This window comes from Pseudophryne corroboree, chromosome 4 (assembly GCF_028390025.1).
Source record: "Pseudophryne corroboree isolate aPseCor3 chromosome 4, aPseCor3.hap2, whole genome shotgun sequence".
NCBI classification, from domain to species: domain Eukaryota; kingdom Metazoa; phylum Chordata; class Amphibia; order Anura; family Myobatrachidae; genus Pseudophryne; species Pseudophryne corroboree.
The window spans coordinates 437,667,128-438,820,560 of record NC_086447.1 but is presented as its reverse complement, the minus strand read 5'-3'; the positions used below and the strand labels follow the sequence as shown (position 1 = coordinate 438,820,560).

At 46.3% G+C, this 1,153,433-nt stretch overlaps 2 protein-coding genes and 3 long non-coding RNA genes across 8 annotated transcripts; 3 read left to right on the top strand and 2 right to left on the bottom strand.

Moving 5' to 3' along the window:
• Positions 1–100,148: 100,148 nt before the first annotated feature.
• LOC134911482 (uncharacterized) lies at positions 100,149–243,367 on the top strand. The gene is made up of 3 exons (XR_010176611.1): positions 100,149–100,333; positions 129,607–129,702; positions 243,033–243,367. It is a non-coding gene; the product is annotated as an uncharacterized LOC134911482 (long non-coding RNA).
• Positions 243,368–278,072: 34,705 nt separating this feature from the next.
• LOC134909718 (cytochrome b5 reductase 4) lies at positions 278,073–808,515 on the bottom strand. Its single transcript, XM_063916915.1, has 17 exons — positions 808,185–808,515; positions 727,243–727,312; positions 715,417–715,500; positions 587,822–587,922; positions 550,299–550,383; positions 541,839–541,880; positions 534,072–534,126; positions 494,815–494,872; positions 489,748–489,841; positions 480,042–480,071; positions 439,195–439,317; positions 389,436–389,576; positions 379,092–379,244; positions 336,933–337,083; positions 324,044–324,130; positions 306,824–306,988; positions 278,073–281,083 (listed from the first exon to the last, which is right to left on the bottom strand). Exons 1-17 carry the CDS (start codon positions 808,257–808,259, stop codon positions 281,029–281,031), a joined length of 1,569 nt encoding a protein of 522 aa, XP_063772985.1. The 5' UTR covers positions 808,260–808,515; the 3' UTR covers positions 278,073–281,028.
• On the top strand, positions 393,912–394,627 carry LOC134909719 (uncharacterized). Its single transcript, XR_010176007.1, has 4 exons — positions 393,912–393,982; positions 394,064–394,127; positions 394,201–394,319; positions 394,548–394,627. It is a non-coding gene; the product is annotated as an uncharacterized LOC134909719 (long non-coding RNA).
• A 30,572-nt stretch (positions 808,516–839,087) lies between the features above and the next one.
• LOC134909716 (cytochrome P450 3A9-like) lies at positions 839,088–1,112,130 on the bottom strand. 4 transcript variants are annotated; one of them, XM_063916913.1, is made up of 14 exons: positions 1,112,042–1,112,130; positions 1,091,620–1,091,690; positions 981,182–981,234; positions 980,927–981,026; positions 934,238–934,351; positions 933,865–933,953; positions 925,019–925,167; positions 906,685–906,812; positions 855,290–855,365; positions 853,711–853,871; positions 851,047–851,273; positions 845,156–845,318; positions 842,505–842,704; positions 839,088–840,235 (listed from the first exon to the last, which is right to left on the bottom strand). In XM_063916913.1, exons 3-14 carry the CDS (start codon positions 981,214–981,216, stop codon positions 840,178–840,180), a joined length of 1,500 nt encoding a protein of 499 aa, XP_063772983.1. In that variant the 5' UTR covers positions 981,217–981,234; positions 1,091,620–1,091,690; positions 1,112,042–1,112,130; the 3' UTR covers positions 839,088–840,177. The 4 variants fall into 4 exon arrangements, with proteins under 4 accessions (XP_063772983.1, XP_063772980.1, XP_063772982.1 ...); XM_063916910.1 differs by lacking the exons at positions 1,091,620–1,091,690; positions 1,112,042–1,112,130 and adding exons at positions 1,007,769–1,007,862; positions 1,038,702–1,039,199; XM_063916911.1 differs by lacking the exons at positions 1,091,620–1,091,690; positions 1,112,042–1,112,130 and adding exons at positions 1,007,769–1,007,862; positions 1,038,702–1,039,025 and having other exon boundaries at positions 840,156–840,235; positions 842,474–842,704.
• Positions 1,112,131–1,112,139: 9 nt separating this feature from the next.
• Positions 1,112,140–1,152,248, top strand: LOC134909717 (uncharacterized). Its single transcript, XR_010176006.1, has 3 exons — positions 1,112,140–1,112,631; positions 1,114,368–1,114,507; positions 1,150,689–1,152,248. It is a non-coding gene; the product is annotated as an uncharacterized LOC134909717 (long non-coding RNA).
• The last annotated feature ends 1,185 nt before the right edge of the window (positions 1,152,249–1,153,433 follow it).

Sequence of the window (1,153,433 nt, the reverse complement as noted above, 5' to 3'; positions counted from 1 at the left end):
CCTTGTGGATTTGGGATTTCGAAGAACGCACAGTTCTTTGCTGTGCTTTTGCCAGCTTAAGTCTTTTCATTTTTCTAGCGAGAGGCTGAGTGCTTCCATCCTCATGTGAAGCTGAACCACTAGCCATGAACATAGGCCAGGGCCTCAGCCGTTCCTTGCCACTCCGTGTGGTAAATGGCATATTGGCAAGTTTACGCTTCTCCTCCGACGATTTTATTTTAGATTTTTTAGTCCTTTTTTTTACTGATATTTGGTGTTTTGGATTTTACATGCTCTGTACTATAACATTGGGCATCGGCCTTGGCAGACGACGTTGATGGCATTTCATCGTCTCGGCCATGACTAGTGGCAGCAGCTTCAGCACGAGGTGGAAGTGGATCTTGATCTTTCCCTATTTTTGGAACCTCAACATTTTTTTTCTCCGTATTTTAATAGGCACAACTAAAAGGCACCTCAGGTAAACAATGGAGATGGATGGATACAAGTATACTTATGGATGACGAGCGATTGCCGACACAGAGGTAGCTACAGCCGTGGACTACCGTACTGCGTCTGCTGCTAGTATAGACTGGATGATAATGATATAAAAAATATATATATATCACAACTGCAGGACAGGTATATATTATATAATGATGGACCTGCTGGACACTGTCAGCACTGCAGACTCCTAAAGTAAGCTACTAGTATCAAGAAGATAGGAAAAAAAAACACCACAGGTAGGTATACAATTATGGATGGATGAGCGACTGCCGACACAGAAGTAGCTACAGCCGTGGACTACCGTACTGCGTCTGCTGCTAGTATAGACTGGATGATAATGATATAAAAAAATATATATATATCACTACTGCAGGACAGGTATATATTATATAATGACGGACCTGCTGGACACTGTCAGCACTGCAGACTCCTAAAGTAAGCTACTAGTATCAAGAAGATAGAAAGAAAAAAAAACACCACAGGTAGGTATACAATTATGGATGGACGAGCGACTGCCGACACAGAGGTGGCTACAGCCATGGACTACCGTACTGCGTCTGCTGCTAATATAGACTGGATGATAATGATATAAAAAATATATATATATCACTACTGCAGGACAGGTATATATTATATAATGACGGACCTGCTGGACACTGTCAGCACTGCAGACTCCTAAAGTAAGCTACTAGTATCAAGAAGATAGAAAAAAAAACACCACAGGTAGGTATACAATTATGGATGGACAAGCGACTGCCGACACAGAGGTAGCTACAGCCGTGGACTACCGTACTGCGTCTGCTGCTAATATAGACTGGATGATAATGATATTAAAAATATATATATATCACTAATGCAGGACAGGTATATATTATATAATGACGGACCTGCTGGACACTGTCAGCACTGCAGACTCCTAAAGTAAGCTACTAGTATCAAGAAGATAGAAAAAAAAAACACCACAGGTAGGTATACAATTATGGATGGACGAGCGACTGCCCACACAGAGGTAGCTACAGCCGTGGACTACCGTACTGCTTCTGCTGCTAATATAGACTGGATGATAATGATATAAAAAATATATATATATATCACTACTGCAGGACAGGTATATATTATTTAATGACGGACCTGCTATACACTGTCAGCACTGCAGACTCCTAAAGTAAGCTACTAGTATCAAGAAGATAGAAAAAAAAAACACCACAGGTAGGTATACAATTATGGATGGATGAGCGACTGCCGACACAGAGGTAGCTACAGCCGTGGACTACCGTACTGCGTCTGCTGCTAGTATAGACTGGATTATAATGATATAAAATATATATATATATATATCACTACTGCAGGACAGGTATATATTATATAATGACAGACCTGCTGGACACTGTCAGCACTGCAGACTCCTAAAGTAAGCTACTAGTATCAAGAAGATAGAAAAAAAAAACACCACAGGTAGGTATACAATTATGGATGGACAAACGACTGCCGACACAGAGGTAGCTACAGCCGTGGACTACCGTACTGCGTCTGCTGCTAGTATAGACTGGATGATAATGATAGAAAATATATATATATATCACTACTGCAGGACAGGTATAAATTATATAATGACGGACCTGCTGGACACTGTCAGCACTGCAGACTCCTAAAGTAAGCTACTAGTATCAAGAAGATAGAAAAAAAAACACCACAGGTAGGTATACAATTATGGATGGACGAGCGACTGCCGACACAGAGGTAGCTACAGCTATGGACTACCGTACTGCGTCTGCTGCTAATATAGACTGGATGATAATGATATAAAAAATATATATATATCACTACTGCAGGACAGGTATATATTATATAATGACGGACCTGCTGGACACTGTCAGCACTGCAGACTCCTAAAGTAAGCTACTAGTATCAAGAAGATAGAAAAAAGAAAACACCACAGGTAGGTATACAATTATGGATGGACGAGCAACTGCCGACACAGAGGTAGCTACAGCCGTGGACTACCATACTGCGTCTGCTGCTAATATAGACTGGATGATAATGATATAAAAAATATATATATATCACTACTGCAGGACAGGTATATATTATATAATGACGGACCTGCTGGACACTGTCAGCACTGTAGACTCCTAAAGTAAGCTACTGGTATCAAGAAGATAGAAAAAAAAAACACCACAGGTAGGTATACAATTATGGATGGACGAGCGACTGCCGACACAGAGGTAGCTACAGCCGTGGACTACCGTACTGCGTCTGCTGCTAATATAGACTGGATGATAATGATATAAAAAATATATATATATCACTACTGCAGGACAGGTATATATTATATAATGACGGACCTGCTAGACACTGTCAGCACTGCAGACTCCTAAAGTAAGCTACTAGTATCAAGAAGATAGAAAAAAAAAACACCACAGGTAGGTATACAGTTATGGATGGACGAGCGACTGCCGACACAGAGGTAGCTACAGCCGTGGACTACCGTACTGCGTCTGCTGCTAATATAGACTGGATGATAATGATATAAAAAATATATATATATATATCACTACTGCAGGACATGTATATATTATATAATGACGGACCTGCCGGACACTGTCAGCAGAATGCGTTTATAGAATAAAAACACCACACGACGAGTGTTTAACTTTTTCAGGCAGACAATAACAATATACTGGTGGTCAGTGGTCACTGGTCAGTCACACTGGCAGTGGCACTCTGGCAGCAAAAGTGTGCACTGTTAAATATGTACTCCTTCTATAACTGCTCCCCAGTCTCCCCCACAATTAAGCTGTGTGAGCAGTGAGCACTCAGCACAGTCAGATATACATAGATGATGCAGCACACTGAGGCTGAGCACAGATATGGTATGTGACTGTGTATCGTTTTTTTTCAGGCAGAGAACGGATTATATTAAATAATAAATAAAACTGCACTGGTGGTCAGTCACTAGCATAACTATCAGCAAAACTCTGCACTCTCTGAGTACTCCTAATGCTCCAGTAAATCAAGTGTCTCACTCTCACTCTGACTCTCTATCTATTCTAAATGGAGAGGATGCCAGCCACGTCCTCTGCCTATCAATCTCAATGCACGTGTGAAAATGGCGGCGACGCGCGGCTCCTTATATAGAATCCGAGTCTCGCGATAGAATCCGAGCCTCGCGAGAATCCGACAGCGGGATGATGACGTTCGGGCGCGCTCGGGTTAACCGAGCAAGGCGGGAAGATCCGAGTCGCTCGGACCCGTGTAAAAAAAGCTGAAGTTCGGGCGGGTTCGGATTCCGAGGAACCGAACCCGCTCATCACTAGTGCAATGCTGCTAAAAACAGCTTGCGAGCGAACAACTCGGAATGAGGGCCTTGGTACTTCTTGCCAGAACACTAAATTGTCGCACTGTCCCTTTTAGAGATATGTTGTCTTCAGAGTGGAGGAAAAGCATGCAGCCCAGTGTCCGCAAGAAACGAGGACTATTTGTTCCTTTGCCACCACATTCGACAAGGAGGAGCAAGATACATCTGGGAAGGTGGTCAGAAAGCATCAGTCTTGTGACTGAACCATATATAAGGACGCCTTTCTACTTTCGGGTCTTGATATGACCATTCAGCCAGCGGCCAGCCTGTGAGTGTAACAGGAAACAGCTGCCGGGAGCCACACAGCTGATGAGTTGTCATGAGGCAGGGTGGATTTCTAGGTACTCGGAACCTTTTTTTGTTTTGTGAATACCAGGATCGACAGTCATTAGGTCGACCACTATAGGTCGACATGCATTAGGTCGACAGGGTTATTAGGTCGACATGTACTAGGTTGACAGGTCAAACGGTCGACATGAGTTTTTCACTTTTTAAAAAATGTTTGGGCTTTTCCATACTTTACGATCCATGTGGACTACAATTGGGAACGGTAATCTGTGCCAAGCGCAGTGTTACTGGAGCGAGGCCCCTTGCCCGAAGCATGGCGATCAAAGCGAGCCATGCGAGGGGACATGGTGCACTAATTGGGGTTCCCCGTCATTTTACAAAGAAAACCTCATGTCGACCTTTTGAACTGTCGACCTAGTACATGTCGACCTAGGGACGCTGTCGACCTAATGCATGTCGACCTAATGATTGTGTCGACCCAGCGACCAATACCCTAACCCAGCATGGGAACATTACCAAACCAATTCCATTATTAGGTATATATTTAAGGCCCAGTGGCGCACCCAGGGGGGGGGGGGGTTTCCGAGTACCCAGAAACCCCCCACCACTAGCTGCATGAGTATTATTAATGACTGTCTAGCATCCTCTGCAGCCTGCTGTCTTCCTGGTGGCACTTGCAAGTGCTATAAAAGTTTACTTTATTTTAATTAAAGTACATATATATCCATGTGCATACATATATACACATACATACATGCATACATACATACATACATACATACATATAAACACACACACACATATGATATACATATAGACATATATATACATGTGTATATATATGTGTACTGTATGTGTGTGTACATATATATATATATGCATGTTTAAAATGCTATGTATATGTGTATATGGGTTCACTACAATCTCCCGGCGACCAGCATACCTGCGCCGGGAGGCCGGTCACCGGCTTACCGACAGTGTGGCGAGCGCAAACGAGCCCCTTGTGGGCTCGCTGCGCTCGCCACGCTACGGGCACGGTGGCGCGCTACGCACGCCACACTATTCTATTCTCCCTCCAGGGGGGTCGTGGACCCCCACGAGGGAGAATAAGTGTCGGTATGCCAGCGGTCGGGCTCCCGGCGCCGGTATGCTGGTCGCTGGGAGCCCGACCGCCGGCATACTGAAGACCACCCGTGTATATGTATGTGTGTGTGTATGTATGTATATATATATATATATATGAACAGATAGTATGAGCGCAAATAACAAGGTAAAAGCTTTTTTTGATATAAATATATATGAAAAGTCCCGTGGAACTACAAGTCCAAAGATAAACTAGGAGCAATGTTCCTCAAATTCACTGACTGCCAATATTATTTGGTGGAAGAAGTTTGTCAGTACGCACTTCTGGGATTTCCAGCTGTCGCCTCCCCAATGGTACCCGATCCCGGACGGGTGGTAGTCCTGCCAAAAAATTGAAGAAGCAGGGAGCGCCAATAGTGCATTAAAAGAGTACAGGAATTTTATTTAAAAAGTCCAAATTGGTGACAAGTAAAACCCGTACCATAAAAGGCGGTCAAACCACCGCTCGTATAACCGGCATATAATTTACCCCACCGTGCGAACGGAATATTCTTAATTCCAAATCCAAACGTCAGACCACGCCCATACGCGTTTCGTCATTCGACTTCGTCAGTAGGCCTGGTCTGAAGTCACAAAAGCATTGTTTAAATACACGTCATTATTCTAATTAACCCATACAGGTTGCATTCAAATAAATTTCAACATAGCACGGAATACAATATCGACATTTCTCTAGTACATATAGTTCAAAAATGAGTTCTATAATTCCACACAAAAATAGTTGTGATAGGAAAAGTTCATCAAGGCATCAGATATCTAAATTAATAACAGTAACGAAAACATTTAAAAATATATAAAAAATAATGAATAATAAATACAAGATGATTCAATTATATTCAATCATATGCATGAGCACATCGGTATCAATGATGTTGCCAAACAGAGCCACTCAGCTAACCATTAGCCGCCCATATATATGCTTATAAATGATTACATACAGCTCACATGCATGAATGACATTGTACATAGCGATGTACATCCACCCGTCGTCCGTTCCACGGACTCCCTTATACTACACTCGCTGTTACCTTTTTTGTTCACAGCAGTTGAACCAATCCTCACAGTTGGGTGTCTGCATTTGCATCGCCTGTAGCATTTATCCCGTCACGGTACTCCCGTTACTTATACCACCAAAACCCGTCGCAGTAACCCCGTCATTAAACGATCGGGCGGCGCCCGGTATTGACGTGAGCGGGTTGAATGAACAGGTGTATGGACATTTCATACTATTAAAGGACCAGCGCTTACTTGCGCGATCAGTTTATCACAGATAGGGGAAAAAACAACAATAGGAAAAAAGACCAAAACTATTTCCGTGCGGATAAACATACACTATAATATAAAAGATGAAGGGAACATATACTGCAATTAATAGGCATGAATCCTCCCTACCAACAATTAATCTTATAGAAATTGTGGACTTATAAATTGATAGACAGAGAATTAGATAACAGATCCAGTCTTAGATATCTATTTGAGAAACGGGGTCAATTCATATCCCTCATTTAACCCGTTTGGGTATAGAGTATCTAATGTGACTATCCAAAATGTTTCCCTTTTATTAAGGGTATTTTCTCTATCTCCCCCACGCTTGTCGTAGGCTACATGTTCCAAACCTATAAATTTTAATGAAGCAGGGTCACTGCAATGATGCTGTTTGAAATGGCGGGGAACACTATGGTTTTCTACATTATTCTTAATATTTCTCAAGTGTTCTAAAATTCGGAGTTTTAACACCCTCTTAGTCTTGCCGACGTATCTCATCCCGCACCCACATTCAAGTAAATAGACGATATAAGTGGAATTGCAATTAATAAAGGTATTAATTTTAAACTTTTTGTCCGAATTTTTACTACTAAAAGTTTTGGTGCCCTTTAACCCATACTGGCACACTTTGCACTTTCCACAGACATAAAATCCCTCTACTTTATTCAATGATAGACAATTCGGAGTGCTACTCTCTTTTCTCTCCAAAGCAGGCAATAAACTTGGAGCTAGATAAGTTTTGAGGGTTTTGGCTCGTCTAAATACCATATCAGGTCTAACTGGTAAATGTTTGGATAATACAGAATCCATTTGCAAAATATGCCAGTTACGTTTGAGACTGGTCTGTATTTCGTGATTCGATGAGTTAAATTGGGTCACAAAGGGACAGAACATAATATCCGTCTCAACTCGATTCTGAACTTCAGGTTTCTTATATTTGATTAGTTCTTTTCTATCCAGCGTGCTGGCTTTTTTAATGGCACCTTCAATCAGAGTTAAGGGATAACCTTTCTCTAAGAAACGCCTTTTATATTCTGATGCTTGTTCCTGAAATTTGGTTACTGAGGTGCAATTTCTCCTTAATCGTATCAGTTGTGAAAAGGGCAAATTACTCTTCCATTTTTTCAAATGACAGCTGTTATATTCTAAATAGTTGTTACTATCTACCTCTTTGAAAAATGTATAGGTCTCTATTGATTTATTGGATGCATAGTCACTGGTGTTAAGGACTAAATCCAGGAACTCTATTTGTTCTTTCTGAAAATTCGATGTGAAATGTAAATTGAATTCATTTATATTAAGGTGTTGTACAAACCCATTGAATTCATCTTCTGTTCCACGCCAAATGACTAGCACGTCATCAATATAGCGTTTAAACAGCATAACCTTATCAGAATAAGGATTATTGGTTAGTACATTTCCTTTTTCCCACTCACCCATATATAGATTGGCGACACTAGGGGCACAAATCGTCCCCATGGCTACCCCGCACACTTGTACAAAATATTCATCCAAAAAAGTGAAATAATTGTGTTTGAAAATAAAACTGACACAATCTAAGAGAAACCGAACCCTCTGCATGGTCATCTCATTATCTCTTTTCAATACCGTCTCCAAGTGCAACAGGCCTTTCTCATGTGGAATCGAGGTATATAACGAGGTGACATCAATGGTACCCCACTTATAATCATCACACCAAACAAAATTTTCTAGCAACTGAAGTATATGTGTAGAATCTTTCACATAAGTTTCTAACTTAGGAACATAACCTTTGAGGAAAATATCTACATATTCAGAGACACGAGAGGTAAGGGAGTCGATCCCCGAAATTATGGGGCGACCTGGGGGCCTTAATTGGTTTTTGTGGATCTTTGGTAAATAATATATTGTAGCAATCCTAGGATGTTCATTCCACAAATAACCAAATTCCTCATCACTGAGGACCCCCGTTTTATAACCTACATTCAGTAGATCTAATAATGAAGTTTGATAATCTTTCGTAGGGTCCTTTTTTAACTTGGAATAGGAAGAAGGATCTGAGAGTAATCTATACATTTCGGTCTCATAATCAGTTCGATTTAAAAGGACCAAGTCGGCAAGACTAAGAGGGTGTTAAAACTCCGAATTTTAGAACACTTGAGAAATATTAAGAATAATGTAGAAAACCATAGTGTTCCCCGCCATTTCAAACAGCATCATTGCAGTGACCCTGCTTCATTAAAATTTATAGGTTTGGAACATGTAGCCTACGACAAGCGTGGGGGAGATAGAGAAAATACCCTTAATAAAAGGGAAACATTTTGGATAGTCACATTAGATACTCTATACCCAAACGGGTTAAATGAGGGATATGAATTGACCCCGTTTCTCAAATAGATATCTAAGACTGGATCTGTTATCTAATTCTCTGTCTATCAATTTATAAGTCCACAATTTCTATAAGATTAATTGTTGGTAGGGAGGATTCATGCCTATTAATTGCAGTATATGTTCCCTTCATCTTTTATATTATAGTGTATGTTTATCCGCACGGAAATAGTTTTGGTCTTTTTTCCTATTGTTGTTTTTTCCCCTATCTGTGATAAACTGATCGCGCAAGTAAGCGCTGGTCCTTTAATAGTATGAAATGTCCATACACCTGTTCATTCAACCCGCTCACGTCAATACCGGGCGCCGCCCGATCGTTTAATGACGGGGTTACTGCGACGGGTTTTGGTGGTATAAGTAACGGGAGTACCGTGACGGGATAAATGCTACAGGCGATGCAAATGCAGACACCCAACTGTGAGGATTGGTTCAACTGCTGTGAACAAAAAAGGTAACAGCGAGTGTAGTATAAGGGAGTCCGTGGAACGGACGACGGGTGGATGTACATCGCTATGTACAATGTCATTCATGCATGTGAGCTGTATGTAATCATTTATAAGCATATATATGGGCGGCTAATGGTTAGCTGAGTGGCTCTGTTTGGCAACATCATTGATACCGATGTGCTCATGCATATGATTGAATATAATTGAATCATCTTGTATTTATTATTCATTATTTTTTATATATTTTTAAATGTTTTCGTTACTGTTATTAATTTAGATATCTGATGCCTTGATGAACTTTTCCTATCACAACTATTTTTGTGTGGAATTATAGAACTCATTTTTGAACTATATGTACTAGAGAAATGTCGATATTGTATTCCGTGCTATGTTGAAATTTATTTGAATGCAACCTGTATGGGTTAATTAGAATAATGACGTGTATTTAAACAATGCTTTTGTGACTTCAGACCAGGCCTACTGACGAAGTCGAATGACGAAACGCGTATGGGCGTGGTCTGACGTTTGGATTTGGAATTAAGAATATTCCGTTCGCACGGTGGGGTAAATTATATGCCGGTTATACGAGCGGTGGTTTGACCGCCTTTTATGGTACGGGTTTTACTTGTCACCAATTTGGACTTTTTAAATAAAATTCCTGTACTCTTTTAATGCACTATTGGCGCTCCCTGCTTCTTCAATTTTTTGGCATATATATATATATGTAGATATATGTATGTATGTATGTATGTATATATATATATATATATATATACACATACACATACACATACACACACACACACAGACACACTAGTTTTACGGACCCAGCATATACTGGGTCACCTCAGTCCCCACCCCCGTGATTGGCTCCGCCCAGTTCTGGAAACCCCCCCTTGCAAATCCTGCGTTTGCCACTGAGGACCATATAGACGGGCCGATGCAGGAGAGATGTGTGCTGAGCGAACCACTCAGCACACATCTCTCCCGCCGCTCAGCACAGTGCGATGTGTGCTGAGCGTGCGGGGGGAGACAGGGGGGCCGCTCACTTCACCCAGCAGGTGAAGTGAGCGATCCGCTAGATTGGCCTGCATGCAGGCCAATCTAGCAGCAGCGATAGCCGCGCATCGCTATCGCTGAGGGGGCTACACACAGAGCGATAATGCTGAAATTATAAGCAATCTAGTCAGATTGCTTAGAATATCGCTCCGTGAGTACCCCCCTTTACAATTCTGTGTTTATATCTTAAACAGTGAAGTTGATCTTTTTAATACATTAAGGGTAATTCCAAGTAGATCACAGCAGGATTTTTTTTTAGCAATTGGGCAAAACCATGTCTTGCACTGCAGGGAGGCAGATATAACATGTGCAGAGAGAGTTAGATTTGGGTGGGTTATTTTATTTCTGTGCAGGGTAAATACTGGCTGCTTTATTTTTACACTGCAAATTAGATTGCAGATTGAACACACCCCACCCAAATCTCTCTCTCTGCACATGTTATATCTGTCCCACCTGCAGTGCACATGGTTTTGCCCAACTGCTAAAAAATATCCTGCTGCGATCAACTTGGAATTACCCCCATTGTGACAAATGAAGGCCCTCATTCCGAGTTGTTCGTTCGGAGATTTTCATCGCATCGCAGTGAGAATTCTCTAAGTGCGCATGCGCAATGTTCGCACTGCGACTGCGCCAAGTAACTTTACTATGAAGAAAGTAAGTTTACTCACGGCTTTTTCATCGCTCCGACGTTCGCATTGTGATTGACAGGAAATGGGTGTTACTGGGCGGAAACACGGCGTTTTATGGGCGTGTGGCTGAAAACGCTACCGTTTCCGGAAAAAACGCAGGAGTGGCCGGGGAAACGGTGGGAGTGCCTGGGCGAACGCTGGGTGTGTTTATGACGTCAACCAGGAACGAAAAGCACTGAACTGATCGCACAGGCAGAGTAAGTCTGAAGCTACTCAAAAACTGCTAACTCGTTTGTGATCGCAATATTGCGCATACATCGTTCGCACATTTAAGAAGCTAAGATACACTCCCAGTAGGCGTAGGCTTAGCGTGTGTAACTCTGCTACATTCGCCTTGCGAGCGATCAACTCGGAATGAGGGCCGAAGTTAGATAACAGCAACTTTAATCTTAATCACACATATAGAAATAACCAAAAATACAGATTCCTGACCAATATATAAATTTATGATGTCATATTTTGACTATACACATAACATAAATTGAAGGTATTTTTCACCAATTCTAGCCTACTATATAGAAACATTAATAGCAGCATGTATTGAGATAGTGTATTTCTTTTTATATTACATTTAATTTTTTCACACTTTTTTCATTTTTTGGTTTTAATATTTTACTGTAATATGTCTTTTAAGCATATATATTAAATGTTAGATTTTAAGTGTTTATTTGATACTTTCTGTGTGTGTGCCAATATTCCATCTCTTTCAATTTGCTTTCAATTGTATATGGGCAAAAATTGTCTTTGGCACTACCCTTGAATGTTATATTCAGTACTATTTTTCTGGAAAAATAGGTTCAGGAACAACGGGTCTGGGGGTGGATCTATTAAAAACAGTTTTAGATAAATAGATAGAGATGATATAATCAGGAACATCTATTTACAGTATCTGTCATATTTAATGAGAGATTCAGGAACTACTGGTCCCTACTGAAATATAGCACTGGTTATATTATTTCAATTTGATTATGAAACAGGGTTATTATGAGTCCTATTAATTACTAGTGCAGTAGTTCCCCTTTTACTTTCCTTGTTTTGTACAGATGTAGCCACACTTATTCAACCTAGTCGTGCCAAGCTGCGTATTTAGCCGCTCCCATTCTTGCAAATGGGGCACAAGCCTAACACGTGTACGCGGTCGCACATAACAAGGTACGATCGCGCTGACATCGTGGCTACATCTGTATCTTTCCTAGTGCCCTATGAGATCTTAGTCTGGTCCATATACTGTACATAATAATTTAGGCCTAAACTCACCGCATGTAGGGACTCCAGTTTTGTAATCACTGTCCTACATGTTAAAAAAGGCAGCAAATATCTGCTGTTTCATGTCAGTAAAATATTTAGGGGTCTATTTATTAACACTATTTTTACTAAAATAATTTGAAAAAGGGTGCTTTAACACACATTTCACATTATTTTAGTATCACCTGAAAAACTGTTCCAAACCCTTTAATTCACTTTTTTTTTCGTAACCCACATCGCATTCCCCATACGTAGAATGGGAACTGTGATGTGGGCAAATTTACACACAAAAAAAAAGTGAAAAAAACACTGCAGTGTGCCCTGTGATAATTTTGCAAGCTCAGGCTGGCGAGTTCACAGGGTAGCACTGTAATGTGCATCCTTTTGCCCAGCTTTCTCTGCCCCTGGCAGAGAAAGCTGAGCGAGGACCCAGCAGAGTGATCAGCTATGTGTGTCCGATGGACACACAAGTTGATCACAATGTAAAAATAAATTTAAAAAAACTTAAGAAAAATAAAAACCATACTCACCTGTCCAAGGAGCCGGTGTCCACTGCTCCAATGAGCACAGCCGGGCGCCGGGTTCCCCATATGCTGCGCTGTGACCCCGGTGCAGTAAAGTGATGCTGCAAAATGGCAGTGATGCTGCAAAAAACCGTGGGTCACAGCGCAGGAGAAGGACTCGGAGCCCGGCAGCCTCCTGAAGCAGCACGGACCGGCTCCCTGGACAGGTGAGTATGTTGATCTTCTGGGGGTTGTCCGCGGCGTGCGGGGGTAGTCGCGACAGGGTGGTCGACCGGGCTGCGGTGGTAGCGGCGATGTCGGTAGGGGTGGCGCATGCGCAGCAGGACATCGGGGTATTTTTTATGAAAAATACCCCGATGATGCTGCGAAGAGGCATCGCAGGGACAGAGCTTGACCGCAAGCTCTGTTCCTGCATGCGATAATTGATACATCCCTGTGATGCAATCAATCATCGCAGTGCGAGTTGGAACGATTTTATCACCTGTCATCCGCATCCCGGATGCAGATGGTGATAAATAGGCCCCTTAGGCTCTATCTTTTTATAACAGAAGGATTAGTGCAGGAGATATCGCAAGAATCTCCTGTGAAAAAAGAGAAATGTACATTCATTAATTCACTTCACCAGAAAACATAGAAGCAAAGAAAGTTTGGAGTGTCAGACAGTGCGCAATTAGGGCTGCTAATCATGCAGTGTACCACCAGAGGCTTTTCCCACCTCTAATACAAAATGCAAGTAAAAAAAGATACGTGGAATACCGCTCGACCAGCGCCTCACTCTACGTCAGTAGAGTTTTAATCACGCCCGGCTCTCAGATCCATAACATCCTTCAGACGTAGTATACAGGAACATACTCTCAGTATTGGTCATAGGAGGTTTTACCGGAAAGAGAGATAATGGGCAACCATAGTGTGATACTGTTTAAAAATTTAATACATCACACAAACAATTAAAACAAATCATAAAATACACAAACCACACAATAGTGGTACAGACATTCACTATTAGGGCTGACACCCTGGGCAACAGTAATAGAAATGGCTGATTACCGTCTGGAAGTGAGAACTGGCTCACGTCAGTTCTAAGAGCATGAATGACACGGAGTAAATCACCAGGCTGCAGCAAGGGATTCCCCAGTCCCAGGACTCCTTCACACACCGGCTCAGGTCACAATCGTCGCTCCCATTCAGGTAGTCAGTCCAAAAGAGCACCTACGCGTTACGACCCTCCTCGGGTCTTTCTCAAGGTCCGCTCAGATGTGGATGTCTTAAAAGTGCTGTCCTTCTCCTTAAATCCCTGCTACCTCATCCCTATTGGTCCCAGCGTAGCTGATCCTTATACATAATTTCTCTATCAGTCCATGGACATATACGCTAGGGCCACCCCTAACTACCGCCGGAGTTTCCTAGTAACTCCAATCACACTACCCATCTTGAGTGTAACACTCTCCTGCTTCCGCTGTGTTTGCGGTCACGTGATATTACGTGACGTTGCTCGATCCTTCCCCCCAGACGCTCCGATCACGTGATCGCTCAAGCTGTCAGCGGCCATATCGTGACGCATCAGATGACGTCCCGCACTCCTCCTCTCGGGGTCTCCGCTCACGTGATTCTCCCAGAGGTGCAGCCGTAGTTATAGTCAGCATTTGCATACATAAAGCGGGTTTCCCATGTTAGTAATCATGCACAATCCGTCATCCTCATGGCCTTGTTGTTATACTTCTCGTCTTGCTGATTTGTACATTAGTATTTCTATAAAAGGATAACATTTAAGCAGGAGGTTGTATCATAGATGGATATTTTATAGTCCTTTCCGATTGGATAGATCCTATTTCTCCCAAAATTCCTAATAAACCGAGGATAGACAAATATTCATTAGGGTAAATAAATAAATCACATCTACATTAAAAAAGAAACACCAAAAAGCGGATCATCTACAAGAACCATTTCACCTCAAAATCCAAATTGAGGCCCTTTGGTTGAAGGGTCCCCAATTCATAAATGGCTTTCATCTCTGCCTTAGCTAATTGGTTCATCAGATCCCGCCTCCTCCAATGACCTCTTACCCATCGGATGCCCACAAACCGTCTAATGGCGGCTGTGGAGCACCCATGATGTTTTTTAAAGTGGTCTGAGAGAGCATGTGTCTCAAGATCTTTTTTTATATTCCTTAAATGCTCTCCCAGACGCACCTTAAGGGCTCTCGAGGTTCTTCCAACGTAAAACAGGCCACAGTCGCACTCTATCACATAAACAACATTTTTTGTGTTGCATGTTATAAAGTCTTTGACAACATACTTTTTCCCATTTATTGTGATCTCCTCTGTTTTACTCTGGTTCTCCATTTTTATTCCCCTACATGCTATACAATTCATACATCGGTAAAACCCTTTTGATTTTATCCCCACTGGTATAGTTGGGGGAAAGGCACTCTGTACTAAGTTATTTTTTAAATTAGGGGCCTTCCTATATATGCATTTCGGTCTAGCTGGGAGGCATTGTCCAAGAATGGGGTCTTTTTGTAGGACTCCCCAATGCTTGGTAATGATCTTTTCAATGGATTTATATTGGCCACAAAAGGTGGTCACAAAAGCCCAATCAAAAATCTCCTGTTTACCACCCTGGTCCACCCCTCTTTTTCTCTCAAGAAGTTGCTCCCTATCAATCCCATCTACATCTACCACTGCTCTTTTTACTGCAGTTTCTTTATAGCCACATGCAATGAACTGGTTCTGCATTCTTATTGCCTGATCTTGATAAACATCTTTCTTTGTACAATTCCTTTTCACCCTCTTTAATTGCCCCGCTGGAATAGTCTGGAGCCAATTGGGGTGATGGCAACTTGTGGCTTCGATGTAACTCAAGGAGTCAGTCGGCTTAGTATATACTTTGGTTTGTATGGCGCCCTCTTCTATATATATGGTGATATCCAGGAAGTTGATAAGTTCTCTACTTCTTGTAAAGCTAAATTCAATATTAAGAGCATTATCATTTAAATACATGAAAAATTATTGTAGAGAAGCGTCATCTCCCCTCCACAAAAAGAGGACGTCATCTATATATCGGGACCACGATACCAGGTCCGCCCCCCGAACTGATGGTCATTCCAAATATGTTCTGACTCCCACCTACCCATGAACATATTGGCGTAGCTCGGGGCGAACCTGGTACCCATCGCGGTCCCGATCTTCTGTAGATAGAAATCATCCCCAAATGCAAAATAATTATTTTGCAGGATGAATGCTACTCCCGCCAGAATAAATTCTTGGAGACCCTTATCCAGATCGCTTTTTTGTAAAAAACTTTTTACAGCTTTTATTCCCTCTTGATGGTCTATAATGGTGTATAAAGACTGCACGTCGGCCGTCACCATAATGAAATCTTCTTGCCATGTGATGCTTTCCAGCACCTTCAAGGCGTCAGTGGTATCTCTTAAGTGGGATTTATTATACGATACCAGGGGCTGGAGGTAATAATCAATGAACTCTGATAACCCCGCCGTTATCGAGTCTATCCCGGATACTATAGGTCTCCCCGGTGGATTGTTAAGATCTTTATGGACCTTGGGGAGCACATAAAGCACCGGGATAACTGGATCGGGGTTAATGAGGAACTTCTGTTCTTTCTCACTTAAAACCTCTCGAGATGAAAATTTCTCCACTAGCCCTCTTAATTTTTCCATAATGTTTGTCGTGGGATCTGACCTAAGTTTGTGGTAGGTGGTCCTATCATCGAGCTGACGCAAAACTTCAGCCTCATATTTCACCTTATCCATAATGACTACCCTCCCCGCCCTTATAGGCGGGTTTGATAGTCAAATCTGGAAGCTCTTTCAAATTTTTTAGTGCCTGTCTCTCTTTATAAGTGAGATTAGACTTCCCTCTACTGGTATCAATTTCTTTCAAATCATCATGTACCAGTGTAAAAAAGGTTTCCAGAAAATTTCCCTTAATATGCGAGGGGTAGAATACAGATTTGGGTCTAAAGGGGGTCAGTGGCCTTTGTTCCTCCACTAAATTCATATCTGTCTCTTTGCTTAAAAATAACTTTTTAATGGTTAGTTTCCTGATATACTTCTGTAAATCGACAAAAGTGGAGAATTTATTAATAGTGTTTGAGGGGTAGTACTTAAGTCCTTTCTCTAGGACTGAAATTTCCTCTTTTGTGAGCAAGTGGGAACTCAAGTTAAAAAATTTTACTTTCCCCTTTTCTGGTTCAGCATTAATGTCCCCCTTAATTTTATTTTCCTTTTTTTGTTTTCTTTTTTGTTTTCTATGCTTTTTACTACGGGAGTTTTGTCTCAATTTCTTCTTAATGCCACCTCCCCTTTTGCCCCTTTGTCTAAATGTACTTATCTGAATCGATTCCTGTCTCTGTTCCACTCTAAAAAAGGAGTCTGTGGGATGTCATCTTCACCTCTCAGTTTGTGAAACCTATTAGACTGCCATATTTCTTGTCTGGGGGTCCCCCCTCCAAACCTAGAGTTATCTTCCCAATATTTCCCTTTCCAATCGGGACGAGGGTCTTTCCCCCTAAAATTGTCGTTATATTCCCTTCTAGGTCTAAATTCACATCTTTTCTTATAATGTGGGATGTTTTTATCATCGGGGTCCCTATACTGGGGTGATCTTTCTCTATTTAGCCTAAAAGGAGGTCTGTACTTTTTAGTGGTAATGGTCCTCCATTTTTGCTGCTGAGGGGTCCAATTTTTTATCTGTATTTGTCTCCTCATGTCCCTATTTACAGGTTCCGGATCGTATTTAGAATTAATATACTCTCCTTTTTGGACCTCCTCCTCCAAGACTTCTTTACTTAGCATTTCATCCCTCTTGAACTTTTTAACCTTTCGGTCTACTATGATCTTTTCATTCTTGCTAATGCTGCTTTCTATCTTTTTCTCCAAGTTCTTATATTCTTGTGTGTCCAAGAAGGGTATAGTTAAGTCCCTAAGCGCTCTAATTTCCCCTTCTAGTTTGTTTAATTCCTCTTTCCTATCCCCTATTATAAGGGCCATAAGAGAATATGAACATTCTTTTAAGATGGATTCCCATCCCTTTTTAAAACTTTCACTCGCCGTGATGAAAGATGCAGTTTTGGTAATAATGAGGCCCTTAGGAATCATCTGGTGAGAGACATACCTTTCCAGAGTCACTGTCTCCCACCAGATCCTATTTTCCTTCAGTAAAACATTTTCAGTCTCCTTATAACATTTTCTAGATCCTCGTCTGTCGTGGGGATGCATTCCCCATGATCATTAAAAGCTCTTTCTAGAGTAGCCTTTCTAATATCTCGGTAGTTAAACATGTTTGCTGCACCACAGACACTTCAACGGGAAAATAAATAAACCAATGCAGCAAAGAAAGTTTGGAGTGTCAGACAGTGCGCAATTAGGGCTGCTAATCATGTAGTGTACCACCAGAGGCTTTTCCCACCTCTAATACAAAATGCAAGTAAAAAAAGATATGTGGAATACCGCTCGACCAGCGCCTCATTCTACGTCAGTAGCGTTTTAATCACGCCCGGCTCTCAGATCCATAACATCCTTCAGACGTAGTATACAGGAACATACTCTCAGTATTGGTCATAGGAGGTTTTACCGGAAAGAGAGATGATGGGCAACAATAGTGTGATACTGTTTAATAATTTAAAACATCACACAAACAATTAAAACAGCCTGGTGATTTACTCCGTGTCATTTATGCTCTTAGAACTGACGTGAGCCAGTTCTCACTTCCAGACGGTAATCAGCCATTTCTATTACTGTTGCCCAGGGTGTCAGCCCTAATAGTGAATGTCTGTACCACTATTGTGTGGTTTGTGTATTTTATGATTTGTTTTAATTGTTTGTGTGATGTATTACATTTTTAAACAGTATCACACTATTGTTGCCCATCATCTCTCTTTCCGGTAAAACCTCCTATGTCCAGAAAACATAGAAGCCTTTTGTAAATATTATACTATTGTAATGTGTCGTCTCATGCATTTTTTTTTTTAATCTAAAATTCTTATCGGTATCATAGATGCCATCTGCAGAAGGCATATAGACATCATTTTATGCAAGACAAAGCTTCAGAGGTAGAAAAAATGTTTGATAATTCCTACCCTGTGTGTTCATCCCTCCCACCTACAGTAATTGTGCACAGTTTGTCCTCTCCGTGACCTGATGTTTCCTCCAGTCTGCAGAAGGGTTCACTACGGCTGGCCGGTGGTCGGGCTCCTGGTGACCAGCATACCGGCGCCGGGAGCCCGACCGCCGGCTTACCAACAGTGTGGCGAGCGCAAATGAGCCCCTTGCGGGCTCGCTGCACTTGCCACGCTACGGGCACGGTGGCGCGCTACGCGCGCCACACTATTTTATTCTCCCTCTAGGGGGGTCGTGGACCCCCACGAGGGAAAATAAGTGTCAGTATGCCGGCTGTCGGGCTCCCGGCGCCGGTATACTGAGCGCCGGGAGCCGACCGCCGGCATACAGAAGACCATCCCTGCAGAGAGAGGGAGATAGAGAGAGATTACTTTTATTTTATTTATTTATTTATACATATTTTTTACACTGAGCAAGACAAAAAACACACACTAAGGTGCTCAGTCAAAGACATTGCCTAGTGTGTCCCCTCCCGGCCCAGGCCACCCGATGGCAGGTATACACACTGTGCAATATTGCACAGTGATGTCATGCCGCAGTAAGGTTGTACACGCAGCTTTGGTCCAAATTGAGCTGCACGTACGGCCAACACTGCGGGTCGGGGCCACGCAGCGGGAGCCATCAGCTGCATACAAACTGGGCAATATAGTAAACAATATCGCTCAGGAGGGGGAAAATTAGCAATATCATTTACTATATCGCTAAGTGCGTATGTTCCTTTATAAATATAAACCACATATTAAGAGAGCTCTGTCTATTGATAAGTGATCTATGTATTATAACAATGAATGATCATTTTTTTCTATTAATGATTGTAAGATAAGACAAGAACTGTATAAGCTTAAGGTTATAAAAGAGTCCTTAGTTTTTGTAATTGGTTTAGAATTTGTCAACTGTTGCTAGGTAGCTTAGGCTTGGGGATTGGCCTATGAGGAAACTTGTAGGAGTGGCTATGTGTGTGCTTTATAAGGCTAGTGGTGACTCTGGCATCTAACTTGCTGGATAGTGTTTGTACCTCCCTCCATCCCAATTTTACTCTTCTTAATTTCTGTTGTTATTAACTCTATGTGTAATACGGTGCTTTTGGGCGGGAAGGTGCTACAAACCTGCGGCCACATAAGGTATAAGAAGCCGTTGTGGTGCACATACCTATTGAAGTGTGGCTAGAATTGCCTACCCCAGCGGGAGGATTTTGGATGCCTGCCTCTACAGATACGCTTGTACTATCCATTAACAAGAGGTTGTGAGCAGCTCATCTTATGTTTATAGTGTGTGGGGGGGGGGGGGTGGTTATCAGTCACCTTCTAATCTAGTTTCGAATCATACTGGCTGGAACTGAGTGTTTGTAGTAGAAATGTGCGACGGGCACTTTTCATGTTTTGTGTTTTGGTTCTGGTTCCATGCTCGTGTTTTGGATCTGGATTGGTTTTGCCAAAACCACCTTTTCGTGTTTTGGTTTTAGTTTTGGATCTGGATGATTTTTTGGGGGGGAAGCATAAAAATAGCTAAAATCACAAAATTTGGGGGTAATGTTGATCCTATGGTAATATTAACCTCAATAACATTAATTTCCCACTCATTTCCAGTCTATTTTGAACACCTCACACCTCACAATATTGTTTTTAGACCAAAAGGTTGCACTGAGGTGGTTGTATGACTAAGGTAAGCGACACAAACACTTGGCCCATCTAGGAGTGGCACTGCAGTGTCAGACAGGATGGCAGATTTAAAAAATAGGCCCCAAACAGCACATCATGCAAAGAAGTAAAAGAGGTCCAATGAGGTAGCTGTATGACTAAGTTAGGTGACACAAGTGTGTGGCACAAACACCTTGCCCATCTAGGAGTGGCACTGCAGTTGCAGACCGGATGGCACTTAAAAAAACTAGGCCCCAAACAGCACATCATGCAAAGAAAAAAAAGAGGTGCAATGAGGTAGCTGTATGAATAAGCTAAGCAACACAAATGTGCGGCACAAACGACATGGGACATGCTGGAATTTGCCCAGATGTAATACAGTCACAATATTGGTGGCACAAGAGGGCGCACCCCTAAACCACATACACACACGGCAAAACCTGTAAAATGAATTTGGATAATAATAACTCTTTTATTCTGAGCTGTTATAATAATATGCAGCACAGGCAAGCGTACCCCTACACCACACAGGGCAAACCCTGTAAAAATGATTTGGATAATAATATAAGTAATGTATATAACCCTTTTATTTGGAGTAAATAATATACAGCACCGGACACCACCACTGGACTTATGGCAGCACAAGACAGCACCACTGGACTGGACTTATACGACAGTACACCTGGAGTTGTACGGCAGTGTCAGGATGGCACTTTAAAAAACAGCACATGATACAACGAAGGAAAAGAGGTGCAAGATGGAATTGTCCTTGGACACTCCCACTCACCCTTACGTTGTATAAACAGGACACGCATACTTCAACAAACCAATCATTTCAGCGACAGGGTCTGCCACACGACTGTGGCTGAAATGACTGGTTTGTTTGGGCCCCCATCAAAAAAGAAGCAATCAATCTCTCATTGCACAAACTGGCTCTACAGAGGCAAGATGTCAACCTCATCCTCATCCTCCGATTCCTCACCCTTTTAGTGTGTACATCCTCCTGCTTACAGAGTATCTGTCCCCACTGGAATCCACCATCACAGGTCCCTGTGTACTTTCTGGAGGCAATTGCTGGTAAAGGTCTACCCTGAGGAATTTATAATTCATTTTGATGAACATCATCTTCTCCACATTTTCTGGAAGTAACCTCCTACGCTGATCGCTGACAAAGTGACCGGCTGCACTAAACACTCTTTCGGAGTACACACTGGAGGGGGGGGCAACTTAGGTAAAATAAAGCCAGTTTGTGCAAGGGCATCCAAATTGCCTCTTTTTCCTGCCAGTATACATAAGGGACTGTCTGACATGCCTTCTTGGATGCTGTCACTCATATAATCCTCCACCATTCTTTCAATGGTGACAGAATCATATGCAGTGACAGTAGACATGTCAGTAATCATTGGCAGGTCCTTAAGCCAGGACCAGATGTCAGCTTTCGATGGAATTGTCCTTGGACCCTCCCACCCACCCTTATGTTGTATAAACAGGATATGCACACTTTAACAAACCAATCATTTCAGCGACAGGGTCTACCACATGATTGTGGCTGAAATGACTGGTTTGTTTGGGCCCCCAACAAAAAAGAAGCAATCAATTTCTCCTTGCACAAACTGACTCTACAGAGGCAAGACTTTGACTTCATCCTCATCCTCTGATTCCTCACCCCTTTCACTGTGTACATCCTCCTCCTCACAGAGTATTAATTTGTCCCGACTGGAATCCACCATCACAGGTCCCTGTGTACTTTCTGGAGGCAATTGTTGGTCATGGTCTTTCTGGTGGAATTTATAATAATAATAATAATCTTCTTAACATTTTGTGGAAGTAACCTACTTCGCCGATCGCTGACAAGGTTACCGGCTGCACTAAACACTCTTTCGTAGTAGAAACTGGAGGGGGAGCAACCTAGGTAAAATAAAGCCAGTTTGTGCAAGGGCATCCAAATTGACTCTTTTTCCTGCCAGTATTCATATGGACTGTCAGACATGCCTACTTGGATGCTGTCACTCATATAATCCTCCACCATTCTTTCAATGGTGACAGAATCATATGCAGTGACAGTAGACATGTCAGTAATCGTTGGCAGGTCCTTCAGACCGGACCAGATGTCAGCACTCACTCCTGACTGCCCTGCATCACTGCCAGCGGTTGGGCTAGGAAATATTATCCTTTTCCTCGCAGCCCTAGTTGCGGGATAAAATGAAGGAGGAGCTATTGACAGGTCACATTCCGCTTGAGTTGACAATTTACTCACCAGCAGGTCTTTGAACCTCTGCAGACTTGTGTCTGCAGGAAAGAGATACAACGTAGGCTTTAAACCTAGGCTCAAGCACGGTGGCCAAAATGTAGTGCTCTGATTTCAACAGATTGACCAACCTTGAATCCTGGCAAAGCAAATGAAGGGCTCCATCCACAAATCCCACATACTTTGCGGAATCGCTCCGTCTTAGCTCCTTCTTCAATTTCTCCAGCCTGATGAGGGGAATGACCTGAATCGAGCAGGCAGTGTTTGAACTGACTTCACGTGTGGCAAGTTCGAAGGGTTGGAGAACCTTGCACAAGACGGAAATCATTCTCCACTGCACTTGAGTCAGGTGCATTCCACCTTCTTTGCCTATATTGTAGGTGGATGTATGGGTTTGAATGGCCTTTTGCTGCTCCTCCATCCTCTGAAGCATATAGGAGTATATGCAATTGCCGGCGAATCGTGGCAATTTTTTGCCTGTTTTTTAATTCGACACAATTCGACCGTCGAATTCCGGCAGGTGGGTGCCGGAATTCAACATATTCAATAAAAAACGGATTCGACAGTCCCGCTGTCGAAAAACGGCCGATTTGACGGATTTTGATTAGATTTTTAAAAATGTTAAAAAAACGGGAAAAACCCAGAAAAAATAATTGCGTGGGGTCCCCCCTCCTAAGCATAACCAGCTTCGGGCTCTTCGAGCCGGTCCTGGTTCTAAAAATCCGGGGGAAAAACTGACAGGGGATCCCCCGTATTTTTAAACCCAGCACCAGGCTCTGCGCCTGGTGCTGGTGCAAAAAATACGGGGGACAAAAAGAGTAGGGGTCCCCCATATTTTTTACACCAGCATCGGGCTCCACTAGCTGGGTAGATAATTCCACAGCCGGTGGTCACTTTTATACAGGGCCCTGCGACCGTGGCATTAAATACGCAACTAGTCACCCCTGGCCGGGGTACCCTGGAGGAGTGGGGACCCCTTCAATCAAGGGGTCCCCCCCTCCAGCCACCCAAGGGCCAGGGCTGAAGCCCGGGGCTGTCCCCCCATCCAAGGGCTGCGGATGGGGGGCAGATAGCCTTTTGAAAAATGAAAGAATATTGTTTTTTCCAGTAGTACCACAAGTCCCAGCAAGCCCCCCCCCCCCGCAAACTGGTACTTGGAGAACAACAAGTACCAGCATGTGGGAGAAAAACGGGCCCGCTGGTACCTGTAGTTCTACTGGGGGAAAAATACCCAAATAAAAACAGGACACAGACACCGTGAAAGTAAAAGTTTATTTCATACATTCCGACACATACATACTTACCTATGTTGACACGCCGACTCTGGGCTCGTCTCCAATGTCGCCGACGATCCGGGGTACCTGTGAATAAAATGATACTCACCTGATCCAGTGTCCTGGTCTTTTATTATAATCCACGTATTTTTTTTTTCCAGATTTTTACCATTCCATTAAAAAAAATAATAATAATAATAATAATATTTTTAAAAATATATAAATAATACTTGTGCCTCCAAAATAGACAAACCAAGTACCTAATCCCTTCTAATATAAATAGATATGCTATTACCAATAAAAAAAACACAAAAAAAAATGTTTTTACATTTTTTTATTAGATTCCGCCAGCAAAGTGTGGCGGATTGAAAATGACAAATTTACTGTCTAAAAGCACTGTTGTCGAATTTACAATCTTCAATTGAATATACTTTTGTCGAATTGCCGCATTTGTACCATTTGCAGAAATGTCGAATTTGACAAATGTCGAATTTCAAAAAGTCGAATTTGGAAAGTCCGTTTCTTTGGCAAAAAGTACTAAATTGCATTGTCGAAATTTTTTTGGGTGAAAATGTCCAGTTTTTCGACATTTTCGGGAATTCGACCGCAATTTCATATACCCCATAGAGTGTTAAATTCCACCTCGTTACCACCTCTCTCAGGTGATGGCAGGGCAGGTTCAGGAGTATTTGCTGGCACTCCAGTCTTTGGCACACGGTGTCTGAATATCGAAAGTGGGCCGCAATTTTTTGGGCCACCGACAGCATCTCCTGCACGCCCCTGTCATTTATGAAAAAAAAAAAATTCTGCACCACCAAATCAATTGTATGTGCAAAACATGGGACATGCTGGAATTTTCCCAGATGTAATCCATGCACAATATTGGTGGTGTTGTCCGATATCGCAAATCCCCAGGAGATTCTAAGTGTAGAGGTTGTCAGCGGTGTGCCTCTTAGGGAAAGCGGTGATACATAGCGTAGCCTGTCTAGGAATGAGATGGCGTTTGCGAGATGCTGCTACTGGTGCCGCTGCTGTTGTTGCTGCGGGAGGCAATACATCTACCCAGTGGGCTGTCACAGTCATATAGTCCTTAGTCTGCCCTGTTCCACTTGTCCACATGTCCATGGTTAAGTGGACAGTGGGTACAACTGCATTTTTTAGGACACTGAGGACACTTTTTCTGACGTCTCTGTACATTCTCGGTATCGCCTGCCTAGTAAAGTGGAATCTAGATGGGATTTGGTACCTGGGACACACTACCTCCATCAATTCTTTAAGTCAACACAACACACGGCTTGACACCTGTTGTCCGGATTTGTGGATAAATAATTCTACACCGGAGAGGTGGCTTTTTTTGTATTTTGTCCAGGCATCGCAATGGGCTTATTCATTCCACGGACAACAACTGTCCAACCATCAGAATCCTCATTGTCAACTTCCTCCTCAGCACCAGAAACACCCATATCCTCATCATGGTGTACTTCAACAGTGACATCTTCAATTTTAATATCAGAAACTGGACTGTGGGTGCTACTTCCAATACTTGCAGAGGGCATGCAAATGGTGGAAGGAGCCACCTCTTCCCATCCAGTGGCATCGGCACGACCGACACACTTGGACTTTCCTTGGGGATTTGTGATACTATTTTAGAACATACAGTTCTTTGCTGGGCTTTTGCCAGTTGAACTCTTATAATTTTTCTAGCGGGAGGATGAGGGCTTCCATCGTCATGTGAAGCTAAACCACTAGTAATGAACATAGGACAGGGCCTTAGCTGTTCTTTGCCACTCCGTGTCATAAATGGCATATTGGCAAGTTTATGTTTCTCCTCAGACCATTTAAATTGATATTTTTGGGGTCTTTTTACTAAATTTTGGCTTTTTGTATTTTAGATGCCCCCTACTATCACATTGAGCATCGGCCTTGGCAGACGATGTTGATGCCATTTCATCGTCTATGTCATGACTAGCGGCAGCAGCTTTAGCACTAGATGGAAGTGGTTCTTGATCTTTCCCTATTTTTTCTCCAATTTTTTGTTCTCCATTATCTAGTTATATAACACAATATGCGGCACAGGACAACGTATCTCTACACCACAAATGGCAAACCCTATAAAAATAATTTGGATTAAATATTAATAACCCCTTTAAATGGAGTAAATAATATACAGCACAGGGCAGTACCACTGGAATTATACGGCAGTATCACTGGACTTATACACGAGTACCACTGGAATTATACGGCAGTACCACTGGACTTATATGGTACTATATACGGTAGTACCACTGGAATGGATTTATACGGCAGTATCACTGGATTTATATGCCAGTAACACTGGAATTATACGGCAGTATCCTTGGAAATATACAGCAGTGCCACTGGACTTATACGGCAGTACCAATGGACTGGATTTATACAGCAGTATCAGTGGTGGAACTACCGCCAGTACAAGCGGTGCCCAAAGGCAGCGCGGCATGTAATGAGTCAAACTGACTCATTACATGTCGTTGTGTGCTGCGGGCAGAGCCAGATTAAGGAGGGGTCACTGGGAGGTAAGTACCCCCCCCCCCCCTCTGACTCTGACTCTCTAAAGGACTAAGGGGCATCCGCCACAGATCGGATCTTATTTACCAATCTGCTGTGCTGCAAAGCCATCACTGACAGCACCACAGGCAGTGCTGAGCCTGCACGCTCTGGCGGCTGTCCCGACTCCCACGTAAGTCTCTGCACCTGCGCAGGCTTAAATGACTAGTCGCGTGGGCTTCAGGGAGGAGCTGCACATCGGGAAGCTGCAAAGTAAGGTAGCCGCGTAAGCAGGGATTGCACCTCAAGGAATGGCTACCCTAGCAATCACCGCCTAAACCTACTAAGGGATATAGTAATCCAGAAAAGGTGCCACAGAAACTTCAAACTGTAAGTCCCGGGAACTTGCCCCTGTGAGCTCTTACAGTAAACTGCATATACACTACAGCATACACAGGAGAGATCTCAAATGACACCTCTCCTTACCTCCCCTTTACAGTCACCTATGTCTGTTTTTGTACTAGTTATCCCATATTGTCCTTGTTATATATTGTCTACCTCAGTCTTATTTGATATGGAACCCATTTTATAGATCCTGCCATATACTACACAATGCTTGGGGATTACCACAGAATGGCGTAACTACTACTTTTTGAGGTGGCGTACATTAGACAGCGGCAACTGTGAAACTTCTAAGACGACTCCTTTATATCAGGGATGACTGGAAAGTTGGTTGGGTGGTAGTGGTGGTGGTGGGCAGTAGGCAGCTTTGCCTAGGGTGACAAGAAACCTTGCACCGGCCCTGAAGGCAGCTCAACACAAAAACGTAAGCTAGACGAGGGTTTTTTTTGTTATCAATTCAAATGAAATGGGCACAGTATATACACATATATACACACACACGCCTATTCAATTGGATATATTGCTCATACGGCTCTGGAGGGCACCGGGCATGTTGTGTTTGTAATTTATGCGGAGTGCCGAGTATCCATATTGTGTACATATCAAGCTGCTTCACTGGGAAGTAGATATTGCACTAAGGCACCCGTTATTTGGAATTGTTTACCACAATATCAACTTGAGAACGACAAGATTTGGTGATTTCCTCTTTTGTTTGTCTGCTTTATTCTGGATGATGGAGACAGTATGAGAGGTGGTGGCTGGCTACCGACAAAATCATGTTACCGCAAGGTGAATTGTTGTCATTGTCCAATGTGGATGTGGAAAGAATCCTTTTTAAGGACAAGATCCTTCTACCCACACAAAAGAATCACTTGAACAACAGTATACAGCCCTTTTGAGTCTTAAAAATCGTGAGACAGATTTTTACCTTCACGGAGTATCTCTCCCCGATTATTACCGGGACAAAATGCTTCCCCAGGGATTTTGCATACGGAACACTCCTACCATAGGACACCACAACCCGGAGTTCTGCAGAAAATGGGCTGCAGTGTTGAATAAGGCATCTTTTGACCTTATTCTAATAGTAGTGGAGGAAGCTGCACGCAAATTGGAAGTGGTTCAAACCAAGATTAAAGTATTGGAAACGGCCTGTTTGAGTGAACTGAGTGCAGACCCGAACTGTGATTGGATGGTCAAACTCACCTTACAAATTGAAAAATATAAGACTGACCTTATCAGATTTAAAAACAAAAATGATGTCACTGTGGCTAAAGATTATGAGGAAAATAGGGTATACTTCTGGGCAAATAATTCTACTCATAAACAGAAAGCCCATAGCCCTATGGTCTATAATAGGAACAGACGTTTTCCCTTGGAAACTGATTCCTCCAGCGGGGCTTCAAATAGTGAAACAGATCAACTGTCTACATCTAAGAAATCTAATGCTTCCCAGCTCCCTTTAGGCGTGAAAACGAGAGCTCAGAAAGAAGGTCCCGATGTAAAAGAACCCGACGTGGCAAGCAGTGCCAAAGGGAAAGGAGGAAAGAGTTCAAAACCAAAGAAGTAGTGTATAATCTATCTGAGCTTGAGATTAGTGTTTTATCTAGAGGTCTCAATTTTGTGCCCACAAATAAGCACAATGTCTTTAATAGTAAGGTGGACTTAAGTCGATTTAACAGCAGCTCCGTCTAAAGGAGTACTTCACCAACAAGGAGGAGAACTATGTTCCTGGTGCAGACTGTCCTGTGAGGACCAAATCTACTTTTGACCCCCACTCTAGCAATCCAGCGATTAGATCATACACAAGGACTTTGTCTAAATGTATTGATGAGTTCTACTGATAACATTAAATGTAATTTGTCTAAGCAAGAATTTAAAGCCCTTAATGATTTATCAGGGTATACCGACATAACAATACGCTCTGCTGACAAGGGGGGTGGTATTGTAATACAGGATCTGTCAGAATACAAGTTAGAGGCTTACAGGCAATTGAATGATACCAACATATACGCTAGATTATCAATTGACCCTACACCTAAGTACACCAAGGAATTGTCAGATCTACTTGGAGATGCGGTTCAGGGAGGAATAATGTCTAAGACTACCATGGCAGCATTATTGATTGACTGCCCTCAGGTGCAGATACTCTATACTATCCCGAAGTTACATAAAAATCCCCTACATCCGCTGGGCAGACCTATAATATCAGCCCGTGACTCCCTTTACTCTCAGGTCTCCAAGTATAATGACTATTTCCTGCAACCGGTGAAACAAATGCAGAGCACATATCTTAAAGATACCACTACCTTTTTGGAAAAGTTAAGGGCAATTGGGGAGGTTCCGGAGCAGTGCTGGTTGCGCACGGCTGATGTCACCAGCCTGTACACCAGTATTCCACATGCTCGTGGAATACAAGCCGTTAGGACTCTTATAGAGGATAATAAATACTATTCAGGTCCAGAAATAGAATTTTTTCTCTCCCATATTTCACTTACTTTTCACAGAAATTATTTTCTTTTAAATGATGAATTCTTCCTCCAAGCTCAGGGCTGTGCCATGGGTTCTTGCGCCGCACCGGCATACGTGAATTCGTTTATGTTTGGTGTGGAGGAGAACCCATTTTTTTCAAATGAGATTAACAGGTCGCATATAGCGTTATACACAAGCTATATAGACGACGTGTTTATACTTTGGACAGTCACACGGGAGAGCTTTATCCATATGATGGATCAAGCAAACTCTATGGATAGGGATATTAAATTCACTTTTGACATTCAACCCGAGACCATACATTTTCTGGATGTAAAGACTACACATGCTTCAGGTAAATTATCTACCTCGATATATAATAAACCTACTGATGTTAACAGTTCATTACATGCATCCAGCTATCATCCCACTCCTTTAAAATATGGATTGTCCTATTCACAACTTTTGCGGGTACACCACATTTGTAGTAATCCTGAGGATGAGCTAGTACAAATGGAAAAAATTATACGAAGATTTCTGGAGAGGGGTTACCCTAATAAGTTGTTGCAAGAAGCTAAACAGCGTGCCTTAATGCAGCCAAAATTTGGAGTGTCTATGAATAAGAGGAACGATAGAAGTGGGGATGCTATGTTTTATGTTTCAGAATATACCTCAGCCAGCAGTAAAATCATGTCGACAGCTAAGAGAGTTTGGCCTGTGATAAAAGCAGATTCTGGTTTACCTTCATTATCCACCCAATCCCTCCTGCCATGTTATAAGAGAGGAAGAAATATTAGAGATAGGGTGGTACATACCGACATATCCCAAAAGCAATCTGAAAAAGGCAGTTCTGCCTCATTGTGTGTACGGGGTGTGCTACATGTCTGTATTTGAAAACCGGTGACCATTTTATGCACCCTAACTCCGGCCAGAAAATCATGATCAAACAAGTGTTGACCTGCAGTAGCCGCTTTGTGGTTTGTTACATACGTTGTCCTTGTGCTCTATACTATATAGGCAAGACAACTTGCCAATTCAAAGAACGTATGACACAGCATAGGAGTGCAATCAAACAATCCCTGGAGGGGAAGATGATAGATCAGCCCGTTGCAAAACATTTTAAGCAGTGCGGGCATAATCTAGCCTCTTTGCGATATAAAATTTTGGAACAGGCTCCCTTTTCTAAACGGGGAGGAGATAGAGCAAAGCTGCTTTTACAAAAGGAGGCTCATTGGATACACCGACTTAGGACGGTGTCCCCATATTGGGCTTAACGAAACATTATCTCTCTCCTGCTTTATATAATTGCAATAGCAGTAAATGTTCATGAGCTTGAGAATAATAAGTGCTGCATTGTTCTAAGTGTATATAGATTAATTTTTATGTATTTTTCCATTAGCTTTTTAACATTGTGATTAAATAAGCTGCCTCTTTTGTATATGTCAAAGTTTCCATGATGACTGGAGCATGCAAGCCGGTATGCACCAGTGACGGGGCTTCATGGTCCACAGTCGATAACGTATCCGGAAATAGACCCACGGGGCTCCGAGAGCATCTGCACATGTGGTGATTTTGTATCATTATATAAAGGTAAGATATAATGTTTTCTTCATTGTTGCTTCTGAAGACGGTTAATAAAAACTGAAGCGTTAAGCTTGAAAGAGCGGGGGTATCTTGTTTCTTTACTTGTGACAAGCCCCAGGAGTGCCGCCTATTCAATTGGATATATTGCACATATATATATATATATATATATATATATATATACACACACACACACTACACACAGCCGTAATGTGTAAAAAAGGGGACGCTGTCTGCCGTAATGAGTAAAAAGGGGGACTGTCTGCTGTAATGTGTAAAAAGGGGACGCTGTCTGCCGTAATGTGTAAAAAGGGGGACTGTCTGCTGTAATGTCTAAAAAGGGGACGCTGTCTCCCGTAATGTGTAAAAAGGGGACGCTGTCTCCCGTAATGTGTAAAAAGGGGACGCTGTCTGCCGTAATGTGTAAAAAGGGGAATCTGTCCGCGGTAATGTGTAAAAGGGGCTCTACCTGGTGTAGTGGTGCTACTGTGCGGCATAATTTGAATAATGGAGACTACTGTGTACCGTTATATGAATTGGTATTATTTTGTGGCCACACCCCTTCCCCATGGAGCTATATTTTTATGCGCGCCTACGGCACGCACTGCCCCTTTTTTGCATAGGGGGAGCTCCGATACCGTTTCTTGCACACAGCGCTAAATCTCTAATTACTGCACTGTTGCTAGGTATCCATTTCCCTAGCCCTGAGCAGGTCCCCCTCACTAGATCCTCTCCAGCAGTGAGGGGGTGGACTTGTACGGGATGAGGGGGGGGCAAAGCATTTTGTCGCACCTGGGCCCACCGCTTGCTAGTTTCACCACTGAGCAGTATCACTGGAATTGGACGGCAGTATCACTGGACAATATGGCAGTACCACTGGACTGGATTTGTACGGCAGTATCACTGGAATTATATGGCAGTACCACTGGACATATACGCAGTATCACTAGACTGGATTTATATACCAGTGTCACTGGATTTATACGGCAATACCACTGGACTTATACGGCAGTGCCACTGGACTGGATTTATAAGGCAGTATCCCTGGATTTATACGCCACTACCACTGGAATTATATGGCAGTACCACTGGATTTACACGACAATACCACTGGACTGGATTTATATGCCAGTACCACTGGATTTATACGGCAGTATCACTGGACTTATACAGCAGTATCACTGTACTTATATGGCAGTACCAATGGACATATACGGCAGTATCACTGGACTGGATTTATACGCCAGTACCACTGGACATATATGGCAGTACCACTGGACATATAAGTCAGTATCACTGGACTGGATTTATATGGCAGTACCACTGGATATATACGGCAGTATCACTGGACATATACGGCAGTATTACTGGACTGGATTTATACGGCAGTACCACTGGACATATATGGCAGTACCGCTGGGCATATACGGCAGTATCACTTGACATATACAGCAGCACTGGCAGCAGAGGACACCACCACTGTGACTGGACTGATGTAACACAAGACACCACCACTGGACTGATGCAGCACAACACAGCACCCCTGGACTGGATTTATACAGCTACACTGGACATATGGCAGCAGAGGACACAACCACTGTGACTGGACTGATGCAGCACAGGGACACCACCACTGGACCGATGCAGGACAACACAGCACCACTGCACTGAACTTATACAGCTACACTAGACATATAGCAGCAGAGGACACCACCACTGTGACTGGACTGATGCAGCATAAGACACTACACTGGACTGAGTAACACAAGACAGCACTGTATTCGATACCCCACTTTCCCTCCCGCACAGACAATGAGGACGGAGACACGTCCTCTCGCTACACTCTCTGGGACTGGAGTGAAAATGGCGGTGACGCACAGCTCCTTATATGGAATCCAAAACCTGCGGGAATCCGACAGTTTGATGATGATGTTTTGCCTTGTTCTGGTTTCCGAGTCAGGCAGGAAAACCTGAGCCGGGCTCGGGCAGGGAACCGAACCCGCTCATCTCTAGTTTGTAGTGTCCTTCCTTGACACATTTCTTCCCCTAAAAAAATCAAGTAAAAGCTCAGGGTCATCCCTTTATTAAATATTAGTTTGGACCTTTAAACCTAAGCAGTTTGTGTCCATGTGGTTATTTTTAATGATAAGATAGTTAAATAAGTTGTAGATATTGTTTCATTGTGATAAAATTATGGTCTCCTTATTTCAATTGTCAGCAATAGTAATGTATAATACGTGTCACGATCCGGGTATCTGGACGCCATTACTTACCCTTCAGATGCCTCCTAAGGCTGGCTCAGCGTTCCAGGACCGGATCCCGCTGTTCCTGAGTTTCCACATGCAGAATGTCAGAGTGGTGATTTCATCAGCCGCGGCCTCCGCTGTGCCCGCGTGGTTAAATGTGCGCTTGTCAGTCTGGCGTCTCCTGTCTCCTGTGGCCGGCGTCGCCATTACTGTTTCAATTCTCACATGGATTACAAACCAAACTTCCCTCCAAGTGTCTGCATGGACGCAGCCATCTTGGATTTTGTCATCTGGTCATTTCCACCAATCTGCTGTCTGCATTGTTGATTTGCATAATTGCCTAGCCAACCCCTTCCTTGCTGCAGGTATAAATATGCTGTGCCTGAGCAAGGAAGGCGTCAGTGCTTTGGTTGTCTAACCTAGTTCCAGTTTGTCTCTCTCCTGTGGTTGTCTTCCAGGTTCCAGCTCCTGTCTCCAGACTTCTGCTATAGAGACCCGCACCAGCATTCCATCTGCGGTGTAGCCTGACTCTCCGATCCATTCTGGACTCACCTGTTTCCAGCTACAACAATCACCTGCTTCCAGCCCAGCTTCCAGCAGTGTACAGCTTCGCTTAAAGGGCCGGTGTCCTTTCTGCAGTTTACCACTCTCCACCGGTATTATTATTTCACCGCTCTCAAACTCCAAACTTCATTATTATTTCATCGCTCTCAAGTTCGTTTATTATTTAACTGGTTCCAGCCAGTATCCACTCCGTACCAACAACAGTCTGGTTCCAGCCAGTATCCACAGCAGCCGTTTTATCTTCAGCAGCCCAGCCTTTCCTGGAACACCGGCTGGTACGATCCTGGGTTCTCTCCATTGCTACAGTCAGGCCTGGTAAGGACTTTCCAACTAGAAGATTATAAGAACTGTCTCACACTACCAGTGCCTGTGGCCCTTGCCACCCTGTAGTACCCAGGAATTGTATTTATCCTCTGTTGACTTTTATGTTTCCTTTTACTGCTGCTGTGTTACGGAGTTTGTCATAATAAACATAATTGACTTTTATCCTGGTTGTCGTGGTCACGCCTTCGGGCAGTTATTCTACATGTTACTTACATGTCTAGGGGTCTGATACAACCTCCCAGGTTCCGTTACATCTCAGCCCCTACAACTGAGGCTGCCTCCCGTCAGCTCAGGCCCTCAGTTGTGACAGTAAGCACTGACCTAATGAATCCAGCCGGAGACCAGGATCAAGCGGCCAGGCCAATGCAAGAACTGGCAGCCCGACTTGAACATCAGGAGGCTGCACAGGGCCACATCATCCGCTGTCTCCAGGATCTCTCTACTCGGCTGGATGGGATTCAAACGACCCCCCGTGGACCTGGCACGTCTGGTGCGTCCACTGCAGTGACACCAGCTGTAACCCCACCCACCTTACCGATTTCCAGTTCACATCTTCATCTTCCAACGCCAGCAAAATTTGACGGATCTCCAAGGTTCTGCAGGGGATTTCTCAATCAATGTGAAATCCACTTTGAGCTTCTACCTGGCAATTTCTTCAGTGACCGTACCAAAATTGCCTATATCATCTCCCTTCTCAGTGGCTCAGCCCTTGACTGGGCATCACCTTTATGGGAGAGGTCTGATCCCCTGCTATCCTCCTATACTGACTTTGTAGCTACATTCAGGCGCATCTTCGACGAGCCAGGCCGGATAACATCTGCTTCATCTGAGATTCTTCGTTTACGCCAGGGAACTCGTACTGTGGGACAGTATCTTATACAGTTTAAAATCCTGGCATCCGAACTGGCATGGAACGACGAGGCCCTGTATGCTGCATTCTGGCATGGCTTATCAGAACGCATTAAGGATGAGTTAGCTACCAGAGACTTGCCCTCTAAGTTGGATGAGCTAATTTCTCTTTGCACGAAGGTTGATCTACGTTTCAGAGAGAGAGCAACCGAGCGAGGAAGATCATCTACTCCTAAATCTTCTGCTCCTCCTCCTCGTCAACCATCTCCATCCAAGGATGAGCCTATGCAAATTAGTCGTTCCCGTCTATCTCCCGCTGAGCGCCGAAGACGTCTCTCTGAGTCTCTCTGTCTCTACTGTGCAGCTCCGTCGCACACTATCAATGCCTGTCCCAAACGTCCGGGAAACTCCAGATCCTAGCTCGCCAAGGAGAGGGCCGGCTAGGAGTAATGATCTCCTCTCCATCTCCTCATGACTGTAACCTCCCAGTGTCGCTCCAAATTGCTCAACGTTACAGGAACGTCATTGCCCTCCTTGATTCCGGAACAGCTGGGAATTTCATAACCAAAGCTTATGTTAAACGGTGGTCCCTACCCACCGAGAGACTGTCCTCGTCCATCTCTTTGACTGCCGTGGATGGCAGCAAGATTTTTGACGCAGTCATTTCCTTAAGGACTCTTCCAGTTCGTCTGAGAGTGGGAGTTCTTCATTCTGAGTATATTTCTTTTTTAGTGATTCCAAGAGCCACACATCCAGTGGTTTTAGGCCTTCCATGGCTCCGTCTCCACAACCCATCAATTGACTGGACGACTACGCAAATACTGGCATGGGGTCCCTCCTGTGCTGAGACTTGTTTAGCCAAAGTTCTTCCTGTTTGTTCTTCCTTCCCCAGGTCAACTGATGTTCCTCCTCCTCCATATCAAGACTTCACGGATGTGTTCAGTAAAGCCTCTGCTGATATCCTTCCTCCTCATAGAGAATGGGACTGCCCAATCGACCTCATTCCAGGGAAGGTTCCACCGCGAGGCCGAACTTATCCGTTGTCTCTGCCCGAGACACACTCCATACATCAAAGAGAACCTGGCGAAGGGTTTCATCCGACCATCTTCTTCTCCAGCCGGCGCAGGCTTCTTCTTTGTTAAGAAGAAAGACGGTGGTCTGTGTCCGTGCATCGACTACAGAGGTCTGAACGACATTGCCGTCAAGAACCGATACCCTTTACCCCTGATTACCGAGCTCTTTGATAGAGTTAGTGGTGCAACCATTTTCACAAAGCTGGACTTGAGGGGTGCCTACAATCTCATCCGAATCCGTGAGGGTGACGAGTAGAAGACCGCCTTTAACACCCGTGACGGACATTATGAGTACCTCGTCATGCCCTTCGGATTGAGCAACGCTCCAGCAGTCTTCCAGCACTTCGTGAATGAGATCTTCAGGGACATCTTGTACCGCCATGTCGTGGTTTATCTAGACGACATCCTCATCTTTGCTAATAATCTCGAAGATCCTCGTTTCTGGGTAAAAGAGGTTCTTTCCCGTCTCCGTGTCAATCACCTCTATTGTAAATTGGAGAAGTGTGTGTTTGAAGTTAAAACCATTCCGTTTCTAGGTTACATTGTTTCCGGTTCCGGACTAGAGATGGATCCTGAGAAACTCCAAGCAATCCAGAATTGGCCTATACCCTTAAGCCTCAAAGGGGTCCAGAGGTTCTTAGGGTTCGCCAATTATTATAGAAAATTTATACGAGACTTTTCCACCATTGTGGCGCCTATCACTGCATTAACCAAGAAAGGTGCTAATCCATCCAAGTGGTCCGAGGAAGCTACACAGGCCTTTCACCTTCTGAAGCAACGGTTCAACTCTGCACCAGTTCTGAAACAGCCTGACACCGACTCTCCTTTTATCTTAGAGGTAGACGCCTCCTCCGTTGGAGTAGGAGCAGTGTTATCCCAGAGGGCCAAAGATGGACATCTACATCCTTGCAGTTTCTTCTCCCGGAAGTTCTCCCCAGCTGAGCGCAACTATGCCATTGGCGATCAGGAGTTGCTAGCCATCAAGCTCGCTCTGGAGGAGTGGAGATACCTGTTGGAGGGAGCTTCTCACTCAATCACCATACTCACCGACCACAAAAATCTTTTATATCTCAAAGGCGCACAATGTCTGAATCCTCGTCAGGCCAGATGGGCACTTTTCTTCTCTAGGTTTGACTTTAAACTCCAGTTCTGTCCGGGTTCTCAGAATCGTAAGGCCCATGCCCTTTCCCGCTCATGGGAGCAAGAAAATGAGTCCGAGTCTGCAGACAAACATCCTATTTTTAATCCGTTGGCATTCTCCACGGTAGGGATGGACTCTACGCCTCCACCAGGGAAAAGTTTTGTTAAGCCAGTTCTAAGGAAGAAGCTCATGTATTGGGCCCATGCTTCCCGTTTTGCTGGACATACAGGCATTCAGAAAACCCTTGAATTTATTTCTAGGTCCTACTGGTGGCCAACTCTGAAGAAGGACGTTATGGAATTTATTGACTCCTGCCCAAAGTGTGCCCAACACAAAGTCTCCCGCCAGTCGCCTGCGGGGCAACTGGTTCCATTATCTGTTCCCCGTCGACCATGGACCCATTTGTCGATGGACTTTGTTTCCGATCTACCTATCTGCAACAAGTTTAATACCATCTGGGTGGTAGTTGACCGGTTTACCAAGATGGCACATTTCATCCCTCTCACCGGTCTTCCGTCAGCTTCCAAGTTGGCTCAAGTGTTTATACAAGAGATCTTCCGACTTCACGGTCTTCCTGAAGAGATCATCTCGGATCGTGGAGTACAATTTGTAGCCAAATTTTGGCGAAGTTTGTGTCAAGCCCTCCAAGTCAAGTTAAAGTTTTCCTCGGCTTACCATCCTCAGACCAATGGTCAAACCGAGAGGGTGAATCAGGACTTGGAGGCCTTCCTCCGTATATATGTGTCTTCCTCTCAAGATGACTGGGTTCAACTCCTTCCTTGGGCCGAGTTCAGCCACAACAATCAATACCATTCCTCATCTTCTTCTACACCATTCTTCATTAATTATGGATTCCACCCTAAAGTCCCAGAATTCCAACCGCTTCCCGCAACTTCTGTTCCAGCAGTAGATGTCACCTTGCGTCAGTTTTCAAATAACTGGAGGAACGTCCGCGCAGCCCTGCTTAAAGCCTCATTCAGGTATAAGAAGTTTGCCGATAGGAAGCGTAGAGCGGTTCCTGCTCTCAAGGTGGGTGATCGGGTGTGGCTGTCCACGAAGAATTTGAGGTTGAGAGTCCCCAGCATGAAATTTGCACCTCGCTACATCGGACCCTTCAAGATTGAACAAGTCATCAATCCTGTTGCCTACAGGTTACAGTTACCATCCTTCTTGAAAATACCCAGGACATTTCATGTTTCTTTGTTGAAACCGCTGATCCTGAATTGGTTTCATTCCGCACTTCCTCCAGCTCCCAAATTTCAGACTCAACGGGGAGTCGAGTACGAGGTGGCCAAGATTTTGGACTCACGTTTCCGTTACGGTCAGTTACAATACCTCATTGACTGGAAGGGCTATGGTCCTGAAGAACGCTCTTGGACCAATGCCTCAGACGTCCATGCTCCTGCCTTGGTCTGAAATTTCCACGCAAAGTTTCCTTTAAAGCCTAAGAAGTGTCCTGGGGCCACTCCTAAAGGGGGGGGGGTGCTGACACGATCCGGGTATCTGGACGCCATTACTTACCCTTCAGATGCCTCCTAAGGCTGGCTCAGCGTTCCAGGACCGGATCCCGCTGTTCCTGAGTTTCCACATGCAGAATGTCAGAGTGGTGATTTCATCAGCCGCGGCCTCCGCTGTGCCCGCGTGGTTAAATGTGCGCTTGTCAGTCTGGCGTCTCCTGTCTCCTGTGGCCGGCGTCGCCATTACTGTTTCAATTCTCACATGGATTACAAACCAAACTTCCCTCCAAGTGTCTGCATGGACGCAGCCATCTTGGATTTTGTCATCTGGTCATTTCCACCAATCTGCTGTCTGCATTGTTGATTTGCATAATTGCCTAGCCAACCCCTTCCTTGCTGCAGGTATAAATATGCTGTGCCTGAGCAAGGAAGGCGTCAGTGCTTTGGTTGTCTAACCTAGTTCCAGTTTGTCTCTCTCCTGTGGTTGTCTTCCAGGTTCCAGCTCCTGTCTCCAGACTTCTGCTATAGAGACCCGCACCAGCATTCCATCTGCGGTGTAGCCTGACTCTCCGATCCATTCTGGACTCACCTGTTTCCAGCTACAACAATCACCTGCTTCCAGCCCAGCTTCCAGCAGTGTACAGCTTCTCTTAAAGGGCCGGTGTCCTTTCTGCAGTTTACCACTCTCCACCGGTATTATTATTTCACCGCTCTCAAACTCCAAACTTCATTATTATTTCATCGCTCTCAAGTTCGTTTATTATTTAACTGGTTCCAGCCAGTATCCACTCCGTACCAACAACAGTCTGGTTCCAGCCAGTATCCACAGCAGCCGTTTTATCTTCAGCAGCCCAGCCTTTCCTGGAACACCGGCTGGTACGATCCTGGGTTCTCTCCATTGCTACAGTCAGGCCTGGTAAGGACTTTCCAACTAGAAGATTATAAGAACTGTCTCACACTACCAGTGCCTGTGGCCCTTGCCACCCTGTAGTACCCAGGAATTGTATTTATCCTCTGTTGACTTTTATGTTTCCTTTTACTGCTGCTGTGTTACGGAGTTTGTCATAATAAACATCATTGACTTTTATCCTGGTTGTCGTGGTCACGCCTTCGGGCAGTTATTTTACATGTTACTTACATGTCTAGGGGTCTGATACAACCTCCCAGGTTCCGTTACATCTCAGCCCCTACAACTGAGGCTGCCTCCCGTCAGCTCAGGCCCTCAGTTGTGACAATACGTTTTTTCTGAACACCAGTTTTCATAATTTTTGAAAGTAGCCTCCTGCAACGATCACTTCCCGGCTGTGCTGATCACTATTTTGGAGTACAGTACATACTGTACCTAGACATAGCATACAGTAACTACATTTGTTTGTACAAGTTGCTCCAAATGACCTTTCTGTTCCTACCAGAATTCAAAGGGGCTCTCTAAAATGCTAATTTATACAATTAAAGTATTAATGTAATCCTCTACCAGTCTATTAATCCAAAGTGTATCAGATTGATAGAGATGTCAAAATGCTGTAGTTGGACATATCTTTAAGACTGACCTAATGTCATAATCATTCATACTGGTGCATAGCAAGGCCAGCCCTGAGCAACCTGGTGCCGCTTTAAAGCAGCGTCATACATACAACTTCTTACTTTCTACACAATCATTGTTGCCGCAGCAGCACAGGCATAATTCCACACCTAAATGTGTTCATGGGCCTAGTGCCCAATCTAATCACCCACATGTTGCTGCCTATCACCTAACTGCATACCACAGACCAAATGCCCGACACACTGGTGGTCTAGGGTGGCAATGAGGAAAAGTAAAGGATGTGCCACTGGGACTTTATCCAGTCTTTGAATCTTGGGTGGCACAGAGGGGTATCCTCCACACTCCGCATAAATATATCTATCTATATATACATTATAATTGTGTAAGGCTGTCCCATTTCTTCAAGGCGTGAACCCCAGTGGCTCCACTGTGAGGAAATGGGACAGGCCCAGGAGATTAAGACCGGCTTGCAGAATACAGTAAGTATAGGAGCAGTAATGAGGTCGGGATGGAGCCGTGACTGTGGGGTGTTGATCAGAATGGATCTGCATGGCAGAGGAGAAGGACATCAGAGAGGGATTGAGGCCAGCCAGGAAAGGGGAGAAGCTGAGCGGGGGATTGGGGGGAGACTGAGGTGCCAGGTTCATTAAGCTAGCATTTCTAGAAAATAAATAGCAAATATTATTGCATTAGGATATTAGTATGTTTATCAGTTCCCATGTTTCTTTATAAGATATTTTGAGGTTTATTCTAATATTTACTATTGCCATCATACAATGTATTCTCTTTTGATTATGCTTCCTATTTGTTTTTTCTTGTCTTTCCATATGTTTGGATGTATCCCTCTCCATATTCTGCATTGTGCCACCTACAGTACATGTTCTGCATTGTGCTCTTTATATGTTCTGTGCAACCTACTTCTGACTAGTCAAATCCAAGCAGTCATCACGGAGCAACCCCCAAGAAGCTGATCAAGGGGCTCTATCTGCTTATGTTAGGATATGTGTAATTTGGAAAAATGACACTGCATATTCAAGCATTATTGTCAAAATGTAGCTTTTCCATTTCAAGATGCTGCATAAAAATCGCAAAACTACAACTCCTTCCATTAGCATGTGAGGGGGGGGCGACCAGCATAGGGCAAGGCCCGGTCCTTCCCCCAGCTAAAATGCAAGCTCTTCGAAGGCAGTTGCCTGGCCACCATGTTTTGGGTCACAGTTGTCCTAACCGCGCCCCCTAATGCCAAGTAAGTCACCAACTCCACAATGGTGCAATGCCACCCCGTCGTCGCATACTCCCCCATAGCTGGCTCATAAACTGCGACCGCATGCAATTGCAGTTTAAGTCCTCGCACATGCACGCAGTGGCGTGTGTGCAGGCGCAGAAGTGAGGAAATTGACGAATAGTGATTTCCACACTTCTGCTAATGATATTGAATCAGGCCCTTGATGTACAAAGCCAACATATTAAGTCGAATCACTAACTTTAATGTTCTCTTTTATCTGCTCTTCCAGTAGTTTGAATAGGAGCATAAAGTCACACAAGCTGGCAGTATTTGCTCTCGTTTCAATGTTTAAACTTTCAATTGGTTTCAGCATCTTGCATAAAACTGAAATGATTCTCCAGTGCGGTAATACTACATCATGGCTTGATGTGTAGGTCTTGATAGCTCATTAATGTTCCTCCAGACACACACAATGCAGCTGAATTTGTGATTTTTTTCGCACTGTGCATGTGTCCTAGTCAAAAATTATTGGATTTTTTTTTTCTAAATCTGTTTATTAATTTTTCAGCAAGAAACACTTTATTTCAAAATTTTAACGAGGAACTTAATGGGAAAGGGAATCTCTATTATTATTATTTAAGGTACCTCTATCAATATTCATTGCCACCTTCCCATCCTTACTTCAGTCCCAGGGGTTTTTGATATTGGCACCATGATTGAAAGCTACACCTCTGATTGACATATACTCTTTGGCTTGGAAGCAGACTTTCTTACCAAATTACATGTTTTGATTAGTAGAGGTCAAAAATACTGCCAGTATTAGTATTTGGAGGCTCCTGTTATACAGCTTTGAGAAGTTTTAGCTACCTGTAGATGCCAGGTGAGGACCAAGTGACCTCACAATGGGACAGGGAAAGTAAGTAATGTGTTATGCACACCAGTGCCTGCAGGAATGTACTGGTGTCAGAACTGTTATGCACTCCAGTGCCTGCAGGAATGTACTGGTGTTTGAACTGTTATGCACACCAGTGCCTGCAGGAATGTACTGGTGTCTGAACGGATAGGAATGCAAAACAAATGAACTCACAGACAGACTGGGGAATATGACATTACGTACACAGAAGGTGATAGGGTAACAAAATACACACAAAGTGAACAGAGAAGCCCAGAGGCTAAGGAACTGGGTGTCTCCCTAGTATTAGTAATGCTCAGATGGGAAAAGCAAGATGTTGTGTTTTAATACGTAGAGAACTCGAAATGCTGTTGCTAAGGGCAACAGCAAAACCCTAAAGGGTTACCAACGGGTGTGGCAGTAAACTCCTTGGTCAGAGATGGAATGATAGACACAATCCTAATTCTCACTTGCAGTGCACAGGTTCAGTTTACTGCCACTAAACTGACACCTGACACCTTGCACAGTGAGACAGGATTTAGGCAGGCAAGTCTTAGAATACAGCCGCAAACTTGCTAAGTTCACAGAGTAGTAAAAGAACCCCAGCAAGCTAAACGACTGACTCCAGTCTTACTGCTAGGTCTGGATTGGCAGAGTGTAGTACCAAATCCCCAGGCCTATTTGCAGTAAGCAACAACAAATACAAAGCTACACAGTACTGGCTAACTTTCAGGAACTGACTAACCAACAAAGATTCAGCAGCATCTGCTTAACCTGAGAAGAGGCCTTATAAAGCAGGTGCTGTCCACGCCCCACTCAGACCTCGCAGACTGTGAGCACAAAAACCAGCACCGGATCCCCTGCCGTGCACAGAGCCTGTAACCACTGCACAGCAAAAGACCCGAACTGGAGTATCAGCTGCGCTCAGGTTACTCCGTTAGCACTCGTCTCCCGGTTGCCATGACGACGTGGCAGCACAGGGCAGGAGACCCTAACATAATGTTACCTTGCAACTTAGAGCAGACATTGACCCTAATATCGTTTACATACAATTGCTGAAATTCAAGACATGTTAACATCACGTTCTGCAGTGTGAAAAGGGGTAATACAAATGTTTTCTATATAGCAGTTCAAAGTTATGTGCCTGGTCATAGCACCCACCTTTGTCAGGAATTACCATAGATCATCACATACAAAGGAGTCAACTATCCATTGTCTGTCTGGGAATTCATGGATATCACTTGGCCTGAATGCACAATGCATATGCGCCTGCTCCACTTTTGTCCTCAGACTTCTAGTGATTTTGTGCCTGGCTTTACTCTTAACTGAATTGCAAACTGAAATATTGACTTGCGATGACACCAGTGGTGCAAGTAGAAAAAATTACTTACAGGTACCGTGTGTGCGCACCAAAAAAATGGGTGTGGCCAAATGCCACATGGAGCTTGGCCAATGAAAATGCGGGCGTGATACACATATGGGGGAGGGGCAGATACACATATGGCCCCAATAGTGCCAGATACACGTTGCCCCACAATGCCAGATATACATTGCCCCACAGTGCCAGATATACATTCCCCCACAGTGCCAGATACAGAAATGCCCCCAGAGTGCCAGATATACAAATGCCCCCAGAGTGCCAGATATACATTGCCTCAAAGTGTCAGATACACATTTGCCCTCACTGTGTCAGATATACATTGCCCTCCCAGTGCCAGATACAGAAATGCTCCCACAGTGCCAGATATGCCCCCAGTGCCAGATAAACCCCCAGTGCCAGATACAGAAATGCCCCCAGTGCCAGATACACATGTCCTCCCAGTGCCAGATATACCTTCGGTGCCAGATACACATGTCCCCGCAGTGCCAGATATAGCCACAGTGCCAGATACACGTCTACCCAGTGCCAGATATGCCCCCAGTGCCAGATACACATGTTCCCCCAGTGCCAGATATACCCCCAGTGCCAGATATGCCCCCAGTGCCAGATACACATGCCCCCCCCAGTGCCAGATACACGTCCCCCCAGTGCCAGATACACACGTTCCCCCAGTGCCAGATATGCCCCCAGATCCAGATACACATGTCCCCCCCAGTGCCAGATATGCCCCCAGTGCAAGATACACATGTCCCCTTAGTGCCAGATATGCCCCCAGTGCCAGATACACATGTCCCCTCTGTGCCAGATATGCCCCCAGTGCCAGACACACATGTTCGCACTGTGCCAGATATCCAGATATGGTCCCCCTCCTTCCCCTGCTGCTCACCGCTGCTGCTGTCGTGTGTGTGTGTGTGGAGGAAAGTGCAGCCTGTGCCTCTCTTTCCCCTCAGTTTCCGGCGGGTGCGGGTGTCTTCATTCAATTCAGCGCCGATCCATGAGCCAATCAAAGCTCGCGGTCTGGCAGTCTTGGCTGCCGTTCCACGAGCTCTGATTGGCTCACAGGCGGCGCTCTCCTCCCCTCGCATCACCGGCGGTCAGCAGCAGAGGGAGGGACGGAGCGGCGAGGAGCGTCAGCTAAATTCTTAAGGGTATGCCGTACCCACCCGTAATCGCACACTTGCACCGCTGGAGGACACACAACATGGAGGCCTTTCTTATTCCCCTTCCAGCATGCCAACCAATACCTATGTCCCAAACTACACCCATGGGGGGGGGGGGGACTTGATGATTACCTTCCCCATCTGTTGTTAGGCCTGCTTTCCAAACCGTACATCTTGAACATCCTGTGAAAAAAGCACAGGATACAGAAAGAGGATCTGAATGTCCCAATTGACATTTTCTCATATTTACTAGATGATATGGAGAGAAAAGAAGGTCAGGTGTGGAACTAGGGCTTCCACCTATTTGGCTTTTATCTAGAGCGCTAAGCTCTGGAGATCAGGAAGTGGCCATACCAGAACTAATAGGCATTCTCTTAACAGGAACAAGCTCCATATGTCCAATTCATAGAAATGGCACCCAGTTTGCAGTCCCCTCTTGATTCTGATGCTAGTTTGGTCACCAGGTTTGATTCATCGGCCAGTTGCCGTCTACAACTTCAAATTGTTGGCAGAGTGTACTGGGCTATCTGGTGCAGTGACGTCAGCCCACACTCTTGAAGACTTAAACAGTAATGTAGGTTTATTTAGTGTATACAGTTGACTCTGATGTAACAACGATAGTGGTAATCAGCAGCCCATATATCACACAAGGTAACAGCATTAGGCAGTGCTACTTAGCAGGAGATGTCTGTGGTGGTAAAGCAAGGACGACTGCACAGCCCTGCGGTCTGACTCCCACTGTAGAGAAGATGATGCAGCATGCACTGAAAACACTGTGGGGGTCATTCTGACCCGTTCGCTTGGTGAGTTTTTTTTTTTTTTAATCAATAGTTTTTTATTGAGAAAACAGAATCACTTTTATGGGGTACAGAACAAAAAAAGGGGGATGATACAACACTACATTGCAAGGGTAGGTATGGAAGGGATACAGAGGTATGGGGGGGGGGGGGGGGGAATGGGCATCCAGACTGAAATTGGGGGGGTAGTACATCAGTACCGAACAAACATTATGCATCAGTTAGGTTAAGACACACAGGAAATCATTACATTGCTGTAAGGGGATAATAATCTAGTTCTAGAGGTTAAAGCTTACAGGTGTAGATTGGGAGAAGACATTGAGGGGAATCAAAGCTGGGGTCGTCTCTCAACAGGCAAGGGGGGTATAGAACCACCCTGTTATAGGAGAGTACGGTAGTAGACGGCATCACATAGATTCAGGCCCTGTCGGGTTGGACAGTTGAACTAGAAGGGGTTGGGGTGGGGTTATGAGAGTAATGAGACCCTTCAGTCGAGGTGATATAGCGGTGCCACGGGGACCAGCGTGTTTTGAGGGAAGTAGAGTTGAGAGAGGAGGAGGTACATTCTGTTTCCATGAGGAAGTGGTGGTTCATCTTATGGATCACTCTTAACAGGGTGGGGGATGTGGGTTGTTTCCACATTTGAGCCAGGTTGGCACGGGCGGCTATCAAGATGTGGCCCAGGACATATCTAGCCGGGGGTGGGACTGAGGGGGGGACAACTTGAAGTAATGCTAGGGTCGGGTCAGGCGTAATTTGAATTGACAAAACGTTGTTTATTAGATCAAATACCTCTAACCAGTAATTAATGATCTTTGGGCACGTCCAGAATATATGGAAGATATGGCCTATCGAGCCGCACAATCTCCAGCACTTATTGCTATGGGAGGGCCAAAATTTATGAATTCGGTCTGGGGTCTGGTACAATCTGTTTACTAGTTTTATATGCATTTCAGTGTGGTTTAAACACTGGGACATAGAGTACGAGGTTAAGAAGACTTGGCGCCAGTCGTTTGGGGATAAGGTTCTTCCCAAGTCCTGTTCCCATTTTAATTGGGCGCTAGACTTGGAAGGGGAAGTAGGGGTTATCCGTAGGTTGTACCAGTATGTTATGTCGCCTTTGGATTCGGGTAAGGAGAGGCGGGCAAAAAGGGTGTAGGAAGTTGTGTGTAGCGTTGAGTAGGTAGGAGGGATCGTCCTCCACCAGTGTGCCACTTGCATATAGTGGAAGAGTTCTGTGGGTGGGAGAGAGTACTGCAACTGGAGAGAGGAGAAGGGTTTTAGAGAAAGTCCATCAAGTAGGTCGCCTAAGTATAGTATCCCAGCTCGTCTCCATTTAGTTAGATTGAGATGGGGTATCATCAGTGCTAAGGTGGTGATGGATATCTGGGGGATATGGGAAATAGGGGGTATTAAGGAGGCCGATAATTTGTCCCAGGTTTGTAGTGAAGCCTGCGTGGAGGGGAGGAGGTTTAAGTGAGTAGGTCGGAGCGATTTTGGGATGCGGAAAAGATCAGCTAAAGGGATTGGGTTTGCTCGAATTTGTTCCAGCTCCATCCAACCGATGTGTGGGTGGGCTGTGAAGTAATGTTTAATGGGGGCCAGGAGAGAAGCTTCTTGGTATAGGGGAATATTAGGTATATTAAGGCCTCCAGATGCTCTCGGCAGGACCATTCTTGAGAGAGCCATCGAGGGTGGTTTAGAAGACCAGATATATTTCGACATGATAGAAGAGCAAGATTGGATGTACTTCTTCGGAAAGGGGTATGGAATCGTGCGAAAGAGGTACATTAGCTTGGGTAGTAGGGACATTTTAAATGCCGCCATACGTCCCAGCCATGAAACCTCATAGGATGACCAGGATTTCGTAAGTGCTTCCAAAGACTCTATCAGCGGGGCGAGGTTGACAGAGAAGACGTCTGTAATGGAGACAGGGATGTTGATACCCAGGTATTTTATTGTGTGTTTCCGGCAGTTATACGGGAAGGAGGTTTGGAGTGTAGAGATGGAGTGAGATAGGTTAAAGGGAAGGGCGTCTGTTTTGGTAGTGTTAAGTTTATAGTAAGATGCGAGGCTATAGGCATCCAGGACTGAGTGTAAGACAGGAAGAGTTGTGGTGGGGTTAGAGATGAAGAGGAGGACATCGTCTGCGAAGAGGCTTAGTTTATGGGAAGACGTACCGAATTGGAGTGCCGGGATGTGGGGATTCTCTCGTATTTTAGTTGCTAGGGGTTCAATTGACAGGACGAAAATTAGAGGTGATAGGGGGCAGCCTTGTCTGGTGCCATTTGTGATGGGGAAAGGGTCGGACAAGAAGCCTCCGCTGAACACTCGGGCCGTAGGAGAGCTGTATAGTGCTAGAATAGAGGTTAGGATGCGATCTCTAAATCCGAATCTGAGGAGAGTTTCACGCATGTATGACCAATTTAATCTGTCAAAGGCCTTCTCTGCATCTAGAGATAGTAAGAGAAGGCCCTGGTCCCCAGATATGGAGTCTATTAGGTTGAAGACCCGGCGCGTGTTATCGGACGCTTGCCTCCCAGGGACGAAGCCAGTCTGGTCCGGGTGTATCAGCGATGGGAGGAATCTGTTAATGCGCGTTGCAATCATTTTGGCATAGAATTTGATGTCGCAATTGAGTAGTGCTATTGGACGGTAGTTATGTACATAGGCGGGGTCTTTTCCTGGTTTAGGGATAGTGACAATTCGCGCTTCTAGGAGTTCCGGGGGGAGGGAACCGTGATCTGAAAATGTATTGTAGAGCGCAGTCAGGTGGGGAGAGAGGACGTCATGAAAAGTGGCATAGAAGTCAGAAACAAAGCCGTCTGGGCCAGGGGCTTTATTCCTAGGGGTGGCTTTAATAGCGGCGGAGATTTCAGCCGTCGACCAAGGGGCATTAAGTGAAGACAGCTGATCTTGTGTGAGAGTAGGAAGAGAAAGGTTTTCTAAGAAGGAAGAAATAGACGGGGGGGTGGGTTGGGGAGTGGAAGGGTCAGTTGCTAAGTTATATAATTTGGCGTAATATTCTGCAAATTGATTCGTTATATCTTTGGGGTTCAAGATTTTTTGTTTGGTGGCAGAATAAATGCATTTAATCCTGTTCCTGGCTTGTTGAACACGTAATTTCCGTGCCAACATTTTGCCAGCTTTATTGCCTAGAAGGTAGAATTTGTGGCGCATTCTGTTAAGAGCCGCTTGGGTGCGGGCGAGGAGCAACTTTTGGAGCTGACCACGAACATTAGAGATCTCGTTTTTAAGGATTTTGGAGGGGTGGGCTATATTCTTAGCTTCAAGGTCTATCAGGTCAGCTTCTAGTGTCTTCTGCATTTGGTGGGCCTGTTTTTTGAGGGTAGCGCCAGCCTGGATTGCGGCTCCACGGGTAACGGCTTTAAAAGCACACCAGTGGTTAATAAGGGTAGTATCTTGGGGGGAATTAGTAGCTAAATAAGAGTCAATGGAGTCGGAGATTATTTTTTTAGACACATGGTTATGTAGTAGGTAAGGGTATAAGCGCCATTGGCGGGGAGGGTTATAAGTACCCTGGAGATTCCATTTCCAGAGAACTGGGGCGTGATCAGACCATGTAATTGGTAGAATATCAACGTCTTTAGTTCTCTGGAGAGACCATTTATCACACAAGATCAAGTCTATTCTAGAGTAAGAGTTGTGGACCAGTGAGTGGAATGTGTATTCCCGACCCGAGGTGTTATGTGTTCTCCAGACATCATAAAGGTCAAATTCCGCAAGCAGATTGCGAAAGGCCAGGGAGGGGCCAGAGAGGGTAGTGGGTACAGTTTGGGAGAATTGGCGGGACTTGTCCATTTTAGGGTCAAGAACAAGGTTATAGTCACCCAAGACTACCAGAGAACCCTTTAGTGTATTGCGTATAATGAGGAATAATTTCCGTAGGAAGGGGACCTGGTTAGAGTTAGGTGCATACAGGGATACCAGGGTAACCGGCTTGTCATCCAGGAGGCCAGTGAGAATAAGATAACGGCCATTTTTGTCTGAAAGTTGAGACTGTAGGGAAAAGGAGACATTTTTGCTAAAAAGAATAGCTACCCCATTCCTCTTGGATGGGCCATTGGCATAGTATCCCACAGGGAAGTGACTATTCTTAAAAAGGGGAGGGTTAGCAGAAGAAAAGTGTGTTTCTTGTAGTGCTACAACATCAGCTTTTTGCTGGTGGAAGGAGGAGAGGGCCAGCCTACGCTTATTGGGCGAGTTCAGTCCTTTGACATTTAAAGATATAAGGTTCAGCATTGTAAACATATGTTAGACATGAGAAAGAAGAATCTATCTTGATCTACTGTAGCGTACCTGTACCGAGTACTGATGGACAGTTGTGACCGGGGAAATGAATCAAGTCTGGAGCTCAGGGGAGGAGGGAGCATGCGGGAATGGCATGGGTTGGGTTGAAAACAGGGGAGTAGGAGGTAAACATCAAAAAGAAAAGGTCCGGTATATTGGACCTGCATGACTACTGCAGGGAAGGGGAAAAAGATTCGGGGGTTTGCAGTAGTACAGAAAAAGGTGGAGGCGGGCTGGGTGAACATGCACCGCCACTCCAATATAGTTACTGATATGACAAGAATAAAGCACGTACATCTAGTGTATATTTCACTAATTAACCGGGAGGTGCGCTATGGGGCACCAACAGGGATTTAGTGGGTAGTAATCAGCGGGCAAAGTATCGCCCCTTAATAGGAAACAACATTTAAACAACATGTGAAAGAGTAAGCCTGTAACTTGTAGACCTAGGAGGAAAACATGTAATAAGTCGTATTATGTCCTTTGGAGGAAGAAAAACAGAAAAAGTACTTATATCTTCCCAAGACGGGGTAGGAGGTCTACAATCTCCGTGAACCGGAGGTGTCAGTGAGTAAATTTTGAGAGGACCCGATGTGGCGGTCCGGTGGCTCAAGAGGACGCCCAGTCTTGTCGGACAGTGGTAGCTCTTATCGAGGTAGGCGGCTTCGGGATAGAGATGTCCCAGTCCATCAAAAGCTTCACCCCCGCATCTAGGGAGGAAATTATATAGGTCGAATCTTCGTACGAGACTATCAATTTAACTGGGAATCCCCAGCGGTAGTGAATGTCGTGGGACCTCAAAGCAAGGGTGATGGGGGTAAAAGCACGTCTCTTTGCAATAGTAGCAGCTGAGAAATCTTGAAATATCTGAAGTCCCCCCAAAGTATCGGAGTTCTTGGATTCTCTAGCGGCCCTCATAATACGCTCCTTAACTGGGAAGAAATGAACACGAAGGAGGGTGTCTTTAGGGAGGTCAGATGAAACGGTACGGGGTCTAGGGAGTCGGTGGATGCGGTCGATCAGGAGCTCCGAGGTGTCCGCCGTTGGGAGAAGCTTCCTAAATAAGGCAGTGGCGTAGGATTCCAGTTCTGAGTTGGTAACTGAGTCTGGGATGCCTCTAATTTTGATATTATTCCGCCTTGACCTGTCCTCCATATCTGCCAGTTTGGATTTGAATTGGTCCAGGTCTTGTTGTTGACGATCATGGGATGAAAGCAGGTCATTGTGGGAGGCGACCAGTTCTTCCATCTTACGTTCTAGATGGTCTGTTCTGTCTCCCAATGCTACCAGTTCAGTCTTGACCTCGCGGACGGCAGAGGTCAGATCCTTAGAAAGTTCAGACTTGAAGGCGGAGAGAATCTGACATAGGGATCTCACAGTTAGGGGGGCATCCGATTCGCAGTCCACACCTGACATTGAGAGAGCAGAAGTTAGGACACTAGATCCCGTGGGGTCCGGCATGGCGGAGGGGGAGGAGACATTTTGTAGAGGGGAAATTTGGAGGGACTTTTGAGTGGAGTAGGAGACCTTGGGGGGTATTATCTCCTTGCTTTTTTTAGGAGCCATTTCTCGTCGGTAATAGCGCGTGTAGGAGGCACAAAGAGACGTACTTCAGGGGTGGGTCCAATCAGCTGATAGTGGTGAAACAGGAGAACTCAGTCACATTGGTGGTGTGTACGTGTTATTCAGATGAACATGAGTGGCAGTGCACAATTTGGAGAGCACTCACATTGCAGAGGTCTTGCAGATATAAGGCATCGGGATCGTAGAGTGGGAGGATTAAGAGTATAGGGGTGGAACAAAGTAGGTCAGAGTTATGCCCAAATCCGTTATTCCGGGAGAGCAGGGAGTCTCGTCCCGTGGGCGGTACGGCAGGGGCTGTCGATGTTCTGCGATCCCCAACCACACAGGGCTTGAGGTGGTCTAGGGACCGGCTGTAGGGTTTGGCAATCCCAGCACGTATTCACTGGAGCATCGACCCCGACTCCCCACTGAAAGGGGTGCTTATTATGTATGTAGCTAAGTTGAACTCCTTCAGTGTTGGAGTGTGGGGAAAAAGCTGGGGTGCAAAGATATCCCGCTGGTGTACTTCCCAATCAAGGGGGGCCTTAGTAGGAGAAGTTCTCAGACCCTGTGATGGGATGAGGGGAGAGGATCGTGGGCAGCGTGTCTAGTTTGTGTGAAAACTGTTTCACTTACTTTCTGGCTGTGGAATCCAAGATGGCCGCCGTCATACAGCAAGGCAGGGGATCTAACACAGCAGTCCCGTTTCCAGGGGACAGGCAGCGATTCCACACTGTCCCAAAGGTGCCCGAGGGTCCAAGGCAGGCTGGAGGAGGTATGGGGGAGCTCCTGGTCTCAGAGAGGAGTAGCAGCGGGTCCCGTTTCGGCCGCGTTCCGGCCCCGGAGCTCGGCGCCGGGGAAGCTCCGAAATCTAGGCCCCGGCTTCAGGATGGATGGTAGGCCTCAGCCGTTAAACAGGTCGGAGGGGCCACCTGATGATGCCCCTGTGCAAGGGTCCCTGGTCACAGTCGCGGATAGAGCTGTGTGGGGTTGTTTAGGTGCAGGGGCCAGCAATTATAGGTAGTTTTAACCTTTTTTTAGCTGGAGCTCCTTTACAGCACAGCTCTCCAGGTTAACGCTCAGGCCACGCCCCCTCGCTTGGTGAGTTTTAACGGCCGAAGGTCGTAGCAGGGATGCGATCGCCTCTGCCTGATTGGCAGGCAGAGGTGATTGCTGGATGGGAGGAGGCGGAACGGCGGCGTTTGGCCACCATTTCGTGGGTTTGGTCCGGCCAACTCAGGCATGGCCGGACCGAACGGGGACACTGCGAGCCGGAGAGCGATGAGATGCTCCCGGCCAGCACGCCAAAGCTGCGCTGGCCAGGAGCTACTCTTCAAGTGCAAAGGCATCGCCGCTGTGCGATGCCTTTGCACATCTGCAAGGGGGGGCTGGATTGACATGCGGGGCGGGCTAGACCTGTGCTGGGCGTCCCCCCCCCCCCCCCCGTGTGTCAGGTAAGAAGATCGTAGCTGTGCTAAATTTAGCACAGCTACGATCAACTTGGAATGACCCCCATTGAGTCCCTGTAGCTGAGATCTGCTCCCAGTCTCAGCTCTGCACACTTGTACACCAGGGGGTATATTTACTAAGATTCGTAATTGTAGGGATTTGGTGGGAGATTAAACACGATTGACATCGTTTTTTTAACGTGTCATTTACTATGCTGTCGTATTCTGCATTTTTATTTTTTCAGATGTCGATGTCATTCGTAATGTCAGGCAGTGTTTTACCGAAGTGATTAGTAAAACACTGCCAGACTTAACACAATGAATCCCAGCCGGATCAGTGTGATCCGTGCAGGGCTTCATTGTGTACCTTGTCTTGTGTTTTTTGGGGGGTATTTTTTTTGTAGTAGAACTACATGTACCAGCGAGCCCGTTATTCTCCCGCATGCTGGTACTTGTGGTTCTCCAAGTACCAGCTTGCGGGTGAGGCTTGCTGGGACTTGTAGTTGTTCTACAAAAACAATATTCTTTCTTTTTACACTACGGGGGGACAGCCTCGGGCTTCACCCCTGGCCCTTGGGTAGCTGGAGGGGAGGACCCCTTGATTTAAGTGGTCCCCACTCCTCCAGGGTACCCCGGCCAGGGATGACTAGTTGGGGGGGTAATGCCACGGCTGCAGGGACCAGTATAAAAGTGCCCCCGGCTGTGGCATTATCTCTCTGGCTAGTGGAGCCTGGTGCTGATGTTAAAAATACGGGGGACCCCTGCATTTTTTGTCCCCTGTATTTTTTGCACCAGGACCAGGCACAGAGGCCGGTGCTGGTTGTTTAAATATGCGATGACCCTATTAATTTTTTCCCCTGTATTTTTTCAACCAGGACCGGCTCAAAGAGCCAGAGGCTGGTTATGCTTAGGAGGGGGGACCCCACGCAATTTTGTTTCTGAGATTTTTAACCCTTTCACACCCCTTCCCACAGATAAACATACACAGATCTCACTGATCCGTGCATGCCTATCAGAATATTGGGAAGGGGGAAGCAGGTCTATTTGAAAACTGCTTTTTTTTACGATTTGTATTTTTTCCCGGCAGTGTTTGGCTTTTGACGGCAGTGATTGAGAATACGAATTGTTAGTAAATTACCGAGTTGTATAAAATAACAGGTATGTTTGACCGATGGTGTATTCATTTGTATCTTTTTTTCTCTGCCCTCAAAAAAAAATACGAATGCTCTCATCACTGCCGAGATTTGCATTTAGTAAATTGGCGAGATGACACTTTGAAAAAAAACCCACTAACTCGTACAAAATCGGGAGCTTAATAAATATAGCCCCAGAACTCTGTCTCTCAGTCTCTGTGTGTGTGTGTCACACTCCTCACTCTCTCTGAGATGGAGGAACAGGAACTACATCATATAACTCCGCCTCTGAGTGACTCCTGGCACTAGTGGTCTAACACTAGGGGATGCACCCATAGACTAATACACAGAAGAAGACAGGTACAGAGCGCACCATATCCTTACACAACCCCTCGCTCAAGATTGTCTACGTTCACAAGTTTAAAGAACATGACATTTTATCAAACAAATCAATAAAGTCAGTCCTTTAACGAAAAACATAATGTGAAGCAAAAACAGTAAGAATAAATCAACATTAACCATATTCTAGTCCACATTTAATCAGGAATGCAAGTAGTAAGTGTGATGACAGTCCTTTTGTCAACATGTCGGCAATATTTTCTTCACTTGCAACATATTCCACATTGATGGACTTGTTTTTCACCAACTCACGAATGAAATGATGTCTTAGATCAAGGTGCTTAGACCCACTAGTGCATGCAGGGGGTGTTTCTGAGTACCTAGAAAACCCACCTGCAGCCAATCTATCGCCATATGTGACTGATTTTTTTGGGGTGGGGCAGAAACGGAGGAGCTAGGTCAGTGCCAGTAGCAGAGCTAGCAGTGGGACCGCCCACTGCTATTAACAGCCCATATCTGGCAGCTTTATGATGAGTCAAAGTGACTCATTGGTACGCCGCCGCCACTCTGCTCTGTGGACTCCGAGGATATGTTTCCGGCTGGAGGAGGAGAGGGAGAAGGAGGAGGGACCTCATCTCTCCCTGACTCTGCTTTCTGTGTGATGGCGGCGGGCTGGGCCACAAGTTGTCGTGCAGACCAGCACTCAGCCTCTCCAGCCCCATCGACAGCATTAGTACAGCCCCTGGTGACACAGGCAGCAGCGCTTTGTAGGTAACCACAGCATGGAGGGGGTGAGGGATTTGGTGCATAATGGCAGATGGTTTGTACATTGGGGGATGGGATGCATAGTGTTGGATGATGATGTGTGTACAGTGGGGGGGATGGGATGCACAGTGTGGGATGGGGATGTGTGTACAGTGTGGTATGGGATGCACAGTGTGGGATCGGGGATGGTGTGTACAGTGGGCGGATGGGATACTCAGTGTGGGATCGGGGACAGTGTGTAAAGTGTAGGATGAGGAGCACAGTGAGAGATGATGTGCGTGTGTGCGTGTGTGTGTGTGTGTGTGTGTGTGTGTGTGTGTGTATGTATATATATATATATATGTATATATATATATATATGTACAGTATATTAGTTTTCCATTGCATTTTTTATTCCAGAGAAAACCAAGCCCACTTGCTTGTGTTTTATTTCAGTTGCCAGCCAGATCCTGGGGACTGTCTGGGTGCTGTGGGGGAGGCAGTGGTACTGGGTTCCTGTCTGTAGTGCTATGCCAGCCCATCTCACCTACTATATCATTGTCATCCTTTCACTGTCATCCACTGCCTTCTGCTATTACACACTGCCTCCCCCTGTCTCTCTGCCTTCCTCTGTCACACAGTGCCTCTCAATATCACTCTCTGCTTTTCATTGTCACCTTCCGCCCTCCTCTGTCACCCACTGCCTTTCTGCTGTTACCCTCTGCCTCTCCTTGTCACCCTCTGCCTTTTCTTATCATCCACTGACTCCCCAGTCACCCACAGCCTCTCCATGTCTGCCTCTCCCCTGTTATGCACTGGCTCTCCCTGTCACCTTCCCTGTGTCTACCTCTCCCTGTCACCCTCTACCTTTCTGTCACCCACTGACTCCCCAGTCACCACCTGCCTCTCCATCACTGACCACCTCTTTCGCTGTCACCCACTGCTATTCCCCAGTTTCCCACTGCCTCTCCCCATAGCGCAGAGGAGGGGGGCCCATAGAATTTTTTTTCTACCTGGGCCCACCACTTACAATTTCCGCCACTGAGTAATACTGCAGCTGCCTCCTTCTCATATTCTCAGAGATGGCTGAGCTGGCAGCTGGCTGAATCACCCAGAAATGAAGACTCACAGATGCCGGCAGGCTACTCCAACATTTTCCTTTATAATAACATTCGTCAGGGATACCCTGATAAAGGTTATTATAAAGTGAAACATTGGAGTAGTCTGCGGGTGCCAGTGCAAACAGGTATCCAGTATAAGAACGTCTATCATCCTCATCTGATCACCAGTCGGCATCACAGAATACTTTTAAGCTGGAATCTGATGATCTTGTAAACTTCAGCTTTAGTGAACTTGTACCTTTGAGGAACCTTAGTACTCTCTTTACTGCAATCCAGTGTTGTCTCCCAGCATTATTTGAAAACTGGCTTGCCCGACTCACTGCATGTGTGATGTCTGGACATGTCCCAATGCTTGCTTCCATCAAACTACCAATGGCATTTTGACAAGGAATTTCTTGCATTTCCTATATCTCCCTTTTGCTGCTTGGTGACATGGCCTTGACCATCTTTGTGTTTTTAACTTTTTATCAATGAGAGTACTTACTGGTTTTGCATCTGTCATTCCGTACTTGGCAATAATTGCCTCAATGTATGTTTGTTGGTCAATTGTGACAGTTCCCTCTTGCAGGTTTCATACAATTTTCATACCTAACAGATAATTTGCAGGACCTAGATCTGTTTAAGCTGGTGCTTGACATCAGTGATGTGATCTTCTTGGCCTGCCAAAAGTAAATCTTCCACATAAACAGCTATGATGAACAACTTTTCTTTGTTGGTTTTGTGGTATAGGCAGTGATCAGTCTCTGACCTAAAAAAAAGTTAATTTCTAGTAACGCTGCATCCAACTTTATATACCAGCAATGACCACTTTGCTTGAGGCCGTATAGCGAATTCTTTAAGAGACAAACTTACCCAGTTTGGAATATGTCCATATCATAATGTTCAGGTGGTTCCATATAAATTTCCTCAATCAATTCTCCATTAAGGAATGCAGACTCAAAGTCTAGTTGATATAAGTAGATTATGTAGTGTTGCCAGTTCTGTATGAATTGCTGACTTTCACTCCGTCCAATCACTGCTTGACTTTGCTTCCTGTATGTTTTGAGGTTCACAGTAAACTATGTTTGCATACGCCTCACTGTATTTCTTGGCTAGAACACCTTTATTATTCCTTATGGAACTTCTGTTCTCTGACTTGTTGTCTTGACACTCTCAGAATCAGACACGCTTTCTGCTGCCTGTACATCCAATGATACACTTTGTTGTTGCTCCACTGTTCCAGTTTGTGGTGCTGTCTCATAGACTATCACATCTCTGGATTTAAGAAGACGTTTATTTGTTACATCCCAAAGTCTGTATCCTTTGCTTTCGTTGCAGTATCTGAGCATTATATTGTACATACCAGGCGCGCACGCAGGGGGGGTTTCTGAGTACCTAGAAACCCCCCCTGGCCGCCATTCCATCTGCGCTGCTGTCCGAGTTATTTCGTTTATAGAAGGAGAAGCTTATTCAGGGCTTCAGGCTGCAGCAGCTCCGTCCTTCTTACACTGTCCATGTCCGAGTGACAGTGAGAAGCTGCCTGCTGGTGCCTGTAGGGGGAGCTGCAGCGGCATCACGCAGCTCCTCACAGGCTGTACATCGGCTTTGAGACAGAGCCAGATGAAGTAGTGGCTGCTGTCTTCAGCTCTCACACAGTGATTATTCAGCATCCTGGCGAAGGAGGTGTAGTTTATAATAAATTGTGCTGGCCGTGTGAGGTACATTAAATGCTATACCAATTGCTGCAACTGTTTGTGAGTAGCATGTGTAGAGGTGGGGAGTGGGGGGCTGGGGGGGGGGGGGGTTGTGCTTCCTGTTAATGGGTGTGTGCATGTACTGTATACTATGTATGTATTTATGTATGTTGTGTACATGTATACTGTGTGTATGCATGTTGTGTGCATGCATACTAGGTATGTATACTGTGTGTATGCATGTTGTGTGCCTGTATACTATGTATGTATAGTGTGTGTGTGTGTGTGTGTGTGTGTGTGTGTGTGTGTGTGTATACTATGTATGTATACTGTGTGTGTGTGTGTGTGTGTGTGTATACTATGTATGTATACTGTGTGTGTATGCATGATGTGTGTGTGTGTGTGTGTATGTATGTATACTGTGTGTATGTATGTATACTGTGTGTGTATGTGTACTGTGTGTATGTATACTGTGTGTGTGTATGTTGTGTGCATGTATACTGTGTATATATGTATGTATAGTGTGTGTGTGTGTGTGTGTGTGTGTGTGTGTGTGTGTGTGTATACTATGTATGTATGTATAGTGTGTGTGTGTGTGTGTGTGTGTGTGTGTGTGTGTGTATACTGTGTGTGTGGGTGAGTGTGTGTGTGTATGTATACTGTGTGTGTATGTATACTGTGTGTGTTTGCATGATGTGTGCATGTATACTGCGTGTGTATGTATGTATACTGTGTGTGAATGTATACTGTGCGTGTATGTATGCTGTGTGTGAATGTATACTGTGTGTGTATGTATGCTGTGTGTATGTATGTATGTATGCTGTGTTTGTATTGTGTATGTATGGATGGCGTGTGTATGGATGCTGTGTACATGTATACTGTGTGCATGTATACATTGCTAGCATGTATTTATATGTACTGTTTGCTGTGTTTGTAAGTATACTACAGTACAGTATGTATATGTACAGATTTGCTGTGTGTATATATATATATATATATATATATATATACACACACACACACACACACATATATAGCTGACTAAAATGACTATGCTGTGTGTGTGTGTGTGTGTGTGTGTGTGTGTGTGTGTATGTATGTGTGTGTGTGTGTGTGTGTGTGTGTGTGTGTGTGTGTGTGTGTGTGTGTGTGTGTGTGTGTGTATATTGTGACAAGAACACTGGGATAGTGTTTGAGGGCAGGTATATTTGTCCCAGGTTCTTGTCTTACATGTTTTAGAAAATGTTAACTTCTAGGAAAAATGCTTTTTGTTTTGTCTGAACCTTTTCAGTTTGCTGTAAAAGCTGGGTAAAGGCTCTGAGAGAGAGATAAGGCGAGTTCTAGACATTGGGCCCAGTTCGGGTCTTTGGCCTCACAGAGGGCTAATCAGGGTTTCAGCTGTGTAAGAGTGTTATAGTGCTTCTAACCTGATTAGTATGGGCAGACTGCCTGGGAAGGCTGCAGGATCTGTGTGTGAGAGACACGTTTTCTGATGCAAGTAAGCTATACAGTATGTACTGAAGAACTCTGTGTTTTGTTTAGTGACAGTTAGGAATATCTTATGTTTAGTTAGTGCCGGACAGGCAAGGTATTTTTATTTTGGGGTTTGTTTTATTTTCTGTTTCAATAAAACTGGCCGGGGTCAGTTGTACCAGAAACTGGACTTGTGTTGTTCCTCAGCTGCTGCGTGCGGCCATATTCCCCAGGAAAAGGCGCCTTGCACCCCTACAGTGTTACAACTTGGTGGAGAATGCGAGCACACCGTTCTGCGCATAAGTGAAAGCAGCAGCTTTGTGAGGCCTGCAGAAAACGGTGGTTTATGCAGATACAGCCCAGTGTGAAGTTACTGAGACTCACCCCTGAGGGTTTGATATATGTCCTGGGTGAAAGCAGCTACAAAGCCGCCTGAAAAATCTGTCGACATGGAGGATCTGCTTAAAGCCTTGCTGCAAGCTACAGCGGCTCAGCAGGAGGCCAACCGACAGCAGCAGGTGGCAATGGAGGAAAATAGGAGACAACAGCAGGTGGCAATGGAGGAAAATAGGAGACAACAGCAGGTGGCAATGGAGGAAAATTGGAGACTACAGCAGGAGGCCAACAGACAGCAGCAGGTGGCAATGGAGGAAAATAAGAGACAACAGCAGGCAGTTGTTGATGAACTTTACAGGCAACAGCGTCAGGATAGAGAGGCCTTAGCAGAAGTGGTGCAGAGACTTGCAGCTCGGGTTGGAGATGTGGCCGTCAGTGCTCCAACCAGCTCTAGTTCTATACGGGCCAGTCACTTCCTGCAGAAAATGACAGAGGCTGATGATGTGGAGGCCTATCTGACCACGTTTGAAAGGACTGCCGAGCGTGAGAACTGGCCGAAAGCACAGTGGGCCAGTCTGCTGGCACCTTTCCTGTCAGGTGAGCCCCAAAAAGCTTACTTTGATTTAAGCCCTGCTGAGGCTCGGGACTATGATAAACTAAAGACTGAGATCCTGACCCGCCTGGGAGTCACGCTGTCAGTACGAGCACAACGGGTGCACCGTTGGCTGTACGCCATGGAGAAGCCTCCGCGCTCCCAGATGCACGACCTTATTCAGCTAACAAAAAAATGGCTACAGCCAGAGACATTAACTGGTCCCCAGATGGTGGAAAGAGTCGTCATGGACCGCTACTTGAGATCTTTGCCCATGGTCCTGCGCAAGTGGGTGAGCCATGGAAACCCGGGTACTGCTGACCAATTAGTGGACATGGTAGAGAGGTATTTGGCAGCAGAGGAACTACTGATGACCACCCAGCAACCCATAGATCCTCGACAGCGCCCTTCAGTAAAGACTGGTAAGACTGTTCCGTGGGAAAACGTTGCTGAACGGTTAAGAGAACGCAAGGCTGGAGAGACTGTAAACACTGGCCCTGGAAACAGGCCAATGGGGCTAGAACGGTCTATGCTGCCCAAACGGGTTGATAATCGTGTGATTAAATGTTTTAGGTGTGGTATGCCAGGTCATGTTATTGCCAATTGCCCAGTCACGCAAGAACCCATGCAATGTGATGCTGCCTTTGAATGTCGCAGAATGTCTTTCTTTGCTAGGTTAGCCTGTACTGTGGTACCTTCACCTGAGCTGGAAAAACAAATGTGTGATGTGTTCTTAGAGGGTAACCGGGTAGAGGCCTTGCTAGATTCAGGAAGTTTAGTTACCCTCGTGAAAGCTGGGTTAGTGAACCCCTTAAAGGTCCAGCAAATACCTATTGGGGTAACTTGCATACATGGGGATACCCAACATTATGCCACTGCTGAGGTGAATATAGAAACTTGTTGTGGGTCAGCAATAGTTAAAGTGGGACTGGTCCCTACCTTGGTGCATGAGGCCATAATAGGGAGGGATTTTCCTCATTTTTGGAAACTGTGGGAATCACGGTTATCTACAGATGTGAGAAGTAAAAAGCCAGTTGATAATACCGGTGATTTTATGGATGTACGTGGGTCTTCGGAACTTTCTGGCCCTTTGCCTTTTGCTAGTTTGGCTGGGGAAGTGACAGATGGGGAGTCCAGTGAGGACCCTCTTGCTGGGAACAGAGACATAGTAGTTAGAACTGAAAGCGTGCCTGACCTGGAGGTAAAGAAGGATCTGTTTGCGTCTGAACAGTTAAAGGATCCTACCTTAATAAAGGCTAGAGAGAATGTTAAGATTGTTAATGGGGAACCTGTGGTACCAGGTGACAGGGTTACGTATCCCCACATGGCCATCTGTAATGAGCTCTTGTACCACATTGTCAAAAGGGGTGAGGATGTGGTGGAACAGTTGGTAGTTCCCCAGCCTTATCGGAGAACGGTACTAGATTTAGCTCATAGTCACGTTACCGCAGGACATTTAGGGGCAGAAAAAACCACTGAAAGAGTTTTACAAAGGTTCTTTTGGCCAGGGGTTTATAAAGAAGTGTCTGAATATTGTTCTTCCTGTCCTGAATGCCAGTATCATGCCCCTAGACCCCATTTCAGGAGCCCACTAGTTCCCATGCCTATTATAGAGGTCCCGTTTGACAGAATAGCCATGGATCTCGTGGGGCCCTTGTTAAAGTCTGCTCGGGGCCATCAGTATATCCTGGTAATTATGGACTATGCCACTCGATATCCTGAGGCTGTCCCTTTACGCACTATCACAACCAAGGCGATAGCTAGGGAGCTGGTGCAGGTATTTAGTAGAGTGGGAATACCAAAAGAAATTTTGACTGACCAAGGTACTCCATTTATGTCAAGGATCATGAAAGAATTGTGCAAGTTATTTAAGGTCACTCACCTCAGGACGTCCATCTACCATCCCCAAACTGACGGGTTGGTGGAAAGGTTTAATAAAACATTAAAAAGTATGTTAAAAAAGGTTGTTGAGAGAGATGGGAAAAACTGGGATTGTTTGTTGCCCTACTTGTTAATGGCCATCAGAGAAGTTCCTCAGTCCTCTACGGGGTTTTCTCCATTTGATTTGTTGTATGGTAGACACCCCAGAGGGCTGTTGGATATTGCCAAAGAGACGTGGGAAGGACAGCCCACTCCTTATAGAAGCGTTATTGAGCATGTAACACAAATGCAGGATAGGATTGCAGCCGTGGTACCTGTTGTCAGAGAGCACATGGAACAGGCCCAAAGTGCTCAACAGAGGGTCTATAACCGGAGTGCCAAGATACGGGAATTTGCTCCTGGAGATAGAGTTCTTGTTTTGGTACCCACTGTGGAAAGCAAATTCCTAGCTAAATGGCAGGGTCCATTTGAGATTAGGGAAAAAGTGAATGAGGTTAATTACAAAGTATACCAGCCGGGAAAGAGAAAACCCGAACAGATCTACCATGTTAACTTAATCAAACCCTGGAAAGATAGGTTGTCTCTGTCAGCGGAGCCTTGCCCTTCGGTGTCTTCACCCCGGTTGCTTCCCGCAGTGAAGGTGTCAGAGACATTATCAGCTGATCAGAACAATCAGGTTAAAGAATTTCTCATCCAAAATAGGGAGGTATTTTCAGAGCTGCCTGGCCGAACGACCATAATAAAACATGACATTGTCACAGAACCAGGGGTCAGGGTTCATTTAAAGCCATATAGGATTCCTGAAGCTCAGCGAGAAGCTATTTCTAAAGAAGTTAAAACCATGTTAGAACTTGGAGTCATAGAGGAGTCTAACAGTGAGTGGTCCAGTCCCATAGTGCTCATCCCGAAGCCCGACGGTAGCATACGCTTCTGTAATGACTTTCGTAAGTTAAATGAGGTGTCCAAGTTTGACGCATACCCCATGCCCCGTGTGGATGAGCTTGTAGAAAGGCTGGGAACAGCCAGGTTTCTCACCACATTGGACCTGACCAAAGGTTACTGGCAAATACCTTTATCTGATAGCGCCAAAGAAAAAACAGCCTTTTCGGTTCCGGAGGGGCTGTACCAGTATAAGATGTTACCCTTTGGGTTGCATGGGGCTCCAGCAACCTTTCAACGGGCGATGGATACAATTTTGAGGCCCCATAGAAAATACGCAGCTGCCTATTTGGATGATGTGGTAATTCACAGTAAAGACTGGGGGTCCCATTTGGTTAAAGTACAAGCAGTACTGGACTCAATCAGAGAGGCAGGGTTAACTGCTAACCCAAAGAAGTGCTGCCTCGCAATGGAGGAGGTCAAATACTTGGGCTTCACCATAGGCAGAGGTCTGATTAGGCCCCAATTGAATAAAGTTGATGCTATACAAAACTGGCCTCGTCCAGTGAATAAAAAACAGGTAAGGGTTTTTTTTGGGAATTACTGGGTACTATAGACGGTTTATTCCCAATTTTGCGACCACAGCGGTGCCGTTGTCAGACCTTACCAAAGGGAAGCAGTCAAATGTGGTGAAATGGAACCCTGATGCAGAAAAGGCGTTCCAAGCGTTAAAAGTGGCTTTGTGTTCACAACCGGTGTTGATAACACCAGATTTTTCAAAAGAATTTGTGGTACAGACAGATGCCTCAGAGGTAGGGATAGGTGCTGTGCTGTCCCAAACCAGAGATGGGGACGAACACCCTATCATTTATTTGAGTAGGAAACTCAATGAGCATGAAAAAAGGTATGCCATTGTGGAAAAGGAGGCTTTGGCCATTAAGTGGGCACTAGATACCTTGAGATATTACCTCTTGGGTAGACAATTCAGACTAGTGACGGATCATGCCCCTTTAAAATGGATGTATGTAAATAGAGGCAAGAATGCTCGGGTAACTAGATGGTTTCTAGCGTTGCAGGATTTTAAGTTTACTGTTGAACATAGACCGGGAACACAATTGGCCAACGCAGATGCATTGTCTCGCATCTTCTGTTTGGGGGCTACAAGTGTTCCGGCCCCTAGGTCGAAACAGGGGAGGGGGATATGTGACAAGAACACTGGGATAGTGTTTGAGGGCAGGTATATTTGTCCCAGGTTCTTGTCTTACATGTTTTAGAAAATGTTAACTTCTAGGAAAAATGCTTTTTGTTTTGTCTGAACCTTTTCAGTTTGCTGTAAAAGCTGGGTAAAGGCTCTGAGAGAGAGATAAGGCGAGTTCTAGACATTGGGCCCAGTTCGGGTCTTTGGCCTCACAGAGGGCTAATCAGGGTTTCAGCTGTGTAAGAGTGTTATAGTGCTTCTAACCTGATTAGTATGGGCAGACTGCCTGGGAAGGCTGCAGGATCTGTGTGTGAGAGACACGTTTTCTGATGCAAGTAAGCTATACAGTATGTACTGAAGAACTCTGTGTTTTGTTTAGTGACAGTTAGGAATATCTTATGTTTAGTTAGTGCCGGACAGGCAAGGTATTTTTATTTTGGGGTTTGTTTTATTTTCTGTTTCAATAAAACTGGCCGGGGTCAGTTGTACCAGAAACTGGACTTGTGTTGTTCCTCAGCTGCTGCGTGCGGCCATATTCCCCAGGAAAAGGCGCCTTGCACCCCTACAGTGTTACAATATATATATATATATATATATACATACACACATTCACATGGATGCATACATATACAGAAACCCCCCCATGAAAATCCTGCGTTTGCCACTGCATACTATGGATTTTGGATCTAGCTTTCTCCCTTTTCTACTTTGCTATATGTGCAGAAGCTTTGCTCCCAAAGACACGAACATGACTGATACTTGGCTTTTTCCTGGACCACGCCTCAAGTGGCGTTTTACCTTTGACGGCCACTGTAGGTGCTCGACTCTTTAGTTATACTGCAGTAGATACTGCTTCTGCCCAAAACTTATTTTCTCAACAATTGTGTGGTTTGCCCGCTCACTCATGCCATTCTGTTCCAAATTGGCAAATGGTAGCTGATACTTTATGCCATATTTTCTAAGGAATACGGCTAAGACTTTGTTATCATACTCTCCACCGTTGTCTGATCTCAGGATCTTTAGTTTCAGACCTGTCTGATTCTGATGTAATTATTCATGTCCTTGCAGGCACTCAGTTTCATTCCATATAGCATGCGTCTTAAACTTATCCTTCTCATTAGATCTTTATCTTCATATGCATTTTGCAGGATGTCCTTAGCTGACACTTTCCCACTGACTATTGAATAGACATGCTGCTCCACAGCTATACATATCGTCCCAATGGCTCTGTCTATGTTATTTAGGTTTGGACCTGCTCCCGGGTATATAGTAACCTTCCACAACTTCTCCTGCTTAAGCTGCATCTGCATGGAAAACTTCCATGTAGCATAGTTCTTTGAACCTTTCAGCTTAGCAAAGTTCATGCTGTGTCCTGTATTATACATCCTTTCTACACTTGTATAAAATGTCACTTTAAACTGTGTCACTGTAATTATTCAACAGCACTCAGGGGGTTAATCTTCAAGTGCACGTGGGTCTGGGTGTGGGACTGGGCCCATGACCTGTTGGCAGAGTGTACTGGGCTATCTGGTGCAGTGACATCAGTCCACACACTTGAAGACTTAAACAGTAATACAGGTTTATTTAGTGTATACAGGTGACTCAGGTGTAACACTGATAGCGGTAATCAGGAGCCCATGTATTACACAAGGTAACAGCATTAGGTAGTGGTACTTATCAGGAGATGTCTGTGGTGGTAAAGCATGGAGGACTGCACAGACGTGCAGTCTGACTCCCACTGTAGAGAAGATGATGCAGCATGGACTGGAAATACTGTGAGTCTCTGTAGCTGAGATCTGCTTCCAGTTTCAGCTCTGCACACTTGTACACCAGGACTCTGTCTCTCAGTGTGTGTGTGTGTGTGTGTGTGTGTGTGTGTGTGTGTGTGTGTGTGTGTGTGTGTGTGTGTGTGTGTGTCACACTCTCCTCATTCTCTCTGAGATGGAGGAATAGGAACTACATATAACTCCGCCTCCGAGTGATTCCTGGCACTACAGGTCTAACACTAGGCGATGCACCCATAGACTAATACACAGAAGGAGACAGGTACAGAGCGCACCATGGGGGTCATTCTGAGTTGATCGCTAGCTGAATTTGTTCACAGCGCAGCGATCAGGCTAAAAAATGGCAGTTCTGCGCATGCGTATGCGGCGCAATGCGCATGTGTGACATACGGGCACAACGAATTATGTAGTTTTGCACAGGGTCTAGCGAATCATTTCAGTCGCACTGCTTACCACAGAGGGATTGACATGAAGTGGGCGTTTCTGGGTGGCAACTGACCGTTTTCACGGAGTGTGCGGAAGAACGCAGACGTGCCAGGAAAAACGCAGGCGTGGCTGGGCGAACGCTGGGCGGGTTTGTGACGTCAAATCCAGAACTGAATAGTCTGAAGTGATCACAAGCACTGAGTAGGTTTTGAGCTACTCTGAAACTACACAAAAAAATTGTAGCCGCTATGCGATACAACTGTTCGCGCTTCTGCTAAGCTAAAATACACTCCCAGTGGGTGGCGGCATAGCGTTTGCACAGCTGCTAAAACTAGCTAGCGAGCGATCAACTCGGAATGACCCCCCCCCCCATATCCTAACACAAACATTGTGGTAATTTTCAAAGTGCTGTTTGGTAATGTTAAGAAATGTAACACTAATTCTTCAATGAATGCAGCCTTGGATCCAACATTTGGCATCAATGTATCAAAAAAGTACCATTATGGAATGATCTGTTTGATGAGCAGGTTACAAATTCCTGGATTATACTGTATATACAGTACATGTAAGAAATTGAATGTAACAGCAACTTTAAGCCTGCACAAACACCAAGACAGTGTCTTCCAATTGTTTCACCAGATGCAAATTGTATGGTCCAAAAACCTGTTACAACTTCAGGACAAGTATGAGTCTGTATGACTCCACAGAATAACAATAACCATAATAACCAGCATGATTCCTCAACAACAATGAGCCCCATATAGTCAATTCATAGTATTGTTACATTTCTGCAATGTTTGACAGTAAAAATCTTTCTGTAACCCCAGAACTTTTACAGGAGTTTTCATAGTAATGTTCATGATAGGTTTTTAAAAGATTGTAGGATTTTATTACTTGTTTTGTTTACAAAATGCAATACAAATGCAATACATTTTTTGGCCAAAGTTGATAAAAAAACAAAACAACTAAAATTAGATCTGATACAAAACATTATAATAATTTCATGCAATTAAGGACAGCATCATGAATCTATTAGACCCTGACTCTGTTGATTTGGGCTTCCAGTCTGCAGTGAGGCACGTTAACATCTGTCCCACTCCTAGTCACAGTGGCGTGTAATCTGAGTTAGCATACTCAAAATCTTTTAAAGAGCACCCATTGGTGGTCCAGGCTGTCACCAGAAGCAGACTTTATTTTTTTATTCTTCTGTATTCCATTCCATTCCCTTCTCCTGCTCCCCAGGTCTTCATCATGGGCATCATCATTGGCAAGGATTATCAATGGTAAGGTTTGTTGCTGAAGACTTGTGGGAAGTGCCCCGTCACCTTGAAGCCACCTCCACCTCTTTTCTTATAAATAGAGACTGCATGCTGCTTTTTGCAATGTCCTGCAGAGCCCTGAATGTCACTACCTAGAGCTCCCCCTCCCATTGCAGCCCTCAAGGGATGGGGGCATTAGTGCTGGCAGTCATGGCTCTGAAGAGCATTACATGAGCATCTTTTTTTAATAGAAATATCATTAATTTTAAGACCATTATCTCATCACTTTGACTCAAGAAAAGAAAACTCTCAGTACAAATCTTCAGTGCTTACCTTATGCTAAAAATATATATAATTCCTAGGTATTTATTTTAGGTCATAACATTTTCTATAATTTAATTAATTAATTCAGTTTGAGTATTGTTTCTAAGGGTGGCTAAAGTGAATTTGTAATGCACGGCTAATTCATCAAGACAATTACCACACAGCAGCATAATAATTCCAAGAATACAGGGTATTTATACTTTACTCATAATCTGCACAAAGGAAGCTGGGGGTGGCTTCCCAAGGCAATCACAATAACAGACACGAAATGTTCTGCAATCTGCTAAGCAATTTCGTCTATTACATGCAGAACTTAAACAGCTTATGGGCAATGGCAGCATTATACTTATTTTACGCTTCTACTTGTCAGTAGAAGTATTGTGGTGGTAACCATAATTGTGTGCAGTACCACAGTAGCCCTAATCCCCTTTATAATGGCAATACAAAAATTACGAGCAAATCATGTAGGCCTGCCAATAGCTTGACTGCAGGTTAAACTATGTGCAGTTAATTATAATTTAAATGTCAATATTTTGATTGTTGATGAATTGACATGGTCAAAATGTCGACAGTCAAAAATAGACCTGCCTATATATTCAATGCCAACATTTTCATTATTTTGTCATTTTGACATGGATAAAAGGTCAAGTTAATATATGGGCAGATCTACATTTTTTGTGATTTTTGTCATATTTAGAATGTATACTTTTTGACCATGTCTTTATTGTGATATTGTCACAACATTGTCATGCATATACTTTGAGTGCAGGTTAAACTACCGTTTTGACCATGTCAACATTGTTATATGTTCAGAATTTTAAAGTCATACTGTCAAAATACAGAAAATAATAATGGTGACCAATACTAATATACAAGATACTATTCCACTGATAGCTGTGCACTGCACCTCGCTAACAGTGGTCCTGTCATGTCAACCACATTGGCCAATGTGTTTTCCATATCAAGATATATTTAGACCAGGAGTAGGCAACCTATGATATGTCAGCATGCCCTGCCACAGTTTTAGCATGCCCTAACAGCAAATCTGTGGCAAGGCATGCTGACATTTGTAGTTTCAAAGGGGATGACCTGCCACAGTTTGCTTAATGAGGGAAGAGCACTTTGCATACACAAACACCGATCCTATTGTGTCACTTATACATTCAAATATCATTAAATGTCATATATAAGAAAAACTGTCAGGATCCATACTATCGGAACCCATCGGAATCTGCATTTGATTGTGGATGCAGGAACACTGAAGCTGTTATGAGAATTGCTAAGTATACAAATGATGTGGGAGAAGACTCTGAGGCAAGGGCAAAGCTGAATATGTTAGGGAGAGGAAGGCTAGATATGGAAGCTAGAAACAGAGGCTGGATCTGGTGATGATGCTGATGGCTGGACTTAAACTGTTGGATGTTGGGGACCAATGGATGCTGGAGAGCAGACTGTGACCAGCTATGCTGAATGCCAGACTGGGACCGGTTATGCTGAATGTCTGGCTGGGACCAGTAAAGCTGGGTCCTGGGCTGGGAAAGGCTAAGTTGGGTGCGGGGCTAGAACTGGGGTCCCTGATAACTGGAGTGGTACCAGTTTGGGAGACAGTTGAGGTATAAAGAGGATTTCTGGAATCGATAGTACTGCAGAGCAGGCCAGAGCTGAAAACTGTATTAACCAGACTGGAACTGGTATTGCTGGTATCAATAGTGCTGCTGAGCAGGTCAGCTGTATTAACCAGAATATAACTGGTATTGCTGTTAACCATAGTGGAGTCCAAGGAATGTGGAGTCACAGGGAATTACTGTAGTTTGGAGAGTTGAAGGTCCCAGCAGTGCTGATACAGCAAAGATTAACTGAAGACCAAAAACAGGAAATCAGCTATGTGACTTGTTGATCTGGCAGTGAGCTGGAGAACAGAAAGGGTTTGCAAAGTAGCTGCAGGACACAGACTGGCTGCCAGAGTCAGCTGAGGTAAGGAAGCCTCTGAATGGAAGAGATTCGATGAGCTGACTCAATACAAAATGGTGACATCCTTGCATCAGCTCCACAATACAAGCACAACTAGAAAACCTGACATGTGGTGACAATGATTTTATAAAAAAATAGTACTTTCAATCTTGCTTCAAGCACTTAGCATCTCATGACTTACCTGTAAGTGATGAGATGCTTAGTGCATGAAACAAGATTGAAATTCCAATTTATGATAAAACCATTGTTACCAGCAGCAGCTCCTTCCTGTAACTCCTGGGGAGTCATCTGCTCCCTGACAGTGTGAAATGTGCAGCCGGCTTATGCACATGCGTGAGATCACACAAACTGACAAGCAGCTCAGGCTTCTAGGGACTGCATCGGCTGCCGTTTTATAGTAGGAGAGTGACTTTCCATTGCTAATTGCAGTCTGGACTGCCAGTCCTAGAGGGAAAAAAACACCTCCCCCTAGGACTGCTTGTCCGGCTGTGATTAGCAGGAAGCACTTCCAATGGGAATTCACTGACACTGCTCAGCAGTCTATGCGAATGATGACTTTTATTGCAACACTTAGGTAAAATTGTATATATTAATATCAAGTTAGAAGGTCTGTACACGTACTGTACCTAGATGTTAACATGCAGTCAAAATATAGGCATGTCTATATTTTTAATGTTGACATTTTTGCCAATGTCTACATTCTAATTGCTGAAGTTTGTCTATGTCAACATTTAAAGCGGTCTATACATTGCCTACATTTTCCATGTCTATATTATACATTATGTCTAAATTATATCCCTGTTGACATTTTGACTGTGTACATATTGATTGTTAATATAAAGTAAAGCCCATGTAAACATTTTGGTTGTCTACCTAATATCAGGGGCTGATTTAAGGAATTTTCCATTAGGCATGTAAGGCACATGCCTGGTGGTGGCACTTGGATGCCTGTGTTGGTAATATCAGCACATAAAGTACCAGTAACTGTAGAATATTTCCATTGTACCGTACCATATGCCATCTATGTGAATGGGTATGATAGGGGCAGTATGCGCATGCAAATATGTACAAAAAAACATCAGTTACTGTTTTTTTATTATTCTGTTAATTTGGCTATCATCAAAAGAGGGTTTATAACCAGTCAATAAAAATATTAAGATTAGGCAGGGAGGTGGCTGCCGGTACTGTTGTGCCTAGGGGCACCCTCACCCTTAAATCTGCCCCTAGACCACAGGTAATGGCGGGTTCGGTTCTCAGAGAACCGAAACCACCCGAACGTCACGTCACGAGCCCGGATCAGGCTCAGGTTTTCACGCCTGACTCGGAAACCAGAACGAGGCAAATACGTCATCATCCCGCTGTCGGATTCTCGTGGGATTTTGATTCGATATAAGGAGCCGCGCATCCCCGCCATTTTCACTCCGGCATTGGAGAGTGTAGAGAGAGGACATGTCTCTGTTCTCTCAGTATCCGTGTCTTGTGCTGTATTTGTCCAGTCACAGTGGTTGTGTCCTCTTGCTGCCATATGTCTGCTGTATAAGTCCAGTCTAGTGGAGCTGTGTTGTGCTACATCAGTTCAGTGGTGGTGTATTGTGCTGCATCAGTCCAGTGGTAGTGTCCTGTGTATCAGCCATCAGTCATTCCAGTCACAAGGCAATCACAGTGGTATACTCTGCTGCCATACGTCCAGTGCTGCTGTATAATAATAACATGTCCCTTACAGTGTTGCTGTGTTGTCCTGCATCAGACCAGTGGTAGTGTCCTGTGCATCAGCCATCAGTCATTCCTGTGCTGCATATTGTGTTATGTAACTCCAGAAAAATAATGGAGAACAAAAATTTGGAGGATAAAATTGGGAAAGATCAAGAACCACTTCCTCCTAGTGCTGAAGCTGCTGCCGCTAGCCATGACATAGACGATGAAATGCCATCGTTGTCTGCCAAGGCCAATGCCCAATGTGATAGTAGAGGGCATGTAAAATCCAAAAAGACTCAAAAAAATAAATTTAATTGGTCTGAGGAGAAACATAAACTTGCGAATGTTATGATTCCCGTACTCCAGACCAGAGGAGATCTTATGGCAGAGGTCTGAGTACTGGGAAGATATGCTGGTAGTGGGAGCAGGAGAGCCTAGTAACCCCTGGCGCCCTAACTCCGTTGTCTCGCCCGTGTTATCAGAAATCCCTTGCGAGACTATGGTTGCTTGAGCCCATGGCAGCCGCGTTCGAAGGGCGGATTATGTCTGCCCAACCCCGATGCCCCCGCAGGTCTTAATGGGAGACAAAGGGAAATCCGAGACAGGGTGATAACAAGGGGCCCTCTGACTAAGCAACCAGGCCAGGGGTTACAAGCTAACTAACTTAAACCAAAGGTATGTGCGGACTAGCCGCCAGGGAAAAGGACAACCAAAGATCCACTGATCCGTTACTCCTATCCAGCACCGCTGGATACCAGAGTGGATCTGTGGGAGCGGAATCCTCCGCAAAAGCTCCAGAACACAAATAAACTAAACAATAAACAGTAAGCGGACAAGCCGCAACACACGGCTGCGCCGCGACTCACGAACACCACAGGATGTTAAAGGTGCTCGGTCAGACTCCAGGAATAGATGACAAACTTCCGAGTACAGGATCACTGAGGACAGAAACAACCGGATTGAGCAGGACTGGAAACTCTCTGTAGCAGACACAGGCAAACAGGAAACTATCACCGGCGTCTGTAAGCAGTCCTGAGAGTGCCTTTATTCAGGAACCCTCCAATCAGGATCCAGACAAGGTAATCTCAGGTAATGCCGTGCAGCTTGCATGCTGCACGGCCAGCACACCATAATATAATTAGAACAGACCCAGCAACGGGGAACGCGGCCGAACGTGGCGTCCCCGTTGCTAAGGTCAGAGCGGCTCCGTGCGCCCGGCGTCTAGCGTTGCCAGGGAGCCGGCGGCTGTACGCGCACGGCGTCCCTGGTTGCTAGGCGCCGGGCCGCACCGACGAGCGGACCCCGGCGCCTAACAGTACCCCCCCCTTGAGGAGGGGTCAAGGAACCCCTAAAGCCAGGTTTCTGAGGAAATTCTCGAAAAAATGCCCTTTTGAGCCTCGGGGCATGAAGATCCTCATCCCGGACCCAAGACCTTTCCTCTGGCCCATAACCTCTCCAATGTACCAAAAAATAAAGCCGACCCCGGGACAACTTGGAATCGAGAACCTTCTCCACCAAGAACTCCTGCTGACCCTGTACATTTATTGGTGATCTCCCCTGAGATATTTTACGAGGAAATCTACTAGACGAAACATATGGTTTCAGCAATGAGCAATGGAAGGTATTTCCGATCCGTAAAGTTTTTGGTAAACGTAACCGGAAAGCAACTGGATTGACTTTTTTGATAATGTGAAATGGTCCAATAAATCTAGGACCCAATCTGGCTGAGGTTTGTCGAAGTTTAATGTTGCGAGTCGACAACCACACCCTGTCTCCTACTTTAAAAGTGCACGGCCGCCGGAGCCTGTCAGAAATTTTTTTTTCCCGGAATGCTGCTTTTCTGAGAGCCAGGTGCACTTTTCTCCAAATAAGTTTAAGATGAGAGGTCAGGGCCAGAGAGGAGACAGAGGAATGTTGAAAAAATGAATTAGCTCTGGGGTGAAAACCAAAAACTGCAAAAAATGGAGACACATTGGTGGAGGAATGACAGGCATTATTATAAGCAAACTCTGCCAATGGAAGAAACTCAGACCAGTCATTTTGGAGTTTGGCCGAGTACAAACGCAAATATTGTTTTAGAGATTGGTTAACTCGCTCAGTCTGCCCATTGGATTGGGGATGATAGCCGGACGTTAAAGATAATTTCATCTTTAACGAAGCACAAAAAGACTTCCAAAATTGTGCAATGAATTGTGGACCCCGATCAGAAACAATATCAGTGGGTAAGCCATGGAGTCTGAAAACATGGCGGAGGAACAAGACTGCCAATCCCTGGGCAGATGGCAATCGGGGAAGAGCAATGAAATGGGCCATTTTGCTAAAACGGTCCACTACCACCCATATGACTCGGCATCCGGCTGACAGAGGGAGGTCCACCACAAAATCCATGGAGATATGCGACCATGGCCTAAGAGGAACATTCAAGGGCATAAGTTGACCTATAGGCAAAGAACGGGGAACTTTATGCTGTGCACAGACCTGACACGAAAAAACAAACTCTTTAATGTCTTTGGAAAGACCAGGCCACCATACTGAGCGGGAGACTAATTCCAAAGTCTTAGCGATTCCCGGATGCCCGGCAACTTTGCTATCATGAAACTCCGTCAAAACAGTTGCTCTCAAAAACTCAGGGACAAAAAGACGACCAGCAGGAGTATTTCCAGGAGCTTGATGTTGAAGCAGCTTTAACTGGGTAAATACATCCTGTGTGAGGCCTGCCCGAATGACTGAAGACGGAAGTATGGGAGTAACAGGACTGTTGTCTTGAACTGGAAGAAAACTGCGTGACAGGGCATCTGCCTTAGTATTCTTAGAACCTGGCCTGAAGGTGATAATGAATTTGAAACGAGTAAAAAATAAAGCCCAATGAGCCTGCCGGGCATTCAGTCGTTTAGCTGATTCAATGTATTGAAGATTTTTGTGATCAGTCAAAACTGAAATAGTATGAGTCGCTCCTTCAAGCCAATGCCTCCACTCCTCGAAAGCCCATTTAATAGCCAGCAATTCCCGGTTACCAACATCGTAGTTGGATTCTGCAGATGAGAATTTCCTGGACATAAAGGCACAAGGATGTAATTCAAGGGAATCCGGATCCTTCTGAGAAAGGATAGCCCCTACTCCAACCTCCGAGGCATCAACCTCAACAATGAAAGGCAATTCTGGGTTGGGATGTCTAAGGACAGGGGCTGAGACAAAGGCTTGTTTCAAGGCCTGAAAAGATAACTCAGCTTCACGTGACCAATTGGTAGGATCTGCTCCCTTCTTAGTCAGTGCCACAATGGGAGCAACTAGGTCAGAGAAAGAGTGAATAAATCTTCTATAGTAGTTCGCAAACCCTAAAAAGCGCTGAATTGCTTTTAAGTTGGTGGGTTGCGCCCAACTAAGGATGGCTTGGAGCTTCTTTGGTTCCATACGGAATCCCCGAGGGGAAATAATGTACCCTAAAAAGGATACCTCCGTGACATGAAATTCACACTTCTCCAGCTTGGCATATAGGTGATTTTCACGTAATTTCTTTAGAACCTGACGCACCTGGGTAACATGTTGTTCTACAGATTCAGAATATATCAAAATATCGTCTAAGTAGACTACAACGAATCTTCCAAGAAATTCACGGAGCACATCGTTAATGAGATCCTGGAAAACTGCCGGAGCGTTAGACAGGCCGAATGGCATAACCAGATACTCATAGTGGCCTGACTGAGTACTGAATGCCGTTTTCCACTCATCCCCTGACTTGATTCTGATGAGGTTATATGCTCCTCTAAGGTCAATCTTAGAAAAAATCACAGCTGAACGTAGCTGATCAAAGAGGACAGAGATCAGCGGCAGAGGATAAGTATTCTTTACTGAGATTTTATTCAAAGCTCTAAAGTCAATGCAGGGTCTGAGTGAACCATCCTTCTTCTCTACGAAGAAGAAACCTGCACTTAAAGGGGATTTAGATGGCCTGATAAATCCTTTCCCAAGGCTTTCTTTCACATACTCATTCATGGCCACAGTTTCAGGACCAGACAATGCATATAACCTTCCTTTAGGCAACGTGGCACCAGGAATTAGCTCAATGGCACAATCATAAGGCCTATGGGGAGGCAGAATATCCGCATTGCCCTTGGAAAATACATCAACAAGATCCTGGTATTCCCCAGAAATGGGTGCGGGAACGGCGGCAGCTACTCGGATAGGAAGCGTAATACATTCTTTATTACAGATGGTACCCCATTGTAAGATCTCCCCCGACTGCCAATCAATGATGGGATTATGAAAGGCCAGCCAAGGGTGACCCAGAACCACAGGAACTGCTGGACAATGGGTAAGGAAAAACTCAATCTTTTCAGAATGCAGAGCTCCTACCGAGAGTAAAACAGGAGGTGTACATAGAGAAATAACCCCATTGGACAAGGGACTCCCATCTAAACCATGCATGGTGACACACCTACCCAAGGTTAACTGAGGAATACCTAAGGCCTTTGCCCATGTTAAATCCATAAAGTTCCCTGCAGCTCCACTGTCCACAAAAGCAGAGACCGAGGAACAGAGGCTGCCAAAGGAAACTTTAGCAGGAACTAACAGTGAATTAATTGAGGAGATAAGCTGCAGACCAAAGTGAACCCCCTCACAACTCACTTGGTCAGGAAGTTTCTCGACTTGTTCGGACAACTACGGGCAAAATGTCCCTTACCTCCACAGTATAAACAAAGACCAGAATTTTGCCTCCTGGTTCTTTCTTCAGGAGACAATTTGGAGAGACCTATCTGCATAGGCTCCTCCATGTCTACAGGAATGGAAAGAACACAAGGAGTAGACCCGACAAATGCCCCTTTTTCAGCCCTCCGCTCTCTGAGCCGACGATCTATCTTAATAGAGAGCTCCATGAGTTTATCGAGAGTCTCAGGAGCGGGATACTGAAGGAGACTGTCCTTTATAGATTCTGATAAGCCGAGGCGAAACTGACTGCGTAGGGCTGGGTCATTCCATCCACAGTCGTTCGACCAACGGCGAAACTCCGTACAATAATTCTCTGCGGGATTCCTACCCTGTCTAAGAGCACGCAACTGACTCTCAGCGGACGCCTCTCTATCAGGGTTGTCATACAATAGCCCTAAAGATTTTAAAAAGGCGTCTACAGACGATAAGGCCGGATCGTCTGTCTTTAAACCAAAAGCCCAGGTCTGAGGATCCCCCTGAAGCAGAGAAATAATAATTCCAACCCGCTGAGCCTCCGTACCTGAGGAGACTGGTCTTAAACGAAAATAAAGTTTACAAGACTCTTTAAAATTAAAAAACTGTTTTCTATCCCCAGAAAAACGGTCAGGCAGATGCATTTTTGGTTCAGGGATGACCCTCTGGGAAGTCCGTAACAGATCTTCCTGTGACCTCACCCGGAGGGACAGATCCTGAACCATCTGAGTAAGTTCTTGAATCTGACTAACTAGAAGCTGGCCAGGATTTGGCCCAACACCGGCGGGATTCATGAGGCCGACAAAATCTCCCAACTGAATAAGTAAAAAAAAATTAACTCCTGTTAATTTACATTTTTTCTTTTGTCTGGCCGGTGATAATGTTATGATTCCCGTACTCCAGACCAGAGGAGATCTTATGGCAGAGGTCTGAGTACTGGGAAGATATGCTGGTAGTGGGAGCAGGAGAGCCTAGTAACCCCTGGCGCCCTAACTCCGTTGTCTCGCCCGTGTTATCAGAAATCCCTTGCGAGACTATGGTTGCTTGAGCCCATGGCAGCCGCGTTCGAAGGGCGGATTATGTCTACCCAACCCCGATGCCCCCGCAGGTCTTAATGGGAGACAAAGGGAAATCCGAGACAGGGTGATAACAAGGGGCCCTCTGACTAAGCAACCAGGCCAGGGGTTACAAGCTAACTAACTTAAACCAAAGGTATGTGCGGACTAGCCGCCAGGGAAAAGGACAACCAAAGATCCACTGATCCGTTACTCCTATCCAGCACCGCTGGATACCAGAGTGGATCTGTGGGAGCGGAATCCTCCGCAAAAGCTCCAGAACACAAATAAACTAAACAATAAACAGTAAGCGGACAAGCCGCAACACACGGCTGCGCCGCGACTCACGAACACCACAGGATGTTAAAGGTGCTCGGTCAGACTCCAGGAATAGATGACAAACTTCCGAGTACAGGATCACTGAGGACAGAAACAACCGGATTGAGCAGGACTGGAAACTCTCTGTAGCAGACACAGGCAAACAGGAAGCTATCACCGGCGTCTGTAAGCAGTCCTGAGAGTGCCTTTATTCAGGAACCCTCCAATCAGGATCCAGACAAGGTAATCTCAGGTAATGCCGTGCAGCTTGCATGCTGCACGGCCAGCACACCATAATATAATTAGAACAGACCCAGCAACGGGGAACGCGGCCGAACGTGGCGTCCCCGTTGCTAAGGTCAGAGCGGCTCCGTGCGCCCGGCGTCTAGCGTTGCCAGGGAGCCGGCGGCTGTACGCGCACGGCGTCCCTGGTTGCTAGGCGCCGGGCCGCACCGACGAGCGGACCCCGGCGCCTAACAGCGAATATGCCATTTACGACACGGAGTGGCAAGGAACAGCTGAGGCCCTGACCTATGTTCATGAATAGTGGTTCAGCTTCACATGACGATGGAAGCCCTCATCCTCCCACTAGAAAAATTAAAAGCATAGAGCTTGAAAAAGCACAGAAAAGAACTGTGCGTTCTAAGATGGTATCACAAATCCCCAAGGAGAGTCCAAGTGTGTCGGCGGTGCCGATGCCTGACCTTCCCAACTCTGGACGGGAAGAGGTGGCTCCTTCCACCATTTGCACGGCCCCTGCAAGTGCTGGAAGGAGCACCCACAGTCCAGTTCCTGATATTGAAATTGAAGATGTCACTGTTGAAGAACACTAGGATAGGGTATGGGTGTTGCTGGCACTGAGGAGGACGTTGACAATGAGGATTCTGATGTGGTTTGTATAAATCAGGCACCGGGGGAGACACCTGTTGTCCGTGGGATGAAGAAGCCCTTTGTGATGCCTGGGAAAACTACCAAAAAAGCCACCTCTTCGGTGTGGAATTATTTCTCCACAAATCCGGACAGCAGATGTTAAGCCACCTGTTGCCTCTGTCAATCTGTAATAAGTAGGGGTAAGGATGTTAACCACCTAGGAACATCCTCCCTTATACGTCACCTGCAGTGCTTTCATCATAAGTCAGTGTCAAATTGTGAAACTTTGGGTAAGAGCGTAAGCAGTCTACTGACACCTAAATCCCTTCTTCCTCTTGTATTCAAGCTCCTGCAAGCCATACCACCAACTCCCTCAACGTCAATTTCATCCTCAGTCAGGAACGTCAGTAGTCCTGCATGCCATGTCACTGTCAAGACTGCGGTATCCTCTCCTAAGCGGGATTCCTCGAGAGGATCCTTCAGTGGTGCATCTGCTGTTGCTGCCTCTGAGAGTTGATCGTCATCCCAGAGGGGAAGTCGGAAGACCACTTGTACTACTTCCAGTAAGCAATTGACTGTCCAACAGTCCTTTGTGAGGAAGATGAAATATGACAGCAGTCATCCTTTTTCAAAGTGGATAACTGAGGCCTTGACAGCTATGTTGATATTAGACATACGTCCAGTATCCGCCACTAGTTCAGTGGGACTTATAGAATTGTTTGAGGTACTGTGTCCCCGATATCCAATCCCATATAGGTTCCATTTCTCTCTGTAGGCGATACCGAGAATGTACAGAGACGTCAGAAAAAGTGTCCTTAGTATCCTACAAAATGTAGTTGTAGCCACTGTCCACTTAACCACGGACATGTGAACAAGTGGAACAGGGCAGACTATGGACTATATGAATGTGACAGCCCACTGGGTAGATGTATGGTCTCCCACAGCAACAACAGCAGCGGCACCAGTAGCAGCATCTCGCAAATGCCAACTCGTTCCTAGGCAGGCAACGCTATGTATCACTGCTTTCCGTAAGAGAGACACAGCTGACAACCTCTTACGGAAACTGAGGGATATCATTGCACAATGCCCCACTTAGACTCTCCTGGGGATTTGTGATATGTGACCAATATTGTGCGTGCATTACATCTGGGCAAATTCCAGCACATCCCATGTTTTGCACATACAATTAATTTGGTGGTGCAGAACTTTTTAAAAAATGACAGGGGCGTGCAGGAGATGCTGTCAGTGGCCCGAGAAAATTGCGGGTCACTTTCAGCATTCAGCGACCGCGTGCCGAAGTCTGGAGCACCATCAAACTCACCATCACCTGCCCTGCCATCACCTGAAGCAAGAGGTGGTAACAAGGTGGAATTCAACACTCTATATGCTTCAGAGGATGGAGGAGCAGCAAAAGGGCATTCAAGCCTATTCATCCACCTATGATGTAGGCAAAGGAGGGGGAATGCCCCTGACTCAAGCGCAGTGGGGAATGACTTCCGTCTTGTGCAAGGTTCTCCAACCCTTCAAACTTGCCACACGTGAAGTCAGTTCAGACATTGCCATCTTGAGTCAGGTCATTCCCCTCATCAGGCTTTTGCAGAAGCAGCTGGAGAAATTGAAAGAGGAGCTAAGATGGAGCGATTCCGCAAAGTAACTGGGGCTTGTGGATGGAGCCCTTCATTTGCTTTTCCAGGATTCAAGGGTGGTCAATCTGTTGAAATCAGAGCACTACATTTTGGCCACCGTACTCGATCCTAGGTTTAAAGACTACGTTGTATCTCTCCTTCCGGCAGACACAAGTGTGCAGAGGTTCAAAGACCTGCTGGTGAGTAAATTGTCAACTCAAGCGTAATGCGACCCCGTCGACAGCTTCTCCTTCAATTTATCCCGCCACTGGGGATGCAAGGAAAAGGATGAGATATCCTAGCCCACCTGCTGGCAGTGATGCAGGGCAGTCAGGACCGAAAGCTGACATCTGGTCCTGACTTAAGGACCTGCCAATGATTACTGACATGTCTACTGTCACTGCATATGATTCTGTCACCATTGAAAGAATGGTGGAGGATTATATGAGTGACAGCATCCAAGAAGGCATGTCAGACAGTCCCATATGTATACTGGCAGGAAAAAGAGGCAATTTGGATGCCCTTGCACAAACTAGCTTTATTTTACCTAAGTTGCCCCCCTCCCCTCTCCAGTGTGTACTCCGAAAGAGTGTTTAGTGCAGCCGGTCACCTTGTCAGCGATCAGCGTAGGAGGTTACTTCCACAAAATGCGGAGAAGATGATGTTCATCAAAATGAATTATAAATTCCTCCGGGAAGACCTTTACCAGCAGTTGCCTCCAGAAAGTACACAGGGACCTGTGATGGTGGATTCCAGTGGGAACGAATTAATACTCGGTGAGGAGGAGGATGTACACAGTGAAAGGGGTGAGGAATCAGAGGATGAGGATGAGGTCAACATCTTGCCTCTGTAGAGTCAGTTTGTGCAAGGAGAAATTGATTGCTTCTTTTTTGTTGGGGGCCCAAACAAACCAGTAATTTCAGCCACAATCATGTGGTAGACCCTGTCGCTGAAATGATTGGTTTGTTAAAGTGTGCATGTCCTGTTTATACAACATAAGGGTGGTTGGGAGGGCCCAAGGACAATTCCATCTTGCACCTCTTTTTCTTCTTATAATTATGTGCTGTTTGGGGACTATTTTTTTAAAGGGCCATCCTGTCTGACACTTCCGTATATGTCCAGTGGTACTGCCATGTAATTCCAATGATTTTGCCGTATAATGCCAGTGATTTGGACGTATAATTCCAGTGATTTTGCTATTTAATTCCAGTGATATTGCCATTTAATTCCAGTGATTTGGGCGTATAATTCCAGTGATTTGGTCGTATAATTCCAGTGATTTTGCCGTTTAATTCCAGTGATTTGGACGTATAATTCCAGTGATTTGGACGTATAATTCCAGTGATTTGGACGTATAATTCCAGTGATTTGGACATATAGGCCCTCATTCCGAGTTGATCGCTCGCAAGGCGAATGTAGCAGAGTTACACACGCTAAGCCGCCGCCTACTGGGAGTGAATCTTAGCTTCTTAAATGTGCGACCGATGTATGCGCAATATTGCGATCACAAACGAGTTAGCAGTTTCTGAGTAGCTTCAGACTTACTCTGCCTGTGCGATCAGTTCAGTGCTTTTCGGTCCTGGTTGACGTCATAAACACACCCAGCGTTCGCCCAGGCACTCCCACCGTTTCCCCGGCCACTCCTGCGTTTTTTCCGGAAACGGTAGCGTTTTCAGCCACACGCCCCTAAAACGCCGTGTTTCCGCCCAGTAACACCCATTTCCTGTCAATCACAATGCGAACGTCGGAGCGATGAAAAAGCCGTGAGTAAACTTACTTTCTTCATAGTAAAGTTACTTGGCGCAGTCGCAGTGCGAACATTGCGCATGCGCACTAAGAGAATTCTCACTGCGATGCGATGAAAAACTCCGAGCGAACAACTCGGAATGAGGGCCATTATTCCAGGGATTTTGCCGTTTAATTACAGTGATTTGGACGTATAATTCCAGTGATTTGGATGTATAATTCCAGTGATTTGGACGTATAATTCCAGTGATTTTGCAGTATAATTCCAGTGATTTGGACGTACAATTCCAGTGATTTTGCAATTTAGGGGCCAAGTCAGTAAGGTTAGCAAATTCTGCTAATCAGCAGAATGTGCTAGCTATTAGCATGCATGCTGGGGGCCGCCCAGCGCTGGGCAAGGCCGCCCAGCATGCTGACCGGCGCCTCCCCCCCCTGCTTCAAGCAGAAATTGCGAACAGCACGCAATTTCTGCTTGTTAGCAAAAAAATAAGAATTTACTTACCGATAATTCTATTTCTCGTAGTCCGTAGTGGATGCTGGGAACTCCGTAAGGACCATGGGGGGATAGCGGCTCCGCAGGAGACTGGGCACAAAAGTAAAAGCTTTAGGATTAGCTGGTGTGCACTGGCTCCTCCCCCTATGACCCTCCTCCAAGCCTCAGTTAGGATACTGTGCCCGGACGAGCGTACACAATAGGATTTTGAATCCCGGGTAAGACTCATACCAGCCACACCAATCACACCGTACAACCTGTGATCTGAACCCAGTTAACAGCATGATAACAGAGGAGCCTCTGAAAAGATGGCTCACAACAATAATAACCCGATTTTTGTAACAATAACTATGTACAAGTATTGCAGACAATTCGCACTTGGGATGGGCGCGCAGCATCCACTACGGACTACGAGAAATAGAATTATCGGTAAGTAAATTCTTATTTTCTCTGACGTCCTAGTGGATGCTGGAAACTCCGTAAGGACCATGGGGATTATACCAAAGCTCCCAAACGGGCGGGAGAGTGCGGATGACCCTGCAGCACCGAATGAGAGAACTCCAGGTCCTCATCAGCCAGGGTATCAAATTTGTAGAATTTAGCAAACGTGTTTGCCCCTGACCAAGTAGCTGTTCGGCAAAGTTGTAAAGCCGAGACCCCTCGGGCAGCCGCCCAAGATGAGCCCACCTTCCTTGTGGAATGGGCTTTTACAGATTTTGGCTGTGGCAGGCCTGCCACAGAATGTGCAAGCTGAATTGTACTACAAATCCAACAAGCAATAGTCTGCTTAGAAGCAGGAGCACCCAGCTTGTTGGGTGCATACAGGATAAACAGCGAGTCAGATTTTCTGACTCCAGCCGTCCTGGAAACATATATTTTCAGGACCCTGACTACGTCCAGCAACTTGGAGTCCTCCAAGTCCCTAGTAGCCGCAGGTACCACAATAGGCTGGTTCAAGTGAAACGCTGAGACCACCTTAGGGAGAAATTGAGGACGAGTCCTCAATTCTGCCCTGTCCGTATGAAAAATGAGGTAAGGGCTTTTATAGGATAAAGCCGCCAATTCTGAGACATGCCTGGCTGAAGCCAGGGCTAACAGCATTACCACTTTCCATGTGAGATATTTTAAGTCCACAGTGGTGAGTGGTTCAAACCAATGTGATTTTAGGAACCCCAAAACTACATTGAAATCCCAAGGTGCCACTGGAGGCACAAAAGGAGGCTGTATATGCAGTACCCCCTTGACAAACGTCTGAACTTCAGGAACTGAAGCCAGTTCTTTCTGTAAGAAAATTGACAGGGCCGAAATTTGAACCTTAATGGACCCTAATTTTAGGCCCATAGACAGTCCTGTTTGCAGGAAATGCAGGAAACGACCCAGTTGAAATTCCTCTGTAGGGGCCCTCCTGGCCTCACACCACGCAACATATTTACGCCAAATACGGTGATAATGTTGCACGGTTACATCCTTCCTGGCTTTGATCAGGGTAGGGATGACTTCATCCAGAATGCCTTTTTCCTTCAGGATCCGGCGTTCAACCGCCATGCCGTCAAACGCAGCCGCGGTAAGTCTTGGAACAGACAGGGTCCCTGCTGGAGCAGGTCCTTTCTTAGAGGTAGAGGCCACGGGTCCTCCGTGAGCATCTCTTGAAGTTCCGGGTACCAAGTCCTTCTTGGCCAATCCGGAGCCACGAGTATAGTTCTTACTCCTCTCCTTCTTATGATTCTCAGTACCTTGGGTATGAGAGGCAGAGGAGGGAACACATACACTGACTGGTACACCCACGGTGTTACCAGAGCGTCCACCGCTATTGCCTGAGGGTCCCTTGACCTGGCGCAATATCTGTCTAGTTTTTTGTTGAGGCGGGACGCCATCATGTCCACCTTTGGTTTTTCCCAACGGTTCACAATCATGTGGAAGACTTCTAGGTGAAGTCCCCACTCCCCCGGGTGGAGGTCGTGTCTGCTGAGGAAGTCTGCTTCCCAGTTGTCCACTCCCGGAATGAACACTGCTGACAGTGCTATCACATGATTTTCCGCCCAGCGAAGAATCCTTGCAGCTTCTGCCATTGCCCTCCTGCTTCTTGTGCCGCCCTGTCTGTTTACGTGGGCGACTGCCGTGATGTTGTCCGATTGGATCAACACCGGCTGACCCTGAAGCAGAGGCCTTGCTTGACTTAGGGCATTGTAAATGGCCCTTAGTTCCAGGATATTTATGTGAAATGACGTTTCCATGCTTGACCACAAGCCCTGGAAATTTCTTCCCTGTGTGACTGCTCCCCAGCCTCTCAGGCTGGCATCCGTGGTCACCAGGACCCAGTCCTGAATGCCGAATCTGCGGCCCTCTAGAAGATGAGCACTCTGCAACCACCACAGGAGAGACACCCTTGTCCTTGGAGACAGGGTTATCCGCTGATGCATCTGAAGATGCGATCCGGACCATTTGTCCAGCAGATCCCATTGAAAAGTTCTTGCGTGGAATCTGCCGAATGGAATCGCTTCGTAAGAAGCCACCATTTTTCCCAGGACCCTTGTGCATTGATGCACTGACACTTGGCCTGGTTTTAGGAGGTTCCTGACTAGATCGGATAACTCCCTGGCTTTCTCCTCCGGGAGAAACACCTTTTTCTGGACTGTGTCCAGAATCATCCCTAGAAACAACAGACGTGTTGTCGGAATCAGCTGCGATTTTGGAATATTTAGAATCCACCCGTGCTGTCGTAGTACTACTTGAGATAGTGCTACTCCGACCTCTAACTGTTCCCTGGACCTTGCCCTTATCAGGAGATCGTCCAAGTAAGGGATAATTAAGACGCCTTTTCTTCGAAGAAGAATCATCATTTCGGCCATTACCTTGGTAAAGACCCGGGGCGCCGTGGACAATCCAAACGGCAGCGTCTGAAACTGATAGTGACAGTTCTGTACCACAAACCTGAGGTACCCTTGGTGAGAAGGGCAAATTGGGACATGGAGGTAAGCATCCTTGATGTCCAGAGACACCATATAGTCCCCTTCTTCCAGGTTCGCTATCACTGCTCTGAGTGACTCCATCTTGAATTTGAACCTTTGTATGTAAGTGTTCAAGGATTTCAGATTTAAAATAGGTCTCACCGAGCCGTCCGGCTTCGGTACCACAAACAGCGTGGAATAATACCCCTTTCCCTGTTGTAGGAGGGGTACCTTGATTATCACCTGCTGGGAATACAGCTTGTGAATGGCTTCCAATACCGCCTCCCTGTCGGAGGGAGACGTTGGTAAAGCAGACTTCAGGAACCGGCGAGGGGGAGACGTCTCGAATTCCAATTTGTACCCCTGAGATACTACCTGCAGGATCCAGGGGTCCACTTGCGAGTGAGCCCACTGCGCACTGAATTTCTTGAGTCGACCCCCCACCGTACCTGAGTCCGCTTGTAAGGCCCCAGCGTCATGCTGAGGACTTGGCAGAAGCGGGGGAGGGCTTTTGTTCCTGGGAAGAGGCTGCCTGCTGCAGTCTTTTCCCCCTTCCTCTGCCCCGGGGCAGATATGAGTGGCCTTTTGCCCGCTTGCCCTTATGGGGACGAAAGGACTGAGCCTGAAAAGACGGTGTCTTTTTCTGCTGAGAGGTGACCTGGGGTAAAAAGGTGGATTTCCCAGCCGTTGCCGTGGCCACCAGGTCCGATAGACCGACCCCAAATAACTCCTCCCCTTTATACGGCAATACTTCCATATGCCGTTTGGAATCCGCATCACCTGACCACTGTCGCGTCCATAACCCTCTTCTGGCAGAAATGGACAGCGCACTTACTCTTGATGTCAGGGTGCAAATATCCCTCTGTGCATCTCGCATATATAGAAATGCATCCTATAAATGCTCTATAGTCAATAATATACTGTCCCTGTCCAGGGTATCAATATTTTCAGTCAGGGAATCCGACCAAGCCACCCCGGCACTGCACATCCAGGCTGAGGCGATTGCTGGTCACAGTATAATACCAGTATGTGTGTATATACTTTTTAGGATTTTTTCCAGCTTCCTATCAGCTGGCTACTTGAGGGCGGCCGTATCAGGAGACGGTAACGCCACTTGTTTTGATAAGCGTGTGAGCGCCTTATCTACCCTAGGGGGTGTTTCCCAACGCGCCCTAACCTCTGGCGGGAAAGGGTATAATGCCAATAATTTTTTAGAAATTAGCAGTTTTTTATCGGGGGAAACCCACGCTTCATCACACACCTCAATTAATTCATCTGATTCAGGAAAAACTACGGGTAGTTTTTTCACACCCCACATAATACCCTTTTTTGTGGTACTTGTAGTATCAGAAATGTTCAAAACCTCCTTCATTGCCGTGATCATGTAACGTGTGGCCCTACTGGAAAACACGTTTGTTTCCTCACCGTCGACACTGGAGTCAGTGTCCGTGTCTGGGTCTGTGTCGACCATCTGAGGTAACGGGCGCTTTAGAGCCCCTGACGGTGTTTGAGACGCCTGGACAGGTACTAACTGACTTGCCGGCTGTCTCATGTCGTCAACAGTCTTTTGTAAAGTGCTGACGCTATCACGTAATTCCTTCCATAGGACCATCCAGTCAGGTGTCGACTCCCTAGGGGGTGACATCACTATTACAGGCAATTGCTCCGCCTCCATACCATTTTCCTCCTCATACATGTCGACACAAACGTACCGACACACAGCACACACACAGGGAATGCTCTGATAGAGGACAGGACCCCACTAGCCCTTTGGGGAGACAGAGGGAGAGTTTGCCAGCACACACCAGAGCGCTATATATATATATAGGGATAACCTTATATAAGTGTTTTTCCCTTATATAGCTGCTGTATTTGATTATCTGCCAATTAGTGCCCCCCCTCTCTTGTTTTACCCTGTTTCTGTAGTGCAGGACTGCAGGGGAGAGTCAGGGAGACGTCCTTCCAGCGGAGCTGTGAGGGAAAATGGCGCTTGTGTGCTGAGGAGATAGGCTCCGCCCCCTTCTCGGCGGCCTTTCTCCCGCTTTTTTATGGAAAAACAGGCAGGAGTTAAATGCATCCATATAGCCCAGGAGCTATATGTGATGCATTTTTTGCCCTCTAAGGTGTTTTTATTGCGTCTCAGGGCGCCCCCACCAAGCGCCCTGCACCGTCAGTGACCGGAGTGTGAAGTGTGCTGAGAGCAATGGCGCACAGCTGCGGTGCTGTGCACTACCTTATTGAAGACAGGACGTCTTCTGCCGCCGATTTTCCGGACCTCTTCTGCTCTTCTGGCTCTGTAAGGGGGACGGCGGCGCGGCTCTGGGACCCATCCATGGCTGGGCCTGTGATCGTCCCTCTGGAGCTAATGTCCAGTAGCCTAAGAAGCCCAATCCACTCTGCACGCAGGTGAGTTCGCTTCTTCTCCCCTTAGTCCCTCGATGCAGTGAGCCTGTTGCCAGCAGGACTCACTGAAAATAAAAAAAACCTAATTTAAACTTTTACTCTAAGCAGCTCAGGAGAGCCACCTAGATTGCACCCTTCTCGTTCGGGCACAAAAATCTAACTGAGGCTTGGAGGAGGGTCATAGGGGGAGGAGCCAGTGCACACCAGCTAGTCCTAAAGCTTTTACTTTTGTGCGCAGTCTCCTGCGGAGCCGCTATCCCCCCATGGTCCTTACGGAGTTCCCAGCATCCACTAGGACGTCAGAGAAATAAGGATAACTCCTTCCGGCGCAGCTTAGCTGCGGCCGCCGGAGTCCCAGCGCCATTTTTGTTGTCGCAGCGGCTGCGTATGACGTCAGGCAGCTGCACCCCCGAAATGCCTCCATTCGCGCGTACCAGCCCACCATTTGGGCTGGCACACCCTCACAATGCTCCATTTCCACCCAGAAAACAGAGCTTTGCCACCCCCCGAAACGCCCCGCGACCGCCTCTGTCTGATTGACAGGCAGAGGAGATCATAATTTCTGTTGCCCCCGCAGAAATTGCAGGCACATGCGCAGTATGGCATGCTGCACATGTGCCCACGGCCCCTCAGCATAAATTCTGTACGAATCGCTACTTGCGATTCATACTGAATTTGCCCCCTAATTCCAGTGATTTGGACGCATATTTCCAGTGATTTTGCCATTTAATTCCAGTGATTTGGACGTATAATTCCAGTGATTTGGGTATATAATTCCAGTGATTTTGCCTTTTTAATTCCAGTTATTTGGACGTATAATTCCAGTGATTTGGCCGTATAATTCCAGTGATTTGGATGTATAATTCCAGTGGGAATTGTTTGTGTCGTTTGGCTTAGTCATACAGCTACCTCATTGCACCTCTTTGACATCTTTGCATGAGGTGCTGTTTGGGGCCTAGTTTTTGAAAAGTGCCATCCTGCCTGACACTGCCGTATGAGTCCAGGGGTACTGCTGTATTAGTCCTGGGGTACTGCCGTATATGTCCAGTGCATGACACTACTACATGGGCCAGGTGGTTGTGTCGCTTAGCTTAATCATACAGCAACCTCGGTGTACCTCTTTTTCTTCTTTGCATCATGTGCTGTTTGGTGCCTTTTCTAGGGATATCTGCCCTCCTGTCTGCCACTGCAGTGCCACTCCTAGATGGGCCAATTGTTTGTGTCGCTTGGCTTAGTCAAACAGCTACCTCATTGCAACTCTTCTACATCTTTGCAGGAAGTGCTGTTTGGGGCCTTTTTTTTATATCTGCCCTCCTGTCTGCCACTGCAGTGCCACTCCTAAATGGGCAAGGTGTTGTGTTGTTCACTTGTGTCACTTAGCTTAGTCATCCAGCAACCTCGGTGCAACCTTTTGGTCTAAAAACAATATTGTGAGGTGTGAGGTGTTCAGAATAGACTGGAAATGAGTGGAACTGAATGTTATTGAGGTTAATAATACTGTAGGATCAAAATTACCCTCAAATTCTGTGATTTTAGACATTTTTATGTTTTTTTCAAAAATCATCCAGATCCAAAACCAAAACCAAAACACGAAAGGGTGGTTTTGCCAAAACCAAAACACGAAAGTGGAATTAGAACCAAAACACAAAACATGAAAAGTGCCAGCCGCACATCTTAACTTAAGTGTCCTGTAAATGCACAGCGCTGATGATGCAGGCGGCTTTACAGAGGAGACATTGCCCACGCAGTCCCAGAATCAGCTCAGCATGTAGTGATGGCGCCAAACGCTGACAGGGAGTGAGGGAGAGAGAGAAATATGCAGCTCCAGGGTGGGAACATTTCAGAAAATGGCGCCTGGGGCTGGGGAAGGGACTACAGGCCAGAGCCTTATCCCCTCCTGGACTTCACCACCGGGTGCTGCGGGCCTTGTAAAATGAATTAATAATGTAATCTGACCCGTGCTCTTGCCCTGGTGGTCTAGTGGGGTCCCTGTACTACCACAGTGTCCACGACAGCGCACACGGACCCAGTGGCGGAACAAGCAAGCGGTGGGCCCAGGTGCGACAAAATGCTTTGGGCCCCCCCCGCCATCCAAGTCCACCGCAGGGGCAGTGCGCGCGCAAAAATACATAGTGGCGTGGCTTCGTGGGGAAGAGGTGTGGCCACAAAATAATACCAACACAGTAGTTTCCATTATTCAAATTACGCCGCACAGTAGCACCACTACACCAGGTAGAGACCCTTTTACACCTTACAGCGAACAGATTCCTCTTTTTACACATTACAGCAGACAGCGTGCCCTTTTTACACATAACAGCAGACAGCGTGCCCTTTTTACACATAACGGCAGACCGCGTGCCCTTGTTACACATTACGGCAGACAGCGTGCCCTTTTTACACATTACGGCAGACAGCGTGCCCTTGTTACACATTACGGCAGACAGCGTCCCCATTTTTACACATTACGGCAGGCAGATTCCTCCTTTTTACACATAGCAGCAGGCAGATTCCCCATTTTTACACATAGCGAAATGCAGTCCCCCTTTTTTACACATTACGGCAGGCAGATTCCCCATTTTTACACATAGCGTCGGGCAGATTACCCCTTTTTACACATAACGGCAGACTGCGTGCCCTTGTTAAACATTACGGCAGACCGCGTGCCCTTGTTACACATTACGGCAGACAGCATGCCCTTTTTACACATTACGGCAGACAGCGTGCCCTTGTTACACATTACGGCAGGCAGCGTCCCCATTTTTACACATTACGGCAGGCAGATTCCTCCTTTTTACACATAGCAGCAGGCAGATTCCCCATTTTTACACATAGCGAAAGGCAGTCCCCCTTTTTTACACATTACGGCAGGCAGATTCCCCATTTTTACACATAGCGTCGGGCAGATTACCCCTTTTTACACATAACGGCAGACCGCGTGCCCTTGTTACACATTACGGCAGACCGCGTGCCCTTGTTACACATTACGGCAGACAGCGTGCCCTTTTTACACATTACGGCAGACCGCGTGCCCTTGTTACACATTACGGCAGACCGCGTGCCCTTGTTACACATTACGGCAGACAGTGTGCCCCTTTTTACACATTACGGCAGACAGCGTGCCCTTGTTACACATTACGGCAGACAGCGTCCCCATTTTTACACATTACGTCAGGCAGATTCCTCCTTTTTACACATAGCAGCAGGCAGATTCCCCATTTTTACACATAGCGTCAGGCAGTACCCCTTTTTTACACATTACGGCAGGCAGATTGCCCCTTTTTACACATAGCGGCAGGCCGTCCCCCATTTTTACACATTGCGGCAGGCTGATTCCCCCTTTTTACACATTACGGCAGGCAGTCCCCCCTTTTTACACATTACGGCAGGCAGTCCCCCCTTTTTACACATTACGGCAGGCTGATTCCCCCTTTTTACACATAGTGGCAGGAGGTCCCCCCTTTTTACACATTGCGGCAGGCAGTCCCCCCTTTTTACACATTGCGGCAGGCAGTCCCCCCTTTTTACACATTGCGGCAGGCAGGCACAAGAAAGAAAGAAGGAAAGAAAAAGAGAAAAAGAAAGAAAGAAAGAAAGAAAGAAAGAAAGAAAGAAAGAAAGAAAGAAAGAAAGAAAGAAAGAAAGAAAGAAAAAGAAGAGTTATACTTACCCTCTCCGCCGGCTCAGGCTCCTCGGTGCAGCGTCAGAGACGATTCCCGGGCAGTAGAGGAGGTGGTGGACGGAGGTGAAGGAGGGAGCCGCAGCAGCGCTTTGTTACTGGTGGAGGCGCTGCTGCTGCTGCCCCTCTGCTTCCCTATAGGCTGTTCTCGGAAGACAGCCTATAGGGAATCAGAGGGGCAGCAGCAGCAGCAGTGCCTCCACCAGTAACAAAGCGCTGCTGCGGCTCCCTTCTCCGCCTCCCTCCTCCTCCTTCCCCCGTCTGTACCGCTGCTCAGCTCCTCTCATCGCCGGGCGGCTGTGCGCTGCGGGCAGCGGTTGCCCGCAGCGCACAGCGGCATGTAATGAGTCAGTTTGACTCATTACATGCTTGGGCCCCTGGACAGAGGCGGGCCCCAGTGCAGTGCACTGCTTGCACTGCCGGTAGTTCCGCCTCTGCACGGACCATATCCCAAAGGCCACGCCGGATCGCGGTTTGAAGCGGGTCCCGTCTAGGGGACCCTCTTACCTGCTCCCTTGGTGCGGCCACGAGATCCCAGAGAGCAGAGGCAGGTGTGTGTGCGCTAGGCAGCACCGGAGCCCTCCGCTGTAAGTACCCGGCAACCAGGGCGTGGGAGTATACAGAGCCGTCGGGGGAGGTCATGGAGCTGCAGCATGAGATGTCAGAATGACATCTAGCACTGTGAGTGCCTATGCTGCAGCCCTTGAAGTCTTCTATTTCTTCTTATAAAAGCTCTTTTCAGGGCTGCTGGAGCAGCCCCCCTGTTAATGATCTGCCTGCAGGGCATCAACTTACAAACTAAGCGCCTGTGCACGGAGGCGGGGTTATAGAGGAGGCTGCGCTGTGCATCCTGGGAACAGTCAAAGCTTTTAGCCTGTTGGTGTTTCGGATCAAGATCCTACTCTACACCCCCAATGTTATCCCTGTGGAACCCTAGCATACCCCGCTGCAGAAATATATATACAGTATACTGTGTGTGTGTGTATATATATATATATATATATATATAATAAGAATTTACTTACCGATAATTCTATTTCTCGTAGTCCGTAGTGGATGCTGGGAACTCCGTAAGGACCATGGGGAATAGCGGCTCCGCAGGAGACTGGGCACAAAAGTAAAGCTTTAGGACTACCTGGTGTGCACTGGCTCCTCCCCCTATGACCTTCCTCCAAGCCTCAGTTAGGATACTGTGCCCGGACGAGCGTACACAATAAGGAAGGATTTATGAATCCCGGGTAAGACTCATACCAGCCACACCAATCACACCGTACAACCTGTGATCTGAAACCAGTTAACAGCATGATAACAGAGGAGCCTCTGGAAAGATGGCTCACAACAACAATAACCCGATTTAGTTAACAATAACTATGTACAAGTATTGCAGACAATCCGCACTTGGGATGGGCGCCCAGCATCCACTACGGACTACGAGAAATAGAATTATCGGTAAGTAAATTCTTATTTTCTCTGACGTCCTAGTAGATGCTGGGAACTCCGTAAGGACCATGGGGATTATACCAAAGCTCCCAAACGGGCGGGAGAGTGCGGATGACTCTGCAGCACCGAATGAGAGAACTCCAGGTCCTCATCAGCCAGGGTATCAAATTTGTAGAATTTTCCAAACGTGTTTGCCCCTGACCAAGTAGCTGCTCGGCAAAGTTGTAAAGCCGAGACCCCTCGGGCAGCCGCCCAAGATGAGCCCACCTTCCTTGTGGAGTGGGCTTTTACAGATTTTGGCTGTGGCAGGCCTGCCACAGAATGTGCAAGCTGAATTGTACTACAAATCCAACGAGCAATAGTCTGCTTAGAAACAGGAGCACCCAGCTTGTTGGGTGCATACAGGATAAACAGCGAGTCAGATTTTCTGACTCCAGCCGTCCTGGAAACATATATTTTCAGGGCCCTGACAACGTCCAGCAACTTGGAGTCCTCCAAGTCCCTAGTAGCCGCAGGTACCACAATAGGCTGGTTCAGGTGAAACGCTGAAACCACCTTAGGGAGTAATTGAGGACGAGTCCTCAATTCTGCCCTGTCCGTATGAAAAATCAGGTAAGGGCTTTTATAAGATAAAACCGCCAATTCTGACACGCGCCTGGCCGAAGCCAAGGCCAACAGCATGACCACTTTCCATGTGAGATATTTCAAATCCACAGATTTAAGCGGTTCAAACCAATGTGATTTTAGGAACCCCAAAACTACATTGAGATCCCAAGGTGCCACTGGAGGCACAAAAGGAGGCTGTATATGCAGCACCCCCTTGGCAAACGTCTGAACTTCAGGAACTGAAGCCAGTTCTTTCTGGAAGAAAATCGACAGGGCCGAAATCTGAACCTTAATGGATCCTAATTTTAGGCCCATAGACACTCCTGTTTGCAGGAAATGCAGGAATCGACCCAGTTGAAATTCCTCTGTAGGGGCATTCCTGGCCTCGCACCACGCAACATATTTACGCCAAATGCGGTGATAATGTTTTCCGGTTACATCCTTCCTGGCTTTGATCAGGGTAGGGATGACTTCATCCGGAATGCCTTTTTCCTTTAGGATCCGGCGTTCAACCGCCATGCCGTCAAACGCAGCCGTGGTAAGTCTTGGAACAGACAGGGTCCTTGCTGGAGCAGGTCCCTTCTTAGAGGTAGAGGCCACGGGTCCTCTGTGAGCATCTCTTGAAGTTCCGGGTACCAAGTTCTTCTTGGCCAATCCGGAGCCACGAGTATAGTTCTTACTCCTCTCCGTCTTATAATTTTCAGTACCTTGGGTATGAGAGGCAGAGGAGGGAACACATACACTGACTGGTACACCCACGGTGTTACCAGAGCGTCCACAGCTATTGCCTGAGGGTCCCTTGACCTGGCGCAATACCTGTCCAGTTTTTTGTTGAGGCGGGACGCCATCATGTCCACCTTTGGTTTTTCCCAACGGTTCACAATCATGTGGAAGACTTCTGGGTGAAGTCCCCACTCTCCCGGGTGGAGGTCGTTCCTGCTGAGGAAGTCTGCTTCCCAGTTGTCCACTCCCGGAATGAACACTGCTGACAGTGCTATTACATGATTTTCCGCCCAGCGAAGAATCCTTGCCGCTTCTGCCATTGCCCTCCTGCTTCTTGTGCCGCCCTGTCTGTTTACATGGGCGACTGCCGTGATGTTGTCTGACTGGATCAGCACCGGCTGACCTTGAAGCAGAGGTCTTGCTAGGCTTAGAGCAGGCTTTCCCAACCACGGTCCTCAAGGCACACCAACAGTGCATGTTTTAGTGATATCCAGGCATCAGCACAGGTGACTTAATTAGTAGCTCACTTATTTTGATTTAACAGTCTGTGCTGCAGCCTGGATATCACTAAAACCTGCACTGTTGGTGTGCCTTGAGGACCGTGGTTGGGAAAGCCTGGCTTAGAGCATTGTAAATGGCTCTTAGCTCCAGGATATTTATGTGAAGTGATGTCTCCAGGCTTGACCACAAGCCCTGGAATTCCTTCCCTGTGTGACTGCTCCCCAGCCTCGCAGGCTGGCATCCGTGGTCACCAGGACCCAGTCCTGAATGCCGAATCTGCGGCCCTCTAGAAGATGAGCATTCTACAACCACCACAGGAGAGACACCCTTGTCTTTGGTGACAGGGTTATCCGCTGATGCATCTGAAGATGCGATCCGGACCATTTGTCTAGCAAGTCCCACTGGAAAGTTCTTGCGTGGAATCTGCCGAATGGAATTGCTTCGTAAGAAGCCACCATTTTTCCCAGGACCCTTGTGCATAGATGCACTGACACTTGGCCTGGTTTTAGGGGGTTTCTGACTAGTTCGGATAACTCCCTGGCTTTCTCCTCCGGGAGAAACACCTTTTTATGGACTGTGGCCCTCATTCCGAGTCGTTCGCTCGTTCTTTTTCATCGCATCGCAGTGAAAATCCGCTTAGTACGCATGCGCAATGTTCGCACTGCGACTGCGCCAAGTAATTTTGCTAAGAAGATAGGATTTTTACTCACGGCTTTTTCTTCGCTCCGGCGATCGTAGTGTGATTGACAGGAAATGGGTGTTACTGGGCGGAAACACAGCGTTTTAGGGGCGTGTGGATGGAAATGCTACCGTTTCCGGAAAAAACGCAGGAGTGGCCGGAGAAACGGGGGAGTGTCTGAGCAAACGCTGGGTGTGTTTATGACGTCAAACCAGGAACGACAAGCACTGAACTGATCGCACAGGCAGAGTAAGTGTGGAGCTACTCTAAAACTGCTAAGTAGTTTGTGATCGCAATATTGCGAATACTTCGGTCGCAATTTTAAGATGCTAAGATACACTCCCAGTAGGCGGTGGCTTAGCGTGTGTAACTCTGCTAAATTCGCCTTGCGACCGATCAACTCGGAATGAGGACCTGTGTCCAGGATCATTCCTAGGTATAGAAGACGTGTCGTCGGGATCAGCTGCGACTTTGGAATATTGAGAATCCAACCGTGCTGCCGCAACACTACTTCAGATAGTGCTACCCCGACTACCAACTGTTCCCTGGATCTTGCCCTTATCAGGAGATCGTCCAAGTAAGGGATAAATAAAACTCCCTTCCTTCGAAGGAGTATCATCATTTCGGCCATTACTTTGGTAAAGATCCGGGGTGCCGTGGACAAACCAAACGGCAGCGTCTGAAACTGATAGTGACAGTTCTGTACCACAAACCTGAGGTACCCTTGGTGAGAAGGGTAAATTGGGACATGGAGGTAAGCATCCTTGATGTCCAAAGACACCATATAATCCCCTTCTTCCAGGTTCGCAATCACCGCTCTGAGTGACTCCATCTTGAATTTGAACCTTTGTATGTAAGTGTTCAAGGATTACAGATTTAAAATAGGTCTCACCGAGCCGTCCGGCTTCGGTACCACAAACAGCGTGGAATAATACCCCTTTCCTTGTTGCAGGAGGGGTACCTTGATTATCACCTGCTGGGAATACAGCTTGTGAATGGCTTCCAATACCGCCTCCCTGTCGGAGGGAGACGTCGGTAAAGCAGACTTTAGGAAACGCCGAGGGGGAGACGTCTCGAATTCCAATTTGTACCCCTGAGATACCACCTGCAGGATCCAGGGGTCCACCTGTGAGTGAGCCCACTGCACGCTGAAATTCTTGAGACGGGCCCCCACCGTGCCTGAGTCCGCTAGTGAAGCCCCAGCGTCATGCTGAGGACTTGGCAGAAACGGATTGCCCGCTTGCCCTTATGGGGCCGAAAGGACTGCGCCTGATAATACGGCGTCTTCTTATGTTGAGAGGCTACCTGAGGTAAAAATGTGGATTTCCCAGCAGTTGCCGTGGCCACCAGGTCTGATAGACCTACCCCAAATAACTCCTCCCCTTTATAAGGCAATACTTCCATATGCCTTTTGGAGTCAGCATCACCTGACCACTGCCTCGTCCATAACCCTCTTCTGGCAGAAATGGACAGCGCACTTACTCTTGATGCCAGTCGGCAAATATCCCTCTGTGCATCACGCATATATAGAAATGCATCTTTTAAATGCTCTATAGTCAGTAATATACTGTCCCTATCTAGGGTATCAATATTTTCAGTCAGGGAATCCGACCACGCCACCCCAGCACTGCACATCCAGGCTGAGGCGATTGCTGGTCGCAGTATAACACCCGTGTGAGTGTATATACTTTTAGGATATTCTCCTGCTTTCTGTCAGCAGGTTCCTTAAGGGCGGCCGTATCAGGAGACGGTAGTGCCACCTGTTTAGATAAACGTGTGAGCGCTTTATCCACCCTAGGGGGTGTTTCCCAACGTGCCCTATCCACTGGCGGGAAGGGGTATGATGCTAATAACCTTTTAGGAATTATCAGTTTTTTTATCGGGGGAAACCCACGCTTCATCACACACTTCATTTAATTCCTCAGATGCAGGAAAAACTACAGGCAGTTTTTTTCACCAAACATAATAACCTTTTTAGTGGTACTCGTATTATCAGAAATATGTAAAACATTTTTCATAGCCTCAATCATGTAACGTGTGGCCCTACTGGAAGTCACATTCGTCTCTTCATCGTCGACACTGGAGTCAGTATCCGTGTCGGCGTCTGTCTTCCTTCCATAAGCTCAGCCACTCAGGTGTCGACTTCCTAGGGGGTGACAACTCCATTACAGGCAATTGCTCCGCCTCCACACCAGTTTCCTCCTCATACATGTCGACACAATCGTACCGACACACAGCACACACACAGGGAATGCTCTGATAGAAGACATGACCCCACTAGCCCTTTGGGGAGACAGAGGGAGAGTATGCCAGCACACACCAGAGCGCTATATATGTACAGGGATAACCTTATAGAAGTGTTTTTCCCCTTATAGCTGCTGTTTTATTAATACTGCGCCTAATTAGTGCCCCCTCTCTTTTTCTAACCCTTTCTGTAGTGTAGTAACTGCAGGGGAGAGCCAGGGAGCTTCCCTCCAACGGAGCTGTGAGGAAAAATGGCGCCAGTGTGCTGAGGAGATAGGCTCCGCCCCTTTTTCGCGGACTTTTCTCCCGCATTTTTATGGATTCTGGTAGGGGTTAAAATACATCCATATAGCCCTGGGGGTTATATGTGATGTATTTTCGCCAGCCAGGGTGTTTTTATTGCTGCTCAGGGCGCCCCCCCCAGCGCCCTGCACCCTCAGTGACCGGAGTGTGAAGTGTGCCTGAGGAGCAATGGCGCTCAGCTGCAGTGCTGTGCGCTACCTTGGTGAAGACTGATGTCTTCTGCCGCCGATTTTCCGGACCTCTTCTTGCTTCTGGCTCTGTAAGGGGGCCGGCGGCGCGGCTCTGGGACCGGACTCCGAGGCTGGGCCTGTGTTCGGTCCCTCTGGAGCTAATGGTGTCCAGTAGCCAAGAAGCCCAAGCTGGCTGCAAGCAGGCAGGTTCGCTTCTTCTCCCCTTAGTCCCTCGATGCAGTGAGCCTGTTGTCAGCAGGTCTCACTGAAAATAAAAAACCTAAAACTAAACTTTTTCTAAGAAACTCAGGAGAGCCTCCTAGAATGCACCCTTCTCGGCCGGGCACAAAAATCTAACTGAGGCTTGGAGGAGGGTTATAGGGGGAGGAGCCAGTGCACACCAGGTAGTCCTAAAGCTTTACTTTTGTGCCCAGTCTCCTGGGGAGCCGCTATTCCCCATGGTCCTTACGGAGTTCCCAGCATCCACTAGGACGTCAGAGAAATATATGTTTGTATATGAGTACACTTTAGCTGTCTGTCTGTCTCTTTTTTTAAAGCCACCCTCTACTTTAAAAGGGGGTGGTCAAGGGTGGTTTGGGGGGCTGCAAAACCAACGGTACAGTAACTGCGGTATATACTTGCACTTGCGGGGCAAGAACATCTCTCCTAATTGAATTCAGCCCTATGAATAGAGTTTGTGTGATTCCTGTGCAGCAGTCACAGAAAGGGTTAATCTCTGCTGCTTGTCACTCAATTACATTATTGCTCTTTTATTTTTGCATAGCTGGAAGCTGTAAAGCTGGGTACACACTAGTAGATATATCTGCAGATCAATTGATCTGCAGATATATCTATGGACGGATCGGGCAGTGTGTTCAGCATACACACTGCCCGATCCGTTGGGGACTGACTTCATGAACTGGGCGGGCGTGTACACACGCCCGCCCAATTCACCTGTCAATCACCGCCGGCCGCCGCAGCATGTGTACGGGTGGTCGGCCGACCGCCCCGTACACACACAGCAACGCGCCAATATACCGGTAGATATATTGGCCGTCGGTTGTGCTGCGCGGCCGACGCGATACATCTGTGAACAACGGAGTTCACAGACGTATCGGCCGTACACACTGGCCGACGGTTCCGCGATATTTCGGTCGTTCAAGAGAACGGCAGATATATCGACCAGTGTGTACGGGCCTTAACACACAGCTGCAATAATTACCCTTATACATAATACAGCCAACACTTCTATATTCCTGTATAGTGGGCGTACTATAATTTATCAGTATATGTCACTGACAGCTGTACCACACCAATTATGTATTACAGTATACTGGATTTAAGTCTCAGTATATGTCACTGACAGCTGCACAGTACCAATTGTGTAATCCTTTGTAAAGTATGTAATGTTCAGTATATGTCACTAACAGCTGCACCACGCAGTTCTATAATACTGTATACCGGATGTAATTCTCTGAACACAGTATTACAGAAGTATTGGGAGGAGAGGTATCCCTATCCTGAGCTTGCCCAAATTTGAGGGTGCATCAGCTGTCACCTGCCCCTGTGAGCTAGAGCTGGACCAACTGCCACACCCCATCTTCCCTTTGCCTGCTGAAGGTGGTATTCAGACTGGCACTGCAGAGGGCAGCCTACTGTGGGTCCTTTACAAGTGACAGTTACAATGAGTGGTTACTATGGCAACACGGAGTTAGCCTGGCAGTTGGTCCAGCTCTGGCTCACAGGGGTAGATGACAGCTGCTGCACCCTCAAAAGCCTCCCAGCTCCTCGTACCAATGACAGATTCTGCACAGAACCCCCCTACACAGACACTGGCACCTGGCTGGCAGATTTACCCTCAAAGGCCGCAGTAATGAGAGACCATAAGTACTGTAGTAAGAGCCCCTGTAAGTAAAACAATTATTTTATTTGATTGTCCAAAATTTATGTTTTTTTTTATTATTTACTGGCATTTATTTATAGGATTTTGAATCATATTTAAAACCCTAGAGAGTTTATCATAGTGGAAAGGGCCATCTTTCTAACAAAACTGTACATTTTTTGGTTTGTAGCATTTTTTGGGGAAATTTTATCGAAGCATAGATAGAGATAATGTGGTGAGAGATAAAGCACCAACCAATCAGCTCCAAACGCAGCCTGTAAAATGGCAGTTAGGAGCTGATTGGCTGGTACTTTATGTCTCTCCACTTTACCTCTCTTCAAGCATTGATAAATCACCTTAAATTTGTATTTAACCAAATACTAAGTAGTGTACTGTATATATGGAGCCATGAATTGATGGCTTGCACCAAGGATCACTTCAAAAGAGAGAAATCATTACCAGCCAAGCTAAGGGGCGGAGCTAGGTACCACTAAGGGGCTGGTTCAATCAACTTTAGTAATCCGCATCTATCTGAGCTTTTCAATTGTTGCTCCGAGCAGACGCCCATTCCCAGTTAAGGCGCCTGTCAGCTTCAGGTTTAGCTGCGCAATGGCCAGCAGGTGGCGCAAGCCATAATTGAATCAGCCCCTAAGGATCAACTTTAATTTTCTTGTCCAGGAAAGCAGCAGAAATCATTATCTGGTTTAAAACAGGTCCTCACCTTAACTGCAAAGTACTACAGTATATTTTCTGTTTTGCTTTTTTAAAGGTTTTATTTTTATAGGTATTTTTAACATACATTTTCAAATCTCTGCCAAGAGAGGGGTTTAAGATTGACTTATAGTCAGATTAGGATGTCTGAGGAAACCGACAGCCAGCTACGTCGGAGAAACGCGTAAAGGTGATAGCCACTTCACCCATCTTGTTACCAGCTTTCAATACTGGCATTGCCACTGTGGTGATCACCTGTGCCGCGGATAGCTGCTTCATCCCAGCTTGGGACCCACCTCCTTGCAGATCACCTCTCTTGTTGCCGGCCGCTTTGTCCCAGTCAGGGACGAATCATCTGCAGACCGCCCGTGCTGCTTGCGGCTGCGCTGCCCCAGTCCGGGATTCACCGTCTTCTACATCGCTGCCCCAGCCCTTGTGCTATAGGGTCTGGCAGCGTTTCCCCGCATTCCACGGCTACAAGTGCACCGTTTGGAGTTCAAAGGATGGGAGGTACAAAAATGCTAGCGGCGAGATATTTTATGCACCAATCACGGGGGCTGTGACTGCACTACATGTATGAGGAGGATCATTAAATCATATCCAGCAAAGTGTCAAGCTCTACTTCGGCACATATCTTCACTATATCAAAAAGGCCAGTACCCTTAATAAGGTATACATCCACATTTATTCTTCAATACAGGGAGCCATTTTTTGGTCCGGGACATTTATTTACATCTTTGTCCATGTAAGAATCTTTGGACATCTATAAATACGCTTAAATTGGGACTGGTCATGTACATAAATCTACTGGTTTATAATGGTTCAAGTGATGTGATGTGGTTTTATTATTATAACAAATTTTACCAATTGGATTTTTTAACCATAATAAATTGTTTTTATATTATATTATTTTCGCGCTCTCTTATATAGTCAAGTCTATATGTTCATTATATTTATCTTTTCAGTTGTTTCAGATCACTGTGTGAGAGCTGCAAAAATAAGTTACATTTATTAGTGTGGTTATTTTATATCTATTGCGCCTGTACTGAATTTTCCTAATTGGCCTATTCGGTATATGTTTATCAGATTAGGAGGTCACCTGAATAATTTTTTTGCCTAGAAAAGCCCTGTTTAACTCAAAACAGGGCTTTTCTCTGCTACATGAATAGACCCCAATAGTGTGAAGAAATAGAGCAAACATTAGTGTGACACAGTAATGGGGAATAGAGGGAACTGCAGTGTGACAGAGTAGCATGGAATAGAAGTCAAAGCAGTATTACATAATAGCAGGGAACATAGGGAACAGCAGTGCGACATCATAAAGAGGAATAGAGGGAACTGCAGTGTGACAGAGTAGCATGGAACAAAAGTCAAAGCAGTATTACAGAATAGCAGGGAACATAGGGTACAGCAGTGCGACATCAAATGTAGCACATCTACGATCAGTTACAGTACTCTGACATGCAGGGGGACGCCCAGCACAGGGCTAGTACGCCCCGCATGTTAGGCCCAAACCCCCCTACCCCCCCATGGGTACAAAAGCATTGCACGGCGGCTATGCTTTTGTTCCTGATGAGTAGCTCCCTGCCAGCGCAGAGGCTATGCACTGGCAGGGAGCTACTGGCTGTGTACCGGATGGCAGTGAGTGTGACGTCACGCAGTCGCCGCGGCCGCCCCCCCCCCCCCCCAGGGGTCCACCTCCGTTGTCCGGACCGCACCCCACCAATGTCGTTCTAATGCCGTTGGCGAGACCCTTCCCGCCCCGCGACCACCTCTGCCTGTCAATCAGACAGAGGCGATCACAGCCCAGAGATGCTGATAGTATCTCACTGGGATCCCAGGGTGCACACACGCAGTGCGCATCTGCAGTGCGGCCGCTACGTGTGCACACTCCACACAGTAATTCAGACTGCGATCGCTGCAGTCCGAATTACCCCCATAGTGTGGAACAGGTAACAGCAGTGAGATAGTAGCAGGGAATAGAGGGGACAGTAGTGTGACACGGTAGTGGGGAATAGCATATGTAGTGACTGCACCAGACCATAGCAGGAGTTATGATTATTTTTTTCTCTGACGTCCTAGTGGATGCTGGGGACTCCGTAAGGACCATGGGGAATAGCGGCTCCGCAGGAGACTGGGCACAAAAGTAAAGCTTTAGGACTACCTGGTGTGCACTGGCTCCTCTCCCTATGACCCTCCTCCAAGCCTCAGATAGATTTTTGTGCCCGAACGAGAAGGGTGCACACTAGGTGGCTCTCCTGAGCTTCTTAGTGAAAAGTTTAGTTTTAGGTTTTTTATGTTCAGTGAGACCTGCTGGCAACAGGCTCACTGCATCGAGGGACTAAGGGGAGAAGAAGCGAACTCACCTGCGTGCAGAGTGGATTGGGCTTCTTAGGCTACTGGACATTAGCTCCAGAGGGACCGATCACAGGCCCAGCCATGGATAGGTCCCAGAGCCGCGCCGCCGGCCCCCTTACAGAGCCAGAAGACAGAAGAGGTCCGGAAAATCGGCGGCAGAAGACGTCCTGTCTTCAACAAGGTAGCGCACAGCACTGCAGCTGTGCGCTATTGCTCTCAGCACACTTCACACTCCGGTCACTGAGGGTGCAGGGCGCTGGGGGGGGGCGCCCTGAGATGCAATAAAAACACCTTGGATGGCAAAAAATGCATCACATATAGCTCCTGGGCTATATGGATGAATTTAACCCCTGCCAGAATACACAGAAAAACGGGAGATAAGGCCGCCGAGAAGGGGGCGGAGCCTATCTCCTCAGCACACTGGCGCCATTTTCCCTCACAGCTCCGTTGGAGGGAAGCTCCCTGGCTCTCCCCTGCAGTCACTACACTACAGAAAGGGTTAAAAAAGAGAGGGGGGCACTAATTACGCGCAGTATTAAAAATACAGCAGCTATAAGGGGAAAAACACTTATATAAGGTTATCCCTGTATATATATAGCGCTCTGGTGTGTGCTGGCAAACTCTCCCTCTGTCTCCCCAAAGGGCTAGTGGGGTCCTGTCCTCTATCAGAGCATTCCCTGTGTGTGTGCTGTGTGTCGGTACGTTTGTGTTGACATGTATGAGGAGGAAAATGATGTGGAGACGGAGCAGATTGCCTGTAATAGTGATGTCACCCCCTAGGGGGTCGACACCTGAGTGGATGAACTGTTGGAAGGAATTACGTGACAGTGTCAGCTCTGTATAAAAGACAGTGGTTGACATGAGACAGCCGGCTACTCAGCTTGTGCCTGTCCAGACGTCTCATAGGCCGCCAGGGGCTCTAAAGCGCCCGTTACCTCAGATGGCAGATATAGACGCCGACACGGATACTGACTCCAGTGTCGACGGTGAAGAGACTAATGTGACTTCCAGTAGGGCCACACGTTACATGATTGAGGCAATGAAAAATGTTTTACACATTTCTGATAATACGAGTACCACCAAAAAGGGGTATTATGTTCGGTGAGGAAAAACTACCTGTAGTTTTCCTGAATCTGAGAAATTAAATGAGGTGTGTGATGATGCGTGGGTTTCCCCCGATAACAACTGATAATTTCTAAAATGTTATTGGCATTATATCCTTTCCCGCCAGAGGTTAGGGTGCGTTGGGAAACACCCCCTAGGGTGGATAAAGCGCTCACACGCTTGTAAGAACAAGGGCTCTACCCTCTCCTGAGATGGCCGCCCTTAAGGATCCTGCTGATAGAGAGCAGGAGGGTATCTTAAAATGTATTTACACACATACTGGTGTTATACTACGACCAGCAATCGCATCAGCCTGGATGTGCAGTGCTGGGTTGGCGTGGTCGGATTCCCTGACTGAAAATATTGATACCCTAGATAGGGACAGTATATTATTGCCTATAGAGCATTTAAAAGATGCATTTCTATATATGCGTAATGCACAGCGGAATATTTGCCGACTGGCATCAAGTCTAAGTGCGTTGTCCATTTCTGCCAGTAGAGGGTTATGGACACGACAGTGGTCAGGTGATGCGGATTCCAAACGGCATTTGGAAGTATTGCCTTATTAAGGGGAGGAGTCATTTGGGGTCGGTCTTTCAGACCTGGTGGCCACGGCAACAGCTGGGAAATCCACGTTTGTACCCCAGGTCGCCTCTCAACATAAGAAGACGCCGTATTATCAGGCGCAGTCCTTTCGTGGGCAAGCGGGCAAAAGGTTCCTCATTTCTGCCCCGTGACAGAGGGAGAGGAAAAAGGCTGCAGAAATCAGCCAGTTCCCAGGAACAGAAGCCCTCTCCCGCCTCTGCCAAGCCCTCAGTATGACGCTGGGGCTTTACAAGCAGAATCAGGCACGGTGGGGGCCCGTCTCAATGAATTTCAGCGCGCAGTGGGCTCACTCGCAAGTAGACCCCTGGATCCTGCAGGTGATATCTCAGGGGTACAAATTGGAATTCGAGACGTCTCCCCCTCGCCGTTTCCTAAAGTCGGCTTTACCGATGTCTCCCTCTGACAGGGAGGCAGTTTTGGAAGCCATTCACAAGCTGTATTCCCAGCAGGTGATAATCAAGGTACCCCTCCTGCAACAGGGAACGGGGTATTATTCCACACTGTTGTGGTACCGAAGCCGGACGGCTCGGTGAGACCGATTCTAAATCTAAAATCTTGAACACTTACATACGGAGGTTCAAATTCAAGATTGAGTCACTCAGAGCAGTGATTGCGAACCTGGAAGAAGGGGACTACATGATGTCTCGGGACATCAAGGATGCTTACCTTCATGTCCCAATTTGCCCTTCTCACTATCAGTTTCAGACGCTGCCGTATGGATGGTCCACGGCACCCCGGGTCTTTACCAAGGTAATGGCCGAAATGATGATACTCCTTCGAAGGAAGGGAATGTTAGTTATCCCTTACTTGGTCGATTCCCTGATAAGGGTAAGATCCAGGGAACAGTTGGAGGTCGGTGTAGCACTATCTCAGGTAGTGTTGCGGCAGCACGATTGGATTCTCAATATTCCAAAATCGCAGCTGATTCCGACGACTCGTCTTCTGTTCCTAGGGATGATCCTGGACACAGTCCAGAAAAAGGTGTTTCTCCCGGAGGAGAAAGTCAGGGAGTTATCCGAGCTAGTCGGGAACCTCCTATAACCGAGCCAAGTTCTCAGTACATCAATGAAAGGGTTCTGGGAAAAATGGTGGCTTCCTACGAAGCAATCCCATTCGGCAGATTCCACGCAAGAACTTTCCAGTGGGACCTGCTGGACAAATGGTCCGGGTCGCATCTTCAGATGCATCAGCGGATAACCCTGTCACCAAGCACAAGGGTGTCTCTCCTGTGGTGGCTGCAGAGTGCTCATCTTCTAGAGGGCCGCAGATTCGACATTCAGGACTGGGTCCTGGTGACCACGGATGCCAGCCTGCGAGGCTGGGGAGCAGTCACACAGGGAAGGAATTTCCAGAGCTTATGGTCAAGCCTGGAGACATCACTTCACATAAATATCCTGAAGCTAAGGGCCGTTTACAATGCTCTAAGCTCAGCAAGACCTCTGCTTCAAGGTCACCCGGAGTTGATCCATTCGGACAACATCACGGCAGTCACCCACGTAAACAGACAGGGTGACACAAGAAGCAGGAGGGCAATGGCAGAAGCTGCAAGGATTCTTCGCTGGGCGGAAAATCATGTGATAGCACTGTCAGCAGTATTCATTCCGGGAGTGGACAACTGGGAAGCAGACTTCCTCAGCAGACACGACCTCCACCCGGGAGAGTGGGGACTTCATCCAGAAGTCTTCCACATGTTTATAAAACTCGACAAGTATTGCGCCAGGTCAAGGGACCCTCAGGCAATAGCTGTAGACGCTCTGGTAACACAGTGGGGGTACCAGTCAGTGTATGTGTTCCCTCCTCTGCCTCTCATACCCAAGGTACTGAGATTTATAAGATGGAGAGGAGTAAGCACTATATTCGTGGCTCCGGATTGGCCAAGAAGGACTTGGTAACCGGAACTTCAAGAGATGCTCACAGAGGATCCGTGGCCTCTACCTCTAATAAGGGACCTGCTCCAGCAAGGACCCTGTCTGTTCCAAGACTTACCGCGGCTGCGTTTGACGGCATGGCGGTTGAACGCCGGATCCTGAAGGAGAAAGGCATTCCGGATGAAGTCATTCCTATCCTGATCAAAGCCAGGAAAGATATAACCGCAAAACATTATCACCGCATTTGGCGAAAATATGTTGCGTGGTGCGAGGCCAGTAAGGCCCCGACGGAGGAATTTTCAACTAGGTCGATTCCTACATTTCCTGCAAACAGGAGTGTCTATGGGCCTGAAATGGGGGTCCATTAAGGTTCAAATTTCGGCCCTGTCAATTTTCTTCCAAAAAGAACTAGCTTCAGTCCCTGAAGTTCAGACGTTTGTGAAAGGGGTACTGTATATACAGCCTCCTTTTGTGCCTCCAGTGGCACCTTGGGATCTAAATGTAGTTTTTGGGTTCCAAAAGTCACATTGGTTTGAACCACTTAAATATGTGGAGTTAAAATATCTCACATGGAAAGTGGTCATGCTGTTGGCCCTGGCCTGGGCCAGGTGCGTGTCAGAATTGGCGGCTTTATCCTGTAAAAGCCCTCATCTGATTTTCCATTCGGACAGGGCGGAATTGAGGACTTGTCCTCAGTTTCTCCCTAAGGTGGTTTTCAGCGTTTCACCTGAATCAACCTATTGTGGTGCCTGCGGCTACTAGGGACTTGGAGGACTCCAAGTTGCAAGACGTTGTCAGGGCCCTGGAAATATAGGTTTCCAGGACGGCTGGAGTCCGAAAATCTGACTCGTTGTTTATTCTGTATGCACCCAACAAGCTGGGTGCTCCTGCTTCTAAGCAGACTATTGCTCGTTGGATTTGTAGTACAATTCAGCTTGCACATTCTGTGGCAGGCCTGCCACAGCCAAAATCTGTAAAAGCCCATTCCACAAGGAAGGTGGGCTCATATTGGGCGGCTGCCCGAGGGGTCTCGGCTTTACAACTTTGCCGAGCAGCTACTTGGTCAGGAGCAAATACGTTTGTAAAATTCTACAAATTTGATACCCTGGCTGAGGAGGACCTGAAGTTCTCTCATTTGGTGCTGCAGAGTCATCCGCACTCTCCCGCCCGTTTGGGAGCTTTGGTATAATCCCCATGGTCCTTACGGAGTCCCCAGCATCCACTAGGACGTCAGAGAAAATAAGAATTTACTTACCGATAATTCTATTTCTCGTAGTCCGTAGTGGATGCTGGGCGCCCATCCCAAGTGCGGATTGTCTGCAATACTGGTACGTAGTTATTGTTACCAAAAAATCGTGTTATTGCTGTAGTGAGCCATCTTTTCTAGAGGCTCCTCTGTTATCATGCTGTTAACTGGGTTCAGAATAGAGATGAGCGCCTGAAATTTTTCGGGTTTTGTGTTTTGGTTTTGGGTTCGGTTCCGCGGCCGTGTTTTGGGTTCGACCGCGTTTTGGCAAAACCTCACCGAATTTTTTTTGTCGGATTCGGGTGTGTTTTGGATTCGGGTGTTTTTTTCAAAAAACCCTAAAAAACAGCTTAAATCATAGAATTTGGGGGTCATTTTGATCCCAAAGTATTATTAACCTCAAAAAACATAATTTCCACTCATTTTCAGTCTATTCTGAATACCTCACAATATTATTTTTAGTCCTAAAATTTGCACCGAGGTCGCTGTGTGAGTAAGATAAGCGACCCTAGTGGCCGACACAAACACCGGGCCCATCTAGGAGTGGCACTGCAGTGTCACGCAGGATGTCCCTTCCAAAAAACCCTCCCCAAACAGCACATGACGCAAAGAAAAAAAGAGGCGCAATGAGGTAGCTGTGTGAGTAAGATTAGCGACCCTAGTGGCCGACACAAACACAGGGCCCATCTAGGAGTGGCACTGCAGTGTCACGCAGGATGTCCCTTCCAAAAAACCCTCCCCAAACAGCACATGACGCAAAGAAAAAAAGAGGCGCAATGAGGTAGCTGACTGTGTGAGTAAGATAAGCGACCCTAGTGGCCGACACAAACACCGGGCCCATCTAGGAGTGGCACTGCAGTGTCACGTAGGATGGCCCTTCCAAAAAACCCTCCCCAAACAGCACATGACGCAAAGAAAAAGAAAAGAAAAAAGAGGTGCAAGATGGAATTGTCCTTGGGCCCTCCCACCCACCCTTATGTTGTATAAACAAAACAGGACATGCACACTTTAACCAACCCATCATTTCAGTGACAGGGTCTGCCACACGACTGTGACTGATATGACGGGTTGGTTTGGACCCCCCCCCCAAAAAAGAAGCAATTAATCTCTCCTTGCACAAACTGGCTCTACAGAGGCAAGATGTCCACCTCATCATCATCCTCCGATATATCACCGTGTACATCCCCCTCCTCACAGATTATCAATTCGTCCCCACTGGAATCCACCATCTCAGCTCCCTGTGTACTTTGTGGAGGCAATTGCTGCTGGTCAATGTCTCCGCGGAGGAATTGATTATAATTCATTTTAATGAACATCATCTTCTCCACATTTTCTGGATGTAACCTCGTACGCCGATTGCTGACAAGGTGAGCGGCGGCACTAAACACTCTTTCGGAGTACACACTTGTGGGAGGGCAACTTAGGTAGAATAAAGCCAGTTTGTGCAAGGGCCTCCAAATTGCCTCTTTTTCCTGCCAGTATAAGTATGGACTGTGTGACGTGCCTACTTGGATGCGGTCACTCATATAATCCTCCACCATTCTTTCAATGGTGAGAGAATCATATGCAGTGACAGTAGACGACATGTCCGTAATCGTTGTCAGGTCCTTCAGTCCGGACCAGATGTCAGCATCAGCAGTCGCTCCAGACTGCCCTGCATCACCGCCAGCGGGTGGGCTCGGAATTCTGAGCCTTTTCCTCGCACCCCCAGTTGCGGGAGAATGTGAAGGAGGAGATGTTGACAGGTCGCGTTCCGCTTGACTTGACAATTTTCTCACCAGCAGGTCTTTCAACCCCAGCAGACTTGTGTCTGCCGGAAAGAGAGATCCAAGGTAGGCTTTAAATCTAGGATCGAGCATGGTGGCCAAAATGTAGTGCTCTGATTTCAACAGATTGACCACCCGTGAATCCTTGTTAAGCGAATTAAGGGCTCCATCCACAAGTCCCACATGCCTAGCGGAATCGCTCCGTGTTAGCTCCTCCTTCAATGTCTCCAGCTTCTTCTGCAAAAGCCTGATGAGGGGAATGACCTGACTCAGGCTGGCAGTGTCTGAACTGACTTCACGTGTGGCAAGTTCAAAGGGCATCAGAACCTTGCACAACGTTGAAATCATTCTCCACTGCGCTTGAGACAGGTGCATTCCACCTCCTATATCGTGCTCAATTGTATAGGCTTGAATGGCCTTTTGCTGCTCCTCCAACCTCTGAAGCATATAGAGGGTTGAATTCCACCTCGTTACCACTTCTTGCTTCAGATGATGGCAGGGCAGGTTCAGTAGTTTTTGGTGGTGCTCCAGTCTTCTGTACGTGGTGCCTGTACGCCGAAAGTGTCCCGCAATTCTTCTGGCCACCGACAGCATCTCTTGCACGCCCCTGTCGTTTTTTAAATAATTCTGCACCACCAAATTCAAGGTATGTGCAAAACATGGGACGTGCTGGAATTTGCCCATATTTAATGCACACACAATATTGCTGGCGTTGTCCGATGCCACAAATCCACAGGAGAGTCCAATTGGGGTAAGCCATTCCGCGATGATCTTCCTCAGTTGCCGTAAGAGGTTTTCAGCTGTGTGCGTATTCTGGAAAGCGGTGATACAAAGCGTAGCCTGCCTAGGAAAGAGTTGGCGTTTGCGAGATGCTGCTACTGGTGCCGCCGCTGCTGTTCTTGCGGCGGGAGTCCATACATCTACCCAGTGGGCTGTCACAGTCATATAGTCCTGACCCTGCCCTGCTCCACTTGTCCACATGTCCGTGGTTAAGTGGACATTGGGTACAGCTGCATTTTTTAGGACACTGGTGACTCTTTTTCTGAGGTCTGTGTACATTTTCGGTATCGCCTGCCTAGAGAAATGGAACCTAGATGGTATTTGGTACCGGGGACACAGTACCTCCAACAAGTCTCTAGTTGGCTCTGCAGTAATGATGGATACCGGAACCACGTTTCTCACCACCCAGGATGCCAAGGCCTCAGTTATCCGCTTTGCAGTAGGATGACTGCTGTGATATTTCATCTTCCTCGCAAAGGACTGTTGGACAGTCAATTGCTTGGTGGAAGTAGTAAAAGTGGTCTTACGACTTCCCCTCTGGGATGACCATCGACTCCCAGCAGCAACAACAGCAGCGCCAGCAGCAGTAGGCGTTACACGCAAGGATGCATCGGAGGAATCCCAGGCAGGAGAGGAATCGTCAGAATTGCCAGTGACATGGCCTGCAGGACTATTGGCATTCCTGGGGAAGGAGGAAATTGACACTGAGGAAGTTGGTGGGGTGGTTTGCGTGAGCTTGGTTACAAGAGGAAGGGATTTACTGGTCAGTGGACTGCTTCCGCTGTCACCCAAAGTTTTTGAACTTGTCACTGACTTATTATGAATGCGCTGCAGGTGACGTATAAGGGAGGATGTTCCGAGGTGGTTAACGTCCTTACCCCTACTTATTACAGCTTGACAAAGGGAACACATGGCTTGACACCTGTTGTCCGCATTTCTGTTGAAATACCTCCACACCGAAGAGCTGATTTTTTTGGTATTTTCACCAGGCATGTCAACGGCCATATTCCTCCCATGGACAACAAGTGTCTCCCCGGGTGCCTGACTTAAACAAACCACCTCACCAACAGAATCCTCCTGGTCAATTTCCTCCCCAGCGCCAGCAACACCCATATCCTCCTCATCCTGGTGTACTTCAACACTGACATCTTCAATCTGACTATCAGGAACTGGACTGCGGGTGCTCCTTCCAGCACTTGCAGGGGGCGTGCAAATGGTGGAAGGCGCATGCTCTTCACGTCCAGTGTTGGGAAGGTCAGGCATCGCAACCGACACAATTGGACTCTCCTTGTGGATTTGGGATTTCGAAGAACGCACAGTTCTTTGCGGTGCTACTGCTTTTGCCAGCTTGAGTCTTTTCATTTTTCTAGCGAGAGGCTGAGTGCCTCCATCCTCATGTGAAGCTGAACCACTAGCCATGAACATAGGCCAGGGCCTCAGCCGTTCCTTGCCACTCCGTGTGGTAAATGGCATATTGGCAAGTTTACGCTTCTCCTCCGACAATTTTATTTTAGGTTTTGGAGTCCTTTTTTTACTGATATTTGGTGTTTTGGATTTGACATGCTCTGTACTATGACATTGGGCATCGGCCTTGGCAGACGACTTTGCTGGCATTTCATCGTCTCGGCCATGACTAGTGGCAGCAGCTTCAGCACGAGGTGGAAGTGGATCTTGATCTTTCCCTAATTTTGGAACCTCAACATTTTTGTTCTCCATATTTTAATAGGCACAACTAAAAGGCACCTCAGGTAAACAATGGAGATGGATGGATACTAGTATACAATTATGGACGGACTGCCGAGTGCCGACACAGAGGTAGCTACAGCCGTGGACTACCGTACTGTACTGTGTCTGCTGCTAATATAGACTGGTTGATAAAGAGATGTAGTAGTATGTATGTATAAAGAAGAAAGAAAAAAAAACCACGGGTAGGTGGTATACAATTATGGACGGACTGCCGAGTGCCGACACAGAGGTAGCTACAGCCGTGGACTACCGTACTGTACTGTGTCTGCTGCTAATATAGACTGGTTGATAAAGAGATGTAGTAGTATGTATGTATAAAGAAGAAAGAAAAAAAAACCACGGGTAGGTGGTATACAATTATGGACGGACTGCCGAGTGCCGACACAGAGGTAGCTACAGCCGTGGACTACCGTACTGTACTGTGTCTGCTGCTAATATAGACTGGTTGATAAAGAGATGTAGTAGTATGTATGTATAAAGAAGAAAGAAAAAAAACCTCGGGTAGGTGGTATACAATTATGGACGGACTGCCGAGTGCCGACACAGAGGTAGCTACAGCCGTGAACTACCGTACTGTACTGTGTCTGCTGCTAATATAGACTGGTTGATAAAGAGATGTAGTAGTATGTATGTATAAAGAAGAAAGAAAAAAAAACATCGGGTAGGTGGTATACAATTATGGACGGACTGCCGAGTGCCGACACAGAGGTAGCTACAGCCGTGGACTACCGTACTGTACTGTGTCTGCTGCTAATATAGACTGGTTGATAAAGAGATGTAGTAGTATGTATGTATAAAGAAGAAAGAAAAAAAAACCTCGGGTAGGTGGTATACAATTATGGACGGACTGCCGAGTGCCGACACAGAGGTAGCTACAGCCGTGAACTACCGTACTGTACTGTGTCTGCTGCTAATATAGACTGGTTGATAAAGAGATGTAGTAGTATGTATGTATAAAGAAGAAAGAAAAAAAAACCACGGGTAGGTGGTATACAATTATGGACGGACTGCCGAGTGCCGACACAGAGGTAGCTACAGCCGTGGACTACCGTACTGTACTGTGTCTGCTGCTAATATAGACTGGTTGATAAAGAGATGTAGTAGTATGTATGTATAAAGAAGAAAGAAAAAAAAACCACGAGTAGGTGGTATACAATTATGGATGGACTGCCGAGTGCCGACACAGAGGTAGCTACAGCCGTGAACTACCGTACTGTGTCTGCTGCGACTGGATGATAAATAATGATATAAAAAATATATATATATATCACTACTGCAGCCGGACAGGTATATATTATATAATGACGGACCTGCTGGACACTGTCTGTCAGCAGAATGAGTTTTTTATAGAATTTAAAAAAAAACACCACACAAGTGAAGTCACACGACGAGTGTTTAACTTTTTCAGGCAATCACAATATAGTATACTACTAACTATACTGGTGGTCAGTGTGGTCAGGTCACTGGTCAGTCACACTGGCAGTGGCACTCCTGCAGCAAAAGTGTGCACTGTTTAATTTTAATATAATATGTACTCCTGGCTCCTGCTATAACCTATAACTGGCACTGCAGTGCTCCCCAGTCTCCCCCACAATTATAAGCTGTGTGAGCTGAGCACAGTCAGATATATATACATAGATGATGCAGCACACTGGGCTGAGCAGTGCACACAGATATGGTATGTGACTGAGTCACTGTGTGTATCGTTTTTTTCAGGCAGAGAACGGATATATTAAATAAAACTGCACTGTCTGGTGGTCACTGTGGTCAGTCACTAGTAAACTCTGCACTCTCTACACTTCTACAGTACTCCTAAGCTCCAGTAAATCAGGTCAATCTCTCTCTCTCTCTCTTCTAATCTAAATGGAGAGGACGCCAGCCACGTCCTCTCCCTATCAATCTCAATGCACGTGTGAAAATGGCGGCGACGTGCGGCTCCTTATATAGAATCCGAGTCTCGCGAGAATCCGACAGCGTCATGATGACGTTCGGGCGCGCTCGGGTTAACCGAGCAAGGCGGGAGGATCCGAGTCTGCTCTGACCCGTGAAAAAAACCATGAAGTTCGGGCGGGTTCGGATTCAGAGAAACCGAACCCGCTCATCTCTAGTTCAGATCACAGGTTGTACGGTGTGATTGGTGTGGCTGGTATGAGTCTTACCCGGGATTCCAAATCCTTCCTTATTGTGTACGCTCGTCCGGGCACAGTATCCTAACTGAGGCTTGGAGGAGGGTCATAGGGGGAGGAGCCAGTGCACACCAGGTAGTTCTAAAGCTTTACTTTTGTGCCCAGTCTCCTGCGGAGCCGCTATTCCCCATGGTCCTTACGGAGTCCCCAGCATCCACTACGGACTACGAGAAATAGAATTATTGGTAAGTAAATTCTTATTTTTACATTTAATCCTGTGAATGGATGGGTAGGGGTCCCAGTGCATTGCTTTGCCCAGTGCCTACAAAGCTGTTAAGACGCCCCTGTGTGGCACGCAGGCCAGTCTAGTGTTCAGCACCTGGCCGCACAGAACCATCAGAGAGGAGGGGGCGGAGCAGGAGTCCAGCAGCATGAGCTGCGGAGGACCTCCTGACAGGGAGACAGCAGCTACCGTCTGGCCTGGAGGTGGTGGCCCCCCGCTGCTTAAGGTAGGGCTAGGTGTACATGGTGGCTCCATCTGTAATAATCTCTGTTAGCTATATGTATGGTTATTTATCTGGTCCATTTCTATCTTTTAACAGGAGATTTTCAAAAAGTTTGTAAATATGTGTGAACTTTCATTATAAATATATAATATCAAATGAATTGCCCTTGTGGTGACACATAAATAATAACATGCTGGCATATTTATAAGATTAGGTGGAGTATAAATAATTTGGTTGTGCTTTGAGTTCTGTGGCTCCTCTAGTGTTGATGTGAAATATATAAATGATATTAAAACTTAGATTTCATTCAGTGAAAGACTTCTATTATTCCCATTATGAATAAAGAAATAGCATATTTGGATAATCCCTATTTCTTTCGTCAATTCATATTAACTATATAGTAAACCATTTATAATTGGGATGGGACCTAAAATTGATTCCTTGTCTCAATTTGAGATATTGAGGTTCATATCGTAGTGTGCCCGTGAGGCCTTTTCTATGTGTGGATGATGTCTTCCACCTTTAAAGAGCGAATGGCGCTGCACCGTTCGGCAATCAAAGCCACATTGTAGGGCAAACCCATGGAACAGCCAGTGTCTGTACACTTCAAAAGACTGGGGCATCAATTCGATATAAAATCATTGAACATTTATCGTAACCGAGACGTGGGGGCGATAGAATGGCAGTGCTGTCCAGTTTGAAAAGCCTCGTGGATATGCAAATAAGATACAGTGGGGCGAGACTTCCGGTTCCGGCATGGGAGAGTGAGCATCTTCTCCCTGTAGCTCCTCTCCCCACGTTGCTTCACTCAGCTTTAACCCTGTCAGCCTCTGTGAGACACCGCTCCCGGTCCCCCTGCAGATCGGGTAAAGACATGGACAAGTTCCTGGGCCCCCCCGCCTCCCGTAAAACAGCCTCCGGCACCGCAGCAGCAACGCCAGGAGAAGCGAGCACAACATGGCGCCCGGCGCGGACGCTGGTCCGGGGACGCCAGCGGCAAAAAAACCTATCTCTGCTTCGGAGGGGATCACAGGTATTTCAGACGGTAAACAGACGGCTTCCCTTACGTATGAGAAACATACTAAGGCTATGCAAGCCACTATGGCGTCATTATTACAGAAAGCGGTCGCAGACATTACCACACAGATCTCTCGCCTATCTGACTGCATAACAGGGGCTGAAGCGCACATTAGCCAGAACATGGATGATATCCATACATTACAAAAGTCAGTTAAAGACTTAATATTAGACAACAAACGCGTGTCTGACAAGTTGGACAATATTGAAAATAGGACACTACGTAATAACCTATGCATCACCGGACTCCCTGAGTCCATTAATGGGACGCAGTTGGAATTTTTTGTCCGTCACACACTTCCTAAACTACTACATGTTGAATCAGAGTGCTCTGATATAGTGATTGAAAGGGTACACAGGATGGGAGAGATGAAACCTGCCTCAGCACACAAACCGAGGGTTGTTATCTTTAAAACTCTGAATTTCCTGCATAAGCAGGTGCTTTGGTCTGCCTCTAGAAAACACAATCCTCTCATCTGGGAATCCCACACCCTACGGCTGTTTCAGGACTTTTCTGTGGAACTTTCCAAAGCGCGGCGTTACTTTTCAACAGTGTGCACTAATCTGATACAAACAAACCGCAAGTTTCATATGCTGTTCCTGGCCAAACTCAGAATCTTTACAGCGTCTGGCTTTGCTGACTTTTCCAATGCAGCGGATGCTGCAGCTTATCTCAAGGAAGAGTCTGAGGAGATAGGGACAGGTCCTAGTGCAGAAGCTGATGATATGGCTATGTGAGACTCCTGCTGTCCTACTATGTGGAAATTGACTTTAAAATCTTTTCTCTATCGTCCTAGTGGATGCTGGGGTTCCTGAAAGGACCATGGGGAATAGCGGCTCCGCAGGAGACAGGGCACAAAAAGTAAAGCTTTAGGATCAGGTGGTGTGCACTGGCTCCTCCCCCTATGACCCTCCTCCAAGCCAGTTAGATTTTTGTGCCCGGCCGAGAAGGGTGCAATCTAGGTGGCTCTCCTAAAGAGCTGCTTAGAAAAGTTTAGCTTAGGTTTTTTATTTTACAGTGAGTCCTGCTGGCAACAGGATCACTGCAACGAGGGACTTAGGGGAGAAGAAGTGAACTCACCTGCGTGCAGGATGGATTGGCTTCTTGGCTACTGGACATCAGCTCCAGAGGGACGATCACAGGTACAGCCTGGATGGTCACCGGAGCCTTGCCGCCGGCCCCCTTGCAGATGCTGAAGTAAGAAGGTCCAGAATCGGCGGCAGAAGACTCCTCAGTCTTCTAAAGGTAGCGCACAGCACTGCAGCTGTGCGCCATTTTCCTCTCAGCACACTTCACACGGCAGTCACTGAGGGTGCAGGGCGCTGGGAGGGGGGCGCCCTGGGAGGCAAATGAAAACCTATTTTGGCTAAAAATACCTCACATATAGCCTCCGGAGGCTATATGGAGATATTTAACCCCTGCCAGAATCCGTTAAAAGCGGGAGACGAGGCCGCCGAAAAAGGGGCGGGGCCTATCTCCTCAGCACACAGCGCCATTTTCCCTCACAGAAAGGCTGGAGGGAAGGCTCCCAGGCTCTCCCCTGCACTGCACTACAGAAACAGGGTTAAAACAGAGAGGGGGGGGCACTAATTTGGCGTTAGAAATATATAAAACAGATGCTATAAGGGAAAACACTTATATAAGGTTGTCCCTATATAATTATAGCGTTTTTGGTGTGTGCTGGCAAACTCTCCCTCTGTCTCTCCAAAGGGCTAGTGGGTCCTGTCCTCTATCAGAGCATTCCCTGTGTGTGTGCTGTGTGTCGGTACGTGTGTGTCGACATGTATGAGGACGATGTTGGTGAGGAGGCGGAGCAATTGCCTGTAATGGTGATGTCACTCTCTAGGGAGTCGACACCGGAATGGATGGCTTATTTAGGGAATTACGTGATAATGTCAACACGCTGCAAGGTCGGTTGACGACATGAGACGGCCGACAAACAATTAGTACCGGTCCAGACGTCTCAAAAACACCGTCAGGGGTTTTAAAACGCCCGTTTACTTTAGTCGGTCGACACAGACACAGACAGGGACACTGAATCCAGTGTCGACGGTGAATAAACAAACGTATTCCTTATTAGGGCCACACGTTAAAGGCAATGAAGGAGGTGTTACATATTTCTGATACTACAAGTACCACAAAAGAGGGTATTATGTGGGATGTGAAAAAACTACAGTAGTTTTTCCTGAATCAGATAAATTAAATAAAGTGTGTGATGATGCGTGGGTTCCCCCCGATAGAAAATTATGGGTGGTATACCCTTTCCCGCCAGAAGTTAGGGCGCGTTGGGAAACACCCCTTAGGGTGGATAAGGCGCTCACACGCTTATCAAAACAAGTGGCGGTACCGTCTATAGATAGGGCCGTCCTCAAGGACCAGCTGACAGGAGGCTGGAAAATATCATAAAAGTATATACACACATACTGGTGTTATACTGCGACCAGCGATCGCCTCAGCCTGGATGTGCAGAGCTGGGGTGGCTTGGTCGGATTCCCTGACTAAAAATATTGATACCCTTGACAGGGACAGTATTTTATTGACTATAGAGCATTTAAAGGATGCATTTCTATATATGCGAGATGCACAGAGGGATATTTGCACTCTGGCATCAAGAGTAAATGCGATGTCCATATCTGCCAGAAGATGTTATGGACACGACAATGGTCAGGTGATGCAGATTCCAAACGGCAAAAAGGTGTATTGCCGTATAAAGGAAGAGGAGTTTTTTGGGGTCGGTCCATCGGACCTGGTGGCCACGGCAACTGCTGGAAAATCCACCGTTTTTACCCTAAGTCACATCTCTGCAGAAAAAGACACCGTCTTTTCAACCTCAGTCTTTTCGTCCCTATAAGATCATATCTGCCCAGGGATAGAGGAAAGGGAAGAAGACTGCAGCAGGCAGCCTATTCCCAGGAACAGAAGCGCTCCACCGCTTCTGACAAGTTCTCAGCATGGCGCTGAGACCGTACAGGACCCCTGGATCCTACAAGTAGTATCCCAGGGGTACAGATTGGAATGTAGAGACGTTTCCTCTTCGCAGGCTCCTGAAGTCTGCTTTACCAAGGTCTCCCTCCGACAAGGAGGCAGTATGGGAAAAAATTCACAAGCTGTATTCCCAGCAGGTGATAATTAAATTACCCCTCCTACTACAAGGAAAAGGGGTATTATTCCACACTATATTGTGGTACTGAAGCCAGAAGGCTAGGTGAGACTTATTCTAAAAAATTTTTTGAACACTTACAAAGGTTCAAATCAAGATGGAGTCACTCAGAGCAGTGATAACGAACCAGGAAGAAGGGGACTATATAGTGTCCGGGGACATCAGGGATGCTTACCTCTATGTCCCAAATTTGCCCTTCTCACTAAGGGTACCTCAGGTTCGTGGTGCAGAACTGTCACTATCAGTTTTAGACGCTGCCGTTTGGATTGTCCACGGCACCCCGGGTCTTTACCAAGGTAATGGCCGAAATGATGATTCTTCTTCGAAGAAAAGGCGTCTTAATTATCCCTTACTTGGACGATCTCCTGATAAGGGCATAGTCCAGGGAACAGTTGGAGGTCGGAGTAGCACTATCTCGGATACTGCTACAACAGCACGGGTGGATTCTAAATATTCCAAAATCGCAGCTGATCCCGACGACACGTCTGCTGTGCCTAGGGATGATTCTGGACACAGTCCAGAAAAAGGTGTTTCTCCCGGAAGAGAAAGCCAGGGAGTTATCCGAGCTACTCAGGAACCTCCTAAAAACAGTGCATCATTGCACAAGGGTCCTGGTAAAAATGGTGGCTTCCTACGAAGCAATTCCATTCGGCAGATTTCACGCAAGAACTTTTCAGTGGGATCTGCTGGAAAAATGGTCCGGATCGCATCTTCAGATGCATCAGCGGATAACCCTATATCCAAGGACAAGGGTGTCTCTCCTGTGGTGGTTATAGAGTGCCCATCTTCTAGAGGGCCGCAGATTTGGCATTCAGGATTGGATGCTGGTGACCACGGAGCCCAGCCCGAGAGGCTGGGGAGCAGTCACACAAGGAAAAAATTTCCAGGGAGTGTGATCAAGTCTGGAGACTTTTCTCCACATAAATATACTGGAGCTAAGGGTAAATTTATAATACTCTAAGCTTAGCAAGACCTCTGCTTCAAGGTCAGCCGGTATTGATCCAGTGGGAAAAACATCACGGCAGTCGCCCACGTAAACAGACAGGGCGACACAAGAAGCAGGAGGGCAATGGCAAAAACTGCAAAGACTTTTCGCTGGGCGGAAAATCATGTGATAGCACTGTCAGCAGTGTTTCATCCCGGGAATGGAAACTGGGAAGCAGACTTCCTCAGCAGGCACGACCTCCACCCGGGAGAGTGGAAACTTCATCGGGAAGTTTTTTCCACATGATTGTAAACCGTTGGGAAATACCAAAGGTGGACATGATGGCGTCCCGTCTGAACAAAAAACGGGACAGGTATTGCGCCAGGTCAAGAGACCCTCAGGCAATAGCTGTGGACGTTCTGGTAACACCGTGGGTGTACCAGTCGGTGTATGTGTTCCCTCCTCTGCTTCTCATACCTAAGGTGCTGAGAATTATAAGACGTAGAGGAGTAAGAACTATACTCATGGCTCCGGATTGGCCAAGAAGGACTTGGTACCCGGAACTTCAAGAGATGCTTACAGAGGTTTTATGGCCTCTGCCGCTAAGAAGGGACTTGCTTCAGCAAGTACCATGTCTGTTCCAAGACTTACCGCAGCTGCGTTTGTCGGCATGGCGGTGGAACGCCGGATCCTAAGGGAAAAAGGCATTCCAGAAGAGGTCATTCCTACCCTGGTCAAAGCCAGAAAGGAGGTGACCGCACAACATTATCACCACATATAGCGAAAATATGTTGCGTGGTGTGAGGCCAGGAAGGCCCCACAAAGAAATTTCAACTCGGTCGTTTCCTGCATTTCCTGAAAACAGGAGTGTCTATGGGCTTCAAATTGGGGTCCATTAAGGTTCAAATTTCGGCCCTGTCGATTTTCTTCCAGAAAGAATTGGCTTCAGTTCCTGAAGTCCAGAATTTTGTCAAGGGAGTATTGCATATACAACCCCCTTTTGTGCCTCCAGTGGCACTGTGGGATCTCAACGTAGTTCTGGGATTCCTCAAATCACATTGGTTTAAAACCAGTCAAATCTGTGGATTTGAAGCATCTCACATGAAAAGTGACCATGATCTTGGCCCTGGCCTGGACCAGGCGAGTGTCAAATTGGTGGTTTTTTCTCAAAAAAGCCCATATCTGTTTGTCCATTCGGACAGGGCAGAGCTGCGGACTCGTCCCCAGTTCTCTCCCTAAGGTGGTGTCAGTGTTTCACCTGAACCAGCTTATTGTGGTGCCTTGCACCTACTAGGGACTTGGAGGACTCCAAGTTGCTAGATGTTGTCAGGGCCCTGAAAATATGTTCCAGGACGGCTGGAGTCAGGAAAACTGACTTGCTGTTATCCTGTATGCACCCAACAAACTGGGTGCTTTTGCTTCTAAGCAGACTATTGCTAGTTGGATGTGTAATACAATTCAGCTTGCACATTCTGTGGCAGGCCTGCCACAGCCAAAATATGTAAATGCCCATTCCACAAGGAAGGTGGGCTCATCTTGGGCGGCTGCCCGAGGGGTCTCGGCTTTTACAACTTTGCCGAGCGGTTATTTAGTCAGGGGCAAACACGTTTGTAAAATCCTACAAATTTGATACCCTGGCTAAGGAGGACCTGGAGTTCTCTCATTCGGTGCTGCAGAGTCATCCGCACTCTCCCGCCCGTTTGGGAGCTTTGGTATTATCCCCATGGTCCTTTCAGGAACCCCAGCATCCACTAGGACGATAGAGAAAATAAGAATTTACTTACCGATAATTCTATTTCTCGGAGTCCGTAGTGGATGCTGGGCGCCCATCCCAAGTGCGGATTATCTGCAATACTTGTACATAGTTACAAAAATCGGGTTATTATTGTTGTGAGCCATCTTTTCAGAGGCTCCGCTGTTATCATACTGTTAACTGGGTTCAGATCACAGGTTGTACAGTGTGATTGGTGTGGCTGGTATGAGTCTTACCCGGGATTCAAAATCCTTCCTTATTATGTACGCTCGTCCGGGCACAGTATCTAACTGGCTTGGAGGAGGGTCATAGGGGGAGGAGCCAGTGCACACCACCTGATCCTAAAGCTTTACTTTTTGTGCCCTGTCTCCTGCGGAGCCGCTATTCCCCATGGTCCTTTCAGGAACCCCAGCATCCACTACGGACTCCGAGAAATAGAATTATCGGTAAGTAAATTCTTATTATTGGTAACCCTGCAGTGAGGCATATGCCGTGCGTTTAGTCTTACACCTGACAAATGTTTCACCCTGTCTGACACCGCACCTGAACTTCAGTTTCAGTTTGGGTTCAATGTCATGCAATTCTTTATACACTTATATCCTGCAATAATGTTATATTGGAATGCAGTCCATGTTGCATGGCTGTCTTTGTTTATGTTTCGATATTACATGTTTAAAGAAGTAACTGGGAGGGCGGAGCTCTGCCGTGCATAGTTTATTTTGAAGTTTTGTTATTAAGAGACACTCCCTGCTACCTGTAATCACAGCGATACAGGTATCAGGAATTTTTCTGGAGGTCCGTTATTTCACTTTTAGGGATGGTTTGGTTCCCCCTGTCCTTTGTCTCCCCTTACCCTCATGTTTTTCCCTTTTGTTTTCTTCACTTTTCTCCATCTGGCATTAGCTTACAGCTAACACTTGAAGTCCACTTTAATGTCTCTTAACATAGGCTCTCTTAATATTAGAGGTATTCATACACCGGCTAAGCGCCGCAAACTCTTTACCTATCTCAACAAACACAATGTTGACCTTATTTGTTTGCAGGAAACCCATTTGATGCCAGACGAAGTGAAAAAGCTTCAAATTATGAACTGCTCCCTGTTAGGTTCAGCTTCCTTCAACACTAAATCATTTGGTGTGGCAATACTAGCAAAAAAGGCCTTGAATATACAGGTGACCTCCGTCTTTGCTGACCCACTTGGTAGATACTTGACCTTGTCCTTTCCCTAGCTGACACCACCTTCACTATCTGTAATGTTTATGCCCCTACTCAATATAAAAAATCCTTTTTTGTTGAACTGCTCACACATTTACATGCCTGCGACTTGTCCTCCTTGATAGTCTGTGGAGACCTTAATTTAATATCTTCTCAGTATCTAGATAGATCCCCCACTCCCAAACAAAATATTCCTCTCCCTAGATTGGGAGTTTCTTATCTCAGCAAGGATCTTAATTTAGTAGATTCTTGGAGAGCTCTTAATCCTACGTAGAGAGATTTTACTTGCTTATCATTAACCCACAATACTTGGTCCAGGATAGACTATATACTACTTGCTGAACCCCTTTTTCCCTCCCCAACCTCAGTAGGGATCGAACCCCCCTTTTATCAGACCATGCGTTGATTATTGTGAAGTTAGCTCTTGGAAAATCTAAATCTACTTCTCTGATGTGGAGATTCCCTTCTCACATGTTTCAGTCCCAAGGTCTAAAGCAGAAACTTTTAACTGAATGGAACAAGTACGCAGAAACAAATGTGTCTCATTCCTCTTCTATGAAGAAAAACTGTGGCAGAGATCAGTTTACCTAGGTGCACTCCCCCCTTTATTTTTAAACAATTGTATTTTATGATATTCTTTTTTTATAATTGAATGACGTTGAATTTCATTTATGTTTATATTTCATTACAAACATGAAGTACCAATACCCACATGGAATGTCATCCTTTATTCATAATATCCCATATGGTATTATAATGGCCTAAACATTAGGCCACACAAAGCGAAATATTAAAATTTATGTAGAAATAGAAAAACGTGAAAAGAAGAATTGTTTATTAGACAGATTTCTGTCTTGTGAGAAAATGAAAATAAAATAAATTCTTTAAAACCAAATCGTGTGCCGCTTATTATATTTAATATCTTTAATATCACTCTTATGTCATTCCTCTTCTAACCCGCCTCTCTTTTGGCAAATGGCCAAATCGGTCCTTCGAGGTGAACTGATAGGCTTTGTTTCAAATACCAAACGACAGCATAAACAAGAATATTTACAGTTGCAAGAGAAACTCTCTACTGCCTTCCAAATGTTTAAGACACAGCCTTCACCTGCACACAAAACTGCTTACCTAGAAACTAAATTAATTTATAACGAGTTTCTCCAACATTCAGGAGATAAATACCTTTTTAATGTGCACTCCAAATTTTATAAGTTTGGGAATAAAGTTGGGAGGCTCCTAACGAATCTGCTACAAGGGTCTAGACCACGCACGGTTGTCCACCCCTTTGCTACGTCCTGATGGCTCCAAGACTGACTCTTATTCACAGATAGTCGAGACTATGAAATGTTTCTATAGAATTTGTCGGCAGATAAGAACCACTTGGCCCATCTAGTCTGCCCCTTATTTTTATTTTTTATTTTTTTATCACTAACCTTATTTGATCCTTATTTCTTTGTAAGGATATCCTTATGTCCATCCGATGCATGTTTAAATTGCTCTACTGTCTTAGCCTCTACCGCCTCTGATGGGAGGCTATTCCACTTGTCCACTACCCTTTCTGTGAAATAATTTTTCCGCAAATTTCCCCTGAACCTCCCCCCCTCCAGTCTCAGTGCATGTCCTGGTGTCCTATTGCTTCTCTTCATTTGGAGAATGTTTCCCTCCTGGACTTTGTTAAAACCCTTCATATATTTGAAAGTTTCTATCATGTCCCCCCTTTCCCTTCTCTGCTCCAAACTATACATATTGAGATTTCTTAGTCTTTCTGGGTATGTTTTGTGATGTCGGCCATACACCATTTTAGTTGCCCACCTTTGTACAGTTTCTAATGTATTAATATCCTTTTGAAGATATGGCCTCCAGAACTGAATACAGTATTCTAGATGAGACCGTACCAATACAGTGGCATTGTAACTTCTTTCTTTCTGCTGCTGATTCCTCTCCCAATGCAGCCAAGCATCTGACTAGCCTTCCTCATTGCCTTGTTACATTGCTTACCTGCTTTTAAGTCATCTGAAATAGTGACTCCTAGATCCCTTTCCTCCTCAGTAGTTTCCAGTATAGTGCCATTAATACTGTATTTAGCTTTAGGATTTTTGAGACCCAAGTGCATGATTTTGCATTTTTTGGCATTAAACTGTAATTGCCAGACTCTTGACCATTCCTCTAGTCTACCTAGATCCTCAATCATTTGTTTTACCCCACCTGGTGTGTCTACCCTGTTGCATACCTTTGTGTCATCTGCAAAAAGGCATACTTTCCCTTTAATGCCATTTGCAATGTCACCAATAAAGATATTAAAAAGCACTGGTCCAAGTACAGATCCCTGGGGTACTCCACTGGTAACATTTCCCTCCTGTGAATGCACTCCATTTACCACAACTCTCTGTTTTCTATCCTTCAACCAAGATCTTATCCATTCAATAATCCTAATATCCAATCCCAAACTTTCAAGTTTATTTAGCAGTCTGCGATGTGGAACTGTGTCAAAAGCCTTACTAAAGTCTAGATAAGCTATATCCATGGCTCCACCTTTATCCATCACTTTAGTCACACAATCAAAAAAGTCAATAAGATCTGTTTGACATGATCTCCCCCCAGTGAATCCATGCTGTTTGGGATCCAGTAAATTGCCGGATTTGAGATAAGCTACAACTCTTTCTTTTAAGAGTGTTTCCATCAATCTCTGTACCCCGGGATTGGTTCCAGAGGAGTCATTAGGGAACTCTACCTCCTTATCCCCCTCTCCTCCTTCTCCCTCTTCTTCACCCCCTACCTCTTCTCTTTCTTCTTCCTATTGGGATTCCCTGACCTTACCGCAAGTACCAGAAACGTTAATGGTAAACCTGTTAAACCCCATTACCTCTGAGGAGATCTCTTGGGCTATCGGAAAGTTGAAACTAGCCTCAGCGCCCGGCCCTGATGGATTCTCAAATTAATTTTATAAAATATTGTCTCCACAGATAGCACGGCCGCTGGCGGACACTTTCAACTTTATAATTGACCACCAATCTCTCCCACTGTACTTTTCTGACGCTATTATAAAAGTCATCCCCAAATCTGGGCGTGACCTCGGCCTCCCTGGTTCATATAGGCCAATCTCTCTGCTAAATGTTGATTACAAAATATTGACAAAGATATTGGCAGTGAGATTGAAGCCTATATTACCTCTATTGATCAAATCAGACCAGACAGGATTTATCACCGGCAGACATTCTGTAGTGAATGTGCAGAGAGTGTTAGCGGCCATTCAGCAAACTTCTTCGTTGTCTGGCACTTCCTCTCCTAACATGGTGATTACGTTAGACGCAGAAAAAGCTTTTGATTTAGTTTTATGGCCCCATCTTTTTCAAACTCTACACAATTTTGGTTTCGCCCCTCATTTTATACAGATAATTCGTACATTATATGCCTCCCCCAAATCGCTAGTATCATGCATCGGCCTTTTATCTTCCCCCTTTCTACTTCACAGAGGTACACGCCAAGGATGTCCTCTATCCCCTCTCCTCTTCGCTCTACCTGTTGAACCTCTTGCTGTTGCTATACGTAGCTCCCCTCTTATACATGGAATTCGCATACATTCACTCGAATTGAAGATAGCTCTATTTGCTGACGATACACTTATCTTCCTCTCCAAAACCTTGCACTCTCTACCGGCCCTGCTTCACCTTCTTGACTCCTTTGGAACGCTCTCGGGGTTCAAAGTCAACTTGACAAAATCTGAAATAATGTTGCTTGGGGGAGCCAGGCCAGACTCCATTGGAAACCATGATATCCCTTTTAAATTGGCTTCCTCCCATTTCCCCTATCTGGGTGTCCAAATTTCTTCGGACCTAACTAAACTATACGCCCTAAATTTTTCCCCCATTATATCCAAAATAGCAACTAAACTGGAATCATGGAAAGACTTGCCGGTCTCTTTGCTAGGCAGACTTCCCATAATCCAGTCGATCATCTTCCCGAAGCTTTACTACTGTATGCAGATAATTCCATTGGCATCACACAAGTCAGATATTGCTAGGGTAGAAAGTTTATTTTCAAAATTTATATGGCAAAGGAAAAGGCCCAGGATTGCTAAGATTAAACTCATCACTCCTCGGACGAATGGGGGAATGGGATACCCAGATTTACATAATTATTCTCTAGCTACCTTTTTTAGATTTATTAGTGACTGGATTCTGAACAACTCCACCTATACAGATTCTACCATGGACCAAGCTATTTTTTACCCATATTCCCCTGGAGCCCTGATTCAGACCAAATTGTCTAATATCCCTACCCACATAAAATCCCATATTTTATTTAGAGACACATACGCTGCCTGGGTCACCTTGAACAAAATTTGTCGTAGAAATCCCTACATTTCTAATTTCCACCCCTTATGGGGTAATCCTTCCTTTTCCCCGTCCTTGACTAACTCTCTATTCCACTACTGGAAATCTAGAGGGCTGGATATTTCCTACAAGGTTTTTGATCCCAGAGGATCTATTTTCCCATTCTTAGATCTTTCTGAACGCTTTGAACTGCCTTGCACTCACAGATTTATGTATTTTCAAGTCAGACACTATTTAAATAGTGTTATGATAGACTGGGCTACTAGGCATCCCATGCCAATTTTCCCCTCACAACTTATAAGCATTGATATTCTACTAGAATTTCTGCTAAATAAAACCTACAAGGTAAAATACATGTATACAATACTTTTGAAAGCCTGTTACAGCACTCACACTCAATGGCTGACTTTGGTACACAAATGGGCATCAGATATCCCATCTGTTACTCAGATTGGTGATGTTTTATCCCTGCATACTCTTTCACTAAAAATGTTACAGTCCAGTTATCTCCAAGAGGTGTATATCCAAACTCTTCATAGGGCTTATATTACACCAAGTCAAAGGCGCCACATGGTTATCGAGGAAAAAGGCTATTGTCTGAAATGCGGGACTATGATAGCAGATTATTCCCACTGCATGTGGAATTGTTATAAATTGAAACACTTTTGGTCCAAGTTAATTGTTTATGTCAACTCACTTTTTCACACCAAGTTAACTTTTGATCCGCTTGCATGCATGGGGCTCAACTTTTCTGTTTGGATGGCACAGAAATTGGAGAGATCTGCCTTTCCCCTACTTATTACGATTATAACAGTGGCCAGGAAATGTATTTTGGCCCACTGGACCAAAAAATCGGCTCCCCAATTGGGTGCAGTGAAACAGAAACTTCTCCAAATATTGCACTTTGAGCGTAAATATGCTAGATTGGAAGCACAATCCGGTGTTCATACATTTTATAAAAAATGGTTGCCTTTTATTACTACCCTAGACGTGCACATGAAAAACCATATTATGATGTGTTTTGAACATGCACACCGTACAATTACTGCTTAATGATGCCTTTTTGAACAATAGATTCAACGTCCTATTGTGGTCTTAATACTATTTGCTCTTTACTGAAATCCAGGTTTGCCAGATTACTTTCTCTCCTTTCTTCCTTCTCTCTTCTTTATATCCTTTCTACTCTTTCCCTACATTCCCTTATTGTCTGTCGTGTGTCTAGGTATAGTTCCTTTGTGTGTATTTTATTTTGTAGGTGGCTTTATTGATATGTGTATAACTATTGTACTCTCTAATCTTGATTCCGATACACTAAAATATTGCTGGGACATACTTAGTCAGACCTAGCTCATTTTCTCCTTTCGGATTATATTGAAAATATGAAGATTATTGTTTGACTAATATGTTTTCTATCCGATGATGCACACCGCACAGACTGATAAGTTTATGTCGCCTTTATATTGATTTTTGCTTTTTGTCTTTGTCATTATATTTCTTGAAAATCTTTAATAAAAATTATATTAAAAAAAAAAGATACAGTGGGGCAGATGTATCAACCTGGAGAAGGCATAAGGAAATGATAAACCAGTGATATGTGCAAGGTGATAGAGGCACCAAACAATCAGCTCCATTGTGTAAATTAACAGTTAAGAGCTGATTGGCTGGTGTGTTTATCACCTTGCACATATCACTGCTTTATCAGTTTCTTATGCCTTCTCCAGTTTAATACATCTGTCCAAGTATCTCCTTATGGATAGAATTAACAAATTACTAGAAATACTCCGATCTAAACTTTCAGCGATTTGAATAATTTTTTTCTCCACCTTGTGATGCTTCAGTTTTGTGAGTCTGAGATGTCTAAGTCTCAGTCTGACATCCCCATCACCCCCCCCCCCCCCCTCTTCCCTTCCCATCCCCCTCCACGGCTCGGGGAATCGTACCACTTTTTTCGGCGGGTTTTAAACACTACCTTGTTTGCTAAAGTGACTTTCTTTCTAACCTATTTGTCTTCCCCAGAGAGTCCTCCGAATCACGTTCCTGGGACCGTTCACCAAAGCTCAATGGCCTGCGGAATAAAGAAATGCGGAGACGTTAAATGGGCGCTCCAGTAAGGTAATTCAAAGGTCATTTTTACTCATCCACTGTAACGGTCACTAGCACGGGACAACTATTTCGCAATGATGTAACGTCATCAGTGTCTTATGGCTTAAAGTTCTGCGCAGCCCAACAGTTTCGACAGATAAAACATCTGTCGACTGTTGGGCTGTGCGGTGCGAAATATTTATCTATCGATCAATCTATCTATCTTTTTAGATATATATTTATATGTGTACATCTATTTCTATGTACATTTCTCTCTCTCTGTCTATCCATAATGCGCACGTTACCGCCAAACAAGATGTACGGAGGGAATTGGGAGGGCAGAACCTGTTCTTGGGGGTAGCGTTGGCATTCTTACAGCCATGGGTGGTGCGCACACCATTTTTCTAGTACCTGGCTTGGATCAGCGTCGAAATTGTAGCAGGCGGCAACTGCCGATGGAAAGGGGATCTGAGAAGGCCTCCACAGGACGAGGATTGCGGCAGAACAAAGGCGCTGCTGCGGGTGAAGGCGTACCTGCAAAAAGAGAGACAGGAATTTACCCGCGGTTAACCGCCCCCCTTGACGTCCAGACGAGAGCCCCCAGTGAGAGGCAAGTTGATGCAGTCTAGCCACGGTGATGCCTGTGGGAAAGGGCCAGCGCAGGTGAGGTTCCAGAGGTGCACTCTCTTACATTCATGTAATGTCAGCAGTGTCTTATGGCTTAATGTTCTGCACAGCCCAACAGTTTCGACAGATAAAACATCTGTCGACTGTTGCGCTGCACGGTGCAAAATATTTATCTGTCAATCGATCTATCTTTTTAGATATATATAAATATTTATATGTGTACATATATTTGAATGTACATATCTCTCTTTTTATCTATTTGTAATGCGCACGCTACCACCAAACAAGAGGTACGCGCGCCATTTTTCTACTACCTGGCTTGGATCGGCGTCAAAATCATAGTGGGCGGCGACTGCCAACGGAGGGTGAACCGAGAAGACCTCCCCAGGACAAGGATCACGGTGGAACGAAGGCACTACGATGGGTGAAGGCATACCTGCAAAAGTAGAGACAGCAGTTTACCCGCGACTAACCGGCCCACATGACGTCCAGACGAGAGCCCCCAGCGAGAGGCAAGCTGACGCGGTCCAGCCACGGTGACGCCTGCGGGAAAGAGCCGGTGCAGGTATATTTATTTGTGTACATCTATTTCTATGTACATCTTTCTCTTTCTTTCTGTAATGCCCACGACACCGCCAAACAAGAGGTACAGAGGGCATTGGGTGGGTGGAACCTATATTTGGGGGTAGCATTGGCATTCTTACATCCATGGGTGGTGCGCTTGCCATTATTCTATTACCTGGCTTGGATCAGCATCGAAATCATAGTGGGCGGTGACTGCCGACAGAGGGGGGAAACGAGCAGACCTCCCAAGGAAGAGGATAGCGGCGGAACAAAGGCACTGCCATGGGTGAAAGCATACCTGCAAAAGGAGAGACAGGAGTTTACCCACAGTTAACCGGCCCCCTTGACGTCCAGACGAGAGCCCCCAGCGAGAGGCAAGTTGACGCGGTCCAGCCACGGTGAAGCCTGCAGGAAAGGGCGGGCGCAGGTCCTCTGCCACCAGATCAGGTGAGTTTCCAGGGGTGCCCTGTCTTACATCCTTAGCGGCCTGCGGAATAAAGAAATGCTGAGACGTTAGATGGGCGCTCCAGTAAGGTCATTCAAAGGTCATTTTTACTCATCCAGTGTAATGGTCACTAGCACGGGACTAGTATTTTGCAATCATGTAACATCAGCAGTGTCTTATGGCTTAAAGTTCTGCGCAGCCCAACAGTTTTGACAGATAAAATATCTGTTGACTGTTAAAAATATTTATCTATCGATCAATTGTTTTTTTAGATATATATATATATTTATATGTGTACATCTATTTCTATGTACATATTTCACTCTCTCTCTCTCTCTATCTATCTGTAATGCCCACTCTACCACCAAACAAGAGGTACAGAGAGCATTGGGTGTACGGAACCTGTTCTTGGGGATAGCATTGGCATTCTTACAGCCATGGGTGGTGCACGCGCCATTCTTCTACTACCTGGCTTGGATCAGCATCAAAATCGTTATGGGCGGCGACTGCCGAGGGAGGGGGGAACCAAGAAGAGCTCCCCAGGACAAGGATTACAGCAGAACGAAGGCGCTGCCACGGGTGAAGGCGTACCTACAAAAGGAGAGACAGGAGTTTACCCACGGTTAACCGGTCTCCATGACGTCCAGACAAGATCCCCCAGTGAGAGGCAAGTTGACGCGGTCCAGCCACGGTGACACCTGCGGGAAAGGGCCATCACAGGTACTCCGCCACCGGATCAGGTGAGGTTCCAGGGGTGCCCTTTCTTACATCCCCAGCACCACTTCTCTTTCCCTCCCCATCCACCGCCCACCGAGACCTGATACCCCTATTTTTACATGCTTTTTAAGTCCTACATTCTGTGCCAAAGTGCCTTTCTTTATAACCTATTTCTTTTCCCTAGGAAGTCCTCCCAATTGCGTTCCTGGGACTGTTCGCCAAAGCTCAGCGGCCTGAAGAAAAAAGAAATGCCAAGACGTTAGATGGGCGCTCCAGTAAGGTCATTCAAAGGTCATTTTTACTCATCCACTGTAGCGGTCAATCACACAGGACAAGTATTTCGCAATCATGTAACATCAGCAGTGTCTTAAGGCTTAACGTTCTGAGCAGCTCAACAGTTTCGACAAATAAAACATCTGTCGACTGTTGGGCTGCGCGGTGCGAAATATTTATCGATCTATCTATCTTTTTATATATATATATATATATATATATATATATATATATATATATAGAACAAAGTTATCCGGCACTCACGAAAAAACAATGAACAAAATGCCAGGGTGCCCTCCTAGTGATAATGCAGACACAGTATCCTTCCCCACCTGTGGCTCAGGTGTTAGCAGCAAAGGAAATGAGGCGGCACTCCATGGACTTATGCAAAAATCGTAATTTGTATTCAAAACATGGTGATATCAAAGTAACATCGTGTCAATCAAATCAAAAACATGAGGGGGGGGGGGGGGCAAGTATCTTACGACGTTTCAAGGCATCGCAGCCTTTTCATCAGGTAAGGTGACCCCTGTGCTGTGAGATAGAAAAGAACCAAACCAACAGAAGAAACACTCACCTGTTAAATAGCGTGGTGTGCAAAAGAGAGGTGATCCCGGCGTCTGTGTCCGGGACTTCCGGGAGAGTCACGTGAGCGGCTCCCCTGTGACGTGCTATGTTGCTAGGCAACACACATAAACTGTGGCAGGCGCCGGGAGAACCTGTCAGTGATAGAAATAACGATCGTGAGTAGAGGCATGCAGTTTGCATGCCATGCCCAGCAGGAATAGTGCTGTGGAGTTGCTAGTGACATGTGTGCAGGAGATTTGCAGAGATTAAAAGGATTTAAAACGTTACTAGCAGCAGCTGCATTCAAAAACTCGTATAATTTATACAGCTTGTTTAAATATAGAATAATTATTACAACATTTAATGCCTACGAGTATGTAATCAATGCAATAATTATTAAGTCACAAATTGCTCGGCGTAGACGTCATGGATCACAGGGCTGGAAAAAAAGTGGGGGAGTGAGGAACAGGGAAAGGGGGGTGAGGGGTGGGAAAGGCAGAAGGAGAGGGGGAGGTGCAGGAATAGGAAAGGGAGAGAATCAGGACCCACTGTTATGTAGATGATACCATATTGACTGTTGCATTGTCTCTATTATAAAAAGACATTCCAGGTGAATTTTTCATTTAGTCCTTTGGGAGACAATGCGTCTAATAGGTAAATCCATTTGGCTTCACACTTGGATAAGGCCCGTTGTCTATCGCCACCTCTGAGGGGAGCTGGAATGTGGTCAATAATTTTATATCTTAAACTGGACAGTGGGTGGCCAAATGCTTTGAAATGGCGTGCCACTGGTTGGTCGACTGCTTTGCCATCCAGGGATGCTTTTATCGCAGATCGGTGAAGCGCCATTCTGTCCCGTAGGTTTCTGATGGTTTGTCCTACGTACAGCATGCCACATGGACAAATAATAATGTAAACAATGTAAGAGGTCGTGCAGGTGAGTACATGGCGGATTTTGTATTGGTGACCTGTATGTGGGTTCTGAAAATCTTGACCAGTTTCTAAATATTTACATGTAGTGCAAGATGCACACTTATAGCATCCCGGTTTTTTCAACTGGGTGTGCGGCATATGAGTCGGGTTCTTTGGAACCATGTTGGTTTTAACGAGAATGTCTCTGATGTTGGGTCCTCTTTTGTAGCTGGGCATCACGGTGGTATTTTTAAAACAAGGGAGGTCCTTGTCACCTGAGACAATAGGCCACAATCCTTTTGTGGCTCGTGAGATGACCCTACTAGCTGTGGTGTATTGAGTAACAAAAGGTATTCGTGATTCTAGTCGTTTCTGTGGCACACTGTACAATAGTTGGTCTCTGGGGGTTCGTAATACTTCATCCCTGGTTTTCATTAATTCACGAAGTTTGTAGCCCCTGTTGGCAAACTTATGGATCATCTGGTCAAGTGCAGTAGCCAAGGTAGTTTTATCACTGGAAATGCGAGCTGCCCTGAGCATTTGGGACCTTGGCAAACCTCGTATCAATGCAGGGGGATGGCAGCTGCTATGATGAAGCAAGGTGTTGCGATCCGTAGGTTTTGAAAACAGTCTGGTGTGGACCTGGTTGTTGATGATCTCTATTGTTACATCTAAATAATTGATGATGTTGTGACTAATTTGATGAGTGAATTTGATAGGGGAATCCTGCAGATTAATCTGATTAATGAGTGTAACGAGTTCCTCTTCTGGCCCAGACCATATGATCAACAGATCATCAATGTAGCGTGTATAGAGCAGCATTTTCCCCTTGGTAACAGGTGATGGAAAGAAAAAAAGTTCTTCTTGTTGAAACATGAATACATTAGCGAACGATGGAGCTACTGAGGATCCCATCGCACACCCAGTTGTTTGGATGAAATACTGGCCATGGTGTATAAAATAATTTTGAGTAAGGGTTTTAGACAGCAATTCCAGGAACAGTGGGATGGGGATCGCATCAAAATGATGTTTGAACAGAAATAATTCCATCGCCGCCACACCACTAGAGTGTGGGATGACTGTATACAGGTTTTTAACATCAAGCGTACAGAGCAGGGTGTTAGTGGGTACTGTGCCCAATTGGTCCAATTTAATCAGAAGTTGAGTGGTATCTTTGAGGAACGTTGGTTGATCCTCAATGTATGGTTGAATCAGACCGTCCAAAAGCTGAGAGATGGGCTGTAGAAGCGACCCACGAGCTGAGATAATGGGTCGGGGAGGTGGATCTGTAGGGTTTTTATGCAGCTTAGGAATTGTATATAATACGGGCGTGATCGGGTATTCAGTAATTAATGACGTGTACGTCTTTTTGTCAAAGTGTCCCAAATTATATGCTTCCAATAATAACTGATCGAGATCCCGTTTAAATAAATCCGTTGGATTGCCTGGCAGCTGGCGATAAGTAGACTGATCTTGAAGTAATATATCAATATCTTGGATGTATTTATCAGTGTTTTGGATTACAATGCCACCTCCCTTGTCCGCTGGTCGGAAGGTGACATCGGAACTTTGTGACAAATCTTGTAGAGCCTTTTGTTCAGCTCTAGTAAGGTTTGGCGATACTCTTGGTTGTGCTGATTGATATTTCGTTATTGCCGTGTCAAGCAATCGGTTGAATGATTTTAAAGACGCATTAGTAGACACCGGGTCAAATGTGGTTCTTTTAGGGACCGCTTTAGGTTTGTGCCTGATTTGTGAAGTATCTTGTTTATGTTGGAAAAATTCTTTCGTTTTGAGTGTTCTGTGGAACCCATAGAGGTCCACCTTCCAATCTAAATCCCGATGATTGTGGGTAGGCACAAACGACAGTCCTTTGTTGAGAACTTTAAGTTCTGTGTCCGTAAACTGGCGAGATGATAAGTTGAAGATTATTTCTTCCCTTTGTTGGTGGGAGGCTTGGAAGATCCTTTGATTTTGGCCCCCACGTCGCGTTCTTCCCTGTTTGACATGTCTACTTTGGAACGTGTGGCCCTGGCTAAAGGGACTGTACGAGATGATTGCGGATCCTCAGAATCGGTGACTAAGAAGTCACTGTCGCTATTAGATTGTGACCGGTTTCTTCTATTGGTTGTTGTTCTGTCTCTCCAAGAGACACGGGATCTCGACCGGAAAGATGAATCAGTTCCCTGCAGCCACCGGTATACCCGTTGGTCTTCATAATCAGACTGTACAGTAATCAGTTTTTTATGTTTGAATTTGATGAGATCTTGTCGGTATGTGTTACATTGCTGTTCCAGTTTATCCCAATGGGTCTGTTGTTTCTTATCGTCAAGCTGTGGTTTATATTTGGCCATTGCCGCAGACAGCTTGGACCTGGTGTCCAGCAGAGTTGTTCTAGATTCGTCAATAACAAGCAGCATCAGGTCAAAGCTGCACTTGTTAAGTATGGATATCCACTTGCGGCAGAATTCTGCGCTGTTGCGGCCGATGGTTGGCGTGTTTTTTATCCGAAAACCTCGTGGAATCATTTTAGCGCGGAAGTAATCTGACAGAGAGGTCCCATGTAGGAGATAGTCAGTTTCCTTATTCCGCAATTTCAGGAGACATTGAAAAATTTCCTCTGTAGTCGACGACTCAGGTTTAATGCTGAGATCTTCACCAAAAAGAATCTGGTGTGCTTGTTCTGCATTGTAGCTGAGAGTCTCATCCAGGTGTTGTTTCAAATCAATAAATGATAGCGGTCCTGAAGGAGAAGAGGTGGACATGGTGCCCTGTAAAAATGGCCGGGAGCCGGGTATGAGTGGCTCTATGTAGCGGCTGTAGTAACTGGAGAGTGGACTGTGGTTCTGTTCATCGAACGAAAAACTGTTTGAAAAAAAAGTGTGATGACAGAAAATATAAGCTGTTTCCTAACGTGGTCCCGCAAGGAACAGAACAGCTAAAGCCAATGATAAATTGTGAACAATGCGTTCAGGTGCCTTGATACGTAGGGATGGTAGCCACATCCCAATTGCATATAGAACAAAGTTATCCGGCACTCACGAAAAAACAATGAACAAAATGCCAGGGTGCCCTCCTAGTGATAATGCAGACACAGTATCCTTCCCCACCTGTGGCTCAGGTGTTAGCAGCAAAGGAAATGAGGCGGCACTCCATGGACTTATGCAAAAATCGTAATTTGTATTCAAAACATGGTGATATCAAAGTAACATCGTGTCAATCAAATCAAAAACATGAGGGGGGGGGGGCAAGTATCTTACGACGTTTCAAGGCATCGCAGCCTTTTCATCAGGTAAGGTGACCCCTGTGCTGTGAGATAGAAAAGAACCTCTCTTTTGCACACCACGCTATTTAACAGGTGAGTGTTTCTTCTGTTGGTTTGGTTCTTTTCTATCTCACAGCACAGGGGTCACCTTACCTGATGAAAAGGCTGCGATGCCTTGAAACGTCGTAAGATACTTGCCCCCCCCCCCCCCCTCATGTTTTTGATTTGATTGACACGATGTTACTTTGATATCACCATGTTTTGAATACAAATTACGATTTTTGCATAAGTCCATGGAGTGCCGCCTCATTTCCTTTGCTGCTAACACCTGAGCCACAGGTGGGGAAGGATACTGTGTCTGCATTATCACTAGGAGGGCACCCTGGCATTTTGTTCATTGTTTTTTCGTGAGTGCCGGATAACTTTGTTCTATATGCAATTGGGATGTGGCTACCATCCCTACGTATCAAGGCACCTGAACGCATTGTTCACAATTTATCATTGGCTTTAGCTGTTCTGTTCCTTGCGGGACCACGTTAGGAAACAGCTTATATTTTCTGTCATCACACTTTTTTTTCAAACAGTTTTTCGTTCGATGAACAGAACCACAGTCCACTCTCCAGTTACTACAGCCGCTACATAGAGCCACTCATACCCGGCTCCCGGCCATTTTTACAGGGCACCATGTCCACCTCTTCTCCTTCAGGACCGCTATCATTTATTGATTTGAAACAACACCTGGATGAGACTCTCAGCTACAATGCAGAACAAGCACACCAGATTCTTTTTGGTGAAGATCTCAGCATTAAACCTGAGTCGTCGACTACAGAGGAAATTTTTCTATGTCTCCTGAAATTGCGGAATAAGGAAACTGACTATCTCCTACATGGGACCTCTCTGTCAGATTACTTCCGCGCTAAAATGATTCCACGAGGTTTTCGGATAAAAAACACGCCAACCATCGGCCGCAACAGCGCAGAATTCTGCCGCAAGTGGATATCCATACTTAACAAGTGCAGCTTTGACCTGATGCTGCTTGTTATTGACGAATCTAGAACAACTCTGCTGGACACCAGGTCCAAGCTGTCTGCGGCAATGGCCAAATATAAACCACAGCTTGACGATAAGAAACAACAGACCCATTGGGATAAACTGGAACAGCAATGTAACACATACCGACAAGATCTCATCAAATTCAAACATAAAAAACTGATTACTGTACAGTCTGATTATGAAGACCAACGGGTATACCGGTGGCTGCAGGGAACTGATTCATCTTTCCGGTCGAGATCCCGTGTCTCTTGGAGAGACAGAACAACAACCAATAGAAGAAACCGGTCACAATCTAATAGCGACAGTGACTTCTTAGTCACCGATTCTGAGGATCCGCAATCATCTCGTACAGTCCCTTTAGCCAGGGCCACACGTTCCAAAGTAGACATGTCAAACAGGGAAGAACGCGACGTGGGGGCCAAAATCAAAGGATCTTCCAAGCCTCCCACCAACAAAGGGAAGAAATAATCTTCAACTTATCATCTCGCCAGTTTACGGACACAGAACTTAAAGTTCTCAACAAAGGACTGTCGTTTGTGCCTACCCACAATCATCGGGATTTAGATTGGAAGGTGGACCTCTATGGGTTCCACAGAACACTCAAAACGAAATAATTTTTCCAACATAAACAAGATACTTCACAAATCAGGCACAAACCTAAAGCGGTCCCTAAAAGAACCACATTTGACCCGGTGTCTACTAATGCGTCTTTAAAATCATTCAACCGATTGCTTGACACGGCAATAACGAAATATCAATCAGCACAACCAAGAGTATCGCCAAACCTTACTAGAGCTGAACAAAAGGCTCTACAAGATTTGTCACAAAGTTCCGATGTCACCTTCCGACCAGCGGACAAGGGAGGTGGCATTGTAATCCAAAACACTGATAAATACATCCAAGATATTGATATATTACTTCAAGATCAGTCTACTTATCGCCAGCTGCCAGGCAATCCAACGGATTTATTTAAACGGGATCTCGATCAGTTATTATTGGAAGCATATAATTTGGGACACTTTGACAAAAAGACGTACACGTCATTAATTACTGAATACCCGATCACGCCCGTATTATATACAATTCCTAAGCTGCATAAAAACCCTACAGATCCACCTCCCCGACCCATTTTCTCAGCTCGTGGGTCGCTTCTACAGCCCATCTCTCAGCTTTTGGACGGTCTGATTCAACCATACATTAAGGATCAACCAACGTTCCTCAAAGATACCACTCAACTTCTGATTAAATTGGACCAATTGGGCACAGTACCCACTAACACCCTGCTCTGTACGCTTGATGTTAAAAACCTGTATACAGTCATCCCACACTCTAGTGGTGTGGCGGCGATGGAATTATTTCTGTTCAAACATCATTTTGATGCGATCCCCATCCCACTGTTCCTGGAATTGCTGTCTAAAACCCTTACTCAAAATTATTTTATACACCATGGCCAGTATTTCATCCAAACAACTGGGTGTGCGATGGGATCCTCAGTAGCTCCATCGTTCGCTAATGTATTCATGTTTCAACAAGAAGAACTTTTTTTCTTTCCATCACCTGTTACCAAGGGGAAAATGCTGCTCTATACACGCTACATTGATGATCTGTTGATCATATGGTCTGGGCCAGAAGAGGAACTCGTTACACTCATTAATCAGATTAATCTGCAGGATTCCCCTATCAAATTCACTCATCAAATTAGTCACAACATCATCAATTATTTAGATGTAACAATAGAGATCATCAACAACCAGGTCCACACCAGACTGTTTTCAAAACCTACGGATCGCAACACCTTGCTTCATCATAGCAGCTGCCATCCCCCTGCATTGATACGAGGTTTGCCAAGGTCCCAAATGCTCAGGGCAGCTCGCATTTCCAGTGATAAAACTACCTTGGCTACTGCACTTGACCAGATGATCCATAAGTTTGCCAACAGGGGCTACAAACTTCGTGAATTAATGAAAACCAGGGATGAAGTATTACGAACCCCCAGAGACCAACTATTGTACAGTGTGCCACAGAAACGACTAGAATCACGAATACCTTTTGTTACTCAATACACCACAGCTAGTAGGGTCATCTCACGAGCCACAAAAGGATTGTGGCCTATTGTCTCAGGTGACAAGGACCTCCCTTGTTTTAAAAATACCACCGTGATGCCCAGCTACAAAAGAGGACCCAACATCAGAGACATTCTCGTTAAAACCAACATGGTTCCAAAGAACCCGACTCATATGCCGCACACCCAGTTGAAAAAACCGGGATGCTATAAGTGTGCATCTTGCACTACATGTAAATATTTAGAAACTGGTCAAGATTTTCAGAACCCACATACAGGTCACCAATACAAAATCCGCCATGTACTCACCTGCACGACCTCTTACATTGTTTACATTATTATTTGTCCATGTGGCATGCTGTACGTAGGACAAACCATCAGAAACCTACGGGACAGAATGGCGCTTCACCGATCTGCGATAAAAGCATCCCTGGATGGCAAAGCAGTCGACCAACCAGTGGCACGCCATTTCAAAGCATTTGGCCACCCACTGTCCAGTTTAAGATATAAAATTATTGACCACATTCCAGCTCCCCTCAGAGGTGGCGATAGACAACGGGCCTTATCCAAGTGTGAAGCCAAATGGATTTACCTATTAGACGCATTGTCTCCCAAAGGACTAAATGAAAAATTCACCTGGAATGTCTTTTTATAATAGAGACAATGCAACAGTCAATATGGTATCATCTACATAACAGTGGGTCCTGATTCTCTCCCTTTCCTATTCCTGCACCTCCCCCTCTCCTTCTGCCTTTCCCACCCCTCACCCCCCTTTCCCTGTTCCTCACTCCCCCACTTTTTTTCCAGCCCTGTGATCCATGACGTCTACGCCGAGCAATTTGTGACTTAATAATTATTGCATTGATTACATACTCGTAGGCATTAAATGTTGTAATAATTATTCTATATTTAAACAAGCTGTATAAATTATACGAGTTTTTGAATGCAGCTGCTGCTAGTAACGTTTTAAATCCTTTTAATCTCTGCAAATCTCCTGCACACATGTCACTAGCAACTCCACAGCACTATTCCTGCTGGGCATGGCATGCAAACTGCATGCCTCTACTCACGATCGTTATTTCTATCACTGACAGGTTCTCCCGGCGCCTGCCACAGTTTATGTGTGTTGCCTAGCAACATAGCACGTCACAGGGGAGCCGCTCACGTGACTCTCCCGGAAGTCCCGGACACAGACGCCGGGATCACCTCTCTTTTGCACACCACGCTATTTAACAGGTGAGTGTTTCTTCTGTTGGTTTGGTTCTTTTCTATCTCACAGCACAGGGGTCACCTTACCTGATGAAAAGGCTGCGATGCCTTGAAACGTCGTAAGATACTTGCCCCCCCCCCCTCATGTTTTTGATTTGATTGACACGATGTTACTTTGATATCACCATGTTTTGAATACAAATTACGATTTTTGCATAAGTCCATGGAGTGCCGCCTCATTTCCTTTGCTGCTAACACCTGAGCCACAGGTGGGGAAGGATACTGTGTCTATATATATATATATATATATATATATAAAATGACATGCTTTTTATCTGTTTTTAATCAATATTTAAAGAAAGCCAGATATAAAACCAAAACACTTGAGTGTGGCATGCCTCCCAACTGTCCCGATTTTCGCGGGACAGTCCCATTTTTTTTTAGAACTGTCCCACTTGCAGGCCACAGTGTCCCGCGGTGGGGGGGGGGGGGCAGTTGTGAGGCCCTTGTCAGTCACTGCTCTGCTGGCAGAGCAGCAGTGAATAGATGCTGTGCGTATGAGGGACTGGGGGCATGGCAAGCAGCTTGCAAAGTGCTGGCCATGCCCCCATTGTGACAAAAATGTTAGACTTGGCAGCAGGGGCATATCTACCCATTGGCGAGGATGGCACTCGCCAGGGGAGCCAACTGAAGAGGGGGTGCCGCCCGGCAGTGCCACCCCCTGACAGGTGCTATATAGGGTGGTGTGTTGTGCTGCATCAGTTCAGTGGTGGTGTATTGTGCTGCATCAGACCAGTAATAGTGTCCTGTGAATCAGCCATCAGTCATTCCAGTGACCAGTCACAGTGGTATCCTCTGCTGCCAAATGTCCAGTGCTGCTGTATAATAACAACAACAAGTCCCTTACAGTGTTGCTGTGTTGTCCTGCATCAGACCAGTGGTAGTGTCTTGTGCATCAGCCATTCCAGTGACCAGTCACAAGGATATCCTCTGCTGCCATATGTCCAGTGCTGCTGTATAATAATAACAAGCCCCTTACAGTGTTGCTGTGTTGTCCTGCATCAGACCAGTGGTAGTGTCCTGTGCATCAGCCATCAGTCATTCCAGTGACCAGTCACAGTGGTATCCTCTGCTGCCATATGTCCAGTGCTGCTGTATAATAATAGCAAGACCCTTACAGTGTTGATGTGTTGTCCTGCATCAGACCAGTGGTAGTGTCCTGTGCATCAGCCATTCCAGTGACCAGTCACAAGGATATCCTCTGCTGCCATATGTCCAGTGCTGCTGTATAATAATAACAAGTCCCTTACAATGTTGCTGTGTTGTCCTGCATCAGACCAGTGGTAGTGTCCTGTGCATCAGCCATCAGTCATTCCAGTGACCAGTCACAGTGGCATCCTCTGCTGCCATATGTCCAGTGCTGCTGTATAATAGTAACAAGTCCCTTACAGTGTTGCTGTGTTGTCCTTGTCCTACAACAGACCAGTGGTAGAGTCCTGTGTATCAGCCACCAGTCAGTCCACTGACCAGTCACAGTAGTAACCTCTGCTGCCATATGTCCAGTGCTCTTGTGCAGCATATTGTATTATATAACTTCAGAAAAATAATGGAGAACAAAAATTTGGAGGGAAAAATAGAGAAAGATCAAGAACCACTTCCTCCTAGTGCTGAAGCTGCTGCCATTAGTCATGACACAGATGATCAAATGCCATCAACATCGTCTGCCAAGGCCGATGCCCAATGTGATAGCAGAGGGCATGTCAAATCCAAAAAGCCAAAGTTAAGTAAAAAGACCCAAAAAAAGAAATTCAAATGATCTGAGTAGAAACATAAACTTGCCAATATGCCATTTATGACACGGAGTGGCAAGGAACGGCTAAGGCCCTGGCCTATGTTCATGATTAGTGGTTCAGCTTCACATGATGCTGGAAGCCCTCATCCTCCCGCTAGAAAAATGAGTTAAGCTGGAAAAACCACAGAAAAGAACTGTGCGTTCTAAGATGGTATCACAAATCCCCAAGGAGAGTCCAAGTGTGTCGGCGGTTGCAATGCCTGACCTTCCCAACACTGGGCGGGAAGAGGTGGCTCCTTTCACCATTTGTATGCCCCCTGCAAGTGCTGGCAGGAGCACCCATTGTCCAGTTTCTGATATTCAAATTGAAGATGTCACTGTTGAAGTACATCAGGATGAGGATATGGGTGTTGCTGGCGCTGATGAGGAAGTTGACGATGAGGATTCTGATGGTGATGTGGTTTGTTTAAATGAGGCACTGGGGGAGACACCTGTTGTCCGTGGGATGAAGAAACCCTTTGTGATGCCTGGGCAAAATACAAAAAAAGCCACCTCTTCGATGTGGATTTTTTTTCTACACAAATCCGAACAACAGGTGTCAAGCCTTGTGTTGCCCCTGTCAATCTGTAATAAGTAGGGGTAAGGACGTTAACCACCATGGAATATCCTCCCTTATAGGTCACCTGCAGCGCATTCATCAGAAGTCAGTGTCAAGTTGTGAATTTTTGGGTAAGAGCGTAAGCAGTCCACTCGCACCTAAATCCCTTCTTCCTTTTGTACCCAAGCTTCTGCAAGCCACACCACCAACTACCTCAAAGTCAACTTCCTCCTCAGTCAGGAACGTCAGTAGTCCTGCAGGCCATGCCCCTGGCAAGACTGACGAGTCCTCTCCTAACCGGTATTCCTCGAGAGGATCCTTGAGTGGTACGCCTACTGCTGCCGCTGTTGCTGCTGGGAGTCGATCGTCATCCCAGAGAGGAAGTCAGAAGATCACTTGTACTACTTCAACTAAGCAATTGACTGTCCAACAGTCCTTTGTGAGGAAGATGAAATATGACAGCAGTCATCCTGTTGCAAAGCAGACAACTGAGACCTAAACACTCATGTTGGTGTTAGACGTGCATCCGGTATCCCCCATTAGTGCAGTGGGATTTAGACAATTGATGGAGGTAGTGTGTCCCCGGTACCAAATCCCATCTAGGTTCCACTTCACTAGGCAGGCGATACCGAGAATGTACAGAGACATCAGGAAAAGTGTCGCCAGTGTCCTAAAAAATGCAGTTGTATCCAGTGTCCACTTAACCACGGACATGTGGACAAGTGGAACAGGGCAGACTAAGGACTATATGACTGTGACAGCCCACTGGGTAGATGTATTGCTTCCCGCAGCAACAAGAGCAACAGCACCAGTAGCAGCATCTCACAAATCCAAACAAATTTCTAGGCAGGCTACGCAGTGTATCACCGCTTTCCATAAGAGGCACACCGCTGACAACCTCTTACGGAAACTGAGGGACATCATTGCGCATTGGCTTACCCCACTTAGATTCTCCTGGGGATTTGTGATATTGGACAATGCCACCAATATTGTGTGTGCATTACAACTGGGCAAATTCCAGCACGTCCCATGTTTTGCACATACAATTAATTTGGTGATGCAGAATTTTTTTTTAAATTACAGGGGCGTGCAGGAGATGCTGTCGTTGGCCTGAAAAATTGCTGGCCACTTTCGACATTCTGCCACTGCGTGCCAAAGACTGGAGTACCAGCAAACACAAAGCAAGAGGTGGTAATGAGGTGGAATTCAACACTCTATATGCTTCAGAGGATGGAGGAGCAGCAAAAGGCCAGTAAAGCCTACACATCCACCTACGATATAGGCAAAGTAGGGGGAATGCACCTGACTCAAGTGCAGTGGAGAATGATTACAGTCTTGTGCAAGGTTCTCCAACCCTTTGAACTTGCCACACGTGAAGTCAGTTCAGACACTGCCAACTTGAGTCAGGTCATTCCCCTCATCAGGCTTTTGCAGAAGCAAATGGATAAATTAAAGGAGGAGCTAAGATGGAGCAATTCCGCTAAGTATGTGGGACTTGTGGATGGAGCCCTTCATTCGCTTTGCCAGGATTCAAGGGTGGTCAATCTGTTGAAATCAGAGCACTACATTTTGGCCACTGTGCTCGATCCTAGGTTTAAAGCCTATGTTGTATCTCTCTTTCCGACAGACACAAGTGTGCAGAGATGCAGAGACCTGCTGGTGAGTAAATTGTAAACTCAAGCTGAACGTGACCCGTCTATAGCTCCTCTTTCAATTTCTCCCACCACTGGGGCTGCAAGGAAAAGGATAAGATTTCCTAGCACACCCACTGGCGGTGATGCAGGGCAATCACAAGCGAAAGCTGACATCTGGTCCGGACTGAAGGACCTGCCAACGATTACTGACATGTCTACTGTCACTGCAAATGATTCTGTCATCATTGAAAGAATGATGGAGGATTATATGAGTGACAGCATCCAAGTAGGCATGTCAGACAGTCCGTATGTATACTGGCAGGAAAAAGAGGCAATTTGGATGCCCTTGCACAAACTGGCTTTATTTTACCTAAGTTGCCCCCCTCCAGTGTGTACTCCGAAAGAGTATTTAGTGCAGCCGGTAAAATTGTCAGCGATTGGCATAGTAGGTTGCTTCCACAAAATGTGGAGAAGATGATATTCATCAAAATGAATTATAAATTCCTCCAGGAAGACCTTGACTAGCAATTGTCTCCGGAAAGTACACAGGGACCTGTGATGGTGGATTCCAGTGGGGACGAATAAATACTCTGTGAGTAGAGGGATGTACACAGTGAAAGGGGTGATGAATCAGAGGATGAGGTCTACATCTTGCCTCTGCAGAGCCAGTTTGTGCAAGGAGAGATTGATTGCTTCTTTTTTGGTGGGAGCCCAAACAAACCAGTCATTTCAGCCACAGTTGTGTGGCAGACCCTGTCGCTGAAATGATTGGTTTGTTAAAATGTGCATGTCCTGTTTACACAACATAAGGGTGGGTGGAAGGGCCCAAGGACAATTCCATCTTGCACCTCTTTTTCTTCTTTGCATCATGTGCTATTTGGGGACTATTTTTTTTTTTAAAGTGCCATCCTTTCTCACACTTCCGTATATGTCCAGTGGTACTGAAATAGCCAAAAGGTGATAAGTGAATAGACACACTTAGACCCACACTGACGACCAAGGAGTTCAATAAGGAAAAAACACCAAATTCCCTAAGACAGGATACAAACAAAGAAAAAATGCACTCCAATAGGCGCTATGTGGGATTACATGTAACAAGACTAGGTGTGACCCATAGTTGTAAAATTAAACTCTTCTCAGATAATATAACTGTCTTTAGTTGCCAGTGAAAAAGACCTTTCCACTCCTCCTCTAGTGGTGGTAGTTTTCTTTGTAGTCCTCCACATGAAGCTCAAAAAAAGGAAGAGAACAACATATGGTGCAGTACTGCTTTCAAGATATGATTAGGATTATGAGGGGGTTCGCACTCACATAGTACATATGATAAATAGACGTATCTCTCACCCATAGGTATGTAATCACTGGAGATTCAGCTTCCACAACAAGGTTCAAGTTTTTTTGATCGGAGGTAAGTATTATAATGTGGACATAACCACATACCCTCAAATAGGAAGAAAACATACAATAGTGCAGATTCTTTTTTAAAAGGGGTAACAATTTTTAATAAAATGCACTCACAAAATAAAAACATTCAAATGACATATCTACCAACAGCTGGTATCCATAGAACCAAACAGAATAACAATCAGTCCTGATAGATGGAAAGTAGCAGAGGACAAAATCCAGATAGGTCCACGTGCTGAACAGGAAGGATGTCTCCAGCTGGTTCAGGTACCGTACTGTCGTTTTTTTTCAAAGCAGCTTAACGCATTTCAACCCCTAAATGGGTCCTTCCTCTTCCTTTTTTTGAGTTTCATGTGGAGGACTACAAAGAAATCTACCACCACTAGAGGGGGAGTGGGAAGGTCTTTTTCGCTGGCAACTAAAGACAATTAGACAATTACATTATCTGAGGGAAGTTTAATTTTACAACTATGGGTCACACCTAGTCTTGTTACATGTAATCCCACATAGCACCTATTGGAGTGCATTTTTTCTTTGTATATGTCCAGTGGTACTGCCATATAATTCCAGTGATACTGCTGTATATGTCCAGTGGTACTGCCATATAATTCCAGTGATATTGCCGTATAATTCCAGTGATATTGCTGTATAATAATTGCAGTGGGAATTGTTTGTGTCGCTTGGCTTAGTCATACAGCCACCTCAGTGCAACTTTTAGGCCTAAAAACAATATTGTGAGGTGTGAGGTCTTCAGAATAGACTGGTAATTAGTGGAAATGAAAGTTATTGAGGTTAATAATACCGTAAGATCAAAATTCTACCCCCCAAATTATGTGATTTTAGCTGTTTTTATGTTTTTTTCAAAAACCATCCAGATCCAAAACCAAAACACGAAAGGGTGGTTTCGGCAAAACCAAGCCAAAACCAAAAGACGAAAGTGGAATTAGAACCAAAACACAAAAAGTGCCAGCCGCACATCTGTAAAATGATATATATATATTAGTGATGAGCGGGTTCGGTTTTACTCGGTTCTACTCGGTTCTCAAAACGGCATCTTAGTGGTTCACGGATGTCACATGTTTTGGATAGCCAATAAGATGCCGTGTTTAGAACTGAGTAAAACCGAGTAAAACCGAACCCGCTCATCACTAATATATATATATATATATATACATACATACACTCACTTTTGCAAAAGAAAAGAAAAAAAGACCAGCACTCACGTTTTGATGATGAAAAGAAAAAAGGGGTTTATTCCTTACAGAAGAAACATCTGGACATGATCTTAGTACTACAGCCCGACGGTCGTTTCAACTCTCCGTGGTTTTCGTCAGGGGCCCATATACATATATATATATATACATAAAAGGCAAAAAGTGGGAAACCCAGTGTTTATTATAGGGTATAAAATAGGGTGTGGATCATCGGGTCGACAGTGACTAGGTCGACCACTATTGGTCAACAGTGACTAGGGCGACACCTGCAATAGGTTGACACAGTCATTAGGTTGATATGAACAAGGTCGACATGGAAAAAGGTCAACATGAGTTGTTTTTTTTTAAATTGTGTTGTTTTATTCGTAAAGTGACAGGGAACCCCAATTAGTGCACCGTGTCCTCACGCATGGCTCACTTTGCTCGCAAATGCTTCGGGAAAGGTGCCTCGCTCTGCTACCTCTGCACTCTGCACAGGTTACTATTCCCAATCGTAGTCCATGTGGATCGTAAAGTACAAAAAAGTTTAAAAATAAAAAAAAATAATGAAAAACTCATGTCGACCTTTTTCCATGTCGACCTACAGTCAATGTCGACCAATAATTGTCGACCTAAGTGCTCTCGAACTAAAGACCAGATACCAAAACATATTAGGCAGGAAGATGATAAATAAGGTAAAGTAAATGCAATGTGTTGACAAAGTAAAACGTTTTAAGCAAGTTGCAAACACAGTATATGGTGTAATTCACTTGGTTATTTATTTTAATATATGGCCTAAATTGTTTCCACAAAAAAATAATTACTCACAGAACCACTGTAAAAAAACAATTGCCAGCAGGAAATGTAAAAAAACAAACGGTGCTGTGTTTTTCCAGCAGCCGCAGGGTTTTGGTATTCAATTGTGAGACAGTAAATGGGACACGGAAATTTCATTGCATCTTTTTTTACGTGTCTCCAGAGCAAGTGTGATTTTTCGTAAAATCGTTAATGTTAGGAAAGTCACCGGGACTTGCTCTGGGACCCTGGCAGAACTGAGGTCTAATCAAGCCATTGGAAGTTTCCAATTAGCTTAATTACTCAGTTATTGCTCACCTTCCAAAGCAGAGTTTTCTATATCCAGTGTCCGAAGCCGTGTCCTCTGTGTGAGCATTGGGCCTAATTCAGAGTTGATTGCAGCAGCAAATTTGTTAGCTTATGGGCAAAACCATGTGCAGTGCAGGGGAGGCAGATATAACATGTGCAGAGAGAGATAGATTTGGGCAGGGTGTGTTCAATCTGCAATCTAAATTGCAGTGTAAAAATAAAGCAGCCAGTATTTACTCTGCACAGAAACAAAATAACCCACCCAAATCTAACTCTCTCTGCACATGTTATATCTGCCTTTCCTGCAGTGCACATAGGGGGGTCATTCAGACCCGATTGCTGCTGTGCGTTTTCGCTCAGCAGTGATCAGGTATGAACTGCGAATGCGTATGCGATCGCAAGAACATTGACAGGAAGAGGCCATTTGTGGGTGTCAACTGACTGTTTCCTAGGAGTGTCCGGAGAAACGCAGGCGTGTACAGCAGTTTGAACGGAGGGCTCCTGACACCAGCTCTGGGCCAGATCATCGCACTGTAAGAGTAAGTCCTGAGCTGTGCAGAGACTGCACAAACTTTTGTTTGTGCAGCTCTCTGTGTATGCATTTGCACCCCTGCAGAGTGATTACCCCTGTAGACTGTGACTACCTGGTCGCAACAGTGCAAAAATCGACTGCTTGTGACCAGGTTTGAATGACCCCCATGGTTTTACCCAACTGCTAACAAATTTGCTGCTGCAATCAACTCTGAATTACCCCCATTGTTCTGTCTATTAATGGGTATGACATTTTGCAGAACTCCTTCACACTATAAATACACTATATGAGGACTATCCTTTGAGTGTGAGTATACTCTTCTCATTTGGGTGGTGTGGCACTGAGTTACTACATATATCCACACTGGAGTAATCCTTATTGATGCATGCTGCATGAAGCACCTTTTGATGACCATTTGTTCTTATTTTCATTTTTGACATTTCTACAAGGACCTTCTGTCAAGAGAGTGCCATTATGGGTCTTATCTGTACATTCATGTTTCATGTTATTTTAGTGTGTATGGCGATACATTATTGATAATTCATGATATGGCTGCGCCTGAGTGCGCAGTGGTTTCTAGATCAGTTTTGTATATAGGGGTTAATTCCAAGTTGATTGCAGCAGGATTTTTGTTAGCAGTTGGGCAAAACCATGTGCACTGCAGGGGAGGCAGATATAACATGTGCAGAAAGAGTAGATTTGGGTGGGTTATTTTGTTTCTGTGCAGGGTAAATACTGGCTGCTTTATTTTTACACTGCAAATTAGATTGCAGATTGAACACAGCCCACCCAAATCTAACACTCTCTGCACATGTTATATCTGCCTCCCCTGCAGTGCACATGGTTTTGCCCAATTGCTAACAAAAATCCTGCTGCGATCAACTTGGAATTACCCCCATAGTTTCACATAGGAGTCAGTAAACGGAGTGAGCTTCACTAATAATCTTGTGCTTTATTAAAATGTGACTATATAAGTGGAATCTATTTTGGTATTATATAATCTGAAAGTACACCTCATGAACCACAGTGGATGGGCCAGATGTATCTAGCATAAGATAAAGGTAGCGATCATACTTTCAAGCTTGGTTCTGTCATTGTCCTACTTGCACAGTATCTGTCTTGTCAGGTGCTCCTTAACCCTTAGGGGTGAATTCAATTAGCCGTATACAGGTTTATTAATTGAAATAAAAGATGGAACATACAAGCAACGTAGAGCAAAAGGCAACTGGCCTTTTTAATATTTTAAGTACAACCATGCCTTATGTTGTTAGGACCCTTCATCTCTGAGTACAGGCAGGATCGGCTGCCGCACAGCTCCTTGTGCGTTGCAGCCTAGAGTCTCCTGCAGAAGACTGCAACTCAAGCAAGAAAAATAAGGAATTACATATTTTACTTGCATAGTGTTTTCTTTAAAATGTATGTTGTTCACATTTGCTATACATTCCAGTATAACACTAAATTATGAATTTGTTTCACTTTTTTATGTTTGTATTCTGTACATAAGTTTTACCTTTACCTTACCTGGATTCTGATTTGGAAGTAAAATAACAAAACAAGTAACTATGCACCTGAGTAAATCCATGTTGTGCTGTAAGGGGGTAGATGTAAAATGTGCAGAAATATTTAGATTTGGGAAAGATGTGTCAAAGAAATCTAAATTGCAGTATCTATCATTTGTGGACTACATGCAAAACCAGCCAATATTTATCCTGCACTGCAAACGTAGAAGGCCGAGATATGATTGAGGTCGAAGAACAGTCTACAAGCTGTGGAATCCCAAAAAATGTTACTGATGATGCATGCTGGAAAGATCCAGCACTGTGGCCAGATACACTGAAAGGTAAAGACAGAGAAACCATCGTACTCAAAGGCTTAAGCAATTAAATTGCATTAAAGGAAATGATTGGATATTTGCCCAAAGATTGTGATGGATGCTCATTTTCTAATTTCCTCATATATTCAAAATCACACAATGGATATGAGATGCTTATAAGGATTAATATGGATATGGATAATATGGATTAATGTGAAACAATCATTATATTGCATCACTTGCTTGTCAAGTCTTTCAGTCATCTCTGCAAGAAGGAAAGATTTGGCCCATTAAAGATCATCAGCTATACAGATGACTGGCAGAACATGAAAAGAGCATGCAGCAGAAGCAACATTATGTCAGCTTAGGACACTGCAGATGTCTCTTACAGGACCTGGGGTGGACTGTAACCTTCAAAGAAATCTGGAAATGGAAACTGAAAAGTTTGCTGCTCTACTGGATGTGACTTTGTATTTAGAGGCAGTTTTCAAAGGACTGGTGACAAAAACAATGGAAATTTTCTTGATATACTGGAAGTGGTATTCCATTATACAAAATTAATTTCTATAATTAATCTATTTGTATAATTTGTATACTCTATGTAGAAAACATGTTCTAGATACCATATTAAAAGAAAGAAAAAGCAATCTATTTTTCAGGGATATGCGATGCTACACCAGATATATCACATACTGATCAGAATGTTATTGTTATGTTGTTAAAGATTCAGGAGATTCGGCCATTCAAGAGAGGTACATTAAAAAATTTTACTTTTTCAACAAAACAAAAGAGGAGATCGCTGAAATGTTACTATCAAAACTGAATGCATATGGCATCAATGTTAAAGACTGCAGAGGTCATGGGTATGAGAATGAAGCAAATATGTCTGGAAAAATCAAAGTAGTGTGTGCCGTATAGAGGAGAAGTATCCTGAAGCTGTATTTTGCCCTTGTGCTGCCCATTCTCTAAATATTGTGGGTGCATATACAGCATTGCGCTGTCCAGATGTGTTTACATTTTTCTGGTGTGTAAATCGTCTGTATGTCCTATTTAGCTCAAGCCCTGCAAGATGGCATATTATGAAAAAACAAATTGGAGGCTCCTTGCATGGGTTAAGTGACACCCAATGGAGCTCTAGAATTGAAGCAGTTCGCCCAATAACTTAGAAATATCCAGGTATTACTGAAGCATTAAAGTATATTATTTCATCTAGAAAGTTATCCAGTATAGCTCATTCTCAGGCATAACATCTATGGATCAAAGTCTCAATGAATATACAGTTTGAATAGCAAATATTAAGTCTCTTTTGGCAGAAATGCAGTCACTTAGGGATACTGTAAATATTGTTGCTGACAGCATGGAAATTACTAAGGAGCTGAACCCACGTGATTGCAAGATTCAGAAAAGAGAAGATGCAGAAACATCTTTCAAGGTGAATGTGTTTCTTGTATCACTTGTTTCCTTAATTTGTGAGTAACATTTTGAATCAATACAAAAGATTTGTAGTTTGTTTTCTCCTATTTTAAAATTGACAATTATGCAAGTTGAAGAATTGGTAACATCAGTGCTTAAAGTGGTCTTAGAGAGGTGGTGGAACTCACCCCCCTCCCCACGGCGCCCATGTAATAAAGGTATTGCACGCGCCGTAGTCGCGTGCAGCAAAAAGGGGTGTGGTCTCAAAAAGAAAGGGGCGTGGTCACACAATAGTAATAATGCCCACAGTAGTAGCACCCAAGTGTGCATTTTGAAGTGGGGGTATGGAAAAGTGAAGGTTGTAATTATGTGCGCGCCGATGGCGTGCGCGCTCCTGAAAAGGGGGCATGGCCACGCAAAAGTGGGTGTGCCCTTCAGTGTAGTTTACCACACCATATACCCCTTATACACCACAATAATAGGACCCCTTTCACATTATAGCACACAGTATGAGCCGAAATTCACATTATACCACACAGTATGAGCCGAGATTCACATTGCACCACACAGTACGAGCCAAATTCACATTACACCACACAGTATAAGCCAAAATTCACATTATAGCACACGGTATGAGCCGAAATTCACATTACAGCACACGGTATGAGCCGAAATTCACATTATAGCACACAGTATGAGCTCCTGCCTCCAGCTGCCGCTGTGCGGGGAGAGCCGGGTGCCGCTGATAACAGTGGCCGCCCAGCATCTCCCTGCAGCGCTGGGACATCGGGTTAGGTGAGCCGGGGGAGGCCAAGTGGAACTGACGGAACGCAGTTCCGCCCCGTTCCGGCTCACTTTAACCCCTGGGTAACATTCACTGAAGCTCTGGTCTCCAAATATCCAAGAGATCTTACACCAAATTTAGTAGGTAAAATTCAGCATCTTCAAAAAGTTTATGATGCTACATTTAAGAGTCACTCAACTCCACAGGAGTTGCTAAATGCCATATGCTAAATGCCATATGCCAACTACAGCTTCAAGCTTTGCTTGTAGGCCCTCTTTCCGAGTTGTTTGCTCGGTAATTTTCTTTGCATCGCAGCGATTTTCCGCTAATTGCGCATGCACAATGTTCGCACTGCGACTGCGCAAAGTAAATTTGCTAAGCAGCTTGGTATTTTACTCACGGCATTACGAGGTTTTATCTTCGTTCTGGTGATCGTAGTGTGATTGACAGGAAGTGGGTGTTTCTGGGCGGAAACTGGACGATTTATGGGAGTGTGTGAAAAAATGCTACCGTTTCTGGGAAAAATGCGGGAGTGGCTGGAGAAACGGAGGAGTGTCTGGGCGAACGCTGGGTGTGTTTGTGACGTCAAACCAGGAACGACAAGCCCTGAACTGATCGCACTGGAAGAGTAAGTCTCGAGCTACTCAGAAACTGCACAGATAAATCTTTTCGCAATATTGCGAATCTTTCGTTCGCAATTTTGCTAAGCTAAGATTCACTCCCAGTAGGCGGCGGCTTAGCGTGTGCAATGCTGCAAAAAGCTGTTTGCGAGCGAACAACTCGGAATGAGGGCCGTAATGCGGTCAGAATGTTTACTACAGTAGTTTTCCACTATCTGTGGTAGAAGGTTAGAGAGCATTTAGCAAACTGGCCTTGATTAAGAATTACGTCCGCTCAACAATGAGTGAACAACGTTTAAACAGCCTTGCACTACTTTCTATTGAACACAAACTTGTGTAACAGCTGGATTTCAAAAACCTAATAGAAGAGTTTGCATCCAGTAAAGTAAGATGGTCAACTTATTGTTCTTAGAAGATTTGAAGGTATAATCACTAAGCACTTTATCAATGATGTTTGTGTATTGGTGAGGGCTTTGCCAAGGTACACATTTACTTCTTTTCTAACTAAGGCATTACATTGAGCAGAATATTAAAAGTGAAATTAACGTTCAACTTTGTATATTCTTTTTTTTTATATATTTTGATTGTATTTTTTTTAAAGTTATGTTAAATTGTTACTTAGTTTTGATGCTTTTGGCCAAAATCAAAGGACTCTTGATTACTTTAAAATATTAGCATTCTACTCTAAGGATATGATACTTAATTGCCCATTTTGTTTTCAGGGTTAGTTACCATGAAAACTATTTTTCTCTGACGTCCTAGTGGATGCTGGGACTCCGTAAGGACCATGGGGAATAGCGGCTCCGCAGGAGACAGGGCACAATAATAAAAGCTTTAGGATCAGGTGGTGTGCACTGGCTCCTCCCCCTATGACCCTCCTCCAAGCCTCAGTTAGATTTTTGTGCCCGGCCGAGAAGGGTGCAAGCTAGGTGGCTCTCCTGAGCTGCTTAGAATAAAAGTTTAATTTAGGTTTTTTATTTTCAGTGAGTCCTGCTGGCAACAGGCTCACTGCTACGAGAGACTTAGGGGAGAGAAGTGAACTCACCTGCGTGCAGGATGGATTGGCTTCTTAGGCTACTGGACACCATTAGCTCCAGAGGGATCGAACACAGGCCCAGCCATGGAGTCCGGTCCCGGAGCCGCGCCGCCGGCCCCCTTGCAGATGCCGAAGAAAGAAGGTCCAGAGGTCCAGAAATCGGCGGCAGAAGACTTTTCAGTCTTCATGAGGTAGCGCACAGCACTGCAGCTGTGCGCCATTGTTGTCAGCACACTTCACACCAGCGGTCACTGAGGGTGCAGGGCGCTGGGGGGGGCGCCCTGGGCAGCAATGAAAATACCTATACTGGCTAAAATACATCACATATAGCCTCTGGGGCTATATGGATGTATTTAACCCCTGCCAGGATGTCAGAAAAACGGGAGAAGAAGCCAGCCGAAAGGGTGCGGGGCCTATTCTCCTCAGCACACAGCGCCATTTTCCCTCACAGAAATGCTGGTGGGAAGGCTCCCAGGCTCTCCCCTGCACTGCACTACAGAAACAGGATTAAAACAGAGAGGGGGGGCACTTATTTGGCGATATAATTACATATGTGAAAATGCTATAAGGGGAAACACTTGTATAAGGGGTTGTCCCTGTATAATTATAGCGTTTTTGGTGTGTGCTGGCAAACTCTCCCTCTGTCTCCCCAAAGGGCTAGTGGGGTCCTGTCCTCTATCAGAGCATTCCCTGTGTGTGTGCTGTGTGTCGGTACGTGTGTCGACATGTAGGAGGACGATGTTGGTGAGGAGGCGGAGCAATTGCCTGTATTGGTGATGTCACTCTCTAGGGAGTCGACACCGGAATGGATGGCTTATTTAGGAATTACGTGATAATGTCAACACGCTGCAAGGTCGGTTGACGACATGAGACGGCCGGCAAACAAATTAGTACCTGTCCAGGCGTCTCAGACACCGTCAGGGGCTTGTAAAAACGCCCATTTACCTCAGTCGGTCGACACAGACACGGACACTGACTCCAGTGTCGACGGTGAAGAAACAAACGTATTTTCCTTTAGGGCCACACGTTACATGTTAAGGGCAATGAAGGAGGTGTTACATATTTCTGATACTACAAGTACCACAAATAAGGGTATTATGTAGGGTGTGAAGAAACTACCTGTAGTTTTTCCTGAATCAGATAAAATAAATGAAGTGTGTGATGATACGTGGGTTTCCTCCGATAGAAAATTATTGGCGGTATACCTTTTCCCGCCAGAAGTTAGGGCGAGTTGGGAAACACACCTTAGGGTGGATAAGGCGCTCACACGCTTATCAAAACAAGTGGCGTTACCGTCTCCAGATACGGCCGCCCTCAAGGAGCCAGCTGATAGGAGGCTGAAAAATATCCTTAAACGTATATATACACATACTGGTGTTATACTGCGACCAGCAATCGCCTCAGCCTGGATGTGCAGCGCTGGGGGGGCTTGGTCGGATTCCCTGACTGAAAATATTGATACCCTTGACAAGGACAGTATTTTATTGACTATAGAGCATTTAAAGGATGCATTTCTATATATGCGAGATACGCAGAGGGATATTTGCATTTTGGCATCAAGAGTAAGTGTGATGTCCATATCTGCCAGACGAGACACGACAGTGGTCAGGTGATGCAGATTCCAGACGGCACATGGAAGTATTGCCGTATAAAGGGGCGGTCCATCGGACCTGGTGGCCATGGCAACAGCTGAAAAATCCACCTTTGTTACCCCAAATCACATCTGAAAAGGACACAGTCTTTTCAGTCTCAGTCCTTTCGTCTCCATAAGGGCAGGCGAGCAAAAGCCCAGTCATATCTGCCCAGGGGTAGAGGAAAGGGAAGAAGACTGCAGCAGGCAGCCCATTCCCAGGAACAGAAGCCCTCCACAGCTTCTGCAAAGTCCGCAGCATGACGCTGGGGCCGTACAAGCGGACTCAGGTGCGGTGGGGGGTCATCTCAAGAGTTTCAGCACGCAGTGGGCTCACTCGCAAGTGGACTCCTGGATCCTACACGTAGTATCCCAGGTGTACATTGGAAATTCGAGACGTCTCCCCCTCACAAGTTCCTGAAGTCTGCTTTACCAACGTCTCCCTCCGACAGGGAGGCAGTATTGGAAACAATTCACAGGCTGTATTCCCAGCAGGTGATAATCAAAGTACCCCTCCTACAACAAGGGAAGGGGTATTATTTCCACACTATATTGTAGAACTGAAGCCAGATGGCTCGGTGAGATCTGAAATATTTGAACACTTACATACAGGGGTTCAAATCAAGATGGAGTCACTCAGAGTAGTGATAGCAAACCAGGAAGAGGGGGACGATATGGTGTCACTGGATATCAGGGAGGCTTACCTACATGTCCAAATTTGCCCTTCTCACCAAGGGTACCTCAGGTTCGTAGTACAGAACTGTCAATATCAGTTCAGACGCTGCCGTTTGGATTGTCCACGGCACCCCGGGTCTTTACCAAGGTAATGGCCGAAATGATGATTCTTTTTAAAAGAAATATGGACGATTTCCTGATAAGGGCAAGGTCCAGAGAACAGTTGGAGGTCGGAGTAGCACTATCTCAAGTAGTTCTACGACAGCACGAGTGGATTCTAAATATTCCAAAATCGCAGCTTTTTCCGACGACACGTCTACTGTTCCTAGGGATGATTCTGGACACAGTCCAGAAAAGGATGTTTCTCCCGGAGAAGAAAGCCAGGGAGTTATCCGAGCTAGTCAGGAACCTCCTAAAACAAAAAATGGTGGTTTCTTACAAAGCGATCCCATTCGGTAGATTTCACGCAAGAACCTTTCGGTGGGATCTGCTGCAAAAATGGTCCGGATCGCATCTTCAGATGCATCAGCGGATAACCCTGTCTCCAAGGACAAGGGTGTTTCTTCTGCGGTGGCTGCAGAGTGCTCATCTATGAAAGGGCCGCAGATTCGGCATTCAGGACTGGGTCCTGGTGACCACGGATGCCAGCCTGAGAGGCTGGGGAGCAGTCACACAAGGAAAAAATTTCCAGGGAGTGTGATCAAGTCTGGAGACTTCTCTCCACATAAATATACTGGAGCTAAGGGCAATTTACAATGCTCTAAGCTTAGCAAGACCTCTGCTTCAAGGTCAGCCGGTATTGATCCATTGGGACAACATCACGACAGTCGCCCACGTAAACAGACAGGGCGGCACGAGAAGCAGGAGGGCAGAAACTGCAAGGATTCTTCGCTGGGCGGAAAATCATGTGATAACACTCTCAGCAGTGTTCATTCCGGGAGTGGAAAACTGGGAAGCAGACTTCCTCAGCAGACACGACCTTCACCCGGGAGAGTGGGGACTTCACCCAGAAGTCTTCCACCTGATTGTAAACCGTTGGGAAAAACCAAAGGTGGACATGATGGCGTCCCGCCTGAATAAAAAATTAGACAGATATTGCGCCAGGTCAAGGGACCCTCAGGCAATAGCGGTGGACGCTCTGGTAACACCGTGGGTGTACCAGTCAGTGTATGTGTTCCCTCCTATGCCTCTCATACCAAAAGTACTGAGAATCATAAGAAGGAGAGGAGTAAGAACGATACTCGTGGCTCTGGATTTGCCAAGAGGGACTTGGTACCCGGAACTTCAAGAGATGCTCACGGAGGACCCGTGGCCTCTACCTCTAGGAAAAGACCTGCTCCAGCAGGGGCCTTGTCTGTTCCAAGACTTACCGCGGCTGCGTTTGACGGCATGGCGGTTGAACGCCGGATCCTGAAGGAAAAGGGCATTCCAGATGAAGTCATCCCTACCCTGGTCGAAGCCAGGAAGGATGTAACCGAAAAACATTTTCACCGCATTTGGCGAAACTATGTTGCGTGGTGTGAGGCCAAGAAGGCCCCTACAGAGGAACTCCAACTGGGTCGTTTCCTGCATTTCCTGCAAACAGGACTGTCTATGGGCCTAAAATTAGGAACCATTAAGGTTCAAATTTCGGCTCTGTCGAATTTCTTCCAGAAAAGAACTGGCTTTAGTGCCTGAAGTTCAGACGTTTGTAAAAAGGGGTACTGCATAGCCTCCTTTTGTGCCCCAGTGGCACCTTGGGATCTCAATGTTGTTTTGAGTTTCCTAAAGTCACATTGGTTTGAACCACTCACCACTGTGGACTTAAAATATCTCACATGGAAGGTGACGATTCTATTAGCCCTGGCTTCAGCCAGGCGTGTGTCAGAATTGGCGGTTTTATCATATAAAAGCCCTTACTTAAATTTTCATTCTGACAGGGCAGAATTGAGGACTCGTCCTCAATTTCTCCTTAAGGTGTTTCTGTTTTTCACATGAACCAACCTATTGTGGTACCTGCAGCTACTAGGGACTTGGAGGACTCCAAGTTACTTGACGTTGTCAGGGCTCTAAAAATATATGTTTCCAGGACGGCTGGAGTCAGAAACTCTGACTCGCTGTTTAGCCTGTATGCACCCAACAAGATGGGTGTTCCTGCTTCTAAGCAGACGATTGCTCGCTGGATTTGTAATACAATTCAGCTTACACATTCTGTGGCAGGCCTGCCACAGCCAAAATCTGTAAAAGCCCATTCCACAAGGAAGTGGGCTCATCTTGGGCGGCTGCCCGAGGGGTCTCGGCTTTACAACTTTGCCGAGCAGTTACTTGGTCAGGGGCAAACATGTTTGCTAAAATTCTACAAATTTGATACCCTGGCTGAGGAGGACATGGAGTTCTCTCATGCGGTGCTGCAGAGTCATCCGCACTCTCCCGCCCGTTTGGGAGCTTTGGTATAATCCCCATGGTCCTTACGGAGTCCCAGCATCCACTAGGACGTCAGAGAAAATAAGATTTTACTTACCGATAAATCTATTTCTCGTAGTCCGTAGTGGATGCTGGGCGCCCATCCCAAGTGCGGATTGTCTGCAATACTTGTATATAGTTATTGTTACAAAAATCGGGTTATTCTTGTTGTGAGCCATCTTTTCAGAGGCTCCTTCGTTGTTATCATACTGTTAACTGGGTTCAGATCACAGGTTGTACGGTGTGATTGGTGTGGCTGGTGTTATGATTCCCGTACTCCAGACCAGAGGAGATCTTATGACAGAGGTCTGGGTACTGGGAAGATATGCTGGTTGTGGGAGCAGGAGAGCCTAGTAACCCCTGGCGCCCTAACTCCGTTGTCTCGCCCGTGTTATCAGAAATCCCTTGCGAGACTATGGTTGCTTGAGCCCATGGCAGCCGCGTTCGAAGGGCGGATTATGTCTGCCCAACCCCGATGCCCCCGCAGGTCTTAATGGGAGACAAAGGGAAATCCGAGACAGGGTGATAACAAGGGGCCCTCTGACTAAGCAACCAGGCCAGGGGTTACAAGCTAACTAACTTAAACCAAAGGTATGTGCGGACTAGCCGCCAGGGAAAAGGACAACCAAAGATCCACTGATCCGTTACTCCTATCCAGCACCGCTGGATACCAGAGTGGATCTGTGGGAGCGGAATCCTCCGCAAAAGCTCCAGAACACATATAAACTAAATAATAAGCAGAAAGCGGACAAGCCGCAACACACGGCTGAGCCGCGACTCACGAACACCACAGGATGTTAAAGGTGCTCGGTCAGACTCCAGGAATAGATGGCAAACTTCCGAGTACAGGATCTCTGAGGACAGGAACAACCGGATTGAGCAGGACTGGAAACTCTCTGTAGCAGACACAGGCAAACAGGAAGCTATCACCGGCGTCTGTGAGAAGTCCTGAGGGTTCCTTTATTCAGGAACCCTCCAATCAAGATCCAGACAGGGTAATCTAGGAAATGCCGTGCAGCTTGCATGCTGCACGGCCAGCACACCATAACATGATTAGGACAGACCCAGCAACGGGGATCGCGGCTGAACGTGGCGTCCCCGTTGCTAAGGTCAGAGCGGCTCCGTGCGCCCGGCGTCTAGCGTTGCCAGGGAGCCGGCGGCTGTACGCGCACGGCGTCCCTGGTTGCTAGGCGCCGGGCCGCACCGACGAGCGGACCCCGGCGCCTAACAGTACCCCCCCCCCTTGAGGAGGGGTCAAGGAACCCCTAAAGCCGGGTTTCTGAGGAAATTCTCGAAAAAATGCCCTTTTGAGCCTCGGGGCATGAAGATCCTCATCCAGGACCCAAGACCTTTCCTCTGGCCCATAACCTCTCCAATGTACCAAAAAATAAAGCCGACCCCGAGACAACTTGGAATCGAGAACCTTCTCCACCAAAAACTCCTGCTGACCCTGTACATTTATTGGTGATCTCCCCTGAGATATTTTATGAGGAAATCTACTGGACGAAACATATGGTTTCAGTAATGAGCAATGGAAGGTATTTCCGATCCGTAAAGTTTTTGGTAAACGTAACCGGAAAACAACTGGATTGACTTTTTTGATAATGAGAAATGGTCCAATAAATCTAGGACCCAATCTGGCTGAGGTTTGTCGAAGTTTAATGTTGCGAGTCGACAACCACACCCTGTCTCCTACTTTAAAAGTGCACGGCCGCCGGAGCCTGTCAGAAAATCTTTTTTCCCAGAATGCTGCTTTTCTGAGAGCCAGGTGCACTTTTTTCCAAATAAGTTTAAGATGAGAGGTCAGGGCCAGAGAGGAGACAGAGGAATGTTGAAAAAATGAATTAGCTCTGGGGTGAAAACCAAAAACTGCAAAAAATGGAGACACATTGGTGGAGGAATGACAGGCATTATTATAAGCAAACTCCGCCAATGGAAGAAACTCAGACCAGTCATTTTGGAGTTTAGCCGAGTACAAACGCAAATATTGTTTTAGAGATTGGTTAACTCGCTCAGTCTGCCCATTGGATTGGGGATGATAGCCGGACGTTAAAGATAACTTCATCTTTAACGAAGCACAAAAAGACTTCCAAAATCGTGCAATGAATTGTGGACCCCTATCAGAAACAATATCAGTGGGTAAGCCATGGAGTCTGAAAACATGGCGGAGGAACAAGACTGCCAATCCCTGGGCAGATGGCAATCGGGGAAGAGCAATGAAATGGGCCATTTTGCTAAAACGGTCCACTACCACCCATATGACTCGGCATCCGGCTGACAGAGGGAGGTCCACCACAAAATCCATGGAGATATGCGACCATGGCCTAAGGGGAACATTCAAGGGCAAAAGTTGACCTATAGGCAAAGAACGGGGAACTTTATGCTGTGCACAGACCTGACACGAAAAAACAAACTCTTTAATGTCTTTGGAAAGACCAGGCCACCATACTGAGCGGGAGACCAATTCCAAAGTCTTAGCGATTCCCGGATGCCCGGCAACCTTGCTATCATGAAACTCCGCCAAAACAGTAGCTCTCAAAAACTCAGGGACAAAAAGACGACCAGCAGGAGTATTTCCAGGAGCTTGATGTTGAAGCAGCTTTAACTGGGTAAATACATCCTGTGTGAGGCCTGCCCGAATGACTGAAGACGGAAGTATGGGAGTAACAGGACTGTTGTCTTGAACTGGAAGAAAACTGCGTGACAGGGCATCTGCCTTAGTATTCTTGGAACCTGGCCTGAAGGTGATAATGAATTTGAAACGGGTAAAAAATAAAGCCCAACGAGCCTGCCGGGCATTCAGTCGTTTAGCTGATTCAATGTATTGAAGATTTTTATAATCAGTCAAAACTGAAATGGTATGGGTCGCTCCTTCAAGCCAATGCCTCCACTCCTCGAAAGCCCATTTAATAGCCAGCAATTCCCGGTTACCAACATCGTAGTTGGATTCTGCAGATGAGAATTTCCTGGACATAAAGGCACAAGGATGTAATTCAAGGGAATCTGGATCCTTCTGAGAAAGGATAGCCCCTACTCCAACCTCCGAGGCATCAACCTCAACAATGAAAGGCAACTCTGGGTTGGGATGTCTAAGGACAGGGGCTGATACAAAGGCTTGTTTCAAGGCCTGAAAAGATAACTCAGCTTCACATGACCAATTGGTAGGATCTGCTCCCTTCTTAGTAAGTGCCACAATGGGAGCAACTAGGTCAGAGAAAGAGTGAATAAATCTTCTATAGTAGTTCGCAAACCCTAAAAAGCGCTGAATTGCTTTTAAGTTGGTGGGTTGCGCCCAACTAAGGATGGCTTGGAGCTTCTTTGGTTCCATACGGAATCCCCGAGGGGAAATAATGTACCCTAAAAAGGATACCTCCGTGACATGAAATCACACTTCTCCAGCTTGGCATATAGGTGATTTTCACGTAATTTCTTTAGCACCTGACGCACCTGGGTAACATGTTGTTCTACAGAGTCAGAATATATCAAAATATCGTCTAAGTAGACTACAACGAATCTTCCAAGAAATTCACGGAGCACATCATTAATGAGATCCTGGAAAACTGCCGGAGCGTTTGACAGGCCGAATGGCATAACCAGATACTCATAGTGGCCTGATTGAGTACTGAATGCCGTTTTCCACTCATCCCCTGACTTGATTCTGATGAGGTTATATGCTCCTCTTAGGTCAATCTTAGAAAAAATCACAGCCGAACGTAGCTGATCAAAGAGGACAGAGATCAGCGGCAGAGGGTAAGTATTCTTTACTGAGATTTTATTCAAAGCTCTAAAGTCAATGCAGGGTCTGAGTGAACCATCCTTCTTCTCTACGAAGAAGAAACCTGCACTTAAAGGGGATTTAGATGGCCTGATAAAACCTTTCCCAAGGCTTTCTTTCACATACTCATTCATGGCCACAGTTTCAGGACCAGACAATGCATATAATCTTCCTTTAGGCAACGTGGCACCAGGAATTAGCTCAATGGCACAATCGTAAGGCCTATGGGGAGGCAGAATATCCACATTGCCCTTGGAAAACACGTCAACAAAATCCTGATATTCCTCAGGAATGGGTGCAGGAACGGCGGCAGCTACTCGGATAGGAAGCGTAATACATTCTTTATTACAGATGGTACCCCATTGTAAGATCTCCCCCGACTGCCAATCAATGATGGGATTATGAAAGGCCAGCCAAGGGTGACCCAGAACCACAGGAACTGCTGGACAATGAGTAAGAAAAAAATCAATCTTTTCTGAATGCAGGGCTCCCACCGAGAGTAAAACAGGAGGTGTACATAGAGAAATAACCCCATTGGACAAGGGACTCCCATCTAAACCATGCATGGTGATACACCTACCCAAGGCTAACTGAGGAATACCTAAGGTCTTGGCCCATGTTAAATCCATAAAGTTCCCTGCAGCTCCACTGTCCACAAAAACAGAGACCGAAGAACAGAGGCTGCCAAAGGAAACTTTAGCTGGGACTAACAGTGAATTATTTGAGGAGATAAGCTGCAGACCAAAGTGAACCCCCTCACAATTCACTTGGTCGAGGCGTTTCCCGATTTGTTCGGACAACTACGGGCAAAATGTCCCTTACCTCCACAGTATAAACAAAGACCAGAATTTTGCCTCCTGGTTCTTTCTTCAGGAGACAATTTGGAGAGACCTATCTGCATAGGCTCCTCCATGTCTACAGGAATGGAAAGCACACAAGGAGTAGACCCGACAGATGCCCCTTTTTCAGCCCTCCGCTCTCTGAGCCGACGATCTATCTTAATAGAGAGCTCCATGAGTTTATCGAGAGTCTCAGGAGCGGGATACTGAAGGAGACTGTCTTTTATAGATTCAGATAAGCCGAGGCGAAACTGACTGCGCAGGGCTGGGTCATTCCATCCACAGTCGTTCGACCAACGGCGAAACTCCGTACAATAATTCTCTGCGGGATTCCTACCCTGTCTAAGAGCACGCAACTGACTCTCAGCAGACGCCTCTCTATCAGGGTCGTCATACAATAGCCCTAAAGATCTTAAAAAGGCGTCTACAGATGATAAGGCCGGATCGTCTGTCTTTAAACCAAAAGCCCAGGTCTGAGGATCCCCCTGAAGCAGAGAAATAATAATTCCAACCCGCTGAGCCTCCGTACCTGAGGAGACTGGTCTTAAACGAAAATAAAGTTTACAAGACTCTTTAAAATTAAAAAACTGTTTTCTATCCCCAGAAAAACGGTCAGGCAGATGCATTTTTGGTTCAGGGATGACTCTCGGGGAAGTCCGTAACAGATCTTCCTGTGAGCTCACCCGGAGGGACAGATCCTGAACCATCTGAGTAAGTTCTTGAATCTGACTAACTAGAAACTGGCCAGGATTTGGCCCAACACCGGCGGGATTCATGAGGCCGACAAAATCTCCCAACTGAATAAGTGAAAAAATTAACTCCTGTTAATTTAAATTTTTTCTTTTGTTTGGGCCGGTGATAATGTTATGATTCCCGTACTCCAGACCAGAGGAGATCTTATGACAGAGGTCTGGGTACTGGGAAGATATGCTGGTTGTGGGAGCAGGAGAGCCTAGTAACCCCTGGCGCCCTAACTCCGTTGTCTCGCCCGTGTTATCAGAAATCCCTTGCGAGACTATGGTTGCTTGAGCCCATGGCAGCCGCGTTCGAAGGGCGGATTATGTCTGCCCAACCCCGATGCCCCCGCAGGTCTTAATGGGAGACAAAGGGAAATCCGAGACAGGGTGATAACAAGGGGCCCTCTGACTAAGCAACCAGGCCAGGGGTTACAAGCTAACTAACTTAAACCAAAGGTATGTGCGGACTAGCCGCCAGGGAAAAGGACAACCAAAGATCCACTGATCCGTTACTCCTATCCAGCACCGCTGGATACCAGAGTGGATCTGTGGGAGCGGAATCCTCCGCAAAAGCTCCAGAACACATATAAACTAAATAATAAGCAGAAAGCGGACAAGCCGCAACACACGGCTGAGCCGCGACTCACGAACACCACAGGATGTTAAAGGTGCTCGGTCAGACTCCAGGAATAGATGGCAAACTTCCGAGTACAGGATCTCTGAGGACAGGAACAACCGGATTGAGCAGGACTGGAAACTCTCTGTAGCAGACACAGGCAAACAGGAAGCTATCACCGGCGTCTGTGAGAAGTCCTGAGGGTTCCTTTATTCAGGAACCCTCCAATCAAGATCCAGACAGGGTAATCAAGGAAATGCCGTGCAGCTTGCATGCTGCACGGCCAGCACACCATAACATGATTAGGACAGACCCAGCAACGGGGAACGCGGCTGAACGTGGCGTCCCCGTTGCTAAGGTCAGAGCGGCTCCATGCGCCCGGCGTCTAGCGTTGCCAGGGAGCCGGCGGCTGTACGCGCACGGCGTCCCTGGTTGCTAGGCGCCGGGCCGCACCGACGAGCGGACCCCGGCGCCTAACAGCTGGTATGAGTCTTACCCGGGATTCAATATCCTTCCTTATTATGCACGCTCGTCCGGGCACAGTATCCTAACTGAGGCTTGGAGGAGGGTCATAGGGGGAGGAGCCAGTGCACACCACCTGATCCTAAAGCTTTTATTATTGTGCCCTGTCTCCTGCGGAGCCGCTATTCCCCATGGTCCTTACGGAGTCCCAGCATCCACTACGGACTACGAGAAATAGATTTATCGGTAAGTAAAATCTTATTATTTAAAGGGTTTAATGAGGGTGGTTAGGGACCTGCCTAAAGAGTCTACCTTGACGTGGTGGCTGGCTTGATAATTTTTGCCCAAAATATCTGACACAAATTTTTTTTGTAAAGGAGATGGGGAAGGGGGGGGGTATCCCTTTCTATTTTGTCAGTCCCAGGCCCCACAATTTCTGATGGCAGTATGTGCATATCTGACAGTGCCGTAACTAGGCATTTTAGCACTGTGTGCAAGAAACGACATTGGCGCCCCACCCATGCAAGACAGGGGCAGTGCGCGCCGTAGGCGCGTGAAAAACATATAGGGGCGTGGCTTCATGGGGAAGGGGCGTGGCCACAAAATAATAGCAATTTATACTACGGTGCACAGTAGTCTCCATTATTCAAATTACGCTGCACAGTAGCGCCCCTACACCAGGTAGAGCCCCTTTTATACATTACAGCAGACAGCGTCCCCCTTTTTACACATTACAGCAGACAGTCCCCCTTTTTTACACATTGCGGCAGCCAGTCCCCCTTTTTACACATTGCGGCAGCCAGGACCCCTTTTTACGCATTTCGGCAGCCAGTCCCCCTTTTTACACATTGCAGCAGCCAGGACCCCTTTTTACACATTGCGGCAGCCAGTCCCCTTTTTTACACAATGCGGCAGCCAGGACCCCTTTTTACACATTGCGGCAGCTAGGACCCCTTTTTACACATTGCGGCAGCCAGGCCCCCTCTTTACACATTGCGGCAGCCAGTCCCCCTTTTTACACATTGCGGCAGCCAGGCCCCCTTTTTACACATTGCGGCAGCCAGTCCCCCTTTTTACACATTGCGGCAGCCAGGCCCCCTTTTTACACATTGCGGCAGCCAGTCCCCTCTTTACACATTGCGGCAGCCAGGATCCCTTTTTACACATTGCGGCAGCCAGGACCCCTTTTTACACATTGCGGCAGCCAGGACCCCTTTTTACACATTGCGGCAGCCAGGACCCCTTTTTACACATTGCGGCAGCCAGTCCCCCTTTTTACACATTGCGGCAGCCAGGCCCCCTTTTTACACATTGCGGCAGCCAGTCCCCTTTTTACACATTGCGGCAGCCAGGATCCCTTTTTACACATTGCGGTAGCCAGGACCCCATTTTTCCCCATTGAGGCAGCCAGTCCCCCTTTTTACACATTGCGGCAGACGGTGTCCCCCAGAGAGACAGAGAGAGAAAGAGAAATAGAGAGAGGGATATACTTACCTTCTCCCCGCTGACAGGCTCCTCGTGCTGGCAGGCATCTCCTTCTCGGTGCAGGCTGCAGGCAGTTGAGAAGGAGGAGGAGGGAGGGGGAGCAGGGAGACGCAGTAGCGCTATTTCATTGGTTGTAAGCGCCGCTGCAGCATCCCCCTCTCCTTCTGTATTGGCTGCCCGGCGCTGCTGTGGATGCTGGGATGGAGGAACCGCATCCCAGCATCCATAGCAGCGCCGGGCAGCCAATACAGAAGGAGGGGGGAATGCTGCAGCGGCGCTTACAACCAATGAAATAGCGCTGCTGCGGCTCCCTGCTCCCCCTCCCTCCTCCTCCTTTTCACTTGCCCGGCGCTGCTCTCTCCTCCAGCGCGGCTGCGGCGCACGGCGCAGGGACTTAGAGGCGGCATGTAATGAGTCAATTTGACTCATTACATGCCGCTGGCCGTGTGCCCTCAGGGCAACTGCGCTGTGTGCCAAGCCCCCTTGGCACACACGTAGTTACGGCCCTGATATCTGATCCATTTATACCCCTTTTACACTCGCAGAAAAATCCCGGGATATTGCACGTGAACGCGCATCATCCCGGGATTCTTCTCAGTGTAAATGGGTACAGGGACAATTTCCCGGGACGAGCATCCCGGGATTTCATCCCAGGTCAAAAGCAGGGTTGAACCCGGGACCGTCCCGGGAAGCTGGATAGTGTGAAAGGGCCCGTCCCGGATGATATGAGGGCTCTCCTCCTGCGCAAATATTGTCGGCGACTAGCAGCCCTATCCAGCATAAATTGCGCCCTCCTCCTCCTCATAAAATATATGTGCAGTATACTGCACAGTGTGACAAGCTGCATCATGCTGTCAGTGGCTGTATGAAACATCTGCAAAGCAGAAAGAATCATGAGCTCAGGCATACACACTGGTACTCCGTCGGCCATGACTGCAGCAATGGTGTGAGCAGGCACCACCCCTCCCTTTGTTGACTAGTGTGACCTCATCAATGTGAGCCAGAAAAGGCCATTTCTAATGACATACATGTGCATTTGCAGGGATATCCCGGGATCAGTGTAAATGGGGCTGTCCCGGGTCGATCCCAGGTCTTAGTGCAGTGTGAAAGGGGTCAGTCCCGGGAAGGCATCCAGGGACGCATCCCGGGAGTGACCCGGGAGTGCGAGTGTAAAAGAGGTATTACACTCCATTCAAGATGGTATAGTACAGTGGAAATATTTAGCAGTTACTGGTACATTTCAGGCTGGCAATACCAACACAAGTATCCAAGTGCCGCCTGTATGTACATGCCTCACGTGCCTAATGAGAAATTCACCACTGCTAAATATACTGTATCTGTCAACATTATGGTGTCTAGGAGTCTGATCAAGAGATGCTAGTAAGCGTCTCAATTCATGTACAGGCGGCTACAGCTTTTGTATATTTTCGCACATCCACTGCATCAGGGATGGAATGCATTAGCATACATCTTTGAATCAGGCACTATATTATGATTGTTTTTGAATTTCTAAAAAAAATATACCATACCCATGGATTTGCTATTTTCTTTAACTGCAGTACTCATCGATAAATCCATGTGAAGATCATATAAAAGCCCTTCCATTTGTTATTATATCAATAACTTATCATATTAGAAAAGCTTTTAAAAAAAATAGGTTTGTATATGTTCCCAGATCACAGAAATGTATGTCAGCATCTGTTGTGCTTTAATGAGAAATAAGTACATTTCTCTTATAAAAACGTTTTAATCTGACGTTATTTTAAGGTCAATGAGACTGATTTACTGTTACACTGTTTGTCACGTCATAGACTGCTTAATGATCTGTTTATTCCTATTTATGTTGCTGCATTGCTTTGTGTTTGTTTTGCAGCTGTTTCTATAGCTACATTAACATATCTACCCACATATTATACTGTATATATGAGTGGTGTAGGGCATGATTTAAAAAGAAGAAAATAATTGATCTACTGTAATAAACTAAGATTAAATATAACTTTTATTCAAACATATTAAAATGCTATGTGTGTAACATATTGGCAGTAACCCATGCCGCTTAGCTATAATAATAAAGATAAATAAATATTCAGCTGGTATATAAACATTTTTTGTCCCACATCTCTTTTGGAGGAATCAAATAACACACTTAAGTGCAATGGTATCATCCCAATAAAAGTACATATAATGCATATAATTGATAAAGCTAAATATTTATCTTACTTAAAACCCTTAAAGAGGTCAAAGAACACTGTACGCTATTGACGTATGGAATACCGTAAGGGTACGCACGTTGCGTAGCAATCGCTTAGCCGTGGTCGAGACGCTCAAGCGTCACGTTCGCTCACGGCTAAGAGATCGCAGGCAGGCACGCTATTGGCTGCCGACTAACGTAATGGTTCGTTATAGCGTAGCGGACGCTCGGGACCACGAGGAGATCACCAGCGGCGCAGACGCTCACAATGTTAAACCTTTATAACCATACCATAAAACAGTGTATTATGCAGTAAACCTTGGTGTAGAGATAGAGTGTAAATGTAACACAGTGTAACCTTATTAACTTAAAATCTGTTCGAGCGTCTCCGACGCTCTGAGTACACTTAGAAATATAAGAAATACACAGATACCGAGCTTAGGGTCTAACGCCTTATTTGAATGTTATACTTGCAAAAGAATAATACAATACAAGTCATACACTACCAATATAACATAGACTACCTAACCAGATAACTACACATGAAATACAATACAATTACGTTTAAGAAGGAAAGAGAGGGAAAGGGGAGAAGAGAGAGAGAGAGAGATATGGCTCACAATAATAATAAAGACAATATGATTGCGGAGAAAACTTACGCACAAAGGGAACGATCGCATGCGCCTTTCTGAATATCCAGCTCCCGATTATCAGTGATGAGAATCGTTGAAGAGAGTGAGCTAGATCAGGTCGGCTTGTCTATTTATGCCCCACACACAATACAATACAATGGTCCCTACAATCTCATTGTTCATTGGACACAGGAATTCGTCTTCGCATTATAACAAAAGGTCATAGGTTGATTCATACAGGTGGGCTGTGTCTACTTCCAACTGCTCAGGTGGGTGGGAAACTAGGTTTCCCGCCGCATGGATAAGTAAGTGCAAATGATAGTAAATGGACATAAACTTCTTATGTCCATAACTATTCGCACGAGCGATTAATCCGCTTCAAACCAACACCGGAATATTGCTAATTAAATACTCTTCCGATGGATACTAAACACCACTGTATGACCCATGTCGGACCCTTCGTATCAAACAAAGAGGGATCTCTTTGTCCAGGAACATGCTACATTAACTAAACTTTCAGATTCTATCAAAGGGACCATAATCTACAAAATACATTATATAGTAAAAATATGTAATGATTGAGTCGCACGCTACGCACACATAAACTCTACCGTAAATGCGCACACCGTGCGCCTGCGGGTGCACGTAACAGCGGGTATGCGCATGCACGGGAGAGCGTACGCATGCGCAGAGCGGACATGTATGAGGTGCAAATATGGCAGTGTGCATAGTGATATTTTTCTGACTTTGACAGTCCACCCTTTGGCAGTCAACAATAACTGCCACTTTCTAAAACATTTCAAAAAGAGAAAAATATATGTCAAGTGTAAATACATTTCCATGGTTGGGTAAGGGAGGAGAGAGGAAGGTGTGAAAAGGGTATGACCTATTGAGATAGTAGAAGCATGTGTGTATGAATCCATGTTTGGGGGGGTCATGTATCATCGTGCCGTACGTGTTGTAAATCAAGCTTCGAGGTATTGCGAAGTATACATTTAAATTCCTTCTTATCCCGTATTAAGGGTCTGTGGATGGGCTGTCAAACTCTACCGAGCTCTTTTCGGCTGTGGTTGTAACAAAATGGGGGAGCACATTTTAGTTGATGATACATGAATGGGGGAGGTATGTGATTGCTGATATCTGTGCCTGTATTCCCTATCGACTATGTGTGTTATTACCTGAGGGTTGTAGAAATGAAGATAAAGAACAATTATGGTAAATGCAGTGGTATTCTATGTCAGGTTAATGAACATTTGTCGGTTGGAGTCTTGTTCGGTGTCTGTTGAATGCAGTCTTCTTTGTGCTTTTGCCCAAAAGGTGCGAGCAAAAGCTTTGTCAATGTCCATAGACTTACAAAAGTGTTGGGATAGCGTAAATTTAAAATTTCTAGGGAAACTGGGGGTCTATGGCATAGTTCATCAAATATCTGTGTATAAGGTTGTCAAAACTTCTTCTTTAATCCATCAGTTGTCTGTATACAGGATCATCAAATTCCTCGTCCAAGTGGGTCTTTTTACCTTAGAGAAAACGGAAAAACAGGTGAAAGAAACGGACCGTATAATCGCATTTTCATCACATCATTGTCTCTACCGTTGGGTCATAAATCAAATCCATTGGAATTACAATTTCCTCACTCCTTAGACTCATTACCCTGGTACTACGTTTGCACTTCATTAAAGCCTGACCGCATCTAAATATCAAACCAATCGATATGACAACACCTAAGATACATAGGAGAAACTTCCCTACATCCATTATGACTCCTTGAGCCCATTCTCCTAAACCAGAGAACCAATTTCGCGGGTTCAACCATGACACCCAACCAGTCAGCTCATTACCCACAGCAGCAAGAGTGAGATTGTGTCTCCTGCGAAATTCCCACTTTAATTGGAGAATATCGTCCATCTTTTGGTCTATGACCTCGACCGGATCCTCTGTACTATTCGTAATATATGTGCAGCATTTCACGCCGTACTGCGTTGCCAGTGTGACACAATATCCACCTGTCACTGCTGTGAGATAATTAAGAACCATTCTATGCTGAACCAGTTCTGTTTTATAGGCTTGAAGTTCTCTTCCAGTATACCTAAAAGTGTCATCATACATTTCTGTGATATTGTCTAACAAATTTGCAAGCGCAGATTTGTATCTATAGTTCATCACTCCTCTAGCGGTGCGAGTGAAATCTAGCGCAAGTAGAACCTGAATCCCGGTGGATTCATGGATCATGTCAGAGGCCAAATGCTCTGTCCTTTCTGTCAGTTGCCTTTTAACTACGTGCTCGTAATGAGTGTGAGTATAAGGAGCTTGGGCACCACGGTGTATATCTTTCATTTTGGCATGTGATACAGTCATTACTTCAGGCAGTACTTTTCCAATATAACACAATCCTTCAGAGTTTGGGGCAAGCCACTTATACGCCTTCCTCCCGCATATGAAATATGCATCATCGGGGAGAACATATGGGACGGAGTAGGACATAACCATATTACACATCTTCCATGTGAAATCTCCTAACCCTAATTCTCCCATCTGTTTAGTACACGTATCAGTTTGTACGATATGTGCACAGTATCCTGGTGATACCTCTCCAACTCTCGTAATCCTACTTCCTAGGGTATACCTATATCGGAAAGATTTTCCTCTACTGGCTATGTGGCGTATAAGTTCTGTATCTGTAGGCATTCTATCTGCTCTATATGAAAAGGTCATGGTTTGGTTACTCCATGACACTTCCCAATTTCCCGGCTTTCGGGGGTTAGAAATGTTAAAACATATTAGGGACTTATCCACATGATATTGGTGGAGCTTCAAACTAGGAGGGCTGGAGATATTAAACCTCCTGTCCACTGGTCTCCCACCCTTTAGCTCAAGTACCTCCCCTACCGTTAAAGGAAATGGTACTAGCCCTGATTTGCTATGACCTTGAGGTACTTGAGAGCATACCCAACAATCTGTCTTATTTAACACACTACCCACTAAGGAGTGATAGTCACTCAATGGATGCCGGTCCATGTGGATATTAAAACTGGATTGGCATTTTTTAATGCACCCATCCTCAACTACATTGTCACAGAGCCTACAGATACAGTTTTCTTCAGCTAACAATCCTTCACAATTCCTTCTATTGTCAATGCTATCGGATCGTTTTCTGATACTCGCCTTTACTTGTTGGTTAAGTTGTTCTTGGAAAACTACGCCTCCATCTTTGTCATCAGAACCCATTCCAGAACCTCTCTCGACCTCCATGGTACTCTCGCCGGAACAGACTGCTCTGGTCAACATCATGGTCAACAGGAAAATCCGGATCAAAGTCTCTTGGGGCAAGTCCATCTTATAGGAGGAAACGGAGAAGAATGAGAAGGGGGAAAGAAATAATTGAGGGAGATGGGATGGGAAGTTGGAGAAAAACAATAAAAGGGAACAGGGAATCGACAACTGCTTTCGATCTTGTGATTTTCAATGCTCCGGTGCCGCCTCAGTCCTCCTGGAACAGACACTCCAGTGATACAACTTCCTCTACCTTCTGTTCCTTATCACGGGACCTCTCTGGATCAGCAACCTTCTTACAGTGGGACGAATGAACCCAAGTCTCTCTCTCGGCAACCTTCAATGCTGTAGTGCTAGTCAATAAGACTTGGTATGGTCCTTCCCATCTGTCAATAAGGCAACCTGAGCATAGAAAATTCTGTATCATTACATAATCCCCAGGTTCAATGTCATGACAATTACTATCTGGTAAATCAGGAATCACTAACTTCAAATTATCATTTTGATTCCTTAGCTGTTTACTCATGTTAATCAAGTATTTTACAGTCACTTCATTGTTACACTTCAAATCATCCTGAGGGTTAATCATAACATGCGGTTGTCGACCAAACAAGATTTCAAAGGGAGACAGATTAAGAGGGGACCTGGGAGTGGTTCTGATGCTGTATAGTACAATGGGTAAAGCTACTGGCCATGTCAATCCTGTTTCTACCATAACTTTGCTCAGTTTATTTTTAATAGTGCTGTTCACTCTTTCCACCTTCGCACTCGCCTGGGGGCGGTATGGAGTGTGCAGCTTACTATCAATCCCCATCAACTTACACATTCCTTGAAAGACATCACCTGTAAAATGGGTACCCCTATCACTTTCAATTATTCTAGGGATACCATATCTACATACAAATTCCTGCACAATTTTCTTAGCAGTAAACATAGCGGTGTTTGTGGCCGCAGGAAATGCTTCGACCCAATTTGAGAATACATCTATACAAACAAGTACATATTTCAAATTTCGACAAGGGGGTAATTGAATAAAGTCAATCTGTATTACCTGAAAAGGACCGCCTGTAGGTGGGATATGAGATGGTTCTGTTGGTATTGCCTTTCCGATATTCTTTCTCAAGCAGGTAAGGCATGACATTGCTCTCTTACTTGCATGAGATGAAAATCCTGGGGCGCACCAATATGCTCTTACCAACTTGCACATTCCCTCCTTGCCCAGATGAGTCAGCCCATGTGCTGCCTCAGCTAAACATGGAATATATGCTCTGGGGGCCACTGGTTTACCTTGTCCATCCGTCCAGAGTCCTGAGGACTCCTGGCCATATCCCTTTGCCTTCCAGACTGCCTTTTCCAGTGTGCAACACAAATTTTGCATTTCACACAGCTTCTGTGTGTTGATGGTATTAAATACCATCAGTTGTGTGGTGTCTGTCTGTCTGGGGGTACCAGCTGCTAACTTAGCAGCTTCGTCTGCTCGGCTGTTACCAAGTGATACTGGGTCCTGGCTATATGTGTGTGCTTTACACTTGATAACAGCCACTCTGTCGGGTTCCTGTATCGCTGTTAGAAGCCTTTTGATGTGAGCTGCATGCGCTACCGGTGTACCAGCTGCCGTCATGAAATTTCTGAGGCGCCATAGGGCTCCGAAATCAGGGACTACCCCGAATGCGTATCTAGAGACGGTGTAGATATTGGCTGACTTGCCCTTAGCCAATTCACATGCTCTGGTTAGGGCGACCAGTTCAGCAACCTGGGCTGAGTGAGGTGGGCCTAGCGGTTCTGCTTCTATGGTGCCTTGGTCATCTACGACTGCGTATCCAGTACACAAGTCTCCCGAGTCTGACTGTCTGTGACAACTACCGTCCGTGTAGAAAGTAAGATCTACATCTTCCAGTGGGTTGTCACTGATGTCAGGCCTTGCGGTGAAATTTTGGGTCAAATATTCCATACAATCATGTGTGTCCTCCTTTGTATTAAATCCTCCTTCCCCACCACTCTCATCCTCCACCCTTTGTGCCTGTCCAGGCACACCTGGGAGATATGTTGCAGGATTTAATGCACTGCATCTCCTTATGGTGATGTTTACGGGGGCCATTAGTGCCAATTCCCATCTTGTAAACCGCGCTGATGAGACGTGCCTGGTTTGGGCAGAATTTAGCAAGGCTGACACTGCATGTGGTGTATGAATTGTGAGGTTGTGACCTAGCACTACATCTTCGCTTTTCGTTACTAGCAATGCTATCGCAGCAACGCTTCGCAAGCATGTGGGGAGGGATCGCGCTACCGTATCTAGCTGAGCGCTGTAGTATGCTACCGGCCTGCTGGCATCACCGTGTTTCTGGGTTAGGACGCCTGCCGCGCAACCAGCACTTTCTGTTCCGTACAGCTCAAAGGGTTTCCCATAGTCTGGCATACCTAATGCTGGTGCCTGCGTTAGGCACTGTTTAAGTCTCTCAAATGCCATCTCGGACTCGTCTGTATGCGAAATCCGATCCGGTTTGTTTGAGGAGACCATCTCCTGCAAAGGTAACGCTAGAATGGAAAATCCTGGGATCTAGTTACGGCAATACCCACACATTCCTAAAAACGTTCTGATCTGTTGCTGAGTTTGTGGCAGAGTCATGTCTCTAATTGCTTGAATTCTATCAGCGGTCAGGTGTCTCAGTCCTTGTGTTAGACAGTGTCCCAAATATTTTACTTTAGTTTGGCATAATTGTAACTTGTCTTTGGAAACCTTGTACCCTGTGTCTGAAAGATGAAACAGGAGCTGTTTCGTATCCTTCAGGGATGCTTCCAATGAATCTGAACACAGTAGTAAATCATCCACATACTGTATCAATATTAATCCACTCTCTGGTTGGAAAGACTGTAAACAATCATGCAAAGCCTGGGAAAATATACTTGGACTGTCTATGAAACCTTGTGCTAATCGAGTCCATGTGTATTGGACTCCTCTATATGTAAATGCAAACAAATATTGGCTGTCAGGGTGCAGAGGTACCGAAAAGAAAGCGGAGCAGAGGTCAATAACAGTGAAAAATTTCGCAGTGGGAGGGATTTGCACAAGGATGACAGCTGGATTTGGCACTACGGGGAACTGACTCTCAACTATTTTGTTAATCCCCCTTAGATCCTGCACTAGCCGGTAACCCCTCCCCCCACTCTTTTTAACAGGGAAGATGGGACTATTGGCAGTGCTGGACGTTCTTACCAGAATGCCCTGTTGTAGCAAGCGCTCTATTACGGGATACACTCCTAACTCCACCTCTGGCTTCAGAGGGTACTGTGGGATTTTTGGAGCTATCCTACCATTTTTTACTTGTACAACTACCGGAGCTACGTTTGCCATTAATCCAGTGTCCTGTCCATCTTTAGTCCAAAGTGACTCTGGTATTGGGATGTCATTTCTTCTACCTGGGATGGAGTCCTATTTGTCATAATGGTATGTGTCATTAATTTTGATGGGGAGTCTAACATGTCTCGCACTTCCTGAGCGTGATTCTCAGGTATGTCCAAGAATACATCTTCAGGAGTACAATACAATAAGTCTCTTCCCAGGAGATTAGTCGGTGCAGATGCAGCCAGCAAAAAGGAATGCTTGGTATGTAAAGGCCCAATTGTAATCTCGGCTGGTTTGCTAACAGGGTAATGCTGGACTACTCCCGTTACTCCCATGGCTGGAATTGTCTTACCAGTGGTTCTCATGCCCACTGTCGAATTTATCACTGATTTGGCCGCCCCCGTATCTACAAGAAAGTTTAATGATTTACCAGCTACATTTATTGCAATTTCGGGTTCACTTCCAAGACTTGCAATCAATTTTACTGGCTGCAGATTACAGGTATGGCCACACCCCTATTGGGTATGGTGACCTCCCTGAACCCCGCTGGCAGCAACTATTTGTGAAGGGGTTAACGGGGAACTGTCAGAAGCTTGCCAGCCTCCTTTTGGGGGATATCTTTTTGTTTCCCCTGTATGTGGCTCATAACTCCGTCTCTGTGGACCCTGATCCCAATGTCGTGTGTCATGTCGTGGTCTAGGGGGTTGGTATGAGTTTTGTGAATTTTTCACTCTACAGTCTCGTGCCATGTGTCCCTGTCTATGACAAGAATAACAAGTTACCACATTTGACTTACCCACAGAGTTTGGTGATTTATACAAAGGCTGCCTTGTGGTCAGGGCCTGTATACTTACGGCCATTAATTTATCACCTTGTAGTTCCCTGTGTCTGGTGATATTCCGATCGTGATCAATAGCTGCCTCTCTCAAAGTAGCCACCGACAGACCTCGCCAACATGGTTGCGTGGTCTGTACCCTTGTCTTTAATGCTTCTTTTAAACCATCCATTAGTACAGATACTGCTACTTCTCGATGGTTTATGTTTGTTTTAATGTCCTCTATGCCTGTATATTTTGCCATCTCTAATAATGCCCTGTGAAAATACTCTGCAGCTGTTTCTGACTCGTTTTGTTTAATGGAGAATATCTTGATCCATTTAACTACCGCTGGAAAATACTCCTTTAACTGTAAACTTATTCTTTTTACATTATCTTTGTTGTACACATCTGTAAGAGGTACATCCTGATCCAATCCACAGTCAGCTAAAAATTGAGCTGCGTCGACATTGGAGGGTAAACAAGCCCTCAGCAATACCTGCCAGTCTTTGTTATAGGGCTCTAAAGTGTTCCCTAGGTCTCTGATGTATTTTTGGCTAGCAACTAAGTCTTTCCTAGGATCAGGGAATTCAGACACTATGGTTCTTAATTCCATTCGGGAAAACGGGCTGTACATGGCAATGTTCCTAACAGGAGTGACTCCTGAAATGTCCGTTTTCCCATTTGGCACTGCTATTACCCTAACAGGATTAAGTCTAGCAACATCATTCTGTGTAGATTCTACAGCCTGTGGTGAAATAGTTTCAGCATAGTGTATGGTGCCGTACTTACCCGTTGATACGACCTCACCTGTCCCTCCGCTAGGGGCCTTTGCTACTAATCTTAAGGGTTGGGCCGTGCCTACTGTTGTTTCTGATATGGTGGCTGCTAGAGAGAGCGCCGATATTGTTGCCGATTCGTCCTCTTGATCACACTCCTGGGGAAAGTTCAAAACAGGGTACAACTTGCTCGGGTTAATACTTGCATTGGTTAACTTATTAACATTTACACAGTTGCTAAGTGTTTGTTTGTTACACCCTAGTGCGTCATTCTCCGCAACCAATTTCTCTCCTGATATGTATGGTGGCGGCGGTGCGGGGGTATCAGTTTCCAGATAGGGTTAGATCCCGCCGCCTGAGCCAATCCTCTCTGTATTTCACCCTCCTGTTGCCATAACTGCAAATAATCATAATGTTTGATTTGTCTCTTTGCTGATTTAATGAGACATATCCTCCTCCTTAGATTTTGTTACACTTCTGGGCTAAAGCTGCCTACTCTTGGGAATTTCTCCCCGTCATGTACAGTCATTCTCTCCCATTCATCACATAAAACTTCTGTGTGTGACCCGTATTTTTCACACATTACGTACCTTGCCGACCCGATTGGTCGGTTTACTGAATCAACCCGAACCGAGGTTGATCGCCCCCTACCTGAACAATTGGCCCCCATAGTTTGAAGGTGTTGCTTTCTTCAGCCAACCCTTACAAAAACCAAAATGTTCAAGATAGGCTGACGGTGGCGGTTTACCAAGTACCCCACTCACTCGCCCACGCCGACCAATACGACCTACACACTGCCCTAGTGCTGGCGTACTCGACCCAGGGCCCCTGCAACCTGAACCTCTATTTACTGGAACCTGTGAGGGTGATCCGCAGAGCACTTGCTCTTTCCAGTAACTATTGGTTGTTGGATAGTTCCTTAGTGACCAGCGAACTTCCCTTAAAATAAAAATTTTTTACACAAATCACGTTAGAATGTACAAATAGTGTTTATGACCCGTCTGTACACAAATGGCACTAGGTCAGATTACTAACTAATGCACACAATTACGTGCGGTACAATCGTTCAGTACATAAGCAACTAATCTTATGTACGGAGCGACCAACGGAATCGAAAATTTCGGCTGCGAATTCCTTCAGCCAGAGCTTTATGGCCTATATGGGTTCCGCACCAACCCTTCCTGGTGTTGTGCTACTTGTCTCTATAGCGGACTTCTTAGTCTGCTGTAACTGGACCTCCTGGTCTTGTTATAAGACCTCCTGGTCTGCTGCTACAGTATGACCTCCTGGTCTGCTACACTCTAATGCTCAAATTTTATGTTTAACAAGGGATGCCTCCCTAGCCACCATGTACGTCACTTACATGCATGTACCTCACGAGAACTCGACTTCTTTGTGGTTCAACCTCAAATTGTATAAACTTATATATATGCAAAACACTCACTCACCACTGTACACTTTTGTTTCTATTTCTATTTCTGCGCAGAAATTTCTTTCCTTTAGACCAGATGTGTTGTAAATTTGGAGAAGGATCTGTTAATTTAAATTTCGGACACTAAAATAGACATGCGCTATTTATCGCGTTGCCACCTTTTCGCCTGTAAAGTAACACTATCGTGTGATTTGAGTTACGTGGGCGTACCCGGACGCTCCGTTGCGTAATATACGCTGCGTGCGTCGGCCTTTGAGTTGCGTACGCGAGTCTCAGCCCTTTGTTAGAGACACGTGTACACAGAGCAAATATCCACCGTAACACAATTTACACGTTTATCAATGTAGACGATCCTCGATCATCTACCGAGCACCACACCAATCTCTCCTTGTATCTTTAGGTAGAGCTGCGTGCGTGCTTTGCAATTTACCCCTTAATGTATTACTTTTACACTTTAACTATTAAATAGCGACAAATCTCTCTTAGCACGTTTATAAAAAAAAAAATGGCAAACAGGAGAGTGATATATGAAAATACACGAATAAAAAGAAATGCAGATATGCGTGTGTGCGTACGCAAGACAGAAATAAACAGTTTTAAAAGACACTAGCGTGTTGTTCTTACCTCCGGTTCCGGATTCCCTCAGCACCCTTTACTAAGCGAAGCAGACGCTTATCCAGACAGCACTACGAGGAATATGATCTCCCGCCCTTTGCTGATGGATAATGTCTGCTGAAATTACCTAGCAGAGATATGTAAAGGACTGGACGAGCGGCCAATTGATAAAGCTAAATATTTATCTTACTTAAAACCCTTAAAGAGGTCAAAGAACACTGTACGCTATTGATGTATGGAATACCGTAAGGGTACGCACGTTGCGTAGCAATCGCTTAGCCGTGGTCGAGACGCTCAAGTGTCACGTTCGCTCACGGCTAAGAGATCGCAGGCAGGCACGCTATTGGCTGCCGACTAACGTAATGGTTCGTTATAGCGTAGCGGATGCTCGGGACCACGAGGAGATCACCAGCGGCGCAGACGCTCACAATGTTAAACCTTTATAACTATACCATAAAACAGTGTATTATGCAGTAAACCTTGGTGTAGAGATAGAGTGTAAATGTAACACAGTGTAACCTTATTAACTTAAAAGCTGTTCGAGCGTCTCCGACGCTCTGAGTACACTTAGAAATATAAGAAATACACAGATACCGAGCTTAGGGTCTAACACCTTATTTGAATGTTATACTTGCAAAAGAATAATACAATACAAGTCATACACTACCAATATAACATAGACTACCTAACCAGATAACTACACATGAAATACAATACAATTACGTTTAAGAAGGAAAGAGAGGGAAAGGGGAGAAGAGAGAGAGAGAAAGAGAGAGAGAGATATGGCTCACAATAATAATAAAGACAATATGATTGCGGAGAAAACTTACGCACAAAGGGAACGATCGCATTGCGCCTTTCTGAATATCCAGCTCCCGATTATCAGTGATGAGAATCGTTGAAGAGAGTGAGCTGGATCAGGTCGGCTTGTCTATTTATGCCCCACACACAATACAATACAATGGTCCCTACAATCTCATTGTTCATTGGACACAGGAATTCGTCTTCGCATTATAACAAAAGGTCATAGGTTGATTCATACAGGTGGGCTGTGTCTACTTCCAACTGCTCAGGTGGGTGGGAAACTAGGTTTCACGCCGCATGGATAAGTAGGTGCAAATGATAGTAAATGGACATAAACTTCTTATGTCCATAACTATTCGCACGAGCGATTAATCCGCTTCAAACCAACACCGGAATATTGCTAATTAAATACTCTTCCGATGGATACTAAACACCACTGTATGACCCATGTCGGACCCTTCTTATCAAACAAAGAGGGATCTCTTTGTCCAGGAACATGCTACATTAACTAAACTTTCAGATTCTATCAAAGGGACCATAATCTACAAAATACATTATATAGTAAAAATATGTAATGATTGAGTCGCACGCTACGCACACATAAACTCTACCGTAAATGCGCAGAGCGGACATGTATGAGGTGCAAATATGGCAGTGTGCATAGTGATATTTTTCTGACTTTGACATAATGCATACAATGCAGTAGATTCAGGCAACATATTTTCTTCAAAAGGATATGTAGACCTATGGACAGTGCATGAATGTAGTCTTATATGGCATATGCCCTAAGAAAGAAATTATTATAGATTAAAAGCAGAATCCTAACTTTCACAGGCTGGGAGATTAATACCCATGACCAGCTTTGACCACCATCCAATGGAATCCAGTTGGGATCCTGGCAGTTGAAATACCGATGTCGGAATCCCGACACTACTCGGAAAGACAGAATCCTGACATTCATCACTATCCCGGGATCCCAAATGATGCTTTACAGGAATCAGAGAGGTAATAAGGTAAGCTATGGGGTTTAGGGAGGTTACATTTAGGCTGTAGGGGGAGGGTTAAAGTTAAGCACCCCCAGGGAGGATTAGGGATTGGATATTGGGGAGGGAGGGTTGGGTTTAGGCTGCGGGGAGGAAGGTTTGGGTTCGGCACCACTGGGGAGGATTAGGTTGCTGGGGGGAGGGTTAGCTTTAGGCTGCGGGAAAGGTGGGTTAGGGGAGTTAGGTATTGTGGTTAGCTGTTTAAATTACCCTTTGATGGTATTTTAATCAGCTGGAGGCCGCTGTCTGTATTTTGACAGCCGGCATTCTAACCATCCTATACCTTTGATTAGACTCCACCTTAAACTCACCACTTATCTCCTTTTATTTGTTCTGCCTCTAAAGGATTCAGCACGTGTCTGCACATCTGCACATGCTGAGACTGTACATCTGATGCATGCACACATAGACAGCTGGACATGTGAATTGCACTGACTGTTCCAAAAAGTGAAAGACATGGGAGGAAATTTACAAAGAATTGTGTTGGGCTGTGATCCATTGTTTCACCTTATCACGGGAATGTTTTATGCCACAAATTGCAAATTTAATAATTTATGTATTGTCATTCAATGGTGTTACTAGTCGTGTTCTGGTGTATGCAAGTTCAGTCATTTTATTGGCTTTTGCAACTAAATTTGCAAATCATGGATTTGACAAACCTCGTCTGGCAAATCTCTAAACCCAAACATGACTGATCACGTACCCGAGTTTGCAATGTAAATCGGATTAAATCAGTGAAAATCGCAAATATATTCCGATTGGTCTGAATCTGCACATGCTACAGTACGATCACTATGTTATTATAAAAAATACCTCCAAACTGCAATAAACAAAGAAACAGAGTTTTCTTGATGATTTGCCATTTTTTGCTTGGTTCTGTAAGTTGCTTTGTCTATTTCTGTTGTCTTGTTAGGTTTTAAAGTGTTTTGTACTGTGTAATTTTAATTTTAACATTGTGTGTGTGTGTGTGTGTGTGTGTGTGTGTGTGTGTGTGTGTGTGCGTGCGTGCGTGCGTGTGCGTGTGTGTGTGTGTCGGAAGGGTTTGTTTTTTATTTTATTTATCAGTTTTTAGTTTTGTGCTGTGATTGTTAGGCGCCGAGGGTCCGCTCGTCAGTGCGGCCCGGCGCCTAGCAACTAGGGACGCCGCATGCGGACAGCCGCCGGCTCCCTAGCAACGCTAGACGCCGGGCGCACGGAGCCGCACAGACCCTAGCAACGGGGACGCCACTGTCGGACTGCGTTCCCCGTTGCTGGGTCTAAGTTAATCACCTCACTGGTTCCTGGCCGTGCAGCATGCAGCTGCACGGCATGTTGTAATTAGCCCTGTCTGGCTCCTGATTGGAGGGCTCCCATTTAAAGGCACTCTCAGGACTTCTCACAGACGCCGGTAATAGCTTCCTGTTTGCTGTGTCAGTTGCAGAGAGTTTTCCAGTCCTGTTCTATCCGGTCGTTCCTGTCCTCAGTGGTCCAGTACTCGGAAGTTGTCATCTTTTCCTGGAGTCCAGACCGAGCACCTTTAACATCCTGTGGTGTTCGTGAGGGGCATTACCTGAGATTACCTTGTCTGGATCCTGATTGGAGGGTTCCTGAATAAAGGCACTCTCAGGACTGCTTACAGACGCCGGTAATAGCTTCCTGTTTGCTGTGTCAGTTGCAGAGAGTTTTCCAGTCCTGTTCTATCCGGTCGTTCCTGTCCTCAGTGGTCCAGTACTCGGAAGTTGTCATCTTTTCCTGGAGTCCAGACCGAGCACCTTTAACATCCTGTGGTGTTCGTGAGTCGCGGCGTAGCCGTGTGTTGCGGCTTGACCGCTTACTATTTATTATTTGGTTATATTGTGTTTCGGAGCTTTTGCGGAGGATTCCGCTCCCACAAATCCACTCTGGTATCCAGCGGTGCTGGATAGGAGTAACGGATTAGTGGATTTTTGGTTGTCCTTTTCCCTGGCGGTTTGTCCGCACATACTTCTGGTTTAAGTTAGTTAGCTTGTAGCCCCTGGCCTGGTTGCTTAGTCAGAGGGCCCCTTGTTATCACCCTGTCTCGGATTTCCCTTTGTCTCCCATTAAGACCTGAGGGGGCATCGGAGTTGGGCAGACATAATCCGCCCTTCAAACGCGGCTGCCATGGGCTCAAGCAACCATAGTCTCGCAGGGGATTTCTGATTACACGGGCGAGACAACGGAGTTAGGGCGCCAGGGGTTACTAGGCTTTCCCGCTCCCTTAACCAGCATTTCCTTCCAGTACTCTGGCCTCTGTCATAAGATCTCCTCTGGTCAGAAGTACTGGAATCATAACAGTGATGGGGGAGAGTGTTAGCAGGAGGGCTGGGGTGGTGAAGTCTGATGTGGAGGAGATTTCTGTACAGCAGTCAGAGGGCCTAATTCAGACCTGCTTAATGCAAGTATAATGCTGCTATTGATTTTAAGCTATACAAGAAAGGGTTTTTACAGAGACGTAAAAGGAAAGAGACTAGGGGCCCAATTCTGAGATGATCGCAGCAGCAAATTTGCTAGCTAATGGGCAAAACCATGTGCACTGCAGGCGGGCAGATATAACATGTGCATAGAGAGCTAGATTTGGGTAAGGTGTGTTCAAACTGAAACAATATAACCCACCCAAATCTAACTCTCTCTGCAAATGTTATATATCCCCCCCCCCCCCCCCCCACATGGTTTTGCCCTTTAGCTAAGAAATTTGCTGCTGCGATCTGGTCTGAATTAGGCCCAGAGTTGGAGCGTGGTGATGGCTCTGTGGTCAGCAGCTAGACCAAGTGTTATTGCAATGTGCAGATTGCCTTTGAGGAGAATGTGGCCCTCATGAAAGGTGTGATGAGGTATTATGACCAGTTGTTTGGTAGCTAAGCCTCAAGAACAAGTTTTTACAAGAAAGGTTTCATGGTGCAGAACATTTTGGAGGAGGTGAACTGCTGTGGGACTCTGAAGCGCACTGTGGATGTCTATAAAAAGTGCTTCAGTTTCATCAAGCATTGTGTCAAGCACAAAATGGCCACCGAGGCACAACACCAGAGGCAGACTGGTGCTGGCTCCCCATTCCAGCAGGAGTGGCTGAAGAATCACTATGCTCCATCATCCCTCCAAGGGTAGTTCAGGTTCTGCACATCCACGATTCTCATACCCTGCCCAAACAGAGTGAGAAATATCATAATGTTAACCTTTGTTTTCTTAGTTTAATGTGTTCAGTGTGACATATTATTTTTTTTAAACTGTACTTGTAAACAAATCTGCATATTAGTTTACAAACAATGGAGGTAATTCAGAGTTGATCGCAGCAGCAAATTTGTAGCAGTTGGGCAAAACCATGTATACTGCGGGGGGTGGGGGGGTGGGCGGATATAACATTTGCAGAGAGAATTAGATTTGGGTGGGTTATTTTGTTTCTGTGCAGGGTAAATACTGGCTGCTTTTTACACTGCCATTTAGATTTCAGATTGAACACACCACAACTGAATCTAACTCTCTCTGCACATGTTATATCTGCCCCACCTGCAGTGCACATGGTTTTGGCCAACTGCTAACAAATTTGCTGCTGCGATCAAATCTGAATTAGGCCCAATGTCATGTGTTTCTCTTACGTCCTAGAGGATGCTGGGGTCCACATTCGTACCATGGAGTATAAATGGGTCCACTAGGAGCCATTGGCACTTTAAGAGTTTGAGAGTGTGGGCTGGCTCCTCCCTCTATGCTCCTCCTACCAGACTCAGTTTAGAAAATGTGCTCGGAGGAGCCGCTCAGAGCTAGGGGAGCTCTACAGAGCTTCTTTAGTAAAAGTTTATTTTTAGAGTTTATTATTTTACAGGGAGGCTGCTGGCAACAGCCTCTCTGCTTCGAGGGACTAAGCGGGGGTAGTAGAGTCCGCTCTGCGGGATCTGAGCCACTATCTCTGCTGACAGGACATTGAGCTACTGAGGGGATTGAACGTTCCCCACCACAGGGGATCGCTCACTCCGGCAGCATGCCGCCACCCCCTTACAGAGCCAGAAGATCAGTGGCGAGTCAGTCACTGGCCCCCCTAGCAAGCGGGGAGCCGGTGTGAAGAAGGCGGCAACAGGGTAGTAACTGCGCTCCGGGGCTCAGTGGTACATAGTGCGGCGCAGTGAGGGGCGCCCAGAGCCAGCGCCTACACTGACCTCTCAGCCTGTCAGGGCCCAGGATCGCTGCCAGCACAATTCCTCAGGCCAGTATAATCTCCAGAAGAGGGGAAAACAGCGCCATTAAGAGGGCAGAGCATCTCCTCAAAGCTGACCCAGCAGCGTTCAGCGCCATTTTCCTGCCTGCAGAAATGCTGTCAGTGAAGAGCAGTTCCTCCAGAGCAACTCCAGCTATCTCTTACGGTACCAGGGGGTTGTAGAAAGGAGGAAGTAGGCTGTGTAAAGACTGTGTAACCTATTAAGGTGCACAGTCAGCGCTGGTTGTGGTCTCCCTTTACCATTGAAAGCGATGTGTGTGGGTTGTCTCCAATCTCTATGTCTCTCTTGCCATTCTTGGGGTTGAAACTCTGTCTAGGTGTGTGTGTGTGTGTGTGTGTGTGTGTGTGTGTGTGTGTGTGTGTGTGTGTGTGTGTGTGTGTGTGTGTGTGTGTGTGTGGTGTTTGAGGTCTCCATTTAGCTATGTGCAGGGACTCTGTGTCATATGCTGCAGATGATATGTCCTCTCAGGATGATCTCATTCCATGTAATCAGGATTGTACTGTTTTAGGGCAGATACCAGCAAGGGAGCGTGAATGGTTATCCGCTATCAAATCTATGATAACTCTGACTTCTACTAGGGTTGCACAGAATTAATCTGCAACTCAGGTTTTACAGAACGCTATGACGGTTTGGTCCGGTTCTGTTACCTCAGGGTCCTCCTCTGTTGGTTCCCATAAACGTGCTCTTGCCCAGATTATGCAATATGACACGGATACCAATTCTGACACGGCAGACGGTGATGGGGATGTGCTGCGGGGGGGCTGCATCTCTTGCTAAAGGAGTGCAGTTGATGATATCAGGGATGTGTTGAATATTGCCGACTTCCTCAGCAGACACGACCTCCATCCAGGTGAGTGGGGCCTCCATCCGAAGGTGTTCACAGAGGTGACAAATCTTTGGGGTGTACTTCAAATAGACATGATGGCCTCTCGTCTCAACAAGAAGCTTTGGCGGTATTGTACCAGGTCGAGGGAACTGCAAGCCGTGGCGGTGGATGTCCTAGTGACTCCGTGGATGTTCCAGTCGGTGTACGTGTTTCCTCCACTTCCACTCATTCCATGGGTTCTAAAACTCAGGCGATCCTCATTGCGCCGGACTGGCCAAGAAGGGCTTGGTACGCGGATCTTCTGGATCTACTGCTAGAAGAGTCGAGGCCTCTTCCTCTTTGGGAGGACCTGCTACAGCAGGGGCTGTTAGCTTATCAAGACTTACCGCGGCTACGTTTGACGGCATGGAGGTTGAACACCAGATATTAGCTCTGAAGGGCATTTCGAACAAGGTTATTCCTACCCTGATACAGGCTAGAAAAGGAGTAATGTCAAAGCATTACCATCGCATTTGAAAAATGTATGTGTCTTGGTGTGAATCCAAGAATTTTCCTCCGGTGGAGTTCAAACTGGGACGATTTCTCCTCTTCCTCCAAGCAGGTGTGGATATGGGCCTGAGATTAGGTTCCGTAAAAGTCCAGATTTCGGCCCTATCCATTTAATTCCGGAAACAGTTGGCTGCACTCCCTGAGGTTCAGACCTTTTTGAAGGGAGTTCTGCACTTCCAGCCTCCCTTTGTGCTGCCTACGGCGCCCTGGGATCTTAATGTGGTTTTGCAGTTCCTCCAGTCGGACTGGTTTTAGCCTCTACAGGAGGTTGAGGTCAAGTTTCTCACGTGGAAGGCTGTCACTTTGTTGGCCTTGGCTTCTGCTAGATGTGTGTTGGAGTTGGGGGCTTTGTCATGTAAAAGCCCATACTTGATCTTCCATAAAGATAGAGCTGAGCTCCGGACACGTCCGCAGTTCCCTCCGAAGGTTGTGTCGGCATTTCATATCAACCAACCTATCGTGGTGCCAGTTGCTAATGACTCCTCAATTTTATCAAAGTCCTTGGATGTTGTAAGGGCTCTGAAAATCTATGTGAAGAGGACTGCTCGTCACAGAAAATCAGACTCTCTGTCCTGTTTGATCCCAAAAAACTTTAGGTTTACTATCCAGCTTGCGTATTCTATGGCAGGATTGTCGTATCATACGTCTGTTAAGGCCCACTCTGCTCGCAAGGTGGGTTCTTCCTTGGCGGCTGCCCGAGGTGTCTCGGCTTTACAGCTTTGCAGAGCGTCTACTTGCTCTGGGTCGAAAACGTTTGCAAAGTTCTACAAGGTCGATACTTTGGCCTCTGAGGACCTGAAGTTTGGTCAATCAGTTCTGCAGGAGCCTCCGCGCTCTCCCTCCCATTCTTGGAGCTTTGGTACATCCCCATGGTACTAATGTGGACCCCAGCATCCTCTAGAATGTAAGAGAAAATAAGATTTTACTCACTGGTAAATCTATTTCTCGTAGTCCGTAGTGAATGCTGGGCGCCCGCCCAGTGCTTTGTGATCCTGCAGTGGTTACTTAGTTCAGTACTGCTTAGATCTTGGTTAAGTACTGTTTTGTTACTTGGTAAGTAGTATTGTTCAACCGTTGCTGATGTTTCAAGCTAGTTAGCTTGGTTTGCCTTGTGTGTGAGCTGGTGTGAATCTCGCCACTATCTGTGTAAAATCCTTCTCTCGAAGATGTCCGTCTCTTAGGGCACAGTTTCTAGACTGAGTCTGGTAGGAGGGGCATAGAGGGAGCAGCCAGCCCACACTCTCAAACTCTTAAAGTGCCAATAGCTCCTATTGGACCCATCTATACCCCATGGTAGTAATGTGGACCCCAGCATCCTTTAAGGACTACGAGAAAAGGATTTACCGGTAGGTAATTCAAATCCTATTTTTGTGCAAGCCTGGAAATGTTCTTTAGGAATGTTAGCAATTATATATGTCCACCCAACCATTATCTTTTTGTTGCCCATGTTGTATCTGATGAGGAAAAAACACAAAAGATGAACCTTATTAGTGACAAAGAAAAAGGCATGTTTGTTTGTGCCATCAGTAAATGCATTACAGCTGTGTTTCCACATGTAAAAGGCTAAACATTAGGCCTATATTATGTACAATTGTTTCTCTGCTCTGTTAATGGTTAGATCATTGAACATTAAATCCCTTTAATTGATTTGTAGAAATGTCCATGTATGTGTTGCCAGCGTTTTGTGATGTTGTTTTTTTTGTTTTGTTTTTTGCTGTTGTAAAAAATAAATTTTTTGCTTAAAACATTTTTTAACCATAATATGACATCACAGGCAAAAGTGCCAGTGGGAAAAGAAAACCATCACAGACATCCTTAAGGCAGGAAGAGAGGCAGGCAAGTAAATACATTTGCAGGATTGTGCTTTGGGCGTAATCCAGACCTGATAGCTAGGCTGCGTTTTCATACAGCGGGAGATCAGATCTAAACTGCGCATGCACCGCAAAGTGCAGGCGCGACGCACGGGTACAAAGCAGTTCGCCGCTCAGCGATGGGTTTGTGCGAAGGATCCATTCGCACGGGCGTTCGCAAGGAGATTGACAGGAAGAAGACGTTTGTGGGTGGCAACTGACCATTTTTTGCGAGTGTTTGGAAAAACGCAGGCATGTCCAAGCGTTAGCAGGGAGGGTTCCTGACGTCAATTCCGGACCTGAACAGGCTGATGTGTTTGCAGTGGCTGAGTAAGTCCTGGGCTCCTCAGAGACTGCACAAGATCTGTTTGTACAGTTCTGCTACACATGCGTTTGCACACTTACACAGCTTAAATACACTCCATTGTGGACAGCAACAATTTTCAAATGCTTTATTTCTTTAAGGACCATTTTCAGCATGCCAATCTGTAAGATAGCCACCACAGCTTTCTTTTGGGAGTTGGAGCAAAGCACAAACCCAATTGCTGCAGGCATCTCCATGTGCACAGACATTTGATAAGTATCTGCAAATAAGAATGAAAAATGTCAGAATGTTTTCTTTCAGTCAAATGGCTTTTTAACACTGTGGCAACTTCTACCTTAGTGTATTACTGATGTCTTAGGTTTAATAAAAAGTGTTGAAGTTTCACAGTGAAGTTAATCATAGCCAAGAATCTGCATCTAATGGCACAGATTATGCAACACACAGCAGCAGAGCACACACCAGAGATTTTTATCAACGGAATACAACAAAGTCCCACTAGATTGACCAAGAGAGCAGAACCTAGGTTTGAATAGGCCAAATGTACATTCTATTACAGATCTATAGGACATACTGTACAGGTATGTGCATCATTATAGTTGTGCTCAGCAGGACTATCAGGAGGCAACAATGGAGTCAGAAGCCAGTAGAATTAGCCATAACCTGAATCCCCTGTAAGGCCATTAAATGAGTGCATTTAAAGGTTAACATGACCACATTTCTAGGTGGGATCGGTATGAAATACCTCCAATCAAAATCCCGCCGGTTGAAATCCCAATAGCAATTGGCCGATGGTCAAAATCCCGACAAGGTCAAAATACTGACATGGACAAAATACCGACATTTAAAATACAGACAAAGTCAAAATACCGACATGTAAAATGCTGACAGGCCAAAAATACAGACATGCCTTTTTCATTGTTGGTTTTTTTTTTGTCGACATAGATCGACATGGACACCATATAAGTGTGCTGTGCTCACCATGCTTCGGGCATGGTGCCTCGCTGCGCTCAACACACTATTATATTCCCCCTCCAGGTCCATTTGGATTTTGACCTTGTCGGAATTTTGACCGTCGGCCAATTGCTGTCGGGATTTCAACCGTCGGGATTTTGATTGGAGGTACTGCATCCCTTCTAGGTGTGTAGTGAGGAAGTAAACAGAGGAATGTATACTTACCAATCAGCCAACCCAGCATTTGTCCCATGTTGAACTTAGCACACAGGCATGATTAACTGGGGATAAAGGAATCATGACATGAGCCAGGATAGCCAAGAACAACACTCATGATTCTTAGGTTTGCATCACAAAGCACCTGCATGCTGCTGGAATAGGTGTGCTGCCTGTTGAGGTAAACATGAGCCCATGCCATAGGTGGTTTTGCTCAATGTGTGTGTGTAGTCTATAGCACCCAGGACATTGGGCATGCCTACGATCTTATAATTTGGTCTGCAAAGTTGTGTTTGACATCTGATAACCATGTGAATTGGCCATTCGTAAATTTCTGATTGCAAAATCATGTCTTTATCACTGAAAAACACCAAATCAACCAAACACAATTCTTAGTAAATTTCCCTTTAGGAATCAAGGAGTGGAGTAATGAAAAAGCACTGTTGTCTTACAAGCTTCAAAAAGAATAAGTAAAAAAAAATAAAAACATGCTGGAGGGGGTGGTGGAAAGGAGTGGGGGGCTGGGATGAACAAGGTAGAGGTGGTGCTTAATAAAAAAATAATAAAAACCTTTATAATAATGACTGTCTGAACACAAAATGAAAACCGTAAAAACAAAGACAGAGAAAATAAAAAATAAAACAATATTCATAAAGGAAAATTGCTTTTTTATATTTTTTATAGTTTCAAAGATGTGCATTAGCAATAACAAAGAAAGAAAAACAAACAGTACATAGGGGGTCATTCCGAGTTGTTCGCTCACTAGCTGTTTTTAGCAGCCATGCAAACGCTAAGCCGCCGCCCTCTGGGAGTGTATTTTAGCTTAGCAGAAGTGCGAACGAAAGGATCGCAGAGCGACTACAAAAAAAATTGTGCAGTTTCAGCGCTTGCGATCACTTCAGACTGTTCAGTTCCGGATTTGACGTCACAAACACGCCCTGCGTTCTCCCAACCACGCCTGCGTTTTTTCTGGCACATCTGCGTTTTTTCGAACACTCTGCGAAAACGGTCAGTTGACACCCAGAAACGCCCACTTCATGTCAATCACACTGTGGCCAGCAGTGCAACTGAAAAGCTTCGCTAGACCTTATATAAAACTGCATCGGCCGTTGTGAAAGTATATCGCGCATGCGCTTTGCGCCGCATACGCATTCGTAAAAGTGCCATTTTTTTTTTTTGCTTCATCGCTGCGCAGCAAACATTTTCAGCTAGCGATCAACTCGGAATGACCTCCCTAGCAAGGGAGCAAGGCTCCAAAGTGGTAAAAACAGTAAATACAACAGTTGCAATCGAATGCCAGACTAGAACTACTTTGGACAAAGGTTGGGTATCTGCACACTCACTATATATTTTTCTAATAGTGTGAGTGCATGTGAGTCATCACCATACAATCACTTTATGGAACCCCTTTTAGCTTATCTATGAATAATGCTCAGTAAGAGAAGGGGGTGCTGTCAATTACAGTAAATATGCGATAGGATTGAGAAGGAAAGTAAGAAGAAACTGTATTTTTGACGCACTAAAAAGGATTAATTAATCATAAAATGTAACCTTTATTAAGTATACATTAAAATATATAATTTCATTGACCCAGACTACAGTGAAACATAAGAGTTAAAATTAAACAAACTGACATGTATGTGAAGCCTATAAAATAGGAAATAGTGAATAAAGAAATTTAAAAAGCGTGTCCTGCGTGTGTTTTATATATATCACTGATAAGATTTTTATATCTATTCAGAAATCACCAATATTTAATCCATTATAGGTATGATTCTGTTTAGATAATGGCTGTTACAGCAGTTATTGATAGTTAGCACTCTCCCGGCTAATAGTCCCAGAGAGTCAATATTGTCTCATATATATCTTTATTCACTCCACAGAAATATCCCCTGAGAGATCCTCCCAGATATGGGGACTGTGAGTGTCAATAGATATAAGTATGTAGATTAAATATGCTAGAGTTAATTTTGATAGTATATAGCACCAATTGTCGCCAATATGGTTATATATAATATACTACTAAATCAAGGTCCGCTGAAAAGTGGGTATCAAGGTCTCTGAGATAATCTTGGCACGAGAATATATTATCCCACACTCATTATTGCACATATAATTATCGGGGCATGTATATGGGGAAAACAGAGAGGGAGTTTTCTTTACTCAAGGGATATGGCAGTCCCCATTTCATATGGATTTTTTAAGGGATATGGCAGTCCCAGTTTTAAGCTCCAATGATCCACGTATATTTCTAACCTAAATAGGTTCTGGATATTACAATTCAAATTTGCTTAAGGGATATAGCACATAACCCACATATGACTCTGTGAACTGCAATATGTCACAATAACTTGAGGTCATTCTCTGTTTGTTTTATTTGAAGATGTAAGGCTATTATTCAAGGAGATAGCACTCCTGATCATAATATGCATCAACCCCATATATTGTGTCTCTTGAAGTTGTATCAATTTCACTGTGATTAAACATGCAGTGTGGGATAGTGCCTATATAGAGTGGTATTTTCTATCCACTTAAATATTATATATCATAATTTAGGGATGTATTGAATACCCCCTGGAGACTAATAGAGTATATAATTCCCACAATTCATATATTATATGTTACAACATTGTTTATTACAATATGATATATTGAGTATTATTACTGGCACTGTCCGATTGTTGCCTTATAACAGCTTTAATATAGAGATATCATAGTTCAATTATTCCAGCTGGTGTCACTCTAAAGCAGTTGTAATAAATAACTCCAAAGTGATATAATTATAATCTCCAGCATATACTAGTACTGGTAATCTATTCTCATAAAGATCTTTATGAGAATAGATTACCAGTACTAGTATCATATTGTATTAAACAATGTTGTAACATATAATATATGAATTGTGGGAATTATATACTCTATTAGTCTCCATATTCAATGCATCCCTAAATTATGATATATAATATTTGTGTACGCTCTTGGCTCCAAAATTACACAGACTTTTAAATAGCTTTTTTCCTGTTTACCTCCGGGCTCTGGTGGTCATTCCGAGTTGTTCGCTCGCAAGCTGCTTTTAGCAGCTTTGCACACGCTAAGCCGCCGCCTACTGGGAGTGAATCTTAGCTTATCAAAATTGCGAACGAAAGATTAGCAAAATTGCGAATAGACACTTCTTAGCAAACTTCCAAACTTACTCGGCATCTGCGATCAGTTCAGTCAGTTTCGTTCCTGGTTTGACGTCACAAACACACCCAGCATTCGCCCAGACACTCCCCCGTTTCTCCAGCCACTCCCACGTTTTTCCCGGAAACGGTAGCGTTTTTTCGCACACTCCCATAAAACGGCCTGTTTCCGCCCAGAAACACCCACTTCCTGTCAATCACATTACGATCACCAGAACGAAGAAAAAACCTCGTAATGCCGTGAGTAAATTACCTAACTGCATAGAAAATTTACTTTGCGCAGTCGCACTGCGGACATTGCGCATGCGCATTAGCGACTAATCGCTCCGTTGCGAGAAAAAAATAACGAGCGAACTCGGAATGACCCCCTCTATCAGCACCTCTATAGACCAGATAGAGCAGACGTAATCTAATCAGCATACAAATAGGGTTTTTAGAACATCTAACAACCAGGAGAAGGTTTAACGTAGATATCTTTCCACCCTTTGCTGATAGATAAAAGTCTGCTATGACCTGCTAGCCTTTGAGTGTGTGAAAAAACCGGATCGAGCTCCCAATTGTAAATGTTGATTTACTTACAGGACTAAAAGCAACACTTTAAAAAGACATTCAATACACTGGATTTCACTTATATAACACTAGCACGTAAAGAGAAACACAACACCAATTTGTATTTCAAAGACTATGTTGGGATCTGACCCACCAACGGTTCTTTACTAGCAGGGGGTTACAATAACAACAATACAATACAAAAAGAAAATGGCTACAGTCAATGGTACATACGTTTTGGTTTCACCTGCGCTTCCCGGTCCGGTCCTCAATCACCAAGGTTGATGATCTTCAGAGATTGAGAGAGTGACCTGGCCTGCAGCTGGCTATTTATACATTTGTCCAAAACCTAACAGAAGGGGAACTGTAATCTCTTTATCCATTGGACACAGGGATGGTAATTTACAGTACAGGAGAGGTCACAGGTCAGTTTGAATAGGTAGGCGATGTCTGTTCCAGGTGCACTTGCAGATGGTCTCCTCTGGGTTCCCGCCGCATATCAAGTGTACAGTAAATATTTATATTCTGCTCCTGTGCATAACTATTTGCAGGAACGTGCGATCTTCTACAGACTAACACCGGAATATTGCTCTTAAAAATACGTTACAGCTGGATACCAAACACCTCCTTATAACCTAGTTCTGTCCCCTCCTGTCCTGTAAAGGTGAATCCCTTTGTTCTTATACCATTAAAACATGTGTAACTCACTGGTGTGGTGCAGGGAGACTATGTGTATATTGTGCACTATTTGGATTAAATATGTAATGTGTTTTTATGGCTTTTCCATGCGATTACAAACACTACCGTAATTACTCAACCATACTCAAATTGCAAATATGCGCACGCACGGCAGAGCAAGTACGTGCACGGAGGCCATCTGTGTGTAGTTTGTACGTGATGTGTATACTGCAATATTTTTCGCCTTCGACAGTATTTTAAGGATCTATCGTAGAAAAAGGATTCAAAGGTTCAGTGTGCAGGGACCGAAGGGAAGAGGAAACAAAATGGTGCAACTGGAGAAAATGAAATACATTAACCTTAGGAAAGGAAAACTTTTGCCAGCAGATCACCCAGAACAATGCAGCCGGCAACCTCCAGAAAACTTTTCATTACGCAGACAAAATCACACCTTAAAACAGGGAGAGAGAATGGACTCAGTAGATAGTGAATGGGTTTACTGGTGGATGTTGTGGCATAAAATAAAATGTTGTTATACCAGCAAAATAAATATAGAAAGACCCCTCCGAAATAAAAAAACAAAAATACTTACCGACAGAAAATAAAATATGATCTATAATGTTTTAAATATCTGCCTGACGTGAAGCCAGAGACAGATAACAGTGTACCTACTCGCCCATGCTCATAGTAAAGCAGCTCCCTCCTGAGAAACCCCCCTGTTAGGAGACAGATGTGTCTCCGTCTCAGTATAAACCTCCTATTCAGCTGCCGCTAAGAGAGTTATAATCAGCAGAGATCTCTGTATGCAGAATGTCCATCCTCACAGTGACCACCAGTCTCCTCTCAGATCTGGGTATGTGTACGATATGTGCATTGCATAGGTAGACACAAACTGGTTGTAAACTGTAATCTCTGACTAAAATTCTTGTGAAATGTCAAAGCACAGAAACGTATACAGTATACAGTATAAGCAGCACCACATACCGAAGTAGTCAGCATGTTCACTTCCTTCACAAACTTAAAATGGAACTCAACAAAGGCCACTGGAGAGCCATGATCTTCTACGACTAGAAGAGTGGTCTACAACAGCAGGAGAGTTTTGACAGACTGCGAGCTGCTTTTGGGGGGGAAGCACCTTCCTGATCCATTGTGGTTGAGTAATTTGCAGAAATTCGATGCAGAAGATAATCCCTGGAAGATGAGGAGCACTGCGGCTGTCATGTGTCCGCCATCACCGAGGAAAACGTTGCTGTCATGTAGGCCATAGTTGAGGGTGTCACAACTGAGGGTTTTAGCTGACAGGAGGAAGCCTCAGTTGTAGGGGCTGAAAGGAACTTAAACCGGGAAGGTTTAATCAGACCCCTGGACATGTAAGTGTTAAAGGAAACCCGAAGGTGTGACCATGACAACCAGGTAAAAGTAAAATAAAAGTTTATTGACAAACTCCGTGTAATAACAGACAGCAAATAATGGCAATGGCAAAATAACATAGTTCCTGGAACACTTTGACCATAGAAGGTATCACAGAGCACTGGTAGGTTTAGAGAACAGCTGTTAAAGTCCTTAGATGAAATAACCTTACCAGGCCTGGCTGTAGTGGAGATAGCCGAGGAACATGCCAGTAGATGAAACAGGTGAAGCTGGTAACTTGAATAAGCTGTTGTATCTGCTGGACGGAACCAGCCAGGTGGTAAGACACGGAGTGGATGCTGAATGGGATCAGCCAGATAATAAAGTCACAGAGTGAATACTGGATGAAACTAGCCAGGTGATGAAACACGGAGTGGATACTGTAAGATGCTAGGGAGCGTGGAAACAGAGGAGTTGAAGGATGATTACCGGTGGTAGTGGATACTGCTGGTAAATAAGGATCCGCTGGATCGACACCGGTACTTTGAAGAGGCTGGAATCTGCTGAGAGCTAGCTGCTGGAAGCAGATGGCAAATGGCTGGAAGCTGGGACAGCCACGGAGGACTGCAGAGTCAGGCTGCACCGCAGGATGGAAAGCTGGTGCGGGTCTCTTTGAGGATGCTGGAGACAGGAGCTGGAACCTGGAGAAACAAGCCACAGGAGAGAGAGACTGGAACAAGGTATGACAAACAAAGCACTGACATCTTTCTGGCACAGACACAGGATACTTATACCTGCAGCTATGCAGGCATTGGCTGGGCAATTATGCAGATTTCCAGAGGCAGTGGATTGGTGGACAGGAACGTGTGATTGGATCCAACATAGCTGCGCCCATGTTAGAACTTGGAGGGAAAACAGGTTTGGAAAACAATGTGGAAACATAGTAGTAATGGCGGCGCCGGCCACAGAGGATAGGAGACGCCAGATAACAAATGTATGCTGAGACACGTGGATGACAGCGGAGGCTGCGGCAGGCATGAAGCACCACTCTGACAACCTGCGACTATAACACAGGAGCGGCGGCGGAGGACGGGAGACGCCATGCTGGATTCAAACATGGCACCACTGGGACAGCGTCTCAGAGTGACAGGAAAGATATGCAGAGTGTAGACACAGATGAGATCCGGACTTGGAATGCTGAGCCAGTCTCAGAAGACATCTAAACGGCAGGTAATGGCGTCCAGATACCCGGATCGTGACAGCACCCCCCCCCTTAGGAGTGGCCACAGGACACTTCTTAGGCTTTAGAGGAAACTTCGAGTGGAAATTCCAGACCAAGGCAGGAGCATGGATATCTGAGGCATTGGTCCAAGAACGTTCTTCAGGACCATAGCCCTTACAGTCAATGAGATACTGTAACTGACCGTAACAAAAACGTGAGTCCAAAATCTTGGCCACCTCATATTCGACTCCCCGTTGAGTCTGAACTTTAGGAGCTGGAGGAAGTGCAGAATGAAACCGAATCAGGATCAGCGGTTTCAACAGGGAAACATGGAATGTCCTGGGTATTTTCAAGAAGGGAGGTAACTGGAGTCTGTAAACAACAGGATTGATGACTTGTTCAATCTTAAAACGACCAATGTAACGAGGTGCAAATTTCATGCTGGGAACTCTCAACCTCAAATTCTTCTTGGATAACCACACACGATCACCCACCTTGAGAGCAGGAACCACTCTACGCTTCCTATCGGCAAACTTCTTGTACCTGAATGAGGCTTTAAGCAGTGCCGCGCGGACATTCTTCCAGTTATTTGAAAACTGACGCAAGGTGACATCCACTGCTGGAACAGAAGTTGCTGGAAGCGGTTGGAATTCTGGAACTTTAGGGTGGAATCCATAGTTGATGAAGAATGGTGTTGAAGAAGATGAGGAATGGTATTGATTGTTGTGGCTGAACTCGGCCCAGTCATCTTGGGAGGAAGACACATAAATGCGGAGGAAGGCCTCCAAGTCCTGATTCACCCCCTCGGTTTGACCATTGGTCTGAGGGTGGTAAGCTGTAGAAAACTTTAACTTGACTTGGAGGGCTTGACACAAACTTCGCCAAAATTTGGCTACAAATTGTACTCCACGATCCGAGATGATCTCTTCAGGAAGACTGTGAAGTCGGAAGATCTCTTGGATAAACACTTGAGCCAACTTGGAAGCTGATGGAAGACCGGTGAGAGGTAGGAAATGTGCCATCTTGGTGAACCGGTCAACTACCACCCAGATGGTATTAAACTTGTTGCACATAGGTAGGTCGGTAACAAAGTCCATCGACAAATGAGTCCACGGTCGACGGGGAACATATAATGGAACCAGTTGCTCCGCAGGCGACTGGCAGGAGACTTTATGTTGGGCACACTTTGGGCAAGAGGCAATAAACTCCATGATGTCCTTCTTCAGAGCTGACAACCAGTAGGACCTAGAGATAAACTCAAGGGTTTTCTGAATGCCTGTATGTCCGGCAAAACGGGAAGCATGAGCCCAATGTATGAGCTTCTTCCTTAAAACCGGCTTCACAAAACTTTTACCTGGTGGGGGCGTAGAGTCCATCCCTACCGTGGAGAATGCCAACGGATTAATAATAGGATGCTTGTCCGCAGACTCCGACTCATTTTCTTGCTCCCATGAGCGGGAAAGGGCATCGGCCTTGCGATTCTGAGAACCCGGACAGAACTGGAGTTTAAAGTCGAACCTAGAGAAGAAAAGTGCCCATCTGGCCTGACGAGGGTTAAGACATTGTGCACTTTTCAGATATAGAAAATTCTTGTGGTCGGTAAGTATAGTGATTGAATGAGAAGCTCCCTCCAACAGGTATCTCCACACCACTAGAGCGAGCTTGATGGCTAGCAACTCCTGGTCGTCAATGGCATAGTTGCGCTCAGCTGGGGAGAACTTCTGGGAGAAGAAACTGCAAGGATGTAGATGGCCATCTTTAGCCCTCTGGGATAACACCGCTCCTACTCCAACGGAGGAGGCATCCACCTCTAAGATGAAAGGAGGGTCGATGTCAGGCTGTTTCAGAACTGGTGCAGAGATGAAATGTTGCTTCAGAAGATGAAAGGCCTGCGTAGCTTCTTCAGACCACTTGGACGGATTAGCACCCTTCTTGGTTAATGCAGTGATAGGCGCCACAATGGTGGAAAAGTCTCGTATAAACTTTCTGTAATAATTGGCAAACCCTAAGAACCTCTGGACCCCTTTGAGGGTTAAGGGTATTGGACAATTCTGGATTGCTTGGAGTTTCTCAGTATCCATCTGTAGTCCGGAACCGGACACAATGTAACCTAGAAACGGAATGGATTTAACTTCAAAAACACATTTCTCCAATTTGCAATAGAGGTGATTGACACAGAGATGGGACAGAACCTCCTTTACCCAGAAACGATGTTCCTCTAGATTATTGGCAAAGATGAGGATGTCATCTAGATAAACCACGACATGGCAGTATAAGATGTCCCTGAAGATCTCATTCACAAAGTGCTGGAAGACAGCTGGAGCGTTGCTCAATCCGAAGGGCATGACGAGGTACTCATAATGTCCATCACGGGTGTTAAAGGTGGTCTTCCACTCGTCACCCTCACGGATCCGGATGAGATTGTAGGCACCCCTCAAATCCAACTTTGTGAAGATGGTTGCTCTGCTAACTATCGAAAAGCTCTGTAATCAAGGGTAAAGGATATCGGTTCTTGACGGTAATGTCGTTCAGACCTCTGTAGTCGATGCACGGCCGCAGACCACCGTCTTTCTTCTTAACGAAGAAAAAGCCTGCGCCAGCTGGAGAAGAAGGTCAGATAAAACCCTTCGCCAGGTTCTCTTTGATGTACTCCTCCATGGAGTGTGTCTCAGGCAGAGACAACGGATAAGTTCGGCCTCGAGGTGGAACCTTCCCTGGAATGAGTTCAATTGGGCAGTCCCATTCTCTATGAGGAGGAAGAATATCAGCAGATGCTTTACTGAACACGTCCGTGAAGTCTTAATATGGAGGAGGTGGAACATCAGACGACCTGGAGGAGGAAGAACAAACAGGAAGTACTTTGGATAAACAGGTCTCAGCACAGGAGGGACCCAATGCCTGTATCTGCGTAGTCGTCCAGTCAATCGATGGATTGTGGAGACGGAGCCATGGAAGGCCTAAAACCACTGGATGTGTGGCTCTTGGAATTACTAGAAAGAAAATGAGCTCTGAGTGAAGAACTCCCACTCTCAGACAAACTGGTAGAGTCCTTAGAGAAATAACTGTGTCAAAAATCTTGCTGCCATCCACGGCAGTTAAGGAGATGGACGAGGACAGTCTCTCGGTGGGTAGGGACCACCGTTTAACATAAGCTTCGGTTATGAAATTCCCAGCTGCTCCGGAATCAAGGAGGGCAATGACGTTCCTGTAATGTTGAGCAATTTGGAGCGAGACTGGGAGATTACAATCATGAGGAGATGGAGAGGAGATCATTACTCCTAGCCGGCCCTCTCCTTGGCGAGCTAGGATCTGGAGTTTCCCGGACGTTTGGGACAGGCATTGATAGCATGAGACGGAGCTGCACAGTAGAGACAGAGAGACTCGGAGAGATGTCTTCGGCACTCAGCGGGAGATAGACGGGAACGACCAATTTGCATGGGCTCATCCTTGGATGGAGATGGTTGACAAGGAGGAGGAGCAGAAGATTTAGGAACAGATGATCTTCCTCACTCAGTTGCTCTCTCTCTAAACCGTAGATCAACCTTCGTGCATAGTGAAATTAGCTCATCCAACTTAGAGGGCAAGTCTCTGGTAGCTAACTCATCCTTGATGCGTTCAGATAAGCCATGCCAGAATGCAGCATACAGGGCCTCGTCGTTCCATGCCAGTTCGGATGCTAGGATTTTGAACTGTATAAGATACTGTCCAACAGTACGTGTTCCCTGGCGTAAACGGAGAATCTCAGATGAAGCAGAGGTTACCCGGCCTGGCTCATCAAAGATGCGCCTGAATGTTGCCACAAAGTCAGTATAGGAGGACAGCAGGGGATCAGACTTTTCCCATAAAGGTGATGCCCAGTCAAGGGCTGAGCCACTGAGAAGGGAAATGATATAGGCAACTTTAGTACGGTCACTGGGAAAATTGCCAGGTTGAAGCTCAAAATGGATTTCGCATTGGTTGAGAAATCCCCTGCAGAACCTTGGAAATCCGTCAAATTTTGCTGGCGTTGGAAGATGAAGACGTGAAATGGAAATGGGTAAGGTGGGTGGGGTTACAACTGGTGTCACTGTGGTGGACGCACCAGACGTGCCAGGTCCACAGAGGGTCGTCTGAATCCCATCCAGCCGAGTAGTGAGATCCTGGAGACAGCGGATGATGTGGCCTTGTGCAGCCTCCTCATGTTCGAGTCTGGCTGCCAGTTCTTGCATCGGCCTGGCCGCTTGATCCTGGTCTCCGGCTGGATTCATATGAGGTCAGTGCTTACTGTCACAACTGAGGGTTTTGGTGACAGGAGGAAGCCTCAGTTGTAGGGGCTGAAAGGAACTTAAACCGGGAAGGTTTAATCAGACCCCTGGACATGTAAGTGTTAAAGGAAACCCGAAGGTGTGACCATGACAACCAGGTAAAAGTAAAATAAAAGTTTATTGACAAACTCAGTGTAATGACAGACAGCAAATAATGGCAATGGCAAAATAATATAGTTCCTGGAACACTTTGACCATAGAAGGTATCACAGAGCACTGGTAGGTTTAGAGAACAGCTGTTAAAGTCCTTAGATGAAATAACCTTACCAGGCCTGGCTGTAGTAGTGGAGATAGCCGAGGAACATGCCAGTAGATGAAACAGGTGAAGCTGGTAATTTGAATAAGCTGTTGTATCTGCTGGACGGAACCAGCCAGGTGGTAAGACACGGAGTGGATGCTGAATGGGATCAGCCAGATAATAAAGTCACGGAGTGAATGCTGGATGAAACTAGCCAGGTGATGAAACATGGAGTGGATACTGTAAGATGCTAGGGAGCGTGGAAACACAGGAGTTGAAGGATGATTACTGGTGGTAGTGGATACTGCTGGTAAATAAGGATCCGCTGGATCAACCCCGGAACTTTGAAGAGGCTGGAATCTGCTGAGAGCTGGCTGCTGGAAGCAGATGGTAAATGGCTGGAAACTGGAAGCTGGGACAGCCACGGAGGACTGCAGAGTCAGGCTGCACCGCAGGATGGAAAGCTGGTGCGGGTCTCTTTGTGGATGCTGGAGACAGGAGCTGGAACCTGGAAAAACAAGCCACAGGAGAGAGAGACTGGAACAAGGTATGACAAACAAAGCACTGACATCTTTCTGGCACAGACACAGGATTCTATGCAGGCATTGGCTGGGCAATTATGCAGATTTCCAGAGGCAGTGGATTGGTGGAATTGAAACATGTGATTGGATCCAACATGGCTGCGCCCATGTTAGAACTTGGAGGGAAAACTGGTTTGGAAAACAATGTGGAAACATAGTAGTAATGGCGGTGCCGGCCACAGAGGACAGGAGACGCCAGATAACAAATGTATGCTGAGACACGTGGATGACAGCGGAGGCCGCGGCAGGCATGAAGCACCACTCTGACAACCTGCGACTATAACACAGGAGCGGCGGCGGAGGCCGCGGAGGATGGGAGACGCCATGCTGGATTCAAACATGGCGCCGCTGGGACAGCGTCTCAGAGTGACAGGAAAGATATGCAGAGTGTAGACACAGATGAGATCCGGACTTGGAACGCTGAGCCAGTCTCAGAAGACATCTAAATGGCAGGTAATGGCGTCCAGATACCCGGATCGTGACAGAGGGTACCCAACCAGCGTGACCACGACCCAGTTAGAGAAGGAGATTGACATCTCATTGGAATTTATCCACTTGACACTTCACAAAAAGCTTGGCCTAAGAAAGGTTTCTGAATGCTGGGTGCAACATCAGCTTACTTGAGAGCAGAAGTAGGCTTGGGTAACAAACTCTAGGAGATCATCAGTGGTGATGAATCCTGGATATACAGTTTCTACCCCAAAGACCAAACAACAATCATCTCAGTGGACCCCAGTTGCAGGTGTGCAGCTACCTAAGTTTGGATGTGAGCGCAGCGTTTCCAACACATTTTGTGGCTAAGACTGGTCATTGTAGCTACCATACCACTTGTGCAGCAGCGCATCATCACTGGGGATTGGTACGCCAACCAATGACTGCCACAAGTGCTGGAAGCCATTTCCAGGTGCCATCCAAAAACTTGCGCTCGTGGGGCCTTCTCCATCACAACAATGCACGTGCCACAAGTCCAGGTAAGTGATGGATTTTCTGGCCCATGAACACATCCAGAAGCTTAGTCATCCACGTATGGTCCAGACCTGGTCCCCTGCGACTTCTTTATGTTCCCACAAATCAAGTGCAAGATGTGTGAAATGAGTTTTGAGTTACTAGAAGCTGCAGTGGAGACCTGCTTCCAGCATGTAGAAGACATGCCTGCTTTTAACTGGTACTGCTGCTCAGGGGCAGATTGGGAAAGAATACCAGAATGGGAAAATTCTGAAAGCAGACCTAATGGAGGCAGGGTCTGTTTAGCGGGGTGGAGTCTGTTAAAGGGGGCCTCATAGAGCCTGACACGGCCTTCCTTGCGTCTTTTGCTGCAGCTTGGTCTGCCACTACATGTTACTGCTGCTACACTGCCTGTCTCTGGAGTACATCCATGCAACTGAATGTGCAAGGACAGAGATACCTACTGTCAGTATCTACAGATGCTGCAATCATGCTTTGTGCATCTTTAGATGCCACCATTGGTCGCACCTTCTGCTAGGTGCAAATCATCCATCTGGGTATGGCCTCCAATGTGAGCAATTCAGTGTCTATACACGCAACAACTTTTAGCAATTTGCCCACAAAACTCCCATACTACGTATTCTACATCCGAGTCTGATTATCTAATCCCCTGTAACTGCACAGGAGACCCAACACATTCCTAATACACATCTTGGTGCGTGCGTCTGAATCAGTACTGCGTCTCTGTGTGAACATCACCAAGATTCATCCGCAGTGCAACTCATATTAAGTCACTGTGGTATATTTACTAAGCTTCCGATTTTGACCGAGATGGTGTTTTTTCTTCAAAGTGTCATCTCGGGAATTTACTAAACTCAAATCACGGCAGTGATGAGGGCATTCGTATTTTTATTACGGCTGTGTAGTAAAAATACGAATGAATACACCATCAGTCAAACGCGGCTGTTTAGCTATAGAACTCGTCATTTACTAAGCATTCGTATTTGAAATCTCTACCGGGAAAATGGAATTGCGGCCGCCAAAAATTACTAATCGTACAAAAAGCCTAAAAAAAAGTAGACCTGCTTTTGAGAAGCGTGTTTACATGTGTTGCCAATTCTACATTAGTCACACCTGATTTTTTGGACCTTTAAAAGGGGCCCCAACACATTTTTCCCCACTCTCAATCTGAAATGCCTGCTACTGTGTGTAGAACTGCTGTCTTGTTTGCTGGGGGATACCTGACACTGCTCCATGAGGCTACAATAAACCCAGGCCAGGAAAATCAACAGGGTAAGCAGGTTGTACATGTTCCACGTAGGCTGTCCATGGCTTGTTTTTTTAGTGGGTGTTTAAACGATAACAAAATTGCTGATGACCATGTTATACAGATGCTCAGACTAAATGTAAATAATACTTTCCGTCTGTATGACCTTGTCAAACTGAACCTAGACCTGAGACAGCACGCTCTCGCTCTATCTCAGGCCTGCTCAAACTCCTGGCTGTGTTGCACTTTATGGCTAATGGCAGCTTCCAGCCTGTGACTGGCGATGTAATTAGTATCTCACAGGCCACCTTTTAAAAATATTTAATTCAGGTGAGTTAAAACATACATACACGTCTATGTCTAAGTGGTGCTTCTGTAATGTAATAGAAAACAGAATTGTATTGATTACAGGTCATGACACTCACCTTTAATTTTTGAATGGCCACTCAGGTTTTGGATGTCTTGGATGGCTACATAGATGCCTCTCTCTGCTTCCCTACCCAGGAGTCGCAGTGGCATGCAGTCAGGGTAGCTTTATCTGATCTTGCGGCCATGGACAATGTGCTGGGTGACATAGATTACACACATGTTGAGCTGAGGACACCTAGGGGCAGGCAGGCAATATATTTCTAACAATCCACATCTGGCCCAAGACACTAATGTGAATGTGGTTTGTGGAGCTAATTAAACAATACACATATTGCGTGTTAACAATTTATTCATTTTAACACACAAATTTTTGAGACAAATCAAAAAGAAAAAACATATTCTGACCAACCATTATTATTTGTGTTTTTTTTTGTGTGCTGGGTGCCGATGATTGTGCTGGCTCGTTGGTGCGGGATCGACTTGAGCTGCAGGTGGAGTGTGAAGGTCTCCTGGTCACGTTCCTGCTGGTCATCCTCGGTGATGATGGCTGGGTCTGTATTGGGTTGAAGACAGACACTATTTAGTAAATAGGTAGCATTGGTCTTACTATAGCTTTACGTCAACATGCATTACTTCTTAATATTAATGTTGTAATTGCTAAATAGATTGTGGCATAAACGTAACTATGTTGCTCACCTTTTTTTTATAAATATGTGGCTTCTAACGTTCACTACTCAGTTGTTTACATTTTTTGGGAATAGTTGGACTCAGCCATAATTACTGTTTAAACTAGAGATGAGCGCCGGAAATTTTTCGGGTTTTGTGTTTTGGTTTTGGGTTCGGTTCCGCGGCCGTGTTTTGGGTTCGACCGCGTTTTGGCAAAACCTCACCGAATTTTTTTTGTCGGATTCGGGTGTGTTTTGGATTCGGGTGTTTTTTTAAAAAAACCCTAAAAAACAGCTTAAATCATAGAATTTGGGGGTAATTTTGATCCCAAAGTATTATTAACCTCAAAAAACATAATTTACACTCATTTTCAGCCTATTCTGAACACATCACACCTCACAATATTATTTTTAGTCCTAAAATTTGCACCGAGGTCGCTGTGTGAGTAAGATAAGCGACCCTAGTGGCCGACACAAACACCGGGCCCATCTAGGAGTGGCACTGCAGTGTCACGCAGGATGGCCCTTCCAAAAAACCCTCCCCAAACAGCACATGACGCAAAGAAAAAAAGAGGCGCAATGAGGTAGCTGACTGTGTGAGTAAGATTAGCGACCCTAGTGGCCGACACAAACACCGGGCACATCTAGGAGTGGCACTGCAGTGTCACGCAGGATGTCCCTTCCAAAAAACCCTCCCCAAACAGCACATGACGCAAAGAAAAAAAGAGGCGCAATGAGGTAGCTGTGTGAGTAAGATTAGCGACCCTAGTGGCCGACACAAACACCGGGCCCATCTAGGAGTGGCACTGCAGTGTCACGCAGGATGTCCCTTCCAAAAAACCCTCCCCAATCAGCACATGATGCAAAGAAAAAGAAAAGAAAAAAGAGGTGCAAGATGGAATTATCCTTGGGCCCTCCCACCCACCCTTATGTTGTATAAACAAAACAGGACATGCACACTTTAACCAACCCATCATTTCAGTGACAGGGTCTGCCACACGACTGTGACTGATATGACGGGTTGGTTTGGACCCCCCCCAAAAAAGAAGCAATTAATCTCTCCTTGCACAAACTGGCTCTACAGAGGCAAGATGTCCACCTCATCTTCACCCTCCGATATATCACCGTGTACATCCCCCTCCTCACAGATTATCAATTCGTCCCCACTGGAATCCACCATCTCAGCTCCCTGTGTACTTTGTGGAGGCAATTGCTGCTGGTCAATGTCTCCGCGGAGGAATTGATTATAATTCATTTTAATGAACATCATCTTCTCCACATTTTCTGGATGTAACCTCGTACGCCGATTGCTGACAAGGTGAGCGGCGGCACTAAACACTCTTTCGGAGTACACACTTGTGGGAGGGCAACTTAGGTAGAATAAAGCCAGTTTGTGCAAGGGCCTCCAAATTGCCTCTTTTTCCTGCCAGTATAAGTACGGACTGTGTGACGTGCCTACTTGGATGCGGTCACTCATATAATCCTCCACCATTCTATCAATGTTGAGAGAATCATATGCAGTGACAGTAGACGACATGTCCGTAATCGTTGTCAGGTCCTTCAGTCCGGACCAGATGTCAGCATCAGCAGTCGCTCCAGACTGCCCTGCATCACCGCCAGCGGGTGGGCTCGGAATTCTGAGCCTTTTCCTCGCACCCCCAGTTGCGGGAGAATGTGAAGGAGGAGATGTTGACAGGTCGCGTTCCGCTTGACTTGACAATTTTGTCACCAGCAGGTCTTTCAACCCCAGCAGACCTGTGTCTGCCGGAAAGAGAGATCCAAGGTAGGCTTTAAATCTAGGATCGAGCACGGTGGCCAAAATGTAGTGCTCTGATTTCAACAGATTGACCACCCGTGAATCCTTGTTAAGCGAATTAAGGGCTGCATCCACAAGTCCCACATGCCTAGCGGAATCGCTCCGTGTTAGCTCCTTCTTCAATGCCTCCAGCTTCTTCTGCAAAAGCCTGATGAGGGGAATGACCTGACTCAGGCTGGCAGTGTCTGAACTGACTTCACGTGTGGCAAGTTCAAAGGGCATCAGAACCTTGCACAACGTTGAAATCATTCTCCACTGCACTTGAGACAGGTGCATTCCATCTCCTATATCGTGCTCAATTGTATAGGCTTGAATGGCCTTTTGCTGCTCCTCCAACCTCTGAAGCATATAGAGGGTTGAATTCCACCTCGTTACCACTTCTTGCTTCAGATGATGGCAGGGCAGGTTCAGTAGTTTTTGGTGGTGCTCCAGTCTTCTGTACGTGGTGCCTGTACGCCGAAAGTGTCCCGCAATTTTTCTGGCCACCGACAGCATCTCTTGCACGCCCCTGTCGTTTTTTAAAAAATTCTGCACCACCAAATTCAAGGTATGTGCAAAACATGGGACGTGCTGGAATTTGCCCATATTTAATGCACACACAATATTGCTGGCGTTGTCCGATGCCACAAATCCACAGGAGAGTCCAATTGGGGTAAGCCATTCCGCGATGATCTTCCTCAGTTGCCGTAAGAGGTTTTCAGCTGTGTGCGTATTCTGGAAAGCGGTGATACAAAGCGTAGCCTGCCTAGGAAAGAGTTGGCGTTTGCGAGATGCTGCTACTGGTGCCGTCGCTGCTGTTCTTGCGGCGGGAGTCCATACATCTACCCAGTGGGCTGTCACAGTCATATAGTCCTGACCCTGCCCTGCTCCACTTGTCCACATGTCCGTGGTTAAGTGGACATTGGGTACAACTGCATTTTTTAGGAGACTGGTGAGTCTTTTTCTGACGTCCGTGTACATTCTCGGTATCGCCTGCCTAGAGAAGTGGAACCTAGATGGTATTTGGTAACGGGGGCACACTGCCTCAATAAATTGTCTAGTTCCCTGTGAACTAACGGCGGATACCGGACGCACGTCTAACACCAACATAGTTGTCAAGGACTCAGTTATCCGCTTTGCAGTAGGATGACTGCTGTGATATTTCATCTTCCTCGCAAAGGACTGTTGAACAGTCAATTGCTTACTGGAAGTAGTACAAGTGGGCTTACGACTTCCCCTCTGGGATGACCATCGACTCCCAGCGGCAACAACAGCAGCGCCAGCAGCAGTAGGCGTTACACGCAAGGATGCATCGGAGGAATCCCAGGCAGGAGAGGACTCGTCAGACTTGCCAGTGACATGGCCTGCAGGACTATTGGCATTCCTGGGGAAGGAGGAAATTGACACTGAGGGAGTTGGTGGGGTGGTTTGCGTGAGCTTGGTTACAAGAGGAAGGGATTTACTGGTCAGTGGACTGCTTCCGCTGTCACCCAAAGTTTTTGAACTTGTCACTGACTTATTATGAATGCGCTGCAGGTGACGTATAAGGGAGGATGTTCCGAGGTGGTTAACGTCCTTACCCCTACTTATTACAGCTTGACAAAGGGAACACACGGCTTGACACCTGTTGTCCGCATTTCTGGTGAAATACCTCCACACCGAAGAGCTGATTTTTTTGGTATTTTCACCTGGCATGTCAACGGCCATATTCCTCCCACGGACAACAGGTGTCTCCCCGGGTGCCTGACTTAAACAAACCACCTCACCATCAGAATCCTCCTGGTCAATTTCCTCCCCAGCGCCAGCAACACCCATATCCTCCTCATCCTGGTGTACTTCAACACTGACATCTTCAATCTGACTATCAGGAACTGGACTGCGGGTGCTCCTTCCAGCACTTGCAGGGGGCATGCAAATAGTGGAAGGCGCATGCTCTTCACGTCCAGTGTTGGGAAGGTCAGGCATCGCAAACGACACAATTGGACTCTCCTTGTGGATTTGGGATTTCAAAGAACGCACAGTTCTTTGCGGTGCTTTTGCCAGCTTGAGTCTTTTCAGTTTTCTAGCGAGAGGCTGAGTGCTTCCATCCTCATGTGAAGCTGAACCACTAGCCATGAACATAGGCCAGGGCCTCAGCCGTTCCTTGCCACTCCGTGTGGTAAATGGCATATTGGCAAGTTTACGCTTCTCCTCCGACAATTTTATTTTAGGTTTTGGAGTCCTTTTTTTTCTGATATTTGGTGTTTTGGATTTGACATGCTCTGTACTATGACATTGGGCATCGGCCTTGGCAGACGACGTTGCTGGCATTTCATCGTCTCGGCCATGACTAGTGGCAGCAGCTTCAGCACGAGGTGGAAGTGGATCTTGATCTTTCCCTAATTTTGGAACCTCAACTTTTTTGTTCTCCATATTTTATAGGCAGAACTAAAAGGCACCTCAGGTAAACAATGGAGATGGATGGATTGGATACTAGTATACAATTATGGACGGACTGCCACGGTTAGGTGGTATAAAAAAACCACGGTTAGGTGGTATATATTATAATAATAATACAATTATGGATGGACGGACTGCCTGCCGACTGCCGACACAGAGGTAGCCACAGCCGTGAACTACCGCACTGTACACTGGTTGATAAAGAGATAGTAGTATACTCGTAACAACTAGTATGACACTATGACGACGGTATAAAGAATGAAAAAAAAACCACGGTTAGGTGGTATATATTATAATAATAATACAATTATGGATGGACGGACTGCCTGCCGACTGCCGACACAGAGGTAGCCACAGCCGTGAACTACCGCACTGTACACTGGTTGATAAAGAGATAGTAGTATACTCGTAACAACTAGTATGACACTATGACGACGGTATAAAGAATGAAAAAAAAACCACGGTTAGGTGGTATATATTATAATAATAATACAATTATGGATGGACGGACTGCCTGCCGACTGCCGACACAGAGGTAGCCACAGCCGTGAACTACCGCACTGTACACTGGTTGATAAAGAGATAGTAGTATACTCGTAACAACTAGTATGACACTATGACGACGGTATAAAGAATGCAAAAAAAACCACAGTTAGGTGGTATATATTATAATAATAATACAATTATGGATGGACGGACTGCCTGCCGACTGCCGACACAGAGGTAGCCACAGCCGTGAACTACCGCACTGTACACTGGTTGATAAAGAGATAGTAGTATACTCGTAACAACTAGTATGACACTATGACGGTATAAAGAATGGAAAAAAAACCACGGTTAGGTGGTATATATTATAATAATAATACAATTATGGATGGACGGACTGCCTGCCGACTGCCGACACAGAGGTAGCCACAGCCGTGAACTACCGCACTGTACACTGGTTGATAAAGAGATAGTAGTATACTCGTAACAATTAGGATGACACTATGACGGTATAAAGAATGAAAAAAAAACCACGGTTAGGTGGTAGGTATATAATAATAAATAATACAATTCTGGTCGGACGGACTGCCTGCCGTGTGCCGACACAGAGGTAGCCACAGCCGTGAACTACCGCACTGTACACTGGTTGATAAAGAGATAGTAGTATACTCGTAACAATTAGGATGACACTATGACGGTATAAAGAATGAAAAAAAAACCACGGTTAGGTGGTAGGTATATAATAATAAATAATACAATTCTGGTCGGACGGACTGCCTGCCGTGTGCCGACACAGAGGTAGCCACAGCCGTGAACTACCGCACTGTACACTGGTTGATAAAGAGATAGTAGTATACTCGTAACAATTAGGATGACACTATGACGGTATAAAGAATGAAAAAAAAACCACGGTTAGGTGGTAGGTATATAATAATAAATAATACAATTCTGGTCGGACGGACTGCCTGCCGTGTGCCGACACAGAGGTAGCCACAGCCGTGAACTACCGCACTGTACACTGGTTGATAAAGAGATAGTAGTATACTCGTAACAATTAGGATGACACTATGACGGTATAAAGAATGAAAAAAAAACCACGGTTAGGTGGTAGGTATATAATAATAAATAATACAATTCTGGTCGGACGGACTGCCTGCCGTGTGCCGACACAGAGGTAGCCACAGCCGTGAACTACCGCACTGTACACTGGTTGATAAAGAGATAGTAGTATACTCGTAACAATTAGGATGACACTATGACGGTATAAAGAATGAAAAAAAAACCACGGTTAGGTGGTAGGTATATAATAATAAATAATACAATTCTGGTCGGACGGACTGCCTGCCGTGTGCCGACACAGAGGTAGCCACAGCCGTGAACTACCGCACTGTACTGTGTCTGCTGCTAATATAGACTGGTTGATATTTAAAGAGATATTAGTAGTATACAACAATACTATACTGGTGGTCAGGCACTGGTCACCACTCCTGCAGCAAAAGTGTGCACTGTTAATTAATATAATTGTACTCCTGGCTCCTGCTAACAACCTGCAGTGCTCCCCAGTCTCCCCCACAATTAATTATAAGCTTTTAATTTATACATTGATGACTGTGCAGCACACTGGGCTGAGCTGAGTGCACACAGACTGAGTCACACTGTGTGACTGACTGTGCTGTGTATCGTTTTTTTTTTCAGGCAGAGAACGGATATAGCAGAGAGAAGTGAACGGATATATTATATTAAATAAAAGTTAACTAGCAACTGCACTGGTCACTGACTGTGGTAAACTAACTCTGTCTGCGACTCTGCACAATCTCTCTCTATCTAATCTATCTATCTCTATTCTAATGGAGAGGACGCCAGACACGTCCTCTCCCTATCAATCTCAATGCACGAGTGAAAATGGCGGCGACGCGCGGCTCCTTATATAGAATCCGAGTCTCGCGATAGAATCCGAGCCTCGCGAGAATCCGACAGCGTCATGATGACGTTCGGGCGCGCTCGGGTTAACCGAGCAAGGCGGGAAGATCCGAGTCGCTCGGACCCGTGGAAAAAAAAGTGAAGTTCGTGCGGGTTCGGATTCAAAGAAACCGAACCCGCTCATCTCTAGTTTAAACACGAAGAACTCTAACAAATACAAAGTACTACATTTACATATTGGGTATGACGCTTCCTTTGGAACAACACACACAATACAATAAATGTGTTGACCAATACACTCATACATTGTTCAAGGCAGTCAGTGGTCTGGCAAAAACGTTAACAAATATAGTGGCCTAAAATGTACACATTAACAATGGATGAAAAAGTATTAAGGTGCCCTATGTTTAGAAGTGGTGTTGTTGGCCATGCAACACAATTGGATGAGACTTAACATTTATGTTGATTTTTTACTCCAAAAATGATGTGACAAAAATGTGTTGATATGGCCAACATCACATCTGATAATTATCCATCTAAAAATACCTTAACACCATCTGCTTGTTGTTGTTGATTATTGCAAGGATGACTGGTCATTAGTGTAATTTTATTTTCTATGTACTAACAGTGGGGCAGATGTATAAACCCGGAGAAGGCATAAGGAAGTGAAAAACCAGTGATATGTGCAAGGTGATAAAGGCACAAGGCAAACAGATCCAATATGTACATTAACAGTTGTGTTTATTTTGTACTGCTGCCTTTATCACCTTGCACATATCAGTGTTTTTTCACTTCCTTATGCCTTCTCCAGGTTAATAAATCTACACCACTGTTTGTTTACTTATTTACACGTAATTGTTATGTTTACTCACCAGACAACTGAGGGGATTATGGTTCCTCACTTTGGGGGCTGGCCAAAAGAGCTAGTGGTGGCACGGCTGACACTGCGGAGATGCGGCATTGGGGTGGTAATGCTGGTGCTGGAGCTGGAGCCGGAGCCTCAAGACGGCGTCTCTTGGGTGGCCTCATTGGCACAGTAACCGAGCCCTGTGATGGGCGCCTTAGTGTAGGTGGATTTGCCGAAGAAGAACCTATGTGATAAGATAATCATTAACCTTTTGTGTTGCTATGTGTTTGCAGAATATGTGTTTACAGTTAATCTTTCCGGTATTGCCACCATCTGCATCTCTTGGCAGTGTTGGCTGTGGCCTGGCTGTGCTGTTCTCTGGCGTACTGTAGAAATATGAAGAATGTCCTTATGAACATACTATTTTGGTGATATGTTTATGCAAGTTCCTTATTGTGATGTAAACATATGTGGTACCTGATGAGAATTAAACTAAACGATGCTTATGCTTTTCTTCCTGACTTCATTGGGTGTTTATTATTTAAATTAGCAAAAATTATGCAAAAAAACCATACACAAAGGCGCATAATGCAAACAATTATACTACTTAAAACCAAAACGTCGTAGCTTGACACAACCACAATATTGCACGCTAAGGTCCCAATTTTTTAAACTACTACTAAAACACTAGACAAAAATATCTGCAAAAAATTGGAAACATCACAACCAAATATGCATTAAAAAACACATCAAGCACACAAAGGACAACCCAGAACAACACACAATAAACATAAATGCTATGAAATGTATTTACAAAAAAACTTTGAAAAAACAAAACAAAAAGAAACTTCATTAAAATACACCTGCAAACATTTATTTTTGACATAAAACACCATAAAAACTCCAAGGCAACCAAAAAAAAAAAATATTAACAAAAAAACATAATTGAGAATAACAGTTCATCAGGCCTGGCCAACCTGTGGCTCTCCAGATGTAGTGAAACTACACATCCAAGCATGCCCTGCCACAGTTTTAGCATTACCTAATAGCAAAACTGTGGCAAGGCATGATGTGACTTGTAGTTTTACAACAGCTGGAGAGCCACAGGTTGGCCAGGCCTGCACTACATCACCAACACATTGGAAGAATGAACAAACTGACAACCACAATTAGCTAGAATACATTTCAGACAACTAAGGACAAAGCACACATGTTTAAATTGTTAAAAAAAATAACACAAAAAACTCACCATCCTGCCTTGGCCGATCCGAATCCCGGACATGAGTGGCAGCAACCACTTCTGGCGGAATGAGTACACGCACAGGCTCCTCCCAATCACGGTAAGATGCACGGAAGGGGTGTCCACCCTGGTTTGGCGGGCCGATTTAGCCTCCTTGGCCATCTTCGCCTTGACACGGTGCTTTATGTCGTAGAAACGCTTACGACACGTGTCCTCGGTCCGCCTCACCACACCCTCACTATTCACAGCCGCAATGACCTTCCCCCACAGAACACTCTTCCTGCGTGACGACACCTTTGCAGCATCATGACCAAACAACTGCCGATGATGCCTCATCAGCTCCCGCACCAAAGCCATATTTTCGGCGTAGCTAAATTTGACATTGCGGCCATCACTATTACTGGAGGCCGCAGCAACAACCTGCCCCTCATCCTCACTAACCTCCTCCACCTCACTAACCTCCTCCCTCTCACTCACCTCCTCCACCTCACTCACCTCCTCCACCTCACTCACCTCCTCCCTCTCACTCACCTCCTCCCTCTCACTCACCTCCTCCCTCTCACTCACATCCTCCACCTCACTCACCTCCTCCCTCTCACTCACCTCCTCCCTCTCACTCCCATCCTCCCTCTCACTCACCTCCTCCCTCTCACTCCCATCCTCCCTCTCACTCCCATCCTCCCTCTCACTCACATCCTCCACCTCACTCACATCCTCCACCTTACTCACCTCTGACTGGGACATAATCAGGACAAACAACAAATAACACTGAGAAAAAAAAACAGTAAACACACTCCTCCACTACCACTACACACCACACACCAAACACACACTCACTCACTCACAAACAATGACAATAGACGTGAACTAAAAAACAATGACAAAAAACTAGACAGACTTTTAAATAACTACACAACAAGTAAGACAAGACTACTTACACACACAGTACAGCACTCAACAATTGCAAAGAACCTCCTCAAAACCACCAAAAACTCCAAACTACTCACCAACTCCTAACACACCTTCCTCTCACCTCTCCACTAGCTAAACCCACGAGGTTCGGACAGTTTGGGGCATTTTTATAGTAATGTGCACAGACACTCCTCCATCACGAATCAAACCAATCACGGACGAGTGACAAAAACGAAACTTAGGAAAAAAACGCGTCCGTGAACGGACAAACACTGCCGTAACCGAAATGTGACGCAGTCGTAAGAAAACCTCATAACACGGCCGCAAAACCACTAAATCGGCCGCATTCTACCTTACAAAACCCACGAATGACATCGACATCGGAAAACACGAAGAAAAAAAAACGACAGCTTAGTAAATGAGGCGTAACCAATTCAAAAAGTTGAATATTTACACATTCGATGTTAATCGTGATGAATCTCACTCCAAATCGGTATAAATACGAATTTTAGTAAATATACCCCACTGTGTCCAACATCACCTCTGGTCAGACTCACAATCAGTCCCATAATGCTGGATACTATGCCATAGTGGTGCTTACTATATAATATCACTCCAGTGCATCCAACATCACCACTGCATCTGACTCAGAATCAGTCCTATAATGCTGTATACTATGCCATAGTGGTGCTTACTATATAATATCACTCCAGTGCATCCAACATCACCACTGCATCTGACTCAGAATCAGTCCCATAATGCTGTATACTATGCCATAGTGGTGCTTACTATATAATATCACTCCACTACATCTAACATTACCAATGCATCTGACTCAGAATCAGTCCCATAATGCTGGATACTATGCCATAGTGGTGCTTACTATATAATATCACTCCACTACATCTAACATCACCACTGCATCTGACTCAGAATCAGTCCCATAATGCTGTATACTATGCCATAGTGGTGCTTACTATATAATTTCACTCCACTACATCTAACATCACCACTGCATCTGACTCAGAATCAGTCCCATAATGCTGTATACTATGCCATAGTGGTGCTTACTATATAATATCACTCCACTACATCTAACATCACCACTGCATCTGACTCAGAATCAGTCCCATAATGCTGTATACTATGCCATAGTGGTGCTTACTATATAATATCACTCCACTACATCTAACATCACCACTGCATCTGACTCAGAATCAGTCCCATAATGCTGGATACTATACCATAGTGGTGCTTACTATATAAATATACTAAAAAAAAAGACACACATATTTATATAGTGTCACTTCCCTTCTATCTGCTGATCCCACCCATTATAAAAATGTTTACAGGTGCAATACATAGAACATAGCAATTATCAAAATAAAACTTAAACATCCTGTCTGGCAATGATAGGTTAGAAGCTACTGTACTGTAGCAGCTGGCATAACTTTATGGTGATAATCACACCAAACTACATGCTGCAGCATACATTATCATTTACTGTGCGTTAGTTCTAATATATACAATAAATATATATTATATTTATATATATATATATATATATATATATATATATATATATATATACACACACACATACACATATGAGTAGCAGGCACTCTCACTCCTTTAGTATATGGCCGCGGTGCACATTGCAGACAGTTCATGTATCCAATCCAATGTACAGCACTCAGTGGACTTCTTTATGCAAGAATTCAAAACAACAGCTTTTCTTTGCAACGTTTTGGGTTTATTACCCTTTTTCAAGCAGCATAGTCAGCCAAATGATTGTGACATCCAAAACAATTTAAATACCCTTACCTCTGGTAGAAGCGCTGGGAGCTCCCTCCCGCCTCCGGCAGCACGAGTCCAACTTCGAGGTAGGTCAGTAACATCCGGTGTCTTCTGCCTGACAGGTGCCACCATAGCAACCGATGGTCAGAGCGCATCCATGCACCGATTCTCCACACCAGAGATGGCCCTAGGCCTAGGCAAACTAAGCAAATGCCTAGGGCACAAGCAGCTTCTGCTGATTAAAATGATATGTGGCATGCCTATATTCTGTGTGCAACTGCGGCTGTATCTGCATAAGAAATGCTATGCTGCAGTGTATTTCTGGATAGCACTGTAACGTAGGATTTCATATGCAGATACAGCCACAGTCACCAACGCCGCATATCATCTTAATCAGCAGAATCTGCCTATGCATCCTAGTCACACAGCAATGCAAATAATAAGATTTTACTTACCGATAAATCTATTTCTCGTAGTCCGTAGTGGATGCTGGGGACTCCGTCAGGACCATGGAGAATAGCGGCTCCGCAGGAGACAGGGCACAAAAAAGTAAGCTTTTAGGATCACATGGTGTGTACTGGCTCCTCCCCCTATGACCCTCCTCCAAGCCTCAGTTAGGTACTGTGCCCGGACGAGCGTACACAATAAGGAAGGATCTTGAATCCCGGGTAAGACTCATACCAGCCACACCAATCACACCGTACAACCTGTGATTTGAACCCAGTTAACAGTATGATAACAATGAAGTAGCCTCTAAAAAGATGGCTCACAACAATAACAACCCGATTTTTTTGTAACAATAACTATGTACAAGAATTGCAGACAATCCGCACTTGGGATGGGCGCCCAGCATCCACTACGGACTACGAGAAATAGATTTATCGGTAAGTAAAATCTTATTTTCTCTGACGTCCTAGTGGATGCTGGGGACTCCGTCAGGACCATGGGGATTATACCAAAGCTCCCAAACGGGCGGGAGAGTGCGGATGACTCTGCAGCACCGAATGAGAGAACTCCAGGTCCTCTTTAGCCAGAGTATCAAATTTGTAAAATTTTACAAACGTGTTCTCCCCTGACCACGTAGCTGCTCGGCAAAGTTGTAATGCCGAGACCCCTCGGGCAGCCGCCCAAGATGAGCCCACCTTCCTTGTGGAGTGGGCATTTACAGATTTAGGCTGTGGCAGGCCTGCCACAGAATGTGCAAGTTGGATTGTGCTACAGATCCAACGAGCAATCGTCTGCTTAGACGCAGGAGCACCCATCTTATTGGGTGCATACAGGATAAACAACGAGTCAGATTATTCTGACTCCAGCCGTCCTGGAAACATATATTTTCAGGGCCCTGACAACATCCAGCAACTTGGAATCCTCCAAGTCGCTAGTAGCCGCAGGCACCACAATAGGTTGGTTCAAGTGAAAAGCCGAAACCACCTTAGGGAGAAAATGAGGACGTGTCCGCAGTTCTGCCCTGTCCGAATGGAAAATCAGATATGGGCTTTTGTAAGATAAAGCCGCCAATTCTGATACTCTCCTGGCTGAAGCCAGGGCCAGTAGCATGGTTACTTTCCATGTAAGATACTTCAAATCTACCGATTTGAGAGGCTCAAACCAATGGGATTCGAGAAAATCCAAAACTACGTTTAGATCCCACGGTGCCACTGGAGGCACAATCGGGGGCTGTATATGTAGTACACCCTTGACAAAAGTTTGTACTTCAGGCACTGAAGCCAATTCTTTCTGGAAGAAAATTGATAAGGCCGAAATTTGAACCTTAATAGACCCCAATTTGAGGCCCATAGACAATCCTGCCTGCAGGAAATGTAGGAATCGACCCAATTGAAATTCTTCCGTTGGGGCCTTCTTGACCTCACACCACGCAACATATTTTCTCCAAATGCGGTGATAATGTTGTGCGGTCACTTCCTTCCTGGCTTTAATCAAGGTAGGAATAACTTCCTCTGGAATGCCCTTTTCTTTTAGAATCCGGCGTTCAACCGCCATGCCGTCAAACGCAGTCGCGGTAAGTCTTGGAACATACAAGGTCCCTGCTGAAGCAGATCCCTTCTTAAAGGTAGAGGCCACGGCTCTTCCGTGAGCATCTCTTGAAGTTCCGGGTACCAAGTCCTCCTTGGCCAATCCGGAGCCACGAGGGTCTCTTGACCTGGCGCAATATCTGTCCAGTTTCTTGTTGAGGCGAGATGCCATCATGTCCACCTTTGGTTTTTCCCAACGGTTCACAATCATGTGGAAGACTTCTGGATGAAGTCCCCACTCTCCCGGGTGAAGATCGTGTCTGCTGAGGAAGTCTGCTTCCCAGTTGTCCACTCCCGGAATGAACACTGCTGACAGTGCTATGACATGATTTTCCGCCCAGCGAAGAATCCTTGCAGCTTCTGTCATTGCTCTTCTGCTTCTCGTGCCGCCTTGTCTGTTTACGTGGGCGACTGCCGTGATGTTGTCCGACTGGATCAACACCGGCTGACCCTGAAGCAGCGGTTTTGCCAGGCTTAGAGCATTGTAGATCGCTCTTAGCTCCAGTATATTTATGTGAAGAGACGTCTCCAGGTTTGACCACACGCCCTGGAAGTTTCTTCCCTGTGTGACTGCTCCCCAGCCTCGTAGGCTGGCATCCGTAGTCACCAGGACCCAGTCCTGTATGCCGAATCTGCGGCCCTCTAACAGATGGGCACTCTGCAACCACCACAGAAGAGACACCCTTGTTCTTGGTGACAGTGTTATCCGCTGATGCATGTGCAGATGCGATCCGGACCATTTGTCCAGTAGATCCCACTGAAATATTCGTGCGTGGAATCTGCCGAATGGAATTGCTTCGTAAGAAGCCACCATCTTTCCCAGGACTCTTGTGCATTGATGTACTGACACATTTCCTGGTTTTAGGAGGTTCCTGACAAGTTCGGATAACTCCCTTGCTTTCTCCTCCGGGAGAAACACCTTTTTCTGAACAGTGTCCAGAATCATTCCCAGGAACAGCAGACGTGTCGTCGGGGTCATTTGAGATTTTGGAAGATTCAGAATCCACCCGTGTTGTTGAAACACTACTTGTGTTAGTGCTACTCCGACTTCCAGCTGTTCTCTGGACCTTGCCCTTATCAGGAGATCGTCCAAGTAAGGGATAATTAATACGCCTTTTCTTCGTAGAAGAACCATCATTTCGGCCATTACCTTGGTAAAGACCCGAGGTGCCGTGGACAAACCAAACGGCAGCGTTTGAAACTGATAATGACAGTCTTGTATCACGAACCTGAGATACCCTTGGTGTGAAGGGTAAATTAGGACATGCAGATAAGCATCTTTTATGTCCAGGGATACCATGAAGTCCCCTTCTTCCAGATTCGCTATCACTGCTCTGAGTGACTCCATCTTGAACTTGAATTTCTGTATGTACAGGTTCAAGGATTTCAGATTTAGAATAGGTCTTACCGAACCGTCCGGCTTCGGTACCACAAATAGTGTGGAATAATACCCCTCTCCCTGTTGTAGGAGGGGTACCTTGACTATCACCTGCTGAGAATACAGCTTGTGAATGGCTTCCAATACCGTCGCCATTTCTGAGGGAGACGTTGGTAAAGCAGACTTTAGGAACCGGCGAGGGGGAGACTTTTCGAATTCCAACTTGTAACCCTGAGATACTACTTGCAGGATCCAAGGGTCCACCTGTGAGCGAGCCCACTGTGTGCTGAAAGTCTTTAGTCGACCCCCCACCGCCCCTGAGTCCGCTTGTACAGCCCCAGCGTCATGCTGAGGGCTTTGCAGAAACCGGGGAGGGCTTCTGTTCCTGGGAAGGAGCTGCTTGCTGCCCTCTCTTACCCTTTCCTCTGCCTCGGGGCAGATATGACTGTCCTTTTGCCCGCTTGTTCTTATAGGACCGAAAGGACTGCGGCTGAAAAGACGGTGTCTTTTTCTGTTGGGAGGGGGTCTGAGGTAAAAAGGTGGATTTCCCGGCAGTTGCCGTGGCCACCAGATCTGATAGACCGACGCCAAACAATTCCTCCCCTTTATACGGCAATACTTCCATATGCCGTTTGGAATCCGCATCACCTGACCACTGTCGCGTCCTTAAACTTCTTCTGGCAGATATGGACATCGCACTTACTCTCGATGCCAGAGTGCAAATATCCCTCTGAGCATCTCGCATATAAAGAAAAGCATCCTTTAATTGCTCTAAAGTCAATAAAATACTGTCACTATCCAGGGTATCAATATTTTCAGTCAGGGAATCCGACCAGACCACCCCAGCACTGCACATCCAGGCTGAGGCTATTGCTGGTCGCAGTATAACACCAGTATGTGTGTATATACTCTTCAGGGTAGTTTCCAGCCTCCTATCTGCTGGATCCTTGAGGGCGGCCGTATCAGGAGACGGCAACGCCACTTGTTTTGATAAGCGTGTGAGCGCCTTATCCACCCTAGGGGGTGTTTCCCAGCGCGCCCTAACCTCTGGTGGGAAGGGGTATAGTGCCAATAACTTCTTAGAAATTAGCAGTTTTCTATCTGGGTTAACCCACGCTTCATCACACACGTCATTCAATTCCTCTGATTCTGGAAATACTACAGGTAGTTTTTTCACACCCCACATAATACCCCTTTTTGAGGTACCTGCAGTATCAGAGATATGCAAAGCCTCTTTCATTGCCGTGATCCTGTAACGTGTGGCCCTATTGGAAAATACGTTTGTTTCTTCACCGTCGACACTAGATTCATCTGTGTCGGTACCTGTGTCGACTGACTGAGGTAAGGGACGTTTTACAGCCCCTGACGGTGCCTGAGACGCCTGGGCAGGTACTAACTGGTTTTCCGGCCGTCTCATGTCGTCAACTGACTTTTGCAAGGTGCTAACATTATCACGTAATTCCATAATTAAAGCCATCCATTCCGGTGTCGACTCCCTAGGGGGTGACATCACCATTACCGGCAATTGCTCCGCCTCCACACCAACATCGTCCTCATACATGTCGACACACACGTACCGACACACAGCAGACACACAGGGAATGCTCTTATCGAAGACAGGACCCCACTAGCCCCTTGGGGAGACAGAGGGAGAGTTTGCCAGCACACACCCAAGCGCTATAATATATATGGTAACAACCTTATATAAGTGTTGTTCCTTATAGCAGCTTAAATATATCAAAATATCGCCAAAAGGTGCCCCCCCCTCTCTGTTTTACCCTGTTTCTGTAGTGCAGTGCAGGGGAGAGTCCTGGGAGCCTTCCTCACAGCGGAGCTGAGCAGGAAAATGGCGCTGTGTGCTGAGGAGAATAAGCCCCGCCCCCTTTTCGGCGGGCTTTTCTCCCGGAGTTTTAGCTATATGGCATGGGTTAAATACATACATATAGCCTCAATGGCTATATGTGATGTATTCTTTTGCCCTAAAGGTATTAAATATTGCTGCCCAGGGCGCCCCCAGCAGCGCCCTGCACCCTCCGTGACCGTTTGGTGTGAAGTGTGTGACAACAATGGCGCACAGCTGCAGTGCTGTGCGCTACCTTCATGAAGACTGAAGAGCCTTCTGCCGCCTGATTCCGGACCTTCAATCTTCAGCATCTGTAAGGGGGGTCGGCGGCGCGGCTCCGGGACGAACCCCAGGGTGAGACCTGTGTTCCGACTCCCTCTGGAGCTATGTGTCCAGTAGCCTAAGACTCCAATCCATCCTGCACGCAGGTGAGTTGAAATTCTCTCCCCTAAGTCCCTCGATGCAGTGAGCCTGTTGCCAACAGGACTCACTGAAAATAAAAAACCTAAAAACTTTTTCTAAGCAGCTCTTTAGGAGAGCCACCTAGATTGCACCCTGCTTGGACGGGCACAAAAACCTAACTGAGGCTTGGAGGAGGGTCATAGGGGGAGGAGCCAGTACACACCATGTGATCCTAAAAGCTTACTTTTTTGTGCCCTGTCTCCTGCGGAGCCGCTATTCTCCATGGTCCTGACGGAGTCCCCAGCATCCACTAGGACGTCAGAGAAAAGACGAATTTAAAGCAAAGAAAGGTGACATTCGCAGAGCTGGCCAGGAGCTGCCAACTGACTCATGCCAGGCATCTCCTGTTGCATGGCGTATTGAGGCAAGATGTATGAGGACACATCTGTATCCAGACAGAGACAGAGGTCACAGTGTTAGTGGCCATGTGAGTGCTGTGCGTGGGTGGGTTGATTGTGTAATAGTGTTCGGCATACAGATGGGTCCACTGTTGTCTTGACTAGTTTTCTGCGCCTAGTCACAGCATTACTTATTATCATAAACCCTTCATCTATTGTTCTCAGATGCAATACAATACAGAGAACAATACAGCAGGGGATTAAGTCATTACAGCAGGGGATTAAGTCCGACTGGCCAGTCTCAGTTAATCCTATTAAAGGTCAAGATAAATGTGGACCCATCTGTATGTGTAAGGGCCATTATGTGTATAAGAGCATAAATAAAAGTTGGTAAATGTGTAAGGTGCATTATGGTTATAAGGACATTAATAATGTGTGTCATGTGTAAGGCGCATTACTGTGTGCTATTAGGTGTATGTAGGCATTACTAATACATGGCAATATGAGTATAAGGTGCTCTACTGTGTGATGTAACATACAGAAAGGGCATTATTGTGTGGCGTAACGTACAGAAAGGGCACTACTGTGTGGTCAAATGTGAACAAAGAGCAATATGGTGTGGTGTAATGTGAATAAGGAAAAGCAATATGGTGTGATGTAATGTGAATAAGGAGCAATTCAGTGTGAATAAGGGGCAGTACTGTGAGGATTAACGTACATAAGGGAAAGTGGTACTACTATATGATGTAATGTGAATAAGGGACACTATCGTATGATATAATGTGAACAAAGTCGCACTACTGTGTGGCGTAATTTGATTTGGGGGTACTGGGATATGATCAATTATTATATGTCTCAAATTTGCCGTGTTATGTCTGGCATCTTTGAAATGCTTCGCTATCTGCTGATCCGAACCGTTTCCATTGATGGCTGCTCTTATGGCAGATCTGTGTAGTGCCATACGTTCTCTACAAGAAAAATAAAAATATTGTGATGAAATTTATCCCCCCGGGACGCAGCCTAAACCTAATCCCCCCCCCACCCCTGTATTTTGCCCTTGGTGTGAGCACTCATAACCAGGAGAGTATTTTGCTCAAGCTTCTGCTTAATTCTCTTGATAAACAACTGTGTGCACATGTCTATGCACTTCTCTGTGTGTAGTTTGTATTTCTCTGTTTTGTAGGGAAATTATACACTCTTTCTTATTTTACATTATTTATTAAAAGCTAAGTTCTATACTTAATAGTGGGTTTTTGCCTCCGGTAAGAGAGTACTTTTCTTTCCTCCATTACTACCAAGGCTTCTAGGATGAAAACTTTGGGCCTTAAGAAATAGAAATTGTATAAACACTAGTTGTAATACGCTTACTCTCAATCAAAAGATTAAAATCAAGAAAATTCATCTTGCTAGCACTATAGTGATAAGTAAATTATATCTGTGCCACATCATATTCACTCTGTTCTATCAAAAATAATTTTATGGACATGAGACCCATGGGTATGCGGGATTATAGTGTATAAATTAGTAATGTCAATACTGAACATCCAACTTTTATCTGGAAGCTTCTGTAATACATCTAGTTTGTTCAACAAACTCATTGGGGGAGATTCAAATGTTTGAAAAGTCAGTTGGGAGTCTGTTTTTTCCTATCTAATAGACAGGAAAAAACAGACACCCAACTGACTTTTCAAACATTTGAATTTCCCCCATTGTATCCAAAAGAAATGTCAGCTTTTTCTTTATCAGGGGTTGTAACAATGAATCCAGAAGTGTAGCTGTAGGTTACCCTTACCAATCTTAGGAAAAGTGTACAGGGCTAGAACTTGAGGTAATTCTGGTAACAATATATCCTTGATTTTTTCTGTAATAAGGCCACAATTAACCGCCATTAATAAAATCTCAATTAGCTTTGTCCTACATACACTAGTAGGGTCTTTGTTGAGATTTTTTTTTTAGAATGCTGTGGTTCAGAAAGCTGGCGTACAATTTCCTTATCATAGTCTGCTAGGTTTGTAGTACAAATGTGCCCCCTTTATCAGCAGGACGTATTATAAGGTTTTGATTTTGTGCAAGACCCTTTAAGACCTGATGCTCTAGTGGAGATAAATGTGGATGTGAAGATGGCATTGTTCTCATTTTCTCTTCTACTGTATGTCTTGTTACAGTAATCTAGAAAAAAAGTTTTTATGCTTAGATTATAAGACTGAGGTCCAAAAGATAATTTACCTTTAAATTTCATTAATTGCGGTGGAATCGATGCTGCAATAGATATACTATCTTCCTTAAAAATTATTTAAGTTTCAATTTGTGGATTAACTCACACTTCTCAATATTACAGGTAAACACATCAAATGTGGTTGTGGGCACAAATGATAATCCTTTTGATAATAAGCTAAACTCACTATCAGATAAATCATATGATGAAAGATGAAATATTAAGTCTTTCAGGATAGCAGTGTACGTCCCACACAACCTCTGCCTCTTGTACTGTTGCCCTCTTCTCGTGATTTTCTTTTTGGATCTACTTTTCCAGTTCTTGTACGCACACCTAAAGGGCCTCATGCTTGATTTTGTTTCTCACTCTCCTTATTAGTACTCATAAATTCCTGATTTGGGGTCAAACCTTGATTTTCCACGTGATTGTACACGTCTATTCCTTCTAAAAAATGGATATCTATCCTCACCTGAGTGTGTGCAGGATAACCAGCGGTAAACTGTATGTTTTTCATAGTCTAGCTCTCCTTTTATAAGCTTCTCCTTCTTATATCTTATTAGATCTATTTTATAAGAATTTAGCCGATTCTTCAGTTTGTCCATCCAATCAGTCTCAGCATCCGCTGTTAAAGTTGACATATTTATTCTTTCAAATGCTTGTATTTTATCCTTAATTACTTGAAGCTCTTTAGTAGATTGCTCAATGACTAACACAGTTAAATCAAATGAGCACTTATTCAAAATGCCTATCCAACGTGTACAGAATGGATCAAAATGGGCGATCGTCGGACAATTGCGAACCCGAAAGCGTAAGGTATTTTTTTTAGCTTTGTAATAACTTAAAGATAAACCATGGAGCTATAAAACTATCCTTTTTCTTAAGTTTCAATAAATCCCTAAACACAGTCTCAGGTGATACAGATTCAGCTTCATAAATCATACCGCTTTGGTATAGGATGGCTTCAACCTCTGATTCAGAAAAAGTATGATTGTCTCCAATCGGATAATGAAAGGGACTAAGTGCATTATCAATTTCATCCATAGTGTCAGTAATTTTTAAAAGACAAGAGGTAATATTAGTTAATCTAGAATATGTGCTCCACAACACCTGCATGAAATCTCAGTCCAATACATTTCCAGAGAGTGCTTTCAACATATACTGCTGTACGTATGAATCCAAAAAGTGCTTAAATATCAATTGCAGACCAAATGCTATCCAATAGGTCTCTATAAGGTGCTACTTCAAGATAGTGCAAAATATATGCTTCAGAAGGTGCCTGATAGTAAATGCAAAGCAATGCTATCCAGTAAATCTTCATAAAGCGCTACATCAAAAAAGTTACACATAAAGTACTCATTCATATTCTTCAAAAAGCGCTCAATATTTGCTACAGTTCAATAGTATCCGGTAGATCTCCATAAAGTGCTACTTCAAAACAGTATATCACAACGGATGCTGTGAATTTGTTTTCAAAAGTGCTTAATATCACTTGCAATTTAATGCAATTATCTCCCTACTGTATCTATCATTTGCAAAGTCTTTAAAGTTTTTAGAGTGACCATATTATCCCTTTTACCTGGGACACTCATGGGTTACACAGGTTCTGTGGCTGAATAAAGCCATCTGAAATGTAGGCTTGAAGTCAGCCAGCCACAGAACCTGTGTAATCCATGAGCTTCCCAGGTAAATAAAGTGCATACCTCACTGTTAAAATCAATTGGCTATCCATTCTGGTTAGCATGATTATTCCAAGATGACAGATGGTATAATGTAACACAGTGATGGATGCCCAGACTTGAGAACTCACTCCGTGGTGTCTACTCACACATATCCAATCCAGGGTCTGGCACTCCAAACAAAATAATTGATACTGCTGCCGGCCCCCTCACATGAAGATAAATACAGCAATGTTGGCGTGGCACTCCAAGCATGAATAAATACGCACACATAAGTGGAAATACTTTCAACGTCTCAATATTTTAGTCATATTGTCAAGATAAAAAAAAACATCACAACATACCTCTTAATATATGTCCCGTCCACCACGTGTAATGCTGGGTTAGGGACCAGGGCCGGATCCAGGGGGGCGAACAGGGCGAACGCTCCCCCTAACAGTCATAGCCACGTCCACTTACATGATGGTTTTGGCGGCCACATTGCCAGCCACAGCCACCAGGTCCAGCAGCGGCATGAGGAAGATCCCAAGATAGCGGGGCAAGCTGTCTTCGGCGCACAATGGGGAGAACAAGCTGGATGAGCAGTTCCTGACGCTGCTGGTCAGACAGGGGCTGTGTGCTGGCGGCTTCTCCATTATGGGCACGGTCACCGCGGGAGATGGGGGTAAGCTGCCACGGGTGCCAGCGATCCAGTGCAGCAGCGATCTCCCTCTGCTGGCATCGCTCATCTTCCTCCCCTGACTTCCCCGCCGTCAGCGCCTGCAGCAGCCAGCATCTCTCACCTGAAGGTGGATCCTTCATAGCGGCAACATCCCCCTCCCCAGCATCCGGCTACCCATACAAATACATGGCACGCTGCAGCAACGCCAGCCCCACAGGCATGGACAGGGTTGTGCTGGCTCCCTGCACTGCTGGGAGGTGGGGGTTGCTGCCAGGTGATGGTCTGTGGCTGCACAGACATCCCTCCTTCTCTTCCACGTGTCCCCTAGCCCCATCTGCCATCATCACATGATGTCACCCCCACCATGGGCAGTGTGTGCCGCCCATCGGTGTGTTAGTAGTTACATGTGCCCGGTGTGTGTGTGCTATATAAGAAGTACATGTGCAGCCTGTCATTGCTTTATATAATCTTTAGAGCATTAATGGACAGTTGGGATGGGAAATGGGAGGAGTAATGAGTGTAAGGGAGGAGTCAGAAATAAATAAACCGCCCCCCCTAAAAGAAAAGTCTAGATCCATCCCTGTTCGGGACCGGGATCGCATTACCGCCCTTCCATTGCGCACATTGTAGACACCATCAGAAATAGACGTTAAAATGAAAAGTGTATTCCCATCACCATGGAGACAGGGTTACATTGCGAGTATAATAAGATCTCAAATAATCATGAGATGTATTCTATAGTAAAATATACAGTGTAACAACTAATATAGCAATAAATAGCAAATAGTGTATCCATTAGCGTAACAAAGCAAGTATCATAAAAGGTTATAATACATATAATTGCATGGAAAAGAAACAATTACAGCTTTTATGTTATTATACTTGAAACCTCATTTAGATACTAATTGATTCATAGTATGAACTCACAAGAACTAAGCATTATCACTCTAATCCTTTCACTTGAAACAGGAATAAGAAAATAAGAATTTACTTACCGATAATTCTATTTCTCGGAGTCCGTAGTGGATGCTGGGGTTCCTGAAAGGACCATGGGGAATAGCGGCTCCGCAGGAGACAGGGCACAAAAAAGTAAAGCTTTTACCAGATCAGGTGGTGTGCACTGGCTCCTCCCCCTATGACCCTCCTCCAGACTCCAGTTAGGTACTGTGCCCGGACGAGCGTACACAATAAGGGAGGCAATTTGAATCCCGGGTAAGACTCATACCAGCCACACCAATCACACCGTACAACTTGTGATCTAAACCCAGTTAACAGTATGATAATAGAAAGAGCCTCTTAAAGATGGCTCCTTAACAATATAACCCGAATTTGTTAACAATAACTATGTACAGTATTGCAGATAATCCGCACTTGGGATGGGCGCCCAGCATCCACTACGGACTCCGAGAAATAGAATTATCGGTAAGTAAATTCTTATTTTCTCTATCGTCCTAAGTGGATGCTGGGGTTCCTGAAAGGACCATGGGGATTATACCAAAGCTCCCAAACGGGCGGGAGAGTGCGGATGACTCTGCAGCACCGAATGAGAGAATTCCAAGTCCTCTTTTGCCAGGGTATCAAATTTGTAGAATTTTACAAACGTGTTTTCCCCCGACCACGTAGCTGCTCGGCAGAATTGTAATGCCGAGACCCCTCGGGCAGCCGCCCAAGATGAGCCCACCTTCCTTGTGGAATGGGCCTTAACAGATTTAGGCTGTGGCAGGCCTGCCACAGAATGAGCAAGTTGAATTGTGTTACAAATCCAACGAGCAATCGTCTGCTTAGAAGCAGGGGCACCCAACTTGTTGGGTGCATATAGTATCAACAGCGAGTCAGATTTTCTGACTTCAGCCGTCCTTGAAATGTATATTTTTAAGGCTCTGACAACGTCCAACAACTTGGAGTCCTCCAAGTCGCCAGTGGCCGCAGGCACCACAATAGGTTGGTTCAGGTGAAACGCTGATACCACCTTAGGGAGAAAATGCGGACGAGTCCTCAGTTCTGCCCTATCCGAATGGAAGATTAGATAAGGGCTTTTATAAGATAAAGCCGCCAATTCAGATACTCTCCTGGCGGAAGCCAGGGCCAGTAACATAGTCACTTTCCATGTGAGATATTTAAAATCCACCTTTTTCAATGGTTCAAACCAATGGGATTTGAGGAAATCTAAAACTACATTTAGATCCCACGGTGCCACCGGAGGCACCACAGGAGGCTGTATATGCAGTACTCCTTTAACAAAAGTCTGTACCTCAGGAACTGAGGCCAATTCTTTTTGGAAGAATATTGACAGGGCCGAAATTTGAACCTTAATAGATCTCAATTTGAGACCCATAGACAATCCTGATTGTAGGAAATGTAGGAAACGACCCAGTTGAAATTCCTCCGTCGGAACACTCCGATCCTCGCACCACGCGACATATTTTCGCCAAATGCGGTGATAATGTTTCGCGGTGACTTCCTTCCTTGCCTTAATCAAGGTAGGAAAGACTTCTTCTGGAATGCCTTTCCCTTTTAGGATCTGGCGTTCAACCGCCATGCCGTCAAACGCAGCCGCGGTAAGTCTTGAAAGAGACAGGGACCCTGTTGTAGCAGGTCCCTTCTCAGAAGTAGAGGGCACGGGTCGTCCGTGACCAACTCTTGAAGTTCCGGGTACCAAGTCCTTCTTGGCCAATCCGGAGCCACTAGTATTGTTCTTACTCCTCTTCACCGTATAATCTTCAATACCTTTGGTATGAGAGGCAGAGGAGGAAACACATATACTGATTTGTACACCCAAGGTGTTACCAGTGCGTCCACAGCTATTGCCTGTGGATCTCTTGACCTGGCGCAATACTTGTCCAGTTTCTTGTTGAGGCGAGACGCCATCATGTCTACCATTGGTCTTTCCCAACAGTTTATTAGCATGTGGAAGACTTCTGGATGAAGACCCCACTCTCCCGGGTGAATATCGTGTCTGCTGAGGAAGTCTGCTTCCCAGTTGTCCACGCCCGGGAAGAACACTGCTGACAGTGCTATTACGTGATTCTCCGCCCAGCGAAGAATCTTGGCAGCTTCTGCCATTGCACTCCTGCTTCTTGTGCCGCCCTGTCTGTTTACATGGGCGACCGCCGTGATGTTGTCCGACTGAATCAACACCGGTTTTCCTTGCAGGAGTGGTTCCGCCTGGCTTAGAGCATTTTAGATTGCTCTTAGTACCAGAATGTTTTTGTGAAGAGACTTTTCCAGGTTCGTCCATACCCCCTGGAAGTTTCTTCCTTGTGTGACTGCTCCCCAACCTCTCAGGCTGGCGTCCGTGGTCACCAGGATCAAATCCTGTATGCCGAATCTGCGGCCCTCCAATAGATGAGCCTTTTGCAACCACCACAGAAGATATACCCTTGTCCTTGGCGACAGGGTTATTCGCAGGTGCATCTGAGGATGCGACCCTGACCATTTGTCCAACAGATCCCTTTGGAAAATTCTTGCCTGGAATCTGCCGAATGGAATTGCTTCGTAAAAAGCCACCATTTTTCCCAGGACTCTTGTGCATTGATGTACAGACACCTTTCCTGGTTTTAGGAGGTTCCTGACAGGTCGGATAACTCCTTGGCTTTTTCCTCGGGAAGAAAAACCTTTTTCTGAACCGTGTCCAGAATCATCCATAGGAACAGCAGACGTATCGTCGGAAAACAGCTGCGATTCTTGGAATATTTAGAATCCAGTCGTGCCGTCGAAGAACTACTTTAGATAGTGCTCTTCCGACCTCCAACTGTTCTCTGGAACTTGCCCTTTTCAGGTCGTGCAAGTAAGGGATAATTTAGATGCCTTTTTTCTTTGAAGAAACATCTTTTCGGCCATTACCTTGGTAAAAAGGCCCGGGGTGCCGTGGATAATTCAAACGGCATCGTCTGAAACTGATATTGACAGTTCTGTACCACGAACCAGAGGTACCCTTGATGAGAAGGACAAAATTTGGACATGGAGGTAATCCTTGATGTCCAGGGACACCATATAGTCCCCTTTTTTCCGGTTCGCTATCAATGCTCTGAGTGACTTTATCTCGATTTGAACCTTTTATGTAAGTGTTCAAAGCATTTTAGATTTAGACTATGTGTCACCAAGCCGTCTGGCTTCAGTACCACAATATAGTGTGGAAAAATAATACCCTTTTCCTTGTCGTAGGAGGGGTACTTTGATTATCACCTGCTGGATATACAGCTTGTGAATTGTTTCCAATGCTGCCTCCCTGTCGGAGGGAGCCGTTGGTAAAGCAGACTTCAGGAACCTGCGAGGAGAAGATGTCTCGACTCTCCAATCTTTACCCCTGGGATAATACTCGTACGATCTAGGGGTCAACTTGCGAGTGATCCCACTGCGCCCTGAGACTCTTGAGACTACCCCCCCACCTTGAGTCCGCTTGCACGGCCCCAGCGTCATGCTGAGGACTTGGCAGACGCGGTGGAGGGCTTCTTTTCCTGGGAAAGGGCTGCCTGCTGCAGTCTACTTCCCTTACCTCTATGTCTGGGCAGATATGACTGGCCTTTTGCCTGCATGCCCTCATGGGAAAGGAAAGATTGAGGCTGAAAAGACGGTGTCTTTTTTAGCTGAGATGTAACTTGGGGTAAAAAGGTTGGATTTCCCAGCTGTTGCTGTGGTCCCCAGGTCCGATGGACCGACCCCCAAATAACTCCTTCCCTTTATACAGCAATACTTCCATCTGCCGTATGGGATCTGTATCACCTGACCACTGTCGTGTCCCTGACATCTTCTGGGAGATATGGACAACGCACTTATCTTGATGCCAGAGAGCAAATATCCCTCTGTGCATCTCACATACATATATATAGAATGCATCCTATTAAATGCTCTACATGAATAAAATATTTTCAGTCAGGGAATCCGACCAAGCCAACCCAGCACTGCATCTCCAGGCTGATGGCGATCGCTGGTCGCAGTATAACCACCGTATGTGTGTATATACTTTTTAGGATATTTTTCCAGCTTCCTATCAGCTGGCTCCTTGAGGGCGGCCGTATCTGGAGACGGTAACGCCACTTGATAAGCGTGTGAGCGCCTTATCACCCTAAGGGGTGTTTCCCAACGTACCCTAATTTCTGGCGGGAAAGGGTATAACGCCAATATTTGCTATCGGGGTAACCCTACGCATCATCACACACTTCATTTTATTTTATCTGATTCAGGAAAAACTACAGGTAGTTTTTTCACTCCCACATAATACCCTTTCTTGTGGTACTTGTAGTATCAGAAACACGTAACACCTCCTTCATTGCCCTTAACGTGTGGCCCTAATGAGAAATACGTTTGTTTATTCACCGTCGACACTGTATTCAGTGTCCGTGTCTGTGTCTGTGTCGACCGACTGAGGTAAATGGGCGTTTTTAAAAACCCCTGACGGTGTTTCTGAGACGCCTGGACCGGTCCTAATAGATTGTCGGCCGTCTCATGTCGTCAACCGACCTTGCAGCGTGTTGACATTCTCACGTAATTCTCTAAATAAGCCATCCATTCCGGTGTCGACTCCCTAGAGAGTGACATCACCATTACAGGCAATTTCTCCGCCTCCTCACCAACATCGTCCTCATACATGTCGACACACACGTACCGACACACAGCACACACACCGGGAATGCTCTGACAGAGGACAGGACCCACCAGCCCTTTGGGGAGACAGAGGGAGAGTCTGCCAGCACACACCAAAAACGCTATAATTATATAGGGACAACCTTATATAAGTGTTTCTCCCTTATAGCATCTTTTATATATATACAATATCGCCAAAATCAGTGCCCCCCCTCTCTGTTTTAACCCTGTTTCTGTAGTGCAGTGCAGGGGAGAGCCTGGGAGCCTTCTCTCCAGCTTTTCTGTGAGAGAAAATGGCGCTGTGTGCTGAGGAGATAGGCCCCGCCCCTTTTTCGGCGGGCTCGTCTCCCGCTATTTTTGAAGTTAGGCAGGGGTTAAATATCTCCATATAGCCTCTGTGGGCTATATGTGAGGTATTTTTTGCCTCTAATAAGGTTTTTATTTGCCTCTCAGAGCGCCCCCCCCAGCGCTCTGCACCCTCAGTGACTGTTGTGTGAAGTGTGCTGAGAGGAAAATGGCGCACAGCTGCAGTGCTGTGCGCTACCTTAAGAAGACTGAGGAGTCTTCAGCCGCCGATTTTGGACCTCTTCTCTCTTCAGCGTCTGCAAGGGGGCCGGCGGCGCGGCTCCGGTGACCATCCAGGCTGTACCTGTGATCGTCCCTCTGGAGCTAGTGTCCAGTAGCCAAGCAGCAAATCCACTCTGCACGCAGGTGAGTTCACTACTTCTCCCCTAAGTCCCTCGTTGCAGTGATCCTGTTGCCAGCAGGACTCACTGTAAAGTAAAAAACCTAAGCTAAACTTTCTCTAAGCAGCTCTTTAGGAGAGCCACCTAGATTGCACCCTTCTCGTTCGGGCACAAAATCTAACTGGAGTCTGGAGGAGGGTCATAGGGGGAGGAGCCAGTGCACACCACCTGATCTGGTAAAAGCTTTACTTTTTTGTGCCCTGTCTCCTGCGGAGCCGCTATTCCCCATGGTCCTTTCAGGAACCCCAGCATCCACTTAGGACGATAGAGAAATACTGTCATTTAACCCCCTTGGGTGAACTACTCACAGCCGATGTATCCATCTAGCTTTTATTTGTAATAATTTGAGAGGCCAATTGCCAACTTTTAAAGATACAGGAACACAATCAATCATTCTATATCTAAGGCTACTTAGAGAATGCCTATGTTCATGGGACAATACAGAGCATCTATACGTGCGGCGCTCTCCACTTGGGGAAGCAAGCGACCTGTGGCTTGTCATTTTTTTTGAACATAGGGGGTCATTCAGAGTTGATCGCACGCTGGAACTTTTTGCATCCCGTGCAATCAACTAGATGCCGCCTATGGGGGAGTGTATTTTTGCATAGCAAGGCTGCGATCGCTTGTGCAGCCCTGCTATGCAAAAAAGTTTTGTGTAGAACAAGACCAGGGTAAGAGTTACTTACCCTGTGTGATGAATCCAGCATTGCAGGTCCCGGAATTGACCTCAGACATCCGCCCTCCAAACGCCTGGACACGCCTGCGTTCCCCGCACCACTCCCAGAAAACGGTCAGTTGACACTCACTAATGCCCTCTTCCTGTCAATCTCCTTGCGATCGGCTGTGTGAATGGATTCTCCGTTAAATCCATCGCTCAGCAACGATCCGCTTTGTAGCCGTACGATGCGCCTGCGCATTGCGGTGCATATGCATGCGCAGTAGTAACCTGTTCGCTGCGCTGTGAAAAATGGCAGCGAGCGATCAACTCGGAATGACCCCCATAGTCTCAAGGACTGCACACTAAAAACTGCCAGCAGAGATTGTATACTCAGATTGCACTAGTAAGTATCAGAAAAACCTATGATAACTATACAGTCAACGAAAGACAAACCACATCTAATCTGTGCAAAATACAGCAACTACCATATATGGGCTTCCGCCCACCAGCGGAAGTCACAAGATGTTATATAGCATTCCATGTTATTTAGCATTCCATGAATAAAAGGAGCGCACACAGCCACATAACCGTATCACCAGAAGTGATGCAGCAGCCTGGTAATAAATTATGGAGGGCGGAAGTAGCATCACCGTCAACCAGATCCAGCAGGCAACTTGGTATCAGGCAACCAGCCATCTGAAAATTCACATACGTATCACCAGAAGGGACTGTCGCGTTACATGGATGGGAGAAGTAACAATATCGCCAACGATGACCACCGGGCAGGCAGAAACATAAAGGCCACCAATTGCGGGGCACATGTGGTCCAGGCAACCTAGTCAATGTGGCATGTAAAAAAAACTAAATTTGATCCGACTGATCATTTTAAAAGGGAACTTCATGGCATCAGTGATATGGGTTTATCTAATGGATGGCTCGCTGAACAAACGGTTACATTTCTTATGCTGGAATTTCTAAAGATTCCGCTCCTCTACATAGCCTAAGGTGTATAAGACCTTGGGCTCCCCTTCAGGGAGACCAATTATTTCGTCCAGAGGTTCCCTTGGACAACCTCTGTCCTAGTACGTTGATTACTATACCATCTCTAACTTGTTAATTGGGACCCTCTTGTCAACAATTATCTTTATTCTGCTACAAATGCAGTCACCACCTCAAGGAAAGAATTTCCTTCTCCAATATATGATCTGTTGTTAAAACAGGTTCCAGATGGCTTACACCAGTGGTTCCCAACCTCTGTCCTCAAGTACCTCCTACAGTTATGTTTCCCAGGTCTCCTCCCAGGATTTCAAGTGAAATAATTTGCTCCACCTGTGGGTCTTTTAAAATGTGTCAGTGAGTAATGAATACACCTGTTCAACTGCTCGGTGACCTGGAAAACATGAACTGTTGGGGGTACTTGAGGACCGAGGTTGGGAACCACTGGCTTACACCACAGAAGGGAGCATACAAATACTCGGGTTGTGTTAATTGTACACACACGTTGACGATCACCCTATATCTGTTTCTAGTTACCTGATTCATGATTGTTTCAATTTTGATTTGTTGTCTACCTAATCATATGCCCATGTAACAAAATATATGTGGCAAAATGATCAGGATGCTCTAGAAAAGAATAGGCATGCACTGGTCATCTATTAAAAAAAAATCACAATTGGGCACTGGTGCCAGCACACCACTGGTAGGAAGACACTTTCATGCTAAGGGTCATACTATCTGGGACTTTTGCTTTATGCCTGTTGACTACATTACATCTTTGCGGAGAGGTGGAGACATAAACAAGCTATTGTTACAGCTCGAGTGCCAGTGGATTTATAAATTGAACTCTCTAGTGCCCAGGGGCCTGAATTAAGAATTTTCTCTATTCCCATTTCTGTACAGTAGTTAGGACTCCCCCCTCCCTTTTTCTTTTTTTACTTTAGGGGGTTGCTGTGCAGGAGTTATTACCCTTTTTTTCATCTCTATTTGCTTCATCATATGCCCTATATTTACTTTGTAATATTGGGTGACCACTGAAGCAGTCTTTGGCCATACTTTATGTTAACTTTAATCTGTTGTTGTTCAGAGTCTGCTTTTTCTACTTTAGCGCTGACCCTAGTCACCTTTCAGATTCTAATTTCACATATAATTGTGGGCTTATATACATTATTGTCCATGTTTTGATGACATCGGTGAGTGTTGATCTTTATTTTTATATTTTGTTTTTCTGTTATTTTATGGTGCCTGCCGCCTTGACAGTGTGGGCTGCACCATATGTGTCAAGTGATTGGTGGCCTTTTGGTTCCTGCTTGTCTGGTGGTTATGTTTGGTGATATTGTTACTGCTGCCATCCATGTAGTGCCGCTATGTCACTTCCGGGGATGCATAGCCTTCTGGATGTGGTTGGCGGTGATGCTACTTTCACCCTCCATAAGTTGTTACCAGACTGCCCTATCACTTCTACTGACATGGTTATGGGGCTAGGTGCACTCTATTTATTCATGGAACGCTATATGACATCTTGTGACTGGCGCTGGTGTGCAAAAGTCCATATATAGTAGTTCCTGTATTATGCACCAGAGATTTTCTTTAATGTACTCAGGCATAGCTTGTGTCTCAAGAATCAACTAAGAATAAGTTCGACCCTTTGGAGGAGCCCTGCCAGGTATGAGGTCTATGGGACCTTATCAGCAGCTTGCTCACTGAAGACATCCGCAAAATCTTTGTAGGGTACAGGTATTTCTGGTGAGATATCAGCAGAACGTGGAGGTAACGCAAAGCAGAGACTAGACTGGAAACAGTAAGGACTACAGGCAGTAAACTGCACGGTGGACCAGTTGATCTGTGGATTGTTTAACTGTAGACAAGGAAATCCTAACACTATATCATGATCCAGGGATCACGAGGAATTCGATCTGTTCTGTGTGTAAAATTCCAATGTGCAGAATAACGGGAATTGTCTGCTGAGTCATAGTCCCCTTATGCGATTTCCATCCACCGCGGTCAAAGAATTTGTATAAGGAACATCTCTAACTGGTAGTCCAAGACTCCGAAAAATAGAGAGATAAAGGAAAGTGAGCGGCGCACCAGAATCCAAAACAGCTAAGAGAAACGTGGGTCCTTCAACAGATTCAATAGTGGCTGGAAGACTACAGCCTGGATTGGGAGAAGGTTACCATAACACCCCTAACCTGACTTCTCCATTACAAGTTAGGTTCTGGAGTTTCATGGACAAACAGGACAGGAGCCAATGAAATGATAAGCAGCAGCACAGGAAAAACATAGTTTCTCTCGTTGCCTCATAGAGCATTCTTCTGGCATGTGATGAGATCTATTTAATTGCATAGGTTCATCAGAAGAAGTAGGCAGAGAGGAGGCTCGAGATCGATTTGGATGCACAAGGACATCAGGTCATACAATTTATTAGGGAGATCACGGATTGCCCGCTCGCCCTTAATTTTGACTGAAAAACCATTCCAGAAGGCCGCCACCAGTGTGTCATTGTTTCAATTTACCTTAGATGTAAATGTCTGGAACTGGACCACAAACTGTCTTGCCAAATCCGAAGAATGTCTGCTGAAGCCAATGATGGCCTACCTAGCTTGTCAAAGATTTTTCTCAAAGTGGCTATAAAGTTCTTATAATTGGATTAAGGAGGATCAGCAAGTTCCCACAATGGTGATACCCAACTCAAGCCAGAGAAAGAAAGAAAAGTGACACAGTGACACAACTACTTTGGTGAGGGCCATGGGGAAATTATGAGGAAGCAGTTCAAAGTGAACGTCACACTGGTTCAAAAAACCTTACACAACTTTAGGTTCCCATAGAATTTATTCGGAGTAGGCAGTTGGAAGCGAGATACAGAAGTGCTGGCTGGAAGAGCTGGTGAAGCTGGAACAGAAGCAGTGGTGGTGACAACCAAAGATTACTGAATACTGTCCAAACACGTGGAAAGCTCTTGCAAGAATTTAACTATCTGCCGCTGAGAAGATTTCTGACCTTCAAGCCTTCTCAAGATACTGTGAAGAGCCCCTGAGCAAATGACCTGGTCTTCACCCAAATCCATGGGCCCAGAACAAACTGTCAGCTCTATAGATTCTGGTGGACTCAAACTGGACACTGGCACTGGTACTTGGCACTTTATGCAGGAAGCTAGCAGGGTGTAGTTCTTGTGCATGAAAGTAACTGGTTATGAGGTGATTAGTGATTAACTCAGGTGCTGTGTATAAATGAGGATACTATTGTGATTTTCAGTGTAAGTGACTGAAATGCTCACTATGAGCAAACTGGAACCAAGAGCCACGGGAATACAGGGAGTGTACTGTATGTAACTTTTCACTTGACCAGGCTGTATTCAGCAACTGCAGAAGCAGGCGTATGATTGAACTGACTAAATAGGAGCTTAAACTTAGTCGGACTGGACCCCAGGAGCCACAGGAGTGTAGTGCAGAGATTATTTGTAAACATAACTTGCACTAGGCCGGACTGGTACAGTAAAACTCAGGAACACAAGCGCACAGACTGTATATTATCTTGCACTTGGCCGTACTGGAAACAATAAACTCTGGAGCAGAAGTGTAAGTGCACAGGCTGTGCACAGGAAAACAGTAGTAATTGCAACTTGCAGGATATAATACTTTGCAGGTGGATATACTGGTCTCTAGCAAATAGCAGGAACAGGTTAGTACCTGAGGTGCTCAGGAGGAGAATTAGATCCGCCTGGAACAGAGAACTGCTATAAAGCAATGTTGTTCTGGGCGATTTGCAAGTGTCAGTGGAAGTACTTTATACTGCTGTACAACCATTGTATGACAGAATTAGGTGACCAGATTAGCAGCTGCAATTGGATGAACAGTAGTCAGTTGACCGTCAGTAACATGGCGGAGACCAGTGCCGGCAGGAAAGTGCGCAGGGTGACCGCATGGCAACTTGGGGTGCTGCGGCCACCAAGGGAACCGCCAAGGGAGGCGATCAGGATGCTGCTCACTGGAGACTACCATCCAGACTGAGCAGCGCAGCGGTAAGTGACAGGGAGTAATTCTCTGATGCCTTACACTCCTCTGTATACAAAATAGATGCAATGATGATTTAAAAAGTACAGACAACTTTTATTCACACCATACATATTACAAAAATAAAAAATATATACACCAGTGCTGAAAAAAATGGGTGTACATTGTATGACACATGCAATTCACTCTGTAAACAGATACTTGTTTGCCAGCTCAGCCGACAGCCGAAAACGGCACAGCCAGTTTGATGTTACTCACAAACACAGCCTCAAGAGGAGCACCTGTGTGCGGGTGTTTGTTGACAGGAAGAGTGCGGGTGCTTGTTGACAGGAAGAGTGCGGGTGTTTGTTGACAGGAAGAGTGCGGGTGCTTGTTGACACAGGTGTTCCTCTTAAGGCTTTATTTGTAACATCACACCGGCTGCGCCGTTTTCGGCTGAGCTGACAAACAAGTATTTGTTTACAGAGTGGATTGCATGTGTCATACAATGTACACCCATTTTATTCAGCACTGGTGTATATATTTTTTATTTTTGTAATGTGTATGGTGTGAATAAAAGTTATCAGTACTGTTTAAATCATCATCGCATCTATTTTGTATACAGAGGAGTGTAGGCTTGAAAAACACTCCATAAAGAAACCGAGATAGGTGGATTACCATTTGATTGAGAATGAGTATGGTACGCATCTTCATCTGAGAAAAAATTACACCAGTTGTTAAAGATACTTTTATATGTGGAATCACACGTGATAGATTGTGAGTCCGGTATGCATTGCTGTAAAGATCCTGGATGGAAATAATTTTACCCTATGATATGGGAACGTATTACACTATGGCCCTCATTCCGAGTTGTTCGCTCGCAAGGCGAATGTAGCAGAGTTACACACGCTAAGCCGCCGCCTACTGGGAGTGAATCTTAGCTTCTTAAATGTGCGACCGATGTATGCGCAATATTGCGATCACAAACGAGTTAGCAGTTTCTGAGTAGCTTCAGACTTACTCTGCCTGTGCGATCAGTTCAGTGCTTTTCGGTCCTGGTTGACGTCATAAACACACCCAGCGTTCGCCCAGGCACTCCCACCGTTTCCCCGGCCACTCCTGCGTTTTTTCCGGAAACGGTAGCGTTTTCAGCCACACGCCCCTAAAACGCCGTGTTTCCGCCCAGTAACACCCATTTCCTGTCAATCACAATGCGAACGTCGGAGCGATGAAAAAGCCGTGAGTAAACTTACTTTCTTCATAGCAAAGTTACTTGGCGCAGTCGCAGTGCGAACATTGCGCATGCGCACTAAGAGAATTCTCACTGCGATGCGATGAAAATCTCCGAGCGAACAACTCGGAATGAGGGCCCATGTTTTTGCATTATTTCTCTTTTTTATATATATGGTGACCTATCTGAGACAAGAAACACGTCACATCTGAGTTAGACAGAAGAGTGCGTCATCTAAAGAGATTATATGGACATTAGTATCAAAAATAATCCTTTCTGTATGAAACAACACTAAGCGCTTTAGACTTGGGAATTTACATTTTTGAATTTGCAGCAAGCCACTGAGCCCACAGCATGGCGAGCGCAGCTTTGTTGCGTTCAGCCCCCTGCCGGCATTCTGGCGGTCGGGAACCCGGCGTTGGTAATATTGTCATATTGGCAATCTTGTTATAATAGCGTTGTGGCATCATTAAATTTAAGTTGTATCAAATGGGATTATAAAATGCATTGTTAATAATGATGAGATATAAGGAATTGGCAGACATTTCTGTGGAGAATCATTATCTGCAGAAGGTGCATCAATCAATCAATTATAAATGTGCATTATTTATGCCAAAACATTATTTGTATTGTTGCTAGGCACGAGAAAACATCTTTGAAAAAAGTGCTGCTTCAGAAGACAAAAGCAGAGAGGAGGCAGCTAAAAAGAAAAAAAAAAACTATAGAAGTGACTTTGTAAAGAGACTGCAGGATACACAAAAAGATTCTGAGAGAAGCAGAAAATGTACCATGTCAACAAAAGCTACGAAGACCAAAGGCAGTTGAAAATATCTCTGACAGGTCAATACAGAATTATGCTGCAGGGCCAGTACCCATTGCTGGGAAGGAACCCCTATTGTATTACAGTAGGGACGGGGAACCTTCGGCCCTCCAGCTGTTGTTGAACCACACATCCCAGCATGCACTGCTACAGTTTTAGCATGGCCAAATAGCAAAACCGTAGCAAGGCATGCTGGTATGTTTAGTTCAACAACAGCTGGAGGGCCAAATGTTCCCCATCCCTGGATTACAGGAATCGGAATCTCAGAAAAAAGATTTGAGGGACAGAAGTCACTGAGTCACACGGTGAAGACACAAAACAAAAAAGGAGATTCCAGGTGATGGGCAAAAGGGATTACCTGTACCTTAAATATTTGTAAGGTATTTTTTTTTCTTCTTTTTTAATAAACTTTATTGACTTTCAGTGACCAACACTTGGACTATCCCTTTTTTATTTTGGGTCTTACCCAAGATTTTTTTTACTTGTGAGTGTAATTAATACATTCCTGGGGCACGTTCAGGACAATAATCCAAATCCATGTGTATTTGTATTACTCTTTCTGAAGTTAAGATAAGTTAAATTATAATATTTTTCATGTGGTTCTAAACAATTCCTTTTGTTCTTTGCCAAAGACTCAGACAGTTCTGCAGAAAGTGATATATAGTACCATTTTAAAGTATTTTGTCATTTCCAGCTCACAAATTCTACTTTCAACCTGTACCTGATGGAAGAGACGTTCAGAGGAAATTACTAATTGTGTTGAAATTAAAAAATATTTAGTTCAACATGTATGGCAATTTCACGAATACATACTCAATAGTGAGGTCAGCCATGGTAACTTTCTCAAGTTAATTCTGCTTCTAAGTAAAACCATGTAGATGAAACAAAAAGGGTGTAGATTCTGACCACAGGCTGAATGTTTAATCTTTTTATAAACTGTATATACATATACAGTACCACCTCAATACATGTTGTCTGTAACCTAAACAAGGCAAGGTTAAAGAATCCTTAATTCAGTGCTCGGTGGAGGTATATCCCAAGTTTAAAGTGTGAGACGTGCATGGACCAGACCCCACTAGCACCACAGCTAACAACCTCCCTACTCCCTACAGTCAGGTACATCTGACCTGAAGTGGCGTAAGTTCGTCCCAGTTGCCCAGAGGCAAGATAAATATTGGTGCCCCCCTATTTCCTATATTAAGATAAATAAGTGTGTGTGTGAGTGTGTGTGTTCTGAAAAAAATGTATATACTGTATTTATACATTTAATATGTCTTTTATTTTAAATCACACATTTCTTAGCAGTCATACCCAGGATTAGAACCCATGACCTGTTACACTAACAGCAGACACTTTACTGATGGAGTTATTTGCTCCTGTAGAGGAAGCATGAGAATTCTAACTAAATGAAGTTACGTGTACTTGTCAGAGAAGTATCTTCATATAGTTAAAATTCTCATATTTTCTATACAGGGGCAACAGCTTCATTAGTAAGGTGTCTGCTTCTAGTGTAATAGGATGTGGTTTCTAATCCTGGGTGTGACACTTGTAAAATGTGTATATTCAGTATAATAAAGAGGGTGTGATTTGCAGCTATCAATTAACTTAATTGAATTCAATGGTGTCACAGAATGGGAGGAGAGGTGCCCCCCTTCAGAACAGGAGCCCGGCGGCAGATGACTCCGTTGCCTCCCAGAGTTCTGCCTCTGCTGACCTGAGTACTCTCATTAGCCCTGTTCTATTTCTGATTCCTGCACTGCTCTACAGCAAAATATTTCTCTGGGGTAAGCAGGCTAAAGCTGATACTCACTGTGCTATCTTTCTACTTGCAAACTGGTATCTGTGATTCGCTCAGTGTGTTCACTGCAACAGCACACACCCTGCAACAGCAATCACATTACCAGTGAACAAGTCTCTATTGTTCAGTCTTTCTATGGAGGAAGTTCAATTGGGCGCAAGGTTTAGCGAGGTTAAAAAAAAACCTTGTGTACCTTGCACCCAATTTTGGATTACTGTGGATATGCGCACTCCTGATACCCACAGTATCCAGTTTAAAAAAAAACATAGTTGGAGGGTTTTCAGCACTGAGAACCCTGTGGTGCACTCACCTGTCCTGTGCTCTCCAGTGGTCTGCCCTCCATCTTCTGAATGGGAGGGGGCTGCTAGGAGTTCTGGGGGCTGCTGGGAAACTCCAGGGATGCTGGGAGATGTAGCTCTTCAAGGGGCCAGCTCACTGCTGCTGCAGAAGACTCGGCTCCCTATGCTGTATAAAGAAGACACCGCTTTGGAACGTGGGTAATTACAGACTAATTAAGCTATTTGGAAACTTTCTGTAATTTAGTAATAGGGATCAATCCAAGATATTTACTGCAATTACTGTGCTGCCTTATTTTTGAGTGTACTTCTCATCTATTGTCTTTATTTTCTGTTATAGATTACCTTTTTCTTTTCACTTAGTTGCACCCTATTAGGGATGGTGTAACCAATAACTAATTGGTTATAACCAATTATAACCAAATTTCCTATTTTTTCCTATCTAGGATAATCTTATCCTTTAGGTCTATATCCTGGGTTTTTTTTATTGTGTGTGTCAGTATATGTTAAAATATGCATGTTTTTCTTGTGAGGGAATATTTTAATGCATAATATTAATAGCTTATTTTTAAATAACTGACATATAGTTGAGTGCTCTATCACAGAGTACTTTGCCATTCTTTGGCCAATGTTTTGAAAGTCAAATATATGTAGAACAAGCTGTAGGAAAAAGTGAGGCCTGGAAAAGATGCCACCAAGAGATTCAAGGAGGGTGGACAGGTAACATTTTTAAACACAAGTGGATAATAATAATGGGAACATGGCAAACAGAAAATAAGGCAGAATGTAATAGACACTATGAAATTTAAAGTGGAAATGGACAGTACAAATATATATTATTGTTATGGAATCATGAAGCATTATTTTAAGGTATACCAAAGTTGGTTTGGTTTGTGAAAGAACCTTTGGTCTTGTTGTTATCAAAAGCACAACTGGGAAAGCTTTATTTTCAGCTCTCAAAGAGACTCGAAAAGTTTCCTCTCACCACAAGTGACATAATTGGTTGCTCTTTTCAGCAAATATGAGTGGGTGTTAAAACGGATGACAGGCATACATAAAGAATGAGTCATGTAATTCTGTGTACCCTTGTTCATATTCTCAATTTGGTCACTGTAGATATTAATCAATGTGTTATTCCAGTACAGAGGTTCTTTGGGCTTTTAGACAAAACATCACGTTATCCTTCTGTAGTCTTACAAATGATTATCGGTGCTGACAGAACATGTCTCCAAACAGAATCAAGGGCAGCATAAACTTTTAAGGCTAAACATATTTGGTGACACGTGCTGATGAAGCAAGGCTAGGACATAAAGAACAATTGTGTCATTTTCTGACTGGATCTGGTTTAGTGAACAATTCAGCTCCTTGCTATATTGCTTGGAGTAGTTAATTGTCTCTCCATTTAATTAGCTGCAGATTGTGTAACGCAGACTCTTCTTAAAGGTAAAGTGCCCATGTCAGGTTTGTAACTGTGTCTGTTCCCGGAGGGGGCACTAGTGGATCAGTGGTGCAGCGGTGGAGGAAACGAGGAGGCTGTAGAAGATTACTGCGCATGTGCGCAATGATATTTATTTAGCACACAGAGGTATGACAGTCACTGAAGCACAATAACAATACCGATGGTTTGCGCAGGGAAGCTGATAGAGGTATAATAACAGTCACAGGTGATAATCTGTAAACCAGTTAAATGAACAACAGTGATGACCGGCCTGGAAGCCGATGATAAACATCGATGGTCGACATGGAAATCGATGGTAACAGGATCAAATATGCAGATGATGATAATGCAACTAATGACAGTGAACACAGGCAATAGTAACTCCGGTGATTGTTCTGGAAACCAACAGCAATAGATTCACACAGTCTGTATATTTGCACAAGTCCACAAAGCCAAGCAAGGCAAAAGCAGGAGACAGTTTTTAAATTGCAAGCTGGTTGTTTTAAGTGTCGGATGCGATAGCATAGTGCTGAATGCAGATAAACAACACACAGGTGAGAATGGTAAGTAGCACCTGGAGAGAGTCTCTTACTGTGGAAGGAGTTGCAGCAGAGCTGGATGGCTGGAGCCTGTAGTTCCACGGAGACAGTGGAGCAAGGAAAATCACTGGAGACAGAAGACTGGAGCCAGGAGACGCTGTAAACTGGATGTGACGCGTTGTTCAAGGCGATGAGACTCAGCTGATGTTCTGGATTTATACCCGTTGGTCAGCAGGCATTGGATGCTGGAATCATGTGTGCAGATACAGCGCCGGATTGGGTGTTTGCAGGTCAGCTGACAGCAAGTGTCAAGGCAGCGCCCATGCTGCACAGATGGAGGGTACACACTAGATGGACTTAAGGTGTACACAAGGACAATGGGCACCGTGCTCGCGGACAGTGCATATATGCAGCCGCAAACTGGGGCCATGACCTCCGGAGGCCTACACACCAGTGTGCTGGTAAGCGAGATTCCACTGAACGCTGATTCCCGACAGCCTGGAGCTATTCAGACACCCGCAAATAGGATTTTGGTTACCTACCAGTAAATCCTTTTCTCATAGTCCGTAGAGGATGCTGGGGTACATATTAGCACCATGGGGTATAGACAGGTCCACCATGAGCCATTGGCACTTTAAGAGTTTGAGAGTGTGGGCTGAATCCTCCCTCTATGCTCCTCCTACCAGACTCAGTCTAGCAACTGTGCCCAAGGAGACGGATATCTTCGAGAGGATTTTACACAGATAGTGGAGAAATTCATTCCAGCTCACACATACAAGGCACATCAAGCTATTTTAGCTTGAAAAACTCAGCAACCGCTGAGAACATTACTTACCAAGTAAACAATGCTTAACCAAGTAAACAATACTTAACTAAAACAAAGGTGTACTGAACTAGATAACCATTGCAGGAAAACGAAGCGCTGGGCGGGCGCCTAGCATCCTCTACGGACTACGAGAAAAGGATTTACCGGTAGGTAACCAAAATCCTATTTTCTCTTACGTCCTAGAGGATGCTGGGGTCCATATTAGTACCATGGGGATATACCAAAGCTCCCAGAAAGAGAGGGGAGAGTGTGGAGGCTCCTGCAGAACTGATTGACTGAACTTCAGATAATCAGAGGCCAAAGTATCGAACTTGTAGAACTTTGCAAACGTGTTCAACCCAGACCAAGTTGCTGCTCTGCAAAGTTGCAACGCAGAGACACCCCGGGTAGCTGCCCAGGAAGACCCCACCTTACGAGTAGAGTGAGCCTTGACAGACATAGGACATGACAAGACTTCCATAGAATACACATGCTGGATAGTGAACCTGATCCAGCAAGAGATCGCCTGCTTAGAAGCAGGACACCCAAGTTTCTTGGGATCATACAGGACAAATAGAGAGTCTGATTTCCTGTGACAATCAGTCCTCTTCACATAGATTTTCAGAGGACTTCGAAGAAATTGAGGAGTCAGTAGCCACTGGCACCACAATAGGTTGGTTGATATGAAATGGTGACACAACCTTCGGAAGAAACTGCTGACGTGTCCGGAGCTCAGCTCTAACTTCATAGAAGATCAAGTATGGGCTTTTACATGATAAAGCCCCCAACTCCGACACATGTCTAGCAGAAGCTAAAGCCAACAAAGTGACAGCTTTCCACGTAAGAAATTTGAATTCAACCTCCTGTAGAGGCTTGAACCAGTCCGATTGGAGGAAATGCAACACCACGGTAAGGTCCCAAGGCACCATAGGCAGGAGGTTGGATGTGCAGAATTCCCTTCAAAAAGGTCTGAACCTCAGGGAGGGTAGCCAATTGTTTTTGGAAGAAAACGGATGGAGCCGAAATCTGGACCTTCACAGATTCCAACTTTAAGCCCATATCCACACCAGCTTGTAAGAAGAGGAGAAACTGTCCCAGTTGAAACTCCACTGCAGGAAATTTCTTGGACTCACACCAAGATACATATTTTTTCCAAATTCGATGGTAATGTTTAGACGTTACTCCTTTCCTAGCCTGTATCAGGGTAGGAATACCCTTGTTCGGAATGCCCTTCCGAGCTAGTATTGGCGTTCAACTTCCATAGCCGCGGTAAGTCTTGATAGGCGAACGGCCCCTGCTGCAGCAGATCCTCCTGAAGAGAAAGAGGCCTCTGCTCTTCTTGCAGTAGATCCAGAAGATCCGTGTACCAAGCCCTTCTTGGCCAGTCGGGAGCAATGAGGATTGCTTGAACCTTTGTTCTCCTTATGAGCTTTAGAACTCTTGGGATGAGTGGAAGTGGAGGAAAGACGTACACCAACCGGAACACCCACGGAGTCACTAGGGCGTCCACCGCCACTGCTTGCGGGTCCCTCGACCTGGAACAAAACCGTTGAAGCTTCTTGTTAAGACGAGAGGCCATCATGTTGATCTGGGGTACGCCCCAAAGATCTGTTACCTCCTTGAACACCTCCGGATGGAGACCCCATTCCCCTAGATGGAGATCGTGTCTGCTGAGGACGTCTGCTTCCCAGTGATCTACTCCCGGAATGAAGATTGCTGACAGCGCCAACGCGTGTTTTTCTGCCCAGAGGATGATTCTCGTTACCTCTGCCATTGCAGCTCTGCTCTTCATTCCTCCCTGTCTGTTTATGTAAGCCACTGTTGTCACAATGTCCGACTGCACTTGAATGGCCCGATTTCTCAGAAGATGGGCCGCTTGGAGGAGACCGTTGTAGACGGCTCTTAGTTCCAGAATGTTTATCGGCAGGCCAGCTTCCAGACTTGACCACCTTCCTTGGAAAGTTTCCCTTTGAGTGACTGTGCCCAAGCCCCGGGACTTGCATCCGTGGTTAGAAGGATCCAATCCTGAATCCCGAACCTGCGGCCCTCTAGAAGATGAGATAATTGCAGCCACCAGAGGAGTGAAATCCTGGCCTTTGGCGACAGACGAATTCTCTGGTGCATGTGTAGATAGGATACCGACCACATGTCTAGGAGAACCAGTTGGAAGGACCGAGCGTGAAACCTCCCGTACTGCAGAGCCTCGTAAGAGGCCACCATCTTCCCCAGAAGGCGAATGCACTGGTGAATTGATCCCCGGGCTGTCTTCAAGACATCCCGGACCATCATTTGAATCACCAACGCCTTTTCCACTGGGAGAAGAAACACCCTTTGCTCCTCCATGTCGAGGATCATTCCCAGAAAGGACAACCTTCTGGTTGCTTTCAAATGTGACTTTGTAAGATTCAGGATGCAACCATGTTTTCTGAGAAGCTGAGTTGTGAGCACTATGGACCGTAACAGCTTCTCCTTGGACGATGTCTTTATCAGCATATCGTCCAGATATGGAATTATGTTCACCCCCTGTCTGTCACGATCCGGGTATCTGGACACCATTTCTTACCCATCAGATGCCTCCTAAGGCTGGCTCAGCGCTCCAGTACCGGATCCCATCTGTTATCCTGACGTCCACATTCCTGCCTCCTCTCCTGTTTCTCTGAGACACTGTTACAGTAGCGCCATATTGCATCTGGCATGGCATCTCCCGCGGCCTCCGCCGCCGTCCCTGAGCTTCTGCATGCAGAGTGTCTGAGTGGTGATTACATCAGCCGCGGCCTCCGCTGTGTCCGCGTGGTTGGATGTGCTCTTATCAGCCTGGCGTCTCCTGTCTCCGGTGGCCGGCGCCGCCATTACTGTTTTCATTACCACATGGATTACAAACCAAACTTCCCTCCAAGTGTCTGCATGGGCGCAGCCATCTTGGATGTTGTCAGCTGATCATTTCCTCCAATCTGTTGTCAGTATTGTTAATCTGCATAATTGCCTAGCCAATCCCTTCCTTGCTGCAGGTATAAATACACTGTGCCTGAGCAAGGAAGGCGTCAGTGCTTTGGTCGTCAAACCTAGTTCCTGTTTGTCTCTCTCCTGTGATTGTCTTCCAGGTTCCAGCTCCTGTCTCAAGACTTCCACCATAGAGACCTGCACCAGCATTCCACCTGCGGTGTAGCCTGACTCTCCGATCCATTTTGGATTCATCTGTTTCCAGCTACAACATTACCTGCTTCCAGCCCAGCTTCCAGCAGAGTACAGCTTCTCTTAAAGGGCCGGTGTCCTTTCTACAGTTTACCACTCTCCACCGGTATTATTATTTCTCCGCTCTCAAGCTCTACATTTCATTCATATTGCATCGCTCTCAAGCTTCATTTATCATTTAACTGGTTCCAGCCAGTATTCACTCCGTGCCAACATCTGTCTGGTTCCAACCAGAACCCACAGCAGCTATTTTATTTACAGCAGTCCAGCTTTCCCTGGAACACCAGCTGGTACGATCCTGAGCTTTCTTCATTGCTACAGTCGGGCCTGGTAAGGACTTTCCAACTCGCAGATAATAAGAACTGTCTCATACTACCAGAGCTCTGTGGCCCCTGCCACCCTGTAGTACCCAGGAACTGTATTATTTCTCTGCTGATTTTATGTTTCTTTTACTGCTACTGTGATGCATGGAGTTTGTCATAAATAAACATCATTGACTTTTATTCAAGTTGTCGTGGTCACGCCTTCGGGCGGTTATTATTCATGTTACTTACATGTCCAGGGGTCTGATACAACCTCCCAGGTTCCGGTACATCTCAGCCCCTACAACTGAGGCTGCCTCCCGTCAACTCAGGCCCTCAGTTGTGACAGTAAGCACTGACCTAATGAATCCAGCTGGAGACCAGGATCAAGCGGCCAGGCCGATGCAAGAACTGGCAGCCCGACTAGAACATCAGGAGGCTGCACAGGGCCACATCATCCGCTGTCTCCAGGATCTCTCTACTCGGCTGGATGGGATTCAGACAACTCTCCGTGGATCAGGCGCGTCTGGTGCGTCAACCACAGTGACTCCAGCTATAACCCCACCCACCTTACCCATTTCTGCTCCACGTCTTCATCTTCCAACGCCAGCAAAATTTGACGGATCTCCAAGATTCTGCAGGGGATTTCTCAACCAGTGTGAGATTCAGTTTGAGCTACAACCTGGCAATTTTCCCAGTGACCGTACAAAAATTGCCTACATTATTTCTCTTCTCAGTGGCTCAGCCCTTGATTGGGCATCACCGTTATGGGAGAGGTCCGACACCCTGCTATCTTCTTACACTGCATTCGTGTCAACATTCAGGCGCATCTTCGACGAGCCAGGCCGGGTAACCTCAGCTTCATCCGAGATTCTCCGTTTACGCCAGGGGTCACGTACTGTAGGACAATATCTGATACAGTTTCAGATCCTGGCATCCGAACTGGCATGGAACGACGAGGCCCTGTATGCTGCATTCTGGCATGGCTTATCTGAACGTATTAAAGATGAGTTAGCTACCAGAGACTTACCCTCTAAGTTAGATGAGCTAATCTCACTCTGCACGAAAGTTGATTTACGTTTCATAGAGAGAGCAACTGAGCGTGGAAGATCATCTGCTCCAAAATCGTCTGCTCCTCCTCCTCGCCAACTGTCGCCAACTAAAGATGAGCCCATGCAAATTGGCCGTTCCCGTTTAACTCCTGCTGAGCGCCGAAGACGTCTCTCCGAGTCTCTCTGTCTATATTGTGCAGCTCCGTCTCACACCATTAATGCCTGTCCCAAACGTCCGGGAAACTCCAAATCCTAGCTCGCCAAGGAGAGGGCCGGCTAGGAGTAATGATCTCCTCTCCATCTCCTCAAGATTGTAATCTCCCAGTCTCGCTTAAAGTTGCTCAACGTTATCGGAACGTCATTGCCCTCCTTGATTCCGGAGCAACTGGGAAATTTATTACCGAAGCCTATGTTAAACGATGGTCCCTACCCACCGAGAGACTTCATTCGTCCATTTCTTTAACTGCCGTGGGTGGCAGCAAAATTTTTGATGCAGTTATTTCTTTAAGGACTCTACCAGTTCGTCTGAGAGTGGGAGTTCTTCATTCCGAACTTATTTCTTTTTTAGTGATTCCAAGAGCCACACATCCTGTGGTCCTGGGCCTTCCATGGCTCCGTCTTCACAATCGTACAATTGATTGGACGACTACGCAAATCCTGGTATGGGGTTCCTCCTGTGCTGAGACATGTTTGTTTAAAGTATTGCCTGTCTGTTCTTCCTCCCCCAGGTCGTCTGATGTTCCACCTCCTCCATATCAAGATTTCACGGATGTGTTCAGTAAAGCTTCTGCTGATATCCTTCCTCCTCATAGAGAATGGGACTGCCCGATTGATCTCGTTCCAGGGAAGGTTCCACCTCGAGGCCGAACATATCCGTTGTCTCTGCCTGAGACGCATTCTATGGAGGAATACATTAAAGAGAACCTAGCAAAGGGGTTCATTCGACCTTCTTCTTCTCCAGCCGGCGCAGGCTTCTTTTTTGTAAAGAAGAAAGATGGTGGTCTGCGGCCGTGCATCGACTACAGAGGTTTGAACGATATTACCATCAAGAACCGTTATCCTTTACCCCTGATTACTGAGCTCTTTGACAGAGTTAGCGGAGCTACCATCTTTACAAAGCTGGACTTGAGAGGTGCATACAATCTCATCCGGATCCGTGAGGGTGACGAGTGGAAGACCGCCTTTAACACCCGTGACGGACATTATGAGTACCTCGTCATGCCCTTCGGATTGAGCAATGCTCCAGCTGTCTTCCAGCATTTTGTCAATGAGATCTTCAGAGACATTCTATACCGTCATGTCGTGGTCTATCTAGACGATATCCTCATTTTTGCCAACGATTTAGAGGAACATCGTTTTTGGGTTAAAGAGGTTCTGTCCCGTCTCCATGTCAATCATCTCTATTGCAAATTAGAGAAATGCGTCTTTGAAGTCAAGTCCATTCCGTTTCTAGGGTACATTGTGTCCGGTTCCGGACTAGAGATGGATCCTGAGAAACTACAAGCAATCCAAAATTGGCCGGTACCCTTAACCCTCAAAGGGGTCCAGAGGTTCTTAGGGTTCGCCAACTATTACCGAAAGTTTATACGAGACTTTTCCACCATTGTGGCACCTATTACTGCTTTCACTAAGAAGGGTGCTAACCCGTCCAAGTGGTCTGAAGAAGCCATGCAAGCATTTCATCTTTTAAAACAAAGGTTCATCTCTGCGCCTGTTCTGAAACAGCCTGACATCGACTCTCCTTTCATCTTAGAGGTGGATGCCTCCTCCGTTGGAGTAGGAGCGGTGTTATCTCAGAGGGCTAAAGATGGCCATTTACACCCTTGCAGTTTCTTCTCCCGGAAGTTCTCCCCAGCTGAGCGCAACTATGCCATTGGCGACCAGGAGTTGCTAGCCATCAAGCTCGCTCTAGAAGAGTGGAGGTATCTGTTGGAGGGAGCGTCTCATTCAATCACCATACTTACAGACCACAAGAACCTTTTATATCTGAAAGGCGCACAATGTCTCAACCCTCGTCAGGCCAGATGGGCACTTTTCTTTTCCAGGTTCGACTTTAAACTCCAGTTCAGTCCGGGCTCTCAGAATCGCAAGGCCGATGCCCTTTCCCGCTCATGGGAGCAAGAAAATTAGTCAGAGTCTTCAGACAAGCATCCTATTATAAATCCGTTGGCATTCTCCACGGTAGGGATGGACTCTACGCCCCCATTAGGGAAAAGTTTTGTGAAACCGATGCTAAGGAAGAAGCTCATGCATTGGGCCCATGCTTCCCGTTTTGCCGGACATACAGGTATCCAAAAAACCCTGGAGTTTATCTCTAGGTCCTATTGGTGGCCAACTCTGAAAAAGGATGTCTTGGAGTTTATTGCATCTTGCCCAAAGTGTGCTCAACATAAGGTATCCCGCCAGTTGCCTGCGGGGCAACTGGTTCCACTTTCTGTTCCCCGTCGACCTTGGACCCATTTGTCGATGGATTTTGTTACAGATTTACCCATGTGCAACAAGTTCAATACCATCTGGGTGGTAGTTGACCGGTTCACCAAGATGGCACACTTCATTCCTCTCACCGGTCTTCCGTCAGCTTCCAAGTTGGCTCAAGTATTCATACAAGAGATCTTCCGACTCCACGGTCTTCCTGAAGAAATTATCTCAGATCGAGGAGTTCAATTCACAGCCAAATTCTGGCGAAGTTTATGTCAAGTCCTCCAAGTCAAGCTAAAGTTTTCCACGGCTTACCATCCTCAGACCAATGGTCAAACCGAGAGGGTGAATCAGGACTTGGAGGCCTTCCTCCGCATCTATGTGTCCTCCTCTCAAGATGACTGGGTTCAATTACTTCCCTGGGCCGAGTTCTGTCATAACAACCAGTATCATTCTTCATCTGCTTCAACACCATTCTTCACTAACTTTGGATTCCACCCTAAAGTCCCTGAGTTCCAACCGCTTCCAGCAACTTCTGTTCCCGCAGTGGATATCACCTTGCATCAGTTTGCCAATATCTGGAAGAGCGTACGATCAGCTCTGCTCAAGGCATCGTTCAGGTACAAGAAGTTTGCGGATAAGAAGCGTCGAGCAGTTCCTGCTCTCAAGGTGGGTGATCGGGTATGGTTATCCACGAAGAATTTGAGGTTAAGAGTTCCCAGTATGAAGTTTGCACCTCGCTACATTGGTCCTTTTAAAATTGAACAAGTCATCAATCCTGTTGCTTACAGACTCCAGTTGCCTCCCTTCTTAAAGATACCCAGGACATTCCATGTTTCCCTGTTAAAACCGCTGATCTTGAATCGGTTTCATTCCTCACTTCCTCCAACTCCGAAAGTCCAAACTCAACGAGGCGTTGAGTATGAAGTGGCCAAGATCCTGGACTCACGTCACCGTTACGGTCAACTACAGTATCTTATTGACTGGAAGGATTACGGCCCTGAGGAACGTTCATGGACCAATGCTTCTGATGTCCATGCTCCTGCCTTGGTCCGGAGATTCCATTCCAAGTTTCCTCAAAAGCCAAAGAAGTGTCCTGGGGCCACTCCTAAAGGGGGGGGTGCTGTCACGATCCGGGTATCTGGACACCATTTCTTACCCATCAGATGCCTCCTAAGGCTGGCTCAGCGCTCCAGGACCGGATCCCATCTGTTATCCTGACGACCACATTCCTGCCTCCTCTCCTGTTTCTCTGAGACACTGTTACAGTAGCGCCATATTGCATCTGGCATGGCGTCTCCCGCGGCCTCCGCCGCCGTCCCTGAGCTTCTGCATGCAGAGTGTCTGAGTGGCGATTACATCAGCCGCGGCCTCCGCTGTGTCCGCGTGGTTGGATGTGCTCTTATCAGCCTGGCGTCTCCTGTCTCCGGTGGCCGGCGCCGCCATTACTGTTTTCATTACCACATGGATTACAAACCAAACTTCCCTCCAAGTGTCTGCATGGGCGCAGCCATCTTGGATGTTGTCAGCTGATCATTTCCTCCAATTTGTTGTCAGTATTGTTAATCTGCATAATTGCCTAGCCAATCCCTTCCTTGCTGCAGGTATAAATACACTGTGCCTGAGCAAGGAAGGCGTCAGTGCTTTGGTTGTCAAACCTAGTTCCTGTTTGTCTCTCTCCTGTGATTGTCTTCCAGGTTCCAGCTCCTGTCTCAAGACTTCCACCATAGAGACCCGCACCAGCATTCCACCTGCGGTGTAGCCTGACTCTCCGATCCATTTTGGATTCATCTGTTTCCAGCTACAACATTACCTGCTTCCAGCCCAGCTTCCAGCAGAGTACAGCTTCTCTTAAAGGGCCGGTGTCCTTTCTACAGTTTACCACTCTCCACCGGTATTATTATTTCTCCGCTCTCAAGCTCTACATTTCATTCATATTGCATCGCTCTCAAGCTTAATTTATCATTTAACTGGTTCCAGCCAGTATCCACTCCGTGCCAACATCTGTCTGGTTCCAACCAGAACCCACAGCAGCTATTTTATTTACAGCAGTCCAGCTTTCCCTGGAACACCAGCTGGTACGATCCTGAGCTTTCTTCATTGCTACAGTCGGGCCTGGTAAGGACTTTCCAACTCGCAGATAATAAGAACTGTCTCATACTACCAGAGCTCTGTGGCCCCTGCCACCCTGTAGTACCCAGGAACTGTATTATTTCTCTGCTGATTTTATGTTTCTTTTACTGCTACTGTGATGCATGGAGTTTGTCATAACTAAACATCATTGACTTTTATTCAAGTTGTCGTGGTCACGCCTTCGGGCGGTTATTCTTCATGTTACTTACATGTTCAGGGGTCTGATACAACCTCCCAGGTTCCGGTACATCTCAGCCCCTACAACTGAGGCTGCCTCCCGTCAACTCAGGCCCTCAGTTGTGACACTGTCTACGGAGGAGAATCATAATTTCCGCCATCACCCTGGTGAATACCCTCCGTGCTGTGGAGAGACCGAATGGGAGGGCCAGGAACTGAAAGTGACAGTCCAACAGTGCAAATCGCTAATAAGCTTGATGCGGCAGCCAAATCGGAATGTGGAGGTATGCATCCTTGATATCCAGGGATACTAGGCATTCCCTCTCCTCCAGACCTGATATCACTGCCCTTAGGGACTCCATTTTGAACTTGAACTCCCTCAGAAAGGGGTTTAGTGATTTTAATTTCAGAATGGGCCTGACCGAACCATCCGGTTTTGGTGCCATGAAAAGGTTTGAATAGTAACCTTTGTTCTGCATGTGCGGTGGTACTTGCACAATGACCTGTGCCTCCAGCAACTTCTGGACTGCTTCTTGCAGGACAGTCCTGTCTGCCAGAAGAGCTAGCAAGCCTGATCTGAAAAATTGGTGAGGAGGGAGATTTTGAAATTCCAGCCTGTACTCTTGGGACACAATATCTTGCACCCAGGGGTCCAGGCCGGAGGACACCCAGACATGACTGAAATGTCTGAGTCTCGCTCCCACCGGCCCCACCTCCGAGGCGTGCAGTTCACCGTCATGCGGAGGACTTTGGTGCACCTGAAGCAGATTTCTGTTCCTGGGAACCTGCAGCCGCAGGTTTCTTGAACTCGGGCCGACCTCCCCGAAAGAAGGTGTTGGACGGCTTTGCCTTTCTGGGCTTGTTAGACCGAAAGGACTGTGACGTAACTGATGAAATGGGTTTATTCGGAGCAGGTGTAGCTGAGGAAAGGAAAGGTGACTTACCAGCCGTAGCCAAGGATATCCATGCATCTAACGCTTCCCCAAAGAGGGCCTGACCTGTGTAGGGTAGGGTCTCCACACTTCTCCTGGATTCCGCATCGGCAGACCACTGGCACAACCACAGCCCTCGATGAGCTGATACTGACATGGAGGAAATCCCCGCAGCCATGGAACCCAGGCCCTTCATGGATTCTACCAGAAATCCTGCCGAATCCTGAATGTTACGTAAAAACAATTCAACGTCACATTTTTCGATAGTATCCAAATCCTCAAGTAACGTGCCTGACCACTTTACTATAGCTTTGGCAATCCAAGCACTGGCAATAGTGGGTAGGCGGGTTTTCCCATTTTTTTCTATCCTCTACCAGGAAAGAAAAACGCTACCAAACCCCTTTTAGGTATCTGGAATTTTTTATCCTGGTTTTCCCAAGCCTTTTCAAATATAGCATTTAGGGAAGGTTAGCGAGGCTTTCTTATTTTCAGTGAAGTAAGCCTCCTCATCCTGCTTGGGTGTTGTATCAGCAATATTCAACACATCTCTAATAGCCTCCATCATCAACTGCACCCCTTTTGCAAGTGATGCAGCCCCCTGCAACACATCCCCATCACCGTCTGTAGTATCAGAGTCGGTATCTGTATCATCCTGCATGATTTGAGCAAGAGCACATTTATGTGAATATACAGCAGGAAGCCATGATGTACCAAAACTGGGCCATACTGCCATAGAGTTCTGTAAAGCCTGAGTTGCAGATTCATTTTGTGCAACCCTATTAGAAATCTGAGAAATCATAGATTTGAAAGAGGATAACCACTCAGGCTCCCTTGCTGGAATCTGTGCTAAACCAGTGCAATCCTGAATACATGGAACGGGATCATCCTGAGAGGACATATCCGCTGCAGCATATGACACAGAGTCCCTGGACATTGCTTAATGGAGATCACAAACGCTACACACACACACACACACACACACACACACACACACACACACACACAAGGGCAGAGAGTTTCACCCCCAAGAATGGCAAGAGAGACACAGAGATTGGAGCCAACCCACACATTGCACTTTTTTTAATATAAAGGGAGACCCCTAATCAGCGCTGGCTGTGTACCTTAATAGGTTACACAGTCGTTTTGCAGCTTCCCCCTCCTTCTACAACCCCCTGGTACCGGGATAGATAGCTGGAGTTGCTGTGGAGGGACTTGCTCTTCACTGACAGTGCTGTGCAGGCATTTGCTTAACACTGATCTTTCACTCCTATCCTCTTTCTGTGTGATGCCCTGGGGTGGTTTGGCTGGGGTGGTCTGGTGGTGCTCTGCGTCCCGGAGGTGAACCCCTATAGTGTTAGGGACCTGTCCGATGAGGTCACCGTGAAGTAGGTGGGCAGGCTCATATACTGGCCAATATATGCCAAGAACCTCAAATATTATATTATGGTTATAATAATTTAATGGTGTATGGTGCACCTGCACCCTTTGTTCCTATGTTGTAGTATTACAGTACTTAGTCCCAGCAAGGTAGCACATCCCATTATAATAAGCTAGGGTGTGCAGTCCAGGCCCCGTATCTATATATTCTCACATATTGTTGCCATATGTTATAATAGTCATTATAGATCTGTGAAATCGGATACATTTATTTGCTATATATATATATATTTAAAATTAGTGTGTTAAGGGAGTAATTATAAAAACACGAAACGCAGTTCCAGCGGGACAGAAGACATTCATACAGTAGCAAATAACTATCCGATTTTAAAAAGCAGATTATTATAATACATTGTTTAAACTGTACTACCTCTGGGATAGGCTACCAATCAAAGAGAGTGATATTTTTCTGTACAGAAAAACAGTGTGTATTTGTGCGGGCTTAAAGTAGGAGTGGACGTATTGAACCTCGAAAAACTGGATCCCGTGGACAAAACGCTTGAGCTAGAAGGGGCTCAGCTGCGAGAAAGGGTCTCAACCTAGCACATTTAACGAAGTTTGGCACGTACTAAAACGTGTTGGAGGAGCGTAGTGCTATACTCCGGCTGAGGAATGCAGTTTAAAATTGACTCCCGTGTTCGTTGGGCATATAGATAATTAGTATCTATAGGCCATGCGATTGCATCGCACGTCCGTGTGTTATGCGCAGCGGAACGGGACACCATTTGTGTTATTTTACGCAGGTGAGTCATAGGCGCTTTGTAAAGCATACGCAGACGTGATTGTGTAAACAAGGGGTTTTTCACAGATGTTCTTCAGGAAATCTCCCTGGTAGACATTCACTGGAAAGGGTGATCGATAGAATGTTTCTTACCCTATAAAACTTCCAGTGGAAAGATACCGAAAAATTATTTTTCGCTGGCCCTCTCAGGAAAATATTCCGACAGAACCTCCACCGAAAGAAATTACGGTGCTGAAGGGTCTGATAGCAGTCCGAAGGTTGGGTACATCGCGATCCCACTATCTACAGTGGGTCGTATTACATGCCAGCAGGGACTGGGGTGAGTGAAAGCACTCAATAAGAACTTTCACCTTCTGCTTGCATTGTTCATTTGGTGTTTGTGAAAAAAGGCCCACAATGGGAGCCAAGTGGACAAGTGAGAGACATTCAGCAGCCAGGGTTCAGGCTGAAGAAGAGATAGGGCCTAAAGGGTCCGCAAGGTTAGTAATGTGTGGTAAGTATGGTCCGCACGTAGAGGCTTTTTGTGATGAATGGAGATGTATGACTGCAGGGGATAAGGCATCATTTGCTAGGATGAGTAGTTTTAAACCAGAGGTACTGCAGAATGTAAGGAATAGAATATGTCTGATCAAGTCTAAGGAACAAAGGATCAGACATAACGACTGTTTAAATATATGGCAACAAGACTTCCGGTGGGCGGGCCGAACGATCCGGCCGCTTCTTTCCCGAGCTCTCCCTCCAGGCTCTCTATACAGCCTATTCCAGCGGCTTGGCCTGGACAGAGGACCCTCAAATCACACCTGCGGGTCCCGGAGATAAGAGGGAGCAAAGTGACGTGAGTCCCGGCTCGCTCCCCCCCCCCGTTTCGCCCGCCGGAGTCCGCACACGCTGTGTGCAGTAAATGACGGCGGCCATCTTAGACCTCGTGAAGGGCCGAGATCGAGCTGCCTGAGGGACCCAGGACCGTCTACAGCACTCCGCTGTGCCTCCCGACGACCCACCAGACCCCATACTGCTGACAGACAACTCCGCTATACCAGGTGCGTGAGGACGTAAATCGCCCTGCCGCTGCAGCGGCCATATCCCCCCCTGACCCTTCGGATACAATCTGGTGCGCCCTGCGCCCCCCCTACCCTCACAGAGGGAGAAGCGAACAATCACCACACTGCAGGCCCGGCTCACATTAACGGCTGGCTGGCTCTGGTATTCATCCTGCTGGCACCTGTTAATACCTTTTGGAGAGGAGACCACACGACACACCCGGAGCCCCTCAGGTACTGCGCTGGTCGCTGCCTGAGTCTGTTCTTACTGTTGTTGCCGTGGGCAACCAGGCCTTCCTGCCTCGCCTCCCCCCTACCACACAGTGTGCCTGAACGACGCATATCGTGCTGCAAATCTCCTGAATACAACTATCTAAATCACATCGTCCATTATGGAAAAATACGTGGCCAAAATACCCCGAACGTGTAAGAATTCTCAAAATAAAAACAAACCTACTAAAGATAAAGAACAAAGCCCTATTCAGCAGGGATACCCGCCTTATCCGGGCAGAAAAGACCAAGCTGACCTGTGGCCTACCGATATCCAAGCTAGCCCATCTGCAATACAAAAAGCTAAGGAAATTTCAGAAATCATCTCCCCGCTTCTAGACGCCAAGCTGGCGCCATTGATGGAGGCCATCACGTCAGCGGCTGCTCAACTGACTCAACACACACAACGCCTAGCAGAGGCCGAGGACCGAATCTCCACACTGGAGGATGACCATCAGGCGATACGATCCCAACAGCAAACACACGATAACGCTTTAGCGGCCATGAGTGATAAGCTCGAGGAATTGGAAAATCGCAACAGACGAAACAACTTGCGCTTGATTGGCCTCCCAGAATCCGTTAAACAAAAAGATCTTCTGGACTTGGTAACTAACTGGCTCCCCACAACACTGGGTCTGCCCCCCTCCCCCACTTTCTATCTGGTGGAACGAGCACACCGTATCGGCCCTGATAGACAACCCTCACAATCTTCCCAGCCACGACCTAGACCGGTGATCTTTAAACTACTAAATTACCTTGACAAGATGAAGATCCTAGAGGCCTATCGCAGATGTTCTAACCTCCATTATGAAGGATCCAAACTCCTGCTTTTTCAGGACTTTTCTTTCCAAGTCTCAACACAACGAAGAGAATTCTCCCCTGTCTGCAAAGAGCTATTTTCCAAAAGCATCAGATTCGCTCTCCTATACCCTGCAAAATTAAGACTTTTTCATGCTGGTAAACCACACTTTTTTCACACCCCAGAAGCTGCTCGCAACTTTCTCAAGTCGATACCAGCTTCACAACCTGATCCTAGAATGGACGATGCTGATTGACTTCTCTAACACCAAGTATATTTGCTCCTTTTTCTTCTTTTATCTCTCCTATCTACTCCAATGGATAATACACTGTTGATTAAGTACATTTGGCTCTTACAGCCATTATTGTGTGGATGCCTTTACTACTCGTTGGGGTTACGAGAGGGGCGGAGGGCCCCCTTTCCATATGCTCTGTCAACCTTTTTTTTGTCTTCCTTTTCTTCTTCCTTTTTTTTCTTCTTCTCCTCTGTTCATACTAAGGTTTCAGTTACATATGGATGGTTATTATTGCTGTCATATTGGGTTCAAAAATTTAAAAATGTTCTTGATGGGTGGCCAAAGTTATTTCAGTTGACACTTTGTGCATGTCTCACAATATTTCACTACATGTTTAAGGTGACTCCACATACCCTCCCTACGTGCTCCCTCAACCACTCCCCTGCTCGCTGGGATGGGGGTTTGGGTTCTCGATTGTGGCTTCGCCTTCCGCGTTCCGTGAGACTAGGCATTGGATAATGTCGGACCCTAAGGAGGCCGTACCTCCCCTTGATAGCTCAAGGAAGTCTCTTAAGTTTGTCTCGTGGAACGTGGAGGGTTTGAACACACCGGTCAAGAGGAAAAAGATATTGAACCACCTTAAAAAATTCCATCCTGATGTGGTGTTTCTACAAGAGACGCACTGGTGTATCACTGACCCTAACACACTTAGGGATACCTGGGTTGGAGACTTTAGAAGTGCATCATATACTACCAAAACAAGGGGAGTGTTGCTCCTTTTTCGCAAATCATTGCATTACGAAATCAAGGAGGAACGGGTTGACCCAGAGGGCCGATTTTTGTTTTTAAAGGTCGATATTGAAGGTGAAAGATTTACTCTGGCTTGTATCTACGCCCCTACAGGACCAAATGCTTCTTTTTTTCAGACATCTTTGTTCATTTACAAGACTGGGTGGAGGGTTCCTTGATATTAGGGGGAGATCTTAATGTCGTACTAGATCCAATGCTAGATGTGTCAGGTGGTCCCAGACAATCAGGCTTGAATAGATCTACCCCCCCACCATTGTCCCTAATGCTAGATTCTCTACAACTATTCGACCCTTGGCGATTTCTCAATCCTGACTCTAGGGAATACTCCTTCTTTTCACACCCACACAAAATATTTTCTAGACTAGATTACTGGCTAACATCCTCCTCATTGATACATAGAATAGAAGATACCACCATAGCTAATATTCTTCTATCAGATCATGCCCCAATCACACTATCAATTGCCTTTAAAACACCCCGCTTATATTCTTATATCTGGCGGTTCCCAGAACATCTAGCCCACTCAGAAGACTTCAAACTCTATTTGACCCAATCGTACCTTAATTATACAGGCGATAATGCAACACATGTTGATAACATAAACCTCTTCTGGCAGGCTTCCAAGCCGGTCATTAGAGGTCAAATAATCTCATATGTAGCTACCAGGAAAAAACAATTTAGAGAGAGAATGGCTGAGGCTTCTCGCCAGGTTACATCTGTCTACTCCCAATTACTGACTGACCCGTCTGAAGCTAACAGACAACGATATAAAGATGCTAAATTAGTTTATGACACACTCTGTACAGAACAAGCCAAACTGTTCCTTTCCTACCAGTCTAACAAGTATTTTCGTTGGGGCAACCGCCCTGGAAAACTCTTGGCAAACATAGTGAAGGCTCATACAACCCCTAAACACATCGCCACTGTTCGAGACACTCACACTTCACCTGCACTGACACAGGAAGCAATTAGCGACACCTTTCTATCTTCCTTTGAGACCTTATATACTGCCCCCCCTGACCAACCAGAACTAGGCACGGATTTCTTAACAAAAGCTGGCCTTCCCACCCTATCAGAAGAAGACAAAGAGTTCCTCACCACTCACATCACTACAGCAGAATTGGAAGAGGCCATCAAATCCCTACCCAATGGGAAATCCCCAGGTCCTGACGGATTGTCCGCAGCTTATTACAAATTGCTTCTCCCACACATAAGCCACCATCTATTAACTTTGTATAACTCAATATTGACAGGACACCCAGCTCCTAATGATTTTAACACGGCACGGGTTATAGTTCTCCCTAAACCTAATAAAGACCACACCCTAGTCTCGTCTTACCGACCAATCTCATTATTAAATCAAGATTTTAAAATATTCACGAAGATACTTGCTTCCCGTCTCCAGTTGGTCCTGCCTAAGCTGCTCCACCCTGCTCAAACAGGCTTTCTACGCAATAGGCACTCTGTACATAACGTTCGCTCATTACTAGCGGCCATGATTAAAACCCATGACTCATTGGAGACGGGAAACATTGTTCTAAGTTGCGATGCGGACAAGGCCTTTGACAGAGTCTCTTGGGCCCATATTGATAGAATACTTAGATTCCAGAATTTTGGCCCTGATTTTCTCCAGGTATTCCATACCCTATACCAAACTCCCCAAGCCTTTCTAACAATCAACGGCCACAACTCTAGACTCTTCTCCCTACACCGAGGCACCAGACAGGGATGCCCCCTATCCCCCCTGCTGTTTAACTTAGCCCTAGACCCACTCCTTCGTCACTTTATAAAAGAAACTAGATGGCAGGGTATAAAACTAGCGGACCGAGAACTTAAATTCTCGGCATTCGCAGATGATATTTTACTCTACTTTAGCAACCCCCGAGTGGCCATACCGCATCTACTAGATATACTAGACTCCTTTGAACGAGTTTCTGGGTTCAAAATCAACTCCGCTAAAACGGAGGCTTTAGCCTTCTTCCCCTCTGCCAAACTGGGCTGGGACGCCACCTTCCCATTTCACTGGGCTTCAAATAACCGTATTACCTATCTAGGTATTATATTCTCTAGTCATCCTTCCGAGTTATACTCTCTTAACTTTTCACCATTACTCACTAGAACATATGGCGACTTCGCTAGGTGGGCTCACCTTCCTCTCACATACACGGGCAGGAGCCACTTGTATAAAATGATTAGTTTCCCACGTTTCCTATATGTACTTCAGATGCTTCCGCTGATTCCATCCAGGGACACATTCACTCAATTGGATAAAGCACTATCCTCATTTATTTGGGCGGGGAAACGCCCCAGATTCTCATTGTTTAAATTACGTCAACCAAGATCACTTGGCGGATTGAATTTGCCGTGCCTATATACTTACGCTCTAGCAGCTAACTATAGGATTGCTTTGGATTGGATCGGCGGACAGAGCATATATGCAAACACATATCTAGAACAATCCTTTACACCTTCTCGGAATCTGGTAGCCTTACTACATGCAACCCCCAATTCCATGCCGAATGGGGTAAAAGACAATTTACTCCTGTCCTCTACTTGTGCAGCATGGCGGTTAGTCCGTTCCCGGCTTGGACTCTCACGACACAAATCACTGTTCTTACCTCTATGGGGTAACCCAGATTTTCAACCGCACACTACCTCCCGCATATTTTACACTTGGCATGATGGAGGCCTAAAATATATCCATCAATTTTTGACTATCGAAACCTTGACCCTACTAACACACTCACAGGTCATAACACACTTCCCACATTTACAGATACCATTATTTCCCTTCCTTCAGGCCTGCAGCTATGTGCAGAAAATCCTGTCCTTAATAACACAACAGGACAAATCTCACAATTTAGATAAAACACTGCGCCTAACCGCGCATAGCAACTTCTCCACAGCCCTCATACACTCACACTCTCGCACCTTATTAAACATAGAGTCGGGCTCGGTGGGACTTATGAAGTGGAAAATAGAGTTCCCGGATCTTACTTTAAAATTAATCCTAGAAGCCAACGCTTATTTAGATAAAACATTGGGCTCCATTTCATATTCAGAAATGCACCAAAAAATTGTACATAGAGCATACGTCACTCCAAAGTTGCGATACCTTATTGGAACTGCCTCCTCATCTCATTGTTTCAAATGCGCTGCCCCAGATGCAGATCTGGTTCATTGTCTATGGTCCTGCCCTAAGGTGCAGTCACTGTGGACGGCGCTCCAGTCATATATTACAACAGACTTACAGATACATTTCGACATTACTAAAACGTGGGCATTTTGGGGAATATATCCGAAATCCTCTCCTACCAGGCTAACTAAAGTACAACGTATCTTATTGATTAAATTAGCAGCAGCCACCAAGAAGACGATCCTCTCCCAATGGGTCTCTGCTGACCCCATACCCATCTCACTAGTACACCCTAGAATCTCTCACCTTTTCCATCTTGACTGGACAAACACTACCCTACAGAAGGAAAAACTGACTGCACAGCACTTCCGAATCTGGTTACCTTATGTTCTGACTCTACCCCCACTCATAAAAGAGGCACTAAGAAAATGTTTTAAAGATACTAAATGGTATCTTTTAGAGTCGCTTGACTCCACACCTCCCTTCTGATTACACCGATCCTAATTGTTCACCTAACCTAATTAATATCACCCCATATTGCTGACTAGATATTTGTTTGCCTCTTTGAGTACATAGTTTTGATATCATCAGGGAGCCACGTGGGATAATGTTACAATAACAACATTTGTCACTAGTACGAGACTTTATATCTCTAAATGTTTTCATGTACAACGTGTTATTATTCTATTATGTTGTATGCTATTGATGTTCACCTATCAATAAAAAACTTTTGGAAAAAAAAAAAATATATGGCAACAAGAGGGAGATGTGCAAAGGGAGCTGGCTCGCACAGCAAGTTCCAAACCTGACAGGAATGTGATTGCGAGCACACCATCACCGACACATGTCGATGGGGAGAAAACAGCTACAACCAATAGTATATCGGCAAATGATAGGAACATTCATATAAATTGTATTAACCCTAATCCATGCATATTGTACCCTGTCCTAAGTTCTCTCAAAGGTCATAGGTCGGAGGAAGATGATGGATCCAACCTAATCTCATCCCTCATCCAGGCAGCCACTTTGCAGGAAACTCAGGTGGGCACGGCCCAACCAGTAAGAACAGTGATGGTGTCTCCCACTGAAGGGACGGGTGAGATCATAGCCACCGGTAAGTGTGAGACTGTTCATTACGCAGAGACAGTAACACCTTACAGCGAGCCAATTAGGAATGGAATGGTTGGGTTACATCCTATCTTAGTAATAGCAACTCCCAAGGTCACCGTTTAACATATTACCCTCCAAAGTTCTTTTTGGACCACAACTCCATGTAATGATAGACCCCAGGAAGATTTGAAGTGCAATAATGAAATAACTGTACAATATCTGGCTAGGATGAGCCAGCAACCGAGAAACCAGCAAAGGAATCTAAAGCTGGTGATTCCTGGCCTACCAAACAGTAATTGTCATGACATTGAACCTGGGGATTATGTGACGATTTAAAATTTTCTACGCTCAGGTTGCCTCATTGACAAGTGAGAAGGACCGTATCAAGTTTTTGTTGACCAGCACGACAGCACCAAAGGTTGCCGAGAGACAGACTTGGGTCCACTTGTCCCACTGCAAGAAGGTCGCTGACCCAGAGAAAACTTGTGACAAAGAGAAAGGTGAAGAGAACCTCGTATCACTAGAGAATCTATTCCGGGAAAGCTGAGAGGCAGGACAGTTGGACGGCACCTGAGCGTGGAGAGCAGCAAAATAAAGGATGGTTGTCGTAACATTTTTCTTTTTTTTCACCCCCCCACTGCATTTTTCTTTTTTCCTCTATTCTATTTTTGCTCCTTAACGAAATGGATCCACACCAAGAGACTGTGTTCCGGCTTTTTCTTGTGACTCTGTTTTTGATCAGGACAATTTGTTTTTGTGAGGGCCCCATAGACGTTGAGCAAGGATCTGGAATGGGTTCTGATGGAGAGTACGGATTCACTGGACCGCAGGATCAGCGCATCACTTTGATCAGAGCTGGTATCAGTAAGAGATCAGGTAGTCACGGAGCTCGGAGGCAATGTGAAGGGTTATTGTCTGATGAATACTGCTTATGTGCACACTGCGATAACATAGTCGAAGATGGATGCATCCAGATGTCAGTCACACAATAATATATACATTGACGGACATCCTTTGAGTGATTACGACTCATTAGAGGGTACGGTCATAAACCAAACAGAATGCTGGGTGTGCTTACAAGTACCTCAAGGACAGAGTAAGTCGGGATTAGTGCCATACCCTTTAACAGTAAATGAGGTACTCAAATTATGGGGGGGGGGGTAGACCGGTGGACAAGAAATTAAAAATATCTAGTCCCCCTAGCTTGAAGCTCCACCAGTACCACGTAGATAGGTCACTGTTGTGCTTTAACGTGTCCAATTCCCGGAAACCAGGAGATTGAGAAGTGACATGGAATAACCAATGACCTTCTCACATAGAGCTGATAAAGTACCCATCAAGTCCGAACTTGTACTTAAGATAGCCACAAGTGGGAGGTACTTTCGATATAGGTATACACGTGGGATCAAAACCATGTGGGCTGGAAAAGTGTCGCAGGGGTATTGTGCCCACATCATCCAGCCTGATACTTGTACTGAACAGATGGGAGAACTGGGAACCGGTTTCTTTATAAGAAAAATCTGTGATATGGTTTTGTTGCATTTTGTCACTTATATTCTTCCAGATGATGCCTACTTCATATGTGGAAGGAAAGCGTACAAGTGGCTTACTCCGAGCTCTGAAGGGTTGTGTTACATTGGCAGAGTACTACCAGAGGTCATGACCATAGCACACGACATAATGAAAGATATTCATTGCAACGTTCAGACTCCTTATACTCATACACATTATGAACACATTGTTCACCATCACCAACACATGTCAGGTGGGTACTGTGTTACTCCGGCAACTCAATATGGTGTGAAGTGCTGTACGTATATTACAAATAGTACTGAAGACCCAACGGAGATCATCGATCAAAAGATGGATGAGATCTTGCAGTTGAAGTGGGAGTTCAGAAGGAAGCACAACCTTACCTTGACGGCTGTGGGTTATGAATTGACCGGCTGGGCCTCATGGTTGAACCCACTCAAATGGTTCTCTGGGTTAGGAGAGTGAGCCCAAAATGTAATCGTGAGTGTGGAAAAGTATCCTGGGTGTCGTCATAATTATTGGGCTGATATTCAGATGTGTTCGAATTTTGACGGGCCGCACACATAGGACAAATTTGATGAGTCTAAGGAGCGAGGGCATTGTAACAGCGGCAGATTTGATTTATGACCCATCCGTAGAAATAGTGCTGTGATAAGGATTGTAAATGAATTTCATGGCTTGTTTCTTTCACCATTTTTTCTTCTGTTTTCCCCTCTACCCAGAGACATCCAACCGGAAGAGACTTCAGTATACCAAAATCTATGCAAATGTATTTCTCTGACGTCCTAGTGGATGCTGGGGACTCCGTCAGGACCATGGGGAATAGCGGCTCCGCAGGAGACAGGGCACAAAAAAGTAAGCTTTTAGGATCACATGGTGTGTACTGGCTCCTCCCCCTATGACCCTCCTCCAAGCCTCAGTTAGGTTTTTGTGCCCGTCCGAGCAGGGTGCAATCTAGGTGGCTCTCCTAAAGAGCTGCTTAGAAAAAGTTTTTAGGTTTTTTATTTTCAGTGAGTCCTGTTGGCAACAGGCTCACTGCATCGAGGGACTTAGGGGAGAGAATTTCAACTCACCTGCGTGCAGGATGGATTGGAGTCTTAGGCTACTGGACACATAGCTCCAGAGGGAGTCGGAACACAGGTCTCACCCTGGGGTTCGTCCCGGAGCCGCGCCGCCGACCCCCCTTACAGATGCTGAAGATTGAAGGTCCGGAATCAGGCGGCAGAAGGCTCTTCAGTCTTCATGAAGGTAGCGCACAGCACTGCAGCTGTGCGCCATTGTTGTCACACACTTCACACCAAACGGTCACGGAGGGTGCAGGGCGCTGCTGGGGGCGCCCTGGGCAGCAATATTTAATACCTTTAGGGCAAAAGAATACATCACATATAGCCATTGAGGCTATATGTATGTATTTAACCCATGCCATATAGCTAAAACTCCGGGAGAAAAGCCAGCCGAAAAGGGGGCGGGGCTTATTCTCCTCAGCACACGGCGCCATTTTCCTGCTCAGCTCCGCTGTGAGGAAGGCTCCCAGGACTCTCCCCTGCACTGCACTACAGAAACAGGGTAAAACAGAGAGGGGGGGCACCTTTTGGCGATATTTTGATATATTTAAGCTGCTATAAGGAACAACACTTATATAAGGTTGTTACCATATATATTATAGCGCTTGGGTGTGTGCTGGCAAACTCTCCCTCTGTCTCCCCAAAGGGCTAGTGGGGTCCTGTCTTCGATAAGAGCATTCCCTGTGTGTCTGCTGTGTGTCGGTACGTGTGTGTCGACATGTATGAGGACGATGTTGGTGTGGAGGCGGAGCAATTGCCGGTAATGGTGATGTCACCCCCTAGGGAGTCGACACCGGAATGGATGGCTTTAATTATGGAATTACGTGATAATGTTAGCACGCTGCAAAAGTCAGTTGACGACATGAGACGGCCGGAAAACCAGTTAGTACCTGCCCAGGCGTCTCAGGCACCGTCAGGGGCTGTAAAACGTCCCTTACCTCAGTCAGACGACACAGGTACCGACACAGATGAATCTAGTGTCGACGGTGAAGAAACAAACGTATTTTCCAATAGGGCCACACGTTATATGATCACGGCAATGAAAGAGGCTTTGCATATCTCTGATACTGCAGGTACCTCAAAAAGGGGTATTATGTGGGGTGTGAAAAAACTACCTGTAGTATTTCCAGAATCAGAGGAATTGAATGACGTGTGTGATGAAGCGTGGGTTAACCCAGATAGAAAACTGCTAATTTCTAAGAAGTTATTGGCACTATACCCCTTCCCACCAGAGGTTAGGGCGCGCTGGGAAACACCCCCTAGGGTGGATAAGGCGCTCACACGCTTATCAAAACAAGTGGCGTTGCCGTCTCCTGATACGGCCGCCCTCAAGGATCCAGCAGATAGGAGGCTGGAAACTACCCTGAAGAGTATATACACACATACTGGTGTTATACTGCGACCAGCAATAGCCTCAGCCTGGATGTGCAGTGCTGGGGTGGTGTGGTCGGATTCCCTGACTGAAAATATTGATACCCTGGATAGGGACAGTATTTTATTGACTTTAGAGCAATTAAAGGATGCTTTTCTTTATATGCGAGATGCTCAGAGGGATATTTGCACTCTGGCATCGAGAGTAAGTGCGATGTCCATATCTGCCAGAAGAAGTTTATGGACGCGACAGTGGTCAGGTGATGCGGATTCCAAACGGCATATGGAAGTATTGCCGTATAAAGGGGAGGAATTGTTTGGCGTCGGTCTATCAGATCTGGTGGCCACGGCAACTGCCGGGAAATCCACCTTTTTACCTCAGACCCCCTCCCAACAGAAAAAGACACCGTCTTTTCAGCCGCAGTCCTTTCGGTCCTATAAGAACAAGCGGGCAAAAGGACAGTCATATCTGCCCCGAGGCAGAGGAAAGGGTAAGAGAGGGCAGCAAGCAGCTCCTTCCCAGGAACAGAAGCCCTCCCCGGTTTCTGCAAAGCCCTCAGCATGACGCTGGGGCTGTACAAGCGGACTCAGGGGCGGTGGGGGGTCGACTAAAGACTTTCAGCACACAGTGGGCTCGCTCACAGGTGGACCTTTGGATCCTGCAAGTAGTATCTCAGGGTTACAAGTTGGAATTCGAAAAGTCTCCCCCTCGCCGGTTCCTAAAGTCTGCTTTACCAACGTCTCCCTCAGAAAGGGCGACGGTATTGGAAGCCATTCACAAGCTGTATTCTCAGCAGGTGATAGTCAAGGTACCCCTCCTACAACAGGGAGAGGGGTATTATTCCACACTATTTGTGGTACCGAAGCCGGACGGTTCGGTAAGACCTATTCTAAATCTGAAATCCTTGAACCTGTACATACAGAAATTCAAGTTCAAGATGGAGTCACTCAGAGCAGTGATAGCGAATCTGGAAGAAGGGGACTTCATGGTGTCCCTGGACATAAAAGATGCTTATCTGCATGTCCCAATGTACCCTTCACACCAAGGGTATCTCAGGTTCGTGATACAAAACTGTCATTATCAGTTTCAAACGCTGCCGTTTGGTTTGTCCACGGCACCTCGGGTCTTTACCAAGGTAATGGCCGAAATGATGGTTCTTCTACGAAGAAAAGGCGTATTAATTATCCCTTACTTGGACGATCTCCTGATAAGGGCAAGGTCCAGAGAACAGCTGGAAGTCGGAGTAGCACTAACACAAGTAGTGCTTCAACAACACGGGTGGATTCTGAATCTTCCAAAATCTCAATTGACCCCGACGACACGTCTGCTGTTCCTGGGAATGATTCTGGACACTGTTCAGAAAAAGGTGTTTCTCCCGGAGGAGAAAGCAAGGGAGTTATCCGAACTTGTCAGGAACCTCCTAAAACCAGGAAATGTGTCAGTACATCAATGCACAAGAGTCCTGGGAAAGATGGTGGCTTCTTACGAAGAAATTCCATTCGGCAGATTCCACACACGAATATTTCAGTGGGATCTACTGGACAAATGGTCAGGATCGCATCTGCACATGCATCAGCGGATAACACTGTCACCAAGAACAAGGGTGTCTCTTCTGTGGTGGTTGCAGAGTGCCCATCTGTTAGAGGGCCGCAGATTCGGCATACAGGACTGGGTCCTGGTGACTACGGATGCCAGCCTACGAGGCTGGGGAGCAGTCACACAGGGAAGAAACTTCCACAAACCTGGAGACGTCTCTTCACATAAATATACTGGAGCTAAGAGCGATCTACAATGCTCTAAGCCTGGCAAAACCGCTGCTTCAGGGTCAGCCGGTGTTGATCCAGTCGGACAACATCACGGCAGTCGCCCACGTAAACAGACAAGGCGGCACGAGAAGCAGAAGAGCAATGACAGAAGCTGCAAGGATTCTTCGCTGGGCGGAAAATCATGTCATAGCACTGTCAGCAGTGTTCATTCCGGGAGTGGACAACTGGGAAGCAGACTTCCTCAGCAGACACGATCTTCACCCGGGAGAGTGGGGACTTCATCCAGAAGTCTTCCACATGATTGTGAACCGTTGGGAAAAACCAAAGGTGGACATGATGGCATCTCGCCTCAACAAGAAACTGGACAGATATTGCGCCAGGTCAAGAGACCCTCAGGCAATAGCTGTGGACGCTCTGGTAACACCGTGGGTGTACCAGTCCGTGTATGTGTTTCCTCCTCTGCCGCTCATACCAAAGGTACTGAGAATTATACGGCTACGGGGAGTAAGAACAATACTCGTGGCTCCGGATTGGCCAAGGAGGACTTGGTACCCGGAACTTCAAGAGATGCTCACGGAAGAGCCGTGGCCTCTACCTTTAAGAAGGGATCTGCTTCAGCAGGGACCTTGTATGTTCCAAGACTTACCGCGACTGCGTTTGACGGCATGGCGGTTGAACGCCGGATTCTAAAAGAAAAGGGCATTCCAGAGGAAGTTATTCCTACCTTGATTAAAGCCAGGAAGGAAGTGACCGCACAACATTATCACCGCATTTGGAGAAAATATGTTGCGTGGTGTGAGGTCAAGAAGGCCCCAACGGAAGAATTTCAATTGGGTCGATTCCTACATTTCCTGCAGGCAGGATTGTCTATGGGCCTCAAATTGGGGTCTATTAAGGTTCAAATTTCGGCCTTATCAATTTTCTTCCAGAAAGAATTGGCTTCAGTGCCTGAAGTACAAACTTTTGTCAAGGGTGTACTACATATACAGCCCCCGATTGTGCCTCCAGTGGCACCGTGGGATCTAAACGTAGTTTTGGATTTTCTCAAATCCCATTGGTTTGAGCCTCTCAAATCGGTAGATTTGAAGTATCTTACATGGAAAGTAACCATGCTACTGGCCCTGGCTTCAGCCAGGAGAGTATCAGAATTGGCGGCTTTATCTTACAAAAGCCAATATCTGATTTTCCATTCGGACAGGGCAGAACTGCGGACACGTCCTCATTTTCTCCCTAAGGTGGTTTCGGCTTTTCACTTGAACCAACCTATTGTGGTGCCTGCGGCTACTAGCGACTTGGAGGATTCCAAGTTGCTGGATGTTGTCAGGGCCCTGAAAATATGTTTCCAGGACGGCTGGAGTCAGAAAATCTGACTCGTTGTTTATCCTGTATGCACCCAATAAGATGGGTGCTCCTGCGTCTAAGCAGACGATTGCTCGTTGGATCTGTAGCACAATCCAACTTGCACATTCTGTGGCAGGCCTGCCACAGCCTAAATCTGTAAATGCACACTCCACAAGGAAGGTGGGCTCATCTTGGGCGGCTGCCCGAGGGGTCTCGGCATTACAACTTTGCCGAGCAGCTACGTGGTCAGGGGAGAACACGTTTGTAAAATTTTACAAATTTGATACTCTGGCTAAAGAGGACCTGGAGTTCTCTCATTCGGTGCTGCAGAGTCATCCGCACTCTCCCGCCCGTTTGGGAGCTTTGGTATAATCCCCATGGTCCTGACGGAGTCCCCAGCATCCACTAGGACGTCAGAGAAAATAAGATTTTACTTACCGATAAATCTATTTCTCGTAGTCCGTAGTGGATGCTGGGCGCCCATCCCAAGTGCGGATTGTCTGCAATTCTTGTACATAGTTATTGTTACAAAAAAATCGGGTTGTTATTGTTGTGAGCCATCTTTTTAGAGGCTACTTCGTTGTTATCATACTGTTAACTGGGTTCAAATCACAGGTTGTACGGTGTGATTGGTGTGGCTGGTATGAGTCTTACCCGGGATTCAAGATCCTTCCTTATTATGTACGCTCGTCCGGGCACAGTACCTAACTGAGGCTTGGAGGAGGGTCATAGGGGGAGGAGCCAGTACACACCATGTGATCCTAAAAGCTTACTTTTTTGTGCCCTGTCTCCTGCGGAGCCGCTATTCCCCATGGTCCTGACGGAGTCCCCAGCATCCACTACGGACTACGAGAAATAGATTTATCGGTAAGTAAAATCTTATTTTTTATGTGTCTTACCCTCATCTCTGCAATCTTCAGTTAATGACACACATAGTCGATAAATGTTATTCACACCTAATAGCATACACATACGTCTCCCCCACATGTATCATCAGATAAATGTGCTCCCCATTTGTTGGTATAAGAAGCCGGAAAGGTGAGGGCCAATGGCCCTTGTCTAAAAAGAGCTCGGTAGTGTTTGTTTGCCCATGTACAGACCCTTAATACGGGATAAGAAGGATTAAATGTATACTTTGCAGTACCTAGAAGCTTACTTAGAAAATATACGGCATGATGATACATGACCCTGACATTTACTCATACATACACGCTTTTTCCTATCCCACTAGGCTATATCTTTCCCACCTACAACTCTTCCCAAGTAACCCGAAATTTTGTACATATTGTAAATGTAATATTTTCAGTATTATTAGTTATGTGTGGCAGTTATTGTTTACTGCCAAAGGGTGGACTGTCGAAGTCGAAAATATTATACCCACATGCATCACGTGCAAACACCACACAGAGTGGCCTCTGTGCGTGTGCATGCCCGCAGGTTGCGTACTGGCTCTTGAGGCCCTGCGTATTAACACTTGGTATGAGTAAATACGGTAGCATACGCATTCGCATGGAAAAGCCACAAAGACATATCTGATATTTAATCCACATAGTGCATAATTTACACATAGCCTAAACGCACCACACCAGCAAGTTACATTTACTTTGGAAGTATAACAACAGAGGGATTCAACTTTACAGGATATGAGGGGACAGAATTAGGTTAAGATGAGGTGTTTGGTATCCAGCTGTACCGTATTTCAAGGGCAATATTCCGATGGCAGTTTGCAGAAAGTAGCACGCTCCTGCGCATAGATATGCGCAGGAATATATTATTATCACACTGTATTTACTGTATTCTTGATATTCGGCGGGAACCCAGTGGAGGACACCTGGAAGTGCACCTGGACCAAGCATCGCCCACCTATTCAAACCGACCTATGACCCCTTATGTACTGTAAATGACCAGCCCGTTGACCTATGAAAGAAGAGATTACAGTTTCCTTTGTTTCATGCTTTGGACTATTGTACAAAGACCAAGCCTCCTGGCCGGCCTCAGGCTATTCTCTGAAGGTCATCTTTCCACATTGACTGAGGACCGGAACCGGGTGGCGCAGGTGAACAAACGTATGTATCCATTGGTTGTAGCTTTTTCTCTTATATTGTTGTATTTCTCTGTGAACCCCCTTTTAAGTAAATATTTGTTGCTGCGTTGGACCACAACATAACATATACAATTGGTGTCACATTCCTTTCCTGTTAAGGATTAAAGTGTATTTGGCCGCACGTGTAGCTACTTTGTGCTTACAGCGTGACGGTGTGCTTACGCAATGTGTACGCATTTCATAGAGGTTTAACACAAACATGCTTAGAGGTTGTAGCAGCCTGAACATTTCTGTATTAAGGTAGTGCTTTTTCTTCCTGTAAGTTAAACTAATTTAACAGGGGGGTACTCACGGAGCTATAATCTAAGCAATGTGACTAGATTACTTAGATCTTAAGCATGATCTGTCCATATGTACCTCCCACAGCGATAGCGAAGCGCGGCTCCGCGCGTCGCTATCGCTGGTGCTAGATTGGCCTGCATGCAGGCTCAATCTAGCAGGTCGCTCATTTCACCCGCTGAGTAAAATGAGCGCCCCCCCTGCATACTCAGCACACATCGCTCTGTGCTGAGCGGGGGGAGAGATGTGTGCTGAACAGTTCGCTCAGCACACATCTCTCCCTACATCTCCCCGTATATATGGCCCTTTATTCTGCTAGAACCCTATGTGGTAAAGGATCGATCTTTTACACACATGCTAAATGAATCTGCCCCTATGTACCTATCTTGTTTCTGTTCATGCAGAATACTGAAATTGTGACTCCAATTTTGTCAATATAAGTGCATTTGTGTATTCTTCCTTGCTTTTATTATATTAAATGATCTTGTTCTCGTCAGGATCCTCACTTACAAAAATGTTGCAAATAACATTGAAACGTTGGTAGATTGGACTGCTGTCTTCTTTCTTTCACTGGAGTGCTACCGGACATGTACTGTATTTTTACTGTTACCCCAACTGGAGACCAGTATGGAAGGCACCTGCTACGCTATATATATATATATATATATATATATATATATATATATAGCGTTTACTTATAACACAAAAAATAACAGCTGATCAATGGCAATTACACCACTTAAACATTTCTTTAATCTTTAATTACATTTATTGTTTTGAGCCACATTAAACAGTCACAATCTGATATTAAAGTGATTATTATACTAGTTCCTGAGTTTCAGTCATCGGTATAAAAAAATCAATACATTTGTGAATAGTTTTCAACTTACAGTACATTCAAAGCAAATAAAAATATTATTGCCCAACAAATACAGTATACATCTAATCCTGGTCAACCACATCCAAAAAAAACAAACCCGTTGATCACCATTTGCAGGATCAGGGAATGAACTGCACCTTAATAGTGAAATATTTAGTATAAAGCCTCTTAAGACTGATAAAACCCACTTAATACCTTCCTTGAAACATAGGTTAAGCAGAGGAAAACAACATGTGTTCTGCATATTGCTTGTGGGATCCTTGCTTTCCATAGTAGGCTCTATTTACCCAATGTATGTCCAAGCAGTTTTGTGGATCAATATAAATAAACAATAATAACAGCAATGTAAACATATATACTATTTTATTATCCTCACTGGAGTTTTTAGACTCACTACCTACTCATAGGGGGGTATTCAATTATGTGTGGTAATTTACCCTGGCTAACTGATTTGCCAGTGGCTATTCAATTCCCTTATCAGGGATTATGTTTCAGGTGCTTCAGACATGCGAGGCATAATCCCCGATAAACAGCCCTCGGAGCCAGCGATAACACATGGGTTACACTGTGAACACACATACTTAACCTGGATCCCATGTGTTATCGCATGAAAACTGGACGTTTTTCTCCTGAAAAAAACAGGCATTAATTGAATAGGCTGATAATGACCATCAGCCCATTTTATATCAGGAGAAAAATTATCGGGGCTGAGTAGCGACCCTAGTCTCAAATTTATAGCCATCATTGCTTCCTTTAAATGGTACTATATGCCTTTGACATACAGTATAAGAAGTGTTCTAAATGTTGCACCAGGAGTCTAGCACATAAAACATTTCTCACTGTATTGAAAAGTAATTAAAAAGAATATTGTCAAACCAGCAAAATAAAAAAATTGGTTATTGTAATTAAAATGCTAAAATAGGAAAGTGAACATTGCATTTTTAACAAAGTAATAATTCCTCATGAAAAAGTATACAAGGTGGATAAATCTTTTGTTCAATCCTAATTTATTAATGTCTTTTAGGGAGGTTTCAAATGTAATTATTTAACCTAATCCTATAATGCAATATAATGTTTTCCTCTACCATGGTACTGCACAAATAATTCAGTTTGCCTTACTTTTAAATAATGCTCATAGAATTAGCAACTATTCTATTCAGTTCAATGTATATCTTGATACAAAATAAATAATTTGTTCAAGGGTATAGGACAACACTATATTGAATAGTAGGAAACTCATGTTAAATTAATAGCTCAACCTGAACCATTCCTAAGAGACACAAATAAATTAGGACTGGGGAAGCCAATCCTAGGCCATTTTTTCAATCCCGGGTATCGGAATTGAAAAATGCCCAACCCCAGGATTCCCGGGATTGGCTTTTAATTATGCGCCCACCTTGTCGCCCCGCACATATAACTAACCATATACCGCGGGCGGGCGGGGAACTCCACATTCTTTCTCCCCCAGCGGTGACTGACGGCGCAGCGTGACCTGACGGCTCTGCGCTGGGGGAGCCAGAACAAGGAAGCAGGGCAGCGTCTGAGTGTCCTGTGGACGCTCAACGCAGATCCCTCAATCCCTGGGATTGAAGCTTCCAATCCCAGGATTGAATCCCGGACGTTTTTGGCCCAAAATCCCGGGATCCCGCCGATCCCAGGATTGGCCTCCCTAATTAGGACTGAACAAAATGTTTATATGATCCAATAGAATTTTTCTCAGAATATGTTAATCATTGAAAATAATCATAAATATTTGTGTTTTCTGAAATCCAAAGAGTACATTGTGGCCTTAACGCCATATTATTATTAAAACCCCAATTGGCACGTTGTTCTTTTAGCATTCTAGTGACAATACTAACAATTCACTTGTCATTTTATAGTTTACAGCTGGCACATTTAGGCAATATATACATTGGTGGGAATTCAACTGAAGGTGACGAGTTTGAAATGCCGTTGCTGCTGCGTTTAAATGTTGGCAATGGCAATCTGATCGGTTGCTATGGCAACATCTCCACTTCTGTAAACCCACACTTTTAGTTAAATATACACCTCTCTGCATGTGAAATCTGCCCCCCCCCCTGCAGAGAAACTGGGTTTTACTCCAAACTCTGCCCCTTTTTAAGTAGTAGACTCATTAGTGCCTCATGTAGAACACTTGCTCGCTTCTTTGTTTGTATACTATTTCATTAAGCCAGTGGTTCCAAAACTGTTTTGAATCCTAACACCCTGGAGTATCAGAATTTATTTAATAGCACTCCTAGGCCAAAAGATTTATATTGAATAATTCAGAAAAACATTTAAAATTAAGTAAATTGTGTTCATATATCATCCTTAGGTTCAGTTATGTGGTGAGGGACAGAATTTACTTCTGTTTGTCTATCCAGTTTCTGACTGAAAGCCACATGCACTGATTTTGCCTCTTACACTGATGTGGACAACCAACCCAAGAAACCCCTGAAAGTACCCCGAGGCACCCAGTTTCGGAACCACTGGATTAAGCAGCAAGTCTAGTCAGATACATTGTAGCAAATGAAGACAGTGAGAGATATTTGAAAGTATGCTGCAGCGCATGTTAGGAAAGGAATTACTTAAAGGGCAGAGCAAATGCTGTATACAACTAAGCAACTATAGATTTAGTTAACGAGACAGAACAGATTGCTTGTTTAATACAACATTGCTCTGATGTCACTGTGTGCAGAACCCAATGGGGACAGGTAGATATGTGCCGGGTGTGCATAGTCAGTAGCACCATTGATGCATAGACTAGACCAACTGCAGATGAAGAGCTGGCCACCTGCTGGTATCCACAGAATACTTATTCTCTGAAAACAAATATTTCTTCTTCAGAAAAACCAAGATCTTCTAGGAACCTGAAATAAGTTAATAAAACAAGTGAGATGTTGGTTATCTGTTACAATATCGCAAAAAAAACCTCTTGTTTAAAGTACAGTATGTCTAAATGAAACAAACAAGCAAAAAATATATTGCATAAGGCTTTATATACACAAATATTTTTTGTTTAAATCCATTGCTTTGAAAAAAAAAAAGTTAACAACTTTTTGATGTGTGTGTTTTATGCAGATAAGAATAAACAAAAAATGCATAGGGGTCTATTCAACTACACTCATCCCGCCAGTCCGTGTGGCCATATGCCGCAATTGTTGAAGCTCCGCACTCGATTTTTGTTTTCAGTCCCATAGGGCAGCATACAAAAATCTGCGAGTCCGGGGCGAGATCAGGACATAAATTGGGCGAGATGAAGTGGCGATGCCGGCATACCCACACCGTTACAATGGCAACTCGTCCCCCTCATGGCTAACTGAAGTGACCCCATAGAATGTATCTACTTAAAACTGTATGAGAATTCACAGTATGAGGTGACACCCTTTCTTGGTTTCTAATAACTTCTTAATACTGTACTCAATCGATCAGATGATTAATTTTATGGAATATTTTTAGCAGAATACTGATAAATATTAAGGACCGTGAAAGATGCAGTGGATTGCTGCCAATTAACCTATTAAGTATTAGATGGAGCACACCTCGTCATTTGCCAGCTGGGTTTTCCACTGGCAAATTGAGTATTTTGTTATATTTGTAGTGCCTCTAGCTTCACAACAGTAAAGAATTTGAGCCAATTACGATATTCCACAGCATTTGCAATAATGCCAAAGTACAAAAATCATTGCTTCATCAAATGCATTATTTCCTTTTTGAATACTGAAAATCATGAATTTATGCACTCTTATAGGCAACATCCCACTGAAATCCAAGATATAATTTCCCTGTTCTGCAGTATTTCTTTACACAGTAAACCTTACTGAGGAGCAGTAGAAAAAGGTACACTGAACCAGTTGCCTCCACTCTTTCTGGAGCCTGATGAATAAGAGCAGCTAAATATAAGAAAATGTGGAACACTATATTCAGTAGGATGAAGTCAGCATTAAGACACTTCAGCCCCCATGGAATACATACAACAGTGCCCACTATTAATGCATATTGTGGGATAGTTACAATTGTCAGCCACATGGGATGTTTATGATGAGGCGCCACCTTTTTCATACACCTGTACAATATTGCTCATTTTGCTGGACAGAATCTAGAAGTGGTTTACAGCTCCTAATCCATCAATGTGTGCACCGTTCCACCTCCGGTACATGTACCAATGTTCAAAGACTAACATTGAAAATATTACCAATCAGCCTACATCTAGCATATCAATATCGGTTTCTTCCTTTGGAGAGATATAGATCTAGGAATCAATTTTGGAACTTTAAAACTGTCAATTGTAATACCAACGGTGGCCCTCGTGCAGTATTAAGTTACCCTCAACTGCAGGACCATACACTTTAGTATGAATACTGTAGTCCATGCTATTTACAATTTAGATATGATAGCCATCTTTTGTTGTATTATTGTTATGTACTGCTATTTTAGTTAGCAATCAAGTTATTAAAGTTATTGTGTATTTATCAGATGTGTTTTGTAGTTTAATAAATATGTATTCTTAATGTTGACGCTATCCTGCTGAATATAGTGCTTCACATTTTCATTCAGTGTCTCACACTATGTTTTATTTGGCAATTCACAAATCTGCAGGGCTCTATTTTATCTTTTAACTGTTGCGTCAAACCAATGTGGTAACATATTGTCATGCCGAGAGTGACAGCAACATGAGGAAGCTAATGGCAGCCTTCTGAGCCAACAATTTAGAAGCTACACTAAAGTGCTGATGGCAACACTTTGCACAGCAGTTGCTGTAAATGCATTAATCTTACCGCACAAATCTTCACAAAGATATCTATTTTAGAAGCAGAGAAAAACGGAAAAACGGAGTGTGACTGTGTGACAATTCAGTCTGACAGCTAAAGTACCTACACTATGACAAGAACCATTGCATTAATTGGACAAGTTAGATATATCTAAATAAACTGCAGTTCCCAGGAATATTTCTTACACAGTAGTTCCAGACAAAAGTTTAAAGGTAAATGTTGTCATTTGTTATGACATGACTGTTGAGAAAAAAAAGATTTACTCAAGGAGAACAAAGATATATTACCTGGCAATCTATATACAAGGGAATGATTCTGTACAAGACTGAAAAATTGATTTGGAAAAAAAGGGGTACGGTATGCAATACCAGTTGTCGGGGATGCCAGAAGTCACATGACTGGCATCCCGATACTGAAGATATTGACGATGGATGGGGTATTTTTACCCACCCTCTCCACTAACCCTCTGGGAGTGGCAGCTAGTGCTAACCCCCCCCCCCCCCCCCGTCCGTGGTGGCGGCTAGTGCTAGCCCTTAGGAATGGCAGCTAGGGATAACCCCCCAGGATGGTGGGGTGGTGGCTAGGGCTAACTTCCCACTAGTGCTTAACCGTACCCCCCCACCACCACCACCCTCCCCCTTGGGCCCTAAACCTAACAGTGACTTCAATACTTACCTTCCGGATGTCGGCTTTCGTTTTCTGGCTCCTGAGTGGTGTTGGGATTCTGGCGTCGGTCAGATGACCACCGGCATCCCATCCACTGGAATACTAGACACATCCCGGAAAAAGGAAGGTAAACTTTAGCATTACAGAAAGGATAATTGCAGAAATGCATATGATTTCGATATTGGTGGCGCTCCCCAGAGTTTGGTAAACTGGAATTCCCAAAAATTGCGGTGAGGCAAAAAAGAAAAATGCTTTGGCGGGCACACTTTTTAGTTTGAAAATGTGTCAATTAAAATATAACTATGTACAACATGTACAATATCTTCAGAAATAAAGGGAAATGTGTGAATTTATTAGAATATTTTAATAGGATGTCCAAAGTTATGAACCCTCCAAAAAACGTATTTTCAATTTATATGTACCGCATTAAAGACACCCATCCTCAACCCCTTCGCTGCGGAGGACGAGTAGAGCTTGTCCTCCAGATATACAGACTGTGGAAGATGAGCTCCACTTATCGTCCGCGGAGAAGGGCTGTATTACAAATTAAAAAAAAAAAAAAACTCCTTAGGACCGGTATGGACAGATTATGAAGTGCCACATTGGCATGTGTATGCACACCAATGAAAGAAAAGAAAAAAAAAAAAGATGTGAAAGATAGGAGCACCCTGCCCTCATTTCAAAAGCGGGATCCCCTCTTTCAAACTACATGCCTCCATAGAGATTATTGCCTGGTAATTAGTGTGATCATCAGGCAAAACCAACTGCACTACAGAAAAATCATGGAGCCCAGTGATAGTGGAATATCTCCCCCCAAGCTAACATCCATAAAATCAAGGGCACCTATTTTAGAATAAAAGAGCATCCTCTCTTTCAAATAATGGGTTCCTTTACACATGGTGAGATTTATCTGTCCAATCTGTCTGGTGAGAACAAAAATCTGGTAATGGATGAGAGCAAATGACAATAGACCATTTGCTCCCAACCACTGGAAAATAGACAATGGTTGTTCAAACAAATAGGTTAAATCAGTTTGTTTGGAAAAATGTGTTAAATCAATAGTTTTAATCCATTTTCCAGTGTTTGGGAGAAATGGTTGATTGTCATTTGCTCTCATCCATTGCCAGATTTTTGTTCTCACCAGACAGATTGGACAGATAAATCTCACCATGTGTACATGCCTTTAGTACTTATTGTTTGTTGATCACCAGACAATGTTACCCTGTGCTACGGAAACATATATGTTGTGTATATAGGGATGGGGCACTATGTTATCTTACAGGTGAAAGATGAAGATCCCCTCTTTCTGATGATGTGGGCCTCTTGGCAGCAATTGTTTTGTTATCACCTATGATCATCAGACAATACTGCACAGCACTATTGTGTCAAATAAAAAAAGTGATCCATCACTTATTGCAGTAGGTTGTCTGGTTCAGTGGTTCCCAAACTGTGTGACGTGGCTCCCTGGGGTGCCTCGGGACACTTGCAGGGGTGCCTTGGATTGGTAGTTCAGGACCAATTCAAATTATTTATGCTCAATATAATAGGAAAAACTAGTGCTAGTAGCTGTCAGTCATAAAATATGGTGACAAACAGAAGCAAATCTTGTCCCTCACCACACAATTGAGCCTAAGGATGACATATAAACACAATCTACTTAATTTAATATTTCTTTCTAAATTTCTCAATAAGAAATTTTTGGCCTAGGGGTGCCGTGAAAAAAATACAGATATTCTAGGGCGCCGTGATTCAAAAAAGTTTAGAAACCACTGGTCTAGTTTAAAAAATTGTAAGCCGTGGAGGACTACCATATTCTTTCAATGCTTAATAAGCATTTAAATTGACACAGCAAAATTGGGGGGGGAAATTCCAAGTGCAGATGTTTTTTCGCAAAACCTATTTGGAAAGGTGGATTATTGGTGAAACAAGTATGACAAATATTTCCTTGTAGTGTTTGTTTTTTGTTCCCATTCTTGAAATTTCAACAATAAAACAGTTTTGGCCAGAAGATGAAAATAATTGATGTGTTAAAATGGCGTGTTTTGAAAATGTAGAGTCTTGTGAACCCCCACCTCCCCCCCCCCGACAAAACAAAACCCACACAAGGGGGTATATTTACTAAGGTCACGATTTTGACCGAGATGCCGTTTTTCTTCAAAGTGTCATCTCGGGAATTTACTAAACTCAAATCACGGCAGTGATGAGGGCATTCGTATTTTTTTGGAAGTCAAAGTAAAAAAATACGAATGAATACACCATCGGTCAAAACGCGGCTGTTTAAGTATGAATCTTGGTCATTTACTAAGAAGTGCAAAGCAAAAAAAAAAAAAAAACCACTGCCGTGAAAAATTACAACTCGTAAAAAAGTACTAAAAAAAAACAGACCTGCTTTTTTGATCCGTGATTGGATAGGCATGCACGGATCCATGAGATCCGTGCATGTATATCAGTGGGAAGGGGTGGGAAAGTGGTAATTTTCCCCAAAAAAATTGCGTGGGGTCCCCCCTCCTAAGCATAACCAGCCTCGGGCTCTTTGAGCCGATCCTGGTTGCAGAAATATGGGGAAAAAAGTGACAGGGGTTCCCCCATATTTAAGCAACCAGCATCGGGCTCTGCGCCTGGTCCTGGTTCCAAAAATACGGGGGACAAAAAGCGTAGGGGTCCCCCGTATTTTTAAAACCAGCACCGGGCTCCACTAGCTGGACAGATAATGCCACAGCCGGGGGTCACTTTTATACAGTGCCCTGCGGCCGTGGCATCAAATATCCAACTAGTCACCCCTGGCCGGGGTACCCTGGGGGAGTGGGGACCCCTTCAATCAAGGGGTCCCCCCCCCAGCCACCCAAGGGCCAGGGGTGAAGCCCGAGGCTGTCCCCCCCATCCAATGGGCTGCGGATGGGGGGCTGATAGCCTTTTTTGAAAAGTGTAAGATATTGTTTTTAGTAGCAGTACTACAAGGCCCAGCAAGCCTCCCCGCATGCTGGTACTTGGAGAACCACAAGTACCAGCATGCGGTGGAAAAACGGGCCCGCTGGTACCTGTAGTACTACTACAAAAAAAACAACCAAAAAAAGACATTACACACACACCTTGATAGTAAAACTTTAATGCATCCATCCACACCAACATACATACATACTTACCTATGTCCCCACGCAGGTCGGTCCTCTTGTCCAGTAGAATCCATGGGGTACCTGTTGAATAAATTATACTCACCAGATCCAGGGTACCAGGCTCCTCGGATAATCCATTTGTAATCCACGTACTTGATAAAAATAAAAAAACAGACACCCGATCCTCGCACTGAAAGGGGACCCATGTTTTCCCATGGGTCCCCTCTCCCCGACTGCCAGAAACCTCCTCTGACTTATGTCTAAGTGGGTTTCTTCAGCCAATCAGGGAGCGCCACGTAGTGGCACCCTCTTGATCGGCTGTGTGCTCCTGTACTGACTGACAGGCGGCACACGCCAGTGTTACAATGTAGCGCCTATGCGCTCCATTGTAACCAATGGTGGGAACTTTCTGCTCAGCGGTTGACCGAAAGTGACCACATCGCTGAGCAGAAAGTTCCCACCATTGGTTACAATGGAGCGCATAGGCGCTACATTGTAACACTGCCGTGTGCCGCCTGTCAGTCAGTACAGGAGCACACAGCCGATCAGGAGGGTGCCACAACGTGGCGCTCCCTGATTGGCTGAAGAAACCCAGTTAGACATAAGTCAGAGTGGGTTTCTGGCAGTCGGGAAAGGGGTCCCATGTGAAAACATGGGGCCCCTTTCAGTTCGTGGTCGGGACTCCGTTTTTTTTTTCCCTCAAGTACCTGGATTACAAATGGCTTTGAAGAGGACCGATCTACACTGGATTTTGTGAGTATAATTTTTTCAACAGGTACCCCATGGATTCTACTGGAGAAGAGGACCGACCAGCGTGGGAACATAAGGTAAGTATGTGTATATGTTTGTGTGGATGCATGTATTAAAACTTTACTTTCAAGGTGTGTGTGTCTTGTCATTTTTGGGGTATTTTTTTAGTAGTAGCGGCCCAGTTTTTCCGCCGCATGCTGGTACTTGTGGTTCTCCAAGTACCAGCTTGCGGGGGAGGCTTGCTGGGACTTGTAGTACTGCTACTAAAAACAATATTCAAAACTATCAACAAAGGCTATCAGCCCCCCATCCGCAGCCCATTGGATGGGGGGACAGCCTCGGGCTTCACCCCTGGCCCTTGGGTGGCTGGGGGGGGACCCCTTGATTGAAGGGGTCCCCACTCCCCCAGGGTACCCAGGCCAGGGGTGACTAGTTGGATATTTGATGCCACGGCCGCAGGGCACTGTATAAAAGTGACCCCCGGCTGTGGCATTATCTGTCCAGCTAGTGGAGCCCGGTGCTGGTTTCAAAAATACGGGGGACCCCTACGCTTTTTGTCCCCCGTATTTTTGGAACCAGGACCAGGCGCAGAGCCCGATGCTGGTTGCTTAAATATGGGGGAACCCCTGTCCATTTTTTCCCCATATTTCTGCAACCAGGATCGGCTCAAAGAGCCCGAGGCTGGTTTGCCTTAGGAGGGGGGACCCCACGCAATTTTTTTTTTGGTTTTACACTATTTTTTTGTTAAAAAAAAATGCACAATGAACCCCAGCACGGATCTCACAGATCCGGCCGTGATTCATTGTGTTAAAGTCGGCAGTGTTTTGCTAATCACTGCCGTAAAACACAGGAAAAAAAAACGAATGACATCGACATCGGAACAAACGAAAATGCAGAATACGACAGCTTAGTAAATTAGTCGTAATAAATTCAAAAAGTTGCAGTTTTACACTTTCGATGTCATTCGTGATTGAACTTTGACCTTTTTCCGAAAATTACGAATGTTAGTAAATATACCCCAAGGTATGATTTGTGTGGGTGCTGCATAGAAAAATGACGTTGGATGACGAACATTGTCGGAAATTGGCCCCAGTACAAAGGTGAGAAAACTCAGAGCAGTGAAGGGGTTAATATTTGGTTGTATACCCTTTGGCAACAATGACTGCCTCCAAGGGTTTTATTTACAAAGCATCAGGTTGTAAAACCCGGCCCTTCTCATCATGTCATTGCCCAATATTTAAAAGGCTAATGCTTTTACTTGCAAGATTCGGCTAGCAAAAGCATTGCTCTATTAAATTTCGGGCATGAATACAATTAGAAACGCTGGACTTCATAACCTGAAGCTTCAAAATAAACTTTTTTTACATTTCTTGTAGCCATCTATAAGCTTCCTGCATCTTTTCAGTTTGATGAACCTCTCGAATGTCTGCAGAATTCCTTTTACCAATGGCAGCTTTCTGCCCTCTGCATTCTCCAAAGAATTTCCAAACTCCAAAGAAGGTACATTTTGACTGATTTTGTGTATATACACCGATTTTTGGCTAATTTTGCAAATTGGAGACACCGAAGATCTACTGTACTGTTTTGCTCAATTCGTTGCGTCAGAATACACTAATTTCTACTCATTGCCGCTGTGTAGTTGCATTTAGCGTAAAGAATCGCTCCTGCAGATGTACTCTGATTTCTATGTAACTTGTGTGCACCTTTCCATTGACTGTCTTACAATGAAAATAAAATAATACAGTATATTATTACAATAAAAAAAACCCAAAAAAGGCACATCAGGTCTCGAACCCTGGACCCCCAGCGTGGGAGGTGGGAGCCTTCATCGCTAGCCCACGACGCCTCATGAGAGATTCCCAATTTCATGTGTAAAAGTACATCAAACAGCGCCCGTCCCCCTCCCCATTGGTGTTGGTTTATGCCTTAGGGGACTCAGACGCTCGCATTTGTAAAGCACAGTATTTTCCACCGCCTCCTGCTAGCCCATCGCCCTTCCCCCCTGGGAGCCTGCACAGATCATGCAGTGGACAGGGAGGGAATTCAGGTCCTGTGCAATACACAAACGCCGAAGATCTACAGTACTGTTTTGCTCACTCAGAATACACTAATTTCTACTCATTACCGCTGTGTAGATGCATTCAGCGTAAAGAATCGCTCCTGCAGATCTACTCTGATCTATGTGAAACTTGTGTGCATCCTTCCATTGGATGTATTAGAGAGAAAAAAAAGTATTAAAGTGAATGTCACGGGAACATATATAAAAAAAAAAAGGTTGGCACTTCCTTCCCATTACTGTTGGTTTATACCGTAGGGGACTCGGACGCTCATATAATTGCATTTCAAAGACACAGTATTTTCCATCGTCTCCCCCTACCCCCATCACCCTTCCCCCCTGGGTACCTGCACAGATCATGCAGTAGACAGGGAGGGAATTCAGGTCCTGTGCAATACACAAACGCCGAAGATCTACTGTACTTGCTCAATCCGTTGCGTCAGTATACTCATTTCGACTCATTGCCGCTGTGTAGTTGCATTTAGCGTAAAGAATCGCTCCTGCAGATGTACTCTGATTTATATGTAACTTGTGTTCACCTTTCCATTGACTGTCTTACAATGAAAATAAAATAATACAGTATATTATTACAATAAAAAAAAAAAAAAAAAGGCACATCAGGTCTCGAACCCTGGACCCCCAGCGTGGGAGGTGGGAGCCTTCATCGCTAGCCCACGACGCCTCATGAGAGATTCCCAATTTCATGTGTAAAAGTACAGCCCCCTCCCCATTGGTGTTGGTTTATGCCTTAGAGGACTCAGACGCTCGCATTTGTAAAGCACGGTATTTTCCATCGCCTCCCGCTAGCCCACCATTCCCATTATGCCTTAGGGAACTCAGACGCTCATGTACTGTACATGTATTTTAAAAGCACAGTGTAGGTCACCATCTTTTTCCACCGCCTCCCGTTACGCCTACAGTATTAACATTACAGTCGTCACTGACCAATTGCCAGAGCTGTAGATCAATCCGCCACTATACTGTACGATCGAAAGTACTGGATTAGTGGAGCATTAGCCACCCAGTGGTGGAGATGTGTAATGCATGCTGAGTATCTAAAATCGCCTCAATGCGCCTGCCTGTGATTAAACTCAGCTATCGCCTTAGCGTGACTAAACGTCCGTCTAGGCGGAGAATCGGTCAAGACAAAGGTGGCTACATCTGTACTAAAGGTATAAATCCGCCAAAAAAACAACTCACTGTCAAAACAGATGATTGGAAAAAAACATTCATACTTTCTCACAGAAATCATACATTTACTAACAGTTGATTTGTAAACTCAAACCCAAAATCACCATGATGGGACGCTATGGTGATGATTTTGGTAAACTGAGCATGCATATGCTACACATGCACCAAAGTCTAATAGTGATGCGACTCGCAGAGCTTACCTTCACGCAGAGTGACTGACAGTAAGGCACCGACTTGAAGGCATTGACAGGGCTGTGTTTGGGGCGTGTCCCTGCCTGCAAATCTCTTCTCAAACAGCGTGACTCGGACGGCTCTGTTCATGTTGCCATGCTGCGTGGCCATTGGTTTACTCATACAGATGTTTTCTGAAGGATATCCATGTTCACTGGTTTTAGTGAAATCCATGTTTGAGTACAGGTGACTTAATTAGTACCTCAGTTATTTTGATTTAGCCATGTGTGCTGAAGCCTGTATATCACTAAAACCTGCACTGTTTGTGTACCTTGAGTGCCGAGGATGGGAATGCTTGGTGTACACAGTTGCAGTGCAACAATGGCTTTGATGGCTGTCTCTGTACTTTTCAGGACTGCTGTATTTTTTGCATAATTTCACACAACCTCAGCATGCACAATCGCTGGTGCGATGGCCATAGCATCAGTCAATGAACCAGGCCAGTCGTTAATACCTTGAAAGCTCTATGGTGCAGGTCCAAATTACATGATGTTTGCGGTTTTATCAATTTTTTAAAGAAATCAAGAAACACTTGATGATCTGTGCATATATCTAATAAAAAGGGACCCAACCATCTGGTTCACTATGGCTGTAGGAATAATGGGCCTCATTCAAAGATGGACGCAGTGCACATCGCTGCTGCATCTTTGGATTCCCCGCACCCAAGCGGTGACAGGCTGTGGCTTAGGAGGCACTGCGTGGAATAACGCAGGACCCGTTCTTCACATGTGCAGAATGGATCCTGCACAAGTGCAGGTGCCCCTCCATTGGAGATGTATGCAAACCATTGCTGGTGCGCCACCATTGAAGATGTATGCAAGCCATCGCAGGTGTCCCACCATGAGAGATGTATGAATACAATCACAGGTGCCTCGCCATTGGACATGAACGCAAACCGGAACTAGAGGAACCACAGCAGCTTCTTGCATGTGGTATGCTTTGTCCAGTAGAAAATCATCAGGAAGTGGTAGTTGATTTTTGACCAAGTTTTATTTCTATTTGTTGTCGATTTTGAATGGAACTTACCAACTAATCAAAATATTTATCTGGTGCAATACAATTTTACAATATACAGCCTCTGGGCATGATGCAGATGTGGGTGCATTGCCGATGTTTGCGCAGTTGAGTGATAATTTGCTAATGTGCATTTGCAATAAGTGCCTAAAACAGCGTATGCATTTTCCTTACTGTACAGCTCTGTACAATGTTGCATACGGATTCGCTGGCATCAGGAATGGCACTGCAAAAAGGAGAGTTATGGTAGACTTAGCGTTGTTAACTCTCTTTTTGCAAGGCACTCTGGGTTCCACAGGAAAACATTGGGGTGTAGAGCGGAGGCACCATCAGGCAAAGCTTTGACTGCCCCAGGATGCATTGGTGCCTACTCTATAACCCTGCTTCCAGTTTCATTAACCAGTCCAACGCAGGAGCAGGTAAAAGAGAAGGCAGATGTTAGTCACATAGAACCACAATCTCATGACAGGAGAGGGTACCAGCGGCTAATGTCATACAACCCAAAGAAGCTAGGTGTGTCAGGGTGGGCGCCCTGTGGAACGCAGTGTACCTCGCAGAAAGAGAGTTAACAATGGTAAGTCTACCATAACTCTCCTTTTCTGCAGTGGGTACACTGTGTTCCACAGGAAAACATCGGGGATGTCCTAAAGCAGTTCCTCAAGAGAGAGGACGCGTCCTAGTGGGTAAGAGAAACTGGCGTCCACAGGAAGCATCCTGGGAGGCGGAAATATCAAAGGCATAGAACCTAATGAACGTGTTCACTGAGGACCAGGTAGTCACCTTGCACAATTGTTCTGGGGACGCGCCACGGTGGGCCTCCCAAGAAAGTCCAACAGTCTGAGAAGAATGGGCTGTAACTACAGCAGGAGCTGGGAGTCCAGCCGGCGCGTAGGTTTGTGCAATCACCATTCTAATACATCTGGCCAATGTTTGTTTATTCGCAGGAGATAAACGTTTGTTAAAACCAAACAGTACAAAAAGGGAATGTGACCTCCTGATGGTGTCAGTCCTCTCCACATAGATACGAAGAGCCCTAACCACATCCAAAGAACGTTCTTTGGGAGATAAATCCGAAGAGACAAAGGCCAGAACCACAATCTCTTGGTTAAGGTGAAAAGATGACACCACCTTAGGCAAATAACCAGGACGAGTTCGTAGAACCACCCGGTCCCGGTGGAATATGAGAAAGGGTGAATGACAGGACAAGGCACCTAAGTCCGACACACGTCTTGCAGAGGCAATGGCCAGCAGGAACAGGACCTTGGCTGCGAGACATTTAAGGTCCAATGATTCAAGAGGTTCAAATGGAGATTCTCGCAGGGCATTCAGCACAACAGACAAATACCCAGGAGCCACAGGAGGGACATAGGGAGGTTGAATCCGAATAACGCCCTGAATGAATGTATGAACATCAGGTATAGAGGCAATTTTTCTCTAAAACCAAACCAACAAGGCAGATACTGTATATGAACCTTGAGGGAGGCCAGACGAAGACCTAAGTCCAGTACTCTTTGCAGAATAGCCAGTATTCTGGAAGTCCTGAATCTATGGACATCATAATTCTTCTCAGCACACCAGGTGAAGTAAGAATTCCAAATCCTGTAATAAATCAAGGCAGAGGCCGGTTTGCAGGCTTTCAACATAGTTTGAATAACCACCTCTGAAAATCCTTTGGCCCTCAGGAGTGATGCTTCAAGAGCCATGCCGTCAAAGCCAGTCTGGCCAGGTCTGGGAAGACACAAGGGCCCTGTATGAGGAGGTCTGGTCGTTGAGGAAGTAGAAGAGGATGCCCTGTCGACAGACCATGCAGGTCTGAAAACCAATGCCTTCTGAGCCACACTGAAGCGACCAGAAGCAGCATTCGTTCTTCCTGTTTGAACTTCCGTAGAACCCTGGGCAGCAGCGATACTGGAGGGAACACGTAAGGCAGCCGAAAATTCCATGACACTGCCAGTGCATCCAGGAATGCTGCTTGAGGATCTGTGGTCCGAGATCCGAAGACTGGATCCTTGTGAATATGAGACGCCATGAGATCCTCGTCCAGTAGACCCCACCTGTCCACTAGGCGTTACATAGTTACTGTACATCGTTAGTGAGGTTGCAAAGAGGCAAAATGCCCATCGGGTTCAACCTGTATTCTGTGTTAAGCTGTTCATATTATAATGCACCTGCTGAAGTAATGGTTTAGTACCAATTGACAACTATGGTTCTTACCACTCCCAGATATTAATGTCACTATGTTAAATGCTATAACCCTGGATACTTTTTCCAGTTAGAAATTTGTCCAATCCATTTTTTAACTGCATTTACAGAGTCTGCCATTATTACCTTCTCCGGCAGGGAGTTCCAAATCTTTATTACCCTTACCGTTGTGTACAGAATTTTCTCTCCTCTAGCCTCAGCGAGTACCCACGTGTCCTATACAGAGTTCTTTTAATAAACAAATCCCCTGCTAACTCCTCGTAATGACCCTTTACATATTTGAAGATATTATAATGTCTCCTCTTAGATGCCTCTTTTCTAGTGTATACATATTTAACCTAGTAAGCCTTTCCTCGTACTCCAGTGTCTCTGACCCTTTAATCAATTTAGTTGCTTGCCTTTGAATTCTTTCTAGTTCACCAATATCATTTTTATAATATAGTGCCCAAAATTGAACAGTAGCGAGCCAAGTACTGACCCTTGCGGTATTCCGCTGACTACTGGTGCCCAGCTGGGGAACATCCCATTGACCACTACCCATTGTATTCTGTTATCCAGCCAATTACCTATCCATGTACAAATAGTATATCCTAGGCCAAGTTCCTTTAATTTGATGATTAGTCTCCCGTAAGGCACTGTATCAAAGACTTTTGCAAAATCTAAATATACCACATCCTCTGCTTTTCCCTGGTCAAGATTCTTGGTTCATCTCCTCGTAGAAGCTAATTAAGTTAGTTTGACATGATCTGTCTCTTAAAACCCATGCTGACTTTTGCTAATAATCTTATTAACCTGCAGATAATCCTCTATGCGATCCCTCAAAATACCTTCCAATATTTACCCACTATAGAGGTTAAACTAACTGGTCTATAGTTGCCAAGATTATTTTTAGTTCCCTTTTTAAATAAAGTCACTACCTCAGCTATGTGCCAATCCTTTGGAACCATGCATGAGCTAACTGAACTATAGAAAATCAAGTATAGGGGTTAGGCTAGCTGTGACAGACTTCTGGATGAAGACTCCACTCTCCGGCGTGTACGTCCTGGCGACTGAGGTAGTCTGCTTCCCAGTTCAGGACACAGAATGAACACTGCTGATATGCTTGGCAGATGGCGTTGTGCCCAACAAAGGATTTTTGATGCTTCCTTCATGGCCATGCGGCTTCGAGTGCCGCCTTGATGGTTTATGTATGCCACTGTTGTGGCATTGTCTGACCGTACCTGAATCAGTCTGTTCCGTACCAGAGGCAGGGCAAGTGATAATGCATTGAACACCGCCCTCAGCTCTAGGATGTTTAATGGGAGGAGTGATTCTTCCTTGGTCCACCAACCCTGAAAAGAGTGTTGCTCCAACACCGCTCCCCATCCCCTCAGACTGGCGTCCGTCGTCAGGAGAACCCAGTTGGGGATCCAGAAGGGACAGCCCCTGCTTAATTGCTGTTCCTGGAGCCACCAGGTCAGTGATAAACGAACCTCCGGAGTCAACAAGATCATTTGGGATCTGATCCGATGATACATGCCATCCCAATTGGCAAGAATTAATTGTTGCAGAGGGTGGGAATTAAATTGAGTGTACTCCACCATGTAGAACGTCGACACCATCAGGCCAAGTACTTGCATCGCCGAGTGTATCGACACTCTGGGGTGACGGATGAATTGTCTTATCCAATCCTGGATCTTTAGGAACTTGTCTGGAGACAGGAATAGTCTCTGACTGTGTGTCCAGAAGCACCCCTAGGTGCACCATGCTCTGAGCTGGGACCAGCGAGGACTTCTTCCAACTGACCAGCCATCCCTGGGCTTATAAGCAACTCAGCGTCAATTGTAGAAGACTGAGGAGGACATCGTGGGAACTCGCCAGAATCAGCAGGTCGTCCAAGTATGGCAGGATTCTGACTCCCTGGTGACGGAGGTGCGCCGTCATCACGGCCATAACCTTGGTGAAGATCTGAGGAGCCGTGGCCAGTCCAAACGGCAGAGCCTGGAATTGGTAGTGGCTGTCACCAATAGCAAACCGCAGGAACTGCAGATGCGATACGGCAATAGGAATATGAAGATAAGCATCCTGTATATCCAGGGATAACTTGTAATCTCCAGTTTCCGTTGCCAGCACAACGTTTCCATACCTAACTTGGCTACCCTCACAAATTTGTTCAGTGACTTGAGGTTGAGTATAGGCCGAAAAGACCCATTGGGTTTCTGCACTAGAAACCGGTTGAGTGGGAAATCTGCGAGGAGCAGGGGAGGGGCTACAGGTCAAGCGCCGGCTCCCCTATGCTGGACCTCACCGCCGGTACTGCCAAGCCTTATCAATAGGGGCGCAAGTACACCTGACCTGTACTCCTATGCCCTGGCGGATAGAGTGAGGTCCCTGCTCAATGACAGTGTCCACGCCAGCGTCATAGTCCGTCTCCCTAGACTGCGAACAGGAACGCGATTTAGTGGTGGGTCTCGCCTTGGGGACCCTCTTACCTCGTCCCTTCGTAGCAGCCACGCGAACCAGGAGACCATCTGCGACCGTGTGCCTAAACCGGAGTATCTCTGCCACAAGTACCCGGGAACTGAGCTGCGGGAGTATGCGACGCCTCTTGGGAGGTGATGGAGACGCAGCACTGAAAGTCACCCTGACATAACAGTGCTGCGGCCCTCAAAGTCTTCTTAGCTTTTTCAGGGCTGCTCAGTGCAGCCCGCCTGTTAGGTGACCTGCTGCCTGCAAGCACCACTTGAAACTGAGCACTCAGTGACTGGAGGAGGGGTTATAGAGGAGGCCCCAATGCATCCTGGGACAGTTAAAGCTTTGCCTGATGGTACCTCTGGATCAAGATCCTGCTCTATACCCCAGTGTTTTCCTGTGGAACACAGTGTACCCCACTGCAGAAACAATGAGTATTCCTGTTTGGTGAACTGAACACAACAAAAGGCTGTCCCATTGGCATTTTCCAGTGGGGGTCAATGCAACCGGAAGCATTCTCAAATGGAGTACTGCAGCCACAGAGGCCATTTTTAGCCCGAGTTCAGAAGACGTCAATGCTCCTGCCATAGGCTGGTGCGAGTATCAAAAGTGAGAGTGATGATGCACCGATGGTGGCTAGTTTTCAACCACTGGTGGATTTACACCATCAATGGCCATTGAAAGTGGTCATCTCACGGCTAGCACATTCCATTGCATACAAGTACACAAGGATAATGCTGAAACTAGCATTTGCATATTGGGGGTCATTCCGAAATGATCGCTCGCTAGCAGTTTTTAGCAGCCGTGCAAACGCTATGCTGCCACCCGCTGGGAGTGTATTTTAGCTTAGCAGAAGTGCGAATGGTTGTTTCGCAGAGCTCCTGCAAAAAAAATTTGTGTCGTTTCAGAGTAACTCAAAACCAAATCAGCGCTGGCGATCACTTTAGACTATTAATTTCCGGATTTGACGTCACAAACCTGCCCAGCGTTCGCCCAGCCACGCCTGCGTTTTCCGTGGCATGCCTGTGTTTTTCCGAACACTCTCTGAAATCGGTCAGTTGTCACCCAGAAACGCCCACTTCATGTCAATCACTCTGTGGCAACCAGTGCGACTGAAATGCATCGCTAGACCCTGTGCAAAACTGCATCGTTCGTTGTGCCGTACTTTGCGCATGCGCATTATGCCACATATGCATGCGCAGAACTGCCCTTTTTTAGCCTGATCGCTGCGCTGCATACAAATGCAGCTGGCGATCAACTCGGAATGACCCCCATTGACACAGCGCAAATCTGGAGAAAATCTAAATACTGTAGCGCATGCAACTGCGTCTACCTCTGAATCTGGTCCTTTGTCTTATATAGACAACCACAGACAGGGAGTCCCAGCTGTTAAGCTAATACAATTAGAAGTCTGTGAAAGCTACATCCACTGTTTCCTTATTTGACTAGGTGTACATGCAAATATCATGTCTTAAAATATTCATCAAGTAGCCCATTGCATCTATATATTGACATACATGTACAAAACGAATCACAATGATCTATAAGTATAGACAAAACACTCAATCATCCTTTCCCTCAAATATCATGACCATACAGTACTTATCCTATTATGTCTTCAACTATGAATCACTGCTTTATTTATGTACTCTGTAATTGTGCGCTGTGGATTCCTTGTAGCACCATATAATAAAGGATAATAATAATAAATAAGATTTTACTCACCGGTAAATCTATTTTTCGTAGTCCGTAGTGGATGCTGGGACTCCGTAAGGACCATGGGGAATAGCGGCTCCGCAGGAGACTGGGAACAACTAAAGAAAGCTTTAGGACTACCTGGTGTGCACTGGCTCCTCCCACTATGACCCTCCTCCAGACCTCAGTTAGGATACTGTGCCCGGAAGAGCTGACACAATAAGGAAAGGATTTTGAATCCCGGGTAAGACTCATACCAGCCACACCAATCACACCGTACAACTCGTGATATTAAACCCAGTTAACAGTATAAATACAATTTTGAGCCTCTCAACAGATGGCTCTCAAAAATAACCCTTTTAGTTAAACAATAACTATATACAAGTATTGCAGACAATCCGCACTTGGGATGGGCGCCCAGCATCCACTACGGACTACGAGAAATAGATTTACTGGTGAGTAAAATCTTATTTTCTCTAACGTCCTAAGTGGATGCTGGGACTCCGTAAGGACCATGGGATTATATCAAAGCTCCCAAACGGGCGGGAGAGTGCGGATGACTCTGCAGCACCGAATGAGCGAACTCTAGGTCCTCCTCAGCCAGGGTGTCAAACTTGTAGAACCTTGCAAAGGTGTTTGACCCCGACCAAGTAGCTGCTCGGCAAAGTTGCAAGGCCGAGACCCCTCGGGCAGCCGCCCAAGAAGAGCCCACCTTCCTCGTGGAATGGGATTTTACAGATTTAGGATGCGGCCGTCCAGCCGCAGAATGTGCAAGCTGAATCGTGCTACAGATACAGCGAGCAACAGTCTGCTTAGAAGCAGGAGCACCCAGCTTGTTGGGTGCATACAGGATAAATAGCGAGTCAGTTTTCCTGAATCTAGCCGTCCTGGAAACATAAATCCTCAGGGCCCTGACTACGTCCAGCAACTTAGAATCCTCCAAGTCCCTAGTAGCCGCAGGCACCACAATAGGTTGGTTCACATGAAAAGCTGATACCACCTTAGGCAGGAATTGGGAACGAGTCCTCAATTCCGCCCTATCCGTATGGAAAATCAGATAAGGGCTTTTACAGGACAAAGCCGCCAATTCTGACACACGCCTGGCCGAAGCCAAGGCCAACAGCATGACCACCTTCCACGTGAGATATTTTATCTCCACGGTTTTTAGTGGCTCAAACCAATGCGACTTTAGGAAATCCAACACCACGTTGAGATCCCAAGGTGCCACTGGAGGCACAAAAGGGGGCTGAATATGCAGCACTCCTTTAACAAACGTACTGGCAGGTTTAGAAGCAGGGTCTTGCCTGACTTAGGGCATTGTAAATGGCCCTTAGTTCCAGAATATTTATGTGTAGAGACATCTCCTGTCTTGACCAAAGTCCTTGGAAATGTCTTCCCTGTGTGACTGCCCCCCAGCCTCGAAGGCTGGCATCCGTGGTCACCAGGACCCAGTCCTGTATGCCGAATCTGCGGCCCTCCAGAAGATGAGCACTCTGCAGCCACCACAGTTGAGACACCCTGGTCCTTGCAGACAGGGTTATCATCCGATGCATCTGAAGATGCGATCCGGACCACTTGTCCAACAGATCCCACTGAAAGATCCCTGCATGGAACCTTCCGAAGGGAATTGCTTCGTAAGAAGCTACCATTTTCCCCAGGACTCGCGTGCAGTGGTGCACCAACACCTGTTTTGGTTTTAGGAGGTTTCTGACTAGAGATGACAACTCCTCTGCTTTTTCCACTGGAAGAAACACTTTTTTCTGGTCTGTGTCCAGAATCATTCCGAGGAACAGAAGACGTGTCGTCGGGACCAGCTGTGACTTTGGAATATTGAGAATCCAGCCGTGCTGTTGCAGCACTTCCCGAGAAAGTGCTACCCCCACTACCAACTGTTCCTTGGACCTCGCCTTTATCAGGAGATCGTCCAAGTGCGGGATAATTAAAACTCCCTTCTTGCGAAGGAGTATCATCATTTCGGCCATTACCTTGGTAAATACCCTCGGTGCCGTGGACAGACCAAACGGCAACATCTGGAATTGGTAATGGCATTCCTGTACCACAAATCTGAGGTACTCCTGGTGAGGAGGGTATATGGGGACATGCAGGTAAGCATCCTTGATGTCCAGTGATACCATGTAATCCCCTTCCTCCAGGCTTGAGATAACCGCCCTGAGCGATTCAATCTTGAACTTGTATTTTTTTATATATGTGTTCAAGGTTTTCAAATTTAAAATGGGTCTGACCGAACCGTCCGGTTTCGGTACCACAAACATTTTGGAATAGTAACCCCTTCCTTGTTGAAGGAGGGGCACCTTGACTTTCACCTGCTGCGAATACAGCTTGTGAATTGCCTCTAGCACCGCCTCCCTGTCCAAGGGATTCGTTGGCAAGGCAGATTTTAGGAAACGGCGAGGGGGAGACGTCTCGAATTCCAGCTTGTAACCCTGAGACACCACTTGTAGAATCCAGGGATCCACCTGTGAGCAAGCCCACTGATTGCTGAAGTATTTGAGATGGGCCCCCACCGCACCTGGCTCCGCCAGTGGAGCCCCAGCGTCATGCTGTGGACTTTGAGGAAGCGGGGGAGGACTTTTGTTCCTGAGAACTGTCTGTATTTTGCAGCTCTTTTCCTCTACCTCTGCCTCTGGGCAGAAAGGACGCGCCTCTAACCCGCTTGCCCTTCTGGGGCCGAAAGGACTGTACCTGATAATACGGTGCTTTCTTTGGCTGCGAGGGAACATGGGGTAAAAATGCTGAATTCCCAGCCGTCGCTGTGGAAACTAGGTCAGAGAGACCATCCCCGAACAACTCCTCACCCTTGTAAGGCAAAACTTCCATGTGCCTTTTAGAATCTGCATCCCCTGTCCACTGCCGAGTCCATAAACTCCTCCTGGCAGAAATGGACAGTGCACTTACTCTAGATGCCAGCCGGCAAATATCCCTCTGTGCATTTCTCATGTATAAGACAGCGTCTTTTATATGCTCTACGGTTAGCAATATAGAGTACCTGTCTAAGGTATCAATATTTTCTGACAGAGAATCTGACCATGCAGCTGCAGCACTGCACATCCATGCTGAAGCAATAGCTGGTCTCAGTATAATACCTGAGTGTGTATATACAGACTTCAGGATAGCCTCCTGCTTTCTATCAGCAGGTTCCTTGAGGGCGGCCGTGTTCGGAGACGGCAGTGCCACCTTCTATGATAGACGTGTGAGCGCTTTATCAACCTTAGGGGGCGTCTCCCAGCGTAACCTGTCCTCTGGCGGGAAAGGGTACGCCATTAGTAACTTTTTAGAAATTACCAGTTTCTTATCAGGGGAAGCCCAGGCTCCTTCACACACTTCATTTAATTCATCAGATGGGGGAAAAACCACTGGTAGTTTTTTCTCCCCAAACGTTATACCCTGTTTTGTGGTACCTGGGGTAACCTCAGAAATGTGCAAGACATCTTTCATTGCCGCAATCATATAACGGGTGGCTCTATTGGAATGTACAGTAGTCTCATCGTCGTCGACACTGGAGTCGGTATCCGTGTCGACGTCTGTGTCTGCCATCTGAGGTAGCGGGCGTTTTAGGGCCCCTGATGGCTTTTGAGACGCCTGGGCAGGCACGAGCTGAGAAGCCGGCTGTCCCACATCTGCTATGTCGTCAAACCTTTTATGTAGGGAGTCGACACTATCACGTAATTCCTTCCACATTACCATCCACTCAGGTGTCGGCCCCGCCGGGGGTGACATCACATTTATTGGCATCTGCTCCGCCTCCACATAAGTCTCCTCATCAAACATGTCGACACAGCCGTACCGATACACCACACACACACAGGGAATGCTCTGACTGAGGACAGGACCCCACAAAAGAGAGAGTATGCCAGCACACACCAGAGCGCTATATAACACAGGGATCAACACTATAACTGAGTGATTTTTCCCAATAGCTGCTTATATATGTAATACTCCGCCTAAATTTAGTGCCCCCCCTCTCTTTTTTACCCTATGTAGTCTGGAAAACTGCAGTGGAGAGCCTGGGGAGCGTCCTTCCAGCGGAGCTGTGTGGGAAAATGGCGCCAGTGTGCTGAGGGAGATAGCTCCGCCCCTTTTCGGATGACTTTTCCCGCACTTTTTAAATGTATATGGCAGGGGTATTTTACACATATATAGCCTTTAGGACTATATATTGTGTATTTTTTGCCAGCAAGGTACTCATATTGCAGCCCAGGGCGCCCCCCCCCCACAGCGCCCTGCACCCATCAGTGACCGGAGTGTGAGGTGTGCATGGGAAGCAATGGCACTGCAGCTGTGCGCTACCTTGATGAAGACCGAAGTCTTCTGCCGCCAATTTCCAGGACCTTCTTCGTGCTTCTGGCTCTGTAAGGGGGACGGCGGCGCGGCTCCGGGACCGGACGACCGAGGCTGGGCCTGTGTTCGATCCCTCTGAAGCGAATGGTGTCCAGTAGCCTAAGAAGCCAAAGCTAGCTGCAAGCAGGTAGGTTCGCTTCTTCTCCCCTTAGTCCTTTGTAGCAGTGAGTCTGTTGCCAGCAGATCTCACTGAAAATAAAAAACCTAAGCTATACTTTCTTTTCTAGGAGCTCAGGAGAGCCCCTAGTGTGCATCCAGCTCAGCCGGGCACAAGATTCTAACTGAGGTCTGGAGGAGGGTCATAGTGGGAGGAGCCAGTGCACACCAGGTAGTCCTAAAGCTTTCTTTAGTTGTGTCCAGTCTCCTGCGGAGCCGCTATTCCCCATGGTCCTTACGGAGTCCCAGCATCCACTTAGGACGTTAGAGAAATAATAATAATACAAACAAACATACCATATATAGGGAGAATTAAATTAGCCACGGTTACTTTACAGTACACTAATTGAATCAGTGGGGCTATTCAATTAGAGCTGAAGGCAGCCCGCAGGCTGCAGTAAACAAGCATTTATTTTTGATCCTGAATAGGCTTGAATAGGAATCCCTGATAAATAGTATACAAGGGAAAAGAGGTGCAGGTGAACTATCTCACACTAGCTCAACCTGTAATAACCAGAGGCATTTAGCATAATTCTGTCCAGAGCTATGAGTTTACCCACCGCGCCAAGGTATCCTCTCATTGGGTACTAGGGCACGGGGCTCCCCGTACCTGCCGTGGCTGGGCTCCCCGGGGCATCGTAACCTAACATTATTTAAATACACTATGGCACTTATACTTTGTTTTATATATATATGTAATACTTTCACATCATTTTCTTTCACTCCTCACATCACTCACACATGCTGCATTAGCTGCTCCTCCTCCTTTAATCCTTTGTTTGTATCACTCTTGCGGTGCCCTGGGGTTGTCTGACTGGGTGGCTCTGGGGTGTCTTGCCCCCCGGACCTGAACCCTTATAGTTAGTGTTACCCAATGAGAGGATACCTTGGCGCGGTGGGTAAACTCATAGTCCTTGCCAGGAGTATGCTAAATGTCTCTGGTTATTACAGGTCGAGCTAGTGTGAGATAGTGCACCTGCACCTCTTTTCCCTTGTATACTGTATTAAGTCTCAAGCAGAGTAGCACCTCATTACTCAATTATGGTGTGCAAACTAGAGCCCCCTTCCCTTCATCCCTGATAAGTAGCCTGTTTTTGAGTGCTGCGACCATGTTAACACATAGGTCCGGATTTTATAGGTTAACGCGCATTAACAGGGTAATTCACTGGCCAAGAAAAAGATGCTGTAATAGAATAGCTCCGGCCTTTAAAGACTGAGGCTATCACTCTTTATCACGCGCAGTAAATTACCACTGCCAATAGAATAGAAACAATTTTACTTCACAAAGGTCATTTAGAGATTATACTGTATAATGGTACATACAGTACATAAACTGCAGTACAGTTCAACAGGAAAAATATCATACAATACCACAAAGCCACTCTCAGAACGTAGTTTCCAGTTTATGGGGCTAATTCAGATTGGATTGCATATTGAGATCCAACCGTAATTTTTGCGTTCACCCTGTCCTGCACTTGTGCCCGCTTTAAAGCGGGTGACACGCAGTAATTACGAATGTCTCTGCCTGATTGACAAGCAGAGGCGTTTGCAGGGTGGCAACGCTCCATTTCGTGGCGTGGCCATTATCGGGGCATCTACATCACGTACACGAAGCCGCTCTGATCAAAAAGATGGTGGCAGCCCTCATGCGGCGACAGCAGGAGACTTCCCTAATTTCCCCAAGCAAGCAAGTCAAAGGATTGCCCTTACTGAATGAAGTCCTATATCCAGTAATGAATTACCTCCTTCTTTTGCTAAGATAACATTTGTGTTTCAGTAATCCTTTTATGTATAAATTACATCAAGGTTGCTGTGGTGAGTATTTATATAGATGTGAGTGAGTGCATAAGCAGTCAAAAACAATATGAACAATAATATTGTTTTTTCCTATGTGAATGTGTTAAGTGCTAATGAGTGAATGACAGTGTAAAAGGAGAGTGCGTGTGTACTGAGAGAAAGCAGCAGAGCTGGGAGAGATCATGCGTATAAAGAGAAAGAGCACACAGCGAGAAAGAACAAGGTTGACAGACTGCAGCAAAATGTGAACAAGAGCGCAAATGTGTGATGGGAGAGCTACATGTGCATCAGGATAAACAGCAAGAGTGTGTATGTTACAAGAGAAAGCGAGCAAGCATGTGTATGTGAAAACAGAGAGAAAATGAATATATATTATTGCAAGGTTAATTGTGGGAGTAATGATGCAGGGCCGTAACTAGGTGTGTGCGGAAGGGGCACTGCACATAGCGCTGCAGGATAGGGGGCGCTGTTGGCAGCACTTCTCAATGATCTGGTTTGATTACTTTCACTTGCAGCTTCCTCCGTTTTTGAAGCCCAGCCTCTCCTGACCGCCCCTGTCTCCTATCCCCACTGTTTCTGTCGCTAATACTTACACAATATTCATGAACTCCACTAAAGATTTCTTCTGAGTAGGGTGTTTGATTAAAATTCAACAGGTTATAGGTCTGAATCCTGGGTGGGGCAGTATATTGAAATATGTCATGTAATAAAGGGTATTGTAACTGAATAACAAAAAGCTCTCAAGTAAAGTGCATGAATGTGGTATAAAGAAGATTTGTGTCTATAAATGTGTGTGTATTATATTATACAAATATAAAAATGTGGGAAGGAGTATCATAGCATGGGCTTTCTCTGGGATCAATCTTGTCATGCTCCTTTACCCATGAGGCATGCTCCTTATGTCTCTATTGGAAAAATGGGGAGAGGGGGCACCAATTCTCTCTCTGGCAAAGAGCACCAAAAAGTCTAGTTACGGCTCTGCAATGATGTATAGTATTGCATGCTTGCAGGGATCCTATACCAAGTTCAAGTTAGGGTTACTGAAGCAGAGTGCAAGCATGACAATAATGAAGTAACCAATGTCAGAGTTAACAGTATTGCAGTGCTGATGAACAATATTGTGGGATTACTAGAGATAAACAATAACAGTGTTCTAGTGTTGCCGGAGTTAGGGTTAAATACAGTATTACTACAGAGATTGTAAAGTTATTACGGTCATTATGGCATGGCATAGGTAATTAGTTATTGTTGGGTTATACTGCAGTATGTATAATAATTTATGTTCAAGTACTGTACAGTATTATTGAACTGAATGCTTAGTGTGTTAAGAAAATACCTTTAGAAGCAATGCAGACTGCCCAGTAAAGCATGATGTAAATGTAATTGTAGCAGGTAAGTATGCTTAAGTCATGGAGAACATTGTGTTGGTTCTGGGCTTATAAAGCCATAAAACCACTACTCCCATGGTTCCATGGCACTACGTGTAGGCAGTTACATTATTGCCCGTATGTATACAAATATCTGCATGTTGCCAGATGATAAATCATCACATCTAGCTGTTTGTGGCCTTCCAGTGTGGAAGCATCCAAAGTCAACCCATGCAATGCCACTGTGCAATCTGCATAAGCAGCACTGTGCACATGCTGATCCAATGCCTACACAAGAGAGTCTCTGCAAGTACTAAGCTGCTGGCAATTAAGATTCACACAGGAAGTCTACTACATTCACAAATGTCCATAAGATAAACTCTTACATAGTTACTCCTTGGTACACATCCAACTATTTATTATACCAAGCTTTGGTTTAAATGATAATATTTAACAGTGTACACCATTAGGGTGCTCCTATTAATATTACTCATTATTATAATACATTGTAATGCTTTTGTGACTTTGGGTTACGCTGGTATTAAGAGCCTTGTTTTGTTATAATATTTGACTATACCACTCTCAAATACCAAAGTCCACACTGACAGTTCAAGGCTTTTATTGCCAAATAACTGAAAGTGGTTACCATGTGAACAATGCAAACAATTTGCTAGTTTGCCATGTGTCATGTTGTTACTGTTACGTGTTTACCCAGTAAGATCCTAGTTATTCATTTTCCCAGCTCTGAAGCACTGCAAAACATGATTCTGCAACAGTTGGCGGTAATTACCTTATTCCTTGGTCAATAAAACCATTTGGACCACAGATGCAAGTTAGAACTTTTGAATCTTTTTTACTTCTTGTAATAGCCTCTGAAAGGAGGGGGGCTGATATTTGCCCTTTATAGCCATTCCATGAATCATTTGGCTCTGAAAGGATAAACTGTGCTTCAAACCTAAATAAACCAACAGTTTGATTAGACAGTATTGTTATAAATATACAATATGGAAAACATGGTATTGTAAACTGTCTGACAAGTTGGAGGGAATAGGTTGATTAATACGAATAATAGATATACAGTGGGTGCTGGAACATGGAGGAGGATAGTTATCTAAACAAATTATCAGAGCCCCAAGCACTTGTGTGCCCACCGATCCTCTGTTATACAAGAGCTGTGAAAATGAGCCATGTAGATCCAGGACAGAGAATTGTTTCTCTAATACCCCTTTTCAGATCAAGCCTCTGAACCAGGATATTGCCAGGACTACCGGGATCCTGGCTTGCTGTGAAAGTATCAACCCGAGTTGTGAGTTCTGGGATCATGACACTGATCGGGACCATAGCTGACCCAGGTCATGCCTAAGATGACCTGATTGGCGGCTCAGGAGCATCTGTCTAGTGTGAGACTACCCAGGTCCATCCTGTGGTGTGAGAGGTAAGTACATCTGAACATGACTTGAAACACAGCTTCAAACTGTGTTTCCCGGGTCGTACACAGTAACTTGCTCTGAAAGCAGGTGAAAGTTGCATTAGCTGGAGATTTAGACATTTGACACCATATAATTATCTACAGTAAATAAAATAATGGTAAAATACATAATTTATGTTTTGTATGTATGCAAATGGATCTGTCGAGGAGGGGTAGATTATTCCTCAACGCGTTTCGTCCACAGCTAGTTTTCAGAACTTCATCAGGAGGCTGAAATCCTGAACATTTGCTGTGGACAAATCGTATTGAGGAATAATCTGCCCCTCCTAGACGGATCCATCTGCGTTTCCTACCCCACATTCTGATGTTCAATTATGCTATCATTTTTAAACATAGATGTATGTATTTAATATGTTCTATGTATTAAATGTTTATAAAATTTACTAAAACATAATTAATCTTTATTAAATCCTGAACTTCATGAGTGGGAAAGGTGTCTTTGAAGATTGCCCCTGGTCGTTACAAAAGATACCACATAATGCATACATAAAGCTCATATAAGGTAAACGGTGTTAGGCGCCGGGGTCCGCTCGTCGGTGCGGCCCGGCGCCTAGCAACCAGGGACGCCGTGCGCGTACAGCCGCCGGCTCCCTGGCAACGCTAGACGCCGGGCGCACGGAGCCGCTCTGACCTTAGCAACGGGGACGCCACGTTCGGCCGCGTTCCCCGTTGCTGGGTCTGTTCTAATTATATTATGGTGTGCTGGCCGTGCAGCATGCAAGCTGCACGGCATTACCTGAGATTACCTTGTCTGGATCCTGATTGGAGGGTTCCTGAATAAAGGCACTCTCAGGACTTCTTACAGACGCCGGTGATAGCTTCCTGTTTGCCTGTGTCTGCTACAGAGAGTTTCCAGTCCTGCTCAATCCGGTTGTTTCTGTCCTCAGTGATCCTGTACTCGGAAGTTTGTCATCTATTCCTGGAGTCTGACCGAGCACCTTTAACATCCTGTGGTGTTCGTGAGTCGCAGCGCAGCCGTGTGTTGCGGCTTGTCCACTTACTGTTTATTGTTTAGTTTATTTGTGTTCTGGAGCTTTTGCGGAGGATTCCGCTCCCACAGATCCACTCTGGTATCCAGCGGTGCTGGATAGGAGTAACGGATCAGTGGATCTTTGGTTGTCCTTTTCCCTGGCGGCTAGTCCGCACATACCTTTGGTTTAAGTTAGTTAGCTTGTAACCCCTGGCCTGGTTGCTTAGTCAGAGGGCCCCTTGTTATCACCCTGTCTCGGATTTCCCTTTGTCTCCCATTAAGACCTGCGGGGGCATCGGGGTTGGGCAGACATAATCCGCCCTTCGAACGCGGCTGCCATGGGCTCAAGCAACCATAGTCTCGCAAGAGATTTCTGATAACACGGGCGAGACAACGGAGTTAGGGCGCCAGGGGTTACTAGGCTCTCCTGCTCCCACTACCAGCATATCTTCCCAGTACTCAGACCTCTGCCATAAGATCTCCTCTGGTCTGGAGTACGGGAATCATAACATTATCACCGGCCAGACAAAAGAAAAAATTTAAATTAACAGGAGTTAATCTTTTTTCACTTATTCAGTTGGGAGATTTTGTCGGCCTCATGAATCCCGCCGGTGTTGGGCCAAATCCTGGCCAGCTTCTAGTTAGTCAGATTCAAGAACTTACTCAGATGGTTCAGGATCTGTCCCTCCGGGTGAGGTCACAGGAAGATCTGTTACGGACTTCCCCGAGGGTCATCCCTGAACCAAAAATGCATCTGCCTGACCGTTTTTCTGGGGATAGAAAACAGTTTTTTAATTTTAAAGAGTCTTGTAAACTTTATTTTCGTTTGAGACCAGTCTCCTCGGGTGCGGAGGCTCAGCGGGTTGGAATTGTTATTTCTCTGCTTCAGGGGGATCCTCAGACCTGGGCTTTTGGTTTAAAGACAGACGATCCGGCCTTATCGTCTGTAGACGCCTTTTTAAAATCTTTAGGGCTATTGTATGACAAACCTGATAGAGAGGCGTCCGCTGAGAGTCAGTTGCGTGCTCTTAGACAGGGTAGGAATCCCGCAGAGAATTATTGTACAGAGTTTCGCCGTTGGTCGAACGACTGTGGATGGAATGACCCAGCCCTACGCAGTCAGTTTCGCCTCGGCTTATCAGAATCTATAAAGGACAGTCTCCTTCAGTATCCCGCTCCTGAGACTCTCGATAAACTCATGGAGCTCTCTATTAAGATAGATCGTCGGCTCAGAGAGCGGAGGGCTGAAAAAGGGGCATTTGTCGGGTCTACTCCTTGTGTTCTTTCCATTCCTGTAGACATGGAGGAGCCTATACAGATAGGTCTCTCCAAATTGTCTCCTGAAGAAAGAACCAGGAGGCAAAATTCTGGTCTTTGTTTATACTGTGGAGGTAAGGGACATTTTGCCCGTAGTTGTCTGAACAAGTCGGGAAACTTCCTGACCAAGTGAGTTGTGAGGGGGTTCACTTTGGTCTGCAGCTTATCTCCTCAATTAATTCACTGTTAGTTCCTGCTAAAGTTTCCTTTGGCAGCCTCTGTTCCTCGGTCTCTGCTTTTGTGGACAGTGGAGCTGCAGGGAACTTTATGGATTTAACATGGGCCAAGGCCTTAGGTATTCCTCAGTTAACCTTGGGTAGGTGTGTCACCATGCATGGTTTAGATGGGAGTCCCTTGTCCAATGGGGTTATTTCTCTATGTACACCTCCTGTTTTACTCTCGGTAGGAGCTCTGCATTCTGAAAAGATTGAGTTTTTCCTTACCCATTGTCCAGCAGTTCCTGGGGTTCTGGGTCACCCTTGGCTGGCCTTTCATAATCCCATCATTGATTGGCAGTCGGGGGAGATCTTACAATGGGGTACCATCTGTAATAAAGAATGTATTACGCTTCCTATCCGAGTAGCTGCCGCCGTTCCCGCACCCATTCCTGGGGAATACCAGGATCTTGTTGATGTATTTTCCAAGGGCAATGCGGATATTCTGCCTCCCCATAGGCCTTATGATTGTGCCATTGAGCTAATTCCTGGTGCCACGTTGCCTAAAGGAAGGTTATATGCATTGTCTGGTCCTGAAACTGTGGCCATGAATGAGTATGTGAAAGAAAGCCTTGGGAAAGGATTTATCAGGCCATCTAAATCCCCTTTAAGTGCAGGTTTCTTCTTCGTAGAGAAGAAGGATGGTTCACTCAGACCCTGCATTGACTTTAGAGCTTTGAATAAAATCTCAGTAAAGAATACTTATCCTCTGCCGCTGATCTCTGTCCTCTTTGATCAGCTACGTTCAGCTGTGATTTTTTCTAAGATTGACCTTAGAGGAGCATATAACCTCATCAGAATCAAGTCAGGGGATGAGTGGAAAACGGCATTCAGTACTCAGTCAGGCCACTATGAGTATCTGGTTATGCTATTCGGCCTGTCTAACGCTCCGGCAGTTTTCCAGGATCTCATTAACGATGTGCTCCGTGAATTTCTTGGAAGATTCGTTGTAGTCTACTTAGACGATATTTTGATATATTCTGAATCTGTAGAACAACATGTTACCCAGGTGCGTCAGGTTCTAAAGAAATTACGTGAAAATCACCTATATGCCAAGCTGGAGAAGTGTGAATTTCATGTCACGGAGGTATCCTTTTTAGGGTACATTATTTCCCCTCGGGGATTCCGTATGGAACCAAAGAAGCTCCAAGCCATCCTTAGTTGGGCGCAACCCACCAACTTAAAAGCAATTCAGCGCTTTTTAGGGTTTGCGAACTACTATAGAAGATTTATTCACTCTTTCTCTGACCTAGTTGCTCCCATTGTGGCACTGACTAAGAAGGGAGCAGATCCTACCAATTGGTCACGTGAAGCTGAGTTATCTTTTCAGGCCTTGAAACAAGCCTTTGTCTCAGCCCCTGTCCTTAGACATCCCAACCCAGAATTGCCTTTCATTGTTGAGGTTGATGCCTCGGAGGTTGGAGTAGGGGCTATCCTTTCTCAGAAGGATCCGGATTCCCTTGAATTACATCCTTGTGCCTTTATGTCCAGGAAATTCTCATCTGCAGAATCCAACTACGATGTTGGTAACCGGGAATTGCTGGCTATTAAATGGGCTTTCGAGGAGTGGAGGCATTGGCTTGAAGGAGCGACTCATACCATTTCAGTTTTGACTGATCACAAAAATCTTCAATACATTGAATCAGCTAAACGACTGAATGCCCGGCAGGCTCGTTGGGCTTTATTTTTTACTCGTTTCAAATTCATTATCACCTTCAGGCCAGGTTCTAAGAATACTAAGGCAGATGCCCTGTCACGCAGTTTTCTTCCAGTTCAAGACAACAGTCCTGTTACTCCCATACTTCCGTCTTCAGTCATTCGGGCAGGCCTCACACAGGATGTATTTACCCAGTTAAAGCTGCTTCAACATCAAGCTCCTGGAAATACTCCTGCTGGTCGTCTTTTTGTCCCTGAGTTTTTGAGAGCAACTGTTTTGACGGAGTTTCATGATAGCAAAGTTGCCGGGCATCCGGGAATCGCTAAGACTTTGGAATTAGTCTCCCGCTCAGTATGGTGGCCTGGTCTTTCCAAAGACATTAAAGAGTTTGTTTTTTCGTGTCAGGTCTGTGCACAGCATAAAGTTCCCCGTTCTTTGCCTATAGGTCAACTTATGCCCTTGAATGTTCCTCTTAGGCCATGGTCGCATATCTCCATGGATTTTGTGGTGGACCTCCCTCTGTCAGCCGGATGCCGAGTCATATGGGTGGTAGTGGACCGTTTTAGCAAAATGGCCCATTTCATTGCTCTTCCCCGATTGCCATCTGCCCAGGGATTGGCAGTCTTGTTCCTCCGCCATGTTTTCAGACTCCATGGCTTACCCACTGATATTGTTTCCGATCGGGGTCCACAATTCATTGCACAATTTTGGAAGTCTTTTTGTGCTTCGTTAAAGATGAAATTATCTTTAACGTCCGGCTATCATCCCCAATCCAATGGGCAGACTGAGCGAGTTAACCAATCTCTAAAACAATATTTGCGTTTGTACTCGGCCAAACTCCAAAATGACTGGTCTGAGTTTCTTCCATTGGCAGAGTTTGCTTATAATAATGCCTGTCATTCCTCCACCAATGTGTCTCCATTTTTTGCAGTTTTTGGTTTTCACCCCAGAGCTAATTCATTTTTTCAACATTCCTCTGTCTCCTCTCTGGCCCTGACCTCTCATCTTAAACTTATTTGGAGAAAAGTGCACCTGGCTCTCAGAAAAGCAGCATTCCGGGAAAAAAAAATTTCTGACAGGCTCCGGCGGCCGTGCACTTTTAAAGTAGGAGACAGGGTGTGGTTGTCGACTCGCAACATTAAACTTCGACAAACCTCAGCCAGATTGGGTCCTAGATTTATTGGACCATTTCACATTATCAAAAAAGTCAATCCAGTTGCTTTCCGGTTACGTTTACCAAAAACTTTACGGATCGGAAATACCTTCCATTGCTCATTGCTGAAACCATATGTTTCGTCTAGTAGATTTCCTCGTAAAATATCTCAGGGGAGATCACCAATAAATGTACAGGGTCAGCAGGAGTTCTTGGTGGAGAAGGTTCTCGATTCCAAGTTGTCCCGGGGTCGGCTTTATTTTTTGGTACATTGGAGAGGTTATGGGCCAGAGGAAAGGTCTTGGGTCCGGGATGAGGATCTTCATGCCCCGAGGCTCAAAAGGGAATTTTTTCGAGAATTTCCTCAGAAACCTGGCTTTAGGGGTTCCTTGACCCCTCCTCAAGGGGGGGGTACTGTTAGGCGCCGGGGTCCGCTCGTCGGTGCGGCCCGGCGCCTAGCAACCAGGGACGCCGTGCGCGTACAGCCGCCGGCTCCCTGGCAACGCTAGACGCCGGGCGCACGGAGCCGCTCTGACCTTAGCAACGGGGACGCCACGTTCGGCCGCGTTCCCCGTTGCTGGGTCTGTTCTAATTATATTATGGTGTGCTGGCCGTGCAGCATGCAAGCTGCACGGCATTACCTGAGATTACCTTGTCTGGATCCTGATTGGAGGGTTCCTGAATAAAGGCACTCTCAGGACTTCTTACAGACGCCGGTGATAGCTTCCTGTTTGCCTGTGTCTGCTACAGAGAGTTTCCAGTCCTGCTCAATCCGGTTGTTTCTGTCCTCAGTGATCCTGTACTCGGAAGTTTGTCATCTATTCCTGGAGTCTGACCGAGCACCTTTAACATCCTGTGGTGTTCGTGAGTCGCGGCGCAGCCGTGTGTTGCGGCTTGTCCGCTTACTGTTTATTGTTTAGTTTATTTGTGTTCTGGAGCTTTTGCGGAGGATTCCGCTCCCACAGATCCACTCTGGTATCCAGCGGTGCTGGATAGGAGTAACGGATCAGTGGATCTTTGGTTGTCCTTTTCCCTGGCGGCTAGTCCGCACATACCTTTGGTTTAAGTTAGTTAGCTTGTAACCCCTGGCCTGGTTGCTTAGTCAGAGGGCCCCTTGTTATCACCCTGTCTCGGATTTCCCTTTGTCTCCCATTAAGACCTGCGGGGGCATCGGGGTTGGGCAGACATAATCCGCCCTTCGAACGCGGCTGCCATGGGCTCAAGCAACCATAGTCTCGCAAGGGATTTCTGATAACACGGGCGAGACAACAGAGTTAGGGCGCCAGGGGTTACTAGGCTCTCCTGCTCCCACTACCAGCATATCTTCCCAGTACTCAGACCTCTGCCATAAGATCTCCTCTGGTCTGGAGTACGGGAATCATAACAAACGGTTGCCTTAATTATGAAGTACGTGTGCATCTTGGATTCCGTGTGAATAGTTTCCTCTTTTTAATTTGTGGTATTGTACTAGGAACCACTTGTGATGTATATTTTTCAGAGACTACGCCTGTTGAACTGTAGGATACTGTGTTATAAGCAGCCACCAGAACATTGGAAAGTGTAAAATCCTCAGGTGATGGGCTTGAGGATAAGAGACCATTCTGTGGCGCCACTGCTATTTCTCTCTCTCTCTCTCTCTCTATATATATATATATATATATATATATAAAGAAATCAACCTTCCACCAGACAAGACGCTCTGACACCGTTGTATGGGAAAAGCAGTCTGTTTACTTCCACAGCACAGTAAACAGGTCTTTAACATGGCAAGTTTACAAGGTACCTTAACCAGGCACCGCTTCACAAACAGCATGTATACAAATCTCAGGCTCCCTGTCTCTAACCCACAGGCCCGCCCTCTATCGCCAGGTAACTTGTTGGCATCAGGAGCCATGAGCCCTTGCTCTAACGATCTTTATAAAAGTGTGGCACAGGTGTGCCTGATTCCTGGGAGTGCTTGCTCCAAAACCTGGACCGGGCCTTCATGGATGGGAGCCCGTCCACTCTCTCTCTCCCATCCAAACCCGCTAAGGCCGAATGACAACTTGCTGTGTCCCAACACCTCCCTAGGCTTACTCTTGGTCCAGTCCTAAACCCAGGATGCTTTGGCCCGGGGCACCCGAACTGTCCTGCAAACAGCCGGCGTGGCATCCAGACTGGACAGCCACAATAGAAATATATATATATAAATATATATCTCCCAAATTGCAGTCTGGCACTCTCCTTCCCACCAGGGTATTGGCTCCGGTGCACTCCTTAGGGGAACTGCCGCCCCAATATAGCAAGAAAAAAAGGCGGCACTCTGAGACTTCCACAATACTGTAAATCAAACCAACATGTATTTAATGGGCTTCAACGTTTCAGGGGTCGCACCCCCTTCTTCAGGAAAACAAAACACAAGTAATAACTGAGACAACTGGCGACAGACGGATCCTCTGGTGCATGTGAAGATGTGATCCGGCCCATTTGTCCAACAGATCGAGCTGGAGGGGTCTTGGATGAAACCTCCCGTACTGAAGGGCCTCGTAAGAGGCCAGCCTTTTTCCCAGAAGGCGAATGCATAGGTGCACCGATATCCGGGTTGGCTTCAGGACATTCCGAACCATCGACTGGTTTACCAATGCCTTTTCCAACGGTAGAAAAACTTTCTGCGACTGTGTGTCCAGTATCATTCCCAGAAATGGGAGCCTCCGAGTTGGCTCTGAGATTTCAGAAGATTCAGAATCCTGCCGTGATCCAGGAGTAGTTGGGTTGTGAGGCCAATGCTGTTCAACAACCTCTCCTTGGACGGAGCCTTTATCAGAAGTTCGTCCAGGTACAGAATTATGTTCACTCCCTGCTTCCAAAGGAGAAACATCATCTCTGCCATCATCTTGGTGAACACCCTCGGTGCTGTGGAGAGACCAAAAGGTAGGGCCTGTAACTGGTAGGACAGTCCTGCAGTGCAAACCGTAGATAAGCTTGGTGAGGCGGCCAGATTGTAATGTGAAGGTACGCATCCTTGATATCCAGAGACACTAGGAATTCCCCCTCCTCCAGACCTGAGATCACCGCTCTCATAGACTCCATCTTGAACTTGAACACTCGTAAGTACGGGTTCAATGATTTTAGATTCAGAATCAGCCTTACCGAACCGTCCGGTTTCGGTACTATAAACAAGTCTGAATAATAACCCTTGTTTTGGAGATGAGGTGGAACTGGAACAATGGGGGTAATTCCAAGTTGATCGCAGCAGGAATTTTGGGCAAAACCATGTGCACTGCAGGGGAGGCAGATATAACATGTGCAGAAAGAGTTAGATTTGGGTGGGTTAATTTGTTCTGTGAGGGGTAAATACTGGCTGCTTTATTTTTACACTGCAAATTAGATTGCCGATTGAACACACCCCACCCAAATCTAACTCTCTCTGCACATGTTATATCTGCCTCCCCTGCAGCGCATATGGTTTTGCCCAAATGCTAACAAAATTCCTGCTGCGATCAACTTGGAATTACCACCAATGACCTGCGTTTGAACCAGTTTTTTAATGGCATCCTGTAATGTTATACTTGCCTCCTATGAAACTGGTAAACCTGAATTAAATAATCTGTGAGGTAGGAGTTCCTGAAACTCCAGTCTGTAACCATGGGAAATAAGATCTATGACCCAGGGATCCTGGCATGATGTTGTCCAGATGTGACTGAAATTTTTTAGTCGGACTCCCACCTGCCGGTCTTCCAGGCATCGCGGTCTACCGTCATGCTGAAGGCTTTGCAGAAGCAGAGCTGGAGCTCTGTTCCTGAGAACCGGCAGTTTCTGGTTTGCGTGGTTTACCTCCAGCGCCTCTGTTGGCTGTAGAAGATACTCTGGCTTTGCCCTTAAACTTGGTAGTCCGAAAGGACTGTAGAGTAGGTACTGAGTAGGACTTCCTAGTTGGAGGAGCTGCAGAAGGAAGATAATAAGATTTTACTTACCGATAAATCTATTTCTCGTAGTCCGTAGTGGATGCTGGGACTCCGTAAGGACCATGGGGAATAGCGGCTCCGCAGGAGACAGGGCACAAAATAAAAGCTTGAGATATCAGGTGGTGTGCACTGGCTCCTCCCCCTATGACCCTCCTCCAAGCCAGTTAGGATACTGTGCCCGGACGAGCGTACATAATAAGGAAGGATATTGAATCCCGGGTAAGACTCATACCAGCCACACCAATCACACCGTACAACTCGTGATCTGAACCCAGTTAACAGTATGATAAATTTAAAGGAGCCTCTGAAAAGATGGCTCAACAATAATAACCCAAATTTTTTGTAACAATAACTATATACAAGTATTGCAGACAATCCGCACTAGGGATGGGCGCCCAGCATCCACTACGGACTAGAACTCCAGGTCCTCCTCAGCCAGGGTATCAAATTTGTAGAATTTAGCAAACGTGTTTGCCCCTGACCAAGTAGCTGCTCGGCAAAGTTGTAAAGCCGAGACCCCTCGGGCAGCCGCCCAAGATGAGCCCACTTTTCCTTGTGGAATGGGCTTTTACTGATTTTGGCTGTGGCAATCCTGCCACGGAATGTGCAAGCTGAATTGTACTACAAATCCAACGAGCAATCGTCTGCTTTGAAGCAGGAGCACCCAGCTTGTTGGGTGCATACAGGATAAACAGCGAGTCAGTTTTCCTGACTCCAGCCGTCCTGGAAACATATATTTTCAAGGCCCTGACAACGTCCAGCAACTTAGAGTCCTCTAAGTCCCTAGTAGCCGCAGGTACCACAATAGGTTGGTTCATGTGAAATGCAGAAACCACCTTAGGTAGAAATTGAGGACGAGTCGTCAATTCCGCCCTGTCAGAATGAAAATTTAGGTAAGGGCTTTTACATGATAAAGCCGCCAATTCTGACACACGCCTAGCTGAAGCCAAGGCCAACAGCATCGACACCTTCCACGTGAGATATTTTAAATCTACCGTAGACAATGGTTCAAACCAGTGTGATTTTAGAAATCTCAACACAACATTGAGATCCCAAGGTGCCACTGGAGGCACAAAAGGAGGCTGTATGTGCAGCACCCCTTTCACAAATGTCTGAACTTCAGGTACTGAAGCCAGTTCTTTCTGGAAGAATATCGACAGGGCCGAAATTTGAACCTTAATGGACCCTAATTTTAGGCCCATAGACAGTCCTGTTTGCAGGAAATGCAAGAAACGACCCAGTTGAAATTCCTGTGTAGGGGCCTTCTTGGCCTCACACCACGCAACATATTTACGCCAAATGCGGTGATAATGTTTTGCGGTTACTTCCTTTCTGGCTTTTACCAGAGTAGGGATGACTTCTTCTGGAATGCCCTTGTCCTTCAGGATCCGGCGTTCAACCGCCATGCCGTCAAACGCAGCCGCGGTAAGTCTTGGAACAGACAAGGCCCCTGCAGTAGCAGGTCCTGTCTTAGAGGTAGAGGCCACGGTTCGTCCGTGAGCATCTCTTGAAGTTCCGGGTACCAAGACCTTCTTGGCCAATCCGGAACCACGAGTATAGTTCTTACTCCTCTCCTTCTTATGATTCTCAATACTTTCGGTATGAGGGGCAGAGGAGGGAATACATACACTGACTGGTACACCCACGGCGTTACCAGAACGTCCACTGCTATTGCCTGAGGGTCCCTTGACCTGGCGCAATATCTGTCCAGTTTTTTGTTTAGACGTGACGCCATCATGTCCACCTTTGGTCTTTCCCAACGGTTTACAATTTGGTGGAAGACTTCTGGGTGAAGTCCCCACTCTCCCGGGTGAAGGTCGTGTCTGCTGAGGAAGTCTGCTTCCCAGTTGTCCACTCCCGGAATGAACACTGCTGACAGTGCTATCACATGATTTTCCGCCCAGCGAAGAATCCTTGCAGTTTCTGCCATTGCCCTCCTGCTTCTCGTGCCGCCCTGTCTGTTTATGTGGGCGACTGACGTGATGTTGTCCGACTGGATCAACACCGCCTGACCCTGAAGCAGAGGTTTTGCTTGAATTAAGGCATTGTAAATGGCCCTTAGTTCTAGAATGTTTATATGAAGAGATGTTTCCATGCTTGACCACAAGCCCTGGAAATTCCTTCCCTGTGTGACTGCTCCCCAGCCTCTTAGGCTGGCATCCGTGGTTACCAGGATCCAATCCTGAATGCCAAATCTGCGGCCCTCTAGCAGATGAGCCCTCTGAAGCCACCACAGGAGAGACACCCTTGTCCTTGGCGACAGGGTTATCCGTTGATGCATCTGAAGATGCGATCCGGACCATTTTCCCAGTAGATCCCACTGAAAAGTTCTTGCATGGAATCTTCCGAATGGAATCGCTTCGTAAGAAGCCACCATTTTTCCCAGGACCCTTGTGCACTGATGCACTGAGACCTGTCCTGGTTTTAGGAGGTTCCTGACTAGCTCGGATAACTCCCTGGCCTTCTCCTCCGGGAGAAACACCTTCTTCTGGACTGTGTCCAGAATCATTCCTAAGAACAGTAGACGTGTCGTTGGAATCAGCTGCGATTTTGGAATATTTAGAATCCATCCGTGCTGACTTAACACTACCTGAGATAGTGCCACTCCGACTTCTAACTGTTCCTTGGTTCTTGCCCTTATCAGGAGATCGTCCAAGTAAGGGATAATTAAGATGCCTTTTCTTCGTAGAAGAATCATCATTTCGGCCATTACCTTGGTAAAGACCCGAGGCGCCGTGGACAATCCAAACGGCAGCGTCTGAAACTGATAATGACAGTTTTGTACTACAAACCTGAGGTACCCTTGGTGAGAAGGATATATTGGGACGTGGAGATAAGCATCCTTGATGTCCAGCGACACCATATAGTCCCCCTCTTCCAGGTTCGCTATCACCGCTCTGAGTGACTCCATCTTGAATTTGAACCTCTTTATGTAAGTGTTCAAAGATTTTAGATTTAATATTGGTCTCACCGAGCCGTCCGGCTTCGGTACCACAAATAGTGTGGAATAATACCCCTTCCCCTGTTGTAAGAGGGGTACCTTGATTATCACCTGCTGGGAGTACAGCTTGTGAATGGCTTCCAGAACTGCCTCCCTGTCGGAGGGAGACTTTGGTAAAGCAGACTTCAGGAACCGATGAGGAGGAAACGCCTCGAATTCCAGTTTGTACCCCTGTGATACTACCTGTAGAATCCAGGGATCCACTTGCGAGTGAGCCCACTGCGCGTTGAAATTCTTGAGACGGGCCCCCACCGTGTCTGAGTCTGCTTGTAAAGCCCCAGCGTCATGCTGAAGACTTGGCAGAAGCAGGGGAGGGCTTCTGCTCCTGGGAAGCGGCTGCATGGTGCTGCCTTTTTCCTCTTCCTCTGCCCTTGGGCAGAAAAGAGTGGCCTTTTGCTCGCTTGTACTTATGGGAACGAAAGGACTGAGTTTGAAAAGACTGTGTCTTTTTCTGTTGATGTGAAGTAACCTGGGGTAAAAAGGTGGATTTTCCAGCCGTTGCCGTGGCCACCAGGTCTGTTAGACCAGCCCCAAATAACTCCTCCCCCTTATACGGCAATACTTCCATGTGCCGTTTGGAATCTGCGTCCCCTGACCACTGTCTGGTCCATAATGCTCTTCTGGCAGAGATGGACATAGCACTTACTCTTGATGCCAGGGTACAAATATCCCTCTGCGCATCACGCATATATAGCAATGCATCCTTTAAATGTTCTATAGTTAACAGAATATTGTCCCTATCCAGGGTATCAATATTCTCAGTCAGGGAATCCGCCCATGCGACTCCAGCACTGCACATCCAGGCTGATGCGATTGCTGGTCGCAGTATAACACCAGTATGTGTGTATATACTTTTCAGGATATTTTCCAGCCTCCTATCAGCTGGTTCTTTGAGGGTGGCCGTATCAGGGGACGGTAACGCTACTTGTTTAGATAAACGTGTGAGCGCCTTATCTACCCTAGGGGGTGTTTCCCACCGTGCCCTAACCTCTGGCGGGAAAGGGTATAGTGCTAATAACTTATTAGAAATTAGCTGTTTTTTATCGGGGGAAACCCACGCTTTATCACACACCTCATTTATTTCCTCAGACTCAGGAAAAACTATTGGCAGTTTTTTCACACCCCACATAATACCCGCCTTTGAGGTATTTGTAGTGTCAGAAAGGTTCAATGCCTCTTTCATTGCCGTGATCATGTAACGTGTGGCCCTACTGGACATTACGTTTGTCTCGTCACCGTCGACACTAGATTCAGTATCTGTATCTGGATCCGTGTCGACCCACTGAGGTAGCGGCCGTTTTAGGGCCCCTGAGGGTGTCTAAGACGCCTGAACAGGCACTAATTGATTTGCCGGCTTTCTCATGTCGTCAACAGTTTTTTGTAAATTGCTGACATTATCACTTAATTGCTTAAACACAATCATCCAGTCAGGTGTCGACTCCCTAGGGGGTGACATCACTAACACAGGCAACTGCTCCGCCTCCACCTCATTTTCCTCCTCATACATGTCGACACACGCGTACCGACACACAGCACACACACCGGGAATGCTCTGATAGAGGACAGGACCCCACTTAGCCCTTTGGAGAGACAGAGGGAGAGTCTGCCAGCACACACCCAGCGCTATATATATACAGGGATAACCTTATATAAGTGTTAATCCCTTATAGCTGCTGTTAATCTAGTTATTTGCTGCCAAAATGCCCCCCCTTCTCTTTTTTACCCTGAATCAGATGTAGTACTGCAGGGGAGAATCAGGGAGCCGTCCTTCCAGCGGAGCTGTGAGGGAATAATGGCGCCAGTGTGCTGAGGAGATAGGCCCCGCCCCTTCACGACGTCCTTAACTCCCGCTTTTTTGTGTAAAATGGCAGGGGAAAAAATACATCCATATAGCCCTGGAGCTATATGTGATGTATTCCTTTTGCCAGCTAAGGTATATGTGTGTTATATTGCGTCTCAGGGCGCTCCCCCCCAGCGCCCTGCACCCTCAGTGACCGGAGTGTGAAGTGTGCTGAGAGCAATGGAGCACAGCTGCGGTGCTGTGCGCTACCTTAGTCTTGAAGACAGGATGTCTTCTGCCGCCGCTTTCACCGGACCTTCGTCTCTTCTGGCTCTGTAAGGGGGACGGCGGCGCGGCTCCGGTGACCCATCCAGGCTGAACCTGTGATCGTCCCTCTGGAGCTAACGTCCAGTAGCCTAAGAAGCCCAATCCACTCTGCACTCAGGTGAGTTCGCTTCTTCTCCCCTTAGTCCCACGATGCAGTGAGCCTGTTGCCAGCAGGACTCACTGAAAATAAAAAAAACCTAACTAAACTTTTATTCCAAGCAGCTCTGGAGAGCTACCTAGTTTGCACCCTTCTCGGCCGGGCACAAAAATCTAACTGGCTTGGAGGAGGGTCATAGGGGGAGGAGCCAGTGCACACCACCTGATATCTCAAGCTTTTATTTTGTGCCCTGTCTCCTGCGGAGCCGCTATTCCCCATGGTCCTTACGGAGTCCCAGCATCCACTTAGGACGTTAGAGAAATGTAGACTTACCCACAGTAGCTTTGGAGATCCATTTGTCTAGTTTGTCTCCAAAAAAAGGCTTCTCCTGTGAAGGGTAGGCCTTCCATGCCTTTCCTGGAGTCCACGTCCGCAGTCCACTGGCGTAACCATAAGCCCCTGCATGCTCACACTGCCATAGCCGTTGGTGTGTGCATTAAGCAAGCCCACTTCTTTTATGGCTTCCACCATAAAGTTTGCAGAGTCCTGCATATATTGCAGGAGTAAAACAATCTCCCCCCTAGATAAGGAATCTAACCCCTCAATTAGGTTACTAACCATCTAGCAATGTCTTTAGTAATCCACGCACATGCGTGGATTACTAAAGTAATCTACGCACATGCGTGGGCCACCCCAGCAGCCGTGTTCAAGGATTTGAGTGTAGTCTCAATCTTGCGATCAGCCGTCTCTTTCAGGGAGGCTGCACCAGGGACAGACAACATTATTTTCCGTGACAGCCTGAATACTGATGCATCCACTATCAGTGGATTTTACCATTTTTTCCTATCCTCCGGAGGAAAAGATGAGATTAACCTTTTAGGGATCAGACATTTCTTATCAGGATTAACCCACAGTTCTTCAAACAGGGTATTCAATTCCTTTGACACAGGAAAAGAGACTGAGGATTTATTTTTTACATTAAAATAAGATTCCTCACACTCCTCTGCCACTTTATCAGGAATTTGCAGAACGTCTCTGATAGCTTCTATAAGAGCCTCTATTCCCTGTGACAGAGCAGCATCCCCCCCTTCTGAATCCACCTACCCCTCCTCCATGTCTGACCCCTCAGCGTCAGAGTCAGACTGCAGGATATGGGTCACAGTTCGCTTTTGTGGACAAATGCAGGTAACTGAGACGCACACGGCGCCCAATAGTCACTCTACCCCTGCTATGACCCCCTGGTACCGCTGAGGTAATCTGGAGTCACACCGGAGGAGCTGCGCATCCCTGTCAGCGTCTGTGTCCACTGCAGAGGGAAAATGGCGCTGGTGAGCTGCTAGATCCTCTCATAGTGATGCCCCGTCCCTTTAATGGCGCGCAGTCTTCCAGCTTTTTTTTTATACTGGCTGAGGTGATTTTGTGCTTAAAATGGAGCCAGATCTGTTTTAAGGCTTTGTTTGCCAGTGTGGGTACTATGTACAGTGTACTGAGACGCAGTTGTCTACTAAGTCTGGAGATGCAATCCGCCCCGGTGAGAAGCCGTGCGTCTCCGTACCCTCATACCGCCATAATGGGCGGCAACCCGCTAACCGGGACACCGGCTTAGTACTCACCACTCTTCTTTCTTCTGGCACTGTTAGGGGTGGCGATGTGCTGCGGGAATGCATGCTCGCCGTGGTGGGGCTTGCGAATAATTCCCTCAGGAGCTAGTGTCCTGTCAGCGTGGAACGGGACCATTAACCCATCAAGAGATTGGGTCGTTCTCCCCCCTAATTCCCTCGAAACAGGCAGGCTGGTGCCATCCAGACCTACCTGAAAATAATAAACAGAAAAATAAATGCAGAAAACTCTTCAGGAGCTTCCATAAGTGTTACCGGCTCCTCCGGGCCCATTTTCTAAATTGAGTTTCGTAGGAGGGGCATAGAGGGAGGAGCCAGCCCACGCTATCAATTTCTTAAAGTGCCCATGGCTCCTAGTGGACCCATCTATACCCCATGGTACTAAATGGAACCCCAGTATCCTCTAGGACATAAGAGAAAGAGAAATAGGAAATAACTTACCTTTTGTCTGTTAAACACAAGTTTTCCAATTGTTCTCTCCACAAAATATCATCTTCTGTTTTGTTGAAGAAAATCAATTTTGCTTTTCTGTAACAATGAAATATGCATGTTATAACACATTACTACTGAATATATAAAACTATGATTTTTTTTCATGTTTACTATTTGCTTATAGGCAAAGGCTAACCTCATTTTGATTTAACGTAGAATTCAAAATGACAGGTTCTCACGTGTGACAAAATGAACTTTGAAAATGTTTCTCCAGTTTTGAAAAATAGTGATGTAAGCAATAAAATCAGGCAGATTCAAACTTTAAAAAAAACAATAAGTACTGCCTATCGCCTATGTATCTGTTGAGACAAATGGGTGATTTGTGTATTTCTAATATTACAAAACAAAATTGAAAAAATCTTTACCACCTTAACTCTTGCAATATTTGTATAAAGTAACGCTATACTCAAAAGTACTAGTTGTTTAAACTGGGAGGGACAATATCAGGCATTACTGTGATTATTGAAAGTAACCAGCACAGACATCAGGGAGGACTGTGGGGACTGGTGTCCTGGGCCCTTACAGAGAGAGGGGGCCCACCTCTGGCTCCTACCGCCAATACTTGGAGAGCTGCAGCAGACTGTCAAACAACAGTGGCCTGATGCACAGGGAGGACTTCTTAAAACAAGCCTTCCATATGCATCAGCTCTCTGTGAACCGTTCCTGTAGGACCGCATGCTCCACCTATATGTAATGTCACACTGTATGACATCACATAGGGGTGGAGATGTGCTGCAAAAAAAACATTTTTTTTTCAGGGGGGTGGGGCCCTTTCTATTTTGTCAGTCCCGGGCCCCACAATTTCTGATGGCAGCCCTGAAAGTAACTATGGGTGCTTATTTAGGGAAGTACGGATGGTGTAATTGTTAGCATTACTGCCTCACAGCACTGAGGTCATGGGTTCGATTCCCACCATGGCTCTAACTGTGCAGAGTTTGTATATTCTCCCCGTACTTGCGTGGGTTTCCTCCGGGTACCCCGGTTTCCTCCCACAATCCAAAACTATACTGGTAGGTTAATTGGCTTCCAACAAAAATTAACCCTAGTGTGAATATGTGTGCGTGTACATGTGGTAGGGAATATAGACTGTAAGCTCCACTGGGGCAGGGACTGATGTGAATAGCCAAATATTCACTGTAAAGCGCTGCAGAATATGTGTGCGCTATATAAATAACTGGTAATAAATAAATAAAATAATAAATTATTTATTTCACTTTACCACTCAACAGCACAGTAATGGTAGTAAACTAAAAATATATGATAATGTGCTACCAAAAGAAAAATATAAAATCCACTTGTTTAGCGAGTAAATTGCTAATTTTGGTATGTGGATTAATGCCGACCTAAGAGCTACAAAGTATTTATTTGCAGTGTTTATTAAAAAAAACAAAAAAAATAAAAACACATTATTTTATTGTAAGTTCAGATTCTTGTACTTTCAATAAAACACACATTTTTGGCCTTTTTGGGTAGTTTTAATTGGCTGTATTAGTAGGTATAAACAAATCAAGGGTATTTTCTAAGAAAAAAATAAACTTTTTTTGGTTTTGCATAAAAAGATGACTGTATTGCTGTTCGAATGTGAGAAGCACAAAAATTTACAAAACTCACTTTCGGCTAGTGGCAAAAAGAACTCAAACAATTACACACAACACAATAGGCAGTGCAGCTGACAACCAGACCCTTGTACTGTAGCTCTGAAATAAAGTCAGTTCTACAGACTGAGATGCTTGTTTGTATACAACTATGATGTACAGTATGTGACTTGAGGTCTACTGTCATATTTAATACTGTGCTTGATGATGAAGTCACTGTACAGATCACGTAATTTTCTCACACTCTGGTCTATCAGGTGAAGTTTGATTCATATTAAAAAACAAATAATGTGTTTGTATGCAGATGCAGACATGTAGTTACTTTTGATGTAAAATAAAGTTAAATGTGGAATAAAAAAAATAGGATTTTAATACCTACCGGTAACTCCTTTTCTCTTAGTCTGTAGAGGATGCTGAGGATGTTTCAAGAACCATGGGGTATAGACGGGATCCGCAGGAGACATGGGCACACTATAAGACTTTGAATGGGTGTGAACTGGCTCCTCCCTCTATGCCCCTCCTCCAGACTCCAGTTATAGGAACTGTGCCCAGGGAGACGGACATTTCGAGGAAAAGGATATATTTAATTATTTTAACTAAGGTGAGATACATACCAGCTCCCACCTCTAACACGCCGTACAACATGGCATTCAACAAACAACGCATGCAACGGCATTACCAACAACAGTCACAGACTGACTGAACTCAACGCAACATGAGCGTAACTATGACGAAACTGTAGATACAACCCGCACTGGGACGGGCGCCCAGCATCCTCTACGGACTAAGATAAAAGGATTTACCGGTATGTATTAAAATCCTATTTTCTCATACGTCCTAGAGGATGCGGGGGATGCTTCAATAACCATGGGGTTTATAGAACGGGCGGGAGAGTGCGGATGACTCTGCAGCACCGATTGACCAAACAAGAGTTCCCCCTCAGCCAGGGTATCAAACTTGTAAAACTTTGCAAAGGTGTTTGAACCCGACCAAGTAGCAGCTCGGCAAAGTTGTAACGCCGAGACTCCCCGGGCAGCCGCCCAGGATGAGCCCACCTTTCTGGTAGAATGGGCTTTCATCGACTTCGGTAACTGCAATCCTGCAGTAGAATGAGCCTGCTGAATCGTATTACAAATCCAACGCGCAATAGTCTGCTAAGAAGCAGGAGCCCCAATCTTGTTGGGAGCCCACAGGACAAACAGAGCCTCCGTTTTCCTAATCTGCGCCGTTCTGGCGACATAGATCTTCAAAGCTCTGACCACATCGAGAGACTTTGACTCCACCAAGGCGTCAGTAGCCACTGGCACCACAACTGGCTGGTTAACATGAAATGATGAAACCATTTTTGGCAGAAATTGTTGACGAGTTCTCAACTCCGCTCTATCAGCATGGAAAATCAAATAGGGGCTTTTGTGAGACAAAGCAGCCAACTCAGACACTCGCCTTGCAGACGCTATGGCCAACAACATCCTTCCAAGTAAGGAATTTTAACTCAACCTTGCGCAAAGGTTCAAACCAATGCGATTGCAAGAACTGCAACACCACATTAAGGTCCCATGGTGCCACTGGGGGCACAAAGGGAGGTTGGATGTGCAGCACGCCTTTTACGAAGGTCTGAACTTCTGGAAGGGAGGCCAATTCTTTTTGAAAAAAGATCGACAAGGCCGAAATCTGTACTTTAATAGAGCCTAACTTTAGGCCCGCATCCACACCTGCTTGTTGGAAATGGAGCAAACGCCCTAGGTTAAATTCTTCCGTAGTAGCCTTCTTGGCTTCACACCAAGACACATATTTTTTCCAAATACGGTGGTAATGCTTAGCCGTTACTTCTTTTCTAGCCTGAAGAAGTATGGGGTTGAATTCACTGGGAATACCCTTTCGGGCTAGGATTTTGCGTTCAACCGCCACGCCGTCAAACGCAGCCGCAGTAAGTCCTGATACATGCACGGCCCCTGTTGTAACAGGTCCTCCCGAAGAGGAAGAGGCTAGGGATCTTCTATGAGCAACTCCTGAAAATCTGGATACCAGGCCCTTTTTGACCAATCCGGAACAATGAGTATCGCCTGAACCCTTGTTCTTCTTATAATTTTTATCACCTTCGGAATGAATGGAAGTGGAGGGAACACATAGACCGACTGAAACACCCACGGTGTCACTAGGGCGTCCACCACTATCGCTTGAGGGTCCCTTGACCTGGAACAATATCTCTGAAGTTTCTTGTTGAGGCGGGACGCCATCATGTCCACCTGAGGAACTCCCCAACGACTTGTCACTTCTGCAAAGACCTCTTGATAAAGACCCCACTCTCCCGGATGGAGATCGTGTCTTCTGAAGAAGTCCGCTTCCCAGTTGTCCACTCCTGGGATGAAGACCGCTGACAGAGCGATGGCATGTCTTTCCGCCCAGCGAAGAAACTTTGTGGCCTCGGCCATCGCTGCTCTGCTCTTTGTTCCGCATTGGCGGTTTATGTATGCCACTGCTGTCACATTGTCTGACTGAATCAAGACCAGCAGACCTCGAAGAAGATGTTCCGCTTGCAGTATGCCGTTGTGGATGGCTCTTAATTCCAGAATGTTTATGTGTAGACAAGCTTCCGGACTTGACCACTTTCCCTGAAAGTTTCTTCCCTGCGTGACTGCTCCCCAGCCTCGGAGGCTTGCATCCATGGTCACCAGGATCCAATCCTGAATCCCAAACCTACATCCCTGCAGAAGGTGAGAATTGTGCAGCCACCACAGCAGGGAAATTCTTGTCCTGGGAGATAGAATTATTTTCCGGTGCATGTCCAGGTGAGACCCGAACCACTGGTCCAGCAGGTTCCACTGAAACACCCTGGCATGGAACCTGCCATACGGAATGGTCTCGTAGGCCGCCACCATCTTCCCCAGCAACTGAGTGCAGCGAAGAACCGACACCTTTGCCGGTTTCAGAATCTGTTTTACCATGTTCTGTATTTCCAGAGCTTTTTCCACTGGAACAACCACTCTTTGCAATTCTGTATCCAGAATCATTCCCAGGAATGACAGCCGTGTCGTTGGATCCAACTGTGATTTTAGCAAATTTAGGAGCCAACCGTGTTGTTGCAGAACCGTCAGTGAAATGGCAACATTCTTCAACAATTGCTCCTTGGACCTTGCCTTTATGAGGAGATCGTCCAAGTACGGGATAATTGTGATTCCCTGCTTGCGCAGGAGAACCATCATTTCCACCATTACTTTGGTGAAAATCCTCGGAGCCGTGGACAGACCAAACGGCAACGTCTGAAATTGGTAATGACAATCCTGCACAGCAAATCTCAGGCAAGCCTGATGCAGAGGATATATGGGGACATGTAAGTAGGCATCTTTTAATGTTGACCGACACCATAAAATCCCCCTCCTCCAGACTGGAGTTCACTGCTCGTAGGGACTCCATCTTGAACTTGAATTTTTTCAGAAAGAAATTGAGGGATTTTAGGTTTAGAATCGGTCTGACTGAGCCATCCGGCTTCGGGACCAAGAACAGGCTCAAATAAAACCCTTCCCCCTGTTGAGACAGGGGTACCGTGACATTTACTTGATTTTGACACAACTTTAGTATTGCAGCGCTTACTATCTCCCTTTCCGGAAGAAAAGCTGGTAAGGCCGATTTGAAAAATTGGTGATGGGGCACGTCTTGAAACTCTAACCTGTACCCCTGGGTTACTATGTCTACTATCCAAGGATCCAGGTTCGAGTGCACCCAGACCTGACTGAAGAGTTTGAGATGTGCCCCCACTGGTGCGGACTCCCGCAACGGAGCCCCAGCATCATGCGGTGGATTTGGTAGAAACCGGAGAGGACTTCTGCTCCTGGGAACTTGCCACAGCCTGTGACCTTTTTCCCCTTCCTCTCCCCCTTCCATGTCCTTTTTTGAATTTGTTGGGCTGAAAGGACTCCATCTGATAGTGAGGCGATTTCTTCTGCTGTGCAGGAACATAAGGTAAAAAAGACGACTTACCCGCTGTAGCCGTAGAGACCAGGTCAGTGAGGCCGTCACCAAACAAGACCTTACCGTTAAACGGTAAAGACTCCATCGCCTTCTTAGAATCAGCATCAGCATTCCATTGATGAATCCACAATGCTCTCCTAGCAGAGACTGCCATGGCATTGGCTCTTCACCCCAAAAGGCCATCCCTTACTGCTTCTTTTAAATACGCTGCAGCGTCCCTGATATGACCCAAGGTCAAAAGCACACTATCCCCGTCTAGGGAATCTACCTCCGATGACAAATTATCCGCCCACTTCTCAATAGCACTACTCACCCATGCTGCAGCAACAGCGGGTCTGACATAAATGGACTTCAGGGTATTTTCCCGCTTACGATCCGCAGGTTCCTTCAGGGCTGCCGGGTCAGGGGACGGAAGCGCTACCTTTTTGGATAAATGCGACAAAGCTATGTCTACCGTGGGGATTGACTCCCAGCTGTCCCTGTCCCCAGAGGGAAACGGATATGCCATTGGAATTCTTTTGGGAACATGTACCTTTTTGTCGGGATTTTCCCAAGCTTTTTCAAAAAGTGCATTCAGTTGATGAGAGGGAGGAAACGTTACCGTAGGTTTCTTGCCTTTAAATATACGTATCAGGAACAGCAGGGTCCTCAGTGATATGTAAAACGTCTTTTATCGCCACAATCATGTACTGAATACTCTTAGCCAGCTTTGGATGTAATCTGGTATCACTATAGTCAACACTGGAATCAGAGTCCGTGTCGGTATCTGTATCTGCTATTTGGGCAAATGCACGTTTCTGTGACCCCAAAGGGGTCTGGACCTGTGACAAAGCATCCTCCATGGATTTCCTCCATGACTGGTTCTTAGACTCAGATTTATCAAACCTCTTAGCCAACTTAGTCACATTCGTATTTAAAACACTCAGCATATTGAACCAATCATCCGTCGGCAGTGCCGACACTGTCACTCTCACAGAACTGTCAGTCCCCACGCCAGCCTCCTCCTAGGAAGAGCATTCAGCCTCAGACATGTCGACACACACACGTACCGACAGCCACAAACACACTGGGCTATAGGGGACAGACCCACAGCAGAGCCTGTTAGAAAGACACAGGGGTAAATTTACTAACATTCGTAATTTTCCGAAAAAGGTCAAAGTTCAATCACGAATGACATCGAAAGTGTAAAACTGCAACTTTTTGAATTTATTACGACTAATTTACTAAGCTGTCGTATTCGGGTTTTTCTTTTGTTCCGATGTCGATGTCATTTGTTTTTTTTTTTTTACGGCAGTGATTAGCAAAACACTGCCGACTTTTTTACAATTAATCTCGGCCGGATCTGTGTGATCCGTGTTGGGGTTCATTTTTTCTTTTTTTTAAATTAAACACTGTAAAATAAAAAAAATAAAAATGCGTGGGGTCCCCCCTCCTAAGCATAACCAGCCTCGGGCTCTTTGAGCCGATCCTGGTTGCAAAAATATGGGGGAAAAAATGACAGGGGTTCCCCCATATTTAAGCAACCAGCATCGGGCTCTGCGCCTGGTCCTGGTCCCAAAAATACGGGGGACAAAAAGAGTAGGGGTCCCCCGTATTTTTAAAACCAGCACCGGGCTCCACTAGCTGGACAGATAATGCCACAGCCGGGGGTCACTTTTATATAGTGCCCTGCGGCCGTGGCATCAAAAATCCAACTAGTCACCCCTGGCCGGGGTACCCTGGGGGAGTGGGGACCCCTTCAATCAAGGGGTCCCCCCCCCCAGCCACCCAAGGGCCAGGGGTGAAGCCCGAGGCTGTCCCCCCCCATCCAATGGGCTGCGGATGGGGGGGCTGATAGCCTTTGTTGTAAAAGAAAAGATATTGTTTTTAGTAGCAGTACTACAAGTCCCAGCAAGCCTCCCCCGCATGCTGGTACTTGGAGAACCACAAGTACCAGCATGCGGCGGAAAAACTGGCCCGCTGGTACCTGTAGTACTATTACTAAAAAAATACCCAAAAAAAGACAAGACACACACACCTTGAAAGTATAATTTTATTACATACATACACACAAACATACATACATACTTACCTTAAGTTCCCACGCAGGTCGGTCCTCTTCTCCAGTAGAATCCAAGGGGTACCTGTTGAAGAAATTATACTCGCGAGATCCAGGGGTCCAGGCTCCTCGGGGAATCCAGGTGTAATCCACGTACTTGAAAAAAATAACAAAACGCTGACCCGAGCCACGAACTAAAAGGGGACCCATGTTTGCACATGGGTCACCTTTCCCCGAATGCCAGAAACCCACTTTGACTTCTGTCTAAGTGGGTTTCTTCAGCCAATCAGGGAGCGCCACGTTGTAGCACTCTCCTGATCAGCTGTGTGCTCCTGTCCTCACTGACAGGCAGCACACGGCAGTGTTACAATGTAGCGCCTATGCGCTACATTGTAACCAATGCTGGGAACTTTCTGCTCAGCGGTGACGTCACTTTAGGTCAACCGCAGGGCGCCCCCCCTGCGCCCTGCACCCTGTAGTGCCGTGATCTGTGTGGGAGCATGGCGCGCTGCGCGGTACCTCAAGCCGTCTTCTGCCGTCACTGAAGACTTCGGATCTTCTCATACTCCCCCGGGCTTCTACCTTCAGGCTTTGTGAGGAGGGTGACGGCGCGGCTCCGGGAACAAGCAGCTAGGCGTACCATAGTGATCGAACCCTCTGTAGCTAATGGTGTCCGGTAGCCTAAGAAGCAGAGCCCTTGAACTCTAAAGAAGCAGGTCTGCTTCTCTCCCCTCACTCCCACGCTGCAGGGAGCCTGTAGCCAGCAGGTCTCCCTGAAAATAAAATACCTAAATAAAGTATTTTTCTGAGAAACTCAGGAGAGCTCCTCAGTGTGCCTCCAGTCTCGCTGGGCACAGAATCTAACTGGAGTCTGGAGGAGGGGCATAGAGGGAGGACCCAGTCCACACCCATTCAAAGTCTTATAGTGTGCCCATGTCTCCTGCGGATCCCATCTATACCCCATGGTTCTTGAAGCATCCCCAGCATCCTCTAGGACGTATTAGCAATTGTGATATTAACTGTGTGATTGTAGTTAGAGAATGTTTGAAGCTATAACATGCATGCAGGGAGTTTATTATAAGGGGCATATGGGGATTCCGCGTGCATATAGCAGATCTGCTAGCCAAATGAACCATAAGACATACCATATGATCTGTGGGAATGTTTGGGCTCTGACGGGCATTTAAGGGGCATGTAAGAATGTTTGACGGTATTTAGGCTGATCCAGTAGTCATTTAAGGGGTGTGTAGGGGGAAAGGGTTTAACAAGCATTTAGGTGGCATGTTGGGAGATCTAAGGGACAATTAAGGACACGTGAGGAGGTGTAAGGGGCATTTAAGGGGTATGTGGGAAGGTCTGATTGAAATATATACTGTATAAATGTATAGATTTAAAAAAACAAAAACATTATGTTGGGAACCAGAAATATTGAAATAGGACCCGACATTTTTGAAGTGGTGGATCCCTGGGACCCACATAATTTTCATTATGGTGTGATTAGTTGAATCACACTTGCTGCACAGTTCTATATAATTTGCCCTTAAAGAAAACTATTTTTCTGCAGGGAACTCAGTGGGCCGGAATTGGATTCAAATCATATCACACCCGCTATCTCCCGTCTAAAGTGACGAGAAATAGAGGGACGCTATTCAAATGTGCCCGTTATCACGCTGATCGCGCTCTTTACAGTCTGGTATAGGCACGTCAAGCACCCGAACCCGAATAAAATAAAGGACGGGATCGTGAAGAGACTCGTTTGAACACCCAAACGGGCCTCTTTACATGTATTTTAACTTGCTACCTCCGGGGGTAGCGAGCTGAAATGAAGCTGTCGCACCCGTCGGCAGTAACATTAGAATACCGCCGGCGGGCGCGACAGGGCAGAGGAGAGGGTATGGAACATTTGAATCCTGCCCATTGTCTGCAATCTTTTCCATCTTATAAACTGTAATAACGTGACACTCCTGGTAAGTAGCAACTTATGTGCCGTAATCAATAAAATGGTCACACATATCATAAGTAGAAATATTCTTTATTCAACACGTTAAGAGATTTCAAACTTGTCGATTAATAAGCGGATGAACCCTTTAGAATTTTTAATCATCACTAACTTCTGGTAATAAAGCCTGTATCATACTCACAATGCTGTACAATAGTTATGCAAAGCAAAGATCGCTTTAAAATTATACAGGCAATAAGCCTGATTCTGAGTCGTACGCAAAACCAAATGAAGAGATCCCATTGGACATCTATAATCAGATTGCATATGCGCGATACCATGCATATGCAAGCGGGTGGGGACAGAATTTCAGGAATAATTGCTCCAGCCATCGACATACAGTAGCACTCTTTTATGAAATGGGTGTTTCTGGGTGGTGACCATGCAATCATATGGAACTGAGCCGTCTGGTGGGCGTGTCCGGGGCACGTAGGCCAACTGCCAGGCTCATTTGTAGAGTTGGTTTATCTGTTCCAGATAGACCTTTTGCACCTAGCATGTAGCGGTTGGAGGTGGCAACACTACGAGATGACGAGCTTCACCGGAAAACCCCATCTATACGTGATGTCTTGGTCGCGAAGTGCCAAAGTGACGGGGAGGAATGCTCGTCGTTTGGCCAAGGTGAGAGCGGAGAAGTCCGGGAATAGTTGTAAACCTCCAAGAACATCTGAGTCGGAGTCGCCTGCTTCTCTGGCCGCTTTCAGGATGCGTTCTTTGATTGTGAAGAAATGCACCCTCAGAAGTGTGTCTCTCGGGAGCGAGGGGGCAACTGAGCGTGGTTTAGGCAGTCTGTGAATTCTGTCGATAAGTAACTCTCTAGCATCGGTTTGAGGCAGAAGCTTCTGGAACAAGGCAGTAGCATAATTTTCCAACTCGGAGTTCTGCACGGAGTCGGGGATGCCACGGATCTTAATATTATTCCGCCGAGATCTATCCTCTATATCTGCAATTTTGAGTTTAAACGCCTCCAGGTCACTTTGCTGCTGGTCGTGGGCCGTTATGAGGTCATTATGAGACGAGACCAATTCCTCTACTTTCTTCTCCAGATGGTCCGTACGGTCGCCTATAGCGTGCAGCTCCGTCTTAACCTCCCGGAGGGCCGCTGTGAGGTCCTGAGTCAGCTCAGATTTGAATGCTGAGAGGGCTTGGTACAGAGTTTTGACCGTGAGAGGTGCGTCAGAATCAGGGTCAAACCCCGGCAGGGAGGCAGGGCTGCTAGGGGTACTTTGCGGAGAAGCGGCGGCCGGGGACTTCCGCAAAGAAGAGGTGGCCTGTGACTTTTTCTGAGGCGGAAAAGATACTCTAGGGGGCAGCACCGCTTTGACTTTTTTAGAAGGCATTTCAATGGAGTGAGGTTCTGCAGGCAGAATGAGGATAATAATAAAGAAGCTCAGGATCTCGCAGAGTAGATGACGGAGATTTAGGTAAGCATAAAAAGACACGGGTGGTGGCGGGCAGGTGATCTGCGCTACATCAGAAGATCGATATCACATCTGTCCTGACAGAGGGTCATCTCCATTCTGCGGGGTCCAGATGAGAGGCTCCCAGCTGGGAGAGAGGGGTAAGCGGACAGGTACACACCTCGGGTCCAGCGGCGCTGTGCTTTAAATGCTGTGAAACAGCGCTGTAGTATGCTTCCCACCAGGTACCTCTCAATAGTGGAATCCAGCAGGCAGGAGAGGGGTGAAAACACAGTAGCTGCTATCCAGGGGAGCAGGACCTCTGAGCAGGGTAATTGCATTGAATCCTGCAGCTTAAGCAAAAATCAAGATGGCCGCCGCACCTTCCTGGGAGTCTGTGTCCAGGGCCTCTCCACTTGTCAGGGGTCTCCCACGGCTAATAGCCCCACAAGGTAAGCTCCCTGAGGGTCAGAGGAGCTAACTGGGTGGCTGCAGAGGCTCCGGCGGGGTCCGCGTCTCTTTCCGGCTCCGCCGTGGAGCTCAAAACGCGGGTGCCGGGAGTACGCGAGTCCCCGGCTTCCGGATGTGCCTAGGCCGCAACCTGCGGGAGCCGTGAAAACAGCTCCCCGGCTCCGCGGCGGGTACTGCTGGGCACAGGGGGGTTGTAGATGGAGAGGAGAGCCCTCAGATAAGGGTTGGAGCGGACCAGAGGGGAGAATAAAGATATATATTACGGCTGGATAGAGGAGTGCAGCAGAAACAGGTCTGCTCTCTTCTCCAGCTAGGCCACGCCCCCCGGAGGTGGCAACACTAATGATGATGATGGCCGCGGTTAGAAGAGCCGTTGGGCAGGACGGTCATATAAATGAAGACGCATGGATAGTCGGTATAGATGGGAAGATACTCACATTAAATAAGTTGGCAAGCAGGCTGCCATGGTTGAATGGAAAGGCAAAAACATGTCTGACTCAGACCCAATATTATTAATGCAGAAAGTATGGAGAATAGAGTCTCCCTATGTAAATCTGTTGCTGTATCTAATAACCACAACGTTACCTTTCTTCCGTACGACAAAAGAATTGCCTTAATACCTACACATATTTGTGGATTATTTGCCTTAACCAACATTTATATAAAGATTGGGAAAATGTGTATAGTTGATGGAAATAGTAATCATTCCTTATTTATAACTATAAACCAGTGATTGAATGTGTGTCATTTAAATAGTCTATCACAGCTGATGCAGAATCATATTTCTAGCCTGTGACACTGATCATTAGTTCCATTTACAAATTAAGATACTGTATATAGAATGCTGCAAATGTGCTGAAATGCAGGCATTACATAGTTCACAATTTACACTTAAATTTATTCCAAAGACTATATACCTGGTAAAAAAACAAAACAAAAAAATAACAACAACAAACAAAAACATTTCTTAAGGTGGGTACACACTAGGCGATGTGCTCAATGAGTGACATGGACTAGTGTTTCCCCTCCCGGGCCGCTCGGTGGGCATACACACTGTGCATCTATCACTAATGATATCGCACAGTGACATCATGCTGCGGGCGGCCAGAGCATGCAGTTTTGGACGATGAGTCCAAATTGAGCTGCATGCCAGGCCGTCACTGAGGGTCATTAACGACCCGCGTGGCCACATATCGTTCGTCAGCGGCGGCATATACACTGGGAGATATAGTAAACGATGTCGCTCAGGAGGGGTCAAAATGAGCAACGACATTTACTTTATCACTAAGTGTGTACCCACCATTAGACATAAACAAATGGGATGTGTTCTTTTAGTTTTAAGGCTAATACTGTGTCCAAAACCAACCTGAGGTTAGAAGCACAGCTTAAAACATGCCTCAGCAGTTTAACCATTGGCGTAAAACCGGTGCCAGCTGCCACAAGAAAAATATCTTCCACTTCTTCCACCTGGGCAGTCCTAAAGCATCCTCGCGGGCTGCTTATAAAGATATAGTCACCTGTAGAAAAGCAAAGAACAATAAACTAAAACAGGTAAGGGATTATTATTAGGTACTGAGCTTTATTAACCAAGTCGTCTGCTATAGAAAGAACACCACTTCTCTTCAAGGTCTGACCCATCTCATGTAAGCAAATAGAAGAGGTACTCCTGGCATACCCACTGTTATCTAGAGCAGGGGTTCTCAAACTCGGTCCTCAGCACCCCACACAGTGCATGTTTTGCAGGTAACCCAGCAGGTGCACAGGTGTATTAATTAGTCACTGACACATTTTAAAAGGTCCACAGGTGGAGCTAATTATTTCACTTGCAATTCTGTGAGGAGACCTGCAAAAGATGCATTGTGTGGGGTCCTGAGGACCGAGTTTGAGAACCTGTGATCTAGAGCAGAAATGCAGTTTGACAAAATGCAGCTTACATAGCAAGAGGACTGCTGATCCACTTCCAGAGAAGAGGATAGACGCTTCGCATCTAATCTATTTAATGAAACAGGACCAACTTATCCCTCTTAGGCTGGGGTCACACATAGCGGTACAGCGGGTCCCGTTCAGTGGGACCCGCCTGGCTGGAAGGAGTCTGAACAAGAGCTCCCATGCGGCCGTCTACACATACGCGGCGGTGCCGCCGGATCCAACCACAGCATGATGCAGTTGAGCTGGATGACGGGATTTCAAGTTGAACACTATATGAAATCCCATCGTGGCACAGGCTGGATCCTGTTCTGAGGTATCCAGCAGAACAGGATCTGTGTGAATACAAAACCCTACTTCCGGTCAAGCGGGTCCCGCTGTACCGCTATGTTTGGCCCCAGCTGTAAACTGCAGTGGCTTAAGTCACAAAATCTATGTGGTCAAACACCAATTTATTTAAATGGAATGGGACATAAAAAAGGTGTGTGTGTGTGTGTGTGTGTGTGTGTGTGTGTGTGTGTGTGTGTGTGTGTGTTTTCCATTTGAACAAAATAAATATTGCTTAACATTAAAACAGTGGCAAGAATGAAAAAGTGGCCTATAGAGAATAAACATATACTTTAAGAGAAACAAGCAGCCAAAAAAAACTAAATACACACATATATATATATATATATATATATATATATATATATATATATGCAATTTCAATCTTTTTTGAAAATACAGCGGAAGAACAATGTTGTGAATATTAACACAAAGAATACAGAAGAATGAAGAGAAAAAAAATGTGTTGTTTTTTTTCTTTTTGATAATGCCCTCATGCCCAGAAATATACAGTATACTCATGATTTACTGAAATTACTACTGTGTATATATAGATATAAAATAATTAGTGCAGGTCTTTTGGTCAGTGCCTTGTGCTTTGATGTACAGAGTGCGCCGTCAATCATAGACCATTCAAATATTATTGAGCATAATAATCAGCTGGTCTCTAATAGTGTGTACATATATATATATATATATATATATATATGTATAACAATCTTTGTATTTCTATAGATTCCTCCTTAACCAGTTACTGCACTCAGTCTCTCTCTCTGACCAGAAAATGGATGCCTCACCTGGCCAGGCGTTGCAGCTTGTCTTGCCTGCCTCTTGTCACACCTCAACCCTCACTTGGCTGGTACTATATCTGGATAATAGGTAGACAGTTAACAGGCTGACAAGCAATAGGTCAACACGAAATAGTAAACATGCATACGGTCGACATGGTCAAAAGATGACAAGTTCAAATGGCCGGCGTGACAATGGTCGACACAGCATATCATTGACATGAGTATTTTGGGAATTTTTTTTTGTTTTAGAAATTCTTAAATTTACCATCCAAGTGGATTGCAATTGGGAATAGCAACCTGTGCCAAGCAAAGCAAAGTGAGGCACCTTGCCCAAAGCGTGAACCATGCTAGGGGATGCGGTGCACTAATTGGGGATCCTCGTCCTGCAAGGGAAATTTTAATACCAAAAAAAAAAAAAAACTCATGTCAAACTTTTAATGTGTTGACCATTTCTGTGTCCACCCTGTCACTCTTTTGAAAATGTCGACCTTGTCATGTCAACCATTTCATGTCGACCTAGAAATTGTCCACCTTCTGACTGTCGACCCTTTAATCCATAACCCACTTGGCTGTCTTGCATACCTCCCAAGATTAGCATTTGCATAACAGTGGGTCACTCTTCAGCTGCCCTTCTTTCCTCTGAAAAATGTAATGTTGCATGTATAGATGTGTCCTCATACACCAAGTCTCAATACTCCATGCGTCGCAAGATGCCAAGCACAAGTGAGCCACAAACAGCGATGTAGTATAGCCATTTTTTCTTTACAGTTGTGTCTTATTTGCACGACAGATGCAGCATGGCATATCTGGCACACCATCTGTACCAAAGATGCTATGCTGTGATTTTAACTACATAGGAATTAGTTTTATTATGGTATAAAATCTCAGATGAGGCACTACTGAACTTAAACTTTTTTTTTACAGCCATTGCAGCATAGCACTTCGTATACAGATTCAGACTTATATGCACATATCTGTGTAAGTGTTGCACATCAAATTAATCAGTGCTAGCCTGTTAATCTGTTTTGACCAAAACGCACATTTGAGCAAAGAAAACGACTTGCACAAGCTAAGTCACATAGCCAAATGTGGCTGTTTGGTGCAACAGTGGTAATAATGTATGAGGATACAACTGTACTGGAGGTGCCTGCCTCTGCTACCTACTGTATGGGCGGAGAAATACTTTGTAACTTGCCTCAAAACAAAATGGTATGGCAGAAAAATCCCAATTTGGTATGAAATATCTCAACAAAATTAGGACGGTTCAGATATAAAACCTTACGAGCTCTCTTACTCGAGCTATCTCCTCAGACCGCCTTCTTCTAGCAGGGCAGTCATTGGACTCTGGGCCATTTAACAAGCTCCCTGTTGCTCCCTGGGTGTGATATGGGATCCCAACGTCCAGGATGCTGCCGTTCAGAATACAAACACCAGCAGCCAGATAGTGAGAATCCCAACAGTTCTTTGGAATGAATGTAAGCCTAATCCTTACCTTCCCCCTAACTTTCTCTCCCCCACAGCCTAACCCTAATCTCCCCTCCCGCAGCCTAACCCTAATCTCCCCTCCCGCAGCCTAACCCTAATGTCCCCAATACTTCTGTTGGGATTCTGAGTGGTGTCAGGATTCCGATGCTGGAATCCTGAGAAATTCTATCTGGCAAATTGCCAGTCCTCTATCGCAGATCTGTTGTCCATGTCTCACATCTCAGCTTTCCTGCCTCATTCAAGACACATACTGTAGCTCCCTACTGCTCTATATACTGGACTGCAGACAGGTGTGGTAAACACACCCTTTAAATCCTATACATAAGAATTCCAAACTCCAGAGACTAAACAGGTGGCAAATTAGAATCATCTAACCTGTAACAAACCCAATACATGTTTAATGAAAATGGCTTTAAAAAATATCTTTTTTTTTTTTATTGAAATGGAAGAACACCACCCCAAAGCACAGAAAGTTCAAATAGATATTCTACAGAATCAGGGTATGGGAAAAAATATAATAGGCTGCAAGATTCAGGCATAGGCGTGATTCCAGCGAGTCTGCCTTATGGTTTTGCCTTTTAAATGACTGTGGCTTTATAACACCAGGCAGACTCACTGTAATTGTGCCGATGCCTGTATCTCACAGGCTGTTACATCTCCCATCGGGATGCGGTTATGTGGGTATCCGATCTCTAGGGCGACCATACTTAGGTCGAAACATACAAACAAATATACAGCGCTGCTGTGCCAAAGTGAGTGACATGTAATACCACCACAATAAGAAATATATTAAAAACAAATATTTATTGTACAATTCTAATACACTCGGCAGGTGTTTAGCAAATATTACATCACATTTAAAACAATTATATTTATACTCCTAAGCAGTTGAATTTTGAGCTAACTATTTCTCTTCAGCAGGATAGCGGTCCATTGCACACTATATATGGCAACATAAGTTTCCAAACTCTAGACTTCACTGACAGTGTCCAGTTGTTTGTTACAAATGGTCACAATACTATCAAAAACTTCAAAGTTCCATTTGAATTGAAACATTACACTCAAAGGGTAATAACCAATTATCCCCGTTATAACTAATGATGAGCAGGTTCGGTTTCAGAGAAACCGAACCCCCCGAACTTCACCTTGTTTTCACGGGTCCGAGGCAGGTTCGAACCTTCCCGCCTTGCTCGGCTAACCCGAGCGCGCCCGAACTTCATCATCCCGCTGTCGGATTCTCGCGAGATTCGGATTCTATATAAGCAGCCGTGCGTCGCGGCCATTTTCACTCGTGCATTGGAGATGATAGGGAGAGGACGTGGCTGGCGTCCTCTCCGTTTATATAGTAGAAGACAGTTGATTTGATTGGTTGTTTATTGCTAATTGTTGGGAGGATTGGGGAGCAGCTGTTAGGAGTACAGTGCAGAGTTTTGCTGATAATTAATAAGTGACTACCAGTTTATCCGTTCTCTGCCTGAAAAAAACGCTCCATACCATATCTGTGCTCAGTGTGCTGCATGATATATCTGTGCTGAGTGCTCACACTGCTTAATTGTGGGGACTGGGGAGCAGCTATAGCAGGAGTACAGTGCAGAGTTTTGCTGACAGTGACCACCAGTATACGTTGTCTGCCTGAAAAACACTCCATATCTATGCCCACAGTGTGCTGCTTTATTGTGGGGACTGGGGACCACCAGTATAATTAATATTATATAAGAGGAGTACAGTGCAGAGTGCACTGCTGTACCTACCTCTGTGTCGTCACTCGTCATCCATTAAGTATACTATCCATCTACATTGTATACCTGTGGTGCATTTTAGACTAGTTTAACAGTTTGCTGACAGTGTCCACCAGTATACTATATATAGCAGTACGGTAGGCCACTGCTGTACCTACCTCTGTGTCGTCACTCGTCATCCATTAAGTATACTATCCATCTACATTGTATACCTGTGGTGTATTTTAGACTAGTTTAGCAGTTTGCTGACAGTGTCCACCAGTATACTATATATAGCAGTACGGTAGGCCACTGCTGTACCTACCTCTGTGTCGTCACTCGTCATCCATTAAGTATACTATCCATCTACATTGTATACATGTGGTGCATTTTAGACTAGTTTAGCAGTTTGCTGACAGTGTCCACCAGTATACTATATATAGCAGTACGGTAGGCCACTGCTGTACCTACCTCTGTGTCGTCACTCGTCATCCATTAAGTATACTATCCATCTACATTGTATATCTGTGGTGCATTTTAGACTAGTTTAGCAGTTTGCTGACAGTGTCCACCAGTATACTATATATAGCAGTACGGCAGGTCACTGCTGTACCCACCTCTGTGTCGTCACTCGTCATCCATTAAGTATACTATCCATCTACATTGTATACCTGTGGTGCATTTTAGACTAGTTTAGCAGTTTGCTGACAGTGTCCACCGGTATACTATATATAGCAGTACGGTAGGCCACTGCTTTACCTACCTCTGTGTCATCACTCGTCATCCATTAAGTATACTATCCATCTACATTGTATACCTGTGGTGCATTTTAGTTGTGCGCAGTATATATAGTAGTAGGCCATTGCTATTGATACTGGCATATAATTCCACACATTAAAATATGGAGAACAAAAATGTGGAGGTTAAAAAAATAGGGAAAGATTAAGATCCACTTCCACCTCGTGCTGAAGCTGCTGCCACTAGTCATGGCCGAGACGAAGAAATGCCATCAACGTCGTCTGCCAAGGCCGATGCCCAATGTCATAGTAGAGATCATGTAAAATCCAAAACACAAAAGTTCAGTAAAATTACCCAAAAATCAAAATTAAAAGCATCTGAGGAGAAGCGTAAACTTGCCAATATGCCATTTACGACACGGAGTGGCAAGGAATGGCTGAGGCCCTGGCCTATGTTCATGGCTAGTGGTTCAGCTTCAAATGAGGATGGAAGCACTTATCCTCTCACTAGAAAAAAGAAAAGACTTAAGATGGCAAAAGCACAGCAAAGAACTGTGCGTTCTTCGAAATCACAAATCCCCAAGGAGAGTCCAATTGTGTCGGTTGCGATGCCTGACCTTCCCAACACTGGACGGGAAGAGCTTGCGCCTTCCACCATTTGCACGCCCCCTGCAAGTGCTGGAAGGAGCACCCGCAGTCCAGTTCCTGATAGTCAAATTGAAGTTGTCAGTGTTGAAGTACACCAGGATGAGGATATGGGTGTTGCTGGCGCTGGGGAGGAAATTAACAAGGAGGATTCTGATGGTGAGGTGGTTTGTTTAAGTCAGGCACCTGGGGAGACACCTGTTGTCCATGGGACGAATATGGCCATTGACATGCCTGGTCAAAATACAAAAAAAATCAGCTCTTCGGTGTGGAATTATTTCAAAACAAATGCGGACAACAGGTGTCAAGCCGTGTGTTGCCTTTGTCGAGCTGTAATAAGTAGGGGTAAGAACGTTAACCACCTCGGAACATCCTCCCTTATACGTCACCTGCAGCGCATTCATCATAAGTCAGTGACAAGTTCAAAAACTTTGGGTGACAGCGGAAGCAGTCCACTGACAACTAAATCCCTTCCTCTTGTAACCAAGCTCCTGCAAACCACACCACCAACTCCCTCAGTGTCAATTTCCTCCTTACCCAGGAAAGCCAATAATCCTGCAGGCCATGTCACTAGCAAGTCTGACGATTCCTCTCCTGCCTGGGATTCCTCCGATGCATCCTTGAGTGTAACGCCTTCTGCTGCTGGCGCTGCTGTTGTTGCTGCTGGGAGTCGATCGTCATCCCAGAGGGGAAGTCGGAAGACCACTTGTACTACTTCCAGTAAGCAATTGAATGTCCAACAGTCCTTTGCGAGGAAGATGAAATATCACAGCAGTCATCCTGCTGCAAAGCGGATAACTGAGGCCTTGTCAGCCTGGGCGGTGAGAAACGTGGTTCCGGTATCCATCGTTAATTCAGAGCCAACTATAGACTTGATTGAGGTACTGTGTTCCCGGTACCAAATACCTTCTAGGTTCCATTTCTCTAGGCAGGCGATACCAAAAATGTACACAGACCTCAGAAAAAGACTCACCAGTATCCTAACAAATGCAGTCGTACCCAATGTCCACTTAACCACGGACATGTGGACAAGTGGAGCAGGGCAGACTAAGGACTATATGACTGTGACAGCCCACTGGGTAGATGTATTGACTCCCACTGCAAGAACAGCAGCGGCGGCACCAGTAGCAGCATCTCGCAAACGCCAACTCGTTCCTAGGCAGGCTACGCTTTGTATCACCGCTTTCCAGAATAGGCACACAGCTGAAAACCTCTTACGGCAACTGAGGAAGATCATCACAGAATGGCTTAACCCAATTGGACTCTCCTGGGGATTTGTGACATCGGACAACGCCAGCAATATTGTGCGTGCACTACATCTGGGCAAATTCCAGCACGTCCCATGTTTTGCACAAACCTTGAATTTGGTGGTGCATAATTATTTTAAAAACGACAGGGGCGTGCAAGAGATGCTGTCGGTTGCCTGAAGAATTGCGGCCCACTTTCGGCATTCAGGCACTGCGTACAGAAGACTAGAGCACCACCAAATATACCTGAACCTGCCCTGCCATCATCTGAAGCAAGAGGTGGTAACGAGGTGGAATTCAACCCTCTATATGCTTAAGAGGATGGAGGAGCAGCAAAAGGCCATTCAAGCCTATACATCTGGCCACGATATAGGCAAAGGAGATGGAATGCACCTGACTAAAGTGCAGTGGAGAATGATTTCAACGTTGTGCAAGGTTCTGCAACCCTTTGAACTTTCCACACGTGAAGTCAGTTCAGACACTGCCAGCGTGAGTCAGGTCATTCCCCTCATCAGGCTTTTGCAGAAGAAGCTGGAGACATTGAAGGAGGAGCTAAAACAGAGCGATTCCGCTAGGCATGTGGGACTTGTGGATGGAGCCCGTAATTTGCTTAACCAGGATTCACGGGTGGTCAATCTGTTGAAATCAGAGTACTACATTTTGGCCACTGTGCTCGATCATAGATTTAAAACCTACGTTGTAACTCTCTTTCCGGCAGACACAAGTCTTCAGAGGTTCAAAGACCTGCTGGTGAGAAAATTGTCAAGTCAAGCGGAACGTGACCCATCACCATCTCCTCCTTCACATTCTCCCGCAACTGGGGGTGCAAGGAAAAGGCTAAGAATTCCGAGCCCACACGCTGGCGGTGATGCAGGGCAGTCTGGAGCGAGTGCTGACATCTGGTCCGGACTGAAGGACCTGCCAACTATTACTGACATGTCGTCTACTGTCACTGCATATGATTCTCCCACCATTGAAAGAATGGTGGAGGATTATATGAGTGACCGCATCCAAGTAGGCACGTCAGACAGTCCGTACGTATACTGGCAGGAAAAAGAGGCAATTTGGAAGCCCTTGCACAAACTGGCTTTATTCTACCTAAGTTGCCCTCCTTCCAGTTTGTACTCCGAAAGAGTGTTTAGTGCAGCCGCTCACCTTGTCAGCAATCGGCGTACGAGGTTACTTCCAGAATATGTGGAGAAGATGATGTTCATTAAAATTAATTATAATCAATTCCTCCGTGGAGACATTCACCAGCAGCAATTGCCTCCAGAAAGTACACGGGGACCTGAGATGGTGGATTCCAGTGGAGACGAATTATTAATCTGTGAGGAGGGGGATGTACACAGTGAAAGGGGTGAGGAATCGGACGATGATGATGAGGTGGACATCTTGCCTCTGTAGAGCCAGTTTGTGCAAGGAGAGATTGATTGCTTCTTTTTTGGTGGGGGCCCAAACCAACCAGTCATTTCAGTCACAGTCGTGTGGCAGACCCTGTCACTGAAATGATGGGTTCGTTAAAGTGTGCATGTCCTGTTTATACAACATAAGGGTGGGTGGGAGGGCCCAAGGACAATTCCATCTTGCACCTCTTTTTTCTTTCATTTTTCTTTGCATCATGTGCTGTTTGGGGAGTATTTTTTTGAAGGGCCATCCTACCTGACACTGCAGTGCCACTCCTAGATGGGCCAGGTGATTGTGTCGGCCACTTGGGTCGCTTAGCTTAGTCACACAGCTACCTCATTGCGCCTCTTTTTTCTTTGTATCATGTGCTGTTTGGGGAGTATTTTTTTGAAGGGCCATCCTGTCTGACACTGCAGTGCCACTCCTAGATGGGCCAGGTGTTTGTGTCGGCCACTTGGGTCGCTTAGCTTAGTCACACAGCTACCTCATTGCGTCTCTTTTTTTCTTTGCATCATGTGCTGTTTGGGGACAATTTTTTTGAAGTGCCATCCTGCCTGACACTGCAGTGCCACTCCTAGATGGGCCAGGTGTTTGTGTCGGCCACTTGGGTTGCTTAGCTTAGTCACACAGCTACCTCATTGCGCCTCTTTTTTTCGTTGCATCATGTGTTGTTTGGGGACTATTTTTTTGAAGGGCCATCCTGTCTGACACTGCAGTGCCACTCCTAGATGGGCCAGGTGTTTGTGTCGGCCACTTGGGTCGCTTAGCTTAGTCACACAGCTACCTCATTGCATCTCTTTTTTCTTTGCATCATGTGCTGTTTGGGGAGTATTTTTTTGAAGGGCCATCCTGTCTGACACTGCAGTGCCACTCCTAGATGGGCCAGGTGTTTGTGTCGGCCACTTGGGTCGCTTAGCTTAGTCACACAGCTACCTCATTGCGTCTCTTTTTTCTTTGCATCATGTGCTGTTTGGGGAGTATTTTTTTGAAGGGCCATCCTGTCTGACACTGCAGTGCCACTCCTAGATGGGCCAGGTGTTTGTGTCGGCCACTTGGGTCGCTTAGCTTAGTCACACAGCTACCTCATTGCGTCTCTTTTTTTCTTTGCATCATGTGCTGTTTGGGGACAATTTTTTTGAAGTGCCATCCTGCCTGACACTGCAGTGCCACTCCTAGATGGGCCAGGTGTTTGTGTCGGCCACTTGGGTCGCTTAGCTTAGTCACACAGCTACCTCATTGCGCCTCTTTTTTTCTTTGCATCATGTGCTGTTTGGGGACAATTTTTTTGAAGTGCCATCCTGAATGACACTGCAGTGCCACTCCTAGATGGGCCAGGTGTTTGTGTCGGCCACTTGGGTCGCTTAGCTTAGCCATCCAGCGACTTTGGTGCACCTCTTTTTTTCTTTGCATCATGTGCTGTTTGGGGACTATTTTTTAAATCGGCCATCCTGTCTGACACTGCAGTGCCACTCCTAGATGGGCCAGGTGTTTGTGTCGGCCACTTGTGTCGCTTAGCTTAGCCATCCAGCGACCTCGGTGCAAATTTTAGGACTAAAAATAATATTGTGAGGTGTGAGGTGTTCAGAATAGAATGAAAATGAGTGGAAATTATGGTTATTGAGGTTAATAATACTATGGGATCAAAATGACCCCAAAATTCTATGATTTAAGCTGTTTTTTAGGGTTTTTTGAAAAAAAACACCCGAATCCAAAACACACCCGAATCTGACAAAAAAATTTCGGTGAGGTTTTGCCAAAACGCGTCCGAATCCAAAACACGGCCGCGGAACCAAACCCAAAACCCGAAAATTTTCCGGTGCACAACACTAGTTAAAACATAGGGTCCGAAAAACGTCCGTTTTCGGACGTTTATCTGACTTTTATCCGATGTTTCACCAATTTTTTTTTACAGGCTATCCAGATGGATCGCCTGTAAAAAAAAACAACCTTTCTCCCGAAAACACACAGGTTCAGTGAAACCTGGGTGTTTTTGTGTGAAACAGACCTGTTTTCGGACAGTAACTAGGTCGACAGGGTTTCTAGGTCAACAGGGACTCTAGGTCGAGAGGTCAAAAGGTCGACATGAGTTTTTCGCAAATTTTTTTCTTTTTTTGACCTTTTTCATACTTAACAATCCATGTGGACTAAGATTGGGAATAGTAACCTGTGCTGAGCACAGCGGCAGTGGAAAGAAGCACCTTGCCCGAAGCTCGTTCGCCAAGCAAGGTGACACGGTGCACTAATTGGGGTTCCTGCTCACTGTATGGAGAAAACGACACCAATTATTATTTTTAAATCATATCGACCTTTTGACCTGTCGACCTGTAAACCCTGTCGACCTAGAATCCCTGTTGACCAATACTGATCGACCTAGACACTGTCGACCTAAGTGTGGTTGACCTCCCATACCACCTGCCATACCACACCCGGTTATGTGACCAGCGGTCACAACACCTCCCCCTACATCCTGTCCACTGATAAGCCCTGCAGAGGTATGCTAAGACCGCCGGTCACGCATACCCAAACCCTCCCATCATATATGGAGAAAATCTCTGTGTCTGGTGTACTTCCTTCGATAATGGTTCACAAGCATAAAATATTTTACAGCACTTCAAAGAGCACTTCTGTCTGTTAACACCAAATATAAAAGGTAAAACCAGTCACCAGTTGCCCTGCATCCCCATTACTTTGCATTTTAAGGATAATGGTGAGGATTATGATTATTATCATCATTATTTATAGGGCATCATAAGTGTTATGTAGCCCTATATAAGGGAAAATATGGATAACATCTAGCAATCAGGGATCTGGTGATGGATTCAACATGCTTATATAAATTACTCAAACTATGCCCATTGTAAAATAGAACATACTGTCAGAGCCGGCCCTAACCAATATGATGCCCTAGGCAAGATTTTGGCTGGTGCCCCCTAGCAACACCACTGGTTCCACAGGAGATGCCTGGCATGAGTCAGCTGGCAGCTCTGCTAACGTTGGGCGCCTTTTGTTTATGAAAATGCATAATATTATTTGCATTACTATGTGGCTAGGATGCACAAGCAGCTTCTGTTGATTAAAATGATATGCAGCATGCCTATATTCTGTGTGCAACTGCGGCTGTATCTGCATATGAAATGCTATAGTACAGTGATTTTCAGGAATACACTGTAACATAGCATTTCATATGCAGATACAGCCGAAGTTACACACAGAATATAGGCATGCCGCATATCATTTTAATCAGCAGAAGCTGCTGATGCCCCTAAGCATACCAAATGCCCTAGGCAATTGCCTAGTTTGCCTATGCCTAAGGCCGGCTCTGCATACTGTAACAAGCAAATTTCCATCAGACAAAACACTGACACAGTTGTAGGGAAAAGCAGTCCGTTTACTTTCACAGCACAGTAAACAGATATTTATTACAGCAAGTTTACCGGATACCTTAACCAGGCACCGGTCCACAAACAGCATATACACAAATATCAGGCTCCCTGTCTCTAACCCACAGGTCCGCCCTCTATCGCCTGGCCACTTGTTGGTATCAGGAGCCATGAGCCCTTGCCCTAACAAGCTTTATAAAACTGTGGCACAAGTGTGCCTGATTGCTGGGAGTGCTTGCTCCAACACCTGGACTGGACTACATGGATGGGATCTCATGTATGAAATTACAGGGTACTTCTGTGTGTCAACAGCAATCAATAATATAATTTCCAACTGGCATATAATCTTTGACACAATAATAAAGAGACAACCTCATTGTACCAAATGACGACCCCCCCACCCCCCTCAGGGGATACCTCTTGGTCCAGTCCTAAACCCAGGTCGCTTTGGCCCAGGGCTTCCCTATCCTTCAAACACCTGGGGTGGCATCCGGACTGGACTGCCAGAATACAATAAAATATATTTCATATACAGGTTGAATATTCCATATCCAAATATTCCAAAATACAAAATTTTTGGAGTGAGAGTGAGATAGTGAAACCTTTGTTTTCCGATGGCTCAATGTACACAAACTTTGTTTAATACACAAAGTTATTAAATATACTGTATTAAATGACCTTCAGGCTGTGTGTATTAGTTGCATATGAAACATAAAAAAATTGTGTGAACGTAGACACACTTTGTTTAATGCACAAATAAAAATATTGGCTAAAATGACCTTCAGTCTGTGTGTATAAGGTGTATATGAAACATAAATGCATTCTGTGCTTAGATTTAGGTCCCATCACTTTGATATCTCATTATGGTATGCAATTACTCCAAAATACGGAAAAATCCGATATCCAAAATACCTCTGGTCCCAAGCATTTTTGATAAGGGATTCTCAACCTGTACAGATATTTTTGTAACAACACAGTAAAATTTGAATTATTATTGAAAACTTTGTGTTAAACAATCTACATTATAGGTCTACTCTGTGTTTCACTTGTTCTATAAAAAAAAGAAAAACTTTCCCCTAATCATTGTTAACCTCTGCACTCTGACTTCACCAATATGCAATAGGTAGCACTTATCCCAGGGGTGAATTAAGAGAGGAGGGGGCCCATGTGCTGTCTCCAACACGGCCACCTCCACTCTACTACTGGCAGCTGGTCAGCCATAGTCAGTGTCACTCTGAGTGACGGCGCAGGGTGCTATTAAACTCTTTAGCAGTGTTAGCAAGGACATAACCACCATAGGTGCTAGTCTACTGCATATGAGCAAAACTCCGGGAACATGGCTGCCGCGCAATTTTCCTGGAGATTTTGCAGGACTGCCGTAGTAGACGCTGAACTACGGAGAGATGAGTACTGAAGAAATGGGTGCACGTGCGGTAGGGGCAAGTGTGCACCGCACAACACACTGCACCCATTATAAAGACACCACTGGCTTATCCTTTGGTATCAATCGATATTTCCCTATATATTGTAAGCTTGCGAGCAGGGCCCTCGTATATCTTTGTCTGATATTACTCAGTCTTGTTTTATTGCTGTTTAGTTCCCAATTGTACAGTGCAAGAGAATATGCTGGTGATGTATAAGTAATTCTAAATAAATAAATAAACAAACAAACCCTTAGTGTACTGGACTCTTCTATTATGCTCCTTAAAAGAGTGCCTATAGCTCTTGTTCTGAGTGTCAGGATCCGTCCTATTTGGATCCGTGGAACTTGTATTTGTTTGTGGACACAGGAACTAGAACCACTGGGCTAGAGATTAATCTGAAGAGAGAATGGCTGAATGCACTAATAATGCACTATAGGACTGTGGCAGGGCATAAGACATTGGTGACCGGACTGGAACCGGTAATACTTTGGGACTTGTGAAGGTTCAGGACCGGGCTGGAACCGGTGATGTTTCAGGACCAGGCTGGAACCGGTGATGTTTCAGGACCGTGCTAGAACCGGTGATACTTCAGGACCAGACCAGAACCAGCGATGCTTCAGTGCAGGACTGGAACCAGTGAAAATGGAGTAAATAAAAGAGTCTGCTAGTGTCAGTGAAAAAAACTGTGAACTCAGGTGTAGTAAATAAAACAATAGGTAGCAACGTAGCTTAAAAAACCTTCAGGCTGATGACTCTTAGAAGCCGGACATGTGAAAAAAGAGATAAAAGCAACATTGGCACTCATTTCGAGTTGATCGCTCGCTAGCTGCTTTTAGCAGCATTGCACATGCTAGGCCGCCGTCTTCTGGGAGTGTATCTTAGCTTAGCAGACTTGCGAACAAAAGATTAGCAGTTCTGCTATTAAATATTTCCCTGCAGTTCAATGCTGAACTGGAACCGGTGATGATTCAGGACCAGACCGCAACCAGCGATGCTTCAGTGCTGGACTTGAACTGGTGATGCGTCAGGACCAGACTGGAACCAGTGCTGGGCTGGGATCGGCTAATGTTCAGGGTGTCGGGCTTGTACCGGCTAAGGATCCAGGTACCTGGCTGGAACTGGCTAAGCTCCAGGACAGGCAGGTAGATAGATGACAGGACTTGGTATAGGACTGTCTCCTGTCTGGGTCCTGTAGTTCACCGGATAGCACTGAATGAGTAACAGGAACCACATAATAGCACTGGCAGTTAGCTGGAATCAGTAGAACACCAAGAGGGTAGCGCTGTTTACTGGATACACAATGTACGGTCAATGTACAGCTGGTTGCTGGCTGGAATCAGTAGTGCTAAGGAACCGAGAAAGAACTAGAAAATTTAAAGATCTCAGGATACTTGAAACAAGTCTGTGTTACAGGTGCTTGAGCATTGTCAGGAGACTGAGGATATGTACACAGAGAGTTATATGCTTGCTTGCAAGGGATACAGTGATCAATGGCATGTCAGGATTCAGGATCTCTACAGCACAATGAAAAGTGCACTGCAACTGGATAATAGGTCTGTGATTAACACAGTGCAACTTGGAAATAGCAAGCTGTAAAGTAAGATGAAACTAACAGGTGGATGGTTAGCTTAGAAGGAATCACAGCTAACTAAGAAGCAGACACTTGCAAAAGGCTGTAGATTACTGCAGACTTGGAACTAGAATGCACAGAGGAGAGTTGAGGATTAGTGAACCTCAGCAAAAGTCTGTCCTAAGCTGTGAGTCTGGAACCAGGTATTTTGAACATGCTAAAAGAAGCTAGCTGAATGGAACTCTGTGGTTGGAAAGCTTTACAGACAGGGAACCCAACAATGCAGGAAACTGAGCCAGGATTAGCAGTGAGGCTTGCTACAAACAGGAGTTTAGTATTCAAGATTTGACTTATTCCTCTTGCCATCACATGACCTTCAGGGAAGGCTTACATAGCAGTTGCAGGACACTGATTGGCTGCTAGAATCAACGGAGGCAAGAAGCATACTGACTAGGGAGAATGTGGTCAGCTGACATGAACTAATATGGTTACATCCACACATCAGCTTACAGATCAATGGCAAGCAGAAAACCCAACCTGCAGGGCAGGTAGCAAAGGTAAGTCACATGATATATATTTTTTTACATGAGTGTTGAGAGTCAGGCTCCTGACACTGAATTTAAATCTATAATGCTTGAAAATTGTTATCCTTAATATTTTAAGGATATTTCATACCACATACTGTATACACTACATCAGTTGAATTTCCTTAAAAAAGTTTCTATTACCTTTTAATTGAAATTTCATAACTGCTTCCATACAGTATGTACACATACTACATATGCCAAATAGCACCCATTTTCTAGCGATTTCCAACAATCATTTTCACAGAAGATGCTACTAGATTATTTATATTTACAGTTTTGCTGTAAATAAAATCTATCCAGCAGTTCTATCACTGAATCTACAATCAATACCCACTAGTGTTTCCCAACATTCATTTCCGTTTACTTATTTTTCTTTTTTGCTGTAATAAAACTAAAATCAATTATTTTTTTTTTTTTTTTACAAAGAACTGTTCAACAGATTTTTTGCTAACTACTATTTTCTGTGCCTTTAATATATTCGAACAGTTTTTTCTAAACTGTTCAAGCAAATCAGTTTGTTCCTTATTTTTTGTACTATTTTAGAATTAGTTTTTTTTGTATTTAGGATTACTTGTGTTTGTTTTTAATTTTGGTCTACAATTTCTATATCTAAAAAGGGATTTTCAGCACATCCAGCTACTAGATAAAATAAAGGTGAGTTATATCACATTATTTTTAAATGATTTACATTTCTTTCCCTGTAATTCTTTAGTGCAAGATCTGAATTCTGAATGTTAATGCATGCCATATTTTTTTTACAAATATAAATTACTAGGGCTATATTTACTAAAGTGCGGGTTTATATAAGTGGAGATGTTGGCCATAGCAAGAAATCAGATACCAACTATTATTTTCTAGAAGGTGTTAGATAAATATGTACAATCCGATTGGTTGCTATGGGCAACATCTCCACATCTATAAACCCGCACTTTAGTAAATAAACACCCTAGACTTTATGCAAAATATAATTATAATAATCTATATATATATATATATATATATATATATATTAGAGATGAGCGGGTTCGGTTCCTCGGAATCCGTACCCGCCCAAACTTCACCTTTTTTTGCACGGGTCCGAGCAACTTGGATCCTCCGCCTTGCTCGGTTAACCCGAGCGCGGCCGAACATCATTATCCCGCGGTCGGATTCTCGCAAGATTCGTATTCTATATAAGGAGCCGCGTGTCGCCGCCATTTTTCACTCGTGCATTGGAGATGATCGTGAGAGGACGTGGCTGGCGTCCTCTCAGTTTCTATGTTCAGTGGGCTGCAAATATCTGTGCTCAGTGTGCTGCAAATATCTGTGCTCAGTGTGCTGCAAATATCTGTGCTCAGTGTGCTGCACGTGCAAATATCTACGTTCTCTGCCTGAAAAACGCTCCATATCTGTGCTCAGTGTGCTGCAAATATCTGTGCTCAGTGTGCTAATTGCTTTATTGTGGGGACTGGGGACCAGCAGTATTATATAGTTGGAGGACAGTGCATAGTTTTGCTGACCAGTGACCACCAGTATTATACGTTCTCTGCCTGAAAAACGCTCCATATCTGTGCTGTATTGTAGTATATAGTAGGAGGTCAGTGCAGAATTTTGCTGACCATCAGTATAACTATATATATAGCAGTACGGTACAGTAGTCCACTGCTCTACCTCTGTGTCGTCAAGTATACTGGCCCTCATTCCGAGTTGTTCGCTCGCAAGCTGCTTTTAGCAGCTTTGCACATGCTAAGCCGCCGCCTACTGGGAGTGAATCTTAGCTTATCAAAATAGCGAACGAAAGATTACCAAAATTGCGAATAGACACTTCTTAGCAGTTTCTGAGTAGCTCCACACTTACTCGGCATCTGCGATCAGTTCAGTGCTTGACGTTCCTGGTTTGACGTCACAAACACACCCAGCGTTCACCCAGACACTCCTCCGTTTCTCCGGCCACTCCGTTTTTTCACACACTCCCATAAAACGGCCAGTTTCCGCCCCAGAAACACCCACTTCCTGTCAATCACATTACGATCATAAGAACGAAGAAAAACCCTTGTAATGCCGTGAGTAAAATACCTAACTGCATAGCAAATGTACTTGGCGCAGTCGCATTGCGGACATTGTGCATGCGCATTAGCGACTAATCGTTGCGTTGTGAGAAAACAATAACGAGCGAACAACTCGGAATGACCCCCACTATCCCATCCATACCTGTGGTGCATTTCAGTTTTGCACAGTTTGCTGACCACCAGTATATAATATATAGCAGTACGGTACAGTAGGCCACTGCTCTACCTACCTCTGTGTCGTCAAGTATACTATCCATCCATACCTGTGGTGCATTTCAGTTGTTCGCAGTATATATAGTAGTAGGCCAATGCTATTGATTTATTACTGGCATATAATTCCACACATTAAAAAATGGAGAACAAAAATGTGGAGGGTAAAATAGGGAAAGATCAAGATCAACTTCCACCTCGTGCTGAAGCTGCTGCCACTAGTCATGGCCGAGACGATGAAATGCCATCAACGTCGTCTGCCAAGGCCGATGCACAATGTCATAGTAGAGAGCATGCAAAATCCAAAAAAATAAAGCTCAGTAAAATGACCCAAAAATCTAAATCAAAATCGTCTGAGGAGAAGCGTAAACTTGCCAATGTGCCATTTACGACACGGAGTGGCAAGGAACAGCTGAGGGCCTGGCCTATGTTCATGGCTAGTGGTTCAGATTCACATGAGGATGGAAGCACTCATTCTCTCGCTAGAAAACTTAAAAGAGTTAAGATGGCAAAAGCACAGCAAAGAACTGTGCATTCTTCTAAATCACAAATCCCCAAGGACAGTCCAATTGTGTCGGTTGCGATGCCTGACCTTCCCAACACTGGACGGGAAGAGCTTGCGCCTTCCACCATTTGTACGCCCCCTGCAAGTGCTGGAAGGAGCACCCGCAGTCCAGTTCCTGATAGTCAAATTGAAGATGTCACTGTTGAAGTACACCAGGATGAGGATATGGGTGTTGCTGGCGCTGGGGAGGAAATTGACAAGGAGGATTCTGATGGTGAGGTGGTTTGTTTAAGTCAGGCACCCGGGGAGACACCTGTTGTCCGTGGGACGAATATGGCCATTGACATGCCTGGTCAAATTACAAAAAAAATCACTTTGTCGGTGTGAAATTATTTTAACAGAAATGCGGACAACATTTGTCAAGCTGTGTATTACCTTTGTCAAGCTGTAATAAGTAGGGGTAAGGACGTTAACCACCTAGGAACATCCTCCCTTATACGTCATCTGGAGCGCATTCATCAGAAGTCATTGACAAGTTCAAAAACTTTGGGTGACAGCGGAAGCAGTCCACTGACAACTAAATCCCTTCCTCTTGTAACCAAGCTCCTGCAAACCACACAACCAACTCCCTCAGTGTCAATTTCCTCCTTAGACAGGAACGCCAATAGTCCTGCAGGCCATTTCACTGTCAAGTCTGACGAGTCCTCTCCTGCCTGGGATTCCTCCGATGCATCCTTGAGTGTAACGCCTACTGCTGCTGGCGCTGCTGTTGTTGCTGCTGGGAGTCGATCGTCATCCCAGAGGGGAAGTCGGAAGACCACTTGTACTACTTCCAGTAAGAAATTGACTGTCCAACAGTCCTTTGTGAGGAAGATGAAATATCACAGCAGTCACCCTGCTGCAAAGCGGATAACTCAGGCCTTGTCAGCCTGGGCGGTGTTAAACGTGGTTCCGGTATCCACCGTTAATTCACAGGAAACTTGAGATTTGCTTGAGGTACTGTGTCCCCGGTACCAAATACCATCTAGGTTCCATTTCTCTAGGCAGGCGATACCGAGAATGTACACAGACCTCAGAAAAAGAGTCACCAGTGTCCTAAAAAATGCAGTTGTACCCAATGTCCACTTAACCACGTACATGTGGACAAGTGGAGCAGGGCAGACTAAGGACTATATGACTGACAGCCCACTGGGTTGATGTATTGCCTCCCGCAGCAAGAACAGCAGCGGCGGCACCAGTAGCAGCATCTTGCAAACGCCAACTCATTCCTAGGCAGGCTACGCTTTGTATCGCCGCTTTCCAGAAGAGGCACACAGCTGACAACCTCTTACGGAAACCGAGGAACATCATCGCAGAATGGCTTACCCCAATTGGACTCTCCTGGGGAATTGTGACATCGGACAACGCCACCAATATTGTGCGTGCATTACATGTGGGCAAATTCCAGTACGTACCATGTTTTGCACATACATTGAATTTGGTGGTGCAGAATTATTTAAAAGACGACAGGGACGTGCAAGAGATGCTGTCGGTGGCCCGAAGAATTGCGGGCCACTTTCGGCATTCAGCCACCGCGTGCCGAAGACTGGAGCACCAGCAAACACTCCTGAACCTGCCCCGCCATCATCTGAAGCAAGAGGTGGTAACGAGGTGGAATTCAACCCTCTATATGCTTCAGAGGATGGAGGAGCAGCAAAAGGCCATTCAAGCCTATACAGCTACCTACGATATAGGCAAAGGAGGGGGAATGCACCAGACTCAAGCGCAGTGGAGAATAATTTCAACTCTGTGCAAGGTTCTGCAACCCTTTGATCTTGCCACACGTGAAGTCAGTTCAGACACTGCCAGCCGGAGTCAGGTCATTCCCCTCATCAGGCTTTTGCAGAAGAAGCTGGAGAGATTGAATAAGGAGCTAAAACAGAGCGATTCCGCTAGGCATGTGGGACTTGTGGATGGAGCCCGTAATTCGCTTAACCAGGATTCACGGGTGGTCAATCTGTTGAAATCAGAGCACTACATTTTGGCCACCGTGCTCGATCCTAGATTTAAAACCTACGCTACGTTGGATCTCTCTTTCCAGCAGACACAAGTCTGTAGAGGTTCGAAGACCTGCTGGTGAGAAAATTGTCAAGTCAAGCGGAACGTGACCTGTCAACAGCTCCTCCTTCACATTCTCCCGCTACTGGGGCTGCGAGGAAAAGGCTAAGAATTCCGAGCCCACCCGCTGGCAGTGATGCAGGGCAGTCTGGAGCGAGTGCTGACATCTGGTCCGGACTGATGGACCTGCCAACGATTACTGACATGTCGTCTACTGTCACTGCATATGATTCTGTCACCATTGAAAGAATGGGGGATGATTATATGAGTGACCGCATCCAAGTAGGCACGTCAGACAGTCCGTACGTATACTGGCAGGAAAAAGAGGCAATTTGGAGGCCCTTGCACAAACTGGCTTTATTTTACCTAAATTGCCCCCCCCCCCCTCCAGTGTGTACTTCGAAAGAGTGTTTAGTGCAGCCGCTCACCTTGTCAGCAATCGGCGTACGAGGTTACTTCCAGAAAATGTGGAGAAGATGATGTTCATCAAAATTAATTATAATCAATTCCTCCGTGGAGACATTCACCAGCAATTTTTCAGTCACAGTCGTGTGGCAGACCCTGTCACTGAAATGATGGGTTCGTTAAAGTGTGCATGTCCTGTTTATACAACATAAGGGTGGGTGGGAGGGCCAAAGGACCATTCCATCTTGCACCTCTTTTTTTCTTTAATTTATCTTTGCATCATGTGCTGTTTGGAGACTATTTTTTAAATCTGCCATCCTGTCTGACACTGCAGTGCCACTCCTAGATGGGCCAGTTGTTTGTGTCGGCCACTTGGGTCGCTTAGCTTAACCATCCAGTGACCTTGGTGCACCTCTTTTTTTTTTTGCATCATGTGCTGTTTGGGGACTATTTTTTAAATTTGCTATCCTGTCTGACACTGCAGTGACACTCCTAGATGGGCCAGGTGTTTGTGTCGGCCACTTGGGTCGCTTAGCTTAGTCACACAGAGACCTTGGTGCACCTCTTTTTTTCTTTGCATCATGTGCTGTTTGGGGACTATTTTTTGAAGTGCCATCCTGTCTGATACTGCAGTGCCACTCCTAGATGGGCCAGGTGTTTGTGTCGGTCTCTTAGCTTAGTCATTCAGCGACCTCGGTGTAAATTTTAGGACTAAAAATAATATTGTGAGGTGTGAGGTGTTCAGAATAGACTGGAAATGAGTGGAAATTATGGTTATTGAGGGTAAAAATACTATGGGATCAAAATGACCCCCAAATTCTATGATTTAAACTGTTTTTGATGTTTTTTTTGTAAAAAAACACCCGAATCCAAAACACGGCCGCGGAACCGAATCCAAAACCAAAACACAAAACCCGAAAAATGTCCGGTGCACATCACTAATATATATATATATATATATATATATATACACACACACACACATACTGTACACAGGTTGAGTATCCCTTTTCTAAAATTAAGAATCCCACATTTTTGGGTCCCCTACTGAGATAATGACATATATATTATATTATGTGTATATATAGTGTCAGAAAAATATCTCTATACACATTGCCATATTTGCACCTCACACTGGTCCGCGCTGCGCATGCGTGCGCTCTCCCGTGAAGGCGCATACCCGCAGTTGCGTGCACCCGCTGGTGCTCGGTATGCGTATTTACGGTAAAGTTTGTGTAGTCGTAGCGTGTGCGACTCAATCGTTACATATTTTCAGTAATAAGGTATTTTATAGATCATGGTCCCTTTGATAGATTCTGAAAGTTTGGTTAACATAGCACGTTCCTGAACAGAGAGATTCCTCTTTGTATTGTACGAAGGGTCTGACAGGGGTCATACAGCAGTGTTTGGTACCCATCGGAAGAGTATTTAAATAGCAATATTCCGGTGTTGGTTTGGAGCGGATTAATCGCTCGTGCGAATAGTTATGGACATAAGAAGTTTATGTCCATTTACTATTATTTGTTCTTACTTAATCATGCGGCGGGAAAACCAGTATCCCACCCACCTGAACAGTTGGAAACAGTCACAGCCCACCTGTATGAATCAACCTATGACCTTTTGTTATAATGCAGAGCCGAATTCCTGTGTCCAATGAACAATGAGATTGTAGGGACCATTGAATTGTATTATGTGTGGGGCATAAATAGCAGGCCGACCATATCCAACTTCACTCTCATCAACGGTTCTCATTGCTGATAACCGGGAGCTGGATATCGAGGCGCATGCGATCGTTTCCCCTTGTGCGTAAGTTCTCTCCGTAATCATATTGTCTTACTGTGAGCCATCTCTCTCATTTCTCTCTCTCTCTCTCTTCTCTTTCTCTCGTATTTTCCCTTTATAGTATTGTATTGTATTTCCTGTATAGTTATCTGGTTAGTTGGTTTATGTTATATTGTAGTGTATGCTTTGTACTGTGATTCTTTTTGCAAGTATAATAGTCATAATACATATAATAGGTTTCGGACCCTAAGCCCAGGTATCTGTGTATTCTTTATAGTGTTAAGTATTCTCTGAGCGTCGGTGACGCTCAAGCAGCTTTGTAGTTAATCAGGTTACACAAGGTTGGACTTACACTTTGTCTCTGCACTAAGGTTTACTGTGTATTTCATTGCTAAAGGTATAGATATAAAGGTTTAACGTTGTGAGCGTCTGCATCGCTGGTGATCTCCTCGTGGTCCCGAGCGCCGCTACGCTATAGCGAATCATTACGATAGTCAACAGCCAATAGCGTGCCTGCCTGTGATCACTTGGCCGTGAGTGAACGTGACACCTGAGCGTCTCGATCACGGCTAAGCGATCGATACGCAACTTACGTACCCTTACGGTACTTCATACGTAGATAGCGTACAGTGTTCTTAGACCTCATAAAGGGTTATATATACGATAAATATTTAGCTTTATCAATTGGCGGCTCGTCCTGTCCTTCACATATCTGCACTAGGTAGATCAGCAGACATTATCCCTCAGCAAAGGGCGGGAGGTTGTCTCGTAGTGCTGACGGGATAAGCGTCTGCTTCGCTTAGATAAAAGAGTGCTGAAGGAATCCGGGAACCGGAGGTAAGAACAAAACGCTAGTGTCTTTAAAAAAACTGTTTATTTTTCTGTCTTGCGTACACACGCACGCACACATATATATATCTGCATTTCTTTTTCATTTTCGTATATCACTCTCCTGTCTGCCAGTTTTATAGTTGATAAAAGTGCTAAAAGAGATTTGCTGTTATTTCATAGTTTAAGAATAGAGGTAATATAGTTAAAGTATAGACAAACACACAGTTTTGCCTGGGAGATAAGGCTAAGTCAGTGTGGTGTGTGGTAGACGATCAAGGATCATCTACATTGATAAAAGTATAAATTGTGTTACGGTGGATCTTTGCTTTGCGTACACGTGTCCCTAACAAAAGACTTGTGTACGCAATCCAAAGGCCGACGCATGCAGCGTACATTACGCAACGGAGCGTCCGGTTACGCCCACGTAGCTCAAGTCACGATAAGTTGATTTTTAACGCAACGCGATAAGTAACGCAAAGCGGTAAATAGCGCCACAGGCGATAAATAACGCAAGTCTATTTTTGGAAATCCGAAATTTAAATTAACAGATCCTGCTCCTAATTGGTAACACAGCTGGGCTAAAGAAAAAATTTCTGCGCAGAAATAGAAATAGAAGCAAAAGTGTACATGTGATGAGTGAGTGTTTTTGTATTACATAAGTTTATATAACTTAGAGGTTGAACCAAAAAGAAATCGGGTACTCGTGAGGGACATACGTGTAAGTGACGTGCACGGTGGCTAGGGAGGCATCCTTGGTTAAACGTAATATTTGAGCATTAGAGTATAGCGGACCAGTATAGAACAAGACCAGGAGGTCAGACCAGGAGGTCGTACAGAACAAGACCAGGAGGTCATAGTAGACCAGCAGGTCCAGGTACAGTAAACAGGGAAGTCCGCTATACAGTTCAGAGGCACAACACCAAAAGAAGGGTTGGTGCAAGACCCATATAGGCCGTACAAGCTCTGGCTGAAGGAATTCGCAGTCGTAAGTTTCGATTCCATTGGTCTTTCCGTACATAAGCTTAGTTGTTTGTGTACTGAACGACTGGACCGCACGTAATTGTGTGTAGTAGTTAGTAATCTGACCTAGTACCATTAGAGTAAAGGGGTCACAAACGCTATTTGTACATTCTGACGTGATTTGTGTAATTTTTTATTTTTAAGAAGGGAAGTTCGCTGGTCACTCAGGAACTATCTGACAACCTCACCTTTACTGGAAAGAGTAAGTGTTCTGCGGATAACCCTCGCATGTTCCAGTAAACAAGGGTTTTTATAGGTGCCCTGGGTCGAGTGCGCCAGCACCATATCGGTGTGATCAGGTCGCATTGGTCGGCGTGGGCGAGTGAGTGGGGTACTCGGTAAACCGCCACCGTCAGCCTATTTTGAATAATTTGGTTTTCTGTAAGGGTTCGCTGAAGACCTTGATATAGAGATCAGAGGTAGAGCAAGCAACGCCTGCAGAGTTATGGGGGCCAGTTGTTCAGGTAGGGGGCGATCAACCTCGGTTCGGGTTGATCCTGTAAACCGTCCAGTAGGATCGGCCAGGTACGTAATGTGTGAGAAATATGGAAGTCACACAGAGGTTTTATGTGATGAATGGGAGAGAATGACGGTACAAGACCGGGAGAAATTCCCAAGAATAGGTAGCTTCAGCCCAGAGGTGTTACAAAATTTAAGGAGGAGGATATGTCTCATAAAATCAACAAAGAGACGAGTTCAGCATTATGATTGTTTACAGTTGTGGCAACAGGAAGGTGAGATACAGAGAGGTTTGGCTCAGGCGACGGGATCTGGCTCTAACAGAAAACTGATTGCCACGGCCCCGCCGCCACCATATATAGCAGGAGAGAAGTTGATTGCGGAGAAGGACGCACTAAGGTGTAACGCACAATCACTTAGTAACTGTGTAAATGTTAATGATAATGTTGACCCATTAACCCATGCAAGTATTAACCCGTGCAAGTTGTACCCTGTTTTGAACTTTCCTCAGGAGTGTGATCAAGAGGACGAAGCGGCAACAATTTCAGCGCTCTCTCTCGCAGCCACCATAGCAGAGACCACAGTAGGCACAGCACCACCCACGAGATTAGTAAAGGCCCCTAGCGGAGGGATAGGTGAGGTCGTATCGACTGGTAAGTACGGCACCATGCATTATACTGAAACAATTTCACCACAAGCTGTAGAATCTACACAGAATGATGTTGTTAGAATTACACCTGTTAGAGTAATAGCAGTGCCAAATGGGAAAACAGAAGCATCAGGAGCCACTCCCATTAGGAACATCGCCATGTACAGCCCATTTTCCCGAATGGAATTAAGGACCATAGTGTCTGAATTTCCTGACCCTAGAAAAGATTTAGTTGCCAGCCAAAAATACATCACAGACCTAGGAAACACTTTAGAGCCCAATAATAAAGATTGGCAGATATTGCTAAGAGCTTGTTTACCCTCCAATGTCGACTCAGCTCAATTCTTAGCTGATTGTGGACTAGACCTGGATGTACCTCTTACAGATGTGTACAACAAAGATAACGCAAAGAGGATAAATTTACAGTTAAAGGAGTATTTCCCAGCAGTTGTTAAATGGAACAAAATATTCTCCATTAGACAAAAAGAGTCAGAAACAGCTGCAGAATATTTCCACCGAGCACTATTAGAGATGGCAAAGTACACTGGTATAGAGGACATTAGGACCAATCCAAACCATCAAGAAGTAGCAGTATCTGTACTAATGGATGGTTTAAAGGAAACATTAAAGGCAAGGGTACAGACCACGCAACCATGTTGGCGAGGTCTGTCAGTGTCCACTTTGAGAGAGGCTGCTATTGATCACGACCGAAACATCACCAGACACAGGGAGTCGCAGAGTGATAAGCTAATGTCAGTAAGTATACAGGCTCTGACCACAAAGCAGCCTGCATATGTACCACCAAACCCTGTGGGTAAGTCAACTATGGTAACATGCTATTCTTGTCAAAGACAGGGACACTATGCACGAGACTGTAGAGCGAAAAATTTGCAAAGATCATACCAACCCCCTAGACAACGACACAACACACGACATTGGGATCAGGGTCCACAGAAACGGAGTTATGAGCCACATACAGGGGAAACAAAAAGATATCCCCCGAACAGAGACTGGCATGCCTCTGGTAGTTCCCAGCTATCTCCCTCACAAGTAGTTGCTGCCAGCGGGATTCAGGGAGGTCAGCATACCCAATAGGGGTGTGGCCATACCTGTAATCTGCAGCCAGTAAAATTGATTGCCAACCTTGGAAGTGAACCCGAGGTCACAATTAATGTAGCTGGTAAAACTTTAAACTTTCTTGTAGACACAGGGGCGGCCAAGTCAGTGATAAATTCGACAGTGGGCATGAGAACCACTGGTAGGACAGTTCCAGCCATGGGAGTAACAGGAGTAGTCCAGCACTACCCTGTTAGCAAACCAGCCGAGATTACAATAGGGCCTTTGCATACCAAGCATTCCTTTTTGCTGGCTGCATCGGCACCAACCAATCTCCTGGGAAGAGACTTACTGTGTAAAATGGGGTGCGTCATTTATAGTACTTCTGAAGGTGTATTCTTGGACATACCTGAGAAACACGCTCAGGAAGTGCGAGACATGTTAGACTCCCCATCAAAATTAATGTCACACACCATTATGACAAATAGGAATCCATCCCAAGTAGAAGAGATGACATCTCAGATACCAGAGTCACTTTGGACAAAAGACGGACAGGACACTGGATTAATGGCAAACGTAGCTCCAGTAGTTGTACAAGTAAAAGATGGTAGGATAGCTCCAAAAATCCCACAGTATCCTCTGAAGCCAGAGGTGGAGTTAGGAGTTTTCCCAGTAATAGAGCGCTTGCTACAACAGGGCATTCTGGTAAGAACGTCCAGCACTGCCAATAGTCCCATCTTCCCTGTTAAAAAGAGTGGGGGGAGGGGTTACAGGCTAGTGCAGGATCTAAGGGGGATTAACAAAATAGTTGAGAGTCAGTTCCCCGTAGTGCCAAATCCAGCTGTCATCCTAATGCAAATCCCTCCCACTGCCAAATTTTTCACTGTCATTGACCTCTGCTCCGCTTTCTTTTCGGTACCTCTGCATCCTGACAGCCAATATTTGTTTGCATTCACATACAGAGGAGTCCAATACACGTGGACTCGATTACCCCAAGGTTTCATAGATAGTCCAAGTATATTTTCTCAGGCTTTGCATGATTGTTTACAGTCTTTCCAACCAGAGAGTGGATCAGTATTGATACAGTATGTGGACGATTTACTGCTGTGTTCAGATTCACTGGAAGCATCCCTGAAGGATACGAAACAGCTCCTGTTTCATCTTTCAGACACAGGACACAAGGTGTCCAAAGACAAGTTACAATTATGCCAAACTAAGGTAAAATATTTGGGACACTGTCTAACACAAGGACTGAGACACCTGACCGCTGATAGAATCCAAGCAATTAGAGACATGACCCTGCCACAAACCCAGCAACAGATCAGAACGTTTTTAGGAATGTGTGGGTATTGCCGTAATTGGATCCCAGGGTTTTCCATTTTGGCGTTACCTTTGCAAGAAATGGTCTCCTCAAACAAACCTGATAGGATTTCGCATACAGACGAGTCCGAAACAGCATTTGAGAGACTCAAACAGTGCCTAACGCAGGCACCAGCACTAGGTATGCCAGACTATGGGAAACCCTTTGAACTATACGGAACAGAAAGTGCTGGTTGCGCAGCAGGTGTACTAACCCAAAAACACGGTGATGCCAGCAGGCCAGTTGCATACTACAGCGCTCAGCTAGACACGGTAGCGCGATCCCTCCCCACATGCTTGCGAAGCGTTGCTGCGATAGCATTGCTAGTGACAAAATGCGAAGATGTCGTGCTAGGCCACAACCTCACAATCCATACGCCACATGCAGTGTCAGCCTTATTGAATTCTGCCCAAACCAGACACGTCTCATCAGCGAGGTTTACAAGATGGGAATTGGCACTAATGGCCCCCGTAAACATCACCATAAGGAGATGCAGTGCATTAAATCCTGCAACATATCTCCCAGGTGTGCCTGGTCAGGCACAAAGGGTGGAAGATGAGAGTGATGGGGAAGGAGGATTTAATACAAAGGAAGATACACATGATTGTATGGAATATTTGACCCAAAATTTTACCGCAAGGCCTGACATCAGTGACAACCCATTGGAAAATGCAGAACTCACGTTCTACACGGACGGTAGTTGTCACAGACAGTCAGACTCGGGAGACTTGTGTACTGGATACGCAGTCGTAGATGACCAAGACACCATAGAAGCGGAACCGCTAGGCCCACCTCACTCAGCCCAGGTTGCTGAACTGGTCGCCCTAACCAGAGCATGTGAATTGGCTAAGGGTAAGTCAGCCAATATCTACACCGATTCTAGATACGCATTCGGAGTAGTCCACGATTTCGGAGCCCTATGGCGCCTCAGAAATTTCATGACGGCAGCTGGTACACCGATAGCGCATGCAGCTCACATAAAAAGGCTTCTAACAGCGATACAGGAACCCGACAGAGTGGCTGTTATCAAATGTAAAGCACATACATATAGCCAAGACCCAGTATCACTTGGTAACAGCCGAGCAGACGAAGCTGCTAAGTTAGCAGCTGCTACCCCCATACAGACAGACACCACACAACTGATGGTATTTAATACCATCAACACACAGAAGTTGTGTGAAATGCAGAATTTGTGTTCCACACAGGAAAAGGCTGTCTGGAAGGCAAAGGGATATGGCCAGGAGTCCTCAGGGCTCTGGACGGATGGACATGGTAAACCAGTGGCCCCCAGAGCATATCTTCCATGTCTGGCTGAAGCAGCTCACGGGCTGACTCATCTAGGCAAGGAGGGAATGTGCAAATTGGTAAGAGCATATTGGTGCGCCCCAGGATTCTCCTCTCATGCGAGTAAAAGAGCAATGTCATGCCTTACCTGTCTGAGAAAGAATATTGGAAAGGCAATACCTACAGAACCATCCCATATCCCACCTGCCGGCGGCCCTTTCCAGGTAATACAAATTGACTTTATACAATTACCCCCTTGTCGGAATTTGAAATATGTACTTGTCTGTATAGATGTTTTTTCGAATTGGGTCGAAGCATTTCCTGCAGCTACAAATACCGCTATGTTTACAGCTAAGAAAATTGTGCAGGAATTTGTATGTAGATATGGTATCCCTAGAATAATCGAAAGTGATAGGGGTACCCATTTTACAGGTGATGTCTTTCAAGGAATGTGTAAATTAATGGGAATTGATAGCAAGCTGCACACTCCGTACCGTCCACAGGCGAGTGCGAAGGTCGAAAGAGTGAACAGCACTATTAAAAATAAATTGAGTAAAGTGATGGCAGAGACAGGATTGACATGGCCAGAAGCTTTACCCATTGTTTTGTATAGCATCAGAACCACTCCCAGGTCCCCTCTTAATCTGTCCCCCTTTGAAATCTTGTTTGGTCGACAACCGCATGTCATGATTAACCCTCAGGATGATTTGAAATGTAACAATGAAGTAACTGTAAAGTACTTGATTAACATGAGTAAACAGTTAAGGAATCAAAATGATAATCTAAAGTTGGTGATTCCTGATCTACCTGATAGTAATTGTCATGACATTGAACCTGGGGATTATGTAATGATACGAAATTTTCTACGCTCAGGTTGCCTTATTGACAGATGGGAAGGACCATACCAGGTCTTATTGACTAGCACTACAGCATTGAAGGTTGCTGAGAGAGAGACTTGGGTCCATTCATCCCACTGCAAGAAGGTTGCTGATCCAGAGAAGTCCCGTGATAGGGAACAGACGGTAGAGGTTGTATCACTGGAGTGTCAGTTCCAGGAGGACTGAGGCGGCACCAGAGCCTTGAAGACCGAAAGCAGTTGTCGATTCCCCACTCCCTTTTATTGTTTTTCTCCACTTCCCATCCCCTCTCCCTTGAAATTTCTTTTTCCCCCTTCTCATTCTTCTCCGTTTCCTCCTATAAGATGGACTTGCCCCAAGAGACTGTGATCCGGATTTTCCTGTTGACCATGATGTTGACCAGAGCAGTCTGTTCCGGCGAGAGTACCATGGAGGTCGAGAGAGGTTCTGGAATGGGTTCTGATGATAAAGATGTAGGCGTAGTTTTCCAAGATCAACCTAACCAACAAGCAAAGGCGAGTATCAGAAAACGATCCGATAGCATTGATCATAGAAGAAATTGTGACGGATTGTTAGCTGAAGAAAACTGTATCTGCAGGCTCTGTAACAATGTCATTGAGGATGGGTGCATAAAGAAATGCCAATCCAGTTTTAATATCCATATGGACCGGCATCCATTGAGTGACTATCACTCCTTAGTGGGTAATGTATTAAACAAAACAGATTGTTGGGTATGCTCTCAAGTACCTCAGGGTCATAGCAAATCAGGGCTAGTACCATTTCCTTTAACGATAGGGGAGGTACTTGAGTTAAATGGTGGGAGACCGGTGGACCGGAGGTTTAATATCTCCAGCCCTCCTAGTTTGAAGCTCCACCAATACCACGTGGATAGGTCCCTATTATGTTTTAACATCTCCAATCCCCGAAAGCCGGGAAATTGGGAAGTGTCATGGAGTGACCACACCATGACCTTTTCGCATAGAGCAGATAGGATGCCTACAGATACAGAGCTTGTACGCCACATAGCCAGTAGAGGAAAATCTTTCCGGTATAGGTACACCTTAGGAAATAGGATTACTAGAGTTGGAGAAGTATCACCAGGATACTGTGCACATATCGTACAACCTGATACGTGCATTAAGCAGATGGAAGAATTAGGGTTAGGAGATTTCACCTGGAAGGTGTGTAATATGGTAATGTCCTTCTCCGTCCCATATGTTCTCCCCGATGATGCATATTTCATATGCGGGAGAAAGGCGTACAAGTGGCTTGCCCCAAACTCTGAAGGATTGTGTTATATTGGAAAAGTATTGCCTGAAGTAATGACTGTGTCACATGACAAAATGAAAGACATACACCGTGGTGCCCAAGCTCCTTATACTCACACTCATTACGAGCACCTCGTTAAAAGACAACTGTCAGAAAGTTTAGAGCATCCGGCCTCTGATCTGATCCATGAATCCACCGGGATTCAGGTTCTGGTGGCGTTAGATTTCACTCGCACCGCTCGAGGAGTGATGAATTACAGATACATTTCCGCACTCGCCAATTTGTTAGATAATATCACTGAAATGTATGATGACACGTTTAGATACACTGGAAGAGAACTGCAAGCTTATAAAACAGAACTGGTACAGCATAGAATGGTTCTTAATTACCTCACAGCAGTGACAGGCGGATATTGTGTTACATTGGCAACACAATACGGCGTGAAGTGTTGCACGTATATCACGAATAGCACCGAGGATCCGGTCGAGGTCATAGACCAAAAGATGGACGATATTCTCCAATTGAAGTGGGAATTTCGCCGAAAACACAATCTCACCCTTGCTGCTGTAGGTAATGAGCTGACTGGTTGGGTGTCATGGTTGAACCCGCGAAATTGGTTCTCTGGTTTGGGAGACTGGGCTCAAGGAGTCATAATGGATGTTGGGAAGTTTCTACTATGTATCTTAGGTGTTGTTATATCGATTGGATTGATATTTAGATGCGGGCAGGCTTTAATGAGGTGCAAACAAAGTACCAGAGTGATGAGTTTGAGGAGTGAGGAAACTGTAATTAACCTGGATTTGATTTACGACCCAACGATAGAAACAATGATGTGATGAAAATGCGATTATACGGTCCGTTTCTTTCACCTGTTTTTCTGGTTTTTTCTCCAAGATAACAAGACCCCCTTGGAAGAGGAAGTTGATGAGACGCTAAACAGACAACGGATAGACCAAAGAAGAAGTTTTGACCACTTGAGATATGGACATTTGATGAACTTTGCCATGGATCCCCAGTTTCCCTAGAATTCTTAAAATTACGCTAGCCCAACATTTTTTGTAAATCTAATGGCATTGACAAAGCTTATTGCTCACGCCTAATGAGCAAAACAGCGCAAAGAAGACGACATTCAACTGATACCGAACAAAACTTCAACCGACAGATGTACATTAACCTGACATAGAATACCACTGCATTTTCCATAAGTGTTCTTTATCTTCATCTCTACAACCCTCAGGTAATAACACACATAGTCGATAGGGAATACAGGCACAGATATCAGCAACCACATACCTCCCCCATTCATGTATCATCAACTAAAATGTGCTTCCCCATTTTGTTACAACTGAAAGTCGAAATGAGCTCGGTAGAGTTTGACAGCCCATCCACAGACCCTTAATACGGGATAAGAAGGAATTCAAATGTATACTTCGCAATACCTCGAAGCTTGATTTACAACACGTACGGCACGATGATACATGACCCCCCAAACATGGACTCATACACACATGCTTCTGCTATCTCACTAGGTCATACCCTCTTCACACCTACTCCTCTCTCCTTCCTTACCCAACCATGGAAATGAATTAACCCCTGACATATATTTTTCTCCTTTTGAAATATTTTAGAAGGTGGCAGTTATTATTGACTGCCAAAGGGTGGACTGTCAAAGTCAGAAAAATATCTCTATACACATTGCCATATTTGCACCTCACACTGGTCCGCGCTGCGCATGCGTGCGCTCTCCCGTGAAGGCGCATACCCGCAGTTGCGTGCACCCGCTGGTGCTCGGTATGCGTATTTACGGTAAAGTTTGTGTAGTCGTAGCGTGCGACTCAATCGTTACATATTTTCAGTAATAAGGTATTTTATAGATCATGGTCCCTTTGATAGATTCTGAAAGTTTGGTTAACATAGCACGTTCCTGAACAGAGAGATTCCTCTTTGTATTGTACGAAGGGTCTGACAGGGGTCATACAGCAGTGTTTGGTACCCATCGGAAGAGTATTTAAATAGCAATATTCCGGTGTTGGTTTGGAGCGGATTAATCGCTCGTGCGAATAGTTATGGACATAAGAAGTTTATGTCCATTTACTATTATTTGTTCTTACTTAATCATGCGGCGGGAAAACCAGTATCCCACCCACCTGAACAGTTGGAAACAGTCACAGCCCACCTGTATGAATCAACCTATGACCTTTTGTTATAATGCAGAGCCGAATTCCTGTGTCCAATGAACAATGAGATTGTAGGGACCATTGAATTGTATTATGTGTGGGGCATAAATAGCAGGCCGACCATATCCAACTTCACTCTCATCAACGGTTCTCATTGCTGATAACCGGGAGCTGGATATCGAGGCGCATGCGATCGTTTCCCCTTGTGCGTAAGTTCTCTCCGTAATCATATTGTCTTACTGTGAGCCATCTCTCTCATTTCTCTCTCTCTCTCTCTTCTCTTTCTCTCGTATTTTCCCCTCTATAGTATTGTATTGTATTTCCTGTATAGTTATCTGGTTAGTTGGTTTATGTTATATTGTAGTGTATGCTTTGTACTGTGATTCTTTTTGCAAGTATAATAGTCATAATACATATAATAGGTTTCGGACCCTAAGCCCAGGTATCTGTGTATTCTTTATAGTGTTAAGTATTCTCTGAGCGTCGGTGACGCTCAAGCAGCTTTGTAGTTAATCAGGTTACACAAGGTTGCACTTACACTTTGTCTCTGCACTAAGGTTTACTGTGTATTTCATTGCTAAAGGTATAGATATAAAGGTTTAACGTTGTGAGCGTCTGCATCGCTGGTGATCTCCTCGTGGTCCCGAGCGCCGCTACGCTATAGCGAATCATTACGATAGTCAACAGCCAATAGCGTGCCTGCCTGTGATCACTTGGCCGTGAGTGAACGTGACGCCTGAGCGTCTCGATCACGGCTAAGCGATCGATACGCAACTTACGTACCCTTACGGTACTTCTTACGTAGATAGCGTACAGTGTTCTTAGACCTCATAAAGGGTTATATATACGATAAATATTTAGCTTTATCAATAGATATATAGATTTATAATATAATATACATATATATTGTGCATAGGCGTGGGCACGGGGGGTGCCTGGTGTGCACAGGCACCCCCTAATGTCCGGCATCCCTGCACACACGCCTTCTGCTGCTGCCGCCAATTCCTATCTCTGACGCTGAAGGAAGGAGAGTGCAGCGTGCGTCTCTCCTACCTCTCACTGTGTCTCCATCTCCAGCAGTCATTTAAAATGTCTCTTGGCTGTCAGCCAATCAGAGCCCGTGGACCGGCTCTTGAATGGCTGCCGGCCCGTGAGCTTTGATTGGCTGGGACAGGGACACAGTGAGTGAGGTGAGGCACAAGAGAGACGCGCTGCACTCTCCTCCTCTCAGTGTCAGAGACGGGAATTGGCGGCAGCAGAGGAGGGTGAGCAACACATGGGGCATTTGTGTATCTGGCACCGCAGGGGGCATTTGTGTATCTAGCAGCACTGGGCTCATATGTAACTGGCACCGCAGGGGACATTTGTTTATCTGGCAGTACTAGTGTCATATGTATCTGGCACCGCAGGGGGCATTTGTGTATCTGGCAGCACTGGGGGGCATATGTATCTGACAACACTGGGGGCATATGTATCTGCCAACACTGGGGGCATATGTATCTGGCACTGCTGGGGGCATTTATGTATCTGGCACCGCTGGGGGCATTTATGTATCTGGCACCTCTGGGGGCATATATGTATCTGGCAGCACTGGGGGCATATATGTATCTGGCAGCACTGGGGGCATTTATGTATCTGGCAGCTTGGGGGCAATTATGTATCTGGCACCGTTAGGGGCATACATGTATCTGGCAGCACTGGGGGCATATGTATTTGGCACCGCGGGGGCATTTATGTATCTGGCACCGCTGGGGGCGTTTATGTATCTGGCAGCTTGAGGGCATATATTTATCTGGCAGTACTGGGGGCACATGTATCTGGCACCACTGGGGGCATTTATGTATCTGGCAGCTTGGGGGCATATATGTATCTGGCAGCTTGGGGGTATTTATGTATCTTGCAGCTTAGGGGTATTAATGTATCTGGCACTGCTGGGGGCATTTATGTATCTGGCAGCACTGGGGGCATATGTATCTGGCACCGCTGGGGGCATATGTATCTAGCACCGCTGGGGGCATATGTATCTGGCACCGCTGGGGACATTTATGTATCTGGCACCGCTGGGGGCATTTATGTATCTGGTACCACTAGAGGTATTTATGTATCTGGCACCGCAGGAGGCATTTATGCATCTGGCACCACTGGGGGCATTTATGTATCTGGCACCACTGGGGGCATTTATGTATCTGGCAGCTTGGGGGTATATATGTATCTGGCAACACTGGGGGCATATGTATTTGGCACCGCGGGGGGCATTTATGTATCTGGCACCACTGGGGGCATTTATGTATCTGCCAGCTTGGGGACATATATGTATCTGGCACCACTGGGGGCACATGTATCTGGCACCACTGGGGGCATTTCTGTATCTGGCAGCCTGGGGGCATTTATGTATCTGGTAGCTTGGGGGCATATGTATCTGTCACCGCTGGGGGCATATATATATCTGGCACCGCTGGGAGCATATATGTATCTGGCACCGCTGGGGGCATATGTGTATCTGGTAGTATGAGGGCATATGTTTATCTGGCACCACTGATGGAATATGTCTATATGGCACCACTGGGGACATTGAGTAAGGGGCAACACTGGGGGGCATATGTGTATCTAGCATTACTGGGGGCATATGTGTAAGGGGCGCTAGACACAGAATGAAGGGTGGTGAAGGCTAATAGACACAGAGCGCAGGGGGCAGGCTGAGAGGCAGAGTGCAGGGTGGGAGGCTGAGAGGTACAGAGTGAAGGGGGAGACTGAGAGATACAAAGTGAGGCAGATTGAAAGAGATGCGTGACAGGGAGACGCAGGCAGGAGAGGAATGTGGATGAGAGACAACGCTGGGAGGGGATGATGTTGGGGGTGAAAGCCAACGCAGGGAGGGGAGGAGATGGTGTGGCTGGGAGGTGAGGGTGTGTCTGAGAGACACAGGGAGGAGATGAGGGTGTGGCTTAGAGACACAGGGAGAAGATGAGGGTATTGGTAGGAGATGACACGAGTCTGGTTGAACTTCTGTTGCATGATGATGATCTTGGTTATATTCCTACACGAAAAAAACATCTTCTGGACCATGTAATTTCCTAAATGAATAGTGATTAATGATAGAAGATGCTCTCTGCCCAGGGAGGACATTTCTTCAGATGTTCCCTGTTGTGAGAAACCACCATATACTGTAAGTAAGGTGCATATGGAATGGAAAGCTCCCAGAGTAATGAGAAACAGATAGTGTGTCATGTTGACACGCTCACATGTGCAGTGGCAACGCCCCTTGTGGTATCTGATTTATATTGCTTTGAGTACCAATATGCAGTGCTAGACACACCCAATGGCGTTGCTAGACATGCTCAGTAGGTGGTGCAAAACACCCCCCTCCGACGGTGCACCCCCTAGTAAAATGTTCTGCGTACGCCCATGTAAATGTGTTATTATCTCAGTAGGGGAACCAAAAATGTGTGATTTTGAATAAGGGATACTCGACCTCTGTGTGTGTGTGTGTGTGTGTGTGTATATATATATATATATATATATATATATATACCGTTTTTGGGAACACTTAAACAACACAATGTAACTCCAAGTCAATCACACTTCTGTGAAATCAAACTGTCCACTTAGGAAGCAACACTGATTGACAATCAATTTCACATGCTGTTGTGCAAACGGAATAGACAATAGGTGGAAATTATAGGCAATTAGCAAGAGACCCCCAATAACGGAGTTGTTCTGCAGGTGGTGACCACAGACCACATCTCAGCTCCTATGCTTTCTGGTTGATGTTTTGGTCACTTTTGAAAGCTGGCGGTGCTTTCACTCTAGAGGTAGCATGAGACGGAGTCTACAACCCACACAAGTGGCTCATGCAGTGCAGCTCATCCAGGATGGCACATCAATGCGAGCTGTGGCAACAAGGTTTGCTGTGTCTGTCAGCGTAGTGTCCAGAGCATGGAGGCGCTACCAGGAGACAGGCCAGTACATTAGGAGATGTCGAGGAGGCCGTAGGAGGGCAACAACCCAGCAGCAGGACCGCTACCTCCGCCTTTGTGCAAGGAGGAACAGGAGGAGCACTGCCAGAGCCCTGCAAAATGACCTCCAGCAAGCCATAAATGTGCATGTGTCTACTCAAATGATCAGAAACAGACTCCATAAGGGTGGTGTGAGGGCCCGATGTCCACAGGTGGGGGTTGTGCTTACAGCCCAACACCGTGCAGAACGTTTGGCATTTGCCAGAGAACACCAAGATTAGCAAATTGGCCACTGGCATCTTCACAGATGAAAGCATGTTCTCACTGAGGACATGTAACAGACGTGACAGAGCCTGGAGACGCCAAGGAGAATGTTCTGCTGCCTTCAACATCCTCCAGCATGATTGGTTTGGCAGTGGTTCAGTAATGGTGAGGGGTGGCATTTCTTTGGGGGGCCGCACAGCCCTCCATGTGCTCGCCAGAGGTAGCCTGACTGCCTTTAGGTACCGAGGTGAGATCCTCAGACCCCTTGTGAGACCATATGCTGGTGCGGTTGGCCCTGGGTTCCTCCTAATGCAAGACAATGCATGTGACTGGAGTGTGTCAGCAGTTCCTGCAAGAGGAAGGCATTGATGCTATGAACTGGCCCGCCCGTTCCCCAGACCTGAATCCAATTGAGCACATCTGGGACATCATGTCTCGCTCCATCCACCAACGACATGTTGCACCACAGACTGTCCAAGAGTTGGCGGATGCTTTAGTCCAGGTCTGGGAGGAGATCCCTCAGGAGACCATCCACCACCTAATCAGGAGCATGCCCAGGAGTTGTAGGGAGGTCATACAGGCACGTGGAGGCCACACTCACTACTGAGCCTCATTTTAACTTGTTTTAAGGACATTACATCAAAGTTGGATCAGCCTGTAGTATGTTTTTCCACTTTTCAATTTTGAGTGACTCCAAATCCAGACCTCCATGGGTTATTAAGTTTGATTTCCATTGATAATTTTTGTGTGATTTTGTTGTCAGCACATTCAACTATGTAAAAAACAAAGTATTTAATAAGAATATTTAATTCATTCAGATCTAGGATGTGTTATTTTAGTGTTCCCTTTATTTTTTGAGCAGTATATATATATATATATATATATATATATATATTCAGAAAATTGAGTAAATAAAAGAGTCTGCTAGTGTCAGTGAAAAAACCTGTGAACTTAGGTGTAGTAAAAAAAAACAATAGGTAGCAACATAGCTTAAAAAACCTTCAGGCTGATGACACTTAGTAGTCGGACATGTGAAAAAAGAGATAAAAACAACATTGGCCCTCATTCCGAGTTGATCGCTCGCTAGCTGCTTTTAGCAGCATTGTACACGCTAGGCCGCCGCCCTCTGGGAGTGTATCTTAGTTTAGCAGAATTGCGAACGAAAGATTAGCAGTTCTGATATTAAATATTTCCCTGCAGTTTCTGAGTAGCTCCAGACGTACTCCTAGATTGCGATCACCTTAGTCCGTTTAGTTCCTGGTTTGACGTCACAAACACGCCCTGCGTTCGGCCAGCCACTCCCCCGTTTCTCCAGCCACTCCTGCGTTTTAGCCTGACATGCCTGTGTTTTTTAGCACACTCCCGGAAAACGCACAGTTTCCGCCCAGAAACACCCACTTCCTGTCACTCACTCACCGATCAGCAGAGCAACTGAAAAGCATCGCTCAGACCTGTGTAAAACGGCTTTGTTTTGTGTGAAAATACTTAGCGCGTGTGCCCTGCGGCCCATACACATGCACAGAATCTCCCATTTTAAGCCTGATCGCTATTCTGCTAAAAACGGCAGCGATCGAACAACTCGAAATGACCACCATAGTGTGTACTGTTTTAAAAATTTTTACAAAAGCTCAAAAATTAGGAACTCTGCAAGTTCCAATAATTATTTGGAGAGCCAGGTAAAATAAAAACAGTGACAATTTAATAGGCACAGTCCTGCCACAAATGCAGGTAACAAACATACAAGATTAAAAAATATAAACAGTTTATCTGTCCGAAAAATGCAGGTAACAAACGTACAAGATTGAAAAATATAAACAGCTTATCTGTCCGCATATGGGAAGTCCGAGTCCCTGTCTAACGCATTTCATCCTAATGTGAGGACTTCATCAAGGGGATATATATATATAAATGCGAGAGACCTCACTTACTGACTGACTCATCACTGATTCTCTTACTACCTGATATGTTAGGTAGCTGAAATTTAACAAAGCTACTCTATAGGAGGGAAATAGGAAAGCTAGTTAATTAGGATTTTAATAAACCTCCCCTAACGGGATGAAAAGGTGGTTGACATGATGACATCATTATCGATGCAGGCTTGCGTTGCGTAAAGCATAATGGCTAAACAGACAATCGGATCAAAATTTAGATTGAACCTCCACTGGGTAGAATTTTATAAACTATAAAAATGGTCCTGTCACTTTTTACTGTATCTGCTACGGGTGCTCCTCGGGTAACGACAAGAACCATGGATTATTATTTCCTTCCTACCTCCTATGTCTGTCTGTTTTTACCCAGTTTTGTTCTATTACTGTTGTTCTAATTGTAAAGCGCAACGGAATATGCTGCGCTATATAAGAAACTGTTAATAAATAAATAATAAATAAATTATTATTAACTTAATTAACACATTTAAAATTTACAGCTCTATAGATTTACCAAATTATTAACACTCATGTATATGTACAACCGTGAAAATCAGAAACTCCCATGTGAAGAACGGGTAGAACAGCTAGTAATAATAATAAATGAAGTAAGAGGGTGTACCTGCATCCCTGTGTCTTCTCTTCCTCCCCCTGCTGCTGAACTCTAATGACAGAGCAGTGCACTTCCTGATCACATGACACATCCAAGGCGTCCATCAGTGCTAAAGGCATGCCCCCCAACCCCTTCCACCCCCACACACAGGGAGGCATATGCCTCTTTTGGCTCTCCTTCTCCTTCTGTGCAGTATTACTGGTCATTGTATTGCCCCACTTCCAGCTCTGCAAACAGTGTCTGACTACCAGAGGTGAGTCTGACTGCCTCGCCTCTCGTACCTCCCTGCAATTTCAGGGAGCTCCACAGATCTGGTGAGTTTTAACGCTAAAAATTATTGCAATAAAAAAGATGTTTACAAGTTATTAATATCTTCTTTGTATTATTCTTATCATTTTTATATTAAAACTTTGGAGTATGACAGGATAGGCTCTGCCTCACCTGCCTACAATGACTGTACATCCCTGGCTAATACCCCTTTCACACTGCCAATGCCGGATCCCACCCGGGAATTGGAAGCGGGTCCTTCCAGGGTGGGATCCGGCATTAGCAGCTGCTGCATGCTTTCCCGACCCGCCAATAAGCCGGGCGGGTTGCCATAGCAGCAGGGGGGCGGAGCCGTCGGCGGGGGCGGAGGTGGCGCTGGGAGATGAGGTCATCTCCGCGCCGCCTCTCCCTATCTAGCAAACGAGTCCCGGGTCGCATCGACGTGGGAGCCCGTTTACGCAGCCAATGACCCAGTATTCAACCCGGGTATAACACTACTTTATACCCGGGTTGAATTGCCGAGTCAGGCGCAGTAGCGGATCTTGCCACGGGCAAGCAGTACTTTTGCCCGGGGCGCCGCCTTCATCGCACACCGCACGGCCAAGGTCCTCTCCACGAAGGGAACTAGACGCTACGCGTCTAGTTTCTCTTCATTGAAAGGACCTTTGATGTGCGGTGCGCGATGACGTCATCGCGCACCGCGCATCATTCCAGTCTGTACAGGTGGCGTAAATGACCACGCCCTCTGTATGAAGCCACGCCCCCCCCCCCCCCCCCAATGCCGCCCGGGGCGCCAGAAGCCCTGGAACCGGCCCTGGTCAGGCGACCCGCGATTTCGGCAAGGCCCCTTTCACACCGCACGTCGATACCGGGTTATTTGTGTGGTGTGAAGGGGGTATAAAACTAATGTCTTTAGTAGTAACATATACATGTTCTATTGGTAGATTATCCCTAACAACAGATATATTATTTGCACAAGTGCAATAAAATATTTACAAGGTATGGCTATGAGCCTCAGTGGACCACAAATTGTACACACTGGGAGATATATTTCTCAGAGGTTAGTGAAAAAAATCACTACTTTAATGCTTTTGTTTACACCAGAGTATTATGTATGCAGTAAAAAACTTGGGAACAAGGTATGTGTAAAAAAACAGGATCATGCAGCATTTGTGAATAAATATTTAGGACAAAGCTGTATTTTATTGACAATTTTCTACAGGTTTCTTCTTCATATCAGAGTGTCTTACCTATTGCCAATTTATCAATCTGCGGAGTAAAACTTCCATTCGGGTAGATTTTGATCATCATATAGATGGATTTTTCATTATGTTGTGATGGCTGCAGGGGATCAGGAACTAAGGTCGGTGATACTGGAGTATAAGGCTTCACTACTTCTACACCTGAAACAAAGAAATACACTAGCTACAGTACATAGAATTATTCTGAACAATAGCAGTTATCTTGATTTAATGTAACATTTTGCATGGATTATATTTCAGCGATATACAGTTTATCATTATTTAGACAATGCCATCATATTTTGCAGCACTTTCCATAGAATATTTAATTGTACACATCAGTTCCTGTTGCAGCTACAGTTTAATCTCCACCACATACACCATGGGACATATTTACTAAATAGTGGCTTTGTCTGCTGGACTAGGATAATAAATAATAATACTAATAATAATAAATACAAAAATCATTCTCAGAATTTCAAAACAAGCCTGACATTTAGAATGTACACTCTACACAGAAAGTGCCCTGGGTGAAGTTTTGCTCATGACCACCGCAATGTGAGGCAGAAATTCTCTCTAATACCTCTTTTAGACCTAACATAGCGGGTCGCACCGAGAGCCTGACATGGGAGTCTCCCAGGTGCGACCCGCCTCAGGGCCCTCACCGCCGCACTTTCCAATCCGGCATATTGCCAGGTTGGTGACGTCATGGGTGACGCGTGGGGGGGATGGGGAGGGGGCGGAGGGTGTTTGCTTGGAGACCACATGATCTCCAAGTGCCACCTGCACATACACTGTGAACGGGAGCCGGGTCAACACGACCCAGCTCCCGTTTACACAGCGCAGCTTGATGGGCTGAACCCATGTTCAACCCTGCAAGCTACTCAAGTTGGAATTCGACCTGGATCATTCCAACTGGGCCTTTTTACACCAAACAGCACCAAAGGTTATGCACGCTCATGTGCTATAACCCGTGTTACAAGCTTTGCGATGTAAAATGGGTATAATACGGTCTACTGTTGGTATGTACTTTGTTAGCAATAAGGATGAGTAGTGTGGCCATACATCTACGACCTGATTCCCATTCTCACAATCTAATGATCGGTGGACATCGATGATCAATTACCTGTTGGGGAATTGGAAAAATAAAAACCAGCATGTTAAAAATCCCTGACTCGCCGATCCCAATCTTTTTTTTGGTCAGAATTGGCAAATCAACAGTTTCCAACATGGCATCAGCAGAACGGGAATTGCGCCGATACCTGCCTGATGTATGGGCCCCTTAAATCTGCAACATTAGTATAGCTAGAGTGGGGCATTATCATTGGAAATTTTAATTTTTTCTCTACCACCAGTTTTGTTTTCTTTAAACAAAAATAAAATATTAAATATAAATAAAACATCTCACAAAGTGTAACACACTAATAATTAACACACTGGGCCTAATGCAGATCTGATCGCAGCAGAAAACTTGTTAGCTAATGGGCAAAACCATGTGCACTGCAGGGGGGGCAGATATAACATGTGCAGAGAGAGTTAGATTTGGGTATGGTGAGTTCAAACTGAAATCTAAATTACAGTGTAAAAATAAAGCAGCACGTATTTACCCTGCACAAAAACAAAATAACCCACCCAAATCCAACTCTCTCTGCACGTTATATATCTGCCCCTTTCCCCCCCCCCCCCCCTCCCCCCTCCCCGCCCCTTGTAGTGCACATGGGGGCTAATTGAGCACTGTTCGCTCGCTAGGGTTTTTTTTTAGAGTCCTGCGTTCACATAGTCGCTGCCCATAGGGGAGTGTATTTTCGCTTTGCAAGTGTTCGAACGCATGTGTAGCAGAGCTGTACAAACAGATTTTGTGCAGTCTCTGAGTAGCCCAGGACTTACTCAGCCACTGCGATCACTTCAGCCTGTCCGGGACCGGAAATTGACGTCAGGAACCCTCCCTGCAAACACTTGGACACGCCTGCGTTTTTTCAAACACTCCCAGAAAACGGTCAGTTGACACCGACAAACGCCTTCTTGTTGTCAATCTCCTTGTGAACGCCCGTGCGAACGAATCCTTCGCACAAACCCATCGCTGAGCAGTGATCTGCTTTATACCCGTGTGACGCACCTGCGCATTGCGGTGCATATGCATGCTCAGTTTAGACCTGACCGTCTGCTGTACGAAAATGCAACCTAGTGATCAGGGCCCTCATTCCGAGTTGTTCGCTCGCAAGCTGCTTTTAGCACATTTACTCACGCTAAGTCGCCGCCTACTGGAAGCGAATCTTAGCTTCTTAAAATTGCGACCGACGGATTCGCAATATTGCGATTAGACCTCTCTTAGCAGTTTCTGAGTAGCTTCAGACTTACTCGGCATCTGCGATCAGTTCAGTGCTTGTCGTTCCTGGTTTGACGTCACAAACACACCCAGCGTTCGCCCAGACACTCCTCCGTTTCTCCAGCCACTCCCGCGTGTTTCCCAGAAACGGTAGCGTTTTTCGGCACACTCCCATAAAACGGCCTGTTTCCGCCCAGAAACACCCACTTCCTGTCAATCACATTACGATCACCAGAACGATGAAAAAGCCGTGAGTAAAATACCTAACTGCATAGCAAATTTACTTGGCGCAGTCGCAGTGCGAACATTGCGCATGCACACTAAGCGGAAAATCGCTGCAATGCGAAAAAATTTACCGAGAGAAAAACTCGGAATGACCACCCAGGTATGCCCATTAACTAACAAATTTACTGCTGCGATCAGATCTGAATTAGGCCAACTGTACGATATCGGCAAGTTCGTTGCAGTATTGTATAATGTGTATATGATGCGTGCTCCCGTGGGTCATATCCTGCATCGCATGTCGGACTACATGCCCCCCCCCCCCCGTCGCAGCCGATACTAAGATTCTCATTTCTGCCGATTTCAGCTGCCCAGGACTTACTCAGCAGCAACCATCACTTCAGCCTGTCCAGGACCAGAATTGACATCAGTCACCCGCTCTGCAAAAGCATGGACGTGCCAGCGTTTTTCCAATCACTCCCTGAAAACGGTCAGTTGACACCCACAAACGCCTTCTTCCTGTCAATCTCCTTGCGATCGCCCGTGCAAATGGATTCTTCACACAAACCTGAGCGGCGATACGCTTTGTACCCATTGCGGTGCATACGCAGTTTTGACCTGATCGCAGCACTGCAAAAAATGCTACCGAGCGATCAGGTCTGAATTACCCCCAATGATAAAATGTTGTTGTAATTAGACTATCGTTTATTAAACATATCATAAATAAATAAAAAAAAACATTTTACAGTGCTACAGAATATTATGCTTGAGCTACTATACAGTTACTAATATCAATAATCTGTGTCCCTATTTTCTAAAATATACTTATATATTGACTTGTTTTTACTTTAACTTGATACATATATTATTATATTCTAAATATTATGATAAAATCTACAAAAACCTAGCAGAATGCAAACTCAATTTATTTAGCAACAGATGCGGAAACTATATATTTGTTAATTGGATTCAGTATGATATACCAATAGACGGGATGCCTGCGGTCAGAATACTGACAGTGACATCCCGACAGCCCCGCAGAAAGTACCCTAAGCCTCCCCTTTCCCCTACCCTAACCCTCCCTTGTGGGTGCCTAACCCTAACCCTCCCTGGTGCTACCTAACCCTACCCCTCCCTTCCCAGCTGCCTAAATCTAACCCTCCCTGCTTGGTGCCTAACCCTAACACCCGCTCCCTGGTACCTAACCAGAACCTTCCCATCCCTGCACCCTATCTCACTCCTAATGCCTAAACCTAAAGTCCCCCCCCCCCCACTGCAGGAACGTGAGCGCGTCCCACTAAAAGAACGTTTGGGATTCCAGGCATCTGTATTTTGATGCCGGAATCCCAAACTCCATTGGGATTTTGATGATTATGCCGCCGCACAGGATTTTACATCCTAGTTAATCTGCAAAAGTACCAACCACAATGTTAACTTTACATTGACGAGCCTTTTTTCGGCTGGTCACGCTCTAACAGTTTTATTTAAAGTGGCTATCAAGTACTCTGCAAAACTAAGTTGATCTTGCTGTGTAAATGATTGCCACTTTAAAAATAACTGCAAACCCTTACCAAATCTCTCACTTTCTGAAACACTCACTCTATTACATTGGGCCCCAAATGTTTGTATTTTTTCCTAACCAATACCAAAAATACTTTGTGATTCTTGCCTCAGAATTAACCAACCTCTTAAAAGCAGCAAAAGCTAGATTGTACACATACTGTAGGTTTTCATAATAAAATCTTACTTTCATGAGAATGCATTTCTTCTAATCTCTCTATAACATATAAAAGGGACAGATTCAATTAGTTGTGGGTTAATTGCAGTTACTTAGTGCCTCTTGCCAGGTAAAGTCTCCAGAGCTAATCAATTGGACACCTACAATGAACCCAAGAGAAGCTCTGATGGTACTGTCGGGAACATACGTCTGTTACAAAAGTGTCAGGAGTGCAGAAAACAGCTGAAGCAAGGTGGACTGATGATCCATTGGGGATATGGTCATGTGACAGCGCTCGGGATTCCGGCGGTCACCATGCTGACGGCAGAATCCTGAGCGATCAAAATGACGGGCAACAAAATGCCGTCCCGGGGTCGTTATGCTGACCGGTGGGATCCCGGCAGCTGGCAACACGATCCCGACCCATCCACTGGGACTATTGCTGTGTTGTCAATATAAATAGAGATGTCAGGTATGTCGTTTTTGTTCACAATTTTTCAAATATTTCAGGTTCTAAGTGGATATTCAAAATCAAATGGCAGAGAGATATTAATTAATATAGTCTAGCATGGCTGGTTAGTGATCCAGAGAGGATAGATATAATAACAATTTAAAAAATATATATATTTATTAAAATTTTGCAGAAATATAAAAACATACAAAAACCATAGAAGTATAGAGTGTATACAGCCTTTAAAAGAATTGAAAAGAATAAAGTGTCCGGCAATAAAGAGATTCTCAACACTTTAAAGGAATGAGGGAAAGTACAAAATTTACGTCAAACTCCCAATAGTGTCGGTATTAGCAATCGTACACAGTATGAAACACTTTAGTAATAATACTCGTAACCCAACGAAAATAAACCTCTTAACTAGACTTTAGACAAGACAAGACAAAGGCAGGAAAGAAGAGAAGGGAAAGAGTTTGGTTAAGAAGAATGTTGTCTGGCTAGTCTACCTTACAATAAGGATCCAAATAAGTTATGTAATACCACATAAATTAAGATTCATTGCGGAAACATCAATATTTGATATATATTAGGAGTATTCCTATGTTGACGATATGTGTGTCTCTGTATGAGTATCAAGCACTTCTATAAATAAAGACTATTTTTGTGAAAACTTATGCACCGGATTGCATATCCAACCTCGCATAGTTTCTGTCAAAATATAAAATTTGTAGAAGTTTTTGTTTCACTTCAGCCAATTGTGGAGCTGATTTTTTAGTCGAATGTCGTAAGTATCAAAATACATTTCCTAGCGACTGCAAGGATCGTAATAAGGAGTTGAAACGCATTTTTCTTGACATTCTTTAGCGACCATACATGAAAGTTTAAACCCATACAAGGTAATGGATCAGGCATTACTTGGATATGAAAAAAGGAGGTAACAAAAGAAACTACTTTACACCAAAATCTTTTTAGTTTGAAACAATCCCACATACAATGTGAAAAATCAGCGGTTACTTTTCCACATTTGAAACTGCTTCCATCCTCTTCAGTAATCATATGTCGTCTTTGATGACGAGTAATGTAAGCCCTATGAAGAGTATGTATATAAACTTCCTCTAGATAGCTAGATTGCAAGGTTTTCAAGGAAGAAGACTGATGGCAAATGAGATCTTCTAATTGCGTTAAAGTCGGAATATCACCCTTCCATTTATTTAACAATAATTCCCATTGCGGGTGATTTTTATAATACGTCTTTATGAGTATTGAATACAAGAACTGCATTTTATATTTTTTATTCTGTAGGTAGTTTAATAACTTATCTGTAGAGGTAATTTGTGACAAAGTAATAGACAGCAAAATATCATTCGGACTAGGTGCTTTTATGGTGGTTAGGTAATGTATCATTTGAAACTACATAAATCTATGTGTATAGGGCAATTGATACTGCTGAGCAAGAACTTGAAAATCAAATATATTCCCTCCTGGATCAAAGACCTTATGTGAGGAATCTAACCCTTTACTTTTTCAAAGATTAAATAGGGAATTTGTCATTGATGGTATAAAGGAGGGATTACCCCAAAGCGGTATATAATGAGATAAGTGAGGGTTTCTGCTGCAACTCTTATTGATATGAATCCATGAGGAGTATGTATCTTTGAATAAAATATGTATCTTTATCTGTGCTCGTATATTAGATGGGTTAGTCTGAAGCAAAGCCCCAGGGGCAAATGGGTGAAAAATGGCTTGGGTCCAATTCAGAATCAGTGTATACACCCTTATTTAATATCCAATCACTTATGTATCTGAAAAATATTGACGATGAGTAAGTCACCAAATCCGGACATCCCAACCCTCCTAACGATTTAGGAGTTTTCAATTTAGCTCTAGCAATCCTTGGTCTTTTATTTTGCCAAATAAACTTTGAGAATAGAGAATCTAATTTAGCTACATCTGACTTCTGCAGAGCAATAGGCAGCATATGCATAAAATATAGGATTTTTGGGAAGATAATTGATTGAATAATTGCAAGTCTCCATAATAATGAAACAGGAAGATCTCTCCAGGCCTCTAATTTAGTAGCTATTTTTGTTATAACCTGTGAAAAATTCAATGCATAAAGTTGAGATAAATTAGAACATATATGGACACCTAAATATGTAAAATAGGAAGGTGCTATGGCAAGTGTTATATGAAGATTTTCTAGAAAATCTGGGTCAGCATTCCCAAGTAGCAATATTTCAGATTTTGACAAATTAACTTTATACACTGAGATTTTCCTGAAGGAGTCAATGAGCCTTTGCAGAGCAGGCAATGAATGAGTTGGATTAGATAAAGGTATCATCTGCAAATAGAGCAATTTTTAACTCTTCAGAATTAATAGTTACCCCTTCGATAGTAGGAGAACTACGTACTGTAACAGCAAGAGGCTCTATAGCGATCGCGAAAAGGAGAGGTGATAGTGGGCAACCTTGATGCGTACCCCTGCCTAAAGTAAAAGGGGAAGGAAGGAGACAATTACAAGCTATTTGCGATTTAGGGGATGAGTATAAAGTACGGAGTATATGTACAAATTGGGGTGGGAAACCAAATTTATCTAAAGTTTTAAAAAGGTGGGGCCATAATACTAAATCAAAGGCTTTTTCTGCGTCTAATGTTAGCACCACGTTAGAGGAAGAGTTAGGAGTGGAAGAAGGCTATTCAATATCAATTCTCCTCGAAGGACTGCCTTCGCGGTATCCGGTTGATAGACAGTGTCTAGTTAGACAGTCAATAGATAGACACTATATGTTAGACAGACATTAGGTCGACAGGGTCAAAAACAGGGTGAAAAGGTCGACATGAAAAAGTATACAGTAAAAAAGGTTGACATGGTCAAAAGGTCAACATGAAAATGGTCGATATAAAAAAGATAGACAAATTATTTTTTTTAAATTGAACATGTTTTTGGATTATTTCATACCTTCCCTATCCATGTCGGCTTAGAGTTGGATATAAACCTTGTGGCGAGCGAAGCGAGCCCCGCGAGGGTATGCCTTTCTACAGACGACAAAACTATCCACACAAACCACAAAAATGCAAAAAACATGGTGTCTACTCTTTATATGTCGACCATTTTCATGCCGACCTTTTGACCATGTCGACCTTTTGACCATGTCGACCTTTTGTACTGTCTACCTTTTTCATGTCGACCTTTTGAGCCTGTCGACCTAATGTCTGTCTAACATATGGTGTCTATCTATTGACTGTCTAAGTAGACACTGTCTATTATACCGCAACCGCCTTCGCAGCCTGCGAAAAAATGGGAGGGTTAGAAATTGCAATGGCTGCACGTGAGGAGCTATAATTATTCCACACCGACAGGAGTTTATCACGTAATGCTGTCGACTGAGATAAGTGAGAAGGAAATTTCCACGAGGGTTTAACATCACCAGATCTTCCAAAATGTAAAACAATACATATCAGTCCATGATCAGATAAAATTGGGGGATCAATGGAGGCTGAAACAGCTTTTGATAAAAAGGGACTGCGGAATTAATATATAACCTATTCTGGACCAAGTATTAAGTGTTAAAGATAAGCACGTAAACTCCTTTTCAGTAGGATTAAGTGCCCGCCATGTGTCTACTAGATTAAAGTATTTTATTAGGAAAGATACAGTATACCTATTTTCGGTAAAGGTGTTATTTTTTTTTGGTGAAGGGGATCTTTCCATAAACTGAGATGTTATCAAGTTAAGGTCTCCACATATTATTAGTGTGGATGGATCATATGAATGTAATTTCGCCACCAATTCAATGAAAAAAAGACTTCTTATACTGAGTAGGTGCATATACATTACATATAGTCAAAATACGACCCGCTATGGTTATACCCACAATCACGCATCTACCTTGTGAATCTGTATAAATTGAAGACATCTGAGCATTCAAAGATTTTTTTTGCCAATATTGCCACTCAATATTCATCATTTGTAACTTTTTTACCTCATTTTGCAGAAAGTGTGTCTCTTGTAGACAGATGACGTCAACATTTTGTTTACTAAGATATGTTAATAACTTTCTACGCTTAGCCGGGGTATGCACTCCTGCACAGCGAAAATACACTCCCCCGTGGGCGGCGACTATGCCTTTACACGGCTGCTAAAAACAGCTAGCGAGCGATAAACTCGGAATGACCCCCAATATTGGGACCTGATATTTTCTGGTGAAAACGTTCATGCCTACACACTAAATGGTAAAACAGGCCGATCACCCAATAATGGAAAATTGGCCCAATAATTGTATATGATGTGTACCTAGCTTTATTGTAGAGAAAGACTTTTCAATTAATTTTATCTTCTCTAATAAATATAAGTGAGAGAAGCCCCTGGACATCGACTCTGATATACTGACAGGCAGGCATGCTTCCCTCCTTTGCAGTGTTAGTGTCAAAATGGCATATGAACATCCTCACAGTACATTTACACATCTAGCCTAAATACGCCATACAGAATGAGATGCCAGGTCCCGTGCAAGTCTGCTAAAATCGGGTGTCTTTTTTTGCCGAAACTGCAACTGATTTGCAGTGCAATGTTGCTAGGAATTGTATATTATGTGTGATTGAGTCTGTGTATGGAGCAGAACGGAACTTGTATTGGAAAAAAGCTGTAGCTGCTACATTGTAGCACTTTGTGTACAGATTCAGAGACCCAATCACACACAGATATATAAGTGTCACATATTAAATTACTCAACAGTCTCCTCGTGCGTACTAGTCACCTTGCATTGCGATTAAGACGCATTTAATGCAAAAAAAGGCGCATGACTACAGCAGATTCTGCCACTACCTGGTGTGGCATGAGGGGCAGTTTGGCGTGACGGCAGCAAAGCTGTATGAGGATATATCTGTATGTGAACAAAAAACCATGTGCCCAGAAAATGATGGAAACATTATGTTTATTCTGCTTCACTTTGGGATAGGAGATAGCGAAATGGGAAAATTGCGCTTTGCCTCAGTACGAGGACCAAATTTTAGCCCACAGATTTGAGTTACTGCGAGTACCGCTAAATTTGTCCTGTCAGAAGTCATAGTCCAAGCCACTCGTCTTTACTTATCAGTTTCTCACGAAGTGTGGCATAGAGAGAAAAGCGAAGGGCCTAGGACCGAGCCTTGTGGTTGGGATGGCCTATAAAAGAGAGGCTAGAAGGGAAACATTGGGGTCTTAATCTGGTTTAATTTAAATGTTTCATCCAGTAGCTTTCTACTGGAAAACCAAATAAAATAATAGTTTGAAATGTAATTGAATTAAATATTGAGTCTGAAGTAAAAAGATCTCTCAAGGAGAGGTGGGCCCAGGATCAAAATTTGTTGGGGCCCGCAATTCCTTATATTCAAAATAATAGAGCAAGCGTAGAAGTGGTGGATCTAAAGAAATGAACGCTGGAAGAGCATATTGGTAACTATGAAGAGAACCAGGATAGACCTATATGAGAATACTATCAATGTTATGCATTCCTCCTTGTGACATTTTATCCCTGGCATTGTAAAAAGAACATGTAAGCTTATTTTAAAGAGCTCATGTACAACCAAATGACTTGCTATGCTTGTGAATGTTTTACAATACAGATGTACTTATATGAACAGTGCGGTCTTTCTTACCTGAAATGACTAACTTGAGATAAACATGATGTCCCACTGGAACCTGAAGATGACACCCTTGAGGTAGCTCAAAGCAGAATACTCTGGTGTTGTGATTGATGTCCGTATGTGAAGATAGTTTGCATTTCCTATAATATATTTCTGTAAGGAGATGTATTTAAAATGTGATTAATTTTCAGCCAGATAAATGCTACTTAATAATACAATACCAAGGCTTTATATGACTTAGGCCCTCGGATCAACCTCTGTAGCTTTGCATCTATAAACACCTTCATGAAAGAAGATGCCTTTAGATGGGATCTAGCCTACTTGAAACTCCATAAAGTGTCTCCACTGACCTCTAATAGGTCTTACACACTACGTGATAACACTGAAAGATATGAACAATCTCTTTTATTAATGAACGAGATAGTGTTCATATCTTTCAGTGTGTATGCACCAACGATAAACAATGCGCGGCCCTGCGCTCATTCATCGTTGGTGTCGGGTCACTTATACATGCATGCCAATATGGACAATCTCGTCCATATTAGCATACAGGGCTATGGGGCCAGGGGAAGTAAAGAAACTTCACTCCCCCCGTCACCTCTTCCCTGTCGCCGGGTCGCCCACCGGCCGTTGGGCACCTTGGGGACCAATCGCCAGGTGTGTAGGGCCCATTACTTGTGTTGAAGATGTTGTAGTGGTGATGGTTCCTATTGTGACATATGGTGGGAAAACTCACTCATTGCCACAGTTTGACATCTGATTTGAGATTTTGTAGGCCAGATTGTAAGTACCAGTCGTGTTATGCAACCACATTAAAAAGCTTAATAAGCCAATTAATAAACTTATCTAACACTTCTGCAATGCTGCAAGTGCCCAGTCAGCTTAGGACTGGAAACAAAAACTATACTCTGTCTCAACAATGTTTCATCACAGAAACAAGTATATTACAGACTCATTCTATTGTCTCATTGTGAACTTAAACAATGTTTGGAAACCTTGGTAATGGTTTGATAACTCCCCCAACCAGGGGACTTTGTATTAACGCTATTACTCTTTTTAGTACACCTATGTAAATTGGCTCACTTGCATACCACCCACCACAATACACTTCTTCTTTCCCATTTGGCAGGCCAATCAGGATCCACACTCCCCTCCCTTATTTTCTGCACCCCTCCCTCCAAAACTATTTGTACATAATGGATATATCCAAAGAACAGGACAGCACAATTTTATCCTTATTGTGCTAATACTGTATCTCATATGAACTGCATAAAGTGCATTCTTTGTTAAATAGTGTCTCATTTGACATATGAGGGTTAAACTGTTTGTATTATCTAGGGCAGGGGTGGACAACCAGTCAGAGGCAAAGAGCCAGAAAAGATCTGTAGTGAAGGGCAAGAGCCAGTATCATGCGTGTGCCTAAGGCGCGCACAAAAATGGGGGCGTGGCCTAGTTTTCACAAAGCCACACCCCATTTTGTGCGCACACTTTTCGTTATGACGTTTGTAGGAGTATGACCTTGTGTCATAACTCTGTTTTTAGTCATGTTGTACAGTGCCAAATACATATAATGTCCCAGTACAGTGCCACATACATATAAAAATTTAAAAAAATGGGTGCCGTGCCGCCACACTGCCAGATACATATATGTCCCCAGTGTGAGATACATATATGTCCCCACAGTGCCAGATACACATATGTCCCCACAGTGCCAGATACACATATGTCCCTCACAGTGCCAAATACATATATGCCTCACAGTGCCAGATACATATGACCCCCCAGTGCCAGATATACATTTCCCCCAGTGCCAGATATATATGTCCCCACAGTGCCAGCTATGCCCTAGTGCCAGATATATATGTCCCCAAAGTGCCAGCTATGCCCCCAATGCAGTGTCCCCACAGTGCCAGATATGCCCCCAGTGCCAGATATACATGTCCCCACGCAGTGCCAGCTCTGCCCCCAGTGCCAGATAAACATTTCCCCCCAGTGCCAGCTATGCCCCCGTGCCAGATATGCCTGCAATGCCAGTGTCCCCACAGTGCCAGATATACATGTCTCCCCAGTGCCAGCTATGACCCCAGTGCCAGGTATACATGTCCCCACAGTGCCAGCAATGCCCCCAGTGCCAGATATACATGACCCTTCCCCCGTGCTGCTCACCACGCTGCTGCTGTCTGTGAGGGAAGGAGAGCGCAACGTGCGCGTCTCCTGCCCCCTCACTCTCCAGCGGCTGTCTCTCTCTTCAATTAGGCACCGGTCCGTGAGCCAATCAAAGCTCGCGGTACGGCAGCCTTAGCTGCCGGTCCGCGAGCTCTGATTGGCTCACGGACCACTGCCGGAGAGTGAGGGGCAGGATAGGCGCACGCTGTGCTCTCCTCCCCTCACAGACAGCAGCAGAACGGGGGAAGGGGGGGCCAGGGCAGCGGTGGCCAGGAGCCGGCTGAGCCGCATGCAGCTCGAGAGCCGCGGGTTGGCCACCCCTGATCTAGGGTGTCTCTACCCATATGTTATAGTTTTACTGTTCAATGGTGATACATACATTTACTTGTACCTATGCCATGGACTCTTTATGGTTACTCATGACTCCTTATGCATATTTCTTGTTGCTATAAATAAAAAAAAGTTATATGTGTAGTTAATTAGAATGATTCTTTTTTTTCCTGCAGGTAATATGGTGAAATGTGCAGCAGACTTTCAATCCTGAAATTCAGCCTCCTGGACCAGCTTACAAGGGAATTCCTTCACTGGATTAGTTTTATTTCTGATAGTTATATGTGCTCTCATACATAATTACATGTAACGTCTGGTGATAACACACAGTTGTAGACAGCGCAAAGCTGACAATTAAATTCACTTTTCCAAATTAATCATTGGCAGTTTGGCAGAAAACATAAAATCTAAATAATATCCGTTATGGTAAGAACTTACCATTGACAACGGTATTTCTCGTAAGTCACACAAGCTTGGTATCTGCACACTCAATACAATATCAAGATTTTATGGATATGTGAGATTCGTCACCACATATCCATAGAATAAGGACCCCTCTTTCCAAATGATAGATAATATCCTATATTTTCAGGGGGTGCTGTCAACTACAGTATGCATACACTAGAGTTTGGAGAGAAAAAGAAACAGAAGAATCTATAGTGTTGACGCACAAACTAAAGATAAATTGTTAAAATATAACCTTTATTAGATATTCATTAAATGAAAATTGTATGGTAAATGATTGATCCAGACTACAGTGAAACATAGAAGTTAAAAATGACAAGGACTAACATATATGTGAATTAAAGAATTAAGAAGATGTCCACGTGTGTGTTTCAATATAAGATCTCATCAAATTGCTGTGTAGGCATATATATTGCCAATATCAATGATTTTTATTATCCCAAATGATCTATCCCCCACTGAGTCTCTATTTAGATATGTTCCTTATATACATATTCCTAGAACACAAACCGCTGGGAAAAAGATCTATCGGAGATATTTCATCTATTGCGGTTTATCTAAAATGAAGATTGTGGTCCTGAAATTGAAATGATACTTTCTCAGTTTGAGCTGATAGGTAGAGTTGTTTTTAAGGAATATGGCAGTTCCCGTTTTCAAGTATCACAGCCCACACTTATATAGGTATTTGGCCAGCATTCGATCTGGCTGGAAGTATAGAAAATATTGCTTTCATTAGGGGTATACCAACCCCAATTTTATTAGAAAGCCAACTGTCTATCAGTACAGTTTCATTCTTGTTCATATACTTCAAATCAATTTCACTAGAAAGTAAAGTTATATGTATATATATATATATATATATATATATATATAGGTCACGGAGTTTAGGCGGCACTCAAAGGACTTTCTAGGTGCTGAAAGAAAACCGGCACTATAGCCTACATGTCATCAACCATTTGATCTGGTGCCCTCTTATGTCATTTTTGACATTTTTGACATTTCATATTATGGATCATTATTTACATTTGCACTCTTTTTCTTCTGTGGTGATTGACAGGCTACACATAGGTTAATCCAGGATTATACGTGAGGAGACCTCCGGTATACCTCCGAGTCCCTGTGAGCTATGAGTGAACCTGTACATTGATGATTCCACCTGGGGGAGTGTTCATTCTCTGAGAACACCCCCCTCTAGGTTGTACACCTCCTTTAAACATTAGCCAGTGGATAAGCCTAATTACGGTTCTTTCCGCGAGTGGAACGCAGAGACTTCCGGCCAGCGCCACTTCCGCGGAATGGAACGCATGGTGTTCCGGTCGGTGGAACGCAAAAGACGCGTCTCCGGCAGTTGCCCTTCTAAATCGTTAAAATACACTCATTTAAGTAGCCGTGCGTTAGCGATAGCCACTGCCTGTCCTGTGAACCCTGTAACGTTTTTCCCAGTTGGTCTGAGTTAGTTATCTGAGAGGTGATCAGTTAATGAGAGACTGGGTTTATACTAATCTCCCTAATTGGCACTTCCTGTGGTTGATCCTTAAATAGTGCTCAGCTGAGGCTGAACTTTATGCAGCTTCCATTTGGCTCTGGACACTTGAGCAGTGAGTATGGTTCTCCTGCAGCTCCCTTCTGACACATGATTACGGTTGGTGATTATTTTTTCCTGTTGTGCCTCCTTACAGACTGAGTGTCTGACACATGTACAGAGCCCACAAGCTGCCATGAGCTATTTCTACATGTAACTAGGTATGATCTTTTCCAAAATGACGTTGTTAGTGTATTTTCTTATGGTGTAGTTACTCTGTTATTTATCTAATAGGTGACTACGCCTTGCAGCTTCCCCTACGTTATAGGCTTTTTAACTTCATTATGTGATCAGGCATGTTGCCAACTTTGAAGGCCATTCCACACATCTGAGTGATCTGGCTTGCCGTCCAGGTAATCATTTGCCTATCTAAACAGATAGTCCTAACGGTGGAGATGTCTCTTTCATCACACGTGGATTATTTCCAAGTATCTCTTTTTTACATATATAAAAAAACAGCTTTTTAATACGTTTTCTGGTTTTTGTGACAGTCTTCAGGGCCTGGGAGGCACTGGTGGTGTTGGTGTTGAATAAATCTGGGTTCTTATACATATTAATTGTAACTGTTTCTGATTGTATAGGTGATTTAAGTGCCAATCTTGATAAAGGTCCGCATAAGGACCGAAACGTCGATGAAATACGGCATCAACAGTGAACCCGAATAAAAATATACTGAATTTACAAGTGACTTCAGAGACTAATTTCTGGGCGTGAGTGCACCTTCCACCTAGGTGGTTGTTGTGGTATATATATATATATATATATATATAGGTCACGGAGTTTAGGCGGCACTCAAAGGACTTTCTAGGTGCTGAAAGAAAACCGGCACTATAGCCTACATGTCATCAACGTTTCAGTTTTATTTCAAAACTTTCGTCAGGATATATCTATATCAGAACATCACTTTCATTACTCACGGTGTTAAAGGAAATAATCCTTATTTGTCTTACAGTGTGATTTAACTACCACGCAGGGATATGATAATCCTATTTTTTATATATAAGGTAGTAATAATCTAGACTCAGTGGTTAGTAGTATAGATAAGGTCATTTACTTGATGGCAACATATGCCCTCCCACTAATGTACATGAGGAGAGTTTTATTTAAATTATATGGCCAGACAAATCCTGATCTATGTATATTAAATACAACACAATCATATATAGAAATGGGTCTGATTTGTCAGGTGGTGAGTTTATACGAATAGATTAGAACATTTCATAAAGTCAGAGTATATCAAATATTGACTCTATTGTAGCATGTGTATTTGACTGTGCTGTCTCACTGGTGGCTTTTACAGTTGTTACTATACGTCAGCTGCTAGCTGGCTTATAAATGTTGCCAGTGAAATTGTTACAATATGCTGAGTTAGATATGCCTGTGAGATATGTTACTGTTTCCTGGCTCTCATATATTACCAATTGTGCTTGTTACAATGTATAACATTCCACTAGAGTATGAAGCTGCTCAAATCTCACTGAATGTTATTGATCTATAACTATTCTGTGATGCAAATAGTGTAAATTTCACAAATACTTAAATAGCTGGTATTATTCCAGTATGTTATAACATATGCAGCACATTTCAGCTTTCAGTAGTAGTATTTAATTATTTAATAATGTATATGTTCTATCCAAAAATATTATGGCATACACAATACACTCATTTCTTTCCTAGTAATTAACCTAGAGTCTAGTCAGGCTCTGCTGGATAAACATTACATAAAGTCTAGTCAGGCTCTGCTGGATAAACATTACATAAAGTCTAGTCAGGCTCTGCTGGATAAACATTACATAAAGTCTAGTCAGGCTCTGCTAGATACACATAATGTAAATGGGCACATATAAGTGTTCTTTCTTCCTGTATCAGTGGATGTATACAGCACCAATGATCTCTCCACTATCCACTGACACTATTAACGTATAGTATATAATGGTCACTGTATGCCCTCTCATCCATTCAACTATATTGTGTAGCCAAGCCTTAATCATAAGTGGAATCAGCTTTTAACAATAATACAGTGGCAAACGCAGGATTTGCATGGGGGGGTTTCCAGAACTGGGCGGAGCCAATCACGGGGGTGGGGACTGAGGTGACCCAGTATATGCTGGGTCCGTAAAACTAGCGTGTCTTTGTGTGTGTGTGTGTGTGTGTGTGTGTGTATATATATCTACATATATATATATATATATACATACATATATCTACACACACACACATATATATATATATATATATTATATACACATATACACGGGTGGTCTTCAGTATGCCGGCGGTCAGGCTCCCGGCGACCAGCATACCGGCGCCGGGAGCCTGACCGTCGGCATACAGACACTTATTCTCCCTCGTGGGGGTCCACGACCACCCTGGAGGGAGAATAGAATAGTGTGGCACGCATAGCGTGGCGAGTGCAGCGAGCCCGCAAGGGGCTCATTTGCGCTCGCCACACTGTTGGTAAGCCGGCGGCCGGCCTCCCGGCGCCGGTATGCTGGTCGCCGGGAGGCCGGCCGGCGGGAGATCGCAGTGAACCCATATATACATAGCATATTAAACATGCATACATATACACATAAATATATATATATATATACATACATACATACATACATACACACACATACAGTACACATATATATATATATATATATATATACACATGTATATATATATATATATCATATGTGTGTGTTTATATGTATGTATATACATGTGTATATATGTAAGCACATGGATATATATGTACTGTAATTAAAATAAAGTAAACTTTTATTGCACTTGCAAGTGCCACCAGGAAGACAGCAGGCTGCAGAGGACGCTAGACAGTCATTAATAATACTCATGCAGCAAAAAAAAAAAAAAAATTTTTTTTTTTTTTTTAGTGGAGGGGGGTTTCTGGGTACTCGGAAACCCCCCCTGGGTGCGCCACTGTAATATATATTCTTTTACATTTGTATATACACACACACACACACACACACACACACGTGGACACGCTATGCCCAACACGCGTGTTTCACTGCGCTATGGCAGATTCGTCAGGGAGCAACACGAGCGTCTCCCAACAACGGAAATAAAACAGATCTGTGTAGTCCAATCTGCTACTTCCTGTACTGTCTCCTCTCTCTCGGTTCCTCTCGCCAGTCCAGATCGTCTCTCTTTCTTCTGCCTCCTTTTGCCCCTCCTGATTTTTCGCCCTCCATATTTGGATTGGTTCTGGAATATCTTGGGGCCTTCTCTAAAAAATCCCGCTTAAACGTTTTGTTAGTAGCTCCATTGGTGGGGCCCTCACTTTCTGAGGAGTCCATCTCAGAGGTAGAATAATTGGTGGACCATCTGGTCCTATTAAGTTGAGTGGGTATATTCCACTTGAACACCCGATTAGAGGCATAATCCATTTTGTCTCTCTGAAATTTCCAACGCTTCTTTTCAATAATTTCCCTCTCAAACTCCTCCACATCTTTCCTATATTTTTCATATCTTGTTTGAAATTGCCCTAGTGATTCAAAGTTTTTGAGTTTTTCTCCCAATAAAGTGATCTCTTGATTTAGTTGAGTAAGCATTATTTCATTGTGTTTCACGAGAATTTTTATTAGATCGTTAGAACATTGGGTCAGAACTCCTTCCCATTCTCTATTAAGAGTCTCATTTGCCAATTCATAAGCTGAAAAGAGTTTGGGTCTCAAACCCCTGGGAATTAGCTTATTGCGTAAAGAATTGTCAAAAGTGCTTCTATTCCAACTAGTTTTGCTTTGTTTCATAAGGGCTGTTTTGCGGCTGTAAAGATCATCAATCTAATTTGGATAATTAGTATCTTGCTGATTGGAATTTGAATTAAAAATGGAATCGATATCATTTTTTAGCTTGTCTCGTCTGTTCTCTAGATCTTTGCTAAGCTAAATGTAGACACTGTTACGGGAGAAAACTCTGCAGCGTTTGTTATTTGTAGAGATAATTAAACAGTAAGTTATTAAGTTGAGAGGTGCCAGATACAAAAAAACAGATTGGTCACTAGTACCAATTACAATAGACACACAAGCTTGGTATCTTTCTCCTAAGTCCACAAGATCCACAGGATAACACTGGGATATGATGACGCGACAGCGGATTTGCACCAAACGGTCATAGCTTTCAGCCTTCCAGCATGCAACGGGCCCGTCCATATATCCCTGCCTCCAGGCTCAGGTAAATCAGTTGTTTTTCCAAAGATCAAGGCAGTAGCATCATAGAGAGCTCTAATCAGGTGAGAAGAACACACATGCACACCTTTCCGTACAAGAGGGAAGAGGTTAGTGAGTAAAAGGATCCACAAATCAGGTGCGTCAGGGTGGGATCCCTGTGGACTTAGGAGAAATACCATTATCAATGGTAAGTTCTTACCATAACGCATATTTCTCCTGCAGGATCCACAGGTTATCCACAGGATAACATTGGGATGCCCCAAAGCAATTTGGTGGTTGGGACGCTCCTGAGGGGACAGGAGAATCCTTTTTCCAGAAATCAGCGTCCTGAGAGGCAAAGGTATCAACGGCATAATGTCTAATGAATGTGTTAATGGAAGACCATGTGGCTGCCTTACATATCTGTTCTGCTGAAGCACCATGTTTTGCTGCCAATGATGGACCTACCTTATGAGTAGAGTGAGCAGAGATATTAGCTGAAACAGGGAGATCAGCTTGAGAATATGCTTCTGAAATCGTCATCCGAAGCCACCTCGTCAGTGTCTGTTTATTAGCAGGCCATCCTCTCTTGTGAAATCTGTAGAGAACAAAGAGAGAATGTCTTTCTGGTGGCACTAGTACGATCTACGTAGATCCTTTAGGCACAGACTACGTCCAACGATTCATCTCCTGCAGAAAGGTCCAGACACTGGAAAGCCGCTACTACAATTTCTTTGTTAAGGAGGAATTTAGACACCACCTTAGGAAGATACCCAGGTTTAGTTCTGAGAACTGCTCTATCTGGATAAAAAATCAGAAATGGAGGACTACATAACAATGCCCCTAAATCTGAAACTCATCTAGCTCAAGCCATGGCCAGTAGAAAGAGAACTTTAGCTGTCAACCATTTAATCCACTCTTTTAAGTGGTTCAAATGGGGCAACTTGACTAAACTTAAATCCCAAGGCACTATGGGAGGAACAAAAGGAGGTTGAATGCGCAGCATTCCCTGGAAAAAAGTGCGCACATCCTGTAGGTTAGCAAATTTCTTTTGGAACCATACAGTCAATGCTGACACTTGCACTCTCAAGGAAGCCACCCTTAAACCTTTATCCATTCCTGCCGGAAGGAATGCTAAGTCCCTGGAAACTCTGAAAAACCTAGGGTCAAATTTCCGTTCACTGCACCATTAAATATAGACTTGCCATAATCGGTGATAAATGCGAGCTGAGGAAGGATTCCTTGCTCCGAGCATAGTTTCAATTACCTGTTGTGAGAATCCTCTTCACTTTAGGATGGAAGTTTCAAGAGCCACACTGTCAAAGTCAGTCGATCCAGGTGTCTGTGATAACAAGGACCTTGAGACAGTAGATCTGGACATTGAGGAAGTAGGAATGGATGCATCAGTCGACATCCTCTGCAGATCTGTGTACCAATGTCTTCTGGGCCAAGCCGAAGCTATTAGTATCACGGCGCCCCTTCTATGTTTTACCTTTCTCATCACCCTGGGTAAGAGGGCGATTAGTGGAAACACATAGGCCAGATTAAAGTCCCATCTCACTGACAGGGCATCCAGAAAGATCGCTTTGGGATCCTTTGTTCTTGACCTGTATGCGGGAACTTTGTTGATCTGACGGGACGCCAGGAGATCTATCTCTGGCAACCCCCACCTGTCGACCAGGGTTTGAAAGACCTTGGGGTGTAGAGCCCATTCGTTTGCATGAATGATGTGTCGACTGAGAAAATCCGCTTCCCAGTTTAGGACTCCCGGAAAGAACACTGCGGACAAGGCTGGATGATGAAGTTCTGCCCACTTTAGAGTCTGACTTACCTCCTTTACTGCTTTCTGGCTGCGATTTCCTCCTTGATGTTTGAGGTAAGCTACTGCTGTTGCATTGTCCGAGCGGCTCTGAACTGGTTTCCCCTGAAAGATGTCCTTTGTCTGAATCAGTGCCACGTATATGGCCCGGAGATCAATTATTATTTAGCAGGCAACTTTTTTCCTTGGTCCATTGCCCCTGGAAACAAATCCTTCCTGACACTGCTCCCAAACCCTGAAGGCTGGCATCCGTTGTCAGAATTTCCAAATCTGATTTCCAAACAGTCTCCCTTTGTCCAGATGGGATGTCTGTAGCCACCAGGCTAACGACCTCCTTACTTTCAGAGTAAGGACCATAGTTTGCGTTTTTATTGTCTGATGAAAACCATTCCATTTGGTAAGGATCAGATGTTGCAGATGTTTCCTCAAATGGAACTGAGCATACTCTACCATGTCAAATGTTGACACCATCAATCCCATCACTTGCATTGCTGCATGAATGGATACCTTTCAACTGTATAGCAGCTAATGAATCCTTGACTGAACCTTGGCTATTTTGTTCAGAGGTAAAGTTACTCTCTGAAGGCTCCAATCCAGTACAGCCTCCAAGAGAGTCATCCACTGTGACGGAACCGGAGACGATTTCGCCCAATTTATGAGAAACCGTGCTTCTGCAGACACACTATTGTCAGTTGCAGATGACACAGAAGCAATTCCTGAGACTGTGCCAGGATTAAAAGATTGTTGAGGTACTGAAAAATTCTTATCCCCTGCTGGCGGAGATAAGCTGCAATTACCACCATAATCTTGGTAAATATTCTGGGGGCTGTGGCCAATCCAAATGGAAGGGCCTGGAACTGAAAATGCTGTTGGAGGATAGCGAACCTGAGATAGTGCTGATGGGACAGGGCTATAGGAACATGTAGGTAAGCATCCTGGATATCCAGGGATACCATATAATCCCCTGACTCCATGGCTAAATTGATGGAACATAAAGTCTCCATATGAAACCTAGGCACCCAAATGTATTTGTTCAGCACTTTGAGATTGAGTATGGGCCAGAATGATCCATTTGGCTTCTGGACTAGAAACAGGTTGGAGCAAAAACCATGTCCTCATTGTGTAGGAGGAACTGGAATGATTACTCCTGACTGAAACAATTTCTAAACTGCCTCTTGCAAAGCCCTGGCCTTCGTCTCTACTAAAGACGGGCTTGGCACAAAAAAACCTTTGAGGAGGGTGTTTCTTGAAAGCAAATGCATAACTGAGAGATCCTGCTTCTTGCACCCAGCCATCTGTGGTAGACTGCTGCCAGATCTGTGCAAATTGAAGACGTCGGCCTGTCACCCTGGGATCCCCCAGGTCGAGCCTGTCCACTGGAAGCCCAATGCTTTTTAGTCTTAACAGACTTGTTGTATTGGGACTGTTTGCCATCACCTTTTCCTTTTGTTTTCCCTTGAGACCAAAAGGGCCAAAAAGCTGGAATTTTAGGCTTGAATTTGTATGTGGAAGGAAACTTCACTTTCTTGGAGTCTGCTTCTGACTCCAATAATAAGAATTTACTTACCGATAATTCTATTTCTCGGAGTCCGTAGTGGATGCTGGGGTTCCTGAAAGGACCATGGGGAATAGCGGCTCCGCAGGAGACAGGGCACAAAAAAGTAAAGCTTTTACCAGATCAGGTGGTGTGCACTGGCTCCTCCCCCTATGACCCTCCTCCAGACTCCAGTTAGGTACTGTGCCCGGACGAGCGTACACAATAAGGGAGGCAATTTGAATCCCGGGTAAGACTCATACCAGCCACACCAATCACACCGTACAACTTGTGATCTAAACCCAGTTAACAGTATGATAACAGAAAGAGCCTCTTAAAGATGGCTCCTTAACAATATAACCCGAATTTGTTAACAATAACTATGTACAGTATTGCAGATAATCCGCACTTGGGATGGGCGCCCAGCATCCACTACGGACTCCGAGAAATAGAATTATCGGTAAGTAAATTCTTATTTTCTCTATCGTCCTAAGTGGATGCTGGGGTTCCTGAAAGGACCATGGGGATTATACCAAAGCTCCCAAACGGGCGGGAGAGTGCGGATGACTCTGCAGCACCGAATGAGAGAATTCCAAGTCCTCTTTTGCCAGGGTATCAAATTTGTAGAATTTTACAAACGTGTTTTCCCCCGACCACGTAGCTGCTCGGCAGAATTGTAATGCCGAGACCCCTCGGGCAGCCGCCCAAGATGAGCCCACCTTCCTTGTGGAATGGGCCTTAACAGATTTAGGCTGTGGCAGGCCTGCCAGAGAATGAGCAAGTTGAATTGTGTTACAAATCCAACGAGCAATCGTCTGCTTAGAAGCAGGGGCACCCAACTTGTTGGGTGCATATAGTATCAACAGCGAGTCAGATTTTCTGACTTCAGCCGTGCTTGAAATGTATATTTTTAAGGCTCTGACAACGTCCAACAACTTGGAGTCCTCCAAGTCGCCAGTGGCCGCAGGCACCACAATAGGTTGGTTCAGGTGAAACGCTGATACCACCTTAGGGAGAAAATGCGGACGAGTCCTCAGTTCTGCCCTATCCGAATGGAAGATTAGATAAGGGCTTTTATAAGATAAAGCCGCCAATTCAGATACTCTCCTGGCGGAAGCCAGGGCCAGTAACATAGTCACTTTCCATGTGAGATATTTAAAATCCACCTTTTTCAATGGTTCAAACCAATGGGATTTGAGGAAATCTAAAACTACATTTAGATCCCACGGTGCCACCGGAGGCACCACAGGAGGCTGTATATGCAGTACTCCTTTAACAAAAGTCTGTACCTCAGGAACTGAGGCCAATTCTTTTTGGAAGAATATTGACAGGGCCGAAATTTGAACCTTAATAGATCTCAATTTGAGACCCATAGACAATCCTGATTGTAGGAAATGTAGGAAACGACCCAGTTGAAATTCCTCCGTCGGAACACTCCGATCCTCGCACCACGCGACATATTTTCGCCAAATGCGGTGATAATGTTTCGCGGTGACTTCCTTCCTTGCCTTAATCAAGGTAGGAATGACTTCTTCTGGAATGCCTTTCCCTTTTAGGATCTGGCGTTCAACCGCCATGCCGTCAAACGCAGCCGCGGTAAGTCTTGAAAGAGACAGGGACCCTGTTGTAGCAGGTCCCTTCTCAGAAGTAGAGGGCACGGGTCGTCCGTGACCAACTCTTGAAGTTCCGGGTACCAAGTCCTTCTTGGCCAATCCGGAGCCACTAGTATTGTTCTTACTCCTCCTCACCGTATAATCTTCAATACCTTTGGTATGAGAGGCAGAGGAGGAAACACATATACTGATTTGTACACCCAAGGTGTTACCAGTGCGTCCACAGCTATTGCCTGTGGATCTCTTGACCTGGCGCAATACTTGTCCAGTTTCTTGTTGAGGCGAGACGCCATCATGTCTACCATTGGTCTTTCCCAACAGTTTATTAGCATGTGGAAGACTTCTGGATGAAGACCCCCCTCTCCCGGGTGAATATCGTGTCTGCTGAGGAAGTCTGCTTCCCAGTTGTCCACGCCCGGGAAGAACACTGCTGACAGTGCTATTACGTGATTCTCCGCCCAGCGAAGAATGTTGGCAGCTTCTGCCATTGCACTCCTGCTTCTTGTGCCGCCCTGTCTGTTTACATGGGCGACCGCCGTGATGTTGTCCGACTGAATCAACACCGGTTTTCCTTGCAGGAGTGGTTCCGCCTGGCTTAGAGCATTTTAGATTGCTCTTAGTACCAGAATGTTTATGTGAAGAGACTTTTCCAGGTTCGTCCATACCCCCTGGAAGTTTCTTCCTTGTGTGACTGCTCCCCAACCTCTCAGGCTGGCGTCCGTGGTCACCAGGATCAAATCCTGTATGCCGAATCTGCGGCCCTCCAATAGATGAGCCTTTTGCAACCACCACAGAAGATATACCCTTGTCCTTGGCGACAGGGTTATTCGCAGGTGCATCTGAGGATGCGACCCTGACCATTTGTCCAACAGATCCCTTTGGAAAATTCTTGCATGGAATCTGCCGAATGGAATTGCTTCGTAAAAAGCCACCATTTTTCCCAGGACTCTTGTGCATTGATGTACAGACACCTTTCCTGGTTTTAGGAGGTTCCTGACAGGTCGGATAACTCCTTGGCTTTTTCCTCGGGAAGAAAAACCTTTTTCTGAACCGTGTCCAGAATCATCCCTAGGAACAGCAGACGTATCGTCGGAAAACAGCTGCGATTCTTGGAATATTTAGAATCCAGTCGTGCCGTCGAAGAACTACTTTAGATAGTGCTCTTCCGACCTCCAACTGTTCTCTGGAACTTGCCCTTTTTAGGTCGTGCAAGTAAGGGATAATTTAGATGCCTTTTTTCTTTGAAGAAACATCTTTTCGGCCATTACCTTGGTAAAAAGGCCCGGGGTGCCGTGGATAATTCAAACGGCATCGTCTGAAACTGATATTGACAGTTCTGTACCACGAACCAGAGGTACCCTTGATGAGAAGGACAAAATTTGGACATGGAGGTAATCCTTGATGTCCAGGGACACCATATAGTCCCCTTTTTTCCGGTTCGCTATCACTGCTCTGAGTGACTTTATCTCGATTTGAACCTTTTATGTAAGTGTTCAAAACATTTTAGATTTAGACTATGTGTCACCAAGCCGTCTGGCTTCAGTACCACAATATAGTGTGGAAAAATAATACCCTTTTCCTTGTCGTAGGAGGGGTACTTTGATTATCACCTGCTGGATATACAGCTTGTGAATTGTTTCCAATGCTGCCTCCCTGTCGGAGGGAGCCGTTGGTAAAGCAGACTTCAGGAACCTGCGAGGAGAAGATGTCTCGACTCTCCAATCTTTACCCCTGGGATAATACTCGTACGATCTAGGGGTCAACTTGCGAGTGATCCCACTGCGCCCTGAGACTCTTGAGACTACCCCCCCACCTTGAGTCCGCTTGCACGGCCCCAGCGTCATGCTGAGGACTTGGCAGACGCGGTGGAGGGCTTCTTTTCCTGGGAAAGGGCTGCCTGCTGCAGTCTACTTCCCTTACCTCTATGTCTGGGCAGATATGACTGGCCTTTTGCCTGCATGCCCTCATGGGAAAGGAAAGATTGAGGCTGAAAAGACGGTGTCTTTTTTAGCTGAGATGTAACTTGGGGTAAAAAAGGTTGGATTTCCCAGCTGTTGCTGTGGTCCCCAGGTCCGATGGACCGACCCCCAAATAACTCCTTCCCTTTATACAGCAATACTTCCATCTGCCGTATGGGATCTGTATCACCTGACCACTGTCGTGTCCCTGACATCTTCTGGGAGATATGGACAACGCACTTATCTTGATGCCAGAGAGCAAATATCCCTCTGTGCATCTCACATACATATATATAGAATGCATCCTATTAAATGCTCTACATGAATAAAATATTTTCAGTCAGGGAATCCGACCAAGCCAACCCAGCACTGCATCTCCAGGCTGATGGCGATCGCTGGTCGCAGTATAACCACCGTATGTGTGTATATACTTTTTAGGATATTTTTCCAGCTTCCTATCAGCTGGCTCCTTGAGGGCGGCCGTATCTGTAAACGGTAACGCCACTTGATAAGCGTGTGAGCGCCTTATCACCCTAAGGGGTGTTTCCCAACGTACCCTAATTTCTGGCGGGAAAGGGTATAACGCCAATATTTGCTATCGGGGTAACCCTACGCATCATCACACACTTCATTTTATTTTATCTGATTCAGGAAAAACTACAGGTAGTTTTTTCACTCCCACATAATACCCTTTCTTGTGGTACTTGTAGTATCAGAAACACGTAACACCTCCTTCATTGCCCTTAACGTGTGGCCCTAATGAGAAATACGTTTGTTTATTCACCGTCGACACTGTATTCAGTGTCCGTGTCTGTGTCTGTGTCGACCGACTGAGGTAAATGGGCGTTTTTAAAACCCCTGACGGTGTTTCTGAGACGCCTGGACCGGTCCTAATAGATTGTCGGCCGTCTCATGTCGTCAACCGACCTTGCAGCGTGTTGACATTCTCACGTAATTCTCTAAATAAGCCATCCATTCCGGTGTCGACTCCCTAGAGAGTGACATCACCATTACAGGCAATTTCTCCGCCTCCTCACCAACATCGTCCTCATACATGTCGACACACACGTACCGACACACAGCACACACACCGGGAATGCTCTGACAGAGGACAGGACCCACTAGCCCTTTGGGGAGACAGAGGGAGAGTCTGCCAGCACACACCAAAAACGCTATAATTATATAGGGACAACCTTATATAAGTGTTTCTCCCTTATAGCATCTTTTATATATATACAATATCGCCAAAATCAGTGCCCCCCCTCTCTGTTTTAACCCTGTTTCTGTAGTGCAGTGCAGGGGAGAGCCTGGGAGCCTTCTCTCCAGCTTTTCTGTGAGAGAAAATGGCGCTGTGTGCTGAGGAGATAGGCCCCGCCCCTTTTTCGGCGGGCTCGTCTCCCGCTATTTTTGAAGTTAGGCAGGGGTTAAATATCTCCATATAGCCTCTGTGGGCTATATGTGAGGTATTTTTTTGCCTCTAATAAGGTTTTTATTTGCCTCTCAGAGCGCCCCCCCCAGCGCTCTGCACCCTCAGTGACTGTTGTGTGAAGTGTGCTGAGAGGAAAATGGCGCACAGCTGCAGTGCTGTGCGCTACCTTTATGAAGACTCAGGAGTCTTCAGCCGCCGATTTTGGACCTCTTCTCTCTTCAGCGTCTGCAAGGGGGCCGGCGGCGCGGCTCCGGTGACCATCCAGGCTGTACCTGTGATCGTCCCTCTGGAGCTAGTGTCCAGTAGCCAAGCAGCAAATCCACTCTGCACGCAGGTGAGTTCACTACTTCTCCCCTAAGTCCCTCGTTGCAGTGATCCTGTTGCCAGCAGGACTCACTGTAAAGTAAAAAACCTAAGCTAAACTTTCTCTAAGCAGCTCTTTAGGAGAGCCACCTAGATTGCACCCTTCTCGTTCGGGCACAAAATCTAACTGGAGTCTGGAGGAGGGTCATAGGGGGAGGAGCCAGTGCACACCACCTGATCTGGTAAAAGCTTTACTTTTTTGTGCCCTGTCTCCTGCGGAGCCGCTATTCCCCATGGTCCTTTCAGGAACCCCAGCATCCACTTAGGACGATAGAGAAATACTGTTTAATTCCTTACCAACAAAAATATCTCCAGTAAATGGTAAAGACTCCAAAACCTTTTTGGATTCTGAATCAGCTTTCCATGTACGTAGCCAAACTGCTCTGCGAGCGGCGACTGCTGAAGCTGATGCCTGAGAGGCAATTGTACCCATATCCAAGGCTGCTTCTTCCAAAAACATTGCAGCCTGTATGAGACACGCAACATGAGATTGTTGCTCTCTAGATGACACTGAAAGATTCCCTTCCAATGCATCAGCCCAGGCAGCCACTACTTTTGCCATCCATGACTGGTCTAATGATTGCCCCAGACAGGGAAAAAATGGTTTTAAGAAAACCTTCCACTCTCCTATCCATGACTTAATTTAATGATGTTGAAGGCAGAGGTAATGTATATTTTCGCACTAATCAATTGACATGCGCATCTACTTTGGAGGCCACCTCCCTCTTTAAACGGTCCTCAGCCAGAAGATGATAATTGGAATTCCTTTTCCTTGGAATTCTAAATTTCTTACTGAGCGTAGCCCAAGCCATAATTTCCGTCAGCTGTTCTGACCCAGGAATCTCAGTCCTAACTGTTTTGAGATGTTTAAACACATATGCCTTGGATTTTAACACAAGCTCTGCTGATTCTTCTAAGGATAGAATGGCTTTTATCACATTAATTAACTCAGACATGTCCACTGAGCTGACACCTTCCTCCTCATATTCGTATACAGAATCGGAGTGTAATGAGTCTTCATTCCCCGACGAAACCTCATCTGAAAAATGTGTAGACTGTGAAGATGTTGTTTCATGTGTGATTTACTTACCAATGGCCTTTCAACCTGTTTTTGTTGAGAGGCTGCTACTTCCCCTGCTGGATGTGAAAAACCCCAGGTGGAATGCTGCATGTAAGGGTTTATACTGTAACCTATGCCTGGTACAGAAGTTGGAATTATCCGCTCAGCTATACTGGATAATGTCTGTGCAAACGTAGCCCATGAGGGTTCTTGCACCTGTGTCTGCCTTGGATTTTTCAAGGGACTTTGGTGAAAGCTAAAACAATTTACACATAAACCATTCTGAACCAGATTCTGAGAGGTTAACCCAGCTTTGCAAGACAAACATGACTTGATAGTTGGTGCTGCTGTGAGTGTATTTCCGTCACCCTTGTCGCTTTCAGACATGATAATCACACACATGTACTATAAAAATTTGTGACTGTAATCACTTTACATTTTGTTAAAGTGAGATACAATCCGACCCTACCCTGCTTTGCACCAGCATTGAGGATCGGAATAGACAGAAAAAAATGACAGAATTATAGTACAGTCAGCAATCACACTAGCAATCAGTCACATGTTATACATTAGTATAATAAGCAATATGAGCACATAATCAACTACAAATACATTTCAAGTATGTAGGAGAAACATATTACCTTATATAAGATTTAACCATATTCAGGCGCATAGCAAAAGAAAATAACAGTAATAATTATCAGACTCATATGCATTAAGCACTTATCCAACTATTCATACTCAAAAGGTAGATAGTCGCAGCATAGGCAGCTTTGTGGCTGGTGCGTCAGTGTTCACTTGGGCATCTGTGGTCACTGTAGGTTCACGGAGCGGTTGTGTACACTATTAGCTGTATCTCATTTCACTGACCATGGGTAATACAGCACTAAGGGGGTAATTCAGAGTTGATCGCAGCAGCAAATTTGTTAGCAGTTGGGAAAAACCATGTGCACTGCAGGGGGGGGGGGGGGGGTCAGATATAACATGTGAAGAGAGAGCTAGATTTGGGTGGGGTGTGTTCAAACTGAAATTTAAACTGCAGTGTAAAATAAAGCAGCCAGTATTTACCCTGCACAGAAACAAAATGACCCACCCAAATCTAATTCTCTCTGCAAATGTTATATCTGCCACACCTGCAGTGCACATGGTTTTGGCCAACTGCTAGTGCTGTATTACCCATGCTCAGTGAAATGAGATACAGGGAGACTCACTCCGCTTCCAGGACCGATCAATATGCTTGCGAACGCTGAGCGGATCCAGACGATAATAGTATACACAGCCACTCCGTGAACCTACAGTGAACACAGACGCCCAAGTGAACACTGACGCACCAGCCACACAGCTGCCTATGTTGTGACTGGGTCCCCTTAGATACACAGCGTCTCAGACAGAAGCGGGAAAACAGTTTATGGCGGGAGACTTGGAGGAAACTGGTCATGAACCGGGGGGAGGGGCGACCAGGGGAGCTTCTGACTCCCCACTGCTGACATCAACCCTAGGGATCGCGGCCTCATACTAGCTCTGGAGCCTATGATTCTTGAGGCCTAGCGCTGGTGCACCCTAGGTGGCAGCCGCGTCAGCGACTGTTTGGTAGTCTCCTCCCAAAACAGTGCGGCTGTGTCTGCGTTCCAACTCTAAGCAGAACCGATGCCTTACCTTTTCCCTGTGCTCTGGCTGTGATTTTGTAGTATAAATACATTAATTTGTAGAAATTTGATAAAACCCCACCAATATGTAAGAACATTATTTTGGTTAAAAAAAAATGGACCTCAAAATATAATAAATTTCTACAATCCAATATTATTTTGATACAATAATGGAGGTGTTTTTCTGTCAATTGAAGTGCGTCTTTAAAATTATGTACATAAATTATCTGGTAAATGGAAATCACAGCAATGCACATTAGCATAGAACTTATTCTCTGAAAGCATTACTGTTTTTCCTGCAATCTTATGGTTAAATTATACAGTAGCCAAACAGAGTAGAGAACAGCAGCAAACACTGGCTAACATTAGCTGTCTGCAGATGGAACAGTTATGTTGTCCAGCTGACTAAGACCCTTTTGACATATTTGATCTACATGTTTATTCAAAACATTAATTATGTGCATATTTAAAGCATTTATTTTTAACTGGAATGGTAAGTGCACAAATCCTATTTTACAAGTACAAATCCAAATAATAAAAACAATGTTTATGTAATAGCAACATATCCATATAAACCTTAAGTGGGAAATACGTCCCTGTCATAAGTGTGCATGTATGTGTAAATAAAGTTATACTTTCACGGTGTGTGTGTGTGTGTTGTGTTTATATTTGGGTTATTTCTTTTGTTACGGAACTACAAGTACCAGCGGGCCCATTATTTCCCCGCATGCTGGTACTTGCGGTTCTCCAAGTACCAGCAAGCGGGGGAGGCTTGCTGGGACTTGCAGTTCCACATCAAAGGAGAATATTCTTTATTTTTACACAATTTTGGCTATCAGCCCCCCATTCACCACCCAGGGATGGGGAGGACAGCCTCGGGCTTCACCCCTGGTCCTTGGGTGCCTGGAGGGGGGGACCCCTTGATTTAAGGGGTCCCCAACCGGCCAGCGGTGACTAGTTAGGGATGAGTGATGCTTTGGCCGCAGGGACCTATATAAAAGTGTCCCCTGGCTGCAGCATCACCTCCATGGCTACTGGAGCCCGGTGCTGGTTTAAAAAATATGGGGGTCCCCTACTTCTTTTGTCCCCCGTATTTTTGGAACCAGGACTGGTCCAAGAGTCCGATGCTGGTTGTTTAAATACGGGGAAACCCCCAATCAATTTTTTCCCCTGTATTTTGGCAACCAGCACCGGCTCAAAGAGCCCGAGGCTGGTAATGCTTTTTTGTGGGGGACCTGCACGTTGTTTTTTAAAAATGTTTTAACACTTTCTTTACTTTTACAGACAGAAGCATGCACGGATCTTACTGATCTGTGCATGCTTCTGACTAAGTAATAAAAACAAGACCTAAAATCTGCATGTTTTTATCACTAAAAATAGCATGTTTCCTTTACTAAAAACTGCAAATAATTGCATGCAAATTCCGTTTTAACCTTAAAATTCACACCCTATTACATTTGCGACTTTTATTAAAAATTGCAAATTACAAACGTGCAATTTTTAGACACCTAAAAAAAAAATCACACCCTATTACATCTAGCCTACGGTCTCCAAAACTGGACACAGTATTCCAGATGAGGCCGTACCAATGACCTATAAAGTGGCATTATTACTTATTTTTTTGCTGCTACTGATTCCTCTCCCTATGCAACCAAGCACCTGACTTCCTTTCTCATTGCTTTGCTACATTGCTTTTCTGCCTTTAAGTCACTTGAAATAGTGACTCCTAGATCCCTTTCCTCCTTAGTAGTTTCCATTATAGTACGCTTGATACTATATTTAGTCTTTGGGTTTTTGTGACCCAAGTGCATGATTTTGCATTTTTTAGCATTAAACTGTAGTTGCCACGTTCTTGACCATTTCTCAAGCCTACCTGTCAGATTCGGGTTTGTCTGTGTCCCCGGAGGGGGCGCTAGTGGGTCAGTGGAGGTGGAAGGGAGAAAGTGAGGAGGCTGGATTAAGTTTCTGCGCATGGGCGCAATGATATTTATTGTACAGCAGGTTCACAACGGCAGTAAAAATAAACAGTAATAAATGCAAATGTCAATAGTGCAGCATGGAAGCTGAAAGTCTATGGCAACGGAAATATGGCAGATGGATGAATGGTAACTGATGAATGATAACTGATGATAATAATAACAGGTGAAAGTATACTGATGAAATAATAACTTGGCAGGAGATAAACTGGTATGGGAACCAGAGCAGTTTAAAACGTGGAGCCAGCAGAGATGGTAATGAATGGCAAACCTGGTAGCAGAGGCAGGAGACTGACGATGTCCACAGTGCAGGTGATGAGGCACTGGCAGCAAGCAAGCTGCATCACAGGTGGGGAGATGGAACACACCTGGAGTCAGTCTCTACTGCTTAGGCTGAAGCACACTGAGATGATGATTAGTGTGAAGCCTGTAACAGAAGCAGGTGTTGCTGAGGCTTGTAGTTCCACGGAGCTGTGAAGATAACCAGGAGCACAGAGTCTCAGGTAGATGACCAGGAACACGGAGAACAACAGGTAGGTATCCAGGAACAGGAACCAGATCCAGACACATGGGTCGCAGGAGTGACACAAAGTTCAGGATGCCTGCAGACTGATCCTGCAGCTCTATATATACCCCCTGTTGCACAGTCATTGGTGGGAGTGAGGAAAGTGGGTGCGGCCAAGCACCGGATTGGCCGCCGTACTCTGACTGCTGGAGGCTGTCATGGCGGCGCCCATGCCGCGGCCTAGCGGGAACGCGGCGTGCTACACGCCCGCTGTCACAGGAGCGCTCCCAGGCCCAGGATGACGTCTGATGGCAGAGGTGCGGATGACAGTGGAACGCAGGGACCCAGGACAGAGTCCGCACTGGCGGACAGATGTGACCGTGGTGAGTCGATTCCTGACAGTACCCCCCCCTTTAAGGGTGGGCACTGAACACCCACGTGGCTTGGCAGGATGAGTGTTATGGAAGACACGGACCAACCTTGGAGCATGGACATCTGACGAATTCACCCAACTTCTCTCCTCCGGACCATAACCGGACCAATCGATAAGGTATTGTAGACGACCATACCGGTAACGGGAATCCAGTATCTTCTCTATTTCGAACTCCACGCCCCGCTGAGTTCGAACTTTGGGGCCGACTGGAAGAGCTCTTTGGAAGCGATTCAGGATTAATGGTCTGAGGAGAGAAACATGAAAGGCATTAGGTATTCGCAGAGAAGGTGGTAACTTCAGCTTGTAGGCCACAGGGCTGATGACTCTTTCAACAGGAAAAGGACCGATGAAACGTAGTGCAAATTTCATCGACGGGACCCTAAGACGGAGGTTCCGGGTAGAAAGCCAAACCTTGTCCCCAGGTTTCAGGCTAGGAACTGCGCGTCTTTTGCGATCAGCAAAGTATTTATACCGGCTGGAGGCCTTCTTGAGAGAAGTGTGAATTTTCCTCCAGGTTGAAGAGAACTGACTCAGGGCAGTAGTGGCAGCAGGAACATCCATGTGAGGGAGTTCTTGGAAGTCTGGAACACGAGGATGTTGCCCATATACTGCAAAGAATGGAGTTGTCTCAGTAGCAGTGTGATAGCGGAAGTTGTGGGCAAATTCGGCCCACGGGAGCAGATCCAACCAATCATCCTGAGAAGATGAAACATACAATCTTAAAAATGTCTCTAGTTCCTGATTTACCCTCTCTGTCTGCCCATTCGTCTGAGGGTGGTAAGATGACGAGAACTTCAGTTTAACCTGCATGGCAGAACAGAGAGCCCTCCAAAACCTCGCTACAAACTGTACACCTCGGTCGGATATTATTTCTGAGGGTAGACCATGTAGACGGAAAATCTCCCGTAGGAAGATTTGGGCGAGTTTTGGGGCAGAAGGGAGACCTTGGAGAGGAACAAAATGGGCCATCTTGGTAAATCTGTCCACTACAACCCAGATGGTATTGTATCCTTGAGAAGGAGGGAGTTCGGAGATAAAGTCCATGGACAGGTGTGACCAGGGGCGGCTAGGAACAGACAATGGTTGTAACTGACCTGCTGGAGACTGACAAGGAATCTTGTGCTGCGCACACTTAGGAGAGGATGCCACGAAATCCTTGATGTCAGCTTTCATCTTTGGCCACCAGTATGTCTCAGAGAGGAACTTGAAGGTTTTCAGAACACCGGGATGTCCAGTGAACTTGGATTGATGGGCCCAAGACAGCAACTTGGGACGGAGTTCTGGGGAAACAAAAGTCTTACCAGGAGGAGGAGCTGGGGAGACTTGAGATGCAGCAAATACCACTGGACTCAGGATGGAATGTGGAACTGAGTCAGACGTTTCCTCTTCGGACTCCATAGATCGAGATAAAGCGTCAGCTTTAACATTCTGCGAACCTGGGCGGAAATGAAGCTTAAAGTTAAAACGAGAGAAAAACAAAGCCCACCGGGACTGGCGAGGATTAAGGCACTGGGCTGCCTTTAAATATAGCAGATTTTTATGATCCGTATAGATGTTGAACGGATGTTTGGCCCCTTCCAGGAGATACCTCCATTCCTCGAGGGCCAGCTTAATCGCCAGTAGTTCTTGATCTCCAACGGAATAGTTAGCTTCTGCAGGGAGGAATTTACGAGAATAAAATCCACAGGGGTGGATCTTCCCATCAGTTCCCTTCTGGGAGAGAACAGCTCCAACTCCAACTGTAGAGGCATCCACCTCCAACTCGAACGGCTTGTTTACATCTGGTTGAGACAGAACTGGAGCAGACATAAAGGCCAGCTTGATCTTCTGGAAGGCCGCTAAAGCCTCTTCTGACCAGTTGGAATGATCTGCCCCTTTCCGAGTTAAGTTGGTAATAGGAGCGATGAGAGTGGAGAATCCACGAATAAATTTCCTATAGTAGTTGGCGAATCCCAGGAATCGCTGAATAGACTTGAGAGAATTTGGAATGGACCAATTGGCAATGGCATCCAACTTTGTCGGGTCCATCTGGAGATCCGATCCGGAAATTATATACCCCAGGAAGGGTATAGAGGAAACTTCAAAGGTACACTTGGACAATTTTCCGTAGAGCCGGTTCTCACGAAGACGTCGGAGGACTTCACGGACTTGTGGACGATGAGAGGGAAGATCTTGGGAGAAGATGAGGATATCATCCAGATAAACTACAAGGTATTTATACAGAACGTCACGGAAGATTTCGTTCACAAAGTGCTGGAACACTGCAGGGGCATTACTCAACCCGAATGGCATTACCAGGTACTCGTAATGACCATCTCGAGTATTAAAAGCTGTCTTCCATTCGTCACCACTCCGGATTCTGATGAGGTTGTAGGCACCGCGGAGATCTAACTTGGTGAAGATGCGGGCTCCCTTAACTCTGTCAAATAATTCGGTGATGAGTGGTAATGGATAACTATTTTTGATGGTAATGTCATTGAGACCCCGGTAGTCAATGCATGGACGCAGTCCTCCATCCTTTTTCTTAACAAAGAAGAAGCCTGCACCAGCGGGTGATGACGAGGGACGGATGAATCCCTTCTGTAAATTCTCCCTGATGTAATCGCTCATCGCCTCAGTTTCAGGAACAGATAACGGGTAGGTACGCCCCCTAGGTGGTTTCTTGCCGGGAAGGAGATCGATGGGGCAATCCCATTCTCTATGGGGCGGCAGGACATCAGCGGCTTTTTCACTGAAGACGTCAGAGAAATCTTGATAAGCCGCAGGAAGACTTGACTGGGTTTTTACTTCAGTAGACTTGATAGGACAAACTTGAGCTAAACAGGACTGGTGGCAATGTGAACCCCAAGAAGTAAGTTGTAACGTTGACCAATCAAACTGTGGATTGTGTAGCTGGAGCCAGGGCATGCCCAAAACGATCTCCTGGGTGGCCTGAGGAATGACTAAGAACTTTATTAATTCTGAGTGCAGGAACCCAACTCCCAAAACCACTGGTGCGGTTTGGTGAGAGATATTCCCCTTGGAGATTCGGCTACCATCCACAGCGGTAATGTAGACTGGGTAAGAAAGTTCACATACAGGCAAACAAAACTTATTTACCGCAGCTTGAGTGATGAAGATTCCTGCGGCTCCACAGTCCACTAACGCAGATGCAGATTGAAGCCCAACTGAAGTCTCTAAAGTCACGGGAAGGATAAGGTCTTGATTAGAAGGAGCTTGTCTAGAAGATCCCAACTTGACTCCTCCTTTACAAGTCAGGATCTGGCGTTTCCCGAACGCACTGTACAAGAATTAATCTGGTGACCTGCAGCCGCACAATAAAGACACAGTCTCTCACGAAGTCTTCTTGACCGCTCCTCAGGAGTTAGGCGGGACCTATTTATTTGCATAGGCTCATCAGAAGGTGGAGACTGGAACTGTACGGAAGGTACCATCCTTGACCTGCGTGGCTCACTACGAGCACGTTCATTGTTGCGTTCGCGGATGCGAGAGTCCAACTTGATGCACAAGGAAATTAAATCGGACAATTGCTCAGGAAGGTCGCGGGTTGCCAGTTCGTCCTTGATCCGATCAGAGAGTCCATGCCAGAAAGCTGCTACCAGGGCTTGATTGTTCCACTGAATCTCTGCGGCCAACGTCTGGAACTGGATGACATATTGTCCCATACTACGGGTACCTTGACGAAGTTGGATTAGGTCTGCAGAAGCTGATGTTGCACGACCTGGCTCGTCAAAGATCCGTCTGAAGGTTGACACGAATTCTGCATAGTTGTTCATCAGAGGGTCAGCACGTTCCCACAGAGGAGACACCCAACTCAAGGCAGATCCAGAGAGTAGAGAGATGATGTAAGCAACCTTGGATCTTGGCGTGGGGAAATTGTGTGACAATAATTCAAACTGGATTTCACATTGGTTAAGAAACCCGCGACATAACTTTGGGCTGCCATCATACTTGCTAGGCACGGGCAGGTGCAAATGTGACACTGGAGCTGATGCAGCCGGCATAGAAGAACTCACAGTACTTGCAGGTGCTGGAGTAACAGGAACTGTAGAAGTGAGTACACTAGGCAGGGTTTGCTGTAGTGTATCAATCCGGGAGGACATCCCTTGCAGGAACTGGAACATCTGCTGCTGCGCAGCCTCTTGACCATCCAAACGAGAGACCAGATTTTGCAAGGCCTCTGACCCCACACTCCGACCACCGTCCGAGTCCATCGATCCTGAACTTACTGTCAGATTCGGGTTTGTCTGTGTCCCCGGAGGGGGCGCTAGTGGGTCAGTGGAGGTGGAAGGGAGAAAGCGAGGAGGCTGGATTAAGTTTCTGCGCATGGGCGCAATGATATTTATTGTACAGCAGGTTCACAACGGCAGTAAAAATAAACAGTAATAAATGCAAATGTCAATAGTGCAGCATGGAAGCTGAAAGTCTATGGCAACGGAAATATGGCAGATGGATGAATGGTAACTGATGAATGATAACTGATGATAATAATAACAGGTGAAAGTATACTGATGAAATAATAACTTGGCAGGAGATAAACTGGTATGGGAACCAGAGCAGTTTAAAACGTGGAGCCAGCAGAGATGGTAATGAATGGCAAACCTGGTAGCAGAGGCAGGAGACTGACGATGTCCACAGTGCAGGTGATGAGGCACTGGCAGCAAGCAAGCTGCATCACAGGTGGGGAGATGGAACACACCTGGAGTCAGTCTCTACTGCTTAGGCTGAAGCACACTGAGATGATGATTAGTGTGAAGCCTGTAACAGAAGCAGGTGTTGCTGAGGCTTGTAGTTCCACGGAGCTGTGAAGATAACCAGGAGCACAGAGTCTCAGGTAGATGACCAGGAACACGGAGAACAACAGGTAGGTATCCAGGAACAGGAACCAGATCCAGACACATGGGTCGCAGGAGTGACACAAAGTTCAGGATGCCTGCAGACTGATCCTGCAGCTCTATATATACCCCCTGTTGCACAGTCATTGGTGGGAGTGAGGAAAGTGGGTGCGGCCAAGCACCGGATTGGCCGCCGTACTCTGACTGCTGGAGGCTGTCATGGCGGCGCCCATGCCGCGGCCTAGCGGGAACGCGGCGTGCTATACGCCCGCTGTCACAGGAGCGCTCCCAGGCCCAGGATGACGTCTGATGGCAGAGGTGCGGATGACAGTGGAACGCAGGGACCCAGGACAGAGTCCGCACCGGCGGACAGATGTGACCGTGGTGAGTCGATTCCTGACACTACCTATGCTAGCCATACATCAGACCAACTTTCCTCCAACCATCCAACTTGTCTGTCCAACTAAAATGCTGTCCCACACACCTAACCAACTTTTTCATCCAACCTGCATTACAGCTGAATTAATTTACCTTTGTTGAAGGTAACAAATAGATACTTTTTTTATATAAGTTACAACTGCCATAAGCAGACACATAAAGTGATACATAGTTGCTGACATCTCTGTCACATTAAACCAGGTACAGCCCTATAGTCTTTAAGCTGTTTACAGCCTCTCATGCACATTACACCAAGTAGAGCCCCTTACACGCACTATGCCAAGTAGAGGTTGAAGGTCTATTTTGTTATTTTAATAAAAATTTCAATGAAAATGCAGATGATCAGGTAGACCCATTGCTACAGGTGAATTTTGCATGTTCCATCACCTGATGTCGCTATTGTTACAAGGGATCCTGGGTTGACAGGAGCCCCGGCACCGATGGACTGGTAGCGGGTGTGGTGAGGGTGTGCCAGATGATCACGGGGGTAGTATGCCGGAATTTCACACAAAGGTGCTGCTGCTGGCGATTGCAGGGGGATAGGGGTGCTGGGTGATTGTAGGGGTGATTGGGGGGCACTGGCTAGGTTCAGTGTTGGACATAATGGGGGGCTCAATGCCAGCTGACAGGGGCAGTCCAGAAGCAGTGATGGATTGCTGCGGATGCCCCTGGTCCTCCTCCTGGCTTCTGCACTAACGCTGCCTCTAACATAGATCCATGGTGGCCAGTGAAAGTGGTCGTGGGTGAGGGCGTCACAATTGTGGAGGTGCCACGATCACAGGTGGTGAAGTATAGGGTGCCACAACTGCGGGTGGTGGGGATGCCGCGACCGCGATGATTGCTGAGGTAATATGCGGGATTGCGAGTGGGGAAGTATGGGGATGCTGCAATTGCGGGTGGTGGGGTGCAGAGATGCTGCGATCATGGTGATTGCGCGGGTAGTATGCGGTATTGGGGGTGGGGATGTATGGGGGTGCTGCGTTCATGGGTGGAGGGGTGCGCGGATGCTGCTATCATGGTGATTGTGGGTGGTAGTATAGCAGAAGGTGAAGGTGGTCGTGGGTAAGGGTGTTGCAATTGTGGTGGGGTGGGAGGCCGCGATTACGGGTGGGCCGGTGGAAATGCATGGTGGTCATAGATGCCGGCATGGGTGGAGTGCAGGGTTAACACGGGGGAAGAGCGGGGGTGCTGGCCTAGGGGACACAGTGATCTTTGGTGTCAGCGAGGGGAGAGATATGGCAGTGAGACATGCGACTACGGGTCCGGTCCTCTATCCGCTCCGTTGCTGCTGCTTGGCTGACAGGGGCAGCTAGACAATGATAAACAGCCACAGGAATCCGGGAGCAGCTCCAGTTTCCTGTTAGTCTGGCAGAAGCAGCTGAAGCTTTGTAAGGGGAGCCGGCTCTAGGCTCTCGCTCCCCACTAACACCCTATCAGACACCCTGTCTCCGGATGGCTCCCGCACCACTGCTGCGGGGTTGACAGGGGTAGCCGGGCAGCAGTGAAGTACTGCCGCTGCTGCCCCTGATCCCCCCCCCCCTTACTGCCACTGCTGGGGGTCCCGGTGCCACACAGAGTCAGCAGTGGAGTACTAACATCGCTGTCCCTGGTTCTTCTCCATCCACTCTGCTGTTGGCATGACGGAGGCAGCCCGACAGCAGTAATGCACTGCCGCAGCTGCCCCAGAACCTCATCCCAGTTCCCACTGCACAGAGACGCCACTGCCGGGGATCCTGGGCTGACAGGGTTGGTGAAGAAGAAGGCTGATACTGCTGGTCAGTGTCCGCCTACTTATCGTTTAGTTGGGGGAAAAGTTCCCCCTACACTGGACAGATTAGTTGTGAAAATCAAACAGCTTTGATTTTCACAACTAGTTGGAACAACATTTTCTGGCCGTTTTTTAGCGTGTGGGAGCAAACGGCTGATAATAGTTTCCTCATACACACTGCCAGATTATCTTTATAACCAGCCAAAAAATTAACTGGTTGGAGAGAAATCGTTCTTATGTATGGCTAGTATAAGTCATCAATCATTTGTTTTACCCCTCCCAGTGTCTCTACCATGTTGCATATCTTTGTAACATCTGCAAAAAGGCATACTTTCCCTTCAATACCATTTGAAATGTCATCTACAAAGATATTAAAGAGAACTGGTCCAAGTACAGATCCCTAGTGTACTCTACTGGTAACATTTTCCTCCATAGATTCCACTCCATTTAATAAAACTGTCTGTTTCCTATCCTGCAACCAGGTTCTTATCCATTTAACGGTTTTATAATCCAAACCAACACTTTCTAGTTTATTTAGCAGTCTGCGATGTGGGACAGTGTCAAATGCCTTACTAAAGTCTAGCTATGCTACATTTACAGCCCCACCCCCCTTGCTCTATTATATTAGTCACAGAGTCAATAAGATTTATTTGGCATGATCTCCCATCAGTAAATCCATACTGTTTTGGATCCTGTGAGTTCTTTGATTTAAGATATTCCACAACTCTTTCTATTAACAGTTTTTCCATTACTTTCCCTACTACTGATGTAAGGTTTACTGGTCTGCAGTTATTTACTTCTTCCTTGCTTCTACTTTTGGGGGTGATCGCTTGCTAGCAGTTTTTTGCAGCCGTGCAAACGCTATGCCGCTGCCCACTGGGGAGTGTATTTTAGCTTAGCAGAAGTGCGAACGCTTGTGCAGCCGTGCTCTGCAAAACCAGTGTGTGCAGTTTCAGAGTAGCTCAGAACTTACTCCGTGCTTGCGATCACTTCAGCCTATTCGTGTCCGGATTTGAGGTCACACACCCGCCCAACCACTCCTGCGTTTTCTCTGGCACGTCTGCATTTTTCCAAACACTCCCTGAAAACAGTCAATTTACACCTAGAAACGCCCACTTCATGTCAATCACTCTGCGGCCGTCAGTGCGACTTAATTCTTCGCTAGAGCCTGTGCAAAATCACATAGTTCGTCGTACCTGTGCATAGCGCGTGCGCACTGCAGAGCATACGCATAAATGCCATTTTTTGCCCTGATCGCTGCACTGCAAAAATCGGCAGCGAGCGATCAACTCAGAATTAGTGATGAGCGGGTTCGGTTCCTCTGGATCCGAACCCCCCTGAACTTCACCCATTTTACACGGTTCCGAGGCAGCCTCGGATCTTCCCGCCTTGCTCGGTGAACCCGAGCGCACCCGAACGTCATCATCCCGCTGTCGGATTCTCGCGAGATTCATATTCTATATAAGGAGTTGCGCGTCACCGCCATTTTCACTCGTGCTTTGGAGATTATAGCGAGAGGACGTGGCTGCGTTCTCTCAGTTTCTGTGTTCAGTGTGCTGCAAATATCTGTGCTCAGTGTGCTGCAAATATCTGTGCTCAGTGTGCTGAAAATATCTACGTTCTCTGCCTGAAAAACGCTCCATATCTGTGCTGCAGTGTAGTATATAGTAGGAGGACAGTGCAGAATTTTGCTGTGACCACCAGTATATATATATAGCAGTACGGTACAGTAGTCCACTGCTCTACCTCTGTGTCGTCAAGTATGCTATGCATCCATACCGGTGCTGCATTTTAGTTGTGCACAGTATATAGTAGGAGGACAGTGCAGAATTTTGCTGACCACCAGTATATATATATAGCAGTACGGTACAGTAGTCCACTGCTCTACCTCTGTGTCGTCAAGTATACTATGCATCCATACCTGTGCTGCATTTTAGTTGTGCGCAGTACATAGTAGGAGGACAGTGCAGAATTTTGCTGACCACCAGTATATATATAGCAGTACGGTACAGTAGTCCACTGCTCTACCTCTGTGTCGTCAAGTATACTATGCATCCATACCTGTGCTGCATTTTAGTTGTGCGCAGTATATAGTAGGACGACAGTGCAGAATTTTGCTGACCACCAGTATATATATAGCAGTACGGTACAGTAGTCCACTGCTCTACCTCTGTGTCATCAAGTATACTATGCATCCATAGATATGCAAGTGCGCAACCAACAGCAGCAGGTAAGAGGAAGGTCAGTTCCTAAAAAAACCAAAACAGTATAAAGAGAAATGTATACCAGCGCTGGCTGAGCAAATTAATAGAAAGATGGTTTGCTTTATGTAAAAAGAATAATAATTTATTAACAAATCTTATATAAAAACAATTTAAAAGAAAAGGAATTCCTGTTGCCACTAGGTGGCAATGTAGAGTGAAAATGTCTTATCTGGATAAGTTGATTAAATGAATTTAGCACTCTCCTGTGTTAGCAATGTCCAATCCTAAAGGCTAGGACAACCTCCCCGTGTGCATTCACTGTAAGGTAAATAATTACCAGATCCACAGAATGATGGGCATCAGCATTAGGATAAATCCATTTTTAAGCTGTAGAGGTGGATCAGACCGGTTTGAAGAATGTGTCCAGTGATGGGAGAGAAGTCCAAATTGTACCGAAGGATGACAGGAGCCTTGCAGGCCAGTTTGGAGAGTGAAGTGCAGATAAATGGAATAAGCTCAACTCGTTTCACTGGTATATCCAGCTTCCTCAGGAGCATAAATCCCATGAGCATTGGGTGCTCTATTTATACCCAACCTAATGATTTGATACGCACCACCTGTTTGGGCCATTAAAATACATAAAAGCAAACCATCCCAAATGGGTTTGAAGGGAAACCTTTGCGATATGGACGACGCGCCCACGTGACCGGCGGAGTGATGACGTGCGTCACGTGAGCACGCGCTCCGTCAGGTGATGCGGGCCGGCCTATGGGAGAGACTCAATTCCGAGGTGTAAGTGTATTTCAGACGAAGGGGATATATATAAAAACCTAGTCATGTGGTAAAGACCACATGACTTTAGAGACGCATCAGGACCAATGAGACTGCCACTTTCGCCGATCATGTGATGAATCACATCACATGATCGGCACTATCTTACGTTTTTTTCCTTATAAATAAGGTAATAAACACTCGTTTTTAAAATGAAATATATTTTATAAATGTATATTATGATTGTGATCTTAATTGTTAGATCTCTATGTTGTTATTTGGGATGGTTTGCTTTTATGTATTTTAATGGCCCAAACAGGTGGTGCGTAGCAAATCATTAGGTTGGGTATAAATAGAGCACCCAATGCTCATGGGATTTATGCTCCTGAGGAAGCTGGATATACCAGTGAAACGCGTTGAGCTTATTCCATTTATCTGGACTTCACTCTCCAAACCGGCCTGCAAGGCTCCTGTCATCCTTCGGTACAATTTGGACTTCTCTCCCATCACTGGACACATTCTTCAAACCGGTCTGATCCACCTCTACAGCTTAAAAATGGATTAATCCTAATGCTGATGCCCATCATTCTGTGGATCTGGTAATTATTTACCTTACAGTGAATGCACACGGGGAGGTTGTCCTAGCCTTTAGGATTGGACATTGCTAACACAGGAGAGTGCTAAATTCATTTAATCAACTTATCCAGATAAGACATTTTCACTCTACATTGCCACCTAGTGGCAACAGGAATTCCTTTTCTTTTAAATTGTTTTTATATAAGATTTGTTAATAAATTGTTATTCTTTTTACATAAAGCAAACCATCTTTCTATTAATTTGCTCAGCCAGCGCTGGTATACATTTCTCTTTATACTATGCATCCATACCTGTGCTGCATTTTAGTTGTGCGCAGTATATAGTAGGAGGACAGTGCAGAATTTTGCTGACCACCAGTATATATATATATATATATATATATATATAGCAGTACGGTACAGTAGTCCATTGCTCTACCTCTGTGTCGTCAAGTATACTACAAAAGTTCAGTAAAATAACCCAAAAATCAAAATTAAAAGCGTCTGATGAGAAGCGTAAACTTGCCAATATGCCATTTACGACACGGAGTGGCAAGGAACGGCTGAGGACCTGGCGTATGTTCATGGCTAGTGGTTCAGATTCACATGAGGAAGGAAGCACTCATCCTCTTGCTAGAAAACTGCAGTGCCACTCCTAGATGGGCCAGGTGTTTGTGTCGGTCACTTGGGTCACTTAGCTTAGCCATCCAGCGACCTTGGTGCACCTCTTTTTTTCTTTGCATCATGTGCTGTTTGGGGACTATTTTTTAAATCTGCCATCCTGTCTGACACTGCAGTGCCACTCCTAGATGGGCCAGGTGTTTGTGTCGGCCACTTGGGTCGCTTAGCTTAGCAATCCAGCGACCCCGGTGCAAATTTTAGGACTAAAAATAATATTGTGAGGTGTGAGGTGTTCAGAATAGACTGGAAATGAGTGGAAATTATGGTTATTGAGGTTAATAATACTATGGGATCAAAATGACCCCCAAATTCTATGATTGAAGCTGTTTTTGAGTGGTTTTTGTAAAAAAACACCCGAATCCAAAACACACCTGAATCAGACCAAATATTTTCAGGGAGGTTTTGCCAAAACGCGTCCGAGTCCAAAACACGGCCGCGGAACCGAATCCAAAACCAAAACACCAAACCCGAAAAATTTCTGGTGCACATCACTACTCAGAATGACACCCTTTGTGCAGTAGAACTACATTCACTTTTTTAAAGTCCTCTGGAATTACACCTGTATCTTGTGACTGGTTGAACAATTCTGATAATGGTGCTACCAGAACATCTTTTAGCTCTTTTAGTATCCTTGGATATACAGTATCCAATCTGGTCCCATTGATGTATCCACTTTCAGTTTTGAGTGTTCTGTTAGGACCTTCTCCTCTGTAAATGAACTTTAATCTACCTTATTTTTATGAATGTCCTTGGAGCTTAACTGTGGACCCTTCCCCTTTCCTTCTGTAGTAAATACTGAGCAAAAATAAATATTAAGATCTGCTATTGCCCTGTATCCCTCCACCAAATTCTTTATACTAAAACATACTGTTTGATCATCACTGGATCCTAGGTTCTAACCCATGTATATGTCTGATATCCTGTCACCATTTGTAAGAATTAAATCTAATATTGAGTCTTTGCGAGTGGGATACCTCACCAATTGCTTGAGAGATGCTAAGGAATTTAGAGATTTGCCACTTGTAGTTGAATTTGCAAAAGACCCCTCCCAATTTAGGTAGATTAAGGTCTCCAATGATTATGATCTCTCCACTTAAAGCCATTGTAGTGATGTCCAACAATAGGTGCCTGTCCATGGCTATATATACTGCAGGCCCCAAGACAGAAGTTTGTAAGGGCCCGTATGTACCACCCAATGATGAGATAATTACATAACACATGTAACTTTCACAAGGGAGGTGGGTCACTCTCAGCTCTTTGCCCCATAACCACTGCACTCCTTGGACCTATGGTAGCTACAGCCTTCTATAGTGCTATCAGGTACGTTTATAGGGGTCCATATACTCAGAGCCGGATTAACGGCGGGGCGGTGGTCCCGGGGCCCCCACACACTGTCCTCACAACTGCAAAAAAATATCGGCGTAGGAGTATAGCATTTACCGGTCTCCTCTCTGTCCTCCTCAGCAGCTGAGACGTTCCATTACTGCTGCGGGTGCTGAGAAGCTCACTCACTGCAGTGTCAAGTCTCGCAAGATAATGTCAAATCTCGCAAGACTTCACACTGATGAGGACGGAGACAAGACAGGTAAATGTTGTACTCCTACTCCGATGTTTTTCTGCAGTTGTTTGGACAGTGTGTGGAGGCCCCACAAATTTGTTGCCATGGGGCCCCTACTGACCTTAATCCGGCCCTGCATATACTAAGGGGTGGATAAGAGGGTCAAATGAAAAAGACAGAGAAAATCAATGTACATATCGCTTCTCAATACTAAAAGGTTTTCTATGTCTTCTGCCTGCTAGAGCTAACAACAGCATAGATTATCATGCTGTAATAGGCATCTCTATGGTAGTGCTTAAGTGACCCAGGTGTTACTAAGGAGAGAGGTCACTTACCATGAGCTATCTTAACCAGTGCCAGCTTAGTCACCTCCAGCTGCCGTTATCTGCAGTCACATGCTTAAATGCTCCCTTTACAGTCACAGCTGAATGGGAGAGGGACTCCCTGTCCACAGACTCTGCTGTCACCGCTGAGGGGATTATTTTACATTCTCCCTCCTTGGGGGGGCTATTTTTAGTACAAAGTACTGTATATGTTAGCCAGCTAATGTTTCACGGTAACAGGTGAAGCAGGAGTGTCTTTTTCATGGCATCCATAGTCTCTTATGTATCTTTTATTTGCTAAATTAACCAAACACAGGCAGCCCTAGTGACTGTTTGCGGCCTATTTGACCACAAGTGTATGCTAGTTAATCAAATAAATTGCAAAATGTCACCAGTAATTAATGCTTTTGTTTTCTAATGGGTCCCATGGGATACAACATATAAGCAAGGAAGTAGTTTTTGGGGGGACGATACGCTTGTGTCTTGAACAATATGAGAGAAAACTTGGATACAGAAAAAAACAATGAATGCACACATTTAATAAACCATCATCAGACTTCCGGTTCCTGCTTATGTGAGGCGGCTCTCTGTCCAGCTCCATTGCCGGCCGCCGTTTCTTACCCTGCTAGGGCTTTGTAAGCCCACCTGATCACTCCAGTGATCCCCCTACAGTGCCACAGCTTCACCCGTGCACTCTCATGGGCTCTCCAGCACTCCGTCGCGGCACCGCTGTGAGACGCGCTGAGAGCTCTCCCGAGGGCCAATCCCCCGGAGCGTGTGATATATAGCTCCCACGCTGCCGCCCTGCTACACGCTGACCCGTTGGCTATAGCGGGATCTATAGGACCTCTCTCCCCCCCCCCCCTCATTGGTCTCCCACAGAGGAGCAGATTACCGCTGGTGGGATCTCCCGCTGAGCATACGTGAAGCGGACCTTAGTGCCACCTCATTATTCACTGACCCGCTGGCTGCAGCGGGATCTTCTGCTCCTTTACCCCCTCATCAGCCCCACACAGCGGAACGGGCACATACTTGTGCCTATTGACTGCTGCATTATTAAGACAGGAATTTTCATACTCTGTACGGCTTGGCGCCTTCCTGCCTTACACTACATTACTCTATGGACAGATACTTGTCTGGCCACATGACTGGCAAAAAAAAAGCCACATCCGGATCGCACAGCGTCTCACAAATTGGTCGCCGGGATGGCTGCTGATATGGACACCTCCACCATTAGCCTCCCCCAGGTATCACTGCCTACTGCTGCTCCCTCTAAGAAACAACAATCTCTTGCAGCTACTGCAAAAACACTTTACCCTTCGGATGCTCCCCCCCCCCCTCTCCTCTTACTTATGCTGATGTGGTGCAAGCTGTAAGGAAGACGGTGCAGCCTATGCTAAAGGAACAAGCTGCAGCTAATGCAGCTGCCCTCCAACAAGCAGTTACCGACATTAAGAGCCAATGCAAACAGCTCGTCAAACGAGTCCTGGCTGTGGAGCACACTGCCGGGGAAAACTTTCAAGCCATCTCTTCTCTACAAGACCTAACTGCGCAGTTAAAACAATCTACGGGTGGTGGGGTTGCCAGAATCCCTTAAAGGACCTGCTTTATACCACTTCTTGAAGCAGACCCTACCTGAATTGCTTGATATCCAAGATGTTTGTTCGGATCTGGTGATTGAAAGAGCCCACCGGACAGGCCAACTCCTCCTCCGCTAGGCCCCGAGTTTTGTTCAAATGCCTTAACTATATACACAAGGAAACCATCTGGTCCGCCTCTAGACGGAAAAAAGATCACACGTGGAATGGCTTGAAAATTCTTATTTTTCAGAACTACTCCCCTGAACTGACACAGCTTCGTAAAGCCTTTACCCCGGTATGCTTACAATTGGTACAAGAAGGGAAGAAATTTGCCCTTCAATGGATCGACCTTTAAATATTTGACTTCGCCCGATAATGCGGTGGCGCATTTACGAGAACTATCAGGCCCGCTGGCAGAGGACGACACCTGAGGAGACCTTTTCTTATTGTTCTATCTTATTTAACAGTCCTCACCATTATGCCATGTTCTCAGGAATTCTCTACTGCTTCCATACTTCTCCTCCAGAGAAGATTCACACAGCTTTGCCTGCTTCCCGCCTCTTTAATGCTGTGTTGCTGATGAAAAATTTGGGACATTCTCTGTGGTGATGTATCGACTACGCATTTGTTTTTACCATTTATTTTCTTATTTGTTTTTGTTGTGTTCTCTACTGCTATTTACTATGCTGATAATAGTACTTAATGCCATGTTTTCCTCTCCTCTTATTGTTATATCATTGCTGTGCCATGTTTCTTGTTCCTTTTCAGGTGTTGTTGTGGCAAAAATGCCTTTATTTACTACCTATATGTTCTTCACTGGTTTGATTTTAAAAGGGACTATTCCTCCCTTACTCATCTTTTGAACGGGGCGGTTTCGGCTGGGAGCTCCTCCGTCCAGACAAACTCACATCCTGTTTTGTTTCACATGTGTGAATTGTGAAGTTATTTCTCTTTCAACTGGTATTGGAGTAGTCCTTGTAATCCTTCTTCTTTGTCCCCCCCCCCCTCTCCCCCCACGTTTCATTTAGATTTGTTATTACTACAGGAGACACATTTATCCCTCTCAGAAACATTGAAGTTGTCCACCCTAGGTTGGACAGTTATTGCAGCTGCCCCTTCTTCCAAAGCTAGGCGAGTTTCTCTTTTGGCTAAAAAGAGACTCTCTATAGAAATGCTCCACACTGATATCGACCCTGACAGTAGATATGTACTTGTTAATCTCTCCCTCTTTAATTCTCAGTGTACCTGTACTTTTTGTAATATATATGCCCCCAATTCCCTTTCTACTCCATTTTTTCGTATGATACTACACACACTGTTATGATTCCTGTACTCCAGACCGAAGGAGATTTTATGGCAGGGATCTGAGTACAGGAAAATAAGCTGGTTGTGGGAGCTGGATAGCCTAGTAACCCCTGGCGCCCTAACTCCGTTGTCTCGCCCGTGTTATCAGAAATCCCCTGCGAGACTATGGTTGCTTGAGCCCATGGCAGCCGCGTTCGAAGGGCGGATTATGTCTGCCCAACCCCGATGCCCCCGCAGGTCTTAATGGGAGACAAGGGGAAGTCCGAGACAGGGTGATAACAAGGGGCCCTCTGACTAAGCAACCAGGCCAGGGGTTACAAGCTAACTAACTAAATCAAAAGGTATGTGCGGACTAGCCGCCAGGGAAAAGGACAACCAAAGATCCACTGATCCGACACTCCTATCCGGCACCGCTGGACACCAGAGTGGATCTGTGGAAGCGGAATCCTCCGCAAAGCTCCAGAACACAATAAAACAAAATAATAAACAGAAGCGGACAAGCCGCAACACACGGCTGCGCCGTGACTCACGAACACCACCAGATGTTTAAAGGTGCTCGGTCAGACTCCAGGAACAGATGGTAACTTCCGAGTACAGGATCTCTGAGGACAGGAACAACCGAATAGACCGGGACTGGGAACTCTCTGCAGCAGACACAGGCAAACAGGAAGCTATCACCGGCGTCTGTAAGAAGTCCTGAGGGTGCCTTTATTCAGGCATCCTCCAATCAGGAACCAGACAGGACAATCAAATAGAAATGCCGTGCAGCTTGCATGCTGCACGGCCAGCACATAATCAGGGTAATGAGAATAGACCCAGCAACGGGGAACGCGGCTGCACGTGGCGTCCCCGTTGCTAAGGTCAGAGGCGGCTCCGTGCGCCCGGCGTCTTAGCGTTGCCAGGGAGCCGGCGGCTGAACGCGCACGGCGTCCCTGGTTGCTAGGCGCCGGGCCGCACGGCCGAGCGGACCCCGGCGCCTAACAGTACCCCCCCCTGGAGGAGGGGTCAAGGAACCCCTAAAGCCAGGTTTCCGAGGAAATTCACGAAAAAATGCCCTTTTGAGCTTTGGGGCATGAAGGTCTTCATCCAGGACCCACGACCTTTCCTCTGGCCCATAACCTCTCCAATGCACCAAAAAATAAAGCCGACCCCGGGACAACTTGGAATCGAGAACCTTCTCAACCAAGAACTCTTGCTGACCCTGTACATTAACTGGTGATCTCCCCTGAGATTTTTTACGAGGAAATCTGCTGGACGAAACATATGGTTTAAGCAATGAGCAATGGAAGGTATTTCCGATCCGTAAAGTTTTTGGTAAACGTAACCGGAAAGCAACTGGATTGACTTTTTTGATAATGAGAAATGGTCCAATAAATCTAGGACCCAATCTGGCTGAGGTTTGTCGAAGTTTGATGTTGCGAGTCGACAACCACACCCTGTCTCCTACTTTAAAAGTGCACGGCCGCCGGAGCCTGTCAGAAAATTTCTTTTCCCGGAAAGCTGCTTTTCTGAGAGCCAGGTGCACTTTTTTCCAAATAAGTTTAAGATGAGAGGTCAGGGTCAGAGAGGAGACAGAGGAATGTTGAAAAAATGAATTAGCTCTGGGGTGGAAACCAAAAACTGCAAAAAATGGAGACACATTGGTGGAGGAATGACAGGCATTATTATAAGCAAACTCCGCCAATGGAAGAAACTCAGACCAGTCATTTTGGAGTTTGGCCGAGTACAAACGCAAATATTGTTTTAGAGATTGGTTAACTCGCTCAGTCTGTCCATTGGATTGTGGATGATAGCCGGAGGTTAATGATAATTTCATCTTTAACGAAGCACAAAAAGACTTCCAAAATTGCGCAATGAATTGTGGACCCCTGTCAGAAACAATATCAGTGGGTAACCCATGGAGTCTGAAAACATGACGGAGGAACAAGACTGCCAATCCCTGGGCAGATGGCAATCGGGAAAGAGCAATAAAATGGGCCATTTTGCTAAAACGGTCCACTACCACCCATATGACTCGGCATCCGGCTGACAGAGGGAGATCCACCACAAAATCCATGGAGATATGCGACCATGGCCTAAGAGGAACTTTCAAGGGCATAAGTTGACCAATAGGCAAAGAACGGGGAACTTTATGCTGTGCACAGACCTGACACGAAAAAACAAACTCTTTAATGTCTTTGGAAAGACCAGGCCACCATACTGAGCGGGATACTAATTCCAAAGTCTTAGCGATTCCCGGATGCCCTGCAACTTTGCTATCATGAAATTCCGCCAAAACAGTTGCTCTCAAAAACTCAGGAACAAAAAGACGACCAGCAGGAGTATTTCCCGGAGCTTGATGTTGAAGCAGCTTTAATTGGGAAAATACATCCTGTGTGAGACCTGCCTGAATGACTGAAGGCGGAAGTATGGGAGTAACAGGACTGTTGTCTTGAACCGGAAGGAAACTGCGTGACAGGGCATCTGCCTTGGTATTCTTGGAACCTGGTCTGAAGGTGATAATGAATTTGAAACGAGTAAAAAATAAAGCCCAACGAGCCTGTCGGGCATTCAGTCGTTTAGCCGATTCAATGTATTGAAGATTTTTGTGATCAGTCAAAACTGAAATGGTGTGGGTAGCTCCTTCAAGCCAATGTCTCCACTCCTCGAAAGCCCATTTAATAGCCAGCAATTCCCGGTTACCAACATCGTAGTTGGATTCTGCAGATGAGAATTTCCTGGACATAAAGGCACAAGGATGTAACTCAAGGGAATCTGGATCCTTCTGAGAAAGGATAGCCCCTACTCCAACCTCCGAGGCATCCACCTCAACAATGAAAGGTAATTCTGGGTTGGGATGTCTAAGGACAGGGGCTGAGACAAAGGCTTGTTTTAAGGCCTGAAAAGATAACTCCGCTTCACATGACCAATTGGTAGGATCTGCTCCCTTCTTAGTAAGTGCCACAATGGGAGCAACTAGGTCAGAGAAAGAGTGAATAAATCTTCTATAGTAGTTTGCAAACCCTAAAAAGCGCTGAATTGCTTTTAAATTGGTGGGTTGCGCCCAACTAAGGATGGCTTGGAGCTTTTTTGGTTCCATTCGGAATCCCCGAGGGGAAATAATGTACCCTAAAAAGGATACTTCCGTGACATGAAATTCACACTTCTCCAGCTTAGCGTATAAGTGATTTTCACGTAATCTCTTTAGCACCTGACGCACCTGGGTAACATGTTGTTCCACGGAGTCAGAATATATCAAAATATCGTCTAAATAGACCACGACGAATCTTCCCAGAAACTCACGGAGCACATCATTAATGAGATCCTGGAAAACTGCCGGAGCGTTAGATAGGCCGAATGGCATGACCAGATACTCATAGTGGCCCGACTGAGTACTAAATGCCGTTTTCCACTCATCCCCTGACCTGATTCTGATGAGGTTATATGCTCCTCTAAGATCAATCTTAGAAAAAATAACAGCCGAACGTAGCTGATCAAAGAGGACAGAGATCAGCGGCAGAGGGTAAGTATTCTTTACTGAGATTTTATTCAAAGCTCTAAAGTCAATGCAGGGTCTGAGTGAACCATCCTTCTTCTCTACGAAGAAGAAACCTGCACTTAAAGGGGATTTAGATGGCCTGATAAACCCTTTCCCAAGGCTTTCTTTCACATACTCATTCATGGCCACAGTCTCAGGACCAGACAATGCATATAACCTTCCTTTAGGCAACGTGGCACCAGGAATTAACTCAATGGCACAATCACAAGGCCTATGGGGAGGCAAAATATCCGCATTGCCCTTGGAAAACACGTCAACGAAATCCTGGTATTCCCCAGGAATATGTGCGGAACTGGCGGCAGCTACTCGGATAGGAAGCGTAATACATTCTTTATCACAGATGGTACCCCATTGTAGGATCTCCCCAGACTGCCAATCAATGATGGGATTATGAAAGGCCAGCCAAGGATGACCCAGAACCACAGGAACTGCTGGACAATGGGTAAGGAAAAACTCAATTTTTTCAGAATGCAGAGCTCCCACCGAGAGCAAAACAGGAGGTGTACATAGAGAAATAACCCCATTGGATAAAGGACTCCCATCTAAACCATGCATGGTGATACACCTACCCAAGGTTAGCTGAGGAATACCTAAGGCCTTGGCCCATGTTAAATCCATAAAGTTTCCTGCAGCTCCACTGTCCACAAAAGCAGAGACCGAGGAACAGAGGCTGCCATAGGAAACTTTAGCAGGAACCAACAGTGAATTATTTGAGGAGATGAGCTGCAGACCAAAGTGAACCCCCTCACAACTCACTTGGTCAGGAAGTTTCCCAACTTGTTTGGACAACTACGGGCAAAATGTCCCTTACCTCCGCAGTATAAACACAGACCATAATTTTGCCTCCTGGTTCTTTCTTCCGGAGACAATTTGGAGAGACCAATCTGCATAGGCTCCTCTATGTCTACAGGAATGGAAGGAACCCAGGGAGAGGATCCGACAGATGCCCCTTTTTCAGCCCTCCGCTCTCTGAGCCGACGATCTATTTTAATAGATAGCTCCATGAGGTTATCGAGGGTCTCAGGAGCGGGATACTGGAGGAGACTGTCTTTTATAGATTCAGATAAGCCGAGGCGAAACTGACTGCGCAGGGCTGGGTCATTCCAGCCACAGTCGTTCGACCAACGGCGAAACTCCGTATAATAATTCTCTGCGGGATTCCTACCCTGTCTAAGAGCACGCAACTGACTCTCTGCGGACGCCTCTCTATCAGGGTCGTCATACAATAGCCCTAAAGATTTTAAAAAGGCGTCTACAGACGACAAGGCCGGATCGTCTGTCTTTAAACCAAAAGCCCAGGTCTGAGGATCCCCCTGAAGTAGAGAAATAATAATCCCAACCCGCTGAGCCTCAGTACCTGAGGTAACTGGTCTTAAACGAAAATACAGTTTGCAAGATTCTTTAAAATTAAAAAACTGTTTTCTATCCCCAGAAAAACGGTCAGGCAGATGCATTTTTGGTTCAGGGATGACCCTTGGGGAAGTCCGTAACAGATCTTCCTGTGACCTCACCCGGAGGGACAGATCCTGAACCATCTGAGTAAGTTCCTGAATCTGACTAACAAGAAGCTGGCCAGGGTTTGGCCCAACACCGGTGGGATTCATAAGGCCGACAAATATCTCCCAACTAAAAAGTGAAAAAATTTACTGTAAGTTAAATCTTTTCTTTTGTGGCCGGTGATAATGTTATGATTCCTGTACTCCAGACCGAAGGAGATCTTATGGCAGGGATCTGAGTACAGGAAAATAAGCTGGTTGTGGGAGCTGGATAGCCTAGTAACCCCTGGCGCCCTAACTCCGTTGTCTCGCCCGTGTTATCAGAAATCCCCTGCGAGACTATGGTTGCTTGAGCCCATGGCAGCCGCGTTCGAAGGGCGGATTATGTCTGCCCAACCCCGATGCCCCCGCAGGTCTTAATGGGAGACAAGGGGAAGTCCGAGACAGGGTGATAACAAGGGGCCCTCTGACTAAGCAACCAGGCCAGGGGTTACAAGCTAACTAACTAAATCAAAAGGTATGTGCGGACTAGCCGCCAGGGAAAAGGACAACCAAAGATCCACTGATCCGACACTCCTATCCGGCACCGCTGGACACCAGAGTGGATCTGTGGAAGCGGAATCCTCCGCAAAGCTCCAGAACACAATAAAACAAAATAATAAACAGAAGCGGACAAGCCGCAACACACGGCTGCGCCGTGACTCACGAACACCACCAGATGTTTAAAGGTGCTCGGTCAGACTCCAGGAACAGATGGTAACTTCCGAGTACAGGATCTCTGAGGACAGGAACAACCGAATAGACCGGGACTGGGAACTCTCTGCAGCAGACACAGGCAAACAGGAAGCTATCACCGGCGTCTGTAAGAAGTCCTGAGGGTGCCTTTATTCAGGCATCCTCCAATCAGGAACCAGACAGGACAATCAAATAGAAATGCCGTGCAGCTTGCATGCTGCACGGCCAGCACATAATCAGGGTAATGAGAATAGACCCAGCAACGGGGAACGCGGCTGCACGTGGCGTCCCCGTTGCTAAGGTCAGAGGCGGCTCCGTGCGCCCGGCGTCTTAGCGTTGCCAGGGAGCCGGCGGCTGAACGCGCACGGCGTCCCTGGTCGCTAGGCGCCGGGCCGCACGGCCGAGCGGACCCCGGCGCCTAACACACACTGACTCTCTTTATGACTAATTGTTTACTTTTAGGGAGTGACTTTAATATGGTTTCCTGCCCATTTATGGACTCTAATTCTTCTCTTCGCAGAAGGCCACCCCCTAAGGTCGGTAACCCTTTCATTTCGCAACACTAAATGTTAAACGATGCTTGGAGAGCCCTACACCCTATTGATAGGGACATTACATGTCTGTCCGCTGCTCATGGGTCGCTCTCACAAATTGATTATATTCTTGTGTCCGATCCCCTAATTTCTAATATAATTGATGCACACATTGAGCCGATGTTTCTTTCTGACCATTCTCTTATCTGGGTATTCTTTTCTTCCTCTTTATATGTAGGCTCATATAAACTCTGGCACTTTCCATCTTATTTTGCTTCTTCCTTGGGATTTATTTTGGGAGGAGTTCAGACTTGATAACCTTTCCGTATTGGAATCAGACCCTATCTTCTTCTGGCAGACATCTAAGGCTGTGCTTAGGGGTCGCATAATTCAATATGTTTCCCAGACTAAGAGGGAACGTGCTTCTTCATATAAACTGCTACAATCTCAGTTACCTACAGCTAACCAAACTTATAAGACTATCCCGACTCCTAGTACTAAATATAGTTTTGTTACAGCTAAGCACAATTTTGATGGCCTCCTCGCCTCTATGGGTGATAAACATGGGTGATAAACATTCCTTCTATAGGGACCATAGGTTTTATAGGTTTGGTAACAAATTGGTTGCTTGCTTTCTAACTTCGTAAAATCCTCGAATCCTTCATCTCTCATACACTCTATACAACGCCCTGATGACACTTACGCCTCTACAGGTAAAGATATTGCTTCTTTATTTCACGATTTTTACACAGATATCTATACTCAACCCCCCCAGAGATAACTCTGGTAAGTTTTCTTTTTGGGAGTCTATTGATACCTCTTCCATTCCGACTGACTCACAAGCTACGATTTTCACGCCATTCACTCCCCAGGAAATGGAAGCCGCCATAAAACAGATTAAGCCTGTGAAGTCCCCTGGTCCGGATGGGTTCTCGGGAGAGTATTATAAAATACTCCTACCTAAACTTTTAAACCCATTGGTCTCGGTTTTTAATGCCCTGCTCCTTGCTCCCTCTATGCCCAAGTACTTTACAGACTCTATTATCCAACTTCTGCCAAAGCCGGGCAGGAACCCTCACCTACCTGGCTCTTACAGACCAATATCTCTACTCAATGTGGACTATATATTGTTCATCAAACTTTTGGCAGATAGGATAACATTTCTACTACCTGGGGTAATTCATTTGGACCAGACGGGCTTCATAATCGGTAGACATTCCTCAACTAATATCCACAAGGTTATTGTGGCCTCTCACTGGCTAAGCTCCACTTCAGATTCTACCGCCCCTTTTTTATTATCGCTCGACGCTGAGAAAGCATTCGATCTGGCTTCCTGGGAACACTTATTTACTACCCTTAATAAATTTGGTTTTCCTAATAAATTGATCTCGCTTTTACGTATACTGTATTACGACTCCCATTCCCAAATTATTTGTAATGGATACCTGTCAGCCCCTATACCCTTGGGTAGATGCACCAGACAGGGTTGCCTTCTCTCTCCACTCTTATTTGCATTAGCCGTTGAGCCCCGAGCAATTGCCCTTCGCACCCTCCCTGATTTTTATGGCATAAGTATCGCTCACCACTCCCTCAAAGTAGCGCTATTTGCGGACGATATGTTATTGTTTCTTTCTAACCCTCTCACCTCCATCCCGGCCATTCTTCATTCCATTAATTAATTTGGCCTTTTCTCCGGTTTTAATTAATTTAAAATTAATTACGACAAGTTTGAGCTCCTCCCATTGTCCTCCTCTGCGTCTGCTCTTCTCACTTCTTCTCCCTCCCCTCCTGTCCTATCTATATTTAAACATAATATGTCTAGGTCAAAATATCTGGGCATATATATATACCATCCTCTCTGTCTAATATCTATAGCCTTAACTACACTCCCGTTCTACAAAACATTGCCACGCAGTTGGATGCCTGGTCACCTTTACCCATGTCCCTTATGGGCAGGGCTGCGGTGCTGAAAAGCATTATTTTTCCTAAACTTTCGTATCTTATCCAGATGCTACCTTACGCTTTAACAAAATCAGACCTCCGATATTGTGAAAAACTTTTTACCAAATTTCTATGGTCAGGTAAGAGACCTCGTGTGGCTCTGGCCAAACTTAAACTACGTAAAAGTGCGGGTGGCCTGGTTGTGCCAGATATATCTGCTTTTACTAAAGCCGTAGCATTTCGATATATATTTGACTGGTTCCTTTCTCATCCTACCTATTCGTATTACACTTTAGAACAAACACTATGCGCTTCATATGATCTTCCTGCTTTATTGCACACCCCTAAAGTTACTCTCCCTATGTCTACCCGTACTCACCCTCTCTTTTGGGATGCTTATTTGGCATGGTGGTCTGTAAATAAATCACTTAAGAGAAACTCGTCTCACTCTAAATGTATATCCTTTTGTGGTAACCCATGTTTTCCAGCGGCGCTAGACAAATCGAAGTTTCTCCATTGGCAACATAAGCTTATTGCATTAATTAAAGATGTATTTGATCCTGGAGGTGTGTTAATGTCCTTTTCCGATTTAATTAGCAAATACCAAGTCCCACGTACAGACTTTTTTTTATGTACCTGCAATTGAGACACTATGTTCTTTCCTTACCCACCTCATGTGATCCGACCCTCAACATTGACCCACTTACACATATTGTTGCCTTAGTTTCGCTCTCAACTTATATAACTACTTACCTTTATTGGGACATAATATCTGGATTTGAGACAAAGTTATGGGCTTCCATTGTTAGGAGTTGGGAGACGGATTACCTTTCCCCCATAACTCACAAAGAATTGACATATAATTTTACTAGTATTCTCAAGGCGCTCCATTCATCATAACTTCAAGAGACACATGTCAAATTCACGCACAGAGCCTATCTCACACCTGGCCAACGGAAACATATGGTCTCTTCTGAGTCTGGGAACTGTCTGAAAAGCGGATCTCCCAATGCTTTATTTCTACATTGTTTTTGGAACTGCCCTAAAATAAAGAAATTCTGGTACAAAGTATTATGGTTTATCAACCCCACATTCCATCTCAAACTAAAGTTGAGCTGCAAAGCAATGCTTGGCCTGATCTTTACGGAATGGAGCATCCCACCACAATCCAAACACCTTATCCTGTTACTATATGTCATTCTAACTTTGGGGGAAAAGTTGATTCTTACTAATTGGATTGTCAAATCTCCCCCTAGGCTTGATACTTTACGTTCACGCCTTATACTTAGACCGCCAGTCCACTTTGCCTAATGTTGAATGTAATGTTATACGCTTTTACAGAAAATGGGGCCCATTTATAGAATCTTTAGATTCTTCTCAGCAACAACATGTGCTATCTTTATTTGATTAGACAAAATGGTTTTACTGCGTCGCATTGCCATTAACCCTTAAAACTGTTTGTTTACTCTATTAATGTTTGTCTCCAAGTCTGTTTCACAAACTCACTTATATTTTTTGTCTTCCTCATGTTATATGCCTGCCACAGAAAAGCTTTTTTGTGTTCTCTACCGACACAGACTCTGCACCCTATGTCCCTCCCATCCCTCCCTTTCCAGTCCATCCTTCTTGTTCCTTCTTTGTGTATTTTCTCTATTTTTCTGATTTCCTTATACATGCTATTTGTGCAGGTACATTTTCTTACTTGATTGAAGGTTGATTCCTCGGCTCTGCTTTTCAGCCTTTTTATACTCAGCCTTACCTACTATGGAATTCTTTTGACCATTGTATTGTACTTTTCTTTGTTGGAGACACCATGTTTTGCTTGTATTGTATTTTGCCATGCCCGGATGTCTTCTTTGTCCCATTTCCGAGACTGCACTAATGTATGTATCTCTCTTTGTTTCATTATGAAAATTCAATAAATATATTTTCAAAAGAAAAAACCCCCATCATCAATACAAATTTGTTAGCAACATTTCCTGTAGTAAAGTACAAAGTGTGCATGTGATATTATAATTCAGAAAGAAATAAACACTAATAAAAAAATAAACCTCTCTAAACCTACCTAATATTATTTAGTTAATAAGAAACAATACATGCAAATACCAATCTAAATAAGAAATGGGCAACATAATATTTCTTAGTAGTTTTGCAATTTGCCCTTTGTATCAAATGGGTTGAACTTACACATACAAGAAGCAACCAAACAGATTATTTAGAGCAATATACAGCTGTGTCCATATACTGTACAGCTATCCTCAAATTGCGCCGAGTAGCTCCATTCGGTATAATGTGACTATAAGGCGCACCATGCGTCTCGTCATAGACTTTTTCACAAAATGCATGTTTATACACCATAAGCAAATTCAATTACAAAGACTAGGTGTATGAGGACACACATGTAAAATGATTCACATCATGTACAGTTACAACTACCTATTTCATACTAACCTCTTTGGTTACTTTGAATAAATGTGTCATGGCCCTCCAGTGACTGTCCCAAGCTCTTCCAGACAGTGTGATCTCTTTTCTGCAGAATCATATCTATGTTCCCAGTCTTCGCTGAAGCATGAACTAGATACAAATGACATGTATAAATAATACAGGATGTGCAACTGCAATAATAGTCACAATTAGAAAATAATAATCCTGGTAAATATAGTCTATTATATTTCTCTTACGTCCTAGAGGATGCTGGGGACTCCAAAAGGACCATGGGGTATAGACGGGATCCACAGGAGACATGGGCATACTAAAAAGACTGACTGGGTGTGAACTGGCTCCTCCCTCTATGCCCCTCTCCCAGACCTCAGTTAGTTAGATTCTGTGCCCAGGAGTGACTGGACACACACTAGAGGAGCTCTACTGAGTTTCTCTGGAAAATACTTTATGTTAAGCTTTTTTATTTTCAGGGAGACCTGCTGGCTACAGGCTCACTGCATCGTGGGACTGAGGGGAGAGAAGTCAGATCTACTTCTTCTTAGTTAAGGGCTCTGCTTCTTAGGCTACTAGACACCATTAGCTCCAGAGGGTTCGATCACTTGGTTCGCCTAGCTGCTTGTTCCCGGAGCCGCGCCATCACCCCCCTCACAGAAGCCAGAAGGTAGAAGCCAGGTGAGTATTAGAAGAACAGAAGACATCAGACGGCAGAAGACTTCAGTAACGGTACGGTACAGCGCAGCGGTAGCGCTGCGCTCCATGCTCCCACACACATCACCAACGGCACTTACAGGGTGCAGGGCGCTGGGGGGGGAGCGCCCTGGGCAGCAGTTACTGGGGTCAATTTTAGATGATAGAAGGCATATTTGGTGCCCGGGCACCGTGTATAATACCCCTGCCAGTATAAAAATTTCAAATTTGAGCAGGACTACAGCGCATCGGGAAGGGGCGGGGCTCAGCCGCACAGCTCACCAGCTCCATTTTCTTTCTCCACAGCCGCTGCAGAGCTGCTGGCCCGAACCTCAAAGCTCCTGCCAAGTAACAAGGGAGCAAAACAGGGGGCATACTCCCTCTGTGTTTCTCTCTCCAGGATTCCCTGTGGATCTGTCCCCTTGATTTGGCCAGTGTGAGTGTGGGTGTGTCAGTACTACGTGTCGACATGTCTGAGACTGAGTGTTCCTCCCCGGAGGAAGTTACTAAGGGTGCAGAAAAGGATTTGGCAATGACTCTGTCGGCACAGCCGACTGCTGATTGGGTGATTATGTTGAGTACACTGAATGCAAGTGTGGCTTTATTGTCTAAGAGGCTGGATAAATCAGATTCTCAGACACAAACATGGAGGAAATCCATGGAGGACGCTTTGACTCAGGTACAGACCCCCTCAGGGTCACAAAAACGTTCATTTACCTAGATGGTAGATACAGATACCGACACGGACTCTGATTCCAATGTCCATTTCAATGAGGATACTTTACACCCAAGGGTAGTTAGGAGTATTCAGTACATGATAGTGGCTATTAAAGATGTTTTACATATCTCTGAGGTACCTGCTCTTCCAGACACAAGGGTTTGCTTATTTAAAGGGAAAAAGCCTGAGGTGAAGTTCCCCCCTCTCATGAAATGAATGCTCTTTGTGAAAAGGCTTGGGAGTCGCCGAACAAGAGGTGGCAGATTGACAAGAGAATTTTTATGGCATATTCTTTCCCCTCTGATGACAGATTGTCCAAGTAGGTGGCGCTTCCGTCCCCTGACACGGCTGCTCTCAAGGATCCGGTGGATCGCAAGCTGGAGACGACATTGAAGACCATTTTCGTTAATACTGGTGCATTGCTCAGACCTGCTGTGGCGTCGGTATGGGTGAGGAGTGCTATTGCTAAGTGGGCTAATAATTTGGCTTCTGATATGGATACCCTTGATAAGGATAACATTCTTTTGACTCTTGGTTATATCAAGGACGCTGCAGATTACCTAAGGGATGCAGCAAGGGATGTTGGCCTCTTGGGAAGAAGAGCCAATGCCATGGCAGTCTCTGCCAGGAGGGCACTATTGATTCATCAATGGAATGCTGATGCCGACTCCAAGAAAAATATGGAAGCTCTCCCCTTTAAAGGTAGTGTCTTGTTTGGTAACGGCCTTGCTGACCTGGTGTCTACTGCTACTGCGGGTAAGTCATCTTTTCTTCCTTATGTTCCCACACAACAGAAAAAGGTGCCTCATCAGCAGATGCAGTCCTTTCGGCCTAATAAGTACAAAAGAGGAAAGGGATCGTCCTGCCTCGCTTCAAAGGGTAGAGGAAAGGGAAAAAGGTCGCCCAGGACCAAAAGTACTGCCCCGCCTCTACCAAGTCCACCGCATGACGCTGGGGGGCCGTCTCCGATTCTTCAGTCAGGTCTGGTTTCAATCGGCCCTGGATCCTTGGGTTTTAGACATAGTGTCCCAAAGGTACAAACTGGAGTTTCAGGAGATGCCGCCCCCTCCCCCCCCCCCCCGCCGCTTTTTCAAGTCGGCCCTTCCAGTTTCTCTTCCAGAAAGAGTAGTAGTAAATGCTGCGATACAAAAGCTGTTTTAACAGAGGGTCGTTGTGCCGGTTCCCCCGTCCCAGCGGGGGGAAGGGTTCTATTTGAGCCTCTTTGTGGCGCCGAAGCCGGACAGCTCGGTCAGATCGATTCTGAACCTAAAATCCCTCAATCCATACTTGAAAACTGATGGAGTCTCTTCGAGCTGTGATCTCCAGCTTAGAAGGGGGGGATTTTATGGCGTCAGTCGACATAAAGGATGCCTACTTACACGTCCCGATATATCCTCCACATCAGGCCTTTCTGAGATCTGCGGTACAGGACTGTCATTACCAATTTCAGACGTTGCCGTTTGGGCTTTCCACGGCCCTGAGGGTTTTCACCAAGGTTATGGCAGAAATGATGGTACTCCTTTGCAAGCAAAATCACAATTATCCCGTACTTGGACGATATCCTGATAAAGGCGAGGTCAAAAGAACAATTGCTAAGAAATGTGGAACTCTCCCTGTCGGTTCTGCGTCATCACAGTTGGGTTCTAAATTTTCCAAAGTCTCAGTTGATCTCGACAACTCGGCTGCCCTTCCTGGGCATGATCCTAGACACGGAGTTAAGGAGAGTGTTTCTTCTGGAGGACAAAGCTCTGGAAATACAGACCATGGTCAAGGAGCTTCTGAGACCAACAAGAGTGTCGATTCATCAATGCACTCGAGTACTAGGGAAGATGGTTGCGGCGTACGAAGCCATTCCGTTTGGCAGGTTTCATGCCTGGGTGTTTCAGTGGGATCTGCTGAACAAATGGTCCGGGTCTCACCTGCACATGCACCAGAAAATAAGTCTATCTTCCAAGGCCAGGATTTCTCTCCTGTGGTGGCTGCAAGACTCTCACCTTCTAGAGGGACGCCGATTCGGAATCCAGGACTGGGCCCTGCTGACCACAGATGCAAGTCTCCGTGGCTGGGGCGCAGTCACGCAAGGAAGAAATTTCCAGGGAAAATGGACAAGCCAGGAATCTTGACTCCACATAAATGTTCTCGAGTTAAGAGCCATTTACAACGGCCTCCTGCAAGCGAAGAACCTTCTTCAGGGTCTCCCTGTCCTGATCCAATCGGACAACATAACAGCGGTGGTGTACGTAAACCGCCAAGGCGGAACAAGGAGCAGGGCAGCTATGGCGGAAGCCACAAGAATTTTCTGTTGGGCGGAACAACACGTGAGCGCTCTGTCAGCAGTCTTCCTCCTGGGCGTGGACAACTGGGAAGCAGATTTCCTCAGCAGACACGATCTCCATCCAGGAGAGTGGGCTCTTCATCAAGAGGTATTTGCAGAAGTGACAAGGCGTTGGGTAATTCCTCTGATAGACATGATGGCGTCTCACCTCAACAAGAAGGTGGACGCCCTGGTGACTCCGTGGGTGTTTCAGTTGGTGTATGTGTTCCCTTCGCTTCCTCTCATTCCAAAGGTGTTGAGGATCATAAGACGAACAAGGGTTCAGGCTATACTCGTCGCTCCAGATTGGCCACGGAGGGCCTGTTTATCCGGATCTTCAGGAATTACTAGTGGAAGATCCCTGGCCGCTTCCTCTAAGAGAGGACCTGTTACTGCAGGGGCCCTGCGTGTTTCTGGACTTACCGCGGCTGTATTTGACGCCAAATCCTAGTTCGGAAGGGTATTCCCGGGAAGGTCATCCCCACTCTCCTTAAGGCTAGGTAGGAGGTCACGGCGAAACATTATCACCGTATTTGGAGAACGTATGTGTCGTGGTGTGAAACAAAGCAGCTCCAGTGAAGAAGTTTCACTTGTGTCGTTTCCTCCATTTTTTGCAGGCAGGCGTGGATGCAGGCCTGAAATTGGGTCCCATCAAAGTGCAGATTTCGGCTTTATCTATTTTCTTTCAGAAAGAATTGGCCGTCCTTCCTGAGGTTCATACTTTCGTGAAGGGAGTGCTGCATATCCATCCTACATTTGTGCCACCCGTGGCGCCGTGGGATCTTGAAGTGATGTTGCAGTTTCTTATGTCTCACTGGTTTGAACTTTTGCGTAAGGTTGAGTTAAAGTTTCTCACTTGGAAAGTGGTCATGCTTTTGGCTTTGGCGTCTGCCAGACGAGTGTCCGAGTTGGCGGCTTTGTCTCACAAGAGCCCATATTTGATTTTTCATGTGGATAGAGCGTAATTGAGGACTCGTCAACAATTTGTGCCAAAAGTGGTTTCTTCGTTTCACATAAATCAACCTATTGTGGTACCTGTGGCTGCGGATGCTGTGGCAGTCCCAAAATCTCTTGATATCGTAAGAGCTTTGAAAATTTATGTCACCAGAACGGCTCTTACTAGGAAAGCAGAGGCTCTGTTTGTCCTGTATGCTTCCAACAAGATTGGAAATCCTGCTTTTAAGCAAACTATTGCACGCTGGATTTGTAATACGATTCAGCACGCTCATTCTTCGGCTGGGCTACCGTTGCCGTAGTCAGTAAAGGCCCAGTCTACCAGGAAGGTGGGCTCGTCTTGGGCGGCTGCCCGAGGGGTCTAGGCACTTCAACTTTGCCGAGCAGCTACATGGTCGGGTTCAAACACTTTTGCTAAGTTCTACAAGTTTGATACCCTGGCTGATGAGGACCTCATGTTTGCTCAATCGGTGCTGCAGAGTCGTCCGCACTCTCCCGCCCGGTCTGGAGCTTTGGCATAGACCCCATGGTCCTTTTGGAGTCCCCAGCATCCTCTAGGACGTAAGAGAAAATAGGATTTTAATACCTACCGGTAAATCCTTTTCTCCTAGTACGTAGAGGATGCTGGGCGCCCATCCCAATGCGGACTGTTCCTTGCAGTTGTATTGATACTGGTTGTTTTCGGTTACCCGAGGTTTGTGTATCAGTTATATTCAGCTTGTTGCTGTTGTTAGTTCATACTGTTATCTGGTTTCCTGCTATTCCAGTTGTACGGTATGTTTGTGGTGTGGGCTGTTATGTGTCTCGCCCTTAGTTTAACAAAAATCCTTTCCTCGAAATGTCCGTCTCTCCTTGGCACAGTTCCTATAACTGAGGCCTGGGGGAGGGGCATAGAGGGAGGAGCCAGTTCACACCCAGTCAAAGTCTTTTTAGTGTGCCCATGTCTCCTGCGGATCCCGTCTATACCCCATGGTCCTTTTGGAGTCCCCAGCATCCTCGATGGCGTCAGGTCCGAATTTCCCAAAAGGCAACCTCGTTTGCGGACTCACCCCAAAAATTCTCACCCTGGTTCCGTTCCCAGAGGAGCATTGCGGATGCAGCTGACGTCACATGCGTCATGACATCACGCACCGTATATATATATATATATATATATATATATATATATATATATTTACATATATGTGTGGCATAATCTGTAAGGGGCATTACGGTGTTGTGCATAATGTGTAAGGGACATTGCAGTGTGTGAAATAATGTGGTGTGTTGCATTATGGTGTAGTGCATAATGTGTAAAAAGCAATTTTGTATTAGCCTAGGGCAGCTGGAACCCTTAATCAGGCCCTGCATCCAGGATGTTTCTGATAGGTTGTCTCAGCGGGGCGCCGTGCACTGCTTGATTTAAAAATACTAAGATGCACCATGGCCTTATGGTAGCACTCCGGCACCCTGCTGATCACACACGGACCTTGGCGAACCTGCAGCGCTGCATCTATCACTGTGCTGCTGTATGTGTCGGGAATGAGGGTCTGGTGCGCCGCTTCCTGTCTCGCCACCCAGCCCACGGGCCACAGTGTCCTACACAGGGGAAAAGTTGTGGATGAACACCCTCCCCACTGAGTGAATACATGCCATGTGCATATCATTTGTTCACAATGCAGGGAGAGCGTGGAGGCAGCCCAGCATCTCAGTAAACGCACAGTACTACCCATAGAATGATGAAAAGGCAGGCGTCACATATTTCCTTTCCTCTGATAGCACTTCACTGTCTGCAGAAGTAAGAATACTGGTCACAGGTGCAGCCTGTGATAGGTTTGGTGAGTCTGGAGTCTTAGGAGCAAATTTTTATTTTACTTTAAATTGCAGTGTAAAAATAAGAATTTACTCACCGGTAATTCTATTTCTCGTATTCTGTAGTGGATGCTGGGGACTCCGTAAGGACCATGGGGAATAGACAGCCTCCGCAGGAGACTGGGCACTCTAAAAGAAAGATTAGGTACTATCTGGTGTGCACTGGCTCCTCCCTCTATGCCCCTCCTCCAGACCTCAGTTAGGGAAACTGTTCCCGGAAGAGCTGACACTACAAGGAAAGGATCTGGAATCTAGGGTAAGACTCATACCAGCCACACCAATCACACCGTACAACTTGTGATAACCATACCCAGTTAACAGTATGAACAACAACTGAGCCTCATTCAACGGATGGCTCATAACAAGAACCCTTTAGTTAAGCAATAACTATATACATGTATTGCAGAAGAAGTCCGCACTTGGGACGGCCGCCCAGCATCCACTACGGACTACGAGAAATAGAATTACCGGTGAGTAAAATATTATTTTCTCTGACGTCCTAGTGGATGCTGGGGACTTCGTAAGGACCATGGGGATTAAACCAGAGCTCCCAAACGGGCGGGAGAGTGCGGATAACTCTGCAGTACCGAATGAGCAAACTCAAGGTCCTCCTCAGCCAGGGTATCAAACTTGTAGAACTTAGCAAATGTGTTTGAACCCGACCAAGTAGCTGCTCGGCAAAGCTGTAAAGCCGAGACCCCTCGGGCAGCCGCCCAAGAGGAGCCCACCTTCCTTGTGGAATGGGCTTTCACTGATTTTGGATGCGGAAATCCAGCCGCAGAATGAGCCTGCTGAATCGCGTTACAGATCCAGCGAGCAATAGTTTGCTTTGAAGCAGGGGCACCCAGCTTGTTGGGTGCATACAGGATAAACAGCGAGTTAGTCTTCCTGACTCTAGCCGTTCTGGTTACATAAATCTTCAAAGCCCGGACTACGTCCAGCAACTTGGATTCCTCCAAGTCACGAGTAGCCGCAGGCACCACAATAGGTTGGTTCAAATGAAACGATGATACCACCTTAGGGAGAAACTGGGGTCGAGTCCGCAATTCTGCCCTGTCCATATGGAAGATCAGATAGGGGCTTTTACATGACAAAGCCGCCAATTCTGACACCCGCCTAGCCGATGCTAAGGCCAACAGCATGACCACTTTCCACGTGAGGTATTTTAGCTCCACGGTCTTAAGTGGCTCAAGCCAGTGGGATTTCAGGAAATCCAATACAACGTTAAGATCCCAAGGTGCCACTGGTGGCACAAAAGGAGGCTGAATATGCAGCACTCCCTTTACAAATGTCTGAACCTCAGGCAGTGAAGCCAGTTCTTTTTGAAAGAAAATGGATAGGTTCCGAGATCTGGACCTTTATGGACCCTAATTTGAGGCCCATAGTCACACCTGACTGTAGGAAGTGCAGAAATCGACCCAACTGGAATTCCTCTGTAGGGGCCTTGCTGGCCTCACACCAAGCAACATATTTTCGCCATATGCGGTGATAATGCTTTGCTGTCACATCCTTCCTAGCTCTTATCAGCGTAGGAATTACTTCCTCGGAGATACCCTTTTCCGCTAGGATCCGGCGTTCAACCGCCATGCCCTCAAACGCAGTCGCGGTAAGTCTTGGAACAGACAGGGCCCCTGTTGCAACAGGTCCTGTCTGAGAGGCAGAGGCTATGATGGAACTTCTGTGATCATCTCTTGTAGCTCTGGGTACCAAGTCCGTCTTGGCCAATCCGGAAAGATGAGAATTGTTCTCACTCCTCTTCTTCTTACTATTCTCAGCACCTTGGGTATGAGAGGAAGAGGAGGAAACACAAAGACCGACTGGAACACCCATGGTGTTACCAGTGCGTCCACAACGATCGCCTGAGGGTCCCTTGACCTGGCGCAATATCTTTTTAGCTTTTTGTTTAAGCAGGACGCCATCATGTCCACCTGTGGCCGTTCCCACCGATTTGCAATCTGCTCGAAGACTTCTTGATGAAGTCCCCACTCTCCCGGGTGGAGGTCGTGCCTGCTGAGGAAGTCTGCTTCCCAGTTGTCCACTCCCGGAATGAACACTGCTGACAGTGTTTGCACGTGATTCTCCGCCCAACGAAGAATCCTTGTGGCTTCCGCCATTGCCACCCTGCTTCTTGTGCCGCCCTGGCGGTTTACATGGGCGACTGCCGTGATGTTGTCCGACTGAATCAGCACTGGTTGGTCTCAAAGCAGTGGCTCCGCTTGACTCAGGGCGTTGTATATGGCCCTTAATTCCAGTATGTTTATGTGCAGACATGTCTCCTGACTTGACCACAGGCCTTGGAAGTTTCTTCCCTGAGTGACTGCCCCCCATCCGCGGAGGCTTGCATCCGTGGTCACCAGGACCCAGTCCTGTATGCCGAACCTGCGGCCCTGGAGAAGATGAGCACTCTGCAGCCACCACAGAAGAGACACCCTAGTCCTTGGGGACAGGGTGATCAGCCGATGCATCTGAAGATGCGATCCGGACCACTTGTCCAACAGATCCCACTGAAAGATCCTGGCATGGAACCTGCCGATAGGAATGGCTTTGTAAGACGCTACCATCTTTCCCAGGATTCGCGTGCAGTGATGCACCGACACCTGTTTTGGTTTCAGGAGGTCCCTGACCAACTCCTGAGCCTTCTCCTCCGGGAGAAACACCTTCTTCTGTTCTGTGTCCAGATTCATACCCAGGAATAACAAACGCGTTGTAGGAATCAGTTGCAACTTTGGAATATTCAGAATCCAGCCGTGCCGTAGCAACACTTCCTGAGAGTGTGCTACGCTGATCAACAACTGCTCCCTGGACCTCGCCTTTATGAGGAGATCGTCCAAGTACGGGATAACTGTAACTCCTTGCTTCCGAAGGCGTACCATCATTTCGGCCATTACCTTGGTAAATACTCTTGGTGCCGTGGACAGACCAAACGGCAACGTCTGGAATTGATAATGACAGTCCTGTACCACTAACCTGAGGTACTCCTGGTGAGGTGGATAAATGGGGACATGCAAGTACGCATCCTTGATGTCCAGAGATACCATAAAATCCCCCTCTTTCAGGCTTGCAATGACCGCTCTGAGCGATTTCATTTTGAACTTGAACTTTTTCATGTAGATGTTCAAGGATTTTAAATTTAGAATGGGTCTTACCGAACCGTCCGGTTTCGGTACTACAAACAGTGTGGAATAGTAACCCTTTCCCTGCTGAAGGGGGGGTACCATTATTATCACTTGCTGGAGGTACAGCTTGTGAATTGCCGCCAGGACTACCTCCCTCTCCGTGGGAGAAGCTGGCAAGGCAGATTTTAGGTAACGGTGAGGGGGGGGGGGGGTCACTTCGAACTCCAGCTTGTATCCCTGCGATACAATCTGTATAGCCCAAGGATCCACCTGTGAGCGAACCCACTGATTGCTGAAGTTTCGGAGACGCGCCCACACCGCTCCTGGCTCCGCCTGTGGAGCCCCAGCGTCATGCGGTGGACTTAGTGGAAGCCGGGGAGGACTTTTGTTCCTGGGAACTAGCTGCATGGTGCAGCTTCTTTCCTCTACCCCTGCCTCTGGCAAGAAAGGATGCACCCCTGACTTTCTTGCTCTTTTGAGAACGAAAAGACTGCATTTGGTAATACGGTGCTTTCTTAGGCTGTGAGGAAACCTGTGGCAAGAAAGTCGACTTTCCAGCTGTCGCTGTGGAAACAAGGTCCGATAGACCGTCCCCAAACAACTCCTCACCCTTATAAGGCAAAACCTCCATGTGTTTTTTAGAGTCGGCATCCCCTGTCCATTGCAGAGTCTATAAGACCCTCCTGGCAGAAATGGACATTGCATTTATTCTAGAGCCCAGCAGGCAAATGTCCCTCTGGGCATCCCGCATATACAAGACGACGTCTTTAATATGGCCAAGGGTCAGCAATACGGTCTCCCTGTCCAGGGTATCTAACTCCTCTGACAGAGTATCTGTCCACGCTGCTACAGCACTGCACATCCAGGCTGAAGCAATAGCAAGTCTCAGTAGAGTACCAGAGTGTGTATACACTGACTTCAAGATACTTTCCTGCTTTCTATCCGCAGGCTCCTATAGAGCGGCCGTATCCTGAGACGGCAAGGCCACCCTCTTAGATAAGCGCGTCAGCGCCTTGTCAACCCTAGGGGAGGATTCCCAGCGTAACCTATCCATTGGCGGGAAAGTTTACGCCATTAGTATTCTCTTGGGAATCACCACTTTCTAATCAGGGGATGACCACGCTTCTTCACATAACTCATTTAATTCATGTGATGGGGGAAAAGTCACTGGCTGCTTTTTCTTTCCAAACATATTTACCCTCTTGTCGGGGACAGGGTCAACCTCTGAAATGTGTAATACATTTTTCATTGCAATAATCATGTATCGTATGGCCTTGGTCATTTTAGGCTGTAATTGTGCCTCATCATCGTCGACACTGGAGTCGGACTCTGTGTCGGCATCCGTGTCAACCAACTGAGATAGTGGGCGTTTTTGAGACCCTGACGGCCTCTGAGGCGCCTGGGCAGGCCCGGGTTTAGGGCCCGGCTCTAACAGCATCAAACCTTTTGTGTAATGAGTTTACATTGTCATTTAAGACCTTCCACATATCCATCCAATCCGGTGTCGGCACCGACGGCGGCTACGCTACATTTGTCTTCCCTTGCTCCGCCTCCACCTAACCCTCTTCATCAAACATGTCGACACAGCCGTACCGACACACAGCACACACACAGGGAATGCTCTGACTGAGGACAGGACCCCACAAGGTCTTTGGGGAGACAGAGAAAGAGTATGCCAGCACACACCACAGCGCTATATAACTCAGGGATACACACTACACAAGTGATTTCCCAATAGCTGCTTAATATACACCTTTAGTGCCTAAATTTATGTGCCCCCCCCCCCTCTCTTTATACCGTTCTAGTGCCAGGAGACTGCAGGGGAGAGTCTGGGGAGCGTCCTTCCAGCAAAGCTGTGAAGAAAAATGGCGCTGGTGTGCTGAGGAAGAAGGCCCGCCCCCTCAGCGGCGGGCTTCTGTCCCGCTGTCTGTGACTGAAAAATGGCGGGGGAGTTAACAAACCAGATAGGGGCTTTTATGTGACAAAGCCGCCAACTCTGACACACGCCTAGCCGAAGCTAAGGCCAATAGCATGACCACCTTCCACGTGAGATATTTTAACTCCACGGTTTTAAGTGGCTCAAACCAGTGTGATTTCAGGAAACTCAACACCACGTTAAGATCCCAAGGTGCCACTGGAGGCACAAAAGGGGGCTGAATATGCAGCACTCCCTTTACAAATGTCTGAACTTCAGGAAGAGAAGCCAGTTCCTTTTGAAAGAAAATGGATAGGGCTGAAATCTGGACCTTAATGGACCCCAATTTTAAGCCCATAGTCACTCCCGACTAGGAAGTGAAGGAAACGGCCCAGCTGGAATTCCTCTGTAGGTACATTCCTGGCCTCACACCAAGCAACATATTTTCGCCATATACAGTGATAATGTTTAGCCGTCACGTCCTTCCTAGCCTGTATTAGCGTAGGAATAACCTCATCCGGAATGCACTTTTCGGCTAGGATCCGGCGTTCAACCGCCATGCCGTCAAACACAGCCGCGGTAAGTCTTGGAACAGACCGGGCCCCTGTTGCAACAGATTCTGTCTGAGAGGCAGAGGCCATGGGTCCTCTGTGAGCATTTCTTGCAGTTCCGGATACCAAGTCCTTCTTGGCCAATCCGGAACAATGAGTATTGTTCTCACTCCTCTTTTTCTTACGATTCTCAGCACCTTGGGTATGAGAGGAAGAGGAGGAAACACATAAACCGACTGGAACACCCACGGTGTCACCTATCGCCTGAGGGTCTCTTGACCTGGCGCAATATCTCTGTAGCTTTTTGTTGAGGCGGGATGCCATCATGTCCACCTGTGGCAGTTCCCAACGACTTGTAATCTTTGTGAAGACTTCTCGGGTGGAGGTCATGCCTGCTGAGGAAGTCTGCTTCCCAGTTGTCCACTCCCGGAATGAACACTGCTGACAGTGCTTTTACGCGATTCTCCGCCCAGTGGAGAATTCTGGTGGCTTCCGCCATCGCCACCCTGCTCCTTGTGCCGCCTTGGCGGTTTACATGAGCCACTGCGGTGATATTGTCTGATTGAATCAGCACCGGTTGGTTTCGAAGCAGAGGCTCCGCTTGACTTAGGGCGTTGTATATGGCCCTTAGTTCCAGGATATAGTATCCTTGTCCAAGGTATCAATTTCCTCAGATAACGTATCTGTTCATGCTGCTACAGCACTACACATCCAGGCTGACGCAATTGTCGGCCTTAGAAGGGTACCTGAATGTGTATAAATGGACTTCAGGATACTTTCCTGCTTTCTATCTGCAGGATCTTTTAGGGTGGCCGTATCCTGTGACGGCAGGGCTACCTTCTTAGATAAGCGTGTCAAAGCCTTGTCTACCCTAGGGGAGGATTCCCAGCGTAACCTGTCCGTTGGCGGGAAAGGGTACGCCATAAGCAACCGTTTGGAAATCTGCATTTTTGTATCTGGAGATTCCCAAGCTTTTTCACATAACTCATTTATGTGAAGGGGGAAAGGTCACCTCATGCCTTTTTTCCACAAACATATAAACCCTCTTGTCAGGGACTGGGTTTTCCTCTGAGATGTGCAATACATCCTTCATTGCAATAATCATGTAGCGGATGGCTTTAGCCATTTTAGGCTGCAACTTTGCGTCATCGCCATCGACACTGGAGTCAGAATCCGTGTCGATATCTGTGTCAACAATTTGGAATAGTGGGCGCTTCTGAGACCCTGACGGCCTCTGCGCTGTACGATCAGGCATGGGTTGAGACCCTGACCGTCCCAAGGCTTCAGCTTTGTACAACCTTTTATGCAAGGAATTAACATTATCATTTAAAACCTTCCACATATCCATCCAATCAGGTGTCGGCACCGTCGGCGGAGACACCTATCATTTGCTCCCGCTCTGCTTCCACATAGCCTTCCTCGTCAAACATGCCGACACAAGTGTACCGACACACCACACACACAGGGGATGCTCTATTTGAGGACCGAACCCCCACAAGGCCTTTTGGAGAGACAGAGAGAGAGTATGCTAGCACACACCCCAGCGCTATATGACCCAGGAATTACACAGTAACTTAGTGTTTACCCAGTAGCTGCTGTATACACTGATTTTGCGCTAAATTGATGTGCCCCCCCTCTCTTTTTACCCTCTTTCTACCGTGAATCTGCAGGGTAGAGCCTGGGGAGCTTCCTCTCAGCGGAGCTGTGGAGATAAAATGGCGCTGGTGAGTGCTGAGGAAGAAGCCCCGCCCCCTCAGCGGCGGGCTTCTGTCCCGCGATTTTGTGTAAAATAATGGCGGGGGCTCATGCATATATACAGTGCCTAACTGTATATATGCCCACTTTGCAAAGAGGTCTCTAATTGCTGCCCAGGGCGCCCCCCCCTGCGCCCTGCACCCTACAGTGACCGGAGTGTGCGGGTGAATGCGGGAGCAATGGCGCACAGCTGCAGTGCTGTGTGCTACCTCATATGAAGACTGGAGTCTTCTGCCTCCTCTTTTGAAGTCTTCTTACTTCTCACGCCGGCTTCTGGCTTCTGGCTCTGCGAGGGTGACGGCGGCGCGGCTCTGGGATCGGACGATCAAGGGTGCGTTCCTGTGTTCGATCCCTCTGGAGCTAATGGTGTCCAGTAGCATAAGAAGCATGACCTATCCACAGTGAGTAGGTCTGCTTCTCTCCCCTCAGTCCCACGTAGCAGAAAGTCTGTTGCCAGCAGATCTCTCTGAAAATAAAAAATCAGATCAAAATACTTTCTATTTAGCAAGCTCAGGAGAGCTCACTAAGGTGCACCCAGCTCGTCCGGGCACAGATTCAAACTGAGGTCTAGAGGAGGGACATAGAGGGAGGAGCACACCAGTAGTCCTAATTCTTTCTTAGAGTGCCCTGTCTCCTGTGGGGCCCGTCTATTCCCCGTGGTCCTTACGGAGTCCCCAGCATCCACTAGGACGTTAGAGAAAATAAAGCTGTCAAGCACTTATATGCTACACGCAACAGTAGCCAAACAGTATTTTCCCTACATGCAAAATATTAATTGCACTCATTCCCTGCTGCTTGATTGGCTAGGTGAACATTTGCTCCGTTTTATGCTTTAAAAATATAATAAAAGCTAATTATTTAACAACTTCCCATCCTGTTTAAAATTGTGCACTGCAACTATTACATAAGATATACAGTACATTATGAATGATGTGCAAGACTATTATCACTAGCAGCCATTCACAACTTTAGGTACCTAAACAGACATCAACAATGGAAAAAGAATGTAACTAGGTACTTTTAAAATGTACACACAACAATAAATTAGCGGCTAATATCCTCACCTGGTGAGCAAGGGCATTCAACCCAAACCCATGAAACTAGGACTATCCAATCCTAGGAAATTATAGCATTTGATAAATTCTTCAAATTTGCTCGGATTCAACAGCTCATCTCACCCTGTAGAATCCAGTTTAAACTCCTAAAGTGGGGTACTCATGGAGCGATCGCTGCTTAAAATTTAAGCAATCTGACTAGATTTTATTAGATTTTAAGCAGCGATCATTCCGTGTGGACCCCTCACAGCGATAGCGATGCGCAGCCCCACGCATCGCTATCGCTGGTGCTAGATTGGCCAATCTAGCAGGTCGCTTACTTCACCCGTTCCAGCTCACTTTAACCCTTAAATAAAGCCCATTTATATCGGAATGGGTCAGGGGCGTAGCTATGACTAATGGGGCCCCATAGCTTTCTTCACAAGTCCCCCCCACCCCCCAAAAATAAATAAGAATTTACTCACCGGTAATTCTATTTCTCGTAGTCCGTAGTGGATGCTGGGGACTACGTAAGGACCATGGGGAATAGACGGGCTCCGCAGGAGACTGGGCACTCTAAGAAAGATTTAGGACTACCTGGTGTGCACTGGCTCCTCCCCCTATGACCCTTCTCCAAGCCTCAGTTAGGACACTGTGCCCGGAAGAGCTGACACAATAAGGAAGGATTTTGAATCCCGGGTAAGACTCATACCAGCCACACCAATCACACCATATAACTCGTGATAGGAACCCCGGTTAACAGTATGATAACAAAGGAGCCTCTGAACAGATGGCTCGCAATAATAACCCGATTTTTGTTACAATAACTATTTACAAGTATTGCAGACAATCCGCACTTGGGATGGGCGACCAGCATCCACTACGGACTACGAGAAATAGAATTACCGGTGAGTAAATTCTTATTTTCTCTAACGTCCTAGTGGATGCTGGGGACTCCGTAAGGACCATGGGGATTATACCAAAGCTCCCAAACGGGCGGGAGAGTGCGGATGACTCTGCAGCACCGAATGAGAGAACTCCAGGTTCTCCTCAGCCAGGGTATCAAATTTATAGAATTTTGCAAACGTGTTTGCCCCTGACCAAGTAGCAGCTCGGCAAAGTTGTAAAGCCGAGACCCCTCGGGCAGCCGCCCAAGATGAGCCCACCTTCCTTGTGGAATGGGCTTTTACAGATTTAGGCTGCGGTAGTCCTATTGCAGAATGCGCCAGCTGAATAGTGCTACAAATCCAGCGCGCAATAGTCTGCTTAGAAGCAGGTGCACCCAGCTTGTTGGGTGCATATAGAATAAACAGCGAGTCAGTCTTCCTGACTCCAGCCGTCCTGGAAACATAAATTTTCAGGGCCCTGACTACGTCCAGAAACTTGGAATCCTCCAAGTTCCTAGTAGCCGCAGGCACCACAATAGGTTGGTTCAAGTGAAAAGCTGATACCACCTTCGGGAGAAACTGAGGACGAGTCCTCAACTCTGCCCTATCCATATGGAAAATCAGATAGGGGCTTTTACAGGACAAAGCCGCCAATTCTGACACACGTCTGGCCGAAGCCAGAGCCAACAATATAACCACTTTCCACGTGAGATATTTTAAATCCACAGTCTTAAGTGGCTCAAACCAATGTGATTTTAGAAACTCCAAGACCACATTGAGATCCCAAGGTGCCACTGGGGGCACAAAAGGAGGCTGAATATGCAGAACTCCCTTGACAAAAGTCTGAACTTCAGGCAGTGAAGCCAGTTCTTTCTGGAAGAAAATCGACAGGGCCGAGATCTGGACTTTAATGGACCCCAATTTGAGGGCCCAAAGTCACACATGCTTGCAGGAATGTAGGAATCGACCGAGTTGAAATTCCTCCGTTGGGGCATTCTTGGCCTCACACCAAGCAACATACTTCCGCCAAATACGGTGATAATGCTTTGCGGTGACATCCTTCCTGGCTTTGATCAGGGTAGGGATGAATTCCTCCGGAATGCCTTTTTACTTTAGGATCCGGCGTTCAACCGCCATGCCGTCAAACGCAACCGCGGTAAGTCTTGGAACAGACAGGGTCCCTGCTGCAGCAGGTCTTGTCTGAGCGGCAGAGGCCAAGGGTCCTCTGCAAGCATCTCTTGAAGTTCCGGGTACCAAGCTCTTCTTGGCCAATCCGGAGCCACGAGAATAGTTCTCACTCCTCGCCTTCTTATTATTCTCAATACCTTGGGTATGAGAGGCAGAGGAGGAAACACATAAACCGACTGGTACACCCACGGTGTCACTAGAGCATCCACAGCGATCGCCTGAGGGTCCCTTGACCTGGCGCAATACCGTTTTAGCTTTTTGTTGAGGCGGGACGCCATCATGTCCACCTGTGGTTTTTCCCAACGGTTTACCAGCATTCTGAAAACTTCTGGATGAAGTCCCCATTCTCCCGGGTGGAGGTCATGCCTGCTGAGGAAGTCTGCTTCCCAGTTGTCCACTCCCGGAATGAATACTGCTGTCAGTGCTAACACATGATTCTCTGCCCATCGGAGAATTCTTGTGGCTTCTACCATTGCCCTCCTGCTTCTTGTGCCGCCCTGTCTGTTTACATGGGCGACCGCCGTGATGTTGTCTGACTGGATCAGCACCGGCCGGTTCTGAAGCAGGGGTCTTGCTTGACTTAGGGCATTGTAAATGGCCCTTAGCTCCAGAATATTTATGTGAAGCGAAATCTCCTGATTTGACCACAGTCCTTGGAAATTTCTTCCCTGTGTGACTGCCCCCCAGCCCCGAAGGTTGGCATCCGTGGTCACCGGGACCCAGTCCTGTATTCCGAATCTGCGGTCCTCTAGTAGATGAGCCCTCTGCAGCCACCACAGCAGCGACACCCTGGTTCTTGCCGACAGGGTTATCCGCTGTTGCATCTGGAGATGGGACCAGGACCATTTGTCCAACAGGTCCCACTGGAAAGTCCTTGCGTGGAACCTTCCGATTGGAATTGCCTCGTACGAAGCTACCATTTTTCCCAGGACTTGTGTGCATTGATGTACAGACACCTGTCCCGGTTTGAGGATGTCTCTGACTAGAGATGACAACTCCTCGGCTTTTTCCACTGGAAGAAACACTCTTTTCTGGTCTGTGTCCAGAATCATTCCCAGGAACAGAAGACGTGTCGTCGGGACCAGCTGTGACTTTGGAATATTGAGAATCCAGCCGTGCTGTTGTAGCAGTTCCCGAGAAAGTGCTACCCCCACTACCAACTGTTCCTTGGACCTCGCCTTTATCGGGAGATCGTCCAAGTACGGGATAATTGAAACTCCTTTCTTGCGAAGGAGTATCATCATTTCGGCCATTACCTTGGTAAAGACCCTCGGTGAGGTACTCCTGGTGAGGAGGGTAAATGGGGACATGCAGGTACGCATCCTTGATGTCCAGGGAGACCATGTAATCCCCCTCTTCCAGGCTCGCAATAACCGCCCTGAGCGATTCCATCTTGAACTTGAACCTTTTGATATAAGTGTTCAAGGATTTTAAATTTAAGATGGGCCTCACCGAACCGTCCGGTTTTGGTACCACGAACATTGTGGAATAGTAACCCTTTCCTTGCTGAAGGAGGGGTACCTTGACAATCACTTGCTGTGAATACAGTTTTTTAATAGCCACCAACACTGCCTCCCTGGCAGAGGGAGTTGCCGGATTTTAGGAAACGGCGGGGGGGAGACATCTCGAATTCCAGCCAGTACCCCTGAAGTACTACTTGAAGGACCCACCTGTGAGAGAGCCCACTGTGCGCTGAATTTTCTGAGACGGGCCCCCACCGTACCCGGGTCCGCCTGAGCAGCCCCAGCGTCATGCTGTAAACTTACCGGACGCAGGGGAGGACTTCTGCTCTTGGGAACTAGCTGTGTGTAGCAGCTTTTTTCCTCTACCTTTGCCTCTCGGCAGAAAGGATGAGCCTCTAGCCCTCTTGCTTTTCTGTGGCCGAAAGGAGTTGTACCTGATAATACGGTGCTTTCTTTTGCTGTGGGGCAGCCTGTGGCAAAAAGGTCGATTTCCCAGCAGTAGCTGTGGACACGAGGTCCGAAAGACCATCCCCAAACAGTTCCACCCCCTTATAGGGCAAAACCTCCATGTGCCGCTTTGAGTCGGCATCGCCAGACCATTGCCGAGTCCATAACCCCCTTCTGGCGGCAATGGACATAGCGCTTATTCTTGATGCCAGCCGGCAAATATCCCTCTGTGCATCACGCATGTATAAGACTGCATCTTTTATATGCTCAATCGTCAGCAAAATATTGTCCCTATCCATGGTATCAATATTATCCGACAGGGAATCTGACCACGCAGCAGCAGCACTGCACGACCAAGCTGATGCAATCGCTGGTCGCAATATAATGCCCGTGTGTGTGTAAATAGCTTTTAGTGTAGCTTCCTGCTTTCTATCAGCAGGTTTCTTCAGGGTGGCCGTATCCGGAGACGGTAGTGCCACCTTCTTTGATAAGTGTGTCAGCGCCTTATCTACCCTAGGGGGTGTTTCCCAACGTGACCTATCCTCTGGCGGGAAAGGGTACGCTGCCAATAACCGTTTTGAAATTATCAATTTCTTATCGGGGGAAGTCAACTCTTCCTCACACACCTCATTTAATTCTTCAGATGCAGGAAAAAATAAGATTTTACTTACCGATAAATCTATTTCTCGTAGTCCGTAGTGGATGCTGGGACTCCGTCAGGACCATGGGGATTAGCGGCTCCGCAGGAGACAGGGCACAAAAATAAAGCTTTAGGATCAGGTGGTGTGCACTGGCTCCTCCCCCTATGACCCTCCTCCAAGCCTCAGTTAGGATACTGCCCGGACGAGCGTACACAATAAGGAAGGATTATGAATCCCGGGTAAGACTCATACCAGCCACACCAATCACACCGTACAACTTGTGATCTGAACTCAGTTAACAGTATGACCAACGTAGGAGCCTCTGAACAGACGGCTCACAACAATAACAACCCGATTTTTTTTGTAACAATAACTATGTACAAGTATTGCAGACAATCCGCACTTGGGATGGGCGCCCAGCATCCACTACGGACTACGAGAAATAGATTTATCGGTAAGTAAAATCTTATTTTCTCTGACGTCCTAGTGGATGCTGGGACTCCGTCAGGACCATGGGGATTATACCAAAGCTCCCAAACGGGCGGCAGAGTGCGGATGACTCTGCAGCACCGAATGAGAGAACTCCAGGTCCTCTTTAGCCAGGGTACCAAATTTGTAGAACTTTACAAACGTGTTCTCCCCCGACCACGTAGCTGCTCGGCAGAGTTGTAATGCCGAGACCCCTCGGGCAGCCGCCCAGGATGAGCCCACCTTCCTTGTGGAATGGGCCTTGACAGATTTAGGCTGTGGCAGGCCTGCCACAGAATGTGCAATTGTGCTACAAATCCAACGAGCAATCGTCTGCTTAGAAGCAGGAGCACCCAGCTTGTTGGGTGCATACAGTATAAATAGCGAGTCAGATTTTCTGACTCCAGCCGTCCTTGAAATATATATTTTCAATGCCCTGACAACGTCCAGCAACTTGGAATCCTCCAAATCGCTTGTAGCCGCAGGCACCACAATAGGCTGGTTCCGGTGAAACGCTGACACCACCTTAGGCAGAAACTGAGGACGCGTCCGCAGTTCTGCTCTGTCCGAATGGAAAATCAGATATGGGCTTTTATACGATAAAGCCGCCAATTCTGATACTCTCCTGGCTGAAGCCAGGGCCAGTAGCATGGTTACTTTCCACATAAGATATTTCAAATCCACGGATTTGAGTGGCTCAAACCAATGGGATTTGAGAAAATCCAAAACTACATTAAGGTCCCACGGAGCCACTGGGGGCACAACCGGGGGCTGTATATGTAGTACCCCTTTTACAAAAGTCTGGACTTCAGGAACTGAAGCCAATTCTTTCTGGAAGAAAATCGACAGGGCCGAAATTTGAACCTTAATGGACCCCAATTTTAGGCCCATAGACAATCCTGTTTGCAGGAAATGTAGGAATCGACCCAGTTGAAATTCCTCCGTGGGGGCCTTCCTGGCCTCACACCACGCAACATATTTTCTCCAAATGCGGTGATAATGTTGTGCAGTCACCTCCTTCCTGGCTTTTACCAGTGTAGGAATGACCTCTTCCGGAATGCCTTTTTCCCTTAGAATTCGGCGTTCAACCGCCATGCCGTCAAACGCAGCCGCGGTAAGTCTTGGAATAGACACGGTCCCTGCTGAAGCAGGTCCCGTCTTAGAGGTAGAGGCCACGGATCTTCCGTGAGCATCTCCTGAAGTTCCGGGTACCAAGTTCTTCTTGGCCAATCCGAAGCCACGAGTATCGTTCTTACTCCCCTTTGCCGTATAATTCTCAGTACTTTTGGTATGAGAGGCAGAGGAGGGAACACATACACTGATTGGAACACCCACGGTGTTACCAGAGCGTCCACAGCTATTGCCTGAGGGTCTCTTGACCTGGCGCAATACCTGTCCAGTTTTTTGTTGAGGCGAGACGCCATCATATCCACCTTTGGTTTTTCCCAACGGTTCACAATCATGTGGAAGACTTCTGGATGAAGTCCCCACTCTCCCGGGTGTAGATCGTGTCTGCTGAGGAAGTCTGCTTCCCAGTTGTCCACTCCCGGAATGAACACTGCTGACAGTGCTATCACATGATCTTCCGCCCAGCGAAGAATCCTTGCAGCTTCTGCCATTGCTCTCCTGCTTCTTGTGCGCCCTGTCTGTTTACGTGGGCGACTGCCGTGATGTTGTCCGACTGGATCAACACCGGCTGACCCTGAAGCAGGGGTTTTGCCAGACTTAGAGCATTGTAAATCGCTCTTAGCTCCAGTATATTTATGTGAAGGGACATCTCCAGGCTTGACCATACTCCCTGGAAGTTTCTTCCCTGTGTGACCGCTCCCCAGCCTCTCAGACTGGCATCCGTGGTCACCAGGACCCAGTCCTGTATGCCGAATCTGCGGCCCTCTAACAGATGAGCACTCTGCAACCACCACAGAAGAGACACCCTTGCCCGTGGCGATAAGGTTATCCGCTGATGCATCTGCAGATGCGATCCGGACCATTTGTCCAGCAGATCCCACTGAAAAGTTCGTGCGTGGAATCTGCCGAATGGAATCGCTTCGTAAGAAGCCACCATCTTTCCCAGTACTCTTGTGCATTGATGCACAGACACTTTTCCTGGTTTTAGGAGGTTCCTGACAAGTTCGGATAACTCCCTGGCTTTCTCCTCCGGAAGAAACACCTTTTTCTGAACCGTGTCCAGAATCATTCCCAGAAACAGCAGACGAGTCGTCGGGTTCAATTGAGATTTTGGAAAATTCAGAATCCACCCGTGCTGTTGCAGCACTACTTGAGTTAGTGCTACTACGTCCTCCAGCTGTTCTCTGGACCTCGCCCTTATCAGGAGATCGTCCAAGTAAGGGATAATTAATACGCCTTTTCTTCGCAGAAGAAACATCATTTCGGCCATTACCTTGGTAAAGACCCGAGGTGCCGTGGACAATCCAAACGGCAGCGTCTGAAACTGATAATGACAGTTTTGCACCACGAACCTGAGGTACCCTTGGTGTGAAGGGCAAATTGGGAAATGCAGGTAAGCATCCTTGATGTCCAGGGACACCATAAAGTCCCCTTCTTCCAGATTCGCTATCACTGCTCTGAGTGACTCCATCTTGAACTTGAATTTTTTTATGTACAGGTTCAAAGATTTCAGATTTAGAATAGGTCTTACCGAGCCGTCCGGCTTCGGTACCACAAATAGTGTGGAATAATACCCCTTTCCCTGTTGTAGGAGGGGTACCTTGACTATCACCTGCTGAGAATACAGCTTGTGAATGGCTTCCAATACCGTCGCCCTGTCTGAGGGAGACGTTGGCAGAGCAGACTCTAGGAACCGGCGAGGGGGAGACTTCTCGAATTCCAACCTGTAACCCTGAGATACTATCTGCAGGATCCAGGGGTCCACCTGTGAGTGAGCCCACTGTGCGCTGAAATTCTTGAGTCGACCCCCCACCGCCCCTGAGTCCGCTTGTAAAGCCCCAACGTCATGCTGAGGGCTTTGCAGAAGTCGGGGAGGGCTTCTGCTCCTGGGAAGAAGTTGCTTGGTGCACTCTCTTACCCTTTCCTTTGCCTCGGGGCAGATAAGACTGTCCTTTCGCCCGCTTGTTCCTAAAGGAACGAAAGGACTGCGGCTGAAAAGACGGTGTCTTTTTCTGTTGGGAGGGGACCTGAGGTAAAAAGGTGGATTTCCCGGCTGTTGCCGTGGCCACCAAATCCGATAGACCGACCCCAAATAATTCCTCCCCCTTATACGGCAATACTTCCATATGCCGTTTGGAATCCGCATCACCTGACCATTGACGCGTCCATAAACTTCTTCTGGCAGATATGGACATCGCACTTACTCTCGATGCCAGAGTGCAAATATCCCTCTGAGCATCTCGCATATAAAGAAAAGAATCCTTTAATTGCTCTAAAGTCAATAAAATACTGTCCCTATCCAGGGTATCAATATTTCCAGTCAGGGAATCCAACCAAACCACCCCAGCACTGCACATCCATGCAGAGGCGATGGCTGGTCGCAGTATAACACCAGTATGAGTGTATATACTTTTCAGGGTAGTTTCCAGCCTCCTATCCGCTGGATCCTTGAGGGCGGCCGTATCTGGAGAGGGTAACGCCACTTGTTTTGATAAGCGTGTGAGCGCCTTATCCACCCTAGGGGGTGTTTCCCAGCGCGCCCTAACCTCTGGCGGGAAAGGATATAATGCTAATAACTTCTTTGAAATTAGCAGTTTTCTATCAGGGTTAACCCACGCTTCATCACACACTTCATTCAATTCGTCTGATTCAGGAAAAACTACAGGTAGTTTTTTCAGACCCCACATAATACCCCTTTTTGTGGTACATGCAGTATAAGAGATATGCAAAGCCTCCTTCATTGCCGTGATCATATAACGTGTGGCCCTACTGGAAAATACGTTTGTTTCTTCACCGTCGACACTAGATTCAGTGTCCGTGTCTGGGTCTGTGTCGACCGACTGAGGTAAAGGGCGTTTTACAGCCCCTGACGGTGTCTGAGACGCCTGTACAGGTACTAACTGGTTTGCCGGCCGTCTCATGTCGTCAACTGATTTTTGTAATGTGCTGACATTATCACGTAATTCCATAAACAGCGCCATCCATTCCGGTGTCGACTCCCTAGGGGGTGACATCACCATTACAGGCAATTGCTCCGCCTCCACACCGTCATCGTCCTCATACATGTCGACACACACGTACCGACACACAGCAGACACACAGGGAATGCTCTTATCGAAGACAGGACCCCACTAGCTATTTGGGGAGACAGAGGGAGAGTTTGCCAGCACACACCCAAGCGCTATAAATATATAGGAACAACCCTATAGAAGTGTTGTCTCCTTTATAGCAGCTTATATATATATAAATCGCCAAAAAAGTGCCCCCCCCTCTCTGTTTTACCCTGTTTCTGTAGTGCAGTGCAGGGGAGAGTCCTGGGAGCCTTCCTCGCAGCGGAGCTGAGCAGGAAAATGGCGCCGTGTGCTGAGGAGATAGGCTCCGCCCCCTATTTCGGCGGGCTCTTCTCCGGTGTTTGTGAGACCTGGCAGGGGTTAAATACATCCATATAGCCCCAGGGGCTATATGTGATGTATTTTTTAGCCAGAACGAGGTATTATCACTGCTGCCCAGGGCGCCCCCCCCAGCGCCCTGCACCCTCCGTGACCGCCGGTGTGAAGTGTGTGACAACAATGGCGCACAGCTGCAGTGCTGTGCGCTACCTCATGAAGACTGAAAAGTCTTCTGCCGCCGGTTTCTGGACCTCTTCACTTTTCGGCATCTGCAAGGGGGTCGGCGGCGCGGCTCCGGGACCGGACTCCATGGCTGGGCCTGTGTTCGATCCCTCTGGAGCTAATGGTGTCCAGTAGCCTAAGAAGCCAATCCATCCTGCACGCAGGTGAGTTCACTTCTCTCCCCTAAGTCCCTCGATGCAGTGAGCCTGTTGCCAGCAGGACTCACTGAAAATAAAAAACCTAATAACTTTTTCTAAGCAGCTCTTTAGGAGAGCCACCTAGATTGCACCCTGCTCGGACGGGCACAAAAACCTAACTGAGGCTTGGAGGAGGGTCATAGGGGGAGGAGCCAGTGCACACCACCTGATCCTAAAGCTTTATTTTTGTGCCCTGTCTCCTGCGGAGCCGCTAATCCCCATGGTCCTGACGGAGTCCCAGCATCCACTAGGACGTCAGAGAAACTACAGGTAGTTTTTTCTCACCAAACATAATACCCTTTTTTGTGGTACCTGGGGTATTATCAGAAATGTGTAAAACATTTTTCATTGCCTCAATCATGTAACGGGTGGACCTATTGGAGGGTACACTAGTTTCATCATTGTCGACACTGGAGTCGGTATCCGTGTCGACGTCTGTATCTGTCACCTGAGGTAGAGGGCGTTTTAAGGCCCCTGATGACATTTGAGACGCTGGAACAGGCACAAGCTGTGTAGCCGGCTGTCCTATGTCGTCAAACCTTTTGTGTAAGGAGTTGACACTTTCACACAATTCCTTCCATAAGTCCAACCACACAGGTGTCGACCCCACAGGGGGTGATATCACATTCACAGGCATTTGCTCCGCCTCCACATCATTTTCCTCCTCATACATGTCGACACAGCAGTACCGACACCCAGCAGACACACGGGGAATGCTCTTACAGAGGACAGGTCCCCACAAAGCCCTTTGGGGAGACAGATGGAGAGTATGCCAGCACACACCAGAGCGCTATATATCACAGGGATATCACCTATAAAAACGTGTTTTCCCCTTATAGCTGCATATATATTTATACTGCGCCTAATTTGTGCCCCCCCCCCCCCCCCCTCTCTTTTTTACCCTTTTCTGTAGTGCAGGACTGCAGGGGAGAGCCAGGGAGCTTCCTTCCAGCGGAGCTGTGAGGGGAAAATGGCGCCAGTGTGCTGAGGGAGATGGCTCCGCCCCTTTTTCGGCGGGCTTTCCCCCGCTACTGTAAAAGTTCTGGCAGGGGTTAATAAACACCTATATAGCCCCTGGGGCTATATATGGTGCTAGTTTGCCAGCCAAGGTGTTAGCATTGATGCTCAGGGCGCCCCCCCCCCCCCCCCCCAGCGCCATGCACCCATCAGTGACCGCAGTGTGTGGTGTGCATGAGGAGCAATGGCGCACAGCTGCAGTGCTGTGCGCTACCTTGGAGAAGACAGAAGTCTTCAGCCGACGATTTTCCGGATCACCTTCTTGCTTCTGGCTCTGTAAGGGGGACGGCGGCACGGCTCCGGGAACGGACGACGAGGTCGGGTCCTGTGTTCGATCCCTCTGGAGCTAATGGTGTCCAGTAGCCTAAGAAGCCCAAGCTACCACTACTTAGGTAGGTTCGCTTCTTCTCCCTTTAGTCCCTCGATGCAGTGAGCCTGTTGCCAGCAGGTCTCACTGAAAATAAAAAACCTAACAAACACTTTCTTTCTAGGAGATCAGGAGAGCCCCTAGTGTGCATCCAGCTCGCCGGACCCAGAAATCTAACTGAGGCTTGGAGGAGGGTCATAGGGGGAGGAGCCAGTGCACACCAGGTAGTCCTAAATCTTTCTTAGAGTGCCCAGTCTCCTGCAGAGCCTGTCTATTCCCCATGGTCCTTACGGAGTCCCCAGCATCCACTAGGACGTTAGAGAAATAAAAATAAACTTGCTGCATGGCACAAACAAAGGGTACTGCAACCCTATTCACCTTCCTGCCGCACCCACCCCACTACCGGACTCTGAGGTAAATGTATTAACGTTCCTGCCATGTTCTTTATGTGTCTGGTCCCGCTTCTCATCCTGATCGCAGAGAATCGGGGCAGAGCTTCGGCGCAATGTATTAACTGAGTACTTTCCGATATGTGTATGCGCTCAGCCGCCTCATAATTTCTGCTGTACACACGGACACTTGCCTCCTGTGCTCCGTGGCTTTTCCTCTAACAGCAGTGTGCTGCTGCTGCAGGCACATCTACTGCAGTGTCATTGTCCCATTCGGCAGGCTCCATGTCTCTCCATGCTCACTGATGCTATGAGGAGCCAGGCTAAGCAATACCACGGCTCCTCCCAGCATCAGTGGGAATGGGGAGACAGCCATCTGTAAAACTGACAGCAGATGTGCCTGCTGCAGGAGCAGCACACTGCTGATAGAGGAAAAGCCATGGGGCACAGGTCTCTGGTAAAGTTAACTTAGCTAGCAGCCAGCATACTCAGGTGCAGGGGGAGGGCTGGGTCCTGGAGGTGGCCAGGGCCCCGTAGCAACCGCACTCCCTGCACCTATGATACCTACGCCAATGGAATAGGCATAATTAAGAATGGTATTGATAACTGTATGTGTTATGATACCTGTAAATGTTTAAAAATTGTAACAACTAACTAAATGATTTGTACATCAGCTATAGAAAATAAGAATTTACTTACCGATAATTCTATTTCTCATAGTCCGTAGTGGATGCTGGGACTCCGTCAGGACCATGGGGAATAGCGGGCTCCGCAGGAGACAGGGCACATCTAAAAAGCTTTTAGGGTCACATGGTGCGTACTGGCTCCTCCCCCTATGACCCTCCTCCAAGCCTCAGTTAGGTACTGTGCCCGGACGAGCGTACACAATAAGGAAGGATCTTGAATCCCGGGTAAGACTCATACCAGCCACACCAATCACACCGTACAACTTGTGATCTGAACCCAGTTAACAGTATGATAACACAAACGAAGTAGCCTCTGAAAAGATGGCTCACAACAACAGTAATAACCCGATTTTTGTAACAATAACTATGTACAAGCATTGCAGACAATCCGCACTTGGGATGGGCGCCCAGCATCCACTACGGACTATGAGAAATAGAATTATCGGTAAGTAAATTCTTATTTTCTCTAACGTCCTAGTGGATGCTGGGACTCCGTCAGGACCATGGGGATTATACCAAAGCTCCCAAACGGGCGGGAGAGTGCGGATGACTCTGCAGCACCGAATGAGAGAACTCCAGGTCCTCTTTAGCCAGAGTATCAAATTTGTAAAATTTTACAAACGTGTTCTCCCCTGACCACGTAGCTGCTCGGCAAAGTTGTAATGCCGAGACTCCTCGGGCAGCCGCCCAGGATGAGCCCACTTTCCTTGTGGAGTGGGCCTTTACAGATTTAGGCTGTGGCAGGCCTGCCACAGAATGCGCAAGTTGGATTGTGCTACATATCCAACGTGCAATCGTCTGTTTAGACGCAGGAGCACCCATCTTGTTGGGTGCATACAATGTAAACAACGAGTCAGATTTTCTGACTCCAGCTGTCCTTGAAATATATATTTTTAATGCTCTGACAACGTCCAGTAACTTGGAGTCCTCCAAGTCGCTAGTAGCCGCAGGCACTACAATAGGCTGGTTCAAGTGAAAAGCCGAAACCACCTTAGGGAGAAATTGAGGACGTGTCCGCAATTCTGCCCTGTCCGAATGGAATATCAGATATGGGCTTTTATATGACAAAGCTGCCAACTCTGAAACTCTCCTGGCTGAAGCCAGGGCCAATAGCATGGTTACCTTCCATGTAAGGTATTTTAAATCTACCGATTTTAGAGGCTCAAACCAATGAGATTTGAGAAAATTCAGAACCACGTTCAAATCCCACGGTGCCACTGGCGGCACTATTGGGGGTTGTATATGTAGTACACCTTTGACAAAAGTTTGTACTTCAGGCACTGACGCCAATTCCTTCTGGAAGAAAATTGATAAGGCCGAAATTTGAACTTTAATGGACCCCAATTTGAGGCCCATAGACAATCCTGCTTGCAGGAAATGTAAGAATCGACCCAATTGAAATTCTTCCGTTGGAGCCTTCTTGGCCTCACACCACGCAACATATTTTCGCCAAATGCGGTGATAATGTTGTGCGGTCACTTCCTTCCTGGCTTTAATTAAAGTAGGAATAACTTCCTCAGGAATGCCCTTTTCTTTTAGAATCCGGCGTTCAACCGCCATGCCGTCAAACGCAGATGCGGTAAGTCTTGGAACATACAAGGTCCCTGCTGAAGCAGATCCCTTCTTAGAGGTAGAGGCCACGGATCCTCCGTGAGCATCTCTTGAAGTTCCGGATACCAAGTTCTTCTTGGCCAGTCCGGAGCCACCAGTATTGTTCTTACTCCCCTTTTTCGTATAATTCTCAGTACCTTTGGTATGAGAGGCAGAGGAGGGAACACATACACTGACTGGTACACCCACGGTGTTACCAGAGCGTCCACAGCTATTGCCTGAGGGTCTCTTGACCTGGCGCAATACCTGTCCAATTTTTTGTTGAGGCGAGACGCCATCATGTCCACCTTTGGTTTTTCCCAACGGTTCACAATCATGTGGAAGACTTCTGGATGAAGTCCCCACTCTCCCGGGTGGAGGTCGTGTCTGCTGAGGAAATCTGCTTCCCAGTTGTCCACTCCCGGGATGAACACTGCTGACAGTGCTATGACATGATTCTCCGCCCAGCGCAGAATCCTTGCAGCTTCTGTCATTGCACTTCTGCTTCTCGTACCGCCTTGTCGGTTTACGTGGGCGACTGCCGTGATGTTGTCCGACTGGATCAACACCGGCTGACCCTGAAGCAGCGGTTTCGCCAGACTTAGAGCATTGTAGATCGCTCTTAGCTCCAGTATATTTATGTGAAGGGACGTCTCCAGGTTTGACCACACGCCCTGGAAGTTTCTTCCCTGTGTGACTGCTCCCCAGCCTCGTAGGCTGGCATCCGTAGTCACCAGGACCCAGTCCTGTATGCCGAATCTGCGGCCCACTAACAGATGGGCAGTCTGCAACCACCACAGGAGAGACAACCTTGTTCTTGGTGACAGTGTTATCCGTTGATGCATGTGCAGATGCGATCCGGACCATTTGTCTAGCAGATCCCACTGAAATGTCCGTGCATGGAATCTGCCGAATGGAATCGCTTCGTACGAAGCCACCATTTTTCCCAGGACTCTTGTGCATTGATGTACTGACACAGTTCCTGGTTTTAGGAGGTTCCTGACAAGTTCGGATAACTCCCTTGCTTTCTCTTCCGGGAGAAACACCTTTTTCTGAACCGTGTCCAGAATCATGCCCAGGAACAGCAGATGTGTTGTCGGGTTCAATTGAGATTTTGGAAGATTCAGAATCCACCCGTGTTGCTGAAGCACTACTTGAGTTAGCGCTACACCGACTTCCAGCTGTTCTCTGGACTTTGCCCTTATCAGGAGATCGTCCAAGTAAGGGATAATTAATACGCCTTTTCTTCGTAGAAGAACCATCATTTCGGTCATTACCTTGGTAAAGACCCGAGGGGCCGTGGACAAACCAAACGGCAGCGTTTGAAACTGATAATGACAGTCTTGTATCACGAACCTGAGATACCCTTGGTGTGAGGGGTAAATTGGGACATGCAGATAAGCATCTTTTATGTCCAGGGACACCATGAAGTCCCCTTCTTCCAGATTCGCTATCACTGCTCTGAGTGACTCCATCTTGAACTTGAATTTCTGTATGTACAGGTTCAAGGATTTCAGGTTTAGAATAGGCCTTACCGAACCGTCCGGTTTCGGTACCACAAATAGTGTGGAATAATACCCCTTTCCCTGTTGTAGGAGGGGTACCTTGACTATCACCTGCTGAGAATACAGCTTGTGAATGGCTTCCAAAACCGACGTCCTTTCTGAGGGAGACGTTGGTAAAGCAGACTTTAGGAACCGGCGAGGGGGAGACCTTTCGAACTCCAGCATGTAACCCTGAGATATTATCTGCAGGACCCACGGGTCCACTTGTGAGTGAGCCCACTGATTGCTGAAAATTTTGAGTCGACCCCCCACCGCTCCTGAGTCCACTTGTAAAGCCCCAGCGTCATGCTGATGGCTTTGTAGAACCCGGGGCGGGCTTCTGGTCCTGGGCAGGGGCTGCTTGCTGCCCTTTCTTACCCTTTCCTCTGCCTCGCGGCAGATAAGACTGTCCTTTTGGTCGCTTTTTATAGGAGCGAAAGGACTGCGGCTGAAAAGACGGTGTCTTTTTCTGTTGGGAGGGGGTCTGAGGTAAAAAAGTGGATTTGCCGGCAGTTGCCGTGGCCACCAGGTCCGAAAGACCGACCCCAAACAATTCCTCTCCTTTATATGGCAATACTTCCATATGCCTTTTGGAATCCGCATCACCTGACCACTGTCGCGTCCATAAACTTCTTCTGGCAGATATGGACATCGCGCTTACTCTTGATGCTAGAGTACAAACATCCCTCTGAGCATCTCGCATATAAAGAAAAGCATCCTTTAATTGCTCTAGAGTCAATAAAATACTGTCCCTATCCAGGGTATCAATATTTTCAGTCAGAGAATCCAACCACACTACCCCAGCACTGCACATCCAGGCTGAGGCTATTGCCGGTCGCAGTATAACACCAGTATGTGTGTATATACTCTTCAGTGTAGTTTCCAGCCTCCTATCTGCTGGATCCTTGAGGGCGGCCGTATCAGGAGACGGCAGCGCCACTTGCTTTGATAAACGTGTGAGCGCTTTATCCACCCTAGGGGGTGTTTCCCAGCGCGCCCTAACCTCTGGTGGGAAAGGGTATAATGCCAATAACTTCTTTGAAATTAGCAATTTTCTATCGGGGTTAACCCACGCTTCATCACACACATCATTCAATTCCTCTGATTCTGGAAAAACTACAGGTAGTTTTTTCACCCCCCACATAATACCCCTTTTTGAGGTACCAGCAGTATCAGAGATCTGCAACGCCTCCTTCATTGCCGTGATCATATAACGTGTGGCCCTATTGGAAAATACGTTTGTTTCTTCACCGTCGACACTAGATTCATCTGTGTCGGTACCCGTGTCGACTGACTGAGGTAAGGGACGTTTTACAGCCCCTGACGGTGTCTGAGACGCCTGAACCGGTAATAACTGGTTTGCCGGGTGTCTCATTTCGTCAACTGACCTTTGTAATGTGCTGACATTATCACGTAATTCCATAACTAAAGCCATCCATTCCGGTGTCGACTCCCTAGGGGGTGACATCACCATTACCGGCAATTGCTCTGCCTCCACACCAACATCGTCCTCATACATGTCGACACACACGTACCGACACACAGCAGCCACACAGGGAATGCTCTAATCGAAGACAGGACCCTCTTAGCCCTTTGGGGAGACAGAGGGAGAGTTTGCCAGCACACACCAAAAGCGCTATAATGTATATAAACAACCCTATAAGGTGTTGTTTTCTATATATGCGCTCTTAATATATAATATATATCGCCAATTTATGCCCCCCTTCTCTTTGTTACCCTGTTTCTGTAGTGCAGTGCAGGGGAGAGTCCTGGGAGCCTTCCTCACCAGCGGAGCTGAGCAGGAAAATGGCGCTGAGTGCTGAGGAGAATAAGCTCCGCCCCTTTTTCGGCGGGCTTTTCTCCCGGTTTTTAGGAAAACTGGCCTGGGTTAAATACATACATATAGCCTTAATGACTATATGTGATGTATTTATTTTGCCACTAAAGGTATTTATATTGCTGCCCAGGGCGCCCCCAGCAGCGCCCTGCACCCTCCGTGACTGAAATCAGTGAGCCGTGTAGCAACAATGGCGCACAGCTGCAGTGCTGTGCGCTACCTTCATGAAGACTGAGGAGTCTTCTGCCGCCTGCTTTCCGGACCTCCGTCTTCAGCGTCTGTAAGGGGGATCGGCGGCGCGGCTCCGGGACGAACCCCAGGCTGACCTGTGTTCCGACTCCCTCTGGAGCTAAGTGTCCAGTAGCCTAAGACTCCAATCCATCCTGCACGCAGGTGAGTTGGAAATCTCTCCCCTAAGTCCCTCGTTGCAGTGATCCTGTTGCCAGCAGGAATCACTGAGATTGAAACCTAAAAAAAAACTTTTTCTAAACAGCTCTTTAAGAGAGCCACCTAGATTGCACCCTCTCGGACGGGCACAAAAACCTAACTGAGGCTTGGAGGAGGGTCATAGGGGGAGGAGCCAGTACGCACCATGTAACCCTAAAAGCTTTTTAGATGTGCCCTGTCTCCTGCGGAGCCCGCTATTCCCCATGGTCCTGACGGAGTCCCAGCATCCACTAGGACGTTAGAGAAAATAAGAATTTACTTACCGATAATTCTATTTCTCGTAGTCCGTAGTGGATGCTGGGACTTCCGTAAGGACCATGGGGAATAGCGGCTCCGCAGGAGACTGGGCACAAAAGTAAAAGCTTTATGACTAGCTGGTGTGCACTGGCTCCTCCCCCTATGACCCTCCTCCAAGCCTCAGTTAGGATACTGTGCCCAGACGAGCGTACATAATAAGGAAGGATTTTGAATCCCGGGTAAGACTCATACCAGCCACACCAATCACACCGTACAACCTGTGATCTGAACCCAGTTAACAGTATGATAAACGTAGGAGCCTCTGAAAAGATGGCTCACAACAATAAACAACCCGATTTTTTTGTAACAATAACTATATACAAGTATTGCAGACAATCCGCACTTGGGATGGGCGCCCAGCATCCACTACGGACCACGAGAAATAGAATTATCGGTAAGTAAATTCTTATTTTCTCTGACGTCCTAGTGGATGCTGGGACTTCCGTAAGGACCATGGGGATTATACCAAAGCTCCCAAACGGGCGGGAGAGTGCGGGTGACTCTGCAGCACCGAATGAGAGAACTCCAGGTCCTCCACAGCCAGGGTATCAAATTTGTAGAATTTTGCAAACGTATTTGCTCCTGACCAAGTAGCTGCTCGGCAAAGTTGTAAAGCCGAGACCCCTCGGGCAGCCGCCCAAGATGAGCCCACCTTCCTTGTGGAGTGGGCATTTACAGATTTTTGGCTGTGGCAGGCCTGCCACAGAATGTGCAAGCTGAATTGTACTACAAATCCAACGAGCAATAGTCTGCTTAGAAGCAGGAGCACCCAGCTTGTTGGGTGCATACAGGATAAACAGCGAGTCAGATTTTCTGACTCCAGCCGTCCTGGAAACATATATTTTCAGGGCCCTGACTACGTCCAGCAACTTGGAGTCCTCCAAGTCCCTAGTAGCCGCAGGTACCACAATAGGTTGGTTCATGTGAAACGCTGAAACCACCTTAGGGAGAAATTGAGGACGAGTCCTCAATTCTGCCCTGTCTGAATGAAAAATTAGGTAAGGGCTTTTATATGATAAAGCCGCCAATTCTGAGACACGCCTGGCTGACGCCAGGGCTAACAGCATGACCACCTTCCATGTGAGATATCTTAATTCCACAGTGGTGAGTGGTTCAAACCAATGTGATTTTAGGAACCCTAAAACTACATTGAGATCCCAAGGTGCCACTGGTGGCACAAAAGGAGGCTGTATATGCAGTACCCCCTTGACAAACGTCTGAACTTCAGGCAGTGAAGCCAGTTCTTTCTGGAAGAAAATCGACAGGGCCGAAATTTGAACTTTAATGGATCCTAATTTTAGGCCCATAGACAGTCCTGCTTGCAGGAAATGTAGGAAACGACCCAGTTGAAATTCCTCTGTGGGGGCCTTCTTGGCCTCACACCACGCAACATACTTCCGCCAAATGCGATGATAATGTTTCGCGGTTACATCCTTCCTGGCTTTGATCAGGGTAGGGATGACTTCATCTGGAATGCCTTTTTCCATCAGGATCCGGCGTTCAACCGCCATGCCGTCAAACGCAGCCGCGGTAAGTCTTGGAACAGACAAGGTCCCTGCTGGAGCAGGTCCTTTCTCAGAGGTAGAGGCCACGGGTCCTCCGTGAGCATCTCTTGCAGTTCCGGGTACCAAGTTCTTCTTGGCCAATCCGGAGCCACGAGTATAGTTCTTACTCCTCTCCTTCTTATGATTCTCAGTACTTTGGGTATGAGAGGCAGAGGAGGGAACACATACACCGACTGGTACACCCACGGTGTTACCAGAGCGTCCACCGCTATTGCCTGAGGGTCCCTTGACCTGGCGCAATATCTGTCCAGTTTTTTGTTGAGACGGGACGCCATCATGTCCACCTTTGGTTTTTCCCAACGGTTTACAATCACTTGGAAGACTTCTGGGCGAAGTCCCCACTCCCCCGGGTGGAGGTCGTGTCTGCTGAGGAAGTCTGCTTCCCAGTTGTCCACTCCCGGAATGAACACTGCTGACAGTGCTATCACATGATTTTCCGCCCAGCGGAGAATCCTTGCAGCTTCTGCCATTGCCCTCCTGCTTCTTGTGCCGCCCTGTCTGTTGACGTGGGCGACTGCCGTGATGTTGTCCGATTGGATCAATACCGACTGACCCTGAAGCAGAGGCCTTGCTTGACTTAGGGCATTGTAAATGGCCCTTAGTTCCAGGATATTTATGTGAAGAGACGTTTCCGTGCTTGACCACAAGCCCTGGAAATTTCTTCCCTGTGTGACTGCCCCCAGCCTCTCAGACTGGCATCCGTGGTCACCAGCATCCAATCCTGAATGCCGAATCTGCGGCCCCCTAGAAGATGAGCACTCTGTAACCACCACAGGAGAGACACCCTTGTCCTTGGAGATAGGGGCCCTCATTCCGAGTTGATCGCTCGCAAGGCGAATTTAGCAGAGTTGCTCACGCTAAGCCGCCGCCTACTGGGAGTGTATCTTAGCTTCTTAAAATTGCGAACGATGTATTCGCAATATTGCGATTACAAACTACTTAGCAGTTTCAGAGTAGCTTCACACTTACTCTGCATCTGCGATCAGTTCAGTGCTTGTCGTTCCTGGTTTGACGTCACAAACACACCCAGCGTTCGCCCAGACACTCCCCCGTTTCTCCAGCCACTCCTGCGTTTTTTCCAGAAACGGAAGCGTTTTCATCCACACGCCCATAAAACGCAGTGTTTCCGCCCAGTAACACCCATTTCCTGTCAATCACACTACGATCGCCGGAGCGAAGGAAAAGCCGTGAGTAAATATACTATCTTCATAGCAAATTTACTTGGCGCAGTCGCAGTGCGAACATTGCGCATGCGTACTAAGCAGAAAAACGCTGCGATGCGAAGAAATTTACCGAGCGAACAACTCGGAATGAGGGCCAGGGTTATCCGCTGATGTATCTGAAGATGCGATCCGGACCATTTGTCCAGCAGATCCCACTGAAAAGTTCTTGCATGGAATTTTCCGAATGGAATCGCTTCGTAAGAAGCCACCATTTTTCCCAGGACTCTCGTGCATTGATGCACTGACACTTGGCCTGGTTTTAGGAGGTTCCTGACTAGCTCGGATAACTCCCTGGCCTTCTCCTCCGGGAGAAACACCTTTTTCTGGACTGTGTCCAGAATCATCCCCAGGAACAGTAGACGTGTTGTTGGATTTTGGGATATTTAGAATCCACCCGTGCTGACGTAGCACTACCTGAGACAGTGCTACTCCGAACTCTAACTGTTCCCTGGACCTTGCCCTTATCAGGAGATCGTCCAAGTAAGGGATAATTAAGACGCCTTTTCTTCGAAGAAGAATCATAATTTCGGCCATTACCTTGGTAAAGACCCGGGGTGCCGTGGACAATCCAAACGGCAGCGTCTGAAACTGATAATGACAGTTTTGTACCACAAACCTGAGGTACCCTTGGTGAGAAGGGAAGATTGGGACATGGAGATAAGCATCTTTGATGTCCAGAGATACCATATAGTCCCCTTCTTCCAGGTTCGCTATCACTGCTCTGAGTGATTCCATCTTGAATTTGAACCTTTTTATGTAAGTGTTCAAGGATTTTAGATTTAAAATTGGTTTCACCGAGCCGTCCGGCTTCGGTACCACAAACAGCGTGGAATAATACCCCTTTCCCTGTTGTAGGAGGGGTACCTTGATTATCACCTGCTGGGAATACAGCTTGTGAATAGCTTCCAATACTGCCTCCCTGTCGGAGGGAGACGTTGGTAGAGCAGACTTCAGGAATCGGCGAGGGGGAGACGTCTCGAATTCCAATTTGTACCCCTGTGATACTACCTGCAGGATCCAGGGGTCCACTTGCGAGTGAGCCCACTGCGCGCTGAAATTTTTGAGACGGGCCCCCACCGTGCCTGAGTCCGCTTGTAAAGCCCCAGCGTCATGCTGAAGACTTGGCAGAAGCGGGGGAGGGCTTCTGCTCCTGGGAAGAGGCTGCCTGGTGCAGTCTTTTTCCTCTTCCTCTGCCCCGGGGCAGAAATTAGTGGCCTTTTGCCTGCTTGTTCTTATAGGAACGAAAGGACTGAGTTTGAAAAGACGGTGTCTTTTTCTGCTGAGAGGTGACCTGGGGTAAAAAGGTGGACTTTCCAGCCGTTGCCGTGGCCACTAGGTCTGATAGACCGACCCCAAATAACTCCTCCCCTTTATACGGCAATACTTCCATATGTCGTTTGGAATCTGCATCACCTGACCACTGTCGCGTCCATAACGCCCTTCTGGCAGAAATGGACATCGCACTCACTCTTGATGCCAGGGTGCAAATATCCCTCTGTGCATCACGCATATATAGTAATGCATCCTTCAAATGCTCTATAGTTAATAATATACTGTCCCTATCCAGGGTATCAATATTTTCAGTCAGGGAATCCGACCAAGCCACTCCAGCGCTGCACATCCAGGCTGAAGCGATTGCTGGTCGCAGTATAACACCAGTATGTGTGTATATACCTTTTAGGATATTTTCCAGCCTTCTATCAGCTGGTTCCTTGAGGGCGGCCGTATCAGGAGACGGTAACGCCACTTGTTTTGATAAGCGTGTGAGCGCCTTATCTACCCTAGGGGGTGTTTCCCAACGTGCCCTAACCTCTGGCGGGAAAGGGTATAGTGCCAATAATTTGTTAGAAATCAGCAGTTTTTTATCGGGGGAAACCCACGCTTTATCACACACCTCATTTAATTCATCTGATTCAGGAAAAACTACTGGTAGTTTTTTCACACCCCACATAATACCCTTTTTTGTGGTACTTGTAGTGTCAGAAATGTTCAATGCCTCCTTCATTGCCGTGATCATGTAACGTGTGGCCCTACTGGACATTACGTTTGTCTCCTCACCGTCGACACTGGATTCGGTATCCGTGTCTGGGTCTGTGTCGACCATCTGAGGTAACGGGCGTTTTTGCGCCCCTGACGGTGTCTGAGACGCCTGAACAGGCACTAACTGATTTGTCGGCTGTCTCATGTCGTCAACAGTCTTTTGCAAAGTGCTGACATTGTCACGTAATTCTTTAAATACGACCATCCAGTCAGGTGTCGACTCCCTAGGGGGTGACATCACTAACACAGGCAATTGCTCTGCTTCCACATCATTTTCCTCCTCATACATGTCGACACAATCGTACCGACACCCAGCACACACACAGGGAATGCTCTGATAGAGGACAGGACCCCACTAGCCCTTTGGGGAGACAGAGGGAGAGTTTGCCAGCACACACCAGAGCGCTATATATATACAGGGATAACCTTATATAAGTGTTACTCCCTTTTATAGCTGCTGTATTATATATTTAGCTGCCAATAGTGCCCCCCCTCTCTTGTTTTACCCTGTTTCTGTAGTGCAGGACTGCAGGGGAGAGTCAGGGAGCCGTCCTTCCAGCGGAGCTGTGAGGGAAAATGGCGCTTGTGTGCTGAGGAGATAGGCTCCGCCCCCTTCTCGGCGGCCTTTTCTCCCGCTTTTTTCAGGAAAACTGGCAGGGGTTAAATGCATCCATATAGCCTAGGAGCTATATGTGATGCATTTCTTTAGCCATATAAGGTTTTTACAGTGTTTTATTGCGTCTCAGGGCGCTCCCCCCCAGCGCCCTGCACCCTCAGTGACCGGAGTGTGAAGTGTGCTGAGAGCAATGGTGCACAGCTGCAGTGCTGTGCGCTACCTTATTTGAAGACAGGAACGTCTTCTGCCGCCGCTTTCTCCGGACCTCTTCGCTCTTCTGGCTCTGTAAGGGGGGCGGCGGCGCGGCTCCGGGACCCATCCAGGCTGAACCTGTGATCGTCCCTCTGGAGCTAATGTCCAGTAGCCAAGAAGCCCAATCCACTCTGCACGCAGGTGAGTTCGCTTCTTCTCCCCTTAGTCCCACGATGCAGTGAGCCTGTTGCCAGCAGCACTCACTGAAAATAAAAAACCTATTTAAACTTTTACTTCTAAGCAGCTCAGGAGAGCCACCTAGATTGCACCCTTCTCGGCCGGGCACAAAAATCTAACTGAGGCTTGGAGGAGGGTCATAGGGGGAGGAGCCAGTGCACACCAGCTAGTCATAGAGCTTTTACTTTTGTGCCCAGTCTCCTGCGGAGCCGCTATTCCCCATGGTCCTTACGGAAGTCCCAGCATCCACTAGGACGTCAGAGAAATTTTTTAGCAAGCCAGAAGGTTTACTCTTATGCAAGAACTAATTGAGCTTCAGAGGGTGTGGCTGATGTCCTATGTCTAATTTGCATGTCAAAGAACCGTGCCAGTGTATAGTATAAGTGGTGTGACTAGCAGGGGGCTAAATGGGAAATAGGAATTTACACTTGTAGCTGATCTGAAATCTAAGCCTATCTGCTCAGTATGCAGAGCAAGAAGGACTAGAAGATATCATGTGATTTTCAATTGATGTATCTGGAGAATTAGCTAGCTACTTTGTGACAAATGGACCTAATTAAAACCTCCATTACTCTCTAAAGGTGCACACACACAGAGTGGTTTTGACCGAGTGATTTACCTTGAACTGGCAGTAGGCGATTTTTACTATCTTTACCAGTGAATTTGACTAACTCTGCAAGCGATTTTGGCTATGGGCGATTTTGAGTAACTCATTTAAATAGGGGGATGATTTTACTTTTCCAATGACATAGTGAAAATTGACTTGCCTGCACAGGCTATTTTTCCCAGCGATAGCGACCTGGCGGGGACGCGCTTCACTATCGCTCGCTGTGTACACACGGAGCGATTTGCACTAACTTTCTTGGCGATTTTGACTATATAGTCAAAATCGCTGAGATATATCGCTCTTTACACTAGTTGTATTTAATGCTCAATGTTTGATTTCCCCCCTTGTACTGTCTATTTGAACCTTTTTATATTGTACTGATTGTTTCTAATTTTGTATTCTTCCTTGTACGGCACTACAGATACTAAAACTATCAATGGAGAGCATCAAGAACTACCCTGATGCCTCTGGATCACACAGTGTACACCCCAGACCCCAAGAGAGCACACTAAGATGTTCAGAAAACCAAAAAAAGTCACTCATTAGTGTGATATATTTTTGCCTCATTCACTGTGAATTGATTTTCCTCACCAAGCTGTCAATGCTTTACAGCAGCTGGCTCTTTCTGTGCAGTTTTACTAGGTCAGAAATTGGAGATCTGTGGTGTACATTGTGTGATCATGCCCCCTATGTAAACAAGACACCTATTTGGAAGAATTTGGTTAATTCCACTAATGTCATCTCCACCAAAGTGATGCCCGCCTGACGTGGTACCACATGAACCAATATGTACTAAAGTATGTGCAGTTTCATGTTACACTAGAATTATTTCTCCTACGCAACAGTTTATTCATTATCAATCTCAGGGGCAGATGTATTAACCTGGAGAAGGCATAAGGAAGTGATAAACCAGTGATATGTGCAAGGTGATAAAGGACCCAGCCAATCAGGTCGTAACTGTTAATTTACATATTGGAACTGATTGGCTGGTGCCTTGCACATATCACTAGTTTATCACTTCCTTATGCCTTCTTTAGGTTAATACATCTGCCCCTTTGTTTGCTCCTTGATATATAAATACATTTGCCAACAGAAGATGTACAAGAAAAAAGGCCACACAATAAAATCTAAGAAGCTTGCAGAAAATACAAAAGTGAACAAATTTGTAAAAGCACAATTAACTGAGATACTTTAGAGTCAGAAACGTCGCCACAATTTTATTGCTACAATGAGACATTTCTATTTAAAGCAATAAACAAATAAGCATCTGAAATTACCTTCAAAGTTCTGTACTGCATGGCTTAACTCTAGAATAAACAAAAATAACAATTTTGTTAAGTCTTCACTCCTGGTCCTTTTAGGCAATAATATATATATATATACACACACACACACACACACACACACACACACACGAGCTTGTGGCAGCACTCCCCCCACTGAACGTGATTACTATCCCGGCGCCCTTCTAGGTACCTCTATCGCAGCAGGTCCAACATAGCAGACATGGAGGCGGCACTCAGCATAAAGTCCATGCTAAGGCAGGTTAATGCATTAAGCTGCTTTTGCATGGACTTTAAGCTGAGTGCCGCCTCCATGTCTGCTATATATATATATATATATATATAGCATATTCGTTCTTTCTGGCACTCCTCGCCTCCCTGTATTCAAACGACCCGGTGCCCTCCAAATAAATTATGCAAAGTTCCACAGTCTTGCGGCGACACTCAATGGGTACTGAAGAAACCAAACGTACTACTTCATAGCTTCTACGTTTCGGTTTTATTCATCAAAACCGTCATCAGGAATAAAACAGTACAGAAACAATCCGACCTTAAATAGTAATCATACACCCAGTGTACCGATGCAACAAGGCACCACTCCTGATTAGAGCCGACGTCATCTGTAGCAGACTCTCGTCCACCACACCTGCATCTGCACTAATCAGACAATTTGTGTATACCCATCACCATGGAAACAGTCAGAGAAATCAGCCTTTTGTAACATGATCAGCAATTCTGTTACAAAATGTTTAACTGAACAGAGTAAAGTACATATAATGACACTGTTACAAAGAGGTTGAATCATGAGTATATCATTATTGAAAACAGCTATATGATAAATATTAATTTAACCCGTTCGGTTTCAAAGCATTTAGCACATACTGTAGATCCATCTGGTCTCTTTCTGAAGGAGAATTCTATCACGATCTCCTCTTCTAGTATTTTCAGGGACATGATCTATCATTTTATATTTAATTTGTGCTAGTGTGTGGCCAGCCTCTTTAAAATGTTTGGCAACTGGTTGATCTATGCTTTTTCCCATAAGACACTGCTGTATTGCACTCCTATGTTGTGCCAAAGGATGGCACAACATAGGAGTATGAGAAAAGGATTTAACGGTAGGTAAATAAAATCCTATTTTCTCTAATGTCCTAGGGGATACTGGGATAGTCTTAGTACCATGGGGGAGTCCCAAAGCTCCCAGACCAGGTGGGAGAGTGCTGAGACCCCTGCAAAACCGAATTACCAAATGGAGGGTCCTCCGAAGCCAGCGTATAAAACTTGTAAAACTTCACAAATGTATTTGATCCAGACCAGGTTGCAGTTCTGCAGAGCTGCAAGGAAGAAACACCCCGGGCAGCCGCCCAAGACAAACCCACCGACCAAGTAGAGTGGGACTGAATAGATTTTGGCAATGGCAAGGCCGCCGAAGAATAAGCCAGCTGGATCGAAAGCCTAATCCAGCTTGCAATCGACTGCTTAGAAGCAGGAAAGCCAATCTTTTTGCCATCATTTAAATCAAAAAGTGAGTCAGACTTCCTGTGACTAGCTGTCCTTTTGACATAGATCCTCATAGCCCGAACCACATCCAAGGACTTCGGAGCAACACCCGTATCAGTGATGACTGGAACCACTATCTGTTGGTTGCTATGGAAAACCGATACTACCGTAGGCAAGAATCTTTGCAGAGTTGTGAGCTCTGCTCGATCCACATGAAACACCAGGAAAGGGCTCTTAAACGATAAGGCCCCCAACACGCCTCGCCGAAGCCAGGGCCAGTAACATGACAGTCTTCATGTCAGATACTTCAGATCCCCCTTGTGCAGTGGTTCAAACTAGTCAGAACCAAGCTGAGATCCCATGGCTCCGTGGGAAGGGACAAATAGTGGTTGGATATGAAGAACACTTTTCAAGAAGGTCTGAACTGCCATAAACAATTGGCCAATATTCCGGAAGAAAATGGACAAAGCCGATATCTGCACCTTAAGAGAACCTAGATGCAGGCACATGTTCACACTTGCTTGCAGGAAACACTAGAAACGTCACAGATTAAAATTGATAGTTGAACACTTTCGACCTTCACACCAAGAAACATATTTCTTCCATAAGCGATGGTAATGTTTCGACGTGACCGCCTTCCTGGCTTGAATCATCGTAGAAACAACCTTACCTGGGATCCCTTTCCTGGCTAAAATCTCCCATTCAACTTCCATGCTGTTAAACGTAGCCGAGGTAAGTCGGGATAGACGAACGGCCCCTGTTGAAGAAGATCTTCCCAGAGGTCAGGGCTCTTCTACAGACATTTCCAGCAGGTCTGCATACCAGGCTCTGCATGGCCAATCCGGAGTAATCAGAATTGCCTGAACCCTTTCCCGCCTTATCCTTTTGAGAACTCTGGAAATTAGAGAAATTGGTGGGGGGAACAGGTACACCGACTGATAAATCCATGGTGCAGTCAGAGCATTCACTGCTGCAGCCTGCAGATCCTGCGTCCTGGGACAGTAGCACAGAAGCTTCTTGTTGAGGCGGGAAGCCATCAAATCGATGTGTGGGCAGCCCCACCGATGAGTCAACTTATGAAACACTTGCGGCTGGAGACCCCATTCCCCCGGATGCATGTCTGCTGAGGAAATCCGATTCCCAGTTGTCTATTCCCGGAATGAAGATGGCCGATATGGCCCTGGCATTTCATTCCGCCCAAAGGAGTATCTTAGATACCTCTCTCATCGCAGCTCTACTTTTTGTTCCTCCTTGTCGGTTTACGTACGTCACCGCCGTGGTGTTGTCTGACTGTACTTGAATGGCCTGATTCCGCAAAAGATACGAGGAAGTAGAAGGGCATTGCAAATTGCTCTGAGTTTCAGAATATTGATCGGAAGCGTGGCTTCCTGAGTTGACCACCTTCCTTGGAATTGAGCCCCTTGGGTCACTGCTCCCCAACTTCTGAGGCTCGCAAACATGGTTAACAGAATCCAATCCTGAATTCCGAAGGATTGACCCTCCCCTAGGTGGGAGGTCTGCGACCACCACAGCAAGCAAATCCTGGCCATTGGTGACAGACATATCATCCGATGCATACGAGATCCTGACCATTTGTCACGTAGATCCAGCTGGAAGGGTCGTGCATGGAATCGTCCATACGGAATCGTGTATCCAAAAAGGTACCAAGATCTTGTTTGGCCTCAGGATAGACCGAACCATTGACTGGATTGCCGTTGCCTTGTCTGCAGGGAGAAAGACTTTCTGAAACACCGGGTCAGTATCATTCCCAGGAACTGAAATCTCTAAATCAGTTCTAGGTGGGATTTCAACAGATTTTAAATCCAACCATGATCTGCGAGTAGTCATGTTGTGAGGTTGATGCTGTTTTTCAAACATTGTACGGACATAGCCTTTATTAGGAGATCGTCAAGGTAGGGAACAACGTTCACTCCCTGTTTTGGGGAAGCAGCAACATCTCTGCCATCACCATTGTGATCACCCGCGATGCCATTGAGAGGCCGAAGGGCAGAGCCTGGAACTGGTAGTGATTGTCCTGCAGAGCAAAACGTAGATAAAACTGATGAGGCGGCCATGTAGGGATGTGTAGGTGCGCATCTTGATATCCAAGGATACCAGGAATTCCCTTTCCTGCAAACCTGAGACCACCGCTCTCAAAGACTCCATCTTGAATTTGAACACCCGTAAGTATGGGTTCAATGATTTGAGGATTAGTATAGGCCTCACCGAACCGTACGGTTTCGGTACCACAAACAAACTGGAATAGTATCCCCTGTTTTGGAATTAAGGGGGAATTGGTACAATGACCTGTGTCTGCAACAATTTTGAACAGCATCCTGTAAGGTTACCTTTGATTCTTGTGAAACTGGTAAGCCTGACCTGAAGAATCTGTGAGGTGGGAGCTTTCGAGATTAACAAATGGTAGCCCTGGAGAACTAGGTCTTTTACCCAGGGATTCTGGCAAGAAATTGCCCAAATGTGGCCAAAATACTTTAGGCGAGCTCCCACCTGTAAGTCCCCCATGATCCGAGGTCAACAGTAATGCTGAGGGCTTAGAGGGGGCTGAGCTCTGCTTCTGTGAACCAGCAGCTGCTGGTTTGCGAGGTTTACCTCTGGTACCTCTAGCTGCATTGGAAGAACCTCTGGGTTTACCATTGAACCTGGCGATCCGAAAGGACGCAGAGAGGGGTCTGGGTAAGCGCGTCTACCTGGTGGAGATGCAGACGGAAGATAAGTGGCTTTCCTACCTGTTGCTTGTGAAATCCACTTGTTCAGTTCCTCACCGAATAAGGCCTCCCCCATGAAAGGAAGGCTCTCAACCACTTTATTGGAGTCAGCATCTGCTGACCACTGTCGCAGCCATAACGCCCTGCGTGCCGACACTGCCATGGCTGTCGAAGGCGCATTAATTAGGCCTAACTTCAAAAGTTTGCAGATTCCTGAATAAGTTGCAGGAATGTGAAAATCTCCGTTTGTGGCAGACTGTCTAACCCGTCCAGTATATTACCAGACCATCTGACAATGGCACTCGTAATCCATCCACAAGCAATTGTGGGTCTCTGAACCACTCCTACTGCTGTATATATGGATTTGAGAGTAGTCTCAATCTTCCTATAAGCAGGTTCTTTTAAGGAGATAGCTCCAGGTTCAGGCAGTACCGTGTTCCGTGACAGCCTGGACACTGAAGTATCCACTGCAGGTGGAGTTTCCCAAACCTTCCTCTCCTCCGGGGGAAAATGAAATGACGAAAGCAACCTCTTAGGTACTTGAAACTTCTTGCAGGGTTAACCCACTGCTCTTTAAAGAGTTTGTTTAACTCCTTTAAGACCGGAAATGTAACAGTAGATTTTGGTTTTACATTAAAAAACAACTCCTCCACTTTTTCTGTCTCCTTATCAGAGATATTAAGGACTTTCCTAAAAGAACACATAAGGGCTTCCACACCCTAAAACAGAGTACCATCCCCCATATCCACCTCCATTTCCCCCTCCTCCAAATCTGGCATTTCATCCTCAGAATCAGATTGGAGCAACTGGGGTAAAGCACGTTTCTATGAAATAAGTACAGGGGCCTAAGAGGCTTGCCTGCGGATTGAATCCTCACTCATAAAATCTGCCATAGACTTTTCAACTCCTGCCTCTCTTGTCTGTCAGTAGCCAGTTCAGAAAAGATGTCTGTTATCATCCCTTTAATAGATGTCATCCACCCCGGATCTGGGGCGCTGCTTCCCTGTGAGGGAACACTATATTGTGTGCACACCAGCGAATCCTCAGAGGATTGAGAAAATAGGATTTTAATTACCTACTGGTAAATCCTTTTCTTGTAGTCCTTAGAGGATGCTGGAGTCCACATTAGTACCATGGGGTATAGACGGGTCCACTAGGAGCCACTGGCACTTTAAAAGTTTGAAAGTGTGGGCTGGCTCCTCCCTCTATGCCCCTCCTACCAGACTCCATCTAGAAACTGTGCCAGAGGAGATGGACAACTTCAAGAGAAGGATATTACACAGATAGTGTCGAGATTCACACCAGCTCACACATACAAGGGAAACCAAGCTAACCAGCTTGAAATATCAGCAACGGCTGAAAAATATTACTTAACCAAGTAACAAAACAGTACTTAACCAAGAACTAAGCAGTACTGTACTAAGTAACCACTGCAGGAATACGAAGCGCTGGGCAGGTGCCCAGCATCCTCTACGGACTACGAGAAAAGGATTTACCGGTAGGTAATTAAAATCCTATTTTCTCCTACGTCCTAGAGGATGCTAGGGTCCACATTAGTACCATGGGGATGTACCAAAGCTCCCAGAATGGGAGGGAGAGCGCGGTGGCTCCTGCAGAACTGATTGACCAAACTTCAGGTCCTTAGAGGCCAAGGTATCGAACTTGTAGAACTTAGCAAACGTGTTCGACCCAGACCAAGTTGCCGCTCGGCAAAGTTGTAATGCCGAGACGCCCAGGGCAGCCGCCCAGGAAGAACCCACCTTACGAGTAGAGTGGGCCTTAACAGACGTAGGACACGGCAAGCCTGCTGTAGAATACACATGCCGGATAGTGAACCTGATCCAGCGAGAGATCGTCTGCTTAGAAGAAGAACACCCACGTTTCTTGGGATCATACAGGACAAACACAGAGTTCGATTTTCTGTGACGAGCAGTCCTCTTCACATAGATTTTTAGAGCCCTTATAAAATCCAAGGACTTTGATGAAATTGAGGAGTCAGTAGCAACTGGAACCACAATAGGTTGGTTGATATGAAATGCCGACACAACCTTCGGAAGGAACTTCTGACGTGTCCGGAGCTCAGCTCTATCTTCATGGAAGATCAAGTAGGGGCTCTTACAAGACAAAGCGCCCAACTCTAAGACACGTCTAGCAGAAGCTAAGGCCAACAAAGTGACCGCCTTCTACGTAAGAAACTTGACCTCAACCTCATGCAGAGGTTTGAACCAATTCGACTGGAGGAACCGTAACACGACGTTAAGATCCCAGGGCGCCGTAGGCGGCACAAAGGGAGGCTGGATGTGCAGAACCCCTTTCAAGAAGGTCTGAAACTCAGGGAGGAAAGCCAATTGTTTGTTAAAATCTGGACCTTTACGGATCCCAACATCAAACCCATATCCACGCCTGCTTGCAGGAAGAGGAGAAACCGTCCCAGTTGAAACTCCACCATAGGAAACTTCTTGGACTCACACCAAGATACATATTTTTTCCAAATACGCTGGTAATGTTTAGATGTTACTCCTTTCCTAGCCTGTATCAAGGTAGGAATAACCTTGTTTGGAATGCCCTTATGAGCGAATATCTGGCGTTAAACCTCCATGCCGTCAAACATAGCCGCAGTATGTAGCAGGTCCTCCTGAAGAGGTAGAGGCCTCGGATCTTCCAGCAGTAGATCCAGAATATCTGCATACCAAGCCATTCTTGGCCAGTCTGGAGCAGTGAGGATTGCCTGAACTCTTGTTCTCCTTATGAATTTTAGAACTCTTGGAATGAGTGGAAGTGGAGGAAACAGGTACACCGACTGGAACACCCACGAAGTCACTAGGGCGTCCACCGCCACGGCTTGCAGGTCCCTTGAACTGGAACAATACCGCTGAAGCTTCTTGTTGAGACGAGAGGCCATCATGTCTATCTGAGGTACACCCCCAAAGATCTGTTACATCCGTGAACACCTCCGGATGGAGTCCCCAATCCCCTGGATGGAGATCGTGTCTGCTGAGGAAGTTCGTTTACCAGTTGTCTACTCCCGGAATGAAGATTATTGACAGCGCCAATGCATGCTTTTCTGCCCAGAGGATGATTCTTGTTACCTCTAACATTGCAGCTCTGCTCTTCGTTCTGCCCTGTCGGTTTATGTAGGCCACTGTCGTTACATTGTCCGACTGCACTTGAATGGCTCGATCTCGCAGAAGATGGGCCACTTGGAGAAGACCGTTGTAGATGACTCTTAGTTCCAGAATGTTTATTGGAAGGCTGGATTCCAGGCTTGACCACCTTTCTTGGAATGTTTCCCCCTGAGTGACTGCGCCCCAGCCCCGGAGACTTGCATCAGTGGTTAGAAGGATCCAGTCCTGAATCCCGAACCTGCGGCCCTCCAGAAGGTGAGGGAGTTGCAGCCACCAGATGAGTGAAATCCTGGCTTTCGGCGACAGATGCATTCTCTAGTGCATGTATAGATGAGATCCCGACCACTTGTCCAGGAGATCCAGTTGGAAGGACAGAGCATGAAACCTTCCGTACTGTAGAGCATCATAAGAGGCCACCATTTTCCCCAGAAGGCGAATGCACTGATGAACCGATACCCGGGCTGGCTTCAGGACAATCAAGAACAAAAAAATCAAAACAGGACGTTTGAAAGGCCACATCGGGAGTGGTGGGTTGGGAAGGATCTAGTGAAGGTGTACCAAGGGCTCTAAACCTGAAGAAATTGGGGCAACTTGGAATTTAGGTAAGCTCTAATCTTCTACATGGCAGCTAAGTGCCAAATTTTCTGGAAAACTGTGGAGCAGGATTTTCCAGTGGGAGGCAACAAAACATCTTGCTGCGTTAAGAATCTGGGTTGCCAGTTTGTCCTCATATTTGTGTAGAGTCAAAGGGAAGACCCAAAAGAAAGCACCACTGATTAGCGATTATGGGGGAATTTAATACAGCACGCAAAATGTACGCAATCAAATGCCAAAAAGATAATCTTTTTGGACAAGTCCCGATACCCGCTCCCTCTCGAGCAAAGGGGAAAGGTAGAACTATAGATTCTAATTAGTCTAGTGGGAACCATATACCAATGGTAGTAAATCTGATAGGCATTTTCCTTGACTAATGTAGATATAGAAGACCGAATTGTGGACTTTGGCCCAAATGTATTAAGTCTTAACAAGATAAAGTGGAGACAAATAAATGCACAGATTAGTCAAGCCTTGGAGAGTGATAAACAGCACGGTGATAAACTACCAAACAGTCAACTCCTAACTGTCATTTTTCAAACACATCCTGTAACATGGCAATTAGGAGCTGATTGGCTAGTACTTTATCAATCTTTATCTGTCTCCACTTTATCTCTTATCAAGGCTTAATACATTTATGCCCAAGCGTCATCCTCTGGAGGGGCACTCAATCCTCCTCCCACTGGAATTCACACTGTGGTGTGTAAGGTTCTATCGATAGGAGGATGGAAATGTAAAATTAGGAAATCATGCCGGATTGTAACAGTCTACGGTAACAGAGGGACTCAAAGGAATTCAGGGAATCAGATAGTGAGTAACAAAATGGCGTAATTGGAGAAAGTGTACCTGCAGAGCATCTAAAGAAACACAGCCAACATCATCCACCACAAATTGGAGACCCTTAGAGACCCATAAAGTAGAGCAGAAGAGGCACAAACTCAGAAGATAATCAGGGTTATCCCAAAGTGCAGTATGAGGGGATGGGTTACATGTCATTTTGTATTACCTTGTACAGAAGTCCCAAATATGGCAATAAAAACTAACAACTGGATGAGTGGAAAAGACTAGAGGCCGGAGGCAAGGGGAGATACCAAGGAGGGAGGGCAGGGATGCCACTGCACATGTCACTATTTCCAGGTCTATCCAACATGGTCTACTACCGGAAGAGAACCATGTAACACCTTGACTAAGGTGGGAAGCCATATAATACAGTTTAACATAAGGGAACTTCATGACCACCGTTCGTGGTGGACCTATGTAAGTTGGCAAATTATATTAAGCAAGTGTTTTACACCAAAGTAAAGCCTTCAGATTATTGTGTGGCACAGAAAATGTCTGTAATGCGGTTTTTAAGTATTTTAAGAAAGTTTAAAATATAATTGGTAAAATCATTATTAACTCCTTACTGCTAATTCAAAAAGTCAATCCTCTATCTATAAAACATCCAAAAAAAATAAAACCCTACATAATTCAACTCTTTTTCGAGCTTAAAACATAAACTCATCTGAAAAATGACATGTCATTATTGGCCAAATTATGGTATTTAAGTGCATGGTTAGTCATTGGGAGGGGTGTACCAGAGATTCTGCACTGTGTCCTAACATACTTATCTACAAAATAAAATCTACATTAGCCCTACTGTATGTTATTAATTCCCATAACCTTGTGTTCTGCTAGCAGATACATTAATTATTCAAAGTTAAGAAGTAATCACTGAGTCTGTATACAAATTTACACTTTCTTATAACAACATACCAATAAGCAGGAGATAAGAATAATCTCCTGCAGTTATTTCTCCTCTCAGGATGTTCTCTTGACAGTCGACAGTGACCAGGTCTGAATTCATGTTCTGTTGAAGTAAAAAACAAAAACAAACAAACAAACACGTTTTTCAACAAATTATTGTAGCTTGAGTAGCTAATGCTGGGTACACACTGGCTGATATATATGTCTGTGAACGCCGCAGACAGACATATTGCGTTGGCCCTACAGCTTAGATGATGACCATATACACATATATATATATATATATATATATATATATATATACATACACAATGCTCAAAAAAATAAAGGGAACACTAAAATAACACATCCTAGATCTGAATGAATGAAATATTCTTATTAAATACTTTGCTCTTTACATAGTTGAATGTGCTGACAACAAAATCACACAAAAATTATCAATGGAAAGCAAATTTATTAACCCATGGAGGTCTGGATTTGGAGTCACCCTCAGAATTAAAGTGGAAAAACACACTACAGGCTGATCAAACTTTGATGTAATGTCCTTAAAACAAGTCAAAATGAGGCTTAGTAGTGTGTGTGGCCTCCAAATGCCTGTATGACCTCCCTACAACATCTGGGCATGCTCCTGATGAGGTGGCGGATGGTCTCCTGAGGTATCTCCTCCCAGACCTAAACGTGGCGTTGGTGGATGGAGCGAGACATGATGTCCCAGATGTGCTCAATTGGATTCAGGTCTGGGGAACAGGCGGGTTGCCAGTCCATAGCATCAATGTCTTCGTCTTGCAGGAACTGCTTACACACTCCAGCCACATGAGGTCTAGCATTGTCTTGCATTAGGAGGAACCCAGGGCCAACCGCACCAGCATATGGTCTCACAAGGGGTCTGAGGATCTCATCTAGGTACCTAATAGCAGTCAGGCTACCTCTGGCGAGCACATGGAGGGCTGTGCGGCCCCCCCAAAGAAATGCCAACCCACACCATTACTGACCCACTGCCAAACCGGTCATGCTAGAGGATGTTGCAGGCAGCAGAACGTTCTCCTTGGCGTCTCCAGACTCTGTCACATGTGCTCAGTGATAACCTGTTTCATCTGTGAAGAGCACTGGGCGCCAGTGGCGAATTTGCCAATCTTGGTGTTCTCTGGCAAATGCCAAACGTCCTGCACGGTGATGGGCTGTAAGCACAACCCTCGCCTGTGGATGTCGGGCCCTCATACCACCCTCATGGAGTCTGTTTCTGATCGTTTGAGTAGACACATGTACATTTGTGGCTTGCTGGAGGTCATTTTGCAGGGCTATGGCAGTGCTCCTCCTGTTCCTCCTTGCACAAAGGCGGAGGTAGCGATCCTGCTGCTGGGTTGTTGCCCTCCTACGGCCTCCTCCACGTCTCCTGATGTACTGGCCTGTCTCCTGGTAGCGCCTCCATGCTCTGGACACTACGCTGACAGACACAGCAAACCTTCTTGCCACAGCTCGCATTGATGTGCCATCCTGGATGAGCTGCACTACCATGAGCCACTTGTGTGGGTTGTAGGGAGGTCATACAGGCACGTGGAGGCCACACACACTACTGAGCCTCATTTTAAATTGTTTTAAGGACATTACATCAAAGTTGGATCAGCCCGTAGTGTGTTTTTCCACTTTAATTCTGAGGGTGACTCCAAATCCAGACATCCATGGGTTAATAAATGTGATTTTCATTGATCATTTTTGTGTGATTTTGTTGTCAGCACATTCAACTATGTAAAGAACAAAGTATTTAATAAAAATATTTAATTCATTCAGATCTAGGAAGTGTTATTTTAGTGTTCCCTTTATTTTTTTGAGCAGTGTATATATATATATATATATATATATATATTCCAAAGGTCGGCACTCAATTCAGTCCCATGTATAAAGCTTGCCACGGCGCTGCGTCAGAACAAAGCGTGCAGGTAGACCCAAGAACGGCACTCACTGGACTTGCAATAAATACTGGACACGGTCCTCTTATCAACGTTTCGGCTTTATTTCAACCCGTCATCAGAATACCATTATGTGTATCCTGATGACAGGTTGAAATAAACACGAAACATTGATTAAAGGACTGTGTCCAGTATTTATTTATTTATTGCAAGTCCATTGAGTGCCGTCCTTGGGTCTACCTATATATATATATATATATATATATATATATATGTGTATATACACATACACATACATACAGATCAGCCACTCGCCTGTACACATGCTGCTACAGCGGGCGGTGTCTGACAGCTGAATTGAGTGGGCACGTTAATGCCCGCCCGGTTCGTGACGTCCATATGCACAGCACAGTGCCCAACCCTGTTATAGATATATCTGCAGATCCATTGATCTGCAGATATATCTATAAGTGTGTACCCATCATGTCTTAAAATTGGAGCTCAATAAAAATACACAAAATCTGCCTGATGCAGAGGTGAACACAGATGTGAATGCTATTTATGCAAATGCCACTACCAAGTACTTCCCTGGTATACATCTATGTATAGGAATGAGCAAGGACTTTTAAAATTTGCACAATCGCTATGGCAGGTGCAGATTTTCTACACGAGTATGGCCTCTAAAGTGAACGATTGAGCATGTATACACATATCTCTGATACCAAGTGTCTCAATCACAACCACGCCTTTGTGTGTAACTCTGTGTAACCCATGCACCCTGTTTTTAGGCTCTTTTCATACACATGCAGTATCCAAAGATCGCTCAAGTTCAAGAACGGTGACATTGTGGTTGGCTCTGAAACAGGCCCATAGTATCAACAAATACTTCAATCCACATAATTTACAGGAGAGAGCTGGAAGAACTGAAACGATAAGGTATCTCTGTTTTTTTTCTTTTCTTTAAATGAATTCAATTACAGCAGGTCTATGACTGATGCTATTTATAGGACGCTAGCATACCATGTGTGGACATGAAGAGGCTAATTTGCATTTTAAAGATAATCTCTCTCCCTCTCTCTGTATCCCGACTGCTGACAATACAGACAACCGGAATCTCATCTCACAGGGGCTATTCCCACTCGTGGGTGTCCATGACACCCAGAGAATGGAAACAGAACATGTGACGAGCGCATGGAACCACCAAGACCGCAGTGGGACTCTTTGCGCTCGCCCCCCTACCGGCGTACCGACAGCCAAGATGCCGTTGTCAGTATACGGACGTCCAGCATCCCAACCACCGATAAATCATACTGAACCCATATCATCTGTATATATTTTGTTGTATATCTATATTAAGGTGTTTTTTTTCTTAATAAAGTATAAGTCACTTTCAAAATTCTCCTATAAATGACTTTATATATGCTTCATTCTCTTCTAATAAATGAATGATATTCTGAGATACATTTTAATTTACTGAAGTAACCTTGTGTGAGCTACATCTTTGTTGTAGTCACGTTAAACAGCCCTTCTAGTCACACCATGCCATATAATTAATGATTTGGTTACTGTAACATAGCATTTTGTATACAGATACAGCCACAGTCACACACAGAATATAGGCATGTTGCATATCATTTTAATCAGCAGAAGGTGCTCGTGCATCCTAGTTTTCATCAAAAAAAGATGCCCAGACGTTAGCAGAGTTGCAGGCTGACTCACACCTGCTGCATATCATATTGAGGAAGATTTATGAAGATACATCTGTGGTGACCAGGACAGGCAGATGGTGCTGGCACGTTTGCTTTTGCTGCCTTACTTTGATCAGCTCTGATTGGGTGGCAGCTCACACAGCCGGCAGCAGTGGGAGCAAAGAAAGTGAGGGCATCAGGCAGTAAAAAAAAAGGCTGCTGGAGGAGGGCTGCTGTGCATGCCGAGCAGCTCCTCCTCCTAATGGCCTTTGCAGAGTCTTCCTAGAGACCAGGCAGAGGTCAAAGTTTTATTGCCTGGGCGAGTGCTGTGCCACCCAGGGTTGCGGTAGGAGCGGTTGTAATGTGTGGCATAATGTGTAAATGGCAGTACTGTGTGGCATTATGTGTATAAGGGCATTACTAATGTGTGACATAAGGTATAAGGGGCATTAATGTGTGGCATTATCTGTATGACGGCATTTCTATTGTGTGGCATAATGTGTAAGGGGCATTACTGTGTGGCATTATGTGCATAACATGTATAAAGAGAACTACTGTGTTGTGTAGTGAGAATAAAGAGCAATACAGTGTGACATAATGTTAACAACAGCCACTACTGTGTGTCTATGTGCATAAGGAGCATTACTGTGAGGCATTACATGTATAAGGTAAAGCAGTCCTACTGTGTGATGCAATGCGTATAAGGGACACTATTGTGTGATGTAATGTGAATCAGGTTGCACTACAGTATGGCGTAATTTGAAATGGAGGTACTATTGTGTGGCCATGCCTCTTCCCAGAAAGACATCGTCCCTTATCTGGAGGTACGCAACAAAGGCGCATGCTGTCCCTAAATGTGGGGGTGACAATGCTCTTGCTGGCACAGGACACCAAAATGTCTAGTTATGGCTCTGTGGCTGAGGACTGCTGTGGATGAGGGGTTATGGGTGTTGCTGGTGGCTGCTGTGATCTGTGCTGCTAGGAGTTGGATGCTGTGCTGCCAGATGTGTGCTGCGTCAGAGGCGGAAATGGTGGCATACTAGTGCTAGGAAGCACCAGTCAAAATGTTGCCAATGGGCATCAAATTGGTGTGGGTCTGCCCTGTGCAGATGGTAGGCTGTAGAGCGTAGATCATGGGTCTTCAACCTGCGTGCCTCCAGCTCCAATTGAACTACACATCCCAGCATGCTCTGCCACAGTTTTCCATTAAGGCATGCTAAAACTGAGGCAGTGCATGCTTGGATGTATAGTTCCACAGCAGCTGGAGTGGCGAAGGTTGAAGACCCATGGTCTAAATACATGCCATCTACATCTATTGGTGAACTTTATCATGGTTTTTCTTTTATTCTCAGAAAGTTTCACTTTTAGTTAAAGACGTCATTCTCTTTCCAATTTCTAGGCATAAAAAAGCACACTGCACTCATGCCCTTTCAAATTTACTCCACCTTTTTTAAAAGCTGTTACTGTATTCATTGTCGTACCTTTTGCTTGGTGTAGATAACCACAGTAACTGTGGAATCTGTTTGGAACCAGTCATATCTGCATAAGCAAAAACAAAATCAAAGAAGATATGTATAAATACTACTGATTAACATCTGAAAAATAAAGTCTGTAAACAGATTAGACAGTCATAGGGGGTAGGTGATGCAATCATAAGAACCAGCTCCGCTTCCAGTACATATAAGTAAATCTAAACCACTAGTTTTACCAGCTACAATACATGTAGTAATGCAACATCAGAGCACTCAGAGACTAACACAATTTTAAGATTGATACCCCAACAAAAAATATGGGATACATATAAAGGGTTGGGTATGAAATCCCGGCTGTTGGACAGAAGCCCGACGGATCCCTGTAAGTATTTTAACCCTACCCATCCCTACCATAGCATAATGCTAACCACACACACGCCCCTAAACCTTACCTCCCCCTAATTCAGTCCATCGGGATTCCAGTGTCAGTCTTCTGACTGTTGATCAGGACAGGATCCTGACAGCATTCACATACAACATGTTGATAGTGACATTGCTGACAATGTCAGCAGCACTATGTCATCACCACAATGCCGACAAGGCTAAAATGCTACTTAAACCATTTTAACAGATGGCAGTATAACTTGAAACATGCACTTTATAAATACATTTTAGCAGCATGCTGTTAAAATGCATTTTAACCTTGTCAACATTGTGGTTCTGCCGGAGCACTGCAGACAGTGATATAATTAATTCATCTCAACACACCCAGCAGAGCGAAGTAACTGGCTAATGAAGGAGACAGAGCCAATACACCAGACGATAAATGTTTGCGCATTCTGGTTTATTTTGGTAGACCATTAGAGACTGTTCAATACCTCTCAGAATGTTGGAAGCTCTCTGGTTTGCTGTGATGTTCAATCAAGAGTTTTAAAACATTTTATCCCTCTATGATTAGGGTGTGGTATAGGAGATCTACATGCATTAGGTCTACAATCATTAGGTCAACCCCATATGGTCGACAGGCACTAGGCTGACAAAAACAAAAGATCGACATATGAAATGTCAACATTGGAAAAGGTCAAAAGGTTCAACACAACAATGGTAGATACTTATTTGATTGCATTTTTGGGGTTAGTGTGGATAGTTTTGTCATCTGGGACCACCAATTGTTGAATCATGTCCCCTCGCTGGCTCGCTTTGAGGACGGTGTCTCAGGGTTACTAAAGGTTAGGATTTGTGACATGGATAGTCAAGGTAGGAAAAAACTAAATAACATGACAAAACCCCCAAAAATGTGTCGACCAATGTCATGTCGAACTTTTCTCCACTGTGTATCAACCTTTCATATGTTGCCCTTTTGTCCCTGTCGCCCATATTGGGTCGACCTAATGTATGTCAACCAAAAGTCTGGATCCCTATCCCTATCCCATATTAATAGAAATTATTAAGCAATTTAACACCAAGTACCATCTATCAATCTGAAATCGAGGAGTGTTTGTCTTCGGTTCAGATGCTTTCCCTGAACATATTGTAGATCATACTAAATTCTTAGAAGCAGATTTTATAATTGAAGGATTGAATGATAAGACTAGGATCTCCAATTCTAAGGGCCGTATTCAAGTAGGCTCGATACTTACCGTGCAAGGAAACGGGCTTGATGCCTCGGAAAGTTGGCAAAATAACTTGTGGGTGGACCAGGAATTTAAGAAGCTTGCCTGAAGAGGTGTGTTTTCAGGAAAAGCATGTAGGCTAGTAGAAATTCTTGGGAGGGCACTCTGTCCAGTAAACTGGAATGCAAGCAGGTAATGGGTGTGGATGTAGGTCTTGCAGAATGGAGTGGTCTACACGGAAGATATTTTGAAATAAGCGAAGAAATGTATGTTGGAGTAGTTTAGTTGATAACCTTTTATGGAAGCAAAAATATTTTTTTTTTTTTGCATTTGGTAAAACACCAGGAAACCAGTGGAGGGAGTGAAACATAGTCGCTATTGTGTTTTTGAGCAGAGTTCTTCTTCAAGGTGGATACTGCCTTGAAAAAGAGCTCTGCTCGAAACGCGTTGGCGGCTAGTGAAAGTAGACTTATTGACTGGTGAAGTGGAGTCTTGTCCAAAGATTGGTCACAAAGGAAGGCAAGGTCGTGCTTCTGGAGACTCCATCTTTATACAATTTACATGCACCTAAATCACAAAGAATCTGCTAAAGCCTCAATTTCTTACCATTTGTGACTGCATGTTATTTTAGTTGCGTTTAGTTTTAAAATTTTGGAATAAATGTACTGAACATTTTACACTATTTTGGATTTATTTCCACTTTCTATTGAAATACCTCTAAATCAATTTCAATGAACTACATGGGACAGAGTCCAAGCCTATACTCAAGGGAAGTAATTCTTTTATACCTATCCCTTCTCTATCACCCATCACTTGTAGGTTTTTAGGGACTCTCCATAAACACCTTTTCTATAGGATAAGAGCCCTAATTTTGCCTAGTTGCCAACTTGTCCCTCAAAAAGTAGCAGCCTCAGGGCCCCCTTAAATGTCAGCCTCTAAGTCCTGCTCAATTAAAAGACAGCCTCAGAGTCCTGTCCCTTAAAATGCCATCCTCATAGCCACCTTAGTCATGCCTCCTACAAATAAAGCCTCATAACCCGCCCTCATGAACTTACCTTCACCACTGAAATACTCCTCTTCAATGACTGCCCATCTGCTCAGACTGTTCCTACTCCTTCTGCCTCTCTCTTCTTGCAAGTCAGTCTATTCGATGCAAGGGGTGTGGATTATTGGATCGACCCTGTCTAGGTCGACAGTCACTAGGTTGACCACTTTTGGTTGACATGCACTAGATTGACACCTGGAAAAGGTTGACATAGACTGAAGGTCAACATGAAAGAGGTTGACACATAAAAAGGTCGACATGAGTTATTTTTTTCGGTGTTGTTTACTCTGTAATATCAACAGGAACCCCAATTAGTACACAGCTTTGCTCGCCATGTTTCGGGCAAGGTTACGTTACTATTCCCAATCATAGCCCATGTGGATTGTAAAGTATGAAAAAGTTAAAAAATATGAATTTTTTTTTGAAAAACTCATGTCGACTTTTTCATGTGTAAACCTTTGTCATGACGACCTTCTGTCAATGTCGACCTTGAAACCATGTGGACTTTACGTATGTCGAGCAATAGTGGTCGCCCTATTGACTGTTAACCTATTAGTTGCAAGATGGCACTGTTTCCAGTCACACGGAAAAACTATAGGAGGCGGCCGCGGGGAGGACTGGAAGCGGAGCAGCAGAGAAGGCTGACCCAGCAGTGAAGTCGCTGGGCTGTGCCACAGCTCCAGACTATGGACAGAGTTGTCCAAAGAAATCCGGACCTGGATTACGACCTGATATCAGCAGGGTGTGGGTCATAGTTTGGCCACCCCTGTACACAAACATTGGGGCAGATGTATAAAGCCTGGAGATGTGATAAAGCAGTAATATAGAAGTGATAAGTGGTAGTTGATAACGCACCAGACAATCAACTCAGGGCGGTCTTAACAGCAGGGTAGACCCCTGGGCAAAGCAATGCACTGTGACCCATACTCCAGCAGTAGGGATGGGGGGTGCCATCAGTGGCAGCTTTGATGTCCCGCAGGCGGTAGGGGGTGTTCTATCTTCTGCTCAGCATGTAGGAACTGGAACAGTAATTTCTGCTAATTACTACTTTACTGCACAGGAGAGTATACCCTCACAAAAACTCTAAAGGGGAATACACACTAGACCAGTAATGGGGAACTTTTGGCACTCCACCCGTTGTTGAACTACACATCCCAGCATAGCCTGCAACAGTTTTAGCATGGCCAAATAGCAAAACTGTAGCAGTGCATGCTGGGATGTGTAGTTCTACAGCAGCTGGAGTGCCAAAGGTTCCTCATCACTGCACTAGACGATTTAAGTCGACTATATGTACGATAACGATATTATAATGCATATCGTCAAGGGTGTATGCACGATAATGATAATGATGTACGTTCCTGCAAGTCATTTTAATCCAATTTAGGCTATATCTTTCGTAACTGCATGTTCAGGGATGAGAGGGGTGACATCACTGAACAATATTGTTTACTTTGTCGTTCAGTGTGTATGCACTTTATCTTTCATTCTGCAGCTGGGGAAATTTCAAGGGAAAGCTTTGTCTTTATTGGTTCAAAATTGTCTAGGGTGTACCTACTTTTAAGGTCCGTATTCACGGGCAGATGTGAGAGAGATGTGTGCTGAGCGTGCGGGGAAGGGAGGATGGGGGGTGACTCATTTCACCCAGCGAGTGAAATGAGTGACCTGCAAGATTGAGCCTGCATGCAGGCCAATCTAGCACCAATGATAGCAATGCGTGGGGCTGCGCATCGCTTTCACTGTGGGGGGTACATACAGAGCCAGTGCCGTAACTAGGCATTTTAGCGCTGTGCGCAAGAAACGACATTGGCGCCCCCCACCCCATGCAAGATAGGGGCAGTGCAGCAGACAGCGTCCCGCTTTTTACACATTACAGCAGACAGTCCCCCTTTTTACACATTGCAGCAGCCAGGCCCCCTTTTTACACATTGCAGCAGCCAGGACCCCTTTTTACACATTGCGACAGCCAGGACCCCCTTTTTACACATTGCAGCAGCCAGGACCCCTTTTTACACATTGCGGCAGCCAGGACCCCTTTTTACACATTGCGGCAGCCAGGACCCCTTTTTACACATTGCGGCAGCCAGTCCCCCTGTTTACACATTGCGGCAGCCAGGCCCCCTTTTTACACATTGCGGCAGCCAGTCCCCCTGTTTACACATTGCGGCAGCCAGTCCCCCTTTTTACACATTGTGGCAGCCAGAACCCCTTTTTACACATTGCGGCAGCCAGTCCCCCTTTTTACACATTGCGGCAGCCAGTCCCCCTTTTTACACATTGCAGCAGCCAGGACCCCTTTTTACACATTGCGGCAGCCAGGACCCTTTTTTACACATTGCGGCAGCCAGTCCCCCTTTTTACACATTGCGGCAGCCAGGCCCCCTTTTTACACATTGCGGCAGCCAGTCCCCCTGTTTACACACTGCGGCAGCCAGTCCCCCTTTTTACACATTGCGGCAGCCAGTCCCCCTTTTTACACATTGCGGCAGCCAGTCCCCCTTTTTACACATTGCGGCAGCCAGGCCCCCTTTTTACACATTGCGGCAGCCAGGACCCCTTTTTACACATTGCGGCAGCCAGTCCCCCTTTTTACACATTGCGGCAGCCAGGCCCCCTTTTTACACATTGCAGCAGCCAGGACCCCTTTTTACACATTATGGCAGACGGTGTTCCCCAGAGAGAGAGAGAGAGAGAGAGAAAGAGAGAGAGGGATATACTTACCTTCTCCCCGCTGACAGGCTCCTCGTGCTAGCATCTCCCTCTGTGCAGGCATCGGACAAGGAGGAGGAGGGAGGGGGACTGGGGCCGCAGCAGCGCTATATCATTGGTAGTAAGCGCCGCTGCAGCATCCCCCTCTCCTTCCGTATAGGCTGCCCGGCGCTGCTGTGGATGCTGGGATGGAGGAACCGCATCCCAGCATCCACAGCAGCGCCGGGCAGCCTATACGGAAGGAGAGGGGGATGCTGCAGCGGCGCTTACTACCAATGAAATAGCATTGCTGCGGCTCCAGTCCCCCTCCCTCCTCCTCCTTCTCACCTGCCCGGCGCTGCTCTCTCCTTCACAGCGCGGCTGCGGCGCACGGCGCAGACTTCAGAGGCGGCATGTAATGAGTCAATTTGACTCATTACATGCCGCTGGCCGTGCGCCCTCAGGGCAACTGCGCTGTGTGCCAAGCCCACTTGGCACACACGTAGTTACGGCCCTGCACGGAGCGATCGTGCTTAAAATCTAAGCAATCTAGTCAGATTGCTTAGATTATCGCTCCGTGAGTACCCCCCTTAAGTCAGACAGAACCCAAGATATCTGGCTACAAAGAGCGATTAACAGGATCAGATGAGGACCACTGCTTTGAAGTCAGATGTCTCTGGTTCCCTAGGGACGATTTTAAAAAGTCTGGTACCCCTGGACTCCTGGGGCCCTTTGGCAACGCCCAATAGAGTCCATATGAATAGACAGCCCTGCATCAACTCCTGTCATTTTTCAAACCCGTAATGATTGGCTGGTGTGTTATCACCTTCCACTTATCACTTCTCCAGCCTTATTCTATCAGCCCCATTATTTGATATAACTATAAGCAGAGTCTTGACTGTTATGACCCAGTTTTGTTCTATTACAATTGTTCCAATTGTAAAGCGCAACGGCATATGATGCGCTATATAAGAAATTGTTAATAAATAAATAAATAACATGCATATTGTAGGTTTCTGCCTTTGTGAATGATACGTTTTTCATATTTGGCAGATTCGCAAACATCTCTTCAAAACATGCTTAAAGTAGTGAATTTTCTGGTTTAGTAATCAATTGGGTAAAAAACAGTTTTGCGTCCCCAAAAAATCACAGAATTCCAAAACAATTCAATACCTAAGCATAAATATCAACTAAAACCCATGTTATTATATAAATTATTTGTTTTAAGCAGGAAATAATTGTCACGGTCCGGCGGATCGGGTTCCGGGACCAGCGGTACTTACCTGTCTGGACGCTCTGGCGCGGTCCCTCCGGTGGGGATGCGGGCTGCTGGCGAGGGGCACGACTTGCAGGCATATCTGGGAGGAGAGGTCTCAGAGGCAGCAGCAAACATTTGTGCAGCTTCCAGCTGCAGAGGTATGGGATGAGCGTCGCCGCCTTGGAAGGATCAGCTAATCTAAAACACTCAAGTCACCTGCAAGGTTTGCAAAACCAATGGGAAAAAGTCTGCAGGTATAAATCTGGGGATTTCTGGGTAAGAAATTGCCAGTGCAACGCCTCTCACACAGTGCTGTGTGTGTGTGTCAATCTGCGCTCCACAGCCTTGAATCTACAGTATTCTGTTCCAGTTTCTCTGCAAGTTCCTAGAATTCCAGGCTTCTTCACTTCACTGACTGAATCCTCAGTTCTCAGCTCCAGCATAATCCTCTCAGAAGTCCTATGAAAAAGACTTTTATCCAGCCTGCCCGGTTTATCCTGTGGAAAGCTACCAACACCGAAACCCAAGCCACAACTCCGGATATTCAAGATCCAAGCCCCGTCACAGTTTGCACTGGCCCAATGGATCCGGGGGGAGCGCAAGGTTCCGGTACGGACCTTCTACAGAGTATCGCTTCTCGTCTCGGGAGTCTGGAGGAGTCCCAACGTCAGTTGGCGCAATTTTTTCAAGGTATATCTACTCGGCAAGATTCCATGCAGGTCGACATCGCCAACATGGCCGCCAGTCGACGAACTGAACCTCAACAAGTTGCGCCTCCTCCAGTGCCGATGGTTGCGTCACCCTCTTCCTTACGCTTACCCACGCCCACCAAGTTCGACGGGAACCCGAAGATGTGTCGTGGGTTCTTGAATCAGTGTGAGATTAATTTCTCTCTGCAGCCTTTCAACTTCCCGTCCCAGAAAGCTAAAGTTGCTTATATAGTATCTCTCCTAGCAGGCTCTGCTCTGGACTAGGTGTCACCTCTGTGGGAAAGAGCCGATCCCCTACTTGATAATTACTCTGAATTCCTAGTCTCATTCCAGAAGATTTTTGACGAACCCGGAAGGACCACATCGGCTTCTATTGAGATAATGCGTCTCCGGCAAGGGAGCCGGACCATCGGTCAGTATGCAGTTCAGTTTCAGACCTATGCCTCTGTACTCCGGTGGAACGAGGAAGCATTAGTAGCCGCCTTCTGGAGTGGTCTAGCAGAGAAAATTAAGGATGAACTGGCTACTAGGGATTTACCACCCAAGTTGGACGATCTGATTTCCCTGTGTACCAAGGTGGATCTGCGCTTCCGAGAGCGACAATTGGAAAAGAATCGAGGGGAAAGTCCGACATTCCGTCCTCTGCCACCTCCTTCTACCTCTCCACCTGAGGTGACTCAAGACGAGCCTATGCAAGTTAATAGGGCTCGTCTCACGCCTGAGGAACGTCAAAGGAGACACAGGGAGAAGTTGTGTCTGTATTGCGGAGCTTCCGGACACTTGGTGGCTTCCTGCACTCAGCGTCCGGGAAACTAGACCTCCTAACCAGCCGTGGAGACACTAGGTTAGGAGTGTTGAATTCGTCGCCATCTCACTCTGAACCAGCCTTTGAAGTTACCTTGACCTTGCCGCAGGGTCTTAAAAATTTCCATTCTCTTCTAGATTCGGGAGCCGCTGGGAATATCGTCATAGCAGATGTGGTGCAGCAATTTCAGATACCTACAGTCAAGCTTCCTCGTCCGATTTCTCTTTCCGCTGTGGACGGTAGCAGAATATCCAGTGGAATGGTCACCAAACAGACTCTCCCTCTTCAGTTATGTGTAGAAGCACTCCATAAGAAGTTACTTAATTTCTTAGTTATTCCAAAGGCTACTCATGATATTGTTTTAGGGCTTCCTTGGCTCCAGAGGCACAACCCAAGAATTAATTGGGAAAATATGCAAGTTTTGGCTTGGGGAGAGACCTGTTCCCGTTCCTGTCTTCCTTGTATCAAACCTCTGAATAAATGCAACCTGGAATCTCATCCTCTAATTCCGCCTCAGTATTCTTCTTATTCCGATGTCTTTAGCAAGTGTCAGGAATCGACTCACCAAGCCGACATCCGTCCGCCGCTGCGGACTCCGTCCTGGCTCCCTGCGGTCACCTGTCATCTGTGTCTCTGCCATGGGACGCCATCACGGGCCTGGGAACACTCCTGTGACAGCGGGCGTGTAGCGCGCCGCGTTCCCGCTAGGCCGCGGCATGGGCGCCGCCATGACAGTCTACAAACAGCCAGCATACAGCGGCCAATCCGGTGCTTGGCCGCACCCACTTTCCCTCACTCACCCAATCCCTGTGCACCAAGGGGTATATAAGAGACTGCAGGATCAGTCTGCAGGCATCCTGGACTTTGTGTCACTCCTGCGACCCATGTGTAAGGATCTGTTCCGTTACTCCTGTGTTCCTGGCTCTCTGGCTAAAGACCTGTACTCCTGGTTATCTGCACAAGCTCCGTGGAACTTCAAGGCCCAGCAATACCTGCAAACAGGCTTCACACTCATCACCACCTTGTGTGCTTCAGCCTGCAGTTGAGACTGACTCCAGGTGTGTCTCATTCCAAACACCTGTGATACAGCTTGCTGCTGCCAGTGCTTCAATACCTGCACTGTGAAGTCAGACTCCTGCCTCTGCTACCAGGTTTGTCATCTTACACCTTGCTGCCTAAGTTCCCTGTTTTATTATCTGCACTGGTTTCCAAACCAGAACCATTTACAAGCACCCGTTCTTCTGTTTATGACATTTCCGGTTATTATTTCTTCAAATCATCTGTCATCCAGTTGCCATAAGACTTTCAGCTATTACGCTGTATGATTGACATTTTTACATCTGTGATTATTATTTCTGCTGCCATTTCTGTTGATTTCATCTGCCAATAAATATCATTGCGCCATGCGCAGAAACATCATCCAGCCTCCTCGTTTTCTCCCTTCTACCTCCACTGACCCACTAGCGCCCCCTCTGGGGACACAGACAAGTCCAGACCTGACAGTAAGTCCAGGATCGATGGACTCAGATGGTGGACGGAGTGTGGGGTCAGAGGCCTTGCAAAACCTGGTCTCCCGTCTGGATGGTCAAGAGGCTGCGCAGCAGCAGATGTTTCAATTTCTGCAAGGGATGTCCTCCCGGATAGATACACTACAGCAATCCCTGCCTAGTGTCCTCACTCCTGTTGTTCCTGTTACTCCAGCACCTGCCAGTGCCGTGAGTTCCTCTATGCCGACTGCATCAGCTCCAGTGTCACGTCTGCACCTGCCCGTGCCGAGCAAGTATGATGGCAGTCCAAAGTTATGTCGCGGGTTTCTCAACCAATGTGAAATCCAGTTTGAGTTGTTGCCACATAATTTCCCCACGCCAAGATCCAAGGTTGCCTACATCATCTCCTTACTTTCTGGATCTGCTCTGAATTGGGTGTCTCCTCTGTGGGAACGTGCTGACCCTCTGATTAACAACTACACAGACTTCGTGTCAACTTTCAGACGGATCTTTGACGAGCCTGGTCGTGCAACATCAGCTTCCGCTGACCTGATTCAACTCTGCCAAGGTACCCGTAGTATGGGACAATATGTTATTCTGTTCCAGACGTTGGCCGCTGAGGTTCAGTGGAATAATCAGGCCCTGGTAGCAGCCTTCTGGCATGGACTTTCTGACCGGATCAAGGATGAACTGGCGACCCGCGACCTTCCTGTTCAATTATCTGACCTGATCTCCTTGTGCATTAAGTTGGACTCTCGCATCCGCGAACGCAATAATGAACGCGCTCGGAGTGAGCCACGCAGATCAAGGATAATACCTTCTGTACAGTTTCAGTCTCCCTCTTCTGACGAGCCTATGCAGATAAATAGGTCCCGCCTAACTCCTGAAGAGCGGGCAAGAAGAATACGTGAGAGACTCTGTCTGTACTGTGCGGCTGCGGGCCACCAGATTAACTCCTGCACAGTGCGTTCGGGAAACGCCAGATCCTGACTTGCAAAGGAGGAGTCAAGTTGGGATCTTTTTGTCAAGCTCCTTCTAATCCAGACCTTATCCTTCCAGTGACGTTAGAGACTTCAGTTGGGCTCCAGTCCGCATCAGCATTGGTGGACTGTGGAGCTGCAGGAAATTTCATCACCCAAGCTGCGGTAAATAAATTCTGCTTATCTACTTGTGAACTTTCCTGTCCAGTTTATATTACCGCTGTGGATGGAAGCCGAATCTCCAAGGGGAATATTTCCCATCAAACTGCCCCAGTGGTCCTGGGAGTTGGATTCCTACACTCTGAACTGATTAAGTTCTTGGTCATCCCTCAAGCCACCCAGGAGATCGTCTTGGGCATGCCCTGGCTCCAGCTACATAATCCACAGTTTAACTGGTCAACGTTGCAGCTTACCTCTTGGGGTTCACAGTGTCATCAATCTTGTTTAGCCCAAGTGTGTCCCATAAAGTCTACCGAAGTTAAGACACAGTCAAGTCTCCCAGCTGCCTATCAAGATTTCTCAGACGTCTTCTGTGAAAAGGCCGCTGATGTCCTGCCGCCCCATAGGGAATGGGATTGTCCCATCGATCTCCTTCCTGGCAAGAAGCCACCTAGGGGGCGCACCTACCCGTTGTCTGTTCCTGAAACTGAGGCGATGAGCGTTTACATCAGAGAGAATCTTCAGAAGGGATTCATCCGTCCGTCATCATCACCCGCTGGCGCAGGTTTCTTCTTTGTTAAAAAGAAGGATGGAGGACTGCGTCCATGCATTGACTACCGGGGTCTCAATGACATTACCATCAAAAATAGTTATCCATTACCACTCATTACCGAATTATTTGACAGAGTCAAAGGAGCCCGCATCTTCACCAAGTTAGATCTCCGCGGTGCCTACAATCTCATCAGAATCCGGAGTGGTGACGAGTGGAAAACAGCTTTTAACACTCGAGATGGCCATTATGAATACCTAGTAATGCCATTTGGATTGAGTAATGCTCCAGCAGTGTTCCAACACTTTGTGAACGAAATTTTTCGTGATGTCCTGTATAAGTACCTCGTTGTTTACTTGGATGATATCCTCATCTTCTCCCAAGATCTTCCATCTCATCGTCTACAAGTCCGAGAAGTTCTCCGACGTCTTCGTGAGAACCGTCTTTACGGAAAACTATCTAAATGCACCTTTGAAGTACCCTCTATACCCTTCCTGGGTTATATAATTTCCGGATCGGATCTTCAGATGGACCCGACAAAATTGGAAGCTATTGCCAATTGGTCCATTCCAAATTCTCTCAAGTCTATCCAGCGGTTCCTGGGTTTTGCCAACTACTATAGGAAATTTATTCGGGGATTCTCCACTCTCATCGCTCCTATTACCAACCTGACTCGGAAAGGGGCAAACCATTCCAACTGGACAGAAGAAGCCTTAGCAGCCTTCCAGAAGATCAAGCTGGCCTTTATGTCTGCCCCAGTTCTGTCCAGATGTTAACAAACCGTTCGAATTGGAGGTGGACGCCTCTACAGTTGGGGTTGGAGCTGTTCTCTCCCAGAAGGGAACCGATGGGAAAGTCCACCCTTGTGGGTTTTATTCTCGCAAATTCCTTCCTGCAGAAGCTAACTACTCCGTTGGAGACCAAGAACTACTGGCGATCAAGCTGGCTCTCGAGGAATGGAGATACCTCCTAGAAGGGGCCAAACATCCGTTTAATATCTACACGGATCATAAAAACCTGCTATACTTAAAGGCAGCTCAGTGCCTTAATCCTCGCCAGTCCAGGTGGGCTATGTTTTTCTCACGTTTTAATTTTAAGCTTCATTTCCGCCCAGGTTCGCAGAATGTTAAAGCTGACGCTCTATCCCGATCCATGGAATCCGAAGAGGAAACGCCTGACTCAGTGCCTCATTCCATCCTGAGTCCAGTGGTATTCGCTGCATCTCAAGTCTCCCCAGCTCCTCCTCCTGGTAAGACTTTTGTTTCCCCAGAGCTCCGTCCCAAGTTGCTATCTTGGGCTCATCAATCCAAGTTCACCGGTCATCCTGGTGTTCTGAAGACCTTCAAGTTTCTCTCTGAGACGTACTGGTGGCCAAAGATGAAGGCTGACATCAAGGATTTCGTGGCATCCTGTCCTAAGTGTGTGCAGCATAAGACTCCTCGTCAGTCTCCAGCAGGTCAGTTACAACCATTGTCTGTTCCTAGTCGTCCCTGGTCACACCTGTCCATGGATTTTATCACCGACCTTCCTCCTTCCCAAGGATATAATACCATCTGGGTTGTAGTGGACAGATTTACCAAGATGGCTCATTTTGTCCCTCTCCAGGGTCTCCCGTCTGCCCGAAACTTGCCCAAATCTTCCTACGGGAGATTTTCCGCTTACATGGTCTACCCTCAGAAATAATATCTGATCGGGGGGTACAGTTTGTAGCGAGGTTTTGGAGGGCCCTCTGTGCTGCCATGCAGGTCAAACTGAAGTTTTCGTCATCATACCATCCTCAGACGAATGGGCAGACAGAGAGAGTTAATCAAGATCTAGAGACGTTTTTAAGATTATATGTTTCATCTTCCCAGGATGACTGGTTCGATCTGCTCCCATGGGCCGAGTTTGCCCACAACTTCCGATACCATACTGCTACTGAAACAACACCATTCTTTGCAGTATATGGGCAACATCCCCGTGTTCCTGACTTCCAAGAACTCCCTCATATGGATGTTCCTGCTGCCACTACTGCTCTGTCTCAGTTTTCATCAATTTGGAAAAAGATTCATGTATCTCTCAAAAAGGCCTCCAGCCGGTACAAATTCTTTGCTGACCGCAAGAGACGTGCGGTTCCTCACCTGAAACCTGGGGACAAGGTTTGGCTATCAACCCGTAACCTCCGTCTTAGGGTTCCGTCCATGAAGTTTGCACCCCGTTTCATTGGTCCTTTCCCTGTTGAAAGAGTCATCAACCCTGTGGCCTACAAACTGAAGTTACCACCTTCTCTTCGTATACCTAACGCTTTTCATATTTCTCTCCTCAGACCTCTAGTCCTGAACCGTTTTCAGAGTTCTCTTCCAGTTGGCCCCAAAATTCGAACTCAGCGGGGCGTGGAATTCGAGATCGGTAAAATTCTGGACTCCCGTTGCCGGTATGGACGTCTTCAGTACCTGGTCGATTGGTCCGGTTATGGCCCAGAGGAGAGGAGTTGGGTAAACTCATCTGATGTCCATGCTCCAAGGTTGGTCCGTGTTTTCCACAGCACTCATCCTTCCAAGCCACGTGGGTGTTCGGTGTCCACCCTTAAAGGGGGGGGTACTGTCAGGAATCGACTCACCAAGCCGACATCCGTCCGCCGCTGCGGACTCCGTCCTGGCTCCCTGCGGTCACCTGTCATCTGTGTCTCTGCCATGGGACGCCATCACGGGCCTGGGAACACTCCTGTGACAGCGGGCGTGTAGCGCGCCGCGTTCCCGCTAGGCCGCGGCATGGGCGCCGCCATGACAGTCTACAAACAGCCAGCATACAGCGGCCAATCCGGTGCTTGGCCGCACCCACTTTCCCTCACTCACCCAATCCCTGTGCACCAAGGGGTATATAAGAGACTGCAGGATCAGTCTGCAGGCATCCTGGACTTTGTGTCACTCCTGCGACCCATGTGTAAGGATCTGTTCCGTTACTCCTGTGTTCCTGGCTCTCTGGCTAAAGACCTGTACTCCTGGTTATCTGCACAAGCTCCGTGGAACTTCAAGGCCCAGCAATACCTGCAAACAGGCTTCACACTCATCACCACCTTGTGTGCTTCAGCCTGCAGTTGAGACTGACTCCAGGTGTGTCTCATTCCAAACACCTGTGATACAGCTTGCTGCTGCCAGTGCTTCAATACCTGCACTGTGAAGTCAGACTCCTGCCTCTGCTACCAGGTTTGTCATCTTACACCTTGCTGCCTAAGTTCCCTGTTTTATTATCTGCACTGGTTTCCAAACCAGAACCATTTACAAGCACCCGTTCTTCTGTTTATGACATTTCCGGTTATTATTTCTTCAAATCATCTGTCATCCAGTTGCCATAAGACTTTCAGCTATTACGCTGTATGATTGACATTTTTACATCTGTGATTATTATTTCTGCTGCCATTTCTGTTGATTTCATCTGCCAATAAATATCATTGCGCCATGCGCAGAAACATCATCCAGCCTCCTCGTTTTCTCCCTTCTACCTCCACTGACCCACTAGCGCCCCCTCTGGGGACACAGACAAGTCCAGACCTGACAGCAAGCAAGCAGCAGAAGTTCTTCCTTACCTGGGAAAACACCTCCTAGGGGGCGAGCACACCCTTTCTCGGCTCCTGAGACAGAATCCATGTCAGAGTACATTAAGAAAAATCTGGCCAGAGGGTTCATCCGGCCTTCCACGTCCCCAGCCGGTGCAGGGTTTTTTTTTGTACAGAAAAAAGATGGAGGTCTTCGCCCTTGCATCGATTACCGGGATTTAAATGAAATAACAATCAAAAATCGTTAACCATTACCCCTGATCTCTGAGCTTTTTGATCGAGTTAAGGGTGCTTCAATCTTCTCCAAATTAGATCTCAGAGGAGCATATAATCTGATCCGAATTAGAGCGGGTGATGAGTGGAAAACGGCCTTTAACACTCGAGATGGGCATTTCGAGTACCAAGTTATGCCCTTCGGCCTTAGTAATGCGCCAGCTGTTTTCCAGAACTTTGTGAATGAAATCTTCAGAGATCTACTGTATAAATCGGTCGTAGTATATCTAGATGACATCTTGACTTTCTCATCCTCTATGAAAGACCATCGTTTGCAAGTTCAAGAGGTGCTTAAGAGACTGAGGCAACACCACTTATACTGCAAGCTTGAAAAATGTGTTTTCGAACAGCCTTCTATGCCTTTCCTGGGGTACATAATTTCAGGCTCTGGGTTGGAGATGGACCCAGCCGAGGCACAAGCGATCCTCAATTGGCCCAAACCCAACACTCTTAAATCTATACAGCGATTCTTGGGCTTTGCAAACTTCTATCGAAGATTTATCAAGGGATTCTCTGCTATAGTGGCTCCTATCACCGTTCTTACCCGGAATTAGGCTTAATCTAGGGAATGGTCACCAGCGGCTGAAGCAGCGTTCCTACACTTGAAACAGGCCTTCACTACGGCTCCGGTTCTACGGCAACCTGATACCAACAAAGCCTTTGTATTGGAGGTTGAGGCTTCTGCCGACGCTGTGGGAGCAGTCCTCTCCCAGTGGTCGGAGGATAACAAGTTGCATTCATGCGGATTCTTTTCCAAAAAATGTCTTCCAGCGGAGAGCAATTATACTATAGGGGAGCAAGAACTTTTGGCCGTAAAGTTAGCTCTAGAAGAGTGGCGGTATCTCTTGTAGGGAGCCAAATTCCCCATCTCTATTTTCACTGATCATAAGAACCTAATCTTCCTCAGGAATATCCAGTGTCTGAACTCTCGCTTAGCTCGGTGGGCTACGTTCTTCACCAGATTCAACTTTGTTCTTACTTTTAGACCCGGGGCTCAAAACCAAAAAGCAGATGCTCTCTCCCGGTCCTACTCCTCAGATGACTCTAAGGACTCACCTCCTCCTCAGCCGGTATTAGAGACTCTAAATTTTGCTTCGACTAAGATGCAACCCCCAGTGGGGAGGGTGTTCGTTCCTCTCTCTCTCCGGAAGAGTGTTGTTATCCTGGGCTCATTCTTCACGGTTTTCCGGTCATGCTGGAGTCCACAAGATGACAGAATTTATTCAGCGCTTTTATTGGTGGCCTTCTTTAAAGTCTGATGTCTCTACCTTCATTGCCTCCTGTACCAAATGTGCACAACACAAGATCCTTCGACAACGTCCCGTTGGGCAATTGTCTTCGTTAGCTGTTCCCAAGTTGTCTTGGACACATCTTTCTATGGACTTTGTCACAGATTTACCCGCCTCTAAAGGGTACACAACCATTTGGGTAGTTGTTGATCGCTTCTCCAAGATGGCTCGATTTGTACCCCTCAAGGGTCTTCCTTCAGCACCTGAATTAGCACAGCTCTTCATCTCAGAAATCTTCAGATTCCATAGTCTGCCAAATGAGATAGTTTCTGATCGCGGAGTCCAGTTCGTGGCCAGGTTTTGGAGAGCTCTCTGCACAGCTTTACAAATGCAACTAAAATTTTCGACAGCGTATCATCCTCAGACCAACGGGAGCACGGAAAGAGTCAACCAGGATTTGGAGACCTTTCTCAGAATTCATGTCTCGTCCTCCCAGAACGACTGGTTTGAACATCTGCATGGGCAGAATTTGCTCATAACAATTCCTACCACTCTTCCACAGGTCATACTCCCTTCTTCACAGTATATGGGTTACATCCCCGGGTTCCTCAGTTCTTGGCTCTACCCAATCTGGATCTTCCTGCAGTACAAAAAACTTTTAAGGAACTCTCCAGAATTTGGAAAATAGTTCATCAAAATCTACGAAAGACATCCATCCGTTATAAATTCTGGGCGGATAAGAAAAGAAGAATTGCACCTAAACTATCTGTAGGTGATCAAGTTTGGCTCTCAACTCGTAACTTGAGGTTACGTGTTCCATCTATGAAATTTGCTCCTCGCTACATCGGCCCCTTCCCAGTGGAACAGGTGATCAGCCCAGTAACTTACAAACTTAAGTTACCTTCCTATTTAAGAGTCTTCCCAACCTTCCATATCTCGCTTCTAAAACCCCTAATTTTAAGTTCTGCAAAATTCTTCCCCGTTCTCCAAGACTGGTCACAGACCGCGGGGTCAAATTCGAGGTTAAGAAGGTCCTTAATTCCCGGATGCGACACTGTCGTCTACAATATCTCCTGGACTGGAAGGGGTATGGTCCTGAAGAGCGTTCTTGGGAGGATCCATCAGATATACACGCCCCTGCGTTGCTTCACAAGTTTCATGAAGAGAATCCTTGCAAGCCTGGTGGCTGTCCAGTGGTCATCCCTAAAAGGGGGGGTAATGTCACGGACCGGCGGATCGGGTTCCGGGACCAGCAGTACTTACCTGTCCGGACACTCTGGCGTGGTCCCTCCGGTGGGGGTGCGGGCTGCTGGCGAGGGGCACGACTTGCAGGCATATCTGGGAGGAGAGGTCTCAGAGGCAGCAGCAAACATTTGTGCAGCTTCCAGCTGCAGAGGTATGGGATGGGCGTCGCCGCCTTGGAAGGATCAGCTCATCTAAAACACTCAGTCACCTGCATGGTTTGCAAAACCAATGGGAAAAAGTCTGCAGGTATAAATCTGGGGATTTCTGGGTAAGAAATCGCCAGTGCAACGTCTCTCACACAGTACTGTGTGTGTGTGTGTGTGTGTGTCAATCTGCGCTCCACAGCCTTGAATCTACAGCATTCTGTTCCAGTTTCTCTGCAAGTTCCTAGAATTCCAGGCTTCTTCACTTCACTGACTGAATACTCAGTTCTCAGCTCAGCTCCTCTCAGAAGTCCTATGAAAAAGACTTTTATCCAGCCTGCCCGGTTTATCCTGTGGAAAGCTACCAACACCGAAACCCAAGCCACAACTCCGGATATTCAAGATCCAAGCCCCGTGACAATAATCATGTATAGTGGCACTGCCAGTTCTAATGTTCACCTACATTTTGTTGATACCATAATATACATATCACTAGCTACACTTGTGGTAATAGCCTACCCAGTGCTGCAAGTATGGCAGTACGGGCCGGTACTGCATACCGGTAAGAAATTGACAGCCAGTATGCAGTACCGCCGGTCCGATCACCTTACTCGCAGCCGCTGTGTGCCCAAGGAGAGGAGAGTGCAGCGCACGCCTTTTCTGAACCTTCAGTGCTCAGTCCGGTCTCCGGCGGCGTGTAGTATAAGTCAGGCGCCGGTTTGTTAGCCATTCAGAGCTAACGGATCGGCGGCTCCTGATTGGCTGCCTGACCGCAAGCTTTCATTGGTTCACAAACCGTCGCCTGATTTGAGATACACGGAAACCACTGGAGACCGGACTGAACACTAAGGGGCAGGAGAGGCGCGTGCTGTGCTCTCCTCTCTTCACACACAGCAGCAACAGACGCAGCAGATCCTGGCGGAAGGCAGCGCGGTGAGCAGCAGTGGCACTACTGGGGGCATATGTGTATCTGGCACTGTAGGGGAATATGTGTATCTGGCCCTGTGGAGCCATATGTGTATCTGGCACTGTGGGTGCATATTTGTATCTGGCACTGTGGGGGCATATTTGTATCTAGCACTAAGGGGTCATATTTGTATGTAGCACTGAGGGGGCATATCCGTATGTATCTGGCATTGTGATGGCATATGTGTATCTGGTACTGTGGGGGCATATGTGTATCTGGCACTGTGGGGACATATCTGGCACTATTGGGGCATATGTGTATCTGGCATTATTGAGGGCATATGTGTATCTGGCACTGCACTACTGGAGGCATGTGTATCTGGCACTAATGGGGGCATATGTGTATCTGGTACTGGACTATTGGGGTCATATGTGAATCTGGCCCCCCATGTGTATCAAACCCCCCTTTTCATTGGCCACAACCATTTTTTTATGCAAGTGCGCACACAGTACACCTAAGATTTTTTTTCTACTTGCACCACTGAGCCTACCTAGATTGCTGGACCGTTTGACTACTGTGAGTCTCTAGTAATGCATTTCTCACCATTACAGGGCATCCAGGTATACCGATAAACTATTATCTGGTATGCAAAAATATATTTTCTTCCTTGAAGGAGTGCTATGGCATTACCAAACTAACATGTATTAGAGAAAGTAAAACAGATGCACATGATGACCTTTATCTTAAGTAACGTGTTAAAAACAGAAATTTAAAATTTAGTTACTTTATTGCAACTATGTAGGTCCTACATTTTTGTATTATTATGTTGCACATGATGAATGTATTTATATTTAGATACTGTATGTATGAAATTTAATATAGACTAATGGAGAAGTTAAGGGAACACCTCAATGGTTAAACTAATACCTCATAAAATATATCAGCACTGACCAACTATACAATCCACAAACCCACACACTGTGAGGGTTGTTTTAGCTTTGTCCCTTTACAATGACGGTCTTCTTCCTTTTCCCTTACTAAATCATTTCCTGGATTGCTTCTTTTACATCAAACGTAAGTTGAAGTAGTAAAATTGATAACGTGTTAAATGCTTATCTCATCAATGCACTTATGTTCTTAAAAGGTTTACAGTATTTACATAATACTCTAAGGGGGTAATTCAGACCTGATCGCCAGGGTGTGTTTTTTTGCACCCCAGCAATCAGGTAGTCGCCGCCTACAGCGGGAAGGTATTTGCTGTGTGCAATTGCATTTGTTGGAGAGCTGCACAAACATGAGTTTGTGCAGTCTCTGCTCAGACCAGGACTTACTCAGGCGCTGTGATGATGGGGGCTGAAGCTGACGTCAGAAACCCTCCCTCCAAACGCCTGGTCCCTCCTGCATTTTCACGGACACTCCTACAAAATGGTCTGTTTTCACCCACAAATGGCCTCTTTCTGTCAGTCACCTTGCGATCACCCGTGCAATCGTTTTTCTCGCACCCTCCCGTTGCATATGCATGCGCAGTACAGACCTGATCACCCGCTGTGCGAAAACACACAGCAGCGTCCGAATTACTCTCTAAGTACTGAACATGCAGCTTGGTGGAATAATCTGTTGTTGAGGGGGTGTGAGAAGATGGAGGGCAAAAGGGCAATGAAGGAAGATAGCCGGCATGTGGTGCATATAGGTGGGCATATTAGGAATAACCTCCCATGGAGTTGGCATGTGAGGAAAAAGCTGGTGGGCAGAGGGGTATACTCTGATTTTAAAGCACACAAGAAATCACCAAAAAATAGTGTAGCTTTAAATTTTAGTTTTATTGCTTTCAAAAGTCTAACATTTGGACAATGCCCTCTAGAAATTCTGTCTCTGTCCTTGGACCACACTGTCTGGATAAAATCTCAATACATTAGAACCAGCAGTCACATTAGAACCAATCTGATCCCTCCCAATATTCCCTAAGGCATGCGCGTCATCTGATGCATGTGCAAAAGAACTCCCAAGTCATGAATCGAGTAGTCCTTGTATCGCAAAGGACAGCTCCTATCACAAGAACTATCCTTTGTGAATTTTTTCAAGCATATTGCATTGCTAAACATCGCTTTGCTTGCGATGAGCAGAGGTGTAGCTAGGCGTCATGGTGCTCGGAACAAGGGAATGTTTTGGCACACCCATCCCTGTACTGAATTGGGAGCCTAGACAACATGTTGTGGCATGTTACATTTGAAAAGAAACAATATTTAAAAATCCTAAATTGGTGACAGGACCGGTTCTAGACTTTGTGGAGCTCAGGGCAAAAGTTTTGCTGTGGGTGCTCCCCATGCTTAAAATAGACTCAGTGCGTGCAAAAGATTTGCAACAAAAATACAGGAGCATGGCAGTACTGACTGTGTAATGGTTAGCATTTCTGCTTCACACCACTGAGGTTATGGGTTATATTCCCACCATGGCCCTAACTGTGTTGAGTTTGTATAATCTCCCAGTGCTTGCGTGGGTTTCCTCCAGGTTTTCCGGTTTCCTCCCAAAACACAAAAATATGCTGGTTGGTTAATTGGCTCCCTAACAAATATTATCCCTGGTGTGTGTATGTGTGTGTGTGGTGGTGGGGGGTGGGGGAGGGGATATAGATTGTAAGCTCTCATAGGACAGGATAACAATACAATAAAACAGCGCTAAAATAATATACTAAAAACAATTTAATTCACATTAACATATATAGTTGTCAAATAGGAAAACGTATCTGTTAAAAACACACCCAGGTATAATGTGGCTGTCAGGACTTGTCCACCAATATTGCACTTCTTTGGGAAGCAAGTGTCCAATGTTTATGTGGTAATTACTCACACATGGCCATGTTTTACCAGCAGTGAAATACGCCAGCTTCATGGCTTGCATTGCGTGAACAATAACGCCCAAACAGACAAACAGATCAAAATTTTTATTGCACCTCCAGTGTGTAGAATTTAATAAACTACAAAAGATGCAGAAGCCCTCACTCACTCACTGACTCATCACTAATTCTCTTAGAAACATAGAAACATAGAATTTGTCGGCAGATAAGAACCACTTGGCCCATCTAGTCTGCCCCTTTTTTTTTTTTTTTTTTTATTCTTTTTTTTTATCACTAACCTTATTTGATCCTTATTTCTTTGTAAGGATATCCTTATGTCTATCCCATGCATGTTTAAATTGCTCTACTGTCTTAGCCTCTACCACCTCTGATGGGAGGCTATTCCACTTGTCCACTACCCTTTCTGTGAAATAATTTTTCCGCAAATTTCCCCTGAACCTCCCCCCCTCCAGTCTCAGTGCATGTCCTCGTGTCCTATTGCTTCTCTTCATTTGGAGAATGTTTCCCTCCTGGACTTTGTTAAAACCCTTCATATATTTGAAAGTTTCTATCATGTCCCCCCTTTCCCTTCTCTGCTCCAAACTATACATATTGAGATTTCTTAGTCTTTCTGGGTATGTTTTGTGATGTAGGCCATGCACCATTTTAGTTGCCCTCCTTTGTACAGTTTCTAATGTATTAATATCCTTTTGAAGATATGGCCTCCAGAACTGAATACAGTATTCTAGATGAGGCCGTACCAATGACCTATACAGTGGCATTATTACTTCTTTCTTTCTGCTGCTGATTCCTCTCCCAATGCAGCCAAGCATCTGACTAGCCTTCCTCATTGCCTTGTTACATTGCTTACCTGCTTTTAAGTCATCTGAAATAGTGACTCCTAGATCCCTTTCCTCCTCAGTAGTTTTCAGTATAGTGCCATTAATACTGTATTTAGCTTTAGGATTTTTGAGACCCAAGTGCATGATTTTGCATTTTTGGGCATTAAACTGTAATTGCCAGACTCTTGACCATTCCTCTAGTCTACTTAGATCCTCAATCATTTGATTTACCCCACCTGGTGTGTCTACCCTGTTGCATACCTTTGTGTCATCTGCAAAAAGGCATACTTTCCCTTTAATGCCATTTGCAATGTCACCAATAAAGATATTAAAAAGCACTGGTCCAAGTACAGATCCCTGGGGTACTCCACTGGTAACATTTCCCTCCTGTGAATGCACTCCGTTTACCACAACTCTCTGTTTTCTATCCTTCAACCAAGATCTTATCCATTCAATAATCCTAATATCCAATCCCAAACTTTCAAGTTTATTTAGCAGTCTGCGATGTGGAACTGTATCAAAAGCCTTACTAAAGTCTAGATAAGCTATATCCATGGCTCCACCTTTATCCATCACTTTAGTCACACAATCAAAAAAGTCAATAAGATTTGTTTGACATGATCTCCCCCCAGTGAATCCATGCTGTTTGGGATCCAGTAAATTGCCGGATTTGAGATGATCTACAACTCTTTCTTTTAAGAGTGTTTCCATCAATTTCCCTACTACTGATGTAAGACTCACTGGTCTGTAGTTGTTTGCCTCTTCCTTGCTTCCACTTTTGTGCAGTGGGACTACGTTTGCTCTTTTCCAGTCCCCTGGAATTTCTCCTGTAGCTAATGACTGGTTGAATAATTCTGTCAATGGTGCTACCAGCACCTCTTTAAGTTCTTTTAGTATCCTTGGATGTATCCCATCTGGCCCCATAGATTTGTCCACTTTCAGCTTTGAGAGTTCTGTTAGGACCTTTTCCTCTGTAAATGTACTTGTTTCATTTTCCTGAATATCCCTGCAACTTAACTGTGGCCCCTTCCCCTCTCTTTCAGTAGTAAATACTGAGCAAAAATAATCATTAAGATGATCTGCTATTAAATTGTCTCCTTCAACAAGACTCCCAGTGTCCGTCTTTAGTTTTATAATTCCGCCTTTTGTTTTTCTCTTTTCGCTTATATACCTAAAAAAAGTTTTGCCTCCTTTACCCACTGACTGGGCCATTTTCTCCTCAGCTTGTGCCTTTGCACATCTGATTACCTTCTTTGCCTCCTTCTGTCTAACAAGATATATTTTTTTGTCTTCATTATTTTGTGTCTGCTTATATTTCCTAAAAGCCATCTTTTTTGCTCTCACAATATTTGCTACTTCTTTTTCAAACCACACTGGCTTCCTTTTCCTTGTGTTTTTCCTAACAGTTTTGATACAAAGGTCTGTTGCCTTCAATATTGCACATTTGAATGTTTTCCACCTCTCCTGCACTGTTTCCAAGTTCCTCCACTCTGCCAAAGAATCACTTACACATTTTCCCATCCCTACAAAATCAGCCTTCCTAAAATCCAACACCTTTGTTTTTGTATGGGACGAGTCAGTCTCTGTCTTAATGCTGAACCATACTGCTTGATGATCACTGGATCCGAGGTTTTCACCCACTTTTACGTCCGATAATCTGTCTCCATTTGTAAGTATTAAGTCTAATATTGCGTCTTTCCGAGTGGGCTCCCTCACCAATTGGTGGAGGGATGCTCCCTGAAGGGAATTTAAAAAGTTCCTACTTCTAGTGGAACTAGCAACAGACACCTCCCAGTTTACATCAGGAAGATTAAAGTCTCCCATGATTATTACCTCTCCTTTTAATGCCATTTTAGTTATGTCCTGCAATAGGTTCTTGTCAAGTTCCTCTTCCTGACCTGGTGGCCTGTATATCACGCCAATACGAATAATCAACTTTTCCCCTGTTTCTATGGTCACCCAAAGGGCCTCAGTTTTTTCTTCAATACTTTGTATTAATGTAGTATTTATGCCATTTTTTACATACATTGCTACCCCTCCTCCAATTTTTCCAATTCTGTCCTTCCTAAACAAAGTATATCCCGGTATAGCTATGTCCCAGTCATGATTTTCATTGTACCATGACTCTGTAATTGCCACAATGTCTAGATCATCCCTTGTCATTATTGCAGTTAGTTCTGGGATTTTATTTCCTAAGCTCCTAGCATTTGCACACATAGCTTTTAGAGTTTTGTTTGTGCTTTTTCTGTTCCTAGCTATGTTCTTCTCTCTGCCTATTTTTATTTGGTTTTGATCTGAATTATTTTCTGTTGCTGTGGATATGCTTCCTATTCCCTTTGCCTGCAGAAACAATACCTCTGTGTTGGGGGAGCAGATTTCTTTATTCCTATTTGGTTCACTGCCCCCCTTTGTTAGTTTAAATAGCTCTTGATGAACCATCCAAACTGTTCAGTTAGTATTCTCGTTCCCCTTGAAGATGGGTGCAGGCCGTCACTTTTGTATAAGCTCCTATCTTGCCAGATGGTGTGACTATGGCCTATAAATCCAAATCTCTCCTCATTGCACCATGTCCTTAGCCAAACATTGAAGTTTCTGATGCAATGAGTTCTGTCTTCCCCTCTGTGTACTGGCAATACTTCTGAAAAAGATACAGTGGTTGCCACCTGCTTCAGAGCAGTCCCTAACTTCCTAAATTCATCTTTTACAGCCATGAGTTCTGCATTTGCCAGGTCATTTGTCCCTAGGTGGACAATGACATCCACTTCCCCATCTTTTCTTGCTGCCTTCACAATTCTTAGCATGCGCTCTTTATCCCTTGGAGCTGTGGCTCCAGGTAAGCACCTTACTTGTTTCTCTACTTCATTTGCATTTCCCAGATGTATTCCTCTAATAATGGAATCTCCCAAGAGAAGTGCAGTCCTTTTTGGAGATTCAATTTTCCTGTTCCATTTCCTGTTCCTATGGTTGGTAGATGTCCCCATATCCTCCTGTTCTGTAGTGCCTCTATTAGTTGTATCTTCCAGCCCTGCAAGAGTAGCATACGAGTTTTGCAGTGTCACCGCTTGCGGGAGGTGTCTGTGTCCCTCTGGAAACCTCTGCCCTTGAGAGCCCACAGTAGTCCAGGCAGAATGTCTTCTGGTGGCTCTCTGAGGCAGTGGAGGCTTCAAAGACACAGACATCCTGCAAATCTCAGCATGCAGTTTTGCTATCTCCTCCTTCAGCAGAGAAAATTGCTCACAGATTGGACAGCAGCTGAGTCTCCACGCTGCCTCTTTCCAAACAAATGCTTTACATCCATTGCACTGCACAAGGCCAAACATTGTATCAGATGTTAATGGTATTGCAAATTTGTGTGTTACTTGGTGTATTTTAAAACTCACCTGTTGCTGTATTCTAACTCACCTGCTGCTGATTTCAAACTCACTTAATAAGCCAAGCCTCACTTTATAATGCACGCCTCTCACAAAGAGCACGCTCACAGAGTCTGGTCACTGTTTATATAGTTTCTCAGGTAGCTGTTCTATTCAGCCCCTCCTCCTAATCACTTCACACCTAGATTCAGCCACTCCTCCTCCTAGTTTCTCTTCACACTCTAAGAAAGCACAAGTGAAAGCACAGAGACAAACACAGCCAAATTCTCACTCCTTTTTCCCACAATATTACAATCCCTATATGGATAGACAGGGAATACTCACCTGCTGCTGATTTCAAACTCACTTAATAAGCCAAGCCTCACTTTATAATGCACGCCTCTCACAAAGAGCACGCTCACAGAGTCTGGTCACTGTTTATATAGTTTCTCAGGTAGCTGTTCTATTCAGCCCCTCCTCCTAATCACTTCACACCTAGATTCAGCCACTCCTCCTCCTAGTTTCTCTTCACACTCTAAGAAAGCACAAGTGAAAGCACAGAGACAAACACAGCCAAATTCTCACTCCTTTTTCCCACAATATTACAATCCCTATATGGATAGACAGGGAATACTCACCTGCTGCTGATTTCAAACTCACTTAATAAGCCAAGCCTCACTTTATAATGCACGCCTCTCACAAAGAGCACGCTCACAGAGTCTGGTCACTGTTTATATAGTTTCTCAGGTAGCTGTTCTATTCAGCCCCTCCTCCTAATCACTTCACACCTAGATTCAGCCACTCCTCCTCCTAGTTTCTCTTCACACTCTAAGAAAGCACAAGTGAAAGCACAGAGACAAAACAGCCAAATTCTCACTCCTTTTTCCCACAATATTACAATCCCTATATGGATAGACAGGGAATACTCACCTGCTGCTGATTTCAAACTCACTTAATAAGCCAAGCCTCACTTTATAATGCACGCCTCTCACAAAGAGCACGCTCACAGAGTCTGGTCACTGTTTATATAGTTTCTCAGGTAGCTGTTCTATTCAGCCCCTCCTCCTAATCACTTCACACCTAGATTCAGCCACTCCTCCTCCTAGTTTCTCTTCACACTCTAAGAAAGCACAAGTGAAAGCACAGAGACAAAACAGCCAAATTCTCACTCCTTTTTCCCACAATATTACAATCCCTATATGGATAGACAGGGAATACTCACCTGCTGCTGATTTCAAACTCACTTAATAAGCCAAGCCTCACTTTATAATGCACGCCTCTCACAAAGAGCACGCTCACAGAGTCTGGTCACTGTTTATATAGTTTCTCAGGTAGCTGTTCTATTCAGCCCCTCCTCCTAATCACTTCACACCTAGATTCAGCCACTCCTCCTCCTAGTTTCTCTTCACACTCTAAGAAAGCACAAGTGAAAGCACAGAGACAAACACAGCCAAATTCTCACTCCTTTTTCCCACAATATTACAATCCCTATATGGATAGACAGGGAATACTCACCTGCTGCTGATTTCAAACTCACTTAATAAGCCAAGCCTCTTACTTCCCAATGTTAGGAATTCACATTACACCAAACAGTAGTACTCACTATACACATTACACCACACAGAAGTACCCCTTATACACATTATGCAACCCAGTAGAGAGAGCCCCTTACACATGTTACACCACACAGCAAAGCCCCATATAAACTTTACACAATGGTTGAGCCTCTTATACACATTACACCATGGTAGAGCTGCTATGGAAGTAGCTGTATTTAAATATTTACTTGTTTAATTCAAATAAATTAAAAACACTATATATGTCCTGACTGACCTGACCTCACAAACCCCTAATACCTCAATGAAAATAAAGACCCAATCCTAATCTTTGAATGAAAATAATGCCCAAAAACTGCCATCCCAGACCTGATAATACCACTATGATTCAATTAAAAAAATGTCCCAGAATTGGGAGGGTCAGAGAGAGCTGTGCCGCAGCAGCCAGAGGGGCAGAGAGAGAGATGTGCCGCAGCAGCCTGAGGGGCAGAGAGATCTCCAACGCAGCAGCCTGAGGGGCAGAAAGAGGTGCTACAGCAGCCTGAGGGGAAAAGAGGTGCTGCAGCTACTAATGCAGAGAAAGGTGCTGCAGCAGCAGCTGGGGTAGAGAGAGGTGCTGCAGCATCAATCTAGAGAGAAGTGCTGCAGCAGCCGGGGCAGAGAGATGTTCTACAGCAGCAGGGGCAAAGAGAGGTTCTGCAGAAGCCGGGGAAGAAAGAAAAACTGAGGTAGAGACATGTGGGAAAGAGAGTTGCTGCAGCAGTGGGGGCAGAAAGTGGTGCTGCAGGATAGAGGTAACCCTGCTGCATAGCTACAAGCAGTCAGTGAGAAATATAAGAGACCCGGATGTGTCTCCTGCTGTTGCTTGCCTCAGGCCAGACCTGTCAGTGCGTGCCCGCTCTGCTTCTCGTCCTCCTGTGGTTGCTAGTACAGTGGTCCGCAGGAAGGAGGGGGTGACGGGCGGCAGTGCATCCGCTAACTTTTTCAGTACCCGGAGCCCCTGGTGATGAGTCGCGGGATACATTGCATGCAAAATACAAAGCTTGATACACCCCGCCCATTATGAGGTAATAGTTATTATTTTTAAGTCAGTACAGGGGAAGGAGGAGCTGCAGGCTGAAAGGGGTTGCCTTTCTGGCCCTCTGATGGCTGGCCACACCACTTCAGTGGGTCCCTCCTACTGCAGCCCCCTTTTTGGGTCTTCATGCCCAATTCCAACACTAACTGCAAATCATTATGACTCAAAATGGAGCAGGCACGCAAGGATAAATACCTAAGGTCAAATAAGATCAAATAGCTATATACACTGTATAAATGGACAGCTAGTCAGCACGATGAAAATAATATCTGCAAAAAATGTGATTAGTAGTAAGTTCACATTTATAAGAATGCATTATAATAAATGTAAGATGTATATTTAGGTTTACTTTCTGTAACCAGATAATATATTACTTTTTAGGCCTATTTTGCTATTTAATTAAGGCTTGTTACTTCCTTGAAAATCAGAAATATGACTTCATACTTTAACTTTGGTTAAAAAATCCATAGTTCAAAAGCTATGTCAATTTAGATAAACATAGAAGCAAATTAGCAAGTTTATTTTAGTGGTGTATTATTAAATAATATTTTCACCACTCAATATTTAACATCAATTAAGCCTTTTCATGTTTTGGCTGCAGTTCCAGGTTAATACAATTACTACTCAACGAAAAATACCACTAATTATTGACTTCACATTGCCATATAATTTTAATGAAGTCTCATTAAGTCATTGCTTTCTGGTGTTAAACACAAGGAGTAATTAATTGTACAGCAGTGTTTTGATGCATTCTTTAATATGGAATTACAATAATGGATTTGCACTGTCGACTAGGGCATGATCATATAGCCTGTGCATCTATCAGTTTCTACCATTCTAAAATAACAATTCCAGTAAATGAAACCAAGATAAATAAAAGTTAATGAAGTATGGTAACATATTTTTCATTTTAGTTTATTTAGCTACAAAATGCAAATGTTGCATGAATGATACTAAACACACCTCACAATCACAGCAAGATGGATTTCACTTGTTTGAAAAACTATTACTAAACATCTTACATCTACACTATCACTGAGAGAAATACTTTACTGTATACAATAGGTTCCTACTGTATCCTACCTATTTACACGGTCCTTCAGTGTACGCTTCTCTTAATCCACCTCCCCTTCGCTACCTCTTTCAGGTGGAGTACAGCAAGGTCCTCTGCTCTTCTCAGTCTAAACCTCCTTTCTTGGTAAACTAATCACTGGATTTCAGCATTTACCTATCCTCCCCAGATTTGTCACCATCTGGATTGGTCCGTGTCACTGAATGCCTTTATGCCGTTTCATTTTGGATATCATCTTGCCACTTTTAACATAATATTTCAAAAACAGAATTAATTATGTTTCCACCAGCCAATAGCAGTTACCAATCTGATATCTCTATCACTACTGAAACCTTGACAATCATCCTTATCATCAGACAAGCTCGCTGCCTAGCTATCATCCTTGACTCTAAACTGACCTTTGTTCCCTACATTCAATCTGTCTCAAAATCATGTTACAGGCATCTAAAAAAACATACCCAAAATATGACCATAACTTTCACAAGATACTGTAAAAATTGTAATCCATGCTCTCATTATCTCCCTCATTGATTATTCCAATAGTCTTCTTACTAGTCTTACCAAAAAGAGACTCTCACCACTACAATCCATTCTGAATGCAGCTGCGAGGCTGATCTTCCTCGCTAGACATTCATCAGCTGCAGATCCACTCTGTCAGTCCCTCCATTGGTTACCTGTATTCTACTGTATTCAATATAAACTCACACACAAGGCCATTAACCAAACTACATTAATGTACATCTCTTCACTTATCTCAAATACCTCCCAACCCGACCTCTCTGCTCTTCACAAGATCTGCGTCTCTCATCTACACTAATTATTCACTCCCATTCACGATTGCAGGACTTTCTTTGCCTCCATCAACTCTGTGGAATGCCCTACCATGCACAATAAGCCTCTCCTCTAGTCTCCAAACTTTCAAACATTCCCTGAAAACTCACCTCTTCAGGCAAGCGTATCAAATTTCCGTAACCACTCACATAACCATCATAAGCTTTCCTATCCAATTACATCCCATCTGTATGTTCTTTCTTCACTTTTACTTCCTCCTGACCAGTCTATTTGATGAGCTCCTACAGCTGGTGATTTCAAGTCCAGGGTGCCCCCTAAGTAGCGGTGTGCAGCACTAAAGGAACAGCGGGGGGTTGTTATAGATGTCTCAATACATACAACTCAAAGCTAGTCCAAGTATCTTCCTGTCAAGCAAGTCATCTTCTTGGCCAACAAGTCCAAGTACCCTCACATCTGGTCCAAATTCTTCCTCACTCATCAAGTCCAAGAGTCTTGTTGCCAATCAAGTCCAAATATGATGGAAAAAGCCAACCACAGTTAAGACTTTGTGCCTCATGCACCTCCCAAGCCATTAGTAGAGGTCATCCATGAGAAAGGAGAGGATCCAGAACAGGCAGGCTCCGTCTTCAATGAAGCGACAATGGAGTGATGCACCATTTCCACTTTAACATTCAAAAACTAATTTGCCATGTTTGAGAAAATGAAAAATAAAAGTGTTAAGTCCTTAGCAGTGGTGGCTCGAGAGGTGGGTGGAGCTACAGAACAGTACAATATTCAAATAAGAAAACACCAATTGCCACCCCAAATGTTGCCAACTGGCAGTTGGTGTGGTTCCCCTATTAGAGTATTGGACTGCACTGCAGCCCCACAACTTGAGCTACCACTTGTCCCAGACAATGAGCTTACAGTCCCGCAGCACTTTGGACAAGTTGCTTTGACAACCAATCACTTTGGATGGCAGGAAACAGTTTAGTCCTTTTCACCCCCTTAGGAATCAAATTTCATAAAAACCCTGTCTATTGGGTGCTTATATCATGGAAGGAACATACTCTCCGAATTTCATGTATCTAGGTTCAGGGGTTTTGGCTGGGCATTGATGAGTCAGTCTGGACAGTTGCTTCTTATATTATTGTGTGGTAAAATATCCTTATAGTGGAAGCACTGTTCACAGCCTTGTCCTACTCATGGTCCTGCAGAAAAATGGTCTAAACAGGACTTATATCCCTTAGATTCCTCCTCTCCTTCTCAGATTGACAGGCAAACCACACTCCATCCTTGTCTTTAAATAGGAAGCCCTCACAGGTGTTCTAATTTAACCAGTCAGGCTGCCAAACTGCAGGGGAAGGCATGGTGAAAACAACAAACAGGAAATACACTAATTTTATTCTTCAAATGCATGACTTTCCCTGGGCTTACCAGCTAAATAGCCCTGGCTCCTTTGTAGCACACTGCTCCTTTTGCCACATATTCCTTCCCTTAGTGTCGGCAAGTCCGGCGATGCAGACCTCACAAATAGTGCAAACTTCCAGGATAGGTCATCTGCATTTTTGTGTAGGATAACAGGCCTATGCTCTGCTGTAAACCTTGTAGCGCCAGGAACCACCCGGCAGCCTTGGCGTACGACTCTCAATTTCTTTGCATTCACTGTAATGGAGGATGGTTTGTGATTAAGGAGGACTCTGTCCCCAACAAATAGTACCAAAGTGCCTCTGTGGCCCACTTTATAGCCAGGAACTTCTTCTCTACTGTAGCGTACTTTTGTTCCCTCAGCAACAACTTCCTGCTCAAGTACAATACCGAATGCCCTAACCCCTCACTTCACCTGGGACAAGACTGCACCTAAACCAACATCAAAAGTGTCTGTCTGTACTAAAAACATGTTCATAAAATAAGGTGCCTGCAGTACTAGAGAGGTACAAAGGACCATCCGAAGATCTGCCCATGCCGTCTCAGCAAGACTGGTCCACTCCAGCCGAACGGGACAGTGTGTTTTTTAAAGTCTGTCAATGAAGCCGTACTTGTGGTAAAGTGGCTGATTAACTGCCTATAGTAATTTACCAAGCCCAGAAAGATTCTCAACTGAAACTTGGTCTGAGAATTCAACCAATGGCCTCAGCTTTCCCTATTTGAGGTTTCACCTGACCCTGTCTAACTAAATAATCAAAATACTTAGCTTCTCTTAGGGCAACTATAGATTTCTCATGGTTAGCTGTGAAACCTGCAGATCTCAATGAGGCCAGTACAGCCTCAATCTTTGTAAGATGTGATTCCCAGTTTTGTGAGTGTAAAACAATGTCATCTAGATACTGTGGGTGGCCACAGAGGCAGTTTGGGCTTTCAGTACCTTGATCATCACCCTTTGGAAAGTGGCTGGCGGTGCATGCAAACCAAAGGGTAGGACCTTGTACTGGAAAAGGCCTTCAGGAGTAGAAAAAGCAGTTTTGTCCTTGGCTGCTGGTGTAAGAGGGATCTGCCAATAGCCCTTGGCAAGATCAAAGGTGGTCAAATATTTGTGGTCAGCCAAACTTTCCACTAGTTTACCCATCTATGGCACTGGGTAGACATCAAACTGGGACATGCTGTTTAATTTTCTAAAGTATAATTTAGCAGTGTATGTAATTGTATTTGTATAATATTAGTACTTGCTTATAGCTGATATTATCTCTTGTATAGATGTTGGTCAGTGGAGTGGAGTTTATTAGCATACATGGACTGGTGTTTACTTAACACAGGGTAATATAAGCCCTTTGATTAGATGTCCAATCGGCTTCAGCTGAAGCCTTTGTAAATTAGAACTAGTATATGTTAGCATTCAGTTATGGGGCAGTTGTCTGCAGTACAGTTGTCAGAGTTTAGAAATATACGAAGTTTGGAAATTACATAGTTAGGAAATTTTAAAAAGAACAGCTAAACCAACAGTTGAACAAACATTGAAAAACATTGGAAAGCAGGTAAATCTACCATTTAACTAACAATTTCCATAAGCATTTTCCTATCTATACTTTTCTCTTTATAAACACCATGCTCCACAAACTGTTTTTCCTCATAGCACTTCATGGTATCCTCTATAAAATGACATCGTCCTTCACTATTCCTGTTATGTATCGCTCTGTACACATTGCAGCCTCATTAATCCACTTCCCTCTTATTAACACTCATGAGCTTTTAACCTATCTATCACATCCTATACCTGTCACCATAAGAAACTATCACACACCTCCCCCAACTATACCTATCTCTCTCTTCTTCTGCTTCTACTAGGCTGGTGACATATCCCCAAATCCAGGTCCCATCCACATACCACGCTCACATTCAGCTGATTCACAACGGAATATAAAATCAACAAACCTTATCAACATCACATGTCTCCCATCTACCTCCAAGTCACTAAAATGTGCTTTATGGAATGCACGCTCTGTTTGCAACAAATTAACAGCTATTCATGACCTTTTCATAGCAAAACAAACATATTTTCAATCTCTCATCTCTGCTCAAGCCTCTAACCCCAAGCGACTTTTTAATACATTAAATCACTTCTTGTCCCTCCCTCACTTAACCCACCAGCCACCGTCAGAGCGCAAGATCTTGCTTCCTATTTCAAGGACAAGATTGACAAGATCCGAAATGAAATGGTATGCTCTTCCACAGCAAGTGACCTGCTCAGTTCCCTGCCTGAACCCTCTAACACCTTCTCTTCCTTTGATCCTACAAATGAAGATGAAGTATCTGCACTCTTTTCATCTGCCTACTCTAATACCTCTCCCCTTGACTCTATACCCTCACAAATTAGTAAAGCTGTGTCTACTGTGCTCATCCCAACCTTAACGAAAATCTGTAATCTCTCCCTGTCTACTGGTATCTTTCCTTCTCTATACAAGCATGCAGTGATTACTCCCATTCTGAAAAAACAAAACTCTGACCCGAACTCTCTCTCTAACTACCGTCCCATCTCTCAGCTCCCATGCCCCTCCAAGCTACTTGAGAGACTTGCCTACACTCACCTCATACACTTTCTTAACTCACACAGCCTACTGGACCCACTTTAGTCAGGATTTCGTGCCCAACACTCCACAGAGACAGCACTGACTAAGATAGTGAATGATTTGGTCACTGCTAAATCTAAAGGACATTATTCTCTACTTATTCTCCTTGATCTCTCTGCTGCTTTTGACACTGTTGACCACTCTCTTCTCATACAAACACTACAATCCCTAGATATTCAGGACACAGCCCTTTCTTGGTTCTCATCCTACCTATCTAATCACTCCTTCAGTGTTCATTTCTCTGATTCCACCTCTCCTTCACTACCTCTCTCAGTTGGAGTACAGCAAGGCTCAGTCCTAGGTCCTCTGCTTTTCTCTATCTATACCACATCTCTTGGCAAACTAATCAACTCTTTCAGATTTCAGTACCATCTGTATGCGGATGATACTCAAATCTACCTATCCTCCCCTGATTTGTCACCATCTGTATTGGGCTGTGTCACTGAATGCCTTTCTGCCATTTCATCTTGGATGACATCTCGCCACCTCGAACTTAATATTTCCAAAACAGAATTAATTATATTTCCACCGGCCAATAGTAGTTTCCAACCTGACATCTCTATCACTGTTGAGAACTCGGCAATCACCCCTACCCCACAAGCTCGCTGCCTAGGTGTCATTCTTGACTCTGAACTGTCCTTTGTTACCCACATTCAATCTGTCTCAAGATCATGTTACATACATCTAAGAAACATATCCAAAATACGACCATATCTTACACAAGACACAGCAAAAACTCTAATCCATGCTCTCATTATCTCCCGCAATGATTATTGTAATAGTCTCCTGACCGGTCTTCCCAAACACAGGCTCTCACCACTACAATCCATTTTGAATGCAGCTGCAAGGCTAATCTTCCTTGCCAGACATTCATCGTCTGCAGATCCGCTTTGTCAGTCCCTCCATTGGTTACCGGTATTTTACCGTATTAAATATAAAATACTTTTACTCACATACAAGGCTATTAACCAAACTGCACCAACATACATCTCTTCACTAATCTCAAAATATCTCCCTACCCGACCTCTCCGCTCTGCACAAGATCTACGTCTCTCATCCACACGCATTACTTGTTCCCACTCAAAATTACAGGACTTTATCCGGGCTTCACCCACTCTGTGGAATGCCCTCCCAAGCACAGTAAGACTCGCCTCTAGTCTCCAAACCTTTAAATGTTCCCTGAAAACTCACCTCTTCAGACAAGCCTATCAAATTCCAGACCCACCCACATAACCTTCAGTGTTTCCCTATCTAATTACATCCTCTGTAGAGTATTCATAACATCACATATCTTGTCTTTCTTTAGTCTCACACCCTCCTGACACTTGGATAACTTTGTGGGGTATCATCATACAACCCATTAAGAACCTAGCAATCTGGTGGACCATTATGCAATAGGTAGCATCTATCCTTGTGTATCTATGCCTATTTCCCTATAGATTGTAAGCTTGCGAGCAGAGCTTTCCTACCTCTATGTCTGTCTGTTTTTACCCAGTTTTGTTCTATTACTGTTGTTCTAATTGTAAAGCGCAACGGAATATACTGCGCTATATAAGAAACTGTTAATAAATAAATAATAAATAAAGTCACTGCAGAACTGTGAGCTGCCATTGGGTTTTGTAACCAGCACAATCAGGTTACACCAGTGACTAGTAGATTCCTAAATTACTCCCAGTTGGAGAATACTTTTCCCTTAGTTTCTAACTGTACTCCGCCTTGCCTCAGGGATGCGGTAGGACACCTGTTTCACTACTACCCTGGGAGGCGTGACAATATCTGTTCCCTGGTACAGAAGAGAACATGTCCTTGTTTTGTTGTACCATCTCCTCTACCTGCCCTTTTTACTCTGCAGACAAGGCAAGGTCTATGGTAATCAAGGACTTTTTCACTACCGTACTTAACAACCCTGCCACCAAATCTTCACCATGCCATGGGTTATCGCAGTAGTATCATAATTTTTCTTCAGTCAATGTTGTGCTTCCTCTACGTGTTGGTGAACAAAAGTGCTTATCTTCCCCAACCGCTCATACATTTGAGAAACAAACTGTACTATGTTGGATTCTTTAGACCCCTATTGTTCCCAACCCTCCTTTAGCATATCCAAAATGCCCCAGGATTGACTCTCATACAGTAGCTCATAAGGACTAAACCCTGCTGAGGCTTGGGGTACCTCTATGAAGACGAACAGCAGGTAAGGAAGGAGGGTGTCCAATTCTTTCTTTTCCTGCAACACTGCCTTTCTGATCATATGATTCAGGGTCTGATTAAAACTCACCACTAGCCCATCCCTTTGTGGATGGTAAATGGAAGTGTGGAGGGTTTTCACCGCTAGCAACTGGAACATATACCTCATTAGCTTGGACATGAAAGGCGTACCCTGATCGGTAAGAATTTCCTTACGGTTTCCCAATCGGGCACAAAAGTGTACCAGCTTCCTAATTATTGTGCTAGACTTTATATTTCGTAAAGGTATGTCTTCTGAATTACGTGTTGCGTAGTCTAGCACCACTAATACATACTGGTGGCCTAGAGTCAACTTCTCTAGTTGCCCAAACAAATCCATACAGAATTGTTCATAGGGCACCTGCATCAATGGAAGTGGGACAAGGGGGGCCTGGTATGAGGGTTTATGGCAGGTTCTCTGGCAAATAAGCAAGCCTTGCAATACTTTTTCACAAATTCCCCAGCCAAAACAACCTAAGCAGGATTCTCTCCCAGGTTTTGTCCTCACCCAGGTGCGCCCCCCCCCCAAAAAAAAAAAAAAAAAAACAACAGTTCCTACAGGTCTGAGCATAGGATTTGGTGCAAAGTAAGGAGGCTTTGCCATTTGTTGCAAAGCCCCAAACCTCTCCACCAGCATGGAGAGTTCTTTGGGGGGTTTGCCAGCATCCCCCACTATAGCAGCCCCAAACCCAATGCCCTAGTCAACAACCATCAGTTCCATTATCTGTCGGGGCGATTATTTCTCTGGTTTTAACCACTGCTTCAGTATTTTGATTAAATACTGGAGTCTCTTTGGAGTAACAACACTCATGGGAGTGCTAAACCTGGCCTGGACTTCGAAACGAGACAGAATATGTCTTTAAGTTTGAGTACACCATCACCTCCCTCTCAATGAGGTACATATAAGCATGCTGGGCTTCCCTGGTCAAGTATGGCACCAGTTTCTCCATCCAGACTTTGACGAGATAGACTTCTATGTCATTGTCAGCTGACATTTTCTGAAGCTTGGGCTCCATACTAGTACTGGCTGCTGTTTCATCTGTAACAGTTGCTGTTAGAACTGCTGTTGCCCGCTCACGACCATTTTAAAATGTAATCCGTTCTAGCTTCTTTGTGGGTTGGGAAGTGGAAACCTGCTTCCTTTAACATCCTATGCACTGACACCACTTGTGGCAAAGTAGCCTTATAGTGGTAGCATTCACTCTGATTCTGGACTCCTCATTCAACACTATTTTGTTTTGTTTGGATGACTACAATACATTAACTTTTCACAGAGTATAATGTTCACAGCCCTGTCTCTGACTATTTCCCTAGTCACTGGCAACGGTCATGCAGACAAATGACTGAAACAGGCCTGACAGATGTGTCCTCTTACATCCTTGCTGCAGTCATGCTAAACAGCCCTTCAAGCCGTGCCATGCCGTGGAGCGATTCAGTAGTGCTAAGCGTCTTTTTTTGCATATTTTGCTGTGAAAATACATCTTAGACGCAATATAATGCAATAGGATGAACGAGCAGCTTTGCTGATTAAAATGATATGCAGCATGCCTATATTCGCAGCAAAAGATGGAAAAAAAAGACACTCTGCGCTACCGAGTCACATGGCACTCACGCGTTATGTGTAACGCAACTCGTAGCGCATTGAGCATAGTTGTAAGAGGACACATCTGTATATCCCTTAAATTCCTCCATCCCTTCCCAGATTGACAGTCAAACCACACTCTTTCCGTTACTTTAAAAGTTAGCCCTTCGCAGGTGTTCTAATTTGACTACTCAGGCTGCCAAACTGGAGGAAGAGGCACAGTGTGTGTGTGTGTATATGTATATGTATGTATACATATATATACACACACACACACATATATATATATATATAGTATATAGGTATATAAACAGAATACTCATAACTGGGCCACCGAGGTCCAGCTGGGGAGAGAGTCCAGGGTGTAGTGCAGGTGCCATAGGGGAAAGACTTAAAACATCCAGAGGTATAGCAAGCAAGTGTTAATTCCTTGCAACGTTCAAGCAAGGTGGCCGGCAACTAGTGTCCAGGACACGGAGAAAGAAGGTGCTCCAATTGGAGACAGGTAAAAGCGCAGTTTCTTAAAAGTGGCTTTGGCAGTAATAGAGATTTCTGGTTTACTGACATTCTGGTTTACTGACATAAATGGTGGTACAGACAATGTGTTTTCAATGATTAGACCCCACCCACAATACCCCCTCTCCCAATGACAGGCTACTAATAAATTACTCAACAACAAACAATGGCTGAACATCACCCGATTTATCTAGGAATTGCTAAAAAGCCATCCCTATATCAGATAAGAGTTTGCAGATTGTAATGAATGTATATCTACCAAAAATAATATTCAAGAAAACAATTCTGCTCCAATAACATGGGCATGGTGCAATTACCTGTTAGCTGAGAAGAAGGATCAATCACATCACAGAACCTCAATGCCAGCCGTACATAGAGCTAGTAATAATCCTGTTTAACTCTAATAATGCTTTACATATAAAAAAACACTTGTACAATTAAAATAAAACACTTGAATAAGTAAAAACACAACTGCAGCCCATATAATGGATGCACCCTATTGAAGTCTCCCCATGTGCATGCATCTAAACAGAGTGGCATGCCTCCCAAACAAAATCCCTCACCAAATTATGTAATTCGTGACACCACTGGTTGGGTACAAGGTTAGGCAGAGTCTGAAGTAAATATAGAACCCTGGGTAAATCATTCATATGTATGATTTTTCTTTACATGGTGTGGTCACATACAAGTTTCTAGACAACTTAAATCTGTTTTTAAACATACAAATGTACATAATATTAGTGTCACTTACTTACCTGGGGTGATATGGTTTATCTGCTTCCTGTGGAAATTTGCTGTTAGAAAGTGCACCTTGAGAAACAGTAAGATAAATGCAGTTATAGCGCAGGGAATCATGCAACCAAGGTCTAACATTGCTCTTCGGCAAAGTAGATGTCACCTTAATTACATAAGCAAAAAATAGGATTTTGGTACTTACCAGGTAAATCCTTTTCTTTGAATCCATAGGGGGCACTGGAGTACTCTTGGGATATGGACGGCTTAGCAGAAACAAAGGCACTGAATATTTAAATTTAGAACTCTCCACCCCTCCATATCCCAGAGTACCTCAGTGTACGACCTCAGTGTTTTTACTGAGTGAACAGGAACTATAGAGAGGTTGACAATGGAGAATTCCTATAACATAACGGACAACAACAAAGTTGACACATAACGTTACTGTCAACTAAACAGTTGACACCATAACCGATAGACTTTTATAATTTGAACCAATCGGTGAAAATGTGTTACCATAAGCTCCTCTGAGCTTAATACAACCCAGGTAAAACTGCTCTGGGTGGGCGTCCAGTGCCCCCTATGGATTCAAAGAAAAGGATTTACCTGGTAAGTACCAAAATCCTATTTTCTTTTTCATCCACTAGGGGTCACTGGAGTACTCTTGGGACGTACCAAAGCTTCCCTCGTGGGCGGGAGAGCTGGTTGACACCTGTAACAGTAGGCGGCCAAAGCTAGATGCTGATGCCGCAACCGTTTCAAAACGTGTACACGCGCACACACGTGTGCACTGAAGACTATGTAGCCGTGTCGTAGAAGCTCCACGACCAGCTGGTCATGACATTCCCACAGAACCTGTGGGATGAGCTATTACTGACCTAGGCGACTGTAACTTAGCCTTAAGGTAAGCCTGACTTGTAGTCAGTTTTATCCAACTGGATAATGTCTGCTGAGAAACTGGCTAACCCCAGTTGGCAGCATCATAGAGAACAAACAACTTATCCGTATTACGAACTGTAGACGTTCGGGACATATAAACGCGTAATGCGTGTACCACATTCAGAATTATAGAATGTGCTGTCAACACAGGAAACACTATTGGTTTATTGATGTGAAAAATAAGAAATCGGAATTCGTCCGAAGTTCCGCTCTGTCCTGAGGAAACCCAAATACGGTGGCTTGGAATACAAGGCACCCAAATGTGAAAACAAAACCCTTGCCGAAGCTAAGGCTAGAAGAAAAACCGTTTTCCAAGTTAGCAACTTAATCCCCATTTGTTGTAAGGGTTCAAAAGATGAAACTGTAAGACAACTGAACCCAGCTTCAAGTCGCATGTGCCTGTAGGTGGGATAAATGGAGGCTGCAGTCTGATGACACCTTGTAAGAAAGTGTGTACTGACGCAATAGAGTCAAACGTCTTTGAAAATAAATTGACCATACAGATACCTGCACCCTCAGTGTAGATAAACGCAGTTCTCCATCCCACCCCGTCTGTAAAATAACAGAATACGGGTAACTTGAAAGATGATGTCGGAAACTTCCGAGCTTCACACCCACCTATATAGGCACACCAAATTTTGTAATAATGAGCTGCCGTAAGTGGCTTCCTAGCTCGTAACATGGTTGGTATAACCGATCTGTAATGCCCTATGTCTTTTCTTAAGAGGGCGGTCTGAACCACCACCCCGTCAACCGCAGCCGCGGTACATAGGTAAATAGGGGTAAAAGAACGGTCCCTGTTGTAACAGGTTGGACGTATTATGAGCGGGCCAAGATCGTGTGCAAGTATTCCTTGGAGATTCGAGAAGCAAGCTCTCCGAAACCCATGAGATATCACTAGTATGACTGTGACGAACGGTCTTATGATCCGTTTTAGCAACAGAGAGATCAGCGGGTGGAGCCAGATACACGAAGCTGTACGATCACGCGAATGTGAGAGCCTCCACCGCCACTGCCCTTGTGATCTGTCGTTCTGTACACATACTGAGCGTTTGTAATTGTGGCGAGATGCCATCATGTACACCTGAGGATAACCCTACCTGTGGATCCACATGTGAACCACCTCTGGATTTAATGCCCAGTTTTCTGGATGAAAATCCCGACGGGTGAGATCATTTGTCTAACAGATGTCCACTCCCGGAATGAACCCCGTCGACAACATCACCTAATGGTGTCTGGGCAATTGAGGATTCGAGCTACCTCCCGCATTGCCATGCGGCTTCTCGGTCCTCCCTGGTTGTTGTGTATGCAACTCCCGTTGCGTTGTCTGACTACACTTGGACAGACTGAAAGCAAAGCATGTAGTGCAGTGTAACGTGCACGGAGTTCCAGGACATTTATAGACAGCAATCTGTCGTGATCCGTTTTAGAACCCCTGTCGCTGACCTTTTTAACTACAACTCCTCAACCTCTGAGACTCTCGTCCTCGCCCCCCTGTGGGAAACGCGAGTGAAACCCGGCGAACTAAAGCGCTTTGAAAACACCTCATTGTTCCTAATAGGCGAATACACCAATGTACCGCTAGTGTGCGTGCTTTTGCACTAATTGTACTAGATGGTATATTTGTTCTTTCTGGTGTAGTAGGTAAATCTCTTTGATTTACTGTATTTATAATCATACCTAGGAATTTAAGTCGTTCAGACGGAATTAGATGCGATTGTTTTTGAACTTGACCTGCCACCGTGGTGTACGTTAGTAGCGCAAGTAAGAGGAACCTCTGTTGAGACAGAGTTCTTATGAGCAGATCGTCTAAGTATGGAACGATTGTCACTGGCAGGGCTCTGAGATGAGCTATCATCACCAACATCACTTTGGTGAATACCCGAGGCGTTGACAAGAGGCCAAACAGTAGAACCTGAAATGGTTAATGGTTGTGGCGTATTGCAAAACGCTAGAACCTGTGATGCGGTGACCAAACCGGAATGGGTAAATACGCATTGTGAAGATCAAGCGCAATTATGCAATTTTGTGGCTCCAAATATGCAAATACTAACCGCAGAAAATCCATTTTCAAACTGCAGTAAGTGACTTGCTGATTGAGACTGCGACGGAGCCCTCCGGCTTCGTTACCCCAAACAGAGGGGAATAAGTAACCCTGACTCTGTTGGTGTACCAGGCCTGGAAATAAAAACAGCTGAAACCAGCAGAGACTGAATGGCAACCTGCCAAAATGCCTAATTTCGTCCGACAGAGGCAGTCTTGTCTTTTAATCTGTAAATAGCGGATACATCCATGAGTTGATGTCTGGAAACCCCGCCAATGTAACGTGTAAAGACGCGCTTCCACAATTGGAAAATGGAGATGGCCTAAGAGGCCGTCAAGCCACTGGCTTTTTGACTGTAGCGTCCTGTCGTTACAAGGCGTGACTGTTTTTGTACCACAGCCTTGAAAAGACTGAAGACTAAAGGGATTAAACGCCGGAACAAAGTATTTCCGTTTTGATACTGGAGGCGGCAATGGGCTGAATATCAAATTTAGGACCAAACAACTTCTGGCCTTGTCGTGCTGAAACTAGCGACGATGAAAAGTGAGAATCGAAGTAACCGGCGTTAGCAGAAGCTTTACAGATATACTCTGCAGCTTCTCATTAACAGTGATCGTCATTGTTTCCATACATAGAGTCTAGTGACCCAAATGTATCTTGGGTCTTTATAATGTTTGACACAGACGAATTCACCAATGGCGGATCGTCCCATTTAGATGTGGAAACGGTTAAATAGTGGTTAGAGTCTACTTAGTCTCTGTAAAAATTGAGACATTGACTCACTGGGTCTTAGCAATGCATGGTTGTCAAAAACCCTGCACTATCTGAGTGCTGGTCTAATGTACCCTTCTCACTCGTAGTTATCGCTGTGAGATTTGACATAGAATCGTCCGACTGCATTAAATTATAAGACCAGTTAAATAAACACCCTGGTACCCAAAGGGAAATTGGACCTTTGGACAGACTGTCCTTCGTTAGAGCTGGCGGAGTAACTTCCGAGACTCCGATATTACCGCTCCTGTCGAGCGGAGTTTAATTTGAATTGCCAATGCTTAACATAGGATCTGGGATCTTGAACCTACAAAACATAGTGAACATGTGGTAGTTTTATGTCCAGACATTGTTTAAAATTATTTTTAGTCTGCGCTGGAGCCTTACTCCCTATGCAGACAGACAACACAATAGGCAACGGACAGACACTTGCACGACTTAGTGAAGTTATTATGTGTCATATATATATATATTTATGGCTGAAAAGCATATATTTATGGCTGAAAAGCAGTTCACATGGGCAGCCTATGTGAAACCCGAACCAAATTCCCACTAACACCCCTGCGCCTCTGGTGGCTTAGAGATGTAGGGCAGGAATGTTCCGGAATTACAAACTGGAAAACAACAGGAAGCATGGTTAAAATGGCCCCTTTGCTATGCTGACCCTGATAATCACAGAACAAGTTACAATTGTTTCAGTGTTAATATAGCCTATTATACAGTGATAATCACAGGCAGGGTACAACACATGCTCTATGAATAAATATATATATATAGGCTCAATAGCCTATTATACAGTGATATCACAGACATTAATATAGGCTCAATAGCCTATTATACAGTGATAATCACAGACATTAATATAGGCTCAATAGCCTATTATACAGTGATAATCACAGACATTAATATAGGCTCAATAGCCTATTATACAGTGATAATCACAGACATTAATATAGGCTCAATAGCCTATTATACAGTGATAATCACAGACATTAATATAGGCTCAATAGCCTATTATACAGTGAAACTCACAGGACAGGTTACAATACATGCCTCCATTGTTAATATAAGCTCAATAGCCTGTTTACAGTGATAATCACCGTCATTAATATAGGCTCAATAGCCTATTATACATGAATACCTGTCACATATATATAGCTCCATATACATAAACTGTGGCTGCTGTTCATATAGGTATTTTACATACCCTTGCCGCTGTAATCCACCAGATTCCACCGCCCCCCTTCCCCCCTGTAACGCTGTGTCTCAGCGGGAAGCCCGGGAAGTCTTGCAGGGAGGCCTTCTTGCAGCCTCTTAGCGCTGGCAACTGACGGAGCGTCTGCGGGTGGATGGTGCTGGGCGGCCGGACGGAGCGGCGGCCCGGTTGTCACTCTCTTAGCGCTGGGAACTGAGGGAGCGTCTGCGGGTGGTTGGTGCTGGGCGGCCGGACGGAGCGGCTGGGACGGCCGGACGGAGCGGCTGCCGTATGGAGCGGCTGCCAGACGTAGCGGCTGGGCGCTGTGGCGGGCGGATGTATGAGCGGCGGGAGCGGCATAACAAAACTGACCCACATAGCGGGGCGGCAGCATGCGCTGACCGCCCCGTTCCCCAGCCTACCTTGCTCTGTATCTTCCGATCATGGCTGCGACGGGGCTTCTATGTGTAAGCTCCGTCCAGCTCTCCAGTCATCTCCAGTCATGGCTGCGACGGGGCTTCTATGTATAAGCTCCGTCCAGCTGTTGCAGGAGCAGTGGGCTGCCTGTGGCTGTGAGGGTGCTCTTTGTGAGGACCGACACGCCATGCGCTGCCCGTGCAGCGGCACTATCCCGGACCCATGTTTTTCCTGAAACTGGGAAGGGATGTGCTATTGAAAAAAGTAAAAATGAAAAATTAATAAAATCTTCCACAAAGTGTGGGAACTCCCACAAGCCGATGTTAGTGCTTTGAGCACAGAAAAAACACTGAGGTCGTACACTGAGGTACTCTGGGATATGGAGGGGTGGAGAGTTCTAAATTTAAATATTCAGTGCCTTTGTTTCTGCTAAGCCGTCCATATCCCAAGATTACTCCAGTGACCCCTAGTGGATGAAAAAGAAAGTGCCATACAAAATTGACCAGAATTATATTCTCAGAGATTGTTCAATCATAAAAAGTATTGTCCAGTGGCACATCTACTGTAAGTTATGGACATAACATTGACTAATCATTGACTTATCAATGAACACACATACAATTAATGAGAACATGGTGTTAAAATATTACAGGACATTAAATAATAAAGAACTTGTAAATCAAGTTATTTCAAAATAAGTGGGTGCCATCAACATGTGGACATACACTTTATGGATAAAAGTATTTGGATGTCTGATTATTATACCAACAGGACTGTAATAACATTGTATTCAAATACATATACTTTAATATGGCATTGACCCCCCCTTTTGCAGTTATAACAGCTTCCAATGTTCTTGGAAGGTTTTCCAAAAGATTTTGGAGTGTTTCTGTTGGGAATGTGTGCCCATTCATACTTTACAGCATTTATGAGGTCAGACTGGCACTGATACTGGACGAATAGGCCTGGAGCGCAATCTCCGTTCCCATTCATCCCAAAGCTGCTCAATGGGGTTGATGTCACAGGGCTCTGTGCGGGTCAGTAAAGTTCTTCCACAAAGAACTCATGAAACTATGTCTTTATAGTCCTTGCTTTGTGCACTGGGGCACAGTCATGTTGGAACAAAAAAGAGCCTTCCCCAAACTGTTGCCGCAAAGTTGGAAGCATAGCATTGTCCAAAATGTCTTGGTATGCTGAAACATTAAGATTGCCCTTCACTGGAGATAAAGGGCCTAGCATAAACCCTGAAAAACAGCCCCATGCCATTATCCCTCCTCCACCAAACTTCATAGGAGGCATAATGCTGACTGTCAGGTAACGTTCTCCTGGCATCCGACAATCCCAGACTCGCCCATCTGACTGCCAAACAGAGAAGAGGGATTTGTCACTCCACAGAACACATTTCCACTGCACCACAGTCCAGTGTTGGTGTGCTATACACCACTCCATCCGACGCTTGGCATTGGACTTGGTGATGTGAGGCTTGCATGCAGCTGCTCAGCTATGGAAACCCATTCTCTTAAGCTTCTGCCACAGTTTTTGTACTTCCATTAATGCCAGTGGAAGTTTGGAATCAGCAGAGCATTATTGACTATTACACACCATGCCCCATAGCTGTTGTTGATCCCGCTTGGTGATTTTACGTGGTCTTCCGCTTCATGGCGGAGTTGTTCTTGTTGCTAAACGGGTCTACTTTCTAATAATATCACTTACAGTTGACCGTGGAATATCCAGCAGGGATGAAATTTCATGAACTGTCTTATTGTAAAGGTGACATCCTATCACAGTACCACGCTTAAAGACATTGAGCTCTCCATTTTGTATCACAAATGTTTGCAAATGGAGACTGCTTGCTTTTATACACATGTGGCAACGAGCCTGACTGAAAAACCTGAACTCATTAATTAACAGGTGTAGCCAAATACTTTTGTCGAAATAGGGGGTAATTCCAAGTTGATCGCAGCAGGAATTTTTTTAGCAGTTGGGCAAAACCATGTGCACTGCAGGGGAGGCAGATATAACATGTGCAGAGAGATAGATTTGGGTGTGGTGAATTCAATCTGCAATCTAAATTGCAGTGTGAAAATAAAGCAGCCAGTATTTACCCTGCACAGAAACAAAATAACCCACCCAAATCTAACTCTTTCTGCACATGTTACATCTGCCTCCCCTGCAGTGCACATGGTTTTGCCCAACTGCTAAAAAATTTCCTGCTGCGATCAACTTGGAATTACCCCCATAGTGTACTTTAAATAATCTCAACAAGTCCAAAGAACTTTGGCTCTCATCACTAGTGATATAGAGTACTTGCATTTATTTGTAGATGTTCTTAGTGGGATTATCACACCAAGCATCTCATATTCTATGCTTATTGGTATATAAATTTGAAAATGGAACAATTTTCTAAACATATAACAAACTAACCATTTAAAAGTATCTTCTCTGTGTTTTCAGTAGATTTCCCACCTACAAATGAAATACAGAAATGGACATCAATTCATATTTCTAAGTATTGTGAGGTCAATTAAATAAAAAATAAAAATTTATTCAGGCAATATTTGTATTAAAAAAACTTGGAACAGTAAACACTGGTGCTGCTCTTATAAAAAATCAATGATTTTGCTATGGCTGAATAATGCGACTTCACATACAGTACATGTACAGTATGTATAAAAATATGTATTTTATTAATTAACTTGTATTTGCCCACAACATTGCTCGTATGGATAGCTGTTAATGCTCAACGGAACTAATTTTACAATGACAGTAGTGTCATCTAATATTGTGATGCATATTTTATATTGTAGACATTGATCATAAAATGTATTTTTAAATAATACAGTATTTGCAGTTTTTCCTTCAGGGATTAATACACAAATATGCTTGGGGCTACTAATTCGTGAGCAAGCCACATAAAGCTGCCAATGGGAGAAGCAGCTGGCCTGAGATCTAATCCTGCAGCCCTGACCATTTGCCCCTGCGACTTGTTGATCATCATATCGAAGCAGAGGCTTACAGGAAACTGCAGATGCCTGAATTGAAAAAGAAAATAGTTGAGGATAAGGGGTATAAGTGGTATAAACACAGTCTCACATATGTGGCACATCCTGTTAGAAACTCTGCTCCGATTAGGTTCCCCTGCAGAGCAGTCACTTTAAGTTGGGTTCCGTTGCATAACCTGGGTGAAGTCAAGTCCGCAGAAGCATGATTGGAATATAAATTTTCAGTGCATGGAGTGTCAAGCATCTGTTTTTTCCTTTATTGATCCTGTCCCTGAAGTCACATTGAGATCATACATACCAGAGTTTCTTTCTAGGGCACTAAGCTATTCAATAGTAAAAACACCATCCAAATTCATCTAGTAGTTTTTGCGTGATACCGGACAGAGGCTTAACTAGCACAGGGCGAGCAGGGTGCGTGCCCTGTGCGCCGTGGCAGGCCCAGCAGAGGGGGGCGCCACCGGCCCCCTGCACACCCCGCTCGCCCCATGCGCACCACCAGAGCACTGAGCATGACCCGCGATGTGTCATGCTCCTCTGTCTACACAGCCAGCTGCGCTGCCTACCGCCTCAGCCCGCTGGCTCCCGGCTCCCACTACTAGGTAAGGGGAGGGGGGAGGAGCAGAGGTGAAAGTATGGCGGACGCTGGTTGGCTGAGAATTGTTGTCTCTCAGCCAACCAGTGGCCTGTCTCCATGGTAACGGCCACTTTACATCTAAAGTGGTTCCCGGCTCTCCCCCCTGGTGATAGCGCTGCTGAGGCTGATAGCGCTGCTGAGGCTGCTGGGTCCCTTGTGATCCTTCTGGCTGCGGAGACCTGTCTGCAGGGATGTTGATGCTGCTCCCCACGTTGCACAGCCAGTGTTCATGATGAGTGCATGAGCTTGGCCCCACTCTGCTCCCTGTGCCCCTTTCTCTCCCCTCTGTGGCCCCACTCTCCCCCCCTGTGGTCTCACTCTCCCCCCCCCCCATGGCCCCACTCTCCCCACTGTGGCTCCTACTCTAGCCCCTGCAGCCTCATTCTACCCTCTGTAACCCCACTCTGCTCCCTGTGCCCCCAACTCTCCCACTGTGGCCCCACTGTGGCCCCAGTGGCCTCACTCCCACCCCCCTTTGGCCCCACTTGCACCACTGTGGCCCCCACTCTCCCCTCTGTGGCCTCATCCCCCTTCTGTGTCCCCAACTCTGCTCCCTGTGCCCCCCACTGATGGTGTGCTGAGTGACGACACCGGGTAGGTGATGGTGTGCTGAGTGAAGACACAGGGGGTAGGTGATGGTGTGCTGAGTGACGACAAGGGGTAGGTGATGGTGTGCTGAGTGAAGACACAGGGGGTAGGTGATGGTGTGCTGAGTGACAACACGGGGTAGGCGATGGTGTGCTGAGTGACTACATGGGGTAGGTGATGGTGTGCGTGACGATACGGGGTAGGTGATGGTGTGCTGAGTGACGACACAGGGGGTGGGTGATGGTGTGCTGAGTGACAACACAGGGGGTAGGTGATGGTATGTTGAGTGACAATACGGGGTAGGTGATGGTGTGCTGAGTGACAACACGGGGTAGGCGATGGTGTGCTGAGTGACGACACAGGGGGTGGGTGATGGTGTGCTGAGTGACAACACAGGGGGTAGGTGATGGTATGTTGAGTGACGACACCGGGTAGGTGATGGTGTGCTGAGTGACGACATCGGGTAGGTGATGGTGTGCTGAGTGATGACACAGGGGGTAGGTGATGGTGTGCTGAGTGACGACACGGGGTAGGTGATGGTGTGCTGTGTGACGACACACGGGGTAGGTGATGGTATGCTGAGTGACGACACCGGGTAGGTGATGGTGTGCTGAGTGATGACACAGGGGGTAGGTGATGGTGTGCTGAGTGACGACACAGGGGGTAGGTGATGGTGTGCTGAGTGACGGCAGGGGGTAGGTGATGGTGTGCTGAGTGACGGCAGGGGGTAGGTGATGGTGTGCTGAGTGACGGCAGGGGTAGGTGATGGTGTGCTGAGTGACGACGACAGGGGGTAGGTGATGGTGTGCTGGGTAACGACACGGGTAGGTGATGGTGTGCTCAGTGACGATACGGGTAGGTGATGGTGTGCTGAGAGACGACACAGGGGGTAGGTGATGGTGTGCTGAGAGACGACACAAGTGGTAGGTGATGGTTGCTGAGAGACGACACGGGGGTAGGTGATGGTTGCTGGGAGACGACACAGGGGATTGGTGATTGTGTGGCTGAAAGACGCAGGGGGCAGGATGTGAGTCTTGTTGAACCGCTGTTGTATGATGGTGACCTTGTTAATATTTCTACACAAACAGGCATCTTCTGGACGATGGGATCTCCTACATGACTAGTGAATACCGACTGAAGACGCCGTCTGCCTCAGAGGATACATTTCTCCAGAGGTTCCACATTGTGAGAAACCATCATACAGGTAAGGTGCGTGTGCAATTGAAAAGAATGTTTCCATTGTGACGTGTCATGGCGGCAAGCCCTAATTTCAGTGGCCATGCCCCATCTGGTGTGTGACCATGCCCACTTTTTTTGCGTGTGCGCTTTAGGCGCGCGCACATAGCTTATATTATGAATCTTTGGGGGGGGGGGCAGAGGCATAACCCTTGATAAGCCTCTGCCCCTTACCCGCTGGTAATATTGGAAGGCTATGGGGTGTAATGTAGTTGTAACCGACAGTGCCCGTCCCGCTACTACTGTTGATGCCCCGGAGACCTGCACCCTGGTGACTCGGCCAGCCAGGTCATTCCTTCCTCCCACACACTCCGGTGCTCCGGTAACCTCCCCGTGTAGAATGAGTCCCGGTAAGCTCCTCAATTTCCCCGGCAGCAGTTGATGTTACACCTATGAGTTATGTGAGTAGCTCCGCCTCCTCCTCTCTGCTGCCCGATCCGCCCTCCGAGTCCCCTGTCCTGCCTCAGCCCCACCAGCACTAATGCCCCAGGCTGGTGACCTTGATGTTCTTCCCCAGCTGGTGCTTCGGTGCGTGTGCGATCCCCGCTGCCCACAGTCTCGGAGAAGTGCATGGGAACCTTTCACAGCTCAAGATGCTGCATCCTTGCAGCTCCATTCCCACCCAATGCTGCTATATGTCCTCCTGCTGCTAGTGCCGCCGCCCGGCCTGACTGCGAATTGCGCTCCCTGCAAGGACACCCGGCAGCTGCTTGCACTTCCCAAGGTGGGGGAGGGCCCGGCTAGACTGCCTGTGGAACGTGTTGGCTGGGGGCGGACTACAAATGGGTTAAGAGGCCAGGGGGACTGGTTATAGTGGGGGTGCAATATGTATTTTACATGCTGGGGGTGCAGGGAGGAATGCACTGTGCATGGTTTCTGTTCTGCCTCTGATCTCCCTGTTTCGCCCCCACCCCAGCTCTGCACTCCCTGTTTCCTCATCCTGCACCCCCCCCCCCCATCTCCTTTGCTCTCCCAGTCCAACTTGCTCCCCCTCCCGCCACTTTGCACATCTTGTTCAAAACAACATTCCATCTCTGTGCTCCCATGTTCTACCGCCCACACCCCTTTAAGCTCTATCTGTTCCGACCCTAATTCTGCACTTCCTGGTGGTCATTCCAAGTTGATCGCATGTAGCAAATTTTTGTTGCTGGTGCGATCAACTTGACGCCGCCCTGCTATGCTAAAAAAGTATCCTGCAAAACAAGACCAGGGTCAGACCTACTTACCCTGTGCGATGGATCCAGCGACGAAGGTCCCGGGATTGATGTCAGACATCCGCCCTCCAAGCGCCTGGACGCGCCTGCGTTCGGATCTCCACGCCCGGAAAACGGTGAGTATCCGCCCCGGAACGCCTCCCCGCTGTCAATCTTCTTTTGATCGCACTAGCGATCACTTTCTTCTTTGTTGTAGCCGCTCGCCGGGCAACGACGTGCGTGCGCATTGCGCACACCGCGCATGCACAGTTCTGACCCGTTCGCACCACAGCAAAGAACCGTTGCCTGCGAACGGGTCGGAATAACCCCCCCCCTGTTCCCAGTCTGCTCTACACATTCTGTCCCCGGTCTACAATCCCCATTCTGCCTCCACACCTTTTCATCACTTTCCATTCTGTCCCCCACTCTGTTCTCCCTGTTCTGCTCTACTCTCACTTTACCCTGCTCTCCTACCCCTTCTGCTTTCCCACTTTGGCTTCCTCTTCTTTCCCTCACCCCCATTCTGACCTTACCCTCCCTGTCCTGTGCCCCGTCGTCCTGCTTTCCCTGTAACGCAACCCCCCCCTGCCTCCCTCCACCGCTGTCCACTGCTTGTTCTGCCACCCCCGGCACACAGGGCACAGTCTTTGGAAGATCCAGAGCTCAGTGTATTCACTGAGCAGCCTACCTGTCCAGCCTCTCCCTGTCTCCACCCCAGAGGCGTAACTAAGAGGGTCGAGCAGGGCACGTGCCCTGTGCGCCGTGGAGAAGGGGGCGCCGCCGGCCAGGACATCGTACCTGCTCGGCCCCCCATAGTTACTTCGCCCGCTGCCCACCGCCGCCGTTATTGTGCTGCTGCCAACAACAGAGGGAGGAACTTGGAAGGGGCAGAGACCATGAAGAGTATGATCTCCCGCCCGAATAACGTCTGCAAGTAGCGTGTGTCAGCCGCTGCTACCTGGCAGCCCACTAAACACCCGCCCGACCATCTCCGCTACTGACCTCGGAGCGGTTCGGTCTCTGTCCCCCAGGCTGGATGCCGCCGCTCTCCCCGCTGATTCTCGTCTTCTCCCTCCCCACCCAGGCGGCCGCCGGAGCTCTTCTTACAGGTAAGCGGTGGGGGCCTGGTCCATGGAGGGTGTTGGTACGGTGGTGCTTCCCAATGGGGGTTCCAGGCTGCACTCTCTCCTGCATCTCTGTCCTTACTCCATGCCTCTGTCCCTACTCCATGCTGCCTCTGTCCCTACTCCATGCTGCCTCTGTCCCTACTCCATGCTGCCTCTGTCCCTACACCATGCTGCCTCTGTCCCTATACCATGCTGCCTCTGTCCCTACACCATGCTGCCTCTGTCCCTACTCCCTGCTGCCTCTGTCCCTACTCCCTGCTGCCTCTGTCCCTATACAATGCTGCCTCTGTCCCTACTCCCTGCTGCCCCTACACCATGCTGCCTCTGTCCCTACTCCATGCTGCCTCTGTCCCTACTCCATGCTGCCTCTGTCCCTACTCCATGCTGCCTCTGTCCCTACTTCATGCTGCCTCTGTCCCTACTCCCTGCTGCCTCTGTCCCTACTCCCTGCTGCCTCCTTCCCTACACCATGCTGCCTCCGTCCCTACACCATGCTGACTCTGTCCCTACACCATGCTGCATCTGTCCCTACACCATCTAAATCAAAAATTTAAAATAAATGTGAAAAACTCGTGTCGACCTTTTGACCTGTCGGCCATGTTGACCTAATGGCAATGTCAACCTTCAGTGGTCGACCTAATGAGTGTCTACCTAACAACCGTATCCACGTAGGACATTATAACAACAATATCACTAATATTTCTACGCAGTGCCTACAAATTATACAGGAAACTTTGGGTCTGATTCTGAGTTAGGGGCAAAGCTAAGAAGAGCAAATAACTGTGCACTTTGGTAAAACAATGTTGAACTGCATGTAGGACAGATATACATTTTTAAGAAATTCATATCTGTGAAATTGATCATTTGGCTCTATTACAGATATGTCCTTATATCACGCCAAACAGCCATGACTTTGCTTCTTGGCCGCGCCATAGCACGAAGTACTCATTTCACTTTAAGCGGACCAAGATGAAAACTGTGAAAAAGTAGCACAATGGAGGAAAAATTGCACAGCACAGGAATCGTGCCATGTGATGCAAATAGCCGAAAATAAGTAAATAAATGGTGTTACATATTATAGAGTACAACGTGTTACAGCTCTTACAATGCAAACAGCTTGAAATATTTCACGTGCACCATGGGCGCTCTTCACACCGTCGTAAGGGGCTATGCCCCTTTAAACCTTGCATACCCCTTGTGGTGTGCAATATTTGTATTATATGGAGTATTAACTGCAATCATAATTGTGCGAGTGGTTAAATATTGCACAGACAAAGGGCGTGCAATGGTTAAGGGCTCGCAGCCTCTTGCAACAGCGTGAACCGCGCACGCAGGGCCTGATGAATCACCTAGTAAGTGTTGTGGTTGGGGGAGTGGCAGGTGCGGAGGAGACTAGGATGGGGGAGGGGTTCCGGGAGTGCCGCGGGTGGGGAAGGTGTGGATGCGGGGGTGGCAAGGGAGCGGGAGAGGCTGCTGTGGCGGTAGTGGAGGGACAGATGCCGCAGGTGGGAGTCTGGAGCCACCACGGGTGGGGGGGTGCCGCGGGTGGGACAGGTGCAGTGGCGTGGCGGGTGGGGAAGGGGCGAGTGTGGCTGTGCGTGCGCGGGTGCCGCAGATGGGGGCCAGAGATACTGCGAGTGGGGGAGTGGCCGGTAATGCTTCTCCTGCTTCTTCTCCTGGAAGAAGTGACACTGCACACCCACTGCACAGCACTGTCACCTTTTACATTGATTCAGCGTCCAGACATTACCCTCCACGATATCACCCACTCTATCCGTTACATTAGCCATCTCGGGGCTTCCAGGCCGGCAGCCCAAGTGCTGTGTTGCGGAGTCAGGACCTCTGGGGATCTTGGCGCGGCTGTGGCGGGGAGGCACTTCTGTGACATCACGTGCAGAGGAGGCTCCTGGGCTCAGAGAGCATGCGGCGCAGGGAGGGCTATGAAAGCCTTCCGCTGCACCGCCTTCATACACATCTATGCCTGTCGCCGCAGCAGCTTTTGTTCCACCTGCGCCGCAGTTAGGGAGTGGGGATTGTTGATGCCGGAGGGGGCAGGCGTACTGGCAGCTGGACATAGGGGAACATTCCGACCTAACCGTAGCTGTGCTAAATTTAGCACAGCTACAATCACTTACACTGGCATGCGGGGGGACGCCCAGCACAGGGCTAGTCCGCCCCGAATGTCATGCCGGCCACCCCCCCCTCCCCCGGCACAAGTACAAAAGCATCGCACAGTGGCGAAGCATTTGTACTTTTAAGAGTAACTCCCAGCCAGCGCAGGTCCTGCGGCAGGCCAGGAGGTACTCGTCGGTGCCCTGGTCGCAGCGGCTGCGTCGGCCGGGCCGTACTCACAAAACCGTGCCCCCCCCCTCCCGCCCAGCGACCGCCTCTGCCTGTCAATTAGGCAGAGGCGATCGATAGGCAACGACAGCCGTCAGCTGTCAGCCATTCGCCAGCGTACTGCGGTGCCGGCGCATGCGCAGTTCTGACCTGAACGCTGCGCTGCAATGAACTGCAGCGAGCGATCAGGTCAGAATGACCCCCATAGGACGCTGCAGTAAAAGGTTTTTTTCCCCCTATCTACAGCGCAGAGACTTGCTGCAGATGCAGTAGCATACCCTCCAGCTGTACCTTCTTGGCAGGTACGGGACCTTTTTTTTATGGTCTGTACCGATTTCTGGCTGTCCAAACTTCCATTGAAAGTATAGGAAACAGGGCGTGGCCACGACCCCTTTTCGAATTTGACCTGATTTTTATGTGTAAATTGTTAAATGGTATGTTGCTGCAGATGCAGTGGGCCTATTTTGGGGTGTGGCCCTGGAACTGCAGCTCCATCAGCCCCATTGTTAATCCTGCTCTGGGAACACACACACACAGAGCCAAAGGGCAGAACCTCCCATTGGATGTAACCTGTGTGGGAAGGCGTTTCTCGCCCAATCAGTTATGGACTGGGTGTGATAGACCTGCTGCTAACCCAATGAGAGCTCCTAGCCACTCCCAGTGTTATCCACCAGTCACAGAATGACAGATCTGGCCAATTATATAGGAGATTACCATAGTGAATGTGGGAGTACAAGAAAATATAGTTATCTTTCAATCTTTACCTTTCAAAGATGAAGAGAGTTTTACGGCCATCCTTCCGATTAAACATTCTTTCAGCATTGACTCATAGTTAACCCAACGATGAACCTTTAAACGTAAAGACACACATCTCAAAAAGTACACTGTATATCGGTGCAAATTATCATTTACATCATGAAATAAGACAGTGAGATAAAAGTTTTAATAACAGACTCTTCAAATTAGACAATTTACAGTATGTACGGAATAAAAGCACTGTGCAGGTTATAGCAATACTAAATATAAAGCAGAATTCCTAAACCTGTAACCTTATCAACCTGTCATTTTTTCCAGAATGATAATTAAAACATTTCAGCGCACTTGTTTTCTTATGAAGGAAGCTGATGTTACCTTATTATCCGTTACTATGACAGCAGATGTAATTAGGTAAAAGGCAGCCTAGGGCAATTTAGAGGTGCCAAAGCTGTTTAGTCACATCATGAGCGTTACGACAGGCTGGCACCAGGTAGCATCATGATACTGAGGGATGTACAAGAGTCTATTCTAGCTCTGATAGGCACACTACATGCTACCAGACCATGTTGTCAGTCAGAAGACTTAAGTACTGGCACTAACTAATGGCCTGAAATATGGCATAATGGCAGTAATGAAACAAAAAATATTATATAACAAGTATATAAGGTTCAGGCGCTTTAAAATAAGATTTTAAACCTACCGGTAAATCTTTTTCTCGTAGTCCGAGGTAGTAGAGGATGCTGGGGACTCCGTAAGGACCATGGGGACAGATGGGCTCCGCAGGAGACATGGGCACTTTAAGAAAGACTTTAGATCTGGTGTGCACTGGCTCCTCCCTCTATGCCCCTCCCCCAGACCTCAGTTAGAGAAACTGTGTCCAGAGGAGACGGACAGTACGAGGAAAGGATTTTTGTAAGTCTAAGGGCGAGATTCATACGAGCCACACCAATCACACCGTATAACTTGTGCTATACTATCCAATTAACAGTATGAAAACGACATAGCATCAGTCCAAGACCGATGAGACTATAACATAACCCTTATTTAAGCAATAACTATATATAAGTCTTGCAGATATAGTCCGCACTTGGGACGGGCGCCCAGCATCCTCTACGGACTACGAGAAAAAGATTTACCAGTAGGTTTAAAATCTTATTTTCTCTTACGTCCTAGAGGATGCTGGGGACTCCGTAAGGACCATGGGGATTATACCAAAGCTCCCAAACGGGCGGGAGAGTGCGGATGACTATGCAGCACCGATTGAGCAAACAGGAGGTACTCCTCAGCCAGTGTATCAAACTTATAGAACTTTGTAAAGGTGTTTGACCCCGACCAAGTAGCCGCTCGGCACAGCTGTTGTGCCGAGACCCCTTGGGCAGCCGCCCAAGAAGAGCCCACCTTCCTAGTGGAATGGGCCTTAACCGATTTTGGTAACGGCAATCCTGCCGCAGACTGCGCCTGCTGAATCATGTTACAGATCCAGCGAGCAATAGTCTGCTTTGAAGCAGGACCGCCAACCTTGTTGGCTGCATACAGGACAATCAGTGCTTCTGTTTTTCTGATCCTAGCCGTTCTGGCCACGTAAATCTTCAAAGCTCTGACCACATCAAGGGACTCGGAATCCTCCAAGTCCCGTGTAGTCACAAGCACGACAATAGGATGTTTCATATGAAAGTATGAGACCAACTTAGGAAGGAATTGAGGACGGGTCCGCAATTCCGCTCTATCCATATGGAAAACCAGATAGGGGCTTTTATGTGATAAAGCCGCCAATTCCGAAACTCGCCTAGCCGAAGCCAAGGTTAACAACATGACCACCTTCCAAGTGAGATATTTCAACTCCACTGTTTAAAGTGGTTCAAACCAATGTGACTTAAGAAAATTTAACACCACGTTAAGGTCCAAAGGCGCCACCGGAGGCACAAAAGGAGGCTGAATATGAAGTACTCCCTTCACAAAAGTCTGTACTTCAGGCAGAGAGGCCAATTCCTTTTGAAAGAAAATGGATAAGGCTGAAATCTGAACTTTAATGGAGCCTAATTTTAGGCCCAAATTCACTCCAGTCTGTAGGAAGTGAAGAAAACGGCCTAGATGGAATTCTTCCGTAGGAGCATTCCTGGCCTCACACCAAGAAACATATTTTCGCCATATTCGGTGATAATGTTTAAATGTCACGTCCCTCTTAGCCTTTATTAGCGTAGGAATGACCTCATCCGGAATACCTTTTTCCGCTAGGATCCGGCGTTCAACCGCCATGCCATCAAACGCAGCCGCGGTAAGTCTTGGAACAGACAGGGACCCTGTTGCAACAGGTCCTGTCTTAGAGGAAGAGGCCACGGATCTTCTGTGAGCATTTCCTGCAGATCTGGATACCAGGTCCTTCGTGGCCAATCCGGAACAATGAGTATTGTTCTCACTCCTCTTTTTTTATTATTCTCAACACCTTAGGTATAGAGGAAGAGGAGGAAATACATAGACCAACTGGAATACCCACGGTGTCACTAGGGCGTCCACAGCTACCGCCTGAGGATCTCTTGACCTGGCGCAATACCTTTGTAGCGTTTTGTTGAGACGGGACGCCATCATGTCTATTTGGGGCAATCCCCACCGACTTGCAATCTGTGCGAAGACTTCCTGATGAAGTCCCCACTCTCCTGGATGCAGGTTGTGTCTGCTGAGGAAGTCTGCTTCCCAGTTGTCCACTCCCGGAATGAACACAGATGAAGCGGAGAATCCTGGTGGCTTCTGCCATTCCACTCTGATCTTTGTACCGCCTTGGCGGTTTACATGAGCCACTGCGGTGATGTTGTCTGACTGGATCAGAACCGGTAGGTCGCGAAGCAATGTTTCTGCTTGCCGAAGGGCGCTCTATATGGCCCTCAGCTCCAGGATGTTGATTTGAATACAAGTTTTTTAACTTGACCCAAAGACCTTGGAAGTTTCTTCTGTGTGTGACTGCTCTCCCACCTCGGAGGCTCGCGTCCGTGGCTACCAGAATCCAGTCCTGGATGGCGAACCTGCGACCCTGCAGAAGGTGAGAACTCTGCAGCCACCATACGAGAGACACCCTGGCCCAAGGGGACAGGGTGATTAACTGATGCATCTGTAGATGTGATCCGGACCACTTGTTCCGTAGATCCCATTGGAAAGTCCTCGCATGGAACCTGCCGAAGGGAATGGCCCCGTAAGATGCCACCATCTTTCCCAGGACCCGAGTGCAGTGATGCACTGACACCTGTTTTGGCTTTAATAGGTGTTTTACCAGAGTCATTAGTTCCTGGGCCATCTCTATCGGAAGATAAACCCATTTCTGGCCCTTATTCAGAATCATACCCAAGAAGGACAGACGAGTCATAGGAACCAACTGTGACTTCGGGATATTGAGAATCCTGCTGTGTTTCTGTGACAGCTTCAGCAAAAGTGACATGCTGTTCAACAACTGCTCTTTTGATCTCACCCTTATTAGGAGATCGTCCAAGTATGGGATAATTGTGACTCCTTGCTTGCGTAGGACCACCATCATTTCCGCCAATTACCCTGAAATTGGTAATGACAATACTGTACCGTAATTCTCAGGTACGCCTGATGGGGTGGATAAATGGGAACATGAAGGTATGCAGCCTTTATGTCTAGATACACCATAAAATCCCCCCCTTCCCTTCCAGGCTGGCGATGATCGCTCTGAGCGATTCCACCTTGAATTTGAACCTTTTCAAGTATAAGTTCAGAGATTTTAATTTTAAAATAGGTCTGACCGAACTGTCCGGTTTCGGGACTACAGCCAAGATTGAGTAATATCCCCTTCCTTGTTGAAGGAAGGGAACCTTGAGCAACACCTGTTGGAGATACAATGTGTGAATTGTATTTAATATTATCTCCCTTTCTGGGGGAGAAGCCGGTAGGGCCGATAAGGAAAACCGGCGAGGAGGCACCTCTTCGACTTCCAGCTTGTAACCCTGAGAAACAATTTCTATTGCCCAGGGATCCACCTGTGAGTGAACTCAGATGTGGCTGAAGAGTCGAAGAGGTGCTCCCACTGGGGCGGACTCCCTCAGCGGAGCCCCAGCGTCATGCAGTGGATTTAGTAGAGGCCGGGGAGGACTTCTGTTCCTGGGAACTAGCTGTGCCCTTACCTCTGGTAAGAAAGGACGCTCCTCGTACTTTCTTGTTTTTCTGCGACCGAAAGGACTGCATTTGATAATGTCGTGCTTTGTTAGGCTGTGAGGGAATATAAGGCAAAAGATCAGATTTACCAGCTATAGCTGTGGAGACCAGGTCCGAGAGCCCTTCTCCACACAATTCCTCAACCTTGTAAGGTAAAACCTCCATATGCCTCTTTTAGTCGGCATCACCTGTCCATTGCATGTTCCACAGGACACGTCTAGCAGAAATCCACATAGCATTGACTCTAGAACCCAGTAGACCGATGTCTCTTTGAGCATGTCTTATATATAAGACAGCATCTTTTATATATCTTAGGGTCAATAACATGGTATCCTTATCTAGGGTTTCAATCTCCGCTGATAAGGTATCTGTCCACGCTGCTACAGCGCTATAAACCCCTGCCGACACAATCGCCGGTCTTAGTAGTGTACCCAATGTGTGTAAATGGACTTCAAAGTACTTTTCTGCATGCTATCTGTAGGATCCCTGAGGGTAGCTGTATCTTGGTAAGTCAGCGCTACCTTTTGGGTAAACGTGTCAATGCCTTGTCCACCCTAGGGGAGGATTTCCATCGTATCCTGGCCCTAGCAGGAAAAGGATACGCCATGAGAATTCTTTTGGGAAACTGCAGTTTCTTGTCTGGAGATTCACGCTCTTTTTCATACAATTCATTTGGTTCATGAGAGGGGGGAAATGTTATATCAGCTTTCTTCCCCTTAAACATGTGTACCCTCGTGTCAGGGACAGATGGGTCATCAGTGATATGGAAAACATCTTTTATTACAATAATCATATATTGAATACTTTTCTGCCAGTTTTGGCTGTAACTTTGCATCATCGTAGTCGGCGCTGGAGTCAGACTCCGTGTCGGTATCAGTGTCTATTATTTTGGATAGTGGGCTTTTGAGACTCTGAAGGTCCTTGCGACATAGGGACAGACATGGGTAGATTTCCTGTCTGTTCTCTAATCTTTTGTGCAATAAATTTACCTCAGCACTTAATTCCACATATCCAGTCAGGTGTCGGCGTTGTCGGCGGAGACACCACACACACACACATTTGCTCCATCTCCTCCTTAGAAGAGCCTTTTACCTCAGACATGTCGACACACACGTACCGACACACCACAGACTCAGGGAATCTTCTTATCTGAAGACAGTTCCCCCACAAGGCCCTTTGGAGAGACAGAGATAGAGTATGCCAGCACACACCCAGCGCTAATACCCCAGGAAAAACACACAATGTGTTTACCCAGTAGCGCTGTAATACTATTATTTGCTGCCAATTATGTGGCCCCCCCCCCCCTCTTCTCTGAAACCCCTTTTCACCGTGGATAAGCAGGGGAGAGTCTGGGGAGCTTCCTCTCAGCTGTGTTGTGGAGAAAATTGCGCTGGTGAGTGCTGAGGGAGAAGCCCCGCCCCCTCGGCGGCGGGCTTCTGTCCCGCTTAAATATAATTAAAAACTGTTGGGGGCTCTTTATATATACAGTGCCTAGCTGTATATATATCTCTTTTGCCAGAAATTAGGTTTATATTGCTGCCCAGGGCGCCCCCCCCCCCCCCCGCACCCTGCACCCTTACAGTGACTGCCGTGTGTGAGAGCAATGGCGCACAGCTGCACTGCTGTGGTTTACCTCAGTGAAGATCATGAAGTCTTCTGCCGCCTCTGAAGTCTTCTTTTTCTTCTTATACTCACCCGGCTTCTATCTTCCGGCTCTGTGAGGAGGACGGCGGCGCGGCTCCGGGACGAACTCCAGGGTGAGACCTGTGTTCTGACTGCCTCTGGAGCTAATGGTGTCCAGTAGCCTAAGAAGCAGAGCCTTGAAACTCACAGAAGTAGGTCTGCTTCTCTCTCCTCAGTCCCTCGATGCAGGGAGTCTGTTGCCAGCAGGCTCCCTGAAAATAAAAAACCTAACAAATATACTTTCTGTCAGGAAGCTCAGGAGAGCTCCCTGAAGTGCACCCATCTCCTCTGGGCACAGTATCAAACTGAGGTCTGGAGTAGGGGCATAGAGGGAGGAGCCAGTGCACACCAGATCTAAAGTCTTTCTTAAAGTGCCCATGTCTCCTGCGGAGCCCGTCTATCCCCATGGTCCTTACGGAGTCCCCAGCATCCTCTAGGACGTAAGAGAAAGAGTGGTTTTCCTAAGTAGCTGTAACACTAGGAGAAAGTCACTCTCCTTAATCAGGAAGGAACAACACTATAAAAAGATACAGCGCTAAAACATTAACACTAAAAATTTATTTGTTTAATTATTGTGTATTAACACTAAAAACATGAACAAAATAAATGAATTAGTAAATTGAAATGAATCAGTCAATTGACCATACACCAGTTGTTGGACTTATAGTACACTCCACAAAGGCAACTCCATCTAAAAAACAATAGTCCATATTATGGATTGGGACAATAATGGTTATGTCCAAAAACCAAGACTGTTCAGTGTAACACCAATCCTGTGTTCCAGTACAGGAATCCGAATGGAGGGTCTCCTATATATCAATGTTGAAACGAATGGATTCTGGTTCACAGTCAACAAGGATGGCAATTGAGTTGTCCTGTAAGCTGTGTTCCAATTTGAAGAATCCTATTGAACGATGAGCCGTAAATGGCAATAGACAATGGTAAATGGATACTGGTTCACAATAAGCAAGTCAGTTCGGTCATCCTGGAAAATATTCCAACAGTGCAAGTGCCCGTGGAGGAGTCCAACAATCTGGAGCAGTGGTAACTAACGCGTTTCACTGCTCCTGGCAGCTTTGTCAAAGGTAATGTATTGTTCAACTCATCCCCTTTTTATAGGGGAAATGATGTCACCAATTCATTTCCACTGATAATGAATTCTAAATGAATCATCTTTATACATTAGAATTTCTTAATGATTTCGATATAGAAACAGCAGTTACTTTAATATGATTCATTCAATAAAAAGAGCATAATAAAATTCATAATAGAATTCATAAAAAAACAAAAAGGCAAAAACAGCTATTGTTTACCTGTGTTGGGTTTGGTCACGTGATCGGGATGCTGGTCACGTGACTTGGACCCTCAAGATGATGTGCTTAGCTGTACCCTTATTGGAGCAGCCGCCCGTCTATCATACTCATCGATCACAGTCCTAATCACATGACCAGACGCATTAACGCATTAACAGGAAGTGTTGAACTTCGGTGACAACAAAGAGACCACTTCCTGGTTAGTGATGTTGTTAGTAACCATAACCATGGTCACGTGACCGGAAGTCATGGCCACGCATCTAGAAAGACGGGAGGATTTACTTTTTTAATTTTTCAATGGTAGAATCCCGATATAGTTGCGATCATGTGATCGGAATTACAACCACATGATCAAAGTAGTATTTCTCAATATCATACACTGATCATGTAATATACACCAAAACTGATTATAGTTATTATCCTAAAGGGATAGCCGTTTTTGCCTTTATTTTTGTTTTTTATGAATTCTATTATGAATTTTATTATGCTCTTTTTATTGAATGAATCATATTAAACTGCTGTTTCTATATGGAAATAATTTAGAAATTCTAATGTATAAATATGATTAATTTATAACTGATTATCAATGGAAATGAATTGGTGACATCATTTCCCCTATAAAAAGGGGATCAGTTGAACAATACATTACCTTTGACAAAGCTGCCAGGAGCAGCGAAAAGCGTTAGTTACCACTGCTCCAGATTATTAAAAAATAGATAAAGAGTAACTTGCGCCCTAGCTTCAGCTCGGCAGATCTCCAAAAAGGAACACAACTCCTTAATAGACACAAATTTGAAAAAACAGAGGCGATCTCCCAGCGATGCTATGTATACGTTCCAAATAAATGGGACTCTTGTTCCTCAAACAGAAAACATGTTGGACAGCATAATGGTTAATTCTTCTAAATATGTCCACCAATAATCTCCACGGTCGTCACTCCCGGCAACTGACCTTAAATATAAGCCCTATGTGCGATGAAAGGTATCTTTCTCCACTTCTGTTATGGGTCTACGGTCTGCGTTAAATGTGATGCGTTCACGTAAAGGTTTCTTTTGATACTGTACACAATCCTCTACTCCACGACTTATCTACACCAGGCTTACCTTAAATATAAGCCCTATGTGCGATGAAAGGTATCTTTCTCCACTTCTGTTATGGGTCTACGGCCATTCCGTTCTCTCCACACAAGAAGTTTCCAATGACAGCAGGTATGGTGCAAAAATTGTCTTTTTTTATTCAAAAAGGAATTGTTTCCCCAAACAATAGGGATAAAAACAATTTAAAAAGTAATAAAATAACAACAAAGGGGTACCCTGTTTCAAAGAACAAAAAGGCCACTTCCAATGGTACCGGTAGGATGGATAAAGCTACTTTCACCAATTTGAAAAAATTTTTTAAGGGAAAAATAACCCAAAAAATAACCCAACGCGTTTCGGATTTAGAATCCTTCCTCAGGGTACCCTGAGGAAGGATTCTAAATCCGAAACGCGTTGGTTTATTGGAAGGAGGACCCTGGACAGCCATTTTTCCATGGTGGTAGGCATTGCTTTATGGGTTATTTTTCCCTTAAAAATTTTTTTCAAATTGGTGAAAGTAACTTTATCCATCCTACCGGTACCATTGGAAGTGGCCTTTTTGTTCTTTGAAACAGGGTACCCCTTTGTTGTTATTTTATTACTTTTTAAATTGTTTTTATCCCTATTGTTTGGGGAAACAATTCCTTTTTGAATAAAAAAAGACAATTTTTGCACCATACCTGCTGTCATTGGAAACTTCTTGTGTGGAGAGAACGGAATGGCCGTAGACCCATAACAGAAGTGGAGAAAGATACCTTTCATCGCACATAGGGCTTATATTTAAGGTAAGCCTGGTGTAGATAAGTCGTGGAGTAGAGGATTGTGTACAGTATCAAAAGAAACCTTTACGTGAACGCATCACATTTAACGCAGACCGTAGACCCATAACAGAAGTGGAGAAAGATACCTTTCATCGCACATAGGGCTTATATTTAAGGTCAGTTGCCGGGAGTGACGACCGTGGAGATTATTGGTGGACATATTTAGAAGAATTAACCATTATGCTGTCCAACATGTTTTCTGTTTGAGGAACAAGAGTCCCATTTATTTGGAACGTATACATAGCATCGCTGGGAGATCGCCTCTGTTTTTTCAAATCACTGCTCCAGATTGTTGGACTCCTCCACAAGCACTTGCACTGTTGGAATATTTTCCAGAATGATCAAACTGACTTGCTTATTGTGAACCAGGATCAATTTACTATTGCCTATTGCGATTTACGGGTCATCATTCAATAGGATTCTTCAACTTGGAACACAGCTTACAGGACAACTCAACTGCCATCCTTGTCGACTGTGAACCAGAATCCATTTGTTTCAACAATGATATACAGAAGACCCTCCATTCGGATTCCTGTACTGGAACACAGGTTCTGTAAAGTGTTACACTGAACAGTCTTGGGTTTTGGACATAACCATTATTGTCCCAATCCATAATATGGACTATTGTTTTTAGATGGAATTGCCTTTGTGGAGTGTACTATAAGTCCAACAACTGGTGTATGGTCAATTGACTGATTCATTTAAATTTACTAATTCATTTATTTTGTTCATGTTTTTAGTGTTAATACACATTTATTAAACAAAGACATTTTTAGTGTTAATGTTTTAGCGCTGTATCTTTTTATATAACGGCAGTAATGCATACTTCCCAAAAGTTTAAATTTGTTGATGTCAAAAGGTGCCAGGTTTCATCCAAAAATGCCATTTTTGAACACATAGGGTTGCACTTGTGCAGAACAAGGTGGGGTTTGGGTCAGACCAGGTGCTGGGCTTATATTGCATTTTTAATATTGGGAGTTAAGTCTAAATAAAAACAAGTACTGAGTTCATTAATACATGGTAACACGCGGGATAATCCCTTTGTGGTATACAAATAATGGTGGGGTATAGTGGCAAAAAGAAACATAGTACATAAGTACAATGTGAGGACATATTATCTAAGGTAGCAGAGTAACCGTAATATAACGAGTTCCCTACAACTTATAGATTGGAAGTTTATTTAGAGCTCATCTTCACCTTTAGTTTCAGGTAACTGCATAGGATGTCATTTATGTGAATCATCATTCCCTCAATGTACAGCACTGTAAAATGAGCACTTTAGAGATAAAAAAAAGTAGGAATAACTGAAAATTGAAAGATGAAAGCCAAAGTCCACTCTGCAATGCCATCATATGACATTTATTAATGTGTTTACGAGCAGAACATTTCAGTGACTACAGTATTACTCAGTCAATGATAAAGGAGTTTTTCAAAAGAAAATGTATTTTTAATACACAAAAACTTAATTAATACAGCGGCTGCGAAAAACGAATCGCAGCGATGACTATTCTCACCCTGGATGGAGGGCTATTTGTAGCATTATTTTCTCTTATTATTTTCTCCTTCCGGGTTGCGATCGAGATGTGAACATCCACTGCGGCTCATGCGCAGATAGACAAAGATCGGGCGTATGCGATTCCACAAATTACCGATCAACTCTGAATAACCCCCAATGCCGCAACCTAGGTACAGATATGTCATCATACATCTTTGCAGCAGTCATGCCCAACAGCCCCTCTTGGCATGTCAGGTCGCATGAGAATCTTCTAGCATTAGGTGTCTTTTTGCTTTTTTTTTTTAAATGCAGCTTAGTCACAATGCAATGTGACTAGGATGCACGAGGAAACTGTGCCAATTAATTTGATATATGACACCTGTATATATGTGTGCAACTCCACTGCAAGCACTTTGCTGATATTGCCCGCAATTTAAAACCCCAAAATGTATATAAGTAAAATGGTAGCTCAACCGGACATAACATTTTGAAAAATAGACTTCTTACTACATCAAATGAAGGGATCCCTGTGTTTATTGATGGCAAGATGTGTGAGATCTGGGCATTGGAACCTTCTATCTTTGTACTTTTGAAGTCTTAAGGCCCATACACACTGGGCGATTTTGAGCTGAAAGCAGTTCACTTTTGGTGCTTTGAGCTGCTTTCAGCTCAAAACCGCCCAGTGTGTATGCCCCGGCGATGAGCGCTGATGCAAGCTCCCACTTCATGAACGGCGGGGTGGAAGGCTTTCCATAGCATCCTGCTATGGAAAGCCGCTTACCCCAGCTGACATCGCTGGGCAGGGGGGGAAAGCGCTCAGTGTGTATGCACTAAGCGATTTTGCAGCCCAGCGATGTCAGCTATCATCGCTGTGCATACACGCTGACCTTTAGTGTTGTAAAAATAAGAATTTACTTACCGATAATTCTATTTCTCGTAGTCCGTAGTGGATGCTGGGACTTCCTTAAGGCCCATGGGGAATAGCGGCTCCGCAGGAGACTGGGCACAAAGTAAAAGCTTTAGGACTAGCTGGTGTGCACTGGCTCCTCCCCCTATGACCCCCCTCCAAGCCTCAGTTAGGATACTGTGCCCGGACGAGCGTACATAATAAGGAAGGATCTTGAATCCCGGGTAAGACTCATACCAGCCACACCAATCACACCGTACAACTTGTGATCTGAACCCAGTTAACAGTATGATAAACTTAGGAGCCTCTAAAAAGATGGCTCACAACTATAAACAACCCGATTTTTTTGTAACAATAACTATATACAAGTATTGCAAGACCATCCGCATTTGGGATGGGCGCCCAGCATCCACTACGGACTACGAGAAATAGAATTATCGGTAAGTAAATTCTTATTTTCTCTAACGTCCTAGTGGATGCTGGGACTTCCTTAAAGACCATGGGGATTATACCAAAGCTCCCAAACGGGCGGGAGAGTGCGGATGACTCTGCAGCACCGAATGAGAGAACTCCAGGTCCTCCTCAGCCAGGGTATCGAATTTGTAAAATTTAGCAAACGTGTTTGCCCCTGACCAAGTAGCTGCTCGGCAAAGTTGTAAAGCCGAGACCCCTCGGGCAGCCGCCCAAGATGAGCCCACTTTCCTTGTGGAATGGGATTTAACAGATTTTGGTTGTGGCAGGCCTGCCACAGAATGCGCAAGCTGAATTGTACTACAAATCCAGCGAGCAATCGTCTGCTTAGACGCAGGAGCACCCAACTTGTTGGGTGCATACAGGATAAACAGCGAGTCAGATTTTCTGACTCCAGCCGTCCTGGAAACATATATTTTCAGGGCCCTGACTACGTCCAGCAACTTGGAGTCCTCCAAGTCCCTAGTAGCCGCAGGCACCACAATAGGCTGGTTCATGTGAAACGCTGAAACCACCTTAGGTAGAAATTGAGGACGAGTCCTCAATTCTGCCCTGTCTGAATGAAAAATTAGGTAAGGGCTTTTATAAGATAAAGCCGCCAATTCTGAGACACGCCTGGCTGAAGCCAGGGCTAACAGCATTACCACTTTCCATGTGAGATATTTAAAGTCCACAGTGGTGAGTGGCTCAAACCAATGTGATTTTAGGAACCCCAAAACTACATTGAGATCCCAAGGTGCCACTGGAGGCACAAAAGGAGGCTGTATATGCAGTACCCCCTTGACGAACGTCTGAACTTCAGGCACTGAAGCCAGTTCTTTCTGGAAGAAGATCGACAGGGACGAAATCTGAACCTTAATGGATCCCAATTTTAGGCCCATAGACAGTCCTGCTTGCAGGAAATGTAGGAATCGACCCAATTGAAATTCCTCCGTAGGGGCCTTCTTGGCCTCACACCACGCAACATACTTCCGCCAAATGCGGTGATAATGTTTTGCAGTTACATCCTTCCTGGCTTTGATCAGGGTAGGGATGACTTCATCTGGAATGCCTTTTTCCTTCAGGATCTGACGTTCAACCGCCATGCCGTCAAACGCAGTCGCGGTAAGTCTTGGAACAGACAAGGACCCTACTGAAGCAGGTCTTTTCTTAGAGGTAGAGGCCACGGTTCCTCCGTGAGCATCTCTTGCAGTTCCGGGTACCAAGATCTTCTTGGCCAATCCGGAGCCACGAGTATAGTTCTTACTCCTCTCCTTCTTATAATTCTCAGAACCTTGGGTATGAGAGGCAGAGGAGGGAACACGTATACCGACTGGTACACCCACGGTGTTAACAGAGCGTCCACCGCTATTGCCTGAGGGTCCCTTGACCTGGCGCAATATCTGTCCAGTTTTTTGTTGAGACGGGACGCCATCATGTCTACTATTGGTTCTTCCCAACTGTTTACAATCACTTGGAAGACTTCTGGGTGAAGCCCCCACTCCCCCGGGTGGAGGTCGTGTCTGCTGAGGAAGTCTGCTTCCCAGTTGTCCACTCCCGGAATGAACACTGCTGACAGTGCTATCACATGATTTTCCGCCCAGCGGAGAATCCTTGCAGCTTCTGCCATTGCCCTCCTGCTTCTTGTGCCGCCCTGTCTGTTTACGTGGGCGACAGCCGTGATGTTGTCCGACTGGATCAATACCGGTTGACCCTGAAGCAGAGGCCTTGCTTGACACAGGGCATTGTAAATGGCCCTTAGTTCCAGGATATTTATGTGAAGAGACGTTTCCATGCTTGACCACAAGCCCTGGAAATTTCTTCCCTGTGTGACTGCTCCCCAGCCTCTCAGGCTGGCATCCGTGGTCACCAGCATCCAATCCTGAATGCCGAATCTGCGGCCCTCTAGAAGATGAGCACTCTGTAACCACCACAGGAGAGACACCCTTGTCCTTGGAGATAGGGTTATCCGCTGATGCATCTGCAGATGCGATCCGGACCATTTGTCCAGCAGATCCCACTGAAAAGTTCTTGCATGGAATCTTCCGAATGGAATCGCGTCGTACGAAGCCACCATTTTTCCCAGGACTCTCGTGCATTGATGCACTGATACTTGGCCTGGTTTTAGGAGGTTCCGGACTAACTCGGATAACTCCCTGGCCTTCTCCTCCGGGAGAAACACCTTTTTCTGGACTGTGTCCAGAATCATCCCTAGGAACAGTAAACGTGTTGTTGGAATCAGCTGTGATTTTGGGATATTTAGAATCCACCCGTGCTGACGTAGCACTACCTGAGACAGTGCTACTCCGACCTCTAACTGTTCTCTTGATCTTGCCCTTATCAGGAGATCGTCCAAGTAAGGGATAATTGAGACGCCTTCTTTTCGAAGGAGAATCATCATCTCGGCCATTACCTTGGTAAAGACCCGGGGTGCCGTGGACAATCCAAACGGCAGCGTCTGAAACTGATAATAACAGTCCTGTACCACAAACCTGAGGTACCCTTGATGAGAAGGGAAAATTGGGACATGAAGATAAGCATCTTTGATGTCCAGAGATACCATATAGTCCCCTTCCTCCAGGTTCGCTATCACTGCTCTGAGTGACTCCATCTTGAATTTGAACCTTTTTACGTAAGTGTTCAGGGATTTTAAATTTAAAATTGGTCTCACCGAGCCGTCCGGCTTCGGTACCACAAACAGTGTGGAATAATACCCCTTTCCCTGTTGTAGGAGGGGTACCTTGATTATCACCTGCTGTGAATACAGCTTGTGAATAGCTTCCAATACTGCCTCCCTGTCGGAGGGAGACGTTGGTAGAGCAGACTTCAGAAACCGGCGAGGGGGAGATGTCTCGAATTCCAATTTGTACCCCTGAGATACTATCTGCAGGATCCAGGGGTCCACTTGCGAGTGAGCCCACTGCGCGCTGAAATTTTTGAGACGGGCCCCCACCGTGCCTGAGTCCGCTTGTAAAGCCCCAGCGTCATGCTGAAGCTTTTGAAGAAGCGGGGCCGGGCTTCTGCTCCTGGGAAGGGGCTGCCTGGTGCAGTTTCTTCCCTCTTCCTCTGCCCCTGGGCAAAAAGGAGTGGACTTTTGCCCGCTTGCCCTTATGGGAACGAAAGGACAGATTTTGAAAAGACTGTGTCTTTTTCTGCTGAGAGGTGACATGAGGTAAAAAGGTGGATTTGCTAGCAGTTGCTGTGGCCACCAGGTCCGATAGACCGACCCCAAATCACTCCTCCCCTTTATACGGCAATACTTCCATATGTCGTTTGGAATCCGCATCCCCTGACCACTGTCGCGTCCATAATGCTCTCCTGGCAGAAATGGACATCGCACTTACTCTTGATTCCAGGGTGCAAATATCCCTCTGTGCATCTCGTATATATAGTAAAGCATCCTTTAAATGCTCTAAAGTTAATAATATAGTGTCCCTATCCAGGGTATCAATATTTTCAGTCAGGGATTCTGACCAAGCCACCCCAGCACTACACATCCAGGCTGAGGCAATCGCTGTTCGCAGTATAACACCAGTATGTGTGTATATACTTTTAAGGATATTTTCCAGCCTTCTATCAGCTGGTTCCTTGAGGGCGGCCGTATCTGGAGACGGCAACGCCACTTGTTTTGATAAGCGTGTGAGCGCTTTATCCACCCTAGGAGGTGTTTCCCAACGCGCCCTAACTTCTGGCGGGAAAGGATATAGTGCCAATAATTTATTAGAAATTAGCAGTTTTTTATCGGGGGAAACCCACGCTTTATCACACACCTCATTTAATTCATCTGACTCAGGAAAAACCACCGGCAGTTTTTTCACACCCCACATAATACCTCTTTTTGTGGTACTTGTAGTGTCAGAAATGTTCAACACCTCCTTCATAGCCGTGATCATGTAACGTGTGGCCCTACTGGACATTACGTTCGTTTCCTCACCGTCGACACTGGACTCAGTATCCGTGTCTGGGTCTGTGTCGACCACCGGCACTAATTGATTTGCCGGCTGTCTCATATCGTCAACGGTTTTTTGCAAAGTGCTGACACTATCACGCAATTCTTTAAACACGACCATCCAGTCAGGTGTCGACTCCCTAGGGGGTGACATCACTAACACAGGCAATTGCTCTGCTTCCACATCATTTTCCTCCTCATACATGTCGACACAATCGTACCGACACCCAGCACACACACAGGGAATGCTCTGATAGAGGACAGGACCCCACTAGCCCTTTGGGGAGACAGAGGGAGATTTGCCAGCACACACCAGAGCGCTATATATGTACAGGGATAACCTTATCTAAGTGTTACTCCCTTAATAGCTGCTTATATTGTTATATTTTGCCAAATAGTGCCCCCCCCCTCTCTTGTTTTCACCCTGTTACCGTAGTGTACTGCAGGGGAGAGTCAGGGAGCTGTCCTTCCAGCGGAGCTGTGAGGGAAAATGGCGCTTGTGTGCTGAGGGCTTTCTCCCGCCTTTCTCCCGCTTTTTCTGTGGAAAACTGGCAGGGGTTAAATACATCCATATAGCCCAGGAGCTATATGTGATGCATTTCTTTTGCCACATAAGGTATTTTACAGGTTTTATTGCGTCTCAGGGCGCTCCCCCCCCCAGCGCCCTGCACCCTCAGTGACCGGAGTGTGAAGTGTGCTGAGAGCAATGGCGCACAGCTGCGGTGCTGTGCGCTACCTTATCCGAAGACAGGAACGTCTTCTGCCGCCGCTTTCTCCGGACCTCTTCGTTCTTCTGGCTCTGTAAGGGGGCCGGCGGCGCGGCTCCGGGACCCATCCAGGCTGAACCTGTGATCGACCCTCTGGAGCTAGTGTCCAGTAGCCTAAGAAGCCCAATCCACTCTGCACGCAGGTGAGTTCGCTTCTTCTCCCCTTAGTCCCTCGATGCAGTGAGCCTGTTGCCAGCAGGACTCACTGAAAATAAAAAACCTAAATATACTTTTACTTCTAAGCAGCTCAGGAGAGCCACCTAGATTGCACCCTTCTCGGCCGGGCACAAAATCTTAACTGAGGCTTGGAGGGGGGTCATAGGGGGAGGAGCCAGTGCACACCAGCTAGTCCTAAAGCTTTTACTTTGTGCCCAGTCTCCTGCGGAGCCGCTATTCCCCATGGTCCTTAAGGAAGTCCCAGCATCCACTAGGACGTTATAGAAAGAGTTATTGTCTGGAGATCAGCAGAATATGACTATGAAAAGGGCACAATGTCTGAAATAGAGACTCCCTTTTTTAAAATGAGGGTGCCCCTAGTGTGTAAGTACCAGTATGGCAGTGGTTCTCAAACTCGGTCCTTAGGACCCCACACAGTGCATGTTTTGCAGGTAACCCAGCAGGTGCACAGGTGTATTAATTACTCACTGACACATTTTAAAAGGTCCACAGGTGGAGTTAATTATGTCACTTGTGATTCTGTGAGGAGACCTGCAAAACATGCACCGTGTGGGGTCCTGAGGACCGAGTTTGAGAACCTGTGCAGTATGGCATACCTCCCAACATGACCTTCTCAGGAGGGACAAAATGTTTTCTTAATGTACGATTGCCAGCACCTGTGTTGTACAGGTTAATGGATAAGAAAGCTGTTACTGCACAGATGATGGCAATCATAGATTAAGAGGGAAGTCCAGGGGCAGAGCATTCTGTCCCTCCTGGAGAGGGTCATGTTCAGAGGTATGAGTAATAGTACACATTTAGTAGTGCCCTTCCCCATTACCAGGGTCTACTAGAATTTATTGTGGTGATCTGCGCCATAACTCCTTGACTTTGTAGGTCAGAAACACATTGGATTCCAAAAAAAACACAAAACGACAGACCTCTGGATTTGTATATGAATGTCCAAGGAAATTTGACATCTGAAAGAAGGTCAGTACCATTGCAACATATACTGGATACATCACATTATTATGCAGGTACACCATATTGGCTCTGATATAGTTTTGAGTGATCGAAATAGAGTACGCACAGTATCAAGTCCACTTTTTGACATAAAATGGGTTCCAATGTTTAGGTCGACAAGCAATAGGTCGACCCCATATGGTTGACATGCATAAGGTGGACATTGATAAAGAGTCAAAATGCATTAGGTCAACACTAACAAAAGGTTGACACTGGAAAAGGTTGACAGGTTAAAATGGTCGACATGTTAATGGTTGACACATCAACAGCTTTTTAAGGATGTTTTTGCATTTCTACACTTTTTTCATACTTTACCATCCATGTGGACATTGATTGGGAATAGTAACCTTTGCTGAGCACAGTGGGAGCGGAGCGAGGTACCTTGCTCACAGCGAGCCATGCAAGGAGACACTAATTGTGGTTCCCTGTTCTTTGACTGTGTAAACAACACAAATAAAAGACTTGTGTAAACCTTTTATCGTGTCGTCCATTTTTCATATAAACCTTTTCATGTGTTGACCTTTTGAACTTGTCGACCTTTTCTTGTGTTAACCTCATGCATATCAGCCCTTTGTTAACGTCGACCTATGGGGTTGACCTAATGACGACCATATGGGGTTGACCTAATGACGACCATATGGGGTTGACCTAATGACTGCTGGACTAGACATTGTAGATCTTCTATGAAACAACTACATAAAAAACACCTTAGGAAAGGGGCAATGATGTCTAGTGCGAATTACCTTCCTACAAAGAGTATATAACTAGATGCTACATTGCTAACCTAAACAGAAGACACTGGGCCTGATTCAGCATGGATTGCTATTCAGAGAAATCGCAAATTGAGAAATTATTGAACGATTGCACATGCGTAGCGTTTGCATTGCGTACACATGAGGGGTAATAGCAACAAATTGCGTACAAATCATAATCGCAATGTTGCCGCTGTTAGACTGACAGGAAACTGGCATTTCTGGTTGTGGCAAAAAAACTTCAGGCATGCCCAGGCGTTTTTGGGGAGGGTCTCTGACATCAGCGTAGCCCACTTCCAGGCTGTCTCAGTTGCAGATTAGTGGCAGCAGCAGACCTGCTCACATTTGCTCAGACGGCAAAGATTCTTCGGTGTTCCAGGAATTGCGTATGCTTCTGCAAGTGGATAGCGAACTGCGATGCATTCTCAATTTTGCAGGGGCGTTTTTTCTTCCTGTTAAGGCGGGCCTTTCTACTCGCAGACAATTGAAATTTCTCTGAATAGCAATCCATGCTGAATTAGGCCCAATGTACAATATACTGAATCACATTTATCTCTTACTAGTTAAAACCTGGGGCTCTGTCACGCTGAGTGTGTGCGTTTGTAGCATTAGCCATATATATATATATATATATATATATATAGATACTGTATATCTGTAATGGGCAGGCCATAATGATGCTGCCATAGGCGTGCGCAGATGCCGACACATGGGTGCCGCTCCCCCTTCCCGGGCATAGACTGCCTACCTGGGCGGCCTAGGTGAGCAGTCTATGTCACAGAGTAAGGGGGTTGAGGAGGTAGTCCATTACCCGGCGTCGGGGTGAAGTCCAGAAGCGGCACCCCCGTGTCGGCATCTGCACATGCCTATGGATGCTGCCCCATATATACCAGTACTGACACGTGTAAACTCACCAGTCCACACACAGCTCCTGGACAGTCTGGGATTAGAGGACACCAGTAGCCACCGGCAGTTGGCCAGAGTGGTCTGTGCATGGCCTGTGTGGGGTGCGGGAGGGGCAAGCAAAGGACCACGCCCCTCTGCTAGCAAGCAGTATATATAAAGCAGCTGAGCCGGTAATCTGCTGCCTCCTCACCCATATCATCTGCAGTCCTAGCACCGAACCCTCCTACTCCTGGTCACCACACTGCTCACCCCACACGTGTCCCCAGTGCCTCCGCTCTCAGTGCTGTGGGACCTCCTGGTGGTTCCTGCATCAGTTTCCTGGACACTGTTGCTACTTGTTGCTGATTGTCAGTATGTCCATATCTGTTCCTACGCCACTCTCCCCACCCCAGTACCTATCTGCCCTTACACCCACTTTCTCTATCCCCAGGTTAATTAAGTAAATTTCCTTCTACCATTTGAATGTGTGCAGTGCTAAAGATGAGCCCCTCTAATACCGAACAGCAAAGGAATTACGTATGTGCTCTCAAGGTACTAGTATTGATTGTCCTGCAGCCTTTCAGATGTATAGGAAGAAACCTTAAAAGCCCAAAAAGATGTACATATACAATGAAATGCAAATACTTTTTAATAATAATCAAATGACCGTACATCAATAAAAGAGCAAGATTATCAGGATAAATGATGAACCCTTGGATCACACATCCCCAAAGCCGATCCAGTCGCATATGGAATTAGCAAACAGAATAAAGGGGATCAATCCAGCAAAGTGTAGTAATAACAACTGAACCCCTATGAGATTCTTTTTCAGGGGTGAAGTCTTTAAGGTGAATAAGTTTGGAGGGAATTCACTTCCTTATAAAGTCATTCTAACTGGCAATTGCAGAATCATAAGATCCATGCATAAAACATACAGGTAAAATAACTTCAACTAAACAGTAAATGTAAATATGTTCCAGTACTCTAAGGGCCTTATTTAGTATGACAAGCGACGCATACTCCTGAATACTGGTCCAGTGCGCAGGGCCCACACTACGCCTGCAGGTACATGCGATTGTATCTCAGTAATGCAAACGTTTCTGTCTGATTGGTGGTGTATCGGCAAAAACAGGGTCAAGTCCTGGGAATTCAATCACATGGCGGCGAGGGCTACGCTTGTTTTGCGGGGTCAGCGATGCAATCACTGATGGCCATTATCATGCTGGGTGGCCCCCAGCATGCGATTCTAGCCAGCTGCAGTTTTGCTACAGTGATACAACCTTTCAAATATATATATTTTTTCATATACTGCTTTTTTAACTTACTTTTAATAGGCCGATTCTTTTTGTCTTCGTATAGCTCTACCTACAGTCTGTTGAATATTATGTTTGTGATATACTTTGTCCTAAATAAAGTGCTCATGTTAATTTTTTATTGAATATATTCTTTCTTGACTATTACTGTAATGACACAATTGGTCGCAGATATCCCCATCATATCTGTTTACATTTTTCACCCAGCAGTTTGCTACTTACTTGCGGTTAGCTGACACCCTATATCCAAGGGAGTGTATCTTTATCAGACTAATTCAATTTTTCATTACATCAAGAGGTATACCACAAGGAGGAGACGGACAGTAATAGGAAAGGATTTTTGTTAATCTAAGGGCGAGATACATACCAGCCCACACCATAGACACTGTACCACATGGTATATACTAAACCAGTTAACAGTATGAACAAAACAGCATCAGCCAGAGACTGATCTCAACTGTAACATAACCCTTATGTAAGAAACAACTATATACCAGCCTTGCAGAATTTGTCCGCACTGGGACGGGCGCCCAGCATCCTCTACGGACTAGGAGAAAAAGATTTACCAGTAGGTTTGAAATCTTATTTTCTCTTACGTCCTAGAGGATGCTGGGGACTCCGTAAGGACCATGGGGTTTATACCAAAGCTCCAGACTGGGCGGGAGAATGCGGATGACTCTGCAGCACCGATTGAGCAAACATGAGGTCCTCATCAGCAAGGGAATCAAACTTGTAGAATTTTGCAAAAGTGTTTGAACCCGACCAAGTAGCTGCTCGGCAAAGCTGTAATGCCGAGACGCCTCGGGCAGCCGCCCAAGAAGAGCCCACCTTCCTAGTGGAATGGGCCTTTACCGAATTTGGTAACGGCAATCCAGCCGTAGAATGAGCCTGCTGAATCGTGTTACAGATCCAGCGAGAAATAGTCTGCTTAGAAGCAGGAGCGCCAACCTCGTTGGCTGCATACAGGACAAACAGTACCTCTGTTTTCTTAACCCGAGCCGCCCTGGCTATATAAATTTTTAAGGCCCTGACTACATCAAGTGACTTGGAATCCTCCATGTCACCCGTGGCCACAGGCACCACAATAGGTTGGTTCATATGAAACGACGAAACCACTTTAGGCAGAAATTGAGGACGAGTCCTCAACTCTGCTCGATACAGATGGAAAATCAGGGCTACTGGCGACACCCCCCCCCCCCACCCCCCACCCCCCCAAAAAAAAACCCGACATCGGGCAGCCACCTCATGGGCGTGTTGAATGAGCTGCTAAGCTGCTAATTACTTTTTAAAATCCTGACAGTTACATCCAACTCATTGATAATTTAAGTACTTGATAATTTCAAATAGTTATATTCTCTAGCTTTATATGTAAAGGCAGATAGCTCAATAAATAATGTCTGAATGCAATGCCACATGCAGTGGGTACGAATCCAGGATATACGCCAGCATCTTGAAATGTAATAAAGCAGTGTGACAGAATAAAAAAAAAGCACTCAAGTTAAGTTCATGAATGTTGTATAGATATTAGGGACGGAAGGGATGGAGGAAGGCAACAGGGGCAGTAGGGAGATGCTGGGCTTCTTAAAGGGGGTAAGCTACCTAATGAAAGTAATTAAAACAGATAATTGACTAGTGCTGCCAAACAGCGCCCCCTATCCTGCAGCGCTATGTGCAGTGGCACACTCCACACACACCTAGTTACAGCCCTGCTGCAACATTTCCATATGTGCACAGTACGCCATATTGTATGTTTGCTATATAACAATTCCGCATATGTGCCTCCAACATTTTATTACATTCATAGGTATTAATTTATTTTATATACTTTCAATATACCAACCAATAGACTGAAAAGGAAAGGAACAGTTATGATACACTTACCTTTGATGAGTCTCTTTCTGCGAAGTACATAAAGTCCACAGGCAACATCAGCATGAAGCAGTACTTCAAGGATGGGAACGCACCTGAGCGTATAAGAGAATCCGGCGTCCAAAGGAAGCATCCTGGGAGGCGAATGTATCAAAGGCATAAAACTTAAGAAACATGTGTACCGAAGACTACGTAGCTGCCTTGCACAGTTGTTCGGTGGACGCCCCACGGCGTGCCGCTCAAGAAGGTCCTACAGACCGAGAACAATGGGCATAAATCGAAGCTGGCATGGGAAGAGCAGCTTGAGTGTAAGCATGTGCAATGACTATTCTAAGTCATCTGACCAACGTCTGCTTATTAGCAGGCCAGCCACGTTTTTGAAAGCCAAATAGAATAAAAAGGGCATTAGAGCATCTAACATAGGCAGTACGGTCCACATAGATGCGTAGGGACCGAACCAGATCCAAAGAACGATCCTTTGCTAACAAGTCCGAAGAGATAAAGGCCAGAACCACAATCTCTAGATTAAGATGAAAAGAGGAAACCATTTTAGGAAGGTTAACAAGCTCTAGTTCTAAGAACCGCTCTGTCACGGTGGAAAATCCAAAAGGGGGGGGCGACAAGACAATGGACCTAAGTCTGAAACCTGCCTTGCAAAGGCAATAGCCAGCAAGAAAAGAGCCTTGGCCATAAGCCATTTAAGGTCTACAGATTCAAGAGGTTCAAAAGGGGCATCTTGCAAAGCCTCCAACACAAGACACAGATCCCATGGAGCCACAGGGAGGTTGGATAGGGAGGTTGAATACGAATGACACCCTGAAGAAACGTGTGTACATCAGGTATGGAGGCAATCTTGCATTGGAAGCAGACAGACAAGGCAGAAATGTGTACCTTGAGAGAGGCAAGACAAAAGTATAAATCTAAGCCTCTCTGAAGAAATGCCAGAATCCTAGAAGTTCTTAGTGGCATCATAATGCTTAGCCTCACAACAAGTAAAGTAGGCATGTAGATACGTGCAGTGGCCTGTTTGTGTGCCTTCAGCATAGTCTCAATGACAGCCTCAGTAAAACCTTTTGATCTCAGAAGCAATGCTTCAAGAGCCATGCCATCAAAAACAGCCGAGCCAGGTCCGGATAAAGACAGGGGCCCTGAGATAGAAGTCCCATCACTGAGGAAGAAGATTGGGTCACTCTGCGGAGAGTCCCTGGAGATGCGAGAACCAGTGCAGTCTTCAATACGCTGGAGCCACTAGAATGAGTACTCCTCCCTCCTGTTTGAACTTCCAAATCACTCGAGGTAGAAGGGATAACGGAGGCAAGAAGTAAGGCAAGCGACAGGCCCAAGAGACTGTCAAAGCGTCCATGAACGCTGCCCAAGGATCCCTGGCTATATCACTCATGTTCTGTGACTTACCTCAGTATTTCTTGCAACCCTGCATCTGCTCTGCAGCCCAGTATACTCTGCAAACCTGCAACTGCTTCACAGTTCAGCACACAATCTGCAGTGTAAACGCCTAATCAAGTCATCTGTATGAGAATTCCTCTGTTCAGCATCTGATTCTCCATAGTGCTCTGCTTCCTGTTGTTTAGGCTTAATTTTTTCCCCGGCCTGCTGGGTCTCAATCCACATCAGAGCCTAACCTGGAGTACTGCTGTGACAGGTTCTGATCACCTGACCATGATCCATGCACTCCTGAGCTAGACAAAGGCTCCCTGAATCACCCGACTATATCGACCAATCATCAAGCACCAAGAGGTATATGTAAGGAGACCTGAGTTTCACAGGCTGCCAGTTCCATGAGTCACACAGCTCAGTGTGAGCCTAGTAGCTGAGCTTCCCAGAATTTACAGATATTACCTTAGTACCTGCAATCCTTTGTACCTTTGCATTCCACTCCGGTTCCAGTCCAGTTGCATGCCAATCCGGTCCCAGTCTAGTTGCAGTTCAGTTCAGTTCCAGTCTGGTTGAACTCCAGTCCGGTTGCACACAAATCCGGTTTGTCAGGTTGCATTCCAATCCAGTTCCAGTCTGGGTCCAGTCGCATTCCAATCTGGTTTGTCCTGTACCAGTCCGGTTATATTACAATCTGGCCAGTCCAGTTCTCCCAGTTCCAGCTTGATCAGCCCTCCAGATTGGTTCTTATCCAGAAGTGTCATCATTGGTTCCAAAGGAACCTTGCTCAACATTGGTCCTGTTAACCCTTGCTCATCACCCTACCAGATTCTGCCACTCTAGCATTCCGTGTTTCTTACCAAATAGGAGTGTGGTATATTATTACCCACAGTATCCATCCAGTACTCAGCCAGTTAATCCACTACTACACTCCTCCCTACTACATTCACCATCCTGTCATCAACAGAAGGTCCCTGGTGTTCCAGTGGTCAGGACACGGCTCTCTCTGCCGAGACCCGGGTTCTACTCCCGGTCAGATTTGCTCTTTACCTCTCCATTGCACTGTTTCCTTCAGACCAGCCAACTCAGCATATAGTCCTCTGGTTACCTGCCCAGACTTCACACAGCCTCCGGGATCACAAAGCAAACAGTCATGACACCTGGTTCATGATCTAAAGACCTGAACGTTGTGATTGTGTTGAAAGCCCATGAGATCCAGGAGTTGAAAGACATCGGGATGAAGTGCCCACTCTCCAGCGTGAACATCCTGATGACTGAGGAAGTCTGCTTACCAGTTGAGTACACCCAGAATGAATACAGCCGATATGGCCGGTAGACACTCTGCTGATTGGACAAGTACTTTTTCTACAGGGGAACACTATTGGAACGGACTCTTTCAACCACCCACAGCTAGTTCCTGACTAATTGGGTAATAATACTCAAATACACGTGTATGAATTCATACTTTTAAACTCAGTGACATGCATGCAATTTTATGGCTTATTAACTTTTATTAATATTAACCTTCCTTTTTTATAATAATAAACTGTACAACTATAGTACCTAAATCGCTCTGGTCCATTGTTTAATTTTGTGAATACATCAAAAGCGCAGCCTCCCTTCTGTTTTTTTGTACATTTCATGTGTATCGTGGGAGTGACTTCCCCGACTTATAGAGGCAGCTGATAAACAAAACATCTCCTGTAATAAGCGCCCGAGTATACCATGGTATAACCATTCTTGACATGAGAATCTACCAGCAGTGGATTTTCACATTTGCTGCAGAAATCTGCTGGCAGAGGAGATAGAGCCCGTATAGCCAAAGGGAACATTTTACCCGGAATGGTCCAGGGCTCCCGCCTTATGTCCAGCTGATGATCAGAATGGGGTAATTCAGTCTTAATTACCTTCTGCTTTTTAAGCATATCAGTTTTCTTAGCCACCGTAGTGGGTTCCTCCTCATCCGAGAGCTGTAGAATCTGCTTAATAGCATCTATCAGAGCAGGGGCATCTACTAATGTAGGGGTTTCCTCTTCTGCAACACAGGAGTCTGTGTCAGACAGAGTTGTATGCTCCCCCTCCTCTTCAGAAGAAACATCAGAGAGAACAGTATATTGGGAGGAAGAGGCAGCCTGCTTAGAGGGACACGTGTGTGTTCTGTCGAAGCCTTATGTCTAGTCAGGGACTGATTTAGTTGCGGCAGTTAATTAGACAAAGTTAACACCCAAGGCGGATTAACCATGGGTACCAAATTATGAGGTAGCGCAACAGGTGGGCCCATAGGGGGCGCAAGGCATTCTACCAAGGTACCCAACAGAGTGGAAAAGGCTGCCCATGGGCACTCCTGCATTGGGGCAGGAGCAGCAAACTGGCCAGGAGGTGTGTAACATTGAGCATAGAGACCATCAGTATTCACATCCTCCTCACATAAACTTAGTAACATAGTAACACAGTAATTGAGGTTGAATCGAGGCAAAATGCCCATCGTGTTCAACCTGTATTCTGTATTAAGTTGAGTTGATTATAATGTACCTGCTGAAGTAATGTTTTATGACTAGTTAACAACTATAAATCATGTTACACCCAGATTATCAACGTCAATATTTTAAATGTTATAACCTTGGATATCCTTTTCAATCAGAAATTCATCCAATCCTTTTTTAAATGCATTTACAGAGTCCGCCATTACCACCTTCCCTGGCAGGGAATTCCAAATCCTTATTGCCCTAACAGTGAAGAACCCTTTCCTCTGTTGCCTACGGAAATTTCTTTCCTCTAGCCTCAGCGAGTGCCCACGTGTCCTAAACAGAGTTCTTTTAATAAATAATTCCTCTGATAACTCTTTGTAGTGCCCCTTTACATATTTAAAGACATTAATAATGTCTCCTCTTAGACGCCTCTTTTCCAGTGTATACATATTCAACCTTGTAAGCCTTTCCTCGTAACCCAGTCCCTCTAGCCCTTTAATCAATTTAGTAGCTCACCTTTGAACCCTTTCGAGTTCACCAATATCTTTTTTATACAGTGGCGCCCAAAACTGAACACAATATTCCAGGTGCGGACGTACCAATGATTTGTACAGCGGCAGGATTACATCCTCGTCCCAATTCCTCGTTTTATGCACGCTAGCACCTTACTTGCCTTCTTTACTGCGCTTTGACATCGTGTACGGTTATTAAGCCTATTATCAATGAGTACCCCCAAATCTTTTCTTTCAATACTGTTACCCCTAGACTTTCCCCGCTTAATATGTAGGATGCAAGTTTGTTTGTAGTCCCCGAAATGCATAACCATGCATTTTTCTATATTGAACCTCATTCTCCATTTAGACGCCCAAATTTCTAGTTTGGATAAGTCATTCTGCAGAGACTACACATCTATTTCTGAATTAATTACCCTACAGAGTTTAGCATCATCTGCAAAGATTGACACTGTGCTTTTCAGGCCTATTTCTAGGTCATTGATAAATATGTTGAACAGTAGTGGCCCGAGTACGGACCCTTGTGGTATTCCACTGACTACTGGTGTCCAGCTTGAGGACTTCCCATTGACTACTACTCGCTGTACCCTGTTATCCAGCTAGTTACGTATCCATGTACAAACAGTTTTTCCTAGGCCAAGCTCCTTTAATTTGATGATCAGTCTCCTGTGAGGCACTGTATCGAAGGCTTTTGCAAAATCTAAGTAGACCACATCCACTGCTTTTCCCTGGTCAAGATTGTCGCTCACTTCCTCGTAGAAGTCAACTAAGTTAGTTTGACATGATCTGTCCCTAACAAACCCATGCTGGTTCTTGCTAATAATCTTAGTGGTCTGCAGATACTCCTGTATGCTATTCCTTAGAATTCCTTCCAATATTTTCAAACTAACCGGTCTGTAGTTACACGGATGATTTTTGGATACCTTTTTAAATAATGGCACTACCTCAGCTATACGCCAATCCTTCGGTACCATGCCTGATCTAATTGAACTATTGAAAATCAAGTCTAGGGGTCTTGCTAGTTGTGACCTAAGCTCCATAAGAACCCTCGGATGAAGTCCATCCGGGCCAGGTGATTTATTAATCTTTATTTCGCTTAATCTTTCCCTGACTACTTCTTCACTTAAACAAGTATCTAACCACGAATCATTACTGTCACTATCGCTATGCACTACTCTCACCGTCAGTTCTTCTCTGGTGAACACTGATGAAAAAAGTTTGTTCAGTATATCCGCTTTTATTTCGTCATCATTTATCAATACTCCACATTCATCTTTTATTGGACTTATGTTCTCCTTTTTAACCTTTTACTGTTTATGTATTGAAAAAACTTTTTAGGATTGGTTTTACTCTCTATAGCGATTTGCTTTTCATTTTCAATCTTATTGCTTTTCTGCTTCTTTTATTGCTGCCTTGACCATTTTGTTAAGCCACATCGGTTTGAGTTTGGTACTCCTGCGTTTACTGCCCATGGGAATAAATTTGTGAATATTGCTATTTAGCAACCCTTTTAAAGCATCCCACATTTCCGAAGTGTTCTTACCATGAAACAAAACTTCCCAGTCAATGTCGTTTAGTGCACATCTCAGCATACTGAAGTTAGCCTTCCTAAAGTTAAATGTTTTTGTTGAACCCTTATAGCTATGTTTCCTGAAACTGATGTCGAATGTGATCATATAGTGCTCACTGTTACCCAAAGTCTCCCCAACTTTAGTGTTTGATATAATGTCCACATTATTAGTAATTACTAGATCCAGAGTAGTTTTGCCCCTGGTTGGGTCCTCAACTAATTGAGACAAGTAGTGATCCTTTAACATATTTAAGAACCTGTTGCCCCTAGCTTTAACACATGAATCATTACTCCAATTTAGATCAGGATAATTAAAATCCCCAATCACTAGGATGTCCCCCAATCCCGCAGCCCTTTCGATTTGCTGCAAGAGTGGTTCTTCCTCGTGTATGCTAATATCCGGCTGTTTGTAGCACGTGCCTATAACTATTTTTTTGCATCAATACCCCCACTTGAGATTTCAACCCATAGTGACTCCACATTAATCGCCAGTCCCCTCATAGCTAACCTCCTTTAGGTATGGTTTAAGTGATGGTTTAACATAAAGACATACACCTCCTCCTCTTTTGCTTGCCCTGTCCCTCCTGAAAACAGAATACCCCTCCAAGTTAGCAACCCAGTCGTGAGAGTCGTCCCACCATGTTTCTGTTATACCTATAATATCGTACTCAGCCTTTGAATCTAACAATTCCAATTTCCCCATTTTACCTGCTATGCTTCTTGCGTTTGCAAGCATACATTTTAGTTTAGTGGTTCCCTTGTCCGTTAGTTTTTTAAAGGTATCCTATCATGGTTTACTAGTGCCTCCCTAGAGTTACTCTTACTGACTATCCTTCTCGCTTCCTCTCCACGCCCACCATACTTGATACTGCCCACCTTACTCTTCTCTTTGACCAACCCAATGTTTCTGTGTAAACTCTCCGCCCCGACATAAGTATTTTCCCTTATGCTACGTACATCACTTCCTATATGCCGTAATGATGACACATAATTGTTGTTAATGTTTTGGCAATACCTTTGTTAATACACTTTTTAGAACCCATGTAAATACCCTTGCCAGCTGCTCTTTCCTTCCCCCCTTCTCCACCCCCATTTAGCTCACTACCACCATCCTTACTATTCTCACTGCATGACCCATAGTTTCTAGCTAAACCCTCCCCCCAGGCTCCTAGTTTAAGAGCTCCTCCAACCTACTAACCATCCCGCTGAACAAACTCTGCATGATAGTAATGGGCCCTACACATTGGCCAATCCACCGCAGAGCTGTCCGACGGCGGATACGGGCGACAAACGACCCGGTGGCGGGGGGAAGTGACGTTGGGAGTGAAGTTTCTTCACTCCCCCTGTCACCCGGCTCCGTAGCAGTGCAGGCAAATATGGACGAGATCATCCATATTGGCCTGCATGCACAGCCGACAGGGCACCAGCGATGAACGAGCGCGGGGTCGCGCATCGTTCATCGCTGGTGCCTCCACACTCAAAAGATACGAACGGTATCTCGTTCATATCTTTGAGTGACGTCGGCCAGTGTGTAGGGCCTATAACACAGGAGATTCAGCATGCTTATGTGCCTTTTTGTTTGACATGGCAGTAAAATAAAAGTGTCTTGCACTGTACAAAAAAAAAAAAGAATTTACTTACCGATAATTCTATTTCTCGTAGTCCGTAGTGGATGCTGGGAACTCCGTAAGGACCATGGGGAATAGCGGCTCCGCAGGAGACTGGGCACAAAAGTAAAGCTTTAGGACTACCTGGTGTGCACTGGCTCCTCCCCCTATGACCCTCCTCCAAGCCTCAGTTAGGATACTGTGCCCGGACGAGCGTACACAATAAGGAAGGATTCATGAATCCCGGGTAAGACTCATACCAGCCACACCAATCACACCGTACAACTTGTGATCTGAACCCAGTTAACAGCATGATAACAGAGGAGCCTCTGGAAAGATGGCTCCCAACAACAATAACCCGATTTAGTTAACAATAACTATGTACAAGTATTGCAGACAATCCGCACTTGGGATGGGCGCCCAGCATCCACTACGGACTACGAGAAATAGAATTATCGGTAAGTAAATTCTTATTTTCTCTGACGTCCTAGTGGATGCTGGGAACTCCGTAAGGACCATGGGGATTATACCAAAGCTCCCAAACGGGCGGGAGAGTGCGGATGACTCTGCAGCACCGAATGAGAGAACTCCAGGTCCTCCTCAGCCAGGGTATCAAATTTGTAGAATTTAGCAAACGTGTTTGCCCCTGACCAAGTAGCTGCTCGGCAAAGTTGCAAAGCCGAGACCCCTCGGGCAGCCGCCCAAGATGAGCCCACCTTCCTTGTGGAATGGGCTTTTACAGATTTTGGCTGTGGCAGACCTGCCACAGAATGTGCAAGCTGAATTGTACTACAAATCCAACGAGCAATAGTCTGCTTAGAAGCAGGAGCACCCAGCTTGTTGGGTGCATACAGGATAAACAGCGAGTCAGATTTTCTGACTCCAGCTGTCCTGGAAACATATATTTTCAGGGCCCTGACTACGTCCAGCAACTTGGAGTCCTCCAAGTCCCTAGTAGCCGCAGGTACCACAATAGGCTGGTTCAGGTGAAACGCTGAAACCACCTTAGGGAGAAATTGAGGACGAGTCCTCAATTCTGCCCTGTCCGTATGAAAAATCAGGTAAGGGCTTTTATAGGATAAAGCCGCCAATTCTGACACACGCCTGGCCGAAGCAAGGGCCAACAGCATTACCACTTTCCATGTGAGATATTTTAAGACCACAGTGGTGAGTGGTTCAAACCAATGTGATTTTAGGAACCCCAAAACTACATTGAGATCCCAAGGTGCCACTGGAGGCACAAAAGGTGGCTGTGTATGCAGCACCCCTTTGACAAACGTCTGAACTTCAGGAACTGAAGCCAGTTCTTTCTGGAAAAAAATCGACAGGGCCGAAATTTGAACCTTAATGGACCCCAATTTTAGGCCCATAGACACTCCTGTTTGCAGGAAATGCAGGAATCGACCCAGTTGAAATTCCTCCGTAGGGGCCTCGCACCACGCAACATATTTTCACCAAATGCGGTGATAATGCTTTGCGGTTACATCCTTCCTGGCCTTGATCAGGGTAGGAATGACTTCATCCGGAATGCCTTTTTCCTTCAGGATCCGGCGTTCAACCACCATGTCGTCAAACGCAGCCGCGGTAAGTCTTGGAACAGACAGGGTCCCTGCTGGAGCAGGTCCCTTCTTAGAGGTAGAGGCCACGGGACCTCTGTGAGCATCTCTTGAAGTTCCGGGTACCAAGTCCTTCTTGGCCAATCCGGAGCCACGAGTATAGTCTTACTCCTCTCCGTCTTATAATTCTCAGTACCTTGGGTATGAGAGGCAGAGGAGGGAACACATACACTGACTGGTACACCCACGGTGTTACCAGAGCGTCCACAGCTATTGCCTGAGGGTCCCTTGACCTGGCGCAATACCTGTCCAATTTTTTGTTGAGGCGGGACGCCATCATGTCCACCTTTGGTTTTTCCCAACGGATTACAATCATGTGGAAGACTTCTGGGTGAAGTCCCCACTCTACCGGGTGGAGGTCGTGCCTGCTGAGGAAGTCTGCTTCCCAGTTGTCCACTCCCGGAATGAACACTGCTGACAGTGCTATCACATGATTTTCCGCCCAGCGAAGAATCCTTGCAGCTTCTGCCATTGCCCTCCTGCTTCTTGTGCCGCCCTGTCTGTTTACGTGGGCGACTGCCGTGATGTTGTCTGACTGGATCAGCACCGGCTGACCTTGAAGCAGAGGTCTTGCTAGGCTTAGAGCATTGTAAATGGCCCTTAGCTCCAGGATATTTATGTGAAGTGATGTCTCCAGGCTTGACCACAAGCCCTGGAAATTTTTTCCCTGTGTGACTGCTCCCCAGCCTCGAAGGCTGGCATCCGTGGTCACCAGGACCCAGTCCTGAATGCCGAATCTGCGGCCCTCTAGAAGATGAGCACTCTGCAACCACCACAGGAGAGACACCCTTGTCTTTGGTGACAGGGTTATCCGCTGATGCATCTGAAGATGCGATCCGGACCATTTGTCCAGCAGGTCCCACTGGAAAGTTCTTGCGTTGAATCTGCCGAATGGGATTGCTTCGTAGGAAGCCACCATTTTTCCCAGGACCCTTGTGCATTGATGCACTGACACTTGGCCTGGTTTTAGGAGGTTTCTGACTAGCTCGGATAACTCCCTGGCTTTCTCCTCCGGGAGAAACACCTTTTTCTGGACTGTGTCCAGGATCATCAGTAGGAATAGAAGACGAGTCGTCGGGATCAGCTGCGATTTTGGAACATTGAGAATCCAACCGTGCTGCCGCAACACTACTTGAGATAGTGCTACCCCGACTACCAACTGTTCCCTGGAACTTGCCCTTATCAGGAGATCGTCCAAGTAAGGGATAATTAAAACTCCCTTCCTTCGAAGGAGTATCATCATTTCGGCCATTACTTTGGTAAAGACCCAGGGTGCCGTGGACAAGCCAAACAGCAGCGTCTGAAACTGATAGTGACAGTTCTGTACCACAAACCTGAGGTACCCTTGGTGAGAAGGGTAAATTGGGACATGGAGGTAAGCATCCTTGATGTCCAGAGACACCATATAATCCCCTTCTTCCAGGTTTGCAATCACCGCTCTGAGTGACTCCATCTTGAATTTGAACCTCTGTATGTAAGTGTTCAAGGATTTTAGATTTAAAATAGGTCTCACCGAGCCGTCCGGCTTCGGTACCACAAACAGCGTGGAATAATACCCCTTTCCCTGTTGCAGGAGGGGTACCTTGATTATCACCTGCTGGGAATACAGCTTGTGAATGGCTTCCAATACCGCCTCCCTGTCGGAGGGAGACGTCGGTAAAGCAGACTTTAGGAAACGGCGAGGGGGAGACGTCTCAAATTCCAATTTGTACCCCTGAGATACCACCTGAAGGATCCAGGGGTCCACTTGTGAGTGAGCCCACTGCGCGCTGAAATTCTTGAGACGGGCCCCCACCGTGCCTGAGTCCGCTTGTAAAGCCCCAGCGTCATGCTGAGGACTTGGCAGAGGCGGGAGAGGGCTTCTGTTCCTGGGAACTGGCTGTTTGCTGCAGCCTTTTCCCTCTCCCTCTGCCACGGGGCAGAAATGAGGAGCCTTTTGCCCGCTTGCCCCTATGGGGCCGAAAGGACTGCGCCTGATAATACGGCGTCTTCTTATGTTGAGAGGCTACCTGGGGTAAAAATGTGGATTTCCCAGCCGTTGCCGTGGCTACCAGGTCTGATAGACCTACCCCAAATAACTCCTCCCCTTTATAAGGCAATACTTCCATATGCCTTTTGGAATCAGCATCACCTGACCACTGCCGCGTCCATAACCCTCTTCTGGCAGAAATGGACAGCGCACTTACTCTTGATGCCAGTCGGCAGATATCCCTCTGTGCATCACGCATATATAGAAATGCATCTTTTAAATGCTCTATAGTCAGTAATATACTGTCCCTATCCAGGGTATCAATATTGTCCGTCAGGGAATCCGACCAAGCCACCCCAGCACTGCACATCCAGGCTGAGGCGATTGCTGGTCGCAGTATAACTCCCGTGTGAGTGTATATACATTTTAGGATATTCTCCTGCTTTCTGTCAGCAGGTTCCTTAAGCGCGGCCGTATCAGGAGACGGTAGTGCCACCTGTTTAGACAAGAGTGTGAGCGCTTTATCCACCCTAGGGGGTGTTTCCCAACGTGCCCTATCCTCTGGCGGGAAAGGGTATGATGCCAATAACCTTTTAGGAATTATCATTTTTTTATCGGGGGAAACCCACGCTTCATCACACACTTCATTTAATTCCTCAGATGCAGGAAAAACTACAGGCAGTTTTTTCTCACCAAACATACCGTATATACTCGAGTATAAGCCGACTTTCTCAGCACTGTATTTTGTGCTGAAAAAGCCACCTCGGCTTATACTCGAGTCAGAGGCAGAGCAGTGTGAAGGAGGGACACGCAGCGCACAGCGCGCGGCTCTCCTGTGTCCCTCCTGCATCTCCGGCGGCAGCAGCGGCGGTTCTTCTATTACAGGAAGTACCCGTTCGTGACCTCTGATCACGAACCGGCACTTCCTTTAATAGACCCGCCGCGGCCGCCGAAGATGCAGGAGGGACACAGGAGAGGCGCACGCTGTGCGCTTCGTGTCCCTCCAGAAGACAGCGCGGGATCGACGGAGGGGTAAGTAACAACACTGTGGGGCATACCTGGCACTTGGGGAGGGAGCATATCTGGCAGCATGATGAGGGGGCATATCTGGCAGCATGATGAGGGGGCATATCTGGCAGCATGATGAGGGGGCATATCTGGCAGCATGATGAGGGGGCATATCTGGCAGCATGATGAGGGGGCATATCTGGCAGCATGATGAGGGGGCATATCTGGCAGCATGATGAGGGGGCATATCTGGCAGCATGATGAGGGGGCATATCTGGCAGCATGATGAGGGGACATATCTGGCAGCATGATGAGGGGGCATATCTGGCAGTGTGGGGGCATATCTGGCAGTGTGGGGGCATATCTGGCAGTGTGGGGGCATATCTGGCACTGTGGGGGCATATCTGGCAGTATGAGGGCATATCTGGCACTGAGGGCTGTGTACGGCTAGAGCTGCATTTCCCACCCTAGGCTTATACTCGAGTCAATAAGTTTTCCCAGGTTTTTGGGGTAGAATTAGGTGCCTCGGCTTATATTCGGGTCGACTTATACTCGAGTATATACGGTAATACCCTTTTTAGTGGTACTTGTATTATCAGAAATATGTAAAACATTTTTCATTGCCTCAATCATGTAACGTGTGGCCCTACTGGAAGTCACATTCGTATCTTCATCGTCGACACAGGAGTCAGTATCCATGTCGGCGTCTGTATCTGCCATCTGAGGTAACGGGCGTTTTAAAGCCCCTGATGGCCTTTGAGACTCCTGGACAGGCACTAGCTGAGTAGCCGGCTGTCTCATGTCATCAACCGTCTTTTGTAAAGAGCTGACACTGTCACGTAATTCCTTCCATAAGCCCATCCACTCAGGTGTCGACTCCCTAGGGGGTGACATCTCTACTACAGGCAATTGCTCCGCCTCCACATCATTTTCCTCCTCATACATGTCGACACAATCGTACCGACACACAGCACACACACAGGGAATGCTCTGATAGAGGACAGGACCCCACTAGCCCTTTGGGGAGACAGAGGGAGAGTATGCCAGCACACACCAGAGCGCTATATATATACTGGGATAACACTATAAAGAGTGTTTTTTCCTTATAGCTGCTGTTTTTATTATTACTGCGCATAATTTGTGCCCCCCCCCCCCCCTCTTGTTTTACCCTTTTCTGTAGCGCAGGACTGCAGGGGAGAGTCAGGGAGACTTCCTTCCAGCGGAGCTGTGAGGGAAAATGGCGCCAGTGTGCTGAGGAAATAGGCTCCGCCCCCTTCTCGGCTGACTTTTCTCCCGCTTTTTGCTGTATTCTGGCAGGGGTTAAAATACATCCATATAGCCCTGGGGGTTATATGTGATGTATTTTCGCCAGCCAAGGTGTTTTTATTGCTGCTCAGGGCGCACCCCCTAGCGCCCTGCACCCTCAGTGACCGGAGTGTGAAGTGTGCCTGAGGAGCAATGGCGCACAGCTGCAGTGCTGTGCGCTACCTTGTTGAAGACTGATGTCTTCTGCCGCCAATTTTCCGGACCTCTTCTTGCTTCTAGCTCTGTAAGGAGGCCAGCGGCGCGGCTCTGAGACCGGACTCCGAGGCTGGGCCTGTGTTCGGTCCCTCTGGAGCTAATGGTGTCCAGTAGCCTAAGAAGCCCAACCTGGCTGCAAGCAGGCAGGTTCGCTTCTTCTCCCCTTAGTCCCTCGATGCAGTGAGCCTGTTGCCAGCAGGTCTCACTGAAAATAAGAAACCTAAAACTAACTTTTTCTAAGAAGCTCAGGAGAGCCCCCTAGATTGCACCCTGCCCGGTCGGGCACAAAAATCTAACTGAGGCTTGGAGGAGGGTCATAGGGGGAGGAGCCAGTGCACACCAGGTAGTCCTAAAGCTTTACTTTTGTGCCCAGTCTCCTGCGGAGCCGCTATACCCCATGGTCCTTACGGAGTTCCCAGCATCCACTAGGACGTCAGAGAAATGCAATTAAATAAGTACAGGGCAGTATGTGACTGAAAACACAGGTATAAATATATTTATATAAATATATTCTGTGAGCTCTAACTCAAACAGCACCTTAGCCCAGTGACAGTGACATAGCAGTGACAGTTATCCGAGATACACTGAAAGTGAAACCAGACAGCAGAATCTGCACACCCTGTTAAAGATACAGATCAAAGCGCCGCCTCCCCTTATGCTGGTCTTGAGCCCCAGGTGCTATTGGATCTTAATAAATAGGTGTTAATACACCTGGACCTGTGCCCATATGCCCATACCGGTCTAGTAGGGTCCCTGTTCTAAGGCAGTGTCTACGCCAGCAGCGCGGTCCATCTTCCCAGACCATGGCGGACCGCGATTTAGCAGCAAGTCCCGCTGAGGGAACCTTCGTATCTGGCCCCCCAGTGCCGGTCACGCAGTCCTGGGTCCACACCACAGCGTGTGCTGATAACTGCGGGTGTCCCCTGCCGCAAGTACCCATCCGAGAGGCGTTTCGGCGCCATCTGGGAGTTGATGGAGCAGCAGCGCTGAAGTTGCACTGATTTAGAGCGATGCTAGCTCCGAAAAAGAAAGTAAATTTACAGTAGAAAGCTATTCAGTGCACCTGCTTGCTGCAACTCAAAACTAATGCCCTGTACCTGGAGGCGAGGTTATAGGGGAGGGAAGCCGTGCATCTTGGGATATGCTGAAAGCTTTAACTATTTGGTGCCCGGATTCCTGGCACATTGAACTGCATGACACAGTTGTACACTTTAAATATTTATGTAAATAACGTGTTCACAATACCTGGTCAAAAAGATGGGTCCCATCTGCTCCTGCTGCTTTCATCAGCTCTTCTTCACCACCAGGATGGTATTCCATGTAAGGGGTAACATTATACACCAGTCCTGTAACAGCCAGAATGCAATATTTATTAGATATACATTTCTGAAGGCACTCATCTTAGAGGAGTTTCCATTTTTTTTAATAAAGAAAGTTTCATCTTAACCAATTTCACCTAAATTCAGACAATAAACTGCACCTGATACTGAATAACAAAATTGATGTATAAGTGCCCTAATATTGGTTATTAGTGTCCAGATAATATTACCTGGAAAAAATTTGGGAGAAATGAGAGGAGAGCATTATCTAATTGATGACATGAAATATGTCCTATATGACACATGAATAAAATAAGAATTTACTTACCGATAATTCTATTTCTCGTAGTCCGTAGTGGATGCTGGGACTTCCTTAAGGACCATGGGGAATAGCGGCTCCGCAGGAGACTGGGCACAAAGTAAAAGCTTTAGGACTACCTGGTGTGCACTGGCTCCTCCCCCTATGACCCTCCTCCAAGCCTCAGTTAGGATACTGTGCCCGGACGAGCGTACACAATAAGGAAGGATCTTGAATCCCGGGTAAGACTCATACCAGCCACACCAATCACACCGTACAACCTGTGATCTGAACCCAGTTAACAGTATGATAAACTTAGGAGCCTCTAAAAAGATGGCTCACAACCATAAACAACCCGATTTTTTTGTAACAATAACTATATACAAGTATTGCAGACAATCCGCACTTGGGATGGGCGCCCAGCATCCACTAAGGACTACGAGAAATAGAATTATCGGTAAGTAAATTCTTATTTTCTCTAACGTCCTAGTGGATGCTGGGACTTCCTTAAGGACCATGGGGATTATACCAAAGCTCCCAAACGGGCGGGAGAGTGCGGATGACTCTGCAACACCGAATGAGAGAACTCCAGGTCCTCCTCAGCCAGGGTATCGAATTTGTAGAATTTAACAAATGTGTTTGCCCCTGACCAAGTAGCAGCTCGGCAAAGTTGTAAAGCCGAGACCCCTCGGGCAGCCGCCCAAGATGAGCCCACTTTCCTTGTGGAATGGGCTTTAACAGATTTTGGCTGTGGCAGGCCTGCCACAGAGTGCGCAAGCTGAATTGTACTACTAATCCAACGAGCAATCGTCTGCTTAGACGCAGGAGCACCCAACTTGTTGGGTGCATACAGAATAAACAGGGAGTCAGATTTTCTGACTCCAGCCGTCCTGGAAACATATATTTTCAGGGCCCTGACTACGTCCAGCAACTTGGAGTCCTCCAAGTCCCTAGTAGCCGCAGGCACCACGATAGGCTGGTTCATGTGAAACGCTGAAACCACCTTAGGTAGAAATTGAGGACGAGTCCTCAATTCTGCCCTGTCTGAATGAAAAATTAGGTAAGGGCTCTTATAAGATAAAGCCGCCAATTCTGAGACACGCCTGGCCGAAGCCAGGGCTAACAACATTACCACTTTCCAAGTGAGATATTTAAAATCCACAGTGGTGAGTGGCTCAAACCAATGTGATTTTAGGAATCCCAAAACTACATTGAGATCCCAAGGTGCCACTGGAGGCACAAAAGGAGGCTGTATATGCAGAACCCCTTTGACAAACGTCTGAACTTCAGGCACTGAAGCCAGTTCTTTCTGGAAGAAGATCGACAGGGCCGAAATTTGAACTTTAATGGATCCCAATTTTAGGCCCATAGATATTCCTGCTTGCAGGAAATGTAGGAACCGACCCAGTTGAAATTCCTCCGTAGGGGCCTTCTTGGCCTCACACCATGCAACATACTTCCGCCAAATACGGTGATAATGCTTTGCCGTTACATCCTTCCTGGCTTTGATCAGGGTAGGGATGACTTCATCCGGAATGCCTTTTTCCTTTAGGATCCGGCGTTCAACCGCCATGCCGTCAAACGCAGCCGCGGTAAGTCTTGGAACAGACAAGGACCCTGCTGAAGCAGGTCTTTCCTTAGAGGTAGAGGCCACGGTTCTTCCGTGAGCATCCCCTGCAGTTCCGGGTACCAAGATCTTCTTGGCCAATCCGGAGCAACGAGTATAGTTCTTACTCCTCTCCTTCTTATGATTCTCAGCACCTTGGGTATGAGAGGCAGAGGAGGGAACACATACACTGACTGGTACACCCACGGTGTTACCAGAGCGTCCACCGCTATTGCCTGAGGGTCCCTTGACCTGGCGCAATATCTGTCCAGTTTTTTGTTGAGACGGGACGCCATCATGTCTACCATTGGTTCTTCCCAACGGTTTACAATCACTTGGAAGACTTCTGGGTGAAGTCCCCACTCCCCCGGGTGGAGGTCGTGTCTGCTGAGGAAGTCTGCTTCCCAGTTGTCCACTCCCGGAATGAACACTGCTGACAGTGCCATCACATGAATTTCCGCCCAGCGGAGAATCCTTGCAGCTTCTGCCATTGCCCTCCTGCTTCTTGTGCCGCCCTGTCTGTTTACGTGGGCGACAGCCGTGATGTTGTCCGACTGGATCAATACCGGTTGACCCTGAAGCAGAGGCTTTGCATGACACAGGGCACTGTAAATGGCCCTTAGTTCCAGGATATTTATGTGAAGAGACGTTTCCATGCTTGACCACAAGCCCTGGAAATTTCTTCCCTGTGTGACTGCTCCCCAGCCTCTCAGGCTGGCATCCGTGGTCACCAGCATCCAATCCTGAATGCCGAATCTGCGGCCCTCTAGAAGATGAGCACTCTGTAACCACCACAGGAGAGACACCCTTGTCCTTGGAGAAAGGGTTATCCGCTGATGCATCTGAAGATGCGATCCGGACCATTTGTCCAGCAGATCCCACTGAAAAGTCCTTGCATGGAATCTTCCGAATGGAATCGCGTCGTACGACGCCACCATCTTTCCCAGGACTCTCGTGCACTGATGCACTGAAACCTGGCCTGGTTTTAGGAGGTTCCGGACTAGCTCGGATAACTCCCTGGCCTTTTCCTCCGGAAGAAACAGTAAACGTGTTGTTGGAATCAGCTGTGATTTTGGGATATTTAGAATCCACCCGTGCTGACGTAGCACTACCTGAGATAGTGCTACTCCGACTTCTAACTGTTCTCTTGATCTTGCCCTTATCAGGAGATCGTCAAAGTACGGGATAATTAAGACGCCTTCTTTTCGAAGGAGAATCATCATCTCGGCCATTACCTTGGTAAAGACCCTGGGTGCCGTGGACAATCCAAACGGCAGCGTCTGAAACTGATAATGACAGTCCTGTACCACAAACCTGAGGTACCCTTGATGAGAAGGGAAAATTGGGACATGAAGGTAAGCATCCTTGATGTCCAGAGATACCATATAGTCCCCTTCCTCCAGGTTCGCTATCACTGCTCTGAGTGACTCCATCTTGAACTTGAACCTTTTTACATAAGTGTTCAAGGATTGCAGATTTAAGATTGGTCTCACCGAGCCGTCCGGCTTCGGTACCACAAACAGTGTGGAATAATACCCCTTCCCTTGTTGCAGGAGGGGTACCTTGATTATCACCTGCTGGGAATATAGCTTGTGAATGGCTTCCAATACTGCCTCCCTGTCGGAGGGAGACGTTGGTAAAGCAGACTTTAGGAACCGGCGAGGGGGGGATGTCTCGAATTCTAATTTGTAACCCTGAGATACTACCTGCAGAATCCAAGGGTCCACTTGCGAGTGAGCCCACTGCGCGCTGAAATTCTTGAGACGGGCCCCCACCGTGCCTGAGTCCGCTTGTAAAGCCCCAGCGTCATGCTGAAGCTTTTGAAGCAGCGGGACCGGGCTTCTGCTCCTGGGAAGGGGCTGCCTGATGCAGCTTTTTCCCTCTTCCTCTGCCCCTGGGCAAAAAGGAGTGGCCTTTTGCCCGCCTGCCCTTATGGGAACGAAAGGACTGATTTTGAAAAGACTGTGTCTTTTTCTGTTGAGAGGCGACATGGGGTAAAAAGGTGGATTTTCCAGCAGTTGCCGTGGCCACCAGGTCAGATAGACCAACCCCAAATAACTCCTCCCCTTTATATGGCAATACTTCCATATGTCGTTTTGAATCCGCATCTCCTGACCACTGTCGTGTCCATAAAGCTCTCCTGGCTGAAATGGACATTGCACTTACTCTTGATGCCAGGGTGCAAATATCCCTCTGTGCATCTCGTATATATAGTAAAGCATCCTTTAAATGCTCTAAAGTTAATAATATAGTGTCCCTATCCAGGGTATCAATATTTTCAGTCAGGGATTCTGACCAAGCCACCCCAGCACTACACATCCAGGCTGAGGCAATCGCTGTTCGCAGTATAACACCAGTATGTGTGTATATACTTTTAAGGATATTTTCCAGCCTTCTATCAGCTGGTTCCTTGAGGGCGGCCGTATCTGGAGACGGCAACGCCACTTGTTTTGATAAGCGTGTGAGCGCTTTATCCACCCTAGGAGGTGTTTCCCAACGCGCCCTAACTTCTGGCGGGAAAGGATATAGTGCCAATAATTTATTAGAAATTAGCAGTTTTTTATCGGGGGAAACCCACGCTTTATCACACACCTCATTTAATTCATCTGACTCAGGAAAAACCACCGGCAGTTTTTTCACACCCCACATAATACCTCTGGTGTGCTGAGGAGAATAGGCTCCGCCCCCTTCTCGGCGGCCTCTTCTCCCGCTTTTTCTGAAAAAATGGCAGGGGATAAAAGACATCCATATAGCCCAGGAGCTATATGTGATGTATTTATTTTTTGCCCATAAGGTATTTCTTGTTTTATTGCGTCTCAGGGCGCTCCCCCCCTAGCGCCCTGCACCCTCAGTGACCGGAGTGTGAAGTGTGCTGAGAGCAATGGCGCACAGCTGCGGTGCTGTGCGCTACCTTATCCTGAAGACAGGGACGTCTTCTGCCGCCGATTTCACCGGACCTCTTCGTTCTTCAGCATCTGTAAGGGGGCCGGCGGAGCGGCTCCGGGACCCATCCAGGCTGAACCTGTGATCGTCCCTCTGGAGCTAATGTCCAGTAGCCAAGAAGCCCAATCCATCCTGCACGCAGGTGAGTTCGCTTCTTCTCCCCTTAGTCCCACGTTGCAGTGAGCCTGTTGCCAACAGGACTCACTGAAAATAAAAAACCTAAATATTACTTTTACTTCTAAGCAGCTCAGGAGAGCCACCTAGATTGCACCCTTCTCGGCCAGGCACAAAATCTTAACTGAGGCTTGGAGGAGGGTCATAGGGGGAGGAGCCAGTGCACACCAGGTAGTCCTAAAGCTTTTACTTTGTGCCCAGTCTCCTGCGGAGCCGCTATTCCCCATGGTCCTTAAGGAAGTCCCAGCATCCACTAGGACGTTAGAGAAATGATGAATGGTAAAACACACCAGAACTATATGTATCGTAGGCATTGCATGGTGGGGACTGGTCCCAACCCTTTAAAGGGACTCCAATGCTCCTTTTAAAATGTCAACAATGGTTAGCTTGCATTTCACATTAAGGACTTTCATAAGATGTACAAATAAGGCAAAGCCCACAGCAATGCTAATGGACTATCTTGGTAAGAAGACATGGAACCCACAACACCATGGAAGCACCATAGGAAGTGCCACACTGCACCCAAGTGACCCAGGGCAGAAAGGACAGCAGTCAGTATGGGATCTACTTTCAGAAGCCTAATTTTGGTCAGAGGAGACAGCAAACCTTGGAGCAGATCTCCAGGAGTGGTTTTTAGATTGTATATTTAAAGATTAAGGGGTCTATGAAATAGAAGCAAATAAGCACAGATATAAAAACAGATCAGTTTGCTCCTAGAAAAAAAAACCTTGTTACAATATAAAGGGAGCAAATGTATTTATTGTTTGCATGTAAAAATGCCTTGTTTTTACACGCTGAAATAAAGAAATGAAACAGGACACACCCATCCCAACTATAAATAGTAAACCACATTTTACATCTGTCTCTCCTTCAAATGTTTGATTTGATTTGTAAGCCCAGTACACACTAGCCGAGTATTGATGGAGAGTGCATACGCACTTGCTGATGCCAGCGGGGAGCGACTGCAGGGGGTGGAGGGGTGTCGGGGGGAACGTCACCCATGCAGCATGGCAGTCGTTTATGAGGACCTCCCTCATCTGTACATGTTCAGACGAGGGAGAGGGACGTTAACGCGTGGGAGTGTGCGTCGTTAACGATAATGATTATACACACCAGGTGATATTGTGAACAATATCGCTCAGAAAGCTTAGCACTTTCTGAGTGATATTGTTCACAATATCGTCTAGTGTGTATGGGGCTTAACTTTGCATAAGTTCCTAAATGTGCTACCTAGACACCAAAGAACAGAATGCAGCAAAGCCTTTTCCCTCTTGCAGCTCATAGACAGGAAGTTACACATCCTGGCCACTGGATATTCTAGTATTCCGATTTGAAACCAGGCTGATCCATGTGCACATTGATTGTATCATAAAGGATTTGTTAGATACAGGGGATGGATGACCTCCTGCCATAATGTATATCTGAACTGTATAAAAAAGCTGAGAGCCAATGTAAGTAACATCTGACTTTGAAGACTCTGTATGCTGCTTGTTCTCCAAACCTTTCTTTAAAAATAGTAATTTGTAGAATGTTTTATTTTAGTAAATAAACCTATTGCATCTTCAGGCTAGCTTTTTATTCTGTGATCACCAGATAAGAATGAACACTTATACACCCTTCAGCAGTTCTTTTTTCTGAGCTCACTGGGCTTAATTCAGATGTGGTTGGATGGTGCATCGCTCTGCTTACTTAGAAGCAGCAGGAATGCCTAATATGGTAATGCGGCAGGAGGAATCACACATAAGTAGATGCCTCCTGCTTGTATCTGTGATCCAATGCTGTGTTCTAGGATGCAGCATCAGATCACCTGCGACACCATAAGTCAGCTGCGTGACTCATGGGGTCAAGCAAGCTGGCTGCCGCAGCTCCGACCAACAGGCCAGTAAATATCTGTCTTCCACCGGAGATCCTGACCTCATCGGTCTGTCAAAATAGAGTTGACATGCCTCTGTTTTGGGAAACCGCTGCCACCACCTCCCCGTCCCAAAATGGCTGCAGACTGTCAATCTACTGATGTCTGCAGCTATCATGCGTCCAACAACGCAGGGCCCATACTGCACATACGCAGTAGGGGTCCCACATCAGTACTTTGCGTCACGTGCTTCACATCCTTCAGGACTGTATGCTCTCTACCATAATGGACTTGTTCCATAGTAATACCCAGTGGGACTAACCCATCACAATCCAGGAGATGCTACAGAAACACACAATAAAACCCATTACCAGTAACACCCCATTTCACTTTCATTATATACTTGTGTTTTTTTGTTTTGTTTTCTTCTCTAAAATGTTATAAAAATTAGCCAAGTGCTAAGGGTGGGGTGGGGGGTATGTAATTAGCGCCGATCATTTTGGAGCGAATGAATTTGCCCCACTGAGTATTCAATTAGGGCTGTTTTTTGTCCATTGTAAAGGCATTTTCGTATATATGCCACTTCAAAAAAAAAAATATTTTATTTTTTTAAGTGAAAAGGCATTGGCGAAAAATGCCTCAAAATTGGCAAAAATGGCCCGCATTTTTGATGAAAAACATGTGGATTTGTCAATCCACATGTTTTCCGCCTCCGACGCATTTCATGAATCCCCATTCGCACTAAAAATAGCAAAAAGTTCTGTATTTCCAGCTAGGCATAACCCCCTATAACTGTAATATGTGTAGTCAGTTTTTTTAAATTATCATTTTATTTTGGAATTACATAAAATAAAACTTATTGCCATTTTATTAAAAATGTATTATAAAACTTGTGTGATTATTGTTTCCTATGGAGAATATTTGTGTCTCTAAATTGTGGGCGCATTGACTTCTCTAATATACATATAAACCCTTCAATTATTCCTACAAATGTGTTGTGTACTCCAGTCGAGAGTGCTCAGTGAGGAGATAGGATCCCAACGGTCAGAATGCCAACAGCAGCACCCAAACGGTCATAATCCCGACAGTACGTACTGGTTTAGGCTGTGGGGGTGTGGGAGTGGTTGGAAAAGGTGCACTGGCGCTAGTAGAAGTTTCTCCAATATTAATAACAAAAACGTGGATGAATTGAAACAAGTAAAAAATGTATTTACTAAACAGTTAAAATATCACTTAAAAACAAATAAGATTGGGCATAGATTGAAGCTGAGAATCAAAAATAAGAATAGCTACTAGTATGCATCCACATGTGATCCCGGACTGAGAAATAAAGTAGAGATGAGCGGGTTCGGTTTCTCTGAATCCGAACCCGCCCGAACTTCATGTTTTTTTACACGGGTCCGAGCGACTCGGATCTTCCCGCCTTGCTCGGTTAACCCGAGCGCGCCCGAACGTCATCATCACACTGTCGGATTCTCGCGAGGCTCGGATTCTATTGCGAGACTCGGATTCTATATAAGGAGCCGCGCGTCGCCGCCATTTTCACACGTGCATTGAGATTGATAGGGAGAGGACGTGGCTGGCGTCCTCTCCGTTTAGAAATTAAAATAGATAGGAGAGTGAGAGTGAGACACGTTCATTTACTTACTGGAGCTTAGGAGGAGTTATACTAGTGACTGATGACCAGTGACCTGACCACCAGTGCAGTTTTATCATTTATTATTATTTAATAATCCGTTCTGTTCTTGTTCTCTGCCTGAAAAAAACGATACACAGTGACTCAGTCACACTCACATACCATATCTGTGCTCAGCCCAGTGTGCTGCATCATCTATTGTATAATATCTGACTGTGCTCACACAGCTTAATTGTGGGGGAGACTGGGGAGCAGTTATAGGTTATAGCAGGAGCCAGGAGTACATATTAAACAGTGCACACTTTTGCTGCCAGAGTGCCACTGCCAGTGTGACTGACCACTGACCACTGTGACCAGTGACCTGACCACACTGACCACCAGTATAGTATATTGTGATTGTCTGCCTGAAAAAGTACACTCGTCATGTGACTTGTGTGGTGTTTTTTTATTCTATAAAAAAACTCATTCTGCTGACAGACAGTGTCCAGCAGGTCCGTCATTATATAATATATAACTGTCCGGCTGCAGTAGTGATATATATATATTTTTTATATCATTATTTATCATCCAGTCTATACTAGCAGCAGACACAGTACGGTAGTTCACGGCTGTAGCTACCTCTGTGTCGGCACTCGGCAGTCCATCCATAATTGTATACCACCTACCCGTGTTTTTTTTTTCTTTCTTCTTTATACATACTACATCTCATTATCATCCAGTCTATATTAGCAGCAGACACAGTACAGTACGGTAGTCCACGGCTGTAGCTACCTCTGTGTCGGCACTCGGCAGTCCATCCATAATTGTATACCACCACCTACCCGTGGTTTTTTCTTTCTTTCTTCTTTATACAAACTACATCTCATTATCATCCAGTCTATATTAGCAGCAGACACAGTACAGTACGGTAGTCCACGGCTGTAGCTACCTCTGTGTCGGCACTTGGCAGTCCATCCATAATTGTATACGACCACCTACCCGTGGTTTTTTTTTCTTTCTTCTTTATACATACTACATCTCATTATCAACCAGTCTATATTAGCAGCAGACACAGTACGGTAGTCCACGGCTGTAGCTACCTCTGTGTCGGCACTCGGCAGTCCATCCATAATTGTATACCACCTACCCGTGGTTTTTTTTTCTTTCTTCTTTATACATACTACATCTCATTATCAACCAGTCTATATTAGCAGCAGACACAGTACGGTAGTCCACGGCTGTAGCTACCTCTGTGTCGGCACTCGGCAGTCCATCCATAATTGTATACCACCTACCCGTGGTTTTTTTTTCCTTTCTTCTTTATACATACATCTCATTATCATCCAGTCTATATTAGCAGCAGACACAGTACAGTACGGTAGTCCACGGCTGTAGCTACCTCTGTGTCGGCACTCGGCAGTCCATCCATAATTGTATACCACCGCCTACCCGTGGTTTTTTTTTTCTTTCTTCTTTATACATACTACATCTCATTATCATCCAGTCTATATTAGCAGCAGACACAGTACGGTAGTCCACGGCTGTAGCTACCTCTGTGTCGGCACTCGGCAGTCCATCCATAATTGTATACCACCTACCCGTGGGTTTTTTTTTCTTTCTTCTTTATACATACTACATCTCATTATCATCCAGTCTATATTAGCAGCAGACACAGTACGGTAGTCCACGGCTGTAGCTACCTCTGTGTCGGCACTCGGCAGTCCATCCCTAATTGTATACCACCTACCCGTGGTTTTTTTTTTCTTTCTTCTTTATACATACTACATCTCATTATCATCCAGTCTATATTAGCAGCAGACACAGTACAGTACGGTAGTCCACGGCTGTAGCTACCTCTGTGTCGGCACTCGGCAGTCCATCCATAATTGTATACCACCACCTACCCGTGTTTTTTTTTTCTTTCTTCTTTATACATACTACATCTCATTATCATCCAGTCTATATTAGCAGCAGACACAGTACGGTAGTCCACGGCTGTAGCTACCTCTGTGTCGGCACTCGGCAGTCCATCCATAATTGTATACCACCTACCCGTGGTTTTTTTTTTCTTTCTTCTTTATACATACTACATCTCATTATCATCCAGTCTATATTAGCAGCAGACACAGTACGGTAGTCCACGGCTGTAGCTACCTCTGTGTCGGCACTCGGCAGTCCATCCATAATTGTATACCACCTACCCGTGTTTTTTTTTTCTTTCTTCTTTATACATACTACATCTCATTATCATCCAGTCTATATTAGCAGCAGACACAGTACGGTAGTCCACGGCTGTAGCTACCTCTGTGTCGGCACTCGGCAGTCCATCCATAATTGTATACTAGTATCCATCCATCTCCATTGTTTACCTGAGGTGCCTTTTAGTTGTGCCTATTAAAATATGGAGAACAAAAATGTTGAGGTTCCAAAATTAGGGAAAGATCAAGATCCACTTCCACCTCGTGCTGAAGCTGCTGCCACTAGTCATGGCCGAGACGATGAAATGCCAGCAACGTCGTCTGCCAAGGCCGATGCCCAATGGCATAGTACAGAGCATGTCAAATCCAAAACACCAAATATCAGTAAAAAAAGGACTCCAAAACCTAAAATAAAATTGTCGGAGGAGAAGCGTAAACTTGCCAATATGCCATTTACCACACGGAGTGGCAAGGAACGGCTGAGGCCCTGGCCTATGTTCATGGCTAGTGGTTCAGCTTCACATGAGGATGGAAGCACTCAGCCTCTCGCTAGAAAAATAAAAAGACTCAAGCTGGCAAAAGCAGTAGCACCGCAAAGAACTGTGCGTTCTTCGAAATCCCAAATCCACAAGGAGAGTCCAATTGTGTCGGTTGCGATGCCTGACCTTCCCAAAACTGGACGTGAAGAGCATGCGCCTTCCACCATTTGCACGCCCACTGCAAGTGCTGGAAGGAGCACCCGCAGTCCAGTTCCTGATAGTCAGATTGAAGATGTCAGTGTTGAAGTACACCAGGATGAGGAGGATATGGGTGTTGCTGGCGCTGGGGAGGAAATTGACCAGGAGGATTCTGATGGTGAGGTGGTTTGTTTAAGTTAGGCACCCGGGGAGACACCTGTTGTCCGTGGGAGGAATATGGCCACTGACATGCCTGGTGAAAATACCAAAAAAATCAGCTCTTCGGTGTGGAACTATTTCAACAGAAATGCGGACAACAGGTGTCAAGCCGTGTGTTGCCTTTGTCAAGCTGTAATAAGTAGGGGTAAGGACGTTAACCACCTCGGAACATCCTCCCTTATACGTCACCTGCAGCGCATTCATAATAAGTCAGTGACAAGTTCAAAAACTTTGGGCGACAGCGGAAGCAGTCCACTGACCAGGAAATCCCTTCCTCTTGTAACCAAGCTCACGAAAACCACCCCACCAACTCCCTCAGTGTCAATTTCCTCCTTCCCCAGGAATGCCAATAGTCCTGCAGGCCATGTCACTGGCAATTCTGATTCCTCTCCTGCCTGGGATTCCTCCGATGCATCCTTGCGTGTAACGCCTACTGCTGCTGGCGCTGCTGCTGTTGTTGCTGCTGGGAGTCGATGGTCATCCCAGAGGGGAAGTCGTAAGCCCACTTGTACTACTTCCAGTAAGCAATTGACTGTTCAACAGTCCTTTGCGAGGAAGATGAAATATCACAGCAGTCATCCTGCTGCAAAGCGGATAACTGAGGCCTTGACAACTATGTTGGTGTTAGACGTGCGTCCGGTATCCGCCGTTAGTTCACAGGGAACTAGACAATTTATTGAGGCAGTGTGCCCCCGTTACCAAATACCATCTAGGTTCCACTTCTCTAGGCAGGCGATACCGAGAATGTACACGGACGTCAGAAAAAGACTCACCAGTGTCCTAAAAAATGCAGTTGTACCCAATGTCCACTTAACCACGGACATGTGGACAAGTGGAGCAGGGCAGGGTCAGGACTATATGACTGTGACAGCCCACTGGGTAGATGTATGGACTCCCGCCGCAAGAACAGCAGCGGCGGCACCAGTAGCAGCATCTCGCAAACGCCAACTCTTTCCTAGGCAGGCTACGCTTTGTATCACTGGTTTCCAGAATACGCACACAGCTGAAAACCTCTTACGGCAACTGAGGAAGATCATCGCGGAATGGCTTACCCCAATTGGACTCTCCTGTGGATTTGTGGCATCGGACAACGCCAGCAATATTGTGTGTGCATTAAATATGGGCAAATTCCAGCACGTCCCATGTTTTGCACATACCTTGAATTTGGTGGTGCAGAATTTTTTAAAAACGACAGGGGCGTGCAAGAGATGCTGTCGGTGGCCAGAAGAATTGCAGGACACTTTCGGCGTACAGGCACCACGTACAGAAGACTGGAGCACCACCAAAAACTACTGAACCTGCCCTGCCATCATCTGAAGCAAGAAGTGGTAACGAGGTGGAATTCAACCCTCTATATGCTTCAGAGGTTGGAGGAGCAGCAAAAGGCCATTCAAGCCTATACAATTGAGCACGATATAGGAGGTGGAATGCACCTGTCTCAAGCGCAGTGGAGAATGATTTCAACGTTGTGCAAGGTTCTGATGCCCTTTGAACTTGCCACACGTGAAGTCAATTCAGACACTGCCAGCCTGAGTCAGGTCATTCCCCTCATCAGGCTTTTGCAGAAGAAGCTGGAGACATTGAAGGAGGAGCTAACACGGAGCGATTCCGCTAGGCATGTGGGACTTGTGGATGGAGCCCTTAATTCGCTTAACAAGGATTCACGGGTGGTCAATCTGTTGAAATCAGAGCACTACATTTTGGCCACCGTGCTCGATCCTAGATTTAAAGCCTACCTTGGATCTCTCTTTCCGGCAGACACAAGTCTGCTGGGGTTGAAAGACCTGCTGGTGAGAAAATTGTCAAGTCAAGCGGAATGTGACCTGTCAACATCTCCTCCTTCACATTCTCCCGCAACTGGGGGTGCGAGGAAAAGGCTCAGAATTCCGAGCCCACCCGCTGGCGGTGATGCAGGGCAGTCTGGAGCGACTGCTGATGCCGACATCTGGTCCGGACTGAAGGACCTGACAACGATTACGGACATGTCGTCTACTGTCACTGCATATGATTCTCTCAACATTGAAAGAATGGTGGAGGATTATATGAGTGACCGCATCCAAGTAGGCACGTCACACAGTCCGTACTTATACTGGCAGGAAAAAGAGGCAATTTGGAGGCCCTTGCACAAACTGGCTTTATTCTACCTAAGTTGCCCTCCCACAAGTGTGTACTCCGAAAGAGTGTTTAGTGCCGCCGCTCACCTTGTCAGCAATCGGCGTACGAGGTTACATCCAGAAAATGTGGAGAAGATGATGTTCATTAAAATGAATTATAATCAATTCCTCCGCGGAGACATTGACCAGCAGCAATTGCCTCCACAAAGTACACAGGGAGCTGAGATGGTGGATTCCAGTGGGGACGAATTGATAATCTGTGAGGAGGGGGATGTACACGGTGATATATCGGAGGATGATGATGAGGTGGACATCTTGCCTCTGTAGAGCCAGTTTGTGCAAGGAGAGATTAATTGCTTCTTTTTTGGTGGGGGTCCAAACCAACCCGTCATATCAGTCACAGTCGTGTGGCAGACCCTGTCACTGAAATGATGGGTTGGTTAAAGAGTGCATGTCCTGTTTATACAACATAAGGGTGGGTGGGAGGGCCCAAGGACAATTCCATCTTGCACCTCTTTTTTCTTTAATTATTCTTTGCGTCATGTGCTGTTTGGGGAGTGTTTTTTGGAAGGGCCATCCTGCGTGACACTGCAGTGACACTCCTAGATGGGCCCGGTGTTTGTGTCGGCCACTAGGGTCGCTTATCTTACTCACACAGCTACCTCATTGCGCCTCTTTTTTTCTTTGCGTCATGTGCTGTTTGGGGAGTGTTTTTTGGAAGGGCCATCCTGCGTGACACTGCAGTGCCACACCTAGATGGGCCCGGTGTTTGTGTCGGCCACTAGGGTCGCTTATCTTACTCACACAGCTACCTCATTGCGCCTCTTTTTTTCTTTGCGTCATGTGCTGTTTGGGGAGGGTTTTTTGGAAGGGACATCCTGCGTGACACTGCAGTGCCACTCCTAGATGGGCCCGGTGTTTGTGTCGGCCACTAGGGTCGCTTATCTTACTCACACAGCTACCTCATTGCGCCTCTTTTTTTCTTTGCGTCATGTGCTGTTTGGGGAGGGTTTTTTGGAAGGGACATCCTGTGTGACACTGCAGTGACACTCCTAGATGGGCCAAGTGTTTGTGTCGGCCACTAGGGTCGCTTATCTTACTCACACAGCTACCTCATTGCGCCTCTTTTTTTCTTTGCGTCATGTGCTGTTTGGGGAGGGTTTTTTGGAAGGGACATCCTGCGTGACACTGCAGTGCCACTCCTAGATGGGCCCGGTGTTTGTGTCGGCCACTAGGGTCGCTTATCTTACTCACACAGCTACCTCATTGCGCCTCTTTTTTTCTTTGCGTCATGTGCTGTTTGGGGAGGGTTTTTTGGAAGGGACATCCTGCGTGACACTGCAGTGCCACTCCTAGATGGGCCCGGTGTTTGTGTCGGCCACTAGGGTCGCTTATCTTACTCACACAGCTACCTCATTGTGCCTCTTTTTTTCTTTGCGTCATGTGCTGTTTGGGGAGGGTTTTTTGGAAGGGACATCCTGCGTGACACTGCAGTGCCACTCCTAGATGGGCCCGGTGTTTGTGTCGGCCACTAGGGTCGCTTATCTTACTCATTCAGCTACCTCATTGCGCCTCTTTTTTTCTTTGCGTCATGTGCTGTTTGGGGAGTGTTTTTTGGAAGGGCCATCCTGCGTGACACTGCAGTGCCACACCTAGATGGGCCCGGTGTTTGTGTCGGCCACTAGGGTCGCTTATCTTACTCACACAGCTACCTCATTGCGCCTCTTTTTTTCTTTGCGTCATGTGCTGTTTGGGGAGGGTTTTTTGGAAGGGACATCCTGCGTGACACTGCAGTGCCACTCCTAGATGGGCCCGGTGTTTGTGTCGGCCACTAGGGTCGCTTATCTTACTCACACAGCTACCTCATTGCGCCTCTTTTTTTCTTTGCGTCATGTGCTGTTTGGGGAGGGTTTTTTGGAAGGGACATCCTGTGTGACACTGCAGTGACACTCCTAGATGGGCCAAGTGTTTGTGTCGGCCACTAGGGTCGCTTATCTTACTCACACAGCTACCTCATTGCGCCTCTTTTTTTCTTTGCGTCATGTGCTGTTTGGGGAGGGTTTTTTGGAAGGGACATCCTGCGTGACACTGCAGTGCCACTCCTAGATGGGCCCGGTGTTTGTGTCGGCCACTACGGTCGCTTATCTTACTCACACAGCTACCTCATTGCGCCTCTTTTTTTCTTTGCGTCATGTGCTGTTTGGGGAGGGTTTTTTGGAAGGGACATCCTGCGTGACACTGCAGTGCCACTCCTAGATGGGCCCGGTGTTTGTGTCGGCCACTAGGGTCGCTTATCTTACTCACACAGCTACCTCATTGCGCCTCTTTTTTTCTTTGCGTCATGTGCTGTTTGGGGAGGGTTTTTTGGAAGGGACATCCTGCGTGACACTGCAGTGACACTCCTAGATGGGCCAGGTGTTTGTGTCGGCCACTAGGGTCGCTTATCTTACTCACACAGCTACCTCATTGCGCCTCTTTTTTTCTTTGCGTCATGTGCTGTTTGGGGAGGGTTTTTTGGAAGGGACATCCTGCGTGACACTGCAGTGCCACTCCTAGATGGGCCCGGTGTTTGTGTCGGCCACTAGGGTCGCTTATCTTACTCACACAGCTACCTCATTGTGCCTCTTTTTTTCTTTGCGTCATGTGCTGTTTGGGGAGGGTTTTTTGGAAGGGACATCCTGCGTGACACTGCAGTGCCACTCCTAGATGGGCCCGGTGTTTGTGTCGGCCACTAGGGTCGCTTATCTTACTCACACAGCTACCTCATTGCGCCTCTTTTTTTCTTTGCGTCATGTGCTGTTTGGGGAGTGTTTTTTGGAAGGGCCATCCTGCGTGACACTGCAGTGCCACACCTAGATGGGCCCGGTGTTTGTGTCGGCCACTAGGGTCGCTTATCTTACTCACACAGCTACCTCATTGCGCCTCTTTTTTTCTTTGCGTCATGTGCTGTTTGGGGAGGGTTTTTTGGAAGGGACATCCTGCGTGACACTGCAGTGCCACTCCTAGATGGGCCCGGTGTTTGTGTCGGCCACTAGGGTCGCTTATCTTACTCACACAGCTACCTCATTGCGCCTCTTTTTTTCTTTGCGTCATGTGCTGTTTGGGGAGGGTTTTTTGGAAGGGACATCCTGTGTGACACTGCAGTGACACTCCTAGATGGGCCAAGTGTTTGTGTCGGCCACTAGGGTCGCTTATCTTACTCACACAGCTACCTCATTGCGCCTCTTTTTTTCTTTGCGTCATGTGCTGTTTGGGGAGGGTTTTTTGGAAGGGACATCCTGCGTGACACTGCAGTGCCACTCCTAGATGGGCCCGGTGTTTGTGTCGGCCACTAGGGTCGCTTATCTTACTCACACAGCTACCTCATTGCGCCTCTTTTTTTCTTTGCGTCATGTGCTGTTTGGGGAGGGTTTTTTGGAAGGGACATCCTGCGTGACACTGCAGTGCCACTCCTAGATGGGCCCGGTGTTTGTGTCGGCCACTAGGGTCGCTTATCTTACTCACACAGCTACCTCATTGCGCCTCTTTTTTTCTTTGCGTCATGTGCTGTTTGGGGAGGGTTTTTTGGAAGGGACATCCTGCGTGACACTGCAGTGACACTCCTAGATGGGCCAGGTGTTTGTGTCGGCCACTAGGGTCGCTTATCTTACTCACACAGCTACCTCATTGCGCCTCTTTTTTTCTTTGCGTCATGTGCTGTTTGGGGAGGGTTTTTTGGAAGGGACATCCTGCGTGACACTGCAGTGCCACTCCTAGATGGGCCCGGTGTTTGTGTCGGCCACTAGGGTCGCTTATCTTACTCACACAGTTACCTCATTGCGCCTCTTTTTTTCTTTGCGTCATGTGCTGTTTGGGGAGGGTTTTTTGGAAGGGACATCCTGCGTGACACTGCAGTGACACTCCTAGATGGGCCAGGTGTTTGTGTCGGCCACTAGGGTCGCTTATCTTACTCACACAGCTACCTCATTGCGCCTCTTTTTTTCTTTGCGTCATGTGCTGTTTGGGGAGGGTTTTTTGGAAGGGACATCCTGCGTGACACTGCAGTGCCACTCCTAGATGGGCCCGGTGTTTGTGTCGGCCACTAGGGTCGCTTATCTTACTCACACAGCTACCTCATTGCGCCTCTTTTTTTCTTTGCGTCATGTGCTGTTTGGGGAGGGTTTTTTGGAAGGGACATCCTGCGTGACATTGCAGTGCCACTCCTAGATGGGCCCGGTGTTTGTGTCGGCCACTAGGGTCGCTTATCTTACTCACACAGCTACCTCATTGCGCCTCTTTTTTTCTTTGCGTCATGTGCTGTTTGGGGAGGGTTTTTTGGAAGGGACATCCTGCGTGACACTGCAGTGACACTCCTAGATGGGCCAGGTGTTTGTGTCGGCCACTAGGGTCGCTTAGCTTAGTCATCCAGCGACCTCGGTGCAAATTTTAGGACTAAAAATAATATTGTGAGGTGTGAGGTATTCAGTATAGACTGAAAATGAGTGGAAATGATGGTTTTTGAGGTTAATAATACTTTGGGATCAAAATGACCCCCAAATTCTATGATTTAAGCTGTTTTTTAGGTTTTTGGGAAAAAATACCCGAATCCAAAACACACCCGAATCCGACAAAAAAAATTCGGTTAGGTTTTGCCAAAACGCGGTCGAACCCAAAACACGGCCACGGAACCGAACCCAAAACCAAAACCCGAAAAATTTCCGGCGCTCATCTCTAAAATAAAGTTCCCTGGGGAATAGTGTAGTTTAAATACAGCTGGTGTTACCCATGGTGATGGAGTCCTCCAAGTGCTTGGAAAATAACAGCAGGCAAGCTGTGGTGTTTTGTGCAGAGGCTGATTAACTCCAATCAGTGCTGTAATAGTGCAGTCCCACAGAGAAATTTCCAAGGCAGGAATATTCGTGTTAAAGGTCCATATCTGGATCCTCACACTTCTGATGAAGCTAGGTGACCGTGCCTAGGGAAACGCGTTAAGTGAAAAGCTGCCACCAACATATGCATCCCATCCTGTGAGGATCCAGATATGGACTTTTAACACGAATATTCCTGCCTTGGAAATTTCTCTGTGGGACTGCACCATTACAGCACCGATTGGAGTTAATCAGCCTCTGCACAAAACACCACAGCTTGCCTGCTGTTATTTTCCAAGCACTTGGAGGACTCCATCACCATGGGTAACACCAGCTGTATTTAAACTACACTATTCCCCAGGGAACTTTATTTCTCAGTCCGGGATCACATGTGGAGGCATACTAGTAGCTATTCTTATTTTTGATTCTCAGCTTCAATCTATGCCCAATCTTATTTGTTTTTAAGTGATATTTTAACTGTTTAGTGAATACATTTTTTACTTGTTTCAATTCATCCACGTTTTTGTTATTAATATTGGAGAAACTTCTACTAGCGCCAGTGCACCTTTTCCTATATTTTATGTATATTTGGGACTGACAATCCCCTACTGGCAGCAGTGACAGCGCGTCACAGTGACAGCGCGTGGGAGTGGTTGGCTAGGATTAGGTTAAAATAATTTACCAAAATCTGTCGGGATTCTGAACGTCTATCCTGCGCGCCGGGATATTGATACCAATCCCTCAGTGAGCATGGAAATATTCTGATCCTTGGTATTTATTACCCAAATGCCAATAAATATATTGTATATGACTCTTTATAGGCTACTCTTACCACAAAATTACAGTCTCTTAAAGAATAGCAGCAGGACTACTATGGTACTAATAATTAAGCTGCCTGAATGGGATGTACTTGATTTGCCGGCAGCCAGGATACCGACTCCGGATTCCGGACCACTGACAACGCCAACAACCGGAATGCCGGCTAGCAGGGACTATTTCCACTCGTGAGTATACACGACACACATAGAATGAGAATGGGAATGCTGGCGGGGAGCAAGCGCTACGTTTCGCTCGCCCCCCGTTGGCATTCTGGCGGCCGGGATCCCAGGGTCGCTATGCTGACCTCTGTGATCCCAACCACCAGCATTGCAGCCCCAACCCGCCTGAATGTGTGCATAGTGGATGCCCCATGCAAGTTAACCACACTGACTGCATTAACAGAACTTGGTATGTGTAGCTCTTTCAGAGATACAGGTGTTCTACTGTTAGATTACAGACTCTGATTACTAACAGCAAAATTACAATGATTCTGTTAAATGAGCTGCTCGAGATGGTTGTTAATGTACACAGTTTTTATGCCACTAAATTACAGTCTAGCAAAAATTAGCAGCAGGACTATTATGGTCCAAGCAATTAAGATGCCCTGGGCTGATTATAGTGGATGCTATGAGAATTGTGCACAGTAATTAAATAGCAGATTGCCGTTCTTACAAAAATATGGATGTTAAATCATTAGATTGCAGTCTGCATTTCTTAGCAGAAGCATTACACTGATCCTAGTAATTGAGCTTATGAGACTGCTTATTTGTAATGTTTACATATTAAATATTTATTTCTGATGGGAACAGTTACAATTGTAAGGTGCATACACACTTGCCGATAAAATGAACGACGTCGCTCATTTTCACCCTTACTGAACAACGTCGCTCACTTTCTCTGCAAGGGTGTATGCCAGCGATGACGACCGATGTGCGATACTGTGGGTCGTTAACGACCCTCGGTGTTGGTGGTTGCATGCATGCTCAATCTGGACCGTCATCCAAGAGTTGCCTGCACGGCCCGGATGCGGCGTGACATCACAGAGATATGGTCGTCATATCGTTCAGTGTGTACAGCCGGCCGTCTGGCCCAGTGAAACACTAGACAATGTTGTCTGGTGGTCTCTGCACACTGTGTGTACAGCTCGAGTACAGTACAAGACCAGGTAATGCGACTTGCACTTGGGTCAGGAAGGAGACTGAAGGAATGGGGTCTTGGAGAGGGGAAGAAGTAGGGACTCCTCACGGCATGTATAGGTTGTGGTCTCATAGGAAGGACCAAAGAAGATACTCCTTTTTGGCGCACTTTTGGTAGATGTAGTTAATAAAAAACTAAAGAATAAGGTGATTGGGAAAATTGTACAGACAAAGTATGATTCTTAAAATAAGGATTACATCTTTTGAATTTGGAAACTGTAATTCCTAATACAGATTATCCACTTTTGCATGTATATTATCCTTTTGGTATGGGCAGATAGAAATTAGATTATTAGTTCTCCGCTTACATATCGTTGGGAGAGGAGAAAGAGTTTCTATCCAATATCTCCCTACAACAGGAGGATAACAAACAAGTGATCAGGTGAAATATGTCAAGATTCAGATATCAAGCCCATTTCACATATAAACTCTAGGTTCCTTGTCATTTCCTATGCAACATGGGAAATAATCTGAAATAACATAACACTTATAACCATGATGTGGTACCATTATTAAAGATATGAAATGAGAATAAGCACAGTGTAGTTAGCCACAAAAATCAATAATATCCACACAGATACTTCATATATCAGCAGCGGGATGTAATGTAGTCCGAGATTGCAGGAGGTGGTGTATGCCAAACTATCTCGGACATTTTTTTAAGTGGTTTTGTGTTTGACCCCTTAAAAAAAATTCCAATATCGTCTGCCATACCGCCCCTGCTGCGATCTTGGACTCCATTACATACAGCTGCAGAAGTCAGTTATGCAATCTGATTTAATCACAAAAACTCACACATTGGATAAATATGGGATAGGTATTATATATCTTAAAAGAGAAAGAGAATCCCATGCCAGTAAGTTCCACTTCTAATTTTAACCCATATGTGGTAGTCCGCAGTGGTTAACGAGAGTGTGACCTTGCTTGAAGGGATAGGAAGGAAGATGTAACACACACTACTGCTGCCCTGACTGCTGTCTCCCTTAACACTGCTATGAAAAGCACAAGCCTGGATGAGAGTGTGTGCCGAGTACCTGTAGAACGTGTTCCTAATCCCGGTGCGTGTGCGCTGGTATCTCAAACCGTGTATGTGCGGCTGTGATAAGGCTCTGTGTAGAGGCCTCCGCCCAGAGTTCGATCTCAGCCGCACATACCTGGTTATTTCAGATTATTATTTTGATGTTGCATAGAAAAGTACAAAGAACCCAGCATTTTGGGTTACAGAAAATGATTGAGTCTTTCATACTAATTCACCTGAAAACTGACAAGCCTTTCCTTGTCAAATGACTGTATGTTATTTAAACCCTCACAAGTACATGATTATTCATTAGCAGTGGTGCACCAAGCATCTGCACTGTGGGCCTAATTCGTACCCTATGCTGATGCTTTCATAATGGAGTGATTATCAGCAAACTACGCATATGTCGTGATCGCACTGCCCATGCACCTAGCTAACTGTGCAATCACGCTCACACTGACATTTTATAAGCAGAGTGTTGACATGAGGGAACTGTTTGGGTAGATGATGTGGGAGTGGCGGCCAAAAAGGCAGAAATGTTATAGCCATTTTCGAGGCGTGTATGCTGTGATCATGTACATAGAGAAACATGGCGCCAGCTTTGCTACTGCCGTAGCCAGTCTGCATAGCAACAGGTCAACCCTAGAAGTAGATGTTCCTCGTTATTGCCTCAGTGCTGCATATGAGTACACATATTGGGGTATATTTACTAAGCTCCCGATTTTGACTGAGATGGTGTTTTTTCTTCAAAGTGTCATCTCGGGAATTTACTAAACTCAAATCACGGCAGTGATGAGGGCATTCGTATTTGTTTGGAACTCAAAGTAAAAAATTACGAATGAATACACCATCGGTCAAATACGCCTGTTATTTGGTAGTACTCGGTAATTTACTAAAAAGTGTAATTCACAAACACTGCCGGCAATAGCCAAACACTGCCGTGAAACAATACAAATCGTAAAAAAATGCTAAACTAAAACAGACCTGCTTTTTTTTACCGTGTTCTGATAGGCATGCATGGATCCATGAGATCCGTGCATGTTTATCAGTGGGAAGGGGTGGGAAAGTGTTAAATTTGCTGGAAAAAAAATGCGTGGGGTCCCCCCTCCTAAGCAAAACCAGCCTCTGGCTCTTTGAGCCGGTCCTGGTTGAAAAAATATGGGGGGAAAAAATTACAGGGGTTCCCCCATATTTAATCAACCAGCACCGGGCTCTGCGCCTGGTTTTGGTTCCAAAAATACGGGGGACAAAAAGCGTAGGGGTCACCCGTATTTTTGAAACCAGCACCGGGCTCCACTAGCCAGGTACATAATGCCACAGCTGGGGGACACTTTTATATTGGTCCCTGCGGCCCTGGCATTACATACCCAACTAGTCACCCCTGGCCGGGGTACCCTGGAGGAGTGGGAACCCCTTAAATCAAGGGGTCCCCCTCTCCAGCCACCCAAGCGGTTGACCGAAAGTAACCTCACCGCTGAGCGCAAAGTTCCCACAATTGGTTACAATGGAGCGCATAGGCGCTACATTGTATCACTGCTGTGTGCTGCCTGACAGACACTACAGGAGCACACAGCCAATCAGGAGGGTGCCACAACGTGGCGCTCCCTGATTGGCTGAAGGGACCCTCTAAGACAGGAGTCGGGGGGGTCCTGGCAGTCGGGGAAAGGGGTCCCATGTGAAAACATGGGGCCCCTTTCAGTGCGTGGTCGGGTGTCCGTTTTTTTATTTTGCAAAGTACGTGGATTATACAAAGAACAGAAGAGGACCGATCTACACTGGATTATGCGAGTATAATTTTTTCCACAGGTACCCCATGGATTCTACATGGAGAAGAGGACCGACCCTCGTGTGAACATAGGTAAGTATGTATGTTTGGAGGTGTGCATGTATGTAATAAACTTATACTTTCAAGGTGTGTGTCTCCAGTTTTTATTGGGGTATTTTTTTAGTAGTAGTACAACAGGTACCAGCGGGCCCGGTTTTCCACCGCATGCTGGTACTTATGGTTCTCCAAGTACCAGCTCGCGGGGGAGGCATGCTGGGACTTGTAGTACTGCTACTAAAAACAATATTCACATTTTTACAAAAAGGCTATCAGCCCCCCATCCGCCGCCCTTGGACGGGGCGGAAAGCCTCGGGCTTCACCCCTGGCCCTTGGGTGGCTGGAGGGGGGGGGACCCCTTGATTTAAGGGGTTCCCACTCCTCCAGGGTACCCCTGCCAGGGGTGACTAGTTGGGTATGTAATGCCAGGGCCGCAGGGACCAATATAAAAAAGTGTCCCCCGGCTGTGGCATTATGTACCTGGCTAGTGGAGCCCGGTGCTGGTTTCACAAATACGGGTGACCCCTACGCTTTTTGTCCCCCGTATTTTTGGAACCAGGACCAGGCGCAGAGTCCGGTGCTGGTTTATGAAATATGGGGGAACCCCTGTCATGTTTTTTCCATATTTTTTCAACCAGGACCGGCTCAAAGAGCCCAAGGCTGGTTTTGTTTAGGGGGGGGACCCCAAGCATTTTTTTTTTGTATTTTTAACAATGTTTTTTTTTTTTACGAAAGGTGCACAATGAAGCCCAGCACGGATCTCACAGATCCGGCCTAGATTCATTGTGTTAATGTCGGCAGTGTTTTACAATTCACTCCCGTAAAACACTGCCAAAAAATACGAGTGACATCGACATCGGAAAATACGAAAATGCAGAATACGACAGCTTAGTAAATTAGTCGTAATAAATTCAAAAAGTTGCAATTTTACACTTTCAATGTCATTCGTGTTTGAACTTTAACCTCATTCGGAAAAATAAGAATTTTAGTAAATATACCCCATTGTGTTGGAATAGATTGTGTTGCATATCACTCCACTTTAGTCTTGTTTGTCTTGCAGCCCATGTACAGTATATTCAGGTAGCTTCCCATATTTATTATGTTTGTATTTTGTTGTTAGCTTGCTGCATTCATTTATTAGACACGTTGCCTACCTTATTCGGGGAGTGCCATGAGTTAGTTGCCTTGGCAACAGGAGTGCAGCATTTTCTGCTTTACATGCGTCTCTATGCAGCCTGTAATGTCATGTAGAAATCTTACACACTTTGAAGTTAGCTACTGTTATGCCTGCAAGTTATTAGATTTGTCTTCTACAAAGGAGTTCCAAGAAAAAGATCAGAATATTAATGAGAAGTTTAAAAGATTTGAAAGGAAATTACTTAAGACTAAACAGAAAAAGTTCAGGAGGAAACTTGAGGATCGATAGGGCGAGGTCATACAAGAGAAGTAACAATTCTATTAAGACCACTACGAATATACAGGAAACAAGATCCCATAAGTGAGACATAAACTTATGGCCCCTACACATTCAGCGATGTGCTGCCGTGGTGCCCGACGGCCTATATAGTGGACGGACAACCCGGCGGTGGGAGGGGGATGACGAGGGGGAGGGGGTGACATTCTTCGCTCCATGATGTCACCTGGCCCTATATGCTAATATGGACAATATTGTCCATATTGGCTTGCAGATATAAACGAGCCGGCACCAACGATGAACAACCGCATGTCCGCGCATCATTCATCGTTGGTGCCTTCACATTGAAAGGTATGAACACTTTCTCGTTCATTAATGAACGAGATTGTTCATATCGGCCGCACACATCGGCAAGTGTGTAGGGCCCATTAGGAATGTTCCACATCAGAATAGGAGATGAGACTTGTTTAGGGAAGAGGTCAATGAAGTTATACCATTAGAGAACATTAGACACACTATCATTCTAATCAGAAGAGGCATACAAAAAAGAGAAACATCATAAACAACATCATAAACAAAGTGTAGAATAATGTCTTTAATATTTCAGCTAAAAAATGTGACTTAGATCAGCTAACCCTATTGAGTAAGGGACTTAAATTTGCTCAACCAGTGGCCCAAATATATTTGAACTATGGGGATCATTCCGAGTTGATCGTAGCTGTGCTAAATTTACCACAGCTACGATCATGTTCCCAGACATTCGGGGGGACGCCGAGCACAGGGCTAGTCCGCCCGGCATGTCAGTCCGCCCCCCTCCCCGCACAAGTACAAAACCATCGCACAGCGGCAATGCTTTTTGTACTTGCGCAGCTCCTGCGGCTGGCCGGGAGTTGATCGTCGCTGCCCCTAGTCGCAGCGGCTGCGTGTGACGTCACGCAGCCGCTGCGGCCCGCCCCCACGCAGTCCGGCCACGCCTGCGTTGGCTGGACCGCGCCCCCATAACGCCGGCCAAATGTTGCCGTGCCACCCCTTCCCGCCCAGCGACCGCCTCTGCCTGACAAACAGGCTGAGGCGATCGCTAGGGAACGTCGGGCGTTGGCCATCTGGCATGCGCCGGCACATGCGCCGTTCCGTCCCGATCGCTGCGCTGCGATAAACTGCAGCGAGCGATTGGGTCGGAATGACCCCCTACATGTACACATATGCCTAGGAAAATTACCAATTTTTTAAATATGGACAAGGAAATATACTCAATTGTAAGTTTTATTAATTGTGATTCAACTTATCTTTTGACATGTGTGTGTGGTTTACGGGCACTGCCATAATATAATTAATAAATTATATATCCGAGGGCGTGGCCTGGCAGCCATTATGAGTGGCAGCACGGAGAAGGAGCTCTCTCCTGTAAATTTATAGATCTGCTCCCTTCAGCTTCCCTGGTGGCCCGGTTCCTGCTCCGCCGCCCCTTGGGTGCCTCTAGATGGCCCGACAGCTGCTCGTAATTCCGGGACATGTCGCCTGTCCCGCCCGCGGGCTGTGGCCTTGTGCGCGGGCCAGAGAAAGGGCCTCGATTTTGCCAGAAGTCCCTTACACCTACCTGCCGCTGTGTGAGCGCCCGGCGGCTGCCCTCCTCACCGTTGCAGGTGCTGTGCGGCGCCGGGGACCCCCCTACTCTCCTGCCCCTACTCTCCTGCATTCCCGCCGGCTCCGGATCATAGTCTGACGCCGCGGACATCTCGGCCGCCTCACGCCGGAGCTGCTGCCTGTGTCTCTCCACATCTAGCCCTGGTGCGGTACGGCCAGCAGCGCAGGCACCGGCGGGCGGTCTGCGAGCGGCTCTAACTCTGCCTGCCTGTCTCCCTACCTGAGTGGCACCGGCTCCCCCTGGATTGGGCTGAATACCTGCAGCTGCTCAGTTGCTAATGCCCTCTATACCCTGCTGAGTGGCGCCCTACTATACACGAGCCCTCGCTTCAGGATAGCACCTGAGGGCACACCCGGTTGTAAGGGGCATCTATGCTACTAGACGGCTGGAACCTACGGATCTACGCTGGTTGTTTCTCAGCTATTACGTGGACGCCTGCTTCTCTGGACTCCCGGTGCTACAGGTTGGTCATACGCGTATTACACTCTAATGCAACTCTCATTGTTTAGCCTGCTCTCTGCCTCTATGCTGCCCATGTGATGTCTCTCCCATGCACCCATGGAACCGCTAATGCTCCTTCTTGCCTGAAATAGAACTACAAACATTTACTTTTTTGACATTTTTATTGCTGTTTATTATTACACTCCTCGGACGAGTACTATGCCTCCCAAAAGATCCGCCCTTGCATCCCCTATTATATTTGTCTCTAATAGCACCCCTGATCCTGTGCCAAAGTGGAAGTCCAGTGCGTTCCCCACATCCACCGTTGCACACTCCCTGCTTCTGGGCCAGACCTTGCTTCAGATGCGCCTCTTACAGTCCGTACGCTTCACCAGATGCTCCAGGCCTTACGAACGAACATCCCCACAGACCTTCAGTCTTCTATTACTCAACTCGCGCGTGAAGTGACTGATATCGGCATCCGCACTAATAACTTAAGAGGATAAAGTACAGGAGTTGGTCTCTTCTCACAACGAGCTTCTTACCTCTCACAACTCGGCCTTGGCGGAACTGTCGGCTGTTAAAGACAAGCTAACCGATCTCGAGGACAGATCCCATAGAAACGTTAAAATCAGGGGGTTCCATAAGCAGTATCGACCAATGACCTCCAAGATTTTGCCATCTCCCTCTTCAAAAAATCACTGCCCTCCGCAGACACCCGAGATTTACTGATTGACAGGATACATCGTTTACCGAAGCCTCGTTCCGCTCCCAGTAGCTCTCCTTGAGACGTCCTCATACGTCTCCATTTTTTTCACATCAAAGAAAACATTCGCAAGGCCACCCATATGGTAGAGGACTTGAATGTCGTGGATAACTTACAAATATTTCCGGATCTATTGCTCCACACTATAAATAAACGCAGATCCTTCCAACCTATCACGAAGGCCCTCCGCAACCAGGAAATACAGTATAGATGGGGGTTCCCGGTTTAAACTGCTGGTTCGGAGTGATGGCTCCACCTTCGTCATCTCATCGTTGGAAGCTGGAGTCAAAATCTTGGCTGACTGGAACATCCCTGTCTCAGTGCCTCTGTCCTCTCAAGGCCCTCCAGTGCAATCGGACTGGTCCAAGGTGAGCTTACATTCTACCGACTCGATACCTCTACCTTTTCTAGTCCTTGCTGATTGGATTCCAGACGCCTGATGCCGAGACGATTTCTGTTCTTTGGATCTGCTGCCTCTTTAAGTTACTATGGATTATCCCTGACATGGGTTTTCGTTTTTTGAAGGGACTTTCATTACTGTGCTTCCTGGACTGGCACTGGGTCCTGATGTTACACTCGCAAGTATTGTTTATTTCTGGTATCTATGTATGATATCTGACATATTCTCTATGCTCTCATGCTTAGTTTATATGCATATCTTTTGTGGTTCTTACATGTGTTATGTATAAGGTTCCATGGGTGGGGCTCGCAATGGCCTCCCCCCACAAGTTAACTATGTTGCCGCCTTTTTTTTTGCGGAACCTACTGTGGCCCAATATACTGGGCCTTTTGGGTTCTTTTTGTGTTTCTCTGATTTTTCTCATCCCTTTTTTTTTTCCTTTGCACCTTTTCCCTTTTTCATGTTCCCCAGACAGGTACTTCCATGGAACCCATACGTGCTTTTGCTTTTCTGTTCATTGATGATTAAGGTTATTTCTCTCAATGGCAAAGGCCTCAACTCCCCTTATAAGCGTAGACTGGCTCTTTCTACATTTCATAATTATAGAGCTGACATTGTGGCTCTACAAGAGACACATTTTTCTAGTTCATCCCCCCTGTTTTTCGAGACCATAGGTACCCCACCTGTTATACTGCTAATGGCCCCGCTAAACGCAACGGCGTGGCTATACTGTTCCATAGACACACTCCTTTTACCCTACAGCGACAGATCCAGGATAAAAACGGCCGTTATCTTATCCTTATTGGTACTATTGATAACACCTTAGTGACCCTTGTATCCCTATATGCCCCTAATTCCCGTCAAATCCCATTCCTGCGGGAACTCCTTGAGGAATTATATAAGATTAGACAGGGGGCGCTTATACTGTTAGGAGACTTTAATCTAGTCCTATATACTAAGGTGGATAGGTCTTCCCCGCAAGGCCCTGGACCCTCTCCTCGAGATGTGGGCTCGTCCCTTGCTTTTAAGAAGCTACTTATGGAGTTCGACTTGTATGATGCTTGGCGCGTCTTTTCCGCTACAGAGTGAGATTATACTTTTTTTTCTGCTGTTCATAAGCTACTCTAGGATCAACCTTATTCTTCTAGACAAGAGGACTCTCCAACATACCCGAAAACTTTAAATCCTCCCCATTACTTGGTCGGATCATGCTCCTGTATTGTGGTCCTAGGACATAGGTTCGCATCCCCCCCCCCCCCCCCCCTGCGCCCCTGGCGACTCCCAGAATATCAATTGACGAATCCTGAGACTCTGAAGGCCCTTACTGACTCTCTGTCACTGTATATGCAGACCAATGCCCCTGAGGATACTTCTATCTTCACGTATTGGTGTGCTCTGAAAGCCGAGTTCCGTGGCACATCCATCCAAAAAGGGGCTCAACTCAAGGCTTGCTCTAAGAAAACGCAGGTTGACTTGGAGTTGTCTCTACGATCTTTGGAGTCTCAGAATCAAACCTGACCCACTCGGGCTTTACTTAAACAACTTCAGGAAGTGCGTGCCCAACTCCAGAAGCTTCATGCAATCGGCCCTAGCGCACTTTCGCAGCAAATTTTATACGGCTGGAAACAAGGCCACCCGTTTGTTAGCATGCAAACTTTGTAGCCGCCAGGCCTGTAATCGTATCAAATGCCTCATTGTCCCTTCAGGCAAACCCTGCCAATTGCTTGAATCCTTTACTCCCAAGTCTCATACACCCAGACCAAGTAGATTTTGTCCTTGGCCGTCAGAGCCCCGACAACACCCGGAGAGTCTTCGATCTGGTTGAGTGGTCTTCCCACACTAAATCATTGTTTCTCTTACTCTCTCTCTCTACGCCGAAAAGGAGTTCGATCGCCTCCATTGCGCCAGGTGTTGTCCAGGTTTGGTCTCCACGGGGACATCCTCCGTTTTATTTTAGCTCTTCACGATGGCCCTTCTGCTAGAATATTTAGTAATGGTTTTTTTTCCTCCCCGTTTCATATTTCCAATGGTACCAGGCAGGGGTGCCCCCTTTCCCCGCTGATATTTGTGTTAGCTATTGAACCCCTTGCCCAAATGATTCGACTATCACCAAAATTTTCCGGTCTTACTATATGTGACACTTCCCATAAGCTCTGCCTTTTTTATCAGATGATGTTTTATTGTTTGTTTCTGACCCGGGGACCTCGTTGCCCGTCCTACATGATATCTTGGGGTGCTTTAGCGCTGCTTCATATTATAAATTGAACACTACGAAATCGGATGCCCTTCCTATTAATATCCCAACCTCTGTTTTACAATCTTTGAAGGCGCACTTTCCATATACGTGGAAAGACTCCTCCCTAACGTATCTGGGAATCTCCATTCCCTCTCATTTCCAGAATGTACACGCTTTCAATTATGTGCCACTACTGGCTCACCTAACCTCACTGACTTCTGCTTGGGTGGGCTACGAGGTCTCCTGGCTGGGCCGCCTATTGGCATTCAAAATTATGTTGTTACCAAAACGTATGTATTTATTTCGAGCCATCCCCTACGCTGTTCCTCGTAAACTGTTAACCCAGATGCGAAGGTTGATGTTATCGTATGTTTGGAAATGTAAACCTCCTCGATTGGCCTACACATGTATGATTCGCCCTAAGTCACAGGGAGGCCTCCTACTCCATGATTTACTCACGTACCATGAGGCGTCTATGCTCTCCCAACTGTCCGATCTGTCTCTCCCCCCCACACTAAACCATGGGTGGATCTAGAACGTGCCCTATTCCGGGACTTCCCCCTCACCGATCTCCTGAGGCTACCCCGACAACTCCGCCCCCACTATCCATTGTCACCCTCCTCCATAACCGACGCCCTGACGATTTGGGACTCTAGACTCACCTTCCTTTAACATTACGGTATCCACTAGAAACATCTCTCTGTCTGCGTTGGATAAAGTGTTGCCTTATCTCCACTTCTCCTACTGTAGACGTTTAGGTATGGAATCTTCTCACTGATATCTTCTCCCCTGCCTCCCTTCTGTCGTTTTCAGATCCACAAGCTAAATATAACCTCGACCCTTCAGCCTGGTTCTATTATCACCAACTTAAACATTGGATAGACGGTATGACCATTAGGCCCAACGTCTTCCAACTCCCCACCAACAGTGCCCTGAATAGATTGACTAAACTTTCATCACGTGGAGCAATTTCTGACTGGTATAATTTGCTGTCCCCTTCGGTCGCCCCGACTAAATCTGCCGCTCAAATTAAGTGGGAAACCGATCTCCATCATACTTTCACTCTTAAGCAGTGGGAATCTATTCAGCTTTCTTCTTTCTCTCTTTCTAAATGTACTAATCACACCGAAATGCACATTAAATTATTACATAGACTATATTTCACCGCTTCTAAACTACACAGGATCTGGCCGTCCACCTCTAAATTCTGTTGGCGCCTCTGCCATCACGAAGGTACACTCTTACACATTTTCTGGGACTGCCCTGCCCTGTGCTCCTTTTGGGATAAAGTATACAACCTTATTCATTCGATCACTGACCTTCGCCTGACCCAGGACCCTTCGTTAGCGTTGCTGCACTGGTACCCAGACACTGTCTCCAATTCAACTCGCTATGTCCTTGGTCACGTTCTAATTGCCACCAGAGCTACAATTGCTCAAAAATGGAAATCTCCCTCCCCCCTCCCTTGCAAAAGTTATCTCTAAGACCCACTTCCATTTTGAGATGGAAACCAAAGACGCTGCATACTCTACATCCCCTTCTTCCCCTATTATGAAGTGGCTCCCATGGCATACATATATTTCCAAAAATAAGGTGGTCTCTACATCGTCCCCCACCATACAGAGCCCTCCCTGACTCGGACAGTTTTCTATCTGCAGATAATTCATGATTTGTGTATATTTTTGTGTTCTATGTACCGCTTTTGGATGCCCTGTCTCTCTCCCTATAATATTGTTTTTGCCCCATTGTTATTCTATTATCTTTTGTCTTTTCTGCATTCTTGTTTTGATTCTATACCATAAATAAAAACTTAATGTTGAAAAAAAAAATGATATATCCATAGTGTTTCCCCTTTACAAAGTCACACAATAGTGACCCAAAAAACCTACATTTTGCGGGATTAGAACAAATCTCCATTACGATAAGGGGTGGTGACAGATTTAAGAATTTGTGCTATCAAGAGGTCTACTGGATGTTCAAAATTAATTAATTACATCCAGATGGCCTCAATGAATCTACAGAACGTAATTAAGTCATCTAAGCCCAAGTGAATTATGTAAGCATCTGAGCTGGATCCCCATCATCCACCCCTTCTGCTCAATATATCACCTGGGATGGTAATGAATTGTTCCGTCATGTGTGGTTCCCTCCCCCCTTTATTCACCTAGTATCTTTTTGGCTTATTATTTATACCTCGTTCCCAGCCAGTCAAAATAAAGGAACATAATAATAAAAATGGCAGCACTGGCGGCTATGCGCACCCAAACGGAGCAACATTTGAATTGCTCTGTGGGCGCCATCTAGTGGCTGCCGGCTTGCCAAACAGTTTAATCCCCCCCCCCCCCCCCCCCCCAGTGTTGATGAGCAGCGTTAGCCTTTAATTATATAGGATGTAGATGAAAATGTAAGTCTTATTTTAAGCTAACAACACTGAGGGGGTTATTTAGAGTTGTTAGCAAACCAAAAAAGGACATTAGTGGGCAAAACCATGTTGCACTGTAGGTGGGGCAGTTGTAACATGTGCACAGAGAGTTAGATGTTGGTGGGGTGTGTTCAAACTAAAATCTAAATTGCAGTGTAAAAATAAAGCAGCCAGTATTTACCCTGCACAGGAGCAATATAACCCACACAAATCTAAATCTCTCTGCACATGTTACATCTGCCCAGTGACGTTTCTAGCAGCACTTTTCACTGTCCCTAGACTGCTTCCCCTCCTCCCTGTCATAGTACTCCTCTCAGGGGGCGGAGATTCACGGTATGACGTGTTTGTGTCATGAAGTCACGACGCAACGCGTCATTTTACAAAACTCCACCCCCAAGCGGAGTACAATGACAGGGAGGAGGGGGAGCAGAAGAGCTGGCAGGTTGGCGGGCTGTGGCTGACTGTACACAGCCCTGACAATGAGCAGTACACACCCTTGGCAACTAGCATTATACACCCCTGGTAACTAGCATTACACACCCCTGGCAACGAGCATGACATCTGTCCCAGATCATGAAACCCCTCTCAACGAGCATGGATCCCAGAGCATTAAACCAATGGCAACAAGCAGGACACACAGCCCATGAAACCCCTGGCAATGAGCATGACACCCAGCGCATGAAACCCCTGGCAACAAGTAGGTAATTTAAAAGTTATTAGAAGCTTTACTGTAGGGCATAATGTGTCACAGGCATAATGGTGTGTGGCATAATATGGTGCAGGGGCATAATAAGGTGCAAGGGGCATTACTGTGTGGGGCTTAATATGGTGGGAAAATTTTTTTCCCCTGTGGTGGCCAATTCTGTTGGTGCAGGGTTAAAAACTGGGGTGTAAGGTATTTGTTTCCTTTGAGGTCACACCCATTTTAGTGAGACCACTCCCATTTTAACAAGGCCACGCCCCTCATCTGGAGTGCAAGCACAAATTTGTGTTTTTTATATCTATGGGGGATGGGGAATTTTTGAAACTCGCACTGGGAGCCAAATTGTCTAGAAACAGCCCTGCATCTGCCCCACCTGTAGTGCAACATGGTTTTGCCCAATTGCTAACTTTCTGGTTTGCTAACAACTCTGCAAAGGCATATTTGGCCTAATCAAGAGGCAGTTGCAAAGTGGGTGCTATATGCAAATTGGTCAATGTTTTCTTACTGCGTATACATCTGAGCTGCAGCGTGCATGTACAGCAATTGAAATGTGATGGCGGTAAACCGAGAAATTAGTCACAAAGTGAGTGACAGGTATACAGCATTTGGGGGTAGGAACGGGGAGTGGATGGAAAAATGCAGGCGTGTCATGGCTGTTTAGATGGCGTTGTCTGGGCCTGTTTGTAGAAAGGGAAGGCGGAGCAGCGCGCAATCTGGAAAGGAGGCGTGGCCTCAGATGGGAGGAGCATGGATTTGTCAGAGTGGGTGTTGGCTCATGGGCACAGACTCATTTCCCAGCATATTGGTGGCATGCCCAGTGATCCACAAGCAGCTGGACAGCCCGCTCCTCACCTCCCAGCAGTGAATAAATGCTGTGCGCATGCGCACGGCATCTATTCAGTGATCACTCGATGCCTTGCCGAGCAGAGCTGCGGGTGATCAAAGGATCTCCCAACTCCCCCCTCTCCCCCCGCCTGAAGGACACTGCAACCCATGGGTGGGACAGCGGGACAGTGTCCGAATAGCGGGACTGGGAGGTATGTATTAGCAGTTGCAATCTTACTACTGGGGAGTAGCTCAGCCTGCACGTCTTCAGAGGTACTCAGAATCTGTGACATGACCCGATTTGCAACAATAGTACTGATCTATCAGCAATTGTATGCCCTATGGAAATGATGCCACAGCAGTACACATCCCTATTCATAGTGAAAACATTGTGGCTAACTGATTCTCCCCCCTGCCCATTTAATTATCCATGAATAAAAAGTTGTGGCATATAAAGGGATTATGTTTCGCTTGGTTCGCACTAAAATGGAGATGTTACTCCCAAAAACTCACAGGTTTCACTGGATGTATTTTTTTCGGGTGGCTAAATTAGATAGCCCGAAAAAAACATACAGTGTAAACATTGTGAAACACTAGGAAATACTACCATTTTTTTGTTCCCAATGTTTATTCTCTCCTAACTCAATTCCCCCATAGTCGCAAAAAATAGCACCAGCAATCACAAGAACAGCCACATCTGATTTAGTATTGTTTGCTATCTGTAAATAAACAAGCAAATAGCTTTTTTAATTACAAAATATCGAGGCCTAAATTTAAGTCTGGAACATACATATTAATACTAGCTGGTACAGTACATCTTTGGAACCTTTGGCGTTCTACTTAAAATTTCTCTGCATACAGTGTATGTGCAAACACCCCTTTACTATCCAGGATATCATATAAGAGAAATAATTTATTTCCAAACCCTAACAGGGTAATTTTACATCACATCATGTGACCACCCCCCAATGCAACAGTATGCTGTTGGTCAATGGGTAAGATTTTTATAAGCAAATACTATTGGATACTTTACAATAAAATATTTAGATAATGAGAAAGCAATACAGCTGTTTCATGGTTTTTATGTTTTAAAAGGGCAGTAAATACAGGCTAGAATTATTTATTGTTTGTCTTCTGTGTCAGTTCTCATACTGACAACGTCCTTTGTGGTGTATCATTCTTGAAACTAATTATACTGCATCTGTACATTACTTTAATGTTGCAGGTACAAGACTGCTTCTTTCATGTGACACACACAAATCTAAACACTATATAGTGGTCCAAACAAGAGGACAAAGGGCCTAATTCAAGGTTGAGTGCAAAACAACATTTTCCTCTAATGAGCAAAACAAGGTTGTAATTCAGACCTGATCGCTGGGCAGCGATTTTTGCAGCGCTGCGATCAGATAGTCGCCGCCCACTGGGGGAGTGTATTTTAGCTGTGCAAGTGTGCGATCGCATGTGTAGCAGAGCAGAGCTACACAAATTGATGTTGTGCAGTCTCTGCGTAGCCCAGGACTTACTCAGCCGCTACGATCACTTCAGCCTGTTCAGGGCCGGAATTGACGTCAGACACTCACCCTTACAATGCTTGGACAAGCCTGCGTTTTTCCAAACAGTCCCTGAAAATGTCCAGTTGCCACTCACAAACCCCCTCTTCCTGCCAATCTCCTTACGAACGCCCAAGCGAATGGATCCTTCGCACAAACCCATCACTGACCGGCGATCCGCTCTGCAGCCGTCAGTCGTGCCTGTGAATTGTGGTGCATACGCAGTTTGTGTCTGATCGCCCGCTGTGCGAAAACGCACAGCAACGGTCAGGTCAGATATACTCCCCCACACTACCATGCAGTGCAGGTGGGCAGTCTCTGCACGTGTTATATCTGCCCCACCTGCAATGCACATGGTTTTGCCCATTAGAGGAAAATGTTGTTTTGTAATCAACCTTGAATTAGGCCCAAAGTCTCCAATAAAGTACGTATCCCTATAAAACTTTGGAGTCATATTTTTTACATTGCTTTTATGTTCCCTTGCTTCTAAATATCAAAGGATAAACCAAGCAAAAAAATCTGACGCATTGGAAAAACTTCCTTTTCTTTGCTATTTGGCCTGGACACCAAAAACCCCAACTTTCTACAGAACACCTTCAGCAAATATATATACACGTGAACCAACTGTACAGGAGATGTCAGAGACAAAATTACCACCCACCCAACACCTGGCTCTTTTGTGCAACTCCATTATGTCACAATAGATAATTAGTAGGCGCTACAATTGCACTGACGTTGCTGTTAGAAATAGAACAGTTGATCACAATCAAAGACACAGAGGAAAATAAGAATTTACTCACCGGTAATTCTATTTCTCGTAGTCCGTAGTGGATGCTGGGTACTCCGTAAGGACCATGGAGAATAGACGGGCTCCGCAGGAGACTGGGCACTCTTAAAAGAAAGATTAGGTACTATATCTGGTGTGCACTGGCTCCTCCCTCTATGCCCCTCCTCCAGACCTCAGTTAGGGAAACTGTGCCCGGAAGAGCTGACATTACTAGGAAAGGATTTGGAATCCAAGGTAAGACTCAAACCAGCCACACCAATCACACCGTACAACTTGTGATAACTATACCCAGTTAACAGTATGAACAACAACTGAGCCTCAATTAACAGATGGCTCAGAACAATAACCCTTTAGTTAAGCAATAACTATATACATGTATTGCAGTGAGTCCGCACTTGGGACGGGCTCCCAGCATCCACTACGGACTACGAGAAATAGAATTACCAGTGTGTAAATTCTTATTTTCTCTGACGTCCTAGTGGATGCTGGGTACTCCGTAAGGACCATGGGGATTATACCAAAGCTCCCAAACGGGCGGGAGAGTGCGGATGACTCTGCAGCACCGAATGAGCAAACTCAAGGTTCTCCTCAGCCACGGTATCAAACTTGTAGAATTTTGCAAAAGTGTTTGAACCCGACCAAGTAGCCACTCGGCAAAGTTGTAAAGCCGAGACCCCTCGGGCAGCCGCCCAAGAAGAGCCCACCTTCCTTGTGAAATGGGCTTTTACTGATTTAGGATGCGGCAGTCCAGCCGCAGAATGTGCCAGCTGAATCGTGCTACAGATCCAGCGAGCAATCGTCTGCTTTGAAGCAGGAGCACCCAGCTTGTTGGGTGCATGCAGGATAAATAGCGATTCAGTTTTTCTGACTCCAGCCGTCCTGGAAATATAAATTTTCAGGGCCCGGACTACGTCCAGCAACTTGGTGTCCTCCAAGTCCCGAGTAGCCGCAGGCACCACAATAGGTTGGTTCAAATGAAACGCTGATACCACCTTTGGGAGATATTGGGGACGAGTCCTCAATTCCGCCCTGTCCATATGGAAAATCAGATAGGGGCTTTTACATGACAAAGCCGCCAATTCTGACACCCGCCTAGCCGAAGCTAAGGCCAACAGCATGACCACCTTCCACGTGAGGTACTTTAACTCCACGGTCTTAAGTGGCTCAAACCAATGTGATTTTAGGAAATCCAACACAACGTTGAGATCCCAAGGTGCCACTGGAGGCACAAAAGGAGGCTGAATATGCAGCACTCCCTTGACAAACGTCTGAACTTCAGGCAGTGAAGCCAGTTCTTTTTGAAAGAAAATAGAGAGGGCCAAAGTCTGGACCTTTATGGACCCCAATTTTAGGCCCATAGTCACCCCTGAATGGAGGAAGTGCAGAAATCGACCCAGCTGGAATTCCTCTGTTGGGGCCTACCTGGCCTCACACCAAGCAACATATTTTCGCCATATGCGGTGATAATGTGTCGCTGTCACATCCTTTCTAGCTTTTATCAGCGTAGGAATTACTTTCTATCGGAATGCCCTTTTCAGCTAGGATCCGGCGTTCAACCGCCATGCCGTCAAACGCAGCCGCGGTAAGTCTTGGAACAGACAGGGCTCCTGCTGCAGCAGGTCCTGTCGGTGCGGCAGAGGCCATGGGTCCTCTGAGATCATTCCTTGTAGTTCTGGGTACCAAGTTCTTCTTGGCCAATCTGGAACGATGAGTATAGTTCTTACTCCTCTCTTTCGTATTATCCTCAGTACCTTGGGTATGAGAGGAAGAGGAGGGATCACATACACCGACTGGTACACCCACGGTGTCACTATGGCGTCCACAGCTATCGCCTGAGGGTCCCTTGACCTGGCGCAATATCTTATTAACTTTTTGTTGAGGCGGGACGCCATCATGTCCACCTGTGGCCGTTCCCAACGATTTACAATCAGCGTGAAGACTTCTGGATGAAGTCCCCACTCTCCCGGGTGGAGGTCGTGCCTGCTGAGGAAGTCTGCTTCCCAGTTGTCTACTCCCGGAATGAACACTGCTGACAGTGCTAGTACGTGATTCTCCGCCCATTGAAGACTCCTTGTGGCTTCTGCCATCGCCATCCTGCTTCTTGTGCCGCCCTGTCGGTTTACATGGGCGACCGCCGTGATGTTGTCTGACTGAATCAGCACCGGTTGGTTTTGAAGCAGGGGCTCTGCTTGACTCAGGGCGTTGTAAATGGCCCTTAGTTCCAGTATATTTATGTGTAGGGCAGTCTCCTGACTTGACCACTGCCCTTGGAAGTTTCTTCCCTGAGTGACTGCCCCCCATCCTCGGAGGCTCGCATCCGTGGTCACAAGGACCCAGTCCTGTATGTCGAATCTGCGGCCCTCGAGAAGATGAGCACTCTGCAGCCACCACAGCAGAGACACCCTGGCCCTCGGGGACAGGGTGATCAACCGATGCATCTGAAGATGCGATCCGGACCATTTGTCTAACAGATCCCACTGAAAGATCCTTGCATGGAATCTGCCGTAAGGAATTGCTTCGTAAGAGGCCACCTTCTTTCCCAGGACCCGCGTGCACTGATGCACCGACACCTGTTTTGGTTTCAGGAGGTCCCTGACCAGAGATGACAATTGCTGGGCCTTCTCCCCGGGGAGAAACAGCTTTTTCTGTTCTGTGTCCAGAATCATGCCCAAGAACAGCAGACGCGTCGCAGGAAGCAGCTGCGACTTTGGGATATTCAGAATCCAGCCGTGCTGTTGCAACACTTCCCGAGATAGTGCTACGCTGACTAACAACTGCTCCTTGGATCTCGCCTTTATAAGGAGATTGTCCAAGTACGGGATAATTATAACTCCCTTCTTAAGGAGGAGTATTATCATTTCTGCCATTACCTTGGTAAATACCCTCGGTGCCGTGGACAGACCAAACGGCAACGTCTGGAATTGGTAATGACAGTCCTGTACCACAAATCTGAGGTACTCCTGGTGAGGCGGGTAAATGGGGACATGCAGATAAGCATCCTTGATGTCCAGCGACACCATAAAATCCCCCTCTTCCAGGCTTGCAATAACCGTCCTGAGCGATTCCATTTTGAACTTGAACTTCCTTATATGTGTTCAAGGATTTCAAATTTAGAATGGGTCTCACCGAACCGTCTGGTTTCAGTACCACAAACATTGTGGAATAGTAACCCCGACCCTGTTGAAGGAGGGGAACCTTGATTATCACCTGCTGGAGGTACAGCTTGTGAATTGCCGCCAGTACAACCTCCCTTTCCCTGGGAGTAGCTGGCAAGGCTGATTTGAGGTAACGGCGAGGGGGAGTCGCCTCGAACTCCAGCTTGTATCCCTGAGAAACAACTTGTGCAACCCAGAGATCCACCTGTGAGCGAACCCACTGGTCGCTGAAGTTCCGGAGACGCGCCCCCACCGCACCTGGCTCCGCCTGTGGAGCCCCTGCGTCATGCGGTGGACTTAGTGGAAGCAGGGGAGGATTTTTGTACCTGGGAACTGGCTGCCTGATGCAGCTTCTTTCCTCTACCCCTGCCTCTGGGCAGAAAAGATGCGCCTCTGACCCGCTTGCTTTTCTGAGGGCGAAAGGACTGTACTTGATAATACGGTGCTTTCTTAGGCTGTGAGGGAACCTGAGGTAAAAAAGTCGACTTCCCAGCTGTTGCTGTGGATACGAAGTCCGAGAGACCATCCCCAAACAATTCCTAACCCTTATAAGGCAAAACCTCCATGTGCCTTTTAGAATCAGCATCACCTGTCCACTGCCGAGTCCATAATACTCTCCTGGCAGAAATGGACATTGCATTAATTCTAGATGCCAGCCGGCAAATGTCCCTCTGTGCATCTCTCATATATAGGACGACGTCCTTTATATGCTCTATGGTTAGCAAAATAGTATCCCTGTCGAGGGAATCAATGTTGTCTGACAGGGTATCAGACCATGCTACTGCAGCACTACACATCCAAGCTGAAGCAATTGCAGGTCTCAGTATAGTACCTGAGTGTGTATATACAGACTTCAGGATAGCCTCCTGCTTTCTATCTGCAGGCTCCTTTAGGGCGGCCGTATCCTGAGACGGCAGTGCCACCCTTTTTGATAAGCGTGTGAGCGCCTTGTCCACCCTAGGGGATGTCTCCCAACGTAACCTATCCGTTGGCGGGAAAGGGTACGCCATCAGTAACCTCTTAGAAATCACTAGTTTTTTTATCAGGGGAAACCACGCTTCTTCACACAATTCATTTAACTCATCAGATAGGGGAAAAGTCACTGGCTGCTTTTTTCTCCCCAAACATAATACCCTTTTTAGTGGTAACCGGGTTAATGTCAGAAATGTGCAACACATTTTTCATTGCAGTAATCATGCATCGGATGGCCCTTGTGGACTGTACATTTGTCTCATCCTCGTCTACACTGGAGTCAGACTCCGTGTCGACATCTGTGTCTGCCATCTGAGGTAGCGGGCGTTTTTGAGCCCCTGATGGCCTCTGAGACGCATGGGCAGGCGCGGGCTGAGATGCCGGCTGTCCCAAAGCTGTTACGTCATTGAACCTTTTATGTAAGGAATTGACACTGTCGGTTAATACCTTCCACATATCCATCCACTCTGGTGTCGGCCCCATAGGGGGAGACATCACACTTATCGGCTCCTGCTCCGCCTCCACATAGGCCTCCTCATCAAACATGTCGACACAGCCGTACCAACACACCGCACACACACAGGGAATGCTCTGATTGAGGACAGGACCCCACAAAGTCCTTTGGGGAGACAGAGAGAGAGAGTATGCCAGCACACACCACAGCGCTATATATCACAGGGATTTACACTATACTGAGTGATTTTTCCACAATAGCTGCTTATCAACACAATTTTGCGCCTAAATTTATGTGCCCCCCCTCTCTTTTTTACCCTTGTCGTACTGGATACTGCAGGGGAGAGCCCGGGGAGCGTCCTTCCAGCGGAGCTGTGAAGAGAAAATGGCGCTGGTGTGCTGAGGAAGATAGCCCCGCCCCCTCAGCGGCGGGCTTCTCCCGCTTTTTATAATGTTAATGGCGGGGGGTTTTGCACATATATAGTGTTATACACTGTATTATGTGCTGATTGTGCCAAAAGGTAAACTAATTGCTGCCCAGGGCGCCTCCCCAGCACCCAACAGTGACCGGAGTGAGTGGTGTGCTATGGGAGCAATGGCGCACAGCTGGAGTGCTGTGCGCTACCTTAATGAAGACAGGAGTCTTCAGCCGCCGTTTTTCGTCTTTTCATCTGTCTTCTGGCTCTGCAAGGGGGACGGCGGCGCGGCACCGGGAACGGACGATCGAGGTCGGGCCCTGTGTTCGAACCCTCTGGAGCTAATGGTGTCCAGTAGCCTTAGAAGCACAAGCTAGCTGCAAGCAGGTAGGTTCGCTTCTCTCCCCTCAATCCCTCGTAGCAGTGAGTCTGTTGCCAGCAGATCTCACTGAAAATAAAAAACCTAATAAATACTTTCTTTTCTAGTAAGCTCAGGAGAGCCCACTAGGTGCATCCAGCTCTGGCCGGGCATAGAGGGAGGAGCCAGTGCACACCAGATATAGTACCTAATCTTTCTTTTAAGAGTGCCCAGTCTCCTGCGGAGCCCGTCTATTCCCCATGGTCCTTACGGAGTACCCAGCATCCACTAGGACGTCAGAGAAATTATTATTATTAACCCTGAAATAATTTTCTACTACAGCATTTCTGTTGCTGATACTGCTTTCAAATCTACCTTCATTGTATGCATAATGGATCTGCAATTACATTAGCACTGTAGCACAGATAACAATCAGGTCATGTTTTGCATTGAATGTCCTGCATACGCTGATACGACATATACAGTATGACAAATACTGTATGAAGGCAGTAGCCTGTGAATATTAGGATAAGAGGGTTCGGTATGCGTGACTGGTGGTCACCATACAGATGCCAGAATCCCGGCTTGCAGATGTCCGGTGGGGGTGAATGGAACGAAGATCCTTGCATGCTCGGTCGCGAGCTATGCTCGCCACAGGTTATATTCCCACTCTATAGGTGTCGTGGACACTCACGAGTGGGAATAGTCCCTGTTAGTTGGTATGCCGACTGTCGGGACTGTAAGGGAGTGGTATTCCAGCGTCAGTATTGTGATCGGTGGTCTCCTGACCGCCGGTCACGTAACTGCCTCCCGGATAACTTAGTTAATTGTAAAACAGGCATAAGTTACTCGTAAAAAATCCTTGAAAACACCTCATATTTACACCAATATGCAGTTCAAGATGCGTTTTCCTGGTTGGAAACAGCAGCACAGAAGTCTACTTAGCTAGCAGGCTACATGCAACCTTCCACCTGCTGGAATCCATCCACCATCCAGGATTCCTGGATAGTTAAATCAAGAGAGGTGAAGAGACACAAAATGGTGGGAAGACAATCCATTTAGTCTTAGATATTTTTAAGTTTAACAAAGCACTAGGGCATCCAGGAGGAAATAGCAGAGAGACAGTGGAGACATGAGCGAGAAGTAAGAGGGAGTGGTAGATGCAAGTTTCTTCACCATTGAGATAATATTGGAGGCCAAAAGAGCTGATGTCCTCACCTAGGGAGGAAGTATAAATGGAAAGCCGAAAAAGAATCGGGAACAGACCCTTGACGAACACCGTCTGATAGCAGAAAAGGGTAGTCATGAGAAGAGACTGAGAAGAAGCAGACAGGTAGGGGGACAGCCAGGAGACAGCAGTGTCACACAGACCAAGGGAGTAATGGATTTACAGGAGAAGAGGGAGATACACAGTGTCAAGTTACAAAGAAGTCAAGAAGAATGAGCAGAGTGAAATGTCCCATGAATTTGGCAGCAAGAAGGTCTTTACAGACTTTAGTGAAGACAGTCTCTATAGAACTGAATGGACAAAAGCCAGACTGAAGTTGGTCAAGCAGGGAGTGGTCGCAAAGAAAGTTGGTAGGCCAGTTGAAGACAATCTGCTCAAGGAGCTTGGATGGTAAAAGCAGGAGAGAGATGGGCAGGTAATTAAAATGCCTGTCAGTGTCAAGGGAAGGGTTTTTAAGAATGAGAGAGACAAGTACATACTCAAAACAGGAATGGTACCTAATAAGTGAAAAAGGTTGAAGAAATGGGCAAGATAGGAACAGGTAGTGGGTGAAAGGTGACAGAAGAGGTAGGAGGGGATAATATCCAGTAGGGAGGTGGATGGGGAGGATGACTAGATTAGGACAAATAACTCAGCAACAGAAAGTCAGAGTTGGCAGGTAGGAGGGAAAAGACGGCAAGAGGTTGTAGTGGAGGAGGCTTGATGGGAGAGAGAGAGGACACGGTGGAGGTAATATCCTGATGGATTAAATATGAGAAGTGAGTGGCAATGTCAAAGGTAGAGAGTGATGAGAGCAGAGATGGAGTGAAGGGGTGGGGGGGAAGAGGAAAGTCTTAAAGGTAGACCAGATCTGGAAAGATGCCACTTAAGTGGAAGGGTGTGAAGGGTCCATTGCGAGAGAGCAAAATATGATGTGAGGGAAAGGAGTTAGAGGTAGAGGTGTCAGAGAGGACATCAATAGTTATATTGAAGTGGCCTAAGATGAAGGAGGGAAGGTAAAAAATTACAGGAAGTAGGGGTGCCAGGATGCATATACCCCTTTCACATCGCAAAAATAAGCCGGTATTGACCCGACATATTGCCAGGTCGACACGGGTCACTGTGCGATGTGAAAAGGCCCATGGAGAATTCCCGGGTCGCCTGACCCGGTAAATCAACCCGGGTAATAAGAAGGGTCGAATACCGGGTTAGTGGCAGTGTGAACGGGTTCCCTGCACTACATAGGGAGAGGCGTCGCGGAGTTGAGCTCATCTCCCAGTGCTGCCTCCGCCCCGCCCCCGCTGCCAGCTCCGCCCCCCACCGCTATGGCAACCCGAAGCGGCATATTGCCGGGACGGGAAGCCTGCTGTAGGATCTAATGCCAGATCCCACCTGGGAAGGACCCGTTTCCAATTCCCAGGTGGAATTCGGAATTGGCGATGTGAAAGGGGTAAAAGTGATCAAGGAATTTGGAGATAGTACCGGCAGGAATATAGATGACAGCTACATGAATGTAAACAGGGTGGAAAATAGGATTTTAGGCCCTCATTCCGAGTTGTTCGCTCGGTATTTTTCATCGCATTGCAGTGAAATTCCGCTTAGTGCGCATGCGCAATTTTCGCACTGCGACTGCGCCAAGTAACTTTGCTATGAAGATAGTATTTGTACTCACGGCTTTTGCATCGCTCCGGCGATCGTAATGTGATTGACAGGAAATGGGTGTTACTGGGCGGAAACACGGCGTTTTATGGGCGTGTGGCTGAAAACGCTACCGTTTCCGGAAAAAACGCAGGAGTGGCCGGAGAAACGGGGGAGTGTCTGGGCGAACGCTGGGTGTGTTTGTGACGTCAAACCAGGAACGACAAGCACTGAACTGATCGCACAGGCAGAGTAAGTCTGAAGCTACTCTAAAACTGCTAAGTAGTTTGTGATCGCAATAATGCGAATACATCGGACGCAATTTTAAGAAGCTAAGATACACTCCCAGTAGGCGTAGGCTTAGCGTGTGTAACTCTGCTAAATTCGCCTTGCGACCGATCAACTCGGAATGAGGGCCTTAGTACCTACCGGTAAATCCTTTTCTCCTAGTCCGTAGAGGATGCTGGGGACTCCAAAAGGACCATGGGGTATAGACGGGATCCGCAGGAGCTTGGGCACTCTGAAAAGACTTAAACTGGGTGTGAACTGGCTCCTCCCTCTATGCCCCTCCTCCAGACCTCAGTTATAGGAACGGTGCCCAGTAGAGATGGACATTTCGACTAAAGGATTTTTGTGTAAACTAAGGGCTACAAACATACCATCCCACACCACAAACATACCGTACAACCGGAGTAACAGTAAACCAGATAACAGTATGAATTAACAACAGCAACAAGCTGACAACCAGAAATACACAACCCGTGTATAAACTATGTTAACCAACAAGAATACACTGCAAGTAACAGTCCGCACTATTATGGGCGCCCAGCATCCTCTACGGACTAGGAGAAAAGGATTTACCGGTAGTTACTAAAATCCTATTTTCTCTTACGTCCTAGAGGATGCTGGGGACTCCAAAAGGACCATGGGGTTTATACCAAAGGTCCAGACCGGGCGGGAGAGTGCGGACGACTCTGCAGCACCGACTGAGCAAACGCAAGGTCCTCATCAGCCAGTGTATCAAACTTATAGAACTTAGCAAAAGTGTTTGAACCCGACCAGGTGGCCGCTTGGCAAAGCTGTAAAGCCGAGACGCCTCGGGCAGCCGCCCAAGATGAGCCCACTTTTCTGGTAGAATGGGTTTTTACTGACTTCAGCACCGGTAACCCGGCCGAAGAATGAGCCTGCTGAATCGTACTACAAATCCAGCGTGCAATAGTCTGTTTTGAAGCAGGGTGACCAATCTTGTTAGAAGCATACAGGACAAACAGCGCCTCAGTTTTCCTGGCAACAGCCGCTCTGGCGACGTAGATCTTCAAAGCTCTCACCACATCCAGAGACTTTGGAACTGCCACATCATCCGAAACTTCAACTCAACCTTACGCAAAGTTTCAAACCAGGAAGACATGAGAAACTGTAAGACCACGTCAAGATCCCATGGAGCCACAGGAGGCACAAACGGAGGATTGATATGCAATACTCCTTTCACAAACGTCTGAACCTCTGGGAGGACAGCTAATTCCTTTTGAACTAAAATAGACAAAGCCGAAATCTGCACTTTGATGGAGCCCAATTTCAGGCCTGCATCTACACCTGCCTGCAAAAAGTGGAGAAAACGACCCAAATGAAAATCTTCTGCAGGAGCCATTTTAGTCTCACATCAGGAAACATACTTCCTCCAAATACGGTGATAATGTTTCGCCGTAACCTCCTTCCTAGCCTTAATGAGAGTAGGAATTACCTCCCCGGGAATACCCTTACGAGCTAAGATCTGGCGCTCAACTTCCATGCCGTCAAATACAGCCGCGGTAAGTCTGGAAACATGCATGGACCCTGCAACAACAGGTCCTCTCTTAGAGGAAGCAGCCAAGGATCTTCCACCAGTAATCCCTGAAGATCCGGGTACCAGGCCCTTCTTGGCCAATCTGGAACAACGAGAATCACTTGAACCCTTGCTCGTCGAATGATCCCCAGTACCTTTGGAATGAGAGGAAGTGGAGGGAACACATACACTGACTTGAACATCCACGGTGACACCAGGGCGTCCACCGGACTGGCTTGGGGGTCCCTTGACCTGGAACAATACCTCGGGAGCTTCTGTTGAGACGAGACGCCATCATGTCGATCAACGGAATTCCCCAAAGTTTTGTCACCTCTGCAAATACCTCTTGGTGAAGAGCACACTCTCCCGGATGGAGATCGTGTCTGCTGAGGAAATCTGCTTCCCAGTTGTCCACTCCCGGTAGGAAGACTGCTGACAGGGTGCTCACGTGTTGTTCCGCCCAGCGAAGGATTCTTGTGGCCTCCGCCATTGCCACTCTGCTCCTTGTTCCGCCTTGATGGTTTATATGTGCCACCGCTGTGATGTTGTCTGACTGTACCAGAACAGGTCGACCCTGAAGAAGGCTTCTTGCTTGTAGCAGGCCGTTGTAAATGGCTCTTAACTCGAGAACATTTATGTGGAGACAAGCTTCCTGGAGCGACCATCTTCCCCTGGAAGTTTCTTCCTTGGGTGACTGCACCCCAGCCCCGGAGACTTGCATCTGTTGTCAGAAGTACACAGTCCAGGATACCGAACTGGCGTCCTTCTAGGAGGTGAGAACTTTGTAGCCACCACAGGAGAGAAATTCTGGCTCTGGGAGATAGACATATCTTCCGGTGCATGTGCAGGTGAGACCCGGACCATTTGCTCAGTAAGTCCCACTGAAACACCCGGGAATGAAACCTGCCAAACGAAATAGCTTCGTACGCCGCAACCATTTTCCCCAGAATACAGTGATGGATTGACACACTTGTCAGCCTCAGAAGTTCCCTGACCATTGACTGCAGTTCCAGAGCTTTTTCATCTGGAAGAAATACTCTCCGTAACTCTGTGTCTAGAATCATGCCCAGAAAAGACAGCTGAGTGGTCGGAATCAACTGAGATTTTGGCAAATTTAGCACCCAACCGTGTTGTCGCAGCACCGAAGCACCAAATTTACACTCATCAGCAACCGTTCCTTGGACCTCGCCTTTATCAGGAGATCGTCCAAGTACGGGATAATTGTAACCCCTTGCTTGCAAAGGAGAACCATCATTTCTGCCATGACCTTGGTGAAAATCCTCGGGGCCGTGGAAAGCCCAAACGGCAACGTCTGAATTTGGTAATGAGAATCCTGTATCGCAAACCTGAGGAAGGCCTGTTGCGAAGGATATATCGGGACGTGTAAGTAGGCATCCTTTATGTCAACTGACGCCATAAAATCCCCTCCCTTCTAGGCTGGAAATCACAGCTCGAAGAGATTCCATCTTGAACTTGAAAACTTTCAAGTATGGATTGAGGGATTTTAGATTCAGAATCGGTCTGACTGAACCGTCCGGTTTCGGCACAACAAATAGGCTCGAGTAGAACCCCTCCCCCCCGTTGTGACGGGGGAACGGGAACAATGACCCACTGTTGACACAATTTTTGTATCGCTGCCAGAACCACCTCCCTGTCCGGTAGAGACACTGGTAAGGCCGAAATGAAAAACCGGTGAGGGGGCACCTCCCGAAACTCCAGCTTATATCCCTGAGACACAATCTCTAGGACCCAAGGATCCAGGTCTGATTGAATCCAGACCTGACTGAAGACTCGCAGACGGCCCCTCACCGGTCCGGACTCCCCCAGGGAAGCCCCAGCGTCATGCGGTGGACTTGGTAGAGGCAGGGGAGGACTTTTGGTCCTGGGCGCCGGACACAGATTTCTGGGACCATTTCCGGATTCAGTGACCTACAACCCGGAACCACCCTTCCACCATCTTTAAAAGCCATCTCTGGAGACATGCAACACTATCAAGCCCTAAGGAAGAGATTGGAGATCTCGAAACGCGTTGGTTTCTGGATCCATTAGGAGCTCGAACTTTTCATCTACTGGACATCTGCCTTGTGGTTAGCTTGGGAGCCAGAGCAGGGTGAAGTCTGGACCACCCTGCTTATCATAACACCTGCGGCTCCTTAGCTACCTCTCCGGTATGCTTTCCAACATTGTTTGAATTGTTATTTGAGCTGTTTTGAATACTCATCACCCATCCAGGGGTTTACGACCCATCAGTAAGCTTAGGAGCCTAAGCAGGGTGTATCTTTCAACCACCCCGCCTCCTTTAACACCTGCGGCTCCTAGCTTACCATTTTGGTATGCTTTTACTTATATGTATGTGAATGTTCATTGTATTAAATCATATGTTTTATTGAGACTCATCGGAATTTATATTAACACATCATCATTGGGTTCACTATCTAACAGTTAAGGTGACCATTGCTTTGGTCCCCACATATAACCACGGAAAGAGGGCGCCCTGTTTACACCACCCCATACCTGTATTTCTTATATTGCAATTTACTCACTGCGGTGAGAAGCATATTATGCCACACAGCAAATGTATAAAATGGCACACAGTAGTACCCCCAATTGATAACATGCCACACAGTATTGCTTGCAATTGATAATACACATATAGCCAGTCTCATCGTTGCATGCGTGGCAGGGACAAGGTGTGCCAGGGTGCAGCTATTCGCACCCATGATTAGAATGCAATGTTTATTGTCTGCAGGTGCGACTATATGCACGTACCCGTGTACATGCACGCAACCTGCGGCAAACTAATCGTGGGTGCGAACAGCTACAGAATGGATGAGGCTGGCAACACCTGTATGTCACACCATAATGCCCCAACATTGTAATATGCCACATCATAATGTCCCCACGTGGTAATATGCCACACCGTAATACACCACACAGTAATGACGCCACATGGTAATATACCACACTGTAATGCCCGTAATTTGTAATATGACACACCGTAATGCCCCCAAATGGTAATATGTCACAGATGAATTACCCTAACTGGCAATATACCACCAAGAGCACCCTCATTCATGCTCATTTAAATGCCAGTTAGATCCCCCTCAGTTTTGTCCCTCTAGCCTCAGTCCTCAGAGCCCTCTGATGCCATTATATGCTAGCTTAGACCCTCCTTCAAGTCCTTATATGCCAGCCTAGTGCCGCTTACAGCCATAATATGCAAGCCCCGTGCCTTTTCTTACCCTTACATGCGGGTCCAGCGCCACCTCCCCCATCCCTCATAGTATTTATCTCAAAGCGTCAGTCTGAGAAATGACACATGTTGCTACCTTCTGTTGAGAAGACGAAGTATATCTTCTACAACAGGACTCTCATTACCTTATCCCCATTTACATTTTTACCTTGATATTTTTTGCTGAAACATTTTCCCTAGGTTGTGATTCATTAGTATTATATTGCATAAACAACCATGTTTGTACTGGCAAAAATGTACTGTCATTTATCTTTATAATTGAGCTTTATTTAAATGTATTTAACCCAACGATTTATTTATTATGACATACAGTATTATAGTTCCACATTTATGGGATCCATAACTATTCATTAAAGTATTGGAACCACAATATTGAACACCCAGATGTAAACAGGACACTAACAATCACTATAGGACAACCTTGTCAAGGCTGTCCAATGCCTACATTTGTAACTTATATGGTTTTATATCTACCATACATCTACACAACTGTATAGTCATACACAATGATCTTGCTTTATCTCTCTTTAATTGTATAACTGCATTGCTGGGAGAACATTATATTACGGTACTTTAACACACCAATAAGACCAAGAAAGCGCCAGGTCAGAATTCCTCATTGTTAAAATAGAAGTCAAAATGGATGTAATAAGAAACAGATAAATCTTGGAAAAAAACTGACTACATTGCCAACATTGGACAATTTGTGTCTCAGCAGGATAATAAAAAAGGGTTCTGCCTACAGTACAGGTTGAGTATCCCATATCCAAATATTTTAAAATACGGAATATTCCGAAATACGGAATTTTTTGAGCAAGAGCGAAATAGTGAAACCTTTATTTTCAGATGGCTCAATGTACACAAACTTTGTTTAATACACAAAGCTATTAAAAATATTGTATTAAATTACCTTAAAGCTGTGTGTATAAGGTGTATATGAAACATAAATGAATTGTGTGAATGTACACAAACTTTGTTTAATGCACAAAGTTATTAAAAATATTGTCTAAAATGACCTTCAGACTGTGTGTATAAGGTGGATATGAAACATAAATGTATTCTGTGCTTAGACTTAGGTCCAATCGCCATAATATCTCATTATGGTATGCAATTATTCCGAAATACGGAAAAATCAGATATCCAAAATACTTTTGGTCCCAAGCATTTTGGATAAGGGATACTCAACCTGTACTTGTGAAATCTAACATTTGTTTTTTATATTTGCAATTCAGAAAACATATGGATGTAATAAGAAACAGATAAATCTTGGAAAAAAACTGACTACATTGCCAACATTGGACAATTTGTGTATCAGCAGGATAATAAAAAAGGGTTCTGCCTACAGTACAGGTTGAGTATCCCATATCCAAATATTTTGAAATACGGAATATTCCGAAATACGGAATTTTTTGAGCAAGAGCGAAATAGTGAAACCTTTATTTTCAGATGGCTCAATGTACACAAACTTTGTTTAATACACAAAGCTATTAAAAATATTGTATTAAATTACCTTAAAGCTGTGTGTATAAGGTGTATATGAAACATAAATGAATTGTGTGAATGTAGACACACTTTGTTTAATGCACAAAGTTATTAAAAATATTGGCTAAAATTAGCTTCAGGCTGTGTGTATAAGGTGTATATGTAACATAAATGCATTCTGTGCTTAGATTTAGGTCCCATCACCATGATATCCCATTATGGTATGCAATTATTCCAAAATACGGAAAAATCCCATATCCAAAATACCTCTGGTCCCAAGCATTTTGGATAAGGGATACTCAACCTGTACTTGTGAAATCTAACATTTGTTTTTTTATATTTGCAATTCAGAAAACATATGCCCTTATTTATCAATGAGTGATAAATTTCACTGTGAGTGATAAACTGTACCAGCCAATCAGCTCCTAACTGTCATTTTTCACACAAAGTCTATAACATGGCAGTTAGGAGCTGATTGGCTGGTGCAATTTATCAATCATGGTGAAATGTATCACTCATTTATAAATAAGGGCATTAAATTGCTGTTTTTGTGTATTTACTTGATATCGGGATATTGTGTTTTCTCAGTGGTCAGCATAACCAAATAAATCCATTTTATTTTTATTATATGTCTTGTTCTGTTAAAAGAATGGCAGCGCAATGAGGTGGGATGGCTTTGGGGTCCACAGGATGTATATGTTTTTGGTGTTGCAGTTTCTTTGCTAAGTGGATAGAGCTATAGACCTTAGCGTGTACTTATTACATTTTCCCCATCATGTATAGTTCCTTTTCATATCAAGTGTACCTTTGTTGCCATATTTACTGCAGTCTATTGATATACTATTAATGTTGCCCAATATTTATGATGTTTTCAACCATTTAGTTGCTCTCTATAATCGCATGTTGGGTTTGAAGCTCTGATTCTGTGGTGCCCTTTTTGTTGACTGTTTCTTGTAAACTAATGATGCATTTCTGGGAGAGAGGGGTAGCCTCAAATCAGTACTTTATCTTGCCTAAACCCTTGCTTGAGCAGATCAGAGAGAGAACTTAAGCTGGGTACACAATGGAGCGATGTCAAACTAAAATGTCATTTTGGTGCAACATATCGCCTACATTACACAGTGTGTACCCAAATTACGCGATCCCGCGGTCACATGCGTCAGACACTTGGTTTGATGTGCTGCAAGAGTCCGCCGCTAGCATCCTGTAATGTTAATGAAGGACAGAACATGGTCGATATGTCCTTCATTAAAATTGCCCGTGTGTATGGGCAATTCGAGCAAGTGAGACAAAAAAAAAATCTGTATTATCCCAAATTACTGTAGGTAAGTACATAACTATATTTCAGAAGACATAGGTATTTAGTATTTAAAACTAATATAAAAAAAAAATAGTGCTAACCTCTTGAATGCCGGATCTGATCTGGCCTTGTACCATTTCTGTCAGCTAATGCTCTATCTGCTGTTTAATGGCTAAGTAAAATGTGGTGTCCATTAATGTAAAGGGGCTAAATTGTTCCTGAGAGAAAGCTGATCTAGCCTTCCTACAGGAAACCCACTTTAACCACTTGCCTGGCATGGTCACATCAGATGCGACCACACCAGGCAGTGTTTTATCTGACCTGGTCGCACAGGATGTAGCCAGTCAGATAAACAGTGCTAGCAGCAGCAGGGAATGGAAACTTCCCTCCGCTGCTGCTTTCAGAGGGACTGGAAGGTCCCTCTGCCTCCCTGCACCCTCCCCACAGTGTTGCTGTGCTGCCGATCATTGTTGATCAGTCAGCACGGCAGGACACCTCCCACCACGGCTGCAGACAATAGCAGCCACTGGAGAAGTGCAAAACAACCGCCCAAGCCCCCCTCCCCCCCCCTTTCACCTTTGTACCTGGCGACTGTCCGGGATCTAAAAGGTAAAATTGCGATGGTCGTGACGTTCCCGGCCAATGTTTCGATGTAAAATATATATATATTTTTATTTTATTTTTTAATGTTACCTTTTTTATATTGATTTTTTTTTTACTAAAATCATTTTGCATAGGGATAAATTCACTCATAAAAAAAACTTCAATTTCTGAACTTTTTTGGGAGAAAAAAATCATCAGTTAAGTGGTTAAGGAGGAGGCGGCCCCATCTCTCAGGAACAGGGACTTTCCTAAGGGATGTTTCTTGAATAACCCAGAAGGTAAAATGCTTGGAGTTACCATTTTAATAGCGCGCCATGTGGTCATCACTGACTTAGCGTATCCTTGGTAGAGCCTTAATGCTTAAGTGTAAGTGTCACAACTGAAGGCCTGAGCTGACGGGAGGCAGCCTCAGTTGTAGGGGCTGAGATGTAACGGAACCTGGGAGGTTGTATCAGACCCCTAGACATGTAAGTAACATGTAGAATAACTGCCCGAAGGCGTGACCACGACAACCAGGATAAAAGTCAATGATGTTTATTATGACAAACTCCGTAACACAGCAGCAGTAAAAGAAAACATAAAAATCAGCAGAGGATAAATACAGTTCCTGGGTACTACAGGGTGGCAAGGGCCACAGGGCTCTGGTAGTGTGAGATAGTTCTTATAATCTTCTAGATGGAAAGTCCTTACCAGGCCCGACTGTAGCAATGGAGATAGCCCAGGATCGTACCAGCTGGTGTTCCAGGGAAAGCTGGGCTGCTGTGGATTAAACGGCTGCTGTGGGTACTGGCTGGAACCAGGCTGATGTTGGCACGGAGTGGATACTGGCTGGAACCAGTTAAATAATAAATGTAGTTTGAGAGCGATGGAATATGAAGTGATGTTTGGAGTTTGAGAGCGGTGAAATTATAATGCCGGTGATAAATGATAATCTGCAGAAAAGGGTACCGGCACTTTAAGAAGAGCTGACCTCTGCTGGAAGCTGGATGCTGAAAGCAGGTGGATCTGTAGCTGGAAGCAGATGAATCCAAATGGATAGGAGAGTCAGGCTACACCGCAGGTGGAATGCTGGTGCGGGTCTCTTTAGTGGAAGTGTGGAGATAGGAGCTGGAACCTGGAAAACAACCACAGGAGAGAGACAAACTGGAACTAGGTTTGACAACCAAAGCACTGACGCCTTCCTTGCTCAGGCACAGATTACTTATACCTGCAGCAAGGAAGGGATTGGCTAGGCAATTATGCAGATTAACAATGCAGACAGCAGATTGGTGGAAATGAACAGATGACAGAATCCAAGATGGCTGCGCCCATGCAGACACTTGGAGGGAAGTTTGGTTTGTAATCCATGTTAGAATCAAAACAGTAATGGCGGCGCCGGCCACAGGAGATAGGAGACGCCAGACTGACAAGCGCACATTTAACCACGCGGGCACAGCGGAGGCCGCGGCAGATGAAATCACCACTCTGACATTCTGCATGTGGAAACTCAGGAACAGCGGCGGAGGCCGCGGGAGACGCCATTCCGGATGTAACAGGCGTTGCGGTGACCGCGTCTCAGAGTGACAGGAGAGGAGGCAGGAATGTGGACATCAGTATAACAGATGGGATCCGGTCCTGGAACGCTGAGCCAGCCTTAGGAGGCATCTGAAGGGTAAGTAATGGCGTCCAGATACCCGGATCGTGACAGCACCCCCCCTTTAGGAGTGGCCCCAGGACACTTCTTTGGCTTTTGAGGAAACTTGGAATGGAATCTCTGGACCAAGGCAGGAGCATGGACATCAGAAGCATTGGTCCATGAGCATTCCTCAGGGCCGTAACCCTTCCAGTCAATAAGATACTGTAGTTGACCGTAACGGTGACGTGAGTCCAGGATCTTGGCCACTTCATACTCAACGCCTCGTTGAATTTGGACTTTCGGAGTTGGAGGAAGTGAGGAATGAAACCGATTCAGGATCAGCGGTTTCAACAGGGAAACATGGAATGTCCTGGGTATCTTTAAGAAGGGAGGTAACTGAAGTCTGTAAGCAACAGGATTGATGACTTGCTCAATTTTGAAAGGACCAATGTAGCGAGGTGCAAACTTCATACTGGGAACTCTTAACCTCAAATTCTTTGTGGATAACCATACCCGATCACCCACCTTGAGAGCAGGAACTGCTCGACGCTTCTTATCCGCAAACTTCTTGTACCTGAACGATGCCTTGAGCAGAGCTGATCGTACACTCTTCCAGTTATTGGCAAACTGATGCAAGGTGATATCCACTGCTGGAACAGAAGTTGCTGGAAGCGGTTGGAACTCAGGGACTTTAGGGTGGAATCCAAATTTAGTGAAGAATGGTATTGAAGAAGATGAGGAATGATACTGATTGTTATGACAGAACTCGGCCCAGGGAAGTAATTGAACCCAGTCATCTTGAGAGGAAGACACATAGATGCGGAGGAAGGCCTCCAAGTCCTGATTCACCCTCTCAGTTTGACCATTGGTCTGAGGATGGTAAGCCGTGGAAAACTTTAGCTTGACTTGGAGGACTTGACATAAACTTCGCCAGAATTTGGCTGTGAATTGGACTCCTCGATCTGAGATAATTTCTTCAGGAAGACCGTGAAGTCGGAAGATCTCTTGTATGAACACTTGAGCCAACTTGGAAGCTGACGGAAGACCGGTGAGAGGAATGAAGTGTGCCATCTTGGTGAACCGGTCAACTACCACCCAGATGGTATTGAACTTATTGCACATGGGTAAGTCTGTAATGAAATCCATCGACAAATGGGTCCATGGTCGACGGGGAACGGATAGTGGAACCAGTTGCCCCGCAGGCGACTGGCGGGATACTTTATGTTGGGCACACTTTGGGCAAGATGCAATAAACTCCATGACGTCCTTTCTCAGAGTTGGCCACCAATAGGACCTAGAGATAAACTCCAGGGTTTTTTGACTACCTGTATGTCCGGCAAAACGGGAAGCATGGGCCCAATGCATGAGCTTCTTCCTCAGTACCGGCTTCACAAAACTTTTCCCTAGTGGGGGCGTAGAGTCCATCCCTACCGTGGAGAATGCCAACGGATTAATAATAGGATGCTTGTCTGAAGACTCCGACTCATTTTCTTGCTCCCATGAGCGGGAAAGAGCATCGGCCTTGCGATTCTGAGAGCCCGGACAGAACTGGAGTTTAAAGTCGAACCTGGAAAAGAAAAGTGCCCATCTGGCCTGACGAGGATTGAGACATTGTGCGCCTTTCAGATATAAAAGATTCTTGTGGTCCGTAAGTATGGTGATTGAATGAGAAGCTCCCTCCAACAGATACCTCCACTCCTCTAGAGCGAGCTTGATGGCTAGCAACTCCTGGTCGCCAATGGCATAGTTGCGCTCAGCTGGGGAGAACTTCCGGGAGAAGAAACTGCAAGGGTGTAAATGACCATCTTTAGCCCTCTGAGACAACACCGCTCCCACTCCAACGGAGGAGGCATCCACCTCTAAGATGAAAGGAGAGTCGACGTCGGGCTGCCTCAGAACTGGTGCAGAGATAAACCGTTGTTTTAAAAGATGAAAAGCTTGCGTAGCTTCTTCAGACCACTTGGACGGGTTAGCACCCTTCTTAGTTAAAGCAGTAATAGGCGCCACAATGGTGGAAAAGTCTCGTATAAACTTTCTGTAATAATTGGCGAACCCTAAGAACCTCTGGACCCCTTTGAGAGTTAAGGGTATCGGCCAATTCTGGATTGCTTGTAGTTTCTCAGGATCCATCTCTAGTCCGGAACCGGACACAATGTAACCCAGAAACGGAATGGACTTGACTTCAAAGACGCATTTCTCTCATTTGCAATAGAGATGATTGACACGGAGACGGGACAGACCTCTTTTACCCAAAAACGATGTTCCTCTAAATTGTTGGCAAAAATGAGGATATCATCTAAATAGACCACGACATGACGGTATAAAATGTCTCTGAAGATCTCATTGACAAAATGCTGGAAGACAGCTGGAGCATTGCTCAATCCGAAGGGCATGACGAGGTACTCATAATGTCCGTCACGGATGTTAAAGGCGGTCTTCCACTCGTCACCCTCACGGATCCGGATGAGATTGTATGCACCTCTCAAGTCCAGCTTTGTGAAGATGGTAGCTCCGCTAACTCTATCAAAGAGCTCAGTAATCAGGGGTAAAGGATAGCGGTTCTTGATGGTAATGTCGTTCAAACCTCTGTAGTCAATGCACGGCCGCAGACCACCATCTTTCTTCTTTACAAAAAAGAAGCCTGCGCCGGCTGGAGAAGATGAAGGTCGAATGAACCCCTTTGCTAGGTTCTCTTTAATGTATTCCTCCATAGAATGCGTCTCAGGCAGAGACAACGGATAAGTTCGGCCTCGAGGTGGAACCTTCCCTGGAACGAGATCAATCGGGCAGTCCCATTCTCTATGAGGAGGAAGGATATCAGCAGAAGCTTTACTGAACACATCCGTGAAATCTTGATATGGAGGAGGTGGAACATCAGACGACCTGGGGGAGGAAGAACAGACAGGCAATACTTTAAACAAACATGTCTCAGCACAGGAGGAACCCCATGCCAGAATTTGCGTAGTCGTCCAATCAATTGTAGGATTGTGAAGACGGAGCCATGGAAGGCCCAGGACCACAGGATGTGTGGCTCTTGGAATAACTAGAAAAGAAATAAGTTCGGAATGAAGAACTCCCACTCTCAGACGAACTGGTAGAGTCCTTAAAGAAATAACTGCATCAAAAATCTTGCTGCCATCCACGGCAGTTAAGGAAATGGGCGAAGGAAGTCTCTCGGTGGGTAGGAACCACCGTTTAACATAGGCTTCGGTAATAAAGTTCCCAGCTGCTCCGGAATCAAGGAGGGCAATGACGTTCCGATAACGTTGAGCAACTTGAAGCGAGACTGGGAGATTACAATCATGAGGAGATGGAGAGGAAATCATTACTCCTAGCCGGCCCTCTCCTGGGCGAGCTAGGGTTTGGAGTTCTCCCGGACGTTCGGGACAGGCATTGATGGTGTGAGACGGAGCTGCACAGTAAAGACAAAGAGACTCAGAGAGACGTCTTCGGCGCTCAGCAGGAGTTAAACGGGAACGGCCAATTTGCATGGGCTCGTCTTTAGATGGTGACAGTTGGCGAGGAGGAGGAGCAGAAGATTTTGGAGCAGATGATCTTCCACGCTCAGTTGCTCTCTCTCTGAAACGTAAATCAACTTTCGTGCAGAGTGAGATTAGCTCATCTAACTTGGAAGGTAAGTCTCTGGTAGCTAACTCATCTTTAATACGCTCAGATAAGCCATGCCAGAATGCAGCATACAGGGCCTCGTCGTTCCATGCCAGTTCGGATGCCAGGATCTGGAACTGTATAAGATATTGTCCTACAGTACGTGATCCCTGGCGTAAACGGAGAATCTCAGATGAAGCTGAAGTTACCCGGCCTGGCTCGTCGAAGATACGCCTGAATGTTGACACGAATGCAGTGTAGGAGGATAGCAGGGTGTCGGACCTCTCCCATAACGGTGATGCCCAATCAAGGGCTGAGCCACTGAGAAGAGAGATAATGTAGGCAATTTTTGTACGGTCACTGGGAAAATTGCCAGGTTGTAGCTCAAACTGAATCTCACACTGGTTGAGAAATCCCCTGCAGAATCTTGGAGATCCGTCAAATTTTGCTGGCGTTGGAAGATGAAGACGTGGAGCAGAAATGGGTAAGGTGGGTGGGGTTATAGCTGGAGTCACTGTGGTTGACGCACCGGACGCGCCTGATCCACGGAGGGTTGTCTGAATCCCATCCAGCCGAGTAGAGATCCTGGAGACAGCGGATGATGTGGCCCTGTGCAGCCTCCTGATGTTCAAGTCGGGCTGCCAGTTCTTGCATCGGCCTGGCCGCTTGATCCTGGTCTCCGGCTGGATTCATCTGGTCAGTGCTTACTGTCACAACTGAGGGCCTGAGCTGACGGGAGGCAGCCTCAGTTGTAGGGGCTGAGATGTAACGGAACCTGGGAGGTTGTATCAGACCCCTAGACATGTAAGTAACATGTAGAATAACTGCCCGAAGGCGTGACCACGACAACCAGGATAAAAGTCAATGATGTTTATTATGACAAATTCCGTAACACAGCAGCAGTAAAAGAAAACATAAAAATCAGCAGAGGATAAATACAGTTCCTGGGTACTACAGGGTGGCAAGGGCCACAGGGCTCTGGTAGTGTGAGATAGTTCTTATAATCTTCTAGATGGAAAGTCCTTACCAGGCCCGACTGTAGCAATGGAGATAGCCCAGGATCGTACCAGCTGGTGTTCCAGGGAAAGCTGGGCTGCTGTGGATTAAACGACTGCTGTGGGTACTGGCTGGAACCAGGCTGATGTTGGCACGGAGTGGATACTGGCTGGAACCAGTTAAATAATAAATGTAGTTTGAGAGCGATGGAATATGAAGTGATGTTTGGAGTTTGAGAGCGGTGAAATTATAATGCCGGTGATAAATGATAATCTGCAGAAAAGGGTACCGGCACTTTAAGAAGAGCTGACCTCTGCTGGAAGCTGGATGCTGAAAGCAGGTGGATCTGTAGCTGGAAGCAGATGAATCCAAATGGATAGGAGAGTCAGGCTACACCGCAGGTGGAATGCTGGTGCGGGTCTCTTTAGTGGAAGTGTGGAGATAGGAGCTGGAACCTGGAAAACAACCACAGGAGAGAGACAAACTGGAACTAGGTTTGACAACCAAAGCACTGACGCCTTCCTTGCTCAGGCACAGATTACTTATACCTGCAGCAAGGAAGGGATTGGCTAGGCAATTATGCAGATTAACAATGCAGACAGCAGATTGGTGGAAATGAACAGATGACAGAATCCAAGATGGCTGCGCCCATGCAGACACTTGGAGGGAAGTTTGGTTTGTAATCCATGTGAGAATCAAAACAGTAATGGCGGCGCCGGCCACAGGAGATAGGAGACGCCAGACTGACAAGCGCACATTTAACCACGTGGGCACAGCGGAGGCCGCGGCTGATGAAATCACCACTCTGACATTCTGCATGTGGAAACTCAGGAACAGCGGCGGAGGCCGCGGGAGACGCCATTCCGGATGTAACAGGCGTTGCGGTGACCGCGTCTCAGAGTGACAGGAGAGGAGGCAGGAATGTGGACATCAGTATAACAGATGGGATCCGGTCCTGGAACGCTGAGCCAGCCTTAGGAGGCATCTGAAGGGTAAGTAATGGCGTCCAGATACCCGGATCGTGACAGTAAGGTGTCAGTACGAGATTTCACTTTTGTCAATGTATACGCCCCCAATAGGGCTAAACATTCCTTTTTAGATAAGGTTCTTAGTCTAGCCCAATCTCTTATTATGGGTGTTCTTATATTGGGTGGGGATTTTAACTGGTTGATACACCCCCAAGTAGACTCTTCCATGCCCGCTGTGAGACATTCGGATAAAATATACAGAAAAGTAAGGAAGACCTTCCATGATCACCAGTTGATAGACGCCTGGCGCATTCAACACCCGTCTACACGGGATTACACTTTTGCACTCTCACCCACATAATGTTTATTCCAGGCTGGACTACCTGTTTATTTCACATAGATTCTTACACTTAGTCTCGACATCAAATATAGGCCATATAACTTGGGCAGACCATGCTCCAGTCTCTTTGACTTTCAACCTGCCGGTCTCTAACTCCACACCTTATACCTGGAAATTGAATGACCTTCTTCTCCAAGACCCTTATTGTCAGCAGCAGATCAGGGAAGCGATACTAAATTATATTCACACAAATGATGCGGAAGACATTTCTACAGTAACAGTTTGGAAGGCGCATAAGTGCGTAGAGGTAAATTTATTCAATTGGGCGCATATTTGAAAAAACAATCACTTGCAGCCCGGGAAGCTCTGATACAAAAGATACAAGTCCTGGAGCTTTCGCATAAGTCATCTTCCTCTGCAGATACCCTCCAGTCTCTCTTAAATGCCCGAAAATAACTTAATGCCTATATGTCTGGGAAGATTAAATTAGACGCCCGGAAATGTCATAGCCGCTATTTTCTTTGAGGTAACAAACCGGGCAAATGCTGGATATGGCGTTACAAGCTAAACGTGCGGGCGCTTTTATTGCTTAAAATCAAATCACAAACTGGTACAACATGTAACACCACTATAGAAATAGCGGCAGCCTTTCACTCTTTTTACTCCCAGCTATACAATTTGAGAGACTCGACGTTAAGGGGGGGGAAGTTAATTTTCCAACTCTTAAGGAGGAGAAGATAGAGGCTTTGGAGACTCCTTTCTCGGCACAGGAACTGGAGGAGGTGATAAAATCCTCCCCTAGTTATCTACCCCGCCTGTTGGAGGTGTCATAAAGACTTAGGAACTATGTTGCACGTTTGGTGGACTTGTCCCCTTATTCAAAAATTTTGGGATGATGTAGTTTCAATCTCCAGGGATATCCTACACACTCCTGTCCCATCCGACCCAGCCTTTTGGTTATTGAACCATTCCTCTACACCTCTATCCACTTACAAGATATCATTGTTGAGACACCTTGGCAATGCTGCCCGCGCAGGGATTCCCACTTTGTGGAGGTCCACCAGTCCTCCTACTCGGAACATCTGGTTTTCTAGATTGGATTACTATATGAATATGGAGGATATCTTATTGGGCTCTAGAGATAAACAGACCGATTTTACAACTGTATGGCTTCCTTGGATTGAATATAAATCTTCTGAGCCTTACAAAACACATCTCTTCCCTGAAATCATGTGGTTGTTAAATTGTTACTAGTATATATATTTTGACATGTTTTTCTTTGCATTCTCGGCTAGGTCGCCTGTTTTCTATGTGTTCAATACTGTATTTTTGTGTGACTACATGTCGATTTATGTCTGTAGTATTTTCAACAAAAACAGATAAAAAATAAATAAATAAAATAGAAAATCCTCCCCTAGTGGTAAGAGTCCTGGACCGAATGGGTATTCGACAGCTTATTAGAAGTTGTTTCGGAGACATACTTTCCCCTTTGTTAATGCAAGCATTTAATCAGATCTCGGAAGACTCTCCCTTTTCTTCCCAATCCCTACTTGCATACATCTCTGTCATTCTGAAGGAGGGCAAAGAGCCGGCCCAGTGTTCCAGTTACAGACCCATCTTCCTGTTAAACGTAGACATAAAGCTGTTTGCTAAGCTGATAGCTATACGCATTAAGAAACTACTCCCCTGTTTAATTCATACTGACCAGGTGGGTTTTGTCCCTAGTCCTGAGGCCAGGGACAACACTTCCAAAGTTTTGGACTTGATCCATTTATCCTCCAATTTTAAGCCCCCAATGATCCTGCTTTCCACAGGTGCAGAGAAAGCATTTGACAGGGTTGATTGGGACTTCATTACAGGGGTGCTGGAACATCTGAGTCTGAAACAAGTGGGTTTACAGAGGTTCCGTGCCTTGTATGCTCACCCTACGGTGCATGTGCACATAAATGGTGACCTTTCAGAACCGATCCGATTTCAAATGGCACTCGTCAGGGATGCCCTCTATCACCTTCGATTTTTGTATTGTGATGGAAGCTCTGGCGAGGGCCATTCGACAAAATGCGAATATACAAGGGTTGAGAGTTGGGGAGACAGCGAACAAAGCAAGTTTATATTCTGATGACCTTTTAGGGGTAATCTCCAACCCTCTAACATTGATTCCAAATCTTCTTTCAGAATTTAGACACTTTGGAATGCTATCCAACTTTAAGGTTAATTTATCGAAATCTGTGGCTTTGAATCTTACTCTTGACCAGACAAGCGTGCTCCAATCCATATCTTCTTTTTCATGGCACCCCACGTAGCTTAAATATTTAGGGGTTATCTTGGACAGAGAAATTTCTCAAACCTTTACTTCAAATTGTTCCTCTTTATTGGCTAAACTTCGATCTGACCTTTCTGCCTGGGGTGTCAAGAGAATCTCTTGGGTAGGACGGATTGGAGTCATTAAAATTAACATCTTACCTAGAGTACACTATCTCCTCCAGACCTTGCCTATTGCGATTCCTCGTGCCTAGTTTACTGTGCGCCAAAGGAAAATTAGACACTAGATGTGGGCATGGTGTAAAACCCAGATTTAAACATGAAATATAAATTAGAAGGAAGCATCAAAGTGGTCTTCAACTACCCTACTTCCTTTCCTATCATTATGCGGTCCTTATCACTAGGATGATGGAATGAAGTTGTGCGCTTGATAGGAAACAATGGGTAGATATTGAATTACACTCACTTCCCTCTTTAGCCCCAAGCCTTCCTTGGCTTTCGATGCCCTCTTCTGATGCCCACCCCTTAGTAAATCCAATGCTTAGGTGTTGGTGGCGTTTACGTTCGCTAACCCTTCTTTCGCCCATGATCCTCACCTCTTATGCCTTGTTACAGAAACCCTGATACCCCCTCCCAACTCTTCATTTTGTTGGTGGTGCCTTAGAGGTATTTATAGTATAGATCAACTTTTGGACTCTACGGGCATTCTGAGCTTCACAGCAATTAAATCTACCTGGAATCTCTCTAATAAACAAATATGGCGGTATCTGAAGATCAAGCATTTGCTATCTGGCTTGAGCCTTCCTGGAGCTACCTTGCATTCCACTACCCCTTCTGAGAACATGTGCCTCTCCCAATCATTCCCTCTCAACCATTTATACATTTTTTATTGAATATGCCTTTCCTACCAAACCCAAATTTGTTGGAGATTGGGAGGCTGATCTAAATGGCTAGATAGGGGAAGATGATTGGACTGAAATTTTTTGGCTGCTTAGCCTTCTAAGACACCCTCAATCCCAATAAAAAAAAAAAAAAACACTTCGCCACATTCTCAGTGCCTCTAAAGCAGTGATCCCGGTACATTGGATGTCCAATGTTGTCCCCTCCATGTCTGAATGGTGTGCCAGGACAGACCATTAATTTATTATGGATGATCTTATTTCCTCCCTGTAATCTAAGAATCAGAATTTCACTGCTACTTTGTACCCCTGATTGGTCTATAAAGAATCGGATCATTTTAAACCCCTGAAATAAAAGACATTGCTAGCTCCCCCCCCTTTTTTCTTTATCGTAAATAGTACAAATATTTTTTATCCTGGAGTTGCAAAGCTCTCTTTTTGTTCTGTCTTCTCCCCTCCTTCTACTTCTTAACTTTTATTTCCTTTCTTTCTATGGTTCAATCCATATTGTTTCAACTGCTTGGTTTTTTTGCGGCATTTGTTATATGACAGTTTGTTCATTTTTAAACCTGATCCAGCGTGCAATAGTCTGCTTTGAAGCAGGACACCCAATTTTATTGGGATCATATAGAACGAACAGCGAGTCGGAATTCCTGTGATGAGCTGTCCTTTTTACGTATACCTTCAAAGCCCTCTGTCAGGAATCGACTCACCAATGTCACATCTGTCCGTCGGTGCGGACTCCGTCCGGGGTCCTTACGTTCTGCTGTCACCCGTCTCCCTGTCGCCAGATGTCATTCTGGGCCTGGGAGCGCTTCTGTTGTCAGCGGGCGTGTGAGCACGCCACGTTCCCGCCGGGCCGCGGCATGGACGCTGCCATGACAGTCCTTTCCAGTCTGAGTGCGGCGGCCAATCCGGAGCTTGGCCGCACCCCCTCAAGCTACTCCAGCCAATGCCTGCACATGAAGGGGTATATCAGGAGCTGCAGGATGAGCCTGTGGTTGTCCTGAACTTTGTGTCACTCCTGCGACCCATGTGTCTGGATCTGGTACCTGTTCCTCTGTGTTCCTGGTTACCTACCTGTACCTTCCTGTTCCTGGTTACCTACCTGTGACTCTGTGTTCCTGGTTATCTTCCTACAGCTCCGTGGAACTACAATCTTCAGCAACACCTGCATTTGTTTACAGGCTTCACACTAATCTCCAACACAGTGTGCTTCAGCCTCAGCAGTAGAGACTCTCACTCCAGGTGCATTCCATCACCTCACCTGTGATGCAGCTTGCTTGCTGCCTGTGCCTCATCACCTGCACTGTGAACTTTGCCAGTCTCCTGCCCCTGCTACCAGGTTTGCTGTACACAACCATCTCTGCTGGCTCCACGTTTTAAACTACTCTGGTTCCCATACCAGATTATCATTTCATCAGTCATCATTCATCAGTTATCATTCATCAGTTATCATTCATCAGTTGTCATATTTCTGTTGCCATAGACTCTCAGCTTTCACGCTGCACCATTTACATTGCATTCCTTATTGTTTATTTCTGCTGCTTTCGTGAATTTTCAGTTAATAAAACATCATTGCGCCAATGCGCAGAAACTTAATCCAGCCTCCTCACTTTTTCCCTCCTACCTCCACTGACCCACTAGCGTCCCCTCCGGGGACACAAGCAAAACCGAACCTGACAGTAAGTTCAGGACCCATGGACTCGGACGGTGGTCAGAGTGTGGGGTCAGGGGCCTTACAAGATCTGGTCTCACGCTTGGATGGACAAGAGGCTGTGCAGCAGCAGATGTTCCAGTTCCTGCAAGGAATGTCCTCCGGGATTGATACACTGCAACAAACCCTGCCGGGTGTACTTGTTTCTTCTGTGCCAGTTTCCCCAGCACCTGCAAGTGCTGTGAGTTCTCTTATGTCGGCTGCATCAGCTCCAGTGTCACGCTTGCACCTGCCCGTGCCCAGCAAATATGATGGCAGTCCGAAGCTATGTCGCGGGTTCCTTAACCAATGTGAAATCCAGTTTGAATTATTATCACATAATTTCCCTACGCCAAGATCCAAGGTTGCCTACATCATCTCATTGCTCTCTGGTTCTGCCTTGAGTTGGGTGTCTCCGCTGTGGGAACGTGCTGACCCTCTGATGAACAACTACGCAGAATTCGTGTCTACCTTCAGACGCATCTTTGATGAACCGGGTCGTGCAACATCAGCCTCTGCAGATCTCATTCAGCTTCGTCAAGGTACACGGAGTATGGGTCAATATGTCATCCAGTTTCAGAAGTTAGCCGCAGAGATTCAATGGAATAACCAAGCCCTGGTAGCAGCCTTCTGGCATGGACTTTCGGATCGGATTAAGGATGAACTGGCAACCCGTGACATTCCTGAGCAATTATCTGATTTAATCTCTCTAAGCATCAAGTTGGACTCTCGCATTCGCGAACGTAACAGGGAGCGTGTTCGTAGTGAACTTCGCAAGCCAAGAATGGTACCTTCAGTACAATCTCAGCCTCCACCTTCTGATGAACCTATGCAGATTAATAGGTCCCGCTTAACCCCTGAGGAGCGGTCAAGAAGACTTTGTGAGAGACTGTGTCTTTATTGTGCGGCTACAGGTCACCAAATCAATTCTTGTACAGTGCGTTCGGGAAACGCCAGATCCTGACTTGTAAAGGCAAGCTCCTTCAACCCAAGACCTTATTCTCCCTGTGACTCTAGAGACTACGGCTGGTCTCCAATCTGCAACTGCGTTAGTAGACTGTGGGGCCGCGGGAAACTTCATCACCCAAGCTGCAGTAGATAAGTTTTGTCTACCTGTCTGCGAACTCTCATATCTAGTCTACATTACTGCAGTGGATGGAAGCCGAATTTCCAAGGGCTATATCTCTCACCAGACCAAGCCAGTGGTACTGGGAGTCGGGTTCCTGCATTCAGAACTAATTAAACTTCTAGTTATTCCTCAGGCAACCCAAGAGATCGTGTTGGGTATGCCCTGGCTCCAACTACATAATCCGCGGATTGATTGGTCTACATTACAACTTACTTCCTGGGGTTCACATTGCCGTCAGTCCTGTTTAGCTCAAGTCTGTCCTATAAGGTCTTCTGAAATCAAGACCCAGTTCAGTCTTCCTGTGGCCTACCAAGATTTCTCTGACGTCTGCAGTGAAAAGGCTGCTGATGTTCTGCCGCCCCATAGAGAGTGGGATAGTCCCATTGACCTTATTCCCGGCAAAAAACCACCTAGAGGGCGTATGTATCCATTATCTGTTCCTGAAACCGAGGCGATGAGCGAATAAATCAAGGAGAACTTAGAGAAGGGATTCATCCGCCCCTCATCTTCACCTGCAGGTGCGGGTTTTTTCTTTGTTAAAAAAAAAGGATGGAGGATTACATCCATGCATTGACTACCGGGGTCTTAATGACATTACCATCAAGAATAGCTATCCATTACCTCTCATCACTGAATTGTTTGATCGCGTCAAGGGAGCCCGCATCTTCACTAAGTTAGATCTCCGCGGTGCCTATAATCTCATCAGGATCCGTAGTGGTGATGAATGGAAGACAGCTTTTAATACTCGAGATGGTCACTACGAGTACCTGGTAATGCCATTCGGGTTAAGCAATGCTCCAGCAGTATTCCAGCACTTCGTTAACTAAATCTTCCATGATGTTCTGTACAAGTATCTAGCAGTTTACCTGGACGATATCCTCATCTTCTCTCAAGATCTCTCTTCTCATCGTCTACAAGTCTGTGAGGTCCTCCGACGTCTTCGTGAGAACCGTCTCTACGCCAAATTGTCCAAGTGTACCTTCGAAGTTTCCTCCATACCCTTCCTGGGGTATATAATTTCCGGATCGGATCTCCAGATGGACCCGACAAAGTTGGAAGCCATTGCCAATTGGTCCATTCCGAATACTCTCAAGTCTATTCAGTAATTCCTGGGATTCACCAATTATTATAGGAAGTTTATCCGAGGATTCTCAACTCTCATCGCTCCTATTACCAGCTTAACTCGGAAAGGGGCAGATCATTCCAACTGGTCAGAAGAAGCTCTAGCGGCATTTCAGAAAATCAAGCTGGCCTTTATGTCTGCTCCAGTTCTGTCTCAACCATATGTAAACAAGCCATTCGAGTTGGAGGTGGATGCCTCCACAGTAGGAGTTGGAGCTGTTCTCTCCCAGAAGGGAACGGATGGGAAGATTCACCCCTGTGGATTTTATTCTCGTAAATTCCTCCCTGCAGAAGCTAACTATGCCATTGGAGATCAAGAACTACTGGCGATCAAGCTGGCCCTTGAGGAATGGAGGTATCTCCTGGAAGGGGCCAAATTTCCGTTCAACATCTATACGGGTCATAAAAATCTGCTTTATTTAAAGGCAGCTCAGTGCCTTAATCCTCGCCAGTCCCGGTGGGCTATGTTCTTCTCTCGTTTTAACTTTAAGCTTCATTTCCGCCCATGTTCTCAGAATATCAAGGCAGACGCTTTGTCACGATCCATGGAATCCGAAGAGGAGACGTCCGACTCAGTTCCGCATTCCATCCTGAGCCCAGTGGTATTTGCTTCGTCTCAAGTTTCTCCTGCTCCGCCTCCTGGTAAGACTTTTGTTTCCGCAGAACTCCGTCCCAAGTTGCTGTCTTGGGCTCATCAGTCCAAATTCACTGGACATCCTGGTGTCCTGAAGACCTTCAAATTTCTTTCTGAGACATACTGGTGGCCAAAGATGAAAGTTGACATCAAAGACTTTGTGGCATCCTGTCCTAAATGTGCGCAGCACAAGACTCCTCGTCAGTCTCCAGCAGGTCAGTTACAACCATTATTTGTTCCCAGCCGTCCCTGGTCACATCTGTCCATGGATTTCATCTCCGACCTTCCCTTTTCTCAAGGATATAACACCATCTGGGTTGTTGTGAACAGATTTACCAAAATGGCCCATTTCGTTCCTCTCCAGGGTCTCCCTTCCGCCCTAAAACTCGCCCAAATCTTCCTACGGGAGATTTTCCGTCTACATGGACTACCCACAGAAATAATATCCGACCGAGGTGTTCAGTTTGTAGCGAGGTTTTGGAGAGCTCTCTGTTCTGCCATGCAAGTTAAACTGAAGTTTTCGTCAGCTTACCACCCTCAGACGAATGGGCAGACAGAGAGGGTAAACCAGGAATTGGAAACCTTTTTAAGACTTTACGTTTCATCTTCTCAAGATGACTGGTTGGATCTGCTCCCGTGGGCCGAATTTGCCCACAACTTCCGCTACCACACCGCTACTGAGACAACCCCATTCTTCGCTGTGTATGGACAACATCCCTGTGTTCCTGACTTCCAAGATCTTCCTAACCTCAATGTTCCTGCCGCCACTGCTGTATTGGGTCAGTTCTCATCTACCTGGAGGAAGATTCATGCTTCCCTCAAGAAAGCTTCCAACCGATACAAGTTTTTTGCTGACCGTAAAAGACGTGCAGTTCCTAGCCTGAAACCTGGTGACAGGGTTTGGCTTTCCACCCGGAACCTCCGTCTCAGAGTGCCGTCGATGAAGTTTGCACCACGCTTCATCAGTCCCTTCACCATCGAAAGAGTCATCAATCCTGTGGTTTACAAGCTCAAATTGCCTTCCTTGTTACGAATTCCTAATGCATTTCATATCTCTCTCCTCAGACCTCTAGTCCTAAATCGCTTCCAAAGAGCTCTTCCAGTTGGTCCCAGAATAAGAACTCCGCGGGGCATAGAGTTTGAGATTGAGAGGATTCTGGATTCTCGTTGCCGGTACGGTCGTTTGCAATACTTCATCGATTGGTCCGGGTATTGTCCTGAGGAGAGAAGCTGGGTAAATTCTGCTGACATCCATGCTCCAAGGTTGGTCCGTGTCTTCCACAGAACTCATCCTTCCAAACCACGTGGGTGTTCGGTGCCCACCCATAAAGGAGGGGGTACTGTCAGGAATCGACTCACCAATGTCACATCTGTCCGTCGGTGCGGACTCCATCCGGGGTCCTTACGTTCTGCTGTCACCCGTCTCCCTGTCGCCAGATGTCATTCTGGGCCTGGGAGCGCTGCTGTTGTCAGCGGGCGTATGAGCACGCCGCGTTCCCGCCGGGCTGTGGCATGGGCACTGCCATGACAGTCCTTCCCAGTCTGAGTGCGGCGGCCAATCCGGAGCTGGCCGCACCCCCTCAAGCTACTCCAGCCAATGCCTGCACATGAAGGGGTATATCAGGAGCTGCAGGATGAGCCTGTGGTTGTCCTGAACTTTGTGTCACTCCTGCGACCCATGTGTCTGGATCTGGTACCTGTTCCTCCGTGTTCCTGGTTACCTACCTGTACCTTCCTGTTCCTGGTTACCTACCTGTGACTCCGTGTTCCTGGTTATCTTCCTACAACTCCGTGGAACTACAAGCTTCAGCAACACCTGCATTTGTTTACAGGCTTCACACTAATCTCCAACACAGTGTGCTCCAGCCTCAGTAGTAGAGACTCTCACTCCAGGTGCATTCCATCCCCTCACCTGTGATGCAGCTTGCTTGCTGCCTGTGCCTCATCACCTGCACTGTGAACTTTGCCAGTCTCCTGCCCCTGCTACCAGGTTTGCTGTATACAACCATCTCTGCTGGCTCCACGTTTTAACCTACTCTGGTTCCCATACCAGATTATCATTTCATCAGTCATCATTCATCAGTTATCATTCATCAGTTATCATTCATCAGTTGTCATATTTCTGTTGCCATAGACTCTCAGCTTTCACGCTGCACCATTTACATTGCATTCCTTATTGTTTATTTTTGCTGCCTTTGTGAACTTTCAGTTTATAAAACATCATTGCGCCCATGCGCAGAAACTTAATCCAGCCTCCTCACTTTTTCCCTCCTACCTCCACTGACCCACTAGCGCCCCCTCCGGGGACACAAGCAAAACCGAACCTGACACCCTCACAACAGCCAAAAACTTTGAAGTAGCGGAAATGTCGGTGATAACCGGAACCACAATAGGTTGGTTGATGTGAAACGCAGACAACACATTCGGAAGAAATTGCTGACGAGTTCTGAGTTCAGCTCTGACCGCATGGAAAATAAAATAGGGGCTCTTGTGAGAAAAAGCCCCCAGCTCCGACATGTCTTGCTGAAGCCAAGGCCAACAGTGTGACGGTCTTCCATGTAAGATATTTTACATCCACCGCTTGTAATGGTTCAAACCAGTCCGATTGGAGGAACTGCAGCACCAAATTGAGATCCCAAGGTGCCGTGGGAGGCCCAAAGGGATGTTGGATGTGTAGAACACCTTTCAAAAATGTCTGGACCTCATGGAAAGAAGCCAATTGTTTCTGAAAGAAAATGGACTTTTATGGAGCCCAGACATAGGCCCACATCCACACCTTCCTGCAGAAAAAGCAGGAAACGTCCCAGGTGAAATTCCACTGCAGAATAAGTTCTGCTCTCACACCAAGAGACGTATTTCTTCCAAATACGTTGTTAATGTTTAGATGTTATCCACTTCCTGGCTTGGATCATAGTCGGGATAACTTTGCTAGGGATCCCTCTTCTGGCTAGAATCAGCCATTCAATTTCCATGCCGTCAAACGTAGCCGCTGTATGTCCTGATAGACGAATGGGCCCTGTTGCAGAAGATCCTCGCGAAGAGGAAGAGGCCACGGGTCTTCAAGGAGCATCTCCAGAAGGTCCATGTACCAGGCCCTTCTTGGCCAGTCCGGAGCAATGAGCATTGCTTGAACCTTTTCCCTTATTATTCTTTTGTGAATTCTTGGGATTAGAGGAAGTGGAGGAAACACGTACACCATCTGATAGACCCATGGAGTCGTCAGAGCGTCTACCACCACTGCCTGTGGGTCTTTCAACCTGGAACAATATCGCTAGAGCTTCTTGTTGAGATGAGAGGCCATCATGTCGGTTTGTGGATATCCCCATCGACGTGTCAAGCACCTGAACACTTCCGGGTGAAGGCCCCACTCCCCTAGGTGCAGGTCGTGTCTGCTGAGGAAGTCTGCTTCTCAGTTGTCTACTCCCAGAATGAAGACCGCTGACAACGCCACAGCGTTTTTTTCTGCCCAGAGGAGAATTCTTGACACATCTGACATTGCTGCTCTGCTCTTTGTTCCGCCCCATCAGTATATGTACGTCACTGCCGTCACATTGTCTGACTGGACCTGAGTTGCCCGATCATGAAGAAGATAAGAGGCCTGCAGAAGGGCATTGTATATGGCCCTGAGTTCCAGAATGTTGAATGGAAGGATAACGTCCTGACTTGACCATCCTCCTTGAAACTGCATCCCCTTGGTGACTGCTCCCCAACCCCTGAGGCTTGCTTCCGTGGTTTACAGGATCCAGTCCTGTTTTCCGAACTTTCGACCCTGGATGAGGTGAGAAATCTGAAGCCACCACAGAAGGGAGATCCTGGCTTTTGGCTACAGACGGATCCTCTGGTGCATGTGAATATGCAATCCGGAACATTTGTCCAACAGATCGAGCTGGAAGGGTCTTGCGTGAAACCTTCCGTATTGAAGCGCCTCGTAAGAGGCCACCATTTCCCCCAGAAGGCGAATGCATAGATGCACTGATATCCGGGTTGGGTTCAGGACATCCCGAACCATCGACTGGATTACCAATGCCTTTTCCAACAGCAGGAACACTTTCCGCGACTCCGTGTCCAGTATCATTCCCAGGAATGGGAGCCTCTGTGTTGGCTCTAGGTGAGATTTCGGAAGGTTCAGAATCCACCCATGATCCTGGAGAAGTTTGGTTAAGAGACCAATGCTGTCCAGCAACCTCTCCCTGGACGGCGTCTTTATCAGAAGATCGTCCAGGTACGGAATTATGTTCACTTCCTGCTTACAGAGTATAAACATCTCTGCCATCACTTTGGTGAACACCCTCAGTGCCGTAGAGAGACCAAATGGCAGGGCCTGGAACTAGTAGTGACAGTCCTGCAGTGCAAACCGTAGATAAGCCTGATGAGGCGGCCAGATCGGAATGTGAAGGTATGCATCCTTGATATCCAGAGACACTAGGAATTCCCCTTCCTGAGATCACCGCTCTGAGACTACATCTTGAACGGGTTCAAGGACTTGAGGTTTAGAATTGGTCGTACCGAACCATACGGTTTTGGCACTACAAACAAGTTGGAATAGTACCCCTTGTTGTGCAGATGAGGTGGAACTGGAACAATGACTTGAGTCTGTACCAGTTTTTGGATGGCCTGCTGTAAAATTCTACTTGCCTCTTGTGAAGCTGGTAAGCCTGATTTGAAGAATATGTGAGGTGGGAGCTCTTGGAACTCCAGTCTGTAGCCCTGGAAAATAAGATCTATGACCCAGGAATCCCGGCACGAACTTGACCAGATGAAACTGAAGAAGTTTAGTCGGGCTCCCACCTGACAGTCCTCAGTGGTGCACACGGGGGGGTTTCTGAGGGGTGGTCTTCTGTATACCGGCGGTCGGGCTCCCGGCGCTCAGTATACCGGCGCCGGGAGCCCGACCGCCGGCATACCGACACTTATTTTCCCTCGTGGGGGTCCACGACCCCCATAGAGGGAGAATAAAATAGTGTGGGGCGCGTAGCGCGCCACCGTGCCCGTAGCGTGGCGAGCGCAGCGAGCCCGCAAGGGGCTCATTTGTGCTCGCCACACTGTCGGTCAGCCGGCGGTCGGGCTCCCGGCGCCGGTATGCTGGGCGCCGGGAGCCCGACCGCCGGCCAGCCGTAGTGAACCCGTTTCTGAGTACCCATCTGAGACGGAGACAGCTGTGTCTCCATCTCAGTACAAACCGCGATCGTGACCGCGATCACTGAAGCTGCTGCTGCACGGAGCTCTCGTCGGGGCAGAGCTCAGGCTTCACAGCAGCCAGTGCCTGCCCGACGCATACGCGTACAGCGCCAGACTCCGGAGGAAGCTACTCTACTGCAGAATGTGAGTGACCGTTTGTCACTCACGCTCTACACCGCCGCGGCCACCCGCTCACCAGCACCTACCCGCTCTCCTGGTACACAGAGAGCACAGACTGAGCACAGCACAGCTGTGTGTCCTCCCGGCTCCCTGCCCGATGCAGGGAAACAGGGGGAAACTGGAGACTGACAGTGCAGCATTTGGTGACGAAGGGGGAACTGGAGCTGCACTATAACAGAGAAGGTACGGGCTTCTGCATGGCTGGCAGCTCCCCCTTTATACTGTGTGTGCAATTGTCGGTATGCCTCTGTACAATGTGTGTGTGTGTGTGTGTGTGTGTGTGTGTGTCAGTGTGCTTCTGGTCCCTGTGCGTGTGTCAGTGTGCTCATATACCCATATCAGTAGCCACGCAGTTGACACACGCCGCACTTCATCAGCTGGGCAGGTGACACGCCGCACCTCAGCAGCCGCGCAGGTGACACACACCGCACTTCATTAGCCGAACAGGTGACACACACCGCACTTCATTAGCCGAACAGGTGACACACACCGCACTTTATCAGCCGAGCAGGTAGCATACGCCGCACTTCATTAGCCGAGCAGGTGACACACGCCGCACTTTATTAGCCGCGCAGGTGACATACATCGCACTTCAGTAGTTGCGCAGGTGACACGCGCTGTAATCTATATGTCAGTGTGCTCCTGGTCCCTGCGTCTGTGACCGATGCCGGGATAGATATATAGATATATATATATATATATATATATATATATATAGATATATATATATATATAGATATAGATATACACACACACACACACACACTTTTAAAAAAATTTTTTTATATAAATAAATGTGGAAACCCCACTTGGTAAATCCTGCGTTTGCCCTGGTCCTCCAGACATCGCGGTCCACCGTCATGCTGAAGGCTGTGAGGAAGCAGAGCCTGTGCTCTGTTCCTCAGCACCTGCAGTTGCTGGTTTGCGTTGTTTACCTCTTGCGCCTCTGGAGGCCGTAGAAGCACCTCTGGATTTTCCCTTAAACTTGGCTGTCTGAAAGGACTGTAAATTTGAAGCTATACAAGCTTTCCTGGCTAGGGGAGCTGCAGAAAAAAGAAACGTAGACTTACCCGCAGTAGCTTTGGAGATCCATTTGTCTAGTTTGTCTCCAAACAAGGCCTCTCCTATGAATGGTAGGCCTTCCACGCCTTTCCTGAAGTCCGCATCAGCCGTACACTGGCTTAGCTACAAGCCCCTGCGAGCGGACACTGCCATAGCGGTGGTGCGTGCATTAAGCAAACAAATCTCTTTTATGGCTTCCACCATAAAGTTTGCAGAGTCCTGTATATGCTGCAGGAGTAAAACAACATCCCCCCTAGACAAGGAACCTAACCCCTCAATTAGGTTACCTGACCATTTAGCAATGGCTTTTGTGATCCATGCACATGCAATAGTGGGTCTTTGGGCCACCCCAGCAGCTGTGTACAATGATTTGAGTGTAGTCTCAATTTTACGATCAGCGGCATCTTTTAGGAAGGCTGCACCAGGGACAGGCAATACAATTTCTAGAGATGATGCGTCCACTATCGGTGGATTTTCCCATTTTTTCCTATCCTCCAGAGGAAAAGGAAAAGATGAGAGCAACCTTTTAGGGCAGTGGTTTCCAAACTTTTTGAATCACGGCACCCTAGAGTATCAGAATTTTTTTCACGGCGCCCCTAGGCCAGAAATTTCTTATTGAAAAATTTAGAAAGAAATATTACATTAAGTAGATTGCATTTATATGTCATCCTTAGGGTCAGTTGTGTGGTGAGGGACAAGATTTGCTTCTGTTTGGCCACATATTTTATGACTGGCAGCCACCAGCACTGGTTTTGCCTATTATATTGACCATGAATAATTTGAATTGGTCCTGGACCACCAACCCAGGGCACCCCTGTAAGTGTCCCGAGGCACCGCAGGGAGCCACGGCACACAGTTTGGGAACCTCTGTTTTAGGGATTTGAAATTTCTTATCAGGATTAACCCATGGTTCTTCAAACAGGGTATTCAATTCCTTTGACGCAGGAAAAGTGACTAAGGACTTCTTTTTTTACATTAAAATAAAATTCCTCACACTCCTCTGACACCTTATCAGGAGTTTGCAGAACCTCTCTGATAGCCTCTCATAAGAGCCTCTATTCCCTGTGATAGAGTAGCATCCCCCCTCCAAATCCACCTCACCCTCCTCCATGTCTGACCCGTCAGCGTCAGAGTCAGACTGCAGGATATGAGCCAGAGATCGAGTTTGCCGACTAATGGGAGGGGATTAAGATGCTGGTTTGGGGACCGAGTCTCTATTCATAAACTCATCCACAGTCTTAAGTATTCCGTCTCTTTTTCATTGCGGGATAGCTTTGTAGAAATATTTGAGATCATTCCCTTAATGGAATTAACCCACTCCGGTTCAGCCCCGCTATTCTGAGAAGGTGTACTGCCCTGAGTACCCAGTAGTGAGCACCCTGGTGAAGAGGAACACTCCGCTGTACAAGAAACACACTCTTTGCCTGACATAATGTAAATGTGACAGCACGCACACACACAGGAAAAGGCTAAGCACAATTAACCCACAAAGAGCCTTTCAGGGAGACACAGAGTTATTTGGAGCCAGCCCCCACTGCGCCCTTATAGCTAATGCCAATCTTAGCTGGGTCGCAGACTAAGTACCCTGATAGGGGACTAAGTACACTAATAATCTCTCCCCCCTGCTATGACCCCCTGGTACCGCTGAGGTAATCTGTCAGTCAGCGTCTGTGTCCACTGCAGAGGGAAAATGGCCCTGGTGAGCTGCTGGATCTGCTCATAGTGAAGGTCCCACCCCTTCAATGGCGTGCGGTCTTCCCGTTTTTTTTATACTGGCTGAGGTAATATGGTGCTTAAAATGGAAAGAAAACCGTTTTAAGGCTGTTTTTGCCAGTGTGGGTACTGTGTACAGTGTACTGAGACGCAGCTGTGTACTGTGTCTGGAGATGCATTCCGCCCCGGTCAGAAGCCATGCGTCTCCGCACCTTCATGCCGCCATAATGGCTGGCGACCCGCTAGCCGGAAACGCCGGCTTAGTACTCACCATTCTTCTGGCTCTGATAAGAGTGGCGGCGTGCTGCGGGACTGTACGCTCGCCGTGGTGGGGCTTGCGAATAGTTCCCTCAGGAGCTAGTGTCCTGTCAGTGGGGAATGGGACCATTAACCATTCAAGAGGTTGGGCCATTCCTCCCCTTAAGTCCCACGAAGCAGGCAGGCTGGTGCCAACCAGCCCTGCCTGAAAATAACAAACATGAAAAATAAATGCAGAAAACTCTTCAGGAGCATCTATAAGTGTGACCGGCTCCTCCGGGCACATTTTCTAAACTGAGTCTGGTAGGAAGGGCATAGAGAGAGGAGCCAGTCCACATTATGAAATTCTTAAAGTGCCCATGGCTCCTAGTGGACCCGTCTATACCCCATGGTACTAAATTAAACTTCAGTATCCTCTAGGACATAAGAGAAATTACATGTCATTATTGGGCAATTAAAAATAATTAAAAACTTGTAAATGCCTAATTAGTCATTCAGGGGGTTGTCCCAGGGGTTCAGAATCAAATCCCTACATTTTTTTTACTGAAAATAGAGATTTCCCCAAGTTTATCGCCTGCTCAAAGTTGGTGAATTGAAATAAGTGGTAAAATTACCACAAAAACATTTTCAAGGACAATTGAATAGGCAATCTTTTTACTGCAAAAATGAATTTTCGCAAGTAATTGAATACCCCCTAAGACCATACATTTTACAGGGAAAACACTTGACATTGAAACATACACTTTTATTTTTTAGCAAGTGCTCTTATGGAGCTTAGCGTATCCCGTCAGTCCAGCGCTACCTAACCAGCATTGTATATTTGTTTGATGTATATTGTATACCGGTATTAGGCTATTGTTTTTAAAATATCTATTGTGATTCTTTTGAATTATCATATTTTATTATGAACATTTTTTACCTATAAACATATGAATACTTTACCATATGAATTATATACTTATTTATTTCCAGACTAACAAGTCAGGTATGCATAGAACACATTCCCCCTTTTCAGTACATCATTATGTAGTGGAGCTTGATATTTCATCTACTGGTTTAGGCAGCAACTCACTTGTCCCCACACAGAAGCAAGAGCTCAGGTCCACCCTCCTCCCTTTTTGTAGAATATCACAATGAGATTGTAACATTATATGGGAAAGAAAATAAGATTTTACTTACCGATAAATCTATTTCTCGTAGTCCGTAGTGGATGCTGGGACTCCGTAAGGACCATGGGGAATAGCGGCTCCGCAGGAGACAGGGCACAAAATAAAAGCTTGAGATATCAGGTGGTGTGCACTGGCTCCTCCCCCTATGACCCTCCTCCAAGCCAGTTAGGATACTGTGCCCGGACGAGCGTACATAATAAGGAAGGATATTGAATCCCGGGTAAGACTCATACCAGCCACACCAATCACACCGTACAACTCGTGATCTGAACCCAGTTAACAGTATGATAAATTTAAAGGAGCCTCTGAAAAGATGGCTCAACAATAATAACCCGAATTTTTTGTAACAATAACTATATACAAGTATTGCAGACAATCCGCACTAGGGATGGGCGCCCAGCATCCACTACGGACTACGAGAAATAGATTTATCGGTAAGTAAAATCTAATTTTTTCTAACGTCCTAAGTGGATGCTGGGACTCCGTAAGGACCATGGGGATTATACCAAAGCTCCCAAACGGGCGGGAGAGTGCGGATGACTCTGCAGCACCGAATGAGAGAACTCCAGGTCCTCCTCAGCCAGGGTATCAAATTTGTAGAATTTAGCAAACGTGTTTGCCCCTGACCAAGTAGCTGCTCGGCAAAGTTGTAAAGCCGAGACCCCTCGGGCAGCCGCCCAAGATGAGCCCACTTTCCTTGTGGAATGGGCTTTTACTGATTTTGGCTGTGGCAATCCTGCCACGGAATGTGCAAGCTGAATTGTACTACAAATCCAACGAGCAATCGTCTGCTTTGAAGCAGGAGCACCCAGCTTGTTGGGTGCATACAGGATAAACAGCGAGTCAGTTTTCCTGACTCCAGCCGTCCTGGAAACATATATTTTCAAGGCCCTGACAACGTCCAGCAACTTAGAGTCCTCTAAGTCCCTAGTAGCCGCAGGTACCACAATAGGTTGGTTCATGTGAAATGCAGAAACCACCTTAGGTAGAAATTGAGGACGAGTCCTCAATTCCGCCCTGTCAGAATGAAAATTTAGGTAAGGGCTTTTACATGATAAAGCCGCCAATTCTGACACACGCCTAGCTGAAGCCAAGGCCAACAGCATCGACACCTTCCACGTGAGATATTTTAAATCTACCGTAGACAATGGTTCAAACCAGTGTGATTTTAGAAATCTCAACACAACATTGAGATCCCAAGGTGCCACTGGAGGCACAAAAGGAGGCTGTATGTGCAGCACCCCTTTCACAAATGTCTGAACTTCAGGTACTGAAGCCAGTTCTTTCTGGAAGAATATCGACAGGGCCGAAATTTGAACCTTAATGGACCCTAATTTTAGGCCCATAGACAGTCCTGTTTGCAGGAAATGCAAGAAACGACCCAGTTGAAATTCCTGTGTAGGGGCCTTCTTGGCCTCACACCACGCAACATATTTACGCCAAATACGGTGATAATGTTTTGCGGTTACTTCCTTTCTGGCTTTTACCAGAGTAGGGATGACTTCTTCTGGAATGCCCTTGTCCTTCAGGATCCGGCGTTCAACCGCCATGCCATCAAACGCAGCCGCGGTAAGTCTTGGAACAGACAAGGCCCCTGCAGTAGCAGGTCCTGTCTTAGAGGTAGAGGCCACGGTTCGTCCGTGAGCATCTCTTGAAGTTCCGGGTACCAAGACCTTCTTGGCCAATCCGGAACCACGAGTATAGTTCTTACTCCTCTCCTTCTTATGATTCTCAATACTTTCGGTATGAGGGGCAGAGGAGGGAATACATACACTGACTGGTACACCCACGGCGTTACCAGAGCGTCCACTGCTATTGCCTGAGGGTCCCCTGACCTGGCGCAATATCTGTCCAGTTTTTTGTTTAGACGTGACGCCATCATGTCCACCTTTGGTCTTTCCCAACGGTTTACAATTTGGTGGAAGACTTCTGGGTGAAGTCCCCACTCTCCCGGGTGAAGGTCGTGTCTGCTGAGGAAGTCTGCCTCCCAGTTGTCCACTCCCGGAATGAACACTGCTGACAGTGCTATCACATGATTTTCCGCCCAGCGAAGAATCCTTGCAGTTTCTGCCATTGCCCTCCTGCTTCTCGTGCCGCCCTGTCTGTTTATGTGGGCGACTGACGTGATGTTGTCCGACTGGATCAACACCGCCTGACCCTGAAGCAGAGGTTTTGCTTGAATTAAGGCATTGTAAATGTCCCTTAGTTCTAGAATGTTTATATGAAGAGATGTTTCCATGCTTGACCACAAGCCCTGGAAATTCCTTCCCTGTGTGACTGCTCCCCAGCCTCTTAGGCTGGCATCCGTGGTTACCAGGATCCAATCCTGAATGCCAAATCTGCGGCCCTCTAGTAGATGAGCCCTCTGAAGCCACCACAGGAGAGACACCCTTGTCCTTGGCGACAGGGTTATCCGTTGATGCATCTGAAGATGCGATCCGGACCATTTTCCCAGTAGATCCCACTGAAAAGTTCTTGCATGGAATCTTCCGAATGGAATCGCTTCGTAAGAAGCCACCATTTTTCCCAGGACCCTTGTGCACTGATGCACTGAGACCTGTCCTGGTTTTAGGAGGTTCCTGACTAGCTCGGATAACTCCCTGGCCTTCTCCTCCGGGAGAAACACCTTCTTCTGGACTGTGTCCAGAATCATTCCTAAGAACAGTAGACGTGTCGTTGGAATCAGCTGCGATTTTGGAATATTTAGAATCCATCCGTGCTGACTTAACACTACCTGAGATAGTGCCACTCCGACTTCTAACTGTTCCTTGGTTCTTGCCCTTATCAGGAGATCGTCCAAGTAAGGGATAATTAAGATGCCTTTTCTTCGTAGAAGAATCATCATTTCGGCCATTACCTTGGTAAAGACCCGAGGCGCCGTGGACAATCCAAACGGCAGCGTCTGAAACTGATAATGACAGTTTTGTACTACAAACCTGAGGTACCCTTGGTGAGAAGGATATATTGGGACGTGGAGATAAGCATCCTTGATGTCCAGCGACACCATATAGTCCCCCTCTTCCAGGTTCGCTATCACCGCTCTGAGTGACTCCATCTTGAATTTGAACCTCTTTATGTAAGTGTTCAAAGATTTTAGATTTAATATTGGTCTCACCGAGCCGTCCGGCTTCGGTACCACAAATAGTGTGGAATAATACCCCTTCCCCTGTTGTAAGAGGGGTACCTTGATTATCACCTGCTGGGAGTACAGCTTGTGAATGGCTTCCAGAACTGCCTCCCTGTCGGAGGGAGACTTTGGTAAAGCAGACTTCAGGAACCGATGAGGAGGAAACGCCTCGAATTCCAGTTTGTACCCCTGTGATACTACCTGTAGAATCCAGGGATCCACTTGCGAGTGAGCCCACTGCGCGTTGAAATTCTTGAGACGGGCCCCCACCGTGTCTGAGTCTGCTTGTAAAGCCCCAGCGTCATGCTGAAGACTTGGCAGAAGAAGGGGAGGGCTTCTGCTCCTGGGAAGCGGCTGCATGGTGCTGCCTTTTTCCTCTTCCTCTGCCCTTGGGCAGAAAAGAGTGGCCTTTTGCTCGCTTGTACTTATGGGAACGAAAGGACTGAGTTTGAAAAGACTGTGTCTTTTTCTGTTGATGTGAAGTAACCTGGGGTAAAAAGGTGGATTTTCCAGCCGTTGCCGTGGCCACCAGGTCTGTTAGACCAGCCCCAAATAACTCCTCCCCCTTATACGGCAATACTTCCATGTGCCGTTTGGAATCTGCGTCCCCTGACCACTGTCTGGTCCATAATGCTCTTCTGGCAGAGATGGACATAGCACTTACTCTTGATGCCAGGGTACAAATATCCCTCTGCGCATCACGCATATATAGCAATACATCCTTTAAATGTTCTATAGTTAACAGAATATTGTCCCTATCCAGGGTATCAATATTCTCAGTCAGGGAATCCGCCCATGCGACTCCAGCACTGCACATCCAGGCTGATGCGATTGCTGGTCGCAGTATAACACCAGTATGTGTGTATATACTTTTCAGGATATTTTCCAGCCTCCTATCAGCTGGTTCTTTGAGGGTGGCCGTATCAGGGGACGGTAACGCTACTTGTTTAGATAAACGTGTGAGCGCCTTATCTACCCTAGGGGGTGTTTCCCACCGTGCCCTAACCTCTGGCGGGAAAGGGTATAGTGCTAATAACTTATTAGAAATTAGCTGTTTTTTATCGGGGGAAACCCACGCTTTATCACACACCTCATTTATTTCCTCAGACTCAGGAAAAACTATTGGCAGTTTTTTCACACCCCACATAATACCCGCCTTTGAGGTATTTGTAGTGTCAGAAAGGTTCAATGCCTCTTTCATTGCCGTGATCATGTAACGTGTGGCCCTACTGGACATTACGTTTGTCTCGTCACCGTCGACACTAGATTCAGTATCTGTATCTGGATCCGTGTCGACCCACTGAGGTAGCGGCCGTTTTAGGGCCCCTGAGGGTGTCTGAGACGCCTGAACAGGCACTAATTGATTTGCCGGCTTTCTCATGTCGTCAACAGTTTTTTGTAAATTGCTGACATTATCACTTAATTGCTTAAACACAATCATCCAGTCAGGTGTCGACTCCCTAGGGGGTGACATCACTAACACAGGCAACTGCTCCGCCTCCACCTCATTTTCCTCCTCATACATGTCGACACACGCGTACCGACACACAGCACACACACCGGGAATGCTCTGATAGAGGACAGGACCCCACTTAGCCCTTTGGAGAGACAGAGGGAGAGTCTGCCAGCACACACCCAGCGCTATATATATACAGGGATAACCTTATATAAGTGTTAATCCCTTATAGCTGCTGTTAATCTAGTTATTTGCTGCCAAAATGCCCCCCCTTCTCTTTTTTACCCTGAATCAGATGTAGTACTGCAGGGGAGAATCAGGGAGCCGTCCTTCCAGCGGAGCTGTGAAGGAATAATGGCGCCAGTGTGCTGAGGAGATAGGCCCCGCCCCTTCACGACGTCCTTAACTCCCGCTTTTTTGTGTAAAATGGCAGGGGAAAAAATACATCCATATAGCCCTGGAGCTATATGTGATGTATTCCTTTTGCCAGCTAAGGTATATGTGTGTTATATTGCGTCTCAGGGCGCTCCCCCCCAGCGCCCTGCACCCTCAGTGACCGGAGTGTGAAGTGTGCTGAGAGCAATGGCGCACAGCTGCGGTGCTGTGCGCTACCTTAGTCTTGAAGACAGGATGTCTTCTGCCGCCGCTTTCACCGGACCTTCGTCTCTTCTGGCTCTGTAAGGGGGACGGCGGCGCGGCTCCGGTGACCCATCCAGGCTGAACCTGTGATCGTCCCTCTGGAGCTAACGTCCAGTAGCCTAAGAAGCCCAATCCACTCTGCACTCAGGTGAGTTCGCTTCTTCTCCCCTTAGTCCCACGATGCAGTGAGCCTGTTGCCAGCAGGACTCACTGAAAATAAAAAAAACCTAACTAAACTTTTATTCCAAGCAGCTCTGGAGAGCTACCTAGTTTGCACCCTTCTCGGCCGGGCACAAAAATCTAACTGGCTTGGAGGAGGGTCATAGGGGGAGGAGCCAGTGCACACCACCTGATATCTCAAGCTTTTATTTTGTGCCCTGTCTCCTGCGGAGCCGCTATTCCCCATGGTCCTTACGGAGTCCCAGCATCCACTTAGGACGTTAGAGAAATGGCAGGTGTTTGTAAATAAAAACAAAGATTCAATTCCTTCATTAAATTTTTGCACCGGAGACATTTCCACTCTAGATTCATTGCGACTAACGGGCGCTCTTCAGACCGTCGGCAGCTGCGGTGGGGAGGGGGGGGCGCAGATGGGGAGGGGTGGGTGTGTGGGGCCGCGGATGAAGGAGGGGGCCTGGAGGTGGTATGCATGGGGGAAAGTGCATGGGGGGGGGGGGGTCGTGTGAGGGCTTCCAGAGGTGCTGCGGGTGGGTGAGAGGTGCCGCGGATGGGATATGTAGATGCTGCGGGTGGGGGAGGGTTGGTGCTGTGGGCGGGGCGGTTACAGAGGGGGTGCTGCGGATGGGGGTCCAGAGGTGCTGTGGGTGGGGGACGGGCAGGTTGCGGGAGGGCCATGGATGGGGAGGGTGTCTGCAGATGCTGCGGATGGGGGGGTGAGGATGGGGTAGGGGGCTGGAGGTGTTGTGGTTGGGGGAGTGGCGGGTGCGGAGGTGCCGTGGGTGGGTTAGGGTGTCCAGATGTGCCGCAAGCAGGGGAGGGGCGGCTGCAGGGGTGCTGCGGATAGGCGAGGGGGTCCATGGGCAATGCGGGTGGGAGAGGGGCGAGTGCAGGGGAGCTGAGGGTTGGGGAAGGTGCGAGGTGCTGCGGGTGGGGGTGGGGGGGGGGGGGGCCGCGGGTGGGGTGGAGGGGCTTGGTGTGAGGGTGCCGCTGGTGGGGTAGGGACGGGTGCACAGGTCAGAATGGAAATAGACGCAGCAGCGTGTGATCAGGCAGGGAGCGCGACCTCTGCGTTTTAGGTGCGTCTGTTTGTCATCCACGATATTTAAAGTGCTCACCACTCACCATAAAGTTATTGGATCATGCCCTGCATCCAGCCACCCAGATCTGTGACTCTATGATTCTGACTCTGCCCAGCGTTGTGACTACACCCAGCATTAGGAAATGAGTCGCAGAGTCACAGATCTGGGCAAATATATAGGAGATGGCCAGATGACTCAAATCTTTTATAGAAATGTATGAAATTCTCACAATACTATATTTCATTACTTGGGGTTTTATACTTCATGGTTTAATTATACCACACAAATAAAAAAAATTATCTGTGTGCTGCTTAACATACGCGTCTCACAGAATACTTTGAATTTCTTCTTCTTCTGGTGCTAAATACAACTATTAAAGAGCACCTCCATAAGTATTTCGGTATTATAGACCACCCAATACAGAAGCATTATAAATAATATAGAATATTCTACCACAAATCACTGTGCAGATTATTTCTCTTGTACTTTACGGACAGGTGAAGATCTCAAACTACATCACTAATCAATAGGTCTTAGATAAATTCTATTTAATGATACACAATTATGGAAAGCTTAAACAGGAAAGACTAAAAATATGACAATGTTACATCTACCATAAAAATAAAAAAAACATGACGGTCTTCACTCTGCACATTCTCAGCAACACAATCGTTAGCTTAAGGCCCATTCTGCAAAACAGCAGTGAGTGCAAGTCTCAAGATTTTAATGCATCTATTTAGATCACTCAGCTTGGAAGAAGCATGGCCTTGGGCAGAATAATCATACAGATGTTATCCGGACTCCAGGGCAACAGCAAAAAGGTCGACACACCTTAGGTCGACGCCAATTGGTCGACACACCTTAGGTCGACATGGACAAAAGGTCAGCAGGAACAAGGTCGACATGGAAAAGGGTCGACATGGAAAAGGGTCGACATGCGTTTTTCACGATTTTTTTATTTTTTGGAACTTTTTCATACTTAACGATCCACGTGGACTACGATTGGAACGGTAATCTGTGCCGAGCGAAGCGGTAGCGGAGCGAAGGCACCATGCCTGAAGCATGGCGTGCGAAGCGAGCCATGTGAGGGGACGCGGTGCACTAATTGGGGTTCCCGGTCATTCTACGAAGAAAACGACACCCAAAAAAACATAAAAAACTCATGTCGAACTTTTTCCATGTCAACCTTTTGTCCATGTCGACCTTTTGCCCATGTCGACCTAAGGTGTGTTGACCAATTGGCGTCGACCTAAGGTGTGTCGACCTTTTTGCTGTCGAACCTGAGTCCCAGACCCATACAGATGAGCATCGTAGTGTTTAAGACTACTGACCATATATAAATAGCAGTGTTGTTAGAGACTGTTCCAATCACAGTTTAAGGTAGAACTAATGTGCCTGAATAAAAACAAAAGTATCCAACTGTATATGGCTTAAGAATGTTAAAACTATAATTTGAGGATTACAAAATAGAAATCCCATCCTAATGCAATTGTTACAGGCTTTATCACTCAGTAGGGAACTGTTTTTGATAAATACTTTATAAACTTATGATTGAAAACAAATAGAAGAGAATTGAGATTAAAAAAAAAAATCTTCTTTTTTTATACGTCATGGCAAGTGTTCATTGTGCTGGTTTACACAATGTTGCAGATGTATTTACGGTTAAAACATATCACAGGATACAGCTTTAGGATTTCACAATAAATAAACTTGTCTGTAATATAAAAATCACTTAGCAAGCTTCCAGCAAAACATCTACAGTGCCTTGCGAAAGAATTCACCCCCCTTGGCTTTTACCTATTTTGTTACATTACAACCTGTAATTTAACTTTTTTTTTTTACCTGAATTTTACGTGATAGATTTGCACAAAATAGTCTAAAGGGCCCTACACACTGCACGATAGTAATGAAAGATATGAACGATCTCGTTCATTAATGAACGAGATAGAGTTCATATCTTTCAGTGTGGAGGCACCAGCGATGAACGATGCGCAGCCCCGCGCTCGTTTATCGCTGGTGCCCCGTTGCCTGTGCATGCTGGCCAATATGGACGATCTCGTCTATATTTACCTGCACTGCTATGGAGCCGGGTAATGGGGGGGGGGAGTGAAGAAACTTCACTCCCCCCATCACTGCCCCCCCGCCGCCGGGTCGCCCGTCTCCGCTGTTGGGCAGCTCGGCGGCGGATCGCACTGTGTGTAGGGCCCTTAAGTTGGTGAAGTGAAATGAGAAACATTTATTTTAAAAAATTATTTTTATAAATAAAAACTTGAAAATTGGCATGTGCATATGTATTCCCCCCCTTTGATATGAAGCCCCTCAAAAGTTTTGGTGCAACCAATTACCTTCAGAAGTCGCATAATTAGTGAAATGAAGTCCACCTGTGTGCAATCTAAGTGTCACATGATCTGTCAGTATAAACACACCGTTTCTGAAAGGCCCCAGAGGCTGCAACACCACTAAGCAAGAGGCATCACACCATGAAGACTAAGGAGCTCGTCAAACAAGTAGGGACAAAGTTGTTGAGAAGTACAAGTCAGGGTTGCGTTATAAAAAAATATCCACATCTTTGATGATACTCCGGAACACCATCAAATCCATCATCTTCAAATGGAAAGAACATGGTACCACAACAAACCTGCCAAGATAGACCCAGCCACCAAAACTCACAGACAGGGCAAGGAGGGCATTAATCAGAGATGCAGCACAGAGACCAAAGGTAACCCTGAAGGAGCTGCAAAGTTCCACAGCAGAGACAGGTGTATCTGCGCATGTGACCACAATAAGCCATACACTCCATAGAGTTGGGCTTTATGGAAGAGCGGCCAGAAAAAAGCAATTCCTTAGTGTTAAAAATAAGAAGGCATGCTCTGAGTTTGCCAAAAGGCATGTGGACGACTCCCCAAATGTATGGAGGAAGGTGCTCTGGTCAGATGAGACTAAAATTGAACTTTTCGGCCACCAATGAAAACACATTGTTTGGCGCAAAAACAACACATCCCATCACCCCAAGAACACCATCCCCACAGTGAAACATGGTGGTGGCAGCATCATGCCGTGGGGATGTTTTTCAGCAGCAGCAGGGACTAGTAAACTGTTTTGAGTAGAGGGAAAGATGGTGGTGCTAAATACAGGATGGATGGATGTATCAATGGTGCTAAATACAGATATATTCTTGAGCAAAACCTGTTTCAGTCTGCCTGTGATTTGAGACTGGGACGGAAGTTCACCTTCCAGCAGGACAATGACCTGAAGCATACTGCTAAAGCAACACTCGAGTGGTTTAAGAGGAAACATTTAAATGTGTTGGAATGACCATGTCAAAGCCCAGATCTCAATCCAATTGAGAATCTGTGGTCAGACCTGAAGATTGCTGTTCACAAGCGGAACCCATCCAACATGAAGGAGCTGGAGCAGTTTTGCCTTGAGGAATGGGCAAAAATCCCAGGGGCAAGATATGGAAAGCTCAGAGACTTATCCAAAGCGTCTTGCAGCTGTACTTGCCACAAAAGGTGGCTCTATAAACTACTAACTTTAGGGGAGTGAATAGTTATGCACACTGAAGTTCTCTGTTATTTTGTCCTATTTGTTGCTTGCTTCACAATTAAAAAAAAAAACCATCTTCAAAGTTGTAGGCATGTTCTGTGAATGAACTGATGCAAACCTTCAAACAATCCATTTTAATTTCAGGTTATGAGGCAACAAAACATGAAAAATGCAAAGGGGCGTAAATACTTTAGCAAGGCACTGTACTTCCTGGTGGCAGACCAGATGCTTTAATGAGTGTTTATTCAGAAACCAATGAGAAAATGAAAAAAAAAAGGTGGCACGATAAATTAATGAATTAAGACAAAAATAGGATTTTAACTACCTACCGGTAAATCAGGGATATTGGGAAGACTTAGGGGGTAATTCTGAGTTGATCGCAGCAGGAATTTTGTTAGCAGTTGGGCAAAACCATGTGCACTGCAGGGGAGGCAGATGTAACATGTGCAGAGAGAGTTAGATTTGTGTGGGTTATTTTATTTCTATGCAGGGTAAATACTGGCTGCTTTATCTTTACACTGCAAATTAGATTGCAGATTGAACACACCACACCCAAATCTAACTCTCTCTGCACATGTTATATCTGCCTCCCATGCAGTGCACATGGTTTTGCCCAACTGCTAAAAAAATTCCTGCTGTGATCAACTTGGAATTACCCCCTTAGTACGAATGTGTATAGACGGGGTCCAAAGGAGCCGGTGTACTTTCAATTTTTTCACTGGGTGTGCTGGTTCCTCCCCTCTATGCCCCCTCCCACAGGCAGTTGTAGGTAAAACAGTGCCCGAAGGAGAAAGGACATGTATGAGAGAACATAATAACAAGGAGTGGTGAGATTTACACATCAGCACACCACTAACACACAACAACCAGCAACGGCTGGTAACAATAACAGCAACAGCTGAACAGGTAACCACTTAAAAGAGAACCTGCAGAAAAGTCAACGCACTAAGGTGGGCGCCCAAGATTCCTTATGGACTACGAGAAAATGATTTACCGGTAGGTAATTAAAATCCTATTTTCGCTAGCATCCATAGGGGATATTGGGGAGACTTAGGGCCTAATTCAGATTTTTTTGCAGCGCTGCAAACAGATAGACACCGTCTATAGGGGAGTGTATTTTAGCTTTGCAAGTGTGCGAACGCATGTGCAGCCGCCCGATGCAAAAACAGCTTGTGCAGTTTCTGAGTAGCTCTGACCTTACTCAGCCGCTGCAATCACTTCAGCCTATTCGAGCCTGGAATTGACGACAGACACCTGCCCTGCAAACGCTTTGACACGCCTGCGTTTTTCAAACCACTCCCAGAAAACGGTCAGTTGCCACCCACAAACGCCCTCTTTCTGTCAATCTCCTTGTGAACGGCTGTGCGAATGGTTTCTTCACTAGAACCAGTGCACAACAACGATCCGCTTTGTAACCATACGGTGCGCCTGCGCATTGCGCTGCATACGCATGCACAGTAGTTACCTGATCGCAGCGCAGTGAAAAATGCTACCGAGCGAACAGATCTGAATTAGGCCCCTAGTACGATGGGGATGTCGCAAAGCTTCTAGAACCGACGGGAATGTGCAGAGACTGCTACAGCACCGCCTGCCCAAACTGGGAATCCTCTTTGGCCAGGGTATCAAACAGGGTGTCAGCCGCCCAAGAAAAGCCCATTGATCTTGTAGAAAGGGCCTTCAGAGACTTAGGAACAGGTAAGGCTGCTGACATATAGGCCTGTTGAATAGTCAGCCTAAGCCAATAAGCAATGGACTGCTTCGAAGCAGGACAACCCTTTTTCCGCGCATCATAGAGCACGAATAAGGAATCCGTCTTTCTGAGCCGAGCCGTTCACCTGACATAGACCTTCAAGGCTTGCACCGCATCCAATGTCTCCGGAGAAGCAGAAGTGCCAGAACTTGATGGAACCACAATAGGTTGATTCAAGTGGAACGCAGAGATTACCTTCGGCAGGAACTGCTGTCTAGCCCCGGAGCTCCGCTCTGTCCTTGTAAAAGACCAAGTATGGACTATTACACGATAAGGCCCTCAATTCTGAGACACGTCTAGTAGTAGCCAGTGCCAGTGACATCACCATCTTCACCGTGAGGTACTTGTCTTCTACCGTCGTCAGAGGTTCAAACCAGGAGGACTGTAGAAATTCCAACACCACATTCAAATACCAGGGTGCCGTAGGCGGCACAAAAGGAGGTTGTATGTGGAGTACCCCTTGCAAGATGGTCTGAACTTCTGGCAACACTGCCAATTTCTTCTGAAAGCAAAATGAGAGAGCTGAAATCTGTATCTTAATGGAACCCAGACGTATGCCCTTATCCACACCAGCCTGCAGGAAACGTAAGAAACGTCCCAAGTGGAACTCTGCAGGCAGATACGTGCATTCCTCGCACCAATAGACATATCTTCTCCAGATATGATGATAGTGTTTTGACGTCACAGGTTTCCTGGCCTGAACCATGGTAGCAATAACTTTTTTGGAAAGGCCCTTGTGAGCTAGGGTGTTCCGTTCAACCTCCATGCCGTCAAACGAAGTCGCCGGAGCTGTAACATCATCTCCACCATCACCTTTGTGAATACCCCCGGGGCTGTAGACAGACTAAAGCAGGCATGTCCAAAGTCCAGCCCGCGGGCCAAACGGGGCCCGTGCACACATTTTACCCGGCCCGCAACCCACTGGCTGAGTTTGTGAAATAAACTCCATTCATAATTTGCCAGTTCCTAAAATGGCGTCTAGTGTGTCCTGAGGGCGGGACGTGGGCAGGGCAGCGCCAATCAGGGGAGGATCTCGGCGCCCGCTACTGTGCCATTGGCCGCTGGTGGACAGGAAGACATGCTCGATTGGCCACTTCATACTCACCGCAGCCGCCTGTGTCCGTGAGATCGGCGGGAGGACAGCGCGGCTGAGTGAGGAGATCTGGTAAGTGTCCTCTGTCCCGGGCTCACGGCTCTTGTTTCCGCAAGCGGCTTCTGGTGTCAGTGTCCAGCTGTGGCCCATCCGTTCTCTGTGTACTATAGCCAGAGGGACGTCACTTGTCCAAAGCTAGTATTACTTGTGCTGGCAGCCAGAGATGGTTACTGTGCATCTGGCAGCACTGGGGGCATTTGTGCATCTGGCAGCACTGGGGGGGGGGGGGGCATTTGTGTATCTGACAGCACTGGGGGGGGCCTTTATGTAACTGACAGCACTGTGGGGGTATATAATGTGTATTTGACAGCACTGGGGGCATTTGTGCATCTGTCAGTACTGGGGGCATTTGTGCATCTGGCAGCACTGGGGACATTTGTGCATCTGGCAGCACTGGGGGGGGGGCATTTGTGTATCTGACAGCACTGGGGGCATTTATGTATCTGACAGCACTGTGGGGGTATATAATGTGTATCTGACAGCACTGGGGGCATTTGTGTATCTGGCAGCACTGGGGGCATTTGTGTATCTGACAGCACTGGGGGCATTTGTGTATCTGACAGCACTATAGGCATTTGTGCATCTGGCAGCACTGGGGGCATTTGTGTATCTGGCAGCACTGGGGGCATTTGTGTATCTGACAGCACTGGGGGGCATTTGTGTATCTGACAGCACTGTGGGGGTATATAATGTGTATCTGACAGCACTGGGTGCATTTGTGTATCTGGCAGAACTGGGGGCATTTGTTCATCTGGCAGCACTGGAGGCATTTGTGTATCTGACAGCACTATGGGCATTTGTGCATCTGGCAGCACTGGGGGCATTTGTGCATCTGGCAGCACTGGGGGCATTTGTGTATCTGGCAGCACTGGGGGCATTTGTGTATCTGACAGCACTATAGGCATTTGTGCATCTGGCCGCACTGGGGGCATTTGTGCATCTGGCAGCACTGGGGGCATTTGTGCATCTGGCAGCACTGGGGGCATTTGTGCATCTGGCAGCACTGGGGGCATTTGTGCTTCTGGCAGCACTATGGGCATTTGTGTATCTGGCAGCACTGTGGGAATATATAATGTGCATCTGGCAGCACTTGGGGCATTTGTGCAACTGGCAGCATTGGGGGCATTTGTGTATCTGACAGCACTGCTGGCATTTGTGTATCTGGCAGTACTGCTCTACTTTCCTACTGTGATATAAAAAATGCTATTTACTGCAGTCGAGATCTCAGTATCACCCTTCACATTAAAGCAGGTAAGACAAGTTATTTGTTAGTCTTCTGAGGTGATTAATGGTTCAAAGAATGTCAGGCGGAATGGTCGGCCCCCACACATTTTTACCTCACCGAATCTGGCCCTCTTTGCAAAAAGTTTGGACACCCCTGGACTAAATGGTAGGGCATGGAACTGGAAGTGATCGTCCAGCAGGGCAAATCGTAGGTACGCATGATGAGGCGGCCGAATCGGAATATGGAGGTAGGCCTCCTTGATATCCAAGAAAATCATAAATTTCCAGTCTTTCAGATCCGCAATTACTGCTCGCAGGGATTTCATTTTGAACTTGAACACCCTCAAATTACGGATTCAAAGACATCAGATTCAAAATGGGCCTCACCAAACCATCCGGTTTCAGTACCACGAATATGCTTGAGTAAAACCCCTTGCCGCGTTGCGGCAGTGGTAATGGACCAACTTTTGGATAGCCAGTTGCAATGTAACTTGCATATCCTCCAAAGCTGGTAAGCTTGACTTGAAATATCGTTGGGGGGTGGGGTGGGGGGGGTGGGGGGGGAGTACTATCGAACTTCAGCTTGTAGCCTTGAGAAACGAGCTCTCTGACACAGGCATCCTGGCAGGAATTCTCCAGACGCGGCTGAAGTGACGCAGTCGAAATCCCCTCAGGGTGGGTGGGCACCTCCATGCTGAGGCTTTAGTGGAAGCAGAACCGGTGGACTGTTCCTGAGAACTGGTGCTTGCAGGTTTTCTGGACTTACCTCTGGTGCCTCTGACCGCATTAGAGGCATCTCTGGCCTTTGAGCGAAGTATGTGAGACCGAAAGGACTGGACAGATGGCCCCAGATAAGAGCGTCTTGCCAGCGGGGCCCCAGAGGGGAGAAACATGGATTTTCCAGCCATGGCCTTGGAAATCCAGGAATTCAACTCAACCCCAAAAAGACATTCCCCAGAAACGGGGAGAGATTCCATACTATGTTTGGATTCTGCGTCCGCAATCCACTGACGCAACCACAAGGCTCTGCATGCCGACACCGCCATGGCTGATGTCCTAGCATTAATATTTCCCATCTCCTTGAGGGAATCACAGAGGACCCGCATAGTGTCCTGAATGTTCTACCATAGTAACTAAGGGCAAATTCCCAGAGAGACCCTCCTAAATTTGAATGGCCCAAGAATGAATAGCATGGGTCATCCAGCAATAACCGGTCTTTGTAAAAGGCTTCAGGGTAGTCTCTATCTTCCGATCCCCAGGGTCCTTCATGGAAAAGGAGCCCGGGGTAGATAGCACCACCTTCTTAGACAGGCGAGAGACTGAGACATCCACCCCAAGGGGTTCCTCCCAAAATGTTCTACCTTCATGAGGAAAATAAGAATTATCTTACCGATTATTCTATTTCTCGTAGTCCGTATTGGATGCTGGGACTCCGTAAGGACCATGGGGATTAGCGGCTCCGCAGGAGACAGGGCACAAAAAGTAAAAGCTTTCGGACTACCTGGTGTGCACTGGCTCCTCCCCCTATGACCCTCCTCCAAGCCTCAGTTAGGATACTGTGCCCGGACGAGCGTACACAATAAGGAAGGATTTTGAATCCCGGGTAAGACTCATACCAGCCACACCAAACACACTGTACAACCTGTGATCTGAACCCAGTTAACAGCATGATAACAGAGGAGCCTCTGCAAAGATGGCTCTCAACAATAAAAACCCGATTTTTGTAACAATAACTATGTACAAGTATTGCAGACAATCCGCACTTGGGATGGGCGCCCAGCATCCACTACGGACTACGAGAAATAGAATTATCGGTGAGTAAATTCTTATTTTCTCTGACGTCCTAAGTGGATGCTGGGACTCCGTAAGGACCATGGGGATTATACCAAAGCTCCCAAACGGGCGGGAGAGCGCGGATGACTCTGCAGCACCGAATGAGAGAACTCCAGGTCCTCCTCAGCCAGGGTATCAAATTTGTAGAATTTTGCAAACGTGTTTGCCCCTGACCAAGTAGCTGCTTGGCAAAATTGTAAAGCCGAGACCCCTCGGGCAGCCGCCCAAGATGAGCCCACCTTCCTTGTGGAGTGGGCATTTACAGATTTTGGCTGTGGCAGGCCTGCCACAGAATGTGCAAGCTGAATTGTACTACAAATCCAACGAGCAATCGTCTGCTTAGAAGCAGGAGCACCCAGCTTGTTGGGTGCATACAGTATAAACAGCGAGTCAGACTTTCTGACTCCAGCCGTCCTTGAAATATATATTTTCAGGGCTCTGACAACGTCTAGCAACTTGGAGTCCTCCAAGTCCCTAGTAGCCGCAGGCACCACAATAGGTTGGTTCAGGTGAAACGCTGACACCACCTTAGGGAGAAACTGGGGACGGGTCCGCAGTTCTGCCGTGTCCGAATGGAAAATCAGATATGGGCTTTTGTAAGATAAAGCCGCCATTTCTGACACTCGCCTGGCCCAGGCCAGGGCCAGCAGCATGGTCACTTTCCATGTGAGATATTTCAAATAGACAGATTTGAGCGGTTCAAACCAATGTGATTTGAGAAATCCCAGAACTACATTGAGATCCCACGGTGTCACTGGAGGCACAAAAGGGGGCTGTATATGCAGTACTCCCTTGACAAACGTCTGAACTTCAGGAACTGAAGCCAATTCTTTCTGGAAGAAAATCGACAGGGCCGAAATTTGAACCTTAATGGACCCCAATTTGAGGCCCATAGACACTCCTGTTTGCAGGAAATGCAGGAATCGACCCAGTTGAAATTCCTCCGTCGGGGCCCTCCTGGCCTCACACCACGCAACATATTTTCGCCAAATACGGTGATAATGTTGTGCGGTCACCTCCTTCCTGGCTTTGATCAGGGCAGGGATGACTTCCTCCGGAATGCCTTTTTCCTTCAGGATCCGGCGTTCAACCGCCATGCCGTCAAACGCAGCCGCGGTAAGTCTTGGAACAGACAGGGTCCTTGCTGAAGCAGGTCCCTTCTTAGCGGCAGAGGCCACGGGTCCTCTGTGAGCATCTCTTGAAGTTCCGGGTACCAAGTCCTTCTTGGCCAATCCGGAGCCACGAGTATAGTTCTTACTCCTCTCCGTCTTATAATTCTCAGTACCTTGGGTATGAGAGGCAGAGGAGGGAACACATACACTGACTGGAACACTCAAGGTGTTACCAGAGCGTCCACAGCTATTGCCTGAGGGTCCCTTGACCTGGCGCAATACCCGTCTAGTTTTTTGTTGAGGCGGGACGCCATCATGTCCACCTTTGGTTTTTCCCAACGGTTCACAATCATGTGGAAGACTTCCGGATGAAGTCCCCACTCTCCCGGGTGGAGGTCATGCCTGCTGAGGAAGTCTGCTTCCCAGTTGTCCACTCCCGGAATGAACACTGCTGACAATGCTATCACATGATTTTCCGCCCAGCGAAGAATCCTTGCAGCTTCCGCCATTGCCCTCCTGCTTCTTGTGCCGCCCTGCCTGTTTATGTGGGCGACTGCTGTGATGTTGTCCGACTGGATCAACACCGGCTGCCCTTGAAGCAGAGGTCTTGCTAGGCTTAGAGCATTGTAAATTGCCCTTAGCTCCAGTATATTTATGTGAAGTGAAGTCTCCAGGCTTGACCACACTCCCTGGAAATTTCTTCCCTGTGTGACTGCTCCCCAGCCTCGAAGGCTGGCATCCGTGGTCACCAGGACCCAGTCCTGAATGCCGAATCTGCGGCCCTCTAGAAGATGAGCACTCTGCAACCACCACAGAAGAGACACCCTTGTCCTCGGAGACAGGGTTATCCGCTGATGCATCTGAAGATGCGATCCGGACCATTTGTCCAGCAGATCCCACTGAAAAGTTCTTGCGTGGAATCTGCCGAAAGGAATCGCTTCGTAAGAAGCCACCATTTTCCCCAGGACCCTTGTGCATTGATGCACTGACACTTGGCCTGGTTTTAGGAGGTTCCTGACTAGCTCGGATAACTCCCTGGCTTTCTCCTCCGGGAGAAACACTTTTTTCTGGACTGTGTCCAGAATCATCCCTAGGAACAGCAGACGTGTCGTCGGATTCAGCTGCGATTTTGGAATATTTAGAATCCATCCGTGCTGTCGTAGTACTACTTGAGATAGTGCTACTCCGACCTCTAACTGTTCTCTGGACCTTGCCCTTATCAGGAGATCGTCCAAGTAAGGGATAATTAAGACGCCTTTTCTTCGAAGAAGAATCATCATTTCGGCCATTACCTTGGTAAAGACCCGGGGTGCCGTGGACAATCCAAACGGCAGCGTTTGAAACTGATAGTAACAGTTCTGTACCACGAACCTGAGGTACCCTTGGTGAGAAGGGCAAATTGGGACATGGAGGTAAGCATCCTTGATGTCCAGAGACACCATATAGTCCCCTTCTTCCAGGTTCGCTATCACTGCTCTGAGTGACTCCATTTTGAATTTGAACCTTTGTATGTAAGTGTTCAAGGACTTCAGATTTAGAATAGGTCTCACCGAGCCGTCCGGCTTCGGTACCACAAACAGTGTGGAATAATACCCCTTTCCCTGTTGTAGGAGGGGTACTTTGATTATCACCTGCTGGGAATACAGCTTGTGAATGGCTTCCAATACCGCCTCCCTGACGGAGGGAGACGTTGGTAAAGCAGACTTCAGGAACCGGCGAGGGGGAGACGTCTCGAATTCCAATCTGTACCCCTGAGATACTACCTGCAGGATCCAGGGGTCCACTTGCGAGTGAGCCCACTGCACGCTGAAACTCTTGAGACGACCCCCCACCGTACCTGAGTCCGCTTGTAAGGCCCCAGCGTCATGCTGAGGACTTGGCAGAAGCGGGGGAAGGCTTCTATTCCTGGGAAGGGGCTGCCTGCTGCAGTCTTTTCCCCCTTCCTCTACCCCGGGGCAGATATGAGTGGCCTTTTGCCCGCTTGCCCTTATGGGGACGAAAGGACTGAGGCTGAAAAGACGGTGTCTTTTTCTGCTGAGAGGTGACTTGGGGTAGAAAGGTGGATCTTCCAGCTGTTGCCGTGGCCACCAGGTCCGATAGACCGACCCCAAATAACTCCTCCCCTTTATACGGCAATACTTCCATGTGCCGTGTGGAATCCGCATCACCTGACCACTGTCGTGTCCATAAACTTCTTCTGGCAGAAATGGACAGCGCACTTACTCTTGATGCCAGAGTGCAAATATCCCTCTGTGCATCTCGCATATATAGAAATGCATCTTTTAAATGCTCTATAGTCAATAATATATTGTCCCTGTCCAGGGTATCAATATTTTCAGTCAGGGACTCCGACCAAGCCACCCCAGCACTGCACATCCAGGCTGAGGCGATTGCTGGTCGTAGTATAACACCAGTATGTGTGTATATACTTTTTAGGATATTTTCCAGCTTCCTATCAGCTGGCTCCTTGAGGGCGGCCGTATCAGGAGACGGTAACGCCACTTGTTTTGATAAGCGTGTGAGCGCCTTATCTACCCCAGGGGGTGTTTCCCAACGCGCCCTAACCTCTGGCGGGAAAGGGTACAATGCCAATAATTTTTTAGAAATTAGCCGTTTTTTATCGGGGGAAACCCACGCATCATCACACACTTCATTTAATTCATCTGATTCAGGAAAAACTACGGGTAGTTTTTTTTCACACCCCACATAATACCCCTTTTTGTGGTACTTGTAGTATCAGAAATATGCAAAACCTCCTTCATTGCCGTGATCATGTAACGTGTGGCCCTACTGGAAAATACGTTTCTTTCTTCACCGTCGACACTGGAGTCAGTGTCCGTGTCTGTGTCGACCGACTGAGGTAATGGGCGCTTTAGAGCCCCTGACGGTGTTTGAGACGCTTGGACAGGCACTAATTGATTTGCCGGCTGTCTCATGTCGTCAACAGTCTTTTGTAAAGTGCTGACGCTATCAAGTAATTCCTTAAATAAGACCAACCAATCAGGTGTCGACTCCCTAGGGGTTGACATCACTAATACAGGCAATTGCTCCGCCTCCACACCATTTTCCTCCTCATACATGTCGACACACACGTACCGACACACAGCACACACACAGGGAATGCTCTGATAGAGGACAGGACCCCACTAGCCCTTTGGGGAGACAGAGGGAGAGTTTGCCAGCACACACCAAAGCGCTATAATATGTATAGGGACAACCTTATAATAAGTGTTTTTCCCTTATAGCTGCTATGTAGTTTTATCTAGTGATGAGCGCCTGAAATTTTTCGGGTTTTGTGTTTTGGGTTCGGTTCCGCGGCCGTGTTTTGGGTTCGACCGCGTTTTGGCAAAACCTCACCGAATTTTTTTTGTCGGATTCGGGTGTGTTTTGGATTCGGGTGTTTTTTTCAAAAAACCCTAAAAAACAGCTTAAATCATAGAATTTGGGGGTCATTTTGATCCCATATTATTATTAACCTCAAAAACCATAATTTCCACTCATTTTCAGTCTATTCTGAATACCTCACACCTCACAATATTATTTTTAGTCCTAAAATTTGCACCGAGGTCGCTGGATGACTAAGCTAAGCGACCCTAGTGGCCGACACAAACACCTGGCCCATCTAGGAGTGGCACTGCAGTGTCACGCAGGATGTCCCTTCCAAAAAACCCTCCCCAAACAGCACATGACGCAAAGAAAAAAAGAGGCGCAATGAGGTAGCTGTGTGAGTAAGATTAGCGACCCTAGTGGCCGACACAAACACCGGGCCCATTTAGGAGTGGCACTGCAGTGTCACGCAGGATGTCCCTTCCAAAAAACCCTCCCCAAACAGCACATGACGCAAAGAAAAAAAGAGGCGCAATGAGGTAGCTGTGTGAGTAAGATTAGCGACCCTAGTGGCCGACACAAACACCGGGCCCATCTAGGAGTGGCACTGCAGTGTCACGCAGGATGGCCCTTCCAAAAAACCCTCCCCAAACAGCACATGACGCAAAGAAAAAAAGAGGCGCAATGAGGTAGCTGACTGTGTGAGTAAGATAAGCGACCCTAGTGGCCGACACAAACACCGGGCCCATTTAGGAGTGGCACTGCAGTGTCACGCAGGATGTCCCTTCCAAAAAACCCTCCCCAAACAGCACATGACGCAAAGAAAAAAAGAGGCGCAATGAGGTAGCTGTGTGAGTAAGATTAGCGACCCTAGTGGCCGACACAAACACCGGGCCCATTTAGGAGTGGCACTGCAGTGTCACGCAGGATGTCCCTTCCAAAAAACCCTCCCCAAACAGCACATGACGCAAAGAAAAAAAGAGGCGCAATGAGGTAGCTGTGTGAGTAAGATTAGCGACCCTAGTGGCCGACACAAACACCGGGCCCATCTAGGAGTGGCACTGCAGTGTCACGCAGGATGGCCCTTCCAAAAAACACTCCCCAAACAGCACATGACGCAAAGAAAAAAAGAGGCGCAATGAGGTAGCTGACTGTGTGAGTAAGATAAGCGACCCTAGTGGCCGACACAAACACCGGGCCCATTTAGGAGTGGCACTGCAGTGTCACGCAGGATGTCCCTTCCAAAAAACCCTCCCCAAACAGCACATGACGCAAAGAAAAAAAGAGGCGCAATGAGGTAGCTGTGTGAGTAAGATTAGCGACCGTAGTGGCCGACACAAACACCGGGCCCATTTAGGAGTGGCACTGCAGTGTCACGCAGGATGTCCCTTCCAAAAAACCCTCCCCAAACAGCACATGACGCAAAGAAAAAAAGAGGCGCAATGAGGTAGCTGACTGTGTGAGTAAGATAAGCGACCCTAGTGGCCGACACAAACACCGGGCCCATTTAGGAGTGGCACTGCAGTGTCACGCAGGATGTCCCTTCCAAAAAACCCTCCCCAAACAGCACATGACGCAAAGAAAAAAAGAGGCGCAATGAGGTAGCTGTGTGAGTAAGATTAGCGACCGTAGTGGCCGACACAAACACCGGGCCCATTTAGGAGTGGCACTGCAGTGTCACGCAGGATGTCCCTTCCAAAAAACCCTCCCCAAACAGCACATGACGCAAAGAAAAAAAGAGGCGCAATGAGGTAGCTGTGTGAGTAAGATTAGCGACCCTAGTGGCCGACACAAACACCGGGCCCATCTAGGAGTGGCACTGCAGTGTCACGCAGGATGGCCCTTCCAAAAAACCCTCCCCAAACAGCACATGACGCAAAGAAAAAAAGAGGCGCAATGAGGTAGCTGACTGTGTGAGTAAGATAAGCGACCCTAGTGGCCGACACAAACACCGGGCCCATTTAGGAGTGGCACTGCAGTGTCACGCAGGATGTCCCTTCCAAAAAACCCTCCCCAAACAGCACATGACGCAAAGAAAAAAAGAGGCGCAATGAGGTAGCTGACTGTGTGAGTAAGATAAGCGACCCTAGTGGCCGACACAAACACCGGGCCCATTTAGGAGTGGCACTGCAGTGTCACGCAGGATGTCCCTTCCAAAAAACCCTCCCCAAAGAGCACATGACGCAAAGAAAAAGAAAAGAAAAAAGAGGTGCAAGATGGAATTGTCCTTGGGCCCTCCCACCCACCCTTATGTTGTATAAACAAAACAGGACATGCACACTTTAACCAACCCATCATTTCAGTGACAGGGTCTGCCACACGACTGTGACTGATATGACGGGTTGGTTTGGACCCCCCCCCAAAAAAGAAGCAATTAATCTCTCCTTGCACAAACTGGCTCTACAGAGGCAAGATGTCCACCTCATCATCATCCTCCGATATATCACCGTGTACATCCCCCTCCTCACAGATTATCAATTCGTCCCCACTGGAATCCACCATCTCAGCTCCCTGTGTACTTTGTGGAGGCAATTGCTGCTGGTCAATGTCTCCGCGGAGGAATTGATTATAATTCATTTTAATGAACATCATCTTCTCCACATTTTCTGGATGTAACCTCGTACGCCGATTGCTGACAAGGTGAGCGGCGGCACTAAACACTCTTTCACACTTGTGGGAGGGCAACTTAGGTAGAATAAAGCCAGTTTGTGCAATGGCCTCCAAATTGCCTCTTTTTCCTGCCAGTATAAGTATGGACTGTGTGACGTGCCTACTTGGATGCGGTCACTCATATAATCCTCCACCATTCTTTCAATGGTGAGAGAATCATATGCAGTGACAGTAGACGACATGTCCGTAATCGTTGTCAGGTCCTTCAGTCCGGACCAGATGTCAGCATCAGCAGTCGCTCCAGACTGCCCTGCATCACCGCCAGCGGGTGGGCTCGGAATTCTGAGCCTTTTCCTCGCACCCCCAGTTGCGGGAGAATGTGAAGGAGGAGATGTTGACAGGTCGCGTTCCGCTTGACTTGACAATTTTCTCACCAGCAGGTCTTTCAACCCCAGCAGACTTGTGTCTGCCGGAAAGAGAGATCCAAGGTAGGCTTTAAATCTAGGATCGAGCACGGTGGCCAAAATGTAGTGCTCTGATTTCAACAGATTGACCACCCGTGAATCCTTGTTAAGCGAATTAAGGGCTCCATCCACAAGTCCCACATGCCTAGCGGAATCGCTCCGTGTTAGCTCCTCCTTCAATGTCTCCAGCTTCTTCTGCAAAAGCCTGATGAGGGGAATGACCTGACTCAGGCTGGCAGTGTCTGAACTGACTTCACGTGTGGCAAGTTCAAAGGGCAGCAGAACCTTGCACAACGTTGAAATCATTCTCCACTGCGCTTGAGACAGGTGCATTCCACCTCCTATATCGTGCTCAATTGTATAGGCTTGAATGGCCTTTTGCTGCTCCTCCAACCTCTGAAGCATATAGAGGGTTGAATTCCACCTCGTTACCACTTCTTGCTTCAGATGATGGCAGGGCAGGTTCAGTAGTTTTTGGTGGTGCTCCAGTCTTCTGTACGTGGTGCCTGTACGCCGAAAGTGTCCCGCAATTCTTCTGGCCACCGACAGCATCTCTTGCACGCCCCTGTCGTTTTTTAAATAATTCTGCACCACCAAATTCAAGGTATGTGCAAAACATGGGACGTGCTGGAATTTGCCCATATTTAATGCACACACAATATTGCTGGCGTTGTCCGATGCCACAAATCCACAGGAAAGTCCAATTGGGGTAAGCCATTCCGCGATGATCTTCCTCAGTTGCCGTAAGAGGTTTTCAGCTGTGTGCGTATTCTGGAAACCGGTGATACAAAGCGTAGCCTGCCTAGGAAAGAGTTGGCGTTTGCGAGATGCTGCTACTGGTGCCGCCGCTGCTGTTCTTGCGGCGGGAGTCCATACATCTACCCAGTGGGCTGTCACAGTCATATAGTCCTGACCCTGCCCTGCTCCACTTGTCCACATGTCCGTGGTTAAGTGGACATTGGGTACAGCTGCATTTTTTAGGACACTGGTGACTCTTTTTCTGAGGTCTGTGTACATTTTCGGTATCGCCTGCCTAGAGAAATGGAACCTAGATGGTATTTGGTACCGGGGACACAGTACCTCCAACAAGTCTCTAGTTGGCTCTGCAGTAATGATGGATACCGGAACCACGTTTCTCACCACCCAGGATGCCAAGGCCTCAGTTATCCGCTTTGCAGTAGGATGACTGCTGTGATATTTCATCTTCCTCGCAAAGGACTGTTGGACAGTCAATTGCTTGGTGGAAGTAGTAAAAGTGGTCTTACGACTTCCCCTCTGGGATGACCATCGACTCCCAGCAGCAACAACAGCAGCGCCAGCAGCAGAAGGCGTTACACGCAAGGATGCATCGGAGGAATCCCAGGCAGGAGAGGAATCGTCAGAATTGCCAGTGACATGGCCTGCAGGACTATTGGCATTCCTGGGGAAGGAGGAAATTGACACTGAGGGAGTTGGTGGGGTGGTTTGCGTGAGCTTGGTTACAAGAGGAAGGGATTTACTGGTCAGTGGACTGCTTCCGCTGTCACCCAAAGTTTTTGAACTTGTCACTGACTTATTATGAATGCGCTGCAGGTGACGTATAAGGGAGGATGTTCCGAGGTGGTTAACGTCCTTACCCCTACTTATTACAGCTTGACAAAGGGAACACACGGCTTGACACCTGTTGTCCGCATTTCTGTTGAAATACCTCCACACCGAAGAGCTGATTTTTTGGGTATTTTCACCAGGCATGTCAACGGCCATATTCCTCCCACGGACAACAGGTGTCTCCCCGGGTGCCTGACTTAAACAAACCACCTCACCATCAGAATCCTCCTGGTCAATTTCCTCCCCAGCGCCAGCAACACCCATATCCTCCTCATCCTGGTGTACTTCAACACTGACATCTTCAATCTGACTATCAGGAACTGGACTGCGGGTGCTCCTTCCAGCACTTGCAGGGGGCGTGCAAATGGTGGAAGGCGCATGCTCTTCACGTCCAGTGTTGGGAAGGTCAGGCATCGCAACCGACACAATTGGACTCTCCTTGTGGATTTGGGATTTCGAAGAACGCACAGTTCTTTGCGGTGCTACTGCTTTTGCCAGCTTGAGTCTTTTCATTTTTCTAGCGAGAGGCTGAGTGCCTCCATCCTCATGTGAAGCTGAACCACTAGCCATGAACATAGGCCAGGGCCTCAGCCGTTCCTTGCCACTCCGTGTGGTAAATGGCATATTGGCAAGTTTACGCTTCTCCTCCGACAATTTTATTTTAGGTTTTGGAGTCCTTTTTTTACTGATATTTGGTGTTTTGGATTTGACATGCTCTGTACTATGACATTGGGCATCGGCCTTGGCAGACGACGTTGCTGGCATTTCATCGTCTCGGCCATGACTAGTGGCAGCAGCTTCAGCACGAGGTGGAAGTGGATCTTGATCTTTCCCTAATTTTGGAACCTCAACATTTTTGTTCTCCATATTTTAATAGGCACAACTAAAAGGCACCTCAGGTAAACAATGGAGATGGATGGATACTAGTATACAATTATGGACGGACTGCCGAGTGCCGACACAGAGGTAGCTACAGCCGTGAACTACCGTACTGTACTGTGTCTGCTGCTAATATAGACTGGTTGATAAAGAGATGTAGTAGTATGTATAAGTATAAAGAAGAAAGAAAAAAAAACCACGGGTAGGTGGTATACAATTATGGACGGACTGCCGAGTGCCGACACAGAGGTAGCTACAGCCGTGGACTACCGTACTGTACTGTGTCTGCTGCTAATATAGACTGGTTGATAAAGAGATGTAGTAGTATGTATGTATAAAGAAGAAAGAAAAAAAAACCACGGGTAGGTGGTATACAATTATGGACGGACTGCCGAGTGCCGACACAGAGGTAGCTACAGCCGTGAACTACCGTACTGTACTGTGTCTGCTGCTAATATAGACTGGTTGATAAAGAGATGTAGTAGTATGTATGTATAAGTATAAAGAAGAAAGAAAAAAAAACCACGGGTAGGTGGTATACAATTATGGACGGACTGCCGAGTGCCGACACAGAGGTAGCTACAGCCGTGAACTACCGTACTGTACTGTGTCTGCTGCTAATATAGACTGGTTGATAAAGAGATGTAGTAGTATGTATGTATAAAGAAGAAAGAAAAAAAAACCTCGGGTAGGTGGTATACAATTATGGACGGACTGCCGAGTGCCGACACAGAGGTAGCTACAGCCGTGAACTACCGTACTGTACTGTGTCTGCTGCTAATATAGACTGGTTGATAAAGAGATGTAGTAGTATGTATGTATAAAGAAGAAAGAAAAAAAAACCTCGGGTAGGTGGTATACAATTATGGACGGACTGCCGAGTGCCGACACAGAGGTAGCTACAGCCGTGAACTACCGTACTGTACTGTGTCTGCTGCTAATATAGACTGGTTGATAAAGAGATGTAGTAGTATGTATGTATAAAGAAGAAAGAAAAAAAAACCTTGGGTAGGTGGTATACAATTATGGACGGACTGCCGAGTGCCGACACAGAGGTAGCTACAGCCGTGAACTACCGTACTGTACTGTGTCTGCTGCTAATATAGACTGGTTGATAAAGAGATGTAGTAGTATGTATGTATAAAGAAGAAAGAAAAAAAAACCTCGGGTAGGTGGTATACAATTATGGACGGACTGCTGAGTGCCGACACAGAGGTAGCTACAGCCGTGAACTACCGTACTGTACTGTGTCTGCTGCTAATATAGACTGGTTGATAAAGAGATGTAGTAGTATGTATGTATAAAGAAGAAAGAAAAAAAAACCTCGGGTAGGTGGTATACAATTATGGACGGACTGCCGAGTGCCGACACAGAGGTAGCTACAGCCGTGAACTACCGTACTGTACTGTGTCTGCTGCTAATATAGACTGGTTGATAAAGAGATGTAGTAGTATGTATGTATAAGTATAAAGAAGAAAGAAAAAAAAACCACGGGTAGGTGGTATACAATTATGGACGGACTGCCGAGTGCCGACACAGAGGTAGCTACAGCCGTGAACTACCGTACTGTACTGTGTCTGCTGCTAATATAGACTGGTTGATAAAGAGATGTAGTAGTATGTATGTATAAAGAAGAAAGAAAAAAAAACCTTGGGTAGGTGGTATACAATTATGGACGGACTGCCGAGTGCCGACACAGAGGTAGCTACAGCCGTGAACTACCGTACTGTACTGTGTCTGCTGCTAATATAGACTGGTTGATAAAGAGATGTAGTAGTATGTATGTATAAGTATAAAGAAGAAAGAAAAAAAAACCACGGGTAGGTGGTATACAATTATGGACGGACTGCTGAGTGCCGACACAGAGGTAGCTACAGCCGTGAACTACCGTACTGTACTGTGTCTGCTGCTAATATAGACTGGTTGATAAAGAGATGTAGTAGTATGTATGTATAAAGAAGAAAGAAAAAAAAAACACGGGTAGGTGGTATACAATTATGGACGGACTGCCGAGTGCCGACACAGAGGTAGCTACAGCCGTGGACTACCGTACTGTACTGTGTCTGCTGCTAATATAGACTGGTTGATAAAGAGATGTAGTAGTATGTATGTATAAAGAAGAAAGAAAAAAAAAACACGGGTAGGTGGTATACAATTATGGATGGACTGCCGAGTGCCGACACAGAGGTAGCTACAGCCGTGAACTACCGTACTGTGTCTGCTGCGACTGGATGATAAATAATGATATAAAAAATATATATATATCACTACTGCAGCCGGACAGGTATATATTATATAATGACGGACCTGCTGGACACTGTCTGTCAGCAGAATGAGTTTTTTATAGAATAAAAAAAAAAACAACACCACACAAGTGAAGTCACACGACGAGTGTTTAACTTTTTCAGGCAATCACAATATAGTATACTACTAACTATACTGGTGGTCAGTGTGGTCAGGTCACTGGTCAGTCACACTGGCAGTGGCACTCCTGCAGCAAAAGTGTGCACTGTTTAATTTTAATATAATATGTACTCCTGGCTCCTGCTATAACCTATAACTGGCACTGCAGTGCTCCCCAGTCTCCCCCACAATTATAAGCTGTGTGAGCTGAGCACAGTCAGATATATATACATAGATGATGCAGCACACTGGGCTGAGCAGTGCACACAGATATGGTATGTGACTGAGTCACTGTGTGTATCGTTTTTTTCAGGCAGAGAACGGATATATTAAATAAAACTGCACTGTCTGGTGGTCACTGTGGTCAGTCACTAGTAAACTCTGCACTCTCTACACTTCTACAGTACTCCTAAGCTCCAGTAAATCAGGTCAATCTCTCTCTCTCTCTCTCTCTCTTCTAATCTAAATGGAGAGGACGCCAGCCACGTCCTCTCCCTATCAATCTCAATGCACGTGTGAAAATGGCGGCGACGCGCGGCTCCTTATATAGAATCCGAGTCTCGCGAGAATCCGACAGCGTCATGATGACGTTCGGGCGCGCTCGGGTTAACCGAGCAAGGCGGGAGGATCCGAGTCTGCTCGGACCCGTGAAAAAAACCATGAAGTTCGGGCGGGTTCGGATTCAGAGAAACCGAACCCGCTCATCTCTAGTTTTATCTAGCCAAATTAGTGCCCCCCCTCTCTTTTTTAACCCTTTCTGTAGTGTAGTGACTGCAGGGGAGAGACAGGGAGCTTCCCTCCAACGGAGCTGTGAGGGAAAATGGTGCTTGTGTGCTGAGGAGATAGGCTCCGCCCCCTTCACGGCGGCCTTTTATCCCGCTTTTTTAGGAAAAACTGGCAGGAGTTAAATACATCCATATAGCCCAGGAGCTATATGTGATGTATTTTTAGCCAAAAATAGTGTTTATATTGCGTCTCAGGGCGCCCCCCCCCAGCGCCCTACACCCTCAGTGACCGAAGTGTGAAGTGTGCTGAGAGCAATGGCGCACAGCTGCAGTGCTGTGCGCTACCTTTACTGAAGACAGCTGTCTTCTGCCGCCGATTTCCGGACCTCATCTGTCTTCTGGCTCTGTAAGGGGGCCGGTGGTGCGGCTCCGGGACCCATCCATGGCTGGGCCTGTGATCGTCCCTCTGGAGCTAATGTCCAGTAGCCAAGAAGCCCAATCCACTCTGCACGCAGGTGAGTTCGCTTCTTCTCCCCTTAGTCCCTCGATGCAGTGAGCCTGTTGCCAGCAGGACTCACTGAAAATAAAAAAACCTAAGTCTAAACTTTTACTCTAAGCAGCTCAGGAGAGCCACCTAGATTGCACCCTTCTCGGCCAGGCACAAAAATCTAACTGAGGCTTGGAGGAGGGTCATAGGGGGAGGAGCCAGTGCACACCAGCTAGTCCTAAAGCTTTTACTTTTTGTGCCCTGTCTCCTGCGGAGCCGCTAATCCCCATGGTCCTTACGGAGTCCCAGCATCCACTTAGGACGTCAGAGAAAAGGGAAAGTGCACAAAAACTGTTTGAACAAGTCATCTAAGTCTGGAGAATCAGGGAAAGTGACATTTGGTTAATTTTGCACAAAGAAAAACGACTGCTGTGATGCAGCGTCCTCTAGGGGGGAGCCTTAACACCTCCCTTATAGCCAAAATGAGGGGTTCAATACCCTGGGCAGAAACAGGATCCCCACTAACTGGATCCGGGTCATCCCCATCATCATCTGTAACTGACAGCAGTGCAGGTAAACCACGCTTTTGGGGACCTGCATGGGAGAGAGGGGGCTGTGAATCAGCCCTATCAGCTAAATCTGCCACAGCTTGTTGCAGTAGCTGGGTTTTCTGCACATTTGCAGTGAGTTGAGATGACATATAAGACATCATGGTCTTAAGAGACCCTAACCAGTGGGGTTCTGTACCCTCTCCCCCAACCTCTTCACTAAGTTGGGATGGTTGATACATTGCTCACAGAAGACAGAGTCATTTGATAATGGAGAAAATCTGGTTTGTCAGATAATACACAGTTGTGCTTACCCATATTTCACAGTAAACACAAGAACATACACACAGACAGTAGCAATGCAAGCCTGCCCTACTGTATGTGAGAGGAGACACAGAGGAGAGAGGACCTCAGCAGACCCTGAGCTGCACAGCCCCAGTGAGGCTGTCAGCTCTGTAATTCACAGTAAACACTATCAAATACAGTCCTAATTAGACACAGGACAGTGTACACAAGCGGTTCTCCCCCTTTTGCTACATCCTATACCAGTTTCCAGCGTGTCTGTGAGGCAGGAAGCGCTGAGTGTGTGCTGCAGATGGCTTCTGTAAGCAGAGGAGGGCGCTAAAAATGCCCTGGTCCTGCACTAAAGAAGCTCACCCCACCCCCAATGGCGCCAAAACCAAGCATATTATTTATACTCGCAAAGTCTCCAAACAGTCTAAAACCTCACACAAGTGCTCAGTTCTGCATTTTTGTGGCAGTTTACACACAGCAGATCTTAGCGGGACCACCCAGAGAGGGTCCTGTACGCCGCACCCATGGTCTGACGCACTTTGAAACTAGGGACCCCCCTAACGGGGCCCCCGGTGTGTACTCACCACCGATGTCACCTTCAGGCCGCATTAGGGGTGTGCAGCGTGCTGCGACTGCGACAGCCAAGGAGCAGTGCCCCGCTGAACAAAAAGCCCCTCAGGACGGTGGTCCTGCAGCGTGGAAGTGGCTCTGCACCTTGTAAGGCCGGTGACTGCCCCCTCCTAACTCCCACGGCGCAGGTATACTGTTGCCCAGACAGCATACCGAAAAAAATAAAAGTTTTAATTGAAATTGAAGAAAACTTTCTGGAGCTGCAGAGATGTGCATCCTCTCCTGAGGGCACTTTTTTTCTAAACTGACTTGAAGAAGGGGGCATAGAGGGGAGGAACCAGCACACCCAGTGAAGAAATGTAAAGTGCACAGGCTCCTTTGGCCCCCGTCTATACCCCATCGTACTAAGTCTCCCCAATATCCCTTATGGATGCTAGTGAAATACAATTTATACAAGGATTAGTGGCACAATGTTTGTTAGAATTTGTATTTCTTTTATATTTTATCTTATATGGGGAAGGGGACGGGGCGTTGGACATGCTTTTGTGGCCATATTTATGTTTTAAGTATTGAGAATAAGGAGGGGGGGGGGCATCACAGCTGCATTTATTTAAGAATTGCAATTAAAAACTTTCATGTTTTAATCTGATGTGAGCATATGTTTTTAACCAAAGGAAGAGTTTGTGATAAAAACAATAATCCGTCATTTTACATGTCCACTGAGGAAACTGTAAACGCCCATACAACCAGGAATATCTTGCCAACAGTTCTCGCGCTTCAATGTGTATTACAATATCATGTCCCCAATACTAAAATCTTCTTATTGCTCAGAACTACAGCGCCTAAAGGGGGGTACACACGAAGCGATGTTCAGCTCATTTCTAAGCAAACTGACAAGATTGCTTAGAAATTAGCTAAACATCGCTCCGTGTGTAGGGGTGCTGCTGACAGCGATGCGCGGTCCCGCAAATCGCTATCACCGGTGCTAGATTGGTCTGCATGCAGGCACAATCTAGCAAGTCGCTCATTTCACCGCTGGGTGAAATGAGCGGCCCCCAGTGTCCGCCCCCCCCCCCCTCGCTCAGCATATCGCGCTGTGCTGAGCGGAGGGAGAGATGTGTGCTGAGCGGTCTGTGCTAGACCACTCAGCACACATCTCTGGGGAAATCTCCCCGTCAGTGCGGCCCTTTACTCATTCTGCAGAGAATGCTTTGAATCACCTACTGTATACCTGCAAGTTACTTCCGCTATAATTAGCAAGACTGATTGCTCCAGTCAATGCTTTCTTTGTCATCAATACATTTGTTTTGAAAATTTGCAAACAATGGGACGAGGGTATAGAATGGACAATGTGACGAGGGTACAGAATGGGACGGGTTGGGACTCAGGGTCAACAGTGTTTAGGTCGACACACATTAGGTCGACACCTATTAGTCAACAGTGACTAGGTTGATACATGAAATATGTTGACGTGGCCATTAGTCAACCTGGAAAAAAGCTCGAATTTTTTATGTTTTTTTAGTGTTGTTTTCTTAGTAAAATGACGGGGAACCCCAATTAGTGCACAGTGTCCCCCTCGCATGGCTCGCTTCACTCGCCATGCTTTGGGAAAGGTGCCTCGCCCTGCTACCGTTGCACTCGCCCCAGGTTACCGTTCCCAATTGTAGTCCATGTGGTTCGTAAAGTATGAAAAAGTAAAAAAAATGGAAAGGAATTTGAAAAACTCATGTCGACCTTTATCCATGTTGACCTAATGGCCATGTCAACCAATTTCATGTGTCGATATACTCGATGTCGATCAATAGGTGTTAACCTAATGTGTGTCGACCTAGAGTCCGGATACCAATGGGACAAGGGTACAGGAAGGCAGAATGGAGACTATTTCAATGTGTAAAATGCAACACAATGACACAAACACAAAATGAGGGCAACCATCAAAATTAAGGAGTGCAAAGAAAGGTATAAAACCTGGGACACCCAAAGCCAGATGTAATGATTTATTGCAGAAACACAATTGTAGGGGAGACAATCACGAGACCGCTTGTCACAATGCCGACGCTGGAATCCCGACATGCGGTGAAATGCCGCGCTGTAATACCGGCGCCACATGTTTTTTTCCCTCTATTGGTGTCCACAATGTAGCGAGCCACTGTGCCCGCAGTGTGGCAGGTGCAGCGAGCCCCGCAAGGGGCTTTCTAGCGCTCGCCCCACTGCCGGCATACTGGTGGCCGGGATTCCGCTGTTGGGATCATGATAGCAGGGATCCCGGCCGTCGGTAAAAAGTATGTAATCCCAACAGGAGTTCCAGAGGGAAATGGGTGATCACAATTAACAGTGCTGCACCACCTCCATCCATAATTAAAACAAAAATAAACAAACTGAGACCTTGGTCACAGGTTGTTTAGGTACCGGCGCTTTAAATAAATCAAGTGTATATCAGTGTTCCAGCTGCTGAGTGAACACAGCCTGCCAAGCTATGTATATGGAAATGAAACAGATGAATATAGAAAAAACACTGCTCTTGGGACACTGGTAAATATAAATCATTAAATATCTAAAAGTACTGTCTGTCAGAAAGAATAGACTCAGTGAAGCTCACTCATCATCTATATCGATCTCCTTCCATAACCTAAAAGTGCCAGTAGAACCACTTACTGTACATCATGCAGCAGTAGAATAATAAAATTTTTCCATATAAGAATTAAAATAAGAATTTACTCACCGGTAATTCTATTTCTCGTAGTCCGTAGTGGATGCTGGGGACTCCGTAAGGACCATGGGGAATAGACGGGCTCTGCAGGAGACTGGGCACTCTAAAGAAAGATTTAGGACTACCTGGTGTGCACTGGTTCCTCCCCCTATGACCCTCCTCCAAGCCTCAGTTAGGACACTGTGCCCGGAGCTGACACAATAAGGAAGGATTTTGAATCCCGGGTAAGACTCATACCAGCCACACCAATCACACCATATAACTCGTGATAGGAACCCCGGTTAACAGTATGATAACAATGGAGCCTCTGAACAGATGGCTCGCAACAACAACCCGATTTGTGTAACAATAACTATTTACAAGTATTGCAGGCAATCCGCACTTGGGATGGGCGCCCAGCATCCACTACGGACTACGAGAAATAGAATTACCGGTGAGTAAATTCTTATTTTCTCTGACGTCCTAAGTGGATGCTGGGGACTCCGTAAGGACCATGGGGATTATACCAAAGCTCCCAAACGGGCGGGAGAGTGCGGATGACTCTGCAGCACCGAATGAGAGAACTCCAGGTCCTCCTCAGCCAGGGTATCAAATTTATAGAATTTTGCAAACGTGTTTGCCCCTGACCAAGTAGCAGCTCGGCAAAGTTGTAAAGCCGAGACCCCTCGGGCAGCCGCCCAAGATGAGCCCACCTTCCTTGTGGAATGGGCTTTTACAGATTTAGGCTGCGGTAGTCCCACCGCAGAATGCGCCAGCTGAATAGTGCTACAAATCCAGCGCACGATAGTCTGCTTAGAAGCAGGTGCACCCAGCTTGTTGGGTGCATATAGAATAAACAGCGAGTCAGTTTTCCTGACTCCAGCCGTACTGGAAACATAAATTTTGAGGGCCCTGACTACGTCCAGAAACTTGGAATCCTCCAAGTCCCTAGTAGCCGCAGGCACCACAATAGGTTGGTTCAAGTGAAAAGCTGATACCACCTTCGGGAGAAACTGAGGACGAGTCCTCAACTCTGCCCTATCCATATGGAAAATCAGATAAGGGCTTTTACAGGACAAAGCCGCCAATTCTGACACACGTCTGGCCGAAGCCAGAGCCAACAACATAACCACTTTCCACGTGAGATATTTTAAATCCACAGTCTTAAGTGGCTCAAACCAATGTGATTTTAGAAACTCCAAAACCACATTGAGATCCCAAGGTGCCACTGGGGGCACAAAAGGAGGCTGAATATGCAGAACTCCGTTGACAAAAGTCTGAACTTCAGGCAGTGAAGCCAGTTCTTTCTGGAAGAAAATCGACAGGGCCGAGATCTGGACTTTAATGGACCCAAATTTGAGGCCCAAAGTCACACCTGCTTGCAGGAAACGTAGGAATCGACCCAGTTGAATTTCCTCCGTTGGGGCCTTCTTGGCCTCACACCAAGCAACATATTTCCGCCAAATGCGGTGATAATGTTTTGCGGTGACATCCTTCCTGGCCTTGATCAGGGTAGGGATGACTTCCTCCGGAATGCCTTTTTCCTTTAGGATCCGGCGTTCAACCGCCATGCCGTCAAACGCAGCCGCGGTAAGTCTTGGAGCAGACAGGGTCCCTGCTGCAGCAGGTCTTGTCTGAGCGGCAGAGGCCAAGGGTCCTCTGCAAGCATCTCTTGAAGTTCCGGGTACCAAGCTCTTCTTGGCCAATCCGGAGCCACGAGAATAGTTCTCACTCCTCGCCTTCTTATTATTCTCAGTACCTTGGGTATGAGAGGCAGAGGAGGAAACACATAAACCGACTGGTACACCCACGGTGTCACTAGAGCGTCCACAGCGATCGCTTGAGGGTCCTTTGACCTGGCGCAATACCTTTTTAGCTTTTTGTTGGGGCGGGATGCCATCATGTCCACCTGTGGTTTTTCCCAACGGTTTACCAGCATTCGGAAAACTTCTGGATGAAGTCCCCATTCTCCCGGGTGGAGGTCGTGCCTGCTGAGGAAGTCTGCTTCCCAGTTGTCCACTCCCGGAATGAATACTGCTGTCAGTGCTAACACATGATTCTCTGCACATCGGAGAATCCTTGTGGCTTCTGCCATTGCCCTCCTGCTTCTTGTGCCACCCTGTCTGTTTACATGGGCGACCGCCATGATGTTGTCTGACTGGATCAGCACCGGCCTGTTCTGAAGCAGGGGTCTTGCTTGATTTAGGGCATTGTAAATGGCCCTTAGCTCCAGAATATTTATGTGAAGCGAAATCTCCTGATTTGACCACAGTCCTTGGAAATTTCTTCCCTGTGTGACTGCCCCCCAACCCCGAAGGCTGGCATCCGTGGTCACCAGGACCCAGTCCTGTATTCCGAATCTGCGGCCCTCTAGTAGATGAGCCCTCTGCAGCCACCACAGCAGCGACACCCTGGTTCTTGCCGACAGGGTTATCCGCTGTTGCATCTGGAGATGGGACCCGGACCATTTGTCCAACAGGTCCCACTGGAAAGTCCTTGCGTGGAACCTTCCGAATGGAATTGCCTCGTACGAAGCTACCATTTTTCCCAGGACTCGTGTGCATTGATGTACCGACACCTGTCCCGGTTTTAGGATGTCTCTAACTAGGGATGACAACTCCTCTGCTTTTTCCACTGGAAGAAACACTCTTTTCTGGTCTGTGTCCAGAATCATTCCCAGGAACAGAAGACGTGTCGTCGGGACCAGCTGTGACTTTGGAATATTGAGAATCCAGCCGTGCTGTTGTAGCACTTCCCGAGAAAGTGCTACCCCCACTACCAACTGTTCCTTGGACCTCGCCTTTATCAGGAGATCGTCCAAGTACGGGATAATTGAAACTCCTTTCTTGCGAAGGAGTATCATCATTTCGGCCATTACCTTGGTAAAGACCCTCGGTGCCGTTGACAACCCCAACGGCAGCGTCTGGAACTGATAGTGACAGTCCTGTACCACAAATCTGAGGTACTCCTGGTGAGGAGGGTAAATGGGGACATGTAGGTACGCATCCTTAATGTCCAGGGAGACCATGTAATCCCCCTCGTCCAGGCTCACAATAACCGCCCTGAGCGATTCCATCTTGAACTTGAACCTTTTGATATAAGTGTTCAAGGATTTTAAATTTAAGATGGGTCTCACCGAACCGTCCGGTTTCGGTACCACAAACATTGTGGAATAGTAACCCTTTCCTTGCTGAAGGAGGGGTACCTTGACAATCACTTCCTGTGAATACAGTTTTTGAATAGCCACCAAACACTGCCTCCCTGGCAGAGGGAGTTGCCGGTAATGCAGATTTTAGGAAACGGCGGGGGGGAGACGTCTCGAATTCCACCCTGTACCCCTGAAGTACTACTTGAAGGACCCAGGGATCCACCTGTGAGAGAGCCCACTGTGCGCTGAAATTTCTGAGACGGGCCCGCCTGAGCAGCCCCAGCGTCATGCTGTGGACTTACCGGACGCAGGGGAGGACTTCTGCTCTTGGGAACTAGCTGTTTGTTGCAGCTTTTTTCCTCTACCTTTGCCTCTCGGCAGAAAGGATGAGCCTCTAGCCCTCTTGCTTTTCTGGGGCGGAAAGGACTGTACCTGATAATACGGTGCTTTCTTTTGCTGTGGGGCAGCCTGTGGCAAAAAGGTCGATTTCCCAGCAGTAGCTGTGGACACGAGGTCCGAAAGACCATCCCCAAACAGTTCCACCCCCTTATAGGGCAAAACCTCCATGTGCCGCTTTGAGTCCATAACCCCCTTCTGGCGGCAATGGACATAGCGCTTATTCTTGATGCCAGACGGCAAATATCCCTCTGTGCATCACGCATGTATAAGACTGCATCTTTTATATGCTCAATCGTCAGCAAAATATTGTCCCTATCCATGGTATCAATATTATCCGACAGAGAATCTGACCACGCAGCAGCAGCACTGCACATCCAAGCTGATGCAATCGCTGGTCGCAATATAATGCCCGTCTGTGTGTAAATAGCTTTTAGGGTAGCTTCCTGCTTTCTATCAGCAGGTTCCTTCAGGGTGGCCGTATCCGGAGACGGTAGTGCCACCTTCTTTGATAAGCCTGTCAGCGCCTTATCTACCCTAGGGGGTGTTTCCCAACGTGACCTATCCTCTAGTGGGAAAGGGTACTCTGCCAATAACCGTTTTGAAAGTATCAATTTCTTATCGGGGAAAGTCCACGCTTCCTCACACACCTCATTTAATTCCTCAGATGCAGGAAAAACTGCAGGTAGTTTTTTCTCACCAAACATAATACCCTTTTTTGTGGTACCTGGGGTATTATCAGAAATGTGTAAAACATTTTTCATTGCCTCAATCATGTAACGGGTGGACCTATTGGAGGGTACACTAGTCTCATCATCGTCGACACTGGAGTCGGTATCCGTGTCGACGTCTGTATCTGTCACCTGAGGTAGCGGGCGTTTTAAAGCCCCTGATGACATTTGAGACGCTGGAACAGGCACAAGCTGTGTAGCCGGCTGTCCTATGTCGTCAAACCTTTTGTGTAAGGAGTTGACACTTTCACGCAATTCCTTCCATAAGTCCAACCACACAGGTGTCGACCCCGCAGGGGGTGACATCACATTCACAGGCATTTGCTCCGCCTCCACATCATTTTCTTCCTCATACATGTCGACACAGCAGTACCGACACCCAGCAGACACACAGGGAATGCTCTGACAGAGGACAGGACCCCACAAAGCCCTTTGGGGAGACAGAGGGAGAGTATGCCAGCACACACCAGAGCGCTATATATCACAGGGATATCACCTATAAAAACGTGTTTTCCCCTTATAGCTGCATAAATAAGATTTTACTTACCGATAAATCTATTTCTCATAGTCCGTAGTGGATGCTGGGGACTCCGTCAGGACCATGGGGAATAGCGGCTCCGCAGGAGACAGGGCACAAAAGCAAGCTTTTAGGATCACATGGTGTGTACCGGCTCCTCCCCCTATGACCCTCCTCCAAGCCTCAGTTAGGTACTGTGCCCGGACGAGCGTACACAATAAGGAAGGATCTTGAATCCCGGGTAAGACTCATACCAGCCACACCAATCACACCGTACAACTTGTGATCTGAACCCAGTTAACGGTATGATAACAATGAAGTAGCCTCTAAAAAAGATGGCTCACAACAATAATAACCCGATTTTTGTAACAATAACTATGTACAAGTAATGCAGACAATCCGCACTTGGGATGGGCGCCCAGCATCCACTACGGACTATGAGAAATAGATTTATCGGTAAGTAAAATCTTATTTTCTCTAACGTCCTAGTGGATGCTGGGGACTCCGTCAGGACCATGGGGATTATACCAAAGCTCCCAAACGGGCGGGAGAGTGCGGATGACTCTGCAGCACCGAATGAGAGAACTCCAGGTCCTCCTCAGCCAGGGTATCAAATTTGTAGAATTTTACAAACGTGTTCCCCCCTGACCACGTAGCTGCTCGGCAAAGTTTTAAAGCCGAGACCCCCTCGGGCATCCGCCCAAGATGAGCCCACCTTCCTTGTGGAATGGGCATTTACAGATTTTGGCTGTGGCAGGCCTGCCACAGAATGTGCAAGCTGAATTGTACTACAAATCCAACGAGCAATAGTCTGCTTAGAAGCAGGAGCACCCAGCTTTTTGGGTGCATACAATATAAACAGCAAGTCAGACTTTCTGACTCCAGCCGTCCTGGAAATATATATATATATATATATATATATATATATTTTTTTTTTTTTTAGGGCCCCGACAACGTCTAGCAACTTGGAGTCCTCCAAGTCCCTAGTAGCCGCAGGCACCACAATAGGTTGTTTCAGGTGAAACGCTGACACCACCTTAGGAAGAAACTGGGGACGAGTCCGCAGTTCTGTCCTGTCCGAAAGGAAAATCAAATATGGGCTTTTTTAAGACAAAGCCACCACTTCTGACTATCGCCTGGCCGAGGCCAGGGCCACATCATGGTCACTTTCCATGTGAGATATTTCAAATCCACAGATTTGAGCGGTTCAAACCAATATGATTTGAGGAATCCCAACACTACGTTGAGATCCCACGGTGCCACTGGAGGCACACAAGGGGCTGTATATGCAATACTCCCTTGACAAACGTCTGGACTTCAGGAACTGAAGCCAATTCTTTCTGGAAGAAAATCTACAGGGCCGAAACTTGAACCTTAATGGACCCCAATTTGAGGCTCATAGACACTCCTGTTTGCAGGAAGTGCAGAAATCGACCTAGTTGATATTTTTTCGTGGGGCCTTCCTGGCCTCACCCACGCAACATATTTTCACCACATGTGGTGATAACGTTGTGTGGTCACCTCCTTCCTGGCTTTGACCAGAGTAGGTATGACCTCTTCCGGAATGCCTTTTCCCTTAGGATCCGGCGTTCAACCGCCATGCCGTCAAACGCAGCCGCGGTAAGTCTTGGAACAGACAAAGTCCCTGCTGGAGCAGGTCCTTTCTTAAAGGCAGATGCCACGGTTCCTCTTGGAACAGACATGGTACTTGCTGCAGCAAATCCCTTCAAAGCTCCCGAGGCCATTAGTCCTCTGCGAGCATCTCTTGAAGTTCCGGGTACAAAGTCCCTCTTGGCCAATCCGGAGCCACGAGTATAGTTCTTACTCCTCTACGTTTTATAATTCTCAATACCTTGGTTATGAGAAGCAGAGGAGGGAACACATAGACCGACTGTTACACCCACGGTGTTACCAGGACGTCCACAGCTATCGCCTGAAGGTCTCGTGACCTGGCGCAATACCTGTCCCGTTTTTTGTTCGGGCGGGACGCCATCATGTCCACCTTTGGTCTTTCCCAACGGTTCACAATCATGCGGAAAACTTCCCGATGAAGTTCTCACTCTCCCGGGTGGAGGTCGTGCCTGCTGAGGAAGTCTGCTTCCCAGTCGTCCACTCCCGGAATGAACACTGCTGACAGTGCTATCACATGATTTTCCGCCTAGCGAAAAATCCTTGCAGTTTTGCCACTGCCCTCCTGCTTCTTGTGCCGCCCTTTCTGTTTACGTGGGCGACTGCCGTGATGTTATCCCACTGGATCAATACCGGCTGACCTTGAAGCAGAGGTCTTGCTAAGCTTAGAGCATTATAAATTTGCTCTTAGCTCCAGTATATTTATGTGGAGAGAACTCTCCAAACTTGATCACACTCCCTGGAAATTTTTTCCCTGTGTGACTGCTCCCCAGCCTCTCAGGCTGGCCTCCGTGGTCACCAGCATCCAATCCTGAATGCCGAATCTGCGGCCCTCTAGAAGATGAGCACTCTGTAATCACCACAGGAGAGACACCCTTGTCCTTGGATATAGGGTTATCCGCTGATGCATCTGAAGATGCGATCCGGACCATTTGTCTAACAGATCCCACTGAAGAGTTCTTGCGTGAAATCTGCCGAATGGAAGCGCTTCGTAATAAGCCACCATTTTTACCAGGACTCTTGTGCAATGATGCACTGACACTTTTCCTGGTTTTAGGAGGATCCCGATTAGCTCGGATAACTCCCTGGCTTTCTCCTCTGGGAGAAACACCTTTTCCTGGACTGTGTCCAGAATCATCCCTAGGACCAGCAGACGTGTCGTCGGAACAACTGTGGTTTTGGAATATTTAGAATCCACCCGTGCTGTCGTAGAACTACTTGAGATAGTGCTACTCCGACTTCCAACTGTTCTCTGGACCTTGTTCTTATCAGGAGGTCGTCCATTTTCTTTGAAGACGAATCCTCATTTCGGTCATTACCTTGGTAAGGACCCGGGGTGCCTTGGACAATCCAACGGCATCGTCTGAAACTGATAGTGACAGTTCCGTACCACGAACCTGAGGTACCCTTGGTGAGAAAGGGCAAATTTTTGGACATGGAGGTAAGCATCCCTGATGTCCCGGGACACCATTAAAATGTTCTATAGTCAATAAAATACTGTCCCTGTCAAGGGTATCAATATTTTTAGTCAGGGAATCCGACCAAGCCACCTCAGCTCTGCACATCCAGGCTGAGGCGATCGCTGGTCGCAGTATAACACCAGCATGTGTGTGTATACTTTTTAGGATATTTTTCAGCCTCCTATCAGCTGGCTCCTTAAGTACGGCCCTATCTGTAGATGGTACCGTCACTTGTTCTGATAAGCGTGTGAGCGCCTTATCCACCCTGAGGGGTGTTTCCCAACGCGCCTTAACTTCTGGCGGGAAAAGGTATACCGCCAATAATTTTTTATCGGGGGAAACCCACGCATCATCACACACTTCATTTAATTTATCTGATTCAGGAAAAACTACAGGTAGTTTTTTCACCTCCCACATAATACCCTTTTTTGTGGTACTTGGAGTATCAGAAATATGTAACACCTCCTTCATTGCCCTTAACGTGTGGCCCTAAAGGAAAATACGTTTGTTTCTTCACCGTCGACACTGAAATCAGTGTCCGTGTCTGGGTCTGTGTCGACCGACTGAGGTAACTGGGCATTTTACAGCCCCTGACGGTGTTTGAGACGCCTGGACAGATACTAATTTGTTCGCCGGCCCTCTCATGTCGTCAACCTGCTTGCAGCGTGTTGACATTATCTCGTAATTCCATAAATAAGCCATCCATTCCGGTGTCGACTCCCTAGAGAGTGACATCACCATTACAGGCAATTTGCTCCGCCTCCTCACCAACATTTTCCTCATACATGTCGACACACACGTACCGACATACAGCACACACATAGGGAATGCTCTGATAGAGGACAGGACCCACTAGCCCTTTGGGGAGACAGAGGGAGAGTTTGCCAGCACACACCAAAACGCTATAATTATCCAGGGACAACCTTTATATAAGTGTTCCTCCCTTATAGCATTTTAATATATATACATATCGCCAAATCAGTGCCCCCCCTCTCTGTTTTAACCCTGTTTCTGTAGTGCAGTGCAGGGGAGAGCATGGGAGCCTTCCCACCAGCATTTCTGTGAGGGAAAATGGCGCTGTGTGCTGAGGAGAATAGGCCCCGCCCCCTTTTCGGTGGGCTTCTTCTCCGGAGTTTGTGATATCTGGCAGGGGTTAAATACATCCATATAGCCTCAAGGGCTATATGTGATGTATTTTTCGCCATACAGGTATATATACATTGCTGCCCAGGGCGCCCCCCCCCCGCGCCCTGCACCCTCCGTGACCGCTGTGAGAAGTGTGCTGACAACAATGGCGCACAGCTGCAGTGCTGTGCGCTACCTGATGAAGACTGAAAGTCTTCTGCCGCCTGGTTCCGGACCTCTTCATCTTCAGCATCTGCAAGGGGGGTCGGCGGCGCGGCTCCGGGACGAACCCCAGGGCGAGCCCTGTGTTCCGACTCCCTCTGGAGCTATGTCCAGTAGCCTAAGAATCCAATCCATCCTGCACGCAGGTGAGTTGAAAATCTCTCCCCTAAGTCCCTCGATGCAGTGAGCCTGTTGCCAGCAGGACTCACTGAAAATAAAGAACCTAAAAACTTTTTCTAAGCAACTCTTTAAGAGAGCCACCTAGATTGCACCCTGCTCGGACGGGCACAAAAACCTAACTGAGGCTTGGAGGAGGGTCATAGGGGGAGGAGCCGGTACACACCATGTGATCCTAAAAGCTTGCTTTTGTGCCCTGTCTCCTGCGGAGCCGCTATTCCCCATGGTCCTGACGGAGTCCCCAGCATCCACTAGGACGTTAGAGAAATATAGTTATACTGCACCTAATTTGTGCCCCCCCCCCTCTCTTTTTAACCCTTTTCTGTAGTGCAGGACTGCAGGGGAGAGCCAGGGAGCTTCCTTCCAGCGGAGCTGAGAGGGAAAAATGGCGCCAGTGTGCTGAGGGAGATGGCCCCGCCCCTTTTTCGGCTGGCTTTCTCCCGCTATTGTAAAAGTTCTGGCAGGGGTTAATAAACACCTATATAGCCCCTGGAGCTATATATGGTGCCAGTTCGCCAGCCAAGGTGTTAATATTGCTGCTCAGGATTTACTAACTATTGTATGTCATAACTAACATCACCACGGTGGACTTTCTGTTCAAGGATTGCAGATTTCACTCATTGGCAAATGATTGTTCCGTCTGAAATTAAACTGTCACTCGGTGGGTATGATATAGTCTTTTATTGTTAAATACAAGAGGGCAATTACATATTATAATGGAAGTATACTAAGCTTCAAGAGATAAACTACCAATCAATCAGCTCCATGTTACAGGCTGTGTTTGAAAAATGACGGTTAGGAGCTGATTGGTTTGTACTTTAGCTCTAGGTACTTTAGCTCTATCCAAGGGTTAACATCTGCCTCTATACCTTTTGTTTTCTTTACGCCACTATACAACATAAATACAAAGCAAGGTTATGCCAATCACAATTACCATGACAGCAGCAAGAGAAAGCACAACAGCACAAGCAGCTTTGCCAGCAGGACTCACTGAAAATAAAGAACCTAAAAACTTTTTCTAAGCAACTCTTTAAGAGAGCCACCTAGATTGCACCCTGCTCGGACGGGCACAAAAACCTAACTGAGGCTTGGAGGAGGGTCATAGGGGGAGGAGCCGGTACACACCATGTGATCCTAAAAGCTTGCTTTTGTGCCCTGTCTCCTGCGGAGCCGCTATTCCCCATGGTCCTGACGGAGTCCCCAGCATCCACTAGGACGTTAGAGAAATATAGTTATACTGCACCTAATTTGTGCCCACCCCCCCCCCCCCCTCTCTTTTTAACCCTTTTCTGTAGTGCAGGACTGCAGGGGAGAGCCAGGGAGCTTCCTTCCAGCGGAGCTGAGAGGGAAAAATGGCGCCAGTGTGCTGAGGGAGATGGCCCCGCCCCTTTTTCGGCTGGCTTTCTCCTGCTATTGTAAAAGTTCTGGCAGGGGTTAATAAACACCTATATAGCCCCTGGGGCTATATATGGTGCCAGTTCGCCAGCCAAGGTGTTAATATTGCTGCTCAGGATTTACTAACTATTGTATGTCATAACTAACATCACCACGGTGGACTTTCTGTTCAAGGATTGCAGATTTCACTCATTGGCAAATGATTGTTCCGTCTGAAATTAAACTGTCACTCGGTGGGTATGATATAGTCTTTTATTGTTAAATACAAGAGGGCAATTACATATTATAATGGAAGTATACTAAGCTTCAAGAGATAAACTACCAATCAATCAGCTCCATGTTACAGGCTGTGTTTGAAAAATGACGGTTAGGAGCTGATTGGTTTGTACTTTAGCTCTAGGTACTTTAGCTCTATCCAAGGGTTAACATCTGCCTCTATACCTTTTGTTTTCTTTACGCCACTATACAACATAAATACAAAGCAAGGTTATGCCAATCACAATTACCATGACAGCAGCAAGAGAAAGCACAACAGCACAAGCAGCTTTGTACAAAATGCTACTGTAAATGTCTTAAACACTTAATAAAAAGCAGTAAATGTCTCAAGTGTTTAATTGGTGTAACAAAGGACACATTACATTTTCTTCTCACAGACAATGAGAGACACCTTGTGTTCACTGAGAGTACTACATGTATTTAAATTCTGAGAATGTCAGAAGGCTACTATTAAGCAAACAAGGAAATTAGGGGTGCTAACATATAGATAAAAGCAAATGATATGAACAAAACGTAAGGTGAAGATGTATTCATTACATTTTTCAATTGGAACACCAAGGGCGGTATTCAAATGATATATCACGTCCAATCTCCTTTCTAAAGTGATCCCCATTATCGCGCAAAGGATTGTGCGCCCTCGCTACTCCGGGGTAGCCAGCTGAAGTGATTATACCACGCCCATTAGCAGAAACAGAATGGGTGTGAAAAGAATTGAATACCGCCCCAAAAGTCAGCACTAGGGAGGCCAATCCCGGGCCTTTTTTTCAATCCCAGGTATCGGGATTAAAAAATTATCAATCCTGGGATTCCCAGGATTGGGTTGAAGATTTTAAAATTCCCGGGATCACTTCCTGCAAGCGGTTGGTGGCGAGGTGCGGTCCGGGCAGCGTGAGAGTCTGGCTTTAGACTGCACAGCGTGACCTCAGACTTCACGTCACACTGCGCAGCCAGGGGCCAGGGAGTGCCAGGAGAAGGGAGCTGGGTAGCGTCTGAGCCTCCTGAGGACGCTCAACGCTGCCCGGATTTAAAAAAACATAGGGGCTTTCTAATCCTGAAATCCCCAGGATTGGAATCTACAATTCCATGATTGAACCCCGCACAATTTTAGGCCTAAATCCCGGAATTGGCCACCCTAGTCAGCACTTCAGAGAGTTGCTAAAGAAAATGTTGTATCGATTATAGAAAATATTTATTTATTATCTATTATTGAATAGAGAAAAGACCAATGTAATTTTTGTTGGTTAGCAAGCAACATTTATTACTGCAACTGTAAAATGCTGCGAAAGCCAGTTAGTACATTCTGACTTTTATGACATGCTTACATGTATTGTTATTTTAAGGAAGATACATTTGCAGAACAGATACAGTGCATCCGGAAAGTATTCACAGCGCTTCACTTTTTCCACATTTTGTTATGTTACAGCCTTATTCCAAAATGGAATAAATGAATTTTTTCCTCAAAATTCTACACACAATACCCCATAATGACAATGTGAAAAAAGTTTTTATTTAGATTTTTGCAAATTTATTAAAAATAAAAAACGAAGAAATCACATGCGGAAGTATCCTCTCTGTTTGTGCGGTTAGAAGGGACAGCACATGCGCAGAAGCCCTGGCATCATTACAGCATAACGCAGGGATGGGCTCCAAAGTTGGGCGATGGATAATACAGAACACATTCCATATGCAATCAATAATAAATGGATCCCAAAGAATCTAACTGGCATTAGAAAATCAATAGTATAATCCCAGACACAAAGACTGACTCAAGTATAAAGATCTGCTAATTATTATTGTAGGACTGGAAGACCCATAATCATCTAAAGCAGTGTTTTCAACCACTGTGCCGTGGCACACTAGTGTGCCCTGAGCAGTCTCCAGGTGTGCTGCCACAGAAGCACAGCCAGGCCCGTCAGTGTTTTGCTGCCACTGGGGCCCTGGACCGATCAATACTGGTGGGTTTAGTGGTTGCAAAGCCAGTTCTAATTTTGGGCCCGGGCAGTGTTGGGCTCTTCTGGATTTCTCAGACGTGGCTCAGGCGTGACCTATGGAGAAGCTGTGACATGACATCCTAGGACATACAACTGCACCATGTATCACCATTATATTTGAGTTTTAAAAAATGGTGTACCTTGGCAATATTTAATTCTTGTTCAGTGTGACACGAGTTGTGAAAAGTTGAAAATCTCTGATCTAAAGTATGCTTTGTGATAAAAGGATAGAGGAATGCTTCACTTTTCTCTGCTACTCATTTTACATTTTTGCATAAAAGTTACCCTCCTCCTCATAAACGGGATGGTGTCAGGATCCTAGCGCTTGGGATGCACAGCACAATCCAGACGCTCAGGATCCTGACACCTAGTAGGTGAGTATACTATCTGTAATCCTAAAACCCCCTACACCAGACCCTCCTTTTTAAAAGCTAGTCTCTAACCCCCCCACCCCCTTAAATGAATGCTCCCCAGGGGTGCCTAACACTAATTCCCCACCCCATAGCCTAACCGTAACCCTCCCCCTGCAGCAGCCTCAGTAACCTAACCTCCACGTCTTACCTCTCTGCCAGGCCAGCAAATCCTGGTCCGGGATCCCAGCTATCAATGTCTGGATTCGGGCGCCGGCATTCTGAATAGTGTCAGGATTTTGCCATTGGTATTTCAACTGCCGGGATCCCGACCGGATCCCTCATACGTTGCATAGTTTGTAATCTTTGCTACTGGAATATTATGTTTTAATATTCTACTAATTTAACAATCAACGTTTGTTAAGACTATGGCCCTCATTCCGAGTTGTTCGCTCGCAAGCTGCTTTTCGCAGCAGTGCACACGCTAAGCCGCCATCTACTGGGAGTGTATCTTCGCTTATCAAAATTGCAAACGAAAGATTCTCAAAATTGCGAATAGAAATTTCTTTGCAGTTTCTGAGTAGCTCGAGACTTACTCTGCCATTGCGATCAGTTCAGTCAGTTTCGTTCCTGGTTTGACGTCACAATCACAGCCAGCGTTCTCCCAGACACTCCCCCGTTTCTCCAGCCACTCCCACGTTTTTCCCAGAAACTGTAGCGTTTTTTCACACACTCCCATAAAACGGCCAGTTTCCGCCCAGAAACACCCGCTTACTGTCAATCACATTACGATCACCAGAACGAAGAAAAATCCTCGTAATGACGCGAGTAAAATACCTAACTGCATAGCAAATTTACTTGGCACAGTCGCAGTGCAAACATTGCGCATGCGCATTAGCGACTAATCGCTCCGTTGCGGAAAAAAAATAACGAGCGAACAACTCGGAATGACCCCCTATATTTGTCTCTAGGAACAATTAAACACCTATTTTAAAATGTTACATTTGGTGGCTTACAAAATTATTCAGTCCCCTAAAAAGGCTACAAATGGCAGTTACAGAGTTTGCTCAGACAGTAATTTTTACTGCAAAGTAGAGGACAAGTCTGACAACCTGTGTTAGGCATGACAGGTTGTTAGACTTGTCCTCTACTTTGCAGTAAAATTTACTGTCTGAGCAAACTGTGTAACTGCCATTTGTTGCCTTTTTTTATGGGACTGAATAATTTTGTAAGCCACCAAATGTATTAGGTGTTTAATTGTTCCTGGAGACAAATAGTCTCCAGCTGTTGTGAAACTATAAGTTCCAGCATGCACTGCCACAGTTTTACGATTAGGGAATGCTGGGACGTGTAGTATCATAATAGCTGGAGACATGGGGGGTAATTCAGACCTGATCGCTGCTGTGCACTTCCTCACAGCCTGCGATCAGATCTGAATTGTGCATGCGTATGCACCACAATGCGCAGGCACGACGGATGCAAACAACGGGGATCGCCGGTCAGTGACAAGATGCTGTGAAAATTCCGAACGCCGCGGCGTTCGCAAACAGATTGACAGGAAGAGGCCGTTCGTGGGTGGCAGCTGACCATTTTCAAGGAGTGTCTGGGAAAACGCAGAAGGTACCAGGCGTTTGGAGGGAGGGCTCCTGACGTCAGCTCCGGCCCCGATCATCTCAGCGGCTGACTAAGTTCTGGGCAGAGGAGAGACTGCACAAACTTATGTTTGTGCAGCTCTGCAGTTAAAGCGAATGCACATCTGCACACACGCCATACCCTCCCCCCTGTAAGCGGCGGCTACCTGATCGCAAGGATGTAAATAAAGCACCATAGAGATCAGATCTGAATTACCCTCATAGGTTGGTCAGGCCTGCAGTAGGGTCTTAATGTGGATTTTCAACCACATGAATTCATTTTTGTCTGCAGATTTAAAATGAAGAAATAAAATAAAAACAGAAAAACGCTGCTTGCATAAGTATCCAACCCCTGCAGAATAGTACTTGGTAGACCCACCATTTGCTGCAAGCAGTGTGCTTGTCAACAAGCAGTATGTGACCCCCAGAAGGCAGGCATTGCAATGTCAGCAAGCATAAAAGGCAACTTCATTTTTACGCACAACAGCAGCACAACTGTAAACAGGATAGTAATTCATCATGTTGTGCAATAGCAGCAGGTTTTCCCATGATTTGGAAAGGAGAATAAGATGATATTTGCCCTTGGCCCACTAATGTCTTAAAAAGTGGTTCTGACCAATTTCTTTCCTGATGTGATATTACATAAAGGACAGGGATCTGAAAACTTCAACATTAGTATTTATAACGCATATTTCTAGAACACTGTATAAACACCTACCTCTGATACATATCCAGCAGTCAGTCTTTTTATTGTGCTTTGCAAGTTCCTCTTCTGTTACTTCTATTAACCTTCCTTTTAGACCTGTGATAAAGCAGAAATATGCCTTTACTTAATTATACACATAAAACAATATTAAATGGATTTTGAAAGATTAATTGACCGCAATTATAATTAGTAGGTCTTTTACTAAAATACTGATGCACACAGCATCTCTCTAGTTCTTCTATTAGAGTATTTCTTGACGTATTTAACAAATATTTTATTATACGGTGTCGTAATGGACAGAAAGAATTGTAACTGTGATCTGTATCAGATGTATGAAGAACCATAGATAATGTAGTGTGTTCCACTTAAACATGATCAACTTCTGACATAAAGAAATTCTTTCTAGTCTGTTTCAACATAGCGTGGCTGTGGCAAGAGAACAAAAATGCTACGGAGACACCCTGCTACTGAACAGAATGAAGAAAATAACTTTCACTTTTAAAATAAGATTTTACTCACCGGTAAATCTATTTCTCGTAGTCCGTAGTGGATGCTGGGACTCCGTAAGGACCATAGGGAATAGCGGCTCCGCAGGAGACTGGGCACAACTAAAGAAAGCTTTAGGACTACCTGGTGTGCACTGGCTCCTCCCACTATGACCCTCCACCAGACCTCAGTTAGGATACTGTGCCCGGAAGAGCTGACACAATAAGGAAGGATTTTGAATCCCGGGTAAGACTCATACCAGCCACACAAATCACACCGTACAACTCGTGATACTAAACCCAGTTAACAGTGTGAAATACAACGGAGCCTCTCAACAGATGGCTCTCGACAATAACCCTTTAGTTTAACAATAACTATATACAAGTATTGCAGACAATCCGCACTTGGGATGGGCGCCCAGCATCCACTACGGACTACGAGAAATAGATTTACCGGTGAGTAAAATCTTATTTTCTCTAACGTCCTAAGTGGATGCTGGGACTCCGTAAGGACCATGGGGATTATACCAAAGCTCCCAAACGGGCGGGAAAGTGCGGATGACTCTGCAGCACCGAATGAGCGAACTCTAGGTCCTCCTCAGCCAGGGTGTCAAACTTGTAGAATCTTGCAAACGTATTTGACCCCGACCAAGTAGCTGCTCGGCAAAGTTGCAAAGCCGAGACCCCTCGGGCAGCCGCCCAAGAAGAACACACCTTCCTCGTGGAATGGGCTTTCACTGATCTAGGATGCGGAAGTCCAGACGCAGAATGTGCAAGCTGAATCGTCCTACAGATCCAGCGAGCAATAGTCTGCTTTGAAGCAGGAGCACCCAGCTTGTTGGGTGCGTACTGGATAAATAGCGAGTCAGTTTTCCTGACTCCAGCCGTCCTGGAAACATAAATTTTCAGGGCCCTGACTACATCCAGCAACTTGGAATCCTCCAAGTCCCAAGTAGCCGCAGGCACCACAATAGGTTGCTCAAATGAAACGCTGAAACCACCTTAGGAAGAAATTGGGGGCGAGTCCTCAATTCTGCCCTATCCATATGTAAAATCAGATAAGGGCTTTTACATGACAAAGCCGCCAACTCTGACACACGCCTGGCCGAAGCCAGGGCCAACAGCATGACCACTTTCCACGTGAGATATTTTAGCTCCACAGTTTTAAGTGGCTCAAACCAATGCGACTTAAGGAAATCCAACACCACGTTGAGATCCCAAGGTGCCACTGGAGGCACAAAAGGGGGCTGAATATGCAGCACTCCTTTAACAAAAGTCTGAACTTCAGGCAGTGAAGCCAGTTCTTTCTGGAAGAAAATCGACAGAGCCGAAATCTGGACCTTAATGTACCCCAATTTGAGGCCCATAGTCACTCCTGACTGTAGGAAGTGCAGGAATCGACCCAGTTGAAATTCCTCCGTTGGGGCCTTCCTGGCCTCACACCAAGCAACATATTTCCGCCATATGCGGTGATAATGTTTTGCAGTCACATCCTTCCTGGCTTTGATCAGCGTAGGAATGACTACCTCCGGAATGCCCTTTTCCTTCAGGATAAGGTGTTGAACCGCCATGCCGTCAAACGCTTGGAACAGACAGGGCCCCTGCTGCAGCAGGTCTTGTCTGAGCGGTAGAGGCCATGCGTCCTCTGAGATCATTTCTTGAAGTTCTGGGTACCAAGCTCTTCTTGGCCAATCCGGAACAATGAGTATAGTTCTTACTCTTCTCCTTCTTATTATCCTCAGCACCCTTGGGATGAGAGGAAGAGAAGGGGACACATAAACCGATCGGTACATCCACGGTGTCACTAGAGCGTCCACTGCTATCGCCTGAGGGTCCCTTGACCAGGCGCAATAGTTTTCTAGCTTTTTGTTGAGGCGGGGCGCCATCATGTCCACCTGTGGCCTTTCCCAACGGTTTGTAATCAGCCAGAAGACTTCTGGATGAAGTCCCCACTCTCCCGGGTGGAGGTCGTGCCTGCTGAGGAAGTCTGCTTCCCAGTTGTCCACTCCCGGAATGAACACTGCTGACAGTGCTAACACGTGATTTTCCGCCCATCGGAGAATCCTTGTGGCTTCTGCCATTGCCATCCTGCTTCTCGTCGATTTACATGGGCGACCGCCATGATGTTGTCTGACTGAATCAGTACCGGCTGACTTTGAAGCAGGGGTCTTGCCTGACTTAGGGCATTGTAAATGGCTCTTAGTTCCAGAATATTTATGTGTAGGGACATCTCTTGGCTTGACCATAGTCCCTGGAAATTTCTTCCCTGTGTGAATGCTCCCCAGTCTCGAAGGCTGGCGTCCGTGGTTACCAGGACCCAGTCCTGTATGCCGAATCTGCGGCCCTCCAGAAGATGAGCACTCTGCAGCCACCACAGTAGAGACACCCTGGTCTTTGCAGACAGGGTTATCATCCGATGCATCTGAAGATGCGATCCGGACCACTTGTCCAACAGATCCAACTGAAAGATCCGTGCATGGAACCTTCCGAACGGAATTGCTTCGTAACAAGCTACCATCTTTCCCAGGACTCGCGTGCAGTGGTGCACCGACACCTGTTTTGGTTTTTAGGAGGTCTCTGACTAGCGATGACAACTCCTCGGCCTTCTCCACCGGGAGAAACACCCTTTTCTATTCTGTGTCCAAAACCATCCCCAGGAACAATAGACGCGTTGCAGGAACCAGCTGCGACTTTGGAATATTCAGGATCCAGTCGTGCTGTTGTAGCACTTCCCGAGCTAGTGCTACTTCGATCAACAATTGTTCCCTGGACCTCGCCTTTATAAGGAGATCGTCCAAGTACGGGATAATTATAACTCCCTTTTTTCGCAGGAGTACCATCATTTCGGCCATTACCTTGGTAAATACCCTCGGTGCCGTGGACAGACCAAACGGCAACGTCTGGAACTGGTAATGACAGTCCTGTACCACAAATCTGAGGTACTCCTGGTGAGGAGTGTAAATGGGGACATGCAGGTAAGCATCCTTGATGTCCAGTGATACCATGTAATCCCCTTCCTCCAGGCTTGAAATAACCGCCCTGAGCGATTCCATCTTGAACTTGAACTTTTTTATATACATATTCAAGGATTTCAAATTTAAAATGGGTCTCACCGAACCGTCCGGTTTCGGTACCACAAACATTGTGGAATAGTAACCCCTTCCTTGTTGAAGGAGGGATACCTTGACTATGACCTGCTGTGAATACAGCTTGTGAATTGCCTCTATCACTGCCTCCCTGTCCAAGGGAGTCGTTGGCAAGGCAGATTTTAGGAAAGGGGCGAGGGGGAGACGTCTCGAATTCCAGCTTGTATCCCTGAGACACCACTTGTAGTATCCAGGGATCCACCCGTGAGCAAGCCCACTGATCGCTGAAGTACTTGAGACGGGCCCCCACTGCACCTGGCTCCGCCAGTGGAGCCCCAGCATCATGCTGTGGATTTAGAGGAAGCAGGGGAGGACTTTTGTTCCTGGGAACTGGCTGTATTTTGCAGCTTTTTCCCTCTACCTCTGCCTCTGGGCAGAAAGGACGCGCCTTTAACCCGCTTGCCTTTCTGGGGCCGAAAGGTCTGTACCTGATAATACGGTGCTTTCTTTTGCTGTGAGGGGACATGGGGTAAAAATGCTGACTTCCCAGCTGTCGCTGTGGAAACTAGGTCCGAGAGACCATCCCCAATCAACTCCTCACCCTTGTAAGGCAAAACTTCCATGTGCTTTTTAGAAATTGCATTCCCCTGTCCACTGCCGAGTCCATAAACCCCTCCTGGCAGAAATGGACAGTGCATTTATTCTAGATGCCAGCCGGCAAATATCCCTCTCTGCATTTCTCATGTATAAGACAGCGTCTTTTATATGCTCTATGGTTAGCAATATAGTGTCCCTAAGGTATCAATATTTTCTGACAGGGCATCTGACCACGCAGCTGCAGCACTGCACATCCGTGCTGAAGCAATAGCTGGTCGCAGTATAATGCCTGAGTGTGTATAAACAGACTTCAGGATAGTCTCCTGCTTTCTATCAGCAGGTTCCTTGAGGGCGGCCGTGTCCGGAGATGGCAGTGCCACCTTCTTTGATAGACGTGTGAGCGCTTTATCTACCTTAGGGGGCGTCTCCCAGCGTAACCTGTCCTCTGGCAGGAAAGGGTACGCCATCAGTAAATTTTTAGAAATTACCAGTTTCTTATCGGGGGAATCCCACGCTTCTTCACACACTTCATTTAATTAATCAGATGGGGGAAAAACCACTGGTAGTTTTTTCTCCCCAAACATGATACCCTTTTTTGTGGTACCTGGGGTAACATCAGAAATGTGCAAGACATTTTTAATTGCCGCAATCATATAACGGCTGGCTCTATTGGAATGTACAGTAGTCTCCTCGTCGTCGACACTGGAGTCGGTATCCGTGTCGACGTCTGTGTCTGCCATCTGAGATAGCTGATGGCTTTTGAGACGCCTGGGCAGGCACGAGCTGAGAAGCCGGCTGTCCCGCATCTGTTATGTCGTCAAACCTTTTATGTAGGGAGTCGACACTATCACGTAATTCCTTCCACATTACCATCCATTCCGGTGTCGGCCCTGCAGGGGGTGACATCACATTTATCGGCATCTGCTCCGCCTCCACATAAGCCTCCTCATCAAACATGTCGACACAGCCGTACCGACACACCACACACACACAGCCCTTTGGGGAGACAGAGAGAGAGTATGCCAGCACACACCAGAGCGCTATATACACACAGGGTATAACACTATAACTGAGTGATTTTTCCCCAATAGCTGCTTATATATGCAATACTGCGCCTAAATTTAGTGCCCCCCCCTCTCTTTTTTACCCTGTGTATCTGGAAAACTGCAGGGGAGAGCCTGGGAGCGATCCTTCCAGCGGAGCTGTGAGGGAAAATGGCGCCAGTGTGCTGAGGGAGATAGCCCCGCCCCTTTTTCGGCTGACTTCTCCCGCTTTTTTATGGATCTCTGGCTGGGGTATTTTTCACATATATAGTCTCTGACTATATTATGTGACATTTATGCCAGCAAGGTATCTATATTGCTGCCCAGGGCACACCCCCCCCCCTCCCCCCAGCGCCCTGCACCCATCAGTGACCGGAGTGTGAGGTGTGTATGAGGAGCAATGGCGAACAGCTGCAGTGCTGTGCGCTACCTTGTTGAAGACCGAAGTCTTCTGCCGCCGATTTCCAGGAACGTCTTCTTGCTTCTGGCTCTGTAAGGGGGACGGCGGCGCGGCTCTGGGACCGGACGACCGAGGCTGGGCCTGTGTTCGATCCCTCTGGAGCTAATGGTGTCCAGTAGCCTAAGAAGCCCAAGCTAGCTGCAAACAGGTAGGTTCACTTCTTCTCCCCTTAGTCCCTCGTAGCAGTGAGTCTGTTGCCAGCAGATCTCACTGAAAATAAAAAACCTAAAATACTACTTTCTTTCTAAGAACTCAGGAGAGCCCCTAGTGTGCATCCAGCTCAGCCGGGCACAAAATTCTAACTGAGGTCTGGAGGAGGGTCATAGTGGGAGGATCCAGTGCACACCAGGTAGTCCTAAAGCTTTCTTTAGTTGTGCCCAGTCTCCTGCGGAGCCGCTATTCCCCATGGTCCTTACGGAGTCCCAGCATCCACTTAGGACGTTAGAGAAAAATCAGTGGCGTTCCCGGCAGGCAGCAGCCCCTTGGACAGAGCTCTGCTCATGAGAGCTCTCTGTGCTTTGAATGCGTGCACTTGGCAGTGGTGGGAACAGAGGGAGCAGTGGACACTCAGTCTGCCAGAGGAGGATTTCCAGGTGCAGACACTTAGGTAAGAGTTTATGTACGAGTGTATTTGAATTAATGTGTGTGTGCATATATACAGAATACTGTATACAGTATACAAAAAAAAATTCACTGTCTGTAGAAGAAACATTAAGAATTAAGGTGCTGTATACATATGCCAAATATCCTTAGCTCTTACAGTATCATGGCCTGTTCACAATGACATTGTTAAACCGCTTTCAGGCCATTTTGTAGAGTCGCACCTGGGATTTGTATACAGTTCCTTAACGGGTGCAAGTTGGCGATGCCCCTTTTAGGCAGGGGGCCCAACCCGGCAATATGCCGGGTTGGTGTCATCACCGCTGACGTGTACAGAGGCAAGCTTGAAGATGAGATGATCTCCAAGTGCAGCCTCTTCCTACTAAATAGGTGGATGCGACCTGGCTTACCCGTTCACACCACACCGAGAGCCAGGTTGAACACATGCTACCCGAGTTGAAATACCGGGTCTCAACTGGCCCCTTTCAGACTGCATAGCAACCAGAGTTATTACTGGCGGTCTGAAAGGGGCATTAGTGACTTTGTACTACTGTACATAGATATTATACAGTAGCAGGTACTCCATAGTACCTTCACGTGGTACTACATCAATCTCACATATATTGTTGCACAGGTTCTATACTGTATATAACAATATCCTATCATGGTAAAAACAGGTGTATACTGTAGTATTGTGTGTGTGTGTGTGTGTGTGTGTGTGTGTGTGTGTGTGTGTGTGTGTGTGTGTGTGTGTGTGTGTGTATACACACACACACACACACATATATATATATATACACACAAACAAATCTAGAAAACCACAGCACTCGCCACCCCAGAAGCGGGGTGAAATATCTGCACTCACCACTCATAGGGTGGGGTGCATGCAGCCCATGGCCACCAACCCAAATATATACAAACAGAAAGTTCAGCACTCACCATAGCAAGCTCACTTATCCTCACAACATCAATAAATAAATGATTGGGGTTTAGTTAGTGAATTGGCCAATGCACGGAAGCCTGTATACCAATCGCCAAGGTACCCCACCTTCATGCAGGTCCTACACTATCACAGTCTCAAAAATTACAAAAATTAAAACCTGAAAAGGATTAGTTAGGTATCGCACAAGACTACAATCAATCTTTTTGTAAAGGTCTCTTTATGAAATTTGTCCCTTGTGACCAACAGTGCATTTACATAATGGATGCCTGTAAGCGGTATTCAAGGAATTTATTGTGGTTGGTGGTGCACCCAGAGTCAATAATACATAGTAATGTTTAAGAAGGGAAAGAGGGACTCTGTGTTGGGGCACGCTTAAATAAAACTTAACTTTTAATTGGAATAAGATAAAATATAGTACCTTGACAGACACACACATATATATATATATATATATATATATATATATATATATATATATATATATATATATATATAGTCCTAAAAGAGGAGGACAAAAAAAGGAGAAGATTCTAGATCTCTCTACTATTATCATAGAAATCTGAGAGTAGATTCTGAGAGAATTTAATGATTAAAGAAAAAATTGAAAATAAACATTCTTAATTGATGTAGTAAGTGAGGTGACAGTGACACCTAAGATGAAAATATCAAAATTTATATCAGAAATCTTTTTCTCTTTTGCTGTAGAAACCAATTTTGATATTTTCATCTTAGGTGTCACTGTCACCTCACTTACTACATCAATTAAGAATGTTTATTTTCAATTTTTTCTTTGATCATTAAATTCTCTCAGAATCTACTCTCAGATTTCTATGATAATAGTAGAGAGAGATCTAGAATCTTCTCCTTTTTTTGTCCTCTTTTAGGACTATATATATATATATATATATATATATATATATATATATATATATATATATAATGTGTGTGTGTGTCTGTCAAGGTACTATATTTTATCTTATTCCAATTAAAAGTTAAGTTTTATTTAAGCGTGCCCCAACACAGAGTCTCTCTTTCCCTTCTTAAACATTAAAAATTAAAACCTGGCAACTGTATCACACATAATATACTGCACACATGCCCACTAGGTTTAATGTGTATCTGCCATGCATCTTATGGCTTTTACAGGTACACTAGTCAGCTGACACTGGCTGATAAATTACTAAGTAGCAGCTGACACAGGTTTAGAACAATAGAGATTACACAGGGGTGCATGAAAAGGCCTGTGACCACGGTTAATAAGAGTTAACCAAAGATTAACCCCGTAATATACAAACAAATCTAGAAAACCACAGCACTCGCCACCCCAGAAGCGGGGTGCAATATCTGCACTCACCACTCATAAGGTGGGGTGCATGCAGCCCATGGCCACCAACCAAAATATATACAAACAGAAAGTTCAGCACTCACCATATCAGTAGGACCTGCATGAAGGTGGGGTACCTTGGCGAGCGGTATGCAGGCTTCCGTGCATTGGCCAATTCACTAACTAAATCCCCATCATTTATTTATTGATGTTGTGAGGATAAGTGAGCTTGCTATGGTGAGTGCTGAACTTTCTGTTTGTATATATATATACACACACACACACACACACACACACACACACACACACATATATATATATCTCAAAATGTGGCACTCTGATGACTCATTCAATCAATCTGTTTTGCAACGTTTTGGGCCGCATGGGCTCCAGGAGCCACCGCAGTGGGTGATCAGACACCTGAGGTATTTAAGGCAAAAGTGTGTATTGTATTGTTTGTGCTGCCTGAAGACAGGCTAATAAAGCCCGAAACTTTGCAAAACTGACTCCGTTTGTAATGACGAAATGAGTCCGCAGAGTGCCACATTTCATTTTATATGCATCTTTAATAGTGGATACCTAGGCAGGCTGTAATATGGAGGGAGAGTGCACGCTGCTCGACATGTATATATGTATATGTTCATCTCCCCACCAAGGCAAAGAGCCACTGTCGGATGGTCAAAAGAAGCAACCTCATCAGCAGGTCACCCAGCACTAGGTCGTTGATGGGGAGGTTCAAAGCATGACAAAAACTATGTAGAAGCCACCAATTCGTATATCTGGAACCTCTCCTTGCAAAACCTGCATTTACCCCTGAAACTTGCATAGCAACCAATCAGATTCCAGGTATTATCTTCTAGAAGGCGCTAGATAAATGAGACGTAGAATCTGATTGGTTGCTATGGGCAACATTCCATCTTAAATAGAACTCCCATCCTAGTAAATTTACCCCCATGTGTATATATTTATTTAGATACATAAATACTTACGCATGTACCAATAAAGACAGTAACTGATGTTATAGCTAAAAAGATATACTTTATTAAGATATATTAACAACATGTGAATATTAAGATAGTTAGATTTTAATAAAAGAATAGCTATAAATGAATAGGGAAATATAGACATAATGGGCAGGATTCAGCACGGATCGCTATTGCCAGAGCCGGCCCTAGGTATAGGCAAACTAGGCAAATGCCTAGGGCATTTGGACTGTCTAGGGGCATTCTGCTGATTAAAATGATATGTGACATGCCTATATTGTGTGTGTGACTGCGTCTGTATATGCATATGAAATGCTACGTTAGAGTATTCCTGGAAATCACTGTAATGTAGCATTTCGTATGCAGATATAGCCACAGTCGCACACAGAATATAGGCATGCTACAAATCATTTTAATCAGCAGAAGCTGCTTGTTTGCACTAGTCACATAGCAATGTAAATAAAATGCATTTTCTGCAAAAAAAGGCAACCAACATTAGCAGAGCTGGACGGGAGCTGCATGGCATATTGAGACAAGATGTATGAGGACAGATCTGTATCCAAGCAGAGACATAGGGCACAGTGGTAGCAGCCGTGTGAGTGGGTTCATTGTGCAATAGTGTTTGTCATATGTGTAACAGGCATGTGTGTCGTGTGTATAAATGCATTACTAATGTGTGGCATTATGTGTATAAGGTGCTCAACTGTGTGATGTAATGTATAGAAAAGGCACTACTGTGTGGTCTAATATGAATAAAGAGCAATATGGCGTGGTGTAATGTGAATAAGGATCAATTCAGTGTGATGTAATGTGAATAAGTGACACTACTGTGAGGAGTAATGTGTATATGTTAAAGTGGTACTACTGTGTAATGTAACGTGAAGAAGGGACACTATCTTATGATATGATGTGAATAAAGTTGCAGTACTGTGTGGCGTAATTTGAATTGAGGGTACTATTGTGTGGCCATGCCCCTTTCCAAAAGAACACACCCCTTTTTGGGCTGCGCACTGTTTCTATTTAAAATATAGGGGATAGGAGCATCAAGATGTGGACTGCTAGAACTGAGGGGTGATAGTGATGGGAAAAGGGTGCAGGGTCAGAGGTGGAACTAGCAGCGGTGCAAGGGGGCATCAGCCAAAATCTTGCCTAGGGCATCGTATTGCTTAGGGCCGGCTCTGGCTATTGCTACTAAAAGTGCATTTATTTTGCAATCTCAGTTGCAAAGAATCGCACAGTTAGTTGCCACCCAGAAATGCAAAAAGACTCCAACTGCAGTGTTTATAATGCATACGCTGATGCATCAAAATCAGGAACATCAAAGGGTAAATTCAATCTCGCAGATGATGTCAGAGACCCGCCTGTCAAACGGCCATGACACGCCTGCGTTTTTGCCACCACACCCACAAAACACCATGTTAACACCCGTAAACGATCATTTCCTGTCAATCACCGTGCAATCGCTTCACTTTACTATTGCATATGCACTGCAATCACAGTGCAGCTCTGGCGCATGTGCACTGCGTACGTAGTGCATGCACAGTCTTTCGATAATTGGACAAACTGCGGAAAAGCACAATTGCAATCCATGCTGAATGAGGGCCAATGTACGATACCTCATTTAGTTCTTGAAAATTATTTAAAATGACTCCTAGAAACTTATGAAGTTATACGTTTAAAATGGTCACCGTCCAGGTCTCTTAGGGAAAAAAAGGACATATACCAAGTGAAGACACGTGCATAGGTCTTCATGTGTTATGTCAAGGTTACTTTCCAATGGATCTACAGATGAGTCATCTGACAGATGTATAAATATCAGAGCTAAAGTGGATTCTGCACAGGGGGAGACTTGAGATTGACGTTCTAGCATGGCATGCTGTTGAAACACGTAACTATAAATGTTTTCTTTGTATTTTCTTGTATGCACTCAAATAAAGTTCATGAATTACTGTAAGTACAAGTTGTTATTATTATTATTATTATTATTATTATCATCCAAATTCTTGACTGGACATTGAATGATTGATACTGTTTATTTAAGACTGTTATAGCCTTGTGGACCATCATATGAATGATTGAGTGTATGTGTTTGGGCCAGTCTTCACAGGGTCTGTTTGTGTGATAAGGTTCTGAATTCAGATATTACTTCATTTAACGCCTGAAGGAGGAATAGATAGTTACAAGTCCCATAAAAAGTGAAAACACATAATAACACTATAAGCCAGTAGTGTGAGAGAATAAGGTGGTTGACAGGAGTTAACACAGGGAAGGTTGAATATAAATATATTTAATTTTGACAAAGAAAGGACCTTATCACCTGTTAAGTCTTTTCCACTACTTTTCACTTTAATCCAATCCATCAGACTCCTCCCAGGCTTTAATGGGGTCTGCAAAAATAAAATATATGAACAAATGAAAAAGAATACTAAAGAAAAACAATATAAACAAAAGCAAACAGTAAATACCTCATTAATACTGTATATTGATGGTGATTCAGAGATGGAGCAGCAGCGATGTGAAAATATGCTATTGCTGCAGGAGGAGTCTTCGTGTTAATAGACGCATTCGGCATGCTTGTGTGATCTGCTTCTGCGTCTGAAGACACAGCCATCGGATCGCTTGTGAGAACATCAGCCATCTGAGTGACCCTCCGGTTACTCAGTTGGATGTCTCAGATCAATAGCCGAAGTCAATAAAGTAAATCTGCAGAGACTGGATTTGACATACACCAATTTTCAAGAACGCTGGCTGGAGTCACACTTTGTATATGGAATGCTTAAGGTGATAAATCTTATGCGCGAAAACCAATAGGCAGATCCAGACAGTGAGTGTCCCTCCAGTACACTCAAGAAATATCTAGAAAATATCTAGAAAATTGTGCTTGTGAACCCACTTAACAAGGCGCCCCCTCAAAATTGTGACATCACTGTATAGTGGAAAATTTGAAATAAATGTACATTCCTTATAATGGACATCAACCTCCTCTTCACTTTAGAGCTCAGGCTTCAGCAGCTCAGCATATGTAAAAAGAAATAGATTCTCATGTGTAGTAATATTAATTTAATACATAAATTACACATGAACATACGAGACAAAATAACAAATTCCCATATGGTTCCATTTAAGTGTCCCCAGAGGACTTGAACAATTACCAAATGTTGTGGAGAACTGCCTTGAAAAAGACCCTGATTGCAAGGGTTGAAACGCGTCGGCTATACGGTGTTGAGGACCCCTTAATTCCAGAGTTGTCCGGAGAGCACTGAACGGTACCCAAACATCTCATCCGAAGGATTGCCTACCCCGGTGGACTTTTTTTGGGAGTTTAACAACGCTTATTTGAGAACTGTTTATTCACCAGTTCTCCACAACTTTTGGTATTTGTTCAAGTCATCTGGGGACACTTAAATGGAACCATAGTGGGAATTTGTTATTTTGTCTCATTGTACGTTCATGTGTAATATTACTACACATGAGAATCTATTTATCTTTACATATGCTGAGCTGCTGAAGCCTGAGCTCTAAAGTGAAGAGGAGGTTGATGTCCATATAAGGAATGTAAATTTATTTTACATTTTCCACTATACAGTGATGTCATAATTTTGAGGGGGCGCCTTGTTAAGTGGGTTCACAAGAACAATTTTTGCATCACACTCTCCCCAGCTGCAGCCTGTCAATAAGGGTCAGACTTAGTGACCACTGCAAGCACATGTGCAGAACAGGTCCTCCACATGCGCAGTCCTCCTGCCTTCAGAGACGTGCACAAACCATCAAGTTTGTGTACAACTCTGAATCAGGACCATAGTAGAATATTAAGAAAGAAATGCAATAAGTGGTGTATTCAGCTTTTGTACCAAGCGCAACTTTTTCCCAATCAAACACTTGCAGATGCTTTGCAAGATTCTATGCAAAACCTGTGAGAAAAAGTGCATTTACTCACCTGTTTAAAAGTATTAGTATTAATATAGAAATGTCAGAATAATAGTGCAGGACATCAGATATCACCCCTATTACCTAAAAATGTATTCCTATTACCTTGAAAAAATATTTTTTGAGTAAAAAACTTTTTTTTCCCATTCATTTTCCTTTTAATGTAGCTACATACCGTATGTGTTGATGTGGGATAGGCGTGGTGTGCTGTATAGATGATTTGGGTTGTATTTTTGCACAGAATAGGCTAGATGTAAGTTTGAGAAGTGCAATTTGTAAAAAAATATACCTTTTTCCAGTATTTCATTTAAAGTAAGAAAAAGTTGCATGACATACATATAATAAGGGTTTATGATTGTTGGGCGGTTTTATGTGGTATTTAATAGTTAGATTGTTTTATTGGATGCTGGAAGGATAAGCAGATATGTAAAATATTTTTGTCAGCGTGGCCAAGCCTGCATATGTGTAGCCTGTCCTAAAATTTTGCAATAAAGTCCGGATTGTAAGTCCCAAATTGAGTTACTTTCATGGGTGTTGCTCACGAGATAGTGCTAAGTAACTACTGTATGCACATATATGAAACAATACAATGGAAGGTAACAAAAATGGCGCTATTCAGTTGTTAACATATAAAATGTAATGACAAAAATATTAAGCATAAAGCAGTCCAGAATTACCCTGCACAAGCTCCCAGATCTAAAAGTCCTCCCTGGCAAAATCTCCTCCGCTATCCCTGGAGGTACTTGCTCCAACGCATTTCGGAACTTGATGTTCCTTTTTCAAGACGAGGACTTTTAGATCTGGGAGCTTGTGCAGGGTAATTCCAGACAGCTCTGCACTACTTTGTGACCTGCGGCTCCCCCACTATCCTTCCGGTAGGACTCCTTACTTGTACTTTTATTTTATGCATGTTATTATGCTTTGCTATATATTTGTCATTACATTTTATATGTTAGCAACTGAATAGCACCATTTTTGTTACTTACCATTTTTTTCTGCCTGCGACTTTTTGGGGGTTTAGGGGTAACCCTCTTTTTGGTATCAAAGGAAAGCTGATATTTAGAGACGCGACCAGGGGTATTGGACACCTATTTCGTTGTATATATGAAACAATGCTACTAGTAAATGCTGAACATCATACAATGCAGTGCAAAATACGGGAAGCGGCTATGTGACCGCCAATTACTATAGCGATGCCGAAATTCCGCACGGGTAACATCACGACAGTCTGCATGCTGACTAACAGGGACTATTCCAACTTATGGGTGTCCACGACACCCACAGAGTAGGAACAGAGGTCTGTGGCGCGCACAACAAGCCTGCAAGTGGCTTTGTTGCACTTGCCCCCGCAAGCAACCTGAACTCCGGGATTCCGGCATTGGTATGATGACCGGTGGTATCCCAACCGCCGGTCACCCATACCCAAACCCAAAATACAATTACCATTTATCTCCTATTCCATGCACACTACCTTCAAACATCAACTCTGCTGCGTTATCAGACACAAAACTCAACTGCAAAGTTAGAAATGTATGTCATGCAGATCGCACAATACAGGATTCAAGTGAACTGGATGAGAGATTCTGATTCTGTATTGTTAAATTATAATGCACAGTTTTTGTACACGCATACGTGAAGTCTTGAAAACATTGCTCCTAAAGTCCAGGACCTGTACCTGTCCAGAGCTAAAAAGCGAGCAACGAAGATAAAGACCAGCTACACCCCGGCCACAGCATGTTTAACTTGCTTCCTTCAGGCAGGCGTTACAGGGACGTGCCCGTCAAGTCCACCCGAAGCCTCAAAAGTTTCTTTCCCCAAGCGGTCCACCTGCTGAACTAATGAACATTGACTGACTAGACGTACATGTAAGTAACTTGTGTCCCTACGGTATGCCTATCTGTATAATTCCCCCCCCCCCCCCCCCCCCACACACACACACCTGCTTATCTGTTACCTAATTGGCTATTGTATAGCAAATTGAAGACAAATTCCTAGTATACGCAAGTATACCTGGCCAATAAAGCTGATTCTGATATGAATCTGTTCCTGGGATTATAGGGTACAGGACTTCGTTATACATGGCAGCAGGTAGTAAACACGCATTTTAAAGCCACGTTACACATACAAATACTTAATTGAAGAAAAATATGTTTCTCATACAAGTGTATGCATCTGGTGAGTTACAATAGAAAGAATAAAACTTTACCCTGGACTGTCCTACAAATACAAAGACTGTAATGTGCTTAGAATCTAGTTAGGAATTTTTTAATTAGAACTGAACTGTGTACAATAAAATATAATACATTGTAAATAAAATAAATTGTAGAGTATGGCAGTTGGAAGCTGCAGAGAGCAATAGTTACAGTTGAGATGAAGAGGGAAGGAGACCCTGAACGCCAGTCAGAGAGAAAAAAAAAAAGAGAGACACAGAAACAGCAGATACAATGAGATACAACAATGTGGGTTAGCAACAAAGAAAGCATAGCCTGTAGAAAAATAGCATTATATTGTTATTACGCTATGATAATTTTTGTTAGTAAAAGACTATCTCACTTCCCTGGGGTCTTGTCCTGGCTGACGCCTCTCTCTGCCAACAACTCCTTCACCTGTAGCTACACAAACACACTCTGGGTATTGTTTCATGCTCTGGTTTATATTTTATGTACACTGTGTACAGATGTATCCTTATGCAATGTGCATTATTTGGGATGTAATTGGTATCCCGAAGGACTGGATTCGGCAGTAAAAAGACACCTGTCCAGAATCCTGACAATCGGAATCCCAAGCGTAAGTATGCCGGCGACGGTTAGGGACTAGGGTGAGGGTTAGGCTGCAGAAGAGGAGGGTCAGGGTTAGGCTGCGGGAAGGGAGGGTTAGGGTTAGTTTAGTTGCTCAAACCTGTCCAGAATTTGGCAGTGGGATGTCGGTATCCTGTACCCAACCCTCTTATCCACATAAATAAAACAACTGGGATCAACAAAACTACATCGCTAGGTTACACTGATCACTTTTATGAGCGACATTTGTACATGGGTGCGACCAAGTCGGAATCTGTGTAAAAAAGGCTTTTGTTTGCGCAAAGTTCCGTTGTGCTTAATCTGTGACTTTGTACAGTATGTATATAAAACCAATTCTTTTGTGGTTGATGTCACTGTCTAGCGTCTGTAACATATTATGGGGGAACTCGTGCAGCAGCAAATCTGGTATTTAGTCAAACGGGCGAAGGGTAGGACCTGGGCTGCCTATGCCAGTGTTTAAATACCACGGCAATTCACACTCTTCTCTGGAAATTGAATTCACCCCTATGAGAGGCTTTCTGCTGATTCTGCAATGCATAGAAGACACAAAATGTAAAGAAAAGCATGGTACACTACTAGTCTTGGAGCATCTGAGTCACACTGATCATCTTGTGCTATACGGCGTATAGACGCACAGGGTATGAGGACACAATTATAAATAGGATAATGATGAACATCTGCAAACAGCAAATCTGTTTTCAAAGAGTACATACCTGACATTGGTCAGTCAGTCATTTCACCCAAATTAAGTCACATGCAAACAGGAATTATTTGTAAAACATGTAATAAAATACAGGTTCAGTATCCATTTTCAGAAACTTTTTGAGCGCAGACACTTTCGTTTTCTGTTTGCTCAGTCTATACAAGACTTCAGTTTCATGCACAAAATTATTAAAAATATTGTACACAATTACCGTCAGGCTATGTATATGAGGTGTACATGAAACAAATACATTTGTGTTTAGAATGGAGTTCCATCACGAAGACATCTCATTACGTATATACAAATATTTCAAAATCCTCAATACAGAACACTTTTGGTCCCAAGCATTTTGGAAAAGGGATACTAAACCTGTATTAGATAGTTAAACCAAAAGTTTATACTCAGTAGGACAAGTGCTGGTTAAAACATCCAAAGATCTCTTAAGCTAGGTACACACTTGTGCGACAGCCAAACATTCCGATGGTCGGGCCAAATTTCCTTTGGCCCGGAACAGCGGAGATTGACTGTACACATCAGAAGGACGAAATTACATATTATGCCATCATTCATTTGCATAGCACTAGATTGCTAGCCATGTCTTCCGTCGGCCCTGCAGAAAGGCCAACCAGAAGACATCGGGAAAAACCCAAGGGAGTGTGCAATCATGGGTACACCCTGCCCGGTGAAGGTAAATTGTCGTACCGACGCGGTAAATCGTGAATACATCTTGCTAGTGTGTACCCAGCATTAGATATCAACAAACTATTCATACATTTAATTTAGAGGCCCTTGTAGGCAGCGTGTTTACTCCCTCCACAAACCCATTATGGAGCTCAACAGAAGCCACTAGAGAGCCATGATCTTCTACGACTACACGAGTGGTATGGACAGCAGGAGGGTTTTGACCGACTGCAATCTAATTTTGGGGAGGAAGCACCATCCTGAACAATTGTTTGGAGTGGTTTCCAGAATTTTGGAGTGGGTCCCTGGAAGACAAGGACCGATGCGGCCGACCTGTGTCCACCATCACAGAGGACAACATTGCTGCCATGCGGACTATAGTTGGAGGTGGACGCCAGGGATACCATGGCCCATTTAAAGAAAATGGGCATATCATCGGCATCCACCCACTTCATACTCCACAAAAAGTTTGCCTGAGCAAGGTTTCTGCACGCTGGATGCCCCATCAGCTGACTTCAGAGCAGGAGGCGGCTCAGGTGACTTGATGCCGCAACATGCTGACCAGGTTTCATAGTGGTTGCTCAAACTCTGTCTGGGAAATCATCTGTGGTAATGAAACCTAGATCTACAGTTTCAAGTAGTAGACACACCACAGAAGTTCCAAAGTAAGCGCAGCATGGCAAAGCAGATGGCTGTTTTTGTGGCCAAGACTGTTCATGTAGCTACCGTGGACTATTCATGTAGCAGCACACCATCACTACTACACCAACCAATGCCTGCCACAAGTGCTGGAAGCCATTTCCAGGTGCCATTTCCATCACGACAATGCACCTGCCCTCAAGTGCATGAAAGTGGTGGATTTTCTGGCCCATGAATGCATCCAGGAACTTGGTCAGCCGCCATACAGTCCAGACCTGGGTCCTTGTGACATCTTTGTGTTCCCACAAATTAAGCACAAAATTCATGGGATTCGTTTTGAGCCACCGGAAGCTGCAGTGGAGACCTTCATCTAGCATGCAGAAAAGATACCTGCTTCGTACTGGTCCAGATGCTGCACCAAGTGGTTTGAGCACATGCAACTTTGCATAGACTACTCTGGCGCATACTATGAAGCAATGTAATGTTCACTTTGTAAATATAATACTTTTTGTGCCTCTGGTTGCACACCCCACGTATGGCTCTAGGGAATCTTGTACCCCACTCATGAGCTTTAGGCAAAAAAATAAGAATTTACTCACCGATAATTCTATTTCTCGTAGTCCGTAGTGGATGCTGGGGACTCCGTAAGGACCATGGGGAATAGCGGCTCCACAGGAGACTGGGCACAAATAGAAAGCTTTAGGACTACCTGCTGTGCACTGGCTCCTCCCCCTATGACCCTCCTCCAAGCCTCAGTTAGGATACTGTGCCCGGAAGAGCTGACACAATAAGGAAGGATTTTGAATCCCGGGTAAGACTCATACCAGCCACACCAATCACACCGTACAACTTGTGATATGAAACCCAGTTAACAGCATGATAACAAAGGAGCCTCTGAATAGATGGCTCACAACAAGAACCCGATTAGTTAACAATAACTATGTACAAGTATTGCAGACAATCCGCACTTGGGATGGGCGCCCAGCATCCACTACGGACTACGAGAAATAGAATTATCGGTAAGTAAATTCTTATTTTCTCTGACGTCCTAGTGGATGCTGGGGACTCCGTAATGACCATGGGGATTATACCAAAGCTCCCAAACGGGCGGGAGAGTGCGGATGACTCTGCAGCACCGAATGAGAAAACTCAAGGTCCTCCTCAGCCAGAGTGTCAAATTTGTAAAATTTTACAAAGGTATTTGACCCTGACCAAGTAGCAGCTCGGCAAAGTTGTAAAGCCGAGACCCCTCGGGCAGCCGCCCAAGATGAGCCCACCTTCCTTGTGGAGTGGGCTTTTACAGATTTTGGCTGTGGCAGGCCTGCCACAGAATGCGCAAGCTGAATTGTACTACAAATCCAGCGAGCAATAGTCTGCTTAGAAGCAGGAGCACCCAGCTTGTTGGGTGCGTACAGGATAAACAGCGAGTCAGATTTTCTGACTCCAGCCGTCCTGGAAACATATATTTTCAGGGCCCTGACAACGTCCAGCAACTTGGAGTCCTCCAAGTCCCTAGTAGCCGCAGGCACCACAATAGGCTGGTTCAGGTGAAACGCTGAAACCACCTTAGGGAGAAACTAAGGACGAGTCCTCATTTCCGCCCTGTCCGAATGGAAAATCAGATAAGGGCTTTTACAGGATAAAGCCGCCAATTCCGACACGCGCCTGGCCCGAAGCCAGGGCCAACAGCATGACCACTTTCCACGTGAGATATTTTAAATCCACAGATTTAAGTGGTTCAAACCAATGTGAATGTAGGAACCCCACAACTACATTGAGATCCCAAGGTGCCACTGGAGGCACAAAAGGAGGCTGTATATGCAGCACTCCCTTGACAAACGTCTGAACTTCAGGAACTGAAGCCAGTTCTTTCTGGAAGAAAATCGACAGGGTCGAAATCTGAACCTTAATGGATCCCAATTTGAGGCCCATAGACACTCCTGTTTCCAGCAAATGCAGGAATCAACCCAGTTGAAATTCCTCCGTTGGGGCCTTCCTGGCCTCGCACCACGCAACATATTTTCGCCAAATGCGGTGATAATGCTTTGCGGTTACATCCTTTCTGGCTTTTATCAAAGTAGGGATGACTTCCTCTGGAATGCCTTTTTCCTTCAGGATCCGGCGTTCAACTGCCATGCCGTCAAACGCAGCCGCGGTAAGTCTTGGAACAGACAGGGTCCCTGCTGGAGCAGGTCCCTTCTTAGAGGTAGAGGCCACGGGTCCTCTGTGAGCATCTCTTGAAGTTCCGGGTACCAAGTCCTTCTTGGCCAATCCGGAGCCACGAGTATAGTTCTTACTCCTCTAAGTCTTATAATTCTCAGTTCCTTGGGTATGAGAGGCAGAGGAGGGAACACATAAACCGACTGGTACACCCACGGCGTTACCAGAGCGTCCACAGCTATCGCCTGAGGGTCCCTTGACCTGGCGCAATAACTTTTTAGTTTTTTGTTGAGGCGGGACGCCATCATGTCCACCTTTGGTTTTTCCCAACGGCTTACAATCATGTGGAAGACTTCCGGGTGAAGTCCCCACTCTCCCGGGTGGAGGTCGTGTCTGCTGAGGAAGTCTGCTTCCCAGTTGTCCACTCCCGGAATAAACACTGCTGACAGTGCTATCACATGATTTTCCGCCCATCGGAGAATCCTTGCAGCTTCTGCCATCGCACTCCTGCTTCTTGTGCCGCCCTGTCGGTCGCCCACGTAAACAGCCGTGATGTTGTCCGACTGGATCAACACCGGCTGGTCCTGAAGCAGAAGTCTCGCTTGGCTTAGGGCATTGTAAATGGCCCTTAGCTCCAGGATATTTATGTGAAGTGAGGTCTCCAGGTTTGACCACAATCCCTGGAAATTTCTTCCCTGTGTGACTGCTCCCCAGCCTCGAAGGCTGGCATCCGTGGTCACCAGGACCCAGTCCTGAATGCCGAATCTGCGGCCCTCTAAAAGATGAGCACTCTGCAACCACCACAGGAGAGACACCCTTGTCCTTGGTGACAGGGTTATCCGCTGATGCATCTGAAGATGCGATCCGGACCATTTGTCCAGCAGATCCCACTGGAAAGTTCTCGCGTGGAATCTGCTGAATGGAATTGCTTCGTAAGAAGCCACGATTTTTCCCAGGACCCTTGTGCATTGAAGCACCGATACTTGACCTGGTTTTAGGAGGTTTCTGACTAGATCGGATAACTCCCTGGCTTTCTCCTCCGGGAGAAATACCTTTTTCTGGACTGTGTCCAGAATCATCCCTAGGAACAGTAGACGTGTCGTCGGGATCAGCTGCGATTTTGGAATATTGAGAATCCAACCGTGCTGTCGTAACACTTCTTGAGATAGTGCTACCCCGACTACCAACTGTTCCCTGGATCTCGCCCTTATCAGGAGATCGTCCAAGTACGGGATAATTAAAACTCCCTTCCTTCGAAGGAGTATCATCATTTCGGCCATTACCTTGGTAAAGACCCACGGTGCCGTGGACAATCCAAACGGCAGCGTTTGGAACTGATAGTGGCAGTTCTGTACCACAAACCTGAGGTACCCTTGGTGAGAAGGGGAAATTGGGACATGCAGGTAAGCTTCCTTGATGTCCAGTGACACCATATAATCCCCTTCCTCCAGGCGCGAGATAACCGCTCTTAGTGACTCCATCTTGAATTTGAACTTCTTTATGTAAGTGTTCAATGACTTTAGATTTAAAATGGGTCTCACCGAACCGTCCGGCTTCGGTACCACAAACATTGTGGAATAATACCCCTTTCCTTGTTGCAGGAGGGGTACCTTGGTTATCACCTGCTGGGAATACAGCTTGTGAATAGCTTCTAATACCGCCTCCCTGTCGGAGGGAGTTGTCGATAAGGCAGACTTTAGGAAACGGCGAGGGGGAGACGTCTCGAATTCCAATTTGTACCCCTGAGATACTACCTGAAGGATCCAGGGATCTACTTGTGAGCGAGCCCACTGTGCGCTGAAATTCTTGAGACGGGCCCCCACCGTACCTGAGTCCGCCTGTAGAGCCCCAGCGTCATGCTGAGGACTTGGCGGAAGCGGGGGAGGACTTCTGTTCCTGGGAACTGGCTGTTTGCTGCAGCCTTTTTCCTCTCCCTTTGCCACGGGGCAGAAAAGAGGAGCCTTTAGCCCGCTTGCCCTTATGGGGCCGAAAGGACTGCGTATGATAATACGATGTCTTCTTTTGCTGAGAGGCAAACTGGGGTAAAAACGTGGATTTCCTAGCAGTTGCCGTGGAAACCAGGTCCGACAGACCTACCCCAAATAACTCCTCCCCTTAATAAGGCAATACTTCCATATGCCTTTTAGAATCGGCATCACCTGACCACTGCCGAGTCCATAACCCTCTTCTGGCGGAAATGGACATAGCACTTACTCTTGATGCCAGTCGGCAAATATCCCTCTGTGCACCACGCATGTATAAAAATGCATCTTTAAAATGCTCTACAGTCAGTAATATACTGTCCTATCCAGGGTATCAATATTTTCTGTCAGGGAGTCTGACCAAGCCACCCCAGCACTGCACATCCAGGCTGAGGCGATCGTTGGTCGCAGTATAACACTAGTGTGTGTGTATATACTCTTTAGTATAGTCTCCTGCTTTCTGTCAGCAGGTTCCTTAAGGGCGGCCGTATCCGGAGACGGAAGTGCCACCTGTTTAGACAAGCGTGTGAGCGCTTTATCCACCCTAGGGGGTGTTTCCCAACGTGCCCTATCCTCTGGCGGGAAAGGGTACACTGCCAATAACCTCTTAGGAATTATCAGTTTTTTATCGGGAGAAATCCACGCTTCATCACACACTTCATTTAATTCCTCAGATGCAGGAAAAACTACAGGTAGTTTTTTCTCACCAAACATAATACCCTTTTTAGTGGTACCTGTGGTATTATCAGAAATGTGTAAAACATTTTTCATTGCCTCAATCATGTAAGGTGTGGCCCTACTGGAAGTTACATTTGTCTCCTCGTCGTCGACACTGGAGTCAGTATCCGTGTCGACGTCTGTATCTGCCATCTGAGGTAGCGGGCGTTTTAGAGCCCCTGATGGCCTTTGAGACGCCTGGACAGGCACAAGCTGAGAAGCCGGCTGTCCCATGTTATCAAACTTCTTATGTAAAGAGTTGACACTTTCACGTAATTCCTTCCATAAGCCCATCCACTCAGGTGTCGACCCCCTAGGGGGTGACATCTCCACTACAGGCAATTGCTCCGCCTCCACATCATTTTCCTCTTCAAACATGTCGACACAGCCGTACCGACACACAGCACACACACCGGGAATGCTCTAGAAGAGGACAGGACCCCACCTAGCCCTTTGAGGAGGCAGAGGGAGAGTATGCCAGTACACACCAGAGCGCTATATATACACAGGGATATCACTATATAGAGTGTTTTCCCCTATAGCTGCGGTTATATTTAATACTGCGCCTAATTAGTGCCCCCCCTCTCTCTTTTTTACCCTTTCTGTGGTGCACGACTGCAGGGGAGAGTCAGGGAGACGTCCTTCCAGCGGAGCTGTGAGGGAAAATGGCGCCAGTGTGCTGAGGGAGATAGTTCCGCCCCCTTTTCCGGCTGACTTTTCTCCCGCTTTTTTGGAAAATCTGGCAGGAGTTAATGTACATCCATATAGCCCTGGGGGTTATATGTGATGTATTTTTGCCAGCCAAGGTGTTAATATTGCTGCTCAGGGCGCCCCCCCCCAGCGCCCTGCACCCATCAGTGACCGCAGTGTGAGGTGTGCATGAGGAGCAATGGCGCACAGCTGCAGTGCTGTGCGCTACCTTGATGAAGACTGATATCTTCTGCCGCCGATTTTCCGGACCTCTTCTTGCTTCTGGCTCTGTAAGGGAGCCGGCGGCGCGGCTCTGGGACCGGACTCCGTGGCTGGGCCTGTGTTCGATCCCTCTGGAGCTAATGGTGTCCAGTAGCCAAAGAAGCCCAAGCTGGCTGCAAGCAGGCAGGTTCGCTTCTTCTCCCCTTAGTCCCTCGATGCAGTGAGCCTGTTGCCAGCAGGTCTCACTGAAAATAAAAAACCTAAAACTAACTTTCTTCTAAGAAGCTCAGGAGAGCCCCCTAGATTGCACCCAGCTCGGCTGGGCACAAAAATCTAACTGAGGCTTGGAGGAGGGTCATAGGGGGAGGAGCCAGTGCACACCAGGTAGTCCTAAAGCTTTCTATTTGTGCCCAGTCTCCTGCGGAGCCGCTATTCCCCATGGTCCTTACGGAGTCCCCAGCATCCCCTAGGACGTCAGAGAAATAAAAAATAATTTGACACTGGTGGAGACATCTCCAATACAGAAACAGACACAAAATCTACCTCTGAAAGATACATAAACACACTGATTTTTTTAAACCGTGGATTTTGGATGTTTCCGTCAGACCATTTGGTATGAGACTTGAATATTTTTTACAAGTCCCTCCAACTTACATCTGATCTGTTCTCATCAGAGTCTCAAACAGGGAGGTCATCTGCCAGAAGTGCCATAGAAGCTCAGCCTCATATAGCCCATACAGTTGGAATGACATGTGTTCTCTCTGGATTCTGTGAATACTTTCACATAGAATGAAATGCAATGTGCATATCATGTCAGTGGTCTCCAGTTTCCTTCTGATTCTCTTGTAGGCTCACACAGTTGACGACATATGTATTTGCTGACGGACGAGTAAAAAGCTTTGGAAAAAACATTAGATATTTGTATTTTTTAAGTTACCCACTATATACTAAATGTAACTCGCATGGATGGCGGTTCTCGCAGTGGGGATGGTTACCATGGAGTTAAGACATGAACCAGGTGGTTTAAGACTCATCTGCTGCGCAGTGAAATCTGGAGGTGTGGTGGTTAACCCTGAGGTACATGGCCAGGGAAGAAGCACCTATTGCATGATCCACCTCCTCCACTCTATATTTAGTGCTGCAGAGTATTGAGGAGTCTGAAAAGTGCTAGTAGAGAGTCAGAGTTTTCTATACAGAGGCTGTGAAATGGAAAGTAAAGATGTTACCTACAATCTGACTACAATACAAAACAACACAACACTGGGTAACCGGTCTGAATTAAGGTGACAAATGAACCAGACAGTTGAAGCTAAGCGGAAAGAGAAGAGGGTACAATCTGGTACAAATTGTTGCTGAATTGGCTTTGTATTTATCAAAACTCTCTCACCAATGGTGTTTCAAGCAGGTGAGAGATTTAAAACAGAATAAGTTTGTTGTTGACTAATCTTTAAAATAAATGGGTTACAATATATAGATAGTCATTAGGTCGACACCATATGTTCGGCAGGGTCAAAAGGTCGACACGTGTTTTTTTTTTCCTCATTTACTATCATGTCACAAACTATAACCTTTAGCAACCTTGTGGCAAGCAAAGTGGAGCGAGCCATCAAGCGCAAAGAGTGGCGATCCCGTGAGGACACGTATTTCAACAAATTTTGGTCAAAATATTTTTTTGGGTGTCAACAGTTTCACCCAGTAGACCATATGGGGTCGATCTAATGACTTTCTATCTTTTAACTGTCTAAAAATGGCCATACTCCTAAAGATTTATTATCCAATCTGGCTGGTTGGAATGAAAATCTGGTAATGTATGGGAGCAAACGACAACTGACCATCTGCTTCAGAATGCAGGAAAACTGACAAAAAACGGTCATTCAGACAAATTGGTTAAATCAAATGGTTTTTAACCAAATTTGTCTTATTGAACATTTTTGTCTGTTTTCAGTGTTTGGGAGCAAATGGTCAATTATCATTTGCTCTCATCCACTACCAGATTATCATTCCAACCAGCAAGATTGAACAAGAAATATTTAGGTGTATGGCCATCCTAACTTCTATACCACATCCAAAATAAAGCAAGTACAGACAATGTCATCTATTTGATGTATAGGTGAGCAGGTGCTACACACAATACACACCATAATGGATAATCAAGACATCCAACAGACTAAAAGTAAAATTTTACATTACTAAAGAAGAATAACAAATCCCCCATATCACCATAAAGATTTTTTTATGAAACTAACAGAAGAGGTATTATTTGTAATAACATTTAAAGCACAATTGCTGTAGGGACTATTATTACAGCCTCACAGCCCTGTCATGAGTTATATTGCAGACCAAGGATTTATCTTTTGGGGGGTTTTATGTTCTCCCTGTGAATGCATGAGTTTCTTTTGGCAGACTGGCTTCCTCCCACTCTCCAATGGCAATCTACCCAAAATGGACTAAAAAAAAAGTTCAATTTATTGAAATCAAAAGAAATAGAAGAAAAAAAATGCTTTTAATCTAACAACCATAAGGACATACATTGTACTTCCTGCATTTACATTATTCCACACCGGTAAAAAGCTGGAGCCTACATGCAGATTTTTAATATACATTCTGCAAATGTTAAGAAGAATCTATTTAAAAGAACAAAAGAAAGGAATTTAATACCTACCAGTAATTCCTGTTCTCGTAGTCCGTAGGGGATACTGGGATGGTCCTTAGTACCATAGGGTATAAGATGGATCCTTTGGAGCCTTGGCACTGTAAATTATTCAGAGTGTGTGCTGGCTCCTCCCCTCTATTCCCCTCCTACCAGACCCAGTCTAGGAAACTGTGCCCAAGGAGACGGAAATATTCAAGAGAAGGAAAATAGGTGAGTAATGTGGTGAGATTCCAAACCAGCACAACAACAGAATAAGAGGATAGCAATGCTAACCACAACTTGAAAAAATAGGGACAGCAACAGCTCAACCAAACAAGATAGATACAAGAACCAGCCGGCAAAAACAGAGCACAGAGGCGGACACCCAGTATCTCAGAACACAGAATCTTATCAAGTAAAAACCAAGTGCTGTTCTCAACAAAATTTCAGAGCGTTCCTGATTTCCATAAGGGTATGGTAAACTTATTCAAATAATCCAAAATAGTCCAGCATAAACCACAGGTAGGTTTTTTTCACTAAAATCACTTTATTAAAAAATTTCCAGCGGACGCTGAATCACCACCATTAGCTGTCCTCTCCCCGTGAGCCTCCCAGCGCTGCAGCACCGCCGGACTGTACCCAGTATCTCCTACAGACTACGAGAAAAGGAATTACTGGTAGATATTAAATTCCTATTTTCTCTGACGTCCTAGGGGATACTGGGATGGTCCTTAGTACCATGGGGAAGTCCCAAAGCTCCCAAACCGGGTGGGAAAGTGCTGAGACTTCTACAAAACCGATTGACCAACTGAAGGTCCTCTGCAGCCAAGGTATCTAACTTGCAAAATTGAACAAACGCATTCGAACCTGACCCAGTAGCTGCTTGGCAAAACAGCAAAGCCGAGACTCCCCCGGGCAGCTGCCCAGGAAGAAAACCACGACCTAGAGGAGTGGGCTTGAATTGACTTCGGAAACGGCAATGCTTCCGTGGAATAAGCCAGTTGGAAAGTAAGTCTGATCCAACGAGCAATAGACTGCTTTGAAGCAGGGCAACTCATTTTGTAGGCATCTTGCAAGACAAACAGCAAGTCCGAATTTCCGGCACGAACAATCCTTTTGACATACATCTTCAAAACCCGCACAATATCCAAGGACGTTGGAGAATCGGAAGTGTTAACAATAACCGGAATCACAATCGGCTGTTGATATGAAATTTTGACACCCCCTCAGGCAGGCACTGCTGACGATTCCCGAGTTCCACTGTCCTCACGGGGTGGAGGGGTATGTCTTTACGTAAAGCCATTTCTAAAACCTGTTATACGGGATGATATTCAAGAAGGGACTGTAAATACTATTGAGACGTTATCGGGAAGAAATTGCATGCAAGGGTAAAGGAATAAAAAAGTTAGTATTGGGATTATGCTACAGGCCGCCTGGTATTAATGTGTCTGACGAGAAATTGTTACTGAATCAAATTGAAAGAGCAGCAGGAGTAGGAGACACAGTAGTGATGGGAGACTTTAACTATCACGAGATAAACTGGAAAATCAATTCATGTGATACTGCTAGGGGCAATATGTTTTTAAACACGCTAAATGATAATTACTTAGTTCAATTAATCGAGGAACCAACTAGGTACAATGCAATCTTAGACCTGGTATTAACTAACAATGAGGAATTGGTATCAAATATCGAAGTAGGAGAGCCCATAAGTAACAGCGACCACAATATGGTCACATTCAATATCAGTTTTCATAAGCAGTCCTATACTGGCTCAACTAGGACTCTAAACTTTAGCAAAGCCAACCTTGACATGATGAAGGAAGCGTTAAGGGACATTGAATGGGAAATTCTGTTTCATGGAAAAAATACTACAGAGAAATGGGATGTATTAAAATCACTGTGTTAGACGCCGGGGTCCGTTCGTCGGTGCGGCCCGGCGCCTAGCAACCAGGGACGCCGTGCGCGTACAGCCGCCGGCTCCCTGGCAACGCTAGACGCCGGGCGCACGGAGCCGCACGGACCCTAGCAACGGGGACGCCACTGACGGACCGCGTTCCCCGTTGCTGGGTCCATTTAAATTAAATGGGCACCTGTTTCCTGGCCATGCAGCTTGACAGCTGTATGGCATCTAGTCCAATCAGTCTCTAATCAGCTGATTGGAGGACTCCCTGTTAAATACACTTCCTGGGCTTCTCACAGACGCCGGTAATAGCTTCCTGTATGCTGTATCTGTTTGCAGAGAGTGTTCCAGTCCTGCTGTATCCGGTCGTCCCTGTCCTCAGTTGTCCTGTACTTGGAAGTTGTCATCTGTTCCTGGAGTCCTGACCGAGCACCTTTTAACATCCAGTGGTGTTCGTGAGTCGCGGCGTAGCCGTGTGTTGCGGCTTGACAGCTTACTATTTATTATTTGTTATTTGTGTTTCGGAGCTTTTCCGGAGGATTCCGCTCCCACAGATCCACTCTGGTATCCAGCGGTGCTGGGTAGGAGTAACGGACTAGTGGATTTTGGTTGTTCTTTTCCCTGGCGGTTTGTCCACACATACTTCTGGTTTTCTTAGTTAGCTTGTAGCCCCTGGCCTGGTTGTTTAGTCAGAGGGCCCCTTGTGATCACCCTGTCTCGGATTTCCCTTTGTCTCCCATTAAGACCTGAGGGGGCATCGGAGTTGGGCAGACATAATCCGCCCTTCAAACGCGGCTGCCATGGGCTCAAGCAACCATAGTCTCGCAGGGGATTTCTGACAACACGGGCGAGACAATGGAGTTAGGGCGCCAGGGGCTACTAGGCTTTCCTGCTCCCGTAACCAGCATTCCCCTCCAGTACTCTGACCATTGCCATGAGATCTCCTCCGGTCAGGAGTACTGGAATCATAACACACTGCTAATTAATAATACTCGTAAATTTATTCCCACAAGCAGCAAAAAAAGGAATAAAAATTTCAAACCAATGTGGTTTAACAAAAATATAAAGGAATTAATGGACAAAAAGACGAGCATTTAAAAAATACAAATCTGAGGGGGATGCAGAGTCATTACAGCACTATAAGGACTAACAAAATATGCAAAAAAGGAAGTAGAAACTGAAAAACTAGTAGCAATGGAAAGCAAAGCGAACCCCCCAAAAATTGTAAGTACATCAACAGCAAGAGACTAAAGAAGAAGAGTATAGGCCCTTTAAAGGACAAGAGGGGAGTCTTAATCAAAAATGATAATGACATAGCAAACAAACTAAACAAGTTTTTTTCAACGATATTTACCAGAGAGGACCAAATGCTGGGTCTAACACAAGATCTCAACAAAGATAATGTCCCACTGCTCAATGCTTATTTATGTGAGGAGGTAGTCTTTGACCGATTAAAAAAGATTAATAAGTCACCTGGTCCCGATGGAATTCACCCGAGGGTTCTTATGGAGCTGCACGCTGAACTAGCAAGACCTCTATTTTTGATGTTCATGGATTCGATTAAATCGGGTATGGTTCCCAAAGACTGGCGTATAGCGGAGGTAGCGTCGATATTCAAAAAGGGGAGCAAAGCTGAACCAGGTAATTATAGACCAGTTAGTCTTACATCTATAGTGGGGAAAGTATTGGAAGGTATACTAAGGGACAGTATTCAAAAGTTCCTTGAAGCAAATAAGGTCATTAAAAGGAACCAACATGGATTTGTGAAGGACAGATCATGCCAGACCAACTTACTTGGCTTTCATGAAACAGTAAGTGCGAACCTTGATCAGGGTAAGGAGGTGGATGTAATCTTTTTAGACTTTGCCAAAGCTTTCGACACTGTACCACACATGCATCTTATCTATAAGCTACAAGAAATAGGGCTAAGGAGCACTATATGCACTTGGGTCAGTAATTGGTAAGATAATAGGGAGCAGCGCGTTGTGGTCAATGGATCATTTTCAAATTGGACTAAAGTACTAAGTGGTGTGCCACAAGGGTCAGTACTCGGACCACTTTTGTTCAACATTTTCATCAATGACCTAACAGTAGGTCTAGAGAGCATGGTGTCAACTTTCGCAGATGATACCAAATTGTGTAATGTTATAAATACGGAGGGGGATGCTAAATCTCTTCAGAACGACTTAACTAAACTGGAAGCATGGCCAGCAAAATGGAGAATGAGGTTCAACACAGACAAGTGTAAGGTAATGTACTGTGGGGGCAAGACCAAAAAATAAGATTTTAAACCTACCGGTAAATCTTTTTCTCCTAGTCTGTAGAGGATGCTGGGGACTCCGTAAGGACCATGGGGCATAGACGGGCTCCGCAGGAGACATGGGCACTCTAAAGACTTTAGATGGGTGTGCACTGGCTCCTCCCTCTATGCCCCTCCTCCAAACCTCAGTTAGAGAACTGTGCCCAGAGGAGACGGACAGTACGAGGAAAGGATTTTTGTTAATCTAAGGGCAAGATACATACCAGCCCACACCATCCACACCGTACAACTTGGAACATACGATCCCAGTTAACAGTATGAAACAAAACAGCATCAGCCCGAGACTGATCAAAGCTGTAACATAACCCTTATGTAAGCAATAACTATATACAAGTCTTGCAGAATTTAGTCCGCACTGGGACGGGCGCCCAGCATCCTCTACGGACTAGGAGAAAAAGATTTACCGGTAGGGTTAAAATCTTATTTTCTCTTACGTCCTAGAGGATGCTGGGGACTCTGTAAGGACCATGGGGATTATACCAAAGCTCCAGACCGGGCAGGAGAGTGTGGATGACTCTGCAGCACCGATTGAGCAAACATGAGGTCCTCCTCAGCCAAGGTATCAAACTTGTAGAATTTAGCAATAGTGTTTGAACCCGACCAAGACACCGCTCGGCAAAGCTGTAATGCCGAGACACCTCGGGCAGCCACCCAAGAAGAGCCCACCTTCCTAGTGGAATGGGATTTTACTGAATTTGGTAACGGCAATCCAGCCGTAGAATGAGCCTGTTGAATCGTGTTACAGATCCAGCAAGCAATAGTCTGTTTAGAAGCAGGAGTGCCAAGCTTGATGGCTGCATACAGGACAAACAGTGCCTCTGTTTTCCTAACCCGTGCCGTTTTGGCTACATACATTTTTGAGGCATTGACTACATCAAGGGACTTGGAATCCTCCAAGTCACCTGTAGCCACAGGCACCACGATAGGTTGGTTCATATGAAAAGATTAAACCACCTTAGGCAAAAATTGAGGACGAGTCCTTAATTCTGCTCTATCCACATGGAAAATCAGATAGGGGCTCTTGTGAGACAAAGCCGCCACTTCGGACACCCGCCGTACAGAGGCCAAGGCCAACAACATGACCACCTTCCAAGTGAGAAATTTTAAATCCACCGTTTGAAGAGGCTCAAACCAGTGAGATTTTAGGAACTGTAACACCATGTTAAGGAAAATAAAATCGGACTACATCTGTCCATTGCGACAAGACCGGATTTCTGGGACATTGAGCGCAAAAGTGAGATCGTACTTTTTTCTTTTTTGCAAGTTTGTATAGATTGGTGGTCTATTTAGTACTTTCCTTTGCAGCTCTACTGCGGCACCAAGAGAGGAATTATTTTCTTTTTACCATGTTAAGGTCCCATGGTGCCACTGGGGGCACAAAAGGAGGCTGGATGTGCAGCACTCCCTTTACAAAAAAGTCAAGACTTCTGGGAGAGAAGCCAATTCCTACTGAAAGAAAATTGATAGAGCCGAAATCTGTACCTTAATGGAGCCTAACTTAAGGCCCATATCCACTCCTGTCTGTAGAAAGTGGAGAAAACGGCCCAGATGGAAATCTTCAGTAGGAGCCTTCTTGGCTTCACACCAAGATACATACTTCCTCCAGATGCAGTGATAATGTTTCGCCGTCACCTCCTTCCTAGCCTTAATCAGAGTAGGGATGACTTCCTCCGGAATACCTTTCCCCGCTAGGATTCGGTGTTCAACCGCCATGCCATCAAACGTAACCGCGGTAAGTCTTGGAACACGCAGGGACCCTGCTGCAATAGGTCTTTCCTGAGACAAAGAGGCCACAGATCTTCTGTGAGCATTTCCTGAAGATCTGTATACCAGGCCCTTCGAGGCCAATCCGGAACAATGAGTATTGTCTGCACTCTTTTTCGTTTTATGATTCTCAGTATTTCTGAGATGAGCGGAAGAGGAGGGAACACACAGACCGACTGAAACACCCATGGTGTTACCAGGGCGTCCACCGCTACTGCCTGAGGATCCCTTGACCTGGCACAATACCTCCGAAGCTTCTTGTTGAGGCGTGACGCCATCATGTCTATTTGTGGAAGTCCCCACTGACTTGTTATCTCTGCAAAAACTTCTTGATGAAGTCCCCACTCTCCTGGATGGAGATCGTGTCTGCTGAGGAAGTCTGCTTCCCAGTTGTCCACTTCCGTAATGAAGACTGCTGACAGAGCGCTTGCATGATTTTCGGCCCAGCGCAGAATCCTGGTGGCTTCCGCCATTGCCACTCTGCTCCTTGTCCCACCTTGGCGGTTTACATGAGCCACAGCTGTGACGTTGTCTGATTGAATCAGAACCGGTAAGTCGCAAAGAAGATTCTCCGCTTGTCTTAGGCTGTTGTACATGGCCCTCAATTCCAGTACGTTGATGTGTAGACAAGCCTCCTGGCTTGACCATAGTCCCTGAAAATTTCTTCCTTGTGTGACTGCTCCCCATCCTCGGAGGCTCGCGTCCGTGGTCACCAGAACCCAGTCTTGAATGCCAAACCTGCGACCCTCGAGAAGGTGAGTACTCTGCAGTCACCACAGGAGAGACACCCTGGCCCTGGGTGACTGGCTTATTTTCTGATGTATTTGTAGATGGGACCCCGACCACTGAAGGACCCACTGAAACGTCCTCGCATGGAACCTGCCGAAGGGGATGGCCTCGTAGGTCGCCACCATTTTTCCCAGTACTCGAGTGCATTGATGGACTGACACTTTTTTCGGTTTTAACAGGTCTCTGACCATGTTCTGGAGTTCCTGGGCTTTTTCAATCAGGAGAAAAACCCTCTTTTGTTCCGTGTCCAGAATCATGTCTAAGAAAGATAGCCAAGTCGTTGGAATCAACTGTGACTTTGGTAGATTTAGAATCCAGCCATGCTACTGCAGCACTCTCAGGGAGAGCCACACGCTTTTCTGCAATTGATCTCTCGATCTCGCTTTTATCAGGAGATCGTCCAAGTACGGGATAATTGTGACTCCTTGCCTGCGCAGGAGCACCATAATTTCCATAATTTCCGCCATTACCTTGGTGAAAATCCTCAGGCCGTGGAAAGCCCATACGGAAACGTCTGAAACTGGTAATGACAGTCCTGTACAGCGAATCTCAGGTATGCCTGATGAGGGGGATATATGGGGATATGAAGGTATGCATCCTTTATGTCTAGTGACACCATAAAATTCCCCTTTCCAGGCTGGAGATAACTACAGGTTTAGTGATTTTAGATTTAGAATGGGTCTGACCGAGCCATCCGGTTTAGGGACCACAAACAGGGTCGAATAGTACCCCTTCCCCTGTTGAACTAGGGAAACCTTGACAATCACTTGTTGTTGACACAGTTTTTGAATTGCAGCTAAAACTATCTCCCTTTCTGGGGGAGAAGCTGGTAGAGAGAGTAATGCGCGGCAATGCAGGATTTTAAATCCAGTTATTTAAAATCCTGCAGTGCCGCGCATTACTCTCTCTGCCAGGAGAGTTTTAGGAGGACTATGTATATATATTATATATATATATATATATTAGTGATGAGCGGGTTCGGTTCCTCGGAATCCGAACCCGCCCGAACTTCAGCTTTTTTTACACGGGTCAGAGCAGGCTCGGATCCTCCCGCCTTGCTCGGTTAACCCGAGCGCGCCCGAACGTCATCATCCCGCTGTCGGATTCTCGCGAGGCTCGGATTCTATCGCGAGACTCGGATTCTATATAAGGAGCCGTGCGTCGCCGCCATTTTCACACGTGCATTGAGATTGATAGGGAGAGGACGTGGCTGGCGTCCTCTCCGACTAGAGAGTAACTAGTAGAGAGTCAGAGACACTTGATTTACAAATTTTGGGGAGCATATAGGACTCGGAGTACTACTTGCTGTGCTGATAGTGTGACCACTGACCAGTGACCACCAGTTTAATTAATCCGTTCTCTGCCTGAAAAAAAACGATACACAGTGTGACACAGTCACATACCATATCTGTGCTCAGCCTCAGTGTGCTGCATCATCATATGTAATACTGTATATCTGACTGTGCTGAGTGCTCACTGCTCACACAGCTTAATTGTGGGGGAGACTGCGGAGCAGTTATAGCAGGAGTACATATTTTTAAGTACAGTGCACACTTTTGCTGCCAGAGTGCCACTGCCAGTGTGACTGACGTGACCAGTGACCACTGACCACCAGTATATTGTGATTGTCTGCTGACCACCACCAGTATATTGTGATTGTCTGCCTGAAAAAGTGAAACACTCGTCGTGTGGTGTTTTTATAAACGCATTCTGCAGACAGTGTCCAGCAGGTCCGTCATTACATTATATACCTGTCCGGCTGCAGTACTAGTGTGATATATATATATTTTAATTTTATCTCATTATCATCCAGTCTATACTAGCAGCAGACACAGTACGGTAGTCCACAGCTGTAGCTACCTCTGTGTCGGCAGTCGCTCGTCCATCCATAATTGTATACCACCTACCCGTGTTTTTTTTTTTTTCTATCTTCTTGATACTAGTAGCTTACTTTAGGAGTCTGCAGTGCTGACAGACAGTGTCCAGCAGGTCCGTCATTATCATTATATATACCTGTCCGGCTGCAGTAGTGATATATATATATATTTTGAATCATTATCATCCAGTCTATACTAGCAGCAGACGCAGTACGGTAGTCCACGGCTGTAGCTACCTCTGTGTCGGCAGTCGCTCGTCCATCCATAATTGTATACCACCTACCCGTTTTCTGTTTTTTTCTATCTTCTTGATACTAGTAGCTTACTTTAGGAGTCTGCAGTGCTGACAGACAGTGTCCAGCAGGTCCGTCATTATCATTATATATACCTGTCCGGCTGCAGTAGTGATATATATATATATATTTTGAATCATTATCATCCAGTCTATACTAGCAGCAGACACAGTACGGTAGTCCACGGCTGTAGCTACCTCTGTGTCGGCAGTCGCTCGTCCATCCATAATTGTATACCACCTACCCGTGTTTTTTTTTTCTTCTATCTTCTTGATACTAGCAGCTTACTTTAGGAGTCTGCAGTGCTGACAGACAGTGTCCAGCAGGTCCGTCATTATCATTATATATACCTGTCCGGCTGCAGTAGTGATATATATATATATATATTTTGAATCATTATCATCCAGTCTATACTAGCAGCAGACGCAGTACGGTAGTCCACGGCTGTAGCTACCTCTGTGTCGGCAGTCGCTCGTCCATCCATAATTGTATATCACCTACCCGTGTTTTTTTTTTTTTTATATCTTCTTGATACTAGTAGCTTACTTTAGGAGTCTGCAGTGCTGACAGACAGTGTCCAGCAGGTCCGTCATTATCATTATATATACCTGTCCGGCTGCAGTAGTGATATATATATATATTTTGAATCATTATCATCCAGTCTATACTAGCAGCAGACACAGTACGGTAGTCCACGGCTGTAGCTACCTCTGTGTCGGCAGTCGCTCGCCCATCCATAATTGTATACCACCTACCCGTGGTTTTTTTTTTTTTTATCTTCTTGATACTAGTAGCTTACTTTAGGAGTCTGCAGTGCTGACAGACAGTGTCCAGCAGGTCCGTCATTATCATTATATATACCTGTCCGGCTGCAGTAGTGATATATATATATATTTTGAATCATTATCATCCAGTCTATACTAGCAGCAGACATAGTGCGGTAGTCCACGGCTGTAGCTACCTCTGTGTCGGCAGTCGCTAGTCCATCCATAATTGTATACCACCTACCCGTGGTTTTTTTTTTTCTATCTTCTTGATACTAGTAGCTTACTTTAGGAGTCTGCAGTGCTGACAGACAGTGTCCAGCAGGTCCGTCATTATCATTATATATACCTGTCCGGCTGCAGTAGTGATATATATATATATTTTGAATCATTATCATCCAGTCTATGTCACGATCCGGGTATCTGGACGCCATTTCTTACCCATCAGATGCCTCCTAAGGCTGGCTCAGCGCTCCAGGACCGGATCCCATCTGTTATCCTGATGTGCACATTCCCGCATCCTCTCCTGTCTCTCTGGACGCTGTCACAGTAACGCCTTATACATCTGGCATGGCGTCTCCCGCGGCCTCCGCCGCCGTCCCTGAGCTTCTGCATTCAGAGTGGCGATTACGTCAGCCGCGGCCTCCGCTGTGTCCGCGTGGTTGGATGTGCACCTGTCAGCCTGGCGTCTCCTGTCTCTGATGCCCGGCGCCGCCATTACTGTTTTCCAGACCACATGGATTACAAACCAAACTTCCCTCCAAGTGTCTGCATGGGCGCAGCCATCTTGGATTCTGTCTGCTGATCATTCCTACCAATCTGTTATCAGTATTATTAATTTGCATAATTGCCTAACCAATGCCTTCCTTGCTGCAGGTATAAATAGGTTGTGCCTGAGCAAGGAAGGCGTCAGTGCTTTGGTTGTCAAACCTAGTTCCAGTTTGTCTCTCTCCTGTGATTGTCTTCCAGGTTCCAGCTCCTGTCTCCAGACTTCTGCTATAGAGACCCGCACCAGCATTCCATCTGCGGTGTAGCCTGACTCTCCGATCCATTCTGGACTCACCTGTTTCCAGCTACAACATCACCTGCTTCCAGCCCAGCTTCCAGCAGTGTACAGCTTCTCTTAAAGGGCCGGTGTCCTTTCTGCAGTTTACCACTCTCCACCGGTATTATTATTTCTCCGCTCTCAAATTCTACATTTCATCTATATTGCATCGCTCTCAAGCTTTATTTATTATTTAACTGGTTCCAGCCAGTATCCACTCCGTGCCAACATCTGTCTGGTTCTAACCAGTACCCACAGCAGCATTTATTTACAGCAGTCCAGCTTTCCCTGGAACACCAGCTGGTACGACCCTGGGCTTTCCTCATTGCTACAGTTGAGCCTGGTAAGGACTTTCCAACTTGCAGATAATAAGAACTGTCTCATACCACCAGAGCTCTGTGGCCCCTGCCACCCTGTAGTACCCAGGAACTGTATTATTATTTCTCTGCTGATTTTTATGTTTCTTTTTGCTGCTACTGTGATGCATGGAGTTTGTCATAAATAAATATCATTGACTTTTACTCAAGTTGTCGTGGTCACGCCTTCGGGCGGTTACTCTTCATGTTACTTACATGTCCAGGGGTCTGATACAACCTCCCAGGTTCCAGTACATCTCAGCCCCTACAACTGAGGCTGCCTTCCGTCAGCTCAGGCCCTCAGTTGTGACAGTCTATACTAGCAGCAGACGCAGTACGGTAGTCCACGGCTGTAGCTACCTCTGTGTCGGCAGTCGCTCGTCCATCCATAAGTATACTAGTATCCATCCATCTCCATTGTGTACCTGAGGTGCCTTTTAGTTGTGCCTATTAAAATATGGAGAACAAAAATGTTGAGGTTCCAAAAATAGGGAAAGATCAAGATCGACTTCCACCTCGTGCTGAAGCTGTTGCCACTAGTCATGGCCGAGACGATGAAATGCCATCAACGTCGTCTGCCAAGGCCGATGCCCAATGTCATAATACAGAGCATGTAAAATCCAAAACACCAAATATCAGTAAAAAAAAGACTCAAAAATCTAAAAGAAATTTGTCGGAGGAGAAGCGTAAACTTGCCAATATGCCATTTACCACGGAGTGGCAAGGAACGGCTGAGGCCCTGGCCTATGTTCATGGCTAGTGGTTCAGCTTCACATGAGGATGGAAGCACTCAGCATCTCGCTAGAAAAATGAAACGACTCAAGCTGGCAAAAGCACAGCAAAGAACTGTGCGTTCTTCGAAATCCCAAATCCACCAGGAGAGTCCAATTGTGTTGGTTGCGATGCCTGACGTTCCCAAAACTGGACGTGAAGAGCATGCGCCTTCCACCATTTGCACGCCCCCTGCAAGTGCTGGAAGGAGCACCCGCAGTCCAGTTTCTGATAGTCAGATTGAAGATGTCAGTGTTGAAGTACACCAGGATGAGGAGGATATGGGTGTTGCTGGCGCTGGGGAGGAAATTGACAAGGAGGATTCTGATGGTGAGGTGGTTTGTTTAAGTCAGGCACCCGGGGAGACACGTGTTGTCCGTGGGAAGAATATGGCCATTGACATGCCTGGTGAAAATACCAAAAAAATCAGCTCTTCGGTGTGGAAGTATTTCAACAGAAATGCGGACAACAGGTGTCAAGCCGTGTGTTGCCTTTGTCAAGCTGTAATAAGTAGGGGTAAGGACGTTAACCACCTCGGAACATCCTCCCTTATACGTCACCTGCAGCGCATTCATAATAAGTCAGTGACAAGTTCAAAAACTTTGGGCGACAGCGGAAGCAGTCCACTGACCAGTAAATCCCTTCCTCTTGTAACCAAGCTCACGCAAACCACCCCACCAACTCCCTCAGTGTCAATTTCCTCCTTCCCCAGGAATGCCAATAGTCCTGCAGGCCATGTCACTGGCAATTCTGACGAGTCCTCTCCTGCCTGGGATTCCTCCGATGCATCCTTGAGTGTAATGCCTACTGCTGCTGGCGCTGCTGTTGTTGCTGCTGGGAGTCGATGGTCATCCCAGAGGGGAAGTCGTAAGACCACTTGTACTACTTCCAGTAAGCAATTGACTGTCCAACAGTCCTTTGCGAGGAAGATGAAATATCACAGCAGTCATCCTGCTGCAAAGCGGATAACTGAGGCCTTGACAACTATGTTGGTGTTAGACGTGCATCCGGTATCCGCCGTTAGTTCACAGGGAACTAGACAATTTATTGAGGCAGTGTGCTCCCGTTACCAAATACCATCTAGGTTCCACTTCTCTAGGCAGGCGATACCGAGAATGTACACGGACGTCAGAAAAAGAGTCACCAGTGTCCTAAAAAATGCAGTTGTACCCAATGTCCACTTAACCACGGACATGTGGACAAGTGGAGCAGGGCAGACTCAGGACTACATGACTGTGACAGCCCACTGGGTAGATGTATGGCCTCCCGCCGCAAGAACAGCAGCGGCGGCACCAGTAGCAGGATCTTGCAAACGCCAGCTCGTTCCTAGGCAGGCTACGCTTTGTATCACCGCTTTCCAGAATACGCACACAGCTGAAAACCTCTTACGGCAACTGAGGAAGATCATCGCAGAATGGCTTACCCCAAATGGACTCTCCTGTGGATTTGTGGCATCGGACAACGCCAGCAATATTGTGCGTGCATTACATCTGGGCAAATTCCAGCACGTCCCATGTTTTGCACATACCTTGAATTTGGTGGTGCAGAATTATTTAAAAAATGACAGGGGCGTGCAAGAGATGCTGTCGGTGGCCAGAAGAATTGCGGGCCACTTTCGGCATGCAGGCACCGCGTACAGAAGACTGGAGCACCACCAAAAAGACCTGAACCTGCCCTGCCATCATCTGAAGCAAGAGGTGGTAACGAGGTGGAATTCAACCCTCTATATGCTTCAGAGGATGGAGGAGCAGCAAAAGGCCATTCAAGCCTATACATCTGGCCACGATATAGGCAAAGGAGGTGGAATGCACCTGTCTCAAGCGCAGTGGAGAATGATTTCAACGTTGTGCAAGGTTCTGCAACCTTTTGAACTTGCCACACGTGAAGTCAGTTCAGACACTGCCAGCCTAAGTCAGGTCATTCCCCTCATCAGGCTTTTGCAGAAGAAGCTGGAGGCATTGAAGGAGGAGCTAAAACAGAGCGATTCCGCTAGGCATGTGGGACTTGTGGATGGAGCCCTTCATTCGCTTAACCAGGATTCACGTGTGGTCAATCTGTTGAAATCAGAGCACTACATTTTGGCCACCGTGCTCGATCCTAGATTTAAAACCTACGTTGGATCTCTCTTTCCGGCAGACACAAGTCTGCAGGGGTTCAAAGAACTGCTGGTGAGAAAATTGTCAAGTCAAGCGGAACGCGACCTGTCAACATCTCCTCCTTCACATTCTCCCGCAATTGGGGGTGCGAGGAAAAGGCTCAGAATTCCGAGCCCACCAACTGGCGGTGATGCAGGGCAGTATGGGGCGAGTGCTGACATCTGGTCCGGACTGAAGGACCTGCCAACGATTACTGACATGTCGTCTACTGTCACTGCATATGATTCTCTCACCATTGAAAGAATGGTGGAGGATTGTATGAGTGACCGCATCCAAGTAGGCACATCAGAGAGTCCGTACGTATACTGGCAGGGAAAAGAGGCAATTTGGAGGCCCTTGCACAAACTGGCTTTATTCTACCTAAGTTGCCCTCCCACAAGTGTGTACTCAGAAAGAGTGTTTAGTGCCGCCGCTCACCTTGTCAGCAATCGGCGTACAAGGCTACTTCCACAAAATGTGGAGAAGATGATGTTCATTAAAATGAATTATAATCAATTACTCCTTGGAGACATTCACCAGCAGCAATTGCCTCCAGAAAGTACACGGGGATCTGAGATGGTGGATTCCAGTGGGGACGAATTAATAATCTGTGAGGAGGGGGATGTACACAGTGAAAGGGGTGATGAATCGGACAATGATGATGATGAGGTGGACATCTTGCCTCTGTAGAGCCAGTTTGTGCAAGGGGAGATTGATTGCTTATTTTTTGGTGGGGGCCCAAACCAACCAGTCATTTCAGTCACAGTCGTGTGGCAGACCCTGTCGCTGAAATGATGGGTTGGTTAAAGTGTGCATGTCCTGTTTATACAACATAAGGGTGGGTGGGAGGGCCCAAGGACAATTCCATCTTGCACTTCTTTTTTCTTTTTTTCTTCTTTACGTCATGTGCTGTTTGGGGACTGGGGAGTGTTTTTTGGAAGGGCCATCCTGCGTGACACTGCAGTGCCACTCCTAGATGGGCCAGGTGTTTGTGTCGGCCACTAGGGTCGCTTAGCTTACTCACACAGCTACCTCATTGCGCCTCTTTTTTTCTTTGCGTCATGTGCTGTTTGGGGAGTGGTTTTTTGAAGGGCCAGCCTGCGTGACACTGCAGTGCCACTCCTAGATGGGCCAGGTGTTTGTGTCGGCCACTAGGGTCGCTTAGGTTACTCACACAGCTACCTCATTGCGCCTCTTTTTTTCTTTGCGTCATGTGCTGTTTGGGGAGTCGTTTTTTGAAGGGCCAGCCTGCGTGACACTGCAGTGCCACTCCTAGATGGGCCAGGTGTTTGTGTCGGCCACTAGGGTCGCTTAGGTTACTCACACAGCTACCTCATTGCACCTCTTTTTTTCTTTGCGTCATGTGCTGTTTGGGGAGTAGTTTTTTGAAGGGCCAGCCTGCGTGACACTGCAGTGACACTCCTAGATGGGCCAGGTGTTTGTGTCGGCCCCTAGGGTCGCTTAGGTTACTCACACAGCTACCTCATTGCGCCTCTTTTTTTCTTTGCGTCATGTGCGGTTTGGGGAGTAGTTTTTTGAAGGGCCAGCCTGCGTGACACTGCAGTGCCACTCCTAGATGGGCCAGGTGTTTGTGTCGGCCACTAGGGTCGCTTAGGTTACTCACACAGCTACCTCATTGCGCCTCTTTTTTTCTTTGCGTCATGTGCTGTTTGGGGAGTGTTTTTTGGAAGGGCCATCCTGCGTGACACTGCAGTGCCACTCCTAGATGGGCCAGGTGTTTGTGTCGGCCACTTGGGTCGCTTAGCTTAGTCATCCAGCGACCTCTGTGCAAATTTTAGGACTAAAAATAATATTGTGAGGTGTGAGGTGTTCAGAATAGACTGAAAATGAGTGGAAATTATGGTTATTGAGGTTAATAATACTATGGGATCAAAATGACCCCCAAATTCAATGATTTAAGTTGTTTTTTTTAAAAAAAACACCCGAATCCAAAACACACCCGAATCCGACAAAAAAAATTCGGTGAGGTTTTGCCAAAACGCGTTCGAACCCAAAACACGGCCGCGGAACCGAACCCAAAACCAAAACATAAAACCCGAAAAATTTCAAGTGCACATCCCTAATATATATATATATATATGGAGACAGTCCCCCAATAAGGTCCTTTGGAGAGACAGAGAGAGAGTATGCCAGCACACACCCAGCGCCACCGGACACTGGAATAAAATCCCAGTCAGTACAGCGCTTTTATAAATATACTCACTGCACCAATTAAATGTGCCCCCCTCTTTTTTGCCCTCTGTACTTGTGTTCAGCAGGGGAGAGTCCGGGAGCCAGCTTCTCTGCAGCGTGCTGTGGAGAAAATGGCGCTGGTTAGTGCTGAGGAATCAAGTTCTGCCCCCTTACCGGCGGGCTTCGATCCCGCTCAAATCTTTATACTGGCGGGGGTTTTTGCAATATACTGCCTCCGCAGTATATATCTATGCCAGTGTCCCTAGAGGGTTAATAATTGCTGCCCAGGGCGCCCCCCCTGCGCCCTGCACCCATACAGTGCCGCCAGTGTGTGTGTGTTGGGAGCAATTGTTACCTCATAGAAGATCAGAAGTCTTCTGCCGCCTTTGAAGTCTTCTATCTTCTCATACTCACCCGGCCTTTATCGTCCGGCTCCGTGAGGAGGGCGGAGGAGCGGCTCCGGGGCGAACGGCAAGGGTGAGACCTGCGTTCCGACGCTCTGGAGCTAATGGTGTCCAGTAGCCTAAGAAGCAGTGCCTATCATTTAAGTAGGTCTGCTTCTCTCCCCTCAGTCTCACGATGCAGGGAGCCTGTTGCCAGCAGTGCTCCCTGAAAATAAAAACCTAACAAAAAGTATTTTTTCAGAGAAACTCATTAGCACTACCCTGCAGTATACCCAGTCTCCTCTGGGCACAGGATCTAACGGACGTCTGGAGGAGGGGCATAGAGGGAGGAGCCAGTGCACACCCATCTAAAGTCTTTGGAATGCCATGTCTCCTGCGGAGCCCGTCTATACCCCATGGTCCTTACGGAGTCCCTAGCATCCGCTAGGACGTAAGAGAAATAACACCTACATACTAAATGGGGTAATATTAGGGGATTATATGCTGGAAAAAGACCTAGGGGTTCACATAGATAACAAATAAAACAGCAGTACCCAAAGTAGGAGTGCAGCAAAGTAGGAGTGCAGCAAAGAAGGCTAATAAGATACCAGCATGCATAAAACGGGGAATTGATGCAAGGGACGAGAGTATTATACTCCCATTATATAAATCACTAGTGAGGCCACATCTTGAATACTGTGTGCAATGTTGGGCACCATATTACAAAAAGGATATCCTGGAGCTAGAAAAGGTACAGAGGCGGGCGACCAAACTAATCAAGGGCATGGAGACGCTGGAACACGAGGAAAGGCTTGCAAGGCAAGGCATGTTTACATTGGAAAAGAGGAGACCAAGAGGGGACATGATCAACATCTACAAATATATAAGGGGTGAATACACAGAGCTTGGGTGGGACCTGTTTTCTATAAGATCAGCATAGAGGACACGTGGTCACTCGCTTAGGTTAGAGGAGAGGAGTTGTCGCAAATTGAGGCGAAAAGGTTTTTTCACAGTATAAGGACAGTACGTGTTTGGAATTCCCTGCCTGAGAGAGTAGTAACAGTGGACTCAGTCAACACCTTTAAGAATGGGTTAGATAAATTACTATTGGATAAAATATTCAGGGTTATGGTGCGTAGGCACGCATTATAGTTAATATACTAGTCCTAACATAAAAATAACTAGTCCTATAATTAGACTGCATAGGAAACCCCAAATAGGTTGAACACGATGGACAATTGTCTTTTTTCAACCTTAGTTACTATGGGGGTCATTCCGAGTTAATCGTAGCTGTGCAAAATTTTGCACAGCTACGATCAACTTTCCTAACATGCGGGGGGACGCCCAGCACGTTCGGCTGGACCGCGCCTACGAAATGGTGGGCAAACACCGCCGATTTGCCCCCTCCCGCCCATCAATCGCCTCTGTCTGTCAATCAGGCAGAGGCGATCGCTGTCCTGCCACCGCCGTCAGCCGTCCCGCAGGCGCACAAAGGCGCCGGCACATGAGCAGCAGGGACCCGTTCGCTCTGCTGCGTGACCATACGTACAGCAGTACCAGTTGGAAAGGTCATGCATGGACTCTTCCGTACTGAACTGCCTCGTAAGGGGCCACGATCTTTCCCAGAAGGCATATGCAAAGATGTACCAAGATCCTGCTCGCCGTCAGCATGGAATGAACCATCGTCAGAACTGGCTTTGCCGTTTTCAAAGGAAAGAAACTTACAGAGACGCCATGTCCAATATCATTCCCAGGAACAGAAACCTCTGTGTCGGTTTCAGGTGGGATTTCTGACAAAGTAGAACCCACCCAGGAGACATAGCCCTTATCAGGAGATCTTTAAGGTACGGAACCAAGATCACTCCCAATTGCGGAGTAGTTTAGAATCATCTCTGCCATCACCTTTGTGAACACAGTCGGTGCCGTTGAGAGACCGAGTGATAGGTCCTGGAATTGGTAGTGACTGTCCTGCAGCGCAAACCGTAGATACGCCCGTTGAGGTGGCCATAGAGGAATGTGAAGTATGCATCCAGAGATACTAGTAATTCCTTCTTTTTTTTTTTATAAGACCTGTGGCCACCCCTCTCGGAGACCCGATCTGGAAGTTAAACACTTGTATATGCTGCAGGAAGGTGACTATTTTGTCCTGAGACATAGTGACAAACCCTGTGAGTAGAAAACCAGAGCATGTAGTGATAGCTCCTGTAACCCAACAACATGCTAATGTGGGTCCCTGGGCAACTCCCAGTGCTGTGTAAGCGATTTTGAGAGTACTCTCAATTTTATGGTCAGCTGAGTCTTTTAGGGAGATAGCACCAGGTACAGGTAATACAATCCTCTGTGACAACCTTGGCACAGACGTACTCTCCGCATGCAGATATTCCCACATCTTCCATCTGTCAATCACCTGTGTCAGGATTCAAAATTGTAGGGTTTTTTTTCTGAGTGAATTAGGTGAAGAACATGAATTTAACCCTATGCCAAATTATTTTAGTTTAAAAAAAAATATATATATACATATATAACACCAGATATGACCGGCACTCCTACAGCAGATAATAAATACCAGGGTGCCTTCCCGTGGCACTACAAGGCCCAGCAAACAGAAACAATGTAAAGGGCGGCACTCCAATGGATTGGGAGGGGGGGGCTTGGGAGGGTTAATCCAATCCAAAAATATATATACTGGTAGGTCAATTGGATCCCAACAAAAAATTAACCCTTGTATGAATGTATGTGTTTGTGTGTGTACATGTGGTAGGGAATATAGATTCTAAGCTCCACTGGGGCAGCGACCGATGTGAATGGCCAAATATTCTCTGTAAAGCGATGCGGAATGTGTCCGCTACATAAATAACTGGTAATAAATAAATAATAATAAATAATTTACACTCCCCAGCGGCTGCCATTGTCTGCAGCCGCTGGAGGGGGTAGTCCTGCCGTGCTGACCAATCAGCAGTGATCGGCAGCATGGCAATCAGTGGGGTAGAGTGCAGGAAGGCAGAAGGACATCCGGTCCCTCTGAAAGCAGCATCGGAGGAATGTTTTTCTTCCCTGCCGCTGCTAACACTCTCTACCTAACTGGTCGCATCCTGTACGACCAGGTCAGATAGAGCACTTGCAGGCATGGTCGCATCTGATACGACCATGCCAGGCAAGTGGTTAATTATCATAAAATCAGCCATAGACTTCTTTAAGCCCTGCGTCACTTGCTTGGGTGCAGCCAGCTAAGTTTGGAAACATTAATGGAGTCCAGCCGTGCTGGCTACTGTGTACTGTCCCCCCCCCCCCCCCCCCTTTCCCTGAGAAGGGACACTGCACTGTATACACACTAGTGATCCCCCTGAACAAGAGGACATTTTGTATTACAGCACCTGCACATAGCTTTATTGCCTGTCATTCTGTACAGCAGAGAATACACACACAGGAATAGGTTAACATACAATTAATCCCAGAAAAATCCTCGTCAGGAGAGAGACAGAGAGGGGGGAACCAGCACACTGTGCCCTTATTGCTTTGTTGGGCAGCGGACGAAGTTCCCTTTGTAGTGACGTAATTCAGAGTTGATTACAGCAGCAAATTTGTTAGCAGTTGGGCAAAACCATGGGGGGGTAATTCCAAGTTGATCGCAGCAGGAATTTTGTTAGCAGTTGGGCAAAACCATGTGCACTGCAGGGGAGGCAGATATAACATGTGCAGAGAGAGTAAGATTTGGGTGGGTTATTTAGTTTCTGTGCAGGGTAAATACTGGCTGCTTTATTTTTACACTGCAATTTAGATTGCAGACTGAACACACCCCACCCAAATCTAACTCTCTCTGCACATGTTATATCTGCCTCCCCCCCCTCCGCCCCCCCCCCCCTGCAGTGCACATGGTTTTGCCCAACTGATAACAAAATTCCTGCTGCGATCAACTTGGAATTACCCCCCATGTGCACTGCAGGGGGGGCAGATATACCGTTTGCAGAAACATTTAGATTTGGGTGGGTTATTTTGTTTCTGTGCAGGGTAAATACTGGCTGCTTTATTTTTACACTGCAATTTAGATTTCAGTTTGAACACAACCCTACTTTCTCTGCACGTTATATCTGGCCCCCACTGCACTGCACATGGGCTCTCATTCCGAGTTGTTCGCTCGCAAGCTTCTTTTAGCAGCATTGCACACGCTAAGCCGCCGCCTACTGGGAGTGAATCTTAGCATATCAAAATTGCGAATGAAAGATTCTCAAAATTACGAATAGAAATTTCTTAGCAGTTTCTGAGTAAGCTCGAGACTTACTCTGCCATTGCGATCAGTTCAATCAGTTTCGTTCCTGGTTTGACGTCACAAACAAACCCAGCGTTCGCCCAGACACTCCCCCGTTTCTCCAGCCACTCCCGCGTTTTTCCCAGAAACGGTAGCATTTTTTCACACACTCCCATAAAACGGCCAGTTTCCGCCCAGAAACACCCACTTCCTGTCAATCACATTACGATCACCAGTACGAAGAAAAAACCTCGTAATGCCTAACTGCATAGCAAATTTACTTGGCGCAGTCGCACTGCGGACATTGCGCATGCGCATTAGCGACTAATCGCTCCATTGCGGAAAAAAATAACAAGCGATCAACTCGGAATGACCACCATGGTTTTGCTCAACTGCTAACAAATTTGCTGCTGCAATCAACTCGGAATTAGACCCTTAGTACACACACACACAGACTAAATCCCCTAGTTAAGGATTTAGTACACATCATTTTCACTGCACCCTACTACAATTCCCTGGCATCGATTAGGTGTTTTTGAGGGTACTGGAGAAGCAGCGCTTCCCTACAGTCAGCGTTTGGAGATGCAGGGAGAAATGTCTGAGCCTGCTGGTTCCGGTCTCAGTGAAGCCCCGCGCGTTCAATGACACGCGGTCTTCCCGCACTTTTTTTTATACTGGCAAGTCTCTATTTCACATGAAAACAGTGTCCTTCTCTGCAGCAGCGACAGTGTGGGTACTGTGTACATATGCTGTGTACTGTTTTTCCTGAGACTCAGCCGCCCTTGGTGAAGCCGTGCGTCTCAGTACCCTTATGCTGCCATTGTAACCAGCGACCCCCTAACCGCGACGCCGGTTGTGTACTCCCCACTCTTCTAGTCTTCAGCTCTGTTAGGGGTGGCGGCATGCTGTGCGAATGTACACTCGCCGTTGAGGGCTTGTGAATAGTTCCCTCAGGAGTGCGTCCTGTCAGTGGGGATCGGAACCATTAACCCTATAAGAGTTTGGTACTGGACAGGGCCGAAATCTGGACCTTCACAGGTCCCAACCTCAGGCCCATAACCATGAAGAGGAGAAACCGTCCCAGTTGAAACTCCACCGCAGGAAACTTATTGGACTCACATCAAGAGACATATTCCTTCCAAATAAGATGGTAATGTTTAGACGTTACCCCTTTCCTAGCCTGTATCAGGGTAGGAATGACCTTCTTCGGAATGCCCTTCCGAGCTAGCATCAGGCATTCAACCTCCATGCCGTCAAACGTAGCCGCGGTAAGTCTCGATAGGCGAGCGGCCCCTGCTGCAGCAGGTCCTCCCGAAGAGGAAGAGGCCTCGACTCTTAAAGCAAGAGATTCAGAGGTTTGCGTACTAAGCCCATCTTGGCCAGTCTGGAGCAATGAGGATCGCTTTAACTCTTGTTCTCCTTACGAGCTTTAGAACTCTTGGGATGAGTGGAAGTGGAGGAAACACGTACACCAACTGGAACACCCACAGAGACACCAGGGCGTCCACTGCCAATGCTTGTGGGTCCCTCGACCTGGAACAATAACGTCAAAGCTTCTTGTTGAGACGAGAGGCCATCATGTCTATTTGGGATAACCCCCAAAGGTCTGTTATTTCCTTGAACACCTCCGGATGGAGACCCCACTCCCCCGGATGGAGATCGTGTCGGCTGAGGAAGTCTGCTTCCCAGTTGTCCACTCCCGGAATGAAGATTGCAGAGAGCGCCAACGCGTTTTTTTCTGCCCAGGGGATGATTCTTGTCACCTCTGACATCGCAGCTCTGCTCTTAATGCTGCCACTGTCGTTACATTGTCCGACTGTACTTGAATGGCCCCATTTCTCAGAAGATGGGCCTCCTGAAGAAGACCGTTGTAGACAGCTCTTAGTTCCAGGATGTTAATCAGTAGGCAGGCTTCAGACTTGACCACCTTCCTTGGAAGGTTTACCCTTGAATGACTGCGCCTCAGCCCCGGAGGCTCGCATCCGTGGTTAGAAGGAGCCAGTCCTGAATTCCAAACCTGCGGCCCTCCAGAAGGTGAGGAAATTGGAGCCACCAGAGGAGTGAAATCCTGGCCTTTGGCGACAGAGGAATTCTCTGGTGCATGTGTAGATGAGATCCTGACCACTTGTCCAAGAGATCCAGTTGGAAGGCCCGAGCATGGAACCTCCCGAACTGGAGAGCCTTGTAAGAGGCCACCATCTTCCCCAAAAGGCGAATGCATTGATGAACTGACACCCGGGCTGGCTTCAGGACATCCCGGACCATTGTTTGCATCACCAATGCATTTTCCTGCAGAAGAAACACCCTCTGCACTTCCGTGTCGAGGATCATCCCCAGAAAAGACAGCCTCCGGGTTGGTTTCAAATGAGCTTTTGGAAGGTTCAGAATCCAACCGTGGACTCTGAGTAGGCAGGTTGTGAGTACAATGGACTGCAACAGCTCCTTCTTGGATGATGCCTTTATCAGTAGATCGTCCAGATACGGAATGATGTTTACCCCCTGTTTTCGGAGTAGAACCATCATCTCCGCCATCACCTTGGTGAACACCCTTGGTGCTGTAGAGAGGCCGAATGGCAGGGACTGGAACTGGAAATGACAGTCCAGTAATGCAAAACGGAGATAAGCCTGATGCGGTAGCCAAATCGGAATGTGGAGGTACACATCCTTGATATCCAGGGATACAAGGAATTCCCCCTCTTCCAGACCTGGTTCGAATAGTAGCCCGTGGCTTGCAAATGAGGCGGTACTGGCACAATGACCTGTGCCTCCACCAACTTCTGGACCGCTGCTTGTAGGACAGTCCTGTCCGCCAGCAGAACTGGAAAGCCTGATTTTTAAAATTGGTGAAGAGGGAGATTTTGAAATTCCAACCTGTATCCCTGGGACACAATATCTATCACCAAGGGATCCAGGCCGGACGATACCCAGACGTGACTGAACTGTCAGAGCCTCGTCCCACTGGCCCCACCTCCAGGCCGTGCGGTCCACTGTCATGCGGAGGACTTCGGTGTACTGGAAGCAGGCTTAGTTTCCTGGGAACCTGCCACAGCAGGTTTCTTGGATTTAGCTCGACCTCCCCTAAAGAAGGTATTGGACAGTTTGGCCTTTCTAGGCTTGTTAGATCGAAAGGACTGTGATGCTGATGAAGAGAAGGATTTCTCCGGAGCAGGTGCAGTTGAGGGAAGGAACGGAGACTTACCCGCTGTAGCCGTGGAGATCCACGCATCCAAAGCTTCCCCAAAGAGAGCCTGACCTGTGTAGGGTAGGGACTCCACACTTTTCCTGGATTCCGCGTCGGCCGACCACTGGCGCAGCCACAGTCCCCGACGAGCTGAAACAGACATGGAAGAGGTCCCTGCAGCCATGGAACCCAGGTCTTTCATGGATTCTACCATAAAACTTGCTGAATCGTGAATGTTACGCAAAAACAATTCAACATCACCCTTATTCATTGTATCCAAATCCTCAAGTAAGGTGCCTGACCATTTTACTATAGCATTTGCAATCCATGCACTAGCAATAGTGGGACGTAATATGGCCCCCGAAGCGGTGTACATTGATTTAAGTGTATTATCAATTTTTCGATCAGCCGGCTCCTTTAAGGCGGTAGATCCCGGAACAGGTAAAACCACCTTTTTTGAGAGTCTGGACACAGATGCGTCAACAATTGTCGGCCTTTCCCATTTTTTCTATCCTCCTCAGGGGAAGGAAACACCACCTGGACCCTTTTAGGGATCTGGAATATTTTCTCAGGGTTTTCCCATGCTTTCTCAAATATAGCACTTAATTCCTTTGACGCAGGGAAGGTTAGCGAGGCCTTCTTATGTTCGGTGAAAAAAGCCTCCTCAACCTGCTCAGGTGTTGTATCATTAATATTCAATACATCCCTGATAGCCTCTATAATCAATTGCACCCCCTTTGCAAGAGAGGCAACACATCCCCATTACCGTCTGTGGTATCAGACTCTTTATCCATGTCATCTTGCATGACATGAACAAGCGCACGTTTGTGGGGGTATATAGCGGAGCGTCCTGAGGTACCAGAATCGGGCCATACTGTAATACCTGCTCTGTAATACCTGGGTTGCGGATTAATTACTTGCAACCCTATCTGAAATCTGAGAAATCCCACTCAGGTTCCTTTGCTGGAATCTGCGCTAAACCAGTGCTATCCTGGTTACATGGAATGGGATCATCCTGGGAGGACATATCCTCCACAGCATATGACACAATGTCCCTGGACATAGCTAGAGGAGACCACAAAACACCCCACACACACAGGGGAGTGCAGACAGAGTATCGCCCCCCAAGAATGGCAAGAGAGACACAGAGATTGGAGCCAACCCACACACAACGCTTTTAATCAAAGGGAGACCCCTTGTCAGCGCTGACTGTGCACTTTAATAAGATACACAGTCGTGTTGCAGCAGCTCCCCCTCCCTTCTATAACCCCCTGGTACCGTGAGAGATAGCTGGAGTTGCTGTGGAGGGACCTTCTTTCTTCTGATCAACGCTGTGCAGGCAGGAAAATGGCGCTGAACGCTGCTGGGTCTGCTCTGAGAAGAAGCTCCGCCCCCAAAATGGTGCTGTCTTCCCGCTCTTCATCTGATAATACTGCCCAGAGGATTGATGCTGGCTGAGATCCTGGGACCCCGACAGGCTTAGTGACCAGTTTAGGGTGTAAGCGCTGGCCCAGGGCGCCCCTCAACGTGCTGAACTATGTACCGCTGAGCCATCCCGGAGTGCAATTAATACTGCACTCCTACCCTGCTGCCACCAACTTCACACCGCCCCCCCGCTTGTAAGGGGGGTCGGTGTCTTACTCGCCACAATCTTCAGCTCTGTAAGGGGGTGACAGCATGCTGCTGGGGTGAGCGATCCCCTGTGGCGGGGAGCGATCTATCCCCTCAGGAGCTCAGTGTCCTGTCAGCGGAGTAAGTGGCTCAGACACCACAGGAAGGACACTGCTGCCGCCCTTAGTCCCACGCTGCAGGGAGGCTGTTGCCAGCAACCTCCCTGTAAAATAAAAAACTCTAAAATAACTTTTTACTAGAAAAGCTCTGGAGAGCACCCCTAGCTGTGACCGGCTCCTCTGGGCACATTATCTAAACCGAGTCTGGTAGGAGGGGCATAGAGGGAGGATCCAGCCCACACTCTCAAACTCTTAAAGTGCCAATGGTTCCTGGTGGACCAGTCTATACCCCATGGTACTAATGTGGACCCCAGCATCCTCTAGGACATAAGAGAAAAAGGTGAGATTGTATGAAACCCCCCAAAAGTGTATGATAAACATGACAGCCCAACAAGGCATTTGGAAAAAGATAACCTAATGTACAGTATGAACTGATGGGATTCTGTGTTTATTGATGCTAAAATGGAAATAATTTGGGCATTGAACAACATCTCTAGACTTAGTTCTTTCTGTATTATACGGTATTATTATAACCAGCTAATAACTACGAAGGTGGGAATTCTCCTCTTTCAAATAAGGGTGTGCTTGAGTTTATTGAAGACAGAATTATAAAGATATTGCACCCCGTTCCTTGGACTTCATAGTGTTTCTTGCAGTGTAAGGTTGTGCTCTGGTGATCACACATAACTACCAAACGGGTAATTCTCCTCATTCAAAGAAGTTTAAATTTGAGTTTGTGTGCACCACGATAGCAGAGATCTAGCATTTTAAACACTATGTTCTTATTTACAAAATGTCAGTAGAGTTTTGCCCAAAAGAGGGGCAGGGCTTAATAAAGTCAGCAAGTCCTTCTGTGCAATGAGGTCAATGAGTGACACCAACTACAAGGGTGGGGGAGAAGAGTACAATTAGGTAAATCTGACTCATCCTCAGTATTGAAGGAGTTAAATGAAAGAAGGTCATCCAATATCTGAAGCATACCCTATTATCTGTACCCTGTGATATAGCACTTAAAACTGTATATATTATTTCCGGGATACGGTCGTTAGGTCGACACAGCTTAGGTCGACAGCTGAGGGTCGACACGCATTAGGTCGACATGGCCAATAGGTCAACATGAGTTTTTCACTTTTTGGCCTTTTTATACGCGACGATCCACGCGGACTATAATCGGGAACTGTAAGCTGTGCCGAGCGCAGCTAGGCACCTTCTCCGAAGCATGGAGAGCGAAGCGAGCTATGCGAGGGGACACGGTGCACTAATTGGGGTTCCCCATCACTTTACGAAGAAACCAACACCAAAAAAAGTCCAAAAACCCATGTCAACCTTTTGACCTGTTGACCTACTGACCATGTCGACCTAATGCATGTCGACCTTCCATGGTTGACCTAAGTTAAGTCGACCCATACCCTTATTTCCTATTCCAAGTAGGGCACTGTTATAACAGAAAAATAAGAATTTACTCACCGGTAATTCTATTTCTCGTAGTCCGTAGTGGATGCTGGGAACTCCGTAAGGACCATGGGGAATAGCGGGCTCCGAAGGAGGCTGGGCACTCTAGAAAGATCTTAGACTACCTGGTGTGCACTGGCTCCTCCCACTATGACCCTCCTCCAAGCCTCAGTTAGGTACTGTGCCCGGACGAGCGTACACAATAAGGAAGGATTTTGAATCCCGGGTAAGACTCATACCAGCCACACCAATCACACCGTACAACTCGTGATATGAAACACAGTTAACAGTATGAAACAATAGAGCCTCTCAACAGATGGCTCAACAATAACCTGATTTAGTTAACAATAACTATGTACAAGTAATGCAGATAAACCGCACTTGGGATGGGCGCCCAGCATCCACTACGGACTACGAGAAATAGAATTACCGGTGAGTAAATTCTTATTTTCTCTAACGTCCTAGTGGATGCTGGGAACTCCGTAAGGACCATGGGGATTATACCAAAGCTCCCAAACGGGCGGGAGAGTGCGGATGACTCTGCAGCACCGAATGAGAGAACTCCAGGTCCTCCTCAGCCAGGGTATCAAATTTGTAGAATTTTGCAAACGTGTTTGCCCCTGACCAAGTAGCTGCTCGGCAAAGTTGTAAAGCCGAGACCCCTCGGGCAGCCGCCCAAGATGAGCCCACCTTCCTTGTGGAATGGGCATTGACAGATTTTGGCTGTGGCAGGCCTGCCACAGTATGTGCAAGCTGAATTGTACTACAAATCCAACGAGCAATAGTCTGCTTAGAAGCAGGAGCACCCAGCTTGTTGGGTGCATATAGGATAAACAGCGAGTCAGATTTTCTGACTCCAGCCGTCCTGGAAACATATATTTTCAGGGCCCTGACAACGTCTAGCAACTTGGAGTCCTCCAAATCCTTAGTAGCCGCAGGCACCACAATAGGCTGGTTCAGGTGAAACGCTGACACCACCTTAGGGAGAAATTGGGGACGAGTCCTCAATTCTGCCCTATCCATATGGAAAATCAAATAAGGGCTTTTACAAGACAAAGCCGCCAATTCTGATACTCGCCTGGCAGAAGCCAAGGCCAATAACATAACCACCTTCCATGTGAGATATTTCAGATCCACGGTTTTTAGTGGTTCAAACCAAAGTGATTTTAAGAAAACTCAACACCACGTTGAGATCCCAAGGTGCCACAGGAGGCACAAACGGGGGCTGACTATGCAGCACTCCTTTTATAAATGTCTGAACTTCAGGTACTGAAGCTAGTTCTTTTTTGAAAGAAAATCGACAGAGCCGAGATCTGTACCTTAATGGAACCCAATTTAAGGCCCATAGTCACTCCTGCTTGCAGGAAATGCAGAAATCGACCTAGTTGAAATTCCTCTGTTGGGGCCCTTTCGGCCTCACACCATGCAACATATTTTCGCCATATGCGTTGATAATGAGTTGCTGTAACCACTTTCCTGGCTTTAGTAAGCGTAGGAATTACTTCCTCCGGAATACCCTTTTCCTTCAGGATCCGGCGTTCAACCGCCATGCCGTCAAACGCAGCCGCGGTAAGTCTTGGAACAGACAGGGCCCCTGCTGCCGCAGGTCCTGACTGAGTGGCAGAGGCCATTGGTCCTCTGATATAAATTCTTGAAGTTCTGGGTACCAAGCTCTTCTTGGCCATCCACGAGTATCGTTCTTACTCCTCGCCTTCCTATTATTCTCAGTACCTTTGGTATGAGAGGCAGAGGGGAGAACACCTAAACCGACTGGTACACCCACGGTGTTACCAGAGCGTCCATAGCTATCGCCTGAGGGTCCCTTGACCTGGAGCAATATCTTTTTTAGCTTTTTGTTAAGGCGGGACGCCATCATGTCCACCTGTGGCCTTTCCCAATGGTGTACAATCCTATTGGAAGACTTCTGGAGGAAGTCCCCATTCTCCCGGGTGGAGGTCGTGTCTGTTGAGAAGATCTGCTTCCCAGTTGTCCACTCCGGGAATGAACACTGCTGACAGTGCTAACACATGATTTTCCGCCTATCGGAGAATCCTTGCGGCTTCTGCCATCGCCATCCTGCTTTTTGTGCCGCCCTGTTGATTACATGAGCGACTGCCGTGATGTTGTCTGATTGGATCAGTACCGGCTGGTTTTGAAGCAGAGGCCTTGCTGGCCTCAGGGCATTGTAAATGGCCCTCAGATCCAGAATATTTATGTGTAGGGAAATAACCTGACTTGACCAAAGTCCCTGGAAGTTTCTTCCCTATGCGACTGCCCCCCAGCCTCAAAGACTGGAATCCATGGTCACTAGGACCTAGTCCTGTATGCCGAACCTGCGGCCCTCTTGAAGATGGGCACTCTGCAGCCACCACAGTAGAGATACCCTGGTCCTTGGAGACAGGGTTATCAGCCTATGCATCGGAAGATGAGATCCAGGCCACTTGTCCAACAGGTCCCTCTGAAAAGTTCTTGTATGGAACCTGCCTAATGGGATTGCTTCGTAAGAAGCTACCATTTTTCCCAGGACTCGCGTGCAATGATGCACCGCTACCTATTTTGGTTTTCAGGAGGTCTCTGACTAGAGATGACAACTCCTTGGCTTTCTCCTCCGGGAGAAACACTATTTCTGGTTTATGTCCAGAACCATCCCCAGGAACAGTAGACGTGTCATAGGAACCAGCTGTGACTTTGGACTGTTTAGAATCCACCTATGCTGTTGTAGCACTTTCCAAAATAGTGCTACCCCGACTACCAACTGCTCCTTGGACCTCGCCCTTATAACGAGATTGTCCAATTACGGGATAATTACAACTCCCTTTTTTTGAAGGAGTATCATCATTTCGGCCATTACCTTGATAAAACACCCTCGGTGCCATGTACAGTCCAAACGGCAGTGTCTGGACTTGGTAATGGTAATCCTGTACCACAAATCTGAGGTACTCCTGGCGAGGATGGTAAATGGGGACATGCAGGTAAGCATCCTTGATGTCCCGGGATACCATGTAATCCCCCTCGTCCAGGCTTGCAATAACCGCCCTGAGCGATTCCATCTTGAACTTGAATTTTTTTATGTTCAAGGATTTTAAATATAAAATGGGTCACACCGAACCATGCGGTTTCGGTACCCCAACCCGTGTGGAATAGTAACCCCGTCCTTGTTGAAGTAGGGGCACCTTGAGTATTACCTGCTGGGAATACCGCTTATTAATTGCCTCTAGCACAGCCTCCCTGCTTGAGGGAGTTGTCAGCAAGGCATATTTTAGGAAACGGCTGGGGGGAGACATCTCTAATTCCAGCTTGTACCCCTGAAATACTACTTGGAAGAAACAGGGATCCACCTGTGAGCGAGCCCACTAATTGCTGAAATTTTTGAGGCGGCCCCCCACCGTACCTGGCTACACCTGTGGAGCACCCGCGTCATGGTGTGTACTCACAGGAGGCGGGGGAAGAATCTTGATTCTGGGAACAGGCTGACTGGTGCAGCTTTTTCCCTCTACCCTTGTCTCTGTACAGAAAGGAAGCGCCATTTGACCCGCTTGCTTTTCTGAAGCCGAAAGGACTGTACCTTTTTCTGTGAGGAAACCTGAGGTAAAATTATTTCTTCCCAGCAGTTGCTGTGGATACGAGGTCCCAGAGACCATCCCCAAATAATTCCTCACTCTTATAAGGCTCTCTATGTGCTTTTTAAGTCAGCATCACCTGTCCAGTGACAGGTCTCTAATACCCTCCTGACAGAATGGACATTACATTTATTTTGGATGCCAGCCGGCAAAATATCCCTCTGTGCATCCCCCATATATAAGACAACGTCTTTAATATGTTTTTATGTTTGCCAACTAGTATCCCTGTTTGACAGGGTCACCGACCACGCTGCAGCAGCACTATCTGCAGGTCTCAGTCTAGTACCTGAGTGTGTAAATACAGACTTCAGGATAGCCTCCTGTTTTTTTTTTTTTTTTTTTTTTTTTTTTTTATCAACAGGTACCTATTAAAGTGGCCGTATCCTAAGACGGCAGTGCCACCTTTTTTGACAAACGTGTGAGCGCCTTATCCACCCTAGGGGATATCTCCCAGCGTAACTTATCCTCCTGGCGGGAAAGAGTACGCCATCAGTAACTTTTTATAAATTACCAGTTTCTTAACGGGGGAACCCACGCTTTTCACACACTTCATTTATTCATCTGATGGGGGAACAAAACACTGCCTGTTTTTTCTCCCCAAACCTAAAACCCATTTATAGAGGTTAAAGTCAGAAATGTATAACACATTTTTTATTGCCGGGATCAAGTCACGGATTGGATTGTGTATATGTCTCCACCTTGTCGACACTGGAGTCAGACTCCGTGTCGACATCTGTGTCTGCCATCTGAGAGAGCGGGCGTTTTTGAGCCCCTGATGGCCTTTGAGACGCCTGGGCAGGCGCGGGCTGCGAAGCCGGCTGTCCCACTGCTGTTACGTCATCCACCCTTTTATGTAAGGAGTTGACACTGTCGGTTAATACCTTTTACCTCTCTATCCACTCTGGTGTCGGCCCCACAGGGGGCGACATCACATATATCGGCCTCTGTTCCGTCACCATATAAGCCTCCTCATTCAACATGTCGACACAGCCATACCGACACACTGCAGACACACAGGGAATGCTCTAAACGAGGACAGGACCCACAAAAGCCCTTTGGGGGGACAGAGTGAGAGTATGCCAGCACACACCAGAGCGCTATATACTGCAGGGACTAACTGAGTTATGTCCCCTATAGCTTTATATCTATATATATAATGTATACTGCGCCTAAATTTAGTGCCCCCTCTCTCTTTTTTTAACCCTTGTAGACTGCAGGGGAGAGCCAGGGAGTTTCCCTCCAACGGAGCTGTGAGGGAAAATGGCGCCAGTGTGCTGAGGAGATAGGCTCCGCCCCTTTTTCGCGGCCTATTCTCCCGTTTTTTATGGACTTCTGGCAGGGGTATTTACCTCATATATAGCCCCTGGGGCTATATATTGAGGTATTTTTGCCAGCCAAGGTGTTTTTATTGCTGCCTCAGGGCGCCCCCCCCCAGCGCCCTGCACCCTCAGTGACCGGAGTATGAAGTGTGTGAGAGGAGCAATGGCGCACAGCTGCAGTGCTGTGCGCTACCTTGGTGAAGACTGAGTCTTCATGCCGCCGATTTTCCGGACCATCTTCTTGCTTCTGGCTCTGTAAGGGGGACGGCGGCGCGGCTCCGGGACCGAACATCAAGGCTGGGCCTGCGGTCGATCCCTCTGGAGCTAATGGTGTCCAGTAGCCTAAGAAGCCCAATCCGGCTGCAAGCAGGCGAGTTCGCTTCTTCTCCCCTTAGTCCCTCGCTGCAGTGAGCCTGTTGCCAGCAGGTCTCACTGAAAAGAACAAATTCTAAGACTATAACTTTCTAAGAGCTCAGGAGAGCCCCTAGTGTGCATCCAACCTCGGCCGGGCACGAAATCTAACTGAGGCTTGGAGGAGGGTCATAGTGGGAGGAGCCAGTGCACACCAGGTAGTCTAAGATCTTTCTAGAGTGCCCAGCCTCCTTCGGAGCCCGCTATTCCCCATGGTCCTTACGGAGTTCCCAGCATCCACTAGGACGTTAGAGAAAACAGGATTATTTCTATATAGCCACTTATGAGATCACTTGCCTACATATTTACACGCACTACACATCCATATCAAGGACACATTTTTGTTTATATTACTTTGTGCCATATTATGTATATCTTACTTTTATCAGGACTTAAGGTGCAGGTCTAAATACTTACATGAAGTAAAACATAATACAAACCAAATGAAACAGGAAACATTTCAAAACATAAACACAGCACTTGTGTCCTGTTGGGTAATTAAAGCTCTTTACAAAGCATTACCAGATATTTTAAAAATATGTGATGCAACACAGATACATGCACCTGCTTAAAGCAGGAATGTTTTGCTGTACCTGGAAGGATCTTATGATCCAGTGTGACTCTAATAAGTGCAGAATGCACCATTCGCCACTGTCACTGTATTTAAAAACCTTTAAAATTTTAACTCCTGGAAATAGACACAGGGGGGAGTTCCAGTTGGCCGGAAATCCTCCTTCTCTTGGCCAACGGCTCAATAGCAATATGTTTAATTTGCCGGCTGTCGGGATTCGGGCGTTCAGGATACCGACACTGGAATCCAGACAGCTGGCAATGCCTGCAGCCAGAATACCGGCGCAACAAGACTATTCCTACTCGTGGGAATAGAACTTGTGGCAAGCGCAGCGAGCCCGCAAGTGGACTTTTTGGGCTCGCCCTGCTGCCGGCATACTGGCGACTGGGATGCCGCTGTCGGTATATTGACGGTAGGTATCCCGGTCGTTGGTAAATCATACTGAACCCGTGGTAGAAGCTTCTTCTACTAAATTTGCTGTATGCGTGGATCTGAGCTGGCAATTGCCAGCTTGTTTAGAACTGTGTCACCAGTTCTAAATGGATTTGGTTAGTGCAAGAGTCCCGGACACTCCGATCACTTCCAGTTCCACTGATTCTCCTGTTGCCATATGGGTTTCCTGCATAACACAGTACTAAACAAGCTGGTAATTGCCTCTTGCACAGCCATAGTGAGCTGCTGTTATTTGTGTGGATATTGTGACATTTTAAAGAATTTATAAATGTCAATTCACATATGCTTTTTAGTTTATTAAACTGTTCTTCACTATATGTGGCATTTTCTCCTTTACATATAAATTGATAGAGTGGAGGAAACAATCGTGATCAGATAAGCACCAGTTCAGTCCCATTTCCAGTTTTGTTTGGTGATGTATTTTTGGTGAAGGGTAGAGGAGACCTTCTTTGGAGAAGGGACTATGGTGGTCATTCCGAGTTGTTCGATCGCTGCTATTTTTAGCAGAATTGCTAATAGGCTAAAATCCGGCGGTTCTGCGCATGCGTATGCAGAGCAGGGCGCACGCGCTAAGCAATTTTACACAAAACTATGGGGGTAATTCCAAGTTGATCGCAGCAGGATTTTTGATAGCAATTGGGCAAAACCATGGCCCTCATTCCGAGTCGTTCGCTCGGTAAATTTCTTCGCATCGCAGCGTTTTTCAGCTTAGTGCGCATGCGCAATGTTCGCACTGCGACTGCGCCAAGTAAATTTGCTATGAAGATAGTATTTTTACTCACGGCTTTTTCTTCGCTCCAGCGATCATAGTGTGATTGACAGGAAATGGGTGTTACTGGGCGGAAACACGGCGTTTTAGGGGCGTGTGGATGAAAGCGCTACCGTTTCCGGAAAAAACGTAGGAGTGGCCGGAGAAACGGAGGAGTGTCTGGGCGAACGCTGGGTGTGTTTATGACGTCAAACCAGGAACGACAAGCACTGAACTGATCGCAGATGCCGAGTAAGTGTGGAGCTACTCTGAAACTGCTAAGTAGTTTGTAATCGCAATATTGCGAATACTTCGTTCGCAATTTTAAGATGCTAAGATACACTCCCAGTAGGCGGCGGCTTAGCGTGAGCAACTCTGCTAAATTCGCCTTGCGAGCGATCAACTCGGAATGAGGGCCTATGTGCACTGCATGGGTGGCAGATATAACATGTGCAGAAAGAGTTAGATTTGTGTGGGTTATTTTATTTCTGTAAAAGAGAAAATACACAGATGGAGTGCGCTGTCAGCGGCAGCCTGTACTGGAAAGGTCAGTTCCCTTAATGATACGGGTAAGAGAAAAAAAAATAGGTACTGGCGCCGGCTGAAATCGAATGAGAGATGAACGACTCAATTGATAAAATTTAAAAAGTTACATTTAATAAATATTCATCAATGGGAGGTTATCCAACCCCTCAAAAAAAATAAAAATAAAACACAAGCAATTGCTGTACAATAAGAAAATGCTTGTTATAATTATAAAATTATAAGTGTGATGTATGTACTATAAAATTATAAGTGTGATGTATGTACTATACACTTAGCTTATAAATACTATTATAGAAATATCCACCTTTAACTGTATGGGAATACCCACCATAGGAGTATTTCCAGACAAGTATGAATAGACTATTATTGTTTGTATATGAATTTTTAAATATAGAATGTTTTCCCTCTAATGGTTTACTAAGATGTCCGCCCCTATACTTCTTCAATTGCGCTGCCCAACAACATGTTCAATACAAGTTTGTTATGCCAGTGCTGCGTCCCTTAATCTCGGAACGCAAAGCTCACTTCCCCATCCAGCTGTATGCGTCTCACCTAATGCTATGATACTTCCGGCTCGGTGAACCACACCACATACTGCCGGGATCACGTGATCGGGTCTGGTCATGTGATCTCGGGCGGGATCTCAACTAACTTGAATCAGGGTTTTATTGGTGGCCCTATCCCACGTGACCGGCTACGATCACGTGATAGAGTATTCTAGTCTATTATTTTATGTTTTAAGATCTTTATAGCACTCGTTTTTAAAAATAAAAACAAGTTTTATATGTGTTGTGGAATGATTGCCTTCTGGTGTTAATTATTATCTGATTTAGGAAATGAATATAAATATGTGTTAACAGGGCCAACAGGTGTTTCCAAATAATCCCTAATTACTAAGGGTATATAAAGCCCACTGGCTGGGCATTGGATCTATGCTCCTGAGGAAGCTGGCACCCATCAGACCAGCGAAACTTGGACACTTCAGCTTCCACTAGGATGAAATTCCGACACAAGTTCTCCATTTGACCTGGACTCACCCCCTCCTGCTATTTGGTTCTCAACTGCAAAAGAGACCTAGGGGACTTATCTGGAATCCAGTCTGGTAAATTATCATCACCTAAATTGAACTTGTGGGCAAACGTGGAATAGTGTCCTAGCCAGGATTTGTGGACATCACATCTACATAGGGTTAACCCTGTGGGATCCTACAAAGTGCATTTTCTTATTGTACAGCAATTGCTTGTGTTTTATTTTTTATTTTTTTGAGGGGTTGGATAACCTCTGATTGATGACTATTTATTAAATTTAACTTTTTAAATTTTATCAATTGAGTCGTTCATCTCTCATTCGATTTCAGCCGGCGCCAGTACCTATTTTTTTTCTCTTATTTTATTTCTGTGCAGGGTAAATACTGGCTGCTTTATTTTTACACTGCAATTTAGATTGCAGATTGAACTCACCACACCCAAATATATCTCTCTCTGCAAGTTATAGCTGCCCCCCCTGCAGTGCACATGGTTTTGCCCAATTGCTATCAAAAATCCTGCTGCGATCAACTTGGAATTACCAACTATGCTATTTTACTCATGGGCGAACAAAGCTTTTCAATCGCTCTGCTGATCGTAGTGTGATTGACAGGAAGTGGGTGTTTCTGGGCGGAAACTGCCCGTTTTCAGAGAGTGTGCTAAAAAACGCAGGCGTGCCAGGTAAAAACGCAGGAGTGGCTGGAGAAACGGGGGAGTGGCTGGCCGGACGCTGGGCGTGTTTGTGACGTCAAACCGGGAACTAAACAGACTGAGGTGATCGCAACCTAGGTGTAGGTGTGGAGCTACTCAGAAACTGCAAGGAAACACTTAATAGCAGAATTGCTAATCTTTCGTTAGCAAATCTGCTATGCTAAGATACACTCCCAGAGGGAGGCGGCTTTGCGTTTGCATTTCTGCTAAAAGTAGCTAGCGAGCGAACAACTCGGAATGAGGACCTATACACGCTGCTTCTGCACCTTAGAGGTTTTTTTTACTTATCTCTGGGACTAATTGAATAGCGCGCGGCGAGTCAATTAGTTGTGGTAAATTACCGCAGCTAATTGGCTAACTGAATAACCTCCATAAACTGTAATTATATCTGCACCTATTTATGTAACTGTGTTTCTCAACTTTTTTTCTACGATGCATTTTCACAATCACTACAGCACTTTAAACCAACATTTGTCCAAGTAACATATAACTATCTAATTGTATTAATTTAATAATAAATATATTCTATTAATTCTGGATGATCATTTACATATTTTAAAAACAAATATTCCTAGGATACTGTACTTCTATGTTGCTATATATATTTATTTAGTTGCAGCAAGCCGAAACTCCCTTACTTTAGGTCCCAAATGCGTCCTGGTGCCATCTGTCCAGAATAATATATATCTTTTGAAGGTACTACTAAACATGCAGAATACACCAATTAAGCATCTTTCAGACATAATTACCCGGCTTCAACGCAGCTCAAACCTGGGACACAGAATACGGGTCAAAACCAGGGTTACCCCTTTCAGACATGGGTAATGACCCAGGTTACTCCCGGGTTTTCACTCTTCACACCAGACCAGGGTCTTCTGGCATTCAATGGGCGCTAGGAGATGAGGTAATCTCCAATTGCTATTGTCCCCAGCCAATCAATTTCTTATAAGCGTTACCTGGGTCATCAAGCCCCGGATCGCACCTTTCAGACCTAAGCCAGGTCATCTACACAGTTTGCAAAACCTAGGAAAGAAATTGGATTTTAAATTACCTACCGGTAAATCCTTTACTCGCAGTCCATAGAGGATGCTGGGGTCCACATTAGTACCATGCGGTATAGATGGTGTTAGGCGCCGGGGTCCGCTCGTCGGTGCGGCCCGGCGCCTAGCAACCAGGGACGCCGTGCGCGTTCAGCCGCCGGCTCCCTGGCAACGCTAGATGCCGGGCGCACAGAGCCGCTCTGACCTTAGCAACGGGGACGCCACGTTCAGCCGCGTTCCCCGTTGCTGGGTCTGTCCTAAATTACCTGATTATGTGCTGGCCGTGCAGCATGCAAGCTGCACGGCATTTCCATTGATTACCCTGTCTGGATCTTGATTGGAGGGTTCCTGAATAAAGGCACCCTCAGGACTTCTTACAGACGCCGGTGATAGCTTCCTGTTTGCCTGTGTCTGCTACAGAGAGTTTCCAGTTCTGCTCAATCCGGTTGTTCCTGTCCTCAGAGATCCTGTACTCGGAAGTTTGCCATCTATTCCTGGAGTCTGACCGAGCACCTTTAACATCCTGTGGTGTTCGTGAGTCGCGGCTCAGCCGTGTGTTGCGGCTTGTCCGCTTACTGTTTATTATTTAGTTAATTTGTGTTCTGGAGCTTTTGCGGAGGATTCCGCTCCCACAGATCCACTCTGGTATCCAGCGGTGCTGGATAGGAGTAACGGATCAGTGGATCTTTGGTTGTCCTTTTCCCTGGCGGCTAGTCCGCACATACCTTTGGTTAAAGTTAGTTAGCTTGTAACCCCTGGCCTGGTTGCTTAGTCAGAGGGCCCCTTGTTATCACCCTGTCTCGGATTTCCCTTTGTCTCCCATTAAGACCTGCGGGGGCATCGGGGTTGGGCAGACATAATCCGCCCTTCGAACGCGGCTGCCATGGGCTCAAGCAACCGTAGTCTCGCAAGGGATTTCTGATAACACGGGCGAGACAACGGAGTTAGGGCGCCAGGGGTTACTAGGCTCTCCTGCTCCCACAACCAGCATATATTCCCAGTACTCAGACCTCTGTCATAAGATCTCTTCTGGTCTGGAGTACGGGAATCATAACATTATCACCGGCCAGACAAAAGAAAAAATTTTAACAAGAGTTAATTTTTTCACTTATTCAGTTGGGAGATTTTTGTCGGCCTCATGAATCCCGCCGGTGTTGGGCCAAATCCTGGCCAGTTTCTAGTTAGTCAGATTCAAGAACTTACTCAGATGGTTCAGGATCTGTCCCTCCGGGTGAGCTCACAGGAAGATCTGTTACGGACTTCCCCGAGGGTCATCCCTGAACCAAAAATGCATCTGCCTGACCGTTTTTCTGGGGATAGAAAACAGTTTTTTAATTTTAAAGAGTCTTGTAAACTTTATTTTCGTTTAAGACCAGTCTCCTCAGGTACGGAGGCTCAGCGGGTTGGAATTATTATTTCTCTGCTTCAGGGGGATCCTCAGACCTGGGCTTTTGGTTTAAAGACAGACGATCCGGCCTTATCGTCTGTAGACACATTTTTAAAATCTTTAGGGCTATTGTATGACGACCCTGATAGAGAGGCGTCCGCTGAGAGTCAGTTGCGTGCTCTTAGACAGGGTAGGAATCCCGCAGAGAATTATTGTACGGAGTTTCGCCGTTGGTCGAACGACTGTGGATGGAATGACCCAGCCCTGCGCAGTCAGTTTCGCCTCGGCTTATCTGAATCTATAAAAGACAGTCTCCTTCAGTATCCCGCTCCTGAGACTCTCGATAAACTCATGGAGCTCTCTATTAAGATAGATCGTCGGCTCAGAGAGCGGAGGGTTGAAAAAGGGGCATCTGTCGGGTCTACTCCTTGTGTGCTTTCCATTCCTGTAGACATGGAGGAGCCTATGCAGATAGGTCTCTCCAAATTGTCTCCTGAAGAAAGAACCAGGAGGCAAAATTCTGGTCTTTGTTTATACTGTGGAGGTAAGGGACATTTTGCCCGTAGTTGTCCGAACAAATCGGGAAACTTCCTGACCAAGTGAGTTGTGAGGGGGTTCACTTTGGTCTGCAGCTCATCTCCTCAAATAATTCACTGTTAGTTCCTGCTAAAGTTTCCTTTGGCAGCCTCTGTTCCTCGGTCTCTGCTTTTGTGGACAGTGGAGCTGCAGGGAACTTTATGGATTTAACATGGGCCAAGGCCTTAGGTATTCCTCAGTTAACCTTGGGTAGGTGTGTCACCATGCATGGTTTAGATGGGAGTCCCTTGTCCAATGGGGTTATTTCTCTAGGTACACCTCCTGTTTTACTCTCGGTGGGTGCCCTGCATTCTGAAAAGATTGAGTTTTTTCTTACTCATTGTCCAGCAGTTCCTGTGGTTCTGGGTCACCCTTGGCTGGCCTTTCATAATCCCATCATTGATTGGCAGTCGGGGGAGATCTTACAATGGGGTACCATCTGTAATAAAGAATGTATTACGCTTCCTATCCGAGTAGCTGCCGCCGTTCCTGCACCCATTCCTGAGGAATATCAGGATTTTGTCGACGTGTTTTCCAAGGGCAATGCGGATATTCTGCCTCCCCATAGGCCTTACGATTGTGCCATTGAGCTAATTCCTGGTGCCACGTTGCCTAAAGGAAGGTTATATGCATTGTCTGGTCCTGAAACTGTGGCCATGAATGAGTATGTGAAAGAAAGCCTTGGGAAAGGTTTTATCAGGCCATCTAAATCCCCATTAAGTGCAGGTTTCTTCTTCGTAGAGAAGAAGGATGGTTCACTCAGACCCTGCATTGACTTTAGAGCTTTGAATAAAATCTCAGTAAAGAATACTTACCCTCTGCCGCTGATCTCTGTCCTCTTTGATCAGCTACGTTCGGCTGTGATTTTTTCTAAAATTGACCTTAGAGGAGCATATAACCTTAGTGTTCCTTCTAGGCTGTTTCTGCAGGGTGCTGCACCCTGCCCATTTTTGAAATGTGAAAAAGCACCCTGCCCTTTTTCAGTGCACCCTGCCGGACCATAAATCGCCCCCTTGTATACAGAATGCAACAGAGTGCATGTTACAATGTTGTCGTCTACTCCTTTCCCATCTCTGAAATTGGAACACAATTTCTATCCTTAGCCAACTGGATGGCAGAGGAGGCACTGTAAATAACACAGCACTCTGATAAAGAGGGAAAGAACAGGGTAAGCAGTGAGCATGTACTGCTTACAGTATTTCCATAGTAGAACAGACTTATTTGTTTCCTATATATTTTAACTCATTGTTTAACTTTTCTGTTTTATAACACATACGGATTATTAACTACTTCAGCACTGGAAAAGACATTTATAATTATCTACTTATATATATGCTACAGCCGATCTTTCAAGAAGACTGGACATATACAGTATGTTTCTCAGTACAGATGTTAGGTGTCTTATATGTATGCATGGGTATATGATTTACTAAGGGCAAAATGTATGTACAAAAACTATAAACATATGCGCTGTGCTTTGTAAGCAAAGAGTCACATCAAAAATGTGCCCTTCAAAATAAAAATGTGCCCTCTTCAATGCTCAGCACCCTGCCCTAAAAAAATCCTAGAGTGAACACTATAACCTCATCAGAATCAAGTCAGGGGATGAGTGGAAAACGGCATTCAGTACTCAATCAGGCCACTATGAGTATCTGGTTATGCCATTCGGCCTGTCAAACGCTCCCGCAGTTTTCCAGGATCTCATTAATGATGTGCTCTGTGAATTTCTTGGAAGATTCGTTGTAGTCTATTTAGACGATATTTTGATTTATTCTGACTCTGTAGAACAACATGTTACCCAGGTGCGTCAGGTGCTAAAGAAATTACGTGAAAATCACCTATATGCCAAACTGGAGAAGTGTGAATTTCATGTCACGGAGGTATCCTTTTTAGGGTACATTATTTCCCCTCGGGGATTCCGTATGGAACCTAAGAAGCTCCAAGCCATCCTTAGTTGGGCGCAACCCACCAATTTAAAAGCAATTCAGCGCTTTTTAGGGTTTGCGAACTACTATAGAAGATTTATTCACTCTTTCTCTGACCTAGTTGCTCCCATTGTGGCACTTACTAAAAAGGGAGCAGATCCTACCAATTGGTCATGTGAAGCTGAGTTATCTTTTCAGGCCTTGAAACAAGCCTTTGTCTCTGCCCCTGTCCTTAGACATCCCAACCCAGAATTGCCTTTCATTGTTGAGGTTGATGCCTCGGAGGTTCGAGTAGGGGCTATCCTTTCTCAGAAGGATCCAGATTCCCTTGAATTACATCCTTGTGCCTTTATGTCCAGGAAATTCTCATCTGCAGAATCCAACTACGATGTTGGTAACCGGGAATTGCTGGCTATTAAATGGGCTTTCGAGGAGTGGAGGCATTGGCTTGAAGGAGCGACCCATACCATTTCAGTTTTGACTGATCACAAAAATCTTCAATACATTGAATCTGCTAAACGACTGAATGCCCGGCAGGCTCGTTGGGCTTTATTTTTTACTCGTTTCAAATTCGTTATCACCTTCAGGCCAGGTTCCAAGAATACTAAGGCAGATGCCCTGTCACGCAGTTTTCTTCCAGTTCAAGACAACAGTCCTGTTACTCCCATACTTCCGTCTTCAGTCATTCGGGCAGGCCTCACACAGGATGTATTTACCCAGTTAAAGCTGCTTCAACATCAAGCTCCTGGAAATACTCCTGCTGGTCGTCTTTTTGTCCCTGAGTTTTTGAGAGCTACTGTTTTGGCGGAGTTTCATGATAGCAAGGTTGCCGGGCATCCGGGAATCGCTAAGACTTTGGAATTAGTCTCCCGCTCAGTATGGTGGCCTGGTCTTTCCAAAGACATTAAAGAGTTTGTTTTTTCTTGTCAGGTCTGTGCACAGCATAAAGTTCCCCGTTCTTTGCCTATTGGTCAACTTATGCCCTTGAATGTTCCCCTTAGGCCATGGTCGCATATCTCCATGGATTTTGTGGTGGACCTCCCTCTGTCAGCCGGATGCCGAGTCATATGGGTGGTAGTGGACCGTTTTAGCAAAATGGCCCATTTCATTGCTCTTCCCCGATTGCCATCTGCCCAGGGATTGGCAGTCTTGTTCCTCCGCCACGTTTTCAGACTCCATGGCTTACCCACTGATATTGTCTCTGACTGGGGTCCACAATTCATTGCACAATTTTGGAAGTCCTTTTGTGCTTCGTTGAAGATGAAATTATCATTAACCTCCGGCTATCATCCCCAATCCAATGGACAGACTGAGCGAGTTAACCAATCTCTTAAACAATATTTGCGTTTGTACTCGGCCAAACTCCAAAATGACTGGTCTGAGTTTCTTCCATTGGCGGAGTTTGCTTATAATAATGCCTGTCATTCCTCCACCAATGTGTCTCCATTTTTTGCAGTTTTTGGTTTTCACCCCAGAGCTAATTCATTTTTTCAACATTCCTCTGTCTCCTCTCTGGCCCTGACCTCTCATCTTAAACTTATTTGGAAAAAAGTGCACCTGGCTCTCAGAAAAGCAGCATTCCGGGAAAAAAGATTTTCTGACAGGCTCCGGCGGCCGTGCACTTTTAAAGTAGGAGACAGGGTGTGGTTGTCGACTCGCAACATTAAACTCCGACAAACCTCAGCCAGATTGGGTCCTAGATTTATTGGACCATTTCTCATTATCAAAAAAGTCAATCCAGTTGCTTTCCGGTTACGCTTGCCAAAAACTTTACGGATCGGAAATACCTTCCATTGCTCATTGCTTAAACCTTATGTTTCGTCCAGTAGATTTCCTCGTAAAATATCTCAGGGGAGATCTCCAGTAAATGTACAGGGTCAGCAGGAGTTCTTGGTGGAGAAGGTTCTCGATTCCAAGTTGTCCCGGGGTCGGCTTTATTTTTTGGTACATTGGAGAGGTTATGGGCCAGAGGAAAGGTCTTGGGTCCTGGATGAGGACCTTCATGCCCCAAGGCTCAAAAGGGCATTTTTTCGAGAATTTCCTCAGAAACCTGGCTTTAGGGGTTCCTTGACCCCTCCTCAAGGGGGGGGTACTGTTAGGCGCCGGGGTCCGCTCGTCGGTGCGGCCCGGCGCCTAGCAACCAGGGACGCCGTGCGCGTTCAGCCGCCGGCTCCCTGGCAACGCTAGACGCCGGGCGCACAGAGCCGCTCTGACCTTAGCAACGGGGACGCCACGTTCAGCCGCGTTCCCCGTTGCTGGGTCTGTCCTAAATGACCTGATTATGTGCTGGCCGTGCAGCATGCAAGCTGCACGGCATTTCCATTGATTACCCTGTCTGGATCTTGATTGGAGGGTTCCTGAATAAAGGCACCCTCAGGACTTCTTACAGACGCCGGTGATAGCTTCCTGTTTGCCTGTGTCTGCTACAGAGAGTTTCCAGTTCTGCTCAATCCGGTTGTTCCTGTCCTCAGTGGTCCTGTACTCGGAAGTTTGCCATCTATTCCTGGAGTCTGACCGAGCACCTTTAACATCCTGTGGTGTTCGTGAGTCGCGGCTCAGCCGTGTGTTGCGGCTTGTCCGCTTACTGTTTATTATTTAGTTAATTTGTGTTCTGGAGCTTTTGCGGAGGATTCCGCTCCCACAGATCCACTCTGGTATCCAGCGGTGCTGGATAGGAGTAACGGATCAGTGGATCTTTGGTTGTCCTTTTCCCTGGCGGCTAGTCCGCACATACCTTTGGTTAAAGTTAGTTAGCTTGTAACCCCTGGCCTGGTTGCTTAGTCAGAGGGCCCCTTGTTATCACCCTGTCTCGGATTTCCCTTTGTCTCCCATTAAGACCTGCGGGGGCATCGGGGTTGGGCAGACATAATCCGCCCTTCGAACGCGGCTGCCATGGGCTCAAGCAACCATAGTCTCGCAAGGGATTTCTGATAACACGGGCGAGACAACGGAGTTAGGGCGCCAGGGGTTACTAGGCTCTCCTGCTCCCACAACCAGCATATATTCCCAGTACTCAGACCTCTGTCATAAGATCTCTTCTGGTCTGGAGTACGGGAATCATAACAGATGGGTCCACTAGGAGCCATTGGCACTTTAAAGGTTTAATAGTATGGACTGGCTCCTCCCTCTATGCCCCTCCTACCAGACTCAGTCTAGAAACTGTGCCTGAGGAGACGACATACTTCGAGAGAAGGAATTACACAGATAGTGGCGAGATTCATACCAGCACACACAACACACAAATCCGACTAACATGCCGGAAAACTCAGCAACACCTCAAACAGTACATAACGGAGGAACTTATCTAGGAAGCAGGCAGTACTGAACTATAAAACCAATGCAGGAAAACGAAGCGCATCCTCTACGAACTACGAGAAAAGGATTTACCGGTAGGTAATTAAAATCCTATTTTCTGTCACGTCCTAGAGGATGCTGGAGTCCATATTAGTACCATGGGGATGTAACAAAGCTCCCAATACGGGAGGGAGTGCGCGGAGGCTCCTCAAGACTGCTTGACCAAACTTGAGGTCATCAGAGGCCAAAGTATCGAACTGGTAAAACCTAGCAAACGTGTTTGAACCAGACCAAGTAGCAGCTCGGCAAAGCTGTAAGGCCGAGACACCCTGGGCAGCCGCCCAGGAAGAACCCACTTTACGAGAAGAGTGGGCCTTAACCGATTTCGGACACGGCAATCCTGCCGTAGAATATGCATGCTGGCTAGTGAACCTGATCCAGCTTAGAAGCAGGACACCCAAATTCTTGGAATCGTAGAGGACAAATAGAGAGTCAGTTTTTCTATGACGAGCTGTCCTCTTCACATAGATCTTCAAAGCCCTGACAACATCCAAAGCCTTTGAAGCAATTAAGGAGTCAGTAGCCACTGGCACCACAATAGGTTGGTTGATATGGAAAGCCGATACAACCTTAGATAGGAACTGTGAACGAGTCCTAAGTTCCGCCCTGTCTTCATGGAAGATAAGATAAGGACTTTTACAGGAAAAAGCCCCCAACTCCGACACACGTTAGGCAGAAGCCAAGGCCAACAAAGTGACTGCCTTCTACGTGAGAAACTTGATGTCAGCCTCCATTAGAGGCTCAAACCAAGCTGATTGTAGGAACTGCAACACCACATCTAGATCCCAGGGTGCCGTCGGCGCCATGAAGGGAGGTTGGATGTGCAGAACCCCTTTCAAAAATGTCTGAACCTCAGGGAGAACAGCCAGTTGTTTTTGAAAAAAGATGGACAAAGCAAAGATTTGGACCTTGATGGATCCCAATCTCAGGCCCACATCCACTCCCGCTTGCAGGAAAAGGAGAAAACGTCCAAGTTGAAACTCCACTGCAGGAAATTTTCTTGATTCACACCAAGAAACATATTTCTTCCAAATACGGTGGTAATGTTTAGACGTTACCCCCTTCATAGCCTGAATCAGGGTAGGAATGACTTCACGCAGGATACCTTTCCGAGCTAAGATCTGACGTTCAACTGCCATGCCATCAAACGTAGCCGTGGTATGTCTTGAAAGGCAAACGGCCCCTGCAGTAACAGATCCTCACGAAGAGGTAAGGGCTTTGGATCTTTCAGGAGAAGATCCAGTAGATCCGCATACCAAGCCCTCTTTGGCCAGTCCGGAGCAGTGAGTATCGCCAGAACCTTTGTTCTTCTTACCAGCAGAAGAACCTTTGGAATCAGAGGAAGTGGAAGGAACACGTACACTGACGGGAACACCTACGGAGTTACCAGTGCGTCCATCACCACTGCCTGAGGGTCTCTTGACCTGGAACAGTACCTCCCCAGCTTCTTGTTGAGGCGGGAGGCCATCATGTCTACGTGAGGAACCCCCCACCAACCGGTTACCTCCTCAAACACCTCCGGATGGAGGCCCCACTCCCCTGGATGGAGATGGTGTCTGCTGAGGAAGTCCGCTTCCCAGTTGTCTACTCCCGGAATGAAGATTGCTGACACCGCTACAGCGTGTCTTTCCGCCCAGCGGAGGATTCTTGACACCTCTAACATTGCAGCCCTGCTCATTCCGCCTTGTCGGTTTATGTAAGCCACAGTGGTCACGTTGTCAGACTGCACCTGAACAGCCCGATCCTGTAAAAGGCGTGCTGCTTGCAGAAGGGTGCTGTACACGGCCCTTAGCTTCAGGATGTTTATTGGAGAAGGGATTCTTGTTCGACCACCTTCCCTGAAAGGTTTCCCCCAGAATGACTGCTCTCCAACCTCTTAGACTTGCATCTGTGGTTAAAAGGATCCAGTCCTGAATTCCAAACCTTCGGCCTTCCAGAAGGTGTGAAAGCTGTAGCCACCAGAGGAGTGAAATCCTGGCTTTCGGAGACAGGCGTATCCTCTTGTGCATGTGTAGGGGAGAGCCCGACCACTGGTCCAAGGGGTCCAGCTGAAAAGGACGAGCATGAAACCTGTCATACTGCAGAGCCTCATAGGCGGCAACCATCTTCCACAGAAGGCGGATGCATTGATGAACCGACACCCGGGTAGTCCTTAAGACATCCCGGACCATTGTTTGAATCAACAATGCTTTCTCCACCGGTAGAAATACCCTCTGCACTTCCGTGTCGAGGATCATTCCCAGGAAAGACAGCCTTCTTGTCGGCTCCAGATGAAACTTTGGAAGGTTCAGGATCTAACCGTGCTTCCTGAGCAGCTGTGTCGTGAGTGCGATGGATCGCAACAACCTCTCCCTGGATGACACCTTGATCAGGAGACCGTCCAGATATGGAATTATGTTCACCCCATTTGCGGAGGAGAACCATCATCTCCGCCATCACCTTGGTGAAGATCCTTGGTGCTGTGGAGAGGCCAAACGGCAGCGCCTGGAACTGTTAGTGATCGTCCAACAGTGCAAACCTGAGATATGCCTGGTGCGGCGACCAAATGGGAATGTGGGAGGTAAGCATCCTTGATGTCTAGAGACACCAGGAACTCCCCCTCCGTTAGTCCTGAGATGACAGCTCTCAGAGATTCCATCTTGAATTTGAACTCCCTGAGAGAAGGGTTCAAAGACTTCAAGTTTAGAATAGGCCGTACCGAACCATCCGGTGTTGGTACCACAAAAAGGTTAGCATAATAACCCTTGTTCCACTGCCGAGGTGGAACTGGAACAATGACATCTGACACCACCTATGTTCTGATGGCCTCCAGAAGAATTGTTCTGTCTGCCAGCAGAGCTGGCAAGCCTAAATGAAGAAATGGTGAGGTGGGGGATCTTGAAACTCCAGTCTGTACCCCCTGGACACTATATCCAGGACCCAGGGGTCCAGGCCAGACGACACCCAGACGTGGCTGAACTCCCGGAGTCTTGCCCCCACCTGATCCTCCTCCAGGCCTAGCTGTCCACAGTCATGTGGAGGACTTAGGGGCATCAGAAGCGGGCTTCTGGGTTTGGGAAGCTGCGGGAGCAGGTTTCTTTCCTTTGGCACAACCACCTCTGAAGAAGGTGTTCGAAGGCCTGTTCTTCCTAGGTCTCGCGGGTCGAAAGGACTGTGACGTAGCTGGTGTAAATGTCTTCTTCGTAGCCGGTGCCGCTGAGGGGAGAAAAGGAAACTTACCCGCGGTAACCGTGGCAATCCACGCATCCAGTGCCTCCCCAAAGAGAGCCTGACCTGTATATGGTTGGATAGCCACACTCTTCCTGGAATCCGCGTCCGCAGGCCAGTGGCGACCCCTGCGAGCCGAGACGGACATGGAGGAGATCCCCGCAGCCATGGAACTCAGGTCGTTCATGGAATCTACCAGGAACCCTGCAGAATCCTGAATATGGTGTAAAAATACATCAACGTCACCTTTGTCCAACGGAGTCGACTCCTCCAGCAGAGTGATTAACCACCTGGCAATAGCTTTTGCAATCTAAGCACAGGCTATAGTAGGCCGTAATATAGCCCCGGAAGCCGTGTAAATGGATTTTAGCGTAGCATCTACCTTGCGATCTGCCGGGTCCTTCAACGCGGTAGATCCCGGGACTGGCAACACCACCTGTTTGGACAGCCTGGAGACAGAGGCGTCGACTATCGGCGGTGACTCACATTTCTTTCTATCTTCTTCTGGGAAGGGAAAAGCAACCAAGACCCTCTTAGGGATCTGAAATTTCTTTTCCGGAGTTTACCAGGCTTTTTCGAAGATAGCGTTTAATTCTTTGGATGCTGGGGGGGGGGGGCTTCTTATTATCTGTAAAAATGGCCTCCTTCACTTGCTCAGGAGCAGTGTCAGAAATATGTAAAATATCCCTAACAGCTTGAATCATCAACTGCACCCCCTTAGCAAGCGATGCTGTCCCCCTCGACACATCCCCGTCACCGTCTGCAGTGTCAGAGTCGGTGTCCGTGTTATCCTGCATAAGCATTGCAAGTGCACGTTTTTGAGAATGTAACGCAGGGGACCCCGAGGAAGCAGTATCAGACCATACAACCATAGAGGATTGCAGGACCTGAGTGGCATGATCAGTCCTATAGTGTTCACTCTAGGCTGTTTTAGCAGGGCCCTGCGCTCTGCCCGTTTTTTAGCAGGCAAAACCCGCCCTGCCCCTTTTGCGGCGCCCTGCTAGAACAGCCGCCCGCTTCCAGCCCTCCCGGCGTGTATAGATGCCGTGCGCATGCGCGCGGCCTCCATTCACGCATTGGGAGAGAGCTGGGGGAAGCCCAGCACCGACGGAGGTGCTGAGCACGCCCCCAACAGTGACGTCGCCGGCCACAGACGCTCTCTATAGTAGCGTCTGTGGCCCGCACCGCCCCCTAAAATGACGTGGATGTTGCCACCCCACCTAATTTGCATGGCCGCGCCCCCGTTTTGGATGCACATATGCCCCCGGAGTCCGGCGCCATTCCCCTTTTCACTCCTACAGTGAACACTAGTTCTAGCAACCCTGTCAGAAATCTGAGAAATAGTCCCCATCTCAGAGAGACTAACCATTCTGGCTCTCTAGCTGGGATCTGCGCTACAACAGTGCAATCCTGATTACATGGTATGGAGTCTTTTTAGGAAGACAAATCCTCTGCAGCATATGAAACAGTGTCCCTAGACATGCTGTCATACACACACCAAACACCCCACAAACACACAGGGTATATACTAGAGTTTACCCCCAAGAATGGCAGAGAGACACAGAGATTGGAGCCAACCCACCTACATCGCTATTAGAGGTATTGGGAGACCCTAACCAGCGCTGACTGTGTCCCTTAATAGGTGACACAGCCTACATGCAGCACCCCCCCCCCCCCCCCCTCCACCCCTTTTACAACCCCCTGGCACTGTATAGATAGCTGGAGTTGCTCTGGAGGGACCTGGACATCCACTAGTAGTGATTGCAGGCAGGAAAAATGGCACTGAACGCTGCTGGGTCCGCTGAGAAGCTCTGCCCCTTCAATGGCGCTGTCTTCCCGCTCTTGAAGATTATACTGGCCTGAGGAAATTTGTGCTGGCTGAGATCCGCGAACCCCAACAGGCTGGAAATGGTCGGTGTAGGGTTCCTTGCTGGCTCAGGGAGCCCCGCACAGTGCCGCAACGCAGTACCGCTGAGCCATCCGGGAGCGCGGTTATTAAGCCACCCTCTTCACACTGACCCCCCGCTTGTAAGGGGGGACAGTGACTAACTCGCCACACTTCAGCACAGTGAGGTGGTGGCGGGTAGCTGCCGGGGTGAGCGATCCCCTGTGGCGGGGAGCGATCTGTCCCGTCTGGAGCTCAACGTCCAGTCAGCGGAGGCAGTGGGTCAAGACCCCGCAGGGTGGACACTACCCCCCTCCCTTAGTCCCACGCTACTAGGAGGCTGTTGCCAGCAGCCTCCCTGTAAAATAAAAAAAACTCTAAAATAACTTTTTACTAGAAAAGCTCTGGAGAGCTCCCCTAGCTGTGAGCGGCTCCTCCGGGCACATTTTCTAAACTGAGTCTGGTAGGAGGGGCATAGAGGGAGGAGCCAGCCCACACTCTCAAACTCTTAAAGTGCCAATGGCTCCTAGTGCACCCATCTATACCCCATGGTAATAATGTGGACCCCAGCATCCTCTAGGACGTAAGAGAAAAGAGGTATAATATAGATTCTTTTTATACCTAGTTTTTGCTGAGCACAAAAAGCATTGTTTACCTCCTATTGTAGCACACAGAACTCTAAAAATACTACAGAATTACCTGAGCAGCCCCTACTTGCACACATCCCATCACCTTCCAAAGCTGGGCCACAAGGATCTGGTGCAATTAACGCAGTGAACAAAATATTGAACATACAGCATCCTAGTGACTGCATCTCATATAAATAATAAGAATTTACTTACCGATAATTCTATTTCTCGGAGTCCGTAGTGGATGCTGGGGTTCCTGAAAGGACCATGGGGAATAGCGGCTCCGCAGGAGACAGGGCACAAAAGTTAAGCTTTAGGATCAGGTGGTGTGCACTGGCTCCTCCCCCTAATACCCTCCTCCAAGCCTCAGTTAGGATACTGTGTCCGGACGAGCGTACACAATAAGGAAGGATTTTGAATCCCGGGTAAGACTCATACCAGCCACACCAATCACACTGTACAACCTGTGATCTGAACCCAGTTAACAGTATGAGAACAGAGGAGCCTCTGAAAGATGGCTCACTACAACAATAACCCGATTTAGTTAACAATAACTATGTACAAGTATTGCAGATAATCCGCACTTGGGATGGGCGCCCAGCATCCACTACGGACTCCGAGAAATAGAATTATCGGTAAGTAAATTCTTATTTTCTCTATCGTCCTAGTGGATGCTGGGGTTCCTGAAAGGACCATGGGGATTATACCAAAGCTCCCAAACGGGCGGGAGAGTGCGGATGACTCTGCAGCACCGAATGAGAGAACTCCAGGTCCTCCTTAGCCAGGGTATCAAATTTGTAGGATTTTACAAACGTGTTCTCCCCCGACCACGTAGCCGCTCGGCAAAGTTGTAAAGCCGAGACCCCTCGGGCAGCCGCCCAAGATGAGCCCACCTTCCTTGTGGAATGGGCATTTACATATTTTTGGCTGTGGCAAGCCTGCCACAGAATGTGCAAGCTGAATTGTAGTACAAATCCAACGAGCAATAGTCTGCTTAGAAGCAGGGGCACCCAGCTTGTTGGGTGCATACAGGATAAAACAGCAAGTCAGATTTCCTGACTCCAGCCGACCTGGAAAACTATATTTTCAGGGCCCTGACAACATCCAGCAACTTGGAGTCCTCCAAGTCCCTAGTAGCCGCAGGTACCACAATAAGCTGGTTCAGGTGAAACGCTGACACCACCTTAGGGATAAACTGGGGACGAGTCCGCAGCTTTGCTCTGTCCGAATGGACAATCAGATATGGCTTTGTGAGACAAAACCGCCAATTTTGACACTCGCCTGGCCGAGGCCAGGACCAACCGCATGTTCACTTTCCATGTGAGATATATCAAATCCACAGATTTGACTGGTTTAAACCAACGTGATTTTTGGAATCCCCAAACTACGTTGAGATCCCCCAGTGCCACTGGAGACATCAAAAGGGGTTGTATATGCAGTACTCCCTTGACAAACTTCTGGACTTCAGGAACTGAAGCCAATTCTTTCTGGAAGAAAATCGACAGGCCGAAATTTGAACCTTAATGGACCCCAATTTGAGGCCCATAGACACTCCTGTTTGCAGGAAATATAGGAATTAACCTAGTTGAAATTCTTCCGTGAAGCCTTCCTGGCCTCACACCATGGAACATATTTTCACCTAAACTGTGATAATGTTGTGCGGTCACCTCCTTCCTGGCTCTGACCAGGGTAGGGATGACCTCTTCCGGAATGCCTTTTTCCCTTAGGATCCGGCGTTCACCCGCCCCTGCGTCAACGCAGCTGCGGTAAGTCTTGGAACAGACATGATTCTTGCTGAATCAAGACCCTTCTTATCTCTTGAAGTTCCGGTTACCAAGTCCTTCTTGGCCAAACCGGAGCCACGAGTATAATTCTTACTCCTCTCCTTCCTATAATTCTCAATACCCTGGGTATGAGAGGCAGAGGAGGGAACACATACCCGACTGGTACACCCACGGTGTTACCAGAGCGACCCAGCTATTGCCTGAGGGTCTCTTGACCTGGTGCTTCAGGTGGGACGCCATCTTATGACCACCTTTGGTCTTTCCCAACGGTTTACAATCATGTGGAAACTTCCAGATGAAGTTCCCACTTTTCCGAGTGGAATTCATTCCTGCTGAGGAAATTCAGTTTTCCACTCCCGGAATGAACACTGCTGACAGTGTTATCACATGATTTTTCGCTCAGCGAAAAGTTCTTGCTGTCATTGCCCTCCTGCTTCTTGTGCCGCCCCGTCTGTTTACGTGGGCGACTGCCATGATGATGTCCGACCAGATCAGCACCGACTGACTTTGAAGCAGAGGTCTTCCTAGGCTCAGAGTATTGTAAATTGCTCTTAGCTCCAGTATATTCATGTGGAGAAAAGTCTCCAGACTTGACCACACTCCTTGGAAATTTCTTCCCTGTGTGACTGCTTCCCAGCCTCTCAGGCTGGCATCCGTGGTCACCAGAACACAGTCCTGAATGCTGAATGTGCTGTCCTCTAGAAGATGAGCACTCTGCAGCCCCCACAGAAGAGACACCCTTGTCCTTGGAGACAGGATTATCTGCTGATGCATCTGAAGATGCGATCCGGACCATTCGTCCAACAAATCCCCCTGAAAATTTTTTGCGTGAGATCTGCCGAATGGAATTGCTTCGTAAGAAGCCACCATTTTTCCCAGGACTCCTGTGCATTGATGCACTGATACTTGGCCTGGTTTTAGGAGGTTTCAAACTAGTTCGGATAGCTCCCTGGCTTTCTCCTCCAGGAGAAAACCCTTTTTCTGGACTATGCCCAGAATCATTCCTAGGAACAGCAGACATATCGTCGGAAAAACGCTGCGACTTTTGGAATATTTAGAATCCACTCGTGCTGTCGTAGAACTACTTTAGATAGTGCTATTCCGACCTCCAACTGTTCTCTGGACCTTTCCCTTTTCAGGATATCGTCCAAGTAAGGGATAATTAAGATGCCCTTTTCTTTGAAGATAATCATCTTTTCGGCCATTACCTTGGTAAAGGCCCGGGGTGCCGTGGATAATTCAACGGCAGCGTCAGAAACTGATATTGACAGTTCTGTACCACGAACCATAGGTACCCTTGTTGAGAAGGGCAAATTTGGACATGGAGGTAATCCTTGATGTCCAGGGACACCATATAGTCCCCTTTTTTCCGGTTCGCTATCACTGTTCTGAGTGACTCCATCTTGATTTGAACCTTTGTATGTAAGTGTTCAAAGATTTCAGATTTAGAATATGTCTCACCAAGCCGTCTGGCTTCAGTAACACAATATAGTGTGGAAGACTAATACCCTTTTCCTTGATTGTAGGAGGGGTGCTTTGATTATCACCTGCTGGAAATACAGCTTGTGAATTTTTTCCAATACTGCTTCCCTGTCGGAGGGAGCCTTTGGTAAAGCAGACTTCAGGAACCTGCGAGGAAAAGATGTCTCGAATCTCCAAACTGTACCCCTGGGATAATACTTTGTACGATCTAGGGGTCAACTTGCGAGTGATCCCACTGCACGCTGAGACTCTTGAGACGACCCCCCACCTCACCTGAGTCAGCTTGCACGGCCCCAGCGTCCTGCTGAGGACTTGGCAGACTCGGTGGAGGGCTTCTGTTCCTGGAAAGGGGCTGCCTTCTGCAGTCTACTTCCCTTTCCTCTATGTCTGGGCAGATATGACTGGCCTTTTGCCCGCATGCCCTTATGGGAACGGAAGGATTGAGGCTGAAAAGACAGTGTCTTTTTCTGCTGAGATGTGACTTGGGGTAAAAAGGTTGGATTTCCCAGCTGTTGCCGTGGCCCCCAGGTCCGATGGACCGACCCCAAGTACCTCCTCTCCTTTATACGACCATACTTTCATGTGCCGTATGGGATCTGCATCACCTGACCACTGTCGTGTCCATAACATCTTCTGGCAGATATGGACAACGCACTTATCTTGATGCCAGAGTGCAAATATCCCTCTGTGCATCTCGCATATATATATATATATATATATATAGACTGCATCCTATTAAATGCTCTATATCACTAAAATATTTTCAGTCAGGGAATCCGACCAAGCCAACCCAGCACTGCATTTCCAGGCTGAGGCGATCGCTGGTCGCAGTATAATCACCGTATGTGTGTATATACTTTTTAGGATATTACTCCAGCTTCATATCAGCTGGCTCCTTGAGGGCGGCCGTATCTGGAGACGGTAACGCCACATGATAAGCGTGTGAGCGCCTTACCCACCCTAAGGGGTGTTTCCCAACGCGCCTAACTTCTGGCGGGAAAAGGTATAACGCCAATATTTGCTATCGGGGTAAACCCACGCCTCATCACACACTTCATTTTATTTTATCTGATTCAGGAAAAACTACGGTAGTTTTTTCACTCCCACATAATACCCATCTTTGTGGTACTTGTGGTATCAGAAATATGTAACACCTCCTTCATTGCCCTTAACGTGTGGCCCTAATGAGGAATACGTTTGTTTATTCACCGTCGACACTGGATTCAGTGTCCGTGTCAGTGTCTGTGTCGACCGACTAAGGCCTTAAACGGTCGTTTTAAACCCCTGACGGTGTTTTTGAGACGTCTGGACCGGTACTAATTGTTTGTCGGCCGTCTCATGTCGTCAACCGACCTTGCAGCGTGTTGACATTATCACGTAATTCCCTAAATAAGCCATCCATTCCGGTGTCGACTCCCTAGAGAGTGACATCACCATTACAGGCAATTGCTCCGCCTCCTCACCAACATCGTCCTCATACATGTCGACACACACGTACCGACACACCAGCACACACACAGGGAATGCTCTGATAGAGGACAGGACCCACTAGCCCTTTGGAGAGACAGAGGGAGAGTTTGCCAGCACACACCAAAAACGCTATAATTATATAGGGACAACCTTATATAAGTGTTTTCCCTTATAGCATCTTTATATATATTTCTAACGCCAAATTAGTGCCCCCCCTCTCTGTTTTAACCCTGTTTCTGTAGTGCAGTGCAGGGGAGAGCCTGGGAGCCTTCCCTCCAGCCTTTCTGTGAGGGAAAATGGCGCTGTGTGCTGAGGAGATAGGCCCCGCCCCTTTTTCGACGGGCTCGTCTCCCGCTCTTCAACGGATTCTGGCAGGGGTTAAATATCTCCATATAGCCCCCGGAGGCTATATGTGAGGTATTTTTTGCCAAATAACAGGTTTCCATTGCGTCCCAGGGCGCCCCCCCCCCCAGCGCCCTGCACCCTCAGTGACTGCCGTGTGAAGTGTGCTGAGAGCAATGGCGCACAGCTGCAGTGCTGTGCGCTACCTTAAGAAGACTGAAGAGTCTTCTGCCGCCGATTTCTGGACCTCTTCTCTTTTCGGCATCTGCAAGGGGGCCGGCGGCGCGGCTCCGGTGACCCATCCAGGCTGTACCTGTGATCGTCCCTCTGGAGCTAATGTCCAGTAGCCTAAGAAGCTAATCCATCCTGCACGCAGGTGAGTTCACTTCTTCTCCCCTAAGTCCCTCGATGCAGTGATCCTGTTGCCAGCAGGACTCACTGTAAAATAAAAAACCTAAAACTAAACTTTTCTAAGCAGCTCTTTAGGAGAGCCACCTAGATTGCACCCTTCTCGGCCGGGCACAAAAACCTAACTGAGGCTTGGAGGAGGGTCATAGGGGGAGGAGCCAGTGCACACCACCTGATCCTAAAGCTTAACTTTTGTGCCCTGTCTCCTGCGGAGCCGCTATTCCCCATGGTCCTTTCAGGAACCCCAGCATCCACTAGGACGATAGAGAAATAGAATTATACACTGTGTAAACACACATATTATATATACATACACATACATACAGTATATTATACATATAGTGACAAAAGGGTCACAGAATTGCAGCTGGATAAGTGGGCCCCGGGGTTGTTCCATCATCGCTTGGACAGTGATAAAATAGAGAGTGAAAAAGTGCCATCCAATCAGCTCCTAACTGACACTTTTGAAATTGTCTGTAACATGGAAGTTATGAGCCGATTGGCTGGTACTTTTTCACTCTCCATTTTATCACTTTCCCAGTGATGATGCATCTGGGCCACAGACTGAGTTGGGACAAACTCACTGTCTGACAACCTGGCTGTAGTGTGTTTGGCAGGTCTGGTCCAGGTACTGCAGTCTGCTAGAAACAACAGTTAGGTAATCAGCGCCTAAAAGCTTGGCTTAAACATCTACTGGTAACGGAGCTCAGGACTCCTGATGCTGAACAAGTCGGCCAGGCGATAGTCTGGGGGTGGGGTTAGCGTCAGGGTGCCGGGACCAGGAAGATCCACTGATCTCAAGTATGTCGGCTGTGGGCTAGAGTTGTAGACCTGCTGCCGTGACTGCTTTATATCGTAATGCAAGTGTACCTGCTGTGACATAAGAACTGACACTTGCTGTGCAGCTGCAGTTAATAAACAGTTTTACTGTACTGCTGGATGTGGTTCTATCCAAGTTGTCACAATATTATATATAAAATTATGTGTTATAATGACAGAAATCCCACTAACATGACTTTACACAGTAGAGCTTATGACCATGCATTATTGCCCAATTACCGCACACCTCCCAGCATAGCTGCACACCTGGACAACTGTCACCAAAAGCTCATCATACATCCACAGCGCCACTCAGAGACACCAGTGACAGAAAAACAACACACACTTGCCCCACTGCCGGCGGCACTACCCCTGCCTTGGCTGGTTAAACAGCAAAGCATGTGTATATTATAACTCATACGCACACTCAAGAGTGGTGTGTGTGTGTGTGTGTGTGTGTGTGTGTGTGTGTGTGTGTGTGTGTGTGTGTGTGTGTGTGTGTGTGTGTGTGTGTAGGAAGGGGGGGGGGGTGCTTGCTCAACTACATTACTTCAAGATACTTTGGGAGTGATTCAATTGTTTTGCCCCATGGCTACCACTAGGGGGCACCACAAAATGGAGCAATTCAATTGTTGCTCTATTTAGATGCCTTTTAGCTGCGGGTGACATTTCTTCTCGCGGCCTCCTGAGGTGCAAAAAGAAATTAGTGCATAATACATGGTTTTGGTGCCTTAACCAGGACTTTAGTCAGGACTAACCGCTATTCACAGCTAAACCCTGTCTATTTGGGGGCAATCGGCATGATCGCATGAAAAAATTAATATTTTTTAATTACAACTCTCAGTTTCCTGTCACTTTAGACAGGATATCGGGCATATAAAAATAATTGAAGCACCCCCTATATACTTTAATACAGCAGTATTCAACATGTGACCTTCCAACTGCTGTGGAACTACACATCTCAGCATGCTGAATATACCTAGGCTTACCATACTATCCGTTTAAACAGGGACACTCATGGATTACACAGAACCTGTGTATATCATGTGTATTCCGGTTAAAAGGGATAGTAGGGTAAGCACAAATAAACCTGCTCTAATTCATAAAAAAAAAAGAAAATACTTTACACGACTCAAGAATACACATAAAATAAAGAGGTCCCTTTTTTACTTTTTCTGACATAAACTTTCTTTATAGTGTGAAATATATGAGCCTGCACTGTGTCACAGTCATATCTGATCTGTCCGGGCATGAACTCCCAGTCATGTGTGGGGCTCTCGGTATGAAGCTGAGGCTCGTACAGATCAGAGAAAGTCAGTCTGCAGCCAAAAGTATAGTAGCTGCAGCACAACTCTTTGCCCCTCACACACACACACTGACCTAGGGATAGACATTGGAAACTGTTCGTTAGCAACCTTTGATGTTCCCGATTCGATGGAAGCACCTTTTCCAACAAATACCAGGTTTGTGATGGTTGCCATCAGATGCTGCTTCCAATGCTGAGCCAATGGCTGACTGAGTTCAGCTTCGGACACCTGGAAGTGGTGTGTGGCTGATTCTGCGCTCAAAATAATCATATGGTTATGGGGGTCATTCCGAGTTGTTCGCTCTGTATTTTTCTTCGCATCGCAGCGATTTTCCGCTTATTGCGCATGCGCAATGTTCGCACTGCGACTGCGCCAAGTAAATTTGCTATGCAGTTAGGTATTTTACTCACGGCTTTTTCATCGTTCTGGTGATCGTAATGTGATTGACAGGAAGTGGGTGTTTCTGGGCGGAAACTGGACGTTTTATGGGTGTGTGTGAAAAAACGCTACAGTTTCTGGGAAAAACGCGGGAGTGGCTGGAGAAACGGGGGAGTGTCTGGGCGAACGCTGGGTGTGTTTGTGACGTCAAACCAGGAACGACAAGCACTGAACTGATCGCAGATGCCGAGTAAGTCTGGAGCTACTCAGAAACTGCTAAGAGAGGTCTAATCGCAATATTGCAAATCCGTCGGTCGCAATTTGAAGAAGCTAAGATTCACTCCCAGTAGGCGGCGACTTAGCGTGTGCAAAGCTGCTAAAAGCAGCTTGCGAGCGAACAACTCGGAATGAGGGCCATGATGCGATGAGTGTTTTCATTTTAGATGCCCAGCAAACATCCGATGCCAGGCTTCCACAGTCCATCCCTAAACTGACCTCACTTGCTGGCACTCTCTGTAGCCTGTTTTCCCAGTTCAGACTAGATCTTCGGGGTGAACAGTCTCCAATTATCCAATTTCCTGTGCCGCTGATTCCTACTGTAGCTTCTGCACTGTTTAGTAGCCAGGTCCATTTACCGAATATGGGGCCTACCGTATTTGCCGGCGTATAAGACGACTGGGCGTATAAGACGACCCCCCAACATTTCCACTCAAAATATAGAGTTTGTTATATACTCGCCATATAAGACTACCCCCTCTTCCGCACACCTTCCACACACCAAATAAAACGTAAAAGAACATCAGATTTGATTTGATTTCTCAGAAACACAGGCAGGCAGCCCACAACCCAGAGGAACTCTGGCAACACACTGTAGAAGACTAGAAGAAAAACAGCGGGCGCCACCTCCTCGTGTATAACCTTTTAATAGATCCGTAAAACAGAGATAAAAATTGGTCCCTGCCGTCTCCCTGTCACTAGCAGCTGTCTGGTCTGCCCTGTAGTACCAGTATTAAGCCCCCCTCAGCTTCCCTGCAGTGCTGCCGCTGTCCCCCCTGCCTTAGCCGCTGCCCCCCCCCCCCCCTTCTTATGCATACCAAATCTCTTATACTGTAAGTGCTGCCGATGTCCGCCTGTCACTGCTGAATGTCGGCTCCTGCTCAGTGACATGAGCCGGGTGCTGCACTGTAACAATACGTGCAGCACCTGGCTCCTGTCCCTGTGTAGGAGCCGGACGTCACACAGCTTCACCCGTACACTCACCGTACAGATAGAGGCACTTCACGGGGGAAGTGGGGGGGGGGGGGGGGGGCAGCCAACATCATCTTCTCAACCACCATTGCTGAAAACGGGGGTCCGCCCGCGAGCCCGCTAGGCCACGCCCCTGTTTCGCGACTTCCCACGCCGGCGACTTCCCGCCCGGCGTATAAGACGACACCCGGCGTATAAGACGACCCCCCGCTTGGAGGCATGTTTTTCAGGGGGAAAAAGTCGTCTTATACGCCAGCAAATACGGTAATTCAGACCTGATCACAGCAGCAAATTTGCTAGCAGATGGGCAAAACCATGGGCGGGTAATTCAGAGTTGATCGCAGCAGTAAATTTGTTAGCAGTTGGGCAAAACCATGAGCATTGCAGGGGGGTCAATATAACATGTGCAGCGAGAGTAAGATTTGGATGGGGTGTGTTCAAACTGAAATCTAAATTGCAGTGTAAAAATAAAGCAGCCAGTATTTATCCTGCACAGAAACAATATAACCCACCCAAATCTAACTCTCTGCACATGTTATATCTGCCCCACCTGCAGTGCACATGGTTTTGCCCAACTGCTAACAAATTTGCTGCTGCGATCAACTCTGAATTACCCCCCATGTGCACTGCAGGGAGGGCAGATATAACATGTGCATGCGAGGTATATTTGGCTGGGATGTATTCAAACTGAAATCTAAATTGCAGTGTAAAAATAAAGCAGCGAGTATTTACCCTGCACAGAAACAATATAACCCCACCCAAATCTAACTCTCTCTGCACGTTATATCTGCCCCCCCTGCAGTGCACATGGGCCCTCATTCTGAGTTGATCGCTTGCTAGCTACTTTTAGCAGCCATGCAAACGCATAGTCGACGCCCACAGGGGAGTGTATTTTCGCTTTTCAAGTGTGCGAACACCTGTGCAGCCGAGCTTTGCAAAAACATTTTGTGCAGTTTCAGAGTAGGTCTGGACTTATGGGCCCTACACATATGGCGATGTGCCGCCGAGGTGCCCGACGGCCGATACGGCCGACGAGCGACCCGGCGGCGGGGGGGGCAGTGAAGTTTCTTCACTCCCCCCGTCACGCGGCTCCATAGACGTGCAGGCAAATATGGACGAGATCGTCCATATTGGCCTGCATGCACAGCCGACGGGGGACCAGCGATGAACGAGCGCGGGGCCGCGCATCGTTCATCGCTGGAGCCTCCACACTGAAAGATATGAACGAGTTCTCGTTCATTTATGAACGAGATCGTTCATATCTTTCAAAAAATCGGCAAGTGTGTAGGGCCTATAACTCAGCCCTTGCAATCACTTCAGCCTGTTCGTGTCTGGAATTGACGTTACACACCCGCCCTGCAAACGCTTGGACACGCCTGCATTTTTCCCAACCACTCCCAGAAAACGGTCAGTTGACACCCATAACCGCCTTCTTCCTGTCAATCTCCTTGCGATCAGCTGTGCGAATGGATTCCTCGTTAAATCCATCGCTCAGCAACGAACCGATTTGTACCCGTATGACACGCCTGTGCAATGTGGTGCATACGCATGCGCAGTTTTGGCGTTTTTTTACCTGATCGCTGCACTGCAAAAATCGACAGCGAGCGATCAACTCGGAATGACCCCCATGGTTTTGCCCATCTGCTAACAAATTTGCTGCTACGATTAGGTCTGAATTAGGCCCTTGGACAAGATGCAAAATAAATTCTGCCTCCTGACTGTACTAGAAATGGCAGGTGTCCAACCGGGAGGCAATGAATTTGGCGGCTGTCAGGATACCAACAGCCGGATTCTCAACATTCAACAATGACTACAGCCGGAATACCAGCTCACAGGGGCTATTCCCACTCGTGGGTGTCCACAACGGGATCCGGTCTGAAGATCGACAGTATATAGGTCGACAATGTTTAGGTCGTCCACTATAGGTCGACAGTCACTAGGTCGACATGGATGGAAGGTCGACAGGGTTTCTAGGTCGACATGTGCTAGGTCGACAGGTCTAAAGGTCGACATGAGTTTTTCACATTTTTTTTTTATACTTAACGATCCACGTTGACTACGATTGGAACGGTAATATGTGCCGAGCGAAGCGGTAGCGGAGCGGTAGCGGAGCGAAGGCACCATGCCCGAAGCATGGCGAGCGAACGCGGTGCACTAATTTGGGATCCCGGTCACTCTACGAAGAAAACGACACCCAAAAAAAAAAATCCTCATGTCGACCTTTAGACCTGTCGACCTAGCACATGTCGACCTTCCATCCATGTCGACCTAGTGACTGTCGACCTATAGTGGTCGACCTAAACACTGTCGATTTGATGAACCACACCCGTCCACAACACCCATAGACTGGGAATAGATCCTGTGGCGAGCACAGCGAGCCACCGAGCCCGCAGCCTGATGAGCCCACAAGGGGCCTCGTAACGCTCACCCCTATGCCGGGATTCTGGCGGGCGGGATGCCACTGTCAGGATACTCACAGATGGCATCTTGTCAGCCGGGAATACATATGTATTCTATCCTACCCCTTGAATCAGCCTCACATGTATGCAACACGAGACAATGGCCTTCATGATATAAAAACTGAACCGACCTGGAAGCAGGTGCCACCCTGCCCCTCAGCTCAGACCGCCAATGCACACACTGGCATAGGTGGAATGGTTAGGGTCTACCGGCACAATAATTACAAATTTAGACCTGACAATTATTTTTTTTCTTCTGCCATTATGCATTTCTGTCTCACAGAGCACCTTCAAAGAACCTCCGGGTCTGCAGAACGGTATCCGGATGATAGATAGTGTCTAGTTAGACAGTCAATAGATAGACACCATAGGTTAGATGTAAAAGGGTGTGATTTTTTAGGAGTCTGAAAAATATCGCACCAAATCACACGTTTGTAATTTGCTATTTTTTTACTAAAAATTGCAAATGTAATAGGGTGCGAATTTTATGGTTAAAACGGAATTTGCATGCGATTATTTGCAGTTATTAGTAAAGGAAACATGCGATTTTTAGTAATAAAAACATGCAGATTTTAGGTCATGTTTTAATTACTTAGTCAGAAGTATGCACAGATCAGAGAGATCGGTGCATGCTTCTGTCTGTAAAAGTAAAGAAAGTGTTAACAAAAATGTAAAAAAAATAAAAAAACAAGTGCAGGTCGACCCCAAAAGTATAACCAGCCTCCTGGTTGCTAAAATACAGGTGGAAAAAATCCACCGCCCAGGGATGGGGGGGGCAGCCTCGGGCTTCACCCCTGGCCATTGGATGCCTGGAAAGGGGGGGCCTTGATTTAAGGGTTCCCCACTCCCCCAGGGAACCCCGGCCAGGGGTAACTAGTTGGGGGGAGTGATGCTTTGGCCCCAGGGACCTATATAAAAGTGTTCCCCGGCTGCGGCATCACCTCCCTGGCTAGTGGAGCCCGATGCTGGTTTAAAAAATACGGGAGACTCCTACTTCTTTTGTCCGTTGTATTTTTGGAACCAGGATCGGTCCAAGAGACCGGTGCTGGTTGTTTAAATACGGAGAACCAGAGTCAATTTGTTCCCTGTATTTTTGCAACCAGGACCGGCCTAAAGAGCCCCGAGGCTGGTTATGCTTTTGGAGGGGGGGGGGGGGACCTGCACTTCATTTTTTTTTTTTTTACACTTTCTTTAGTGTTCCATACAAAAGCATGCACAGATCACACTGATCTGTGCATGCTTCTCCAAAAATCGCCAGTCTAAACCTGGTCTCTTATTCTGGTGATTTTTGGTAAGGGTTTGGGGATACGGTTATTAGGTCGATGAAACTTAGGTCGACCACTATTGGTCGACATGGTCACTAGATTGGTATGAGTTTTTCCACATAAAAAAAATCATTTTTTTGAACTTTTTCATACTTTACGATCCACGTGGACTACCATTGACTACCTGTGCCTAGCGCAGCGGTAGCAGGGCGAGGTACTTTGACACGGTGCACTAATTTGGGGTTCCCCCCGTCACTTTACGACGAAAACTACACCAAAAAGTTAGAAAAAAAACTCATGTCGACCTAATGACCATGTCGACCAATAGTGGTCGACCTAATGACTGTCAACCTAATGACCCATACCCAGGTTTTCTGTGCAAGTGAAAAAAATTGCATCCTATTACATTTGCTATATTCATTGTTTTCAATGGGAAAACATCTGGATGCGACTTTTCATTCGCGATTTTCAGAAAACATGTGATATTTGCTGTAAAAATCGCACGTTTTCCCAAATCGTACCCTATTACATTTAGCCTCGTATGTTAGACAGGCATTTGGTCAACAGGGTCAAAAGGTCGTCATGAAAACTGTCGACATTAAAAAGGTAGACACAGGGTTTTTGTTTTTACATTTTTTTTACTTTTTCATATCTTCTCTATCCGTATCAGCATAGAGTTGGTTATAAACTTTGTGGCAAGCGCAGCGAGCCACTGAGCCCAAAGCGTGGCAAATGAAGCGAGCCCCCGCGAGGAGGTGCCTTTCTACAATTGGGGGTCCCAGATAACAAAACTATCCACACAAACCCCAAAAATGCAAATAAATGGTGTCCACCTTTTTCATGTCGACCATTTTCATATCAACCTTTTGTACTGTCTATTTTTTCTTGTCTACCTTTTCACCATTTCGACCTTTTGACAGTCTAAATTGTGGTGTCTATCTACTGACTGTCCAACTAGACATTGTCTATCTATTATACCCAGTGCCGTAACTAGGTATGTGCGCAGTACAGGATGACCTGGGGCGCAATCAGCCAGCCTCACAATCTACTCTCAAGTGATGAGACTGTCAGCTTCGCCTCCCCCCCCCCCCCCCCCGCCCCAAAGCCGGAGCTAGCAGTACAGCTCATGAAGCCGCGAGTAATGCCCGCCGCCCGCCAACACAGAGCCGCGATGATCTCCACCTCCTCCCCCAGCCAAGCCGGAGCTTATAGTGCTGCAGCGCGTGAAGCTGCAATGTCCGTCCTCCACCCACCTCATCTCACAGCCAAGCCGCTGCCGCCCGCTCAAGTCGCCGCCCGCGCACCTGTGTCCCGCTGAAGTCACCGCTGCTGCCGAGGTCCTGGCAGCGCTGCGGCTGAGTTCTGCCTGTGAAGTGAACTCTGTCAGGAGGAGTCAATGTACACATCACGTAAGTGCCTACACAGACACTACACTATACTTCACTACAGAGCACTACACTACAGTATATTACACTACACTTCACTTCACTACAGTACACTTTACTACACTCTAAGGGTAAGGGGCGAGTGTAAGGGGGAATCTGCCTGCTGTAGTGTGTTAAAGGGGGACTCTTCCTCCCATAATGTGTAAAAGGGGGACCTATCCTGCCATAACGTGTAAAAGGGGGACTCTGCCTGCCATAATGTGTAAAATGTGGACGCTATCTGCCGTAATGTGTAAAAAGGGGACGCTGTCTGCTGTAATGTGTAAAAAGGGGACGCTGTCTGCTGTAATGTGTAAATAGGGGACGCTGTCTGCCGTAATGTGTAAAATAGGGGACGCTGTCTGCTGAAATGTGTAAAAAGTGGACGCTGTCTGCTGAAATGTGTAAAAAGTGGACGCTGTCTGTCGTAATGTGTAAAAAAGGGGGCGCTGCCTGCCGTAATGTGTAAAAAAGGGGACGCTGTCTGTTGTAATGTGTAAAAAAGGGGACGCTGTCTGCCGTAATGTGTAAAAAAGGGGACGCTGTCTGCCGTAATGTGTAAAATAAGGGACGCTGTCTGCCGTAATGTGTGAAATAGGGGACACTGTCTGCCGTAATGTGTAAAAGAGGGGATGCTGTCTGCCGTAATGTGTAAAAAGGGAATCTATCTGCCGTAATGTGAAAAACGGGCACTACCTGGTGTAGTGGTGCTACTGTACGGCGTAATTTGAATAATGGAGACTACTGCGCACCACTGTATGAGTTGGTATTATTTTGTGGCCACACCCCTTTGCCGTGAAGCCACGCCCCTATATTTTTTGCACGCGACTACGGCGCGCACTGCCACCGGTTTACGTTAAGGGGGGGAGGGGGCGCCGATGCCGTTTCTTGCACACAGCGCTAAAATGTCTAGTTACGGCACTGATTATACCACACCCCCGCTGAACCCAGTGGGAGAAATACAGGTATACAAAGCAACTATGGCTTTTGTAAAAATTTACAAGCCACGCTGAAAATCTGAACTTTTTCCATTACAAAAGTTTCAATGTTAAAAGCTTAGTAAAAAGCTACCATTAGATTCATCAATTAGGAGAGAGTCCTCCATAGCCCTACCTTGCTTCTCCCACCTGCAGACACCCTTTGCTGGGAGCTGGGGACAGGGAATGAAGGGGAGGGGACATTCAGCATCGTGATAGAGTAAAGTGACGGGGAATAAGTGTTCCTATATATCCTCAGCGGGCTGATATACAGTATAAGGAACTGTAATGACTGGAGACGAATAGAGGAGCGATGGGGCGTGTTACAGGAATAGGTGTTAGCAGAAAAGCAGCGCTGACCAGTCCCCTCGCATCCCAAGTCCTCAGCTTCCCCAGCGCAGGCGCTACAGCAATAAGTCCCGGACACGAAGTAACTCAGGTCCTGCCCGCCTCACCATATACATATATATGACTGACAGGTAGAAGGCGTAACTGTAGCTGTAGGAAAAACATAGAAGGGAAACATCACGTTTCTTATTTTATTGTACCCAAAATCTAAGCCATTTTGGTAGATGCAACTACATGGTGTTAAAGGGAAGTTGGTCTTCGATAAAATGGCTGTCTCCGTAGAAATTCAGATGCTTTGCTTCAGACAGATATGTACTATGGGCTGTACTATGCCTGATTAATGTGCTGCGTCCCAAACCTCGCTCTGACTGGAGCTGTGCTGTCCCTCCTGACCGTACTGTCTCACCCGCTATGATGTTAGGGCCTAGCTCCTCCCCCTTGCGTCGTAACTCCTCCCCCTTACGGAAAAGGTCCCTTAGCCCACTTGATTCTAGCATCTACCATGATGGTTAGTGTTCCCCTACTGCAGTGTCTCGGCTTCTCTGGCACGGCCAAAATCTAATGTAGAGATCCCTCTGCTGTTTACGATTGCGCATAGCATACAGGCTTTCACATAGTACACGTAGATGGTGACATTTAAAATAATTCCTAGGCCCATGCGCAGTCATGTTGATCCTTTGAGCATCATGTAATGATTTCTGAACGTGGTTAAAATTAATTCTTATTACAGTTTCCTATAGTGCAGCAAATTCTGTTGCACTTTTACAACTGGAAACAATAGTGATAAAGCACAAATGGGTGATAATAACATACAGTCACAGAAGTAAGAAAGTCCTGCTTACAAGCTTACGCTCTATCTATGGGGGTAATTCCAAGTTGATCGCAGCAGAATTTTTTTTTAGCAAACAAACAAGTGCGCTGACCTGGGTGGAGTTCAGGTTAATTAATTATTTATCAATTTGTCAGTGTATGCTGCTGCTTCCCCCTAATGAGGTAATTGCCAACCTCAAAGCAATATACTATAGAGAAAATTGGTGCTGGGGATGCACTACACCACTAACAAATAGTTGATAAAGAATAAAAATGTACATGTAATTCTATATATTACTGTGTAAAAAAAGGGTTTAATACTCATTAGACAGTTTTATACACAAAAAAATATAATTTATTTTTATAGAATTTACTATATAGACAGCTTTAAAAAATTAATTAATATAAAGCCTGTATTTCCTACATGGCTCTTAACCTTGAAAATACATATTTAAAGCTAAAACTTAAAACAATATATATAGATCGGCTTTATAGCTGATAAACCTTTCGAACAGTCCTAGGATTTAAAACAATGTTTTTCTATATAGAGAGTCCTATTATTTTTACTCAATTGGATCCAATATACTGTAACAGTCTTTGCTACAAAATGCTCTTTTTTAGAAAGAGTTCACTGAGTCCCTGCTGTGCACAGCTTTTGATGTTGTCATAGTCCCTGGAGAAGTTTCGATAATTATCGACTCAGAGAGGGAGGCCAATGGCTCGGTCCCAGTGAAGGAAGCCGATGGCTCGGTCCCAGTGAGGGAGGCGGATGGCTCGGTCCCAGTGGGGGAGGCCGACGGCTCGGTCCCAGTAAAAGAATCCAAGGTGCTGACCCCAGCGGGGTTCCCGAAAGTCACTGCCCCGGGTGGGGTTCAGAAAGTCACTGCCCCAGCGGGGTTCTCGAAGGCCACTGTCCCAGCGGGATTCCCGAAGGTCACTGCCCCAGGTGGGGTTCAGAAAGTCACTGCCCCGGGTGGGGTTCAGAAAGTCACTGCCCCAGCGGGGTTCCCGAAGGCCACTGCCCCAGCGGGGTTCCCGAAGGTCACTGCCCCGGGTGGGGTTCGGAAAGTCACTGCCCCGGGTGGGGTTCAGAAAGTCACTGCCCCAGGTGGGGTTCAGAAAGTCTCAGCCTCGAGTAAGGTCAATAGTGACCAGGTCCTAGCAAAGCACTCTAGTCAGTCAGATGGGAAGGAAACAGATCCTGACTCTGTTGATATCTCAACATTCATAATCTTTGATGGGGACTTAGCCCAATTTCTGGCGCTTTTCAAACACTATTACATTATTATGTTATCTAGACCATTTCTAGACATCACTTTAGAGAACCTTGCGCTCTATCTGATTTAATCTTTTAGAGGAGAGCCTTTTGAGTGGACGACCAGCCTAATGAAAGCTGATGATCCCATTCTTCAGGATCCCCCAGCATTCAGTGATGCAATTATTAAAAGATATGGTTCCAAATAAATTGGTTCAGGTTCCTCTAATAGGCCCTACACACTGGCCGATATACTGAAAGATATGAACGATCTCGTTCATAAATGAACGAGAACTCGTTCATATCTTTCAGTGTGGAGACTCCAGCGATGAACGATGCGCGTCCCCGCGCTCGTTCATCGCTGGTCTCCCGTCGGCTGTGCATGCAGGCCAATATGGACGATCTCGTCCATATTAGCCTGCACTTCAATGCAGCCGGGTGACGGGGGGAGTGAAGAAACTTCACTCCCCCCGTCACTGCCCCCCCGCCGTCGGGTCGCTCGTCGGCCGTATCCGCCGTCGGGCAGCTCGGCGGCGGGTCGGCCAGTGTGTAGGGCCCCTAAGTCACCCGTCTTGTCTGCTGAGAGTCCACCAAATATTGCACAAGAGTCTCAGCCTGTTGTTTTGACTGCAGGATGTGCTTTTCTGAATTCTTATTCTAATAGGAGTACTTTGCCAGAAAGTTAAGCTCCCAAGGGTAAGAAACCTATCTCTGATTTGAACGCAGCCTTGCTGGGTGGTACCATCAGTTCAGACAATGTTTGGGGAATTACCTTGGTCAGACCTAAAGAGCTTTGTAAAAAGAAGAAGAAGAAGAAGAAATAATTTTTGACTCTTGCCTTGATAAAAAAAAAGAAAATATTTTTTTCCTTGTCTTGTGTCCAGTGGCCACCGTCAAGGGGAGGGCACTGTTACAAGCTGTTGTTGCAGCTTGTTTCTGTTTTCGTGTCTGTTAGACCAGTATGTCAGGTTTTTTTTTTTTTATCCCTTGTTTTGGATAGTCTGTATTTTGGGGTCCTTTGACCCCTCCACAAGGGGGGTGGGTACTGTTATGAGCCACGGCTGTGGCTCATTCCTGTTTTGCATGTCAGTTAGGTATTTTATGTTATTCTTCTGTTCATGTTCCCCGTGGGTGTCATGGGGTGCTCAGAGCTCACCCTTAAGGAGCGGATACTGTTATGAACCACAGGTAGTGGTTCATTCCTATTTTATGTTTATAAGTTGTTTTGCAGGCCAGGATTTCCCGTTGCTCTGTTTAAGAATACTCTTGCTTGCTGCCGCTGGTGAGTCTGTGTAATTGCAGCTTGTTCCCATGTGTTCTGCCTCACCTGGCTGCTAATTGCATCTTGTCAGTATGGAGTCATGCAACAGGGCAGCTGCATGACATTATTAATTAGGCCTCTCTGTTATATGCTGGCTCAGTGCTATTCACAGACGCTGGTGATATTTCTCTATCGTCCTAAGTGGATGCTGGGGTTCCTGAAAGGACCATGGGGAATAGCGGCTCCGCAGGAGACAGGGCACAAAAAAGTAAAGCTTTTACCAGATCAGGTGGTGTGCACTGGCTCCTCCCCCTATGACCCTCCTCCAGACTCCAGTTAGATTTTGTGCCCGAACGAGAAGGGTGCAATCTAGGTGGCTCTCCTAAAGAGCTGCTTAGAGAAAGTTTAGCTTAGGTTTTTTACTTTACAGTGAGTCCTGCTGGCAACAGGATCACTGCAACGAGGGACTTAGGGGAGAAGTAGTGAACTCACCTGCGTGCAGAGTGGATTTGCTGCTTGGCTACTGGACACTAGCTCCAGAGGGACGATCACAGGTACAGCCTGGATGGTCACCGGAGCCGCGCCGCCGGCCCCCTTGCAGACGCTGAAGAGAGAAGAGGTCCAAAATCGGCGGCTGAAGACTCCTGAGTCTTCATAAAGGTAGCGCACAGCACTGCAGCTGTGCGCCATTTTCCTCTCAGCACACTTCACACAACAGTCACTGAGGGTGCAGAGCGCTGGGGGGGGCGCTCTGAGAGGCAAATAAAAACCTTATTAGAGGCAAAAAATACCTCACATATAGCCCACAGAGGCTATATGGAGATATTTAACCCCTGCCTAACTTCAAAAATAGCGGGAGACGAGCCCGCCGTAAAAGGGGCGGGGCCTATCTCCTCAGCACACAGCGCCATTTTCTCTCACAGAAAAGCTGGAGAGAAGGCTCCCAGGCTCTCCCCTGCACTGCACTACAGAAACAGGGTTAAAACAGAGAGGGGGGGCACTGATTTTGGCGATATTGTATATATATAAAAGATGCTATAAGGGAGAAACACTTATATAAGGTTGTCCCTATATAATTATAGCGTTTTTGGTGTGTGCTGGCAGACTCTCCCTCTGTCTCCCCAAAGGGCTAGTGGGTCCTGTCCTCTGTCAGAGCATTCCCGGTGTGTGTGCTGTGTGTCGGCACGTGTGTGTCGACATGTATGAGGACGATGTTGGTGAGGAGGCGGAGAAATTGCCTGTAATGGTGATGTCACTCTCTAGGGAGTCGACACCGGAATGGATGGCTTATTTAGAGAATTACGTGAGAATGTCAACACGCTGCAAGGTCGGTTGACGACATGAGACGGCCGACAATCTATTAGGACCGGTCCAGGCGGCTCAGAAACACCGTCAGGGGTTTTAAAAAACGCCCATTTACCTCAGTCGGTCGACACAGACACAGACACGGACACTGAATACAGTGTCGACGGTGAATAAACAAACGTATTTCTCATTAGGGCCACACGTTAAGGGCAATGAAGGAGGTGTTACGTGTTTCTGATACTACAAGTACCACAAGAAAGGGTATTATGTGGGAGTGGAAAAAACTACCTGTAGTTTTTCCTGAATCAGATAAAATAAAATGAAGTGTGTGATGATGCGTAGGGTTACCCCGATAGCAAATATTGGCGTTATACCCTTTCCCGCCAGAAATTAGGGTACGTTGGGAAACACCCCTTAGGGTGATAAGGCGCTCACACGCTTATCAAGTGGCGTTACCGTCTCCAGATACGGCCGCCCTCAAGGAGCCAGCTGATAGGAAGCTGGAAAAATATCCTAAAAAGTATATACACACATACGGTGGTTATACTGCGACCAGCGATCGCCATCAGCCTGGAGATGCAGTGCTGGGTTGGCTTGGTCGGATTCCCTGACTGAAAATATTTTATTCATGTAGAGCATTTAATAGGATGCATTCTATATATATGTATGTGAGATGCACAGAGGGATATTTGCTCTCTGGCATCAAGATAAGTGCGTTGTCCATATCTCCCAGAAGATGTCAGGGACACGACAGTGGTCAGGTGATACAGATCCCATACGGCAGATGGAAGTATTGCTGTATAAAGGGAAGGAGTTATTTGGGGGTCGGTCCATCGGACCTGGGGACCACAGCAACAGCTGGGAAATCCAACCTTTTTTACCCCAAGTTACATCTCAGCTAAAAAAGACACCGTCTTTTCAGCCTCAATCTTTCCTTTCCCATGAGGGCATGCAGGCAAAAGGCCAGTCATATCTGCCCAGACATAGAGGTAAGGGAAGTAGACTGCAGCAGGCAGCCCTTTCCCAGGAAAAGAAGCCCTCCACCGCGTCTGCCAAGTCCTCAGCATGACGCTGGGGCCGTGCAAGCGGACTCAAGGTGGGGGGGTAGTCTCAAGAGTCTCAGGGCGCAGTGGGATCACTCGCAAGTTGACCCCTAGATCGTACGAGTATTATCCCAGGGGTAAAGATTGGAGAGTCGAGACATCTTCTCCTCGCAGGTTCCTGAAGTCTGCTTTACCAACGGCTCCCTCCGACAGGGAGGCAGCATTGGAAACAATTCACAAGCGGTATATCCAGCAGGTGATAATCAAAGTACCCCTCCTACGACAAGGAAAAGGGTATTATTTTTCCACACTATATTGTGGTACTGAAGCCAGACGGCTTGGTGACACATAGTCTAAATCTAAAATGTTTTGAACACTTACATAAAAGGTTCAAATCGAGATAAAGTCACTCAGAGCAGTGATAGCGAACCGGAAAAAAGGGGACTATATGGTGTCCCTGGACATCAAGGATTACCTCCATGTCCAAATTTTGTCCTTCTCATCAAGGGTACCTCTGGTTCGTGGTACAGAACTGTCAATATCAGTTTCAGACGATGCCGTTTGAATTATCCACGGCACCCCGGGCCTTTTTACCAAGGTAATGGCCGAAAAGATGTTTCTTCAAAGAAAAAAGGCATCTAAATTATCCCTTACTTGCACGACCTAAAAAGGGCAAGTTCCAGAGAACAGTTGGAGGTCGGAAGAGCACTATCTAAAGTAGTTCTTCGACGGCACGACTGGATTCTAAATATTCCAAGAATCGCAGCTGTTTTCCGACGATACGTCTGCTGTTCCTAGGGATGATTCTGGACACGGTTCAGAAAAAGGTTTTTCTTCCCGAGGAAAAAGCCAAGGAGTTATCCGACCTGTCAGGAACCTCCTAAAACCAGGAAAGGTGTCTGTACATCAATGCACAAGAGTCCTGGGAAAAATGGTGGCTTTTTACGAAGCAATTCCATTCGGCAGATTCCATGCAAGAATTTTCCAAAGGGATCTGTTGGACAAATGGTCAGGGTCGCATCCTCAGATGCACCTGCGAATAACCCTGTCGCCAAGGACAAGGGTATATCTTCTGTGGTGGTTGCAAAAGGCTCATCTATTGGAGGGCCGCAGATTCGGCATACAGGATTTGATCCTGGTGACCACGGACGCCAGCCTGAGAGGTTGGGGAGCAGTCACACAAGGAAGAAACTTCCAGGGGGTATGGACGAACCTGGAAAAGTCTCTTCACATAAACATTCTGGTACTAAGAGCAATCTAAAATGCTCTAAGCCAGGCGGAACCACTCCTGCAAGGAAAACCGGTGTTGATTCAGTCGGACAACATCACGGCGGTCGCCCATGTAAACAGACAGGGCGGCACAAGAAGCAGGAGTGCAATGGCAGAAGCTGCCAAGATTCTTCGCTGGGCGGAGAATCACGTAATAGCACTGTCAGCAGTGTTCTTCCCGGGCGTGGACAACTGGGAAGCAGACTTCCTCAGCAGACACGATATTCACCCGGGAGAGGGGGGTCTTCATCCAGAAGTCTTCCACATGCTAATAAACTGTTGGGAAAGACCAATGGTAGACATGATGGCGTCTCGCCTCAACAAGAAACTGGACAAGTATTGCGCCAGGTCAAGAGATCCACAGGCAATAGCTGTGGACGCACTGGTAACACCTTGGGTGTACAAATCAGTATATGTGTTTCCTCCTCTGCCTCTCATACCAAAGGTATTGAAGATTATACGGTGAGGAGGAGTAAGAACAATACTAGTGGCTCCGGATTGGCCAAGAAGGACTTGGTACCCGGAACTTCAAGAGTTGGTCACGGACGACCCGTGCCCTCTACTTCTGAGAAGGGACCTGCTACAACAGGGTCCCTGTCTCTTTCAAGACTTACCGTGGCTGCGTTTGACGGCATGGCGGTTGAACGCCAGATCCTAAAAGGGAAAGGCATTCCAGAAGAAGTCATTCCTACCTTGATTAAGGCAAGGAAGGAAGTCACCGCGAAACATTATCACCGCATTTGGCGAAAATATGTCGCGTGGTGCGAGGATCGGAGTGTTCCGACGGAGGAATTTCAACTGGGTCGTTTCCTACATTTCCTACAATCAGGATTGTCTATGGGTCTCAAATTGAGATCTATTAAGGTTCAAATTTCGGCCCTGTCAATATTCTTCCAAAAAGAATTGGCCTCAGTTCCTGAGGTACAGACTTTTGTTAAAGGAGTACTGCATATACAGCCTCCTGTGGTGCCTCCGGTGGCACCGTGGGATCTAAATGTAGTTTTAGATTTCCTCAAATCCCATTGGTTTGAACCATTGAAAAAGGTGGATTTTAAATATCTCACATGGAAAGTGACTATGTTACTGGCCCTGGCTTCCGCCAGGAGAGTATCTAAATTGGCGGCTTTATCTTATAAAAGCCCTTATCTAATCTTCCATTCGGATAGGGCAGAACTGAGGACTCGTCCGCATTTTCTCCCTAAGGTGGTATCAGCGTTTCACCTGAACCAACCTATTGTGGTGCCTGCGGCCACTGGCGACTTGGAGGACTCCAAGTTGTTGGACGTTGTCAGAGCCTTAAAAATATACATTTCAAGGACGGCTGAAGTCAGAAAATCTGACTCGCTGTTGATACTATATGCACCCAACAAGTTGGGTGCCCCTGCTTCTAAGCAGACGATTGCTCGTTGGATTTGTAACACAATTCAACTTGCTCATTCTGTGGCAGGCCTGCCACAGCCTAAATCTGTTAAGGCCCATTCCACAAGGAAGGTGGGCTCATCTTGGGCGGCTGCCCGAGGGGTCTCGGCATTACAATTCTGTCGAGCAGCTACGTGGTCGGGGGAAAACACGTTTGTAAAATTCTACAAATTTGATACCCTGGCAAAAGAGGACTTGGAATTCTCTCATTCGGTGCTGCAGAGTCATCCGCACTCTCCCGCCCGTTTGGGAGCTTTGGTATAATCCCCATGGTCCTTTCAGGAACCCCAGCATCCACTTAGGACGATAGAGAAAATAAGAATTTACTTACCGATAATTCTATTTCTCGGAGTCCGTAGTGGATGCTGGGCGCCCATCCCAAGTGCGGATTATCTGCAATACTGTACATAGTTATTGTTAACAAATTCGGGTTATATTGTTAAGGAGCCATCTTTAAGAGGCTCTTTCTGTTATCATACTGTTAACTGGGTTTAGATCACAAGTTGTACGGTGTGATTGGTGTGGCTGGTATGAGTCTTACCCGGGATTCAAATTGCCTCCCTTATTGTGTACGCTCGTCCGGGCACAGTACCTAACTGGAGTCTGGAGGAGGGTCATAGGGGGAGGAGCCAGTGCACACCACCTGATCTGGTAAAAGCTTTACTTTTTTGTGCCCTGTCTCCTGCGGAGCCGCTATTCCCCATGGTCCTTTCAGGAACCCCAGCATCCACTACGGACTCCGAGAAATAGAATTATCGGTAAGTAAATTCTTATTTTCTAGGTTTCCAGTCTCCCAGAGTGCTTGTATTCTGAGCTTGTTCCTGCCAGTTCCTGAGCTCCTGTATAGCAGTGTCAGTCTAGCTGCTTCCAGAGTGTCGATTCCTGTGTCAGTTCCCATGTCGATTCCTGTGTCTGATCCCGTGTCCTGTTCTGAAGTCCTGTGGCTTTGCCTGTGCCTGGTCGAGTTTCTGGCTTCTTGGTGTCCACCGGTCTGTCATTTGGGATTCTGCCTGTCCTCCAGTTCTGAGAGTCTGTGTCGGCAGCATTGGGGGTTCCTGTCCATTTGCCAGTATTCATACCGGTTCCGTGAGTATCGGCTCTGCCGCGTCCGGCGGCCTAGGCCGCTGTATTCCGTTATTATTTCGGTCACTGGTGTTTTGCAGAGGGTTCTGCTTATGCTGTCACCGCCGGTACACAAAAGTATTGTGTCGGCGTGTGGTCAGCATTTCCTTTGTTGTTCTTTTCCTTTGGCGGCAAGCCACACATACTTTGGTTTTAGGTTTGTTAGTAGCCCCTGGCCTGTTGTTTAGTTAGAGGGCCCCTTGTTATCACCCTGTCTCGGTTCACTCTTTTTCTCTCATTAAGACCTGAGGGGGCATCGAAGTTGGGCAGATGTAATCCGCCCTTCAAACGCGGCTGCCATGGGCTCAAGCAACCATAGTCTCGCAAGAGCGTACTGACAGCACGGGCGAGACAACGGAGATAGGGCGCCAGGGGCTATTCCCGTTCCATTTCCACTCCACACCTAGTCTCAGCGTCACGTTCTGGTGCTCAGGACTCACTACGCAACATCTCCCCTGTTCTGAGCACCAGGAATCTAACAGCCTCCTTTTCTGCAACTCGTACTACTCCGCTTCCTTCACCGGGTAAAACCTTTGTTGCACCAGAACTCCCAAAAAGACTGCTCACATGGGCTCATACCTCACAGTGTATGGGACACGCAGGTAGCCTCAAGACTCTTAAGTTCATCCAACGCTCCTATTGGTGGCCTCATCTGAAGACGGATTTTGGGGAATTCATAGTTGCCTGCCCAAAGTGTGCCCAACATAAAAGTCCAAGAGGATCACCATCAGGTCTTCTTCATCCACTATCGGTTACAGAAAAACGCTGGACACACATCACCATGGATTTTATATCTGACCTACCTGTCTCCAGAGGACGAAACACCATTTGGGTCATTGTGGATCGATTTTCCAAAATGGTGCACTTTGTCCCACTCACAGGTCTTCCAACCGCTCCACAACTATCAAAATTTGCAAGTAGTTGGGTAAAAACATGTGCACTGCAGGGGGGACAGATATAACATTTGCAGAGAGAGTTAGGTTTGGGTGGGTTATTTTGTTTTTGTGCAGGGTTTATACTGGCAGCTTTATTTCTCTGACGTCCTAGTGGATGCTGGGAACTCCGTAAGGACCATGGGGAATAGCGGCTCCGCAGGAGACTGGGCAGAAAAAGAAAGCTTTAGGACTACCTGGTGTGCACTGGCTCCTCCCCCCATGACCCTCCTCCAAGCCTCAGTTAGATTTTTGTGCCCGACCGAGCAGGATGCAATCTAGGGGGCTCTCCTGAGCTTCTTAGATAAAAGTTAGTTTTAGGTTTTTTATTTTCAGTGAGACCTGCTGGCAACAGGGACTAAGGGGAGAAGAAGCGAACCTGCCTGCTTGCAGCAAGCTTGGGCTTCTTAGGCTACTGGACACCATTAGCTCCAGAGGGATCGAACACAGGCCCAGCCTCGGAGTCCGGTCCCAGAGCCGCGCCGCCGGCCCCCTTACAGAGCCAGAAGCAAGAAGAGGTCCGGAAAATCGGCGGCAGAAGACATCAGTCTTCATCAAGGTAGCGCACAGCACTGCAGCTGTGCGCCATTGCTCCTCATGCACACCTCACACTGCGGTCACTGATCGGTGCAGGGCGCTGGGGGGGGGCGCCCTGAGCAGCAATTTTAACACCTTGGCTGGCAAAAATACATCACATATAACCCCCAGGGCTATATGGATGTACATTAACCCCTGCCAGAATCCATAAAAATGCGGGAGAAAAGTCCACGAAAAATGGGCGGAGCTATCTCCCTCAGCACACTGGCGCCATTTTCCCTCACAGCTCCGTTGGAGGGAAGCTCCCTGGCTCTCCCCTGCAGTTAATACACTACAGAAAGGGTTAAAAAGAGAGGGGGGCACAATTTAGGCGCAGTATACAATATATATGCAGCTATAAGGGAAAACACTTTTTTATAGGTGCTATCCCTGTGATATATAGCGCCCTGGTGTGTGCTGGCATACTCTCCCTCTGTCTCCCCAAAGGGCTTTGTGGGGTCCTGTCCTCTATCAGAGCATTCCCTGTGTGTGTGCTGTGTGTCGGTACGGCTGTGTCGACAGGTATGTGGAGGATAATGAGGTGAAGGCGGAGCGAATGCCTGTAAATATGTTGTCACCCCCTGCGGGGGTCGACACCGGTGTGGTTGAACTTATAGAAGGATTACGCGAAAGTGTCAACTCCTTACATAAAAGGTCGACGACACAGAACAGCCGGCTACTCAGCTTGTGCCTGTTCCAGCGTCTCAAATGTCATGGGGGGCTCTAAAATCGCCCGCTACCTCAGATAACAGACACAGATGTCGACACGGATACTGACTCCAGTGTCGACGTCGATGAGACTGGTGTACCCTCCAAATAGGTCCACCCGTTACAGGATTGAGGCAATGAAAAATGTATTACACATTTATGATTATGCCCCAGGTACCACATAAAAGGGTATTGTGTTTGGTGAGAGAAAACTGTTAGCAGTTTTTCCTGCATCTGAGAAATTAAATGAGGTGTGTGAGGAAAAGTGGTCTTCCCCCGGTAAGAAATTGATCATTTCTAAAACGGTTATTGGCAGCGTACCCTTTCCCGCCAGAGGATAGGTCACGCGGGGAAACACCCCATAGGGTAGATACAGCGCTTACACGCTTATCAGAAAAGGTGGCACTACCGTCTCCGGATACGGCCGCCCTGAAGGAACCTGGTGATAGAAAGCAGGAGGTTACCCTATAAAATATAGTCACACACTAGGGCATTATATTGCGACCAGCCGTTGCTTCGGCATGGATGTGCAGTGCTCCCGCTGCGTGGTCAGATTCCCTGTCGGAAAATAACTATGGATAGGGACAATATTTTGCTGAAAATAGAGCATATAAAAGACGTAGTCTTATACATGCGTGATGCACAGAGGGATATTTGCCGGCTGGCATCAAAAATAAGCGCTAGGTCCATTGCCGCCAGACGGGGGTTATGGACTTGGCAATGGTCAGGCGATGCCGACTCGAATCGGCACATGGAAGTTGCCCTATAAGGGGGTAAAACTGTTTGGGGATGGTTTTTTCAGACCTCGTTTCCACAGCTACTGCTGGGAAATCGATTTTTTTGCCACAGGCTACCCCACAACAAAAGAAAGCACCGTATCATCAAGTACAGTCCTTTCGGCCCCAGAAAAGCAAGAGGGCTAGAGGCTCATCCTTTCTGCCGAGAGGCAAAGGTAGAGGAAAAAGCTGCAACATACAGCTAGTTCCCAAGAGTAGAAGTCCTCCCTGCGTCCGGTAGGTCCACAGCATGGTGCTGGGGCTGCTCAGTTGGACCCGGGTACGGTGGGGGCCCGTCTCAGAAATTTCAGCGGACAGTGGGCTCTCTCACATGGATCCCTGGGTCCTTCAAGTAGTATCTCAGGGGTACAGGCTGGAGTTAGAGACGTTCTTCCCCCCGCCGTTTCCTAAAATCTGCCTTACCGACACCTCCCTCTGCCAGGGAGACGGTGTTGGTGGATATTCAACACTATAATCACAACAAGTGATTGTCAAGGTGCCCCTCCTTCAGCAAGGAAGGGGTTACTATTCCACAGTGGTTGTGGTACCGAAACGGTTCGGTGAGACCCATCTTGAAATTAAAATACTTGAACTTTTATATCAGAAGATTCAAGTTCAAGATGGAATCGCTCAGGGCGGTTATTACGAGCCTGGACGAGGGGGATTACAGGGTCTCCCTGGACATCAAGGATGCGCACCTGCATGTCCCCATTTACCCTCCTCACCAGGAGTACCTCAGATATGTGGTACAGGACTGTCACTATCAGTTCCAGACGCGGCCGTTGGAGTTGTCTACGGCACCGAAGGTCTTTACCTAGGTAATGGCCGAAGTGATGATACTCCTTCGCAAGAAGGAAGTTTTTATTATCCTGTACTTGGACGATCTCCTGATAAAGGCGAGGTCCAAAGAACAGTTGGTAGTGGGGGTAGCACTCTCTCGGGAAGTGCTACAACAGCACGACTGGATTCTCAATATTCCAAAGTCACAGCTGGTCCCGACGACACATCTTCTGTTCCTGGGAATGTTTCTGAACGCAGACCAGAAAAGAGTGTTTCTTCCAGTGGAAAAAGTCGAGGAGTTGTCATCTCTAGTCATAGACATCCTAAAACCAGGACAGGTGTCGGTACATCAATGCACACGAGTCCTGGGAAAAATGGTAGCTTCGTACGAAGCATAATTCCATTCGGAAGACTCCACGCAAGGACGTTCCAGTGGGACCTTTGGGACTAATGGTCCGGGTCCCATCTACAGATACAACAGCGGATAACCCTGTCAGCAAGAAACAGGGTGTCGCTGCTGTGGTGGCTGCAGAGGGCTCATCTACTAGAGGTCCGCAGATTCGGAATACAGGACTGGGTCCTGGTGACCACGGATGCCAGCCTTCGGGGCTGGGGTGCAGTCACACAGGGAAGAAATTTCCAAAGAGATTTCGCTTCACATAAATATTCTGCAGCTAAGGGCCATTTACAATGCCCTAAGCCAAGCAAGGCCCCTGCTTCAGAACCAGCCGGTACTGATCCAATCAGACGACATCACGGCGGTCGCCCATGTAAACAGACAGGGCGGCACAAGAAGCAGGATGGCGATGGCAGAAGCCACATGGATTCTCCGATGGGCGACCTACACCCAGGAGAATGGGGACTTCATCCAGAAGTTTTCCAAATGCGGGTAAACCGTTGGGAATGACCACGGGTGGACAGGATGGCGTCCCACCTCAACAAGAAGTTGAAAAGATATTGCGCCAGGTCAAGGGACCCTCAGGCGATCGCTGGGGACGCTCTAGTGACACCGTGAGTGTACCAGTCGGTTTATGGGTCTCCTCCTCTACCTCTCATACCCAAGGTACTGAGAATATTAAGAAGGCGAGGAGTGAAAACCATACTCGGGGTTCCGGATTGGCCATGAAGAGCTTGGTACCCGGAACTTCAAGAGATGCTGGCAGTGGACCCTTGGCCTCTGCCGCTCAGACAAGACCTGCTTCAGCAGGGACCCTGTCTGTTCCAAGACTTACCGCAGCTGCGTTTGACGGCATGGCGGTAGAACACTGGATCCTAAAGGAAAAGGGTATTCCGAAGGAAGTCATCCCTACCCTGATCATAGCCAGGAAGGATGTCACCGCTAGACATTATCGCCGCGTTTGGCGAAAATTTGTTGCTTGGTGGGAGGCCATGAAGGCCCCGACGGAGGAATTTCAACTATGTCGATTCCTGCACTTCCTGCAAGCAGGGGTGACGTTTGGGCCTCAAATTGGGGTCCAGATTTCGACTCTGTCGATTTTCTTCCAGAAAGAACTGGCTTCACTGCCTGAAGTTCAGACTTTGGTTAAAGGAGTACTACATATTCAGCCTCCTTTTGTGCCTCCTGTGGCACTTTTTGGATCTCAACGTGGTGTTGCATTTCCTAAAGTCACATTGGTTGAGCCACTTAAAACCAAAGTATCTCGCATGGAAAGTGGTCATGCTGTTGGCCTTGGCCTTGGCCAGGCGTGTGTCAGAATTGGCGGCTTTGTCATGTAAAAGCCTGTATCTGATTTTCTATATGGATAGGGCAGAGTTGAGGACTCGTCCTCAGTTTCTCCCGAAGGTGGTCTCAGGTTTTCACTTGAACCAACCTATTGTGGTGCCTGCGGCTACTAGGGACTTGGAGGATTCCAAGTTGCTGGACGTAGTCAGGGCCCTGAAAATTTTATTTTTCCAGGACGGCTGGAGTCAGGAAAACTGACTCGCTGTTTATCCTGATGGCACCCAACAAGCTGGGTGCTCCTGCTTCTAAGAAGTCTATTGCGCGCTGGATTTGTAGCACTATTCAGCTGGCGCATTCTGCGGTAGGATTACCGCAGCCTAAATCAATAAAAGCCCATTCCACAAGGAAGGTGGGCTCATCTTGGGCGGCTGCCCGAGGGGTCTCGGCTTTACAACTTTGCCGAGCAGCTACTTGGTCATGGGCAAACACGTTTGCAAAATTCTATGAATTTAATACCCTGGCTGAGGAGGACCTGGAGTTCTCTCATTCGGTGCTGCAGAGTCATCCGCACTCTCCCGCCCGTTTGGGAGCTTTGGTATAATCCCCATGGTCCTTACGGAGTTCCCAGCATCCACTAGGACGTCAGAGAAAATAAGAATTTACTTACCGATAATTCTATTTCTCGTAGTCCGTAGTGGATGCTGGGCGCCCATCCCAAGTGCGGATTGTCTGCAATACTTGTACATAGTTATTGTTAACTAATCGGGTTCTTGTTGTGAGCCATCTGTTCAGAGGCTCCTCTGTTATCATGCTGTTAACTGGGTTTCATATCACAAGTTGTACGGTGTGATTGGTGTGGCTGGTATGAGTCTTACCCGGGATTCAAAATCCTTCCTTATTGTGTACGCTCGTCCGGGCACAGTATCCTAACTGAGGTCATGGGGGAGGAGCCAGTGCACACCAGGTAGTCCTAAAGCTTTCTTTTTGTGCCCAGTCTCCTGCGGAGCCGCTATTCCTCATGGTCCTTACGGAGTTCCCAGCATCCACTACGGACTACGAGAAATAGAATTATCGGTAAGTAAATTCTTATTTTTTATACTGCAATTTAGATTTCAGTTTGAACACACCCCACCCAAATCTAACTCTCTCTGTACATTTTATATCTGCCCCCCTGCAGTGCACATGGTTTTGCCCAACTGCTAACAAATTTGCTGCTGCGATCAACTCTGAATTACGCCCTTAGTTCCTGCTTCGTGAGAATCTGTCAGCTCGTGTGAGAACCTGTCAGCCTGTATCTAACCTAGGATTCTGAGACCTCGCCTGATTGATTTCTGATCTGATCCAGCTTGCCATGAACTCAGGTTTTTGTGTGGAGTTTCCACACAGACACTGCTTTACCTGCATTCCTTTAGTGTATACATCCTTTGCATTGTTGCATGTAATTGCAGTTTAGTTGCTTATAACACCTTTGGGCATTGTTGCTTTCACAATACATATTTAGTTGCTTATTACATCTTATGCATTGTTGCATTCACAATCATTTGTATATTCATTATCGTTGCCTTCAACACCCAGTGCATTATTATACGTATATTTTGCTTATGTTAAGAACACACTCCTCAGTCTGTGTCTTATCATAGTAGTAAGGTTGTGTCAGGTGAACGTCTCACCGTATTGCATTTACCCCTGCCCAGCCCCTGATAGTCACCATGTATATACAGAAAACCTGGGGACATCTGAGTACAGAGATGTCCTAAGTCACCCTGGAAAGGCGGCTGCTATAGGCTAAGTCTTTGGCTGCAGGAGACTAAAAGACTGCTGGGCAGTGAGTAACTGCGTGAGTGTCACAAGGCACCACCTATAAATCTGCAGAACTGAGTGTAATCATAACAGTATCACCAGCCAAAAAAACATAGCTCCGAGGGTCATTTTGTTTCCGGATGGATCCAGCGCAAAATCCGGCCCAGATTCTGGCAGGGTGAGGTCCAAGGTTTGACCCAGCAGCTACAGGATCTTACTCTATGTGTGGACACTGAAGTGGATTTTCTGGGGACCGTAAACAGTTTGTGAACTTCAGAGGAAGTTGCAAGCTGTATTTCTAGCTCAGGCCTTACTCTTCGGGTACAGAGATCCAGCGAGTAGGAATCATAATTTCCCTGTTACAAGGTGATCCACAATCCTGGGCCTTTGACCTCTCATCAGATCATCCCTGTCTGCTTTCCGTGGATTCATTTTTTTAAAGCCTTGGGAGTCCATTATGATGACACAGATTGGGCAGCATCAGCAGAGGCTCATCTTCGTTCCCTTAAACAAGGGAGACATTTTGCCAAGGTATATTGTACCGAATTTCACCGATGGCCAATAACTGTTGTTGGAATGACCCAGCACTTCGTAGTCACTTCTGGTTGGGACTAACAGAGCAAATTAAGGATCTTCTCATACAATGGGGGTAATTCCAAGTTGATCTCAGCAGGAATTTTGTTAGCAGTTGGCCAAAACCATGTGCACTGCAGGGGAGGCAGATTTAACATGTGCAGAGAGAGTTAGATTTGGGTGTGGTGTGTTTAATCTGCAATCTAATTTGTAGTGTAAAAATAAAGCAGCCAGTATTTACCCTGCACAGAAACAATATATTCCACCCAAATCTAACTCTTTCTGCACGTTATATCTGCCTCCCCTGCAGTGCACTTGGTTTTTCCCAACTGCTAAAAAAATTTGCTGCGATCAACTTGGAATTACCCCCAATATCCTTCCCCAGCCACTCTGGATGCATTCATGTAGTTAGCCATCAAAGTAGATAGGCGGATCTGGGAACGGAGAATGGAGAAAGAGGTTCCTATACCTACAAATAATTGGACAGTGCCAGAGTTTGCAGGGAATACTGAGAAACCCATGCAAATGGAGGCTTTCCATTTGACGCCTCAAGAAAAGGCAAGACGTTGCAGTCTAAGGGGTAAATTTACTAAGATGGGAGTTCTATTTAAGATGGGATGTTGCCCATAACAATCAATCAGATTCCAGGTATTATCTTCTAGAAGGTGCTAGATAAATGAGAAGTAGAATCTGATTGGTTGCTATTAGCAACATCCCATCTTAAATAGAACTCCCATCTTAGTAAATTTACCTCTTGGACTGTGTCTCTATTGCGGAACCAAGGTGCATCTGGTGAATACTTGCCCACAGAAGGCAGAAAACTAGTAGACCTGAGAAATTCAGAGAGCGTTTTTTGGGGTCTCTGTTCCATCTCCCAACATATTTCTTTATTATTACCTATTAAGTTAATTACCCCTTCCGGTCCAATTAAGTATTTTGCTTTTGTTGACTTCGGGGCTGCCGGAAATTGTATGGATTTGGAATTTGCTCGTGCCCGGGGAATTCCTATGGAGACTCTTTACCCATCAATTTCCGTCTGTGCATTAGATGGCAGTCTTCTTCAAAATGGTCGGGTAAGCACCCGGACTCCAGTCCTCCAGTTTTCTGTCGGAATATTTAATTGTGCAGAATTGTCTTTTTTCCTTGTATATTATCTTTTAACTCCAGTAGTTCTGGGCCTGCCCTGGCTAAAAACTCATAACCCAGTGTACAACTGGAGTACAGGAGATCTTGTTTCCTGGGGCACGGAATGTGCTACCAAATGCCTGATTATGCCAGTCCGCTCAGCACTTCCAGTCCCTGAAGGGTTGCCAACCCAGTACGTGTCTTTCATGGAATTTTCTTACAAACAACAAGCTGAATCTTTGCCTCCTCACCCTCCTTACGATTGTGCAAATCAATCTTATGCCTGGAGCTAGGGTCCCTTAAGGCCGTCTCTACGCTCTGTCTTTGCCCGAGATGAAAGCCATGGAGAAATACATCCAGGAGAGTTTAGAAAAAGGCTTTATCAGGCCTTCTAAGTCACCGGTGAGTGCTGGGTGTTTCTTTGTCGGGAAAAAGGACGGCTCATTATGGCCATGCATCGATTACAGGGGACTAAATAAAATTACAAAAGTTCTTACCCATTGCCTCTGATCTCGGTCTTATTTAATCAGCTAAAAAATGCAACAGTTTTCTCTAAGATTGATTTACGAGGAGCATACAATCTCATTCGAATCCGGCAGGTGGACGAATGGAAAACCGCATTCAATATCCACTCAGGTCACTACGAGTATTTGGTAATGCCTTTTGGACTCTCCAACGCCCCTGTCGTCTTCCAGGATCTTATTAATGATGTTCTTTGAGAATTCCTTGTAAGATTTGTGGTCGTCTATCATGATGATATTTTGATCTACTCCGCCTCACTCAAAGAACACCGAGCTTATGTAAAAGCGGTCCTCACCAAGCTCTGGGAGAATCATCTCTATGCAAAATTAGAAAAATGTGAATTTGAGGTTGAGAAAGTGGCCTTCCTAGGATAGATCATCACCTCCAAGGGGTTTTCTATAGACCCTAAGAAACCTCAGGCAATTGTGGAATGGGTTTGTTCCTCTAATCTAAAAGCTACACAACATTTCCTCGGTTTTGCAAACTACTATAGAAGATTTATTGATTAATTTTCTTATATTGTAGTCCCAATAGTAAGTCTAACCAAGAAAGGTGCGGATCCTGCTCATTGGTTGCCACAGGTGGTAAGGGCCTTTTATGACCTCAAAAAAAGCATTTATCTCTGCTCCTGTTCTCTGGCATCCCGATCCAGATCTACCTTTTATTGTAGAAGTGGATGCCTCCGAAGTAGGCGTTGGAGCTTTTCTGTCACAAGAGGATCCAGTCAGTCATAAGCTCCACCCCTATGCCTTTTTCTCTCTGAAATTTTCCCCTGCTGAAGTCAACTATGACGTAGGAAATCAAGAGCGCCTAGCAGTTAAATATGATTTGGAAGAATGGAGGCACTGGCTGGAAGGAGCAAGGCGTACAGTAACCGTTTTCACAGACCACAAAAATTTAGTCTATCTTGAATCTACTAAAAGATTGAACATTCGGCAAGACAGATGGGTGCTTTGATAGGATCAATTTTGTAATTACCTATAGGCCCAGCCAGGGCCGGATTAAGCCTTGGGGGTGCCCGGGGCACTAAAGACAGGGGGACCCTGGAGGAAGGTGGGGAATGTATATTAGATTGTGCATACCTCCCAACATGTCCCATTTCAGGAGGGACAAAATGCTCTCTACCTGGACTTCCCACTTAATATATGATTGGCATCACCTGTGTTGGACTATTTAATTGATAAGAAAGGTATTTCAACACAAGTGTTTGTAATCATAAATTAAAAAGGAAGTCCAGGTAGAGAGCATTTTATCCCTCCTGGAATAGGTCATGGTGGGAGGCAAAGATTGTGTATATTAAATTTAAACCAATTGTGTATATTCGTTTTAAACTAATAGTTTAATAATGCCTGGGTACTGTTTATACAGTAGCTCCACCTAATTAAAAGATAATTATTTTATAACATTTTCTTGTAGTAGAGCAAAGACAACTTAACTGACCTTAAAATACACATCGAAAAACTAAATAATTTATCTTGTCACATGCAAGAATAGCATCAGGCTATACTGTTCTACTTATATACTGGGACAGGACTCAGGAGGACTCTCTGTGTGTGTCTTTATCTCTACACCCAAGTGGTTTAGTTGCATAACAGTGTACACAGACACCTAGGCAGGGAGGAGAAGCTGGGATTCCTGTGGCACTTACAGCTCTCTCCACCCTACTATCTCTCCTCTGGTCAGAAAGGAGCCGGCCCGACGCATACGCGGGCTACGCAGCTGAGTTGAGTGCCAGGCAGTAGAGGGCGCTGCCGTAGACAGTGAGTCACAGTGACTCACTCTCTACAGCAGCCGTGGCCAGCAAGCGGCTCGATCGGCTCCCGGCCACCACTGCCTGGCGCACTCTGAGGTCTCCAGTGGCTGCTGCTGTGAGGGGAGGAGAAGGGAGGAAAGTGCAGCGCGCCTCTCCTAGCCCTCCGTCTACAGCGGCGGTGTCTATCTTAAATTTGGTGCCGGCCCGTGAGCCAATCAGAGCTCGTGGACCAGCAGCTAAGGCTTCTGATTGGCTGCCGAACCGCGATCTCTAATTGGCTCACGGGCTGGCGCCGAATTTAAGATAGACACCACCCCTGGATATGGAGGGGTAGGAGAGGCGTGCGCTGCGCTCTCCTCCCCTCACACCAGCAGCTGAAAAGAGGTGAGCTGCACTTTTTTTGGGGGGGGGAGGGGGAGGAGGCACTGTGGGCATATCTGACACTGGGAGGCACTGTAGGGGCATGTATATCAGCAGTGGGGGCATATCTGGCACTGTGAGAGGCACGTGTATCAGCACTGGGTGCATATCTGGCACTGTGGGGGCATATTTGGCACTGTGGGAGGCACGTGTATCAGCGCTGGGGGTATATCTGGCACTGTGGGAGGCACTGTGGGGGCATGTGTATCAATACTGGGGGCATATCTGGCACTGTGGGGGCATGTGTATCTGCACTGGGGGCATATCTGGCACTGTGGGGATATATGTATCTGCACTGGCGGCATATCTGGCACTGTGGGGATATATGTATCTGCACTGGCGGCATATCTGGCACTGTGGGGGCATGTGTATCAACACTGGGGGCATATCTGACACTGTGGGGGTATGTTTATCTGCACTGGGGACATATCTGGCACTGTGGAGATATATGTATCTGCACTGGGGCATATCTGGCGCTGTAGGGGGATGTGTATCTGCACTGGTGGCATATCTGGCGCTGTAGGGGGATGTGTATCTGCACTGGTGGCATATCTGGCATGGTGGGGGCATGTGTATCTGCACTGGGGACATATCTGGCACTGTGGGGGCATGTGTATCTGCACTGGGGGCATATCTGGCACTGTGGGGGCATGTGTATCTGCACTGGGGGAATATCTGGCACTGTGGAGGCATTTGTATCTGCACTGGGGGCATATCTGGTACTGTGGGGATATATGTATCTGCACTTGGGGGCATATCTGGCACTGTGGGGATATATGTATCTGCACTGGGGGCATATCTGGCACTGTGGGGATATATGTATCTACACTGGGGGCATATCTGGTACTGTGGAGGCATGTGTATCTGCAATGGGGGCATATCTGGCACTGTGGGAGGATGTGTATCTGCACTGGCGGCATATCTGGCACTGTGGGGACATGTGTATCTGCACTGGCGGCATATCTGGCACTGTGGAGGCATGTGTATCTTCACTGGGGGCATATATGTATCTGCACTGGGGCATATCTGGCACTGTGGGGATATATGTATCTGTACTGGCGGCATATCTGGCACTGTGGGGATATGTATATCTGCACTGGGGCATATCTGGCACTGGGGGACATGTGTATCTACACAGGTGGCATATCTGGCACTGTGGGGATAAATGTATCTGCACTGCTCTTTGGCGCATGGAATTGTTCTCATCCAAAACTTTTATAATGCTGGATAGTGAGCCTGATCCAGCAAGCAATTGATTGCTTTGAAGCAGGACACTCAGTCTTGTTGGCAGCATATAAAACGAACAGCGAGTCCGATTTCCTGTGACGAGCAGTTCGCTTTACATATACCTTCAAAGCTCGTACAACATCCTAGGACTTTGAAGTAGCAGAGGTGTCAGTAACAACCCGGACCACAATTGGCTAGTTGATGTGAAATGCCGACACCACCTTAGGAAGGAATTGCTGACGAGTCCTGAGTTCAGCCTGTCCACATGGAAAATCAAGTAGGGGCTCTTATGAGATAACGTCCCCAGCTCCGACACGTGTCTTGCTGAAGCCATGGCCAACAGCGTGATGGTCTTCCACGTAAGATACTTTACATCTACCTCCTGTAACGGTTCAAACCAGTCTGATTGGAGGAAAGTCAGAACCAAATAGAGATCCCAAGGTGCCGTTGGAGGCATAAAGGGAGGTTGAATGTGAAGAACACCCTTCAAGAACGTCTGAACCTCAGGGAGAGAAGCCAATTGTTTCTGAAAGAAAATAGACAAAGCCGAAATCTGAACTTTTATGGAGTCTAGGCGTAGGCCCACGTCAACTCCCAACTGCAGAAAAAGCAGGAAACATCCTAGATGAAAGTTCACCGTAGAATATTGTCTGCTCTCACACCAAGAGACATATTTCTTCCAGATATGATGGTATTGTTTTGACATTACTCCCTTCCTTGCTTGGATCATAGTCAAGATAACCTTGTCAGGAATCCCTCTCCTGGCTAGAATTAGCAGTTCAACATCCATGCCGTCAAACATAGCCGTGTTAAGTCTTGATAGACAAACGGGCCCTGTTGCAGAAGATCCTCTCAAAGAGGCAGAGGCCACGGATCTTCGATTAGCATCTCGAGAAGATCCACATACCAGGCCCTTTGCGGTCAGTCCGGAGCAACGAGAATTGTTTGAACTCTTTCCCTTTTTATTCTTTTGAGAATCAGAGGAATTAGAGGAAGCATATACACCAGCTGGTAGACCCACGGAGTTGCCAGGGCATCGACCGCTACAGCTTGTGGGACCCTCAACCTGGAACAATACTGCTTGAGCTTATTGAGTCGAGAGGCCATCATGTCAATTTGTGGATTACCCCACCAATGTGTCAGCCACTGGAACACCTCCAGGTGGAGGCCCCATTCCCCTGGGTACAGGTCGTGTCTGCTGAGAAAGTCTGCTTCCCAGTTGTCTACTCCCGAAATGAAGATCGACAATACCACAGCATTTTTCCACCCTTGACACCTCTGACATTGCGGCCCTGCTTTTCGTTCCGCTCTGTCGGTTGAAGTAAGACACTGCTGTCACATTGTCCCACTGAACTTGAATGGCCTGACTCTGAAGAAGAGATGAGGCCTGCAGAAAGGCATTGTAGATAGCCCTAAGTTCCAGGATGTTTATTGGAAGAATGATTTCCTGACTTGACCATCTTCCTTGAAACTGCACCCCCTGGGTGACTTCCCCCCAACCTCTAAGGCTTGCATCTGTGGTTAGCAGAATCCAATTCTGAATCTCGAACGTTCGACCCTCCACTAGGTGAGACGTTTGTATCCACCACAGGAGGGAGATCCTGGCTTTTGGCAACAGACGAATCCACTGATGCATGTGTAGATCCGGACCATTTGTCCAACAGATCCAGCTGGAAGGTACTCGCATGAAACCTTCTGTACTGAATTGCTTCGAATGAAGCCACCATTTTCCCCAGAAGGCGGATGCACAAATGTACTGAGATTCGGGTCGGCTTCAAGACAGCCTGAACCATCGACTGGATTACCATTGCCTTTTTCAAGGGAAGGAACACTCTCTGAGACTCTGTGTCCAGTATCATTCCCAGGAAATGAAGCTTCTGCGTTGGTTCTCGGTGAGATTTTGGTAGGTTTAGAATACACCCATGATCCAGGAGTAATCTGTTCTTGAGACCAATGTTCTCCAACAACTGCTCCCTGGACACAGCCTTTATCAGAAGATCGTCCAGGTAAGGAATTATGTTTACGCCCTGTCTACGAAGTAACATCATCATCTCTGCTATCACTTTGGTGAAACCAAATGGCAGGGCCTGAAACTGGTAGTGACAGTCCTGCAGTGCAAACCATAGATAAGCCTGATGAGGCTGCCAAATCGGAATGTGAAGGTATGCATCCTTGACATCCAGAGATGCTAGGAATTCCCCCTCTTCCAGACCGGAGATCACCACTCCATCTTGAACTTGAACACTCGTAAGTATGGGTTCAGTGATTTGAGATTTAGAATCTGTCTCACCGAACCATCCGGTTTCAGAACTACAAACAAGCTGGAATAGTATTCATTGTTTTGTAGATGAGGTGGAACTGGAACACTGACCTGTTTCTGTAACAGTTTTTGAATGGCTTCTTGTAAGGTTACTCTTCTTGTGAAACTGGTAAGTCTGATTTGAAGAATCTGTGAGGTGGGAGATCCTGGAACTCCACTCTGTAGCCCTGGGATATAAAGTCTATGATCCAGGGATCCTGGCAAGATCTTGTCCAGGTCTGACTGAATTGTAGCCGGCCTCCCATTTGCCTGTCTCCCAGGCATCGCGGTCCACCGACATGCAGAGTTTTGAGGAGGCAGAGCCTGAGCTCTGTTCCCGTGAACCAGCAGTCGCTGGTTTGTGTGGTTTACGTCTAGCACCTCTGGTGGCAGTAGAAGAACCTCTGGCCTTGACCCTAAATTTGGCAGTCCAGAAGGACTGTAAATTGTGTCCTGAGTAGGTCTTCCTGGATGGCGGAGCTGCAGAAGGTAGATAAGTGGATGTACCCGCAGTAGCTCGTGAGATCCACTTGTCGAGTTCATCACCAAATAAGTCCACGTCAGCAGTCCACTGATGTAGCCATAATCCTGTGTGCCGACACTGCCATAGCTGTAGTGCATAGTCTTGTACGTGCTGCAGAAGTAAAACAATTTCCTCTTGAAGTAAGGTGTCTAACCCCTCAATTAAATTACCAGACCATTTAGCAATGGCTCGAGTAATCCACCCACATGATGCAGGGCTCTCTTCCCTCATGTGCTTATCCTTTTCTTACTTTAATAATATTCAACTGCACCAAATCCAGCAGTCTTCTGCCACCTGATACTTTTTCCAGTGTAATCTGCTGATGTAGCTATGTTTATTTACCCTGTACTATATTGTCAATTGTAAGTTGCTGTTTTCCTGCTTGATTATTTGTTTATGTACTCTGTAATTGGGCGCTGCGGAACCCTTGTGGCGCCATATAAATAAAGGATAATAATAATAATAATAGTGGGTCTCTGGTTCACCCCTGCAGCTGTATACAAAGATTTGAGTGTAGTCCCAATCTTACAATCAGCTGTATCCTTTAGGGAGGCTGTACCAGTAAAAGGTAATACAATTTTATGTGAGAGCCTGGAGACTGATGTATCCACTATCGGTGGATTTTCCCATTTTTTCCTATCCTCTGTAGGAAAAGATGATAATAACCACCTAGGAATTTGAAATTTCTTATCTGGATTAACCCACAATTCTTCAAACAGCGTATTTAGGGGGTCCTTCTGACCCGTTCGCACGCAGCGGTTTTTCCCGCTATTCTTTATACTGGCTTTATGTGTCTGTGTGCATAAAATGGAGTAAGCCCCCTTTTCTCATAGGTCATAGAGGATGCTGGGGATGCATCAAGAACCATGGTGTATAGACGGGATCCGCAGGAGACATGGGCACTTTAAGACTTTAAAAGGGGTGTGAACTGGCTCCTCCTTCTATGCCCCTCCTCCAGACTCCAGTTAGATTCTGTGCCCAGTGAGACTGGATGCCCACTGAGGAGCTCTCCAGAGTTTCTCAGAAAAAATCCTTTTTTTAGGTTTATTATTTTCAGGGAGACCTGCTGGCAACAGGCTCCCTGCATCGTGGGACTGAGGGGAGAGAAGCAGACCTACTTCTGTGAGTTTCAAGGCTCTGCTTCTTAGGCTACTGGACACCGTTAGCTCCAGAGGGTCTGATCGCTAGGTACGCCTAGATGCTCATTCCCGGAACCGCGCCGTCAACCGCCTTGCAGAGCCAGAAAACAGAATCCGAGTGAGTAAAAGAAGATCAGAAGACTTCAGTGACGGCAGAAGACGGCTTTTGAGGTACCGCGCAGCGGCCGCACTGCGCGCCATGCTCCCACATACAGAACGGAACTGCAGGGTGCAAGGCGCAGAGGGGGTGCCCTGGGCAGCATAAATCCTCAAATAGCGACTGGCAAGAGTGTATAAAGTGCCTGGGCACTAATTACAGACCCCCGCCAGTATAAAAATGTGAAATTAAGCGGGACTGAAGCGCGCCATTAAGGGGGCGTGGCTTAGCCCTCACAACTCTGACCAGCGCCATTTTCTCTTCACAGAAGCTGCAGAGACGCTGAGCCTAGCCTCCCAAACTACTGTACAAGTAACAGTGTGCAAAATGGGGGGGGGGGGGGGGCACAAGAGATTTGGTGCTAATTTGTTGAAGTTAAAAGCGCTAGCAGGTCTGTGCAGTATATTACTCACTTCGAACCGGGACAGACGCTGGGTTGTGAGCTGGCAGAACTCCCTCTGTGTTTCTCTAACAGGCTTTGCTGTGGGTCTGTCCCCTATAGCCCCAGTGTGATTGTAGGTGTTGGTACGCGTGTGTCGACATGTCTGAGGCTAGTACTCTTCCCAGGAGGAGGCTGGAGTGGGGACAGAAAAGGCTGTGGGAGTGACCGTGTCAGCACCACTGACGGCTGATTGGGTAAATATGTTGAGTGTTTTGAATGCAAATGTGGCTCGGTTGACTAAAAGATTAGATAAATCTGAGGCTAAGAACCAGACATGGAGGAAATCCATGGAGGATGCATTGTCACAAGCTCAGACCCCTTCGGGCTCACAGAAACGTACATTTGCCCAGATAGCAGATACAGATACCGACACGGACTCTGATTCCAGTGTCGACTATAGTGATGCCAGATTAAATCCTAAACTGGCTAAGAGCATTCAGTACATGATTGTGGCGATAAAAGAAGTATTGCATATCACAGGGGACCCTGCTGTTCCTGATACTAGGGTCTGTTTGTACAAAGGTAAGAAACCTGAGGTAACGTTTCCTCCCTCTCATGAACTGAACACTCTTTTTGAAAAGTCTTGGGAAAATCCTGACAAGAAGGTACAGGTTCCCAAAAGAATTCCAGTGGCATATCCGTTTTCTTCTGGGGACAGAGAAAAGTGGGAGTCAACCCCCACAGTGGAAAAAGCTCTATTGCGTCTGTCCAAAAAGGTGGCGCTTCCGTCTCCTGACACGGCAGCCCTAAAGGATCCTGTGGATCGTAAGCAGGAAAATACACTAAAATCCATTTATGTCACTACGGGTTCGCTACTCAGGCCTGCCGTTGCTTCGGCATGGGTGAGTAGCGCTATTGAAAAGTGGGCAGATAACTTGTCATCTGAGATAGATACCCTATTTTAAGCCTGTATTGCCAGTCTGGGTACCGTGTACACTCAGTGTACTAACTCTGGAGACTCATTCTGCCCCGTGTAGAAGCCGTGCATCTCCATACCCTTATGCCGCCTTAATGGCCAGCGACACGCTAACCGCTAACTCATCACTCTTCTTTCTTCTGTTAGGGGTGGCAGCGTGCTGCGGGAATGTACGCTCACCGTGGTGGGGCTTGCGAATAGTTCCCTCAGGAGCTAGTGTCCTGTCAGCGGGGAACGGGACCATTAACCCTTAGTGGGGTTAGGCCCCCCCCTAAGTACCACAAAGCAGACAGGCTGGTGCCATCCAGTCAGGCTGGTGCCATCCAGTCCTGCCTGAAAATAAACGTTAAAAATAAATGCAGAAAACTCTTCAGGAGCTTCCAGAGATGTGACCAGCTCCTTTGGGCACATTTTCTAAACTGGTCTGGTAGGAGGGGCATAGAGGGAGGATCCAGAACACGTTATCAAACTTCTTTAGTGCCCATGGCTCCAAATGGACCCGTATATACCCCCATGGTACTACATGGATTCCCAGTATCCCCTATGATGTTACGAGAAAAGGGGGTTTCCAGCAAAACCAAAAGTGAAAAATCTGTCCGTACCCCCCCAAAAAGTTATTGGTTATAATAAATGTATGTCTGATACTTAAATTGTCTCAAATGGCTGTTACATGAATTTTTTTATTCAAAAGTAAAAAAATTATAGCTATTTTTTTTCAGCAAGATAAATGCTAAAATTAAACTTGGGGTACAGTGCCTTGCTAAAGTATTCACCCCCTTTGCATTTTTCGTTGCCTCACAACCTGGAATTAAAATGGATTGTTTGGTTTGCATCATTTCATTTACAGAACATGCCTACAACTTTGAAGATTTATTTATTTTTTATTGTGAAGCAAACAACAAATAGGACAAAATAACAGAAAACTTCAGCGTGCATAACTATTCACCCCCCAAAAGTCAGTACTTTGTAGAGCAACCTTTTGCGCCAATTACAGCTGCAAGTTACTTTGAATTAGTCTCTATGAGCTTGCCACATCTTGCCACTGGGACTTTTGCCCATTCCTCAAGGCAAAACTGCTCCAGCTCCTTCATGTTGGATGGTTTCCACTTGTGAACAGCAATCTTCAAGTCTGATCAGATTCTCAATTTGATTGAGATCTGGGCTTTGACTAGGCCATTCCAACACATTTAAATGTTTCCCCTTAAACCACTCGAGTGTTGCTTTAGCAGTATGCTTCGGGTCATTGTCCTGCTGGGAGGAGAACCTCCGTCCCAGTCTCAAATCACAGGCAGACAAACAGGTTTTGCTCAAGAATATCCCTGTATTTAGCACCCTTTATCTTTCCCTCGACTCGAAACCGTTTACCAGTGCCTGCTGCTGAAAACATCCCACAGCATGATGCTGCCATCACAATGTTTCATTGTGGGGATGGTGTTCTTGGGGTAATGGGATGTGTTGTGTTTGCGCCAGACATAGCGTTTTCCTTGGTGGCCGAAAAGTTCAATTTCAGACTCATCTGACCAGAGCACCTTCCTCCATAAATTTGGGGAGTCGTCCACATGCCTTTTGTCAAACTCAAAATATGCCTTCTTATTTTTAACACTAAGTAATGGCTTTTTTTCTGGCCAGTGTTCCATAAAACCCAGCTCTATGGAGTGTATGGCTTATTGTGGTCACATGCGCCACTCTGCTGCGGAACTCTGCAGCTCCTTCAGGCTTACATTTGGTGTCTGTGCTGCCTATCTGATTAATGCCCTCCTTGCCCAGTCTGAGTTTTGGGGGCCGGCCCTCTCTTGGCAGGTTTGTTGTGGTACCATGTTCTTTCCATTTGAAGATGATGGATTTGATGGTGCTCTGGGGGATCATCAAAGATTTGGATATTTTTTTAATAACCCAACCCTGACTTCTCAACAACTTTGGCCCTACTTGGTCTTCATGGTGTGATGCCTCTTGCTTAGTGGTGTTACAGCCTCCAGAGCCTTTCAGAAAAGCTGTGTTTATACTGACAGATCATGTGACACTTAAGATTGCGCACAGGTAGACTTAATTTCACTAATTATGTGACTTCTGCAGGTAATTGGTTGCACCAGAACTTTTGAGGGGCTTCATAGCAAAGGGGGAGAATACATATGCACATGCCAATTTTTAAATTTTTATTTTTTTTACATAAATTCTTCTCATTTCACTTCACCCACTTAAACTATTTTGTGCAGATCCATCACATAAAATTTAGATTAAAAAAATAATGAAATTACAGGCTGTAATGTAAAAAATAGGTAAAAAGCAAAGGGGGTGAATACTTTAGCAAGGCACTGTATATAAAATGGATATAAGTATATATTTGGGTAATTTTAGAGGACTTAATAAAAATAAAAAAAGTGGAAACAGACTGATTACTCCCACCTGCAAGTATAAAAACACTTGTCCCACTCATAAAGCACCCCAATATATCTGTCCCATACCTTGTGCCCAAGTTCTATAATGTTGAACTTTTTCACCCCAAAAATTACCTGTCATTATTGGCCAATTAAAAATAAATTAAAAACTTCATAATGCCTGGTGCCTAATTAGTCATTTAGGTGGTTGTCCCAGTGGTTCAGAAACAAATCCCAACATTTTTAACTTAAAACAGGGATTTTCCCCAAGTTTATCACCTGCTCAGAGTTGGTCAATTGAAATTTGCGGTAAAATTACAGCTCAACAGTTTTTGCGGGCAATTGAATAGCTACTTTGGCGAATTTACCGCAATTTGCTGTAATTTCACTTCTTTTTACCACAAAAACGCATACTCAACGCTAATTGAATACCCCCCTTAGGCTGCTTTGAACTGAATAAGTTTGAGAACCACTGCCGTATGAGACTTATTTTTTTTATTTCCTAGAGAGACTGTGTGCTTTATGCAACTGGAACTTTGCAAACGCATATTACTAAATTAACAGAATATTCAATTTACACTGAGATTAAAAACTAATAATTTATTATACCATATATAGTTTCCCACACCAAGTGTACTATTAGTGCTGTGAATATTGGCCCTCATTCCGAGTTGTTCGCTCACTAGCCGCTTTTCGCAGCAGTGCACACGCTAAGCCGCCGCCCTCTGGGAGTGAATCTTAGCTTAGCAGAATTGCGAACTAAGTATTCGCAATATAGCGAAAATATTTTTCTTTGCAGTTTCTGAGTAGCTCGAGACTTTCTCTTCCAGTGCGATCAGTTCAGTGCTTGTCGTTCCTGGTTTGACGTCACAAACACACCCAGCGTTCGCCCAGCCACTCCCCCGTTTCTCCAGCCACTCCCGCGTTTTTCCCAGAAACGGCAGCGTTTTTTCACACACTCCCATAAAACGTCCAGTTTCCGCCCAGAAACACCCACTTCCTGTCAATCACACTACGATCAGCAGAACGAAGAAAAAACCTCGTAATGCCGTGAGTAAAATACCAAACTTCTTAGCAAATTTATTTGGCGCAGCCGCAGTGCAAACATTGCGCATGCGCAGTTAGCGGAAAATCGCACCAATGCGAAGGAAAATAACGAGCGAACAACTCGGAATGAGGGCCATTGTATGTATAATTTTTATAATATTTCAGAATTGAAGACCCCTAATTTGCTTATTATTAGGACACAGCAGGGCAGCTTTTCTCATTTCTGAGTTACAGTTGACAACATCAATAATGTAGTCAAACAATCCATAAGATTGTGAAAAAAATAACAAAAATGTACTTAATAGGTCATGCAGGAATGATAGCAAAGAAATAAACTATAGTAAAAGGACAGTGAAAATATTCCATACAATTAAATGTATATTGTCAATGACATCACAAGAAAGCTAAATAGGCTTTATACAACAGTCAAAGATAATGTGGGATCAATTAATAAAAAGAGGCTGCATATAGTCCTGTCCTTATTCTGCTGCTCACTCATTGGCTACGGATCGAGACACAAATTTTAGAATGATCGGTGTCTTAGGTTGCATGAAACCTGTAGTGCTGAACTCCATCGGGATCTGCAGACAGAAAAATGACAAAGAAATGAGTAAAATTATGACATTCAATTTACACAACAATAATGCCACAACTTTTATTATTTGATAAATAGAGTCTAACAACTTCATATTTTTGTACTTTGCCATTGTCTCGCTTAGCACACTTTGGTTACATCTATGACCATGAGTAATTTGTGAGTGGCATAGTAATGATGAATGTAAAGTGAAGACTGATGTTTCTCCCAAGCAAGACCTTGGACAACATAGTAAACTACTGCTACAGTAACTACTGGATGAGTCTCCGATAAACAGTACAAAATGCTTGGGACCAGAAGCATTTTGGATTTTTCCTTATTTTGGAATACAAGGCAGATCTGTCACATGAAGCACCACCAGGGTCAGTGTCGGTGTGGAGAAAAGTCCTAGAGAGTTCACCAGATACTGTGGTCTAAGGTAAGTGCTGCATCCTCGATCCTTTGATTGCAGCTTGCAACTTGGCAACAAGAGCAGAGGTGGCAAATCACAGACCTAACAGTGAGTAGGGTGGCCAGAAAAGCCACACTCTCACCAAGTAAGAATGGTGCCCAGGGGTTAAAGTGGGCCGGAACGGGGCGGAACTGCGTTCCGGCACTTGCAATTGGAGGCGGAACGCAGTTCCGCCGCCGTCCCGCCCACTTTTTTCAAGTTGTTAGCCTATCTACAGCACAGCACTACAGCAGCACTAGTACTGTCACTGTGTACTGTCTATATAGTCACCGTTCTGCCGCGCCCCCCTCACTGAGTGAGCACTGAGCATTGCAGACACGGATGCGATTCACTGACCTGGCCGCCCCCCCCCATCACCGTCTTACTGGCTGCCGAAGTGCCCGACTCCGCCCCCCACCGCATTACTGGCTGCTGAAGTACCCAACTCCGCCCCCTTCTCTCTCTGCTTACTCTGCTGCTGCGGGCGCTGATAGCAGCCGTAAGCAGTTAGGATAGTCTCATAATAAGCAGAGAGAGAAGGGCAACTTCAGCAGCCAGTAATACGGTGGGGGGCGTATGGCATCGGTCCCTTCAGCAGCCAGTAATGCGGGGGGAGGCGGAGTCAGGCTCGTAGGTGGCCAGTAATGCAGGGGGCGGAGTAATACAGGGGGCGGAGTCAGGCGGCTTTATTAAAATCTGGCGTGAGCCTATCACGGCTCCCGGACCGCCAGCCAATAAGAAGCTGCCAAGTGGCAGCTTCTCATTAGCTGGTGGTCCGGGAGCCGTGAATGGTGCCAGATTCAAAGTGCCTTGCTTCTCTTCAATGGCAGCCGGTCCGTGAGACAGTACTGTTCAATAGTCTCCCAGGCAGTGCCATTTCTTGGCACTTTGCTGGTCCCTGTTTCCCCCTACTCCTCCTCCTCCCGAGTACTCCTGCTCGGGGGGCGGAGTTTCGCGGAATGACGCAAAACTCCGCCCCCCAAGCAGGAGTACTCGGTAGGAGGAGGGGATGCTGGAAGGAGAAGGCGGCCGACGCGAGGAAGAAGAGGTGGCCCGACCCGAAGAGCGGGAAGATCCTCTTCATATGTAAGTTGTCCCTTCCTTCCCCCCTCCCTCTCCCTTCCCCCCCCCCTTGACAATTGCCTGCCACACTGTACAAAATGGGGACACTTGCCTGCCACACTGTGTAAAATGGGGACACTTACCTGCCACACTGTGTAAATTGGGGACACTTGCCTGCCACACTGTGTAAATTGGGGACACTTGAATGCCGTACTGTATAAAATGGGGACTCTTACCTGCCGTAATGTGTAAAATGAGGACACTTGCCTGGCGTAATGTGTAAAATGGGGACACGTGCCTGCCATCATGTGTAAAATGAGGACACTTGCCTGTCGGACTGTGTAAAATGGGGACACGTGCCTGCCATACTGTGTAAAATGGGGACACGTGCCTGTCGTACTGTGTAAAATGGGGACACTTGCCTGCCGTAATGTGTAAAATGAGGACACTTGCCTGCAGTAATGTGTAAAATGGGGACACGTGCCTGCCGTACTGTGTAAAATGGGGACACGTGCCTGCCGTACTGTGTAAAATGGGGACACGTGCCTGCCGTACTGTGTAAAATGGGGACACGTGCCTGCCGTACTGTGTAAAATGGGGACACGTGCCTGCCGTACTGTGTAAAATGGGGACACGTGCCTGCCGTACTATGTAAAATGGGGACACGTGCCTGCCGTACTGTGTAAAATGGGGACACGTGCCTGCCGTACTGTGTAAAATGGAGACTCTTGCCTGCCGTACTGTTTAAAATGGGGACTCTTGCCTGCCGTAATGTGTAAAATGGGACTTTTTTTTTTCCTGTGGTGGCCGTGATGAGATCAGATGAGTCCACGCCCATTTTAATGAGGCCACACCTCCTTGCCGGGAGCGCGCGCGAGGTGAGTTCCCCCACTTCTTCTGGACCACTTTAAGCCCTGATGGTGCCCATAGAGTAGACACATGGGAACTGGAGAATGGGGGGGGCTGAAAAGCAAGAAATCGGTTTCAGAGTCAGAGCTATGGGTAAACATGCCCCAAGTCGCATGTAATGAAATTTAAATGGTGTCGCTGACACAGCTCCCGAAAACCTACGGTTTTTGGAACAACAGATATGGGAGACTCAACCTGCAGCAGGACATACCACAGAGATAAAAGGCTAAATGTAATAGGGTGCAAGGAGCTGGAGGAACAGGAGCTTGTGTGAGAATGCCCATTATTTTAAAGTGGAAATCATTTACAAGGCAAAACCAACCTGGTTTCATATTGTAAACGATTTCTGCTTTGAAAATACGGGCATTCTCACACACTCTCCCACACCTTCTGCTTCTTGCACCGTATTACGGCCCTCATTCCGAGTTGATCGGTCGCAAGGCGATTTTAGCAGAGTTGCTCACGCTAAGCCGCCGCCTACTGGGAGTGTATCTTAGCTTCTTAAAATTGCGAACGATGTATTCGCAATATTGCGATTACATACCTCGTAGCAGTTTCTGAGTAACTTCAACCTTACTCGGCATCTGCGATCAGTTCAGTGCTTGTCGTTCCTGGTTTGACGTCACAAACACACCCAGCGTTCGCCCAGACACTCCCCCGTTTCTCCAGCAACTCCCGCGTTTTTTCCGGAAACGGTAGCGTTTTCATCCACACGCCCATAAAACGCCGTGTTTCCGCCCAGTAACACCCATTTCCTGTCAATCACACTACGATCGCCGGAGCGAAGAAAAAGCCGTGAGTAAAAATCCTATCTTCATAGCAGATTTACTTGGCGCAGTCGCAGTGCGAACATTGCGCATGCGTACTAAGCAGAAAAACGCTGCGATGCGAAGAAATTTACCGAGCGAACGACTCGGAATGAGGGCCTACATTTAGCCCAACGTTTCCATTAGTCCCTATAACACACAACTGTTCATGTTTCCCCTAAAGGATATACGTAATGCAGTGGTTTCCAAACTGGGTGCCACAGAGCTCTTACAGGTATGTCATGGGTTTGAGGTACCACATTGAGTTATTTGTGGTCAATGTGATAGGCAAAAGTACTGCTGGTGGCTACAATCATAAAATAACAGGTTTAAGCACAATATTCTTAATTTAATATTTTTTTGCTGTATTTCTCAACACATAATAATGTGCATCTCACAAACGCTTAAACCATTAGCACAGGGGTGGCCAACCAGTCAGAGTCAAAGAGCCAAAAAATCTTGTTAGGTACGTCAAAGAGTCGAAGGCGATCATGCAAAAATGGGGTGTGGCCTTGTGCCTGCTAGGCACCGCCCCTGGTATAAAATATATTGAAAAGGCCAGATCCACATAAAATAAATTTTTAAAGCCAGATCCAACATAAAATACATTGAAGAAGTCACTTCAGCATAAAATAATTGAAAAAGCCAGAACCACATAAAATATAATGAAAGACGATTCACATAGTACACTTCAGCCAGCACCCTGCTGTGTCACTCCAGTCAGCTCCCTCACTTGTCACTCCTGCTTGCACCCTCCTATGTCACTTCATCCAGCTCTCCCATGCGTCACTCTTGCTAAAACCCTCATGTGTCACTTCAGAGCCCCCCAACTCATGCCATTGTAGCAGCTCCTTATTACCCCTTTCACACCGCGCAAATATCCCGGTATCGACCCGGCATATTGCCGGGTGGACACGGGTTGGTGTGTGGTGTGAATGGGCCATGGTCGAATTCCTGTATCACCTGACATGGTAATTCAACCCGGGTTATAAGCAGTGTTTTTCCTTCGTTGAATACCAGGTCAGTGGTAGCGTAAACGGGTTCCCGGGTCGAAGGAACCCGTTTACTACTGAGGGAGAGGCAGCGTGGAGATTAGCTCATCTCCCAGCGTTGCTTCCACCCCTGCATCCCCCCCCCCTGCAGCTATGACAACCGACCCAGCAAATTGCCAAGTTGGGAAGCCACCTGTTAGGGTCCACTGCCGGATCCCACCCAGGAATGACCGTTTCTAATTCCCAGGTGGGATCCTGCATTGGCGATGTGAAAGGGGCTTAAGGATCCTCTGTTTGACAGTGGGTGTTTTATCTCTAGTATCTGGCTCCCTCAGTCCACTTAGTGCTTCCGAGTGTCTTTCTGGAGTGCAGTGGTTACCGGATCTGTTGTGGTAATGTGACTTCAAGTGTCGGGAGCCACATTTAAAGAAAGAAAGAGCCACATGCGGCTCAAGAGTAACAGGTTGGCCACCGCTGCATTAGCATATTTCAAAATGTGTAAAACTCCCAGGTGTTTGATAATATGGCTTGGGTACAGAATATCGATAGTTAGGAACCCGACACAACTCGGTAAGTATTTTTACCCTACTCCGGGGCTTAGTAAGAAAGGAGTGCAGTTTCCGTCCATGCCCCTTCCTCTCTAGCAGACAGCGGCAGCTACCCTTTCTTTAAATTACAGAGCATCAGGCATAAGGCTATATGCTTACCAGAGTATCTTTACATGGGCGACATGTAAAATGCTGGAGGAGAGCTGAGATTACTACTTTCATGCTCAGCATAGCAAACCTCATCCCAATACAGTTCCTTGGTCCATCTCCAAAGGGCAGGAAGGTATAAGGGGCATGGTTTTCCCGGTTTTCTTTACTGAACCTAGAAAATACATAGAGTATATCTGTTACAATACAGTAAACATAGAGAAATGTAATTAACAAAGCTTACTGTGCACGCACATAATGTAAACAGACGTCATTGCCTACAGAACTAGGGTCTTCACTAATTTTATTGCTGCTGCACCATAATTTTACAATGAACATGTAAAGCACATAGAGGACGAGGCAGGGGTGGACACAAATCATCTGCAATTGCACTTGCATTGTGTACACAGCAGATATTTACTTGTAGGTGGAGCTGCATAAACCTCTGCCATCTTACCGCCCCCATCTGTACACCTGACTTTATAGCTGTCATCATGAATATTGAACACTTAAACCAGGCTTATAAGGGATAGGTTATGTCTTATGAAACACAAGGTGTAATTTACAAAAAAAACTGTTATTTGAGGACTTCAGTGCAACTCCTGTAAAATGAATAACTAGTGCTAAAGAAATATACAGACCAAGGGGTACATTTACTAAGGTCCCGATTTTGACCGAGATGCCGTTTTTTCTTCAAAGTGTCATCTCGGTAATTTACTAAACTCAAATCACGGCAGAGATGAGGGCATTCGTATTTTTTTGGAAGTAGTTGTAAAAAAATACGAATGAATACACCATCGGTCAAAAAACGCCAGCAAATTAGTAGAACTCGGTCATTTACTAAAAAGTGCAAATCTCCAAAGAGGAAAACACTGCCGTGAAAAATTACAAATCGCAAAAAAGTGCTAAAAAAAAGCAGACCTGCTTTTTATATCCGTGATTGCATAGGCATGCAGGGATCCATGAGATCTGTGCATGTCTATCAGTGGGAAGGGGTGGGAAAGTTGTTTTTTTCACACAAAAAAAATGCGTGGGGTCCCCCCTCCTAAGCATAACCAGCCTCGGGCTCTTTGAGCCGATCCTGGTTGCAGAAATATGGGGGGGAAAATGACAGGGGTTCCCCCATATTTAAGCAACCAGCATCGGGCTCTGCGCCTGGTCCTGGTTCCAAAAATACGGGGGACAAAAAGAGTAGGGGTCCCCCATATTTTTAAAACCAGCACCGGGCTCCACTAGCTGGACAGATAATGCCACAGCCGGGGGTCACTTTTATATAGTGCCCTGCGGCCGTGGCATCAAAAATCCAACTAGTCACCCCTGGCCGGGGTACCCTGGGGGAGTGGAGACCCCTTCAATCAAGGGGTCCCCCCCCCCCCAGCCACCCAAGGGCCAGGGGTGAAGCCCGAGGCTGTCCCCCCCATCCAATGGGTTGCGGATGGGGGGGCTGATAGCCTTTGTTGTAAATGAAAATATATTGTTTTTAGTAGCAGTACTACAAGTCCCAGCAAGCCTCCCCCGCATGCTGGTACTTGGAGAACCACAAGTACCAGCATGCGGCGGAAAAACGGGCCCGCTGGTACCTGTAGTACTATTACTAAAAAAATACCCAAATAAACACAAGACACACACACCTTGAAAGTAAAGATTTATTACATACATGCACACAAACATACATACATACTTACCTTATGTTCACACGCAGGTCGGTCCTCTTCTCCAGTAGAATCCAAGGGGTACCTGTTGAATAAATTCTACTCACCAGATCCAGGGTCCAAGGGTCCTCGGGGCAACCATTTGTAATCCAGGTACTTGAATAAAAAAACAAAACGGATTCCCGAGCCACGAACTGAAAGGGGCCCCATGTTTTCACATGGGACTCCTTTCCCCGAATGCCAGAAACCCACTCTGACTTCTGTCTAAGTGGGTTTCTTCAGCCAATCAGGGAGCGCCACGTTGTAGCACTCTCCTGATCGGCTGTGTGCTCCTGTACTGAATGACAGGCGGCACACGGCAGTGTTACAATGTAGCGCCTATGCGCTCCATTGTAACCAATGCTGGGAACTTTCTGCTCAGCGGTGACGTCACTTTAGGTCAACCGCAGGGCAGAAAGTTCCCAGCATTGGTTACAGCCGGGGGTCACTACAAACAATATCTTTTCATTTACAACAAAGGCTATCAGCCCCCCCATCCGCAGCCCATTGGATGGGGGGGGGGGGGGGGGACAGCCTCGGGCTTCACCCCTGGCCCTTGGGTGGCTGGGGGGGGACACCCCTTGATTGAAGGGGTCCCCACTCCCCCAGGGTACCCCGGCCAGGGGTGACTAGTTGGATTTTTGATGCCACGGCCGCAGGGCACTATATAAAAGTGACCCCCGGCTGTGGCATTATCTGTCCAGCTAGTGGAGCCCGGTGCTGGTTTTAAAAATACGGGGGACCCCTACTCTTTTTGTCCCCCGTATTTTTGGAACCAGGACCAGGCGCAGAGCCCGATGCTGGTTGCTTAAATATGGGGGAACCCCTGTCATTTTTCCCCCCATATTTCTGCAACCAGGATCGGCTCAAAGAGCCTGAGGCTGGTTATGCTTAGGAGGGGGGACCCCACGCAATTTTTTTTTTGATTTGACACTGTTTAATTTAAAAAAAAAAAAAAATGAACCCCAGCACGGATCACACAGATCCGGCCGAGATTCATTTTTAAAAAGTCGGCAGTGTTTTGCTAATCACTGCCGTAAAAATAGAAAAAAAAACACGAATGACATCGACATCGGAACAAAAGAAAAACCCGAATACGACAGCTTAGTAAATTAGTCGTAAATGATTCAAAAAGTTGCAGTTTTACACTTTCGATGTCATTCGTGATTGAACTTTGACCTGAAACGGGAAAATACGAATCTTAGTAAATTTACCCCCAAGTCTCCCATAGACAAAATGCTTGGGATCAGAAGTACTGTATTTTAGATGTATTTTTTGTTGTGAGTATTTGCAAACCATACTGAGGTATCCTGGGCATTTTGTGTTACGTTTCATATACTGTACATAACATTTTTGAGAAAGAAAAGGTGTCAATATTACTATTTCAAAAAGTTTCAGATATGGGAGATTCAACCTGCACTATGAAAAAAGTGAAGTACTTCCAACAGAGCTGTCTTAACAGCAGTGTAGGTCCCCGGGCAAAGCAATGTAGTAGGGTCCCTACTCGTCCTCCAGCAGTGGGGTGGGTGCTATTGGCGGCGACTGTGATGTCCCGTGGGCAGTAGGGGGTGTTCTATCTTTCACAACCGCATCCCCCTGTCGGGGGGGAACTGGGCTGGTTGAGAAGGGGGTTAGTGACATGGGTGCTGGAGAAAGAATAATAAACTGTAGAAGGAGGGGCATTGAGCTGATTGGGGGAGCACTGTGACTGGCTGGGAAGGGGAGTTCTAGGTAGGGGGGCAGTGAGATGTGGATGCGGTTAAAATACTGATTGTCGGGATCCCAGCAGTTGTAATACCAACGCCGGTGTCAGTGATGTGGTCGGGGACACTGGGCTGGAAAAGAGGGAGCCACTGGGATAGGTCAGTGAGTTGGGGAGGACAATTTCTGGTGGAGGGGAGGGGGGGGGGGGGGACTGACCTGTAGATGGACTGCCTGGCCTCGCACTCCAGCGCTACGCATACCGGCAGCAGCCCCACACAGTCTTCATGTCTCTGCTCCAGCTGCTGCTGGTCAGACTTGATGTGTCCAGAAGAGGTGGCTGCCAGCGATAACTGCCTCACCCTAAGGCGAGATCCCAGGAGCTGGGAGGTGTTGGACCTTTTCCATGCTTATTTCAGTGGGAGGAGAAAAGTGACAAACAGCCACCATCAGCGAGAGCTGTGAGGACTGGAGGCAGGGCCTCCCACCAGCACTCTCTAATACCCCTTTTCCACCAGCCCGCATACAACACGGGTTATTGCACATGAACTTGCATAACCCGTGTTGCTGGCTGGTGTAAAAGGGCTGAGTTGGAATAATCCGGGTCTAACTCCCGATATTCTAACTCGGGTAGCTTGCAGGGTTGAACACGGGTTCAACCTGGTAAGATGTGCAGTGTAAACGGAAGCAAAACGGCTCCCATTCACACTGTATGGGAAGGTGGCGCTGGGAGATCATCTGATCTCCCAGCGCCGCCCCCCGCTGCGTCACCGGCAACGTCACCAACCCGGCAATATGCCGGGTTGGAAACGGCAGATGGAAAGGGGGCTGACGCGGGTGGCAGCCGGGTAGCACCCGTGTCAGGCTCCCAGCTGCGACCCGCGTAATTAGATGGAAAAGGGGTATGATTCACAAGTGCAGAAGCACAGCTGCCAGTATCCTCAGCAGGCATGCACTCACCAAACTCCCTGGTGTACACAGCACCAGTAGCATTATGGCAGTGGCAGAAGGGTGCTGAGACCCCAGGGACCTCCTTGTGGGAAATTTGCCTCTGATTGCCCGCAGCTGCAACCTCAGTGCGGCTGTTCAATGGGTGGTGGGCATAGGTGCTATCTAGGGACCCCTAGGCAACTGACCATTAAGCCCAATGGAAGAGATGGCCTAACGTCCGATAATATTGGTTTTATTGTACTTTAATCAAGGTATAGGAGGAAGAGGGACAAGAGGTGAGAGGTTCCAGGAGAAAGAAGATCCCAGAAAAGGTGACGGTGCCATGGTAGAGTGTCATAAAACACAGAGGATGCAAGTTGACAGGATCACAGGAGAAAGTGCCAGGGGAAAGGGTTCAATAAGCAACTTTCCAAAGATGGTGAAGGCTTAGAGATCTTAAGTTCTGTACCTACTTTGGATCTACCCCTCTAGTAGACCCTGAAGGGAAAGTACAGATAAGATGTGCAGGGGCATGAGGCAGTGAATTACAGGCCCATCCCCATAGCTCAATACCACTGTGCTAAAGGGGACGGGCCAAAGCTACAATATTTGATGCAAATCTTAACATGAAGCCGCTAGAGCTATAACTTCACTGTGGAAATTTGTTGGATCTACCCACAGAGAGTAGGCTATTCTGTGGGTATATTTCTGCAGAGGTATGGCTTTGCTCAGTGACTCTGGAAGAAGTCTGTAAAAGTAAGGATTAGTTCAGGAACTTCCTGCACCCTATAAACACAGTTGTAAGCCATGGTAAGCAGGCCGGTGAAGTTCTACACTGAGCTCACGCTCCTATAGACTCGTTCAAGAGTTTTTGTGGAATCAGACTTCAGATTTTCTATTATTGTTATTTTAACTGAAATGCTAGGAAACTATTGTGGGGGTTATTCAGAAATTAACGAAGATGGCTGCATACGCAGTCAGATCTGCATTCATCTCCTCACATGCTGGGGGCTGCCCAGCACAGGGCAAGGCCGCCCAGCATGTATAAGGCAGCCTCCGGATGCATCTGCAATTAGATTGTGGACACATCGGATCTAAGGTTGACCCTTGGCAGTTCAGCCTGGCTGCCCCCCAACCATGGAGCTGCCCCACAAAAACCCGCCACTGTCAATCACATTGCGATATGGCCGCAATGTGTATATCGGCGCAGCCGCGATGTGGCCGCTGCTCATGCGCAGTTCGCTGCAACCAGAAAACTGCGCTGCGCACCGTAAAAATTTAGAATCCATAATTATAATGTAATCACTTGTTAAAGAACTAAGTTATTTTTTTTAAGTCCTTCTTTTATTTTCCTCTACTAGGCTGCCCATTATCACCATGCATAGCAACTTCAGCTGCTTTTCAAAAAAGTGTTAATGTGCAGTGTAATGGTTCACGAGGAAAGTGTGGTCTGGCAGTCTCCACTGACGTCCTTTATTTAAACCATTGTAGATGTCATGCCTTCATTACAGTTATCCATAATGTTTGATTACTTCAGAGGGTGGGGGAAATCCTGTCTGATTCATATTTGCTGTAAGTTACCTTTCAGGATGGAACTCTTGAGGATCTGGCCAATATTCAGAGTCATGATGCAACACATATACTGGGATCATACAGACCACCCCCTTTGGTATGGTTACACCACTGATCTCAACAGTTTGCTTTGAAACCCTCTCCAATCGCCCCACAGGGGGGTACATGCGGAGGGTCTCTTGAATCACCATATCTAGGTACTCCATCTTCTTCAGGATTTCATAAGTGGGACTAGTCTGCAGGTGACAAGTTATACAAAGAGTAATGATTAGGAATCTCCTTTACCACTTCACTTATCTTATTTCCCCCTCTCCCAGAATGTAAATTTGTGTTTTCTATTTTTCTCCTCAATAGAATGACATGCGAGTTATTAATCTGTCAATGGCCATGTGAATTGTATGGCTGTTAATATATATGTCAATTGTTTAAAAAAAAAAAAAAAAACAACATGTATCACATATCTACATGGACCATTAATATAATTCACTCGGATAAATTTACTAAGGTGGAAGTTTTTTAGAACTGGCGATGTTGCTCATAGCAACCAGGCAGATTCTACTTAACATTTATCGGTTTCTAGAAGATAATAGATATAATCTGATTGGTTGCTATGGACAACATCACCAGGTTGAAAAAACTTCCACCTTAGTAAATTTACCCTTTAGTGCAGCGGTTCCCAAACTTTTTGGAATCACGGCACCCTAGAGCATCATAACTTTTTTCATGGCATCATTGGGCAAAATGTTTGAGAAATGTAAAGATAAATATTACCATTAAGTAAATTGTGTTTATATGTCATCCTTTTAGAGTCAGTTGTGTGGTGAGGGACAAGATTTGTTTCTGTTTGTCCACATATTTTATGATTGGCAGCCACCAGCTCTGGTTTTGCCTATTACATTGACCATAAATAACTTAAATTGGTCCTGGACCAGCAATCCAAGCACCCCTGCAAGTGTCCTGAAGCACCCCAGGGAGCCTAGGCACACTGTTTGAGAACTACTGGATTAGTGTATAAAGTGCTTTTTCCAATAAAATAGGACTCAGACATCTACTTGTGTGTGCTAAGCTTGTCAAATATTTCTCTAGTGTTAAATCCATTATATATATATATATATATATATATATATATATATATATACATACATACACACACATATACAGTATACATACACACACCCCGATAACCCAGCACTCACCTTGGTAAACTCACTTCAATACATCAGTACATATACAAACAATGGGGTTCTAGTTCATGAATTGTACAATGCATTTAATGGGCCCTACACACTCGGCGATGCGCCGCCGAGGTGCCCGACGGCCGACGAGCAACCCGGCGGCGGGGGGGGGGGCAGTGACGGGGGGAGTGAAGTTTCTTCACTCCCCCCCGTCACCCGGCTGCATTGAAGTGCAGGCTAATATGGACGAGATAGTCCATATTGGCCTGCATGCACAGCCGACGGGAGATCAGCGATGAACGAGTGCGGGGCCGCGCATCGTTCATCGCTGGAGTCTCCACACTGAAAGATATGAACGAGTTCTCGTTCATTTATGAACGAGATCGTTCATATCTTTCAGAATATCGGCATGTGTGTAGGGCCTATAAGTTTGCAGGCCAACATCAAGGGACCCCATCTCATGGCAAGTCCTACTCTATCACCTAGACTTTTAAACACCTGGCCACTGCTATCACATCAGAGTCAAATTGCAAATATGCTTCCAGGTGCTGCAAGCCTAAACGCATTGTACAATCCATGAACTAAAACCCCATTATTTGTGTAATGATGTATTGAAGTGAGGTAGCTTACTTAAGGGCCCTACACATTTAAAGATTATCTGTCCAATCTGGCAGATTGAAAAGAAAATCTGGCAATATCTGGGAGCAAATGACAATCAACCATTTGCTCCCAAAATCAAGAAAACAGACAAAAACGGTTGTTCGGATAAATTGGTTAAATTTAACAAACATAACTAATTTGTCTCAAAGTCTATTTGTGTCTGTTTTCCAGACAAAAATGGACTTTGAGAGCAAATAGTCAATTGTCATTTGCTCCCAGACATTGAAGGATTTTCTTTCCAATCAGCCAGATTGGACAGATAATCTTTAAGTGTGTAGGGCCCTTAAGGTTAGTGCTGGGCTCTCGTATAATATTATTTAAGCAATGTGGTCACAGGCCACCACGTCCCAGCCTGTGGGTAGCGAGTGCAGGTGTGCACCCCACTCCTGGGTATGGTGAGTGCGGTAATTTCCTGTATATGTATATATTTGGTTAATTTTTAATTAATCTTTCTGTGATCATAGCTTTCTCATGCACCCTTTCTAAGCTCATATACTTTAAACCTGTGTCAGCTGCTTCCTTGGTGGTAAGTTAGAAGCTGTGTTGGTGACTGTCTCCCCTTTAAAAGCCAATAAGTTAGTTGGCAGGGCAGCTTTACACGTGGAAGCATATTTTCAGGCCAGGGTGGTGAGTTCAGGTGTGCACCCCATGCCTGGGTATGGTAGTATATATATATATATATATATATATATATATATATATATATATATATATATATATATATATGTATAATTAACCTGCTTATCAACAGGTTTTATAAGGGCTTCTAAAAATTAGATTTAATCCGTTTATTATGAATTACCGTCAGCAGACAGCTGCTATTCTGCATACTTCTCACCTTGTCAGGAAGAAAAGAGTCAACTTCTTCCTGTAGCCTCTGCTGAACATCAGGGTGGGTTGCCAGGTTATAAAAGAGGTAGGTTAGTGTCGCACTTGTTGTCTCGAAACCAGCCATTATAAAAATAATGGCCTGAGCCATTATTTCTGTATCTGTCAGAGCTGTTAGGATAAACACAGACATGTTCTGAATCAAGAACCCACTATAATAGTTTCCTGAAGAGGTATTTGATGTCACAAAACCTTACTATAAAACGGACATCTAGACTGTAGAGATTAAGGGCCTAATTCAGACCTTATCGCTGCAGCAAATTTTCTCTCTTATGGGCAAAATTATGTGCACTGCGGATATAACATGTGGAGAGACAGATTTTACAGTATTTACGCTGCACAGAAATAAAATAACCCACCCAAATCTAACTCTCTGCAAATGTTATATCTGCCACACCTGCAGTGCACATGGTTTTGACCATTAGGGAAAGATTTTTCTCCTGCGATAAGGTCTGAATTAGGCCTTAAGTTGTGTAATGTTAACATGGGTTTTATTAAAAATACCATGTACAACTGCAAATTATTTTTTTCTTCCATGTAGGGCAAATACTAAATGATCTAGCATGTTCCTCATACATGCTGCACAGTTCTAGATTAACACAGCATATTATAATTTAGATGGTCTAGACCAGAGGTGGCCAAAGCATCTATCACAATCAACTGTTCCACTGCAAGCATTCAACCGGTAGAGCGCGGTGGATGTCAGCAGCAGCCAAAAACAATAAGGTTGATTCTTACTGCTAGCCCTTCTGAAGCCACTGCTTCCAGTATATGCTGCAGCCTGCCTTACTGTAACTGGGCAGGAGAGACACTGACACCAGTTCCAGAGAGTAAGTGCATTTCTAGAACTGTAGAAGTGTCCTCAGCTCCCAGGTTTCTCCTTGCCCCACAGCTGAGTACCAGTCCCAGTGGTGTGTGCCCGCTGCCACACCTCTCTCTTAATGCCACTTTGCCTCTTAATGTAGCTGTGAACGTACGGCTGCTTCGGTGTCTGCCCGGCAGGGTGGCTGCCACCTATTCCCTGCATATCTCCCAAACAGAGGCGTCACTAGGGGGGTGCGGGCCACACCTGGGTGTCACCCTCCTCTTTAGTTACTGGGAGTCCAGTGCTGCACTGTGACATTACTATGCAGCAGCCATATCCTGTCACTAATGATATGGCAATGCAGGAAGAGTCTCAGGAGGGCAGCCCAGTATCTCCTGGAATGCTGAGCACCCCCTGGAGTGATGTAAACGGGTGCTTCCTGCAAGGCCATGCCCCCTACCTGCAAGGCCAAGTCCCCTTAATGTGAGGCCATCCCTGGTCAAGACCATGCCCCACTCATAACTGTAAGCATCTCATGTAGACACGGATATAAGTCCAACACAGAAGAGAAAAAAAACTTTTCAGTATGGCATATATGTAATAAAAAGAAGTATAAGCAGACAGAAGCATACCTGCCCTGTGTATCCCTCTATGCCAAGAGTCAGAACAAGGCAGACAATCACATACATATTCAAAGTCATCAGAATTTTGGGATTCTCAATACCTTTCTGTTCCTTTTTCAATCCACTGATATCTTCAATTCTAGAATCCAACATAAGTTGCAGAAAATCCACACGGCTCTGTTGATAAAATATAACATTCAGAAATTATGCTTTTTTTTACATATTCCTAAAATAATCTGTATTGATGTTATGTTAATTATATAGAGCTAAGATATGAAAAAATAGGATTTCTGCTGCGGGGTACACTGGGCTCCGCAAGGATTGGACAATGGGGTGTAGAGTAGGATCTTGATCCAAGGCACCAACAGGCTCAAAGCTTTGACTGTTCCCAGAATGCACAGTGCCGCCTCCTATATCCCCCCGCCTCCCAGCACAGGATCTCAGTTTTGTAAGTTGGTGCTGCAGTAAGCAGGCACTTAACAGAGGAGCTGCTCCCAGCAGCCCTAAGAAAAGCTTTTTATGAGGTAAAAAGTGAAGACTTCAAGGGCAGCAGCGGTGGTAAATGTCTTGTGACATTCACTGCTGCAGCTCCAGCTCTCCCCAGCAGCGCTGTACACTCCCGAGCTCTGGTTGCCGGGTAACTACAGCAGGAGGCTACGGTTTTCTTCACGCTAGACACACACGGCTGGGGCTCTCCAGGATCGTGTGGCCGCGCTTCGGGAGGTGGTAAGTGGGTCCCGCTTGCGGGTCCCGGTCTTTATCACGATCCGACGCGGTCAGTGGGATGCTGGCCGCGCGCTGGCGGTGGACACTGTGGCAGTACAGGCGATCCCACTAGATCACCAGGGCATGGGCACAGGTCAAGTTTTCTCTCTAAACCAATTCTTATATCGCACACACTACCCGGTGGTTTTGCCAGCAGAGGGGATAAGGCTTAGACCTGAAGCCCCTTCCCCAGCCCCAGGGCGCCATTTCTAGCAAGTGTTCCCGCCCTGGAGCTGCATATCTGTCTTTTCCTCACTCCCTGTCAGTGTCTGCGGAGCCATTATCCCTCAGCTCACTGTTCCTGGAAAAGCTTGGGCAAATCCTCCTATGTAAAGCCGCCTGGTTGTCAGCGCTGTGCCTTTACATGACACTTAAGTATTCTACCTGCATTTTTAGACAGTGATAGTTAAGAAATAGTGCACTTAGTCAGGGTTTTATAGTACAATTACCCTGTGATATACATCCAGTTCTTACTGTGTACTGTTATATCTATTGTTATGTAGCTGTGTAAGCTAGTCAAGTGCAGTATTATTGTCAGTAATAACCTCTGCATTGTACAAACTGTGACTTTGATAGCTGAGTGGTGTCCATTTCGTGTCTTTCACTCAATCTGCTATCCCTATATTCCATAACCTGAGGGGGCTTGGTGCGTCAGGTGTTATCTAATATAGGATTTTCACAAAGATATATAGTGTATTACGTATTTTTCTCTGTGATTTAGTCACCATATCTCTCCTTTATCTCTGCTAGTGCTGACTACACTGCACAGGGGTTTGGGTTCAGAGGTATAGTGCTGCTGATAATTGTACTGTGTTAACCTCATACTGCAAGTTATGTCATGTCTGCTTCTGAGGGTAACGGTTCTGGGGCTGAACACACTGCCGGTGTTGCTGACGCCATGGGACCATATGAGGAGAATATAGCAGCTGTGGGCTCTGGTTCTGGGGGCTCCTTGACCCCCCAGTGGGACTGCGGCAACGGAGGCAAATACTGACCCACCGTGGGCCGCTTTTTCCACGCTTCTGCATACGCTAGTTCATAAACTAACTCCCCCTATGGGACCCCCAATGCCGGTACAGCCGTATGTGGTCCCTGTAGCTAACCCGCCGTGGGCGGACGATTTATCTGCTCAATTAAAGAAGTTGAACCAGTCCTTGACTACTAAACAGTCTGACCAACGCTCGCCTAAGTCCAAGAGGGCCTCTAAGCGAGCGCTTATCTCCTCACAATCCACTGCTGTCACTGACACCTCGTCTGATGAAGACGGCACATATACTGACCCCTCAGGTTCTGCCTCAGATACGGCTGATGGGGAGGGTAGTTCACATGTGGGTGTTCCTGATCTTTTGGAGGCTATTAAGTTAATTCTGCAGATTGCGGATGATCCCGAGCCATCCGTCCCTCCTAAGAAACCAGATAGGTTCAAGCGTCAGAAGGTGGTTAAGCAAGTTTTAGCTCACTCTGACCACCTAGTGGATATACGTCAGGAACCCTGGGAAAACCCGGGTACGAAGTTTGTGCCTCAAAAGAAGATGTTGGCTCGCTATCCCCTCGCACCAGAGCGGTCTAAAAATTGGGAAACGCCTCCTCCAGTAGACTCACATGTGGCTAGGATGGTGGTTTCCTCAGCTTTACCGGTCACTACCGTCACGTCCCTAAAAGAGCCTACGGATAAACGTGTGGAGGGTTGTCTGAAAGCGATTTACACCCTCACGGGTGCTGCACAAAGGCCCACTATTGCAGCTACATGGGCTGCAGAGGCTATTGAAGCATGGGCCTTGGAGTTAGAAGCTAAAATCTCTTCTGACCATGCTAGACAATGCTTGTCATATATTGTCACAGCTTCTCGATATATTAAAGAGGCGGCTTCTGATGCCGGTATCCTAGCAGCCAAGGCCTCTACTACGTCAGTCCTGGCTCGCCGGATATTGTGGCTGAGATCCTGGTCTGTGGATCTGGACTCTAGAAAAACCCTGGAGGTACTCCCTTTCAAGGGAGATATTCTTTTTGGGGAGGACTTAAATAAGATTGTGGCTGACTTGGCTACTGACAAAACTGCCTGTCTGCCTAATACCGCTCCTTCTGTGTCGAAGGCTAAAGGTACGTCCTTTCGCCCCTTTCGTCCTTCAGGTAAAGCAAAAGGTCAGGCGTACCATAAGCAGGCCCGCACTTCCAAACCTGGTAAGCCGAAGCCCAAAAGAGCCTGGCTGCCCGTCAGCCAGCTGCCAAGACCGATAAGCCTGCCGCATGACGAGGCGGGCCTCCCCCTGGGCGATCCCAGGGTGGGGGGACGGCTTCTAGGGTATACCCAGGAATGGTTGAAGACCACTTCAGATGCCTGGGTACGGGAAGTCGTCATTCGAGGTTACGCCATAGCCTTCAAATACCGACCCCCTCATCGATTTTGCCAGACAGACGTCCCTTTGGACCAGACAAAGGCAAAAACTCTACACTCGGTGGTACAGACCCTCCTGGATACAGGAGTCGTAGTACAGATGCCTCTTGCTCAGAGGGGCCGGGGCTACTATTCTCCGCTGTTTCTAGTCCTGAAACTGAATGGGTCCTCCTGGCCCATTCTCAACCTCAAGGCATTGAACAGGTTTGAAAAGGCTTCCAGGTTCCGTATGGAAACCCTTCACTCTATAGTTCTGGCCTTGGAACCTGGGGACTACATGGTCTCCCTGGACATACAGGATGCTTACCTGCATATTCCTATAGCAGTGTCACATCAACAATACCTGAGGTTCGCTATTGGCATCCTACATTGCCAGTTTCGGGCATTACCTTTTGGTTTAACAACGGCTCCGCGAGTCTTCACCAAAGTTATGGCGGTGATGAGGGTGGTACTCCGCCGTCAAGGGGTCAGGATACTGCCATATCTGGACAACTTGTTAATCCTGGCAAATTCCCCAGATCTTCTCCTGCGTCATCTGGCTATGACGGTCCGGTTTCTACAAGCCCACGGGTGGCTCATCAACTGGAAGAAATCCTCCCTGGTCCCTGCTCAGAGCATGGTGCACCTGGGACCGTTGTTGGACACTTACAACCAGCATCCTCTACGGACTACGAGAAAAAGATTTACCGGTAGGTTTAAAATCTTATTTTCTCTTACGTCCTAGAGGATGCTGGGGACTCTGTAAGGACCATGGGGATTATACCAAAGCTTCCAAACGGGCGGGAGAGTGCGGATGACTCTGCAGCACCGATTGAGCAAACAGGAGGACCTCCTCAGCCAGGGTATCAAACTTATAGAATTTTGCAAATATCTATGAACCCGACCAAGTAGCAGCTCGGCACAGCTGTAGTGTCAAGATGCCTCGGGCAGCCGCCCAAGAAGAGCCCACCTTCCTAATGGAATGGGCCTTAACCGATTTTGGTAACGGCATTCCAGCCATAGAATGAGCCTGCTGAATCATGTTACAGATCCAGCGAGCAATAGTCTGCTTTGAAGCAGGAGCGCCAACCTTGTTGGCTGCATACAGGACAAACAGTGCTTCTGTTTTTCTGACTCTGGCCGTTCTGGCCACGTAAATTTTCAAAGCCTTGACCACATCAAGGGACTCGGAATCCTCCAAGTCTCGCGTAGCCACAGGCACCACAATAGGTTGGTTCATATGAAAAGATGACACCACCTTAGGCAAAAATTGAGGACGGGTCCGCAATTCCGCTCTGTCCATATGGAAAACCAGATAGGGGTATTTATGAGACAAAGCCGCCAATTCCGACACTCGCCTAGCCGAAGCCAAGGCTAACAACATGACCACCTTCCAAGAGAGATATTTTAACTCCACCGTTTTAAGTGGTTCAAACCAGTGCGACTTAAGGAAACTCAACACCACGTTAAGGTCCCAAGGCGCCACCGGAGGTACAAAAGGAGGCTGAATATGCAGCACTCCCTTCACAAAAGTCTGTACTTCTGGGAGAGAAGCAAATTCTTTCTGAACCTTAATGGAGCCTAATTTTAGGCCCAAATTCACTCCAGTTTGTAGGAAGTGAAGGAAACGGCCCAGATGGAATGCTTCCGTAGGAGCATTCCTGGCCTCACACCATGAAACATACTTTCTCCATATACGGTGATAATGTTTAGCTGTCACGTCCTTCCTAGCCTCTATCAGAGTAGGAATGACCTCATCCGGATTGCCCTTTTCCGCTAGGATCCGGCGTTCAACCGCCATGCCGTCAAACGCAGCCGCGGTAAGTCTTGGAACAGACAGGGCCCCTGTTGCAACAGGTCCTGTCTTAGAGGAAGAGGCCACGGATCTTCTGTGAGCATCTCATGCAGATCCGGATACCAGGCCCTTCGCGGCCAATCTGGTACAATGAGAATTGTATGCACTCCTCTTTTTCTTATTATTCTCAACACCTTTGGGATGAGAGGGAGAGGAGAAAACACATAGACCGACTGGAACACCCACGGTGTCACTAGGGCGTCCACAGCCACTGCCTGAGGGTCTCTTGACCTGGCGCAATACCTCTGTAGCTTTTTGTTGAGGCGGGACGCCATCATGTCTATCTGTGGCAGTCCCCACTGACTTGCAATTTGTGCGAAGACTTCCTGATGAGGTCCCCACTCTCCTGGATGCAGGTCGTGTCTGCTGAGGAAGTCTGCTTCCCAGTTGTCCAATCCCGGAATGAACACTGCTGACAGTGCGCTTACATGATTTTCCGCCCAGCGAAGAATCCTGGTGGCTTCCGCCATTGCCACTCTGCTCCTTGTGCCGCCTTGGCGGTTTACATGAGCCACTGCGGTGATGTTGTCTGACTGGATCAGAACCGGCAGGTCACGAAGCAAGGTCTCCGCTTGACGAAGGGCGTTGTATATGGCCCTCAGCTCCAGGACGTTGATGTGAAGACAAGTTTCTTGATTTGACCAAAGACCTTGGAAGTTTCTTCCCTGTGTGACTGCTCCCCAACCTCGGAGGCTCGCGTCCGTGGTAACCAGAATCCAGTCCTGAATGCCAAACCTGTGACCCTCTAGGAGGTGAGCACTCTGTAGCCACCACAGGAGAGATACCCTGGCCCTGGGGGACAGGGTGATCAGCTGATGAATCTGTAGATGTGACCCGGACCACTTGTCCAGTATGTCCCATTGGAAAGTCGTCGCATGGAACCTGCCGAAGGGAATGGCCTCGTAAGATGCCACCATCTTCCCCAGGACCCGAGTGCAGTGATGCACTGACACCTATTTTGGCTTCAATAGGTTCCTGACCAGAGTCATGAGTTCCTGGGCCTTTTCTATTGGAAGATAAACCCTTTTCTGGTCCGTGTCCAGAATCATGCCTATAAAGGTCAGACGAGTCGTAGGAACCGACTGCGACTTCGGGATATAGAGAATCCAGCCGTGCTGCTGTAACACCTTCAGTGAAAGTGACACGCTGTTCAGCAACTGCTCTCGTGATCTCGCTTTTATGAGGAGGTCGTCCAAGTACGGGATAATTGTTACACCCTGCTTGTGCAGGAGCACCATCATTTCCGCCATTACCTTGGTGAAAATCCTCGGGGCCGTGGAAAGCCCAAACTGCAACGTCTGAAATTGGTAATGACAATCTTGTACCACAAATCTCAGGTATGCCTGATGAGGTGGATATATGGGAACATGAAGGTATGCATCCTTTATGTCCAGGGATACCATAAAATCCCCCCCTTCTAAGCTGGCGATGACTGCTCTGAGCGATTCCATCTTGAACATGAACCTTTTCAAGTATAGGTTCAGGGATTTTAAATTTAAAATGGGTCTGACCGAACCGTCCGGTTTCGGCACTACAAACAGGGTTGAGTAATACCCCCTCCTTTGTTGAAGTAGGGGAACTTTGATCACCACTTGTTGAAGATACAATTTGTGAATTGCATTTAACACTATCTCCCTTTCTGGGGGAGAAGCCGGTAGGGCCGATTTGAAAAACCGGCGAGGAGGCACCTCTTTGAATTCCAGCTTGTAACCCTGGGAAACAATTTCTATTGCCCAGGGATCCACCTGTGAGTGAACCCAGATGTGGCTGAAAAATCGAAGACGTACCCCCACTGGGGCGGACTCCTTTAGCGGAGCCCCAGTGTCATGCGGTGGATTTAGAGGAGGCCGGGGAGGACTTCTGTTCCTGGGAACTAGCTGTGTTTTGCAGCTTTTTCCCTCTGCCCTTACCTCTGGCAAGAAAGGATGCACCTCGTACTCTCTTGTTTCTCTGTGACCGAAAGGAGTGCATTTGATAATGTGGCGCTTTCTTAGGCTGTGAGGGAATATAAGGCATGCTTATGTGAGGGCTGGTCTGTCAGCTCCTGCTCACATTACGGCCCATTCTACTCGGTCTGTTGGACCTTCTTGGGCGTCCCAACGTGGTGCGACCCTTGATCAATTGTGCAAGGCGGCTACGTGGTCCTCACGTTCATAAGGTTCTATGCCTTCGATACTGCCGCTTCCCAGGATGCTTCCTTTGGACGCCGGGTTCTTGTGCCCGCTACAGTGCGTCCCCTCCTATAAGGAACTGCTTTAGGACATACGCATTGTCCAATCCTTGTGGAGCCCAGTGTACCCCGCAGCAGAAAACGAGTTTTATGGTAAGAAATTACCTTTGTTAAAACTCTTTCTGCGAGGTACACTGGGCTCCACAAGGCGCACTTAGCTTCTTCGGGTTGGTATGGCATTAGCCGCTGACACTTCTCCTGTCAGGAGAGTGTGGTGTATGTCGCTACTAATCGTTGTCGTCTCTTTTCCTGCTACTGCATTGGGCTGGTTAACTAAAAACTGAGCTCCTGTGCTGGGAGGCGGGGTGATATAGGAGGCGGCGCTGAGCATTCTGGGAACAGTCAAAGCTTTGAGCCTGTTGGTGCCTCGGATCAAGATCCTACTCTACGCCCCATAGTCCAATCCTTGTGGAGCCCAGTGTACCTCGCAGAAAGAGTTTTAACAAAGGTAAGTTCTTACCATAAAACTCATTTTTAATACCTACCGGTAAATCCTTTTCTCTTAATCCGTAGAGGATGCTGGGGTCACATCAAGAACCATGGGGTATAGACGGGATCCGCAGGAGACATGGGCACTTTAAGACTTTGAATGGGTGTGAACTGGCTCCTCCCTCTATGCCCATCCTCCAGACTCAAGTTAAAGGAACTGTGCCCAGGGAGACGGACATTTCGAGGAAAGGATTTATTTTTAAACCACAGTGAGCATCTTACCAGCTCACACCTCTAGCATGCCGCAGAACGTGGCATTCCACAGAATACAAGTCAACGGCATGAACAATTGCAGCACCTGGCTGACAAGAAACGTAACACAACATGTGTGTAACCACAAATAATCACTGCAGATACAGTACGCACTGGGACGGGTGCCCAGCATCCTCTACGGACTAAGAGAAAAGAATTTACCAGTAGGTATTAAAATCCTATTTTCTCATACATACTAGAGGATGCTGGGGTCACATCAAGAACCATGGGGTTATACCAAAGCTCTAGAATGGGCAGGAGAGTGCGGACGACTCTGCAGTACCGAATGACCAAACGTGAGGTCAACCTCGACAAAGGTATTAAACTGTATTACTTAGCCAAATTGTTTGCTAAAAGTTGCAATGCCAAGACTCCCCGGTGAACCGCCGCGGACGAGCCCACCTTTCTAGTAGAATGGGCCTTCACCTATTTTGGTAACGGCAATCCTGCCGTGAGATGAGCATGCTGAATCGTACCACAGATCCAGCGCGCAACGGTCTGTTTGGAAGCAGGACACCCAATCTCGTTGGGAGCAAACAGGACAAACAGAGCCTGTGTTCCAAAACGGAGCCGTCCTGGCGACATAAATTTTCAAAACTCTGACCACATGCAGAGACTTCGACTCAGCGAAGGCGTCGGTAGTCACAGGCACCACAAAAGGTTGGTACATGTGGAAAGAAGAAATCACCTTCAGTAGAAATTGTAGACTGTTTCTAACTATACTCCATCTTCATGGAAGATCAAATAAGGTCTCTTGTGAGACCAGGCCGCTAACTCAGACACTCGCCTTGTGTATGCCAAGGCCAACCTGATGACCACTTTCCAAGTGAGGAAATTCACTGCTCCTTACTTAAAGGTTCAAACCAAAGTGATTGAAGGAACTGCAACACCCCATTAAGATCTCATGGTGCCACTGGGGCACAAATGGAGGTTGGATGTGCAACACGCCCTTCATGACAGTCTGAACTTCTGGAAAGCGCCTATGCGCTCCATTTTATCCAATGGTGGGAACTTTGCGGTCAGCGGTGAGGTTACTTTTGGTCAACCGCTGACCGCAAAGTTCCCACCATTGGATACAATGGAGCGCATAGGCGCTACATTGTATCTCTGCCGTGTGCAGCCTCACAGACACTACAGGAGCACAAATCCAATCAGGAGAGTGCCACGACGTGGCGCTCCCTGATTGGCTGAAGGGACCCTCTTTGACAGGAGTCAGGGGGGGTCCTGGCAGTTGTGGAAAGGGGTCCCATGTGTAAACATGGGACCCCTTTCAGTGCGTGGTCGGGTTTCCGTTTTTTTTTGTTTTGCCAAGTACGTGGATTATACAAAGAAGACAAGCAACACTGGTTAATGTGAGTATAATTTTTTTCACAGGTACCCTGAGGATTCTACATGGAGAAGAGGACTGAGCCTCGTGTGAACATAGGTAAGTATGTATGTTTGGAGGTGTGCATGCATGTAATAAACTTATACTGTCACGGTGTGTGTGTCCTGTTTTTTGTTGGGTATTTTTTTAGTAGTAGTACTACAGGTACCATTGGGTCCGGTTTTCCACCGCATGCTGGTACTTGTGGTTCTCCAAGTACCAGCTTGCAGGGGAGGCTTGCTGGGACTTGTAGTACTGCTACTAAAAACAATATTCTGATTTTTTTACACTTGGCTATCAGCCCCCCATCAGCCGCCCTTGGATGGGGGGGGGGACAGCCTCGGGCTTCACCCCTGGCCCTTGGGTGGCTGGAGGGGGGGACCCCTTGATTTAAGGGGTTCCCACTCCTCCAGGGTACCCCGGCCAGGGGTGACTAGTTGGGTATGTAATGCCAGGGCCGCCGGGACCACAATAAAAGTGTCCTCCGGCTGTGGCATTATGTACCTGGCTAGTGGAGCCCGGTGCTGGTTTAAAAAATATGGGGGACCTCTATGCTTTTTGTCCCCCGTATTTTTTGAACCAGGACCAGGCGCAGAGCCCGGTGCTGGTTGATGAAATATGGGGGAACCCCTGTCATTTTTCCACCCATATTTTGTCAACCAGGACCGGCTCAAAGAGCCCGAGGCTGGTTATGCTTAGGAGGGGGGACCCCTGTTACGCACACCAGTGCTAACAGGAGTATACCAGTGTATGAGCAGAGAGGGATGCGAAGCAAACGAACTCACAGACAGTATAACATAACATACACAGAAGGTGATGGAGTAACTAATAAACACAAAGTGAACGGAGAAGCCCAAAGGCTCAGGAACTGGGTGTCTCCCTAGTGTCAGGAATGCTCAGATGGAATAGAGCGGACAATGAAGCGAGATGTAATGATTTAACATGTGGAGCACCCGAAATGATGTTGCTAAGAGCAACAGAAAAAACCCCAAAGGGTTACCAACCGGTGTGGGAATAAACTCCTTGGTCAGAGATAGAAATATAGACACAAGGAGAGTATCCACAATCCTAACCCCCACTTGCAGGGCACAGGTTCAGCTTACTGCCACTAAACTGACACCTGGACGCCCTGCACAGTGAGAGAGGATTAAGCAGGCAGGTCTGAGAGTACAGCCGCAAACCTGCTGGGTTCACAGAATAGCAAAAGAACCCCAGCAGGTTAAACAACTGACTCCAGTTTTACTGCTAGGTCCGGATTGGCAGAATGAAGTACCAAATCCCAAGGCCTATTTGCAGTAAGCAACAAGTAAATACAAAGTCACACAGTACTAGCTAACTCTCTGGAACTGACTAACAAACAAAGATTCAGCAGCATTTGCCTAGCCTGAGAGGATGGTTTATATAGCAGGTGCTGTCCACACCCTACTCAGACCTCACAGACTGTGAGCACAAAACCAGCGATGGATTCCCTGCCATGCACAGAGCCTGTAACCACTGCACAGTAAAAACCCGGACCGGAGTATCAGCTGCGCTCAGATTACTTCGCTAACACTTGCCTCCCGGTTGCCATGGCGACGTGGCAGCACAGAGCAGGAGATCCTAACAACCCCACGCATTTTTTTTTCTGTTTTTACACTAAACACACCCTTTCCCATAGATAACCATGCACAGATCTCACTGATCCGTGCATGGTTATCCAAACTAGACTGGAAAAAGCAGGTCTATTTTATTGCTGCTTTTTTTAACTATTTGCAAAAAAATAGACCCGCACTCAGAGACTAACACCCAAATACGAATGAATAGTGAATACCCGTATTGTATGAAATAACAGCCGCGTTTGACCGATGGTCTATTCATTCGGATTTCAGAACTTTGCCGTTAAATCCATTACGAATAGACCAGACACTGCCGAGATTTGTGCTTAGTGAATTCCCGGATTGGGACTTTGAAAAAAAAAAACACAAATCGGACAAACTGGATTTTTTAGTAAATACTGGCCTTGGATTTTAATTTCTTTAAGTAGAAATTGAGAGATTTCAGAAGTAAAATTGGTCTGACCGAGCCGTCTAGCTTCGGGACCACGAAGAGGCTTGAATAAAAGCCTTCTCCCTGTTGTGACAGCAGGGGAAACGAGGCCAATTCCCTGATCCTGATACAACCCTTGTATTGCGTCGCATACTACCTCCCCGTTCGGAGGAGAATCGGTAATTTGAAAAATTGGTGAGGAGAAACGTCTGGAAACTCCAGTATGAACCCTTGGGACACTATTCGTAAAAGCCCCCGGGTCCAGGTCCATTCCAGGACTGACTGAAGAGTTTTAGACGTGGTCCCACCAGTGTGGGCTCCGCAAGAGAGTCCCAGCGTCATGCGGTGGATGTGGCAGAAAACTGAGGATGATCTCTTCTCCTGTGATCTTGAAGAGGTTGCGGACCTCTTCCCTTTTCTCCTTCCTCTACCTGCAAAGAAAGATTAATCTGTATCTATTGGGTCGAAATGACTGCATCCGACAATGGTGTGTCATCATCCCTAGTGAGGGAACATAGGGCAAGAAGGCGGACTTACCAGCGGCAGCTGTCGAGATCAAATTAACTAGGCCGTCACCTAACCAGGCTTCACCTTCATAGGGAAGAGACTCCCCTTCTTCTCGGAGTCAGCATCAGCATTGCATTGGTGAATCCACAACGCCCCCCTAGCCGAGACCGCCATGGAATTGGCGCGTGAACCCAAGAGTCCTATATCCCTTGCAGTCGCACGAAAGTATGCTGCCGTGTCCTTGATAGGATCCAACATAAGGAGTATTCCCCAGGGTATCTACATCGGATGACAATGTACCCGACCATATTTGAATACTACTACTCCCCCATGCGCATGTAATGGCAGGACTAACTAACGTAGTCGTGGACACATAACTAGAATATAACATAGCTTCCTGCATACAATCCGCTGGATTTGTGACAGGGCCCCGTGCAGAACAGGGGGCGACTCCCACTTTATTCTGTCCGCGGTGGGAAAAGAAATAAACATGAGGATTTGAAACCATCTTGTCAGGGCTGACCCAGACTCTCTCACACAGAGCTCTCAGCACATGAGAAGGAGGTACGATACCTCAGCTTTCATTATAACTTATATATATATATATATATATATATATATATATATATATATATATACACACACACACATACACACACACACACACACACAATTATTTATACATATATATATATATACACACTATATATATATATACACACACACACATATACATATCCACCCATAGATCCCTCTGTCAGGAACTGCCAGAGTCCTCGGTGACGTCTTTAATGTGCACTACTCATGTACTGAATGCTCTTTTTTTTTGGGCGGATCTAAATCAGGAAACATTATGGTCGACACAGGAAACAGTATCTGTGTCGATATCAGGGAGTAGTAACTGGGCAAAATAAAAATTTTGCGACCCCGAGTGGTCTGAGGGAAATATAGCTATGAACATGACATCCTCCATAGATAAATCTACGTCTGTATTTGGGACATAGGGGGTCATTCCGAGTTGTTCGCTCGTTGTCGATTAAGGAGTGATTAAGGTAAAAATGCGCATGCGCATGGTACGCAGAGCGCATGCGCTAAGTATTTTAGCACAAAACTTAGTAGATTTACTCACGTCCGAACAAAGGCCCTCATTTCGAGTTGATCGCTCGCAAGGCGATTTTAGCAGAGTTGCTCACGCTAAGCCGCCGCCTACTGGGAGTGTATCTTAGCATCTTAAAATTGCGAACGATGTTTTCGCAATATTGCGATTACATACCTCGTAGCAGTTTCTGAGTAACTTTAACCTTACTCGGCATCTGCGATCAGTTCAGTGCTTGTCGTTCCTGGTTTGACGTCACAAACACACCCAGCGTTCGCCCAGACACTCCCCCGTTTCTCCGGCCACTCCTGCGTTTTTTCCGGAAACGGTAGCGTTTTCATCCACACGCCCATAAAACGCCGTGTTTCCGCCCAGAAACACCCATTTCCTATCACACTACGATCGCCGGAGTGAAGAAAAAGCCGTGAGTAAAAATCCTAACTTCATAGCAGATTTACTTGGCGCAGTCGCAGTGCGAACATTGCGCATGCGTACTAAGCAGAAAAACGCTGCGATGCGAAGAAATTTACCGAACGAACGACTCGGAATGAGGGCCAAAGAATTTTCATCGTTGAAGTGATCGGAGTGTGATTGACAGGAAGTGGGTGTTTCTGGGCAAAAACTGACAATTTTCTGGGAGTGTGCGGAAAAACGCAGGCGTGCCAGTATAAAACGCGGGAGTGTCTGGAGGAACGGGGAGTGGCTGCCTGAATGCAAACGTCAAACCAGGAACGAAATAGGCTGAGCTGATCGCAATTCTGCTAATCTTTCGTTCGCTATTCTGCTAAGCTAAGATACACTCCCACACTGGATTTTACCCCAGAATTAATGGTGGGGACACACAAATAAAAAAACGCTGGGTCCCTCAGGACGCACTCTGACCTGTAGCGCTGTCAGTCAGTCAGGTCTCCGCAACAACAGAGGGCGGAACTTGGAAGGGGCGGAGACCATGCAGAGTGTGATCTCCTGCCCTCCCCTCATCCTCTGCTCCGCATGTCCCCCCCCACACACACACACACACACACACACACACACACGAATAACGGATGCAGGTGCCCTCCCTCCGCAAGCAGCGTGACTCAACTGCTGCTCCCTGGCAGCCCACCGGACACCCACCCGGCTGACTCCGCTCCTGTATATAGCCCAGGTGGGGGCAGTTCGGTCCCTGTGCCCCCGGTTGGATGCCGCCGCCGCCGCTCTCTCCCCGCTGATTCCCCTCTTCTCCCTTCCCACTCAGGCGGCCGCCCCCTCCGTGTTTTCCGCTCCCCCCTGGCCGCATCCTCTGACTCCAGGCTGGTGGCGGTGTAGGCCTCATGCTGATCTCCGGACTGTCCTAATGAGTGCCGCGGCCTGCCTGAGTCTTGCAGAGCCGAGGAGGGAGAGCTCTGGGCACCGGGATGGAGAGAGACGTGCTGGCCATGGAAGGTGAGGGATCCACAGTGCATATTCTTCCCCGATACCCCAACCCCATTATATATATATATATATATATATATATATATATATCTTACGTCCTAGAGGATGCTGGGGACTCCATAAGGACCATGAGGATAGACGGGCTCCGCAGGAGACATGGGCACTTTAAGAAAGACTTTAGATCTGGGTGTGCACTGGCTCCTCCCTCTATGCCCCTCCTCCAGACCTCAGTTTACTTATGTGCCCAGAGGAAGCTGGGTGCTTTTCAGGGAGCTCTCCTGAGTTTCCTGACAGAAAGTATATTTGTTAGGTTTTATATTTTCAGGGAGCCTGCTGGCAACAGACTCCTTGCATCGAGGGACTGAGGGGAGAGAAGCAGACCTACTTCTGTGAGTTGAAAGGCTCTGCTTCTTTGGCTACTGGACACCATTAGCTCCAGAGGGATCGGTACGCAGGTCTCACCCTCGTCGTCCGTCCCAGAGCCGCGCCGCCGTCCCCCTCGCAGAGCCAGAAGATAGAAGCCGGGTGAGTATGAGAAGAAAAGAAGACTTCAGAGGCGGCAGAAGACTTCATGATCTTCACTGAGGTAACGCACAGCACAGTCCTCCCCAGTCACATCTGGGTTCACTCGCAGGTGGATCCCTGGGCAATAGAAATTGTTTCTCAGGGTTACAAGCTGGAATTCGAAGAGGTGCCTCCTCGCCGGTTTTTCAAATCGGCCCTACCCTCTTCTCCCCAGGAAAGGGGTTAAATGCAATTCACAAATTGTATCTTCAACAGGTGATGGTCAAGGTTCCCCTCCTTCAACAAGGAAGGGGATATTACTCGACCCTGTTTGAAACCGGACGGTTCGGTCAGACCCATATTAAATTTAAAATCCCTGAACCTATACTTGAAAAGGTTCAAGTTCAAGATGGAATCGCTAAGAGCGGTCATCGCCAGCCTGGAAGGGGGAGATTTGATGGTATCTCTGGACATAAAGGATGCATACCTTCATGTTCCCATTTATCCACCTCATCAGGCGTACCTAAGATTTGTGGTACAGGATTGTCATTACCAATTTCAGACGTTGCCGTTTGGTCTCTCCGCGGCCCCGAGAATTTTCACCAAGGTAATGGCGGAAATGATGGTGCTCCTGCGAAAGCAAGGTGTCACAATTATCCTGTACTTGGACGATCTCCTCATAAATGCGAGATCAAGAGAGCAGTTGCTGAACAGCATATCACTTTTACTGAAGGTGTTACAGCAACACGGCTGGATTCTCAATATCCCGAAGTCGCAGTTGGTTCCTACGACTCGTCTGACTTTCTTGGGCATGATTCTGGATACGGACCAGAAAAGTGTTTATCTTCCGGTAGAAAAGGCCCAGGAACTCATGACTCTGGTCAGGAACCTACTGAAACCAAAACAGGTGTCAGTGCATCACTGCACTCGGGTCCTGGGAAAGATGGTGGCATCATACGAGGCCATTCCCTTCAGCAGGTTCCATACGAGGATCTTCCAATGGGACCTACTGGACAAGTGGTCCGGGTCACATCTACAGATTCATCAGTTGATCACCCTGTCCCCCAGGGCCAGGGTATCTCTCCTGTGGTGGCTGTAGAGTGCTCACCTTCTAGAGGGTAGCAGGTTCGGCGTTCAGGACTGGATCCTGGTGACCACGGACGCGAGCCTCCGAGGTTGGGGAGCAGTCACACAGGGAAGAAATTGGTCAAGTCAGGGGACTTGTCTTCACATCAACATCCTGGAACTAAGGGCCATATACAACGCCCTACATCAAGTGGAGACCTTACCTTGCAACCAACCAGTTCTGATCCAGTCAGACATTACCGCTGTCAAAGTCAGAAAAATATCACGCTACACTGCCATATTTGCACCTCATGCGGGTGCCTGTTGCACGTTCACGAGCCCTGCCGTGCGTGCGCATATTCGCCGTTGCGTGCACCCGCAGGCGCACGATATGCGCATTTACGGTAGAGTTTGTGTACGTCTAGCGGGCGACTCGATCGTAACATATTTTCTCTAACGTCCTAGTGGATGCTGGGGACTCCGTCAGGACCATGGGGAATAGCGGCTCCGCAGGAGACAGGGCACAAAAGCAAGCTTTTAGGATCACATGGTGTGTACTGGCTCCTCCCCCTATGACCCTCCTCCAAGCCTCAGTTAGGTTTTTGTGCCCGTCCGAGTAGGGTGCAATCTAGGTGGCTCTCTTAAAGAGTTACTTAGAAAAAGTTTTTAGGTTCTTTATTTTCAGTGAGTCCTGCTGGCAACAGGCTCACTGCATCGAGGGACTTAGGGGAGAGATTTTCAACTCACCTGCGTGCAGGATGGATTGGATTCTTAGGCTACTGGACACCATTAGCTCCAGAGGGAGTCGGAACACAGGGCTCGCCCTGGGGTTCGTCCCGGAGCCGCGCCGCCGACCCCCCTTGCAGATGCTGAAGATGAAGAGGTCCGGAACCAGGCGGCAGAAGACTTTCAGTCTTCATCAGGTAGCGCACAGCACTGCAGCTGTGCGCCATTGTTGTCAGCACACTTCTCACAGCAGTCACGGAGGGTGCAGGGCGCTGGGGGGGGGCGCCCTGGGCAGCAATGTATAATACCTGTATGGCGAAAAATACATCACATATAGCCCTTGAGGCTATATGGATGTATTTAACCCCTGCCAGATATCACAAACTCCGGAGAAGAAGCCCGCCGAAAAGGGGGCGGGGCCTATTCTCCTCAGCACACAGCGCCATTTTCCCTCACAGAAATGCTGGTGGGAAGGCTCCCAGGCTCTCCCCTGCACTGCACTACAGAAACAGGGTTAAAACAGAGAGGGGGGGGCACTGATTTGGCGATATGTACATATATTAAAATGCTATAAGGGAGGAACACTTATATAAAGGTTGTCCCTGGATAATTATAGCGTTTTGGTGTGTGCTGGCAAACTCTCCCTCTGTCTCCCCAAAGGGCTAGTGGGTCCTGTCCTCTATCAGAGCATTCCCTATGTGTGTGCTGTATGTCGGTACGTGTGTGTCGACATGTATGAGGTAAATGTTGGTGAGGAGGCGGAGCAAATTGCCTGTAAAGGTGATGTCACTCTCTAGGGAGTCGACACCGGAATGGATGGCTTATTTATGGAATTACGTGATAATGTCAACACGCTGTAAGCCGGTTGACGACATGAGAGGGCCGGCGAACAAATTAGTATCTGTCCAGGCGTCTCAAACACCGTCAGGGGCTGTAAAATGCCCATTTACCTCAGTCGGTCGACACAGACCCAGACACGGACACTGATTTCAGTGTCGACGGTGAAGAAACAAACGTATTTTCCTTTAGGGCCACACGTTAAGGGCAATGAAGGAGGTGTTACATATTTCTGATACTCCAGGTACCACAAAAAAGGGTATTATGTGTGAGGTGAAAAAACTACCTGTAGTTTTTCCTGAATCAGATAAATTATATGAAGTGTGTGATGATGCGTGGGTTTCCCCTGATAGAAAATTATTGGCGGTATACCTTTTCCCGCCAGAAGTTAAGGCGCGTTGGGAAACACCCCTCAGGGTGGATAAGGCGCTCACACGCTTATCAGAACAAGTGGCGGTACCATCTACAGATAGGACCGTACTTAAGGAGCCAGCTGATAGGAGGCTGAAAAATATCCTAAAAAGTATACACACACATGCTGGTGTTATACTGTGACCAGCGATCGCCTCAGCCTGGATGTGCAGACCTGAGGTGGCTTGGTCGGATTCCCTGACTAAAAATATTGATACCCTTGACAGGGACAGTATTTTATTGACTATAGAGCATTTAAAGGATGCATTTCTATATATGCGAGATGCGCAGAGGGATTTTTGCACTCTGGCATCAAGAGTAAATGCGATGTCCATATCTGCAAGAAGATGTTTATGGACACGACAGTGGTCAGGTGATGCAGATTCCAAACGGCACAAAGATGTATTGCCGTATAAAGGGGAGGAGTTATTTGGGGTCGGTCCATGGGACCTGGTGGCCACGGCAACTGCTGGAAAATCCACCGTTATTTACCCTAAGTCACATCTCTGCAGAAAAAGACACCGTCTTTTCAGCCTCAGTCTTTTCGTCCCTATAAGAGTCATATCTGCCCAGGGATAGAGAAAAGGGAAGAAGACTGCAGCAGGCAGCCCATTCCCAGGAACAGAAGCCCTCCGCCGCTTCTACTAAGTTCTCAGCATGACGCTGGGACCGTACAGGACCCCTGGATCCTACAAGTAGTATCCAAGGGGTACAGATTGGAATGTCGAGGCGTTTCCCCCCTCGCAGGTTCCTGTAGTCTGCTGTACCAATGTCTCCCTCCGACAGGGAGGCAGTATTGAAAATATTCACAAGCTGTATTCCCAGCAGGTGATAATAAAAATACCCCTCCTACAACAAGGAAAGGGGTATTGTTCCACACTATATGGTGGTACTGAAGCCAGAAGGCTAGGTGAGACCGATTCTAAATCAAAAATTTTTTTGAACACTTACAAAGGTTCAAATTCAGATGGAGTCACTCAGAGCAGTGATAGCAAACAAGGGGACTATATAGTGTCCCGGGACATCAGGGATGCTTACCTCCATGTCCCAAAAATGTGCTCTTCTCACCAAGGGTACCTCAGGTTCGTGGTACAGAACTGTCACTATCAGTTTCAGACGATGCCGTTGGATTGTCCAAGGCACCCCGGGTCCTTACCAAGGTAATGACCGAAATGAGGATTCGTCGTCAAAGAGAATGGACGACCTCCTGATAAGAACAAGGTCCAGAGAACAGTTGGAGGTCGGAGTAGCACTATCTCAAGTAGTTCTACGACAGCACGGGTGGATTCTAAATATTCCAAAACCGCAGTTGTTCCGACGACACGTCTGCTGGTCCTAGGGATGATTCTGGACACAGTCCAGGAAAAGGTGTTTCTCCCAGAGGAGAAAGCCAGGGAGTTATCCGAGCTAATCGGGATCCTCCTAAAACCAGGAAAAGTGTCAGTGCATCATTGCACAAGAGTCCTGGTAAAAATGGTGGCTTATTACGAAGCGCTTCCATTCGGCAGATTTCACGCAAGAACTCTTCAGTGGGATCTGCTGGACAAATGGTCCGGATCGCATCTTCAGATGCATCAGCGGATAACCCTATATCCAAGGACAAGGGTGTCTCTCCTGTGGTAATTACAGAGTGCTCATCTTCTAGAGGGCCGCAGATTCGGCATTCAGGATTGGATGCTGGTGACCACGGAGGCCAGCCTGAGAGGCTGGGGAGCAGTCACACAGGGAAAAAATTTCCAGGGAGTGTGATCAAGTCTGGAGAATTCTCTCCACATAAATATACTGGAGCTAAGAGCAAATTTATAATGCTCTAAGCTTAGCAAGGCCTCTGCTTCAAGGTCAGCCGGTATTGTTCCAGTGGGATAACATCACGGCAGTCGCCCACGTAAACAGAAAGGGCGGCACAAGAAGCAGAAGGGCAGTGGTCAAAACTGCAAGGATTTTTCGCTAGGCGGAAAATCATGTGATAGCACTGTCAGCAGTGTTCATTCCGGGAGTGGACGACTGGGAAGCAGACTTCCTCAGCAGGCACGACCTCCACCCGGGAGAGTGGGAACTTCATCGGGAAGTTTTCCGCATGAGTGTGAACCTTTGGGAAAGACCAAAGGTGGACATGATGGCGTCCAGCCCGAACAAAAAACGGGACAGGTATTGCGCCTGGTCACGAGACCTTCAGGCGATAGCTGTGGACGTCCTGGTAACACCGTCGGTGTAACAGTCGGTGTATGTGTTCCCTCCTCTGCTTCTCATAACCAAGGTATTGAGAATTATAAGACGTAGAGGAGTAAGAAAATAGCCTCGGGAGCTAAAATGGGATTTGCTTTCAGCAAGAACCATGTCTGTTCCAAGAGGAACTGTGGCATCTGCCTCTAAGAAAGGACCTGCTCCAGCAGGGACCTTGTCTGTTCCAAGACTTACCGCGGCTGCGTTTGACGGCATGGCGGTTGAACGCCGGATCCTAAGGGAAAAGGCATTCCGGAAGAGGTCATACCTACCCTGGTCAAAGCCAGGAAGGAGGGGACCGCACAACGTTATCACCACATGTGGTGAAAATATGTTGCGTGGGTGAGGCCAGGAAGGCCCCACGAAGGAATTTCAACTGGGTCGATTTCTGCGCTTCCTGCAAACAGGAGTGTCTATGGGCCTCAAATTGGGGTCCATTAAGGTTCAAGTTTCGGCCCTGGAGATTTTCTTCCAGAAAAAAATTGGCTTCAGTTCCTGAAGTCCAGACGTTTGTCAAGGGAGTATTACATATACAGCCCCTTGTGTGCCTCCAGTGGCACCGTGGGATCTCAACGTAGTGTTGGGATTCCTCAAATCATATTGGTTTGAACCGCTCAAATCTGTGGATTTGAAATATCTCACATGAAAAGTGACCATGATGTGGCCCTGGTTTCGGCCAGGCGACTGTCAGAATGGGTGGCTTGGTCTTAAAAAAGCCCATATTTGATTTTCCATTCGGACAGGGTAGAACTGCGGACTCGTCCCCAGTTTTTTTTTTTTCCTAAGGTGGTGTCAGCGTTTCACCTGAAACAACATATTGTGGTGCTGCGGCTACTAGGGACTTGGAGGACTCCAAGTTGCTAGACGTTGTCGGGGCCCTAAAAATATGTAGATATATATATATATATATATATATATTTCCAGGACGGCTGGAGTCAGAAAGTCTGACTTGCTGTTTATATTGTATGCACCCAAAAAGCTGGGTGCTCCTGCTTCTAAGCAGACTATTGCTCGTTGGATTTGTAGTACAATTCAGCTTGCACATTCTGTGGCAGGCCTGCCACAGTCAAAATCTGTAAATGCCCATTCCACAAGGAAGGTGGGCTCATCTTGGGCGGATGCCCGAGGGGGTCTCGGCTTTAAAACTTTGCCGAGCAGCTACGTGGTCAAGGGGGAACACGTTTGTAAAATTCTACAAATTTGATACCCTGGCTGAGGAGGACCTGGAGTTCTCTCATTCGGTGCTGCAGAGTCATCCGCACTCTCCCGCCCGTTTGGGAGCTTTGGTATAATCCCCATGGTCCTGACGGAGTCCCCAGCATCCACTAGGACGTTAGAGAAAATAAGATTTTACTTACCGATAAATCTATTTCTCGTAGTCCGTAGTGGATGCTGGGCGCCCATCCCAAGTGCGGATTGTCTGCATTACTTGTACATAGTTATTGCTACAAAAATCGTGTTATTATTGTGGTGAGCCATCTTTTTTAGAGGCTACTTCATTGTTATCATACTGTTAACTGGGTTCAGATCACAAGTTGTACGGTGTGATTGGTGTGGCTGGTATGAGTCTTACCCGGGATTCAAGATCCTTCCTTATTGTGTACGCTCGTCCGGGCACAGTACCTAACTGAGGCTTGGAGGAGGGTCATAGGGGGAGGAGCCAGTACACACCATGTGATCCTAAAAGCTTGCTTTTGTGCCCTGTCTCCTGCGGAGCCGCTATTCCCCATGGTCCTGACGGAGTCCCCAGCATCCACTACGGAATACGAGAAATAGATTTATCGGTAAGTAAAATCTTATTTTAACCATATAATGTATTTTGTAGATTATGGTCCCTTTGATAGAATCTGAAAGTTTAGTTAATATAGCATGTTCATAGACAAAGAGATCCCTCTTTGTTTGATGCGAAGGGTCAGACAGGAGTTACACAGTGGTGTTTAGTATCCATCGGAAGAGTATTTAATTAGCAATATTCCGGTGTTGGTTTGAAGCGGATTAAATCGCTTGTGCGAATAGTTATGGACATAAGAAGTTTATGGACTTTTACTATATTTGCACTTTATTATCCATGCGGCGGGAAACCCAGTTTCCCACCCACCTGAGCAGTTGGAAATAGTCACAGCCCACCTGTATGAATCAACCTATGACCTTTTGTTATAATGCGAAGACGAATTCCTGTGTCCAATGAACAATAAGAATATAGGGACCATTGTACTGTATTGTGTGTAGGGTATAAAAGGACAAGCCGATCTGATCCAGCTCTCTATTCTCTTCAACGGTTCTCACCACTGATAATCGGGAGCTGGATATCCAGAGGCGCATGCGATTGTTTCCCTTGTGCGTAAGTTTCTCCGCAATCATATTGTCTTTATTGTTATTGTGAGCCATTCTCTCTCTCTCTCTATCTCCTCTTTCTCGCTCTATTTCCCTTAAACATAATTGTACTGTTATTGTATTTTATGTGTAGTTATCTGGTTAGGTAGTGTATGTTATATTGGTAATGTATAACTTGTATTGTATTATTCTTTTGCAAATAGAACGTTCACATAAGGTGTTAGAACCTAAGACCGGTATCTGTGTATTCATTATATTTCAAAGTATTCTCAGAGCGTCGTAGACGCTCGTACTACTTTTAAACTAACAAGGTTACACTGTGTTGCATTTACACCTCACCACTGCACAAAGGTTTTCATTATAGATACATTGTTTAAGGTATAGTTGTAAAGGTTAAACACTGTGAGCGTCAGCACCGCTTGTGATCTCCTCGTTGTCCCGAGCGTCCGCTACGCTAATAGCGAATCATTACGTTTAGTCGGCAGCCTATAGCGTGCTTGCCTGTGCTCTCTTAGCCGCGAGCGAACGTGACGCTCGTGCGTCTCGACCACGGCTAAGCGATTGTTACGCAACGTGCGTACTCTTACGGTATTCCTTACGCCGATAGCGTACTTTGTTCTTAGACCTTTTAGAGGGATTTAAGTAAGATAAATATTAGGCTTTATCAATTGGGAGCTCGTCCTCCGGTCTTCACATATCTGCACTAGGTAATTCAGCAGACATTATCCATCAGCAAAGGGCGGGAGGTAATATTCCTCGTAGTGCTGACCGGATAAGCGTCTGCTTCACTTAGTAAAGGGTGCTGAAGGAATCCGGAACCGGAGGTAAGAACAATACGCTAGTGTCTTTTAAAACTGTTTATTTCTGTCTTGCGTACGCACGCACGCATATATCTGCATTTCTTTTCATTCGTGCATTTTCACATCTCACTCTCCTGTTTGCCATTTTATAATTGATAACGTTCTAAGAGAGATTTGTTGCTATTAGTAGTTAAAGAGTAAAAGTAATACATTAAGGGGTAATTTGTAAAGCACGCAAACAGCTTTGCCTAAGATACAAGTAGAGATCTGTGTGGTGCTTGGTAGATGATTGAGGATCATCTACATTGATAAACGTGTTAATTGTATTTCGGTGGACATATCTGGCTGGCGTACACGTGTCTCTAACAAAAGGGTGAGACAAGCGTACGCTAAACAAAGGCCGACGCACGCAGCGTATATTACGCAACGGAGCGTCTGGGTACGCCCACGTAACTCAAATCACACGATTGTATTATTTTAACAGGCGAAAAGGAGGCAACGCGATAAATAGCGCAAGTCAATTTTAGTGTCCGAAATTTAAGCTAATAGATCCTTCTCCAATTTGCGACTCATCTGGTCTAAAGGAAAGACATTTCTGCGCAGAAATAGAAACAAAAGTAAAGTGTACATGTGGTGAGTGTTTGTATATATAAGTTTCTACAATTTTTGGGTTTGAACCACAAGAAGTTGAGTTCTCGTGAGGAACATACATATAAGTGACGTGCATGGTGGCTCGGGAGGCATCCCTTGTTAAACATAAAAAAGAGCATTAGAGTATAGCAGACCAGGAGGTCTACTGTAGCACAGACCAGGAGGTCCAGAACTGACCAGGAGGTCTAGGTACAGCAGACAAGGAAGTCCGCTATAAATAGAAAAGAGCACAACCCAGGGGGTTGGTGCGGAACCCATATAGGCCAAAGCTCAGGCTGAAGGAATTCGCAGCCATAACTTTCGATTCCACTGGTCGCTCCGCACATAAGATTAGTTGCTTATGTGCCGAACGATTGTACCGCACGTAATTATGTGCATTAGTTAGTAATCTGACCCAGTACCATTTGCGTACGAAAGGGGTCATAAACGCTATTTGTACATTCTAACGTGATTTGTGTAATTTTTTTTTATTTTAAGGGAAGTTCGCTGGTCACTCAGGGACTATCCAGCAACCAATAGTTACTGGAAAGGGTTAAGTGCTCTTCGGATCACACTCGCATGTTCCAGTAAATAGCGGTTCAGGTCGCAGGGGCCCTGGGTCGAGTACGCCAGCGCTAAGGCAGTGTGTGGGCGTATTGGTCGGCGTGGGCGAGTGAGTGGAGTACTTGGTAAACTGCCACCGTCGGCCTATCTTGAACATCTTGGTTTTTGTAAGGATTGGCTGAAGACCCTGATTTGAAGGTCAGAGGTAGTGAAAGCAACACCTGCAAGTTATGGGGGCCAGTTGTTCAAGTAGGGGGCGATCAACCTCGGTTCGGGTTGATTCAGTAAACCGACCAATCGGGTCGGCAAGGTATGTAATGTGTGAAAAATACGGTTCACACACAGAGGTTTTATGTGATGAATGGGAAAGAATGACTGTACATGACGGGGAGAAGTTCCCAAGAGTAGGCAGCTTTAGCCCAGATGTGTTACTAAATCTAAGGAGAAGGATAGGTCTCATTAAATCAGCAAAGAGACGAGTTAAACATTTTGATTGTTTAAAATTGTGGCAACAGGAAAGTGAAATGCAAAGAGAGTTAACCGACATATCTGACTCTCATCTTGGGAGGAGAGACATGGCAATGGAGAGGATTATGGTTGCGGAGAAAGGCACAATGTTGTACGATAAAAATGCACTTAGCAACTGTATTATAGATGATAAGAATAATTGTAATAAACATAACAATGATAATTGTAATACTGTTAAATGTACAACTATTAACCTATGCAAGTTGCACCCCATGTTAAACTTCCCTCAGGACTACAAGCAAGAAAGTGAGCCCAGCACGATGTCGGCACCTTTTCCAGCAACCATCACACAAGACATCCAGGTGGACGCGACCAAATCGGTAAAGGCAGTAATCAAACCCCCTAACGGAGGGTCAGGTGAGGTCGTGTCCACAGGTACGTACAATGTTCTATATAACGCACAAACAAATGTACCCCATATTGTAAGACCAACACAAGGTGATGTAATTGAGTTTAGTCCTGTCAGGGTGATCACAGTCCCCAATGGGAAGACTGACGATCAGGGAATCCTTCCCGTCAAGGACAGTGCAATGTGCCGTCCATGGTCCCGGATGGAATTGAGATCAATCATGTCTGAATTCCCTGATCCTAGGGAAGATCTAGTTACATGTCAGAGATTTATTAGAGAGCTAGGAAACTCCACAGAACCCACCAACAAAGATTGGCGGACAGTGCTGAGGGCATGTTTGCCCTCCAGTGTTGACCCTGCGAAATTTATTGCCGATTGTAAATTAGACACGGAGGTACCTTGTACGGAGGAACACAATCAGGAATGTATTAAGCAGATCAACCGACAGTTAGAAGTATATTTCCCAGCCATTGTCGAGTGGAACAAAATCTTCTCCATAAGACAAAACGAAGGGGAAAGTACTTCTAATTATTTCCATCGGGCATTGCAGGACATGACTAGGTATACAGGTATAGAAAACATAGAAACAAGTGCACCGCACAGAGAAGTAGCAGTATCTGTGCTAATGGATGGTTTAAAGGAAGTGTTGAGAGCAAGGATACAGATCACCAATCCATACTGGAGAGATAAGTCAGTAACTGCATTAAGGGACTCTGCTGTTGGGCATGAGCAAAACATCATCAAGCATAGGGAAACAAAGAAGCCCCAGATTCCGGAGGGTAAGTCAAAGGTGAAAAGCTGTTACAACTGCTTAAGGGAAGGTCATGTTGCACGAGATTGTAGGTCTAAAAACACACACAAGGTATATACACCCCCTAGACAACGACATGACCATAATAGTCAAAGAACCAGAGACACACAGGAAGAGCGGTTGATGGCGATGGGCATCCAAGCATTAGAGGAGACATCAAATCAACCAAAACCCCAGGCCATTGGCACATGGAGGAACTCAAAGATTTGTTATCTTTGTAAAAGAAAAGGGCATTATGCCAGTAACTGCAACAGCCCACGTAAAGTCAGACCCCCTAGGCATGAATATGACACACCAAATTATAATCAGGGATCATATAGGAAGAATTTTGGGCCACACCCATAAAATGTAGTCAGGAAAGGTGATCATTAGGACTGATGGTAAGCCTGAGGTAACAGTTAATAAATTGGGAGGTCATTCCCTGAAGACACAGGAATGACCGGGTGAAATGTTGTAAATGTATCTGTGAAATGTTTTTTTTCTCTCTCCCCATCTCTGACGATTATTGGTAGGACTTAAACATTGTATAGCTACTTGGTCTTTGCAGAAGTCTACCAAACCCCAGCATGACCTACCCACATCAATGTATCCTGGCCAGATACAAAGGGTGGAGTATGGAGGTGCTGGTGGGGGGGATTGCGCAAGGATACCATTGGACATGTAGATATGACAGCCTGATGAACAATGTTTTAAAATGTTTGAAAAATGTTTTTTTTCCCCGTTGTTGTTTATTGTTGATTTATGTGACACACATATATATATATGAACGGTTCTCTCTCTCTTGTTGTTTTTTTTCTCTCTCTCTCTTCTTTCTCATGTTCTCATAACGTTACAGATGGTATGTCACACATTAGTTGGACAAATGGTAATGCAAGATTTATTCTCCTTACAGGAAGAGCGCTGAGCCAGAAGAAATATTGTATCACCAGAATGTTTAGAAGACTGAGAGACAGCATCTTTGAGATGACAGCAGAACAAGAAGAACAACAAGACTAGAGAACTAATTATCGTAACAAGTTTCTCTCCCCCTCAAACTGGATTTCTGTACCCCCATTACAAATTTCTCCTTTTCTCCTCCTCTAAGATGGACTTGCCCCAAGAGACTGTGATACGGATTTTCCTGTTGACCATGATGTTGACTAGAGCAGTCTGTTTCGGTGAGAGTACCAGTGAGATCGAGAAAGGATCCAAAAAGGTTCTGATGACTGAGACGGAGGTGTAAATTTCCAATAGCAACACAATCACCAAGCAAAGGCGAGTACCGGAAACGATCTAGCAGCCATGTTATTTGTAAACATTGTGAAGGATTGTTAGCTGAAAGGAAAATTGTATCTGCAGGCATTGTGACAATGTAGTTGAGGATGGGTGCATCAAGAAATGCCAATCCAGTTTTAATATCCATATGGATAGGCATCCATTGAGTGACTATCACTCCTTAGTGGGTAAAGTACTAAATTAGACAGACTGTTGGGTATGCTCTCAAGTACCTCAAGGTCACAGCAAGTCAGGGCTAGTACCATTTCCTTTAACGATAGGGGAGGTGCTTGAGTTAAGTGGTGGGAGACCGGTGGACAAGAGGTTTAATATCTCTAGTCCTCCTAGTTTGAAGCTCCACCAATACCATGTGGATAGGTCTTTAGTGTGCTATAACATTTCCAATCCCCGAAAGCCGGGAAATTGGGAAGTGTCATGGAACAACAAGACCATGACATTCTCACATAGAGCAGACGAATTGCCAACAGATACAGAGCTTATACGCCATATAGCCGGTAGTGAAAAATCTTTCCGATATAGGTATACCCTAGGAAGTAGGACCATGAAAGTTGGAGAGGTATCACCAGGATACTGTGCACATATTGTACAAACCGATACGTGTACTAAACAGATGGGAGAATTAGGGCTAGGAAATTTCATATGGAAAATGTGTAATATGGTTATGTCCTACTCCGTCCCATATGTTCTCCCCGATGATGCATATTTCATATGTGGGAGGAAGGCGTATAAGTGGCTTGCCCCAAACTCAGAAGGATTGTGTTATATTGGAAAAGTACTACCTGAGGTAATGACTGTATCGCATACCAAAATGAAAGATATTCACTGTGGTGCCCAAGCTCCTTATACTCATACTTATTACGAACACATCGTTAAACGTCACCTAATAAAAAAAACAGAGCATCCGGCCTCTGACCTGATCCATGAATCCACCGGGATTCAGGTTCTACTCGCGTTAGACATCACTCGCACCGCCAGAGGAGTGATGAATTATAGGTACATATCAGCGCTTGCAAATTTATTAGACAATATCACTGAAATGTATGACGACACTTTTAGGTATACCGGAAGGGAGCTCCAAGCTTATAAAACAGAACTGGTTCAGCATAGGATGATTCTTAATTATCTCACAGCAGTAACAGGCGGATATTGTGTCACACTGGCAACGCAGTACGGCGTAAAATGCTGCACTTATATTACGAATAGCACCGAGGACCCGGTCGAGGTCATAGACCAAAAGATGGATGACATTCTCCAATTAAAGTGGGAATTTCGCAGGAGACATAATCTCACCCTTGCTGCTGTGGGTAATGAGCTGACCGGTTGGGTGTCATGGTTGAACCCGCAAAATTGGTTCTCTGGTTTAGGAGAATGGGCTCAAGGAGTCATAATGGATGTAGGGAAATTTCTTCTGTGTATCTTGGGTATCGTCATATCGATTGGTTTGATATTTAGATGCGTTCAGGCTTTAACGAAGTGTAAACGAAGTACGAAGGTGATGAGTTTAAGGAGTGAGGACATTATAATTCCAATGGATTTGGTTTATGACCCAACGATAGAGACAATGTTGTGATGAAAATGTGATTCCACGGTCCGTTTCTTTCACCCGTTTCTCCTTTTCTCTCCAAGGTAAAAAGACCCGCTTGGAAGAGGAATTTGACGACCTTGTATGCAGACAACAGATGGGCTAAAGAAGAATTTGACAACCTTTTACATGATGGACTATGCCATAGACCCCCCATTTCCCTAGTGACTTTAATGAAAACGCTAGCCCAACACTTTTTGTAAGTCTATGGACATTGATAAAGCTTTGCTTACGTTTATTGGCAAAAGCACAAAGAGACTACAGTCAACATGTACATCGAGACAAGACAAGACAAGACAAGATCTTAATCAACAAATGCATATTAACCTCACATAGAATATCACTGCATTTACCATAATTGTTTCTTATCTTCATCTCTACAACCTTCAGGTAATAACACACATAGTTGATAGGAAATACAGGCACAGATATCAGCACTCACATATCGCCCCCATTCATGTATCATCAACTAAAATGTGCTTCCCCATTTTGTTGCAACCAAAAGCCAAAAAGAGCTCGGTAAAGTTTGACAGCCCATCCACAGACCCTTAATACGGGATAAGAAGGAATTCAAATGTATACTTCGCAATACCTCGAAGCTTGATTTAAAACACGTACGTCACGATGATACATGACCCTCCAAATATGGACTCATACACACATGCTTCTGCTATCTCACTAGGTCATACCCTTTTCTCACCTTCTTCTCTCCTCCCCTACCCAACCATAGAAATGTATTACACGTGACATATATTTTTCTCGTTTTGAAATGTTTTAGGAAGTGGCAGTTATTGGTGACTGCCAAAGGGTGGACTGTCAAAGTCAGAAAAATATCACGCTACACACTGCCATATTTGAACCTCATGCGGGTGCCTGTTGCACGTTCACGAGCCCTGCCGTGCGTGCGCATATTCGCCGTTGCGTGCACCCGCAGGCGCACGATATGCGCATTTACGGTAGAGTTTGTGTACATCTAGCGGGCGACTCGATCGTAACATATTTTAACCATATAATGTATTTTGTAGATTATGGTCCCTTTGATAGAATCTGAAAGTTTAGTTAATATAGCATGTTCATAGACAAAGAGATCCCTCTTTGTTTGATGCGAAGGGTCAGACAGGAGTTACACAGTGGTGTTTAGTATCCATCGGAAGAGTATTTAATTAGCAATATTCCGGTGTTGGTTTGAAGCGGATTAAATCGCTTGTGCGAATAGTTATGGACATAAGAAGTTTATGGACTTTTACTATATTTGCACTATATTATCCATGCGGCGGGAAACCCAGTTTCCCACCCACCTGAGCAGTTGGAAATAGTCACAGCCCACCTGTATGAATCAACCTATGACCTTTTGTTATAATGCGAAGACGAATTCCTGTGTCCAATGAACAATAAGAATATAGGGACCATTGTACTGTATTGTGTGTAGGGTATAAAAGGACAAGCCGATCTGATCCAGCTCTCTATTCTCTTCAACGGTTCTCACCACTGATAATCGGGAGCTGGATATCCAGAGGCGCATGTGATTGTTTCCCTTGTGCGTAAGTTTCTCCGCAATCATATTGTCTTTATTGTTATTGTGAGCCATTCTCTCTCTCTCTCTCTCTCTCTCCTCTTTCTCTCTCTATTTCCCTTAAACATAATTGTACTGTTATTGTATTTTATGTGTAGTTATCTGGTTAGGTAGTCTATGTTATATTGGTAGTGTATAACTTGTATTGTATTATTCTTTTGCAAATAGAACGTTCACATAAGGTGTTAGAACCTAAGACCGGTATCTGTGTATTCATTATATTTCTAAGTATTCTCAGAGCGTCGTAGACGCTCGTACAGCTTTTAAACTAACAAGGTTACACTGTGTTGCATTTACACCTCACCACTGCACAAAGGTTTTCATTATAGATACATTGTTTAAGGTATAGTTGTAAAGGTTAAACACTGTGAGCGTCAGCGCCGCTTGTGATCTCCTCGTGGTCCCGAGTGTCCGCTACGCTAATAGCGAATCATTACATTTAGTCGGCAGCCTATAGCGTGCTTGCCTGTGCTCTCTTAGCCGCGAGCGAACGTGACGCTCGTGCGTCTCGACCACGGCTAAGCGATTGTTACGCAACGTGCGTACTCTTACGGTATTCCTTACGCCGATAGCGTACTTTGTTCTTAGACCTTTTAGAGGGATTTAAGTAAGATAAATATTAGGCTTTATCACCGCAGTAGCTCATGTAAACCGCCAAGGCGGCACAAGGAGCAGAGTGGCAATGGCGGAAGCCACCAGAATTCTTTGCTGGGCGGAGAATCATGTGAGCGCACCGTCAGCAGTGTTCATTCCGGGAGTGGACAACTGGGAAGCAGACTTCCTCAGCAGACACGACTTGCATCCAGGAGAGTGGGGACTTCATCAGGAAGTCTTCGCACAGATTGCAAGTCGGTGGGGACTGCTCCAGATAGACATGATGGCGTCCCGCCTTAACAAAAAGCTACAGAGGTATTGCGCCAGGTCAAGAGACCCTCAGGCAGTAGCTGTAGACGCCCTAGTGACACCGTGGGTGTTCCGGTCGGTCTATGTATTTCCTCCTCTTCCTCTCATACCCAAGGTGTTGAGAATAGTAAGAAAAAGAGGAGTGAGAACAATCCGTAGCCTCTTCCTCTAAGACAGGACCTGTTGCAACAGTGGCCCTGTCTGTTCCAAGACTTACCTCGGCTGCGTTTGACGGCATGGTGGTTGAACACCGGATCCTAGCGGAAAAGAGTATTCCAGAGGAGGTCATTCCTACGCTAATAAAGGCTAGAAAGGACGTGACATCTAAACATTATCACCGTATATGGCGAAAATATGTTTCTTGGTGTGAGGCCAGGAATGCTCCTACGGAAGAATTCCACCTGGGCCGCTTCCTTCACTTCCTACAAACTGGAGTGAATTTGGGCCTAAAATTAGGCTCTATTAGGGTTCAGATTTCGTCCTTATCCATTTTTTTTCAAAAGGACTTGGCCTCTCTCCCTGAAGTACAAACTTTTGTGAAGGGAGTACTGCATATTCAGCCTCCTAAAAGGTAGGAGATCTGACTTAACTTAAAAATAGTCGGTGGGTCAGTGCAGGGATATCAACGCGTTTCGTCACATCAGACTTCTGATGTGGAAGTCTGATGTAACGAAACGCGTTGGATTCCCTGCACTGACCCCCTGCCTATTTTTAAGTTAAGTCAGATCTCCTACCTTTTACAGAGATTTTGTATGCTTTTATTTGTGCTAAAGATTTTATGTTTCACTCTTATATACTATTAAAACTTGTTTATGTTCTTATATATTTTTTGGCTCATAAATTATAATTTTAGTGACTACACTGTAACAACACAGGTCGCCGGTACCCTTTCCCCCCCGTTTCTATACCTTTTTAGCAGTACTGTACCAGCATTGCATTCTTAGGGGTTGGCAGACACCTATAACAAGGTTGCGCGTGTTTTTAACATAATATTTTAGTAATTTTATGTTTATATTCTCTACTGAGATCGCATCCCACAAGTGGCGCTGTATATATATTTTTTATACACACATATATTTATTTTATATATATATATATATATATATATATATATATATAAAGTATGCCAGCCTGTATGCCTGGAGTATGCCAGCCCACACCCCAGCACCCATATATCGCAACACACGATATATGTGCCCAGCGCTGTTTACACTAACAAGCACCCAGTACTGCGGCCCCCTTTAGTAAAAAAGCCCCCGTTTTACTTGTAAAGGCAGGAGCGTGGAGGTCCTCCGCAGCGTCTCTCTCTGACCGCCTCATGGAGCAGAGAAATGGCGCAGGTGAGCTGCGGACCGAAGCTCCGCCCCCTTCCCGGCACGCTCCGGCCCGCCAAATTTAAAATGTTTAAAACTGCTTTAAAATGCCGGCGGGGGTCTGTGGTGAGTGCCGCGGTACTCACAATCAATCTGCCGCCCCAAGGACTTCAGTGAGATGCTGCCCAGGGCGCCCCCCCCCCCCAGCGCCCTGCACCCAGTAATATACCGTTGGTGAAGTGTGTGGGAGCATGGAGCACAGCGTGACCACTGTGCTGTACCTGCCATCTCTGAAGTCTTCTTCCGTCCTGATGTCTTCTGATCTTCTCATACTCACCCGACTTCTTTCTTCTGGCTTCTGTGAGGGGATGGACGGCGTGGCTCCGGGAACAAGCAGCTAGGCGCACCAAGTGATCGAACCCTCTGCAGCTAATGGTGTGCAGTAGCCGAGAAGCAGAAGCCTTGAAACTCACAGAAGTAGGTCCTGCTTCTCTCCCCTCACTCCCACGCTGCAGGGAGCCTGTAGCCAGCAGGTCTCTCTGAAAATAAAAAACCTAACAAAAGTATTTTCTTGAGAAACTCAGTAGAGCTCCCCTAGTGTGTGACGCATCACTCCTGGGCACAAAGTCTAACTGAGGTCTGGAGGAGGGGCATAGAGGGAGGAGCCAGTTCACACCCAGTCTTAAGTCTTTTAGTGTGCCTAAGTTCCTGCGGATCCCGTCTATACCCCATGGTCCATTTGTAGTCCCCAGCATCCTCTTGGACGTAAGAGAATATATATATATATATATATATATATATATATATATATATACACACTGTTCAAAAAAATAAAGGGAACACTAAAATAACACATCTTGGATCTGAATGAATGAAAACAGGATTTTAATACCTACCCGTAAATCCTTTTCTCCTAGTCCGTAGAGGATGCTGGGGTCCATTTCATGACCATGGGGTATAGACGGGCTGCGCGAAAGCCATGGGCACTTTAAGACTTTTCAAGGGCGTGAACTGGATCGTCCCTCTATGCCCCTCCTCCAGACTTCAGTTATAGGAACTGTGCCCACGGAGACGGACATTTTGAGGAAAGGATTTACTTTTATACTAATGGTGAGATTCATACCAGCTCACACCTCAACCATGCCGCACAACATGGCATTCAACACAACAAACGCCAACAGGCATGAACCATTTACAGCAACATGCTGAAAACAAATGTAACACAACTTGTGTAACTAACTGAACAAAACTGCAGGTAAAGTACGCACCTCTATGGACTAGGAGAAAAGGATTTACCGTTAGGTATTAAAATCCTGTTTTCTCATACATCCTAAAAGATGCTGGGGTACACTTCATGACCATGGGGTTTATACCAAAGCTCCAGTACGGGCGGGAGAGTGCGGATGACCATGCAGCACCGATTGACCAAACTTGAGGTCCTCATCGGCCAAAGTGTCAAACTTATAACATTTAGCAAAAGTGTTTGACCCTGACCAAGTAGCTGCTCGGCAAAGTTGCAATGCTGAGACCCCCCGGGCAGCCGCCCGAGACGAGCCCATCTTCCTAGTAGAATGGGCCTTCACCGACGTAGGTAATGGCAATCCAGCCGTAGAATGAGCGTGCCGAATCGTACCTCTGATCCAGCGCGCAATAGTCTGCTTAGAAGCAGGACACCCAATCTTGCTGGGAGCATACAGAACAAACAGAGCCTCTGTTTTCCCATAACAAAGCTGTTCTTGCGACATAAATCTTCAAAGCTCTAACCACATCTAGAGACTGGGACTCAGTGAAAGTGTCAGTAGCTACTGGCACCACAATAGGTTGGTTTATGTGGAAGGACGAAACAACCTTTAGAAGAAATTGTTGACGAGTTCTTAACTCTGCCCTATCTTCATGGAAGATCAGGTAAGGGCTCTTGTGAGACAAGGCCCCCAACTCAGACACCCCCGCCTTGTGGATGCCAAGGCCAAAAGCATCACCACTTTCCAAGGGAGAAAACTTAAATTCTATCTCCTGCAGAGATTCAAACCAATCTGATTGAAGGATCTGCAACACCACATTAAGGTCCCATGGTGCCACTGGAGGCACAAATGGAGGCTGGATGTGCAGAACCCCTTTCACGAACGTCTGAACTTCTGGAAAGGAGGCCAATTGTTTTTGAAAGAAAACTGATAAGGCCGAAATCTGGACCTTGATTGACCCCAATCTAAGGCCCGCATCCACACCAGCCTGCAGAAAATGGAGAAAACGTCCCTACTCAAACTCTTCCGTAGGTGCCTTCTTGGATTCACACCAAGACACATATTTTCTCCAAATACGGTGGTAATGTTTAGACGTTACTCCTTTCCTGGCCTGAATAAGAGTGGGGATGACTTCCTTGGGAATACCCTTTCGGGCTAGGATCTGGCGCTCAACAGCCATGCCGTCAAACGTAGCCGCGGCAAGTCTTGATACACACACGGCCCCTGCTGTAGTAGGTCCTCTCGAGGAGGAAGAGGCCGAGGATCTTCTATGAGCAACTCCTGAAGATCTGGATACCAAGCCCTCCTTGGCCAGTCTGGGGCAATGAAGATTGCTCGAACTCTTGTTCTTATTATTTTGAGAACTTTTGGAATCAGTGGAAGTGGAGGGAAAACATATACCGACCGAAACACCCACTGGGTCACCAGTGCATCCACTGCTATTGCTTGAGGGTCTGTCGACCTGGAACAGTATCTCTGAAGCTTCTTGTTTAATCGAGATGCCATCATGTCTACTTGAGGAACTCCCCAAAGACTTGTCACCTCTGCGAAGACTTCTTGGTGGAGGCCCCACTCTCCTGTATGGAGATCGTGTCTGCTGAGGAAGTCTGCTTCCCAGTTGTCCACTCCCAGAATTAAAATTGCTGACAGAGCTCTTACATGTCTCTCTGCCCAGAGGAGAATCCTTTTCACCTCTGCCATTGCCGCTCTGCTTTTCGTTCCGCCTTGCCTGTTTATGTACGCGACTGCTGTTACATTGTCCGACTGGATCTGCAAGGTATGATCTTAAAGAAGATGTACCGTTTGTAGAAGGCCGTTGTAAATGGCTCTCAATTCCAGAATGTTTATGTGAAGGCAAGCTTCCTGACTTGATAATTTTCCTTGGAAGCTTTCCCCCTGTGTGACAGCTCCCCAGCCTCGGAGACTTGCATCCGTGGTTATTAGGACCCAGTCGTGAATCCCAAACCTGCGTCCCTCTAGTAGGTGAGAACTGTGTAGCAACCACAGGAGCGAAATCCTGGATTTGGGGGACAGGATTATTCCGGTGCATGTGTAGGTGGGATCTGGACCACTTGTACAACAGGTCTCACTGGAACACTCTGGCATGAAATCGGCCAAACTATATGGCCTCGTAGGCAGCTACCATTTTCCCCAACAACTGAATGCATTGAGGGATCAACACGCTTGTTGGTTTCGATATTTGTTTGACCATTTTCTGGATTTCCAGAGCCTTTTCCACTGGAAGAAATACTCTTACTTCTGTGTCCAGAATCATCCCTAAAAAGGACAATCTTGTCGTTGGTTCCAACTGCGACTTTGGAAAATTCATGATACAACCGTGTTGTTGAAGTATTGACAGGGAAAGTGCGATGTTCTGCACCAACTGTTCCCTGGATCTCGCTTTTATCAGGAGATCGTCCAGATAAGGATTATATTGACTCCTTTTTGACGAAGGAGGACCATCATTTCCTCCATCACCTTGGTGAATACACTCGATGCCGTGGAGAGTCCGAACGGCAACGTCTGGAACTGGTAACGGCAATCCTGCACTGCGAATCTCAGATAAGCTTGGTGAGGAGGATAAATGGGAACATGCAAGTAAGCATCCTTTATAAAGAAAAAGATTGTGGTACTGCGCTTGTAGAAAAGAAAAAAGTTATTCCTGTCGGTGCTGCTGAAGGGAGTGGAGCTACTACCCTGCTCCACCAAATCGGAAACACAGAAACAAAGTTTTTTTCCCCAGCGCACTGAACAGAATGTGGCAATTACTGAAAACACTCAATACAATAAATTTTACTTCGTATTCAGAAATCTTTTCAAATCTATTTTATTAAAAACTTCAAAGATGATTGGGTTTTAAATTACATAAAGGATATATATGTGACTACCTATTACCGGTAAACAAAGACATGACAAGAATGAACATAGAACATATAATTAGGAGTAAAAAGTCAATGGGTAAATGTAAAATGATTATTATGCCCCACAGTACTTCAATGGTCTCCAGTACATAAGTAAAACAAAAAAATTCAAAATAGATGAGACGCGCTAATTAGCGACTTACTCTCTCTATGGAAATTTATTAAGTCACTGCTGATAGCTTTCCAGGAGTAATCCTGCAGGCAAGTGCATGTGAACAGTCACTGATATGGCACTAGTAAAATTTCCCGTCCAAATGGAAAATACCTTCAGAGACGTCCAATGAATGTCCTGCACACAGGAGGACACCCTGGCTGTGCAATCCTCCGTACTGATGAACGGGGTTCTGAGTCCGCCAGCGGAAATCCCGTGCACGCTGCCTGTAGCGCTACACGGCGTTGCTCAGGATCAATGTTATCTGCGATCTACGCGTTTCACCTGAAAAAGGCTTCGTCCTTTATGTCTACTAACACCATGAAGTCCCCCTCCTCCAGACTGGAAATCACTACCCTCAGTGATTCCATCTTGAACTTGAACCTTTTCAGGTAGAGATTCAAATTTTTCAGGTTTAAAATCGGTCTGACCGAGCCGTCCGGCTTCGGAACTACGAAGAGGCTTAAATAAAAACCTTCTCCTTGCTGTGACAAGGGTACCAGGACAATGACCTGATGCTGACATCATTTTTTAATTGCCGTTGTTACTGCCTCTCTTTCTGGAAGAGAAGCTGGCAAGGTCGATTTGAAAAATCGGAATGGGGGGACGTCTTGAAACTCTAGTTTGTACCTACGGGACACTATTTGTAAGACCCATGGGTCCAGGCCAGATTGAATCCAGATTTGACTGAAAAGTTTCAGACGTGCTCCCACCCGAGCGGTCATGCTGCAGATTTGGCAGAAGCAGGGGTGGACTTCTGCTCCTGCGATCCGGGAGACGCTGCGGATTTCTTTCCTTTCCCCATTCCCCTACCTGCAAAAAAGGGGGAAACTTTGGCCTTTTTGTATTTGTTGGCCGAAAGGACATGTGAGAGTGATGTGTCTTTTTCACCGGTGTAGGAGCATAAGGCAAGAATGTCGACTTACCTGCGGTAGCCGCCGAGACTAAAAGGTGTGTACACACGGTGAGATTTTTTCTTGAGATTTTGACTATATAGTCAAAATCGCAAGAAAAGTTAGTGCAGATCGCAAGGTGAAAGTCACCTTGCGATCCCGATGCGCGGTCCCGCCAGGTCGGCATCGCAAGAAAAGATAGACTGTGCAGGCAAGTCAATCCTTGCTAGATCGGTGTCCTATCTAGTTCATCTCACATGTCAATGACATCTCACATAAGCCAAAATCTCACATAAGCCAAAATCGTAAGCACACATAGTACAGATCTCAAGAAAAGTTAGTCAAAATCTGTCCTATCTGGCCTCCGGGCAGTTCAAGGGAAATCGCAAGTAAAAATAGGACATAGCAAGGATCTCACCGTGTGTACACACCCTAACGCATCCAGCCCATCACCAAACAAGGCCTCACCTTTATACGAAAGAGCCTCCATATTTCTTTTGGAATCTGCATCAGCATTCCACTGGCGAATCCACAACGCCCTCCAAGCCGATACTGCCATGGTAGCGGTTCTTGATCCCAAGAGACCAATATATTTCATGGTTACTAGTACGTACGCAGCAGCGTCTTTGATATGACCTAACGTTAGGAGTATCTCGTCTCCATCTATTGTGTCAATGTCCAATTACAAGTTTTCTGACCACTTCTCAATAGCACTACTCACCCACACACAGACAATGGTAGGCCTGAGTAGTGTCCCATTGGCCGCATCAATAGATCACCTCACTCACTTTGCCTGTCGGCTCCTTAAGTGAAGCCATTCCAGACGCAGGGAGAAATACCTTTTCTCTTTTATGACAGGGCCCTGTCTAAAATGCGGGGTGACTTCCACCTTTTGGAAAAAGGTAAGCTGCCTGAATTAATTTGGGAATCTGAATTTTCTTTTCAGGTTAAATCAGACTCCCTCCAAGAGACTGTTCCTGAGGTGGAGGGAAATTTACATTACTTCTTTACTAAAGTAAACCCTCTCCTTGTGGTAAAAGAGGGGCTTCTGAACTTCTAACACCACCTTTATAGCTAAAACATGTTTTGAATGCTTTTTTGCTAATTTAGGACCTATTCCCCTGGAATCACTAGTGTCGACACAGGAAACAGTCTGTGTCGGTATCAGTTTGTACTACTTGCAAATTTGTATGTGACCCAGAGGGGTCCATGTGGATGAAAGGCAGAACTATTAAAAATCACATCTTCAGGGGGCATGGCCTAGCCTATGAGCTGTGTGGAGCGGATTTTGGAGAGCTCCTGCCAGCTCAGCTTTAATACACTGCCTGGCGGTGCCCCGAGGGTCATAACTTTTTATATCCCCAGCTGATTTTACTTTACACTGCTGGGTATTGGAGGGTCTAGGTTGCGGAGACGGGGAGCCCTTTTTAGGGTACCTGCGGGTTGCGGCCTTTCCCTCCACTTGAAGCTGGGGATTGCAGTATACTCTCCTCGCGTCCGGAAGTGTGGTGGTGCAGGCCGCTCGGCGGATGAGCAGAGGAGACGCAGCTACCCCTGTGAATAGCAAAGGCACCAGAAGACCGCTCCCTCTGCGTCCCGGCGGCCGGGCTCTGGATTGCGTTGCAGTGGTAGTGGCGGCACCATGCGTCACCCTCCCACTCCCCCCCGCTAGCCTTTCAGTGAGTGCGTAGAGGCGAAAGCCAGCCCGCGGCTGCGGGTGGCTCATAGCGCGCTGTGGGGGGATGTGAGTTTCCCACAGCTCCCTGCAGCTCCGGGTTTCTGTGGGGTGTGGGGGAGCTGGAGCCCCCTGTGTAGACTGCGGGGTGTGAGGGATCCCAGGTGCCTGCCTCTCTCACCTGGCGCATATTGTTGTGGAGGGGTTGAAGCTCCATGGCCCCCATATACATATGTGCATAAGGCTGCTGTAATTACTACTCTGATTATATTTTTAATTCAAAGCAGGCTGGTATATTTGGATGGTGTTGTCCTTGCACCAATAGTTATATTGTTTCCCCCGTGCTAGCATAGTCCCCGCTCCTCACTCCTGACTCTGGGCTTCTCCCGCTGCGGCTGCCCTGCAGCACTCAGGGACCTACTGTACCCCCCCGCAGGTACCCACTGGATACTGCAACCAGAGTGATCTGGGATCTGACCATGCTCGGGGATCTGCTGTATGGGACACCTCATTCTCCCTCCCCCGCACCTCCTATTTGCCATCCACAAAAGGTCTTCCGCTGCCCGCAAGCTGTTACGCTCTCACCTGCTGAAAGTCCAAGACCGCCCGCTACCCTCTATTAGGGGGCACGACAATTATATCTTTGTCCCTCCACAGCGTACCCTGATATACTGCCCCTGTGTGGATTCTACTGACCCACTTTTGATACACTGACCACCCCCAGTGGTCGCTGTTACCCGCGGCTATGAGATTGCCGCTCTTGCCTATACGGTCTGGCCCTGGTGTTTCTCGCGGCTGCGATGGTCTCTGGATGAGTAACAACCCATGGTCGGCCTGACCGCCTCATAACCCACCTGTGTCAATTCCTATTCTCCCCCCCTCTCTATTGCAACTCTACTGGACGAGATAGTTCTCCCTCGGCTGGCATCCATTATGTCACAAAGGAACAAGAAGGCTCCCCAGGCCTCAGCAAACTTCTTCGGGAGCAAGGCTAAGGGCCCCCAGACTATGGCGCCCTCCCCGGAGTCCCCTTCGTCACCACGCTCTTCAGAGTCGGGTATCGATCCTCAGATACAAGCTGTGATGTCTGGTCTACTGGAGGGCGTGCAAACAGCCTTTAAGCAGGAACTGTCCAAAGCTGTCTTGGACTTCAAAACGGAGATCACCTCACTTGAAAATCGTACGGATGCCTTGGAGACTAAGATTGACGACTTATGTCGCTCGCAACAGCGTCTAGACTACGATCTCTCGAGGCTCCATGCTGAGGTTGAGACCCTGAAGGAGCGCCAAGAGGACCAAGAAAATCGATCCCGTCGCAATAACTTACGCATACGTAATGTGGCGGAAACATTTAGTCCCGGACTTATCTGATGAGGATTTCCTTTTTGATAGGGCACACAGGGCCCTGCGGGCCAAACCTTCGACATCACAACCCCCGCGGGACATTATAGCTCGTCTCCATTATTACCGCTCGAAGGAGAAAATAATTGCTTCAGTCCGGGATTCCTCTGATATAGCCTTCCGGGGCATGCAGCTGCAGATTTATCAGGACTTGGCACGGACCTCCTCGCTGCGCAAGAGAGCGACGCAGGAGATACACTCGCTAGAATCCCAAATAGCCACCTTAACCGCCCAACATACACTGACCTCCTGTCCTGCCTTACTTACACAAATCACTAACTTACAAGGCCAACTGAACGCGCTTTTGTCCCGTCGTGCGGCTCTCATTCTGCAGAAATTAAATCAGAAATTCTATGACAAGGCGGACAAGTTAGATTCCCTGCTGGCGAATAAATTGTGACACAAACAGGCGACTGGCGCAATCGACAAATTGTATTCCCGAACTCTGGGTGGGCCTACTTATGATCCTAAACAAATGGTGGATGAGTTTAGGGATTACTATAGCTCTCTTTATAACTTGACGACTCCGACGCATTCCCCTTCCCTCGACACGGAGAGGTTACGTTCTTACCTGTCCTCAACCCCTCTGCTGGGCATATCCACGGCTCAATTAGACACACTAAACCAAGATATTTCAGTAGATGAGACGTTAACAGCTGTGAAATCCATGCGGTCCTCAGCCGCCCCTGGCCCTGACGGTTTCACGGCACACTACTATAAACACTTTGCTAAAATATTAGCCCCTCACCTTACCACCCTCTTTAATCAGATATTGGGGGGCGCATCATTTGTTCCAGGGACTACTCAAGCTGATATAGTCGTGATCCCTAAGCCTGACAGAGACCCCACTCAGTGCGGCAATTATAGGCCCATCTCATTGCTCAATGTCGATCTGAAAATGTATGCAAAAATCCTAGCTCTGAGATTGGCCCCCCTTCTCCCTGCACTGATACATCCCGATCAGGTTGGATTTATTCCAGGCCGACAGGCTTCTGATAACACCAGTAGGGCCATTGATACTATCCATTCTATCCACCAACAAAAGTCCTCTTCCCTGTTGCTAACCCTGGATGCGGAGAAGGCGTTTGATTGCATTTCGTGGCCCTTCGCCTTCTCGGTTCTTCAACGTATGGCCTTTTCTGGTAAGTTTTATGATGGTGTCTCAGCACTGTATCGCAACTCCTCAGCGCGGCTCTCTGTCAATGGGGTCACTTCTTCATGCTTTAAGATATCTAACGGTACCAGACAGGGATGCCCGCTCTCGCCCTTGATTTTTGCCCTTTTCGTGGAGCCTTTAGCGGCCAGGGTTCGTCTCAATCCGAATATTACAGGGATTCGAATTGGCCGCATGGAACACAAAATTGCACTTTATGCTGACGATGTACTGGTTTGTCTTTACAACCCGACATCGTCAGTCTCTCCTCTCCTCTCTGAGATTGACCAAAATTCGCAATACTCGGGTTATAAGATTAACGCTACTAAAACAGAAGTTCTTGATTTTTACATTACCCCTGCGTCTAGGTCGCAACTTGAATCAACATTTCCATTCTCCTGGCATAACCGAAAACTCAAATATCTAGGTATTTATCTAACCCACAGACATCATCAACTCTTTCAGGCGAATTTCCTACGTCTTTTGGACCGAATTCGCTCTGACCTCCAAACTTGGTCCTCCTATTTCATTTCATGTATTGGACGTGCCAATTCTGTAAAGATGAACGTTCTTCCCAGACTCGCTTATCTTTTTCAAACGTTCCCGATCTATATCCCCCCCTACATTTTTAAATTCTTGCAGTATCAAACTTCCCGTTTTATCTGGGCCAACAAACACCCTAGAATTAAACTTTCGCTGCTACAACGGTCTTCCCGGGGTGGAGGTTTAGGCATGCCCAACTTCAAATACTATTACCACGCAGCCCAGATGGCATCCTGTGTTCAGTGGTGTGGTCCGGGGGCGGACAAGGTGTGGATAACTATTGAAGCCGGCGAGCTGGGACTCTCCACGCTCTCTTCCCTCTTGTGGCTCCCAAGAACCGCCCGCCCTCGTGCCATCTCATCTCACCCAGTGGTGGCCCGTTCTTTATACATTTGGGATTTTGTTGTGAGGAAACATCAATTGGCCCCTAACCCATCCCCCCTCATACCTCTGTTCCACAACCCTGCCTTCCCTCCTGGAATGGTTAAATCTGCTTTCTCACTCTGGAAACAGGGAAACGTTGACTTTAACGATATTGCCTCTACTACACCCTTTCCTTCGTTTACCCAGATTCAGACACAATACTCTCTCCCTCATAGTGAATTTTTCCGCTACCTTCAACTTAGACACTTTCACTACGGGGTTCATACCACTCTCTCTTCTAGGCCTCTCACCACTCTTCAAAATATATGTTGGCGACGCTCTTCTACGAAAGGTCTTATATCAGATCTCTATGCTTTGCTATTGCACGCATTGCTACCCCCAGAGATCACAGAGAATTAGCCTGGGAGAGAGACTTGGGTGTCACTTTGGATGAGGAAGAATGGGATGAAATTTGGAGTAATGTGTCCTCTAGCTCTATCTGTGTCAGGATTAAGGAAAATATATATAAACTGGTATATCGTTGGTACTATGTACCTTCGCAATTGAAGGCGATGTTCCCTGATGTTACGGACGGCTGTTGGAGGGGCTGTGCTTCTGAGGGGACATATATGCATACCTGGTGGACCTGCCCGAAATTAATACCTTTATGGGAGGAGGTTGTTCGACTTCTTTCATCCCTATTCTTCACCCCAATCCCCCTGGACCCTAAATACTTTCTACTGCCTCTGGACCTTCCGACTTTGACTACACATCAGAACAAGTTATTACGTCATGTGGCTACTGCCACGACATGTCAGACAGCGAAGGTCTGGAGGTTGCCATCCCCACCGTCCCTACATTCCGTTGTCACTTACATTTGGTACGTTTATAAGATGGAATATATGACTAGTCTTATTAGACAATCTGCCAGGGCGTTCGATAAAATCTGGGCACCCTGACTCACTTCTCAAAATGCCCCCTCCCCATTCGGTAACTGATTAAGCTACACACCCTTATTTTTATGTTGGCTGTCCGGATCCCGCCGCTCGGACCTCCCCTCCTCTTCTCTCTACATTCTTTGGACGTCTCTGAAGGCAAATTCCCACGTGCAGGACATTCTTTGGACGTCTTTGAAGGTATTTCCATTTGGAAGGGAAATTTTATAAGTACCATATCAGTGACCCCTTTTAATGTGCTGGACTGCGAGATTACTCCTGGAAAGTCACCAGCAGTGATCTAACTAATTCCCATAGAGAGAGTAAGCCGCTAATTAGCGTGTCTCGTCTATTTTTGAATTTTTACTTATCCATGTACTGGAGACTACTAAAGTACTGTGGGGCATAATTATCAGATTACAATTATTTTCTGATTTTTTACTTCCCACTATATGTTTTATGTTTGTTCTTGTCATGTCCATGTTTACCGGTAATAGGCAGTCACAGATATAATCATATGTGGTTTCTAAACCGATAATCCTATCACCTTGAAGGTTTCAATAAAATACATTTGAAAAGTATTAATAGTACAAAGGAAATTTATTGCGTTTAGTGTTTTATTAATATATCCTGTCTAGTGCGCTGGGAAAAAACTTTTGTGTTTCTGTGTTTCCGATTTGGTGGAGCAGGGTAGTAGCTCCACTCCCTTCAGCAGCACCGACAGGAATAACCCTATCCTTCCCTATAAGCGCAGTACCGCAACCTTTTCTGTGGGGACATATATGCATATCTGGTGGACCTGCCCGAAATTAATACCTTTATGGGAGGAGGTTGTTCGACTTCTTTCATCCCTATTCTCCACCCCAATCCCCCCCTGGACCCTAAATACTTTCTACTGCCTCTGGACCTTCCGACTTTGACTACACATCAGAACAAGTTATTACGTCATGTGGCTACTGCCACGACATGTCAGACAGCGAAGGTCTGGAGGTTGCCATCCCCACCGTCCCTACATTCCGTTGTCACTTACATTTGGTACGTTTATAAGATGGAATATATGACTAGTCTTATTAGACAATCTGCCAGGGCGTTCGATAAAATCTGGGCACCCTGACTCACTTCTCAAAATGCCCCCTCCCCATTCGGTAACTGATTAAGCTACACACCCTTATTTTTATGTTGGCTGTCCGGATCCCGCCGCTCGGACCTCCCCTCCTCTTCTCTCTACCTTCTCTCTTGCCCACAATCTTGTTCCTTCCTTTTCGTGTCTCTACTCTACCCGTTCTCTCACTCCCCTGGGCTGGTTGGCCACACCATGGACCTAGAGGACTCTCTCCTTTCTCGCACTATCTCTGTTGTCTCACTTTAAAAAAGAAAAGAAAAAAAGATTTACTCGCTTGCTTACTGTTATTTCATAGTTGTGTACATCTTAGTACTAAAATGTTTGCTATGCTTATGAAACACACCGTTTCTGTGTATTACTGTGAATCGACCAATAAAATTCTTCTTAAAAAAAAATAATCACATCTTCAAAAGATTATATTCAGTTTTCTGTATGAGATTCAGTAGTGATTCACACTATCATATGTAACCTTTCACCCAGTCAGGCTCTTGGTGTCATATTACACCTCTGTGTCTCTACCATGTCTTCCACAGAGGAAGAGATTCCCTGCCAAAGACATGTCACACAAGTGCTCAACCACACCACAGACACTCCAGGACTTATAGCGGACAGACCCACAGTAAAATCTGTCAGAGGGACACAGATAGGATTTGCCAGTTCACAAACCAGTGCCAGTAACACAATGTCTGTGAACATAAAATGCCTATTGACATGCAGCGCTTTTATAATGCTAATCACACAGTTATATAGCACCAAATTCACTGTGGCCCACCCCTGTTTTGCACCCTGATACGTGTTCAGTAGTAGAGGAGGACCAGCGTTGTCTCTGCAGCCTGAGGAGAGAAAATGGCGCTGAGCAGTGTGCTGGCGGACTGAGGAGGAAGCTCCACTCTTCAGTGGTGTGTTTCCCCTCAGCTTTTATGAGGTCATTTTTTTATACTGGCGGGGGTAGGACTGTGCCTCAGCAACTTATGCCCCTTATTTATGCCAGTTTCCATAGGTTTCATGCTGCCCAGGGCACCCCCCCCCCTTGCCCTGCACCCTGTAGTGCCTGTGTATGTGTGGGCAACATGGCATGCTGCGCTCCCGCCAGCCGCACGGTACCTTTAGCCTTCACTTTCTTGATTGAAGATCTGCCTTCTAACACTTACCTGTCTTCTGACTTCTGGCTCTGTGAGGGGGGTGACGGCATGCTGTGGGAGTGAGCATCTAGGCACGGCTAGCGTTCAGTTCCCTTCAGGAGCTAATGGTGTCCTGTCAGCCAGAAGCAGAGCCATGAAACTCTTTAGGAAGTTGGTTCCTACTTCTGCCCCCTCAGTCCCACGAAGCAGGGAGACTGTTGCCTGCAGTTCTCCCTGAAAATAAAAAACCTAACATAAGTCTTTTCAGAGAAACTCAGTAGAGCTCCTCTGGAGTGCATCCAGTCTGCCTGGGCACATTCTAAAACTGAGGTCTGGAGGAGGGGCATAAAGGGAGGAGCCAGTTCACACCCTTGAAAAGTTTTAAAGTGCCCATGGCTCCTGCGGAACCGTCTATACCCCATGGTCATGAAATGGACCCCAGCATCCTCTAGGACGTATGAGAAATATTCTTATTAAATACTTTGTTCTTTACGTAGTTGAATGTGCTGACAACAAAATCACACAAAAATTGTGGAAATCAATGGAATGGAAATCAAATTTATTAACCCATGGAGGTCTGGACTTGGAGTCACACTCAAAATTAATGTGGAAAAACACACTACAGGCTGATCCAACTTTGATGTAATGCCCTTAAAACAAGTCAAAATGAGACTCACTAGTGTGTGTGGCCTCCACGTGCCTGTATGACCTCCCTACAATGCCTGGGCATGCTCCTGATGAGGTTACGGATGGTCTCCTGAGGGATCTCCTCCCAGACCTGGACTAAAGCATCCGCCAACTCCTGGACTCCTTTATTGGCGGTGTCTTGCTAATTGCCTAAAATTCCCACCTGTTGTCTATTCCATTTGCACAACAGCATGTGAAATTGATTGTCAATCAGTGTTGCTTCCTAAGTGGACAGTTTGATTTCACAGAAGTGTGATTGACTTGGAGTTACATTCTGTTGTTTAAGTGTTCTCTTTATTTTTTTGAGCAGTGTATATATACATATAATATATAGTAACACTGTAAGGGGAACAGGCCCCGTCTCCTAGGGTAGACAGCAGTGTGCAGCAGCTGAGAGACCATACAAGTCCAGTTTTGTGGTGCAACTGGCCGCAGCGAGTTTTATTAAGCAGAAAATAAAAATAAACATCAAAAGAAAATGCCTTGCATGTCCGGCACTAACTATACACAAGATGTACCTGACTGTCTCTAAACAAAACACAGAGTTTTTCCAGTAAGTACTGTGTGGCTCACTTGTATAAGAATGCAGGTTTCCCGCATAGAGATTCTGCAGTTTCTCCCCAGGTAATCTGCACACACTGATCAGGCTAGGAGCCCTATAACACTCTTACACAGCTGGAAGTTCTGATTAGCCCTCTGTGAGGCCAAAGACCCAAACGGGGCCCAATGGCTGTAACTTGCCCCCTCTCTCTCTCCCAGGACCCTTATCTATCTTTTCCAACAGACTGAAAAGCTGCTAACAAAACAAACATTTTCCTGGAAGTTTCTTTTTCTAAAACATGTAGGACAAGAACCTGGGACAAACATACCTGCCCTCAAACACTATTCCAGTGTTCCTGTCACAATATATATATATATATATATATATATCTATCCATCCCCCGGCTTGACTCCGCTGCTGCTGATGGCAGTGTCCATGAAGGAGGCCGGAGTGCACTTTTTACAGGTACTCGGTGTGGGCCTGGTCCATGGAGGGTGTTGGTACGGTGGTGCTCCCCAATGGGGGTTCCAGGCTGCACTCTCTCCTGCCTCTCTGTCCCTACTCCCTGGTGCCTCATTCCCTACTCCCTGCTACCAAGTAAACTGTGTATAACATGCTCTATCTGGCGCAATGTGTATGGAACACTAACTGGCGCAATTTATATAACATGCTCTACCTGGTGCAATGTGTATAACGTTGCTCTACCTGGTGCAATGTGTATAACGTGTTCTAACTGGCGCAATGTGTATAATGTGCCGTACATGGTGAATGTGTGTAAAGTGCTCTAAATGGTGCAATGTGTATAACGTGCTCTACCTGGTGCAATGTGTATAGGGTATTCTAACTGGCGCAATGTGTATAATGTGCTCTACCTGGTGCAATGTGTATAGGGTGTTCTAACTGGTGCAATGTGTATAAAGTGCTCTACCTGGTGCAATGTGTATAACGTGCTCTACCTGGTGCAATGTGTATAGGGGATTCTAACTGGCGCAATGTGAATAATGTGCTCTACCTGGTGCAATGTGTATAGGGTGTTCTAACTGGCGCAATGTGTATTACGTGCTCTACCTGGTGCAATGTGTGTAACATGCTCTACCTGGTGCAATGTGTGTAACGTGCTCTACCTGGCGAAATGTGTATAACGTGCTCTACCAGATGCAATGTGTATAACATGCTCTATCTGTGTGGTTTAATGTGAATTGGTACTATTATGTGGCCATGCTCTTTCCGAATGAAGCCACGCCCCAAAAATGCGCGCACTGTCCTTGATTAAAAATATATGGGAGGGGAGCACCAATTTACTTTCTGCCAAAGGGCACCGAAGTGTCTAGTTACAACTCTGGTGCAGAGTGTCCTGTATGCTACACAGCCCAGCAGCATTGTCACCCCCTCCCCCTTGCAACTCTTTTGTAGTGTCCAAGTCAAGTCTGTTTTTATATGTGAATAATTAATAAGATTAATATGAGCCTTCATTGCGATGGGACCCAGAAAAAGAAAGATAGGACCACAATTCTTAAAAGTGAGGGTCCTTGGGACCCACTTTTTGGGGGCTCAGCGCGATCACTGTAAATAAGATCAGTAAAAATATAGATACACACTATACAGGTGATTAAAGTCCATTTTTGTATAGCTTTACACCAAATGCTAGCAGTGGAATAAACCAAGCCCTGTCCCTTTAACTAGTTCAAATGGATTCCCTTTCTATTACGTGGATCACTCTCATGGAGCTTTTCATTTTGACACTGTACCCAGTGGCATAGGATAGTTCATATGCCACTAGAAATGAAGGGAGGAGAGTTACATGCCACAGTCATTGCTTGGCCTACTCTGTGCTATACATGCTATGAATTAAATGACCTCAGTGCTTTTAAATATACACAACCTCCCAATACCTCCATATTATGAGTGCTGTGTAATTCATTAAGATAAAATGATACATTTATTATTTTGTTATGAGGCTTTGCTATGTTTAGTAGGGTGACCTACTTCCTTTTGTAGCATACTAGTGTAATTTACAAAAATAAATAAATCCTATTTTTCTGACACTTTGGTTTTATAGCAATGTCCCCAAGATCATTTAATTGATGTTTGAGAATGGATACTCATTTAATTGATGTTTGAGAATGGATACTCTTTAACTACCACACAAAATCAGCTGCCACATTTATATTTTTAAAAGTGACATGGGGGGTGATTCCGAATTGATCGTAGCCCTGCAAGCTACGATCATGACCATAGGTATGCGGGGGGATGGCCAGCACAGGGCTATACCACCCCGTATGTCAGTGCCCCCCCCCCCCCCGCAGAAGTGCAAAAGCGCAGCTTTAGCGTGCTGGCCGGGAGCCAGGGGCGTTTCTACAGAGGAAGGGGCCCGTGTGCACCTCCGAGTGGGCCCCCTCCTCTGAACGGCACTGTATACTCCAGCTTTGTGCTGGAGTCTACTGCACATGCGCAGGTCTCTGGAAACATTGGCTACTGCGCATGCGCAGCGGCCATTATGGCGGCGATTTTCACTGCGAACACTGCGCCCGCCGCTGGACTCTGGAGCAGGGGTGTAAGACTCAAGGCTCCAGAGGCAAGGGAGGGGGAGGGGGTGCTTGCAGGGACAGATTGGCTCCCACAGAGCATTCAGTGTGCTTGCACTCCTTCCTCAGCAGCCTTTAGGTACTTAGGATGAGATGTAGTTACATTGCCGACAGTCAGGATTCCAGTGGTCAGGATACCAACGCCAGAATCCCAACCACTGGCAATGCCGCCAGCTGGAATCCCAGCTAACAGGTGCTATTCCCACTCGTGGGTGTCCACAACACCCATAGAGTGGCAATAGAACCTGTGGTGAGCGCAGCGAGTCACTGAGCCTGCAGTGTGGCGAGCGCACTGAGCCCGCAAGGGGCTTTGTGGCGCTCGACCCCTGCCGGCATTCTAACCGAGATCCCGGTGTGATAGACATGTCAGGAGCATATGGAGAGGTCTGATGGCAGGTATGGTACACACTGAGTCAAAAGCTGTAACACACAAAGTGAATAAACATTTGGGCTGGGTTTTTTTAGCAACAAATTGGAAATTAAGTTATATTTTCAATGTAAGTGTATACTGTATGTAAGCATGTATTTGTTTATACTCATATATTGTGGATCTGTTCATGTTCCCAACAGTCGGAATACAGACGCCGGAATCCCGACACTGCTCGGAATACCGATGCTGGGGCCCCAACATGGATCGCAATGCTGTCAGCAGGATCCCTAATGTAAGTATGCCAGGACTGCTGAGAGGTAAGCAGAGGGGGTGGGGGAGGTTTGGTTTAGGCTACGGGATGAAGCTTAGGGTTAGGCTATGAGGAGGGAGCATTAGGCTGCGGGGGAGGGAGGGTTAGGGATAGGCTGTGGGGGAGAGGGGGGTTAGGGTCAGGCTAACGTAGGTTAGGGTTAAGGACTAGGAGTAGCACTCTTACCTAGGTGTTGGGATGCTGCTGACGGTATTCTGACTGCCAGCATCCCAAGTGCCAGGATCCCGGTACCATCCCATATATTGATAGTAAGCTTGACTTCTTGAAGTATCTATGATGTTTTGTGGCTCTTAAGGCCCATACACACTAGCTGATTTTGAGCTCAGAAGTAGCTCACTTTTGGCGTTTTGGGCTACTCTGAGCTCTAACTCGGGCAGTGTGTATGGCCGGGCGATGAGCGCTGTTGCGCATTCCCACATCATCGCTGGTCACCGCCGTCCGTCGGGCTGTTTGAACAGCCGAGTGAAGCACTTCCCACAGTCTCCCACTGTGGAAAGTGCTTCACCCCCCCCCCCTTCCCAGAATCCTGTAATTAGTTTGCAGTTTAGAGAATCCTGTAATTAGTTAATTCTCAGCAAAACAAACACATTTCCGTCTTATGACAATGCAGTGTAGAAAATAAAAAGTCATCTATGTGTGTCAATTTGAGGTGGACTTACTGGATGGTCTTCCTTCTGCCGCTTCTCTTTGAAACTAGTAACAGCATTCATGTAAAAATTCAGGAAGTCTTTTGGGAAGAAATTAACATTCAGCCCATCAAGAATAGGGCGAAGGAAGGGAAAAGTCACTATAGAAAAATAAAAGGAAAGAAATAAGTCTGTTAACCTAAGAAAAATTATGTTCTTGGTTGTGCCTAATACAGGGATATATATATATATATATATATATATATATATATATATATATATATATACACACAGTATGATAAATACTGTGTATATATATATATATATATATATATATATATATATAAAACACAGTGTTATGCTATTCAAATATATATATAAAACACAGCGTTATGCTATTCATCTATGCAGGCTGACTCATACCCCTTTTCCACCTACGAGCACGGGTCGCAGCCGGGAGCCTGACACGGGAGCTGCCCCCTGCTGCAACCCGTGCTCGGCCCCTTTCCCATTAGCAGTCACAACCCGGCATATGCCGGGTTGGTGACGCTTCTAGTGATGCGGCAGGGGCGGCGCAGGGAGATCACATGATCTCTCCGCGCCGCCCTTCCATACAGTGTAAACGGGAGCCGTGTCGCATCGACACGGCTCCCGTTTACACTACAACCCTACCCGGATCATTCCCGTGTCCTACCCAGGTAGATAGTCGGGTAGGATTCACGGGTCACTTGATCCGGGTTTACCCTTTTCCACTTGCAAAAAACACGGGTAAATACGCGCCCCCGTGCATTTACCCGTGTTTTTTGAGATAGTGGAAAAGGGGTATCAGAGAGTTGGTGTCTGATGGTTTTTCTCTTCTCTTCTCTTCTCTTCTCTTATTTTTGCTCCTGTCTTGACCATGGGCATTCCCCCCAATAACAACAAAATATTTATTGTGATAAGAATAATCCCACCACACGTAGATTGACAGAAGAGTTCTGGGGTGAAATAAAGGGATTATGCAGAAGAGAAAGCACAAAATAGGACAGTGGGCACTACAACCAGATTTACTAGTGATATTACAGAGACCGATGACGTAACACAGTGACACCCTGAACATTTAACACATTAAACACAGAAGGAAAATATATTATTATCGCGCCTTTAAGGCGGCATAAATTTATAGGACCTATTCTAAATGACTAATATTATGTTATGAACACTCTGGGATTTGTTGTCATTATATATTGTCAGTCAAATACGCACCAGTACTCTTATATGTAATCATTTGCTTTGTGTTGTATGGGTTTGAGTCAGAAATAAATTCTACTCATTTTATTAATTCAATCATTGAAAGTATACAGTACCTGTGCCTGTAATATATAACACTAGGTAACAAATTGTAATTTTTTTGTCTCTCCATGGGGTATATGCAATTCACGGCGAATCGCGGCAATTTTTCGCCGTTTTTTAATTCGACTCAATTCGCCAGGTGAATTCCGGCAGGTGGCTGCCGGAATTCACCATATTCAATGAAAAACGGATTCGCCACAACCGCGGACGAAAATCGGCCGATTTGGCGGATTTTGACGCGATTTGAAAAAACGGGAAAAACCCGGGGGAAAAAATGGCGTGGGGTCCCCCCTCCAAAGCATAACCAGCCTCGGGCTCTTCGAGCTGGTCCTGGTTCTAAAAATGCGGGGAAAAATTGGGCAGGGATCCCCCGTATTTTTAAAACCAGCACCGGGCTCTGCGCCTGGTGCTGGTGCCAAAAATACGGGGGACAAAAAGAGTAGGGGTTCCCCGTATTTTTAACACCAGCATCGGGCTCCACTAGCTGGACAGATAATGCCACAGCCGGGGGTCACTTTTATGCCGTGCCCTGCGGCCGTGGCATTAAATATCCAACTAGTCACCCCTGGCCGGGGTACCCTGGGGGAGTGGGGACCCCTATAATCAAGGGGTCCCCCCCCCAGCCACCCAAGGGCCAGGGGTGAAGGTCGAAAAACGGAGCGTTTTCGCGGCAAATTTTCGCCCGATTGCCGCAAAAAATTTTCGGGCGAAAAATTGCTGCAAATTTGCAGATAATTGAATACCCTAGTAAGAGTTTGAGAGTGTGGGCTGGCTCCTCCCTCTATACCCCTCCTACCAGACTCAGTCCAGAAACTGTGCCCGAGGAGATGGTCAACTTCGAGAGAAGGATTTTACACAGATAGTGGCGAGACTCACACCAGCTCACACATACAAGGCAAACCAAGCTAACCAGCTTGAAAACTCAGCAATGGCTGAACAATATTACTTAACCAAGTAAGAAAAAACAGTACTTAACCAAGAACAAAGCAGTACTGAACTAAGTAACCACTGCAGGATCACTAAGTGCTGTGCGGGTGCCCAGCATCCTCTACGGGCTACGAGAATAGGATTTACCGGGAGGTAATTAAAATCCTATTTTCTCTTACGTCCTAGAGGATGCTGGGGTTCACATTAGTACCATGGGGATGTACCAAAGCTCCCAGAACGGGAGGGAGAGCGCGGAGGCTCCTGCAGAACTGACCTCAGGTCCTCAGAGGCCAAAGTATCGAACTTGTAAAACTTTGCAAACGTCTTGGACCCAGACCAAGTAGCCGCTTGACATAGCTGTAAAGCCGAGACTACCCGGGCAGCCGCCCAGGAAGATCCCACCTTACGAGTAGAGTGGGCCTTAACAGTTGTAGGACACGGCAATCCTGCCATAGAATACGCATGCTGGATAGTGAACCTGATCCAGCGAGATATCGTCTGCTAAGAAGCAGTAAACCCAAGTCAAACAGAGAGTCTGATTTTCTGTGACGAGCAGTCCTCTTCACATAGATTTTCACTCCTCAAAGTCCTTGGATGTTGTAAGGGCTCTGAAAATCTATGTGAAGAGGACGCCACTCGCCACTGCTTGCGGGTCTCTTGACCTTGAGCAGTAACTCTGAAGTTTTTTGTTGAGGCGGGAGTCCATGTCTGTTTGAGGAACCCCCCCAAAGATATGTCACCTCCTTGAACACCTCCGGATGGAGGCCCCACTCTCCTGGATGGAGATCGTGTCTGCTGAGGAAGTCCGCTTCCCAATTGTCCACTCCCGGAATGAAAATTGCCGACAGTGCCAACGCGTGCTATTCCTCCCAGAGGATGATTCTTGATACCTCCGACATTGCAGCTCTGCTCTTTGTTCCGCCTTGTCGGTTTATGTAGGCCACCATCATTACACTGTCCGACTGCACTTGAATGGGTCGATCTCTTAGAATATGAGCCGCATGGAGAAGACCGTTGTATACGGATCTTAGTTCCAGAATGTTTATTGGAAGACTGGATTCCATACTTGACCACCATCCTTGGAAGGTTTCCCCTAGAGAGACTGTGCTCCAGCCCCGGAGACTTGCATCCTGAATCCCGAACCTGCAGCACTCCAGAAGGTGAGGCATTTGTAGCCACCAGAGGAGTGAAATCCTTGCTTTCGCCGAGAGACGTATCTTCAGGTGCATATGTAGATGAGAACCCGACCACTTGTCCAGGAGATCCAATTGGAAGGATCGAGCATGAAACCTTTTGAACTGCAGAGCCTCGTAAGAGGCAACCATCTTCCCCAGAAGACAAATGCACCGATGAATCGATACCCAGGACATCCCGGACCACTGATTTTATCACCAACGCCTTCACCGGTAGAAACACCCTCTGCACCTCCATGTCGAGGATCATCCCCAGGAAAGAAAATCTCCTTATCAGCTCCAAATGTGATTTTGGAAGGTTCAGGATCCAACCATGGACCCTGAGCAGATGAGTCGTAAGAGTAATTGACTGCAACAGCTTCTCCCTTGACGACGCCTTTATCAGCAGATCATCCAGGTATGGAATTATGTTCACTCCCTGTCTGCAGAGGAGAACCATCATCTCTGCCATCACCTTGGTGAAGACCCTCGGTGCCGTGGAGAGACCGAATGGCAGCGCCTGAAATTGATTATGACTGTCTAACAGGGCAAATCTGAGATAAGCCTGGTGCGGAGGCCAAATTGGAATTTGGAGATACGCATCCTTGATATCTAGGGATAACAGGAACTCCCCCTCCTCCAGACTTGAGATCACCGCTCTCAGAGACTCCATTTTGAATTTGAACTCCCTTAGATAAGGGTTTAACGATTTCAAGTTCAAAATTGGTCCGACCGAACCATCCGGTTTCGGTACCACAAAAAAGTTTGAATAGTAACCCACATTGTGCATATGAGGAGGAACTGGAACAATGACCCCTGACTTTTCCAATTTCTGGATAGCTTCCTGTAGGATAGCTCTGTCTGTCAGTAAAGCTGGCAAGCCTGATTTGAAGAATCGGTGAGGTGGGGTTTCTTGAAACTCTAGTCTGTACCTCTGGGACACAATATCCTGTACCCAGGGATCCAGGCCGGATGACACCCAGACGTGACTGAAACGCCTGAGTCTGGCCCCCACCAGCCCGTTCTCCAGGCTGTGTGGACCACCGTCATGCTGAGGATTTGGAGGTACCAGAAGCAGGCTTCTGGTCCTGGGAGCCTGCGGGTGCAGGCTTTTTGGATTTTTTTAAAGAAGGTGGTAGAAGGCTATGGACTTCTTTGTCTTAGCGAGCCGAAAGGACTGCGATGCAGATGAAGAAAAGGGTTTCTTCGTAGAACACGTAGCTGAGGGAAGAAAGGGTGACTTATTTGCGGTTGCCATGGAAATCCACGCATCCAATGCTTCCCCAAAGAGAGCCTGACCTGTGTAGGGTAGCTTCTCCACACTTCTCCTGGATTCCGCGTCTGCAGACCATTGGCATAGTCAGAGTCCCCTGCGAGCTGAGACAGACATAGAAGATATCCTTGCAGTCAGCGTACGCCAGTCCTTCATGGATTCCACCATGAATCCCACAGAATCCTGTATGTTACGTAAATATAATTCAATGTCACTACTATCCATTGAATCCAAATCCTCAAGTAACGTGCCTGACCACTTTACTATAGCTTTAGAGATCCATGCGCAGGCAATAGTAGGCCTAAGCGCCACCCCTGAAGTAGTGTATATGGATTTGAGCGTAGTGTCAATCTTAGGATCAGCCGGTTCTTTTAACGCGGTAGATCCAGGGACAGGTAAAACCACCTTTTTGGAAACAGATGTGTCAACTATGGGTGGGTTTTCCCATTTTTTCCTATCTTCCTCAGGGAAGGGAAAAGCAACCAGAACCCTTTTTGGAATCCGGGTTTTCACAGGATTTTTCAAATAAAGCGTTTAATTCTTTAGACGCAGGGAAGGTTAGCAAGGTTTCTCATTGTCTGTGAAGTAAGCCTCCTCAACCTGCTCAGGTGGTGTGTCAGTAATGTTTAATACATCTCTAATGGCCTCAATCAAGAGCTGCACCCCCTTTGCAAGGGATGCCGCCCCTCTCAGCACACCCCCATCACCATCTGCCGTGTCAAAGTCGGTATCCGTGTCATCTTGCATAATCTGGGCAAGTGCACGTTTCTGTGGGTATATGCTAGGGAGTTTTGAAGGGATAGGTACAGAACCTGACCGAACTGCCATAGACTTCTTTAAAACCTGAGTTTCAGTCTCAGTATGAGCTACCCTAGTACAGATTTGAGAGATCATACCCTTAAGATCATACCCTTGAGAGATAACCACTCAGACTCAGTAATAGGGATCTGAGACAAGACACTACATTCCTGTGTACATGGAATGGATTCCTCCTGAGTGGAAATGTTCTCTGCAGCATAAGACACAGAGGGGGTCATTCAGAGTTGATCGTAGCTGTGCTAAATGTTAGCACAGCTACAATCATTCACACTGACATGCAGGGGGACGCCCAGCACAGGGCTAGTCTGCCCCACATGTCAGTGCCGCCCCCCCCCCCCCCCCGCAGAAGTGCAAAGGCATTGCACAGCGGCGATGCCTTTCCTCTACAAGAGTAGCTTCCGACCAGCCCAGCTTTAGCGTGATGGCCGGGAGCTACTCGTTGCTCCCCGGCCCGCAGCGGCTGCGTGACGTAAGTCTGGCAGGAGGGGCATAGAGGGAGGTGCCAGCCCATACTTTCAAACTCTTAAAGTGCCAATGGCTCCTAGTGGGCCCGTCTAGACCCCCATCGTTCTAATGTGGACCCCAGCATCCTCTAGGATGTAAGAGAAATACCATGTTCAGTACTTTATTGAGGCATAAGCAATTACGAAACAGCACTCTCTACCCAAGGACAAAAAAGAAGATTTTAAACCTACCGGTAAATCTTTTTCTCCTAGTCCGTAGAGGATGCTGCGGTATAGACGGGTTCCGCAGGAGACATGGGCACTATAAAGAACTTTAGAATGGGTGTGCACTGGCTCCTCCCTCTATGCCCCTCCTCCAGACCTCAGTTCGAGAGCTGTGCCCAGAGGAGACGGACAGTACGAGGAAAAGATTTTTGTTAATCCAAGGGCAAGATTCATACCAGCCCACACCATCCACACCGTATAACATGGAATATACGCAACCAGTTAACAGTATGAACAAAACAGCATCAGGCAAAGACTGATCTTAACTGTAACATAACCCTTATGTAAGCAACAACTATATACAAGCCTTGCAGAATTTGTCCGCACTGGGACGGGCACCCAGCATCCTCTACGGACTAGGAGAAAAAGATTTACCGGTAGGTTTAAAATCTTATTTTCTCTTACGTCCTAGAGGATGCTGGGGACTCCGTAAGGACCATGGGGTTTATACCAAAGCTCCAAACCGGGCGGGAGTGTGCGCGGATGACTCTGCAGCACGATTGAGCAAAAGCGAGGTCCTCATCAGCCAGGGTATCAAACTTATAGAACTTTGCAAAAGTGTTTGAACCCGACCAAGTAGCTGCTTGGCAAAGCTGTAAAGCCGAGACGCCTCGGGCAGCCGCCCAAGAAGAGTCCACCTTCCTAGTGGAATGGGCCTATACCGAATTTGGTAACGGCAATCCAGCCGTAGAATGAGCGTGCTGAATCGTGTTACAGATCCAGCGAGAAATAGTCTGCTTTGAAGCAGGAGCGCCAACTTTGTTGGCTGCATACAGGACAAACAGTGCTTCTGTTTTTCTAACCCGAGCCGTCCTGGCTACATACACTTTTAAGGCCCTGACTACATCCAGGGATTTGGAGTCCTCCAAGTCACCCGTAGCCACACACACCACAATAGGTTGGTTCATATGAAATGATGAAACCACCTTGGGCAAAATTTGAGGACGAGTCCTCAACTCCGCTCTATCCACATGGAAAATCAGATAGGGGCTCTTGTGAGACAAGGCCACCAATGCGGACACCCGCCTTGCAGATGCCAAGGCCAATAACATGACCACCTTCCAAATGAGAAATTTTAATTCAACCTTTGGAAGAGGTTCAAACCAGTGAGATTTTAGGAACTGTAACACCACGTTAAGGTCCCATGGTGCCACTGGGGGCACAAAAGGAGGCTGGATGTGCAGCACTCCCTTCACAAAAGTCTGGACTTCTGGGAGAGAAGCCAATTCCTTCTGAAAGAATATAGATAGGGCCGAAATCTGTACCTTAATGGAGCCTAACTTCAGGCCCATATCCACTCCTGTCTGTAGAAAGTGGAGAAAACGGCCCAGGTGGAAATCCTCCGTAGGAGCATTCTTGGCTTCACACCAAGATACATACTTCCTCCAGATACGGTGATGTTTCGCCGTCACCTCCTTCCTAGCCTTTATCAGCGTAGGGATGACTTCTTCCGGAATACCTTTCCCAGCTAGGATTCGGTGTTCAACCGCCATGCCGTCAAACGTAACCGCGGTAAGTCTGGGAACACGCAGCGCCCCTGCTGTAACAGGTCCTCCCTGAGAGGAAGAGGCCACGGATCTTCTGTGAGCATTTCCTGAAGATCTGAGTACCAGGCCCTTCGAGGCCAATCTGGAACAATGAGTATTGTCTGCACTCTTTTTCGTCTTATGATTCTCAATATTTTTTAGATGAGAGGAAGAGGAGGGAACACATAGACCGACTGAAACACCCATGGTGTCACCAGGGCGTCTACCGCTACTGACTGAGGGTCCCTTGACCTGGCACAATACCTCCGAAGCTTCTTGTTGAGGTGTGACGCCATCATATCTATTTGAGGAATTCCCCAAAGACTTGTTATCTCTGCAAAAACTTCTTGATGAAGTCCCCACTCTACTGGATGGAGATAGTGCCTGCTGAGGAAGTCTGCTTCCCAGTTGTCCACTCCCGGAATGAAGACTGCTGACAAGCGTTTACGTGATTTTCCACCCAGCGAAGAATCCTGGTGGCTTCCGCTATTGCCACTCTGATCCTTGTCCCGCCTTGGCGGTTTACATGAGCCACTGCTGTGACGTTGTCTAATTGAACCAGAACCGGTAGGTCGCGACGAAGATTCTCCGCTTGTCGTAGGCAGTTGTATATGGCCCTCAATTCCAGTACGTTGATGTGTAGACAAGCCTCCTGGCTTGACCATAGTCCCTGAAAATTTCTTCCTTGTGTGACTGCTCCCCATTCTCGGAGGCTCGCGTCCGTGGTTATCAGAACCCAGTCTTGAATGCCGAACCTGTGACCCTCTATAAGGTGAGCACTCTGCAGCCACCACAGGAGACACACCCTGGCCCTGGGGGACAGGCTTATCTTCTGATGTATTTGCAGATGGGACCCGGACCACTTGTCCAGAAGGTCCCACTGAAATGTCCTTGCATGAAACCTGCCGAAGGGGATGGCCTCGTAGGCTGCCACCATTTCCCCCAGAACTCGAGTGCATTGATGAACAGACACTCTTTTTGGTTTTAGCAGGTCTCTGACCATGTTCTGGAGGTCCTGGGCTTTTTCCATTGGGAGAAAAACCCTCTTCTGTTCCGTGTCCAAAATCATGCTGTCAGGTTTGGTTTTACTTGTGTCCCCGGAGGGGGCGCTGGTGGGTCAGTGGAGGTTGAGTGTAAAAAGTGAGGAGGCTGGATGATGTTTCTGCGCATGTGCGCAATGAGGTTTTATTAACAGAAAGTCAACAATAAGGCAGCAGGGATACTTGCAGATAATAAACAATAAAGGATGCAATGGAAATGGTAATGGTAATGATGCAGCGTGAAAGCGGAGAGTCTATGGAAAATAATATGACTGGATAACTGAATAATAACAATGGTATGGAAACCAATGCAGTTAAAACGTGGAGCCAGCAGAGATGGTGGAATATGTAGCAACCTGGTAGCAGATGCAGGAGACTGGTTGGTAAAGTTCACAGTGCAGATGGTATTACACAGGCAGCTTGCAGGTTACTCACAGGTGAGGTGATGGGAAGCACCTGGAGCAAGAGTCTCTACTGCAGATGGCTGGAGCACACTGAGGATGTGAGAGGTGTGAAGCCAGGTAGTGAACGCAGGTATAGCTGGTGCTTGTAGTTCCACAGAGAACCAGGAGAATAACCAGGAACACGGAGGAACAGGAGAGTAGATCCAGACACACGGGTCGCAGGAGTGACACGAAGTTCAGGACAACCTCAGGCTCACCCTGCAGCTCCTGATATACCCCCAGGTATTCAGGCATTGGTTGGAGTGGAGCAAGTAGGCGCGGCCAAGCTCCGGATTGGCCGCCGCACTCTGAGTGATGGGAGACTGTCATGGCGGCGCCCATGCCGCGGGCCAGCAGGAACGCGGCGCATTCACACGCCCGCTGACAACAGGAGCGCCCCCAGGCCCAGGATGATGTCCGGCGGCAGAGAGGCGGACGACAGCAGAACGCAGGAACCCCAGACGGAGTCCGCACCGACGGACAGATGCAGCTGCGGTGAGTCGATTCCTGACACATGCCTAGGAATGATAGTCGAGTCGTTGGAATCAATTGTGACTTCGGCAGATTTAGAATACAACCGTGCTGTTGTAGCACTCTCAAGGAGAGCGACACGCTTTTCAGCAATTGATCTCTCGATCTCGCTTTTATCATCAGGAGATCGTCCAAGTACGGGATAATTGTGACTCCCTGCCTGCGCAGGAGCACCATCATCTCCGCCATCACCTTGGTGAAAATCCTCAGGGCCGTGGAAAGCCCAAACGGCAACGTCTGAAACTGGTAACGACAGTCCTGTACAGCGAATCTCAGGTACTCCTGATGAGGAGGATATATGGGGACATGAAGGTATGCATCCTTTATGTCTAGTGACACCATAAAATCCCCCCCTTCCAGACTGGAGCTCACTGCCCGGAGCGATTCCATCTTGAATTTTAATTTTTCAAGTAAAGGTTTCGGGATTTTAGATTTAAAATGGGTCTGACCGAGCCGTCCATTGGCGGGTCCACAGGGCTCGTCTAGCAGAAATCGCCATGGCGTTGGCTCTCGAACCTAGCAGCCCAACGTCTCTTTGAGCGTCTCTCATATATAAGACTGCGTCTTTAATGTGACCTAAGGTCAATAAAATGGTATCCCTATCTAGGGTATCAATGTCAGCTGACAAGGTATCTGTCCAAACTGCAACTGCGCTACATACCCATGCCGATGCTATTGCCGGTCTGAGTAAAGCACCCGTATGCGTATAAATAGATTTTAAGGTAGTTTCCTGTCTGCGATCTGCAGGATCCTTGAGGGCTGCCGTCTCTGAAGACGGTAGCGCCACCTTCTTGGACAAGCGCGTTAAAGCCTTGTCCACCCTGGGCGAGGATTCCCACCGTACCCTGTCCAGTGCAGGGAAAGGATACGCCATAAGAATTCTTTTGGGAATCTGCAGTTTTTTGTCTGGAGTTTCCCAAGCTTTTTCAAATAACTCGTTCAGCTCATGAGATAGGGGAAAGGTTACCTCAGGTTTCTTTTCCTTAAACATGTGCACCCTCGTGTCAGGGACAGAGGGGTCATCTGTGATATGCAAAACATCTTTTATTGTAATAATCATATAATGAATACTTTTGGCCACCCTTGGGTGTAACCTTGCATCATCGTAGTCGACACTGGAGTCAGAATCTGTGTCTGCTATTTGGGATAGAGAACGTTTTTGAGAGCCTGAAGGGCCCTGTGACACAGTCAAAGCCATGGATTGACTCCCTGCTTTTTCCATGGACTCTGCTTTGTCCATCTTCTTATGTAATAAGGTCACATTTGCATTTAAAACATTCCACATGTCCAACCAATCAGGTGTCGGCGTTGCCGACGGAGACACCACAATCATCTGCTCCACCTCCTCCTTAGATGAGCCTTCCGCTTCAGACATGCCGCCACACTCGTATTGACACCCCCACACACACAGGGATATATTTATATGAAGACAGTTCCCCAATAAGGCCCTTTGGAGAGAAAGAGAGAGAGAGAGTATGCCAGCACACACCCAGCGCCAACTGACACTGGAAACAAATTCCCAGATAATATAGCGCTTTTATATATAATTATCTGTATAATACACTCGCTGCGCCTTACAAATGCCCCCCCCCCCCTCTTTTCTGCTCTGTGTCACCGTGTTCAGCAGGGGAAGAGTCCGGGGAGCCAGCTTCTCTGCAGTGCTCTGTGGAGAAAATGGCACTGATTAGTGCTGTGGAATCAAGCTCTGCCCCCTCGAGCGGCGGGCTTCGGTCCCGGTCAATATTTTGTAATACTGGCAGGGGGCAGCCTATATATATGTATTTGCCAGTCCTAGAGGTTTATATTGCTGCCCAGGGCGCCCCCCTCCCCTGCGCCCTGCACCCATCAGTGCCTGCAGTGCGTGTTGTGTGTGGGAGCAATGGCACGCAGCGTTACCGCTGCGCGCTTACCTCAGGGAAGATCTGAAGTCTTCTGCCTCCTTTGAAGTCCTCTTTCTTTTTATACTCACCTGGCTTCTGTCTTCCGGCTCTGTGAGGAGGACGGCGGCGCGGCTCTGGGACGAACGGCGAAGGGAGACCTGCGTTCCGACTCCCTCTGGAGCTAATGGTGTCCAGTAGCCTAAGAAGCAGAGCCTATCACTTAAGTAGGTCTGCTTCTCTCTCCTCAGTCCCACGATGCAGGGAGCCTGTTGCCAGCAGGCTCCCTGAAAATAAAAAACCTAACAAAATTATTTTTTTCAGAGAAACTCAGGAGAGCTCCCTGTAATGCACCCAGTCTCCTCTGGGCACAGAAACTAACTGAGGTCTGGAGGATGGGCATAGAGGGAGGAGCCAGTGCACACCCATTCTAAAGTTCTTTATAGTGCCCATGTCTCCTGCGGAGCCCGTCCATACCCCATGGTCCTTACGGAGTTCCCAGCAAATGTTGTTACATATAGGGGTATATGCAATTGCGGTCGAATTCCCGAAAATTGTCGAAAAACTGGACTTTTTCGCCCCCCCAAAAAAATCGACAATGCAATTCAGTACTTTCCGTCAAAAAAACGGACTTTCAAAACTCGACTTTTTGAAATTCGACTTTTGTCAAATTCGACTTTTCTGCAATGATACAAATGCGGCAATTCGACAAAAGTATATTCAATTGAAGTTTGGAAATTCGACAACAGTGCTTTTAGACAGTAAATTCGTCATTTTCAATCCGCCACACTTTGGTGGGGGAAACTAATAAAAAAAATGTAAAACATGTTTTTTTTTGTTTTTTTTTTTATTGGTAATAGCATATCTATTTATATTAGAAGGGATTAGGTACTTGTACTTGGTTTGGTCTTTTTTGGAGGCACAAGTATTATTTATACATTTTTAAAAATATATATATATATTTTTTTTTTTTTATGGAATGGTAAAATCCCAGAAAAAAATGGCGTGGGGTCCCCCCTCCAAAGCATAACCAGCCTCGGGCTCTTCGAGCTGGTCCTGGTTCTAAAAATCCGGGGGGGAAATGGCCAGGGGGTCCCCCGTATTTTTTACACCAGCATCGGGCTCCACTAGCTGGACAGATAATGCCACAGCCGGGGGTCACTTTTATACAGCGCCCTGCGGCCATGGCATTAAATATCCAACTAGTCACCCCTGGCCGGGGTACCCAAGGGCCAGGGGTGAAGCCCGAGGTTGTCCCCCCCCATCCAAGGGCTGCGGATGGGGGGCTGGTAGCCTTGAGAAAATGTCCAGGCGCAGAGCCCGGTGCTGGTTTTAAAAATACGGGGGATCCCCTGGCCATTTTTTCCCCGGATTTTTAGAACCAGGACCAGCTCGAAGAGCCCGAGGCTGGTTATGCTTTGGAGGGGGGACCTCACGCAATTTTTTTTCGGATTTTTCCCGTTTTTTTAAAAATCGCGGCAAAATCCGTAAAATCGGCCGTTTTTCGACAGCGGGACTGTTGAATCCGTTTTTTATTGAAAATGGTCAATTTCGGCACCCACTTGCCGAAAATCGACGGTCAAATTGTGTCGAATTAAAAAACGGGCGAAAAATTGCCGCGATTCGCCGCTAATTGCATATACCCCATAGTATTGTCGCACGTGTATCATTTTAGAAAATTACTGTTATAATATTCGACTAATTTTTCAATACTACAGCTGTACGCCTAGGGGCTAATTCATAGTCGCAGGCTGCTGCAATCGCTTTTGTGTCTTTTGCTGTTGTTGCATCTGTGACTTTTTGCAAAGTTCGTAAAAGCCCTGTCCCTGGTATACAAGTGTGTGTCTGGCTGTACAAGGACTGGGACACTCACACTGTGACAGACTCATAACACTGCCATTACACACCCATACGATGGTACAAATCTATAGGGTAAATTTACTAAGGTCCCGATTTTGACCGAGATGCCGTTTTTTCTTCAAAGTGTCATCTCGGTAATTTACTAAACTCAAATCACGGCAGAGATGAGGGCATTCGTATTTTTTTGGAAGTAGTTGTAAAAAAATACGAATGAATACACCATCGGTCAAAAAACGCCAGCAAATTAGTAGAACTCGGTAATTTACTAAAAAGTGCAAATCTCTAAAGAGGAAAACACTGCCGTGAAAAATTACAAATCGCAAAAAAAAGTGCTAAAAAAAAGCAGACCTGCTTTTTTGAGCCGTGATTGCATAGGCATGCAGGGATCCATGAGATCCGTGCATGTCTATCGGTGGGAAGGGGTGGGAAAGTTGTTTTTTTCTCAAAAAAAAAATGCGTGGGGTCCCCCCTCCTAAGCATAACCAGCCTCGGGCTCTTTGAGCCGATCCTGGTTGCAGAAATATGGGGGGAAAAATGACAGGGGTTCCCCCATATTTAAGCAACCAGCATCGGGCTCTGCGCCTGGTCCTGGTTCCAAAAATACGGGGGACAAAAAGAGTAGGGGTCCCCCGTATTTTTAAAACCAGCACCGGGCTCCACTAGCTGGACAGATAATGCCACAGCCGGGGGTCACTTTTATATAGTGCCCTGCGGCCGTGGCATCAAAAATCCAACTAGTCACCACTGGCCGGGGTACCCTGGGGGAGTGGGGACCCCTTCAATCAAGGGGTCCCCCCCCCAGCCACCCAAGGGCCAGGGGTGAAGCCCGAGGCTGTCCCCCCCCATCCAATGGGCTGCGGATGGGGGGGCTGATAGCCTTTGTTGTAATTCAAAAGATATTGTTTTTAGTAGCAGTACTACAAGTCCCAGCAAGCCTCCCCCGCATGCTGGTACTTGGAGAACCACAAGTACCAGCATGCGGTGGAAAAACGGGCCCGCTGGTACCTGTAGTAGTACTACTACTAAAAAAATACCCAAAAAAACACAAGACACACACACCTTGAAAGTATAATTTTATTACATACATACACACAAACATACATACATACTTACCTATGGCCCCACGCAGGTCGGTCCTCTTGTCCAGTAGAATCCAAGAGTACCTGTTGAATAAATTATACTCACGAGATCCAGGGGCCCAGGGTCCTCGTCGCATCCATGTGTAATCCACGTACTTGAATAAAATAACAAAACGCTGACCCGAGCCACGAACTGAAAGGGGCCCCATGTTTTCACATGGGTCACCTTTCCCCGAATGCCAGAAACCCACTCTGACTTCTGTCTAAGTGGGTTTCTTCAGCCAATCAGGGAGCGCCACGTTGTAGCACTCTCCTGATCGGCTGTGTGCTCCTGTCCTGACTGACAGGCAGCACACGGCAGTGTTACAATGTAGCTACTAAAAACAATATCTTTTCAATTACAACAAAGGCTATCAGCCCCCCCATCCGCAGCCCATTGGATGGGGGGGGACAGCCTCGGGCTTCACCCCTGGCCCTTGGGTGGCTGGGGGGGGGGACCCCTTGATTGAAGGGGTCCCCACTCCCCCAGGGTACCCCGGCCAGGGGTGACTAGTTGGATTTTTGATGCCACGGCCGCAGGGCACTATATAAAAGTGACCCCCGGCTGTGGCATTATCTGTCCAGCTAGTGGAGCCCGGTGCTGGTTTTAAAAATACGGGGGACCCCTACTCTTTTTGTCCCCCGTATTTTTGGAACCAGGACCAGGCGCAGAGCCCGATGCTGGTTGCTTAAATATGGGGGAACCCCTGTCATTTTTATCCCATATTTCTGCAACCAGGATCGGCTCAAAGAGCCCGAGGCTGGTTATGCTTAGGAAGGGGGACCCCACGCAATTTTTTTTAATGATTTTACATTGTTTAATTTAAAAAAAAAAAAAAAATGAACCCCAGCACGGATCACACAGATCCGGCCGAGATTCATTGTAAAAAAAGTCGGCAGTGTTTTGCTAATCACTGCCGTAAAAATAAAAACACGAATTACATCGACATCGGAGGAAAAGAAAAACCCGAATACGACAGCTTAGTAAATTAGTCGTAATAAATTCAAAAAGTTGCAGTTTTACACTTTCGATGTCATTCGTGATTGAACTTTGACCTTTTTCCGAAAATTACGAATGTTAGTAAATTTACCCCTATGTGTCTGAATTTCCACCTCCCAGTCACTACCCAGGCACACTCAAATACCTCACAACCGTGCGTCTCACTCGCAATTGCACCTTTGTGTGTACACACTGTGGGATGCATGATCTGTGCAAATTTCTAGCAACTTATACACAGTTGAAAACTATTGACTATTTGCATTAATATCAGCTCTGTATGCAACTCATAGTCAGGCCTCTAATGTTTTTAATATAAAAGCAGAGACTGTGCAAAGAAAAAAAATTGCAAAACACTTACAGTACAAAACATTGCTATATAAACAGTTCCGCAAACAGTCCATAACATCCCCCCCCCCAACGCCACCCCTAAAACTGTGCAGCGATAATCCGTCCCCGCCCACTGCCAGGAAATTTGTCTGATCACATGCGATCGCAATCAAAGTCCTTCCGCTTGCGTGCATGTGCAGAAGTACGGAAACTGGCAAATAGCGATATCCGCACTTCACCGATTTATGTTGAATCGGGCCCTCGGGTTATTAGTAACCTACATGTTTCAACACACATACGTTGGGGCTGAATCAGAGATTAGGGGTATGTGCTCCCGAAATGCATGAACAATAGTAATGTGTATATTCACCTGTAAGCAGAGTTATACCATCTTGCAGTGCGCCCCCTATGTGCACACTTGGTTTACCACCAGTCATCACCATCAGTACACACTTGCACCAACACCGTACTAGGTGGAAAAGATGCCTGGAAACAAGTGGATATTTGCTTATGTACAACTTTTGACTCTTAAATCATTGCTTCTTTAATTCTAGTGGCTAAATCGCTGAAAACTTGTAGATGCAGTAATACCGATTGGTGTGTCTTTATACACATTATCGGTCATACCAACAAAACTTCCACTGGCTCTATGGAGGGTGCAGTCTCTCCACCAGAGTATGGCCTCCTATGTGCGCGGTTGAGCGTCTGTGTACACAGCCACTATCACTGACACGCCTGCGTCACTCCCATAATATGCCCATAAGATGGACCATCTCCGTGCATGCTCTAAGCCATCTCCATGTCTGTCAGCGTCCGGAGTCTTACCAGTACGCTGGGGCCGCGGGGCTGGCTTCCTTGGCGTTGTGCGGGCAGCGGCGGAGGTGGGCTGCTGCGCCGGATCCGTGGGCAGCAGTAGCGGAGGTGAGGGGGTCCGCTCGTGGCGGCGGGACGCTGCTACAGCGGGTCGCTCTTGCTGAACCGTTGCTTGGAGACCAGGGGCAGTGAGCAATGCGGCTTTGCAAAAAGGTCTGCATTACTGGGCGCCGCCATGTTGGAGACCAAGTTTTAAGCATAGTTCCTGTTTCCTGTTTCTTCCAGCCAATCCAAGGGAAGCTCTCCCTAGAAAAGGGGGCTGGTTTAGGACAGGGACGCCAGTGCTTCAAGTTACAACCCTGTTGTAGGTGCTTTAGCCTGTGCTCCCAGGATTCCTGCTGTATCTTGGTTCCTCCTGATCCTGCTTGGTCGGTTCTCTGTTGCTGCTGCAGACCTGCCGTTTCTTGCCTGCTACTGCCTGTGGAAGCGCTCCTGGAAAACCCGGTCCAGTAAGACTCTTTGGGCACAGTCGGCCCCGGGTCTTCTGCCTCGTCTTTCAAGCCACACTCCACAGATCTCCTTCACCAGCCACGCCTTTGTACCACTGACCACAGCCTGCAGATTATTATCTTCAAGCCTCGTTTTCCAAACCACAGTCCACAGTCCTCGTCTCCAGCCACGTTTTGAACTACCATCCACAGTTCCACAGTTCATCATCTACAGTCTTGTCTTTCAAATCACAGTCCGCAGTTCTTCACCTCCAGCCACGTCTTTAACCATTGTGCTTCAGCCTCAGTTCCCTACCTCAGCCCTGTACATAATAAATACTTTCCATTGACTCTCAAACCCCGCCTACGTTCTTCATTGCTCCGTGTCCCATGCGAAGAAACTATATCCAGCCCCCTCATCTGGTTCATTCACAGCCTGCTACCTCCTCGGGCAAATCACAGCTGCCGGATCATCAAACCCTGCCAGACGTGACAATGTCACTGCCAAGGAATGCCGGCTACATTTTTAATACACCTTTCTGTGTGTGCATCTGAAATCGCAACTGCGCCTCTGTACAGAACCAACTGGGACACATGCGCAGTGCGATAAACACATACGTAGAAAAAAAACACTCCACTGCTTCCAACATCGACAGTGCGTGCGACTCAGAATGAGGCCCAAATTGTATTTATACTTTCTGCGCAGACTGTGAGCCAAAGCTCTTCTTCTTTGTCTGCTCTCTGTCATATTTTATTAGACATATTATAGATTTGCCACACCCACCAATGATATAATACTACAGCAATAATGCTGTTATACCATCTTGCCTCCACTTCCTATTGTCAGGAAGACTTTGGGATTACATAATGGAGTACGAGTCAGAGGCAATCTGCAGAATGGTAAACCCTGCAAGCAGGCTTATTACAAATCACATAAAAATCTACAAACAATAATTTAAAAGTAAATAATAAAATTAAGAAACTACAATTAAGGATATTACAGTCAGACTACCTACAGTAGTATTGAGACACATTGGTTAGACTAGGTGAAGCCAAAAACATAGCAGCAAAAAAATATATATATATACTTTACCAACGACGAGGAGTAATGGACTGAATAACCCGAGTTTCAGTAACTTCTTGGTTTGTGTAACAAATGGATCATTAGGCTTATTTAAAGAGTCGATGTTCACACTGAATGAGCTACTGGTGATAACATCCATACTGTAAGCTCCCAACATGCTAAAAGATTAAAGACACAATATTTAAATGAAATTATTATTGCTATCCTTTTATTTATATAGCTCCTGCTTTATAATAAGGCTTCCAACATATTGGAGTGAAAAATCTGTATTTAAGATGTGTTTGCAACATAAGTTAGATGTATGTAAACAGCTGTGAACATAACGATTGATGTAGTAAATGAGACTGTACGTAAATGCATCTTCACATGTATTTCTTCCTGTTTCGTCACAGAAGTAAATTTAATAACCACAGCTTGAATTAACTTATAAATGAATATCAAACAAGTATAAAACGCCAGTGAGCAAAAAGAACAGGAATATTAAAAGAACAGATCACAACAATAATTGCACACAATGATGGCAGCTCTCAGACAACTGAATCTGCCCATTTATGTAAAGTCCGGTACACACTGGACGATATGAACGATAATCTTTTTTGAAAGATCTATCATTCATATCAACCAGTGTGTATGGATGAACGATGCGCGTACCAGCGGGTCGTTCTCGTTCATCCATGATCTACCGAACATTCAGCTCAGTGTTAACTAAGCTGCATGTTCGGGGAGTGTGGGGGATGACGTTGATCGCTCGATAGCAGTTTTTAGCAGCCGTGCAAACGCTATGCCACCGCCCACTGGGAGTGTATTTTAGCTTAGCAGAAGTGCGAATGTTTTTATTGCAGAGCGCCTGCAAAAAATTTGTGTGTAGTTTCAGAGTAGCTCTAAACCTACTCAGCGCTTGCGATCACTTCAGACTATTCAGTTCCGGATTTGACGTCACAAACCCGCCCAGCGTTCGCCCAGCCACACCTGCCTTTTCCCTGGCATGCCTGCGTTTTTCCGAACACTCCCTGAAAACGGTCAGTTGCCACCCAGAAACGCCCACTTCATGTCAATCACTCTGTGGCAACCAGTGCAACTGAAATGCATCGCTAGACCCTGTGCAAAACTGCATCGTTCATTGTGCACGTACTTCATGCGTGCGCATTGCGCCGCATACGCATGCGTAGAACTGCCGTTTTTTAGCCTGATCGCTGCACTGCGAACAAATGCAGCTAGCGATCAACTCTGAATGACCACACATATCGTTTAGTGATATCATTCAGTGTGTATGCGCTATAACGCTGAATGATATATACGTTATGGTAAGAACTTACCGTTGATAACGTGATTTCTCTTATGTCCACAGGTATCCACAGGATAACATTGGAATATTGTCGAGCGACAGCGAAAATGGCACCAACACGGTCACAAGCTTTCTGGCCTCCCAGGATGCATTGGGGCCCACATCATAAAGTCCCGCCCACTGACTCAGTCAGATCAGTTCTTTCCACAGCGATTTTAGGCAGGAACATCAGGCAGAGACCTGTTTAGGCGATAAGAACACACAAGCACACCCTTCCATACAAGAAGGAAGAGGTTTTAGTGATTGTCAAGATCCTCAAATCAGATGCGTCAGGGTGGGATCCCTGTGGATACCTGTGGACATAAGAGAAATAAGTTCTTACCATAACGTATATTTCTCTGGCTGGGTCCACAGGATTATCCACAGGATAACATCCCAAAGCCATTTTAGTGGTGGGACGCTCCTGATTACACAGGAGGACATTTCGCCCGAAGTCTGCGTCATGAGAGGCAAAAGTATCCAAGGCATAATGTCTGATGAATGTGTTTATGGAAGACCATGTGGCTGCCCTACATATCTGTTCTGCTGAAGCACCCTGCTGTGCTGCCCAAGAAGGACCTACCTTACGTGTAGAGTGTGCAGAGACATTAGCCGGAATAGGGAGATCTGCATGAGAATAAGTTTCTGATATTACCATTCGGAGCCATCTCGCCAGCGTCTGTTTACTAGCAGACCAACCTCTCCTATGGAATCCGTAGAGGATAAAGAGAGAATCTGTTTTCCTGATGGCCCTAGTACGATCTATGCAGATTCTTAAAGCTCGGACTACGTCCAGCGACGCTTCTCCCGCAGATAGTCCCGATACCTGAAAAGCTGGGACTACAATCTCTTCATTCAGGTGAAACTTTGATACCACCTTTGGAAGATAACTAGTTATCGTTCTGAGAACTGCTCTGTCTGGAAAAAACTTAGGAAAGGAGACTTACATGATAATGCTCCTAAATCTGACACTCTTCTGGCTGACGCCATTGCCAGTAACAAAAGAAAAGAACTTTAACAGTTAACCACTTCAGATTTGTTCTCTCAAGTGGTTCAAACAGAGGACCCTGGAGAAATTTAAGAACTAAATTCAAATCCCAGGGAGCTGCAGGAGGAACAAATGGAGGTTGAATATGTACTACGTACATACATCCTGTAAATCAGCAATCTTCTGCTGAAACCATACAGTTAACGCTGAGACTTGAACCCTCAAGGAAGCAACTTTCAACCCTTTATCCAATCCTGCCTGAAGGAAATCCAAAATCCTAGCTACTTTAAAAGATCTCGGTGTGACAGGACGGTACCGTACGAAAGCACTCGCCGCTTTCGCGTCCCGTTGACTGCGCACAGACTGGAAGGTCAAGCCGCACGAGGCCTGACCACATAGGGGATTCCCGCTTACCGTCAGTAACCGCCTGTTACTGACTCCACCCACTGCGTTGTGGGCGGGTTCTCGCTGCCACCACCAAACTCCTAACCTGCCGTGGCGTTAGGAACCACGGTTCTGCTCTGTATGTGCCGACGCACTGCCTTACCACACCTGTGTGGTGTCGACGAATCCCCACTAGCCACTTGCTAGGCCTCTACCGGTAGCTGGCGAAAGGCGGAGCTTGGAGACGCTAGGTGCTTCCCTGGACAGCCGGAGGACGGGGCTAGGTTTGGCCTAACCCTGTTGGTCACAAGATGAAGCAGTCTTCTTGAGGCAAAGATGTTTATTGCTCAATAAACTTTAAAAAGGCTCCTCCCTATTGCTAGGGGCAACAGCATACAATCAGATGTTCTCAGCAGAATAAGATGGAATAATACACTACTCTGGAGGCACGCAGGTCTCCTTTTTATGTCAGTTTTCCACACAGTGCCACAGGAGGGTAAGCCCTCCCTGTCTTCTCCAACCAATCAGGTTATTTTACAAAATACCAATAAATTACATTTTACAAGGATATAAGTGCAATAAAACAATATCCTCCTTCCTGTCACCCAGACAACGTTTGGTATCAGATTAACATTCACTATTGATAAATTTATCACATATCTTCAAAATACAGATGTTTCTGGTCATTCACATCTCCAGGCAATCCCAGTGTTTAAGATTACAACAGGAATGGCTACAATACAAACAAACGGTCTTCCTTCCTTTATCTGCCATTCAGGGATCGTATATCAAATCGCCTACATGAAACAGATTCCAAGCCCATAGACCCAGTGATTAGTATCTCTCTCTAAGGAACTTACACATCAAAAGGTATTGTCCTTCACACCTCGCTGCTAGGACAGGGCCCTTAGCATGCCACTTCCTATTTCCATAGGATAAGAGATGCTTATTCAGACATCTATAGTAACTGCATTTTTCCTTTAAATACATTTCATTTAAACACGTGTTTCCCTTTAAATATACACCAAGCCTGTCTTGAATATAAAATAAATACATTTAAACATGTCTTCCTGCAATGGTGCACAGAGCACTACATATGACATGTTAAAACACATCATTCAACAAACTTTTAAACAGTCCGCAACATGGCGCTGGGCACGAGGGTTAACACCTTCAGTGCCGCAGATGCCATTACACGTGTGGCTGGCTAGTCTCTCCGGCCACACTTGGATTGAATTTTTTTCCAGTACACAAGTGTATATAGGCTTGCCATATTCTATGATACACACGGGCCGAAGAAGGCTTTCTTGCTCTAAGCATAGTTTGGATTACTTGTTTTGAAAATCCTTTAGCTTTTAAGATAGAGATTTCAACAGCCACGCCGTCAAAGATAGGCGATCCAGAAGACTGTGACAACAAGGACCCTGCATTAGCAGATCTGGACGTTGAGGGAGCAGTATCGGTGCTTCCACAGACATTCTCAACAGATCTGTGTACCAATGCCTTCTTGGCCAAGCTGGAGCTATTAGAATGATTGCTCCTTTTGCCTGTTTTATCTTTCTCACTACTCTGGGTAACAGAGATATTGGACGGAACAGATATGCCAGCTGAAACCTCCATTCTACTGACAGTGCATCTACAAGGACCGCTCCTGGGTCCCTTGTTCTCGATCCGTACCTCGGAACTTTGTTGATTAGACAAGACGCCATAAGGTAGACCCCATCTGTTCACCAGTGTCTGAAACACTTCTGGGTGTAGTGCCCATTCGGTTTCCTGAATGGTGTGCCGACTGAGAAAATCCGCCTCCCAGTTTAGTACACCCGGGACAATACTGCTGACAATGCTGGGAGATGGAGTTCTGCCCATTTTAGAATGGGAGTTACTTCCTCCATCAGACTCTTGCTGTGAGTTCCTCCTTGATGATTGAGGTATGCTACAGCCGTTGCATTGTCTGAGCGGATCAGGACTGGTCTTCCTTGTAGATCGTCCTTTGCCTGAACTAGAGCCAAGTAAACGGCCCTTATCTCCAACAGATTTATCGGCAGGTGACTTTCCCTTGCGGTCCATTTTCCCTGGAACCATAGGCTTCCGAGTACCGCCCCCCAGCCTTGCAGGCTGGCATCTGTTGTCAGGACTTGCCACTCTTTTATCCAAAAGGGTCTCCCCTTGTTTAAATGGTCTGTCTGTAGCCACCACGCTAGAGACCTTTTTACGTTTACTGGAATCTTCATCATCTGTTTCTTTAACGTCTGATGATTTCCGTTCCATTTGGTCAAAATAAGGTGCTTCAACGGTCTGGAGTGGAATTGCGCATATTCCACCATGTCGAAGGTTGATACCATCAGACCCAACAGTCGCATTTCTGCGACATTGTCTGAGCTTGCAACGCTTCCTGAGCCATGACCTGCACCTTTACTATCTTTTTCTCTGGTAAGAGAACTTTCTGTAGGTCTGAATCCAATATAGCCCCCAAATGAACCATCCGCTGTGACGGATTCAGGGACGACTTTTCCCAATTTATGAGCCACCCGTGTCTCTGTAAACAAACTATCGTCTGTTGAAGATGGCTCAACAGTAAATCTTGCGACTGTGCTGAGATTAACAGGTCGTTGAGGCATGGGAATATTCTTATTCCTTGTTTGCGCAGACAAGCTGCCATAACCACTATGATTTTGGTAAACACCCTGGGTACTGTAGCAAGCCCGAAAGGCAGCGCTTGGAACTGGAAATGCTCCTGGAGGATGGCAAACCTGAGGTAACACTGATGTGACAGTGCTATAGGCACATGTAGGTAAGCATCCCGTACATCCAGAGATACCATGTAATCTCCCGGTTCCATAGCCAACATTATGGAGCATAGCGTCTCCATGTGGAACTTCGGGATCCATATGTATTTGTTCAACATTTTCAGATTTAGAATTGGTCGATATGACCCATTTGGTTTCTGGATTAGAAATAGATTGGAGTAAAACCCCTGTCCCCTTTGTGATGGAGGTACTGGGACAATCACACCTGACTGCAGTAATTTTTGGACTGCTTCTTGCAGGGCATTGGCCTTCGACTCTATACGAGACAGGCTGGTGCAATAAATCTTTGAGGAGGCTGCCTCCTGAATGGGAACCCATAACCCTGAGATACTACCTTCTGCACCTAGGCATCTGCTGTTGACTGTTGCCATATGTGTGCAAAATGAAGGAGTCGGCCCCAACCCTGGAATCCTCCAGGCGGAGGCCCGTCTCTTCAGGCTGAGGGTTTCTGTTCAGGTTTGGAAGCTGGCTTCTTGCTAGCCCACTGCTTCCTACCCCTGGATTTAAACTGGGGTTGTTTAGGCTCCTCTTTTGCTTTCGCTTTGCTTTGCCAACGAAAAGAGTAACATTTTAAACCCTTGGACTTAGGGTTATAGGTAGACGGAAATCTGACCTTTTTCGATTCAGCCTCTGATTCTAGGATATCCGATAAAGGTTTTCAAAATAATAAATTACCCACAAAAGGCAATGCTTCCAATTCTTTCTTGGATTCCGCATCTGCCTTCCAGGTACGTAGCCAAATTGCTCGACAAGCGACTACTGTCAAGGCTGAAGCTTTTGAAGCAACTGTACCTACATCAATTGCTGCTTCTTCCAAATACTGGGCAGATTGTCTTAAACGGCAAAAACGATCCTCTTGCTCCCTAGTAGGAGACGGGATGCTATTCTCTAGTTCCTCTATCCATTCGCCCATTGCCTTTGCTACCCAGGCTGAAGCCATAGCAGGTCTTACCACTGCTCCTACTAGAGAAAAAATATTTTTCAAAAGGCTATCTACCCTTCTGTCCGTGAAATCATTTAGTGAGGTAGATGACAGTGGTAAAGCAGATTTATGCACGAGTCGCAGAACATGTCATCTACTTTGGGAGGAACTTCCCTTTTCGAACAATCCACAGCTGGAAATGGATAATAAGAATCCCATCTTTTAGGAATCTTAAACTTCTTACTGGGCGCCGCCCAAGACTCATCCATCATTTCCGTCAGCTCATCTGACGCTGGGAAATCAGCTTTCACTGCCTTTGTTCGTTTAAATACAGGTGCTTTAGCTTTTAACACTGTCTTGGCTGGCTCTTCCAACGAGAGAACAGCCTTCACAGCATTAATAAGTTCAGCTACATCATCTGAACTAAAACTCTGCGACTGATCATCATACGGAGTTGAATCTATTGTATCATCATCCGATGTATCCTCTTGTGTAGTCTGCCACATAGACGTATCTGTCTTCGTCTTACCTGCCCCTTGGTTGCTTGTAGAGGCTACTGGAACCAAACCATAGGAAGGGAGCTGCATGTATGGGTTCATAGTGTAACCTAACCCTTGAGGTGGTGCTACCGGAGCTAACCTATTGAAGACAGAGTCTTTGCGAACATATTCCATGGTGGCTCTGTTGGTGGTTGAACCAACTCCTGTTTCTTACTTCGCTGAAAAGCGAAACAGTTTGCACACAAACCCTCATAAGTGACCAATTGATTCATATCAATTACCCCTGACTTACAAGATAAGCATGTTAGGGCTGTGGGAGTGCTTGATAAATTCTCCTCATCACTTTAGCCGCTCACAGACATGGTATTAATCTGTTATTGACTACACAATTTGTGACTGAAAGTCACCCTATATGTCAATATATAGAGGTGAGATCAATCTGACCACAGTGCACCTGATTTGAGGGTCAGAACAGGACTGACATTACACAGAAAAGTCAGCACACATACTAGCAGTCAGTCACATGTTAAAGTATTAGACATTGTCATATGAGAATACAACCTCCATTACAACTTATACATAAGTAGGAAAATTGTACTTCTGTTTTTTAACTGGTTCTTTTTTTCAACATAACATGCAGAAAACACAGTATTATACAGGTCTCATATGCAATAGGTACTAAAAATTAACAATCCATACTAACAAGTAGAGGAATTTTTAGCACTGTATACCCTGCCTCCGGAGAGCGGGATACAGGGAGACTCACCACACTTCCATATCCAAGCAAATACACTCATAAGATGCTGAGTGGATTCAGACGCTACTGATGTACACTGCCGCTCTTGATAACTGACACGGACGCTCACTGACGGACACGGACGCTGAGCGACTTCCACGTGTATGCAGACGCTAAGGCCTGCGACTCGGTCTGGGCGGGTTTATATCCAGTGTACACAACCGCAGCGTCTAAGCTGCGACCGAGTACCCTCGTGGTAGCGTCTGAGCCGAAAGGGAGGTCATTTAGTTCATGAAACGAAGACACGCGGGAACTGGCCATGAACTCTGAGGAGGGGCTGCCCGGAGAGCGCCTGAATCCCCCTGTTGACTTAAACTCCCAGGATCGCGGCCTCTACCTAGTCCTGGCGCCTATGATCCCCGGAGCGTAGCGCTGTCACACTTGAGAAGTTCGGCGCATCAACACACTGTTTGTAGTCTCCACCAAATCAGTGTAGCTGTGTCCTGACCCCTCTAGTAAGAGGAAGTCCATAGACTCAGCCTCTCCCCATGCTCCGGCCACAGCCTGGTTACGTCTGCTGGACCTGCTAGAACATCTGACACATACGCCCGTCGAGACAGCACTGATACCCGAAGGTAAGCGTTGTTGCGACCCGGTGGGGAGTTGTTGGTGCGACTCTTTCTAGTATGCGTATAAGACGCTGTTAAGAGAAGTCGCTCAAAAAAACAATACAGTAAGTCTATAAAAATAAAATAATAAAAGTTTGAGGCTGCTCTCACAGCAGCCCTGTGACCATGCGGCTTCCTGCCGCACCAAGCAAAAAAATGATCTGACTGAGTCAGTGGGCGGGACTATATGGTGAGGGCCCCAATGCATCCTGGGAGGCCAGAAAGCTCGTGACCGTGTTGGTGCCATTTTCGCTGTTGCTCGACAATATCCCAATGTTATCCTGTGGACCCAGCCAGAGAAATAACGTTCAGCGGTATAGCGCTAGTTGTGTACAGGCTGAAGTCGCCCAGTGTGTGTCAGATGAACCTGAGGAGACTTTTTAAGTAAGGTGTATAACATGAACCAAAAGACACCCATTAGATAAGATGTATCAGATGAACCTCAGAAGAAAAGATAAAGGATCCTATAACTGCACATAACTCGTCTTTTAATCATTACAAAAAAAATTTGTAAGGACAGACTCACTCCTTCATGGCACATGTTTCATCCTTATCAACATAAACTTGTACATTTCTGACCAGTTTATTCGAGTAGTCCTTCATGATCTGAAACATCTAAAAAGAAGAGAAATAGACTACTGCCATTTGTTACATTCCATTTAAAAAGTGATCAATCAATTATTCAAATTCTCAATATGCACACAATGCAGTATGTTCTATAATTTAGGGAATGGTTTTATGCAATTAACAATGGTAGAACATTAAAATCTTGTAGAACCAATTTAGCGAAAGAAAGCTTCCTTTTAAAAGCAATCGGAATATACTCTATCATGTCTTGAATATGAGAGGGGTTGAATTTTGTGTAAGCGGAGATGGAGAGATATGGCAGATTACTGTACCTCTTTCAGTTTCCCGCTGGTGAATGTGGGCGAGAGCACTGTACGAATCCTTTTCCACTGCTCATCCTCAGCAAATGCAAGAGCAGACTCCAGGGGCCCATTGAGACCAAAATTCTACAGAGGGTAAAAAGGACATACTATAATAACCATTGTTTTTAAAACAGTCTAAAAGGCGTGGCCTAGCTGGCATCAGGAGAGGTCGGGTTCCTGCAGAGCTCCGGCCAGCAATTGATTAAAATAAGTCCCTGATCTGGACTTGAGGGCCCACCTACTAAGGCACAGTTCCCTAAGCCCTGCTACATCACCCTACACCCGGGGGTCGAAGCTGCGGAATAGGGGGGGGGGGGGGGGGCCTGCGCTGCCCCCTGCGGATTGCGGCCTACCTCCACCCCAGAAGCCGGGGCCTCGATTTTGGAGTGGACTCGCCGATCCGTCGGACCCGGTGCGGCGACTTTGCGGACTCCCTCCCCCACCTGAGCGGCGCTCCCTGGCACCTGAGAGTTCAACCATCGGACGCTGGCCCTCACGGGAGACTGGTGACCGGGCGGCCTGCGGGAGGTGGTGGCCGGGACGCATGTGACTGGCGGCTGGCGGCCATCTTGTGGTTGGCGCCGCCCGGACTTTGGATTTGGCCTCGCTGATCCCCGGCTTCTCCGGGCGCCTGCCCTCCGACCCCCGCCTCACACGCCCTCATATGTAAGATTTCCCCCCTCGCTGGCGGGGACTAACGACCGGGAGACCTCCGGAGGGACCTGGTCTCACTGACAGGCGGCCGCCATCTTATGACTGGCACAGCACTCATCTCACTTCATGGCTGGAGATGGATGTGACTCGAGCTCCCTCTTGTGGCGACTTCTAGATTAGACAACTCACAGCCACTACACCTCTATTCCTATAATCCTGCCTATTCTCATGTCTCCTGTTTGACGGCCGGTGGGGAATCATTATATTACGCCTTGAAACGACAGGTGTGATACTTTAACAGACCTGCCGCCATCTACTGTGCCCGGAAGCTTCGGGCTCGTCGCTGTGGATGCCCAGCTCCCTGCTGTGACGTTCTGGAGTGTCACACTGTGATACCTCTAACACGTTGTTTCTGGCAAATCTGATCCGCAACATCCTGACATGCCTGCTATCTTCATAGCAATGTAACTTTCCAGTACCTTCCCGACGCTGATGTGACCCTTATTAAACAACTCACTGCGCGCTACATTGCTTCTACTCTACATATCTATTTCTAGCGACCTCATATGGAAAAGTTCCTGGTGTCCACCCCAATGTCCTCGACTGGTCCTATTTCAGGCGCACGCGAGGACACGTCCCACAGAAATTCTTCTGACTCCGATTGCTCCACCACCCGATCTCGATCCCAAAGAAAACGTACTAACGCTCCAACTACTAAACAGCCTAAAATGAAACCCACTGACATTGCTGCGGTTCTTGGACCTCTCCTAGACGAAAAACTGGCGGGCATTAAAGAAGCCATTGACTCCACCTTGGCCCAGCTGACTCAACACAGTAGCCATTTAGATGAAGTCGAGCAGAGGGTTTCAACATTGGAGGATGATCTATAAGCCGCACAGTCTACTATAGAGACCCAGACCACAGAAATTAAAGGCCTCACTGAGAAACTCGACGATTTGGAGAATCGGAGCCTACGAAACAACCTGAGGGTGGTGGGCATCCCGGAGTCGGTGAGGGGCCACGCGCTGCTAGACCTTCTATCCAACTGGCTGCCTGACGAATTAGGTATGGGCCTTCAGGGCTCACCATTGGCCATTGAAAGGGCACACAGAATTGGCCCTGAACGCAGAGAATCCGCGGGACGCCCTAGACCTGTTATCCTACGAATTCTAAACTACGCGGATAAAGCCAAGCTCTTGGACCACTACCGAAAGTCAGAGAATCTCCTCTATAAGGGAGAAAGGCTGCTTATTTTCCAGGACTTCTCCACTCATGTCGCCAACAAGCGCAGAGAGTTCGCCCCGATATGCAAGCGACTGTTTGAAGACAACGTCAAGTTCTCACTGTTATACCCTGCCCGCCTTCGGGTATTTGTCAATGGAAAACCATGCTTCTTTGACGATCCGATGGCGGCAAAGACCCATTTTGCACACCCTGACACTTGAATGTCCACCTTACTTAATGTTTGCCTATCTTTACAACTGCTTTAATCAGTAGGTCACACAGTGTTCGGGATATGATTTAGGCATGCCGCGCATGCTGGAGGCTCTGCCTCTTATTGTTTCATGTCTGTTAGTTTGATATTTTTGTCTGTTTGTTTGTCTGTTTGTTCTGCCTGCTGGGATAATGTGTCTCGACCCTCCATAGGTTGGCCCCTCCTTGCTCATTGGGATGGGGAGGGGGGGGGCACCGTTTCACCTATACGATTTTGATATTCTATTCTCCATCTACGGGGATAGGATAGCATGGCTGACCATGCTGTTTCTCAGACCTCAACCCCGGTGACAACCCCTCTTTTAGATTTTAATATAGTTTCTTGGAATGTAGAGGGTCTTAATAGCCCCATTAAAGGCAAGAAGGTGGTTGCTCATCTCTCTCGCTTATCCCCTCAAGTCGTGATCCTACAAGAAACAAACTGGGTGCATAATTCCCCTATGTCATTGAGAGCCCCTTGGATTGGGGAATGCGTATCTGCTCCTTACACCAATAAAACCAGAGGTGTTGCCATCCTCTTTCATAGGAATCTCCAATTCTCCATCCTTAAAAAACATATCGACCCCGAGGGCAGATTTATCTTTCTAGATGTCTCTATTGACAATGTGATATATACCTTTTTGAATTTATATGCACCTACTGGATCTAACAATCTCTTTTTTGCAGATATCCTTCAGAGAGTTTTGTCCTGGGGCGGCCAGAACTTAATCCTAGGGGGAGATTTCAACACGGTCGTCGATCTATCCATGGATAGGTCGGGGGTAAGTACCAAAAGACCCGGGCCCTCCTCTACTCTGCTTTCCTCTCTTTGTTATCAACTTACTCTACTAGACCCTTGGCGTATACATAATCCTCTTCAACGAGATTATTCTTTCTATTCACACCCACACTCTACTCACTCTCGCATTGACTATCTATTTTTATCCAAACACCTCTTTTTTAAAGTTACCCACACCTCAATTAAGGACATCATTATTTCGGACCATGCCCCTATTACCTTGTCCCTACATTTATCCCTGCCCCAGAACATATCTAAATGTTGGAGATTCCCAGCGTATCTCACACACTCAGAGGATTTTTTATTACATCTTAAACACACATGGCATAATTATACTACTGACAACCTGGATCAAGAATCTAACACTCCACTTTTTTGGGGGCCTCTAAGGCAGTCCTTCGTGGCCATATTATTTCCTATGTCAATTCTAAGCGCAAGAAATTTAACACAAAATTGCAGGAACTTAGTGCAGCTCTCACACTTGCATATCGCACATACAAACAAAGCGATAGCCCTACTCATAAAGAAACGTACGTCATGGCAAAACAAATTTATGATACCTTTCTCACCGAACAGGCCCAGATCAGCTACGACTACGGCAGGAATAGGTTTCATAGGTGAGGGAATAAGTCCGGTAAGCTCCTGGCCAACTTGGTTAGGGGGCCCCGAAACAAAACATGGGTTGACTCGTTGCACAGCTCTGGAGGTGTTCTTTCTGATCCCACCGACATCTGCTCGGCTTTTATGCGTTTCTATAAGTCCCTATATACTGCCGACATCGATAACGCAACTGATGGTCAATTATTCCTAGATGAAGCGCAGTTACCGAAGCTGGAGTTAGAAGAGAGGGACTCGTTGGATGCTCCCATAACTGATGATGAGGTGCGGGCCACCATTAAGTCCCTCCCCAATGGAAAGAGCCCTGGCCCTGACGGTTTCAGCGCTGAATTTAATAAGGTGCTTGATCCCGATATACTCCCCATATTAACACGATTATATAACCATATCCTAACAACAGGGGAGACTCCCCTTCGTTTTAACGAAGCCAAGCTTATAGTGCTGGCAAAACATGGTAAAGATCCTACCCAGATGGGATCATACCGCCCCATTTCACTCCTCAATCAAGACTTCAAAATCTTGACTAAAATCATAGCTAATAGGTTGCAAGCATACTTACCCCATCTTATCTCACCCGCACAGATGGGATTTGTCAAGGGTAGACAATCCACACGGAGAGTACGGGCGGCCCTAACTGCGATATCCTACACCCGCTTTAGCCAGGCCAAAAATAACATCATTATAAATTTAGACGCTGAGAAGGTGTTTGATAAAATTGCCTGGCCTCACCTATCTCGAGTGCTCACCCACCAGGGGTTTGGCACAGCGTTTTTCAACTTGGTACAGACTTTATATACTAACCCAGTGGCGCAGGTTTTAGTCAACAATGTGACATCTCCATCCTTCACAGTGGAAAGAGGCACTAGGCAAGGATGCCCCTTATCTCCCCATCTTTTTGATTTGGCACTGGAACCCCTTATACGCCATATTCTGTTACACAAGAACTATAGGGGCATTGCTGTGGGTACACAGGAATTAAAGGTGGTGGCATTCGCAGAAGACCTCCTCCTTTTTATGTCAGATCCTCACCGTACAATCCCGCAGCTAATTGCCATGACTGATCGTTTCTCCTCTTTCGCAGGGTTTTCCATTAATTATAGTTAGTCGGAGGCGTTAGCCATATATGGACAGGCGAGACTTGGTTGGGGGACCACCTTTCCTTTAAATGGGCGAATACACATATTATCTATCTAGGCGTTGCACTCCCTGCTCATCCCTGCCACCTATATAGGCTTAATATCACTCCGGTCCTACATAAGATTAGAACCGAACTTGGCCTTTGGCAATCCCTCCCACTTAACATGCTAGGGAGATGCAACCTATTTAAGATGGCCAGCTTCCCAAAGCTCCTCTATGTTTTACAGATGACCCCCATATTATTATCCAAGTCGGACTTATCTTCTCTGAATACCTCTATCTCCAGATACATCTGGGCTGGTAAACGCCCAGGGATTAGCATGAAAAAATTGTCCCAGATGGTACCTAGAGGGGGAATAAACCTACCTGATATTAAGCAATACAATCTTGCGTGCCTCTTACGCATTGCTATGAATTGGCTTGGAAACAATAATTTTTACACAGATTCCAGCCTAGATTCCCAACTGTGTGCTCCCTTGTCCCTCAGTTATCTTCTCCATGCCAAGCCCTCCAAGTTGGCCTTACATATTACCACTAATTTGTTACTACTCCCCATAATACAGGCGTGGAAAATGGCGAGGAAATCTCTCAAACTTCAATATTTATACTCACTTTCTCTGCCCTTTATCGGCAACCTGGAGTTTCAGGAAGGGGGGGGGGCTCTACAGCCTTTCCCTACCTGGCATTCTCTTGGTATCCGCAACCTACGCAGCCTGCTTAACTCCTCTCGCGCCCCGCTGTCTTTCGCAGAGGCACGAGAGAAATACGGCCTGCCTCCTCACCACGAGTTTGCCTATTTCCAGGCAATGCACTATCTTAAAACTGTACTATCTAAATTGACAGGGATTGACTTTCTTAACTGTCTAGACACACTACTCCAATCAACCTGTTACTCTATATCAACCATTTATACACGTATTCGTCTTGAACTTATCCCAGACACGGACCTTCCAGAGCTGTCCCAATGGTCCTCCCACATCCCAACGGTCACCCCTGAATCCCTCTTAAGTCACTTTCAACTGACCTTAAAGATCATTCCTGCAAGCTCCTACCAAGAAATGGCCTATAAAATGCTCCATAGGGCATACATCTCACCTAAACACCGATCTTTGATGGGCATCTCAGAAGACAGTAAATGCACTAAATGCCTAATGGAGGGGGCCGACCTCTTCCATTGCTTCTGGGATTGCGCTCTGGTGTCACAGTTTTGGCACGAGGTACATCACTATGGAACTACGTCCTTAGGCATATCCTTTAGTTGCACTATCTCCTGGGCACTGTTCGGATGTTTGACTGACCAGCCCGACATCCCCAGGTCTAACAAAAAACTGCTTATGATACTATCAGCAGCTGGCAGGAAGGCAATCTTACAACAGTGGATCCACAACATACCTCCTAATATCTTGATGGTGACCTCTAGACTATTTTCTTTATTCACCATGGACTGGCTGGAGACCTCTATCCATAAGGAGAGGCTCACCCTTGCCTTGTTCCAATGTTGGAACACTTACATTTTGACACTCCCCTTACATACTAAACAAGCCATTGACAAATGCTTTCAATCCACCTCATGGTACCTCCTCCACGCTATAGACCATCCTAACCCCTTGAACATCTGAATTACCCTTTCTCTCTTTCTCTGGACCCCTCCTCTACTCCCTTCTATATTCAATTGTATACCGGGTTGATTGGAAATATAGACCCCCGATTTGGAAAGATTGTTCTGTGGATGGGTCGACGGCTCGTGTCCCATAGTAGGCATTACATGTTAGTTTATTTTCTTATGTTTTAAGTATTTTATATAAGTTTAGGGATATCTTGGATAATTTGTCTTTGCTGGTGGAGAATCGATATTTGATCCATCCCCTTTCATCTTTAGTTTGCTCCGCTTTGGCAATTAAAACACACTATAAATTCCCTGATATCACTAGTTATACACATGTTCCCTTTCTTGGAAGGGTATAAAAGTTTTATGTGAGGAAAAATTTGAAAATATGTTTTGATCTATACCTGGTATAATATGAGACTGAATAATTCATGACTCAGTGTCTCCGATTAGGAGGATTATGTATAATGTATAGTATGTTGTACAATGTTAACTATACTTTCTATTCTACGTCTCGAAATGCTATTTACTTACTCTGTACAGTATGAGATTACAATAAAAATAGTTTGAAAAAAACAAACAAAAAAAAACAGTCTAAAAGAGCTTAAACAATATAAAATAGATGGTCATTCACATATAGTTGTCCTAACTTCTGTGTGGCTCCTACTATGTAACAAAATGCAACTCTCTGCACTAATAGGATTGTCACATAAACAAAACCAAAAATCACATTGCTGATGTACTTCCATGTAGTCATCCCATACACAAAGGTGGCACCTGAGAGCCAATAAATGAAAGTGTAAGAAATAATAAGATTTTAAACCTACCGGTAAATCTTTTTCTCGTAGTCCATAGAGGATGCTGGAGACTCCGTAAGGACCATGGGGATAGACTGGCTCCGCAGGAGACATGGGCACTTTAAGAAAGATTTTAGGTCTGGGTGTGCACTGGCTCCTCCATCTATGCCCCTCCTCCAGACCTCAGTTAGAGAAACTGTGCCCAGAGAAGACGGACAGTACGAGGAAAGGATTTTTGTTAATCCAAGGGCAAGATTCATACCAGCCACACCAATCACACCGTATAACTTGTGATATACTAACCAGTTAACAGTATGAAAACAACATAGCATCAGTCCAAGACTGATGAAAACTATAACATAACCCTTATGTAAGCAAAACTATATACAAGTCTTGCAGAAGTAGTCCGCACTTGGGACGGGCGCCACGCATCCTCTACGGACTACGAGAAAAAGATTTACCTGTAAGGACCATGGGGATTATACCAAAGCTCCCAAACGGACGGGAGAGTGCGGATGACTCTGCAGCACCGATTGAGCAAACAGGAGGTACTCCTCAGCCAGGGTATCAAACTTATAGAACTTTGCAAAGGTGTTTGAACCCGACCAAGTAGCAGCTCGGCACAGCTGTAGTGTCGAGACCCCTCGGGCAGCCACCCAAGACGAGCCCACCTTCCTAATGGAATGGGCCTTGACCGATTTTGGTAACGACAATCCCGCCGTAGAATGCACCTGCTGAATCGTGTTACAGATCCAACGAGCAATAGTCTGCTTTGAAGTGTCAAAGTCAAAAATATTAATAGAGAGAACATACAAACTGCACACATTTAAGTCGCTTTACTTGCAAATATGCGCAGCGAGCACAGCAATATATGGTAACACACGCATTTACACAGACATGGCACAGAGATGGATTCGACACTTATTTCATACAGTACATAATTATAATAATATCAAGCGCCGGATATCATGTCATTTAAAATCACCTAATGAATTAATGTCATGAATGTGTATTATTTGAACGGAACCAGATACACCTGTCATGTTTGCTATTAAAACAAACAGATTGGTGTGTAGATTAATTTGATACTTGTTGTGAAGTTGTGGGACATTGCAGCAGATAGTTATGATTATATGTATAAAAGCTAAAATCACTTTGTTAGAACAATGAATGATACAGTGAACAGGGAACTGAAGCCAACCCTTTTAGCAGTTTTCAGGGCTGAACCTGATCAGCATATACAAAGAGAATAGTGACTGAATCGTGCAGGAGAGACCCCTCCCCCAGGAACAAGACACAGGAAAGTAGTTCCTGTCTGGGGGGTCGGGGTCAGTTGCTTGTGGACTCAGAGGGAGATGGAGGTCTTGTATGATTTTACAGAGGAAAGAGAAAAATACAGAGTCATATGGAGGGACAAACTTATATGAGAAGGATCTGGCAATTGTATCGCAGGCATTTAACTGTAACTATATGTAACTGTGTTTTAACTATGTTCTAACTGTTTTCTGTGTGAGTGTAACCATATAACAATAGGTATACTGTACTTTGTAATATATATTGTATCCATATCCTTTTAACGAGAAATATATACTTCATTGAGCTTTGGAACTCAGATAATGTGTGGGTGTATCGTTTTCTCTTATGGGATGCTGTGGTATGCTTATGAGGTGTTGTGCGATGCAAGCGCACATTTATGGGATTTGGTAATAGGATGTGCAGGCATTTACAATATATATATATATATTAGAGCGGGCATCTTAAATATTTGTGAGAAATCTAAAAATTACATTCATAATTGGGGGCTCTCACGGGATATCACGTTCTGAAAGAGAGAAAGACAGAGTCATATGGAGGGACAAACTTATATGAGAAGGATCTGGTAATTGTAAATATTTGTGAGAAATCTAAAAAGGACATTCATAGAAGCAGGGGCGCCAACCTTGTTGGCTGCATACAGGACAAACAGTGCTTCTGTTTTTCTGACTCTAGCCGTTCTGGCCACGTAAATTTTCAAAGCCCTGACCACATCAAGGGACTCGGAATCCTCCAAGTCACGTGTAGCCACAGGCACCACAATTGGTTGGTTCATATGAAAGGATGACACCACCTTAGGCAAGAATTGAGGACGGGTCCGCAATTCCGCTCTATCCATATGGAAAACCAGATAGGGGCTTTAATGAGACAAAGCCGCCAATTCCGACACTCACCTAGCCGAAGCCAAGGCTAATAACATGACCACCTTCCAAGTGAGATATTTTAACTCCACCGTTTTAAGTGGTTCAAACCAGTGCGACTTATGGAAACTCAACACCACGTTAAGGTCCCAAGGCGCCACCGGAGGTACAAAAGGAGGCTGAATATGCAGCATTCCCTTCACAAAAGTCTGTACTTCTGGGAGAGAAGCGAATTCTTTCTGAACCTTAACGGGGCCTAATTTTAGGCCCAAATTCACTCCAGTTTGTAGGAAGTGAAGGAAACAGCCCAGATGGAATTCTTCCGTAGGAGCATTCCTGGCCTCACACCAAGAAACATATTTTCGCCATGTACGGTGATAATGTTTAGATGTCACGTCCTTCCTAGCCTTTATCAGCGTAGGAATGACCTCATCCGGAATGCCTTTTACCGCTAGAATCCGGCGTTCAACAGCCATGCTGTCAAACGCAGCCGCGGTAAGTCTTGGAACAGACAGGGCCCCTGTTGCAACAGGTCCTGTCTTAGAGGAAGAGGCCACGGATCTTCTGTGAGCATTTCCTGCAGATCCGGATACCAGGTCCTTCGTGGCCAATCTGGAACAATGAGAATTGTTGTCACTCCTCTTTTTCTTATTATTCTCAACACCTTGGGTATGAGAGGAAGAGGAGGAAACACATAAACCGACTGGAACACCCACGGTGTCACTAGGGCGTCTACTGCTACCGCCTGAGGGTCTTTTGACCTGGCGCAATACCTCTGTAGCTTTTTGTTGAGGTGGGACGTTCCTGAATGAACACTGCTGACAGTGCGCTTACATGATTTTCAGCCCAGCGAAGAATCCTGGTGGCTTCCGCCATTGTCACTCTGCTCCTTGTGCCGCCTTGGCGGTTTACATGAGCCACTGCTGTGATGTTGTCTGACTGGATCAGAACTGGTTGGTCGCGAAGTAAGGTCTCCGCTTGACGTAGGGCGTTGTATATGGCCCTCAGTTCCAGGATGTTGATGTGAAAGACAAGTCTCTTGACTTGACCAAAGACCTTGGAAGTTTCTTCCCTGTGTGACTGCTCCCCAACCTCGGAGACTCGCGTCCGTGGTCACCAGGATCCAGTCCTGAATGCTGAACCTGCGGCCCCCTAGAAGGTGAGCACTCTGCAGCCACCACAGGAGAGATACCCTGGCCCTGGGGGACAGGGTGATCAACTGATGAATCTGTAGATGTGACCCGGACCACTTGTCCAGTAGGTCCCATTGAAAGTCCTCGCATGGAACCTGCCGAAGGGAATGGCCTCGTATGATGCCACCATCTTTCCCAGGACTCGAGTGCAGTGATGCACTGACACCTGTTTTGTCTTCAATAGGTTCCTGACCAGAGTCATGAGTTCCTGAGCTTTTTCTATCGGAAGAAAAACCTTTTTCTGGTCTGTATCCAGAATCATGCCCAAGAAGGTCAGACGAGTCGTAGGAACCAACTGCGACTTCGGGATATTGAGAATCCAGCCGTGTTGCTGTAACACCTTCAGTGAAAGTGATACGCTGTTCAGCAACTGCTCTCTTGATCTCGCTTTTATGAGGAGATCGTCCAAGTACGGGATAATTGTGACACCTTGCTTGCGCAGGAGCACCATCATTTCCGCCATTACCTTGGTGAAAATCCTCGGGGCCGTGGAAAGTCCAAACGGCAACGTCTGAAATTGGTAATGACAATCCTGTACCGCAAATCTCAGGTACGCCTGATGAGGTGCATAAATGGAAACATGAAGGTATGCATCCTTTATGTCCAGAGATACCATAAAATACCCCCTTTCCAGGCTGGCGATGATCGCTCTTAGCGATTCCATCTTGAACTTGAACCTTTTCAAGTATAGGTTCAGGGATTTTACATTTAATATGGGTCTGACCGAACCGTCCGGTTTCGGGACTACAAACAGGGTTGAGTAATATCCCCTTCCTTGTTGAAGCAGGGGAACCTTGACCACCACCTGTTGAAAATACAATTTGTGAATTGCATTTAACACTATCTCCCTTTCCTGAGGAGAAGTTGGCCGGGACGATTTGAAAAACCGGCGAGGAGGCACCTCTTCGAATTCCAGCTTGTAACCCTGAGAAACAATTTCTATTGCCCAGGGATCCACCTGCAAGTGAACCCAGATGTGGCTGAAAATTCGAAGACGTGCCCCCACTGGGGCGGACTACTTTAGCGGAGCCCCAGCGTCATGCGGTGGATTTTGTAGAGGTCAGGGAGGACTTCTGTTCCTGGGAACTAGCTGTGTTGTGCAGCTTTTTCCCTCTGCCCTTACCTCTGGCAAGAAAGGACACACCTCGTACTTTCTTGTTTCTCTGTGATCGAAAGGACTGCATTTGATAATGTGGCGCTTTCTTAGGCTGTGAGGGAACATAAGGCAAAAAATTTGATTTACCAGCTGTGGCTGTGGAGGCCAGGTCCGAGAGACCTTCCCCAAACAATTCCTCACCCCTGTAAGGTAAAATCTCCATATGCCTCTTTGAGTCAGCATCCCCTGTCCATTGCCGGGTCCATAGGACTCTTCTAGCAAAAACCGACATAGCGTTGATTCTAGAACCCAGTAGACTAATGTCTCTTTGTGCATCTCTCATATATAAGACAGCATCTTTTAAATGCCCTAGGGTCAATAAAATGGTATCCTTATCTAGGGTCTCAATTTCCGCTGATAAGGTATCTGTCCATGCTGCTACAGCGCTACAAACCCACGCCAACGCAATTGCCGGTCTGAGTAAGGTACCAGAATGTGTGTAAATGGTCTTCAGGGTAACCTCCTGCTTGCGGTCAGCAGGATCCCTGAGGGTAGCCGTATCTTGGGATGGCAGCGCTACCTTTTTGGATAAGCGTGTCAATGCTTTGTCCACCCTAGGGGAGGATTCCCACCGTATCCTGTCCGTTGGCGGGAAAGGATACGCCATAAGAATCCTTTTGGGAATCTGCAGTTTTTTGTCTGGAGATTCCCAAGCTTTTGTCACATAATTCATTCAACTCATGTGAGGAGGGGAAGGTTACCTCAGGTTTCTTTCCCTTATACACGAGTACCCTCGTGTCAGGGACAGGGGGTTCCTCTGTGATATGCAAAACATCTTTTATTGCAATAATCATATATCGAATACATTTAGCCAACTTTGGCTGTAACTTTGCATCATCATAATCGACACTGGAGTCAGAATCCGTGTCGGTATCTGTGTCTATTATTTGGGATAGTGGGCGCTTTTGAGACCCTGAAGGTCCCTGCGACATATGGACAGACATGGATTGACTCCCTGGCTGTTCCCTAGCTTCAGCTTTGTCAATTCTTTTGTGCAATAAATTTACATTAGCACTTAAAACATTCCACATATCCATCCAGTCAGGTGTCGGCATTGTTGACGGAGACACCACATTCATTTGCTCCCCCTCCTCCCTAGGAGAGCCTTCTACCTCAGACATGTCGACACACGCGTACCGACACACCACACACTCAGGGAATCCTCTTATCTGAAGATAGTTCCCCCACAAGGCCCTTTGGAGAGACAGAGAGAGAGAGTATGCCAGCACACACCCCAGCGCTATATGACCCAGGAAAAAACACAATAAATATATGTTTACCCAGTAGCGCTGTGTATATATGTATATAAGCGCCTAATTATGTGCCCCCACCCCTCTTCTTTAAAACCCTCTTTCACCGTGGTATAAGCAGGGGAGAGTCCGGGGAGCTTCCTCTCAGCTGTGCTGTGGAGAAAATGGCGCTGAGGGAGAAGCCCCGCTCCCTCGGCAGCGGGCTTCTGTCCCGCTCAAATACACTAAAAATTGGTGGGGGCTTTAATATATATATATATATATATATATATATATATATACACACATACATACATACACAGTGCCCAGCTGTACATATATATATATTTTTGCCAAAGAGAGGTTCATATGCTGCCCAGGGCGCCCCCCCTGCGCCCTGTACCCTTACAGTGACTGCAGTGTGTGAGGTGTATAGGAGCAATGGCGCACAGCGTTACTGCTGTGCGTTACCTCAGTGAAGATCATGAAGTCTTCTGCCGCCTCTGAAGTCTTCTTTTCTTCTCATACTCACCCGGCTTCTATCTTCCGGCTCTGCGAGGAGGACGGCGGAGCGGCTCTGGGACGGACGGCGAGGGTGAGACCTGCGTACCGATCCCTCTGGAACTAATGGTGTCCAGTAGCCTAAGAAGCAGAGTGTCAGGTCCGGGTGTTTTTGTGAATCCGTTAACCCTGGACCAACCACAGGTGTAGGTGCTGGGGTATGAAGAAAGCAGGGAGGACGAAGAAAGTTCCTTTTCATATATTTATTGAAAATAACAATTCAGTAGAATGTTAAATGACAAGTTGTTAATCATCATATCGTACTGAAGTATTGCAGGAATAGCAGAAATAATATGCAGGATAAATCTCAAAGACAAATAAAAGAAATGTTCATGAAACTGTATATAAAACAAGCTGATGAATAAATGTTGAATTGTCCAAATATAAACAAGCTTTGATGCTGAACTGTAGAATGTGTTTAACTGGGTAATGCAGACATGAAGAAATAACTGTAAGGATTTGCAATGAAGTTTTGAGAGTTAACTGAGAGACTGTGAAGAATTATCCTTGTAATGGCAACATAGACAATAAAAGTACTGAATTGGGTTACTTGCGGGTTCCGGAGATCACTGTGAAACTGTAGCAGATGACAAAGGTGATGAACGGGTTAAATGCAGAGTAGAACAAACGAACAGCTGCGGGTAGTGGAATCCTCCAAACTTTGTACGGTTGAAAGCAGGCAGACAAGGTAACCTCATGCAAGACTCTGGGAATCCAACTGTTTCCAGTAGGTGAGCAATTAACTGACAGCACAGAGGAGAGCCGGTGGATCTTTTAGCAGTGAAGGCTGCAGACGGACCTCTGGGAACGGAGGCGATATCTGGACCACGGGAATCACACGGGAATGCACGGAGAGAGCTCAGAGCCAGAGCACAGCATTGACACAACAAAGCACTGGCCCAGATTAACGTAATGCCAGCCTACTTAAAGGCAGCACAAGCACGGGATTGGCTTACACCTGCCCACAGGTGTTTTCACAAGTGCTCTGTATTACTTATTTGGTCTCCAACATGGCCACCTCCTATACAGCAGACACACCGCAGTGCCTTAGGCCATTTGGTCCCCACACTCCCAGTTCCCAGACTCTGCATTACCTGTGCCACTGATCACGCCGCGTCCCCACACGGCCGCACAGCACCACGAGCAACCGCACTGGCAACGGATGAACCCCAGAACCCGCAGAGGTGAGAGACCGGTTTGTGACAGTACCCCCTCTTCTAAGAGTGGTCTCCGAACACCTTTGAACTTTATCAGGATTTTTGGAGAAGTATTTCTGTACCCGTCTTGGAGCATGAACATCTTCAGAAAAAACCCAGGATCTCTCCTCCGGACCGTAACCCTTTCAGTCGACCAAAAACTGTAAACGTCCATCGGGAACGTGAGTCCACAATCTCTTTAACTTCAAATTCCTCGTCCTGCAAAGAGTGAACTTTAGGAGATTTGGACTGGGTAGTACGGAACTTATTGAGAATCAAAGGTTTCAGTAAAGATGTATGAAAGGCGTTAGGAATTCTCAAAGACGGTGGCAACTTGACTTTGTATGACACAGGGTTAAGTACCTTTACAATGGAAAATGGACCAATAAACTTGGGAGCAAATTTCTTAGAAGGAACTTTGAACCTGAGATTGCGAGTAGAAATCCAAACTTGGTCTCCCACCTTGTAATTCGGTACAGCTTTACGTTTTCTATCTGCAAAGGATTTATAACGAACGGAAATTTTGACCAACGACTTACGCACACAACTCCAGATTCTAGATAGACGTTGAAGCTCTTGATCTGCTGCTGGAACCTCTCGGGCTGGCAACGGATGGAACTCTGGCACACGAGGATGAAAGCCGAAGTTAATGTAAAAGGGCGTAGATTCTGAAGACGAATTGAAGAGATTATTATGAGCAAATTCTGCCAATGGAAGGTAGTCAACCAAGTCATCCTGTGAGGACGATATATATAGCCGGAGAAATGTTTCAAGGTCTTGGTTTACTCTCTCAGTTTGTCCATCTGTCTGAGGATGATATGCAGAAGAAAAATTCAACTTGACATTTAAAGATGAACAAAGCGACCTCCAAAACTTGGCCACAAACTGTGAGATGATCTCTCGAGGAAGGCCATGCAACTTGAAGATTTCAGAGATGAACAACCTGGCTAGTAAGGGGGCTGATGGTAATCCAGTTAAAGGAATGAAATGTGCCATTTTTGAAATTCGATCCACTATCACCCAAATGGTATTTCGCCTTTTTGATGGAGGTAGATCGGTCACGAAATCCATTGAAATACGAGTCCATGGTTGTTTGGGTATAGATAATGGATGTAATAAACCTGGTGGAGAACTTCTTGGACTCTTATGTTGGGCACATTTAGGACATGCTGCTATAAACTCTTGAACATCGGATTTGAGACGTGGCCACCAATAAGACTGTTGAATAAATTTGAGAGTCTTTAGAACCCCAGGATGACCCATGAAGGAAGAGGAGTGAACCCAGGTGAGTAGCCGTTTTTGAAGATTTGTGGCGACAAAGGTTTTGCCAGGCGGAGGAAATGGAGAGGTTCGAGTCATTAAAAAGGACGTAGGATTCACAATGGCTTGATTCGTGGTAGCATCATTTAATTCAGAAGAAGCAAAAGGGCTGAGAAAGGGCATCTGCCTTTTTGTTCTGAGACCCGACCATAGGTGAGCGTGAAATTAAATCGTGTGAAGAAAAGCGCCCATCGAGCTTGTCGTGGATTCAAGCACTGAGCTGACTGCAGATATAGAAGATTCTTATGATCAGTATATACTGTAATGCGTTGTTGTGCTCCTTCTAAAAGGTATCTCCACTCCTCAAATGCCAACTTGATGGCAAGTAATTCTTGCTCACGGATTGCATAATTACATTCAGCCGGGAGGAACTTACGGGGGAAATATCCGCAGGGATGGACTTTTTTATCTTCAAAGACTTGTGACAACACAGCTCCTACTGCTTCTGTAGATGCATCCACCTCTAGTAGAAAGGGACGGTTCAAATCAGGCTGTCGAAGAATGGGGGCTGAAACAAAGGCTTGCTTTAAATCAGAGAAGGCTTTGATTGCTTCAGAAGACCAGTTTGTAGGATTTGCTCCCTTGCGAGTTAGGGCTATGATGGGAGCAGCTAACGTAGAATAATTCTTAATGAATCTCCTATAGAAATTAGCAAAGCCAAGAAATCGCTGAATCCCCTTGAGAGTTGTAGGAGTGGACCAATCTCGGATAGCTTGTACCTTACCGGGATCCATACATAGCTCTGATCCAGAAATAATGTAACCAAGGAACGGTATGGAAGATACTTCAAAAGTGCACTTCTCTAACTTACAATAAAGTTGATTTTTCCTCAGACGTGTCAGTACCTCTTTAACTTGGTGACGGTGAGACTTTAGATCCTTAGAGAATATTAGGATATCATCCAGGTACACTACTAGACACTTGTAGAGAAGATCACAAAAGAGTTCATTCACATAGCTTTGGAAAACTGCAGGTACATTACAAAGACCAAAAGGCATTACAAGGTATTCGTAATGCCCATCCCGGGTATTAAAAGCAGTCTTCCACTCGTCCCCTGCCCGGATGCGGATTAAATTGTAGGCCCCTCGGAGATCCAATTTTGTAAACACAGTAGCTCCCTTTACCCGGTCAAATAATTCTGGAATTAAGGGTAATGGGTACTTGTTCTTCACAGTGATCTCATTGAGTCCACGGTAATCTATGCATGGTCGTAACCCACCATCCTTCTTCTTAACGAAGAAGAATCCGGCTCCTGCAGGTGAAGAGGATGGTCTGATAAATCCTTTGGTTAGATTTTCTTGTATATAATCAGACATAGCTTGAGTCTCTGGGATGGATAGCGGATAAATTCGTCCCCTAGGAGGGGTTTTGCCCGGAACCAAGACGATTGGGCAGTCCCATTCGCGATGAGGGGGTAGAGAGTCTGCTGCTTGTTTACTGAAAACATCCGCAAAGGATTGATACACCGGAGGTAGGTCGGGAAGGCTAATTGACCGGAGAGGTACAATTGAGGCTAAACAGTCCTTGGTACAAGATTTACCCCACGAAAGGACTTCCATGGTTTGCCAATTAAATTGTGGATTATGTTTCTGTAGCCAAGGTAAACCAAGTATCACATCTTGAGAGGCTTTGGGAATCACGTAGAAGGAGATGTATTCGGAATGGAGCACACCAACTTTCATCTTGAGACATACGGCTCGATGAGTAATTATACCATCTGGAATTCGACTTCCATCCACTGCTGTAACAGCAACTGCTGCTTCCAGAGGCATGGTTTCAACTTTAGACCGTAAGACAAAGGCTGAGGAGATGAAGTTCTCGGCTGCCCCGGAATCTAGGAGGGCTGAAACTTTCACTGTAGAACTTGGAACTTCTAATTGAATAGACAAGGTCGTCTCTTTCCCAGAACGTGATTCTAAAGTAACTCCTAGCTTAACCTCCCTTGAATAAGCTAGGAGCGAGAGTTTCCCGGCCGGAGTTTGCAGAATTTAACTAAATGTTCGGAGGACCCGCAGTACATGCAGAGGTTACCCTGTCGACGACTAAGTCGTTCCTCCTCTGTCAGGCGAGAGCGCCCAATCTGCATAGGTTCTTCTGTCGTTACCGGTGATGAAGAATCTTGTCGAGGCCTAGGATGATAACGTGGACTGGATCGCTCTGCCCTGGATTTCTCTAAACATCGCTCTCTGTAGCGTAGGTCAAGTTTGTTACAGAGATAAATCAATTCATCCAGTTTAGTTGGCACATCCCGGATGGTTAAATCATCCTTGATTCTCTCTGAAAGTCCATTCCAAAATGCGGCGATCAGGGCCTCCTCATTCCAGTTTAACTCTGAAGACAACATGCGAAACTGAATAATATATTGACTGACAGGACGTAAACCTTGACGTAGACGGAGAATCTCCAAAGATGCTGAGGTGGTTCTGCCTGGTTCATCAAAGATTCTCCGGAAGGATGATACGAACTCCTTGTAATTAGAGAGGATAGGATCTCCTCTTTCCCATAATGGTGATGCCCACTCCAGAGCCTGACCGGAGAGGAGAGCAATAATATATGCAACCTTAGAACGAGCTGATGGGAAACTGGCGGACAACAGTTCGAACTGGATCTCGCATTGATTCAGGAATCCTCTGCAAAGTTTTGGAGTTCCGTCAAACTTACTCGGAGAGGGTAACTGCAAGCGGGACGTAGGCAGCGTCACAGGAGAAGCCGTAGTGGTAACTGGGACAACCGGAGTTGGAATCTGGACTTGAGACGTTTTAATAGCCGTATGAAGAATCTCCAAACGATCTGCCATAGTTTGCATAAACTGAACTATTTGTGTCTGTATAGACTCCCGATTTTCCAGACGGGAAAGGATATCTGTCGTAGCACCGCCTCCTGCGAATTGGTCACTTGACGGATCCATGTGGCCAGTGCTTACTGTCAGGTCCGGGTATTTTTGTGAATCCGTTAACCCTGGACCAACCACAGGTGTAGGTGCTGGGGTATGAAGAAAGCAGGGAGGACGAAGAAAGTTCCTTTTCATATATTTATTGAAAATAACAATTCAGTAGAATGTTAAATGACAAGTTGTTAATCATCATATTGGCCCTCATTCCGAGTTGATCGCTCGCAAGGCGAATTTAGCAGAGTTACACACGCTAAGCCTACGCCTACTGGGAGTGTATCTTAGCTTCTTAAAATTGCGACCGATGTATTCGCAATATTGCGATTACAAACTACTTAGCAGTTTCTGAGTAACTTCAACCTTACTCGGCATCTGCGATCAGTTCAGTGCTTGTCGTTCCTGGTTTGACGTCACAAACACACCCAGCGTTCGCCCAGGCACTCCCACCGTTTCGCCGGCCACTCCTGCGTTTTTTCCGGAAACGGTAGCGTTTTCATCCACACGCCCCTAAAACGCCGTGTTTCCGCCCAGTAACACCCATTTCCTGTCAATCACACTACGATCGCCGGAGCGAAGAAAACGCTGTGAGTAAAAATACTTTCTTCATAGCTAAATTACTTGGCGCAGTCGCAGTGCGAACATTGCGCATGCGTACTAAGCGGATTTTCACTGCGATGCGATGAAAAAGAACGAGCGATCAACTCGGAATGAGGGCCATTGTACTGAAGTATTGCAGGAATAGCAGAAATAATATGCAGGATAAATCTCAAAGACAAATAAAAGAAATGTTCATGAAACTGTATATAAAACAAGCTGATGAATAAATGTTGAATTGTCCAAATATAAACAAGCTTTGATGCTGAACTGTAGAATGTGTTTAACTGGGTAATGCAGACATGAAGAAATAACTGTAAGGATTTGCAATGAAGTTTTGAGAGTTAACTGAGAGACTGTGAAGAATTATCCTTGTAATGGCAACATAGACAATAAAAGTACTGAATTGGGTTACTTGCGGGTTCCGGAGATCACTGTGAAACTGTAGCAGATGACAAAGGTGATGAACGGGTTAAATGCAGAGTAGAACAAACGAACAGCTGCGGGTAGTGGAATCCTCCAAACTTTGTACGGTTGAAAGCAGGCAGACAAGGTAACCTCATGCAAGACTCTGGGAATCCAACTGTTTCCAGTAGGTGAGCAATTAACTGACAGCACAGAGGAGAGCCGGTGGATCTTTTAGCAGTGAAGGCTGCAGACGGACCTCTGGGAACGGAGGCGATATCTGGACCACGGGAATCACACGGGAATGCACGGAGAGAGCTCAGAGCTAGAGCACAGCGTTGATACAACAAAGCACTGGCCCAGAGTAACGTAATCCCAGCCTACTTAAAGGCAGCACAAGCACGGGATTGGCTTACACCTGCCCACAGGTGTTTTCACAAGTGCTCTGTATTACTTATTTGGTCTCCAACATGGCCACCTCCTATACAGCAGACACACGCAGTGCCTTAGGCCATTTGGTCCCCGCACTCCCAGTTCCCAGACTCTGCATTACCTGTGCCACTGATCACGCCGCGTCCCCACACGGCCGCACAGCACCGCGAGCAACCGCACTGGCAACGGATGAACCTCAGAACCCGCAGAGGTGAGAGACCGGTTCGTGACACAGAGCCTTTCAACTCACAGAAGTAGGCCTGCTTCTCTCCCCACAGTGCCTCGATGCAGGGAGTCTGTTGCCAGCAGGCTCCCTGAAAATAAAAAAAACCTAACAAATATACTTTCTGTCAGGAAACTCAGGAGAGCTCCCTGAAATGCACCCAGTCTCCTCTGGGCATAGTAGTAAACTGAGGTCTGGAGGAGGGGCATAGAGGCAGGAGCCAGTGCACACCCAGACCTAAAGTCTTTCTTAAAGTGCCCATGTCTCCTGCGGAGCCCGTCTATCCCCATGGTCCTTACGGAGTCCCCAGCATCCTCTAGGACGTAAGAGAAATAAGTAATAAGGCAGGATCATGTAACATTCCTACAAAGAAATGTATTGTGATATTTCATTTTCCCTGCCTACAATTATATGTATGGTCTGATTTCAGGAAGTGAGACTTTACAGTGTGAACATGTGACATTATTACTAGTACAACTGGTTTTAGGCTACTAATGCATGAACTATCTATGTACAGTATGTATATATAATTAAATGTACTTGTACTTTGTTCTTGTTATCCCTGCCTCTGAGTGTATCAGGTGGGGAGGGGGTGGACACAGTGTAAAGAAATACTGCAGCCATCAATGAGACATAGGGGTGTGTATTTGGCTGTTGAAAGACTTATGCTTAGTGAGCTTTATGCAGAAAATTGGTGCAGATATTTTCCAATGACCAAAAAATATTTTAAATGACATGATAAATATATATATATTCATCTGATAATTTACTCAATGAAGAAATATATTTGTGCTTTTGGATAACAAAATTAGCCTGAATCAAATTGTTTAATTACTATTAATCAATGTGAATCAAGAAGATTTATAGGCCCTACACACTGGCCGATATACTGAAAGATATGAACGATCTCGTTCATAAATGAACGAGAACTCGTTCATATCTTTCAGTGTGGAGACTCCAGCGATGAACGATGCGCGTCCCCGCGCTCGTTCATCGCTGGTCTCCCGTCGGCTGTGCATGCAGGCCAATATGGACGATCTCGTCCATACTTGCCTGCACTTCAATGCAGCCGGGTGACGGGGGGAGTGAAGAAACTTCACTCCCCCCCCCGCCGCGTCGCTCGTCGGCCGTATCCGCCGTCGGGCAGCTCGGCGGCGGGTCGGCCAGTGAGTAGGGCCCCTTAGTTTCATTTAAAATACACAATCTTAATTGGGAAGATTCAATTATCTGCTGTAAATCACAGCGGACAATGGTGGTCATTCCGAGTTGTTCGCTCGTTGCCGATTTTCGCTATGCTGCGATTTGTTGCTAAATGCAAATGCGCATGGTACGCAGTGCGCATGGGCTTAGTTATTTAACACAAAATTTAGTAAATTTACTGGTGTTCGTGCAGCGCTTTTCAGTCGAACTGCTGATTGGTGAATGATTGACAGGAAACGGGCGTTTCTGGGTGGTAACTGAGCGTTTTCCGGGAGTGCGCTAAAAAACGCAGGCGTGTCATTGAAAAACGCAGGAGTGTCTGGAGAAACGTGGGAGTGGCTGGCCGAACGCAGGGCGAGTTTGTGACGTCAAACCAGGAACTAAACGGACTGAGCTGATCGCAATCTGTGAGTAGGTCTGGAGCTACTCAGAAACTGCAAGAAAATATTTAGTAGCAATTCTGCTAATCTTTCGTTCGCTATTCTGCTAAGCTAAGACACACTCCCAGAGGGCGGCGGCCTAGCGTGTGCAATGCTGCTAAAAGCAGCTAGCGAGCGAACAACTCGGAATGACCACCAATAGTGGCAGTTAGGCTTGTTAACGCCCGTTAACCTAATGTGTTAACAGGCATTAACACTCAAGATCTGTGAAAACTTCACGGATTCATGCGTTAACCCCGTCGTAGCCCCTGTTAACCCTCGAGATGTCAGGGATTTTTTGGGGGGTATTAAAAACAGTATTATACTATTTGGAGTTCTTTTCCCTAATTTTCAAATTTGGAGGATTATGGGGAATCTAAGGAGATGTCATGACCGGCACTGTCCACTCCACACAGCTGTACATTTGTCTACAACAGGGGTGACCAACCAGTCAGAGGCAAAGAGCCAGAAAAGATCTGTAGTCAAGGGCAAGAGCCAGTATCATGTGCGTGCCTAAGGCGTGCGCGCAAAAATGGGGGCGTGGCCTAGTTTTCACAAAGCCACACCCCATTTTTGTGCGCACACCTTTCGGTATGACGTTTGTAGGTGTATGACCTTGTGTCATAACTCCATTTTTAGTCATGTTGTACAGTGCCACATTATTATTTATTATTATTATCCTTTATTTATATACAGCGCCCAATTACAGAGTACATAAATAATCAAACCGGAAAACAGCAACTTACAGTTGATGGCAGTATAGGACAAGTACAGGGTAAATAAACATAGTTATATCAGCAGATGACAATGGAATAAGTATCAGGTGGCAGAAGACTGCTGAATGTGGTACAGTTGAAGATTATTAAAGTAAGACAAAGGATAAGCACATGAGGGAAGAGGGCCCTGCTCGTGAGAGCTTACAATCTAAAGGGGGGGTAGACAGACAGGGGTGACACAGATGGAGTACATAGAGAACGTGGAACAGAGGGTTAGGATGAGATTTGGCTGGGTTTGGTGAAGAAGTGGGTCTTAAGAGCCCGTTTTAAGTTTTGTAGAGAGGTGGAGAGTCTGAGGGGGAGAGGTAGGGAATTCCAGAGAAGTGGAGCATCACGTGAAAAATCTTGGAGGTAGGAGTGGGAGGAAGTAATCGGTAGGCAGGAGAGTCGTCGTGCATTAGCAGAGCGAAGAGGACGGGTGGGAGTGTAGAGGGAGATAAGATCAGAGATGTAGATGGGAGAGGAGTGGGTGAGGGCTTTGTAAGCAAGTGTGACAAGCTTGAAATGGATTCTGAAAGGGAAGGGGAGCCAGTGAAGGTCTAGTAAGAGAGGAGAGGTAGACGTAGTTCGTTTGGTGAGAAAAATGCGCTGGGCAGCAGCATTGAGGATAGATTGGAGTGGAGAGAGGTGTTTTAGTCAGGAATGCCAGTCAGGAGGAGATTACAGTAGTCCAGTGTGGAGATGACCAGTGAGTGGATAAGAGTCTTAGTAGCATCCTGGGTCAGAAAGGTTCTGATCCCGGAAATATATTTTAGATGAAAACAGCAGGTTTGTGAGAGGTGCTGAATGTGTGGTTTGAAGGAGAGGGAGGAGTCAAGGATTACTCCAAGACAGCGCACTTGGGGGCTAGAGGGGATAGTAGTGCCATCAATAGATAATGAGATTGCAGGAGGTGAGGTTATACGGGAGGGAGGGTAGATGATCAGCTCGGTCTTAGACATGTTACGTTTAAGAAAGCGCTGAGACATCCAGGAAGAGGTAGCAGAGAGACAGTTGGAGATACGAGTGAGGAGAGCAGGGGAGAGGTCTGGAGAGGAAAGATAGATTTGGGTGTCATCAGCATAGAGATGATATTGGAAACCAAAAGAACTAATGAGCTTACCTAGTGAGGACGTATAGAGAGAGAAGAGAAGAGGACCAAGGACAGAACCTTGGGGTACACCTACAGTTAGTGGAAGTGAGGGGGAGGTGGAGTCATGTGAGGAGACAGAGAATGAACGGTCAGAGAGCTAGGAAGACAGCCAAAAGAGGGCAGTGTCACGCAGACCAATGGAGTGAAGGATTTGCAGTAGGAGAGAATGGTCCACAGTGTCAAAAGCAGCAGAGAGATCAAGTAGAATAAGTAGAGAGTAGTGTCCCTTAGATTTAGCAGCATGGATGTGATTGCATACTTTTGTAAGGGCAGTTTCAGCGGAGTGGAGAGGACGGAAGCCAGACTGGAATGGGTCAAGTAGTGAGTGTGAGGAAATAAAGGAAGTAAGGCGGTTGTAGACAATACGCTCAAGGAGTTTGGAGGCAAAAGGGAGGAGAGAGATGGGTGGGTAGTTGGAGAGTGTTTGGATCAAGGGTAGGTTTTTTAAGAATAGGAGAGATGAGTGCATGCTTGAAGGCAGAGGGGACAGTGCCTGATGAGAGGGAGAGATTGAGAAGGTGGGAAAGATGGGAACAAGCAGAAGGAGAGAGGCAGCGGAGTAGGCGGGAGGGGATAGGGCCAAGTGGGGAGGTGGTGAGGGGACAGGAACGAATGAGGGCCATGACTTCCTCTCCAGATGCATGGGAGAAAGATGTCAGAGTTGGTGGGAGGGATGGGGAGGAGTGGTATAATGCTCCAGTACAGTGCCACATACATATAAAAATGCCAATAAATGGGTGCCTCCACACTGCCAGAAACATGTCCCCACAGTGCCAGATACATATATGCCCCCACAGTGCCAGATACACATATGCCCCACAGTGCCAGAAACACATAAGCCCGACAGTGCCAAATACATATATGCCGCACATTGCCAGATACATATATGTTCACAGTGCCAGATACACATGTCCCCACAGTGCCAGATATGCCCCCAGTGCCATATACACATGCCCCCACAGTGCCAGCTATGCCCCCAGTGCCAGATATACATGTCCCCACAGTGCTAGCTATGCCCCCAGTGCCAGATATACATGTCCCCACAGTGCCAGCTATGCCCCCAGTGCCAGCTATGCCCCCAGTGTCAGATATACATGTCCCCACAGTGCCAGCTATGCCCCCAGTGCCAGATATACATGTCCCCACAGTGCCAGCTATGCCCCCAGTGCCAGTGTCCCCACAGGGCCAGATATGCCCCCAGTGCCAGATATACATGTCCCCACAGTGCTAGCTATGCCCCCCGTGCCTACTCTGCCCCCAGTGCCAGATATACATGTCCCCACACAGTGCCAGATATACGTCCCCCCCAGTGCCAGATAAACATGTCCCCCCAGTGCCAGATATACTTGTCCCCAGTGCCAGCTATGCCCCAGTGCCATATATACTTGTCCCCAGTGCCAGCTATGCCCCCAGTGCCAGATATACTTGTCCCCAGTGCCAGCTATGCCCCCAGTGCCAGATATACATGTCCCCACAGTGCCAGATATATATTTCCCCACAGTGCCAGCTATGCCCCTAGTGCCAGATATACATGTCATCCCAGTGCCAGCTCTGCCCCCAGTGACAGATATTCATGTCCCCCCAGTACCAGCAATGCCCCAAGTGCCAGATATACATGCCCCCCCTTCCCCCATGCTGCTCACTGCACTGCTGCTGTCTGTGAGGGGAGGAGAGCGCTGCGTACGCCTCTCCTGCCACTCACTCTCCGGTGGCAGTGTCTCTCTTGAATTAGGCGCCGGTCCATGAGCCAATCAAAGCTTGCGGCCCGGCAGCCTTAGCTATTGGACCGCAAGCTCTGATTGGCTCACGGACCGACACTGAATTGAAGAGTGACACCGCCGCCGGAGGTAAGTGTATGTGCCGGGCAGCGGTGACCAGGAGCCGTCCGAGCCGCATACGGAGGATGAAAGAGCCGCATGTGGCTCGAGAGCCGCGATTGGCCACTGCTGGTCTACAATAATAGTAGACCATCACTTCTGATAGGAGCCCGAACAATTGCTTGAATTCTTGCAAAGATCATAAAGTTCATACCGTCTGCACTATTGTATTTTTTTTTTTCAAAAGTTTTTTTATTGACAAGTGGAATATTAACAAGTCAGAATAAGAATGACATGCATTGTACACAGAAGTCGATATATACATACAGAGCCGGCGCAACCTGCTCAGCAAAGGGATGCAAAGCAGGGAGGCGCCGGAGTGGAGAGGCGCTTTCTCTGCTTTGCATCCCTGCTGTTCACTGTGTGCTTCTGCCGGCTGCCCGCTGCACTTGTCACACTGACAGGCAGCGGTGCTGGCAGTGGGAAGCGCGTCTTCCTCAGACTCTCTCTCCTCGCCCTGCAGCTGTGAAAATCCTACTCACCACCAGCCCATATCTGCCTCCTCCGTGTGGCGCCTCCTCCTTCTCTCCATGCTCTCTCTGCTCCTCCTCACTGTTGTGTGTGCAGACTCCGTCCTCAGACAGTGGGACTGCCCCCATTCAATTCAATGCCCACCAACTTTACATTGTGCCTGGAGGCACATGCACGCCCCCTGAACGACCCTGTTCCTCCTTCATTAAGCAGCACTGTACAGCGTCAGTGTCTGTGTCTCTGTAACACAGACGCTGTTTGGATGGGGTCATAACCTCTGTCACTGTCCAGTCTGTTTCACGCTGACATGCCTAGCCCTTCACATTCCATTCTTCTGAAGGAGAAGGATTCAGACCTGCCAGAAATGATTTACAGCCCAACCCACCAGAGATCCTCAGAGTGCAGTAATCCGTGGCAACTGATTCCAGGTACTAATATATCCTGTACATATGAGACAGTTGGCAGAAGAAGACATAAGAATAGGGGTACACTCTCTTCCTCCTGAGTGGTGATTCATTTAACCTACATAAATGCTCCACATTTCTAGTAAATGTGCAAGTCTGGCTAAATAAATGGGGTGTATTGAGCCCATGCAATATGTAACCTGGAATTAAAATGGGTTGGGATTGATTAGCCAGTGCTTGGGATGCCGGCGGTCAGAATACCGACCGCAGCATCCTGATGATCTAAATACCGACAGGGGCCCCTAACTTCCCTCCCTGCAGTCTAAACCTAACTCCCCCCCCGCAAATCCCCCCTCACCCTCATTGGTTGTGCCTAAACTTAACCCCACTACTGCTTACCTGCCCTGCATCCCTATGTAATGTCGTTTCGCATCTTGGCTCCTCCTGTACGCAGTACAAACAATTGAACAGTTGAGAGGTGGCAGAGAAACAACACAAGTGAGCGCCAAATGTGCCTTTTTGTCACCCCCCAAAAAAGGGGGAGGGACCGATACTCTTTCTGGCATAGGGCATCAAAATGTTTAATTATGGCTCAGCCACCCTCTCCCCTCCTCTCTATATCTGAAGGCACTTCAGTCTTCACCCCCTCCCGTAACTTCACATCACTTCCTTGAGAGACCACATCCCTTTTTGAGGCACACACCTTCAGCGCACACTCTCTCTTTATGAAGTGTGGAGGGAGGGCGCAAATTTATAGTTTGCATGGGGGCGCCGAACACCCTAGCACCGGCTCTGCATACATATAATAACAATATGGGTACTCCATGTAAGCCCTATACAATACAAAGATGAACATTAGAGGAAGTAAACACACCGTGTAGCAAGAGAAGAGCAAAGTGGTGTATATAAACAGCAGGGGGTCCTGTAATTAAAATTATAAATTGAAAAGGGGCCACTGAGTCAAGGGACTCCAATAAGTACCATTTAGTGTCCTTAAAACATTTCCGTAGGGCCTCTTTTACCACCGGAGGAAGTATTTGGACATAGGGTAACCAAATTTGGAAGTGTTTTTCAGTCAACTTGTCCTTCTGTAAAGCAGTATTGGTCCAGTCTAGGTGAAAGAGGTAGTAGTGAAATGGGAATGGGGTCAGAGGAGATCCATTGGGAGGGGATTGTCTTCTTAGTGGCGGCTGCCAGTTTAATTAGTAAGATGCGTTGCCCTTTGGATAATCTGTTGGTCGTGTGTTTCGGGTATATACCCCAACATGCCCATGTCTTGGTAATTGTGAATTGTAACTGTAGATCTGTCATAATGTATGATTGAAGTGCCTGCCAAAGCGCACTTAAAGCAGTAAGATGAAGAGGCGGCTCTTATAAGATATCGTAGCTTGGTGGTGACATAGGCACTGTGCAGGATTTTTTGATGCATTTCTGAATATGAAACTGAGCCTAATATTTTATCTAGATATGTGTTGGCCTCTTAAATCAGTTTCAAAGTGAGGTCAGGGAATTCTAGTTTCCATTTCAGGAGACCCACTGAGCCAGATTCTATATTTAGTAAGGTGCGAGAGTGTGAGTGTATGAGCGCCGTAGGTAAATTACTATTTGGAGTGAGACGTAATGTTTTGTCTAGAGTAAGTGAGGTATCCTGTGGGAATAACAAAGATAGAACCTTCTGCACATAACTACATGCTTGAAGAAAGGGAAAAAAATGGGATTAGCAAAGAAGGAAAACGTGTCATAACTTGTGAATGTGTGAATAGGGCTAGAGTCTCAACGTTTAGGAAATTATATACATATTTTAGACCTCCGTCATACCAAGTCTGAAATATAGGAGATGTAGTGTGTGGCGTGAAGTCTGGGTTACCCCAGAGAGGCAAGAATAGTGATATGCGTCGTGACAATTTTAACCGTGAGCGGACTTGTCGCCAGGCAACACAGGTAGAGGACATAAGTATGTTGTCACTTACACAGTGTGGCATGGAGGCAGGAGTAGTGTGTAAAAGGGACACCAAAGGCTGAGAGGGTATAAAAGATTGTTCCAGGGATATGTTGGCGTAGATGCTTTGTCCGCCAATCCAGTCCAAGGCAACCCTATAATTGGCTGCCAAGGCATAGGTGTGAAGAGATGGTAAATTTAAGCCACCCAGGGAATGAGGTTGACGTAATTTAAATAATGAGAATCTAGGGCGTTTGCCTGCCCAAATGAATTTAGATAGTGCCTTGTCCAATTGAGTTAGTATGTTCTTGGGCGGAATCAGCGGGAGCATCTGTAGCACATATAAGTAGCGCAGGAAGCTGATCATTTTGTACAAGTGACTTCTGCCAGTATATGTGAGAGGAAGGTGGGCCCATCTGGCAAAGTCCGCGTATGTCCTAGCAAATAGTGGGAGGAAATTAAGTGAATATAGTTTAGAGGGGTGATCAGGGAATATGATCCCTAAATAAGTAATACAATTATTAGTGGCCCAGTGAAATGGGAATGTGTCGCCCCATCCCAGTTTAACCGAGGGGAAGAATGCCAAGGCCTCTGTTTTGGAATAATTAATTTTAAAACCAGAGACTATTTCGAATGAATCTAAAATATCAAGTAAATGTGGTATGGCCGTTTGGGGGTTGCTAAAGTAGAGTAGAATGTCGTCAGCAAATGCTGAGAATTTGAGTTCTTGGTCAGTCAACCTTATACCATGCTACCTTTTTTCTTTTAGAAAGTGATGAAGAAGGGGGTCCAGGGCCAAATTAAATAATAGAGGGGATAAAGGGCAACACTGCCTGGTACCCCAGTGTAAGGAAATAGCCTAGAATTGTAACTGTCAGGAATCGACTCACCGCAGCTACATCTGTCCGTCGGTGCGGACTCCGCCTGGGGTTCCTGCGTTCTGCTGTCGTCCGCCTCTCTGCCGCCAGACGTCATCCTGGGTCTAGGAACGCTCCTGTTGTCAGCGGGCGTGTGAATGCGCCGCGTTCCTGCTAGGCCGCAGCATGGGCGCCGCCATGACAGTCTTCATCAGAGTGCGGCGGCCAATCCGGAGCTTGGCCGCGCCTACTTGCTCCACTCCAACCAATGCCTGAATACCTGGGGGTATATCAGGAGCTGCAGGGTGAGCCTGAGGTTGTCCTGAACTTCGTGTCACTCCTGCGACCCGTGTGTCTGGATCTACTCTCTTGTTCCTCCGTGTTCCTGGTTATTCTCCTGGTTCTCCGTGGAACTACAAGCACCAGCTATACCTGCGTTCACTACCTGGCTTCACACCTCTCACATCCTCAGTGTGCTCCAGCCATCTGCAGTAGAGACTCTTGCTCCAGGTGCATTCCATCACCTCACCTGTGAGTAACCTGCAAGCTGCCTGTGTAATACCATCTGCACTGTGAACTTTACCAACCAGTCTCCTGCATCTGCTACCAGGTTGCTACATATTCCACCATCTCTGCTGGCTCCACGTTTTAACTGCATTGGTTTCCATACCATTATTATTATTCAGTTATCCAGTCATATTATTTTCCATAGACTCTCAGCTTTCACGCTGCATCATTACCATTACCATTTCCATTGCATCCTTTATTGTTTATTATCTGCAAGTATCCCTGCTGCCTTATTGTTTGACTTTCTGTTAATAAAACCACAGTGCGCACATGCGCAGAAACGTCATCCAGCCTCCTCACTTTTTACACTCAACCTCCACTGACCCACCAGCGCCCCCTCCTGGGACACAAGTAAAACCAAACCTGACAGTAAGTTCAGGACCCATGGACTCGGAAGGTGGTCAGAGTGTGGGGTCAGGGGCCTTACAAAACCTGGTCTCCCGTTTGGATGGACAAGAGGCTGTGCAGCAGCAGATGTTTCAATTCCTGCAAGGGATGTCCTCCCGGATTGATACTCTACAACAATCCCTGCCTTGTATACTTGCTTCTCCAGTTCCAGTTACCCCAGCACCTGCAAGTGCTGTGAGTTCTTCTACGCCGGCTGCATCAGTTCCAGCCTCACGCTTGCACCTGCCCGTGCCCAGCAAGTATGATGGCAGTCCGAAGTTATGTCGCGGGTTCCTTAACCACTGCGAGATCCAGTTTGAACTTTTATCACATAACTTTCCCACACCAAGGTCCAAGGTTGCCTACATTATCTCATTGCTCTCGGGGTCTGCCTTGAGTTGGGTGTCTCCTCTGTGGGAACGTGCTGACCCTCTGATGAACAACTACGCTGAGTTTGTATCAACATTCAGAAGAATCTTTGACGAACCGGGTCGTGCAACATCAGCCTCTGCAGAGCTTATCCAGATTCGGCAAGGTACCCGGAGTATGGGTCAATATGTCATCCAGTTCCAGACGTTAGCCGCAGAGATTCAGTGGAACAATCAAGCCCTGGTAGCAGCCTTCTGGCATGGACTTTCCGATCGGATCAAGGATGAACTGGCAACCCGTGATATACCTGAACAATTATCTGAACTTATCTCTCTGTGTATCAAGTTGGACTCTCGTATTCGCGAACGCAACAGTGAGCGTGCTCGCAATGAGTCTCGCAAATCAAGAATGGTACCTTTAGTACAATTGCAGCCTCCACCTTCTGATGAGCCTATGCAAATTAATAGGTCCCGCTTAACTCCAGAGGAGCGGTCAAGAAGACTCCGTGAGAGACTGTGTCTATATTGTGCGGCTACGGGTCACCAAATCAATTCTTGCACAGCGCGTTCGGGAAACGCCAGATCCTGACTTGTAGAGGAGGAGTCAAGTTGGGATCTTCTAGACAAGCTCCTTCAAATCAAGATCTTCTTCTTCCTGTGACTTTGGAGACAACGGCTGGACTTCAGTCTGCAACGGCACTGGTGGACTGTGGAGCAGCTGGAAACTTCATCACTCAAGCTGCAGTGGATAAATTCCGTTTGCCAGTCTGCGAACTCCTATATCCTGTTTACATCACGGCAGTGGATGGTAGTCGAATTGCCAAGGGTAATATCTCTCACCAAACCAAGTCAGTGGTATTGGGAGTTGGGTTCCTGCATTCTGAACTAATCAAGTTCCTAGTCATCCCTCAGGCAACCCAGGAGATTGTGTTGGGTATGCCCTGGCTCCAGCGACATAATCCGCAGATTGATTGGTCTACGTTACAACTTACTTCCTGGGGTTCATGTTGTCGCCAGTCCTGCTTGGCCCAGGTTTGTCCTGTCAAGTCTTCTGAAGTCAAAATCCAGCCAAGTCTTCCGGTGGCTTATCAAGATTTCGCTGACGTCTTCAGCAAAAAGGCCGCTGACGTTCTGCCGCCCCATAGAGAGTGGGATTGCCCCATTGATCTCATTCCTGGCAAGAAACCACCTAGGGGGCGTACCTATCCGTTATCTGTTCCTGAAACCGAGGCGATGAACGAATATATTCGAGAGAACCTGCAGAAAGGATTCATCCGACCCTCATCCTCACCCGCTGGTGCGGGTTTCTTTTTTGTAAAAAAGAAAGATGGAGGATTACGTCCATGCATTGACTACCGGGGACTCCATGATATTACCATCAAGAACAGCTATCCTTTACCCCTCATCACCGAGTTATTTGATAGAGTCAAGGGAGCCCGCATCTTCACCAAGTTAGATCTCCGCGGAGCCTATAATCTCATCAGAATCCGCAGCGGTGATGAATGGAAGACAGCTTTTAATACTCGGGATGGACATTACGAGTACCTGGTAATGCCATTCGGGTTGAGCAATGCCCCAGCAGTGTTCCAGCACTTCGTTAACTAAATCTTTCGTGATGTTCTGTACAAATATCTTGTTGTTTACCTGGATGATATCCTCATCTTCTCTCAAGATCTCTCCTCTCATCGTCTACAAGTCCGTGAGGTCCTCCGACGTCTTCGTGAGAACCGTCTCTACGGCAAGCTATCCAAGTGTACCTTCGAAGTTCCTTCCATACCCTTCCTGGGGTATATAATTTCTGGATCGGATCTCCAGATGGATCCAACAAAGTTGGAAGCTATTACCAATTGGTCCATTCCGAGTACTCTCAAGTCCATTCAACGTTTCCTGGGATTCGCTAATTATTATTGGAAGTTCATCCGAGGATTCTCAACTCTCATTGCTCCTATCACCAACCTGACTCGCAAGGAGGCAGATCATTCCAACTGGTCAGAAGATGCCTTGGCTGTGTTTCAAAAGATCAAGCTGGCATTCATGTCCGCCCCAGTGTTGTCGCAGCCAGATATCAACAAGCCATTCGAGCTGGAGGTAGATGCTTCCACAGTGGGAGTTGGAGCTGTTCTTTCTCAAGTGGGAGCTGATGGGAAAACTCATCCTTGTGGATTCTTCTCTCGCAAATTCCTTCCTGCGGAAGCTAATTATTCCATTGGAGATCAAGAACTACTGGCGATCAAGCTGGCCCTGGAGGAATGGAGGTATCTCCTGGAAGGGGCAAAGTTTCCGTTTAATATCTACACGGATCATAAGAACTTGCTTTACTTAAAGGCAGCCCAGTGTCTTAATCCTCGCCAGTCCCGGTGGGCTATGTTTTTCTCTCGTTTTAACTTTAAGCTTCATTTCCGCCCAGGTTCTCAGAACACCAAAGCTGACGCCTTGTCTCGATCTATGGAATCCGAAGGAGAGACAACCGATCCAGTTCCGCATTCCATCCTGAATCCAGTTTTATTCGCCTCATCTCAAGTTTCTCCTGCTCCGCCTCCTGGTAAGACTTTTGTTATTCCTGAGTTACGTCCTAAGTTGTTGTCCTGGGCTCATCAGTCCAAATTCACTGGGCATCCAGGTGTCTTAAAAACCTTCAAGTTCCTCTCCGAGACATACTGGTGGCCGAAGATGAAAGTCGATAAGACTTTGTGGCATCCTGCCCTAAGTGTGCGCAGCACAAGACTCCTCGTCAGTCTCCAGCAGGTCAGTTACAGCCATTATCTGTTCCCAGTCGTCCCTGGTCACACTTATCCATGGATTTCATCTCTGATCTTCCCTCTTCTCAAGGATTCAACACCATTTGGGTAGTGGTTGACAGATTCACTAAAATGGCCCATTTTGTTCCACTCCAGGGTCTTCCTTCCGCACCAAAGCTTGCTCAAATCTTCCTACGGGAGATTTTCCGCCTACATGGACTACCCACCGAAATTATATCTGACCGTGGAGTACAGTTCGTGGCAAGGTTTTGGAGAGCCCTTTGTTCTGCTATGCAAGTCAACCTCAAGTTTTCATCAGCCTATCACCCGCAGACGAATGGGCAGACGGAGAGGGTAAACCAAGAGTTAGAGACCTTTTTAAGACTCTATGTTTCCTCTTCCCAAGATGACTGGTTGGATCTGCTCCCGTGGGCGGAATTTGCTCACAACTTCCGCTACCATACTGCTACAGAAACAACTCCATTCTTTGCTGTATATGGTCAACATCCCCGTGTTCCAGACTTCCAAGACCTTCCTAATCTCGATGTTCCTGCTGCTACTGCTGTTTTAGGCCAGTTCTCCTCAATCTGGAGGAGAATTCATGTCTCTCTCAAGAAGGCTTACAGCCGTTATAAACTCTTTGCTGACCGTAAAAGACGTGCAGTTCCTAGCCTGAGACCTGGTGACAGGGTTTGGCTTTCCACTCGGAACCTCCGCCTTAGAGTGCCGTCTATGAAGTTTGCACCACGCTTCATTGGTCCCTTTCCCATCGAAAGAGTCATCAGTCCTGTGGCCTACAAACTCAGATTACCTCCTTTGTTACGAATTCCTAATGCTTTTCATGTCTCTCTCCTTAGACCGTTAGTCCTGAATCGTTTCCAAAGAGCTCTTCCAGTTGGTCACAGCATACGAACACAGCGGGGCGTAGAGTTCGAAATAGAGAAGATTCTGGATTCCCGTTGCCGGTACGGTCGTCTACAATATCTCATCGACTGGTCCGGTTATGGTCCTGAGGAGAGAAGCTGGGTGAATTCGTCAGATGTCCATGCTCCAAGGTTGGTCCGTGTCTTCCACAGAACTCATCCTTCCAAGCCACGTGGGTGTTCGGTGCCCACCCATAAAGGAGGGGTACTGTCAGGAATCGACTCACCGCAGCTACATCTGTCCGTCGGTGCGGACTCCGCCTGGGGTTCCTGCGTTCTGCTGTCGTCCGCCTCTCTGCCGCCAGACGTCATCCTGAGTCTAGGAACGCTCCTGTTGTCAGCGGGCGTGTGAATGCGCCGCATTCCTGCTAGGCCGCGGCATGGGCGCCGCCATGACAGTCTCCATCATTCAGAGTGCGGCGGCCAATCCGGAGCTTGGCCGCGCCTACTTGCTCCACTCCAACCAATGCCTGAATACCTGGGGGTATATCAGGAGCTGCAGGGTGAGCCTGAGGTTGTCCTGAACTTCGTGTCACTCCTGCGACCCGTGTGTCTGGATCTACTCTCTTGTTCCTCCGTGTTCCTGGTTATTCTCCTGGTTCTCCGTGGAACTACAAGCACCAGCTATACCTGCGTTCACTACCTGGCTAACCACCTCTCACATCCTCAGTGTGCTCCAGCCATCTGCAGTAGAGACTCTTGCTCCAGGTGCATTCCATCACCTCACCTGTGAGTAACCTGCAAGCTGCCTGTGTAATACCATCTGCACTGTGAACTTTACCAACCAGTCTCCTGCGTCTGTTACCAGGTTGCTACATATTCCACCATCTCTGCTGGCTCCACGTTTTAACTGCATTGGTTTCCATACCATTATTATTATTATTATTCAGTTATCCAGTCATATTATTTTCCATAGACTCTCAGCTTTCACGCTGCATCATTACCATTTCCATTGCATCCTTTATTGTTTATTATCTGCAAGTATCCCTGCTGCCTTATTGTTTGACTTTCTGTTAATAAAACCTCATTGCGCACATGCGCAGAAACATCATCCAGCCTCCTCACTTTTTACACTCAACCTCCACTGACCCACCAGCGCCCCCTCCGGGGACACAAGTAAAACCAAACCTGACAGTAACCATAAATCGTCAAAAAGGCTTGGGGAGTCAGGGCCGAAATTTTGAATACTAAGTGTTCTGGCCATATGAGCCCAAGAGACTCGATCAAAGGCCTTGTCTGCATCGCAACTGAAGACCATATTCCCGGTCTCCTGTGAACCATGTGTTTTAAACATGGCTGCTAACAATGAGCGGACATTGTGTACCAAATGCCTATTACGCATAAATCCTGTCTGAGCACGGTGAAGTAGTTTAGGTAGGACCACTTGGAGGCCGGAAGCAAGAATCTTCGTGAATATTTTAAAATCCTGGTTCAATAATGAGATTGGCCGGTAGGATGAGACTAGGGTATGATCTTTATTAGGTTTAGGGAGTACTATGACTCGGGCCGTTTTAAACCCCGGTGGGGCTGGGTGGCCTGCTAGGAGTGCGTTATATAATTTTCTAAGGTGTTCACTCATTTGTGGAAGTAGTCATTTATAATAGGCTGCCGAGAGGCCATCAGGGCCTGGAGATTTCTCATTGGCCAAAGATTTGACGGTCGATTCCAATTCTGCTTCAGTAACGGGGGTAGTGAGAAATTCTCTATCGTCTTCAGAGAGAGTAGGAAGATCAGCATGTGTCAGAAAGTCCATACCAGCTGCAGGTTGGTCGGGCGGTGCAGTGTAAAGAGTCTCGAAAAAAAAGTCAAAAAGGTGTAATTGATCTTTTCTTGTGTTAGTGAGGGGGGACTGTGAGTGTCTCTAATTGTGGAAATATATTTAGGTGTTGCCTGAGACTTACCATGTTCGCCAATAATTTCCCGGGGCGATTGCCCCAACGGAAATATTTGTTAGAACGATAGGAAAGGAATAATTTGGCCTGTTCAGCACAGAGGGTATCATGAATCGATTTAGGGGTATATGCAATTGCGGTCGAATTCCCGAAATTGTCGAATTTCGGGTCATTTTCGACCAAAAAAAAAAATCGCCTATGCAATTCAGTGCTTTCCGACCAAAAAACGGACTTTCAAAATTCGACTTTTTGAAATTCGAATTTTTGCAAATTCGACTTTTCTGCAATGATACAAGTGCTGCAATTCGACCAAAGCATATTCAATTCAAGTTTGGAAATTCGACAGCAGTGCTTTTAGACAGCAAATTCGTCATTTTCAATCCGCCACATTTTGGAGGGTGAAAACAAATAAAAAAAAATTAAACATGTTTTTTTGGTGTTTTTTTGGGGGGGAATAGCAGATCTATTTATATTAGAAGGGATTAGGTACTTTTTTTTTTTTTTTTTTTGGAGGCACAAATATTATTTATATATTTTTTAAAATATTAGTATTATTTTTTTTTTCTTTTAATGCTGGAACGGTAAAATCATAAAAAAAAATGGCGTGGGGTCCCCCCTCCAAAGCATAACCAGCCTCGGGCTCTTCGAGCTGGTCCTGGTTCTAAAAATGCGGGGGGAAAAATTGACAGGGGATCCCCCGTATTTTTAAAACCAGCACCGGGCTCTGCGCCTGGTGCTGGTGCCAAAAATACGGGGGACAAAAAGAGTAGGGGTCCCCCGTATTTTTAACACCAGCATCGGGCTCCACTAGCTGGACAGATAATGCCACAGCCGGGGGTCACTTTTATGCCGTGCCCTGCGGCCGTGGCATCAAATATCCAACTAGTCACCCCTGGCCGGGGTACCCTGGGGGAGTGGGGACCCCTTCAATCAAGGGGTCCCCCCCCCCAGCCACCCAAGGGCCAGGGGTGAAGCCCGAGGCTGTCCCCCCCATCCAATGGGCTGCGGATGGGGGGGCTGATAGCCTTTTGAGATAATAAAAAGATATTGTTTTTTCCAGTAGTACTACAAGTCCCAGCAAGCCTCCCCCGCAAGCTGGTACTTGGAGAACCACAAGTACCAGCATGTGGGAGAAAAGCGGGCCCGCTGGTACCTGTAGTACTACTGGGAAAAAAATACCCAAATAAAAACAGGACACACACACCGTCGACAGTAAAACTTTATTTCATACGTCGACACACACATACTTACCTATGTTCACACGCCGACATCGGTCCTCTTCTCCCTGTAGAATCCACGGATACCTGAAAAGAAAAGTTCAATATACTCACCTCAACCAGGGTCCAGAGATAAATCCACGTACTTGGCAAAAAAAGAAAACTCAAATACCCGACCACCGGACTGAAAGGGGTCCCATGCTGACACATGGGACACCTTTCCACGAATGAGACCTGTCAGTGACAGCTGTCACAGAAAGGTCTCTAAGCCAATCAGGAAGCGCAACTTCGTTGCGCTCATCTGATTGGCTCTGCGCGTCTGAGCAGACAGCGCATCGCACAGCCCCGTCCATTATATTCAATGGTGGGAACTTAGCGGCTAGCGGTGAGGTCACCCGCCGGTCAGCGGCTGACCGGCGGGTGACCCCACCGCTGACCGCAAAGTTCCCACCATTGAAAGTAATGGAGCGGCTTTGCGATGCGCTGTCACAGTACAGACGGCGCACAGCCAATCAGGTGAGCGCCACGGAAGTAGCGCTTCCTGATTGGCTGAAGGGACTTCAGTGACAGGAGTCACGTGATGTCCCGGCATTCGGGAGAAAGGGGTCTGATGTGAAAGCATTGGACCCCTTTCTAGTCCGGTATGGATCGGTGTGCGTTTTTTTATTTTGCCAAGTACGTGGATTTACCTCTGGACGTGGATGTACCTCTGGACGCTGGAAGGTGAGTATAATTTTTTCACAGGTACCCTCGGATCGTCGGAGACCGTGGCAGTCGGCGTGTCAACATAGGTAAGTATGCGTGTGTCGGTAGTGTGAAATAAAGTTTTACTGTCAAGGTGTGTGTGTCCTGTTTTTATTTGGGTATTTTTTTCCCAGTAGAACTACAGGTACCAGCGGGCCCGCTTTTCTCCTGCATGCTGGTACTTGTGGGTCTCCAAGTACCAGCTTGCGGGGGAGGCTTGCTGGGACTTGTAGTACTACTGGAAAAAACAATATCTTTTTATTATCACAAAAGGCTATCAGCCCCCCCATCCGCAGCCCATTGGATGGGGGGGGGCAGCCTCGGGCTTCACCCCTGGCCCTTGGGTGGCTGGGGGGGGGACCCCTTGATTGAAGGGGTCCCCACTCCCCCAGGGTACCCCGGCCAGGGGTGACTAGTTGGATATTTGATGCCACGGCCGCAGGGCACGGCATAAAAGTGACCCCCGGCTGTGGCATTATCTCTCCAGCTAGTGGAGCCCGATGCTGGTGTTAAAAATACGGGGGACCCCTACTCTTTTTGTCCCCCGTATTTTTGGCACCAGCACCAGGCGCAGAGCCCGGTGCTGGTTTTAAAAATACGGGGGATCCCCTGTCAATTTTTTCCCCGCATTTTTAGAACCAGGACCAGCTCGATGAGCCCGAGGCTGGTTATGCTTTGGAGGGGGGACCCCACGCCATTTTTTTTTCCGGGTTTTTCCCGTTTTTTACAGATTTTTAAAATCGCGGCAAAATCCGCCAAATCGGCCGATTTTCGCCCGCGATTCTGGCGAATCCATTTTTCATTGAATATGGTGAATTCCGGCAGGCACCTGCCGGAATTCACCTGGCGAATTGAGTCGGAAAAAAAAACGGTGAAAAATTGCCGCGATTCACCGTGAATTGCATATACCCCTTAGTGTCTTTATATACTATTCTGTTGGATTCGGATGGATCGGCCAATAACTGAGAATAAGCAGAGGCAACCTGAAGGGATGCCTCGGCCAACCTCTCCCGAACTTGTCTTGTCTTAGAATTATCTGTCCTCTAAGAACAGGTTTTGAAGCCTGCCAGAAAAGATTTATGTCATCGATATGTATGGCATTATCATTTGTGTAGTTAAAATATGATTGTGTCAAATAAAGTTTGAAGTCCTCAGAGTGAGCTAGGTGTTCCGGAAACCGCAATATAGAAGAATAGAAACGGGGTGTAGTCAGAGTAATTGTCAAGGTGATGGGGGCGTGGTCAGACAGGAGAATATTGGCTATGGTGGAATCCACTATTCTATGAGTCAATGAAGCAGATATTAGCCAGTAGTCTAGTCTGGAAAATATTTTATGTGGGTGCGAGAAAAAGGAATATTCTCTAGAATCAGGGTGGAGAAATCTCCAGGGGTCCAGAAGCTGCAGGGAATCCAACATTAAAGACAATGGGGGCGGTGTGGATCTATGGAAATTCAGTTGTCTAGGGCCACCTGACACATCTAATAATGGGTCTAGAACAGGGCTGGCCAAACCAGTCCTCAAGATCTACTAACCGTTCACATTTTCCAGGCCACCTAGCTGGTGCTCAGGTGTAGTCATTAGTAATTAAGATGTGCTGCATTCATTCCTAACTGACAATTCTACAGATCTCCAGGAGAACTGGAAAACATGAACTGTTGGTAGATCTCGAGGACCGGTTTGGCCAGCCCTGGTCTAGAACAATATTGAGGTCTCCCCCTAAAATCAAAAAACCCTCCATCCAACCCTGTAAATGAACAAAGATATCTGAAAAGAAGGAAGCATTTGACCCTGTGGGGGCGTAAACACACGCTAATGTGAAACGTTCCCCCTCTACGTCCACCTTTAGAAACAAAAACCGACCCTCTGGGTCCACCCATTCGTCCTTGATCTCGTAGTGCAGGGATTTACGAAATAAAAGAAGTACTCCCCTCGCTTTAGTAGTGTAGGAGGCACTTCTCTAAGTTTATTAGGGTTAAAACACTACATCGGGATGAAATTTTTTTGAGGTGAGTCAAAAAATGTTTCCTCTTGATTGTTGTGTTCAAACCCTCCACGTTCCATGAGACTAACTTAAGGGACGTCTTTGAGCCATCAGCAGAGGTCCCGGAGTCTCTAGGGCATGGCATTATCCAATACCCTGTCTAATGGAACGTAAAGGAAGAAGCCACAAATCGAGAGTCCAATCCCCCGTCCCAGCACGCAAGGAGAGGACAAAAGATATATATTGGGCAAACAAATGGAGTTGAGACAAACATATAGAGATAACAATACTGCGCAATGCATGTAGAAATCAGCGGCCAGGGCAGTCTAGGCCACCAGTCAAAACTTTTTTCACATTTTCGAACCCGAAAAGACAGTAACAATAACCATCTATGTATAGCAGAAACTTCGGTTAGATTAGAAAAAGGGGAAAAGAGGAAGGTTAACAAAAAAGACAAGATAAATGTCTCCCACCACCCCTGCAACCGCGCTAGGTGAGGAGCATTTCCATTGAACCGAGGCTGCAAGAGCCTAATATATATAATCAACAGTGTGCTATCCATTAGGAAAAAAAGAAAAAAGATAAAGAAGTAAAGAGATACTTAGTTCTAGGAGAGTCAATCAGCATCGTCCAGTCAAGAGTCAGACTGTAATGAAGACAGAGACTTGAGAAAGTTCCGTGCGGATTCTGGAGTGTCGAAATAGTGTGGTTTGCCAGCGTGGAAGATTCTCAGTTTTGCGGGATACAGAAAGCAAATCTGACATTTTTGGTAAAAAGTTCCTTGCATATAGGGGAGAATTCACTCCGTCGCGTCGAGACTTGAAAAGAAAAGTCCTGGAATAGAAGAAGTTTGGATTCCTCGTAGCGTAGCTCAGAGCTTCTGCAGTAGGCCTCCATGATCTTCACTTTGTCGAGATAATTTAACAATTTAAAGATTACTGGCCTGGGGCGTGACTGGGAGGATTGTGAAGATTGTCTATCGGGGCAGATGCGATGGGCTCGTTCTACCAAATAGAAGGTGGGTGAGGGCGGTAGTGCAAGGGTTGTAGGGAGCCAGCGAGTAACCAAGTCCAGTAAATCTTTCTGCCTGACAGATTCTGGAAGACCAATCAGACGCAAGTTATTCTGGCGATTCCGATTTATTTTCCAGATCTTCAATCTTATCGGTCAAGGCCACTAGAGTGTTGTTGTGTGTTTGCTGTAGTGATTGAATCGCTTGTTGGTCATCCTCCAATGTAGATATTCGGTCTTCGGCCTTTGCCAGATGTTGAGTGTGTTGGGTTAGTTGAGCTGCTGCTGACGTAATGGCCTCCATGAGGGGTGCCAATTTTGCATCCAGCAATGGTGATATGATATCTGATATTTCTTTGGCCCTCTGTATAGCGGAGGGGCTAGCTCGAACGTCGGTGAGCACCAAGTCGTCAGTGTCCCGTCTACCTGGAGAGGAGGGAGACCCCTGATGAATAGGGCTATGCTCTTTTTCTTTGGCTGCTGATTTATTTTTGTTTTGGGAATTCTTATTCGTGCGGAGCGTTTTGGCCACATATTTTTCCATGATGGGAAGTGCAGTTTAATCACTGGTCAGCAAGATAAAAGTAAAGTTCGTCACACAAGAAACACAATGAGTGCAGATGTACAGCAAAAGATTACAGGTTCCTCAGTGGTGCAGCCGGTGTATCACGCTGGGGGGAAAAGGAAATTAATGGAAAGGACACTGTGGCAAGCATATGCAGAGGTGTCAGCTCAAGGTACAATTGAATGCGGCACATCAGCAGCACGGAATGAGAGGGGAGGGAATGAGATTACACCTGTGACCGCCACTAGGTCTGGGGTCAAGCAGCGACCAGCGCGGTACCAGAGAGACCTTTTGCGTGATGTGAGTCGTCGCTTGTTAATGGCACAGGTGGAGGGGACATCAGTGTCACCGCCAGTGTCAGTCTGTCAATAGCGCTGGGCCGTGGAGCAATGGGTGTGCTGCCGGAGTCCAGTGCGTCCACAGCAAGGGCAGGAGGCCTCGGGCGCTCTGGGGCTCCAAACCGCCGGGCAGGGAGTCGTGACCGCTTCAACGGTTAGGCGAGTCACACGCACCTGTTCCAGGGGGGTCGCCAGTCAGCGGTGTGGGATCCGAAGGGCCGGTGGGGAGACACAGCGGGACGCCGAGAGCGGACAGGGATCCCTCAGGCGGTCCGGTCTCAGCTTCTCAGGAGATCCAAGATGGCCGCCATCATGTGTTGCACACCGCGTGTGCAGACTCCGGTGAGTGATACGGAGGGGGGGGGGGGGAGCGAGCCGGGACGCACTCCACTTTGCTCCCTCTTATCTCCGAGACCCGCTGATGTAGTTGCGGGGTCTCAGGTCCAGGGAAAGCCGCTGGTTTGGGCCGATTGAGACGCCTGGAGGGAGAGCTCCTAGGGAAAGCAGCCGGTTCGTTCGGACCGCCCACCGGAAGTCCTATTGTATTTTTTTAATGTGTTTTAAGGAACTTCTAGGAATCATTGGTCCAAAAAACGTGTGAAGTTCCAATCCATTTATGGTAGAAAGAAAAATTCTTTATGACACATGTATGTAGCACCCCTATATACAGTGGTATTTGTAGTGAGGGATTTTTTTTCCAACAGATTCAGGCAGGTGAAAAAAAAAGTCCCCGGTGGATGCCGGTTTCGGGAATGATTGAATAGCCCCGGGGTATCAATCAGAAAATAATTATTTCTACCATAAATGGATTGGAACGTCACACGTTTTTTGCACCAATGATTCCTATAAGTTCCTTAAAACACATAAAAAAATACAATAGTGCAGACGGTATGAACTTTATGATCTTTGCAAGAATTCAAGCAATTGTTCGAACTCCTATCAGAAGTGATGGTCTACTATTATTGTAGACCAGTGGTGGCCAATCCGCGGCTCTCGAGCCACATGCGGCTCTTTCATCCTCCGCCCGTGGTAATCAATCGCTGCTAATTGGATTCCTCCTATAATGTTACAGCTAATGGAAATACTAACATATGATCTTATAGTAATAGTCATGTTACAAAATTTCACCAACCCTCTTTAAATGTGTTCCTAAATTAGTTAGTGCCATTAGTTCTCTAATCTCATTAAGGGCAGGATGTACTTAGGAAAAAATGCGGTAAATCCCCAATTTTCGGGGGTTTTGCCGCATATTCAAATGTACTAAGAGCCAGCCGCCAGGTTTTTGCCGCCCAGGGTATCGCCATCTTTGGATGGCGATACCCCAAAGAAGCTTATGGGCTTCTTATCGCCGGCTGCCGCAACCCGCTGCCTCTGCCGCCCCCCGCCGCAGATGCCTCCCCCACCGGCATACCTTCCTTTAGGCAGCCTAGACCCGGAAGGTAAACTTCTGCTCCCCTTAGCAACTCAGCCGGAGGGCCTTTAGGGCTGCAGGGGGGAGGAGGAGGCGCCGGGGACAGCCTGCTGCCTTGTTCCCGGCAGCTGAGAAGGAGAGCCCAGGGAGGTGACGGAGACCCCCCGCACACCACCTGACGGTATCGCAGGGGGCCTCCGTCATCACATTGAGATATTGATCGCAAATGTTAGTATGTCCTCACACATCTTGCTGAAAAATTTGCTGTAATTTATTCAGGATTGTCAGGGTGGCACATACAGTGTCAGCATTGGTTACATTGTCAATTCAGCAAAGTATTCCCGCTACCCCGTCACTGACTAGACACAGAGGTTTCCTGGCTTGTCACCAATCAGTAACTGGAGTTTGGTCGCCCCGCCCCAGACACAAAATTAGTACTTATACTTCCTCCCAGCATTCACTTGCTAATCAGTCACACCTATGTGATTCACCTGTGCAGCTGTGCATGGATATGTGAGGAATTAACCTTGTCTTTTACATTAGTCTGCAGACTCGAACAGAAAGCATTAGTCTCTCTCATAAGAGACTGGGACAGACTACCCTGTTTGTCACAAAGCTCATCCGTAGCTTTGCCAATCACGTGAAGCGGACCCTAGCGCACATTTGTAAGACAAACTACCCTATTTGCCACAAACCATACAGAAAATGCAGTTTCCATATGATTTTACAGTAAATATTCCAGCTGTGTAACAATAAGCCTTATGGATATCTTTAGTAAAACGCTATTTAGTGCTTACGACAGCAGTCCCCATTATTCTGGCCTGCACTCTATGAACCAAGCTCCAAAAAGTTTGGCCCCATTAAGTTAACATCTGTAGCTGATGTTAACCACTTTGTGCCTATGGAGGCATTCTCGCAGGAGAGGCATCTTGCAATCCCTCTCCTGCAGCCCATGTCCTTTACTAAAGCTTTTCAAAAAATGACATATTTACAGAAGGCGAGGAGGAGTCTTTGAAAATGCACAAGATTCTATGCACCGGCTTGTATTTTGCAGGGACAGTGTTTTCTCTCATCTGCTATCCCTGCATACATTTTTGCAAACATAGTAAGGATAATTAAATTTTAAAAAAAAGATAATAAATGGCTCTAAAAATCATGGCCCACCACACTTAAAGGCCCCTGGCTCTTTCAAGTGCTCTCCTGTTATTATTAAACTTGGGTATAATGCTCTTGCTTTACTAACGTTTCTAAAGGATTGCATAAAGAGGTAGCATAGTAACACAACATTTTTTAAGAAACCCTTTAAACCTCATTTAGTAAAATAAATAATTTCCCACCTCTTTAGATACCTCCAAATTATTATTTTCATATTTTTGGGGTCCAAATTATTACTTATGAGGCTTAAAATAAAAATAATTATGGACAGAATGGAGTGCTCACTGTGAGCACCCAATGTGTAATTAGTGAAACCCATCACAAATGACAGATAAGAGATCTCTCTGATTGGCTGTCTGACTATTAAGGGGGGTACACACGGAGAGATCCGTGCTTAAAATCTAAGCAATCTTCCTAGATTGCTTAGATTTTAAGCACGGATCTGCCGTGTGTATGCCCCCCAGCGATAGCGATGCGCGTCCCCGCGCAACGCTATCGCCGATGCTAGATTGAGCCTGCATGCAGGCCAATCTAGCGGGTCGCTCACTTCACCGTTGTGTGAAGTGAGCGGCCCCCCGTCTGCTTTCCCCCTCGCTCAGCACATCGCGCTGTGCTGAGCGGGGTGAGAGATGTGTGCTGAGCGGTCTGTGTTAATATCGCACAGCACACATCTCTTCCGTGAGTACCCCCCTTTAGTAGGTATGTTCACCAGAGATTTACTCATTTTGCATTGTTTGCTTCCATTATGTAAATAAAATACGGTGACAAGTTGCAGTGAGTCCTGTGTGAAAACCACAGTTTTAAGGCAATTTTGCCTTTAATAAATCCTAGTGTTCACTCTAGGCTGTTTTAGCAGGGCACCGCGCCCTGCCCGTTTTTTAGCAGGCAAAACCCACCCTGCCCCTTTTGCGGCGCCCTGCTAGAACAGCCGCCCGCTTCCTGCCCTCCCAGCGTGTAAAGATGCCGTGCGCATGCGCGCGGCATCCATTCACTCATTGGGAGATATCGGAGGTTCTGGGCAAGCCCCCAAAAGTGACGTGCCGGCCACAGACGCTCTCTATAGTAGCGTCTGTAGGCCGCACCGCCCACTAAAATGACGTGGCGTAGCCACGCCCCCTAATTTGCTTGCCCGCGCCCCCGTTTCGGGCGCGCGACGGAGTCCGGCGCCATGCCCCATTTCACTGCTAGAGTGAACACTAAAATCCCACATGTTAGAACAAAAAATTGGTTATTTTAGCAGCCATGCTCAATTACATTTCCCACTCTAAGGGGGTATTCAATTAGTGCCGTTTTCACTTTTCGCCCGTCTTTCGGTAGAATTTACATTCAACATATTTAACACCCATGCCATTTTTTCAACTAGTCGAAAAATCCGGCACTGGCGAAAACCATGTGCATCAGCGGATTCACCGTTGATACACGTTTTGGATAATTCTCTGGCGTTTTTGACCATATTTGGCGCAATTTTCACCCATGCAGATTCATAAAAAAAAAAATAAATAATTAAACAGCATGAACGAAATTGAATACTCTGTGTCGAATTTATGGTCGAAAAAAAACGGCACTTAATTGAATATCCCAGTGTCTGTTTGAGCCCAACAACCTATTTACACAGATACACTTCATCACTTTAAACCCCAGCTGTTAATTTGTCTTATATTTTCCATTAAGCTCATTTAAACAAACTCTTATAGTATTGGAGGACTATTGACAATGAGTGCCAATAACATACATCAGCAAAGTACAATTTACATGATATGTGAACAAGTTATTGTGTGTAATAAATGGTTCCCAATGAATTTTGGCCAGTACCACTAGGGTCAACTTACCCGTCTGTTCAGGAAGTTAGTGTAACAATCTTTTACTAGAATGGACTTAATTATAGCTGGATCTAGAATTGCAAGCACTGGTTGTCTGCCGTCGTAGAGGCTGCAACACAACAAACATCAGAATGAATATTGATAAAATATCTACATTTACTGAGCACTTATTCAAACCTGTGCAGACACTTTTGCATTGAGCATAAATATTACAAAACCCAAAGCTTAATAACAAAATATCAGGTTTGGGGACTTTATGCTTACCCCCATAATTTTCCATATTTCTTGTTGCATTCCATGTCAAACTGGACCGCACCCTGCAAAAAATAGGATTTTAGTACCTACCAGTAAATCCTTTTCTCCTAGTCCGTAGAGGGTGCTGGGGACTCCAAAAGGATCATGGGGTATAGACGGATCCGCAGGAGCCTGGGCACACTATAAAGACTTAAACTGGGTGTGAACTGGCTCCTCCCTCTATGCCCCTCCTCCAGACCTCAGTTATAGGAACTGTGCCCAGGAGAGACGGACATTTCGAGGAAAGAATTTATAATTTTAAACACAGTGAGTGTTATACCAGCTCACACCACGAACATACCGCAAAACCTGGCATTCAACAGAATACCAGCCCACGGTATGAAAAACATACAGCCATATGCTGAGAGAATATGTAACACAACCAGTGTGTCAGCCTACCAACAATAAAAAAAACACATGCTATGGCATGAACGTCGTCAGCGATAGCCTGACAGAGAAGAAAACTACAAAGTGCAACCAAAATCAATAACTGCAGACACAGTACACACTGGGACGGGCGCCCAGCATCCTCTACGGACTAGGAGAAAAGGATTTAACGGTAGGTACTAAAATCCTATTTTCTCTTACGTCCTAGAGGATGCTGGGGACTCCAAAAGGACCATGGGGTCTATACCAAAGCTCCAGAACGGGCGGGAGAGTGCGGATGACTCTGCAGCACCGATTGAGCAAACATGAGGTCCCCATCATCCAGAGTATCAAACTTGTAAAGCTTAGCAAAGGTGTTTGAAACCCGACCAAGTAGCCGCTCTGCAAAGTTAACCCGCCGAGACACCTCGGGTATCCGCCCAAGAAGAGCCCACATACCTAGTAGAATGGGTCTCCACCGACTCCGGCAACTGCAATCCAGCCACAGAACTAGCACACCAAATCGTATCATAGATCCAGCGTGTAACAGACTGCAGAGACGCAGGCGCCCCAAGCATGCTGAGAGCATACCGGACAAACAGAGCCTCTGTTTTCCCAAACTGAGCCCAATTGGCGACATAAATCTTCAAAGCCCAGACTACATCGAGAGACATTGAATCAGCCAATGCTGAAGTTACCACAGGCATCAAACCAGGCAGGTTTTTGATAAACCCCGAAAACCCGTTTCGGCAGAACTACTAACGGAGTTCTCAATTCTATCCACTTGGAAGATCAAACAGGGGCTCTTGTGAAACAAAGCCGCTACTTCTGACAACCGCCTTGCGGTTGCCCAAAAAGCAAAAGCATGACCAGTCTCCAAGAGAGAAATTTTAACCCAACCTTTAATAAAGGTCCCAATCAGTGAGACACAAAAAACGCAACACCACGTCAAGAGCCCACTGTGCCAATGGGGCACAAATGGAGGTTGGATGTGCAGTACTCCTTTCACGAAAGACTGAACTTCCGGAAAGGTGGCCAACTCTTTTTTTTTTTAGAAAATTTACAAGGCCAAAACTGCCCTGAAACGGAGCCTAACTGTAGGCCTGCATCCACTCCTGCTTCCAAAGAATGGAGAAGAGCGACTCAGCTGAAAATCCGCCGTAGGAAGCTTCTTAGATTTACACCAAGACACATATTTACGCCAAATACGGTGTTAAGGCTTCGCCGTTACTTCATTTTTTAGCCTGAAGAAGTGCGGAAATGAGCTCACTGGGAATACCCGATCGGACTAGGATATGGCGTTCAACCGCCATGCCGTCAAACGCAGCCGCGGTAAGTCCTGATACACGCCCGGATCTTGCTGTAACAGTTCCTCTCGTAGAGGAAGAGACCAGGGATCTTCCAGGAATAAATCTTGAAGAACTGGATACCAAGCCCTCCTTGGGTAGACCGGAATAATGAGGATCGCCAGAACCTCTGTTCTCCTTACGTTTATCACCTTCAGCAGAGTGAAAGGGGAGGGGACACATAGACCGACTGAAAACCCCCAAGGTGTCACGAGGGCGTCCACTGCTATAGTTTGAGTGTCCCTTGACCTGGAACCATATTCCTGAGGTTTCTCGTTGAGGCGAGACGCCAACATGCCCAATTGAGGCACTCCTCAAAGACTTCTGTAAAACTTCTCGATGACGACAGTATTTCTCCCGGATGGAGAGCTCGTCTGCAGAGGAAATCTATTTCTCCGTCGTTTGCGTCCGGAACTAAGACTGCTAATATAACGTTTACCAGTCTTTCCACCTAGCGGAAAACAATTTCAGCTTCTGCCATTGCCGATTTGCTCCTTGTTCCGCCCTAGCGGCTTACTTATGCCACTGCTGTCAAGTCGTCCGACAGAATGAACACGGGCAGATCACGAAGAATATGTTCGGTGAAAATAGCTCTTACTTCAAGAAAGCTCATTGTAGACCCTCTGGAAATACTTCCCATGCAAGGACTGCTCCCCAGCCTCGGAGATCCGCATACATGGACACCAGGGTCTAATCCTGGATCCCGAACCTTCGTTCCTCCAGGAGGTGAGAACTGAGCAGACGCCACAGGAGCGATATCCTGGCCATTAGAATTATATTCCGGTGTATGTGACGGTGAGAACCGGACCACATTCCGAACAGGTCCCGTGAAAACCACTCTGGTATTTGACCTGCGCATCGAAAATGCTTCTTAGGCCGCACCCAACTTCTTCCTCAACGGAACATATAGATAGATTGGCACTGCAAATCTGATCCAACTCAGGATCCTCAGACCTCTTTCCACAGGAAAACGCAGAACCTCAACCGTTCAGTATCTACCCTGATACCACCTCCGACATCTGTGTCGTTGGGAACCACAGCCCTTCCATGTGTTGAAGAACAGTCAGAGAAAGAAACAACGATTTGTACCACTTGTTTCTTGACCTCGCCTCAATCAGGCGAACCTCTCATTACAGAATAACAATGGCTCTTACAATTGAAAGAATACCATCATACTACCATTACTCCAGTGAAATGGCAAAGACCATCCTGGCTATCCCTCCAGGTAAACTTAATGCATAAAACAATGCACGTAAACCTTTTTTTTTTTATATATATATATATAACCGGGACAGGAGAACAAGGCCCTGAACCTGACGCACCTCTGATATGGCGTCGCGCATTACCTCCCCTTCCAGAGGGGAAACGGTAAGATCTATTAGGAAACAGTGAGGGGAAACATCTGTAACTCCAGACATTCCCCCTCTGGATTCTACAATTAACTCACGGGTCCTGGTCTATTCCTGGACCAACTGAAAGGTAGTAGATGAGTCCCCACCGGAGTGGGGTCCAAGCAGGTAGATCCAGCACCATGTGGTGGATGTGTGAGAAACAGAAAACGACCTCTGCTTCTGCGAACCTAACAAGGCTGCAGAACACTTACCTTTTCACACTCCATCTGCACAGAAAAGGAAAAGAGAACGGCATCAAACTAGTTAAATCGACTGCATCCCACAAAAGAATGCGTCACCAACCGTTGTGAGGGAATCTAACCCACCAAGTTAGGATTTATCAGCAGCATTCGCTGAGATTGACTGAAGTAAGGCATCCCCAAACAGCGGTACACCGACCCAGGGAAAAAACTCCAGTATTACAGCCACAGAATTTCCCCGGCTACCTCCTGTATACGCACTGTAGCCTGCTGCGATATATAGAGAAAACCCAAAATAAGGAAAATCCCCTATATCTGCAGGATAATTTAATCGGATGTCCTTCCGAATATAAACACTCCCTCATGTGCATGTAATGCAAATAACTCCAAAGAATAGAAATAAAATATCACTTATGCTGCTTTCAGATCGCAAATGCCGGATCCCACACGGTAAGAGAAACGTATCCTTACCGGCTGGGATCCGGCATTTGCGCTCCTTTGCTGGCTTTCCGATAGACCGACCCCAAATAACTCCTCCCCTTTATACGGCAATACTTCCATATGTCGTTTGGAATCCGCATCACCTGACCACTGTCGCGTCCATAACCCTCTTCTGGCAGAAATGGACAGCGCACTTACTCTTGATGCCAGGGTGCAAATATCCCTCTGTGCATCTCGCATATATAGTAATGCATCCTTTAAATGCTCTATAGTCAATAATATACTGTCCCTATCCAGGGTATCTATATTTTCAGTCAGGGAATCCGACCAAGCCACTCCAGCGCTGCACATCCAGGCTGAGGCGATTGCTGGTCGCAGTATAACACCAGTATGTGTGTATATACCTTTTAGGATATTTTCCAGCCTTCTATCAGCTGGTTCCTTGAGGGCGGCCGTATCAGGAGACGGTAACGCCACTTGTTTTGATAAGCGTGTGAGCGCCTTATCTACCCTAGGGGGTGTTTCCCAACGCGCCCTAACCTCTGGCGGGAAAGGGTATAATGCCAATAAATTTATTAGAAATCAGCAGTTTTTTCACACGCTTTATCACACACCTCATTTAATTCATCTGATTCCGGAAAAACTACGGGTAGTTTTTTCACACCCCACATAATACCCTTTTTTGTGGTACTTGTAGTATCAGAAATGTTCAACGCCTCCTTCATTGCCGTAATCATGTAACATGTGGCCCTACTGGACATTACGTTTGTCTCCTCACCGTCGACACTGGAGTCAGTATCCGTGTCTGGGTCTGTGTCGACCATCTGAGGTAACGGGCGCTTTAGAGCCCCTGACGGTGTTTGAGACGCCTGGACAGGCACTAACTGATTTGCCGGCTGTCTCATGTCGTCAACAGTTTTTTGCAAAGTGCTGACATTGTCACGTAGCTCTTTAAATACGACCATCCAGTCAGGTGTCGACTCCCTAGGGGGTGACATCACTAAAACAGGCAATTGCTCCGCCTCCACATCATTTTCCTCCTCATACATGCCGACACAATCGTACCGACACCCAGCACACACACAGGGAATGCTCTGATAGAGGACAGGACCCCACGAGCCCTTTGGGGAGACAGAGGGAGAGTTTGCCAGCACACACCAGAGCGCTATATATAAACAGGGATAACCTTATATAAGTGTTTCTCCCTTCTATAGCTGCTGTAATTGTATTATCTGCCAAATAGTGCCCCCCCTCTCTTTTTTACCTTTTTCTGTAGTGCAGGACTGCAGGGGAGAGTCAGGGAGCCGTCCTTCCAGCGGAGCTGTGAGGGAAAATGGCGCTTGTGTGCTGAGGAGATAGGCTCCGCCCCCTTCACGACGGCCTTTTCTCCCGCTTTTTTTAGTAAAACTGGCAGGGGTTAAATGCATCCATATAGCCCAGGAGCTATATGTGATGCATTTGTTTAGCCATATAAGGTTTTATCAGTGTTTTATTGCGTCTCAGGGCGCTCCCCCCCAAGCGCCCTGCACCCTCAGTGACCGGAGTGTGAAGTGTGCTGAGAGCAATGGCGCACAGCTGCAGTGCTGTGCGCTACCTTATTTGAAGACAGGAACGTCTTCTGCCGCCGCTTTTTCCGGACCTCTTCGCTCTTCTGGCTCTGTAAGGGGGCCGGCGGCGCGGCTCCGGGACCCATCCAGGCTGTACCTGTGATCGTCCCTCTGGAGCTAATGTCCAGTAGCCAAGAAGCCCAATCCACTCTGCACGCAGGTGAGTTCGCTTCTTCTCCCCTTAGTCCCACGATGCAGTGAGCCTGTTGCCAGCAGTACTCACTGAAAATAAAAAAAAATATTTAAACTTTTACTCTAAGCAGCTCAGGAGAGCCACCTAGCATGCACCCTTCTCGTTCGGGCACAAAAATCTAACTGAGGCTTGGAGGAGGGTCATAGGGGGAGGAGCCAGTGCACACCAGCTAGTCATAAAGCTTTTACTTTTGTGCCCAGTCTCCTGCGGAGCCGCTATTCCCCATGGTCCTTACGGAGTTCCCAGCATCCACTAGGACGTCAGAGAAATAGTGTTATACATTCCTACATAACACTGACAAAATGTGCCCCCCCCTCGTTTGTGCTATACACATATTTTGGCGGGGACATTGAATAAAAATGGCGCTGTCTCTTGTTGTGAGGACTAAGCCCCGCCCCTTATCGGCGCACGGTAGCCCACTATATTAAAAAACGTTTTATGCAGGCAGGGGACCATATACAGTGGCTACCCACTGTATATGTTCTCTGGGAGTGTAAAACCAATGTAAAACATTCTGCCCAGGGCCCAGGGCCCCCCCCCCCCCCCCCCGCACCCGATATCAGCCATTGGTGTGTGGGAGCTTCGGCGTGACATGCTGGCAGGGGTAGCGGACTATCAAGTCAAGCCAGCCTATTTTGTGTAAAAGAGCCTCAGTAACATTGCTGCCCAGGGCGCTCCCCCCCCCCCCAGCGCCCTGCACCCTGTGAGTGCCGTTGTTGTGTGGGAGCATGGAGCGTAGCACGGCCGCCGCATGTTACCTCCATTACTGAAGTCTTCTGCCATCCTAAAGTCTTCTGTTCTTCTAATACTCACCCGGCTTCTGACTTCTGTGAGGGGGGTGACGGCGCGGCTCCGGGAACAAGCAGCTAGGCGCACCAAGTGATCGAACCCTCTGGAGCTAATGGTGTCCAGTAGCCTGAGAAGCAGAGCCCTTAAACTAAGAAGAAGTAGGTCCTGCTTCTCTCCCCTCAGTCCCACGATGCAGGAAGCCTGTAGCCAGCAGGTCTGCCTGAAAATAAAAAACCTAACAAAGTCTTTTAGAGAAACTCAGTAGAGCTCCCCTAGTGTGTGACCCATCGCTCCTGGGCACAAAGTCTAACTGAGGTCTGGAGGAGGGGCATAGAGGGAAGAGCCAGTTCACACCCAGTTTAAGTCTTTATAGCGTGCCCAGGCTCCTGCGGATCCGTCTATACCCCATGGTCCTTTTGGAGTTCCCAGTATCCTCTAGGAAGAGAAATAAATACATAAAAATTATTTTACATCAAGTTTTCTGAGCATTTTCTTCTTAAATACCTGCCTTACCTTCGCAAATCATTACAAACATCTATTGAGTATATCAGGGGTGGCCAACCAGTCAGAGACAAAGAGCCCAAAAATCTTGTTAGGTACGTCAAAGAGCCGAAGGTGCGTGTGCAAAAATGGGGTGTGACCTTGTGCCTGCTAGGCCACACCCCATGGTATAAAATACAATGAAAATGCCAGATCCACAGAAAATTAATTTTAAAGCCAGAATCAACATAAAATACATTGAAAGAGACACTTCCACACAAAATAATAAAAAAATGCAGATCCACATAAAATAGATTGAAAAAGCCATATTCACATAATACACTTAAGCTCCTCCATGTGTCACTCCAGCCAGCACCCTCCTGTGTCACTCCAGTCAGCTCCCCACTGTGTCTCTTCTGCCAGGATTCTCCTCTGTCACTCCAGCCAGCTCCCTCCTGTGTTACTCAGTCAGCTCCCCACTGTGTCTCTCCTGCCAGCACCCTCCTGTGTCACTCTAGCCAGCACCTTACTGTATCACTCCAGTCAGCTCCCCCATTATGTCTCTTCTGCCAGGATCCTTCTGTGTCACTCCAGCCATCTCCCCATTGTGTCACTCCAGCCCGCCCTCATATGTCACTACAGCCCAGTATCTGGCTCCCCAGTTTTCAGTCGCCGTGGTGCTGCTGTGTGTCTGGTTGGAGTGCAACAGTTTCCAGGATCTGTTGTGGTCAGGTGACTGAGTTTCGGGAGCCACATTTGAATAAAGAAAGAGCCGCATGCGGCTCAAGAGCCACAGGTTGGCCACGGCTGGAGTATATCCTTAGGTCTGTAAATACTTACCAAATATACCTTAATTTATCATTGCCATCACTACTACATTGATTAGCAGCGCTCCTTACAGTAACAATAGGAAGAGAATCAAGAGATGCTCGATGGTAATGTCTGTAAGCTGGGCATATGGGGGGTCATTCCGAGTTGATCGTAGCTGTGCAAAATTTTGCACAGCTACGATCAACTTTCCTGACATGCGTCAGTTGTCATTTGCTCTCTTCCTTTACCAGGTTTTCATTCCAACCACCCAGATCTGGCATATTATCTGCCAGATAATTGTATACTGTATGTACAGTTAACATTATCACAGTGCTATACTTTTTATCTTTCTGGTTTCTTAACTTTTTGGATAGCATGCTTCTGGATAGCAGATCTCATATTAGTATTCTATGGTTTGCTAGAACAGTACATTTTTATTTTGAGGTAAATCTAATAAGCTTAACTATCTTTTAAATCTGACTGGCAGACAAAAATGCTTCAACACAGAGCAATAAACATACAATTGTGAATATCTTTACTAGCGGATTCAGAAAGTTATTGCCCTGACATCCAGTTATAGGCCCTACACACTGGCCGATCCGCCATCGAGCTGCCCGACGGCAGGGGGTGGGGGTGGGGCAGTGAAGTTTCTTCACTTCCCCCGTCACCCGGCTGCATTGAAGTGAAGCCAAATATGGACGAGATCGTCCATATTGGCCTGCATGTACAGCCGACGGGGGACCAGCGATGAACGAGCGCGGGGCCGCGCATCGTTCATCGCTGGAGCCTCCACACTGCATGATATGAACGGTATCTCGTTCATTAATGAACGAGATCGTTCATATTGTACAGTCATGTCGACCAGTGTGTAGGGCCCTTTAGACTTGATCGCTGTGTCTTTACAATTCTCTTTTTTTTTTTTATGCATTATTTGCAGAGATAATCACCTCTGGTCTGACACTAGCAGTGGAGTTTAACCTTTGAGTTTACCCTTTAGACCTGTAATTCAGTCTGCACCGGATTTATTTTTAGAATTTCTAGATAGGCTAAGCATAATATTAAAATACTAATACATTTCAGAAAAAAACAATATTTAAAAAAATAAAAATAGAAAGTAAAACATGCAGAACTTGGGAGTTGACATGAGTTCACTGAAATAATTATTCTCCATCCCTATTAGGGGCGTCAGAACGTTTTTTGGTTGGGGGGGGGGGCAAGAAAAAATCTCAGTTTGGCGCCCCTAGCTCCTGGCCACCTTAGACAGGTCTCTTGCACCTGTATGGAACTCTATGGAGCAGCTAGGAGTGGCCCCTGTACACATTACACCTGGTAGAGCCCCTTTTACACATTATGCCAGGTAGAGCCCATTACACACATTATGCTAAGTGGAGCTCATTATACACATTAGGACTGGTAGAGCCGCTTGTACACATTACACCTGGTAGAGCCCCTATACACATTATGCCAGGTAGAGCCCATTATACATATTACGCCAGATATAGCCCATTATACACATTATGCCTGGTAGAGCCCATTATACACATTACGCCTGGTAGACCCCATTACACATTACGCCTGGTAGAGCCCATATATACATTACGCCTGGTAGAGCCCATTATACACATCTGCTAGTTAAGTGCCTCCTCCTCCTCATTCCTCCTCTCCCTACTGCTTCCTCAATGCAATGCAAAGGTCATGAACTTGGGACTGAACTGTAAGCAGGTGATGGGTCCGGTGTGCTTGCCATCCAGTATGGCCACTTTCATGCCGCTCTCTCCATTTCATACATGGATCTTGCCCGTCTTCCGACCCGATCATAATGAACTGAGAATACGGGGTGGAAGAAGCTTCTAGTTTGACCATTTTACTGTTGTTATAACCTCCAAAGGTGTGTAGCACGGCCCCTTTAAACGCATCATCCAGCCTCAGGAAGCCCGATTTTTTAAAGGCAAAATCCGCCCTGCCCCTTCTGCGGTGCCCTGCTAGAACAGCCGCCCGCTTCCTGCACTCCCAGAGTGTAAAGATGCTGTGTGCATGCGCACGGCATCCATTCATGCTATGGGAAAGAGCTGGGGGAAGCCCAGGACCTCCGTCGGTGCTGGGCACGCCCCCAACAGTGACGTCGCCAGCCACAGACGCCCCCCACAGCAACATCTGGGGGCCGCATCGCCCACTAAAATTACGTTTGCCTGGCCGCGCCCTCTATTTTACATGGCCGCTCCCCCGTTTCGGGCGCACAGGCGGCAATATGCCCCTGGAGTCCGGCGCCCTGCCCTATTTGAATCCTAGAAGGAACACTAGGTAGAGAGAAGAATTAATTTTCCATCGTTGCTAAATTTGAGTGACGTCCATTCGCAGGTGCGGTGATAGTTCATCTTAAAGGTGGCAAACGGACCCTTAGCAAAAGAACGATGATCATACAGATTCACCATCTCGGAATTAACTCCTGCAGCAAAAATAAAACCCTTCGAACAAATGAGCACACTAGCTTCCACTGTAAGTGCATCAGACCCTGACAGTTGAGAGACCGAAGGTCCCACAGGTGATTAGTTTTAACCATGAACCCAGAAATAAATGCATCATCCACCGGAGACAGAGAACGCAACGGCCCTTTTATTGTGGCCTGGGAAATAACGGCTATATTTATTATCATGAAGAAAGAGGTACTGGATGGTATCATCAATTTTGTTGGAGCTATAAACCACGGTATTTGCTGCATGTGTGTATCGGATGAGATTCACACAGTACTTCTTGCTGTACAGCGTCCTCTTGGGCTTGCCCTCCTGGCAGTCGTACAGCATGATGGAGTCATCGTCGCAGCTGGAAATTACTGTCTTCCCACCAGGACTGAAGTCAAAGCAGTTGATCTTATCGGAGTTCTCACTGAAAACATTTGCCACCTGGAAGCTGTGTAGCACGTTGTCGGTCAGCTTCATGGCTGCTCCAGGGGGAAGGGTGATGCGCTCCGACGCAGAAGGCCCACAGAATATGGGGTGCAGGCAGGGGCGGATTGGGATCAAAAACCAGCCCAGGAAATGTATGGAAGCTGCCCTAATAAGGGTGGGGTCTGTTGGGGGGTGGAGTCTGTCAAGTGGGCGGGATTACTGCTCAGAAGGCCTGAGCACAGCCATGTATGTAAAGTGCACGCAGCAGGCGCGCTGCTAAATTTTAGGGGCGTGGCTTCATGGGAAAGGGCGTGGCCACGTAATAGTGCCAATTCACATTACACCACACAGTAGTGCCGCTTATACACAATGCACCAGGTAGAACCTCCTATACACACTGCGCCAGGTAGAGCACGTTATACACTTTGTGCCAGGCAGAGCACGTTATACACATTGCACCAGGTAAAGCACATTATACTGTACACATTGCACCAGGTAGAGCATGTTATACACTTTGCGCCAGGCAGAGCACATTATACACTTTGCGCCAGACAGAGCACAATATTCACATTGCACCAGGTAAAGCACGTTATACACTTTGCGCAAGGCAGAGCACGTTATACACTTTGAGCAAGGCAGAGCATATTATTATAAATTGCACCAGGTAAAGTACATTATACACATTGCACCAGGAAGAGCCTGTTGTACACTTTTCAGCCAGGCAGAGCACATTATACACATTGCACCAGGTAAAGCACATTATACACATTGCACCAGGTAGAGCACGTTACACAGTTTGCGCCAGGCAGAGCACGTTATACACATTGCGCCAGGCAGATCACATTATTACACATTGCTCCAGGTAAAGCACATTATACACATTGTACCAGGTGAAGCACATTATACATATTGCACCAGGCAGAGCACATTAAACACATTGCACTAGGTAGAGCACATGGGCCCTCATTCCGAGTTGTTCGCTCGCAAGGCGATTTTAGCAGAGTTACACACGCTAAGCCGCCGCCTACTGGGAGTGTATCTTGGCTTCTTAAATGTGCGACCGATGTATGCGCAATATTGCGATCACAAACGAGTTAGCAGTTTTTGAGTAGCTTCAGACTTACTCTGCCTGTGCGATCAGTTCAGTGCTTTTCGTTCCCGGCTGACGTCATAAACACACCCAGCGTTCGCCCAGGCACTCCCACCGTTTCTTCGGCCACTCCTGCGTTTTTTCCGGAAACGGTAGCGTTTCCAGCCACACGCCCCTAAAACGCCGTGCATTCGCCCAGTAACACCCATTTCCTGTCAATCACAATGCGATCGTCGGAGCGATGAAAAAGCCGTGAGTAAACTTACTTTCTTCATAGTAAAGTTACTTGGCGCAGTCGCAGTGCGAACATTGCGCATGCGCACTAAGAGAATTCTCACTGCGATGCGATGAAAAACTCCGAGCGAACAACTCGGAATGAGGGCCATTATACATATTGCACCAGTTAGTTGCTATACATATTGCACCAGTTAGTTGTACAGTACTTACTGATTGTCACACAACTGGTGTGTGACGCAGTCAGAATTTTCTGGTTGCTAGCTCCTGCTTTGCATGCTAGCTGCAGCAGCCATGAATCCACTGTGCAGTGTGCTTGCTGTGACGGCCCGGGCTGGAAGGGAGGCGGAACACGTGATGTTGCTGGAAGGGAGGCGGAGCCGCTAGTAGTGACTGACGGCTCAGAATACTATGCATTATGGGCAGGAGGGGTTGCTGCGCATGCGCAGAAGCTCAGACGGCGGCAATTTTCAAAGTGTTTCACTGAGCTTCTGTGCATGCGCAGAAGCTTTCAGTGAACGTTGCCGCGATCGCGGCTGGCAGCCTGCATGGGGGTAGCGGGCAGCCAATGAGGGGATGACCGGCCGGACAAACAGAAACCGGTCCGGCGTCCCAGCATGCCAAACCGCCGCTGGGAATAACTTTCCGGATAATGCAGCTCTCCCTGGCACCCAGCCCACACTGTTGAGAAAAGGTGCATACACACGGTGAGATTCGGGCTAACCCCGTTTCTCACTGCGCGATAGGGACTAGGTCGGTATAGCAAGCAAATAATGACTGTGCTTGCGATACTGACTATGTGCGATTTTGGCAAAGTGTTAATTTTTTACTATCTTCTCTACAAAATAGTCAAAATTGACTTGCCTGCACAGTCTATCTAGGCTTGCGATGCCGACCGCGCATCGGCATCGCATCAGGATCGCAGGGTGACTTTAAACTTGTGATCTGCACTAACTTTTCTTACGATTTTGACTATATAGTCAAAATCGTAAGAAAAATATCTCACCGTGTGTACACGCCTTAAGACACAGATGAGCAAGGAGTCACCGGCACTAACCTGTACGCATGCTTCTGTCTGAGGATAAGGTCTCACTTCCATTTCCTGCAGTCTGTTGGTTCCTTGTGCCCAATGGCTGTATGGCTCCAGGATGACCCCGTGCAATTACATGGCTTGGACGGCTCTAGATGCCTGGCCACTCAATCAGTGCCCTGGCTGCCCCATGTCATTTATGTTGACGGCAGCACTCTTCATTGCCGCGGCTCCGGCTTTAATTCCACGGCTCCAGCAGTACGCTTCATTGCCGTGGCTCGGGCTTGTGTGGCTCCAGCAGCACGCTTCATTGCCATGGCTTCCTGCTTGCATGAGCTTCAACGGCCGACCAGTGGACTGTCCCAGCATTCCGGCGCTCCAATCCACCGCTGGGTGCAGGTATACAGGGGATAGGGGGTGCGCCTAAAGTAATGGAGGGGGGGGAAGCTGAGGATGGGGGGTTATTGGGGAACAGGGGGGTGATGGGGCACAGTGAGTGCAGGATATGGGGGCACAGGGAGAGAGGGGAAGTGTAGGGGCACAGAGAAAGGTGGAGGTATTGGGGCACACAGAGAGGGGGGATGTTGGGGTACAGATATGGGGGTGCAGGGAATGGCCTGAACAGTAATAAGAATCCTTACACTGGCCCTCCCCTGGCTGTCAGATACTGTGTGGTGACTGGTACGCACTAGGGAGGCCAATCCCGGGATCGGCGGGATCCCGGGATTTGGCCCCAAAATTGCCGAGCCTCCAATCCCGGGATTCACGGGATTAGAGTGCGCATGCGCATTTTTGCCGGACAGCGCTGAGCACTACAGCACAGCGCTGCCCGGCTGTCAGCGATATAACACTGAGCTCGCTGGCGGCATTTCAAATGTAGCGCCGGCCGCCAGACAATCAGAGCTGGCAGACCGGCAGCCAATCAGGGAAGCGGCAGCAGCCGCGGCTCCTGATTGGCTGCTAGAATGCCAGTTCTGACTGGCTGGCGGCCAGCGCTACAGTTGAAATGCCGCCAGCGTGGTCAGTGTGTGTGTGTCCATGGCTGGTGCCCGCGGCGCATTAATTAGTAAGTGTTCTCTACCTACACCCACACTCCCTCTCTGCTCCAGACATCCTCCCTCCCTCTCTGAGCCTGAAATCCTCCTTGCTCGCTACACCCACCTTCCCTTCCTGCTCCCTACACAGCCACCCTCCCGCTGCTCCCTACAACCACTCTCCCTTCCTGCTCACTACATCCACCCTCCCTTCCTGCTCCCTACACCCACCCTCCCTTCTCCTTACATGCTCCCTACACACCCACTGTCCCACTGCTCCCTACACCCACCCTCCCTTCCTGCTCCTTACATGCTCCCCACACCAACCCTACACCCCTCGCTGCCCTACACTGATCCCTACTGCAATCCCGGGATTGAGCATTTTTCAATCCCGAATCCCGGGATTGAAAAAATGCCCGGGATTGGCCTCCCTAGTACGCACCCCTGGGACCGGTGGCTGGGGGTCACGGAGCTCGGGTTCCCGGAGGCCAGCACACGGGAGTGACCAGCGGCTCAGAGAAGGCGCCTCCCGCCCGCGCTCAGACACTGCAGCAAACGAGGTGGGGGCGGAGCGCACAGGGAAGGCAGCTTCAGCGCTGCCCGTTGTGTACAGCACTAATACAGCGCGGGCAGTGCTGAAGCTGACAGCTGAGGCTGCACAGGCGTGGACTGGATGGCGCCTCTCTCATGTTTTGGGGGGAGCGAGCTGCCCCCATACCCCCCATTCCGACGCCCCTGATCCCTATATATCCATTTACCCACTCTTATTAGTGGGGAAAAACCATTAGTGGAAGCATGATTTTGGCAACTGGTCTTCAAAACACAAAAACTGGACATGTACTGCAATAATACATCTCATTAAAAGAATTAAGGGTGTAATTCAGAGTTTATCGCAGCATCAAATTTGTTAGCTAATGGGTAAAACCATGTGCACTGCAGGGGGAGCAGATAAACGTGCAGAAAGAGGGTGGGTCATTTTGTTTCTGTGCAGGGTAAATACTGCCTGCTTTATTTTTACACTGCAATTTAGATTTCAGTCTGAACACCCCCCCCCCCCCCCCCTCCTGCAGTGCACATGGTTTTGTCCAACTGCTAAGAAATTTGCTGCTGCGATCAACTCAGAATTAGGCCCTAAATGCGGACACTAAATATATTTTTGGATTTATCTTCGGAAAAAAAACAACAAATGGAAATAGTTTTCTCAGAAGCTAAGTAGGAGACTTCTGTTACCCAATGTGTCACTAATAACAGTAAGAAGAAGATGAACCATATTTTTAGCTTTATGGTATATATTTTTGATTGTATGTTTTTTTGTAGTGTGTCAATATTCTAATATGCCATGTACCAAAGTCAGTCCCTGGGGTTCCCTGTCTCTCAACCTAATATTGATCAGTGATTGATATACTTCCTAACATATGTTTGTGTGGTAATTATTATATAATGCTGTGGATATATGCTTAGGGCATAGGTCTGCAAACTCGGTCCTCATTACCCCCCACACAGTGCATGTTTTGCACGTAACCCAGCAGGTGCACAGGTGTATTAATTACTCACAGACACATTTTAAAAGGTCCGCAGGTGGAGTTAATTATGTCACTTGTGATTATGTGAGGAAACCTGCAAAACATGCACTGTGTGGGGTAATGAGGACCGAGTTTGCAGACCTATGGCTTAGGGCCTAATTCAGGCCTGATCGCAGTAGCAAAAAAAAATTCTAATGGGCAAAACCATTAGAGATGAGCGGGTTCGGTTCCTCTGAATCCGAACCCGCCCGAACTTCAGCTTTTTTTTCACGGGTCCGAGCAGGCTCGGATCCTCCCGCCTTGCTCGGTTAACCCGAGCGCGCCCGAACGTCATCATCCCGCTGTCGGATTCTCGAGAGACTCAGGTTCTATATAAGGAGCCGCGCGTCGCCGCCATTTTCACACGTGCATTGAGATTGATATGGAGAGGACGTGGCTGGCGTCCTCTCCATTTAGATTAGATTAGAGAGTCAGAGACACTTGAGTTGATTTACTAATTTGGGGAGCATTAGGAGGAGTACTCAGTACAGTGCAGCAGAGTTCTGCTGATAGTGTGACCACCAGTTTAATTTTAATCCGCTCTCTGTCTGAAAAAAACGATACACAGTCACATACCATATCTGTGCTCAGCCTCAGTGTGCTGCATGATAATATGATAATGATATATCATCTATGTATGTATTATATCTGACTGTGCTGAGTGCTCACTGCCAGTGCTGCTCACACAGCTTAATTGTGGGGGAGACTGGGGAGTAGTTATAGCAGGAGTACAGTGCACACTTTTGCTGCCAGTGTGACCACTGACCACCAGTATATTGTCTGCCTGAAAAAGTTAAACAAACACTCCTGTGGTGTTTTTTTTTTTTTTATTCTATAAACGCATTCTGCTGACAGTGTCCAGCAGGTCCGTCATTCATTATATTATATAAATATTTACCTGCAGTAGTGTTATATTTTTTTTGTTCATTTCTATCATCATTATCATCTCTATACTAGCAGACACAGTACGGTAGTCCACGGCTGTAGCTACCTCTGTGTCGTCAGTGCTTGTCCATAATTGTATACCTACCTGTGATGGGGGTTTTTTTTTTCTATCTTCTTCATACTAGTAGTTCAGCAGTCTGCTGACAGCGTCCAGCAGGTCCGTCATTATATATTATATATACCTGCAGTAGTGATTATATATATATATATATATATATATATATATATATATATATATATATATATATATATATATATATATATATATATTTTTTTTTATATCATTATCATCTCTATACTAGCAGACACAGTACGGTAGTCCACGGCTGTAGCTACCTCTGTGTCGTCAGTCACTCGTCATCCATAAGTATACTAGTATCCATCCATCTCCATTGTTTACCTGAGGTGCCTTTTAGTTGTGCCTATTAAAATATGGAGAACAAAAATGTTGAGGTTCCAAAATAGGGAAAGATCAAGATCCACTTCCACCTCGTGCTGAAGCTGCTGCCACTAGTCATGGCCGAGACGATGAAATTCCATCAACGCCGTCTGCCAAGGCCGATGCCCAATGTCATAGTACAGAGCATGTAAAACACAAAATATCAGTAAAAAAAAGGACTCAAAAATCTAAAAAAAAATCGTTGTCGGAGAAGCGTAAACTTGCCAATATGCCATTTACCACACGGAGTGGCAAGGAACGGCTGAGGCCCTGGCCTATGTTCATGGCTAGTGGTTAAGCTTCACATGAGGATGGAAGCACTCAGCCTCTCGCTAGAAAAATGAAAAGACTTAAGCTGGCAAAAGCACAGCAAAGAACTGTGCGTTCTTCAAAATCACAAATCCACAAGGAGAGTCCAATTGTGTCGGTTACGATGCCTGACCTTCCCAACACTGGACGTGAAGAGCCTTCCACCATTTGAACGCCCCCTGCAAGTGCTGGAAGGAGCACCCGCAGTCCAGTTCCTGATAGTCAGATTGAAGATGTCAGTGTTGAAGTACACCAGGGTGAGGAGGATATGGGTGTTGCTGGCGCTGGGGAGGAAATTGACAAGGAGGATTCTGATTGTGAGGTGGTTTGTTTAAGTCAGGCACCCGGGGAGACACCTGTTGTCCGTGGGAGGAATATGGCCATTGACATGCCTGGTGAAAATACCAAAAAAATCAGCTCTTCGGTGTGGAAGTATTTCAACAGAAATGCGGACAACAGGTGTCAAGCCGTGTGTTGCCTTTGTCAAGCTGTAATAAGTAGGGGTAAGGACGTTAACCACCTCGGAACATCCTCCCTTATACGTCACCTGCAGCGCATTCATCATAAGTCAGTGACAAGTTCAAAAACTTTGGGCGACAGCGGAAGCAGTCCATTGACCAGTAAATCCCTTCCTCTTGTAACCAAGCTCACGCAAACCACCCCACCAACTCCCTCAGTGTCAATTTCCTCCTTCCCCAGGAATGCCAATAGTCCTGCAGGCCATGTCACTGGCAATTCTGACGAGTCCTCTCCTGCCTGGGATTCCTCCGATGCATCCTTGAGTGTAACGCCTACTGCTGCTGGCGCTGCTGTTGTTGCTGCTGGGAGTCGATGGTCATCCCAGAGGGGAAGTCGTAAGACCACTTTTACTACTTCCACCAAGTAACTGACTGTCCAACAGTCCTTTGCGAGGAAGATGAAATATCACAGCAGTCATCCTGCTGCAAAGTGGATAACTGAGGCCTTGGCATCCTGGGCGGTGAGAAACGTGGTTCCGGTATCCATCATTACTGCAGAGCCAACTATAGACTTGTTTGAGGTATGTGTCCCCGGTACCAAATACCATCTAGGTTCCATTTCTCTAGGCAGGCGATACCGAAAATGTACACAGACCTCAGAAAAAGACTCACCAGTGTCCTAAAAAATGCAGTTGTACCCAATGTCCACTTAACCACGGACATGTGGACAAGTGGAGCAGGGCAGACTCAGGACTATATGACTGACAGCCCACTGGGTAGATGTATTGACTCCCGCCGCAAGAACAGCAGCGGCGGCACCAGTAGCAGCATCTCGCAAATGCCAACTCTTTCCTAGGCAGGCTACGCTTTGTATCACCTCTTTCCAGAATACGCACACAGCTGAAAACCTCTTACGGCAACTGAGGAAGATCATCGCAGAATGGCTTACCCCAATTGGACTCTCCTGTGGATTTGTGGCATCGGACAACGCCAGCAATATTGTGCGTGCATTATATCTGGGCAAATTCAAGCACGTCCCATGTTTTGCACATACCTTGAATTTGGTGGTGCAGAATTATTTAAAAAACGACAGGGGCGTGCAAGAGATGCTGTCGGTGGCCAGAAGAATTGCGGGACACTTTCGGCGTACAGGCACCACGTACAGAAGACTGGAGCAACACCAAAAACGCCTGAACCTGCCCTGCCATCATCTGAAGCAAGAAGTGGTAACGAGGTGGAATTCAACCCTCTATATGCTTCAGAGGTTGGAGGAGCAGCAAAAGGCCATTCAAGCCTATACATCTGACCACGATATAGGAGGTGGAATGCACCTGTCTCAAGCGCAGTGGAGAATGATTTCAACGTTGTGCAAGGTTCTGCAACCTTTTGAACTTGCCACACGTGAAGTCAGTTCAGACACGGCCAGCCTGAGTCAGGTCATTCCCCTCATCAGGCTTTTGCAGAAGAAGCTGGAGACATTGAAGGAGGAGCTAAGACAGAGCGATTCCGCTAGGCATGTGGGACTTGTGGATGGAGCCCTTCATTTGCTTAACCAGGATTCACGGGTGGTCAATCTGTTGAAATCAGAGCACTACATTTTGGCCACCGTGCTCGATCCTAGATTTAAAACCTACGTTGTATCTCTCTTTCCGGCAGACACAAGTCTGCAGGGGTTGAAAGACCTGCTGGTGAGAAAATTATCAAGTCAAGTGGAACTTGATCGGTCAACAGCTCCTCCTTCACATTCTCCCGCAATTGGGGGTGCGAGGAAAAGGCTCAGAATTCCGAGCCCACCCGCTGGCGGTGATGCGGGGCAGTCTGGAGCGACTGCCGATGCTGACATCTGGTCCGGACTGAAGGACCTGCCAACGATTACGGACATGTCGTCTACTGTCACTGCATAGGATTCTCTCACCATTGAAAGAATGGTGGAGGATTATATGAGTGACCGCATCCAAGTAGGCACGTCAGACAGTCCGTACGTATACTGGAAGGAAAAAGAGGCAATTTGGAGGCCCTTGCACAAACTGGCTTTATTCTACCTAAGTTGCCCTCCCACAAGTGTGTATTCCGAAAGAGTGTTTAGTGCCGCCGCTCACCTTGTCAGCAATCGGCGTACGAGGTTACTTCCAGAAAATGTGGAGAAGATGATGTTCATTAAAATGAATTATAATCAATTCCTCCGTGGAGACATTCACCAGCAGCAATTGCCTCCACAAAGTACACAGGGAGCTGAGATGGTGGATTCCAGTGGGGACGAATTGATGATCTGTGAGGAGGGGGATGTACACGGTGATGAATCGGAGGATGATGATGAGGTGGACATCTTGCCTCTGTAGAGCCAGTTTGTGCAAGGAGAGATTAATTGCTTCTTTTTTGGTGGGGGTCCAAACCAACCCGTCATTTCAGTCACAGTCGTGTGGCAGACCCTCTAAAAGGGTTGCTGGAAGGACTGCCGCGCCCCAGAGAGCAGCAGTAGCGATATCTACGGGGGGTCACTCAGCCCCCTGTAACATGAATACACAAAAAAAATGAGAAATCGCGTCTGCGCTCATCAAAGAATGCAATACATGAAAAGATGTGTGGTATCTAAAGAATAGTTCTCAAAGTTGACAGAATTGATGTGTCGCGTAATGTCAATAAATGTTTTGAACCTTTCCTTGTGTGTCTTTATTTCTGATTCTCCAAGCTTGAATAGGTCTGTTCCCTTAGTCGTGTGGGACTTTGATGTGTTTTCTCCTTAGCAGTATCTCGAATAGTCGTTCTCCAGGGTTTCCTCCTGTACTTCCTTCAAGGGTATCGAGGAGGTTCTTATCCTCAACGATTGGAGACAAAGAGACAGAAATAGCCGCTGATAGTGTAGTAGGCGTATTGCAAATAGTGGAAGTGTCTTATAGGAAAAATCTTTAGAAGAATAGTGGCTGCTATTGCGTACCAGTACTCACGTGAAGGACGTGATGTACCCCTCGCGTAAAGGTATCTTTGGAGTTCTTATGGTTTCTCCTCTTCCTCTAGACAAGATCCTTTGTAGTTCTTATCCTCGGGAGTGAGAGAGGAGATGGAACAGTTGATAGTGTAGTATGTCTTATGATAGAGTGGATGAAAGGTAATTTACCTTTCTAAACTTATGATTTATATTGGGGGAGTGCATACCATACTCACATCCATATGGGGGAGTGTAAAACACATAAAGGTATCTTTTTAGATGGATATGTTGTCGTATACGGTCACATTCATGCAGATCAAAATAGATGAGAGGAATAATGGGCGTACCCAACTCACACTGTACAATGTGGAAACTTTTGTATAAGGGTATCTTTATAATGGTTCTGCTGCTTCTAGATGCTCCTTATTCCAAAGTCCGTTCCTCTCGTTTTATACAAGAAGAGAAACGAAGCAAGGTGTCATGAGGTGACACATAAAAATTTATTTATACAAGAACTTATAAAACAACATAAAAAACTGCCGATGGGTTCCAGGTAAGAGAGGGGGGTATACACGGGTGAGTAAGATGTTAATGTCCGGATTGTTCTCACCTTAGTAAGTACCGTCCCAATCAGTCCCTGGTAGTCCTGGCCCTCACACCAACGCGTTTCGACTGAAGAAGTCTTTTTCAAGGTGTATCATGAGGGCACTGGTACCACTATTTAAACCCCCTAACAGGAAGTCATGTGGTGGGGGTGTGGTTACAGAGTGCAGATTATAACAGTAGATTTTTAATACATTATGCTCTATAAAAGATGTATTGAGTTGTACAAATACTTTAGTTATGATTAGCACAATAAAAATAACATTGGTGCAGTAAAAAAAGTGTTTAAAACGTGCCCGTTACGTCACTTCCGGTATTTGAAACGCATTTACTTCCGGAAGTGGCGTGTGCAAACGGGATACAAATGGTGGTGTATTTACCAATTATATAAATAAGGGAGAGAGAGGCAGTATCCGTGAGCAACTAAATGTTGCTGATTTGGTCTGGGGATATCCAAATGCAATGCGCCGCTATTTAGGGCGGTGGAACGCCTGTACCGGAAGTGACGGTCATGCGTTCCACCGGAGGGGGGAGTGTGCACTTCCGGTGAGTGAAGTGCAGGAGATCGATGCGTCTCGAATGTTAGACGTGGAACGCACGTGATCCCGGAAATGACGGGAGACATCGAGTGCGTTCCACCTGGAGGAAGGGGCGCAATGGGATGTAATAGGATGTTTGGAGCCTGTGAAAAAGTTTATGGCTGTAGAAGTAACAATAGGGTCAAAGGATTAAAGAACCTGAGAAAATACACGGTTTATAGTAATAAAAAAACAATAAATATTAAATATTAAATAATAAATACTGAGTTCAAGGCAGGTTATATGAAAATGGTCTGATGCAACTGTATCTTATTATTTGAAAAAGTGCCTGGTAATAAATGGTTAATGGATTATGTATTTGGGTGGGAGGAGTCCCATCATTACAATATACAAGGCTAGCTGATAAAATATTAGGTGCCGGTAGAGATACTATCAGACAGTCAATATAGTGCTTTATTCGGTTCGGTAATGAAATGAAGAGAGAGTCACTGATTATGTGGTTGGCATAAAAGGGGGATTGAAGTTGAACCGGAGCGGGGTAAGGTACTTTATGAAAATGGTCCATGCCCCTTAAAGAAACCATTTGGTTTCAAACTCCAAATTGAGGCCTTTAGGTTTCAAAGTACCGAGATTGAAGATGCTTCGCATTTCGGTTTGGGCGAGTCTTTCTTCAATATTTCCTTTTCTCCAGTTTCCTGCCACAGCCTGAATGCCACAAAAAAGTGTTATCTCCGAAGGTTTGCAGTCATGTTCATCTTTAAAGTGGGCGGAGATTCCATGAGTGGGAAGACCCTTCTTTATATTTCTGAGATGCTCGCTCATCCTTTCCTTTAACTTCCTGGTTGTTCTTCCTACATATTGTTTATTGCATTTACATTGTACTAAATATACCACGTTTTTACTGTCACACGTTATGAATTCCTTAATGTCATATTTTTTCTTATTGCTGGTAGATATATAGCTGGTTATAATGGAGGTGTTGCTTCTGCAGTTGCGGCACATTTGGCACTGGCCGCACCTATAGAAGCCCTTGCTCTTAATGGTAGTGGTTCTCTTGGGGATCTCCAGTGCGCTTTTTACAAGGTGTTTGCGAAGGTTGTCGGCCTTTCGATAGATGAATCTTGGTTTATCTTGTATATATTGTTTGAGTGTGGGATCCCATTGCGCCCCTTCCTCCAGGTGGAACGCACTCGATGTCTCCCGTCATTTCCGGGATCACGTGCGTTCCACGTCTAACATTCGAGACGCATCGATCTCCTGCACTTCACTCACCGGAAGTGCACACTCCCCCCTCCGGTGGAACGCATGACCGTCACTTCCGGTACATGCGTTCCACCGCCCTAAATAGCGGCGCATTGCATTTGGATATCCCCAGACCAAATCAGCAACATTTAGTTGCTCACGGATACTGCCTCTCTCTCCCTTATTTATATAATTGGTAAATACACCACCATTTGTATCCCGTTTGCACACGCCACTTCCGGAAGTAAATGCGTTTCAAATACCGGAAGTGACGTAACGGGCACGTTTTAAACACTTTTTTTACTGCACCAATGTTATTTTTATTGTGCTAATCATAACTAAAGTATTTGTACAACTCAATACATCTTTTATAGAGCATAATGTATTAAAAATCTACTGTTATAATCTGCACTCTGTAACCACACCCCCACCACATGACTTCCTGTTAGGGGGTTTAAATAGTGGTACCAGTGCCCTCATGATACACCTTGAAAAAGACTTCTTCAGTCGAAACGCGTTGGTGTGAGGGCCAGGACTACCAGGGACTGATTGGGACGGTACTTACTAAGGTGAGAACAATCCGGACATTAACATCTTACTCACCCGTGTATACCCCCCTCTCTTACCTGGAACCCATCGGCAGTTTTTTATGTTGTTTTATAAGTTCTTGTATAAATAAATTTTTATGTGTCACCTCATGACACCTTGCTTCGTTTCTCTTCTTGTATAAAACGAGAGGAACGGACTTTGGAATAAGGAGCATCTAGAAGCAGCAGAACCATTATAAAGATACCCTTATACAAAAGTTTCCACATTGTACAGTGTGAGTTGGGTACGCCCATTATTCCTCTCATCTATTTTGATCTGCATGAATGTGACCGTATACGACAACATATCCATCTAAAAAGATACCTTTATGTGTTTTACACTCCCCCATATGGATGTGAGTATGGTATGCACTCCCCCAATATAAATCATAAGTTTAGAAAGGTAAATTACCTTTCATCCACTCTATCATAAGACATACTACACTATCAACTGTTCCATCTCCTCTCTCACTCCCGAGGATAAGAACTACAAAGGATCTTGTCTAGAGGAAGAGGAGAAACCATAAGAACTCCAAAGATACCTTTACGCGAGGGGTACATCACGTCCTTCACGTGAGTACTGGTACGCAATAGCAGCCACTATTCTTCTAAAGATTTTTCCTATAAGACACTTCCACTATTTGCAATACGCCTACTACACTATCAGCGGCTATTTCTGTCTCTTTGTCTCCAATCGTTGAGGATAAGAACCTCCTCGATACCCTTGAAGGAAGTACAGGAGGAAACCCTGGAGAACGACTATTCGAGATACTGCTAAGGAGAAAACACATCAAAGTCCCACACGACTAAGGGAACAGACCTATTCAAGCTTGGAGAATCAGAAATAAAGACACACAAGGAAAGGTTCAAAACATTTATTGACATTACGCGACACATCAATTCTGTCAACTTTGAGAACTATTCTTTAGATACCACACATCTTTTCATGTATTGCATTCTTTGATGAGCGCAGACGCGATTTCTCATTTTTTTTGTGTGGCAGACCCTGTCACTGAAATGATGGGTTGGTTAAAGTGTGCATGTCCTGTTTATACAACATAAGGGTGGGTGGGAGGGCCCAAGGACAATTCCATCTTGCACCTCTTTTTTCTTTAATTTTTCTTTGCGTCATGTGCTGTTTGGGGAGTAGTTTTTTGAAGGGCCATCCTGCGTGACACTGCAGTGCCACTTCTAGATGGGCCAGGTGTTTGTGACGGCCACTAGGGTCGTTTAGCTTACTCACACAGCTACCTCATTGCGCCTCTTTTTTTCTTTGCGTTATGTGCTGTTTGGGGAGTAGTTTTATGAAGGGCCAGCCTGCGTGACACTGCAGTGCCACTCCTAGATGGGCTAGGTGTTTGTGTCGGCCACTTGGGTCGCTGAGCTTAGTCATCCAGCAACCTTGGTGCAAATTTTAGGACTAAAAATAATATTGTGAGGTGTGAGGTATTCAGAATAGACTGTAAATAAGTGTAAATTATGGTTATTGAGGTTGATAATACTATGGGATCAAAATGACCCCCAAATTCAATGATTTAAGCTGTTTTTTTAGGTTTTTTTGAAAAAAACACCCGAATTCAAAACACACCCGCATCCGACAAACAAAATTCGGTGAGGTTTTGCCAAAACGCGTTCGAACCCAAAACACGGCCGCGGAACCGAACCCAAAACCAAAACCCGAAAAATTTCCGGTGCACATCTCTAAAAACCATGGCCCTCATTCCGAGTTGTTCGCTCGCAAGGCGATTTTAGCAGAGTTGCTCACGCTAAGCCGCCGCCTACTGGGAGTGTATCTTAGCATCTTAAAATTGCGAACTATGTATTCGCAATATTGCGATTACAAACTTCTTAGCAGTTTCAGAGTAGCTTCAGACTTACTTGGCATCTGCGATCAGTTCAGTGCTTGTTGGTCCTGGTTTGACGTCACAAACACACCCAGCGTTTGCCCAGACACTCCTGCGTTTTTTCCGGAAACGGTAGCGTTTTTACCCACACGCCCATAAAACGGCCTGTTTCCGCCCAGTAACACCCATTTCCTGTCAATCACACTACGATCGCCGGAGCGAAGAAAAAGCCGTCAGTAAAAATACTATCTTCATAGCAGATTTACTTGGCGCAGTCGCAGTGCGAACATTGCGCATGCGCACTAAGCAGAAAAACGCTGCGATGCGAAAAAATTTACCGAGCGAACGACTCGGAATGAGGGCCCATGTGCAGTGCTAGTGGGGCAGATATATAACGTGCAGAGAGAGTTAGATTTGGGTGGGGTGTGTTCAAACTGAAATCTAAATTGCAGTGTAAAAATAAAGCAGCCTGTATTTACCCTGCACAGAAATAAAATAACCCACCCAAATCTAACTCTTTCTGCAAATGTTGTATCTGCCCCACCTGCAGTGCACATGGTTTTGCTCATTAGAGAAAGAGTTTGCTGCTGCGATAAGGTCTGAATTAGGCACTTATTTTGATACCCATCATCATTATCAGTGCAAACTTGCACCTGCCCTATACATGGGGGTAAATTTACTAAGGTGGGAGTTCTATTTAAGATGAGATGTTGCCCATAGCAACCAATCAGATTTTACTTCTCATTTATCTAGCACCTTCTAGAAGATAACACCTGGAATCTGATTGGTTGCTATGGGCAACATCCCATCTTAAATAGAACTCCCATCTTAGTAAATTTACCCCATGGTATAGAGATTTGTGCACTCGGCCCCAGAGCATGCACAGTACAAAAAACATACTAGAGCCATTTCAAAAACTAACTTGTGGCCACCGCAAGTCAGACGCATAATCTTTCTATTATTTTCCACTGTTTTGTATAAAGTCTCTACACAGTCTCCGGACATTTCAAGCTTATTTTATAATTCAGCATTAGTCAACATACGTTTCCTTTGTTTCACTATGGTGCAGTGCTCTAGGATACAGCAGTACTAGTTATTAATAACAATAAAAGCAGTAAAAAAATTTTTTAAAAGCTCGCACAATTCACCATTAATACGTCATTTTACAGTAACATCAAATTTGTCAACAATAACATGACATACTTACCTTTCTATATCCCAAAAATGTTCCAACAAATGGTAACGGAGTAGGTCCAGGAACTCCCAACTTCTTGAATATTCCATATGGTAATATACCATAGCTGTAAGAATGACACAATAGGTAGTAACAAACAACATGCATTATTGTCTCCATCACATTTGGAATGTAAGCTCTCACGAGCAGGGTCCTTTACCCTCATGTGCTTTTACTTGATTTTCTGCCACCCTGATACTTATTTCTGTGTCATCTGCTGATGCAGCTACTGTATGTTTACATACCCTGTACTTGTCCTATAATGTCTTCAACTGTAAAGGAGGGTACACACTAGGTCAGGCATTCCCAACCACAGTCCTCAAGGCACACTCAAGGGCCCTACACATTTAACGATCCGCCTGACGGCGGATACAGCCGACAGGCGACCCGGCGGCGGGGGGGAGTGAAGTGCAGGCAAATATGGACGAGATCGTCCATATTGGCCTGCATGCACAGCCGACGGGGCACCAGCGATGAACGAGCGCGGAGCCGCGTATCGTTCATCGCTTGAGCCTCCACACTGAAAGATATGAACGGGAACTCGTTCATTAATGAACGAGATCATTCATATCTTTCAGTCAGATCGACGAGTGTGTAGGGCCTATAACAGTGCAGGTTTTTGTGATATCCAGGCTTCAGCACAGGTGACTTAATTAGTAGCTCAGTTATTTTGATTTAACCATATGTGCTGCAGCCTGGATATCACTAAAACCTGCACTGTTGGTGTGCCTTGAGGACCGTGGTTGGGAATGCCTGCACTAGGTGATATGCTCTGTGAGCGACGTCGCCTGCTGTGTTCCCTTTCCTGCCCGTCGTCGGTAGTACGTACATACTGAGCAATATGCAAACGATATCGCTCAGTGACGTCAATGATTACCTGTTTTGCTTACTTGTTTATGTACTCTGGCCCTCATTCCGAGTTGTTCGCTCGGTAAATTTCTTCGCATCGCAGCGGTTTTCAGCTTAGTACGCATGCGCAATGTTCGCACTGCGACTGCGCCAAGTAATTTTGCTATGAAGATAGTATTTTTACTCACGGCTTTTTCTTCGCTCCGGCTATCGTAGTGTGATTGACAGGAAATGGGTGTTACTGGGCGGAAACACAGCGTTTTATGGGCGTGTGGATGAAAACGCTACCGTTTCCGGAAAAAACGCAGGAGTGGCTGGAGAAACGGGGGAGTGTCTGGGCGAACGCTGGGTGTGTTTGTGACGTCAAACCAGGAACGACAAGCACTGAACTGATCGCAGATGCTGAGTAAGTCAGAAGCTACTCTGAAACTGCTAAGAAGTTTGTAATCGCAATATTGCGAATACATCGTTCGCAATTTTAAGAAGCTAAGATTCACTCCCAGTAGGCGGCAGCTTAGCGTGAGCAACTCTGCTAAAATCGCCTTGCGAGCGAACAACTCGGAATGAGGGCCTCTGTAACTAGGCACTGCGGATCCCCTGTGGTGCCATATAAAGGATAATAATAATTTAGAGGCTTTAGCTTATATGGAATTGTAAATTCCACACAAGTGAGTGGAGTCAGTCACATAGACCTTTCTCTGATAACTTGTGGACATCTATTATGTTGTCCCTAATGTGGACATGGGTAACACCCTCGTAACCGTGATATCCAGTGTTCTCCCAGGATCAATTTCACAAGTGTTCGACCCAGCTTATTTTACATGTCACTCTGCACTATCCTACTCCAGTGGTCTGATGATGGGAAAAACAGGATTTTAATACCTACCGGTAAATCCTTTTCTCCTAGTCCGTAGAGGATGCTGGGGTCCACTTCATGACCATGGGGTATAGACGGTTCCACAGTAGCCATGGGCACTCTTAAGACTTTTCAATGGGTGTGAACTGGCTCCTCCTATGCCCCTCCTCCAGACCTCAGTTATAGTAACTGTGCCCAGGGAGACGGACATTTCGAGGAAAGGATTTACTTTTATACGAACGGTGAGATTCATACCAGCCCACACATCAACCATGCCGCACAACATAGCATTCAACATAACACACACCAACAGGCATGAACCATTTACAGCAACATGCTGAAAACAAACGTAACACAACTTGTGTAACTAAAAATGAACAAAACTGCATTTAAAGTACGCACTGGGACGGGCGCCCAGCATCGTCTACGGACTAGGAGAAAAGGATTTGCCGGTAGGTATTAAAATCCTGTTTTCTCATACGTCCTATAGGATGCTGGGGTTCACTTCATGACCATGGGTTTTATACCAAAGCTCCGGGAGAGTGCGGATGACCCTGCAGCACCGTTTGACCGAACTTGAGGTCTTCATCGGCCAAGGTGTCAAACTTGTAGAACTTAGCAAATGTGTTTGACCCTGACCAAGTAGCTGCTCGGCAAAGTTGTAATGCAGAGACCCCCCCAGGCAGCCGCCCAGGATGAGCCCACCTTCCTAGTAAATTGGACCTTCACCGACGTAGGTAACAGCAATCCAGCCGTAGAATGTGCATGCTGAATCGTCCCTCTGATCCAGCGCGCAATAGTCTGCTTGGATGCAGGACACCCAATCTTGTTGGGAGCATACAGGACAAACAGGGCCTCTGTTTCCGTAACCTAGCGGTTCTAGTGACATAAATCTTCAAAGTTCTAACCACATTTAGAGACTTTGACTCAGTGAACGTGTCAGTAACTACTGGCAGCACAATAGGTTGGTTTATGTGGAAAGATGAAACCACCTTTGGAAGAAAATGTTGGCGAGTTCTCAACTCTGCCCTAACTTCATGAAAGACCAGGTAAGTGCTCTTGTGAGACAAGGCCCCCAACTCAGACACCAGCCTTGCGGATTCCAAGGCCAAAAGCATCACCACTTTCCAAGTGAGAAACTTCAACTCTATCTCTTGTAGAGGCTCAAACCAATCCGATTGAAGGAACTGCAACACCACATTAAGGTCCCATGGTGCCACAGGAGGCACAAATGGAGGCTGGATGTGCAGAACCACTTTCACAAAGGTCTGAACCTCTGGAAGAGCGGGCAATTGTTTTTGGAAAAAAATCGACAAGGCCAAAATCTGGACCTTGATTGACCCCAATCGAAGGCCCGCCTCCACACCAGCCTGCAGAAAATGTAGAAAACGTCCCAACTGAAACTCTTCCGTAGGAGCCTTCTTGGATTCACACCAAGACACATTTTCTCCAAATACGGTGGTAATGTTTCGACGTTACTCTTTTCCTGGCCTGAATAAGTGTGGGAATGACTTCCTTTGGAATACCTTTTCGGGCTAGGATCCGGGGCTCAACAGCCATGCCGTCAAACGTAGCCACGGTAAGTCTTGATACACGCACGGCCCCTGCTGCAGCAGGACCTCGCGAAGAGAAAGAGGCTGAGGATCTTTTATGAGCAACTCCTGAAGATCTGGGCACCAAGCCCTCCTTGGCCAGTCTGGGGCAATGAAGTTTGTTTGAACCCTTGTTCTTCTTATGATCCTGAGAACTTTTGGGATCAGCGGAAGTGACCGGAATACCCACTGGGTCACTAGCGCATCCACTGCTATTTGCTTGAGGGTCTCTCGACCTGGAACAATATTTCTGAAGCTTCTTGTTGCAACGAGATGCCATCATGTCTACTTGAGGAATTCCCCAAAGACTTGTCACCTCTGCGAAGACTTCTTGGTGGAGGCCCCACTCTCTTGGATGGAGATCGTGTCTGCTGAGGAAGTCTGCTTCCCAGTTGTCTACTCCCGGAATGAAAATTGCCAACAGAGCCTTTACATGTCTTTCTGCCCAGAGGAGGATCTTCGTCACCTCTGCCATTGCCCCTCTGCTTTTCGTTCCTCCTTGACGGTTTACTGTTACATTGTCCGACTGGATCTGCACGGGATGATCTTGAAGATGTACCGCTTGTTGAAGGCCGTTGTAAATGGCTCTCAATTCCAGCACATTTATGTGAAGGCAGGCTGCCTGACTTGACCATTTTCCTTGAAAGCTTTCCCCCTGAGTGACAGCTCCCCAGCCTAGGAGACTTGCAACCGTGGTTACCAGGACCCAGTCCTGAATCCCGAACCTGCGTCCCTCTAGTAGGTGCGAGCTGTGTAGCCACCACAGGAGCGAGATCCTGGCTTTCGATGACAGGACTATCTTCCGGTGCATGTTTAGGTGGGATCCCGACCACTTGTCCAACAGGTCCCACAGGAATACTATGGCATGGAACTTGCTAAACTGTATGGCCTCGTAGGCTGCCACCATCTTCCCCAACAACCGAATGCACTGATGGATCAGCACACTTGATGGTTTCAATAATCTGTTTTACCATTTTCTGGATTTCCAGAGCCTTTTCCACCGGAAGAAATACTCTGAACTTCTGTGTCCAGAATCATCCCGAGAAAAGACAATCTTGTCGTCAGTTACAACTGTGACTTTGGAAAATTCATGATCCAACCGTGTTGTTGGAGTATTGACAGGGAGAGTGCGATGTTCTGCACCAACTGGTTCCTGGATCTCACTTTTATCAGGAGATCGTCCAAATAAGGATTATATTGACTCCTTTTTGACAGAGGACTATCATCTCCTCCATCACCTTGGTGAATACCCTCGGTGCCGTGGAGAGTCCAAACGGCAACGTCTGGAACTGGTAACGGCAATCCTAAACCGCGAATCTCAGATAAGCCTGGTGAAGAGGATAAATGGGAACGTGCAGGTAAGCATCCTTTATTTCTACTGACACCATGTAATCCCCCTCCTCCAGACTGGAAATCACTGCCCTGAGTGATTCCATCTTGAACCGTTTCAAGTAGAGATTCAGATTTTTTAGGTTTAGGATCGGTCTGACTGAGCCGTCCGGCTTCGGAACTACAAAGAGGATTGACTAAAACCTCTCCCCTTGTTGTGACAAAGGTACCAGGACTATGACCTGATCCTGACATAATTTTTGAATTGCCGCTGTTACGGACTCTCGTTCTAGAAGAGAAGCTGGCGAGGACGATTTGAAAAATCGGCATGGGGGAACGTCTTGAAACTCCAGCTTGTACCCCTGGGATACTATCTGCAAAACCCTTGGCTGAACAGTTTGAGACGTGACCCCACCTGAGTGGCCTCCCGCTACGGAGCCCCAGCTGTAGATTTGGTAGAAGTAGGGGTTGACTTCTGCTCCTGGGATCCTGAAGTCGTGGAGGACTTCTTTCCCTTTCCCCTACCTGTAAAGAAGGGAGAACCTTTGGCCTTCTTGTATTTATTGGGCCGAAAGGTCTGCATGTGAGAGTGATATGTCTTTTTTGCTGGTGCAGGAGCAGAAGGCAAAAAAGTCGACTTACCTGCGGTAGCCGCTGAGACTAACGCATCCAGTCTATCGCCAAATAAGGCCTCACCTTTATACGGGAGACCCTCCATATTCTTTTTGGAATCTGCATCTGCGTTCCACTTGCGAATCCACAATGCCCGCCGAGCCAATACTGCCATGGTAGCGGCTGTTGAACCCAAGAGTCCAATATCTTTCATCGCCTCTAGCATGTTTGCGGCAGCATCTTTGATATTCCCTAACTTAAGGAGTATCTCATCTTTATCAATCGTGTCAATTTCTGATGACAAGCTTTCTGACCATTTTTCAATAGCGCGACTCACCCACGCGCAAGCAATTGTGGGCCTGAGCAGCGTACCATTGGCAACATAAATGGATTTTAATGTAGTCTACATTTTGCGGTCTGCCGGCTCCTTTAGTGAAGCCGTCCCAGGTGCAGGGAGTATTACTTTCTTTGTCAACCTGGACAGTGCACTGTCTAACACAGGGGGTGACTCCCATTTTTTCCTGTCCTCTATAGGGAAAGGATAAGCCATCTGAATCCTCTTGAGAATACAAAATTTATTTTTGGGATTCACCCACACCCCTTCAAAGAGAGTATTTAGCTTTTGGGAAGGGGGGAAAGTAACCTTAGATTTCTTTTCTTTATAGAAATAGGCCTTCTCCTGAGGTACAGGAGTGGATTCAGAAACCTCCAGAACTTCTCTTATAGCCACAATCATATATTGTATATTTTTCGCCAATTTATGATCTATTTCCCTGGAGTCACTATCGCCTACACAGGAATCAGTGTCCGTGTCGGTATCAGTATTTTGCAAATGGCCCCTAATGTGACCCAGAGGAGTCGCCTGCGGGTGGAAGAACAGAACTCTGAAAAATCACATCTTCTACAGACTTTCTCCAGCATTCTGCATGAGATTCAGACTTATCTAACCTCCTATTGATATGATGCATACTTTCACGTATTTCTTTCACCCATGCAGGCTCTTGGTGTGCCGGTAGCGCCACCACATTACAAGTCTGTGTCCCTAAAATGGCTTCCTCCGGGGAAGAACTCCCTGCCTCTGACATGTCTTATACACGTGCACAACACACACACAGACACACTGGGCCTTATAGGGGACAGACCCACATTAAAATCTGTCAGAGGGACACAGTTTAGGAGTAGCCAGTTCAAAACCCCAGCGCCAGTATATAATGCCTGTGAACACAAAATGCCCACTGACATGCAGCGCTGATTTACACAGTAAACACACTTGTAAAGCACCAAATTCGCTTGTGCCTCCCCGTTTTGCACCCTTGCACCCTGATACTTGTAGTCATAGGTGGAGGAGGACCAGCAATGTCTCTGCAGCCTGAGGAGAGAGAGAAAATGGCGCTGAGCAGTGTGCTGGCTGCCTGAGGAAGAAGCTCCGCCCCTGCAATGGCACGTTTTTTCCTCAGAGAGTTTTTATAATATTTATACTGGCGGGCATCTTAGGCCTTCTTTTAGCCAGTTTATATAGGTATTTTGCTGCCCAGGCGCCCCCCCCCCCCCCCCCCTGCGCCTTGCACCCTGCAGTGCCTGTGTGTGTGTGGGCAGCAATGGCGCGCTGCGCTCCCGCCAGCCGCGCGGTACCTCAGCCGTCACTTTACTTGATTGAAGATCTATCTTTTTACACTCACCTGTCTTCTGGCTCTGTGAGGGAGGTGACGGCGTGCTGTGGGAGTAAGCATCTAGGCACGGCTAGCGTTCAGTATCCTTCAGGAGCTAATGGTGTCCTGTCAGCCAGAAGCAGAGACATGAAACTCTTCAGGAAGTTGGTTCCTACTTCTGCCCCCTCAGTCCCACGAAGCAGGGAGACTGTTGCCAGCAGTTCTTCCTGAAAATAAAAACCTTACATAAGTCTTTTCAGAGAAGCTCAGTAGAGCTCCCCTGGAGTGCATCCAGTTTGCCTGGGCACATTTCTAAAACTGAGGTCTGGAGGAGGGGCATAGAGGAAGGAGCCAGATTCACACCCATTGAAGAGTCTGCGGAACAGTCTATACCCCATGGTCATGAAGTGGACCCCTGCATCCTCTAGGACGTATGAGAAATCAAAGCTGCACTACATACACATAATTGTGACAGGCACAGTAACAAGAGAACCCTAGAGGAAGAGTCAGGCCTGCAAAAATACATGTGGGCTTCCCCCTGAGTTTAGCCAGCCCTAGTGCCAATAGCAGTAGGGTAGATGCTAGATTCAAGTGGCCTAAGGGACCTTTTACGTCAAGGGGAGGAGGCACGACACAAGGGGGAGGAGCTAGGCCAGCGGGATAGTTCCTCTACTATCCATGCCACCAACTATTACCTTTAGTAATCAGGTGCCGAGCGAAGCGGAGTGAGCGTACTTTTTGGGTACCCTGTTCGGCCGTAGCTCCTCCCCCTGGTGACATGTCTCCTCCCCTAGTGACATCAGAAGGTCCCTTCTCCCACTCCGATTTAGGACCAACCATAGCAGTAGGGCTTATATGCCTCACCTGATGTCCAGTGTATGCCAGATAAAGTGTGTATTTATTTCACTGTTATCTATGGTGAACTACAGGCACCCACATGACCCTATTGCTGGCTACTAGGGCAAACATGCACTTGGAACTTGGAGAACTACTGTGCAAGTGCAAACTGGGATCTGTAGTTTTCCAAGAATTTTTTTTCATTAAACTGATCATAGACCAGTTTAAGGGGGAAAAAAACACTTTAGCAATTTAACTGATGCTTATTTTATTTTTTTCAATGAAAACAAAAAAATTGCCTTTTTTTTTTTTACTGAAGTGAACATCTTTTAAAGGCATATATATAATATTTTAGCAAAAAAGAATCAAGGTCTAGCATCGCCCTCCCCCCACTAGCTATATGCCGCCATTGCGACCTTGGCAATATATTCCCAAACAGCAATAGATACTCCACTGGATTTAGGACATAATACGCGACTGAGCGAGATTCACAACCTCGAGCGTAGTTTAGACAGAACGGTGGAGGAGTTGCGGGAGGGGTCACTGGTAGAAGAGGATGATGATCAGGTAGCCAGTTGGGTCACAGTTAGAAGGAAGAAAAAGAGGGGGAGGCTCGACATCTCCGAACTATCAAACCCGAACAAATTTGCCCGATTGGACGAGGAATCGGAGGATGATAGTGAAGAAATGACGGTGCCGGAGGAGACTGCTCCCTCTAGCATCAGATGGTGGTGGTAGGGGATTCTATCATCAGGAAGGCAGATAGGGCAATCTGCTACCGGGACCGTGATCGCCGTACAGTCTGTTGTCTCCCGGGTGCTCGGGTACAGCACATCGCGGACCGGGTAGATAGATTGTTGGGAGGGGCTGGGAAAGACCCGGCGGTCTTAGTGCACATTGGCACCAATGACAAAGTTAGCGGTAGGTGGTATGTCCTTAAGAAAGACTATAGGGACTTAGGAAAGAAACTGAAGGCAAGGATATCTAAGGTAATATTCTCGGAATTATTACCCGTGCCACGCGCTAGTCAAGGGAGGCAGAGGGATATTAGGGAGGTAAATGTGTGGCTTAGGGATTGGTGCAGGAAAGAGGGGTTTGTGTTCCTGGAACATTGGGCGGACTTCTCAGTCAGGCGCCATCTCTTTTGTCGTGACGGATTGCACCTGAATGAGGAGGGGGCAGCGGTGCTGGGGGAAAGGATGGTTAGAAGGTTGGAGGAGATTTTACACTAGGAGCCTGGGGGGAGGGTTTAGCTAGAAACTACGGGTCATGCAGGGAGAATAGTGGGGATGGCGGTAGTAAACGAAATGGGGGAGAAGTTGGGGGGAGGGTAAGAGCAGGTGGTAAGGTTACTAACATGGGTACTAAAAGGGATATTACCAAAGCACTAACCAATGACGATTACAGGTCATCATTGCTACATAAGGTGAAAGATGTCCCTAACGCAAGAGAAAATACTTATCTTAGTTGTATGTATGTAAACGCCAGAAGCCTTACTGGTAAAAAGGGTGAACTAGAAATACTTGCAGCAAGCAAACAGTATGATATTATAGGCATTACTGAAACTTGGTGGGATGAATCTCATGATTGGACAGTTAATCTGCAGGGTGTTATGATTCAAGCACTCTGGTCTGAGGAGATCTTATTGCAAGGACCGGAGCACTGGAACGAAATGCTGGGGAAGGGAGCGGGAATGGAAAATAGCTCCTGGCGCCCTAACTCTGTTGTCTCACCCGTGCTGTCAGAAATCCCCTGCGAGACTATGGTTGCTTGAGCCCATGGCAGCCGCGTTTGAAGGGCGGATTATGTCTGCCCAACTTCGATGCGCCCCCGGTCTTAATGAGAGACAAAGGGAAATCCGAGACAGGGTGATAACAAGAGGCCCTCTGACTAAACAACCAGGCCAGGGGCTACAAGCTAACTCAAAACTAGAATATGTGCGGAAAAACCGCCAAGGAAAAGAACAACCAAAATATCCACTTGTCCACTTCTCCTACCCGGCACCGCCGAGTTCCAGAGAGGACTTGTGGAAGCGGAACCCTCCGCAAATGCTCCAAAAACAGAATATAAAAAGGTAAAGCGGCTGAGCCGCAACACACGGCAGAGCCGCAACTCACGAACACCACTGGATATTAAACGGTGATCAGTCAGGACTCCAGGGAACAAAACGACCTCCTGGGATGAGATGACAACTCCCGAATACAGGACTTCTGTGGACAGGAATGACCGAATACAGCAGGACTGGAAACAGACTCTCAGCAAACCAAAGCAGCATGCAGGAAGCTATTACCGGCGTCTGTGAGAAGCACTGGGAAGGTATTTCAGAGGGAGTCCTCCAATCAGCTGCTCAGAGCCTGATTGGAATAAATGCCGTGCAGCTGCCTTGCTGCACGGCCAGAGGACAGTGTGCGTGCAGGAAATTGGACCCTGCAACGGGAAACGCGGTCCGCCCGTGGCGTCCCCGTTGCTAGGGTCCGTGCAGCTCAGCGTCTAGCGTTGCTAGGGCGCCGGCGGCTGAACGCGCACGGCGTCCCTAGTTGCTAGGCGCCGGGCCACGCGGATATGCGGACCCCGGCGCCTAATAGTACCCCCCCCCTTGAGGAGGGGTCAAGGAACCCCTGAAGCCAGGTTTCTGAGGAAATTCCCGAAAAAATGCCCTCTTGAGCCTGGGAGCATGAAGATCCTTATCTAGGACCCAAGACCTTTCCTCCGGACCATAGCCTTTCCGGTGAACTAAAAAAATACAGCCGACCCCGGGACAATTTGGAATCAAGAACTTTCTCTACCAAGAACTCCTGTTGTCCCTGTACATTCACTGGAGATCTACCCTGAGAGATCATCCGAGGAAATCTACTGGAAGAAACGTATTGATTCAACAGGGAACAATGAAACGTATTTCCAATCTTGAGAGATCTTGGTAAACGTAGCCGAAAGGCAACTGGGTTGACTCTTTTAATAATAAGAAATGGTCCAATAAATTTGGGTCCCAGTCTAGCCGAGGATTGTCGAAGCCTGATGTTGCGAGTTGACAACCACACCTTGTATCCCACCTTAAAAGTGCAAGGACGTCGGAGCCTGTCAGAAAATTTCTTCTCTCGAAAGGCTGCTTTTCTGAGAGCAAGGTGCACTTTTTTCCAAATTGCTCTGAGATGGGAGGTCAATGCCAGCGAGGAGACTGGAGAATGATGAAAAAAAGAATTAGCTCTGGGGTGAAAACCAAAAACTGAAAAGAATGGAGACTCTTTAGTGGAGGAATGACAGGAGTTATTGTAAGCAAATTCAGCCAAAGGAAGAAACTCAGACCAATCATTCTGGAGTTTGGCTGAATACAGGCGCAGATATTGTTTTAATGACTGGTTAACTCGTTCGGTTTGTCCGTTGGATTGTGGGTGATAACCGGATGTTAATGACAGTTTCATCTTCAAAGAAGCACAAAAACATCTCCAGAATTGTGCGATGAATTGTGGACCCCGATCAGAAACAATATCAGTGGGTAACCCATGAAGCCTAAACACATGGCGGAGGAACAAAACTGCCAACCCTTGAGCAGAAGGCAATCGGGGAAGAGTAATAAAATGAGCCATTTTACTAAAACGGTCCACTACCACCCATATGACTCGGAATCCGGCTGAAAGGGGAAGGTCAACCACAAAATCCATGGAAATATGAGACCATGGTCTGAGAGGGACACTTAAGGGCATAAGTTGCCCGATAGGCAAGGAACGGGGAACCTTATGCTGTGCACAAACCTGACATGAAAAAACAAATTCCCTAACGTCTTTAGACATACTAGGCCACCATACTGAGCGAGAGACTAACTCCAATGTCTTAGTGATTCCCGGATGCCCTGAAACCTTGTTGTCATGGAATTCAGTTAAAACAGTAGCTCTCAAAAATTCAGGAACGTAGAGACGACCAGCAGGAGTAAATCTAGGAGCTTGGTGTTGAAGCTGGTTTAACTGGGTAAATAAATCCTGTGTGAGGCCTGCCCGGATGACCGAAAATGGAAGTATTGGGGTAACAACAGGATTGTTATTGTGAACCGGAAGAAAACTACGTGACAGGGCATCAGCTTTAGTATTCTTGGAACCAGGCCTGAAAGTGATAATAAATTTGAAAGGAGTAAAAAATAATGCCCAACGTGCCTGTCGAGCATTAAGCCGTTTAGCTGATTCAATGTATTGCAAGTTCTTATGGTCAGTCAATACCGAAATAGTATGCTTTGCTCCTTCCAGCCAATGCCTCCACTCCTCAAAAGCCCACTTTACCGCCAGTAATTCCCGATTACCAACGTCATAATTGGATTCAGCGGAGGAGAACTTCCTGGACATAAAGGCACAAGGATGTAACTCCAAAGACTCCGGATCCTTTTGAGAAAGGACAGCCCCCACTCCAACCTCTGAGGCATCAACATCCACAACAAAGGGCAATTCCGGATTAGGATGTCTGAGGACTGGAGCAGAGACAAAGGCTTGTTTAAGGGCCCGGAAGGACAACTCAGCTTCATGCGACCAGTTGGTAGGATCCGCTCCTTTCTTAGTCAGAGCCACAATGGGAGCTAACAGGTCAGAAAAAGAATGAATGAACCTCCTATAATAATTCGCAAACCCTAAAAAGCGCTGAATTGCTTTTAAATTGGTGGGTTGCGCCCAATTAAGGATGGCCTGAAGCTTCTTGGGTTCCATGGAAAATCCCTGAGGGGAGATTATGTACCCTAAAAAAGATACTTCCGTGACGTGAAATTCACACTTCTCCAGCTTGGCATATAAATTATTCTCACGTAACTTTTGAAGAACCAGACGCACCTGGGTGATATGTTGTTCCATCGATTCAGAAAAAATCAAGATGTCGTCTAAATAAACGACCACGAATTTCCCTACGAAGTCACGGAGCACATCATTTATGAGGTCTTGAAAAACTGCTGGAGCATTAGACAGGCCGAACGGCATCACCAGGTATTCGTAGTGACCCGACTGAGTACTGAAAGCCGTCTTCCACTCATCTCCAGATTTAATTCGGATGAGGTTGTAAGCTCCTCTCAGGTCAATTTTAGAAAAAATCACAGCAGAACGTAACTGATCAAAGAGTACAGAAATCAACGGCAAAGGATAGGTGTTTTTGACTGAGATCTTATTCAGGGCTCTAAAATCTATGCATGGTCTAAGCGAGCCATCCTTCTTCTCCACAAAGAAAAAACCAGCACTTAAAGGGGATTTTGATGGTCTAATAAAACCTTTCTGTAAGCTCTCCTGAACATAGTCATTCATAGCCGCAGTTTCTGGCCCGGATAATGCATATAATCTTCCCTTTGGCAATGCGGCACCAGGAATTAGCTCAATAGCACAATCATAAGGCCGATGGGGAGGCAGAATGTCCGCATTGCCTTTGGAGAAAACATCGGCAAACTCCTGGTATTCCACAGGAATGAGTTCTGGAATGATAGCTGCTACTCTGACTGGAAACGTAATACATTCCTTAGCACAAAAAGTACCCCATTGTGAAATCTCCCCGGACCGCCAATCAATGGTGGGATTATGAAAGGCCAGCCAAGGGTGACCCAGAACAACTGGAACTGCTGGGCAATGTGTAAGATAGAACTCGATTTTTTCGGAATGTAGAGCTCCTACTGTAAGTAGTACGGGGGGTGTACGGAGAGAAATAACCCCATTGGACAGCGGACTCCCATCTAAGCCATGCATGGTGACACACCTACCCAATGGTAACTGAGGAATGCCTAAGGCCTTAGCCCAAGTTAAATCCATAAAGTTTCCTGCAGCTCCACTGTCGACAAAAGCCGACACCAAAGAACTGAGGCTGCCAAAGGAAACTTTAACTGGGACTAAAAGAGAGTTATTTGAGGAGATAAGCTGCAGACCTAGGTGAACCCCCTCACAATTCACCTGGTCAAAGCGTTTCCCGACTTGTTCGGACAGTTACGAGCAAAATGTCCCTTACCACCACAGTACAGACAAAGACCGGAATTTTGCCTTCTGGCTCTTTCCTCAGGAGACAGCCGGGAGAGACCCATCTGCATGGGCTCCTCTACGTCTTCTGGAATGGAATATACACATGGACTTGACCTTTCCAGGTGCTCCTCTTTCAGCCCTCCGCTCTCTGAGATGACGATCAATCTTAATAGAAAGCTCCATGAGTTTATCGAGAGTCTCAGGAGCGGGGTACTGGAGGAGACTGTCTTTTATAGACTCTGATAAGCCGAGGCGAAACTGACTGCGCAGGACTGGGTCATTCCAGCCAGTGTCGTTCGGCCAACGGCGAAATTCAGTACAATAAACCTCCGCAGGATTTCTACCTTGTTTGAGAGCGCGCAGCTGACTTTCAGCGGACGCCTCTCTATCAGGGTCATCATACCCGCTGAGATTCAGTACCAGAGGAAGTAGGTCTTAAACGGAAATATAGTTTACAGGATTTTTTTAAAAGTTAAAAAATGATTTTCTATCGCCAGAAAAACGGTCAGGCAAATGCATCTTTGGTTCAGGGACTACCTTCGGGGAGGCTCGCAAAAGATCTTCCTGCGATCTCACCCGAAGAGAAAGATCCTGAACCATGTGAGTAAGTTCTTGAATCTGGCTGACTAAGAGATGACCGGGATTTGGCCCTAAACCTGTCGGATTCATGAGGCCGATAAACTCTCACAAAAACTGAATGAGAAAAAAATAAGATTTTACTTACCGATAAATCTATTTCTCGTAGTCCGTAGTGGATGTTGGGACTCCGTAAGGACCATGGGGATATAGCGGCTCCGCAGGAGACAGGGCACAATAATAAAAGCTTTAGGATCAGGTGGTGTGCACTGGCTCCTCCCCCTATGACCCTCCTCCAAGCCTCAGTTAGGATACTGTGCCCGGACGAGCGTGCATAATAAGGAAGGATATTGAATCCCGGGTAAGACTCATACCAGCCACACCAATCACACCGTACAACCTGTGATCTGAACCCAGTTAACAGTATGATAACAACGAAGGAGCCTCTGAAAAGATGGCTCACAACAAGAATAACCCGATTTTTGTAACAATAACTATGTACAAGTATTGCAGACAATCCGCACTTGGGATGGGCGCCCAGCATCCACTACGGACTACGAGAAATAGAATTATCGGTAAGTAAAATCTTATTTTCTCTAACGTCCTAGTGGATGCTGGGACTCCGTAAGGACCATGGGGATTATACCAAAGCTCCCAAACGGGCGGGAGAGTGCGGATGACCCTGCAGCACCGAATGAGAGACTCCATGTCCTCCTCAGCCAGGGTATCAAATTTGTAGAATTTAGCAAACGTGTTTGCCCCTGACCAAGTAACTGCTCAGCAAAGTTGTAAAGCCGAGACCCCTCAGGCAGTCGCCCAAGATGAGCCCACTTCCTTGTGGAATGGGCTTTTACAGATTTTGGCTGTGGCAGGCCTGCCACAGAATGTGTAAACTGAATTGTATTACAAATCCAGCGAGCAATCGTCTGCTTAGAAGCAGGAGCACCCATCTTGTTGGGTGCATACAGGCTAAACAGCGAGTCAGATTTTCTGACTCCAGCCGTCCTGGAAACATATTTTCAGGGCCCTGACAACGTCAAGTAACTTGGAGTCCTCCAAGTCCCTAGTAGCCGCAGGTACCACAATAGGTTGGTTCATGTGAAAAACAGAAAACACCTTAAGGAGAAATTGAGGACGAGTCCTCAATTCTGCCCTGTCAGAATGAAAAATTAAGTAAGGGCTTTTATATGATAAAGCCGCCCATTCTGACACACGCCTGGCTGAAGCCAGGGCTAATAAAATATTTCACATGGAAGGTGAAGATGCTAAGTCCACAGTGGTGAGTGGATCAAACCAATGTGACTTTAGGAAACTTCAAAACAACATTGAGATCCCAAGGTGCCACTGGGGGCACAAAAGGAGGCTGTATATGCAGTACCCCTTTTACAAACGTCTGAACTTCAGGCACTGAAGCCAGTTCTTTCTGGAAGAAATTCGACAGGGTCGAAATTTGAACCTTAATGGACCCTAATTTTAGGCCCATAGACAGTCCTGTTTTCAAGAAATGTAGGAAACGACCCAGTTGGAATTCCTCTGTAGGGGCCTTCTTGGCCTCACACCACGCAACATATTTTCGCCAAATGCGGTGAAAATGTTTTGCGGTTACATCCTTCCTGGCTTCGACCAGGGTAGGGATGACTTCATCTGGAATGCCCTTTCAGGATCCGGCGTTCAACTGCCATGCCGTCAAACGCAGCCGCGGTAAGTCTTGGAACAGACAAGGCCCCTGCTGGAGCAGGTCCTTTCTTAAAGGTAGAGGCCACGGGTCTTCCGTGAGCATCTCTTGAAGTTCCGGGTACCAAGTCCTTCTTGACCCATCCGGAACCACGAGTATCGTTCTTACTCATCTCCTTCTTATGATTCTCAGTACTTTTGGTATGAGAGGCATAGGAGGGAACACATACCCTGACTGGTACACCCACAGTGTTACCAGAGCGTCCACCGCTATTGCCTGAGGGTCCCTTGACCTGGCGCAATATCTGTCTAGTTTTTTGTTCAGGCGGGATGCCATCATGTCCACCTTTGGTTTTTCCCAACGGTTTACAATCATGTGGAAGACTTCCCGCTGAAGTCCCCACTCTCCCGGGTGGAGGTCATGCCTGCTGAGGAAGTCTGCTTCCCAGTTTTCCACTCCCGGAATTAACACTGCTGAGAGTGTTATCACATGATTTTTCGCCCAGCGAAGAATCCTTGCAGTTTCTGCCATTTCCCTCCTGCTTCTTGTACCGCCCTGTCTGTTTACGTGGGCGACTGCCGTGATGTTGTCCCACTGGATCAATACCGGCTGACCTTGAAGCAGAGGTCTTGCTAAGCTTAGAGCATTGTAAATTGCCCTTAGCTCCAGTATATTTATGTGGAGAGAAGTCTCCAGACTTGATCACACTCCCTGGAAATTTTTTCCTTGTGTGACTGCTCCCCAGCCACTCAGGCTGGCATCCGTGGTCACCAGGACCCAGTCCTGAATGCCGAATCTGCGGCCCTTTCATAGATGAGCACTCTGCAGCCACCGCAGAAGAAACACCCTTGTCCTTGGAGACAGGGTTATCCGCTGATGCATCTGAAGATGCGATCCGGACCATTTTCCCAGCAGATCCCACTGAAAGGTTCTTGCGTGAAATCTACCGAATGGGATCGCTTTGTAAGAAACCACCATTTTTCACAGGACCCTTGTGCAATGATGCACTGATACTTTTCCTGGTTTTAGGAGGTTCCTGACTAGCTCGGATAACTCCCTGGCTTTCTTCTCCGGGAGAAAACATCCTTTTCTGGACTGTGTCCAGAATCATCCCTAGGAACAGTAAACGTGTCGTCGGAAAAAGCTGCGATTTTGGAATATTTAGAATCCACTCGTGCTGTCGTAGAACTACTTGAGATAGTGCTACTCCGACCTCCAACTGTTCTCTGGACCTTGCCCTTATCAGGAAAGCGTCCATATTTCTTTTAAGAAGAATCATCATCTCGGCCATTACCTTGGTAAAGACCCGGGGTGCCGTGGACAATCCAAACGGCAGCGTCTGAACTGATAGTGACAGTTCTGTACCACGAACCTGAGATACCCTTGGTGAGAAGGGCAAATTTGGACATGTAGGTAAGCGTCCCTGATATCCAGTGACACCATATCGTCCTGGTTCGCTATCACTGCTCTGAGTGACTCCATCTTGATTTGAACCCTTGTATGTAAGTGTTCAAATCTTTCAGATCTCACCGAGCCGTCTGGCTTCAGTACCACAATATAGTGTGGAATAATACCCCTTCCCTTGTTGTAGGAGGGGTACTTTGATTATCACCTGCTGGGAATACAGCCTGTGAATTTTTTTCCAATACTGCCTCCCTGTCGGAGGGAGACGTTGGTAAAGCAGACTTCAGGAACTTGTGAGGGGGAGACGTCTCGAATTTCCAATGTACACCTGGGATACTACGTGTAGGATCCAGGAGTCCACTTGCGAGTGAGCCCACTGCGTGCTGAAACTCTTGAGATGACCCCCCACCGCACCTGAGTCCGCTTGTATGGCCCCAGCGTCATGCTGCGGACTTGGCAGAAGCTGTGGAGGCTTCTGTTCCTGGGAATGGGCTGCCTGCTGCAGTCTTCTTCCCTTTCCTCTACCCCTGGGCAGATATGACTGGCCTTTTGCCCGCCTGCCTTTATGGGGACGAAAGGACTGAGACTGAAAAGACGGTGTCCTTTTCTGCTGAGATGTGACTTGGGGTAACAAAAGTGGATTTTTCAGCTGTTGCCATGGCCACCAGGTCCGATGGACCGCCCCTTTATACGGCAATACTTCCATGTGCCGTCTGGAATCTGCATCACCTGACCACTGTCGTGTCTATAAACATCGTCTGGCAGATATGGACATCACATTTACTCTTGATGCCAGAATGCAAATATCCCTCTGCGCATCTCGCATATATAGAAATGCATCCTTAAAATGCTCTATAGTCAATAAAATATTGTCCCTGTCAAGGGTATCAATATTTTCAGTCAGGAAATCCGACCAAGCCCCCCCAGCGCTGCACATCCAGGCTGAGGCGATTGCTGGTCGTAGTATAACACCAGTATGTGTGTATATACTTTTTAGGATATTTTTCAGCTTCCTATCAGCTGGCTCCTTGAGGGCGGCCGTATCTGGAGACGGTAACGCCACTTGTTTTTATAAGCGTGTGAGCGCCTTATCCACCCTAAGGTGTGTTTTCCAACTCGCCCTCACTTCTGGCGGGAAAGGGTATACCGCCAATAATTTTCTATCGGAGGAAACCCACGTATCATCACACACTTTAATTTATCTGATTCAGGAAAAACTACAAGTAGTTTATTCACACCCTACATAATACCCTTATTTGTGGTACTTGTAGTATCAGAAATATGTAACACCTCCTTCATTGCCCTTAACATGTAACGTGTGGCCCTAAAGGAAAATACGTTTGTTTCTTCACCGTCGACACTGGAGTCAGTGTCCGCGTCTGTGTCGACCGACTGAGGTAAATGGGCGTTTTTACAAGCCCCTGACGGTGTCTGAGACGCCTGGACAGGTACTAATTTGTTTGCCGGCCGTCTCATGTCGTCAACCGACCTTGCAGCGTGTTGACATTATCACGTAATTCCTAAATAAGCCATCCATTCCGGTGTCGACTCCCTAGAGAGTGACATCACCAATACAGGCAATTTGCTCCGCCTCCTCACCAACATCGTCCTCCTACATGTCGACACACACGTACCGACACACAGCACACACACAGGGAATGCTCTGATAGAGGACAGGACCCCACTAGCCCTTTGGGGAGACAGAGGGAGAGTTTGCCAGCACACACCAAAAACGCTATAATTATACAGGGACAACCCCTTATACAAGTGTTTTCCCTTATAGCATTTTCACATATGTAATCATATCGCCAAATAAGTGCCCCCCCTCTCTGTTTTAACCCTGTTTCTGTAGTGCAGTGCAGGGGAGAGCCTGGGAGCCTTCCTCACAGCAGAGCTGAGCAGGAAAATGGCGCCGTGTGCTGAGGAGAATAGGCCCCGCCCCCTAAAACGGCGGGCTCTTCTCCCGGAGTTTGTGAGATCTGGCAGGGGTTAAATACATCCATATAGCCTCAAGGGCTATATGTGATGTATTTTAGCCATAAAAAAGGTATAATACATTGCTGCCCAGGGCGCCCCCCCCAGCGCCCTGCACCCTCAGTGACCGCTGGTATGAAGTGTGCTGACAACAATGGCGCACAGCTGCAGTGCTGTGCGCTACCTTATGAAGACTGAAAGTCTTCTGCCGCCTGTTTCTGGACCTCTGGACCTCTTCAACTTCGGCATCTGCAAGGGGGGTCGGCGGCGCGGCTCCGGGACCGGACTCCATGGCTGGGCCTGTGTTCGATCCCTCTGGAGCTAATGGTATCCAGTAGCCTAAGAAGCAAATCCATCCTGCACGCAGGTGAGTTTACTTCTCTCCCCTAAGTCCCTCGTAGCAGTGAGCCTGTTGCCAGCAGGACTCACTGAAAATAAAAAACCTAACTTAAAACTTTTATTCTAAGCAGCTCAGGAGAGCCACCTAGATTGCACCCTTCTCGGCCGGGCACAAAAATCTAACTGAGGCTTGGAGGAGGGTCATAGGGGGGGAGGAGCCAGTGCACACCACCTGATCCTAAAGCTTTTATTATTGTGCCCTGTCTCCTGCGGAGCCGCTATATCCCCATGGTCCTTACGGAGTCCCAGCATCCACTAGGACGTCAGAGAAATTAAACCCCGTTTAATTTTACGTTTTTGTTTGGCCGGTAATAATGTTATGATTCCAGCACTCTGGTCTGAGGAGATCTTATTGCAAGGACCGGAGGCACTGGAACGAAATGCTGGGGAAGGGAGCGGGAATGGAAAATAGCTCCTGGCGCCCTAACTCTGTTGTCTCACCCGTGCGGTCATAAATCCCCTGCGAGACTATGGTTGCTTGAGCCCATGGCAGCCGCGTTTGAAGGGCGGATTATGTCTGCCCAACTCCGATGCCCCCCGGTCTTAATGAGAGACAAAGGGAAATCCGAGACAGGGTGATAACAAGAGGCCCTCTGACTAAACAACCAACCAGGCCAGGGGCTAAAAGCTAACTCAAAACTAGAATATGTGCGGAAAAACCGCCAAGGAAAAGGACAACCAAAATATCCACTTGTCCACTTCTCCTACCCGGCACCGCCGAGTTCCAGAGAGGACTTGTGGAAGCGGAACCCTCCGCAAATGCTCCAAAAACAGAATATAAAAAGGTAAAGCGGCTGAGCCGCAACACACGGCAGAGCCGCAACTCACGAACACCACTGGATATTAAACGGTGATCAGTCAGGACTCCAGGGAACAAAACGACCTCCTGGGATGAGATGACAACTCCCGAATACAGGACTTCTGTGAACAGGAATGACCGGATACAGCAGGACTGGAAACAGACTCTCAGCAAACCAAAGCAGCATGCAGGAAGCTATTACCGGCGTCTGTGAGAAGCACCGGGAAGGTATTTCAGAGGGAGTCCTCCAATCAGCTGCTCAGAGCCTGATTGGAATAAATGCCGTGCAGCTGCCTTGCTGCACGGCCAGAGGACAGTGTGCGTGCAGGAAATTGGACCCTGCAACGGGGAACGCGGTCCGTCCATGGCGTCCCCGTTGCTAGGGTCCGTTCGGCTCAGCGTCTAGCGTTGCTAGGGCGCCGGCGGCTGAACGCGCACGGCGTCCCTAGTTGCTAGGCGCCGGGCGGATATGCGGACCCCAGCGCCTAACACAGGGCTATACACTGTTTAGGAGAGACAGACTAAATAAAAAGGGTGGAGGGGTGTGTCTTTACGTAAAGCCGTTTTTAAAACCTGATATACGGGAAGATATTCAGGAGGGGACTGTAGACACTGTAGACACATTATGGGTCGAAATTGCATGCGGGGAAAAAGGGAATAAAAAAAGTTAGTATTGGGTGTATGCTATAGGCCGCCTGGTATCAACGCATCTGATGAGGAATTGTTACTAAAGCAAATTGAAAGAGCAGCAGGAGTAGGAGACATAGTAGTGATGGGATATTTTAACTATCCAGAGATAAACTGGAAAAACGATTCATGTGATACTGCTAGGGGAAATATGTTTTTAAACACACTTAATGATAACTACTTAGTCCAACTAATTGAGGAACCAACTAGGTACAATGCAATCTTAGACCTGGTATTAACAAACAATGGGGATTTGGTATCAGGTATTATAGTAGGGGAACCCATAGGAAACAGCGACCACAATATGGTCACATTCAATATCAGTTTCCATAAACAGCCCTATACTGGCTCAACTAGGACTCTAAACTTTAGCAAAGCAAATTTTGAAAAGATGAGGGTATTTTTCAGGGATAGGTTTGTTTTTAGAAAAAAATACTACGGAGAAATGGGAGGTACTAAAATTCCTGCTAGCTAAAAATACACTCAAATTTATTCCTATGAGTAGCAAAAAAAGGAATAAAAATCATAAACCGATGTGGCTAAACAAAAATATTAAGGAACTTATGGGCAAAAAAAGGCGAGCATTTAAAAAATACAAATCTGACGGGGAAGCAGAGTCATTTCAGCAGTATAAGGAATGTAACAAAATTTGCAAAAAGGAAATAAGAGCGGCTAAAGTAGAAACTGAAAAACTAGTAGCAAAGGAAAGCAAAGCGAATCCCAAAAAATTATTTAAATACATTAATAGCAAGAGATTAAAGAAGGAGAGTATAGGCCCTTTAAAAGACAAGTTGGGAGTCTTAAGCAAAAATGATAATGACATAGTGGACAAACTAAATGAGTTTTTTTCAACAGTATTCACTAGAGAGGACCCATTTCAGGGACTTACACACAATCTCAATAATGAGAATATCACACTGATAGGTACTTATTTAAGCGAGGAAGTAGTCTGTGACCGATTAAAACATTTAAAGATAAATAAATCACCAGGGCCCGATGGTATTCACCCAAGGGTTCTAATGGAGCTTCACTCTGAACTGGCAAAACCGCTATCTTTGATCTTTAAGTATTCAGTTATATCAGGTATGGTTCCCAAAGACTGGCGTATAGCGGAAGTAGTGCCTATATTCAAAAAGGGAAGTAAAGCTGAACCAGGTAATTATAGACCAGTTAGTCTTACATCTATAGTGGGGAAAGTATTGGAAGGTATTCTAAGAGATAGTATTCAGAAGTTCCTTGAAGTCAATAAGGTCATTAAAAGGAATCAACATGGGTTTATGAAGGACAAATCCTGTCAAACCAACTTACTTGGCTTTTATGAAACAGTAAGCGCAAACCTAAATCAGGGTAAAGACGTGGATGTAATCTTTTTAGACTTTGCCAAAGCGTTCGATACTGTACCACACATGAGACTTATCTACAAGCTACAAGAATCAGGGCTAGGAAGCACAATATGCACTTGGGTCAAAAACTGGTTAGATAATAGGGAGCAGCGCGTTGTGGTAAATGGATCTTTTTCAACTTGGACTGAAGTGCTAAGTGGTGTGCCGCAAGGCTCAGTATTAGGACCGCTATTGTTCAATTTCTCTGACGTCCTAGTGGATGCTGGGGACTCCGTCAGGACCATGGGGATATAGCGGCTCCGCAGGAGACAGGGCACAATAATAAAAGCTTTAGGATCAGGTGGTGTGCACTGGCTCCTCCCCCTATGACCCTCCTCCAAGCCTCAGTTAGATTTTTGTGCCCGACGAGAAGGGTGCAATCTAGGTGGCTCTCCTGAGCTGCTTAGAATAAAAGTTTATGTTAGGTTTTTTATTTTCAGTGAGTCCTGCTGGCAACAGGCTCACTGCTACGAGGGACTTAGGGGAGAGAAGAAAACTCACCTGCGTGCAGGATGGATTTGCTTCTTAGGCTACTGGACACCATTAGCTCCAGAGGGAGTCGGAACACAGGTCTCACCCTGGGGTTCGTCCCGGAGCCGTGCCGCCGACCCCCCTTACAGATGCCGAAGTTGAAGAGGTCCAGAAACAGGCGGCAGAAGACTTTCAGTCTTCATAAGGTAGCGCACAGCACTGCAGCTGTGCGCCATTGTTGTCAGCACACTTCACCAACAGTCACCAACTGTCACTGAGGGTGCAGGGCGCTGGGGGGGGCGCTCTGGGCAGCAATGTATTATACCTTTTATGGCTAAAATACATCACATATAGCCCTTGAGGCTATATGGATGTATTTAACCCCTGCCAGATCTCACAAACTCCGGGAGAAGAGCCCGCCGAAAAGGGGGCGGGGCCTATTCTCCTCAGCACACGGCGCCATTTTCCTGCTCAGCTCTGCTGTGAGGAAGGCTCCCAGGCTCTCCCCTGCACTGCACTACAGAAACAGGGTTAAAACAGAGAGGGGGGGCACTTATTTGGCGATATGATTACATATATAAAAATGCTATAAGGGAAAACACTTGTATAAGGGGTTGTCCCGGTATAATTATAGCGTTTTTGGTGTGTGCTGGCAAACTCTCCCTCTGTCTCCCCAAAGGGCTAGTGGGGTCCTGTCCTCTGTCAGAGCATTCCCTGTGTGTGTGCTGTGTGTCGGTACGTGTGTGTCGACATGTAGGAGGACGATGTTGGTGAGGAGGCGGAGCAAATTGCCTGTATTGGTGATGTCACTCTCTAGGGAGTCGACACTGGAATGGATGGCTTATTTAGGAATTACGTGATAATGTCAACACGCTGCAAGGTCGGTTGACGACATGAGACGGCCGGCAAACAAATTAGTACCTGTCCAGGCGTCTCAGACACCGTCAGGGGCTTGTAAAAACGCCCATTTACCTCAGTCGGTCGACACAGACACGGACACTGACTCCAGTGTCGACGGTGAAGAAACAAACGTATTTTCCTTTAGGGCCACACGTTTCATGTTAAGGGCAATGAAGGAGGTGTTACATATTTCTGATACTACAAGTACCACAAATAAGGGTATTATGTAGGGTGTGAATAAACTACTTGTAGTTTTTCCTGAATCAGATAAATTAAATGAAGTGTGTGATGATACGTGGGTTTCCTCCGATAGAAAATTATTGGCGGTATACCCTTTCCCGCCAGAAGTTAGGGCGAGTTGGGAAACACACCTTAGGGTGAATAAGGCGCTCACACGCTTATAAAAACAAGTGGCGTTACCGTCTCCAGATACGGCAGCCCTCAAGGAGCCAGCTGATAGGAAGCTGAAAAATATCCTAAAAGTATATACACATATACTGGTGTTATACTACGACCAGCAATCGCCTCAGCCTGGATGTGCAGCGCTGAGGGGGCTTGGTCGGATTTCCTGACTGAAAATATTGATACCCTTGACAGGGACAAGATTTTATTGACTATAGAGCATTTTAAGGATGCATTTCTATATATGCGAGATGCGCAGAGGGATATTTGCATTCTGGCATCAAGAGTAAATGTGATGTCCATATCTGCCAGACGACAGTGGTCAGGTGATGCAGATTCCAGACGGCACATGGAAGTATTGCCGTATAAAGGGGCGGTCCATCGGACCTGGTGGCCATGGCAACAGCTGAAAAATCCACCTTTTGTTACCCCAAGTCACATCTCAGCAGAAAAGGACACAGTCTTTTCAGTCTCAGTCCTTTCGTCCCCATAAGGGCAGGCGGGCAAAAGGGCCAGTCATATCTGCCCAGGGGTAGAGGAAAGGGAAGAAGACTGCAGCAGGCAGCCCATTCCCAGGAACAGAAGCCCTCCACAGCTTCTGCCAAGTCCGCAGCATGACGCTGGGGCCGTACAAGCGGACTCAGGTGCGGTAGGGGGTCATCTCAAGAGTTTCAGCACGCAGTGGGCTCACTCACAAGTGGACTCCTGGATCCTACACGTAGTATCCCAGGTGTACATTGGAAATTCGAGACCTCTCCCCCTCACAAGTTCCTGAAGTCTGCTTTACCAACGTCTCCCTCCGACAGGGAGGCAGTATTGGGAACAATTCACAGGCTGTATTCCCAGCAGGTGATAATCAAAGTACCCCTTCTACAACAAGGGAAGGGGTATTATTCCACACTATATTGTGGTACTGAAGCCAGACGGCTAGGTGAGATCTGAAATATTTGAACACTTACATACAAGCGTTCAAATCAAGATGGAGTCACTCAGAGCAGTGATAGCGAACCAGGAAGAAGGGGACGATATGGTGTCACTGGATATCAGGGACGCTTACCTACATGTCCAAATTTGCCCTTCTCACCAAGGGTACCTCAGGTTCGTGGTACAGAACTGTCACTATCAGTTCAGACGCTGCCGTTTGGATTGTCCACGGCACCCCGGGTCTTTACCAAGGTAATGGCCGAAATGATGATTCTTCTTAAAAGAAATATGGACGCTTTCCTGATAAGGGCAAGGTCCAGAGAACAGTTGGAGGTCGGAGTAGCACTATCTTAAGTAGTTCTACGACAGCACGAGTGGATTCTAAATATTCCAAAATCGCAGTTTTTTCCGACGACACGTCTACTGTTCCTAGGGATGATTCTGGACACAGTCCAGAAAAGGATGTTTTCTCCCGGAGAAGAAAGCCAGGGAGTTATCCGAGCTAGTCAGGAACCTCCTAAAACCAGGAAAAGTATCAGTGCATCATTGCACAAGGATCCTGTGAAAAATGGTGGTTTCTTACAAAGCGATCCCATTCGGTAGATTTCACGCAAGAACCTTTACGTGGGATCTGCTGGAAAAATGGTCCGGATCGCATCTTCAGATGCATCAGCGGATAACCCTGTCTCCAAGGACAAGGGTGTTTCTTCTGCGGTGGCTGCAGAGTGCTCATCTATGAAAGGGCCGCAGATTCGGCATTCAGGACTGGGTCCTGGTGACCACGGATGCCAGCCTGAGTGGCTGGGGAGCAGTCACACAAGGAAAAAATTTCCAGAGAGTGTGATCGAGTCTGGAGACTTCTCTCCACATAAATATACTGGAGCTAAGGGCAATTTACAATGCTCTAAGCTTAGCAAGACCTCTGCTTCAAGGTCAGCCGGTATTGATCCAGTGGGACAACATCACGGCAGTCGCCCACGTAAACAGACAGGGCGGCACAAGAAGCAGGAGGGAAATGGCAGAAACTGCAAGGATTCTTCGCTGGGCGAAAAATCATGTGATAACACTCTCAGCAGTGTTCATTCCGGGAGTGGAAAACTGGGAAGCAGACTTCCTCAGCAGGCATGACCTCCACCCGGGAGAGTGGGGACTTCATCGGGAAGTCTTCCACATGATTGTAAACCGTTGTGAAAAACCAAAGGTGGACATGATGGCGTCCCGCCTGAAAAAAAAAAAACTAGATATTGCGCCAGGTCAAGGGACCCTCAGGCAATAGCGGTGGACGCTCTGGTAACACTGTGGATGTACCAGTCAGAGTATGTGTTCCCTCCTATGCCTCTCATACAAAAAGTACTGAGAATCATAAGAGGGAGATGAGTAAGAATGATACTCGTGGTTCCGGATTGGCCAAGAAGGACTTGGTACCCGAAACTTCAAGAGATGTTCACGGAAGACCCGTGGCCTCTACCTTTAAGAAAGGACCTGCTCCAGCAGGGGCCTTGTCTGTTCCAAGACTTACCGCGGCCGCGTTTGACGGCATGGCGGTTGAACGCCGGATCCTGAAAGGGCATTCCAGATGAAGTCATCCCTACCCTGGTCGAAGACAGGAAGGATGTAACCGCAAAACATTTTCACCGCATTTGGCGAAGATATGTTGCGTGGTGTGAGGCCAAGAAGGCCCCTACAGAGGAATTCCAACTGGGTCGTTTCCTACATTTCCTGAAAACAGGACTGTCTATGGGCCTAAAATTAGGGTCCATTAAGGTTCAAATTTCGGCCCTGTCGAATTTCTTCCAGAAAGAACTGGCTTTAGTGCCTGACGTTCAGATGTTTGTAAAAGGGGTACTGCATATACAGCCTCCTTTTGTGCCCCAGTGGCACCTTGGGATCTCAATGTTGTTTTGAGTTTCCTAAAGTCACATTGGTTTGAACCACTCACCACTGTGGACTTAAAATATCTCACATGGAAGGTGACGATGCTATTAGCCCTGGCTTCAGCCAGGCGTGTGTCAGAATTGGCGGCTTTATCATATATAAAGCCCTTACTTAATTTTTCATTCTGACAGGGCAGAATTGAGGACTCGTCCTCAATTTCTCCTTAAGGTGTTTTCTGTTTTTCACATGAACCAACCTATTGTGGTACCTGCGGGTACTAGGGACTTGGAGGACTCCAAGTTACTTGACGTTGTCAGGGCCCTGAAAAATATGTTTCCAGGAAGGCTGGAGTCAGAAAATCTGACTCGCTGTTTAGCCTGTATGCACCCAACAAGATGGGTGCTCCTGCTTCTAAGCAGACGATTGCTCGCTGGATTTGTAATACAATTCAGTTTACACATTCTGTGGCAGGCCTGCCACAGCCAAAATCGGTAAAAGCCCATTCCAAAAGGAAGGGGGCTCATCTTGGGCGACTGCCCGAGGGGTCTCGGCTTTACAACTTTGCCGAGCAGTTACTTGGTCAGGGGAAAACACGTTTGCTAAATTCTACAAATTTGATACCCTGGCTGAGGAGGACATGGAGTTCTCTCATTCGGTGCTGCAGGGTCATCCGCACTCTCCCGCCCGTTTGGGAGCTTTGGTATAATCCCCATGGTCCTGACGGAGTCCCCAGCATCCACTAGGACGTCAGAGAAAATAAGATTTTACTTACCGATAAATCTATTTCTCGTAGTCCGTAGTGGATGCTGGGCGCCCATCCCAAGTGCGGATTGTCTGCAATACTTGTACATAGTTATTGTTACAAAAATCGGGTTATTCTTGTTGTGAGCCATCTTTTCAGAGGCTCCTTCGTTGTTATCATACTGTTAACTGGGTTCAGATCACAGGTTGTACGGTGTGATTGGTGTGGCTGGTATGAGTCTTACCCGGGATTCAATATCCTTCCTTATTATGCACGCTCGTCCGGGCACAGTATCCTAACTGAGGCTTGGAGGAGGGTCATAGGGGGAGGAGCCAGTGCACACCACCTGATCCTAAAGCTTTTATTATTGTGCCCTGTCTCCTGCGGAGCCGCTATATCCCCATGGTCCTGACGGAGTCCCCAGCATCCACTACGGACTACGAGAAATAGATTTATCGGTAAGTAAAATCTTATTATTTTCATTAACGACCTAACAGAAGGTCTAGAGAGCATGGTGTCAATTTTTGCAGATGATACCAAATTGTGTAAGGCTATAAATACAGAGGAGGATGCAGAGTCCATTCAGAACGACTTAGTTAAATTAGAAGCATGGGCAGCCAAATGCAGAATGCGCTTCAACACAGACAAGTGTAAGGTAATGCACTGTGGTAACAAGAACAAAAATTACACCTACCTACTAAATGGGGTAAAATTAGGGGATTCTGTACTGGAAAAGGACTTAGGTGTCCTCATAGATAGCAAGCTAAGCAGTAGTACCCAAAATAGGACTGCAGCAAAGAAGGCTAATAAGATATTAGCATGCATAAAACGAGGTATTGATGCTAGGGACGAGAGTATTATACTCCCGTTATATAAATCACTAGTGAGGCCACACCTTGAATACTGTGTACAATTCTGGGCACCATACTACAAAAAGGATATCCTGGAGCTTGAAAAGGTACAGAGGAGGGCGACCAAACTAATTAAGGGCATGGAGACGATGGAATACAAGGAAAGGCTTGAAAGACTAGGCATGTTTACATTGGAAAAGAGGAGACTAAGAGGGGATATGATCAACATCTACAAATATATAAGGGGACAATACACAGAGCTTGCACGGGACCTGTTTTTGGTTAGATCAACACAGAGGACTCGCGGACACTCGCTCAGGTTAGAGGAGAGGAGATTCCGCACAATACGGCGTAAAGGCTTTTTCACGGTAAGGACAATACGTGTTTGGAATTCCCTGCCCGAGGGAGTTGTAATGGCGGAATCAGTCAACACCTTAAAGAATGGGTTAGATAAATTCCTAATGGATAATGATATCTAGGGGCATGGTGCATAGTCAAGCATTATAGTTACTATAAATAGGGATAAAATGGAACGGCTGACAGCAGCATCAGTCAGAAATTTTAGTCAAATCATCATGCATAGGAGACCAAAAATAGGTTGAACTCGATGGACAATTGTCTTTTTTCAACCTCAGATACTATGTTACTATGTTAGACCTGGTTGTGGCAGCTGCAGCGATCATAGGCTGAATCCCTATGCTGTGTGTGCATGCCCAGCACACAATGAGATGCGAAGATGTCTCACTGGTGCGATCGCCGGGCGTGTCGGCAGCGTTGGGGGGTGCACAGTCCGACGACGCAGGCGTGCCCGGACCGTTTGTGAGGCGGCCCGCGGCAGCTGCATAATGTCACACGCAGCTGCTGCAGTCAAAAATATGTCGGGTAGCCACCTGCCTTCACATCTAGGCTGCATAGACAGGGAGCTACTCGGCGGGGTTGATCGTAGATGTGCGTTTTTAGCACATCTACGATCAGCTCTGAATCACCCCCATAATCTCCAAACCCCAGTAATTCCCATATTAATAGACAGGTGGTATTTAGGTTGCCGGCTGTTGGGATCCCGGCGCACAATATACCGGCGTCGGAATCCCGACACCCGGCATACCAACACCTTTTCTCCCTCTTGGGGGTCCACGACCCCCCTGGAGGGAGAATAGATAGCATGCACCGTGCCCGCAAAAGGGCTTATTTGCACTCGCCCATATGTCGGTATAACGGAGCCGGTATGCTGGCCGCCGGCATACCATACTACACCCTAATAGACACCCCCTACTCACCAGTAGCGGTAAATCTCGTATCTTGCGACTTCTGGTTAGCTGCTCAGGGTCCTGACAGGCACCACCTCCTGCTCCGCCACCACAACACAGCAGTCAGGGACATAAAGGTGATAGCCTAACTGTATTAGATGCCTCAGCGCACTGCACTCCACGACAGTGAACGGCATCCCCTTGCTCTTGCTCCCGCTCCCCCATGACAGCATGCATCTTTGTACACTGTGTTGCTGCACTTGAATAAAATAAAAATAAAATTTTCCTAAATTACAGTGGGGGTGGAGGGGGGGGGGGGGGGGCGGGCATGTCTTGGTGATCCCCACTCCCCCTGAATCCGCCTATTGCCATCTTAACTTAAGCACTTACAATTTCTTGCTAGGATATGTTTTTGAATTACAATAAACAAAGCGCACAGCCAGTCCTTTAATGTTGTCGGTGTGAACTTGCGCAGATAGGGGTCTTCTCACATGGTCAGTTATACGTGGGTCTTTCCCGTAATGCCACCAATCAAATCACAACTGATGTCAATAATAAGACACTGTAATGTGGTTTACAATGAGTTGTTTACAGACTGAAGAAATTGTTTAACAACAAGAAAATAAAAATTATTTTTTTACTACAGAAAATATTATTAAGCCAGACGAGGGAACTAAAAATAATGGTAAAGACAAAAATGTATAATTGAATAAAATGAAATATCACTCGGCAACGACTTGTAGGCACTAGTTACAAATAATAACAGAAGTCATGCTGGAAGGTGTAATCATGTGTACTATGTCTGTCCAACTGCAGTGTCCATGTAAATTCTAAGTACATTTGGTCAGCTACAGTATATTCAATATAATAGTGTTGTGTACAGCATAAATATCACATTCTATACTTACAGTAACAACAGCAACCACAATACAGCCAGCAGGATCCAGGTCCCTGGAGAGAGGTTTGGTATGAAGTTCATACTGACTCTGTTACCAGATCTTGCAGTACGCTCAATGTCACTTTGTTATACAGTCAGGCTCCTGCGTATCCCAGTTTAAGTCCAAGCACAAACAAAGTGTACGAGTGTAATGTACATTGCTGTTGCTTCCTCACTGCACCTTCACCTCCAACCGTAGGCAGCAGTCACGTGATCCCGTGGGTTGGGCGGCGGTACCGCCTTTAACATACATCTGATTCTGATCTGACTGCTGTATGTTTCAACGCGATTTAACCTGCAGTTATATGAGCTGACGGTCATATGTGTAGGAAAGATGGATGTGTCACGTGTGGCTTTTTATGGTTTCATATCCTGCTCTATAGATCTCGGATTGCAATAGAAAAGACAGAGAAGCTGAATTCTCTACTTGCGGTCCGCAAGCAGGATTCAAGGCTAGGGGTCTATTCATGTAGCATACATACTTGCCTACCTGACCCTCTCCATGAGGGAGAAAATGCTCTGTTCCTGGACTTTCCTGGTAATGTATGATTGCCATCACCTGTGGTGAAACACCTTTCTTATCAATTACCTAGCTCACCACAGGTGATGGCAATCATACATTACCAGGAAAGTCCAGGAACAGAGCATTTTCTCCCTCATGAAGAGGGTCAGGTAGGCAAGTATGCTAAAAACGTATCGATCTTAATGATCCGTTTGTAAACTATCTAGTAAAAATATATTTTTTCATTAAACTCAAAAAAGAAAAAAATAGGTTGTGACTACAAGTAATATGATCACATTATTTATCAAAGCAAAAGATATCCTTTATTAAGTGTATGGGTATTTATGATATGCTGAAAAATTCTGGTTTGAAATAATATGGGATGTAGGTGACGTCCCAATGGATCAGCTGTCAGAATGCCAACACCACAATCCCAACATCCGAAATCCCGAACGTAAGTATGCGGAGAAGGGTTAGGCTGCCGGAAGGGAGGGTTAGGGTTAAACTGCCGGAAGGGAGGGTTAGGCTGCCGGAAGGGAGGGTTAGGGTTAAACTGCCGGAAGGGAGGGTTAGGCTGCCGGAAGGGAGGGTTAGGGTTAAACTGCCGGAAGGGAGGGTTAGGGTTAAGCTGCTAGAAGGGAGGGTTAGGGTTAAGCTGCTGGAAGGGAGGGTTAGGGTTAAGCTGCTGGTAGGGAGGGTTAGGCTGCTGGAAGGGAGGATTAGGGTTAAGCTGCTGGAAGGGAGGGTTAGGGTTAAGCTGCTGGAAGGGAGGGTTAGGGTTAAGCTACTGGAAGGGAGGGTTAGGGTTAAGATGCTGGAAGGGAGGGTTAGGCTGCTGGAAGGGAGGGTTAGGGTTAAGCTGCTGGAAGGGAGGGTTAGGGTTAGGCTGCCGGAAGGGAGGGTTAGGGTTAGGCTGCCGGAAGGGAGGGTTAGGGTTAAGCTGCTGGAAGGGAGGGTTAGGGTTAAGCTGCTGGAAGGGAGGGTTAGTTTAGTTGCGGGCATCTATCAGGATTTTGGCAGTCAGGATGCTGATGCCGGTATTCTGACTCCCGGGATCCCAAACTAAACCCAATAATATAGTGCATGGTACTTCTTTATGACTGCCACTTCTTGGGTGGATGTTGGTAATAACGGAAGCCGATTACCGAGGGTTTTCAGATTTTGGTAACATATAGAGTGGGGTGGAGGTCACGGGTTTGATTTCCACCATGGCCCAAACTGTATGGAGTTTGTGTATTCTCATGCTCCCACAATCCAAAAATATACTGGTAGAGTAATTGGCTCCCAACAAAAAAATTAACCCAAATATATACATGTAGAAGTGTTTAGGACAGATTAGATGGGTCAACTGGTTTTTATTTGCTGTCAAATTCTGTGTTTCTATGGGGTCTGTATACTAAACCATGGAAAGAGAATGGACGGAGATAAAGTACCAGCCAACTGTCACGATCCGGGTAACTAGACGCCGTTTCCTAGCTGTTAGGTGCCTCCTGAGATTGGCTCAGCGAGCCAGAGCCGGGCCATAGCTATGTTTTGGTCATTGCCTGCAGCGCTGGTTTCAGCGGCCTTCTCAGTATTTGCACTTACAGCAGGGCGGTGCTCTCAGTTCCGTCGCGGCCGTCACTGCCGCGCCTGTGGTCTTCTGCTGGATGTGCGTCCTCTGTGTGCCCCCGGCCGCCGCTACCATCTCTGTGGCCGCTGCGCGCATCTGTGCGCGTGGAGTTGTACTGCTGCGGCCTCCACCGCCATTGTTTTTTACACATGGTTTCAGAATGCTTCTTCCCCTTCAGTCTCCGTCAATGGGCGCAGCCATCTTGGACTTGGATCTCATGTCACTGGTTCACCTATCCTCAGTGCTGCTGGAGCCGGGTCATAATTGTCAGCCAATCCCTGCTATTCAGCAGGTATAAATATCCTGTCCCAGCACCCAGAAGGTTGTCAGTGCTTCAATTGTCTCTCCTGCGATACCAGTGTGCAGTTCACTGTGTACTCTCCTGTGGACCTTCCCTGCAATATAGCCTGACTCCCTGGTGTTTACCTTCTGCGGAGCAGTTCCAGCTCTCCTGTGCTAAAGCTCTGTGGTGCTACCTGCCTCCCTTGTTCCCGCACCCAGCGCTATCAGAGTGTATCTCCCCGGCTTCCCAGCAGCCACTCTCCAACAGTTCTCTGTTTACCTATCAACCAGTATTAACCCTTTCTGTGGAATATAAATCCTGCGAACCCCAGCTTCGCTCAGTTACCTGCGAACCCCAGCTTCACTCTAAGTTGCACCAGTGATGCCCAGCATCATCTTTTAACCTCACCTGGGCTCCCAAGTATTATACAGTACTTTCACTCCAACTCCGGGTTACTGGTCTCTACCAGTTGTGTTTAAGAGACTCACGTTTTCACTTATTGCTTGGTTGCTTATTCATGACTTTTATGTTTTAAATAAAAACCCTCAAAGGCATCATCTGTTGTCGTGGTCACGCTTTCGGGCATCTGGGTGCTACTGTTTGAGTGCATGTCTAGGAGTCCCCTCTCACCTCCTAAATTCCGGTACAACTGAGGCATCCAGCTACCGTCACCAGCCCTCAGTTGTGACACCAACCAGCTCCTAACTGCCATGTAACAGGCTGAGTTTGAAAAATGACAGCTAGGAGCTGGTTGATTGGTCCTTTATCTCCATCCACTAAGGGGTCTATTCACAAAGCAGTGAAAAGAGTGGAGAAGTGAGCCAGTGGAGAAGTTGCCCATGGCAACCAATCAGTGTTGAGGTAACATTTATAAAGTGCATTTTATACAATTATACGTAGCAGCTGATTGGTTGCCATGGGCAACTTTTCCACTGACTCACTTCTCCACACTTGTCACTGCTTCATGAATAGACCCCAATTTATCTCTGTCCAAGGCTTAGTATCTAGGAGTCTGTATAACGATGCTTATTGCCTCTGTGGCATCTTTCATTCTGTAGCTGGCATCCTACCACTGCAAGTAGTGTGTGTGATGACTGAGCATTGCTTTCTTCCAGTGGGGACTCAGCAAAGCAGTATGGATGGTGTAATGCAGGCATGTCAAACTCAAAATCCCAACTGGGCCGAATAATCAAGCAGGGGTGTATCTACACATTGGCCAGGATGGCACTCGCCAGGGGGGTCAGGCAAGGAAGGGGCGCCGCCTGGCTGTGCCACCCGTGGCCAAAGGGTAGAAAAGTAGTACTGTCAGACTGTACCTGGTGAGAGTCTGTTACTGCTGGAGCGGCGTCGGTGTCCGGCAGCACAGCACTTGTAATCAGACTTAAAATAAACTACAGCTCCCAGCAGCCCTTGTTGCTGGGAGCTCCTGTAGTTTATTTTGAGTCTGATTACAAGTGCGGTGCTGCCGGACAGTAATCAGATCACTAGTGCAGTGCGGTATGCGGTGCTGACGGACACCGGTGTCGCGCCAGCAGTAATAGACTCTCACCAGGTACACAGCAATTGTTATATAGCACAGTGCTATAGATGTTGTTGAAGATAATAAAAAAGTGGCAGTGTTTGGGAGAAGGGACTGTAGTACCTGGATAACTACACAATTTTCATGCATGTTAGATGTAAGTAAGTAGTAAGTAAGCAAAAACTTTAACTTGTTGAGTGTAATAAAGAAAATACAAATCTTACCTATTTCCAGGCCTGGTTCAAGGAAATGTATATCGGTTAATCATATAATTGATAATTTTATCTTGGAAGTGATGGCACCCTCATGTTTTTTCTAACAAGAAGTACTTCTAACATCCAACTAATGGTGTTTGGTTAATGGCTGGGTCCATTTGAGGCTCATCTCACAGCAGCTCATAAGCATTTCATTCGGGATGCAGTCAAGATGCCGGCGTTTGGCATCCAGGTGGTCGGAAAGCTGACTCCAGCATACCGAAACTGCTTGGAATGCTGATGCTGGCATCCCAACATAGATAGCGATGCAGAATGCCAAAAATTAGGATCTAGTTGGTGCAAGCCGCGTGTGAGGGTAAGGGTTAGGCTGCGAGGGTGGGAGGGTTAGGGTTAGGCTGCAGGGAGGGAGATTAGGAAGGGTGGGTTAAGGTTAGTCACCACTGAAGAGGCTTTTCAGGGGGTGGGGTGGGTTAAGGTCAGGCTGTGGGAAAGGTGGGTTAGGGGGTAGGGATGGTGTAACGTGAATATGAGACACTACTGTGCGGTGTAATGCGAATAAGGGACACAACTGTGTGGCATCATTTGAATTGGAAGTACTATTGTGTCCATGCCCTTCCCCCCACAAGACCATGCCCCATTTCCAATACTCACACCTTATTTCAAATGTGCATGGGGGGGGGGCAGCCCCTTACTTTGCCAGGGGCGCTCGGACCCCTAGATACACCCCTGTAATCAAGGTCTAAGTCTTGTGTGGACCACAAGAAAAAGAAAGAGTCTTATATGCAATGTTCAAAGGGTTATTAGAAAAACACTTAGTGTAATGTTTTCTTCCTGATACTTGACATCTCTTTGCTTTCACCAACTTTCCAATTTCAGGAGAAATCTTATTGGATGTTATAACTTTTAAAATTGAACCAAGATGAAAGTATGTCAAACTGGACCTAGCAGGAGACTTATTTCCTTCCTCCTTGACAGCTAACAATTACTTTTCAATGCAGAATCTGCATCGCAGATGACTCCTGCTCTTCAAGGTCAGACGGGCACACAGTAAGGGTAACTCTCCTCTATATAATAATAACAATACCACATATCAGTGTGAGCTGACAGCTGTTCTATACCCCTTCATATATAACTGTGTGGTCCCCTCTCCCCTATATAATAATAATAATAATAATAATACCTTATACAGGTTGAGTATCCCATATCCAAATATTCCGAAATACAGAATATTCCGAAATACGGATTTTTTTTAGTGAGACTGAGATAGTGAAACCTTTGTTTTTTGATGGCTCAATGTACACAAACTTTATTTAATACTCAAAGTTATTAAACATATTGTATTAAATTACCTTCAGGCTGTGTGTAAAAGGTGTATATGAAACAAATGAATTGTGTGAATGTATACACACTTTGTTTAATGCACAAACTTATAAAAAATATTGGCTAAAATGACCTTCTGGCTGTGTGTATAAGGTGTATATGTGACATAAATGCATCCTGTGCTTAGATTTAGGTCCCATCACCATAATATCTCATTATGGTATGCAATTATTCCAAAATACGGAAAAATCCGTGATCCAAAATTCCTCTGGTCCCAAGCATTTTGGATAAGGGATACTCAACCTGTATCAGTGTGTGCCAGGAGCTGTTATTCCCCCTTATACAGTATATCACCAGTGGCAGTGACTGATACACATAATTGCCCCCACGGTGCCAAATAACACACACACACCCCACAGTGCCAGATAACACATATGCCCCTCGGTGCATTTTATATATGAGGGTGAATAACAGCTCCTGGCACAAACAGAAACTACTATCTGGAAAGACAACAAAGAAGTCCCGCACCAGCTTGATTATATATTGAATAGTATTTGTAGGAGTATGATCTCTCTATAATTGTATATAGTACAGTTATAAAATTATAGATCGGTGCTACCCACTGATCCTAAAATAGTACAGAAAGGGTAAAGAGAAAGGGATCAGTTTCTTTGGGTGCACTCACTCCCACCAACAAAAGTAGCAGATAATTTTTCTTCTTTTTTCTTAATACTGGATCTGTGTCCTTATACACTTTTTATATATATATGTATTAACACTTAATTCTTAGTACTTCCCAATACCCATATGGAATGTATCAACTTTATTAGTATCCCATATGAAGTATTAAGACCCTTAGATTGGGCCGTAAACAGTGAAATATAAACTTGATAAAAGATAGTATAGACGTGAACCAGAAAAAAGAGAACAAAACAAAAGAAAAACAGAAAGGATTTGTTTTGTCCTAGTGCCAAATAATAAAGAAAATTTAAAAACTGAGCCGTGTACCGCTACTTATTGGTTTATACTTGTTATATGGATTATATTCCACTACTGTGTTCCTCAGACGAAAATAGTTGGAGTATATACGTGTATATTGTGTACAGACAACCCCTGGCCAGTAATAATTTTATTAATAAGTCTGCCACAGTTAGTCTGATTATTTAGTAAGGAGAGAATTTCCAGTTCGAACTTTACTTTTGTGTTTCTCTCCTGCCACAAGTAATGGTTGCTTCTGAGTGCTACATGTAGCAATTTTAGTACACAGCAAAATGTTATGCCGATACAATTGTTACTTTATTGAACAGGATGTCTTTCTATATTAGAATCTTGCCATCATTTCAATTGGAGGTCTGCAGTACCTCATTTCAAATTAGATATACTGGTAACAGGTTTTTAATCCTTGTCATAGGCAAGAGGAAACAATCAAAGAATTTCTTATATGACGTCCTTACTATATACACGTATACATATAACGTTATTGCTTATACCATGTCGCCTCCCAGGCTGATGATATGGTTACAGATTAATCATATATAAGCCATTCAAAAAGGGATTCTGTTACGTTCCCTCATTTGATTCATTAAACGTTTATTGTTATATGCCCCTCTGAGAGAGGTGATGCTTTTGTATATAGCTTATGTCAGTTCATGTATATGAAAGGCTCATGCTAATGGCAGCTATTATCCTGATATATACGCTTTAGCACACAGTGAGTATAATTCTAGTCTCAGTTGTCAGGTATTTCCTATATGGTGTCCTTACTGTATATACATATACATATAACGTTATTACTTATGCCATGTCGCTTCCCAGGCTGATGATACGGTTACAAATTAATCATGAGTAAGCCATTCAAAAAGGGATTCAATTACATTCCCTCATTTGATTCATTAGACGTTATTGTTATGTGCCCCTCTGAGAGAGGTGATGCTTTTGTATATAGCTTATGTTAATTCATGTATATGATAGGCTCATGCCACTGGCAGCTATTATCCAGATACATACGCTTTGGCACACAGTGATTATAATTCTAATCTCAGCTGTCAGGTGCCACAAATTTAGTGCACAACTGACATGTTCCTAATTTTTACTGCTAAATATCACAGATGTGTATGAAAAGACTGGTATTATTTGTGTTGCGGGCTGCCGTATGTCTCAGTACCGCACTGCACTAGTCAATGTCTGGATATGCATGGATATACTGCTGGCATACATTCTATCTAGCAGGTAACACAATGGAATATATTTTCTAACTGATAGTATTTCATTTTCCTAGCGGCGCACGGCTATTTCCCTATGCGCATTTCACTCTGTATTCGAGCTTCGTCAGCCCTGACGAAGCTCGAATACAGAGTGAAATGCGCATAGGGAAATAGCCGTGTGCCGCTAGGAAAATGAAATACTATCAGTTAGAAAATATATTCCATTGTGTTACCTGCTAGATAGAATGTATGCCAGCAGTATATCCATGCATATCCAGACATTGACTAGTGCAGTGCGGTACTGAGACATACGGCAGCCCGCAACACAAATAATACCAGTCTTTTCATACACATCTGTGATATTTAGCAGTAAAAATTAGGAACATGTCAGTTGTGCACTAAATTTGTGGCACCTGACAGCTGAGATTAGAATTATAATCACTGTGTGCCAAAGCGTATGTATCTGGATAATAGCTGCCAGTGGCATGAGCCTATCATATACATGAATTAACATAAGCTATATACAAAAGCATCACCTCTCTCAGAGGGGCACATAACAATAACGTCTAATGAATCAAATGAGGGAATGTAATTGAATCCCTTTTTGAATGGCTTACACATGATTAATTTGTAACCGTATCATCAGCCTGGGAGGCGACATGGCATAAGTAATAACGTTATATGTATATGTGTATACAGTAAGGACACCATATAGGAAATACCTGACAACTGAGACTAGAATTATACTCACTGTGTGCCAAAGCGTATGTATCTGGATAATAGCTGCCATTAGCATGAGCCTTTCATATACATGAACTGACATAAGCTATATACAAAAGCATCACCTCTCTCAGAGGGGCATATAACAATAAACGTTTAATGAATCAAATGAGGGAACGTAACAGAATCCCTTTTTGAATGGCTTATATATGATTAATCTGTAACCATATCATCAGCCTGGGAGGCGACATGGTATAAGCAATAATGTTATATGTATACGTGTATATAGTAAGGACGTCATATAAGAAATTTTTTGATTGTTTCCTCTTGCCTATGACAAGGATTAAAAACCTGTTACCAGTATGTCTAATTTGAAATGAGATACCACAGACCTCCAATTGAAATGGTGGCAAGATTCTAATATAGAAAGACATCCTGTTCAATAAAGTAACAATTGTATCGGCATAACATTCTGCTGTGTACTAAAATTGCTACATGTAGCACTCAGAAGCAACCATTACTTGTGGCAGGAGAGAAACACAAAAGTAAAGTTCGAACTGGAAATTCTCTCCTTACTAAATAATCAGACTTACTGTGGCAGACTTATTAATAAAATTATTACTGGCCAGGGGTTGTCTGTACACAATATACACGTATGTACTCCAACTATTTTCGTCTGAGAAACACAGTAGTGGAATATAATCCATATAACAAGTATAAACCAATAAGTAGCGGTACACGGCTCAGTTTTTAAATTTTCTTTATTATTTGGCACTAGGACAAAACAAATCCTTTCTGTTTTTCTTTTGTTTTGTTCTCTTTTTTTCTGATTCACGTCTATACTATCTTTTATCAAGTTTATATTTCACTGTTTACGGCCCAATCTAAGGGTCTTAATACTTCATATGGGATACTAATAAAGTTGATACATTCCATATGGGTATTGGGAAGTACTAAGAATTAAGTGTTAATACATATATGTCACGATCCGGGTATCTGGACGCCATTTCTTACCCATCAGATGCCTCCTAAGGCTGGCTCAGCGCTCCAGGACCGGATCCCATCTGTTATCCTGATGTTTACATTCCTGCATCCTCTCCTGTCACTCTGAGACGCTGTCACAGTAAACGCCATATTACATCTGGCATGGCGTCTCCCGCGGCCTCCGCCGCCGTCCCTGAGCTTCTGCATGCAGAGTGTCAGAGTGGCGATTACGTCAGCCGCGGCCTCCGCTGTGTCCGCGTGGTTGGATGTGCACCTGTCAGCCTGGCGTCTCCTGTCTCCGGTGGCCGGCGCCGCCATTACTGTTTTCATTACCACATGGATTACAAACCAAACTTCCCTCCAAGTGTCTGCATGGGCGCAGCCATCTTGGATTCTGTCAGATGATCATTTTCACCAATCTGTTGTCAGTATTGTTAATCTGCATAATTGCCTAGCCAATCCCTTCCTTGCTGCAGGTATAAATATGTTGTGCCTGAGCAAGGAAGGCGTCAGTGCTTTGGTTGTCAAACCTAGTTCCAGTTTGTCTCTCTCCTGTGATTGTCTTCCAGGTTCCAGCTCCTGCCTCAATCCTTCCACTACAGAGACCCGCACCAGCATTCCATCTGCGGTGTAGCCTGACTCTTCCATCCATTTGGACTCATCTGTTTCCAGCCACAGATCCACCTGCTTACAGCTTCCAACTTCCAGCAGAGGTCTGATCTTCTTAAAGAGCCGGTACCCTTTTCTGCAGATTACCATTCACCGTTGATATTATTATTTCACCGCTCTCAAGTTCTACCCATCATTCCAGATTTCATCGCTCTCAAATTGCATTTATTGTTTAACTGGTTCCAGCCAGTATTCACTCCGTGTTAACATCAGTCTGGTTCCAGCCAGTATCCACAGCAGCCGTTTTACCCACAGCAGCCCAGCTTTTCCTGGAACACCAGCTGGTACGATCCTGGGCTATTTCTATTGCTACAGTCGGGCCTGGTAAGGACTTTACATCTAGAAGATTATTACAACTATCTCATACTACCAGAGCCCTGTGGTCCCTACCACCCTGTAGTACCCAGGAACTGTATTATTGCCCTGCTGACTTTTATGTTTTCTTATTTGCTGCTGTGTAACGGAGTTTGTCATAATAAACATCATTGACTTTTATCCTGGTTGTCGTGGTCACGCCTTCGGGCAGTTATTCTACATGTTACTTACATGTCTAGGGGTCTGATACAACCTCCCAGGTTCCGTTACATCTCAGCCCCTACAACTGAGGCTGCCTCCCGTCAGCTCAGGCCCTCAGTTGTGACAGTAAGCACTGACCAGATGAATCCAGCCGGGGACCAGGAACAAGCGGCCAGGCCGATGCAAGAACGGGCAGCCCGACTTGAACATCAGGAGGCTGCACAGGGCCACATCATCCGCTGTCTCCAGGATCTCTGTACTCGGCTGGATGGGATTCAGACGACCCTCCGTGGATCAGGCGCGTCTGGTGCGTCAACCACAGTGACTCCAGCTATAACCCCACCCACCTTACCCATTTCTGCTCCACGTCTTCATCTTCCAACGCCAGCAAAATTTGACGGATCTCCAAGATTCTGCAGGGGATTTCTCAACCAGTGTGAGATTCAGTTTGAGCTACAACCTGGCAATTTTCCCAGTGACCGTACAAAAATTGCCTACATTATCTCTCTTCTCAGTGGCTCAGCCCTTGATTGGGCATCACCGTTATGGGAGAGGTCCGACACCCTGCTATCTTCCTACACTGCATTCGTGTCAACATTCAGGCGCATCTTCGACGAGCCAGGCCGGGTAACTTCAGCTTCATCTGAGATTCTCCGTTTACGCCAGGGATCACGTACTGTAGGACAATATCTTATACAGTTCCAGATCCTGGCATCCGAACTGGCATGGAACGACGAGGCCCTGTATGCTGCATTCTGGCATGGCTTATCTGAGCGTATTAAAGATGAGTTAGCTACCAGACACTTACCCTCTAAGTTAGATGAGCTAATCTCACTCTGCACGAAAGGTGATTTACGTTTCAGAGAGAGAGCAACTGAGCGTGGAAGATCATCTGCTCCAAAATCTTCTGCTCCTCCTCCTCGCCAACTGTCACCAACTAAAGATGAGCCCATGCAAATTGGCCGTTCCCGTTTAACTCCTGCTGAGCGCCGAAGACGTCTCTCCGAGTCTCTCTGTCTTTATTGTGCAGCTCCGTCTCACACCATTAATGCCTGTCCCAAACGTCCGGGAAACTCCAAATCCTAGCTCGCCAAGGAGAGGGCCGGCTAGGAGTAATGATCTCCTCTCCATCTCCTCAAGATTGTAATCTCCCAGTCTCGCTTCAAGTTGCTCAACGTTATCGGAACGTCATTGCCCTCCTTGATTCCGGAGCAGCTGGGAACTTTATTACCGAAGCCTATGTTAAGCGGTGGTCCCTACCCACCGAGAGACTTCCTTCGTCCATTTCCTTAACTGCCGTGGATGGCAGCAAAATTTTTGATGCAGTTATTTCTTTAAGGACTCTACCAGTTCGTCTGAGAGTGGGAGTTCTTCATTCCGAACTTATTTCTTTTTTAGTGATTCCAAGAGCCACACATCCTGTGGTCCTGGGCCTTCCATGGCTCCGTCTTCACAATCCTACAATTGATTGGACGACTACGCAAATCCTGGCATGGGGTTCCTCCTGTGCTGAGACATGTTTGTTTAAAGTATTGCCTGTCTGTTCTTCCTCCCCCAGGTCGTCTGATGTTCCACCTCCTCCATATCAAGATTTCACGGATGTGTTCAGTAAAGCTTCTGCTGATATCCTTCCTCCTCATAGAGAATGGGACTGCCCGATTGATCTCGTTCCAGGGAAGGTTCCACCTCGAGGCCGAACTTATCCGTTGTCTCTGCCTGAGACGCATTCTATGGAGGAATACATTAAAGAGAACCTAGCAAAGGGGTTCATTCGACCTTCTTCTTCTCCAGCCGGCGCAGGCTTCTTTTTGTAAAGAAGAAAGATGGTGGTCTGCGGCCGTGCATCGACTACAGAGGTTTGAACGACATTACCATCAAGAACCGCTATCCTTTACCCCTGATTACTGAGCTCTTTGACAGAGTTAGCGGAGCTACCATCTTTACAAAGCTGGACTTGAGAGGTGCATACAATCTCATCCGGATCCGTGAGGGTGACGAGTGGAAGACCGCCTTTAACACCCGTGACGGACATTATGAGTACCTCGTCATGCCCTTCGGATTGAGCAATGCTCCAGCTGTCTTCCAGCATTTTGTCAATGAGATCTTCAGAGACATTCTATACCGTCATGTCGTGGTCTATCTAGATGATATCCTCATTTTTGCCAACGATTTAGAGGAACATCGTTTTTGGGTAAAAGAGGTTCTGTCCCGTCTCCGTGTCAATCATCTCTATTGCAAATTAGCGAAATGCGTCTTTGAAGTCAAGTCCATTCCGTTTCTAGGGTACATTGTGTCCGGTTCCGGAATAGAGATGGATCCTGAGAAACTACAAGCTATCCAGAATTGGCCGGTACCCTTAACCCTCAAAGGGGTCCAGAGGTTCTTAGGGTTCGCCAATTATTACCGAAAGTTTATACGAGACTTTTCCACCATTGTGGCGCCTATTACTGCTTTCACTAAGAAGGGTGCTAACCCGTCCAAGTGGTCTGAAGAAGCTATGCAAGCCTTTCATCTTTTAAAACAAAGATTCATCTCTGCGCCTGTTCTGAAACAGCCTGACATCGATTCTCCTTTCATCTTAGAGGTGGATGCCTCCTCCGTTGGAGTAGGAGCGGTGTTATCTCAGAGGGCTAAAGATGGCCATTTACATCCTTGCAGTTTCTTCTCCCGGAAGTTCTCCCCAGCGGAGCGCAACTATGCCATTGGCGACCAGGAGTTGCTAGCCATCAAGCTCGCTCTAGAGGAGTGGAGATATCTGTTGGAGGGAGCTTCTCATTCAATCACCATACTTACAGACCACAAGAACCTTTTATATCTGAAAGGCGCACAATGTCTCAATCCTCGTCAGGCCAGATGGGCACTTTTCTTTTCCAGGTTCGACTTTAAACTCCAGTTCTGTCCGGGCTCTCAGAATCGCAAGGCCGATGCCCTTTCCCGCTCATGGGAGCAAGAAAATGAGTCAGAGTCTTCAGACAAGCATCCTATTATAAATCCATTGGCATTCTCCACGGTAGGGATGGACTCTACGCCCCCATCAGGGAAAAGTTTTGTGAAGCCGATGCTAAGGAAGAAGCTCATGCATTGGGCCCATGCTTCCCGTTTTGCCGGACATACAGGTATCCAAAAAACCCTGGAGTTTATCTCTAGGTCCTATTGGTGGCCAACTCTGAAAAAGGACGTCTTGGAGTTTATTGCATCTTGCCCAAAGTGTGCTCAACATAAGGTATCCCGCCAGTCGCCTGCGGGGCAACTGGTTCCACTATCTGTTCCCCGTCGACCATGGACCCATTTGTCGATGGATTTTATTACAGATTTACCCATGTGCAACAAGTTCAATACCATCTGGGTGGTAGTTGACCGGTTCACCAAGATGGCACACTTCATTCCTCTCACCGGTCTTCCGTCAGCTTCCAAGTTGGCTCAAGTATTCATACAAGAAATCTTCCGACTCCACGGTCTTCCTGAAGAAATTATCTCAGATCGAGGAGTTCAATTCACAGCCAAATTCTGGCGAAGTTTATGTCAAGTCCTCCAAGTCAAGCTAAAGTTTTCCACGGCTTACCATCCTCAGACCAATGGTCAAACTGAGAGGGTGAATCAGGACTTGGAGGCCTTCCTCCGCATCTATGTGTCCTCCTCTCAAGATGACTGGGTTCAATTACTTCCCTGGGCCGAGTTCTGTCATAACAACCAGTATCATTCTTCATCTTCTTCAACACCTTTCTTCACTAACTTTGGATTCCACCCTAAAGTCCCTGAGTTCCAACCGCTTCCAGCAACTTCTGTTCCCGCAGTGGATATCACCTTGCATCAGTTTGCCAATATCTGGAAGAGCGTACGATCAGCTCTGCTCAAGGCATCGTTCAGGTACAAGAAGTTTGCGGATAAGAAGCGTCGAGCAGTTCCTGCTCTCAAGGTGGGTGATCGGGTATGGTTATCCACGAAGAATTTGAGGTTAAGAGTTCCCAGTATGAAGTTTGCACCTCGCTACATCGGTCCTTTTAAAATTGAACAAGTCATCAATTCTGTTGCTTACAGACTCCAGTTGCCTCCCTTCTTAAAAATACCCAGGACATTCCATGTTTCCCTGTTGAAACCGCTGATCTTGAATCGGTTTCATTCCTCACTTCCTCCAACTCCGAAAGTCCAAACTCAACGAGGCGTTGAGTATGAAGTGGCCAAGATCCTGGACTCACGTCACCGTTACGGTCAACTACAGTATCTCATTGACTGGAAGGGTTATGGCCCTGAGGAACGTTCATGGACCAATGCTTCTGATGTCCATGCTCCTGCCTTGGTCCAGAGATTCCATTCCAAGTTTCCTCAAAAGCCAAAGAAGTGTCCTGGGGCCACTCCTAAAGGGGGGGGGGGGGGGGGTGCTGTCACGATACGGGTATCTGGACGCCATTTCTTACCCATCAGATGCCTCCTAAGGCTGGCTCAGCGCTCCAGGACCGGATCCCATCTGTTATCCTGATGTTTACATTCCTGCATCCTCTCCTGTCACTCTGAGACGCTGTCACACTAAACGCCATATTACATCTGGCATGGCTTCTCCCGTGGCCTCCGCCGCCGTCCCTGAGCTTCTGCATGCAGAGTGTCAGAGTGGCGATTACGTCAGCCGCGGCCTCCGCTGTGTCCGCGTGGTTGGATGTGCACCTGTCAGCCTGGCGTCTCCTGTATCCGGTGGCCGGCGCCGCCATTACTGTTTTCATTACCACATGGATTACAAACCAAACTTCCCTCCAAGTGTCTGCATGGGCGCAGCCATCTTGGATTCTGTCAGATGATCATTTTCACCAATCTGTTGTCAGTATTGTTAATCTGCATAATTGCCTAGCCAATCCCTTCCTTGCTGCAGGTATAAATATGTTGTGCCTGAGCAAGGAAGGCGTCAGTGCTTTGGTTGTCAAACCTAGTTCCAGTTTGTCTCTCTCCTGTGATTGTCTTCCAGGTTCCAGCTCCTGCCTCAATCCTTCCACTACAGAGACCCGCACCAGCATTCCATCTGCGGTGTAGCCTGACTCTTCCATCCATTTGGACTCATCTGTTTCCAGCCACAGATCCACCTGCTTACAGCTTCCAACTTCCAGCAGAGGTCTGATCTTCTTAAAGAGCCGGTACTCTTTTCTGCAGATTACCATTCACCGTTGATATTATTATTTCACCGCTCTCAAGTTCTACCCATCATTCCAGATTTCATCGCTCTCAAATTGCATTTATTGTTTAACTGGTTCCAGCCAGTATTCACTCCGTGTTAACATCAGTCTGGTTCCAGCCAGTATCCACAGCAGCCGTTTTACCCACAGCAGCCCAGCTTTTCCTGGAACACCAGCTGGTACGATCCTGGGCTATTTCTATTGCTACAGTCGGGCCTGGTAAGGACTTTACATCTAGAAGATTATTACAACTATCTCATACTACCAGAGCCCTGTGGTCCCTACCACCCTGTAGTACCCAGGAACTGTATTATTGCCCTGCTGACTTTTATGTTTTCTTATTTGCTGCTGTGTAACAGAGTTTGTCATAATAAACATCATTGACTTTTATCCTGGTTGTCGTGGTCACGCAGTGGCAAACGCAGGATTTGCAAGGGGGGGTTTCCAGAACTGGGCGGAGCCAATCACGGGGGTGGGGACTGAGGTGACCCAGTATATGCTGGGTCCGTAAAACTAGTGTGTCTGTGTGTGTATATGTGTATATATATATATATATATATATATACATAAATATATCTACACACATATATATATATATATATATATATACATACACACACACATACATATACACGGGTGGTCTTCAGTATGCCGGTGGTCGGGCTCCCGGCGACCAGCATACCGGCGATGGGAGCCTGACCGCTGGCATACCGACACTTATTCTCCCTCGTGGGGGTCCACGACCCCCCTGGAGGGAGAATAGAATAGTGTGGCGCGCGTAGCGCGCCATCGTGCCCGTAGCGTGGTGAGCGCAGCGAGCCCGCAAGGGGCTCATTTGCGCTCGCCACACTGTCGGTAAGCCGGCGGCCGGCCTCCCGGCGCAGGTATGCTGGTCGCCGGGAGATCGTAGTGAACCCATATACACATATACATAGCATATTAAACATGTATACATATATATATATATATATATATATGTACACACACGTACAGTACACATATATATACACATGTATATATATATGTATATCATATGTGTGTGTGTGTGTGTGTTTATATGTATGTATGTATGTGTATATATGTATGCACATGGATATATATGTACTATAATTAAAATAAAGTAAACTTTTATTGCACTTGCAAGTGCCACCAGGAAGACAGCAGGCTGCAGAGGACGCTAGACAGCCATTAATAATACTCATTCAGCTAAAAAAAAAAAAAAAAAAATTTTTTTTTTTTTTTTTTTTTTAGTGGAGGGGGTTTCTGGGTACTCGGAAACCCCCCCTGGGTGCGCCACTGTCACGCCTTCGGGCAGTTATTCTACATGTTACTTACATGTCTAGGGGTCTGATACAACCTCCCACGTTCCGTTACATCTCAGCCCTACAACTGAGGCTGCCTCCCGTCAGCTCAGGCCCTCAGTTGTGACAATATATATATAAAAAGTGTATAAGGACACAGATCCAGTATTAAGAAAAAAGAAGAAAAATTATCTGTTACTTTTGTTGGTGGGAGTGAGTGCACCCAAAGAAACTGATCCCTTTCTCTTTACTCTTTCAGAAACTACTATCTTTCTGAGTGTGCCAGGAGCTGTTATTCACCTTCATTAATAAAAAAATGTGGTCCTCTCCAGTGGTGCAAGTATGCGGGTACGCTCGGGTACGGAGTACCCTAAGGATTTGGCAGCGAGTATGCAGTACCACCTCCCACACACTTTGCCATTACCACAATTTGAATGTGCCACAAAGCAACAAGACCATGGTGCCTGGCAGCATGACGGCTCCTGCCACTTTGTCAGGGTTACTGGGAGTGCGACAGTGGCTGTATTTTCCTGTTATAATGGAAGCATTACTATATATTGTTATTAAATTGGGGACATTACTATATATTTCTATTATACTGGAGGTATCACTATATAATTCTATTATGCTGCAGGTGGTATTTAGTATGCCGGCTGTTGGGATCCCGGTGCTCAGTATACCGGCGCCGGAATCCCGACACCTGGCATACCGACAACTATTCTCCATCTTGGGGGTCCACGACTCCTCTGGAGGGAGAACAAATAGCATAGCGTGCCACCGTACCCGCAAGGGGCTTATTTGCACTCACCAAGCTGCCAGCCGCACATACTACACCCATACTGGAGGCATTACTATATATTTTTAGCCTTGCCTCCAAATTACCCAAAAAAAAGGGGTCTGTGTCGTGTGGCCACGCCGCTAGTGTCATGTAGCCACTCCCACTAGTAGCATGTGACCACGCCCCCTCAAACCACATGACCACACCCTTTTTTCGGCACTCAGTTCCACTAAGAAAATATTTCTACTTGCACCACTGGTCCTCTCTCCCCTATTTAGTAGTAATACTACTTATATTTCAGTGTGTTCCAGAAAATGTTAGTCCCCTCATATATAAGAATGCGGCCCTCTCTCCCCAATAAAATAAATAAGTACTATTATTACTATATAGGGGAGAGAGGACCGCATTTTATATATGAGGGTGAATAACAGCTCCTGGCACACACAGAAACTACTATCTTTCTGAGTGTGCCAGGAGCTGTTATTCCCCTCATATATAAAATGTGGGCCTCTCTCCCCTATGTAGTAATAATGCTATTTAATAATTAATAATAATACTATTTATATTACTTGTTATTGGCCATATATATTTAGCCCCCAGCAGTGTGCTCACGCTGTTTATTCAGCGCTGCCGCTCTGGTAGAGCAGTGCCGCCTCCTCCGAACACGCTGCGCCCGGCCGCTGGTGTCAGTTAGACGCAGAGTGTCTCCCTGTCTCCTCCGGCACGGCCCTGTGAGCGGAATCAGGTTTCGTTTCATGAGCCAATGAAAGCTCGCGGCCCGGCAGCCAATCAAGAGCCGCAGCTGCCGGTCCGCGAGCTCTGATTGGCTCAGGAACCGGTGCCTTAATTAAAATATCAAAAGTCCGCTTTAGCCCTTCTCAGGTCAGCGCGCAACCCGCGGGCCGCAAAAGTAGGCGGCCGAGGCCGCATGCGGCCCGTGAGTTTGACACCTATGGTGTAATGGTTTGCATTACTGCCTCACAGCACTAAGGTCATGGGTTCGATCCCCACCATGGCCCTAACTGTGTGGAGTTTGTATATTCTCCCCGAACTTGCGTGGGTTTCCTCCGGGTACTCCGGTTTCCTCCCACAATCCGCAAAAATATACTGGTAAGTTAATTGGATCCTGACGAAATTAACCCTAGCATGAATGTGTGTGTGTGTACATATGGTAGGGAATATAGACTGTAAGCTCCACTGGGGCAGGGATTGATGTGAATGGTCAAATATTCTCTGTATGGCGCTGCAGAAATGTGGGAAAAAACAACCCTAGTCCAGGCGCTAGTTAATTAATTATATTACTTAATTTTTAATTTATAATTTATAATAGACTATAAGCTGCAATCTCTGTCCAGCTGTACCTGTGTACGTACAGCTAAAGCTTGATCATGAGGTGGAGAACTGACTTGTTCTCCCTCCTCATTAACCAAAGAACTGCACAAGAAAAAATAAATTACTGATTGCGCTATCTCTCCAGGTGCGTATATGAATAAAGACACGTTTAAATCACCTCTCTGGTTTTTATTTTAGTGCAAAAGTTATATCACACACAACAATAGTCTGAGGGTTAGAGACCATCCAGGACCGCTACCACTACAGAGGACAGACGGAAAGGGAGAGTAAACATTGCCGCTGTGCACAGCGAGGATCTCCCCAGCACGTCTGTATTCACGGACACAGCGGTAAGCGGCTTATTACAGTGAATAAACTGTCAGTTTACGGACTATGCCGAGTATATGAATAAGAACTGTGTCTATATATAAAGGACTGAGTTCCATCATATTTGGAAAAACACCATTTAATGCTGTGGAAATACAAGCTATGCTGCACTTACTTCAGTGGAACTAACAATTGTTCCTAACAGGTCTGAGCACTGGATATTCAAACAGAGAAATAATATTATAACTTTTATGAGCTCTTAATGAATATGCATGCATATTGAGTTTTTTGAACATATTGGGGTAAATTTACTAAGGTCCCGATTTTGACCGAGATGCCGTTTTTTCTTCAAAGTGTCATCTCGGTAATTTACTAAACTCAAATCACGGCAGTGATGAGGGCATTCGTATTTTTTTGGAAGTAGTTGTAAAAAACTACGAATGAATACACCATCGGTCAAAAAACGCCAGCAAATTAGTAGAACTCGGTCATTTACTAAAAAGTGCAAATCTCTAAAGAGGAAAACACTGCTGTGAAAAATTACAAATCGCAAAAAAGTGCTAAAAAAAAGCAGACCTGCTTTTTTGAGCCGTGCTTGCATAGGCATTCAGGGATCCATGAGATCCGTGCATGTCTATCAGTGGGAAGGGGTGGGAAAGTTGTTTTTTTCTCAAAAAAAAATGCGTGAGGTCCCCCCTCCTAAGCCTAACCAGCCTCGGGCTCTTTGAGCCGATCCTGGTTGCAGAAATATGGGGGAAAAAATGACAGGGGTTCCCCCATATTTAAGCAACCAGCATCGGGCTCTGCGCCTGGTCCTGGTTCCAAAAATACGGGGGACAAAAAGAGTAGGGGTCCCCCGTATTTTTAAAACCAGCACCGGGCTCCACTAGCTGGACAGATAATGCCACAGCCGGGGGTCACTTTTATATAGTGCCCTGCGGCCGTGGCATCAAAAATCCAACTAGTCACCCCTGGCCGGGGTACCCTGGGGGAGTGGGGACCCCTTCAATCAAGGGGTCCCCCCCCAGCCACCCAAGGGCCAGGGGTGAAGCCCGAGGCTGCCCCCCCCCCATCCAATGGGCTGCGGATGGGGGGGGCTGATAGCCTTTGTTGTAATTGAAAAGATATTGTTTTTAGTAGCAGTACTACAAGTCCCAGCAAGCCTCCCCCGCATGCTGGTACTTGGAGAACCACAAGTACCAGCATGCGGCAGAAAAACGGGCCCGCTGGTACCTGTAGTACTACTACTAAAAAAATACCCAAAAAAACACAAGACACACACACCTTGAAAGTATAATTTTATTACATACATACACACAAACATACATACATACTTACCTATGGCCCCACGCAGGTCGGTCCTCTTGTCCAGTAGAATCCAAGGGTACCTGTTGAATAAATTATACTCACGAGATCCAGGGGCCCAGGGTCCTCGTCGCATCCATGTGTAATCCACGTACTTGAATAAAAAAACAAAACGCTGACCCGAGCCACGAACTGAAAGGGGACCCATGTTTTCACATGGGTCACCTTTCCCTGAATGCCAGAAACCCACTCTGACTTCTGTCTAAGTGGGTTTCTTCAGCCAATCAGGGAGCGCCACGTTGTTGCACTCTCCTGATCGGCTGTGTGCTCCTGTCCTGAGTGACAGGCAGCACACGGCAGTGTTACAATGTAGCGCCTATGCGCTACATTGTAACCAATGCTGGGAACTTTCTGCTCAGCGGTGACGTCACTTTAGGTCAACCGCAGGGCAGAAAGTTCCCAGCATTGGTTACAATGGAGCGCATAGGCGCTACATTGTAACACTGCCGTGTGCCGCCTGTCAGTCAGGACAGGAGCACACAGCCGATCAGGAGAGTGCTACAACGTGGCGCTCCCTGATTGGCTGAAGAAACCCACTTAGACAGAAGTCAGAGTGGTTTTCTGGCATTCGGGGAAAGGTGACCCATGTGAAAACATGGGTCCCCTTTCAGTTCGTGGCTCGGGTCAGCGTTTTGTTTTTTTATTCAAGTACGTGGATTACACATGGATGCGACGAGGACCCTGGGCCCCTGGATCTCGTGAGTATAATTTATTCAACAGGTACCCTTGGATTCTACTGGACAAGAGGACCGACCTGCGTGGGGCCATAGGTAAGTATGTATGTATGTTTGTGTGTATGTATGTAATAAAATTATACTTTCAAGGTGTGTGTGTCTTGTGTTTTTTTGGGTATTTTTTTAGTAGTAGTACTACAGGTACCAGCGGGCCCGTTTTTCCGCCGCATGCTGGTACTTGTGGTTCTCCAAGTACCAGCATGCGGGGGAGGCTTGCTGGGACTTGTAGTACTGCTACTAAAAACAATATCTTTTCAATTACAACAAAGGCTATCAGCCCCCCCATCCGCAGCCCATTGGATGGGGGGGGGACAGCCTCGGGCTTCACCCCTGGCCCTTGGGTGGCTGGGGGGGGGGACCCCTTTATTGAAGGGGTCCCCACTCCCCCAGGGTACCCCGGCCAGGGGTGACTAGTTGGATTTTTGATGCCACGGCCGCAGGGCACTATATAAAAGTGACCCCCGGCTGTGGCATTATCTGTCCAGCTAGTGGAGCCCGGTGCTGGTTTTAAAAATACGGGGGACCCCTACTCTTTTTGTCCCCCGTATTTTTGGAACCAGGACCAGGCGCAGAGCCCGATGCTGGTTGCTTAAATATGGGGGAACCCCTGTCATTTTTTTCCCCATATTTCTGCAACCAGGATCGGCTCAAAGAGCCCGAGGCTGGTTAGGCTTAGGAGGGGGGACCCCACGCATTTTTTTTTATGATTTTACATTGTTTAATTAAAAAAAAAAAAAAATGAACCCCAGCACGGATCACACAGATCCGGCCGAGATTCATTGTAAAAAAAGTCGGCAGTGTTTTGCTAATCACTGCCGTAAAAATAAAAAATAAAAACACGATTGACATCGACATCGGAAGAAAAGAAAAACCCGAATACGACAGCTTAGTAAATTAGTCGTAATAAATTCAAAAAGTTGCAGTTTTACACTTTCGATGTCATTCGTGATTGAACTTTGACCTTTTTCCGAAAATTACGAATGTTAGTAAATTTACCCCATTGTCTTGCTGCAGAAATGTGTGCTATATAAATAACTGGTACTAATAATACAGCCTAAAGCTGGAAAGGCTTTTGCTCAGTCCTCATTGCCGTCAATAGGTACCTTAATAGCATCTGATGCTTTCATTGGATGGTTCTAGCAATACAGAGACAAACAGTGGTAAGCTAAACTTACTGCTGTCTGTTAAATACTTAAAAGAGGACATAACCTCTTCAGCAAGTGCTAAAGGGGTTATTTCTCACGGTATGCGGTTACCATACCTCTCGTCGGGATCCCGACGGGGGCAACATGCCGGTAGGGCCGGTTCTCTGCCTTTTTCAGCCCCGGGTGGGTAGTATGGGTGTGGCTTCATACAGGGGGCGTAGTCAGTTACGCCCCCTGTACAGTAGTAGCGCCGCTGAAATGCTGTGCGGTGCGCGATGACGTCATCATCTAGCGTCTAGTTCCCTTCGTGGAGAGGACCTTTGCTGTGCGGTGCGCGATGACGTCATTCCGCACCGCACAGTAAAGGTCCTCTCCATGAAGGGAAACAAGACGTAGTGTCTAGTTTCCCTTCGTGCAGAGGGCCTTTGCTGTGCGGTGCGCGATGACGTCACCGCGCACCGCACAGCATTTCAGCGGCGCTACTACTGCACAGGGGGCGTAACTGACCACGCCCCCTGTATGAAGCCACACCCATACTACCCGGCCAGGGCGCAAAAAGGCCGAGAACCGGTCCTACCGGCATGTTCCCTGACGCCCTTCACAGCGGGACGCAGCGGGGGGCACAGCACTGCAGTAGCGGATCTTGCCATGGTGCGGCGCCCTCCGGAAGGCGGCGCCCCGGGCAAAAGTCCTGCTTGCCCGTGGCAAGATCCGCTACTGCATGCCAGCGAGGTAGGTGATTCCCTCTAGTAGAATAGAGCCTATGGCGAGTCCGTACAGAGTCATCCTCACTCTTGCTGCCTGCTGCTGAACAGGTCTTCTAGTTGCTGTGTGCTGCTCTGTGGCTGCTCACTGCTTAAACAGCCACAGCAATGACCTCTAACATTCCCTATTTGTTCTTTTTACACCTCTTTTTTTTCTTGTTAAAACCCAATGAGAAAACAAAAGTAAGGTTTACATTTTGCAGAGTTTTAATATACACAGGTTATTTTAGGCATAGTTACCTGCTCTAAAGTGATTACTAACTTTGCTGTTCCTAACACCAAGGGTCGGCTCTAAGGTTGGCAGCTTAGTGGTTAGCATTGCTGTCTCATAGTGCTGGAGTGATTGCCGCTTTAAAAAAAAATTTCAGAGTTCGTCCTGTAACCCACATTACATCCAGCCCCATAGGTCAATTTTCAAAAGTTGTGAGGTATGAAATCCCAGCTGTTAGTATGCTGACAGTCTGGATGCTGACAGCGACATCCCGACAGATCCCGGGAAGTATTTTAACCCTACCCATAACCAACTTCTCCCACAGCCTAACCCAATTCCCTCTCCAACAGGCTATCCCCTAAACACACACACACACACACACACACACACACACACACACACACACACACACACACACCCCCATCACCCCCCCCTTACCTAAACCCTGTATTTACCTTTGAGATCATTTGGAATTCTGGCCATAGGGATCCCATAACCATCTTTTTTTTTTTTTTAAGTTAGAATTTTTTATTGAGAATGAACAGTGTCCATAACATGAACAATAGTTAGGTTGTACAGGTAGAGGGCGTAAACTTGGTTACAGAATGTGTACATAACATACCGCCTAAATAGAGACAATTCTATGGCGACAAAAACAAATCGGTATCATCAAAATATGTCATATAAAAGTCTATTCGTAAGCCTAAACAATTCTCAATTTTATTTTTTATTTATCGAATCAATTCTAAATCTAGACTGTAATTCCATGGAGGATAGAGCAAGAAAGAGGAGGAGGGGGAAGGGAGTAGAGAAGCAAGAGAGTGGGCGGGGTTAAAGGAGGAAGGTTAAGAAGGTTCCCTATAAGAAAGCAAGAGGTTGGGGATATTCTTCTGGTTTGATACCATAAGGAGGGAAAATCAGTGGGCTAGAGGAGAAAGTAATGCTAGTGATAGTAGCATTATTAGCTATATTATTAATATTAGCAGTATTATCAGTATTAGGACAATTAACAGGATTATCAGAGTTAGCAGAGTCCGGGCATCACTAGAGAGCGGGCGAAGTACCAAGGAGACCAGGTGTTGTGGAACTGCGCCACAGTGTTATTCCTTAGGCTTGTAATGTACTCCATATTGGCTATGTGGTTAATCTTATTCATCAGTACAGCCTTGGAGGGTGGCTTATGGTCTTTCCAGCATTTAGCTATCATTGCTTTAGCCACCATGCAAAGTTGCATGATTAGCTTGTCTTGGGTTTTGGGTATTGACGGTATGGGGGTGTGGAGCAAAGCAATGTCAGGAGAGAGGTCAAAGGTATGCCCGCAGGTTTGAGCAATAAGTGCTCCGACCGTGTTCCAGAAGGGACGGATAGAGGGGCAAGTCCACCATATGTGAAAAAAAGTTCCCTCCTCTCCACAGTGTCTCCAGCACAGATTTGATGTTGTGGGGAAAATGGCGTGAAGCCTGGAGGGGACCAGATACCACCTAGTGTAGACCTTGTAACATGTTTCCTTAAGTGCTACACTGATAGAAGCCTTAGCTATACGCATTCTAATTTCCTCCCATTGATCGTCTTCCAACGGATGGGAGAGATCTGATTCCCAGGCTATTTCGTGGGGTTCTCGGATTGGGGGGTCTGGAGCCAAGATTGAGTTGTATATTATTGAGATATTCCCCTTTTTGCCGATTGAACGTAGACACATATGCTCATAAGAGGTGGGAGTTTTTAGAGGGGCGGTTTTAAGCTGAGACTTGAGGAAGCTGAGAATTTGGATATATTGATATTGGCACGAGGGTGGAATACCAAAGCGTTCTTGAATTTCTCCAAAAGTGGACGGTGCTGAGATGCCTTTAACATGTAAGAATCTCGTGATACCCTGAGATTGCCATGGGGCCGCTATTCTTTGCTCGCACCCTGGGGGAAAGGCGGGGTGACCCCAGATGGGTGATAAGGGTGAGGGGTATGAAGATAGTTTGTGGGTGCTGCGGAGTTTATCCCACAGTCTGAGTGTGAAGTTAACCGTAGGGACTGAGTAGGCCGAGGCTGGTCTGCAGGACCTGGGGAGCCAGGTAAGAGAGTCAAGGGGGACACCCTGATATAGTGAATTTTCGATATCTACCCATTTTCTGATCCCTATGGGGGAGTGCCAGGACACTATATGGTTAAGGTGACATGCGTTAAAATAAGCCTGAAGGTCAGGGTATCCCAAACCTCCTGAGGTGGCACTCTTTGTCAACACAGCTCGTCTTAGTCGAGATTTACGCTGAGCCCAAACAAATTTGTTGCACTGTGATTGCAAGGACGCCAGTGTCACTCGGGGCACCATTATTGGGATGGTCTGAAACAGGTAAAGAAGACGGGGGAGGAGATTCATTTTTAGGGCATTGATCCTTCCGATCCATGAAATAAATAAACGGTTCCATTTATCTAGGTCTTGTGTGAGAGTTTTAATTATGGGAGCATAATTAGCTTGAAATAGGCTGGTGTAGGATTTAGTAATAAATATGCCAAGGTATTTAATAGCCGAGGGTCTCCAAATAAAGGGGAAAGAGGACGTTAATATCCTATGGGTATGTGGTGGAACGTTAAATGTAAGAGCCTCGGATTTGGTGTGGTTTATTTTGTAGCCAGAGAGGGAACCATATAAGAGTAATTCTCTTTGTAAGTTAGGGAGGGATATCAAAGGGTTGGTGAGGGTCAAGAATACGTCGTCAGCAAACAATGATATTTTATACGGATTCTGACCCACTGTAACGCCCCCAATATCCGTATTAAGTCTGATTCGGGCTGCAAGAGGTTCAATGCATAGGGCAAAAAGTAGGGGTGAGAGAGGGCATCCCTGCCTAGTACCATTCTTCAGGTTGATTCGATGTGAGCTCAAGCCATTGGTCAGGACCGTTGATGAGGGGTTAGAATAGAGAGCCGCTATTGCTGTGATAAAGTGTCCATGGAAGCCAAATGCGGACAAGGTAGAAAACAGAAAGGGCCACGAGATGCGATCAAATGCCTTTTCGGCGTCTAGAGCCAGAGCAATCGCTGGTATTTTTGTCGTGTTTATTTGGTGAATCAAGTTAACAATACGTCTGGTGTTGTCCGAGGCCTGACGGCCGGGAACAAATCCTACTTGATCAGGGTCTATTAGTGACAGCAGCACAGCATTTAGGCGTGAAGCCAGTATTTTGGCAAAGAGTTTGAGATCGGTGTTTATCAAAGATATGGGTCTGTAATTTGTGCAATACAAGGGATCCTTTCCGGGTTTAGGGATCACTATAATACGGGATGTCGTGGAGTCCGGGTGAAATAGTGTGCCCTGGAGTATTTTGTTAAACAGAGAAACCATGTGAGGAATGAGTTGAGGGGCGAAGGTTTTATAGTACACCATCGGATAGCCATCCGGGCCAGGTGCTTTAGAGGGTTTCTGGGTTTTTAATGCAGCCTCAATTTCCTCAGCCGATATGTCGGCATTGAGAGCAGTATTAGTCTCTACGTCTAACCGAGGGAGAGCGCATGCTTCTAGGTATTGTTGTGTCTGATTGGCTTGTGCTAGAGGGTCAGACGGGGGATCAAGATTATAGAGTGTCTTGTAATAATCGAAAAAGACATTGTTAATTTTTTTTGGGTCGTAAGTAGTGTTACCTGAGGGCTGTTTTATAGAGTGGATGCATTGGTTAGCCTTTTTGGCGCGCAAGCGATTGGCCAACAAGGTGTGTGCTTTATTACTTTTATCATAAAACGTTTGGTTAGCCCATCGAAGTGAGCGCTCGACGTTCTCCGCCAAAAGTGATTGTAGACTGTCGCGTGCCTTAGAGAGTTCGGCTAGAGTTTTTTTAGAGCGTGTGCGTTTGTGTTCCTGATCCAATTTTGTAATGTTATTTGTTAATAAAGCAATTTGGTTTTCCCTACACCTCTTACGGCGGGATGCAAATTGTATAATAGACCCCCTGATGACCGCCTTATGGGCTTCCCAAATAGTGGCTATGCTGCAGTCACTTTCCACATTAACCGCGAAATAGTCTCTGAGCTCAGTTTTAATTAAGTCTTGGAATTTAGGAATCTTCAATAACGTCTCATTAAGTCTCCATGTCGGTCTGCCGTCAGGGATATCAAAAATGTTAAATGCCGCAGCTAAAGCTGCGTGGTCAGTCCAGGTAAGTGGGGTTATCGAGGACGAGTGAGCAGTCCGGGATAGGGGTGCACAACTCAGAAACATATCTATACGCGAGTACACGTCATGTGGGTTGGAATAAAAAGTGTAGTCTCTGGTGGTCGGGTTAAGAAAACGCCATACATCGAACAAACCAGCCTCGGCCATGCACCTGTGTAGTACTGAGGAGTTTAGGGTTTGACCGCTGCGCAAAGGACCGGATCTGTCCATGTTTGTGAGAGCCATGTTAAAGTCACCTCCGACCAGTGTTTTACCTCTTCTATATGAGTAGAGGTCGTGAAAAAACTTACGGAAGAATTTAGATTGGGCAGTGTTTGGAGCGTATAGATTAGCCAAGGTAACCTCCTCGTGTCCAATTTTTCCTCGTACCATTATGTAGCGCCCCTCGTTATCGTGTTTACAATCTAGAAATTGGAAGGGGACTGACCCTTTTACCAGTATGGCCACCCCATGTCTTTTTGCTGTATGATTGGAGTACCAGGCCATAGGAAATAGTTTAGACGTCAGGGAGGGATGGGAGTCAGCTTTCAAATGTGTCTCCTGTAAGAAAACCACATCACCTTTTAATGTTTTAAGAGATCTGTGGAGATGTGAGCGTTTCTGGGGAGTATTCAGACCCTTAACATTGATGGTTAGGCATGTTAACGGCATGGTTAAAGCAAGAGTGGGGGTGGTTCGCTGGTAACCCCCGAGATCCCGGACTCTGCTAGGGTAGACAAGAAGAACCAAAGAGAAAGGTATAAAGAGGAGAATGAAAATGTATGTTACTGTATACGAACAGTACCTAATAACTAGGCCTATTTGTCGGTGAACACAGGTATGTCAGCTTGCCACTGTCTCGTGACGGGGGTCTTAAGGGAGGAAGATAATAGAAGAAAGAGAAGCGAAGGAGAAAGAGAAAAGAAATAAGCAGGCGTAGTATCCAGTAAGCAGGATACTCGACTGCCAAGATTGAGCTCTAGGTGAGAGAAAGAGCTCACTTGCGGGATATAAATGCAGTATAGCAAAAGAGGGTATCAACCCACTATGTTTGAAAATGCCTTTGATCCCTATGAGTCGGGGGAGGATGTGTCAAGGCCGAGACCCGACACCCCCCACCCGAGACCATAATTACACCAAAAATAATAATAATGGACTTATATGTATCTATCCAAAACTTAGCTCTGGAGTGAATCAGTCCCTGATATCAAATGTTAGCAAAAAAGTAAGCATGTTACTGCTAGCATCAATAGGGTAATAACCTAATAACAATGGAGCTTACAATAACGTCGCCGAACAGGCCGGCGCCCGGAGACAGGCCCCATGGCGTCAAAATTGGGGTCAGTTCAGGACACCAGCCACCGGGCCACGTCCCCTGGTCGCCCGCCAGACCGGCGAAACCAAACAAAGACGTTGCTTTACGCGGAGTATAAAAGTCAGCCAACAAAAGCATTATGTTAAAACAGTAATAGGGTCGTCAGTATACCAATACGATATCAAAAACATGGATTACATGGCATTTGAGCAATGTTGAGAGCAACGTCAATCATATTAGACGTTGTAAACATGCAGCGATCAAACATAAACGTGAACATGATGAGTAGCAAAGTTATCAAGTAGTAGCAACCGGGGGCAACTGCAATTTTCGGAGAAGCTTGTCCCCTTCATCAGGAGAGCGGATGGTGTGAACTTTGCCATCAATCTCCACAATAAGGCGAAAAGGAAAACCCAGCGGTATTTATATCCGTTGTCGCGCAGTGTAGAGGTGACGGCACGTAAATCACGCCGCTTTGCAATGGTCACCGGTGACAAGTCTTGGTAGATCTGGATCCGGGAGTCTTCAAATAAAATTGTGGTTGAATTCCTGCATGCCAGCGTGATACTATTTTTGATCTTAAAGGACAGAAACCGTAGGATGACGTCGCGAGGAGGGTCCGAATCCTTCGGTTTAGGTCTCAGGGCGCGGTGCGCTCTTTCAATCGAAATGGCTGAATCCGTAAGCGACGGGACCAATTGCAGGAACAAGCGTCGGAGGTATGGTTCCAGTTCGGAAGTTGAGACGGATTCTGGAATATTACGGACGCGTAGATTGTTCCGTCTTTCGCGATTTTCGCTATCCTCAACCTTATCCTTGAGGATTTCCAGCTCGCTGGATAGGTAGCTCATGTCTTCGCCCACTTGTTTACGGAAGTTCTGTTGGTGGTCCTCCTTTGATTCCAGCGCGGTTGTGCGGGAGTCTAGAGCCGCTATATCTGATTTTATTTCCCCGATCGCTGATTGAAGGGCTGTCGTGAAGGAGTTCTTGAGGTCTAAGATCATGTTTTGAAGGGATTGAATGTCCGCTTTGGTTGAAGGTGCTTCCGTCTGATCCATGATGGGGGTAGGCATTGATGGGGGTGGAGATGAGGTTTCAGACAGTTTTTCCCGGCGTGAGAAATGTTGCGAGATATCCTGTGAAGCTCCCGGTTTCTTTGCTCTGGTGTTCGCTCTGCTCATAATATCTGGTAGTATAAAAACGACCGTTTAAGGATTGGTGTCGGAAGAGGTGAAAGTGGATGTTACGTGTTCAACAATTGGTCCGGGTGAGGGAGGAAGTCAGGCATCCGTAGTGCTACATCATTTACAGGACCTAGGTCCTAATAATCTGTGAAAGCAGTGAGAGGGATCCCCAGGAGAGCGTCCCGGTTTAACACACCTCTTTCTCTGGAATTATGGAAAGGTATAGCTGCAGCTGCAGGGAGAGGGATCAGGGATGATAATTCAGTTGAAGTAGAGCTGGTGATATAAGGAGTGTATTTCCATCTATCTCCAGCGGGGGCAGCACAATTCAGGGGAGAGGGGCCTATCCTGCCACCTCCAAGATGGCCGCCATCCGAATTGTGCAGCTTCTCTTTCTATTTGTTCCCCTCTGCTTGCCTAGTCCTTATTTCTTGATACCTGACCCCACTGATTCACTGGGTGCCCTCTGCACCCGCCGCTAAGCCCCCTGTGTCACCGCCGCGGCCCGCTGTTCAGCTGGTTCAATGCGACGCCTGCTTTCCGGCAGACGCCACACCCAAGATGGCCGCCGCCGCCGGACCTTCACAGTGCCGCTCGTCTCCGGTCTCGCAGCTCCCGGGGCTCTCCGGCTCACCTCAGCCCCTCATCCAAGGCTCTCTTAGGCAAGGGGCATCCAGCAGGACGGCAGGGTAGGTTCGGTGAAGTATATTAAGGCGGCCGGAGGTCGATCTCTCACGGGCGGGGGTGGACGGAAATTGAGGTCCCGGCTTCACCTCGTGGGGAGGGCCGCAACCTGCAAGCACAGGGCAGGCCTGTGCTCCGGCTCCGCATCTCACTCCCAACGAGTCTTTATATGCAGATAGTGGTGTGGGGCAGTATTTAGGGTCTGTAGGCAGCGTGAAAGCAGTTTTAAAAGTAAATAGAAGCTTGTAATAGCAGGAGCTCTCCAGGGGCACGTCCACTCAGTTAGGCCACAAGCCACGCCCCCCCATAACCATCTTTATTACGTATCACTTGTGTGTGTTTGAATGTAATTAACTTAGGGGGTCATTCAGACCTGATCGCTACTGTGCACTTTTGCACGCACGTCGGCCAACAACAATAAGTTTCGCCAAACAGTGGCTAGCTTGTGTTAAAATTCCGATCGCAGAGCCATTCGCAAGGTGCTTGACAGGAAGAGGCCATTTGCGAGTGGTAACTGACCGTTTTCAGGGTGTGTCTGTGAAAACGCAGGTGTTCCTAAGCGTTTTCAGGGAGGGTGTTTGACATTAGCTCCTGATTTGATCAGGAAGTACTTTTAGCACCGTAGGAGTAAGTCCTGGGCCGCACACACACTGCACACACTAAGTGAGGGTCGAACGCACTTGCAGCTGTCCGCATGCAATCGCACACTTGCACAGGCAAATTTACACTCCCCCTGGGGTGGCGACTATCTGAACGCAGGACAGCAACATTAGCAGCCCAGCTATCAGGTCTGAATCACCCCTTAGTTATGCGTCTAGAGGTGTAGTCTTCCACCATTTGCAAATAGAAATTGCAAGATGCATCCTTAAAAAGCATTCTCCATTTATGAATCCTGTTCCTTCTCCACCGCTGTTTTCCTGTGAAATAATCTCATAATGCAAAACAAAATTCTTGCATTTGCTCATTGGTGCAACAATAGGTGCACTCATGTGCCTAATCAGTAGCGGATCTTGCTATGGGCATGCAGGATTTTTGCACGGGGCGCCACCGTCCGGAGGGCGCCGCCGCCGTAGCAAGATCCGCTATTGGTGGATGTGATGCAGTGCAGTGCGCGATGAAGTAATCACGCACCACACAGCATGGTGGGAACAGCACATAGACACTAGGGGTCTATAGGCGGGGGGGGGGAGTTCAATAGCTCCAATATGATCGGGCTAATTGAATGCCCCCTTAGACGCTCACTGTCCTTTATATTGCAGTCTTTAAAACAACTCCTAAAAGATGGTTGGTTGCTTTGGGCACTTTATTGCTCTTCAAGGCTTGACACAGTTCCCCCTATTTATATTCACTAACACATCTCCCCTATAGTATGATACACTGAGGCAGGGACTGATGGGAATAACTAAATATTCTATGGAAAATTAGGTGCTATATAAAAAAGAAAATGTAATAATGACCTCCCAACTTTTTCATTTCTGTGATCAGGACAGCATGCAGGGCACTGGCACATACAAAAGAAATGGTTGGGGTTACATATGTGGGGGTAGAGTCACAATACCTTGTGGTTTGTTTTATACCCTTGGAAACTGTACAGACCCGAGCCTTCTTCCCTTTTCCAAAAACATCCATTTATAGTGGCAAACGCAGGATTTTAATGAGGGGGGTTTCCGCAGATATATGCATGATTTATGGCCCTCATTCCGAGTTGTTCGCTCGCAAGCTGCTTTTAGCAGCATTGCACACGCTAAGCCGCCCCCTACTGGGAGTGAATCTTAGCTTACTCTGCCACTGCGATCAGTTCAGTCAGTTTCGTTCCTGGTTTGACGTCACAAACACACCAAGCGTTCGCCCAGACACTCCCCCGTTTCTCCAGACACTCCCGCGTTTTTCCCAGAAACGGCAGCGTTTTTTCACACACTCCCATAAAACGTCCAGTTTCCGCCCAGAAACACCCACTTCCTGTCAATCACACTCCGATCACCAGAACGAAGAAAAAAACTTGTAATGCCGTGAGTAAAATACCGAACTTCTTAGCAAATTTACTTGGTGCAGTCGCAGTGCGAACATTGCGCATGCGCAATTAGCGGAAAATCGCTGCGATGCAAAAAAAAATAACGAGCGAACAACTTGGAATGAGGGCCTATGTGTGTATATTAGTGATGTGCACGGGAAATTTTTCGTGTTTTGTGTTTTGGTTTTGGATTCGGTTCCGCGGCCATGTTTTGGATTCGAAAGCGTTTTGGCAAAACCTCCCTGAATTTTTTTTGTCGGATTCGGGTGTGTTTTGGATTCGTTTTTTTTTCCAAAAAAACCTCAAAAACAGCTGAAATCATAGAATTTGGGGGTCATTTTGATCCCATAGTATTATTAACCTCAATAACCATAATTTCCAATCATTTTCAGTCTATTCTGAACACCTCACACCTCACAATATTATTTTTAGTCCTAAAATTTGCACCGAAGTCGCTGGATGGCTAAGCTAAGCGACACAAGTGGCCGACACAAACACCTGGCCCATCTAGGAGCGGCACTGCAGTGTCAGGCAGGATGGCACTTAAAAAAATAGTCCCCAAACAGCACATGATGCAAAGAAAAAAAGAGGCGCACCAAGGTCGCTGTGTGACTAAGCTAAGCGACACAAGTGGCCGACACAAACACCTGGCCCATCTAGGAGTGGCACAGTTCTTTGCTGTGCTTTTGACATCTTAACTCTTTTACGTTTTCTAGCAGGGGGATGAGTGCTTCCATCCTCAGGTGAAGCTGAACCAGTAGCCTTGAACATAGGCCAGGGCCTCAGCCGTTCCTTGCCACTCCGTGTCGTAAATGGCACATTGGCAAGTTTACGCTTCTCCTCAGACTATTTTGATTTAGATATTTGGGTCATTTTACTGAGCTTTATTTTTTGGATTTTACATGCTCTCTACAATGACATTGGGCATCGGCCTTGGCAGACGACGTTGATGGCCTTTCATCGTCTCGTCCATGACTAGTGGCAACAGCTTCAGCACGAGGTGGAAGTGGATCTTGATCTTTCCCTATTTTACCCTCCACATTTTTGTTCTCCATTTTTTAATGTGTGGAATTATATGCCAGTAATATATCAATAGCAATGGCCTACTACTATATATACTGCGCACAACTGAAATGCACCACAGGTATGGATGGATAGTATACTTGATGACACAGAGGTAGGTAAAGCAGTGGCCTTCTGTACCATACTGCTATATATATTATATACTGGTGGTCAGCAAACTGTGCAAAAACTGAAATGCACCACAGGTATGGATGGGATAGCATACATGAGGACACAGAGGTAGAGCAGTGGACTACTGTACCATACTGCTATATATATAGTTATACTGGTGGTCAGCAAAATTCTGCACTGTCCTCCTACTATATACTACAATGCAGCACAGATAAGGAGCGTTTTTCAGGCAGAGAACGTATAATACTGGTGGTCACTGATCAGCAAAACTCTGCACTGTACTCCTCCTATATAATACTGCTGCTCCCCAGTCCTCACAATAAAGCAGTGTGAGTACAGATATATGCAGCACACTGAGCACAGATATGGAGCGTTTTTGAGGCAGAGAACGTATAAGATATCACCAGGTGAGAGTGACTGCTGTACAGGACTCTTATAGAGACACAATAGGTGACTGTATTATAGTAATTACCTGATAGTGATGTATATTGCCTAGGTAGTGTGAGCCAGGATCACTGAGTGTATAGAGATATCACCAGGTGAGAGTGACTGCTGTACAGGACTCTTATAGAGACACAATAGGCGGCTGTATTATAGTAATTAGTACCTGATAGTGATGTATATAGCGTAGGTAGTGTGAGCTAGGGTCACTGAGTGTATAGAGATATTACCAGGTGAGAGTGACTGCTGTACACGATTCTTATAGAGACACAATAGGCGGCTGTATTATAGTAATTAGTACTACTTGATAGTGATGTATATAGCCTAGGTAGTGTGAGCCAGGGTCACTGAGTGTATAGAGATATCACCAGGTGAGAGTGACTGCTGTACAGGACTCTTATAGAGACACAATAGGTAGCTGTATTATAGTAATTACCTGATAGTGATGTATATAGCCTAGGTAGTGTGAGCCAGAATCACTGAGTGTATAGAGAGATATCACCAGGTGAGAGTGACTGCTGTACAGGACTATTATAGAGACACAATAGGTGGCTGTATTATAGTAATTAGTACCTGATAGTGATGCATATAGCCTAGGTAGTGTGAGCCAGGATCACTGAGTGTATACTGGTGGTCACTGATCAGCAAAACTCTGCACTGTACTCCTCCTATATAATATTGCTGGTCCCCAGTACCCACAATAAAGCAGTGTGAGCACAGATATATGCAGCACACTGAGCACAGATATGGAGCGTTTTTCAGGCAGACAACGTATACTGGTGGTCACTGATCAGCAAAACTCTGCACTGTACTCCTCCTATATAATACTGCAGGTCCCCAGTCCCCACAATAAAGCAGTGTGAGCACAGATATATGCAGCACACTGAGCACAGATATGGAGCATTTTTCAGGCAGAGAATGGATAAAACTGGTGGTCACTGATCAGCAAAACTCTGCACTGTACTCCTCCTATATAATACAGCTGCTCCCCAGTCCCCACAATTAAACAATAAGCACAAATATTTGCAGCCACATTAATAAACGGAGAGGACGCCAGCCACGTCCTCTCCCTAACATTTCCAATGCACGAGTGAAAATGGCGGCGACGCGCGGCTCCTTATATAGAATCCGAATCTCGCGAGAATCCGACAGCGGGATGATGACGTTCGGGCGCGCTCGGGTTAACCGAGCCATACGGGAGAAACCGAGTATGCCATGGACCCATGTAAAATGGGTGAAGTTCGGGGGGGGTTCGGTTTCCGTGGAACCGAACCCGCTCATCACTAGTGTATATATATATACATACATAATATATAATACCCAGATGCGGCACGTTAACGTTAAGCAAGCTGTGAGTGAAGTAATTTGTTCGGAGTGTCGCTGTCTGAGTATTATCATTGAGTAGAACGTGTGCGAGTCTTCTGGTGGGCACCCGGCTAAGTACCTTATTTTGTTAAATGAGTGCCAGTTTTTGGATTTATATATATATATACAGTGGCGTAACTACTGCCCCCGCAGTCCCCGCGGTGGCTTGGGGGCGAGGGGCTGCGGGGGCGCCACTGATTTAGAACAGATTGACATGCGGACGAGTGTCCGCATGTCAATCTGCGATCTCCTCTCCGGCTCTCCCTCCCTGCGGTGCCTGCTCCCCCGGCCCCCCCCTATGTGTTGGAGAGACACGAGCGCATCGCGCGTTTCTCCTGTGTCCCTCCTGGCTCTCCCCCGGCCGGTCTAAGGAAGTGCCGTTCGTGAGCTCTGATTGGCTCACGAACGGCACTTCCTTTATTAGACCAGCCGGGGGAGAGCCAGGAGGGACACAGGAGAGACGCGCGATGCGCTCGTGTCCCTCCAACACATAGGGGGGGGCCGGGGGAGCAGGCACTGGGGCATATACCCGGCACTGGGGACATATACCTGGCACTGGGGGGGCAGATCTGGCACTGGGGACATATACCCGGCACTGAGGGCATGTACCTGGCACTGGGGGGGCATATACCCGGCACTGGGGGCATGTACCTGGCACTGGGGGCATATACCTGGCACTGGGGGGGCATATACCTGGCACTGGGGGCATATAACTGGCACTGGGGGGGCATGTACCTGGCACTGGGGGCATGTACCTGGCACTGGGGGGGCATATACCCGGCACTGGGGGCATGTACCTGGCACTGAGGGCATATACCTGGCACTGGGGGGGAAGCAGGCACAGGGGGGGAATATCTGGCACTGGGGGCATATAACTGGCACTGGGGCATATACCCGGCACTGGGGACATATACCTGGCACTGGGGGGGCAGATCTGGCACTGGGGACATATACCCGGCACTGAGGGCATGTACCTGGCACTGGGGGGGGCATATACCCGGCACTGGGGGCATGTACCTGGCACTGGGGGCATATACCTGGCACTGGGGGGGGCATATACCTGGCACTGGGGGCATATAACTGGCACTGGGGGGGCATGTACCTGGCACTGGGGGCATGTACCTGGCACTGGGGGGGCATATACCCGGCACTGGGGGCATGTACCTGGCACTGGGGGCATATACCTGGCACTGGGGGGGAAGCAGGCACAGGGGGGGAATATCTGGCACTGGGGGCATATAACTGGCACTGGGGCATATACCCGGCACTGGGGACATATACCTGGCACTGGGGGGGCAGATCTGGCACTGGGAACATATACCCGGCACTGAGGGCATGTACCTGGCACTGGGGGGGCATATACCCGGCACTGGGGGCATGTACCTGGCACTGGGGGCATATACCTGGGGGGGAAGCAGGCACTGGGGGGAAATATCTGGCACTGGGGGCATGTACCTGGCACTGGGGGCATATACCCGGCACTGGGGGGGCATATACCCGGCAATGGGGGCATATACCTGGCACTGGGGGGCATATACCTGGCACTGGGGGGCATATACCCGGCACTGGGGGCATATACCTGGCACTGGGGGGGAAGCAGGCACTGGGGGGGGAATATCTGGCACTGGGGGCATATACCTGGCACTGGGGGCATATAACTGGCACTGGGGGGGCATGTACCTGGCACTGGGGGCATATACCTGGCACTGGGGGGGATTATCTGGCACTGTGGTAGAATATCTGGCACTGGGGGGGCATATACCTAGCACTGGGGGCATATACCTGGCACTGGGGGGGCATATACCTGGCACTGGGGGAATATACCTGGCACTGGGGGGCCATATACCCGGCACTGGGGGCATATACCCGGGACTGGGGGGGCATATACCTGGCACTGGGGGGGAAGCAGGCACTGTGGGGGAATATCTGGCACTGGGTGCATATACCTGGCACTGTGGGGGAATATCTGGCACTGGGTGCATATACCTGGCACTGTGGGGGAATATCTGGCACTGGGAGCATATGTGGCACTGGGAGCACGGCCCTAGCAACAAGCACTACCCCCTAGCAATGAGCATGACACCCAGTGCATGAAACCCCTGGCAACGAGCATGACATCTTGGCACCGTGCATGGAACCAAGAGCATGAAACCCCTGGCAACGAGCAGGTAATTTAAAAGTAATTGGAAGCCTTACTGTAGAACTTAATGTGTAATGGGCATTACGGTGTGTGGCATAATGTATCACGGACATTGCAGTGTGTGTCATAATGTATCTGGCATTACGGTGTGTTGTATACTATGTCACGGGCATTGTGGTATGTGGTATAATGTCTCAGGATCATTGTGGTGTGTGTCATACTGTGTCACAGACATTGTATGTGCTATAATGTATCAGGGGCATTGCAGTGTGTAGCATAATGTATAACGGGCATTGCGATTCCTGTCATAATGTGTCACAGGCATTACAGTGTGTGGCATAATGTATCACGGACATTGCGGTGTGTGTCATAATGTGTCAGGCATTACGGGGGGTTGTATACTATATCACGGGCATTGTGGTATGTGGTATAATGTCTCAGGATCATTGTGGTGTGTGTCATACTGTGTCACAGACATTGTATGTGCTATAATGTATCAGGGGCATTGCAGTGTGTAGCATAATGTATAACGGGCATTGTGATTCCTGTCATGTGTCACAGGCATTACGGTGTGTGGCATAATGTGTCACAGGCATTACGGTGTGTGTCATACTGTGTCACAGACATTGTATGTGTTATAATGTATCAGGGGCATTGCAGTGTGTAGCATAATGTATAACGGGCATTGCGATTCCTGTCATAATGTGTCACAGGCATTACGGTGTGTGGCATAATGTGTCGGGGGCATTACGGTGTGTGGCATAATGTGTCGGGGGCATTACGGTGTGTGGCATAATGTGTAGGGGGCATTACGGTGTGTGCATATTGTGTCATGTGCATTATTGTCAGTGATCGCAAAAACGCGCTATGGCTCGTATTTTACCCAGAAACAGCCGCCCGGGACTCACATTTAGAAGATGAGCGGGTCCCACAGGACGCGCTCATCTGAATATGTGTTTGCATGTGTTAAGCCTGTCAGCGGAATGCAGGAGGTGACTGGCTGTTTCCTCGGCCAATCACCTCCTGTAGTCTCCATCCAATCACAGCCTGCAGCATCTCCCGCTTTGAATCCTGCTGCCCGCCAGCACATGAATCTGTGCTGCAGGGCTGACAGACTGGCCCCGCTCATCCGGCTCCACTGCCGCTCTGCCGCCAGCACCCTCCTCTGCGACTGGGAGTAGAGCTCCGGATCTGCCCGCCGCCACCCCCCTACCCGGGACCCGCTCAACGCCCCACCGAGACCCGACAACTACCTTCCAGCAGGAGCCGGCCGGGCTGCGCAGCTCCCGCTGTAGGTAAGCAGTAGACAGTGCTGCATCGCCCCGCTTCACCTGGAGTAGCTGGTGCAGATGCGGGATGTCCGGGGGCTGCAAGCTCCGTGTGTGCAATGTGAGGCCGCTCAGAGTGTCAGGGCCTCACTGACACCATTTTTCTGACAGCATAGTGCAGTGAGTGCACTGGCACAAGTAGCCAGCCGGCGCCGCAGCATGAAGGAGCTATCTGTGAAATCGCAAGCAGAGGCTGGCAAGAAGGAGCTCCTCCGATCGCTTCCCCTGACGGGCTGGCCACTGCTAAATATACCAGTAATCAGTACAACTGTGCAGTGACACTGACTTTCCCATTGCACCTGGGGCTCCACTACTTTGACATAGTTGGAACTGATTATCGGTATAGTTAGCAGTGGCCAGCCCGTCAGGGGAAGCGATTGGAAGAGCTCCTTCTTGCCAGAGAACAGCCTCTGCTTGCGATTTCACATAGAGCTCCTCCAGGCTGCGGCTACTACAGGCGCAGGCTGGCTACTTGTGCCAGTGCACTCACTGCACTGTGCTGTCAGAAAAAATGGTGAGTGTCAGTGAGTTGCTGCTGGGGGCGGTACCACTTGTGTCAAACGGCCCCTCTGTGCAACTGGAGGTGATAAGTGAGTGGTTACTGCAATGTGCCTCAGTGCTCTACCAGGCGCATTGTGTATAATAACGTGCTCTACCAGGCGCATTGTGTATAATAAAGTGTTCTACCTGGCGTAATCTGTATAATACCGTGTTCTACCTGGCGCAATGTGTATGATAACGTGCTCTACCTGGCGCAATGTGTATGATAACGTGTTCTACCTGGCGCAATGTGTATGATAACGTGTTCTACCTGGCGCAATGTGTATGATAACGTGTTCTACCTGGCGCAATGTGTATGATAACGTGCTCTACCTGGTGCAATGTGTATAATAACGTGCTCTACCAGGCGCAATGTGTATGATAACGTGCTCTACCTAGTGCAATGTGTATTATAACGTGCTCTACCAGGCGCATTGTGTATAATAACATGTTCTACCTGGCGCAATGTGTATGATAATGTGCTCTACCAGGCGCATTGTGTATAATAACGTGTTCTACCTGGCGCAATGTGGCTGATAACGTGCTCTACCAGGCGCATTGTGTATAATAACGTGCTCTACCAGGCGCATTGTGTATAATAACGTGTTCTACCTGACGCAATGTGTATGATAACTTGCTCTACCTAGCGGCAATGTGTATGATAACTTGCTCTACCTAGCGGCAATGTGTATGATAACATGCTCTACCTGATGCAATGTGTATGATAACTTGCTCTACCTAGCGGCAATGTGTATGATAACATGCTCTACCTGGCGCAATGTGTATGATAACGTGCTCTACCTGGCGCAGTGTGTATAACGTGTTCTACCTGGCGCACTGTGTATGATAACGTGCTCTAGCTGGTGCAAAGTGTATGACGTGCTGTACCTGGTGCAAAGTATATGACGTGCTGTACCTGGTGCAAAGTGTATGACGTGCTGTACCTGGAGCAAAGTGTATGACGTGATCTACCTGGTGCAAAGTGTATGACGTGCTGTACCTGGAGCAAAGTGTATGACGTGATCTACCTGGATCAGTGTGCATAGGAGGTTCTACCTGGTGCAGTGTGTATAAGCGCCACTACTGTGTGGTATAATGTGAATTGACACTATTATGTGGTCACGCCCCTTCCCTATGAAGCCACGCCCCTAAAATTTTGCGGCGCGCCTACGGCGCGCACTACCTGTTCTTTATGGTCTAAGTGGTCTAACACCAATTCACTTTCTGCCTAAGGGCACCAAAATGTCTAGTTACAGCTCTGGTGCAGGGTGTCCTGCATGCTACACAGCCCAGCAGCATTGTCACCCCATCCCCCCCATCTTGCAACACTTTTGTAGTGTCCAAACAAGATTAAAATTAATAAGAACCTTCATTCCGATGGGACCCAGAAAACGACCGGTAGGACCCCAATTTTTAAAAGTGAAGGGTCCCTGGGACCCACTTTTTTTTTGGCTCAGCGCGATCACTGATTGTGTGTGGAATAATGTCTAAGGACCATTGCAGTATGTGGCATAATGTATACTGGGCATTACTATAAGGAGGAAAAATTACAAATAATGTAAGGGGCATGAATCAGGATTATTTTTCTTTCCTGTGGTGGCCAACGTCTGGGCGTGCAGGTTGCAAAACTGGGGTATAAGGTAGTCTTTTCCTGCAATGCCACGCCCATTTCGACAAAGCCACACACCCTTTTTGCCAGTGCGTGCCTGCGGAGCGTGCTTTTTTCTACCTTTGCTAGTGCCAATTACGGGGTGTATGGGGGGGGGGGGGGGGGGCCTGAAGGATTTTTTGGCTTGGGGGAGAAAAATTTCTACTTATGCCACTGGCTGGGTACACACTATCCAATATATCGTTCATACAGCGGATATGTGCATTGGCTAGTGTGTACAGCCAATACACTCAGGCCCTCATTCCGAGTTGAACGCAGCAGGAATTTTGTTAGCAGTTGGGCAAACCCATGTGCACTGCAGGGGGGGCAGATATAACATGTGCAGAGAGAGTTAGATTTGGGTGGGTTATTTTGTTTCTGTGCAGGGTAAATACCGGCTGCCTTATTTTAACACTGCAATTTAGATTGCAGATTGAACCCAAATCTAAAGGTGTGTACACACGGTACGATTTTTTCTTCCGATTCTGACTATATAGTCAGAATCGGAAGAAAAGATAGTGCAGATCGCAAGGTGACAGTCACCTTGCGATCCCGATCCGATGCCGATGCGCGGCCCCGCGCGGTCGGCATCGGACGAAAAAATAGGCTGTGCAGGCAAGTCAATCCTGACTATCTCTATAGAAGAGATAGTCAGGATTGACATCGCACATAGCCAGCATCGCAAGCACACTCATTATGTGCTTGCGATACTGGCTAAGTGCCGACCCGGCCCCCTGTCGCACGGTGAGAATCGGATAAGTCCGAATCTCACCGTGTGTATGCACCCTAACTCTCTCTGCACATGTTAAATCTGCCTCCCCTGCACTGCACATGGTTTTGCCCAACTGCTAACAAAATTCCTGCTGCGATCAACTCGGAATTACCCCCTCTGTTTAAAACAACATTATTCACAGACATATCATGGCATCCCTGAAACACGGCCGATGCCAATATATCATGCAGATTTATCGATACTTCTGCCTGTGTGTACGGACAACCTGCCATCTAACCTGTTATATGGATGTAGGAACCACCTACAGTGACATCACAACTGGTGGGCCTAGTTGTTATGTCTGGCCAAACATAAGTGTGAATAGCTGGGTCAGTCACTCAAGTGTGTACCCTGCATTAGCCTGCACAGTGCTTATTTATCTTGTATATTATCTTGTATAACTTTTGCGACTAATATATGTATTCAGTTATTTTGTCTAGTCTTACTGACAATGAGCTATGTTATCTCTGATTGTACTATACACCACTGCCATTGTTGGCGACTTTGTTTAATTATGCTTCAGAATTAATTGAAATAATTGAAATTATTTATCTATGCAGAGTAACATCTGTCCTTATAAATCCAGTCTCTATTAGATTTACAAGGAAGGTTTTTTTTAAGCTTTGGACTAGTCAGAGTTTATTTACCCAGTAAAATCCATAGAATTAAAATCGTGCTGGATTTAAAAGGGTTATTTGTTACAATAGCTCCATAACTTATACATGAGGCAAGGTAAGTTCACTCCACTCAAAACTAAAAGATGTTTTTCACTTACCTGCTCGACTAATACCCCTTTCACACTGCACAAATAACCCGGTATATTGCCGGGTCGACACATCAGCGTGCAGTGTGAAAGTGCCATTGCCGAAATCCTGGGTCGTCTGACCCGGCAATTCAAACCGGGAATAAAGCAGTGTTATTCCTGGGTTAAATACCTGGTCAATGGCATCTTAAAAAGGATCCAGGGTCGATGCGACCCGGTACCCATTCACTACAACAGGGAGAGGCGGCGCGGAGATGATCTCATCTCCCAGCGCCGCCTCCACCCCCCACTGCTATGGCAACCCAACCGGCATATTGCCAGGTCAGGGAAGCCAGCAGTATAGTCCAATGCCGGATCCCACCCGGGAAGGACCCGTGTCCAATTCCCGGGTGGGACCCGGCATTGGCGGTGTGAAAAGAGTATAAGCATATCTGACTCCTCGATGTCTCACAGTCTGCCTGTAACTGACCTTGTGACCTTGGCAGACAGACTTTTTGAAACAGAAAGTAGTGGTCAAAAGCCCCTCCCCAGTGAGTCTCCTATTTGGCTGAATGGAAAGCTCATGGGGGGCACACTTCAACGACCTACAGTATATAGTGGTTTGAAAGAAAAACCCCTCTGAGCAGGAGAGAGTATCTCCTTCTCTAGATCAGTAGAGGCAGAGCATGACTCACCGATGAGACATTAGAATCTATGGCCCTCATTCCGAGTTGTTCGCTCTGTATTTTTCATCGCATCGCAGTGAAATTCCGCTTAGTGCGCATGCGCAATTTTCGCACTGCGACTGCGCCAAGTAACTTTGCTATGAAGATAGTATTTGTACTCACGGCTTTTTCATCGCTCCGGCGATCGTAATGTGATTGACAGGAAATGGGTGTTACTGGGCGGAAACACGGCGTTTTATGGGCGTGTGGCTGAAAACGCTACCGTTTCCGGAAAAAACGCAGGAGTGGCCGGAGAAACGGGGGAGTGTCTGGGCGAACGCTGGGTGTGTTTATGACGTCAAACCAGGAACGACAAGCACTGAACTGATCGCACAGGCAGAGTAAGTCTGAAGCTACTCTAAAACTGCTAAGTAGTTTGTGATCGCAATAATGCGAATACATCGGACGCAATTTTAAGAAGCTAAGATACACTCCCAGTAGGCGTAGGCTTAGCGTGTGTAACTCTGCTAAATTCGCCTTGCGACCGATCAACTCGGAATGAGGGCCTATGTACCAAGCCTTGATAAGAGAAAAAGTAGACGGAGATAAAGTACCAACCAACCAGCTCCTGACATTTTTCAAACACAGGGGCAGATTTATTAAGCCTGGTGAAGTGATAAACTGGAAAGTGATAACGCACCAGCCAATCAGCTCCTAACTGTCATTTTTAAACCCAGCTTGTAACTTGGAAGTTAGGAGCTGATTGGCTGGTACTTTATCACCTTCCACTTTATCACTTCACCCGGCTTAATAAATCTGCCCCAAAGCCTGTTACATGGCAGTTAGGAGCTGATTGGCTGGTACTTTATCTCTGTCCACTTTATCTCTGTCCAAGGCTTAGAACCAGGGCCGGCTCCGGGGTTTTGAGCGCCCCGGGCAGGCGATGGGGGCGTGGCTTCATACAGGGGGCGTTGTCACTTATGCCCCCTGTACAGTAGTAGCGCCGATGAAAGATGTGCGGTGCGCGATGACGTCATCGCGCACCGCACAGCAAAGGTCCTCTCCACGAAGGGGAACTAGACGCTTCGTGTCTAGTTCCCTTCATGGAGAGGACCTTTGCTGTGCAGTGCGCGATGACGTCATCGCGCAACGCACAGTTAACGTCCTCTCCATGAAGGGAAACTAGACGCTACGCGTCTAGTTCCCTTCACAGCGGGGGACAGCGGCGCAGTGGAGTGAATATAGTGTGCGGGGACCCCGGGCCTGCTACTGCACGTGGGACGCCGCCATCCTGCTGCCCGCACCGAGACCTGCATCCGGCTCCCGTCCTGAGCGCTGCTCACCAGGTCCGCGGCTTCCCCTCTGTTGTTGCTGGAGACGCTGTGGCGGGCGCCTCTCCTCTCGTGCTCCGGCCGGCGAGCGCTCCCCCAGCCGCTACATCACCACGTGACCCGCCGCCGCTCTCCCTGCTCGCTCCGGCGGCCCCAGCCCGTACCTCCGGCTCCTGCACTGTGCTATGCCGCTGGGGAGGAGGTGCACGGCACGGCTGGATTCTATAAGTGCCTGTGCCCTCCCCATACTACTGCTGCCTTGCTGAACTCTGCTCCATTAGGATAAGGAGCAGTGCTATTAACCCCTGCAGATCCTGTGATACGCTGGTCAACCTCAGCTTTCTAGCACACACTCCATTTCAACTTATTGTCCCTCATATGCTGGGAGGGGAGGAAAAATTTCTTTATCCTGCTGCACTTATTTCTTCTGTGCTAACAGAGGTTCCTGATATTCTACACGGTCACTGATCAGTTTTGGTATACTGTACTTACCCGCAAGCAGCGACTGGATAATTCTGATATACTACATTCAGTCATTATTGGCCGTCCCTGGACAGTTCTTGATATACTATTTAATATACTTCTTGCCTCCTGCCGCCTGCTCGGTTATAATGGTCAAACCGCATCAGTCTGCCGCAGCGAAGTTGGAGAAGTATGTCAGAAATCCGCTGACGCGGTCCCAACAGAGTGGGGAGATGCAGCCGACCTCTGCGCCGCCTTCTCCGTCAGCTGGCTCCTCATCTGTGGATGCCACAGATGCTGCTCTGCAAAAGGTGCTGGATGCGGTCACGGCCAGTGAAGCTCGCTTGGCCGACAGGATCGGTCAGGTCCAGTCGGTTTTATCTATTATACACCAGGACCTTCAACGGGTGCGAGAGAGGGTCGGTGAGGTTGAGACGCGCACCTCCACGCTGGAAGACACGGTTACGCCTCTTGGTAGACGCACTTCTGCTCTGGAGTCTCAGATGATGGATGTACATAGAAAGATGACGGATATGGAGGGGAGGTTGCGGCGGAACAATGTCCGTTTCGTCGGACTCCCGGAGAAAGAAGAGGGTGCCTCCCCTGAAAAATTTCTTGAACGTTGGCTGTTGGATGTATTTGGAGCGGAGGAGTTCACTTCACACTTCGCAGTGGAACGCGCTCATAGGGTCCCGATGCGCCCATTACCTCCAGGGGCGCCTCCCCGTACGTTTATTGCCAAACTCCTCCATTACCGGGATAGACACGTGATTCTGAGACTGGCCCGCACCAAGGGTCCCCTTACGTGGAAAGGTTCCCCAATTTCAGTCTTTCCGGATTTTGCTGTCGATGTCCAGAAGGATAGAGCTCAGTTTGTCCCTGTGAAACGCAGGCTGCGAAAATTGAATATCCCCTATGCCATGCTCTTTCCGTCTAAACTGCGGGTGGTCTCGGATGGGGAAACAAAATTCTTCACGACCCCTTGTGAAGCATCATTGTGGCTGGACGGACGCTTTCCGGCACGGCGAGCGCTAGCTGCTGATTGAACTTATGTGTTTGATTTCCCTACTTGCAAGTATACTGCTTCGTTTATGTTTGATATGTTATTGTTATATTGTCTTGGGAGGGATGTATAGTTGTTTGTGGTTATGTTCCTTATGATTCCCTGCAGGATGTCAGTTTGGATAGATGGACGCTTTTCAAATAGGGGAGCGATGGCTGCTGATTGCACTCCTGTCTCTGATTTCTCAGCTAAGTCAATATACTACTGTTTGTGATGTGCTGCTATGTGATTTACGGAGGGGCTATCTGCGGCCCTTACGGGCCTTTATTGGGAGGGGGTAGCTCTGTGGAGACGGGTGATTGGTAGATGTTGCCTTTACGCTGATTTTGGCCTTAGGAGCTCGGTGTTTGCCCTGCTATATAGTCTTTAAAGGGGTAAACGGTTACTCAGTTGGGGTGGGGGTATTGGTCTAGGGGGGGATTGGTTTTGTTTTGAGTTTAGCTGGGAGATTCTCCTGTCTTATGGTCATTAAATGCTTGGCCCCCTTAGTGGATATAGGAATTTGACCTTAATTGGTATTGGCGGAGTATGTTACCGGGCTCTCTGCCTTAGTTGGGATTGTTAGTACTTAGGGTGTTCTGTTGTTAGGGAATCAGGTATGCTGCTAGTTTTAGGTGGTATACGGGGTGGGGATGGGGGTTATTTTAGATTGTTAACATTGAGGTGTTTTCATTTTTTGCTGTGCAATGTGCTTATTTCCGCTATGTTTATGTTGCAGCTGACTGCAGGCGTATCCTCTTTGGTATTCACTGGCGGTGGCTGGCCGCGGGTACTATGCAAAATCACAACAATGCCCTGTTATGGCGTCGGTTAAGTTTCTGTCGTGGAATGTGCGGGGGATCAATGACAAGATTAAGCGCTCCTTGATCCTTAGACAGATTAAATCTTATGCGTCGGATATTGTTTGCTTGATGGAAACCCACCTACTGGGTACTAAGATTATGTCCCTTAAAACACCATGGGTGGGATGGGCCTACCATTCTATGCATACAGCTGCGTCCCGGGGAGTGTCGATTCTAATTAGGAAATCTGTTCCCTTTGTGCTTGATTCTGTGCAAACGGATCAATGGGGTAGATATGTATTTCTCAAGTGCAGAATTAACTCCGTCCCCTTGTTATTGCTGGCTGTGTATGTACCCCCTCCATATTCGCACAATGTCCTTAAAAAGGCATCTGTCTTTATGGCTGCTTCCCCTGACATGCCCGTTATCTGTATGGGGGACTTTAACAATGTTTTAAATCACGAGCTGGATAGGTTGTCCAGGGCGTCCTCCAACCCGCGGACTGGGCACTCCCCGTTTCCAGACACTGTGTCAGAGTTGGGTCTGATAGACCCCTGGAGATTGAAAAATCCTGATTTGAGGCAATACTCATGTTTTTCACGCTCCCACTCTTCCTTCTTTAGGATAGATTTGGCTCTTCTGTCCCGGGAACTTTTGCCCAAAGTGCAGACTGTCAAGTATGAGACTAGGGGTATCTCGGATCACTCCCCTATATCGTTACATATCGACTTAAACTGTCAGAGAGGCCAAGTAGTGTGGAAATTTAATCCCTTTTGGCTGACGCATGTGGGCGAGGGATCTGATTTGGAGGCTAGCTGGTCAGAATTTTTTGTTATGCATGATGACACCACGGATGTGTCTTTGCTGTGGGACACTTTCAAGGCTTTCTTGAGAGGTACATTGATCAAACGGGTAGGTAGTCTTAAATCCTCCTTTAGAAAACACGAGTCTGAATTGGAGGCTCGGGTGGCCGCTTCAGAAGTGACGTATGTGCGAGATGGCTTGGATGCTTCTAAACTGGTGTGGCTTGATGCGCAGGGTGAATGGAATGACTATCTGTGGGGGAAAACCCAGCACAGACTTCTCTTCTCCTTGCATGTCCAGTATGCTACGGGGGATAGACCAGGTTCTTATTTGGCCAATCTTGCAAGGGGTGACCGTTCCTCTCGTACTGTAGTGGAGATTTTGGATTCAGCTGGGTCGGTGCTGGACCGCACCCCCCAGATCGTGGCGGAATTTGTCTCTTATTATCAGGCATTATATAGTTCTCAGTTGACCTGTTCCTGTTATGCACACCAGTGCCTGCAGGAATGTACTGGTGTCTGAACTGTTATGCACACCAGTGCCTGCAGGAATGTACTGGTGTCTGAACGGATAGGGATGCAAAACAAATGAACTCACAGACAGACTGGGAAATATGACATTACGTACACAGAAGGTGATAGGGTAACAAAATAAAACACAAAGTGAACAGAGAAGCCCAGAGGCTAAGAAACTGGGTGTCTCCCTATTATTAGGAATGCTCAGATGGAAAAAGCAAGATGTTGTGTTTTAATACGTTGAGAACCCGAAATGCTGTTGCTAAGGGCAACAGCAAAACCCTAAAGGGATACCAACGGGTGTGGCAGTAAACTCCTTGGTCAGAGATGGAATGATAGATACAAGGAGAGTCTCCACAATCCTAATCCTCACTTGCAGTGCACAGGTTCAGCTTACTGCCACTAAACTGACACCTGAACACCTTGCACAGTGAGACAGGATTTAGGCAGGCAAATCTGAGAATACAGCCGCAAACTTGCTAAGTTCACAGAGTAGCAAAAGAACCCCAGCAAGTTAAACGACTGACTCCAGTCTTACTGCTAGGTCTGGATTGGCAGAGTTTAGTACCAAATCCCCAGGCCTATTTGCAGTAAGCAACAACAAATACAAAGCTACACAGTACTGGCTAACTTTCAGGAACTAACTAACCAACAAAGATTCAGCAGCATCTGCTTAACCTGAGAAGAGGGTTTATAAAGCAGGTGCTGTCCACGCCCCACTCAGACCTCACAGACTGTGAGCGCAAAAACCAGCACCGGATCCCCTGCCGTGCACAGAGCCTGTAACCACTGCACAGCAAAAGACCCGAACCGGAATATCAGCTGCGCTCAGGTTACTCCGCTAGCACTTGTCTCCCGGTTGCCATGACGACGTGGCAGCACAGGGCAGGAGACCCTAACAGTTCCCCACTAGAGCTATGTGACTACTTGGATGGGGTCCACTTGCCTTCCATCTCCAGTGAGGCCAGGGCCCTTCTAGATGCTCCTTTGTTGGTGGAGGAGATTGAGACTGCGATCTCTGCCTCCCCCGATGGCAAGGCCCCTGGCCTTGATAGCATCCCGTCAGAACTGTATAAGAAATATATAAAATTCTTTGCCCCTCAGTTGCTTGAGTTGTTCAGCGAAATTCTTGCCCAAAGTGCGCTTCCCCCGTCTATGGCGGAGGCTTTGATTATAGTGATTCCCAAGCCAGATAAAGACCCCAGGAACGTTGAATCCTACCGTCCTAATTCCTTGTTGCCCACGGATATTAAAATCCTGGCGAAGGTTCTGGCTTCCAGACTTGGCCGGGTCGTCTCCCAAATTATTCACCCTGACCAAACGGGCTTCATGCCTGGCAAGTCCACTGCTGTGAATTTGAGGCGCCTGTTTACTCATTTTCAGGCTTCTCGGGAGGAGGACTGCTCTGCCGTTATAGCCTCCTTAGATGCCGCAAAGGCCTTTAATTCGGTGGAGTGTGCCTTCCTCTGGGAGGCTATGAGTAGGTTTGGTGTGGGCCCCAACTTTATCAATTATGTTAAATTGTTATATTCTCAGCCCATGGCCAGAGTCCCGGTGAACGGGTTTGTTTCGGACTCCTTCCCCGTATCCAGGGGAACGAGGCAGGGCTGCCCTCTGTCCCCGACTCTGTTTGCTATCGCTATTGAGCCACTGGCATGTTTGATTAGGGCAACTCAGGATATTGTGGGTATTAGGGTTGGCGCAAGGGAAGACAGGATAGCGTTATACGCTGATGACCTGTTGCTCTTTGTGGACGATTCTGTTTCCTCCTTACCTAAACTCCTTGACTTGATAACTGACTATGGACGTTTCTCCGGGCTCAAAATTAACTGGGATAAATCCACCATCACTCCACTTAGAGGCCCGGTTTCTGAGGCCCCGGTGATTCAAACCCCCCTTAAATGGGTAGACTCCTTCAAATACCTGGGGGTATGGGTATCGAATAACCCTTGTACCTATGTTTCCCTTAATGTCAGGCCGCTGATGGGGTATCTCTGCTTGAAGGTTAGGTTTTGGGGGTCTCTGCCCCTGACTGTTACTGGCAGGGTCAATTTGGTAAAGATGGTATACTTGCCCAAACTCCTTTATGTTCTCCAGCAATCCCCTATATATATTAACCTGAAGACATTTCGACAGATTGACAGTTTGCTTTCTTCTTTAATATGGGCCAGCAGGAGAGCGAGGCTGAGACTAGACGTTCTGTCTAGGCCGAAAGTGTTGGGAGGCTTAGCTCTCCCTATATTTCGATTTTACTACTATGCCGCGCAGTTGGCACATATATGGGAGTGGGTGAACGCCCCCGGATGCTCTCACTTTGCAGTCCCAATTGCTTTTCCAGATATACCCTGTCGGCTCTCCATTACAGATGCTTCTTTGTGGGAACCCTAACTTGTCCAAGATCCCTATAATAAGACAGGCCGTCCTCATATGGAAACAGGTACATGTTATCCTATTGGGCCAGGGTATTGACCCGGATACTCCTCTGGACAATGCCCTCGGCTTCCCAGAGTTGGCCTCACTGCGGACTGGGGCGGTGTGCGGGAGGTGGGGGGTGACGTCCCTGGGCCACTTATATAACGATGGTATACTGAGGTCCTTCCTGCAGTTTCAACAGGATTACAATATACCCTCTTCTCACTTCTACCGCTACCTGCAGCTGAGACATGCGCTTAACGCACAATTTCCTGAATCACCTCCAATGATTGCCGACTCCCCGGTCAAGTCTCTCCTGCGGTCCCTGGGAAGCGGACATCTGGTGTCCAACATTTATGCAAGCATGCTTCGCTCTCACTACTCTGACCCGTTGTCCATTCTCAGGAACAAGTGGGAATCTGACTTGGGTGCCATCTCTGATGAGATCTGGGAGGGTGCTCTGTGTTCCCCACGATTGTCCACTACCACCACTAGATATCAGCAAATTCAACTGTTTATAATACACAGAGTATATATGACGCCAGTGCGCTTGCGACATGTAGGGTGTACCCACTCCTCTGGATGTCCTAAGTGCGGTACTCTGGATGCAAACTTTTGGCACATTCTCTGGCAGTGTCCCAAGATAGCTGTATTCTGGTCGGGTGTTACTGACGCCCTGGTGTCAACGGGTATTCCCTCGTCTGTGTGCTCCCCGACATGTGTGTTATCTGCTGTGGAGGAGGATGCCCTGGACCCCCCTGACAAACGATATGTAATTCATTTGTGTGGCCTGGCCAAGGTGTGTATAGCTAGGCTTTGGCTAGCCAAGGATGCACCCACACTGCGATCCTGGGTCTCCCTTGTAAATGATACGGCCTCTCACGAGAAATATGTATACCTAGCTAGAAAAGCGGAGAAAAAATATCAGGACCTGTGGGGTCGATGGCTTGAGTCCCCGCTCTCTGGAACCCGGAGCGTCTAGATATGCTGCGGGGGATTAGAGTGGGTGTGTGACTTTTGATCTGCATCGGGTACACTGCCTCTTTTTCTCTGTGTTATCCCCTGCGCCCGCGGTCAGCCATTCCTGTTCGCTTGCCATTGCTTTAGCTCTGAAATTAGCTCAAATTTATGTTGCGCTGCCATAGATATCTGTGTACAGCTTTCATTGATCTATACGCGCCTTGTTAGCATGCAATATTGATTCTAACTTACAACTTATGTTTCGGAATTTAGGCCTGCACCGGTGTCCTATGATAACTATGATAATTGGTCCCTAATGGACAGGGGAATCTGCGTATTCCCTGGGCTGGGGATCTACTGTGGGTTGTGTTGTTGTTTTTTTTTCTTTTTTTTGTACTATGTTTAATGTTAAACAGAAAACTAATAAAAAAGTATTGAATATAAAAAAAAAAGCATAATAACAAAACAGAACTAACCGTAATTAAAATCAAACTCAAATTAAAACAAGCATGGTTATCACAGGCCTACTGCAAAATCTCTGCCTTCCCTGATGCTCAGCCCAGATTGATGTTGATTTTCACATATCATTTTGCATTTAGATAAGAGGTTAAGGGGCCTATTTATCATTCGATATTTGCACAGCATCCCCTGAAAACATTAATTTTCAACATCTGTTTTTTTTGTTCATTAAGTGCTGAAAATCATCATTGCAACATAGTAACAGCCTTACCTCACAGGGTGGTTGTACTCAGCAGGCCTCTGTCCAGCTTGGGGAATTTCACACAGGCCTGGGGCATATGGCTAAATTAAAGAGAAGAACATGTTATCTCTGCAACCTGTTTTTTACATTATAGAGTTGTGTACATTTTGATGAGCACTTCTCATCTCTGTGTGAGAAAATCCTAGCCATACAATATGTTTCATGAGAGAACATGCTACACCAGGAAGGTAAACCATAAAAATCTAATATATGAGTAGAAAGTAGTAAAAAGTAACATGGTTATAGATTCAAGTGATAGTCCCACCAACTAGATTAAATTTAACATGTAATATTTTAATATCTAATTAGTGAATAAACATATGATTTCAAATTAGATATGATATTTTGTAAAATAATTTAAAACCATGAAGGGTAAGTTGCCAATCATTTCTATACATGTGGGAGCCTTTGGAATAAGTATATATTCATTAGGCCTATGGATATAAAGCTGCATAATTCATAAATGTTGATGAACATATTGATACCTGATATTACTGACATGATGCATACCCCGAGTACTATAATATACCAAAGTATGTATGGTTATATTATTCTCTTCTTTATATTATTATAGTCCATTAACAGGAAATTGATAATAATAGTAATAATAGTAATACTAATAATAATAATAATAATCATCGTCATAATAATATATGAACATTTGTTTTTTTTGTTTTTTTAATTCTTTATTTTTCATTTTATAATATAAAACATTTTCCAAATGTGTCAACATATGTATCCAAAATAGAATGCATAAAACAGTCATATGATTTATCAGCTGTAGTTATATATATCAGTAAATGTTTGCAGCAAAAAGAAATCAGCAGATTCATTTATATTATCTTAAACCGTGTAACGTTCAATAGAATTTACAAAATCTAAAATCAAAGGCAGCCCCATGATGGTATCGCTTAATAACATAGCATTTATATAGGGTATGAGGCATTCGACATTTGGAACAGATAGATAGAGAAGAGGACAAGGGGAAGAAGGGAGAGAGGGGGGAAGAAGAATGGGGAGGAAAGTAAGTGGGCCACACGCGTACAATATCTCAAAGCTAGAGCGGAGGCCCTAAGAACCTCCGTCCACAGTGTATAGTCAGGGTGCATAATCAGCATAGGTCTTATTAGTCTTGAATTTAATCCAAGGAAGCCAAGTAGCCATATAGTCTGAGTATTTGTCTAAGGCGGCAGAATAAACATCCTCCATATGCATGTAAAAATCAATGCGTTGGAACCACTCCCATAGTGTCGGTGGGTTAGTGGATCTCCAGTGCACCGGGATTACAGCTCTTGCTGCGTTGTTTAAGTGTTTAATGAGGGATTTCTTGTAGCGAGATAGGGGTATATCCGAATGTGATAATAGCCAGAAATCTGGGCCCAGTGGGACTGGGCCACCCAAAATCTTTGTGGATATATCCATGATCGTTTTCCAGAATGGGGCAATCGACGGGCAGTCCCACCATATATGGATCAGTGTGCCCGTACCCGTACCACATCGCCAACACAGAGGGGAGACCTAGGGGTAAAATTTATGTAAAAGAGACGGGCATCTATACCATCTCGTCAGTAATTTGTATTGCGTTTCCACAACGTCCAGACTAGTGGAGCATTGTGCCATAACCTTGCAGTGTGTGTCCCAGTGGATCTTGATTCCCCGGTGTATTAAGTCTTTATCCCATGCGTCACAGAAAGAGGGGACAGTAGGAAAGAAACCCTGTTGAAGAATCTTGTAGATACCGGACACTACGTGTGAGGGGTTTATCTCCTGATCACACATGGATTCAAAGGGAGTGAGAGTCTATCACTGTTAGGCGCCGAGGGTCCGCCCGTCAGTGCGGCCCGGCGCCTAGCAACTAGGGAAGCCGCAGGCAGACAGCCGCCGGCTCCCTAGCAACGCTAGACGCCGGGCGCACAGAGCCGCTCTGACCCTAGCAACGGGGACGCCACTGTCGGACCGCGTTCCCCGTTGCTGGGTCTAAATAAATCAGTTTTGGTAGCCTGGCCGTGCAGCATGCAGCTGCACGGCATGATTGATCATTACCCTGTCTGGATCCTGATTGGAGGGCTCCCAATTAAAAGCACTCCCAGGACTTCTCACAGACGCCGGTGATAGCTTCCTGTTTGCTGTGTCAGTTACAGAGAGTTTCCAGTCCTGCTCAACCCGGTTGTTCCTGTCCTCAGTGATCCAGTACTCGGAATTTGTCATCTATTCCTGGAGTCCGACCGAGCACCTTTAACATCCTGTGGTGTTCGTGAGTCGCGGCGTAGCCGTGTGTTGCGGCTTGACCGCTTATTATTTATTATTTAGTTTATTGTGTTCTGGAGCTTTTGCGGAGGATTCCGCTCCCACAAATCCACTCTGGTATCCAGCGGTGCTGGATAGGAGTAACGGATCTGTGGATCTTTGGTTGTCCTTTTACCTGGCGGTTTGTCCGCACATACTTTTGGTTTAAGTTAGATAGCTTGTAACCCCTGGCCTGGTTGCTTAGTCAGAGGGCCCATTGTTATCACCCTGTCTCGGATTTCCCTTTGTCTCCCATTAAGACCTGAGGGGGCATCGGGGTTGGGCAGACATAATCCGCCCTTCGAACGCGGCTGCCATGGGCTCAAGCAACCATAGTCTCGCAGGGGATTTCTGATAACACGGGCGAGACAACGGAGTTAGGGCGCCAGGGGTTACTAGGCTTTCCTGCTCCCGTACCAGCATATCTTTCCAGTACTCAGACCTCTGCCATAAAGATCTCCTCTGGTCTGGAGTACGGGAATCATAACATTATCACCGGCCTGACTAAAATTTAAAATTAAACAGGAGTTAATTTTTTCCCTTATTCTGTTGGGAGATTAGTCAGCCTCATGAATCCCTCCGGTGTTGGGCCAAATCCTGGCCAGTTTTTAGTTAGCCAGATTCAAGAGCTTACTCAGATGGTTCAAGATCTGTCCCTTCGGGTAAAGTCACAGGAAGATCTGTTACGGACTTCCCCGAGGGTCATTCCTGAACCAAAAATGCATCTGCCTGACCGTTTTTCTGGGGATAGAAAGCAGTTTTTTAATTTTAAAGAGTCTTGTAAACTGTATTTTCGTTTAAGATCAGTCTCCTCAGGTACGGAATCTCAGCGGGTAGGAATTATTATTTCTTTGCTACAGGGGGATCCTCAGACCTGGGCTTTTGGCTTAAAGACAGACGATCCGGCTTTATTGTTTGTAGACGCCTTTCTGGGATCTTTAGGGCTATTGTGTGACGACCCTGATAGAGAGGCATCCGCTGAGAGTCAGTTGCGTGCTCTCAGACAGGGTAGGAATCCCGCAGAGATGTATTGTACGGAGTTTCGCCGTTGGTCGAACGGCTGTGGATGGAATGACCCAGCCCTGCGCAGTCAGTTTCGCCTCGGCTTATCCGAGTCTATAAAAGACAGTCTCCTTCAGTATCCCGCTCCTGAGACTCTCGATAAACTCATGGAGCTTTCTATTAAGATTGATCGTCGTCTCAGAGAGCGGAGGGTTGAAAAAGGAGCATCTGTCGGGTCTTCTCCTTGTGTTTTTTCCATTCCTGTGGACATAGAAGAGACCATGCAGATAGGCCTCTCCAAACTGTCTCCTGAAGAAAGAACCAGAAGGCAAAATTCTGGTCTTTGTTTATACTGTGGGGGTAAGGGACATTTTGCCCGTAGTTGTCCGAACAAGTTGGGAAACGCCTCGACCAAGTGAGTTGTGAGGGGGTTCACTTTGGTCTGCAGCTTATCTCCTCAAATAATTCACTGTTGGTTCCAGCTAAAGTTTCCTTTGGCAGCCTCTGTTCCTCGGTCTCGGCTTTTGTGGACAGTGGAGCTGCAGGGAACTTTATGGATTTAACATGGGCTAAGGCCTTAGGTATTCCTCAGGTAGCCTTGGGTAGGCATATCACCATGCATGGTTTAGATGGGAGTCCCTTGTCCAATGGGGTCATTTCTCTCTGTACCCCTCCTGTTCTACTTTCAGTAGGAGCTCTGCATTCTGAAAAGATTGAGTTTTTCCTTACCCATTGCCCAGCAGTTCCTGTGGTTCTGGGTCACCCTTGGCTGGCCTTTCATAATCCCATCATTGATTGGCAGTCGGGGGAGATCTTACAATGGGGTACCATCTGTAATAAGGAATGTATTACGCTTCCCATCAGAATAGCTGCTGTCATTCCCGCACCCATTCCTGTGGAATACCAGGATTTTGTTGATGTATTTTCCAAGGGCAATGCGGATATTCTGCCTCCCCATAGGCCTTATGATTGTGCTATCGAGTTAATTCCTGGTGCCACTTTGCCTAAGGGAAGGTTATATGCATTGTCCGGACCTGAAACTGTGGCCATGAATGAGTATGTTAAAGAAAGCCTAGGGAAAGGATTTATCAGGCCATCTAAATCCCCTTTAAGTGCAGGCTTCTTCTTCGTGGAGAAGAAGGATGGATCACTCAGACCTTGCATTGACTTTAGAGCCTTGAATAAAATCTCAGTGAAGAATACTTACCCTTTGCCGCTGATTTCTGTCCTCTTTGATCAGCTACGTTCGGCTGTGATTTTTTCTAAGATTGACCTGAGAGGAGCATATAACCTCATCAGAATCAAGTCAGGGGATGAGTGGAAAACGGCATTCAGTACTCAATCAGGCCACTATGAGTATCTGGTTATGCCATTCGGCCTGTCCAACGCTCCGGCAGTTTTCCAGGATCTCATTAACGATGTGCTCCGTGAATTTCTTGGAAGATTCGTTGTAGTCTACTTAGACGATATTTTGATATATTCTGACTCCATTGAACAACATGTTACCCAGGTGCGTCAGGTTCTAGAAAAATTACGTGAAAATCACCTATATGCCAAGCTGGAGAAGTGTGAATTTCATGTCACGGAGGTATCCTTTTTAGGGTACATTATTTCCCCTCGGGGATTCTGTATGGAACCAAAGAAGCTCCAAGCCATCCTTAGTTGGGCGCAACCCACCAATTTAAAAGCAATTCAGCGCTTTTTAGGGTTTGCGAATTACTATAGAAGATTTATTCACTCCTTCTCTGACCTAGTTGCTCCCATTGTGGCACTGACTAAAAAGGGAGCAGATCCTACCAACTGGTCACGTGAAGCGGAGTTATCTTTTCAGGCCTTGAAACAAGCCTTTGTCTCAGCCCCGGTCCTCAGACATCCCAACCCAGAATTGCCTTTCATTGTTGAGGTTGATGCCTCGGAGGTTGGAGTAGGGGCTATCCTATCTCAGAAGGATCCGGATTCCCTGGAATTACATCCTTGTGCCTTTATGTCCAGGAAATTCTCATCTGCTGAATCCAACTACGATGTTGGTAACCGGGAATTACTGGCTATTAAATGGGCTTTCGAGGAGTGGAGGCATTGGCTTGAAGGAGCCACTCATACCATTTCAGTTTTGACTGACCACAAAAATCTTCAATACATTGAATCAGCTAAACGGCTGAATGCCCGGCAAGCTCGGTGGGCTTTATTTTTTACTCGTTTCAAGTTCATTATCACTTTCAGGCCAGGTTCCAAGAATACCAAGGCAGATGCCCTGTCACGCAGTTTTCTTCCAGTTCAAGACAACAGTCCTGTTACCCCCATACTTCCGTCTTCAGTCATTCGGGCAGGTCTCACACAAGATTTATTTACCCAGTTAAAGCAGCTTCAACATCAAGCTCCTGGAAATACTCCTGCTGGTCGTCTTTATGTCCCCGAGTTTTTGAGAGCAACGGTTTTGACGGAGTTTCATGATAGCAAGGTTGCCGTGCATCCGGGGATTGCTAAAACTTTTGAATTAGTTTCCCGCTCGGTATGGTGGCCTGGTCTTTCCAAAGACATTAAGGAGTTTGTTTTTTCTTGTCAGGTCTGTGCACAGCATAAGGTTCCCCGTTCCTTGCCTATCGGTCAACTTATGCCCTTGAATGTTCCTCTTAGGCCATGGTCTCATATTTCCATGGATTTTGTGGTGGACCTCCCTCTGTCAGCCGGATGCCGAGTCATATGGGTGGTAGTGGACCGTTTTAGCAAAATGGCCCATTTCATTGCTCTTCCCAGATTGCCATCTGCCCAGGGATTGGCAGTCTTGTTCCTCCGCCATGTTTTCAGACTCCATGGGTTACCCACTGATATTGTTTCTGATCGGGGTCCACAATTCATTGCACAGTTTTGGAAGTCTTTTTGTGCCTCATTAAAGATGAAATTATCTTTAACGTCTGGCTACCATCCCCAATCCAACGGGCAGACTGAGCGAGTTAATCAATCATTAAAACAATATTTGCGTTTGTACTCGGCCAAACTCCAAAATGACTGGTCTGAGTTTCTTCCGTTTGCAGAGTTTGCTTACAACAATGCCTGTCATTCCTCCACCAATGTATCTCCATTTTTTACAGTTTTTGGTTTTCACCCCAGAGCTAATTCCTTTTTTCAACATTCCTCTGTCTCCTCGCTGACCTTGACCTCTCATCTCAAACTCATTTGGAGAAAAGTGCACCTGGCTCTCAGAAAAGCGGCATTTCGGGAGAAAAATTTTTCTGACAGGCTCCGGCGGCCGTGCACTTTTAAAGTTGGAGATAGGGTATGGTTGTCGACTCGCAACATTAAACTTCGACAAACCTCAGCCAGATTGGGTCCTAAATTTATTGGACCATTTCATATTATCAAAAAAGTCAATCCAGTGGCTTTCCGGTTACGTTTACCAAAAACTTTACGGATCGGAAATACCTTCCATTGCTCCTTGTTAAAACCCTATGTTTCGTCCAGTAGATTTCCTCGCAAGATCTCTCAGGGGAAATCACCAATAGATGTACAGGGTCAGCAGGAGTTCTTGGTGGAGAAGGTTCTTGATTCCAGGTTGTCTCGGGGTCGACTTTATTTTTTGGTACATTGGAAAGGTTATGGTCCAGAGGAAAGGTCCTGGGTCCTGGATGAGGATCTCCATGCCCCGAGGCTCAAAAAGGCATTTTTTCGGGAATTTCCTCAGAAACCTGGCCTTAGGGGTTCCTTGACCCCTCCTCAAGGGGGGGGTACTGTTAGGCGCCGAGGGTCCGCCCGTCAGTGCGGCCCGGCGCCTAGCAACTAGGGAAGCCGCAGGCAGACAGCCGCCGGCTCCCTAGCAACGCTAGACGCCGGGCGCACAGAGCCGCTCTGACCCTAGCAACGGGGACGCCACTGTCGGACCGCGTTCCCCGTTGCTGGGTCTAAATAAATCAGTTTTGGTAGCCTGGCCGTGCAGCATGCAGCTGCACGGCATGATTGATCATTACCCTGTCTGGATCCTGATTGGAGGGCTCCCAATTAAAAGCACTCCCAGGACTTCTCACAGACGCCGGTGATAGCTTCCTGTTTGCTGTGTCAGTTACAGAGAGTTTCCAGTCCTGCTCAACCCGGTTGTTCCTGTCCTCAGTGATCCAGTACTCGGAATTTGTCATCTATTCCTGGAGTCCGACCGAGCACCTTTAACATCCTGTGGTGTTCGTGAGTCGCGGCGTAGCCGTGTGTTGCGGCTTGACCGCTTATTATTTATTATTTAGTTTATTGTGTTCTGGAGCTTTTGCGGAGGATTCCGCTCCCACAAATCCACTCTGGTATCCAGCGGTGCTGGATAGGAGTAACGGATCTGTGGATCTTTGGTTGTCCTTTTCCCTGGCGGTTTGTCCGCACATACTTTTGGTTTAAGTTAGATAACTTGTAACCCCTGGCCTGGTTGCTTAGTCAGAGGGCCCCTTGTTATCACCCTGTCTCGGATTTCCCTTTGTCTCCCATTAAGACCTGAGGGGGCATCGGGGTTGGGCAGACATAATCCGCCCTTCGAACGCGGCTGCCATGGGCTCAAACAACCATAGTCTCGCAGGGGATTTCTGATAACACGGGCGAGACAACGGAGTTAGGGCGCCAGGGGTTACTAGGCTTTCCTGCTCCCGTACCAGCATATCTTTCCAGTACTCAGACCTCTGCCATAAAGATCTCCTCTGGTCTGGAGTACGGGAATCATAACAATCGCCTCTCGTTGTGAAGTAACAAAATGGTGTACCTGAAGGTAGAACCAATAATCTTTAGCGAGAATATCGCCTGCGCTCTGTATTTCAGAGAACGTTTTGATTTTACCATGTGTAAGCAAGTGACCCACCCTGGTCACACCTGCCCCTTCCCATCTAGAAGCAATCTTATTGGACTCTCCCGGGGGGAACAACGGGTTGTCGAAAATAGGCCTAAGGGATGTTCGTCTAGATGAAATTCCCATCTTGTAGCGAAGCGTCCGCCATAAGGCTAAAGTAGGCCCCACTGTGGGATGTGATGAGCGGCTAAATCTAGGAAGCCAGGGCACTGTCTGTAGGTTAAGATTGGTAGAAGACGATTCCAGTTCAACCCACTGCTTTCTATGTGGCATGGGACGGGACCAATCCACCACTCTATGCAGTAACGTGGCATGGTAGTATGCGGAAATCATAGGCAGTTGTTGTCCGCCTTGAGATTTCAGTCTAGATAAATGGCTATGCTTGAACCTAGGTTTCCGGCCCCCCCAAATAAAGTGGCTTATCGCCTTGTGTGCTTCAGCTAAAAATTGAGAGGAAAGTTTCAAAGGAATGGTTTGAAAAAGGTATAACAGCCTGGCAAGAATGTTCATCTTTATTATATTTATACGGCCTAGCCATGAGAACCTCTGTGTGAGCCAGTGCCTCATCTCCTGTCTCAGTTTACGGAGTAGAGGGGTATGATTAATAGCAGTCATAGTGGTAAGTGTCGCTGGAATCTGAATTCCTAGATATGTAATATGGGATTTTTGCCATGTGAATTGGAATGATTGCGATAAGAGGGATGCCGTGGCAGATGGAAGCGTGACATTCATTGCCATGGATTTCGAATAATTGATTTTAAAATTCGACATATCTCCGAACCGTGCGAATTCTTTCACAAGGTTGGGTAGAGAGATCAGGGGGTTCGTTATGACTGCCAATAAGTCATCAGCAAAGAGGGCCAGGCGATGGTCAGCTTTACCCACCCGCAGTCCCGCAATGTCAGGGTTGCGTCTAATCGCACGTGCCAAGGCCTCCATGCATAAAACAAAGATTAAGGGTGACAGCGGGCAACCCTGGCGTGTGCCGTTAGAGATTGATATGGATTCAGAAAGGACGCCATTCACCCTGACCCGAGCAGATGGGGCCCTATATAGTGAGAGGATCTTTTGTAGAAAAGCATCCCCCAGACCCAATCACCGAAGTACTGCCTCCATAAAATCCCAATCCACCCGATCAAAGGCCTTTTCTGCGTCTGTGGAAAGGAGCATGAGAGGCGTATCAGTCATATGCGCGTGAGCTATCAGATCGATGACTCTAATAGTATTATCTCTGGCCTCTCTGCATATAACAAAGCCGACTTGATCAGGGTGGATTATATCTGGTAGCAGTGGCTTAAGGCGATTAGCCATGAGCTTTGCAAATAACTTAACATCTACATTTAATAGCGAAATCGGCCTATAGCTAGAAGGGAGCGTCGGGTCTTTAGAGTCTTTTGGAATGACAGTAATATGGGCGCTTAAGGACTGGCTTGAAAAAGGAGCCATTGATGATATGGCATTGCAGGCTTGCAGGAGAAGGGGGCTGAGTTTATCCTGGAAGGCCTTATAATATGTGACTGGGAAGCCATCCGGCCCCGGGCTTTTACCATTGGGAGACGCTTTTAGGGCAGCCATCAGTTCTTCCCCAGTAAAGGGGTCATCTAGTGCCCGAGTAATGTCCGATGGAAGAGTCGGGAAAGAGATCTCATCCAAAAATTCCTGTATTTTATGTTTGTGGTCAGCGCGTGCGGTTGTCGTCTGCTCAGAGGTCAAGTTGTATAAGGCTGAGTAATAAGTATGGAAGATCGCCGCTATCTCCGTATCAGAGGCCCGGGTTATCCCGTCAGCACCTGTGAGCTTGGGTATGTATGTCAAAGATCTCTGAGCTCTAAGAGCACGTGCTAGAAGTTTACCGGGTTTATTTCCCCATCTATGATATTTATGTCTACATTTACGGAACGCCCTACAGGTACCGTCACTAAGTAAGTTATTAAGGGCTTGTCTCGCTGTTTGGAGTTCAACATAAGTATCCGACGTCAACGTGGATTTATGAGTCAATTCTAGTATTTTGATTTTCTCTAATAAGGCATTTCTACGTTCAGCTTTCTGTTTTTGCAGACGTGAGCCCATTTGTATGCACTGGCCTCTAATCACACATTTGTGTGCTTCCCATAATACAACCGGAGATATATCTCCAGTCGCGTTCAAAGAGACATAGTCGTCTATTGCTGTCTCAATTTGGCCTCGATAAACAGGATCTCGAAGGAGTTGTTCATTGAATCGCCAGCGCCAGTGTTTGGGGGGGGGGGGATGACGGAGAATGAGGGTTAGCGTAATCGGTGCATGGTCTGACATCGTTATTTGGCCGATAGTTGCATCGACCAATAAATCTAGATGGGCATGGCTCACACAGAGGTAGTCTATTCGAGAATATGAGTTATGTGGGGGTGAGTAAAAGGTAAAATCCTTATCTACAGGGTGCAGAAGACGCCAGGCGTCAACCAATTGAAAATCATGTAAAACAGTCCTAAATCTCCTGGACTCTCTAAGAGTATTTCGTGGAGACCCAGAGGAAGAATCCAAGCGAGGTTCAAGGACCCAATTAAGATCCCCACCCACTACCAGAGTACCTAGTATGTTTTGCTCGATTAGTTCCAACGATTCTCTAAGGAACCGGGTTTGGCCCTGGTTGGGAAGGTAGAGGTTTACGAAGGTGAATGTCTGATGGGCTATGGAAGCTCTAACCAGGATCCCTCTCCCGTCACCGATCAGTGTCACGGAGACATCCAGCAATCTCAAATGCTTGGCAAAAAGAATGGCAACCCCCCTAGCCTTCGCCCCCGAGTAGTCGTTAAAATAACCAGTGGGAAAATGACGAGAGCAAAGGCCGGGGGAGACCCCCTGCTTGAAATGTGTTTCCTGCAGGAAAACAACTTCCGCCCCATCAGTATGTAAGGTATGTAGTAGGCCTGATCTCTTTTCAGGGATATTTAAACCCTTTACATTGTACGAATCAATTTTTAAGCTAGCCATATAGAAATGAAAGCAGGGATCGGCTTATTGAATGATACATCTCGACTATGACTCTGACACATTGTTGCATCATGAGATAGCTGAAAGTGGTAGTGGCACAGGGGGGGGGGAGGGCGGGTGGACACATGAGGAAGGAAAGGAAAGGGAGACATAGGAATTGTAGCATATAGAAAGAGATGGGAAAAACCCAAAAAACAAAAAAGAAAAAGAAAACATATACAACATATAGTAGCTGTCTCTGCATTGATAGCCACGGGTATAGATTAAGCTTCCCATGGTCTAAAAAATATACAGCAGAGGAAGGTGGGTTCAAAGGGTGATATCGGGCTCAACAATTTTTAGTAAGTAAGTAAGGTAACAATCCCAAGGGATATATCCTGGTCGGTAAGGAAGTGGGTAGAAGGAAACAAAACAACCTCCTCCCCCCACTCTGTCACCTAATCCCGCACCACCTACAAGCAATCGCCCATGTTAATTACGTAAATAATTTCTAACATTAAGAAAGAAGCTGTTAGGCGCCGGGGTCCGCTCGTCGGTGCGGCCCGGCGCCTAGCAACCAGGGACGCCGTGCGCGTTCAGCCGCCGGCTCCCTGGCAACGCTAGACGCCGGGCGCACGGAGCCGCTCTGACCTTAGCAACGGGGACGCCACGTTCAGCCGCGTTCCCCGTTGCTGGGTCTGTCCTGATTACTTTATTATGTGCTGGCCGTGCAGCATGCAAGCTGCACGGCATTTCCTGAGATTACCCTTTCTGGATCTTGATTGGAGGGTTCCTGAATAAAGGCACCCTCAGGACTTCTTACAGACGCCGGTGATAGCTTCCTGTTTGCCTGTGTCTGCTACAGAGAGTTTCCAGTCCTGCTCAATCCGGTTGTTCCTGTCCTCAGAGATCCTGTACTCGGAAGTTTGTCATCTATTCCTGGAGTCTGACCGAGCACCTTTAACATCTTGTGGTGTTCGTGAGTCGCGGCGTAGCCGTGTGTTGCGGCTTGTCCGCTTACTGTTTATTATTTAGTTTATTTGTGTTCTGGAGCTTTTGCGGAGGATTCCGCTCCCACAGATTCACTCTGGTATCCAGCGGTGCTGGATAGGAGTAACGGATCAGGGGATCTTTGGTTGTCCTTTTCCCTGGCGGCTAGTCCGCACATACCTTTTGTTTAAGTTAGTTAGCTTGTAACCCCTGGCCTGGTTGCTTAGTCAGAGGGCCCCTTGTTATCACTCTGTCTCGGATTTCCCTTTGTCTCCCATTAAGACCTGCGGGGGCATCGGGGTTGGGCAGACATAATCCGCCCTTCGAACGCGGCTGCCATGGGCTCAAGCAACCATAGTCTCGCAGGGGATTTCTGATAACACGGGCGAGACAACGGAGTTAGGGCGCCAGGGGTTACTAGGCTCTCCTGCTCCCACAACCAGCATATTTTCCCAGTACTCAGACCTCTGCCATAAGATCTCCTCTGGTCTGGAGTACGGGAATCATAACATTATCACCGGCCAGACAAAAGAAAAGATTTAACTTAACAGGAGTTAATTTTTTCACTTATTCAGTTGGGAAAATTTGTCGGCCTTATGAATCCCGCCGGTGTTGGGCCAAATCCTGGCCAGCTTCTAGTTAGTCAGATTCAAGAACTTACTCAGATGGTTCAGGATCTGTCCCTCCGGGTGAGGTCACAGGAAGATCTGTTACGGACTTCCCCGAGGGTCATCCCTGAACCAAAAATGCATCTGCCTGACCGTTTTTCTGGGGATAGAAAACAGTTTTTTAATTTTAAAGAGTCTTGTAAACTTTATTTTCGTTTAAGACCAGTCTCCTCAGGTACGGAGGCTCAGCGGGTTGGAATTATTATTTCTCTGCTTCAGGGGGATCCTCAGACCTGGGCTTTTGGTTTAAAGACAGACGATCCGGCCTTATCGTCTGTAGACGCCTTTTTAAAATCTTTAGGGCTATTGTATGATGACCCTGATAGAGAGGCGTCCGCGGAGAGTCAGTTGCGTGCTCTTAGACAGGGTAGGAATCCCGCAGAGAATTATTGTACGGAGTTTCGCCGTTGGTCGAACGACTGTGGATGGAATGACCCAGCCCTGCGCAGTCAGTTTCGCCTCGGCTTATCTGAATCTTTAAAAGACAGTCTCCTTCAGTATCCCGCTCCTGAGACTCTCGATAAACTCATGGAGCTCTCTATTAAGATAGATCGTCGGCTCAGAGAGCGGAGGGCTGAAAAAGGGGCATCTGTCGGGTCTACTCCTTGTGTTCCTTCCATTCCTGTAGACATGGAGGAGCCTATGCAGATTGGTCTCTCCAAATTGTCTCCTGAAGAAAGAACCAGGAGGCAAAATTCTGGTCTTTGTTTATACTGTGGAGGTAAGGGACATTTTGCCCGTAGTTGTCCGAACAAGTCGGGAAACTTTCTGACCAAGTGAGTTGTGAGGGGGTTCACTTTGGTCTGCAGCTCATCTCCTCAAATAATTCACTGTTAGTTCCTGCTAAAGTTTCCTTTGGCAGCCTCTGTTCCTCGGTCTCTGCTTTTGTGGACAGTGGAGCTGCAGGAAACTTTATGGATTTAACATGGGCCAAGGCCTTAGGAATTCCTCAGTTAACCTTGGGTAGGTGTGTCACCATGCATGGTTTAGATGGGAGTCCCTTGTCCAATGGGGTTATTTCTCTATGTACACCTCCTGTTTTACTCTCGGTGGGAGCTCTGCATTCTGAAAAGATTGAGTTTTTCCTTACTCATTGTCCAGCAGTTCCTGTGGTTCTGGGTCACCCTTGGCTGGTCTTTCATAATCCCATCATTGATTGGCAGTCTGGGGAGATATTACAATGGGGTACCATCTGTAATAAAGAATGTATTACGCTTCCTATCCGAGTAGCTGCCGCCGTTCCCGCACCTATTCCTGGGGAATACCAGGATTTTATTGATGTATTTTCCAAGGGCAATGCGGATATTTTGCCTCCCCATAGGCCTTATGATTGTGCCATTGAGTTAATTCCTGGTGCCACGTTGCCTAAAGGAAGGTTATATGCATTGTCTGGTCCTGAAACTGTGGCCATGAATGAGTATGTGAAAGAAAGCCTTGGGAAAGGATTTATCAGGCCATCTAAATCCCCTTTAAGTGCAGGTTTCTTCTTCGTAGAGAAGAAGGATGGTTCACTCAGACCCTGCATTGACTTTAGAGCTTTGAATAAAATCTCAGTAAAGAATACTTACCCTCTGCCGCTGATCTCTGTCCTCTTTGATCAGCTACGTTCGGCTGTGATTTTTTCTAAGATTGACCTGAGAGGAGCATATAACCTCATCAGAATCAAGTCAGGGGATGAGTGGAAAACGGCATTCAGTACTCAATCAGGCCACTATGAGTATCTGGTTATGCCATTCGGCCTGTCTAACGCTCCAGCAGTTTTCCAGGATCTCATTAACGATGTACTCCGTGAGTTTCTTGGAAGATTCGTTGTAGTCTATTTAGACGATATTTTGATATATTCTGACTCTGTAGAACAACATGTTACCCAGGTGCGTCAGGTGCTAAAGAAATTACGTGAAAATCACCTATATGCCAAGCTGGAGAAGTGTGAATTTCATGTCACGGAGGTATCCTTTTTAGGGTACATTATTTCCCCTCGGGGATTCCGTATGGAACCAAAGAAGCTCCAAGCCATCCTTAGTTGGGCGCAACCCACCAACTTAAAAGCAATTCAGCGCTTTTTAGGGTTTGCGAACTACTATAGAAGATTTATTCACTCTTTCTCTGACCTAATAGCTCCCATTGTGGCACTGACTAAAAAGGGAGCAGATCCTACCAATTGGTCACGTGAAGCTGAGTTATCTTTTCAGGCCTTGAAACAAGCCTTTGTCTCAGCCCCCGTCCTTAGACATCCCAACCCAGAATTGCCTTTCATTGTTGAGGTTGATGCCTCGGAGGTTGGAGTAGGGGCTATCCTTTCTCAAAAGGATCCTGATTCCCTTGAATTACATCCTTGTGCCTTTATGTCCAGGAAATTCTCATCTGCAGAATCCAACTACGATGTTGGTAACCGGGAATTGCTGGCTATTAAATGGGCTTTCGAGGAGTGGAGGCATTGGCTTGAAGGAGCGACCCATACCATTTCAGTTTTGACTGATCACAAAAATCTTCAATACATTGAATCAGCTAAACGACTGAATGCCCGGCAGGCTCGTTGGGCTTTATTTTTTACTCGTTTCAAATTCATTATCACCTTCAGGCCAGGTTCCAAAAATACTATGGCAGATGCCCTGTCACGCAGTTTTCTTCCAGTTCAAGACAACAGTCCTGTTACTCCCATACTTCCGTCTTCAGTCATTCAGGCAGGCCTCACACAGGATGTATTTACCCAGTTAAAGCTGCTTCAACATCAAGCTCCTGGAAATACTCCTGCTGGTCGTCTTTTTGTCCCTGAGTTTTTGAGAGCAACTGTTTTGACAGAGTTTCATGATAGCAAAGTTGCCGGGCATCCAGGAATCGCTAAGACTTTGGAATTAGTCTCCCGCTCAGTATGGTGGCCTGGTCTTTCCAAAGACATTAAAGAGTTTGTTTTTTCGTGTCAGGTCTGTGCACAGCATAAAGTTCCCCGTTCTTTGCCTATAGGTCAACTTATGCCCTTGAATGTTCCTCTTAGGCCATGGTCGCATATCTCCATGGATTTTGTGGTGGACCTCCCTCTGTCAGCCGGATGCCGAGTCATATGGGTGGTAGTGGACCGTTTTAGCAAAATGGCCCATTTCATTGCTCTTCTCCGATTGCCATCTGCCCAGGGATTGGCAGTCTTGTTCCTCCGCCATGTTTTCAGACTCCATGGCTTACCCACTGATATTGTTTCTGACAGGGGTCCACAATTCATTGCACAATTTTGGAAGTCTTTTTGTGCTTCGTTAAAGATGAAATTATCATTAACCTCCGGCTATCATCCCCAATCCAATGGACAGACTGAGCGAGTTAACCAATCCCTTAAACAATATTTGCGTTTGTACTCGGCCAAACTCCAAAATGACTGGTCGGAGTTTCTTCCATTGGCGGAGTTTGCTTATAATAATGCCTGTCATTCCTCCACCAATGTGTCTCCATTTTTTGCAGTTTTTGGTTTTCACCCCAGAGCTAATTCATTTTTTCAACATTCCTCTGTCTCCTCTCTGGCCCTGACCTCTCATCTTAAACTTATTTGGAAAAAAGTGCACCTGGCTCTCAGAAAAGCAGCTTTCCGGGAAAAAAGATTTTCTGACAGGTTCCGGCGGCCGTGCACTTTTAAAGTAGGAGACAGGGTGTGGTTGTCGACTCGCAACATTAAACTTCGACAAACCTCAGCCAGATTGGGTCCTAGATTTATTGGACCATTTCTCATTATCAAAAAAGTCAATCCAGTTGCTTTCCGGTTACGTTTACCAAAAACTTTACGGATCGGAAATACCTTCCATTGCTCATTGCTTAAACCATATGTTTCGTCCAGTAGATTTCCTCGTAAAATATCTCAGGGGAGATCACCAATAAATGTACAGGGTCAGCAGGAGTTCTTGGTGGAGAAGGTTCTCGATTCCAAGTTGTCCCGGGGTCGGCTTTATTTTTTGGTGCATCTGAGAGGTTATGGGCCAGAGGAAAGGTCTTGGGTCCTGGATGAGGACCTTCATGCCCCGAGGCTCAAAAGGGCATTTTTTCGAGAATTTCCTCAGAAACCTGGCTTTAGGGGTTCCTTGACCCCTCCTCAAGGGGGGGGTACTGTTAGGCGCCGGGGTCCGCTCGTCGGTGCGGCCCGGCGCCTAGCAACCAGGGACGCCGTGCGCGTTCAGCCGCCGGCTCCCTGGCAACGCTAGACGCCGGGCGCACGGAGCCGCTCTGACCTTAGCAACGGGGACGCCACGTTCAGCCGCGTTCCCCATTGCTGGGTCTGTCCTGATTACTTTATTATGTGCTGGCCGTGCAGCATGCAAGCTGCACGGCATTTCCTGAGATTACCCTGTCTGGATCTTGATTGGAGGGTTCCTGAATAAAGGCACCCTCAGGACTTCTTACAGACGCCGGTGATAGCTTCCTGTTTGCCTGTGTCTGCTACAGAGAGTTTCCAGTCCTGCTCAATCCGGTTGTTCCTGTCCTCAGAGATCCTGTACTCGGAAGTTTGTCATCTATTCCTGGAGTCTGACCGAGCACCTTTAACATCTTGTGGTGTTCGTGAGTCGCGGCGCAGCCGTGTGTTGCGGCTTGTCCGCTTACTGTTTATTATTTAGTTTATTTGTGTTCTGGAGCTTTTGCGGAGGATTCCGCTCCCACAGATTCACTCTGGTATCCAGCGGTGCTGGATAGGAGTAACGGATCAGTGGATCTTTGGTTGTCCTTTTCCCTGGCGGCTAGTCCGCACATACCTTTTGTTTAAGTTAGTTAGCTTGTAACCCCTGGCCTGGTTGCTTAGTCAGAGGGCCCCTTGTTATCACCCTGTCTCGGATTTCCCTTTGTCTCCCATTAAGACCTGCGGGGGCATCGGGGTTGGGCAGACATAATCCGCCCTTCGAACGCGGCTGCCATGGGCTCAAGCAACCATAGTCTCGCAGGGGATTTCTGATAACACGGGCGAGACAACGGAGTTAGGGCGCCAGGGGTTACTAGGCTCTCCTGCTCCCACAACCAGCATATTTTCCCAGTACTCAGACCCCTGCCATAAGATCTCCTCTGGTCTGGAGTACGGGAATCATAACAGAAGCATGTGCTCACAGGGCAGTTGAAGCTCACACATTAAACAACCAATAACAATATCAATGTGATCATGCAGTGGGGTAACCAGGAGAATAAGAAAAAGATAACACAATTTAGGCTGGTCGACGGAATCAAGAAATTCCCGATGCTTCGTCAGGTTTCCCAGTCCGATTGCATCGTCTGGAGGTGCCCACTGTTTTCCAAGGCTCCCTGCGGGCCTGTGTTGGAGTGGGAAGCTGCAGGGGGTCCATCCAATTTGGCAGTGAGATCAGCGGCAGACCCAGTGCGGTACAAAATGATGGGACACCATCATAGTCCTCCAGAACATGTCTGTTCCCATCTCGGGTGACTTGTATGCTCAAAGGGAAGCCCCAGCGGAATCTGATATCCTTCTTCCGAAGAGCTTCCGTGAGGGGATGGAGGAGTCGCCTTTGCTGTAGGGTCCTGGAAAATCTGTATGTGGTGGCCATTAAAATCTATGGTCGGGGTCTGTCTTGATTTCTGTAGTATAGTCTCTTTCACTTGAAAGTAGTGCAACCGGCAGATGACATCTCTAGGCCGCTCCGTGGGTGCTCCTCTCGGTCGTAGTGCCCGATGTGCTCTATCAAACTCTATCTGAGAGCTGGGATCGACGCCAATGAGGTTGTTAAATATTGTAGTCAGTGTCGTCACTAGAGCCTGGGGCTGTACATCTTCAGGTAAACCTTTGACTCTTAAATTGTTCCGTCTACCTCTGTTGTCTATATCATCCAGCCTACGTCTCATTTCAGTTGTGGTACGTGAGTATCGAGATACTAGATGGTGGAGGTCAGCGAGTTTCGAGTCCGTTGCATCTCTGTGATCCTCCAGGTCGACCACTCTGTTTGCTACTTGCGTGAGATCAGATTGGATGGTGGATAGGCTCGCTTGTAAGGAATCATGGATTCTTTTTTCCATATTAGACAAATCTTGTTGGATGTCTTGGCGAGTCGGAAGAGAGCGTAGTTGTATGAGGACTGCCGTCATATCCGCAGTGTCTCTGCCCACAGGCCCGGCTTGTCGGTTTTTCGGAGAGGGCGGGGCCTCGGTCTCCTCCATTTATGGTTGACGGCGAGGAGTCAGGGAGAGGTGTAGAGATGGCGGGGTCAGGAACAGGGGCGCCAAATAGAGTATGAAAGGCTGCAGCTTGTGTAGTCGCGGGTTTAGCTTTTGACGCGTTGCCAGATCGGCGCCGTCTTGTCATTTGTCTGAGTGAAGAGAGCAGAGTCCAGAGCGGTGCCCCGAGGAAGAAAACGTTTAGGACATATCCCTATCTGAAGTAGAGCCCGTTATCCCCTCTGCGTGGTTTGGTCTTGTTATAGCATAATATACATCAGGCGTGCTCCTGCAAGCGCTGTGGACTGCAGCATGGCATCATATAGAACACGGTGATTCATGTTCCGTTGTTGGTATTCACATAGCTCCGGTGGGGAGGCCGCACCGGCATCCGCGGTTATCCGGAGAATGGTTATCGCGGGGCCACAAGGGCTGCAGGTCAGGCACTGTGCCTTAGTTAGGCTTTGTAAATAAATCCCGGTTCGGAGGGGACTACAGCAGACTATAGGAGGGTCAAGGTGGCAGGCAGTCAACAGGAGGCCGCAGTGGTCTGTAGGCGGATAGAGGACGCCCAGGTCCCAGCCCAGTTTAGTCTCACTAGGCCTAGCGAGAGGTCACGAGTAGCTGTGTGGCCGCCCCTCTATCCTGAGATTGTGTGGGGCACTAGGCTCTTCACCGCCCGCGGCGTACCCGAGCGGCACTGCCGTCCGGAGGCCTTACTCGTTCCGCCCTGATATACCGCAATGGCGCAGAGAAGCTCCGGAGGCGAGAAAGGGGCACCGAGAGGGGAGCACAGGTATACAAGCCTATAGAGAAACGTGGGGGCCGCCCACTTTCATCTGGGTGCAGCGTCAGAGTCCAGTCCCCGGTTCCTGCCCGGTGAGAGGGCCTCGGCCTATTCCGCGGTTCTCTCCCGCCTATGTCCGAGCGCGGGGATGTGAGGATCGGGGTATGCGTGCCGGGGTACAGCAAGGGACAACAAGGGAGGGCGTCCGCAGGGGTAGAGGTCGGGACCAGTGTAGGTCTGAGAGGGTCTGAGAGGGCGCCTCTTACCTCCCCGCCGTTGGCCTCCGTCCCAGCCCACCAGTCACCCGTCGCAGATGTCCAGGCCGTCAGGTGCTTCGGTATCCAGGTCTCCAGGAGCCGCTGCGTCGATAAGGAGGACGCCCGGTCAGGTGCCGCGTGTCTCCGTCCTGCCGCTCACCCAGAGTTCCAGCAAGATGGCGGCCGCTCCCGCCACGGACCCCGCCGCTCAGATCTCCAGGGGCTGACAGCGACGGGCGTCTACTAAAACAATCAGCGCAAGGAAAGTATATAGCAGGCCCCGCTCAGGTATCTAAGGACGCCGGGGAGGGTATCAGCACAGCCCCCGCAGCACAGGTCGGAGCCCGCGTTCACTCCAGGTCCCGGCTTCAGTCTGGGGAGAGGGCCGCAACCCGCAGGAGCGCTGAGAAGCACTCCCCGATTCCGCGGGATCCCCCCAGAACACTCCAAGCCGGCTTGTATATAGTAAGGTAGAAGGGTAGGAGCTGGTGGGTGATTTTAAACGCACCAAAACGGGGTTTTAGTAAGGTGTCCTGCAGGAGCTCTCAGGCTGCACTTCTTTCCCCTTCAGCAGCCTAGCCACGCCCCCCCATTCATCTTTTAAAACAGTGAAAGGGGTCCACAGGAGAGCGTCATGATTCACAACCCACCGTTCCGTGGGTAGGTGAAAAGTAGTATAAGAAATAAATAAATAACAGCAGCTGCAGGGTTGGGATTCAGGTTTGGTTCCATGCTGAGATAGGGAGCTCGTTTCCTCACGAGTCCAGCAGGGGCAGCACAGAGCAGAGAAGAGAAGCTGATCCTGCCACCTCCAAGATGGCCGCCGCCAGCAGAGTTTAAGGTGCTCCTCCAAGGGCCTTCACAGCTATGCTATCAGGGGTCTAGAGCTCCACCTGTCCCCCCAGCGTTATCAGCCTGCCCCCCTCAGCGATATATCGTTGCCAGCGGGCTGCTCTGAGCGGTGCAGCGCCTATGTTCCTCCCGACGCCACATCCAATATGGCCGCCGCCACCGGACCTCTGCCGCTCGGCTTAGCCCCGGCCCTGCAACTCCAGGGGCACTTGTATTCTTCTCGGCTCCCCTTCCGGGTCTCCCCAGGTAAGGAGGATGTAGCGGGGCAAGCCGTGCAGCAGCGCGCGGCGTCCCAGAATTCGTCTGATCTCGGGCGGGGGTGACGTCAAATTTAGGCCCCGGCTTCACTACTGGGGGAAGGCCGCAACCCGCAAGCACAGGACAGGCCTGTGCTCCGGCTCTGCAGCTCACTCCCTCTATGCACAAGTTAGTAAGGGCTGCTGTTGGAAGGTATAGGGGAGAGACAGGCAGGGTTAGGGCTGTGGAAAGGGGTTAAAAGGGTTTAATCTGGCAGGAGCTCTCCAGGGACACGTCCTCCCAGTCAGGCCACAAGCCACGCCCCCTGAACATTTGTTTTAACCTTATTTCTACAGTATCAAAGTAAAAAATGACAAATACTCTGCTTGTGTGCACTCTCCTAAACTTATAATAGTACCATATGTAAAATCCTTTCTTTTCTTGTTTTTTTTATAAACCTGCCCCCCCCCCCTACTATGTTTACTTGTATTGTAGCAGATATATATATATGGGATCCCTGTAAAGCTCCATCCTTTATAAAGCGCTATACAAGTGCCCCCCTTCTTCATTTCTGCTCATACTTTCTCTTCCTCTACTTTCTTTTCACAGTAGCTAATTCTAACTAATTATTTGTAATGTATTACTATTATTATATATATCATTATATATTATGTATATAATGTATTATTATATAGCTCTCACAAGTAGGGCCCTCTTCCCTCATGTGATTATCATTTTTCTTACTTTAATAATCTTCAACTGCACCAAATCCAGCAGTCTTCCACCACCTGATACTTATGTCAGTGTCGTCTGCTGCTGTAGCTATATTTACACTGTACTTGTCCTATATTGCCTTCAACTGTAAGTTGCTGTTTTTCTGTTTTGATTATTTGTTTATGTACTCTGTAATAGGGAACTGCGGAACCCTTGTGGCACCATACAACTAAAGAATAATAATAATAATAATAATAATAATAATAATAATAATAATAATAATAATAATAATAATAATAATAATAATAATAATAATAATAATAATAATAATTTTATTATTATTCAATCACCTTCCATTGTTAACAATATTGTTTTTGGTACTACTGCTATTATAAACTCCAGATGCACATCTGACTCTATATAGTGTTTTCTCATTCTCATCTGGATGTTTCTGCCATTGTATTTTGTACTATACTTTAAATCATAAATAAACCATTAAAAAATTACAAATGGCAAATACAAAATGCATCATAATAGGAAAGTGAAAGATTGTTACTATATACTGTATAATAAAACATCTAATCTAAGTATAAATAAATATGACAAATTATTGAAAAATGCTACAAATAAACAAAAACCTTGCCTAGCAATGTGTAAATAACTAAGAATCAACATACTGTACAGGGAAGAATTGTATGAATGTTTGAGTGCTCTATTCATGAACTAGTGAAAACAGTGGAGAAGTTGCCCATGGCAACCAATCAGTGTTGAGGTAACATTTATTAAGAGCATGCTATAAATTTATATGAAGCAGTTGATTGGTTGCCATGGGCAACTTCTCCACTGGCTCACTTCTCCACTCTTTTCACCGCTTCATGAATAGACTCTGTTAACAACACAGGTATAAGGCATAAGGTAATAATATAATTTCCCCACATACTATTAAAGCCACATATAGAAGATTATCCCCTTTGTAAAAGCTATACTGTATTTGATTAGTCTGAAAATGTTTCCCGAACATCTATTTTCAGAGTGTATCTGATTTGGAAAACCAAATGCGGTGATGCTTACCAAGCCTTTCGGTGACTCTTGTCGGCAGCTGCTGTGAATCCAGGGCCTCCAAAATAATACAGGGGGTCTGCAAATAATTTTAAAATGGAAAAGTGAAGCGGTATTGTGGTTTGTTTTAACCAGTCATTTGTTATTTCATCATAAAATCTACTGTTCGGTGGGAATAGCTATTTTTTCAGTTATACACATATCAATGTTTTTCTAAGCATCAATATCTGTCACAGACCCATCCCCAATCTCCACCCCCGACAGGACAATGGCCGAATGTGGACTAGCATTACAAGCTCCAGAATGGCATTATTTTATTGTAGGGAGCCGGCCCGGGGTGCAGACCGCTCCAGTTTTCACCCAATCCCGATGGTTAAGGGATCAATGGGAAAGGGTTCTGCATGGATGCTTACCTGCCTTTATTTGCATTGTTCTCATCAACAAAAGTGCAAAAGGTTCATAGAGCTCATAGCTATCACTCGCTGATGTATACATCAAACATTTGCAGTAGTTCCTTTGACACCTGCTTTCTCTTAAATTATTTATTCAGTTCAATAAAAGGTGTGACATAATAGTATACAAAGACTATCAGGCATGCCAGAACTGCTAGCTGCATAGAAGAAGTAGGGCCACAGGGCTGCCTACTCTGCATCTGATATTTATCATGGGCTGTAGATGACTATTATGTTTTCGGCTACAAGCAATTAAGGCCTTTGCTAGTAATCCACGAACATGCAGATTTCTTATATTTCATAAATACGTTATAAAGGACTGAAAAGCCCCAAGTGTAAAGCAACACATTGCAGAAGCGGGGTAATTACCGGTGCTCTCCTCTCCTGCCCGCTCCTCTGGTGGCCCGAATACATCCCATTGGGAAAGCTCCCATTGGGATAGCTGTCTAGTGCGAGTGATGATGGACCATGTCCTCCTTGCACATCAGTGTCCTCAACCACGGCCTGCTCCATCCTCCTACTGATAGTCACTGATAGTCACCAGCTCTCCTGCATTCATGTCCTCTCAGCCTCCTGTGCGCTTATATAGCCTATGGTCAAGGCCAGCCCATTATTTACTTACCCGATAGACAGGTCAGAGTAGCACAGAGAAGGGGGCTAGCATTCACCCTTGCTCAGACTCGTGCAGGCTGCACAAATGGCCTGGGGAGAGATATGACAAGTAGGTGCTAATGACACCTCAGCAGGTCCATGCACAGGACAGCTCAGGCAGAACAGCATGCATGGTCTATGATGGGATACTCAGCACTAGTACCTGTCCGCAGGCTGACCTTGCTGTGTAACCCATCTATAACTCTGACAGGTGACAGACGGGGCACCTCAGCAGCCCCCACTCCTGCCAATCACCCTGTGCACAATACACAGACCCAGTGTGTGCTATAGAGCAGAGCCGGCCCTAACCAATATGATGCCCTAGGCAAGATTTTGGCTGGTGCCCCCTAGCACCACCGCTAGTTCCGCCTCTGACCCTGCACCCCTTTCCCAGCACCATCACCCCCCACCCATAGCAGTCCTTTTTTTTGTTTTCCTACCCCCTGTAATTTAAATAAGAACAGTGTGCACATATGGCCTTACACATATGCCGCACATTATTAATGCCCTTATACACATAATGGCACATGTAGTTCCCAGCGTGAGTCATCTGGCAGCTCTGCTAACGTCAGGTGCCTATTTTTTATGAAAATGCATCTTATTTGCATTGCTATGTGGCTAGGATGCACAAGCAGCTTCTGCTGATTAAACTGATATGCAGCATGCCTATATACTGTGTGAGACTGTGGCTGTATCTGCGTACGAAATGCTACACACAGAATATAGGCATGCTGCATATCATTTTAATCAGCAGAAGCTGCTGATGCCCCTAGGCATGTCAAATGCCCTAGGCAATTGCCTAGTTTGCCTATACCTAGGGCCGGCTCTGCTATAGAGCTACAGTATATGGCTTGGAATACCTTGGAGGGGAACTTTAGTGACTTTGATGTGCCCTGACTGATAACCTTTATATGTATGTATAACATAGAGTCATATGTATCACTATAAACAACGCTACACAGAAGGAGAGCACAAGACACAACTGGGAGCTACTAGAGCAGAACCCCTCTTAGGACTGCATGGGATAAAGAGACAGATAAGAAGGTTTACTATGTAACCCAAACAGTACGCTGACATGCCATTCCTAATGCACTATGGTGAGGGATGAGGTACATGGATTATATCACTAGCTGTGTTACTAAGAGCATCGCCTATCTAATGTTCCTGGCTTGACATGTTGGTGCTCAAATAACAAGACCTGAGATTATTTGTTTTACAGCACAATAAAATCTACCTGACACGTAGTGGCTCTGCCTGTCACAGCCATGGGAATAGGTGGCAGACTGTGGCTGGGAGTACAGATCGCGTCTGCCAGGCGAGAAGAGATTCATGTAGGTACATAAAGTGTTGGCTGGGGTCCAGGCCCGTGTCTCTGGCTTTCTCACCTTCCCCCAGGCTGCACAAGATAAGAGGGTAGGAGCAGGGCATTTATCTGATGGAATGTCTTCACAAATGGCTCAGGGAGAGAACTGACAGGTCGGTTACTCAGAGATTTGTATGAGAATTACTGCAGTGTGCTTATTTATTTGCGACCCTAACGTTAATGTCTGTCCAATAGTGAAAGTACAATAACATGGTTATAATAGTATAGGTAAAATGGCCATATGCAACCCAGATATTATCATATGCTATAAGGGCCATTTAGCTGTGAATACTATTTCTAATGGCCTGCATGCAGGCCAATCTAGCAGCAGCGATAGCGATGCGCGGGGCTGCGCATCGCTATCGCTGAGGGGGCTACACACGGAGCAATCGTGCTTAAAATCTAAGCAATCTAGTCAGATTGCTTAGATTTTAAGCAACGATCGCTCCGTGAGTACCCCCCTTTAGTGTGTCATTTGTCATTCAGTGTACAAATAATGTACATATCTGTAATGATTATTGGCAGATAAGGCAGCTTTGAAGCTTATTATTTAGCACTTCAGCAAATTACCTATTTGTATTATGAATATATATATATATATTTATAATATATATATATATATATATATATATATATATATATATATATATGTATAGACAACAAATACAGAGTGCGCTAATGATACAACTGGTCAAAATTTGATTGATTCCAGATTCAAGGGCGGGACTTCTCTTGAAATCTTTTCCCCTTAAGGAGATTCCTGATTGGGGCCTATAGAGAAACCCTCTCACCAAAGAAATCACCCGACAAAAAAAGAATTTAGTTACAAGAAATCTTAAATTAAAATATTTAATCCATAGTCATAAAATTGACATATTATAAAACATATAAGATAACAATTATGTGAACACACATCAAATTGCTTTCGGTGTTATAAGATAATCCTCCTCACTTTAAAGGTGTGAGCTCTTGGAGGAGTATCGAAGCAAAGAGATAATGTAAAAATAATTGATAAACCCTACGTGTTTCGTCCACTCGGACTTCTTCAGGGGTAAAGTGTGTCTAGAATTATGTGGTAATAGACTCCATTAGGAATACTTGAAAGTGTGGCACATGGAGCTGAATCCAGAGGTATACGATGTGAATAAATTCCACTGGGAGTGTCTGTAATATAGACACAGTTTGCTGAAGTTCACCAAAATATTTGAATCCAAGTAATGGACGTAATTCGTGTTTAAAACAATAAGGATGTTGGCTAACTACAGCCCTGGAAAAATGGCCACCCTTTTTAAAGGATTAGAAGATCCATGGTGGCTAACCGTAACCAAGATAAACAACAATTTTTTCCCTCCTTATCTCGAACTAGAATCCAAAAGTCTCTTCCTAACACGGCTTGATCAACTGAATTGTGTGCAGGACCAGTGGTGTATAATAACAATCCAGTGTTTAGCACTTAAACCGAGTTCAGCACACCAAACTGGTATGTGTTTGTAGTGTCCAGGAAGGGAGATATATGTATATATATATATATAATAGTAAGTTAGAATCAATAATTTGTCTGCCCAAAATAAATAAAAAATAAATAAATAAATATATATAACACACACACACACACACACACACACACACACACACACACACACACACACACACACACACATATAATTTGTCTGTCCAGACTTGTTGGAACATATTTAAAATAGCTGTATACTGAGGAGGAGCTTTGCCAGCCTTATAAAATTAACTGGCTGAACAGCTACCTCTGTGTCAGTAAAATCAATGGGCTTGCTACAGTCTAACCCTGTAAATTACTAAAGCTATTTTGCTACATCGTTGACTGCATAAAGATGACTAACCAAACTGCTACATAGGGCCCATTAGTGTGCAATAAAACTTCCAGGATTGCTACATTCTAACAAATGCTAAATTGTAAAAATCTTCCTGTATGCTGCATATGCCGGTTCTTTCTACTGGATTAATAGTTGGAACTCTTTTATTACAATTCTTTTGTCCTAAAAAAACAACTGTCTCTACTAATGTGCTGATTATTATTTCTACACGGTACAAAACTATGGAGGCTGTCTAAAACAATAACTATGAGGGTTTTTTTTTATTAAAGCATAACACTTGCTATAATATCAGCTTACACTAAATAATTGCTTAAGCCTTGAAGTCTTGTCTAAGAACTTAAATTTGTATTGTGATATTTAAAAAATATATATCTTTTTTTGGGGGGATATGTATTATAGATTTATAAGCTGTCTGTATATTAATACCGGCTGGTGTATGTGTATTGTATGTAAATCTTTTAAACAAAATTTGAATTTTAAATTTTCCTTATCCCATGAGCTGATCTACTCATTTTTTGTATAACACAGTCATTACTTGTTTTGCCAACTGCATTCCCTATGATCTATTAATACTACAGTATAATAGAAGTTGTAATGATCACCTGTAGATTCTTTAATGTCTGTTATCTGGGTGTGACTGAACGCTCTTTGTACTGTTTATAAATTCTTTTGTACTGTTATAAATGTGGAATCATGGGATATTGGTAATTTATCCCACCAGTATATCCTTACATCTTTTCACGATACCTTCTTTGTGTAATGCAGTACTGTTTAATGCAGCTGATGGTAGCATGGTGGATATTTTGTAGATTGTTTTGTATTTAATTTCAGTTTATATATATGTCGATTTATAACATGTACAGTATGTCACAACCTTTACAGTTCCTATTAAAATCCACTGATACTGCTGTAAATTGTGTAGCTATTACAATGAGCCTAAATCATCATTATCCCAAGTGTATAATTAAAGGACCAGATGGAGTTCTAGTCCTTATTTAATGGAGGCCCAATTCAGGTTTTTTACAGGAATTAACCTGAAATTATTTACTGCGCTGTCTGTTTAGTAAATATTGGTGACTTTAAGCTCTGAATTCGGGCCCTCATTCGGTAATGATTGCATATGCAGAGCTTCTCGCAGTAGCTTTGCAATGCAATCCTTAGCAATGCAAGTGCAAGAGGAAGTGCATAGCACCTCCTTTCTGCATTTGCGATAGCAAGACTGCAATTGCTGCAATCTCAGGCCTGGATGAACATCGCAACAGTTGCAATGTCCATCTGCGATGGTAGGCTGAGGAAAGCTGGCTATACACCTAAAGATGTATTGTCCAATCTGGCTGGTTGAAACGAAAATCTGGTAATGTATGGGAGCAAATAACAATAGACCATTTGCTCCCAAACACTAAAAAAACAGACAAAAATGAACAGTTTGACAAATTGGTTAAATCCATTTGAATTAACCAATTTGTCTGAATGACCATTTTGCCAGTTTTCCTGCATTTCAGAGCAAATGGTCAGTTGTCATTTGACCCGTAACATTACCTGATTTTTGTTCCAACCAGCCAATAAATCTTTAGGTGTATGACCAGTTTTATCCTGCGCTTACTTAGGCTTGCAGGCTTGAAAGGGAAGGGAAACTGCATCTCAAGATGCAGTCCTTGGCTTTGCCACTCCCTTAAAATGGGGGCGTGACGCCGACCATACCCACCCACCATGACTCACGTCACTCCCCCCGAACACCTCTGTCTGTCAATCAGGCAGAAGTATTTGCATTCCTGGGATGCTTTCGCAGGAACAGTTCTGCACATGTGCAGAATGAGTTCTGCACATGCGCAGGTTCCCGAACATTGGGAAACTGCGGGTTGCGTCGCTTATGCGATCCAACCTGAATCAGGTTCTGTGTGTAGTGATGTCATCACACAATACTGCTGATTAGCCAAAAGAGTTGAGTGATGCTTTTTGTAGTCACAATATATTGATTACAACTGGATAGCAGACAGTCATAAAGAAAGGGAAGGGTGGACTATACTGTATAATAGGAATTTTCCAGCTGGGACTTATATTAAAACTGGGAGTTAGTTATGTGAGCTATGCCTTACTGTACAGTTAATAATGTTTCCTTTTTTGTTTTGTTTTTTTAGTGATAAACTAGCTAACTACTAAAATTATAATCCTGATTCAGAGTTAGGAGCAAACAAAAAAAGGATCTAAATTTAGCAAATTGCTCGTGGAACAAACCATGTTGCAATACAAGGGGTGAATATTAATGTATTGTTTTGCTTTGCCTGCTTGTTAACTACCATGCCCAAAGAAAGCTATGTGGACATCTGCTGCAATGGCTGGTGGCCTGAAAGCAGGTCATATTTCTGATATCTCCTGCTTTCTAAATTGGTACATTTTAGGAATACTTAATTCTGTCTTTCAACATGTGGAAACAGAAGTTTTCCTATACAGTATTTTAAGGGTAGAATTTATTTAAAAAAATAGGCCCTTAATTATGATCTTCAGAATGGCATTCAGAATCTAGCTGCCCATTGATAGGCTGTTCACTTGACAGAGAGATGAAATTATTTTCCCCAATTATTATTATTACATTTTATTTATAGGGCGCCACAAGTGTTTTGCAGCGCCGTACAGAGCACAGTACAGGGAGACAAAACATAGCATAACAGTAAATAAATAACAAAAATAGAGTACAGGTAACAAAGAGCACCACAATTCTCAAAACATAATATAGCTAAGATGTAAGTAGCGAGTGTCAGGGGCTGGTCTGATTGTGTTCCCGGTAATGACCTGGGTGAGCCAGTGGAGGGCGCAGGGAGGCAGAAGTTAGGTGACTTGAGACATGGATAAGTCATATGCTTGAGCACTCCGGAAGTTTACACAGTGAGCACAGAGAATTGGCCAGACCTGAAGCAGAGGCGCGGAATCTAACTCGCCAGGGGTTTTCGCCAGTGACTCCCGCAAGGGGATATGGTCTTCGCTGCGCCTGACGGGCAGGTCGCGGCCCTCTGCTCAGGTTCCTCTGTGGAGGCTGTGAGACACTCGGGTATACAGGGATGCTCAATACCGGATTATACTGAAGTGCTTAACCATCGATGGTGAGTCCGATGGTGACATGAAAAGGTAAGTATATCGGAGATGGTGAACTCTGGAGTGCTTGGGTAGCTGAGGATATCCGGAGCCTGTGAGGGGAATCCTGGAATGAGCACCGCAGACTGGTAACACACTGAGATGGAGATAGTGGAAGTCTCTGTCAGCAAGTAAGTAACCAGGAAAGGCAGGTACAGCAGGACACAGGTAAACGGATCTCTGGAGCAAGCTTGGAGCCTTGAGAGCGAAGCTGGAGAATTTGCAGGAGAACTGACAAGTTGTTCAAGGCAATGAGGACTCTGGGAAGCCTGCTTATATCCCCCCCAGAAGGATGCTGATTGGTTGCTGCCGGCAGCAGCAGCAGCATGCACAGAACCAGGAAGTAATTATTACCTGGATACCTGGATCATGTGACTCTGGATCATGTGACTCTGGATCATGTCACTCTGCCAGATTCAGTGGAAATCATGCTACTAACTACTGAAAGCACCAGTGGCTGATCTGCGGCACAGAATACACCAGCGTACCGGTAAGTGGCGTGTGCGAGCAGTGCGTGAACTGTGGTTCCTGACAGTACCCCTCCCTTTTAGGGTGGGCACCGAACACCCACGGGGCTTGGAAGGATTGTCCCTGTGGAAGGCTGAGATCAGACGAGGAGCGTGAACATCAGAGGCATTACCCCAGCTTCTCTCTTCTGGGCCATAGCCCTTCCAATCGATAAGATACTGGATATGTCCATATCTCTGGCGAGAATCCACAATTTTATTGACCTCGAACTCAACTCCTCGACGGGTGTAGACTCTGGGGGACTCAGGGGAAGATTTTTGGAAGCGGTTAAGAATGAGAGGCCGCAGCAAAGAGATGTGGAAAGAATTAGGTATTCTCAGGTAAGCTGGTAGTTTTAACTTGTATGCCACAGGATTGATCATTTGTTCCACGGAGTATGGGCCTATGAATCGAGGGCCAAACTTCATGGAAGGAACCCTTAACCGTAGATTCCAAGTGGAGAGCCAAACTTTGTCTCCATGTTTCAGCAGAGGAACAGCTCGCCGTTTGCGATCAGCAAAGATTTTATATCGCTTGGAAGCTTTCTTGAGCGAGACATGGACATTTTTCCAGACTAGAGAGAAGTGCTTGAGTGTAGAAGATGCAGCTGGCACTTCTAAAGCTGGTAGCGCCTCGAAGTTAGGTGAACGTGGATGTTGACCGTACACAATATAGAATGGTGAATAACCCGTAGCCGTATGGTACCTGAAATTATGGGCGAACTCTGCCCAAGGAAGTAGACCAACCCAGTTATCCTGTGAAGAGGAAATGTATAGCCTGAGGAATGCTTCAAGGTCCTGGTTGACCCTCTCCGTTTGCCCATTGGACTGGGGGTGGTACGCTGTGGAGAAATTTAACTTCACTTGTAAGGCAGAACAAAGGGATTTCCAGAAGCGGGCTACGAATTGTACACCACGGTCAGAGACAATTTCTGTAGGAAGTCCATGAATCTTGAAAATATGCTGTATGAATATTTGGGCGAGCTTGGGAGCCGAAGGTAGACCGGTGAGTGGTATAAAGTGTGCCATCTTTGAGAATCGATCCACCACTACCCAGATGGTATTACACTCTTGGGACTTTGGGAGCTCTGAGATGAAGTCCATGGATAAGTGTGTCCATGGATGCGTAGGAATGGGCAATGGGAGTAGAGCACCTGCAGGAGCTTGGCGATGTACTTTATGTTGGGCACATGTGGAACAAGAGGCCACAAAATCTTGGACATCTTTCCTAATTTTGGGCCACCAGTAAGAGCGACGAACAAGTTCAAGTGTCTTGAGAACCCCAGGATGACCAGAAAATGGTGAGGCATGAGCCCAGGATAGTAACTTCGGCCGAAGTTCAGGCGACACATACATTTTCCCTGGAGGTGGCACAGGAGACACGTGAGTGGTGGCAAAGGCAGTGGGACTGATGATGGGATGCTGGTCATGAGGCTGAACATCTTCCTCCATGGACCGTGATAACGCATCCGCCTTTACATTCTGGAAGCCTGGACGATGCAAGATCTTGAAATCAAAACGCAAGAAGAATAATGACCAGCGGGCTTGGCGAGGATTCAGGCACTGGGCCGCTTGGAGGTAGAGCAAGTTCTTGTGGTCTGTAAAAATGGTTACGGTGAATTTGGCACCCTCTAACAAGTACCTCCACTCTTCCAATGCCAACTTGATCGCTAACAACTCTTGATCGCCAATGGAGTAGCTTTTCTCTGCAGGAAGGAATTTTCGTGAGAAAAACCCGCATGGATGTTGCTTCCCATCTTCCGCGGTCTGGGATAGCACTGCGCCAATACCCACATTAGAGGCATCAACCTCAAGGGAAAAGGGCTTATCAGGGTCTGGTTGCTGGAGAATAGGTGCCGAGATGAAGGCTTGTTTTAGCAGATGGAATGAGGACAAGGCTTCTTCAGACCAGGCGGCGGGATTTGCTCCTTTTTTGGTCAGGGCTGTAATTGGAGAGATGAGCGTGGAGAATCCCCTGATACATTTTCTGTAATAATTGGCAAAGCCAATGAAGCGCTGGACAGCCTTTAGTGTAGTTGGTTGGGACCAACCATTGATGGCCTCAAGTTTTTCGGGGTCCATCTGTAATTTTGAGCCAGAGATAATGTACCCCAAGAAAGGTATAGAGGGTACTTCAAAGGTACACTTGGAGAGTTTACCGTACAATTTATTTGCACGTAAACGGGACAGGACTTCTTTCACCTGACTGCGATGGATTTGGAGATCTTGGGAAAATATCAGGATGTCGTCGAGATATACTACGAGGAACTTGTATAATACATCTCTGAATATATCATTCACAAACTCTTGAAAAACTGCAGGAGCGTTACTTAATCCGAAGGGCATTACAAGGTACTCGTAATGCCCATCTCTGGTGTTGAAAGCTGTTTTCCATTCATCGCTTTCACGGATTCTGATTAAGTTATATGCTCCTCTGAGGTCCAGTTTGGTGAAGACCTTTGCTCCCTTGACACGATCGAACAGCTCAGTTATGAGAGGAAGAGGATAACTGTTTTTGACTGTTATGTTGTTTAAGCCTCTGTAATCAATGCAGGGACGCAGGCCTCCATCTTTCTTTTTTACAAAGAAGAAACCCGCTCCAGCGGGAGAGGAGGAAGGGCGGATGAAACCTTTTTGCAGATTTTCCTGAATGTAATCAGACATTGCTTTAGTCTCGGGTACAGAGAGTGGGTATGTGCGCCCCTTAGGAGGGGACTTTCCGGGAAGAAGGTCAATGGGGCAATCCCATTTACGATGAGGAGGTAACACATCAGCAGCCTGTTCACTGAATACATCACAAAATTCTTCATATGCTGTGGGTAGGCCAGGCAAGGGCTTAATCTTAGTAGACCGGATAGGAGTTACTTCACTGGTGCAATGCTTCTGGCAATAATCACTCCATTCCTCTATCTGAAGTGAGGCCTAATTGATGCGAGGATTGTGGAGTCGTAACCACGGCAACCCTAGCACAATGTCGTATGAAGATTTAGGAATGATGAGAAACTCAATGCGTTCCTGATGAAGAACCCCCACTTGGATGGTAACAGAAGCTGTCTGATGTGTGATATCACTGCCAAGAATTTTATTACCATCGACTGCAGTCAGATAGAGACAATGACGAGACTGAAATATTACTTTTTTTGACAAGGTCTGAGGTAATGAAGTTCCCTGCTGCCCCAGAGTCTGCCAGTGCAGAGACGTGATAGGAACCTGCTGGAGTCACAAGGGTAACTGGAAGTACTAAGTCAGGAGAAGGAGGAGACTTTATTAAACGGCCTAACCTGACTCCCCCATTGCAGGTTAGGGCTTGGTGTTTTCCCAGACGCTCAGGACAGAACCCGATAAAGTGACTGGAAGCGGCACAATACAAACACAATTTCTCTTTTTGCCTCCTAGATCGTTCTTCCGGTGAGAGCCTAGATCTACATGCTTGCTTAGGTTCTTCTGTACTAGCAGTCACTGGACGATGCAGAGGCGTGGAAGCAACTCTGGAGAAAACTTTTTCCTGCCGCTCTAGACCTCTCTCTCTGAGACGTAGGTCTATTTTGACACACAGGGAGATTACATCTTCTAACTGAACTGGAAGATCACGGGTAGCCAACTCGTCCTTAATGCGCTCCGAAACTCCTAGCCAGAAAGCAGCAGTTAGTGCTTCATTGTTCCACTTTAATTCGGAAGCCAAGGTCAGGAATTGGACTACAAATTGTCCCATGGGACGGGAGCCTTGTTTAATATGGAGTATCTCTGTAAAGGTGGACGCTGCTCGACCTGGCTCGTCGAATATGCGTCTGAATGCGGAAACAAATTTGACGTAATCAGTGAGTAAAGGGTCAGACCTTTCCCACAGTGGTGATACCCAACTTAAAGCTGAACCAGTTAGCAGGGAGACAATGTAAGCTATCTTGGTCCTAGCAGAAGGGAAATTCTGTGGTTGTAGTTCAAATTGGATATCACATTGAATGAGAAATCCTCTACAGAGCTTGGGGTTGCCAGCATATTTATTAGGAGCAGGAAGCTGTAAGTGAGAGACAGACACAGAAGAATGAGCAGCTGGTGGAGTGGACACTACAGGGGCAGGTGACCTGAATGACTGCTGGAGGACATCCAAGTGAGTGGACACTTCCTGTAGGTAGGTAGTGACTTGCTGCTGCATGGCTTCCTGTGTCTCTATTCGTGAAATAACATCCTGAAGAGCCGCTGGGCCCACACTGTGGTCATGTGCCGAGTCCATCGGCCTTGAACAATCTGTCAGGGGCTGGTCTGATTGTGTTCCCGGTAATGACCTGGGTGAGCCAGTGGAGGGCGCAGGGAGGCAGAAGTTAGGTGGCTTGAGACATGGATAAGTCATATGCTTGAGCACTCCGGAAGTTTACACAGTGAGCACAGAGAATTGGCCAGACCTGAAGCAGAGGCGTGGAATCTAACTCGCCAGGGGTTTTCGCCAGTGACCCCCGCAAGGGGATATGGTCTTCGCTGCGCCTGACGGGCAGTTCGCGGCCCTCTGCTCAGGTTCCTCTGTGGAGGCTGTGAGATACTCGGGTATACAGGGATGCTCAATACCGGATTATACTGAAGTGCTTAACCATCGATGGTGAGTCCGATGGTGACATGAAAAGGTAAGTATATCGGAGATGGTGAGCTCTGGAGTGCTTGGGTAGCTGAGGATATCCGGAGCCTGTGAGGGGAATCCTGGAATGAGCACCGCAGACTGGTAACACACTGAGATGGAGATAGTGGAAGTCTCTGTCAGCAAGTAAGTAACCAGGAAAGGCAGGTACAGCAGGACACAGGTAAACGGATCTCTGGAGCAAGCTTGGAGCCTTGAGAGCGATGCTGGAGAATTTGCAGGAGAACTGACAAGTTGTTCAAGGCAATGAGGACTCTGGGAAGCCTGCTTATATCCCCCCAGAAGGATGCTGATTGGTTGCTGCCGGCAGCAGCAGCAGCATGCACAGAACCAGGAAGTAATTACCTGGATACCTGGATCATGTGACTCTGGATCATGTGACTCTGGATCATGTGACTGCCAGATTCAGTAGAAATCATGCTACTAACTACTGAAAGCACCAGTGGCTGATCTGCGGCACAGAATACACCAGCGTACCGGTAAGTGGCGTGTGCGAGCAGTGCGTGAACTGTGGTTCCTGACAGCGAGGGAGTGATCATTGTACTACTTGGGGCTGGCGGCCATACATAGAGAGGAGCCTTTACCAGTAGGAGAAAAAGCAGGTAAGGATGGTCGCTGAGTGAAATATGTTGAGAAGAGGGCTTAGACAATAAGAGGAAAGAGGGCCCAGCTCTGAAGAGCTCACAATCTAGTGGGGAGGGGCGACAGACAAATGACATGAGGTGCAAGCAAGCGGGAGGTAGCCTGATGGCAGTATGCAAGCAAAACAGAGATGTTCAAGGCATGGGGCAGGGGGATGGAGGAGCAGCCTAAGGACTAGGTTATGCATCAGAGGAGTACGCTTTGATAAATAGGTGGCTTTTCAGTGCCCGTTTGAAGCCTTGCAAGGTCGGGGAGAGTCTAATGGAGCAGGGGAGCGCATTCCACTGAAGGGGTGCAGCACGGGCAAAATCTTGAACTCGTGCATGGGAAGCAGTGACCAAGGTAGAGGAGAGGCAGCGGTCGTCGGCCGACCATAGTGGGCGGAAGGGAGTATGAAGGGCGAGGAGGTTGGAGATGTAGGAGGAGCTGTTGGTGGTGGGTACATGCTTCTGTCAGTCAGTACATTACAGGAGTTTATGTAATGGGCCCAGTGAGTAAATGACAATCAGATGCACATTCATGATAGTTTGTATCGGGATATATACATCCTGATATGTTCTATTTTTGTATTAACTATAAATCATTAGACAAAGAACCAGAGAGACTGTGAGTTGTAAAAAGCGTTGAATGATTGAATCATATTTTTCCAACATCTCCACTCATTCCAATGTCAAAGAAACAATGGCAATATGACAATATATACCCCACATGTATTTTTGCTGCTCTTGTAGAGATGTGTGTATTTTTAGTGTGTTACAATGCATAGTCAGAATAGATTTCTACGTAATATCCTCTCCTCCCTAACAGGGGATCCTATATTCATTGAAATTTATTAATAAGGGTATCAGTCTAGTTGGTATATATAAAATATTTGGTTAGTTTAGTTCTCAAGTATATATATATAGAGATATAATAAATGTGTACTCTAGTTGATCTAAAAATATCAGCCCAATTACCGTTATCACTGTGTATATCCATACATTAAATCTAGGGGTGATCAGCCATAGATATGAAATTGGGATGGTTTTTGAATGAATTATTCTAAGCAAGCTATACAGTATTGACTCCTCCCATACTTCAATTTGAGCTGTACCTCTCTTCCATCACTCTCTCATCTGGCTGACAGCAGTGTTGACAAGGGCCTTGCCCTTTTCAGCGTACAATTTGCAGTCACAACAGAAAGCAGAAGTGGTTCTTTCTTTCTTCTTCCTCTGTCTTATATTCAAAGGAAATGGGCATTTATTCCACAATAAGACAGGTGATGGCTCTCTTTTCCAACACTCTCTCATCTGGAAAAGCCTGGGGCCAATTGATTCAGTAACGAGTAGCAGGCAGAGTACAGACAGCAGAAGTGGGTTCTCTCTTCCTTCACATATCATCTTTTACTATTCAAGGTCGTACTATCCTGAAAGTAGCCCGATCTTCTATCTCGGAAGCTGATAGGATAGACCTGGTTAGTACTTTGAAGGGGGACCACTTAGGAATACCAGGCACTGTGGATATCACCAAGATGATCACCTATTTTTCAATCTGAATAACACTGGTGGAGCAGTTCTTAGCTGCTCACTCTCACCACATTTCATATTTCACCCTTCCATTTCTTACTTTATAAATTAAGAAAAAGATTATAATTACATTGGACCGCACTGGTCGATATTTTAATGGAAACAGAATAAATGTTACGTTTAAGATTATTCACTATCACATTATCTCACTGTATACTGTACTAATCGATTAATATTAATTACAAATAAGAGTGCTCCCAAAAAGGATTTCTTTTGTCTTTCTTTTTTCATATATGTAGTTCTCAAGTATATCTGATATAACTGACACTTGTCCCCTCCTGTACATTTTAATTAAATCATTCTTTGGCAATATTTATGTTAGGGTCTCCTGCCCTGTGCTGCCACGTCGTCATGGCAACCGGGAGACAAGTGCTAGCCGAGTAACCTGAGCGCAGCTGATACTCCGGTTCGGGTCTTTTGCTGTGCAGTGGTTACAGGCTCTGTGCACGGCAGGGGATCCGGTGCTGGTTTTTGTGCTCACAATCTGTGAGGTCTGAGTGGGGCGTGGACAGCACCTGCTTTATAAGGCCTCTTCTCAGGTTAAGCAGATGCTGCTGAATCTTTGTTGGTTAGTCAGTTCTTGAAAGTTAGCCAGTACTGTGTAGCTTTGTATTTGTTGTTGCTTACTGCAAATAGGCCTGGGGATTTGGTACTACACTCTGCCAATCCAGACCTAGCAGTAAGACTGGAGTCAGTCGTTTAGCTTGCTGGGGTTCTTTTACTACTCTGTGAACTTAGCAAGTTTGCGGCTGTATTCTAAGATTTGCCTGCCTAAATCCTGTCTCACTGTGCAAGGTGTTCAGGTGTCAGCTTAGTGGCAGTAAGCTGAACCTGTGCACTGCAAGTGAGAATTAGGATTGTGGAGACTCTCCTTGTGTCTATCATTCCATCTCTGACCAAGGATTTTACTGCCACACCCGTTGGTAACCCTTTAGGGTTTTGCTGTTGCCCTTAGCAACAGCATTTCGGGTTCTCTACGTATTAAAACACAACATCTTGCTTTTCCCATCTGAGCATTACTAATACTAGGGAGACACCCAGTTCCTTAGCCTCAGGGCTTCTCTGTTCACTTTGTGTGTATTTTGTTACCCTATCACCTTCTGTGTACGTAATGTCATATTCCCCAGTCTGTCTGTGAGTTCATTTGTTTTGCATACCTATCCGTTCAGACACCAGTACATTCCTGCAGGCATTGGTGTGCATAACAGTTCAAACACCAGTACATTCCTGCAGGCACTGGAGTGCATAACAGTTCTGACACCAGTACATTCCTGCAGGCACTGGTGTGCATAACATATTCAGCAGCCTAATACTCCTGTTGAAATTTTGTGGGAATATGGAGCATACCCCTCAAAATACGTTGCAACAGGTGGTCGATCAGGTGCAGGTCCTGACTCGACAATTTAATGATTTGTCCATTAAAATGCACACCTCCCAGGCCGCTGGCGGAGCTCCCGCAGCAGCAGCACCTTTAGGGGTTAAGGCGCCGAAAGTAAATCTCCCGGATCGTTTTTCTGGAGATCGCTCGCAGTTCTTTTGTTTCAAGGAGAGCTGCAAGCTATACTTCCGGCTTAGGCCTCAGTCTTCTGGGTCGGAGATTCAGCGGGTGGGCATAGTGATTTCCTTGCTACAAGGAGACCCACAGGTCTTGGCATATGGGTTGCAGCCTGACTGTCCGTCGCTTAAAAGTGTTGATGCTTTTTTTACGGCACTGGGCATGTTGTATGATGACCCTGACAAGACGGCCTCAGCCGAGGCTCAGATTTCGATCCTTAAGCAAGGGCGAAGGCCAGTTGAGGTTTACTGTACGGAGTTTCGGAGGTTGGCCCATGATACCCAGTGGAATGACCCAGCCCTGAGACACCAGTACCAAAGAGGTCTTTCTAACCAGATAAAGGACCAACTGGTACAATATCCCTTGCCTGATAGCTTGGATCAGCTCATGCAGTTATCCATCCGGGTGGATAGACGGCTGAGAGAGCGTAGGCTTGAAAGGGAGACTGAGGTTTCCTTCTTTCCCAAGGGAACCTCAGACTCTGAGGAATTTTCCGAGGAGCCTATGCAGATTGGGGCTACCCGCCTCTCCTCGCGTGAGAAGACGCGGAGGAGACAGCAGGGGTTGTGTTTGTACTGTGGGAATAAAGGTCATGTGGTAGTATCATGCCCAGAAAAGCCGGAAAACTTCAGGGCCTGAGGGTGATGGGAAATATCCTGTCAGGCCAGAAGTCAGAATTTCCCAAGAAGACTTTTATCATTCCGGTGACCTTGAAGATCCTCGGTCAAACTGTCAAGACTGAGGCCTTTGTGGACAGTGGGGCCGACGGGGTTTTTATGGACCGCCAATTCGCCCTGAAACACTCTGTTCCCTTAGTACCCTTGGCATCGGAAATTGAGATTTGTGGGTTAAACGGGGAACCATTATCCCAAGGTAAAATTACCTCTTGCACTAGCCAGATTTCTTTGTTTATTGGAGCCACACACTCTGAAAAATTGTCCTTTTATGTGACTGTCTGTACTTTTGCCCCATTGGTGTTGGGGTTACCCTGGTTAAGGGCCCACAATCCTCAATTTGACTGGGTCTCTGGGGAGATTCTTAGTTGGGGTACTGATTGTTTCAGGAGTTGCTTGAGCCTTCCAGTCAGGCTCTCGCAGCTAAGTTTGCCAGGATTGCCAGGGTGTTATGCAGATTTTGCGGACGTGTTCTCCAAAAAAGTTGCAGAGGTACTACCTCCCCATCGCCCCTATGACTGTGCCATTGATTTGTTGCCAAATGCTAAGCTTCCCAAGAGCAGGTTGTACTCCCTGTCACGTCCTGAGACTCAGGCTATGGCAGAGTACATTCAGGAGAACTTGGCTAAGGGATTTATCAGACTTTCACACTCTCCAGTTGGGTCGGGGTTCTTCTTCGTGGGTAAAAAGGACGGTTCGTTGCGACCCTGCATCGACTTCAGGGAATTGAACCGTATCACGATTAAAAACTCATACCCACTGCCCCTCATTTCGGTCTTGTTTGACCAGCTTCGTACTGCCACCATTTTTTCTAAGATTGACCTACGCGGTGCGTACAATCTAATCCGAATAAGAGAGGGGGATGAATGGAAGACTGCCTTTAATACCCACTCAGGGCATTATGAATATTTGGTGATGCCTTTTGGGCTCTGTAATGCCCCGGCAGTCTTCCAGGATTTCATGAATGATGTGCTCAGGGAATATTTGGATAGATTCTTAGTTGTATACTTAGATGACATCCTAATCTTCTCCCATTCCCTGGAGGAACATCGGAAGCATGTACGCTTAGTCCTCCAGAAACTCAGAGACCACCGGCTTGGGGCGAAGCTGGAGAAGTGCGAATTTGAAGTTCAGCAAATCGCATTTCTAGGATATATTATCTCCCCAGAAGGTTTCCAAATGGAGGGTTCCAAGGTACAGGCAGTCCTGGATTGGGTGCAGCCCACTAGTTTGAAGGCGCTTCAGCGTTTCCTGGGCTTTGCAAATTTTTATAGACGATTTATCGCTGGATTTTCGTCTATAGTGGCGCCCTTGGTGGCACTCACTAAGAAAGGGGCGGATGTTGCTCACTGGTCTTGTGAGGCTAAAGCGGCTTTTGCCCGTCTCAAAAGGGCATTTGTATCGGCCAAGGTGCTGGAACACCCAGATCCAGAGCGTCCTTTTGTGGTGGAGGTGGATGCCTCTGAGATGGGTATTGGGGCAGTGCTTTCTCAGATGGGAGTGCCTGATAATCGCCTTCATCCCTGTGCTTACTTTTCCCGTAAATTTTCGCCTGCCGAGATGAATTATGACGTCGGTAACCGGGAATTGTTGGCTATTAAGGATGCACTCGAGGAGTGGAGACACTGGCTTGAGGGGGCTAAGTTTGTGGTCTCAATTCTCACCGACCATAAGAATCTGGCATATTTAGAGTCAGCGAAGCGTCTCAATGCCAGGCAGGCACGAGGGGCTTTGTTTTTTGCTCGCTTTAATTTTTTGATAACATATCGCCCTGGGTCAAAAAACATCAAGGCTGATGCGCTCTCGCAGAATTTTGCTCCAATCCAGGAGACCACCGAGGAGCCGTTGCCCATTGTGTCCCCATCATGTATTAAAGTGGGCATTACCCAGGACCTCTTATCATTAGTCCTTAGAGCACAGGAGCAGGCTCCTCCAGACCTTTCGGTAGGTCTTTTGTTTGTGCCTCCTAGGTTAAGACAGCGAGTGTTCCTGGAGTTCCATGCCAAGAAGTCGGCAGGTCACCCGGGTATTGCCAGAACTCGGGAGTTGCTATCTAGGGCGGTGTGGTGGCCCTCGGTGGCTAAGGATGTGGATCAGTGGGTTCGGGCATGTGACATCTGTGCCCGAAATAAGACTCCTAGAGGGGTTCCTGTTGGCCCATTACATCCACTCTCTATCCCATCTAAGCCATGGACCCACATTTCAATGGATTTTGTGGTGGACTTGCCCAAATCCTCGGGGATGACAGCCATCTGGGTTGTCGTTGACAGGTTTTCGAAGATGGCGCACTTCGTTCCACTGGTTGGACTGCCATCGGCCAGACGCCTGTCTGAATTATTTATGCTGCATGTTGTGCGTCTCCACGGGTTGCCACTTGATGTGGTCTCTGACCGCGGATCCCAGTTTGTGGCCAAATTCTGGAGGGCATTTTGTTCCGATCTCCAGATTTCTGTCAGCTTGTCGTCAGCCTACCATCCGCAGTCTAATGGGCAGACTGAAAGGGTGAACCAGTCCTTGGAGCAGTTCCTCAGGTGTTATGTCTCCAAGTGTCAGACTGACTGGATTGCTCATCTGTCCATGGCGGAGTTTGCCTATAACAACGCAGCTCACTCTGCTACAGGGATCTCTCCCTTCCTTTGTGTGTATGGGCATCATCCTAAGGCCAATTCTTTTGACCCCCCGGACTCCACGCCTGGTGGTTCCTCTGTGGTTTCGGTCCTTAGAGGTATTTGGCGGAAAGTGAAGAAAGCCCTTGTGTCTGTGTCATTAGTGACCAAAAGGGTTTTGATAAGCGGAAAAGACCCTGCAGCTTCAAATTAGGAGACTTCGTCTGGTTGTCTACCAAGAATTTGAAGTTGAGACAGCCATCTCATAAGTTAGGCCCCCGGTTCATCGGCCCTCATAAGATCACCAGGGTTATCAATCCGGTGGCATTTCAGTTAGATCTGCCCCGTTCTTTGGGTATCAATAAAACATGTCATTGTTCCCTTTTAAAACGGGCGATTAGTAATCCTTCTGTCTCACTGTGCAAGGTGTTCAGGTGTCAGCTTAGTGGCAGTAAGATGAACCTGTGCACTGCAAGTGAGAATTAGGATTGTGGAGACTCTCCTTGTGTCTATCATTCCATCTCTGACCAAGGAGTTTACTGCCACACCCGTTGGTAACCCTTTAGGGTTTTGCTGTTGCCCTTAGCAACAGCATTTCGGGTTCTCTACGTATTAAAACACAACATCTTGCTTTTCCCATCTGAGCATTACTAATACTAGGGAGACACCCAGTTCCTTAGCCTCAGGGCTTCTCTGTTCACTTTGTGTGTATTTTGTTACCCTAGCACCTTCTGTGTACGTAATGTCATATTCCCCAGTCTGTCTGGGAGTTCATTTGTTTTGCATACCTATCCGTTCAGACACCAGTACATTCCTGCAGGCACTGGTATGCATAACAGTTCAAACACCAGTACATTCCTGCAGGCACTGGAGTGCATAACAGTTCTGACACCAGTACATTCCTGCAGGCACTGGTGTGCATAACAAATATATATATATATATATATATATATCTCATGAGAAGTAAAGAAAAATTGCACTAGAAAACAATTGTCATTTTTATTCCTTAAGGTCTTAGAATGTTTTAAAGATAATTAGAAAGTAGTAAGTTTTATAGAACATTCTACTGTAAAGTATATTAATGGTTGACTATGCATAATTATGCAGATTTATATATATTTTTCCATAAATTAATTTTTTCACATATGCAATGTGTATTTTAGTTTTGGGTTAGAGAATAATTCTAAGCTGTCAGGTAGCTGAAGGATAGTAAGCATAGTGCTCATATATTACAGTGCTTTATTATTGTTATTTAAAATACTAAAAGTTTTGTGATGCAGTTTTTGATACAGGTGGAAAAATTAGTTAGACATGGCAGCTCCAAACATATTGATTGAGAATATTACATACCATGGTGTCGGTCAAATATGTTGGGAATTGTAAACAAGTTGCCAGATATGAGGGAATAGAATCCTGCTGCATTCTTTTAGTAAATACGTGAATGATGTATGATATGTATGTGTATGTGTGTATATATATATATATATATATATATATATATATATATACCATATGGTCAGATGGCACTCCGGCGGGACTTCACTTAAGAAATAAAGCAGAGACCAGGCTCTTTTTGCTGCGGTAACGTTTCAGTTGTATTCCAACTTTCGTCAGACCCAAATACATACACATAAAATACAAACTTATATAGCTTACCCTCCACCACATGTCGTGTCTTCTCCGGCCCGGATGCGCTGGCAGGGAAAGATGACGTCATCCCGCACGCACCGTGCGGCGCGCTCCCGCCCATGTCAGCGTCCCAGTAACCTAGGAGACGCATCAATACAAAAGCATACAGTATAACACATTGTGCTATATAAAGTGCATGTGCAAATACCGGACATTGTTGGCAAGTGTGGCTCGTTATAGCTGATCATCTTACTATAGATCTATATTACAAAAACATGACTGCATACTTAAACAATTATATGGATTAATTTTTACCAGGCTAAATAAAGCAATTTAATAATAATTGCTCATTTAAGCCTCCTGGGGCCAATGTGTTGAGGCGGTGAATCCACCTAGCCTCCCGTTGTAGTAACAACTTATCCCGGTTCCCCCCTCGAATATTCTCCGGCTGTTGGTCTATTATTTTGTATTTTAAACAAGAAAGATTATGTTTCATCTTAGCAAAGTGTCTTGCCACAGGTTGTGTTTGACTTTCACCCGCTAGGGCTGCTCTAATGGCTGACCTATGTAAAGCCATACGCTCACGGAATTGTCTCACAGTTTTCCCCACGTAATACAATCCGCAAGGGCAGCGGATAAAATATATAACGTGGGTATGTGTACAAGTTAAGATCTTATCAATTTTGATGTATTTACCTGTGTGTGGGTGTGAAAAGCCTTGGCCCACTTCCATATAGCTGCAGGTCGTGCAGCCTATGCACCTATAGCACCCTGGTTTCTTAGTTAAAAACGTTACTATTGGGGCTAACTTAAAGCTTGAAATGTCATTGTGTACCAGTGAATCTTTAAGATTTCTATTCCTGGTATAACTGGACAGTAGGGATTTTCCTTTAAGTGCAGGTAAATCTTTATCCGTTGTCACTACCGGCCAAGCATTTCTCACATGTTTTTTAACCTGGTTGCTGACAGTGGACCATCTCTGTACAAATGGGATTTGATCCACTAATGATTTTTTAGTATTATTGCCTTGCCGCAATAATTCTTTTCTGTTCATGTTCAAAACTAATGTTTTAGTATACATCAGTTCATCCCAATCATAACCTCTAGATTGAAATCTCAGGGCCATATCGTGGATCTCAGACTCAGTCTTAACTATATCGTCTGATATTCTGTGGACCCTGAGAAATTGTGAGTACGGTAAACTGTATTTATTTGAGGGAGGATGGAAACTCGCAGCATGCAAAAGTGTATTCCTATCTGTCATTTTTTTATATAGACTGGTATGGATATATCCTTCTCTTACAGAGATGGTCACATCCAAATAATTAACCTGGTTAGTACTAGTTGTAGCTGTAAATTTAATATTTGCATCTCCAGAGTTAATGTCTGCCAATGTTGTGTCAAACTCTTCCTGTGTGCCCTGCCAGATAAGAAACAGATCATCTATATATCTGACAAAAAATAAAATCTTATTGGCCACATTAGGGTTGGAAAAAAATAAATCCTTTTCTACTTCAAACATAAAGCAGTTCGCAAAGGCAGGGGAGACACAACTGCCCATTGCGCACCCCTGCCTCTGCTCAAACCACCCACCATCAAATAAGAAGTAGTTTCTTTCCAAAGTAAGATATAATAAATCAAGGAAAAACAACAGATCCGGTCCGTTATATAACATACTTGTGGACAGTAGACGTCTGGCCGCCTCTACACCCCTATCGTGAGGGATATTGGTGTAGAGGCTGACCACGTCCAAGGTACACAATAGACAATTCGCAGGCAATTTTGCCAACTGTGCCAACTTCGTAATGAGAGCTGTAGTATCTCTCAAATATGTTGGCTGAGACTGTATTATTGGCTGAAAGAAGTGATCAAGGTACTGAGACACCTTATAAAACACTGAATCCCTAGCTGATATAATGGGACGACCCGGTGGCACCTGCATATCCTTGTGTATTTTAGGAATAGTATAAAATACTGGTGCCACCGGGTGGTCCTGTACAAGAGCCTCGGATACCGCAGGGGTGATGATACTGTTTTCCACAGCCTGCTTGAGCACACCCCTTAATTCCTCATTATATTTTTGTGTGGGGTCTCTCTGCAGTTGCCTGTAGACTACAGGATCATTCAATTGCCTGTATGCCTCTTCCCTGTATTGCTGAATATCCTGCACAACAATGCCCCCTCCCTTGTCCGCTGGACGGATCACTATACGCTGATCTGTACTAAGTGTGTTTAGGGCTTCTCTTTCACCCTTCGTTAAGTTATCTCTGTACTCCTTGTGTGATTTTACAGACTCTAAAGTCTTAGAGTCCAGTACCCTAGCGAAACATCTCAAAGAGGCATTGTTGCTTGATGGATCAAAGTTAGACTTCGGTTTTATTTTAATAGGTACGTTAGTCTCTCTGGTGATATTCTGGGTACTTGAGAAATGTTCCTGTAATCTCAAGCGTCTGTTAACCTGATAGGTATCGACCTTCCATTGGAATTCATTGAAGGCAGTCACAGGAATAAATGAAAGTCCCTTGTTCAGCAGTGAAAGTTCGTCAGGTGTCAAAGAACGTTTTGATAAATTAAATACTAAGTTGTTGTCTTCTTTGGTTTGGTGACTTTTTTTACTGATCCTTTGGTGCTGCTTGCCCCGTCTGGTGTACTGTCTTTTTTTGGGCCCAGCATGGCACGGGTATTCATCCCTAAAGGGGGTTTCCTCCCGCGGGCTCCTTTTGCAGTTTCATTGTCACTCTGTGACGTACCCTCACCGCTAGATGTTTCTGAAAATTGTCCCCTGCGGGTCCTGTACCTATTATATCTTCTAGGTTGTCCCCCTCCTGAGGGATTATTCACCCAATTATAAACTCTTCCTTCCTGGTAATCCTTTTGCACTGTGGTAAGTTTTTGTCGTTTAAACTTTACCAGATCCTGTTTATAAGTTTCCACCTGGGTGGCCAATTTCTCCATCCACTTGTTTTCTGCATCCGCAGTAAGGATGGGTACAAATTTGGTTTCAAATGCTGATGTCAGAGATAACTTAACGAAGGGTGAAAGAGAAGCCCTAAACACACTTAGTACAGATCAGCGTATAGTGATCCGTCCAGCGGACAAGGGAGGGGGCATTGTTGTGCAGGATATTCAGCAATACAGGGAAGAGGCATACAGGCAATTGAATGATCCTGTAGTCTACAGGCAACTGCAGAGAGACCCCACACAAAAATATAATGAGGAATTAAGGGGTGTGCTCAAGCAGGCTGTGGAAAACAGTATCATCACCCCTGCGGTATCCGAGGCTCTTGTACAGGACCACCCGGTGGCACCAGTATTTTATACTATTCCTAAAATACACAAGGATATGCAGGTGCCACCGGGTCGTCCCATTATATCAGCTAGGGATTCAGTGTTTTATAAGGTGTCTCAGTACCTTGATCACTTCTTTCAGCCAATAATACAGTCTCAGCCAACATATTTGAGAGATACTACAGCTCTCATTACGAAGTTGGCACAGTTGGCAAAATTGCCTGCGAATTGTCTATTGTGTACCTTGGACGTGGTCAGCCTCTACACCAATATCCCTCACGATAGGGGTGTAGAGGCGGCCAGACGTCTACTGTCCACAAGTATGTTATATAACGGACCGGATCTGTTGTTTTTCCTTGATTTATTATATCTTACTTTGGAAAGAAACTACTTCTTATTTGATGGTGGGTGGTTTGAGCAGAGGCAGGGGTGCGCAATGGGCAGTTGTGTCTCCCCTGCCTTTGCGAACTGCTTTATGTTTGAAGTAGAAAAGGATTTATTTTTTTCCAACCCTAATGTGGCCAATAAGATTTTATTTTTTGTCAGATATATAGATGATCTGTTTCTTATCTGGCAGGGCACACAGGAAGAGTTTGACACAACATTGGCAGACATTAACTCTGGAGATGCAAATATTAAATTTACAGCTACAACTAGTACTAACCAGGTTAATTATTTGGATGTGACCATCTCTGTAAGAGAAGGATATATCCATACCAGTCTATATAAAAAAATGACAGATAGGAATACACTTTTGCATGCTGCGAGTTTCCATCCTCCCTCAAATAAATACAGTTTACCGTACTCACAATTTCTCAGGGTCCACAGAATATCAGACGATATAGTTAAGACTGAGTCTGAGATCCACGATATGGCCCTGAGATTTCAATCTAGAGGTTATGATTGGGATGAACTGATGTATACTAAAACATTAGTTTTGAACATGAACAGAAAAGAATTATTGCGGCAAGGCAATAATACTAAAAAATCATTAGTGGATCAAATCCCATTTGTACAGAGATGGTCCACTGTCAGCAACCAGGTTAAAAAACATGTGAGAAATGCTTGGCCGGTAGTGACAACGGATAAAGATTTACCTGCACTTAAAGGAAAATCCCTACTGTCCAGTTATACCAGGAATAGAAATCTTAAAGATTCACTGGTACACAATGACATTTCAAGCTTTAAGTTAGCCCCAATAGTAACGTTTTTAACTAAGAAACCAGGGTGCTATAGGTGCATAGGCTGCACGACCTGCAGCTATATGGAAGTGGGCCAAGGCTTTTCACACCCACACACAGGTAAATACATCAAAATTGATAAGATCTTAACTTGTACACATACCCACGTTATATATTTTATCCGCTGCCCTTGCGGATTGTATTACGTGGGGAAAACTGTGAGACAATTCCGTGAGCGTATGGCTTTACATAGGTCAGCCATTAGAGCAGCCCTAGCGGGTGAAAGTCAAACACAACCTGTGGCAAGACACTTTGCTAAGATGAAACATAATCTTTCTTGTTTAAAATACAAAATAATAGACCAACAGCCGGAGAATATTCGAGGGGGGAACCGGGATAAGTTGTTACTACAACGGGAGGCTAGGTGGATTCACCGCCTCAACACATTGGCCCCAGGAGGCTTAAATGAGCAATTATTATTAAATTGCTTTATTTAGCCTGGTAAAAATTAATCCATATAATTGTTTAAGTATGCAGTCATGTTTTTGTAATATAGATCTATAGTAAGATGATCAGCTATAACGAGCCACACTTGCCAACAATGTCCGGTATTTGCACATGCACTTTATATAGCACAATGTGTTATACTGTATGCTTTTGTATTGATGCGTCTCCTAGGTTACTGGGACGCTGACATGGGCGGGAGCGCGCCGCACGGTGCGTGCGGGATGACGTCATCTTTCCCTGCCAGCGCATCCGGGCCGGAGAAGACACGACATGTGGTGGAGGGTAAGCTATATAAGTTTGTATTTTATGTGTATGTATTTGGGTCTGACGAAAGTTGGAATACAACTGAAACGTTACCGCAGCAAAAAGAGCCTGGTCTCTGCTTTATTTCTTAAGTGAAGTCCCGCCGGAGTGCCATCTGACCATATGGTATATATATATGTTTGCACAGCAGCAAGGATAGGCACCGGGGGCAGTTGCAGCTGATAACAGAGTGCCGGTTACTAGTGGAGTTATATATATATATATATATATATATATATATATATATATATATATATATATATATATATACATAGACCCTGTTAAGTAAATTTAGAACAGGTTCTAAAAGCACGGCAGCATGTTTCTTATCAGCCACATGTTAGGCAGCACACACAAGATTATAAAATATGAGCGTGTGCAACTCCTGTGTCGGCAACAGTGTACTCAGTCACCACTGGCAGTTCGATAAAAGTGACTTTACCCACAGAAGACACAAGGGTTTCAAGAGCTGTTTTTATGCACAACCAGATTCCTCTACGTTTACTTACAGATCAGGCCATTGCAACGACTGGATTGGGAGGTTAAACCCTACCCCTGCAAGAAAGCAAAGATGTAACCTGAAATACAAGCTGCTATACAAGTCTACCTCTCACAGGAAAAGTAAGACAAAGAGGAACGACAACTCCCAGCATGAACATCATTATGTTGAACACCAGCCTGGGTGGACTTGGACTAAGAAGATGACATGCCAGCAGCAGTGAGGAAGAATATGCATGTAAAGAAAGGACAAAGTATGAAGAATAATGAATGAATCATAAAGAGAGGTGATTGGAAAAAGAAAAGTTGAGAAACAATATGAAGGTTGCATGAAAGTTTGGAGACTAAAGAAAATCTGCTTTAAGAAGGACAAAGAAAGAAATCTGACAAGTGGTCAGTACTACATGGCAAGATTACAGAGATAATGCCATGATTTAAAGCAACAGAAGCTCCAGGGTTTAAAGCAAATAATAAGGAACAAGACAGAAAAAGTTCCAGAAGACAAATGAATGATGCTTCTTCTGCCAATATGAAGTACAAGCTTCTTCAGGTACTCCCCAGTGAACATAATGTCTCCAGAGGAAACAGCAGAAGGTATGATTACAGTCACCTTGCCCACTGGAGAAATACGTTTGTGCCTAATGAATACTGGAGCCAGCACACGCAGAAGACATCAGAGGGAGATACCACAAAAACTGATGATATCAGAAATTCTTAAAAGGACAGGAGATGCAAGAACTACAGTCACCAATACCAGCCCAGTTCTTGACCTCGGAGTACATGTCCAGTGACTTTGATGGAGCACAATGTACTGAAGCTTATCCAAGGAGAATACAGTACACACCAGCAGAAGTTGAACTTTCCAGCCACTTATCAAAGGATAAAACAAAAAGCCATTAAAAAGCAAGTTAGAACAGAAGTTCAGTATTGGCTCATTCCTGCAGTACCAGTTGTAGAAGAAAGTAAGCAATACTACTGGACCAGGATAGCCCTGTGGAGGGGCTATATCACCAAGTGATTTATCCATAAAACACACAGCTAAATACAGGATGTGAATAAACTGCTGATTGCCACCACTACTAAAAGAAGTACCAAGAAGGGGCAGTGTCCTTAGTGAAGTTTCGGGAAGAACAAGACTGCCGAGCCTCAGAAGGAGAAATTGCAGCTAGTTGTTATGATTCCCGTACTCCAGACCAGAGGAGATCTTTATGGCAGAGGTCTGAGTACTGGAAAGATATGCTGGTACGGGAGCAGGAAAGCCTAGTAACCCCTGGCGCCCTAACTCCGTTGTCTCGCCCGTGTTATCAGAAATCCCCTGCGAGACTATGGTTGCTTGAGCCCATGGCAGCCGCGTTCGAAGGGCGGATTATGTCTGCCCAACCCCGATGCCCCCTCAGGTCTTAATGGGAGACATAGGAAAATCCGAGACAGGGTGATAACAAGGGGCCCTCTGACTAAGCAACCAGGCCAGGGGTTACAAGCTATCTAACTTAAACCAAAAGTATGTGCGGACAAACCGCCAGGGAAAAGGACAACCAAAGATCCACTGATCCGTTACTCCTATCCAGCACCGCTGGATACCAGAGTGGATTTGTGGGAGCGGAATCCTCCGCAAAAGCTCCAGAACACAATAAACTAAATAATAAATAGTAAGCGGTCAAGCCGCAACACACGGCTACGCCGCGACTCACGAACACCACAGGATGTTAAAGGTGCTCGGTCGGACTCCAGGAATAGATGACAAATTCCGAGTACTGGATCACTGAGGACAGGTACAACCGGGTTGAGCAGGACTGGAAACTCTCTGTAACTGACACAGCAAACAGGAAGCTATCACCGGCGTCTGTGAGAAGTCCTGGGAGTGCTTTTAATTGGGAGCCCTCCAATCAGGATCCAGACAGGGTAATGATCAATCATGCCGTGCAGCTGCATGCTGCACGGCCAAGCTACCAATTAACTGATTATTTAGACCCAGCAACGGGGAACGCGGTCCGACAGTGGCGTCCCCGTTGCTAGGGTCAGAGCGGCTCTGTGCGCCCGGCGTCTAGCGTTGCTAGGGAGCCGGCGGCTGTCTGCCTGCGGCTTCCCTAGTTGCTAGGCGCCGGTCCGCACTGACGGGCGGACCCTCGGCGCCTAACAGTACCCCCCCCTTGAGGAGGGGTCAAGGAACCCCTAAGGCCAGGTTTCTGAGGAAATTCTCGAAAAAATGCCTTTTTGAGCCTCGGGGCATGGAGATCCTCATCCAGGACCCAGGACCTTTCCTCTGGACCATAACCTTTCCAATGTACCAAAAAATAAAGTCGACCCCGAGACAACCTGGAATCAAGAACCTTCTCCACCAAGAACTCCTGCTGACCCTGTACATCTATTGGTGATTTCCCCTGAGAGATCTTGCGAGGAAATCTACTGGACGAAACATAGGGTTTTAACAAGGAGCAATGGAAGGTATTTCCGATCCGTAAAGTTTTTGGTAAACGTAACCGGAAAGCCACTGGATTGACTTTTTTGATAATATGAAATGGTCCAATAAATTTAGGACCCAATCTGGCTGAGGTTTGTCGAAGTTTAATGTTGCGAGTCGACAACCATACCCTATCTCCAACTTTAAAAGTGCACGGCCGCCGGAGCCTGTCAGAAATTTTTTTCTCCCGAAATGCCGCTTTTCTGAGAGCCAGGTGCACTTTTCTCCAAATGAGTTTGAGATGAGAGGTCAAGGTCAGCGAGGAGACAGAGGAATGTTGAAAAAAGGAATTAGCTCTGGGGTGAAAACCAAAAACTGTAAAAAATGGAGATACATTGGTGGAGGAATGACAGGCATTGTTGTAAGCAAACTCAGCAAACGGAAGAAACTCAGACCAGTCATTTTGGAGTTTGGCCGAATACAAACGCAAATATTGTTTTAATGATTGATTAACTCGCTCAGTCTGCCCGTTGGATTGGGGATGGTAGCCAGACGTTAAAGATAATTTCATTTTTAATGAGGCACAAAAAGACTTCCAAAACTGTGCAATGAATTGTGGACCCCGATCAGAAACAATATCAGTGGGTAACCCATGGAGTCTGAAAACATGGCGGAGGAATAAGACTGCCAATCCCTGGGCAGATGGCAATCTGGGAAGAGCAATGAAATGGGCCATTTTGCTAAAACGGTCCACTACCACCCAATATGACTCGGCATCCGGCTGACAGAGGAAGGTCCACCACAAAATCCATGGAAATATGAGACCATGGCCTAAGAGGAACATTCAAGGGCATAAGTTGACCGATAGGCAAGGAACGGGGAACCTTATGCTGTGCACAGACCTGACAAGAAAAAACAAACTCCTTAATGTCTTTGGAAAGACCAGGCCACCATACCGAGCGGGAAACTAATTCAAAAGTTTTAGCGATCCCCGGATGCCCGGCAACCTTGCTATCATGAAACTCCGTCAAAACCGTTGCTCTCAAAAACTCGGGGACATAAAGACGACCAGCAGGAGTATTTCCAGGAGCTTGATGTTGAAGCTGCTTTAACTGGGTAAATAAATCTTGTGTGAGACCTGCCCGAATGACTGAAGACGGAAGTATGGGGGTAACAGGACTGTTGTCTTGAACTGGAAGAAAACTGCGTGACAGGGCATCTGCCTTGGTATTCTTGGAACCTGGCCTGAAAGTGATAATGAACTTGAAACGAGTAAAAAATAAAGCCCACCGAGCTTGCCGGGCATTCAGCCGTTTAGCTGATTCAATGTATTGAAGATTTTTGTGATCAGTCAAAACTGAAATGGTATGAGTGGCTCCTTCAAGCCAATGCCTCCACTCCTCGAAAGCCCATTTAATAGCCAGTAATTCCCGGTTACCAACATCGTAGTTGGATTCAGCAGATGAGAATTTCCTGGACATAAAGGCACAAGGATGTAATTCCAGGGAATCCGGATCCTTCTGAGATAGGATAGCCCCTACTCCAACCTCCGAGGCATCAACCTCAACAATGAAAGGCAATTCTGGGTTGGGATGTCTGAGGACCGGGGCTGAGACAAAGGCTTGTTTCAAGGCCTGAAAAGATAACTCCGCTTCACGTGACCAGTTGGTAGGATCTGCTCCCTTTTTAGTCAGTGCCACAATGGGAGCAACTAGGTCAGAGAAAGAGTGAATAAATCTTCTATAGTAATTCGCAAACCCTAAAAAGCGCTGAATTGCTTTTAAATTGGTGGGTTGCGCCCAACTAAGGATGGCTTGGAGCTTCTTTGGTTCCATACAGAATCCCCGAGGGGAAATAATGTACCCTAAAAAGGATACCTCCGTGACATGAAATTCACACTTCTCCAGCTTGGCATATAGGTGATTTTCACTTAATTTTTTTAGAACCTGACGCACCTGGGTAACATGTTGTTCAATGGAGTCAGAATATATCAAAATATCGTCTAAGTAGACTACAACGAATCTTCCAAGAAATTCACGGAGCACATCGTTAATGAGATCCTGGAAAACTGCCGGAGCGTTGGACTGGCCGAATGGCATAACCAGATACTCATAGTGGCCTGATTGAGTACTGAATGCCGTTTTCCACTCATCCCCTGACTTGATTCTGATGAGGTTATATGCTCCTCTCAGGTCAATCTTAGAAAAAATCACAGCCGAACGTAGCTGATCAAAGAGGACAGAAATCAGCGGCAAAGGGTAAGTATTCTTCACTGAGATTTTATTCAAGGCTCTAAAGTCAATGCAAGGTCTGAGTGATCCATCCTTCTTCTCCACGAAGAAGAAGCCTGCACTTAAAGGGGATTTAGATGGCCTGATAAATCCTTTCCCTAGGCTTTCTTTAACATACTCATTCATGGCCACAGTTTCAGGTCCGGACAATGCATATAACCTTCCCTTAGGCAAAGTGGCACCAGGAATTAACTCGATAGCACAATCATAAGGCCTATGGGGAGGCAGAATATCCGCATTGCCCTTGGAAAATACATCAACAAAATCCTGGTATTCCACAGGAATGGGTGCGGGAATGACAGCAGCTATTCTGATGGGAAGCGTAATACATTCCTTATTACAGATGGTACCCCATTGTAAGATCTCCCCCGACTGCCAATCAATGATGGGATTATGAAAGGCCAGCCAAGGGTGACCCAGAACCACAGGAACTGCTGGGCAATGGGTAAGGAAAAACTCAATCTTTTCAGAATGCAGAGCTCCAACTGAAAGTAGAACAGGAGGGGTACAGAGAGAAATGACCCCATTGGACAAGGGACTCCCATCTAAACCATGCATGGTGATATGCCTACCCAAGGCTACCTGAGGAATACCTAAGGCCTTAGCCCATGTTAAATCCATAAAGTTCCCTGCAGCTCCACTGTCCACAAAAGCCGAGACCGAGGAACAGAGGCTGCCAAAGGAAACTTTAGCTGGAACCAACAGTGAATTATTTGAGGAGATAAGCTGCAGACCAAAGTGAACCCCCTCACAACTCACTTGGTCGAGGCGTTTCCCGACTTGTTCGGACAACTACGGGCAAAATGTCCCTTACCCCCACAGTATAAACAAAGACCAGAATTTTGCCTTCTGGTTCTTTCTTCAGGAGACAGTTTGGAGAGGCCTATCTGCATGGGCTCCTCTATGTCCACAGGAATGGAAAAAACACAAGGAGAAGACCCGACAGATGCTCCTTTTTCAACCCTCCGCTCTCTGAGACGACGATCAATCTTAATAGAAAGCTCCATGAGTTTATCGAGAGTCTCAGGAGCGGGATATTGAAGGAGACTGTCTTTTATAGACTCGGATAAGTCGAGGCGAAACTGACTGCGCAGGGCTGGGTCATTCCATCCACAGTCGCTCGACCAACGGCGAAACTCCGTACAATACATCTCTGCGGGATTCCTACCCTGTCTGAGAGCACGCAACTGACTCTCGGCGGATGCCTCTCTATCAGGGTCGTCATACAATAGCCCTAAAGATCCCAGAAAGGCGTCTACAGACAATAAGGCCGGATCGTCTGTCTTTAAGCCAAAAGCCCAGGTCTGAGGATCCCCCTGTAGCAAAGAAATAATAATTCCTACCCGCTGAGATTCCGTACCTGAGGAGACTGGTCTTAAACGAAAATACAGTTTACAAGACTCTTTAAAATTAAAAAACTGCTTTCTATCCCCAGCAAAACGGTCAGGCAGATGCATTTTTGGTTCAGGAATGACCCTCGGGGAAGTCCGTAACAGATCTTCCTGTGACTTCACCCGAAGGGACAGATCTTGAACCATCTGAGTAAGCTCTTGAATCTGGCTAACTAAAAACTGGCCAGGATTTGGCCCAACACCGGAGGGATTCATGAGGCTGACTAATCTCCCAACAGAATAAGGGAAAAAATTAACTCCTGTTTAATTTTAAGTTTTAGTCTGGCCGGTGATAATGTTATGATTCCCGTACTCCAGACCAGAGGAGATCTTTATGGCAGAGGTCTGAGTACTGGAAAGATATGCTGGTACGGGAGCAGGAAAGCCTAGTAACCCCTGGCGCCCTAACTCCGTTGTCTCGCTCGTGTTATCAGAAATCCCCTGCGAGACTATGGTTGCTTGAGCCCATGGCAGCCGCGTTCGAAGGGCGGATTATGTCTGCCCAACCCCCATGCCCCCTCAGGTCTTAATGGGAGACAAAGGGAAATCCGAGACAGGGTGATAACAAGGGGCCCTCTGACTAAGCAACCAGGCCAGGGGTTACAAGCTATCTAACTTAAACCAAAAGTATGTGCGGACAAACCGCCAGGGAAAAGGACAACCAAAGATCCACTGATCCGTTACTCCTATCCAGCACCGCTGGATACCAGAGTGGATTTGTGGGAGCGGAATCCTCCGCAAAAGCTCCAGAACACAATAAACTAAATAATAAATAGTAAGCGGTCAAGCCGCAACACACGGCTACGCCGCGACTCACGAACACCACAGGATGTTAAAGGTGCTCGGTCGGACTCCAGGAATAGATGACAAATTCCGAGTACTGGATCACTGAGGACAGGTACAACCGGGTTGAGCAGGACTGGAAACTCTCTGTAACTGACACAGCAAACAGGAAGCTATCACCGGCGTCTGTGAGAAGTCCTGGGAGTGCTTTTAATTGGGAGCCCTCCAATCAGGATCCAGACAGGGTAATGATCAATCATGCCGTGCAGCTGCATGCTGCACGGCCAAGCTACCAATTAACTGATTATTTAGACCCAGCAACGGGGAACGCGGTCCGACAGTGGCGTCCCCGTTGCTAGGGTCAGAGCGGCTCTGTGCGCCCGGCGTCTAGCGTTGCTAGGGAGCCGGCGGCTGTCTGCCTGCGGCTTCCCTAGTTGCTAGGCGCCGGGCCGCACTGACGGGCGGACCCTCGGCGCCTAACACTAGTCAAGTAAGAGGTAATCTTCCTAGGACGCCCAAGGTACTCAACACCTAACAAAAGTGAGAAGGGAGAAATTCATACTGCAAGCTAAGATGCCAACTAGTGTCAAGCAAGTCAGATGATCATTCCTGGGCCTAGTAGGACACTACAGAACACGGATACCTCTAGCACCAGTCTACATGCAAGCATTGTATGACAACACGGAAAGGGAGGAGGGTCCGCATCCTACATACAGCAATAGATGAATGAAGCTATTGAACAATTGGATACAGCAGTTGCCTCATCTCAAGCCCTAGAACTACCAGACTATTAAAGAAGGAGGCCATACATAGAAGTCCTTATGCAAAATCATGGACTGAGGTGAAGACCAGTGGCCTACAACTCAAGCAAGCTTGACAGCAGTACTCAAAGAGCACCTACAGGCATCAGAGCAGTGACAGCAGTAACAATCCTAGAAGAGTACAAGAGCACAGACACAGTGCTGAATCAGTAGTCCTAGAAGAGGACAAGAGCACAGGCATAGTGCTGAATCATGAACTTATCATCCAGGTACCACATGCAGGTACAGAGAAGCTTCAACAATCAAGAACCAAACACCTGTCAGCGGCAAGGCTGGCCATGTATGAAGTAGCACTGCCAAAGTGCGCCAAGTAACCATAAGAAGATGTATTACCCTCAACTCAGCAACCCTTTTCCAGCATTAATCAATAAAGGTGTTGAATCTCAAGATTCAAAAGGAGGGAAAAACAGATTATCTTCTGATGAATGGGAAAGCAAGAAGTTGATGATTAGGACCAGGAAGGTGGTCCTGGTCCAGAAGAGCAAGATACAGACAGATCATCATGGATACAGGACCGGAGGGATGGTCCAGAAGAAGAAGAGAATAATTCTGGTAATCAAAAATTTTGGTGTTAATGGAACAAGAACCTCAACTTGCCATATGTTACATACACAGCCCTACCTAATGCTCAGTAAGAGCTATATGTGGATGGATCAAGGTACCATGAGGATGGAATTCCTTATACAGGAGTAAGTGACCACTGAACATGGAGTTGTGGATTCAGGATCCTTACCATCCCAGTACAAGAGTGTGGGCCAAATATGGAAAAGCAGAGGCTTCAAGAAGGCAAGTGGCGAAGACATACAACATGCTTCCCTGATCAGACACTGGCTTATACAAATTTTAAGTTATACTTACCCAGAAGCTTATATCCACATAGGTGTTAAGTCAGCCATGGACTCACACACCTGGGAAAGGATCAACTAGAAAATTTAGTTAATGGAAGATGGATAGCTCCAGGATGTTATCCAGCCACAACCAAGTTTGTACAAGCCTACTAGATATGTAGGCCTACTGGAAATGTCCAATCCAGGACAGAAGGTCAAGTCAATCCTTGGAGCAATCCCCCCCCAAAAAAAGTTATTTTCCATTTCAAAGACTGCAAATTTACTATATCTAACTGCCAAAGATGTATTGGTAGCCACAGACATTTTCAGTTATTTGCCAATGGCAAAGAGCCACAGCAAAATCAATAGCTAGAAAAATAGTTTCAGAAGTTATGTGCAAATATGGAATACCAGAAGTTATAGTAGCAGATAGCGTTATTTATTTCATTAAAGAAATAATGTAGTACATAAGGTATGATTTGGGAATACAACAGGCATTCCATGTATCCCCCACAAGTTAGTGGGTGTGTCACAGAAACCACCAGGGGATGCTAAAGTGTTTATTTTTAGTACTGGTTAATAGTAGAACAATAATCAGTAAAATCATAGGTTATTCACCTTATGAAATATTGTTTGATAGCATACCTAAGATAAAATGTTATTATCCGTAAGAGTTACAGCATACATATGGTAATTTGACTACATATGTTAAAAAAGTCTTACTGAAGAAACTAACACTTCTGTATTTTCTAGTTTGCCTTTCTCCCAGATTCAGGAGCAAATCTGAATCCCTACAAGCTTTAACCAGGAGATCAGGAGTATCTGGAAAGACATGTGAAAAAGTCATTTGAGCCCAGATTTGATGGTCCATATAGAGTGTTGCTGACCACGCCCACTTCTGTGTCAATTAAGGAAAGAGAGACTTGGGTTCCACTGCAATTTTGCTCAAGTTAAGTTTGAACAATGAAATACACAAACATGCAGAGGCTAATTGGGCCTAAACTAGACAGACCACTATGGGTCATTATATTGGGAACTTCAGTAGTCATTGTTGTCATAATATGCTCTATATCTCTCATAGGAGAGGACAGGGACTGGCATGTCCGCCAATCCAAAGTTACGTACCGGTGTTCAGTATATAAGTATATATTTTTTATATATGTAGTATGTGCTTCTTATATACTGTATATGTATATAAGCAGTGTGTTTTCACACTAGAGTTTGTGATAAGTCAAGTTAAAGTAAAGATCATGAAATCTCTAGAAGTTCAAAGATACCAGTTAATTAAGAAATACTGGGCTCACACGGGCCCACATCTGGAAAAGGAGGGGAATGGACATCTGTCCCCACTACATATAAGTGTATAATAGGTTTTAATTTTTTTAAAGCAAATACATACTACTAAAATAGTATAATATTTTTTAGAATATGTATGAAAAGAACTCAAGAATGTGTTGTATATTATTACTAATGAAACAAATAGTGTGCAAGAAGTGGTTTAGAGAAATGTTCTGCTCAAACCCAGCTAATTGATTTAGCGGGATCAAAGAGTATATTGTTTGAATAGTGATGTTTTTATTAAAAAATTTTGGCTTAGCAATTTGCATATATCTGTATTTTAAGATGCTATTTTGTTTCCTTTCCTTTCAGCTTGAAAGAAATCTGTAAACTCAAAGATGTGAATCCTCCGAGTGTTAACAAAACTACAGAAGAGCTTGGCAAGAAAGAGCCGTGAACAGTCTACCTTAATGGATATGATGTGAACGGTTCTTTACCTTCCGTGGGATAGAGTGACAAGCACGATCCTACGGGAACATAGCCTTTAGCACCATTATAGCTAGACTGTTTGCTTAGTCTTTCTAGGCAGAGTTTATGTGATGCCTTCTAGCTCAACTGTAATGTCATCTTGTTATCAGCGGTAATGTCATTTTATTATGAAAGGAGGGACTGAGGAAGATAGATGTATATAGCTTAAGCATGTCAGCCATTTTGTTAAGTAGCATCCATGTTATAGTGAAGTAGAAGTATGCTTTTCTGAGTTAATCATAATAATGCTGACATTTCATAGTTAGTACATTCTGTGCGAAGCAAGGTCGTAGCTATAGTCTTGAAAAACATGTTATTAGACAGTCTCTGTGTGTTTAGACTTCTCCTGAAGGACATGAAGTGGGGTGACAGCCTGAGAGGAGTTATGAGAAGAGATGCATTATTATTTTGAAATATGACGTGTATCAAGTGTTCATGCAAGTAGCTTTTTCTCTATATAATGTTATGCTAAATAAAGTGAAGGCAGTCTCATTTTGCTGGACATAACTGACGTGTGGTGTCGGCTTCCTGGGATTCCCAATCGATTGGTAAACAAAGGGTAACAACAGACAATTGAAGGAAATTGATAAGAGGAGGCTTATCTCCAACACAAGACAAAGCCAGCCTGGTAACTCTGAGGCTATTACATTTAGCTCATAGAAATGAGAATGAGAGAACACTGATTTGTGTTGCGTGTTTATCACATTGAGGGAGTGAAATGATCACTGTGTCTAATTAATTTCTTTTATGTATGCAGTTCCAGCAGGAATCCAGATGAGAATTCTCAAAAACTGAAGTGCACGTCTCATAATATTGTTCAGAAGTCACTGGTCTCTGGGAGAAGCAGCAGGTCCTGAGATCTACGCCTGCAGCCCTGAGCGTTTGTCTTGAGTGTCAAGCGCCTGGTTTTCCTTTATTGCTCCTCTCCCTGATGTCACATCGAGATCATACATACCTCAATTTATTTCTAGGTCACTAAGCTGTGATCCGGGCAAGATCCTGACAGTTGGCATCCCAACATTTGAAATACCGTCACCGTAATACAAATCCTTCTTGGAATGCCAGCACGGACATTCTGAATGAGATTGAAATCCCAGTGCCGGCATCTCAACAGCCAGGATCTCAAAGAAGTGACTGCCGGCTCAGCAGAAAGATAATGCAGGTGGGGGCGGTGGGGGTGGTGGGGGGGAGTTAGGATGTGGGAAGGGGGGATTAGCTTTAGGCACTACTGGGGAGGGTTAGGGTTAAACTGCTGGGGGGAGGGGAGGATTAGGTTTATGCTGCGGTAAGGGTGGGTTAGGTTTAGGGTGGGGGAGTGGGGAGAGTTAGTATGCTTAACTGACCCTTGTTGGGACTCAAACCATCAGGATGCTGTGATCAGTATTCTGACCGACCCCTGTTGGGACTCAAACCATCAGGATGCTGTGATCAGTATTCTGACTGCCGTCATCCCGAATGCCGGCATTTCAGCTCCAGCCCACTAAGCTATCCAAGGTGATCCATATTCATCTAGTAGTTTTTGCATGATGCCGGAACGAACAGCAAAAATTCTGGAAAAAAAAATGTTGTCTTTATAGTTCATAAACAGTCCCTAGAAATATATTGTACAAAATAGGTGCTAATCAGACACAGTATTACACATCTCACAATAAATAAAAAATATACATTTTAATAGTCATAAGTAAATAAAAT

Bases quoted from the DNA above. Each gene is read 5' to 3' on its own strand.
- LOC134909718 (XM_063916915.1), bottom strand. From the start codon at position 808,259: ATGCTGAATGTCCCCTCCCCTTCATTCCCTGTCCCCAGCTCCCAGCAA. The intron at 489,842-494,814 runs GTACGACAATGA...TTACTTCAACAG, and splicing joins TTATCTACACCAAGCAAAAG to AACATGAATTCAGACCTGGT. The intron at 439,318-480,041 runs GTAATTTCAGAT...ATTTGTATCTAG, and splicing joins TGCAGTACAGAACTTTGAAG to TTCATGCTTCAGCGAAGACT.
- LOC134909716 (XM_063916910.1), bottom strand. From the start codon at position 1,038,772: ATGAACTTCATACCAAACCTCTCTCCAGGGACCTGGATCCTGCTGGCT. The intron at 934,352-980,926 runs GTAAGTTGACCC...TACCCTCTGTAG, and splicing joins CTAACTTCCTGAACAGACGG to AATTTTGGTCTCAATGGGCC. The intron at 933,954-934,237 runs GTACAGTAATCT...TCTTCTTTTTAG, and splicing joins CCAGCGGGAAACTGAAAGAG to ATGTTTCAGATCATGAAGGA.